Consider the following 1,153,433-nt stretch of genomic DNA (forward strand, 5'->3'; position numbering starts at 1 on the left):
TTTACCCCTCAAAGATTAAATCATTTCAGTGTCATTTTTTTTTTTAACAATGCAAAATCTGGCTGTGGTAAGCAGAATTCTGAGACAGTCCCAAGAGTTTCACTTTCTAGTGTAAATGCACTGTAAAATTCCCTTTCCTTTGTGTGAATATAACCTGTGAATAAGATATCACTGCAGTGATCTTGTCATGTTTTATGGCAGAAGGGGATTATCCTGGGTAGGCCTGACCTAATCAAGTGAGTGTTTTAAAAAAAGAGTTTTCTCTGGCTGGTTGGTGATGGAGGAGATAGAGGAATGTGCTCTTGTGTGTCTGGGTGAGAAAGAAGCAGCTCCCATGTCCTGAATCTCCCATGGAGGTCATGTGATGAGGAGTTGTGGGCAGCCTGGAAGAACCGAGAGTGATCTCTGGTGAACAGAAAGAAAATGTGGACAGAGGTCATACAGCTGCAAGAAAATGAATTCTGCCAACAGATTGAGGGAGCTTGGAAGCAGCTCTTTCCTTAGTCAAGCCTCCAGATGCAGCTGGCTGACACCTTGATTTCAGTTTGTGAGTTCCAGCATAGAGAATCTAGCTACTGTGGGCTGGACTTAGGATCAACGGAAACTATAAGACAATAAATTTGTGTTAAGTAATCTGCTAAATTTATGGTGATTTGTTACATAGCAGTCGAAAACCAATACACTACTCAAACACAATACCAAATTGAGATAAACTGACCTTCTGTGTGTCCAAGTGTGAATCCCTGAAAAAGACAATGCAACATCACCTAAGCAGTATCCCTGTGGAAACTTTTCTAACCTGAGTCTATGTATGAGCGACTAACCAGACAAATCCAAATTGATAGACACACCCCAAAACAACTCATCTGGTTTTCTCAGAAAAGTCTCTCTCACGAAAAAAAAAAGTAGAAAAGTGTTCTATTTTAAAAGTTTAAAAGAGACTAAAGTGGCATTTCAATTATACACAATGTGCAGTCCAAGCAAGGCCAAAAAAAGAAGTCTATCAAAGGCATAAATAATATCGATATAACATAACATAAATAACACAACATAAATGTTAGTGACATAAATGAGAAAATTTAAATACAGGCTTATAGTAGATAACTCTACTTTGTTAGTATTCAATTTTCTGAGCCTGACCATTGTACTATGGTTATGTAAGAGAATGCTGTCATCTTAGACAACACGTCATAAAATTTTTAGGAGTGAATTAGTATTCTATCTGTAAAATGCCTCTCAAATGGTTGAGAGAGAGAGAGAAGAGAAACTAATGTAGTAAAATGTTCAAAAATGGTGAGTTCAGAAGTATGTATGAACATTCATTGTAGTACCCTTTCAATTTTAATAATTTTTCTGTGCATCTGCATTTTAAAAAATAGTGAATAAGGAACAATATTTGCTGATAGCTTTAGGTACATGCATTTTAATTTTAAAATATTTCCATTATTCATTTGGCTCACTGTAACTTTTTTTCCAATAAGAAATGAGGACTGAATTTAATAATCTTTTGGTAACCTCAAGATAATCAACTAAGTAATTCTTTTTTAAAACACGTAATGAATGAAACATGTAAATAAATTTTCTAATTGTAAAACATCAATGTATTCTTTGAGTAAATTATTCTCAGCCATGGGAGATTAATCTGGTGGATAGATTTGCTATTGTGTTTTTTCTTTTGAGTCTTCTTCACAAATGAGATTGCCTTCTAATTTTTTTCCCTCCTATCTTTATTCATTGTTTAAAATCAGACTATGAAAACCAGATAGAAGTTATTAAAAAGCTTTCCAGAATTTCTTTTCTTTTTGTTGCCTGTGCCCACCAATAAATCACAGCACATTAAGAACAATGACTCTTCTTCATTACTTTTTAATCCTATTAATGCCAGGTTCACATACTGTTTTTAATAAAATTATATTGGAAAAAAAAGAATGAGGACAGGTATGTGGGATGGGATATGAAGATTGGAAGGCCTGTTATGAGATAATTTTAATAAAGGCAAATGCCTAAACTGACAGAGAAAAGGGAAGGACCGGTGGCAATGTTTAGTTCCCTCTGGTGATTTGATTGATACAATGTGGAGGAGTAGTTGAGAATGATCCCAAGGTTACTTCTGATGTTCCATTTTCAGACACTAACAACAAATGTTGTACTTCTACCTAGTTATATTTTGACTTATATATTCTTTAGCTCTAAATTTATTTAACGGACAGATTTATATTTTACTTGATAATTCATGTAAAAAATCATAATTTCCTGAGATTCCTCCAACATCCCTATGAAGTAAACAAGGCTGAAGTTGTTAGCTCCATTTTGTAGATTATAAAATTGAGACAAGGAAATTAAGGTATTTGACAAAGGCAGAGCAGTGAAGAACCAAATTTAAAGATAGGCCTCTAGATTTTTGGAATTTTTATTTCTTTCTGCCGTGTTGTTATGGGTTGAACTGTGTCCCTCTCATTCCCACATTCATATATTGAAGTCCTAAGCCCCATACCTCGAAATAGGGCCTCATTTGGAAATAAGGAGATTACAGATGTAATTGATTAAGATTAATTCATACTGGAGTAAGATAAGCATCTGATATAACTGGTGTCTTTATAAAAAGGGAAAATTTGGACAGAGACACACCCACAGGGAGAGCTAAAGAAAAGATGAATGTGGAGATCAGTGATTCTTCTTCAAGCCAAGACCTGCCAAAGACAGCCAGCAAGCCACCAGAAGCTAGGGACATGGCACAAAACTTCCCTCACAGCCCTCAGCAGGTACCAACTCTTCCAACACCCTGATCATGGATTTCTATTCTCTAGAACTAAGAGACAATACATTTCTGTCATTTAAACCGCTCAGTTTGTGGTACTTTGTAACAGCAGCCCTAGTAAACTGATACATATATCTTGCTATACTTTCAGGTAGGAAATTATAATGATCAAAATAAAATACATACATTTTATATTTTCTACTTCAATAAAATTTCATGTATGTTATGATTATTTAAATCTAATCCCATATGCTGGAAAGATGTAAATAGCATAGAAAAGCAATTTAATTTAAACTTTATCTCTGATCCAAATAGACAAAATTTAAATTTACTGAGGAAAAAATCATAATTGATCATGTCTTTTATGCAGCTATACTTTTGCCAAACCGACATCTTCTTCATATATAATTATAACAGATCATGAATCCTCAAAGTTTCCATTTATCATGTGTGTTTTTGAAATTAAAATATAGTGATAATTTTATTTCTATCCATGTAAAGGCACAATTAATATTCTGTAAATGATTCAGCCTAAGTAGGTCACATGCAATATTTGGGAAATACTTATATTAAACGACGATTCTTTGTTTATTTAAATTTAACCATATTTCCCTTAGTTTGTTTTGTACCCCTAGAGTATCTCAGCTAATAATTTTTGGCTACAAGTGCATAAAACCAGAAGAATCAACAAAACCATAATGAACCCTCCAGAAATGCCACTGTGTTGGTACCAGATGGTAGGGACAGCTTAGTAAGTAATAAAATTGGCAAAACAATACATTTTAACGTATCAAAAGTTGCGTTGATATCAAGTTCATCCATGGTTGTGAATCAACTGATTCAGATGAAGCAATTTTATATCTATCCAGGATAGATATGATCTGTTGACCACCTTCAACCATTATAAGATAAAAACCAATAGAGATAAAATAAGTATTCAAATTTATACTGAAAAATAGAACATTCCAATATCTCACAATAAGAAGTAATAATCTCAGAAGAAGTTATTACTTTATAAATGATAATAAGGGTCCATTTGCTTTTGATAGGTTAAACATTTACTTTCAATTTTAAGGGCATTTTTAGGATATCCCACTGCACTTAATAAAACAGAATACCTGAATTTCAAACAACACAGTTCCTTGCTTGTGTTTGTTCTTGCTATTCTTTGTGGTTAGCATAGTCTTCTCCCAGATTTTCAGATGACTAGCTCTTTTACGTTGCTCTATCACTTCACACATCACCTTCTCAAAGAAGCTTTCACTGGCCAGTTTCTAAAATAGACCCAGGCATATTCACACTATCTATCATATTAACTTGCTGTATTTTCTTCTTACTGCTTAACAGTACTTGAGCTTGTGTTTTCATTCTACTTTTTGTATATTTCTGATGTACTTTTATTTACTTTAAAAAATATATACTACCCTACTAGTATCTAAATTCCACAATGTCCAATGTCTTGTCTATGCAACTCACAGTGGGATTCTCTGAGCTGGGAACAATGCTTGCTAAAATTTTAATGTGGTGGCTTATGTAGGCAATGACAACATTTTGGAGTTTGGCCATATCTGTAGTGTTGACCCAGAAGTGACCAGCTTAAGGGCTTCAGGGAACACAGACCATGCTTGATCAGCCCTACCACTGAGGTATCACTATCTTGGCACTTTTGTAATTCATTCAAAGCTATCATTCAGCCAAAGAAGGGGTTTAGGAAGCACTTGGAATAGTCTCTTGAGTCCCCTGGACCTAGACTGAAATTCCTGTTTTGCTATATATAAAATGGCAGATGCCGTGCTTCAGACTCTTGGCCAGTAGAGAGGAGTGATGAGAGTACTGATAACATAGGAGGATGGTGAGGAATGAATGAAGTAAAGCATGTACCATATACCACAGAAGATTGAGGGTTTTTTTTTTATGATTTTAATATCCACTCTCAAATCATTGGTATTTTATAAAAGGGGAATTAAGAGATTTTTCTTAAAATAGTGTGGGGAACTTAATACGAATTGACCTTAAGTGATCAAACTAGCAGAGGCTAAGAAAGCCATCAATGAGTGTAGTTTCTATAGGAAAATATAAAATATTCACAGTATAAATATTAAGAATGAGAACATTTGCTAGAGCTTGGTATACAGGATCAGATTGTCTAGATTTTCCTATTTTAAACAATTGAAGGCAATTTCTTCATATCAAACCCTAGTGGAAAAATGAGTAATTACTTGTTATCTTTGAGAAAAAAATGTTAGAGTAGAAACTAGAAATCAAAGTTCATTTTAAGATTTTGTCTATTTTATAATTGGTATATTTAATTAAATAGGAGGGAAACTTTGGGACAAGATGGGAATCAGTTATCGATTTTCACTTAGTAAATACTAATTTTTCACCTCAAGTTTTGCCTACTATTCAAATAGTAGTTCATATTTAGTAAAATCCCCTCCTGTTGTTTGAAGATTTTTGCTATTAATGGTTTTATTAGGACATTGATAAAAAACTACTGTAAGAAAAATTTTATTATTCCTTACTAAATTCATTTTGATTATTTACATCTGGTTTGTTGAACACTCCCCTTTGACCTGCACTGCATTGCACTAATTCTTTTGCTGCAAACAACATGAGTATGCTTTTCATATTCCCTCAGCAAATGTAAAGTCTAATAGTACATCTATGTGGAAAATGTCAATATAATAAGCTCACTTTAAGTACAGTGCTAAGCATGGTATGGAACACCATATTTAATTAATGAGTAATATTATCTATCTTTAATGATTTGAATATTCAACAGAAATGGAACATTTACAGTATATTTATAGACTGTGGTTACAAAAAAACAGCCAAATATCCAGTCACTAAACTTGCATGGGGGTAGAGGAAAGATAGCAAACTTATCTACTCAATCAGTATGCCAGTAAGTTCTGTAGGCTATATTCTGTACCTAAATATTTTTATAATATATATAGCTAAACTCCCTTTTTATGCATCAAAATGCCCTAGAATATTTCCTGTTTTCTTTTGTTTTACAGTTGCCTCTATATAAAGTGCTCTTCCTTCAAATTCAAGCCTGGGTCTTTCTTAATATCTCCAGACATTCTGCGGTAGGCAGGATTCTAAGATAAACCCCAAATGAGTCAACTTCTTGTATTATTCCTTCCCCTTGACTGTGGGCAGAGCATGTGACTTGCTTCTAGCCAATAAAATATGACTAAGGTAATGGGATGTCATTCTTATGATTAGCAGCCTAGAGCAAGAGATTCTCCTGCAGGCTTTGAAGAAGTCAGCTGCCATGTTGTAAGAGAGGCTCTGTGAGAAGGCCGCAAAACAAGGAATTGGGGGCCCTTAGGGGCCAAGAGCCCTAGTTGACAGTCAACAGAAAACAGAGACCTCAGTCCTACAACTTAAAGTAAATGAATTCTTCCAACAACTAAGTGTGTTTGGAAGAGGTCCTTGAGTTCTAGAAAGGAACGCAGCCCAGTTAAGACTTGCATTGAAGCCTTGTGGGACCCTGAGCAGAGGTCTCAGCTGAATGATGCCTGTACTCCTGACCCATGGAAACTGTGGGAAAATAAATACATGTTGTTTTAAGTCACCAGTTTTTGGTAATTAGAAAACTAATGCATGCTACCTCACCTACAAAACGTCTACCTTTTTTCACATTGCTCCTTCTACTGCAATGACTCCGTATCCTATCCCCTGCTTCTGCCTACTGACTTTTACTTACCCTCTGGATTCACATCATGTGTCACCTCTCAGAAGACTACTGTGACTTCCACTACAGAATAAATTAGGTTACATGCCTATCTCTTCCCATGATAATTGTATACACTTTCCTACATTTTATTTTAATGGGTTTCCATATGAGGCTCTTAAACGAAAGAATTATTCTTTATTCTTATTTCATCACAGTTCTGAGTTAACATGTTTCAACATGCTTTATACTTTGTGCCAGGATCATGTTGAAACAACTGTCTTACATTATAAGACATAAGATTGAATGGATGGAAAAAAATTTAAAAATCTGAAATAAACTCAAAATAATAAATTTTAATTATGCTTTTTGGTCAAATATTGAACCAAATGTATAATTTTAGCTGAAAATTTCTGGAAACACCTGTAATAGTAACCTTAGTATAAATGACTTTCTTTGTCATAGGACTAGCTTCAGATCTAATGAACATTATTTTGTCATTTTTGTATTTCAGGTCATGAGATATGTCAAAGAGATGTGTAGGTAACTTGATCAATAACTTCACTGTTCTCTTTAGTGTCATTTTATTTGATTATATTTTGGGCTTTAACTCCATATTATCATATTACAGGTAGGACATTTAAAGAAAATATGTGTTTCCCAAAATATGCATATAACACAGGATATTTAAATGTCTAATTTATTCTACTCTGATATTTATATCATACAAACACTATCTCACATTAGATACTAATTAAAGACCTTTATTGATCTTTTAGAGAGCAATTATGGATGATCATGAGCAGATGTAAAATGAACTATCTTTAATCTTATAGTGATTGCATTGGTCAGCATAAAGTACTTTGTAGCCATCAATTCAGTAGAACTGGGTCTCATAACATAGTCATTTCATTTGGCAAATTATAAGATGGTATGCTATTAATGTTGACTAGATTTCAACCAAATGACTATGTAGATGTGAAAGTCTTAATATACTATTAGCAACCCATGATTCATCTAGTCCCCCGAGCTTGTTTCTAATCATAGCTTCTAAAGTTAAATGTAATATTGGAATGTTGGAACGAACATATAAAAAATTTAACAAATTGAATCTTGAATGGTTGAAATATATACTAGGTAAAAGCTCTCTTGCAGATGATAATTTGTTTTATTTTCATGTACCTATGAAATCCATTTATTACATTCAGCTTAAAAATATACACACCTATTTTATAGCTGGCAAATCTGCCAGTGAACAATTATGTTTGCCAGTAAAGTATGTTATCTGAGAATAAACATAAATAAGCTTGTAAAAAGTACAATCTATTAGTTAAGTGTGTCTTAAAGGATTAGTGTTCATCTATATTACATCCAAATGTTGATTCTTATTATGGAGGAGATTATTTAAGTATGATAACCAAGAGGATAGGGGAGTGAAAATAAATTATAAAGGGTTTCCATCCTAGCAAAGGCATAGCTTTATGAATATAATGGTGGAAATATCTCTATTAATATTTGAATAATATGAATTAAAATTTTGAAGAATCATTCAGAATAGTCTTAAAATAAAAACAGTATTGAACAGTGGTCACATACCTTAAAAAATTCTTACTAATAGATTCAGACACTTCAAATAAAATCTGAGAACCATAATAATATTAACATTCTTCTGTTCATCTGTATCCACTCACAATCAAGCTTGCTAAATGTGAAACATAATAGGGAATATACAAAGGATAATTAATATAAGCTTTTATCTTATGCTGAGAGGATAAAATACTCCAGTTTGACAGACAGTGGTGGTATAAAAGTATGTATTTTAGTAACAGACTTTGTAATTATTTCTTCCCTCAACACCTGGAAATTAAAATAATTTATTATAAATATGTCTAATCCTATGGTCTTACTATTGAGATTTACAGGAAAATATTTTTTAAAAAAGAAGAACATATAATAATTCATAAGAAACTATTTGCTAAATCATAATTGATTTATATTCCATAAAATCAGTTTATCTTAACTATTACAGATTTTATCTATGTTGTCTTCTCCCCTACAAATTTTGTTGAAATATTTATGTGGCTCATACTACTAAGTCTTTGTGTATAAAATATACTTTTGAAATTAGAGCAATCAGAAAAATGGAAATCTAGAAACTGTTACTTTAAAAAGAAGCAATGTAGTTCAATTTATTTGAGGGAAATAGTAAATAAGTTGTCAATGTGTATAGATGGGTACACTAGTATGTAGGAAGGCTCACAATTAGAAATGAGGATGACCCATGGGTTATATATTGTAGGAGAGTAGACTTTGATTTATGTAGGTTACCACTAATATCAAATAATCTCTGAGCATAAATATTGAAAAGTAGTCATAAAAGGAAGTAACACAATATTTAATAGTTGTATATAGTTTCAAGAAAATCTTTTTAATAGCATCTGATTGGTTTAATCATAAAGGTTATATGGGAAAATTAAACATGGGTATGGTAAAATAAGGATTGTAAACTCCTAGATAAGTAGTATGTGATTTGCAGTACTTACTGAGGTCAAAAGTGTTATTCTAAATGGACACACTTTTGAAATTGCAGTGAATAGCATACTAACTTTTGCTAGAAGTTACTGGTTGAAAGACATATGTTCTTTAATAAAATGACCCCCATGGCCAATTTAAAATGTTCCACAGAATTAATTTCCATTACATTAGTGATTTTCAGTGATTCTAAGGAACTTGAATGTTTAAACAAGTGCAGTCTTCATATACATATGAAGCGTTCATATATATATATATATATATATAGAGAGAGAGAGAGAGAGAGAGAGAGAGACAGAGACAGAGACAGAGACAGAGACAGAGAGACAGAGAGAGAGAGAGAGAGAATTATTTTCAGAATTCAAGAAATGCAAATTATTTTTGACACCCACTTTAAAAAATGGAGTTTTCTCCCCCTTATAGTGTTATTACTTGATCACTAAAGTATGGTAGAAAAATGGTATCAATGATCTTATTTGCAAAGCAGAAACAGAGACACAGATGTAGAGAACAAGCGTATGGATACCAAGGGGGAAAGGGGTGGGGTGGGATGAATCAGGAGATTGGGATTGACATATATACACTATTGATATTAAGTATAAAATAGATAACTAAAGAGAACTTACTGTATAGCTCAGAGAACTCTACTCAATTCTCTGTGGCGACCTAAATAGGAAGGAAATCCAAAAAAGAGGGGATATATGTATAGCTGATTCACTTTGCTGTATAGTAGAAACTAACACAACATTGCAAAGCAACTATACTCCAATAAAAATTAATTTTAAAAAACCTAAAAAAAGTATGTTGATCAAATCATTAACTGAGTGAAAACCTATAGTATCCTAACTGCCAATTGTGAAAGAGTTTTTAAAGTCTAGTTTTATTTAAGATTTTATAAATTCTACTTGTTCTATGAAGCTTCTATGGAGCCAAATAAGATATCCATTTATAAATTACATTGTTTATTGCTTAAATCTTTTTTTTGATCAGTTAAATATAAAATGGCTCCATCAGTATACAAAACTGCTGCAGAGAAACAGAAACACTAATGTGGGTATATAACAAGGAGAGGCAAAATTAAAGAATAACATACAGTATTTAAAGTGTAATATGTAGGAGTTATGATTCACCAGCCATCATTCTGTTGGTAAAGTTCTGTAGTAATGATAGCTGCAAGCATGCTTTTCTAATTGGAGTCTGATATTACTCCTAGCACTTTCCATAAATAATGTGTTCAGTTGAAATTCTGTGTGACTTTTTGTATTTCTTCTAGTCTCTTAAACTTTCTTCGTATATTCTTTAAATTTCCTCTTTGCTTTCTGAGTATGTTTTAGATATGGATCCAGGTATAAATAAGAGAAAACCCACCTCACTGTCATGCTCCTGAAATTTTTAGCAAAGCATGTGCTTGGCATATTGCAGTTCAACAAACTAAGAATGTGTCATATCATATATTAAGCAAACTGTGAAGAATTTCTAGCAGAACTGATATGTTTATGAAAATCACCAGTGAAACCTTTAAAAAGTCAGATACTGAACAAGTCTATTGAATTAGAATTTTGTGTGAGGGACCTGAACACTTTTATTTAAAAAAACTAAAAAGCTCTCTGAAGAAAATTATAATGTATGGACAGAATTGAGAAAGTCTACCATGACTGACAAAGCCAATATTGCTTCATTTGTGGATTTATTACAGTCAAAACTATTGAGGAATTATAAAGAGTTTTATTTCAATAGCTCAACAGTGAGCCAGTCTTGCCATTAGTACTCTCATTAGCCACTACATCTCATTGATATCACCACTCTATTTTCTGCCAACCAGTCACTTACTAAGATAATCACTTGCCACTTAAATAATAAATCTATTCCTTTTAGGGCAAGTCAGATAGATTCAGATTATTTCTTCATATCCTAAGGACCAATTTCCTTAGAAAACCTACTGTCATAAACGATATAGATGTCATAAGATGTCATAAAATGTCATAAAATCTTTAGATCAAACAACATCATGTCAATAATGAGAGGACATTTCCAAAGGAAAAGAATGTCAGTGGCTCTTCTCCCATGGTGAAGCCCCTGATTTCCAACCTGTCCTGGATATTCTACTTGGAAAACTAGTCACATCCTTCAAAGGATCTGACATATTATATGACTTATCTACCAGGAAAGGAGTCAGAAGTCCCTCTTATGATTTATGGCAGTAGAGTCTGCAAATTCCATTTCAGAGAATTTTATAAAAAGAGTTTAAATAGATATTGGCTTATTCATTTTTGTTTCTAATCCTCACAAAAAACATTACCTATGGGATTACATAAACATCAATAAAGTGGCTAAAACTGGATTTCAATTGTTATCAAAGCATGACAGAATTTTATGATAATTTACTTCTTTTATCTAATTTAATCTAGAAATAATACTGTTTATCCTAAATAATCACGAAGGTCTCACTTTGAAAGAAATAATTTCAATACCAGTCAGTGTAGGCTAGGTCATGCCATGGCAATAGTCATCACCCAAACCTCAGGAACTTAATACAGCAAAGGTTTATTTCTAGCTTACAGAAAGTCTGGTGTGGATCCAGTCTAGTCTGTAAGGCATTTGACATTTATATTTTCAGCATCTTTGTGATAAAGTCAGCTCAGGCTGATAAAGTCCCCAACATTTTAGACTTGTACCATCTAAAAAATTCAGCCTCTTGTATTGATGTGATGCAGGAAGAGCACTTGAAAGTCTTATATTAGAAATAACATGTTCTCTGTCATGAGTGACATAGTTCTTATAGTAATTGGGCTCTTGGCAGTAGTCAAATCTCCTAAAATGAATAAGGTAAAACTCCATGGTTAACAGCTTTAGCAAATAAATATACTGCACAAGATATACCTATACTAAAAATTATTTGTTATTTTTCTGAAATTTAAATTTAGATAGCATCTTGTATTTTACCTGGAAATTCTACAGAGAGCCAAATAATATAGAATGTAGATAGCATTTTTGTTGTCTTCTTATTGTAATAATGTGAGAGGTAAAAAAACCACAGCATATTTTACTATGACCTTTACTTCTACTGTGAACTCTTCTAATTGAGTTTTGCATTTATTTTTTCAAGGCCAGACAAAATATCATGTTATTTTAATAAATTTAGAGGTAGAGAACCCAACAGTGGATATAGTTTGTGGTACAAATAATTGTTTTGTTCAATAATGTGATTTCAGGAAAATTTCCAAATTCCAGTAAAGGAACTCTCTATATTAGCAAGTGACATTTACATTTTTTTCATGTGCTGTAACAGTTTTAAGTAAAATACAAGAGCAATCAGATAATTATTCAGGTTATAACGATGTAATTTTTAAGAGAAGATATTTATTCCAGTTGATTATTCTGTTAGTATCAACGTCAAATACTGCCACCACCACCACTAGTGTAATATATAAACATATGAACCCTAGAGCACAGCGACTCACAACGTGAGCTGTGGACCTGGGTCACTATATAAAGTATAACTATTTCATGGTAAGATAAATATAGAAATTAAGAGTAAATGCTTAGAAAAATATTACGAATCTTTTATAACCAAAATACATGCAATATTATTGCATCTAATATTTTTTAAATGAATCTTATATTTTTGTCTTTTTTTTTCTAAAATTGTTTACTCTTTTTTTTTTTTACATCTTTATTGGAGTATAATTGCTTTGCAATGGTGTGCTAGTTTCTGCTGTATAACAAAGTGAATCAGTTATACATATACATATGTCCCCACATGTCTTCCCTCTTGTGTCTCCCTCCCTCCCACCCTCCCTATCCCACCTCTCTAGGTGGTCACAAAGCACTGAGCTGATCTCCCTGTGCTACGCGACTGCTTCCCACTAGCTATCTATTTTACTTTTGTAGTGTATATATGTCCATGCCACTCTCTCGCTTTGTCAAAGCTTACCCTTCCCCCTCCCCATATCCTCAAGTCCCTTCTCTAGTAGGTCTGTGTCTTTATTCCTGTCTTACCCCTAGGTTCTTCAGGACATTTTTTTTTCTTAAATTCCATATATATGTGTTAGCATACGGTATTTGTCTTTCTCTTTCTGACTTACTTCACTCTGTATGACAGACTCTAAGTCCATACACCTCATTACAAATAGCTCAATTTCGTTTCTTTTTATGGCTAATATTCCATTGTATATATGTGCCACATCTTCTTTATTCATTCATCCGATGATGGGCACTTAGGTTGTTTCCATCTCCGGGCTATTGTAAATAGAGCTGCAATGAACATTTTGGTACATGACTCTTTTTGAATTATGGTTTTCTCAGGGTATATGCCCAGTAGTGGGATTGCTGGGTCATATGGTAGTTCTATTTGTAGTTTTTTAAGGAACCTCCATACTGTTCTACATAGTGGCTGTACCAATTCACATTCCCACCAGCAGTGCAAGAGTGTTCCCTTTTCTCCATACCCTCTCCAGCATTTGTTTCTAGATTTTTTGATGATGACCATTCTGACTGGTGTGAGATGATATCTCATTGTAGTTTTGATTTGCTTTTCTCTAATGATTAATGATGTTGAGCATTCTTTCATGTGTTTGTTGGCAGTCTGTATATCTTCTTTGGAGAAATGTCTATTTAGGTCTTCTGCCCATTTTTGGATTGGGTTTTTGGTTTTTTTTGTTATTGAGCTGCATGAGCTGCTTATAAATTTTGGAGATTAGTCCTTTGTCAGTTGCTTCATTTGCAAATATTTTCTCCCATTCTGAGGGTTGTCTTTTGGTCTTATTTATGGTTTCCTTTGCTGTACAAAAGCTATGAAGTTTCATTAGGTCCCATTTGTTTATTTTTGTTTTTATTTCCATTTCTCTAGGAAGTGGGTCAAAAAGGATATTGCTGTGACTTATGTCATAGAGTGTTCTGCCTATGTTTTCCTCTAAGAGTTTGATAGTTTCTGGCCTTACATTTAGGTCCTTAATCCATTTTGAGCTTATTTTTGTGTATGGTGTTAGAGAGTGATCTAATCTCATACTTTTACATGTACCTGTCCAATTTTCCCAGCACCACTTATTGAAGAGGCTGTCCTTTCTCCACTGTACATTCCTGCCTCCTTTATCAAAGATAAGGTGACCATATGTGCATGGGTTTATCTCTGGGCTTTCTATCCAGTTCCATTGATCTATCTTTCTGTTGTTGTGCCAGTACCATACAGTCTTGATTACTGTAGCTTTGTAGTATAGTCTGAAGTCAGGGAGCCTGATTCCTCCAGCTCCATTTTTCTTTCTCAAGATTGCTTTGGCTATTCACGGTCTTTTGTGTTTCCATACAAATTGTGAAATTTTTTGTTCTAGTTCTGTGAAAAAGGCCAGTGGTAGTTTGATAGGGATTGCATTGAATCCATAGATTGCTTTGGGTAGTAGAATCATTTTCACAATGTTGATTCTTCCAATCCAAGAACATGGTATATCTCTCCATCTATTTGTATCATCTTTAATTTCTTTCATCAGTGTCATAATTTTCTGCATACAGGTCTTTTGTCTCCTTAGGTAGGTTTATTCCAAGATATTTTATTCTTTTTGTTGCAATGGTAAATGGGAGGGTTTTCTTGATTTCACTTTCAGATTTTTCATCATTAGTGTATAGGAATGCCAGAGATTTCTGTGCATTAATTTTGTATCCTGCTACTTTACCAAATTCATTGATTAGCTCTAGTAGTTTTCTGATAGCATCTTTAGGATTCTTTATGTATAGTAACATGTCATCTGCAAACAGTGACAGCTTTACTTCTTCTTTTCCGATTCGGATTCCTTTTATTTCCTTCTCTTCTCTGATTGCTGTGGCTAAAACTTCCAAAACTATGTTGAATAATAGTGGTGAGAGTGGGCAACCTTGTCTTGTTCCTGATCTTAGTGGAAATGCTTTCAGTTTTTCACCATTAAGGACAATGTTGGCTGTGGGTTTGTCATATATGGCCTTTATTATGTTGAGGAAATTTCCCTCTATGCCTACTCTCCTCAGGGTTTTTATCATTAATGGGTGTTGAATTTTATCGAAAGCTTTCTCTGCATCTATTGAGATGATCATATGGTTTTTCTCCTTCAATTTGTTAATATGGTGTATCACATTGATTGATTTGCATAAATTGAAGAATCCTTGCATTCCTGGAATAAACCCCACTTGATCATGGTGTATGATCCTTTTAATGTGCTGATGGATTCTGTTTGCTAGTATTTTGTTGAGGATTTTTGCATCTATGTTCATCAGTGATATTGGCCTGTAGTTTTCTTTCTTTGTGACATCCTTGGCTGGTTTTGGTATCAGGGTGATAGTGGACTCGTATAATGAGTTTGGGAATGTTCCTCCCTCTGCTATATTTTGGAAGAGTTTGAGAAGGATAGGTCTTAGCTCTTCTCTAAATGTTTGATAGAATTCGCCTGTTAAGCCATCTGGTCCTGGGCTTTAGTTTGTTGGAAGATTTTTAATCACAGTTTCAATATCAGAGCTTGTGATTGCTCTGTTCATATTTTCTATTTCTTCCTGATTCAGTCTTGGCAGGTTGTGCATTTCTAAGAATTTGTCCATTTCTTCCAGATTGTCCATTTTATTGGCATAGAGTTACTTATAGTAGTCTCTCATGATCTTTTGTATTTCTGCAGTGTCAGTTGTTAATTCTCCTTTTTCATTTCTAATTCTATTGATTTGAGTCTTCTCCCTTTTTTTCTTGATGAGTCTGGCTAATGGTTTATCAATTTTGTTTATCTTCTCAAACAACCAGCTTTTAGTTTTATTGATCTTTGCTATCATTTCCTTCAATTCTTTTTCATTTATTTCTGATCTGATTTTTATGATTTCTTTCCTTCTGCTAACTTTGGGGGGTTTTTTGTTCTTCTTTCTCTAATTGCTTTAAGTGCAAGGTTAGGCTCTTTATTCGAGTTGTTTCCTGTTTCTTAAGGTACGATTATATTGCTATAAACTTCCCTCTTAGAACTGCTTTTGCTGCATCCCATAGGTTTTCGGTCGTCGTGTCTCCATTGTCATTTGTTTCTAGGTATTTTTTGATTTCCTCCTTGATTTCTTCAGTGATCACTTCATTATTAAGTAGTGTATTGTTTAGCCTCCATGTGTTTGTATTTTTTACAGATCTTTTCCTGTAATTGATATCTAGTCTCATAGCATTGTGGTTGGAAAAGATACTTGATAAAATTTCAATTTTCTTAAATATAACAAGGATTGATTTGTGACCCAAGGTATGATCTATCCTGGAGAATGTTCCATGAGCACTTGAGAAAAATGTGTATTCTGTTGTTTTTGGATGGAATGTCCTATAAATATCAATTAAGTCCATCTTGTTTAATGTATCATTTAAAGCTTGTGTTTCCTTATTTATTTTCATTTTGGAGGATCTGTCCATTGGTGAAAGTGGGGTGTTAAAGTCCCCTACTATGAATGTGTTACTGGCAATTTTCCCTTTTAGGGCTGTTAGTATTTGCCTTATGTATTGACGTGCTCCTATATTGGGTGCATAAATATTTACAATTGTTATATCTTCTTCTTGGATCGATCCCTTGATCATTATGTAGTGTCCCTCTTTGTCTCTTGTAATAGTCTTTATTTTAAAGTCTATTTTATCTGATATGAGAATTGCTACTCCAGCTTTCTTTGGTTTCCGCTTGCATGGAATATCTTTTTCTATCCCCTCACTTTCAGTCCGTATGTGTCTCTAGGACTGAAGTGGGTCTCTTGTAGACAGAATATATATGGATCTTGGTTTTGTATCCATTCAGCCAATCTGTGTCTTTTGGTGGGAGCATTTAGTCCATTTACATTTAAGGTAATTATCGATATGTATGTTCCTATTCCCATTTTCTTAATTGTTTTGGGTTTGTTATCGTAGGTCTTTTCCTTCTCTTGTGTTTCCTGCCTAGAGAAGTTCCTTTAGCATTTGTTGTAAAGCTGGTTTGGTGGTGCTGAACTCTCTCAGCTTTTGCCTGTCAGTAAAGTTTTAATTTCTCCATCAAATCTGAATGAGATCCTTGCTGGGTAGAGTAATCTTGGTTACAGGTTTTTCTCCTTCATCACTTTAAATATGTCCTGCCACTCCCTTCTGGCTTGCAGAGTTTCTGCTGAAACATCAGCTGTTAACCTTATGAGGATTCCCTTGTGTGTTATTTGTTGTTTTTCCCTAGCTGCTTTTAATATGTTTTCTTTGTATTTAATTTTTGACAGTTTGATTAGTATGTGTCTTTGTGTACTTTTCCTTGGATTTATCCTGTATGGGACTCTCTGTGCTTCCTGGACTTGATTAACTATTTCCTTTCCCATATTAGGGTGAGTTTTCAACTATAATCTCTTCAAATATTTTCTCAGTCCCTTTCTTTTTCTCTTCTTCTTCTGGAACCCCTATAATTCGAATGTTGGTGCATTTAATGTTGTCCCAGAGGTCTGAGACTGTCCCCATTTCTTTTCATTCTTTTTTCTTTATTCTGCTCTGCAGTAGTTATTTCCACTATTTTATCTTCCAGGTCACTTATCCATTCTTCTGCCTCAGTTATTCTGCTATTGGTCCCATCTAGAGTATTTTTAATTTCATTTATTGTGTTGTTCATCATTGCTTTTTAAAAATAATTTTATTTTTCAGTATTTTACATGGTAGTGAGCCACAATCAGTTAGACATAAAGATAAATATTAATTTTTTAAAAAGTTTCCTTCATTACATGGTTTGAGAATCACTATGATATGGTCTTGGACAATGGCTTATCCACATCATTTGTTGAGTGCATGAATGAAAAATAATTCTTAAAGGTTAAATATTTAACAAGAAATGATATACTAATAGAAATTTTAGTGGTGAGTGATAACCTAAGTTTGTAGAAGTAATGTGGAGTGGTGGGGTGGGTAATAAAATGAGCACATTAAATTCTTCTTTTGGAATAAAGAATGTTGGCAAGTTATTATAGTAAAATTAAATTTGATGAGTAAAAAATGAAAATAGAAAACAATGATTAATCATTGATTATGCAAGCAAGTATATAAAATGTGGCCAGAATTATTCTCAGAAAATATATCTATTGCCTTAAATGCATTTATTAGATTACAAAAATCAAGATCTAAGAAATACTACAACAATCATCCTTCTATCAATCAACTACAAGAAGAAATTGGACAAGATATAAAACAATTATTTTAGTACTTGGACAACAGGCAACCCATGTCTTTGTTCCTGAAAAGGGAGAAAACCTGGTAAGCCAAATGATTGCTTCAGTTTGCTAACTAGACAAAAATTTCCAGGCCACATTTCAGGAAAGGAGAAAACAAAGAGACAAAAGCTCTCACTGAGTTGAAGAAACAGAGCTTAGAGTTTGAGCAGACCACCATGGACAGGATTTGTGAAATCCAGAAATGAGGGAACTGTCAAGAATAAAAGAGACAGAGATTTTTCAGAAGGATTCTGTCAAATGTTTTTCCAAATACAGATCTGTGCATGCATAGGGTGAGGTGAGAAAAATCATCACCAGAAACCTGCTGGTTGAATAATTTCTAGAGTTCAGTGAATAGATTATGTTTCCTCCAGCTAAGGTGGGAAGAGTTTCTAACCCATGGAAAATCAAGTAGAATTTTCAGAGAGAATATAATTACTAGTGAATCTAAATTACCATAGAATAAACACTGCCCTAAGAAAGCTTAAAACAAGACAAATATGCTCAAATAATTTAACTATGATCCATAAATTATCCAAAATTATTTTCAAAATATAACAAAATCTAGAACCCAACCATGTAAAATTCTTATGTTAGGAAGCCAGTGAAAAACTAATAAGAAATCTTCATGTAAAAATGGAGAAAAATCAATGAATAGAAATAGACCAAGGAATTTCAGGGATGATGACATTCACAGTCAAGTGTTAATATTACTATTATAAATATGCTCATTATTTGCTAGAAGAAATAGAAGAATCATGTTATAGAGAGAAATGGAAGATATGAAAAAGATCTTAATTAAACTTCTAGAGATGAAAATTGGAATATGTTAACTGAGAAATACACTGAATGAGATAAAGTGTAGATTGTATCTGGAGTAGAAAAATTCGATGAAGTTGAACACATCACAATAGAAATTTTCTAGAATAAAGCAAAGAGAGAGATTTTTTAAAAAAGGATTTTACAAAGTGAAAAGAACCTCAGTGACCCATGGAACAATATACAGTTGTCCAAAACTCAGGTAATTTGATTCCTAAGGGGAGAAAAGAGAGAGGAGGGGAAAAAAATATTTGAAAAATTATGGCCATAGATTTTTCAAATATGTTGAATTCTATAAACTACCAGGTTTAAAATTCATAAAGCACATTTTAACATAATTACTTAAAAAATAATAAATAGAAAAATGAGACACAATCAGAGATAAAAAGACATTATATATGCAGGATAAAGAAAAGAATGTCAGGAGACATCTTGTCTGAACCTTTGAATTCAAAGACAATGGAGCAGCCTCTTTATAGTCTGGGGGTGCAGTGGAATCCTTCACCTTATAATAATATATCCAATAAAACTACATTTTAAAAATAAGAAGTAATTTTTTTCAGGATCAACCTAAGCAAATATTATTCACTATAATCATGCCTGCATTATGAAAATATTTATAGAAGTCCTTTAGGCAGAATCAAAGTGATCCCAGCTGGAAAACTTAATCCACAGAAAAATATAGTAACTAAGTGTGTATATAAAATATATTTTTACTTATTATTTTCATTAAAATAATATTGAATATTCAATGCAAAATGTTATTGTGGAGTTTGAAACACATGGAATTAAAATGTATAGAAACAATAAATCAAAGGATAAGAGGAGAAAATTAAACTATATTATAATGCTTCTTACATTACATGTGAAAGTGTATGATTTTGAAGATTGCTCGAAATTTTTACATGCATGTTGAAGACTTTAGAAAACCATAAAAAGTAAAATAAACAGGCATAATTAATGAGGCTTAATGAAACTGAAACTTTAAAATAGTAAATCCAAAAGAAAGCAGAAAAAGAGGAAATTGGATCATATAACAGAATAAACGAATAGAACACAAATAGAAAAATTTAATTCCAAAAATATCAACTTAACAATTATATTAAATGTAAATGTTCTAAATACTCGAAATGATAGGTAGACATCAAACTGAATAAAATACATGACACAACTGCCTAAACTAATTCTAATTTAAATATCATGATATAGATACATTAAAGTGAAAGGATTAAAAATATATGTTGCAAGCAATAATCAAAAGAATGCTAAAATAGCTATTCTAACACTAGACAAACTATATTTTAAGAAATGAAATATTACCAGGGAGGAAAATGAGTGAAAATTCATAATAATAAAGGAGGAAATTCATCAAGAAAACCTAACAATTCTAATGAGGTAATTAGTAAGATAATAAGAAATAATAAGGAAATGATGGATAGATAGATAGAGATTTACATTACACCTTTTCTTCTCTCAATCTTTTTAAAAGGTATAAAAATATATAAACTAATAATTATAAATGTATCATTGGGTTTATTACATGCATAGATGTATAACAATATACAAAAGGGGTGACTTTTCAACAGAAATAATGAAAACATGAAACAAAATAATGTTACAATTAATATTCTAAAAAAAACCTGTTAATCTAGAGTATTGTAGTATGAACTTGATATCAAAACCTGATCAGTACTTTGAAAATTAAAAGAAAATAAATAATAAAATCTTTTAAAAATTAACAAATAGAACATTAACTAATTGTACATAAAATAACAAAAATAAACAAATTGTACATAAAATAAGGAAAAATCATAATGACCAAGTTGGTTTTGTACCAAGAATACAAAGACAGTTTAACATTTAAAAAAATTAATCAATGCAATTCATCACGTTTATCAGAAAAAAAGTAGAAAAATAGTAAAGTTATCTCAGATGGGTAAAACAATGTTATATAAGTTGAAACTTATTTATGATTAAAAATATATGTTAGCAAACTAAGAATGGGGGAAATTCCTTAATGTGATGTGTCTATCAAAAAATTATTATAGTCAATAGAATATTTAGCAGTGAAATATTGAAAGTTTTCCCTTTCAAATTGAGAACAAGTATTCCAGCTACCACTTTTATTCAACATTGTACTGAGGGTCATAGCTCATGTAACGTGGCAATAAAAAGAAATAAATGGTATGAGAACTGTCAAAGAAGGAAATAAAACTGTCAGCATTTGCAAACAATTGATTTCGATCATGAAGTAAGTACACAATAATATATCGGAATGTAATACAACACTCAGGTTGTTTAGAAGTGTGTTTACTAAATGCTTAAGAAATGAAATTATTGAAAATATCCCAAACCTTAAAGAAATATGGAAAAGTTCTGAATTCATTCTCCTTATTATCATAACAGCAATATTCAAATGAGATGAGGGTAGCAGCAAATGAAAGAAAATAAAGCAAAAAAAGAAGAGGGCAAGGAAATTACTGAGCTTTATATTAATCCATGAATTCAACAAACACTTAATTCTTACTTTGCGCAAAGAATATTCCAGGACCAGTGTTGCATAATTGGTAACCGTTATGATTATCTAAAATTATTTTCTTTTTTAAAATCAGAGGACTGGTTGACTTGGGGGGAAGAGATCAAAGGGAGTAAGCATTTAGAGAAAAATCTGTAGACATAGTAGATTATCACTAACTGTTCTATGGGGAATTTAATGGAAATCAGTCTCTAAGTTCAGAACAGGACATGATTTAAAGGTGGTTCAGCAATATTTCACCATTGATCAACAGCAAAGCAGAATTCAGGAATGAAGAAAATGTACAGAAAGAAATCGATGTAATCCTCCCATTATACACTAACTTATTCACACCATTAACTAACAGTCTCCTCTGTGTTAACATGCATGTGTACAACCTGAATAGGGTATTCAGGAGAGCAGTGAAATTGATTAAAAGCTTTGATCACAAGGTTTATCTAAGAAAGTTTACAAAATGATTTAGGGACTTCCCTGTGGTGCAGTGGTTAAGAATCTGCCTGCAAATGCAGGGGACACGGGTTTGATCCCTGGTCTGGGAAGATTCCACATGCCACGGAACAACTAAGCTTATGCGCCACAACTACTGAGCCTGCACCCTAGAGCCCGCATGCCGCAACTACTGAGTCCACGTGCCATAACTACTGAAGCCCATGCACCTAGAGCCCGTGCTCCACAAGAGAAGCCACCGCAATAAGAAGCCCATGCACTGCAATGAAGAGTAGCCCCTGCCCACCGCAACTAGAAAAAAGCCTGCGAGCAGCAACAAAGACCCAACACAGCCAAAATAAAATTATTTTTTAATGATTTGGCCTCAGGTGAGATTTCAGAGGATGATGATAGCAGACTTTAAAGATATGTAGGAACATTATTGTTCAAGTGCTGATGACCATTTCTGTTGAAATGAATGAACAAGGGTCAAAAGTCTAAGGGTAAGACAGAAAGAATTTAAATGTGGAATGATGACTGCTCATGAATGTATTTCTCTAAGTGATTGTCTATGTTGATACTGTCATGAAGCAAAGAGGACAGAGTTAATGATCTTCTGAGGTCACTTAAGTTCTGAAAATAATGTATTATATGTGTATGTATATGTGTGTTCATAAATATATCATTCATATATTGTACACATACTATATAATATACTTATTGAAATCCTTATTTTACCTAGAGATATTGTCCTAAAATTTTAATGTAATGGATATTATAATTAAAAATTAAACTTAGTTCTTAACTGTAGGAGATCTAGTCACATAATATGTTTTAAGTTGTTATTTCCCTAATGTCAAAAAGAAAGAAAAAATACCCTCATTTCTCCTAAAGAGATTATGTCCACTGTCAGTGACTGCCCAGAATAGAGTAATCATATCTAATTTTGGTTTCTTTTCCATTATATTATCTAGTTCAAATGGTGTAATATATAAATATTTTATTCTATTAAAATACTTCTGAATCATTTTGAGATCTTAATTACAGTGCAATTCCTTAGTTTATTTTATACAGAATGTTTATGAATATTATATCTTCAACAGAATCATTCACAGTAAACTAGTCATGAAGGGTGCTCAAATTTGAAAAATGTTTAAAAAGAGTCATTTTCTCAAATTTTAAAAGGTGTACTCTCCCTCCCCTCCAGCCCCGAGGTGAAGGTATGGAAGACACTAATGTTACCACATTTCTGCATTCCTAGTTTTTGAGTGCCTTTCTATGTTACCTCAAAACTGAAATCTACATGTTTCAATCACTAAGTAATAAAAGTGTGAGGAAATTCTTTCCATTGCTGAAGACATAATAAAATCAGTGTAATGATTTTTGAGAAAGAAGAGAGCTACGGGTGTTTCCATCTCACTTCTGTAAAGACTGACATAACAGAGGACTTCCCTGGTAGCTGAGTGCCCTACAGGTACCACAGTGGCTATAGCACACGAGACAGGCAAGGTTCATTGCATAAAAAGAGAAATCTGTCTTCATTTGAACTTTCCCCTCAGGCTTCAAATCTATTTTAAAAAATGGACTGAAGCAATAACCAAAGGGAGTTGCACCCCAAGAAAATCACCCTTTTGAATGACAGCTTTGCTGCTTGGGGAAAATTTATCATAATTCAACTGTTTCTACAATGAGGGGAAGCAAATGTAAACTCAGCTACCTGGACCCAGCCATTGAACTTAGATAATTATTTCCCAATCCAAAAAGAACATCCTGTTTCTTCGTTGTTTTTTTTTTTTCCTTTGACATGCTCTGGTGTCTCTTAGCTTTGCTTTTTATAGATTTAATTGAAATTTCATAATCACAGAGTTCAAATACAGAACAGATTTGAGTCAGTACGCTGGAACAATATCATTTCCTTAGACCTCTCCCTGGTGAAAAGGAAAATAAATATGTATATTCCCATGTTTTTATTATACTTTGTGCTTCTCCTGATTCTCTGTATAAGACTCTGTGCTCTAAAGATACATGCTATTAAAGAAAAGCCTGAGGCAAAACTCAAAGGGGAAGTGAGACAGGTGAGCTCACCTAGATTATGGGTTTAGCAAGTTTATTGGAGAATTTAAAGAGAAAAAAATAGAAGGAAAAACACTTGGGATTCAGCAAAAGCCAAAACGAATTTGGACAAAATCTGTCATGAAACGATGTGTATTTTTAAAAGAAATGAAATCTGCATTTCTGACTCATTTACAATGACCTTATCAAAATGTCATGTAATGAAAGTTATTCAGGGTCCAATAATTCTTTTAAGCTTCTAAATAGCATTTCAAAACATTTTTTTTGGTTGATTACAAATGAACTCAAATTCCAAAAGTTCCACCAAGGTCAATAAAATTCTCAGGAGTCATCATACTGAAACAGAATTTCAACTCTGCAATTTTTCCTTTCTAGCCTGAATCATTAAAATAGCTCTGGGATGCTTAATTCAGTTGGTGACTTTGGATTGCATAATTATAGACAATCAAACAAAAATCATGAAAAAGCTTCTAGGAATAGATTTAAAACATAAATTATTTTGCACATTTATTATCCATTGCAAAAAGAAAGAAAAAAAAAAAGCTACCAAACTCACCCTCTAACATTTTTGCTCTACAGTGTAATAGTAGTTTCTTAATGTTTCCTTAGGAATTAGGAGGTTGACATAGGACACTTTAATGCTGTAGTAGACTCCTGGTGCTCACACATTTTCCATGTTCTATATCCTTTGTATTAGTTCACAGAAAAAAACAGACAGTTGGAGATGGAGGTTATTGTGATAATTTAATTCAAACCCTGAGAGTTAAAATGGGAAGTTGCATTATAGGAAGTTTAAATTTTCTGCCCAAGAGAACATTATTATTTGGTGGCAGAACTAGTCTAGAGCCCCAAATACACGTGTAAACTTTCTGTAATATGCTTACCGCTCTTTCTGAAGATTGTCAAAACCTGCTGTCTGTAGGGCCAATCATCAAAGGACATTGTCTAGCCCAAGGCATGGCAATCTCTTGCTTAGACTATTACAATTGCCTCATAACTGGTTCTTGCTTTAGTCTTGCCTCTCTAAAGTCTGTTGCTGACCCAGTAGTGAGACTGACCCTACAGATCTTGTAACCCCTGTTTAAAACCTCCCATTAACTATTACTTGGTTTCCTCTTCCTTTTTGACTAACAGAATACTTACTCTGTCCTATAGGACCCTATGATGGTGTAGATCCTGGTACACTAACAAAGTGAAGTTCCATCACTTCTGTACCTGCTGACTGTTCTCTTATCATTCTGCCCCCCCATCTCCTCTTACTGTTCCCAGCTACCAATGACACTGCTGCTCCAGAGACTTTGAACTCAGTGCCTCATTTGCATAAATTACCCCCATCTCCTTTTACCCTCTTTGCCTAGGTTTTGCTTAGTTTACTTTCTGGAACTCGATACTAATTGACAGCATATCTATGTCTCTTTGATTATTGGTTGCAACCTGTTCCAACCACTGGAATATAAATTCCATGAGGAAAGAGACATTATTTCCCAGCACACTGAACAGTGTCTAGTAGATAGATGCACTCATAACTATGTGTGGGCCTATGGGAAAGTATGCCTCAGTGGAGACCATTAGGATATTTGTATGAATGTGATTAAAATACTCATTTGCCCCTTTGAGCCAATGCATGCTTAATATTTGCCCACATAACACTCAGGCCAATGTACTGAAGTACTAGAAGATGATGGATACTTCTGCTTCTGCTTCTATACTTCAAAATCATCACAGAATCCATCCTCCATGTGTCTATCAGTGACTCCTAGACAGAGTTTCTTTCCTAATCCCTACTCACCTATGAAGGAATTAATTCCTGGTCCTTCCACCTCTCCCATCTCTTTGTGTCAAATTTTCCTCTTCATGGGTTTGTCAATGTAAAGGCAATGATTATAGACATCTGTCACTAAACCAAAAGAAGTTGCATGTTGCGTTTACTAAAATGAGAATGTATTTTAGTAGATACTGTGCAAATGAGAAAAGTAAAGTCTCTGAGTGTTGAGAGTTCAGCCTCACCCAAAACTGATCCCCACTCTTGTTCACACTTGCTTGCTCTACCTTCATCTATGGTTCTGTCATCAGGCCTAGCGATATTGGTTCCTGCTCTCATGGTGCATGGTTCCAATCTCAGCGCCACCATCATCATGTTCCTTTGGTTTAGTTTCATAATTTTGTTGATTTTGGAATTCTGTTATACAAAATATCTTGTAGCCACTTTTTAATTAGTCATTTCCAAAGAGCTACAATTGCTGCTCAAATCACTAGCAATCAGGGACAATGCAGTTAATCTTGAAAAACAGAGAAATTCTAGGATCTGCTTCCGTAATTGTAATGACAAAAGATTATAAAGAAAAGTGGGAGTGAAGATAGAGAGGTCACATCATCAACAAAAGACTTAGGTAATAATATATTCTTATTCTTTATTTTTTGCTCAGTTACTTGTCTAATATCTTTTTAGATTGAGAACCATGTCTAAACCTGGTTATAAATACACTACAATATGGACAAAAAGGCTGGGTGCATTCAAAGATGAACAAGGAATAGTTGCTAGTCTTGTTGAAATGATAATAATGTAATGGTAAATGCTTGAAAGAGGTATACTTGTATTATTTAATAATTTTACTAATGAGGACTGGAAGATCATGGGACACATTTCAAATTATTAGCTGAAATATATATCCACAAAAAATGAGAAAAATGATGATAGCATCATTGCTATTATGATGCTATCATCATTGCCTTATTTTAGTATTATCATTGCCTTATTTTAGTATTTTATATTCTCATCACTCTCTATCACTTATATATGAATCATCTTTGTTTTCTAGTTCAACAATGATGACAAAAAATACTGAAGTAGCTGTAAGCTATATCCTTATACTCCTGTAGGGTCCAAAGGGTTGTTTATGAGATTGGGGAAGGCTGTAGGTAATGTCCATATCATATAGACATATATAATAATGAAAAAGGGAACTCAATAGTAATTAGTTCCATTATTCATCCACTTTCAGAAATTGTATAGCTGTACTCTTTACAAGGCCTTGTTTCTCCTTAGAAAGAACAATGTTTGAATTTATCTCTGTGCTGGCCATATTGAAGGCTTAAATTTTCCAATCTTCCCTTAAGCCATAAGACATGTGGAGAAAAAAACTACAAGAATGTTTCTTAACCAGTTTCAATGGCATTTACCTATGGGATATTAGCATACAAAATCATCAGCAAGGAGCAGCTGGATGTCAGCCAGCTACCAGTTTGGAAGCAATGCTGAGAGCAATTCACTTTTGTTAGTTTCGACATGTGGAATTGATGGATGATAGCAGTACACTTGAGCAGCTGTCCATGTAGGAAACTGAAACAAGTCTGGTCAAAAACAGAATATCTGCCTTAAGAACACCCAGAATCACAATTGAGCCTAACTCTGGATTTCTGGAAAGCAGAAAGAGCAAAACAAATTAATTTTTAGAACAATAATCACAAAGAAGTCTGTGCAAGTCAAGTTCTACACAGCTATTATAAATATCAAACATATGACATTATTAACTTAAAACAGAGCACAGACATACCATCCATGTCAAGCCAATGAGATCAGTGAAGACTCATCATACAGGTGGATAAATTTATTAAAGTCTTTCAAATTCTTCCTGGTAGCAGACAAGATTGATTGATTATTATGTATGGAACTGTAAAGCTAATGGCGTTACTGGGAAAATATAATACCCTAATTTTTTTTGGTTTGTGTTTATTTGGGGATCAGCCTTTGTTATGTTTAACATGCTAGATTGCATTCAATAGGCTAAAGTTGTCATGTAACTGTTGGATTCCAGATTTCGAAAATAAGTGCTATTTTCTGAATTAAGCCAAGGAAGCTGTTTGAGGTATGAACCATGTTTGGAAACTATGTTCTTAATAATAATGTTTTAAAAGTGGAATATTCTTTAGAACATCTAGAGAAAAACACAATTGCTTTACATGAAGTTGTAAAAATAAAATATATAGAACATACTGAAAGTTGCTTTGTAAACTGGGGATATAAGAAAGCAAAACTGAAATTTCAAATATGAATAAATCTGTATTGAACAGAACTTGAAATAGATGACACACTCAAATGAGGTAACTTAGGACCTTTTATTAAAGGGGCTATTTGTGGAGAAGTTTAAGAGAAACCAATAAGAAATGGAGATGGCAACAATGGGAAGCACTTGGCAGCCTTGTCCTGAAGGGGACAGGGAAGGAACTGTTCCTGGAAACCAGTAAAAATACCTATAAGGAAAAGTCCCTGAAGCCCAACCAACCCAAGCTGTGATATTAGGTACAGAAATACAAACACCCCACAGCAACACAGGGAGGGGATCATAGGAATAAATACCCCAACATCATTGTCCTCCTACCTTCTAATATCCTGCAAGGGCTTCTCACTGGCAAGAGAGTACATTGATTCCAGACTTATAAGGCTCACCTTCCCTTCCCAGGACAAGATGAATAGAAAGAGATGAAGGAGGAAAAAAGAAGGAAAAATGGAAAAATGGATGAAGGAAGAATAGATGAAGGAAGAATCTGGAAAAGCAAACAGAAGATACGTGACAGTCAACCTCAGGTTAGTATCATTAGCTACTAAAAAATATAGAAATATGTCACAACAAAACACTCTGTATCATAATCTTAGTTAACATTGGAGTTTCGTGAAGATATAATAAAAAGATAAATGTAAAATACTTAGCCCAGAAGAGAATGGTTCCTTTCCTTCTCCTTCTTTGGTAAATTATTGGTGTCACTGAAGATGTTGACGTCATCTTGATTTATCCCACGTGTAGTGTTTGTTATTTTATCAGCTTCATCAGTGAAGGAATATAAAGGCATATATTTGTTGCAATGTATGCTCAAGGAAGGAACAGGAAATAATTATGGAACTAGTACTTGTGAAAGGCACTCCAAGTATCTAAATATGAGATCTGACAGATTATAGTTAGAGTCAAACATTGTGAGTTCCGGTTAAACCCAGTTATAGTAGGAGAGTATAGAAAGTATTCTTCATGCTAACTTTTCCTCATAATACCTAAGTAGTATTCATCTAGTGAACTTTTCTTCTTATATTTATGATAACTTTGTGTGTAATAAGAATTATAATAAAGTATACACAAATAAAAATTTTAAATACCTCATCTCCCTATTCTAGAATATTCATAATCATTACAATTTATTATCTTTATTTTTATAAAATAAATAACCTACAATATGAAACTTTAATAATATAATAAAATTAATCTGAAGATTTATACAAAATTAGATATTAAAGTTTTAAGAAAACAATATACCAATAAAGTATTATAGTTATTTTCCAATGAAACAATATAAAATTAACAAGTAATACAATTGCAAATAAAAGCTTTAGTAGAAAAGTATCACTTAGACTATAAATTGATTCTACAGCAGTTCCACTCCTGGAAAGATAGAGTATAATTACTTTCCCTATTATTCCCACTAAGTAAAACTACAAACCTTGGACATTACATTTAAAACAAACATAGGCAGACTCTGAACTGTGGGAGAAGAAGGAAGACTTACTGGGGACCGCGGGACCTGAAGAAAAGCATAGTGTGAGTTCCTTGGGTTTTCTTTTAGCCCCAGATGTCCCAGAATTTGTTTCAAAAAAATGAGTGACCCCCAAAAAACAACAAGTGCAGACAAAAAGGAGTTCAACAGAAGTCACTTCTCTCAAGCAAAAAGACCAGGAAAGACCTAACAAAACAGAAAACTGTTAGACAATAAAAGTTTTACTTCAGTGAAATATCACAGAAAAAAACTATAGCCTCCAACCCCAATGCCACCTGGAAAGACTAAGTGGAAAACCTAGACTCCACCTCTAGCCAGGCTATAATAAAGCATACTAACTCCCATGCTGGCTGGTATCAGAGAAGCCAAAAGAGACACTGGTATTTTTAGGGGCTCAGTTGTGTCCCTTGAAATTCGTATGTTAAAGCCCTAAGCTTCAGTACCTCAGAACATAATTACATTTGGAAATAGACCCTTTAACATGGTAATTATGTTAAAATGGGGCCCTGGATTGGACCCTAAATCAATAGTACTGGTGTCCTTATAAAGAGAGGAGAACAAAACACAGACGGGTATAGAGGGAAAACCATGTGAAAACACAGTTAGAAGGCAGCCATCCACAAGCAAAGGAGAGAGGCCTCAGAACAAATGACCGTGTTGACACCTTGATCTCAGACTTCTAGCCTCTGGAACTGTGAGAAAATAAATTTCTGTTGTTTGAACTACATAATGTATGGTACTTTGCTACGGCAGCCATAGGAAACTAATACTAATAAGGGAATCACAGAGGCCACATGGAGAGCAGAAATGAGGTAATTCTCTTATCCTAGGCAGGGTGATATCAGCAGAGGCCTAGTGGAAGCTGGAACTCCCCTACCCCAACTAACAATAACTAGGAGTCAACTCAGGTGGAGTAGAGAATCTGGAGGTTGGCAAAGTGAAAAAGATTGACCAAATCATATGCTGTCAAAAAGGACTTTAGTTAAAATAAAACAATGTAAGAAGGTTGAAAGTAAAAGGAAGGAAAAAGGCCACACTATATTAATCAACAGAAAACAAAATTGGCTATATTAACATCAGATAAATAGACTTAAGAATGAAAATTACCAGAGACAGAAAGAGACATTGAATCCTGCAAGAAGATCCCAAAATCCTAAATGTGTATGCACCAAAAAAACATAAGTGAAAGATAGGTGAAGTAAAAACTGAAAGAAGAAATCAATTTACAATTATAATTGGAGATTTCAATATCTCTCTGTCAACAATTGACAGAACAATTATACAAAAAAGTCAGCAAGATATAGAAGTTCAAAAGTTCAACATAAACTATCAGGATCTAATTAGCATTCATAGGTATGATAATATAATACTCTACCTAACATTAGTAGAAAACATTTTTTCATGGGCCTATGGAATATATACCAAGGTAAACCATATTCTGGGTTAAAAGGAAAATCTCAACTCATTCAAAGTAAATAAATCGTTCAGAGTATACTCCATTATCACAGTGCAATCAAACTAGAAATCAATAATAGAAAGCTGAAAGAAAAATCTGCAAACACTTGTAACTAAACAATTCACCTCTAAATAAGCCATGAGTCAAAATGAATCTCAAGTGAAATAAAAAATACATTGAGTTGAACGAAATGAAAACACAGCATATAAAAATGTGTTGGATGCAGCTAAAGTAGGCAGAGAGAGTAATTTATAGCACTAAATGTTTTTTTATCGAGTAAGAAATATCTCAAATCAATAGTATAAACTCCTATCACTAGAACCTAGGATATTGAGAACAACATAAACACAGAGCTAGCAGAAGGAAGAAAATAATAAAGATAGAGCAGAAATCAATGAAATTAAAAAGAGAAAAACAATGCAGAACATTAATAAAAGAAAAACTGTTTTTTTAAAAGATTAATAAAATTGATCAACCTCTAACAAATTATCAGTATCAGGAAGGGAACAAGGGATATTACTATAGACACTGTAGACACCAAAAGAAAAGAGAATACTACAAACAGTGCTACACACACAAATTTGATAACTTAGATGAAATGGACTAGTACACCAAAAAGCACAAGCTACCACAACTCACCCAACATGTAACAGGTAATTTAAATGCCCTATAAGAATTAAGAAAATTGAATTCACAGTTTAAAAAATTCCCTAAAAAGAAATCCCAAGGGCCAAATGTTTGCACTGGAGAATTCTATCAAATATTTAAAGAAGAATTAATACCACCTCTACTCAGTCTCTTTCAGAAAACAGAAGAGGTAATATTTCTCAATCCATGTATAAAGTCAGTGTTATTCTGACACTGAAACCAGAAAGAAAAAAGAAAACTATACATCAATATTCCACATGAAATTAGATACAAATATCCAAAATGGGGTTTATTCCAAGGAGGTTAAGTAGGCTCAATATTTAAAATTCAATCTATGTAATTCATCACATTGACAAGCTAAATAAGAAAAATCTTATGATCGTGTCAATTTGTCAGAGGAAAAAACATTTTAAAAGTTTTAACATCCATTCGTGATAAAAACTCAATAAAGTAGGAATATGGAGCAGCTTCCTCAACTTGATAAAGAACTTATACAAAAAACCATCAGACAACATCAGATTTAATGATTATTAAATATATTTCCTCTAGGATTATACACAAAGGAAGGATACACTATTCAACATAATGATGAGGTTCTAGTCAGTGCAATAAAGCAAGACAAGGAAATAAAAGCATACAGATTGAAAAGGAAGAAACTGTCCCTATTTGCAGATGACATGATTGTCTACATAGGATATCCTAAAGAATCTACAAAGAAACTTCTAGAACTAATAAGTGAGTTCAGCATGTTAGAGGAAACAAGTGCAACATCAAAAAAAATCAATTATATTTCTATACACTAACAATGAAAATGTGAAAACCAAAATTTAAAACGCAATACCATTTACATTCACTCAAAAAACGAAATACCCATATACAAATAAAAAAATATATCCATAGGACTTTTTTGCTAAAAACTATAAAACACTGATGAGGGCTTCCCTGGTGGCGCAGTGGTTGAGAGTCCGCCTGCCGATGCAGGGGACACGGGTTCGTGTCCCGGTCCAGGAGGATCCCATATGCCGCGGAGCAGCTGGGCCCATGAGCCATGGCTGCTGAGCCTGCGCGTCCAGAGGCTGTGCTCTGCAACGGGAGAGGACACAGTAGTGAGAGGCCCGTGTACCACCAAAAAAAAAAAAAAAAAAACACTGATGAAATAAATCAAAGATCTAAATAAATGAAGAAATATACTGAGATCATGGATTTAAAGACTCAGTATAGTGAGTTGTCAATTTTTGCCAAATTGATGCATTGTTTTAATTGTTCAAAATCCCAGCAATATTTTTGTATATATAGACAAGTTTATTCTAAAATGTATATGAAAAGGCAGAGTGATAAGAATGGCCAAAACAATTTAGAAAAGGAATAAAGTAGAAAGTCACTTTATCCCAATTCAAGACTTTTCATATAGCGATAGTAATCAATATCGTATGGTATTAACAGGATAGACACATAGATTGATGGAACAGAAAAAAGAACACAGAAAATCTCCACCCAAGTACAGCCAACTGATGTTTGACTAAAGTGCAAAAGCAACTCAATGGAGGAAGGATAAAATTTTCAAGAAATGGTGCTGGAGCAATTGGAAATCCAGAAGCAAATTAATAACTAGCAATTGAAACCTCACATTTTTTGCAAAAATTAATTCAAATTGGATTATAGAGTTAAATGTAAACATAAAATTATAACATTTTTAGAAGGAAATATAGCAGAAAATTTAGGGGGATCTATGATTTGGTGAAGAGTTATTAGATATGACACCAAAAGAATGATACACAATAAAAAATAATAAAGTGAAATTCATCAAAACATAAATACATTTGATCCCTGAAGGAATATGTTTAGAGGATGAATAGAAAATCAACAGAGTGGGAGAAAATATTTGAAAGTACATATCTGACAAAGGAAGAGTATCTAGAATACATAAAAAGCACTAAAATCTCAGCAGTAAAAAACAATGAAAATATAAAATGAACAAAAGACATTTTACCAAAGTGGATATACAGTTAGCAAATGAACTCATAAAAAGATGTTCAACATCACTAGCTATTAGAGAAATGCTTAAGACCACACGGACTTATCACTAATGTTGGAACAGCTAAAATTTAAAATACTGACAATAGCAAATGTTGGTTAGGATACAGAAAAAAATGGATCTCTCATACATTGCTGGTTGGAATGTAAAATGATAGAGTCACTCTTGAAAATAGTTTGGCAGTTTCTTTCTAAAAAAATTAAGTTTATTTGCTATATGAGCTAACAATTGCTTCTCTTTGTATTTATCCCAGTAAAAGTAAATTTTATGGCCAAACACCTGCACATGCCTGTTCATAGCAATTTTATTTTTAATTAACCAGAAACTAGAAATAATCCGAATGTTCCTTAATTGGTAAATGGTTCAACAAACTGTACAATACCATATGTATACCGTGGACTACTAGTAAGCATTAAAGAAGAACAAATTGTTGATACATGAAACAGTTTATACAGCTCTCAAGGGCATTATGCTGAGGTCAGACAAAATATGATTTCACTTATATAGCATTGCTGAAATGACAAAATTATAGAAATGGGAAATAGATTAGTGGTTGCCAGAGTTTAGGGATGGTGGAAGAAAGGATGGAAGCTATGCCTATAAAGAGGTGGCATGACAAAGATCTATGCAGTGATAGAATAGTTCTGTATTTTGATTGGGGTGGTGGTTACACAAATATACACATGCGATAAAATGAATGTCAATACCAATTACCTGGTTTTGATATTTTACTATAGTTATGTAAGAAGTAACTATTAGGGGAAACTAAAGTGTACACACAACCCCTCTGTATTTTTTAATTTCTTGTGAATTTATAATTATTTCAAAATAAGTTTTTTTTAAAAAGACTACAAGTCACAAATTCAGGAAAAGTTAATTTTAGAGTCTAAGCAAAAATCACAATAATTGGCAGCCCTCATATTTCAGAAAAATATTAGAAAAAAATACCAATAATGTGGTGAAGGTAGGTTATCTCAAAGGCCCCTAGGATTTAAGACATATGTAAATATAAAATATATTTAAAATGAAAGGCTCCTCCAGAGAAAGATAGATGGCAACATATATTTCTTTGTACATTCCACATTATTCAAATGATATTTTCCCAGGGAATTGAATTGTAACTTCACATAAATTAGGTAATGTAAACTACTGATTTTGAAGTATCATTTAAATATCTGCCTTAGATCAGCACTCTAAGTACCTAAATAAAAGTCTAAATATACATTGCTTGAGCAGATGTACATTGAAAAAACACAGAAAACACTCTGAAGTTCAAATAAAACTAAAAAAAATGGTTCTTCTTAGTCAAATCCAGATACATTGAGAGAACTAGTCTCTAAATTTTCAGCTTCATAGAAAATATAACTATGTTGTGCTTAGGGATCTTGTCCAGAAAAAATGAAAAAGTAACCATCTTCACTAACATCTTAGGGAAGCTTTCCCTTACCCACAACTAGATTGTTTGTCCCTGTTAAATATTTTCATAAAACTTCACACTTCTCTTAAACTTACAAAATGACATAGCTAATAGCTGTCTTTCTCAATGGGCTGTAAGTTTCTTGGGAGATGGACAAATGAATATACTCCTATATATTAACTGATCAATCAATTAAGCTATATATATATATATATATTTACCTCATTAGTTTCTATCCCTTAATACCTAAAACACTGAATTGTACAGCGTACATACTCAGTATGTGTGGAATAAATTATTTTCCCCATGTAACATATGAAAATCTCAAACTCATTAGTTAAGGAAAATCTAGCTGAAGATCAAAGTAAAGAATACAAGAAGTTTAAAAATGAAGATAAAAACCAAAGTTTAAGAGTGAGGTTAAAAAGAAAAAATAGCAAGGGTGGAGAAATTTTAATTTTTTATATTCACGTCAGTCCAGCAAATCTTTATTGAGGGTCTATTATGTGCAAGCCAATGCTTTTGCTGTCTGGTCTTCTGAATTCAGGAATATTAGAAATGTTAACAGAGGGGAACCACACTAGAACTCTTATTATGTGAAATAAGATTCCTGATCTCTTATTATGTGAAAACTTGAGCAAAAGGGATAGTATTGGAGTTGACATTTAATAAAAACAAATGTTGTGTATTTCTCTATATATCTTCTACTTCTTTAAAGAAAAAGAAAAATTCTGCACATGACTTTGTCTCTCTTTAATAAATTAGAGTACAATACAACATATAGAGAATAGTTTTCTAATATAATTTAAAACCTAATTAATTAAAAATTAAGTGTGCCCTAACTGAGATCTAGCAAATAAAATTCTCTTTCTACTTTTAAACTGAAGGTACATAATAGGAAGTTAAAGGGAATTTTATTAGACACTGTTATGTCCTTTAAAGAAATCAACTATGTATCCTAATTCTCTTACCATAAAACAGCCAAAGATTTCCAAGGTCTGAGTGAAAACTGAGATGCTTGAATATGAATTCAGACAATGCAACTCAGCAAAAGGAACTCTGCATGAAGAATCAGAGACCTAAATTCTCTTCTGCCATTCTCAAGGTCACAAAGAAACTTCCATAGCAAATGTAATTTGGCTTTTCCAGAGCTTCTAGTTTCTCAATTGCACAATGATGGAATTCTTGCTTGATCTTTCCTGTCTGAATCCATAGTGTTTAATGAGGCACAGGAGAGCTGAGGAAGTAAATTACTTTCTATCCATCATTCATTTATTCACTCACATATTCATTCATTTGTTCACCAAACATTATTGAGCAAAGTATATTTGCTCAAACATTAATAAGATTAATAAGATACTTTCCAGTGACACATATGCAAATAGATATATCCCATTAAACAGCTGTACAAAGGACAGAACAAACTAACTCTGAAGCAGTTAGAGGTTTCTACTTTGAAGCTTAACCTAAGATCTGGAATATGGTATTTATTTATTATTCAATTCCATAAGTAAAGCAAACATCTACTGAGTGCCAAATTTGACAGGCACTGGGCCATGTACTGGGGAGACAAAAAAGACTGCACACAGGCCTCTGTCATTAGGAGTTTATGGACTATCACTATCAATGACATGTTATATATTTGAGCATATATTGCTGTAGGGACATAAAGTTGATCGTCCAACCCAAACTAGGAGTCAGAGGTCAGGAAAGTCATCACAAACATGTGCTATTTGAGTTTGACCAATCAAGTTTAGGATTAAGTGTAGAGATTTCTATTTCCACCATAATAACACTTAGACTTCCCATGAAGACCACATTTTCTGTCTTATCAAACCATGGTCCAAGTGGTACCTCCACCTAAAACTACACAGATAGATATAGTGCTTTAGGTGTAGCCAATCACTGCATGGGACCCTCCTTGCCACAGAGATTCTCCAACAGTAATCATATTATCCAGGCCTATTATTCCAGCAGCCCAGTTCACTAACTGATTCTGGAATGAGCTAAACAAAATTAATTCCCATAGAGTGAGGAAAGTAGAATCAAGAGATGGAGTGGGCTGGGCTTCCCTGGTGGCGCAGTGGTTAAGAGTCCGCCTGCCGATGCAGGGGACACAGGTTCGTGCCCCGGTCTGGGAAGATCCCACATGCCGCAGAGCGGCTAGGCCCATGACCCATGGCCGCTGAGCCTGCGCGTCCGGAGCCTGTGCTCCGCAACGGGAGAGGCCACAACAGTGAGAGGCCCGCGTACCACAAAAAAAAAAAAAAAAAAAGAGAGAGATGGAGTGGGCCAGGGCATAGGTGAGAGCAACACACAAGAAGCACTTAACACAGAGAAGGTGTAGATAGGTAGACAACTCAGGAGAGTGCATGAGACAATTATTTTTTTCCATAAATATTTTAAAAAAGGACTTTGGAGGATAAAAGCAAGATTGTGGTGCAGAAGAATTTTTGGCAGGGGAGTGACAAAGTAATTTTTGAAACAGAATTGTCCTTTGACTGTGTTAATGAATGAAGTGAAAGAAGACTGAAAACAGGTAAATGAGCTAAGGCGCTGTTGATGTCATCCAGGAAAGAAAGATGAGATTCAAAACTCAAGTGGAAAGAAAGAGAAGAGAAGGGGAGAAATAGCCAATATCATTGAGATAGAATTAGCAGGATATGGGAATTGAGAAAGATAGTAATACAGGCTGAATTCCAAATTGTCTCTTGTGAGGAAGAATGAATAATGAGATCAATCACCAAAATAGGAAGTACAAGAAAAAGAGCAAGCTTGGGTAAAAAAGTATTGAGTTCTGTTTCAATCACATTAAACTTTAAGTACTTTGACTTATGCAAGTGGAAAGACTCAATAGGTAATTTAAAAGTTGTTGCAGAAGATGAGGTTTGGAAATATTTTACAAATCAGATGTAAATAGCCATGTATATGGATGAGTTAAAATGGAGTGAGTACGTATTATAGAATGAAAGAAGTTAAGAACATGACCCTAGGAAAGAAAATAATAAAATATAGTCATAGAGATAAGAGAACCTTGAATCTTGGAAACCAAGGGGAATAGAGAATGGATCAAGGAGGGCATAATCAATACTATTAAAAACAGTAGAATTTTTTTTTAAGATAGACAAGTAACCATCATTGTATTTGCAATAAAGACATTTCTGGCTCTCTTGATGAAAGCTGTTTTAGTGAAGAGATTTTTTTTTCGCTAGATTCAGGACTACAGGTGGAATGAGGTAGATGGAGACTTTGAGGGTAGACCAATAGTTCAATAAATATGGCAGTAAAATGACAGACATGGATGGTAGTGGCTTGAGGGTACAGGATAGAAAGATTTTGGTTTAGAATTTTTGCTTTTTTGCTAGTTAATGTGGGAGATTGGTATATTTTTTTGCTGCCTGGGAAGATCCAGTGGGAAAAAATATGGCTGAACATATGGGAAAGAAAGGGTGTAGCTGAGAGTGAGGTCTCTGATGAGGCAGGAGAGAATGAACTCTAAAGTGAGAGATTAGAGAGAGGAGTTAACAATGGAAAACAGGGATAGAGTTGGGGTTAACTGAGTGAGCTGGGGCTGGGTGTGGTGGTGGGGAGGGTGCTGTGATGAGATGGACATGATAAAGATGTGGGAAATGGAGAGGTATACCAACACAGGTAACTAAAGATACTTCTGGGCCAATGAATACATTTAATGAGTGAATGAATGAAAGAAGGCATGAAGTGCTATTTGAACTGGAAATTTGGGGACAACCAGGGTCCTGCAAGTGAATGAAGAACATTTTAGGCAAATATAGGAGTGTGTGCAAAGATGCAGAAGAGTAACAGACTTTCCCTATTTCTACTCAGTGGTGCGAGGTACAAAGATTTGAGTGTGCTTTAGGGTAATGATGGAAAATAAGACTGAAGTAAGTTTTTAGAGATAGATTGTTTTGCATTCAGAATGAGATAGGACGTATTTTCACCTGTTCTAAAGAATCTTTATGCAGAGGAGGAACTGTGTCAGATTTCTTTTTAGCAACATAATACTAGCAGCTAGGCAAAACTGATTAGTTGGGATGGAGAAAAAGGTTAGATTCCCAAGACATTTTCGAGATAGAATCTACATTTGATAACAGAACAAATGTGAGTCATAAAGAAAGGGATCAGTAGAGCATGACTATAACAGAAGAAAGAGAGCATTTTGAAGGTATGTATTAAACCAAGACTCCCTCTAAACCCATCTGGATTGTCTGTTCAAGTAAAAATATGCTTATTTTAATCAACTCATAAGGTAATACTAGTGTATATACCACATATTTAAGCACTGGAGATATGAATAAAGCTCAATTCCTGCTCCCTAACATCTTCATAGCCTTCTAGGAAAAACAGTGAATAAGTAAGAATGAAATGATGCAGTATTAGAAATATGCATATTGTGGTGTGAGAACAAGGAAAGAGAGCCTGACTGCTCTGTGCATGAGGAATGGTTTCACAAAGATGAATTTGAAGGATGGCTTGGAGGATAAACTGTTGTTTTTATAAGCAGATGAAGGGAAGGTATGCTAAGAAGAGTAGCAGGGAGAGTAGATATCTCATTAGAACAGAAAAATCTCTTCAAAGGAAAGAGAGAGTTAGCAAGCTTTCAGAGGGTTTATTTATGGGGGAATATCAGGGTGTGAATATGAATGGGCAAAAATGTATAGACACAAAAAGTCTTGAAAGCCATTCCATTGTCTTTTTCCCTATGGTGATTAAAATGATGATATTGATGATGGTGATGATAATAGGGCTACAATTAATATTTATCATGTACTTACCATGTGCCAACAGTTGTGTTACTATAGATTTATAGAAATTAGTTCATTTCTTTCTCCCAGTCAGCCTATAAGTCCAATATTAATACCATTTTGCATATTAGGAAAATAAGGATCAGAGAGATTAATTGAATTGCCCAAATCCCCCAACTAATAAGTGGAGAAGCCAGCATTCAAAGCCAAGTTGTCTACCTCTGTAACGTTAACCATGCAATCAGACTGTCCCTGACAGAGATGGGCCTGCTGTAGTGTTCCAGGCAGCCAAATAAGTATGGTTAAGGCAGTGGGGATAAAGGACAGATTTGAGACCAAAATTGGTAGAACCTGTCGATAGACTGGGGTTATTGGGATTGGGTCACAAAGGGAAATAAGGATGATATATAGGTTCCAAAGAAGGAAAAAAATAGATATGGCTTAGTAGGAGCAGATGAAGAATTTGGGACATATTTTCTGTAAGAGGTCTATAAGATACCCAAGCAAAACTCAATAGTTCATCACTATACTTACAGGGTGAATTTCTGTAGATGTAAGAGAATGGATAGGGCTTTACATGGAGATTCAGTCTTCAGCAAAGTAGAACAGATATTTAAAGATATGAGTGAGGGCATAATTTTATATGCACAGGTGAAGAATTAAAAATAAAGAGCTAAATACAGACCATTTGGGGGATAGTTGACAAAATGATGTGTGAATTAGACTTGCAAGAGAAAACAAGCATTAGAAAGAAAATCAAAGGAGAGACACGTTGCAGAAACAGAACAGGAGGAGGAAAAGATTGACTGATTGTGAGGTCTAAGGTTCTAGGATTCCTGAATAGTATCCTGTAGAATTGACAATGATGGTATCGCCAACTAAGAAATCTCCTGAAACGTACTAGCTGGAGATACTTGTGGTCCTGAGCTACTGAAATGTCTTCCATGAACAGCTCAGTGCTGTTGATGTAGAAAAGGCTGAGGGATGCACAAAGATGACAGTTATGTGGCCAAGACACCAAGGGACTCTTAGACCATGTTCCCTTCTGGCCTTGCCCCCAGATGGAGCTGTGTGCTCATCAGTAGAGCCATAAAATAGTGAGGAATGGGGTGGGGAAAAATTTTTTTCTTTAAATAAGACCATTCAGAAATTTGCCATGGCAGCATTTTTCTTTAGAGGTAAAGTGTCTGTTCTCTATCATAACTTGACAAGTATTAAGTTAGTGAAAGCCTACTCTGTGCCTTCCGCTGGGAAACACCTTCCAGTGCTCAATGTAAGAAGATTCTCAGAAGGTATTAATAACCTGCTCAATAATTTCCTGGATTTAAACTACTTCAAAAAAAAATAGAATCTCCCATCTAATATGTAATCAATGTAAGATATATGACTTCCTGAGAATTCTACTGTTTTGAAAAGCCATTCTTTCAAATGCAGTAGAAGATAGAAAGTACAATTATAAAATGACATTGGTTGCTACAAAGCAAACAAGAATTCAGTCTTCTTTGTTCAAGTTCACATATATCATTCAATTAGGTGTTCAGATTAAGGAGAGTATACCAATACACACAAGCTTGATATTTGCAGGCCCACACATGTATATTAAAAGAACTGCAGAATTCAAAAAAACATGAAGTGTATATATAAATTTTTCAGAGTTATTAATGTTTCATGTGAAATTTTGATCTTTAGCTATTTCTTTTATAATTGGTACTATTAGATCTCATATTTATGTCTTTCATTCCCTTTTCTCACTTTGAAATGGGTGATATATCTACATGAAAATGACATCTTTGTTCCTTAGAAAATCATCTGTGACTTATTGTCTGCACAGAATTACAATAATCCTATATTTGTGACATCTTAATCACCTCCACAGCAACCAATTGTGAGGGTAGAAGCAGAGGATTAAAACTTCAAGTGGGAAATAAAAAGGTGGAATTGATGAGCTCTTAAAAATCAGCGTTTTTTTTTTTCAAAATAAATATCCTGAGGAAAAAGAAAATATTTTCAAACAAGGACTATAAAAAATATAGAGAAAATACAGCAGAACTGTTTATCAAAGTTTCCCTTGGTATGTCAGCAGGTCCTTTAGAACTGACAGTGCTGATCTAAACGTTTTGATAATAATAGAAGTGTTAACAGTGACAGGAACAAATAATATTAAACACTGTCGACTATAACATTTCATTTTCACTGGCCTGATGTCACTGCTGCAAAGAAGAAGGAAATGAGAAGAAAGAGACTTAGCTATTGAGTCGTTGGAAATAAGCCTCTAGTAACAATATTGGCAAAGGTCATGTGGACGTTAAAAAGGAAAAAAAGAAAGGAAAGAAAAGAAGGAAAGAAAGGGGTGAAGGAAAGCAGGGAAGAAGGAATGAAGGAAGGAAAGGAGAAAAAAAGGAACCCAGTCATGATCCCTGACTGTAATAGTAACTGTAACTTTTTTTATGGGATATATAGAAACAAATGTGTAGTAGAGAAAAGAATTATGTTTTAATATTATTTAAAAAGACAATTTTTGGGCTTCCCTGGTGGTGCAGTGGTTGAGAGTCCGCCTGCCGATGCAGGAGACATGGGTTCGTGCCCCGGTCCGGGAAGATCCCACATGCCGCGGAGCGGCTAGTCCCGTGAGCCATTGCTCTGTTGAGCCTGCACGTCCGGAGCCTGTGCTCCGCAATGGGAGAGGCCACAACAGAGAGGCCCGCCACCGAAAAAAAAAGAAAATCTTCTTACAAATGCATAGGAACTAGATGTTGATCTTTTAATGTCAGCCCCATCTCCATCTCATTACCATGAACAACAAAAAAAACCCAGTCTATTTACTGAAGAGAAATATGAGGCCTTGGAACTGGATTTCTCAGCCTTATCCTAGGGGAACATACGTTATTCACATAAACTTAGCATAATTGATTGTTCAAGAACAATACATTTGCTCATTAAATATTTAGGTCAATTGTGATATTACATTCCACTGTAATATCCATTATGAAAGTGTATATTGTTACAAAGCCCATAAATAGTTAAATTGTAATATTTGTCTTGATGTCATTATGGTATTCCACAATTAAAGTAGAATATAAAAACATATGTAGTATCAAGAATCAAAGATATGCTCCCAAATATATGGATGTAAGATTTTCACTAAATTTTCAATGGGATAATCAAATAAATGATGCTTTGTGCCACTTTCAATATGTAAACTTTCAAGATATAGATTAAACAGTGAAATATTTTATGTATATTAACTTTATTAATTTAGGTACATGCACCTATGTGTACTCTAGTAATTCATACATACATTTACCACCCTTCAAATTTCAAACATTTTGTTTTCTTAATTTACAAAGTCACCATCATCCCACACATCTATTGAGACATCTAGCATATTATTCATATTATTTAAGATAAAATATTTTTTGAATTCAAGTATGATGTTCTCCTAAAAATTTTATCCTAAACCACAAGTACGTGATTATAAGCATTAAACAATTATTAAAATATTTGCCCTGTAAGTTTATTTTTATGATCTCATTATAATTATTTAGTTCCATTTTTATGATATTGAACACTGATTGGATATTTATTAAATTTCTAACCTTTCTCTCTCTCTCTCTCTCTCTTATTTATTTATTTTTTTTTTTGATTTTGTCAAGTCTTCTGTAGGTTCATATACAGCTACCTTTGAATTAACTTCTGCCTGGTATGTCTTCCATAAATATTAAATTATTCTTAAAGTTAAGATAGTTTTAAAATTTGAGATTAGAATCTCAGATTAAGGGCAAATATTATTTTCTGAAACAAGTCTTTGCAAAAGACAATTTCTGGCATATATATTTAGAAAAATTGAGAGTCATATAAATGGAAAAATATGAATAGAAGAATAATAAAACCATGGACAAGCTTTGCACACATAATTATGGCTCTATGCATTAATATGTCACATGGGGCAAGTCTTAGTTTCAGCTCTAAATTTTGAATCAAAAAAAATGCAGAGAGAAACACAGTCCTAGATCCATAATTCCTGAAATATAAAAATGAACAGTGGTTTGAGAAAAGCACTTTTGAATTTTCATAGAGGATACAAATTCTTTGATGATTTTCTGCTATCGGGTGTGCATATCTTAGAATATGGAGGCTTCATTTTAACTTTCCTTTGTATTCCAATATATCATTCCCTTTCATTGTATATATATCAGTTGAGCTCCTGCCACATTTTTAACAGTGTTATGAGCTCTGAACTCTAGTGAGGGTGCATTTTCTGAGATTCAGAGCTCCAGCTTTGGGGTCATGAGGACAGGAGCAAGTCACTTAACCTCAGGGAGGTAGAATGATTTCATTCTCCGCCTCCTCTCTTCTTAACTAAGCCCTTCTGTGCCTGGCAGGAGTGGTGGGTCAGATGTTGTTTCCAGAATTTTTTTTCCTTTACCTTTAAGAGTCTCTCTGAAGTTATCCACTAGCACAGAATGTGCTTTTAAGGAAAATGGCTAAACATTACACCCTCCTCAGTTGACAACATGATGAAATTGAATTTGGTTCTGATAGAGTCTGATACTGTCTAAATTTGTTTGAACCAGGGGGTCCAGCACAAATAATACCCCAGTGTTTACTAACTCTCTCAATCTCCAACCTCCTCCAGAAATTCCAGGCTCTTCACAATTATGCCTTGTATGGATGTAGCTCTCTGCACTCAACCCCAGAGCCCTGACCCTGTCAGGGCTTATTAGAGGTCATGTACCAGATGCTCTCATCAAATGGCTGAAACGTGATAGTGAATTGAGTCTCACACCACGTAGCATGTTGTTCCTCTAAACCCACAACCTCACTTGCAAACCCTTCAACTTTTATGGCAGCCTTTGTTTTTTTCTATTTAAATGACCATGGCACCTCTGCACCTTTTTTCTTTGACATTAAAAAAATGATACCTCTGAAGAAAATTGATAGGAAGAATATGCGACAAAAGTCAGGATATTTTCATGGATTTCTCCATCCATGTGCTGTGAAGGTGGAGATCTATCTCTTTATTGCTCCAGCAAGATCAGCGAGGCTGGAGCTAGAGTCTAGATTATGCTGTAACCTATCATTATTAACAGGAGAATATAGCTTAGCCAAAGGATGGAAGAAGTGATTTTTGCACCCTAAAGAAAGATTAAGCTATAGTCAGGCAAAGATGTTGAAACTTTGATGAGATGGGGGAGTAGAGTGGGAGGAGGAGCAGAGGAATTAAATATTTCAGGGTATCTTTCCCACAAAGTGCTAACTATTTTTCCAAAGAGAAAATGTGCACTGGAGAAACTTTGCAGATAACATTCTCAACCAAGAGATTGATGCTAACAGCAGCAAAAATAGAACAAAGAAATTGATAGGATTCACTGGAAAGGATAAAATAATAGAAGCAAATTGAGAGGCATTCCACAAAATAAGTAGACTGTACTCTTTAAACTGCCAAGATCATAAAAGACAAAGACTGAGGAACTGTTTCAGATTAAAGAAGACTAAAGAACAGGAAAGAAAATGCAGCACAGGCATGGGCTGGTCTCTGGGTGATAAAATTTGATTTAAATTTTTGGATTACATAATAATATTGTACCTGTGTACATTTACTGATAGTGATAATTGTGTCATAGAGATATATAATGTTTTTGTTTTTAGGAAATGCATACTGAAGTATCTAGGGATATAAGGACCTCAGATCTGCAGCATATTCTCAAATAGTCCTGAAAAGTAGTAACATTTATATGAGAGTGAGGAAGAAAATTAAACCTTGTAAAATGTTAATGTTTGAGGAATGTGGGTATGTGATATGTTTTCAAAAGTTAAAAAAATATTAGTCAGAAATACAGTTGATTATATTAGAAATGTTGGTTTGAACTACTCAAAGGGAATATTTACTATAACTTACTATTTCTTATTTCTATTGACTTCCCTGATGTCTTTTTTATATGAATATAATATTTTTAAATTGTGCATGTTCCATATTATTTCAGAAAAATAAGTTGATATAAACATCTGCACTCCCCCCAAAAAGTTCCAAGAAAAGTTAAGAAAGTTAAATCTGTAGCACATCTAGAGGTTGTTCTCTCTGACCATGTCCACCTCCCACAAAATTATCCTTCAAAATTGCAAGAGATATAAAGCCTTTCTCAAATAAAAACTGAGATAATCTATTACCAGTAGACCTACCATGTGAGACATATTAGAAGACATTCTCCAAGCAGAAGAAAAATAATATAGATAATAAACTTATACCTACATAAAAAAGAAAAATAAATGAAAGTAAAATAAAATCTTCTATTTTTCTTGTTATTAATTGATCTGAAATATAACTGTTCATTTAAGACAATAACAGCGACAATGTGTTGGTTAATTTATTATCATATGGGTAGTGAAATGAATGACAGTAAGTCACAGGAGTAGGAGGGAGGAATTAGGAATACTCTGATATAAGATGCCTGTACTACAGATAAAGCAGAATAAGATTATTTGAATATAAGCTTAGATTCAAAAAAGTGGATATTAGTAAATGTCTATTGTAAACTCTAGAGAAACTATATGCTATTTTTTTAAAGAGGTAAAATTAATATGTTAAGAGAGGAGATAAAATGGAATAATAAAAACTTAATTAAAATCGGAGCAGGCATAAAAAGGAGTCTCTGGCAATGAATATAAAACAGTAAAAAATATATCAATGATCATTTTAAATGTAAATGGTCAACATACATCAGTTGAAAACCAGAGATGGGAGATGATCTGAGTAGATTAAAAAAAAAAGCCAAAATCATATGTTATCTATAAAACACAAATCAAATATAAAGACTCTGGTAGGTTAAATGTAGAGAGGTAGAAAAAGATATGTTATGTGAGACTTCCCTGGTGGTCCAGTGGTTAAGAATCCATCCTGCAATGCAAGGGATGCCGGTTTGATCCCTGGTCAGGGAACTAAGATCCCACATGCTGCAGGGCAGCTAAGCCCACGTGCCACAACTAGAGAGCCTGCACGCCACAATGAAAGATACTGCATGCCGCAACTAAGACCCAATGCAGCCAAAAAAATTAATTAATTAATTAATATTTTAAAGCAAGCTATGTTATGCTAACACAAATCAACAGAAAGCTGGAGTAACTAGACAAAGTACACTTCAGAGTAAGTAAAATCATCAATTATAACAATGCTAAATGTGTTTTCACTCACCCATCTAAACACATGAAGCAAAAATAGATAAACTTGAAAGGAAAAATATGCATATCCACTCTCTTAGTTACCCTAAGTTATCACTACCATTAGTAATTGATAGATCAAACAGGCAGAAAATAAGGATATAGTTGACCGGAACAGAACTGTCAATCAACTTTATCTAATTAATATTTATAGTAGACTGCATCCAAAAATAGCAGAAAACACATTTTTCTTAAACTTATATGAAACATTCACCAAGAAAGACCATATTCTGGACATAAAACACACATGAACAAATTTAAAAGCATAGAAATCATGCAATCATGTTCTCATACTACAATGAAATTAAACTGGAAATCAGTAATGGAAGAAATGCTGGAACATCTCCAATATTTGAAAAATAAACAAGATACTTCTAAATCACACATGGGTCAAAAAAGTCTCAAGGGAAATTTTAAAATATTTTTAACTAAATTAAAATATAACTTATCAAGGTGCAGCAAAGCAGTATTTAGACAGAAAATTATAGCATCGAATGCATATATTAGAAAACTAGAAACATCTAAAATTAATTACCTAAGCTTCCAACTTAAGAAACTAGAGAAAGAAGAGAAATTTGAACTTAAAATAAGCAGTAATAAAGCAATAAGAATTAGAGTAGAAAACAAAAATTGTAAATAGAAAAAAAAAGAGAAAGTTAGCAAAACTGTATGATTGTAAGATAAGTCTTTGCAAAGATCCATAAAATTGATAAACCTCTAGCCAAGCTAAGCAAGGAAAAAAAGAAGATACAAATTATTAACACAATAAATAAAAGAGAAGCAATACTCAATTCATAGACATTAAAAGGGAAATCAAGGCATAACATGAACAACTCTAGGTTCACAAATTTGAGAATGTAGATGAAATGGACATTCGTTGAAAGATATATTACAAAACTTCACACAGGGAGAAAAAGATAGTTTGAATAGATTTATACTTGTTATAGAAATTGAATTATAACTAATTACCTTCCCCAAAAATATCACCAAGCACAAATGGTAGCACTGTAAATTCTACTATCATTTAATATGAGAAATGATACCAAATCTTCACAATCTCTTCCAGAATTAGAAGCCAGAAGAATAATTTCTAACTCATTCTAGGAGTCCAGCATTATCCTAATACCAAACCAGATAACTAGAGGTTGATATCTCTTATGATCATAGACACAAAAATTTTCAAAAAAATATCAGTAAAACAAATCCAAAAATGTATAAAACAAATTATATACCATAGTCAAAAGAGATTTATTCCAGGTATGCAAAGTTCAACATCTGAAAATAAATCAATACAATCTATTACATCAACAGACTAAAGAAGAAAAATGTGTGATCATATTAATTGATGCAAAAAATTCATTTGACAAAATCCAATACTGACTCATAATAAAAGCTTGTGGCAAACTAGGAGTAAAGAAAAACTGCCTCAATGTGATGAAGAACATCTATAAAAATATCTCCAATCAACCTCATACTTTATATGAGAAACTGATCACTTTCCTCATAAGATCAGGAACAAAGCACTCCCTTACCACTCATAGTCATACCACACTTACATTGTACTGTAAATCCTACCTAATTCAATAAGACAAGAAAGGAAATAAAACCATTCAGATTTGAAAGAAAAAAATAAAACTGCTTCTATTAACAGATGACATGAAAGTTTACATAGAAAATCCCAAAGAATCCCCCCAAAATTCCTGGAACTAAGTAAGTAGAGCAAGGTCACAGAATACAAGGGTTACAAATTCAATTGCTTTTACATATACCAGCAATGAACAATTGGAATTAAAAATATATATATATATATATAATATCTATTCAAAAAAACTATATCTTTATAAATCAGTATCTATATATAAAAATCAGAATCATTTACTATAGTATCCAAAAAATGAATTAAGTAGGTATACATCTAACAAAATGTGTATACAACACACATATGGAAAACTACAAACACTGATTAAAAAAAATCCAAAAATCCTCAAAGACCTACATAAATTGAGAGATATTCTGCATTCATTGACTGGAGGATTCAATATTGTTAAAATGTCACATCTTCTCAACTTGATCTATATATTCAACAAATCCCAGCAAGTTATTTTTAGATATTGACATACTTAATGTACAGTTCATATGGAGAGTCAAAGGAAACAGAAATAGCCAACACAATACTGAAGAACAAAGTTGGAGAACACACAATACTTAATTTGAGGATTTAATGTAAGTCTACGTTAACCAAGAGAATGTAATATTAGCTAAGAATGGACAGATGATGGAAAGGAATAGAGAGCCCCAAAATAGCTTTATATAAATATAGTCTTCTGATCTTTGATAAAGGAACAAAGGCAAGTCACTGGATAAATGATAGTCATTTCAACAAATGGTGCTCGAAAACTTGGACATTCACGTGCACAATAAAATGAATCTTGACACAAACCTTATACTTTTCAAAAAAGTTGACCTGAAATCGATCATAGGCCTAAATGTAAATTTCTGAACTATAAAACTTCTTGAAACAAACAGAGGACAAAAAATCTACATTACCTTGGATTTGGTGATTAATTTGTAAATACATAACCAAAAGCATGATCCATGAGAGGAAAATAAAATAATTTGGACTTTAGTAAAATTTAAAATTTTGCTCTGTGAAAGACACTAAGTTAAAAGAGAGACTTACCATTGAGGTTTATTTTACAAAATACTTGACCAGTAGTCCTCAAAACTGCCATGGTCATCAAAAACAAGGAAAGTCTAAGAAGCTGTCATAACCAAGAGTAGCCTAAGGAGACATGATTCCTAAATGTATTGTGCAATTCTGGGTGGAATTCTGGAAGAGAAAAAAAATGACATTAGAGAAAAACTAAGGAAATGAATAAAGTATGAATTTACGTAAAACTAATAAATCAACATTGGGTCATTAACTGTGACAAATGTACCATACTAATATAAGACACAGTAGTACAAGAAACTGGGTATATTAGTTTTCTAGGACTGCCATAACAAATCCTCATACCCGAGGTGTCTTAAAACAGCAAAATTTATTCTCTCATGTTTCAAGAAGCCAGAAGTACAAAATCAAGGTGTCAACAAAGCCATGCTTCCTCTGAGGACTCTAGGGAAGCCTCCTTCCTTGTGTCTTCTTAGCTTCTGGTGCTTCTTACCTTCTTGGTGTTCCTTGGCTTGTAGGTGCATCACTCCAATCTCTGCCTTCATCTTCATATTATGTTCTGACCTCTGTGTCTGTATCTGTGTCTTCACATGGCCTTCTTATAAAGACACTGATGATCCTAAAACCAGTATGATCTCATCTTAAATTAATTATATCTACAAAGACCTTATTTCCAAATAAAGTCACATTCGTAGGTATCAATGTTAGGATTTGAACATATTTTGGGGAGAATGCGATTTAACTCACAGCACTGGATGGAGAGAATATGGGAACTCACTGTAATATCTCCATAATAATTCTTTAAATCTAAACTGTTTTAAAATAAAAAGCCATTTTAAAAAGAAATAACACGGATGAACATTACTAGAAATTCTAATATGAATACTAATTTTTCACAGAAAGACTTTCCTTAGTTTCATGGTATGAGAGTAATCCAAGAGGCTTACTTAATTCCCAGAGATAAAATACCTTAATTTCTTATGACACTGTGATTCAAATTTGAGACCAAAGAGCTTGACTTCACTACTTTATTCCATCTCTACAACCTTTGTCCATGTACCACTGAGGTACTCGAGCAGTGAAATAAATTGACTAAAGCTTTGTATATAAACATAAATGAATTTTTAACACTATACACTATGCAAAATAAAGTTGTAGAAATATTTTATTATTTATATGACATTTAAAAACGCCCTTTTCAAATATAAATATAAATCCATTTGAAAAGATAAGTGCACTTTAAATGAAGGCATAAAAATAGGGATGGAAATATTAAAGAAACTTAATTGTAACATTTACTACTATGAAATGAAGAAAGATGCAATTGGGGAGGACTAAACATGGTGCTTCAGCTGTATTCGTGATATGAAAAGCCTTGGTGCATCTGTCAAGGCTAAGAATCTGACATCAGCACATTACTAATAACTAAACTCAAGACTTTAGTTTGATTTCACCAGTTTTTCCATAATGGTCTCTTTATGTTTGGGGATAGAATCTAGGATGCTTCAAAATATTTAGTTGTCGTCTCTCCTTGGTCTCCCCTGGTCTCAGTTTTCCTTGATTTTCATGAACTTGATAGTCTAGAGGAGTATGGACCAGGTAGCCTCTGCAATGCCCTACCATCTGGGTTTGTCTGATGTTTACCCTATGATTAAACCAGGACTGTGGGGTTTGGGAAAGAATAGTGTAGAAGTGAAGTACCCTTCTCTTCACATCCTATCAGGGCTACATGATATGTGGCATCACTGATTCACCTAGTTGTTTCATCACTTGATTAGGATAGTTTTTCACAGATTTTTCCACTGTACTGTTTATTTTTTTTCCTTTCCCTACTCTATTCTTTGGAAGTGAATAGTAAATAAATCTACCCCACCCTCCAGTGTGGTGATGGTGGCCTGCGGGGAGGAGGCTGTCCCGCCCAGGGACATTAATTTGCAGGGAATTAAGTTCCACCTCCTGAAAAGGAGACTATCTATGCATACATAATTCATTTTGAGAGACAATTATGATTAAAGCAACACAGTTCTCATAGGGTGGGATCGAATAGTTTATTTCCATTAATTAAACTTTGTTATAATCAAAAATAGTATTGAAGTATTTAGTTAATATTATTTATTCAACTTTTAGTCCTATGGAACAATTAAAGTGGTAAAGTATTAAACATTAACTAACATAACCCTAGGTAAGAATAATTGATTTTAGTCAGTGTAGAAGTTTTTGAATGAAAAGCATATTTAAATAAACCTATTATTGTTCCATTTACTTTTGTTGATAATGATGTGTATGTTTAATTTGGTTCTTGAAGTTTTTTTTTTCCTTCCGTTTAGAGTAACCCAAGAAGCAATTCACAATTCACTGTACCTAGCTACATTTCCTGTTTATTGCATTTTTTTCCTGATGAATGTTTCATGTAAGCTTGTGTGTATGAGAATATTGGCAAAAAATAGATGAAATACTGCTCTCTTAAAGTACAGTATTCTTTGAGGCTTAATGGAAAAAGAACTCACGAAATTGTATCCTACTTTAGTAGCAGGTATTGGAGGGCTCAGCAGTCTTTAGCTGTTCTATGAATTGTTCTTATTCTATTGTCTTAACAAAGTCATTTATTTCCCGTGTGTTGTTTACATTTCCATGTATATACCCAGCAATCTGGGGGATCTGTTAGTGGAAGGAATTCAAACATTGAAGTCAGACATTCGATTTCCTTCTCTGCCAACTACTAGCTTTGGGATTTTAGGCAATTTAAGTTAATTTGTATCTTTTTCCTCATTTGTAAAATGAGGTGAATAGTTACTAACTTCAGAGCGTTGCTATAAAGATAGAAAACAATGCTTGAAAGGTACTGATCAGAGTACATGCCATAGAGGAGGCACTCAACACATTTTTTTCACTTTCTCCTTTCATCTTGAGAACCAGGCCAGTGTTCAAATTCCAGCTGACTCTTTACTTTCTCCTTGGCCTTGGGAAAAGATCCTTAACTTTGACTTTGGTCTCCTCTTTTGGAAGGGACTAATACACTATCTCTCTCTTATTGTTGGAGACAACAATCTCATTTTTGGTGACAAAATGTATAATCACCTGGCAAAACCCCTGATAATATGTCTGCTGAAGTTTTCATTTTCCCTTTACTTCCTCCTCATCTAGAACATAAACTAGTATTTGTATTCTAGTGACTATTCACAATTTTAACTTTTATTTGAAAAACTTATCAAAGTGTTAGGTGCCAATTCACAACTACTAGTAACTCTTAAACTAATGGATAAGTAAAGACAGGGTAGAACTAGTTTTATAAGTGATGCATGAAAACTATGGAATAATCTAAGACAGCTGCTCTAGAGAGCCCAGTTAAACTGGTTATTTATTTTACTAACTCATGTATGTCCTGTCTGCTTAGAAAGGAGTTAAAGTGGTCCCTGAGATTGATAGCAGGGAAATCTGTGCTTCTGTCCTGTCTTGGCCACTTACAGTCTGTAAAACCTGCCATAAGGCACTGAACCACTCTGAGTCACAGTTTCCTAATCTCTAAGCAATACTGTTATAGACTTATAGGGTTGCTGTAAACATTAAATCGTATATATACATAATATAATTCATACATAACCGTATGCAATGAATAATGCATGTGTTTGGTAATTCTAAGGAGTTATATTGATTATTGATGATATTGTCCTGGGTTCTTTATATTTTATTTGAATCTGTCTATAGAATGCAAAGCCAAAGGCTAAAGCAATTTCATAAAGGAGGTCCTTAACATTTTAGGTTTTGAGTCTTTGTTCTTTTCCAGCAAGAAACTTCAGGTGTTCCACCTCACCAAGCCCTCTGCCTGAAGCAGTGTGGGCAGCACAGACAGTGGCCTGGCTAACTACCAGCTTACCAGGAGGGGAACCTGCTTAATTGCCTGAATTCTGGCTTCACAACGCAGCTTTTACATCTAAAGCTGGAGCAGCTCACATCTGTGCCTGTCAGGCTTCTGCCTTGCAGATGAAGAAATCAGCTGTGCCTGGTCCCCACAGGATACCCAGGGGGTCCAAACCTCATGCATAAAGTCAAAACACAAAGGCTCATTTCCATATAGAATACAAATAACATATTCATTTAATAAGATAACTCCGGAAATTTACTGCACGTGTGATTTTAAGCTCCTGTGCAGGTAATTACAATCCTGCTTAGGAAAAATCGATGAAACCATCAGATCAAAACCAAATTCCCTTCATTTTATTTGCACGTGTGTCATCTCTATGTGCATTCACAGTACTTTCCTTACATACACTCACCCAGAACAGTTTTTCTCTTTAATGTTGAGGTAATTTATGGTATTACTTCAGGCTATGTGCTGTGTGTGTGTGTGTGTGTGTGTGTGTGTACAAATGCAGTAGAGAAGGAGAGAGAGGACATATTAGCTTTCATAGATATAAGTGTATTATTCATTTTATAGCTATAAAATGTATATTTTTATTGCTGTGCCGTCATAAGAATCACTAGCTGCTGCTAAGGTGCAGGCATTCACAGGATGCTATATAATAAAGAACCATGCTTGACTTCACATCTGAGAGCCCCAACACGGTTCTAATAATGACGCCTCTGAAGGTGAGACTTTAATTACTCAGCTACTGCTCAGTATAGCAACTGCGTAAATAGGAGAGAGTGCACATCACGGGCAATTCTGCACTTTCATTATTACCAGTTGTGGTGGTGGTGTACTCTTTCAGCTTAGCTCAGCTGCAACTACATTTCCCCAGAATTTCCTTCCCTGCATCATTCCTGGTTAGGGTTAGCCACCAGAAGCTTTGGCGCAAAGTACAGAATATAGAAATAGAAGTAAAGCAGCAGGTGTTATACTCTGAAGGTCTGTGAGAAGTACCTCAGCCGCTGCCTCTCACACACGGTGTCACTGATCCGAGGGTTCATTTTCTAAGTGTGAGCAGCAGTTGGGCAGCAGCTACTGCAGCTTCACCTGGATCTCCTTGGCCAGCTTCCTCAGTTCCTAGGCCAGAAATGTATGCAGCTCTGTGGCTCCAATAAATATGCTCTAACTGCTTCGAATTCAGATCCATTCCCAAATTCAGTTTGACCTTGGATTCTAGGATTAGTGGTCTAAATTAGAGGTTGAAATTCAAAGCCAACATATTAATTATAATTTACTGTTTCTTGAGTATAATGTTTCATAAAGTACACACAGGTGGTCCACAGTATCATCTGAAGTATGATCATAACATTTTTTATTGGCAACTAGTGCTTCTATTAATGGTTGTCAGTTCTACTGTATGTTTTTCATCTAATTGTCATTCTTGTTATGTTAAACATATTAGGAGGAGGGCAGGGGTCCCAACTAAGTAAGACACGAATCAACAATGTTCAACGTGTAGCTACTTTAGTCAAGGCCAGCCTTACATGTAAGTATTAATTACTATGTGATATGCTTTCCAAGTGACAGCTGAGAAATCCTCCCAACCCAACTCCCAAGTGCTTAGAAAATATTTTCAGAGGAGCTATAACGTCTTTACTGCCGGTCCGTAACAATGCCTTTCTCATCAGCATTAGTGATGCCTCCCTTTTTTTAAAGATCTGTAATTCCTGAAAAATCCCTAAAAAAATGCCAAATATGCTGGCAGAAGTAACACTGGAAGCTTCAACCTCCCCAGTGGAAGTAAATTATATGTATTAAGAGTTTTGATTTTGGAAAGCTGACCGCCAGGCACAGAAGAACCTAATCACAGGACAAGAGTGTTGAAGGAAGGGAAGAGAAATGGATTGAGATGGGACACTTGTCACTGCCAGGGAGTGAACACTGAGGGAGGGAACAGCTCAGACATCTATGGTTTACAGGTATTAAACTTTTCCAAATAAACTTTTGTTCCTCCTCGATACGTTATGGGGAAGCCTTGCCTTAAAGTACGAGAACGGCAGGGGGAACATTTGTCTTACTTTACATTAAATCTTTGCTTTATCGGAAACTTAAGTAATACCTTCACTGACAGCTCAAGTGGAGTGTGGCAACATGCGGTTACAGAGTTAAAGAGAAGAACGGTAATGGTGGCATTGGTTGGGAGAGAGGTAGGAGATTAAGATCGTTGCAATATTTACATAACCACGGCCAGCAAAGTAAAGTCCTGACATGAAAAGATCTTCAATAAGTTTACTGTCTCCAGCCAAGTTCCTCTCCCACATTAGATGTTTGCTTTCCAACTTACAAACATTTCATACTCCTCAGAAAGCAATGGAGCTCTCTGATGAAGCACTGAATACAGTGAATCTCCCTCCCTAAGTAGTGGAGATGCCACTTTTCTTTATTTCTGTAGCTCACAGAAATAAACCTTTTCTAATATGCTTTTGTGCCGTCTCAGTACTCATGAAGCAAGCTTGACTTAAAGATCCTTGATGGGAAGGGTGTAGTGTTTTCAAATCCAATAAACTCTTGCTTAATACCAACCTTTTTTTTTTAAATCCTTGCAACTAGTTTGCTTTTCTTTCTATTCATTACTCTTAGAAGTTTTCATATACAAATAAGAGTTTTATTAGGTATGCTATTTTTTTCAAATCCATTTCAAATCTCAGACTCTTAATTTTCACACATAGATAGATAGAATGACAGATAGATGGACTGACAGATGTGAATATATCTATAGATAATAAACATAGACATAGATATAGACACAGATGAATATATTTATTAAAGTATGAAAGAACAAAGAGCAGATGGAAGGAGTTTCAGCCTACAGAGTCTTCTTTCTGGCTCTGGGAAAAGCTTAAAATTTGCAAATTCCAATTATAATGGGGGACAACTGTAAAATAAGTGCTGAAAAGAGGAAGTCATTGAAATCCTGATCATATAAACTCCCTTCCACAACTACTACTACCATGGGTAAAGAACATCCAGTGAAAAATCTTCACACTGTAACATTTAGGGTTTCCTCATATAATTACCAACTTTCTGACTAATACAAAGCTAAGTCTGTCGGTGAAACAATTTCCACCCACATAGAAAGAGATTCCATCAGTTTTTTGCTGCCTCATTTTTTCCAGTACAGACAGAAAAGCAATTTCACTGAACATTTCAGGGAATCCTGTAACAAGAAGAAAAGAGATCAAGATGAAGAAGGGGAAACATTATTCTGGAGTAAACAAAAATGATGCATATTTAGAAGAAGAGAATTTAAATACTGTATCTTAAGAAGTATTTAAGAAGATATTGCACACACCAAACAAGAAAAAAATACTGTGAAAAATTAATACTAAGGGAACAAGATATTGCTAGAAAAATAGGATAGGAAGTTAAATTCAAAGATATCCCTTTGAAAGTATGACAGGTTTGATAAAAGACAAAAATGATTAATACAAAGGGTCAACACTCAGCTAATACAACTTTCAGCAGAATAGGGTACATTTAGTAGAGTTGAAGAATATTTTCTAAGCAAAAATAATAAAATACAATTTCCCATGAAGGACATGAGTATACATACATAAGGAACCTATAGAATGTATTGAAAAGTGAATTTAAAAAAAAAACCTAGTCATACCATTGTCAAATTTGAAAAGAATAACAAGCACACTAAAAATTATTAAAAATACTTCACATTTCCTGTTTCAGTTCCAGCATGCAACGATTTAAAAATGGGCAAAAAGCTGAATAGACACCACTCCAAAAATGATATGCAAATACGTAGCATATGAAAAGATGCTCAATGTTATATTTTATTAGGTAATTTCAGATTAACACAACAATGAAATACCAATACACACCTATTAGAATGGCCAAAATCCATAAAACTGACAAATGCCAACTGCTGGAGAGAGTATGGAGCAGCAGGAACTTTCATTTATTCCCGGTAGGAATTCAAAATGGTGCGACCCACTTTGAAAGGCAGTTTGGTAGTTTCTTACAAAGCTCAACATAGTTTTAAGATATGACTGAGTCCAGCAGTTAAAAGTTATGTCCATACAAAAGCCTGCACCTAAATGTTTATAGCAGCTTTATTCATAAGCTAGAAGCAACCAAGATATCCTTTAGTAACTGAATGGATAAATAAACCGTGGTATAGCCATACAATAGAATATTACTCAACAATAAAAATTAAAGGTCTGTACTTCAAACCACAAAAAGCCATGGAAGAAGCATCAATGCATACTGCTAAGGTAAAGAAGCCAATCTGAAAAGACTATAAACTGTACCATTTCAACGGCATGACATTCTGGATACAGCAAAATCATTATGATAGTAAAAAAGTAGTGATAGCCAGGGAAGTAGGGTGAGTGGAGTGGAGAAGTAGGGCTGGCACAGGGATGAATAGATGAAGAATAGGCAATTTTTAAGGTTATAAACCTCTTCTGTATGATACTGCAATGGTGGCTACATGACCTTGTGCATTTTTCAAAACCTATGGGAAATGTGGAACACAAAATGTGAACCTGAATGTCAACTATGGACTTTAGTTAATAATAATGAATATGGGCTTCCCCGGTGGCACAGTGGTTGAGAATCTGCCTGCCAATGCAGGGGACACGGGTTCGAGCCCTGGTCTGGGAAGATCCCACATGCCGCGAAGCAACTGGGCCCGTGAGCCACAACTACTGAGCCGCGCGTCTGGAGCCTGTGCTCCGCAACAAAGAGAGGCCGCGACAGTGAGAGGCCCGCGCACCGCGATGAAGAGTGGCCCCCGCTTGCCACAACTAGAGAAAGCCCTCGCACAGAAACAAAGACCCAACACAGCCAAAAATAAATAAATAAATAATAATAATAATAATAAATAAATATTGGTGCATTCCTTCTAATAAATGTCCCACACTAAAATAGAGGGAAAATAGGGGAAACTGTGCTGGGTGGTCATATGGGAACTCTCTGTACTACCTGCTTAATTTTTCTATAAATCCAAAATTGTTCTATTAAAAAAACATTATAAATTAATAAAAGAATAACAGTAAACAAAAGACATTAAAATCTTTCAGGGAAGACGAAAAAAAGGAAAACATTACTTCTTACCTATAAGGATAGAAACAAGCCTAGCCTTGGATCTGTTTTCAGTTTTTATCTATCTTTTTTTTTTTTTTTTTTTTTTTTCCGGTACGCGGGCCTCTCACGGTTGTGGCCTCTCGCGTTGCGGAGCACAGGATCCAGACGCGTAGGCTCAGCGGCCATGGCTCACGGGCCCAGCCGCTCTGTGGCATGTGGGATCCTCCCGGACCGGGGCACGAACCCGTGTCCCCCTCATCGGCAGGTGGACTCTCAACCACTGCGCCACCAGGGAAGCCCTACCTATCTTTTTATGATAAAAGATACTAGAAAAATCCCTTCAAAATTCTGAATAAGTGTGATTCCATATTAGAATTCTATATACAGCTGAGTGATCCTTTAGTATGAATGTAGAATAAAAACACAATTGTAATGCAAAATTCAGAATAGGTACTCCCTGCTGTGTTCTAGGAAGATACATAAGAAGATGTAAGAGTTAGTCAAAATAAAGCAGGGTACAAAATACGACAGATCCAAATTTGGGAAAAGAGAGGAGGGAGGTCCTAGGATGTTTCTAGAAAGAGGTCCTCGTAGTAAAACTGAGTCCACAAAGGAGCAGAAGGCAGAGGACTATGGGTGGTAATCAAGGAACAAAATACCCAATTGGACAGAGATCTGAAAAAAATGAATAAAGGATAAAGACAAGTAGAGTAGGAAAATAGAAAACGCAATTTTATTCTTCAGAGAAACCAAATATGTATAAAAGGAAGAAAATGATAAACTATGGTACTCAGTTATAAAATTAATAATAATGTATAGTCACAGTAACATCTGCACTGATTTGTGATTTTATTTTTTTTTTAGTTTTCAAATTCAACCTGAAACCAAGCATTAAAGACTCAGTTATGCTTATAGTAACTGACAGACGTAGTGTGAAAGTAAAAATAAGTTGAGTCTTCTTAGTCAGTTTGTGCTGTTATAACAAAGTATCACAGACTGAGTAGCTTAGAAACAACAGAAAGTTAGTTCTCACAGTTCTGGAAGGTGGAAGTCTGAGATCAGGGTTCCAGCATGGTCAGGTTCTAGTAATGGCCCTCTTCTGGGCTGCAGACTGCCAACTTCTCATTGTACCCTTACATGGCAGAGAAGAGAATTTACCCTCTTGATTTCATCTAACCCTAATTATCTCCCAAATTCCCCACCCCGTAATGCCATCATATTGGGGAGTAGAGTTTTAACATATGAATTTTGAGGGGACACAAACATTCAGTCTTTAACAGTCATATACAGAAAGGAGAACTATGTGGAAGGTTAGGACTTCTAAAAACTGGATATTTTCTATAAGAATTCAACCATCTTCCAAGTTCCATTTGAAAAGAAAAAATGCTCTTCCTTGACTGCATCACCATACACAGACACCCACCATCCCATTTCCCTTCTTTGCTTTACAACAAATTCTTCTTGAAAGAGAGATTTTAAATCCTTATTTCCATTTCCCACCTCACATCATTGTAGTCATTGTTTATTTTTCAAGCCTCTTCAATCAGGCTTTTTTTTTACCAGACTTGACTGAGCCTGATCTTGAAAAGATAAACCATAATGTCCCTAACACACACCAGTGTCTATTCTGCTGCTTGAACACTCTGCTTACTGAAAGGCTTTTATTCCCTGGTACTCTATTAGTTTTGCTCTTACTCCTATAGTCCTTTTTCCTAGTCTCCTTTGCAGTCATGTGATCTTATGAGGAACACGGTGTTCCATCCTAATCACCCTTTTCTTTTCCATATACACTTCTGCCAAGTGATCTCATTTGGACCTGTGACTTACAAATATCTTCTGTGTACCAGTAATTCTCAAAGCTGGATCTCCAGTACCAACTTCTCTGAGTTCCAGATGCATCTTGCAATATCTATTTGGCTGAATACTTGGCATACTCTTAACATAGGCAAAAATTCTTTATTTTACCTACAAACTTGCTCCCCTCCCAGTTTTTTCTATCCTGTTTAAACAGCAGCAATATCCAATAAGCTAAAATCTAAAAGTTATCTTTGATTTCTCCCTTTCCTTCACACTATTGTTCCATTCAAGCCTTAAATCTTGTTAACTTGCTCTCAAGACTTATGAATTCATTATGTTTTCTTCCTCTGTATGAATTAAGGGAGTTCAATATACCCTCAAATTTGGCCTAGACTACTGGAATATTTTTCTAGCCAGTCTCACTGCTTCCTCTCAACTCAATTTCTTAAGAAGAAGCTAACATGACATTTTTAATTAAAAAGTAACTCAGAATTATGATATTTCCTTGTTAAGGAGTCTCCCATTGCTTCCTAACAAACTTAGAATAAAATCCAAGTTTTTAGATTTAATTCTTCTTAGATTGGGTTTCCCCAGAAACAGATCTTGAGACTTCTGAAAGATGGTGTGGAATGTGGTTCAGATAGTTTCACCACAGGGCAAGAAAGCTGGAATATATACTGCTATGACCTAAATGTTTACATCCTACCAAAATTCGTATGTTGAAACCCTAATCCAAATGTGATGATATTTGGAGGTCAGACCTTTGGGAGGTAATTAGGTTATAAGGGTGGAGTCCTCATGATGGGTTAGTGTCCTTATAAGAAGAGACACAAGAGAGATGATCCCTCTTTCTGACAAGAGAAGATAGAGCAAGAAGCAGGATTCTGCAAAGCATGAAGAGGGCTCTCACCAAACAGTGAATCTGCCACCATCTTGATCTTGGACTTCCTTCCCTCCGGAACTGTGAGAAATAAATGTCTATTGTCTAAGCATCCTGTCTATGGTGTTTTGTTATAGCATCCCTAACGAACTAAGACATTCCCATCACTCGTTGGCCAAAGGCTGCACTCAGGTGCTTCCAGACTGCCCAGCTCTTCAGAGAGGAAAACCTCTCAGCAAAGAAGGTTCTTAGTTGGGCACTGTGCACCTATATAGAGATGGTGAGTGTAAAAGAGCCATGACATTTAATGTTATCTGCTACACCTGGCTTACAAAGAACAGCATGACCTGCCTCTGACTGTGATCTCAACTTTTCTTTCATATTTTTTCTTTCCCTGCCACTCAGACCTCTCTCTGTTCATAAACACATAAGCTGATTTCTGCCTTCCAGCCTAAGCAAAAGCTTGTCTCTCTGCCTAAAAGACTTTCTCTTCTCTTCCTATAGATCTTTGTCTAGTTCTGAAATAGGCCTTTTGCTCCACAGCATGTGGGATCTTCCCGGACTGGGGCACGAACCCATGTCCCCTGCATCGGCAGGCAGACTCTCAACCACTGTACCACCAGGGAAGGGAAGCCCCTGAGACAGGCCTTCTTATAGTAGCTGCTGACTTACTTTCTATCGTAAGTCCCTTAATACTCTGGGTCTTTTGTTTATACTTATTTCTCTACTGGAATAAAAATTCCTGATTGTAAGGGCTTTGACCACTGTATTTCAGAGCAATGATAGGCAAAGGTTAAACTTGGAGATGAATATTTATAGAATGAATGAAAATTCTCATCTTACATGGTTAGAAGTTAAGAGATGTTATGGATTAAGAGATGACAAGAAGAAGAGAGAGCTCTAGTACTAAATATCTCTGACCCACAATCTGTTAGCTGTTGATAATCGGCAGATCATTAACCTCTCTGCACCTCAATCACTTCAATGCGATAATAACAACCCTTGCCTCATGGGACTGTTGTGTAAAATTGATATGTATACAGTACTTAGAATAACTTTGTTCATCACAAAAACTCTAGAAAGAGACAGAAGCATCTATATCTGATAATTTGGTTGAGGGTAGAGAATGTTATATTCTCAAGTGTCAAAATAAGAAATACAGGTAATTTCAAAATTGAAATTTTGTGATATAAAATTATTATTTTAGAAATATAGAGGTAACTAGCAAAAGATACCAGTCAGTTAAAATCTTCCAAGGAATAGAACTGGGTATGAAAAGACATGGAGGAGAAATGAGTTGATTCATTCAACATTTTACAAGTATTATTTAGAGTACTGTAATTTTTTTAAAACGAAATATTTTAAAATAAACTTAGTATTGGGTTGGCCAAAAAGTTCGTTCGGGTTTTCCATGCTCCCTTATGAAAACCCGAACGAACATTTCAGCCAACCCAATACAATGAAGAAACAATAATCTTTTCAACAAATGACGCTTGAACAACTGGACATCTACATGCAAAAGAAAAAAAAATGAATCTAGACATAGACCTTAAACCCTTCACAAAAAATAACTCAAAATGGATCACAGACCTAGATATAAAACACAAAACTATAAAACTCCAAGAAGATAACAGGAGACAATCTAGATGACTTTGAGTTTGGCAATGACCTTTTAGATACAGCACCAAACTCACAATTCATGAAAGAAATAATTAATAAGCTGAGTTTCATCAAAATTAGAAGAAAATTGCTCTGCAAAAAGCAATACCATAGCAATTAGAAGAAAAGGTACAGACTGTGAGGAAGTCTTTGCAAAAGACACATCTGACAGAAGCCTGCTATCCCAACTATGCAAACAACTCTTAAAACTCAACAATAAAATAAACAACTTAATTAAAAGACAAAATAAGCCAAAGGCCTTAACAGACATCTTACCAAAGAAGATAAACAGATGGCAAATAAGCATATGAAAAGATGTTCCAAATCTTATGTCATCAGAGAAAGGTCAAATAAAAAAATAGGGGGGGCTTCCCTGGTGACGCAGTGCTTAAGACTCCGCGTTCCCAATGCAGGGGGCCTGGGTGCGATCCCTGGTCAGGGAACTAGATCCACATGTATGCCACAACTAAGAGTTCACATGCCACAACTAAAGAGGCTGTGAGCCACAACTAAGACCCGGTAAAACTAAAAAAAAAAAAAAAAAAAGTGTAATCCTGGACTAGATCCTGGATCAAAAACAAAAACAAAAACAGTGAAATATCACTATACACCTATTAGAATAGCCAAAATCCAAAACATGAAATCCAAAATATGAAATCCAAAACATGAAATCCAAAATATGAAAATACTGAATGTTGGCAAAGATGTGGAGCAACAGGAACTCTCATTCATTGCTGTTGGAAATGCGAAATAGGATACCCATTTTGAAAGACAATTTGGTGATTTCTTACAAACCTAAATATATTCTTACCACACAATCCATCATCAACTGTGCTCCTTGGTATTTACCCAAAGGAGTTGAAGAGTATGTCCACACAAAAACCTGCACATGGATGTTTATAGTACCTTTATTCATAATTGCCGAATTAGGAAGGAACCAAGATGCCAATGGCAGGTGAATGGATAAATAAACTGTGGTACATCTAGACAATGGAATATTATTCAGCAATAAAAAGAAATGAGCTATCAAATCATGAGAAGACATGGAGGGAGGGAACTTAAATGCATATTACTAAGTGAAAAAAGCCAATCTGAAAAGGTTACATATTGTATGATTCCAACTACGTGACATTCTGGAAAAGGCAAAACTATGGAGACAATAAAAAGATCAGTAGTTGCCACAGGTTAGAGATAAGGGGAGGATGAATTGGAGGAGGTCAGAGAATTTTTAGGGCAATGAAAGTACTCTGTATAATACTGTAATGATGGATACATGTCATCACGCATTTGCCCAAACCAATAGAACGCACAGAACCAAGAGTGAACCCTACTGTAAACTGTGGACTGTGGATGATGCGTCAGTGTGAATTCATTAATCACAACAAATGTTCCACTCTGGTAGGAGATGGTAATAATGGGGAAGATTATGCACATGTGGGGGCAGAAGGTACAAGGGAACTCTGTACTTTCTGCTCAATTTTGCTGTGAATTTAAAACTACTCTAAAAAATAAAATCTATTAGTAGATAGATAAAAAAACTGTATTACAAATATTATTATTTTTTGTGTAAATAGATACATAAAGAGCATAAAAACGATAGTAGACAAAAGCAGAAATTTTTTTGTAATTTACTAAATAATAGGCTCACTTCTTGATCTTGAAGCTTTAAATCCTCATTTGCATTAAATAACGCCTATGAATAAAGCATCGGCTCAACTCCTGGATTTACTTTATTTAACTGTACTATTCAAAGATGAATATTCTAGAAAATTTATTAGATTAAAATTCTTATGGATTTCATCCTCTTCTGACATGATTATTTCATACTATTACAGTTTATTTTTTGATAAGGAGTCTACGTTTGAACAAAATGAAACTTCAGTCACAGGCAACGTTTTTTTCATCATGAATTAACAAAATATTGGTCAGGGTAAACATTTCTGAATAATAAAATAGTTTATTACAAAACGTAAGTACATGCACATTGAAATTTTACAGTGATGAAATGCATAGTGTAGGAAAAAAAACAACTAGTAAAATCACCATATTAATATAATGATGTTAATATGTACTCATTTAATTTTTTTCCTTGTATATACTTCATTCATTTAGGAAATTTTGAACTTTTATCTCCGCCCCCCCCCACACTGTGCTAGACTCTTGACACGTAACAATGACAAATGATAGACATTTCTCCTACTCACATGGACATCCAGTGCAATAAAGAAGTTGTATTATCCAACGATGATTTTCACAAAGCTGAAATGCAGTTTGATATTTGTTAGGAAGGAAAGATATCACACTACAAGATAAATAATGTGAGATATTTGCCATAATTTGGTGGGATCCAAGAAAGCTGAGCTATTATTACTATTCAAAATTATGATTAGATACTATTCAACAAATGGACATTTTTCATTTAATAAAATAATTTGGATATGTGTACTATAAGTACCATGAATTTACCTCATTTTGTTTCAATTCTGTTACTACTACTTTTCTTATCCTTTGTAAGTACAAATTTTGGATATTAACACAGTTTCAAAATATGATCTTTGATTACACCATTATTATAGGAATACAACTCATTTGATATCCACTACCTGTATACTTCATGACTCCTGCCTTTTCCTTGACTTTGGTAATCTGCCTTATTATGCTTGACCCCGAGTTGTGCTTAGCCACTGTCTAATTGGACTTTCCCATGAGGCACTCTTGTGCCTAACACTTATTTTGTTTTTTTTGTTTTGTTTTTTAACAATCTTGTTTTGTCTTTTAATGTCCTGTTTTTCAGTTGACCGTTAATCAAAGTTCAAGTTTCACACAAGTGCAAAAAGCTAAAAGAAGAGGAATTCTGGAGGAAAAATAATCTTCCCATTTAGTATGAAAAAGCTGTCCCCCGCCATTCCAATAAGAAAACAATAGCCCCCTGCCTCTGATGTCCTTGGACCAGGGTATGGGCCACCTTCCTTTGTGACTGCTCAGTCTGATTTCTCCTCTAGTTCCTCCATACAACTTGCCAAAAGAGGCCTGCAATTAATTTTAATTGCTTTTTAAAAGTTAATATTTATTGAGATCCTTGTCCCTGTAGCCACTAGAATCACAAAGTCCAACATAAACACTTTATAGACATAGTACAATTGCTGAAATAACAGGGTACACCTCTGTGTGATATATTAAATCTTATCAAGGTTTTCTCTAAAACTTTCAGTGAGCAGAGATCTTGAAATTGATTAATAAATTCCTGAATCATTTCTCAACAATTCAGTCTTTTAACAAAACATGTAAGTGCCTACTATGAGTCATATACTGTGCTTGGCTCTAGTTTTGCAAAGACAAACATAAAACAAATGCAATCCTGGAGGTAAAGTTTTACTAGAGAAATAAATACGTACAACACCGTATGACAGGGAACCCTCTTGCACTGTTGGTGGGTATGTAAATTGATACAGCCACTATGGAGAACAGTATGGAGGTTCCTTAAAAAACTAAAAATAGAACTACCATATGATCCAGCAATCCCACTACTGGGCATATACCCTGAGAAAACCATAATTCAAAAAGAGTCATTTACCACAAAGTTCATTGCAGCACTATTTACAATAGCCAGGACATGGAAGCCACTTAAGTGTCCATCGACAGATGAATGGATAAAGAAGATGTGGCCCATATATACAATGAAATATTACTCGGCCATAAAAATAAATGAGTTATTTGTAGTGAGGTGGATGGACCTAGAGTCTGTCATACTGAGTGAAGTAAGTCAGAAAGAGAAAGACAAATACCATATGCTAACACACGTATATGGAATCTAAAAACAAAAAAATGGTTCTGATGAACCCAGGGGCAGGACAGGAATAAAGACGCAGATGTAGAGAATGGACTTGAGGACATGGAGAGGGGGAAGTGTAAGCTGGGACGACATGAAAGAGTAGTATTGACATATATATTCTAGCAAATGTAAAATAGCTAGTGGGAAGCAGCTGCATAGCACAGGGAGATCAGTTCGGTGCTTTGTGACCATCTAGAGGAGTGGGATATGGAGGGTGGGAGGGAGACATGAGAGGGAGGGGATATGGGGATGTGTGTATATATATGGCTGATTCACTTTGTTATAAAGCAGAAACTAACACACCATTGTAGAACAATTATACTTCAATAAAGATGTTAAAAAAACACAACTGTATGACACATTTAATAATACAAAGGAAGCAATAATTAGTTTTTTTTAAACCAAGATCAGGGAAAGCTCAGTATAACAGCAACCCTCACATTTCACAGTCCCATAACACTCAACAGTACACACTGTTTCAACTCAAATCACTATCTTGTTGCTTCTTCCCCCTGGAATATTTAATCTTCCTTGACTTTTCTGGAAAATGACTCTTCACTTTCCAAAGCCATAAATACGTTTGACCTATCCTGTGAGGAGACTGGAGAGGGAAAGGAATAGAGAGGAATAGATGAGGGGTATTATAAACAGCACAGGAGCCAGATTATGGAGGGCTTCCTGTGCCGTGTTCGACAGAGATCTTGAGTTTTTCAGAGAATGGTAGAGACTGTTGAATATTTGTAGCCAGGTGGTGATAGTTTCCAATGGTAAGTCTGCACATCAATTTAGACAATAGTTTAAAGGATAAAAAGACTAGAGACAGTCTCCTTGTAGTGTTTTAGCAGTAGCAAGGAAAAGAGTTGACAAATTTAGTAGAATTAAAGCAATAAAAGGTGAAAGATTAGAAGGAATAATCCAGAGACATTCTAGAGTAGTATGTTCATGTCTTGAATTGTTTGGATGTGTATTATGTGGTTGAGGGAGGCTTCAAATAAGTGAGGTATAAGAAACTACAGTTAACAAATAATGTGGCTTTTGAGTGTCAAATATATTTTTTCTATGTTCCCTGTTAGGGGGATATGAACACAAATAACTCAAATTCAGGACAGAATGGACTTCTGAGGTAGAGTTCTTCAAGAGAAATTAAAATATTATGACAAAAGAGGAGTTAGAAGGCATTTCCACTTGGGGGCATCAAATATCATTTTGTTAACCACAAAGATAACTTTTGTTGGATCTTCAAGTATAATTGAGATTTCAGGGTCAATGGAAGATAGTCAAGAACCAGGACATGTGTCTGAGTAATGAAGAATCATTCTCAAAAATTAGTGAAATAATATTCATAGAGCAGACTCGTTAAGGTTAAGGGGCATGAGAATTGGAGTAAGATAGCCTGAGCACAAATTAAGATTCTCATTTCCTAAATTTTTTAATGTAAACAATATTCTTAAAGTCTTAAAATCTGTTTCCTAATACATTCACAAGATAATAATGCACAGTTTATACGTGGTACCTAGTAAGCACTGAAAAAAATAAAATAATTCTATAAAAGCACTGTAAACTGGAAAGCTCTAAACAAGTAAAAGCATTATTGTTATTAACACATTAAAAATATTTGGCTCTACAGAAACAGGCCTACGGTTATAGAGAACAAATTAGTGATTACCAGTGGGGAGACGAAAGAGGGGGGAACGTAAGGGTAGGGGATTAAGAGGTACAAACTACTCTGTATAAAATAAATAAACTACCAGGATATATTGAACACCACAGGGAATATAGCCAATATTTTATAATAACGTTAAATAGAGTTAAATAAATAAATAAATTCTAAATAAATAAATATTTATTTATATATAAATAAATAAATTCTATAAAAATATAGAATCACTATGTTGTACAGTGAACCTAATGTTGTAATAATGTTATAAATCAACTATATTTCAATAAAAAATATTTGGTTCTAATAAAAGACTATAGATTTTAAAAAATGTGTTGCTCTCTAATTTCAAGAAATACCAGAATTGATAATTCTAATTGACTAAAATGGCTATATATTAAATGAATTGCATTCCAAACTTTTTCTTTCTTCTGTAGATACAACACAATCAAATGATATAAAAGGCTGTTAAACTGTTGTTGAGACATAAGTAAAAATATTTTAATCTCTCATTCAGCCTATTTCAAGATATATTAAAAATATTTCAAGTCAGTAAAAGTATACCTCACCTAAAAGAATAACTGTCTCTACCTTTTCTGAAAGGATTTTTTGGTTAAAATAAATGAACGTTTCTTTATGAAATAATATAGGTGGACTTTGTAACATGTTTTTCCTCACTACAAATTCAACCTGAACTTGACAGCAGCAGAGTTATTGATTAGATATCATCAGAGCTGACATATACAGAGAGAACATAATTTCATTTTATGGGCTGCCATGCTGTTAGATAGAATTCATTTTATGAAATGGTTATTGCTAGCCCTTTCATTATAACCACTTTGAAGAATTTTGTTTTACATTGGAATAATATTTTCTTACACCATATTGGTTTTCTAATAGCTTATCATTTGTAAATAATTTAACAATGACCTTTTTTATGTACTGTATAGTATGGGAAACTCGGTAAAATATATCAGATCTGTTCAGGTGTATATTTAATCTCTATATTTGAAAGACAGTTTGCCATGTATCTTTATACATATATATATATAGGTTTACCAAGAGTTACTACTTTAGGACTTCATATCATTTGCTATCATTTTCAATTGACCTCAACATACAGTATAAGTGTTTTATTTATTTATACCCCACCTGTTCTCACTAAGTTTTTTGGGTTTTTTTTTTTTTGGCGGTACGCGGGCCTCTCACTGCTGTGGCTTCTCCCGCTGCGGGGCACAGGCTCCCGACGCACAGGCTCAGCGGCCATGGCTCACGGGCCCAGCCGCTCCGCGGCATGTGGGATCTTCCCAGACCGGGGCACGAACCCGTGTGCCCTGCATTGGCAGGCGGACGCTCAACCACTGCGCCACCAGAGAAGCCCCTCACTAAGTTTTTGAAGTAGAAGATTTGCTTAGTATGTAGCAGGCACTTTCACATTTATTATCATATTTATACAAAGATGAAAAAGACCTTGTCCCAAAGTTCCTAGTCTCAAAGTTTCAGAAACTCATAAACTATGGGCCTGGCACAATCATGGTGCTATTTGAAACAAAAAAGTATATTTTGCTGTTTTAACACCAAGGAAATACTTATTCAGAACATCTTTGAAAGAATACCAACACTTCCTAGAGGCTAAATGAACATCTCTGCCTTAAGTGATAATGGGGTCATTGAAAGAACTATTCTCGGAGTGACTCCCTTATTCACTCAATAAGGGAGGTGACTGAGTGGCAACAATCAACATGCCAATACTTGGAATGACTTATTCTACCCTGTAAGTTTTAAATTTATTTTGGAGCAATCTATACCCCAAATCCAGTGACATGCTCAGCTGAGTAGCTTGCCAAATAAAGGCTCACACTTTCTCTGGTTTGTTCCACTCCCTGTGTGGAAGAAAAATTCCATTATTTTTTTACCTTTATTGAAGTATAATTGACACACACAAAATTACACATGCTTAATATTTACATCTTGATGAGTTTGGATATATGCATACACCCATGAGACCATCACCACAACCAAGGTACTAAACATATCTATCTCCTCCAAAAGTTTTCTTGTGTATGTGCGTTTTTTTTCCTTCTTTTGCCAGGGTCGGGGGAATTGTTTTTGCTTTTTTGGTAAGAATATTCAACATTAACAAATCTATACTCTTAACATATTTCAAAATATATGTCCCTGATCCTAAACATTCACCTTCTCTCCTTTCCATTTCCCTCCCCTCCCCTCCCCTCTCTACCTCCCCTTCTGTCTCTTTTTTTCTTCTCATCCCCTAACCCTCCCTCTGATAAACACACATGAAGACACAACTTTTCCTGTTTATTGTTAGGACATTTTTGAGACTAACATGATGATTACTGACATAGCCACCATTTAATTATCTTAATGTAAATACTCTAAAATATATTTTTGTGTATGCTGAAAAAGAATAAGATATAAAGTATCAAAAAGGTGGATTATTTAGCTGATAAGAAAGGTATTAACTTTATATGTGAAAATGCATTTAATAGTGTCTACACACACACACATGCACACACATTCACACATTTTTTTTCAAGTATTCTTCCTCTCTAAAGTCTATGCACTCCAATTTTGCATGCATGGGAAATAAAACACACATTCTAGAATTTCTTTCTTCTGTTTATGTTGAGTTCTCCATGGAAAAACTAAGCCAAGAACATAATGTTCTCTGTTTTTGATGAATAGCTGATTCCATTTTAAAAGGAAAATCCTTCCTTTCAAAAAAGCAGTAAAATAGAATTATTTTAAAAATAACTCCATCTGGCTCATTGTGGAATATCATTTTAAAATGTATGCTGAGTCTAAAGTATTTTCCTTAGTCATGAAATAAATATGTGTACATAGATTACATATCTCATTAATTTAACTCTGTCTGCTATTGAGCTTGAGAATCAATGGTTACATAAATATTGATATTGACAGTGTTCTCAAGGACCACCAGTATTAGAAATGCATTATCTGTGTAGAGCCAGAAAATAATGAGCAGTCAAAGGTAGACTTGTTCTGAATATCACAAATTAAGCCCTGATTATGTAATAAATTAATATTTTCTACTAATTTACTCTTTATGTATCAACTTAGCCCTGTTTGCTACAGCCTTGCAGACTTGTCCTTTCATTTGAAGCCATAGTCTAGTAGAGAATTAACCTTGAAGAACAATACTAGAGCCTTCTGGTGATGTTCCCCTGCCTCTCACTCACTGGTACTTGTCTATATGGTACCATTACCAATAACGTCCAATCAAGTAGCTTGCAAGTACATCCTTAACCCTGGGGCTCTTGTAATTGATGAAAGTCTGGGATCAAACATTCTTTGACATGGTTATCTGTTGGAGATAATAAACCAATAAAACTATACTGTGATTCCTCTGTCTAGAATCCTATTTGGTCTGAGCACAGGCTATTAAGAACTCAGTTTTCCATCTCTTTATTTCTCATTACTTGACATAATAAAGAAAATAAGAAAATAAAATATATTGAGTGGATGCCCGTCTGTCTCTCCTGCACTCTTTCTTTTTCAATTTTTTTCTATAAGAGGGGGAACAAATGAGAACCTAATAAATAGAGCTGAGGGAATGAAACCTGTGTTGTTGCTACACTGTACATATTCTTATAGCCTTCTAAATCATAAAACGTTAACAGCAAAACTAAATCTTGACATGTTGATAGCTAAAACCATACTGCAATATGGCATAGCAGTTGCCTGTTATGTTTTTGAGAACCAAAAAATATTCTCTTCTGTACCATTAACATAAATCATACTGATTAAAACACTTTAATACTCCAGGTGTATTTCTTGTTGTTTTGTTTGTTTGTTTGTTTGGTTTTTGGGTTTTTTTTATTTTCAGATGGCACATTTGTTGATGCCACTGTGGGACAGGGAGGGGAGGGAGATCAGATAAACTGTAAATTTGCTGTGAGGTTATGCACACAAATCAGACTCAATAAGTTTGTCAGGTGAACATTTCACATTAACCAATATAAGAACCTGTCATATGACTTTAAACAGTTTCTCCTCTTCCCGTGTTTCACAAGAACAATATAGTACTGTAGGTACCACAGCTACATTTAATTTTATTTTTTTTAAGAATAGCTATTTTTAAAAGACCTCCATCATCCTATAGTTCTCCAGATGTGAGGTCTAGACTGTTGTGAGCAAGGAAAACTACTAAGTATAACAGAACTTAAGTAATAGTCCATTGATAATTTTTTGAAACATAGAATGACTGGAAAAATACTGGAAGTGATACCTGGTCCCGGGAGGCACATATCAATGAATTTTTTAAACGTACATATAATTGACATTTTTCCTGTTTTTAATATTTGGAGGCTGAATGAACATGGTACCCTAAGCAAACAAGGCCAACACCTCTGTATCCTCTCTGCTAACCACAAGTGGTTGATTTTGTTCAAAGCTGCTCTATCCTCTCACTGGGATGAATATGGCAGAAGCCTATGTTTGGAACGCTTTCACTTTGAAAATGAACGGAGCTCTAAAAAACCTCATGAGTTCAAACAGGGTAATAATACTTTGAATCTGTTTCTCATGAGATCATTTTCATATGCTGTACCAGTTCACTAAATCACATGTTTATTTTCCTATTGCCCATCTGGCCCCCCAGTACTCATTTGTTCCCACAGTTGTCTCCTTCTACATGCTCTGTTTTCTCTTGTATTGAAACATTTTGTTGCTGGATATTGATATAGCACAAGGTGTTAATGCATAATTAAATTCAAGAATTACATGTAATATCACTCAAAGTTCATTATTCCCTTTTATTGCTGATAATATCCCACTGTGTGAATAGATAGTATTTTATTTACCTGTTCATCAGTTTACAGAGATGTGAGTCATTTCCACTTCTGGCTATTTTAAGTAACGCAGCTCTTCTTGTTGTCTTGGGCCATGTTGCGCACCAGCTCCAGGATCTCAGCCGTCAGGTGCTCCAGCACCTTGCCAGGTACACCGGTGCTCAAGCTCCAACCCCCTTAGCATAACTGCCTTTGCAAAGCAGGCAGTGCACTGGGCCCTGGGGGAACTGGAGCTAGGCCTGCGAAGGCCTTAGCGTCAGCCTTGCTGCCTTGTTTTCCGCAACCGGACATGGTAAAATACTGAAAACAGAATAAGAACCAAAGAAATTGAACCTCTCCAACAATTATTGTTAAATTGTCTCCTTTCCCCTACCATTCTTTCAGTTCTTGCTTTATGTGTTTTGGGGTTCTGTTGTTAGTTAAAAATATGTGTAGTACTGATATACCTTCTTGATGAAATTGACCACTGTTATAATAAAATATGTTTTATTTTCTCAAGCTGTATATGTATGTTTTGGCAATGCCCTGTGGCATGTGGGGTCTTAGTTCCCTGACCAGGGATGGAACCTGTCCCCTGCACTGGGAGCGTGGAGTCTTAACAACTGGACCACCAGGGAAGTCCCTCAAGCTGTATATTTTTGTTTTAAACTGTATTTTGTCTGATATTAGTATAGCCGCTCCAACTTTCTTATGGGTGCTGTTTGTATGATATGGTTTTTTTCACATCCTTTTACTTTCAAATTGTTTGTATATTTGTATATAAAATGTGTCCACTTTATACAGAATATAGTTGGATAATTTTTTGTTTGTTCATTTTTACTCAGTCCGACAAACTCTATCTTTTGACCGGGTTGTTATAGACCTAGATTTATGTAAGCCGTTTTACTTTTGTTTTCCATATCTCTTGTCTCTTGTTTCTCTATTCCTCCTTTATACTTTTCTTTTGCATTAAATATATATTTCCATTTGGCCATGCTAATTTTTAATAATTAATTCACTCTATTTTTGAATTGTTTTCTTAGTAGTTTTTCTAGGACTTACTATATACATTTTAACTTTTCAGAATCTACTTCAGATTTATACTATCTTAATTCAGTAAGACAGAAAAATTATGCTTTATAGTTCTGTCCTTTCGTCATTTTTGTGCTATTAATGTTATGCATATTCTCTCTTCTTTCTCTCTCTGTCTATATTTATATACGTATATAGCATATATTACTTAGTATAATTTTACATCCTTTAAAGAAGCTGAGGGGGACTTCCCTGGGGGTACAGTGGTAAAGAATCTGCCTTCCAAGGCAGGGGATGTGGGTTCGATTCCTGGTCGGGGAACTAAGATCCCACAAGCTACGAGGCAACTAAGCCCATGCACCACAACTACTGAGCTTGAACACCTCAACTAGAGAGCCCATGTGCCACAAACTACAGAGCACATGTGCTCTGGAGCCCGTGTGCCACAACTAGACAGAGAAAACCTGCACACCACCCCACAACTAGAGAGAAGCCCTCATGCCACAACGAAAGATCCTGCATGTGGCAACTAAGACCTGACACAGCCAAAAATATTAATAAAATAAATAAATATTACAAAAAAATTAAGCAGCTGAGGGAAGAAAGAAGAACAGGTGTGTATTTATAGTGTTTGCCATATCAGCCTTCCTATTTGCTGTACCTGGATTTGAGTTACCATCTAGTATCATTTCCTTAATCCAGTACGGCTTTACTCCCACCCACCTTATTTGCCATTTTATTGTCAAATATGTATTTCTGTACTGTTGTAAGCCCAACAATACAGTTATATAAATATTGTTTATAGAATTTCTTTTTAGATAAGTGAAAGGAAAAAAGAACAAATATGCATTGATATTGTCTTTTATAATTATATAATTACCATTACCAGTGTTCTTTGTTTTTTTCCTATGAATTTGAAATATTGTCAGGGATTCCTTAATTTAAGTCTAAAGAATTTACTTTAACACTATTTTAAGGCAGGAAGACAGGTCTGCTATTAACTTATCCCTACTCTCTCTCTCTCTCTCTTTTTTTTTTTAAATCTGGCAATACCTTATTTAAGTTCCATTTTTGAAAGGTATCCTTCCTGGACATAAACATTTTGCCTGACATTTCTTTTTTATTTTATCATTTAAATATGACATCCCACTGCTTTTTGGTTTCCATTGATTCTAATCAGAAGTCAACTGATAATCTTACTGGAATTCCTTATATATATTGAATAATTGTACCATGCTGCTTTCAAGATATTTTCTTTGTTTTTGTCTTTAAACATTTTTTACTATAATGAGTCTTGGTGTGGATTTTTTACATTTACTCTTCTTGGAGTAAGGTGAGATTGTTGGGTATGTAGATGAAATTTTCATCAAATTTGGGAAGATTCATCCATTTGTTCTTCAATATCATTTTTGCTGTTTTCTTTATCTCCTTTCTCCTGGTATTCCCATTGCATTTAGCAGTGTCCCACATTTCTCTGAAGTTAGTTCATTTCTCTTCATTCTGTCTTCTCTCTGTTCTTCATATTTCTTAACCTCCATCAAGCTATGGTAAAGTTTTCTGATTCTTCTTCTAGTTCAAATATACTCTTTTGCCCTTCTAATGAATTTTTATATTTATTATCATTGTACTTTTAAACTCTTAAATTTAATTTTGGCTAAAGTAAATTCTATCATTTTATTCATATTCTTTATTTGATGAGGTATTGTCATCATACCTTTACTTCATTGAACTTGTTTTCCTTTTGTTTTTACATATATTTATAATGGTTGCTTTGAAGTCTATATGGTAAGCCCATCATTTAGGCCCTCTTACAGGCAGTTTCTGTTACCTGCTTTTGATCCTGTGCTTGAGTCAGACTTTCCCCCTTCTTCAGTACTTGTTGTTGTTTGCTTATGTATTTACTCAGTGATTTAGCTGGACTATTTTAAAGCAGTCCATTTCCCCTGAAATGTGAAACCTCTAATGTCATTTCTCAGAAAGTATAGCCTAGAGCATGGGCATTGTCACCCTGGGATGACAGTAGTTTTAACCGGGCTCTCTTTGTCTCATTCTCTTCTTTCTATGTTAATCTGCCTGCCTTTTTTGGTCTGTCTGCCTTTTTTGGTCTTACACCTAGCTTTAGTCTCAACTAACTGCCAGGTATTTCCCTATTGTTTTTGAATGTCCTAGGACATAAATTGCAGAGTATATTTTGATGCCAGTTTTCGAGGTTTGTTATGACTCCAGGAGGACTCCTCTTTACTGTATTTTCCCCTTGTTCTCTCTGTTAAACTAACTAGCCTAAAGTTTAACCTACTGCTCATAGAAAAATTGGCCTTTTCTTAATTGCTTATCACCAAAACTCCTTTCTTTTAGTGAGCAACCTTAGGTTTGAACTTCTCCACATACTGTTAAAAAAATCAATTACTTTGAGGAGAGCTCCATAGTCTTCTGTTCTTATATCCTTCCTCTCCCATTAGACAAAATCTCTGAGCCACTGTTCAGAACTGGGAGTGGGAATAGTGGCCAACTTCTGTTGGGGTGGCATCCCTACTTTAAGAGAAGCCTTCTGGGATGGGACAGTGTTTCTGGTATTCTGAAGTTGCATATACCAGCATCAAACTTAGTCTATAAATGAAAACTGGGACAAAGGTGATTGGGCCCTCACTGTTCTTGGTCTGCTATCCATGAGGTAGAATCTGAGGGTTGAAAGGAGGAAGAGGAATCCATATATTTGCTCAGAATTTAGCTTCAGCAATATAGTGCTGGGAAAGATAAGAATTGCTTGTGGCCTGCCCCACCTGGGGAGTTACCATAGCCCTTGACTGGAGCTGGGGAAAGAAGGAGCCGCATCTTCTTGGTTTTATGCTCTCAGAGTATAGCCTCCATCATGATGAGCTGGGTATTCAGAAAAAGAGGGAATAGATTGCAGCTCTAGTGCCACAGACTCTTGCTTTTCTTACAGATTTATTTGATTTTCTTGAATAAATAATTCAAGAAAATTAATTTGCAGCATACCTTTAAGATAATTTCCAAAGACTTCAAGTGGTGGAGGCTTTTTAAAGAAATAATTATCATCATTTTTGGCTATTTTTCTGGAGAGTATGCCTGCAGAACTCCTTATGCCACTATTTTGGAAATTTTCCTTTTTATGGGGAGTTTTTGAAAAGATTTTATTTCTGATTTTATCATCACTTTCCCTTCCTTCTTCATCTTGCTTAAAATGTGAATGTAAGATAAAGATGGAGCAGCCATCTTGTGACCATTGGGTGACCAGAATGAGATTTAAAAAAAAAGATAATGAAAGAAATGTGGGTCCTAGTGTTATTGGGCAGCAGAGCAATGTCAGCACCTTTGGATTTACTGTTATATAAGAAAAATAAACCACTGTGTGGTTAAGCCACAGAGTGTGAGTTTTCTATGAAACTAAGACAAATAGGATGTTAACTTATACAGACCCATATTTCTTATTTTCTTCAGAATATAGTTTATTGCCTTAAAGGCATCCCAAATTTAGCATAATTTAAACCTAAACTCTTCTTCCTCCTTCAATTCTGTTCTTTTTTTTCTCTTTTAACTTTTGCTTCCTTATAGGCATCAACTTCCACAGACTCTTCTTAATTTACAACCAGCATATTGTCTTATACTCCTCCATCTTCTACACCTAATGAGTCACTAAATCCTATTTTTACCTCTTAAAAAACCCCTTAGATCCACCTATTCTCTCCTCTCCTATCACCACTGACTTAATGTGAACCGTCATCAAACTTCACTTGAATTATTGCAGGAGTCTCTTAGCTGCCTTTCATTTCTTCAGTTTCCATTCCATACTACAGACTAGGTAACTATTTTAGAAGGCACATTTGATGTGTTCCTTCCTTATCAACATGTTTTAAATGATTCCCTTTTTTTTTTTGGTAAACCTTATCAAGCTCTAGCCCTACTTAGTATAGCAGCAAGTCTTTATAAACTCACCCATGACCAGCTCTTCTTCCTATGTTCTACCACTTCCCAGCACAAGCTCTGTACTTCGGACAAGCTGAAGGTAGCATTCTCTTACATTGAGCCTTTGTATCTACTCCTTCCTTTACCAGAAATGCTTTCTTCCTTTTTTTCTGCTTGATGAATTACATTTGTCTTAAAAATCCTGCAAAAGTATCATCACAAAAAAAAAGACCTCTGCATATTTTTCTGGTATTGTAATACTTACCATATTGCAATAAATGTTTCTTTATTCTTTTCCCTTCTTAGAATATAAACCCCAGAAGTTCAGGCCCTTTGTGTGTGTGTGTGTGTGTGTGTGTGTGTGTTTATGCTTGATTATCAGGTTCCTAATACAGTGAGTGGCAGATATATTGCTTAATAAATGTTTAAAGGGAAAATAAGAAAGAAAGAATGCAGGAAGATAGTTGGAGTCTAGGGTAATGAGAAAGAGCATGTGAGAAATTAATTTTATTGTAAAATTAACATGTATCATTGTTTTTATAAGTATGTTGTAGTAACCAAGGAAACATTAGATCTCTTACTATATTAGCAGCTAATAAAGGAATTTCAAAAATTTCATATGAAAAAATGTTCCCTTTTCTTAACCTGTGCTAGGACAACCCCAAATTTATCCCAAACAACACCAGATTACTGAGAAAAACAAAGTAGGTAACTAATTCTTCAAATCATCAGATACACCTCTCCAGGTACATTTCAACCAGTACTTTCTGATATTAAAATCAGAAACTATTTTCTCTATACATATAAAAAGTGCAGTCAATAAAATATCTATAAATTCATGTGCCTTCAAAGGCTGTTTATGAATTAAAGAGCAGTTTACCTTTACAAAGGCAATTCTCATGAATTTTAATGTAAATGTCAAACATGTCAGTTCTAATGCTCAAAGAGTTGAGAATAAAAATAAAACTGGAATAAATGCATTTATAGGCACACATAAGTACATATATAGCCATGAAATGAAATAGGTGCTGTGATTTAAGTACAAGACAGTGGGCACAACAAAGTGATCAATTCTACTTTGAAGAGGTAATGTGGAGTGAGGAAAGAAGCAAGAATGCCCCTTGAGTAGAATGATGCTTAAGATAACTATAAAGGGATATAGTTCACTAAGATTCACCATAGGAAGCAGAGTAGCCCAGAGAGTGAAAGTAACTTGAACAAAATTCCAAGATTTACCCTCTCTTGTGTCTTCAGAAAAATGTAAATTAGTGAATATGGGGAAAGGATGTCAAGGTGATCAAGTCAGGATCACCACAGGGCTAAGACTGTGGTGAGGATTGAGTATAGAAAGAGAGGCAGAGGGAAGACTAATTATGAGTGGTCTTGAATAGCATGCTAAGGATTTAGGTGGAACTATTAAATTATTTTAGATAGGGTAGTGTCATCATTGGTTTTCTGTTAGGAAGAGATCTCCCCAGATGCATTGAAAACGAGATACTGGAGATCAGCAACACTAAGGAAGCAGATAAAAAAGCAGGTAAGGGACCTTCCAGTACTGCAGGCAAGAGATGAAGGTTTATACCAATTAACTGGGAACCAAAAGACAATTACATGTAGGAAATCACTAAAGGGAGACAAGTCAGTAGATCATGGTGATATATTGGATTTGACATCTAGAATGAGTCCCAGATTCCTGAGTTTGATGCCTGGAAATCTGACCTAGGTAATAAAAGATGGCTTGATTTTAGATATAATGCATCATTTAGTGCAGCCTCTTCATTTTATAAGTGATAAAAGTACATAGATGTTAATTGATTTGCCCAAGGTCTTGCAGCTGTTTGTCTAGTCCTGGAAGGACTAGAACATAGCTCTCCTAATTTTCATTTCAGGGCTCTTTCCAACCTACAGAACTGTATTCAGAGATTCAATGCTCTTTCAATTTTCATGCCAGGAGAGATGACATAATGGAAAAAAAATAGATGGAGTTCCAGCTTCCTAATTGTTCCATAAAAGGATTTGGGGGCTATGTGTCTGACAATGACAGATTTGCCATTTGAGGATATTATCTAAAATTTATGAGACAATTATTATAATTGAATCATTTTATTTTTAGGAATAAAAGTTCAAATTTCATCCAATTTTGTAACTGTAAAAAAAATCATGACACTTCCCTTCAGTGATATATCATTTATCATCAGATGTAAAGAAACAATGAAGTTTTATGTTTAATAATAAGGCAGCTCTCCTTGTGAAATGTCAGATAAGAAAATTTAAAAATCAAATTGGTTTTAGTTAATTGCATGGGTAACTCTGCATATATCAAAATGAGGATAGGTCAAAGTTTAAAATAGAAAGAAGGGTTTGGTGTAGGCATTTTGGAGAATATCCACATAGATTTGTGTGTGTGTGCATGCACTTTTCTTTGTCTCAAGATAATTCTACAGACCACAAAACTAAAGATAAGAAAATTTGCATATGTCACTAATGTATCAGAACCAGTAAGGAAATATGGCACTGTGCATCAAAATAATGCAATCCACATAAAGTTGTGATCACTATCTGCAGCTATATTACCTGATGGATTTGGGGGGTAAGTACCAAGTTCTTGACTATCAAGATGCTTCACCAGGTCTGCTGATGGAGCAAAATGAAAGTGGTGGAAGACAACATTTCCTAAATCTTTAGATTTAGAAGTTAAACCCATCTTTGTAATAAAAATCTCATCCAAAGTGTTCACTCTGTCATAAACCTTCCACGCATTATTCCTTTTTCTACTTCTCAGAGAAAACTGCTTAGTCCTCCTATGCTTACTCTTCCTATGATTGCAAAAGTGTTGTGTTCATTCATCTGAACTTAACCACAGGCCTTGCACTCTGGCAATATTTGTCTTTACAAGCTACTTTTCCTTGCTCCAAACAAGTAGCTCCTTTTTTTAAGTCTGTCTCTTTCACAAGCTTCTGTCAGCAAATATATCTTCCCGGCTTGAAGTTAGTCCCACTTTTTTTTTTTCCCTTCTTCTTTTTTCTTTTAAATTAACCACCAGACAGACACCAGCTGACTATAAAACACTCAAGGTCTGAAGGTACCTTGTGTATCTTGATTCCTCCATCTTGTGACTCCTTGACTCACTAAACATTGAATAAGCAAAGACATTAATTTCAAATGAGACAAAATTTACTTCTTAAGGTAATGAATTCTCTTTATTTTGTTTCTCATTCCATTTTAATTATTTCTGTGACCAGGGTCCCATCCTTCTACCTCTGGCATTTTCCAAGTATAAAGTTTAAGGGGAAAGTACACTGTATTGCAAATTCAGTGTCAGACCCTGCAGGCCCCCAAAGTCAGGGAAACTTGGATCAGTTTCGTCCTCTACAGATGGAGTGATTTGGCTGAAAGATTGGCTCTTTACTTGGATAGAGATTATGAGAGAAATAATTAACAATCTTAATACAATATAAATGTATAACAGAGAAATAAGTACAATAATATGACTTATGACCAAATTTCAAACATAACAGGAGCCCCTCGAGAGATAAACTAGCATATATAGAACTAGATGTTTCTGAAATTCCCCCTCTCCTTCATTATTGAGATTAACTGGCCTAGAATTATTTCTAAACAAACTTTAGCTCTATCATCATATGATTCTATACAGAACATCTTACATTTAAGTGTATTCCATTTATACTCACCATAATACAGCTACTAATAAATAACATTGAAAATCCTTTCATATGTAGAACCATTAATTAATTAATTAATCCATTAATTCACTCCACAAATATGTACCACATGTCTTGAATGTGGCAGGCTTATGCAGAATAATTTCCAGGAGGTTTTAGAAATTAAACAAAAACAAAGCTCCAAAAGTTAAATAACTTGCCCAAGGTCACATAGCCAGTAGTTAAACACATGGTCAACTCATACCAAAGTCCATCTGTTTTTCATTCCATTCCACTGACCTCAAGGAGCTCCTGGTTTAGTGGAGGAAATGTACAACCAAATAAATAATTTAAAATACAGCACAAGAAGGTGTTTTGCTATAAAGTCCCTTAAAATATCCTCTTTCTCTGAGACCCTTACGAATCCAAGAAATATCATTTAATAAAATAATTTCCTTTAATCATTAGAACGTCTTCTAATGTGCATGTAGTCAGAGTTGCTCAAGAAACTCACTTTTAATACTATAGTTTGGAGATGGATTTCCTTACTGATGGTTTAAAATGTAAATGTGTCTTGGCTTTCATTTTAACTTTTAAAAGAAATGGTATTTTTACTTGGAGAGACTCAACATGTAAATTTCTGGGCACCCTTCTGGCCACCCTTGAAGCAAGCAGGTGGCCTGGTCTCTGCCAGTTTGATCACTTTCAATGAGAGTCGGACTCTATGAGGAGAGGAAGGTTAGTTAAGGCCTCTTTCCAGGGCAGTCTGAAAAAACAGCTCTCATCCTTGGCCGTGTTACTGCTATTGTGCATTCTGAACCATACAGATAGAAGTTTCCCGGGCTTCTATCACTTAATAAAAAGATCCCATCTTTCTCCAGAACAATCGCTGTCAGGACAGCACACACTGCCCCTTCTCAGCTGGTCTTGTTCCCCTACTGTGCATACATAAAGTGGTCAGGAATTGAAATCTTAACTCTCCGGCTTGAAAGTTTCCTATTTTCATCCCACTGTTCTACAGAGGAAAAACGAAAGGGTATTAAGATTTCTCTATTTTTATTTCATTCCATATGTGTCTCTGCTTCTGTATAAAGTTCACTCACTGAGAAGAAAAATAGCCTGCACAAGTTTTACTTCTTAAACTAAAAAAAAAATCACCATTCTCCAGACATACCTAAAGGCTATAACTTAGCTAAATATAAAAGGCAAAGAAGCATGGAAAAAGAGAGAAATGAGTCATGGTTAAGAGGACAAAATTCTTGAAGATGTCACAGAGAAGCCGACATTGTGTGAAGGATCAGAAGTAGAAAGAAAAGGAATTTTCAAGCTAAAATGGGCAGGAAAGGCAATTCCAGGCCCATGAAATGGTATGTGTCTGGGTACGGGGTTTTAAGAGTCTCTATTGGAATTTGATCTCTGGGAACTCCAGGCAGGAGGGAGGGAAGCAGTTGGAGATTGAGTAGGTTGAGGCCAAATTATAACTACCATCCTAAGGAGACTAAAACTTCACAACAAGGGTAATTTTCATAGATTTCCTTTTCTAATTTTGATCAGTCAGGAAAAAAACATGAACGAAGTCTAAACAGTAACAGAAGAGTGCTGCTGGTTTTATGACTAAAAGCACTGATCTTTATTTATTCATTCAAACAGGGCTTTGCTTGCCTCTCCTCTTAAATATTTGCTTTCTGAAAAAAAAATTTAATTATTTATACGCTAGATAGTTTATCCCAAAGATATTTTGGTGCATAGCCTTACACTGTCACATTTTTTTTTCCATGTAACTTTCTCATAAAGTTAGAGACATACTACAAAACAGCAAAACATCCAAAAGAGAAAACAGGAAATTCTTCTTAAGCCAGTGCATCATTAACTCATGAAATTCACCACTGCCTAAGAACATTGAAGTGGCTTAGAATATTTTTAAATGAGGTCATAAATTCATATAGAGTGAACTGGATTTTAAAGTTATAACTTTATAATAACTCAAACAAAATGTAAATCCTGAGGCAGCAATACCAACTTGATCAGCAAATACATCAGGCACTAAACTGTCTTCTGAAATTATACTATAATTTAATAGCTTTTGCATAAAAATTGAAGAACACTTTGAAAGTTGCTTATTTATGATTCCTGATTATCTTCCTATTACTTTATTAAAATAACTGGCATTTATACTGTAAGATTTATAGTCTACCATATGATTTGTTTACATACATTGTAAGATGTGACCTTTATGATAAAGCCGATTTTTACAATAGCTCTGAAATATTATCACTTCTATTTTACAAATGATAAAACTAGGACTAAACATGTTAATGATTTACTCAGATTTATGTGCTAGTATAATAAGCAAAAATTTGGGAAACAACCTTAAAATCTAAATTTTTATTTAAAAAAATTGTGGAAAATTTTATGAGTAGAATGTAAAACCTACATAAAGGTTACATATTTTTAATTAAGACTGGAAATCTAGATTATATATGGGAAGCAAATTTTTTAAATATTATACTAAAAGTTACCTCAACTAATGTCAATAGATAACATTTGAATTTGAATTCCCATTTGAATTCAAAAAACATTCTTAATTCAGATGATAGATTAAGGATTTTTATCTGTAATATAAATATAAACTAAAAAGGAAAAGTGTAGCACCCACTTTAATTTTACCCATTAAAGTGGCGAGATTTAAAAACAAGAGCAATAACACCTATTGCTGGTTGGGATGGAAGATGATTTAGGATATGATATGTTTAAGTCTCTATCAGAGTCCAATAAAAATAATTAATACATATGCCTTCAACCAAGAAATTGAGCAACTATGGGTCCATCCTGTAATAATAAAACCACAGTATGTAAAAATGTGTATACAGAGATACCTGTTACAGTATTATTTAAGGGGGAAAGTGCAAAATGAATGTCCAATCAATGGAGAATCATTGAATAAATGGCAGAACATTCATAATATTGATTATGCAGCCAATAAAATACATTAATTAGAGCTATATATATCAGATGATTCAGCATCTCTACATAGTATGGTTGAGTACGAAAACCAAGATTCATAAAACTGTGTTTAATATTATTCTATTTCTTTTAAATAAAGAAAACACTGCATTTGTATATATGAAAGTATATTTACATACATCTGTATATTATGAAGATAGTGAAAATAGAGGGACATAGTGATGTGGGTTATAGGGAGGAAGTGAGGGATTTGGGTAGAAAGAGAAGGTGGAAGTGTCCAAGTACGATGGGAAAATGTAAAACATTCTATGCTTCAAAGAAATAGAGTATTTATATACAAAAAATGTTTAAATTATGAAAAAAAATTAATAGTGTGATAATTATTGCTACTGTCTCTGTTATTGTTAACAACAATTTAGTTCTCTTCAGTCACCTGGATCTGATCCCTGTCTTGCCTCATGGGAATAGATAACTTTTTTCTTCCAGCTTTTAGCACACACTTAAGTTTCACTTATACTCACTTATGGCAGGACCTTTTGAGACAGATCCTTAACTTCTGAAACTATTTTTTCATCCATTTTGTTAATTTTCATACCTCCTCTTTTCCTAAAGCTATTTTTTATCATTTGATCAATAGAAGTTCACTATTTGCAAGATTCAAACCAGGTAGTTTATCTGATTTAGTCAGTGTTTTTTGTTTGCTTGTTTTTTGTTTTTATTTCTTCTGCTTCAGTCATATTTTCTCAAGGGACTTTAAGAATTCGAGAGATGAAAATGTTTGGTTTGATTTGGGGAGGATAGAGGTTTCTTAGGGTTTGTGCCTTAAGTTCTGACTTGAAAGGATACAACAGTATTACTTTCATGCCTTTAAATTTTAGTAACATAATAAAAGTGATTCATAAGAATTTAGAAAGAGTAAATTTTAAAATCTCTTACTAAAGAAATGGACCCTAAGGAATCTGTATATGACTAAGAACAACAGTATATATTTCAAAATATATAAACTAAAATGCATTTGATTGTACCTCCAGAATAATAACTAACATCACCCTTACTCACATTTTATATGTTTATCTGAATAAAGGATAATTGGGATGGATTTATAAGAACAAAAACAAATTTTATCCATGCCATAGCCCACTGTATTAGCAGCTCAGATTATCAATGATTAAGATGTTGAGTTTTTAGATAACTAATGAGAACCTACTGTACAGGGAACTCTACTCAATGCTCTGAGGTGACCTAAATGGGAAGGAAATCCAAAAAAGAGGGGGTATATGTATACATATAGCTAATTCACTTTGTTGTACAGTGGAAACTAATACAACTTTGTAAAACAACTACACTCCAATAAAAATTTTTAAAAAGTTATGAGTTTTAATTTTGTTCTTACATTCATTTTATAGAATGGTTACTATAGACAATATGTTAAAAAAAAAAGAAGAAGAAAATAATAGATGTATTTCCCCAAATTTATAGGTTGAAACCTAATCCCCAATGTGATGGTATCTGGAGGTGGGCCTTTTGGAGGTGATTAAGTCATGAGGGCAGAGCCCTCAGGAAGGGATTAGTGCCCTTTGTGACAGAGTCCTCTCTTATGCCTCTGCCATGTGTGGACACAGAGAGAAGATTGCCAGCTATGAACCAGGAAGCATGCTCTTATCAGATACCAAATCTGCCATTGCCTTAATCTTGGACTCCTCAGCCACCAGTACTGTGAGAAATAAATTTCTCTTGTTTATAAGCCACCCAGTCTATAGTGCTTTGATATGGCAGCTCAAAGTGACCAAAGCTCCACCCACCTTGCTTCCTGGAATTCAAAGGCAAGGCTATGTTAAATCAGGCCATGTTTTCTTCTGCACTATTCAATCTGCTTATCTATGTACTTATTCTACACAATTCAGCCATAAAAGCAGACTGCTTACAAATAAAATCTGCAAAGTTCACCCAGAATGTACATTGACGACTTTGCTGTTATATTTTGACAAGCTAGAAAAAAAAAATCTGACCTGAAGAATGTGGGTGTATTGAAGTGAGTCAAATATTCTGGTAATAGAAATAAGATTTTCTTCATGAGATTCTCAAACTCCAAGACATATCCCACTGCAACTCAAACATGATTATATTGCCATTGTGAATGAAAAGAAAAATATCATTTTGATTAAAGTGAATGAAGTCGCTACACTGAAGAACTTCTAGTCATAAAATAAATTAGTGGAGGTCCCCAGGGTAAAGGACTTTGAAGTCTTTCTATATATGATCAGATTGACTAGCACTCAGTTAATTTGTATATTGCACTAAAATGTCTGCATGAGTCAATATAGAAAAACAAAAGTGAGGAACAGGTCCATTACACTTTTCAAGTCAATGATTAATGTTTAGAATGAAAAGAATAATTTATATCATAGTGATTGCTTTCCATTTCTGTTCCTTCTCTTTACAAAATATGCAGCTATATGCAGTCTTGTTATATGCTCTACAGTGAATCTGTGAAAACCATGGCAGAATAGAAAAAGCTATCACCTTAATTCCTCTAGAATGACAATGTCTAATAGATACTTAAGAACCATAAATCTTAAAATGTCTGGTCAGAAAATCTACCAAGTAATTTTCTTATAAAATATAAAAATAACTGTTTCAGCAAACATTTGCGTATGCAGGGATAGGGATGTGAGTGGGGGGGGGTATATGGTGATTTTGACAATTGACTATTTGCTAGGGTGCTGATTGGACAGTGGATGTAGTGGATTTTACATAAAATTTGAACTCATCATTTGAACATATACAGGGGTAGATAGATGGGTAACAGAACTTCTGGTTCTCTCTTCTCCCACAAGAAGTTTTGTGCTATTATCAGTTGACAAAGTTTCAAGTAATAGCTATCACTCATATTGGAATTGTGTATGTCCATGTCACAGATTGAAAACTCAGAACAAGGAATAACCTGGAATAAAATGTGTCATCTTTTTTCTTGATCACCTCCTTCATTTCCAGCCAGACACCCATTCTAATGAAGTCATCATCTTCTTACCTATGACAAGCAAAAACTACTTGATTTTCAGAGGTTAAAAGATCATACCAGATGGATAAAACTAAATTCCTCAAATACATGATTTTTTAGAAATAGTTTCAGTTCCCTTCATAAGAACAATTGTCTTTTAAGAGGAACATGAATGACATAGTTGATATCTTTTAGTTTGTCTCAAAAGCCACAGTGACTGCAACTTTTGGAAAAATGAAAAATTGATCTGCTTCATTTGCTAAAATGTCTTTTCTTTCCTACACATATCCTTAACTTATTCCTATATTTTCTGTAATATACTATAAATAACAAGGAATTGTTATGATAATGCAGAAGTACTTTTAAACAACATTAAAAAGAGTTTTAGAAAATCCCATGACTTCACAATGGAGATATTGATTGTATGAAAGAAAAACTCACTCATATAAGATCAAATGGTTTACTTAGCTTAGGTCACTTTACTGTGAAACTAAAAACTTTCCTGAAGCATAGTAAAATCCCACATACGTGACTAAGCTCTCTCCTAAAAATAGAAGTGGCTTCAATTAAATTATCAGTGAGGCAATAAGTCAGAACATTCTTAGAGTTCACGAACATCATATGATCTATGTGAAGAAAGATTTTAAAAATAGAAATTTGGCTCAAGAGAGACAAACTATTCCCAGAGCATTTGTTTATGAACATAGTGTTGAGGGGCAAAAATTTACTTACTCTCCCCCGACCCCAATTTTTTGTTTTGAGTATATATGCACACATGCATGCCTGCAAGTTTGTGTGTGTGATTTTTATCTTGTTGGTTTTAGCTCAGTTCTCACAGATCAGAGATAAACAGTTACTGATAAATTTAATAAAGATGTTTTCTTTATGAGAGCTGCAAAATTGCATTGAAAAGAAATGACCATCTTTTTTATCCTGTTGACTGCAGCAGAACTCTTTTCAAATAACCTAAACATCCATGGCTCTTCTGATGAAGCATCTGAAAGTATTCCTATTTTTGAGCACGGTATTTTACTGTAACATTTGCAGTATTGCAGTACATTAACTATTACACAAGTTATCATGACCTTGTTTTCAGATATATTGATGGAATCCATTTTATGTGTAGAAATAGAATGAGATTAATTCATTTTAAAATGAATTCCATACTTTGCTGGAATTAATAAAACTATAATCCAGGTAGGAGTTTTGATCAGTAGATATTATATGTACATTAAAAACAGGAAAGAAGATTCTTCTGAATAATGGTAGTAGATATTACATAACTCATAGACAAATCCATTAAGTTAAAAAAATCAGTTAACCATTTTCACTGTTCAGTTTCCCATGTGTGTTTATTTTCATAATTAATTTGATTCACTCAAGTGCACATTCAGTGTGACTTGTTGGGAATTAGTGCCACACATTTTTGTTTCTGACAGTGTAAGTCCTGGGAAACTACATCATTGTAATTATATCGAACGCCATTCAGAAAGGAATGTCTTGGGAAAATGTTGTTTTCTGGGAGGAATAGAATGCTAAGAGCACTGCAAATTTTCCTGTGAATTTAGAAGAACATGAAAATATGTTGCAGGCTTACAGCAAAACCATTAATACAGCATTTGGAAACAGAACACATGCTCAGCAACATTTTCACCTCAGGTAGTAAGGAGGACTACCTTGGAGATTCTTTCTGAGATAGTCGTAGAGTCAGTACTGCTTGAGGGCCATTTATTTTCAATACTTCCCAGGAGCATTATCGGCAAAAGAGCATATTAAGCTGCTATAATTTATTTGTAAAACCCCTAAAATAGAATTGGCAGAGACTGAATTTCTAAATGAGAAATGATAGTTCTGCAAGACTGGATTTCAGTGTAACTATATTAGAAAGTAACTCATCAAGTTTCACTCTTCTTCATCATAGTATGTGCCAATTCCAAAGAAAGGCATTTATAAGACTGTTGCTTTAGAAAATTGTATGAAGTTCCGAAGAGCCATAGGTAGTTTCTACACACTGAAGTTAGCATTTTATATAGGTAGCAAACCAACATTTTTCTTTTTATTTGTTTTTAGACATGAGAAACCAGTTAAGGCAACAAATATCTCCACATATTATCCTCACATATCTCTATGAAATTAATATTAAGGATACTTCTATGAGGTTATAATTACATATTAATCACTGTTATCCTCTATGAGATTATATGAGGCTATCTCTATGAGATTAACATTAAATTAAATGTGCTTTCATTTTCTGTACCTTGACTTATTCTATCTTTGAAGCGTTCTTCCTATTAACTTTGGACCATACTTTGCTGGAATTAATAAAACTACTAAATTAAGCTTCTACTTCTTTGGTATTATGCAGCTCCCTTCCTTTGAGATTTATGATATTTTGAAAGTTTAAAGGAAACAACAAATATTTTACTGCTTTATACCTCAATGTATTAATAAATCTCGCTGAAAATCTTTTAGAACTGATTTTGTTAACTCTCGTAATTTAAACAGAGCAATCACCTTATAAATGCTGGTGGTAGGTTGTTTTTATATAATAAAGAATTTTGCTAGTCTTTGTCTCTAGTTCTTGGGAGGACTTCTATACTCTTGGCATTTTCAGAGCGATAGCAGTGTTTTTGTTATTCATGAACCCCTTAGAGCACAACTGAGTTCATGCTAATAAGGTGACTCAAGATGGGCTTCTAGATAGCTTCAGAGTAGGACCAGCCACCAGAAAGGCCAATCATGTAAGAAGGTTGGGATTTTGAGCCAGCCCAAACTCCAGGGAGGGAAGGGGGGTTAAAGACTTAATTCTATCAAATAGTCAATGATTTAATGTTCCTAATTTGAATCCGTATGATAAAAATGTAGTCATGAGTTTTGCATCTTTCAGAGTTCTGAGAATCATACTATAAATTATCAAATCTGGGGGGTGGTCTAGGGAACCCCTAGAATTCGTAGCCTGTTGTTCAAAAGTGTGGATGGTGTCCCCAGTTGTGTCTGTCATCTAAAGTTAGGGCAGTCTTGTTGGGTAACATGACCTTTAACTTCTGGAGTCTGCACTACCTACCACCAGTTAGTGCCAAAACTGAGTTGCAGTATACCAGTTGGTGTCAAAATGAGTGTAATGCATAGGGACTGTTAAATAAATAAACTGTAAAATTCTGGTGAGGCAGGGTTTATTTTATTTTGCAGGGACATATTTTAATTACACTGAAAGGACAAATGATAGTGCAGGATAGGAAATAATAACTAAAGAAAATTTTTTTTAAGTGCTAAGGAGCCATTTTCCAGGTAGTACTCAAATGAGAGCTATGAAAGAATTTAGATTTCTCTCTGAGTGATGCAAAAGATAGTTAGAGGTAGACTTTTCATCAAGACGGTGGAACAATTGGACACTCATAGGCAAATAAATGGACCATCTTCATAGCAATGCAAAAATTAACTCATAATTGACCTTAGACCCAAATGTAAAATCTAAAACTATGCAATTTATAGACAGAAACAAAGGAGAAAACTTTTGTGACCAGGATTTAAGCAATACTGAGATACAACCTCAGAAGTATGGTTTACACAAGAACAAATTGATTAGTTGATGTTTGTGAAAATTAAGTACTTCTGCAGTTTGAAAGATATTGGTAAATAAGAGAATTAACAGACAAGCTACAAATGGCAAGAATATTTACAAATGAGACTGGTAAAGGTCCTATATCCAGACTCTCTATAAAAACATTCTCAAAACTCAAAGATAAAAAACAAACAACCCAATTAAAAAATGGGCAAAAATTTAAACAGACACATCACCAATGAAGGTAGATATATAGATATATAAAACGGCAAATATGTACATGAAAAGTACTCAGAATAATGTAAATTAAAACCAAAATTAAATACCACCACACAGTTGAAATCAAAGAAAGTGTTGATAATAAATGCTGAGTAGGATTAGGAACAACTGGAAATCTCAGACATTGCTGGTGGGAATGCAAAATGATAGTCACTTTGGAAAATACTTTGGCTGTTTCTCATGAAATTAAACAAATGCTAACCATACAATTCAGCAATCTGACTTAAGGATCACCCAAGTGAAATGAAATGTCATGTGCACTCAAAAACCTGTATGCAAATGTTTCAAGTGGCTTTATTTGTAATCACCACAGCTAAAAACAACCCAAATATCCTTCAACTGGTAAGTGAATAAACTGTGGTATATCCAAACAATGGAATTGAAAATTCCAATGAACAACTGAAAAGGAATGAACAAGTGATTCAAACACCACCAACAAGGATAAATCTCAAATGCATCATTCTAAGTGAAAGAAACCAGTCTCAGAAAGATACATATTCTATGATTCCTTTCATTGTTTGCCTTTAAAATTTATATTTGAGAGCAGTGTTATGTTCACAGCAAAATTGAGAGGAAGGTGCAGAGATTTACTATGTACTCCCTGCCCCCAAACATGTGTAGCCTCCTCAACTATTCATATCCTTTACCAGGATGGTACATTTTTTATAACTGATGAACCTACATTGACACATCACAATCCCCCAAAGTCCATAGTTTGCATTATGGTTCATTCTTGATGTTGTACATTCTGTTGATTTTGAAAAATGTATATTACATGTATCCATCGTTATGGTATCATAGAGGGCTTTCACTTTCCTAAAACTTATCTGTGCTCTGCCTATTTATCCCTACACCCTCCCTATGATTCCTTTTGTGTGACATTTTGGAAAACGCAAATGGAAGTTTATACATATTAACTAGAGTTTTGGAGACATGATTTTATAAAGATATATCAAAATCATAATCATAAAAACAATAATATCAAGGATAATAATACCACCTTAGATTTGTGTAATATATAATATTAAAAGTCGTTTTATTTTTGTGATCCCATTTACTCCTCACACCTCTAGAAATTTGTGTGTGTATCTGAATCATTTGTGCTTTAACTGAATTCTACTATAAGTCAACAAGTTGCCTCTTCTGCTTTATTTCCATTGCATAGTCCTACAATCTATCACCTAGTAGAATCTCATGTCATTAACAATGACTTATAGTACCATCAGCAATAAGGATGGAACTAATTGATATCATCAATATGTCCTATACTCCCACTGCATGACAACTAAGGGAAAAGTACCTAAGCACTAAGAACAAAAGTTATCTTTGTACTTTGACTAAAACATAGAATATTACACACACAAATTTAGTAATGCTGTCCTAAGCAAGTATTAAAACTTGGGAAATAATGTCATAACTAAGGCTAGGTGGAAACTAAAGAACCATATGTTTTTTAAAGTCATATATATGAACTAACCTCTGAGTGACCTATTCCCTGAAGCCATATGCATCGTAATATATTTTCACAATGTCAGATTTTCAATATCATATGGGTTACTAGAATTTGTGTCACAGCAACCCAAACATTTGAGAACATACTAAAGAAAGTAACTTGAGGAGAGAGTGAAGGGAGGTTTTTATCATTTATACTTGTAACCAGTCCAGTTTTTAGCTAGTCTCAGTTATTCGGGTTATAAGATTTTAGCCTTGCCTCTGATTTTTTTAAATTTGTCTATACTTTGGGAATATAGTTGTCACACACACAAAAATTGAGATAGAATATATATGCATATGTTTTGCATTTCTTCAAATAGATTTCACAAATGGATTTCTAGCAAAAGCTAGAAAAGTGCATGAATATTTACATATACATGAACACAAATACATGTATTTGTATTTGTACATTTATATTGCATGTGTTTGCATCGATTTTTCCCATAAGCATCTATAAAATTTCCATAATGATGCTGTTTTAAAGACAATAGGAAGCAAACACTTTCTAGCAATGCAATTAAATCACCTATCATGACGATACCTGAACATAACATGTGACAACACAGCATTGTTATGAGGGAACTATTCCAACATCTGCAGCTCTGAAGTTAATCATGACTCCAGAAAGACCATCCTTCTAACGTGCTGCATGAGAGAGACACTAATTAATCATTAAGTGGTCTTATATCATACAGGGCCTCCACTTCTGTTTCACGTCAACTGGGGTGGTGTGGAGCAGCAATGGCAGTAGCAACAGCAGCACTGAATGTGATGGGGGAAGTATGGATCGCCAAAACTCTGAGAGGACTACAATTTGGAACTGGTACTTAAATTGTTTAATAAATGAGAGCCCATCCTCACTTTACTGATGGATGGGCTGTATTGGCCACTTGCCAGAAGTGTTTTCTAATTTTCACTAATGGGACGTAAATTTCCCTTGATTGTGGAGGTGCGAGCTTTTGACACTCCTCCTTGAGTCATGGTGGAATAGGATATGCTAACATCAGTACTTTCCAGCAGCTTCACCTTTATAATAACTGCCATAATCCAGTATAAGAGAGGTTACTTTCAATCATGCCACACAATATCCACCCTCAGGAATACTTAACTAGGTGAATCAGACTATCATGATGATAATATACTGCCCTGAAAATATTGTCACTCACTCCTATATGTATATGCCTATGATTAGACAGTTGGAAAAGACAGAAGAGTTCACGATGAAAATAAAAAATTTCAATAACTACCAACCAAAGAAACACAATGTTAAAATCTTGGAAAATATATTTTTATTGTTTTTTTTAATCTTCAGAAATATCTAAGCTTTACTGAGGGCTTGCAGTGTGCCAGCCACTCTTCTAAGCATTTAATATGTATTATCTTACTTAGATCTCACAACAACCCTATAAAATAGGTACTATTATGATTATTTTATTATTTTGCATATGGGTGAACTAGAGCATGGAGAAACTTGGTAATTTCCCATGGATACATGAAACTTGGATGGAACTTGGATTTGAATTCCCAGAGGGAGATCTTGATAAAGAATCTCTCCTACAAATATATGTCTACGTGTAACTAACAACTCCCCCAGCAGTGTCAAGGCCAACATGAAAAGAAATCTAACCTTTCCAAGGGTTCTTCTATCCAAGTATTTTCAGGATTCCTGTGACTGCCTACAGTGGTCTATTGAATCAGTCCTCCTTGGTGCTTGCTGCTTCTACATGCTAGGTGGAAGCAAGAGCTCAGGCTCATTTCCTGCCACTGCTGGACAACTCTATACTTTTGGTTTTTTTCAGCAATACCTGTGGTTACTCTTTAAGTAGACCCATGGTTTTGCCCTTGGACATTCTGAGATCAGCCATAACACTCCAATACCTAAAAGAATTGCTAAGAAGCCTGAGGAAATCAGAGCCACCTGGTAGCTTTGTATAAAACCCTCCTCAATGAGGCTACACGTGATGCAGTCATCCCTCAGGAAGTGAGAGACGATAAGCATTTCCAGTCCCACCTACCTTTCCTCTAAGATTGGGTTGCACTTGGAGACCATCACTGTCTTTTCCAGAAGTTCCTCAATCTGGGTTGCCTCAGTACACCAGACATTTATAATACCTTTGAATGTCAAAAAGGAAGAGGTCAGGATCCTGCCCTGTCCCTTCCTTGAAAAGATCCTTGTGCCTTAAGAAAATAGTGATACAAATGAATGCATGGGGTCACTAATTTTATCCACCCAATAGGGCTTAATCCAGGTATCATTTTGTCCATGAAGTCTTCTAGGCAGCTTTTAAGGACACTGTGAGCATTTCTTAATAGTGTTCCATGTGACCTCCATGTTGCCCAAGTCACTCATATTACTTTGTTTCTGTGTTTGTCTGCACTCTTTTTTTAGCATATTACTAAAGACAGTCTTCTTCTGAGGCAACTACAGCTCTTGTGGTATAAGTAGTAGCCTTCGTGAATGCAGAAATACTTGCAAATGAAATCTGATAAAGAGCCTATAACCAGAATATAGAAAGAACTCAAAAAGCTCAACAACAACCCAAAGTCCAATTAAAACTAGGCAAAGATTTGAACAGACATTTCATCATAAAGGTATATGGATGTCAAATAACTACTTGAAAAGGAGCTTAATATTGTCTGTCATTAAGGAAATGCAAATTAAGACCACAATGAGATACCACTACACCCTATTAGAACAGCTAAAATTAGAAAGGCTGAGAATACAAAGTGTTGGCATGAATTTGGACCATGTAGAATTCTCATACATCATCTCTGGGAATGCTTAAAAGGATATAGTCCCTTTGGAAAACAGTTTGGAAATTTCTTAAACAGTTAAACAGCCATCAACAATCGGTCCCAGTCATTCCATTACTATGTATTTACATAAGAGAAATGAAAGCGTATATCCATTCCTGGCTGCTCAGCTGCCCCTCTGAACATTCTCATGAACCAGTAAGGAAGATCCCACCCCCTCCCAGTGTGGTAGGGACTGAATCTTCTATTTGCTGATCTGAATTAGTTAATCTATCAGTAAAGGAAGATTAACTTACTTTAGTTAAAGTAACTTTTTTAAAGTAAATTTTTATTTACTTTACATATATAGATACAAGTACACAAATCATATACAGCTCAATTAATTTTCAAAAGGTGAATAGACCTACATAACCAAATCAGGAAATAAAATGTATTCTGCACCTGAAAAATTCGCCTCACTTTCCCTGACATGCTCAAGGCAACTCTCTTTATAGCAATAGAGACAGACATAAAGGCAGGAAGGTAGGAGAATAGATTTGACCTGAGAATTACGGCTAGGAAAGCATGGTAGTGTTGTTACTAGCACTTGGAATGGACTGGAATCATAAAAATAAGAAAATTATAATATATTTGAGATAATTGACCTACCAAACAAAACACAAAAGTTTGAACTAAAAAGTTCTGTAACTGCTCAAAACTTAACCTTCATACAACAGGCAGAGAGTTGAGAAAGCTGCTCAGCAACCAACTAGCTCATTTTCCCCACTGCTCTTTTTAGATGAAGCCCAGGAAACAAAGCAATATCCCTGCAGTAGAGCCAGAGACCATTAAGAAGAGTGGACACGTAAACAAAATTAGGTCTCCTTTAAGGAATATTTCTCACCCTCAGAGTAGGGAGTCCTCACAGTATCTGTTCAATGGGACTTGGAAATACATGTACCAGTGACTACTTTGTGGTACTCATTCTTCCTCTTCCCACATAATAATGCTTATTGTGGGTCTTGTCCTTGTATTACCACTTTGTAGTATCCACTATACTATAATGGGAAAATAACTTGTCTTTAGAGTTCATCAGTCTCTAGACCTAGAGACACTATTTCCAAACTGGATGTAGAAAACAATGCACAACATAACACCCAGAGATCCTGGGCTTTGAGCTCAGAATGTTGACTGGATTGACTTTGGATTGGCTGGGTTCCTTTGGAGAGGGCTGAGTGTGCTATAAGTGCAGAAAGAAAGAAAAGGAATATTTGGTGGCCAGGGGAGTGTACTGTGGCAGAGACAGTGGTTCTCACCAAATTTTCCATCTGACATCCCAGTTTCTTTACTCTTTTTGAAGGGGCCATACACCTAGGTTTGGCTAATGGCAGGTAGGTGGGGGATGACGTATGTCACCCCTAAGCCAAAAAATAGAAGAGTCAGTCATAACTTTCCCCTTGTTGAGGTGACTGAGTAAATTCTGTTTCACATGGTGTAGTTACTTAATGATGGAATCTCTATCAGCCTGGGTCCCTGAGGAACTAAGTAAAGTACAACTTTTGATTTTGTTAAGATGCTGGGATTTGGGGGTTAGATGTCACCACAGTACTACTTAGCCTATTATTTCTAACACAAATGCAGTACAGAATGTGGCTCCCACGGCACTTAGAATTCTGCCTGGCTGTTTTTCAGAACTTTCCAAGAAAGCATTTTTCCAAGATGTTTGCAGCCCAATCCTCTCCCTGACTTAAGGGTGCCTGGATGAAATGAAGGTGAGTGTGGATTTATCATAGATGTCCTTTAAAGAAAAATGAGAAGGGAACTGCCCTTATTCCCAAAGTTTACACATCCTGAGAAACTGGCAATACAATATGATATAAATCAGAAGGATTGATAAACGCACTCATGCCGAGGTAGCCAGAACTCCGCCTTTTAAAGGTCTGCAGAGAACCACCTCATCAAATCACTGCAAGTGTCCTGAGACACCTGGTTTCTCTTCCTGTGCTGTATGAGACAATCTTTCAAGTTTTCTTTGCCAAATGGTCATCCCTCTTGCTGGTTCTAATGATTTTCAAAGTTGGTAACATTGTAAAGGATCAGAATTAGTATCATTTTCCTTCAAATATTTATTTTTCTTTTTCACTTATCTTCTTATATATTGTTGTCACCACACTAGAATATAAGCCCCATTGTGCTCACACTGAGACATAGCATGGTATAGTAAAGAGCATAGACAATCTATCAGGGTTTGAATCCAGGTTCACCACTTCTGCAGCCCTGGGGTACAACAGTAAGTAACCATTTGCTGCCTTCATTTCCTCATCTGTAAAATAAGTCTAATATTAATACCTACCTCATAGGGCTGTGCTAAGAATTGCATGAGTTAATACATTTAAGACATTTAGATCAACGTTAGGCACATGTTAAGTCTTCTATAAATGTACCTACTCCACCGAGCTTGGATCTTATCTATATTTTTCACTAAGTTATCCCAAGTGACTGGTGCATGGCCTTGTGCATGGCATCAGAGGATGGTCCAGAGACAAAAATGGATACTTGTACTTATCACTGTAAGTGTAACTATCTTTGTCCACATACTTGAAAATGTCTTCAGATATGTGTGAGGAGTCCTGCAAAACATAAATTTATTCACAGAGTCTTTACAGTAACTGCCTCTGTAGTCTTTAATAACATACTATAAATCAGCTATTTCGGGATAATTTTCCTGGATCATCTTTGCAAATGTTCTGTTATTAAGACAGAGAAATCAATCCAATATACCACCTATTGCCTTAGGATGTAAATAGTGCAGGATAAATATTTGTTTGCAAGGCTATGAATGAGGTATTAAAACAGCTCATCATCCTGCTGAGTAATAACTGGTAATGATTCTTTCTATCTATTATGGAACGGAAATGTCATTGCATTGTTTGGATAAGACTGTTGAAGCTAAGGACGCAATGTTCAGTACTACTTTGTGTTCTACCCTCTTTTTCTCTGACGAGACAAAATACCGAAATCAAATCATGCACACACACACACACACACACACACACACACATGCACACACGTCAGTGTTATTGATCAGTGGACTAGACCATAGTATAAAAGAGAAAACACTTGTTTTATGCTGATATAAATTAACTAAGGAAATCTCCATTATCCATTGTAGGAAACAACTTTACCCTGTTGCATCCACTCCTCATTTCCACTTTGTTTTGACTTCCAACTCAATAAGAGGATGATGAAAGCAAGGAAGACAGAAAAGGTCAGTTCATCTGAATACTGCTGCTCATATTAAAATGTTGAGATTTAGCTAGAGGGAGGAGTGAAAGATGAGAAAATTAGGGTTACAATCAGAAGCTAAGTGAAGCTTCAGTTTTTCGCCCCGCTTCAATTTATCTGGGCTATGTGAACCTCCATTACTACAGACAATTAAGAGTTTCTAAACTGAAGATTCTGTTTATTGGTGTAGCGTTTAAGATTTCTTAGGCTTTAAATTCTTAGACCTAAATGTGCTACTAGTGGAGGGGAGAGAATGCAGCCTATTCTGTGGTAACAATTTGGGACTTAGCTAGAAGACAAATTCCAATGAAAGAATCATTTTCTCAATACTGCTAATGGCTTCAAGGAAAGGTATAATTACAAGAACGGGGATGAATGTAAATATTGTATAAAGCTTCTTGTCTGGAAGTAAGTGCAGCCTACAGAAAGCATCATATTCTAATGGACGTTTATCCTTATTGGAAAAAGAGTTCAATGTTAATTTAAAACAATTCCTAAACCTCTAGTGTGAATTATAGGTAGAGATTTGAAGGCATCTGCTACGGCAACAACTACAAGCTTTGGAGGAACTAGGTGTCTGCCTGCCTTCCTCTTATTTACGGAACTTTTATGAGTTACATCTGGACTTCCCTGGTGGCGCAGTGGTTAAGAACCTACCTGCCAATGCAGGGGACACAGGTTGAAGCCCTGGTCCGGGAAGATCCCACATGCTGCAGAGCAACTAAGTCCGTGTGCCACAACTACTGAGACTGCGCTCTAGAGCCCGTGCGCCACAACTACTTAGCCTGCCCTCTAGAGCCCGTGAGCCACAACTACTGGAGCCCACGTGTCACAACTACTGAAGTCTATGCCCTTAGAGCCCGTGCTCTGCAACAAAAGAAGCCACTGCTGTGAGAAGCCCGCGCACCGCAACAAAGAGTAGCCCCCGCTCGCCACAACTAGAGAAAGCCCACACGCAGCGACGAAGATCCAACGCAGCCAAAAATAAATGAATTAATTAATTAAATTAAAAAAAAAGAGTTACATCTAAATTGCCCTCAAGTCAGACTGTCACACACACAGCCACACACACACAGAGAACATTTTGAAAAGTATTGAAATTGAATTTACAGTTCAATAAAAAGGTATCTTTTTAGTCAGAACTGGAGGAATAAGACAAGTTTCCTTCCATCCAAGGTGCTTCCACTCAAGGTGCCTCCAATGTTCAAAAAGCTCTCCTTTACTACAGACATGTTACTCCAAATAACCAGAAACCAATAATTAATTGACGTATTTCCCCGCTCCACTTGACACCAACAATGATTATGCGGTATTTCAGAAGAAAAAGACAAATCAAATAAAAATAACCAAATATCAGGTTTTATGGAGGAAAAAAAGTACTAATTTCTAGGTTATAACCAGGAACTGTTTGGGCAAGACTCAATCATACACAGTGTCTATGTGTGCAGGTAAAATCTGATAATTAATGTTCAGATAATGAACCACCTCCCACTCCAAGGAAAACCAACCTGAGCCATGAAAATAATTTATTTAACAAAATCAAATTTATAAGATAAAAAGTGCTACTATAAACCCTTTAGTTATGGAGAAAATTCAGTTGAATGGATCATTTCTTTTTCATCAACATTTTGGTTAAAAAAGTTTGCTGTAACAGTATTCAGTCCTATTTATGGATTAATGATTTTCATTTCAATTTTCAGAAATAACTACCTTTCTGTTGCTTATTTGGCTTTAATTAAGTCACTCCTTCATTTATTCATTCACACATACATTCAACAAATAACAATCACCCAAATGAGGCAAATACTCTACAGGGAAGTAATCTAGTCTATATTCTTACTTAGTTTTTATTGTTATAATAGATGTTTTTATGCATTCTAAAAAGAGCATGCTGAATAGCACAATGAAAAATCATATAACCATAAATGAATTTCAATAGCAGTTAATATTTTGCTATATTTTCTTTATCAATTATTTTATATAAGTATTATAAATTACAGGCATATTTCCAACTCTAAATATTTTACCATAAAATATTTATTACCATAAATATTAATGCCATAAATAATAAGAACATTTTCAATCCAACCACAGTACCATTTTTACATATAAAATGTATTACCGTAAAAAATAAAAACATTTTTAATCTAACTACAATACCATTGCTACATATAACAAACTTAATAGTAATTCCTTAGTATCACTGAATGCAAAAACTGTATTCAAATTCCCCCAATAGTAATTAAAATGTTTTTGCAGTTCCTTTTTCAAACTAGGACTAAGTCAAGGAATACACATGGCATCCAGGTGTAATGTCTTTTAACAACGTACATTTTTTTAAATTGAAACATAACATACTTGCAGAATAATGCACTCATTTTAAGTGTAGAGTCAATGGATTGCCACTCATTGAACCCAGCTATTTAACTGCCACTAGTGTCAAGAAATAGACTAGTATCTCAGAAGTGCCAGTATCCCTGCCTGTCCTCACTCAATCAAATACCTAACCTTCCCCTTTAAATGTAACTGCTATCCTATCTTCTAACACCATGTTGAGAGTTTCATTTTTGTTCTTTTTCAAAGTATCTTGGCTTTCCTTGGTCCTCTGAATAACTGTAACCATATACATTTATTTCAGAAACAGATCTTTGTCCTTCACACACACACAAAAGAAGTCTGTGGAAATATCTACTGGTGTATTGCATACAGAGATCAACCTTAAAAAAAAACTGATACTTTAAATTTTTTTAATGTTCCCCAGCATTATTATGACCACCAGCACAATGTTGAAATTATGCAGTCATCCTGCTTTCTTCCTGATATCAGATGAAATATTTCAAAAGGTATCATTAATTGCAATATTAACTGTAAGTGTTTTGTTGTTATCCATTATCAAAGTTTTATTTCTGGTTTGCTAAGAAATATTTTAGATGTTGAGTTTTAGCAAATACTTTTTCTAAAATTATTGGGATAAGCATGTTTCCTTTTCTTCATTTCATTAATACAATAAATTATAATTTTTAGACATTTTCAAATATTAAAATTATTTAGACTCCTAGGATAGACTCACTTTTCTTGAAATATGTTATTCTTCATCTATGTTTCTGGGTTCAATTTGCAAATATTCTCATTAGTAATTTTGTATTTATGCTCATGGATAGATTGACCTTTGTTATTTCTTATGGTCTCCATGCCATCTTTTGCTATCAAGATTGCACCAGACTCATAAAATAAGGTAGGAATTGTTCCCTCATTTTTCCATTCTCTGGAAGCATTCATGGAAGATTGAAAATGTTTAATCCTAGTCAATAAACATCTAGACATAGAGAAGCCATCTGGATCTGGAGGTTTCTTTGTGAAAGGTTTATAGTTGCAGATTAAGTTTAATTAACAGATCGGGAACACTAATTTTTACATTTAATTTGCATAAAGTTTGGTAAGGAATTTCTCCACTTTATCTACTGGCGTAGAGTTGTTCATGATATTCTCATTGTATGTTTGTAGGCTCTGTAGTTGTATTCTCTTTTTCTCATTTCCAAAACTGATTATTAGGTATTCTTTCTCTCTTCTTTTTTTTTTTTTTTTTTTGACTGCACCGCACAACTTGCTGCAGGATCTTAGTTCCCCAACCAGGGAGTGAACTGGCGCCCTCGGCAGTGAAAGTGCGGAATCCTAATCACTGGACAGCCAGGGAATTCCTTCTCTTCTTTTTTCTTGATGAGTCTCACAAAGTTTTATCAACTTTATAAGTCTTATCAAAGAAATAGCATTTGGCTCTGATTGCCGTATCTATAGTCTGCTTTTTTATTTTATTAATTTCAGTTCATATAGTTGCTATTTTCTTTCTACATTGGGTTAAATTCTTTTTCTAGCTCTTTGAGATGGCTCCCTAGCTAATTGCATTTTAGTTTATCTTCTTTATTAACATTTCCATTTAAACTATATATTTTCCTCTAAGCATGACATTAGCTTTATTTGACCAATTTGATACATAGGGATTTCATTATCATAAGGTCAAATATTTTCTATTTTTCCTTGTGATTTATTTATTAACCCATAGGTTATTTTAAAGTATATTGTTTAATTTTCCAAAATATAGGTATTTTCTGATTATCTTTTTCCTATGGGTTTCTAATTGATTTCAATTGTGTTATGAAAATAGACTGTAATTTTCCAAATATATGACATTTAAACACCTGCTATATTGCTCAGCTTGTGGTCAATTTTGGAAGAACTTCTAAATACCCTGGAAAGAATATATACTCTACAGGTTTAGGATGCAGTAATAGATAAATCAGTTAAATTTTACTAATTATGTTTTTCAAATCTTCTATATCCTTACTGATTTTTGTCTGCTTATTCTATCAGTTACTGAAGGAAATGTATTCACATTTCCAAACTTGATTATGGTTTTCATCTGTCTCTTTTTAGTTCTATAGATTTTGCTTTACATATATTTTTCATTAAAATTTAGAAAAATTTTATCTTCTGAACTTTTAGCACAGTGAAATCCCTCCTTATCTCTAATGATGCTTTATGTTAATACAGCTCCAGCAACTTCTATTTGGTTGATGCTTGCATAGTATCTATATTTCCATTTGTTTTATTTTCAATCTTTTTATTTAGCCTTAAATTTAAAATGTGTCTCTTATAAGTAGCATATTAAAAAATAAGCACTTTGTATGATATTATTGTTTTGATGCATTTAGTTCATTTACACTTAATGAAAACACTGATTTATTAGGTTTAAAGATTCTATTTCTAGTCTATTCATTTCTCAATTTTCCTTTCAATTAGAGTTTTTCTTACACATTTTTACATTATTATTTTAGAGATTTATTTGACATACATTCTGGAGGTATTACATTCTAGTATAAATTATTACTTTGCATATTCACTTAGATATACAAAGACTTTAGAACATTTTAACTCCTTTTATCAGCCCCCCCACACACAACTTATGTGCTATTTTACTGCATAATTTCATTGTAGATGTACATTCTAAACCCCAGAAGACATTGTTATTATTTTGTACAGTCAATATCTATTCAGATTTATTCACATAGGCATTCTTACCTCCAATATTGATTACTTCTTTAGTCTTCAGACTTCCTTTTGGGATCATTGTCCTTCAGCCTGAAAAACTACTCTCAGTAATTCATTCAGGGCAGTCTACTGCTTGTAGCAAGTTTTCTGGGGGTTTTTTTGTTTGTTTTTTTTTTGTTATTGTTTGTTTGTTTTTACCGGTACGCGGGCCTCTCACTGTTGTGGCCTCTCCCGTTGCGGAGCACAGGCTCCGGACGCGCAGGCTCAGCAGCCATGGCTCACGGGCCCAGCCGCTCTGCGGCATGTGGGATCTTCCCAGACCGGGGCACAAACCTGTGTCCCCTGCATCGGCAGGCGGACTCTCAACCACTGCGCCACCAGGGAAGCCCAAGTTTTCTTTTTGTTTGTCTGAAAATACCTTAAGTATTCCTTTATTTTCAAAAAGATATTTTCATTGAATGTAGAATCTTAGGTAGGCATTTACATTTTCTTTTCACCACTTGGAAAATATCATTCTATGTCTTTTGTTTCCATTGTTTCTATTAAGAGGTCAGTTATCTGTCTTATTATTGTTGTCCCTTGGATGATAATATGCTTTTTTATTCTCTATCTTCAATATCTTTCTTTTAATTTCATCAGCAGTCTTACTGTAGTGTACCTAAGTGTAATTTTCTTTGTATATATTCTTTATGAGATTCACACAGATTCTTAAATCAATGGCTTGATGAACAGTTATCAGTTATTTTGTCTTCAAACATTGTTCCTGCCCCATTATCTATTATTTCTCCTTCATGGAGTCCAAGCATACTTTGTTTTTAGATCTTATCATGCCCTTTTCTAAGATTTCTTTAATTTTGCTATTTTTATATGCTGCTTTTCAAATTTTCTTCTTGCCTAGGTTTCAGTTCACCAATGTTTTTCTGTTGTGTTGAATATAAATATAGATTTCAGATTACCAATTGTTTTCTGTTGTGTTGAATATGGTTTTTTCTGTTGTGATGAATGTGTTATCATTAATATAAAATATTAATTTTATATATTGTTGTTTCAGTATAATTACCATTCAGCTCTTTTTTATTGCTTTGATGGCTCTGCTGAAAGTCTCAATCTTGTCTTTTAATATTTTGGAAACATGATCATAGTCATTAAAAGTCCTTGTATGATAACTTAATTACTTATACTCACTAAACTGTGCCCACTTTAGGTTTTGGTTGTTTACTGTTTTTTGTTTGTTTGTTTGTTTGTTTTTGTGGTACACAGGCCTCTCACTGCTGTGGTCTCTTCCTTTGCAGAGCACAGGCTCCAGACGCGCAGGCTCAGTGGCCATGGCTCACGGGCCCAGCCACTTCGCGGCATGTGGGATCTTCCCGGACCGGGGCACGAATCCATGTCCCCTGCATCGGCAGGAGGACTCTCAACCACCGCGGCACCAGGGAAGCCCTGTTTGTGTTTTTCACATGCCTTAAATTGAATGTTTTTGTGTGTATACAACCAGTTATTTTTAATTTATTATTAGAAATTATACATGAAATACTTACACAGATATTGAAGGCTCTGCATGATGTCATCTTCCTCCAGAAAGGTTATAATTTTAGTTTTACTTTCTACAAACAGGTAAATAATGACATGAGCAATCTCAGATTACATTAATCCAGTCAAGGATTAAGATGAAAAAAAATTTAACCCATCTTTAATTATTGTAAGGACTGGCCTTTATAGCTCATTCTTACTCATAGGAAGTTTGCTTCCTAAAAATCTAAGGTGTTTCCTAAGGTCTGTCCTCATTAGTGAGCCAAGAACTTTGATTTTTCATGAATGTACCAAAACCTACACTTAGCTTCTCAGCCTCTAGGCTGCCAGTTTCCTTCTTCCCCACGGCTCTGCAATTTTTCATCACATTGGTAGCGCTGTGACATCTGCAACAATCTTTTTGGTATGTTGTTCATATTTTCTAGGTGTTCTTCATGATTGGTTTAGTCTGAACTATAGGTTCCATTGATACAGGTGGAACACCTGTCCTAATTATCTTTTAGTCTAGAATAGTTACATCTTTTTCTCATGATATTGCCTTACTGAAGAGACTAGTACAGTTGTCCTTTAGGATCCTCGACTTTAGATTTGTGATTGTTTCCTTCTGATGGCATCTATTTAGCTAATCTATCCAATATGTTTCACATAAAGTTATATCTAAAGACTTTATTAGGATAATATTAAGTATTTTGGCAAGAAAACTTCATAAGTAATACTATATTCCTCATAACTTATTATATTGAAAGAGAAATAATTTTGGTCACAAGTTTAAAGTAATGAAAGCTTGATAGTTTCATTGTAAAGTCGTACATTCTCCCCTTTCTACCAGCATGTAACCTGCCAATTGATATCCTGACATAATTACGTATATTGCTAAGTTTCCCATCAACCTTTCATTGCATATTTTGGTATAAACTGACAGCTTTTACCTGAATCCATTTTTTTCCCTAAGATTACATTATGGAAATTTCCTGATACTATAATTTCCTCTATATTTATCTTCTGTAAAGAAGAATGTTTCCTCATCAATTGAGGCTATTTTATTACCCTGAAATATACTTCTTAGTGGAATATCAATAAAAATGCTTAAACCTTTATGTTTATTTTCAATTTTCTTTAAAAAAATGCTGAAGAATAGGCAGTTCCAATAATGATAAACCAGGTTGTATTTCATGTATTGATTATCATTGTGGACTCAGGAGTTTTTATATATTCAGAATGTTTCAGTTCCAATATTTTAGTCTCTGCCTTTATGAAGTTATATTTCTAAGGGGAAGACAAAGACTAATATGTCAACAATAGACAAACAAAAAGATAAACTGATAATAATTACTAACATAACAAAACAAGTACTATTTTGAATTGTGCATAATATTGGTAGGTCAACTGTAGTAAATAGACACCAAAAAGTATAATGGAAACTCCAGCAAGTATAATTTCTCGAACATAATAAAATGTGTTTCTCACTCACATAATAGTACTGTGCAGGTAAATGGTTAGGAAGGATGTACTTCTCTATGTTATTCAGAGATCGAGGTTGACTGAGGCACTCTCACCTTCAGTGTATCTTGTAAATTCACCACAGGGTTGTTGCATTCCAGCTGACCAGAAAGTGAAATGACTGAAGAACCCCACATGGGAATATTTAATGGGAAATGGTGCTTACCACTCTACTCATGAGCCATTGGCCTGAAATCACGATTCTACCAAATCAAGAAAGTCTTGTGTCCAGCAAGAAGAGAACATGAATTTTGGGGAGTTAATATCACAGGTTCAGAGGAGGAAGTGACATAGGAAATGACAGACATGTAAAGAAATGTGACATGAGAAACTCTGAGGGAAGACCTTCTCATCAAAGAGAATAGCTCTGATCTGAAAGAATCAACAAAATTGGCCTGTTCAACAAATAGTAAGAAGGCAAGTGGTGACTGAAGCATAATGAGCAAGGAGAGAGGTTAAAGGTCAGAGGGATAGGCAAATGGATCCTATTTGTCTTTTTATACCTTAAACATCATGTTAAGGATGTTATAATTTTTACTAAGTATAAAAGAATTCAATGAAAATTTTTGTAATCTATGTTTTGGAAAGAGATCTCTTGCTGTTGTAGTAAAAATAAAATGTAGCAATGCAGGAGTGGAATCAGGGAGACCAGGTAGAAAACTTTTTAGCATCCCTGGTAATAACTGACAGATACTTGATCTAGGATAGTTGTTGGCAGTTCATGACAAGAAGACATATTAGTCATCCTTTGGTTCCACTCTTTCTCTCACACTTCCTATCCTGTGTGTCAGGAAATCCTCCTGACCCTACTTTAAAATACTTCCAGAATCTTACCACTTTTCACCACTTTGAATACTAATACCCTGGTCCAAGTCTTCTGTCTCCTCTGGAGCTCACAATGACCTCCTCCCAGCTCTCCTGCATCTCCCTTGCCTCACTAGAACTAATTCTTAAATAGCAACCAAAGCAAGCCTTTTAAAATCTAAGTTAGTACATCACCCCTTGCTTAAAACCCTCTAGTGCTTTCCCATCTCTTTCAGATCAAAGTCAGGACAATGACCTACAAGGCTGTCCATGGGCTGATTCCTTTCAGTTCATGATTTTCCTTTCTTTTCATCTCTTGTCCTTGACCCATTCCATCTAGCTGCCTTGCTATTCCTATGATAGCAAGCCAGTCATGCTTCCAACTTAGAGTTTTTACTGTTTTCTCTGCCTGCTCTGTCTTATCAATTCTACTTCCCTGACTCTTTCCTGTTTTTTCTACAATCTCACATTCTCTCTGAATCCTGTGTGAGTAAACTATTGAATGCAATACACACATGGCCCCACCTCATGTCCTCATTCACTCCCCTTGCTCTATTTTTTTCATTGTGTATTTTACTTTCTGACATTCTCTATGCTTATTTAAAATATTTATGGCTTATTATTTATTTCTTCTGTACCCTCACCCAGAGTTAAGCTCCATGAGCACAGGTATCTTTGTCTGTTTTGTTCACTGATGTCTTCAAGTGTCTAAATTTGAGCCCAGCACATAGAAGTTCTCAATTAATGAAAGTTACTGATTTAATGAGTGAATAAATGAATGAGTGAAGGCCAGAGCTAGCATACAGTGTAAAGAGACATAATATTTTCTTTGAGGATGTGGCATTTTATCACAGATATGAAGCCAGCAAGGAGCAGATGAGGAGGCTCCAGAAAGATCTTTCAGATCTTATTGGCCAAGGTGCTTAGATGATGTATTTAAGCAAGGAACTCAGGGGCCAGGTTTATTTGGAACTTGTATAATGGTGGATAAAGAAGGCAGTCTGTCCAGGAAGATTAACTCGGGAGTAAGAAATAAATACACATTGAAATGTCAACCCAAATAATCCATGTTCAGTTTGGTTTTGGTTTTGCAAACTGCCCAGTTTAATCTGGTGTGACTGCAAGGTCTCAATTTTCACACCTAACATAAAATAACAGAAAGTCAGATATATAGAGAGAGATTACATCTCTCATTTCTAAAAGTCCTAAGCATGTACAATTAATCTCTGGGTATGTTTTGGAAGTTGTCATAAGAGGAGTATATTCTGCATTCAAGGTGAGAATTACTCCTAGTTAAACAGAAAGCAACAATAATCAGGCCCATTGTTGATGTCTAGCTCTGCCAATGAGTATTATCAACCTATGGAAGGTAAAAGAAGTCAAAAAGATTTTTATCAAAATGGCTGATCCAGAAAGGAACTGAAAACAAAGAGAAAGGGCTCAGATTAAGTGTCACTGCATGAATCTGACTCTTTCCGTGGCTATGGGCTTTTCAGAATCAAGCCTCTTTCTGTTATTTTGCTCATTTTGTGGGCATCTTTCCTACTCTACTGCTGTCTTTTTTTTTTTTTTTTTGGTTTCCCCTTTTTCATCAATAGTCCAATCCAAGTGCAAAAGTACCAAGAATGTTAGATCCTTACACTGAATACAATGGGCTATATATATTTGGAGCATTCACTGTGGAACTTTTTCTGCTCTAAAAGGCCTTAAGTTTGGCACCTTTATTTTATACCTGCAGTACATTTCAGTCAGCAAAAAAAGATTGTCTTTTTTTCCTACCTACCATTGTAATCAAACATAATGGAAAGAATGACAATGGCCACCATGACCAAAATTCACTCATATTTTATTTGAGATTTGGAAGAATATAAGTGACTGAAAACTTATATCTGTAACACAGTTTATCTCCAGCTATCCATTCCTTAATATTTATCATTGTCCAATTAGTAAAATCAATTTGCCAATAAGATATATATATATGTAAACATGTACAATTACTTTCTTAGTATACAAAAATGCACAATAAACCTTTGCCTCTGCTCAAATTTCAGTTAAAAATATGCTTAATATATGTAATCCATGCCAAGTTTAATTGTCTGTTGAGAATAATTTTTTTTCAGTAGAAAAAATTATTTTTGTATAAGAATTTTCATCACCTGTCAAATATTGCTAATCACTTATGACATTTTTCTTCACATATAAAGAATAACCCAGAAATAATAAATACAATGGTTATCATTTCAATTAAAAAAGAAACTTTACTGCTACTTTCTGTTATTTTGTAATAGTGTAATGTAACTCTTTATCTAAGAGAGGAGGATGAGGATAAGAAGTTCAGAGCAGTCAACTCTTAGAAACACTTTAATCAAGAGTCATATATAAGCTATGATTAAGGAAGCAAAGGAATGTTTTATATAATGATTTTAAATATACCTTTATATCAAGGCAAAGCCAGTAAAAATGAGCAGGACAAAAAAAAAAAAAAAGGGAATCCAGGATACTATATAGCACACAGTTTTTTTATTAGTAATCACCTCTCCATTTCTCACAGATGACCCCTAAAACTTGGGCACCCTTCTCACAGATGACCCCTAAAACTTGGGCACCCTTTCTACTCAAAATGAACGGTATTCTATCTGCACATGTTAGTGACAGATAGAAGCAAAACTTTTCTAGTTCCTGCTTGCTCTCCCAACATTTAACAGCACATGGAGATGTTCATCCACATCCTACCCCTGTACTGTATATAATACAAGATTTCCTGTCTGGGAAAGATTTACGTTCATCACTTCTCTAAAAATTCTACACTGTCTTGAAAACCCTAATGACTTTTAGCTGTGTATTTTTTTCTAGATATTTTTCTCACTCTTATTTCTATGAGATTACAATGACCTAGCAACTTTAAAGACTAAAAGTATATGAATAACATAATTATATATTCCCCAATCTGGTTAATACATTTTGGAGACTGAATGACTTTTTCAAGTCCATGTATACTACAAAAGCATGACTAAAATGAGAGAAACCATTTCACAGGAGCCATTTATAAAATGCACTTTCTCAGTCAAGTACTTTTTATTTTTTCACAAACTCATTATGGAAAAAAAAGAAAGAAGAAATAAAGAGATTGCAGCCCAACCATTAGATATAACTAGTTCCCAGTGACTTTTTAGCAGAGTACAAAGCATTGTTTTTGCTAGGTTTGATTTAATTTTTACACCTATTTCTGAAAAGATACATTCTAGAGGTTGAGAAAATAGATATGCCAAGACCATATATGATAAGAGAACACTAACCCACAACCTCATCAACAACCAGCTTGAGAAGCCAAACACAGTTTCTGTAGCAACTGGCGCAGAGTAGTGAAGAGTTGATTGATGACTGCCAGCTTCCCTATTTTTTTGCCTAGCTCCCAACTCATGACCAACCAGAGAAAGCCAGATATACTGAATATTTTCTCTCCTCTACCAGTCTTTGCACCTCTGCCAAATTCAAGTGATGGTGGCTAACTCACTTGCAATAGTGAATTCTGTATAACTAGCCTCTGCTTGTTCCCATTTGGGTGGTCTTCATTTATTTCCACAAAGTAAAACCTTGAAGAAATGACTGAGGCTCACCCACTTTCCAGGCAGCACTCTTGCAGTGGATACCATGAAGTGGGTTCAGTAATTTAACCACGTCAGAGAGGAAAACAAAGCTCAAGGATTCTAAGGCAGCCATACACCACCTCCAAGAGCATCCATGGGAAAATGGGGAGGCCTGGACAGTCCCCACCTGGCATCCTCAGGACAAAGCCTTGAAGGAGAGCCTTGAAATCTACAAGGTTTCTTGGGAGGATAAAATGAAATAATGGATATGAGTGTGTTTTTAAAAAGCAAAATGTTATGGAGACCTTCAAGATGGCAGAGGAGTAAGACGTGGAGATTACCTTCCTCCCCACAAATACATCGGAAATACATCTATATGTGAACAACTACAGAGCACACGCAGAACACTGGCAGAAGACACCTGAGACTTCCCTAAAGATATATTTTTTTTTCCTTTTTCTCTTTTTGTGAGTGTGCATGTGTATGCTCTTTTGAGTCATTTTGTATGGATAGCTTTGCTTTTACCATTTGTCCTAGGGTTCTGTCTGTCTGAGTATTTTGGGGAGGTCTTTTTGTTTTGTGTAGTTTTTAGAGCTTGTTATGACTGGTGGATTTGTTTTTGGTTAGATTGTTCCCTTCTTTCTTTTTTTATTTCTTTTTAATTTTTAATAATTAAAAAAATTTTTTTCATTTAATAACTATTTTATTTTATTTCTTCCTTTCTTTTTTTCTCCCTTTTCTTCTGAGCCATGTGGCTGACAGAATCTTGGTGTTCCAGCTGGGTGTCAGCCCTGTGCTTCTGAGGTGAGAGAGCTGAGTTGAGGACTTTGGTCCATCATAGACCTCCTGGATGCATGTAATATCAAATGGTGAAAATTCTCTCATAGATCTCCATCTCAACACTAAGACCCAGCTCCACTCAATGACCAGCAAGCTACAGTGCTGGACACCTTATGCCAAACAACTAGCAAGACAGGAACACAACCCCACCTATTAGCAGAGAAGCGGTCTAAAATCATAATAAGGTCATACACACCCAAAAACACACAACTGGACGTGGTCCTGCCCATCAGAAAGACAAGATTCAGCCTCATCCACCAGAACACCTGGTTGAGAGGCACCAGTCCTCTCAACCAGGAAGCCTACACAACCCACTGAACCAACCTTAGTCACTGGGGCAGACACCTAAAACAATAAGAACTATGAACCTGCAGCCTATGAAAAGGAGATCCCAAACATGGTAAGTTAAGCAAAATGAGAAGAGAGAGAAACACACAGCAGATGAAGGAGCAAGGTAAAAACCCACCAGTCCAAACAAATGAAGAGTAAATAGGCAGTCTACCTGAAAAAAGAATTCAGAGTAATGATAGTAACCATGATCGAAAATTTTGGAAATAGAATGGAGAAAATACAAGAAACTTTTAACAAGGACGTAGAAGAACTAAAGAGCAAACAAACGATGAACAACACAAGAAATGAAATTAAAAATTCTCTAGAAGGACTCAAGAGCAGAATAAATGAGGCAGAAGAACATATAACTGACCTGGAAGATAAAATATTGGAAATAACTACCTCAGAGCAGAATACAGAAAAAAGAATGAAAAGAATTGAGGACAGTCTCAGAAACCTATGGGACAACATTAAACACCCCAACATTCGGATTATAGGGCTCCCAGAAGAAGAAGAGAAAAAGAAAGGAACTGAGAAAATGTTTGAAGACATTATAGTTGAAAACTTCCCTAATATGGAAAGGAAATAGTCAGTCAAGTCCAGGAAAGACAGAGAGTGCCATACAGGATAAATTCAAGGAAAAATATGCCAAAACACATATTAAACAAACTATCAAAAATTAAATACAAAGAAAAAATATTAAAAGCAGCAAGGGAAAAACAACAAATAACACACAAAAGAATTCCAATAAGGTTAACAGCTGATCTTTGAGCAGAAACTCTGCAGGCCAGAAGGGACTGGCAGGGCATATTTAAAGTGATGAAAAGACAAAAAAACTACAACCAAAAATACTCTACCCAGCAAGGATCTCATTCAGAAAAATTAAAACTTTACATACAAGAAAAGCTGAGAGAATTCAGCACCACCAAACCAGTTTTACAACAAATGCTAAAGGAACTTCTCTAGGCAGGAAACACAAGAGAAGGAAATGACCTACAATAACAAACCCCAAACAATTAAGAAAATGGTAATGGGAAAATACATATCAATAACTACCTTAAATGTAAATGGATTAAATGCCCCAACCAAAAGACATAAACTGGCTGAATGGATACAGAAACAAGACCCATATATGTGCTGTCTACAAGAGGCCTACTGCAGACTTAGAGACACATACAGACTGAAAGGGAGGAGATGGGGAAAGATATTCCAAGCAAATGAAAATCAAAAGAAAGCTGGAGTAGCAATTCTCATAACAGACAATGTAGACTTTAAAATAAATACTATTACAAGAGACAAATAAAGACACTACATAATGATCAAGGGATCAATCCAGGAAGAAGATATAACAATTGTAAATATTTAGGCACCCAATATAAGAGCACCTCAATCCACAAGGCAAATGTTAACAGCCATAAAAGGGGAAATTGACAGTAACACAATCATAGTACAGGACTTTAACACCCCACTTTCGCCAATGGACAGATCCTCCAAAATGAAAATAAATAAGAAAACACAAGCTTTAAATGATACATTAAACAAGATGGATTTAACTGATATTTATAGGACATTCCATTGAAAACAACACAATACAATCTCTTCTCTAGTGCTCATGAAATATTCGTCAGGAGAGATCATATCTTGGGTCACAAATCAAGCCTTGGTAAATTTAAGAAAATTGAAATTGTATCAAGTATCTTTTCCGGCCACAACGCTATGAGACTAGATACGAATTACAGGAAAAAATCTGTGTTAAAAATACAAACACATGGAGGCTAAATAATACACTACAAAATAACAAAGAGATCCTGAAGAAATCAAAGAGGAAATCAAAAAATACCTAGAAACAAATGACAATGAAAACACGACAACCCAAAACCTATGGAATGCAGCAAAAGCAGTTTTAAGAGGGAAGTTTATACCAATACAATCCTACCTCAAGAAATAAGAAATATCTCAAATAAACAACCTAAACTTACACCTAAAGCAATTAGAGAAGGAAGAACAAAAAAAAACCAAAGTTAACAGAAGGAAAGAAATCATAAAGATCAGATCAGAAATAAATGAAAAAGAAATGAAGAAAAAAATAACAAAGATCAATAAAACTAAAAGCTGGTTCTTTGAGAAGATAAACAAAATTGATAAACAATTAGCTAGACTCACCAAGAAAAAGAGAAAACTCAAATCAATAGATATGAAAAAGGAGGAGTAATAACTGACACTGTAGAAATACAAAGGATCATGAGAGATACTACAAGAAACAATATGTCAATAAAATGGACAACCTGAGAGAAATGGACAAATTCTTAGAAAAACACAACCTTCCAAGACTGAACCAGGAAGAAATAGAAAATATAAGCAGACCAATCACAAGCACTGAAATTGAGACTGTGATTACAAAGCTTCCAACAAACAAAAACCCAGGACCAGATGGCTTCACAGGCAAATTCTATCAAACATTTAGAGAAGAGCTAACACCAATCCTTCTCAAACTTTTCCAAAATATAGCAGAGGGGGAACACTCCCAAGCACATTCTATGAGGCCACCATCACCTTGATACCAAAACCAGACAAAGATGTCACAAAAAAAGAAAACTATAGGCCAATATCCCTGATGAACATAGATGCAACATCCTCAACAAAACACCAACAAACAGAATCCAACAGCACATTAAAAGGATCATACACCATGAGGATCAAGTGGGGTTTACCCCAGGAATGAAGGATTCTTCAATATACAAAAATCAATCAGTGTGATACACCATATTAACAAATATAAGGAAAAAAACCATATGATCACCTCAATAGATGCAGATAAAGCTTTTGACAAAATTCAACACACATTTATGATAAAAACCCTTCAGAAAGTAGGCACAGAGGGAACTTACCTCAACATAATAAAGGCCATATATAACAAACTCACAGCCAACATCATTCTCAATGGTGAAAAACTGAAACCATTTCCTCTAAGATCAGGAACAAGACAAGGTTGTCCACTCTCACCACTATTATTCAACATAGCTTTGGAAGTTTTAGCCACAGCAACCAAAGAAGAAAAAGAAATAAAAGGAATCCAAATCAGAAAAGAAGAAGTAAAGCTGTCACTCTTTGCAAATGACATGATACTATACATAGAGAATCCTAAAGATGCTAAGAGAAAACTACTAGAGCTAATCAATGAATTTGGTTAAGTAGCAGGATACAAAATTAATGCACAAAAATCTCTTGCATTCATATACACTAATAATGAAAAATCTGTAAGACAAATTAAGGAAACACTCCCATTACCATTGCAACAAAACGAATAAAATATCTAGGAATAAACCTACCTAAGGAGGACATGGAAGCAACCTAAGTGTCCATCGACAGAAGAATGGATAAAGAAGATGTGGCACATATATACAATGGAATATTACTCAGCCATAAAAGGAAATGAAATTGAATTATTTGTAGTGAGGTGGATGGACATAGAGACTGTCATACAGAGTGAAGTAAGAGAAAAACATATACCATATGCTAACACATATATATGGAATCTAAAAAAAAAAAAATGGATATGAAGAACCTAGGGACAGGACAGGAATAAAGACCCAGACATAGAGAATGGACTTGAGGACACTGGTACGGGGAAGGGTAAGCTGGGACGAAGTGAGAGAATGGCATTGAAATATATACACTACCAAATGTTAAATAGATAGCTAGTGGGAAGCAGTCGCGTAGCACAGGGAGATCAGCTTGGTGCTTTGTGACCACTTAGAGGGATGGGATAACAAGTTTGGGAGGGAGACGCAAGAGGGAGGAGATATGGGGATATATGTATATGTATAGCTGATTCACTTTGTTATAAAGCAGAAACTAACACACCATTGTAAAGCAATTATACTCCAATAAAGATGTTAAAAAAAAAGTAAGAAATGACTGAACTTGAGAGTCTAGGATCAAATTTGAAAGAATAATTTTACTGAGAGAAACTTGCCCTGTTTCCAAGTCCTGATATAATCAAAACTTCAAAGGCAAATTTTTCCTAGCTGTAATTTGAATAATGCATCCAGCTAAATGTTCTCTATACATGCATGGTGTATATAAGTGGACCTTGGGATGATGAGAGATTGAGGTCAGACCAATACTAAAAGAAAAAAAAAGATTAATAAAAAGCTCTAGAGAGTCAAATGGGCTTTTTAAAAGTACCCCAATTACAGCTAATCCAACTGGAATTGAAATGAACCAAGAATAACTTTAAGCATGGAACAAAGGCCAATAAGAAATAGATCTCAGTCACTGAAGAAATAAAGGTATCCACCTCTAATGTGGCAGAAACTGGTGAAATATTCAACTCCTGGAGCAATACAAAGCAAAGATGAAATCGTTTTTAGATAAGAGAACAAAACTAATGGATCTTCTCAGAAAGCCTAAGAGCTGTGTTACCACAATAGTGCAAAGATAATGTCTACAATTCTTTTCAATGATTGTTTTGCCAATATACAGTGTAAAGGAAAAAAAGACTAATAATTGCTTGTCAATATTGACAAAGTATGAGTGGCATCATGATAGGGAAGAGCTGGGGGAAGGTGGATGCCATTTCACAGCTATAGCGGAGACTAACCGGCTGTGCTATGTTCACACCAAAGGAATGAGAAAGGAAGGCACATGTGAAGGTCAAGTTAAATGAGCTGTTTACATCTTTCCAGTTAACAAAACACATTTCAAAGCCCAAAGGATTTGAGTCATTGAGGAAATTTTAAAAGGTGCAAAATGATGCAAGAAATCAGATTAAGATTTAGAACTCTGTGTGCCAGGTCCAGTTATAGGTAGGTGAGAGAAAGCTTCACTGTAGAATCTTATGAAGCAAAATTGTAAGCCGTAAAGTATTTCACTATAGGGGAAAAAGCCCTCCATGACTCTGAAATCCTATTCCTTAATGATATAGATATACAATACAAAACACCCAAACAGATTTGAGTAACTAAAAGGAATTTCTGAAATTCTGCAATAAGAGGAAAATATAGTATATAAAAACGAATATGTTCACTTTCAAATAAAGTAGCCTTAAGGAGCAATTATTTTTTATAGAAATCATATATGCGAGTCTATTTTATTTTATTTTTTAAAATTTTGTCTGTGCCACGCGGCATGCAGGATCTCAGTTTCCCAACCAGGGATCGAACCTGCAGTGGAAGCATGGAGTCTTAACCACTAGACCGAAGAAGCAATTATTTCAAAACCCACTACATTTAAACATGTATTGAATTCTTGCTATATATGTATCTAGAGATACAAAAGACAGCCAAGAACTGGAGGAACTTACAGTTCACGGAGAGTAAAATTAGACAATCACAAGTGTTAAATGTGTAGTTACAGGCATTTAGTGCGTGTGTACTTAGTAATAGGAATAGCATTTTGCCCAACAAGACCTCACAACACAAATGAAAAGCTGTAACAAGACAGATGAAGAGGGATAGAATACATATTAAAAGTGTAGCTTGATGTCCACATGTTTAAATGACTTCCTTAAGGATTTTAAAACAAATTTATTTTAATATCTTCCCCGAGAAATAATGTAAGAATTCCAGTAGTACCTTGAGTTGAAAAGTTTACATATTTCTCAGCAGACATTTATCTAGGCATTTGCTTCTATTGACAAAAATACACAAATATCTCAAATATGAAAAATAATGAATAACATTTAATTATGTCATTGTCAGGCTTGTCATGTACCAACTTTGCCATTATCCACCTGCAATTCAACTGTAAAGCTGGTTCAACAGGTGTTTTTCTCCTGGCTCAGCCCAGTTGTAACTTACTCAAGGATAATGAGGCAATGAAAATGTTAGCAAACCTCATTTCTCAGTAAGCAAACTCGATAGTCTCTAAATTCATGTTTTGTGTGTATGGCTACAGCACCCCTCCTTTTCAGCAATCATCCACATTCGAGGATTGTGGAAGTCAACTCCTGTAGGTTTTTCTGCCTGTAGAAAAATGAGATTTGATACTCCAGAAAATGGTCCTACAATGTTAACTGAATGTGCCTCTTTGCTGAAGTTTGAAATATAAACTTTTATTTTATTTGGTGGCTTCTTAAAACAGTGTCAGAAAGGAAGTTCAAAATGTGACGTCATTCACCTCATGCCAAGCCTTCACATCACCCATGTGGTTCATCACAGATGAAATACAGATTCAACCCTACTGTAGACCAGCCAGCTTCTCTATTAAATAAGCAAAAAACAGACAAATGAAGTTTCTGTTGCCCTCCTTCCCTTTTGCTTAAATTACTTCTCTATTTTCTTCTTTTCTTTATCATAAATTTTATTCAAAAACTTGTATCTATTTGGTATATTGTCTCAAATTACATCCACCCTGAAGAGTCAAAACTTATATTTCACTCTCTGTCCTTCAACAGAAAACGTCCTTCTTAGGTATGAAATGAATGACTCCTTTTTTTTTTCTTCTGTAACCTTCGGTAGACCCCCTTCTGTAACCTCCCTCTCACCAAGGTCCTCATCATATCCTACTGGAGCTTTCACAACTGCCTACCAAACTGGTCTTCTTGCTATTGTTTCTTATACTCAAGTCCACCCCCAACACAGCTACCTGTTATTTTCCTAAAACTAACATCTGATCATGTTACTCTCTGCTCAAAAACCAATCGTTGGCTCTTTACTGCCTACAGAATAAAATCAAAATTCCTTAACTTTACAAAGAATATCCTCAAGATATCATTTTAGTCATTTTCCTTCCTTCCTGACACACAGACACAAAACTCCAATATTAATTCCTCACTACATCTGTCATTAGATGAATTGGAGACAGGAAATACATGGTATCCTCTGCTTAAAATACCTCTCATTTCTCTTTCACATGGTAAGTCCATATTCACTTTTATGATGAAGCTCAAATTTCACCTTTTGGGAGGTTTGAATCTCTTAGGAAGGATAATTTTTTCCTTCCTCGAATTTCTGAAAGAACTCTGTCTATGTAACTACTATAACATCTAGTTCCTGTAACTTTATATGTGTATGTTCTTATTTATTTTATTGCCTATGACCTTCTTAAAGGAAAGGCTTCTTTGTTTTTGCATTTTTAAAACCTTGCTTAGAACATCCATCACAGAAGTGTTGTCAATAAGTGTCTGTTAACTTGTTGAAATGAATGAGTACATGAATGAATTAATATTACTCTATGACTACACACTGTGCATTAATCTTTACAAAGTTTTTAATGATCACAGCAAAGACTATAGTTAATGTAGATGACATCCGAATATGTGTAAAGAACACATATAGAATATATAGGAATCACAGTAAGAGAAGACTAACTGTAGTCTCCTTCCATGTCCCTTGAAGGGTCTCATGCTTGTAGGCAGCTCTCCTCCATATTTATTGTCAATTTTCACAATGAAAAATCCAAAACATTTTTATTTTTTTACTTTCTCCATTGTGTCACATGGGTAGAAAGTGGCTCCCTGACTTCAAATACTGGAGACATTCTTAAGTTGAATATATATATATATATATATATATATATATATATATATATATATATATATATATATATATATATTCTCACATGAATATATTCTAGAAAGTATCTTAACTTTACAATCCTGAGTTATTTTAGGAGATTGTTAGTAGATGAATGTTCTATCTATAGGTTTGACTTGTTTTTAGTTCAGAGCTGATTATTCTCATATCATATAAGGTTTTATATTATTCAATTTCTTGGCTCCCATTATTCATTTATTACTGCTCCAATTAAGTTATAATTTTTGAAGTTAGTAAAATAGAGTAGAAGAAATATTCATAACTTTTAGTATAGGCAGTTAAAAAAAATCATTTGAGGTCAGTGATTTCCCAGAAATTTACTAAAAAATAATAATTCCTCTTAACAACAACAAAAAAAATGGTATTTTTTGAATTATATATTTATTCACATGCTCTTCTAGATATCCATGATCAAACAGAATACATAAGAAATATGGATGTCACATCAAAGGAAGACTTAGAGAAAAATGGCAATCACTACTTATTTATCAGGAGTATGGAAGAGAAAGTGGAGAACAAAGAAAATGTACTAGTATTCAAGATTTTAAAATCAAACTAGAAGTTTTGCCCCAGAATCTTAGTAGGTCCCGCTGGGGAGAATGCTTGTATGCTTTTCTATGCTTGGAACACTGAATCTGATAAAGATTGTTTGCTGAGTCTAACAAAAACTTGGCTTCAATTTTACTTGCTGGAAGTTTAAATTTGACATTTCTACTTTCATTACCTTTTATTTTTACTTCTATTCCACACTGCTGTTTCTTCTATTTCAACATCGTGGTTAAGTTCTTTGTAGGTCCTTAGAATCATTTAAAGAAGTATTCATTTAGTTTCCTACACAAACTTTTTTAGATGATGAGTTAATCTAATGATAAGAATTACAAAGAGGGGAGACATTATTTAAAAACACAAATCTAAGAATTCAAAATTGTCTTTTCTTCATGATACTGCAATATAGTTTGTACCTCTTCATTAATATTGTACCACCATCATTGTGGTATTATCTCCCAAAGGGCTTGAGAAAGTGACTACATGAACAACTTAAGGATGATAAGTTCACATTATTCAGCCCTCAGTATGGAAGGCTATGCAGGAGAGACAAGCTAATGACAAATGCTTCTATAATAAAGCAAATAAAGACTCATATCCATGTTCACATATATTCTTACAGCTTCAGGATTAAGCTCCACCAACAGAGGCAAATAAGCTAATAAAAAATTAAGGCATTTCCTCTGTGAAATGCAGAAATTCTACCTACTCCCATAATTTTTCAAATAAATGTAGCTTTAAAAAAATTGAGGAAGGGAAAGAACAGACAGGCTTGTAGGAATGGAGTGTGCAATACCAGGATTAAACCATGGGGTTCACCATGAAGAAGAGAGTCTTCAAAACTTCTGTATAAGACTTAGTATTGAGAAACCTATTAACTTTCACTGAGAGGCATAAAAAATATTTGAATAAATACAGGTAAATTATATAGAGGTGATCAATGCTGCAAAAATATCAATTCTTCAGAAATTACTATATTGATAGAATTCCAGTTATAATTGGAATGCACAAAAGGAGCGTATGAATTAAAAAGGGAGATTACAAAACTAAATGTACAGTTTGACCCCTCCTTTGGAAAACATGTATATCATAGCATACATAGAAACAAATACAGCAAAATATTAATGGTGATTATCTCTTAATGAGATGATCATTGTTGATTTGTTATTTGCATCATGTAGCATATGTAAGTAAAGTGATTACCTCATAGAGTTCTTGGAAAGTTCATTGTTATTGTGAAGCTCAAATGGAATGTAAGTGGAAGAGGTTAATAAATGCTGAAATATTATATAAGTATGAAAATTTTAAATTAGATTATATAATAAACATTAACGAGTTGGCCTTTCAATGTTACAGATTTTAATTGCCCTAATAACTCTATATGTCTTTTTTTCTCAACTTTTCTCCCCCTAATATTTTCTAAAGTACTTGGGAAATATCCTGCTACTTAAAGAATATCTCACCAATCTTTCTAAGCAGATGGTTTCCCTTCTGCTTTATCTAGAGAAAGAAGCCCTCAGGTAGGTACCCCTCCACACGACAAAACGTATCCTTTGAGCCTATGTTCATGGTCACCCATTTATCCTTCCATCTTTCCTCTTTTTATATAAGGGAAATCTATCCTCATAGTTCTGAAAGTTATCCCTCCTCCCCTTTTTTAGTAAATTCTATTCTCTCCCATCTTCTCAGGAAGCTTTAAGTATTGGATATTCTTTCTCTCACTTTTGTCTCAGAAAGACATTTCTCTTTAGCTTTAAAAATACTCAATTCTTCCCATTTAAAAAAATCTTTATTCTCACTTTCTTCTACTTTCTCCTTCCATTTGTAGTTAAATTCTTGAAAGTCTTTTTTGACAATATCTCTGTTTCCTTAACTCATATTATTCAACCCACCCAACCTTAGCTTTCTTTTCCCACCCATCATGGCTCTTGTTAAGATTACCAATAACCTCCAGCTCTCGAAAATCTATGACCTTTTTTTCCCATATTACATAAAATGTTTCTGTTGATATACCCTTCCCTCAACTTCTGTAACTACCACATTTGGCTTCTTTGACCATCTCTATGCTAGATACTTTCAAATCCATATTTTCCAATTTCTCTTTTGAATATAGAGCCATACATTGTTATTTTCTCTTTTTGGATGCCCAAAAGCTGCCAAAAACTCTACATATCCAAATTAGTGGCCCCCTCACCCCACTCCATCACCACATCTTTAAACATTTCTATTTATTTATGCATTTATATACATTTTTATAGCATAGGGTTTAAGAACATGGGCTCTTAGTCAAATATCTGAGTTCGTGGAGTTCATGTGCTACTTCTAACACTTAAAAGATGAAAATTCTGGATAATTTACTTAATATCTGACTTGATCCTGTCACATGAAAAACATTCAGATTCATTTTGAGAATTAAGTGACAAAGTAAGAAGAGTTGAGAATATAACCTGGCATAGTAAATAGTTAATAAATATTTGCTATCATTATTAGGTCCTATTGAACCTTTCTCACACTTCTTAGCTAGTTTTATCTGAGAGAGAAATCTCGGAGTCATGCTTGAATTGTACCAGTCCCATACCTCCATAACAGTTCTACCACCAAATCTCAGTATTTAAGTTCCTAAAGAGTTCTCAAAAGTGTCCATCTCACTTTGTTTCCATCTGTCCTACTGCAGTGCAAACAACCTTTATAAGTCACTTTATTCTCCCCTACTATTGCTAAACCAGAGTTCTCATTTTCCTTATTAGAATCTTTTTGGAGGAAATGAAACCTATTTAGTCTCTACTTCACTATAAAACCATCTGAAGAATTCAATTTCAAAACTGTATTTCAATGGTTTTATTTATTTGCAATATTTCACTTACCTATAAGGGATACCAACAAAGAAAAAAAAAAGAGTTCTATGGTCAAGTAATTTTGGAAAACATTGTATACTATTCCCTTTACAGATTTACCATCAGTTTGTTCTAGAAAAGATGTTATCAATCTTGGTGTAACCTAGCATTTCTCCATGTATTTGGTCATCATACTTCATTGTAAAGTAATACTATTAGCACATTTTGGGAAATGGCATTCTACATAATGAAGATCTATAAATGTTTTAGTAGTGAAGAGACAGGAATAGAGTTGTGTTTTAGAAATACAACTGGCAGTGACATGAAGAATGGACTTGATACTATATGAAAAAGTTATGTATCTACCTAAGGGCAGTATTCTGTAATTTTCCTTTCATAATTTCATATAAACTACTGATTCATCCTTTTCAGATGCTGACCTAAAACATTCTCTCCATTAATATTTTCTAGATTCTCCTACACTCTCCAGATCTTTCCAGTCCCACAGTTGTCATTCTCTACCAGCTCTCATTATCTTGAAAAAAAAAGTAATTAAAACAATATCCTGAATTCAACCTCTATCCATATAGCACATCTGAACTAGACTAAGCTTTATTAAAGCAGCTATTGAATAGATAATTTCCCTACAAATGGCTTTTCAAATACGACCTGTGAGAGGAAGGCAGGGGTAGGCTTTAGATAAGGAGTAAAGTCACATTTGAAAGAGGCAAAGTATAAGGGGGAATCCAGAAAACACTTAAACCAAATTCAGTGAAGGCTAGGGAAGTGTTAGAAAAGGGAGTTGTAAATATTGGCAGCCTAGAGGAAATTGTGTTAAGTGTCTATCTCCAATATTTGCCCATCTTCAACACTATCACCTGTCCAAATGATAGTGCATCCAGCCCCAGGGTGTTATAATTGTACCAAGAGCAGCTTCTGAGGCTGCTCAGAAACAGATGTGTTTCATTGAGTATAAGATCAAGTAATAATCCCTTTGCCCAACAATCAAAATCTACCGCAATCTAGCCACAGTCTAACTTTTCAGTTTATATTTCTGCAATGACATAGCAGATTCTTAGTCTGTTGTATACATCTGCAGAATAGACCAGAGAGAAATATGCTAGAACACATCCACATCCAGTACTCCTTTCCTCCATGGTCTCTTGGAGGGTTAAATTCTCCAGTGCTCTTGCAAATAGGCAGGTCATTGCAACAAGTTGTGGCCAATGGGCTATTGGTGTAAGTGATGTGTATTTCTGCTAGGTCAAGCATTTAATTGCCAGGGAAATACCTTCCAGTTCTCTCTCTTTCTCTTTTCTTTTTTTTTTTTTGTTTTGTTTTCTGCAGAGACTGAGAAAGACAGCTATTTTATATAACTGAGCTTCAAGACGGATTCCAACCTGTATCCATGAGCATTTTTGTGGAGCAGAGTCCCCCAACTAACCCTGTGGGACATTTAGGACTAGGAAGAAATGTGTTTGTCCTGTTTAGACACTGAAATATGGGGCTAGTTTGTTACCTCAGCAGAACCTAGCCTATCCCAACTAATAAAAGAATTTTATTAGTATCACCTCTGAATTTTAACAGGAAATGTAGCTGTAAATTATTTCATCCTTTCCCTAGTAAAAGAGGGTTATATTATGTGAGGTGAGGAGAAATAAGGTATCTTAACTCAGATGAGAAAATTTAACAAGTCACATTAAAAGAATCCTAAGATTATCCTGGGAAGTACCTTCTAGGAAAGCTCAGTCATCAGTAGAGAAGCATGTGAGTTCTTTTCTCTCTTCTTCTTTCTTTTTTTTTTTTTTGTTATCATACTATATGGCTACAGAGAAGACATCAATCTTAAAAAAAAAACCAATCTTCTAAACAATCAGTTCTGTTCATTTGATTACAGTCGTTTTCGTTAAAGAAAAAAAATGAGCTAGTTCTCACAATAAAAATTCCTAAAAGAAAGAATGTTCACAGGAGACACATCAGAAAAATATCAAAGAGCCAGACAAATGAAGAGAGAAGAATCCTCTCTGTGCTTATAGGAATAAACCATGCACATTCTTTTTTGAGCTTTAGGACAGTTTAAAGTCAGTATGTTATTGTTATCAAGTACAGAAGGCTTGATTGTTTCCCTCTGGTGATTTTGGTGGTGTGCTGTCTGACATGAAAGAGATTTTTTTCCCTCTTATTTGTATTTACTTTCTTAGGGATTCTCTTTTTATTTAGTTATTTGAAGTATTTGGGGGGCAGAGAGAATTGAAAAGGATTACTGCTCACTATTTCTTTTCTCTGTCCTACTTCTTGGAGTTCTTCTCTAGTAGTAAAATGGCTTTGTGCCTTTAAAGTATGGAATGGTTCTCAACTCACCTTTAAAAAATTTTTTTTCTTTGCTTTATTAGAAACACTATTTCCCAATTGTACTGTTGCTGTAACATTACATTCCACTCCTTGAGCTCCCAAGAAAGTCAGCTGGGCCATGCCCTTGATGAGACTGTTAAGGTGGAAAAGTTTTCCTTCTATTATTCTAGGTTCTTTGGCTGATCTAATAATTAACTTGACATAAGACAAATTAATAAGAGAAAAATAAATTTATTTTTGTGCACATGGGATCCTCATGTAATATGAGACCCAAAGGCAGTTAGGCAATTGAGGTTATATGCCATCTTGAGCTAAGGAATTGGTTAGGGGCCTGGGGCTTCAAAGGGGAGAAGGACTGTTCACAGGGAGATAAGAAGAGCAAATGTTTGGTAGTCAGATGTTTCTCCTGCCAGGCAGGTAAGTCTTTCAGATAAAAATTATCCCTGGTCATAGCTCTACTTCTGAGCCAGGCCCCTATCTAAATTCTTTTAGGAAGTTAAGGAAGAGGTACAAGTTCTTCTCAAGTCAGCTGGATCTCAATTACCCTCAACTCAAAATAATCCACCTGCCAAAGTGGTACATTTTGGAGTGGCATATTTTCTCCCCTTCAAAATAAAGAGACCACTGCATGCTTCCATGGCTTCTCCTTTAAGGATACTGGAAATAGAGAAAATAGATCAATAGCAACAACATATAGGCAGATGAGGTAGGAAAATCTCCTTTTCTGTGGCAGTAGCTCCAACTTTCTCTCCCATATCCTGATCCTATTAATTTGCAAAAATTTACAGCCTCCCTGTCCTCACTCATCCAGGGGAAAAAAATGGGGTGAATTATTTTAAAGGGTAAATTGTCCTCATATACAAATATTGCAACAAAATTGGATCATTTTCTAAATTTCTTTTTTGCCTTAATAGCCTTAGGTTAAAAATGAAAAATTTAAATATAGCCTTGGCTTGACCTTTGCTTTCTTATTTCAGATGGTCATTGTGGAACATTTTCAATAAAAGATGATCATATTAACTGAGCCTTCTTCAAAGGTCAGCTTGTCTATTTGAATTGTTTTGTTATTTTGAGAGACAGCCATGTTTTCATTTGGGGGCCATCCATAGCATAGTTAAATACTATTCATTGTTTCAAAATTGCAGTTCCATGGTTTTGTTTAAAATACAAAACATCAGTTAGAAAACTCCAATATGCATTTCCTGCATTCCTTGCTGTCATAGGAAGGAGTCTAGGCAATGAGGAAACAGTGGCTTCCTTGAGAAACAGAGGGAAGTGCTCAAAGGATGTGTGGGGACAACACAAGAAGAGACTTTGCCTACTTCTCAGATTTTTTCTAGGAATAGTTCTCCCCACGTTGAATGTTTCTTTATATATACTTACATATAAATAAGTTGAGAGTCACAGGTTAAAAAAATTGCTGAAACAAAGTCCAACCTGAAAATTAACTCCATATTAAAGGAAATAGGACTGTGAATGGTGCTGGAAGGAAAACAAGTGGACTTGAAAATACTTGGTTTGTGACTATTGACCAGAAATATTTATTCAATGTCCCCACGAGCATGAAGCTGTGGTAAGTTAAATATTGTGTGGGGACAGAGGTAGAGAAGAACATATTTAGCATGGTTTTCTGAAGAATTTCCTTGAAAAGAGGAACCTCACAAATTTCTGCTTTTTAACTAAAAGGAAACAAGTAAAATTATACAACTACAGTAATACTCTCTTAACTTGAGAATATTAAAATTTTGGTTTTCTATATTTACATTCCATTTAGAAAAAAACTCCCCAATGTTGTTGTTCAATGCATAGAATCGGGAGATAGAGGTATACCCAGATGGTCCCTGCCCTCAAGGAACTTAAAGTAAACAATATCAACAGCAACTGCCAGGTCAATAGTAAATGACTGTTATTTTCAGGCATATGAGCTCATCATCCACAGGTATTGCATTACTGTGTTGTGAATTCTGGTATGCATCTTCTTTTAAAGTGTGATAACCCAATCATTCTAAACCTATCTTACTTGATTTGAAAGAGCCTGACATTGCAAGATGGAAATAAAAAAGAACTGTAATCTTATACTCTTTCAAAGTGCTTTCCGGGACTGCAAAAGTGGTCAACCTGAGAAGTTAGAATTGATGTCCAAATGACTTCATATCATACTCCTCTTGTGTTCACACAATATTCTGGGTCATAGGAAGGGGAAAAAAATTTGTCAGAAAAATTTCAAAATATCTATCTACCAACATTTTTAAGGGTGCTTAAGTGAATTAAATTCTAATCCATTTTAAGGCAGATATAAATGTATGGTGTGTGGTCATATCTGTAATTTAAAATGAAAGATATTTTAATATTAAAAATAAAATAATTTCTTCCCCAGGATTCTCAAATTTTATATAAAGCGTTATTTTATGACTAGTAAACAGGGCTCAGGGAAAGTAATTGGCGCTTTCTTCATTATAATAGTATGTTATGAATGTTTGGTTCAAGGTTATTTCAAGCCCATTTTATATTCATGTTACATACCTGTATCCTATACACATTTATAAAATCATTCAATGTGAGTGAATCTATAGTAAACTGCCATTCTGAAGAATAGCACTGTTAATCAGTTCAGGAAAGGTCATGCTTTGTTTGCTTGTTCTATAAATCATGCACACATTTCTTCTAAGCGGCTTAAAGATGTGCAAGGTCTCAATTCCACCAAGCAAAGTAACTGAGTATTTTTGAATGAAAATCTCCAACAGCTGTAATTGAAGAAGTGGCATAGTTCACATTCTACATAAATACAATGAATACTACCTTCAAGGGCAAAAATCAGCCTGTGAAATGAAACCAAAATGACTGGAAACAGAAGGCACACACTAAGTTAGTCATTGATTGATTTAGTTGGGAGGGTCCTAGTAAAAAGCTGACATTGATTTATCTTTTAATCTAACAGAATAACAACAAATCTTCAAGCAATCAGTTTTAATGGTCTTAATAACTCCAAATTATTCACCTTCCCCATTAATATAGGAGGTTGGCTTCATATTTATTCTTCAGATTTGTCAAATAAATATCACTGCCAAACTAAACCCTAGTCCTTCAGTTCTAATAGGTTCTATTAGCATTCCATTTTATTGCCCTCCCTCATAGTTAAGATGACCATAGGTTGTAGTTTTTCAGGCATAGCCAGTCCTGGTTTATGCTTTTTGCATTTGGCATAATTTTTAAAAGAATCTATTTTTTTAAGTGCCCTGGTTTGAAAGATAAGGCATATGGCCACCATGCTCATAACTGCTTTCATGATTCCCTGTTTTTTTAGGGCCTATTAAAGCTGAAAATCTTCTTTAAGATCAGTATGAAAAAGTATTTGAAAATATCAGGACTTAAAAATCTGATATTTCCTCACCTACCCAAAGAAAGATCTTTTCCTCAGCTACATCACATATCTGAGTCCTCAAAAATAGAAGCCTAGCAAGATAAAACTTTGTTGACATGCTGCTTTGTAAGCTTTCGTTTTCAAGGACTCTATTTGAAAGCTAAAAATTTTTTTGTCCTTCTCACAGTAGAAGAAACTAAGGTGGTCCTGGTGAGTGAATTTTAAAAAAGGAAAGCTGCTTGATTTTGTTTATTTGACCTGAATTTTCCTAATATAAACTTTAAAAGTCTAAGATCATGATGAAGTGAAATTATAGCACTGTTTACTAATATTGATTACATTTTGCATTTTAGGTTTTGCATTTTGCATTTAGGTTTTATGTTCTATAACTACAGGAGTTCTGTTAGTGATGAAAATGGTGAGCACACAGGTGTCTCCAGGACACTGCTGGAATCACACTGTGGCCTTTACCACCAAAGTCATGGTTTTACATAGAGATAGGACAACCTGGGGCTGTCCAGGTGATGATAGGTGAGTAAAGTGGACAGATAGATGGGAGACTGAGCTCAATGGATACAAGGCAAGGTTGACACCAGGAAAAAGAGATCAATGCCACAGCAATGCAACTTCTACAGAGTTTCAAACCTAATGGATTTCTCATTTAGCTAGACTGTAAATTTGATCCTGTGCAACATTTACTTTCTTTATTTAGACCAGGATTAAAACGGAACACCTTAAAAGGACACATAGGATAAAGAGACTGTGAGATGCCTTCAAAGGGATGAACATTTCCCAGTGGATATAAATAGATTGTTGTTTTGATCCGTTTAAAGGTCATTAGTCAAATGTTCTGTTTCTTTTTCTCTCTCTCATTTCTTTCCATCTCTATCTCAAACACAGAGGCATGCCTTAGCCAACCCATCCCTAACTCAACAACAAAACATAAAGTTAAATTTTTTAGAGGTTTTAAGATTCGAGTTCCACATGCATTTCCTATTGCAGATAGAGAAAGTCTTTATTTAAGTAAAATGCACTTAAAATAATTCCAAAATTAAGAAAATAATGAATTCAAAATCCCACTTTCACCGTAAGAATTTGAGAAATCATGTTCCAACTTTTGCTCTCTTGTTAAAATCATAACCAGATAATGCCATTAACTTGAAGCATTGTGCTCTTCTATTTAAATTTTATATAAGGGATCTAACAAATTACTAATAGCTGATAATCATCAGGTTTTACCAGGTTTATAAAGCCAATGTTGAGGTATTAATGGTTCCTTGTGGGGAAATCAGTCCTGAGTTAAATAAACAAATTATTAGGTTTGCAGTAGAATATTTAATTTGGAAATAGTGCAAAATGGATAGTCTCATGTATGGCTTCAAATATTGCTCAGCTGAATGCTATACAAATTATCTGACCACTGTATCAGGCATGATGAGCAGTGCCAAACAAGGAGAAAATATAGTTCTCAACCTTGAGTTATTTATATCTAACTGGAAAAAGACACAAGCATAAAGCAATACAGAATGATTCCAAGCAAACCATGCAACACTTAGGTTTGATTATAAGCCCCTGGTGTGCATGACCTATGTCTTAAATAAACAACATTTAATAGTTAACAAACACTTATTAAATACTGTTTATCAGGCACCATATTGGGCACAGGGTTTATGCCAGCAATAAATATATAGTCCTTCTTATTGATAAATTTACTCTAATCTTAGGGAGGAAGATAATGAATAAAGGGACTCTTCCCTATAGGGGTCATACCCACACTGAGGCCCGAGGTGAAGAAGGGAGAGGCCAGATCATGAACGGGTGTCCATGGCAGAGCAAAAGAAGGGTATAATTTCCCAGAGGTGAGCCAGAGCATTATTAGTGTGACAGAGAATCTGACACATCTTAAAAATAGAATTGAAGGGACAAAATCTGTGCCTTTGCTTCCATTGCAGCTCAGAGTAAGGACTGTGATATAAAGTAAGTCTTCAGTGAAAATTAGTTTGAGTTAAATGGTGAGGCTTTCTATTAAAAGAAAAACAAAAAAAGCACAGTGTAAGCTATACGAGCACTTTTAAATCATCTTCGCTCTATTCTGTCCTGGAAATTGACATTTCCAAATTCTCCCTCCTATTTGCTTGCCCTACTCTGAAGCCACTTTATTTCCTTGGATCCCTCTGCAAAGCACAGATAGCATTCTCAAGGTCCCACAGGAATCCCAAACTTGAAGGATCTGAGAACTGGGCTCAACATTTATTACTCCAAACCTGGTCCTTCCCTTGCAACCTATATACTAGTGAAGACAACTGTATTCTCCCTGAATCCTAGCAAAGAACCAGGTGATCTTCCCAAGCTCCTCGCTTTCCCTTATCTTGCCACATCACTGGATCACCAAATTGTCTCAATTCCACCGACTAAATATCTCTAATTAGGTAATATGATTAGCATGATACTATTTAGAAAAAAAATAAAAACACAAATAACTTTATTTTATTTAGAGATACATATACACACAAATACTAAACCATAGGTAGACAAGAATTCATGCCAATATTCTGCTGCTTTGGACTCTCAGTTTCTCTCTCTCTCTCTGTGTCACTGTATCTCTTCATGTCTCTCTCTCTCTCTTCAATATACACATGTATATATAATTTTGAAGAATAAAGAGAAGATATTTGTACTACCAGATAGCAAAACTTATGATAAAGATATAGTAGTATTAGCACAAAAATACACACACATATATAGAGAAATATATACCTATATGTATGTACCTCTCCTACAGCATACACCGATCTGTATGCACATCATATGATAATACGCCAATATGTACATATACACACATGCATGTAGGTATGCTATCATACTCTGCAACGTATGTGTATGTTGCAGTATGGGTGTATATATAAATGTATTTGCATATATATATTTCTGTATATATATGTGTCTATATGTATCTTTGTATTAATACTACTATATCTTTTTCATAAGTTTTGCTATCTGGTAGTGCAAATATCCTCTCCTTCTTCAAAATTATCTTCACTGTTCTTCATATGAATTTCAGGATTAAGTTATCACTATCTATTTAGAAAAAGAACTCTGTTGGGAATTTTTAAAATAATTGCATTAAATATATACATTAATTTAAGGAGAACTGACATCATCATGATCTTGATACTTCCTGTCTGTAAGCATGGATTATCTTTTCATTTAATAAAGGTATTTAATAAAATACTTAATAATAAATATTTAAATAAAATACTTATTTAATAAATGTATTTTAATTTAGTTTTATAGTTTTCTCCTTCCAGATGATTTTGCATTTTGGGGTAGAAATATTCTAAAGAAACATGTTATTTGAGTAATGGGATGTCTTACTATAGCTATTATTTAAAATTTTTAAATTATTGTTGCTAGTACTAATGTTATTCATTTTTACATATTGATTTGGCTAAAGTCTGTTATTAGCTCTACCAGTTTGTGTGGATGGTTTGGATCGTTAAAAAGGCATTCATTTTTCTGTGAACGATGGCAATTTTACCTCATTCTTTCCCATCTTAAAATCAGGCCTGTATTTCCAGAGGCATCATTCATAGCATGACCCTTACAGTTATTCATTGGGGCAGTACTGATTATAACTCTTTTTCATTTCTTTGTTTGTTCTCTTTTGTTTTCTTTTGCAGTGATAGATTAGAATCAATGATACTAAATGCTGTTGTCTTGGTTGGTCTTGACATTAAACATATTACTTCTAAGGATTCACCACTATCAGTGATAAATTGCTATATATATATATATATATATATATATATATATATATATATATATATGTATAAAGCCTTCATTTGGTTAAGGAAATTTCTTTTTCTATTTTTCCAAATATCTTTTCACATGAATGAGTGTTCTACTCTCTCAAATAAGTATTTTTAATTGAGATGATCAGGCATGACTTTTCTTTTTTAACATCTTTATTGGAGTATAATTCTTTACAATGGTGTGTTAGTTTCTGCTTTATAACAAAGTGAATCAGCTATGCATATACATATATACCCATATCCCCTCCCTCTTGCGTCTCCCTCCCAAACTTCCTATCCCACCCCTCTAAGTGGTCACGAAGCACCAAGCTGATCTCCCTGTGCTATGTGGCTGCTTCCCACTAGCTATCTATTTAACATTTGGTAGTGTATATATTTCAATGTCACTCTCTCACTTCGTCCCAGCTTACCCTTCCCCATACCAGTGTCCTCAAGTCCATTCTCTATGTCTGGGTCTTTATTCCTGTCCTGTCCCTAGGTTCTTCATATCCATTTATTTTTTAGATTCCATATATATGTGTTAGTATACAGTATATGTTTCTCTCTTTATGACTTACTTCACTCTGTATGACAGTCTCTAGGTCCATCCACCTCACTACAAATAACTCAATTTCGTTTCTTTTTATGGCTGAGTAATATTCCAATGTATATATGTGCCACATCTTCCCTATACATTCATCTATCAATGGACACATAGGTTGCTTCCATGTCCTGACTATTGTAAATAGAGCTGCAATGAACATTGTGGTACATGACTCTTTTTGAATAATGGTTTTCTCAGGGTATATACCCAGCAGTGGGATTGCTGGGTCATAAGGTAGTTCTATTTTTAGTTTTTAAGGAACCTCCATACTATTCTCCACAGTGGCTGTATCAATTTACATTCCCACCAACAGTGCAAGAGGGTTCCCTTTTCTCCACACCCTCTCCAGCATTTATTGTCTGTAGATTTTTTGATGATGTCCATTCTGAAAGCTGTGAGGTGATACCTCATTGTAGTTTTGATTTGCATTTCTCTAATGATTAGTGATGTTGAGCATCCTTTCATGTGTTTGTTGGCAATCTGTATATCTTCTTCGGAGAAATGTCTATTTAGATCTTCTGCCCATTTTTGGATTGGGTTGTTTCCTTTTTTGATATTGAGCTGCATCAGTTGCTTGTAAGTTTTGGAGGTTAGTCCTTTGTCAGTTGCTTCATTTGCAAATATTTTCTCCCATTCTGAGGGTTGTCTTTTCATGTTGTTTATTGTTTCCTTTGCTGTGCAAAAGCTTTTAAGTTTCATTAGGTCCCATTTGTTTATTTTTGTTTTTATTCCCATTTCTCTAGGAGGTAGGTCAAAAAGAATCTTCGTGTTATTTATGTCATAGAGTGTTCTGCCTATGTTTTCCTTCAATAGTTTTATAGTGTCTGGTCTTACATTTAGGTCTTTAATCCATTATGAGTTTATTTTTGTGATGGTGTTAGGGAGTGTTCTAATTTCACTCTTCTACATGTAGCTGTCCAATTTTCCCAGCACCACTTAGTGAAGAGGCTGTCTTAGCTCCATTGGACATTCTAGCCTCCTTTATCAAAAATAAAGTGACCATATGTGTGTGGGATATCTCTGAGCTTTCTATCCTGTTCCATTGATCTATATTTCTGTTTTTGTGCCAGTACCATACTTTCTTGATTACTGTAGCTTTGCCGTATAGTCTGACGTCCAGGGGCCTGATTCCTCCAGCACTATTTCTACTTCACAAGATTGATTTGGCTATTTGGGGTCTTTTGTGTTTCCATACAAATTGTGAAAATTTTTGTTCTAGTTCTGTGAAAAATGCCACTGGAAGTTTGATAGGGATTGCATTGAATTTGTAGATTCCTTTGGGCAGTATAGTCATTTTCACAATGTTGATTTTTCCAATCCAAGAACATGGTATATCTCTCCATCTGTTTGTATCACCTTTAATTTCTTTCATCAGTGTCTTATAGTTTTCTGCCTACAGGTCTTTTGTCTCCTTAGGTAGGTTATTCCTAGGTATTTTACTCTTTTTGTTGCTATGGTAAATGGGAGTGTTTCCTTAATCTGTCTTACAGATTTTTCGTCATTAGTGTATATGAATGCAAGAGATTTCTGTGCATTAATTTTGTATCCTGCTACTTAACCAAATTCATTGATTAGCTCTAGTAGTTTTCTCGTAGTATCTTTAAGATTCTCTATGTATAGTATCATGTCATCTGCAAACAGTGACAGTCTTACTTCTTCCTTACCGATTTGGATTCCTTTTATTTCTTCTTTCTTCTCTGATTCCTGTGGCTAAAACTTCCAAAACTATGTTGAATAATAGTGGTGAGAGTGGACAACCTTTTCTTATTCCTGATCTTAGTGGAAATGCTTTCAGTCTTTCACCATTGAGAATGATGTTGGTTGTGGGTTTGTCATGTATGGCCTTTATTATGTTGAGGTAAGGTGCCTCTATGCCTACTTTCTGGAGGGTTTTTATCATAAATGGCTGTTGAGTTTTGTCAAAAGATTTATCTGCATCTATTGAGGTGATAATATGGTTTTTTTCCTTAAATTTGTTAATATGGTGTATCACATTGATTGATTTGTGTATGTTGAAGAATCCTTCATTCCTGGGATAAACCCCACTTGATCATGGTGCATGATCCTTTTAATGTGCTGTTGGATTCTGTTTGCTGGTACTTTGTTGAGGAATTTTGCATCTATGTTCATCAGGGATATTGGCCTATAGTTTTCTTTTCTTGTGACATCTTTGTCTGGTTTTGGTGTCAGGGTGAAGGTGGCCTCGTAGAATGAGTTTGGGGGTGTTCCTCCCTCTGTTAGATTTTGGAAGACTTTGAGAAGGATTGGTGTTAGCTCTTCTGTAAATATTTGATAGAATTCGCCTGTGAAGCCATCTGGTCCTGGGATTTTTTTTGTTGGAAGCTTTTTAATCACAGTCTCAATTTCACAGCTTGTGATTTGTTGGTTTATATTTTGTATTTCTTCCTGGTTCAGTCTCGGAAGGTTGTGCTTTTCTAAGAATTTGTCCATTTCTTCCAGGTTGTCCATTTATTGGCATGCAGGTGCTTCTACTAATCCCTCATGGTCTTTTGTATTTTGCAGGGTCAGTTATTACTTCTCATTTTTCATTTCTAATTCTATTGATTTGAGTCTTCTCCCTGTTCTTCTTGATGAGTCTGGCTAATGGCTTATCAGTTTTGTTTATCTTCCCAAAGAGCCAGATTTTAGTTTTATTGATCTTTGTTATCATTTCCTTCGTTACTTTTTCATTTCTTTCTGATCTGATCTTTATGATTTCTTTCCTTCTGCTAACTTTGGGGTTTATTTGTTCTTTTTTCTCTAATTGCTTTAGGTGTAAAGTTAGGTTGTTTATTTGAAATGTTTCTTGAGGTAGGATTGTATTGCTATAAACTTTCCTCTTAGAACTGCTTTGGCTGCATCCCATAGGTTTTGGGTTGTCGGGTTTTCATGATCATTTGTTTCTAGGTATTTTTTAAGTTCCTCTTTGATTTCTTTGGTGATCTCTTGATTGAGAGCTCTATTGATCTATTGAGACTATGTAATAGTGTACTGTTTAGTTTCCATGTGTTTGTATGTTTTACAATTTTTTCCTGTAATTGATATCTATTCTCATAGCATTGGGGACAGAAAAGATACTTGATACAATTTCAGTTTTCTTAAATTTACCAAGGCTTGATTTGTGACACAAGATATGATCTATCCTGTAGAATGTTCCATGAGCACTAGAGAAGAAAGTGTATTCTGTTGTTTTTGGATGGCATGTCCTATAAATATCAATTAAGTCCATCTTATTTAAGGTATCATTTAAAGCTTGTGTTTTCTTATTTATTTTCATTTTTGAGGATCTGTCCATTGGTGACAGTGGGGTGTTAAAGTCCCCTACTGTTATTGTGTTATTGTCAATTTCCCCTTTTATGGCTGTTAGCATTTGCCTTATGTACTGAGGTGCTCCTGTATTGGGTGCATAAATATTTACAATTCTTATATCTTCTTCTAGGATTGATCCCTTGATCATCATGTACTGTCCTTCTATGTCTCTTGTAATAGTCTTTTTTAAAGTCTACATTGTCTGATATAAGAATTGCTGCTCCAGCTTTCTTTTGATATCCACTTTCACGGAATATCTTTTTCTACTCCCTCATTTTCAGTCAGTATGTGTCTCTAAGTCTGAAGTGGGTCTCTTGTAGACAGCATATATACAGGTCTTCTTTTTGTATCCATTCAGCTGGTCTATGTCTTTTGGTTGGAGCAATTAATACATTTACATGTTAAGGTAAATATTGATATGTATGTTCCTATTACCATTTTCTTAATTGTTTTGGTTTGTTATTATAGGTCTTTTCCTTCTCTTGTGTTTCCTGCCTAGAGAAATTCCATTAGATTTTGTGGTAAACCTGGTTTTGTGGTGTTGAATTCTCTCAGCTTTTGCTTGTCTGTAAAAGTTTTAATTTTCCATCAAATCTGAATGAGATCCTTGCTGGGTAGAGTAATTTTGATTGTAGGTTTTTCCCTTTCATCACCTTATATATATCCTGCCACACCTTTCTGGCTTGCAGAGTTTCTGCTGAAAGATCAGCTGTTAACTTTACGGGGGTTCCCTTGTATGTTGTTTGTTACTTTTCCCTTGCTGATTTTAATATTTTTTCTTTGTATTTAGTTTTTGATAGTTTGCTTAATATGTGTCTTGGTGTGTTTCTCCTTGGATTTATCCTCTATGGACTCTCTGCCCTTCCTGGACTTGATTGACTATTTCCTTCCCAATATTAGGGAAGTTTTCAACTATAATCTCTTCAAATATTTTCTCAGACCCTTTCTTTTCTCTTCTTCTTCTGAGACCCCTATAATTCGAATATTGGAGCATTTAATGTTGTCCCAGAGGTCTCTGAGACTGTCCTCAATTCTTTTCATTCTTTTTTCTGTATAATGCTCTGTGGTAGTTATTTCCACTGTTTTGTCTTCTAGGTCACTTATCCATTCTTCTGCCTCAGTTATTCTGCTCTTGATTCCCTCTAGAGAATTTTTAATTTCATTTATTGTGTTGTTCATCATTGTTCATTTGCTCTTTAGTTCTTCTAGGTTCTTGTATTTTCTCCATTCTATTTCCAAGATTTTGGATCATATTTACTATCATTACTCTGAATTCTTTTTCAGGTAGTCTGCCTATTTCCTCTTCATTTGTTTTGTCTGGTGGGTTTTCACCTTGCTCCTTCATCTGCTATATGTTTCTCTGTCTTCTCATTTTGCTTCACTTACCATGTTTGGGGTCTCCGATTTGCAGGCTGCAGGCTCATTGTTCCCGTTGTTTTTGTTGTCTGCTCCAGTGGGTAAGGTTGGTTCAGTGGGTTGTGTAGGCTTCCTGTTGGAGGGGACTGGTGTCTGTGTTCTGGAGGATGAGGCTGGATCTTGTCTTTCTGGTGAGCAGGACGTCATCTGGTGGTGTGTTTTGAGGTGTCTGTGAACTTATTATGATTTTAGGCAGCCTCTCTGCTAATGGGTGGAGTTCTGTTCCTGTCTTACTAGTTGTTTGACATGGGGTGTCCAACACTGGAATTTGCTGGTCATGAGTGGAGACGGGTCTTAACGTTGAGACAGAGATCTCTGGGAGAGCTCTCACCAATTGACATTTTGTGGGGCCAGGAGGTCTATGGTGTACTAATGTCCTGAATTCAGCTCTCCCACCTCAGAGGTTCAGTCCTAACACCTGGCCAGAGCACCAAGATGCTGTTAGCCACACAGCTCAGAAGAAAAAGGAGAAAAAAAAAAAGAAATAATTAATTTAATTTATTAAAATAAAAAGTTACTAAATAAAAAACATTTTAAAAAAAAGAAAGAAGAGAGCAACCAAACCAATAAGCAAATCCACTAATGATAACAAGCAGTAAAAACTATACTAAAAAAAAAAAATGGACAGACAGAACCCCAGGGCAAATGGTAAAAGCAAACCTATGCAGACAAAGTCACATGAAGTGCATATACATACACACTCCCAAAAAGAGAAAAAGGAAAACAATACATATATATGTGTATGTGTATGTGTATATATATATATATATATATATATATATATATATATATATATAAAAGGAAGAGAGCAACCAAATCAATAAATAAATCTATCAATGATAATAAGCTCTAAATACTAAACTGAGATAAACATAAAGTCAGAAACAAATTAGATGCAGAAAGCAAACCCCAAGTCTACAGTTGCTTCCAAAGTCCACCACCTCAATTTGGGATGATTCATTGTCTATTCAGGTATTCCACAGATGTAGGGTACATCAGGTTGTTTGTGGAGATTTAATCCGCTGCTGCTGAGGCTGCACAGAGAGATTTCCCTTTCTCTTCTTTTTTTGCACAGCTCCTGGGGTTCAGCTTTGCATTTGGCCCCACCTCTGCATGTGGGTCACCCTTTAACCCCACCCAGGGGGTTAAAGGAGCAGCTGATTGGGGGCTCTGGCTCACTCAGGCTGGGGGAAGGGAGGGGTACCTAATGCAGGGCGAGTCTGCGGCAGCAGAGGCGAGTGTGACGTTACACCAGCCTGAGGCATGCCGTGTGTTCTCCTGGGGAATTTGTCCCTGGATCACGGGACCCTGGCTGTGGTGGGCTGCACAGCCTCCCAGGATGGGAGGTGTGGATAGTGACCTGTGCTTGCACACAGGCTTCTTGGTGGCTGCAACAGCAGCCTTAGTATTTCATGCCCATCTCTGGTGTCCGCGCTGATAGCCGCAGCTTGCACCCTGTCTCTGGAGCTCATTTAGGCGATGCTCTGAATCCCCTCCGCTCAGACATCCTGAAACAATGGTCTCTTGCCTCTTAGGCAGTTCCAAACTTTTTCCCAGACTCCCTCCCGGCTAGCTGTGGCACACTAGCCCCCTTCAGGCTCTGTTTATGCAGCCAAACCCAGTCCTCTCCCTGGGATCTGAACTCCGAAGCAGAGCCTCAGCTCCCAGGCCTCATCTGCCCCAGTGGGTGAGCAGACAAGCGTCTTAGGCTGATGAGTGCCAGTTGGCCCTGATCCTCGGTGCAGGAATCTCTCTGCTTTGCCTTCTGCACCCTTGTTGTTGTGCTCTCCTCCGTGGCTCCAAAGCTTCCCCTCCTTCCAACCCCTGTCTCCACCAGTGAAGGGGCTTCCTAGTGTGTGGAAACTTTTCCTCCTTCACAGCACCCTCCCAGAGGTACAGGTCCCATCCCTATTCTTTTTTCTTCTTTTTTTCTTTTTTCTTTTGCCCTACCCAGGTACGTGGGGAGTTTCTTGCCTTTTGGGAAGTCTGAGATCTTCTGCCAGCATTCAGTAGGTGTTCTGTAAGAGTCGTTCCACATGTAGATGTATTTTTGATGTATTTGTGGGGAGGAAGGTGATCTCCATGTCTTACTCCTCTGCCATCTTGAAGGTCCCCTCCAGGTATGACTTTTCCTCTTTAATCTACAGAAATAAATAAACTGCCTTAATAGGTGGTAAACCATCCTTGTAGTAATGGAACAAATTCCAGTTGGTCAGGATATAAATTATATTTTATACATTGGGAGATTTAATTTCCCAAAATTTTTATTATATATATATTTTTATTATTAAAGGTTTCTGAATCTTTGCTACTGTGATTGGAGTATAATTTTTCTTTCTTGCAGATTTTTGTTCCTGCCTCTGCTATTAAAGTAGCCACATCAAAATAATTGGAGAGCATTTCCTTTGTAAATTTTTTTTGGACATACGCAACAATAACAACACAACAATAATAGATACACTTTCATCATTCTTATTATGTGCCAAGCATTATTCTAAACTCCTTACATATTTCATTCAATCTTTATAAAAATCCTATGCCATAAATTTTATTAATTATTCCAATTTTACAGATGAATAATCTAAGGCACTGAAAGTTTAAACAACTTGTTCAAGATCAAATAGAAGCTAATTCAGTTCTCCAACTCCAGACAGTCTTGTTCCAAAATTTATATAAAAGAGAAGTATACTCAATTTTCATAGAGGGCTAACTCCTGATACTGGCTGTGTCACTTCCTGCTTCTCTCTTTGTGGTCAGATCTCTTAGGATATGCTTATCTTAAAATGATTACATTTTGTCTTGGTTTCTATAAGATAGATTATGGGGGTTAAAAATTTGTCTGGCACTTCATTCATTTTTTTCTGGGGACATTGGAACTTGAACATTAGCTCATGACTATTAAAAAGTCAGCTGTCACTCAAATTGTTTCCTTTTTATATGAGAATACCCTTTCTCTGTCTCTCTGTTTTTAAATCTTATTTCATATTTCAGAGTTTACCTCTATGTATTTACATAAGAATCTCTTCTCTTTGTACTGCTTGGTAAACAATGCTTTTTATATTTGTATATATCTTTTTGTTGTATAATATTTCCAGCAATTATTACTTTGAATATTGGTTCTTCCCCATTCTCTCCATGTTTTTTCTGGAATTCCAATGAGATATAGATGAATTGTGTCAGTCTAATCTTTCTGTCTTTTAGCCTTCTTTTCATATTTTCCATCTCCTTGTCTGTCTTCATTTCCGAGATATGTATTCAGTTTTATCTTTCAGTTCACTATTGCTTTCTTTAGAGGTGTCTAGTCTTCTGTTCACCACATCCATTGATTTTTTTCATTTAAGAATTGTAGATTTTACACACACAATGTATATCTGTTTCTTTAAAAATCTATCTGGTTAATTTAGGTAGTCTTTAGTGTGCTGGTTATTTTTTATTCTATTATTTTTTATGCATTTGAAAAATAGTTCTTTATGGTTTATCTGATAATTTCAATATGAGAACTTGTGTATTGTTCTGCTGATGCTCAATCTTGATGGCACATTTCCTTATATGTTTAGTAATATTTTTTCGAATTGGAACACATATTGGTGGAACAGAATTTGTAGATATCCAGAGAGCCCAAATTAAATATACTTTCTACCAGAGAGGATTTATGATGGCTTCTGCTTAATGGCCTATGGTGCACGCAAGCTAATCTATGTTAATTTCAGATCTCAGTTTGAGGTTTCCCTAACTAAATAGTGCAAATTTGAACACCAGACTTATAGGAGAGCAGGCTAATGACTACAGCTTATCTGTAAAGAATCTTATTAATAATACTTTCCCCAATAGCAACCTTGGAAATGACAAATTTCATGGTGGAATCTAATTTTTGACTGACAATTTCTTTTCCTAGCCCATCCTTTCACTATATAGCCCCATTGAGGGTCCATGCCTATTTGAGGGTTCTCAGGCTCAGATTCCAAACTTTGCATGGACTGCAAAGCTTGGTCTCCAGTTCCTCATGCTTTCAAAGTCATTTTTCACTCTACTTCCACTTTTCTCTTTATTTATGTATTTGTGTGTTTATTTTGGTCTCCACTGAGTGCCAATATATTGTTCCTAGCTCAGCAACAAATTAAAATATGATTCAGAATCTATTTGAACTGTAGGGTAGAATGTTTTAAAAAATCTTGCTTGCTATGCTCCCCCAAATGGAAATATTCCACTGTTTCAAGCTCCTTGGGATGGGAGACTATGTTTTGATTTGTTTGATTTTTAATAGTCTTCCTGGTAAAGTAGGGCACAAAACCAATCAAACTGAGCTGAAATATATAAATTAAAAAAAAAATTCATAACTACATAAATTTATTTTATATTTTAACAGCTTTATTGAGGTGTAATTCACCTATAAAGACTATATGTATTTAAAGTGTACAATTTGATGTCTCAACATATGTACACATTCATGAAACCATAACCAGAATCCGGATAATGAACATATTCATCACCCCTTAAAGTTTCCTTGTGCCCTTTTATAATTCCTGCCTCTCACTATTCCCACCCATCCCTAGGCAACCACTGATCTGTTTTCTATCTTTATATATCAATTCTGTATAAATTGAATCATCTGGTATATAATCTTTAAATCTTTGAAGGCTTAAAGATAACATATTCATATGGTTATCAATTAATAAACTTTTAGTGTTCATGAAAGAAACAAATGCTTCTCTCACCATCCAAATACTTTATACATAAGTGAAGCAGAATCCAGGAACAAAGCTCCTAATATGTCTAACTTACTTTAATCATGTAGCCGCTAACCTAAAGCTTAGTGGTAAGCCATGGAAAGAAAATATGAGTGAACAATATATCCTGAAATCCTACTAATTAGTTTGGAAAAATAGAATTTATCTTTAAACTTAGTAACACATGTTTGTAAAAGTGACTGAGGCACACAAAGCATTCAAACACCTAATCCATGTTCCATATTGATGGGGTACATAATCACTCTGTATAAAAGAAACAAAAACATTTTGTAAAAGTCTAAATACTTAATTTCTGCTGTTCCTTCTAGAGAAAAATAATTCCCAGCATTTAGTATTTTTATACATTGCTCTGTTACAGAATAATCTTCAACTGAGAAAAAAACATAATCTCTTGGAAAATGATTAAATGCAAAGGAACATAACAACAAAGGAAGGAGGAATACTAAAGAAAAAGAAATGAAAGAACTTCACTTAATCTTTTCTTTAAAGACTCTCAAATCAATATTCCTGAATTCTCTAATCACCAGGGTAGATAATTTAGAATCTAAAATATGATACAGTTCTCAGTGACTCAACAAAATTCTATTCCTATTCTTAAACATATTTTGGCAAAACAGAACTAGAGTCACCATGGCTGTCAAAACAGAAACAAAACCTAATTTGATGTAGTGCAATAGAAACAACTTTAAATGACTTTTCTACATGTATGTCCTAAAATACAAGAAACATTTCATTTCTCTTGAAGCCTTTCTCATAGCTTTGATTCAACACTCCTGAACCCTTTGCTCTTATAAGCAGCTCTAATTTTACCTCCAAAGGCAGATCAAATAAGTCTCCACTTTCTAATTTACTCTCTTTCTCTTGCTGATGGATGCTTTGAAATAAAGCTTTAGGATCATGCTTTCAATTTTATTATATCCAACTTTCAAGATGTGATCTTATTTTCTGTAGTATGAGTCAAAAGACATTATCTATCAAGACCAAATGTTTCTTTTTCTCTATACTTGATTTTATTTCATGAGGAGAAGAGCTTTCAAGTTCACAATAAGTCAATGCTATTATGTAAAAAAAAATTTGAAACAAGAAAGGAACATTTTACTGAACATGAAAATGTAAAGCAAGGAATGGACATTTCACTAATGATCATGCTGTGAAGAGCAGGAGAAGAGGTATCTACCAAGAACATCATCATTCATCTTAAAATTCCACTTCCCCATTGCTTCACCCCTCTTTTTTAGCTGACACCTTTTCTCTTGTTCTTCCCTCCCTGTCTGTCTCCCTTCAACCAAGGCTCTAACAAACATCAAGGGTTTCTCATCCCTATCTCTACGCCAACTGAACAAACACAACCATCAGCACCACCTTAATATCTTCCCAGACCATTTCTCCAGTCATTTTCTCTTATGGAGCAATTTTTGTTTTCTCTTCTCCAGTTTAATGGACAGAGACTCTACCTTTGGAAGGCAGGAGTATAAATGACAGTAACTATTGTTTTTTCTGGGATGTTGCAGACACCAACAACATCTTCTCATTTTAATGGATTAGTGAATAAACTTTTAGTGCCAAGAACTTAATCTCACTGAGAAGCAAGTGGTTAAAGATGGCCCTTCCTCTCCTAATCCAGCAGGAACAACCCCTCTTCACACTGAGTCCCCTGAGTTATGTCTGAGCATTACCAAACTTATGCCTCAGAAAAGCCCACCAAGTTGGCAGTTTTTCAACATCAGTTTTCACTTGAAATCCACAGTATAATTCTAATGTTTCTTCCATGTGTGACAAACACTACCCTTGAAGCTGTTTGAAGAAGATATCAATAGCCCTGTCCACAGCAGCCATCAAGAAAGTACCAGATTTGATGCCAACCAAGGTTACTCTCTCTGGATACTCTTAAAACCAGCAACAGCCAGATGTCAGCACAGTAACTGACTCCACGTAGACTACTGTGGAATTTAGAAGAGCCAATGAGACCTTAATTTATCGTTCAGAAAACACGTAATTCATAGCTTCATTTGGTTTTATAATAGCCCTCTGAGACTATAGACAGGTTGAAGAAATGTAGAAATTATTTGTATTTCAGCTAATAAGTAACAGGGTGGGGACTCAGACCCATGTTTTCTATTTCCAATGTTTGTTCTGTTTTTCACCTAAAATTTATTGATAGATTCGATAACTCTTTTTGAAATTTGCATTTTAGCACAGATGTCTAAAGAAAAATTAGTGAACATCAATCACTTGGAATAATACAAAATGATCACATTAATATAAATTTAAAATTATCAGGAAAAATTCTGATGTCAATAAATGATAAGCTATTTTGCCTATGTAACATTTCTTTTGACCTGCCAATATGCCAAAATTTTTAAAAATAAATTTCTAAAATCATTATAATTTATCTCATAATTCAACTAAGTGAATCAGTTTAAATGTGTAAAAACCAGTTAAATACTTTATTAAGTTAAATAATTTTGACAGGTTTAATTATTGTAAATTATTTAATATGAATATAAATGATCTCTTTCTATTGTAAAGTGCATGGAAAACTCAGGAAGATTAAAAAAGAAAAACTGAAAAAGTGATTCTGCTACCCAGTGACAGAGTGTGACCTAAACTTTTTATTAAGTACTTTTACATTGGATTAAAGAGTATATAAACATTTATACTACCTGATAAAGTCAAATAGGTATGCTACCTTAGGAGATAATTTCTAAAACAAACGTACAGAAAAGACAATGAAGTATGGAGAGAAACCTTGTTTAATATCACATTTTATTAAATGGTAATTTATAGAGGGAGCAGGATATTAGATTTACTTCCAGATTATAGGTATCAGAGATAATGACTGACTGCCTATTGAACTATATATGACACACTAAAATTGGTTGTCTAAAATCATGAGAAACTGAAAAGAAAAACCAATTTTTTTCACAATGACATGAAGGTATTAGAGAAAAGAGGAGAAAGAAAAAAGAAAGGAACCCTGTTTATTATAAATAACTAGGTAGGCAGTATCAGCTCTGTAGCAATGGATAAAAAGTAACACTCGTCCAAAAATGAGTCCCCCATTAGCTTGTCATATGGTCTGAAATCCTACTATTAGAAATTTATGTTCCTGGGTCTTAAAGATCTTAAATGTATTTTCCTATTTAAATATAAATATCCTTGACTGTAATAATTTGGCCTTTATTAGTAAAGTGAAGGTCAACATGCTAATACTCAACTAGATGAAGAAAAACACAAGAAAATGGCATGTCTCCCTAAAGAATTTACTTTCCTGTTGGAAAAATAAGACTCATACATCTGAGGAAAACAAAAGAAAACAACCCAGCAACTTGGCAATTTAGGCATTAACTGCTAAGTTACGTGGGTATGCATGGACAGTAATGTCTTAAAAGAATTGAAAGGCACATTTTATTTGCATCCAGCTGGAATACCTCATAGGAAAAAAGGGAAACAAAAGTGATTCAGTGTGACTTCAATTAATTTAAATTGTAGTAAATGAAATTATTTAGTATGATCTAGAAAACTGTATATCTACATATGTATAGACATCAAAACATACACATGAATTTAATGTAAACATTTAGACATAAATGTAGAAAACAAACACGTGCATCTATGATAATTCCTACATAGAGATGGTAGTCCAAGGTCAGAAAGGCCCTGCTAAACCCATGGTGGCCTAGACTCACCTTTCTGGTTTGGAATCAGAATGAAATTATCTCCTATGCCCTCTTCCCCAGGGAAATGTAATTCTTGAAAAAATAGGTTAGTAGTGTGTTTCTCAGGCTTTTTAACATGTTCTATCTTTGTCTTTCTATTGTGGTTGCTACTTTAATTCTAGTATGCTTCCCAAATGAGATCTGCTTACAGGTATCAATTGATAAATGTTATTATTACTGTTATCTTTGGATGCCTGGGTTTGGTATGCTAATGAAACTGAGAAAATAGTTGATTATATATCAAAGCAATAAAAGATTAACTGGCCCCCTAAGTAGCTCAAAATTGTACTGACACCTTCCTTCCTAATTTAGCATCTTACCATAAGTATAAATCACTGCTGTCTAGTTTAATCAAATCCCATTCAAATATACATCCCACAGTTTGGGAGATGTGATATATCTTATGAAATTGAAGCAGTTCAGGTCTAATTTGATCACTTTAAGTGAAAAATCAGTAATCACAAAAGTGAAGCAAAATTAATTGATCAATAGGAGGTGTTTTTGATATGGACAAAGTAACTGGTCAAAATAACTGATTTCCAAAGCCAAATTAAGCCAAAAGCTTGGCAAGCTATTCTTGCTTCTTTTTTTTTTTTAATTAATCCTTCAGATGTCTTCTTCCTATACTCTCCATAACTCTTTCTAGTTGAAAATATTGAGAGTTTAGGGCAAACAAATCTCTAACTTGGTTTTCATGGCATTTCATTCCTAGTATTAGAATGTTGGGCCTGTTATTGCTACTATAGACTTCAAGGCTAAGGGATGTGGCAGGGATTGATTCTTGGTAGAAGTGCATTATCTAGGGATGAACAAGTATCTGGCTTTTTGTTATACGAAATACGGCCAAAGCAAGATAGACCCTTGATAAGTTCACATGAAGCACTGACACATATGAGATTCATCACCACAGTTCATTTAACATGGAGAAAAAAGGGAGTTGGGCTCTAAATTCATAATTCTGAAAATGCTAGGGTTTATAAAAAAGTTACTGTAAGAAACTTTCTTCTATTTTCAACATGGCAACACAACTCAATGAAAGCATTATTTTAAACCTGTTTTATTGTTTTTATTACAAGTTTTGTATCAATAAATAACTAGAGCTTACTCTAAAAAAATCATGCCATGATAAGGGAAAAGTAGAAGAGAACAGAGCTGATACATTTTTAAAAATTTAAAACTCCCATATAGTATTAATATGCTGCCAAGATTGAAAACTGGACTAGAGGCTTAGGTGGTAAAAAGGACATTAGATATGGGTGTAGAGAGAGAGAGAAGAAAAGAAAAGTTTTGTTTTGTTTCACATTTTTTTTAATGTATTTTCTTTCCTTATACTAAACAGCAAAGGTTCTTGAGCATGATTTTAGCCCAAAAGGAAAAAAGAGAGGAGGTTAAAGGTGATACAAAGAAGGTACCATTGATGGAACAATATACCTGGGAAGATGAACATCAATATGAGCATCAAGAAATCCATTGGAATAATTGGTCTTGGGCAGGAGAATGAATACTCTTCCTACCAGGAGGGAAGAAAGAGTATGGATAGAAAAGTATGAATGGGGAAAAGCCATGAATTTGAAGAGGTTCAGTTTAACAGTCTCATTTTATTAAGAAGTCAAAGGCAAAATTAAATGGTAAAAGAATAGAGGTAGAAGTCATTTTAGAAGTCTTTAGATGAGTAGTGTAAACATAAAATAGCTGTTGAAAGGAATGAGAGTGGGATATGAATAAAAGATTAAAAAATCTTACAAAACAAGTCATAGAGCTATTTCCAAGGAAAAGATAATAAATGCAAAGAAATCCATTCTTGTCTAAGTAATATAATCAATGTTAATGACTGAGTAAATATTTAGGTACTGAAACTTCCATCATAATAGGAGAAGATGAAAAAACAAGTGATAAACCTATTTAAAGAAAAAATATGCTCAAAATTTTAACCAGGTATATTTGCATTTTATCTTTTTAAAGTTAATATATAACAACAAGAAGAGAATTTGTACTGTAGGAAAAACATGGAATTTGGACATAGAACACCTGGACTTTTTACATATTTTCTTATTTTCATAGTTTTATAATCTTGAGGCAATTAACTTAAACTCCAGGGTCTTCAGGTCCTTAAGCTGTAAAATTAAGAAAATGTCTGCTCTTCAGCCACTACATAAGGTTACGATGAATGCTGCAGCGTATCCTAGTGCTTCACAAAAACAGAGAGTAAAATTTCTTGAAGACTCACTCTAGGGTCACAGCTAATTTGATATTGACCTCTGTACTCTGCTCTTTACTATTTGAAAAACCTGCTTAAATAATGTGAAAATGAATTTCATAACATATGTATTTTTTCTATATTAAGTAATTAATGTAAAATTCCAAAATTATATTCTTAACATTAATGTCCTCCATGAGTTATTTTTTGAAAACTGTATTAAAATTTCTGTGTATCAAACTGTCTGTAAGACACATTATCTCTATGGCCAGAGAATGAAGCTTTGAAAAACTCTCTCTCTCTGTCTCTCTGTCTCTCTATCTCTCTCCTCTTCACTTTCAGAGCACAGAGTGGGGATCAAGTCTTTATTTCAGTCATGTGATAGGGATACATATGACTGGTTTTTATTAAGGTGTAATTTACATACACTAAAGTTACCCTTTTTACTGTATAGTTGTACATGTTTTGACAAATAAAGATACAGAATAGTTCCATCACTCCAAAACATCCCCTTTGCCCATTTGTGGTCAACCCTCCTCCCCCACTCCTTAGCATCTGCAACCACTGATTTGTTTCTATTTCTATAATTTTGACTTTGCAAGAATGTCATAAAAATGGAATCAGTCATATATAGTATTTTGAGTCTGGCTTCTTTCACTTAGAGTAATGCATTTGAAAATCACCCTTTGTTGGGTTTATCAGCTGTTCATTCCTTTTTATTTCTGAGTAATATTCCATTGTATGGATTTACTACACACTGTGTGTTGATCTATTCTCCAGTTGAGGGGCATTTGGATGGCTTCTAGGTTTTGGCAATTACAGACAAAGCTAATATGAATATTTGCATATGGTTTTTATGTGAACCTAGATTTCCTATTTATTTATGTATTCATTCATTCATTCATTCTTGAGGTTTCTTTTTTACTTGGATAAAATACTTAGAAATAGGATTCCTGGCTCATATGTTAAGCATATGTGTAACTTTATAATAAACTGTCAAAATGTTTTCCAAAGTAGTATACCATTTTATAATCCCACCAAAACATGAGTTCCAATTGCTTTGTACCTTGTCAGCCCTTGATATTGTCAGTTTTCTTTTTTAAAGCCAATCTTATAAGTATGTCATAAAATGGCAGTCACTTGTGGTAGGTTAATTTTGAAAGCTAGTCTATAAGCTCAAACTCCCCCAGTTAAAGCAGAAAAGCTACCAGGAATATTTAATGAGGTGAATACATCCGGTGGCAGAAAAAATGTTGACGGCCTCTCTTGAAAGATGACTTGATTGCCATTGAGACCCTATTTTTCTGTGGTTTGTTCCATAGTGGTTAAGGTACCACTTATGTCAAAGGACTGAAGCTGTCATACCTGAAGCATAGATTTAGTTCCTCCTTAGATCTGCTGAGTGGTTCCATATAATATACCACATAATAACAAAATATAACGAATGCATAGAAATTAAGAAACTATTATTACCAAAACTCAGTAAGTTCTATAAAGTAATTTCTGATTATAAAATTCAACAAGCACAAACTATCACTGAACATAAACATTAATTATCACTCTTCTATCTCCTTTCCCTAGTGTGATAATCATACAACATTTTTTGGACTATTCTCTTATATAGTAAACACACTCTTTTGCTTGCCTTACATCTCAACATGAGACATGCACCTGCATAACTTTAAAAAACAGCTCCTATACATTCCTTTGTACATGCTGATAGGAAGAGGATGTTTTCTATGGAATATTAGTCTCCAAAGTCAAGTTGCAAGACTTGAGAGGGTCAAATATGGGAAGACAAAGAGGAAACTACCAAAGCAATCAGTCCTGTGTTAAGTCTCCAGGTGTTACTTCAAGAGTTTGTTGTGGCCTCAAAGGCACAATTAACACACATATCTCTTAATCCAAGATCCACAGTACTGAATTTTCAAGTGTCTTATTTTTAACCTCATGTCCATGGATTTCAGAAGTTTCCTAAATTCCCTGAAATTGTGTGTAAGATTTATTTTTGTGTCTATTGTATGATTTGGGGGGGTTTTATTTGTTTGTTCCTTGAGGGAAGATTCTTCTCTCTGCTGAAATAAGTTGAGAATTGATAGTTTAGAAGTATCAAGACATGTTCACATAGTAATCTTCCAAAGGGTTAGCATTCCATTAACAGATATCGAGGGTATGGCAAGAGCAGTGTATATGGGAGGGCTGGCACAAGGGTCCTGTAGCCAATCAACCAGTGTCTAAATGCAGTCTTTCGTGTCTGAGTAGCCGAGAAAAGAAAGGTAATGATGGTAGGCACTGCCCCTCTCCCTCTCTCTCTCTCTCTCTCTCAACACACAGACACACACAATCAGTTGGGAAGTTTTTGTTCTTTTCCTTTTTTCCTTAATTGTAACTCTAATAACCATTACAACATAAAACAAAGAAATATAGCTAATAAGCCAATAGAGATGTTTCTTACCCCCTTCATTTTGCTTTCTAAGCTCCTTCTACCTGGAATGAATGTTCCTGTTGCTTTTTCTTTTCTCCACCACTTCTGTACATCTAATCCTACTTTGGAATTACCAGACACTATATCATATGTATCATATATAAAATATTATATAATATAAAAATAATTCATATATCCTGTACCCCACCATACCTTTTACACATAATTATCATAGAGAGTACAACATTATTATTATTTTTTGATGAACTAGACACTAAATTAGGTACTGCAGATGTGGCAGTGAATGAGTTAGGAAGAATTTCTGTTCTCGCTAAGCCTATATTCTATGGCTAAAGACAAATATCAAATGTGTGATAATTATAGCTAGAGAGACTTACAATAAAATTAGTTTTTATTCATCTTTGTTTCCCTATTTCCTAGTCCATTTTGAGTCATAGAAAGTCCTCAGTAAATATTATTAAGTATTATTGACTGAATAAAGGAATGGAGTGCTGATTTAAATGTTGTTTTATGATAAGGTCTTTCTTCTCTCATTTCTCTAGGAAATATGAGCTTCCACAGCCTTTGTTTATATCACTTTTTATAGTCCTTATCATCATACTGATGATAATTTATCTGCTTAAATAACCATGATCTACTTGAGGGCAAGTTCTGCACATTTTCTATGAATAATCTAAATGTCTCTAAATTAATAAATCTTTTGAAGTCACCATTTCTTTATTATTGTTCTGAATTGCTTTCATGGATTTTTCTAACAGACAAGTATGCTTGCATTACTGAAATAAAGTCCACCTGTTCATGCTGTATTATTCTTTTTATATATTATTGGAATTTATAATGTTAGGAATTTTCTTCTCTATTTTATACACTAAAAAACATTTGTGTAAAACTGGTGTTATTTCTTAAATATTTGGAAGAATTCACTGGAGAAGGTATCTGGGCCTGGACATTTCTTTGCATGAATGTTTTTAATAAAACTTTCAACTTCTTTAATAGATATGAGATCAATCATATTTCTTGTTGCATCAGTTTTGGACATTTTTGAAATTGTGGTTTTTGAAGAATTTGTCCATTTCTTTAATTGTAAGTTTTCATTGGCATAAAGTGGTTCATATTACCACCTAATCAACATTTTAATTATTATTGAAACTGTATTGATGTTGAATTTTAATTTATTTTTTTGAGGTATAATTGACATATAGTATAATATAACACTGTATTTGAAGTATTTGAAATAATCACTGGGTGTCACAATGTACATTGTGACACCCAGTGATTATTTCACATACTTCTGGTCATTAATGGTCTTGGAAATTGCTTTTGAAAAGAATCAAACTAAATCAAGATATAAAGATTCTTTATACCTTGGACGATTGATGATATAGTTAAGTAACATCTATCTGGGATAGTGCTGTGTGCTTGGTGGAAGCTTAGAAATAGTTCGATTTTCCCCAGATTTTGCTTCCAGGCCAAGGAATGCCAGACCCAATAAATAACACCCTCTGTTTTCCCAGTCTGAATTCTAAAACACTTGTTAAATGAGAAAAAGAATTAAAGTAGGTAAAGAACAAAATAACATTGAAGTCTTGGCTGCAAGACATAGCAAATGTGTATGTTGCACAATGATCTTCCTAATACCAAAGAGCATAATTTAATAGACATGTTCCCCCACTATACTCCCAGTCATAGCTAATGCTGTAAAATTCATCCCACTTTCCTTTGTGGAAAGACTGAGCTACCCAGGCAAAGTTTATCTCCCAAATTCATCAATGAAGTAAGTCACTCACTCTCCTCTCTCCCCATCCCCAGGAGAAGCCAGGATGGTTACAAAAATGTAGATCCCTCTACATGAAAGGAAACATATGTGTAACAAATAAATATTGTCCTCTAACAAGAAAGGGTCTTATAAGCTCTTCAGGTATTTGTTAACCCTAAACCATGAAGGCATGGGGTTCCCAACACAGCTGTAGATTCTTGCTATGTCTCCTCCCAGCCTGTAATTGAACACATATTTGTGGACACAGGAAGAGGAGGAAGCGTTCTAACCTCAGAGCAGCTGAGTTAGCTACAATCACCAAGTATAACCACCTTTCCTGGGATTTACATGATTTGAGAGAGCAGCTGCTATGGTTATTCTAACACTGGTGTAAGAACATGGATTTAAGGGAAAATCAAGAAGGTTTTTCTCTTTTTAATTATCTAAGGAAAACTCATAGTTAGCATCTTCCTAAGCCCAAAGTGAGGAGGAGAGGGATTGTGTGCTTCAAACTGAATTAAAAATAGTAGATTCTAGATATGTCTATAAATGTCTTTCTAATATTTGAAAAGATCTCCCATTTTCCCTCCTACTGTTTAATCTGAGCATTACTTTTTATATTGGAAACTATTACTTTATTATTCTGCCTTGGTAACTATAGTGAACAAGTTTTGTTTTTCTTATCATCTCAAAAAAAAGTTTTACAGGCTTGTGGATTGCCATCATGCATTCCTGTGTACATATCTTTCCTATGCTCATATCATTCTTATGATGCTATCCTAAGAGGTCATATAAACTTTACTAAGAATGTTTGGTGAAATACTATATTTAGAAATAGAGCATTTATTTTTCCAGGCTCCATGTAGCTGTTGGATTGTTGTTGTAGTTCAGAGTCACACGTGAGTAGGTTTATATCATGCAGTGGAAATGTTGTGCAGAGTGAAATGAGTGATGAAGACCAGCTAGACTTGGAATGAATGTGAGGATTGCAGAAACCAAGAGAGACCTCTCCAAATTATTTGTTGGTTTCTGTTTTATCAAACCTGTAGGGTTATATTAAATGAACACCTCAACACCATTGCCCTAAGGAATACAAAGGCTGAAATAGAAGATAAATGTCAGATAGGAGGTGACAGATTGCAGTAAAGTTCTTAGCCAAGATTTGTGTAAAGAAGGCTGTGCCAGTACAAGCAATCATCTCCCTAAGCAAAACCAGACATCCATCCAGGAACTGTCTTGGTCTATTCCCTGAAGATCTTATCAGTGTGTTCAGTGTCCAGCTACCATCCTCCATTCCCAGGCAAGTATTAGCTTTGTTCTGCCTCAGAGAACTTGAACAAATTAAGCATGGATCTCTAAGATCCTTAGTCTGATAAATGTTTCTAATCCTGGAAGGCCTAGCAAAAGGATAAACTCTGAAAATGTGCAAAGCTAAAATAATCAGTATTGGTTATATTTCAGAGGAAGAAGAACAACTTGGACATAAGCATATTTAATCTTAAGGGATACAAATAAAATATAGTATAGGTATATATTCCAACTTTTAAATGACCCCAAAGAATCCTTCATCTATAAATTAAAATTATTTTGTAAGAATATTTGTAAGAATGTAATAATTCCAGTGTAATTTTTTCATGGACCAAAATACAAAGTAATTTATGAAGGTTCCTTCCAACTGATGCTTTTGGATGACAAGAAACCAATACCTTACATAATAGAAAGTTGTAATTAACCTAATTGATTTTATTAGAATACCTAGACAGCAGTGAAATCAGGAAAGAGCTTAGCTAGTTTAAGTAGCATAAAAACAGACTATCAGAAAGACTCTTGCCAAATTGAGAAACAGCTACTTCAAGAAGGAGATGATCTGAAATCAGGATAATCTAACGCTTTCCAATATTCAGATGACATTTGAAGCATAAGTGCCCCCCGTGTTGTGCTGGAGCTGATGTATGGATGACAACTGTTGAGTGTTCAGAATTGTGCAAGACCAGTTGATGTGACTATGATAGCTAGAAATGGGCCAAGGTTATGTACATCTTGGAAAATAAATGCTACAAATCAGGGCCTTTTTTATTCTTTAATAGAACTGGTTGTTAAATATTTACTGGCATAACAATAGGACCACCCCATCCTAAGACAACTATTATATTCAGTAGGCGATAGCATAATCCCTACAATATAACAGCTACATTATATAGTTAACATATGTGTTTTGGTTAGCCAGAAAATAAATATTTGGTTCTATCCGAAATACCAGCACTAAAATTGGCCCCATTCAACCAATGAGCAGTAGTAAATCATGTAAGAATATAAGTACAAAACTAGCTAAATGTGTCAGAAAATAGTTGACTGGAGCTAAAGTAGGAAGAATGGTACCCAGTGGGAGTATAAATAACACAGTGTGGAGATGTTACAAGACTTTACTTGTGCCCCTCCCTGAGGGGTGATGAAAATTTGAAAAACAAATACACCTGCAGGTGAAACTATTTGATTTTACTGTTGTTAGAAATTAAATAATGCTGAAACTAAAGGATTGCTCTACCTGGATTTTATCTTATGTTATAGAAACAAAAGATGTTTTGTAAAGTAAAAATAGCACAAAGCTATTAATTTATAAGAATAGTGGTATAGAACAAATATGGCAGTGCTGACTCTCTTATAACTTTCGTCCGATGTTGTAAAAATTATGCAGGAATATTTCGCATCCTGAAAAAAACCTAGCAAACACTAGAAGAGTTTGTAACCTGACAGATTACATATACTACTAAATAAGGACTAAAAACCAAAATGTTGTGATTTTATTAATCTCAACTGAACTGCTACATAAAAGTGAAATGAAGATTATTAACAGGAATAACAAATATATCTTTCTAAATGAGAAAATATTAGAAATGAGTGCTTTTTGATTCTCTTTTAAAACATGATCTTAGGGACAAACCCATTTATTAACCGATTGAAATTTATCTCTGGAAATAAAATTATTGCAGGAGCAACATACACTTTGAATTAGTTCATAGCAGATACACTGTCAAGTATCTAGTAACAAATTATGTAAACTATTAATTGATTAGACTCTATTCCTAGTATGTTTTATTAGAGACCATTAGATTAACATTTATTTGATAATTTAATGAAATTGGCTTATGGTGATAATAAAATGAAATAAAACAAATAAAGAAGAATTAAGCAATATGGAAGAACATAAGAAAACAATCTTTAATCTCTTCATTTTAAGATTATAGTGATCATGTTTACATCAAACATTTTTTATGCACATGGACATATACAGGTACTTTTACATAAATTATTATATATAATTCTTCCATGTGGGAATTTAATTGTATGCAATTTTAAAAAATTAACTGAAGCCCATAGTTCACGTGAAAGCTCACTTTCTGTGCTGTACAACTCTATGACTTTTTGAAAAATGTATGTCATATATCCACCATTAGAGTATCACATAGAGCATTTTTGCCAGGCTAAAAGTCCCCTGGGTTCCAGGTTTTCATCCTCAATTCCTCCTCTGAGCCTGGAGCAACTACTGACCTTTTTAATGTGTCTGTAGTTTTGACTTTTCCAGAATGCCATATAATTGGAATCATATGGTAGGTGATGTTTCAAACCTGCTTCTTTTACTTGAGAGTGTGCGTTTAAGTTCCTTATATCTTTTCATGGTTTAGTAGCTCATTTGTTTTTGTTACTGAATACTGCATTGTACCAATTAACCACATTTTGGTTTTCCATTCACCTGAGTGATGTTATTGTTGCTTCCTGATTTGGGCAATTCTGAACAAAACTGTCATAAATATCTGAGGGACATAATTCAACTCCTTTTGGTAAACATCTATGAGTGCAATTGCTGGATGGTATTTAAGAATATGTGAAACTTTGCAAGAAACTACCAAATTATCTTTCAAAGTGACTGTACCATTTCTCACTCCCATCAGCAATGAATGAGAGTTCATTTTGCTACACATCCTCATCCACATTTGGTATTGTCAGTGTTCCAGACTATGGCCATTCTGATAGGTGTGTAGTAGAATCTCATTGTTGTTTTAATTTGTATTTCCCTGACTACATATGATGTGGGACATCTTTTCATATGCTTCTCTACCATCTGTAGATCATCTTTGGTGAGGCGTCTGTTAAGGTGTTTGGCTCATTTTCTAATCTAGCTGTTCATTTTCATATCGTTGAGTTTTAAGAGTTCTTTGTATACTTGGGAAATAAGCCCATTATCAGATACATCATTTGAAAATATTTTCTTCCAGTCCATGGCTTATCTTTTCATTCTATGGAGTGTCTTTCATGAAGAGAAACTTTTATTTTTAATGAAGTCCAACTTTTTTTTCATGGAATAGTGCTTTTGACATTGTACCTGAAAAGTCACTGCCAAACACAAAGGAACTTAAATTTTCTCCTATACAGATATACCTCATTTCACTGCATTTCATTTTATTGCACTTCGCAGATACCGCATTTTTTAATGAATCAAAGGTTTGTGGCAACCCTGCATCAAGCAAGTCTGTTGGTGCTATTTGTCCAACATCATTTATTCACTTCATGTCTGTGTCAATTTTAATATTTTAAACTTTTTAAATGGCTTTACCTGGTTTTAGTGTTCAGGTAGAATAAATTAGGAAGTGTTCCCTCTGCTTCTATTTTCTGGAAGAGATTTTAAGGAATAGGTATTATTTTCCTTAAATTTTTGGTAGAATTTACCAAACAAATGGGGTCTGGTCCTTTCTTTTCTGAAAGGTTATTAATAGTGATTAAATTCCTTTGATAGATATGGGCCTATTCAGAGTATCCTTTTATCCTTGTGTGAAGTTTGGTGGATTGTGTCTTTCAATGAATTGTTACATTTCATATTTGTTATCAAATTTGTTGGCAGAGTTGTTCATAATACTCCTTTATTACCCCTTTCATGTCCATGGTATCAGTAGTGATGGCCCCATTTTCATTTTTGATAACATTGATTTCTTCTCTCTTTTTTTATTGGTTAGCCTGGCTAAAGGTTTATCAGTTTATTAAATTTTTCAAAGAACCATTTTTTTGGTTTTGTTGATTTTCACTATTAAAGTCCTGTTTTCAATTTTATTGATTTCTGCCTTAATATTTATTGTTTTCTTTTGCTTGCTTCATGTATACATTGCTCATCTTTCTCTAGTTTACTAAAACAGAGGCTTAAATTTTTGACTTTAGATCTTCCTTCTTTTCCAATATATGCATTTAATGCTGTAAATTTCATTCTAAGGACTGCTCTTGTTGCATCCCACACATTCTGATAAGTTGTATTTTCATTTACATTTAGTTCAATATATTTTAATTTCTCTTGAGACTTCTTCTTTGAACCATGTGTTATCCACAAGAATATTGTTTAGCTCCAAAAAAATGGACTATCTTTTTCAGAAAATAAAAATTATCAAAATTTATCTATCAAAAAAATCACCATTACACAGACAAAATTGAGCAAGGTTCTCAAAGACTACATGGAGAATATCAGGCCCAGATGATTTTCTCAGTGAAATCTATCAAAACTTCAAGAAACTAATAAATTTACCATGAATTTTAATCTTCCAGAGCATACATACAGAAGAAACTATTTCAGATTATATTTATCGGACAATTTTAACATTAATACCTAAACCAGAAAAGTATAGGAATAAAAATTTAATGAATTGGAAAAAATATTTCTAAACAAAATGTTAATCATAATGTAGTAGTAGCATATTAAAAAGTAAAATGCCACCATCAAGTTTTTTGCATGCTAAGGCTTTTTAGTATTAGAACATCTGTTATTGAAATTCATCATATTAATGGGGAAAAATAATACAGTAATTTTGTCAGCTCTGTGAGTTTCCAAAAAGGGATTTGAAAAAATTCCACATCCATTTCTGACAAAACTCTTACTTTTATTTTTTTTAAAAATGGTCCCTTAACATTATCAAAAGCATATGTGTATTTCAAATGAAAAGCCAGTATCATACTCAGTAGCATGATAACATAAGGCAGTTGTCAAAGTCTGGTCCCTGGACCAGCAGCTTCAGAAGCACCTGGGAACTTGTTAGAAATACAAATTCTTGTGTTCCTTCCCATAACCTACTTCCCACAACCAAGAGACTGGGTGTGGGACCCAGAAATCTGTGTTTTCACAAACCTTCCACTAGAATAGTTTCATGCTAAAGTTTGAGAACCATTTATATGAATGAATGACATTAAAATCAGAAACAATGCAAAGAATCTTTTAGATGTTTAACATTACAATAGAAATATTAGACAATTTAACTGGAGAAGAGTATGAAATATGAATGTAAAATTGTAAAGAAAGAACATTAACTTTTAAAAAATATTATATAATTATATATCTGAAAAACATTAACAAATTTATTTTAAAAAGCCTTAAGACCCACAATACAATTTAGTAAGATGGCTACTTACAAGATTAATATATAAAAATAAACATCTTTTCTATAGAGAAACTAAAAATAGTGATGTTATTCCATTATGTTTTGTTGTTCTATTAAAAGTAAAAATATACTTTCATTAGATCTGAATAAAAATGTCAGCAACATATTTTTTGAAAGATAAGAGAAATTAACACTAAGGGTTTTGTAAAATAATTAGAAACATTTGGAAAAATGATGAGTAATGAAGGGGGACTAACTCAATTACGTATCGTAACATAGAGAGTTACCGCAATTCTGATGCTGTGTTACTGGCAAAAAAATAGACAGATCACTTCAACAGAATAGAGAGAAGCATAAATATTTAAATATTTAATAAATGATAAAAATGACATTTCAAAGCAGTGGGGAAATATGTTTCATTCAGTAAGCTCTTCTGGGCCCACTGAGCTTTTTATTTGGAAAATAAAAGCTTTATTCTTAAATTACAGTATACACCAAAATAATTTTCTAATGAATAAAAGATTTAAATGTAAAATATAAAAAATGAAATGTATTAGAAAAAAGCATGAGAAATTACCAAAAAATGCCAATGATGGAAGAAGTCATACAAAGATACACTTGACTACACAAATTTTAAAAGCCTTTGAACAACCAGATATTGTAATAGGAGTTATAACATATAAAAGAAAAAATGAGGGAAAAAATCTAAAATACAGTAGTTCTGTAGGAGTTAAAAAAAAACCTCCTATATTGGGTGAAATATAAAACTGTCAAAATATATTAAGTGGACTAACAGTAAGGTTTAGGCCAGTCTCTATTAGTACACCATAATTTGTGCTAGAAAGAAAAGAGGACGTATATATACAGGTACATGCATAGAATATGTGTGAGACTCCACCCAAGAAACTGTAAATGGCCGTTATCTCTGAAGATTAAGACTATGGGTATGAGATAAGAGAGAACCTTTCTTTTCATTGTGTATACTGTTAAGATAGAAGGACTTTAATGTATTTACATTTTAAAACAAAAACAAATTACAGTACATTCCCAAGCTGCAATGGAATACCAAACAAATGGAGGGTATATTTATTCACAGATACAGAAATTAAATGACTGTATTGGTGATTATGTGGTAAAACACACATAATCACATACTTTTGTTGAAATTTATATTGGCACAACAAATGGACAAAGGGTTAATGACAGTATTTTTAAAATGCTTAAAAGACATCCCTTCTTCCAGTAAACCAGAGAGTAATGGAATGAATTTGTTCAACAGTTATACTTATCCATGTATTCAAATACATATATACATTATTATATAATTATCACAGCACTGGTCATGATTTTTAAAAAAGGAAAGAAATAAGTTAAGAATCCATGAATAGAGAGGCTAGTTAAATTTATACAAGGCTGCTAATTAAAAAGAATGAGATCTTCCTATACTTAGTGACATATAAAACTGTCAGGATGTATTAAGTGAATAACAGTAAGATACAGGCCAGTCTCTATTAAGATGCCTTAATTTGTGTCAGAAAGAAAAGGGGAAGTATTTATGTATACATTCATAGAACATGTCTAAGACCATGCCCAAGAAACTATTGATGGCCATTCTCTTTGGACTAGGATTATGGGTATGAGATGAGCTTGAGTTTCACTTTTCATGGCATACTCTTTTGTATTATTCTTTGACCATGCATAATATATAAAAATATATATAAAAATAAGTTTTAAAATAACAATCACACAATACTTAAAGACTAAAATACCACTGTAAATTTTAGTATGACATGGCAATAGCTAGTATTTATTGAGGGTTGCTGTAATTGACATGGTTCTAATGGTTCAGATGTATTAATTTATTTATTGTAAAATAATTTTACAGTGGTTACTTATAACCAGTAGTTATATATTTTACAGTTGGGAAAACAAAGCTCAGAAAAGTTAAATAATTGATCAAAGTCAAATAGCTAGTGAAGATTTCTAACCCACATTGTAAAATCCAACATTGAAGCCCTTAGCCACTAAGCTAATCATCGAGCAAAATCCTGGCATATGTAAGACTGTCCATAGACGTTTGTCTGTTTTTTCTGTCTTTATTTCATGATTGAATTGAATTATGGATCAATGTCAGTCTAGAAAGGGAAATCTATCAGTAAACCACAGTACTGTCCAATTTAACACTTGTATTAACTACTTGGATAAGAGCACAGAGGGCAAGCAGATAATTTTACTGGAAGATATTAAAGACATAAAGTGAAAGTAAGTTTATTCAAATGAATAAAAAAAAGAAATATTGCTGAGATAGCCATGTGCAATGTCATGAATGAAAGTAAATGTAGAATTCTGATAAGAAATCTTGGGTTAAATTTGAAGATATATCTATACCCAAGGTCACCAAAATCAGATTTCAACTTTACTTACATAACTTTGGCAGAAAGATTAAGTGAAATCCAGACATGGAATTTAAATAATCTCATTAATCACTCTAGACAACTTTGGTAATGGTAGCACTCGTGAAAGAAACATTTTTCCAATTTTTATAGGTTTTACGTGATTCACAATACAGTATATAATAAAACCAGAGCTAGTTTCTGCTCTAACAATGTGACATATTGAAATTGAATTCACAGTATAAAAATATTCAGAATCAAAACTTTATGGAAAATTCAGCCAATTTGATTTGATAGGTTAAAATAATTCTGTAAGAAGCAATTATGAAATGTTGTGGATTTTTAGAAAGCCATCCTCGGATCTACATTGTTATTCTAAAGTTCTATTTTTTTTTTTTTTTTTTGCCAAGTAACCCAATGGGGTCAGCTACTAGCTCAATTTAGGTTCTTTTAGTCAAGTCACTCATCTAGAAAGTTATATTTCAAATAACTAAATTTTTATGAAATATTTCTTTTAAAATATTTTATTTTTTGATAGTGCCTATCTTCTGGTTTTTCCTTTTATACATAACAGAAGCTAAAATTAATTATTTATTATTCCTCTATGAAAGACCTTTGGAAATAATAAACAAAAAGAGGTTAATGATCTCATATAGGGAAGGTTAGATGCCAGAAACTTTTTATAGCACTATCTAAAAACAACTATATATTACATCAAAAGAGAGTCAATGAAGCCAGCCCATAAATTTGCAAGGTGCTTAGGTTCAACAGACTCGAAATCAATAAAGCCATTGAAATCAATACACCGTTCTCATGAATACAGTCTGTTAACTACTCAGGGTTTAAATGATTCTGCCTGCTGGAATATAAATGTCTCACTGCTTTGGATGTAATATTTAGATCAAGCCTTTATTCATTAAACATGCCAGCTTCATTAGAAATGACCATTGATTCCACCATCAATGAACTATATTCACAAATTCCCAGAAGGATTATTTATTAAAGTCCCCTATTATAGATAAATTCAGTGATCTCTGGCGATTTGGGTAATTGGTAAACTGAAGGTTTTCATACTTTAAAGTCCCTATATAATGGAGAAATAATTTGTTACTAGGCTTATATGTCTTTATAACATTTTTTTCTGATTCTAAATTTAACAATTCTTGACTGCAGAATTTTTTTAATATATATGGAAAATCATAACAGAATTCAAAGTTTATTAATCACTCCATTACATTCCAAATAAACACATACTTACTATGCCTAAACACATAGATGTTTATGTGTGTATATATGTGTGTATGCATATATATACTTTCAAACAGAAATTAATGTATACTTAAATTTAACTTTTTATTACATAAATTTACTTTAAGCATACAAAAAGGAGAAAAAATAGTGTAAGGAAACCCCTGGTGTCCATCACTCAGCTCCAATAATCATAACATTTTTACAATATTGATTTCTCCCTCTCTCTCCTTGCTGTTTTTGGTAGTACATCTTAAAATGGACTCTAGATATCATGTCACTCAATATATATTTTAATGGGATCAGATTTTTTATAACTATTTTTATTATGTTAAGTACATTTTTCTATAAGTATTCTTCCATAGTGTAATTTTGAAATGGTTGCAGAGTATTTAAACTTATAACTGTAATATAATTTATGTAGCCCTTACCCTACTGTCAAATATTTCATTTATTTATTTTTCTCTATTCTAATTTCAGTTTTGATCTATATTCTTGTCATTAGGCCTTTGAACATATTCATTATGATTTCCTTAGAGAAAATTTCCTAGAGGAAGAATTTCTGGTCAAAGGATATACTAACTCTAAGGTTTTTTTGTTTTGTTTTGTTTTGTTTTGATATATGTTTGACATCAGCCTATATTTAAAATGAGAAGAATATTAATAGATTAAATGTTGAATTATTCATTAAAGAAAACATTCTGACAGATAACTTTTAGATCTAATATCATTGCTTTTTAAATATAGCAACGTCTAGTGGTTTGAAGGGATGTTTGCATTTCCTTTATGATGTGTGCATTCCTATGGGAAAAAAATCAGGCTTTTTAATTGCTTTTGTAAGTATTAATTAATTAATTAATTAGTTTTCCCAATAAACCTATTAGGTAGGCAACATTATTACTAGTCTCTCATCTTGGAATTATGTTAATGAAATAGTCAAGTTGACTATCCTGGAGCCATCTCTTATTGATCTTTTAATGTAGATGATCAGAGCACAGAGTTAGTTCACATATGAATAAGGACTTCAGAACTGGGTTTTAGATAGGCTTCCACAAAAGGGAAAAACAAAAAGAACAGCCAGAGCAAGAAATTGAATTGGAATTGGTTATCAGATCATGATGAAGCATTCATAACTAATAAATATTCAAAGTGAGTGGAGCCTATTGAAGCAATAGACCATAGGAGAACATGAGAAATGTCCTCACCAACTTTAAATATAAGTAAATAAAAATAAATAAAATATAAATAAAACGGCATGATTTTTGGCAATAGTAGCTTCAACAATTTTTTTAGACAATTTATTAAAGTAAGTTTTAATAAAAATATTGTAGCATTTTAACCTCCATAATGTATAGGCAAATGTAAAATTTTCAATAAATAATTTTCTTCTAGAAATTGGCACAATTTTCAAAAATCCATTTTTTCCACTTAAAATTTTAGCTTTTATTTTTTTTCATATGTATTGGTATTTGGTGACATGTTTCAGAACAATAACAGAATGCATAGTTTGTGTTACTCTCTGTTCTTTGCTAAACATTTCTACTGATTTCTTGCAATACTGCAAATACATCTCCCTAAAAAGCAGTAAAAAAAAAACACCACAGAGATGGAGTGTTCTTTTCAAAATTTGGTGTACGAGTTAAAGGGAGCAGGTGGTTGATTCAAAGAGCTTTACACTTGACTATTAAACTATGCAGTACTGAACAAGGGTTGCCTGGGAAGAGGGGCTTCTAGAAAGCCAAAGGAAAGAATTTTCAAGGAGTCAAAGCCTTCTTGGGCAGGTGACTTTGTAAGTATCTATTACTGTCTTCTTGGCCACACCAGAATAGAAAGCAGCTATTTATGAATTGAGATTAACCCTTTAACCTGAGGAAATGTGGAAAACTGAAAGCTAGAAACTCATTCATTTTCTACAGCCTGTAGGAGAACAATGTGACAAGAGGAAAGAATCTAGTCAGTGTGAGAGGAAAGGGCCAGAGTTTGGCCATAGCTGTGATTCTTTGAGAGAGACTGGAAATTAAGGATGTTTCTTCACATAAATATAACCTATGCCAGTAGACCATTATAAATACATTTTGGAAATGAACAAATCCCTATGAAAACATTTTTTAAAGGACTGAAACTGCATCACTATAATAAAGATCTCCTAATTACTTTGATCAACCTCGTTGCCACTCAGTGTGGGTGGTGAGAATTCAAGCTTGTTGAGAATTCAGATTTCATTCAACAGACATGACTACAACCTTACTCAAAAATGCCAGTTTGAGCTTTAGGTATACCATTGTTGGGCCTTAACTTCATTTGATTTGTATAGAATTAACCTAAGTAGATCAAGAAAGAGCAATACATATAGGAACCTTGAATTACAAAATAGAACAGGATAACATTGAGTGTGTTGAATTTTCTGTGTTATAACTGGACTATAGGCATCTCACAAATATTTATTTCAAAACCATAAATAGAGATGCAATATAGTATCTACCAGTATAGCACAAGTCAGGAACTTCTATTACATCTCACGTGAACTATTTCAATAGCTGCGAACTTTACTCTGATTCCATTGTCTACATATCAGTCAGAATGATCTATGAAAAAAATATTTTTCAGATTAGTTAAGACCCTTATTTAATGTTAGCTAGCCCACAGAGTTGTTGTTAAGATTAATTGGCGTAATACGTAAACAGTGCTGAACAAGATTCCTGGTACATGGTCATGGTTGTAGTCATAGCTGCAGGGACAGGAAAAACTACCATCGTTTTCATCACCATCATCACAATCATCATACCTGACACTGACTAGTGGCTGATCATTTTGGCTGAGATTGGGCTTCCTAGTATCAAGCAATGTGTGGGGTCTGAGGTTTTACCCTACTTGAAAGCTAAAAAGTGAGCCCATTATTGCTTCAAGGGTACTGGCAAAAGATATGAGCTACTTGGGTAAGAGACAAAAGACTTTCTTATTTTTATTTTTTTTTGCGGTACGGGGGCCTCTCACCACCACGGCCTCTCCCGTTGTGGGGCACAGGCTCCGGACATGCAGGCTCAGCGGCCATGACTCACGGGCCCAGCCACTCCGCGGCATGTGGGGTCTTCCCGGACCGGGAAGTCCCCTGCATTGGCAGGCGGACTCTCAACCACTGCGCCACCAGGGAAGCCCACAAAAGACTTTATTAATCACAGCAAAAGCAGTAGTCAGAGTTTCATTTTGGCAGTTCCCCATACTTCTTCCTTTCAAATTTCACAGGGCCAACACAAAGGGCTGGTATCAATCTGTGAGACTAATACCACAGGTTGTGTGCCTTAAATATCAGAAACTTATTTTCTCATACTTTTGATGGATGGGAAGTCCAAGATCAAGGTGCCAGAACCGCCGTTGTCCGGTGAGAACTCTCTTCTTGTTTTGCAGGTGGCTGCCTTCTCCCTGTGAGAAAAGTAGGAGATCTCTCTCTTCCTTTTCTTATAAGGCCACGTTTCTATTGAATTAGGGGCCCATTCATATGACTTCATTCAACCTTAGTTATCTCCTATAGACCTAATCTCCACATACAGTCACATTGAGGCTTGGGGCTTAAGGCTTAGCATATGAATTTTGGAGGGACACAGTTCAGTAATGGATGTCTGCACATGTAGTGTGTTGCATTGTAGGAGAGAACCACTGATTATGGGGGCTCTATTGCTTTTTGGATGAGTGGAAGGGAGCCTGCTCTGTGCCTGGAGATAGATGTCACTCATCTTATAAGGTTGCAAACACAGCCTTGAGAAATTGTCCAGGAGAAGAGTGTAGTCAGGGCATGGCATTCTTGGCATACCCAGCAAGAATAAGAAGAGAAGCTCAGGGCCTATGACAGACTGCCTTTTCCAATACCGAGGTGGAATTGAGCCACAGTGCTTGTATTTCTGCCTACCTGTGACTTTCAGTATAGGCCTGGCTTTCCCTGAAACCATTCTGTCAGCAACGCCTGTCTTCGGTGTTTATAGAGGAAGGAGGAAGAGAAACATGTCCCAAAAGCTAATACTCCCTAGTGCCTGGTTGTTAACAATGGATCAGTGAACAAAGGATGACTCAGACAGAATGAGGAGTAGCAGGAGAAAGAAGTGTACTCTTTAGTCAGTTTGCCCACTAAACGGAAGACTCCTCTTCAAAGAGAAACTGTTAAAAAGGAAGAGAAGAGATACCTAGCCCACAACTGCAATTTATTTGTTTGTTACGTTACATCTTTTTCTTGGGTGTTTTATGTGAGTTGTAAAGTTTCTGGTCTCAGAAACAAAAATGATCATTCCAATCAGAATCTGACAGGATCTTGAAAGTAAAATCACAGATATACTTAAACTAAATATATTGGTAGAAAGAACCAATTCTTCTGGATATTATGGGTTTATTCTTAGCAATGCATTAAAAAGCAGTAAGCTCTGCCAGTGTTATACTACTAGTATGAATGTATTTGAAAACATTTTAAAACCTAAAAATCATTTTTTCTAAATTCAAAAACTGTTTTCAATAACAAGATCTTGTTGGTATATTTTAATAAGTATAAAACATTATTTATTACTTATTTATACACTAATCCTTATTCAGATAGGGACAGATTTTTAGAATAGACTGTGAAAGAGTATCAGGAAGAGTGGAGTCTCTTGCCTGCTACCATCTTTTTGAAATCTGATTTTTTTTCTTGTTTTATATATTTAAACATGCTAACTTTATAATAACATTTATTTTGCTTTTTTACTAGTTAATAGGAAATATAAAAATCCATTGTATTTGTGTTATTATAAGTGATGTGGCAATAGCATTAATAAGACAATTATTCTTGAATATTTACACTTTCCTGCTATAACTTGCTTTACTTTTGATCCAGTATTCCTAGACTGTATTTACTGTTGTAATTCTCTGTCTTCATTAATTAGTATTTCATTTGGATGCTTATTATTTTTAATACATTGATCATTAACAATGTTGGTATACTTGAACTGAGAGCTTCTAGTTCTGATGGTCACTCTACGTATAAACAGGACAAAAAACCTCTCTGATTACATGTGAACTGTAGTGTTGGTTTGATGTTTTAACCAAAATATATGTGCCTAGCATCATTTCTTTTGTTTTTATTTTATCTTGAGGTGCTTTTTGGTGTTCCTAGAACGAGTTTAAAAGAACTATACACTTGTTCAGTTGTATAACTTAATGGAATTGTAAATGTGAGAAACTACAGCCGTAAAGATTCATGCCCACTGAATATAAAGTTTCCTTAAAATATATAAATCAAAGTACCTTTAAAAAGTAGCTTTTATTAAATTCACAGTAATAAAATTTTAAATAGTTTTTGTATAAATATAAGAGTAAATGAATGTAGATATGTGTTGCATTTCAACTATATCACATGTTTAGCAACTCTAAAGAAAGAAGAGGTTATCAAGTACTATTTTAGGTATATCAGATAAAAATATTATTATATAAAATAAGCTTATTTAGTTATGTATATGTTACAATATCCCAAAATTATGCTTTTTAATATCTAGAGAAACTATACACACAGACACACACACACACACACACACACACAAAGAAATCCAGTAAGAAACAAATCAGTGAATTAAATTTGTTATTAAAATAACTCCAAAAAAGGGCAGAAAAAGAACAAAAGAGTGACAAATAGTAGAGGGACAAAGAGAAAACTAATAATAAAATGACACAAATCTAATCATATGAGGAATTGTATTAGATGTAAATTGTCTGAACATACTAGTTATGACAGATCTTTCAGATCAGATAAAAAAGAAAACCAGATCCATCAATGTGCAGTCTATAAGAAACCCACTATAAACATAATGATGGTTAAAAATAAAAAGATGGAAAAAGATATAACATGCAAACATGATTTATTTTTTTAAAAAAGCTGAAGACAAAGCAGACTCCAGAACCAAAATCAATCACTATAGATAAAGAAAAATATCACTTAAGGATATAAAGGTCAACTGTCAATTTTTTAAGAAGGCATATGGATTCTGAGTGTGTATGCATCCAATAACTGAGCTTTCAAATACATAAAACAAAACAGATAGATGAAAATGAAGAACTAGACAGGCAGAAATTACACTTGAAGACTCAAGGACACCTCTTTCAGTAACTGAAAAAAAGGTAGGAAAAAATCAGTAAAAAAAAAAAAATATATATATATATATAAAAAATACACTGTATTGTGTATATATGTATATACATATGTATTTTATATATATTTTAAAATATACATGTATATTTACCATTAAATATAGAAAGAGGGGACAACACTACTGATCTAGTGGACATCCAAAGATAATAAAAGAATAATACAGACAACTTAAATGAAATGGACCAATTTATTGAAAAACACAAACTATCGAAACTCATGCTAAAAGAAGTAAATAACCTAAGTAGTAAGATATATAGATAAAACACATTGAACTTGTAGTTGATAGTTTTCCTAAAAAATAAAGAAAAATCTAGTCCCAGATGGTATCATTTATGGTATCATAAATTCTGCCAAAAATTTAAAATTAAAATGACCATTGGTTCCACAAAATCTCTTCTAGAAAATAAAAGAGTAAAAGCTTTTTAATTCATTCTGTAAGACCAGCCTTACCCTGATAGCAAAACCAGACAGAGATTACAAGAAAATAAAACTGTATATAGAGAAAAAAAGTTCAACAAAATATTAGGAAATTAAACCCAGCAATATAGAAAAATAAATATACATCATGAGCAAGTCAGGTTTATCCCAGTAATGTAAAGGTGTTCATCACTTAAAATATCAACCAATGCAATTTACATATTAATAAACTAAACAAGAAAAACCTCATAACCAAATCAAAGCATGCAGGAAACACATTTTACAAAAGTCAACATCTATCTTTGACTTACAAATAAACAAACAAATTCAGAAAATTAGCAATAGAAGAAAACTTCCTTCAATCTGAAAAAGAACATCTACAAAAATCTACAATCACATTAGACTTTACAGTGAAAGCTGAATAAGCATGATTAGGAACTTTGTATAGATGTTATCTATACAAATAACACCTTGTTATTTATAACAAATAATATCTTGTTACAAATAACATCTTATCACACCAATTCAATAACGTACTGAAAGCCATAGTCAGTGCAATAAGGAAAGGAAGAGAAATGAAAGACATTCACTGTGGGAAAAAAAGCAATGAAACTGCTCCTATTCTCAGATGACTTACTTGTCTTCATGGAAAATACCCAAACATCTACAAAATAACTCCTAGAACTCAGCTGGTTTAGCCTTGTCATAGGCTATAAGATGAACATGTAAAAATTTGTCATATTTTCTATGTAGCAACATTGAACAATTGGAAACTAAAAAATTTTAAACACCATATAATTTATAATACCTTCAAAAACCTGAAGTTCTAAAAAAAAAAAACCTGAAGTTCTTATTTATAATTCTAAAAAATACATTCAGGATCTGTATACTAAAAACTATAAGACAGTGATGAAAGAAATAAGATAAATTCTAAATAAATAGAAAGATATATATTATTGATGGGCTGGAAAACCTAATATAATTAAGATGTCCATTCTCCCCAAATTGATCTACAGGTTTTATACAATCTAATTAAAATCCTAGCAGAATGCTTTGGCGATATAGACAAACTGATTTAAAAATATATATGTATATATACTTTTACACACACACACACGTGTGTGTGTGTGTGTGTGTGTGTGTAAAGATACTGGAATAGACAAAAACTTTAGAAAAAAATCCAACAAATTTGGAGGACTCACAATTCCCTGTCTTAATACATACTATAAAGATATAGTACTCAAGACCTGTAGTATTGGTGAAAGAATAAACACAGATACAGTTGGAATAGAATAGAGATTCAGGATATAAAACTTCACAAATATGGTCAATTGATTTTTGACAAAGCTGCAAAGCAATTCAAATGACAATTTTTGTCGAATATTGTGCTTGAACAACTGGACATCTATATGCAAAATAACCCACACACACAAAAAAAATTTATGCTATATTATAGCGTATTAAAAATGAACTCAAAGGGACTAGAGAGCACATGTAAAATGTAAACCTCTAAAACTCTTAGAAAAAAACGCAAAGACCATCATTATGACCTTGTCTAATTTTGGTACTGGATAATGTTGACTTTATCAAAATGAGGGAAGTTTTCAGTTTTTCCCTCCTCCTCCATTTTCTGCAAGAGACTTTGTGGAATTGATAATAAATTGTCCTCCAGTGTTAGGTAAAATTAGAGATATCATTTGGGATTACAATTTTTTAAGTTAAAATTTTTTTAATTTTCTTAAAGAGTTTTCAACTATAAATTTAATCACACACACACACACATTTTATGCTTTAGCTGTATGCCTCACATTTTGAAGAAGCAGAATATGGGAGGCCAAGAAGAAGCTAAGGCACAGCAAATACAGAAATATGTCTGATGTTTTTACAGAAACACACCCAGGGAAGTTGGCCTGGCTGGAGTGAGGAGTCACCTTGAAGAATCAATGGGAGAAAAAGGTCAGATTTGAAAGATTCTTTATCCTAATGGAAATGGAGAATCAGGACACCATTTTGAATAGCCAAATGGCATGATAAGAAAAAGTCTGAAAGAAGGGTAAATTATTAGGGTGCAAATTGGCATTTAAGGAGAGACTGCAATTAGGAAAAGAGGCTCAGAGAGTTTGGTAGATGCCGAACAAGTGATAAGGAGGTGAACTAAACTGTGGGGGGGCAGGAATAATAAAGCCAGCTTGCATTGCTGCCTAGCATCTGTGGGCGCTCTGCTGAGTGCTTTATATACATTGTCTTCCTAATCCTCCACAGAGATGTTAACGTAACTTTCTTAAAGACACATATCAATTATGCGGCTGAGCAGGGATTGGGACCAAACTCTATACACCAAGCTACTTCTCCTGGAGTGATAATGTAGGAATCCAAGTAAGCAGTTTTAAAACAGAAATGTCACGGTTTTAGAATAACTAGATTAACACAAAGGATAGGAAAAGAAATCAAATGACTGGCAAAAAGATAAAGGAGAGGAATAGAAATCAAAAGAATGTGAAGTTTATGAATTAGCAGTTTGAGAAGATTTTTTTTTTTTAATATGTACATGAGGAGGAGGGGTTGTGACTGTCGGCAGAGACGAAAGAAATAAGTAGTTTGACTTTGGATATTTGAATGTGAATTAACATAAGACATACAGATGAAAACGTCTGATACATAGTTATATATAGTTAGAGCTAGAATTTAGGGAAAATTAATATTACATGGCTTGAATTACATGACTGTCTGTCTCCATGGCAGAAAATAGGTGTTACTCATTTTCTTTACCTTTGTATCTCAGCACATGGCTTTGTAGCCCCTCTACCTGCCTCTTAATAGATGCTCTGTGAGGGTTTGTTGGAAAAAAGTTACTAATTTTCTAAAATTTTATATGATAGTTGATGTTTATAAATATTTAGCAGTATTTGCTTTGTGAATAACTATACAACCCACTGGAGACATTTAACTGAAAATACCTCACACCTTCAAAGATAAAAATAGGGTGCTTATAGATTATTTGAAAAAAATACTCTCTACATTTAAGACAAGATTTGTAGACGAGAGCTACCACCTTCTTACCCCACTGTGACTACTAAAATCTTTGAAGATGAAAGAGCTTTTGAAACAAAACACATTTATTCCATAACATGATTATGCATAACACTTTGTTTATTCTTAAAACCTCTGACTAATTTTTTATAACACCTGCTTGGGAAAGAAGTATTAATATAAGATTTTGCTTTTAACTTTTTATGGACACCACAGAATTTTTAGTGCACCAGATTAACACTGAAGGGTTTCCTTAAATTATACTAGAGAACAAGAGTAAATTATGTTGCATAATTTTTCTTAGTATTTTACTTTTAAGGATATTGCACATTATAAAAGTGTGCTTTATTTATTCAACTTTCTTCCCTGTGGATGTTAATTGGTTTAAGCATTGTGCCAAATTATATGCAGGAGAAAATATCTGCTCCTTCCGCAGCTAAATTTATTTCATGGCATCACTTGGACACTAGAAGAAACTGGATCATTCTATTAAGCATAATAACACCCAAAGGACAAAGCTGGTAAATTCCCATCATGCCATATTTCTAAACAGTTTTCAGGAACATCAGGAAACTGATCTTCCTTCCTCTACTTCTCCTCTCACATCCCCAAAGGAGAGCCAATTAGCTAACCAGTCACCTGGAAATTTTCCAGTATCTCTCTAAGTAAGCCCAGCCCTGGTTGTGGTTATGAGTAGGGAGGTTATGCTAAATAAAGGTTTTTCATGCATTGAGAAAACATATGAAGACACTTAAATCATGTTTGTGTCCTTTTAATTGGACTTTTCTCCTTGTGAGAGACAAGCATTACTTTTATGCAGACCAAATTAAGCCTCTCCTCACCCCGCCAAAAAAAAAACGGTTAGAGTTACCATATCCCAGAAATGACCTAAAGAAAGCAATTATTAAGCATTCCTGCATCTGAATACAACTTACAGTCTTATATTTCTTTGGAGGCTTGTGGTTTTGATCTAGGCTACAAGTTTTTCTTTCTTATTTAAATTGACCTTCTCAAGATGACATCCCATGATGATATATTACATAGAAATATTTTTACTGAACTTAACTTGATGAAAAATAAACATGTTGATTTTTTTCATCTGGTTTAAATATTATGTATCTGTCAAATAAGTTACATTATTGGCATATCTCTTTTTTGCATGGCATTGGGCCACATCAAATCAAATTCTCCCTTTTTAAACTAGCAGATGAGAGGAATAAACCACATTTTGGATGAATCCACAAGAAAAATTGTCCAAGACAGTTTTTTGTTTTCTTGTCAATGACTTTAAAAGACATAAATGATCAAGCACTTTGTTTACCAAATTATTGTTCCTAGGGTCATTTCTAATTTTGTTTTATTTTGCTTGTTTTGTTCTTTGCATATTATTCATTAAATATTTTACTATATCTAAACCCATCTATGAGTATAGATCTTTTTTACAAATGATTGTGTACAGGGTAACTGAAAGTAGTTACCTTAAAGCTTAGTTTTAGCAAGCCACATTGATTATTGGCTACTGCTTAATATGATTATTTTAATTACAATTTCATCAACAGGCATATGGGAATGCTATTATTTCTGAATGCAAAATGAGATCAAGTTCTTATTTCCCCAGGACAATTTATATGGAGTTCCAAAACTGTGAGAGAGAAAAGTGGATACTAATCTAGAGTTGGAAATGTTAGAAAAACACAGAGAGAATAACATTAACTATTAACCACTCCAAATTATTGTTGTGAAATCCAGTGAAAAATAAAATGCAAAACAGAAAGACTAAAAGATATGCAAGAGATGGCAGGGAAGATGAGAGAGTGAGAGAGGAAGAAAAAAATAGAAGGGGAAGGAGGAAAATAAGTAATGTTTTCATCTTAATGTTTATGTGTTCACATCCAATGTACTCACCTATAAAAGATTTCTCACTCTAAACCCAGTCCAAATTTGAAATCTTGTTATCATCCCGAATACATTTTTCCACATAACTTATTCCTGTGTTCAAGTGATAATATTTCTATCACTGAAAATTTTGTACAACTGCCCTTCTTCCACCTTTTCAACTTAGTTTGAATTCTCATGATCTATCACTGCAAGCTTCTTAGTGATCTTAGTGATCCTCTTTTCTAGTCTCTTCTAAGTCAAACTCCATCCTCTCACCACAGCTATCTCTCAAAAAATATGTACTTGAACATGGTATTTCCCAGATCAAATGATTTTAAGAACTTACCATCACACTGCTCACTCTTTCCATCTTATTTCCTGTCATTTCCTTTGTCCCATATGTTTTAGCCAAACCACAAAATTTCAGCCTTAAATTAGCATTTGCTGTCCCATCTGACCAGCAGGCTTGCCCATATTCTCCTTCACTGGAATTTCCTGGACAACTTTCATGACGTAGTTTCATTGTCAACCTTTTGCTGGAAACGTCCTTGGACTCACCCAGCAAAATCAAATCCCTTGTTCTGTAAATCAAATCACTTGGGTTATTCCACTAACATATTTTTTTTGACCATTTGGTAAATGTCACTGGATCATCAGTGTGAACTTGGAGAGAGTATAAACAGAAAACATTTCTTCTCTAATTATTGACTTCCTTTTTTTTTAATCTTATTTTTTAATACAGCAGGTTCTTATTAGTTATCTATTTTATACACATCAGTGTATACAGGTCAATCCCAATTTCCCAATTCATCACACCTCCACCCCCACCTCCACTTTCCCCCCTGGTGTCCATACGTTTGTTCTCTACAACTGTGTCTCTATTTCTCCCTTGCAAACTGGTTCATCTGTACCATTTTTCTAGATTCCACATGTATGCATTAATGTATGATATCTGTTTTTCTCTTTCTGGCTTACTTCACTCTGTATGACAGTCTCTAGGTTCATCCATGTCTCTGCAAATCACCCAATTTTGTTCCTTTTTATGGCTGAATAATACTCCATTGTATATATGTACATTGGCTGTGTTGGGTCTTCGTTGCTCTGCATGGGCCTTCTCTAGTTGCAGCGAGCAGGGACTACTCTTTGTTGTGGTGTGTGGGCTTCATATTGTGGTGGCTTTTCTTGTTGCAGAGCATGGGCTCTAGGCATGCAGGCTTGCTTCAGTAGTTGTGGCTCACGGGCTTAGTTGCTCCATGGCATGTGAGATCTCCCTGGACCAGGGCTTGAACCTGTGTCCCCTGTATTGGCAGGCTAATTCTTAACCACTGCACCACCAGGGAAGCCCATACTACATCTTCTTTATCCATTCGTCTGTCGATGGGCATTTAGGTTGCTTCCATTACCTGGCTATTGTAAATAATGCCCCAGCGAACATTGGGGTTCATGTGTCTTTTTGAATTATGGTTTTCTCTGGGTATATGCCCAGTAGTGGGATTGCTGGGTCATATGGTAATTCTACTTTTAGTTTATTAAGGAACCTCCATACTGTTCTCCACAGTGGCTATATCAATTTACATTCCCACCAACAGGGCAAGAGGGTTCCCTTTTCTCCACACCCTCTCCAGCATTTGTTGTTTGTAGATTTTCTGATGATGGCCATTCTGACCAGTGTGAGGTGATACCTCATTGTAGTTTTGATTTGCATTTCTCTAATAATTAGTGATGTTGAGCAGCTTTTTGTGCTATGTCATATGTTCCTTTCCTGTCTCTTAACAACATCTCAGACATCATCCATATTTTCCTGGCCATTTTTATTATTCAAAAACCTATCTTGTTCAGTCCAATTCTTCAAACTCATATATGATTTAATAGCCATCTGCACCCCTGTCTCTGTGCCAGATATTGGCAAAAGGGAACTCGGATGGGTTAGAGAGCTTGATCCACCCTTTCATCTCCTTCTTTAGGTTCTAGCTCCTTTGTGATTTGGATCTGTCTGGAAGGGTGAGATGAAAAGGCCAAATACTTATTTAATCAACAATTACGACTGTAATCTTCTGTTGGCTCTTGTTACTCCTCAGCTATCATTGACTTGCTGATGATTCCCTTCTTTAAGGGAATCCCCATGGCACAGCTCCTTGATAAGTGAGCTTTCTTTTTTGACTTGATCTCTTGCACCTTTCCCTCTGACCCAGCACTAAATCTCTTGAGTGCGGGTACTGGCAGCCTAGCCCAAGGCTCTCCATGGGGAAATGTATGCATCCTTGTCATGCCAAAGGACAATGCAAAAGTGGAAAAGGGCTGATGGCTCTTCTTCAGACTTTTCTCTCTTTCCTAGTTGCTCTCCCTCCAGTTTTCCAGTTCTCCTTTCCAGTGTTTACATAGGCTCAGACCATTTCAGCAGGTCTTCTGCATGCACAACTAGGGCCTGAGATGCCAATCTCACCTTCATGCATGAATACATAATCTTTACAAATGGTTGTCCTGCGTACTTTTCACCGGTTTTCAGTAGAAGATGTATGCATCTCTCTCCCCTCTCCAAACTCGTAGCACTGCCTCCAAATCAATAACTCAGAACCTTGATACTGTCTTCTAATCTGTGTAAATTCCCTTAGTCTTCTGGTTTAGATAGACAGGGAAAAGAGAAGATGCAAGGATTTGGGGAATAGTGGCATGACTTTCTGGGGAACAGAATTTTAGGAGATATTTTTCCTTTGTTAGAAACTAGAATACTCTTCACCTTCTGCTCTTCCAAATTTGAATCCTATTTTCCATTTCTGGGGAAAGAGGAAATTTTCCACTCTACAACCTCACTGTAGGACATGAATTCATAGAACACTCATTTGTTCATGAATGAATGCATCAGCAGTCTTCCTTCTAACTTTTAGCTCTTAGAATTTACTCTTGCAGAATGGAAATACCACAGGGAGTTAGGAAACTCACAGAGTGTCTGAAATGGCCAGAGAAGTGAGTTTGGAGGCTACACAACCAGGAACAGCACATACATTAAATAAACACAACTGCCTTCTGAAAATTGTCCTATCAGAAAACCCACTGCCAATCTGTAATCTCTACCACAAAACAAATCTTTGGTTACTCTTCCCAAACACACCCATATTCCTACAGTAAAAAGCAAAACAACAACCCTAACGAAAACCATGTGATCCTGCCTACTAGAATGTAACTATTGATCATAGAAATGAAATGTGTTCACCTCTCATCAAGAGAGTAGATCCATAATCTCACCATTTACTGTATCCTTTGCTAAGTGACATTTTTTTTTTCTATCACAGTTCAGTCACAATCTTTGTTTGATATCCTCTAGTTTATGTACTAAATTACATTTAGCTATTGTCCACATAATCTATATAAAATAGTAAGAAAGTAGGTTTGGGAGAAATTTTCTTACACCTAACATATATGTAACTGAGTAAGGAAATTATGAGTATCTACCATAGCTTTAATTTTTGGAATTGTCCACAAGGCTGTGGTTTGCGTTTATAACATCTTTCCACTTCTATTATCCTTTCATATTCCGTATGCTCTCAGGCTACATCACAGGCTAATTAGGACAAGACTTTCTCCATATTGATCCAGGCATCCAGTGGTGTGAAAGGCCAAAAATGGCTGGTTGATTTTCTCAACTACCTGTTCAGTGTTGAAAGTATTGATTCCTTGTTTTCGTAGACTTCTAAATCAGTACGGTATAAAGTCACAGGAACAAGAAGAATTTGAAGAGTGGGGCATTTTAGTTCTATAGTGGAAGTATCACTCTCTGTTCAACCCCTTAGTTCACAGACCCACACATTCTAGTTATGGGAAAAACATTACCCATATATTGTTTGCTGGTTAAGAAGCTATTCTGTACTTTATAGGACAGCATAAAACACTTTAATGCATTGTTTCCCATCGGGATCCTTATATATTCTTTTTTTTTTTGCGGTACGCGGGCCTCTCACTGTTGTGGTCTCTCCCGTTGCGGAGCACAGGCTCCGGACGCGCAGGCTCAGCGGCCATGGCTCACGGGCCTAGCCACTCCGCGGCATGTGGGATCTTCCCGGACCGGGGCACGAACCCGTGTCCCCTGCATCGGCAGGCGGACTCTCAACCACTATGCCACCAGGGAAGCCCGGGATCCTTAATATATTCTTAAATAAACATTTTATTGTATATAAGGCAATTGGCTACTTGATGATAGAATACATTTTTAAGTTAAAAAAAATGAATACCAAGAGCACTAAAAAATTCCTTACTTATTTCATGGTAAAATAAATTCCTTGATCAAAAGTTTTACTTTGTTTTTTTTTGTTCTGTTTTCCTTTGGTTTTGGTAACAGAAAATTAGAAAATCAGTAAGTTCATGAATAATATTGCTGACAGAAACAGGTAAGGAAGAAAGGAAAAATCAAAATCTAGAATATGAGTCAATTCCAATGAGGAGAAATCATCACTCTTTCAAAATAGGAGGATCCAACATACTTGACCTCTCGGGTTCTTGGTTGGTCCCTCCAAATTGTAGTTAATATCAGGAGTTCTGTCTATGTCTCTACTCAATAGTAACATAAAGGACATCCTAGTGGAGGGGAGTTGCGTGTTCACAAGCCTTTTACTTTGCCCTGACAATCATGGCAATTTGTTCATGACCATGAAGAATAAGAACTGGGATGAGGGCAGTGCCTGACAAAATAAATAAATCCTCAGCTGATCACTGATTCCTCTGCAAACAGGGCCATCTGTTGATCATTCACATGGGGCACAGATATTTCAAATTTGGGACCCATTTATATAAATTTCTCTCAAACCCTGTCATTAATCTTGCCAATATATCCTTCCAAATTCCTGATCCTCTGGCCCAAAACTAGCTACAGCCCATAAATTTAAATAAAGCCATACCATACTCGTCACTCCTTCCGATCAAAGTGGAAAAATCACCTGTACTGCTCAAAGTGTTGCCTTCTGGGAGGATTTCTTTACTGCACTGTCCTTCAGGGCCAATGGTGAATTGTGTTTCTAGAGGATGCTACACTTACTTGGTGCCAGAAATATCTACAGCTAAGTTTCAAGTTTGTCATCCTCAGTTATTGGATGTAGGGAACTCCCCAAAGCCATAAGATAGGTTGAGAAGGAGATGGCAATACAGCAATAGTTGGCACATGGAGAAAGTGACCACCTGTCCACTGGCCTTTCTAATACCTTTAGAATCTTCTTGAGTTTGATCTGATATATGCCACTTCTAGGTTTGCCCCAAATTCTGGTTTTGTGGATTAAATAACACAAACTGTAATGGGAAGCTCAGGTCACATGATTAGTTGGTGTTTTATGAATGGCCTTAGAGTATCCAACAGAGGCAAGAGCTATTTCTCAAAATAGTGCAGTACTTACCATGGCTTTGATATAAAACCTAGGGGCTGGAACTATGAATCTATTATTGAGGCTTGTTATTGCTTCATTTCAGCATCCCAATTAGTCACAGAGAGCAAATGTCACTAAATCTGTGTCATAAGGGTTAAGTAGAAAAACTGCTTATACTACAAACTGAATAAGCTAGAAAGTCTTTTATGTTTTTGCCCAATTCAAAACTTAAAGCCTAATTATCCAATAAATAGGTTGAGATTATACATAGGCCAAATGTCATATATGTAGCCTCCAAAATTCAAATAAACTTACTTTTCTAATACCAGACAGAGAAAAATACAGTTTTACTTTGAAAATAAAATTTTAATATGCTCCAGACTCTTGTATCCTTGGAAAATTTACTACACTTTTGAGACTGAATTTCCTTAGAGTTTATCTCCTACCCTGCTGTATGCATGTGTTTTATCAAATCATCTAGGTGCCTGCTATTTCTTGCTCCCTAGACTCTATTCACATGTGTCATCAATGAAAAGGACTGGTTTGATGTTCTGGGAGACGTTGAAATGATGAAGTTCTCTGCAGATGAAATTATGGCCCAGAGGTAAAGAAATGACATATTTCTAAATTTAGACACTGAAGGCTTTGTATTTTCCTGGCCAAGTTAAATAAATTCTTTCTAGTATCCTCCACTTATCAGAATAGAAAGTTGACCAAATCAATAATTGTATATCAAGTGCCAAGGTGCCATGGAGATGCTTACTTGTCTTATTAAAGAATCATATAGCACATAAGATGTTAAATGCACAGTTTTACAATAATTGACCATCATTCTTTAAGAGCAATCTGTCTCCTACACAGGAAAGCAGGTGACCTGAATTATGAAAAATAGATCAAGATGCCTGCATCTTTTCAGTCAAGACTAAATTTGTTAACTTACTCTCATTAACTGTCCCTGAACAAGGGGAAAATGGCTTTCTTGAAATTAGCAGTAGATCAGTGTCCATTGTCCAATAAGCAAAAACATTCTAGTTATATTACCTTCCCACAGCACAGTTATTTTGGCAAATGATCATACGTTCTTTTGAGGAAGGCTAGGAAGAAATCTTATTTCATATAATTGTAATGTTTCAAACATCCTCCTCAAGCAGATGTGGCATTGCATTCTGTCCGATCGTGCTGTATCTCTAAACTTACTCAGGTCTGGCAGCTGAGTAGGTGGTAAAATTGACTAGTTTGCAGCTCAGTTCAGGTCTCTGTTTTTTGCTAGACCTGAAATCGTGTTTCCTTTTCTTGTCTTTCTTTTTTTTTTAAGTGAGGGAGGCACTTTTAGAAGTCAAGTAGGACTTCAGGAACTTGCCCTTTTATTTTGGTATCAAAGACTCCATAATAAATTAGAGGTCAACAAAGACCTAGATGGACTACAATAGTTAGCATCTTTCTCTGCTGCCCATCATTATAATCAGGCCATCTTGTCTGGCAGCAGAATACTGATGTTTAGCCTCTTTCACTATGAAATAAGAAAACCCACTTCAATGGCAGCATCTCCCCACTCATCCCAGTCTACAAAGTGCCATAGTACTCTTCGAAGATGCTCGTGCTTTCCCAAGTGCCTTGGAAAAGAATATCCTTTGGGATGTCCTGAGGACTATATTTGAGGTTAGATGAGTGGGATGCACATAATAAATTCCTTTGTCTCAACTATCGTATTCCTTTCACTGCATTTTACTACAAAGAAATTTTCTTGTTTAAATTTCATTTAGCACAAGCCTCTTCCGAAGCCAAATATAGGTCAACTAATTAAGCAAACAGAACCCCTCTCAGCTGTTCTTTCCAGCACACTGAGTCCAGAATCCTTAGTAAATTCCCTATGTAAATATATTCATCAGTAATTATATTTCTCCCTTTTTTCCCTCAGAATCCATTCAAACTTATATTCAACAGACTTTTGCAGTCTGTCTTGAGTGATACTCTTTCACAAGACTGTGAACTCAACCAACCAACCATTATAATATAACACTATAATCAAAATTAAATTTTACATCTTATTTTTGGTGATAGCAATGTTGCACTTTGGGGAAATAGATTTCTTTCTCTTCTTTTCCTTTCTTTTGTTCAGTCCTAAGAAACTATCTGACAGCTATTGAAACAAACTTTTTTTTTTCTTTTTTTTCGGTACGTGAGCCTCTCACTGCTGTGGCCTCTCCCGTTGCAGAGCACAGGCTCCGGATGCGCAGGCTCAGTGGCCATGGCTCACGGGACTAGCCGCTCTGCGGTATGTGGGATCTTCCCGGACCGGGGCATGAACCCGCGTCCCCTGCATCGCCAGGCGGACTCTTAACCACTGCGCCACCAGGGAAGCCCGAAACAAACCTTTAAAACCTTAATCATGTCATTTTTTTCCACTAAGTTCCCTACTGCACTTAGAAACAGCCAACTCACCTCACAATATTTGTATTCTTCTATCCTTTTAAAATTATCTGTCATAGTATCCATTCATTCTCCCGAAGGCTTGACTTTATGAGGAAATTTATTCAAAGTGATGAAGAGGATAATTTAAGTAACTCTGTGACCTTGCCCATCATGGACTACCAGTATCTCATTCTCTAAGGCTAACTGAATCTTCACTGTTTCAAACTCAGTCTAGGTCAGAAAACCAATTCTAGGTTTTATATCTTTGAGGTTATGGCACTTGAAAGCACTTCTATTTTTTGTTAGGGTTGGTAGTTGCAGACAATGGTATGCACGCTTGACTTTATTTAAACTAGCTAGATGTTGCTAAGAAGTTTAAAAAAAAATGCCTTAGATGCCCAGGCAAATCAACTTGGTTTCTACATATCCAGAATATTAAAAACCCTCCATTAGACCTGTGATCTGTTGTTCAGCATCTATACCACTAAGCTTGGACAGTAGAAATGCTAACAAAGCTGCCCCAAATTTTATCTTTTCAAATACATTCATTTATGTGCCAACGACTAGGCTAAGGTACCCAGATGTTTGATCAAACACTAGTCTAGATGTTGCTTTGAAGATATTTTTTAGATGTAGTTAATATTTACAATGAGTTGACTATGAATAAAACAGATTACCAGCCATAATATGTGGATGAGCTTCATCTAATCAGTTAAAGGCCAGAAGCAAAGACAGGTTTCACAGAAGAAGAAATTCTGGCTCAAGACTGAAATATAGAAATTCTACCTGAATTTCCAAACTGTTGATCTACTTTGCAGATTTTGGACTCAATAATGCAGCATCAACTCTTACATGATTTCCAAATTGCTGACTTGCCTTACAGATTTGGACCTTCCAGCCCTCACAATTGTGTGACCTAATTTATATAAAAGACATTATTGGCTACTGGTTTTCTTTCTTTGGAGAACCCTGAACAATAAATTAAGTGTAACTGCCATCTCACATTGCTCACCTCTGGCTTCCTAGTCTCTTGGGTTAGTCTGCTGAAAAAATCCTAGATTACATGCAGAAACCTAGCTGCACAGCAATCCGGAAAATGCATCTATTAGCTTTCTAGCCTCTGTGGAAGAGAAAAGCATGTAGAAGGAGATTCAAAATGGTATTTAGTGAGTCAGTCTACAGAATCTGCCACACAGATATATGATTACCTATTTACTCATATATTTTGGATTTCCCTGCCAATCAGTTAGCCTTGAATCAATTGCTGTAACCTCATACCATACATCAAGTCTGGCCACATATTCTTTAGCATACAAATAAATGATAATATATATTAACTCTTGACATCATTTACAAAGGACTTAAACATTTAGTTTTTGGATTTTTACTTGCTTGATGATATTAAATATATCTATAAGAAAAAGAAAATGAATAAGAGAAGTTAGAATCTCTATTTTTTAGGAAATAAGGCAATAAGGATGAACAATTTATATTAAGTCATTTAACAATTTAACTTAAAAAAATAACAGAACCTGGCCTAGGGTGCTGGTCTTTTAGGTTCTTGATTAGTGAAATTTCTGCTCTATCATGCACATATTAACATTATAATCCACAAGGAAATATTCACCTAACTATAGCCCGACTTGCCCATGTATAAATAAACCAAAGCAACAGGAAGAAATGTGGAGTTGAGACAGGGGAGATGGCAAATACACAAAAGTTCTCTAGCCAAACCTCAAACTTCAGTGTTTTTCATGGGGATGAAGCCCATAGAGCATATTCTTTTCCTTGAATGTTTAACTTGTTATCCTTTTATATGTAGAAATTAGAAAACATTCCAAAAATCTAACAGCAGTCTGTGCTCTTTCACTGAATTCAAATAGTCCACTTTTATTGAACATTTTACTAAGCTTAGATAAATCAGAGAGATTATCCAAAAGCATTCAGCTCATTGTAAAAAACACCAGAGAGAACTTTAAAAGGATTGTAAAGACTCTCAATCAAACTAGTTCTCACAAAAATGTTTAAAAGGACATAGGACACAGTTAAGAAGCTGGAAGCAGGATCCATTTCCACAGCTACCATTTAAATTCAGGCCTTTGTTAACTCCATCTAGAATTCTTTAAGAGCACTCCAAATGGTCTCCTTTTGTCAGTCTTGCCCCTCCAATTCTACCTGAAAACTCTGCTTCCAGATTAGTGTTGAAAACATTATCATGCCATTCGACAGTTTAGGCAAAGTGATAAAGGACTAAAAGCCAAAAACTCTTGGCTTTGAGTTCTTGTCCTGCCACCTAAAATCTGGTCTTGGGCAAAATATACCTCACCTGAGCATACTTTTCTGAGTCTCTAACTCTTTCTGTCTCTCTCTCTCTCACATTAATAAAACTATTAATAATCCCTGCCTAATACAGGGTTCATAAGGCAGTCAAATGAAGTGAATACTTTGAAAAATTATTGGGAAATTTTAAATATTACAAATAGAAAAAAATTTTTGAGGCTATCAACCCAAACATCTAAGCTCAAAAGTCAACAGACAGGCTACAAAAATTTAATTGTGACCATACTTACATTCTGATATCATTTTCTTTTGTCAACAAGCAATCTATGAAAATAAAATTAACTTTGTCTACTTTTAAGTAAAACATGATTTATTAGCTCCAGTTCAAATTCCTCAAATTGTTTATCTATTATACTCGCCATACCTTACACCATACCTTACATTCCTTATTTTTAAAACATCTCAGCCATTATTTTAGTATTCTTATTTTTCTTGTTTTTTTTAATTCTCTTCCCCAATATACACATGTGCGCATGCCCCCACACACACAGACACACAGACACACACAGACACACACACACACACACACACATGCTCATACTCATAGCCTCTATGTTAATCATAGAACATTTCATTGAACACATAATGATATCATCAAATGATCTGAAGGACAACGGTAAGAACTCTTTTCAAATATCATTTTAAAAAGAGACTTGTTAACTGTTATGTAATATAATGATATTTAAATAGTCTCAAGTACCTTAAAGGAGGAAAATGATTGCACTCTCTTAGAATTCTACAAATCAGAGTGGTATTCTTCAATGAAATAGATTGTTCTAATGCTATGTTATCAGTAGCTTTATTATTGACCCTCTCTTCTTACTCTTCCTTGAAGAGTTGAAGCCATATCAACAATTTCTACAATTAGGAAATATCTTTGAACACATATTTCAGGTAGTTAATTATTATTATGTGAATCAAGGCATCAATATATTTACTTCTCCACTCTACTCCCATATAGGATAAACCCAAGTTAAGAAAAATATGAAGCTAAGATTAGCACCTTAGTGTCATATCAAATTGATTTATAAAAATAATAGTTCAAGCTAATGACCAAAAAAATTGGTCTACTTTAATAATATACTCTTACTTTTATATCATATTGTTGTTTCCAACTTTTGTACTTTTTCTTAAATAAGATAAAAATCTGTTTATCAAATTTATCATTGTTGTTGTATATAGCTCTAATACATTTTTCATGGCTGAATAGTATTTCCTTGCATGAATATACCACAATTTACTGACATATTCAACTATTGATAGATATTTGAGGCATTTTAATTCTCATCTTTATGAATTTGACACTGTTAATATTTTTCTAAGGGTTTCTTGGTGCAAATGTGTAAAATATTCTCTAGGGTAAATATCTAGACATAGAATTGCTAGGTCATAGAGTATATGCATGATCAGTTTTATTAGAGACTGCCAACTGTGTAAATCCTGTCTTTGTATCACAGCCTCAAAACTTTGTATTAATCTCAGTACAAGTTACATGGGGTATTGCAGAAGCCCTTGGGGGTGAAAGAAGACTTTGACACTTGCTAACTCCCAAGTTTGCCAGGTTCATTTTATTTGGACTTATTGATTTCCTTACATTTTGGCCATGGCTTTTTTATTTTAAGTATGTTAATTTGTCCAATATGTTACATACTTCATCTAGAAAGTTTGGGTTTTATTTGCTAATTTATTTAGTTTATCCTAATCACCACACTGAAAATAGAAATTTAGTTATATTCTAATCATCTTTTCTTGATTTAATTTTATCTTCTATCATTGTTTTCCCTTATAAATTATCTTGCTCTCTATTCCACTCAGTTTTATGTTTTAAAATCACCTCATTTCTTTCAGATTCCATCTCTAATTCTCACTTTCTTTTTTTTTATAGTTCAAATGGCTTACATTACTCTTTTATGTGCATTATAGAAATTGTAGATTTGCTATAACTTCATTACAAGGAACAACTATCATAGATTATGTGGTTATAATCGGCAGTGACAGAAGAACAGTCACTAAAAACAAATACAGAATGTATTAGTCAGAATCCAAATAGGAGATAGAAACCACATAATAATTTGAACAGAGAAAATTTAATAGAAATAATTATTAACTATAACAGGTCACTGAAGCAATGAAAATTGTCTCCTAAGGAGTACAGAAAACTCTAGAGAATGAAGGAATAACAGGAAGAAGGATCAGCCACTACTCCTAGGGCTATGATAGTGGGCCCAAAGAAGAAGTCTCACAGCTGTAAGTGAGCTTCAGAACTTGTTAGAGAAGGTATGGCTGCAGCATCTAAATAGCAGAGAAGTCACTATGATACCCACTGGAGGGACTTGCTGGAAATCTGGACCTTACCAAAATTCCTCCTTCTGTGGTGCAGGAAAAGCTGTTGGAGAAATGTCTAGCTGGAGGCATTCCGCTACAAAACTACCCAAAGAAGTTTCAGGGGGAAGCTGTTTGCCATGGGGTGCCACTGATTACTGTGCACTGAATTTTCCAACAACCAACTCAGTTTGCAAAAGGACCCTAAATTCAAGAACAGAATATAGCCTGACCAACAGCAAGACTGTAGCCTTGTAGAATCCCAAGCAGAGGACCAGGTTAAGCTGGACCCAAACCCCTGATTTGTGGAAACTATGAGATAATACATGTATGTTAGATTAAGCTGCTAAATTCGTGGTAATTTATTATGTAGCAATAATTACTCTTCAGAAGCAGTATATTGACCATCTAGCGAGACATAATTCCTGGGGCCTTTGCTAATTTTGGCTGAGCAAGTGGATAAGAATCCAGGTTTTGCCAGAGCAGAGGGATGCTACTAGAATGAAAGATTGATGATGTGAGGGCATCAAACACACAGCCAGTTTTCCCCACAAGGCATTGCTGAATTATGAAGTTGTGAAGACAAGAGGTTAAACACCTCAACCACAACTGTCTTCAATCCTGAGCTGCATTGGCAGCCGTCCTTGGTATTAAGAAGCAAAAAACCATTGAGGAGAGGCCTTAAAACCACAATATGCTGTAACTTGAAGGTTCAGGAGAGCTGTAACCTGGAAACAGGGAAAAAGAGACATAGATTGACTACTACCAAAATAGCAACCTAGTCATAACTCAGCTTAATCCCTGATTAGGTTGACATGGTCAGTCCCCCACACCATCTGCTTGGAAAATGAAAGTGTGAAACTCCCTCTGGTAATGTCATTTCACATGAGGTTTCTACATGCTTTTGTATGCAAAGTCTAGAATTCGATTTTAATGGTCAAATTTTTAAAATTCCTATCAAAAGAAAGTACAGAACAATTTTAAAAAATAGAACAGATCTACAGAGGATCCATATCTAATAGACAAGGATATAATTATGATTAATTTGTTCAAGAAAATGTAGGAAAAGTGGATAAAACTAAGATATCAAGATGTTATAAAATATAACAAAAATTATAGAAATGAAAATATGTGTGAAATTAAGAAATGAGTAGGTTATTTTAATAGCAAATAGATATAAAAGAAAAGAGAATTAGTGAACTGGGAGAAAGTTCAAAAGAAAATATTCAAATGTCAGGAAAATACAGAAGAGAGTAAGGGAGCAACAAATATAAAATAGCTAAACTACTGGAGTTCAAGGAGAAAAGAAAGCAAGTTGGACAGAAGAAATACTTGAAGAAATAATGAGTTTAAAAAATACTAACAAAAGATATTAAATCACAGAACCAAGAATCTCTGCATATACCAAGTAAGATATATAATAATCATGTTGAATCAAATAATACACTTAGGGACATCATAGTCAAAATGCTGAAAACCAAAGAAAAGAGGATGTTTTAAAAGCAAGCAAAGGAAAAATAGGCATAAACTTCAAAAGAGTTTCAAAACAATTCAAACTTCAAAACAATCTGACTGACAGCTGATGTCCTATGAAAATATAGGAGCTGCAGAATATATAGTGGAATCTTTAAAGTACTCCATGCAAATATATGTCCCCTCAGAAACTAATACACCACAATTGTGACTATGATATGTAAAGACAAATTAAAGATATTTTCAAATAAATAAAAACTGATAGAAATTATTACCAGATCTGTACTTTAAAACTGCTAAGGGAAATTATTTAGTCAGAAGGAAAATAATATCAGAAGAAAAGACAAAAATGCAGAAAGAAATGAAGAGCAACAGTATAAAATAGAAATTAAGACTGTATAAAAAATAAGTAAGTATGTTCTATAGATTTTTAAATATATTTATAACTAAAATTCATGAAAATAACAATACCAAAAAGTCATGAGGGTAAATGGAGTTGTTAAAACTGATCATTATTTTAAATTATAATAAGTCAAGATATATATTATAATATCTAGAATAAAAATATTGATTGTAAACTATTTCAGCAAACAAAAATAATAGTAAAGAATGTTATACTAACAATGTAATAGAGAAAAGTTGTATAATAAGAGTACTAATAAATTTGATTAACACAAAAGAAAGCAACAAAGGAGAGAAAGAAGAATATAAAACTCCTAGGTAAGCAGAGCTTCAAGATGGCAGAGGAGTAAGACGTGGAGATCACCTTCCTCCCCACAAATACATCAAAAGTACATCTAGGGCTTCCCTGGTGGCGCAGTGGTTGAGAGTCCGCCTGCCGATGCAGGGGACACGGGTTCGTGCCCTGGTCTGGGAGGATTCCACGTGCCGCGGAGCGGCTGGGCCCGTGAGCCATGGCTGCTGAGCCTGCGCGTCCGGAGCCTGTGCTCTGCAACGGGAGAGGCCACAACAGTGAGAGGCCCGCATACCGAAAAAAAAAAAAAAAAAGTACATCTACATGTGGAAGAGCTCCTACAGAACACTTACTGAACACTGGCAGAAGACCTCAGACTTCCCAAAAGGCAAGAAACTCCCCACGTACCTGGGTAGGGAAAAAGAAAAAAGAAAAAACGAGAGAAAAGCATAAGGATGGGACCTGCACCTCTGGGAGGGAGCTGTGAAGGAGGAAAAGCTTTCACACACTAGGAAGGCCCTTCACTGGCAGAGATGGTGAGTAGGCCGGGGGGAAGCTTCAGAGCCACAGAGGAGAGCACAGTAACAGGGGTGCAGAGGACGAAGCGGACAGATTCCCTCAGAGAGGATTGGTGCCAACCAGCTCTCACCAACCTAAGAAGCTTGTCTGCTCACCTGCTGGGGCGCGTGGGGGCTGGGAGCTGAGACTTGAGCTTCAGAGGTCAGATCCCGGGAGAGGACAGGGGTTGGCTGAATGAACAGAGCCTGAAGGGGGCTAGTGCACCACAGCTAGCCAGGAGGGACTCCAGGAAAATGTCTGGAACTGCCTAAGAGGCAAGAGACCATTGTTTCGGGGTGGGTAAAGAGAGGAGATTCAGAGCATCACCTAAACAAGCTCCAGAGATGGGCGTGAGCCGCAGCTATCAGCACAGACACCAGAGATGGACATGAGATGCTAAGGCTGCTGCTGCAGCCACCAAGAAGCCTGTGTGCAAGCACAGGTCACTATCCACACCTCCTCTTCTGGGAGCCTGTGCAGCCTGCCACTGCCAGGTCCCGTGATCCAGGGACAACCTCCCCAGGAGAACACACGTCATGCCTCAGGCTGTTGCAATGTCTCGCTGGGCTCTTCTGCCACAGGCTCACTCCGCATTCCATACCCCTCCCTCTCCCTGGCCTGAGTGAGCCAGAGCTCCCTAATCAGCTATTACTTTAACCCCGTCCTGTGTGTGTAGGGAACAGATGCCCTCAGGTGATCTAAAAGCGGAGGCAGGGCCAAATCCAAAGCTGAACCCCAGGAGCTGTGCGAACAAAGAAGAGAAAGGGAAATCTCTCCATGCAGCCTCAGGAGCAGTGGATTAACTCTCCACAATCAAACTGATGTACCCTGCATCTGTGGAATACCTGAATAGACAACAAATCATCCCAAAACTGAGGCAGTGGACTTTGGGAGCAACTGTAGACTTGGGGTTTGCTTTCTGCATCTAATCTGTTTCTGTTTTTATGATTATCTTAGTTTTGTATTTAGAGCTTATTATTATTGGTAGATTTCTTTATTGATTTGGTTGCTCTCTACCTTTTTAAAAAATATATTTTTTTTTCAATTTTCTCCTTTTGTGAGTGTGTACGTGTATACTTCTTTGTGTGATTTTGTCTGTATAGCTTTGTTTTCACAATTTGTCCTAGAATTCTGACTGTCCGTTTTTGTTGTTTTTTGATTTCTTGTATCGTTTTTAGCACTTGTTATCACTGGTGAATTTTTTTTTTTTTTTGGTTTGGTTGCTCTCCCTTTCTTTTTTTAATTACATTTTATTTTTTATTTTCAATAATATTTTTTATTTAATAATTTTTTTTTTCTCTCTCTCTCTCTCTCTCTTTTCTTCTGAGCTGTGTGGCTGACAGAGTCTTGGTGCTCCAGCCAGTTGTCAGGTCTGAGCCTCTGTGGTGGGAGAGCTGAGTTCAGGACATTGGTCCACCAGAGACCTCCCAGCCCCACATAATATTAAATGGCAAAAGCTCTCCCAGAGATCTCCATCTTAATGCTAAGACCCAGCTCCACTCAATGATCAGCAAGATACAGTGTTGGACATCCTATGCCAAACAACTAGCAAACAGGAACACAACCCCACCCATTAGCAGAGATGCTACCTAAAATCATAATAAGTTCACAGACACCCCAAAACACACAATTGGACATGGTCTTGCCCACCGGAAAGACAAGATCCAGCCTCATCCACCAGAACACAGGCACCAGTCCCCTCCACCAGGAAGCCTACACAATCCACTGAACCAAACTTACCTACTGTGGGAAGACACCAAAAACAACAGGAACTATGACCCTGCAGCCTGCAGAAGGAGACCCCAAACACTGTAAGTTAAACAAAATGAGAAGACAGAGAAATACACAGAAGATGAAGGAACAAGGTAAAAACCCACCAGACCAAACAAATGAAGAGGAAAGAGGCAGTCTACCTGAAAAAGAATTCAGAATAATGATAGTAAATATGATCCAAAATCTTGGAAATAGAATGGAGAAAATACAAGAAACGTTTAACAAGGACCTAGAAGAACTAAAGAGCAAACAAACAATGATGAACAACACAATAAATGAAGTTAAAATTTCTCAAGACGGAATCAACAGCAGAATAACTGAGGCAGAAGAATGGATAAGTGACCTGGAAGATAAAATAGTGGAAATAACTACTGCAGAGCAGTATAATGAAAAAAGAATGAAAAGAATTGAGGACTGTCTCAGAAACCTCTGGGACAACATTAAACGCACCAACATCCAAATTATAAGGGTGCCAGAAGAAGAGAAAAAGAAAGGGACTGAGAAAATATTTGAAGAGACTATAGTTGAAAATTTCCCTAATCTGGAAAAGGAAATAGTCAATCAACTCCAGGAAGAGCAGAGAGTCCCATACAGGATAAATCCAAGGAGAAACAGGCCAAGACACATATTAATCAAACTATCAAAAATTAAATACAAAGAAAAAATATTAAAAGCAACAAGGGAAAAGCGATAAATAACATACAAGGGAATCCCCATAAGGTTAACAGCTGATCTTTCAGCAGAAACACTGCAAGCCAGAAGGAAGTGGCAGGAAATATTTAAAGTGATGAATGAGAAAAACCGACAACCAAGATTACTCTATCTAACAAGGATCTCATTCAGATTAGACGGAGAAATTAAAACCTTTACAGACAAGCAAAAGCTAAGAGAATTCAGCACCACTAAACCAGCTTTACAACAAATGCTAAAGGAACTTCTCTAGTCAGGAAACAGAAGAGAAGGGAAAGACCTACAATAACGAACCCAAAACAATTATGAAAATGATAATAGGAACATATATGTCTATTATTACCTTAAACATACCCACTTGACAGTATTTAGTAAAGCTGAGAAAATGAATACCCTTTGACCCAGGTAAACACCCGACAGAAATCACTGCTTATGTTGACCAAAAGACATGTACAAAATGTTCATAGAAGTAAGACAATCTGTGCCACAAGACTCATGGTAAGTTTACTTAAGTATGTCATTGGAAGAGATCTAGAAAGATAATCATCAAAATCTCAAAGGTTATTTTTACTGTGTCAACATTTAAGTGATTTTAATGTATTCATTATACGGTTTTTTACTATATGATTTCTATAATAGCAATGTAAACCTTTCTGTAATTTGGAAAATATTTTTTACCATATATTCACCCTGTAGACCATGTGTTCATTTTCCAGCAGCTAAATTAATGACCTGGTTATATAGGAACATTATTTAAGCCTCCTTTTCCCTCTTTAATAACACTTAAAAATTTAAATTTCTGGAAATCCAATCCTTTTTCTCAAGTCGTCAAATCAGATTAAGTAAAACTGGCACCTAACCAACCATATTACACATCCATGTTAAAGATGAAAAATATCTGAGACACAATATTTTCATTAGAGCTGACTTAGTGACAGAATCTGGTTAAAAGCTTTGCATATATTTCTTTTTCTTAGTGTAAACATAAGTGCTGCAAAACATAGGATAAAAGTGGTTCTCTTATAAATGGGAATGAGCTAAGGTAAAGCAAAACCTATGGTCAAAACCTTATAAGTACTCCAAATTGAAGTAGAATTTCCTTTCCATAATCCTTTACTGATAGGTTTATATATGTTTATTAGGTTTATCAATCTTCCTTAACACACTAACATGCTATAAAACATCTGGTAAGAAAAAACAGAACACAGTATTTGGCTTAGTGCTAGTGTAATCAGGATATATATTTCTTATCATATTAATAACAGACACAATTCTACAATACAATTAGTAAAAATATTTCCTCTTAAAAGCAAAGAATGCCCTTCTGGGAAATAAATTACCCTGACGAGGGCCATCACGGGGCTCCTGAGAATGGGTAATTCACTTCAAATGAATGGACCCTCAACTAAAGGGAAAGTGCTTCTACTGGCAAAGTTTAAACTGCCCCTGAACTTTCTGCCTCAGGTTCCTTATTTAAAAGATGGGCTAATACACAGTCTTTCTTTTAAAGCCGGGCTAATAGTAGTGTATTAACTAGAAGGTTGTGAATATATTGAAAGAGATTTAAATCTCTTTAAATGGCAAATCACATACAAATGCTGAATAATGAATGCTCCAGGGTTAAATTTATTCTTCATTTGTTTTTTATTCAATCTAACTTCTCAGCATTGTCTGAAATATACTCTGTACTGAATGGAAATGTCTCCAGTTTCACCACTTGGGTAACATCATTAGATGAGTGTCTCTTGAGTTGATACAAAGTATTCTGGGGTTGTTGGGGGTTTTTCCCTACTATAAAAGGACTATAATTGTTGGCATCTTTGGGTTAGAATGAGCAATTAACGTCTTTTTCAATCGTGAGGCCCTTACAAAATCGAACATTTTATATTTGCCTTTGTTTATTCACTTTGTGTGAGCTATTCTGAACTGAAGCTTTTACAGTTAGTGTTTTTCCTATTTTTTAATAAGATTTGTAATGCATACCTCTTACACAGTATTTGAAAAATATACACTTTATCGACCTATTATTGGATGTTTTGTGACTCCTTAGACACTCTTATGTAATTTCATTTCGAATTCTGACTTGAGTTTAGGCATCTTGAAAAGTGAAGCTCTGATTACTGACTTGTATGCATAGCTTAAGTAGGAGTGAATTAACACCTCCCTCAAACCTGCCCAGCCACGCAGTTCTGACCTCATCTGCCTTCTTGTGGGCTTTCCCTTTGAAACCTGTATAGTCAGGTCAGATTGTATTTGAATATTTGGAGGTTAATGATGTGTTCTGTTTCCTTTCTCACTTGGCACGACTTGGTGCATCTAAACAAGCTATCTTTCCTCCCTGAGCCATTGTAAACATGACACAGGCCCTCAGAGTGCTTTGGAGATTTTCTAAGGAATATTATTGATCTGGACGATGAATAAATTGCTTCTGTAGTAAAGGATCTTCATAAGTATTTCCCCAATTCCTCTCTCTCTCCCTCTCTCTCTCTCTCTCCCTTCTTTGTTGCATAATAAGGAACACAGTTGTACACTGATGGATCTTTCAGTGCAGAAAGAGAATGCAGGAAGAAGCTACCAATTACACCGTGCTAAAAACATCTTACTTAATAATCAAGAAGCTGAAGTTGATAGCCAGAGACTCATTGAAGGTGTGGCGTATAGACCAAGAGCTTGGAGCAGAATGAAACTGAGTTGAATCTCAGCTATGCTGCTTATTAACCATATGAACTCAGACAAATTTACTTAAAATCTACAAGTCAGTCTTAGTTTTCTTATTAATGAAATGGGGATACTAAGCTCTGCCTTGAATAACTGTTTTTCTTTTACACATCTTATTCTACACAACTTTTTGACATAGATATTCCTCAGACAAGATATCTTTCTACCATATATTACAATCTGCTGAAGGATATTATCCACCCATGTGGTTTCAACCCCATCTTTATGTCAGTAGCTCCAAAATGAGTATCTACAGCTCCAACCTCTCCTCTGGACTCTGCATTTGAATCAGCCTACTCCACATCTCCTGAAATTCTTAATTGTACCTCAGACTTTTAATTCTAAAACCAAGCTATTGATCTCCTACCTGGTCTCAAAGTGATTCTCTTTCACTATTCTTTTCCTCAGTGAAAAAGAAATCTATCCAATTGCCTAATAATTCAAAAACATGGGAGTTATCCTTGACATCTCTTTTTTTTTAATGTCTCTCAAAATCTGTCCAGTTGTGTCTGTCTCTATTCTCACAAGTTGAATCAAGAACCATCACCCTGTGTCTCCTTAGGGAGACACATTAGATATTTAACTACCTTTTCCACACAGTGGAGTACTGCATAGTTAGAGTGAGTTTCTAAGTTGTAAATCTGATCATATTATATTCTACCTTAAAATCCAATTATAATACATTGAATGCGTGTTGAGTGTTTGCTACATTTTAGGCCTTGCCCTTAGGATTTTAAATATATCACATCATTTTATACACAAGATGGGTAATATTGTTATAATAATTATTTATATAATTTCAAGTAATGGAAAACATAAGCAACCGTGTGTACACAAATAGAGAGAGATATGTTTTCCTCATATAACAGAATGTCCAGAGGAAGGCAGTTTCTTGTCTTGTTTCCCTGTTCAATATTGCCATCCAAAACTCTTTCTAATTCTCTTTTCTGCATCCTCAGTATGTCAGCTTCTCATTCTCATGAATCATATCTCATGATCCCAACCAATCAACCACAAACCTTTTCTCTCACTAAAAATCTGTGCTAAAAATTACGAAGTATAAAGAAGCTATCTAAGAAATCCAGAGCAAGCAGAAATTTAGTATTTCCTATCAATAGTGGTGGCAATAATTTTTCTGGTACCCATGAAAGTATTTTTGTAGAAAACAGAAGAATAAATGAGTATTTTCAATTTAATAGCAGTTGGTTTAAACTGCATAGTAGTCCCAGTAAATCATCATTCTTGGGTACAGAATCAATATGTTTTAGTTCTGGCATGGATCTCACAGGTCATCTGACCCAGCCTCCTACTTCATAGATAAAGAAACTGGAATACAGACACCTTAACTGATCTGTTCAAGATCATGCATGCTACAAAGTTGTGGGTAAACAGCAGGCAAGGATTTCTAACAAGAAGATATTTTTTAGGTACCCATAGAGATCTGTACACAGAAACATAAAAAGACTCACAGTCTAATGGCTGGATTGGAAAGCATCCAGCATATTGTAATGGTACTGAGATCTGTGTGGGAAACATATTCAGAATTCCTTTTTATCCTCATCCAGATTCTAATACTAGATTGAAATGTTCTCATTAAATAATTGATTCCCAGTCTTTAGAGGTGGAATTAAGTATAGTAACACAAAATATTTTGGAGACATTCAGCATTTAACAGCATCATTATTATTTGCCTTTCAAATATCTTTCATTGAGGTTGATCCGTGCTTTTAAATGTTACCTTTGGAAAGGTTGTCTACAAAGGACTAGAGGAACAAGGAACTATATTTAAATGGTATATTTGTCTAGCAATCCATGTGTAATTATGCCACACTAAAGCAGGGGGTATTTAGAGTAGCATCAACAGATGATATTTTAAAATAGACATTAAGAAATGTGAAAGCATGTAGACTTGCAGCAAATTGCCTTAGGTTGTAGGGGATGATTGGTGTAGAACAGAGGTCAATTCTGTTTAGAAAACACATTCACCCCATAACAGCCCCAGAGTAAAGCAATAAAACAGATATATGTGTGGACAGTAGAGTAATAAGCAGTATTTTCAAATCGGTAAAGTAATTTTGTGGAAATTCATTTTATACATGATTTTAGCATCCTAAATTTATTACAACTGAAAGTTACAAAACCAGAGAAGCATGTTACAGAATTAGAAAGACCTGAGAAATGGGTTGACAGTCTCAACTACCCTGCATGTAAAAAGGGAATAATAACAGTACTGACTTCATAGTGTTGTTGTGTGAATTAAATGAGATAAGGCAAAGCAAAGTATCTAAGCCATGGCCTGGCATATAGAAAGCACTCAGTGACTCTTAGTGACTCCTAATATTACTAAGCCACATTGTCCCATTCCCAATAATCAACTACGGACCCTAGAAGAGACAGTGGCTGTTAACTCACAGGCACGAAAACATGATGCATTGAATCTCAGCACGTTTGGCATACATAAAGATTTCTTACACTTCTTAAACAATGCTTCCTTGTTTCCAAAGCACTTTTAAGGATAGTCATATTTAAATGGATTTAACAGTGTCATATTCCTGTCATTCTATTAACAGTCTTTAAACCCTTAGGATTTATGAAGAGGATAGAGAAGTTTATTACCTTGTTATCCAAAATATTCCATGATGTGTAAGTCAAATTTACAATTTGAACATCAAATATTGCTGGCTATTCTCTATTCTCATTTTATGCCAGAGCAGAGGCTTCCCTGTTACCTCAGATATGTTAAAAGCATTGGCAAGTATAGCATTTTCTTTAACCAGCATTGTTGTTCTCCAAATAAGCTCTGCATTGATTCTTACCACCACAATAATAAGTCATCAAGTATCAAATGCCACTTAAGGAGTGTGTGTGTGTGTGTGTGTGTGTGTGTGTGTGTGTGTGTGAAAGAGAGAGAGACAGAGAGAGAGACAGAGAGAGAGAGAGACAGAGAGAGATCAGAGAGGAGACACTGTGTTTTATATTGCTCCTTTCATCTTAAGATGATTCAACTTTTGGTGTTGTGAAATATTTACGTGCCAAGATGCAAAACCATCATTGCCACACCAAACAAATCCTTAGATGAGCAGGTGTAGCTGCTTTTGTTTGATATGCTGTTATTGATATGTTATTATGTCTGTCTCCCTACCTTTGTCTCTTGGCATATGGCATTTTTGCTCAAATTAAACACTCTTAATTTGTCCTATTTATGCAGTAAGAAATACCTACTTATATTAATCACCCTTTAGTATTCCTGGACTAAACCTCATGTCTTCTAATAAATCACTCTTCCTTCACGGCAGGGCCATGTGTTATTCATCTTTGGATGTGCAGGGCTTGGCATAGTGCTGCTGGTTAATAGTAGACATTAAATGACTAACCATTGTATTGAATTGAATCATACTTTAAAACTGTCTTTAGGTGACTGTTATTATATGTAGCCCCTCTGGTTTTTCTAATTGAATTCAGATCATTTGAAGTGAGGTTGCAATTGTTGTAGATGGGTGGTATTTCCATCCTTAATTACCAAAGACCTATTCTTACCTACCCATGTTAGCTCTATGCTTTCAATGTCAAGCATGACATTGATCCAGAAGCCATATGTGATCTCTTTAGTTTGGATAAGAGCCTGAACATATATTGCTTCAGATGACATTATCGTGAAACTTAAACACATTTTTAGGATGATGCAAACTTCATAATCTAGAAATTCTAGCATAGCTTCTATCTGAGGGTCAAGATGGAAACATCATCCTGAGTGCTCTATCTCTAACTGTTTCAACATTTTTAGCAGGGTAAATTTATGCATGTTTTCCCTAATTATTTTTTTCAGGAAAGGGGCTGTGGAAAAGTTTTATTTGTATTCTTTAAAACTAATATTTTCTAGTGAAATTTATAAAAATTCTATTAATTCTAATATTTATCACTGTTGTAGTAATCTTTTATGAATAAATGAGATCACATGAAAAATCTGATTATGAATTATCTTACCTAATTTATTAACTATTAACAAACAAGCATCCATTTGACTCTTCCTTTTTTTAAAAAAAAATTCATCTTCAGTATGTATTATAAAACCAATTATATAATAATGAAAATCTAGGATTATTATGGTATTGCTTATAGACTTAAAGTGTAAATTCTAAGGAACTGATCATTATCAGTTTTCAGACTATATAGATTAATGTGACTTTAAAAATAAATTGCCCTAATTCTTTCATTTTATTAATAAGGAAACTAGTTATGTGTCAGTGAACAATTGCCCCAAATAATAGTTAGTTGGTGAGATGACACAAACTTTGAAAGCAGACTTTCTCCCTTTAGGCCTAAGTATTTTACTCGTAAATCATGTGGCCTCTTTGACTAATCTCTTTAGGAAATAATTGAGTAGAGAATGTGTAGGGGTGCCATTTACAAACATTTAGAGCTACATTGCTGTTTGCTGGCAAGTACAATCAATTACTATGCAGATAATCACGTATCATTACAGCATCACATCAATCCAAACATTTAGTGACAATGTAAATTCAATGTATTCTTTTCAAAATAACTAAAAGTTAAGATATAAAAAGCCTGCATCATCAATGAGAATGATGCTAGAAAAGAGGCATGGAAAGGGACACAGTTTGTGGGGGGACATTTTTGATTTTTAATACCAGAACCAATACTTAATATGTAATATATTATTATTACACATATTTCATAATATTTACTATATAATATTATTGTTGTTTATTAGCGACACTAACAGCTACCATTTTTGAGGTCCTACTAAGAGCCAAGTATTACTACATCACTCAAGAGATTCACAACAACCCTGCAAGATAAATGTGACTGTCTTCATTTTACAAAAAATATTGTTGTACAAAAAGACTGAATTTCAAAATGGGAAAAATAGAATGAAAATCCAGGTATATGTAACAACCTTTACCAATGCAATCACCTCAGATAAATAACTTTTGCTTTCCTCCAGTATATTATTCTTCCTCCTTGTGTCATTTTAGATCCTTTGGGGAGAAAATACAAAAACAGAATTTACAGTACGAAAGATTTATTTTAGATAATGTGTGTGAAAGATAACAGAAGAGGGAGCAGAAGTGGGCAGGAAAATCCCTCAGACTGTGATGCGGGTCTGACACCTGTGAAGAAAGGAAGGACAACTAGGAAGGAAGAGACCCAGACTGTAGTGTAGGTCTGAGAAAGTCTGAAGCCCAAAGGGGACCTCTAAGGTGAAGATTGTCTGTAGAGGAGCCCTGCCTTGAGCAGCAATGACCACAGCCTACACTACTGTGCTTGAGCATTGGTTGAAGCTGCCTGAGGAGAGCACGTCCTCAACTACACTACTGCAGGAATTCCAAAGGCTCTGCAATCAGATATGATCAGTTGAGGCAGGCTCTCTCTTAAAGGATGATTATAGTGGTACACTCCTACAGCTGCCATACTCTGTACAAGGTTCTTAGCAGCTCAGATCCTTAGTCTCCTTGACTAAGACAAGAACGTTATAACTAATTCAAGGTATTAGCATTTGTTTGTTAGTAAACACTTATCAGAAAGCATCTAGGAATTTACCTGGTACAAAAAAGCTCTCTAGAAATATTACTTCCTCAAAAATAAATATAGGACATTAAACAATAACACTTTCAGTATTTTAAATACTCTTTCTACAGATGTTTGCTAGATTTTGGATACAAGTATATGGACATACTCTTTCAGAATATATCATTCTAAGTTAGTAAGTCTCAACTCTAGATTGATCTGCCTTCATTCATGCTAAGGATAACCCTAACCCAAATGCATGAACCATTAAACATCTATGGCCAGTCACTAGTACTATGGAAGAAATACTCCCAAGGGTAATATTCCTAGAACTATTTTACATTACTTAATTTAAAAATTCTAACTAAAGTTCATTGCAAAAGTATTGCTCAACTCCCAAGTGAATTGAAGACTGCTAACTTAGCCAAATGAGACAGGTCTTTATTTTCCAGTCCTTATCTGGATAATTCAGGCAGAAAATAAAACCAATGAGGAAAGGCTGAAAGGTTGTTTATTTTACAGCTAGAGAGATCTGGGGATGATTAAATTTTAAAACTATTCTGTGTACACAAGGATATTATGAAAAATATAATGACCATATTTTCTCTATCTTCACTAGTAGTTAGGAAAGAAAAATTATGTTACCATGAAGAATTTATTTTAGAATATAAGGAAACTTATCCTAAATTCAGAATTTTTACACTGCAGAATAAGTCACTCTGGTAGGTAATAAAAATGTCTGTATGTGGATTCTGATTGATATATTAATTCATTCAAAATTATAATTTAGTAATTACTGTATGTAAAATTCTAGGATTTATAGTGAAAATCATCAAAGATAGTATAAAATAAAAGTCTAGACCACAAGTAGTGTCCATTCTCTCTACAACTTAAAATCAGTATTAAAAAGATTGACATACAAAAAAAAAAGAAAAAGAAAAGCAGAGTATGAATTTCAAAACTTTGTCATATTGCAAAAGCAAGAAATAAGCTGGCAAAAACTGTCAGAATTAACTTTTTTTGTAGTTCTGGAATCAAAGGAAAAACATTAATAAAGAGAAAAACAACTGGATTTTAGTAACAGATCTCTAGCACATTAAACTTACCTGGTTGCCATCCCCTGAAACCCAGCTGAGCAGCAGCTTTGAGATGGCAACCTGCTTTACTGGTGCGGGTTATTTGTAACCAGAGGGAGCAATACAGAACTCATTGTTTTAACCTGTCTGATGGATCTTTGAAATGTCATCTCAAGGGCTTGATGTGTTTTATTTGCCTCAGAGTTTCCACAGGATTGAGGCAGCTTCCCTGGTGGTGCTTGTTGAAAGCATTTAAAGGCAAATGTATTAGCCATGGCCACATGGACCAAGGTATTATATAGTAGTTAGGACAAACAACAAACCAAGAAGCTAAGGAATGAAGAGGCTGGGAAGGAGAAACATGGGGAAGAAGGGCTTTGAAGCCCCCATATATTCTGGGGAATGTAGAAGACCAAAGAAAATGCCCAAGTCTGGATCCATGCTCAGAAAACACCTGAGAAGAACCTAAGCTTTCACCTCTGGCTGAACTTCAAGCTCTGTGTGAGCAGGAAGTGAAGGTTAAAGAAAGGTTATTAATTTCCTGGCTAGCATTGAAAGAGTGCTCTAACACAGAGCCAAACTACAAAAATAAAAAGTCACTTTTTTCTTTCCTTTTTTTTTCTTTTTTTTTTTTTTCTGGCTCTGAGTGCTTAAGAAAAACTCTAGCTGACTACTAAGGAAAAGGAACAAAGATATCAGAGACCAACAAAACAAAGAATCCAGACATATCATTCTTAGTTCAGACATATCAAAGTTAGTTCAGAAAAGCACAAAAAACTACTGCAACAAGTTGCAACAACAAACTATGAGGAAGAGGAAGAATCTGATTTCTGGAGCTGCCAAATTATAATATTTAAAATATCTGCCTTTTAACAAAATTAGGAGGCCTACAGAGAAGAAACAAGAAGGTTCTTCCCACACACAGGAAAACTAAAAGTAACCAACACTAAGGAGGCCCTAAAATTGAGTTTACCTAAGAAATAATTTTAAATAATTGTATTAAATATGCTAAAAGAGCTAAAGGACACCATGAAAAGAGCCAAATGAAACCAGGAAAATAATGCCTCTCCAAATGGGTAACATCAACTAAGAGACAGCGAATATTTTTTAAGCCAAATCGAAATCCTGAGGTGAAAAGTACAATAACTGAAAGAAAAATTTCACTAGAGAAGTAGAACAGCAATTTTCAATAGGTGGAAGAAAGAATCTATAATATAAAGATAGGTCATTTAAGATTATTCAGTGGGAGGAGCAGAAAGAAAATAATGAAGAAAAATGCACAGGGTTTAAAAGATATTTGGGACAATATCAAGCATACCAACATACACAAAATGGAGTCCCAGAAGGTGAAAAGAGAAAGAGGACAAAATAATATTTGAAGAAACCATAGATAAAAACATTTCAAATTTGATGAAAAATGAATCTACATGTCCAAGAAGCTCAACAAATTCCAAGTACGATAAACTCAGAGAACTACATTGAGATATCTTGCAAATTGTTGAAAGACAAAGATAAAGAAAGAATTGTGAAAGGAACACAGAAGTGAACTGCCTCCTGCAAGTGATTCTCACCAATACTAACAACTGATTCTCATCAGAAACCACAGAGGACAGAGAGCAGTAGAATGACAAATTAAAAGTGCTGACAGAAAAAAAAAATCTGTCAGCCAAGAATTCTATATCTGACAAAACTATCTTTCAAAAATGAAGGAGAAAGTAAGACATTCCCATATAAATAAAAACTGAAGAAGCTCAGCACTAATAGAGCTATCTTATACGAAATGCTAAAGGGCGTCCTCAAGATGAAGTGAAGGACACTAGCAAGTAACTCAAAGCCATTTAAAGAAATAAATATGGGGTATCTTCAATATGGCGGAGGAGTAAGACATGGAGATCACCTTCCTCCCCACAAATACATCAAAAATACATCTACATGTGGAAAAACTCCTATAGAACACCTACTGAATGCTGGCAGAAGACCTTAGACTTCCCAAAAGGCAAGAAACTCCTCACATACATGGGTAGGGCAAAAGAAAAAACAGAGACGAAAGAATAGAGATGAGGCCTGCACCTCTGGGAGGGAGCTGTGAAGGAGGAAAAGCTTCCACACACTAGGAAGCCCCTTCACTGGTGGAGAGAGTGGGAGGGTGGGGGGGAAGCTTTGGAGCCAAGGAGGAGAACGCAGCAATAAGGGCACAGAGGGTGAAGCAGAGAGATTTCTGCACAGAGGATCGGTGCTGACCAGCACTCACCAGCCTGAGAGGCTTGTCTGCTCCCCAGCTGGTGTGGGTGGGGGCTGGGAGCAGAGGCTTGGGCTTCAGAGGTCAGATCCCGGGAGAGGACTGGGGTTGGCTGCATGAATACAGCCTGAAGGGGGCTAGTGCAACACAGCTAGCTGGGAGGGAGTCTGGGAAAATATCTGGAACTGCCTAAGATGCAAGAAACCATTGTTTTGGGGTGTGCAAAGAGAGGGGATTCAGAACACCCCCTAAATGAGCTCCAGAGATGGGCGTGAGCCGTGGTTATCAGCGCAGACACCAGAGGTGGGCATGAGATGCTAAGGCTGCTGCTGCAGCCACCAAAAAGCCTGTGTGTGAGCACAGGTCACTATCCACACCTCCCTTCCCAGGAGCCTGTGCAGCCCACCACTGTCAGGGTCCCATGATCCAGGAACAACTTCCCCAAGAGAACACACAGCATGTCTCAGGCTGGTGTAACGTCACGGCGGCATCTGGCACCACAGGATGACCCCGCATTCCGTACGCCTCCGTTTCCCTGGCCTGAGTGAGCCAGAGCCCCCTAATCAGCTGTTTCTTTAACTCCCTCCTTTCTGGGTGAAGAACAGACACCAGAGGTTGACTTACATGCAGAGGTAGGGCCAAATGCAAAGCTGAACCCCAGGAGCCATGCGAAGAAAGAAGGGAAATCTCTCCATGCAGCCTCAGGAGCAGTGGATTAAATATCCACAATCAACTTGATGTACCCTGCATCTTTGGAATACCTGAATAGACAATGAATCATCCCAAAACTGAGGTGGTGGACTTTGGGAGCAACTGTAGACTTGGGGTTTGCTTTCTGCATCTACTTTGTTTCTGGTTTTATGTTTATCTCAGTTTAGTATTTACAGCTTTTTATCATTGGTAGATTTGTTTATTGATTTCGTTGCTCTCTTCCTTTATTTTATATATATATATTTTTTCCCCTTTTTCTCATTTTGTGAGTGGGTATATGTATGCTTCTTTGAGTGATTTGTCTGTATACATTTGTTTTCACCATTTTTCCTAGGGATCTGTCTCTTCATTTATTTGTTTCTTTTAGTATAGTTTTTAGCGCTTCTTACCATTGGTGTATTTGTTTATTGGTTGGATTGCTCGCTTCTTTCTTTTCTTTTTTTATTATTTTTAATTATTTTATTTTAATATATTTTTTATTTTAATAACATCTTTCTTTCTTTCTTTTTTTCTCCCGTTTCTTCTGAACCCTGTAGCTGATAGGATCTTGGTGCTCTGGCCAGGTGTCAGGCTTCAGGCTCTGAGGTAGGAGAGTCGACTTCAGGACACTGGTCCACGAAGACCTCCTGGCCCCACGTAATATCAACCAGCAAGATCTCTCCCAGAGATCTCTGTCTCAATACTAAGATGCAACTCCACTCAAGGACCAGCAAGCTCCAGTGCTGGACACCACATGCAAAACAACTAGCAAGACAGGAACACAACCACATCCATTAGCAGAGAGGCTGCCTAAAATCATACTAAGTTCACAGACACCAAAAATCACAACACCTGATGCCATCCTGCCCACCAGAAAAAAAAGATCCAGCCTCATCCACCAGAACACAGGCACCAGTCCCCTCCACCAGGAAGCCTACAAAACCACTGAAACAACATTACCCACTGGAGCAGACACCAAAAACAACGGGAACTATGAACCTGCAGCCTACAAAAGGAGACCCCAAATACAGTAATTTAAACAAAATGAGAAGACAGAGAAATACACAGCCGATGAAGGAGTAAGGTGAAAACCCACCAGAACGATCAAATGAAGAGGAAAAAGGCAGTCTACCTGAAAAAAGAATTCAGAGTAATGATAGTAAAAATGATCCAAAATCTTGGAAATACAATGGAGAAAATACAAGAAACATTTAACAAGGACCTAGAAGAAATAAAGAGCAAACACACAGTGATGAACAACAAAATAAATGAAATTAAAAATTCTCTAGAATGAATCAATAGCAGAATAACTGAGAAATAAGAATGGATAAATGACCTGGAAGATAAAATAGTGGAAATAACTACTGCAGAGCACAATAATAAAAAAAAAAAAAAGAATGAAAAGAATTGAGTACAGTCTCAGAGACTTCTGGGACAACATTAAACGCACCAACATTAGAATTATATGGGTCCCAGAAGAGGAAGAGAAAAAGAAAGGGAGTGAGAAAATATTTGAAGAGATTATAGTTGAAAACTTCCCTAATATGGGAAAGGAAATACTCAATCAAGTCCAAGAAGTGCACAGAGTCCCATAAATGATAAATCCAAGGACAAACATGCCAAGACACATATTAATCAAACTATCAAAAATTAAATACAAAGAAAAAATATTAAAAGCAGCAAGGGAAAAACAACAAATAACATACAAGGGAATCCTCATAAGGTTAACAGCTGATATTTCACAGAAACTCTGCAAGCCAGAAGGGAGTGGCAAGACATACTTAAAGTGATGAAAGGGAAAAACCTACAACCAAGATTACTCTACCTAGGAAGGATCTCATTCAGATTTGACAGAGAAATTGAAACCTTTACAGAGAAGCAAAAGCTAAGAGAATTCAGCAGCACCAAACCAGCTTTACAACAAATGCTGAAGAAACTTCTCTAGGCAGTAAACACAAGAGACGGAAGAGACCTACAATAGCAAACCCAAAACAATTAAGAAAATGGTAATAGGAACATGCATATTGATAGTTACCTTAATTGTAAATGAATTAAATGCTCCAACCAAAAGACATACACTGGCTGAATGGATACAAAAACAAGACCCATATATATGCTGTCTAAAGAGACACACTTGACCTAGGGACACATACAGACTGAAAATAACAGGATGGAAAAAGATATTCCATGCAAAAGGAACTCACAAGAAAGCTGGAATACCAATGCACATATCAGACAAAATAGACTTTAAAAGAAAGACTATTACAAGAGATAAAGAAGGACACCATATAATGATCAAGGGATCAATCCAAGAAGATATAACAATTGTAAATATTTATGCACCCAACATAAAAGCACCTCAATGATTAAGACAAATGCTAACAGCCATAAAAGGGGAAATCAAAAGTAACACAATCATAGTAAGGGACTTTAAAACCCCACTTTCACCAATGGACAGGCCATGCAAAATGCAAATAAATGAGGAAACACAAGCTATAAATGTTACATTAAACAAAATAGACTTAATTGATATTTATAGGACATTCCATCCAAAAACACCAGAATACACTTTCTTCTCTAGTGCTTATGGAACATTCTCCAGGATACATTATATCTTGGGTCACAAATCAAGCATTGGTAAATTTAAGAAAATTGAAATCATATCAAGTGTCTTTTCTAACCACAATGCTATGAGATTAGATATCAATTACAGGAAAAAACTTGTAAATATACAAACACATGGAGGCTAAACAATACACTACTTAATAACAAATATATCACTGAAGAAATCAAAGAGGAAATAAAAAATATCTAGAAACAATGACAATGAAAACACTACCACCCAAAACTTATGAGATACAGCAAAAGCAGTTCTAAGAGGGAAGTTTATAGCAATACAATCCTACCTCAAGAAACAAGAAATATCCCAAATAAACAACCTAAACTTACACCTAAAGCAATTAGGGAAAGAAGAAAAAAAATCCCCAATAGTAGCAGAAGGAAAGAAACCATAAATACCTGATCAGAAATAAATGAAAAAGAAATAAAGGAAACAAAAGCTAAGATCAATAAAACTAAAAGCTGGTTCTTTGAGAATAAAACAAAATTGATAAACCAGTAGCCACATTCATCAAGAAAAAAAGGGAGAAAATTCAAATCAATAGAAATAGAAATGAAAAAGGAGAAGTAATAACTGACACTGCAGAAATACAAAGGATCATGAGCGATTACTACAAGCAACTATATGCCAATAAAATGGAAACCTGGAAGAAATATGCAAATTCTTAGAAAAGCAAAATGTTCCAAGACTACACCAAGAAGAAATAGAAAATATGAACAGACCAATCACAAGCATTGAAATTGAAACTGTAATTACAAATCTTCCAACAAACAAAAGCCCAGGACCAGATGCCTTCACAGGCAAATTCTTTCAAACATTTAGAGAAGACCTAACACCTATCCCTCTCAAACTTTTCCAAAATATAGCAGAGGGGGAACACTCCCAAACTCATTCTATGAGGCCACCATCACCCTGATACAAAACCAGACAAACATGTCACTAAAACAGAAAACTACAGGCCAATGTCACTGATGAAGATAGAAGCAAAAATCCTCAACAACATACTAGCAAACAGAATCCAACAGCATATTAAAAGGATCATACACCATGATCAAGTGAGGTTTATCCCAGGAATGCAAGGATTCTTCAATATATGCAAATCAGTCAATGTCATAAACCATATTAACAAATTGAAGGAGAAAAACCATATGATCATCTCAAAAGATGCAGAAAAAGCTGTCAATGAAATTCAACACCATTTATGATAAAAAAAAAACCTCCAGAAAGTAGGCATAGAGGGAACTTACCTCAACATAATAAGTATGAAACATGACAAACCCACAGCCAACATCATTCTAAATGGTGAAAAACTGAAACCATTTCCACTAAGATCAGGAAAAAGGCAAGGTAGTCCACACTCACCACTATCATTCAACATAGTTTTGGAAGATTTAGCCACAGCAATCAGAGAAGAAAAAGAACCAAAAGGAATACAAATCAGAAAAGAAGTAAAATTGTCACTGTTTGCAGATGACATGATATTCTATTAAAGTATCCTAAAGATGCTACCAGAAAACTACTAGAGCTAATAAATGAATTTGTTAAAGTAGCAGGATATGAAATTAATACACAGAAATCTCTTGCATTCCTGTACACTGATGATGACAAATCTGAAAGAGAAATTAAGGAAACACTCCCATTTACCGTTGCAACAAAAAGAATAAAATACCTAGGAATAAACTTACCTAAGGAGACAAAAGACCTGTCGGCAGAAAACACTAAGACACTGATGAAAGGGATTAAAGCTGATACAAACAGATGGAGAGATATACCATGTTCTTGGACTGGAAGAATCAACATTGTGAAAATGACTATACTACCCAAAGCAATCTACAGATTCAATGCAAACCCTATCAAACTACCAGTGGCATTTTTCACAGACATAGAAAAAAACTTTTCACAATTTTTATGGAAACACAGAAGACCCTGAATAGCCAAAGCAATGTTGAGAAAGAAAAATGGAGCTGGAGGAATCAGGCCACCTTACTTCAGACTATAATACAAAGCTACAGTAATCAAGACAGTGTGGTACTGGAACAAAAACAGAAATATAGATCAATGGAACAGGATAGAAACCTCAGAGATAAACCCACACACATATCATCAACTTATCTTTGATAAACAAGGCAAGAATATACAATGGAGAAAAGGGAGCTTCTTCAATATATGGGGTTGGGAAAACTGGACAGCTACATGTAAAACAATGGCATTAGATCACTTCCTAACACCATACACAAAAATAAACTCAAAATGTATTAAAAATCTAAATATAAGGCCAGACACTATAAAACTTTTAGAGGATAACATAGGCAGAACACTCTGACATAAATCACAGCAAGATCCTATTTGACCCACCTCTTAGACAAATGGAGATAAAACCAAAAATAAACAAATGGGACCCACTAAAACTTAAAAGCTTTTGCACAACAAAGGAAAACATAAAAAACATGAAAAGACACCCCTCAGAATGGGAGAAAATATTTGCAAAGGAAACAACTGACAAAGGATTAATCTCCAAAATATACAAGCAGCTCATTCATCTCAATATCAGAAAAGCAAACAACCCAATCCAAAAATGGGCAACCTAAATAGAAATTTTTCCAAGGAAGATATACAGAATGCCAACAAACACAGGAAAGGATGTTCAACATCACTAATCATTAGAGCAGTGCAAATGAAAGCCACAGTGATGTATCACCTCACACCGATCAGAATGGCCGTCATCAAAACTCTACAAACAATAAATGCTGGAGAGGGTGTGGAGAAAAGGGATCCTTCTTGCATTGTTGGTGGGAATGTAAATTGATACAGCCACTATGGAGAACAGTATGGAGGTTCCTTAAAAAATTACAAATTGAACTACCGTACAGTCCAGCATTCCCACTACTGGTCATATACCCTGAAAAAAGCATAATTTAAAAAGTCATGGCAGATCTCCAAGATAGCGGAGGATTAAGATGTGGAGATCACCTTCCTCCCAACAAATACATCAGAAATACAACTGCATGTCAAGTAACTTCTACAGTACAAGTACTGAATGCTGGCAGAAGGCCAAAGAATTCCCAGAAGGGTCTTGGTGCACTGGCCGGGTTTCAGGTCTGTGCCTCTGAGATGGGAGAGTCAAGTTCAGGAAACTGGTCCTCCAGAGACCTCCCAGCTCCATGTAATATCAAACGGTGAAAGCTCTCCCAGAGATCTCCATCTTAATGCTAAGACCCAGCTCCATCCAACGACCAGCAAGCTACAGTGCTGGACACCCTATGGCAAACAACTAGCAAGACAGGAAAACAACCCCACCCATTAGCAGAAAGGCTGCCTAAAATTATAATAAGGTCACAGACACCCAAAAACATACCACTGGACGTGGTCCTGCTCACCAAAAGCACAGGATCCAGCCTCATACAACAGAACACAGGCACTATGCCCCTCCACCAGGAAGCCTACACAACCCACTGAACCAACCTTAGCCACTTGGGGCAGACACCAAAAACAATGGAAACTACGAACATGCACCTGCAAACGGGAGACCCCAAACACAGTAAGTTAAGAAAAATGACAAGACAGAGAAACACACAGCAGATGAAGGAGGAAGGTAAAATCCCACCAGACCAAACAGATGAAGGGAAAATAGGCAGTCTACCTGAAAAAGAATTCAGAATAATGATAGTAAAGATGATCCAAAATCTCCAAAATAGAATGGTAAAAATACAAGAAACGTTTAACACGGACCTAGAAGAAATAAAGAGCAAACAAACAATGATGAACAACACAAGAAATGAAATTAAAAATTCTCTAGAAGGCATCAATAGCAGAATAACTGAGGCAGAAGAACAGATAAGTGACCTGTAAAATAAAATGGTGGAAATAACTACTGCAGAGCAGAATGAAAAAAAAGAATGAAAAGAATTGAGGACAGACTCAAAGACCTCTGGAACAACATTAAATGCACCAATATTTGAATTATAGGGGCCCCAGAAGAAGAAAAGGAAAGGGACTGAGAATATATTTGAAGAGATTATAGTTGAAAACTTCCCTAATATGGGAAAGGAAATACTCAATCAAGTCAGGAAGTGCAGAGAGTCCCATACAGGATAAATCCAAGGAGAAACACATCAAAAAACATAGTAATCAAACTATCAAAAACTAAATACAAAGAAAAAATATTAAAAGCAGCAAGGGAAAAGCAACAAATAACATACAAAGAAATCCCCATAAGGTTAACAGCTGAACTTTCAGCAGAAAGTCTGCAAGCCAGAAGGGAGTGGCAGGATGTATTTAAAGTGCTAAAAGGGAAAATCCTACAACCAAGATTATTCTGCCCAGTAAGGATCTCATTCATATTCGACAGAGAAATTAAAACCTTTACAGCAAGCAAAAGCTAAGAGAATTCAGCACCACTGAACCAGCTTTACAACAAATGCTAAGGAAATTATCTAGGCAGGAAACACAGGAGAAGGAAAAGACAATAACAAACCCGAAACAATTAAGAAAATGGTAATAGCAACATACATATTGATAATTACCTTAAATGTAAATGGATTAAATGTTTCAACCAAAAGACAAAGACTGGCTGAATGGACATACAAACAAGACCCATATATATGCTGTCTACAAGAGACCCACTTCAGACCTAGGGACACATACAGATTGAAACTGAGGGGATGGAAAAAGATATTCCATGCAAATGGAAATCAAAAGAAACCTGGAGTACCAATTCTCATATCTGACAAAATAGATTTTTAAATAAAGACCATTAGAAGAGACAAGGAAGGACACTACAATAATGATCAAGGAATAAATCCAAGAAGAAGATATAACAATTGTAAATATTTATGTACCCAACATAGGAGCACCCCAATACATAAGGGAAATGCTAATAGCCATATAAGGGGAAATCAACAGTAACACAATCATAGTAAGGAATTTTAAAACCCCACTTTCACCAATGGACAGATCATCCAAAATGAAAATAAATAAGGACACACAAACTTTAAATGATACATTAAGAAAGATGGACTTAATTGATATTTATAGGACATTCTTCCAAAAACAACAGAATACGCTTTCTTTTCTAGTGCTCATGGAACATTCTCAAGGATAGATCATATCCTGGATCACAAATCAAGCCCTGGTAAATTTAAGAAAATTGAAATCATATCAAGTATCTCTTCAGACCAAAATGCTATGAGACTAGATATCAATTAAAGGAAAAAATCTGTAAAAAATACAAACACATGGGGCTTCCCTGGTGGCGCAGTGGTTGAGAGTCTGCCTGCCAATGCAGGCGACACGGGCTTGTGCCCCGGTCCGGGAAGATCCCACATGCCGCGGAGCAGCTGGGCCCGTGAGCCATGGCCGCTGAGCCTGCGCGTCTGGAGCCTGTGCTCCACAAAGGGAGAGGCCACAACAGTGAGAGGCCCGCGTACCGCAAAATAAAATAAAATAAAATAAAATAAAAAATAAAAACAAATAAATTAATTAATTAAAAAAAATACAAACACATGGAGGATAAACAATACACTACTTAAAAACCAAGAGATCACTGAACAAATCAAAGAGGAAATCAAAAAATACCTAGAAACAATGGCAATGAAAACACAACCACCCAAAACTTATGGGATGCAGCAAAAGCAGTTCTAAGAGGGAAGTTTACAGCAATACAATCCTACATCAAGAAACAAGAAACTTCCCAAATAAACAACCTAAACTTATACCAAAAGCAATTAGAGAAAGAGAAAAAAAACCAAAAGTTAGCAGAAGGAAAGAAATCATAAGTATCAGAACAGAAATAAATGAAATAGAAATGAAGGAAACAATGGCAAAGATCAATAAAACTACAAGCTGGTTCTTTGAGAAGAAAAACAAAGTTGATAAACCACTAACCAGACTCATCAAAAAAAAAGGGAGAAGATATAAATCAATAGAATTAGAAATGAAAAAGGAGAAGTAACAGCTGACCCTGCAGAAATACAAAGGATCATGAGAGATTACTATAAGCAACTATATGCAAATAAAATGGACAACCTCGAAGAATTGGACAAATTCTTTGAAAAGCACAACCTTCTGAGACTGGACCAGGAAGAAATAGAAAATATAAACAGACCATTCACAAACACTGAAATTGAAACTGTGATTAAAAATCTTCCAACAAGCAAAAGCCCAGGAGCAGATGGCTTCACGGGCGAATTCTATCAAACATTTAGAGAAGAGCTAACACCTAACCTTCTCAAACTCTTCCAAAATATAGCAGAGGGAGGAACACTCCCATACACATTCTATGAGGCCACCACCACCCTGATACCAACACCAGACAAAAATGTCACAAAGAATGAAAAGTACAGGCCAATATCACTGATGTCCATAGATGCAAATATCCTCAACAAAATACTAGCAAAAAGAATCGAACAACACATTAAAAGGATCATATAACATGATCAACTGGGTTTTATCCCAGGATGCAAGGATTCTTCAATATATGCAAATCAATCAATGTAAAAAATCATATTAACAAATTGAAGGAGAAAAATCATATGATCATCTCAGTAGATGCAGAAAAAGCTTTCGACAAAATCAATACCCATTTATGATAAAAACCCTCCAGAAAGTAGGCATAGAGGAAACTTACTTCAACATAATAAAGGCCATATATGACAGACTCAGAGCCAACATCATCCTCGATGGTGAAAAACTGAAACCATTTCCTCTAAGATCAGGAATGAGACAAGGTTGCCCACTCTCCCCACTATTATTCAACATAGTTTTGGAAAGTTTAGCCACAGCAATCAGAGAAGAAAAAGAAATAAAAGGAATCCAAATCAGAAAAGAAGAAGTAAAGTTGTCACAGTTTGCAGTTGACGTGATACTATACAGAGAGAATCCCAAAGATTCTACCAGAAAACTATGATAGGTAATCAATGAATTTGGTAAAGTAGCATGATACAAAATTAATGCACAGATATCTCTTGCAACCCTATACACTAATGATGAAAAATCTGAATGAGAAATTAGGGAAACACTCCCATTTACCATTGCAACAAAAAGAATACATTACTAGGAATAAACCTACCTAAGAAGACAAACAACCTGTAGGCAGAAAATTATAAGACATTGATGAAAGAAATTAAAGATCATACAAACAAATGGAGAGATATACCATGTTCTTGGATTGGAAGAATCAAAATTGTGAAAATGACCGTAGTACCCAAAGAACGCTACCGATTCAATGCAATCCCTATCAAACTACCAATGGCATTTTTAACAGAACTAGAACAAAACATTTCACAATTTGTATGGAAACGCAAAAGACCATGAATAGCCAAAGCAATCTTGAGAAAGAACAGCAGAGCTAGAGAAATCAAGGTCCGAGACTTCAGACTATACTACAAAGGTACAATCATCAAGACAATATGGTACTGGCACAAAAACAGAAATATAGATCAATGGAACAGGATGGAAACCCCAGAGATACACCCACACACTTATGGTCATTTTATTTTTGATAAACGAGGCAAGAATAAACAATGGCAAAAAGACAGCCTCTTCAATAAGTGGTGCCAGGAAAATTGGACAGCTACATGTTAAAGAGTGAAATTAGAATACTCCCTAACACCATACAAAAAAATAAACTCAAAATGGATTAAAGACATGAATGTAAGGCCAGACACTATGAAACTTTTAGAGGAAAACATAGACAGAACACTCCATGACATATATCACAGCAAGATGCTTTTTGAACCACCTACTAGAAAAATGGAAATAAAAACAAAAATAAACAAATGGGACCTAATGAAACTTAAAAGTTTTTGCACAGCAAAGGAAACCCAAAACAAGATGAAAAGACAACCCTCAGAATGGGAGAAAATATTTGCAGAGGAAGCAACTGACAAAGATTAACCTCCAAAATTTACAAGCAGCTCATGCAACTCAATATCAAAAAATGAAAAACCCAATCCAAAAATGGGAAGACCTAAATAGATATTTCTCTAAAGAAATATACAAATTGCCAACAAACACATGAAAAAATGCTCAACATCACTAATCATTAGAGAAATGCAAATCAAAACTACGATGAGGTATCACCTCACACCTGTCAGAATGGCCATCATCAAAAACTCTACAAACAATAAATGCTGGAGAGGGTGTGGAGAAAAGCGAATCTTCTTGCACTGTTGGTGGGAATGTAAATTGATACAGCCACTATGGAGAACAGTATGGAGGTTCCTTAAAAAACTAAAAATAGAACTACCATACAATCCAGCAATACCACTACTGGGCATATACCCTGAGAAAACCATAATTCAAAAAGAGTCATGTACCACAATGTTCATTGCAGCTCTATTTACAATAGCCAGGACATGGAAGCAACCTAAGTGTCCATCGACAGATGAATGGGTAAAGAAGATGTGGCACATATATAAAATGGAATATTACTCAGCCATAAAAGAAACCGAAATTGAGTTATTTGTAGTGAGGTGGATGGACATAGAGACAGTCATACAGACTGAAGTAAGTCATAAATTGAAAAACAAATACCGTATGCTAACACATATATATTGAATCTAAAAATTTTTTTTTTAAAATTGGTTCTGAAGAACCTAGGAGCAGGACAGGAATAGAGACACAGAAGTAGAGAATGGACTTGAGGATTTGGGGAGGGGAAGGGTAAGCTGGGACGAAGTGAGAGAATGGCATGGACATATATACACTACCAAATGTAAAATAGATAGCTAGTAGGAAACAGCCACACAGCACAGGGAGATCAGCTAGGTTCTTTGTGTCTACCTAGAGGGGTGGGATAGGGAGGGTGGGTAGGAGATGCAAGAGGCATGGGATATGGGGATATATGTATACATATAGCTGATTCACTTTGTTATACAGCAGAAACTAACACACCATTGTAAAGCAATTTTACTCCAATAAAGATGTTAAGAAAAAATAGAAAGAAATACACTGGTAATGGTAATTTCATAAGTAAAATAAAGCCAGTATTATAGTATTTTTTAATTCAAGTCTCCATAAACTTAAAAATAGTGAAGTCATATAAATATGACTCCATCCACAATGAAATGAAACTACAAATCATTAAGAGAAGAAAATCTGAAAAATTCACAGATATGTGGCAATTAGACAATACACTCTTGATCAAAGAGGACATCACAAGAAAATTTAGATAATAGTTTGAGACAGATGGAAAGAAAAGCACAAAACAATAAATTCTATAGCATGTACCTAAAACAGTGCTCAGAGGGAAATTTATACTATAAGTCCTACATTAAAAAGAAGAACCATTTCAAATCAATAAACTAACTTTACACTTTCTTTTAAAGAACTAATAAAAGAAAAGCAAACTAAGTCCAAAATCAGCTGAAGGAACAAAATGAGAAAGATAGGAATAGATATTTTTAAAAGTAAAGAGAAACATAACAGAGTCAGTGAAACCAAAAATTGGTTCCTTGAAAAGATCAACAAAATTGACAAACTTTTAGGTAGACTGACAAAAAAAACAGAGTGATTATTCAAATTATTTAAATTAGAAATGAAAGTAGAGATATTATCATTGGCCTCAGATAAAAATGTTGATTATAAGAGAACATTATGAACAATCTAATGCCAACAAATTAGATAACCTAGATGAAATTTAGACATATTTCTAGAAATACAAAACTACCAAAACTGACTCAAGAACAAACAGAAAGTGTGAATAGATCAATAACAAGTAAAGAGATTTCATCAGTAATCAAAATCTTTTCAACAAAAACAGTGTAGGACAAGAGGGATTCATTGGTTAGTTCTACCAAACATTTAAAGAAAAATTAACACAAGTTCAGGAAAGTAGGGGACATTTCCTAACTTGTTCTGTAAGGCCAGTATTACCCTCATGCAAAAGTCAGACAAGGGCGTCATGAGGAAAAAAAACACAGAACAATACTCCTTATGGGTATAGATGCAAAATCCTCAACAAAATACTATCAAACTGAGTCAAGCAGCATATTAAAAGATTTATACACCACGACCAATTGGAATTTATCCCAGGATTACAAGAGTGATTCAACGTATGAAGATCAATCAACAGAACACACCACATTAATAGAATGACAAAAACCACATGATTATGTCAATTGATGCAGCAAAGCACCTGGAAAAAATCCAGCACCCATAAGGGTCTATCCATAATATATAAGGCACACTTAAAACTCAACAACAAAAAAGACAAACAATTCAATTTAAAAATTAAAAAAATATATATATGAATAGACATTTCTCTAAAAAAATGATATGAAATGTCCAGTAGGCATTTGAAAAAGTGTTTAACATCATCAGTCATTAGAGTAATGTAAATTAAAATCACAATAAAATACCACTTCACATTATAAGATGGCTATAATAAAAACACAAAAATAAAAAATATAAAGTAACAAATATTGGCTAGTATGTGGATAAATTGGAGTTCTCACCCATTACTGGTAAGAATGTAAAATGGCATGGCCACTGTGGAATAGAGCTGGCAATTCTTCAAAAGTTAAACATATTATTACAATAAAAACTGCAATTCCACTCCTAGCTGTATATCCAAAAGAATTAAAAATGGACTTTCAAACAAAAGTTTGTACACAAATGTTCAAAGCAGCTCTAGTTTAAAGAGTCTAAAAGATGAAAACAACTCAAATGTCCATCAGCTGATGAATAGACAAACAACATGTAGCATGTTCATACAGTAGAACATTATTCAACCATGAAAAGGAATGAAACAATGATATATGCTACTACATGGATGGATCTTAAAAATATTAGGCTAACTGAGTGAAGGCAGACACAAAAGGCTACAGGCTGTATGGTTCCATTTATATAGTATACCCAGAAGAGAGAGATCCACAGAGACAGAAAGCAGACTGGTGGTTGCCAGAAGCTGAGGTAGTGGGGAATGGGGCGTGTGTATTTAATTGTTGTCAGGGGCTGGAGGGAGGTAGAAATGGAGAGTCCCTCCTTAATGGGTAAGGAGTTTCCTTCAGGGTGATGAAAGTATTCTGGAACTAGATAGCAGAGATGTGATACAACATTGTACACGTACTAAAAGCCGCTGAATTATATATTTTGAAATGGTGAATTTTATCTTAAGTGAATTTTATTTCAAGTTGAAAAAGTATAAATTAATGGGCAGCACAAAATGATTCTATAATAGATGTCCTACAGTGGTATATAATTCCTACCAAAGAAGTGAGATATGAAACCTTTTCAAAGAATGCAGAGGCAGAGAGTACTATGAGCTTCAGAAGGGTAAAAGATTACTAGAAGAATCAAAACATCCTCTAGACTTTCAGAGAAGTTGGGGTATATGGCATGGCTAAGTGAAGTTTGATTGGGCCTCCAGGAAGGGGGCAGACATCCAGAAGAAATGATATTCCCCTGCATGGGGTGGTTTAGCTATGCTACCACCTGAAAGGAGAATCATATTCTGAAACATAAATGGCATGAGGTGACTCAAAAGCCAAATGTAGCCCATAGATGAAAAATTTTTGGTGCACACACTTACTTTAAAATGGGAAAAATCTACTTAAAATATGGATTTCGAACTTCTCTTAAAAATTAAAAAAAAAAAACCCATAACAATAGACTCTCCATTCTTACACATTACAAGTTGATTAGAGCAAAACAATAATGGACCTTTTACAAGAAGCCTGAAAACACTGTTTCATTGCTGACTTTCTAGCCATTTAAATTTGAAACACAGGATTAAAATTTTTAAAGTCCCTTGGCTTTTATAAGACCATAATTCTAAAATAAATTCACTAAGAATGACCTTTCCATGAACCTTAAGAATCTAGCTAATAATTTCAAAATTTTGAGTCATTGTGTATCCCATAGAACCCAAGGTACTCTGCATTATAGACATCCAGTTTTAATTTTACAGTCAAGCCATCTAACCCTCCTTATGAGATGAGCAGATTTATTCTTTCATAATCTCATTTTCGGACTTTATAGACCAAATGGGACCCATGTCCTAGGAAATGTTAATGTGGAAAGGATTTATTCAGAAATATGAATTTCCTGTGTTTAAAAAACAGAATTTAAAGGAAGGATATCTTTTTTCAATCAGTTTTATAATAGAAACACAACATATTTTTCCACCTTCAAAATATTCCAATTCTATATATTTGTAGCTGAATATATTTTTGTTCTGACACAGCTGGAAAAAGCTTCAATTTAGCAATTTAGATTTAGCAAACAATTTGTGCATAATATGGCCCATTTGCTTTTGGTGTTATTTCATCATGATTTTAGAGCTAAAAATACTGCAATATAAAAATCAGCAATTGAGTATGTGCAATGACTCTGATGAACTGGATTTTCAATGGTGTTTTGTTTAAAATATTATCCAGCCTGCTTAGAATGTAAAATTTCAAAAATATCATGGCTTAAAAGTTAAGATGCCCCTTACTGTGTCTAATTTCCATTACAAATCAAGAGGACACAAGCTGTGATATCACACACAGCCTACTTGAGGAGAATTTTACCCTCCAACTCACCTTTCCACCATTCTTCAGAAAACTGAACCAAGGCTATGCCTGATAAATTTATACCTTAATTTGTTAAGATTGTAAGTCTAGATTTTATTCAAGTTTCTCAAACGGGAAGCAAATTATACCCTACCCTCCAAGACTCCTGTCCTCTAAATAAAAGAAAGAGCAAGACTCAGTTGTACTAAAATGAATCAGTGTGGACCTTTGCAGGATCTCTTCAGGTGTGATCAATGACAATAATGAAGCCTCATCTTGTTCAAGTTCGGTGCATCACTAGCAGAGATTATAAGACACATACACACACACATATCTGTGTGAGGAAAGGTGTTCTCAGAATCAAGACTTCCTGTCTAGAGCTCTGGTGGATATTCTGAGGCTAGCAACCACCTGACCTCGGAGCACTTATTTTCTTGCTTTTAGGATAAGTGTCCTTCCAGTGCCTCCCTGATTTTTGCCCTGCCTGACTTACTAAAGAAGTTGTGTGTGCTCTGTCCTAGAATTCACTCAAATCTAGACTCCACCCTGTATTCTTATCCTGATTCCCACTTTGTGGAACAAAATTGTTCCTTTCACCCATCCATCCACCCATCCGTCTATCCATCCACCAATCCATTCATCTGACTGTCATGTTCTAGGCATCTACTGTGTGCCATGCTAAGTTGTGGGGCAACCAAAGCTAAAAGAAGTCCTGGTAAGTGCCTTCAGAGTATTTACAACAAAATGAGGGAAAACGGCACATTAATGATCATCTCAATAAATGCAGAAAAAGCTTTTGGCAAAATTCAACACCCATTTATGATAAAAAACCCTCCAGAAAGTAGGCATAGAGGGAAATTACCTCAACATAATAAAGGCCATATATGACAACCCCACAGCCAACATTGTCCTCAATGGTGAAAAACTGAAAGCATTTCCACTAAGATCAAGAACAAGACAAGGTTGCCCACTCTCACCACTATTATTCAACATTGTTTTAGAAGTTTTAGCCACAGCAATCAGAGAAGAAAAAGAAATAAAAGGAATCCAAATCAGAAAAGAAGTAAAACTGTCACTGTTTGCAGATGGCATGATACTATACATAGAGAATCCTAAAGATGTTACCAGAAAACTACTAGAGCTAATCAATGAATTTGGTTAAGTAGCAGGATACAAAATTAATGCACAAAAATATCTTGCATTCACATACACTAATGATGAAAAACCTGAAAGAGAAATTAAGGAAACACCCCCATTTACCACTGCAACAAAAAGAATAAAATACCTAGGAATAAACCTACCTAAGGAGACAAAAGACCTGTAGGCAGAAAACTCTAAGACACTGATGAAAGAAATTAAAGGTGATACAAACAGATGGAGAGATATACCATGTTCTTGGATTGGAAGAATCAACATTGTGTAAATGACTATACTACCCAATGCAATCCCTATCAAACTACCAGTTGCATTTTTCACAGAACTAGAATAAAAAATTTCACAATTTGTGTGGAAACACAAAAGACCCTGAATAGCCAAAGCAATGTTGAGAAAGAAAAATGTAGCAGGAGGAATCAGGCTCCTGGACTTCAGACTATACTACAAAGTTACAGTCATCAAGACCGTGTGGTATTGGCACAAAAACAGAAATATAGATCAATGGAACAGGATAGAAAGCTCAGAGATAATCCCACACACATATGGTCACTTTATCTTTGATAAAGGATGCTAGAATATCCAATGGAGAAAAGACAGCCTCTTCAATAAGTGGTGCTGGGAAAACTGGAAAGCTACATATAAAACAATGAAATTAGATCACTTCCTAACACCATACACAAAAATAAACTCAAAACGGATTAAAAATCTAAATGTAAGGCCAGACACGATAAAACTTTTAGAGGAAAACATAGGCAGAACACTCTGACATAAATCACAGCAACATCCTTTTTGACCCACCTCCCAGAGAAATGGAAATACAATCAAAAATAAACCAGTGGGACCTAACGAAACTCAAAAGTCTCTGCACAGCAAAGGAAACCATAAATAAGACAAAAAGACAACCCTCAGAATGGGAGAAAATATTTGCAAATGAAGCAACTGACAAAGGATTAATCTCCAAAATTTACAAGCAGCTCATGCAGTTCAATATCCAAAAAACAAACAACCCAATCCAAAAATGGGCAGAAGACCTAAATAGACATTTCTCCAAAGAAGATATACAGACTGCCAACAAACACATGAAAGAATGCTCAACATCATTAATCATTAGAGAAATGCAAATCAAAACTACAATGAGGTATCACCTCATACTTGTCAGAATGGCCATCATCAAAAACTCTACAAACAATAAATGCTGGAGACGGTGTGGAGAAAAGGGAACTCTCTTGCACTGTTGGTGGGAATATAAATTGATACAGCCACTATGGAGAACAGTATGGATGTTCCTTAAAAAACTAAAAATAAAACTACCATACAATCCAGCAATACCACTACTGGGCATATACCTTGGGATAAACATAATTCAAAAAGAGTCATGTACCACAATGTTCATTGCAGCTCTATTTATAATAGCCAGGACATGGAAGCAACCTAAGTGTCCATCGACAGATGAATGGGTAAAGAAGATGTGGCACATATATAAAATGGAATATTACTCAGCCATAAAAAATGAAACTGAGTTATTTGTAGTGAGGTGGATGGACTTAGAGTCTGTCATAAAGAGAAAAACAAATACTGTATGCTAACACATATATATGGAATCTAAAAAAAAAAGTGGTCATGAAAAACCTAGGGGCAGGACGGGAATAAAGATGCAGACCTACTAGACAATGGACTTGAGGACACGGGGAGGGGGAAGGGTAAGCTGGGACAAAGTGAGAGAGTGGCATGGACATATACCAACTACCAAATGTAAAAATCGATAGCTAGTGGGAAGCAGCCGCTTAGCACAGGGAGATCAGCTAGGTGTTTTGTGACCACCTACAGAGGTGGGATAAGGAGGGTGGGAGGGAGGGAGACACAAGAGGGAAGAGATATGGGGGATATATGTATATGTGAGGCTGATTCACTTTGTTATAAAGCAGAAACTAACACACCATTGTAAAGCAATTATACTCCAATAAAGATGTTAAAAAAAAAAAGGGCACATTAAAGACATAATCATATTCAGTGAGGCAAACATAATAGTTAAGTAATGCCCAGGATTTTATAAAGACTCAGATGTTGAAAAGTAGCTTATGGTGAAGAGGTGAAGGAAGACTTCACGAACAAGGATATGTATAAAGTACATTTTAATTAATAAGATTAACCAGGGAAAAAAGATGGTGAAGATAAGGGGATGAAAGGAGGTAAAGAAGAAAAGTGTTACCATCAAGGAGGTAGCGGGATAAAGAAGCAACATACTGTGTGCAGAGGATTATAGCCTTCTACTCGGTGCTCAGTTAAAAAAATGTAATCCAGAAATCATGAGAAATGAGGATGGGGAAGTAGGAGGAGGTCAAATACCTGTGGGCCTTTGATTCTAAGCTATCCCTGGGATAGCTTCTGCACATCACATACACTTATTGTTTTTCTTTCATACTGTGAACATTGCCTTAAATATTATTTCCCACACTTACCTGATGAAAAAAATCAACTGGACTTGTACAAAAGGTTCATGTTATGGACTCCTCTGTTTGAAAGTCTGATATATTGTCTGGGAGGGCACAGGAATCTGGATTCTTAACAAGAGTCTTATCATCAGACATGTCTGGAAAATACTCACCTTAGTAGTAATTTCTATAGAAACAGAACATGTCTAATAGTGTTTTTTAATTGTTTAAATAATAGATTAAGATACATTGAGGCTACTGTATACACTGCAGATAAATCAGTATTGTAATAAATATAATTTATTTAGTATACCATAGTCAAGGCAAGATTTAAATTAGCTATTTCAGAATTATATCAAACAATTTTATGGCATTGAATAACCCCTGAGTTAATTAACCATAAAACACTGATTAACTAGTTTTCATCCTATATGTTCTTTTTAAAAGGAAATAAATTAAAATACAAAGAAATGATAATTTTATGATTTTATAAATTCCAAAGCTTAATTTCCATGTCCAGTCTAATTTGTGTGATAATGACATTCTGTCAACCTTAATTTTTACTCTGAATTTTCAGTTGGCTATGGTGTATGTATTCACGTTTTTCTTTATGCTTTTCTAGGAATTCTTAAAATAGGTGACATTTTAATCCAGAGGTGATGGAGAAAATATATCTGTGATATAAGCTGTGTGATACGTTCGTATAGCTCCCAGAGTAACTTGCAATTCATCTACATGACAGCTGTTATTGAAGCTTAAGATCATTAGCACAGGAAACTTGGCAAGGACATAGGACTGGGTTATAAATATTGGCTTCAGATGTCATTTTAGGACAGAGTTAAATTCTCGCAGGATGTAGTAGCATGGATTATATGAGAAATCTGTCAAATCCAAAGTTTCTTGTGAGATTAATGAATTAGACCAAAGGAAAGCATAAAATAAAATTTGGATTCAAGCGGTTTTTTATTAAAAAAAAAGTTTTTGTAGCAAAGTTAAAGGGTTTAATTTTTTTTTTTGTAACTTACAAGTTGTCTGCATGAGGCAAGTTACTTAACTTCTCTAAGACTCATTTTCTTCCAGAGTAAAATTTGGAGAGATGGAGTTTGCTTTTTTGTTGTTTTGTTTTTGTTGTGCCTACCACATACTAAGTCCTTCTCCTTCATCTTCCTTTTTTATCCTTTTCTTCATTTCCCTCATCTTCCTCCTCTTCTTAATCTGTAATTATTAGTATTATCATCATTTTTACACATTGAATGGCACATTCCCTTACTTCTATTTTCAAAAGATTTTCTGATTACTTGAATCTTTTAAAAGATTGCCTTTTAGCTACTAGAGTAGTTGTATGTAGAGCCAAAAACTGTACATTCACTTTTCCAGTGATGTACATTTTGAATAATAAATGCTATTTATTCAAAACTCCATTCTAAGAAAGATTTGAGGCTCAATACAATATATGCATTCTGACAAGCTAAAAATTAAAGTGATGAAAATAAGTAGGGAAAGAATGATATGAAGTCGGGAAAATTAATACACCAATGAATGCCACAAAATGATGCACAAGAATTTAGGCTGCAAAATGTCTTTGCTTTTCCTAGAAGTTAATATATATAATAATAATAATACAATAATAATATTAAAATGATAACAAAAAGAGGATAAAGAAAAATTATATTTTATAAATTACAGAGTTGGCAAGATTGAATCACATAAACAAGAACAGTAGTAGAGGACAACTCTTGGTGGTAAGGACAGAGAGAATTTTCTCCTTCAGTCCCATGAACTGAGTACTGATTAGTAGAAAGGACAATGGCCTTGGTATTCTTCCAGCAGATGAATGAGTTCCAAAAAGCTCTGACTACAATGTATTTTGAACTTGGGCATTAGCATAGGCCAAAGTAAGGATCAACGAAAGCTGTTCAATGACTGGTCAAAACAATATGGTCCCACTGTAGACCTCTATGATGGTCTGACTTGATATAAGAATAAGTTTTAGAGTGTCTTAGAGGGATGGCTTTGTGGCATATGGCATATTTTTTGATCTTCAATAAATTCTACAGACCTAGGTAAGGATTATGGGACAGTAGTTTAAGGTTACGTTCTGATAAGTACTTAGATAGCAGAGACACTATTTTATCAATTTAAGGCATACTCATATGGCAGTCACAGAACTGAACAGTTAGGAACTAACCAGAACTTCTGACCAGTTAGAACCTCATTCCACTTCTACACAGGTATGGACAAAAGAGACATACATTGTCAGAGTTGATATTTTCCTCACAAGAAAATCCAGCTTTGCTCTGACACACAGAAAAAATGGCTTGTGACATTTCCCAGTAGTCTAATGTTAATTTTGTCATAACAAAAAGCGAATATTTAATAATTGATTCTAATTTATATCACTTCAGTAATTATTTATCTAAAGAAATACACATCCTAATGTGTGTATAACTATTTAGTAAAACCTTTGCAAAATGCAGCTGACAATTCTCCTGGTCTTGCCATATCTGTTTAAATATGCTGGTATTCATGGATTCAACATAATCACCCTTCGATTAAGAAAGTGGCACAATATTATGTAAAACACTGGGGACTGAAAGTAAAGAGATTTGTGTTCTATCTCCAGAACTGACCTTAACGGTCTGTATAACCAGCTTCATCTTAGGCTAAGTTTTCTCTTTGGTAAATGAGAGACTGGTAAGAGATAAATTCAAAGGCCTATTCCATTTACAAATTCTGATGGGTTCTCACCACTTTTAACGTTTAAGCAGCTGCACTTCATGCATTTTAAAATTGTATTCAATTGCTAAACGGCCATATAAAGGTAGTTTTTCAGTTTTCACTGAATACAAATGGTAATCATCTCTTCAAATAGGAAAAAAGTAATGACTCAATCAACAAATCATTAAATTACTACCTAACAAACATCCATAGGTTACATCAATAAGCCAACTGAATAATAAAAATCACTCATATAACTTGAGATACGCTTTATAATCCTCATCTTGGAGACAGAAAAATTAATGACCAGAAAATTTAAGTAAATTTCAAAGGTCATATATCTAGTAAGAAAGAGTATGAGTTTTGATCTTTGGGCTACAACAATTAAGGTTTTTTTCTAATAAGCTATGCGACTGAAGACATGGACAGAGATTAGGGTTATGGAAGATACAGAGATGACAGATCAAGAGATAAATAGATAGATACAGATAGATAGAAATAGATGATAGAAAATCCAAAAGACATTCTGAAAAGCAAAACAACAATATTCAATGATAAATTTTGTCAAAACTCTTAAATATTACGTTCATTTTTTTTAGAGAAAGCATACATCAGCAAACACAAATCAAGTCACTAGTCTGATAAACTATAATTAAAAACAAACAAAAAGCCCTGAAATGTGAAAATGCTCAGTTTAATTACAAATACCCACCTTTAGAGGCTCAATATATCATACATACCTTCATATAACTAGGAAAGAACCAAATATGCTATGTTTCGTTTTTTGTGCCATGGAAATTTCTGAAGACTGTTAGGTCGGCTTAAAAATAAAGGGAGACCCAGAAGACTTAAATAAATGGTATGGTTAGTTATAAAAGGGACCCCTGACTCAGCAGATACTCATCCTAGACCTTTGTTTTGTTACCACTTTCCTAAGGAGAGACTGAAAGATGGGGGCATTGATGGAGTTCAAATCACCCTACCCCCAAAGATGGCCCTTTGGAATATTAAATACTTTAATCTGAAGGAATCTAAGAAATGACAGGTGCAGGAAGGATTTTCTGACCTTCACCTGAAGCGGGTCATAAGATTCTCATGTGAGGGGTGCCCTCCCTAAACCCAAATGAAAGGAGCATCCTTATTTCAGAAGACAGAGGGAGGGGAGGGGAATCTGAATGAACAGGCCTTTCCCCATTTACTATACTTAGCTCATATTCCTTTTTGTTTTATTACATTTTCCCATTATTTTCTACTCTTCATCAAACCTAGTATAAAAACACTCAGATTACTGTTTCCTCAGGTCTTCATTTCCTTATGGTGGCTCTTGTATCACAGAACATTTACATTAAATAAATATGTATGCTTTTCTCTTGTAAATCTGTCTTTTTTAAAAACAGTGACCCAGTTGAGAACCAAAAGGGTAGGAGGAAAAAGATATTTTTCCTCCCCTACAGTATAATACTGCAGGACTTCTGCTTCCTCATATATAAAACATAGAGATTGGTCAAAATATAGTATCCAAGATCCTTTCTGGTCAATAAATTCTAAGATATTACTAAAATAATTAGTTGTAAAATAGTTACAAACAGAAGAGATGTAGAAAGGGAAGGGAGAAAAAGCCAGTGTAAACAAAGTAGGGCAAGAAAGACCAAATTTTAGAGTAACGATGACTCTCTTCCAGGATTTTTTTCTTTGTGGGAAACATTTCTCAAAATAGCAGATGATGGTCCCAGTGTGAGGAAGACAGATTTAACACCTGTCTCATTATTATGTCTTACACCACCTTGCATATAGTCTAATAATTTCCATTAAATATTGTAAAATAATAAGGATCTGCAGTTAAACATATGTACTAAACTTTTGTGAGTTATATTTTAAATTTGGAGTCAATATTATTGTAGAATTTCAAATATAGAATGTAAAGGAAATGAACTGCTCTGTATTTCAAGTGATATTTTATTATAAAAACGTGAATCTATATCCTCAGTAGAACTAAAGTATTAGAAAGAAAATGCCAGTATCTTAGTGTATTGCCACTGTGAATTGTACTTTCAAAATATTGCATAAGTCACATATAAATGATATAGTATTGACAGTGATTCCTAGTTTTTTTAAATCATTATAAATACAGAAACAGTCAAGATAACCACCAACTAGGACAATATCAACTCAAAGAGCTTGCAAGGGGGAGCCTGAAAATATTTCACATTTGTTGGGTTCTGCACATTTGCATTTAAAAATAAGTATCTTGAAATTTTAAGGCCAAAAAGAAAACTAAACTAAATTAAACAACAATTGCTAAAATCCATAAGCATACCATCAAGACATTTAAATGGTAATTAACATCACCAAGCAACATAATTCAGGGTCGAAGAATCCATGACAAAGAGTTAAAGGTATGTTTAGGTTAAGAGAGCTTATCCAGAACATGAATCTAAAAGGGACAAATAAAATTAGTTGCTTTTGACAGAGACAATCATTTCTGAGATTCAAATCTCAAAACATTTCAGAATGAGTTATTTATGGAAAGTTCATTTAACTAAAGACTATTTGTATATTTATACTGTTGCAATTTCATTCATTTTGTAACTAGGTTTGGGAATAAAGCACAAAACTTTAAACTGGACATCCAGACATCACTGCTAACCACAGACTTACATTCTCTGGCTATTTATACTGTTTGTTTACTTTTTGCATTTCCTCAGCTTGGACAGGGACTTTCTGCTTCTAGTCAATTTCACTCTTATTTTTGGCACATAAGTAAATTTTCCAGTACTTCTGGAAAATGTTACATCTAACAAATTCTTAGCAAAGAGATGATGGAAACATTCCTATTGGGACTTAATAAACTGGGTGGTGATATGTGTCACTACTGTCCCAGGAAAAACCCACAGTAACCAAGAACACATTTCCTAATTCTCTCTAGGAGGCTGGTAGCGGTAATAAATGGTACCTCCTCTCCTTCACCCCTATACAACACTACCATTTAGTACAATTTTGCCACTTTTTAAAGCATAAATGGCCTCCAAGTTTAGCCTAGCAACAACCCGAACGTACTACAGCCCCTCTTGAGTTTTCTGAATGATTCATTGAGAATTTCTGTCAATACTGTAGCCTAGAGAACTTAACTCTGGTCTCCAGTGAGTACAATTAACTCTGGTTTCCAGTCAGTCACCAAGTTCTTTTATGTTTAATCACCTGGTGTTATTTAAAACTAAACTTTAGAGCGCCATAAATATACACTTTATTTTTTCAAAAACTGCCGAAAGGTAAGTGGATATTTTGTTTATAATAAGCTATAGCTCTTATGGATTAAGCATACTCTGTTAAAAGGGAACCTAGGAATTCATTCCCAGATCAATACTCGTCTAACACCTTCATTTAGTGTGCTTGCAAAAGAAGTTGCCTTATTCAAATCCCAGTGCTTTCTGCTGTTATTTTAACTGGTGCTCTCAACTTTATCTACCAGCTGGAAGTAAATTGTACTTGTTTTATTTCTCAGTCAGAAAAAATTTCCACACCAGTGTAGCCAAACTAAAAATGAGTAGGAAATTATAAATACAGCTTGAGGAGGAAGGAAAGACCATTTCCCTTCAGCCACTCTCAGTCTGGCCCTGACCGTATTATGACAAATACTGTGCTGCCTCAATCTATGGAAAGTACTAAGATTGCGTAACACCCAGGGCTGCCACCAATAATTCTGGTAAACAGCCTGCATCCCCAAACTGGTTTTCCATCTCAGTAACTTTTAATCTTAGGCAAAATCTTTAGTTCAAAGGCTGCGATTACTGTTTATAGCACAAACATTATGATTAACAAGTTTTTTATACCATTATAATGGAAATGCCTGTGACCAATTTGGTGCTTGTTTTAATGCCCTTTTGCATCAGGGAGTAACTCATCAACTACTGCTAAAATTTTCTAGCATGTGTCAGCAAAGGAACAGGCTAAATTAAAATTATGACTTACTTTGATAGGAATCTAAAATATTTCACACTTAATAATTTTGCCATTTTAGTCTACATAGAACAATTGTAAATATTTCCTTGCATTCTCAAATCAACTCTCAAAGAGAAAATAAAGCAATTTTACATTAAAATAAAAAATAATCTATATAATCTTTTAAAAGTTTTATAATTTTACCTCTTTCATTGAAATCTATGATCCCTTTTGAGTTGATTTTTGTGTAAACCGTGAGGTTTGGGTTAAGGTTTATAGCCTGGTGAAACACATCTATGACATGACACTGAAATCATGATCTATAAAAGGAAAAAAATGGATAAACTGGACTTCATCAAAATTAAAAATGTTTGCCCTCCAAAAGACCCTATTAGGAAGATGAAAAGACAGGCTATAGACTGAGAAAATATGTGCAAACCACATATCTGACAAATGACTTACGTCTAGAATATAAAAAGAACTCTCAGAGTTCAACATTAAAATAATAATCCAATTAGAAAATGGGTAAAAGACTTGAAGAGACAGTTCACCAAAAAAAATATACATACAGACAGTTCACCACAAAGGATATACAGACAGCAAACAAACACATGGCAAAATATTCAACATCACCAGCCATTAAGAAAATGAAAATTAAAACCACAATGAGATATCACTACACACCTATCAGAATGGCTAAAGTTTAAAACGTTACAACATAAAATGCTGGCCGAGATGTAGAGAAACTATCTCTTGTTCATTGCGGATGGGAATGTAAAATGATAGAGCCACTCTGGAAGTAATTTGGTAGCTTCTTACAAAAGAAAACAGATACATGCCATGAAATCCAGCAATGGCATTCCTGTGCACTTATCCCAGAGCAATGAAAATTTGTGCCCACCTCCCCAAAACAAACCTGAATAACATTGTTGATATCAGCTTTATTTGTAATGGCCTAAAACTGGAAATTACAAAAGTATCCTTCAATAAAGGAATGAGTAAACAGACTGTGATACATCCATCCTATGGAATACTATTCAGCAATGAAAAAGATTGAACAATTAATACATACAACAACTTGCTTTGCTCTCAGGGCATTATGCTGAGTGAAAAAATCCAATCAAGAAAGGTCACATACTTTATGTTTCCATTAGTGGTTGCCAGGAGCTGAGACTATTAGGAGGGAGAGAGGGTGGGTGTGACTAGTAGGAAAGAGATCTTGGTAGAGATAAAATAATTCTGTACCTCAATTGAAGCAGTGGTTACACAAACCCATACATGTGATAAAATGACATGGAACTATACAAACAAATTTTTCCCATGCCAAATTCCTAGATTTTATAGTGTACTATAAGCATGTACGATGTAACCATTGGGGAAAACTGGGTTCAGGATACATGGGGCCTCTCTGTACTATCTTTCCAATTTCCTATGAATATGTAATTATTACAAAATAAAGAATTGCATAAAAAGCTCATAAAAATATCTCATCAGAAGGTCACTTTTTGCACAGGCTATTGTGTATATTAATTTCTATTTTTAGATTGAAAGTAATTCCATCAAAGTTATTACATAGACTTCTATGCTTTACTTGGCACACTATCCTAAAGATGAAATCTTTAAATGATATTATTTAAAACTGAATGTAATACTGGAACTTTCTTACATCTGCCTGCATCCATTCCCACTTCTTCTAACAATAGCAAGCTATATTAGGGGAAGGAAGTTAACACTCTGTGCCCTCCTCCCATTTAACATGGTCCAGATAGGGCCTTGCTCCCCATCTGCCAGGATCAGCACCTGACCTAAGCCGATCAATAAAAACAAAATTTCATCTTCTTGACAAGAGTGATTGATTTAGGCATGAGAAATGTGACACATACAGGTCAATGTAAGTCGTTCTGAGATTAATTCATGGACAATGCAAAAAGAGTGCTCTTATTTGTATTTATTTTTATAATCATTGACCATAGGTTTATATATTTGTAGCTTCTGGTCACATGGAGAAGATTGCCCTGAGAATTAAATCAACAGGTTAGCATCCCCCTTGAGTCAAAGAATCCCTTTGTTTCTTTGTTTGGCTTAAATTAGTCTGGGTAAGGTCTCTGTCACCTATATTTGAAGGTCCTGATAAATATAACAGAGTGTAAATATAGATATTGAAAATATTATACTTTCACACTTATAATATTTTCATTTGAAGAAATTAAAAAGTCATATGCCTATTATTTATAAGTGAATGGAGAAACTGGATAATATTAAATTATACATATGAAATTATTGATCTTTGACTTATAAAATTGTAATATTATATGGTTAAATCAAACTGGTTACTATGTATTTAGTTAACTAATTAGTTATTCAATTACTTATAGATTTATTTATTTATACTGTACTTGCTTCCTTCCACAAAAATTTGAGATCACCATTTTCTTAAATATTCTAATGACAAGTATATTTCTCCAGTAAAGTTTCTGAAATTCCTTCTACTGATTACCTGGTTTAAAACAGAGTATATTTCAGAAATCTTGCCATACTTCCTACATAAATGGAAGTGTAATAAAATCCAGAACTTGATTTAGAGTATCACTTGTCACATGATATCATGGTGATAAGAGTTATTTCTTTAAAAGAATTACAAAAGCAAAGCCATAAGTCCTCTATTATATGGGCATGTTTTGACTTCATTTACCCCCACTCCAATAATACAGTATTTTAACTCAAGAATATTTTTAGCATCTGTCAACCTATGAAGAATCTAGGTATAGTATAATTTTAAGAGAATCTTTTGCATTTTGCACATGAAATGTTAGCTTCAAATGAAGATAAATGATAAAATGTTGATACTATATTCACTGGACTTTTTTTCATTTGTATTGACAAAATAAACCCAAATGTAGCCATTTACTTCCAAAATGGAGCTTCTCCCTGTTTCCTCCAGTATTCTAGCCCCCTGTCCCTTTCTGTCTCATGACAAGTTGCATCTCATGATCAAGTTGCATTTTCACAACCTCCTGAAATTTCTTAAAGCCACCTCCCCCTGGGAAAAAAAGGAAGAAAGAATTCAAAGGAAAAGGCAAGTGTGCTCCGAGGAGCAGACTGTCTCTGTGGTTCAGAGCTGTGTCTCCATGACAGCTTAAAGACCCCAGAAAAACAGTAAGAACTATTATCACCATATCATAACATGCATAAAAGGGTCTCTTCATTTTTATCAAAGTTTGTGTGTGTGTGTGTTTAACACAATTTATTATCCAGATTGAAATCCAAAACTAGAATTAGTATATACAGAAAGGAAATTGCCTAGGAAATGATGCATTTTATACTTTTCATTTTACCAGAGTAAAAAGGAAATCATAAGTAGAATGATTTTCTTTTTATTGAAGTGAAATCCACATAACATAAAATTAACCATTTTAAAGCTTAAAATTGAGTGGCATTCAGTAAATTCACAGTGTTGTTCAACTGTTATATTAAGTTCCAAGGCATGTCCATCTCCCCAAAAGGAAACCTCTTACCCTTTAAGCAGTTATTTCCCATTCTCCTCTACCCCAGTCCCTGGCAAACATTAATCTGCTATCTGTCTCTATGGATTTAACTCTTTTGGATAGCTCACATAAATATCTCACATAAATTGTACAATATGAGACCTCTTGTGTCTGGCTTCTTTTACTTAGCATGTTTTCAAGGTTCACCCATGTTGTAGCATATATCAATACTTCACTCTTTTGTATAGCCGAATAATATTCCATTGTACGTATGTACCACATTTTGTTTATCTATTTATCTGTTGACAGACAATTGTGTTTTTTCTATCTTTTAGCTATTGTGACTAGTTCTGCTATGAACATGCATGTACAAGTAGTTATTTGAACACTGGTTTTTAATTCTTTGGGGTCTATGCCTAAGAGTGAAATCGTTGGGTAGTAATTCTATCTTTTACTTTTGAGGAGCTGCGGAACTCCGTTCCACAATGGCTATACAATTTTACATCCCTACCAGCAATGTATGAGGGTTCAAATTTCTCTACACCCTTTGCCAACACTTGTTATTTGTTGATGATGATAATGATGATTGCCATCTTACTGGGTGTGAAGTGGTATCTCATTGTTCTTTAGATTTGCATCTCCTTAATAACCTATGATATTGAACATTTTTTCACGCACTTGTCCATTCGGATACCTTTGGAGAAAAGTGTATTCAAGTTCTTTGCATGTTTTTTTAACTGAATTGTTTGTCTTCCTGTTATAGACTTATAAGAGTTCTTTATATATTCTGGATACCAGACCCTTAACAAATATAGGATTTTTAAATATTTTGTTCTGTTCTTTGGTTCTTTGGTGGGGGGGGGGGGTCCACTTTTTTTTTTTTTTTTTTTTTTTTGCGGTACGCGGGCCTCTCACTGCTGTGGCCCCTCCCGCTGCAGAGCACAGGCTCCGGATGCGCAGGCCCAGCGGCCATGGCTTACGGCATGTGGGATCTTCGCAGACCAGGTCACGCACTTGCGTCCCCTGCATCTGCAGGTGGACTGTCAACCACTGTGCCACCAAGGAAGCCCTTTTCCACTTTCTTGATTGTCCCCTTTGATGCCCCAAATGTTTTAATTTTGGTGAAATCCAATTAACCTATTTTTTCTTTTGTGGCTTATACTTTTGCCATCATATCTAAGAAGCCACTGCCAGATCCAAGGTAATGAAAATTCACCCCTTTTTTTTTAAAGAGTTTTAGAGTTGTAGCTCTTTGATCATTCAGAGTTGAGTTTTGTATATGGTGTGAGGTGGGGGCTTTGTAGCCTTTTAAGGCACACCTCATGAATATTTGAGCCACTGGAGAAATAAATATGACAAACTAGAAGAATTGTTTCACTGAGATTTGTAGTCCTTAAATGAAAAAAAAATTACTAATGAGAATTTTGATGCATGAATAGCTCTTATGAAACCTGAGAATTAGTTGATACTACTCCAGAAATATACCATATTTATTCAGTAGCGTTATTGGAGCTACTGTGCCTTCCTTATCTGCTTCTGCCAACCACTTTATCACTAGTCCACCAAGTCTGGCAGTGACTGAAAAGTATCTAAGTCTATACTATCTCAACTATGTCTGTTGATCTTCCTACAGTCTTCAAATCTGAAAGTAAGAGAGTGGGGTTGTAAAGCTCCTCTCTGATTACAGCCCCTCATATTTAATAAGGCTTTCCATTTTACAAAGCACTTTTATCACAATGCTTTATTTGATCCTACTACTTTTTGAGGTAGACAGGACATATACTTTTCGTCATTTTACACATAAGAAAACTGAATCTTTGCAAAGCTAAATGATCTTTCAAGGTCACATGATAAGAAGTAGCAGATCAGTACTCAAAACCCAGTCCTTGGACTCTGAGACAATCACCCTCACCCCCATTATGATGAGACAATGTGATTCTGGAGCAAATTTATAAGAGGTTCTTTTTTAAATAACTATTTTAACTCATTACTGAGTTTCTCAAAAAATTGAGAAAAAGCCATAAAGTGCTATTTTCCCTCTAAATGAATGTGCAGTACATATTTATGAGCTTTTAGTACAATAATTTTATAACCAAACAGCTGCTGAAACAGTGAATTTTTATGACCAGCATCTCAGTTGGTGTTTTCCTCTTAAACATGATAAATAAAGCTTTTGTGCTACAATCCATCTATTTCAGATGCATTTAACAAAAGCGTCAGTGAAAGGATCACACTGGCAGTAGAGTAAAATAAAAACACATGTTGGTTATCTAATATTTTTCGTCATATGTGTGCCTAATGATAGTGAATGATAGTATTTGATATTCTTTAAAAGAGATCACAACTATGACTCTTTTTTAGAGCTACATAATACAGATATCTATCCTTATCATCAAATCATATATATTAATTAAGCACCTTTCATACGGATAGCCCTGTGCTAGATATAATAGGATAACAATATGAATAAGACTTAGAGTCTATCTTTAGTTTATAGTCAAAGAAAGGTGACATACATGTATGTAGCTAACTAGATTATAAAAGAATATACCACGGGCAAGGTAATGAGCCACCCGTGAAGATATGAATTTCCTTTCCCGGAAGGTGTTCAAGCACTAGCTGGCCTTCCGTTCAACAGCATTGTTATAACAGGGACTGATGCATGGGTAGAGGTGGCAGTGAATCATTTCTAAGAGCACTTCTAATTTTCATATAAGCTCTAAAATAATACAGTTTACATTTAAAGCTGTAAAATAAACCCTTTCTCAAAGCATCTGCTTGCTGTGTATTAATGTTTTTTCCCTGCTCATGATTTTCTTTATTCATTATTCATATGTGCTTGTGAAACATTTTTATTACTTCTTGAATGAAACATTTTCTACAAGAGAAATAGCCTGGCATGTCTTTTGTAATAGTTCCATCCAAAATAAGTCCTATAGTTATTCCTAGCAACTTTCTTTTGGTTTTTCTTTAAACAGCCCTCTAACATCTGATAATGCTGATTCCACTACTAGAACACCCTGCAGTTAATGCTATCACATTACTATTATATACTGGATCAAAGGATTGTATACAAACTGAAATGTGGTGTAATTAGTAGCTGAAAGCCTAACTAACAAAAGTAAAATAAATTTTAGAAAAATGTAAAATGTTATTTGGCACTGATCAGTACCACATAAGAGCATGTCAAATTAAATAGCATCTCAATATGCTCACAATGTGTTTTCTAAAAGGTGAAGAGGTTAATTGTGTTGTAAAAGGAATTTCCAAAAGAATGCATCATCTATTTTACATTGAAACCTCAATTTACTGTGGCAGGAGGCCATATTACTGAACTTTGTAGATTAGCAAGTAATTGACCAAACATTCAGAAATAGTTTTCCCTAATTGTTGGTTGTTGGAGCAGTATGTTATTATATTTAGCAATCCTAATTAAGTTTAATAAATTAAGGTGATCTTTGTTGTGAACTAAGATTTTTATTATATATTTTTAAGTTGATAAACATATAAATTTGCTAAAAGATTCTTGTGGTTAAATTTGTCATGGTTGATATAAAACAGTTCAGACATTTGGAGGAAATGAATATGTTTTTTAAATGTTAGCAAAGGAGAATTACTGATTATTATTTGTCCTGACAATATTCACTTCTCAAATTATGAACTGAATACATCTTGATTGTGGATTATGGTAATATGTAGAAAGTTTAATTAGCATGTACAAGTGAGTTGGGCTTTTTTCCAATAAATCCTGTAGGTTTTATTTCCATTGAAAGGTTTTATTTTTCAGCTTTCAAAAGGACTAGAGAACCCAGTAAGGACTGATGGATTCCACAAAACTGACATTAATAAATATTCTCTCTCGTGTATCTCCCTCTCTTCAAAGAGCACATCATCCCTTAGCTAAATACCAAAGTGACTCTTAAAACTTAAAAGCATTAGTAACAGTGATAACATTACCAAATGTTTGTTCAGAAAGGCAGGCCTGTAAAATTTCTATTTAGCCAACACAATTCGTATTGACTCAAACTAATTTTCCTAGTACACGTCCTCTATCTTGTACTGTTTCTATATATATCCCAGAAAAACTGGTGATAACAATATAAATCTGTTCAGGCACAGTCTGTCCTAGATACTGTGTAATAGAAATAATTGGTATTTATAAATGTCTGCAGATACGTGAAAGACATATAAGATTTGTGCAAAACTCATAATGGTTCTTATATTTATAACCTGATACATATTACTATTTTAAAAGGCAAAGTATGATTAATTGGCTCACAAGCATTTTTTAAAAGTCGTATTAAATAAACAGTAGACCAAACGTGTCTTAGAGGAAAACACTAAAAGTTGTGATTTTGGTTCTACTTTTTTCTATCATCATATAATCTTTTGGTGACTTTAAAAGAAAACTCAAGTCAAAATAGCTCAAACTAAAAAGAAAATGTATTGGCTCAAGTGATCAAAATGTTCTGAACTTCCTTTTCTACTTTCAGAAAACACTTGCTTTGGCAGTTCTAATGTTGGGACCAGAACCTTTTCCTTTCTCTTGTTCTCAGCTCTGCCTCCTTGGTGTCAACTCCATTCTTAGCCACTTTCTGTCCCTGTGGCTTCCACTATCTCACTCCCAGCCCCCAGGCCTCTCTTCTTTCTCTTCCATGTCACATAGGAGAGACTAAGAAAGCATCTTTTCCAGAAATCTTAGGAAAGATCACTCCTCCATTCCTTGGACACATTTGGAACATAAGTTCCTAAATCAATCACTTTGGCTAGAGGAATTATCTTAAGCCAACGAGGCTTTACTTCTATGACTGAGGAAGGGTTCAACTTTCTCTGAAATAGATGGGCTGCATGAGGAAGAACAAAACTGCAACCAAAACTGGGATATACTTTTAGCAAGAGAAAAGGAGAATGGATACTGGCTGACCAAGAGAACATGGATGTGAAACTTATGTTGTACATCTTGACTTTTCCACTAATCCTCTCCTTACCTTTAAGTAATTAATAGAAAAAGCATTTTTGTAAAGATCAGAGATCACAAAGCTAGTGAGCTTGTTATTCTCATTCCTCCCATCTAGAGCCCCAGGACCAAATGCATGTGTTGCAAAAAGCTGCCTCCCAACCTACTGAGTGTTCCAATGTCCATTGGAAAATGACCAAAGAAGTTGCTGAATCATGATCCCTTGAATAATATCCTCACCTGACTAATTCTTACATAATAATCATGAATGTAAGCAGTCTTCTCTTCAAATATAGAATAAGGTAAAGGTTCATAGAGCCCCTCTGCTAAATAAATCCTATTTCACAATTCCCTGACCTTTCCAAATAAACCTGCAAGCTTCAGTTCCTAGTTGTAGGTTCTTTGGTTTTTAAACAGGGCCTCTGAGCCAATTAGTGTGAATCCAAATATGCGTCAGTGGGCAAATAAAATATGTGAATAGATGAAAGATACAAGTTATTAACCTGGCTTCAGGATGTTTGTGAATTCAGGTTCTCTGTGCCAAATCATATGTGATGGGACTCTACTAAGTGGGAGAGAGGTCATTGAACAAGCTGTAACTGTGCTATTTATCTTCTACAGTAAGTCCCCTACATACGAACGAGTTCGGTTCCAAGAGCGCGTTTGTAAGTCCAATTTGTTCATAAGTCCAAAAATGTTAGCCTAGGTGCCCAACTAACACTATCGGCTATATATACTGTACTGTAAAAGGTTTATAATACTTTTCACACAAATAATACATAAAAAACAAACAAACACAAAAAATAAAGACAACATTTTTAATCTTCCAGTACAGTACCTTGAAAAGTACAGTAGTACAGTACAACAGCTGGCATACAGGGATTGACATGGAGTGAACAGGCAAGAAGAGTTACTGACTGGAGGAGGGAGAGGGGGTGGGAGATGGTAGAGCTGAAGGATCGTCAGCAATAGGAGATGGAGGGCAAGCTGCAGTTTCACTCACGCCTGACGGTGATGGCACAGGTTCTGTTTCCTTGCTGGATTCAATTCTGTCTTGAAAGAAACGATTCAGTGATGTCTGGGTAGTAGCTCTTTTTTTCTCGTCATACCAGTACCAGCTACATCACCACTGCTTTTACTCTTGCTTCCAGACATCCTGGGATTGGAATAAAGATATTGTACTACTGTACTCTATACAGTACTGTAAAGTACACAAAATCAGAACTACCTGTACAGGATTCATGCATGTGACAATGTACGCCAGACACGTGAACTAACTTACATGATTGGATATGCAAACGCACGTTCGCATCTTTGAAAGTTCGCAACTTGAAGGTACATATGTAGGGGACTTACTGTATTTGTTCCTTCAGATCCATGCCCCTCTTTCTTCACCTTAGCCTGTGCTCTGATAGCTAAACTGTATAGGCTGCATCTATTCCCTTGTACCTCTCATTTATGGTTAGGCTTGGACATTAAAAGCCACCAGCAGGAAATATGTAGGAGGATGGGGAAGGATGTCACGACTATTTTTCCCCAGCTCTCTTCTCTAGTAATTCACCATGAGTTGGTCATGTCCCTCTCTGAAACCCCACAGCTCTCACTAAGTGGCCTTTGCCCAAAGAGCTATCCTTTCTTGTTGCCGTAACTGCTCCTTCCACTTACCCTTAAGACCTAGGAATGTGGAAAGTTCCCCACTGGGATTAACCCGAGGGTTGATTGTTGGATTCTTTAGGCCATGCACACACTTTTGTGTATAGTCTACTAACTAAGCTCACTCCAGCCTACCTCGTAGAATGCCATCCATCTCCTGCCAGGACTACGACTGATACCAGGGTCAATTGGGTTATGGGAATAATATGGGAAAGAACAAGTTGTGCTCAGCAAAATGTAGGAATGACCTGACTAGAGAGAAACGGTAAAGAAAGTGAGAATTAAAGTTGAATCACCAGGAGAGGGTCAGATGACAGAGCCCCTAAATCCAGAGGACTTAAGAGTTTGTCTGACAAGAATTTAAAAACTAGCAAATGTTTTTGATGATGATCAGGGCATGCTGAAAACAATATTATTGATATTTCTTTTGTTGTTCAGGGTGGCCTGGTAATGGAAAACAGACTTCAAGATGCAAAGGGAGTTTAAAGGCTCCTAAAGACACATAGGCAAAGACTACAAAAACTGATACAAGCCTGAGCAGTGGGTTGATGAAGAGGAAAGGTGAAGAAGAATGTATGCATAAGATCTTTCAATTATGGAAAACTGAATAAGGAAAAGGAAAGGAGGGATACAGAGGATAATCATATAATTTATCATCCAAAGCAGGACATTTTTGGATGTTCCATTGATACTTAAGAGAAGAAAATAGACGTATACCGATCGCCTCCATCAAACAGGTATGTGTAGTGAACCTAGCAATAAACAAAGCATCTCAAGATAGCGACCATGCGTTCTTAAGGAATTGATTGCTTTCGGTGGGGACAAGGAAGTTATGCAGTAAAGTCAATTATGTGAAATTGGGGGAGACAGATAAAGTTATTTTTGGACAGGAAGTTAGAAATGGCCAGATAGCATAAAGGACCAAACTGATGGTCAGTTGAGAACACAGGGTGAGAAATAGATTTAAATCTTGTCAACGTAAAGAATGAATTTGTTCTACCAAAGAGATAATGCCCCTGACAGAAATCCCTTCTCTCTTAATTATTTTTGTCTGTGACCTATTTCCTCCACTGCAGTCTAAGATCCTTAAGGGCATGGCCAGATCCTGATTCACTTTTGTAAATCACCAGGTTTAGCACAGTGTAGTATATCTAAAGGTACTAATAAATGTTTGTTGAGTTAAAGGCGTGTTTTACTGAGGCCATTGTAACAGCATATCTATTACCATGTCTCTTATGCCACTATATTGCCATTCCTCATTCTTTACCCAAACACATCTTACTGGTACTTAATCCCACTTGCCATCTAGAAATGAGAAGAGTCTAAGAAACAGGGTCTACCAAGGACTCAGCTCTGGCAAGATTCCTGTGTTGCTTGAAAGTGAGCCAGAACATAAATTAACCGTGTTGTACATGAAAGTCTTATTTCTTGTTTGGGCAATTGAATGGGCAATAGTTTCACTGTGGTGCTGGCTAAATAGTGTTATATATTTAAATGTTATCATTTTCTTACTCTCTTCTTTATATTTATTTTTGAGGAGACATTTTTGAGGAGTTGGGAGATGTTGTTCTTTTGTTCCTTTTAATAATGTGAATGGAAAAAATTTCCTATGTGCTTATGATATTTTGATGTCCCAGGTCAATATTTGACTTCTAACAAGGCAAGTATACTCTAGCTGTCTACTTATTCTCACTTTTTTAGCAATTAGTGTTATAGATATACGTAATGTCTTCCCTATTCATTTCACTCTTTTAATGGCACCTGCCATTTATTTGTCATAAAACCTACTTCCCTACTCTGCATCCAATAATTATGTAGTCCATGCTGATAGAGCATTTCATTCATCAACTGGCAAAAATTTAACAAGTGTATGAAACAGTGCTAGGTACAAAGCATGAGATATTAATTTTGAGGACCAGGAAACACAAAAATAAATTAATAAAACATTGGCCCTGAACTTAAAGTGTTATAAATTTTCATGGTGACTTATTTATGTGATTTTTTGCCACAGTATTATTTGACAAACATAAACATTTCTTAAGTGCTATAGAATCTGTCTCCCTCCCATCTTCCTTTCTTCCTCATATTTAAGACAACTATTTTCAGAGCATGTCAATATTGAATATTCATTAATTTTCGAAGTCCTGGGTTTTTGCCAGTTTAGATTTAGTTGATGTTCCATTACACTGTTGAGCAGATTTCATGGTTCTCTAATCAAATTAGCTCACTTCTAAACACAAACATTTTTATAAGACACTTGCCCAAAGCAATTGTGACTTAGCTCCCATGTTACTTTTCAAATAAAAACTTGACCAGCAGGTTATTAAGTTCAGTACATCACTTGCTGTGAAAGAGACCAATGCACCAGAGTTGCAGCCCATCTTCCTAACAGTGCACACTGTAGATCACACAGTATAACACACACTGTAGATCAGAGAGTTGTTACACCACTAATATTCAAAGCCCCCTGGATTTCAATTAAAATTTATTTATTATCTTAGCTGCTCCACCATTTGCAATGCATAGTAATCTTCTACACATTCACTGCTTCTACCTTAATGGTTGTGAAGTATCTTCTATGATGCATTTTGTCATTTAATATTAGGTTTACTTTGCGAAACACAGTGAAATCTTGACAGGCGCCATAAAAACCCATCCTAAATGAACCATAATGTTATATGCTGTCAACATAGACTAAGAAAATACAATGCCATACCACAAAGCTTGCAGAATCAGCAGAAAATAGTGATTAATGTAATTTCCAAAAAAGAGCCTGCAACTACGTATTTTGCACTTGACAAGATACATTCTCAATCAGGATATGGGGTGAGGATAACTGGGGAAATGACAGCAATTAATTAAAATTCAATTCAGTTCACAAAGTGGTTTTTGAGTTCTTAAGGGGGATGAACTTTTTAACAAGACCTGGATCCTGCTGTCTACAAGTCAGCCAACACAGAGGGAAAACAAGGAGTACACACATGACTGTAAACAAGACCAACTATAACTCATGACGTCACAGAAGCATAACCAGCAGACTATGGCAGACTGAGTAGAGGTAGTTAATTGCAGCCTCAGGGGCTCTTAGCGAGTGATGAGTCCATGATTCCCAGGTCCTGTCAGTCTTCTCAAGGGTTCCAAAACACAGTGCTCTGAACCTACTATGTTGGAATCATGGGGAGAAGCAAGCTCTGGGACATTTGGTCCCTGACAAGGTCCCACAGGCACAGAGGTGATTTCCTATCTACTATGAATGTCTAAATCACCATGAGAGTTAATAAAGAAACAGATTCTTCTGCCCTGTCCCGAGCTGCTCTACTGTCCCAAAGCAGAGTCTGTATATTTAACAAGTGTGCTGGGTGAATCAGATGTGTAAGCAGGCATTGAAGACACAACTGTGCTGCTGTGACTTGCCATATGCTAGGGTTGCTGCCACCTGTGAGCAACATTATTTTATATTCTCTGTTCCTTTCAATCCCTGGTCCAATAAAAATCATCTGCTTCTCTTTCAGCCCTCAGCAACACCTTTTTGTGGTCAAGCTAACAAGTAGGTCTTTAAAGTACAAGAGATATATACTTTAGCTCTCTCCCAACAGGGCCCTATCATCTCCAGCATCTTCAACCAAAGAGAGGAAACACATTGTTGCTTTGGAAGTAACTGATTATTTGCATTAATAATAGTTAAAGCAAAGGTGTATGGATTTGAATAATTTTATTTTCCATCAAAACATACTGGTCCAAAGTCATCAGTACACAAATATATGCAAAAATATATGACATAGATATGACACATAACATACCACATAGTGGACTTGAAGATAGTGAGCCTGTGCAATATATTTTCCCTGGAAAACAAAATTGAACTCCTCAAAGGTAACCTATAAAAATCTAACAATAGCTTCTTGTAGATAATGACAGAATTGTTATCATTACACCTAAGAAATGAATCTTATGGTAAGATTAAGTGGAAAGCTCTATTCAGGAATATGGTCCGATGGGGTAGTGACTCTTTAAAATCTATCTGACTTCAGTGACTTTAGAATTACAACTTTTGTCATAGATTTAACCTGTATTCAGACTGCAGGGTATATCCTGTGACCATCCTGCACTTGTGTACTAACACATGACTCCACTTTCAATGGGCAGACTTAAACTGAAATGACTTCTTTAATATCATCTTTTCTTCTGTTTATTGTTTTATTCGAAATTAGATATTAAAAACTTTCTTGCTACAGAATATCTGGAAATACTTGTTAAAATAAAAATAAACATACTTTTTAAATAAATAGAAGAAAGTAAATAATCTCAAAATTTTCATTGGTAAATTAAAAGGTTTTAGGATGTCAAACTGGGAAGCTGCACTAAAGCTGCCATAGATTACTGTTCAAAATAACCTAGAATCTTGATTGTTAAAAGCAAAGCCAGAAAGTAAAGACAAGACTTCAGGGTCCAAACAAGGAAAGATGAAACCAATCCCGTGAATAAAGTTGGGACATTCAAAGGGTTTCAACTTCAGTGCAAAGATGAACTAGGGAAAGTTCACCTTCCAGAAAGGAGATATCACAAGAAATTTTTCTGACTTAGAGAAGACTCTCATGGGAAAAATGAAGTGAAATAGAAAAAGGTCTCCTTTAAAAATTTATAACTTGAGCCAACCTTCCCACTGTTGGAATTTGAATTTATATTTCTTGCAAGTTTAAGTTAAGAAATTAAGCTACAAAATTAACTCAAGTTTATCCTGTGTTGGTAGGTCCCAAGGCACTCTCTGTAAGGATTCATAACCACTCAGATTTCCTACGACACAAAGAGATAAAGCCCCGCTGGATATGAACTCACTATACAGAAGGATACATGTCAACATGAGGAAGAGTAAGCAGAAAGAACACTTGGGTGAATTAGACAACCACGGAGTTTAGACATTCCCACTACTGGACAGAGATACTGGAGTAAATAAATTTAAATATTTTTCTTTTTTAAATGAGTGAATCTAGACCATGAGTGAGAAATAAGATATTATTAAGCCAAAGCAGAAAGATTCAAAAAGGAATGAAATTGAATCTGTGTGTAAGGGTATATAAAACACGTATGTTCATATCTATGTAACCATGAACCAGTCTTTAAGAACAATAATTCTAGAACCTTAGGAGATCTTTGTGTGACCTTTGCCCATCAAGAGCCTTGCCTCTACACCATAGTAATCACTACCTTGACTTATAAAATAATTATTTTCTTAATTTTACTTACCTTTCTTAAACAAGACAATAATTTTGCTTCTTTATGAACTGTACATACAGAAAATTGCACTGTATTCATTTGATTATGTTCTTATTTTGCTCAAAACTATTGTTTTGAAATCCATTTATGTTCACAGTTGTAACTATAATACACTCACTTGTATTACTGTGTACTAACTCATTGTATGTATCTGCCACAATCAACCTGTTAATAATTCTAGTGTTGATGAACCCAAACAGAATTTTAGTAGTGAAAATATAAACATCAATAATTAAAAATTAATGTTAAATAATTACAAATAATGTTATATAGTAAAAAGTAATATTAAACAGAACATTTCATTAATAAAAACAGAGACTTTACAAACTGGAAGATAAGTCAACAGAAATTATACAGAATGCATCAGAGAAAAACACAGCAAAGTTTAAAAGCCACAGAGGATAGAATGAAAAGGTATATTAACATATATCTAATCAGGTATCCAGGAAGAGAGAATAAAGACAATGGGAGAGAGGTAAAATGTTTTAAAGAGAGAGTTTCTCAGGAATTAAAAAAAGAAATGAATATTTACATATAGGATGCACAGCAAACAAGAATCTTACCAGTGATAAACCTTACTCAGAGAAATTCTAAAAGATATAATTTGGAAAAAAAAATTTATCCCAGAAGGAAAATCTGAGTAATGAGACGAATGATGAGAAAAGATACTGGTATATATTTGAGTAATCTAAATAAACATTTAGTATATGAAATAGTAACAATGCTTAATTTATAGGATAAAGAAAAAGACAGATTGAAATCCTACACAAGATTAACATTTATGTTGTGTGGAACTGTGATTAGAATTCAAGTGTTCTTTAACTGTTGTATTATTCAGGAAGAGAATGAGCTTAACTTTAAATTAATTTTGTTTAAGTTATAATAGTACAACTACCAAACCAAAGTTGTTTTAAGAAAGAGTAATAACAATAACAACAACAAAAACAGCAGAACTGGCAATAATAAATAAAAATAATCCCAGGAAGGCAGGAAGTGAAACAAAATGATCAAAAAAGTACTTAAACAGAATATTGTAAAAATAATTCAAATTATATCAGAAATCACAATAAAAGTTAGTTGACTTGAGTATTAATAACAAAAATAAGTTGGAATTAAAATTAGAAATCCTGCTCCCTGCTACTTATACCAGTTACTTCTAAAAATATTACAAGGTTTAAAGTAAAAGAATAAAAAATGTTATACCAGGAAACACTAAACAAATGACAGCTGATATAGTTGTCAAATGTAGCATCAGTAGGGACGCACAGAATCGCAATGCATAATGTAAAGGATGCTGAAACTGAAAGCTAAAACAATTCTAAACTCATCTGAAGTGATAACATAAGCTCAAATAAGGCAAAACTGATGAAATGTGACAAAAACTTAATTTAAAGTTTTACTGGGAGAACTTAACACTCTTCTTCCAGTAATCGATGTTTGAAGCAAACAAAAAACTAGTAATAATATATGACTTGAAAAAATAATGAAGTACATTGGTATAATGGATATATATAGAACCTTATAAAATCAGCCTCCCTCTTCAGCACATGCAGAGTATTTATGAAAATTGACAACCTCCCAGGACATATGGTGAGTCCTGTATCATACAGGCCATGATCTTTGACAAGAGAAGAAATGACGGGAAAATCATCATCATTGATATAGTAAATAGCAACGATAACAACAACAAAACTTAAAGAGAGGGTATATTTTTGGATATTTTACAACATTTTCCAAATAGTGGTAGTCAACAACTTAATTATAATGAAAACTTGAAAAGATTTAGATGTCAAAAAAATGGAAATATTATAAACAGAAACCTGTGGGACAGGGCTAAAGTAGTTTTTGAAAATAAATATAAAGCTTAAATGCATCTCTTTAAAAAGAAGAAAGGCCAAAAATGAATTAAGTAACTGTCTTAAGTACTATTTTACGTGGCACCCCCAAATTCATCCTTGTGTAAAAATGCAAATTTCCATTTTGTGATCTCAATCACCTCATTCTGGTTAGACTTAACTTATACTCAAACTATTTCCTCTGACCTGAGATAGTCATCAATGGACGTAGTCATACCTCTTTACTGGACTTCACAGCCCAACCTTCACCCAGTTGTACAATCTTAGCTTTTTACTTTAAAAAAAAACAAAACATCTTCTTGTGTACATGAAGAGATGAAGAAATGCACCACCTGAATTTATATACGTTCATTTGTCTGAAGAGAACTGACTCCTAAGGGTTTGCGTTCAGATATTGTCTTTGTGGTGATGAAAGAGAACATCTTTCTTAGTCTTTAAGAAAAATTAGAAGACCCTGCCTGAGGAAATCACTGCACATATACCTTAGACTAAATTCAGTATTGGAAGGGTAACCTCCTCACATTCTCATCAACCATGTCATTTTTGTGCTAGAAGGGCACAAACACTTTTTCTCTATGCAGTAAGGATGGAGGATAAGCTAGTGACAGGTTTTTTTCCCCTCTTTTTATTAACAATTCCCAGAGGAAATAAAGATACCAATCAGTCAGTGCAAAAGCTCCAATAGGCACTCCACTTGGTCTTTTAATATGGGAACTCATCCTGCCTTCTTTAACTGAACTGGAATTAAACTGATACACTATGCAGTTCCAGAAAACTCTAAGTAACCCTCTCTAAGATGAGTTTGTCTAAGTAAATATAATCACATGCCCTGCTCAAGTTAAATGTTACATTCTTTCACTTAAAGAAATCTAGATAAATTTCTGCTGCGGACATTTTGTTGTGTTTTGCAGCCATGTATATTAATCATTTGTTCCCTTGAGAGAATATGTTAGAGATAAACAATAGAAGAGTTCCCTTCTGCCAGTTTCAAAAATATATATTCTTCTACACTTTATAGTGGTTTACATGTATAGACCATTTCAGGTTCAGGCATCACCCTCAGTATTCTGCATATGTTAATTTTACATACTTCCCAAAGCAATCCTATGGCTTATGTTATATTATCCTCATTTTACAGATGAGAAAACTGAGGCATAGAATGGTTAGGTAATTTGACAAAGGTAAGTGGAAAATGGAAGAGTTAAGATTTGAACCCAGATAGCTGGGCTTCAGAGCCCGTGTTTTGAACCTTATTACTTCTATCTCCATTTTGAGTTTCTGTGGGCATCCTAATAGTCAATAATAAAATATAGACACTAATGTGCTAAGATATACAAAGGTTTCTGAGATTCATCCAATATTACTATTATCCAATATTACTATTATCTTGCCCAACTACTTCCTCCATCACTGAATTTTCATCCTAAGCCACACAGTACCTGTCTTTACTCGGTACCTCTTGGTATTCAGAATGCAATTGTTTGGAGTTAAGAGGCACCATTATGTAAACCGTAGTATGTTTTGTTGATTCCTCTAACTATATTATGAGTAGCATATGAATAACGGCCCCGAGCTTTGGAATAAGACTGTAAATTCAAACCCAGCTCTTCATGTTCTTGCATATTTGGAGGTATAATAGCCTTACTAAGCATCAATTTCCTCTTTCACAAAATATTGATATTAATAGTACTGACTCCACAGAGTTGTGATGAATAAATTTGATAACATATAGAAAGAAGCTAAATAAATTTTATGTGACTCATTAAGTGCTCAATACTTTAACAAATTAATGGTTCAGGGATGCAACTGCTGAGAGATTTGTAAAAAATACATGATGATGAAGATTTCAGGAAATAATTCACATTAAAGTGATTTACTGTTTAAATTTCTTTTAGGCTATCCAACCTAAACTCTTATACTCATCTAGAGTGCATCTTTTGTAGGAAGCCAGTGTATCTTTCTCATTTGTTAGGTTTCAGACATCATAGTTTAGTGTTTTATAGTTCCTAATATATTCAAGGAAGCCCAAGAGAAATTGGTGAAAGTTCAGAGAAATCAAATGCAATAAAAGAAAGTAATTCTTAAAGTACTAAGGAAAGTGGGGTCATTGAATCAGCGTCACCCTGACTGTGCCCTACGATTCTGACGAAGCTTCAATGAAAACATAAAACAACACACTCTAAGGATGTTACAAATGCTCTGAGAGACTACAACCAGGAAGTACCATCAGTCCTTGGAGGACACCTGCATTTACACAATAGGTAAACAAATAGATTATCTAATGAATTTCAGCCGAACTGATTCAATGTAATTTTCATTGTTCTGATAAATACATATTGGGTCAAGGCAAGTCTGTAATATGAGAAAATTATAAGCATCTGTCTGTGTTTTGAAAGAGATTTCTTTTCAAGCAAAGGTATGGCTTAGAGGTGTCCTGACTAATACATATTTTAGTTAAATATCAAATGGCCAAATGAAGAGTGAAGACAAAATCACCATTATAGAATGAATTTTAAATAGATCTGAATTTTTATTTAAAAATGCAATTTGTAAATAGAAATTAATTTTGAATTTTATAGTTCTGTTACCAAGTCCAAGCTCATACTGCTCACCGCAGAACAGGCCAATGAATCAAAAGAAGAGGGGTTGGGGCAAGGAATAGTGACTTTATTTGGCAAGCCAACAGATCAAGAAGATGATGGACTAGTGTCCCAAAGAATCATCTTACCCAAGTTAGAATTCAGGCTTCTTTTATACTAAAAGGGGAGAGGATGTGGCTGGTTGCTGCAACTTCTTGCTGCAGGAATCCTCTGTTCTTGCAGCTGTCCAGGTAGGTCTGGTCATAATGTTCCTATAAACCTCCAACAAGACAATTGTTATTTTCTGTTCTGCAACTTTTTAACTCTATAGGAATGGAAAAGTGTTATACCTTTAAAGGTCAGAGCCTTGATAATGGGCTATCATGTATATTTCAGGCTATATGTAACATTCTTTTACTAAAGGGGCAGAGCCAGCATGACTAAGCACAGACAACAGAGTACAAAGGTTAGAGCTAAAGAAATAGATCCAATATGGAGTCAGGTTTGTTCTTCTCTGTCACAGTTCAGGGACAAAAGTGTCTCAGCACTTTCAACTGTTAGATTGTTCCTGCAGTGTGTAATGAGGATTTGTGGTACTGATAAGTGCTTACTTTCACCTAAAGACCTTAGAAGAGTCAGATATTGGGAGATGCCTTGTTTTTCTCTAATATTTTTAACTTTTAAATCTCTAAACTATATTTATGTTTTATTGTCTTAATCAATATTGATTTATCCTGAGTATTATCATACTTGACTTTGCAGTTTTTCTTCCTTATAACATATTTTTGAGGGGTCAAGTTTACATTCTTCTTTTATGATTTGAAGAATATCCACTTAGGATTTTTTTTTGCAGGCCTTAGGGGCCTTATTTCAGGTCTTAATGGAATTAAATAGTGAAAGAAGCATATAATATAATGTCTATCATTATAGCTTAGATTATTATGTAAACTTTATTGACATTTATGGATATAAAGTTATATTGATATAAGGCTCAAAAAGAATATAGGTCCTTTTGGTATTTTAGTGCTATGCATCATGATGTTAATATTAATTGTCAAAATATGTCATTTTTCTTTATTTGAGAATTACTGATCATATTTATAAATTGTCAACTTTCACAATCATCATTATTTGTGGAAATAATAAGTACACAATTATATGCAATCAAGTAATAAGAGCTTTAACATATAAAGCACATAAGGAAACTTTTATTTCAAGTTATAGCTAGAATTCTACCTACACTTGAATGTACTATAAAACATTAGCCTGTAAGATATTTACAAAAAAATCCAGGTGGCATATTCCTATGACTACTATTTTTATGCTGATTAAACATAAATAATGGTCCCTAATATAATTAAGTGATCATTATTCACAAAGAAGTTCAGAGATATCACAAATTAAATGAAGTATATGTTTGGTCTTCAGCTTTCCAAATGCTGAATCTGAGGCTGAAACTCCTGAACAAATATTTGAAGGACCAGGAGTCCAAAGCCAAACTTTTGTACATTTATAGCTGGCTGATAAGTAATTGGTATCAATTATCTGAACTAGTATTTCAAAAATTGTATGGCAGCATCCTTCTCCTCTTCCTCTTTTCCTTCTCCTTTACATTCATATCCTTCTGTATTCCCTTCCTTTCCTAAGCAATTCCATCCTAAAGCAAGAAATGTAGGTGTCTACAGTGGGGCAGGTGGCGGAGGGGAAGGGTAGCTGCAATGGGCAGAGTAGGCTGCGTTCAAGCAGAGTAGGGAGGACATTCCCTTAGTTAAGATAAGGAGGGCATCCATGCAGGGGAAGGGTGTGACATAAGGAGTTACTCCCTTAGTGAGCGAGGAGGGTGCCCTGAGAAGGAGTGGCCTAGGGTGGGGTGTCAAATGTAAGGTCAAATAGTTTCCCTCCAGTGGTCCCACTCCTGTTTCCTTTGGTCAATGCTTACATAATAGACCTCTTCCCACATCCTTTTACAAATTGTGTCTTTTTTTTCTTATTCATACTATAAACTTCCACAGAGGTTTACTTACAAAAGACCAATTAAGGAATGGATAAGTGATTCAACATAGAACCATAAAGCCGAAGTCTTCCCTTCTAATTGTTTTCATTGTGTGATTCTGAAGAACTACCTTAGTCTCCCTTTGTTTATATTTTCTCATTTGTACAACTGAATGATATATTTTTTCTTTCCTAATCTGTGGAAATACTTATGAGTCAATATTTCCTTGGAAAGATCTTGGCACTCAGTATATGCTACACAATAATATACAATCTTGGGAAGCATTTTAGCTATTGTGGAGATTAGTACCATTATTGATTCTGAATTGATGAGACGTTTAGGCTAAAATCCAGGAAACAGCCAATTCTCAGTGTCACTCATGCACATTGATAGCTTCCATAACTTTGTAGAATAAGCAAAAGCAGAAAACTGGAAGTGATAAATTATGATTTGCACTTTTTTCTCTGAATTATTTTTCTTAAATCACCTTTCTGATGTCAAATCCAATTTGTATGGATTATACAAACCTCATGGGATTTTTATCTAAAGCAATTATTTAACCATTGATTTGGGGAGGTTTTGCATTAATGACTTTTCTATATTAATGACACAGTCTCTTCCAATTTAAGTTTAGTTAAGAATCTATAAATAACAGTTTAAAATCTTTAGGTCACCAGAATAGAAATGTCCTGGAGTTGTAGTTACAGCATACCAAGTGCTCACCATTGGAGATGCCAGATGACAATCCGTAGGCAAGCTCCAGTCCAAATAGACATGGGCTTGATTAGGTTGACAAAATTTTTAGATGAAAATTGAATTGGATACCAGAGGCATGATCTCCTGAGCTCAACTCCGACCCCAACTTTGCCTGTGTCCTTGTCCCAGATCTAATTCTTACATTTATTTACTGGCCTGACTCTTGCACATATTAGAGTTTGCTTATGATTTAACACAACTGCCAAAGTGACAAAATTAATAAAGTGTAGGAGATTAGGCATGCTGCTAAAATGACTTGAGTAATTTGAAACTATATATTTTCAAGCATATCCATTAAGTAGGTGACAATTTTGTTCACCAGTTACTGAATCACAAAAGAATGTATGCATGAGAAAATAACATGATCATGTGTTATTCTTGCCAAACATCTATACTCACTCTAGTATATGAAAGTATCAATAATTTTTAGCCAATAATATGACTGTAAATGAGAAAGGTGAACCTAACTGCCCCCAAGTCACAGTCAGTGGCAGATGCAAGGCGCCTGATTTCCAGTGATATCTGGTGAAAGAAATAGAGCTGACACTATGTAATTCGATTCAGAGTTTTAATTACAGGATATAAAATCTGTAAATGAGCCATTATGCATTTTCCATTTTGTTATTTCAGTGAGAAGAAAGTTCAAAACTAGGCAAATTTTTAGCTAAGGCACAAGTTACATTTGCTGAGAAACAGTATTATCTAAAGATCATGCACTGGTTTGGGAGCCCCAAATCCTAAATCCTTTTAGTTCTATGGAATTCCTGTGTGATCTCAGGCAAGCCTTCTCTCAGCACATGAGTCTTTGCAGCTTATAAAATGAAGACTAATACCTGCTGTAGATTAATCCCACTGATTATGTAGATTTAGAACACTGATGTGTAAAGGCCTTTGGTTTTTTTGGAAGCAAATGAAAGGCAAAAACAAACACTTTTTTTTATTGTTATTGCTATAAATTCTGTGATTACTTTGGTTGATATTTTTCTCAAGGACAGATTTACTCAAAAGATTGCTATCTGGAAAAATCTTATCCATGCTAATATTTGATTTGTTTGTTAAATTAGCCATCCACATGACACTACATTTTTTCTGTAATTTGTACATTCTTTCAGTTCCATTGAATTACTGAAGAGGAAAAATGGAAAAACTCCCTTTTTTTTCATGCTTGGGAATGTCTTATAAATCCTATTCGAGGTTCCTCCTTTCCAAAGGAAGGAAGGAAGGGAGGGATGGAGGGAGGGAGAGAGAAAAAAAGAAAAGGAAAGGAAAGGAAAGGAAAGAAAAGAAAAGAAAAGAAAAGAAAAAAGCCTCCCAAAATGAAGGCATATTCTAAATGAGGTGACTTAGTCTATAAACACTCATCAAAATATTTTTGTTTTCATTTTCATTTCCTACAAGAAATTGCACAGGATATGACCTAATACAATTTGCTTTTAAATGAATGGAAGTGAAAGAAAGTGTTTTTCACAGAAGAAGTAAACAAAAGCCTTAAAACCTAAGTTACCCAGAAAATAACCTGGGTACAGAGGAAGGTGGCTAATTTCAGATTTTGGAATGTGGTATCCATAAAGCTCTCCTCTATACGAGACACCTTACATCAGCTCACCCTCAACACCAATCATAAATAGTTGCAACAGCTAAGACGTTGAAGCTTATTATATTTTTGAAGTAAATGACCTTGCTTTTTGCCTTTTTTCCCTTTTTATTGGTTTATCACAGTGAAAGATAATTAACACTGCAAGTCATAAAAACCCTGCACAAGCACAGTTACAGAATTAGCATTAAAAACTTCAAGGCATATATTACATTATAAAATAACTAAAATAGTGGTCTACCATAATCCACACCCATAAATGTCTATCATTAACAGGAAAAGAGTAAATTGATTTCCTTGTTGGAGACTCCTGGGTATTTTATTCCATCATTTTATGTGTACATATGAATAAACTCAAGAGGAACTGAGGAAGGGCAAATAATTTAGTAGTGAGAGAAAATGATAATCAGTTCAGCAAGTGGATCAAGCTGAGTATAAATTTGTCACTCAACTCTTCCTTTTGTCTCCTCACTTTTTTCTTTTAATTCATATTCATGGATTAAGAAGAGCCCTCAAAAAATCATCTCATCAAAGCCACAATAAGATAATATAATCAAGACAATTCCAAGAGTTAGTATCCAGTAATGAAATCTGCCAGGAAGTGTATTCATTGTTTCGTCATCTTGACTCATGAAATAGCTTTCCACTCGTCACCTCTGAGAACTCTCATTGTGACATTGGAACTGAGGACACCACCTCACCTTTTCTAATTTCATGGTCATACTTTCTCTCATCTGTCTTAGGGGCTGAATTTTATCGTCTCCCCTGTGAGATATCTTTTAAAGCAGAATCAAGGAGATTAAGCATTTTCTTTGAAAGGAGCCCTTAGAAATTATATCATGTGATGTCTACAATTAAAGGACACAGGCCAACTTAGAACAGGCCACCTAAGAAAGATGCTTCTCAGGAAGATTGTAAGGAAAAATCCATTATTCTATGGGGAAATGCTACTTTTTTAAAACACTTTAGCAAAAGATACCTCTCCCCTTGATATGTATTGTTAATCACTAGTGAGTAGGTGAACAGGTGTCTAGATCTTCTCGGTAGGAAGAGATCAAAATCCTAATTCTCACTCTCAGATACTTAAAATATCGATGGTAGCTCAATGTTCTTAAACTAGGAGAGTTCTAACCTTGGAACTTCAGGATAGGACACCACTGCTGCCAGTGCAGAGGTAGATGCCAATGAGGACATAGCTTTGGAAGAGGCAAGTCTCCGTGATATGGTGAGAAGAATTCAACAGGAACATATGGCAGCAAGAAGCAGTGAGAATGGAATAAAACAATTCCAGCTTCTCTTGGAAGCAGGACTATCCCAGAGTTCTTGTATAATTTACAACAGTGAGAGAAAAGCCCACAAATAGAAGACAAAGTATTTCCTATAAATAGGAAATATGGATTCTCAAGGGATTAACCAACAAAATAAAAGAAGAAACCCTATTTGAACCCCATCCTTCTAGGCTTTAACTGCTCCAGAGACTAGTGCCATCCACATCGCAGTCACCCAAACTAAAAATCTTAGAATCATTTGCCAAATGTTCTCCTCCATGACTCTTCTCTCACTGTATGTGTGCACATACCCATACACATAAGCACCAAATTTCCAATTCTTACTACACAGTTTCAAATCTGTTTCTTCTTTCCTATAGACTAACAGAATTCAAACCCTATTACCTAGCTGGACTACCATAAATATTATCAAATTAGCAGTTTCTATCTTTTCAATAGGTCCTTCATATAACTTATTTTTCATTCCAATGTCTTATCTATAAAAAATTATTTTTTTGCACATTGTTAAGATTAATGTTGATATCTAATCCCAGAATACACAGAGTCTAAGTGGCAGCTCTGAATAAAATTCTAATTCTACCACTTATTAACTGAGTGATTTTGAATAAATTTTTAAACTTTTATGAGCCTTTGTTTTCTCAATAATTGTTTTAATATTTATTAAATCCCTACTAAGAGCCAGGCAATGCTCTAAATGTTGAAGATAAAGTAGTGAATGATATATACAAGCTTCTTTTCAGGGAGTCTACATTTTAGTATGAAAAAACTTCATCTGAAAATTCACATCTAAAAGTCACAATAACTGGATGGACCTCGGAGAGTAGTTGTAAATACTTAAGGATAAAACATGGACAAAGCATCTAGCATAGTGTCTAACACCAAGGAGCTGATTAATAAAAGCCAAATTTATCTTCTCAATGAAAAGAAAGAGGGCTTCCCTGGTGGCACAGTGGTTGAGAGTCCGCCTGCCGATGTAGGGGACACGGGTTCGTGCCCCGGTCCGGGAAGATCCCACATGCCGTGGAGCGGCTGGGCCTGTGAGCCATGGCCGCTGAGCCTGCGCGTTCGGAGCCTGTGCTCCGCAACGGGAGAGGCCACTGCTGTGAGAGGCCCGCATACCGCAAAAAAAAAGAAATGGTAAGATTTACCTTATAGAGGAAATGCCTTCTTTTCCTCTGGGAAGGACTCTAAATCACCAATAACCATAAAAATGTTATATTGAAAAGGGTAGCCCTGATGCAGAGCTTTCAGCCCAACAACACAAAAAACAATGCTCAAAATATTCACTGGCTAGAAATCAGATCTAATTCCTAAACTCAGAATTCTATCCATTTATTCACATATTGCTATCTTTCTTGCTCTCTACTCTTCTAGTTGTCTTCCCAAAATGTTATTATGAGAAATAACTTTAAAATCTTAATATTCAAAGAAATATTATCCATTCTCATCTCACTTTTCAAGCATAGAGAAACAACTTATCCCAATTTCAATGAATTTTAGGAAAACAAAATGTTACATCTGCTTGGTACTCTAGGCCTTTGTATGCTAAACTTCACTTTCACATTATTCTTCTGACTTCACGATTTCTCTCATACATCATTTTCTTATCTGTCACCTCTGTGAGTATCTAATAAGTCGTATCTAAGTATAAGCTCCTCATTAGTTGTGAGATCCCAACACTGAACACAGTGTCTTAATACCCTGCAGAGAGCAACAAGGTAATTACCTCTCAATTCCTATATTCAATTTCTAAAGTTAAAGTACCAAGTTATCTATGATTAACATAATCTATAATAGACACCTAGCAAATTGTGGTGCATTCTTAATTTTTATATTTTGATTACATAATATCATGCTTAAATTGAAAGATTTTCTTTACAGAACATGCTTTGTGATGATTAGGCTGTGATAACACTTGGCAGTATTTCATTATTCACTATCATTAATGTGAGAAAATCTCCTACCTCCCTATATCATGTTACCATATAAATTTCCATATGCAGGCTTATTCTTTTTGTTATTTTTAGAATATTTTCAACTTTATGGAGTTATATTGAATTTTTTCATAGTGACCATCATCCCTTCTGCTTTCTTTCAGAGTACATTAAGTATTTTCAGATAGGTTATTAATGCTAAAATCTAGTAGTTCCAGAATAGAAACCAGATAAATGAGTTTCATGTCCATTCTAAATGGGATCATCCAATTTGATAAATATCCTTCTCACTGACATGGTGTAGTCAGTGAGTTTGCATTTAAAATTTTAGCAGCCAAACTCTTTATGTTATTAATTTAACCTGGAAACCCAATATATAAAGCATTAAACAAAGACGAAGAACTGTTCTGTTTAAAAGACGGTCCTGCTCACTTGACCCTTTGGACTCTACAATGATGGTAAGAAGTCGTCAAAGGATCTTCAGAGTGTGATTTCAAAATTATTGCTCTTGATGTTGCTCTAAATTCTGACTTGGAATTACACTGCACTGAAGGGGTTCTCGAAGAATCAAGTGGTTCCAACACCCAAATTACCCAAAGCAAACAGAGGGATGAAATTTTCAGAGCTGAGATAAGAAGAGTCCTCACTTGTAAAATAATTTTTTTTTAAATCATTGCCTACTACTCTATGTATGATACTATGCTAGTTAAGTATAACTGTCAAAAACATATCAAAAGCTTTTAAAAAGTCATTATAGATTAAATCTATTTAGTAATTAATTATATTCACCAGACTTGATCTTTGCAAAATCATACTAATTATTATAGTTATAAAAACCAAAGTAAAAATGTTTCTTTAAAATCTTTCATAAGTTTAGGCAAAGTGCCTGTCTGAATACTGTCAATTTTTTACTCAGAACTGAGATCTTACAATGAGTAAGGCATGAATCTATTTCTCCATCTTTTACTATCCTCAAGACCATAACAGGGGAATATGTTGCGATTTCAATATACAGAATGAGATTTTAGACTGGGTTTATCAAGTGAAATTAGCTTCGGTTACCTTCTTTAGAGCTTCTTGATCTTTGAACACTGCCTCTTCTTGCCACCTTCATTGTTTATTAACATGTGACTCTGCCAGTGGCTTTCTAATAAGAACATGAGTCCCAGCAATAACAAAGTATACATGTCTTATTCAGTTAGGCCCACCACTCAAAAATTTAAAATTTAGAGAAACCTCAGAGAAGAATTTTTTTTTAAATTAGTTTTATGTCAATTCCCCAGTATTTAGTGCTCTTTCTTAGACAAATGTTTAGGAATTCTCACTGCAATTTCATTTAATAGATCTATCCACTTAGCACAGGGGCAAAGATTATTCTTTTTAGTTTCAAACCACTTTGTAACCACATTTTTTAAGTAATTGATATATCAGTTGGTTCCCTTAGATAATTAAATAATTCACAGATAATTAACTCTGGAATACATCTTTGTAATTTCTGGGTAAAAATAGTGAAGTCAAGCCTTGTAAAATGTTCTCCCAATAAGAGTACAAAATAACTCAAAAAGTGCTACCCCAAATGAGAAAATATCCATAATTTCCTGCCATAAACTCAAAAGAAGTAAGTCAGAAAAGATACTGAAGATTGTATGACTACATGGCATGACTCTGAACTCTCTCTTTCTCCAAAGTCATAATGCTGAGTCTCAGCGACCTCAAAATTCTCAAGGATATCCGTAAATCACCCTTTTTGACTAACTGGAAGTAAACGGCTTTTAAGCATGGGGCTACTGGGGACAATTGTCTCTGACGGAAGCCCAAATTGCAGGTTACCAATATGAATAAAAGGCATGATTCCAAACCCACAGTATACCCCACATCATAAGATACTACCTCAGTGCCCCTCCAAGCCCTGCCTCCAGTAGGTAAAGTGAACCATGGTACAGAGCATTTAACAACATATACAATGAGAAAGAATAAGGCTTTACATCATTCCAACTAAGAAACTCCCTCACCTGCTATAACCTCATGAAACAGAAGTTATATTTAAATCCTCACACTCTAACTCAGAGGAAAAAACAGACCTCAAGAAATAGGGGAGGGCTTCCCTGGTGGCACAGTGGTTGAGAGTCTGCCTGCCGATGCAGGGGACACGGGTTCGTGCCCCGGTCCGGGAAGATCCCACATGCCGCAGAGCGGCTGGGCCTGTGAGCCATGGCCGCTGAGCCTGCGCGTCCAGAGCCTGTGCTCCGCAACGGGAAAGGCCACGACAGTGAGAGGCCCATGTACCGCAAAAAAAAAAAAAACGAAATAGGGGAAAGGAACAAAAGATAATTTACTCTACACAATATCAGGAAAACAAAGCTGCTGATACTAAACATAAAGAGGATGAAAAGAAATAGTATGTTTCTATGAAAGAGAGAAAAGCAAAAGCTAGACAGAGGAAAAGAATTGGGGGGAAAAACCCAGCATGTAAAGCAAAATAACAAACAAACAAGAAAATCCCAAAGAATAGAAAAAAATCACCCCAAAATGTTTTTCATAGGAAAAACTTAATGAGAGCATATATTTATTTTTTTAATCAAAGAGCATAAAACATACTTTAAGATAAAGAAATAAATTGAAGACAAATCAAAACCATGCCAGACAGAACTGATAAACAAATTATGAAAATTGCAAGGAGCAATGTGTTACTAAAAATAATAATGGACATAGATGAAATGAAATAAGCACAGTACATTTAGAAAAACAAGAACAACAAAAACACACAGATCACTGACAACCATAAATTTGAGTAGACCCTCTTTTTATTTTCTCTTCATACTACCACATAATTTTTATTAGTTAATGTAACTAACTGCTTTTACATTAAGTTTTGTAAATATTTATGTAGGTATAATTGATTTAAAATAAACATATTTTAATTGTATAATTTAATGTTTTGGCATATATATATATATATATATATATATATATATATATATATGTTAAACTCCAGCACAGTTACAATAGTGAATATATACATCACACTCAAAGTTTCTTTATGTCTCTTTGTAATCTTGCCTTTCTACCCCTCCCCAGCTCCTTCCCATCCCTAAATAACCGCTGACTGGCTTTCACTCACTAAAAATTAGTTTGTATTTTCTAGAGTTTGATATAAATGGAAAATATACAGTATACACTCATTTTGCCTGTTTTCTGTCACTTAATTTAAATATCAATATTTTGAGATTCATCCATATTGTTGCATTTATTAATAGTCCAAACATAATTCTTGCATAGCAGTCTTCCATTGTATTGTATACAGCACTCTTTGTTTATATTTTTACCTGTTGATGGACATCTGAGTTTTTTCCAGGTTTTACCTATTACATTTAGGTTTCCATCAACATTCATGTATAAGACTTTGAATGGACATATGCTTCCAGTTCTCTTAGTTAAGAGTAGAATAGCTAGATCATGTGATTCGTGTATGCTTACCCTTTTAAGAAACTGTCAGGCTGTTTTCCAAAGTGGTTGTACCATTTCACATTCTTACAAGCACTATAAGAGAGGTCCAGTCTATCAACATTCTAGTCAACATCTGGTATGATCAGTCTTTTAAATTTTAGCCATACGAATAGTAGTGTAATGATATCTCATTGTGAGTTTAATTTACATTTCTCAAATGACTAAAGATGCTGAGTATCTTTTCATGTGCATATTTCCCATCCACATGTCTTCCCACCCATATATTTGTAAATACTTTTTCCCAATCTTTGCCTTGTCTTTTCAGTCTTTTAACAGAATTTTTCAAAGAGCGTAAGTTTTTACATGGATGAGGTCCAATTTATCAATTTTTATTCTTTCATAGAGCATGCTTTTGAGGCTGTACCTAAGAATTTTGCCTAACCCAAGTTCATAAAGATTTTCTCCTATGTTTTCTTCCATAAGTTTATAGTTTAATTTTTATATTTAATTCTATGATCCAATTTGATGTTAATTTTAGTATATGGTATTGGGTAGGTTAATGATTCTGATTGATTTTTAAATTCACTAACATTGAATTCCCAGGACAAATCCTTTGTAATTATGCTGTCTTATATTTTTACATCCTACTGGATTTAATTGCTAAATTTTTTGTTAAGAATTGTTGCATCTATGTTCATGAAGGATATTAGTCTGTAGTTTCCTTTTCCTATGATGTCTTTTTCTCTAGTTTTGGAATTGAGATAGTACTTGATTCATAAAACGTGTTGTTTAAGCATTCACTTGTCTTCAATCTTCTAGAAACATTTGTTTAGGATTGCTATTATTTCTTCCATACATATTTAGAAGAATTCACCAAGTGATGTGAGCCTGGAGTTTTCTTTGTGGGAAAGTTGTAACTTCAAATTAAATTTAATAGAATAGTGCCATTCAGATTATCTATTAATTTAAAGAAGATTTTATCTATTGAGTGAGATTTGGGAGTTTGTTCACTTCATCTAAGTTGTTAAATTTATTGCTATAAAGTTGTTCAGACTATTTCCTTACTAGTCTTTCAATATTTTGTAGAATTTGTATTGATGCCACATCTCTCATTCCTGATATTGGCAATTTATGTCCTTTTTTCCCGTTTTGCCTGGCTAGAAGTTTTTCAGTTTTATTAATTGTTTCATAAATCTATTTTTGGTTACATTGATTTTCTCTATTGTTTTCACCATTTTCTATTTCATTGATTTCTCTCATTATTTTCCATATGTGATTAATTTGAGTTCAATTTGCTCTTTGAGTCTTAAAGAAAACGTTGTGGATACTGATTTGAGACTTTTTTCTCATTTCTAGTATTGGATTTTAATACTTATAAATTTCCCCTAATTACTGTATTAACAGCATCTTGCAAATTTTGGTGTGTCTGTTTGCATTTTCATCCAGTTAAAAATACTTTACTTTTCTTCTTTGAACTACCAGTTAGTTGAAGTTATCATTTCTGGACTTCCACCTATTTTTCATCTATTGATTTATAATTTAATGCTCTTATGGTCAGGGCACATACTTTATATGATTGAAATTCTTTTAAATTTATTAACACTCATTTTTGGCCCAGAATATATCTATCTTGATAAATACTCTATTTGTTTGAAAAGAATGTATAAATTTCCATAGATAAAACCACATAGACCAAACAATAATATAAAAGGAAAAGGAAAACTCAAAGAGTAATAAAAATAGTAATATGAAAATAACTTACAAAATAAAGTAGAAAACTATTGCTCTGGTTAGGGCTGCAACAAATTATTTTAGGAAGCTTTATTATTTAGAATCATTTTCAGCTATGGAAAGATTCAAATCTCAAAGTCTCAACTAATGAGAGGATTTTTGTTTGTTAATTTTCTGCCTGCTTATAAAACAGTGATCAAAATATTATTCAACAAAGAGGCTGATAGCTCCCTGGAGATTGTATATTGGGGAATAAAAGTTACTGTTAAGTAACATTTTCTTGAGTGTTTAAGGATTTCTGAGAACAGACTAAGAGTTACCATGGGTACAATATTCGCAAAAAGAGTTTGACAGCTCTCTGGAGATTGCATACAGGGAAATAAACATTTTTATTGAGTAACATTTTCTTGAAAGTTTAAGGATTTTTGAGGATAGAATAAGAATTACCAGGGGTACAATATTTTATATATATTCCAATGGATTTTAAAATGGAAACTAAAATGTCTTTAAGGATTATGTAGGACTTCTGCTTTCAATTCTGACAGGTATTGAGCTTGGAAGATGTCACTGCTGTTCTTAGAAGAATCAAGCTGAACAAAGAGAAACTGATTACTTCACTTGAACCCATCAGAAAAAGCGAGGTGGCAGGGCAAACGGACACCCCAAAATCTGGAGAGTCAAGTGAATAGAGAGAATCACATCAGAGATCAGCTTGCCTGGAGCAAAAGTGAATGAAGCCATAAATTGGTAGGAGGGCTGAATGGTAATTTTGACAAAATTACTGGAGTGTGCCTGTGAACTAGTATGAGAATGAGAAATTGCTCAGGGCTGTGGATTTAGGAGGACACCAACACTTCCATAGGTTTAAATTCCAGGAACCCCAACAGGTACTAATGACAAAGAAAAAAGGAAAAATTCCCCTTGTTTTTCTGACAAGGAGAGAAAAGCAACCATTTTGAAAAGACCCAGAGTATTCTACATAACATGCATAAGCCTACTCTCCAGGGTAACAGACTACCAGAGACTCATTCTACCTAAGAGATGGGCACTTGCCTGACTTCAACACCTTCTAGCCTTCCTGTCTTACCTAGAGGGAAATGGGGGGAGGGGGCAGAGGAGGAATTAAAAAACAGTTGTGAAGTTCACACACCAGGATCATAGGCCCACTAAATGAATGGGATTTAATCACAAAACTGTAGAATGCTTCCTCTGCCCCTCTCTCCCATACTATACGATTACATCAATAAGGCTTCAATAAATAATAGTGTATTATAGCTCAAAGAGCTGCAAGAAACACATACTCTCTGAAGAGCAGTAAAAAAGTAAAGGCCCAAATTCAGAAAAAGAGACAAAAATAAGGCTACTAGAGAAATTTGAAGCCTCTGACACCTATAGCTACAGCAAACATTGAACACAGTCAAACTCCTAACCATATTAACATAAAACCTTACACTGAATGCCTATTGACCTTAGTTTTTATTATTCCATGGGTCACAGTTGAGGATTTTCCAAAATTAATGACAGACACCAAACCACAGACCCAGAAACTCAGAGAACACCAAGCAGAATAAACACCAAAAAATTTAAACTTTGGCATATCATATTCAAAAGGCCAAAAGCAAAGGTAAAAATCTTAAAAGAAGACCAAAGGAATAAAAATACCCTGCAAACAGTAGAACATCAAGGATAAGAATTACATTCTTATGAGTTTCTTCTCAGAAAACACATAAACAGAAGAGAATGGAGGGAAATATGTAAAGCATTAAAAAAAAAAAAAAAGAGGACCAACCCATCCAGAATTCTATATCCAATGAAATCAAAGTCAAAAAAGAAGAAGAGGGCTTCCCTGGTGGCGCGGTGGTTGAGAGTCTGCCTGCCAATGCAGAGGACACGGGTTCGTGCCCCAGTCTGGGAAGATCCCACATGCCGTGGAGCAGCTTGGCCCATGAGCCATGGCTGCTGAGCCTGCGCATCCGGAGACTGTGCTCTGCAATGGGAGAGGCTGCAACAGTGAGAGGCCCGCATACCTCAAAAAAAAAAAAAAAAAAAAGAAGAAAGACTGTTTCAAGTGAACAAAACCAGAATTTCATTGCAGCAGACTTGTTCTGAAAGAAATGTTAAAAGAAGTTCTTCATAGAGAAGAAAATGGTGTAAGTCAGAGAGTCAGATATATGTAAACAAAGGAAGAATGCCAGAGAAGAAATAAATGAAGATAAAATTTTTTAATTTTCTTAATCTTGGTTGATCTAAGAGACAACTATCTGTTCAAAGTAATAATAGTAACAATGTATGGGGTAATTATAGCATGTGGATAAGTAAAATTAATGACAGAAATGTTCTAAGACACAGAAAGTAGGAACTGGAAATACTTTGTTATTAAGTATGTGTACTACACATGAAGTAGTTAGTGTTATTTGAAAGTAGACTTAGAATACTTGAAGTGTGTATTTCAAATTCTAGAGAAACAACTAAAGTTTTAAGAAGAAGGATAATTGATATGCTAAGAGCAGAGAGAAAATGAAATAATATAAAATGTCCAATTAAACCAGAGGGGGCATAAAAAGGGTAGAAGAAAAAAAAGTCAGAGAATAACTGCTACAAATAGAAAATAATTACAAACATATTAGACATTACCTCAACTATATCAATAATCATTTTAAATGGAATAGTCTAAATACACCAATTAAAAAGACAGAGATCGAGGAGACTGGTTTAAGATGGAAGAGTAGAAGGACATGCTCTCACCCCCTCTTGCAAGAGCACCAGAATCACAACTAACTGCTGAACAATCATCGACAGGAAGACACTGGAACTCACCAAAAAAGATACCCCACATCCAAAGACAAAGAAGAAGCCACAGTGAGGTGGTAGGAGTGGCACAATCACAATAAAATCAAATCCCATAACTGCTGGGTGGGTGACTCACAGACTGGAGAACACGTATACCACAGAAGTCCACCCACTGGAGTGAAGGTTCTGAGCCCCACGTCAGGCTTCCCAACCTGGGGGCCCAGCAAAGGGAGGAGGAATTCCTAGAAAATCAGACTTTGAAAACTAGAGGGATTTGATTGCAGGACTTCGACAGGACTGGGGGAAACAGAGACTCCACTTGTGAAGGGCACACACAAAGTAGTGTGTGCATCGGGACCCAGTGGAAGGAGTAGTGACCCCATAGGAGACTGAACCAGACCTACCTGCTAGTGTTGCAGGGTTTCTTGCAGAGGTGGGGGGTGGCTGTGTCTCACTGTGAGGACAAGGACACTGGCAGCAAAGGTTCTGGGAAATACTCCTTGGTGTGAGCCCTCAGAGAGTCTGCCATTAGACCCACCAAAGATCCCAGGTAGGCTCCAGTGTTGGGTCGCCTCAGGTCAAAAAATAAACAGGGAGGGAACCCAGCCTGACCCACCAGAAGACAAGCGGATTAAAGTTTTACTGAGCTCTGGCCACCAGAGCAACAGCCAGCTCTACCTACCACCAGTCCCTCCCATCAGAAAACTTGCACAAGCCTCTTAGGTAGCCTCATCCACCAGAGAGCAGGCAGCAGAAGCAAGAAGAACTACAGTCCTGCAGCCTGTGGGAAAAAAAAACTATATTCACAGAAAGATAGACAAAATGAAAAGGCAGAGGGCTATGTACCAGATGAAGAAAAAAGAAAAAACCCCAGAAAAACAACTAAATGAAGTGTAGACAGGCAAGCTTCCAGGAGAAGAATTCAGAATAATGATAGTGAAGATGACCCAGGACCTTGGAAAAAGAAAGAGGCAAAGATCGAGAAGATTCAAGAAATGTTTAACAAAGACCTAAAAGAATTAAAGAACAAACAAACAGAGATGAACAATACAATAACTGAAATGAAAACTACACTAGAAGGAATCAATAGCAGAATAACTGAGGCAGAAGAACGGATAGTGAGCTGGAAGACAGAATGGTGGAATTCACTGCTGCGGAACAGAAAAAAGAAAAAAAATGAAAAGAAATGAAGACAGCTTAAGAGACTTCTGGGACAACATGAAACACAACAACATTCACATTATAGGGGTCCCAGAAGGAGGAGAGAGAGAGAAAGGACCCAAGAAAATATTTGAAGAGATCATAGTTGAAAACCTCCCTAACATGGGAAAGGAAATAGCCACCCAAATCCAGGAAGCACAGAGAGCCCCATACAGGTAAACCCAAGGAGAAACACACTGATAAACATAGTAATCAATTTGGCAAAAATTAAAGACAAAGAAAAATTATTGAAAGCATCAAGGGAAAAACGACAAATAACATACAAGGGAACTCCCGTAAGGGTAACAGCTGATTTCTCAGCAGAAACTCTGCAAGCCAGAGGGAGTGGCATGATATACTTAAAGTGATGAAAGGGAAGAACCTAGAATCAAGATTACTCTACCTGGCAGGGATCTCATCCAGATTCAATGGAGAAATCCAAAGGTTTACAGACAAGCAGAAGCTAAGAGAATTCAGCACCACCAAACCAGCTCCACAACAAATGCTAAAGGAACTTCTCTAAGTGGGAAACACAAAAGAAGAAAAGGACCTACAAAAACAAACCCAAAACAATTAAGAAAATAGTAATAGGAACATACATATAGATAATTACCTTAAACGTGAATGGATTAAATGCTCCAACCAAAAGACACAGGCTCACTGAATGGATACAAAAACAAGACCCATACACATGCTGTCTACGAGAGACCCACTTCAGTCTTAGGGACACATACAGACTGAAAATGAGGGGATGGATAAAGATATTCCATGCAAATGGAAATCAAAATAAAACTGGAGTAGCAATTCTTATATCAGACAATATAGACTTTAAAAAAAAGACTATTAAAGGGGACAAAGAAGGACACTACGTAATGATCGAGGGATCAATCCAAGAAGATATAACAATTGTAAATATTTATGCACCCAATACAGGAGCACCTCAGTACATAAGGCAAATGCTAACAGCCAAAAAAGGGGAAATTGACAGTAACACAATAATACTAGGGGACTTTAACATCCCACTTTCACCAATGGACAAATCATCCAAAATGAAAATAAATAAGGAAACACAAGCTTTAAATGAACATTAAACAAGATGGACTTAACTGATACTTATAAGACATTCCATCCAAAAACAACAGAATACACTTTCTTCTCAAGTGTGCACAGAACATTCTCCAGGATAGATCACATCCTGGTCACAAATCAAGCCTCAGTACATTTAAGAAAACTGAAGTCATATCAAGCATCTTTTCTGACCACAACGCTATGAGATTAGAAATCAATTACAGGGAACAAAATGTAAAAAATACAAACACATGGAGGCTAAACAATACATTACTAAATAACCAAGAGATCACTGAAGAAACCAGAGAGGAAATAAAAAAATACCTACAGGCAAATGATAATGAAAATACGACAATCCAAAACCTATGGGATGCAGCAAAAGCTGTTCTCAGAGGGAAGTTTATAGCAATACAAGCCTACATCAAGAAACAAGAAAAACCTAAATAAGCAATCTAACCTTACAGCTAAAGGAACTAGAGAAAGAAGAACAAGCAAAATGCAAAGTTAGCAGAAGGAAAGAAATCATAAAGATCACAACAGAAATAAATGAAATAGAAACAAAGGAAACAATATCAAACGTCAATAAAACTAACACCTGGTTCTTTGAGAAGATAAACAAAATTGATAAACCATTAGCCAGACTCATCAAAAAAAAAGGGAGAGGACTCAAATCAATAAAATTAGAAATGAAAAAGGGGAAGTAACAAGTGACACTGCAGAAATACAAAGGATCCTGAGATATTACTACAAGCAACTGTATGCCAATAAAATGGACAACCTGGAAGAAATGGACAAATTCTTAGAGAAGCACAACCTTCCATGAATGAACAAGGAAGAAATAGAAAATATAAACAGATCAATCACAAGCACTGAAATTTAAACTGTGATTGAAAATCTTCCAACAAACAGAAGCCCAGGACCAGATGGCTTCACAGGTGAAGTCTATCAATCATTTAGAGAAGAGCTAATGCCCATCCTTCTCAAACTCTTCCAAAAAACTGCAGAGTAAGAAACAGTCCCAAACTCATTCCATGAAGCCACCATCACCCTGATACCATAATCAGACAAAGATACTACCAAAAAAGAAAATTACAGACCAATATCACTGATGAATATAGATGCAAAAATCCTCAACAAAATACTAGCAAACAGAATCCACCAACACAGTAAAAGGATCATATGCCATGATCAAGTGGGATTTATCCCAGGGATGCAAGGATTCTTCAATATATGCAAATCAATCAATGTGATACACCATATTAACAAAATGAAGGAGAAAAAACAAATGACCATCTCAGTAGATGCAGAAAAGCTTTGACAAAATTCAACACCTATTTATGATAAAAACTCTCCAGAAAGTGGGCATAGAGGGAACCTACCTCAACATAATAAAGGCCATATATGATAAACCCACAGCAAACATCATTCTCAATGGTGAAAAACTGAAAGCATTTCCTCTAAGATCAGGAACAAGACAAGGATGTCCACTCTCATCACTATTATTCAATATAGTTTTGGAAGTCCTAGCCACAGCAATCACAGAAGAAAATGAAATAAAAGGAATACAAATTGGAAAAGAAGTAAAACTGTCACTGTTTGCAGATGACATGATACTATGCATAGAGAATCCTAAAGATACCACCAGAAAACTACTAGAGCTAATCAATGAACTTGATAAAGTTGTAGGATACAAAATTAATGCACAGAAATCCCCTGCATTCTTGTACACTAATGATTAAAAATCTGAAAGAGAAATTAAGGAAACACTTCCATTTACCATTGCAACAAAAAGAATAAAATACCTAGGAATAAACCTACCTAGGGAGACAAAAGACCTGTATGCAGAAAACTATAAGACACTGATGAAAGAAATTAAAGATGATACAAACAGATGGAGAGATATACCATGTTCTTGGATTGGAAGAATCAATATTGTGAAAATGACTATACTACCCAAAGCAATCTACAGATTCAATGCAATCCCTATCAGATTACCAATGGCAGTTTTTTACAGAACTAGAGCAAAAAATCTTAAAATTTGTATGGAGACACAAAGGACCCCGAATAGCCAAAGCAGTCTTGAGGGAAAAAAATGGAGCTGGAGAAATCAGACTCCCTGACTTCAGACTATACTACAAAGCTACAGTAATCAAGAAAAGATGATACTGGCACAAAAACAGAAATGTAGATCAATGGAACAGGATAGAAATACCAGAGGTAAATCCACACACCTATGATCAACTAACCTATGACAAAGGAGGCAAGGATACACAATGGAGAAAAGACAGTCTCTTCAATAGGTGGTGCCAGGAAAATTGGACAGCTATATGTAAAAGAATGAAATTAGAACACTCCCTAACACCATACACAAAAATAAACTCAAAATGGATTAGAGACCTAAATGTACGACCAGACACTCTAAAACTCTTAGAGGAAAACATAGGAAGAACACTCTTTGACATAAATCACAGCAAGATCTTTTTTGATCCACCTCCTAGAGTAATGGAAATAAAAACAAAAATAAACAAATGGGACCTAATGAAACTTAAAAGCTTTTGCAAAGCTAAGGAAACTACAAACAAGACGAAAAGACAACCCTCAGAATGGGAGAAAATATTTGCAAACGAATCAATGGACAAAGGATTAATCCTCAAAATATATAAACAGCTCATGCAACTCAATATTAAGAAAACAAACAACCCAATGCAAAAATGGGCAGAAGACCTAAATAGACATTTTTCCAAAGAAGACTTACAGATGGCCAAGAAGCACATGAAGAGCTGCTCAACATCACTAATTATTAGAGAAATGCAAATCAAAACTACAGTGAGGTATCACTTCACACCAGTTAGAATGGGCATCATCAGAAAATCTACAAACAACAAATGCTGGAGAGGGTGTGGAGAAAAGGGAACCCTCTTGCACTGTTGGCGGGAATGTAAATTGATACAGCCACTATAGAGAACAGTCTGGAGGATCCTTAAAAAAGTAAACATAGAGTTACCATATGACCCAGCAATCCCACTACTGGGCATATACCCAGAGAAAACCATAATTCAAAAAGACACATGCACCCTAATGTTCATTGCAGCACTATTTACAATAGCCAGGTCATGGAAGCAACCTAAATGCCCATCAACAGACGAATGGATAAAGAAGATGTGGTACATATATACAATGGAATATTACTCAGCCATAAAAAGGAACAAAATTGGGTCATGTAGAGACATGGATGAATCTAGAGACTGTCATACAGAGTGAGGTAAGTCAGAAAGAAAAACAAATATCATATATTAATGCATATATGTGGAACCTAGAAAAATGGTACAGATGAACCGGTTTGCAGGGCAGAAATTGAGACACAGACGTAGAGAACAAATGTATGGACACCAATGGGGGGAAAGTGGCAGGGGGTGGTGGGGGTGGGATGAATTGGGAGATTGGGATTGGCATATATACACTAATATGTATAAAATGGATAACTAATAACCTGCTCTATTAAAAAAATAAATAAAATAAAATGCAAAAATTCAAAAAAGAAATATATGAATAAATATGCTAAAGTTGTAAACAGAATAAAATACTTAAGTGCATCTTAAAAAAAAAAACACAGATCATCAGAGTGGATAAAACATATAAGACCTAAAAATATGTTATCTACTCATTTAATAAACCCATTTTAAATATAAAGACACAGCTAGATTAAATGGAGAAAGGCATATCATGTTAACTATAATCAAGTGAAAAACGGAGTAACAATACTAATTACAGTCAAAGCGGACTTCAGAAAAAAGAAAGTGATCAGAGATACAGAGGAATATTACATAATGATAAAGCAATGAAATCTTGAGGGAGACATAATAATCCCTAACATACATGTACCTAACCAAAATCATCAAAAGAATTAAGACAAAAACTAACAGAACTGCAAAAAGAAACAGAGGAATCCACTATTAAGTTGAAAACTTCAATACCCCTCTTTCAGCACTTGGCAGATCCAGCAGGCAGAAATCAGTACAAATATAGTTGATATGAACAGTACTCTACAAATCAGAGTCCAATAGAGTGGTCCACTTAACATGTTAAGAATTGTGGAGAGGGGGAAGACTTCCAGAAAGTTGGTATGAGTGGTTCATAGTGAAACTGCACACTTCAGATGGGACTCCAACCCAGATGCACCTCAGTTGGGACTTGAACCCACAGTCTTCTAACTGAAACCCCACAGCTAGTCTCAGGACTCAGTGAAGCTCAAGTTCTTTATGTGTTGGCACAGAAGGAATTCAGCAAAAGGCAAAGTGATAGGCAAGTAGCAGATTTATTAATATAGGATGTTTGTGAAGTATACAAGCGAGCAGGCGAAAGGGCTCTGCCCCTAGAACTAAGTGGGTTACATTTTTAAAATCAAAGGAAAAGTGTGGAGGGAGAGAAGACTACCTTCTTCCTCTTCCTTTGTAAAGATGTTGTAGGAAAATGGGGCATGAGAGGATGGTCATGTCCCAGGTCTCAGGCAAGTTCCTGGGACAAGCCACCAAGTTGAGGGTCTTTGGCTTCATGCAGCAAGGAATTCAAGAATGAGCCATAGTGAAGTGAAAGCAGAGATACATATTCCATAGGCAGAATGTGGTTCATGTCAAACCCAGGACATTTAGCTGTTCTGTTATCCATTGATGTGAAGTGACCTGAAGTACCTCGGGGAATGGGAAGGGCAAGGTCAGAGCACAATGGGCATGACCAGTCGGGATTTCCTTGAGAACGTGGCTTTCTCTCTTATTGTCGCTTCCTTATTCACTTCAGTGATCATCAGCAGGCACTCTAATTCCTACTCTAAAGAGAATTGTTTGACCTCTGTTCTTTTTTCTTTTTTTTTTCTTTTTTAGTTTGCGGTACGCAGGCCTCTCATTGTTGTGGCCTCTCCCGTTGCGGAGCACAGGCTCCGGACGCGCAGGCTCAGTGGCCATGGCTCACGGGCCCAGCCGCTCCGCGGCATGTGGGATCTTCCCGGACCAGGGCACGAACCTGCGTCCCCTGCATCGGCAGGCGGACTCTCAACCACTGTGCCACCAGGGAAGCCCTTTACCTCTGTTCTTAATAAAAGTTTAATAGCTGATAGAGCAGTTTGGTGAGAGCTCATGGTTTTTATTTCACCCAATATACCGGCATATTATGCACTTGAGTCATCTGTTTTGCAGTATGAGTTTTAAGACCTGCACAGTAGTCCATTATATTGACTGATAACCCAGGGTTTGGTAAGTCATTTCCTCTTTTAGAATATTTTGGTTGCTTTCCTTCTATTCCAGGGCTTCTCACCTTCAGCACTATTGACTTTTTGTGCTAGATAATCCTTCGTTGCTGGCATCTATCCACTAAGTGTCAACATCCCCTCCCCCCAGTGGTGAGCAAAACATCTCCAAAAATTGCCAAATGTCCCCTCAGGGATAGAATCACCTCGAATTGAGAACCACTGCCCTATTAAAAACACATTTTAATTGTTGCTCGCATTATAAAAGCGACACAAATTTATTGAAAACAAGTGTTTAAAATATGGAAAAATAAAATAAAGTGAAAATCAGCATTTTATTTTACTGCAAGATAGTTACTTAAAACATTTGGTTACATTTCAGTATATTTTATTTTTGTCTGATATTAAATTTAAATTTATTATGTCATTTGGCATCCTATAATTTTATATTTTTTATTCAATATTCTTATGAACATTTCTTCATGTCCTTAAATAGTCTTTAAAAAGGTGGTTTTGAATGGGTATGTAGTGTCCAATTGCATGGTAGTGTTCCTTTTTTTGTTTGTTTTCTTTCAATTTAGAGGAATTCTTCTGAGCCCAAGTCAAACTTTAGGTTCTTTGGTATAATGAGCTCTTTGTCGAACACGAAAATGATTCTGAACAAAGGCCTTTTTATCATTTTGTTTAGTAAAGAAGATATGGAGGCAACCAATTGGACCTGTAGTGATTCAATATACACTTAGTGTTTTAATTTTCTAATTTTGGGTACTATCCACTTAGATAAACTTCACGTTAAAATGTTTCAAATCCAAAGACACCTAAAGTTTGATTTAACTAATGGAAGAATTGATACTAGTTTAAAAATAATTGTGAGATAGCTTTTGACAATGTGCTAAGCACTGGATTTACAGATTTATCAGACGATTTAATCCCACTCTTTAGGTGGCTAAAAATAAGTAAGACATGCACGAAAGTAACTACAATGTACAATGTAATGAGAATGAGAATTAAGACACATATGCAAAATATAGTGGAAATTCAGAAGAAGGAAAGAGTTCAGTGGGTGAGATCAGGATAGGCATGGATGAGGAAGCAGTACTTAAAGAAAGAACAGAATTCTGACACTGCAAGCAAGGTAAGGAAAAGGAGAGCCTTCCTGAAAGAAGGAATGACTTGAGCATTGAAGAAGGACACTAAGTGATAAGATAGGAAGGCAGTGGAAAAGCCTGGAATTCTAGATGAAGGCATTTGGCATGAAGAGGGAAGGAGTGGAAATGCAAGGAAGAAAAGGGAAAGGGAAGGAGCAGAAGTTAATGAGAATCTATTCTTGCCAGCTGCTATGCTATAAGTTTTACCTACATCATTTCAGCACTCACATCTCCATGTTTAAAATGAGAAGACCAAGACACATAGTCACCCAGCTTTTAAATGGCAGACAGGGCTACGTAGTTAACAAATGGTCGAGATGAGATTAAAGCAGAGGATTTCCCCTGATTGTCTTTAAATTAGCCTGTTACCTTTAAAATGTCATATATTCTATTACTTACATTCAGTACAAATAAATCTAAAAATCCTCTTTCTCAAGCCTTTCCTCTTAAGCTAAATCCATCAATGCTCTCAGGGTCCTCTGGACACCTACTTGGTTGCCCCTTCCATGATGCGATACTTGATGTATACACATCTGCCTACTTTCCTCAACGCACTCCCTGCAATATGGTAAATTTCTCGAGAGTCAAGAAAATATCTTCATCATCTCTATGGCTTCAATGACGGGATCAGAGTAAGTGTCCCCAGATATTCACTGATTAGAAAACCAGAATCCAAGCAGGGGTACTGAAACTAGCATTTCCACATTTCCCAAAATTGTTGTCAGTGTGCCTCTCTTCCAAAGTAATAATAAAAATAGAGCAAATGCTTTTATCTAGTTCTTGACTCCACATATGTTTTTGGTGGATCCTGGCTTGACAGAGGTCCTCAAATACTACAAAGAAAACCTGCTGATAGCATGTTGCATGCAGGAGTGAGGGTGTTAAGTTTGCTTTAAATTTAGGCTTAGAACTGGATTGATTTTAGTACTAAGAGTGTAATTTCCAGGTATTTGTTTTAATAACGAAAAGTACTAGAAATGACTGCTATTTAGCAGTAAGTTTATAGCTAACTAGGGGAGCATCTCACTGATGCTCACTAATGAGAGGAAGAGCTATTACTGATCAGGGTGTGAAAGTTTCGAGGATAGCATCATAAAATGCAGTTTGCTCAATTCTGTAAATATATGCTGTTTACTTTATTCACAATAACCCACAGATGACTCAAGTGCATAATATGCCGGTATATTAGGTGAAATCAAAATCATGAGCTCTCACCAAAGTGCTCTATCATCGGCTATTAAACTTTTATTAAGAACAGAGGTAAAACAATTCTCTTCGGAGTAGGAATTAGAGTGCCTGCTGATGATCACTGAAGTGAATAAGGAAGCGACAATAAGAGAGAAAGCCACGTTCTCAAGGAAATCCCGACTGGTCATGCCCATTGTGCTCTGACCTTGCCCTTCCCATTCCCCGAGGTACTTCAGGTCACTTCACATCAATGGATAACAGAACAGCTAAATGTCCTGGAGTGAGGGCTGCAGTGTGTGAAGATACAAAGGCCACTCTTGGGATGGGTGTCTGAATGTAGGTTTTGTTGTCAGGACAGAAAGCAGCCTCAGAGCCAGCAAGCCAAGTGCAGGATGCCACGGTGAGATGTGAGCTTTAGAGAAAGTCACCACCTCAGCCCCAGCTTCCATGGGGCTGGGAATGGTGTAGACAAAGGCCAGAATATTGGAGAAGAGCCTAAACTGGACAAGCTACTTAGGGAGGAGCTGGAACTTGGGAAGGTGAAAGAAAAGGGCTATTTTTATAAACAAAATACATAGCCTCAGCAAAACAAAGAGAGGGCAGTTCAGTGAGGTAATTGTTTTCACTCCAGTGCTTCATTTTCTGTTTTACTGGGAGTGAGCTGACAGAATCAGTCAGTTGTTCCAGCTTTGAAAAGACTTGAGGTTGTGTTCAAGTGTCTCACCAAGATAAAGATGTTCAGATGAAAACTTAAAGTGGGTGTACAACTAGAATATTCGGTTTTATATAGAATATTTTTATTTAAGTATTTCTTACCTATCTTATAGGTCAAAAAAAGCACAATTGCTAAAAATTGAGACTACCTAAGAATGTGCCATCAGCTCAGTCCAAAAGCAACGGCCTGGAAGGTCAGACGATACCGAGAAAAGAGCACAAACCTTGAAACTGAACAGTCCTGAGCTTAAGATTTGATATTGTCACAAGCTGGCTGTGTGATTTTCAGCAAGTTACCAAGGCTCTCTGATCTTGCAGATTTCTCATCTACATCTGGGATGATACTATGGGCTGCTAGGAATTGTTTGTCTTAATCCATTTGGACTGGTATAACAAAATACCACAGACTGGGTGGCTTATACACAACAAAAATTTCTTACAATTCTGGAGGCTGGAAGTCCAAGATCAGGGTGCTGTTAGATGCAATGTCTGGTGAGGGCTCACTTCCTCATGGGCAGTTGTCTTCTCATTGTAACCTAACATGGCAGAAGGGGTGAGGAAGACTTCTGGGGCCTCTTTTACAAGGGCACTAATCCCATTCATGAGGGTCTGATCATGACCTAATCACTTCTGTCATAAGGGAATAAGGGACGAGAGTAGAAATGGGTCATATTCTGTTATAGGCTACTACACTGTTCCTTGTGGTGTTGCAGTCATTTATTTCACTTATTCATATGCTATAATCATCCAATACATTGTTACTATTACTATTTTTAACAGTTATTAGATCCATTAAGAGTAAGAAAAATAAAATATTTACCTTTCCTTCATTGATTTCTTCTCCAGTGCTCTTCCTTTCTTTATGTAACTAAAGTTTCTGATCACATCATTTTCCTTCTCCCTGAAAAATTTCTTTTGCCATTTCTCACAGGACAGAACTGCTACAATGAAATTCCTTGAATTTTGTGTGTCTGAGAGAATCTTTATCTTTCCTTCATTCTGAAGGCCAATTTCTCTGGATGTAGAATTCTAGATTGGTAGGATTTTCTTTTCCTTTCCACTATTTAAATACTTCACTCTTTTCTTGCTTGCATGATTTCTTATGAGAAGAATACTGTTATTCTTAACCTTATTCCACTATTTGCAAGATATTTCTCCCCCACCCCCGCTGCATTCTTTCAAAATTTTCTCTTTGTGTTTGGTTTTTGCACTTTGAATGTGATGTCCCTAGGTGTCAAATTTTTGGTATTTATTCTGTGTGGTGTGGTGTTTTCTGAGCTTCCTGGGTCTATGGTTTGATGTCTGTCATTAATTTTGGGAAATTCTTATACATTATTATATCAAATATTTCTTCTGTTCCTTTCTTTCTTCTCCATCTGGTATTTCAAGTATGCATATGCTACAACTTTTTATTCTCTTCTGTTTTTCCATTCCTTTTTTCTGTTTGAATTTCATCTTGCCCAATCTACTGATGAGCCATTAAAGGCATTCTTCATTTCTGTTTATAGTGTTTTTGATTTCTAACACTTCCTTTCGACTCCTCCTTAAAGTTTCCATCTCTTTGCTTATATTACTCATCTGTTCTTGCATGTCGTCTACTTTTTCTATTAGAGTCTTTAACACAGTATTCATATTATTTTAAATCTCAACCTGCTAATTCTAAAATCTGGGTCTTAATCTGGTGCTGATGCTTGCTTCGTCTTTTCAAACTGTGTTTTGGTATTTCTTCATTTGTTTTTGTTTTTGTTTACTGCCTTTTAGGTCACCTTGTGGTTTTTGTTGAAATCTGGACATGAACATGATACATTGGGTAATAGGAACTCAAGTAAATAGGTCTTTAGTGTAAGGTTTTATGCTAATATAGCTAGGAGTTGTATTTAATATTTGCCATACCTGTAGAGGAAAGAGGCTTCAATGTCCTCTAGTATCCTTATTTTTGTCTGTCCTTTGACTTTGGAGTTTCTCCTTGTGCTGCTTCTCAGACAGGGTCTATTTCTTGCAGCTCCTGCTGCCAGAATCCACTGTTATTTATTGGAGCCTGTTGTGAGGAGGGAAACTTTCTACAATCTTATGACAAATCATTCCTTTAATTGCCCTGTGTCCCTATGCTGTTTCTTTAACACATGTTTCTTAGTAATTTTCCCCTATGTGAGACCCCAAAAAGGGCTAGAGAGGGCTGGAATCTAGGAAATGACCCACACTTGGGTGGGATAAGGCTCTGGTAAAGTATTTGCTTTCTAAATTAGACTAGGCCTTTGTAATGAAGAATGCTCTGTTATTTCACAATGGTTACTTCCCCCAACCCGCTGCCAGAGCCGTGAAGGGGTCTTTCTTGGCTCTTTACCTTGAGAACACAGTGATGTTCCTAGAGGTATAACCCAGGAAAGTGTGGGTCTCGGGAATTTCTTCTCTCAGACTAGTTCACATTCAGCCTCCACAATTTGTCAAAATTCTGATTTATCTTCCTACCAGTTTATGGCTCCAGTGGATCTTGTTCCAGGTAACAGATGTCAGCCTTCACTTTTTGTATTCACCTAACCCTCCAGATTTGGGTGTGGAAATTTGCCCTGTAACCTCAGTCTCTAATAGGTCCAAAAAAAGTGGTTGAGTTTTAGTTTGCTCAGCTTTTATCTTGTTGTAAGTGTAGAGGTGATGACTACCAAGACCTTTACATAGTGGAGCTGAAGCCAGAAGTGTCTTTCATTCGTTATTTTATTTAACAACTGTGAAGCATATGGCAAAATGACTGCATTTCCCTTTTAAGATTCTCTTCTCTCCTGTCTTTGCCAGCATTCACTAGTTTTCCTCTTCTCTCTCACCAGTTCATTCTTAATTGTTTTTCCCTCTAATCCTAGATTCTCAATTACTGTCACCCTATACGTGCTCACTGAGCTTGCCTTTAGCACCATATGATGCAGAATTCCCAATCTGTATCATCATCCCAGATATGATTTCCCATAACCTTATTTTCAATGGCCAATTGGGTTTCTTCAAATGGAGGTACCAAACAACCTTCAGAAAAGAGATGTCAAAAGTTGAACTCAAACCACTGCCTACTGACAGTGTGCCCTGACAGGAATTCAGGATAGAGAAAAACAGGAAGTATTCTGTGCTTTGGATACTGGTCCTAAATAGTTAAGATGCATATCTAAGGAATAATTTCAATGAACCCAGATTCTTGCATATTCCCATACATAGAAAAGCACTAAAATCATTAACTTGAGATACATTTTTTTTTTCTGATTAACAGTAATCTTTTGATGTTCAACTACATGTTTTGTCCAGCAAAAACACCTCATATATATCCTGGCTCCTCCCTTACCTCTTTGGAGCAGTTCCTCAGAGCTCTCTGAGACATGTCTCCCAGACTAGAATCCTCAGTAAGATCCTGGAATAAAATTTAACTCATAACTTGTAGATTGGGCATTTTTCTTCAGTCAACAGAGGGATGGCTTGAGGGGATGGTAAAACATCATGAGGCTTACTGTTCGTACCAATATTCTGCTGTTTTTCTTAAATAAACCCTCCTTGGAATGTTGCAAGCAAAAAAAAAAAAAAAACCTCAAACTCATAATCTTAATCCCATTCCTATTTGCCTTCTTCATTTCCCATCTTGATGGATAGCACAACCATTGATCAAACAACCAAACGAGTAAACCTGAACGCTTAATCTCTCTCAAGAGATGTTTGCAAATTTATTCCCATCTTTTAATTATGAATCCTCTTCTCCATATCTACTGGCATGGACTTTGTTCAATTCTCCACCATTTTCATTATTTCTCACCCAGACTATGGCAATAAATTCTAAATAATCTCTCTTGGCCAATCCAATGTTTATACCTCCATAATACTACAAAATGGAGCTTTCAAACATGATAACCTGACTATTATTCCTCTGCTTAAGTTTTTCCATGGCTTTGAAAACCTGTAATATAAAGTGAAAATTCTTGAACCTGGTAATTAAAGCCTTTAACTTTACACCCTGGTTTAACTCCCTAGTCTCATCTTCCTGTTATTCTTCTAAATACATGATTTGCTTCCATCATTTTGAACTACTCACAACTCACCCTATTATAACATAATTTTTACCCTTTTTTCTTTTTGTCTTCAATGCTCTTCCCATAGCTTTTTGCTTGAATAATTCTTTCTGAACTTTCAAGGCCAAGTTCAAACAACACCTCTTCTTTGGAAGTCTTCCTCTGTCTCTTCCTCACATCATCCTTCCTGCCACTCCCATACTAACTCAGTGACCCTCTTTGTGTACTACCTTTAGACTTCAAACATAGTCTGAAGTAACATGATCTCCTAGACTGGATCTTGAAACAGAAAAAAAGGAGAAAACTAGTAACACTGGAATAAACCTACAGTTCAGTTAATAGCAATGTACCAATGTGCATTTCTTAGTTTAGACAAATGTACCACAGAAATATAAGATAATAACATTAGGGGACTCTCACACCTAAAACTGAATGAAGAATATATAACCCTGGACTATCTTTGTATGTCTAAACATATTCAAAAATGAAATATTTATTTAAAAATTCACACGCAAAAAAGCCTTGCATTTACTTCTTTCATAGCAGTTCCTGTTACTACTTGAGTGACCTCAGATACAATACTGATCTCACTGCCCTCGCCTCAGTTTACGTTTCTATAAAATTAGGTTAACAATAGCACTCATCTCTGATACTCTTTGTGAGGACTGACTCAGAGAAGCCACGTGAAGGACTAAGCACAGGATCTCCAACCCAGCAAGCACTCACTTAGCATTAGCTATTATTATTATTATTATCATTGATGAAATAATTAATCTTTTCATATCCCCCACTGGACTCTGAACTCCTTAAGTACCTAGCATGGTATCTGTCAAACAAAAAATACTCGGTAAATATTTGTGGAACAAATATTGAATGAAAGTATAGATTCTAATATTTTCCTCTTCTCTCCCTAGATATGCTTCTCATAACATGACAGAAATAAATCCCCTGCTGGTTGGATTAGTTCGGTGATCAGAATTCACATCAGTATCACCATCGCTTGCTCTCCTACCAAACTCTTCTCCACTTCAGACCTTGAAAGAAACTGCATTTCATCCTCATCCTTGAACTCATGCCCTCTATTTATTCTACTGTACCAAAGAAATCTAAACTGCAGAAGTATATTTTTCCAGACAACACATTTTTGGAAGTCAAAACTCTCCTTTTATCGAATTTCTAGCTTTATGGTCAATGAGAATTTTCAACTTGCCCCTAGATAGAAATTCTTTCTTACTATTGTACAGTCTTCAGAATTAAAATGGATAAGTTGTAACTGTGAAGTGTTGAGTCAATCAGGAATCATAAAATTTGCAGAGCAGAAAAAAATTTTTTAACCACTCAGGATTAATTCAATAAAGTCACTGAATTTCAAGCTAACAAGATACTTAAATTATGCATAATCTGAATGTTAAATTATCTACCTGAGGACACATAAGCAATGATCACTTTCAATGCCATTGCTCCTTTTATTGTCCCATGTCCCCTGCACACCATAGGTGATCAAGCCTATATTCTACCTTTTACTATTTCCTATTCATTTTTAATATATCAGCATGAGCATTATTCCTCCTGGGAAAAGTCCTGATGTGCATCTGCACGCACACCACAAACATGCACACACATACACACACCACAAACGTTCACACACACACAAACCAGATTTGGTGCTATGTGCTCCCATAGCAGCTGGTTCTCCTTCGTCAAAACACTTATTACACTTATTTCAATTTTATTTTTGTTCGTCTTACCTGCTCGACTTTAAACTCCATGGTCAAATAACCATGTCTACCTGGTTCTTTATTTATTTCTATTTTTAAGTACAGTAAGAAATGTTTAATTCAACACTGTTGAATGACAAATGAATGAATGAATAAAAAATAATTTTTTAAATCTTAGTAACCCTGAATACCAGGTCTCAAATACTCTGGAGTTAAAATTGACATTAGAGAAGTGGGTATTTGTATTTTTCTCTATATGTTGCATATTCTAAAAGACAAGCATGCAACAAATACAGCCAAGAGTTTGCTCTCCCACCCCTTCTTAATCCAATTCATCTTAGACACTTGGTCCAGACTGCGAGAAAATGTTTGGCATAGACATTTTCTTTCACTGAAGTTATTCTACAAACTGATATGATCGAAAGATACTATCATTTGAAAAATTACTGTGACAAACACTGGCTATTTCCTTTTGTTATTCCCACCCAGTGAACCCAAATTTAGAAATAATTTATATCCAGAATATATTTTATCCCTAAGAATCACAGGAAAGTGAAGAAGCAATTTCTTTAAATATATTTAAATAAAACAAAACACAACATTCTCAATAAGCAACAACTATGTCAACATATAGCATTTTGCAGTAGAAATACTGCGATAGAAACAGGTTTTTTATATGTGTGTGGGTAGGAAAAATGCCGCTCTAAGGCTTTCATGCTGAATGTGCTTTGTGTGATTGAGGAATTTTCCAAAGCCTGCTATAATTTGTGGTTCTTCCTCTTCTTGACTGTCTCATTATCCTCATATATTGGCCAAAATTTTTAACCACATTCCTAAATGTCACCCTCCGGTACTGCCAAATATATGTATATAAACAATAGACATCAAACCGCTGGTGGTTTCATAGAAGAAAACTTTCCTGCTCCTCACTAGCAGTGATGACAAGATAAAGCCATGGGGCACCTGTATATCTTTCCTTCAAGCTAAATAACCTCAATAGTATGTTGAGAGAATAAATTAGTCCTGAGTTTCTTCAGCATCCTGATACATTTCTACAAGCATTTATTATACTGCAAAGTAATTATTCATATATGGACTGATTTCCCGGGTGGATTACAACTCCTTGCATGTAGAGTCTGTATCATATCTGCCTACGTATCTCCAGGTTCTAGAACAATGCTCAGAACAAAACAAATTTTCAATAAATGCTTCTTGAATGCATGTGTATTAAAATCCTAATAATGCCTCTTAACTACTATACTAATTTTGAAACAATAGCATGTCATAATTAATTTATGTGGTTAACTATAGTGCACAATGTAATATTTCTGAATGATCAATTACCTTTCATCTTCCACCTTTACAGGGCCTTTCTTCATGAACAGCCTACTGTTCGTGTGTTGCCATTTGCCTCCTGTAAAATAGATATGTGAAACCAAAAACAGATTATTAGATCAGATAAATCCAGTGCTTCTTTTTTAGGGTATAAATTGAAAATAATTTCATAATAAAATGAGGATCCTTTCCCAAATGACTAATACACATTTTTTTTGAAAATCTCATTAAACCATTGAAGAAACTAAGATAGCAAAGATTCCTTCAGCAGAAAAGAAGTAAAAACATTAAGACAATCAAGATTAAAGATTTTTGTTTCTAATCTTGAACTGATCTCTCTCTACCCCAAGAAAATTAACATGTTACATTTTTTACCTCTTTCTCCACAGCCATGGGCTGCAGTTGCCCCTCTTGTTAGTCAGAAAGAAGCAAATGCTATTCTTTCTAATTCTCTTTCCTTTTTTCTTCTCCACGAATTCCTCTATAAATTTACCACCTTCAGCCTTCCTTTATTATGCTTCTACAGTATCTCCCTTAACAATTGCATGAATTAAGCTCTCACGCTTATGCAAACAAATTAATCAAATCTCTAGCCCCAGTCCTGCTTAATTAAACTCCAGTACATTTCTCTGGACCTGTTGGACACTACCTTCTGTAGTCCTTCTGAAAATTCAAGTCTGTTATTTACAAAATGGAGCTCATCAATTTCAACTGAAGTACTCTCTTTCTTTTATGCTCTTCATTTCCATTTATGTTAGCATCATTCCACCCATCAGTAAACTTTACAGTTATAAATGAATCTTCTCTCTCTTATTTGGTCCTTGGGTCCAATAAGTTTCCAACTCCTCTCTGAACCTGTGTAATAACTTACCCCATCCTTCTACCACTTTTATTTATATCATCACTTGGCCAGTTCAGGCTTTGTTATTTCACATATCTACTACTATAATATTATCCAGTCTACCTATCATATATCTAATATTCCTCCAATTATTTTCTATTCCATTATTAAAAACAATCTGTATGGAAAAAAAAAGAAGGACATGGTTCTGAAAAGGTGGTATGCTGATTGTGACTTGTTACCTTTCCCAGACAAAATGCTATGCATTCACTAAATCTAATTAATTTTATTACTGGGTTGACAGGAAGGCTACATTCCGCAGCTCATGTGGATTTAATTATAGATACATGAGTAAGTTCTGGTCAATGGAATATAGGTCAATATCATGCATATGACTTCCAAATTGGCCTAATACTCCCTTACACAATCCTCCACTCCTTTTATCTTCTACCTTTTGTGGTTGTCACAGAAGACTCACAGTTCTTTAAATGACTGTGTAGCACAAAGCTCCCCACAGACTCTGTTGACTACAGTGAACTTTCACATGAGAGAGAAATACACTTATTGTGCTACAATTCTAAGATTTGGCATTTGAGATTTCTTTCCAGCATTTGCCTACCCTAATATCCTACTCCTCCACCCCCATCTCCAATATATATGCTACTCTTCAGCTAAATGACTGTTGGGCAGAAGGATGGTTGATGTCAGTGAGAATTTGGTCACTACAGAAGCCTCAGCAGGAAGAATGTGTACAGGGCTTTCTCTCTCGTAGTTTGGGAAACACCCAGGAGACTAGCAGGAGAAAGCTCTAAGGTGAGGATCAGAATACAGTAAATCATTAAAACAGCTTGACCCTGAGAGATGCATGGGTATCTAGTAGAGAAAGTCAACACAATCCTGGACCCAGTGACAGAGGCTGAACACATGCAGTGTCTGAAGCTGAAAGAGCATAAGAAAGCCTGGGAGCAGTGAGAATACTTCCTAGAGGCTCTCAGGAAAGCTGGGTTTCTGCCTGCAGTTGCACCTCCAGCCCACTAAGGTACAGACTGCTGTGCTTTTTGTACCACCCATTGTCAAAAATAGGATACACTTTTGACATTCTAAGGCTACAAGTTTTATTTGGGGGGTGAACTTTTGGCTTTCTGTTACATTTGAATTTTGGTATAATCAATACTTTTGAAAAATGTATATATACAAATTTAATCTGAAATTAAGGCATAGTCAACATTTTAAAATTACCACTCTGCTCTGATTTACAGAAATTTCTTTTTTTATATGATCAAGTTACTCTTTCAATACATTGACTCATTAATCGGTTTAGGTGAGATTTTGATCACTGGAAATAGTTCATCTTCAGGCCAGTTGACTGTGTTGGTGGCAATCTTGCATTTAATTTTATCCAGATACACCAGACTTCAAGGTCATATATGCTGAAATATATATCTAATACACTGGGCTACATTAAACACCCATCTTCTCACAAAAACACACTACCCTTTGTAGTCTCATTAAGACACGCACTGAAACACATAATTTATAAATTCTATTTTGTGTGATTCACAACAGAAAAATATATGGTGTATTTATAATAATTGCTCTATCAAGTATACTTCTATACTTTTAATAGAACAGCTCTTTATTTTTTACAGGGTGTTCCAGAGAAAGAGTTACACTTATAATTTTACGCATCTGATGCTGGGTAGAACTTCCAACAGACCAGCTTCTTGCTCTGCGATTATAAATATTGCTTCTCTCTCACTGCCAACATGGCCCCAGTGCCAGTTGCTAAAGGACATATTTACATTATAGTATGAGCTGTGAACCTGCAACTCTGGATCACGTTACATAAGTTGACACAATAGCAGTATACCTGGAAGCTACTTTTACACCAGGGTGGCTAGGAACAATATAATAAAAATGAAACTGACTGTAAACCACAAAAGTGTATCCCACTAATCTCAAACTAAATGTATCGAATCAACTTCCTCTTGGGCTGATTCCCCAAAATCCCATAGCCACTCTAGCACAACCTAATGGGATAAATTTGATGGAAAGGAAATATTTGAGATGTGTCTTTAATGCCTCTGTGTCCATAAACAAGTAAACAAACCATTGAGACCTTAAGACAGAATAAGATGAAAAGGAGATAACAACAGACTATCAAGGGAGATGATATGTGTAGTAAGGTGTAGTAATAAAGACTTATGTAATAGTCTTATTTAAATTATTTCTAAATAGTCTTATTTTAAAATGTTAGTAATTTCCAGAACCACACTACCTATTCTAGTTGGGTAAGTAACAGGAGTTAAATAGCAGCGGTAAGGGTACTAGGGGAGGGGGAAATACTGTAGACATTCTACTAAAATTTCAGAGAACATGTAATTCTATCCTTACACAAATTCTTACAGTAAAAAGAAAAATAGGAAATACTTCCCAAATCAAGTTATGAAGCTACAATTATCATGATATAAAAATCATGATGAGGGCTTCCCTGGTGGCACAGTGGTTGAGAGTCTGCCTGCTGGTGCAGGGGACACAAGTTCGAGCCCTGGTCTGGGAAGATCCCACATTCCGCGGAGCAAGTGGGCCCGTGAGCCACAACTGCTGAGCCTGCGCGTCTGGAGCCTGTGCTCCGCAACAAGAGAGGCCATGACAGTGAGAGGCCCGTGCACCACGATGAAGAGTGGCCCCCACTTGCCGCAACTAGAGGAAGCCCTCTCACAGAAACGAAGACCCAACACAGCCAATCAATCAATCAATCAATCAATATAAATGCTGTAGAATTATTAAAAAAAAATCATGATGAGTAATAGGGAAGAAAATTGGACTTTATTCCCTTACACATGAAAACAGAATCAAAATATTTTAAACCAATCTTAGCAAAAAAAAAAAAAAAGTATTATTTTATTTTTTAAATGAATCGTGACTAAGATGGGTTTATCCAGTGGATACAAGGCACTTTTTAATAATTGAATGTCAACATAATTCACCACCCTAGCAGATTAGAGGAGAAAAATTGTCTCACCAGTTATATTAAAATAATTTGTTTAAAAACTCAGCACCTATTCATGATTAACCATCTTAGGGAACTATGAATATAAACAAAACTGAATGTAGTAAGGGCTATCTATCAAAACTCAATTGCTAAAAATATACATAGAGTTTTCAGGAATATTGTTTTGAAAATTAGGATCAAAATAGACATAATCACTATTATTCAAAATTGTTTATGAGAATTTTGCTGATGGAGTCAGATTACATAAAGGCATACATAGCTAAATAGAAACTAGAAAAGAAATAACAAAACCACCATGATTTGAGGATGGCTACATTAAAAAATAACAAGAATTAATAAGAGTTGAAGAACATTGATGAACAGAAGACAAATTTATAAATTTCTACTCCAAAGCAATACATGTTAGAAAATGTAATATTTAAAAGATCTCATTTACAATAGCTAAAAATATAGATCCCGCTGAAGAACTCTAACTGAAATATAACAGAAAAGTATAAAACTTTATTGGAAGACATAAAACTCTGTAAGTAGGAAAATTATATTCTTAGATAAGAAGACCCAATTAAAAATATGTCACTTCTGCCCCAAATTAATCTGTACATTGAATGCAATTCCAATCAAACTCCACATAAGATTTTGACTAGGGTTTGACAAACCAATTCCAAAATGTATGTGAAAAAGGGCCAAGAACTTTAACTTTTTTGAAAATCACTGAGGTGATTTCAAGGCTTATTTTAAGCTGTAGTAGTTAAGACTGTGAAGTTGTTACAAGGATAAAAAAAAAGAGATCTATATTACAAAATACAGTATACTGAACCATGCATGAAAGGAAACAGTTTATAACAGAGATGGTACTGCAGATTAGAATGAATTATTCAATAAATGGTATTGGGACAAATGGTTTCATAGTAGAAAAAAAAACTCTGTTCCTACCTCATATCATGTACAAAAATCAATTCTAAGCAAAATAAACTTTAAAAAGTAAAACCTTAAACTTTTAGACGATATAAAGAAATTGTATTTATGACATTGTAATTTGGAAGGGATTTTTTAAATCAACTTTCCCAAAACAAAAATAATAAAAGCAAAGATGGACAAATTTGTCAACAAAAAAATCATAATTGCTGCATATCAAAAGACACTTAAAATACGAAATTACAAGGTACAGACCAAAATGTATTGGTCCAACATAGAAATTAATACAAACAAACATGAAAGCAATTCATTCAAAATAGGGCAAATGATACATAGAGCAATTTACAGAAGAGGAATCCTACAAAACCAATAAATGCTGACCAAATGCTCACTGACCTCAGTAATCAGGAAAATAAAATTAAAATGATAAGGTATTTCATTATGTAATCCTATGGCTACATTTTAAATATCAGACAATACCAAGAGATGGTGAGTACATGGAACAAAAAGAATTCACACAGTTGGTGGTGGTAGTGTACATAACCATTTGGCGAGTAATTGACACTATCTGGCAAATTTGAAAACACACATCCATCAACCTAGCAGTCCCTAGGAAAAAACTCACATCTATGCACAAAGAGACATAAAAACCTTCTTTGAAATAAGGAAAAATAATGGAAATAATTTAAATCTCCATTAAGAGTAAAAAAGGAAAAATAAACCATGGGAGATTCATGCAATGGATTATTCTATATCAGTGATACATGAGGGTAGACACAGGATTGTTGCCATAAGCCACTGATTTTTAAATTGTTCAATTTCTAAATAGATGCAATATTGAGATCAACTCTGTATAATTTATTTTATATTTATTAGATTTTAATTAACAAAATCTAACATAGACAACTGACTACATTGTCTGTAAAACATATAATCAGCACAGCTATTTTTGTTTTCATTGAAGTACTGAGCTTCTGCAAATCCTTTCACAGAGATGCCCCTATTCAAGTGCTGAATGGGTAACGCTGTGTGAACTTGCCCTTTGAATCAGATCCTGTAAGCTCTTAAGGAACTTTGATGAGTCTTTGAGAAACACCAAACATGAGTCTTAGTGATCCAATCACATGCAAGCTAAGAGCTTGTGTGACTTTCTCTGGCTAGAGAGAAGCTCAGTTATGCTTGACAGCCTTGGTGATGGCCTGAATGCTCTTCCTCTAACTCCCCTGCAACAGACAAACATACACGTACACACACACACACACACACATCCATGCACACACATACACACACTTCATTGCTAATGAACCAAGAAGAAATATTAACAGCAAATCCACTAATAAGTATGCAACACCAAGAATATCAAAGGGATCAGTTCAAACAAGAATCTGAGTGGAAAAGAACTGTACTGCCTGAATCCAGTTTTCCTGCATCTCCACCTGGTGCGCCAACCTTAGCATATCAAGTAGACAGCATGCATTTTGAAGAGGGTAGAGTCTTATTTTACACGCAAGAGTAAGGTAATTTTATATCTGCTCTGAGTGGATTAAGTAATTACAGACAATAGTTACGCTACTAAAATAATCATGAAGAAGAATGGATAGAAGAACAGGTCCTTGCAACAAACCTATGTTAATTACCCTTGCAGCTGGGAGATGAATTTGCATAGCGTCTTTGAAGCTTGTCAGGTATGAATTGAACCACTGAGCTGCTACATTTGATAATCCAGCCATTGGACTTATTATTTTCCCCATGAAGATGTTGTTTTAGCCTACCAGGCAGCTTTCCTCATGTAGAAGTACTCATTTCTAATTAACTTGCTCCTGTATTTCACACACACACACACACACACACACACACACACACACACACACACACACACATTTGTGACTTTTAGAGATTATTAACAAAATATTATCAAACACATGGATATTGTTAATTACATATATGAAAGAAAAACTATTGTTTATTGTAAATTTTAGGTTTAGTTTTCAAAATCTGAGAACTCAACAAGTGTCCTGGGACATTTTTAGATTTGCAGTTGGCTAAGTGATAATGAGGCTGTATTGTAAAAGGCTGGACCTGTATTAACTCATTTAATATTCAGAACAGCCATAGGAAGTAGGTAACACAGCTTTCTTTTTTTTACTCAAAGGAAAAGTGAGGCACAGAGAACCACCATAAATGGACCAAAGTCACTCAGTTTAGGAGATGGCAGAGTCAAGACTGGAATAGCCAGATAGCCTGATTCCCAGCACATTCTCTGATCCACTCTACCTTGACTCTTCTAAAAAGTCTACACTACACTGCCTCTCATAAGGAATAAGAGTCTTTCTATTTAATCACATTAACTTAAACAGAAATAGAAACATAGTGACACATGGTACTTAGTAATATTTATCCAATGAAATAATTTGTCAATTTCTGGAATTGAAAATTAAAGGGCTAAAAGATAGTATAGAAAATAAAAAATACAGAGTATGTGTGAGAAAGGAAACTAAGAAATTTAATGGAGCTCTACTAAGTCTAATGATGTTTTTAGAAAATGTAGCAAAACTCAGGGGATAGGAATTATTCAATTAATTTAAAAAATTAGTTAGAATTGAGAATTATAAAAAATAGAGAGACATACCTTAACTTAAAACATGTAATCTATATTCTTTCACCAATATTTTGACAGTAGGACAAGTCCTCTTAGAGTATAGATCTGTTGATTTGGGTTTTAATCATCTTTAATCTAGTTAAGATCTAAAAAACTAGTTTTAAAAAAATCCCAGTTTTATGTGAATGCAAAATTTTCCAGAATTTAGCAAAAATTTTTCCATCATTTACAGTGGTTTCAATCCCACTGAATTCAACTTGCTTCTACCAAACCTTTACAACATAGTCAATTTTGTCTTCATCAAAACAACAAATATTTTCACATTTATATTTCTATAATTTGCATAATAGTCCATTCTATTTCATAAATAGCAATATAAAAAATTGGCATTTTGTGAGAAACAATAAAACAGGTTATTGGCAATCATAGAAGTTACTTAATAGATGTATACACATGGAGGGTAGGTGTTTAGAGAGAAGCTTATCAGCCGTGAGCACCCAGAATATTACAGGCATAAGTCAGCTGCAGGTGTTACAGAAGGACTAGAGATCCCTGGATAATCAGAAAGCCTATTAAATGCAGGTCAGTTAAGGGTTTCTTCTGTATATACAAAATCCTTGGAAGAAAAATAACCATTTTGTCATTGACAATTTTATGTTGAGAATGATGTAACTGTATATTAATGTTCACTCATGATATCACACTCTGAGTGTCATGAGGTTACCTAACTGTGTGTATTTATCATGTATTTCTATGTTCATGTTACAGAAACCTAATTTGAATAAATTTAAACATTAAGAAAATGTTTTTAAAGCAAAGGACCCAAAGGGTAAGACTGGAGTTTGCCAAATAGTATAATGCAAGAGAGGATAGGTTAAGATAATTCCAGCCCAGAGAGGCAGGGTATAGCTTTGAATGTGACTAAATTTGGATAACTAAGAAGAATTGTTACTAACTTAGAACAAATAAAACTATTACTAAGTTCATTCTCTTATGTGACCTTGTGACACATTAATTTCTATAATTTGCATAATATTCCATTAAATTTGATAATTACACATGCAAAAATATTGGGGCATTTGTGGGGAAAAAATGCAATTGACTCCTGGTAATAATAGAAGTCACCTGGTTGAAGTATACACCTATAAGGAGGGATGAGTAGGTATTAGAGTAGCCTGCTGGCCGTGAGCTCTCAGTGCCCACTTGCCATCATTCTGCAGAGAGCTTTCTCCACATGCACAGAAGCTGGGCTTCATGAGTTTTCCCTCACAATCTTGCAGATCTGGCATTCTGAAATCCAAGAATCCTAGAAAAAAGACTTAATCATCCAATATGAGTTGAATATCTATCAGTAGATCTGACACTGAAGTCTCCTGAATGGGATTCTACTTTGTTAACTATGGCAGAATATTTATAAATATTTGCAACAGATATACAGTTAGATCCCCTGCTAAAGGAGTAGGTTTCCCATGGGAAAAATTAAAACTCTGCCCAATACTGAAGTTCAAATATATATGAACATATGTAGTAGATTTACAGAGTCTAACAGTGTCACATTAGTGGAACCCTCAAGCCAAGTCATCCTAAGAAAAGGATCATGCAGGATAGGATATTCTCCACAGGAAGGATCTGCTGTTAAAGGACTCAGTGTGAAATTGTACCGAAAGCCGCATAATTCTAGCCTCAGGTACCAATACAAACTAGGCTAGCAAGGTGTCTGTAGTAAAATAGGAAGAATTCTATAACTACAAAAAAAAAAAAAAATCACAGCAAAGACTGACCTGCCAGATACGCCCATTGCCCTAACTCTTCATGTCTTTCAGGTAATGGAAATTTTTTTTTAAACATCTTTATTGGAGTATAATTACTTTACAATGATGTGTTAGTTTCTGCTTTATAACAAAGTGAATCAGCTATACATATGCATATATTCCCATATCTCCTCCCTCTTGGGTCTCCCTCCCATCCTCCCTATCCCATCCCTCTAGGTGATCACCAAGCACCGAGCTGATCTCCCTGTGCTATGTGACTGCTTCGCACTAGCTATCTATTCTACATTTGGTAATATATATTAGTCTATGCCACTCTTTCACTTCATCCCAGCTTACCCTTACCCCTTCCCATGTCCTTAAGTCCATTCTCTATAATTGGTCTTACAAATCAATCTTCTGACATGGAAACTAAGAAGGTGATTCAAACGCAACTTGGGTGAACAGTGTGAGAATTCAAGGAGAATCTGAACAACCCATTGTAGGGCAACTTCAGCGACAGAGAGAAAGTATTAGCATTTATATGAGAAGATAGAAAAATACCTATGTGAGCCAGAGAAGAAGATGTAGTGCTTAACAGGCAGACATAAGGGTATAACAATGCTAAATAATTTTCTATAAAATAAATTTTTAGCCTGCTGAAATTCAATAAAATATAAACTCCATGAAACAAGATATGAATGATGAAATTATAAGAATATGGATTGAGATAAAATATGGGATATCTGAATGTGACGTAGAAATTCATAAGGGAAATAGATATAAGAAAGCTTAAAAAAAGAAAATAAGGATAAAGTTATTTGAATAATTAATGTTTGATTCAATAGATTTCTTTTTATTAAACCTTATGTTCTTAAGAGATCACTTCTAAGCAGCATTTGGAATATTTTTAAAAATTAATCTTATAGTAAGACACGAAGAAACCTACAAAACAAATAAATACATGGAAAACATATAATACTGACAATAATTTTTATCCAAAATTCAATAAAATAACAAATTAACAACAAAAAAAAACAAAACAAAGAAACTAACATGGCAGATTTTTCTTTTTTTAAATTTTTACATAAAACTCTAGGGTCGGGGCTTCCCTGGTGGCGCAGTAGTTGAGAGTCCGCCTGCCAATGCAGGGGACACAGGTTCGTGCCCCAGTCCGGGAAGATCCCACATGCCGCGGAGCAGCTAGGCCCGTGAGGCATGGTCGCTGAGCCTGTGCGTCAGGAGCCTGTGCTCCACAACGGGAGAGGCCACAACAGTGAGAGGCCCGCGTACGACAAAAAAAAAAAAAAAAAAAAAATTATATTTCTCCCTAATATCTTTTATGCCACCATCATTAGATTTCACATTCTTTTATTGAACATTCCCAGTGTATGTGTTTTGTGTATGTCTTTTTTGTTTCTCTCTTTTGTTTCCCTCTATGCCTACTTTCTGGAGGGTTTTTATCATAAATATGCATTGAATTTTATTGAAAGCTTTTTCTGCATCTATTGAGATGATTATATGGTTTTTATCCTTCAATTTGTTAATATGGTTTATCACATTGATTCATTTGTGTATGTTGAAGAATCCTTGCATTCCTGGGATAAATCCCACTTGATCTTGTTGTATGATCCTTTTAATGTGCTGTTGGATTCTATTTGCTAGGATTTTGTTGAGGATTTCTGCATCAATGTTCATCAGTGATATTGGTCTGTAGTTTTCTTTTTTTGTGATATCTTTGTCTGGTTTTGGTATCAGGGTGATGGTGGCCTCGTAGAACGAGTTTGGGAGTGTTCCTCCATCTGCTATATTGGGGAAGAGTTTGAGAAGGATAGGTGTTAGCTCTTCTCTAAATTTTGAAAGAATTCGCCTGTGAAGCCATCTGGTCCTGGGCTTTTGTTTGTTGGAAGGTTTTTTAAAACACAGTTTCATTTTCGGTGCTTGTGATTGGTCTGTTCATATTTTCTATTTCATCCTGGTTCAGTCTCAGAAGGTTGTGCATTTCTAAGAATTTGCCCATTTCTTCCAGGTTGTCCATTTTATTGGCATAGAGTTGCTTGTAGTAGTCTCTCATGATCCTTTGTATTTCTGCAGTGTCACTTGTTACTTCTCCTTTTTCATTTATAATTCTATTGATTTGAGTCTTCTCCCTTTTTTTCTTGATGAGTCTGGCTAGTGGTTTATCTATTTTGTTTATCTTCTCAAAGAACCAGCTTTTAGTTTTATTAATCTTTGCTATTGATTCCTTCATTCCTTTTTCATTTATTTCTGATCTGATCTTTATGATTTCTTTCCTTCTGCTAACTTTGGGGGTTTTTTGTTCTTCTTTCTCTAATTGCTTTAGGTGTAAGGTTAGGTTGTTTATTTCAAATGTTTCTTGTTTCTTAAGGTAGGATTGTATTGCTATAAACTTCCCTCTTAGAACTGCTTTCACTGCATCCCATAGGTTTTGGGTCATAGTGTTTTCATTGTCATTTGTTTCTAGGTATTTTTTATTTCCTCTTTGATTTCCTCAGTGATCTCTTGGGTATTAAGTAGTGTATTGTTTAGCCTCCATGTGTTTGTATTTTTTATAGATTTTTTTTCCTGTAATTGATATCTACTCTCCTAGCATCGTGGTCAGAAAAGATACTTGATACGATTTCAATTTTCTTAAATTTACCAGGGCTTGATTTGTGACCCAAGATATGATCTATCCTGGAGAATGTTCCATGGGCACATGAGAAGAAAGTATATTCTGTTGTCTTTGGTTGGAATGTCCTATAAATATTAAGTCCACGTTGTTTAATGTATCATTTAAAGCTTGTGTTTCCTTATTTATTTTCATTTTGGATGATCTGTCCATGGGTGAAAGTGGGGTGTTTAAGTCCCCTACTATGAATGTGTTACTGTCGATTTCCCCTTTTATGGCTGTTAGTATTTGCCTTATGTATTGAGGTGCTCCTATGTTGGGTGCATAAATATTTACAATTGTTATATCTTCTTCTTGGATTGATCCCTTGATCATTTTGTAATGTCCTTCTTTGTCTCTTTTCATAGTCTTTGTTTTAAAGTCTATTTTGTCTGTTATGAAAATTGTTACTCCAGCTTTCCTTTGATTTCCATTTGCATGGAATATCTTTTTCCATCCCCTCACTTTCAGTCTGTATGTGTCCCTAAGTCTGAAGTGGGTCTCTTATAGACAGCATATATACGGGTTTTGTTTTTGTATCCATTCAGCCAGTCTATGTCTTTTGGTTGGAGCATTTAATCCGTTTACATTTAAGGTAATTATTGATATGTATTTCTTAATTGTTTGGGTCTGTTATTGTAGGTCTTTTCCTTCTCTTGTGTTTTCTGCCTAGAGAAGTTTCTTTAGCATTTGTTGTAAAGCTGGTTTGGTTGTGCTGAACCCTCTTAGCTTTTGCTTGTCTGTAAACGTTTTAATTTCTCAGTCAAATCTGAATGAGATCCTTGCTGGGTAGAGTAATCTTGGTTGTAGATTTTTCCCTTTTCCACTTTAAATTTGCCCTGCCACTCCCTTCTGGCTTGCAGAGTTTCTGCTGGAAGATCAGATTTTAACCTTATGGGGATTCCCTCACATGTTATTTGTTGTTCTTCCCTTGCTGCTTTTAATATTTTTTCTTTGTATTTAATTCTTGATAGTTTGATTAATGTGTGTCTTGGTGTATTTCTCCTTCGATTTATCCTGTATGGGATTCTCTGTGCTTCCTGGACTTAACTATTTCCTTTCCCATATTAGGGAAGTTTTCAATTATAATCTCTTCAAATATTTTCTCAGTCCCTTTCTTTTTTTCTTCTTCTTCTGGGATCCCTATAACTCAAATGTTGTTGCATTTAGTATTGTCCCAGAGGTCTTTGAGCCTGTCCTCAATTCTTTTCATTCTTTTTTCTTTATTCTGCTCTGCAGTAGTTATTTCCACTATTTTATCTTCCAGGTCACTTATCCGTTCTTCTGCCTCAGTTATTCTGCTATTGATCCCTTATGGAGAATTTTTAATGTCATTTATTGTGTTGTTTATGATTGTTTATTTGCTCTTTAGCTCTTCTAGGTCCTTGTTAAACATTTCTTGTATTTTCTCCATTCTATATCCAACATTTTGGATCATCTTTACTATCATTATTCTGAATTCTTTTTCAGGTATACTGCCTATTTTCTCTTCATTTGTTAGGTCTGGTGGGTTTTTACCTCACTCCATCTGCTGTATGTTTCTCTGTCTTCTCATTTTGCTTAACTTACTGTGTTTGGTGTCTCCTTTTTGCAGGTTACTGGTTCGTAGTTCCCGTTGTTTTAGGTGTCTACCCCCAGTGGCTAAGGTTGGTTCAGTGGGTTTTGTAGGCTTCCTGGTGGAGGGGCTTAGTGCCTGTGCTCTGGTGGATGAGGCTGGATCTTGTCTCTCTGGTGGGCAGGTCCATGTCTGGTGGTGTTTTTTGGGGTGTCTGTGGCCTTATTATGATTTTAGACAGCCTCTGTTCTAATGGATGGGGCTGTGTGACTGTCTTGCTAGTTATTTGGCATAGGGTGTCAAGCACTGTAGCTTGCTGGTCATTGAGTGGAGCTGGGTCTTGGCATTGAGATGGAGATCTCTGGGAGATTTTCACCATTTGATATTACGTGGAGCTGTGAAGTCTCTTGTGGACCAATGTCCTGAACTTGGTTCTCCCTCCTCAGAGGCACAGCCCTGATGCCTGACTGGAGCTCCAAGAGCCTGTCATCCACACAGCTCAGAATGAAAGGGAGAAAATAAAAGAAAGAAAGAAAGACGACGATAAGGTAAAATAAATAAAATTAAATTAAAAAGTTAATAAAATAAAAAATAATTATTAAAAAAAAATTTTAAAGTAATGAAAGAAAAAAGAAAGAAAAAGAAAGAAGAGAGCAACCAAACCAGAAAACAAATCCATCAATGATAACAAACACTAAAAGCTATACTGAAAAAACAAAACAAAAAAAAAGGACAGACAGAACCCTAAGACAAATGGTAAAAGCAAAGCTATACAGATAAAATCACACACAGAAGCATACACATACACACTCACAAAAAGAGAAAAAGGGAAATATATATATATATATATCGTTTCTCCCAAAGTCCACCTCCTCAATTTGGGATGATTCATTGTCTATTCAGGTATTCCAGAGATGCAGGGTACATCAAGTTGATTGTGGAGATTTAATCCTCTGCTCCTGAGGCTGCTGGGAGAAATTTCCCTTTCTCTTGTTTGCACAGCTCCCGGGGTTCAGCTTTGGATTTGGACCTGCCTCTGTGTGTAGGTCGCCTGAGGGCGTGTGTTCTTCGCTCAGACAGGACGGGGTTAAAGGAGCAGCTGATTTGGGGGCTATGGCTCACTCAGGTCGGGGGGAGGGAGGGGTATGGATGCAGGGCGAGCCTGTTGTGGGAGAGGCCAGCGGGACATTGCACCAGCCTGAGGCACGCCCTGTGTTCTCCCGTGGAAGTTGTCCCTGGATCACAGGACCCTGGCAGTGGCAGGCTGCACAGGCTCCCGGGAGGGGCTGTGTGGATAGTGACCTGTACTCGCACACAGGCTTCTTGGTGGCGGCAGCAGCAGCCTTAGCATCTTATGCCCGTCTCTGGGGTCTGCACTGATAGCCGCAGCTCGCGCCCGTCTCTGGAGCTCCTTTAAGCGGCGCTCTTAATCCCCTCTCCTCGAGCACCAAGAAACAAAGAGGGAAGAAAATGTCTCTTGCCTCTTCTGCAGCTCCAGACCTTTTCCCGGATGCCCTCCCTGCTAGCCGTGGCACACTAACCCCCTGCAGGCTGTGTTCACGCTGCCAACCCCAGTCCTCTCCCTGCGCTCTGACCAAAGCCCGAGCCTCAGCTCCCAGCCCTCGCCCGCCCCGGCAGGTGAGCAGGCGAGCCTCTTGGGCTGTGAGTGCCGGTCGGCACCGATCCTCTGTGCGGGAATCTCTCCACTTTGCCCTCCGCACGCCTGTTGCTGTGCTCTCCTCCGTGGCTCCGAAGCCTCCCCCTCCGCCACCTTCAGTCTCCGCCCGCGAAGGGGCTTCTAGTGTGTGGAAACCTTTCCTCCTTCACGGCTCCCTCCCACTGGTGCAGGTCCCGTCCCTATCCTTTTGTCTCTGTTTATTCTTTTTTCTTTTGCCCTACCCAGGTACGTGGGGAGTTTCTTGCCTTTGGGGAGGTCTGAGGTCTTCTGCCAGCGTTCAGTGGGTGTTCTATAGGAGTTGTTCCACATGTAGATGTATTTCTGATGTATTTGTGGGGAGGAAGGTGATCTCCACCTCTCACTCCTCTGCCATCTTGAAGCTCCTCCTTGGGATGAATTTTTTAACATTTTCTTTTTCGTGTCTTTTTCTGTATTTTTCTAACATGTAAGGGGAGATTGTTATATTTTACCAGGAAAATAAAAGTATAACCCCCTCAGAAAGAACCTAATTACATAAAATATAATCTATAAATGTAGATGTGGGGATTTGAGATATAGAAAGGGGCGACCCCGAATTATAACCATCACCTACCTTCTTGGTGACTTTTATTTGAAACAAGCAGTAGAAACCCTCTCTATGAAACCCCTCCACAGGTGTTCATGGAACTTAGAAACTGAATTTTCCTTTCTGACCAAAGGAGCAAAAAAAAAAAAAAATATATATATATATATATACATATATATATATATTTTTTTCCCCCACTGCAGGCTTGAAGAGCATTTTATTATTTCTTGTGTAATTGGAAGAGAATGATCACACAATTAGATGAATATTCATTGAGACATTCCCAAGATAAACACAACAGAATACTAGGAACAGCTGAGAGGGAAATTTCTCTGATCTTGGATGAATTACTTTATTTATATTTTTCTGTGCTTCAATTCACTAATTTATAAAATCGAATAATCTATATCTGAAGAATGAAGTTTTCCACCTCTCTTATGGGTCATTTCCCTCTGGTATATATGGGGAAAGGTTATGTTTGTTAGGCAGTTCATCATGCAGCTCTATAGTTGTCACTTGTCATTTAAAATTTTTGTTCCTCTCTGTTCCTCTGTAGACCACTGTTCACTGCCTGCAAATTTCAGTGTAGACCAGCATGGTAAAATGGAAATATATGTGAGCCATACACATAATTTATAGTTTTAATAGTTACAATAAAAATAATAAAAGAAACAAGTAATGTTGTTGTAATAAAATATTGTTTAACCTAATATATTCAAAATATTAGTATTTCAACAGGTAATAAAAAATTGAGATACTTTTTTTCCATATAAAGGTTTGTAATCTCGCATGTAAATTACACTTACAGAACTTCTTAACTCAGACTAGCCACAGTTCAAGTTCTCGGTAGAATGTTTGCCTAGTGGCCGCCATACTGGTTAACACAGCTCTAGAACCTCTTCCTGTTTTTCAGCTATTTCCTCCTCTTCCGTTTCCTCCAATTCTATTTGGAATTCTCCATTATAAAACAATCTCTGACTCCTTTCCAAATCTCTTTTCTACAAAGCACTCAACTTGTATTAGAAGGGTTCAAAAAATCAAGGTAGAAATACTACACATGAGATAAGTAAAATGAAAGTGTATGCACATTACTAGAGGAAAAAGATCTATACTTTGGGAGCCTCTTGGTTCCTAGCTGTGCCTCCAAAGCTCATGTCCTTAATTAACTAAGAGAGAATTTTCAACTTCTAACTTTCACCTTGTGATTCTTTATCCATCAGTTAGAAAACATCACCACTTTCGAACGGGGCCTGGCCTCATCCACACACACCACTCACTTGTCAAGTTGATTTATGCTTTTTCTGAGATCTTCAGATAAACCCAAACCCCAGTCTAGAGTCACACTCACATAGCATTGCAGTTCATGTCTCACAAAGTCTGGGATGAGTGCAAGCACTTAACTAGGGCCACCTTAAATATCACCCAATCAGTGCAGTTTTCTGACATTTTTTTCCACTCATTACTAAATCTTTGTACTTAGAGCACGCGTGTGCCATGCACACGGCACACACACACATATCCCTGCCTCACAAGGACAAACCTAACTCTCACTGTTAACACACAAATTAACTCAAATTATAAGAAGATATTTTTCTATTTGCCTTATATTTGCAAGGCTATCCTCTCACGAAAGTGCAGGTACCTCACCCTCATACCATGCATTTGAATTTTTGCCCCTTCAGGTAGGCTAAAAGGAACTGGATGCCACTGATATTTAGCTAACAATGGCAGCCCCCTCAGTTAAATAAATGCCAGGCTTAAGCTCTAAAGGCTTTGAATTTTGCTTCGTGTGATGAAGAGGAAAGAGCTATTTTCCTCTCCAGTATCTGTTTGTAACATAGAGATGGTGGTCCATTTACTCTTACTTCATAGGTTAATTCTGAGGATAGAGAGAAAGAAATTTAAATTGCCTAGTAGTGAGCCTGGCATATAAAAGACATTCAGTAAAACTTAGCTAATAATGTCTAATGAAAATGAAGATGATGAGAATGATATGGTCATTGTTTTAATTAGTTTATAAACAAAAGCTATTTAGCTATATCATTCATAAGATCTACTGTAATAGAAAAATATTGATTGTTCCAGGCTCTTGTATTATTCCTTCATGAAGGCATTTTGTGGCAGTAACAATGTTACTTTGCCTAGAGAATTTTAAAATATTAAATATGAGGGATATTTTATTATCAGATTTAGTTTTTATTCATTTCTACATATTTCAGTAATTTATTTGTATTTCAGTATGGAAAGCCAAAATATATCATTTAAGTGCTCTTTAGTGGGTCAAATAAACGTTATGAAAAAATAAGTTTATGTGATAATTGCATATTCTAAGATAATTGTATACCTACACTCATGGCCAATACACCATACCAATCTAATTTTAATGTCAGATAATTGTAAAAACAAATCAAACAGTGAAATAAAGTTCTTTTCTGTTTCCTTAAACATTTTGTAATTAAAACTTAGCTTGTGTTCCTTGATCTAATGAAATACATTCAACGGAAACTTATTTTTGGCTAAAATATAAAGTTCACACGACAGAACAATTTTCTTTATATAGCAAATATAAAAGACAATTATTGAAGTTAATTATAATTTAAATGCAATAAATTTTAAATACAGTTTACACAAAGAAGCAATATAGATACAATTTTAGAAATTATAAATTTCCTACAGACCTCTCTTCTCTCCATTTCTGCATCGCCCCTCTCTTTCTCACTGTTATATCTTTAGCCTTTTTTTTTCACAAGTTTCTGTCCTTTACCATGCAACCTCAAATTTCCCTAATTTAAAAACAAATAAATAATTCAAGAAATCCTACTGTGCTACATTTGTCTCTATTACTAATCAACTTTCATTTCCTTCACAGCCCTACTGTACTTATTTACTTCCCATTCACCCCCATTCATTGCTTCCACCTCCAACACAGACCATGTACCTTCAGCCCAAACTATGTGCCTTCAATAAAATCTCCAGTGAAGTCCAACTAAACCCACTGTGTTTTTTGGGTGTTATCTTACTTGTGCTCTCCATGGGCATTTAATACTTAAGCAATATCACCTTCTTAGAGTCTCTTTCCCACCTAAAGTGTTTTTCTTCTTCACGTACCTTCAAATTTTATTGGTCTTCAGTGACCCATTTTCAATTGAAACTCTCTGTGAGAGATTTCATTAATTCTCAAGATTTCTATTACCACATATATGGTAATGATTCAGAAATCTATACCCTTAAGTCAGATCTCTCTCTCTCTCTTGAGTTTTAAACCTATATTTCCATAACCCTCTGGACAACTCCATTTATATATCCAATAGATAATTTAAGTGTAAGACATGCAAAAAATAACAAAAACAAAAAAACCTGATCATTCCTCACCACCATTTGCTTGCTTCACATCGTACCTTTCCTATCCTTGTGTAGGTGCAGCCACTACTTAAATCAGAAATCTCGGAGTCATATTCATCCTCTCTTCTTCAGCCAATTGGTTACTGCATTCTGAAAATTCTTCTCTCTAAAGAAATCTCATGTGTCTTCTGTCTCCTTTCTGCACTTCCATTGCTCTTATTCAGGTTTTTATCATCTCTCACCTAATCTAATGATTGCTCTATCATCCTAACTCATCTCACTGACTCCACACTCTCTACCACGAAAACTCAACCTCTCAAGCTGTTCTCTTGACAGCACCAATTTCATTTCGCAAAAAAATAGAAATCAGTGGCTTTTACTCTTCTCCTAAAATCTTTTCATTGTCTCCTAGGATCTACAGAGTAAATTACAAAACGTTTTGTATAGCACAGAAGACTTTTCATAATCTTTACCTTCTCACTGTACTCTCATGCCCTCTGACTTCTTGCGCTCTACACAAAGCCATATGAAATTGAACTATGTTCAATTTCCAAATGTCTTCCTAAATTTGGTATTCTACTCATGAATTGGACCCTAAAGTAAGATGCTGAGAAATAATATCTTCAGTATTAGACCAACCTGCAACTGTAATGATTAGTGGCCAATAACATATACCCGTTAACTAACATATAAAATAGTATATGAAGAGTTAGAAATTATGTGATTAATCTGTAGAAACACAGAGATAAAGAAAAGCAATGGAAGAGAAATTAGCAAAAAATCACTGAAGATATAGGATTCAAACTGGAGGAATAATATTTTGAAAAGTAAAAGGAAGTTGAGAGGACATTTCAAAGGAAGTAGCATCATCAGCAAAGGCACAGAAGCAGTTGTTGCTTATGGGAAAGTGAGAAGATCAACTGACAAGAGGAGAGAAATCATGCCAGGAAGTGAAAGAAATAAGATTTGATAGTAAAAGTCAACGGAACGTGGAGGTCCTTGAAATTTATATGAATAGTTATGGAAACCCTTAACTAGAAAAGTATTATGATAATGGTGAAGAGTTAGAGAGAAGAAGCATTCACTAAGCTGACGGGAGTGCAGTTCCATAATGTAGGTGAAGAGGCATGAATAGAAAAATACTGTGGAGTCATGAGCAGAGAGTTTTTGAAGCTGTGAAAATAAGCTAGCTCTCAATAAAGAGTATTTTGGAGGAGGATAACAAGAGGACCAAGGACTGAACTGTGGGGAACACGAAGAGTAGGGGAGAAAAGTAATGAAAAGGAAGGAAGATATACATGCAAACTACCCAGCTCTTCTGGTTATCTATGGCTATATAACAAACCCTCATAAGGCTTAGGCACTTAAAGCAACAGCCATTTTATTATTTCCCTCAATTGTGTGGGTTTGGTACCCAGCTCTATGGTTTCTCTGCTGGTCTTGCTTGGGGTGTATAATGAAACTGAAGTCAGGTGGCAGATGGGGCTCATATATCTGAGACCTTGGTGGAAATGGCTGGAAGTCTTCCAATCTATGGCTGGAAGTCTATGCTCCCAGTGTCCACTGGACCACTGGGACAGCTATTGTAATGGCCTGGTCTCTCTCTCTCTCTCCTTTTTCCTGTGATGTCTTCCCATTATCTCTACACATGCTCTCTCCAGCAGGGTAGCCAGACTTCTTACATGATAGCTCAGGACTCCTAAAAGCACAAATCTGGTACTTCCAGGCCTTCTTAAGGTTTAGGACCAGACATGGCAGAGTGTCACTTCTGCTTTATTTGCCTATCAAATCTTATTTATCTGATTTTCTAGCATGCTTTCTCTTAATCAGTCAGTCTGCCTATTATCCCATAAGCATGTTCCAAATTACTTTTGTGGCTTTTGCTGATGGTCTTTATCTTTCTTAAAATGTTCTTTTAACTCCCAACCTCCTTTTAAAATATTAGTTGTATCAAAGTACATTACATGGGCAATCCATCTTCAATATGTGAGGGGACTACACAAGGTTTCAATTTCAGAAGACATTTTCATTGGTGGCCGTGTTTGGAGACTAGCTCCCACCCGCAACACACAGGAAATTTTCAGTAAACTTTTAGCCCAGTAATGCTTCACAAAAACATATGTGAAACAAATTATTATCTCCATCTGACAGGTGAAGAAACTGAGGCTGAGAAAAGTTAAGTGATTTGGCTAAAGTCCCACAGCTATCAAGTAGTAGTATAGGGCTTGTCAAACTCCAAAAAGCTATAGCATGCTACACTAATTTGTAGGAATAAAAGTAATACCATTTTGATAAAGACAAGGTTAAGGGCCAGGAATTGAGTGTACAATACATTCCCATACTCTTAGTTTAAAGCAGGGTAGTGACAAGAATAATAATCTGGGGGAAAACATGGTATAAAGATGCAGTAAGATTCTTTAAAATGAAAGTCTTTTCAAAGATACCATTTCCAGCTGAGCCTTTGGGCAAGAAACTTAGTTTTTGCTTTACAAATGATAGTCACAGACCATGAACACCTTTTTAAATGCTATTTTTCAAGGCTGAGAGTAAGCGGTCCAATTATAAAAGAATTGATCTTGTTAAACTTATTTTTAAATTTTTTATTTCCCTCCTTGGTTAATTCAATTTCCCTTCAAAGGCATGAATCATCAAGACATAATGTGAACATTCAGCCACAATGGAAGAGGATGTTACATTATTTGGACATACCTGATAGAATTCAGACAGAACAGATGAAGCAGGGTCAAGTGAAACTTGCCCAGCTGCATATCTACAGCACCCACTATAGTTATTGTTTTCCTGTCTTTATAGGACTTTAAAAAAGATTTGTTACACTAAAAGAGAACGCTCATCTCTCTTTGCTTATTTCACCCAAACTGGTAACAAATTTAAAAAGAGATGGGAAACTAACATTTATCTGTGCTTGCCCGTGGACCAAGAATTGGGCTGGGAAATTTCTCTTCATCTAAAGCAGTTTTCATGACAACTCTGCTAAAATATCTAGTATCATTTCATTTTTACAGATGAGGGGAAATGAAGATCAAAGAAGTTAAGTGACTGACCCAAGTTTACATAGGTCATCAGTAGTAGCAAATTAAGGATTTGAATAAAAACGTATCAGACTTCAAAATCCTTGTTCACTGCCTCTGAAGATTTCAGCTTCATGCTCATTTGTAACTATAGCCAAAAAACTGGATATTCATGAACAAAATTTGACCTGATAATATCATAAAAATCTAATTTAGGATGAATCTGAAAGGTCAGAATTTGGAGCCTCTCGAAGGTTAGAGTTTTGAGGGTAGAGGGAGGAGGGATTGAGCATCATTTGCTCTTGTTTCTCAGAGAAGGAAATGGGAAAAAAACAGGCCCCAGAGACTCTCCCTTTTATCAGGGTTTTGCTCATAAAATATTTTAGAATTGTCCTCTTACTTACCCCCCTACCACTTTAACCCAGAAATTTTTGACTGCACATTTGCCAAAGGGGTTTTACTATGGTAACCTTCAGGCCTACACAAAGAACACAGTCTAAACAAATAGCTCACTTTAAATGTCATTATAGCGAGTAAAATTCTGTGTGGTGTATTAATGGGCCTCCCACAGCTAAATCCTAACATACCACTTTGAAAAATGTCCCCTGTGGGCATCACTTAAACCAACAAAAGTGAGGGAATTTGAGAGTTAAAACATAATCTAACTCTGGTGAAAATTAATAGAAGACAGAGTAGTATGAATAAAGAAGTGAGAAATAGGGGAAACAAATTAAATTTGCTTTGTTTTCATCCTTTGTAATGTTATCTTAATGTGGAAGGCCTAAAGAGAAATCTAGCTCTTTTTTTGCACGTAATTTCCTTACTTTTGAATTTATTAAATCTTTAATAGAAGTAGAAATCCTGCCTTTGGCTTAAGAAATATAAAAAAGAAGAGAAATATGTATTTCTTCCCCAGCCATCAGGCAGTATTCATAAAAGATCAGAGCGTACCTTAAGTGAATAATATACATATAGTGTTTACCCCCTATGCACTGCTCACCTGATAAATATGTTGGTTGCTCATTTTTTAAGGACTTATTAAGGAATAAGATAATTTCCAAAGCTTATTATGGAATTAGTCAGCATACCTAATGGATATATAAAGAGAATTTGACTCATGATATAAGAGTATCTTGAGGATAAGACTGATGTATGGTTAGAAATCTTCATGAAAATAGTTTAAAGCTTTTACCAGTCTCTATTGAACCTACTGCTTATTTGCTTACTGTATCTTTTTCAAGGCAAAGGAATTAGTTCTTGTTTTGCTTCCTCCTGCCTGGAGCCTGAGGCAGCTTGCTTTAATCTATGCTCTGACTCCCGAGGATACCTGAGAAACTTCACCATCCATATCCTACAGAAAGAAAAATTGATATTGAGTATAATCAGCAATGTCTATGACCAGGATGCTTAAGACATGGCTGTCTTTAAGCTCTCTCTCCTTTGTTTCCACCCTTCTCTCCTTTCTTCCACACATCTCCCCACCAACTCTATTTCTACATGGCCTCTGCAAAACCAGATTAAAAGATACCCGTGTGGTACCCAAAGCAAAAAGGAGATCTGGAAGGTCTGTTGGTGTTGTTATTGGATGCTGAGTATGAATTTCCAAGTGCAACTAAAAAAGATGTTGACTTCCTAAAAGATAGCTTGTGATTTCTTTTCTGGAACTGAAACAATAGTCACTTATTACTAATTTCTGAGAGAAAACTGTCTGAGAAAACAAAATTGACTACCATGTCATTGTTGAATTGTCTCATTAGCTTCAGCTCTGAAGTGATAACAATGTGTTAGTAATGGAATCCATGCCTAAATATTCTCTACCAATAAGGACCACAACATGTTATGCCAAAGGCAAGGGCCAACAAGTGTTTCTTTATAAATATTTTGCTATTAATTATTAAAAAATCAAAAACATATTGAGAAATAAGGCCAACTTTCATATGTTCGTGGTGCTTCTCTATAACAGTAAGAAAATGGGTTAAGTTTCTCTCTCATTGTAATAAGCCTCAAAATCGTGTTAGCAGGTGTTTAGCCGAAAGAGCACTGGACCAATGTCTGGGTGCAGCTCTGCCAAACGCTTAAGGTGATTTCATTCATCTCATTTCAAATTAGAATTTGTACTCTCAAATTCAATAATGATAATATATATCTTATATAATTTGCTGCTAAAATTCAACCACATTATATCCATTTATTTAACAAATGTTTATTATGTCACTAACTTATGACAGGCAAGGCCCAGGGTATTAGGTAATGAACAAAATTCTCTATTCTCGAGGATTTTATATTATAATGGTGATTAAGAAAATAAAGGTGGAGCAGAGTAAGAGAGAGAGAAAGGAAGGAAACAGAGAAACTGGTAGAAAATCACATCACAGAGGTAGTCAATGACAGATCAGTGTAGAGTAGTTTTGAAATATGTTTCTATGTGTTGGGATTTAGTTGAAGTTAACAAAAGCAGGCAAGTCACACAATTCAATTTGCCTTTGAAAAAATTAACTCTGACTACTGTGCAAAAAATAAGAGAAGCAAGGATCGGATTGGGGGGATAATATGGGAGTCCATTTTAAGAGTCTAGAAAAAGACGCTGGTGTCTTGGACTAATGCATTACTGATAAAATTCTTTAGAAATTGTTGAGTTGGGGCTAACTTTTAAAAGACTGAGTCAACGGTGTTTGCAGATTAATTAGATATGGGGTAGGAAAGAAAGAGAATCTATCAGTCTTGGCCTGATCAAGAGAGTGGATGCTAGTGCCTAACAACAGATAAACACTGGTGTTCATGAGCCTTAAGCCTCAGGGCTCCTCACTTACACAAGATCTTTCCAAAGCTCTGAAGCTCTTATCTGGGCCCTAAAAGTTTATTCCCATGGTCTTTTATATACATATACTTTCCAAAACTAAGATATATCAACTGTGATAGGTTCAAATCACTATCTCCTTACCATGGGTCACACCACTCCTTGGGTCAAGGGGTATTGCAGTAGTTGTAGACATTTCTGGAATCCAGCTAAAAGAAAGCTGAGTAATGGATTGTGGTGAATCGTCCTCCCTTTGTCCACACCCCTTTGCAATATGAATCTACTTCCCATCAGGAAGTGGAATCTATTTCTCTTCACTCCCCTTGAATCTCGCTGGTCTTGTGACTTGCTTTCACCAATAGAGTGTTGCAGAAGTGAAATTTTTAAGTCCTACTTTAAGATTTGTAGCTTCCATTTTCAATCTTGGAACCCAGATTGAAGCCACTTGGAGAGAAAGACATAGTGAACGAGATATCATATGGAGAGAGAAACCACATGGAAGGGAATCAAGGTGTCCCAGTTTGACAGCAGCAGCAAAGCCCCTGATACCGAATGGAGCTACTTTGGTCTTCCAGCCCCAGTCAAACCACCTCATATAGATACCATCCTGAACAGAGATAAGCCATCCTCACTACACCCCATATATCCTACCCACAGAATTGTAAGCAATAAAATGGTTACTGCTTTAAGCCACAATATTATGTGGGGTTATTTTTTTTTCTTTTTGGATTTTTTAACACAGTAGCAGATAACTGGTATAAGGATAATTTACTTTGGTTTCAGTAGAATATATTTACACGGTTTGCCAGTCACTTCATTATATCGTTAAGTTATTGCTTTCTCTCCATGTGTTGCGCTGGGCTTCAAGAATAGTCCTGACACTTGTGCTGACTCTCCTGGCATCATGACTCTGATGTGCAGGGCCAGAGATGCTATGGCACAATGAATGTGTCCTGTAGTGTCTGGCACTCGAATTGTGTAAGCATTGGAAGAGAAACAATGCTAAGACCTACAGAGCCAGAATAACTGTGGGAAAAGTTCATCCAAGTATTCGTTGTGTAAAATTCTGAGTATTAGGTTCTTACTAATGTCAGAGCAAAATGGAAGTACTTGGAAATGTAGCATATAAATTTACCACATCTTTTTTTCTTTTTTGATGAGAATTATACACAATGCAATTTATCAGAAATTCTGCACTTGTAGGGCACGAATTTATGTTAGAAATACAATAGCAAGTATATTTGTGAAGTCTCATATTTGAAAAAAAATCTCATTTTCTTTATGTAATCACAGTTTCTAAATGGGACAATTCTTTTTTAATTTTATGACATTATTAATGACAATTAGAAGCTGAAATATGCTTTTCTAAACTATCAAGAATTTAAATTTATTTTAATGTACTTCTTTAAATTTTAGAACTAGAATAATGTTTTAAGATTTTCATTTTTTTTTTAGAGCAAATTTAAGTTCACATCAAAATTGAGAGGAAGGTACAGAGATTTCCAGTATACCCCCTGGCCCACACATGCATAGCCTCCACCATTATCAGTATCACTCTCCAGAGTGGCATGTTTGTTACAACTGATTAACCTACATTGACACATCTTTATCACCCAAAGTCTATAGTTTACATTGTTTCACTTTTGGTGTTGTACATTCTATGGATATGGCCAAATGTATAATGACATGTATCCACCATTATACTATTATACAGAGTACTTTCACTACCCTAAGAATCCTCTGGGCTCTGCCTGTTCACCACCCTCCAACCTTCAACTTCTGGCAACCACTGACCTTTTTACGGTCTCCACAGTTTTGCCTTTTTTCAGAACGTCATATAGGTGGAATCATACAGTATTAGCCTTTCCTGATTGGGTTCTTTCACGTAATAATATGCATTTAAATTTCTTCCATATCTTTTACTGGTTTAATAGCTCATTTCTTTTTATCACTAATATTCCATTGCCTAGATATACTACAGTTTATCCATTCACCTAGTAAAGAAAATATTGGTCGCTTACAAGTTTTGGCAATTATGAATAAAACTGCTTTACATATTCATGTGCAGGTTTTGTGCAGACATAAATTTTCATCTCCTTTGGGTAAATACCAAAGAGTGTGATTGCCAAAGTGTATGATAAGAGTATGTTTGGTATTATAAGAAACCATCAAACTATTTTCCAACATGGCTGTACCATTTTGCATTTCCACCAGCAACAAATCAGGGTTCTTGTTATTCTACATCCTGGACAAATTTTGGTGTTTTCAGTGTTCTGGGTTTTGGGCATTATAATCAGTTTGTAGTGGTATCTCATCGTTATTTGCATTTGCATTTAGCTAATGACATATGATGTGGAGCATCTTTTCATACCTTTATTTGCCATCTTTATATAATCCTTGATGAGGTATCTGTTAAGATGCTTGGCTCATTCTTTTAATAAGGTTATTTGTTTCCTTATTGTTGAGTTTAATTTACTTTTTAGTGTAATTTTTAAAGAAAGTATTAACCATGCTAGAGGAAAGAACAAATTATCTTTCTATTGTCTCTATATAAAATATTATAGACTACTGTCATATGCAAAAATGATAAAAAATATGCAATAAAATATTTTAAAAATTAATGTTTTGAGTAGGTGATTCTTAAAAATACTGTTATCTCTATACATTTTACAATTTTGTACTACTTTTCAGCCTTTAAAATTTTATAATTTGTTGTAATTTCTTCTAAAGAAATAGTTTGTTACCTTTTCTGAAATTATAACTTTTATTAATTTTCTTAAAGTTCTCTAAACTCTATAAGCTTCAGTCCTCAAAAAGTCAGGCTGTAACCTTGGTAGTACCATTTACCAGAACTGGAACACTGAGCAAGATATTAAAGGGCTTTGAGAATTGTAAGGTACTACCTAAATGTAAAGTCTTACTATTTTTATGTTTCCTTTCCAAAAGGCACTGCATGTATCCCCAATGTTTAATTGTGTATAGTGACTGAAAAGTCACAATTTTCCCAGCTCTTAAAGGACAAGCGCTCATTTTGGCTGTCAAAGATCCCACTTCTGTTCCTGGGGACTTCATAAGTGTACTAGGCTACACAATGGAAAGGGGAAAGTACAAATAGAACTGACAAAATCTTGGGACACAAGCAGCTATCAGTTTTGTCAGAATGCCACAAACAATGGTCAAAGAGCTTCCCTGGCAACTCCTCCCAGCTGTGCAAGAGGAGCCAGTGTAGACACAAAGCACTGCTGTAACAAGATGCCCTCATAAGTAGCTTCCTTTAAAGATCCGTCCAAAAAGCAAAACCTTATAAGAATATGAAGCTACCACCTAAATAACATTCATTCTGTTTAGTTTTAATAAATGAATAGCTCTTTCCTTGGCATACAAATGTGGGAAACCAAGAAGAATTTGAGTTATGTTTGAGAATTTGAGTTATAATTTGAGTTATAATACCGAACGGATTATGCATGGGACATATAGAACTAAACGTTTTGTATATGATTCAATATTTTACTTGAATATAGTAACTAGTATATAATGTGTTCTTTGGGTCATAGAGTTTAGCCAAATTAGTTTTAATATTCCAAACAAGCCTGCATTTTCAAATTGTCTTCAGAAAATAAGTAAATACTTCAAAGAAATGACCAACAATCTAGATTCAGGTAGGGAAAATCTTCCCAGTTATTATAAAAAGAAACCCCAGATTCCATTAAAATGCACATGGGGAACCAGATTTATGCCCAGGAATAGGAAGTACTAGGACAATTGAGTAAAAAACATCCATAGGTGCAAAGTCTATATTTCTATCAAATCACTTCAAAATATCCAGACATATGCATTTGTCTAAATTAGCCAAACTATGACAATGTCTTTTAAATACACGATAAAGTCTTCTGTTAATCATATGTATCATTTCATAATGGACTTAGGCTTTTAATTTTAAAGCAATGATTTTAAATACTGAAATCTACAAGAGAGACATTAAATTATTAAAATCTGTGGATAATTTAAGAGAGAAAACAATGCCCCCTTTCTCAGTGAATATCAAGTAAGAGGGTGTTCTATGACATCATTATAAAGTTGTGGAGCATGAGCTATCATTAGGCAAATTTTCACTTTATTATTATTATTTTTTTTGGTCTGTTTCTGTCGTATTTTACTACAAGGTCCCAGAATCTTTCAAATATATTTCAATTTCTAAAAACATCAAAATACTATGCATGGGCTTTTCCATCAGCTTTATTGTTCTAAACCTTTGTTTTAAAAATATTATCCCCTACTTTTTTTCCTTCGTTATGGGACAATTGTAATATGGATTTTCTGTCAGAGCACCTCTGCTACCACTTCAAGGTACCATATGTCTCCAAGGGTTGACAAACACAGGAGGCATCAGAACATCAATGTTGAAGATATTATGAGAATATTTCTTGAGAATGTGAAAATATAAAATTTTATGGAAGTTCCAGACTTTATTGAGAAGTTCACTTTTCCATTAAGTGTTTTTTCTACTCAGACTTAGGGAATTATGACTTTGGTTGAATTCTATAGCTTGACAGTGTATTTTTAAGTAACTCATTGTGATGAAAATGTCATTTGCATCTGCCTCTAGTTTATCTTTGCTTCAGCTTACATTAGGAGAAGTATGCCTGGGAATTCCCTGGTGGTCCAGGGGTTAGGACTCCACTGCTTTCACTGCCCAGGGCGTGGGTTCAATCCCTGGTTGGGGAACTAAGATCCCGCGAGCTGTGTGGCACAGCCAAATAAATAAATAGATAAAAATAAAAATGTTTAAAAATAAGAGAAGTATGCCTTACATCAGCTCAAACTAACATAATATACACTTCTGTACCTACAGTCAGGGTATCTGGGGGAGAATATGTGATAGAGCGGAAAGTATCTACGACAGAGTCAGACCTAATCTTCAGTTAAAATTGTCTACGACAGAGTCAGACCTAATCTTCAGTTAAAATTGTTTACCTTTATACACAGATTGGCATGCTTCCATTGTATAACAGACAAACTTTACAACCTGAGTTCTTTAAACAATATTGAAAGGGTTCTCTTCTTATTCTTTGTTTTATTGTTCTGTTAGCGAACATTTCTTTCGGGTTCTTGACCCAATTTCAAATTCCTTGAACATATGTTAATTCACATCATCTTCTAGATCCTTTAGAGTTTCAGAAATTAAAGATGAACCTCTAAACTCCAAATTTTGATCAGATGAACAAGGGTAACTAAGGCAAAAGGAACAAAAAGTTGGACCTCTTCCAAATCCCAACACCTCGGCCAGTTCCCCACATTCACATTAAATCCTCAGCAAGTTTTCTAAGGTGATAAACACACTTCCCATAGACAAGACAACCTTGGTGCTCAGGAGAAGTTGACATACAATAACCGTTATCATATTTTCACTCAGGGAAGCTTCTGTCTTTATTTTAAACCTGCCATTTTAGAGTGCAAATGAAATGATGAAGAAAAAGTAAAATATTTGCTCCCTTTTACTGGTCACAGTCAGAAATTATTGTTCTTGCAAAGCACCAAGAATCAAGGTATTGGAACCAAAATAAAAATTAATATAACAAAAAAGACAACGAAAATAAATTTGTTAATTAAAAAAACTAAATTCATGCCTTAGTCACAGAGATCTACTGGGAAATTTGCATCTTGCTTAATTAGTTTTGGTAAAAATCTTAGTATCATCAGCTTATTTTGTGAGTGCAGTCAGCTCATGTCCAGACCAGAAATTTAGGAGAACCTACGCCACACTGTCCAGTATAAATATGTCATTCACTTAGTTGGAACCAAACTTCCCACTGTGTCCGTCCCCCAAATCAAAATCTCTGTAACGTTTCCAAACAGCCGTGTGAATAAGATAGGTCCTTCTACCAACACACAGCCACAAATAAATGAGAATACAATAATGCTTTGGAAAAATGGATTTCTTTCCTTCCAAATTAGTAGGGAGGAAAAAAATATCAGTTTGTATGAGTGTGTGCCCTGTCTTAAATTTTGAACCAGAGTGTAAGGAAACAGATTGGTTCTATCTACCATCAGAAGCATTCATCAGAATTAAGATCCTAGAATTATAGACCTGAAAGCCTCCTCAAGAGGTCATCAAGCCCAGACTCTGCCCTATTAATTTAAGGGAAGTCCAACATATGCCCCGGCATGCACTGTGATGTATAATTTGAAGTTAACATAGTATAGATTTCTGGAAAACTGTGAGTAAATTACCTTACCATTTTCTGCCTTGGTATCACAACTGTAAAATAAGGACAAGAATAACTGTCTCAAAGAGGCACTGCAAACTGCTCAAAGATTCACAAAAGAAAAGGCATATTGATAAATTAATGTAATAGATTAATTTATGACTGATAAATTTAGAAGAGCAAAATGAACACTTAAAATGTACCAAGCATAGTTTGGTTTTCAGAAACAAACAAACAAAACTAAATTTAGAAAAATATAAAAATAATATGCAGAAGAGAATACATGGGAAGAGTCTCCTTGGTATGTTATTTCTTGATCCATCTATGAATTGCTTTTTCTGTCTTCTTTATGTTTCTAATTTCAGAATATTCAACAGAATAATAGGTTTCCTGTTATAGATCCAATAACCATGTTAAAAATAACACTGAATATTGTAGACATTTGAAGGGTGATACTGAGAATATCGATTAGCCAATAATTGGCAAATAAAGAGAGTTTTTCCTTAGAAAGAACATGGTTGTGAATCAAAAAGAGCATCCTTTGAAAAATGATGTCTTGATACTTAATCCAATTTTGCAGCTTCCTTCCTCCACTGAAAAAATTGCCCTAACAGATAGCTGAGCATCCCTTGCTGGTCAGCATCAAAGTTGTCACCGTGAGCCCAGAGCAAAAAAGAACTGCTTCTGATCGTTTGGGTTCCCTGCCAAAAGAGAGAGGACACAGCTCTCTGGCAGACCTGAATGGGAAACATCTTTACAGATTCAGAGCTTTCCCTTAGTGAAAAAGTTGAAGCCTCTTAAGGCTTGACTTTAACTTCAGCCACTTAAGTGCACCAAAATGAAAGAAAGAAAAGAAAAGAATGACATGTCTGTATCATATTTCCAAAAGCCAAGGGGGAAGAATTCTATAACCTCTGTGAATACAGAGGTAATATGAGAGAATAGACAGGTAAATATATTAATATTCTCCCTTCCTCTGCTGCCAGAGAAGATGATTACTGTGATATCCATCATATTTTGCTGTTGTTTAAAAATCAAATGACTGTGAGGTCTAAACTCTGTGAAACATGGACATTGATTCTTTAAGTAGATGTGCTATCTAGGTAGTAACCGTATCTAGAAAGAACTCATTTACTAAGAAGTAATAACTATAGGATGCTTCCCCTCACACCTCCTCACCCCTCTTAAATGTAAATACTATTCAACATTTTAATAACTCTAAGTCCAAGGTGATCAGAGTAATGACCCATGAGCAATCTGATTCATACCCAAAAAACATTTTGAATAAAAAACACTTTACAACTTAATTCCAAGGCACCATGTAGTTATGTGTGGCTACTCGATACCCTCTCCTAGGATAGACATCACTGATCAATCACAAAACATGCCTCACTGCAAAGTGTCCACCCCACCCCACCAAACACACCTGCCATCACCCAAAGGCCTTGTGAGTTTTCATTTTTTCTCCATTTAGCATTCTGGGTAATTCTATTCATCTCCAAGGTGGTTTGTAAGGGAAAACCAGTTTGGATCTCATGAAACTTCTTGACCATCAAAGCACTTGGTCCAGGAGAAATCTAGGAGGTTCGTTATGTCCTTCAAAGGAATCATCAATTTTGCATGTTCTATAGACATTTTTTCCTTCTAATGTCCTTCAGATAGAATGCTGACCCAGTGTATTGGTTTTCTAGGGCTGTCATAACAAAATACCACAGACTGGGTGGCTTAAACAACAGAAATGTATTTTCTCACAGTTCTGGAGGATAGAAGACCAAGATCAAGGTGTTGGCAGGGTTCGTTTCTTCTGTGGCTTCTCTCCTTGGCCATCTTCTTCTTCTGCCTTCACATGGTCTTCCCTCTGTGTATGTCTGTGTCCAAATTTCCTCTTCTCATAAGGACACCAGTCATATCGTATTAGAGTCCATCCTAATGATGTCATTTTAACTTAATTATCTCTTTAAAGACCTTTTCTCCAAATATAGTTATACTCTAGCATTTTTAGAGGTTAGAACTTCATATAAATTTTGGGAAACATACCTCAGCAGGTAATACCCACATTACATGAAACTGAGGTTTTCTTCAAATTTAAGCCAAATTTCACAATTATCAAGGATTTGCCTTTATATTTCAAAAGATTATGCATTTTCATTGATACAACAGTATTCTTTCAGTCAGCTGCAACATCATGGTGTGGCATCTATGATAAGTTATATATTTAAATATTTGTATTATTCCTTTTCTTTTGTGATTTTTCAAGATGATGTTAAGGTTTGCAATTTTCTTGGCAAGTTGATTCAGATTCCTATATGGCATTGACCTTTGACTTTGAATTTCTGCCTCTAAAGTTTCTTCTCTCTTCCTGCTGTTCTCATCTTTCCATGTATCTAGTTTCAGAATAATTTAAACTGTTACAAACCAATCTTCATCTGTCCACTCTTTTTTCCATCTTGATTTTATGCCTTGATATTTATCAGTGTTACTAATAATCTCTCTTCTTAAAATCATGTATTCAGTAAGCAAAAACTTTTAGGGATATAAAATACTATTTCCTGAGAACACAGGCTAAGTATTGATGTGTTTTCACATTTTCCTACACATCATTTAACCAGAAAAGTTAGATTCCTTTTGACCATAAAAGAATGCATATTCACAATGAAAAATAATAACAAAAGGAGCTTATTATTTGCCTTTTAATAGAGGGAATTTATTCAATGCATTAGCTATATTCATTCTTTAACCTCTCAGCAGAATTTCATGAAAAGTTAAAGGTGACATTTTCCTATGTTTGTGAATTTCTTTAATTAGAGATAAAAGAAGGGAAGAATTTGGAAAACACCCATATAGAACTTCCAAACTAGTGAAAAATCAAAGCTACCATAACTAGAGCATCACTTATCCAGACAAACCAATAACCTGGTAACTTAAAGTAACAATTAATTGAATACTTAGCTAAGACTTAAAGCAACTTTTAAAATTAGATATTCTAATAACATAGCAAAAAGAGCACATGATTGGCATTGCAAAATATATTTTATTGCACTGTTTCTTCTTAGAAGCAATTCCTTTTGTACTGAATCAACTCAGTAGCAGAAGATATGCAAATATTTAGTAGTCTATCAAATGGACAAGTAGATACAGAGTAGTTTGAATATCCACCCACTGAAAATTTCTTTAAAAATTCAATTGGTTACCCTTACTCATTATTTTTTTTTAGCAGATAATCTATTGTTAAAAGTTCACTCTCCCATTTGTGAAGTAGTTTTTAATCCTTTCCTGCCATCAACATCCAACACACACAAATGTACTAGAATCCCTGAATATTTGTCAGAAAAACAAAATGCTATCTTTTCCTGAGTCACCTTGTACTTGCACTGACAGATTGACTCACAGTTAGACTTGGTGCTTTATGGTTTTGTTGGCCAGACTTCCATCTGCACGACTGTTTGGAGTATAAGAATATCCCTGCCTTGGCCACTGTTCTTTTCAGAACAGCTTTAATTGTTCAGAGCCCTTTATTTAACCTTGATACAAAAAGAAGTCATTCCTAGGCATTTTGCTTTTTACCAAATAAAATGTTATTAAATACGTGCTTGCATGTCTATGGGTATGCAATTTGAATAGCCCAGAAGCAATGCCAAAAGGAAGAGCCACAACACAAGTTTGAACAGCAAGTGTCTTTGACTTATTGCTGTGATTATACTAATTGCTCATCTACTTGGTGGGAGGTTGCAGGAAGCTGTTTTGAAGTAATCAAGCTGAGATAGGCCCTTCTTTTTATAATAATTCTGGAAATTCTTATATCCCAAAAAGACTTAATTGCATTTTTCTTCTTTTAAAAATAGACTCATTCTTCCTTCTTCTCACTCTTTCCATCGCCTCAATCCAATAATACATATTTGATAGCTTCTTAGTTATTATAAGAATAAGCATATACTCTGCTTCATTTCACAGATCTAAACACAAAGCCCTCAATATTCATTCATGGATTTGAGGTGCAATACAAACCTTACAAAATAATAATAATCGCTTAAGTAATCTCTCATAGAGGGTAAATTTTATGTGCCTATCATTCTTATGAAAGTATATCTGTGTTATGAGAAAAGACAGTGATGGCCTTAGCTCAAGGCTAGGATCCTTATTTATTGAGTCAATATTTTAAGATTATGATTAACATTACAGTATCATTTAATAGTACAGAATCAACAGACATAAGTCTTTCTTAGCACCACATATGGTCTTAACTACTTTATTTTAATTTGTTCTGGGTAAGAAATGTTTTAATAAAAATTCAAAGGTTAATAAAATGTATTGATCTTGGAACTATATGGGAGCCTGATATAAAGCTCTTTATTGTGCGTGCTACTCAGCTCTCCCATACACACTTTTCTTTTGCTCTTCCACCCTCATGAACAAAAGTCACATTGTGATCTGGTAAGAGCATGTAAGGGCTTTCAAGTCACTCAAATCCAAGTACTCCAGCTGTGTCACTTCCTAACTCTATGGATCTTGAGCTCCACTGAGCCACAGTTTACAAACAGTGTAAATTGGATATTAATACCTACTTCAGAGTTGTTGTGCGAAGTAAATAACTATCATACAAAATATGTACAACACAAATAGGCACTAAAATTTACAGTGACTTTCCTTTTCCATAATTGTGAATATACCAGAAATAGGGATCATATAAATAACTAAATAACTGACATATCACTGTACATTATTTGGAGATAAACGTGAGCACACTGCAAACTGCAAATTTAATAGTATCTTTTAGACGATGTTTTTAAGCTAAGAAGAATGTATCATTAACATAAGATTCTGGAACACGATTTTGTAATATTTAAAAGTTCTTATTGGTCACTGAGTATTTTCTAAGTGCTAAGTAACAATAATAATATAGCATGATTCAACTCTGTAAGATGGCCGAATGATTAAATAATCATAAAAATTGAAGACTTCTGTTCATGTTATGAAGGACTTTAGGTGGCATTGTAAATAAGGTCTGGAAAGAACATCTTGGACTCAAACAGCAATCAAAATCAGTGGAGCATCATTTTGGGGGAAGTTAAAATAATTATGAGATTGAATATGGAATCATAATGCCCGGTTTTTTCAGACAAATGTAATAGATGCCATAAATAAGACACCTGTGATTGAGAAAAAGAAGATCAAAATAAAAATCCAGGTCCTTGAATCATGACAAGTCAGTGTAATAGTGTGTTTTATATTGGAGGGGCAATTCCATATGTTGGTAGGTCAGATCTGTCAGGCCCACTAGCAGGCCATCCTGCTGTGCTTATCCTGAGTGTGACACACATCATGCAGGGATTAGGATGTATAGAAACAAGGAATATTTCCATTACATGGCATGGTCATGAGAATGGCAGATCCTGGCTGCTGTTGACAGTCAGTGATGGTATGAGCTGGCCTTCTGGAATGGTAGCAGCAGAAAAGTCAGTCAACATACTTTAACCTTCAGAGTTATTCAAGCACATTCTGATCTCACCAAATGGGCTGATAAGGGTGAAGTACAAACTTGGCGTCCAACAGCTGTTTCCAAACAACCAGTGGGAGGTGGGGCAAAAGATTGCTTTTTTCTGTTTTTAGATACAGTCAGTGCCTTTCAAGGCTAAGACTTCAACAGCAATTTTTCCATTGCATAAAACACAAAGAGCTATCCTTTTAAATATATCAGCACACAGCAGGGCAATGGGAAAAAAAAGAAGAAGAAGAAAAGAAAGAATAACTTAAATGCTATGGGGTGAAACCAACCAGGATCTGAGGCCAAAGCACTCTGTGAACATTAGATTATGCAGTTGATTCAATTCTAATTCAAGTCAAGCTGGTTCAATGTTTCACTTACAATCTTTTGTCCTTTTTCGCTTATTCCTTATCATGAAATCTGATCTATTTGTAGGTTTAAAGCAGGGGACAGGGGAAAGGCTGACCTAACCTTAGTATTATAGGGGATTGCACTAAATGTGGGAGTGAGAGCAATAATTCCACAGCTTCCTACTTGGAAATGGTCCCAGCTTGAAGAAATAAAAATAGAAGTGTCTGAATGCAACTAAAAAGCTCAGCCACATGGAATTAAAATGCCAGTTCCCTTCAGCCTTTCTTTTTTTTTTTTTTTTCCAGTCATCAGAATTTCAAAGCCCACAAATTAAAAAGCTCTTGCAGTCAGTGTCTTTTTTGGTAACCCATCACTTGAAGTTACATTGATCCAAAATGACTGCATATACAGTATGCAGTATACTACAGGTATGTATACTGCATACACAGCATATAATAGTTTGAACCTGATTATTCTCATTTCTTTAAAACAATTATCAGGTTTAAAAATGTAAATAAATAAATACATATGCCTAAGGGGCACTGAAACTCCAGGATAGTAATTGGTTAGCAGATGGCCATCCTTCTGATTCCAGAATACACTTATATTAACTTTTTTTACCTTCTAAATAAACACAACAATTTATATTGAAATAAGAAAAAAAAATTCTTAATGTTTTACCAATCTCTGTTTCTAATTTGCCCAAGGGCTGTGTTTAGCATATTTTCAGTATCATATATTCAAAGTAGAAGAACTAGAAACAAAAAACAGATTTAGGAAACCAAGAGTTACTACTCGCATGAGACGATAATTTGGTGTATCTCATGATCAGTATATACCTTAATTGTTTTTATGAATACTTCCATGTTTTAACTTCTGTCTTCTGAATAATAAATATGTTTGATCCTCTCAGAAAAAAGGAATTTCTCTTTCTCTCTAATATACATTGGTGTGTTTTGCCTGAATAGGATTTCTTTGAAATTAAGGGGACCTCTTTGTTTAAAAGAGGTATTTAGGGTGCAAGGAGTAATAAGAATTTGACCCAGGCCATTTTAAACCCATGTTTAGCCAGCCTTCATCATTTTCTCCTCTAACATATGAATATAGTTTCCAAAACCACAAACCTCACAAGTGTTTAGATTCCAGACTTGTAAACAGGTTTGATTTCCTTTTATTGAGCGTCTTCCTTCCTCATCCCTTATTGCATTCAGCTGGCTCTAATTCCTTTTCATGTACTTAAAGAAATAAAATATTTTGTCTGAATTAAGAATAATCATGTGTTTGAGAAGATCAGTCGTGAAACAACAGAAAAGTGAATTGTTTTCAATGGATCTGTTTACAGTGACTGAGCAACTAGGGTTTAGATGAATAAATAAAAAGACCAGTAATTTTATTGAATTATATTGTTCAATTTCAATTGTGTCTCTTAACATAAACAGCTCAGTGATTTATGTATTATTGAATATTCGAGGAGTGTGTCTGTAATGAATATGTTTATGAATGACCCTTTGAGAGTAAATCAATGTTAGAAAGAGACCTTTGTTGATTTGGAGTATAGATGATTGCAAATCAAACTTTAAAATGTCCACATTTTAACACTGAGTACTTTAAAACTTAAGAGGGAAAATAAAAGTATCCGAAAAGCAAACGAGCCAATGATTTACAGGTAGAACAAAAAAGAAAGAAAGAAGAATTCTTATTAAACTTTCTCAGCATCCAAGGTCATTATTTGGAAGGATCCTTAAGAACAACATCATGACCTAGTCAAATACACTAGTGTCTTATCTCAAGCTTGCTTTTCTTTTTAAATTATGCAATTATTAACAGTCAGCAAATCCACTTGTTATTCTACTCAATAGATCAACTATCTCTGTGAAAAATGCCACTCTCCACAAACTAATGAACTGCATTTTCTCTTGAGCTTCATAGATGTCCAAATACCTAAACTGATTGACAAGGCAAGGAATCAACATCTTTTTTATGGCTATCCAGTTGCAGAATCCCTCACATCTTCATCCTTTTATCTTTTATAAAATTCATGATTTCCCTGAGTTGCTGTATTTTCTCAGTGCCTGTGACTTGGTCCAACACACTAATAAATCCTGGATATGTATTTTCCATAATCCATGGAACAGCTGCTTATAAACCCCACACATAAATGAGATGCTTCCATAATAACCAAGTAGGGGAATGCCTAGAAAACTCAACCGACTGTTATCCTCAATCATGAGGACGTAAAATCTGTTGCTACAGCTCACAGTTGGACAAGAGATGTCTCTCTGACAAAGTGCTGAAATATGATCTCTCTTTTGATATCTCTCTTCCTTCTCATCTCTTCCTAATGTTATCTCTTCCCAGATTCCGTACTTAATCTCTTTTCTTTCTATACATCCACATATTCAAAAATATCATTCAATCATATGTATACAACTCCTAAATTGGTATGTGAAGACTAAATTTTTTCAAGCTTATTTCTATCTTATGTTTTCAACTGTCTGCTGCTTTTCTCCCAAATCAACATTTTTAAAGCAAGTTATTTTTCCTGACTTCTTTATTTCTATAAATTTGCCAAAATTCTCCTAGTTAGCTCAAAACACAGAGCTGTCTTCTATTTCCTCTATCAATCTATTTCCTCCATCACCTTACATTTACATTTTGCTTCATGATACGCAGAGTCATTTTTAATTTACATGCTTTTATTTCATTGTAATGATAAACATGTGAGGTAAGGGAGGAATAATGGCCTAGGAACTTGCTAATCAGAGTCTGGTTCATGGACCAGCTGCATGGGTATCACCTGGAAACTTGTTTCTAACAAAATGCAGAAATTCAGTCCCCATTCCAGACCAGCTGGATCAGAATCTGCATTCTAACAAGATTCCAAGTAAATGCTGCATTATAGTATTTTTAGCACTGTCCTAAGAAACATAATAGACTTATCACAGCCAGTAAGTGGCAGAACCAAGCCTTAATGCAGTGCTATTCAAAATGTGGTCCTCAGATCAGCACATCAGCATCACGTGGGAACTTTCTCAAAATGCAAATTCTTGGGTCTTACCTCAGATCGCTAAATCTCTGGAGGTGGGACCAAGGAATCAGCATGATTACAAGTTCTTCAAATGATTCTTACACATGTCATAGTATGAGCAGAAATACTCTAATCTGCTATACATCTCCTAAATTCAATTAGGTGTCTGCTTGTCTCTCATCATTCTGTCCTTTTTCTGTTCTTACCTCCCACAGCTAACTCATTCCCATTTGGGATATAAGCCAATAGCCATCTTATCCTTCTTTAACCAACCAACATAGCTGCATTCCTCTCTTAATTACTCATTATTCATTCATTCATATTTCAGTGTCTCAGATAATGGGTTCATTGCAAAAATGCCAATGGCTCTCCACTACCTCGTAAACAAAGGCAATTCTCTTCATTGCCCTTCATGAACCTCCTGTGTATCCTCAAACCCTCTGTCCTTATATCTCCTACTATTGCTCTGCATAAGGCTTTGCTCCAGATAAAATATCAGAAGGAAAAATCCAAGAAAATATACTAATACAGCAAAGGATATAGCTTTAGGTGAGAACTCTATCTCCAGCAGCAAGAACTGAGATCGTGTTGAGTCAAGGTCTTTGCAGCGTTCTCTCTGCCCAGGGCCAAAATTTATCTTATAAAACTGTCGGATTTGAACTCCCTGGCAAAAGAAAGTGAGCTGAATGTTTGAGAAGGAAACATGGGCCAAGGTAGTGTCTCAGTTTGGAGGGAGTTTTTGAATGGCTGACAATCATTTGGTATAAAGCCACACAGGTGAGGAATCTTAGACTACAGATGGGGATCCACTTCCCACTAAGTGTTAGGAAAGTACTAGGCTTTAGAGACCTTCAAATGACCTGTACCCTGTACGAATGAGAAAATGAGCTCTACTGAGATTAAGGATCTTACACTAAATCCAGTGTCTTGCCTGCGATAGGATGAGATATTCTGATGCTCATTGAGGACTTTATACTACACCTTAAAATTATCAGTGGAGTTTCAAGAAAAATCTATACTGAGTTCCCATAATCCAGTGATTATATTTAACTGACCTATAGTGAAGACAGGTCATTTTGTTTTAGTTTATTATTTTATTTTAATTTCCCCAAGTAATTATAATGTGTAGTCAGGTTTGAGAACCACTGCACTATTCAGTGATCCTCGTACCGCATCACCTCGGATCCTGTGAAATGGCAGACTGATACAGCACGTGTGGGATGGAGCCCAGTGAGTCTGCCTTGCTAACAATTTCCGCAGGTGATGCTAAGGATGCTGGCTCACAAACCACCCCTTGAATAGCAAGATGCTGCAGGACTTCCGCTTCTGCAGGACTTCCGCTTCTGCTTTCTTTTCTCTGCCCTCCAAATGACTTCCTTCTTTGTGCATAAACATGGAATCATCCCTTTAAAAGTCTCCCCTTACATCTTACAAGGTTTCCCGTTCATTTAACAAATATCTGAGTTCCTACTCTGTGCCAGACTTCATTATAAATAGTGTCTGAAGACACTAATAAATTATCACAATCAACTTCTTTAAAAATAAATGATAATAAAATTTAAAAATGCAAATCAAAACCACAATGAGCTATCACCTCACACCTGTCAGAGTGGCCATCATCAAAAAGAACACAACAAATGTTGGCGAGGATGTGGAGAAAAGGCAACCCTCATACACTGTTGGTGGGAATGTAAATTGGTGCAGCCACTGTGGAGAACAGTATGGAGGTTTCTCAAAAAACTAAAAATAGAGCTACCATATGACCCAGCAATTCCACTGCTGGGTATATATCTGAAAAAAACAAAACAGCAATCCAAAAAGATACATCACCCCAATGTTCATAGAAGCATTATAATTACCAATGTATGGAATCAACTTGTGTCCATCAACAGATGAATGGATAAAGAAGTGAGATATATATATATATATATAATGAAATACTACTCAGCCATAAAAAAGAATGAAATTTTGCCATTTGCAGCAACATGGATGGATTTGGAGGGCATTATGCTAACTGAAATAAGTCAGACAGAGAAAAACAAATACTGTATGATATCACTTATATGTAGAATCTAAAAAATACAACAAACTAGCAAATAAAACAACAAAGAAGCAGACTCATAGAGAACAAACTAGTGATTACCAGTGGGGAGAGAAAAAGGGGGAGGAGCAATGGAATGGTAGTGGATAAAAAAAGGGGTTATTATGGGATTATATGAAATCATGTGTGCGACACTTTTAAAAATTGTGAAGCGCTACAGAATTTAAAGAATCTTTCATTCAATAAAAAATAAATTAAAATTTTAAGATAAAAATAAATAAATGACAAAAATCAAGTTTTTCAAAACAGGAAATGATATCAGCATACTACCTTGAAGATGTACAGACCCAAGGTTGTCCTGGAAATGAGCAACGAGGCAAAAGGAAGAGGTGTGATAGAGTGTGGGGATTATGGAACACGGGGGAAAGAACAGAACCCTGAGGAGTGTGGAATTGAGTCCATGTTACCTCCTTTTAAAGAAGGACAATGATAGTGACAACTTTACACAACTGTTGTGAGTCAGTGAGAGCATGCATTTAACAGCGCTTTGTAAGCAGAAATGTGTTATATTATTCTCATATTGGCTCTTGCCCTTGAAATCCTGAGAAAATTTTCCAAAAGATTAACTTCTCATTTATGTGTAATTCCTCACAAATAAATTCTGCAAATATCTCTTTACCACTTAACAGTTTTATAAACTTCATATAAAAATTTTGAAATAGTAGGAGAAAAATCAGTAATGACAAAGCTAATATATCTTTTCCTATAGTAAATCCTTCATAAATATTCAGATTAGATATGCAGACCTTTAAGTATATTCCAAGTGAGTTCTTTATACTTTTTAGAGAAGCTATAATAACTTCAAAGCAGTAAGGGGAGGTAACAAAATATGCAAAGCCCTACCATATATACAGTTCTAAAATACGTACTTATGAAAAGATCATCTCTCTCACTAGGGCACATGTATCCTATTAAGAAAAATCCTTTACAAGTGGTTTCTTTACATCTCGTTCTTATAAAGAAAAGGGGACTGCCATCATACCCATCAAAAAACAGGATGCTTCTTGTTTTATAGATCATACAGATTTTGTGTGATTCTATTCTTCTCTTCAGTCTGAGAAATTCTCCAATATGCAAAGTTTATCAGAAACTGTAACAAGTTTAGGTCATTTCCCGTTTCTCCAACTTTAGCAACAAAAGATAAAACTTAAAGGAAATATTTTTAAATGCTCGTGTTTTAGTAAAAGTTAACTCTAGTTGTTCATACACAATTTCAAATTTGTATGATTTTTCTCATCCCTACGCAAATTTTGACTACATTTGCCTAACCTTTCTTTTAAAATAAACTTTGGCTTTAACTCTTCTAAAAAAATGCCAAACACGACAAATTCTAATGTCTAGCAGGGTCTTGCTAAAACCCAACTGGATACTTCTGTCTGCTATTTTACAGTTTCAATTAAGGGCACGTGGGTGCTTTTTTAAGATTTTCATGCTTAGTCTTTATGTTTTGATGAAATCAATACAGTTTTGCTATGTCATTTTTTAAAAAATTACTGCTGACAGGGCTTCCCTGGTGGTGCAGTGGTTGAGAGTCTGCCTGCCGATGCAGGGAACACAGGTTCGTGCCCCGGTTCGGGAAGATCCCACATGCCGCGGAGCGGCTGGGTCCGTGAGCCATGGCCGCTGAGCCTGTGCGTCCGGAGCCTGTGCCCCGTGTAATGCAAAAAAAAAAAAAAAAAAAAAAAAAACCTTACTGCTGACAAGTAAATGTTTCATTCTCTCTCCTGAAAAAATAGTCTCAAAATACACAAACAAATAGTAACTGAATAATAAGAAAAATACAAGAACAAACAGCTCTGAAAAAGACAGGTGGCAATAAAAGTTGCACATATCACTGTACTGTGATTAGTTTGAGAGGCACAATGTTTATGAACGAGAAACATGTTTTTCCTACTGATCAAATTCAAATATTCTAGAGACTTGGAATTACAAACATTTGCTTCTCTGCCTGTCAGGGGGCAAATACAGGCAACTGCTAGAGAATAATTAGTAGAAATATGACGCCAGGGAGTAACATCAAATATTATTAGTTAAAATGACAAAAATGCAAAATGTGAAAACTCAGCAAGGCATAAGTGGAAAAGATTTTGAAAAAGGTTAGATTGTGATTCAAGGAATGTTCATCTAGAAATAGTATCTCAAAAAATTATTCCAACATATATCGAATCCATTGCATTTCCACAGATCAAAATAAATTTTCCTTTTTCCTGTGATGGTGAATCATAATAGTTTTACAATAAGGTTTAAAAATTCACTCAAGTAATAAATGATTTTGAATAATGAATTCTAGATTTCATCCTTTTGCCGTCAGTCACCTTGAAGATGAAAGTGAGAAAGTTGGTAGTGGTATATCAACTTCCCAATTCATAGCATCAGTATCCCACACAATGGGTGCTGAGGAAAGCAAATTGGCATTACCTTCCCATGCTTCCTAGCACTATGGAATTAAAAGAGTGAATCATTAAGATGAGATATTGGTCATTCATTTACATGACACTTTGATAGAAAGGAGATGTGAAATTCCTACCTTCTCTAAAATGTCCTTCCTGCCTAATATAACCTGTCATGGGTATGAATACTCTTGGTTCAAACAGAAATGTCTGAGAGGCTATGAATATATCCTTTATTACCTGGAAGGGAATAAAATCCCTGGAAGTCTCCTCTAGTCTTATTTCATTAGTTTAAAGATGTAGATTAATGTAATAAATTAACTAAATTTTACTTTAGCTCAATATTGGCCCTTAAGACAAAAGTTACAAAGTAATTTTGACTGGAGACGAGTGATGAGGACCCACGCAGATAGCAACAATTAGCCTGACAGAATGAGAGACAAAAGTGAGGGTGTCAAATGTGGTTAGGAAGAGCTGTGAATGGAACAGATACCCAGTAGAGAGAGGGAACTTCCCTTATTCACTGAGCAATTTTTTACTGAAGAGCTCTATAATATTTTGCCCTCCCCAAATAATATCTAAGTCTTGTTGAAGTGCCACTCGATAATAAGGAGAGGATTGTTAGCTTGTTTTTCCATTAAGGGGACCACAATTTTATGAACACAGAGATATATGGTAGACTCTTGCCATTTATGACAAATACATTTTGAAATATCCATGAGTTTCCAATTTCCTAAGTATTACTATTTTTATAACTAATCTCCTCATAAAATGCAATAAAGTTCAACTGAAAAATTTAAGCAAGCCCTTCAAACTCTTGAAGCGTCTAAGAATATAGAACTAATAAAATACATAATTTTTTCTTACTAAAAATGATCACAAAGATTTTTTTCAATCTCTCTTATTAATTCTCTAGCATTATTTTGCTATCCCCACTTAATTGCCCAATCTATGTCAATTTAGCAAAGAACCCTAGTGCCTAATACTTCAGGCCAGTTATGGCAATATTTTGAACAATAAAGATGGAAAGAGGATGCCTGGTGAGAACCAAGGCTGTTTGGTCAGAGAAGCTGTGCGGAGCACATTCATGCCTCAGCAAAATGCAAATCATCTCAAGTACCGTCTAACATGGACATCTTGCTGCTCATGAAGAACGAAATACATGTTGAATCTGTAAATGCCAGCCAACAGCCTATTTTACACAGATTATGAAACACTTTATGTAAACTTTGTTATTCTCACTTCCTATCTCTCTCTTCACTGGGGAACTGGCAGCTGATGAAGGTATCTTTTTTGGATCTTCATTTCTCACGGGTGTCCCATGCAATCTTCACCCATCAGTTTCCCATGAAATAAGTATTGCTTTTGTCATAGTGTCAAATCTTCACTGGGGATAATTTTCAGTTCCTCGTTCTTTCAGTCACTAATTGATCAAACTGGTACTCTAAATACAGAGTCACCCCCTTTTATATTTCTAAGCCAGTTTTCTTTCACCGCAAATGGCAGCTGTCAAACCTTCCTTGTTTGGACAAATTTGCAAGGCATTTCGGTTTCTTCATTAGGAGATGAACAATTTCTCATCAGCATCTCCTACATCTCTCCTCAGTACCACTGTCTCTCAAATATACTCTAAACTATGTTATAAGAAGAGGTTTTTATATAAGCCCTGGCCACAGGGAAAAAGAGAACAAGTTCAGTTCAAACTGGAGAAAGACCACCCTCAGTGAGCCGAAATTATTCATTCTCTGATTGTTACCATCTGATACTTGAAAACCCTAACTCTGGTTGTAGTTGCCTAGTGTTTACTCTTTAATTATGTTATGCTCATTATCATGTGGTCCAGAATAGCACTAATGAGACCAGAAAACACAAATGAATTTACAAGTAATGTCTGCATTCTAGTCTAATTAATGACTAATTTCCTACATCTAAAGGTGAAAGTAAGAGCAGAGACTTTTCCTCTAACCTAGTGTATCCTCATTTAGGAAATGCAGACTAATGAAAAAGCCAGGATTTACACTTCCTGATGCTCCTGGTCTGAGAGATGAGATAGGAGAGAGCATTGCAGGCCCATGACTCCAGGCCAGCTACGGCCACTCTGAAGCTATCTGAGTGGCCTGGGTCCCATAGAGGGGAAACTTCCCCAGTTTAATTTGCTGTAAGAAATAGAGGTGATTCCAAAATGTCTATAAGGCAAAGGCATTTTATGTTGAACCTCCCTCAAAGGCTTCCTAGAGCTAAAAATTTAAATCTCTTCTAGCAGCTTCGTCATCTATCTTATCACTGCAAATTTGTTTCATTTGTGAGGAGTCCTGGATCAGAAATGGGTTCACTGAGGAAAATATCAAATAATTTTTCTTAATGCCATACATATTACATATTGATTTTAATTTACTTTCAGGCAAAATTCTATATACCATGAACCCTTATGATGAGGAAGAATAACTGCTGTCCATATGCTATCAGTAAAGAATTTATTGGACTGATCCTGAATTGTACAGTTTCAGCTTTAAGTCACCCTTCACCATGGAGTAGCATTATAGGATTAGCCTAAAAAGCCAGTAGAATTTTTCACTATTCACAGCAGATTTTCTGGTTTTGGAGTCCAAGTCATGATTTTGGCCTCATAACACCCTGATTTAACAACTGAGTTAAGCTGCCCAGATCTCTATGTTCTGTTGTCTCAATCTCTAAATGTATAAATATTTACATTATGCCAAGTTTCGGGTCCACATTAAAAGCGTTTACATGGGCTTCCAATTCAAGCAGAAATACTGATCCTGATGTATACTGCTATTATTTTACTTATTACCCTAAATAGTGGTTCTTTCTCTGCATGTCAATCACCTACACCTAGACTTTGACTTCACTGAGGACAAGAATAGTGCCTTACTCATTTCTCTCTCCATGGCTTGGTATGGCTCAATAATGCTTGTTAAGGGAATAATTGTTGCCAGTAAATGCTTGATGAATAAATGAATGAATGAATGAATCAATCAATGAAGAGACACTGAAGAAATATCTTCCTCACAGAATCCTCTCATGAACAGAGTACACAACTGCAAAACCGAATTAGTAGCTAACAGTTTCAACTGTGTAAAACCAAAGAGCCTCTTTGAATAGGACAGCTTTTGATGTGGAACAGCAACAAACAGTTAAATCCATTTTATCATAAGCATTTACTTATTCATTACTGTTTACTCATTTAGGGAGGTGCTGATTGTTTTCCAATTAGAAAAGAGTTCAGACTTAGGGCGGAAAAAGGGGAGAAATTTGGGCTTTTAAAAAGTAACTAACATTTTGTGCAACCACACAAACCTCTGAGCCCTATTAAAAACAGTGATAAGCAATCTTGGAAAAACATTCTCCAGTAATGGCTAGCTGGGATCTTGAAGCAAAGCAAATTGTTTTTTCTTGGCAAACCTCCCACAAGCAATAGGCAGCAAGAAATTGTTTGTTCTACACGTACAAGTTCTCATGTGTATCTGCAATTCTAATGCCAAATTTGGTTCTATCTCAAAAGCCACTTTAACTGCAGAGAAAATTGCCAGAGACTTCACCAGGATAGCTAGTTGACCTTTAACAGAGGCTCCAAGGCCATCAGAATGAATTTCCACGTGTTACTGTGGTCAGTATGGAACATCACTCTTTTCATTTGGCTAAAGATTTCTACACATTTTCTCCCCCTTTCCCTTGGCAAGAATCTTTGTTTAGTCAGGGACATCAGGTTAGCATGTAATACACAGAATAGAGACTGCTTGCCCTTCAGAAACTTTGAAAGCTATTAAAATCGATAAAAGGAAAAAAAAGAAGAAATGTGCACTGGTGCATTGTGACTGATCATTGGAGGGCTTGCAGTGGCCATACCAGCTGGGCTAAGCTAGAGAAGATTAGCGAAAATCAAGAATTTGAAGCTACATTTTGAATAAGAGACAAAGTCGAACCATTGGAATTTAAGTAGACATTTCATGGGAAGACTTGTTCTGTACAATAACTTGGCAGGAAAGACGAGTATGAACACATATAAGGATGGTTCTATAAATATTCTTGAATAGTTGTGTGGGGGTTACACACACACACTCTAGATTTGGTAAGAAATGGCCTTTAGCTCTTTTGATTCACAGAGATACGGTCTGGATTCTTGAACAAACGAACAAACAACCCTGTGTGTCTGAAATTAAGCAAAACATGAATAACAATTTTCAGGATGTGTTACCTTTCTAAGTAATGCTATATCTTAAAACGGATTCCATTGTCTACTTTACATAGACAAGAATAAGGCAACAGAGAGAGAATAAAGGCTGGAGCAGGGGTTAGAAAACAAGGGAAAACTGCCATCGGGATCTGTATAGCTGTTCAATTACATGAGTTTCCTGGGAGATCACCCAGACGTGAAGTGAAAGCAGAATTTGACAGTTTGTGTCACGTTGCCATTTTCTTCTGACATCCATCAAACTATACCGTTCCACTTATATATACCTCTGCTTTTTCTGTGTCAGAAATCATACCCGAGAAAGAGCTTTTTTAATATTTATTTATTTATGTAGTCTATTAAATAGAGGTTTATGTGGTGATAAGGCAAGAAAAATGAGAACCAGATTGTCACCCTATTTTCAATAATTCTTGCCAAGAAAAGGAGCAAATTAAGGAAAAGTTCTCTTAGATTTTAAGAACTGTTAAGTTTCCTTTTTATGAGTCTCCACATTATTTTAATTCTTTTATGACATTTTCTTTCAGTATTTTTAGTTACAGGCCTTGTAGATGAAAAAACAAAGCAAGACAGAAAACAGAAAACGTATTCAAAGGAAGAAAGTGAGAATATCATTACTTTGCGGTTAATAAGTCTAAGTAACAACAAAACATCCAGATAAAACATAGGTAAAAGTTTTACTGGTGACTTGTCTACATGGCATATCTTACTATTTCCAGCTATCTGAGAGTTGGCAAATTCTATGTTTGAATGTTCAGCATCATGGAGATACAATTTTTTTTCTCTCTGAAAGGAAATACTTAGAAAATTATACTAATTTGTGATTGATGTTGAGACTCAAACTCTGGATTTCTACTTATTCCAGAATTAATTTTATTATCAGTTAATATTATTCTTATGTTTCACACTTGTGATAGAAATTGCCCATATTCAATATCCTGAATGTATAGAATTTCAAGTGTTCACTGTGCTACAAAGCAGTAGCTGGTGGAGCAGGTCAGTTTTACCCTAGCTATATTAGAAGTTTGTAAATGCAGTAGAATCAAACTTGCTATTGGAAGAAACTGCAGCTCTTTAGAATATGTCAGTAGTTAAGGGAGTGGAAGAAAAAAAGTTTCCATGAGCTATATGCAGCAATAAGGAATGCTTAAATGTGGAACAATTCCAAGGAATGAAATCAGAAATGAAAAGAAGTAAAAAGTTGTGCAAAAATATCTTCAAAAGAAATTAAACTTCTATTCACTAGCAACCATAGTTTGCAAAAATTGATGTCCTACATACCCAAGTGACCCCACAGATTTAGCCCCTTTCCCGCAACGCATAGCTGATTGCTAAACTTATTGCACTTTCTCTCCATGTGAACACTGATCCCATTTTATAGTGGAAGAAATACAAAAATCGGTGCTTTGCAGTAACATGACACTAAAGATGTCACTGGACTCTTGTGTGGGATATGCTGCAAAAGTAGTCCTAGGGACCTAGTTTTTCAGTGACTCTGACTGCCACAGTGCTGCCAGCCTGCTTTCTTGTGGAGGCCACTGGATATTCCAGAAACTGCAGTTAGGGTAAAAGCAGGTAGATGATTAAGGTACTATTGTTGGAGTTGCCTCTGTAGGACCCCTATCTGAACCCGAGAGTGAGAAATGATAAGAACGATTGGGGTCTGAGCTCCATGCCTAGGCTTTTCAATCAAAACTGCTGATGATCCAGATAACGCAGCCTTCCTCAAAGACAACCCTGCCCCTGGTACAAACAGTAAGTGTGTTCTCCCAGACCCGGGGTGGTCCCCGTACAACCAGTGTTCCAGATAGGCAGGGGGAAGCCCAATCTACTACTTCTGTCTATAAAAGGAACAAAAGCTTTGGGTGTTATCAAAGAACAGTTCTTTAAAAAAAATAAAAACTCATACTTTACGAAAACTTGTTTGTTTTTTCCCCACTTTTATTGACATAAAATTTACATTTAGCACTGTATAAATTTAAAATGTGCAGCATAATGTGTTGTTAAATGATGACCATAATAAGTTTAATTAACACATATCATGTCATACAGATTAAAAAAAAAAGAACAGAAAAAGAAGAAAGGTTTTTTTTCTTGTAATGACAACTCCTAGGATCTACTCTCTTAACTTTCAGATATAGCATACAGCAATATTAACTGTAGTCATCCTGTTGTACATTACATCTCTATACTTATCTAACTGGAAATTTGTACATTTTGACCACCTTCACCTAATTTCCCCTCCCTCTATCCTCCTTCTCTGGGAACTACAAATCTGACCTCTTTTTTATCAGTTTGAGGGAAACCTGTTCTTGTAGCCCTTCTGCTTAATATTCTGGCATCCTGGCTTGGTCCTGCACACTTAATAACATCACCTTAGACATTTGAGAGATAGCCTGGAGTACTGTATTGGCTAGGAGTAGAATTGGTTCTGGGTTCTGGTCACCTGAGTTGAAATCCACTTAAAGTTGTGAGTCTTTTAACAAATTACCTCTGTATATTTTAGTTTCTTCATCTGTAAAATGGGGTAGAAACCGAATCTCTCTAATAGTGTTGTTATGAAGTTAATTTAGCTAACATTCATAAAGCTTTTAGCAGAGTGTCTGAAATATAGCATACGATTACTAAATTTTAGTAATTACTCTTACTAACCCCACATTGTGAGCTACTGAGAGTTTGGACATCGTACACTGTCTTTGACTTTCTCGCTTGTTCCCTCGTGACCTTAAATGGGTAGAACTGCTAGATTTGGGCCTTGGTCACCTGTATCTATACTTTGGGGTTTCAAGCAATCAAACATGTTAGAGATGGCCCAGTCATATCCCATTAGACTTCTACTCTAGGCTTACTATGTGATCTCATTCATCTCCTTCTCTATTGTTTAGCTGCTCCAACAGTGAAGTGATTTGAGATTTTCTAAAAGTTTACCAGAGCATAAACAGGTACATTGGTATTTGTACTTCCAAAATATTCTTATAGTTTTGAAAACACTTTCCAGGCAATACATTTTGAAATATAAGACTGTTTCAGTCATTGCTGTATATCATTGTATAATTCTGTAAATTCTAAGTAGCCTGTCCTTAAGTGCCCAAGTCATCATGTGTATAAAACTTCCAACTATTATGTCCAAACTAAAATAAAAGTCTATAAATGGAGACATAGAATCAGTTTCATGCTTAAAACGTCTAAACTAACATACTGTAGGAAAAAGGGAACAAATTAAGAACTGAGAGAATTTCTGCTGACCGCTTCTGGGGTCCTGTTTCAGTTGTGTGGTTTGTACACAGTTCACACAAGCAGAAAAAATCAAAGACGTCATATGCAAATTAGCTAATATTCTAAGAGGTATAATTTTAGTCTTGAACTTAGAAAGAGAGGCTTTGAACGTTTTCAAGGAATGTGATATAGATAGTTAATGGTTGGTGCCACGGGTCTGTAAATCAAGCTCCCGGTTTTCTGAGCTTGCTCTGGAGAAAGAGAGTGGTTGACTGTGACCTCAGCAATGTGCTCTCCTAGTAGATGTTAAAGAGCTACAGGTCAACCTTTGTCAAGAGGAAGGGTTTGAAACTTAGAGCACTTGGAATCTTTATTAACGCTGGATGTAAATTTCTTATTGCTTGTAAGAACAAGTCATCAGTCATATACATCAGAGCACCTGTAGCTTAGAGCTTCTAAGCAGCAAAAAAAAAATACTAAAGAGCAGGTACATATATAAACAAAGGGTTTAACACCTAGTGTGAGCACACATCTCATTTTTAGTCCAACCAATAAAAGAAAAGTGGCACTCCTATCTTAAAATCTTTATCAAAAAATGGAAAACTTGGTTCTTCTTTTACCCACTACACTAAAATAGAAGAGACTGAGGAAATGGAAGGTGATCGGATAAGCAGGAAAGAATCTACTTTCCTTTTTCCTGAACCTACTAACCAGCTATTCCATGGTAGAATGACAAATACTTGTATTTAAATTTTGAAATGTTTACTAATAAACTAAAGGGCTCCGACTGAAACTCATAGGAAAAGCCAGAGACTGCAAGGAGTCCTTAATGCAAATATCATATGTCCTGAAATCTCTCTTTATCTCATTTCCAACCTGGCATGTTTGGGAATTGCATTGCTTGCTTCAGCTCAGGAAGAATGGGCCAAGAGAATTCATATTGCCTTCCATGAACTAAGAATGCCATGTGTCCCAGAATAGTATATATCGTTAGGTGGAACATAAAATGAACCATATAGTGAAAAATAAGCTTTTTACTCCCTTTCTATAGTTCAGCACCAACAACACAAAACCTTAACTTCTTTTTCCTGAGCTACTGGAGAAACATATTTTGCCTTTGTCTTCCCTTGATCACTTCTCCTTTCCTCTCCTGGAAAACCCCTGTCCCATATTTGTTTTCTACAACTAAGAAAACCCATTTCTTTCTTTATGGGAAACACACTCAGCAACTAACTCTGTGCTATAGCTTCTCCCGAGCAGTTAGAAGCCGTAAAGTTTAAGATTACCTGTTGATAAATGGAAAGGAGCAAGAGAGATGTGAGTTACTAGGCCTATGGTTTTTCTTATAATTGCTTCCCACATTTGCTGAGTTTTTTATATGTTTGAATGAATAGTGCATATTCTTGGGCATTTTTCATAGATGGGAAGAGGTCTATCAACTATTCAGAATCTACTAAAGTTAGCTAAAGGATACAAATACATTGGAATCTTCTGAGAATGAGGTTTTTTCATCTACAGCAGAATGGAACACGTCTTTGGTAAGGAAGAGGCATTAGAATGCACATACGCAATTAATAAGTGATACACCTATTGATAGGTAATTGCACATGCCCACTATGCTCCTAATTCCCCTGAAGTGGTCACTGGAAGTTCTTTCCTTCCTCCCTCCCTACCTCCATCCCTCTTTCTTCTTTTCTTTCTTGTCTTTAGTCATGTTTGGAATTGTTTTTCAGAATGTTTAGACTCTTTTCCTCACGTTGTCACCAGCTCATTACCACAGAATTACACTTCACAAACAAGAGTGGGCTGCAGGGCCAACTTGGCTTAGCTGTGCCATCTAAGGGAATTATTAAAAGGATGAGTTTCTTTCTTTTTGAAAAGACAAGCACAATCTGATCAGGAGGCAGGCAAGGCCACTGCCTGTTTCTCTCTTCAGTGCTGCCTCACGGCCTTTTGCTCTCTTAGAGTCGCTCACTGATGAAGTGAATAGCAGCAGTGCTGTTTTTCCACTCGGAACCAAGATCCCACGTGCCTTGTTGCAAGGAAACATTCCTCACAGCTTTATTGTAATCGACTTTACAATTTCTGTTGTTGTTATAGGCATTAACAACAAGAAGTCTGTATTTCACACTGTTGATAAACACTGAACTTCACACATACACTCACACACACACAGACACACACCTGGGAATAAAAATTAACCAACATACCCTCATTGACACAGAAACCTTCAATGCAATTTTTATCATATTAGTAATATTAAGATAGCGTTGCTTAAAGTATGGAACGTGTACCATGATTTTAGATGATATATTGTTTTATATATATATTTTTTCCATGATTTGGGGCATTAGTATTGCTTTCCTGTTCAGGTAGCATTAATTAGGAAAAAAATCTTTAAAATCCTAGGTGAATAATAGTTTAGAGGTATGTATATAAGACAAAAATCATATCAGTAGTAAGTTAGTATTGTATATTTGAAAAATCACTTAAATTTAAAAAAAATCCTTTTTCAACATATATTTAGCAGCACATATTTAGAGTTCAAAGTTAGAAAACAGAACATCTATAAAGTTTATAAGGTCTTATATGTTCTACTCTATCCAGTAGTATGTTTTTCATAGTATCATCAGTGAACTTTTGACAAGAGGCTGTAACATCAGTGACTGTTAAAAATAAAAAAATAAAAAAACTACAGATCTCTAACAAGAGTCTGTTTATCCCCCTCAAAGAACCAAAAAACTTTGGTAGAGTAGGAGATCTTTTATTTTAGAGAAAATATTTTGGCTTTTTCTCAATTACAAAAAATTCTGGTTATATGACTGTCTGTTATACATTCTGTTAATTTCCTCAGACATGAAAAAAAGAATCTGTCATTTTACCTACTAAGGTCTCCTATGGAACTCTTCTTCTAAAGAGAGAGAGGACATAAATCATGATAGCAAAATTAGGGCAGATTATGGTGTAGTGATTATCTATTCTACAAATTATAGTGGAAATACCAGGGTAAATGTCAGAGGAGGCAGGTCCAGGAATAAGAACACAAAGGAGGATGACCTAAGGCAACATTTTTATAATCCTGCATTCATTGAAATCATGGTAGGCAAAGGTAACCTTCAATCTCTACCCGTATCTCCAATCTGCGGCCACATATGGCCATATCTAGAAATCCAGAACGTAAACTTACATTGCTAATCACCCTTTTCTACATGAACCATCTATCCTAATAGCTGACAGAGACTTTCTTCTCCTTCCTCATTCCCAGTCCTCATTAGTCCTTCTCCTGGGCTCCATTTATTATGAATTGCATCAGTTTGACCAGACATCTGCTCTCTTAGGAGAGTTAAAGTTCCATATCTAATGTTCCTTCCAGAAAAGGTAAGGACCTTACATGCTCTTGACTTCTGTGATCAAAGTGCATGGGTAATTTTAAAAACACATTATCAAGAGTGCAAGAGTGTAAGTGAACTAAATGTGCCTTGATGCCCTGAACCAAGCCAGGAGGTTGCAGAGCTCAGCCTCTCTCCCTCATATCTAGGAGTTGGAAGAACAGTGTCAGGCTTACCTATTGACCACAAAGGGGTAGAATGTGCTGTGTTACCTAGAGGTCAGAATTCCTAAGGCTGGCATCAAGACATGATGGGGCTACTGCTGATTGATAAATAACATCTGTTTATCACAGTATTTGGCTCTTCATAGATGGGAGGATTTAAGGACTAAAAAACACCCATAGAGACTTCATTTTGCTGAGGTCTATGAAACATCTAATAAAGGGTCAAGTCCAAATAAAAATTACATTGCATTCTTACCTTGGCTCCTTCGCAAAGTATTTATTCACATCTCATCTGTCATACATTAATAAAGTTACAAGTTCCTTCTGAAATAGGGTTTTGTCAGATTGCCAATATCTTGAAATCACAGAAACCCACTGAAAATGTGAGCACAGATTTTGAACAACCCAGCAGCTGGCCAGGCACTGAAGATCTTTAAGGCAGGAGTAGTCAGCCATCCCATTTAAGTTTTTGATCCTGTGCTTGAATAAAAGAGACTGAACTAGATAACTTTCCAATGCTAAGATTCCATGGCTCTATTTTTCAAATATCCTCATCTTTCAAGTATCCTATAAACAAATGTTCTATAAGAGAAATTCTACAATTATAGTTTGGTGTGTTTGCCTCCCTCTCTCTTTTTCTTCCTCTCTCTCTCTCTCTCTCCTCTTACTTTCTCTTTTCCACCCATCCCATCCCCAAATATGGTGCAATAACAAATTCCTTCACCAAAGGGACAGTGTTGTTAGTGATTACAATACATATTTTTAAATTCTCCACTCACTGATAAAATCATGTGATATGAAATACTGAAGAAACCTCAGGGGTATTCCAAGCATCCACGGACAAAAACATCAAGACTTGTGGTATTTCCCTTCAAAATTCATGTGAACTGAATCAAAGAGACATAAGAATTTGTATTTAAGACTTCTTATCTAAAATGGATGCATTCTGTCATTGGCAATCCCTGAAATCTCCAATGCCGAAATAATGTAAATCTACCCAGTCCTTTCCATCTTCTTTGGCATTCCTCTGGTGTAAGGCCTTCTAATCTCTTATCTAGACCATCAAAGTAGCCTCCAAACAGTCCTTTTCCAATCCTGCTACAGGCTGCTCTCATACAAGCGCTGGGTTTGACCTTCCGAAGTCCTGCTCTAATCCTATCACATCTCTGCACGGAGTCAGCATTAACTGCCCTCTACCAACTAAGCAAATACCTGACCTTTATATTTAAATATTTCTATAGTTTCGCCTTGCCTTATTGGTTCAACCTTATCTCCTGTAATGTTCCTATATATTCCTATAATCCAATATTCTGAGTACTAGTCATTATTGACATTTGGAGCCAGATAATTCTTCGCTGAGATTGACTGTACAGTGCGTTGAAGAATGTTGAACAGCATCCCTCGCTTCTACCCAATCGATGTCAGTAGCACCTCTAAGTTGTAGCAACCAAAACTGTCTCCACATATTACCAAATGTCCCCTGGGGGGGAAATCACTCCTTGTTGAGAACCACTGCTATAATCAAATCAACTTGAATTACTTATTATTCCTAAATTATCCTCTTCTCCTATCTAACAGTGCATTATTATTGATAATAATTCCTCCCAAAGTATTTCCTAACCCCCCTCCCATGTGGGCGCACACACGCATGCACACACACACACACACACACACACACACAAACACACACACACACACCTTGGTTTCATACGCTGATATTTCAGGAGCTATCTAGAGCTTCCTCCATGAAATCTTTCTCAATTCTTGCATCCTGATGTGATTACTCCTTTAAATTTATCCTTCGTACCCATCTCATTCATGAAACATCCATCGTCTTTGAGCTTACAATATTCCCATTTATCTATTTGTCAAATTGTCTTTGAAGTGTTTTAATTAATTCATTCAACTTATAAGTATTGAGCTCCTACCATGTGCCAGGCATTGGTGTGTGCATTGGACGAGTAGAGCAAACTCTCAGCCTTGTCAAACTCACAGGTCAAGGAAAGGATGCATGGTAAGTGTGGTATATGGGGATGGGGGTGGGGCTAATAAAAGGGTGAAATTTTAAAACTACATATATATATAATATTTGATAATTTCTATGAAAGAAACAAACAGGTGGTGCAATAGACTATAATACATAGAAACTCTCTAGACAGATCGGTCATGAAAAGTCTTACTAAGGTATGATATTTAAGCTGAGGGTTGAAGGATGAGAGTCACCCTTGTATCTTTGCCTTTGGAGGTAACCACATGTACAAAGGCCCTGAGGCAGGACTGAGTTTGGCTTATTTGAAAGTCTGAAATAAATCCCTGGGGCTGAATGCTAGTGAGCAAAGGGGAGAGTTATAGGCAATTACTTGGGAGAGGTAAGCAGGCACCAAACTGTGCAGGGCCCGTTAGTACAAGGTAAGAATTCTGGATGTTCTTTGAAAGGTTTCAAGAAATAAATCAAGGGTTTTATGAAAGGAAGTGACATGATCTGATCTGCACCTACGTTACCCTGGATTCTATATGAATAATTTGATAAATGAGTGTTTCTGTTTAAAGAACCTCAGGATTAGAGGATATCTTAATTTCTCCTATAGCTAAAACTCCAGAAGGATTGAATCCCCATCCTAGAACATCACACATGTTGTGCCATGAAAGAGTAAAGAGAGGATGAGATATTGATCACTTCAGCCCTAGAAAAACAGAGTGCTTCTGGTTGTTACCCCAACATGCAGTAGAAATATTTAGGTTTTCTATGTGCTGTGGCATGAGAATAGATAGGAAGCACTGCTGTAACATAGGTCCCAACTACTTGTGCAACAACATTTAAACACCTCCAAAGGACTGGGAGCTCACTACCTCCAAAGAGAGCCTTTTCCAGATTTGGAAAGTTCTAACAATTAGAAAACTCAGCTTTTCATTGAGCTGAATCAGAAATATGTGGGATATATTGATGAGATCATGAGTAGACCAATTTGGCTCAGGAAAATATTCTTTTAGAGGAGGCGCATCTAACTCAACAACCTTCCTCCCTAATGTACCTCTCCGTGAAAATACCACCTTCACACGGCCTTGTGGTTCCCTTTATACCTGCTTCTCTGCCGGATGGCCACAAACACTTTCTTAGCCCCCCAACTCCCTTCCCTTGAATCATTCCAACTTGTGACTGGAAGATATAACATTAGTACAACATCCTTTGATAAGCTTTTCCTGACTGTCCATCCCCAGCTTCAGGAAGTTAGTCATCCCCTCTTCTTGTGTGTCCTCTCTACTGACTGTGAACTCCCTGAGTACAAGGATTTGATCTCATTCATCTTAATGTCCTGAGCTCAATGTAGAGTGCCTACTACACTACAGATGTCTGGTAAATGTTTGTTAATCATTATGGGTGGGGGAACTCTGGATTTTGGAGTACAATTTCAGTCTTAATTCTACTACTTACTGGTTATGGGAGTCATTTATTCAAATATTTGCTCCATGAATATTATTGAGTGCTTATGTGCTCAGTGATGGAAATACATGGCCCCTACCTCATGGTGCTTATGGTCTAAATGAAGAGGCAAACACTAATCAGATGACTGAGTCAGAAATACTACAATATGATATGAATTCTATGAAGGAAAAATCTGGGGTTCCATAGGATATATATTGGGGAAACCCCACTCTGTCTGGGTTTTCAGGGAGGCTTTCTGGATATGGTAAGATTTGAGTTAAGACCTGAAGAACAAGTAAATCGTGAGAAATATACTTACACTCTGTAAGTCTCAGAATCCTCACCAATAAATTATTATCTAATAATGCCTTCTCTTTAGGGTCCTCCCAAGGATTAATTAGTTAACATATGTAAAGTGCCTGCCATAGAGAAGGAAATCAATAATTAGCAAGTTCTTTCTCCCCTAATGAATGAGGAATGAAGACAGGCTGAACAGGCAGGATTATGAAAGGACTTAAATGTTTCATGTAGCATGTTGAATTGTTTCCACAAATAAGATATGTTGAAGTCCTAACCCCCAGTTCTGCAGAATATGACTTTATTTGGAAATAAGGTAATTATAGATATAGTTAGCTATATTAAGAGATGCTCATACTGGACTAGGGTGGGCCCTATATCCAATATGACTGGTGTCCTTATCAGAAGAGGTAGATTTAGACACAGAAACATGAGAGAATGCCATATGATAAGGGAATCAGAGATTGAAATGCTTCAGCTGTAAGCCAAGAAACACCAAAGATTGTTGACCAACCACCAGAAGCTAGGAAGAGATGAAGAAAGGTTCTCTCCTAGAGGTTTTGAGGAACCATGGCTCTGCAACACCTTAATTTTGGACATCTGGCCTCCAAAACTGGGAAACAATAAATTTTCTTTCTAAGGTATCCAGTTTGTTGTACATTTTTTTGGCAGTCCTAAGAAATTAACACACATAATAAAAGTGTTTGGATTTTGTATTTCAGACAGTGATAGAGACTTGGAAGACTAAGGACTTGGAAGGTATGAGTTGAAAGAGAAAAAAAACATTAAAAGGTGTTTTGAGAAGATAAATCTATAATTGGTGTTTACCATATCAATGTATTTTCTGTTCCCAATGAGTCTATAAGCTTCTTGAGGGTGGAACATATGCCTTTCATGAAAAGCTGAACTCAATATATACTGGTTAAATAAATTATTTAAAATAAACATTTGGGTACACAGGTCTGGAAAACTTAGAGGTAAAATATTTTAACTCATTGAATTTTTACTCTTCTAAAGTAAAAGTCATCTTCTGATTTTATTTAACTGAAGAGGCAAAGCATGCAGTAAATTAAGTCCAATCTGCATGCAATTGTGCATGCAGTGTAGATCTTGGCTTAAACTAGGGAGCAAGCTGTGTACAAACTCAAATACTCTTATATTTGAAGCTAATATTAATTGTTTGCTTAAAATTTTCAGTAGTTTCCTTCCCTTGCTTTCAAAGAAAAATATCATAGCATTTCTCTTTCTAATTTAAATCCCACAGAATCGATAACTGATAATAAGAATGTGTCCCTAAGGGCTAATACATTTCTCTGATATTATACTAGTAATGCCTTCAAGCTCTGTAGCAAGCCTGCAATTCTATTTAAAAAAAACTCTTCATGGCTTCAATTCATATGGTTTTGCTCTATTTAATTATATTTATCAACCCCAAATATTCTGCACTTATAAAAATAGTGAATGGTGTAGAGAAGAAGCAATGTACTGTACCGTATTTTATGAAATTTCATATGACACGTGTATTGATCTGGTATAAACTAGAGAACACACTTTGTTTAAATTAAGGCTTTGAATTCAATTTTATACCAATTCCTTTAACTCATTATCCACAATATATTTGTTTACATCCATGTAAATGTTACCTGGTAAAAGTATATCATTTTGCCTAATTCAGATTGATCTGTATCTTCTATCCTCTCAACTTATGCAATTTCATTATGTAATCATTAAATAATGAAAGAGGGACCCTTTGTTTGATAAAATTAATATTATTGCCCATGAATGTTAAAAATGCAAGAAAAAAATGAGCAGAAACCAAATAAAAGAGAAGCAGGACATGCTTGAAGATATGGTACCGATCCTATAATATTTTTCAGTAAAAACAGTTCTCAGGGATTTCTGTGTTCCCACCATTTCTAGGGCACAGGACACACATTGGTGCACTTATTCTATGTAGCATCAGTTTTTAGAAACTCCCCTTGAGTTCCTCTTTTTGGCAGTCATCTCCTTCCTTAGACACTCCCAGATTTGCCCAAATACTCCCCATCAGTGGCTTTTAAATTTGAATGGTAATTACAAAACTTCCTGGAGGCCAATAAGTCCTATTAAACTCAGATTATTGAGGGACAAGCCCTAGCATTTAAAAAAAATTCCAGGTGACCCAATTTTAGAAGATATAAAATCCTCAGATGGAGAAACAGTATCTTGGACTTTTCATCTCATTGATGCTCTCCCAAAATGCTTTACTTGAAGCTGCTGGATCCCCCTCATTCCTGTTGTACAGATATTCTGTCCCAACATACCCACTTATGTTCTTTCCTTCTCCGAAATGTCATGTAATCTGGCTGATAATCTAGGCTAATGGGAGAGAGCTGGAAGGCTCCCCAGTTCCCATAGACGTATCTTCATAAAGACCTTCTGATAGCTGTGGCCAGCCCCATGGGAAGAAGCTGTAACCTGAACCAGAGACTCCAATGGTGGGAATATCATCCAGATGGGAGCTGGGATCTCACCGTGTCCCCTAAATGATATGTTGTTAATGTCTTCCATTTTCACAGTAATGAAGAATGACAGTGAGTGTCTCTGAAACAGGTGTTCTTAATGGATAGATCTCAGCTTGAAACCCAGACCTGCCATGTGCTGCCTATGTGCCTGCCTAGGGCAAGTCATGTGACCTTTCTGATCCTTGCAATTATCAGAAAGAGATAATAATTTATAGGTTCCATAATTGTTTAGATTAACAATAGTGTATGAAAAGTGCTCCTAAGAACATAGTACTTAATAAATGATAGTAAAATATACAAAAAAGGCATAATTTCTACAAAAAAATTGGTCCCATTTCTTTTATTGTCCCAGGAGTTCATGCAATCCTTGCACTTCCAACAAAGTCCATGGTGGTGGGATTTACTCCAAGTTCTCAGCTGCAACCCCAAGGTTAAATTTCAAGGTTCAGATAAGAACAAAAGCAAGAACATTTAAATTAGTTGAAGTTCCTGTATTTCTTCTCTTTGGGACATAAAGTTGGAAAGGGATCAGAAACAGGGATGTCTCCATTAACATGATATTTAAATTGCTAACAAAATGCCTTCGGGTTAATAACAAAGAATGGAATTAAATGTAAGAAAAAATATTTATTTATCTTGTCAAATCACCGTATTTTAGAGCCTATTCATTGGTAGTTTTCCATCATCCTCAGTTTCTGGGAGTGGGGCAGAGGGTTTGGATTTCCACCTTGTTTGTATTTTTATTCATTTATTTAATTTTCCATTATGAACTGGACATGAAATGCATACCAAATTCATGCATTAAATATCCCTGGCATAAAGGACATGGATTAAATATTCCTGACATAAAGGACATCCCCAATGTACTTAATCATTAATGAGTTTAGGACTGAGTTTCAATTGCAAAAGAGCAGTGGCAAGTTTCAGTATGTCCTACAGCAAATGCCTGAAGGTTTTTACCCTCCTGTAATATGAAGAAAGCACCAGTCAAGTTATCACCTAGCCCTGGAATTAACATGTGAGTAGTTTCTATGTCTTAGTTGCTACTGCCCTGTGGTAAAGGATAAAATTACAGAATAGGTTTACAGCCTAGAATCCTGGACAAACTTACTTTGGGCTTTTGTGAATTAATGAGACCTTTGGAGCATTAGATAGATACTTTATTCCCTCTTTCATAACATCTTAGTTGTCCTCAATATTGAGACAATTCAATACATGTAATACTTATTTTAAAAATATATATTTTCCAAGCATTCTAATACCTGTTTTTCTTTTAAAAACATTTAGATTCTTAAGTGAAAGGACCTAGACATATAATTGTGTCTTCTACTGGTCAAAGCAATTTAGGCGGGTTTTTCCCTCATAACTCTGCAAAATACAGTACAAGGGTAGTGACTTTAATTGCGTGGACCAATTAGAGAAAACTGAGCTATGAGGATAGTCTAGAGCAGAGGTCAGCAAACGACAGCCCATGGGCCAAATCCAGCTCACCATTTGTTTTTGTAAATAAAGTATTATTGATTTGACACACAGTCATATTTTCATTTGTTTATGTATCGTCTATGGTTTGCTTCTGTGGTAAAACAGCAGAGTTGAGTAGTTGTGACAGACATTTATGTTCCACAGAATCAACAATATTTACTTTCTGGCCTTCTATAGAACAAGTTTGCCAACTCTTGGTCTACAACACAACTTAAATGATATTATGAAAGTTGATGTCTGTGGTCTTCCACAAATTTTCATCTGTTGAGAATCCTTAGACAGTGAATGGAGTTTAACGTATCTGGTTATTTTTATGTTCTTAAATATTAGATGCTATCTTAATTTTTGTTGTCTTCAATGTTGGATACCTACTGGAAGCATATTTAATTCTCTATCACGTGATATGATTTCCAAATAAGTTTCTGAAAACAAATATCCTAGTCAACATTTCTCTTCAGAACTCTCTTTAAATATATTTCCAAATATAGACAAAATGGAAAATAGGCTACTAAAGCAGTACTTTGACAGGAAATGTATTATTGTGATAGTAAGTATAAAAGAAAGGAAAAGACAAGAAGGCAAGACAGAAATTGCCTCTAGATTTGTAGGTCATATATATATGTATATGTAGATATATTTGATCTTCTAAACAATAATTCAATATAAATAATTGCAAACTACATGTCTATTGATGTTTTTAGGTAAACACTTACTTTTAAAGCCTAACTTCAATACCATAGAGGCTGATAAGATCAAGTTAGACATGAAACTGCTTATTTGGAATTTGTTTTTCTTACAAACAGTCAAAAAATTCTTAAATTAAAAAAATCAAAAACGAAAATAAAAAACCTTCCCTCAACCTCTCAACCAGCTACAACAACTAGGAGCAACCTTAAAAAAAACCAAAAAAACAAAAAAGAAAGACAAGTAAAACTACCTTTCAAACTTCTACTTGTCTTGCAAAGATTCCTGGCTTAGATGGGTATTGAGCAACATTGTCTATTCTTAATCCAAAGACACTGCAAAACAAAATGAAAGTAATAAAGAGGCATTAAGACTAAAGCTACTACATAGAGTTCATCAAGTCATAAAAAAGACTTTCATAACATTTCCGACTCCATGTCTATGTTCTCTCAAAATAGAAGCTGTTCTTTGGGCAATAGAGACCTCGCACTGACCTGGAACAATGATGCAGAGACCAACTGAGTGACTCAGAATTAAACTGCATAATCATTTATTCATAGAACACACTCCTCTTGAGTGAGTCCTGTGCCAAGCACTGCACTGTGCACTGAGGGTTCAAAGTCACCAAGCCTCCTTCAGGAGCCTGCCTTCATGGGGCTTATACTTTAGTGGTGAAGGTAGACAAGTCAACCTGGGAGAGCATGGAGAGTGCTATACCCTAATGGAGTTCAAAACCATGACTCCCACCCACACAGAAAATGAACATTTTAGTCAACTCATCAATTAATGAGTCAGATGTTATAACCAAATCAAAGAGCATTTCAGAAACTAGCTTGATAGAGACAATCTTAGGATAAATTGATGAGTAGATACAAAACTGGTTCATATCTAACAGGACCATAAGCCTTTGGAGTTATCTGCTCCACTTGGCAGAAATTATTTGCATCTCTATTATGCAAAAAGCTACATGTTAATGTGTAACCTCATAAAGTCTGGGATTTTTAATTGAGTGAACAATGAGGTGACCTAAGTATTAATACATTCCCCTAGTTAATCCTTGGGTGGCCTTTGCTCTCATAAGGCATTTTTGCCCGATTTATAATCTTCAGATATCTTTTCTGAAGCACAGAGGAGAGTACTTTCATCACTTGGGGTCAAGATGGGACAGAGGCAAGCCTGGCAATATCTCAGCTGAGATTTTGAAGGTAAGTGGGGGAAACATTACATAGGATGGGCAGACAGGCATTCTCGGAAAGGGGAAGGATGTGACAACTTTATGTCCTTTCTTGTGCTAGTCTATGTAATCCACCCACAGACTGGTAAATAACAAAACCACTCTGGAAAAAGGTAGAGAACACAGAACTTTCTTTCTTAGAATGCGGTATAAACTTGCCATCTTTTGATAGGCATGGATTAAGGAATAAACTCCTGGGGTGGCATTATCCAGAAGCTGGGGAGAGATAAGAATGCCTCCACAAAGCCTAGGGCATGCCCTGTTTTAGACCATGAACTTCGGGGAAGCCTGAGAAAGAGAAAGGAGGAAAAAAAGACCAAAAAAACCCTGTAGATCGTCTATTTACTAGCCACATGTGCTGCCTGTCTGAATCAGTTTGTGGTCTCTCACTTACTCTATTTAGAATTCTGTACATCTGGGTGTATTTTTTCTAGTGTTTCCTATCATATCAGTGACAGAATTGCCAACACAGAGGTATCCATAAATTATATTGCAGTCTAGTAGTTTCTAGTGCCTGGAAAGCTTGGAACAAAAGACTCAAATGCAAATGCGAGCTGCTTAATTCAGTGAGTATTTGTGATGTTACCCAGGTGCCAATGACATCTTTCTGACCAGCTCAGAGGCACCAGGGACCAACCCAACATACATTTTTAATGTGCTCAGCTGTGACAGCCTATACACACAGAAGACCTTAAGGCCTTAAAGTCATCCTCTTGGAAACCGCCGCACTTTTAGGGACCCAGAAGAAATGGTTTAATTAATCTTCTTTTTCAGGGTAGCTTTTTTTGATATAAATTATGTACACTGAAAACCTGCCAATTATAGCAAATTAAGGGACTTGGCAAGTACCTCCCTTGGAGGCAGATGGTAAATAATATCCAGATTCTGACTTGAAATAGGACCAGAGATTAGCTGGTGCAGAATGTAAAAGCAATCCAGATATGAGAAATAAACAAATTTAATGTGAGCTCAAGAGGAGGGTTTTGGTTTAGGATAGCTACAGTGATGTGATTAGAACAGATGACTCATTATCATTACGCATGTTTTCATGAGATGAGCCTGTTCTTAGAGCTTCTTTCTGCGACTCTTTGATGAACAATTACTTATTGTGTTAGTATCTGGGATGTGACCCAGATGCCTCAGTTTCCTCACCTGTGCAATGAGCATAAAGCAGGTTGGTGACAGTTCTGGATGACATCATCATATTACGTGCTTAGCTCAGTACCTGGCAGACCATAAACACTCAAAAATTTTAGCTGTTTTTGTTAGTGTTCTTACTACATGGCTACCAAAATAAATAACAACCGTCACATACTCCTACTTTTACCTTTTTGCCCCAAATAATAGCACTCTAATGCTTATCAGTGCTGATTATGTGCCAGGGACTGTTCCATCATTGTTATTTTATAGATAAGAAATGGCAGCATTAGGGAGTTTAAGTACCATGCCTTCGTCACACAGGCAGTTAGTGATGGGTCCTGGACTTAATTACTGTGACACTCCAATGTCACTCAAAGACTAACAGCTACTTGAAACCCAAAGAAATCCTGAAACATAAAGTCTTTAGTTGATTTTTCCTTAAAAATGCTAGAAGGGCTCTGTGTAGATCAAAGTTGAGGTAATCGTCTGAGGATAAGGTAAGATGGTAAAAATTGGTTCTCAGCTCACCTTTTCACTCTTCCAAACTCAGTTCATTTCTGCTTTGCGTTGCTACAGCAAGGAGGATTCCCAGCTTATGCTACATTCTGAATGGTTGTGTCCCCCTGCCAAAGTTCGTATGTTGAGATCCTAACTCCCAAAGGAGATAGTATTAGGAGCTGGGAGCCTTTGGAGGTGACTAGATCATGAGGATTCCATCCTCAAGAATGGGATTAGTGCCTTTATAAAAGGGACTGCACAGAGCTCCCTAGCCCCTTCCACCATGTTGGGGTTTTTTTGCAACAAAAAGAGAGCTGTCTCTGGGAAAGCAGTCTCTCATCAGACACTGACTCCATCAGTGCCTTGATCTTGGACTTCTCGGTGTACAGAATTGTGAGAAATGCATTTCTGTTATATATAAGCCACCCAGTCTATGGTATTTTGTTATAGCGGCCCAAATGGGGTAAAACAAATTATTGGCCTAATAACTAGATTTTTTTTCATTAATTCACCACAGAAATCAGTTAGAACAATTGCTAGGCTCAGTTAAGGACTCACACTTTGATGAAACTGTATGGGAAAGAGGTGGGATGACAAGGCAGGGACAGCACCACTTAGAAGAGGTCAATCTGTAGAACCATCAGGGCAAAGCTCTCAGCACCTGCCTGCAACAGGGCTTCCCAATCCCTGTAACTCTCAGAAAACACCCCCATTATCAGCCAATCTGAGGACTGGAATCTTTCTGGAGTCTGAAGTCACAAATAGGACAAGCTCAAGCGCACGTTCGTCATGTAATTCATGTTCGCCTAGGTTGCTAAAATTAAGGGATGACTCAATCATCATACACCATCACAGCTATTTTCAAGTCTGTAAGTGATGCGGTGGACCAGAACTGATTCGAAAGCTTACCCCAATTAGCTTCTGCAAACGCTCTTCCTGCAACAGGGCTCCGTTTCCTAGGAGGCTTCAATCTAATTACAAGGCTTGATTCTCCTGCAGGGTCTGCCTGGCCAGATGATTTCATTTTACGTTTAGGCTAACCTTTGCCATCAGTGATGTCACCAGAGTGTTCCTTCTCTTGAAAGGCTCCTAGGAACACACTAAAAGGTTAATTTGTTTGATATTTGGTTAAGGGGCTTCTCTACTGGAAGGGCCTTATTGTGCCGTAGGCAGGTAATGGTACAAAGCAGGCATCTTCAGAAGTAGGCAATTTGCACCCAGCTAGCACTGACATAGCTTTATGCACTAGCTACCCAGGAGCCACTCAGGTGGAAAATCACTGCTGAGAAAGAAGTCAGTGGATCCTTTCTACAATTCAGATTATTCACTCAAGAAGACTTTGCATATTTCCTAGTGTTTTTCCTCTCAAACAATGGGAGCCACAAAGCTCACTAGAAAATGTAACCAGTTATGCCACAGAAAAAAATTGTGTTCAACCATCTTAAACATTAGAAAAATGAAAGGAAAAATCTCAAGTAACTCAAATGTAACAATTCCGTATTATTATTCCCAAACTTGAGGTGTATTTACTACCTGTGGAGATGCTCTCCATCCTTCCCGGCCCTGTCCCTAGTGAGCCTGGCCCTTGTTGTACCCAGCCTGTAGCCATCTGTAGTGCTCTTCCTTACAAGGAGCCAGTGCTGACACTGAGGGTGGCAACCCAGCCAAGGCCACCAGTTGGGAAACTAAAAATCATGACAACCTAACATTTTTTATGAGCTACACAATGAAAAATAACTGACCCTACCAATTTCCTTCATTTACTAATATCATTCTAAATAAAGATTCTGATTTTATCTTTTCTTCTTAAATGAACCCTTAGTATTCCTCTTATATACAAGGGCTTCCCACAACACTCCCCTCTGCTTTTCAATAGCATGGTCTAAATTATTATTTTTGTTTAATTAAATAAAACCTCATCTCCTCTCCATCTATAACATTTCAATTTCTATTATTTCACAGAATAATGGGAAAACCTTTACAACATAATGAGAGAGTTTGAAGCATGTTATGAAATCAGCATATGAAAGCAGCAAGTGAAAAAGTGTAGTACTTTCACAACAAAGAATAACATGGTCCATGATCAAATTTGGCAAAACAATAAACCATATGGACAGACTGCACAGAGACTTACACAACACACCCTGAATAGAAGAATATAGCTTACATTAAATTAGAAAGCTGTAACACAGGGTAAGTGGAAAAAAAAAATCACTCTATTCAACAGGTAATAAATATATAAGACTTATTGTCTAAGTGGTATTTTTTGGCTGAAATTTTAAAAATAAATCTATCTTTAGATAAGTTTGGGAATAATAAAGTAAAAGTTGATTGCTGAAAGATTTAGTAAAGATGACAGATAATAGAGTAAAGCTAGGTCATATCATTTCCATTTTCCATTCTGCTTTCTCAAATGAACAGACTTTTTTTTTAAAGAAATAAGGGAAAAAAAGAAAGATGCACAACTGAAAGTAATAAACATTAAGAAGTAAAGAAACTGAAATGAAGCAACAGAAGATTCTAAAATAGAGCAATGCACTGTGGGAAACCTAATTGGATTCCAAACCTTCACCAATATTCTGGAAACATAATGCTCAGTCAGTAACATACTGATGATTTTCAGTAACACTGCCAAACTCTGGAGAAGCAAATTAAATTTTTTTCTTCTAACTGACAAGCAGTGGAAATAGTTCCTGCGAGGGATGGTGAAAAGGAGGAAATATAAAACATGAGAATAGAGTTTTCAGAGTTCACAATGAAAAGGGGGTAATCTGAATGAAGATGAAATAAAAACCCTATTGCTTAGAGAAAACCACGGTTTAAGATATTCAACACAGCCTCAACTTAGCTCATTCTCATCATGCTCTCAAATTGTAGCTCCAAGGAGAAGCAACAAAAAATAGCTATCAACCATGGTTGGAAAGGCGTAAAAGAGAATTTGCTTGCATTTTATTACTAAAATCAACAAACCAGATAATCTGCACCAAATAGTTCACATTAAGTATAAGCAAGAGTAAAAGAAGCCTCATGCCAACAATCCAAAGACATTATGGGGCGGGGAGGCGGGCAGGGAACCAATCAATAAGTAATAAGTAAAAAGACAGAAAAAAAATGCCCAAGTCAAAAAAAAAAATGTATGAAGGAAAGCACAGCAAAAGGAAAGAAAAAGAATTCTCCATAAATGCATTGTGCTATAGAAAAATGTAATGAGATGATTTTGATTTAAAAAAGAAAATTGAAAGACCTGAAAAGAAAGCATCCAGTATTAAGTAAAATCTATGTCCAGAGTGACATTATGAAACACAATAATCAATTTTAAACTAGAAGAAATGGGATAGGCAAGGCTAAAAATAAACATTGCTACCCTAAATTAACAGTTTTTATAATCACAACAAGTACAGAGACTGCAAAAAAAAAAAAATTCAAAAGATACAGAGAGGGAGAAAGAAAGGGGCAAAGAAGGATGAAACAAAAGGAAGAAAGGAAGGAAGGAAGGCAGGAAGGGAGGGAGGGAGGGAGGAAGGAAGGAAGACAATGTTGAAGACATAGAAAGATGAGCCTACATAGGACAACTGGGTTCTTTGAAGAGCAAAGCTCAACCATAAAACCAGAAACATATTAAAGGATATAAAACAAAATTTCCGTAAGATAATGGGGTAAAAATACGTAAAGATAAAGAGAATGCACTGTAATCCAGGCAAAATTAATTCAGAATACTCAAAGCCAAAACATATCCTTGTTCACTATTGAATTTCAAAGGTAAAAAAGATTTCTCCAGGCTACTTCCAGATAACCCAAGTCACACACTAGAAGATAAAATCAGGAGCCCCTGAAACTTCTCCACAGCATCATTTAAGGCTAAAAGGTTAGTGGGAAAATCTACAAAGTTCTGAAGAAAATGTGCCACATGAATTGTGTATCCAGCCAAGTTTCAGGTACAAAGGTAATAAAAAGTGTTTTCGGAACCATACAAGAACTCACAAAATACAGTATCTGAATGAATAATGTTTAGGAGCTAAAATAAGTCATTGGGATATACTGTATTTTTGTCATTTTTAAATAGGAGAGTATTTTAAGAGATTGAGTTTGAGTATCAGAGAGAAGTTGGTTGTCATAATGAAGGATGTATAAAATGAAGGCACTCTAAGCTGGTGACAGTACAAAAGGAAGGGAAGAGACACATTTGTGTGTATACAAAGTTTGCAAACAATAGTAACTAAATTGGTATTTTCTTACATGCACACATCTCTCAGCTTCACAGAAGATTTAGCTATCCCACTATGTTAAATAACACTTTATATTTGTATACATCCTATTCTAATTTTTGTTGCTTTCTAAAGCTTGTTTTGTTTGCTAAAAATGTTTGCAAGTCAAATTACACCACTTTTTCCTTCCAGCGATTTAAAAATTTATGCAACTTTTAGAACTGGTAATGTAGTTTATACAAAATAATTGGAATATCTATTATAACTTGTGAAAATTGATAAAAAGTTTGAGTATTATTGTATTTCTATTCATGCTTCAAGGTTTAAAATGCCATATTTTAGAATGAAAAGTCTGGTACTCTTATTGCCTTATTATTTTATTTCTGATGTAATGCTATACTAACCAGGCCCCTGAGAAATTAACCTAGTTTTGAATAGGGTAAATAGGTACATTGCCAGTCTCTGTAGAAAAATTCACTTTTATAAGAGTCTACGGATTCAGTGTTTAGATATCAATACAGGTGCTGACTGAGGCATTCAGGATCCTTACACAACCTAATTTCATCCACAGCTGCCTTTTTGCAGTAAGGCTATCTTAGTCCTTGACCCCAGGATGCAGCATTTAGCCCTCTCACAGATTTCTATGAGAAATTTATGCATACAAAGTGTTACTGTAGTCTTCAGGGAGGATCTGGGTGTTCATGGGATGGTAGGTCACATCCTACGACACTAAGCATGCCTGTCTCTGCCATCTTTCTGCCACTCTCCTCTTTCTTTCTCCTTTTCCCATAGATTCCCAATCTTCACCTTCTGCTTTATACAAAGTAACTCCCTTTGAACATTGGAGCACACCTGCCAGTCCAGTCTAGGCCTGATGGTTGTTAATCAAGGCATATTCTTACAAAGGTGGAGTCTCCCAAAGAATAATTCTCAGGGCACAGGCAAGGAGACTACCACTTTCCGGTAATGTGGCGAGAGTTAAATGTGGAGAACTTCACCTATGGTCAATATCCAATACATTCTTTAGGAATTCATTCCACAAATATCAACTGAACCTTTACTGTACATCCAGCCAATTACTGTAAATTCAGTAAAGGCCTCTGTTTGGGGGAGCTTCAGTTCCCTGTTCTGTTTTCAACTCTAGCTACACACGTGGAGCCCAGGCATCATGTGTGTGTGCATGCAAGTGTGTGTTGTGTATTGTGGGCAGCCAGGGTTGATCCTACTGGGCAGCCAGGGTTGAGAACCACTCCACTTGGGTAGTCTGTCTGGTCTCTCTCCCTACCCTGACTCATCCCTCACCATAGTGTGACTTATTGGTGATAGTATGGTTTATTTAGGATGGGCAAGAGCAGAAGAAGTTTACAAACATGTGTGGTACAGCCCCTTCCTTTCCCTATTTTTTGGATTTCTTCTCTTATGAATCCATACCTCCTGGAGCTCCTGATTCCACATGGTGGGCACACTTGGTTCAGGGCCCGGCTAGTCCTCTAAAGATGGATTTTGGAGACTAGGGTGTGTCCCAAATTTGGTGGAGATATAAAGAAGCAAAGCTGGGTAAGTATGTCTCCTCCATAGACCAAAAGTCCCTCAGCTAGGTCATATCAGGGTCTGACTTGGGGTAAATGATAGGAAGCCTCGTGTGGCTATATATTGATGCCATTTTTCAACCCAGCTTTGACAGTAATGAACCTAATAATTTATCTCTATCTGTCCAGCCTCTTTGTCTCCTTTCAAAAATTGCTTCCTAAAACACAGGAGAAATATATGTGGTTATCACTCCATAAAATGTCAATAATCTCTAATTCTGTTATACCAATTAAGCTTAAGGAAAGAAAAAAAAACAGACAAAAAATTTACCTAAATGGTTTTCACCTTAGCATAAAAAGAAGTCCATGAAGTTGGTCAAAATTTCTTTTCTCTCTCTCCTTCTTTCCCTCTCTCACTCCTTCCTTTCTTCCTTCCTTCATTTTTTCCTTCTTTCTTTTCTTTTTTTTTTCCCTTCTTTTTTTTAATTTCCAGATTGTACAGGGACACATAGGTTAAATAGAGCCCAGTCCTATTATCTGACTAGACAGTGTCTCTGTCACCCTAATCCCACAGAGACTGTCCCACAGAGGACTCTTTTGTGACAGCTGTCCTGGGACAGCCATGCATCAGCCCGGTAGAGGAGTGAAAGACTTCCCTTGAAAACCAGCCTTCTGCTTCTCATTTACAACTGCTCAGACAAATATCAAGCTATGCATATGTTAAGAGCTATATTTTCCCACACTCATCTCCCCAATTAGGACTCTATTAACATTTATTAGCTTGTGTGTTCTGTGGTAAGAGACTTCTCAAGTGTATGATTTGTTTTATCTAACTGACCGTTGACCTCACTGAGGACAGAGGCAAGTGATCGCTTCTCTTCTTCTTTGATGTCTTGCTCTACTTCCCCACTCTTCACATAATATTCTGACTACAACTAATCCTCAATAAAACTTGCCATCTGATTGATAAACCATGCTCATATGGAATTTATATTCTGACATAGAAGATTCTAATGCAGACATTGACATTTACAAAAAAGGCAAAATGATACATGTTGAAAATAATTTTCGGGAAGCTCAAAGCTAAATTTGCTGCTATGTTTCAGGAGCTATCTTTAGCCTATAAATTCTGGTATAGCGCTCTTGACCTGGCATAGCCCATAATCACATTCATCTGCCCTTGTTTGAATAGTTTTGGCATATCTGTATCTTTTATTCCAAGCTGCCTCAAATATTTTTGAGGAAAGAGGGGTTATAAATAACAAGTGTAGTTTATCTCTAGCAGAATACATTAGGTTAAAATATAATAACTGCATTATTCACATGTAATGAATAGGGTACCACACCCATGCAGAAAAAAAAAATGAATGAAGATAAAAGGTAGTTTTGTAGCTTAAATCTATTTTAAGGAAACAGAGATGAGCAGCTTGATCACCTGAACTCAGAAAGAGCAAAACATCAAGGTCACCATCTTAGTTGCTTGGGAAAATGATTGCACAATCTTTAGCAAGTGGCCCACGGCAGGATCTGTGTTCAATGACTCATCCAAGAGGTGGCCCTTCCATTAGCTACTCAACTATAAAACTGAGACATTCATCTAATTCTGACTCACATTGTTAAATGTCACACACTGAATCACCAATCCTACTACATAAAGCACCTGGATCAAATGTCTCCATGAAACACTTTTCCAGGCAGAAAATCTCCACTTAAGCCCGGGAGACAGTGGAAACTGTGGTTAGAGCTAGTTGCCTTGGAAGTCACAGACAAGTTTAAGTTCACTGGTTCTCTGGATGCAAGATAAAGTCCAAGTCATCAATAGATTTTATTTCTGTACGGTGCTTTACGATCCCACTTATACCTTATTGTTTGCAATAAAAATTCTCATTGATAATCCTATTTCTAATAATTCTGGCTTTTAAAAATATTTCTCTTTTAGTGGATATTGTTTTCCTATTTATTCTGTTTTCCAAAGGGACATTTCAAATGTGGAAAAAAATGCTACAAGGGCCTCCAAATGAAATTCATTCTCTAACTGTCCAGATGTTCATTTCAATGCATGCATCATATAAATCTCAACTGATGAGAATGGTAATGGCCCAGCTCAGTCTGTCTTAGTTGGTGAACTCTGAAACAAGAAAAATAAGAAATGTGCTTTTTTGGAGGTTATGAGTTTTAACAGGAAGAAAAGAAAACACTTCTTTTGCATTTTATTATTTGGATTTTGTGGACAGTAAAATTGACTTTCCACAATAGTCATCTCACTATATAATAGACAAATATCATCTGTTTCAAGAGGAAGTCCAAAAGTTTCCTTTGTAATGAGGTTATGTCTGTAAAAAGAGAAATAAAAACCCAAAGTCACCCCAAAACAAAGTCTGAAATATGACCATACTTTCTATTGCTTTTCTTTCTGAAGACTTTAACAGGTACTCTGTATCATTTCATTGCTCCTCACACATCTCAAGGGTGGGCATATGTGATAATCTTCGATTCTTCTACCTCTGAGAATTTAAATACAATCATACAAATGTCTCATTTCCTTTTTGATATCCTTTGAGAGACTGGAAGAAGCCTTCAAACCAGGCCTGATATCAGAAACCCACAGCACCCCTGTTGCTGTGTTATCCACAAAGCCATTTCCTCAGATTAACAAATATGACTAGAATCTTCAGAACTGGTTCTAGAAGGGGCAAGTGCCCTTGATGCTACATGATTCAGTGTAGTTTTCACTCTGGGGAGGAAGACACAGAGCAGCATCTACCTGCCAACCCCTCCAGTGAGGCAACCCTGAAAAATTAGAGGTTCCTTTAGAGCATCTGAGTTCCTAGGCCGTCTGAACTGTGTGTTGTCAGCAGAGGTGTGGTGCTGCATTTCTGATATTTCACCTGGGCCTTTCCCAAAAACTACAGGATTTCCCATAGATGTGCTTGAGGGAGGAGGTTCTTAACCTTGCACTTGTGTCTGCTTACATCATCTAAATAGTTACAGTCAGTGTTAACAGCTTCTCTGACCCAGAAAGCCCCAGAGCTGAGATGCTAACATCATATCCTAATAGAAGAATAGTTTCAGGGATCCCATCTATCCTAGTTCATTCAGGCTATCATAACAAGATACCACAAGATACCATAACAAGATACCAAGACTGGGTGGTTTATAAATCGCAGAAATGTATTTCTCACAGTTCTGGAGGCTGGAAGTCTGAGATCAGGGTACTAGCAGAGTCATCTGAGGGCCCTCCTCCAGGACTAGACTTCTCTTGGTACTCTTACATGGCAGAAAGTGTTAGGGAGCTCCGTGTGGCCTCTTTTGTAAGGACATTAATCACATTCATGAGGGTTCCGCTTTCATGACCTAATCACCTCCCAAATGCCCCACCTTCTAATATCATTACCTTGCAGATTAGATTTCCAATACACAAATTTTAGGAGGATATAAACATTCTGACCATAACACTGCTTTAACGTATCATCAACAACAAATACTCATTAGTTCCTACACTATACCAGACACTAAACTCAGCCATCATTGGCAGTACTATAGAAACATCAACACATCTCTGAGAAAAAACTTGATTATCTGCTCATAACATTCATTCACTGTATGTGTGTCCTTGGCATGTCAAACTCAATTTTCTATGGACATATTCTTAAAGTTTTTCATTTATACTTCATATCTCCTCCCTGTGGACTAGAATTATAAATTCCCCCAAAGCTAGGACTGGGTCAAGAATCTATTTCTTTTATAGCCTTTCTACAGCTCTTAATATAGTGTCGTGGACAACTTAGAATGTTAGTGACAAAGAGCTAAGTCAATAGAACTGGAAACAAAAGAAGCTTTTTTTTTTAATAAGAACAGCTAGTAACTTTCTTGGCTAAAGGAGAAGCAACATGTCCAGTGTTTATAATAATAAAGACTATTTACCATAAAGTGCATTTATTATCATAATATAACTCGATTTCATTCAAGGAGTTAGCCAAGTGAAAAGGACATTTATGGTTTCATATACTACCAAATTAGCACTGTCATCTAAAATTTTACATAAGAAGATGTTGAAAAACTTCCTGAAACCACTGAAATACCTTTAAAGGATAGAGTTAGTAATTTATCTTGTGGCATTAAAATTAAGTATGTGGTTACAATCTGGCACGATGACATTTCCCTAGATTAGTCTCTAAGTCTTTGGAACAATTTCAAAGGGGACTGTCCAAAGAAAAAGAGATGGACTGGAAGTCTTCTTTGGCCCAGTGATTATTTACCTCATAAATACAGCATGAAGATTGTGGTCTTGGCATTTCTTCTAGAGGCATTACAGCACATCTTGGAATTCCAGAATCTTCTCTCACAGATTTACAGCCCAATGACCACTACCTTTGCTCTTAACTCAAGCACCATGTGTTCTGCAAATACTGGCCACCTCTGAGAACACCAAGACTCCTCTCTTCTGGGGTGAGCATCCTCTGGACTGCCTCCCTTCCCATGCCCCCCCCCCCACTCTCTGCCTTGATTCAGTTAAAAGACTTGAGCAACTTTGGCATTTTCATTTTAACACCTTCCTCTACATGTCCAATGCATGATATTTTAAGTGTTTTTAAATCTCCAAGTTCACTCGTTTCTCACAAACTCATCTCATTAGCACTTTCTCCTGGCAACTCTCCATATATATATGTACTACTTAAGCAAAAGGCGCCATTATTCATTTCAACATTTTTTTCATGGAGTGATAAAACCTGTCCCCATATATTCAGGTTTACTCATGAACTTGGTGGACATCTTTATCTTCCCACATTAATAACAGCTTTGTATTTTCAAGGTAATGTTCTGTTTATTATAGAGAATACTGCTAGGGTACCAGTAATCTCACCACAGTGTGTAAGTTAACCCCTCGATGTGCTTCTGGAAACTTTCTGGAGAAAAGATTTTGTCTCTCCTCCCTGAGCTGACCAAGCTGATATCCTCCCTGGTCCAGAGGTCAGTGCACATAACTCGAGGAGCAAAGAAGCTGGGTCTATTTGCAATCTGGCTCTATAAATATTTAATAAAGAGTTTGAGAGGAAGCTGACTAGAGATCCATCTGTTAAGCTGCTGGAGACATACCAGACACCGTGAATTAACTACAGAATAGGTCCATTATATTTTCAGGGTTCGATAGAGGGCCAAAGACATGCAGCTGATCCCACATTCTGAGTAGACCAACACTGCAATAGGAATAAAGCAGTCACAGTGGATGAATATAAATTCTGCCACCAAATGAAGCGAATTCCTTGTGAAAAGCACTTAACAATTCTCTGAACAGTTTTCAACAACACAGTGAACTCTGATGTTACAAAAGCACTACCTCTGAGCTAAGCTAAAATTCTCATGGTCTGATTTCATTTGCCAGTACCTCCTGGATATTGTCATTCCCCAATACATGAAAATCATGCCAAGAGAAATGTAGCAAATACAAGCTATACGTTTTAGTTCTTTGACATTCATTCTATCTTCAATACTTCTATAAAGTTAATAATTTAAAAAACCAAACACCCACAAATCAGACCACCAGGGTGCTTTCTGTCACACTGTGAAAGATGTTTGTTTGTTTTTCAGAAAATGAATGTTAGGATTTCTAATACATCATTAATAGTTCATAAAAGGTTATATCAACATCCTTGAGAGCAAACAAGCCTATATATATATATATATATATATATTTGTGTGTGTGTGTGTGTGTTACGCGGGCCTATCACTGTCGTGGCCTCTCCCATTGCGGAGCACAGCCTCCGGATGCGCAGGCTCAGCGGCCATGGCTCATGGGCCCAGCCGCTCCACGGCATGTGGGATCCTCCCCAACCGGGGCACGAACCCACGTCCCCTGCATCGGCAGGCGGACTCTCAACCACTGCGCCACCAAGGAAGCCCGAGACAAGCCCATATTAATATGGTAGGTGAAGAGCTGAATATACCGATGTCATGTTCTATCTCTTTTAGCTTTCTATCCTGTTTTCCTTTCTAGAGGAAGTTTAAAATAGAAAGAAATGGGCTCAAATCTTTTAAAAAATACAAGCTTTTGTACACTCACAGATTTTTTCCCCTTGCACCCTCATTTCTCTCCCTGCCCTCACACTCAAATGTTGAGAAAGAAAAGTACATCAGTGAGAGGCAGCAACAGGTTCCTAGCTCTGACTGAGAGCCTTCCATGCCTTTGCTGCTTTCTTTTTTTTTTTAGGAACCTTCCCCTTTAGACATAAAAAGGAGTTGCATCTATTAGAAGAATCTCCTAAGGTAATTGTGTTGGAGGGGGAAGGGAAGAGACGAAAAAGTGCTTGACATCGAGAAAATAAGGAAATGATTTCAAGCTCTCGACTGCATTCAGATCACATGCCAAGAAGGAGGAAATGAGTTCTTTCTTTCCACACCCACCCCCAACTTAACACATGTGCACACACTGGCACATGCACATGCTTAGCAAATGTGCACACACATACACAATGTCACACTGGCGTGAACACACAACACCTCCTCCTCCTGTGGTATTTCAGGTGAGATAAGAAACCTATTTATCTCAGACTGACCGTAGCTATATAGTCTCTCTATATATAGATAGATAGATCTCAAACAGATTATGTATATATATACACACACACATATATAAATCCTTATTTCAAATAAGTAGATATATGTTCCCAAAGTTCTATTCCTTTGCTTCTCTGTCTGTATAAGCCTAACCAAAGCAGCATCAGTAAATAATCTATTAGCATTTCGTACAATGCAGGAAACACATTTTTCATGCCACTTTATTATGGGAAACTAAGACAATGAGCAAGTAAAGGAATTTCAATCCTTCACTAAAATTTGTCTCTGGGTCTATTGGATTGTATTGTACATTTACTGATTTTAAGAATAAATGTTCTATATTATAGGTGGAAACAGATTCCCACCATTAAAGAATGATCACAGCTTCATTTTAGTTGTGTTTCCAAAGGATAACAACAAAGCCCCTTTCAATTTAGGATTTTAGAAAACAAAGCTTACAGATAGGTACAAAATCATACTATCAGAAAGAATATCTGATTCGAAATCACAGGCTGGTTGACAAGGCATGAGAGCATTCAAAGAGAAGCACAATTTAGCAGATTATCATTTTCAAGCTCTTTGCTATTTTTTTTAAAGAATCAAGTAATGATGCTATTATTAAAATTTTCCAAATCCAAGATTTATTAATGCCCAAGTTAGGAAGGAGGTAAGTTCATTAATATAATTCTCTCATACGTAAGATTATTCTACAAAATTATTGTAACGTGTGATGTGTGTAATGTGTAAGGAAATAACACAAAGCAGTCATTTATGCCACTAGACCTGTCTCTGTCCTCTGCACTGGGAAATGGGTGTCCTGGGAAAAAGTGATCAAGGTCTTGAACTTCTCTTCCTAATCAAAGGGAGAAAAATTTACTGTCTTTCCGTGGGAATCAGGTTTCTGGACATAAGAAGTTACCAGCTGAACAGCCATCCATTCCACTTATAAATGTCCACACTAGATGAACAACACAACAAACCAACGCCACCTCTCCAAGAAGCCGGGCACCAGGGCCACACGCTTTTATGCACCTCAGGGTTTGGTCCTGACACCAGCTCTAGCCCCGGGGTGCTTTCTCACCAGGACCTCTGGCCAGGAGGGTTAAGATCACAGAAGTTTAATGTATTAGAGCCAAGAGGGGACACAGAGGTCATTTAGTCCCACATTCTCACCTCAGAGATGAGGAAATGAGATTTACCCATCAACTGACATGCCTCATGCAGTAAATTTCTGTCCAAGTCTAGACAGAAACACATGTTTCCTGACAGCCAGTTCTCCAGAATCTCACTATGCCAAGCACAGCACTCAGACTAGGAGCACTGGGAATGCATTAGAAATGAAGAATCTCACGACTTGCCCCAATCCTACTGTCCTACCGTATTAATTGGAGTTCTTCAAAGAAATAGAACCAATAAAGGGGGTGTGTGTGTAGAGAGAGCTTTATTTTATGGAATTGGCTCATGCAATTGTGGGAACAAACAAGTCTGAAATCCATAAGAGAGACCAGGGGGTTAGAAACTGTGGCAGGATTTCTATATTACAGTCTTGAGACAGAATTCCTTTCTTCTCTGGGAAGCCTCACTTTTTGCTCTCAAGTGGCTCCCTTACTGGATGAGGTCACCCACATTATAGACAGTAAACCCCTTAAAGTCACCCAAGTGTAGATGCTAATCAGATCTACAAAGTACTTTCACAGCAACATCTAGACTAAATAGCTAGGCATCATAGCCTAGACAGGTTGGCACAGAAGGTGTATCCATCACACTTCCTGCATTTTAACACTATCCCTGGGTGATTCATATGCACATTAAAGTTTGAGAAGCTCTGATGAAGCTATGTGTAAGTTTTGGAGATATTACAGCCCCAATTCTGCAATAGAAAGATCCAATATAACAGTGTATGAAGTAAGTTAAAAGTTTATTTCTCTCCCATGAAAAGTTTGAGCACTGTAGTCTAGGACAACGAAAGAGATTTGACAACCAGGAACCCAGGCCTCTTCTAACTTGTGGCTCTTTTATCTTTAATGCTTGGCTTCATCTCATGGTCCAAGATACTTCTTTCCACTCTGGCCATCATGCCTTTGTTTTCAATCAGCAGAAAGAGAGGAAAGGACAAAGGATGGAACACCTCTTTTCCTTAAGGATGTGAACCAGAAATTACACTCAACACTGATGCTCAAATCTTGTTGTTCAGAACTTGATCATATGGCCACATCTAGCTACAATGGAGGCAGGAGAATATAGTTCTTTTACGGAATAGTCAATAACTCAATAAAAATTCAGTACGATTCAGAGTTCTGCAACTAAGGAAAGAAGGGAAGATTATTAAAGGACAGCTAAACATTTCTGCCACTTATTTTTCTGCACCTGCAAACACTACTGGGACTGCAAATGAGGAGGTGGGGGAAGGAGAAGAGAGAGGGAGCATCTTTTCTGCTTTCTTCTATTGTAGGGAAAATTGAACCCAGCGTATCACTGGGATGATGAGGAAACAGAGAGCGATGGCAGCTCCTACTGCCCTTGCATTTATTTACTTCCCCAACGTGGAGCGGCTCTTGGCCAACACAGCCAGAATGCAAGTTTCCCTTGTCCCAAGGAAGTAGCAGTGGTGGAATAAGGAGCATTCTACACTCTGGTTCTTTTTTTTTTTTTTTTTACATCTTTATTGGGGTATGATTGCTCTGCAATGGTGTGTTAGTTTCTGCTTTATAACAAAGTGAATCAGTTATACATATACATATATCCCCATATCTCCTCCTTCTTGCATCTCCCTCCCACCCTCCCTAACCCACCCCTCTAGGGGGTCACAAAGCACCGAGCTGATCTCCCTGTGCTATGCGGCTGCTTCCCACTAGCTATCTATTTTACATTTGGTAGTGTATATATGTCCATGCCACTCTCTCAGTTCATCCCAGTTTACACTTCCCCATACCCGTGTCCTCAAGTCCATTCTCTACACCTGTGTCATTATTCCTGTCCTGCCCCTAGGTTCTTTAGAACCATTTTTTTCTTTTTAGATCCCATATATACGTGTTAACATACGGTATTTGTTTTTCTCTTCCTGACTTACTTCACCTCTGTATGACAGACTCTACGTCCATCCACCTCAGTACAAATAACTCAATTTCATTTCTTTCCAAGGCTGAGTAATATGCCATTGAATACATGTGCCACATCTTTATCCATTCATCTGTCAATGGACACTTAGGTTGCTTCCATGTCCCGGCTATTACAAATAGAGCTGCAATGAACACTGTGGTACATGACTCTTTTTGAATTATGTTTTTCTCAGGGTATATGCCCAGGAGTGGGATTGCAGGGTCATATGGTAGTTCTATTTGTAGTTTTTTAAGGAACCTCCATGCTGTTCTCCACAGTGGCTGTATCAGTTTACATTTCCACCAACAGAGCAAGAGGGTTCCCTCTTCTCCACACCCTCTCTAGCACTTATTATTGGTAGATTTTTTGATGATGACTATTCTGACTGGTGTGAGGTGATACCTCATTGTAGTTTTGATTTGCATTTCTCTAATGATTAGTGATGTTGAGCATTCTTTCATGTGTTTGCTGGCTGTCTGTATATCTTCTTTGGAGAAACGTCTGTTTAGGTCTTCTGCCAATTTTTGGATTGGGTTGTTTGGTTTTTTGATATTGAGCTGCATGAGCTGCTTGTAAATTTTGGAGATTAATCCTTTGTCAGTTGCTTCATTTGCAAATATTTTCTCCCATTCTGAGGGCTGTCTTTTCGTCTCGTTTATGGTTTCCTTTGCTGTGCAAAAGCTTTTAAGTTTCATTAGGTCCCATTTATTTTTGTTTTTATTTCCATTACTCTAGGAGGTGGGTCAAAAAGGATCTTGCTGTGATTTATGTCGTAGAGTGTTCTCCCTATGTTTTCCTCTAAGAGTTTTATAGTGTCTGGCCTTACATTTAGGTCTTTAATCCATTTTGAGTGTATTTTTGTGTATGGTGTTAGGGAGTGTTCTAATTCCATTCTGTTACATGTAGCTGTCCAGTTTTCCCAGCACCACTTCTTGAAGAGGCTTTCTTTTCTCCACTCTATATTCTTGCCTCATTTATCAAAGATAAGGTGACCATATGTGTGTGGGTTTATCTCTGGGCTTTCTACCCTGTTCCATTGATCTATATTTCTGTTTTTGTGCCAGTACCATACTGCCTTGATTACTGTAGCTTTGTAGTATAGTCTGAAGTCTGGGAGCCTGATGCCTCCAGCTCCATTTTTCTTTCTCAAGATTGCTTTGGCTATTCGGGGCCTTTTGTGTTTCCATACAAATTGTGAAATTTTCTGTTCTAGTTTTGTGAGAAATGCCATTGGTAGTTTGATAGGGATTGCATTGAACCTGTAGATTGCTTTGGGCAGTATAGTCATTTTCACAATGTTGATTCTTCCAATCCAAGAACATGGTATATCTCTCCATCTATTTGTGTCATCTTTAATTTCTTTCATCAGTGTCTTATAGTTTTCTGCATACAGGTCTTTTGTCTCCTTAGGTAGGTTTATTCCTAGGTATTTTATTCTTTTTGTTGAAATGGTAAATGGGAGTGTTTCCTTAATTTCTCTTTCAGATTTTTCAACATAAGTGTATAGGAATACAAGATATTTTTGTGCATTAATTTTGTATCCTGCTACTTAACCACATTCATTGATTAGATCTAGTAGTTTGCTGGTAGAGATTTTAGGATTCTCTATGTATAGTATCATGTCATCTGCAAACAGTGAGAGCTTTACTTCTTCTTTTCTGGTTTGGATTCCTTTTATTTCTTTTTCTTCTCTGATTGCTGTAGCTAAAACTTCCAAAACTATGTTTAATAATAGTGGTGAGAGTGGGTAACCTTGTCTTGTTCCTGATCTTAGTGGAAAAGGTTTCAATTTTTCACCATTGAGAATGATGTTGGTTATGGGTTTGTCATCAATGGCCTTTATTATGTTAAGTTCCCTCTATGCCTACTTTCTGGAGGATTTTTATCATAAATAGGTGTTGAATTTTGTGAAAAGCTTTCTCTGCATCTATTGAGATGATCATATGGTTTTTATCCTTCAGTTTGTTAATATGGTGTATCACATTGATTGATTTGCATATATTGAAGAGTTCTTGCATTCCTGGAATAAACCCCACTTGACATGGTGTATGATCCTTTTAATGTGCTGTTGGATTCTGTTTGCTAGTATTTTTCTGAGGATTTTTGCATCCATGTTCATCAGTGATATTAGCCTGGAGCTTTCTGTTTTAGTGACATCTTTGTCTGGTTTTGGTATCAGGGTGATAGTGGCCTCATAGAATGAGCTTGTGAGTGTTCCTCCCTCTGCTATATTTTGGAAGAGTTTGAGAAGGATAGGTGTTAGCTCTTCTCTAAATGTTTGACAGAATTTGCCTGTTAAGCCTTCTGGTCCTGGGCTTTTGTTGGTTGGAAGATTTTTAATCACAGTCTCAATTTCAGTGCTTGTGATTGGTCTGTTTATATTTTCTATTTCTTCCTGGTTCAGCCTCGGAAGGTTTTGCTTTTCTAAGAATGTGTCCCTGCCTTCCAGGTTGTCCATTTTATTGGCATATAGTTGCTTGTAGTAATCTCTTATGATCCTTTGTATTTCTGCAGTGTCAGTTTTACTTCTCCTTTTTCATTTCTAATTCTATTGATTTGAGTCTTCTCCCTTTTTTTCTTGATGAATCTGGCTAGTGGTTTATCAATTTTGTTTATCTTCTCAAAAAAACAGCTTTTAGTTTTATTAATCTTTGCTATTGTTTCCTTCATTTCTTTAATTAATTAATTAATTAATTAATTAATTTTGTGTGTGTGTGTGTGGTACGCGGGCCTCTCACTGTTGTGGTCTCTCCCATTGTGGAGCACAGGCTCTGGATGCGCAGGCTCAGCGGCCATGGCTGACAGGCCTAGCCGCTCCATGGCATGTGGTATCTTCCCGGACCGGGGCACGAACCCATGTCCCCTGCATCGGCTGGCGGACTCTCAACCACTGCACCACCAGGGAAGCCCCTCTTTAATTTGTTTTTGATCTGATCTTTATGATTTCTTTCCTTCTGCTAACTTTGGGGTTTTTTTGTTCTTCTTTCTCTCATTGCTTTAGGTGTAAGGTTAGGTTGTTTACATACACAAAGTCTTTTTAGAGACCAACAATGCATATTGTGCAGCATGGGCTGTAAACAAGATAATAAAACATTGTTTCTTTGTATCAGCTCTTCAGACAAAAAAATCATTGTTATACTGAATGTTTCTTTGTATTAATGTTCATTGCTAGGATGTTTACCTACATTTTCAAGATCTAGGTTATGTCAGGCTGTTTGTTTTCTTCTAGGTACTAACTATAACATTCAATAGATAATTAGAAGCACCTGGATTATAAGTCAAAGAATTTGGGAACTATAAATAAATAAGAATATAGCACTGACAGGATTCTACTTACTTTGATGTTTTTATGAAAAATTATTTATTAATATAACTGAATATCACTTAACTAATACCCATATATTGATTATATGGTCCATAAGCATGCATGCATATGTAAAGAACAATATATGTAGTATAAGACACTATAAATAACTTGCATGTTTATCATTTTATATAAAACTATTTGATGACTTTCTTGCCAAACCTGACTCATTAATAATTATCTGCCACCTAGTTCTATGATGAAAATAGAGTAAGACAATCCATCTTGAATCTTTGCTATACTTGTAAGAGTGCCGTGCCTCCCAAGTGCATGTACACACACTTTTCTTAATATAAGTACTCTTTTTACTTATATGAGGGTTTCACTTTGAGGTACAAAATTGCTCTATAAACAAAACTTTTTGATGTGCATGACAGTGGAGCTCAGTAGCATCTGGAGTTCTGTGACATCGTGTCCTCCCGCAAAACTGTACCCTCATGATCTCAGTTTGATATGAATCTCTGCCAGACATGCTGGCATAGCCCTCATTCCTGCATGGATTCCATGTTATCTTTTAAAAATATCATTGTTACTTTGTGCAAACTTGACTCAGAAAGGCACTGTGAATGTTACTACTTTGGGCTGCAAAGTGTGTGGTGTGTGAGTGAGAGCGTGTGTATGTGTGTGCCTGTGTAATCAGTAGGGCTTATAGTTTATCATCATGTAATCACAAATTCTATTGTCCATATCACTGATGTAATAACTGAATTTATACTTCCATTAATTTAAACAATGGCCATTTTTACTTTGGAAATTAACAATCTGTTAAATTTTTTTTTTGCCTACTACCTAAAATTAGGGGGAAAATGTATGCAAAAATAGCGAAGAGGTGCTAGCTATGGAATCTCAGGCCATGAAAAGTGACTTTTCTTCCATATTTCAAAAGAAATAAACATTTTCTTACAGTTTGAGGAAGGAAAAATTAAGTTGTTATCATGGTACTCCCAATTTATTCTGGGAGAATGTCTTACTCAACCTGCTTCTCTTATATTTTTTTTTACATTAGGGAGAAATTGCTGTTCTGAGGATCTGGATTTCTATTCCCTGGGACTGTGTTCCCCATATGCCTTAGTTTAACGAGAATAATTTCCAGGTCCAGTCAGGAAATGAAAGCATAGGCCAGTGTAATGAGCATGTGATTGAATTTTTCTAATAGTATAGACTTATTAGCTCTAAAAATTTGCAGAATCACATTAATTTTTTCCTACTTCATGATATTTGCCCTGTAGCTCTTGAATTAGATTTTTTTCTCCAACTTCACAGATGTCATTTTGGTTTCAGACTTAGACATTTTCTAGAGACTTAACATAGGGGCTACAATTACATTCTTAAAGTACGAGTTTTCACCCTGCTTTTTTTCTTCTGAGATAATTTTGAGAGTCCACCACAATATGACTTAATCTGTATTCTCAACAATTTAGAAGAAAACATTGATTAACAATACTGAAGAAACCCGTCTAAAAATAGCACTGCATGAAACACAGCTCAATGGTATCTTAAAACCATTAAGGTTTGTCAAATACATTCTAGTTTTGGCTATTACTATAATCAATGGTTACTGATTTTCTCATTGATGTTAAGGAAGAAGAAAAATTACATGATTTTATTTATAAAATCAAATTACTTCTAGTTCTGACCCCACCAGCCTGGGTAGTAGAAAATCTAACATATATTTGGGAGACAGGTACTCCTATGTAACAGCCTCTCTCCTTGAAGCCATCATGGTCTAGGGCTGTGCTGACAACTCCACTACTCCCAGCCTCTGCCCTCCTCATAGCCATCTTGACTCTGGGACCACTGCCCACATCCTAGAGCAGTGTCTCTTGGGGGTCTGTTTCCAGACCACGCCTCCACCCACATCAGGGTCCCACCATCAAGCTGGCATCACCTATGTACTCACCGCCCTCTTCACTCTTCAGGAACAGGGAGCCACAATCACACACAAGTTGGCCACGTTCTGCTTATTATACTTCTCCAAACAGAGCTCCAAACATCTTTCAGGGCTGGAAAATTCTGGTTGCGATCTCAGTGAGCTTGGGTTTTCCAAAAACAGTAACAATAAGAGCCAAGCTCAATAATAATACTCACTATATGTGGGCACTTCAAATGCATTAACTTGTTTAACAATCGCAGCATGAGGAAAGATGTACTATTATTGTACCCATTTTACAAATGAGACTATTAAGGCACAGAGAGGTTAGGTGACCTGTCATTAAGCCAGGAAGAGAAGAACTAGAATTCATATCCATATATTCTGGCCCCAGAGTCTATGTTCTTAGCCACTACATGATACTATCTCTCCTTATGGCAATCTGTTCACCTTTTCCTAAGTAAGGTACGTAATTACTGACTTCAGTCTATAGAGGCTTCATTGTATACAGTGGTGACTGAGGTTGGGGAAAAAAAGATGTGTGAAGAAAAATACTTGCTATATTTATTCCTCCATGAAATTTTTCCAGGAGAAGCTAAACCATTGTCAAATTCTCAGATTATTTTGCCATATATATGATACTTACATTATAACCAGGATATGCAGTAAAGATGTATTTTCTATATTTTCATCTCTAAGTGTTCTGGTGTTCCACATGCACCCTATCCACTAGATAGTGCAATGGGGAAATGACCAATATCCAATATAGTTGTCAACTTAGTTTGGTTTAATAGTTTAAACACTCTAAGTGTGCCCAATCTATTGAGTTAATTACTCAATTCTCTTATTTCTGAACCCTCCCTCTTTGACTTCTTTGTAAAATGGGGTCCAGGTATATGGGAAAGGGATTCATGTGACCTCCTGGCACAGAGGGCTTAGCATGCCCTAGCTTTGCCTTGCTATTCAGTAGCTGATGAGCTTTGAGATGTTACTGGTCTTATACTTGAATTTTCTGTGGTATCTGCTGGTGACATCTGCAGCAAGAACCACTCATGGCATCTCTCTGTCTCTCTCTCTCTTTCTCTCTCTGTCTCTCTCTCTCTGCCTCTCTCTCCTTGGTTATAACCCAGGGGTAGATTCCTGGATACCATGGTCTCAGATGCGCTCTCTAAGCCCCTCTGAAACTTTACATTTTTCATCATGTCCTTGTCCTAGACGGGCTGCCCTTAACCTCTTCTATAGTGTCATCTTGCTGCAGCCATTGTGGACTCCACAGAAGGGTTGCTGATTCTCAATTCAGTGGTCACAAAGAACAAAAGAAGGTCAAATGAAGATGCAAATTAGATGCTCTCTTTCTCTTTTTCTGTGCTCTCTTAACCCTGCTTAAGGTTAAGCTCAGTGCTCGGGTGGAACCTCCTGCCCAGGACCCTCATAGGGCATCAAACTGATGACAGGACAAGAACTGCCACACTTGTGCTCAGAGCTACTTCCTCTTATCACTAAGTCAAACCGCACAAGGGTAATTGGAACAAACATCTGATCACTTTCCTCTCTTTCTTCTTTCTCATTACATCCTGTTCTGTTCTGTAATATCCAGGATGAAAACTTTTTTGTTCCTCTATATCACAGTCACCTTCTACTCAAGATAACAAGTTTTACCTACACAGATCTTTTTTTAGGTTATATTTTTGCAATTTGATTTTGCGGCTATGAAAATCTTACTTGTTAGGTAGATGATAAATAGATATTGTAATAATTGTTCTTAGCTTTAATTCCTAACCCTCATTCTTCAAGGCAGAAAATTCATGTTCCAGTTACTTATGGGTATGTAATGAAACCACCCAGATACTTAGTGATCAAACAACAATCATAATTTATTTGCTCACAGATTTACAATTTAGAAAGGATTTGGCAGGAAGGGCTTATCTTTGTTACAGGCTGTTAACTGGGGTAGATCAGCTGGGCCTCAGACAATGCACTTCCAAGATGGTTTATTCACATGACTGGTAAGTTAGTGCTCACCTGAGGCTATTGACTAGATATCTTAGTGCCTTTCCACAAGGCCTCTCTACACTGCTGCTTCTTCCTCAGAGCATAGTAGCTGTGTTTCAAGCAAGGAAGTGAGAGAAATTAGATGCTTCCAATATCTTAAATCCTAGGCCCTGCAATTGCTGACAGCCATTTTTGTTGTATTCTTTGAGTCAAAGTTTTCACAGAGCTTCCTAGATTCAAGGGAGTTGGGGAAACTCTAAGGAGTCCCCTCACATGTTGGATTTGGCCAACAGAGATGTCAAAGCAATTATTATAAATATATTCAAATAATTAAAGAAAACTTTATTTCAAGATTTCAGAAAAATTCAATGACAATGACTCAACAAATAATAAATTCAATGAAGAAATAGGAATTATTTAAAATTTTTAAAAATGTAAATTTGAGAGTTGACACAAATAGAAATAAGCAGCGAACTTGATGATAGATGAATAGAAAGTATATATCCTAAGGAATAGAAAAAATGAAGAAAATTTAATAGAACTTCTGAGACCTATGAGACAATATCAAGAAAATACCAAAATATTTGTAATGGGAGTCCTAGAAGAAGGGAGTGAGAAACAGTAAGAAAAATATGTGAAGAAATAATGGGCAGAAACTTCATAAATTTGATTCAAAAATCTAAAAACAGCAGAATATTCTTTCTTTTCAAGAATACATAGATCATTCTCCAGGACAAACAAAATGCTAGGATATAAAGCACACCTCAATAAATTCAAAAGAACTAAACATCATTCAAAATACGTTCTACAGTAACAATGGGAGAAAACTAGATATCAACAACAGAAAGAACGTACAGAAATCTCTAAATATTTGGAAATTAAATAACGAATGGTTCAAAGAAACCATGAAGAAAATTAGAAAATACTTTGAAGTGAATGAAAACAAAACCAATATGTCACAATAGGTCAAAGCAATGTGATGCAGGTAAATCAATGCTTAGAGTAAAATTATAGCTTTAAATAGCTATTTTAGAAAAGAGAAAAGATCTCAAATTAATAATCTAAACCTCCATTTTTAAGAAACTAGAAAAAGAAGAACAAGTTAAACACAACATAAGCAGAAGGGAAGGAATAATAAAACTCAGAGCAGCAAACAATGAAATAGAAAGAGAAAAATCAATAAACAATGAAATAAACAGTGGGTTCTTAAAAAGATCACAACATTGCAAAATACTTAGGTAGACTGGCTGAGAGAGAACAAAAACCACCAAAATCAGGTATAAAAGAAGGGACATTTCTACTGACCCTACAGAAATTAAAATATAAGGTAATATTATAAACAACTCAATATCAATAGATTAAGCATATTTATGTATTTATGGACAATGTTCTAGAAAAACATAAATTCCCAAAACTGACTAAAGAAACAGGTAATCTAACTAGATCTATAACAAGTAAAGAAATAAAGCTAGTAATTAAAAACTTCCCCACAAAAAAAAGCCCAGGCACAGTTTCAACCATGATTTCTATCAAATATTTTAAGAGGAAACGATATCAATTCTACACATTTTCCAAAAAATATATAGAGAGGAAACATTTCTCAACTCATTCTATGAGCCAGAAACAGCCTGATACCAAAGCCAGAAAAATATATCACAAGGAAACAGCAGACCAATAGCCCTCATAAACATAGATGCAGAACAACCCATAAGAAAATGTTAGCAAACTGAATCTAGCAACATCCTAAAGGATGGCTAGTAAGCACATATAAGGATAATCAACACCATAAGTCATTTTGGAAATGGCAATTAAAACCAGAAGGTGATACTACTAAATACCTACTAAAACAGCTATAATGAAAATAACTGTCAATGTCAAGTGTTGGCAAAGGTATGAAAAAACTAGAAGCCTCATACATTGCTGGCAGAAAACAGTTTAGCAATTTCTGAATAAGTTAAACATAAATTTATCGTTCCAATCAGCAATTCCACTCCTAGGTATCTACCCAAAAGAAATAAAAATATATGTCATGTAAATACTTGCACATGAATACTCATAGTAGCACTATTCACAGTAGGAAAAAAACTAGAAACAATCCAAATGTCTATCATTGGTTAATATATAAAGAAAATGCAAGGAAATGTGGTATATCTATACAATAAATACTCTTCATCAATAAAAATGAATTACTAGAACATCTACAATATAAATTATGTCTAAAAATTATGCTAATTGAAAGAATCCAGACACAAAAGACTATATATCGTATCATTCAGCTCATTCAGTTTCCCCCTCCCCCAAATTCCAGGTGAATCTATAGGTATAGAAAGCAGCTTAGTGGTTATCTGGGGATTCACAGCAAACATGTAGGAAAGAACAATTTAGTATAAAGAAAATTTTCTTGAACTGGATTGTAGTGGGTTCCCCAGCTTTATAAATGTACTAAACAAATATCATTGAATTGTACACTTATATTGGGTGTATTTCCTGGCCGGTAAATTATACTTCAGTAAAGTTGTCTTCAATAAAGCAAGTTGATTTAGTATTTTCCTTCTCCTCAAAGCTTTCATTTTCTTCTAGGTTGCATTCGTCTTCCTTAATAAGCATATCAACACTTTGGAGGGGATGTGGATGACAGATATACAGTCTGCATAAGTTCTACACTAGAATTTACTGAAATGTACTACTAAGATCACTGTTAGCCACTTTTCTGTTCTCATCTGCTGAAATGCCTGCTGACCCGAATCCTTCAGTCACATGGTTGACATTGCCATCTTTGGGGAATATCGTTTAGTCTACAATTCTCTTATAGATTTTTTTCCTGATGAGTATTCCTCAATAAATCATATGCACGCAAATTCTTGTTTTAGACTCTGCTTCTAGGGAACCTGACCTCTTAGCCCATCCTATGCATTATTTCCTATTTAGGAACTCTATTCTGCTGCTGTTGGGTGGGGTGCAGCTGTAACCTACCTCCACACAGAGTTCCGGATTGGACATGGCTTTCTGCATTATCTACCCTATCGTTATTGCACCATGTTGGTGTGGAATAATTTTCACTGATGCTTGCCATCTTCCCAAGCTCCACTCAAGGAATGGAACAAAGACTCACTCTATTCTCAATCCCCAGAATTCCATGAGTGGAAATGGGGGAAACAGTGCATTCTAATCTAAATATAGACAATCCTATCTCTAACCCTTGATTATCCTCCAAAAATGCCTTTTCCTTAGTCTGGAGAACCAAGTTTTCTTCCCAAATCTTTCTTTTTAAAAGCCAAGTGTATAACATTTTGTTCTTTAGTTTGGCTGGATTCTTTCTCTACTAGGACAGTAATAAATCTGGACTAATGGGAACAAAGATAGTCTGTGACAACAAAGAAAGTATGGGATTTCAAAAGCACCTTGATTAATTTTAAAATCTCACCATACTCTATATGCTGTGATAATATTCATATATATTGTATATAGTTTAAAGATATGTGAATGCATTATAATCAATATTTTAGTCTTATCCCAGCCTCCATGAAGTCTAATAATTATGATTTAGTGATATATTGGTAGAATCCCCATGTTGTTCAATGATTCTCCAATAGATGAATTTACTGATTGTCAGTATTCTGAATGGCACAGATAGATATATTTACTGGTTGACAGTGTTCTGAATGGCATTATGCTTTACTGCCTAACAATGAAGTTCAACGAATTGTCATTATCATTCTCTTTCTTTTAGTACTCTAAAGTACTATTGAGACTGCCATATAGAAAAATTTATTGAGATAAGATAATGTAATGAAAACTGCAGAAGCTTTGAAAGCAAATAAAAACTTGAGTCCCAATCCTGTCTCTTCAGCTTTTTGCCAATGGCGAAAAAGGATTCTACTTTTAATCCTTGTAGTGTCAATTGTTAGTGTAAATGAGAAGGGTTTGTTCTGAAAATTAAATGTGATAAATACATAGGGAAGCCCAATTTAAAAATAAAGCTCAGTCTAGAAGATAAAATATTACACATTAACATATGTTAATATAATGGGGTGACTCTATAAGGATGCATTGAGTCCATCAATGAGAAAAATGAGGGCCAAATTTCAAGGTTGAAAGGATGTAGATAGATAGATCGATAGATAGATAGATATACATATATCTCCTACAGGTTCTGTTTCTCTGAAGAACCTTGACAAACACAGTAATACAGATGCTGATGAATACAGGTGTCAACAGTTATACAGCAGGTGTGTATAGAGGCCAAGTGGCCTAACAGAGGATATGGATGGACCTGGGTTCTGCCTCTGTCCTTTCACAACTGCTGGGAACTCTTGTTGCTAACATCTGATCCCAGCAGTAACATTTGAGAAGAATGGAGGAAAGAAGTTAACTGAGGCCCATGGACACACCAAGTAATTCATCGTAGCTTCAACTTCCTTACAGGCAAAACAGAAGTAGGGCTGGGAGAACTGGAGATAATGTGTGTGAAGGGTCTAGCACATACTAGGTGCTAAATGAATCATGCTTCTAATTATCTCAACATTCATAAAAGAAAACATTCTCTACCACGTCAGCCACAATAAATGAAGTAGGTTACTTTGGGGATGAAATGGTGATTTTAACACACAGTTTTCAGCTTTCATATGCCATCTGTAGGGATAATCATCTTTGCACTTTTATTATTGTTACTAAACTTTAATTTTTTTTGTGCTAAGAGGGCTTTCAAAGGATGAGAATGAAGGACGATGGGGCTGTCCAAAATAATGGATATCCCAGAATCCTGCCAAGGTATGTGCGAAACTCCTAAAATAATAACCTGCATTCCCACTGCTGCAGAAATGGAAATATTTATTGTTGTCATTATCACCACTATTGTCAGTATTGCTATTTTCAGAGTTCCCTGACAGACACATTCATTCCTAAGGGGATTTAGTGGTTTGAGTTTCATGTCTGTACAGCTCTACCTAGGAAAGTCAAGAGCGCTTTCACCTTTGCTCCTGTCTAAACTGAACTTGCAGCCTTTCGCCACATGGAAGCCACCTGCCTGGTTGTCCTATCCGACTCAGCTGTGAAATCGGTCCCTCGGTTTCCAGAGCTCAAAGCCTCAGATTCTTCATTTACTCATCCATCTCTCTCTACCCCTTTTCCTCAGCTATAGTCAATTCCCTTGTCTATCACACCTGCTCAAATTCTTCTAAATCCCTTCTCTGTGCTCCCTGCCAGCTGCAACTGTCTTATTTCAAGACATGAATAAAGAAAAAGTCTTAATAGTCTTTTCACTATCAACATTAAGGAGGATGTATCAGGTAAATGATTCTTGGCCCAAACAGCACTGTTTTAAAAAATTAAAAAATTGAGAGCCAACACAAAATATAAGAGACTTTGGGATACTCAGATAACAAGAAACTATCTTACTATTAGGGTAAATTTAGAATATCCTTAATTAAGTTTTTTCTTACAAGGTAATTAGTCAATCTCTCCCCCATACTTCCTTTTACTTTGAATTTTTCTCTATTTCAACATCTATCTCATTCCTCTTTATTTATCCAGGACACTACTCTGAACACTCTAGATGGCAACTGTGACGTCTTACTCCTCCACAAGTCTGCTCAAACACCTAGGATGCTGTATAAACCATAAAACTATCTGTTATAAATGGTACCTGAAGATTTTGCTTTATACAAGGGAAAGAGATGTGAGACAAACAGCAATGCTATAGCTCTCATGTTAAGAAAATACATAAATGTACCACTAATCAAAGTTCTGGGATTGAAGGCAGTCTTCAAAGACAATCCCAAAGGATAAGTAGAGAAGACAGTTCAGTGTATACTAGAGGTCACCTGGCCTGAAAAAGGATAAAGATGCTATTTTCCTTACACACATCACAAAACGGGATTATTGTGATAATTATGAAAGATTCTACCTCCAGAGTCCCCTTTTAAAGCCTCATTTTAGCAAAGGGTAAAGGGGAAAAATTATCTTCTCACCTTACAATCAGTTTCAGACATTTGGAGGGAAACTATAGCAGATGCTGTGGGCACCATGCCCGTACATGCCAACCCTCACACTTTAGTGCACACTGGCTGGACTTGCAGCTACCAGCAGCTGAATTTCTTTGCCTGAGGGCTTTCTCAAGCCAACAAACCTTGCTTTGCCCACCTGTGTAGCACTCTGGATGTGTTTGGGTATTAACTTCCCCTGGAAGTAGCCTCCAACCAGTTAATGAAATGAATTGGTGTATAAATACCCTAGCAACCTTATCCCGTGGGTAGAACAACTCTGAGGTATATGCTCTGCACCAGCTTTCAGAGTTTCCCCAGCAGGATTAAGCTCTAGTGGACTACAATGGTGGGAGCCTTGATAATGTATATTTCATTGACTGCTTTGCTGCATCTCACTTCATCATTCTCCTACCACTGCTTTCTTCTCCTTCCAGGTAAATTTCTTGTGCACTAATCTATATCTCAAGATCTGTTTCTGAGACATACCAACCAAGACTCTAAACTTCTCTTCCACCAAAAAAAGAACTGATGGATAAATCAGAAACAGTGAAAACTCTAGGATAAATTATTCATTGAATTCAATTCAACAATTATTGAGCACCTACTGTGTCAGGAACTGTGCAAAGATGAGCAGCACTTAAACCCCGATGGGAAGGAGATCACTAATTTCTACAGTAGACAATTACTGAATTTTTTTAAGTATAGTAATCAGTACATCCAGAAATAGCTATTAAGCCTAGAACAGAAAGCATCTAAACCCTGTCAGTGTGGAGCTGTGAAGTAATGGAAGACTTTCCAAAGAAGAAAGACTTGATTTAGTTTTCCCAGGTGGAAGTAGAAAGGGGAATATCAGATAAAGGGAGCAAATGCACAGAACCAGATGGTACAGTCTCCCCCATGACAAGAATGTGGGGAAAACCTCAGAGAGGATGGATGATATAGTGGTAAGAGCATGACCACTGAAACCTGACTGTCTGGGTTCAAATCTTAGCTTTTCTAGATACTGTCTGTGTGACCTTGGGCAAACCAGTTAATCACTCTGAGCCCCAATTTACTCATCTAGAAATTAAGGTGCCTAAATCCTACCCTTTTTAGTAATTTAGAAAATTTAATATAAGCAAAAGGTTTAGAAAAGTAACTGGCATATTGAAAGTGCTGAATAAATAATTGTGGTTTGTTATTATGGCTGGTTAATTCACAGGGAAAGTAATAGGAGATAAAGCTGGCAAAGCAGACAGGAGATAAATCATGCAGGTTCTTATATCCCATGTTAAGGAACTCCTTCTTCATCTTTGAAGTCAAGAATCAGCAAACTATGTATGACACACTGGCCAAATCCAACCTACACTTTTTTTCTGTAAATGGTTTTATTGGAATACAGCTACATTCATTAATTTGTATATTGTCTGTGACTATTTTATGTTACAATGGTACAGTTGAGCTGTTGTGACATAACATATGGTCCACAAAGTCAACAATACTTACCTTCTGATCTTTTACAGAAAAAAATTGCCAACCCCAGCCATAGATGGAAAGAAGTGACATGCAGAGTAAAGGATAAGTTGTATGGAGTAAATATCTGCAGGCAGAGAAAGATGGTCACTCCACAGGTCAAGGTTAAGGTTGATGAGGTTAATAAACCAGATTTCATAGAGTCAAAAGAGGAAGGGTTTGGTATATAGATGAAGGAGAAATATACTGGGAGTTGATAAAGAGTCCAATTAAATCTGCAGACTACAGGGCACATCTAGCCTACAGATAAGTTTTATTTATTCCAGAGTGTTCATATATTTTAAATCTGTTGTCAATGTTTAAAATAGACAGATATCACCAACAAAACATGAATATCTGGCTTGTTTGGAAAAACTGGAAGATCTGGCAAAAGTTTGCTTATAGGCGTGAATGGTAGAACTTTATTTATCTGGAAGGCAGTATTTACATGAGACATTTACTTTCCAATATGTTGCATTCTCCACTATTTCCTATTGTATTACAATTGGGTCAGCTTCATTCATGTCGTAATCACGTTGAGTCTAAGTCGTCTAGGATTCAAGAGTGCTACATACTGCCACTTATGGACACAAGGGCATGGAGTACGGTAAAAGAAGCAGTTTCCTCTCAAAACAGATATAATAGAAAGAGTGGCCTTGAGGGAGAGCCAGATTTAGGTAAGAACAAGTGAGGAGAGAGTACCCCATGAAGAAGGTGAGGTGTGAGTCAACTTGTTTACAAAAGAAGAGAGGTTTATGATTACAGAGGAGAAAAATATTTAGGAGAAATTGCATGAAGAGTCAAGGCGGGGGCAGGCTCATAGCAGGATAAAGATAACTGAAAAAACAAGGATTCGTCACCAGAAATGTCACCTTGTTGGTGGATGTATGAGGTTGGCTAAGATGAGAGCCACAGAAGGAACTGATTGGCTTCAGAGTCCCCAGCTTTTTCTGGAAAATTACTGTGGTGTTAGAGCCAGTGGTGGATAGGTTAGGGTTAGTGTCATCACAGATCCTGCCTGCAAATCTGGCCAAGGTAATTAGAACTACCCTTAGGTTCTAACAGAGTCATGATGAGTTCTCTGTCATGTAAGCCCTCAGGAAAAGTGCTGAATTGGTTCAGTTAAACAATATCTGTAGTTGCTTTGGATGCTAAGATTATATATTTCTAACAGCTTTAGAAATGAAGGAGGAATAAGTCATCTAAGTAAGCTGTGATCTCAAGATTCTTACCTTCTTTCCTGTTTCTTAAGGAATACATGACTCTTTTGTTCACTGAGCACCCTGATGGGCTTTGTATATGGAAAAGCATTGCCCCTACTTACCTGGAGATGTTGGTCTTCTCATCCTGCATCCTGGTCCTTCATAGGCCTTCTTCTATTTTTCTCTTAATTTTTCTTTGTTTTCCTGTCCTTTTAATCTCAGGAGTCAGTTATCTATTAAAAAAGAAAGTAGGGAATATAGTGAATGGGAAAATGTCATTAAAACTCTCAACATCTACCCTTTTCAATATCTATTATTATCTTTTTCACTATAACAGAGAGGACCATTTCCTAGGTCTCACATAACGGAAAATTCACTCCTATCCTTCAGTGTTTGTCCCAGAAAAACCTTATAAAGTCATATTTTTATTCTATTAGCTGTTGGAAATAGCCATGAGGGAAGGCCACCTCCTAGCCACATCCATCCAGACACTGCAACAGAGGAATCAACCTTAACCAGGAAGAATAACCAAGGCTTCAACTACTTAATAGGCAAAAGCCTTACCCTACATGCTTGAGAGGAAAAGATATTTTAAAGTCTGCATTCTTGGCTGAAGATGATTCTTTATCCATAATGAAATATTTTACATTTCATAAAGAAACATGAAACTGCAGAGGGTGTTGATGCAGATACCAAGAGTGATGAGGTCTGGTAAATAAATTCACTTAAATTTCTTCTCTTAGGAATTATCAATGGGGTAAGAAGTAGAGAGAGAACAGGCAGTATTCAAAGAAATGCTTATAAATAGATAAGAAAGAAGATGGCGGAAGACTAAGATGAGGAGATTACCTCCCTCCCCACAGATACACCAGAAATACATCTACACGTGGAACAACTCCTACAGAACACCTACTGAACGCTGGCAGAAGACCTCAGACCTCCCAAAAGGCAAGAAACTCCCCACGTACCTGGGTAGGGCAAAAGAAAAGAGAAAAAACAGAGACAAAAGAATAGGAACGGGACCTGCACCAGTGGGAGGGAGCTGTGAAGGAGAAAAGATTTCCACACACTAGGAAGCCCCTTCGCAGGCAGAGACTGCGGGGGGCGGCGGGGGAAAGCTTCGGAGCCGCGGAGGAGAGCTTAGCAACAGGGGTGCGGAGGGCAAAGCGGTGAGATTCCCGCACAGAGGACTGGTGCCGACAGGCACTCACCAGCCCGAGAGGCTTGTCTGTTCACCCGACGGGGTGGGCGGGGCTGGGAGCTGAGGCTCGGGCTTCGGTCGGAGCGCAGGGAGAGGGCTGGGATTGACGGCGTGAACACAGCCGGAAGGGGCTAATGCACCACGGCTAGCTGGAAGGGAGTCGGGAGAAAGTTCTGGAACTGCTGAAGAGGCAAGAGAGACTTTTTCTTCCCTCTTTGTTTCCTGGTGCGCGAGGAGAGGGGATTAAGAGCGCTGCTTAAAGGAGCTCCAGAGACGGGCGCGAGCCACGGCTAAAAGCGCGGACCACAGAGACGGGCATGAGACGCTAAGGCTGCTGCTGCCGCCACCAAGAAGCCTGTGTGCGAGCACAGGTCACTATCCACACCCCGCTTCTGGGGAGCCTCTGCAGCCTGCCACTGCCAGGGTCCCGGGATCCAGGGACAACTTACCCGGAAGAACGCACGGCACGCCTCAGGCTGGTGCAACGTCATGCTGGCCTCTGCTGCCGCAGGCCCGCCCCGCACTCCGCGCCCCTCCCTCCCCCCCTGCCTGCGTGAGCCAAAGTCCCCGAATCAGCGGCTCCTTTAACCCCGTCCTGTCTGAGCGAAGAACAGACGCCCTCCGGCGACCTACACGCAGAGGCGGGGCCAAATCCAATGCTGAGCCCCGGGAGCTGTGCGAACAAAGAAGACAAAGGGAAATCTTTCCCAGCAGCCTCAGAAGCAGCAGATTAAAGCTCCACAATCAACTTGATGTACCTGCATCTGTGGAATACCTGAATAGACAATGAATCATCCCAAATTGAGGAGGTGGACTTTGAGAGCAAGATTTATGATTTTTTTCCCCTTTTCCTCTTTTTGTGAGTGTGTATGTGTAGGCTTCTGTGTGAGATTTTGTCTGTATAGCTTTGCTTCCACCATTTGTCCTAGGGTTCTATCAGTCCGTTTTTTTTTTTCTTCTTTTTTTTCCTAATAATTATTTTTTATTTTAATAACTTTATATTTTACTTTATTTTATTTTACTTTATCTTCTTTCTTTCTTTTTTCCTTCTTTCACTCCTTCCTTCCTTCTTACTCCCTCCGTCCCTCGCTCCCTCCCTCCCTCCTTTCTTTCTTTCTTTCTACTTCTACTAATTCTTTCTTTCTACTTTTTCTCCCTTTCATTCTGAGCCGTGTGGATTAAAGGCTCTTGGTGCTGCAGCCAGGAGTCAGTGCTGTGCCTCTGAGGTGGGAGAGCCAACTTCAGGACACTGGTCCACAAAAAATCTCCCAATGCCACATAATATCAAACGGCAAAAATTTCCCAGAGATCTCCATCTCAACACCAGCACCCAGCTTCACTCTACGAACAGCAAGCTACAGTGCTGGACATCCTATGCCGAACAACTAGCAAGACAGGAACACAACCCCACCCATTAGCAGAGAGGCTGCCTAAAATCATAATAAGTCCACAGACACCCCAAAACACACCACCAGACGTGGACCTGCCCACCAGAAAGACAAGATCCAGCCTCATCCACCAGAACACAGGCACTAGTCGCCTCCACCACCCACTGAACCAACCTTAGCCACTGGGGACAGACACCAAAAACAACGGGAACTACGAACCTGCAGCCTGCAAAAAGGAGACCCCAAAAACAGTAAGTTAAGCAAAATAAGAAAACAGAAAAACACACAGCAGATGAAGGAGCAAGATAAAAACCCACCAGACCTAACAAATGAAGAGGAAATAGGCAGTCTACCTGAAAAAGAATTCAGAGTAATGACAGTAAAAATGATCCAAAATCTTGGAAATAGAATGGACAAAACGCAAGAAACATTTAACAAGGACCTAGAAGAACTAAAGATGAAACAAACAATGATGAACAACACAATAAATGAAATTAAAAATACTCTAGATGGGATCGATAGCAGAATAACTGACGCAGAATAGATAAGTGACCTGGAAGATAAAATAGTGGAAATAACTACTGCAGAGCAGAATAAAGAAAAAAGAATGAAAAGAACTGAGGACAGTCTCAGAGACCTCTGGGACAACATTAAAGGCACCAACATTCAAATTATAGGGGTTCTAGAAGGAGAAGAGAAAAAGAAAGGGACTGAGAAAATATTTGAAGAGATTATAGTTGAAAACTTCCCTAATATAGGAAAGGAAATAGTTAATCAAGTCCAGGAAGCACAGAGAGTCCCATACAGGATAAATCCAAGGAGAAATACGCCGAGACACATATTAATCAAACTGTCAAAAATTAAACACAAAGAAAACATATTAAAAGCAGCAAGGGAAAAACAACAAATAACACATAAGGGAATCCCCATAAGGTTAACAGCTGATCTTTCAGCAGAAACTCTGCAAGCCAGAAGGGACTGGCAGGACATATTTAAAGTGATGAAGGAGAAAAACCTGCAACCAAGATTACTCTACCCAGCAAGGATCTCATTCAGATTTGATGGAGAAATTAAAACTTTACAGACAGGCAAAAGCTGAGAGAGTTCAGCACCACCAAACCAGCTTTACAACAACTGCTACAGGAACTTCTCTAGGCTGGAAACACAAGAGAAGGAAAAGACCTACGATAACAAACCCAAAACAATTAAGAAAATGGGAATAGGAACATACATATCGATAATTACCTTAAATGTAAATGGACTAAATGCTCCCACCAAAAGACACAGATTGGCTGAATGGATACAAAAACAAGACCCATATATTTGCTGTCTACAAGAGACCCACTTCAGACCTAGAGACACATACAGACTGAAAGTAAGGGGATGAAAAAAGATATTTCATGCAAATGGAATCCAAAAGAAAGCTGGAGTAGCAATTCTCATATCAGACAAAGTAGACTTTAAAATAAAGACTATTACAAGAGACAAGGACACTACATAATGATCAAGGGATCGATCCAAGAAGAAGATATAACAATTGTAAATATTTATATACCCAACATAGGAGCACCTTAATACATAAGGCAAATTCTAACAGCCATAAAAGGGGAAATCGACAGTAACACATTCATAGTAGGGGACTTTAACACCCCACTTTCACCAATGGACAGATCATCCAAAATCAAAATAAAGAAGGAAACACAAGCTTTAAAAGAACATTAAACAAGATGGACTTAATTGATATTTATAGGACATTCCAATCAAAAACAACAGAATACACATTTTTCTCAAGTGCTCATGGAACATTCTCCAGGATAGATCATATTTTGGGTCACAAATCAAGCCTTGGTAAATTTAAGAAAATTGAAATTGTTTCAAGTATCTTTTCTGACCACAATGCTATGAGACTAGATATCAATTACAGGAAAAGATCTGTAAAAAATAAAAACACATGGAGGCTAAACAATACACTATGTAATAACCAAGTGATCACTGAAGAAATCAAAGAGAAAATCAAAAAATACCTAGAAACAAATGACAATGGAGACACGACAACCCAAAACCTGTGGGATGCAGCAAAAGCAGTTCTAAGAGTAAAGTTTATAGTAATACAATCCTACCTTAAGGAACAGGAAACATCTCGAATAAACAGCCTAACTTTGCACCTAAAGCAATTAGAGAAAGAAGAACAAAAACACCCCCAAAGTTAGCAGAAGGAAAGAAATAATAAAAATCAGATCAGAAATAAATGAAAAATAAATGAAGGAAATGATAGCAAAGATCAATAAAACTAAAAGCTGGTTCTTTGAGAAGATAAACAAAATTGATAAACCATTAGCCAGACTCATCAAGAAAAAAAGGGAGAAGACTCAAATCAATAGAATTAGAAATGAAGGAGGATACGTAACAACTGACACTGCAGAAATACAAAAGATCATGAGATTACTACAAGCAACTCTATGCCAATAAAATGGACAACCTGGAAGAAATGGACAAATTCTTAGAAATGCACAACCTGCCGAGACTGAATCAGGAAGAAATAGAAAATATGACCAGAGCAATCACAAGCACTGAAATTGAAACTGTGATTAAAAATCTTCCAACAGGGCTTCCCTGGTGGCGCAGTGGTTGAGAGTCCGCCTGCTGATGCAGGAGACGGGTTCGTGCCCCGGTCCGGGAAGATCCCACATGCCGAGGAGTGGCTAGGCCCGTGAGCCATAGCCATGGCCGCTGAGCCTGCGCATCCGGAGCCTGTGCTCTGCAACGGGAGAGGCCACAACAGTGAGAGGCCCGCATACCACAAAAAAAAAAAAAAAAAATCTTCCAACAAACAAAAGCCCAGGACCAGATGGCTTCACAGGCGAATTCTATCAAACATTTAGAGAAGAGCTAACACCTATCCTTCTCAAACTCTTCCAAAATATAGCAGAGGGAGGAACACTCACAAGCTCATTCTACGAGGCCACCATCACCTTGATACCAAATCCATACAAGGATGTCACAAAGAAAGAAAACTACAGGCAATATCACTGTTGAACATAGATGCAAAAATCCTCAACAAAATACTAGCAAACAGAATCTAAGAGCACATTAAAAGGATCATACACCATGATCAAGTTTATTCCAGGAATGCAAGGATTCTTCAATATATGCAAAACAATCAATGTGATAAACCATATTAACAAATTGAAGGAGAAAAGACATATGATCATCTCAATAGATGCAGAGAAAGCTTTTCACAAAATTCAACACCCATTTATGATAAAAACCCTGCAGAAAGTAGGCATAGAGGGAACTTTCCTCAACATAATAAAGGCCATATATGACAAACTCATAGCCAACATCGTCCTCAATGGTGAAAAACTGAAAGCATTTCCACTAAGATCAGGAACAAGACAAGGTTGCCCATTCTCACCCCTCTTATTCAACACAGTTTTGGAAGTTTTAGCCAAAGCAATCAGAGAAGAGAAGGAAATAAAAGAAATCCAAATCGGAAAAGAAGAAGTAAAACTGTCACTGTTTGCAGATGACATGATACTATACATAGGAAATCCTAAAGATGCTACCAGAAAACTACTAGAGCTAATCAATGAATTTGGTAAAGTAGCAGGATACAAAATTAATGCACAGAAATCTCTGGCATTCCTGTATACTAATGATGAAAAATCTGAAAGTGAAATCAAGAAAACACTCCCATTTACCATTGCAACAAAAAGAATAAAATATCTAGGAATAAACCTACCTAAGGAGACAAAAGACCTGTATGCAGAAAACTATAAGACACTGATGAAAGAAATTAAAGATGATACAAATAGATGGAGAGATATACCATGTTCTTGGATTTGAAGAATCAACATTGTGAAAATGACTCTACTACCCAAAGCAATCTACAGATTCAATCCAATCTCTATCAAACTACCACCAGTATTTTTCACAGAACTATAACAAAAAATTTCACAATTTGTATGGAAACACAAAAGACCCCGAATAGCCAAAGCAATCTTAAGAGCGAAAAACAGAGCTGGAGGCATCAGGCTCCCTGACTTCAGACGATACTACAAAGCTACAGTAATCAAGACAGTATGGTACTGGCACAAAAATAGAAATATAGATCAATGGAACAGTATAGAAAGCCCAGAGATAAATTCATGCACATACGGTCACCTTATCTTTGATAAAGGAGGCAGGAATGTAAAGTGGAGAAAGGACAGCCTCTTCACTAAGTGGTGCTGGGAAAACTGGACAGGTACATGTAAAATTATGAGATTAGATCACTCCCTAACACCATACACAAAAATAAGCTCAAAATGGATTAAAGACCTAAATGTAAGGCCAGAAACTATAAAACTCTTAGAGGAAAACATAGGGAGAACACTCTATGACATAAATCACAGCAAGATCCTTTTGACCCACCTCCTAGAGAAATGGAAATTAAAACAAAAATAAACAAATGGGACCTAATGAAACTTCAAACCTTTTGCACAGCAAAGGAAACCATAAAGAAGATCAAAAGGCAACCCTCAGAATGGGAGAAAATATTTGCAAATGAGGCAACGGACAGAGGATTAATCTCCAAAATTTATAAGGAGCTCATGCAGCTCAATAACAAAACAACCAACAACTCAATCCAAACATGGGCAGAAGACCTAAATAGACATTTCTTCAAAGAAGATATACAGACTGCCAACAAACACATGAAAGAATGCTCAACATCATTAATCATTAGAGAAATGCAAATTAAAACTACAATGAGATATCATCTCACACCAGTCAAAATGGTCATCATCAAAAAATCTAGAAACAATAAATGCTGGAGAGGGTGTGGAGAAAAGGGAGCCCTCTTGCACTGTTGGTGGGAATGTAAATTGATACAGCCACTGTGGAGAACAGTATGGAGGTTCCTTAAAAAACTACAAATAGACTACCATATGACCCAGCAATCCCACTACTGGGCATATACCCTGAGAAAACCATAATTCAAAAAGTGTCATGTATCAAAATGTTCATTGCAGCTCTATTTACAATAGCCCAGAGATGGAAACAACCTAAGTGTCCATCATCGGATGAATGGATAAAGAAGATGTGGCACATGTATACAATGGAATATTACTCAGCCATAAAAAGAAATGAAATTGAGCTACTTGTAATGAGGTGGATAGACCGTATGCTAACACATATATATGGAATTTAAGAAAAAAGTTGTGAAGAACCTAGGGGTAAGACAGGAATAAAGACACAGACCTACTAGAGAATGGACTTGAGGATATGGGGAGGGGGAATGGTAAGCTGTGACAAAGCTAGAGAGAGGCATGGACATATATACACTACCAAACGTAAGGTAGCTAGCTAGTGGGAAGCAGCCGCATAGCACAGGGAGATCAGCTCGGTGCTTCTTGACTGCCTGGAGGGGTGGGATAGGGAGGGTGGGAGGGAGGGAGATGCAAGAGGGAAGAGATATGGGAACATATGTATATGTATAACTGATTCATTTTGTTATAAAGCAGAAACTAACACACCATTGTAAAGCAATTATACTCCAATAAAGATGTAAAAAAAAAAATCTTCTTTTGTAAAGCATCAAAAAAAAGATAAGAAAATTAAAACAATAGTTTAATTTAAAACTTATTCAATTAAGAGAAAGATTATAAAATATTGCATAAAGTGATTTTTTTTAATACAAAGTTTCATTCTGGTCTGTGCTCTGGGCGAAAAGTCTACTTGGAAATAGATAAATAAGAATTATGGAGGACTTTTCAGAAGTAAGTGCACGTGGCTCGCTTCAGTGTTTCATAGAGCTGATTTTCCACAAAGTTTTAAGAAAGGAGGAAGGAAAAGATGAGACAGGAAATACAAGTCCCTAATGACTCCTCTTTTGACCCACAAATCCAAGGAGAGAATGAGAAAGCACAAAGTTAAACCATCATAGTTCAAAATTTGCTAGAATTAAAAGTTCTTTACTTAATGGAAAAAAGGAAAGCTGTGAGTTTATATTTAGATTTCTTAAATCCTAAAGAAAATAGGAACACAGAGTTTATATTTTTCTCCTTTTTTTTCCTGACTTTTCTTTTTTTTCTAATGATGATTTAGACTCATGATCTTTTAAAATAATATATATGTCTCTCTTCATCATTTTCTGAACATAGAAAAAAATACCCCACTGGTAAAGACTTGATGCAATTCTTCCTTTAAGAGTTTAAGGAAAGAGTCTTCCTTTATAATACAAAATTTGCTGTCTATATAGTGTGAGTCAAATTAAAAGTTGTCCTTGTGCTATGTGTGTTACCACCCACTTGACTAGGAAAATTCTAGAGATCAAAACAACCATTTATTTGCTCCACTAGACATAGCGGTCAAGATCCAATAGTGTGTCACTGTGAGCTCTGTTGCAAGTAATTTGTTACTATAAATAGTTCAAATTTTGCAAATGATTTACTTTTGTTTGTAAGTTAGAGGGAAGTCAAGGTTATCCTGAAATGTCACTCTCACTCAGCTGCATTCTGATATCCTTCTCTGAGGAGAGAAGGGGAGGCTTTCTAACCAGGATGCCAGTAAGCGAATGTCACCCACTGTTTGTTTCCAGAGGTAAAAAGGTTGAAACCACTTCATCAGATTGGTGCCATCTGAAAGTGAAACTAGAAAATCAATGCAAGACGGATGTGGTCAGAGACATGTAAGGTCATTCTTAAGAATAAGGTGTATGGGGTCATGCACTAAGAGAAACTCCAGGCACCTCTCGTCGGGATGAGTGCATCATGCCCAAAATCAGCAAACATTTGCAGGGCTCAATGTCCCTCGCTCTGAATGATGTGCTCAGAAAGTGCCCTTCTGAGTCTTATTTGGTTTTACATGTTTTTTTCTTTCGGCAAAAAGTGTAAGTATCTAGGAGTTTTGACGTTTGTAATTCTGTCATTAATTAATAAATTAGCATTCTGGTCTTATGACCACATGAAATGTATTGACACTCTGGTTTGTTCCAGATCCTGTGCTAGGCACTAAGTTCACCCAGATACTTAAGAAAGAGTCTTCTTCTCAAGGGAATTCCCATGAGAAATTAAGTAATACGAGTTTGTTCCTGAAAGGTTAATATACTCCCTCTATGTGCTCAAAAAATCATGTTTATGAGCCTACAAAATCGAGGAACAGACTGGATTGTGCTGAATCCATCAAATGAAATAGCATCTAATGAAGCTTCATGAGGACTAAACAACTGATCACAACTGAAAAACATCCCACATCACAGTTTTCTTTGTGTATATATAAAGTTTTAGGCATCATGGAAAGTCATTGTCACTGAGCTAAAACTCACATGATCTGAGTCCACTGCTTATTAGGTCTATGATTGTAATGACTGTAAATAAGTTAACATATTTGAGACTTGGTTTTCTTACCTACAAAATGAGATGAATCATTCTTCCCATTACTTCACACCGATGTTGTGAGGATGGAACGCATGGGGAGAAGCAAGGGACGAAACTCTATTCCAACATAGAGTTATAACCAACAGCCACTGTGTGCCAGGCAGAGTGTTAGACGATTTCCGCCTGTTCTCATTTTTAACCCTCACAGCAACCCTCATTTTAGCCATTATTGCTTTAAAAGTTGACTTTCTAGGTCACATCATGTAGTGGCAGAACTAGAATTTGAAAACCCAACTATCTGCCTGCAGGGTGCTTGTCTCCATCACTTCACCCTGCCTATATCATACCTGAGTCAATTGTGTGAAATGTCTTTGAAAATTGGAAGCTGTTCTACTATTACCATCCCAAGTCAATGATCTGAGATTGAAAATGTCCCCTAAGTCACTTAATCTGTTCCTCTGCTCATGGCAAGTTTTCTACTTGAAGGTTATTGTCTTTTTTTTTTTCTGTGATTAATTCTTACCCATTCTTCAAGCTGACTATAGTTCTCTAGGCAACAATGATCTTTCCTTCTTATAAGGTCTGATATATCTATGCTATTTCACTGTCTCATACACTTAATATGTTGTATTTTTAGTTATTATTTTACATGTGTCTTGCTTCCTCAGCTAGACTGAAATTTCCAGTGGGTAAAAGAATGCCTTGGTACTCCTCTAGGACCAGGTCATTGTAGCATCAAGCCATTAAAAACATAGGTTTTCAAATGTTTGAGTTTTAATTGATATATTTAAAAATATTATAAGACAAAGACCAAAATGATGATTACTAAAATAGGCAGTCTAATTTACTTTTAAAAGAACTTTAAATGTTTATCTCACCTATGTTATAGGCAACGACATTCATTTTTACAATCATTTTTCTCATATTCAAAATACTACAATGTTATAATAAAAAATATGTTATTGCCTCCCACTGTTATTATTTTTGTGTGTATATCTCCCTATTTTTTCTATATGTGACTATATTTATAAAAATTGAATTAAAAAAACTTGCCTGGGCACTCAAAGAAAACCATAATTCAAAAAGACACATGCACCCCAATGTTCATTGCAGCACTATTTACAATAGGCAGGTCATGGAAGCAACCTAAATGCCCATCGACAGAGGAATGGATAAAGAAGATATGGTACATACATACAATGGAATATTACTCAGCCATAAAAAGGAACAAAATTGGGTCATTTGTAGAGACATAGATGGACCTAGAGACCGTCATACAGAATGAAGTAAGTCCAGAGTGAAGTAAGTCAGAAAAAGAAAAATAAATATCGTATATTAACTCATATATGTGGAATCTAGGAAAATGGTACAGTTGAACAGGTTTGCAAGGCAGAAATAGAAAAGATGTAGAGAACAAACTTATGGACACAAAGGGGGGGAAGCAGGGGGGGATGAATTGGGAGATTGGGATTGACATATATACACTAATATGTATAAAACAGTTAACTAATAAGAACATGCTGTATAAAAATAATAATAAAATTAAATTAAAAACAACAAAAAAACCTGAATGTCAAGGAATTTTATTTTGTTATATGATGTTGACTTATAATCTACAGAGAACATATTCCATATTATTGTATAGTTTCTCATTGCATCATTTTAATGGATGTATATTTTTTCATGTTTATTAATTGGCTTTGTGTTTCAACATTTTTGTCAGTTCATTGATTGAGCTCTTTCCTCAGTTCTTCATTTTTCTCACCACAGCAACCATTACCAGATTACTATATACCCCTACAGAGTTAGTCTGTTTATGTAGACGCTAACTATAGAAATCTGTATATCCATCTTTTAAAAAACAGTAATGCAATCATACTATGTATACTGTTCCTTACCTCGCCTTCTCATTCAATATACATTCTGGAGATTGTTCCACATCAATACAAGTAGGGGAGAGGCTTCAAGATGGCAGAAGAGTAAGAGGCGGAGATCACCTTTCTCCCCACAGATACATCAGAAATATATCTATATGTGGAACAACTCCTACAGAACACCTACTGAATGCTGGCAGAAGACCTCAGACCCCCCCAAAAAGCAAGAAACTCCCTCACGTACCTGGGTAGGGCAAAAGATAAAACAAAGAATAAGGACGGGACCTTCACCAGTGGGACGGAGCTGTGAAGGAGGGAAGACTTCCACCCACTAGTAAGTCCCTTTGCAGGCGGAGACTGCAGGTGGCGGAGGGGGGCAGCTTCAGGGTGGCGGAGGGGGGGAGTTTCGGATCCGCGGAGGAGAGCACAGCAACAGGGGTGCGGAAGGCAAAGCGGAGAGATTTCCGCACAGAGGATTGGTGCCGACCGGCACTCACCAGCCCTAGAGGCTTGTCTGCTCACCCGCCGGGGCGGGCAGGGTCTGAGAGCTGAGACCCGGGCTTCGGAGGTCGGATCCCAGGGAGAGGACTGGGGTTGGCGGTGTGAACAGAGCCTGAAGGGGGCTAATGCACCACAGCCAGCCGGGAGGGAGTCCGGGAAAAAGTCTGGACCTGCCGAAGAGGCAAGAGACTTTCTTCCCTCTTTGTTTCCTGGTGCGCGAGGAAAGGGGATTAAGAGCACTGCTGAAAGGAGCTCCAGAGACAGACGTGAGCCGCGGCTAACAGCACGGACCCCAGAGACGGGCATGAGATGCTAAGGCTGCTGCTGCCGCCACCAAGAAGCCTGTGTGTGAGAACAGGTCACTATCCACACCTCCCCTTCTGGGAGCCTGTGCAGCCCGCCACTGCCAGGGTCCCGTGACGCAGGGACAAATTCCCCGGAAGAACGCACAGCGTGCCTCAGGCTGGTGCAATTCCCTGCCGGCCTCTGCCGCCACAGGCTCGCCCCGCACTCCGTGCCCCTCCCTCCCCCCGGCTTGAGTGAGCCAAACCCCCCGAATCAGCTGCTCCTTTAACCCCGTCCTGTCTGAGCAAAGAACAGACGCCCTCAGGCGGCCTACATGCAGAGGCGGGTCCAAATCCAACGCTGAAACCTGGGAGCTGTGCGAACAAAGAAGAGAAAGTGAAATCTCTCCCAGCAGCCTCAGGAGCAGGGGATTAAATCTCCACAACCAACCTGATGTACCCTGCATCTGTGGAATATCTCAACAGACAACGAATCACCCCAAATTGAGGAGGTGGACTTTGGGAGCAAAGATATATTAGTTTTTCCTCTTTTCCTCTTTTTGTGAGTGTGTATGTGTATGTTTCTGTGTGTGATTTTGTCTATTTAGCTTTGCTTTCACCGTTTGTCCTAGGGTTCTGTCCGTCCGTGTCTTTTTTTTTGTTGTTCTTACTTTTTAAAATTTATTTATTAATAATTTTTTTTAGTTTTTATTTTAATAACTTTATTTTATTTTACCTTTTTATTTTATTTTATCCTCTTTCTTTCTTTCTATTGTTTCTCCCTTTTATTCTGAGCCGTGTGGATGTAAGGCTCCTGGTGCTCCAGCCAGGAGTCAGTGCTGTGCCTCTGAGGTGGGAGAGCCAACTTCAGGACACTGGTCCACAAGAGACCTCCCAGCTCCACGTAATATCAAACAGCGAAAATCTCCCAGAGATCTCCATCTCAACACCAAGACCCAGCTTCACTCAACGACCAGCAAGCTACAGTGCTGGATACCCTATGCCAAACAACTAGCAAGACAGGAACACAACCCCACCCATTAGCAGAGGGGCTGCTTAAAATCATAAGAAGTCCACAGACACCCCAAAACACACCACCAGACATGGACCTGCCCACCAGAAAGACAAGATCCAGCCTCATCCACCAGAACCCAGGCACTAGTCCCCTCCACTAGGAAGTCTACACAACCCACTGAACCAACTTTAGTCACTGGGGACAGACACCAAAAACAACGGGAACTATGAACCTACAGCCTGCAAAAAGGAGACCCCAAACAGAGTAAGATAAGCAAAATGAGAAGACAGAAAAACACACAGCAGATGAAGAAGCAAGATAAAAATCCACCAGACCTAACAAATGAAGAGGAAATAGGCAGTCTACCCGAAAAAGAATTCAGAATAATGATAGTAAAGATGATCCAAAATTTGGAAATAGAATAGAGAAAATGCAAGAAATGTTTAACAAGGACCTAGAAGAACTAAAGAGCAAACAAACAGTGATGAAAAACACAATAAATGAAATTTAAAATTCTCTGGAAGGGATCAATAGCAGAACAACTGAGGCAGAAGATCAGATAAGTGACCTGGAAGATAAAATAGTGGAAATAACTACTGCAGAGCAGAATAAAGAAAAAAGAATGAAAAGAATTGAGGACCATCTCAGAGACCTCTGGGACAACATTAAACGCATCAATATTCAAATTATACGGGTCCCAGAAGAAGAGAAAAAGAAAGGGACTGAGAAAATATTTGAAGAGATTATAGTTGAAAACTTTCCTTATATAGGAAAGGAAATAGTTAAACAAGTCCAGGAAGCACAGAGAGTCCCATACAGGATAAATCCAAGGAGAGACATGCCAAGACACATATTAATCAAACTATCAAAAATTAAATACAAAGAAAAAATATTAAAAGCAGCAAGGGAAAAACAACAAATAACACACAAGGGAATCCCCATAAGGTTAACAGCTGATCTTTCAGCAGAAACTCTGCAAGCCAGAAGGGACTGGCAGGACATACTTAAAGTGATGAAGGAGAAAAACCTACAACCAAGATTACTCTACCCAGCAAGGATCTCATTCAGATTTGATGGAGAAATTAAAACCTTAATAGACAAGCAAAAGCTGAGAGAGTTCAGCACCACCAAACCTGCTTTACAACAAATGCTAAAGGAACTTCTCTAGGCTGGAAATACAAGAGAAGGAAAAGACCTACAATAACAAGCCCAAAGCAATTAAGAAAATGGGAATAGGAACATACATATCAATAATTACCTTAATGTAAATGGCTTAAATGCTCCCACCAAAAGACAGAGTCACTGAATGGATACAAAAACAAGACCCATATATATGTTGTCTACAGGAGACCCACTTCAGACCTAGAGACACATACAGACTGAAAGTGAGGGGATGGAAAAAGATATTCCATGCAAATGGAAATCAAAAGAAAGCTGGAGTAGCAATTCTCATATCAAACAAAATAGACTTTAAAATAAAGACTATTACAAGAGACAAAGAAGGACACTACATAATGATCAAGGGATCAATCCAAGAAGAAGATATAACAATCGTAAATATTTATGCACCCAACATAGGAGCACCTCAATACATAAGGCAAATACTAACAGCCATAAAAGGGGAAATCGACAGTAACACAATCATAGTAGGGGACTTTAACACCCCACCTTCACCAATGGACAGATCATCCAAAATGAAAATAAATAAGGAAACACAAGCTTTAAATGATACATTAAACAAGGTGGACTTAATTGATATTCATAGGACATTCCATCCAAAAACAATAGAATACACATTCTTCTCAAGTGCTCATGGAACATTCACCAGGATAGATCATATCTTGGGTCCCAAATCAAGCCTTGGTAAATTTAAGAAAACTGAAATCATATCAAGTATCTTTTCTGACCACAACACTATGAGACTAAATATCAATTTCAGGAAAAGATCTGTAAAAAATACAAACACATGGAGGCTAAACAATACACTATGTAATAACCAAGTGATCACTGAAGAAGTCAAAAAATACCTAGAAACAAATGACAATGGAGACACAACGACCCAAAATCTATGGGATGCAGCAAAAGCAGTTCTAAGAGGGAAGTTTATAGCAATACAATCCTATCTTAAGAAACAGGAAACATCTCAAATGAACAACCTAACCTTGCACCTAAAGCAGTTAGAGAAAGAAGAACAAAAAAACCCCAAAGTTAGCAGAAGGAAAGACATCATAAAGATCAGATCAGAAATAAATGAAAAAGATATGAAGGAAACAATAGCAAAGATCAATAAAACTAAAAGCTGGTTCTTTGAGAACATAAACAAAATAGATAAACCACTAGCCAGACTCATCAAGAAAAAAAGGGAGAAGACTCAAATCAATAGAATTAGAAATGAAAAAGGAGAAGTAACAAGTGACACTGCAGAAATACAAAGGATCGTGAGAGATTACTACAAGCAACTCTATGCCAATAAAATGGACAACCTGGAAGAAATGGACAAATTCTTAGAAATGCACAACCTGCTGAGACTGAACCAGGAAGAAGTAGAAAATATGAGCAGACCAATCACAAGCACTGAAATTGAAACTGTGATTAAAAATCTTCCAACCAACAAAAGCCCAGGACCAGATGGCTTCACAGGCAACTTCTATCAAACATTTGGAGAAGAGCTAACACCTATCCTTCTCAAACTCTTCCAAAATATAGCAGAGGGAGGAACACTCCCAAACTCATTCTACAAGGTCAGCATCACCCTGATACCAAAACCAGACAAAGATGTCCGAAAGAAAGAAACTACAGGCCAATATCACTGATGAACATAGATGCAAAAATTCTCAACAAAATACTAGCAAACAGAATCCAACAGCACATTAAAAGGATCATACACCATGATCAAGTGGGGTTTATTCCAGGAATGCAAGGATTCTTCAATATACACAAATCAATCAATGTGATACACCATATTAACAAATTGAAAGAGAAAAACCATTATGATCATCTCAATCGATGCAGAGAAAGCTTTCAACAAAATTCAACACCCATTTATGATAAAAACCCTCCAGAAAGTAGGCATAGAGGGAAATTTCCTCAACATAATAAAGGCCATATATGACAAACCCACAGCCAACATCGTCCTCAATGGTGAAAAACTGAAAGCATTTCCACTAAGATCAGGAACAAGACAAGGTTGCCCACTCTCACCACTATTATTCAACATAGTTTTGGAAGTTTTAGCCACAGCAATCAGAGAAGAAAAAGAAATAAAAGGAATCCAAATTCCCTTTGGAAAAAGGAGTAAAGCTGTCACTGTTTGCAGATGACATGATACTATACATAGAGAATCCTAAAGATGCTACCAGAAAACTACTAGAGCTAATCAATGAATTTGGTAAAGTAGCAGGATACAAAATTAATGCACATCTCTGGCGTTCCTATACACTAATGATGAAAAAACTGAAAGTGAAATTAAGAAAACACTCCTATTTACTATTGCAACAAAAAGAATAAAATATCTAGGAATAAACCTACCTAAGGAGACAAAAGACCTGTATGCAGAAAATTATAAGACACCGCTGAAAGAAATTAAAGATGATACAAATAGATGGAGAGATATACCATGTTCTTGGATTGGAAGAATCAACATTGTGAAAATGACTCTACTACCCAAAGCAATCTACAGATTCAATCCAATCCCTATCAAACTACCACTGGCATTTTTCACAGAACTAGAGCAAAAAATTTCACAATTTGTATGGAAACACAAGTAGATTTGTTCTCATTCTTCTTAATGACTGTATACTATTCCATGGTATGGATTTTACATAATTTGTATAATCAAGTCCCTATATAATTAATTTCTTACTTACATGGTTTGCTGTATATATATTTTTTCTTTTTTCCAAACGATCCATCATATCTTTCCTAACAAGATTCATTCATTTTTCTCCCTAAAGGCTTTGCTTCTGAATCCCTCCATTTTGGGTTTCTGTTTCTGTCTGCTGATTTCTCTCTGGGTTTCTGTCTGCTGATTTCTCTCTGTGCCACATGCAATGTTGATACCCTGGCAGTACTGCTCACGTCTCTCCTGGAGTCCACTCTTCCCTAGATACTATAATTTGTTCTTCCTTTATTAACTCCTTCATTTTGCTCTAGCACATTTTCCAATAGCTAACTTTAAAAGTGCATCTGGATATTTAGATGTCCAAGCTGTTTATTTTGCCTTTATATTTATTTTGGTTGAATATAGAATTTCATATAGAAAATATCCTTTGTCCAAATTTTGAAGGTTTTGCTTCTTCACTTGTAGCATCCAGAGCAGTTATTAGGAAAGCCAGGGCCCTTCAGAACCTAGTACATTGACACTTTTACCCTTCTTGGTTAAGTCTGTGAATATATTTTACTGTTATCTACTTTCCGAAACTGTTTTGCAGTCATTTTCTAATGACATTTCATATTCTATTTTCTTTAATAGAGTTCATTTATTATCCTCAGTGAAACCTGGGGAAGGTTTCATGTGTCATGTGTTAATTTACCATCTCTATCTCTAGAGTCCAATGTTTAACTATTGTGCTTCTATTGAATATTAAATTTCTAGGTTTTCACTTTTACAAACACTTGAACATCTTCATGGTTAAGTAGAAATCATAATTATTTCTTAGGTTATACTAAAGGTCAATCTCTTGCATAAAAGTGTTTACAAAATTTCTAATGTATTTGATAGATACTTCTAAGTGTATTCATTTCCTGTTGCTGCAGAACAACTTACCACAAAAAGTAGCACCTTACCCCACAGTTTCCAGGGGGTCAGGAGTCTGAGCCTGGCTTAACTGGGTCCTCTGTTCAGGATCTCACAAGGCTGCGATTCAGGTGTTGGTCAGGAATACATTCCCATCTGAGGCTCAGGATCCTCTTCCAAGCTGACATGATTGGCAGAATTCATTTCCTTGGAGCTATAGAACTCATGGTGGCTTATTTCTCCAAAGCCAAGAGGAAATGGAGTAGCTGAATTCAGGGAAGGTCTAAGCCTTCTTTTAAACTGATTAGGGACCTTGATTTCATCTGTCAAATTCCTTTACCTTGGCCATATAATGTAGCATAATCATGAAAATGACAGCTATCATATCCTACATCTCTCCGACACTGAAGAGAGGGGAATTATACAGGGCACGGACAACTGACAGGAGGAAGGAGAAAGGGGATGGGTCTTGGAGGTCATCTCAGAATTCTGCCTACCACAGCAAGTTACCCTAAGAAAAATCTATGTATTGTAAATATATTCCAGTTTTTAAATCATTGTAATTAATTACATTAAAATCCAGAGAAGTATAAGAACTATTTACTCAAATTACATTTACTCTAATTTTTCTGCCAGTTAATTTATGTTTTCCTTACTTATACAACAGAACTTTGACAAACCTCTACCTATTACCTTCCCTCTGTTTACCATGGTTTTCAAAAGACCCTATTTAATTCTTAAATGAAGTCCTACCCAGTTTTCAAAAACTAGAGGAAAATACAGTAGCATTGTTTCTGGATTTTTAACAAAAATGTCATTAGACATTCAATGACCACCAGGCATTCTGCTGGTCAGTGAGTATTAAGAATGCACAAGTAAGTAAACCAATGTTCTTGGTCTTGGGTGCATCCAGACTAGAATAACAGTGACAAGTATAATAAGGTTTCCTGTGAAGTAAAGAATTCCTGAGAAAGGGATTATTAAACATGAAACCAGCGGAAGCACTCACAAAGGAAAATGATGATGAACTTCACTGTGTAAAAAGTTATGTCAAATTATTTTTCTATAGCATTAAAAACACTTGGAAAAATTGAGTATATAAATACATTTGCATAGTATCAATATAGAATACATACACACATACATACATACATATAATCAACAAATAAATCAGTAAAAACATGAAAGCATAAATCAGAAAAATTTTAAAGGATACAGATCCAAAATTCAAAGAAAATACAAATGACCAATAAGTACTTGAAAAGTTATTCTATCTCACCAGTAATTGAACAAATATACAGAAGGACAGTAAATAGAAAATATGAAAAATATTATCACTAAGTGCTGGTGAGGGTGTGACAAGCTAACCTCTACTATACATTATGTGGAAGAATAAATTGGGCAACCTTTTGTGAAAGGAATGTGTCAATATAAAGGAGAATGAAAGAGCTTCATGCTTTGGTCCTATAATTCCACAAGTGAAAAAATTTGAAGGAAATGATTTCAACAATAAAGGAATTTTAAGTAAATGAAATATTATACTATCATTAAAAATGATGTTTTTAAAACTATTTTAGTGATGTGGGAAAACAAATACATTGATATATTAAATTTAAAAAGTCCACAACAAAATTGATCACTTCTAAGCAATATATATATATATATATATATGAAAACTTGAAGATAAATACACCAAAAAATTTAGCCATAATTATCTCAAATACATAATTATATAGTTTTTACTCTCTTATTGCATATATTCTATGTTAAGAAAACATTCCTAAAACAATAGTAATAGGTCCATAAAATTACAAAGTTGATAAACAGAATAGGAAAATTTAATGTCTTTAACATCTACCAAAAAAAAAAGGCCTGGTCAGAATTAAAGCCCTGAAATTTCAGGAACAATATTAAAATGCAGCGTGTGAGCATGAATCTACTTCATGGAGAGGGAGTGGGTCATAGCGACATGTTGTTCAGAGAGCTACCAACAAGGTAGACCAGATGGATGAGAATCAAGAACTGGAAAAACCAGCCCAGCTAGACAGGCATTTCCTGGCACAGTCTGATTAATTCTAACAAAAGACAGATCTCATTTTATGAACCATAATATACATTTTAAATATCAGTCAAACCTTTATCTTAACAAGTGTTCTAGTTTGGAGGCTGTGGATTAAAAGCAATGTACCCAGCTATTTATTGTTGAGTTCTTAAAGAAATAAAGTAAAAGGTGAAATAAACTGGAATAGGTTATCTATAAGAGAAAGCCTAAGATGAGTTATATGAAATTATATTTTCTCAAAAATTTTTATATAAATCATGTTAACAAACTTTCAAAAGTTTTTTTGAATTTTAATGATTAATTGACATTTATATTCTAGGATATGATGAGTTATGATGAAGTTACTAACAAATTTTTCTTCATCTTCATAGAGGATTGAAAAAAAGCGAGAGAAAATAAGCTGAAATCATGAAAAGAGAGATATTTTTTTCTTTGCTTTCTTTTCTATTGAGGGAGGGGCATGAATTAAAAATCTGTGATTAAATGATTGCAACCAATTACTCAGATAAGTTTATTGTCTGGCCACCCTTGAAGATCTTCAGAATAATATACTCAGCAGTCGGACTTGTTTTAAGGTTTTCACCTTAAAACTAAACCTTCTGCCTAGGAACAGGAATGGACAGAATGAGCCGTTCCTCTCTCTTAAACTTCCTATATTAATAGAATATAGCATGTTGTGTAAGACAGAGATAAAATAAATAACACAATATTTTAGTTTTGAAAAATAGTTAATAAATATTGCATTAGAAAGATTCCAGGTACATATTGGACTGTTTGTTTTCAATTTCAAATCACATCTCTGAATGGTCAACCACAGTAGATGGACCTGGAGGAGGAGATTTGAGAGAAAAGATGTGAGGTTTGTGGGTGGGCCTTGCAATTGTTAAAGCATTAGTGAATGGGATCTTTTTCCTAGAGGAGAAATGCAATTTTGTCAGGAGAAAGAAGGAACTGTTTTTTTTTATGAAGCAGAATTCCATTCTATTTCTCTGAGCCTTTTACTGTAACTGCCGTAGCATGTGTTTTAAATTATATTGTATGCATGTGTTCCCCATAAAATTAGCCATCATGACCCATTGTTCCACAGTCCTTCCTTTCATCACATTTTAGAGGCCTGTGTTCCATATTAGCAAATAACCCTTAGAGGAAATTATGCATTTTCCATACACCAGCTTTGTTACATATTTGATAACACTTATTGTATATTTAAGGATATGGGTCAATATATAAAATTTTTTAAATAATAAAACAAGTGACCGATTGTTTCCTCATGGCAAACAAACTAGGAAGTCAAACTGAATATATCTAACATCAATATCAAAACAGAATTAACAGCTCCACTGTTAACCCATATGCTCGTGAATATATAACTCCATCAATATGTTAACTAGGGTGAAGGCACATTGCCTGCTTTAGAACCCACTCAAATTTTTGGGTTCTGAGTTTAAAATGAAATTTGAGACTTTTCAGGTTCAAGGCCCTTTTTGGTGCTGTAAAAATGTGACTTCCTGGTTGAAAAAAACTAAAAGATTTTGGACACCAACTTGCTCACACAAAACAATATGATAAGTGTGAATGAATCAGTAACATATGGATTAGATTTTCCCTTTAAAAATCTATTATTTTTTTAAAACATTTTAAATGGAAAATTCATGGTAAAAACATGCATTGGATTTAGCCAGCTCTAAATCATTTGAAAAATATTTGTAAGGCATTTTTCTCTCAGTGGATATGTGGCAGCATTTCCAGCCCATAATGTTAGTGTAACTTCACTCTTTTCCCCAACCCTCCCCCAAGACCCTCAAATCAATACACAGGAGAAAACAAACTGCTGCTTGGTTCTCCTTCTCTTGCTCTTTTTCTCTCCTACTTCCTTGAGTATGTCCTGAAAACCTTTATGTATCATTTCCACTGCAATGGCACAGATATTTTTTAATTAAATTGTGTTTCAAACTATTCTAAATGTAAAGCTCTAGGGAATAGTAGCAAAGGATATACATTAATGATGAAAAGAAATACATTTGTTTGTAGTTCAGAATGGACATCCCAAAGATGAGAAGTATTTTTTTCTTCTCCTCAATCTACAATCCATTAATCTATTAATCAAAATTAACTACTATAAGTATATTTTCCCTGAGTACCCAAGAGTAACAAATAAAAATACAAGGAAATAAGAGAATATTGTAATGTTTCAAACCTCAGTATATTGTGGTATCTGTGTATAAAATGCTATTTTCTGTATTTGTTCCCCTTTCTTTGAAATGTTTTCTGTCCTCTAGTACCTAGAATTAAGCTTTGACACTAGAAAATTCCCTAGGTTGTAGTCAGTCCCACAAGTAAATTCACTTAATTGGCCAAATGGTTTCTGAAAACAAGATCGCATTATCCCTGTGAGTTTAGGTTTGCAATTCTGTTCAGTTTTCTAGAATTCTGCATATTTATTTCCTTGAGTTGTACATGTTTTCTGAATTTGGCCAGGGCATTTTGCCAACTGCACATTCTAAGAGTTGTACTGTCTTACCCACTCAGCTCAAACATTGCAGATGTCAGAGCTAGGTTTGGACTAGAGATCAGTATTTATTACTTAATGGATTTCTAATTTCAGAGTACAAAAAACAATATTCTGTTTCTTCTAAACAATAATTATCTTAGTATAGATGTGGCAGACCACCTATTTGTTTTAGATTCCATTCAAATAATACATGGGCATCGTATATGGTATATTGACTACCGTAGTGTATAATATCCATCTAGGTTATTTGTATAGAGAAAAAGTGAAGGAGACTATAGAAAAACAAGACTATAAGTTCTCATATTTTATGTGATGGTACAAATTCCACAATATTACAATACATTTATTTATGTAAAATCTAACTCTAAAGCCATGAATAGTTGCAATTCCCTGAACTGTAGCGGATTAATCCGTGAAGGTTATCTCCCAACTCTCTAATTACAATTAATGAATCTAATTACTGTGATGATTTGAATATTATGCTTTTGTCTTATCTACTGTGCCTGTTTTCTGATTTCCAAGTAAAAGAATGTCACCTTAAAGTTTTCAAGAATGGTGAAAATTTCCTAAAGAATTTGAAATTCAACTGTAATAATGTTGAGTTTATTTATTCAACATTTAACCAAATGTACTGTCCACAAAGTATCAGATACTTTCCTACAATCTGAAGATTCTTTAATATATACATACATTTCATGCCATAAGTGTTGGGAAATACCTTTAGGTTATAACAATTATGATATTCTCTTTCATGTTTTCAAAAATTAGTGAATGAATTTTCAACTCTGTCTTCTCCAGATTTTCTTATTTACCTTTAACATAGTATTGAATGGAAGAGTGATTTTCTTTCCATCCTCTTAAATGAAATTTTATTTAAGTGAAAAGGAAAATAGAAAACCCTGTTATAATTCTTGCTAAGTTCAATGTAAGTTTTCAAAAGCTGAGCATAGTAGTATCTTAATAGACGGATTGGGGATATTTTATTCCTACTGATCAATTCTAAATTAAGACTAAAGTATCACTCAAACTGAAAATAAGAACATCTTCAGAATGTCCTATTCCACTACCAATCAAGTTAAGAATGGCTCCTGTGCTTCACCCTGGTAACTTTTGGTTCCATGTAACTAAGAATAATCAAAGTGACCGGAATAATAAAACATTTTTAAATGATGATATTTTCTAATTAACAGGTTATAATTGCAAACGTACATAAGCCTAGATCCATGAATCAACAAATAAAAATAACTTTAGTGTCACTTCCCATCTCTAATGTCTTTTTTTCTTATTCAGCATCCTCCAAACCAGGAAAAAATTACAGTCATACAGTAATTGCTGCAAGTGATGCTGCATTTCTTTCAAGGTGAAGAGACAGGTACTTGCAGAGTGCAACACTGGCCATTCAGCCTACTCATTTAAATTATTCATATCATCGAATGCAGAAACCCAAATGTTGGCGATAAATGTCAAAAGTAGTTGAGGGAGGAGCAAACCTTCTAAAAAGGTGTGAGAGACAGAAATATTGGAACAAACATCCTTAGGTCTAGATACATGGAATTATAGAGCCTTTAAATAGAAAGAAACCTCCATAATGCATCTAGTTGTCTCACTACTATCAAATTCCTGTCAGATAACTATGAGCTTCAGTTTACACCGTTTCAATGATGGAGAATCCGCTGCTTCACAAGGGCATCTGAATTCATTTTTTAAGAGCTCTAGCTATTTCAAACTTGTTACTTTATCTGCCTTACTACAAATTCTACTTCTGGGTCTGAGTCCTGCCCTCTAAAGTTAAACAGAAATCCACTCTACACATCATCCCTTCCAGTATATAAAAATAATCATCCTGTCTACTCTGTCTTCACTTCTTTGCTTCTAAAGCGAAATGTCCTCAATTCATACAAATATTCCTCAAAGGGCTTGGCCTTCAACTCATTCCATCATCTTGATGGCCCTTTTGTCATTATCCTCTGGAAGGAAATAGTCCACCTGTGATTTAGCAAGAGTGAATTCAGTAAAAAATTAACACGCAAACACGTCCACTGTTTCATCTAAGTTTATTTAACCTGGTATTTTAGGATTACAAATGGATAAAGGATATCTATTGGCGAAGCATGGAAGATGTCCTCAAGGAAATCTGCTTGTATCACTAGTGGACTTAACATAGTAGCTGAAGATAATTTCATGTATCCAAGAACAAAGATCACTCTCACCCTTGCCTGTTTCACCATTAAAGTGCATGAGTTTTAAGGGTATGGAAGGTACTCTGATACTGGAAGCAAATCTGCAGAACCAGATTACACTGGTACCATTCATAAAGTTTGTTGCTACTCAGAATCCCCACCCTCTCCACAAATACGTACACAAATCCAAAAGGCAAACTTTACTATTAATTACCTTAATTAAACACCAATATTACCTTTTCCAACCAGCATCCTCAAAAATCTAAATAGTCTCATCAGCAGAAAAGGTCTGTAACACTAAGACTTTCTTTCCCTCACCACAAGGTGTGGCACCCAACAAGTTAGCCAAGAGAAGGAAGACTCAATGAGTTTCACAAAATCCAAACAATTCTCTACTGAACATTGAAAAAGACAAAAGGCAGGTTGTGTGGTTTTGTTTGTTTGTGTTTTTGACTTTGGAAGCCACAGATCCATGGACTGGGGCAATGGGGATAAGTAGCTATGGCCAACCAGTAGACATTCCTTGGCCGAACACAAGACTCTAGATGGCAGCATGTCACTGAGTAGGGTAAAGAGCTAGTTATTAGAAGGTGACTCATGTTGAGCACCAAAATAGGTGGTGATGGTTGTCACAATCACAATTGTGTACATAGAGCTTAGCACTGCTTATCTAACAAGGAGAACAACCAGTGATCATGGCCATAGCAAACATTCACAGCTGCACTCCCATGCCCCAGTGTGGAGCACATGAGAATCCCCAAAGGGCTATAGATACTCATGGACTTGAATGAATGGGAAGATATCAGAGCTAAGAGTTGATTGAAACATTTGGAGAATCTCATTTGGGAAAAAAAAAATTTTTTTTCCATGCTTGGGACCTAAACACTATCCAGCTTTCCTAGATATGCACACATACAAATGTACACATAAAAACCACATGCATCTCACAGCCCAAACTTCTATGCCCTCATTGGGCTGCTGAAGAAGCGTATTAACCAAAACATAACAAAGAGACCAAATTTTGGTCCAGGGACTGATGGAAAACACATCTCTCCCAAAGACTTTGGGAACATTGATAAACATCAAAAGGAAAGACCTGATTGGTATAGGAGCTCAACTGGATGACGGTAAATGAATACTAGTAGAAAAAATAGTGCAAACTTTTTTACAATTTCCCATTGCCTGCAATTCCTTTTCTTAGCCCCTATATGTCAAGCTCTAATTATTTTTCAAAATCACTTCACATTTAAGCTCATTTAGCGCTGGTCAACTAAAATTCCAAGATAGATTTCAAACGAATTATTTTCTAGACATGTCTCTTCTCTCTCTGAACCTGACCTAAATGCAGTTCTCAACTTTGATTCCTGTGAAATTTTATCTTGTTAGTTTTTGTCCATTATTTGAGCCTACTGAAATAATTTTTCATCTTGATTCTCTCATCCATTATATTATCTCTCATTCTCATCACTGTATAAATTGGTTGATAAGTTATCCCTGAGGTCCAAATGGGCCAATAACAAATAGAAAATGTTATTTAAGAAGTGATTTTATTCAGTCTATTGACTTTTGAGTACAACCCATTTGCCTACTTCTGGTCTAATTAATGTACAGGTTATGAACTGAGGCTTTGTCTAAAGACTAATATATATAACTTTGGGGACAAAGCATCATTAACCATGATTTGTAAATGATCATCAGTCAAACTACTCTCCTTATTTACTTGCACTTTTATTAATGCACTTAACTTTTCTTTATTCATGTACTTCCATTCTTCTATAAGACACTCTCTGAAATGTTTAATAGTTCAATTCATCGAAAGGAAGAAAGAAGAGAGCTAAATTTATGATTCTTCCATTGGATCCAGGAACTTTGTCTGACGTATTATACTTGACATCCTTCCTCCCCATAATCCTATGCATAATGTTTTACTCTAATATTGTTTATAGATGAGGAAGCTGAGATTCTAAAAAAAAATTATGGGCATTGGCTAAAATCACAGAGTTGATCATCTATGGCATAAAATCAGGTTGATCTGCTTTCAAAGCATGCCTGGCTTACTTTCCATGGAGTGTATACTCATCCCACTTAGCAAGTAACCTTGATGATTTGTTTTAAGACACTGTGCAAAGAGTACCCAGAATACAAACATGAAAAACACAGCAGAAGTAAAAATAGTAAGTATCAGACAGGTATAAGAATGTCTAGAGTACATGTACATGATGAATGGGATTGGCAGCAGGAAAGACACAAACACTATGCTTGGAAAAAGAAGAGAAGGAAAACTACTTTTTCCTGGAAAGCTGTGTTTGTTTCATGCCACTCCTTTCATCTGGACTTGCATCCCTGACTGCCTGGATCATTCTAGCTTCTCCCCACATCCTTTCCCTACTGTGGACCACTGTCCAGTACAGGAAAATGGAACAGGCTTTCGAATCAAGCACAGCTGGATCTGAAATCTGTTCCAGTCTCTTTCCAATGACCTTGGGCATGTTGCTTTATCTTCTAAGCCTCAGTTTCTTTCTTGGGAAAATTTTCACATTAACATATAAACACAAGTTGTCATAATAAATGACGCATGTTGCATTGTTCAGGGTATGTGTTCAGCAAAGGATTTTTTCATTCCCTTACTATCTCTCAAGCTAATTTTCCTTGTGCACTTTTTTATGTGTTATGTGCAATTTCTGAGTTTGGGTGTTATGTTTCATTTCTCTGCTTAGAACAAGTTATTACTAGATTTGCCTTCCCTTTCATATACACTTTCCTGTGCGGAAATTGTGTGGGATTGATAAAACCCTCCCTAATCCAGTCTTTCCTACCTATGGACCCTCACACCCCCAACTCTGTATTAATCAGAACGAGACCCCCACTGACTTATGACAACACCTCACCTTCATCCTAGTTTCAGAACTTTTGACCACTTTTTTCTTCCCTTTTCCCTCTGCTTATTCATCACACAAATCTTATTCATCTAAGACTCAGCTCTGATTCCACCATAGTTACAGTTAACTACTCCCACCTTTACTGATTTTTTCTTCCTCCTGTGAGTGCTTGCAGTGATTAGTGTCCATGGAAAAGAATTTAACACTTCATTTTCAGCTCTTTTCCCAGACTCCAGGTTTTTTCCCTTTAGACCCCACAGTTAGGCCTTCCAACTTTATCCTGTCCCAATTCTCAGGCCAATCTGGAGGTAAGACCTACAGGCCTGCAGGTATCGTTCAGACTCAGACTGCGCTTCCTGCAACTGGTCCAGCACAAGACCCCTCAAGCCCAGGACCCCAGACCAGCACAACTTACTAAGTTTCTACACTGTTCCCTGAGTCTGTTCAATGGCATCCCCTAGGTTCACCTTGGATATCAATGTATTTCCAATTTATCTGTTCCCTTGTTCCCTAATGTTGGCTCAGTGCACAAAACTGGATGTCTGCATTGTCCGTCAGATAATTCCAGCATTCAAAGCCTGCTTGAACCCCACCTACCTCATGCATACACTTCTCCCCTATTGGTTTCTTTGCTGCTCTTGCCAGTTACGCATCTCCCAAATAAATATAATAATAATAATAGAGAACCTCTGATGAGTGTGCACCTTGTTTTAGGCACTCTTCTAAAAGCTTTGCATATCTTATATCCTTTAATCTTTACATCAATCCTCAGCTTATTAAAATGAAAATTGATGCTGTAAAGGATAACTTTTCCCAGGCCATACAGCTAGTAAGTGAGTGATCCAAGATAGGCTACAAAGCAAGTCATGCTGTCTCCACAGCCTGCCCTCTTAGCATTAATCCAGAATTGAGAGTTGTGCCACATCACATCCATCAAAGGAATCCCTAAAAGGTGATCCATGTTGTCAGGTTGAACTCAGGACATGATTTTAGCCTAGCTTAGCCACTACTCTGTGCTTCATTTTGCCCAACTGAAAATCCTTGAAACCAGACTTGGGCCTCATGCCCCAGTTCTACGGTTCAAGTTGGCCCCTACTACAGGGTTAGTCTCCAGTGTCTGGCAAGCTCAGCTGGACAGTTCTTGTGACAGTCCAGCTGCATTCTCTCTCATGTCATAAAAAGGGAAAAATCTTAACTTGAATATATGTTTCCTGACATTAGATAGTGTGCAATCTAATTGGCTGTCACACTATCACACTATCCTATCTCTGCAGCAAATACTACAGAATATATGTGATGTGGGAGCCTGTACACACACACACACACACACACACACACACACACACACACACCCCTTGGGAACAATGTCTAAAGTCTTCAATTAATTTTAGGAGGTGTTTGGAAGAAAAATATTTCTCAAATGAAGAACATAGGAAGCAGGAATAAAGAAACCGGAAGTTATGATAGGAGATTCAATGCATGACCTCTCCAAGAGTGGATTTAAGTCAGGACATTGGTGTCACCTTTATTGGCTGCATAATTCTGGGCAACTGAAACTCAGTGTTCTTAACTGTAAATAGGGAATAATAATTCAGACCTACTGCAATGTCTTATGGGAGGGATAAAAAAGACAATGCATAGGAAAACACCTGTTACCTTTCAATTGCTATATAAACACTTGTATTGAAACCGCTCGATTTTTTTTTGCACTTCAAACAACCCTACTGAAAATATCACCTCACATTCCACAAACTTAAATAATTGCAGACATACAGCCCGGACGTACACATACAAAGTTAAATGCCCTAGTACGTAAAGGTTGGAGTGGTTTTTAAGTACTTTAAAGTTTGTGGGGGGAGAAATAACTTGGTGAATTATTCTCTTTATTTTGCATGTATAGAGTCAACCATGGTCTTACTTCTCCCAGCTCAGACCTCAGCCTCTGCTTCTCAGCAGTTCTTAAACAGTGTTCTCCTTGAGGGGACAGTCACCTGAGAAAAGTGCCCTTGGTTACATTTCTATCCCCAGGCTAATCCTGACAAAAGTCTCTCATCAAGTTCCTTCATTTCACTGCATAGAAATTCAGTGTATTAGACAACACGTTCAAAAATTCAAGTAAAAACAACATTTGTATTCCTTTATTTTAAAACATCCACATTAACTTCTTTCTTAGTGGTTTTCCTATTGGTCACAGAATGATGTTAAATACTTGAAAACACTTCTACTCTGATTACTAGAATAGCTTACTCTTTTCTATCTGATACAGGGCTAGGATTCCATCTTGACTCTGGGAATAACTCTGAGATGGGCTATAGGAGCATAAAAACACATTGTCATCATTTGCTTCAAAACTTCATTTGAAAGTGTTTTAAATCCTAGAACATCAGGGAAGTGTCAGCAAAACCTAAATTTGGTATGGCATCTGAGAATCACAAGATTAGAGTCCTCTGTTGAAAAGACACTGAAAACACTATTGTTCTGAGATGTATGTGCTGTGAATGTGCTAAGAGGCTGCAGCTAAGGGGCTTGGCCTTGATGATGAAGCAGCAGAAATGTGAAATGCCAAAACAACTCTTTGCTTTCACAGAATGAGCTAGAATTACAAGAGATCATAGGCAAGGAATTGTAATCATGTTTGGTGTTTGAGAGTATTAAGTAAAATGAACAGCCCTGGTTTTATGTTCGGAACTATTCTATAGGAAAAAGAAAATGGCTGAATTAAAAGCAACAATAACAAATGATTTGTTTGAGTCATAGCACTTTTATTTGAGATTGTTGCTTAAGAAAGATTGCTTTAATTGTCACTTAGGAAAATAGATATTAATGATTTGGGGGCTGTTTTTCTTCCCCATCCTTGGCAAAGAAAATGGACCTAATTTCGCAGAATTTCAGATCTGCTATCTTTTTGGCTGAGCTAAGAAGATAAGGACTGATACTTTTTTGGTAGAGATAATTTAATATATGGTTAAAGCATGCTGCCAAAAAAGATGTGAAAACATACAAATTTTTTTTTTTTTTTTGTGGTACGCGGGCCTCTCACGTTGCAGAGCACAGGCTCTGGACGCGGCTCAACGGCCATGGCTCAGCGGCCATGGCTCATGGGCCCAGCCGCTCTGCGGCACGTGGGATCTTCCCAGCATGTGGGATCTTCCCGGACCAGGGCACGAACCCGGGTCCCCTGCATCTGCAGGCGGACTCTCAACCACTGCGCCACCAGGGAAGTCCCCATACAAAATTTTGATGGAGAATTTTCCTTTATCGGTGACAAAATGTAGTTATGATTATCATGTTTAGGCTTATGAACAAATCTCTGGTCACCATCTTCCAGCCTCAAACTTGTTTATCTCTGGCTCCCTACAGTAAGAGGGAACAGCCTCTAAAGTATTCAGGGAAGGCTGTTGAACACTACATGATATAGTGGAGAGATCTGAGGTCATTATGTCTTAGCAAGGGGTTCTGCTCCAGATACAATAATTGGGGAGCAATTTCATTAACAAGTGCCATTTTGAGACCTATTTCATCCTCATTTGACTACATAGAGATAAATATTAATCAGAATCCACTTATTTAGATTTTCCTATCAAGATAAGCAGAGACATAATTCAGCTGTGAGGAAGTTTTGCAGACAGCAAGGAAAGATTATTTTGAACAGTAAGCAAATTCAGGCTCTGTTGACAAAAGCAGTTCATTAGAATGAACTACCCCATTCTTAACTTCCCTGGCAGCCAGGGGGGGACCACAGTAGTCCATGAAAAGACTGAGGAGATAGAATCTTGCATTACCTAAAACTGACTAATGAGGAATGGCTAAGAATTATGAAAATGATACCATCCTATCAATGTCCTAAAATCCGTAAGACACCATGAAGGGCTCTACTGCTCAGCCTTTTTAACAGCAATCATGCGTTTTGGAGTCAATGCTCTTTCTAACCCACATAAGAAACACTATACGTTCAGTCTTACTTAATGTGAGACAAAATGCATTAAAAAAACAAAAGTATTCAAGAATTATGTGTGTGTGTTTTCATTTTTTTAATCTATAATATAGAGGAAGTGGGAACCCAATTCCCATTATAATAATGAACCAGAATGTAATTTGAAGGAAATCATACAGTTGTAAGAATAAAAATGAAAGAATTGCCGTCTTAAGACAGTAAAGTTTCCTCTCCAGGATCTCTCCTTCAAAAAATATATATACAATTAGAAAATAGAAAAACAGAAAAAGGTTTCAGCTTCTTGAAACAAAACTTAAAAAGCAAAAGACACACAAAGAAGTCTTTATTTTTATTTTTTATCATTTCTTTTTTTATTGAGGTATAGTTAATTTATAGTGTGTTAGTTTCAAGTGTACAGCAAAGTGATTCAGTTATACATATATAATATATATGTATATATATATAATATATATCCTTTTTCAGAGTCTTTTCCATTATATGTTATTCCAAGATATTAAGTATAGTTCCCTGTGCTATACAGTAGGTCCTTATTGTTTACCTGTTTTATATATAGTATTTATATATAGTAGTAATTGTTGGCTTTGGAATGACACCACCTGGACTCAAATCCTAGTTCATTTGCTATGTGATGAAGGGCATATTACCTAACCTCTCTGTGCCCAATTTCTTCATTTTTAAAAGAAAGTAATAAGAGGAATTAACTCAAAGATTGGGGATGAGAATTAAGTGAAACGCTGTATATAAAAGTGATTGGAGTGCTTCCCAACATATAGTTAATACTTCATTCATTCATTTATTTGGCACATACTTATTAAACACCTACTCTGTGCAGGTACATCCTAGGTGTTTGGGTTATAGCAGTGAATAGAACCATGTTTGTGCCCTCATGAACTTTATATTCTAGTAAAATTTTTCTATTATGTGATAACTTGTTATCCAAGAATCTATGAAAAATATTTAATTTAAATATGTATTAGTACCCAAATGTATTATAGACACAAGACAGAGTCTGGCGCTCATTTTAAAGTAACTGAGGCCTAAGGAGGAGAAGTGAGAAATGACTCTAAAATAAACAAAAACATCTGCACAGATACCCTGAAAGCAATATATTTTTTAAAATTCGGGGATGTAAGGATCCCTTTGAGAGTTTATTAAAAGCTGCAGATCCGTTTCTAATAAAGTTGAAATATCTACTTAAAGACCCAACAATTCTACTATTAGGTATTTATCCCACCCCCAAATTAAAAGATAAGTTCACAAAAATACACGAACAAGAATGTTCACAGTATCCTTATTTATAATCACCAAAAACAAGTCAACGGTCCATCAACAGAAAAAGGCAAAGTGTTGTATAGTCATATGGGAGAACACTGCTCAACAGTGAAGAGAAATTAACTATTGATAGATGCAATAACATGATGAATCCCCAAAACTTTGGAAACTGGACACAATGAGTACATACTGTACAATTCCATTAAGATGACTTTCAAGAAAAAAGGCAAAACTAATCTATAGAGATTAAAACCAGTAAGTAGTTGCACTGAGTGCTAGATGGGAAATTGATTGGAAATGGCCCCAAGGGAACTCTGGGTGATGGAAATCTTTCATATATTTTTTTAAGTGGTAGCTACACAGGTGTATATGATTGTCACAACTCAAAGGAATCAACTGTTAAGATTGGTGCATTTAATTATATATAATACTCCTTAAAAATTAAGTCGTTAAAAAACTGTAGACACTTCCCCCAGATAGAAGATAGGAGAATCTTCTAGAGAAAAAGCTTGGTCTGATTCACTGACATTTCCTATATACCAGTTCTGTTTTGACGTGCCTCCCCCATAGAGAGTCAAAATAGAAGGTTGTGCTTGATCAGGATATATTTGCGATAAAGTATTTTACCATTAATTTTGAAAGACATGGATTCTGGAATCATTTACTATTTTCTTTGAAAGGTACGTACGGTGGAAAGAAAGTTTAAGTTCACTAACTATGAGGAAATCAATCCATATCTCTGCTTAAACACCTTATTGTGCATTGAGCAATATTTTTATACGTTCTAAAGAAATATGTGTTTGGGCCTTTTTTAAAAAGAAAAGCAATTTTCTGTCAGGGATCAGTGACCTAGGCCAAGCTATACATCTGCAGAAAATGTCTATAGAGCCTAATAAAAACACCGATTGTATGCTAATTTCAAATTAGCTTTTATACTAGCTTTAGGCTTCAAATGGGGATAAGAGAAAAGAAACAGTTATATGTAAGAAAATTACTTTTGATTAGGAAAAATCCGTCATGAGGGATTTTCCATTTTTGTCTCACTTCTGATTGGAGCAAAAGGCCGCGGAGAAGAGGAAAACATAGAGATTTTTAAGAAAAAGAACACACAAGAAGAAAGCTAAATATGAAAGTGGCAGAGAGGCCCAGAGGACAAAAAAAGTAGTTCAGACTGAAAGCTTTTACTTAGATTTGTGAGAAAAATTTAGGATTAGGCTGAAGGATAACTGAAGTTTAATGGGAAGATATCTGATTATACCGGTATACTGATTTAAATATTTTCTAATTAAGTATTATTTGTATAATGATTTATTAGTTAATAGTGCTGCTTGTTGATTTAACAGAAAGTTTGGTATTTGCAGAAAGAGTATCATATCACTTAGTATGATAGGCTAAGTGTCCTATCTCATATATGCCTATGGGTAGTTTAGACATTTAATTACTTGTCCTAAATCTACCAGCTTCTGTCCCCCTGAGGAAGCTGGCTTTCCTTATAGGCACAGAACCTGAGAGACAATAATCTGTACCCATCTGTCTTATTCCTCTAACCCTATAAAAAAAAATGACTAATTTGATACATCTTATAAAACCATTAGGAAAGACCAACAGCTTTTAAACTTTTGACCAAGACCCTCCGTAAGAGATACATTTTACCTCATGATCCAGAATACACATCTAAATCACTGAAACAAAAGTCCATAAAGTAAATCTAATCCTTACCAAATGTGATTCACTTTGATATATTTTATTCTGTCCCACTTTTTCTATTCCATTTTTAATGCTAATTGTTATCCACTGAAATGATTTCACGATCACAGTTTAAAAAGTACATAATACAAATGCTTATTCTACTTCTCTTTGTATAAATTATCTCTGACTGGCAAAATGGCCCTAAATTTCCTTTGGCAGCATGCTAGCTTCCAAAGGCTTTAAGAATAACTGAGGCATGACAAGTGTAAGAGGCCTTGGCTCTTCAAAAGAGACCTCTGGAGAACTTACCTAAAGCAGCTGAGAAACTCATATCTTTCCCCTACCCTTCCTTCCTCAAACTCTGATGCTCATACTGTCCCCCTTGCAGTAAAATCAGTCTCCATTCCCTGTGTTCCAGAGCAGGACTCAGCATCTTGCTTTTTCTCACCTGGTTATTTCAACCTTGGCCTACTCAGAAACTGAAATTTACTGATTTAATACAGCTATATATTTTAATCAAATTGTGATAGCTTTTAGCCACTGAACAAAGGATTTATGGTTCTTTTCATTGTGTTTGCCCTCGAATCCCCATCACCATCTTGAGTATAAGTGGTGAAGATGGCAAACAGAGGAAAGCAAGGTCTTTCCCTCTAAGAACCTACATGTATGGAAAGGGAGACAAAGTATAGTCTCTGAACCAAGCTATGTCTCTACAAGGATGCTAAGAGAAGAAAGGTCCATCCTTCAGCATGTTCACTCATAGCAGCACAAGGATTTATGACAGTGAAAATGTAAAGGGAGGGATAGGCAGACAGCAAATTCGTTGATTGTTGGTTAAACAGCAGGGACCAGGATACCCTTTGTGTGTACAAGTTCCAGCCCAGTGAGTCCACTGATATGAATATTAGAACCACCTAAACCACAGTTAGTTTCCCCAGTGTACTGCACAATTCTAGACCCTAACTCTGAGCACGAGGAGAGATACACGGAGCCCAAGAGGAGCAAAGTGCAATTCCAGTAAAGGTAGAAAAGGAAAGTATGAGCCATGCCCTAGCAATATTTCCCATCATGACAGCTGTTGCCCCAGGATCACATGGCTTGTAACTCACAACACAGAGCCAACAACAAATGTTGATGCTATAAGACTCTTACTTAAGTATGTACACAAGAGAAGTGGGGAACATTACCCCAAACCACACAACCTGACACTTAAGCAAACCATGATCATCATTAAAAGCATATAGTATCCTAATTCATATGCCCATGTCACAGTCCTAAATCCTCACGTGAGGAATAATGAGAAGTTCACTGTGCCTGGAGCTGGGTGATACCATCATGCTTGTAATGCTATCCAGTAGCTCTGCAACCAATGTCCTAATAGGTAATGTTACCATAATATTGATAGTATCCTAAATGATGTATCACCAAACAGTATGAATAATACAGTTCCACAGCCAAGCTACTTCATAGGTCATGTGGCCTCAAAACACTGACCTTAGAACTTAACAACCATTTATAATGTTTCTGTGAAAAATATATTCCAGGCTCCAAATAGCACTCTTTCATGCAAACTTTGAGAAAACGGTCTGCTTAGGAACTGTCTCTACTGGTCTGTGATACGTTTGTTTTGCACATAAAGCTTATTTCAGATGCTTTTTACAAAGAATTTTCCTGCTCTTGGAAGATAACTTCAAATAATAAATTGTCACCAAAAATGGCCATAAAACTTTAAAAAGAAAAAAAAAAGGCAGGAGGTGGAAAAGATGAACAAGCTGAAAACAAGTCCATTTTGGGAAGGTTTTGGACGTTCTGGTTAAGGGAGCTTTTCATGTTAAAGGAAAAAGTCCTCATGTGCTGTGCATTTCTTTGTTCATGGCACTTAACAGAGATTTCTACAGTGTGAAAATAAGAAGTCGGATTTATATGGCTTTTGCTTTAATGATGCTAAACTCTGGAAATAGCAGTGCATTCTATAGCAAGTTTCAGATATTAAAAGGAAAGCTGTACTACCAAAGCCCTTTCTAAATTTTATATGAGCTACCCAGCTTTGTGGACATTCAAGACCAAAGCAAGACAAATATGGGAAATTCACAGATGCTTTAATGGCCTCAGGCTTCCCAGTTATATTAAAAAGTTGAAAAGATACTCTGGCAGAGTCATTTCCTCTCCTTTTACATGTCATGAATTCCAAAGTGTTGGTGTCAAACTGTGTAGATGGTACTCATTTGTTAATATTTGTACTCATAAATGAGCTTACTAAATGTTAACTATTACCCACTTAGTTCGTTACTGTCATCTAACAACACCAACCAGGGTTTTCAGTCCTCTCCCCTAAAACCCTACATGCATTGCCTCAGGGAGGCTTACATAAGCCCCCATCTGGGGAGATGGGAGGAGGAGGAAATAGCAAATTGCAGGATCTGCTGATCTTGGATATAGGTCTCTGCAGGAGCTCCCAAATGTGCCTTTGTTTATGTTCTGGGCTCTGGGTTGTTGTGAAGGAAGGAATTTGTTGCCTCAATAAAAAAAAATGTGTAATTAAGACGTGGAAGAAAGGTCAGGTGAAAGAACAAAAAGACTATCTCAGTGTATTTGAAAACAAATACTTACACGTTCATGAATTTAAACATCAGCTTTTTCTTTTTAAAAATCTGCTCGTCAGTCTTGGATATAGTCAATAAATCCTGATGCCTCCACACAAAGTAGAAAAAAAAAAGAAAAGTATGGCAATGATGCATATAATTCAAGTAGAAAGATCACTGGCTCTGGATCAGAAATGCCTTGATTCTACTTCCTAGGCATGCAGTGTGTGTAAATTAGTAGATCTCTTCGAGCCTTGGTTTTGTTTTCTTTAAATGTGAATTATAAGGAAATGTTAAGCATGATGATTAAATACAAGAAGAAAAAATGAAAGCAACTAGCACAACACCTCTGAAATGCAGTTTCCTTTGCCTCCTTTCCCTTCTCTTTCCTTTTTAAGGGCTATATATACACATTTTTAATAAGAAATGACATAACTGATTAAAAACAATTATCCAGAAAATATAATATTTCATTGCGGATATTGGTAGTGCACTCTACATACTATTGGGCATTAGAGAGTTAAATGGGAACACCACTTTTGAATCCAGGAGGGAGGATGGGAGGGGGGAGGGTAATAGTGGGTTTAATCGTGTTACACAGGCTGAGTCCTGGTATATACATATATTTTATATATAAATAAAATGTACATATAAAAATATTTTTAAAAACTGACCAGGAGTCTCTTTTGAGACTCCCATCAGTCAGGAGGTGATTCTCTCAGTCCAAGGAAGTTTACATTGCCCTCATCTGCCTACGCGGCTGCACGGTAGGAAACCCAGGACGTGGAATATTCGCAAGAAAGACACCAGCATTTCTGGGGATTATACGGAAAGCAAATGAGCCACATGTCACATAACCTCCCCAGCAACATTGCATTAAATGGAAAACTTGTACTAAACCTTGAGCGCTTGCGGATGTAAAGGCCAAGAAAGTGATACAACTAGTAACGAAAAGCCCCAACACCTGTTCAAATCCCATCTCTCCCAGTGCTATGAAATACCTAGAGAATTACACAAAAGTGCGCTGGCACTCTCTCCTTGCACACCACGTGTGTGCGCCTACTGGACAATACAAGAAAAGAAACAGACTGTATCAGAACACAGACGTGGCACATGTCTGCACCATAAGTTTAGTGGAGATAACTAGATAAGACATATCAGAACTTCATCACAGAACATTTTAAATCTGTTACTTATACTTAGTGCTTGTCAAGTTTGTAACATGCACGTAATTCTCTTTCATTCTTTCAACCAAGATTTATTTTCTTTTAGCTAGAAGAGGCTTTGTCTTTACTGCTCACTTTTAGACTTGTGACTGCCTGGCATGTAGATGCTCAAATATTTTCTGAATGAATGTATGAACTTTTCCAGGTCTAAAGAAGACTGCCATTTTAGATAAGCAATTACAATAGAGTATGTTAATTGACAAGAGAGTGGATTCACTGGGGTACTATCAGATCAAGAGTAGGGGAGTTTAGTCCAGTAGCTGGCGTTATTCCTTATTGTGGGGTCAGTTACTTCCACTTAATCCTTTCGTGGTTCTCTGTGCTCATTAATTAAAGATTTCCTTAGGTTTTAGTTTATATGAATATATAATCAGTTTCTCTTACCCATTACAGTCACGATTTTGAGATACAGAGGAACCCAAACCCCTCTTGTTAGTAGTTTCCTTTTTAGAGCACTGTCTTAATCAGACCTATTTCTATATGGCTTTGCTCCAACTGACTGAGGCGAGGCACATTCTGTAGGTTAGCGTGGTAGCCTATTGAGCAGTATCTACATGAAAGATATGGATATTGGTTATATTTGTACAGGAATCTACACTAGGGTGGAGGTGAGCAAGTCTCCATCTTCTGTATATTAATATAGATAAGTAATTTATGAATTTACCTAAATTGACCTTACACTAATTTATGTTTTCAATCTTCCCAGCAATGAGTTCTATACCATCGTTCCCTTTTCTCCAAAATAATAAATATTATTTTTGTTAGAATTCACCACAAGCAATTCAGCAGAATGTCATTAGTCTCCCTCTACAAAAAACCATAAAACCAAAATGTTATCTTTGCTAGAGCAGAGACTTCACTTCTACTTTTTCTTAAGTTTAAATTTTATCTACTTCTTTCCCCTTTGGCACAAACTTACAAAGAACAATGATGGTCCAGTCGTCATGATTTCCTTTTACAGAAACCACATTTTTTTTCCCCATTAGGTCATGCATGTTAACCACTAAGTGACTGCCTCATCATAACTTCCAGTGGGCGGGTAAGGGACTTCAGGGAGAATTACCAGTTTCCTTATAGAAAGGAATTTCATTAACAATCCCTCAAGTTTCCTTCTATTTGTAACGAAAGTGTCACAATCTAGTCCCTAACACCCTAACCTATTTTTATTATTAAAATACATGCCCATTATATGTATGCCAAAACCCACAGAATGTACAACACCAAGAGTGAACCCTAAGTAAACTACGGGCTTTGGGTGATAACATGTCAACGTAGGTTCATCAGTGGTAACAAATGTACCACTCTGGTGGAGGATGTTGATAGTGGGGGAGTTTGGGGGAGGCGGGTGCATGTAGAGAACATATGGGGACTCTCTGTACTTTCCATTCAATTTTTCCTATGAACCTAAACCGCTTTTAAAAATAGTGTCTATTGGGCTTCCCTGGTGGTACAGTGGTTGGGAGTTCGCCTGCCGATGCAGGGTACTGGGTTCGTGCCCCAGTCTGGGAAGATCCCACATGCCGCGGCGCGGCTAGGCCCGTGAGCCATGGCCGCTGAGCCTGTGCGTCTGGAGCCTGTGCTCCACAACGGGAGAGGCCACAACAGTGAGAGGCCCGCATACAGCAGGAAAAAAAAAAAAAAAAAAGAAAACCCAAGTTTAAATAAAGTTAAATATGTTTCAAAAAAAAAATAGTGTCTATTGATATTAAAAAATTTGCATAGAAATAAACACCAGACATATTCAAAGTACTTTCTATGTTTTACTAAGATTAATTTATGTAATCCTCATAGCAATCTTATGAGAGAGCTATTAATAATATTATTCCCTTTTTGATGATGAAGACATTGCAGCAGAGAAAGATTGTCATCTGACCCTGAATGGAGCAACTGAAAATTGTCTGAGCCGCTGCGTGGCTACAGCTTAGGCACCATTATTACTCGGCTGCGTTACTTCTCAATCATGCCAAATAAATCTCTGTTCACACATTTCTCCCCTCCAACCCAAGTACACTTCTTTAAGCTACTAGCTACAGTTGATTTCATAGAAACATTGCGTATTTCACAGCAATGTATTTTTTAAAAATCTCTGCATGTGTCACTCTCGACGATAAGCTTCACAAGAAAAAGGGGAAGTGAAAGAGTTCCTAATGGTCTTCTCAGTAAAGATGAGTGTAAGAAGTCATAAGAGTTTTTCATTTGCATCAGCATCACCAAACTGCCTCGCTGATTCTTTGGCTTTCTTCCCAGCTCTGAAGTACTGCACACGTTTGCATTTATTGATTTGGCAGCTTATCGCCTTGGTCATCCCATGGTTATTTGGGGGAGGTTTTTATTTTGTTCTTTTATATTTTCTGCTTTACAAATTATCTTGATGAACTGTGTCACTTCTAAAAACAGAAAAGGGCTTCCCTGGTGGCACAGTGGTTGAGAGTCCTCCTGCCGATGCAGGGGACGCGGGTGCGTGCCCCGGTCCGGGAAGATCCCACATGCCGCGGAGCGGCTGGGCCCGTGAGCCATGGCCGCTGAGCCTGCGCGTCCGGAGCCTGTGCTCCGCAACGGAAGAGGCCACAACAGTGAGAGGCCCGCGTACCGAAAAAAAAAAAAAAAACAAAAAAAAAACAGAAAAGCATCAACATTTTTTAAAGTTTAGTCAAGAGAGGGACCTCTAAATTGTTTAGCTAACCGTAGTGACATAAATGAGAAAAGAATTTTCAAAGGACATAGCTGTTCCCAAAGTTCAGGTTCTTTATTGAGGGGTTAATTTTATGAAAATAACTTTAACATATCTTTCTGAATATATCATACACACACACACCCCCAAAAATAAAAACTTACTTTACAGAAAGAGTTGCTTGGTTATAAGAAGAACCTTACAGGATACAAATGAACTTGGAGGAATTAGTAATACATTGAAAACAGTAGAGAAATAACACCAAAAGTTAAAGAGGTCATTGAAATCTGTCTTTGATGGAAATAGTATCTAAAAGGAATATTGTAAGTATCCACTGGCAGCTTTTAAAAATATTAATGATTACTGAAATTGAAAAATGTCAACAATTATGGAATGAACAAAACCTACTTCCCTAATAAGATTTCTTAAGACGAGCAATTGTTCTGTACCTTTTTTACTAACCTTTACTTTCATACTTAAATATTAAAAATAAAACAATGCAAAGAATGTTTAAATATAAGAAGGAGACTGTGGCAAATTCAGAATATGATATAATTGACCATTAAAATAGAAATAGCTTCTCTAAGCAGAAAAATGAATAGGGAAATAATAATTCTCTATGACATGTCTTTACAAAGAAAAAGTAGAATATTTACTTGAAATAATGTTGGTCTTCAATGTTGAAGTTTACAGAAGAGCAAACTATAGAAATAATGTGTCCGTAGACAGACTCAGGATGCACACAGCAGATGCATTGCGTTTTCTCGGGCGGCATAACTACTTTGAAAGAAGATTTATTTTCTGTGTCATCAATTAAGAATTTTTGGCACTGCCAGGATATTCGACCATTTGGCCCTGGAGGCTCCAGGCATGCCTGGAGACATGTGCCAGTTGGTTGTTGGGTTTTGAAGAGCATTCTGATCTCTGCTGTGTTACCCCACTGGCCTCAGAAGGGTCTGATCCACATGTCACATTCCAGCTGTTTGCTTATTTGTTTTTAATCTCAATCTAGTTTAGTTGGAATAAGGTGAGTCACCTTGCATGCATGCCAGTTGATATTTGTGTCCTGGAAACGGTTTAAAGGGGTTGGACTTGAAATTGAAAAGATAAGAATGTGATTTAATGGGCCTTGTATGAACTGTATTTTGTTTTTGCTCTTCCTTTCCCTACTTACCTTGTAAACAAATTCCTTGAATTTTAAACTAAGAATCTTAACCTTCAGCACTTACAGAGCCTTTCTTCTGTGAAGCAGAGAGTGACTTGGGAGGTAGGCAGTATCTGAACTCCCAAATGGATCTCTCATCATTATCATTAACCTGGTCATCGTCATTGTCATCATCACCATCATCCTAGCACTTACTATGTGCCAGGTAGTATCCAAAGTGTTTTCATATATTACCTCATTTCATCATGGAACCACCCCTATGAATTTTATGATGAGGAAACAGACACAAAAGGCTTAAATGACTTTCCCAAGAATGTTCAGCTAAGAAGGGGCATAGACAAGGTGCAGATTCAGACACAGCCACAGACACAAACAAGTTGTGTGACAATAAAGACCCTCTATACTGCCCCAAAACATGAATTACAGATATGAAAATTATTCACTGAATCAACAAAGTGGATATAAAACTATTTACCTTGCAGGTTTGGTAACACTAATAACCAAGAGTTATGGAGCAGTTTTGGTTGAAATAATTTAATTAGTTCTTAACCGTAGGTCCCCACCCCCAGTATAACCATGATTTCCTAATACTTAGGGAACCAAATAAAGATAGGAGCAAAAAAATTTATATATTTTAGTCATTTCTGCCTATGGCCTCAATTTCATATTCCAGGAATCCATGACTAATGATAAGTTGTACAACATTCACAGTTGTTAGAGCAGCTCAAGACGGCTGAACAGAGGTTGACTATTTCATGATTAAAAACAACAACAAAACAAAACAAATCAGTTCTCACTCAAAATAATTAAGCTTTCTTAAGGGACCACTGTACATTTTTAAATTGTTTCTAATCAGAGAGATGTTACCGAATACATTTTAAAGATATTTGTCGTAACCAAAATACCTCTAAGGTCATTGTATTGAATTCCAGTTTCTTTTCTTATGGTCATAGAAGAACTTTATTAAGATTAATACATTTCAAGATAAATAAAGATATCAAGCCTGATCTTTGATACTTAAGAAAACACTTCTAGAAAATCTTTTCCATTTAGTCTAGATTCAGCTAGTACTCAGAACATACTATGATATAGAACTGATCTGAGGGTAAGAAAAAGGATCCTTCTTTCACACCTTGAGCTCACCACCGAAGGGCCCAAGAAATAATCCTCAGAGTAGAGGAAATCCAAGGACTGAAAAGCAACATGGTCCTTGAGGGTCACAAAAATATCTCCTTGAGAGAGAATTAGGGGACTTCCTTGGTGGTGCAGTGGTTAAGAATCTACCTGCCAACACAGGGGACATGGGTTTGAGCCCTGGTCCGGGAAGATCCCACATACTGCGGAGCAACTAAGCCCGTGTGCCAAAACTACTGAGCCTGCGCTCTAGAGCCCGTGAGCCACAACTACTGAGCCTGCACGCTACAACTACTGAAGCCCGCGCTCCTAGAGCCCGTGCTCCACAACAAGAGAAGCCACCGCAATGAGAAGCCCACGCACCGCAACGAAGAGTAGCCCCCGCTCGCCGCAACTAGAGAAACCCCGCATGCAGCAACGAAGACCCAACGCAGCCATAAATAAATTTAATTAATTAATTTTTTAAAAAGAGAGAATTAGGAAAAATCAGAGAAAGAGAGAAGAGAATGGGCAAGGAGAGAAAAAAGGGGGAACTAAGGTTGAGGTAGGAAAGACAACTGGGAAGAGAATGAGGAACGGGAGGGAAGAGGGGGCGGTGAAGAAAGATGGAGAAGGTCAGAGGGGCAGAAAGGGAAGCGGGTGAGAGAGGAAGCATAGTTTTAGTTTTTTATCCCATCAATTAGCTTTAAAATCCTGAACTGGACACTTTAAAAATAAAAACTTCAAGAGGTAGGGAATGTACTTGTAAACAATTTAAAAATAATAACATCTTTCTGCCATGATAGTAGAGGCAATAGGTCCCAATTACCCTAAGTGATTTCAAGTGTCCTTTTCTAGAGTGAGCAAAAATATCTATCTTTCCCATGAAAAAAATTTCCATTCCTAATGGAACTGAATGGGACTGAAGGCATTTATTGTGTATTTTACATTCTCTGAGTCATCACCACCCCAAACTGCAGACATCAGCAACCTCTAACAGAGGCTCAGGGTTATTAGACTGTGGCTTGTCATCTACAACCACTATCACAAAATATGAGTGAGAGCTGGTACATTGTTAGTAGCCACTTGTGAACATAAAGAATATATCAAAGAAAAGGCAACCAAAAATGTTTATCATGTAATTTAGGTGATAACACATTTGAAATAGTGATAAGGTTTAGGTGTTCTAGGAACACTAAATAAAGCAACTGTGGTGACTTGGTGTATGTGATACATGTATATGTGTGTACATGTACTACACCACTTAAAAAGAAAGATCAAAAGAGTTAAAAATATCCTGATTGATGACAGCTGAGGAGCTGATTGTTGCCTTCCACTACTGAAATAGTATAAATGCCAAGAGGAAAGGAATTGCTCAGCTTTGGGAGGGGATAATTAGGTTTAATGGAATCAGTAGAGACGACGCACATTAAGCCTATCGTGGAAAACTTCCTCCCAATGGAAACTATTAGATAATGGACACCTCCCAAGAGGAATGCTAGAAACCCTACCACTGAGGACATTTAGACTCAGCTGGACACTAGAAGACATTCTACTGTCTGAGACTTTATGCCCTTTTGTGTCCAAACTGAAATATGTTCAAATCCCTTCTACAGGGACTATGTACACAGAGACTACATATATAAGTATATGTATGTGTACAGATATACATGCATATATCATACATATGGTCTCTATAGTATGTGTGTGTATGTTATATATATGAATATGTTATATATAGTCCATGTTTATATGTTATATATACATACATACATATAGTCTCTCTATATATGTATGTTTGTATACATCATGCACTGACTATAGAGAGACTATGTATTATGTATGTATATATAATATATATTATACATGTACAACACACATGGACCACATATATACAAAACATATTTATGAGAGAGAGAGAACTTTGAGATTTAAGGTTCTTTTGTACGTGTATGTTTAAACTTGAAGGTCACAAATGAAAACACTAAAAATTGTGACTGATGGATATTAAAGAGATATGCTAAGATGACAAGCCTCTCCATTTTCCTTATTACACTAATTATACTCTCTAGAGTCAGAAGCAACCAGGGTTGCATTTCTTTTCAGTTAGTATCTGCTGCCTCTGAGAATAAGCCTAAAGAATGATCTAAAATTCCAATAGAAGCAACAGAAAAAAAGTACAAATGACAAATTAAAAATGCTCAAACTCTCAGTGAGAACTTAAGGTCCAATGACCTAACTAACTTTTCCCTGCGAAAGGAACAATAGCTTTCAGAAAACCTATGCCCCACAGAATGACGCATCCACTTCCTCCTAAACATAGATCACATTATCAGTGTTGCCAAATATATCAACAACCGCCTGGCTGCTGAACACCATGTTTATCTAATGGACCATAGCAGACAGCGGGAACAAGCACAGTTGGAGACAGTGATCTCTAAAAGTATTTTCCAAACCAGTACAGTTCTTTTTATTTTTTCTTCTTCATTTTTCAATTAAGAGAGAGTTATTAAACAAGACAGATACAAGAGCACTGTTTAGATATCTCCACTGAAACCATTTCTTTTGGCCAGAATGTAAACTAATTCTGGAGTCACGTTTTTACATCTTCACACAAGAACTTGGACAGGGAGAAAAGAGGGCCATGGAGTGAAATTTATGCTGGACACCCAACCAAAATCCATTACTAACTGCATAGAGAAAGTTCCTAAGGACCCCAGAGATAAATTCCCAGCTTTTCCCCTCTACATAATGAAACAATTCAAAGCTAAGGATCAGAATGGGGCCTAGAGGGGTTTTATATACCTACCTGTGAGAAAAATAATACACTTATACAAATCATTTCACATTGTTTAATTTCAAAAGTGGCACAAGTTTGTTGTAAAATATTCAGAAAACACAGGTAAGTCAAAATAGAAAATCACATATTATCCCATATTGTGGAGGTAAATAAACACTATTAAAAATGTTGATTCACAGTTTTTCAGTCTCTGTCCTGAAAACAGATATTTTAAAAACAAATGTATAATTACCTTGTACATATTCCGCACTGTTTTTTCCATTGCACACTGTATTATCCCCATGTTTTTCTACAACACCCTTTTAATCACTATTTCATACTCTATTACAGCTTTGTTTATAATTCATTCATCTCATCCTTCATTGTTGTTACCAATGGTTTGCTGTTAACAGTCTGTGATATGAACCCTTACATTGTCCATTTATGTATATCCATAAATATTTCCCGAGAATGATTCACTTAAAATTTGTCAAAAAATAAGAAAAACTCCAAGACTTTGTGATGTAAGCAGTTAAAATATGCTTCAGAAAATTCATCATATTTTCTTTTCTACCAGCAAGATTGTTTATTGTGGTTTTTGACAGGGTACCCCTCTGAGAATTTGTTTGTTTGGTTTTTTTGCTTCCTCAAACCTGTCAATTTTCTTTCATGGTTGCTTTCATAGGTTCATGTATAGAAAAGCTTTGCTCATCCAAGATTATTTAAACACTATATAAATAAATAAATGATAAAAATAAGTTGGAAATTGAATGGTGAACCTTTGCTTTTTTCAAGTCACAGTATACCTGTTTTATACATCTATATTAATATCACACTTAGAATTTATATTGATGAATATTATGAGATAAAATAAACCGTTACCCAGTTTTCTCAACACATTTATTAAATAAGCCATCATGCCCTCCCTGAGTTGATGTGCTACCTCATAAAATTATTATATAAACACAATTTTTATTTAATTAAATCTATAAATTATAGATTAGGAGTAGCAATTGTCTCACCTGTGTAGGAAGGAGTTAAAAGTGAGCAGATTCTCATCTTCTATGTTTATGTTCTCTCAACTGAAAAAAAAAATCAAATGTTAGTCTCCCCTCAAAACCTTAATCCTATCCATGAATGAGTATAGAAATTAGTAGATTAAATCCAGAGGAGATTATGCAGCAGCCTGACTAGAGTGGAGATCCAAGTGCAGAGGAAAATAAACCCTTACCTCGAAGACCAACGAAGTTTCAGTTTTTTTCCCTTTCTGCCTGTCCTTTTGTGACGTTTCATTTAAAGCTGTGGTTCTCAAAGTAAGGTCCCCAGACCAGCAGCATCACCCGAGAACTTGTTAGAAAATGAACCAACCACCTAAGATCTGCTGAATCAGAAGTTCTGGGTAGGAGGCCAAGCAACTTACACTTTATCAAGCCCTACTGGTGACACTGAGGCACACACGAGTTTGAGAACCACTGATTTAAAAGAACTTCATCAAGGAAGAATCTGAATAAAACCCACATGAAATATCTTGATATCTTTATCAGATCCCAGCCTTTACTGGGATCTGTAATATAAGCCTTTCTCCATTTGCCCTTTCCCCATCTATTATATATTTAGTCATTTATTAAACATGTTTTATGGGCCCAAATTGGGGCTGGGCCCTGAGTATGGACACTGAACAAGCCAAATTCTTTGCCTATAGAAAGTTCACAATTTACATATTTTTTGTTCTACCTAAAAAAAAAGCAAACAAAAACACCTACAAAAGGAAAGAAAGCTCATCTATTAGTTTTCTCATTTGTCATTTTTTAAAATCTACATGACTAGTTAAAATAAATGCAAGTATTCTGCTTCTTTGAATATAAGCTTTCTTTGTGAAAAAAATCAGTTCTGTGATAACTTGCAAGATGAAACCCTACAAAAATAATACTAAAAGTATTTTAATTGAATTAGACATTAGATGGAATCAGACATGGAATCAGACTAAAAGAATCAGGAAGAAGCCCAAGTAAGCAGTAGCTGTTTGAAAGAGTAGATAACTGAAAAAGCAGAGGCTAACAAGTTCCTTTGAAAAGGCAGTAATTACAGTGAAGGCTACCCAGGGTACAACTGAAAGGTTTATCTCTGGGAAGGGAGAACGGTGTAATAGAAGAGACAACAGCAACGATTTAGGGGATTTGGGAGTGTATACAAGTAATAGATGAAAAATGCCTGGTGATCTTGAGTATTTCAAACTCAAGAAAAAGAACGCAATAACCACAGTTATTTTCGTTTGTTTTTTTTATTTATTAATTTTATTGGAGTATAGTTGCTTTACAGTGTTGTGTTAGTTTCTGCTGTACAGCAAAGTGAATCAGTTATACATATACACATATGCACTCTTTTTTAGATTCCCTTCCCATTTAGGTCGCCACAGAGCACTGAGTGGAGTTCCTGTGCTATACAGTAGGTTCTCATTAGTTATCTATTTTATATACAGTAGTGTATATATGTCAGTCCCAATCTCCAAATTCATCCCACCCCCTCTTCCCCACTTGGTAACCATAAGTTTGTTTCTACATCTGTGACTCTGTTTCTGCTTTGCAAGTAAGTTCATCTGTACCATTTTTCTAGATTCTACATATAGGTGATATTGTATGATATTTGTCTTTCTCTTTCTGACTTACTTCACTCTGTATAACAATCTGTAGGTCTATCCATGTCACTGCAAATGGCATTATTTCATTCCTTTTTATGGCTGAGCAATATTCCATTTATATATGTACCACATCTTCTTTATCCATTCTTCTGTCAATGGACATTCGGGTTGCTTCCATGTCCTGGCTATTGTAAATAATGCTGCAATGAATGTCAATAACCATAGTTATTTTTGAAAAGGAGGACTAACTAACTGAATCATTGGTTTGGACTAATTATGTTAAACTATTAGTCTCTCTCCTCGGTCTGTGGCTCTTTCCACAGTGAGTGAAGTGATCACCTTCCCTTGACACCAAATCTCCACCTTCAGGCTCAGCTCAGGACCCTCATCTCCGCCAGGATACACATTTCCTGTCAAATTCCTTTCTCACCCTGTCTACACGTGCCTCACTTGGCCTTTTCTTCAAACAATTCATTCAATAATTACAAAAAACTCACTGCTGTTTTAATCTTCCAGTACAGATTTATGAGTGATGTAGTAAGGTAACTCAACTCAGTTCCCCCTAAAGGACATCATGGCAGAATGATACAAAAAGTGGATGTTCTCCAGAATGCTCAGGGAGACACTCCCAGCAAGGTATTTTCCACTCTCCAGGGGGAAAAAAAAAAAGCTCTTCACAACTCAAATCTGATCACACTCCCTTATCAGTCAATTTTCTTTCCTGTCTTCATCTAGATACTCCTACTCATTGTTCAGATCGAAATTCAAGTGTCAGTTCTGCTAAGAAGTCAATTATAATTGCTTGGACAGTTCAAATTCTCCTACTAAAGACTGTCATTGCTCCAGGACCCCTCTTCACATCATGTGTTACAATTATAACTTTATGTATGCTCATGTGATTAGCATCCAATTATTCTACTTGATGCCTCTCTCCTGGTCTATTTTTGTTCACTTTTGAATCATCAGAATCTAGGGCATTGTTTACCACATGGAAGGTGCTAACAAAATATTTAAATATTTGTTGAATAAATAAATGACTGTTCGTGTTCTTGAATAAGCAAAGCAACCCCCTTCCTCTTAAGCTCTTACTTAATGCTCTCTCTGTCTAAAAAATCTCTTGAAATCCACGTCTTGTTCTTGTAATTCCATTAGCAGCCTTTGTCAAATTATCAATGGGGACCTTTCACCCTAGTATTTTAATACAAAAAGCCACTTCTTCCCCAAAGCTCTTACATGTACTTACTTGTTGTTCCCCTCACCCCCAAGTAAAATAAACCTCCATGAAAACAAGAATGTTGACTGCTTTACTACTATAGCTCCTGGTACAGCATTTGAATAAGTGAAAAAAATTTTTTATCCTATGTTAGAAACACTGAAGTAGACTAGCACAGAACTGAGGCACACTAGACTTTACTAAACTGTCAGTAGTCAAAAGATAAATACACTATCCCTTTTAGGTCATTCAGAGTTGGAGGAACAAGAATGGGAGTAGTAGGGAGCAGATTAGGGAGATGGTATGTAAAATATGCGGATGTCTCACATCTTTAGCCATTGTAAGCAATGCAGGTTACATCCCAACATTTGGGGAACAGAATAGCATAGTGGGTAGGGCAGGGGAAACTTTGTCAAACATGAGCTAATAACTTACTGCTAATATATATCATTTTCTGTTAATTAAATATATAAATATAACTCTGTGACAAGAGCCTTTACAAGATACAAGTTATGGTATAAAAAGACCATTGCCTGGTCCCACATAATGGGTAAGTCCAAATACTCCCCTTACCAAAATGGGTTCATTGTAAGAGTTAGAATCTCACATCTTCATGACAACAATTGCCAGTGTGGGTGAAATGGATATTGTGTGCACTGTGATGTTTATTTTATTTGTAATTGCCTTCTGTTATAGGATGAATTGCGTCAACCCCCCCTCCCAAAGAAATCAAGTTGAAGCCCTCACTGTCTCAGGAGGAGACTAGGACACAGACACATACAGAAGAAAGACCATGTGAACCTACAGAAAGAAGATGGCCATCTACAAGCCAAGGAGAGAGACCTCAGAAGAAAGCAACCAACTCTGTTGATACTTTGATCTTCAGCTTCTAGCCTCCAGAACTGTGAGAAAATAAATTTCTGTTGCTTAAGCTACACAGTCTGTGGTATTCTGTTGTGGAAGCCACAGAAAACTAATATACCCTTCATTTATTAAAAGTTTTAATTTAAACTTATTAACTTAGCAAAGTATAATATATCCCAAAAGTCTATTTGTTGACTCACTGAATGAGAGTTGAAGTTACACAGATATTAGCAAATATTAACAACAAAGTGAAATACACAAAGTGTTTAAAGGATGTTCACTGGAGATATATTTACCTGGGAGGAAAACACAATGATCAAGACACTGGTTCTCCCACAAAAGACCCAGAATTGTCAAAGCAATCCTGAGGGAAAAGAACAAAGCTGGAGGCATAACCCTTCCAGACTTCAGACAATACAACAGAGCTACAGTAATCAAACAGTGTGATACTAGCACAAAAAACAAACGTATAGATTAATGGAACAGAGTAAAGAGCCCAGAAATAAACCCACACACCTATGGTCAATTAATCTATGACGAAGGAGGCAAGGATATACTTTGCAGAAAAGATAGTCTCTTTAACAAGTGCCGTTGGGAAAGCTGAACAGCTACATGTAAATCAATTAAATTAGACCACTCCATCAGACCATATTCAAAAATAAACTAAAAAATGGTTTAAAGGCCTATATATAAGACATGACACCATAAAATTCCTAGAAGAGAACATAAGCAAAACATTCTTGGACATAAATTGTAGCAATATTTTCTTAAAGCAAAAGAAATGAAAGCAAAAATAAACAAATGGGACCTAATCAAACTTACAAGCTTTTGCACACAAAGGAAACCATCAACAAAACAAAAAGACCACCTATGGAATGGAAAAAAGTAGTTGCAAAAGATGTGAATGACAAGGGGTTAATATCCAAAATATACAAACAGCTTATACAACTCAATATCAAAAAACAACAACTACGGGCTTCCCTGGTGGCGCAGTGGTTGAGAGTCTGCCTGCCGATGCAGGGGACGCGGGTTCGTGCCCCGGTCCGGGAGGATCCCGCATGCCGCGGAGCGGCTGGGCCCGTGAGCCATGGCCGTTGAGCCTGCGCGTACGGAGCCTGTGCTCCGCAACGGGAGAGGCCACAACTGTGAGAGGCCCGCGTACCCAAAAAAAAAAAAAAACAACAACTACAACAACAACAGCAAACAACCCAACCAAAAACTGGGCAGAAGACCTAAATAGACATTTCTCCAAAGAAGACAAAAAGATGGCCAACAGGCACATGAAAAGATGCTCAACATGGCTAATGATTAGAGAAACGTAAATCAAAACCACAATGAGGGGGGCTTCCCTGGTGGCGTGGTGGTTGGGAGTCCACCTGCCAATGCAGGGGACGCGGGTTCGTGCCCCGGTCCAGGAGGATCCCACATGCCGCGGAGTGGCTGGGCCCATGAGCCATGGCCACTGAGCCTGCGCGTCCAGAGCCTGAGCTCCGCAACGGGAGAGGCCACAACAATGAGAGGGCTGCGTACCGCAAAAAAAAACCCACAATGAGGTATCACCTCACATGAGTCAGAATAGCTATCATCATTCACTTTGTTATACAGCAGCAACTAACACAAAAATGTAAAGAAATTATACCTCAATAAAGATGTTTAAAAAAAAATGTCTGCGGGGCTTCCCTCGTGGCGCAGTGGTTGAGAGTCCGCCTGCCAGTGCAGGAGACACGGGTTCGAGCCCTGGTCTGGGAAGATCCCACCTGTGATGGAGCAACTAAGCCCGTGCGCCACGACTACTGAGCCTGTTCCCTAGAGCCTTCGAGTCACAGCTACTGAAGCCCACGCGCCTAGAGCCCATGCTCCGCAACAACAGAAGCCACCGCAATGAGAACCCGCACACAGCAACGAAGACCCAACGCAGCCATAAATAAATAAACAAATAAATAATAAAATTTTAAAAAAATGTCTGCAAATAATAAATGCTGGAGAGGGTATGGAGAAAAGGGAAACCTCTACACTGTTGGTGGGAATGTAAATTGGTGCAGCCACTATGGAGAACAGTATGGAGGTTCCTTAAAATCTAAAATACTACAGCAGTAATTAACACAATACTGTAATTCAACTATACTTCAATAAAAAATAAATTTTAAAAAACTACTAAAAATAGAGTTATTATATGATCCAGCAATCCCACTCCTGGGCATATATCCAGAAAAGATAAACACTCTAATTTGAAAAGATAAATGCACCCTAGTGTTCATAGCAGCACTATTTACAACAGCCAACACATGAAAAATAACACAAGTGCCCATCAACAGACAATTGGTTTAAGAAGATGTGATATATATAATGGAATATTACTCAGCCATAAGAAATAATGAAACATTGGCATTTGCAGCAACAGGGATGGACCTAGAGAATGTCATACTAAGTGAAGTAAGTCAGAGAAAGACAAATATATGATACTACCTTATATGCAGAATCTAAAAAATAATACAAATAAATCTATATACAAAACAGAAACAGACACAGAAATAGAAAGCAAACTTGTGGTTACCAGAGGGGAAAGGGAGGGGGGAGGGATAAATTAGGAGGATAGGATTAACAGATATAAACTACTATACATAAAATAGATAAGCAACAAAGATTTACTGTATAGCACAGGGAGCTATATTCAGTATCTTGTAATAACCTATAAGGAAAAATAACTGAAGATAAAAAGACAGCAGTCTCCAAGAAAACTCTATATATGTATATTCCACTTAACATAAACTGCTACCAGAGGGTATATCATTTGTACAAACTAATAAAGAAGAGAAGATATAACTGAACCTAGAAGGAAAGAAAAAAGTATATTTCAAAAGAAGTGACAAGTAGAGATTCTGGAAGGAAGAAAAAAAAGATTTAAAAAAATAAAATTGTTGGGGAGAGCAGGAGATCATGAAAATTACACTGGAAGAACAAAGATAACCTATAGAAGTTACAGAAAAATGAGTCTAAAATGTGAAGTGGAAGCATAAGAGCAAAGAAAAAAAGAAAGTTATTTTCACCATAGACCCAAGGCAAGAGCATTATAGCTTTTCAAGAGCCTACAGAAATATATGAAGCTTTAATATAAAATGCATTGGATCTAAAAATGAAAACCACAAAATCAAATCTTAAAATATATAAAAGCTGACAAATTTTAATATTGTGTTTTCGAATCAACTGTGTCCTATGCATATATAACAGTTTATATATCAATTATGTATTCTTTGGGAAAGAGAAACATTTTTACATGCTTGGTATGACGTAGGTACATCTAAAATAAGAGCACCAAGGACTTTTGAAAGTCTAAAATTGCTACAGGGAAAGGTAACAAGGCAATGTAGAAGGATAAAGAGGATATGGTAGAGACAGAATAACTTTATCTGAGTTGTAGAATCATGAGTTCTCTGGAAAATTCTACTGTACCACCAGACAGTTGTTCCTAGAAGAAAATATGAGGAGATGTAATAATTAGTGCTAAAAATTCAGACATAATGTACCTTGCTTTTTGGCATTATGGTTGCAAAAATACAACCCCAAAGTGTATTCTTGCATCAGCAATCTATTTGGTAAAAAGCACAGGGTTATGTCTAGATGATGACAGACAAACAATAATTTAACAAACTCAGTGAAAGAAATCTGCTATCAAAGGAAAAAACATCATTCAGCAGTTGCTTGGCATTATGAAGAGAGAACTATTTTGCTTTTTCAAGACTGAATCACCACTTCCTGTAGAAATGACCTAATAAAACATATTGGATTGCTCACATCAACATGAATACATTGTTCAATAAAACATGGCCAGTTTTGACCATTAAAAAATAGTGTTTCCAGGGAATGAAGGCAAGCAGTTTTGTTAGTATCTTCAGAGAAACTTAGACACTACTTCAAATATAATAAAAATTCATTGATTAACACTTCATTAGTGATTTCACCCTTGAAAGAAGAATTATGACAACTTAATTTAATGCCAAAATATAGAATTTTATTTTTAATAAGGTAGTATGGGAATTTTAGGGAGGATATAACAAATAATAAAAATCAGAATGTTTATCATATTGATAGGTCATAATAAATTTTTACAACATTCTGCCAGCCTATGAGCCCTGAAAATAAACTTGACTAGAATATAAAAAAGCCTGAGTTTCAGCTCTCAGAAGAGGGAAATTATTTAAACCATGAAAACTAAAACCATATTTAAAATTTCCCATTATTAAAAATTCTAACACCTCTAAGTACATACTTTCTAATGTGTATTTAGGTATATTTCTTACATAGCAGGACTAAGTAAATATGGAATCCTAAGTACTTCACACAGTAGGTACAGATTATGAGTTTTGCAGTTATGGAGTTTAATTATTAGGTAAATAACTTGTCTCCTTTCTTGAAACTGAAACTACTATCACTTGGTATAAATCTATTATTATACATTGAGTTGATATACTTCTAGTGCAAGTATCATTGCAATCCATCAATATAAAAGAGATTAACCAGGATGCTCTGATTCATAGATAAGTAATTCTGGGATAAGAGAATATGGAAAATGAACCATCACTGCTAACATGGGTAATACTGCCAAGATGTAACAATGGCCCATCAGACTTAACATAATTTTGAACTGGAATTTTTAAGCAGATTTTTAAAAGAATGAAGATAATCAATATACACGTCAACGCTTAAACTCAATCCTCTTTTAGCAAGTATACATGCTGAGATTCATCTTTTAATATATCTATTCCTGTATTACGGTGAGCATACTGGGCTAGATATTCAAATGCAAAGTTGCAGTGTAGTGTAAATCTCTACATTTATTAGCCCTAGAACGCTGGCTAGTCCTTAACAATTTAGAACCAAAGTTTCTTCCATCTGTGAAATGGGTATAATTTTACTTACCCTGCTCATCTCACAAGAAGATAGGAGATGCATAATACAGCTGTTAAGTGTTATAAGTAGAAATTCTGAGCCAAATATTAACCAGATGATCTTAATGAGATATGTCACAGTGGGCAAATAATCTCATCTCTCTGGACCTCAGTTATGAGATAGCGAAAACAATAATAGTAGTATCAGAGATGTGCATGGCACTAACTACATGCCAAGCATTGTTTTGTGTGCATCAAATAAATTAATCATTTAAATCCTCAAAATGCATATAAAAGCTATATCCCCATTGCCTAGTAGATTTCCAGATACATATTAAACATTCTGTTGAATGAATGTTGGGTAAATAAAATGGAAAAATTATTTGAAATGTAAGATTTTTTTGCATTATTTCTGTGTAAGTGAAAACAGGAACATTTTCTTAATTTAAAAGAAAGATAAAAAGTCAGAAAAAGAGTAAAATCTGTGTATACAAAAAATGAACGTGAAAGGATATGTTTCTAATTTTCTTTAAAAAATGAATTAAGAACAAAAGTTTGTGAAAAAGAAATAGAAAAAAAGCTACTGATAATTATGTGGAACAGTCCACACTGTTAGAATTTATTAAACTTAACCTGAAAAATAAAACAAAGCTTTAATCTGCTTATAGGAGTCTTCGAGTTAAAGACTCCATTCTAACTTTTTTATTTAGTGGTGTCTGGTTGCTAGTTAGTTAAAGACACTCTGGGAGTCATTCACAGCTGTGGCTCTGTACATTCAGGAGGGCAAATTATATACTAATAACCTAGGGGGAACCATGATCCATTTTCAGGATTTAACATCAAGAGTGGCAAGAAGGAATAATTATACTGAAATAAACACACGCACATAAACGCACCGAGTTAATTTTAAAACATTTAATGGTAGTGAAGAATAAATTATTTAACTCTAACCAGGGATAAGAGCCTTTTGGTAGCTATCACTTACTGCAGTAAATCTGAAGTTTGCATTTCCTGGCTGCTGGCTCTGTTTATTTAAAGTCATTCTGAATGCTCTGCTAGAAAGGATTTCAGTGGTACTGCCAAATTTTCACTAGATTAAAAATGTGCACTGCTGATAATATTTTTATAAACACTGCACACAGAACAAGAGCCATGTTCTTTAGAGATCAATTTGCTGCTCTTCTACAGCCAGTCTTTCTGCTAGGTCCCCTCTCGGCAGAATCTGTTTGATGGGACTATTTCTGATGAAATGTACTAGAAAACCTACATCAAAGTCCCCTTCTGAGTTAACTGCTAAAGGAGAGGTCTGTCAGTAACTAGTGAAGCCACAGGACAATTCATCAACAGGAATTTTGGAATATCTAAATATTTGTTAGAAAAGTGTCCAGGAAAGCAAGTCTTTCTACTCCAGAAAAGGTAACAAATGATGTGATGTCAAATATAACTTGTAGAGAAGTACTCAGGTTAAATAGATCTTCCCTCAACCCTAATGCTCAGGTTGAAGTTGCCTTCACTATTATTAAAGTAGTCATAGTTAAGGAATTCTTAGGCTTTCCATTATCACCTTACATTTATTCTGGGATACAAAAACCACAGGAGTTTTATTAAAACAGAGTTTGCTCATAATAGGTTTCATGAGTGGCAGCAAGAAGTCTAAACTAAACTAAAAGAAGTCTAATCTAAAACTTCAGGAGTCAGCAAAAGTTAATGGCTGGAAGGGGGAAGTTGAATTGTTAGAAAAGAAAAGCTTTGACTAAGGAGTACCAAGTTAAAGACAGGACTGACTACTCTAGGAGAATGTACAGTTAGAAGCAGAAACATATTTCTGTAGGGTCAAAGGCAATAGAAAATCAACTGAGGAGGTCAAACACAAGAGGCAAAAAAGAAAATAAATCTGGAGGAAAATTATCAAAATAGGTAAATGTGGAAATATTTATAACTCCTCCTGGTTATTCTATCTCTGGACCTCTTCCTTTGGATTATGTAAAATCACTTGCAAACTAAAGTTTCTGTGACCCAAAGGATATCTGGGGCCTTTGCACCAATTAAGGTCAATCTATCTGGATCACAAATCTTGCTTAGAGATGGGGTAGAAGAATTTCATATTATTTTAATTTTTAATTTTCATTTTTAAAAACAAATATGGCCTAATGTCATAGAGAGCAAATTTACATGATTTTGTAAACAAAAAATGAATTTAAACTTACACAGTTTTACTTTATGCTTTGGTCCCAGTCTCCTGTCTTTATTCCTCTAGTTAGGGGCATTTTGACCAGCACAGAAAGGTAATTAAATTCCAGCCACTGAAAAAGGAATGAAGTTTTAGAGTAAGTTCTAGAAGGCTTCTCAATTCTTCCCAGGTACTTAAGACTTCCCTTCAGTAGTAGTTACCAGCTTTTTAATAGGGCCTCATTAGGGTGGATCAGGCATGGCCTTTTGACTTTCAGCAGAGATAACTGAGAAGGACAGTCATGCTGAGAGAGAGAGAGAAGAAAGATATACACACACAGAGTGAAATATATTTAGAAAACAGACAAATTAACTCCATTTTTCTAAATATAAAAATTGAGATATAATAGAGCAAGTGCTAAAAATCAATTCAGGGTGGCAATACTTTAAGTGATATTTTTCTTTCAGATTTAATTAGTGTATTGCAAGTAATCCTTACTGAGCCTAAGAAAGATGGAATGTGGGATGTTGATGGCAGACATAACCTAATTCCAACCCAATCTTACCACTACCATTAACTTCTTTTTGCGAAGGCTAAGCACCTTCCTTAGAACTCTAATTACAACAAGACTGTGGTTCAAGCATGCTTATTTGACTAGAAGGAATCTAACAGAACCCAAATGCCAAGTGTGGAAATAGAAAGAGAAGAGACTGGGAGTCTCTATGAGGCTCCAAGGAGAAAAGTCACCATGAAAAATGAGAAAGTCAAGCACATTGAGTTAGGTTCTGGAATAGAAACCGAAGATGGAAGAAGTATAGGGTGCAAACAGCTGTTAAAAGAACCCTGCCCTTCTACAGCATATGAAGTCCATGAGGAGTAACACTGTCTATGGATAAAGCTTAACAAAAGGAATAACACTATGAGGCTCATACTATACTTCAGTGGAGACACTTGGAAAGAGCCTCACACAGCAGAGAAGGTGCTATTTCCCTACTCCTTTCCAGAGGGACAGGAAGCAGTTCACGGGCAGGCAGTGGCAGCACTGCTTTGAGTAACGGCCCAAGCAAAGGACCTAGAATTCAGCCTTGAGGAGCACACCAAGTGATCACAGCAGTTTAGGGAATAGGATAGCATCAGCCTAAGGCAGTGACAAAATGACAACAATACAGCTGGGAACTGCTCCCATAGCAGAGGAGACTACAAGATGTCAGCAAGGGGAGGCAAGGTGGTGGGTGGCTGGAGCCTGAGTCCCTGTAATTTTATGCGTGAGAAAGAGGCAGACAGTGAAAGCAAGGCATGCATGCCTATGCATCATGGGATCCACAACCCAGAAAAGTGTGGGAGTATTCAGAAAAGAGAGAAGGGAACAGGGAGGAGACTCTGTGGTGGCAAAATTGAAAAGACTCTACCAAGAGGAAGGAACAGGAGAATGGTGACACGGAAGAGGGAATAATAGAAGATAACAGTGGTGCCTTGAATTTGGGTCTTTGATGGAAGATTAGGAAAATTATTCTTATAACAAATAATATTAAAAATAAACATAAGTGCTTGTTGATTTCAATGTCTTCTGGTTTTCTGATTAGTTCATAAAAATATAATCTTCCTCAAAACAAATCTCCTAGTCTCTTCCACCTAAGATGTTTCCTTTGTCCTTCTCTGTGTTCCTGGGCATTGAGATTCAAAACATTCCTGCCATCTTTGAGTGGTCTCCTTTCCTTGCATCATATCCAATATCTGAATTCTTTAGATCCTATCTCAACAATGTCTTGTCTCCTTCTCTTCATCCTTATTGTCCAAATCACAGAACATGTCATGGGTACCTTTTGAGTGTCTTTAAAGTAACAGTTACTTTACTAATCACCCATAAAATTCACTGAACCCTCAAGGAGCAATCACTCTACCCTGATCTCCTACAGCAGTGTACTTTTGTCTATACCTCTTTTATGGTCATTATTATTTTCTAGTTATTTTAATTTTTAAGGGCATGTCATCTCACCTACTAGACTGTAAGCTTGTAGGAAGACCTGTAATGATTCATTTTCAAAAAGCTTGCACAAATAGAATAATTATTTGCTTACTTTATGAGTTAGTGAAAAAATTAATGAATGACATTCTAAAAATATGCAAAACTTAATACTGTGTAATGTGTTAAAAATGTGTTATTTTTAGTATAGTATTTCTGATATTTATATTGACATTTACAACTCTACGTATAAACATTCATTGTCTTATCATTCTCCCACCTATAGATGTCTAGGAGGGTTTATATACATGTATCCACACATACATATCTTGCTGTTATTCTAACAAGGCAGCATTTCATGGTGGTAGACTTAATCAAAAGACCTGAGTTTTAGTTCCACTCTGCCAACTACTGAATACTAGCCAAAATAATCTGACCGTTACTTTGCCTCTCTAAGCCTCCAATTTTTCTTATATAAGTGATTTAGTTTCTAGGTATGTTGTGAGGCTAACATGATATGATGAGTGAAAAACGATAATCCATTCAAAATAGATCTCATAACTTTGCAGATCTTAAGAAATAAATATTCACAAAGTGGAAATAGATCGCATATTTTTTGTTCCGTATCTCTTCCTTTTATTGCCTCTCTCTCTCTCTCTCTCTCTCTCTCTCTCTCTCTCTCTGTCTCTCCATTTCTTCAACCTACTGTTTAATGTACTGGAATAAAGACTAGACCAGGAGCCAAAAGACTTGTGTTTTATAGTTTAATAGTTAAGAGACCTTGGACAACATACTTAGTGTTTACAAATCTCAGTTTCCTTTTCTATATAATGAAAAAAAAGGATGTGAAAAATGCCACGAAAGCTATAAATCTATCAGGTTTTTTATTAGATTTAAGAAAAATAACATGAGATTATTATGACTGCCCTAATTGTTCCAAATACCTTCCCTTGAGATTATGTTCTTAAACGAGTATAATACAAACAGGATTTTTAGGGGGGGCAGATTTTATTCCTTTAGCAGAATCTAAAATGGAAGTTTAAATATACAGATACCCATATGAAGCAATTCGACTAATGGAGGATAGATTGGTAAGACTTAGGTAAGTCAGCTTCAAAGTCATTCTCATTAGCCTTTATAATGTTTGGGGTGACTACACCTGGACACTGATACTTACATATTTTGAGAAGTAATAGAAATTTAGACCCTGAATAACAAATGTACCCTGAGACAGTTTGAGGGAAAACAAGAAGTTTTCCACATTACTCATTTTACTCCATGGCTCAGAATCTTCCATGCTCCTCAGGTATTCTAGAGACAGGTGGACCTACTTGGCATATGGTAACAAAGCACCACCCTGGCTGAGCCCTCCTTTCATACCGTCTCAGAATTATTACAAATGCTTTCCTGCTCATTGCTGGTGCTGTGGGAGAACAAAATCAAATAAAAATTGGAAAAGAGCTTCCAAAGTACTTTATTACTTAGTATATTTAATCTCATTAATAAAATCTGAAAATAGGAGCTGTCAGATATGCAAATACTAAAGAATTGGCTAGTCTTTTGCTTAGCTCTTCATCATAAAATTTTTGCATGTTCTGGCAAAGATTGTCAAATCATCCTAGCTGAAAGAAAACTAATTTCCACAAAATGCTATTTGCTACATTCTTCCAAAAGTCTGTCATTACCACCTGTACACATTAGCTAATTATCTCCTGTCTGTTGTTTAAATAAATGCATTTTGTTTACAATTGTCTGTACCACTAAATAAGAGGTCTTTAAAAATAATTGATCATGAAAAACCTGAGGATAAAAATAATAATAATAAATAAAAATAAAATAATAAAAACTTGTGGAAAGTAAATGTAATTTAAGGGAAGGATGGTAGCTTAAAGAATTGTGGGGGAAAAGACATGGGGGAGAGGAAAAAGACAGGGAAGGAAAATGAATTAATTATTGTTTCACATAGTCTTTTTTTAAGAAAGGTGGAACCAGACTCACATAGAAAAAAATAAAACTATTTTACCAGGTTATGACTGGTTAGGAGTTGAGGAAAAGAGCACATGGTATATACACCATTCTGAAGGAAAGTCCTGGATCTGGATAGACTGTGATATGAGTGAGAAAGAAAATTTTATTCTGTTAAGGCACTGAGGTATTTTGTTTTTTTTTTAACACAGCCAAAATTAAGTACCCTGGTTAATACAATAATTAAATGCTAACTCATAAGGTAAAAATAAGTGCTATAAAAGTTTTTAAAAGATGGAGATCTGTTAACATCTAAACATGACTCCATAGGGTCTTAATTTTAAATGGGTTGAAGCAGTCAAGAGAAAAAAAGCATAGAAGAGAAAGAAATCAAGCTGAACTTTGGAGGTAAGCATGTTGTAAGTAAATAGTAAGATGGGTAATGATCTAATCACATCGTTTTCCTTTTAAAAATGAAAACTTTGGCAATATTATGTCATTAATTTGAAGGTAGCACATAATCAAGTCTCAAACCTGCGAACTATGCTAATTCTTTTGAGGGAGAGACAAGGCAAGATGTAGGCCTAATGAAGAAGTTTGGTTAGGTAATCTTTGTGGATAGAAACTTGACCTTTGGGTTTTGGTGGGCACATATCAGACATTTTTCAGAAGAACTATTCCTAATTATAGTAGCCCAATTTCTGAACCATTGTGGATGACCAAGATCATGAAGAAAAATTCACTGCAGGCAGCTCTCTGAAAATATCAAATCTCCGTGATACTCAAATAATCCCTTCCAACATCAACCATTCGTTGGGTGACAGAATTTTTGAAGAACTCTTCCACACCAGAAATTAACACTAACTGAAATCTTTAAGATGATTTCTTTGGATTTCAGTCCACATTCACAAACCCATCCTCAGGTCTCTCTCTCTTCTCCCACTCCTTCTACCAGATTCTTAACTCCTCTGAACATTTTGTGTATGTGTTTATCTTGTGAATTATATTTTTTGTAAACCTTTTTATACGAGTATAACTGTCTAAATCTTAGATGTGCAGCTTGATGAATTTTTATTAAGTGAATATACTGCTGTAACCACCACCCAAACAGAGCAATAGACTATTACCAGAATCAAAGAAGACTTCCTCAATCCTGCTACCCAAGAAGAAACCACTATTCTGATGTCTATCATAAGATTTTAAGTCTGCTTTTGATCGTTCTGTGAATGGAATCATACAGTGTCCATTCTTGTGTGTCTGACTTTTGTACAATATTATGTATGTAAGATAAATTCATGTAGCATTTTCCATTGTTAAGATTATACTAAAAAATATTCATCCATTCAACAGTTCAGTGTATATTAGCATTGATTCCAGTTTTCAGCTATTAGCAAGAATATAGCCATGAACACATTTCTGTTGGAAATATAATGAGAAATGAAAATGTTAGGTCGTGGGATATGATTATGGTCAGTTTTAGTAGATAATGTCAAGGAGTTCTCCAAAGTAGTTATGCCAATTTAAACTACCATTATCTATTAGCATTCCAACTTTTAAAGTCTTTGCCTATAATATGGTATTTTCAGGGCTTTTGCTGGCTCGTTTCAATTTTAGCCATTCCAGTGGGTAGCTAGTAGATGCTCAAAATGGTTATTATCTGCATTTCTCTAATGACTAATGATGATGTTAAAGAGCTTTTTATATGCTTGTTAGTTAACTGTGTGTCCCTTATGTAAAGTACTTCCTGAATTTTTTGCTGATTTTTAATTGGATTAATTGCCTGTTTTTGAGTTTTTGGATTTCTTAGTATGTTCTGTATACAAGTGCTTTGTTGGATATATGTATTATAGATAGAGTCTCCCTCTCTTTGGTTTGCTTTTACATATTCTTAAAGATTTTTTTGGATGAAATTCTATTTATCAATATTTTCTTTATGATACTTGAGGGCTTTATTGTGCTCTGTTGAAGAACTCTTTGGCTGTCTCAAATTAAGATTTTTCTTAAATTTTATTCTAGAAGTTCTATTGATTTGTGTTAAACAGATAGATCTACAACTGGTATGGAATTTATTTGAAGGTATGAGGTTTTCTCCCCCTCCCAAGTAGATATTCAGTTGATTCTGCACCTCTTATTTAAAAGATCATCAGTCTTGCATTTTGTGGCAGGAGAAAGTTTGCCATGCATCAAGTCAATAACACACTATATTGAGTATCTTTATAAAGTTTGATATCAGGTCACGTAAGCTCTCTAGCTTTGGTCTTATTCTTCTTTGAGACTAGGCTACTCTTCTCTTGTCCTTTACATTTTAATGTACATTTTTGTAATACATTTGTCAATTTCTACAACATTGCCTGTTGAGATTTTGTTTGGAACAGCAGTGAATATATGATCAATTGGGAGAGAATTGTTATCTTTACAATAGTGAGCCATCTAATCCTCGAATATAGAATATCCTTCCACCTGTTTAGCTATGTTAGTTTTATAGATTTCAATGTAGAAATATTTCACTTCTTCAGTAAGATTTATTCCTTGGTATTTATTAAAGATATTGTAATATATTTTAAATTTTAAAATAAATTTAAATAAAATAAATTTAAATTTTAAATAAAATTTAAAATACATAAAAATCATTTCCAAATTTTTATTGTCAGAGAATAAAAATATTATTTTAAGTTATCAACTTTATTGAAGTATTACTTACATAACATAAAGCATACCAATTCTATTAATACATATACAGTTTGATGAATTTTATACAATTTTACACTCTCACTTGTAGCAAAAAAGAGTTCTCTATTATCAGTCTTTTAAATTCTAACCAGGTGAGTAGGTGAGTAATTGTATTAATTCAGTTTTAATTTTAATATCCCAGATGAGTGCAAATGTTAAGTGTCTTTTCATGTGTTTATTGGCCATTTGTATATTTTCTGTTGCAAATTCTCTAAGTTTTTTGCCCATTTAAAAAAAAATTGGATTATTTGCATTATTATTGTTTATATTATATACATACATGTACACACATATATCAATATATATACACATATATAAAAATATTAATACATTCTATTAGCATTAAATATGATTTTAAATGTAGGATTCCTGTAGATGTTATTTATCACGTTCAGGAAGTTCTCTAGTCCTAGTTTGCTGAGTGTTGTGTTTTGTTTTTAAACAGGTGGGTGTTGAATTTTATTGAATACTTTTTCTTTTTCTAGGAGATGATCTAGAATTTTCTCCTTTATTCATTTAATATAATTGATATCCAAATGTTGCATCAACTTTGAATTCCTGCAATGAACTCCACATGGTAATAATATTTTATCCTTTTTATAAATTGCTGGATTTAATTTGATAAAATTTCATTAAATGTAATTTCATCTATATTTATTAGGGATACTGATATATATATTTTTCCCTTCTGTACTGTCTGGTTTTGGTTTTAGTATCAGAGCAGTATGAGTTGTGACATGTTTAGCCCTCTTTGATTTTCTGAAGGAGTTAATGTATGATCGATAAATGTTCCTAAAATGTTTAATAGAATTCACCAGTGAAGCTCTTTGCATTTCTTTGTAAAAAGATTTTTGAAAACAGATTTTAAAACAATTTCTTTAATAGATGTAGGTTTATTTGGACTTTCTCTTTTTGTCTTGTGTCAGCATTGGCGATTTGTATTTTTCAAAGAATTTGCCCATTTTGTTTCTCATTTGTCAAATGTATTGGGATAAATTTGTTCACAGTATTCCATAATTCGCCTGTTCACATATATAGGGTTTGTAGTGGTGTTCCTCTTGTTCATTCCTAATATTGGTATCTTGTGTCTTCCCCGACCTTTTTCTTCTTCAATCAATCTAGCTAGAGATTAAATTAATTTCATTGATTTTTTTCAGAAAGAAACATTACCTGGTTTTATTAATTTTCTCTATTATTTGCTTGTTTTTTATTTCATTCATCTGTATGGAACAAAGCAGAACCCTGCATGCCCACTCCCAAGTACAAAACCGAGCAGTTAATGATTAGGGCAATAGAATCACAGACTCAGTGTCTGATGCACATTCCTGAGTTGTTTTACAGATACTGTAACTGCCACCAGAGAAAAAAAGCTAACTGCATGATTACCAGACTGTAGCCATGACACAAGCTCCTCCAACTTGAGAAGTATTGGATCTACGGCTAGCACAATTCCAAGAACTGGCCTCAAGAGAATGGGACTAACATTATCGCTTATAATCTATATCTTTGTGGGCATCAGAATAATTGTAGCTTGCTCTGCCCGAATATGTAAGTGGGCAAATAAAATTGTCAGCAAAGAGATGCTACAGACCCATGTTGACATCTTTCACTCTGAGAATATGATGTCCTATGTCAGCAGGAAGAAATTAAGAAGATGGACCTTCTCCCCTAATCCCATAGAAATGGAATGATGTCTGAGAGTAGGGATTTGTAAGCCTTTGCCTTTTTCTGTTTGCTCATCCCTGTTTTCCTTAGACCTTAATCATAAAGATGAGATCATTAGGCAACATTTAACTTAGCTCCAGATTTCTGCTTTACTAAATATATACAACACCTTACCTAACGTGTTGATCCCTTTTCTGAATTAGAAGGAGTAAGAATGAAGAATTAAGTAGTTTAAGAATGACTGACTCTCTACCCCTAGATTCCCCCTGGTAAATTTGCAGGCGGACCACATGGACAAGAGAACATCCAATTGCAGGCATACCACACAAGACAGCATCCCAAGGAAGATCGGGAGAAGTCAGCAGGCCTGCATGCAATGGAAACATTACAAAGAGTCTGACCTCCTGCCTTAATGATTAACTGAGATTGTTTCCCCTTTTTCCCTTTAAAAATTGTCATGGCTGAGTAGAATCTTTCGAGTTGGTCTCTGGACATACGTCCACCATCTCCCCAGACTGCCAGCTTTTCTGAATAAAGTACCTTTCTTCTCAACTGAAGCTTGCCCCTGGATTTATTGGCTGTTGAGGTCGAGTAGCAGAACCTGCATTCAGTTACACATGGTCTTATCTTTATTCTTTCTTTTAACTTAGTTGGGGTTTACTTTGTTCTTTTTGTAGTTTACTTAAAGTGGCATCTTAAATTTTTTATTTGAAACACCTTTTTTCTCTTCTATTGTAAGGATTTATGGTATAAATTTTTCTCTAAATCTTGCTTTATCCCATAAATTGTCATATATTGTATTTTGTTTATTGTTGTGATCAAAATATTTCCATTGTGATTTTTTTCTTTGTCCCTTCAGTTATTTAGAAGTGTGTCATTTGATTTCTAAATATTTGGAGCTTTCCAATTTTTTAATTGATTTTTAAAAATATTTTATTGCTGTCCAAGAAAAAAATTCAGTTCTTCTAAGTTTTAGGGATTTGCTTTATGTCCCCTTATTTTAGTAAATGTTCACTGTGCAATTGATATAATGTGCATTCTGCTGTTATTGGTTAAGTATGCCACAAATATCAACGAGGTCAAGTTAGTTGATAGTGACATTCATATACTCTCTCTCTTTGTTGATTTTCTGTTTACTTTTCTATCTATATTTAGAGATGAGAGTTGAAATCTCCAATTACAATAATGAATTTGTCTATTCCTTCCCTTAGTTTTGTCAGTTAGTGTGCCACATACTTTAAAGTTCTCTTATGAGGTGCATGTACACATTATATTGATGTATCTTTTTTATATGAATAGCCCTTTTTATCTCTTTTAATATTCATGTCTAAAAGCCTTATATTTTCTGATATTAATAGTCAGTCTCCTTTTTATAATTAGTGTAAGTATGGTGTATCTTTTCCCAAGTTTTACTTTTAACCTATCTGCATCTTTATATTTAAAGATTTGTTTTTCTAGACAGCATACAGTTGGGTCTAGCTTTTTATCCAGGCTACTTCTGCCTTTTAATTGGAGCATTTACCTTTACATATTTTTTGAATATTTTTAATTTAATTTTATATTGAAGTATAGTTGATTTACAATGTTGTGTTGGTTTCAAGTGTACAGCAAAGTGATTCAGTTATACATATACATATCTCCACTCTTTTTCAGATTATTTTCCCATATAGGCCATTACAGAGTATTGAATATAGTTCCCTGTGCTATACAGTGAGTCCTTGTGGGGTTTTCTTTCTCAATTTTTTTTTTAATTGGGGTAGATTTGTTTTACAATGCTGTGTTAGTTTCTACTGTACAGCTAAGTGAAGCAGAGTTCCCTGTGCCATACAGCAGGTTCTCATTATTTATCTATTTTATACATATTAGTGTATATATGTTTGTCCCAATCTCCCAAATCATCCCACCCTTTTCTCCCCCCTTGTTGTCCATACGTTTGTTCTCTACATCGGTGTCTCTATTTCTGCCTGGCAAACCGGTTCATCTGTACCATTCTTTACATTTTATATAATTAACAATATGGTTACCATTTTGCAATGTTGTTTATTCTGTTCTTTGTCCCTTCTTTTCTCTTTCCCTGTCTTTTTGATTGTATATTTTTCAGTTATCCAGTTTATTCCCACTGTTGGATTATTAGTTTATTTCTTTGCTCTTTTCCTCGTAGTTGATCTAAGGTTTACAATATATATTATTTACTTCTCACAATAAATATTACTTTCAAATACCAGTATGGCCTTTATAATGTAAGGACTCTCTTCCATTTTATCTCCCCATATTTTGCACTATTTTTTTAGGACTTTTTACTTCTACGTGTTTTACAAATCCCAAAATACCTGATGCTTATTTTTGCTTCAAACAATCAATCATCTTTTAATTTGTTTTAACTGTGAAAAAATTCTTTAATATTTTCCATACACAGCATTTCTAAATTACATTTTTGGAAATTCCAGTTTCCAGCTAGTATTATTTTCATTCTTCCTGAAGAGCTAATTTAACATTTTTGTAATGCAGATTTACTGGCAATGAATTTTCTGTTTATGTTTTTCTGTAACAATCTTTTATTTTCCTTAACTTTTGAAAAAGAATTTCAAAATTATGAATATGGAATTGTAAGGTGACAGTTTTGATTTTTTTAAATTTTACAAGTGTCCTTTCACTATCTTTTGATGTGCATTGTTTCTGTTGTGACATCTTTAGCCATTCTCATCTTTATTCTCCTATATATAATATAGGAGAAAGTGTTATATACAGCACTTTCTCCTTTCAAGATTATCTCATCATTTCTTTTTTTTTCATCAACTTGATTATTATTTTATCTGTGGATTCTTCTGAACTTTTTATGCACACAATCATGTGAAAAGATGAGTTTTACTTCCTTACTTTACAATCCTGATGTATTTATCTTTTTTCTTGCCTTATTACACTGGATAGGACCTCATTAAGATGTTGAATAGAATGGTAATAGTTAGCATCCTTGTCTCATTTCTAATTTCTTGAGGGAAGATTTGCATCAGGAGCCCACCTCAGTCCAAACTACATAATCAGAGAGACAGTCATGCAGTAAATATATGGTCAACTCCTTGTAAGTAACAATCAATATTTATTTTAAAAAAAAACTGGGGATAATATTTTTATAATAGACTGTGGGCAATGCAAATACCTCAACTTATCCATCAATTATGATTATCTGTGTTATAATAGGAAATTCACAGAGTAATCATCCAGTCAAATAGCTTCATAAAATGCTAACATTTCCCCTCCAACATATCTCATAAGTTGACATGAAAGCTTCACTTGTGCACTTCCAGGAATAAGAAGATGCATTTGTATTTCTGAGTCCTTTTGTTAGAAAAACAGTTATTAAATAATTTTAAAATCTGCCTGTTTGATTTGAATCTTATTCAAATATGTAGTTTTCCCTAGGCACCCATTCAACTACATATATTAATTACTTGCACTTAGGTTTGGTTGACTTAAAGAATCAGAGTGGAGGATGGAAGAAGAGGCAGTGATGTAAACAAAACAGAATTTTAGGTCTCCCTCAAATAAATATCTGAGTAGGTGGTCCAAAGTTGGTATCATGTTCCACAGTATCAGGAACTCAAGCTCCTTATTTCTCATTGTTTTATAAAGCATGGCTCCAATGGTCTAAATGGTAACATTTATAACTGAGGTGATGTCGTTGGAAAACAGCTAACACTTCACACATGCTGTCTCATAAGGAAGTTTCCCAGAGGCTGCCACTTGACATTTCTGCTTAGACTCCACTGGCCAAAACTTACTCACTAATTGCAAAGGAGATTGGGAGATATAGTAAGCGTTTATTTGGTAGTACTTCCCATATAGCAATCACTGCTCTTAACTCCAGTGATCCACTGTTAGGATAACAGATCTGTTCTCTCTTTTTCTTTTTTTTTTTGTAATAAATTTATTTACTTACTTATTTATTTTTGGCTGCATTGGGTCTTTGTTGCTGTGTTCAGGCTTTTTCTAGTTGCAGTGAGCGGGGGCTACTCTTCGCTGCGATGCACGGGCTTCTCTTTGTGGTGGTTTTTCTTGTTGCGGATTACGGGCTCTAGGAACGTGGGCTTCAGTAGTTGTGGCACTCAGGCTCAGTAGTTGTGACTCGTGGGCTCTAGAGAGCAGGCTCAGTGGTTGTGGCGCACGGGCTTAGTCGCTCCGTAGCATGTGGGATCTTCCCGGACCAGGGCTCAAACCTGTGTCCCCTGCTTTGGCAGATGGATTCTTAACCACTGTGCCACCAGGCAAGTCCTGTTCTCTCTTTTTTGTCCTTCTGCAGTTTTCACTATTTCTGCTAACTGCTGACTAAGCCCTCTCTCTGCTATGGCTGCTATATACCCCTGGTGTCTATTTTTCCATGATTTCCGTTTGTTGCCTTCTCTCTATATATCCCTATGTCAATCTTATTGCAGTACCCCTCCTTATATTGCATTAGATTGAAACTCTTTAAGAAAGTAGATTTTGATTGTTTTACCTAATTACCATGCAGTGGAGAGTGACCCGACTGGGCAGAGCTGTCAGGCTAATTCATACCCTACTATCCTGGCCAGCAAAGAGGGCTACTTATATTTTGAATTCAAATTCAAATTTTTTCAGACCATGAAAACTGCTTTTATATTCTACATGTATTACAAAGGACGTATTAAGAAGGATGCGTAGTATAAGTTTTGTTTAGTTTTCTAGACCACAGGTAATCTTCCTAATAGTTTTAATATAGAAAATTGAAAAGGAAAAGACACTAATTTCAGCCTGTTAAAAGTCACTAGCCAGATGTTGTAAAAAGAACCACTAATGAAAGTTCTCCCTGGAGACTTTAAAACTTTCTTTATATTCAACCTAATGCTCTTAAAGAGAGTATCACATTTCATTGACATACAAGGCATTCGAGTTGAATTAAAAGGTTTGAAAAATACCCTTCTCTGAATTGGAGTCTAAGAGACTGGTTTTGAAGTTTACCTGCTTTCCTAAGAGGACTTTTACTTCTTTCTGCCATAAACTGAGTTATTTTTCCCAATATGACTTGATGCCATTCAAACTTTTTCATTAGATCTATAGTTGGATGTGCAGTTCAGGTGAAGCTGAGTCAACAGTCACACTTTTAAAACCTGTTTGGGCATCATGAAGCAAGAAGTTAAACTAGAAGTAAATTTAAAAGGCAAAATAAATGTTCTTTTTGTTCAGAAATCAGGAGGAGGAGAAAGACAAAAATAATAAGATTTTAATTGCTAGGCTTCACAAAAATCAGTTGTCAGTTGTTTTCTATGTACTTGATTCAAGAAATAATTTATGGATATAATCTGGGGGAAACAAAATTTAAAAAGAAGCAATATATTCAAATTGTTTTAAATAGACCTGGCATAGTCACAATCTTATCTCCACGAGTAACTCAACATTTTCGTTTTCCATTTTTTTCTAAAACCAACTAATTTGCAGTTACAGTTTTCTTTCTGAACTATTGCCTGTAAAAACTCACTTCCTGGTTATTCATAGCAAAATGATTCCTTTCCCCACCCCCATCTGATTCTGATGTGATGAGGTAACTTTGAACAGTTGTGTGCATAACTCATTTTCTTCACTGCTGGGAAAACATGAGTTGCTTGGGGGGGAAGGGGCAAATCCTTTTTTTAAAAAGTCAACACTCAGTCTGCTGCAAGTTCCTATGTTAAAGGAAAATGAAACTAAATTAAAGTTTTCTTTCTCCTTCACCTTCATTTCACAGAAAAGGAGGATATTCTGCTAATTGCTATAGTAAACATCACTTAGAAGACAACGGCTTTATTCCTACAGGATTTTGGGAGAAACAACATTGGAGAGACTATAAATATTAAGAAAATTACAAAGGCAGTAGGGCTACAGGGGGTAGAGAACTTGAAGCTGAAATCAGAAAACAGCAACTTTTATGAGAACATCTGACAGAGAGTACAGTATTGCTTGGTGAGTTTTACATATAGGCAGGCAGCTTCTGCTAACACACTGAAAATAATCTTTCCTGGTTTCAGTATTGTTCCTTTGCCTGGACCCCAAAATAAGCCTAGCCATAGGACAAAATGACAGTAATTAGGATATTCAGTAGGAATTACCTGAGCTGACAACTCCCACAGGGAAGACAGCAAATGCCTGGGCAAAAGCCTGAAAGTTACATGGGCCTGTGAACAGGAAATTAACACCTTTGTGCCCAGCTTCTGCTGATCTCATTGGGAGAAGAATCACTGAGAACCCAGGAAAGTGTTTTACACATTAAAGTCCATGTTTGTCTCTGAGAACACTTCTCTTTCTGCCTGTGAACCATTATCCTCCCTCTTCTTACCCCACACTGCTGTCCCGTCACCCACCTGCTTGCTTATTTTACTCTGGCCTTTTTCTTTACTTCACTGACTGTTCTAGTCTTTTTATGTATCTCATCATTTTAGGTTTTCCATCTTGCCTGTGTACTTTGTGCTCCATGAATGTTTCAATGCATACAAGTAATCCGAGGAGGAGAGTTCTCAGAGCAAGTAATCTAATTCGGTACCTCTCCTCTCCCCTGGCTAAATGACACGAGCAATGCCCCCTAACTTTGGTGCAGCTACACGCCTCCCAAATCAGGAGGGTGAGCCCAGACACAGCTGCATCTCCACTTTTGCATAAATTCAGAAAAAATAATGTTGAAAGAGAGATTTAATATATATATATATATATATATATATATATATATATATATATATATATATATATTTACAGAAAGGGCCAAAAGAAAGCTAACTATTGGCTTGTCTTCCTCTCAGGAAAAAAAAAGCAGAAATATATCCACTGGAGTCATTTAATCTAATGGGACTACTACCTCTCATTTAAACCCGGGAATTGACAACAACACAAAAACACTAGCAAAACTTTCTTAGGATGGTGTCATCTTACGTTATAGAATAATTGCTATTTCTGTTCTCAAAAAATGGTAAGTTTACTCTGCAATTCCAAATGTTCAAATTCTGGTTTAGGATATTACATGCTAATAAACTTCATACAGATAGTTACAACTTCAGTACTTTGGGCCTTTCCATTGTCATGATACGTATATATTGTCATGATACATATATATTTATCACTAGTTATTGCTCAAATCCTGTTAAGAGAATTGTCCATAGTTTTGTCTCCCTTACACAACCTTCTACCTCTGTATAGTTTACTTTGCCAAGCAGCAACATGGTAATTATAGCCAGAGATGCTAAAATAAAAGTTATGTTGGGCCAAAATATCCCATTTTTTTTCTTAACAAAACATTGCCACCACTTCTGCCAAGGAGGTTGTGAAGAAAAGATGGCAAAAGGGGGTGGAAGTAAACATGTGAGACTTCAGACCAGGGCATAGCCTCAGTGCAGGGACTTTTATTCACACTGGCAGTGTAAACATTCTCTAGAAACCTCAGTGGTGAGGTTTATGCCTGTTAAGAGTACATCCAAAACGTAAACAAATGAAGATTACCAGAGACATGAGGAAAACAAAATCAGAGCTTTGACAATGTCAGAATTCCCAATAGTGTTTCTGAAAGCAATAGTGTGCCACAAATGTAATCAAACATTTTTGGGGGGCAGGGGGAAGGAAGCATTTCATGGTCAAAAAGATTTGGGAAACACTGGTTAAACAGGTCTCTCTACTGTGGAACTTCTGTCTACCCTTAATATATAAGTCCTTTCTGAATTACCAAAAGAGTGAGGAAAAAATGCCACTTTTTCCAAACTAATTGGACTGTAAAACCCCTGATCAAAGAAAATGTATTAACCTTGCCCAAAACACGAGTGTCCCAAAGAACACTTTGGAAAGTGCTGTATTTGATGTTTAACAGTTTTCGATATCAATGTCTTTACTGAACACTATAGCTATTCGTCAAATTGATGAATTAATATAAGAAGTAGCTACAGATATAAAACCTAATTCAAGCATCACATTTTAAAAGTGTAATCAGATAAGCCAACAGCAAATTTATTATAGTTAGCATGCACTCAGCAATATAATTATTGCTTAAAGTTCAGACCAATTTTAGAAATATATATTGTGCTTTAGGGGAAATTTTGGTCTTTATTTCTTTCCACATGCTTGTTTTCATAACTAAATGTAGTGTGAACAATTCATTAATTGTAAACCATTTGCATCATAATTCTTCTGTCTCTCCTAATGCTTACAAAATATTTTAGAGATTTTTCTCAGTTCAATGAATAGGTAGAGTGGCTCAAAATGCAGATTGTTTTGTGTCCAAATATTGTGCTTATCAAGAAGCCACTCAGATTATTACCTATATCATCTTTAAAATGGCAATTGAAAAGTCACCTAGGAGTAACAAGGAGCTTCTTTCTCATTTTTGATGGCTACAATGACCCCTTTCTGCATTTTTCCTACTTTATTGGTGTCCAACCTGAAAACTCAGGGTCTCTTTCAGATGCAGAGTTCCTTTACAAGCATTGAAATTGCTGAGGCAGTTTATTCTCACACAATCAAGTCTACATATAATAACATGTGTCATTCTACAACCCTCATGGTAATCCAAAATAAATAGAAATCCTACATGAACTAAAATCTGAAGCATAGCTCCATGAGAAGGCAGCATTTTAAGACATTTACATTTAAAAGAAAGGCAATAATTCCTTTACCTTGAAAAACATAAATAATCTTGGAAATTTTGGAGGCATTTAAATTTTATCCAAAGCAAATTTTTTCACGCATCTTAATTTTCACGTATCTTAAAAAATACAGATTTTTAATTCAGTAATCATTTGCTAATATCTGCAACTCTCTTTAAGACTAAATAAATGAAGAAGCCATCTTGTTTTTCCACATCACTGGCTCTAGCATGCTATAGAAGATCACCATGACAACAGGAGCTAGTTTGCCTGGTGTGAAGACAACAGTGTAGGCCTCATTTCCTAAATGCATGTTTCCACTAAAGTTGAATCACCAATTAAAAGACTCCTTTCTGCCCTTGGGGGCTTCAGAGATGCAAATAGTGTTGGGAGGGCTGGCTGGTCAGCTGCTACACCTAGTAACTCCTCCTGATTGTCTAAAAATAAAATGATATTTTTTTTAAAAAATGGTATTTCTGAATCACATTGAATAGGAGTTAATATTCAAAATTGAAAGACTTGCTTGAAATTGTGAACTATTATCCATGCTGTAACTTGTGATTACTCTTTATGTCCCTAAAAAAAGAGTATTCTGAGTGTATTTTTAAGTATCTTATTATGGAACTGTGAGATACACAATAGTGTTGTTTGTTAACTCTCTGTCAATCATTAGCAAATATAAAACTGTAATAATGAAAATTAATATAGATTCTTTAAAAGATATGAAAAAGTGTGATGATACAGAACAGTAAAATTTACATTTTATTCTGAATATATTCATAAAGAATGCCTTTATAATTTAAAGCAAGAAAATATAAAATAATTTTTTGAAGACCCAGATTCATAAAAGAGATTTTCTTGACATTTAACTAATACTCAAACTACAAATATCATTAACGAGTTTTGATTTTAAGAAAAGAAATGTGTGTGTCTATTTTAGTGGGTAAAGAAACAGAAATGTTTAATGGAAGTATTTTTGAATAAATACAGTAATTTCTAAAATATAGATCAGTATTATTTTGGGGTACAATGATAAATAATGATAACTAATGTTTTTCATCTATCTCCCTAATGTACACTATTCTGTGCATTTCTCCTTTCTGGATCAACTTGATAAATATGTATTTCAGTTTTGACATTTTATTACCCTTATTTGTAAATGAAATACTAAAAATATCCAAATTATGTTACTCAGTATATTTCTGATTTTTTTATAGTGAGAAAAGGAGGATATAAGAATTTCAACAAAATTAATTTTCAAGTAAAATTACACATTTCCACTAATAAGCATATGATAAAGACATACATTATTAAATGGTGCTATTTAGGAATTATGTGCATAAACGTAACAATACACACTAGCCAATTTTCGGTAATGTGTGTTTGTATATTTAACTATTTCTTTGTATAGCTAATTAAATGTTTGTTGCAAAGTCTCATGGGAAGCTCATTTGCATATACCTTGTTATAATGGCTAAACACATTTTCACTAAGTATTGCCTGATGAATAGATATTTCACAAATGCCTGGCATAGACACAACAACAAACTATGGACACATGTCATTATTACTGTAGTTCATCAGCACAGCTCTCCATGGTTCTCTCTGCATAATTGGACTCATTTAGGAATCACTCATTTGCTTATGAGTGGTAACTGGTGTAGCACTGCATTTTAATTTTAAAAGTTTAATTAAAATAAAAATTTGTTCAGTTTTTACATATTTGAATATGTATAGATATTTTAATGTGAGTTCACATGTAAGTCTGATTCTAGGAGAAAATGTCACATCAGAAAATAAATTGTCAAATTCAGATATAAACTGAAATAAAAAGGAATAACAAACAAAAATGTTAACGTTGTATCTTCTTCACACAGTTCTCTTGTGAGACTTATGTGAGATAATCCATGTAAATAAAATGACCGTCAACAGTAGAGCTACAGTAAGCATTAATTTCCTTCTAGCTTTTTCTCTAGAATGAAACAACTTAGAGTGACCTAAAAAGAACAGTAGGTAACTTGTGAAGTTAATTATTTCAGGAGACTCACAAGGTACATTAGCGTGGATGTGAACAAAGGTTGCTTAGTTCTGGGTGATCTTAGTTTTGCAGCCATGCAACACTATAAAAGCAGAAGTCATTATGCCTTCTTCCACTTCCTATGAGTAATTGGTGGGCTGATTAATAAGCATTTAACACATTCTATTAAAGTTTTTGCAATCTAAATATCATTTTGCAATTTCTTTCACATATTTCTAACTTCTTTAAATAGCTGTCCTCAAGGATGTTCTTAACATCTCCCAATTTAGCATCATCTGTAAATTTAATTAAGTGCTTTTTCTGTCCCTTCTTGCAGATCATTAAAAAGCATGCTAAATTAAACCATGACAAACTCCTACCAGACCCCACATTGTCTTGTCATGCAAAGCATTTTACTTCACAAAGCACCAGAATTACCAATAATACTTTTAAAATGTAGGAGTTATACAGGTATTTCATTTCTGCCAATGGAAAGAATCCTGAGCATTTATTTCTAGGAGGCTACTAAAATTTTTATCAGTAATGGCAGCCATAATTTTGATATACGAATAAATTATATCAACTGCACTAAAATGACTAAAGACACTTAAAACAACAGTCGTATATACATATGTGTAAGACTATTTTGTATGTACCTAGGAGCATTAAAGTATATGTCAATCCCATATGTCAGTGCAGATGCTCAACTGCTGGGAGGAATGGGCTCTAAGGAATGGAATCCAGGGAGAGAAATTCAGAGGAATTTTCACTTTTTTGGTGTAATTTTTTCAATTTTTTGCAGTGAGCATGACTTCCATGTGTTTTTAAAAAGTAAACATATTTATATGTATTATAGGTTGTACCTGCATGATCTGCCCTCACCATCCCAAATGTGACATTTAGAAGGAGGTAACATGAAGTCACTGAAAGAAGGTCACTTTGCAAGTTCAGACAAATTGTCATTGCAAAATATCAAATTTTGTTCATCCTGTCTATCAACAAACTTATCTTTAGACTATATTACATGTGAAACATTTTGCTAAGCTGTACCTGGAATGCAGATTTCAGTCATCAGGAGGCAGTGTGGCTAATGGCTAAGATGAAAGGCTATGGCTTTAAGTGTCCATCATCGGATGAATGGATAAAGAAGATGTGGCACATATATACAATGGAATATTACTCAGCCATAAAAAGAAACAAAATTGAGCTATTTGTAATGAGGTGGATGGACCTAGAGTCTGTCATACAGAGTGAAGTAAGTCAGAAAGAGAAAGACAAATACCGTATGCTAACTAGAGAATGGACTTGAGGATATGGGGAGGGGGAAGGGTAAGCTGTGACAAAGCGAGAGAGTGGCATGGACATATATACACTACCAAACGTAAAACAGATAGCTAGTGGGAAGCAGCCACATAGCACAGGGAGATCAGCTCGGTGCTTTGTGACCACCTAGAGGGGTGGGATAGGGAGGGTGGGAGGGAGGGAGATGCAAGAGGGAAGAGATATGGGAACATATGTATATGTATAACTGATTCACTTTGTTATAAAGCAGAAACTAACACACCATTGTAAAGCAATTATACTCCAATAAAGATGTAAAAAATAAATAAATAAATGTTTGTTGTTTTATAAAAAACGAAAAAGAAAGGCTATGGCTTTAACAACTACTAGGTACGTGGCCTTATGCAAATTAACTGACCTCTCTGAGCATCAATTTCCTCAACTTACAAATGAGCATAATAATAGTACCTATCTCATAAAACTGTAGTGAGGATTAAGTAAAATATATTTTCTAATTTTTGTAAAACCCTTATAATAGTACCTGGCACTAAGTAAGAGCACTATAAATTCAGTATTTACTTTAATTAATGAATTCATTATAGAGTTATTGAGAGATGGTCCCAGCTGTCTAAAATCCTTTTGGAACAAGGAAAGTTGTAAGTAAACACTATAGACCCAAAATTCACATGCTAAAACCTAATTCCCAACATGATGGTATTTAGAGGTGGGGACTGTGGGAGGTGCTTAGGTCATGAGGGTGGACCCCTCATGAATGGGATTAGTGACCTTATAAAAGAGAAAGCAGAGAGCTCTCTTGCCACCTCTCCCATGTGAGGATACAGAGAGAAGACAACCATCAATGAAACAGGAAGCTGGCTATAATCAGATATGAAATCTGCTGGTGCCATTTATCTTGAACTTCCCAGTGTCCAGAACTGTGAGAAATAAATTTATGTTGTTTGTAAACCACCCTGTCTATGATAATCTGTTATAACAGCCCAAACAAACTAGGAGGACAATAAACAAATACAATGTTATAAAGAAACAAGCAAAAGCAACTGAATGAATTGTAGTAAATGGTCTGTTGAAGTAGTTTATGTTCTAATTAAATGGAGAAGCAAACCAAGTAAACTGTATAGGACAATGTGCTGCATCACAACAATCCTTTGAATAAAGCCATTTGGAAATAGAGGTAGGTGATCGGTTCGGCCTGTGAAGGCAGAGAAAGTTTCAGAAAGGATATGACGTTCTTGCTAAAGTCTAAAATAAGACACAGGTCTTGAAAATCATGTAAAGCCAGGCCTTTCATGTATACTTTTTCTTAGGTTTATAGGGTTAAGTCCAAACTGATTAGCCCTGGAATAAAGTATCCTACATGTCTGGCTCCAACTTATCTCCAGTTTCATCTTTTTCACTCTACCTTAACACCCATCAGAATTTCCCCAATATCCCCATAATCTCTTATCCAACATTGGTAGGGATAGATATCTCTTAGAATGCAGAACTTTTCAGATTTTAGAAAGGTAATTCAGTATCCAACTTTAGATTACCAGAGGTCTGGTGTAACACCACATAATCAAACATATCAATACACCTGCAACAAAACAAACCTATTCATCTCATGCCAGTTCAGGTGAGGTTCTCCTGACAACTGAGATCAGATCAGATCAGAATTGATGGATAGATACCAAAAGAGTTAGAAAAAACTTGTAGTCTATGAAACTTTGGGGACTTTAGAATTGTGAATAAGGGATGTTGATCCCTGTCACCCAAATATGAAATGCTCTTTTGTTCCTCTGTAAAACCTCTGTTACTAATGCCTCTTCTGCCTTTCAAACAATTCATTCTTCAAAGCCCAACTCGGATATCATCATCTTGATGAATATAATCTATGACATCCATGACACGTCTCTGGGTCTCATTAGTACTTTGTGAATCCCTCTCTTATTGTTTTGATGACATTGTACACTAATCATGTGTTTAAATGTTTGTCACTGCCTCTTAACTGTAAGCTTTCAAAGGCAGGGACTGTGTCTTTCTCTTCTTAGTATCTTCTGTTCATAATATAGCAACTGGCATATGGTAGATGCTCAATATTAGTGGTGGAATAGAGTGAACTTATAACAATCTAGGAATATAAAACAACAATGCAAGTGTACAAAGATCTATCATCAAACTTCAAGGGATAGAAGTCATATGAATAGTTCAGACTAAAGGTTATAGAGAAGTAATTAGAAAAATTTCATTTCTACATAGATATATGAGGAGGGTGTTTAGGAGATGGTAACTGAAGAAACATGTTTATGAGGGGGAATCCAGGCTCAAAAATCACATTAAGGAAGCAGTGCAGATGAGCTGCAGGAAATGATTCACATTCGAGACAAATAGGAGATAAGGCTACAAAAAGTGGATGCTGTTAAATTAAAGAGAATTTGGAACTTAGCAATAACACAGTCTGTTCCCATTCTATAGCACATCAGACACCAGTATTTTTATGCTTCTGTACTGGACAAGTGAAAACCCAATAGAATGAAATTGGGCAATAAATCCTTCCTTTCTAATGTTATGTTTTGACAGGAAAACAATTTATACTGACTAATAAGCAAAATAATTTTTTGCTAGATGGTTGATGAAGGAAATCATTGCTCATTCCTGCACACTGAACCATGAAAAACAAATACAGGTAAGTTGATTTGAAAGTGAGGCAGTAAAATCAATGAAAAAGAGGTTAATCGTTTTCTAAAGAAAACAAGGATAACTGATGGATGAATTTTTTAAATGCTTTAGTATTTTATTCCAACTCTAGGAGGAAAAAATATACTTGCCAATTTTGTGAAAATGAAGAAGATGATATAGAATTTCCAAACCTAAGGGGAGAGAGAATATGAACTGTTGCAAAATTTTCATTGGTGATAGAATATATTTTTTAAAAAAGGAAAGTACACCGTATTTTGTAGGAGCATATTAGTTACTAAAACTGGTGTTACTTTTTTTCCAAAATATGTTGTCTCTAATAATAATGGTTCATTTTTACTGATTAAATATTAGTAAAAATTCATATTTCCAGAAAGACAGACTTGAGAGCAGATCTGGACACTTCTGTGGTATGATTTTTTGATGAGTCCATCACAGAAATCTCTCTTACTCCACCATCAGTTTCTGGCCTATCACGGGGCCTAAATATTGACCACAAGAGATCATTGCATTGAGTCTTCCAGGGTTTCCATCTATTGGGTTTTTCTATGCAAATGCAAGTATTCTCCAGAAGGAAGTCCTTTAAGCCCCTATAAACTTTGATAGTTTAGCCTGTATTAGTTCACCCATTCATTCGTGGTCAGCTGCAAAGTTGAAGGTTGTGAGAAAGAATCTCACCTAGTAGGCATCTCACCTAGAATTAAACGAAAGGTAAGAAGGGAGGTGCTGTGAAGAGGAGTGACAGAGAGACAAATTTCACTATGTTTAATGCAATTACACATTCCTAAAATGCCAGTCCTCTTCCCTCGCAGTACTTGGTTTCATAGCAAACAGAGTTGAGCCTCAGTTAATCATAAAATGGCATAAACCAGGAGCCTGGATCCCTCAACCCTGCCTGTTAATTCCAGTATTACCCTGCCTGACCCTCCTGACTCTTTTGAATTGCTCTCTTTTGGAAAACATTTTAGATTCTTAGGCAACTCTTTAAGAGATTTTATTGTGAAGCCACTTACCAAAAATTATATACCACATTTACCAAAAATGTACATTTTTGAAACTAAAACAGTAACAGACATCTTTTTTAATTGAAATGTAATCGACACAGAACATTATATTAGTTTCAAGTGTGCAGCATAATGATTCTATATTGGTATATATTGTGAAATGATCACCATAAGTCTAGTTAATTTCCACCACCATATATAGTTACACATTCTTTTTCTTGTGATAAGAACTTTTAAGATCTACTTTCTTTCTTTTTTTTTTTTTTTTTTTTTTGCTGTACGCGAGCCTCTCGCTGTTGTGGCCTCTCCCGTTGCAGAGCACAGGCTCTGGACGCGCAGGCCCAGCGGCCATGGCTCACGGGCCCAGCCGCTCCGCGGCATGTGGGATCTTCCCAGACCGGGGCACGAACCTGCGTCCCCTGAATCGGCAGGCGGACTCTCAACCACTGCACCACCAGGGAAGCCCTTAAGATCTACTTTCTAAGTAACTTTCAAATATACAATATAGTATTATTAACTGTAGTCACCATGCTGTACGCTTTATCCCCATGACTTATTTATTTTATAGCTGGGTGAGAGTGGTCAAATGGTACAAACTTCCAGTAGTAAACATCTATAAGCAACTGTTTATGTCTAATTAGTGGAGGTGATTTCCATTCTTAAGTAAAAGCCACAGTGCTGAACTTCTTAGAAGTAATAATACCAATAGATTAAGGATCCATTAAACTCTGAGCCCTATCCATGTTAGCAGGAACTTTACTACAATCTAATTACTTGTCAATTAGATATTTAGTTCATATTAATGTAACTGCTTAAATTCTTTTTGAAATCAGGAGGAATAAAAATAAATAAATTTTGTTTTACTGAATTTAATTGAAGGTACATTCAAAAAAATGTGATTTATGTATTAGAGTAAAGTAGCCTGGCTGATCTCTCCAATCCCTTTCTTATGTAATATGAAAAGCCTTGAAATTCTTTAAACAGAACTTGTACAGTTTTAAGTGTACATGTATTCTTATCACCCTCCATCTCACAAATTCAGATTTTCATTATATTTTCTTCTGTACAATGTCATGGTCACCCTGGAGTCTGAATAATTTTATTTTGATTAATGAGGATAAGTAATAAAATACAGTTTGTGAATCTTGAAGAAATGTATCTCTCTCCTCTCTTTCTCTCACACACACATGTGTACACACATAATACACACACGAATATGTAAACACACACACCTGCAAACAAATAATTTTGTTAACTCATTTACACTCTCACCTAATCCCAAGCAGAAGAAATGATGATTAATTTTAAAAATGCAGAGATAAAAGATCAACAACTGTTACAGCAAAATAATGGCCAAATATAAATGCTGAAAGGGAAAATCAGAGAAAGAATGCAAGCAGGAAATCCTACCTGAGGAACATAGCTGTCATTGGGCCAAGTCTTAGTGCATAGTTTCCTAACAGACTAGGCAAAGAGACAACATGATGGATTACAGAGCTATCATTTTCTACGAAAAGAAAGCACACCAGTTCATCAGCAGAGGGAAAATTTCCTATCCCTGAGTTCGAAGATGAATTTGTCACAAAGAGCTTTATATAACGGACAGTGAGCTCCATAATGTCCCCCATAGCAATTTTACAAGCAATATAGAGATGCTCCACATGGCTATTCTTTATAGTGTTCTGACACTGAAGCCAAGTAAATGCCCATTGAAAGTTGTGGATCTATAAAGGCAGAGTGGGAGGTGAAGGTGGGGAATGGAGAGAAAAAGAAGCTGGCAGAAAGAAAAAGGCACAAATACGCATGTTTCTGCAACATGCCTTAATGCAAATTTATGCTTAAACAATGTAGAAAACTGAATAGTTAATACTTAGAATATCTTGTTCGAATATCAGTGTCTTTCCAAGTTTCTGGCAGAAGTTATATGGTAGATCATTTAGTTACCAGACACATAGATAAAAAAGATGTTATATCATTCTGACAACTGAATAAGTTATTGTGTGTTTGCCATCTTAAATAACCAAACCATATGCACATGATACGGTCCGTAGACAGTATCTATTTCTTTGTGTTTTGCTTTGTCTTGTGTTTCTCCAAATAGCTCTGTATTTTGAAAAAGTGCTCAGCAGAGGCATCAAGATTTTTGCCCCACTTTCCATTGATACGTGTGTTGTTTGTGTGGACATTTAAACTCTTGCTTTACTGATGTGTTTGTATGGCTTCATGGAGATTTTAGACCGTCAAAATTGTATTTCAAACCTCTATAATTTGCTTAATAGAAAGACAAGTGTTAGATATGCAACCTGTAAAGGAGATTTTGTTGCTTTTCACTTATAAAAAACGCTATTAGCTTAAGATTTGAAACTATCCTTTACAATAATGAATGTAACTGAACACTGCAAGAGCTTTGTGGTTAGACCTGGGTTGTAATCTCAGTTCTGACAAATATTAGGTAAGTGAGCTTGGGCAAGTGGCTTTAGCTTTGTTAGCTTCAGTTTCTTCATCTGTAACATGGTGATGGTAATACCTCCCCTGGAGGTTGTCTGGAGAATAACAGGTCATGTGGTGAATGCACCATGCCTAAAACACAATGCACATAGAATTATCGATCACACAATCAGCCAGTCAATCAGCCACAGCTAGTGAGCATTTTGAGTATCGCAATCTCAAGTTAGGAACTGAGTCTTCTCTTGGCTTCAGAGAAGCAGGGGCTCTAGTTCATTCCACATACTATTTGCTAAAGGATTTGTGGTCTCTAAATGCTAAAAACTATATAAAATAGATACATGCATAAATAAAAGAGGGAAATAAGAAGCTTAGGTTGAAAACATACCTCGCACTCTGGCCAGATATGTGAACAATAATAATCATGAGTTTTATTCTGTCCACAAGCTTATAGGACCTACTTTTTTTGGTCATTTCAAATAGATTTGGATAAAGAGATTTCACAAAGACTATCTAGAACAATTTCCTGAAGAAAAACTTTGCTAATATTTTCATGATAATTTTTGTGGAATTAAACTTCTATTTAAACTAAAAGCTGGTAAACCAATTAATCCAGGAGCTGCTATTTAAACTATTTATTTCTATTTAACTAAACTATTTAAACTATTTAAACTAAAAGCTGGTAAACCAATTAATCCAGGAGCTGCTACAATGGGTTAAACCCATTGATTTCCCTATGGCACTGAGCTCAGAGCCTCTTAATAGACACCATCAGCTCACTTTCTACCTTTGGAGGCAGAGTCTCAAAATGTAAAGGAGTGTCTTGAAAAGCTGAGAATATCCTAGGAGAATAGCACTTTGCATGAGTAGATCATGAAATTTTGCTGACTTTGAGTGTGTGCCTTTATACACCTATATGTAAATATGAATGGACAATGCCTTTACCGCGCTCTCTCTCTCTCTCAGGCAATTGTACAAATGAAAAGGGCTATAATTTTGCAAATCAACTATTACTTTCCTTTTATCTTGTTTATTATCTACAAGAAGGGGACAGTGCTGACCCTCATATGTTATCTTCTCTCATGTAAAGGCAGTGTGATGTAGCGGAAAGAATGTGGGTTTCTGAATTAGACCAACCTGTATTTTCATTCTGCTTCCTCCTATTCACTAGTTGAGGAAGCTTGAAAACACACACACACACACACACACACACACACGCAGATCCCTTTAAACCTTGGTTTCTTCATGGATAAATAGGGTTGATAATAACTATCTCATTGTTTAAAGTTAACTTTTTTATTCTAGGGGAAGTAAAATAACTTTTTATTCCCTTCAACACAAATGAACCACTATATATATATATAGAAGCTGACACTCACAGTGTACATGAAAACTCAAGCAAGTTTTAATGCCATCTCTTTCCTCCAACATTGAGAAGATAAGGGAAGGGAAGGAATTCCAGTCAACTAGGCATGTTCAGGGTTACACACCTTCACCACTCTGGGCAGGCATGAGACACACTGAGAGCCAAGAAGGACTGCAGTGTTATCTTGACAGCCACTCACCCTTAGAAACCCTCTTCCTTTCTCACAAGCCAGAAAAATAACAGAACTTCTCTCAGGAGTTCCCAGGAAGGATATGAGCAGGATGTCAGGCCAAATTCATGTCTGTGGCCTCAGACTATCCCAGAGAAAGTCTATAAGTAACTGCCAGTCTTACAGGTCCAATGGGACTGGGTAGAGTCCGGCTCTTCTGAGGCAAGGAGAGATGGGGCAGGAAGGGGTGGGGAGGTGAGGCAGCCTGATCACATCTAGAGTGAGGAAGCGTTTAAAGGTGGAGTTTGTCAAGAGTGGCCAGGAGGACAGGGCCCATGATATTCCAAGCAACCCCAACCAAACACATCTTTTAAAATGAGAGCTAAAATCCAATCCCAAATTTCCAGCAACTCACAAATCTGTGGTGTCAGAGTCAAATGCCTCAGACATTTTTATATCTAAGTCCTACAGCTTTTAAATTCCTTAAGGGCTGGTTCTGTGAACAGATAAAACCTCCTTACAAAGTAGCTTCTCCTTGGAAGAGTCTAGACCCCAGGAAGACGGAATTGTCCCAGGGACCCCTTACCAAGATGACGATCAAATCCATGTGAAAAGTGTCTGGCCCATAGGAGGCACTCAACACACACTAGTTTCTTGCTGTAATTAGATTCATTTCTCCACTCTTACCAAAAAAATTATGTATTTGTTGAACATCTCCTATGTGCTAAGCATTGGACTTGATCCTAGGGCAAAACAATGACTGAGAATGGCAAGTCCAGATGCTCACAGAATGTAAAGTCTGGCTTTGACCTATTTTTTACACTATTTCTCCAAGATGTGGTCTTGGCAGTGTGATTCGTTAGGCTGAGCACATTACTAGTAGGTAAAAGACAAAATTGGGATTCTAGTTCTACCATTAATAAGCTATGACTTTGGAAAAACGATGTAATACTCCTACTCCTGGATGTCAGGTTTCTATAGAAAAAGAAATCAATGGAGAGATAAGCTTTAAAACCCCCTTCTTCTGAACATAGGTAACTACATGGTTATCAAACACAGATCCTTGTACTTGTTCATGCCACACTTCAACCAACCAAGATCACTAGCCCTCTCAAAAGTGCTGTTTTTCTTGCCTGATCTTATTACCGCTCTGTCTTCATGCCTAGCTGGTTAGTAACGGCAGCCGGGTTCCACTGGCCCAGTTGTAGCCATGCACCTGTGGCACAAAGTTTTGCAGATTGAAGTGACTAGCAAGGCTTAAACCATGGACAAGCAGGTCTCAGGGCACCCACTCCAGCAGTGGACAGCTGCTCGGAAGCTGTCTACACCATGATTTAACACTAAGAACTTGTTTTGAAACAGCTCTTTTCTACACCAGATGTCCAACAATGGCTATTTTCACAGGCCTGACACAGTCCCTGCAAGGCTCAGGCATGTCATTTTGCTCTAAAATGTGCTGTATCAATGACATGTCTCCACACCATCTCCTGTCTCAGGTTTCCTGAGAAAAGGAAGGCGCTCGGGTGAAATCAGAGACTCCATTGGACTGACTGGTAAGTTTCAGCCTTATCGAGGTTCCCCCACATTTCAGTGTAGTTTTGTGCACTTTGGTGATGCTGAGAACAGATTGATGCCAATAAGCCATTTGAGATAAGAACTAATTGGAAACAGAAGGTTGAAGAATGATGATGTTGGGAACGAGCAAAAGGGACAGACAAGTAATTATTCAGGCAGAATTTCTTTACGCAAAAGACAGATGGAAAAGGGAACAAAATTCCAAAGTCCATGGCAGAAGTAAGCAGCTGCACATTTCTTTTTTTGTGGAAAAGCAAACAGAGTGAGTGATTCACTGGGTTGGTAATGGGTTCCAGGGATCCCTAGGGAGTCACAATGTGCTGGCAGCCCACAGCATGTAAAATCACTCAGTGGTCTCCATCGAGTTCACCTCCTCAACTGACTCTAATTGTGAGGCACATGAGATGAGATTTAAGGGAGAGACTGAAGAGAAACAGCCTCCCATTCACACATGAATCACAGAAGAGGTGCACTGCAGAAAAGGCAGGAAGATCAACACACACACCAAACGTTCCACATTCGTAAAAACCCATAGATCAGATTCAACTGAACATTTCCATTCATAACTATAAACTCACTATAAACAGAAATCATGAGAAAGTGGCATCGCGGAAAATATTCCTCAAAATTATCATCAAGTCATCAGGTTGTGGATAAATAAAGCTCTGTGATCTCAAAGCTGAATTTGAAAGACAAAGGCAATAATAATTAGAAATCAGGGTGGGAAACAGAGATACCAACTTCCCCCCAAAGCAAAATCCATTAGCAGCAACCTTACTCAGCAGGACTAATTTAAATGCTGTTTAACACTGTACTGTCTACAAAAAGATAAAAATAAAAATGAAGACCCAAAAAATATTTCTTAGTTTTTATCCCAGGCTCAAACTATCTATCTATCCCCATCTTTCTCTCTCTCTTTCTAATGTGTAGATGTATATATAGATATTTATAGATATAGATATATGCACATATAAGAGTGACTTAAGGACAAATGCATTGAAAGAACATTCTTCAAGGACATCCCTCCCAAGCAATGATAGGATCAAAGGAACTGGGTACCCAGTTAGCTGCGAACATGAAACCAGATCCCAGGCTTCACAGTGATGAAAGGAGTTTTTAATATGTAGAAAATGATAAAGAAAAGAACGAAGGGAAGAGAAATAAGATCTCATACAAAGTAAAAGTCACAATTTGGTCAATAGGGATAAGAAAAAAAAGGATAGGTATAATTATTAAAGAAAACAAGAAAGGGCAGTAATAGATTTCAGAATAATACATTTTAGGATGGGATGAGGTATAAATCTTTACAATGGGATTTTTACCCCATTTGGGGTTTTTACAAACTGAAGCTAAAGTACATTCAACTGCAATCACTCCTCTGCCCCAACTCCTTCTTCCCTTCTCTCGTCAAGTTTCTAGACTCCTTCCTGCTTCAGTCCAGACACCCAGAGTTCTGCTGATCCAGCTCCTCTCAACCTGCCCCTCTGGCTAAATCACACTCAGTCTTCTGGCCTCAGACTCAAAGTCTCAGATGCCTGGCTTGAGTTCCTTTCTCGTCTTTAATATGGAAACTCTAGATTATTCTCCCATAAAACTCATGGGTTTTCTTGCACATTATGTAATGCAGTTTGAAGTTATATATTTATTTCTATGTTAGTTTATTTTCCTCACCACACTGTGAGCTCCCCTTGAGCAGAAACTTGTTTGTTTTGTTCACCACTGTGACATCTAGTCTCCGACAGAGAGCTTGGCACAGAATAAGTGCTCAATAAAACTTGCTGCTGATTTAACAGACACCACTCCCAAAATCTCTCATAGGCATAGCATTTTGCTACCTATGGCTAAAAATAATAATTATTATATATAATTATATTATATATTACACATGATAACAATAGCAACAGCTATATCTAGGACTTAACAATTAACCATGTGTCAGGCACTGTTCTGAGAATCTTATTTACACTGAGTCACTTAATCCTCATGACACCCCAAGACGTGGGTACTATTGTGATATCCATTTTAGAAATGAAGCCATTGAGGCACAGAAAATTAAATAACTTGCTCAAAGTCAACTAGCTATTAAATGATGGAACCTGTGTTAGAAAACATTCTCCAGAGCAGCAGAACCAATAGGATGCATATACATTATGAGAGATTTATTTTAAGGAATTGGATTACGTGTTTGTAGGGGCAGGCAAGTCTGAATCTGCAGAGCAGGCTGGAGACCCAGGGAAGAGTCGACGTTGTCATTTGAGTCTGAAGGCAGTCTGCTGACAGAATTCCCTCTTCTTAAGGGATGTTAGCCTTTTCTGTTAACACCTTCAACTGATAGGAGAAGGCCTACCATCTTTTGGAAGGTAACCAGCTTTACTTGAATTCTAATGATTTAAGTGTTACTCGTATCTTAAAAAATACCTTCACGTCAACATCTAGACCGATGTTTGATCAAAGCTAGGTACCATGGCCTTACCAAGTTAATACATAAAATTAGCCATCACAGAGCCAGGATACAAATTCAGTCTACCCCCAACATCCAAATACTTAATGAATATACTACTTAGGCATCTAGACTATGAGGATTCCCTTAAAATTCATTTTCTACACTTATGACAGTGAGATAAATATATAAGTATTTGTGTGTGTACGTTTGATCGTGTGTGAGAATAAAGAATAAAATTCAGGAACATGTGCCACAATAATTTCCACAGGTAAAAATATTTCCTTGTTTTATTGGGATAATTGTTAAGCATCAAGATGGAAAAAGATAAACTGTAGGACTTACATTTTAAAGATGACCTATTGCTTAGTATCAATTTTCAAATAAGCTTTAAATGGCAGGAAAGGAACTCAGGACTTCAAGGACATTCTTGTACCACAGTATCCAAAGACAAGGAGAATAAAGGAATTAATATCATGGTTTCAAAGCAGAACAGTGAACGGAAGTGACAGTCCCTGGGTTCCAGTTGTAATTCTGCCATGCGTTGAATGTGGTCGTGAGCAGAGATGACCATGACCACTCAGGATGCCATGAGTTCCCCACAGCAGCACTGCCACCAACTTGCCTTCAAATCTAATAGTCCAAGTTTCATGCTTATTTTTTGGAGAAAGTTACCACCTCCAGACATCTGGGTTACATAAAAAAATATGTCACCCTGTGTTTAATATATTAGGTCATGGACATATGCTCACACAAGCAAAATATAATTTACTATTTATAAGCCACCAGAGTAGAGAGCCAAATCCTGTCATCATGGAGTACAGATCCAGTGTTCTGTACTTTTCACGTCCATAAAGTAGGCATAGAATTTCCAATTATGGATGTTGATACATTATAGAATGTTGGAAGAAGCAATTTCAGAAGCACATTTTCAGAGACCAGCTTTTTCTTTAAAGTAAAGCCTGGCTTTGCAGGAGATGCCCACTAGAGAATTGGAATAAATATCTGTAAGGATTTTTATTTTGAAGAGCTGAGGATAACAGAAGCTATTTGCTGAGAACTTTTATCCATCATTAAAACAGATACCCTGAAGCCTGGCAGTGAATGGAGTTCTACTCTGCTCCCTGACTTACCCACTTTTTGGTGTAAACCACAGTAAAGGTGATGAATCATCAGATCCCAGAAAAATAAGACTCCGCAGGTCAGTTCCTTTGGGGCAGAGCATCCAAACGGAATGATAGCTATGTCATTCACCAGAAATAGACATCAGTTCATCTAAAACATTCAAGTGAAAGAGTCCAAACTGAGGAATCAAAATTTTATGTATAACTAGAGGCATGATAATTGATGATTTGGAACACCAAGAAGCAATGTTTACATTTCAAACATACAAGGCTTGGTTTTCCTGGCATGAACATGAATCAGACAAAAAGGATATACACAGTTACACAGGAGGAGACATGTTTCAGCTATGAACATTTCACTGGAAATGACAAAAAGAGCCTGTGGGAAAACCCAGAGGACAAGAGAATTGAGTGAACACAATAGGAACTTGCACATAGAGATGAAGTTAAAGGGGATAAAACCACACCATTTAAGAAGAGAGTAAATCACATTTCATAATTTTATATTTGCCTGGTTTTTGTCCACTCCAATATTTTAAAAGTCCATTATTCTTCATGTTTGTGGAAAAGCACAGGGCCATATTTCAATTTCGCCTGAATGCCATCTCCCATGGCTAAAGATTTTGCAACAGTTTATGAGGCGACAGCATGCTAGAGTTTAGATTTCGTGGTGGGTGTGTGTGTGTGTGTGTGTGTGTGTGTGTGTGTGTGTGTGTGTGTGTGTGTGTGTGTGTGTGTGTGTGTGTGTGTGTGTCCTTCCAAAGGGAAGGTGTTCTTTTCACTTCTTTGCCTCTTTGGGGCTGCGGCAGAGAAGGAAGCCTCTGCAGTTTATGTTAGCTTTGTCAGCCCTGTAAGCAACCATCTGTTTCAGCGGCGGAGTGCGATCTGTCAGTTTTGTTTTTGGTGGGGATGTAGTGGCAGGAGCTGGCTCATTGTTGCTTCTTGGAGACTGCAAAGTAATTAACCATTCCAGTACTGGTTACAAAAGAGATGGACACTCTCAACATTGGGCCAGATTTTTGCTTTATCCAGTGCTGGAAGTACCACAAAAAACTGAATAGCTATTCATCGTGCCTCATTGTTTCCTAAAGAGGCAACATGCTCTTTGTTATAAAGGCAACCTGGATTTTCTGACATACTGTTTCATTTCAATATCTGTGCGCCAAAGATGGAACAAAGTCTGGGTGCTGTAGACAAACAATCAAAACATGACAGTGACAAACACCCTGAGAGACCTCATTCGCCAACACGTGAACAGGGACCTTGTCATTCACAGACAATGGGAGGTGTGAGCTGGGGCTTGGAAGAAAATAGGAAAGAAGAGGGGGCAGGGGGTTGATTTTTAATATATTAGGGGGATGTGATAATTTTCTGATTGAGCATAACTTTATAGGGAACAATCCTAATAAATCAAAGACCTGTGGAAAGAGGACCAACAGGTTTTATATTTTATTCTATTTTTCTCATGGCTTCTCTCTATTTGTCTTTCCCTCTTTCTCTTTAATCTTCAGCATGACGTTCTGTCTTGCTTACAATCCATGAAATGGACTTAACAATTGAGCTACAAGATGTTGAAAACACCTCTCAAATGGATGTATAAAATAGATTTTGAGAGCTTTTGGAAAGAGTTACCCTATAAGAGAAAAGTAAGGGAAAATGAACAAATTACTCTCTTGTTTCTAACATTACAATCTCTGAACACTTTGTAGTATATATTTATTAATTTAATAGGACTAGTCAAGAGTAAATACTGTCTTTATTTTCAACTGACTCGTTTATCTTTTCCAGCAAATTAAGAAGTTTGATGAAATAGTTAGGTTGGCTATCATATGAGATAAGGAAATACTTCCAGTAGTGTGGGCTAAATATTCCACACTTGTAGCTATTCTAGCCCTGTACACAATGGCAGGGTTTGAAAAATTAGATTCTCATCTTCTGAATGTATCCTCAAAAAAGTCATCCCACCATTTTTCCTGACAGCTTACTAGTTATCTTGGTTTTTTTCTACTTAACATTTTTTTTTTTGCTTTAAGTAATAATTTATAAAGATATTTTACTTTACAATATTATACTTTGCAATTAAAACTATTCTTTATTAGTTAATGAAAGTAATTAATCTATGTCCAATTGTCAATGTTCCTTTAGTATTTTTAGGCCAGACTCAAGCCTTCCATTCTTTTCTCCACACTAAATATTTATCAATTTTGCTTTTTTCTGTAGATGTTTAGTTATCCATTTCTTGGTCTGCTATTCCAATTGTTCCTTTAAAAAAAAAAAAACTATATACATAAGTAATATTGAGGCCTAACCAAAACCGTGTGGGACGAGGTATATTTTACTTCCTATTTTTAAGAAATTCAACTCTTTAAGTTAGGAAAATTATTGCTTTTTAAGGGTATCGTTTTCTTAACACATACATATTTCACCTATGATTCTCTGCATGACTTCAAATCTTTTGAAGTATTTGTATATTTAATTAAAATTATAATCATGCAAATGTTGCTGTCACCTTGATTAAATTCAGTTTTACAGCATCCTGCTGCTCCTTATAGAAAGAGAGAATGTCCTGGATCTGACCTTCGGGCCCATCTGGTCAGGTGACTACAGCCTTTATGGACATACTGACTCAACAGGTATCTTTATCCTGCTGTCTGCATCCAAAATGATACAGATCACTCTTATCAAGGTAGAGTCTTCTAGAGAATACTGAAAGCCCAGCCAAAGAGCAAGTCTTGGCAAAATTACAGAGTAAGAGATGTTTTAAGTGGTGTATCTTTGACCCTCTCATCATAATTCAATAGCTGTGAAGGCCAGCTTAACGTTATGTTCAACTTTGTAATTCTTCCCTTTTGCTCTCACCCTCAGCCTCAGTTCTTTCAGTCTAATACAAGGCCTCAGAGTAGACATCTAGGAAATGTCTGTACTCCGTAACATTTGCCTACACCCCATACCTTCTCTCTTTTTTTTTTTTTGCGGTACGTGCAGGCTCAGCGGCCATGGCTCACGGGCCCAGCTGCTCCGCGGCATGTGGGATCTTCCCGGACCGGGGCACGAATCTGTGTCCCCTGCATCGGCAGGCGGACTCTCAACCACTGCGCCACCAGGGAAGCCCTGCCTTCTCTCTCTTTTGTCCTTATCTCTCCAGGATATTCAAACAGAATCCACATGAACACCCACTCTTCCCAAGAATTCTGACATGCTCTTGCTTAGGCATCTCAGAACTTGTTGATGGGGTGATCACCCACCCTTCAACAATCAGTAAAATCTTTCCAAACTAATACATGCTCTACACTTGTACTTCTGCCTCCAGTTCCACTTCCAATGTGTGGGTTTTTCCCTCACTACCACACAACAGAGAGATAGCATCAGAATCCACAGGTTAAAGGCTCACCTTAACCTTATGAAACCAGAAGCTCCTTTTCACCTTATGAAACCAGAAAAGGAAGAGCAAATTAAGTCCAAAGTAGGCAGAAGAAAAGAAATAATGAGAGATAGAGCAGAAATCAATGCAATTAAAAACAGGAAATCAATAGAGAAAAATCAATAAAACCAAAAACTGGTTCTTTGAAAAGATCAATAAAATTGATAAGACTCTAGTCAGGCAATCTAAGAACAAAAGAGAGAGGACACAAAATACTAATACCAGAAAAAAAGATCATCAACCAGTACACATTAAAGGATAATAAAAGAATACTATCAACAGCTCTATGCCCACAAATTTGATAACCTAGATGAAATGGACCAATTCCTTAAAAGACAGAATTTGCCAAAACTCACACAAGAAGAAATAGACAATCTGAATTGGCCTATATCTATTAAAGAAGCTGAATCAATAATCAATAACCTTACAAAACAGAAACTACCAGGCTTAGACAGGTTCACTGGTAAATTCTACCAAACATTTAAGGAAAAAAATATATATACCAATTTTCTACAATCTCTTTCATAAGATAGAAGCAGGGCTTCCCTGGTGGCGCAGTGGTTGAGAGTCCGCCTGCCGATGCAGGGGTCACGGGTTCGTGCCCCGGTCCGGGAAGATCCCACATGCTGCGGAGCGGCTGGGCCCGTGAGCCATGGCCGCTGAGCCTGCAAATGGGAGAGGCAGAGGGAATAATTTCTAACTCATTCTATGAAGCTATCATTACACTAATACCAAAACCAAACACTCTTAAAACTCAATAATAAAGCAAACAACTCATTAAAAAATAGGCAAACGACATTAACAGACATCTCACCAAAGAAGATATGCAGGTGGAAAATAAGCATATAAAAAGATGTTCCACCTCATATGTCATCAGAGAAATGCAAATTAAAACAAAAATGAGATTCTACTACACACCAAACTGTAACACTGATAATACCAAATGGTGGTGAAGATGTGGAGAAACAGAAACTCTCATTCATTGCTGGTGGGAATGCAAAGCAGCACAGCCACTCTGGAAGACAATTTTGGTGGTTCCTACAAAACTAAACATACACTTACCATATGTTCCAGCAATCACTCTCTTATTGGTATTTACCCAAAAGGAGTTGAAAGCATGTCCACATAAAAAGGTGCACATGGATGTTCATAGTAGCTTTATTCATAATTGCCAAAAGTTAGAAGCAACCAAGATGTCCTTAATAGATGAGCAGATAAATAACCTGTGGTATATCCAGACAATGAAATATTATTCAGCACTAAAAAGAAATGTACTATCAAGCCATGAAAAGGCATGGAAGAATCTTACATGCATATTATTAAGTGAAAAAAGCCAATCTGAAAAGGCAATCGTCTGATTCCAATTATATGACATTCTGGAAAGACAGAACTATGGAGACAGGAAAAATATCAGCAGTTGCCAGGGGTTGGTGGGAAGGGGGAGGGAGGCAAGAGATGAATAGGCAGAGCACAGAAGATTTTTAGGGCACTGGAAATACTCTGGATGATAGATACACATCATTATACATTTGTTCAAAATCATAGAATACACAACACCAAAAGTGAACTGTAGTGTAAGCTATGGACTTTGGGTGATGATGATGTGTTAATGTAGGTTCATCAATTGTAAAAAAAAAAAAAAAAAGTGCCACTCTGGTGGGAGATGTTGATAATTAAGTAGGCTGTGAGTGTGTAGGAGCAGAGTGTATTTGGGAAATCTCTCAATTTTTCTTTGAACCTAAAAATGCTCTAAGAAAATAAAGTGTTAATAAATTTTTTAATAAAAATACCAAAAGAAAGGGGGAGAAAAAGAGCATGTAGCAGTGGTAGGAATCACAAGAGATGTTTGCATAAAATAGAGCTTTTGTAAAATGAAAGAAAAAATGTAATGAGATGTAATATGCCAGCGCTGTCAAAGCTATGCTTAGGGTGCACAACGCAACCTGACTCAAAGTGAATATAATTAACACTGTCATCAGTAACTGAAGGTCTTAATTTCTTAAAAAGCAAGACCATGATGATTTCTCTCTGTCACATCAGAATCTAGAACAGAGCTCTTTATACAAGTAGGTGCTACATAAGTGTGTTTTGAATCATTTGGTGGAGAGTGTCTATCACAATAGGCTGACAAATTTGCACACAAATATTAAGTCACCGACAAACATAGGCAGAAACTCACCAAACCCAAAAGGCAATATGTTTGTCCTTAATGTAAAGAACAAATGTGTCATACTCTCAAGGTGGAAGAACCGTCGTTGTGCAGAAATTAGCCTCTAGGTCAATAATGAAATGCTTAAGACACAGTCAGGGACAGAAATTTGGGACATGAAAGACAGTGTTATTGTTGTATGTCTATATGACCCTAAGCACCATTTTATAAACCATTAAAAACTGTCAGGTCTCCCATGACATATTATATTCTCATAAAAAGACACAAATGCTAAATTAAGTTTGAATTTGAATTAGCAAAGAATAAGAAAATCAATTTATGTGTTCCCAGTGCAATCTCAACCCTTGCACTCTTGCTTTGCAACTGTGTATTTCATTAGTATATTTTGTTACATGATCATGTAATATTTATGCAGTAACACAATATTCTCTGTACATCTAAGATTAGAGAAAAAGTGCAGTTCCTTTCCATTATGTTGTGCCCTTTATCTGCTGAACACTCTGTAACATTACCCGAGGTTTGATGATTATGTAATGAGGGCTCCTATTATAATACACACTGCACAGTTGGAGAATTGCTGTGGGAACCTTAACTCTACAAATCCTGAGTTTTGGAACAATTAAAGCCTTGGTTTTAATGTTACATTCACTCATTTTTTCCCAAAATATTTTGCTTTTTTTCCTTAAAACCCAGAAGTACTACAGTAGAAGAAATGTAACAAGAATTATAGGAAAAAGTTCCACAGGAGATGAAATGACAGCTGCCATCTGGTGCATAACAGATGTGTGTTCCACGAACTTTTTTTTTTTTCTTTTGAGTTTTCCTATCCAAGTCCTGGCCAGACCCAAACACTATGCCTTGGTTATGCCATCTGACAACCTTACAGCCCCAGGCTGACTGACTGCAGGCTAGTGTTTTTCCTTGAATTCAATGAAGCCCCAGGGAATAAACTAACAGGTTCAAGAATGATACTCAATGGTTATTTTCCTTCAGAAAGCTGTGGAGAACTGCCACTAAGTTCACTTATAAGAAATAAAGTCCAGAAAGCTTCCAATAAGGGATCATTAAAGATTCTGTGCCTTCAAAGACAGATATTCAGGACTTGGTGCCATTAGCAGTTGCTGTCCCAGAACAGAGAAAGGAATCACCTGGAGGGCCACGTGATTTCTTCCTTCCAAGTAAAATGGTCCAAAGCTGATTAGCCGTTAACATTTGCACAAGTACAACCCTACTGAAACTGACAAAGCCACTTGCTTTCTAGAACCTGGTCATGTGTCCTGAGATTTCTAAGGTTGGTGATTTGTATCAGAAAGCACTGACACACATGGCAAGTAATTAGAAGTTTATGGAGCCGTCTCCTTTGTGACTTTATAAATTAAGATCGAATTTTTCTAAAAGGTCAAATGACCAAATTAAAATTTAAAAGTCACTTTTTTTTTTAAAGATAGCCCATGGAAATGCAGTTTTCTTTATAAATCTTTGTTCTCTTCCTGAGCTCAAGAGCAACTTACATCAGCTCTCAGATTTTGTCATGGTGCTTTTTTTATGGGTCAGATTCATCTATTCTTAATGCTTTATGGTAATAATGCCCTTGACATGCCTTTAGAGTTTAACAGTTCATTTTTTTTCTGTGAATGTGACCCTTGTCTTTTTGGCATCCACCTACCTGGCACAAGAGAGCTCGGTCAAGGAAATATGGGTGACAATAACTGCAGTCTTTAGTTCTGAGACAGTACAAGTGTCATTGCTGGAGCTTGTGCTGCTCCATGTTTTTCTCTCCTCTTGACATGGCTCCAAAGTGGCTTAAATTTCCATTGGTGGTAATTAATTATTTTTCTCTCTAAAGCCATTATCATACAGAATCTTGCTTTATTTCCTTAGGACCTCAACCATGCTGAAGTTCTAGTTGCTACCTTGAGGGGCATCCAGATGTTTTCATGCATTGTCAGGGGTTTGCCTCCTTTCTTGGTTTATCATTCTGCCTTACTATTGATTCTGATGATGTGGGTTCCTGATGCAGTCTGTGACCTTACTATTTGCCACTCTGTCATTGATGCTATAGTCATCACCATCATCACGACCACTTCATTTCTTCTCTAACTGAACCTCCGGCAATAAATCCCAGCCTGTGCACTTGGTAGATATAGAAAGGAACCTAAAGAATCAATTCAAGATGATTTGCTATCTGGTCATGGAGTTAATGTGTTTACAAAACAGAGATGTACATAAAAATCATTACTGAATGCAAAATAGTCCATCATACAGTTGTATGTATATCAATCAATAAACACTAAAAAATATTTAGTTTAGCTAATTTAATTGGGAGTCACTGGGCTAAATCCTACTATCGGGCTCCCAAATAGAGTGGTTTTGAAGTCTGGGTCCTTACAGTAGCCCTGTTTTATAACCCTTTTATTGGAATAATCTTGCAGTCCTATTCTCTGGAAACCTGAAACAAGTTCCTTTGGGGCCGGGGGTGGTGGTGGGGAGTAAAAACTGAACAGAACATAATTTTCTGTTCCTCCATGAAATAATACTTTTGAAAGCAAAGCAAATTTAACTTACCTACTTGCACCAGAAGTACTTGTTCCTTGAGGATAAAAATGTGAACCAATAGCCAACTTATTAAGACTAATAGTTTGCTCGTCAAGAATAGCTTCCAGGCCCTGGCTTCTCAGAGCCCATCGATCCAAAGCTATTACGTAATACACTTTCTCCAGTCCCAACTTGTACTCTATCTTACAAGGCCTGACTGAAAACTTTCCCAGTCCAGGTCCTGAAACCTTGTTTGATATCCTACCCTGACTTCCCCCTTCTGAAACACTGTTAAGATACTGCCAAGGTGATGCTCTTCCTCATCTAATAAACTTAGTTTTCCTTGATCAATGGGTATTTCCAGTAGACTTTCAAAAACTGACAAACATAGAGGTCCCATGGGCATCCAATCAAGATCCCTTCATCCTCTGTACAATAACTGGAGAAGTACCTTCCCCTGAGGCTCCTTGATTCTCTAAGCTGGATGTTCAGGTTCCACGTTGTGGTCGACATCACACGTGCTTGACACACAGAAAATTCGATTTCCAGTGAAACCATAAAATTACTTGTTTCCATTTAAGAGAAATATAGGGAGCTCTTCATCCTCTAAGTTGGGACTGGCTGGGAGTCTCTTTGACCCCAAGAGTGAGGTACGACTTAAATTGGGTCTCGGCTCCAATTTCCTTTCATCAGCTCATAAAGATTGTTTATTTTCTCAATGAGGAATAAAGGGTTTTAGGAATTCTTTGATTATCAAGTAGAAAACAGCCTTTTCTTCTTACACTTTGGTTTATATCTCTGTTGGCCCTTCTCTCATGAGTCTAAGAAAAATTTTATGGGGAAAGGAGTTGCGTAGGCCCAGCAAGTCTATCACCAAGGACTGAAGGGTTCAGAAGATCTTGGAAGACACATTTTTTGGACAAAATTTATAGTATGCTTTGAATAGATGTAGTTTATTGTCATAAATTATATATTAATAAAGTTGATTTAAAATAAATATTTATGGACTTTCCTGAGACAGGTCTTTGTGTCCCTAGAAATGCTTTATTTAGTTTTGTCTGCCCCGAGCTCCCAGCTGTTAACAACTTACCTTTGGCAAGGTCTAGAGACAGGAAATAGGAACTGCTACCTCTTTCTGACTTTTACTGATTATGAGGGTCTCTTTTCACATGTTAACTCATGTGTGTAACTCTCCAACATAATTCCACCAAGGAGAATCTGACATTTCAGTGGCCTTTGGGAAACTTTTGGCATGAACAAGAATGCTTATTTGAGAGAAGCAATAAAACAAATAGATTATAGAAAGATTCTCTGACTCGTCTGTCTCAAAGAGAGATTTCTTTGTTTAAAACAGGAAACTCTCCCTGTGACATGACCATACTTCAAAGTTTGACGTACAATTAAAAAACACACATGGAGTGTGTGTTTGATGGAGTTGAGAAAATTCTGAGTTACTGTTTAACTATATTTTTTTTCTCTCACTCTTTTTCTGTTATATGTGTGTGTGTGTGTGTGAAAATAAGTTTTTGTGAAGCTAAACATTCCCCTCTGCTTGCAGAGGACAAGATAATTCGTCTTTTGCAGTGATAATTTAATATTGGTCTGAAACATGCAGCTTCTCATTTTTTTCTTTTTTCCTTTCCAACTCCTTTTTCTGTTTCTTTTTCTGTTTCTGTAACTTTAGGGATTAATTGATCAAAAAATAATTGTTTTGTTTTTCTGTACACATTCTAGGAATATCTAGCACAGATAAACTGTCAAGAATTTTCAAAAACAAAAACAAATTGCTCTAATGTGTTTTTTTAACTTGCCAAAGTTGTATGTAAGAAGAAAAAGTTTACCTGTGAGTTTGGATAATGATCTTGTTAGACAAAAAGATAAGCTAGGCATTTAGAGCTTTTGACATGAATTCACAACCTTAACTGATTTTTCTGTTATATAAATACAGAGGTTAATTTGTATTTTTAAGTACATGAACTATAAAGAGATGATTACTTAGGTAAATTAGAGTGATTAATTTCAGCTTAAAACAATTTTAGCCTTCTCCATAATATCACTACCAGAAAATGTAATGTGAGCACAATATTTTAATTAATCCATGATTTGAACTTAATTTCTCATGTTTTAAACTTTTTAAAAATCTTACTTTAGTTCAATGAGTCCATTAAATTATTATTTTTACAAATGGTTTAGAGTACAAATATATACCAAAATATGTTTAACTAAATGAAACTGAGTAATAGTTATCTTTTAAATATTATATATTCTTTTAATGCTATAAATCACAAGGATTTAATGTGTCAACTTAACTCATAATTTCCAGATTTGTAGTCAACTTTAAGACTTCAGCCTAATATTAAGTTGTAATTAATAAATTATCTTAGACAAGTTCTAAATAAGAAAAAGAAACTACACACATTAGTCACTAACATTGTTTTAAATAAATCATTTTTTTCTTATTTTTATATACGGAATGAATATATATTAAAAGGATGTACACATCCCTTAAATGTTATTGTTCATATGTTTATTTTGTCATCTTGAAACATGTTAAAGCTGTATAAAATGTGTTTACAGGGAAGAAAATAGCTAGATAATTCTTGATGTACTACCTTCCAGTCTTTTCTAGAAATTATTCACAAAAACAAAAGTTAGCTCCTTTAATTAAGGTTGTAATTAATAAAAATGATTATAGAGAAACAGGAATGTGTATATAAGATAATAAATCCACTTTGTTCTTTAAAGGACTTTTTCTAGTTTATTGAAATGGTAATGTTAAAATGATATATACATACTGATTACGTATAGGTGATTAAGTTAATTATATTGGAAAGATAAGATTAAAAACTTTAACTTCATCACCTCTTTGCATAGTTGTATATATATCTAAACATATACATAAAAAGTTACACTAAGATTAATTCAAATATTTGTAAATAATAAAAGAAGATAAATTTAACAGTATGCTGCAAATGTAAAATTTCCATAATAAGAAAATTTTCTTTATCTGACAAAACCATATCAGGTGCTGTTAACAACTAACATAATAGTAAAATTCTAGGATGTTAGTCTTTTTTTCTTTTTAACATCTTTATTGGAGTATAACTGCTTTACAGTGTTGTGTTAGTTTCTGCTGTATAACAAAGTGAAATCAGCTGTATGTACACATATATCCCCATATTCCCTCCCTCTTGCATCTCCCTCCCTCCCACCCTCCCTATCCCACCCCTCTAGGTGGTCACAAAGCACCGAGCTGATCTCTCTGTGCTATGCAGCTGCTTCCCACTAGCTATCTATTTTACATTTGGTAGTGTATATATGTCAATGTCACTCTCTCACTTCACCCCAGCTTACCCTTCCCCCTCCCCATATCCTCAGGTCCATTCTCTACATCTGTGTCTTTATTCCTGTCCTGCCCCTAGGTTCTTCAGAACGATTTTTATTTTATAGATTCCCTATATATGTGTTAGCATACGGTATTTGTTTTTCTGACTTACTTCACTCTGTATGACAGACTCTAGGTCCATAAGATGTTAGTCTTTAGATTCACATTTCTCAGTTGAAAACACAAACATCTTCTTTGAATCATGTTCCATCTAGAAAAATTCTTAGGAATGGTCCAAAAGCAAGCAGATGACATTTGGGAAGAGAAAGCTTCCACTCAAAACTTTTCTGTAAAGATAATTGTAAACAGCAAGACCTATGCAAGACCCACAAACAAGAGCCACTATTGTCACACTTCAATCTGTATGCCTTTTTTTTTCCACAGTGATTTTTCTTTCCTCTTAGCTGTTATAAAGATTCTGGATTTTTAACAGACACTTGCTATCTCTTAACTGAGATATTTATAAGATTCCGTTCTTAACATTGACTTTGGCATCCTTAGTCACTCATTAGTATAAATTCAATGCCTGGCTATAATTTGCTTATGATTTGGTAAAAAAAAAAAAAAAGAAAAGAAAAAACACACACAACCAAAATGACTGTAGGGTTTGTGCTCATTTTCCTAGATGTCACCCAGTTTCCTTTCATAAGAGTCACTTGTAAATTACTCTGTTGATTTCCTTAGTAATTGGAGTAAATCATTAAGCAACTTTTTAGATTAAAAACAATATATATACCAGAAAGATAGATATCTAAAATTCTCTCTTATGTCAAACCGAAAAATGGAAGTTTCACAGAAACCACCCCCTACAGAAACTTTAAAGAAGCTAGACTCTGTAAACAGCTAGGGAACAGAGACTGTATATGTGCATGCTATCTCACTTTTACAGACCTTACCAAAAAGGCATACCACTTAGACTGTACTCTGAACTCTTTGTCTTTAGAGCTACCTGATGAACTCTATACCATAAATGGATCACCTGATATAGGACCACGCTTAATGAGTGGTACCAAAATATTTTATTGCTATTTGAAAACTGCACAGGGATATTTTGACTGAAAACCTATCACTGTGTGGTCTTCTGGCATTGGATTTGTAGCACTGAAGTTTCTTGCCTATTGCCTACAAATTGGACAAAGATCTGTTATCTTGGTATAACAAGTATCTTGGTCCCTTCAGTATAGCTTTGATACCCAAGGGTCTTATTGGCCTGTCAATTTCCCATCTCCAGAAAAGAGATCTGGACATAGTTTAATTCAAAGACAAAAGCTGAGCCTTGAATTAAGTTTACAAAAACTTTAGTCATTTAAAGGAAATTTGAACTGCTTTCCCCTGTCTCAAATCTTCTTTATTTCATGTTTTTCAAGGGACCCAAAAAGTGGAGAAAAATTATACATGTTACGGTTCAGAGAATAGCAGGTGAATTGAACTATGTCACTAAAACCGTATTAGTTTCCTATTGCTTCTGTAACAAATACCACCAACTTAGTGTCTTAAATCAACACAAATGTATTATCATCTGGAGGTCAGAAGTCCAAAATGCATTATACTGGAGTGAAATCAAGGTGTCGGCAGGGCTGCCATCCTTCTGAAGCCTCTAGAGGAAAATCCATCTCCTGACCTTTTCCAACTCTAGAGGCTGCCTGTAGTCATTGGCTCATGGCCTCCTATTTTCAAAACCAACAATGTCATCACTCTGACCCCTGCTTCCACTGTCACAACTCCTTCTCTGACTCTCCTGCTCCATTCTTTCATTTATAAGGACTCTTGTCATTATATTGGGCCCAAAAAATTTCCTCATCTTAAAGTCAGCTGATTAGCTACCTTAATTCCTCCTGCAACCTTAGTTCTCCCTTGCCATGTAACAAACATATTCAGAGGTTCCAGGTATTAGGAGATGGGCATTTTGGGGGGCCTTTGTTCTGCCTATCATAAAGAACAAGAGGATCATGAAAATTTCACAGTGGAGGTTCACTACAGAGCTTATTGAAAGCTGGGCTGTCAAGATGGAATATGTGCTTCCTTAAGGAAAGAGTGCTACATTTACATCCTTGCCTGTTTCACAAGTATATTACTAATAAATGTTGGAAGCAACAAAATCATGAAATAAAGTGATTTGGCTAATATTCCTTATCTGATTCTACAGATTCTTTGGATTAGAAATGGAATCTCTTGTTTTAATTTGGAAACTCTTGGCTTCTGGCCTAGAAATGTGCTACAAATGATGATCATAAATAATCCTTCTCTTAGTATTTGCATTAGAGTCCTCAAAGCCTTAAATGCTACTATGCAGTCAGTGTCCTAGCAAATAATCCAACAAATAATATTACCACATAAAAAGCAAGAAAATTTGGCAAATACAAAGGTAGGAACAAGTACCATCAGAAATTCTATACAGGGACTTCACTGGTGGCTCAGTGGTTAAGAATCCGTCTGCCAATGCAGAGGACACCGGTTCGCTCCCTGGTCTGGGAAGATCCCACGTGCCGCGGAGCAACTGAACCTGTCTGCCACAACTATTGAGCTTGCACTCTAGAGCCTGAGAGCCACAATTACTGAAGCCCACGCGCCTAGAGTCCGTGCTCCGCAGCAAGAGAAGCCACCGCAACAAGAGAAGACACAGCAATGAGAAGTACGTGCACTGCAACTAAGAGTAGCCCCTGCTCGCCACAACTAGAGAAAGCCCATATGCAGCAACAAAGACCCAACGCAGCCAAAAATAAATAAAATAAATAAATTTATTAAAAAAAAAAAGAAATTCTACACATTAAGCTTAATGTATAGATTGGGATTGATCATGTCCCCAGATGATAATCATCTGTCTTCCAGCTTAGACCCAAAGAATGTCCAGCTTAGACCAAAGAACTGAAGTCAACTTTGCCCCTAAGTTAAACACTAATTGGGTCATCAGGCATAAATTCTTATCTCAGAATACTGAGAACAAGCAAAGATAACTTAGCTGCTTGCTTCAAAAAGCATCTGCTCTTGGAAGATAAATTATAAACCAATAACAATCAATTACTTATTACAACTAACACCTTGTTCATCAAGTTCTTCAAGATCATTGCCTCTCTGGGCCCACAAAACCAAAATTATTATATTATAAATATTGTCTACTCCCAACAAGTTCCCTGCCTTGAAAGACCTTAAAATCATTCCACCCACACTCTAAAGACTATAAACATTCTCCCCTGATTTCCCTATTCTAAGACATCACTAAGATTCTGTCAAGTTGGCATTTTCCCTTTGCTGCTGCAAGTTTAATAAATGTAGCTTTAATACACAACAGGTCTCTCTAGTCATCATTTAGGGAGTTGGGAGTTGAGAGAGGCCAAGTCAGAAAACTACTATCTCATGGTAACTTCCCTGCCCCCATGGAGAAGCTATCCTCTGGTCAGAGGTCAAAGGAGCAGCCATTGTTGTTACCCTTTTGTGAGAACCTTCTATCAGGTCAGCCATGAAGTCTGTGTAAGGATCCATTGAATCCTAATGCAAATAAAACCACTGTCAGTCATCCTTGACATGCCAGTGTTCCAAAAAGGATATAAAAATTACATTCTCAAATGTGAAAAAAAGAAAATTTAGGGGGAGTTTAAGTTTGAAATAATATTATCATAAAATATTATATCCAATATATAGCATACCACATATATCACATCATGTAATATTACATCCCATTTATGTCTGTTTAAATTTATATATAAAATTTTACATTTCAATTTTCTAATTTTGTCAGATGCCAACACTGAGAAAGTAATACTGATTTTCATAAATGTTCTCTAATAAATCTAAAATATTTACAACTAATGCATAAAGGTGAATCCAACTCCCCAAGGAGAGCCTGACTTTACAAAAATACTTCTTGCTATTTTTAGTTCCTATAAAAAAGGAAATGCTTAGCTTATCTAATTATATCAGAATTTTTTTAGTAGAATGGTAATATCCAAAAGACTCATTTTTTTTACGGAGAATTTGTGGGTCTATTATTATGAATCAGCCAGATATACCATGCACACACTCTCATACAGTCTATTTTATTATAGAACACATATCATGGGTTCTATCATAAGTAGTTCTAGTTATGATGATTATTACTCAAGTAATCTAAAATTTAATTCCCCTAAAATACAAAATTGGTCTAATTTATTCATGTTGGATATGTTCCAAATGAATATCCTAACCTAGCACATAATTTGTAGGTTAAGAAAATAACACATGGTTCAAGCTCGGGTTGAACTGTTAAATGTCCATAACCACTCAAACCAATCCTTTTTATACAATTCATAATCCAACATAGTAAATTAAGTCAAATTCAGAGAAAGGATACAGAAGCAGCTCTAACGATCTGATTTTTTTCATATGAAGTTCAAAATCCCAAGGTTTTATTGTTTGAGTACAACATAAAACAAAAAATTTATCTAGGAAAGCAATATTTACGAGTTGAAGCTAACAGAGCCCTAACCTCAAAAGAATATTTTAACAAATAAAATTCAAAGGGCTTACCGACTTGATACTCTCCAGCACATTGTCCTGTTTTTACCATTTCACCCGTTCGGAAATATTCTAATCCAACATCTTGACTCATATTTCAACTTGGGCTTACCCAATTGCCTCTTGATAAGTCCTTTCCTTTAGATATACCTCAAATAAATAATGTCACTTCACATTCAGATTAATTAATTTTTTAGCAAAGCTTATATTCAACTTATAAAGGATCTCAATTGAAAACTAAGCTCTTCTGTAAAGTCAGTCTAGGACAATCTAATTCCAGAGTTGACTTGGTTGTAGAACAAAAAGTGATGGTGGAAAAGCAAATGCACAACATACTTTAAACACTAGAGGGAGTGAAAAAAGGAGTTTGAGGGATGGAGTGTTTTTGGTTTGCAACAACTACAAGCAGATCTTTCTTAGAAACCTAGTCAAAACCCAACAATTAAATCTGCCAATGCATGGACAACCTTGCTATGTAATGTGATGATGGTGTGTCTCAGATTACTCAACACTGGATATTCAAGCATATTTAGAAACCATGTTTTCTGTATTGCCTTGCTGTGTGACTTTGGGCAAATCATTCAACCTCTCTGGGCCTCAACGCTCTATGTATTAATTGAAAATCATGCAAAAAATAAAATAATTTTAAAGCTACTTATTCTAAATTTTAAATTAAATTACTAATATTCATTAATAAGGACAAGCTGCTGAAGATTTCTCGTGACTGTTAAGTTTTCAGCAGGCTAAATTAATGGGAGCTTCACCAGTGTCTCTGCATCAATTTTATCAAAGCTTTAAATACATATGTAATAACATTAATAAATATAAGTATGTAAAATAATAAATATCTTTCATCTTAGTGAAGATCAAAATAGATGATCAATCTTATATTCCTGAGTTACTTTCTCAAAGAAGCTTTTTCTAACACCCCCATCACCTCCTCTCCACATTAGGAAAAAGCACTGCCCTAAGAGACCAAGAGAGCTCACTTTCACGTATGTGGTTAAGCAAAGATGCATTATAAAAAGAATTATGTAATTAACAGAATAGTTCTGAGAGTAAGTGAGAACTGGATTTAAATCCCCAAACTACCTAAACTTAAATTGTAGTTACTAGCTCTGTGACCTTGCACTACTTACAAAACATTTCCAAAAAAATGGACCTCATCCCTGTCTCAGGAATTTTGCAAGAATTAAATATGATAATGGATTAAAACCTAAACACTAGTTTAGTAAAGAGTAGTCAGTTACTACTTGGCAAATACTATGTGTTTTTTAGAAGTATGTTAGCCAGAAAATTGGTTAATATATTCTAGAGGTTCTAAATTCTAAGGTCACTTTCAGGATTCTGTTTTGACCCTACAATTACATGAATACACTCACATTAATCTAAAGTGGATTCTTTCTGGTTTTCCTTGAGCTTATCAGAAAGTGTCAAAAAAAAAAAGGTTTTTCATACAGCTATGTAATGGTTGCCACCTGAGAGAGAAATTGTAAGATGCCAGAGATCATAAAAGAGCATAAATTGTTAAGTGTAATAAAGAGGTGCTCCAATTTTAAAAAAAGTCTTAGAATCAGTGAAATAGGTATCCTTAATCATTCATGACTCCTTATGATTGAGAATCTGATCCCACTTCTTTCTAGGCTTCTCTTCCTCTAGCCTACCAACATTCCTGCCTCTGCATAGAACTTTCCCTCTTTCAAGTGCTCTTTCTTAGTGTAATCTCACATCCTTGGTATCTTCTCCCCTAAGAACAACTGTAATCCTTTATTTGTTCCTATCATGTCAGAATTAATACTTCCTGCCTTGCATAATGTTTATGTTTTCTTTTGTTTTATCTCTTGTACTAGAGTGCCAACTTTTGAAAGCACAGAAAGTGTTTATTCATTTTTATATCCCTCACAGGGCTTTACATGGGATAGAAACAATATATATTGTCTGATCAAACTGTAGCAGAATTACTTATATTTCACTGAATGATGTTATTTCTAAGAATTTCAAAGATAATTACATATAGCAAAACAATGTTAACATAAATAATTCTTATTTTAGGTAATGTAAACACAAAGTTGTTCATTTAATCAAATAAAATGAAAACTAGAAATATTCTCCACCCTACTTTTTGACCACTGAAGAAGTGGCTTAGTTCAAAAGTTCTCCAACACATCCTTTTGTTTCCCGTTACTGGATACATCATGCTTTAATGTTTAAAAAAAAAAGTGAAAAAGACAGTATTTAATGATTGTTATCTTGCAATAGGTCCTGAACTATACTGAACAAAAATTTTTTGAAGCTATCTGCAATACCATGACATCCCACAGAATGTTACCAAGATCTATGAAGAGTTTGAGATTTTTACTGTTTGCAAGTCAATCTGTTAATTGGCCATGGTTTCATGGATGCTCACAAAAGACATGAAACCTCTGAGTCAAAAACAAAGGAAAGTTTGTTACTCAAAGCAATAGCAGTAGCCAGAGAATGATTCTTTTTGCACTAGCTCTCCAATCCTCAATTCCTACAGGGTGATACAAAAGGGTCAAGTGACATGTGGACACACAGTTGGTTGCAGGAAAGAAATCTGGAGTTTAGGGAACCAGATTTTTTATACTGGGCAGTAAGCATATCTGCTCATTGCTCTGGAAAGAAAATCCTTCATCTTCCAAGACTGTAAGGAAATGTACCCTTTGCTCCAGAGAGACATACTTTCTCTAACTGCCAAGGCAATTTGCTATACAAACGTCCTGGAAAAGATCATCTAGAAGAAAGAGACTTTGTGCCTTTGCTCAGAAGATAGAAAAGTGAGACGCCTGTGAATAACTGTCTCCCAACAAATATCACTCATTGACTCCCATCAAAGCTGAGTTGCGGACTCCAAAGTTCACTGGTCTGTCATGAATAGAATACAATCAGGTCTACAGTAATACAAAATACGCATTCCTAAAAAGTGCCATCTTATGTAAAATTGTGCAATAAAAATAACAGAGCTGGCGGGGCAGGGGAATGGTGTTAGGAGCACGGCACTCAAAAACTTTGTCTACCACACATTAAAAATAATATAGAAACCTAATGAAACAGTAGCATAGTTTTAAACATATTAAATAATTAACTAAAATATCAATACGCCAATAAATATGACAATTTGCCTTGGAAAAAACTTGACGTTTGCTTGTGGAAGTGAGTGTTGAGAGTTTCAGTTTTGAGTTATTGTGAAGTGGTGGAAGCAGTCATCTGAAATCAGATGGAAAGTTGTAACAACAGCTGGACATGGGAATAACTCATAATACACGTGGTGAACTGAGATAGATGGTGGATGTGTGTGTGTGTGTGTACATTTTGTGTTTGCGTCACGACTCATCTGAGCTGGGTGTCATTCTACGCATTCACCTAGTGTTTCTCTTCAATGAAATCAAACATAAAGAAACAGAACATTTGTGTTATGCTCAAATTATTCCCTAATACATCAATCTCATTAGAAAATTTGTCATTTTCAAGATGAGCGTTATAGCAGAACTAACTTTATATGACTATCTAGTCACAAATAATGCCTTGTTCTTATGCATTCATTAAAGCATATTTCCTGCAGCCCTCTGTTAGCTAGCATCCTTGTTAGCTTAGTTTGAATCAATCCGCGTACTTGAAAGTGCATTGTTTTTATTGGTTTGGGTTACCAAAAGAAAGCATATTTGTAAAAACCTAGAACAATTTAGTGATTCAGTCCTCATCTTTCGTGTTGCAATCTTATTTCTTTCCCCAGAGTTAACTGGATGGCAGTACCCTTCCAGATATTTGTTATAGTTTTACACACATGGATAGGTAGTTTTCTTTTTATTTTGCATCTATGCAATCATTCAGTGCTTATGTTTCTGAGACTTATCTTTTTCATTCTAAGATTCAACATACTGCATGGATATTTCTGTTAGGACATCATTTTCACCAATGGCTATACGGTATTTCATTCCATACTGTTGTGAATGTAACAGCAGTTACACATTGATTAACTTGTTTCTCTAAAAACATTCTTGAAAGAGGGGAAAAAAGGTATTGGTGCTCACATCTGAATCTTCTGTAGAACAACATTCTGGAAATAGCATTAAGGGATGAAAAACTATACCATTTTACATTTTGACAGATATTGGCAGGTTACCTAAAAATAGAGCACTTCCAAATTACACCATTACTCTTTTCTCCATACCTTTGCCAACACTGGGTATTACCCATCTTTAATAATTTTTGTCAATTTGATGGTAATTTATTTTCTGTGTGTATTTAACGTAATTTATCAGTGAGAGTGTGCGTTTTTATATGTGTGTTGGCTACTGCATTTCATCTCTGAATGTTCATTCATAGCCACTGCCTGCTTTTGTCATTGGATTTTTTGAGGTATGTTTTTCTAAAATACTTATTTGCGGGTGTTCTTTATGTGTTATTGCTAAGTCTCTGAAATTTGGTGCAAATAATTCCTTATAATATGTTTTATGTGTTTAACTGTGGCATGGTTAACTGCAAAAAAGAAAAAAAGAAAATTTTGTTTCTATAAAATATTCCAAAGTTTTTTTTTCATTGCTTCCCTAATTTAGAGAAGGGTCGTGGAATGAGCCAGATGTTAGTAAGTGAATAAATAAAGTAATTAAGTGGGGTTGGGCATTAAAAAAATACAAAGGAAGAACAAAAAAGAAAGAGAAAGAGCAAAACTAATAAGGTATAAAATGTCAATGAACTGTGAAAGGCACATCAGCCTTGTAGTGCTTTCTTCCTAGATGAATCCTGTTAAGAGCATTATCACTAAAGTAAAGCTCTTTTATCTAAAGAAGAAAAAGATTTCTAAAAAGGAGTAACACAAATCTATAAATAACACTAAGATTATTTTCACCTATGTAAAGAAAATGTAAAGGGAGATGTTATTATTAGGTTAAATTAGAATAGCAATTAAATGGAAATGTTACATTTGATGGGTACAGTAATATTGTATAAAGTAAAACAAAATTCTATGAAAATTTCTAGCGTCACAGAATTAGTGCCAAGTCAAGGCCATATTCTATTTCCTAGGTGCTCCAACCAAAGGTCCAAAGGAGAGTGGTAGAATGAAAGTGCTATAGGTCTCTGGACTCATAATAAGAAAAAAGATCAAGATGAAACAGATAATACACAGCCTTCATCTGAAAAATATTCATAGGAAGGCTAGAAATATTTTCCACTTTAATTCATATTTTCCACTTTAAATCATAAATTTAAAATATTCAAATATATTTATAACTGTTGGTACCGTTCTTCATGTAAGTAAAAATAAATTTTAAGAGCAATTTAAATTTTTTCCCCCAGTATGATCACCTGGGTTTGCAACATCAGTGTAAAAAAAAGAGGCCAAATTGTGACAATTCAATGATATCTGCCTTCTCAGATTAAGTGGAAAGAAACACACAACTCGCAAGGGGCTGAAATATGTGGGGGTGTGATTATAAGCCTACTGACCCTTGAGGACTTGGTAGAAATAAGATATGTATCTCTCGAGGCCATTCCAGAAATGAGAGAAATTTAGCGAATACAAACAGACACATTGCCCACATTTCTCAGTTCTAAACATGATGTTGAGCATAGCTAGGTTCCGTTATTGCAGTTGGGCTGTAGGGCAGTGATCTGGACTGTCTTTGTTCTCCCCAGTAAGAACTGATGCATTTCAAGTCGCTAATCAGCATTGTCAGTGCATTTGCTCAGCTAATCTGGTAATGCTCGATGAACAATCTGCCTATTGACTGTCTCAGCGGTCGCTAGCCCCTCCACGCTCACCCCGTGTTGATCCTCATCTAGTTTCTGCTGGCTGCTCTTTTTCCTATTAAAAAAAAAGAAGGAGGGGTATAAAAAGCTGGCCATTCTCTTCCCCTCCCCCAAGATACACTCTCCTAGTGAGTTCTCTTTCCCCTCATCTTTGTGATTCTTTCTGGAATTTGAAAAATGTTGCCTAATTCTTAGCTTGTACTTGGATAATTGCTGAATTTCAACCACCTTGAGCTCCCTGCTAAACGAGAAGCGTTTCTGCTGTATCTCGTGTGTGTGTGTGTGTGTGTGTGTGTGTGTGTGTGTGTGTGTGTGTGTGTGTGTGTGTGTGTCTAGAAGAACTAATTTGTAACAGATAGGAACATTTTGGTAACATCCATCATCACTTCATCCAGAAAATACTTGTGATTAACACTTTGTATTACGATAGAGCAGTCAGAAGATATTGACCTCTGTTATTACTGTGATAAATATATGAACTTGAAGGTGGATTCCTTTACAACACACCCCAAAAGGGAATAGGGAAAATCTCTGGATTTCCTATGTTAAAACTTTTTGTCATAGACCCTCCTGCAGGAATAAAATTACAGAGGAAATTTGCCAAGACTCAAATTTTACCAGAAGGTGTAGGAGAAGCTGTAATATGAAATCTGCCTAATTATAAGTTTTAAAGCTACTAGCACAACACAAAATGTTATTGCCTGAGACTACAAAATTTGACATCACCTGTTCAAGTAAACTGTTCACACTCAACTTCAAGCAAATGTATTTATTTGCCAGGAACAAAGTCAGAGAGGAATTAAGATAATTTACCAATATTTCTACTTAGCCTCATCTTCTGGTCTCAACCATGCATAACTCCAGCCACATATAACTCAACCACACAGAACCAGTTTTTTATATATATATATATATATATATATATATATATATATATATATATATATATACACACACACACACACACACACACACACACACACACACACAACTACTGTGTATAACTATATATGAATCAAAAATAGAGAGACTAAATCTCTGTCCATCTAGAAGAGCACATACCACAAAGGAGAATTTGTACTCCTTGGTCCCCAATCCCCTCCACCTCTTCCCTCTTTTTCTTTGTTTCTCTAAAGGAAATAAAGACACAAACATCACCATTGGAACTGAAAACTTTCAAATATAAACACACTTCTCCTACTAATAGCAGGACCTTAGGAGAAGAGTCATGGCTTAAACACCCAAGATTTTGGGGCATAGTTGATTCTCATAGAGAAGCCCCAAATCTTTAGAGATAGATTTTAGATCATCCGTGCTTTTGTCCTATGGGAATTTAGACAGACTAGAATTTGCCCGTGTATCTAGTAAATGTATCAGAACCCTTTTACTAAACAAGTTCTGGTCTAAGATGGTTCTATGGTTACTCTAAATGTTCTGTTCAGTCCAGGAAACTTGGACTCTCCTGGGGCATGTAGTAGAGACACATAAATTTGAAGAACAAAAAATAAGCATAAGCTCCCCAAACTGGAGGGGAGTGAAAACAGGACACCCACATTGAAAAGACACTTCCACCACCATGCCCCCCAAAGCCCCCAAAATCTCAAGAAATGCTATATCTAAGAGGAAAACACAGATATGATTATAAGTAGTCGAAATTATATTTTGAAAACAAGATTTAAGACTTGTATTCATGGCTAAAAAGAAAAATTAAAACGAAATGGAAAAAAGATTTACATTTGTTTAAAGTAATATTATAGACTCCTACAGCAACCAAAAAGAGAGCGCCCATGAACAAAGTTAAATTGTATTACATATGGGTTCAAAAGAATTACAGTAAAATAAGAACCCACTGGAGAAATGGAAAGCAGGAAAAAACTTACGAATACCTGAAAGTAGAGAATGAAAATATGAAAACAATGTGATAATTCAGACATTATTTTTGTAGTAAATTATCAATGTATTAAGAGTTGATATTGTTTTAGTAAACAAAGAGAGTCAACATAGATCTAAGGAGAGATGAACTCTCAAATCAGGCTACTTAGGTTCAAATCCCAGCTCTGCTCTTCCCTAGTTGTGTGATCTCTGGCTAGTGCCTTAACCACTCTGGACCATTTCTTCATCTGTATGATAAAGACTGTCATAAAACCAACCAACCTGAGGATACATTGAGTTAATATATGTAATGCACTTGGCCTGGCCCACTGTAAACACTTCATAAGCCTTACTATGCTTAGCCTCGTTCCCCACCCCCCCATCTCTCTGCACCTCAGTAGTATATAGTTCTTCACTCAGATCTGCGTTCACTGGATGATACAGTAGGAAACAGAGACGCCATACTCCCATTTCTGTGCATCTCTCAATACATAATGTCACACATTGGCAGTATGGTCTGTTGTCCTTCAAATCAGATTGATGTCCTAGGAGTGAGACCAAGGCGCAATTCCATTTTCTTTGTTTTTCAAAGAATGAACTCATGCAGCTATGTTTCACCAGTTTCAAATGCAATTCCTTGAATTTGGGGATTTCTTTTCTTTTTTCAAAGGTATTTATTGAATAAAACCCAACCCATTTGTTCCCCGATTGCCATTTCTGAAGCTTCTCGGCCAGACAACATCATCAATCAAGGAGAGCATGTGTCAGCAGGGGGCTTCTCTTCTTTTTCTGATGGTCTATGATGTTTGTTTTTCAACAGAAACTGAGCTCTAAGTAAACACAAATTTTTATTTCAGAGTAAACGTTTTCACGTTCGACGGCACCTTTGTTTTATGAGAATGTCAATTTTATTTTCGCTCCTAAGTTGATAGAAAAAGAAATAAATCATTTAAAGAGCACATTTATTTCCCACAGCAAAATGGTCCAAGGAAATAGTCAAAATGTTCAGCAAAGCAAGACATTTGCTAAATACATTAAAACTTCACAAGCTAAATAGTGAATACATGTACACGTATAGACCCACAGAAGGCAAAAAGAAGAATACGTGAATCATGCCAGCCTTAAGTGGAAAGGGCCACCGCATGCTACATCTGTATAAAGACTGCAAAACAAAAACAGAAACAGACTTAGTCTCTGTTTCCCCGAAACCCTGGTTCAGGTTTGTGTTCCTTCTTAGGAAAAAAAGGATCTTGAAATTCAACATGAAACATAGTTGTGCTCAGATTCTGAAAATATACTTATTAGTGAAGTTCCAGAAAGATGACTTCAGTAGGAGATTCGTAAACATCTGGGAAACAACTCAAGCCCTTCTAATTATTGATAGAGTGATCTTGTTCGCTATTTTCCATGTTAACTTAACCACTGCTTCTAAGAATCCGAGACAGATGACACTCAGGTCTCCTATGGGCTGTATCCGTTTCATCACAAACTTATTCACACTACCTTCCAAGTCTCTACAAAGCTGTCTGCAAGCTGAAGTTTTAATGAACACAGTTTAGAGAGTCACAAAATCAAGTGGAAGGTTGGCAACCATCTGTTGAATTTGTGCTCCACAGATAGACAATCCCCACCATTTAGAAACTGGAGTGGATTGTTTTGCCCTGAATGGTGTGAATTTCCTCTCCAGGCAGTCCAAAAGCACAGATAATGACCACTGTTGTACTGGAGAGGCCTGGCCTAAGAGCTTTGAGACCAGAAATAAAATCATACATTGTATTCTTTCTTGAGGAGGTCAACTTGCTTTATGCACACTATCTAATCAATTCTCAAAGCATTCCATTGAAATGAGGGAGAGGCAGGACAATATTCCTTTACAGATGGATAACCTGAGGCTCCAAAAGGTTAAGCAGTTTGCCAAGGTCACATGGGGCCATTTCCACACAACTGCAATTACCTGGGCCACGCAGGCAAAAAGCAACAGACACAGACCGCAGACTGCTTTCACTTAAATGAAGGCATAGTACCTGAACGACTACAGAAAAACGAGGACCAGGCCAGAATTATCCAAATAAGCTGGCCTATATGCCGAGATTCGCCAGATGATTGACAATTTTCTATTCAACTTGAAACTGCAAACAGCTAGGCAAGGCAGAGAACAGGAATGAGGTCACAGGTCTGCTATTTATAGGCTATCAGCTACCGCACTCAGCTGCTTTTCAGTTAAAGTGAATATAGAATGTAATTTGCTTTCTCCATCTCCATACAGAGAAACTACTTTCAGAAAAGGAAATTACAGAATTTAATAATATTTCTTGTGACATGGTGATTTGCTTTGTGACAGTCTCAGCAACGTTTACTGCGTATTCATCAAGGCTTATTGACCATAAATAAAAATGCAGTCACATTCTTTCTTGCTCCACAGATTTTTTTTTTTTAAATAAAGCAATAAAGATTCCATGGGCTTTTTTTCCCCTCACCTACAAAACATTCATTGAATTTGCAAATTGTAACAAAACAGAACACCAGTGTGGACAAGGAAAACACAAGGTAGCCATTTATGAGTTAAGGAATCTAAAGCAACGTGATGGGCTTGTTTGGCTGCAAGAGTTAATTCTTGTGAAAAATACACTTCCGCACATTTCCTCTGGCTGAGCGTGGTCTGAGGCTCCTGAAGGCTGCAGAGAGTGAGCAGGGGGCGGGCCGGAAGCCACCACTTCTTTTGATGTAGATTGAGGCATGACAGTAGCCCCTGTGCTAAATATCAAGTTTTCTTTCTCTTCTGCATTTCTCCCAAATCATGAAAAGAGATTCCTTTAGCCCAAATACACAGATAATAGTCTTAGTGCACACCAAAAAAGTTGCAGATAAAAATGCCTCGTGTTTTCTGTGGCTCACCAACCATAACCAAAACGAAACCAGCAAGCTGAAACAGAGCTTTGAATGAGATTCATGATTAAAAATAAAAGGCAATGAAACCAAGGGGAAACTGCCCATGAAGTGTCTCTAAACTTCTAATTTAGAAGGGATTGAAGGAGGATGAGGGACTGAGAGCCCTATACCTTTCCTCCAGGGAAAAGGCTCTGAGCCAACTGCCCAGGAGCCTTGGGCATCCCAGCCAGCCTGGAGCTGCTGCAGCTGAGGGTGCCCGGCACCCAGAACCCCACAGTTGGTGCCCGCATTGGCCAGATCAGGGGTTCTTGCCTAGGAGTGTGGGCAACAACAGCCGAAAATCTTGTTCAGCATGCAGACTCCCAGGCTCTACCCAAACTGACACTGATGCAATCGCTTTGAAGGTCCCAGGAATCTGCAATATAACCAGAACCTCACATAACCCTAGGACCACACCTAGAGGCCAAGAAATTAATAATGCCCCTGCTTACACACGCGGGAAGCCAGAGTACTACCTTAAACCCTGCATTTGATGGACATGACGACCTGCTTCTTTAATGGATAAGTATATGTAAAGGCCTAAGAACAAATCTAGAAGATATCATTTAAAGGTCTCTTTTCAACCATGAAATGAGACAAAGGTTAAATTTGTTAAAGTAGTCCTAGCTGCAGCTGCCAGTTTGGAACTGACAATCAGTTTTACAGGCAAGACTGGGCCAAAAAGATCATTCAGAGACATTTCAACCTTACCATCGACTCTTTTTACATGTAAGAACTTTTTATAAATGCATAGCGGATTGTGTGTGCTCGTGTGTTTCTTCCACTGACCAGTGTCTTCTGTGCCTCACCCCTCCCCCACCTCACCATATGCCAGTCTTTCTTCCTGTGCCCTCACTGTTTCCTTTGTCTCATTTGACAGACCCCCTTTGTCCTCCTTTTCCCATCATCCAGCTTTTGTCGATACAATAAAGCTTACAAAGAGGACTGCTCGCTGGTGAGACTGTTGACCAGTTTATGGAGAAAGGAACAAGAATCGTCATAATAACAACTCAACACTTGTTAACATTTTAGAATTTATAGAGCATGCTCACAAAGAAACAACAAACCAACAGAGGTAGTATTATTATGCCCAGCGAAGGCCCTGATAATTGAGAGTATAAGTGATTTGTTCTAGGTCACATTACTGGTAAAACTTCCAGTTTTAGTTACACTGCCCTTTCCCCATACTGTTTGGGAGAAGGGCTCCTAGGGCCACTCAGATTTTTGATATTATTGAAGGGTTCCAGTTTGAAACTCAGGTATAAAAAAAAAATTGATTACATAGAATCACTGGACTGTAAACAAGATTCAGTTTATCCTGAGGTAATGTATCCAATGGCGTGAAGAAAACCACTTTTTGCATTTTCCTCGAAAGGGGATAGAAAAAAACAGCAGAGAGCAGTCATCCTGTAAATTCCTGTAAGGAAGGAAGGCTTTTCATCCTGGGCACTTACCCAGCCTCTTCCATGGCTCCTGGTGGTCTTCTGAATTCAGTCCAGTGCATCTTTGAACATTTTAAAGTTGATCATTCCAATCAACAAAAGAACAATACTCAACCACCCACTCCGTTTTATTTGCAAAAATGCGGAATTAGCTGAAATACACCACAGAATGATATGCTGTTGAAATTCTCCTGTTAAATCAGTCGATGTAGTTAAAGCAATAACTGAGAACCTTTTATGTGTAGGCAAGCACACCAGGCAAGTCATGGGGAGAATCACTTGACAAGGCCAATTTTCTAAGTTAGTTACTAAGCTGGATCAAATAAATTAGACAACAACTAACACTCTGCTGTACTTCAGAACTTGTAAATACAATATATGAGGCCCAGGAGGATTCCCAAATTGCACCACTACTCTTCCAGTGGGCAACAACGAATGCAAAATTCTTGAAGAAAAGGTAATCAACTCTCAAGTGCTGTGTGGTCCTCTAGGTGTTGTAAAACATCCTTACCATCACTTTAAGCAAATATTATAAGGTTATTTTTAAAACACCCCCTTCAAACCAATTACAAGCTATTTTGAAGTGGCTTTAGAGAAGGGGAAAAGAACTTAGTGCAATTTTAATTTGTATCCTTTATTGCCAGCATGTAAACCCTTGGATTTGCTAAAGATGTGATTCCAAGCAGTCCGAGAAACAGTATCTCCTTAAAAGCATGCGGCAGAAACATTCATCAGAAGATCACGCTTTAAAGTCAGAATTCTATCTTACACTTCTCCACAGAGACCGACATCTCACATTGTTGGGTTTTTATCTGGTTCGAAGTACTCTCTAACCTGCTCTGAGACCAATGCTTAAGGCTGAGGCAGTCATCTCATTTGGCTGCTGTAGGCAGTAAGGATTCTGAACACTCAGCAGTACATGGATATTTCCTGCTTATGGAGGTCAAGAAAAGCAGTAGCAGTAAATCTGAGAGGAAGATTTGACCCAAAGGAGAGACTTAAGGAAGAGTAGTGATGTAGATACTATATGAACTTTATTTAGATTTTATATGCAGAGAATGCTAAGTAAGGACTCATGGAGACACAGAGAAATGAGGCTGTGTGACGTAGCCTGCCCTAGCATTCTCATCTCAAACCGCATCTCCATGTTCTGGAAGGTGATAATACTCAGAGCTATGCCATCTAGATTTTTTTCTAAAATACAGTTACAGATAGGTCCAGATTTATCTAACATACTCCTGTTGTACTTACACGGCTTATAAAAATGGCCATTCTACTGTGCCCTGGGGCCCCACCTCGACATGTCTCCATCAAGGACACCTCCTTCTCTAAAGACCAGTAATACTGGTTTACAGGAATTCGGTAAGAAGTTGCCAGATAGTGAAGTCATTCCTTAATCCCAAATTGTCTTTGGTTTTCATCCCTGAACTCTCTTCACTGCAGTCACTCCCCCAGTGTTCCCTCACCTCCCAAGCACCCAAGACCTGATTTCTGACCCAACATTCCTGCTTCCAAGAAAAAGATCTGATTGAATAAAATGAATTCCCACTGAGTAATTTATATCTTAATATATTCCTTCATGTAAGAATTTGCAGAAGGCTTACACTAACTAATGGTGGAATTAAGGCACTTGCCACAGGCTGTTGACACTTTGGAAGGTTTTCCTTGGAGCTTCTCAAATACTACTGTGTAGGTGACCAACATCCTCTTCTAATAAGCCTTGAATGTGAATGTAGATAGAGAACTACTTAAGATTCCATATGTAGCTCTACAGTGAAAACTGTTAATAAAGAAGTCAGGATGCCATCCCTTGCTCTTTTGACTACTGAAACAACTTACTATGAAATTGTTTTAGAGAAAAGTAAAAATAATATCCCAGAAGCCAAAAAAATGTTCAAATAAATAAATACATGATGATTCAGTTAATTCAGTTCTTATACCTCAGACGATTCCTATAATTTGAAAAAATGACGAAATATTTGAAAGTCAAAATCAAGTATCTTTTAATTGATCCAATAAGAATTTAATGCTTCATGTCATCTTGTGGACACAACAAGGGAACATTTAGTAGACTGTGATTTGAGACTGTTGTTGAAAATTCCCTCCAGGGTGGTCATGCTATATAACCACTGCTAGTACTTTGAGGGAACATTTAATGTACTGTATCTAGGTTTTAATTGTTCTGCCCTGGCAATTCTCTGGGGATCATGCATAACAAAAGGGAGCAAGAAGACAAAGACAAAGAGAAATGTTGACTGTTTGTTGCGGGGGACCAAGTGTGTTTATGTGGGTTTGTATAAATGTTTGCATATAGTGTACACACACACAGATGTGAGGGTGACCGGATTATGACACCTGAAATCTCTTGGTTCACTGAGAAGCCCAGAACTGATCAGGTTAAGATCACAGCCTTGATGAATATTCCCTATGTTATAGGGGTCCCTCAGAAATTATACATTTAGTCAGATAAGGGGCCATGGACTATACCAACTTACACACATAGGTAGTAAAAGTATAGGAATGCTTGGGAGCAGACAAAAGTACTGCTTTGCTTTATATATTTTTGAACTGCAAAGTTTTATATTTAACTTAAAAGCTATCTAAAGTACCGAAGATGAACAAAAAAGTATCCTAAATTGAAATGGCAAATATATCCACTTCCTTAAATTAGCTTTGCAAATATATGTGATCTTTTTCTTACTATAACATTATTAGGTTACTTTCTATACTAAATGAGAGAGAAAAAGAAAGAAATGGAAAAAAAAGAAAATTACAGACCAATATCACTGATGAATATAGGTGCAAAAATCCTCAACAAAATACTAGCAAACAGAACCTAACAACACATTAAAAGGATCATACACCATGATCAAGTGGGATTTATCCCAGAGATGCAAGGATTCTTCAATATATGCAAATCAATCAATGTGATACACCACATTAACAAACTGAAGAATAAAAAACCATATGATCATCTCAATAGATGCAGAAAAAGCTTCAAATTCAACACAGATTTATGATAAAAACTCTTCAGAAACGGGGCATAGAGGGAACCTACTTCAACATAATAAAGGCCATATATGACAAACCCACAGCGAACATCATTCTCAATGGTGAAAAAATGAAAGCATTTCCTCTAAGATCAGGAACAAGACAAGGATGTCCACTCTCACCACTATTATTCAACATAATTTTGGAAGTCCTAGCCACGGAAATCAGAGAAGAAAAAGAAACAAAAGGAATACAAATTGGAAAAGAAGAAGTAAAACTGTCATTGTTTGCAGATGACGTGATACTATACATAGAGAATCCTAAAGATGCCACCAGAAAACTACTAGAGATAATCAATGAATTTGGTAAAGTTGCAGGATACAAAATTAATGTACAGAAATCTCTTGCATTCCTATACACTAATGATGAAAAATCTGAAAGAGAAATCAAGGAAACACTCCCATTTACCACTGCAACAAAAAGAATAAAATACCTAGGAATAAACCTACCTAAGGAGACAAAAGACCTGTATGCAGAAAACTATAAGACACTGATGAAAGAAATTAAAAATGATACCAACAAAAGGAGAGAGGTACCATGTTCTTGGATTGGAAGAATCAATATTGTGAAAATGACTATACTACCCAAAGCAATCTACAGATTCAATGCAATCCCTATCAGATTACCAATGGCATTTTTTAGAGAACTAGAACAAAAGAATCTTAAAATTTGTATGGAGACACAAAAGACCCCAAATAGCCAAAGTAGTCTTGAGGGAAAAAAATGGAACTGGGGGAATCAGACTCCCTGTCTTCAGACTATACTACAAAGCTACAGTAATCAAGACAATATGGGACTGGCACAAAAACAGAAATATAGATCAATGGAACAAGATAGAAAGAAAGCCCAGAGATAAACCCACGCACCTACGGGCAACTAATCTATGACAAAGGAGGCAAGGATATACGATGGAGAAAAGACGATCTCTTCAAAAAGTAGTGCTGGGAAAACGGGACAGCTACATGTAAAAGAATGAAATTAGAACACTCCCTAACACCATACACAAAAATAAACTCAAAATGGATTAGAGACCTAAATGTAAGACTGGACACTATAAAACTCTTAGAGTAAAACATAGGAACAACACTCTTCGACATAAATCACAGCAAGATATTTTTTGATCCACCTCCTAGAGTAATGGAAATAAAAACAAAAATAAAAAATGGGAGCTAATGAAACTTAAAAGCTTTTGCACAGCTAAGGAAACCATAAACAGGACAAAAAGACAACCCTCAAAATGGGAGAAAATATTTGCAAATGAATCATCGGACAAAGGATAATCTCCAAAATATATAAACAGCTCATGCAGCTCAATATTAAAGAAACAAACAACCCAATCAAAAAATGGGCAGAAGACCTAAATAGACATTTCTCCAAAGAAGACATACAGATGGCCAAGAATCACATGAAAAGCTGCTCAACATCACTAATTATTAGAGAAATGCAAATCAAAACTACAATGAGGTATCACCTCACACCAGTTAGAATGCGCATGATCAGAAAATCTACAAACAACAAATTCTGGAGAGGGTGTGGAGAAAACGGAACCCTCTTGCACTGTTGGTGGGAATGTAAACTGATACAGCCACTATGGCGAACAGTATGGAGGTTCCTTAAAGAACTAAAAATAGAATTACCATATGACCCAGCAATCCCACTACTGGCCATATACCCAGAGAAAAAACCATAATTCAGAAAGACACATGCACCCCAATGTTCATTGTAGCATTATTTATAATAGCCAGGTCATGGAAGCAACCTAAATGCCCATCGACAGACGAATGGATAAAGAAGTTGTGGTACATATATACAATGGAATATTACTCAGCCATAAAAAGGAACGATATTGGGTCATTTGTAGGGACATGGATGCATCTAGAGACTGTCATACAGAGTGAAGTCAGTCAGAAAGAGAAAAACAAATATCATATGTTAACACATATATGTGGAAGCTAGAAAATGGTGCAGATGAGCCAGTTTGCAGAGCAGAAATTGAGACACAGATGTAGAGAAAAAAACGTATGGACACCAAGGTGGGAAAGCGGCGGGGTGGTGGTGGTGGTGGTGTGATGAATTGGGAGTTTGGGACTGACATGTATACACTGATGTGTATAAAGTGGATGACTAATAAGAAAAGAAAAATAAATATAAAATAAACATTAAAAAATTGTGCCTTGATATAATATGAATAAATACGTGAAAACTGAAATTTAAAATACAGTATCATTTAAAATCATTTTAAAAAGAAATACTTAGTAAACTTAAAACATGTTCAAAAAAAAGAAAGAAATGAATTTACTGTTATGTGATCAAATTTACAAATATTTTCACACTGCATTTATGACGGACTTCTCAAGGGTATTAACATATTCTGCTTTTATACATTTTATCAACTTTTATACATTCAGAATAAATCATTGGAGAAGGTAAATAATACCAAGATAATGCTAAGAGAGCATACTGCAATATCAAAAATTCTTGCAAAGTGTAGAAAAAAGAATAAAAACAAAGCTGAAATTAACACTTTTGTTCATTTACTAAATATTTGTCTTAATATTTGTCTTAAACATGTATTTATTATGATGAACTAAATTTTCCTTTAATAATCATCAAAAATTTATATATAATGCAAAGTTGATCATTTCATGATTTGACAATTTAACACATATATATGCTGTCTTTATTAGGAAATTCTTAGTACATTAAAACAAATTATTAAACAAACTTTTTAAAACTTAGTGGAAAACTAGTAATAAAATACCTATACTGGAATTCTGAAATTAGCTCATATATAACATGAATGTATAATAAAGATAGAAGAAGAATGATATACAGACAGGAAAGCTTTGTTTGGTGTTGGAAAGTGAAAGCCAAATCTAACTGAAACTTTGTAAGATGCTAAAAGATAAAGAATAATAATAGACTGCTAAAAAAATGATTTAATGTTAATAGATGACTATCAAAAACAGCTCAAACCCAGCTCTCAAGTATGCTAGGAGTTTCAAGCTGGGAGGAATGAAGAGTAAGATGAAAACTAATCAGGATGTATCCTGGGACAAAATTCATCCTTATTAAGAGGATTGGTCCCTCCAAGATGAACCAGCTGTTAAAGTATCAAGTCCAGGGAGGTTAATGCTTCTATGGAAGGGAAGATGGTCATCCTCTGACTTCAAGGGATATGTCTTTCTTATCTGTATAACCCCAGTAGCTGACATGATTCTACAGTGAAAAAATGTGGAAGAAACAAAGAAAGAAAAGAAGGGAGGGAGAGAGGGAGGAAGGAATATAGGAAGGAAAGGAAAGAGGACTGAGCGAAACACTAAGGTAGGAAGGAGGAAGCAAGGAAGGAAGAAAGGAGCTACATTATGAGGCACAAAAAGCACATTTTATTGTTGTAAATGACTTAAAATATTTTGAATCAAGGAAATTATATTCAAGTTTAAAGAAAGGTGCCCTAATTCTCAGAAAAGAGAATGAGATGCATTCCAGAATTCACAAAGTAGTAAGCCAGAAGTTGATCCCCATTTTCTAGAATGATGTGTTAAACAGACACTAAGTAGGTAGTCTTTTGGAAAATAGCATAGTGAACACTAGGAGCCAGCATGATTCACTAAGAAAAAAGTTATACAAATTAGCCTTCATTTTATTTTTTTTAATTGGGTTACTGGATTGTAAATGTATAGGGATGCCATATTGGAAGCCCAATACAGTGCATGCTAACTTCAAAAGATATTAGCCATGGCATCATGACATCCTTGATTGTGTGTACAGTTATGTGGACTCCCAGCTACTTGACGTTTACATCAGAAAAGTGTTAATTTATAGGATTTTATCAACCAAAACATGGTTTCTAATATCTTATTCAAGTCCTTAGTCCACAGCCTAGTATCATTGTGTTTTAAATGGATAAGTTGTCTAAAGACAGAAAGAATGTCCTAAAGCTAGGAGAAATAGCAACAAACAAGATTCAAAATTATCTTAATAGATGAAAATGCTTATCTTAATCATAAGATCAAAATTTAAAAGGGTAAATAGTAAATCTTCCTGGTAAGTTAAATTATCAATTGCACAGGTATACTGCTCGTATAAAAAGTCCTGGCAATTTTCGTTACATGAAGGCAAATCATGAGCTAACTGATTTACAACAGTCCAAGGGGTCCATGGATAGAATGCAAGGTGTCCATGAACTTGAAGGGGGAAAAAATACATTATTACTTTTAGTAACCAAAGACGGAAATTTAGCATGTCCTTCCGTTATGAATGTAGGCAAAATACCACAGTAGCCTTAGCAGTACCTGTAGCTCTGTCAACAAAAGTAATTGCAGATATTTTCCTATCACATTAAAACTTTTGTGCACATCTCAAGATGGTATCTCTGCTTCACTACTCCAAAATTAAATAATTCTTGGACCCACCACTAAATCTTGTTAATAATACATTAATAAAGAGATGTATACATACACACGTATAATATTAAACCACACATTTCTTTTCAATTCTTTGATAACTACATTTTAATATAAGTTGTTGGTTTGTAACTCCATGCATTTTATTTTATGCACTAAAAACATTATTCTGAAAAGTGGACATTTTAAACCACTGACATAGGAGTCTGTGGTGCAAATTCAAGGGTGTAAAGAAAACACGACCTTGTTCATAGTGAGGAGAAACAATGACCAGGAAGACAAGTCTAGAAATTATATCATCAGGAACACAATTCCTTTAGAAGCAAATACTACTTAGAGCAAGACACAAGAGAGGAACCATGATGTGGAGAAAGAGAATATGTGCTTTGGTTGAGACAGAATTACAAGCGTCTCCCACCTCCACTACTTACTGCCATGTTATCTTAGGTGGTGATTCAACATTCTGATTCTGTTTTGATGTCTATATCTTGAAGATAATGTGCACAATACAGAGTTGTGATGAGGATTAGGGGAAAAAATGTATTAAAAATTCTAGCAGTGCCTGGCACATAGTATACCCCCAAGAGTTTTATCATGATTGGCGTGGTCTTGGCAAGGGAACCAAAATGATCAAATTCATATGCCCAGATGTCTTCTACTCCAGCAGGGGTTGGAGTGTAGTTTGGATGAGCCCTTCTACCCTCAGGAATATGGAAGCTGAACAGCTCTGTTTTGTCTTGCTCCAGGGGACAGAGACAGGACAAAGGGTGCAAGACAGATTTTAGCTCACTGTCATGAAGAATGGCCTAGCAATCTAAACTGTCCAACAATGGCCATGACTGCTTCATAAAATAATGAGGACCTTGCCTCTCCGTGTTCACACAGAGATTGGATTCCCACATTCTCTGGATGTGTAGGAGAAAAGCTTGCTGAGATGCGGTAGCCACCCCCAGACTCAGGGGTTACCTCCAACTGTACAGCTCGGTGTCTCCGTAACCTCACGAACAAGGGCTAAACACAAATAATGCATCAGGCTGTCAGAATCAACAAATGTTTCTCCTCTGCTTCAGTTCAGAGCACCACAGTTATCCTTTAAATAAACATATCATTAATTGAGAATAGGATTCCCAGCCTCTGGTAAAACAAACAGTATTGGACAGGGAACATTTATATCTCAAAGAGACACAATGACAGTCATAGCTGCAGGATTCCAAAATGAACTAATGTTCAATTTTGTAATAATGAATGACCACATAAAATGGCTGAAAAGGTAATAAAAATGTACATGAGTCTGCTATAATCAAGGGAATGCTTAAATAGACTACTGTTTTCTCAGGGGAATTATGGCTCTACAGCCAGTTCGAGACAACCCGAGTAAGGTCATTAATGAAAAAGTCTGTCTCCAAAAATGGCTGAGTAGCAGGCTGAGAATTTCTGCTTTGAATACCAGTGAAACAATCGTAAACATTTTCTTACCAGATGTACTTCCCAGATTGTAAGGACACAATGTTTTAGCGAGTAAGAAAAGGCAGAAAGAAACAGGGAACTTGAAAAGCAATACACAAGTTAATCAGTTGTTTTAATAAATACCCAAATACCCAAGAAATAGTTATCACGTATAACACATCTGACAGAAAAAAAAGTCTTTTTTTTTCCTTCTCTTTTTTCCTCAGCATATTCTCTCAATTTCTCTCTCTCCTCTGGTCATTTTCTCTCCCCAAAGGGTCCCCTTGAATCGCTTACGAACTCTGAGGTTTCCTCATGTTTCCACACTTTAAAATGTCCTCCCCTCCCCCACTGCATCTCCACTCTGCAAAATCTATTCTTCAAAAATAGAGCTAACCTTTCCCAAAGAAAAGTCATCCTGAGAGAATCATAGTTATCAGGTCACTCATTTCCAAATAAGTTAACCACAACAAAAAAGAAACATAAGGAAAATCTCATGCCATTTAGAACTAATATTTACTATTATTTGGTATTTATCCAAATTTAGGGAAAAGCTATGGGAAAGAGATTTCAGAGCATATATCAGCATCTAAAGATTTTCCACATAAAATGTTTATACATCAAATTCTGGCCTACTGCACAGCTCATGTAATGTTTTACTTACGTCCTCTTTATACTGACAGTAATTATTTAAATCCTTCCTATAAAGATACCACAACATATATTGTGTTGTAGCTTAGAAATCTGAATACTGAACATGATTCAATGTTGTGGTGCCACTGCAAAAGTTCCAAGAGGAAGAGTCACTCTCAACACAACACTGCCTTGGGGTGTCCAGTTGGTTGTTGAAAGTCCCCCAGAGAAGGAATTCTCTGCTCTGAAGTACAAGTCCAGGGCTTTGACCCTTTCACACCCACACAGTGAAGCCTCTTCTGAAGAATGAACTCACAGCAGTCAAGCTCCCAGGGCATTATATACATATATACTCAATCCCAATTTATGAAGATATGGTAAGAAATGTAACTGCTAAAGAGACCAGCTCATTCTCTCCCTATAGAAGTTTTACGGGAGTTCAACCTAAGATGCTCTGGTGAGCAGTGAATCAGAAAGAGAGGAGAGGGTTTCAAAGTTGAAGGGAATGTGTAGTGGGACAGCCCAAGGTGTCCGTGTCAAGGTTGAGCATCTATCATTGAGTCTGGACAAGCCAATTTCACCAGGTAGCTGTTCCCCTGGAGAGTGCTAGAAAGGACACTGACAGTGGTGGCCTTTTTCTACTTCCTCATAATTGACTAATATTCTGATTATTAAAGTTTTCTTTAAATATATAGATACTTTCAAAGCATATAGTCAAATATTGATGATCTGGGAACAAGTTATATTTTTAAAGTGATTTTGCATTTCTCTGCTTGATCTAACTTGTTAATGTTAGTGTTTTACTCTAAGGTGAGGGGGTAGGGAAATTTCTCTTGGAAATTCGAATATGAAAAACATATACCTGTTGATAACATGAAATGTAGCCATGAAAATGTTTATATAATCACATCAAAAGTGATGCACTGAGAAGCTACAGCCGTGGAGAGTGCTGACTACAGCCCGGGCTGACTCCTGGTCCCACCCTATGTCACTTGTGTGAGTGTTGGTCAAATTATTTAATCTCTTAGATCCTAAGTTTGAGCAACTAAGAAGTGAGAATAACATCTGCCTCTCAGGTTGTGTCATGAAGACTTAATTGATGGAGTGACGTGTAAAGAGGCTGATGCACTAAGAGGCTGTAGCACATTCCTCACTGATTTTTCTTCCCTCATTACCTCCTCCCCTCCAAAAAATAAACCTTCACATCATTTTCCACTGTATTCCTAAAAAGTCAAGTGAATTTGCGTGGGACTCATGTATGTTTCCCCTCATTTGCATGCCCACCTCCTTCCTCTCCAATCACCTATGGGGACATCTCTCTCGATGAGCATCAACAAAGTCATTTTCAGTATTAACTTCTCCTTCTACGGGCATTATCCCTTCCCAGCTTTGCTGTCTCAATCTGTCTTATGTCAATTTGAACTTGGTGACACATTGCTCAGTTTCATTACTTCCTATGTGCCTTGTTGCCCTAATATTTCAGCTTCTTGAGAGTAAAGATTTTGCTTCCTAGCTCTTTAAAACTGGCCCCCTTGGTCACCTAAAGCCCCACTCCCAGTTCTAGCTAAGGCAGCAGTGGCATTAATTATGTGTTGATGTCTGGCTAATGAGAAATTATTTCAGCACTACAGAAGGATGAAGTCTACGGAGGAGCTGTTAGATATATCAAAGCAGCAGAAAAGAGGGGAAATCAAAGAAGGTGAGGAAATTATGTACTCTTCCCCTCCTCAAAAAGGCAAATGATTTATTCGCTGCCATCTCACAAGGAATACAGGTACCTTCCCTATGGCTACTTTCTACAAATAGTGGTAGCAAAGAAAAGTCAGAAATGCAAGTATCAAAGTAGAGATAATAGAAACCCTTAAAGAAAAAAGCCACAATAAATCAATAGGTACTTAGAGTTACAAAGAAATTAAAGAATGTAAATGCAAACATTTTTCTCAAGTGTACCTGACAGCATCTTAAAACATTTGCTACAAAAAGCTGTATTTTCAAAATATAGATGTCTACTGTGATGCATATAATTGAATATATATAGATGGGAAATATTAATAATTAAACCTAGGGCTTCCCTGGTGGCGCAGTGGTTGGGAGTCCGCCTGCCGATGCAGGGGACGCGGGTTCGTGCCCCAGTCCGGGAAGATCCCACATGCCGCGGAGCGGCTGGGCCCGTGAGCCATGGCCGCTGAGTCTGCGCGTCCGGAGCCTGTGCGCCACAATGGGAGGGGCCACAACAGTGAGAGGCCCACGTACCGCAAAAAAAAAAAAAAAAAAAAAATTAAACCTATACACAACTGAGTAAATTTTCCATTAACAGAAGTGAAAATGAATAATTTCATAATGGATGAAAGACACAGTTTTGCATTGATTAAAAGTGGATTAAAAGAGAAAAAACAAGGAACTCAGGAGGCAGTGATTGTCTCTGTTTTTCTGTCCCATACAAAACCCTAAAGAATGTTTTCCGTCCTATCATTTCCCAAAGGACAGACATTAATTCCAGGAATGTGCTTCTGTCCAGATAGAAAACTGCATATTTGTTACAAGAGAATTACACCTAGGAATGAATGTTTAAACTGTGGACAGATTTGGAGGAGAAGTAGTAAATATAATTCAAATTAGGGCAAAATCAAATCATAATAGACAAATGGGAATACAAATCCCATCTGGAGGTATGGTAGTCAGATTTTTACTAAACAATAAAAATGGGAAAATAGCTTCAAGATTCAAATCTCCTAATTTAAATGCAGCCCCATTAAAACTTGATAATTCTAAGTGAATGTGATAACTTTAATATTGTACTACCTATATAAGATTTTGATTAACATGATCTGATGGATGGGAATGAAATGTTCCCTTAAAAATATTTCAGAATTATTATAAAAGTAGCTACTTCAAAGTTACACTTTGAAATTATTTTTAAATGTTCTCTTATAATAAGGGGAAAACATTTAATTTTATACTTAAGAAGCATCCTGGAAAAAACTTCTTATTAGCATTAAAGTGGATTTATGTTGATGTCTTGAAACTTGTAAAGGACTCCATGACACTCTGAGAAAATTCTTGACCCTTGGGAGTCACAAACCATAGAAAGTAACTCACTTAGCTAAAAGAAGACTACAATATTCTTCAATTAAGAGAAGTTTAAAGTAAAATGACTTTAAAGAAAATTCTGCTGCAGGAAAAACTTTAAAACACATGAAACGTATTTGGAAAGTAAAGCAGAGGAAGCCCTTGGATTTGAAAAATGCTTCTCCCTAAGTATTCATAGCTCTTCAAAAAATGTTAGTTTCAGTCAAAACTTGAAAGAAGAGATGATGAATAGGAAAGAACGGCAGCAAGCGATGAGAGCTCTGGAATGAAGTTTATAGGGATAAAGCAGCTCAGAGAGATCTTGGATTTGGGATTACGCCAAGATTAAGGTATATATACATTCGCCATAAATGAGGGAATATTGGTCAGAAGTTATCGGGGAAAAAAAATCTATGCCAAAGTAAGTGTGTGTGTGTGTGTGTGTGTGTGTGTGTGTGTGTGTGTGTGTGTGTGTTGTAGGTCTGAACAGCTAGAGTCATCTCTCTTGATGAATCTAGTTGAATTACAATCCTTTTCTCCAGCAACTAGATACAAGATTTAAAATAAAATGGGACCAGGTGAAGTCAGTCAAGTGGATAAAACACAATAGATTCATGCGCCTATTTGAAATAAGAAAATAAAATTGTGAGAAACTAAAGAAATAAGGAATAAAAAAGGAAGCAAATCGTATTTTTTAAAAGCTAGCACTTTGTAGTCATTAGGATTATTTTATTATGTCTATTAAATAGTTTCCAGAATCCCTAATGCTGAATGTAGGGAGGGGGTTAGGGGAGTGGGAGGAAGAAGGGAAGAGGAAGTGGAAAGAGACAGAGAGAGACAAAAACAGAGATGTGAAAGCTCATGGAGAAAGAATGGTGATTATTGAATATCTGTTTTTTTTCTGGCAATCGCTCATTTTTTTTTTTTTTTTTTTTTTTGCGGTACGCGGTCCTCTCAGTGTTGTGGCCTCTCCCGTTGTGGAGCACAGGCTCCAGACGCGCAGGCTCAGCGGCCATGGCTCACGGGCCCAGCCGCTCCGCGGCATGTGGGATCTTCCCGGATCGCGGCACGAACCCATGTGCCCTGCATCGGCAGGCGGACTCTCAACCACTGCGCCACCAGGGAAGCCCAATCTCTCATTTTAAATCTAATCTATGACTGCTCCATTGATTTGTCACAGGTTAAATTTATGGAAAACTTCTAGAGAGACTTTGAAGTTGGAGATGACTAGCATCTAATAAGAGCCTTTTTAGTGCCAAATTCTCTGCCAAAGTCTTTATATAAATTATCACATCGAAACCCATAATAGCCTTAGACTGTAGGCACTACTATTATCAATTTTTCTTAAAAGATAAGAACACTACCGTATTGTAACATGCCCCAGGCCACACAATGTGTTGATCGCAGACTGGCTCTGTACAATCTCATAAATCAGTGATTGCCACAGTGGTTACAAGCCCTGCATGGGCCACTGTGGTGAATATTACCACAACATCAGAGATGTCAGGAATCCAGGTTCACACTCAAGTGTTCAGCCACTGTTACCCAAAGCACCACACCATGCCAATGTGGCCGGCTGCTAAGAAGAGTCCTGTAATTTTATGCAGCCCCCAAACACTACCACCCAATCCCTCCTCTCCCTTGTATAGGATCACTTTGGGGGGAACGCTGCTATTCTTTTCTGCCTTCAGACCTTCCATGGCCCACCCCAAAGTTTCTGGCCTTTGTGTGAGTGTGTGTGGTCAATTTCATGGTGGAGTAACCATAGATAAACTCATATCTAGAGATACTTTTTAACCTGAAGATTCTTATCCTTAACTTACTGGCATCTGCACTAATACTGACATTTAGTCTGAGACCCTTTGAAACAACTTAGGTAAAATTCAACACCCTGAATGGGATTTTTGCCAGTGGGCTGGATCCCATTTTCTGGCAGGGAAATCTTAAAGTAATTCAATTTGGTGTGACTTTATCTTGTCAACCCTTCTAGGTTCCAAATTATACAAGACTCTAAATCAAACTTAGATTGCAGGCTGCAGGCAAAGAGTGCTTCCCTTCGTCTCCCCCAACTTGGCTTTCTGATGGCTTGGTTCTAGCCTAAGTTTATCTTCCTTGATGAAAACACAAGAGACAATCAAAACAAGCTAATATTTTGATGTTTTCCCACTATTTCTCCAATGACTATACCTTATGGGAACATGTGGTCTCCAAGATGTAACAGGCAACAACTTGACCAAATGTTTGCAGCCATATATCATGGTCACCAGTTTTCTGACTTTCAATATCTGAGAACTTAATATCTTCCTCCCACTTATTTCACTTAGCCAATGTCAAATTTTAGGTTCTGTTTTGTAGGACCTAATTCCTGGTACCAAGTTCAATTTGACTTGGTTCAGCTATGTGTAACAACTATCCCACAAATAACAGTGGCTTAAACATGATAATTTTTTTCTCTTGCAGATCAAAGAACTCCAAAAGGAGAGTGTCCAGGACAGGTATGGCAGCTTCACGGTTCAATGACATTCCCGGCCTCTTGTTTTTAGCTACCATCTTGCCATCTTTAACACACAGCTTACATTCTCAAGACCATCATGTGCTGGCCCAAGATGGCTGCTAGGACTACAGGCATAATAACACATCCTAAACAGCAAGAAAAAGAAATAGAAGAGAAGCACTCTCAACTTTATAAGGAAACTTTTCAAAAATATTATACACGACATTTCTACTTAATTCTCAGAGGGAATAACCTAGTCGTATGGCCACAGTGGATGCACAGGAAGCTGAGAAATGCCATCTTTTAACTGGTGGCTGTGCCGATCTAAAAACATCAGAATTTGTTATTAAAGAAAATAAGTGTTTTAATATGATTCTCATATATTGTTTCTCATAAATGTTTTAGAAATTTCTGATGGAAGATTAATCTTAATTTTATGTATCTACATTTGCCATCAAGCATGTTTAGCTATCAATTAACAAATTATTTTTTTTCTATTTGCCTTATGTTTTTCACATATTTCACTAGAGAAATATCTGCAAATTCAGACTGTTTTTGGAGATTAAATTGGAAAACTATATATATATATCCATTTAGATACATACATATAATTGGCATGTGTGGAAAATCTACCACCACAGGGAATTTGTTTGTCATAATTTGCTGTATAGAAAAATATTTTCTTATTTAGACAATATTTACCATACTTAAAACTAATAACAAAAAGAAATTATTCCAAACAATTATATTACTGAAATGAATCTTTGGCCAAAATTTAAACTGAATCAAATTTGTATGTTTACAAGAAAAAAATTGAGTTACTTTTCCCATACCTATAAACTTCCTGAATTCAGTTAGCACTAGACATAACAACATATTACAAGAAAGTCAGCTTGTTTTGCTGTTTATAGCCCCCAAAATACTGGATATCTCCCAGGAAATTCCAGCCTTAGGAGGATTCCAACAAACATGCAAAACTGAGTGGTTCAGATTGAAGCACAGATTAGAATTAGAATGTGGACAGTATTCCAAGTTCAATGTGTCTGATTTTTGAGATTCAGCCTTTATTCATATAGGCTGCTACAGCGTGACATTCAAGAATAAAATCTGGAGAGAAGATAGAGTCAATGTGTCAATACATAATCTTCATTACTGGCATAATGAAAATTAAAATTTACCACTTTCACGTAACCCATTATTTATTCTGAAGTAGATGGTAGTTACATATATTTTTCTTTCTTTAATTTTGTGATGAATTGGGTGATTGGGATTGACATGTATACACTGATGTGTCTAAAATTGATGACTGATAAGAACCTGCTGTATAAAAAAAAAAAAGAATTATATAACATTCCAATATCAAATCTCCCTTCCTTGAAGTGGAGATAATAATGGTTCCTTATCTCTGATGATTGTGACGAATGACAGAAAGCCTGTAAGTTACTTAGCACAGTGGGTAGTGTATTATGAACACCCAATAAATGTTAGCTATTATTATTAATAAATGCCCCATATGTGTGTGTTGATTCAGAATTATACAAAATGGGAACACAAAGATGAACAACAACAACAACAACAAAAGACACTGTAAACAAATGCTTGAAATCTTGAGTGACACAAATGTTATAAGATCACATATATCCACTTACTTCCGTAAAATAAGTTGTTCTTATATATGTTTAAAATAGGCTTTTGGATCATTCCTGTGTTATTCAGCAACATTTTCATTATAGGGTACAATCAATGCATTTACTTAATAAAGGTATGTAAGGCTCTAAGAAGCAGGAATATACATTAAGCCATAAATTAGTGGGCTTTTTCTGTAATATAAAGTTCAGTGTTCATATAAAGTAGACTTTCTTCCTTTTGACTCTATACTCTTAGTTTTCTTAATATCTTTATCTAGTAAATATCCAGCACATGGGAGGCATTCAATAAATGAGGTTAAGTAATAGGTAGGTCAGTGGTAATATTAGAATTACCTTTTTACAAAGAGATGCATTAAGGAGCAATGTAGGTCATTCCTGCAGAGCCCAAGTAACTGGTTCTAATGCTGGCAAGTGGTTCATTTTGGCTAATCCTAAAGATCACTTATTACCAACACATGCAATTTTAACTTCCTGTCAATATCAGACACAAAGATGACAAAAATCATTCAATCAGTGTTGCTACACTTTAATCACTAAGTAGAGACAAAGTCTTTTAAGGTTTCCAAGCATTGCAAAATCTCTAGGTACTCAGTAATTAGAAAAACCCATCAACAAGTAAAAATTACCAATAACCCAGTTTTGTTTTACTGTTATCCATTGATTTGGGGTGAAGGGGAGGAGAAAATTTATTGGATTGATTGATTTCATTTGACAATTTATATATGTAATCCTAGAGAATCTGTGATAGTATGAGAAAAATGAACTTGAGACCATTTGTAACTATTACATTAATTTTCCAGTACATAATAGTTTTACCCCTTCCAATATTCTCTTCCACCCTAGAAAGATATGTTTTCATTGTCTTCAGTATTTGATATGTATATTTCCAATTTCAACATCTCACTAACAGACAGAAAGAAAATGGATAGAGAAAAAATGACAGAAAGAAAAAAATCATAGATATATATGATTACTAGATAATCATATGTGTGTATATATATACAAATTAAACTTTTATTATATATTATAAAAATTTAAACAATTATCCTGAATGTAGAAATTAGGAGAGCTGGATTTTTATCCTAGCTCTGTCCTTACTTTCTGGGTGAACTTGAATACAGCAGTTACTTTCCTGAGTAATACTTCTTTTGTCCATAAAATGGGAAGGATGATACTCACATTTCCTCTTTCATGGCATTGTTGTAAGAATTACATAGAACAATTTATATCAAATATTTTTAAAGTATGAAGGATTCTGTAGTAAAATGTTACCTTTATTAAAAAACAATCCAAAATATAACATGCAGTGTTCATCAGAGAGATAACCTAGGACTTTGTTATTGGCATTTCAAAATGGTTATTTGCTTTATAAACAAAATTGCCAAAGGATCCCTGTTTTCATTTAAGGGAAGTATGAAAGAAGAGAAAGGGAAAGACAGAAAATTGTAGATATATCTGGGGATAAATTACTACTCAATTTCTTGGTTCTGGCATAAAATGTTTAGCAAAAGTCTTTCTTTGAATTATTCAGATTATATCAGGAAGCAGGTCGCAATTTATTACTAATGTGAATCATTCACCACTGTGTTCCACCAAGAAGGTATCTGAGTGCCCTTTGGGGATGATTATTGTGCCCCAAGTACCGGACTATTCCAGAAGTCACCACTGGCATTACAGTCTGCATGAATGGTGACTCATGGAGTTGTGCCCCATCCAGCCTGCAGGGCCACGCAAAACAGCCCTGGTCAAGGAACAATGAGCCTGTTTCCAATACACTGGGACTGAGTCAACGATTCTAAGACAAATGATTTAGGCTCTCAGGATATATGTGAAACTACAAACGTGGAATCTAAGAGGCAGAGCGTTTCCTACCTTAAGGCTTCCTAATCCATCTCTAAATAGAAGACCACTAGCTTCATTTTGGTGGAATATACCAGGAACAAGGTTATTGCATTAATGAAAGGTTGCACTTGTTTTTATCACTTCTCTACTTTGAAGATCTAATATTTTCTAATCAGAACTTCAATTTTTGGATGCATTTCATATTCTCATTATTCTAAACTCTCTGTAAAATTAAGAATATGCTTTCACCAGCCATCTACTTTGAATATTTTAAAAAGCTGGTAGCCCTGGGGGAGATGGAAATATGTATGAGTTGTGTGTTGTAAATGTGGCTTGTGTTTATGTTTTAAGATCACAGACTACTTAGAGTTGCCTTTCTTTGAGGTATTTATCTCCTTTGGAATTTTGTTGATGTTTAGAATGACTATAAACCATTCCCGTCAAACAGTATGTTTCATTAGCTAACTATTTTGCAAACTGAAATGAAATTCAAACCAAATGCAGAATTTAGAACGTTCTAATAGCTTGTAAATAATTTAATTTTGTGTGTGTGTGATTCCATCAGATTTCATCTTTTATTCCCCTTATGCAAATCACTGTTTAAAGAAGACCTTCTCTACCCCTCCCTTTGTACTCCCATATCCAGATTTCAGTTTTCCACACATCACTGTCCTGGGGAGGAGGTCAAGAAAATGAGCCAGTGGCAAATGCTGACATTCCATACACAAGGATACTTATGTGTGCAGTACCGTTTAGTACCCCAGCCTGCCCACACACATTCACACAAGTACACTCCTAAGCCAGTCACTGAAGATTACAATCATTCTTCCGGAAATAATCCTTAGGAATGGACAAGTAAAAGACATCATTTGTCCAGCCTGTTTTCTCTCATTTTCCCCTTCCTTCCTTCTTTCCTTCCTTCCTTCCTTCCTTCCTCTCGCCCTCCCTCCTTCCCTTCCTTCCTTTCATTCTTTCTAATTATTTTTTTTCCTGGAGATTTCTCTGAAGTTCAACTGTGATTTCTTTAATTAACAGGAAAAAAACAAAACAAAACAGGAGAGAACAAGAAGGAATAGTAAACAGTTTCCTCCATGCCTAAGGGGTTAATTACAAAATAAACATCCCATAGACTTGCCCACATCTCCTCTAAGGAGACAGCTCTGGCTAGAGAGACTGCAACCAAAGTTCCCCCATGGAGGGCATTCACTGGAAAAATTAAGTGGCCCACTTGTGCTGACTGAAGTGCCTCACAGAGGTTTTTCACAACCACCTACAACATTTTTTGACAATCTTCCTTGTGCATTCCGCTGTCTGTCCTGAAGGCTCTCTCTGCTGTGTTTTGTTTTAACGGTTCAGCCTGCTCACTGGTGATTCAAAGTCCAAGCTCTTCCTGTTAAGCCTCTACATAAAATAAAACACCTTAACCCAGGGAAAAGGGGAGGTAAGCAGGGTGTTTAGTTTGATTTTTGGTGGAACACACCGAGGCAGGAAATTACTATTACAATTTTTTTTCCTTCTCCAAACCAAAACATTGTGATAAAGGATGATTGTTCACGTTTGTAAAATTTGCCTTGAGTTCCTTGGAGAAAAGATGCTACATAAAATCTAAAAATAAGTAATGATCAAAATGCCTTAGAATAGAACATTCTAGTAATAACCAGCGATGTTAGCATCAGTCTAAGAAATGCAGGGGGAAGTCATACTAGGATATTTCTTGCAATCCAGAGGCATGTCACATATAAAAAAGTATTATGACCTATCAAAATTAGGTCACTATCTCTACTATAATAAATATACACAAACTACTAATGAGAATGAGATGCTATTTCTATAACTCATGAAGAGACAGAAGTAAGAGACTAACTTGGCTGAAGTCATTGGAAAGACAACTGAATTTTAGCTCTGTGTTTCCAAACAAGAAAAGCTCAGCAAGGGTCATATTTCATAACATTAAAGATGATATGAGACAAAATCTAAACCATCCATTTGTTTGCCTTTCAAGCTCCAATTAGGGGCTATTAATTTATGAAGGTGTTTGTTCACTTGTCAGCCAGCACAGCAGTAAATACTGAGACATGTAATTCACTTCCAGTTCTCTTCTGTGCTCTGGATCTATTTCTTCGACCCACTCACAAAAGGCATCTTTTCTTTCTACTGTATGAAATCATTGATGTCTGCTCTCTGTTTTGACCATTGTGTTCAGAACCAAAGAAAAATACACCCATATAAATTTGCCTCCCCAAAACGTGGAAACATGTACACTTTTAAATGTCATTTAAAAAAATAAATTATCAGCTACGTCTTGGGAGCGAATCAGGATTAGGAGACACAGAACACCTTCATTTTCTCCAAGAATGGCTGGAACTTTGCTGTTATCCATTTAGATCTGCTTGCTATGGCTTCCTTGTTATCTTCAGCTTTAATATCTCCTTTCTCTGATCCCACTAGCCAAACTCAGTGCAGTTTTCACAATCCTGCCTCAGTGCCACCATTTTTCATTCTTTGAAAATAACAGCTTTAAATTGTCTCCTTTCTCTGAATACTTTTTGCAGCTAGATTTTGTAATGCCCTAATTAGGGACTTGATGATTTTGTATTATATATGTTAGCCTTGTCATTCATCCATTCATTCCACCAACATTTACTGAGTGCCTACTATGGACCGGGTAGAGTTCTAGCTGCAGGGAATACAGAATTATCTTGATAGACAAAAAGCCGTACTCTAACTGGAGGCTCATATTTTATTGAGATTTGCTGATAATAAGCAACATAAGTTAAACATAAAGTGCCAGGTAGTGACAGTGTTAAGAAGAAAAGCTAAAGCGGAGAAAGAAGATTAGAAATCTTATAATGGAGATATATGTGGGGGAAGTAGTGTATACTTGTGAATAGAGTTCTTATGATCTCATTTTGATGAAGACAGTTGAAAACTTCCTTACAAATGGGCATAAGAAAAAGCTTCTGCAAACCGCTGCTGTATAGTTCTTAACACAGTGATGGACATAATTCAAGTAACAATAAGTAATCAATAATTAATTCTTTAAGTTTTTGCCATTGTTTTGTTCTGTAACTATAAGCATGCTATTTTTCCCTCTAACTCTTATTTTCTGATGAAGAAGAAGCTGAAAGATCTTAACACGACGCTAAAAAACAAAACCAAAAAATGGTAGTGTTTTGGAGTCTAAAGTCTTGAATTTTGAATTCACCTCTATTACTCATTTACTGTGTGACCTTGGCCAAATCAACTTTTCTCAGTATCCTTTAGTCATTTATAAAACAGTAATTCACAGAATAAGGAACAATGAGGCCAGATATTTGACAATATTGGTAAGCTTTTATACCACTGGTGGTTATTACTCTTATCCAAAGAGAATTTTGGAGGAAAAGAAATTTCCAGGATGCCCAGTGAGGATGATGCATGTAAAAGGAATCTTAGCTTGCAAAGAGCACTAGAGCTTCAAGAACATGCTTATTATTTTCACAAGGCAGTACTTTGAAACTTGCCTAAGGGCTTCAACCAATAAAAGCCAAAGTTGCCCCTGGCTGAAGGAATAAATCTCCAGAAGCTATGCAGTATCTGTTCCTTGTAGTTTACCCTTAAATGGAGAAAAGCAATCACACAGACAGAGAAATACTAAGAAATACCAAGTCAATCAGCCCTGAAGTCATTATGGAACTTGAGGAAAGCCACATACTTCTGTTTCAATAACTAACTGAACACATGCTTCACTCAGGCCGGCTCCTAGATACTTTTACAGTTGATAGTTAACTCTGCTGGGTAAAGGTCTTACTACTTCCCTGACCATGGTCCCTGATGCCTGATGGCTCCACACCCTTATTCTCAAGGCTGCAGTAACCACACATGGCATTCTACTTCAGCATTTGAGAAACAGTGTGTTCCCAGAAGCTCTGGAAAAAGATCCAGGTGTCTGTTGCCATTAACGAGCTGTCTATTTTAGCGGCTCTTTGCTTTTTTGTCTAACAGATAAAAATGCAAAGATGGAGTGTGGGACATCAAAAAAGTATACTTGAGTCACTCAGCCATTTCTGAAAAAATCCAAAGTTGAACTATTTGGATTCCATTCAGAGGCATGCAGAGAAAGAAAAATTTGAAGCTCAGTATCTGGATTAGAAACTCTTTAAAGGGAACAAGAAAATTCCTGTGTTTACAATGAAGTCCAAAGGCAGGCTCTCTCTGCATCTTTTCTATGGCATTAGGAAAGCAGGCTCTCACCAGAGCACAATCCATGTAGCCCAGCTGTCGAGTCAGTGGTGATACTGTGATCACAAATCCTTTTGGCTTTCTCGGTGATAACTACTCTGAGTCGGGGTTTTTTTTCCAAGGCAATCTCTGTTCAAGCCAAAACTGTGCTTCGGCAGACCATTGGAATAGTGAGCGTTCAGTGAACCGCACAGCTGCCACAGGGATAAGTATTCCAGATGCTGGGAATCAGAGGTTAAAGTAGGTTTTGTTTGCATTACTAACAGACACCTTTCTACTTAAATCAGAGAGACTCATGGGCCGGAGGGAAGTGACACACAACCTCGGAGGTGTTTACTGTCCACAGTCTGTAATAGCATCTCACTCCGTGCACAGTTTTAACTGCAGAGATGTTCTTGAACATGTGTTCCCAGCCCTAAATAATCTCCATAAACTTAGCCATAAATCTAGCTACAGCTAAACGTGAGAGTTTCTATTTTGCTATTAGATATCCTAATCCTCCGCGTGGAACATCACTCATTCCACAAGAAAAAGGAGAAGAAAGGCACTGAACAATAAAATCAGCAACGCGTCTCCTCAAATCATGAAACAGCCAAGAATGAGCTCCACTGAAAGTAAGTACAACCAGAATGTGGAACAAAGTCACAGGCCCGTCGTAAAAGCGGTCAGGCTGCCTCTGTTTCACAGTAAGGTCTTTGCTCCTGAAAAGGTTGTAAATGAAGAGAAATGTGTATCCTTCCTTCCTTGTGACTATGAGTAGCCTACAGGCAAGTCAGGAGAGGAGATGATAAAAGTCCACAGCAACTTTCTTAATATTGCTACCTAAAAAGTGATATTATTTTTCTCTCTGTGAAACTGTATAGTGATGAGAGGCTCATAAGCAGTTTTTCTATCTGGTGATAGGATACAAAAATCTTTAGAGTAACAGCAAGTTACAGTACTCAACCACCTTGACTTACACAGTAGCTGTTTAAGTCAGGAAAATATAGAAACAAAATGGTTGACCAAAGCTGAGAAATAATCTGTTTTATCTGTAGGCCTAGTCTTGGTATATGTGGCTATAGACTGAATCAAAATAAGGCCTAAAGGGAGTTCTAGATAGACATGGAGGACTGAACACATACTGATTACCATGTCTTTCTCCCCAAATCACAGTAAAAACATTTAAAAAGATTACCACTTACTCAAGAGGTAAACAATAGGAAGAGAGAGGAGACAATAGGAAATTTTAAAAAAAGAAAAAGAAAAAGAAGGAAGGATGCCAGAAAGGAAGGAAGAGTAATAACTGATATAGCAGAACCCCCAGCCCAGTTGAAGGGAACACTGAAGTGAAAAGTCACACTAGTATTATGGAGAGCATTAGAGTCTGGACAATATCAAGTAACTAGGAAAGTGAAGTACACAGTTAAAAGTCTATAAGAACTGGCAAAATGTTCAAAAGAAAGAGAAACTTGCACCCTAGCTGCTCAGAGGTAGCTCCTTCTCTCCCCCTCGGAGAATACTACAATTTTACTTTCTAGGGACACTGAAGAGAAGAAGCCCTAGATGCAAGAAAACCAGGCCCATACGAAGGCTGGGATTCAATTTGTAAAAGAAAGAATAAGTGAAAGTCAATATTCTGAATACTACCCCAGTCTCTTCCTTTGCAAAGTTCTAGAAGGAATGGCACTCAGGCTTTTTGCATACCTGCCATGCAAAAGATGGGAGAATTACTCTGAGGACAAAAGCCCTACAAAGCCTGCCATTTGGGGACCTCCAATGAAGAATTTCAACCCTGTCACTCTACTGGGAAACCTAGCATTTAACAAGTTCCACCCATGAATACAGAGCTTCCAGTCAGCTTCTTAGGCTCCATTAATAAATATGAATAGTCCACTAAATATTCAAAGATAATTTGATGAAAGACAGACAAAAATAAATTTTAAAAAATAAAGAAACTTGGAAGACGTGCAGGCAAGGAAGAAAGAAATAAAACTATAAAACATATAATCAGTATCATTATAAGAAAACATTACATCAATGCAATAAGAAAATAGTGCTTTTAAAAAATCAGAACAAAAAGAGCTATTTAAAATAAAAATATGATGAAAGAAAAATTCGGAAGACACACTAGAAGACAAATTTGAGGAAGCTCCATAAAGTAGAACAAAAAGAAAGTCGGAAAGAAAAAGAAGAAAGGAAGGAAGAAAGGAAGGAAGGAAGGAAGGAGAGAAGGAAAGAAAAGAATGGAGTCATGAAATTTTGGATCACCAGAGATATAGTGAAAATTCTAAAAACTTTCATATTTTTTTAAATGTTCACTTTTAAACAAACATCAAAAACAAATTACAGACAAGAGACAGTCAGAAAATAGAGTGCCATCAGTTTTCTCAAATATGCCATTGGAAGATAAAATACCTTCAACATTCTGAATGAAAATTATTTCTGACCTAGAATCCTATACCCAGCGAACTATCACATAAGTCTGAGAGTAGTATGAAGGTATTTTAAGACATGCAGATTCTCAAGAAAATGTAACTCTCATGTACCTTTTCTTAGTGACCTACTAGAAAAGGTGCCCCAACAAAATATGTATTTGAGCCAAGAGAAGGAGCATTTGGGATTCAGCAAACAGGGGACAAACTGAAAAAGAGAGATTAGGAATAGTCCCTTCAAGAGGATGAGGGGGCATCCCAGGACAACAGGGAAGACGTAGAGCTGGGGAAAAATTGGTTCATACTGAAGAAGCAGGATGGAGGATTCCAGAAAGGATGTCTCCCATAAAAAAGTAAAAATGAGAGCTCACCTGATAGGTTTTAATGACACTTCTAGCGAACAATTTTGGAAGAAATTAGTGGTAGGTGCACAGAAATGTTCACTTATTAGTTTCTAGGTAAACAAAATGCTGGATGAAAATGAAATATATTCATAGTATACTGCACAGAATACTGTGAATCGTAGTTAACAAAGGCATGACAATGTAACTATTGAATACTTGTTTAACCTAAATATTGATTTTATTGAGAGAATGGGGAGAACATTGGAGGAGGGATGGTACTGAGGGAAGGCTCTTGTAGGAGAAATCCAGAATAAGAAGTTAAGATCTGAAATTGAAAAATCAAGAAATAATAGCATAAGCATATCATATACAAGTATGGAGGTTGCTAGACGAAACTACTAAAAACTTGCAAGTATCAGCTTCTGAGAAGTGGGAACTGAATGTGGGCAATAGGACAAGTTGACTTATAGGACAAGTTGACTTTGAAAACCTGTGCAGGGTCTTCCCTGGAGGTCTGGTGATCCCTGGTTGGGGAACTAAGATCCCACATGGCAGCTCGGCATGGCCAAAACATAAACAAACAAACAAATGAAAAACCTTGTGCATGCATCACTGATAAAAATAACTTCTAGGGCTTCCCTGGTGGCGCAGTGGTTGAGAGTCCGCCTGCCGATGCAGGGGACGCGGGTTCGTGACCCGGTCTGGGAAGATCCCACATGCCGCGGAGCGGCGGGGCCCGTGAGCCATGGCCGCTGAGCCTGCGCGTCCGGAGCCTGTGCCCTGCAACGGGAGAGGCCACAACAGTGAGAGGCCCGGTACCGCAAAAAAAAAAAAAACAAACTTCTAATTTTAATTGAAAAGAAAGAAGAGCTAAAGAACTAAGTGTTACAATTTGGTATCTCCAGCTACTAACTGACTGGGGACATTTATACAGGAGACTATGGTTAAGTTGAATTTTTATGGAGAAGTAGTTTACCAAGAAGAAATAGTTGAGATAGGCATTCCTGGCAGAGGGAACAGTCTGTCCAAAGATGTAGAGGCAGGAAAGAGCAGTCCATATTCAGAACATACAGGTAATGTGAAATGGTCATAGATCAGGGGCACCAATGGCAGTGGCTCTAAGATGACGAAGGTGGGATTATATCAAAATAGATGTTGGAATCTTGCAAGCCATGCTAATGAGTTTGGGCTTTTTTTCTGTAGACAATAGGGAGCTGTCAGCAGATTTAAGGCAACAAAATAACAGATTTCCATTTTGGAAAATTATCTCTGACAGTTTTATGAAGGGTACATACAGAGGCTTGAGACAGGAGGCAAGGAGGGGTCCCACTTAGGGACCATCATAAAAGCCCAAGCATGAACTTGGTAATGGTAGTGTGGCTGTAGAAGCATGAGGACATTGGGTGCTCCCAACTGGGAAACTAGTACAAGAGAGAAGCAGGAAATCTTTGCAATTACCTTATGAGACACATACAATTACCCCACTTAAGAGGACACCTGCCACTTGTTAAGTAACTTGACAAGAGAAGGCAACTGGTGAAATCAGGTTTAAACCTAAGGTCCTCGGAATGGAAATCTCAGGTTCTTTAGACTAGATCACATTGAGACAAACCTTACTTCATACATAAAATGGGAACGATAATGGGACCTAACTCGTAAGATTGTTGGGAGGAGAAAATGAGATTGCACATGAATTTGTTTTTTAACCTAAAAAATACTTACATAATGTTGGTAGTTAAAATAACTTTGCCTTAGGCCCCATTCCCCAGCCTCTTTGTTCATCACATCCACTAAATTCAGTGCATTTGTATGAAGACTTGACAAATTTTATTTATTTGAGTTTTACATAAGCTATAATTTTATGCAGTTATATGTCTGTGATGTAAACCTGACCTCCTGAAAAATGGCCAGTTTGTTCCAACCTAATTTAAGTTCCCTTGAAAACCAGGAGGGGCTTTTAGGCTTGTCACATGGACTCTATCCACTACTTTTTATCTACGCCAATATATACCGGCCCTTGGAATTTAAGGGTCTTCCGATCTCTGAACTACTACGCAAGATGATAGCACACCTTTCTTTCCCAGCCAATAGGAAGGACAGACTGAAACACAAAGACAGAGGTTATTTTTTTAGTGATCACATGCACTCGTGGGTTGGGTTAATAATAGTCAAGCACACAAAATCTATCGGAAACAAAAACACAAAAGTCTTATCTTTGATGTGCTCAGAGGTCTCCGAGTTTTCTATTATTTCTGTTTAGGTGTGACAGACATTGTCTGGAGGGAGAACCAGGAGGGGCTCTGCTGGCAGCTCCATTATCTGTGCTGCATTGTTCGCCTGGGGAAAAGATATCATTTACTCTGCCACCTCTGTAGCTCTTGGAGAATCAGATAACCTACTTATGCTTTCTAACCAGCTGAGCAATCTGGACCCTCTAAAAATGCTGTAACTCCTTGGCACTGATTTCTCAGGCTAAACTGTTCACAGTCTGAGACTGTATACTCACTACTTCACAAAAATACCGAAGACAACGAACAGCCTGGTGAAATAGCCTTGTGATCACGTATGGAGGTTGCCATGCTGGTGTTTTAGCCAGTGTCTCTCTATTCAAAATGGTCTAATTTAATTTTCTTTCCTGATTGCACTAGATTTATTGCTCCAGTAAATTTCTGTAAGGGAGGAAGGTGTGTGGGGAGATACCTGAATACCCAAGGGATTGCCAGCCAGCATGAAATCACCTGACACCTTGGACCTTCTATCACAACAAGAACATTCCTGAGGATTCAATTGCATTGTTAGTGCTAATCCCAAGCTAGAAACATCAGAGGAAACTAAAAGTGACTGTGCATTTTATATAATTGGAAAGGAAAGGAGTGAAGAGAGAATTCTCAGGAAGTGGGGAGAGAGCAGAGTCACAGCTCTCTCAGGTGCATTCTTAGGAGAAATAAATGAAAAGCCACACTCTGCTTACACCTCTGCTGGAAACAGTCAAAATGGGGCACTTCATCCAGATGAACAGTCATATTATTACAAACAAAACTGCATTATTCACTGGCTTTTATTGTTATCCTGACTGTATTGTGCTTAATTATTCATTACCATTTTTCTCTACTTTGCTATTATTAATGATAAAGTTTCTTTTACCCTGTAATAAAGCTGCTTTCCTTTATCAGTCACTGTTTATCTTCTGTCTGCTGTCTCCATGGTGCGAGGGACATAATTGTTTTTCATTTTTCAGCAGGGAGCGAGAGTGAAGAGAGAGAGGGAAGGTACTGGAAAAGGAAGGCTCTCCCCAGTGCCTCGTACATCATACATGACGAAGCTACTCTTGCAGGCATTGCATTTGCACCTGACCTTCTCAGCATACTTAAGGTGTGGTGTGTGTTTCAGGAAAGAGGAACTTAACCTACAGGAGGAGTGAACCCAGCAGGACCATTAATCTGTTACAAGTCATAAAATGCCTGTGTCCAAGAGTGAGCCATAAAAGCTAAAAGATAAAGTTGTTAAGTATATGCCATTGCCTCGGAAAAATGTCTCTCCCTCTATTTCTGTCCAAAATTAGCTTGTTTTCACATGAAAATTTATCTTATAATAACTACCTGTGAAGTCTACTTAAAATCTAAAACTGGGAGCAATCACATGCTTCACAATATCCATTTTCCAGATGGAAATATTGAGGCTACGAGAGGTTGTATGACTTACTCAAGTCACACTGAAACTCAGGGCAGGCCCAGGAAGAGAAAACAAGGCTCTTAGATCCTAGTCAGGTTCTTTCTCTGCCCTAGACCACAGTCCCTCTCAATATCATTTTCCCAAAATTGACAATGATGAAAAATAGCTTTAAAAAATAACATAAACTCTCAGTAAAGCTTAAGCTTGCCAATGCGAAAACAAACAAACAAAAAAGTTTCACTTAAAATGGTACTTCTCCCCCCAAAATGTTCACTGAATAGAATTTATGTATATTAGACCCTCATTGTTATAATTTACTTTCAGCAAATTGCATTAATCCTTATATTAACTGTCGTAAATCAAAGATATTGTTCTAATTCACCATATATTGAAAGACAGCTATGTGTGAAATACTGTCAGATTCTATAGGAGACAAAATGAGCTTCACCTTATAGCTCCTAATCAGTGAAGTGGGGCTCAGTCTCCTCTAGACACCTCTTCAAAACTTCTAGATGTACTCCACCTGCTTCTCAGGAAGCCTTACCCCCATTTATTGCAAGGATCCAACCCCCTTTCTCAATTCATTTTTCTCCCCATCTGAGTCCATTATTCCATCTGAATCCCACCCCAGGTCTGCAGCAGCAGGATAAAGGATGTTGAGTGTCTGGGACCACACAATTACCTCTTCAAGACCCACTGTCTTGATTGATTGAGTTGTATTTCCAGGAATGTATGCTGAAGGCAAGCCTGTCTGTATCTTTTTTGTCTCCTGATACATGAAAGTCATCTCTGAAGGATAACCATGAGGAGAGAGGGGGAAAGGATAAAAGGAAACAGCACAGTGAATCCCACACTAAAGATGAAACACTTGGTTCAGTTGGCAATGAATTCAGCATCCCATTATTGGGGAGCGGGTATGGTTGATTGAATTGGCAATTCCCATTCTTCACCTTTTCTGTTGTCCCTGCCTTTTGCCATGTAACTTTATAGTTCCTCCTATAAAAGAGGGTAAGCACTTGCCAGCTCTTTGATTGTGGGTTCCCTTGACTGTTTGACTTGCTTTGGCCTGCAGGATATGGGCAGAAGCAGCAATGAGCCAGTTTCAATCTTGGATGATAAGAGACTTCATGAGTTTTGGCTAGCTCCCTGCACTAACACCAATGCAAAGGAGAACTTTCCCTGAGTAGTAGCTCATACACACTCAGCCTAGACCCCAGGATGAGCATTTGTGGAGCCAACCAGAAGCCAGCCCACAGCAAGCAGACAAGCCCAGCTAGAAGCAGAGCCCTGCTGAGCTCAGCCAACCCCCCTCAACCTACAGGTGCAGGAGAAGTTAAGTGCTATTGTTATACGCCACAGGGATTTGCTGGTTGGTTGCTAACACAGCAATAGCTAAATGATAAAGAAGAGGGCTTTTTTTATTTTATTTTATTTTTTTTATTTTATTTTATTTTTTTTTTTGCGGTATGCGGGCCTCTCACTGTTGTGGCCTCTCCGTGTTGTGGAGCACAGGCTCCGGACACACAGGCTCAGCGGCCATGGCTCACGGGCCAAGCCACTCCGTGGCATGTGGGATCCTCCCGGACCGGGGCACGAACCCGTGTCCCCTGCATTGGCAGGCGGACTCTCAACCACTGCGCCACCAGGGAAGCCCAGGGCTTTTTTTAAAAAAATCTTTTTCTTTTTTCCTTCTTGGAGTAAACCAAATCAAGGATAGAACTACTTTATCATTTAATTGATGTTTTTTTATTGACATAAGAGTCTGTGAAATGTCCATTGAGTAATAGCTCTTTGAAATTCTTCACCAAGAATTCATTTAAGTCTTCATTTAAGAAGATGCTCTATTCTCATAGGCTTTTCTGAGAACAAGTAGAACGTTATCTTTGCAATGTAGTATTCTTGAGAGAAGAAGAGATTGGTAGGGACTAAATTATACAGATTCTAAGTGTGTGATTCAATCTGTTTTGTGAGACATTAGATCATTTACTCATTCCATGATTATGTAATAAAGGCACACTGGCAAAGGACTAGAATGAGGAGAAAGGAGGAGACAGATTAAACTGATTTTATTAGCTTGAATTACTGGGAGGATTCGGAAAATGAAAACAGAAATATTAAAAGTGAAAAAAGTGAAACAAACTACCTGCTGAAAGAACTTTGATGAGAAAATGAGAAGACCTAGGGGGAACCTTGAGGTAATCTAATATTTAATGGTTAGACAGAGAAAGAGGAGCCAGCAAAGAGGGTGAAAACAGGATGAAAACAGGATGTTTTCAGGATGAAAACAGAGGTGCTGTGGAAGGCAAGGAGAAAGAATATTTCAAGAAGCGGGATGATGTCAACAGCGTCCAGCACTGCTGAGTGATCCAGTAAATGAGGGGCAGAGAAATCAACATTGGGTTTACAGATATCAAAGTGTGTGTGAGGGGTAAGCAATTAATCAAATATTCAATCTTTAAGAGAGCGGCTAATAAAAATAGAAATATATAGAAAAAAAAGAAAAGATCTTATTGAATGGACAAAGAGTAGGTATGAGCTGGGTGATTTCTCTACTGTACAGTCCTTAGGGGAAACATGAGAAAATGAGGGTAAAGAAATTGAACAAAGGAAGACTAGAGTGGCCAAGATTGTGTCATTCAGTCACATTCTCTGTGTTGGGAGAGGGAGGTACAGCATTTTTTTTTTTTTTTTTGGCTGTGCCGCGCTATGTGACTTGTGGGATATTAGTTCCCTAACCAGGGAGTGAACTCAGGCCCTCGGGCAGTGAAAGCATGGAGTCCTAACCACTGGACCTCCAGTGAATTCCTGGTACAACATTTGGAACGGTATAAAAACATGAATCTGAAGAATCTACATAGAGAGGATTTTGTTTTCTCAGTGGTTCAGGGATTGTCTGTCAAGTATCAGGTGCTTTTGGGGATGTTTTACATGTAACACTCATTTAATGCTTATGATTATATCTAATATATATGACTCTGCACCAGGCATGTTTCTATGAGCTTTATACGTCTTAACTCATGGATAACTTTTCTACAGTGTGGGTAATATTGTTCCTTTTTTAAAATGAGAATAATGAAAGAGTTCAGTAGCGTTCAGTAATTTGCTGAGAATCACAAGCTAATAAACAGCACATCTGGGATTCAACTCCCTGAGTCCAAAGTCTATGCTATTTTCACCATATCAGCTTACTTAGCTTAAATGAGGAAGAGAAGCAAAACAGAACTAGGAAGTGAAATCAGAGATAACTGTCAAATGTTGAAATTTAATTAATGAACCAGCTACACTTTGGTTTGGATATGCACATGGAGTGTCCTAAAAATAGCTTTGACTAGAATTGGCTAAGTAGTAGTGGGTTCTGCTGAAGTCAGTATTGCAGGGAAAAAGAAAGAGACTGACTGTGGCCCTATCACTGTGATCTTGAGTGAGAAAACCCTCCCTCCTTCAGTTTGCTTCAGTGGTGGAAATTATTCAAAGCACTGGAACACTGAATCTTACCTCTTTTTCTCATCTCTTTTTCCCAGTGCATTGAAGCACGTCTGCTTGGCTTTCACCCTCAGAAACTCTCACTGAATATGAGCTTTTTGCATAAGGAAGAACAATTTCACAATCAAGAGACAAGGTCAGGGTCTATTTCTTACAAGATACATAATTCTAATTCACTTAAATGTGTATTTTTATGGTCTTCAGCTAATTTCTACCATGGTTACTTCATGGATAAATGGTGCCAATTCAATAAAACAATATATATATATAAATATTTTATAGAGTTCCGGGAAGATGGCGGAAGAGTAAGACGCGGAGATCACCTTCCTCTCCACAGATACACCAGAAATACATCTACGCGTGGAACAACTCCTCCGGAGCACCTACTGAACGCTGGCAGAAGACCTCAGACCTCCCAAAAGGCAAGGAACCCCCCACGTACCTGGTTAGGGCAAAAGAAAAAACTAAACAGAGACAAAAGAATAGGGACGGGTCCTGCACCAGCGGGAGAGAGCTGTGAAGGAGGAAAAGTGTCCAGACACTAGGAGCCCCTTCGCGGGTGGAGACTTCGGGAGGCGGAGTGGGGGAGCTTGGGAGCCGCGGAGGAGAGCACAGCAACAGGGGTGCGGAGGGCAAAGCGGAGAGATTCCAGCGCAGAGGATCGGGCCGACCGGCACTCACCAGCCGAGAGGCTTGTCTGCTCGCCCGCCGGGGCGGGCGGGACTGGGAGCTGAGGCTCCGGCTTTTGTCGGAGCGCCGGGAGAGGACTGAGGTTGGCGGCGTGAACACAGCCTGCAGGGCGTTGGTGCGCCGCGGCTGGCGGGGAGAGAGTCTGGGGAGGGGTCTGGACCTGCCGAAGAGGCAAGAGACTTTTACGTCCCTCTTTGTTTCCTGGTGCACAAGGAGGGGGGATTGGGAACGCTGCTTGGGAGAGCTCCGGAGACGGGCGCGAGCCGCGGCTAAGAGTGCGGAGCCCAGAGACGGACATGGGACGCTAAGGCCGCTGCTGCCGCCGCCAGGAGGCCTGTGTGCGAGCGCAGGTCACTAGCCACACGCCCTTCCGGGGAGCCTGTGCAGCCCGCCGCTGCCGGGGTCCCGGGATCCGGGGACGGCTCCCCCGGGAGAGTGCACGGCGCGCCTCAGGCTGCAGCGTCACGCCGGCCTCTGCCGCTGCAGGCCCGCCCTGCACTCCGTGACCCTCCCTACCCCCCGGCCTGGGTGAGCCAGAGCCTCCGAATCAGCGGCTCCTTTAACCCCGTCCTGTCTGAGCAAAGAACAGACGCCCTCCGGCGACCTACACGCACAGGCGGGGCCAAATCCAAAGCTGAGCCCCTGGGAGCTGTGAGAACAAAGAAGAGAAAGGGAAATCTTTTCCAGCAGCCTCAGAAGCAGCGGATTAAAGCTCCACAATCAACTTGATATACCCTGCATCTGTGGAATACCTGAATAGACAACGAATCATCCCAAATTAAGGAGCCCTGTGGATGAAAGGCTCTTGGTGCTGCAGCCAGGACTCAGTGCTGTGCCTCTGAGGTGGGAGAGCCATCTTCAGGACACTGGTCCACAAGAGGCCTCCCAGCTGCACATAATATCAAACAGCAAAAATCTCCGAGAGATCTCCATCTCAACGCCAGCACCCAGCTTCACTCAACGACCAGCAAGCTACAGTGCTGGACATCCTATGCCAAACAACTAGCAAGACAGGAACACAACCCCACCCATTAGCAGAGAGGCTGCCCAAAATCATAATAAGTCTACAGACACCCCAAAACACACCACCAGACGTGGACCTGCCCACCAGAAAGACAAGATCCAGCCTCATACACCAGAACACAGGCACTAGTACCCTCCACCAGGAAGCCTACACAACCCACTGAACCAACCTTAGCCACTGGGGACAGACTCAAAAAACAACAGGAACTACGAACCTTCAGCCTGCAAAAAAAAAAGAAGGAGACCCCAAACACAGTAAGATAAGCAAAATGAGAAGACAGAAAAACACACAGCAAATGAAGGAGCAAGATAAAAACCCACCAGACCTAACAAATGAAGAGGAAATAGGCAGTCTACCTGAAAAAGAATTCAGAATAATGATAGTAAGGTTGATCCGAAATCTTGGAGATAGAATGGACAATAGAATGGACAAATTGCAAGAATCAGTTAACAAGGACCTAGAAGAACTAAAGATGAAACAAGCAACGATGAACAACACAATAAATGAAATTAAAAGTACTCTAGATGGGATCAATAGCAGAATAACTGAGGCAGAAGAACGGATAAGTGACCTGGAAGATAAAATAGTGGAAATAACTACTGCAGAGCAGAATAAAGAAAAAAGAATGAAAAGAACTGAGGACAGTCTCAGAGACCTCTGGGACAACATTAAACGCACCAACATTCGAATTATAGGGGTTCCAGAAGAAGAAGAGAAAAACAAAGGGACTGAGAAAATATTTGAAGAGATTATAGTTGAAAACTTCCCTAATATGGGAAAGGAAATAGTTAATCAAGTCCAGGAAGCACAGAGAGTCCCATACAGGATAAATCCAAGGAGAAATACGCCAAGACACATATTAATCAAACTGTCAAAAATTAAATACAAAGAAAACATATTAAAAGCAGCAAGGGAAAAACAACAAATAACACACAAGGGAATCCCCATAAGGTTAACAGCTGATCTTTCAGCAGAAACTCTGCAAGCCAGAAGGGAGTGGCAGGACATATTGAAAGTGTTGAAGGAGAAAAACCTGCAACCAAGATTACTCTACCCAGCAAGGATCTCATTCAGATTTGATGGAGAAATTAAAACCTTTACAGACAAGCAAAAGCTGAGAGAGTTCAGCACCACCAAACCAGCTCTACAACAACTGCTAAAGGAACTTCTCTAGGCAAGAAACACAAAAGAAGGAAAGGACCTACAATAACAAACCCAAAACAATGAAGAAAATGGGAATAGGAACACACATATCGATAATTACCTTAAATGTAAATGGACTAAATGCTCCCACCAAAAGACACAGATTGGCTGAATGGATACAAAAACAAGACCCATATATTTGCTGTCTACAAGAGACCCACTTCAGACCTAGAGACACATACAGACTGAAAGTAAGGGGATGGAAAAAGGTATTTCATGCAAGTGGAAACCAAAAGAAAGCTGGAGTAGCAATTCTCATATCAGACAAAATAGACTTTAAAACAAAGACTATTAGAAGAGACAAAGAAGGACACTACATAATGATCAAGGGATCAATCCAAGAGGAAGATATAACAATTGTAAATATTTATGCACCCAACATAGGTGCACCTCAATACATAAGGCAAATACTGACAACCATAAAAGGGGAAATCGACAGTAACACATTCATAGTAGGGGACTTAAACACCCCACTTTCACCAATGGACAGATCATCCAAAATGAAAATAAATAAGGAAACACAAGCTTTAAATGATACATTAAACGAGATGGAGTTAATTGATATTTATAGGACATTCCATCCAAAAACAACAGAATACACATTTTTTTCAAGTGCTCATGGAACATTCTCCAGGATAGATCATATCTTGGGTCACAAATCAAGCCTTGGTAAATTTAAGAAAATTGAAATTGTATCAAGTATCTTTTCTGACCACAACGCCATGAGACTAGATATCAATTACAGGAAAAGATCTGTAAAAAATACAAACACATGGAGGCTAAACAATACACTACTTAATAATGAAGATATCACTGAAGAAATCAAAGAGGAAATCAAAAAATACCTAGAAACAAATGACAATGGAGACACAACGACCCAAAACCTGTGGGATGCAGCAAAAGCAGTTCTAAGGGGGAAGTTTATAGCAATACAAGCCCACCTTAAGAAGCAGGAAGCATCTCGAATAAACAACCTAACCTTGCACCTCAAGCAATTAGAGAAAGAAGAACAAAAAAACCCCAAAGCTAGCAGAAGGAAAGAAATCATAAAAATCAGATCAGAAATAAATGAAAAAGAAATGAAGGAAACAATAGCAAAGATCAATAAAACTAAAAGCTGGTTCTTTGAGAAGATAAACAAAATAGATAAACCACTAGCCAGACTCATCAAGAAAAAAAGGGAGAAGACCCAAATCAATAGAATTAGAAATGAAAAAGGAGAGGTAACAACTGACACTGCAGAAATAAAAGAGATCATGAGAGATTACTACAAGCAACTCTATGCCAATAAAATGGACAATCTGGAAGAAATGGACAAATTCTTAGAGAGGCACAACCTGCCAAGACTGAATCAGGAAGAAATAGAAAATATGAACAGACCAATCACAAGCACTGAAATTGAAACTGTGATTAAAAATCTTCCAACAAAGAAAAGCCCAGGACCAGATGGCTTCACAGGCGAATTCTATCAAACATTTAGAGAAGAGCTAACACCTATCCTTCTGAAACTCTTCCAAAATATAGCAGAGGGAGGAACACTCCCAAACTCCTTCTACGAGGCCACCATCACCTTGATACCAAAACCAGACAAGGATGTCACAAAGAAAGAAAACTACAGGCCAATATCACTGATGAACATAGATGCAAAAATCCTCAACAAAATACTAGCAAACAGAATCCAACAGCACATTAAAAAGATCATACACCATGATCAAGTGGGGTTTATTCCAGGAAGGCAAGGATTCTTCAATATACGCAAATCTATCAATGTGATAAACCATATTAACAAACTGAAGGAGAAAAACCATATGATCATCTCAATAGATGCAGAGAAAGCTTTTGACAAAATTCAACACCCATTTATGATAAAAACCCTGCAGAAAGTAGGCATAGAGGGAACTTTCCTCAACTTAATAAAGGCCATATATGACAAGCCCACAGCAAACATCATCCTCAATGGTGAAAAACTGAAAGCATTTCCACTAAGATCAGGAACAAGACAAGGTTGCCCACTCTCACCACTCTTATTCAACATAGTTTTGGAAGTTTTAGCCACAGCAATCAGAGAAGAAAAGGAAATAAAAGGAATCCAAATCGGAAAAGAAGAAGTAAAGCTGTCACTGTTTGCAGATGACATGATCCTATACATAGAGAACCCTAAAGATGCTACCAGAAAACTACTAGAGCTAATCAATGAATTTGGTAAAGTGGCAGGATACAAAATTAATGCACAGAAATCTCTGGCATTCCTATATACTAATGATGAAAAATCTGAAAGTGAAATCAAGAAAACACTCCCATTTACCATTGCAACAAAAAGAATAAAATATCTAGGAATAAACCTACCTAAGGAGACAAAAGATCTGTATGCAGAAAATTATAAGACACTGATGAAAGAAATTAAAGATGATACAAATAGATGGAGAGATATACCATGTTCTTGGATTGGAAGAATCAACATTGTGAAAATGACTCTACTACCGAAAGCAATCTATAGATTCAATGCAATCCCTATCAAACTACCACTGGCATTTTTCACAGAACTAGAACAAAAAATTTTGCAATTTGTATGGAAACACAAAAGACCCCGAATAGCCAAAGCAATCTTGAGAACGAAAGAAGGAACTGGAGGAATCAGGCTCCCAGACTTCAGACTATACTACAAAGCTACAGTTATCAAGACGGTATGGTACTGGCACAAAAACAGAAAGATAGATCAATGGAACAGGATAGAAAGCCCAGAGATAAACCCACGCACATATGGTCACCTTATCTTTGACAAAGGAGGCAGAAATGTACAGTGGAGAAAGGACAGCCTATTCAATAAGTGGTGCTGGGAAAACTGGACAGCTACATGTAAAAGTATGAAATTAGATCACTCCCTAACACCGTACACAAAAATAAGCTCAAAATGGATTAAAGACCTAAATGTAAGGCCAGAAACTATCAAACTCTTAGAGGAAAACATAGGCAGAACACTCTATGACATAAATCACAGCAAGGTCCTTTTTGACCCACCTCCTAGAGAAATGGAAATAAAAAGAAGAGTAAACAAATGGGACCTAATGAAACTTAAAAGCTTTTGCGCAGCAAAGGAAACCATAAAGAAGACCAAAAGACAACCCTCAGAATGGGAGAAAATATTTGCAAATGAAGCAACTGACAAAGGATTGATCTCCAAAATTTATAAGCAGCTCATGCAGCTTAATAACAAAAAAACAAACAACCCAATCCAAAAATGGGCAGAAGACCTAAATAGACATTTCTCCAAAGAAGATATACAGAGTGCCAACAAACACATGAAAGAATGCTCAACATCACTAATCATGAGAGAAATGCAAATCAAAACTACAATGAGATATCATCTCACACCAGTCAGAATGGCCATCATCAAAAAATCTAGAAACAATAAATGCTGGAGAGGGTGTGGAGAAAAGGGAACCCTCTTACACTGTTGGTGGGAATGTAAATTGATACAGCCACTGTGGAGAACAGTATGGAGGTTCCTTAAAAAGCTACAAATAGAACTACCATATGACCCAGCAATTCCACTACTGGGCATATACCCTGAGAAAACCATAATTCAAAAAGAGTCATGTACCAAAATGTTCATTGCAGCTCTATTTACAATAGCCCAGAGATGGAAACAACCTAAGTGTCCATCATCGGATGAATGGATAAAGAAGATGTGGCACATATATACAATGGAATATTACTCAGCCATAAAAAGAGACGAAATTGAGCTATTTGTAATGAGGTGGATAGACCTAGAGTCTGTCATACAGAGTGAAGTAAGTCAGAAAGAGAGAGACAAATACCGTATGCTAACACATATATATGGAATTTAAAAAAAAAAAAATGTCATGAAAAACCTAGGGGTGAAACAGGAATAAAGACACAGACTTACTAGAGAATGGACTTGAGGCTATGGGGAGGGGGAAGGGTAAACGGTGACAAAGCGATAAAGAGACATGGACATATATACACTACCAAACGTAAGGTAGATAGCTAGTGGGAAGCAGCCGCATAGCACAGGGAGATCAGCTCGGTGCTTTGTGACCGCCTGGAGGGGTGGGATAGGGAGGGTGGGAGGGAGGGAGACGCAAGCGGGAAGAGATATGGGAATATATGTATATATATAACTGATTCATTTTGTTGTGAAGCTGAAACTAACATACCATTGTAAAGCAATTATACTCCAATAAAGATGTTAAAAAAAAAAATATTTTATAGACTGTAAAATGATATATAAATAGTACGTATTATTATTCTCTTACACATTCCAATTCCAAGAGACTACCCCATACTCTTTGACTCTCACTAACTTTCTTCTCAAGTTCCTCATTTCACCCCCTGGCTCTCACTATTTCCCAAAAAGGATAAATTCTATACTCAGCAGTGATCATTGTTGACTGCCAAAGGCTAAATGGCAAAGCGTTATAGAAATATATTCTTAATGTTAAAACTGAGGGAAATCCCAAAGACCTAGCCCTCTGCAGTACTGAGCTAAGTATCACATTTCAATCTAAGATGCACATATTTCTACATTCTAACATCTCTGAAATCCAGGTGTATCTTGTATTAATGCGATAAGAAAACAATGTCTTACAGATCAAATCCAGTCCCCCACCGCTTTTGTATGGCTCTAGTAATGAACTTTTTTCAGTTTTAAATGTTGAGAAAAGTTCAAAAGAAAAATATTTCATGGCATATCAAAGTTTTATGAAATTCAAATTTCAGTGTCTATAATTACAAGTTTATAGGAACACAGCCACATCCATTTGTTCACGTATTTTCTACGGCTACTTTCTTGCTACCTCGGCAGAATTCAGTTACTACAGAGCACGTGTGTGTATTCAACAGAGTTTGTAGACAGACTAAAAGCTAGACTCCTGGAGGGTAAATGTAGGCAACAACTTTTCCCTGGCAGGTCTCTGAAATGCCTGCTCCTCTAGGGGGTTGGGTACCAATCTCCGAGTTGGTGAGTGGGGTTCAAACATACATAGACAAAGTTCTCAGATTTTTCTAGCACCTAAATGGTAATAGTGGGAACTCCGAGAAAAAAAAATATTTCTTATGAAAGAAATCTGGCATAAGAAATTCTTTTCTGCAATGGGCCCGAGTCTGGGGAAGAGTGCAAATTGTAAGTATAAGCCACATTCTGGACCAATCAGCAAGCTAGGAGGTAAGGCTCTCAGACTGACCCTGCAGAGGTCACATACTCAAAACCAGTAACCTTTGCTAGGCTGGCAGGGTGGTGGAACTCCCATCTGGACCTCATGTATGGAGAAGTGGGGAGTAGCTGAGGAAGAATGAAGGATGCTCCCTGAAAGGGAAGGAAACAGAGACATCATCTAACATAAAGGAAGGCCAATGTCCATGTGCACGACGACAGGCTATTTTTAAAATTTATGATGATGGAAACAACTTCATAGATGATATCAAGGTGAAAATGTAAGTATAAAGTATCTACTGTGTATAGTCGTCATGCATGCTTCCTAATCTTGTTTGAGGTGGGGGAATAAAACCTAATCATATAACCATTAAAAACATATTTTTCACTAAGATAAATGTACAAATTATAGAAAGGAGATTTAATAGAAAAACAATTTGTTGTTGTTATGGTTTCTACTCATGATTCAGATGCCCTGGTGTTCATCAATGTATACTCCAGCAGCCTATGAGCTCTGTACATGAGAGTTAAGGATCCCTGCCTTAAATAAGGAGGAGACCACATTAATGGATGACAAAAAAATAACATGTCTTAGGATCAGGCAGGGGAAGCTCAGGAGTGCTCAGCTCTCTATTTGTGTAAAGGACTAACTTTTTGGCATATCAGGTGCAGCACAGAAGGATCTCTGTGGGGTTGATCTGATGGCCAAGATGCAACTCATCCCTGGTACTGCCTTCCTCCCTCAGCTCCTAACTCACAAAGGATGTTGTCCTTTTGTTAGCATAAGAAGGACAAAATTTATGAACATCTTAAGACTCATTTTTTTAACTGCTCAGAGACCTTTTATTTCTTTGGTAGGTCTCTAATTTCTTCTTTAACATGTTTTCCGCAAATCGTCTTTATTTTTAGTCTCAATGGCTTAATTTTTTCCTACTTAGTGATTAATTCCTACTAATCCTTAGTTTTATCTATTTTTGTATTTAAACTTTTTATTTTACAGGTTTAAGTATTTTATCTTATTCTTTAATCATCTATAGCTTTATAATTTTATTGATCCATCCTTTTATGTTTATTTTAAATCTCATGTATTTAATCTTTTTTAACTCGATATTTTATTCTACTGGAATTTTATTTGTCTGAGACCCACTTCTACTTTATTCTCTTGTCTCTTATTCTCAATTTTTATGTTTAATTTTCTTCTGTAAACCTCTATTACCTTAACTTTCTTTTAACTTTTTTCTTCTATCTTCTCTATTTCTTTTTAAAAATAAATTTTTATAATGGCTGACAAGATGAGTGTCAAAGTGGCTATAGTGATTATGAAGATGAAATTGATAAAATAATAATAATAATAATAATAGCAGAAGAGTGAAATTGGAGACCTTCTTTCTCTACATGGATCTTTGGGCCTCTACCTCCTCCCTCAAGTTAATCCTTAACTCATTTCAAGGTTATCTCCTCCAATCCCCAAACAACCCTCACTTTAGGAGGGAAATCTTAATCAATGCCCCCAAGATCACAATTTTCTCTACGTAGAAACAGCAACTCATTTATTGAGATATTTTCACTTCCTGAGATCTTACACCATGTTGGTTTTGGCAGTTGTAGACAGTTGCACGCAGGAGGGAATGGCTGATGAGGGATCTTGTATTTATGGATTATAAAGTCTAGGTGATCCTTTCCACTTAGGAGAGTAGTTTTAAATGGTGATAATCTACCTAGGAATATTGACAGTTATATTTTTTAGATTTAGTAAATTTCCCTTGAATTTTTATCTAAAAAGCAAAGTGATTTTTTTGTTGTTGGCTTCTCTCTCTCTGTCTCTCTCTCTCTGTCTCTGTCTCTCTCTGTCTCCTGGGACTCAAAGCCTGGGATCTTATACACTTCTGTGTGGTGGTAAAACTATTTATTTGAAAGAGGACTGGATTTTAAAACATCCATCAACCCAAATCCACAGTTTCTGGATCATTTATTTTTCTGGTAGATTTGTCTTAATGCTTGTGTTTATTTTCATACACACATTCTCTAGTCAAGGCTCATTCTGTGTGGACATAGGATTGCTGTTTAACATTCATTTATCCTACATATCTACAGCAGAGTTAGTCATTCTCGGATATGAACTCCAAGGTTGCTGGTGGCTCAAATGGTGAACTACCAGGACCATTGGGAAGTAGATGGATTGCTTCTCCATGGACCACCTATTAAAGACCAATATATTTACGGAAATATATTTTAAATTACTAAAATTATTTATGAACAGAATACTAGTGGTGCTGAGTGGTAACACATGGAATAAAACCAGAGTGTTTATTTTCCCCATATTTTAGCCCCTGGAGTGGTTCTTATGCAATGTGTCTGCCATCCTGGTTGGACTAGGGGAAGTAGGGAGATTGAAAGTGATAACTTACAGATGAGGAGTTGCTCTCTAAGCAACATTTAAAACTACTCATTGACATTATAAGGAAAAGATTTCTTCTATTAATGAATGTCTGACAACTTAAACTGTTTATATGCAAATAACAGAGCTGAAAAAAAAATTTCTTCCTCTGGCAGAATTACTATTAAGGAAGTAACTGTCTTTGATTAAGAAAATATTTTGTTATATGATTTAGCTATCACTTAGGGAACCTGAGAACCTGAGTTCAAAGAGTCAAGGCACCACAATAATAGTTAACTCAACTATCTGCATGAGAAGACTGAAGGATTTTATTTTTGTTCTGGGGAGGTGTGGGAGAGAAAAGCCAGAAAAATTGGGGGAGATTAGAGCCTATCACAGAGGGAACAGCCAGGAAGAACCCTCTGGGGATACACAGTGGCTCAGTTCAAACATCTGCTGTAATTCAGTGTCCATGAGGGCAGGGATCTTTGTCAGTCTCATTCACTGATGAACCCGCAAGCACCTTGAACTGTGTTTAGCACAATGTAGGCACTTAATAGATGCTTGTTGAAGAAATGAAAGAATGGATGAAGGAATGGTTAGTAAGATTTTTCAGCATTCAGCTTGAAATAGTTTGTGATATGGGAATCAAACTAATCCAAAAAAAAAAAAAAGAAGAAGAAGAGGTCAAATTTACTATATTCCAAAGATCTTTATGATTCAGGGAGTTCTCTGAGAATACTGAGGCTGAATTTCACATCTGGTGATATGGTGCAGAATAGAGACAGTATATGTGGTCGAACTTGTTCAGTGAAGGAAGGAACCTTGAGTCTGGGATGACTGCAAAACAAAACTCTAATGCATGTACAGAAAGAGTGAGGATCATTTTGCACTTCCATAGGGCATGGAATGGGGCTTAAAGCTGATCTTCTCTAGGAACTAAGGGACCTGAAATCTCCACCTGATAGCCAAGTCCCATCAGTGACTGTCACACCACGTGCAAAACTTTGCCTTCATGTACTGGATGAGGACCTCAAGAAACCACAGGAAAACACACACGAACAAAAACTATTGATATGATAGTGCTGTGACTAAAGGAAAGCTATAGAAGTTGACTATCCCAAGAAAGCATTACACTTAAGCCATGCTAGTCCAATGAAAATATATTTTGTCTCTTTAAAGTCTTAGAAAAAAAGTTTTCTAATTGGATGTTCCATTGCATTCAGATAATGCAAGTCAATTCTATTTCCTCCTGCCAGAAGAATAGCTATGCTTATCAAACACCAAGACCCTCATCAGTACTTGCCTTTCCTCTGTGTCTGGGGCTCCCAAGGTGGAGATGACACCTTGAAGGTGGGGTTTCCAGGGGGCATTTCACACATGTTGCCACTCTGTTGTCCTCACTCAGGTTGACACTTTGCTCACCTGTGCTGATGTAGCCCTCACACGTGGAGGCAGCACAGTGCTGTTGGCACCAGGTTTGCCTATGGGCTGCTGTCCATGCTGTTGCAAAGGACCTCTGTGCCTACAGACTCTGCCCAGGTCATGAGTCACTGCCCCATTTGTGGTACCAATTCACGCACATCTTCCAAACTCTCTATGGGGAATAGAGCATTAAGTTTCTGCTGCCAAGGTTCCTCTTAGTTTATCTCACTGTCTCTGATGTTCACATCTCCAGATGGTGGGAAAATGTCATCCACTTCTTACATCTACCCTTTAGAAAAGGTACCACTAGATTCGAGTCTATTGGCCCCTAATGGTACTGTTCTGATTTACCACTCAGCATCTGGCTTGAAGTTTAGTTTTACAAATCTTTAATGCTTTCTGTAGCCCTTTCCTTCCCAGGGCACAAAAAATTTCCTTCCCAAGGCACGTGAAAAAGGGAAACTGAAGCTTTGCATTTCCATTTATTTGTAACAAAATCACTTGTTAAGCATTGTTCACATCAAAGAGTTACAAACTGTACCTCATCCTAGTTTCATCTCATTTTCATATCCTTATTTTCCTTGGGTCTTTTTCTCCAAACACTTATTTTCAAGTTATGTTATATAGCTGTTTTAAAAATGTGTTCTCCAGTTATTTCTAGAACAAGATGGTATAAAATTAAATAAACATATCCATACAGGCATACACTCATGCTGAATGAGGCCAGGCTTTTCACCGAATCCCTAGGGAGCAGGACACCAGCTTCACTCCAGTTTTACCACAGTTTCATCATACTGTCTTGACTAACTTGCTTCCCCTTCTTTGTTTTCGTTTACTTTGGCATAAGGAGGTATCATAGCAGTTAACCTATCTCCGGGGTGTGTTCAGGTTTAATGAATAAATGTGTATAATGCCCTTGGAGTGTCTCACTTGAGGTGTGCTGTTACTGTATGTTATTAGAGCTGCTATTACAGTGCCATCGCGGGACCCTCAGCCTTTAAGCTGGCTCGAGACAGGAGGTCTTGGAAATAATAACAGCTCTTCTCCCATATGCCTTTCTCCCTGAAACCTCAGAGAACTTAAAGGCATTACCTTATTAATGTAAAACTCAGCATGAGATGGATGGGAATGACTACTGAGGATTTCCAGTTTTCAGGTGAGAGACGTTAAGGCAACACTTGCACTGACACACAGCTCACCTGTAACATAAGCACTTACCAACGTTCTTCATGCCAGAGACAAAACCTACTTCACTCTTTCTCCACCGAGGCATGACACTGGGTAATGCTGCTGGGAACAGTGGGTTCCAGGCTGGTATTTTTTAAGTGTCTCAAGACAGCAACGAGAGAATTGTATATTAAGAAGCATGATAGTGATCATATATTTTTATTTAGCCATGGTTCAGTTAGCTAAAGAAAGCATCCAATTTCTTTTTTTTTCCTATAGTAATCTCAACTGAATATATCAGAAGCCTCTATTTGTCCTTCCAGTGGTTATTGATTAATTTTAAATGGCTGATACATTGGTGCTGACTGGACATCATTTGGTAGTCAACATCCTTCAAATTACAAGAGACTTTTAATAGATAAGAAATCATTGGCTGGGAATCAGAGTTTAGTTACTTATAACCTCATCACTTGAAGGATGAAGAAGCTGACACCTTGGGTTATATGATGATAGTATCAGCCTGCCTAAAAGTAATTCAACTACACTTTGTAAAACTATTCTATAAACCAGACAGCCTTTTCCTACAATTAGTCTAAAGTAGGAAGCAATAATGATATGACATTCCACCTCAGTACTGTGCTGTCCTTGATGCCCAGTATGATATACCCTGATGAGCTCAACTCCTTTATAGTAATGTTCTTTGGACTCTTCAATAATGAAGTTTCTCAGAAGTGGGCACCAAATGGACCTGCTTAGACTGATGTCTTCAAGGGTACAACTACGATTCCTGTTACTTGTAATGTTGAACCCATTTAACCCTTTTATTAAATTTCCTCCAACATTTTTATAAGTGATTCTTAAAGTAAACTCAGTAATTCCACTGGCAAAAAAAAAAAAAAAAAAAAACTGGCATTACACACAGAGACGATGGGGATTTTACTGGGTTGTCTGCTCACACCAATATGTATAGAAAATAGAATGAGCCCCTGGGCTCTGTGTCACTTGGTTAAACCACCGGCATTTAGCTGACATCACTCTTTGGCACTTGCCTTTCTCCTCTCACTCTTTTACCAACGGGTAATGGAAATAGTTGTCAGCTTCAAATTACTCAGATGTGGAGAAACCAACTCCTCATTACATTCTGCCTTCCCCATTCGAGCCCCACCCAGACCCACCCAGCCCCAGCATGTCTGTTCTTTAATAGTTAATGGGAGAAGAGCCCAGACAATCTCTGTATCAGACATTTAACTTAGTCTTAGGCCACTTGCAGTGACCGATTCCTCATGCTTCACGTGAAAAGCAGAAATAGACGGTAATTTGCCTGGGCTGCTTTATAATGATGTGTGTAATGGAAACATTCCTTCTAGATACCTGCAGCAACTAGCTTAGGCTTTGAAGCATGAGATTTGCTTTCCCCATTTTAGCATACAGGCTTACAAATATTGTTATTGATCATAAAATTATCCAATCTTTTTAAAATACAGCTTTACAAGTTGATTAAAGTACTTTCTACTGCCATAAATTTGACTGCCTCCCCCTTGGTGCAGAATTTTCTTTCCACTTAGTTTTTTAAAGCCTTCCATTAATTTCCCTGAGCAATTCTTTAGTCCAATGTCAGTGGGATTGGCAGGTTTATTTTACTCTCAGCTTAGCAGGATACTAAATTGTCCCCTTCAGGAAAATACAGAGTTTTGCTGCTCTCTGACTTTCTGGAGAGAAGGGCATCCTTCTTTGTACTGGGTCAGGGGCCTGGAGTTAGAGAAAATCCTATTGTGATGCAGACTTTGTCCCCTCACTCATTCCTATGCTGCCATGACTCAGCTCTTCCTGGACCCCTACAAGTGGACTCTCTTTTCTCAAGTCAAAGAATTGGTTCAGGGCTTCCCTGGTGGCGCAGTGGTTGAGAGTCTGCCTGCCAATGCAGGGGACACGGGTTTGTGCCCTGGTCTGGGAAGATCCCATATGCCGTGAAGCGGCTGGGCCCGTGAGCCATGGCCGCTAAGCCTGCGGGTCCGGAGCCTGTGCTCCGCAACGGGAGAGGCCACAACAGTGAGAGGGCCGCGTACCGCAAAAAAAAAAAAAAAGAAAAAAAATTGGTTCACCCAAATGGGCCACCACATGTCTGCATGTAGCCAAAGGAAACCATCATTGTTTGCTGGGAGCCAATCCTAGTGTTTGTGTTACAGATCAGTGCAAGCCCTGACTCACAGCTTGCTTTCATTTCAAAGAAAGATATTGAGGCCAAGGCATTGCTGAATGGATTTGAATTTTGCCAGGTCTTAAACCCCATTCACCACTTATCAAAACAGAACACCCCAGATTATTTTTAAGAGCAGTACTTTTGTTGGAACAATTAGAACAATTTCCTAGTAAACTGATTCAAAAGATATGATTTCTTCAGGAATATTTTGTAAATTAGTTTTTAGCATCAATTATTGGGGTAAATTTATAATTTTGTTCACTATGCTATTTTAGATTCGGCCTTAGGAAATCTTTTAGAACATAGCTCTCAAAAAAAAAAAAAAAATCCACTATGAGACAGCAATCAATCACAATTGCCGCGTGCTTGATCACCAAAGAGACCGAGAAAGAATAACCTATCATCACTCTTCATGTTAGCCCGTGTCACTGCTGACAGCAGTTGCTACCTATGTTATGGGAGTGATTGAAAAGATAGATTTGGTAACAACATTTTTTCCCCATGTTTGGACATGGAAAAATGGCCTTTGATTTGTGGCTATAGACCTGATTTGATGGACCCTGTATTGTTTTCAATGAAAAAGGAGGCGTAGTTAGTGATAATCAATGTGATTTTAATCCCCAGTGTTTTTATTTATCCCAGAGATCAATATCTCTATAGGAGCACTCCCTTCAATCAAAAGCACTATGGAGAAAGTCTGTTCATCATCTTAACCACATCCATTTCTCAGCCCCAATGATTAAATAACTTCAGCATGTATGATTTTGTTTCAGGTGTCCTTAAAGTAGGCTAATTCTGTTCCATTTGAATGTCCTTGGTTATATGGTATTCAGACAGAAGGAGATTACAAAACACTAGAAACTATTCAAATGTCTTTGTGTTAATTAAATTGCCAGAAATTTTATCATGAGGCTGTAATGATTCCAAGGCCCTGGCAGGATGTAGCTCCTTTAAAAGGAGCAACACGCTAGAAAGGCAGCTTCCCTTCCCTGACTTAGCAGGGCTGCAATCAGCTTGCCTAGAGCCCCCGGGGAACTGGGCAAGGCAGCCCTTTGGTACTAAGTGGATGTATGAAGGTTCTGCAAGGAGATTTTTAAACTGCGTGCAGGAACTAACACAACATTGTAAATTAACTATACTTCAATAAAATAAATAAATAAAGAATGCATGCAGTATATCAGATCTTGAATCTACTCAAATCAGGACAAGGTTTTCTACATTTTTATTTCAGAGTCCAGAACTACTATTAGAACTTGGTAATGTGACCTCTCTGTTCACCTTCATAGCCTGCTAGAACTTAATTCATGAACAATATTTTAGGGATTTTCTCTTGATTCTTATCATTATACATTCTTTTCTACTCTTTGGAACTTGATAGGAAATGTCCCATGCATTCTTCTTTCATGTGAACTTTGAAAAACCCTCTGGGAGAATATTTTCTCCTTAGCTTGGCTTTGAATGTGGGAAACTTATGACACGATGTGATAATGAACAATGTGAATTTGTTGGTGCCATGGTAGCATCCAGGTCCATTGAAAACTACTGCGTGATCTGAATGAGGCTGGATAGGTTGCTATGAAATGTGTCTCCCTGGAGATTTTATTCTCAATCAATTGTCCCTTCCAATTAGTTATCCAAAATAAGAAACTGGGATTTTTCTTGACATTGCAAGGAACCTTCTTGCTTGGACTGCTGAAACTTTTAACACTAGAAATTTGAAGCCAGGTAAAACTTTCACATTTCTTTTGGAATCTGACACTACCCAGTTTACGGAGAGATTTGCCAAGATTTGATGAACCTTTCTCTGAACCTCGGGAAATTTCACGCTAGGGCTGAAACCGGAAAATGAAGCACATTTCACTAGGTGTCAGATTTCATACTGACCAGCTCACCAGGCTCTCCCCCCAGGTTGTATTAATTATTTCCTGCCTCTAGATGAAGGAGAAAGATTAACTGGCCTCACACTACCAAATAAAATACTACCAAGGAAAGAGGAGTCCCATCAAATATCATCTGAAGAAGTTGACTTCACAATATCATGTCATTTACACCTGGACTCATTTGAACAGCGGCTTTGTTCTAATACAGATAGTGCTCCTGAAAACGAAAACATAGATGAGGACTAACATTAGGACTGTCTGACAATGGTAATAACAAGATGCACAATAAGAGCTTCAGAGGGAAAAGAAAGAAGAAGCAAAGAACTTAGTAAAATGTTCTTAGATTAACAAATTTATCACTGTTCTCACTGACTCCATAGGGCCCTCGATATGGAAGAGAGAATTCAGAGGCAAACGTGCATTTATAAAGTTATAAAACTTTACAAACTTAGTACCTTCCCAAGCAGTTTTGTGTAATAATCTCTCCTTCTTTTCAAATGAATGACATCTTTATGTGTCTAAATAAATGATACCTCTTCCTTAAATGATTGTGTAAATCAGACTTTCTCAACCTCAGCACTATGGACATTTGGGGCTGCATAGTTCTTTGTTGCAGGGGCTTTGTCCTGTGCAAATTTAGCAACACCCCCGTCCTGTATCCACTGGCTACCAGAAGCCCCTCCCCCCAAGTCGTGACAATCAAAACAAATCTCCAGACACGGCCACGTGTCCCCAGTGGGGCACTACTGTCTCTAGTTGAGAACATTTGTTTAAGTCTTATGTCCCCTATGTCTTCAAATGCCTCCAAATTCAGCAATTTATATGTCAATCTGTGTCTTTCAGTGAATTCAGAGTGTTTTATATATATCAAGACTGCAATTGCTAAACAACTCCAGGGAACATCTAGAAACAATCACAGAATCTATGAGTTAGAAGGGACTTCAGAAAAAATAGAGGATTTTAACAACAGCAGCCACAGCAGCAGCAACAAAATACGTTCTAAAGTGCCAACCTATTAATGAGGAAACAAAGAATGTCCTAAAAAGAATATACACAGATCAAATCCTCTCAAAATTTTTGGAGAATTGGCATGTGAAAGGGATGGCTGGCTTACTCTGCAAAATGCTAGAGTTGTGTTGTTCAATGCAATAGCCATTAGCCACACGTGATTATTTAAGTTTGAATTTAAATTAAGTAAAATTAAATAGATTTAAAATTCAGTTCCTCAAGTTGCTATACTCAAAGCCATATGTGGCTAGTGGCTACCATATTGGGCAGTGCAGATAGAGAACACTTTAATCATGGAAAAAAAGTTCTACTGGACAGTGCTCCTTAGAGTACAGAAGCAATGGGTGGAAATTACTGTGAGTTGTTTCAATCTAGCATAAGAAGAAAACATTAAAGAATCAGAGCTTTACAACAATTATCCTCTCAAAGAGCATAAACAAGTTTTGGGCAGATGCCAAGAAAGAATGAATTTTTGCTGGGTAGACTGCTACACTGGATGAACAGAATCCTCTAATTCAGACTCAAAAGGGCCTATGTATGAGGTTTTATAATTTTTTATGTAATAAAACTTCCAGAATTTCTAAACACAACCCCATGGAATCAGAAGAAACACTCATATGTTAAAATTGAGACATTTTAAATATTACATAACTTCTAGATTAAACCAATATTCACAAAATGAAGACTGCTTAATTTTCCTCTGTGGTAAGGTCTGTTCATACTTTATCTGCCTTCAAAATTAAGAAAAAGAAAGTTTATATTATTATGTCAATATTTTCAATGAATTCCAGCTGCTTATAAAATATGAACCTTGGTCATATGCCAGTTCATACAATACCCAAATTTGAGATTTAGTCTTGTATTGTAGAGAATGAAAGGCAAGGGTTGGGATGCTCAGAGCATGATAGGGAAATCAGAATGGAAAGCAAATGCCACACCACTTCAACAAGGAAGATATTGCTCATATGCAGCAAAGCAACTTCCAGTTAAAGGAAGGAGGACTCTGGAAGGCATCTGAAATTCAGGTGATAATTGAGGATAAATTATACTCAAAAAAATCCAAAAAACTAAATATACTTTTCTCTTTATCTATGACCTTTTAAAAAAATTTATTGGAGTATAGTTGATTTACAATGTTGTGTTAGTTTCAGGTGTACGGCAAAGTGAATCAGTTGTACATATACATATATCCACACTCCTTTAGATTCTTTTCCCATATAGGCCATTACAGAGTAGTACTGAGTAGAGTTTCCTGTGCTATACAGTTGGTCCTTATTAGTTATCTATTTTATATATAGTAGTGTGTATATGTCTATCCCAATCTCCCAATTTATCTCCCCTCCCTTACCCCCGGTAACCATAAGTTTGTTTTCTACACTTGTAACTCTATTTCTGTTTCAAAAGTAAAAAGTCCACTCATAAATACACACACACACAAACACACGTGCATACACACACACATATAACTGACAAATCCAATTCCCTGAATTTCAAAGAGTCAACTAGTACTTATTGAGAACGTTGTTTTATGATCTTCATTTATTGTGCTTTGTACTATTGTAAGACAAAAAGAAGACACAGTCCCTGCACTCTAGGACGCTTAATGGTCCAGATGGACTAAAGTGACACACAAATACAATGAGAGAATGACTGTAGATAACACTACCCACAAGGACAATTAGTGTTAAAACAGCAAAGAGATTACCACAGCTAGAGCAGTCAACACAGGCTTCAAGGAGGGCATGAGAAGACTAAGATTTAAAAGCAACATGAGATCCTGAGGAAAGAATAAAAGAGATCCGCATATCTGGACTGGGGATATGATAGGAAAATGATGATTGAATAACGGATGGAGCAGAGTTCAACTGTGGATGGCCTTGAATGGCAGGCAGAGAATCATAGACCCAATGTGTTGGGAAACAGGAAGCCTTTACACTCTCAAGTGGTGCCATGAAATAGTGCCCTAAGGAAGATCACTGGACACAGAATGCAGGATAAACTGGGTGAGGTGGGTGGAAAGGGGGAGTGGAGGAGAGGAATTACTGTAACAGCCTAGTCAGAAGGCTGTTACAGGGCTCGAGGCATGACATGATAAGTGCCAGCATATGGTGTGGATGATGGCAAAGTCTGAGGAAGAACATTCTAGTAATGAAGAATGTTAAGCATTGGTGTAGATTATAGTCAGGAGCTTGCCATCTCTACTGAATAAACTCACAGATAGGCTTCCCTACAAAGAGGGTAGTAGGCTGATAGTTTCTCAGAGATTCTGTCAGCCCTGTGGTGCTCTGATGCTCAGCAAAAGAGAATCACAGAGGAATTAGGTTATTTCTTTTCTTGATCTTTATTCTGCCATTCCTTGCTGAGCTGCTGGAGTGCTGGAACAGATCACAAACTTTCTCTGTGCCTCAGTTTTAGTATCTATAAAATATAAATTGGTTTGTTACCCATCTCACAGCGATGCCACAAGGCTTGTGAAATATTGGACCCTAGGAAATATTGGGCACCTGGGGAAAAAACTTGGGATAAATAGGAGACAGAAACCACCTAAAAGTAGATAGAGACTTTCACCTTTGAGAGATGTGTACTTCTTATCTGCAGGTACCCAGACTCTATATCATGGACAAATATATTCACAAACTCTGAAGAGCACAGAATATTAAAGTCCACAAATCTTCTAAAGTTCCAGAATCTCAATGATGAATTATGAATGTGAAAGCTTAAAAAAAATCTCTTCAAGTGAAGTGATTTTTCTATGCATTTAATACTCTAGAAAGAAATACGTGAAATGAACGTTAAGACAAAATGAACGATGAGCAGTTGTTAGGAGGTGAAAAGAAGTAAATCATTCTCTTATAAGCAACACCACTGAGCGTCAATCAAGCCTGGTCATCAAGCCCATCACTCCCAACCAAGGAGAGGACCACCTCCTGGTCATCAAGCCCATCACTCCCAACCAAGGAGAGGACCACTGTGTGATACTCAAAGCCACATATGAAATACCTTATTCATGGTCTGAATAAGCTAATGTCAAAGTAGGAGAAAACATTGGGGAGCAGCTAGTTCAACCCCTTCACGTTAAATAGGTGAAGAAGCTGATGCTCAGAAGGATCAAGTGGCAAGCCCAAGGTCATGTGGCTAATTTGTAAGGGTTGGGATTTGGACTCTTGATCCAGGGACACACTCTTCACTTTCTGTGGATCAGAATTGGTCTTGGAGCCATATAAAGAGTAATCAGGATGTATGATGCCTGAGATAATGTGACAATACTTCTCTTCCTGGGGTTCAAATCTTGCCAAAAGACCAGAATTGAACAGTGGCAGAAAAGGAAGTCTGAGTAAGAAAAAGACTTAGAACATTCAGATTAAAAGTCTCCTTTGATGGGGCCGGAGTTGTCTCCACTACTCATCCTCATTACAAACATCTAGTCTTAAAGGCCAGCAGGAAGGAAGGGGAGGAGTTACATTATAACTCGTACCATAGATAAAATACCTGCTAGTGAAGAGATTAAAATGCTTAAGGGGTAAGTTTCTATTTTTGACATATTGGGAAGTATGAAGGGTTGCTACTAAGAAAGCAGAAGTAAAGACAAAAGAGTGAGCTAAAGGGAGTGAACCTAACTTCAGTACTCTGCAGAACAAAATAATGTAACAAAGAGGAAGAGAAAAACTGCATCGTGGGATCCACATTTCAGACATGACGACCTTTCCAAATAAGGTGAATCAGGATCTTCTAAAGAAATAAGTAGCAGGCTTTCCAAGTACAGGATATGCTTGAAATAAGATGAGGTGTGTCCATTGTCTGGTAGTGACGGGTATCCCTTAGAAAAGTTTAAAGTTGTTCATGTGTCCATTTGATAGACCAATAACGTAGAAGTACAACAATGTGTAGCATCTCATAGAGAACTTGCTTATATTTCCTGAACCCACCAACTTCTACCAATTTTGCTTATTCACATGAACTAAAAAATAAGGCAAAAATATATGGGGAGAGACAGAATCTATATCTAGTAATTTTTATTCCACGGGGAGAAGGATAAAAACATAGAGGCATATGTACTATTTGCAAATTTTCTTCAAGTTGAGTCTCACGGCTTAGGAAAAGAAAGTATTTAGATGATGTTGAATAACTACTTGTTTTCTTACAAATGTATCACTCAGCACATGAAAATGGGCAAAAAGGCAGAGGTATTTATTGAATGATAAGAAAGAAGAAAACATTATGGTATAGTTGAAAGAACACCAGAATAGAAACTAAAGATCTGAATTTAAGTCATTCATCTCTTTCTCTGTAAAGACGAGATAATTATACTTTTTCAGCCTTGCTCAAGAGTTGTTGGAACACTCAAATGCAAATATGAAATCAATTTTGCAATGTATAAAGTATTAAACAAATGCAATTTGATATAATTATTTGTAGACTTGATGATGTGATTGCAAAGTATCAACCTGAAATTTAAGAGGGAATTACTCAGATAAACTGATGAAGCTGGGAATACTCAAAAGCAGCAGATATATATGGGAAGCATTAATTCAAGAGAAAAGTATAAACACCAGGGTAATTTTAACAGTCTCAGATGGTTATAGTATTCTAATGTACAGAGAAGGCTATAGGAAAGGAAGCTTGACATTTTTCCAAAAGAGATTACACAAACCTGGTGTGTTAATGAGATGTGAAATAGAGCAATGAACACTGTATGTACCAAAAGCGTATCTGTTAGAAGACGTTAGAGTATATACAGTATAATAGAACAAGACTTATGCAGTTGAATTTCATAAACTTCCATGAACTACCAGAATAAACCAGAGGAGAGACCATTTAGGTGAGAAATACAAGAGAGAAAGGGAGAGAGAATAGAACAGAAGGGGAGGACACTTTTGCTGTAGGAAGATGACCTGTCCTTGTTAGTCTTAGTAATTCCAGTTAATGTCTGTTTTCCAAGTGTAATTGCTAAAAGCACATCTTCCATGCTCAAAAGTGTCCTGGTTTGAATAAAAGCATGTGTTGCTCCTAGTGGAAGGTAAACATAAACTGCAAACTTAGATTACATTTATAAATGCACCACATGCTAATTAAAAAAGAAAAGAGACTCATTGTATTTGGTCACACATATAGCACTGTGTTCAAACCTGGTTCCTATACATTAAAAACAAGACAATACATTAAAAACTAGAGTAAACTAGGCCAGTAAAGGGTTCCAAATTATATCATAAGAGAATCAAGAAATAAAACAAGAGAAGACTTAAATCTGGCGTGATCTTGTCTTTGTTTTTTTCATAGATGTTTCATGAAATAATGATGATCCACCTTCATCTTTAATACTGTAATAGGAAGACATAGGATTAATGGCTGGAATTTATGAAAAGGTGGATTTCAATGAAGTATAAGCAAGCTCATTCTGAGGGGCGCCTTCAAGATGGCAGAGGAGTAAGATATGGAGATCAACTTCCTCCCCACAAATACATCAAAACTACATCTACATGTGGAACAACCCCTACAGAACATCTACTGAATGCTGGCAGAATACCTCAGACTTCCCAAAAGAGCCGTATGGCTGACAGAGTCTTGGTGCTCTGGCCGGGTGTCAGGCCTGAGCCTCTGAGGTGGGAGAGCCGAGTTCAGGACAACTGGTCCACCAGAGACCTCCCGGCCCCAAGTAATAGCAAGTGGCAAAAGCTCTCCCAGATATCTTCTCAACGCTAAGATGCAGCTCCACTCAACGCCCAGCAAGCTACAGTGTTGGACACCCTATGCCAAACAACTAGCAAGACAGGAACACACCACCACCCATTAGCAGAGAGGCTTCCTAAAATCATAATAAGTTCACAGACACCCCAAAACACACCACCAGACGTGGTCCTGCCCACCAGAAAGACGAGATCCAGCCTCATCCACTAGAACACAGGTACCAGTCCCCTCCACCAGGAAACCTACACAACCCACAGAACCAACCATACCCACTGGGAGCAAACACCAAAAACAACAGGAACTACTAACCTGCAGCCTGCAAAAAGGAGACCCCAAACACAGAAAGTTAAGCAAAATGAGAAGAGAAAGAAATATGCAGCAGATGAAGGAGCAAGGTAAAAACCCAACAGACCAAACAAATGAAGAGGAATTAGGCAGTCTACCTGAAAAAGAATGCAGAGTAATGAGAGTAAAGATGATCCAAAATCTTGGAAATAGAATGGAGAAAATACAGGAAACATTTAACAAGGACCTAGAAGAACTACAGAGCAAACAAACAATGATGAACAACACAATAAATGAAATTTAAAATTCTCTAGACGGAATCAATAGCAGAATAACTGAGGCAGAAGAACGGATAAGTGACCTGGAAGATAAAATAGTGGAAATAACTACCACAGAGATGAATAAAGAAAAAAGAATGAAAAGAATTGACGACAATCTCAGAGACCTCTGGGACAACATTAAACGCACCAACATTCGAATTATAGGGGTCCCAGAAGAAGAAGAGGAAAAAAAAAAAGGACTGAGAAAATATCTGAAGAGATTATAGGTGAAAACTTCCCTAATATGGGAAAGGAAGTAATCAATCAAGTCCAGGAAGCACAGAGTCCATAAAGGACAAATCCAAGGAGAAACATGCCAAGACACATATTACTCAAACTATCAGAAATTAAATACAAAGAAAAAATATTAAAAGCAGCAAGGGAAAAGCAACAATTAACATACAAGGGAATCCCCATAAGGTTAACAGCTGATCTTTCAGCAGAAACTCTGCAAGCCAGAAGGGACTGGCAGGACATATTTAAAGTGATGAAAGGGAAAAACCTACAACCAAGATTACTCTACCCAGCAAGGATCTCATTCAGATTTGATGGAAAAATTAAAACCTTAATAGACAAGCAAAAGTTAAGAGAATTCAGCACCACCAAACCAGCTCTACAAAAAATGCTAAAGGAACTTCTCTAGGCAGGAAACACAAGAGAAGGAAAAGACTTACAATAACAAACCCAAAACAATTAAGAAAATGAAAATAGGAACATACATATTGATAATTACCTTAAATGTAAATGGATTAAATGCTCCAACCAAAAGACATGAACTGGCTGAATGGATACAAAAACAAGACCCGTTTATATGCTGTCTACAAGAGACCCATTTCAGACCTAGGGACACATACAGACTGAAAGTGAGGGGATGGAAAAAGATATTCCATGCAAATGGAAATCAAAAGAAAGCTGGAGTAGCAATTCTTATATCAGACAAAATAGACTTTAAAATAAAGACTATTATAAGAGACAAAGAAAGGGCTTCCCTGGTGGCACAGTGGTTGAGAGTCCGCCTGCCAATGCAGGGGACACGGGTTCGTGCCCCGGTCCGGGAAGATCCCACATGCTGCGGAGCAGCTGGGCCCGTGAGCCATGGCCGCTGAGCTTGCACGTAGGGAGACTGTGCTCCGCAACGGGAGAGGCCACAACAGTGAGAGGCCTGCATACCACAAAAAAAAAAAAAAGAGACAAAGAAGGACACTACATAATGATCAAGGGAAAAATCCAAGAAGAAGACATAACAATTATAAATATTTATGCACCCAGCAAAGGAGCACCTCAATACATACAGCAAATGCTAAGAGCCATAAAAGGGCAAATCGACAGTAGCACAATCATAGTAGGAGACTTTAACACCCCACTTTCACCAATGGACAGATCATCCAAAATGAAAATAAATAAGGAAACACAAGCTTTAAATGATACATTAAACAAGATGGACTTAACTGATACTTACAGGACATTCCATCCAAAAAGAGCAGATTACACTTTCTTCTCAAGTGCTCATGGAACATTCTCCAGGGTAGATCATATCTTGGGTCACAGATGAAGCCTTGGCAAATTTAAGAAAATTGAAATCATATCAAGTATCTTTTCTGACCACAATGCTATGAGACTAGATATCAATTACAGGAAAAAAATCTATAAAAAATACAAGCACATGAAGGCTAAACAATACACTACTAAATAACCAAGAGATCACTGAAGAAATCAAAGAGGAAATCAAAAAATATCTAGAAACAAATGAGAATGAAAACACGACAACCCAAAACCTATGGGATGCAGCAAAAGTAGTTCTAAGAGGGAAGTTTATAGCAATATAATCCTACCATAAGAAACAGGAAACATCTCAAATAAACAAGCTAAACTTGCACCTAAAGCAATTAGAGAAAGAAGAGCAAAAAATCCCCAAAGTTAGAAGGAGGAAAGAAATCAGAAATATGAGACCAGAAATACATGAAAAAGAAATGAAGGAAATGATAGCAAAGATCAATAAAACCAAAAGCTGGTTCTTTGATAAGATAAAGGCCATTGATGACAAACCCACAGCCGACATTGTTCTCAATGGTGAAAAACTGAATCTATTTCCACCAAGATCAGGAACAAGACAAGGTTGCCCACTCTCAACACTATTATTCAACATAGTTTTGGAAGTTTTAGCCACAGCAGTTAGAGAAGAAAAAGAAATAAAAGGAATCCAAATCAGTAAAAAAGAAGTAAAACTGTCACTGTTTGCAGATGACGGGATACTATGCATAGACGATCCTAAAGATGCTACCAGAAAACTACTAGAGCTAATCAATGAATTTGGTAAAGTTGCAGGATACAAAATTAATGCACAGAAATCTCTTGCATACCTATACATTAACGATGAAAAATCTGAAAGGGAAATTAAGGAAACACTCCCATTTACCATTACAACAAAAAGAATAAAATACCTAGGAATAAACCTACCTAAAGGGACAAAAGACCTGTAGGCAGAAAACTATACAACACTGATGAAAGAAATTAAAAATGATACAAACAGATGGAAAGATATACCACGTTCTTGGACTGGAAGAATCAACATTGTGAAAATGACTATACTACCCAAAGCAATCTACAGATTCAATGCAATCCCTATCAAACTACCAATGGCATTTCTCACAAAACTAGAACAAAAAATTTCACAATTTGTATGGAAACAAAAAAGACCCCCAATAGCCAAAGCAATCTTGAGAGAGAAAAATAGAGCTGCAGGAATCAGGCTCCCAGACTTCAGACTATACTACAAAGCTACAGTAATCAAGAAAGTATGGTACTGGCACAAAAACAGAAATATAGATCAATGGAACAGGATAGAAAGCCCAGAGATAAACCCACACACATATGGTCACCTTATTTTTGATAAAGAAGGCAAGAATATACAGTGGAGAAAAGACAGCCTCTTCAATAAGTGGTGCTGGGAAAACTGGACAGCTACGTGTAAAAGAATGAAATTAGAACACTCCCTAATACTATACACAAAAATAAACTCAAAATGGATTAAAGGCCTAAATGTAAGGCCAGACACTGTAAAACTCTTAGAGGAAAACATAGCAGAACACTCCATGACATAAATCACAGCAAGATCCTTTTTGACCCACCTCCTAAAGAAATGGAAACAACAACTAAAATAAACAAATGGGATCTAATGAAACTGAAAACTTTTGCACAGCAAAGGATACCATAAACAAGACAAAAAGCCAACCCACAGAATGGAAGAAAATATTTGCAGACAAAGCAACTGACAAAGGATTAATCTTCAAAATATACAAGCAGCTCATGCAGCTCAATAAAAAAAACACAAACAGCCCAGTCCAAAAATGGGCAGAAGATCTAAATAGACATTTCTCCAAAGAAGATATACCAGTTGCCAAAAACACATGAAAGGATGCTCAACATCACTAATCATTAGAGAAATGCAAATCAAAACTATAATGAGGTATCACATCACACCAGTCAGAATGGCCATCATCAAAAAATCTACAACAATAAATGCTGGAGAGGTTGTGGAGAAAAAGGAACCCTCTTGCACTGTTGGTGGGAATGTAAATTGGTTCAGCCACTATGGAGAACTGTATGGAGGTTCCTCAAAAGACTAAAAATAGAAGTACCATCTGACTCAGCAATCCCACTACTGGGCATATACCCTGAGAAAACCATCATTCAAAAATAGTCATGTACCAGTGTACGTTGCAGCTCTATTTACAATAGCCAGGACGTGGAAGCAACCTACATGTCCATCGACAGATGAATGGATAAAGAAGATGTGGCACATATATACAATGGAATATTACTAAGCCATAAAAAGGAACGAAATTGAGTTATTTGTAGTGAGGTGGATGGACCTAGAGATTGCCATACAGAGTGAAGTAAGTCAGAAAGAGAAAAACAAATACTGTATGCTAACACATATATATGGAATCTAAAAAAAAAAAAAAAATGGTCCTAGGGGCAGGACAGCAATAAAGACGTAGACATAGAGAATGGACTTGAGGACACGGGGAGAGGGAAGGGTAAACTGGGATGAAGTGAGAGAGTAGCATGGACATATATACGTTACCAATTGTAAAATAGATAGCTAGTGGGAAGCAGCCGCATAGCAGAGGGAGATCAGCTTGTTGCTTTGTGTCCGCCTAGAGGGGTGGGATAGGGAGGGTGGGAGGGAGACACAAGAGGGAGGAGATATTGGGACATATGTATATGTATAGCTGATTCACTTTGTTATACAGCAGAAACTAACACACCATTGTAAAGCAATTATACTCCAATTAGGATGTTAAAAAAAAAAAAAAGCAAGCTCTTTCTAATAGTTAGAAGTGTTCTTAAAAGGAATGAATTGCTTTGTAGCTAATGAACATCCTGTCCCTTGTTGAGTTTAATCAGAGGCTGGATATTTGCCAATCATGGATGATACACAGAAGGATATCTTGCTTTCCTGCAAGTCTGGACTCTAGTACTCTTTAGACTTTATGTAACCATAGCTTAAGTCTTCAGCAAATGAATAGTGTGCCTCTTCTTTGAGCTCTCTGTATCCCAGTAAAGGCACATGGCCAGTATCCACTGAGAGCTATACATTTATAAATAAATAATATTTATTGTTTATAAATGTATAAGTAAATATTATTTATTAAGAACCCACTTTAGGCCAGAACTTTTCACATGTAATACTAACATTTAATCCTCATAATAATCACACCAGAAAGTCACAGTTATTCCTTCCTAACAGAGAAAGAAAACGAGGTTCAGAAAGCTTTCGATGTGCCCAGAGTTACCCAGTTAAAAACTGGTGTAACTGGGATCCTGTGAAACCAATCTATTCAACCATAATCTATTCAAACTGATTTCTATTTTGTGCTCCTAATGCCCTGGCAGTGTACCCTCCTGGAAGGAGTGCTGAAATGCTCTATTGTTTTATCTCTTTCTGTATTTTCCATGAAATCAGTACTGCATAGATCTTTGCTGCAGAAAACTAAATACCAGATGATACCAGAGGAATGTGCTGTAGAGTGTCTTTCTCTCCCCCTCTGTGTCTGTGACCTCTTTTGGTGATACACCTCCCGTGTCTCTCTTACAGCTAAAATTAAACCAGTGGAAAATGTTTGCCTCAAAGTACATGCCCTCTTAATGAAACACAACTGTGCTTAAAGGTCAATAGATTAACAAGGGAACACAGATAGATAGTGTTCCTTATCTGGTAGGCAGAGAGATGGCATTTGGAGAATAGGGAAGTAGGATTTTGGGGGGATAATGTAGACAGAACAGACATATCAGATGAGATGAGAGGAAAATGAGGAAATAGTTGAAGTGGAGGAAATGTTTGAAAGTCACATTCAGACTAATAGCAATTCTGGGACCAGCAATTATGTTGTTAAGAAATCATTTGTCCTAGAATCCCTGCAAAATAATAAATAATATCAAACTTCATAGGTGTGCAGAATTTAATGCTTTACAGGACATGTTCACTTGTTATTACCTCACTGGATTGGTATGATATTTGTGGAAGATAAGCATAATTGTCCCTCATTTTACAAAAAAGAACTGGACTCCAGAGATACAAATGTCTTACCAAAGTCAATAAATTGGGAGTAGTCTAGTGATACCACTTTTCCTCTACATTCCTTTTATTCCACAAATACATTATTTGCTCCTTTGCAAATCATTTTGTCTGCCTGATATAAAGTTGCAGGTAAACATAGAGTGTTGACTCTATAGAAACTGAGCCAAAAGACGTTCATAAAAGAACTTCAGTGCTATCTCTATTTTTAATACCATATACATTTGTTTTTGAGTTGATGTGTCTTTTCTCTGTGTCTGTGTTTATTCTGAATGAATACTTCCTTTTGGTGGTTCCAGATTTAAATCTTATGGACTCCATAATAAAAAAAAAAAATTGAAAGGAGCTGGAGGATTATCTTCTGTTCAGACTCTTGGCCCATTCATTCCAAGGTGATCTATCTGTAGGCTGCCAAATCAATCTTTACTGGTTTTGATTTTTGTCATCTGAAGTATTCCATATTAAGGATCAATGAATCCTTGTCAAGATCAGCTTTAGGGAGCAAAAAGATAGTTGGACAATTTTTACAGCCAAGAAATAATTTGTCTGCCTGCAGTGCAATTCATGAGTTGAGCCATATGATTTCCAGCAATTTTTTTTTCAAGATTTTCTTTTATCTCTGAAACCTCTTGTAAGTACCATCATTAACTATCAGTATAAACAGGATAAAGTCAACAGTAATTTCTACCTATTCCTTTGCAAAGAAAAACTGTGGAGTCATTGGCCTGCATATTGACTAAGAGGCACGGCATCAAGGACTTTGAGAGGGTTCAGTGTCTTTTTTGGAAAGAGAAGAACAGAATCAAATTAGAAGTGTTTTTTGGTGTATTGTGATTTTTCTGTGTTTATTCTGTCACATGCAGCACCTTCTCATGATCTTCATATGGAATCGTCTGAGACTCAGCAGCACTTACCAAGTCGGCTTACATTGTTAGTACTGGGGCATTGAAAGTATTAATTTGCTTTACAAGAGCTTCCAGGGGACACCGGGGATGGGGATGAGAGATGTCGCTTTATCTTGGTGTAATCCTGTAACGGCCTTTCCGCATGCATGAATGTATTACAAGCAAACACAAAACACTCATTCTTATGTTGTATTGATTCAGAGATTATGAAGGAAACAGCAAATTGCCCACCAAAATATATTCTCCCCTCCTTCCATAAATCAGCCCATGGCTGCACTGCTACACTCTGCTTCCCAGCCTCCCTTGCAGTTAGATGTGGGCATGAGATATACTTCTCACAAATGGACAATTAGAGAAAATGATGTTTGCCACTTCCAGGTCTGAATTTTAAAACACTGGGTGTGACTTTTCTATACTCTCTCTCTCTCCTATCTGCTGGCTGGAACTCAGGACATGGCAGAATCTTGGATTTGACCATACAGGCATGGAAAATGGCCAGTCGATGGTAGATCTGCCCATGTGGGCTAAACTGGTCACATTTCATTTGAAAGCAAAATAGATTTGTATCCTTTTAACGCCACTGTATTTTGGGCCATTCTGGTATGGTAGCACAATCTCAACCCTAACTAAAACAGAAGGTGGTTGAAAGCGCATCAGCTGCCTGTTAGGAACAGTGGTAATATCTCTATCGTCAGAATTCTAACCGAATTCAATCTTCAAAGCTAGTATATACAGATGCACCTTGATTTTTGGCAGAATTTGTGTTTCTTTCATTTTTGTTCACAAGAACTATGTCCATGTTACAACACAGACCTGACAATTTGTTTGTAGCCTCCATTTCTGAGGGTAAAATGGCCAACTCTTCTTAGGCTATATGCTATATTTTGCCAGACGCTAGAAAGAGCACAGTGACCCAATCTTCAATGGAGACATTAACTAAATTGAAGGTGATGGCATAGAACATTATTTCCTAATGAGGTTTCCTTAAAATGAATATGTGCCATGTATTTTTTTGCAGAAGCAGAGGAATGTCCTTGAGTTAGAAAAGTGCTGAGGTAATGTTGCTTACAAATAAGACCTGACAAATCACTTTATGTATTCTAAATTGCATCAGAAAAATTAATTCAACAAACAATCTTCAGCCACCTACTATATTTTGGGTACTGTGCTAGGGACACATGGATGGAAAAAAACACAAAAACTGTCTTAAAGAGTGTATATAGTACAATTTATCCACAGCCAAGCTACATGTCAATCGCTGTTTCCAAATTGACATCAACCCCTGATCCCTGTCTACCCCTTTCTACATTTTGTTTTCCATAGTACTTCTGCCTTTTAACATATTATATAAATTACCTCTCATATTTATTGTTTCGTCTCCTTCCACCTTGACTACCACTACTAAAATTTAACCCCCAGAAGGACAGAACTCTTTGTTTTGTTCACTGAGGTATCTCAGGAATTAAAATAGTGCCTGGCACATGGTAGGCACTCAGTAAATATTTGTGGAATGAATGTTGCCTAAAGGGATGACAGATACAAACCATTCATGTCACATGGTATAGATATAGATATCCTATAGATTATAGAATCCTATATCTATAGAAATATAGATAGAAGTATAGAAATATAGAATTTTATATCTATGGCAATCCTATAGATATATGATTTACTGCGATGGGGATGAGTTACAAGCTGAGTAGTAGTAGAGTGCAAGGAATCTTCTGAACTCTATGACCTGCTACTTAGAACAGTCATAAATGGTCTTTATTTACATCCCATGGCTAACATTCTAGTAGAGAGGGTCCCCCACCCCATAACACGTTTATGTAGCAATGGCTGGAGAAGTAGCCATGTTAGAAAGTAGTGCCTTTTGAACCTGTGATTGGTATCCTAATTTTTGGTAAATCTAACTCAACCTGCTGAGCTAGTCCTCAGCCAAACTACCCAAAGTGAGGAGCAATTGAACCTCCAGAGCATCCCAATTTTCCTCTCACTAACGAATATACAAATGCATAATAAAGAATGAATTCAGTCTCTTTAACCTGCTGATACTTGGGCAATGGTTTTTAGTCTGCTATAGGGTCTGAGTGAAACAAGGAAAGAGTTAAGAAATATCAACTACATCTTGTCCGTTTTCTGACCCCACAGTAAATAAAGATCAGCTTCCATTTCTATTATCATGACTGTTCTTTTGGGGGTGGGGAGTCCCATTTCACTGCCAATATATTGAGTGCCCCATACTTAATGCTTGTCTTAGAGAACTAGCAAAACATGGATTCTGATAGTGATGCTTCTTTTAATTTCATTTTATAGATTTCAGTGATCTGCCAATATAAAAGAAAGGTAGCAGGGACTTTATTTGAAGATGTTACAATATCAGATGAAAGAAAAATGGTGACCTATGTAAAAATAAGATCAAAAGGAATGAATTTACTTTTGATTTCCAGAATTCAAGGAATAAAATATACACTAAAGCCCACTGATGATCTTCTGTGAATTTAGTACAGGTCAAAAATTGTTTTCACTCCTTTTTATTAAAATCAAATCTTTGTTTTATCTTTTCTACTTTCTACCAGTTTTCCATTTCAATCTGCACCACTAATTTTTTTCATTATTACTGTTTCAAGGAGGGTAAAGTAGCTATATTCCAAAAAAATTCTGGAGATAGGCTTTTTACTTACAGAGGTAGGAGCATACAGTTTATATGAGGAAGAAAGATTTTTCTTTGAACAATAATTCAATGAATCTACTGGTGTGAAAAATAAACCCCATTCCCCAAGACATGACCTGGAAGAAAAACTGTAAAACAAAAAGAAAATCAAGTAAGAAAATTAAGTTTCTGTTGGCAGCACAAGCAAGAGAATAAGGGGCACATGAACAATAAGAGATGAGAAGGCACTTTGGAAAGAGATGAGCCCTAGCAGCAGAGGGAGGGATGGGACCAGTGAAAAAGTCCCTAAGATGGGAGATGCTTAATGCTTTTCTACTATGCTAATGTTTGACATCAAATATGAAATTCTGATTTATTAATTAATTAGCCTCACTAACCACAAACCTTTAGTAAAAAGTATTCTCGACACCAATCGCTTTGTGTTAGTGGTAAAATTATGTCCTTCTCTGTGCTACAATTACCCTCCAATATCTTCAAACCTTCAGAAAAGACTCTTCTCTACCCTGCGTCTTGGGTTAGCGGTATATAAAAGTAAAGCAAAAACAGGAGAGGTGAGTGAAGAAAGCAGATGCTGAGAGGTATTAACAAAGGATGAAGCAGACTACAGAATGGTCTGCCCAGAAGTACACAGAAATAAGTGAGATTTGCCATCCAGCTATGGTCCATCTTGTTGAATATTAAAGTAAGGGGTAACCCCTGAGGGTTAGAGGATACATGGGTTTTCTGGGTTACACCTGGGCATTTCATCTGGAATTGCCTTGAGCACCAGTGCATGTTCACCAACATCCTGAACCAAGCAATACTCAAGATCTGAGGCAGAAGTGCCTCCTTAACACAGTTATGAAACAGTAGCTGAATGGGCTATGGAGCACCGTTGCACAGCGATCTGGGGATGGTGCCAGTATTGGCATATTGTTTTAGGAGTTTTTTCCTGAAGGCTTAGCCTACATCTTATAACTCCAGTCTTCTAATGATTCCAAAGCAATCCTTCTTGTATAACTAGGTAGAATGGATTCTGCTGTTTCCAGCAAGGAACCTTAACCAATATAACAGCCTAACCCTGAACTATTTTACCATTGTTTGTATGGTGGTAAAATACACATAACATAAAATTTACCATCTTAACCGTTTTTAAGTGTACAGTTCAGTGGTATTAAATATATTCATAATGTTATGCAGGCATCACCACTATCCATCTCCTTACGCTTTTATCTTGTAAAACTTAAACTCTATATCTATTCAACAATAACTCCCTACTATCCCCTCCCTTCAGCCCCTAGTAATTACCATTCTACTTTCTCTGTCTCTATGATATTGAATACTTGAAGTAACTCGTACAGGTGGAATCATATAGTATTTTGTCTTTTGTGACTGGCTTGTTTCAGTCAGCATAATGTCCTCCAGGTGCATCCATGTTGTAGCATATGTCAGGATTTCCTTCCTTTTAAAGGCTGAATAATATTCCATTGTGTGTACATACCACATTTTCCTTATCCATTCATCCACCTATGGACACTTGAGTTGCTCCCACATTTTAGTTATTGTGAATAATGTGCTATGAACATAAGGCATATAAATATATCTTCAAGCCCCTTCTTTCAGTTCTTTTTAGTATACACCCAGAAGTGAAATTGCTGGATCATGTGGTAAGTCTAACCCTGAACTTTTTGCATGAGAGAAAGTTTTAGAGGGTAAGGCCTGGTCCTTAGACTTCTGATATAGGCTGAAACCCTGGTCATTTGGCTTCTATTGCTTCAATATTATAAGGAGATACTGTGGAAACTATTTGAGACTCACATGTAATAGTTTTTTAACCATGCATGGAAGAGAGGAAGAAGTCTCACCAATATGCTAATATCAGAACACAGCTAATATTAGAACAAATCCTATCCCAGGCTTCTTTTCCTCCACCAAGGCCACCATATTTACATAGTCCACTTTTTAAAACATTATAAAGTATGACCTCCTCTAATTCATTTTAACTACATATGCTACTTCCCATATTTTCTCACCCTTTGACTTTTATTAGTTATATCATTTCTACAATTTCAGGGTGGAAAATGTTCATAGTCACTTCCTTAAGCATATAGTTCCCACAGTTGTTAACATTAATGGAATATATAAATGGATTCACTGTTCACCATGACTCTATCTTGACTTTAAAATCCATATTTTGGTTGGCTGAAGCCTGTCCTCTGGTAGTTTTACAAGAATGTTTATAGAAACAATATTTCTTGATTTCTTGTATGTTTGAAAATATTTCTCCTTAGTTTTGATTATTGCACAGTGGTATAGCTGGACATAAAATATGATGATGTTCCTTTCCATTAAAACTTTGTAGACATCACTGCACAGTTGCTAGCATTGTATGTGATTCTGGAGAAGTTTGAATCCAGACTTACTGTTTTTCCTCCTTAAATATCAGACTATTTTTTCTTCCTTTGCTGCAGGCTCACAGAAGTGTTCTGATCTGGTTACATCCGATAAATTTTCTTAAGAAAAACTTGTGGTCCATCAGTAAGCATCAGTTTTTCCTGTCCAGCAGACATGCTCTGCTCTCAATTGTTAGAATATCTCCCATCATTCCAGGAAAACTTTCTTTGAATGTATTGGTGAAAATATTGTCTTTTTACTGGATATTAGTTTTACATCTACTGATGCTTCAGAGTTTTTCACATTTTCCTGCTAATCCTTTTAAACTTTTTTTTCTACTTAATTTTGCTCATTTTTTATCAGATGTCTGCTATCTCTGATGGTGTTTTTAGCCTGCATTTATAATTTTAACTGCTTCCAAAATATACTTTGTTTCTAAGGTGGTTTTATTTTTCTCTTCCATTTTTGTTTTGGTGGTAGTTGAATTGTTTATGATTTTTATATTCTGAATAGAAAATGCAGGAATAGTTTTCAAAATTTAGGCAGCATAATTTCTATACCCCAGTATCCCAATTCTAGTCCCCCTCCCTGCAGAAAACAAATGCTCTTCTATGTCTTCCCAGATGTACAAGCAATAAAAAGATTTATTGTTTTCCCTTTTGGTACACCCTATACATACTATTCTGCATTTTGATGTTTTTATATTTTAAATATATCTTGGAGATCTTTCCCATTAATATATAAAGAGCTTCTTTACCTTTCTTCCCTTTTTCTTTTTTTTCCTTCTTTTTTAGTTATTTTTTTCCTTCTGTAAGTTGTGTAACATTCTTTTGTATATAATTTATTCAGGCTCTTATGGGCAGATATTAAAGTTGTTTTTATTCTTTTGCTTTTATAAACAATGCTGTACTGAATAACTTGGTAGGTATATTGTTTCCCACATGTGCATGTATATTTGTTGGTTACATTCTCAAAGGTGTAGTTGCTGAACTAAAAGGTGTTTGCTTTAGTAATCTGTGTAAACACTGCCAGGTTGTGATCAGTAAGAACTGTCCTAATCACACTCCCACCAGTAACATACCAGTTTTCTCACACCCATGGTAATACTGTGATATGAAACGTTTGCTCTTTGTTAATCTGATAGGTAAAAGATGGTACTTATTGTTGTCTTTATTTGCATTTCTTTTATTGTGAGTTGAGTACCTACTCACATGTTTAAGAGACATTTGTATTTCCTTTTCCTTAAGCTCTTCTTTATATCCCTAACCCATTTTTATTGAGTTATTGGGTTCTAACTTTCCATATATTTTATAGAAATTATAAATGGCAAATAGTTTTTACAAGTTTCTTGTTCATCTTTTCATTTGATTAATGGTGTTTTATTCCTAGGCATCCTTTTTATGCAGGATAATCTTTCAATCTTTATATGATTAATGAAATTTATATTTTACTTACAATTTTTTTGCCACTCCGTTATTATAATTTATTTCTATATGGTTAACTTTTTTCTAAACAGAATTTATCCAATAATAATAATTCAATAATTTATTTAATTTATTCATCTTTTCTCCACTGATTTGAGATGATACCCATGTGCATTAACCTGTTTCTGGACTGTTATTTCTGTTCCATTGAGCTATCCACCCACTTTTTTTGCCATTACCGCACTGTTTTGATTCATCTAACTGTATGATATCTTATTCTTTTATTCAGAATTGTCTCTGCTTATTTATTTTTTCCATACAAACTCAAGGTTCAGGTTGTCTAAATGCCCCAAAATTATCTTGGCATTTTATTGCTACTGTGTTAATACATTTCCTTAAAGAAAACTGATATTTACATTATATTGACTCCTCCTATTCAAAAGTATTATGAGGTTCTTTTTGTTTAAGTCCTTGCATCACTCAGGAGTGTGTTAAAGTTTTCTTTACAGAGATTGTTCACATTTCTCAAACTTACTCCTAGGTATAGAAATCTCTGTCCAATCATTTGATGATCACTAAGGTAACTCAAAAGAGACTTCAGTAGCCACATCCAACAGAGAATTCCAACATTACAGAATGATGTCTCACCATATAGAGAATATCAATAAATAGAGAGAATTTATATTCCAGTAATGATGGAAAAGAGGAATAAAAAAAATGACACATAGTAAACAAATAGAAAAATAGCATATGTAAATCATACCTTATCAAAAATTAAATATAAATGGATTAAATACTCCAGTATAAAAGCGAAGATCAGCAAAATAGACTAAAAATATGATCCAATTATATGCCATTTACATTTCGATAATTTAAATTCAAATATACAAAAAGAGTTGAAAGTAAATGGATGGAAAAAAATACGTCATGCAAACAGTAACCAAAAACTACCTGGAGTGGATATATGAATATCATATAACAAACTTTAAGACAAAATTAAACTAGAAACAGAGAAGGACAGTTTATAATAATATATAAATAATAAATTTTATAATAATAAATTTAAAATTTTTTAAATAATAAAAATGTCAATGTATCAAGAAGTTTTAACAATCATAGACATTTACTTACTTAACAATAGAAATAGAGCCTCAAAATACATGAAGTAAAAATTTATCAAATTGAGGGGAGAAATAAACAATTCAACAATACTATTTGAAGGTTTCAATGGCTTGTTTTTAATAATAGAAAGAATAACTAGATAGAACAACACTATAAACCAACTAGAGACCTACTAGACATCTATTGAACACTCCACCCAAAATTAGCAGAATACATATTATTTTTCAGTGCATGGAACATTCTCCAGGATAGACTATAGATTAGGCTATAATACAAGACTTAATAAATGTAAAAGGCCTGAAATCATACAGCAAATGTTCTTCAGTCAAAATGTCATGAAATTGGAAATTAACAACAGAAAAAAATGGGGAAATCAGAAATATGTGGAAATTAAACAATACAGTTCCAAATAACCAACTGGTCCAAGAAGGAATTACAAGGGCAATTAGAAAATACTTTGAGATGAATAAAAATGAAGACACAACAAACCAAAATGAATGAAATGTAGCTACAGCATTGCTTCAAGGTAAATTTGGAGAGCAAACTAGATCCAAATAAAGCAAAAGGAAGGAAATAATAAATATGATGAGAGAAAAAATTACATAGAAAATAGAAGAATGGAGAAAAATCAATGAAATCAAAAGTTTGTTCTTTGAAAAGGTCAACCAACAAAATTGAAAACTTTTAGGTAGACTGACCAAGAAAAAAAACAAAAAGAGAGAGAGAGAGAATACTCAAATCACAAAGACCAAGAATGAAATACAGGACATTACTACAGACTATAAAAGTTAGCAAGGATTGTAAGCTAAAAGTATGAACAATTGTATGCCAACAAACTAGATAACCTACATGAAATAGACAGATTCTTAGAAAGATACAAACTGCTGAAATCAACTAAAGAATAAATTAAAAATATGAATAGAACCACATCAAAGTAAAGAGACTGAATTGAACTGGTAGTCAAAAATATCCCACACACACACAAAAAAATCCTAGGACCTGAAAGTTTCACTGGTGAATTCTACCATATATTTAAGGAAGAATTAACATGAATTCTTCACACACACAGAAGAAACTATTCCAAAAAATAGAAGAAAGAGGAACATTTCCCAACTCATTCTATGAAGCCAATATTACCATGATCCCCAAACCAAAGACATCACAAGAAAATTCAGATCAATATACCTTGTGAATATAGGCATAGAAATCCTCAACAGAACACTAAGAAACTGAATCCACAAACTATGACCAAATGAAATTTATCCCAGGAATGTAAAATCGGTTCCATGTATTAAAAGTAACCAACATAATGCACAATATTAATAGTACAAATGACAAAAACTACATGATTAATAAAATGGCAATAATTCCCAAATTATTTACTGCAATATCTATCAAAATCCCAGCTTCCCTTTTTGTAGAAATAAATAAGCTGATCCTAAAAGTTATATGGAAATGCAAGGGACCCAGAATTCCAGCGAGAACAATCCTGAAAAGCACAACCAAGCTGGAGAACTCACATTGATTTCAAAACTTACCACAATTGAACTTAAGTAATCAAGACAGTATTACACTGACATATAGATAATGGAATAGAATAGAGAGTATGGAGGGGGGAACCTTCATATTTATGGTCAATTGATTTTTGACACAGGTTCCTAAACAATTCAGTGAGGGGGAGAACAGTCTTTTCAACAAATGCTGCTTGGAATAATGGATATCAAATGCAAAACAATAAAGTTGAGCCCCTACCTCACACTATACATACAAATGGACCAAAATGAACTCAAAATGGACCAAAGACCTAAATGTATATAACTAAAAATATATAGCTAGAAGTTTTGAGATTCTGAGAAGAAAACATAGGCATAAATTTTTGTGACCTCAGGTTAAGCAATGATTTCTTACCTATGATATCAAAAGCAAAAGCAACAAAAGAAAAATTTGATAAATTGAACTTCATAAAAGTTAAAAACTTTGTGTATCAGAAGACACCATCAACAAGTGATAAGACAATCCACAAAACTGGAGAAAATATTTGCAAATTATAGATCTGATAAATGAATAGTATCTAATAATACAAAGAATTCTTACAACTCACAATAAAAAGACAACACCATTTTAAAATGGGAAAAGGATTAGAACAGATATTTCTCCAAAGAGAAATATCGGCCAGTAAGCATGTGAAAAGAGGGAAACACAAATCAAAACCACAATGAGACACTGCTTACTGCAAGGATGGCTGTAATTAAAAAGATGAATAACAACAAGTATTGATGAGGATACAAGGAAACTGGAACTCTCATTCATTGCTGGTGGGAAAGTTAAATGGCACAGCTGCTGTGGAAAAGTTTGGCATTTACTCAAAAAGTTAAACAGAGTTATCATAAGACTGAGAAAATTCACACCTAGATACATTCAAAGCAAGAACTGAAAACATATCCATGCAAAAACGTGTACTCAAATGTTGATAGCGTCATTATTCATAATAGCAAAATATTAGGAAAAAACAATGTTCATTGTCTGATGGATGGATAAACAGAATATTACTCGGCCATAAAAATTATTAAAGAACTGACACATGCTACAACATAGATGAACTTTGAAAACATTATGCTAAGTGAAATAATCCAGACACAAAACCCCATACTGCATGGTTCCCTTTATATAAAATGTCTAGACTAGGCAAACCCATAGAGATAGAAAGTAGATTACAGATTGGAGAGAATGGGGAGTGATTGCTAACAGATACAGGTTTCTTTTTTCTTTTCTTTATTTTTTATTGAAGTATAATTGCTTTACAATGTTGTGTTAGTTTCTGCTGTACAATGAAGTGAATCAGCTATATGTATACCTATATCCCCTCCCTCTTGGACCTCCCTCCCACCGCCCCCATCCTACCCATCTAGGTCATCACAGAGCAGTGAGCTGAGCTCCCTGTGCTATACAGCAGGTTCCCAGTAGCTATTTATTTTACACATGGTAGTGTATTTGTCAGACCTAATCTCCCAATTCGTCCCACCCTCCCCTTCCCCCCTGTGTCCACATGTCCATTCTCTACGTCTACATCTCTATTCCTGACCTGCAAATAAGTTCATCTGTACCATTTTTCTGGATTCCACATATATGCGTTATATAAGACATTTGTTTTTCTCTTTCTGGCTTACTTCACTCTGTATGACAGACTCTAGGTCAATGCACATGCTCAACATCACTAATCATTAGAGAAATGCAAATCAAAACCACAGTGAGGTATCACCTCACACCAGTCAGAATGGCCATCGTAAAAAATTTACAAAAAATAAATGCCAGAGAGGGTGTGGAGAAAAGGGAACCCTTTTGCACTGTTGGTGAGAATGTAAACTTATACAGCCACTATGGAGAAATTATGGAGGTTCCTTAAAAAACTAAAACTAGAACTACCTACCACATGACCCAGCAATCCCACTACTGGGCATATACCCTGAGAAAACCATAATTATAAAGGACACATGTACCCCAATGTTCATTGCAGCACTACTTACAATAGCCAGGACATGGAAGAAACCTAAATGTCCAACGACAGATGAATGGATAAAGAAGATGTGGTACATATATACAATGGAATATTACTCAGCCATAAGAAGGAACGAAATTGGGTCATTTGTACAGGTTTCTTTTTGGCAACAAAAACATTCTAGAATTAGATAGTGGTGATGATAGCACAATTTTGTGAACATACTAGAACCCATTGAATTGAACACTTTAAAAGGGTGATTTTATGGTATATGAATTATACAGCAATAGAATAAAAAAGTAAGGGTGTGCTGCCTATTAAGACAATCATGTATTCTGCCATCTCTGCCCAAGGTCTTCATCAAGAGCCATCCTGTGGTGGCATTTTCTCTTCTCTTACATTAGTCCACAATTCACTATGCTTAGCCATCCTTCTTCAAATGTTTTAGATCAGAATTTTGGGTATTTCTTAATTTCATTGAATATATAGCTTCCATTTTTGTTTCTCACTCTTTCTGTCATTTTTCAATTGATTTTTGAGGAAGACAGAAGATAATGTATGATTTTTCTCTCTCACATTCTAACAAATGTCTGAACTCTTTTTTTTCTCTAATATTCTAAGGCATCAGTTCTCAAATTTTTTTGGTCTCAGGACTCCTTTCTGCTCTTAAAAGTTATTAAAGACCCCAATGAACTTTTGTTTATATGTTATATGCTATACATGCCATAGCAGAAATTAAAACAGAATATTTAAAAATTAACTTGTTTAAAATAGTTCTAACACATTGCCTGCCAATATACCAATATATTTTTATAAAAACAACTATATTTTTGTTTTTTTGGGTTTTTTTTTTTTTTTGTGTGTGTGGTACGCGGGCCTCTCACTGTTGTGGCCTCTCCCGTTGCGGAGCACAGGCTCCGGACGCGCAGGCTCAGCGGCCATGGCTTACGGGCCCAGCCGCTCCGCGGCACGTGGGATCTTCCCGGACCAGGGCACGAACGCGTGTCCCCTGCATCGGCAGGCGGACTCCCAACCACTGCGCCACCAGGGAAGCCAAAACAACTATATTTTTAAAGACAAAAAGTAGTGAGAAAAGTGGCATTGGTTTGCATTTCTACAAATATCTTAAATGTCTTGCTTATAGAAGACAACTAGATTCTCATATCTACTACATTCCACCTGTTGTAATATCAAACACCTCATCAAGCCATTGGAAAATGAAAAACCACTGATGAGAGAATGAGTGAAAATAATAACTAATATCTTAATAATATCTTATTATTATGAAAATAGTTTTGACATCATGGATCCCCCAAAATGGTCTTGAGGGCACCCAGGAGTTCCCAGACCACACCTTGGGAACTGTCATTTTCAACCATGTTTATTTTACTATATACTTCTTTCCAAGCCTATAAAATTTCATTCTCAAAATTCAGGGACTTTGTGTCCCCCACTTCTGATTCCCCAACTCATGTTCTCCCTATCTCCTTGGATACATTATGAAAGCAGAAGAAATATCTCCCAAGAGTGAAATTCTCATTGTACAATCAATCCTGCTAGTAGAAGACACTACGTAACCCACACAAACCCTATGTCAGAAATAATCCTGGCATAACAGGAATCTGAGTTATCTTGGAGATTCTCCCAAGGGGAAGAGATATCCTTCCATACCACTCGGCTTAAGCCCTCACCAGCTCCTGGGTGATATGCCAGACTCTGACACATTCTCAAACACATCCTCTGCTCTATTGTTTTGAGTCTGCTTCACCACTATTTGCTGCTCCCTATCCTGGAAGCCTCCACTCTGCCGGGAAATATGGAGAAGGAGAAAAAGCAAAACAGCTTCTTCCAAACATATTTCTTCTCTCCAGGCTCATTTTGCTTATTGTACCTCTTTCCAGGTAAAATACATTTGATCTAAAATACTAGTGTTGTGTGCCTTGATGACATTCTTTGAGAAAGCTACAAAGGATGGGGGAAGAGAGACCAGCATGTGCTGCTACCTGGCTATTTTCACTTCACTATGAGAATACAAGCTCAGAGCTAGCGGTGCTGTATCTCAGTACCTGAAACAGCATCTTGCATAGGGCAGGTTGTATGTTTGTTGAATGACCAAGTGACTGAATGAAGGTCTCCCAGCACCAAAATCACGCCTATCCTTCCCATCAAATGGCACAGCCTCGTGGCTTTTCTCTCTATATTTCCCCACATTAGTCCAATGTGCTCTTCTCTCTTGCTAGTTGTTACTAAAAACAATTGGATAATGATTAACATCCAATACAGATTTCTGTGTTGGAAAGAGAGTAATTTTATGAAGTTTCCTGGAGATAATACTTCCACTCCATGAAAATAAAATCTAATAATGATTATAGCAGTCACTGCAAATGGCAAAGGTCATCTGGACAGGAAAGTTATTTCTTATACATCATAAATCATGATGAAGAAAAAATATCTTGTCCACCTCTGGATAAAACTGTCACAGCTAAATCCTGTCCGAGAAATCTGATAGAGTTTCCTTTCCAGTTTCATTTCCCTCCTAACTCTTTTGTGGGATGTATGTCAAGGGTTCTGCAGTGACATTTTTCTTTAAATACTATCTCTCCCCATTTTAACTTTCCTATGAGGACATCCTTGCCAGACCAAGAGCCAGGGGCTAATCTTCTCTATGCCGGGCCTGTTGTAAATAAATTATTTTTCAATAATTCAGAGATTTTTTTAATCTTATCGTGGTGTATGTTAGATGCCATATAGCCCAAAGTCCACCAGGATTATCTTTTGGTTTATTTATTTACAAAAGAGAAATAAACAATGGCAACTTAAGTTTACACTTAGCACACATGAGCATACACATGCTTGATTTTGATAACTGTATGTTTACATCTGGAAGCACTGAAATGCAGTGGAAATAGTAAGGGGATCTTGAATCAGAGGCCTGAGTTTCACCTTGGGTTTATGTCTTACCAGCTCTTCAAACTTAACTAATTTATTCAACACCCCCCAATTCTCAATTTCCTCTTTTGTGAAGTGTATGTAATAATAAAAATACTATCTCACAGTAATACTGAGAGGTTTGAAGGAAATAAAAAGTGTGAACATGCCTTGTAAACTATAAAGCATCTCATGGATGTGAATTGGCATTAGCCACTGTTGACCTTATTTCTGCTATACCACTGGGGACAGGTGGTTTCATATACACAGTGCACTCCGACATTCAGGGTTCAGCATGAGGCAGAACTGCTAGAATCCTCGCTCTGCCATTTATTTAGCTCCTCTAAATTTTTATTTCTTATCTAAAGCATGGAGAAAATAATAATATTTAATTCCTAAGTTTTGGTGAGAAATAAATGAAATAATGCATATAAAACATGGGGATTGGCACATAATAATGACCAATTGGCACATAATAATGACCAATAATGACCAACAGATGTCTTATTACTGCCTTAATTCCAAACACACTCTCTGTAATTTCACCCATTCTCTCCTACTCTCACACACACACACACACACACACACACAAACACACCACAATAAAAATAAGAGTAACAATTTTTTGATATACCGTTGAATCCACACTGATTTACTCCTTGTTGGATACGTCCCAAAGTTGGCACTTCATTCTTTTAAAATATTACTTCCAATGTGTCTCTTGATCACCTTTATACATGAATTTTATACACTGTGAGCTATCAGTGGTTCCAGAGTTATATGTCCCTGATTAATGAGGGAGGTTTGGAATTACTGAAATGTGCCTTAAGTTTTTTATCTGTAGACTAAATAAATAAAAATAAACTATCGTTAAATAGGAGTTCACCACATACTGTAACACTTAACACAGTTTAACATTAAAATATGAAAAGGCTTAGAAACAATACCTTTCAGAAAACTTCCAAATGACTGGAACCATAACCAATTAATTCACATTATCAGAATCCTAACACGGCTATAGGCAAGGGGAAAACTTAATCAGCATTGCTTGATAATGGTTTGATAGAACCATGTAAGGAGAGAACAAAATTAGGAACCTGAAAACCAGAGGTGATGGATTCTGACCTAGATATCTTTTCTGCTAAGCTTTATGCTTCTCTTAAATTTTGAATTCTTTCTTGAAGAGCTTCCACCTAAATTCCTCCTGCTTAGAATCATGATTATGTTGTCAAGGTGCTGCTAATGGATCACTCGACAGATGCTTATAGCTGAATACTTGTTTAGATGATAGGAGATTATGATACATATGAGATAGGCAGAAGCCAGTCTGAAGATGCCATAGGTGATTGTAGAGTCAGCTATATATTACTACATCTGCACAAACATGTTTATTTGAATGCACTTAAAAGTAAAAAGAGAAAAATCAAGAAAGGATTAGAGGAGAATTTTGCTATGTGCCTGAATAACTAGTTTGATTAATTTTTTTTCAAATCAGTTGTCTCTATTTCATTGAATGAGATTCAAAATAATCTCTCTCTCTCTCTCCCCGCCCCTTTTATACCTGAAATCCTATCTAAATCTGAAATTCTGAGGTTTGTGGGACCACCCAAGAGAGGTTGGAGGAGAATATGTGAGAAAGAAAAAGAAGAGATGGACAAAGCTGAATCAAAAACTTAACTAAGTTTTATGAACTAGCTCTTACAGTGAATTTCTGATGCCTCATCCACCTGTTGTTTCCAGGAGTCAAAAACTTTTGAATGGTGGCCAGAATTAGATCTTATTCCAAACCAAAAGAACCAAACTCTATCCATCTCAGTCGATTTTTTTTTTTATTTTGTCAACTAACAGGAGATTGAAAATGTCACCAAAACATCTTTCCTCCCATCAGCCCACTTGACACAGAGAAGATCTCATTTAAGCTTCACAACTTTGTGAAGTAGAGATTAATAGTATCTCCATCTTACCCATGAAGAAGCCAAAGAACAGAGAACAAAGTGCCTACAGTTACACATCTCATAAGCTTTGGGGATGAGATTTGAACCCAAAGAAGTTCCTGAGCACACTTGCATTCTTCGTCACTATAACTATACTTCTTCCAAGAAGAAAGAGCTCAACAATAGGCTTCTTGGTAGATGTACAATATTCGTGTCACAAACAATTGTCTGAGAAAGTTTGGAACTTCTTCTGGAATTATATGCATAGTGCTTTACCAGATCTGTTTCTATCTATATATTAAAAACTCTCATTATTTTCTTGTTTCAAATAAATGAAATTTCCCTTTTTCTCCTCCTTTTTTTCTTCCCTTTCTCAGTTTGGTTCACTTAGCTCCTTAACAAACAGCCTAATGAAAAAATGTAGGAAGGAAAGGTAACACAGCATAAAAGAAGTCATGAGGTCAACTCAAGCAAGGCAGGAATCTGGAAGGTCAGCACTTGGCCTCTCGCCTGCTGTACACACCATCACAGCATGGGTGTGATTGGTTGAGTATATTGAATGGGAATGTCTGGGAGACCACAATAAGTCATTGACTAATACTCTGTAACATCATGTGATTAAAAGCCAATAGGTGTAGAAAAGAAAAAATTTAGTCCAGAGCTTAGAGAAAGATCCATGTTAGATTTTCTCTATCATAAGTGGAAATTAAACTGGATCTTACAAGAAGGCAGGACATAAAGAAAATCTGAGAAAATGGAGGTGGGAATTCTAAGCAGAAATAATATCATGAGCAAAGGCGTGGAGGCCTGAATTAGCATGACAGGCTCACAAAACACTGAGGAGCAACCATGTACTAGAATATGCTCAGGGTTTTGTTGGAAGTGGAAGTTAAAGCTACGTGTGGAAGAGAAGTTATGAAAAACTGGTTAGAGCTGAATAATGTCAAATATTCCAATACAAGCCTTTTACACTTTATTTTGTAAACACATCAATGCAATGAATAATATTTTATGCAAATTGAACTAGTGTGGGAGAGAGTAGAGCGGAGAGTCAGTTACAAAATATTTTTACATAGAAGACATGAGATAACAAAGATCTTGACTACATTGGTGGCGGTGGGTATAGAGAGAACAAGACAGATGAGAAATTTTGAAAGAATCTGCAGGACTTCAATGACATATGGGCAGTGAAAAAGTATAAGGATTCAAAAATAACTTCAAAACGAAGAGTCTGGATATCTGGTAAAAAATATAATAGTGTCTTTTGTGAACCCTAAGAAAAAGGAAAAAAGTTGTCAATTTTGACAAGACAGGAAAAAATTCATGTGGAACTGACTAATGTACAGTTGGAAATCTAACAACATAACATGCCTGAGTGACAGGTCACCGAGTGAGCTTCAACTTTGTGGGACAGCCTCATAAAGGTAACTATTATATTTGGACGAATGATGGACCCTTCAAGGAGAGTGGAGAATTTTGCTTCTGACCATGATGGATTAACAGGGACCAGATTTACACTCCTAACTGAAACAAGTAAAAAATATGAAACAAGAATTTGGAAATACTCAAAAGTACACATTTCAAGACTATGATCCCTGAAAGAAAGGAAGCAAATGAGGTGAGCCCTACAATTGCCCCACATTTCTGTCTGCAGAAAGGCCAAATGGGCTAGAATCTCTAGGGCAGAATATCAGAGAGGAAGGACACAGAGAGACTGCTCCAGGGACTGCAGAGACAGCCCCTCAAGTACCTGTCTCAGTCCTGGTCTGTACATACAGGAGCAGAAACTACCAAAGGCTGGAGAAAAATCTACTGGATATCAGTAGGCTAAACAACTCCCAGAGATCAGACAAAACTGGGACTGGTTCATGTTCCCACCAGCCAATGTAGAAAGGCACTTAGCACTGGGTAGAATTTTTAGAAGTTAGTAGCGGCCTTAGACTATTAGCATATTGGTCTTAGACAAAAGGCTGCTCTAGATTTCATCCCACCTAGCTTCCAGCAAGTTTCAAATGAACCCTAAAACTATCTAATTGATTGCAAACAAATGTGCACCAGGAAAAGTCCAAAACAAACAAACACCCAGCATTCCTCAACATAATATTCACAATATCGGTAGTCAATGAAAAACTGTCATACCTGAAAAAAAGTGGGAACCTAATGACACATGACCAAAGAAAAAAAGAAAGACAGAAAGAAAAGAAATCAACAGAAACAGACACAGATGTAACACGAGTAATAAAATTAATAGGCCAAGAATTTAAAACAATTTTCACATATATGAATATATATATTTCATATTAAAGAAGGTAGAAAAAAGCGTGAACATGATAAGGTAAAAAAATGGTAAGATTTTTAAAAGTAAATCTTTATGCATGTATACAGGTAGGAGGTATATAAGAAATCTCCATACTTCTGCTCAATATTGCTGTGACCCTAAAACTGCTCTAAAAAATAGTCTGTTAAAAACAAAAAAGTAAACAGCAAGGTCCTACTATATAGCACAGGGAACTATGTTCAATATCTTGTGACAAACCATAATGGAAAAGAATATGAAAAAGATATATATATATCTGTATATATATATATCTTCTGTACTTTGCTGTACAGAAGAAATTAACATTGTAAATCAACTATACTTCAGAAAAAAAACCCAGAAAAGTAAAAATAAACCCAAAACTTCCAGAGGTGAAAAATATAATATTTGAAATAAAGACACAGGATGGGATTAATAGCAGATTATATATTGTAGAAGAAATGATTAGTAAACACTAAGTACTGTATGATTTAATTAATATGAAATTCTATAACAGGTAAAACTCTAGACACAGAAAACTCATTGATATATGTATGTAAACTGTATTCTGTATAAATTATGTCTCAACAAAGCAGAGAGAGAGAGAGATGGCCAAGGATTACGCCTTGAAGAATATCCACAAAGGACATAGGAGAAATGGAACAATAACCCACCAAAGGATAAAGAGGGATCTGAGATGCCGAAAGGGAAATGACACTTGAACCAAAGACGAGATAATATAGAATATTGATTCTTAAGGGGTAGCACACCACCCATGAAGGGGTATTTTAGAAATTTTTGGTTGCCAACAGTACTGGAGAATATTTTTACATTGTGTGGGAGTAGGGGCAGGAATGCTACATATCTTGCAAAGTCTGAGACAGTCCCATATAATGAAGAATTGTTTTGCATCAAACAAACTTTTGTATGACTCATGGACATCCCTACATGTTAAAAAAAAAGTTACAATTATTTCAGCCTAGGACCTAATTTATTTGCATGTTTTTAAATATACCAAATTTTCTAGAAATGCAACTACTGTGTTGTTCTTTGCTTTATTTGAATCTTTATCAAACCTTGTTCATCAGTTCATAGATTCATATTTTTGAGGGTAGTGCTGCTCATGATATTTGAATTACATCTGTATTAATCTGCTTTTGTATCTATTGTATTAATGGTGATTTTATATATTAATGCATATTATTTTATTAGAAATAACTTTTCTTTAATTCTCATTGATATGCAACTAAGGCGTTATGTTGAGTTATTAAAATTATGTGGGTATGAAAGTTATATTGTCAATGCATTTCATTACAGGATGATAGGGCAGCATTACAAGCATTTGTTTTAAAAGGAATTGAGGGTCTGATAGGATTGAGAATGATTATTCTAGAAGAAGTGTTTGTTAGAAGAGCTGGATTTCAAAAAGTCATTAAGGAGGATAAGGACCTAGTAGATTGCCACAAGAAGTTTTGTTGACTGGAAGTTAATCAAAAATTTGAAGAATGGGCAGCAGTGAGAAACGGGGACAGAGAATATATACAACACGCATTTGGAAGTTCGGGCAGTAAAAGAGAGGAGCTATATAGAACTGTTAGGGTCAGCAACAGAATCATGAAGGATTGTCAAGTTGCGTGAACTTGTGTATCCCAAGGGGAAGATATCCATGGAGAGTCAGGAAGTAGAGATGAGAAAAGCCAGAGAAAGGGCCAGAAAATCATGAGAACAAGCTGTGTCCTAAAAGAACGGGAGGTGCTCTTCAGGTGAAGATTTAGCACTGAGCTGATAAGCAGAGCAGGCTGTCCATTTAGACACAGAAGATGGACTCCCACCACAGGTGATGTGATTTGAGGACTGTTGTCTCTAAAATTCCTTAGTCATTTTCAATGGTGCCTGATATCTCACAATTATAAATGTGTTCCTTTGGCATGTGGATTCTTCCTCCTATTTAAAAAATAAAAATGCATATACGGATTTTTAGCATAATAGCATAATGAGTATAAAAGATTTTACAAATCCATGTTTATAGGCGCTTCTCTGAGTTCAGATGTTGATTGCAGTATGTAGCTGGGGTGTACACACCTGAGACTTCTGAGATGGAATGTGGGAATTCTGAGGGCTGAAAGGGACACTAGCCCTAAAACCAGCCCTCAGCAACCCTACCATTTAGTGTAGGAAAGCCAGCGAGGGGCAGCTCTTCTGGCACTGGACAGGGCAGTTGGGAGAACGAGGACAGGGAGCCGGAAATGAGTGTTGAAGTGAAAATGAGGTATCTCATGTCAAATGATGTCCATGTTCGCATTAAGATATAAGAGGAGATCATCTACCAGCTACATGGAGGACTTGAAAAGACAGAATGTCTGGAATGGCTCCTGGGTGCCTCAAAAAGAGATGAGTAGCACTGTCAGTGAGCGGACGTGACTGTTCCATTGTGATTGGAGTCCCTGGTGCTGCAGATGGCCGGAGCTGCATGGGTCTCCATCTTCCTTGAGGTTTCCTCTAAAGCAAAAGGAAAAGCAAATAGTAGGGGTGTGATAGGTATGGTGAACACAGCAGAAGTTTGGTAGGTCTTAGAAGCCCATCTTGAAGATCAGCATGCAGGTGAGAAACGCAGTGGGGGCTGCCAGAAAGAACACTGGGCTGGGCTTCGAAAGACAAATTGTAGCTCATGCTCACAACTAATAACCTGTTTGACCTTAGACAAGCCACCAGTATGATCTCGTCTAGAAATAAAGTTTTATTACTGATGTGACCATGAAGACTGTCCAGGGAAGGAAATCTAAATACAGAGAAAGGGGCTAATAATTCAGTTGAAACAGAAACAGGTAAGGGCCTGGAAGTTTCAAGGAGGACAGATGGAGAATTCACTTAGTGAGGGGGAAGAGGCGAGATGCCAGGCTGATTGTTCTTTCAGAGCGTCTCGCTTCCATTCTTTTGCCAAGCAGGTTGGGGATGTGACGAAGAGTGAATAGTTTGGGAGTTTAAATTCCTGCTCACCTCTTATCAACTATGTGACTCTGGGCAGTTACTTATTTCTCTGGGCTTCACTTTCCTTGTCTATTAAATGAGGATGATAATAATACAACTATAGACACACTCTGTATGACATGATGTGGCGCATGTCAGATATCGAAAAGGACTAGTACTCCAAACATAATTGTTCCCTTCTTCTACTCTGCTTTCAAAAAAATTTTTGCTCAAAACTCATTTTTTTCTGAGTTCCTATAGCATTTCTTGTTTATGCTCCCATATTTAGTCATTAAACAAAATGCTCCATTGTCTTTGTTCCTAAGAGTATGTGTGTGTGCATGTCTGTCTGTCAGTTAGTCTGCCTATCTTATCTCTTTAACCAAATTGCAAGTTTTTAGAGAGTAGAAAGATATGTGTTAGATTCCTTGTGTATCCCTTTCAACTTCTAGAATATACTATAGCCTTCAGCAAATACTTGTTAAATAACTGGGGTTGTAAATCCTAGATAAAAAACAAAAAACAAACCTTCCCCTGTGCTCCATATCAATTACACAGCTTAGGAAGAGGCAGGTGTAGAATAATTTAGCTAGGGTTTGGGTGTTTTTTGTTTGTTTCCAGTTGGTCTGTGACTATACATAGATTCAATCATAATGAAGCTGACAAAGGAGCGATGACATTTTGGAAACAGAAAAGGAATTTTGGATATTACAGCCCAACATTTGTCACCTCCCTGGCTGATGGCAGCACACTTTTGTTCACTCCCTTTGGCTAAATTTGGATCAAATGCCGGCTGAGTGCACTAAGCAAGCCAGAACTGCATTGTACCTCTATTTTGTGACATATGAGCTCCCTGCTTTAATCTCCCCTTTACTGTATAAAAGAGGATCTGAGGCTGTTAGACTTCAATCCGGCGATTCATGCAGCTGGCACACAATAGATTCCACCTCTCTCCTCACTGCAGCACAATATCAAGCTAAACAAAATGTCTTAGAAGGCTTCAGTACATGCAGTTAGCCTGTCACAGATCCCCCCTCCCCCCACACACACTCTCTCTCTCTCTCTCTCTCTCTCCGTTTTTTCTTCTACTGAGCAAAAGAGTCCGAATGCCCAGCACCTGCCTTTTACTGACATTTCCACAAAGGTAAAGGAATGAACCTTTTGTCAATTCTCACCAAACGATCTGTTTTGAAACAATGAGATGAAAAGCCTGGGCCCCTCTCCTTGCTACTGGATTACAGTGCAGAGGCTTAAAATAAAGGACACTTGATTTTATTGATTTAATGAGGGATGGAGGCTTTCGCAGGAGCATCCCTCATGGCAGAGGAACAAGTCTTGCTAGCAGGTACCTCCACTGAGGCACTTCCCTTCCATTTGTTTGGTTTTGCGATGGTGCATGTTTATGGGTTTGGCTGTTAGGATGACCCACAGCTTTCCTTCCTGTGCCGCATGAAGCAGTCAGATGCCTGCAGTGATTTCCCTGCGTGTCTCTAGACAGGGAGACGTGGAGGGGAGGCAGCACAGTACTGCGGGATAAAGAGCTGCAGGAAGAGGTGACAGGGGAAAGCACAGCTTTGAAAAAAGAAGAGTCAAATAAAACAGACTGGAAAAGAAATAGCACTTCTAGCTGCAAAAGGGATTGTGTGCAAAACCTATTATTTCTCAGCAGAGCCTATTTCAGCTAGGTTTCTCAACCTCCTCTCCATGCCCACACCATTCCCGTCCTCTCCCACATCCTTCCCCACTCCCCGTCCATCACCCAAGTTTGAATAGTGAGGAGACTAAGGGGGTTCAAGCATGATGTTTTATTGTGGACGGGTCCAGGCACAGCTAGATAATCTTTTTGCTTTTGTTCTCTTCCTCTTTGAGATTTCTTGGGATATTATTATTGACATGTTCATATGGAAATTTTTGCATTATATGTTTCTTCTTTTATATTTGTCCTATTTTTTCCATACAGTCCGACTCATTGTCCACTATGCTGTGTGAAAGGGACATTGTCAGTCACCTGCTGACTAGATTTAAGCAGTGATGTACTTTTAATACTGAAATGGACTGCGTTTTTGTTAATAGACAAGTGCATAGCCGGGATTCCTGTTAATGTGAACATATGTCTCCATACACTGTGTACATTTATTTCAATGTATTTATACAGTCCACCCATGGATTAAACACCCCCCAATTCCCTCTGGTGTTACTCTCTGACTCTAGCATAAAGAGAAACAGTTCCTAAGAGCATATGGTTTCCAAAACACAGCCCTTCCCCCTCCTTTTAGTTTGCGCGGAATGAGCGGCTACCCCTCCCCCAACAGTTTCTCTGCTCTCCAAGCAAAGGAGTCTGAAACCAGGGGGCAAAATCATTAGTTCCCAATTACCTTAAGCCATGCAAGATAACCTCTCTCAAGAGCTGTTGGTAAAATATGTACGCAGTTCCAATGTCTAGACAGTTATGAAGTATAGGGGTAGGGCTCGGGCCACTGCAGACCCCAGCACATCTCAAATGAAGTGCTTTTATTAAAGAAGTATAATCACCAGGATAACTAATTACGTCAATACCACATAGTTAATTAAATCCATTATAGTTACTATTCCCATGGAGAGGAGGTCAAATAAAGCCACCGTCTTCTTGGTTCTACCATGCTAACAAAGGAAGGAGAAATTAAATAAAACACGACACAGGCCTCTTCAATTTACATCTTTTCTCTGAAATGATAACAACTACCTAGGATGTCATCCAAGAAGGTCTTCAAGTGTAAGCCATACCCAAAGATCGCTGAATTGTTCAAAAGACTGCCTCATAACTTACCTGTACTTTAACTAAGTGATGACCAACTGTTTGTTTGATTGGTGCAAGAAGTAGTGACAAGTAAAAGTGAAAAACAGAATGAACGGTCGCTGTGTTTTTATTAATATCTTGCAGAGAAACCTGATGGAGGGCAGTGCTTATGTTCCAGTTCAATCTGGCTTTACAACCAACGACCAGGAGGTAGCCCACGTACCACGTACCCCTCTCAACCCTAACCAGGGACTATGAGAAAGACAGGCTAAGTTTAGATATGAAAGTTCATTAACCCACCAAAGGCACACAGACAATCCTGCAGTTTCAATCATAAAGCCTTCTTGTACTGACACTAATATTAAGAATGATTCAGATACAGACGTGGAAAAGAAGAGAATTCAAGGACTCTACTGCTCTATTTCAGACTGATATTGTTTTCCAGAGAAAGAATGTGGACAAAAAGACGCATACTCACATATCCACCACCCCCCCCACACACACACACGTCTCTCAAATACTAATCTCTGGAAAATAAAAACAAGATATTTTGATCCTCCTTGTCTGAAAATTCACCAGGTCATTATATCACTGTCACACCTTCTTCTGAAAGCAGTTCATTGTACATAGAGAGGATTTGCATTTACTTCTCCTGATTAACAAAGAAAACTTTGTATAAAAGGGCTAGGCACTGGGACGTGGAAATGTGACCAGCCTGACCCCCTGCAGGAGAAGGCAGACAAGCAGTAGGGAGAAGAGGTAGATGAGGATGGAGAAAGAATGCTTTGATCCTAGGGCAGTGCGCACAATGGCGTGGGGGCACCCCTAGCAGGCTCACCCGAGCAGGCTGAAGTTGGGCATGGAGTCACGGAGCAAGCAGGAAGCAATAAAATGAGGAGAATTTCATGGGATAGCGAGCAAAAAGGGCTGCACACTCACCGCTCCAGCTGGATTTTCTGGGTTCGGTTGTTGTGATCTCTGTTGATGTTACTGCTACTGTTATCGTTAATGTTGTTTTCCAACTCAGGAAATTATACTTTGTTCCAACTACAAGCCGGGCCGGTTTTCTTCAGTGAAGATGTACTCGTAAAATACAGGCTGTGAGCAAAAGGCAGCACGAAAGTCACATAGGCCCTGTGAAAAACAAAAGGTCAGGTGTTAAGTCCTTTATATGTCCAGTGTTTTAAGCTGACATAGGAGGCATTTCGTTTAGATGTAAAGTGGTCTTTTATTCGCCATCCACAACCCACACCCCTACCCCAAAAGCTGCTCCTCAGACTTCTTTGTGCCTTATAGAGCCACCTTGCTACCAGCCAACCAGACAGAAACACCAAGGGGAGGGGTCCTTGTTTTTTCTTTTTCTTTTCTTTGTTTTGCTTACTCTGTCTCCTTTGCCCCTTTATCAAATCAATTGCCAAGTCCAGGAAATCTCTTGCCATCAACTACTTCCTTCCAAATCCCCTTTCTGTCGCCACCCTTGTTACATCTCTTTCTCTGCCCCCCCCACTTCCAGTCACATTCCCCTTTCAATCCCTGTTACACAACTCACCAGACTAATCTTTCTAAGGCATTGTTCTCCTCAAATTCCTCTTGGCTCGAGAGCGTGCACTGACCGCCCAGAATCATCATATAGAATAATCTATAAATTCTCACTCTGCCATTAAGATTGTCTCCATTCTGTCTCCACTCCCTGTGCAGGGATACCTCTCAGGACCTCCTTACCTGTGACCTGTGCCCCTCCCTGCTTGGGTCACACACACTCCAGAGACTCCAGGCCTTTGTTCCATACATGCACGTCAACCCCAGTCCCCTCCACCTCCCGTCCTTCTTGAACTCCTACACATCCTTCAATGTTCATCTTAATGCCTCCATCAGGAAGCCTTTCCTGACATGCCTAAGCTACAGATGCCTGTCTTACTCTGACTTCCCAGAACATGTCTTTTTTATGTGTATTTTATGACCATTATTATAATCTGCCAGTAATAAAGTAAGTATTGATCATATGACTTCTTCATATTTTAAACTCTTTGTAAAAATTCAGAGAGCATATCTTACTAATCTCTATAAGAGCTTAGTTAAATATCTGTCTACTGTTCATTCTACAAGATCAGGGAATCTTCTGAAAAAGGTGTATATCCATCTACTTAGAAAAGTTTTGCCCTATCATAGTTCAAGGGAGTGAAATTAAACACTCTCAGGCATTTTCATTTCCATCATTTTATGGTCTAAAGAAAATGAGCTTTACTATTATAGTTAATTCACGAGAAAAGTGGGGTGAACAAATTAACCCTACAAGTTATCCAAAATTATTTTGACCTGATAAAACACTCTGTAATTTTCTTTGAAAGTTTATGATAAGTTATGTTATTGTAACGCTCATTATTTATACCTCGATGCCCAAGCAGACACAAAATACCCAACTAGTAACTATAAAATTTTTAATGCTATCCACCTCCCCTGATCTGTGCCTTCACAACTTTATGCTGGATGAGATTCACATCTGAAATTATTTTACTTAACTTTCAGAGACCAAGACAAGTGATTGGGTATATTAATTATATCAAGGGCGGAAAAGTAGAGAGGAAAGATCAATATAGGAGGACTCATGAGATCTGAGTTCTAATTCCGGTTGTACCTACTCACAAGTTGGACAAATCATTTAATATCCATAAATCACTAAGAGAGTCCCCTTGTACACACACACACACACACACACACACACACACACACACACACACACGCACCCACACACATACAGACAGATACACACACAAAGCCATGCTGTTGGACTTCTTAAACTTTAAAAAAGAAAATAGAAGAATAGCCTTAAAATTACTAAAGTAAGCAAAGTGAACATAATCAGCACATTTGTTCACAATTTTAAACTGTATGATATTGTAATTTCATAGTATTTTGAAGCAAGAAAATGTTTACCCATTTGACATTATAATGCAAATATAATTACCTCAAAGAAAAGAGACAAAATAAAATTAGAAATAAAGAACTGCAATACAATCTTGGAGCAATACAGAACACAAAACAGTACAAAATGTAATACAAACTCGTAACAATAGCCAAGTCACTGGCTACCACTTGTATACACTACAGAAGCACCTGGAGTAACAAAATAAACAGAGGGCTGCCATTCTGGGTGGATGCATGGTTATGGTAATGTAAGTGGCAGCAATTTTGAACCAGCATGAAAAATCTTCGGCTTTTCAACATTTTACTGCTTAAGGCATTTCTCTGGTTTAGTAATTGAAAAAAAAAAAAAGCAATATTGGGGTTGAAAATTATTTTGTTTGAAAATTCTCTTCCCCTTGAGTAAATTAGGTATAAGTGACTGAAATACAAAAAAAATCTGTCAAGGTGCTTTGAAGTTTGACTCTGTCCCTGGCTGGAATGACCCCCAGACAGTTTAGGGTTTACCAGTGCACAATGAATATAAAGTGTGAGCTTCTATAACCCCATCTTCATCCCAAAGACCTACCAGATGGGAACAAAAATATAGAATCTGTTCTGGGTTGTAGGAAGGAAGGAAAGAAAGAAAAACAGAGGGAAAGAGGGAGGGAAGGAAGAAAGGAAGGAAGGAAGGGAGGGAGGGAGGGAGGGAGGAAGGAAGGAAGGAAGAAAGGAAGAAAGGAAGGAAGGAAGGAAGGGAGGGAGGGAGGGAAGGAGGGAGGGAGGGCGGAAGGAAGGGAGGGAGGAAATAATGTGGGGCAGAGAAAGAAAAAAGAAAGAGGGAGGAAGGAAGGAGAGAGAAAAGAGAATGAACAATATATAAAAGAAACTGGAAAAAAGTTGAGAGGTTGACAAGTCTGGAGAACATAAATAATTCCCCTAAATTTCTGTCTTCATAAACCTCCTCACTTCTTCCCTCCCTGGATTCTTGGCATCTCACTCTAATTATGGCTTCACTAGCAAAATAATAGTGAATAGATGAGCAACAACCACAAATAAAAAGAAATGGCAACCCTAAGCCTAACAATCAACAAATGTTTTCCTGTAAATATCCAACAAACAAGTGTACCTAGTCAACGTAACAACGTTTCACTCTACCTAAGGCATCACTATTACTACACATAAATATTTTCTTCTAACGGCTTCCCATTTTCTGCAAGATATGGGATCCATAGGCTCTCCAAAAACCAAGCACAGCTTAACTCTGAAACTTTGTTTTCTTCCACACCTCCACTCCCACAATGTTCTGTAGCAATACCGAAGGACTTAAAATTTCCTGTGGATGTTCACCAGAGAACAAAGGAGAGGTGGTCATTTCAAGCAATGGTTGTATTGATGACTCAGAGTCTGTCCTCTGGGAAGCCTCCCTTGACCTCTTGGGAGAGGGGGACACTCCCTCACTGGAAAACCTCTGACTTGTCGCTTTCTTCCTTAGAGCACTTACCTCCCTATATTGGGTTTCTCTTTTACATATGTGCCTTCTCTACTAAACCAGAAGTTATGAGAGCGCTAGGATATTTAATCATTTCTGAAACAGGGAACCCTCACAATGTATCTGATAACATATTAATAGCAAAAATAGTCAATATATGCATCAGGCATTCAGAAGAATTCTATCATGAACCTTGTAGTACTAAACTATAATAATATTTCTTACATTTGTAAAATACTTCATTGCCTAAAATGCATTTTTACAAATATTATCATATCATTAGGTCTGTGAAAACATTTTTATCCTCAATTTCTTTTTTTTTTTGTTATTTTATTTTTTTATATTTTTGGGAATTGCCTTTTTAAAATTTTATTTTAAATGCTTAAGAAAAGTGTTAATAGACCAGATTAACTAACCAGACAAAGTAACTAGATTAATTGTAGACTTTTAGAAAAGTTACTTAACTTCTCTAAGTTTCAGTTTTTCTACTTATAAAATAAAAACATTTGATGTGAGTCTCTATAAATTCCCCTTTACCACTCTGCGATTATTTATTTGATTTCAGAGTGTAAGAATTACCTGGACAGGACCATCTCTTTATCTAATTTAATTCCATAAATACTGGTAGGATAAACTCTAGGTACTACTATGCGTGAAACTAGGCTGCTCTGAAAACTAGGCTGTATCTGAAAAATAAGAACTGACAATGTAAAGAATAAAGAAAAAGAACAGAGGCCTCTGATAACAAACAGCCAAATGGAAAAATATAAACAGCCAAAACTGCACTGTATTAATAAAATGGAAGAAGGATCAGACAGACTCCCAGAAGGGAGAACTATCACAATTTTCAGGAATCCCTGGCTCCTTTTTGCAAGTCCTACAGATGCCAGAGAAGAAAGGGAGGCTTTAGACTTGAGAGAGGATAGAAGAACCATGAGAAAGAACCAAGCAGTTGTGAAGAATAACCAAGATGAAAAAAGATTTGAGGATGAATAAACTTGATTTACAGTTAGCTGGAAATCTTTTCACTCAACAAACACAGAGGACACAATTCTTTTTTCCAGGTACACATGGATTATCCAAAAAAAAAAAAAAAAAAAATCTACCACACAATAGGCCACGAAACTGATTCAATAAACCCCAAAGAATTAATATCACATAGACCTTTTGATCTGATCACAATGCAATAAAATCAGAAACTATTAAGTGATAGCTTTCAAAACTCCACGTTACTGGAAATGAGAGAACATTTTACATAAAAATATTTCAATTAAAGAGAAAGACATAAGAAAAACTGTGAAACCTTTACAATGAAAACTTACAGGTCAAATTCTGGAATTGAAGTAGTACTAGAGAAGATTTAAAATTTTAAATACATTTATCAGAAACCAAAGAAAGATTTAAATAGATAAGTGATTACTCAAAGCACTAGCAAAAGAGTGACCAAGTAAACCACCAAGAAGGAAATAATAAAAGATAACAGCAGGGATTTCTAGTTAAAGATGGGGGATTGGAGGTGTGCCTTTTAACCCATCCTCTCCATAAAGCCCATAAAACAATGGTGAAGGGATCTTTTAAGGCATAAATCTATAAGGACAAAAAGAACAGAGGATGAAGGAATAGCAATAAAACTTCAGATGATGAAAAACAGAAGAATGTATATTAAATGGCTTAGCAAACTAAGACAGAGAGTCGTGAACTGGTGGCAGAGAAATCTGAGAAACAATTTCATTTGCCTCACAAAGCTCTACTCTTAAATATGAGCAGGCATTGGGGGTGGGGGAGATGAGAAGCAAGTTGGAGGAAAGAGAGACTTTACAAGGGAAAACTAAACAGAGAAACAAAGAAAGCTAGTATTATTTTGAAAGACATGAGAGAAGATATAGCATCCGTGAATCAAGAACAAGATGCTGTTACAAAGAACAATCAGAAAACATGATAGAGGTCTTCGCTATCAAAATTATAAAAGCCAACAGAAAAAAATGCAGTAGAAAATTTGAAATACACTGTAGAGAAATCTAAAGGACAGCAGAACAAACAGACTAAGGGATAGAGAACAGGAGAAAAATTATTTTAAAACTAGAGGATTAATTGCTAAATATTAGCTAAAATCTATCCAGAAAATGATAAAGACCCATGAATACACAAAACGATATTGAAGAAAGAAGCAAAGCCACTGCATCTCACGATGACTATGCAGCAGCAAACACCAATGAAAGAGAATACAGAACACAGGAAAGGTCCTATGTTTGTATGGACTTGGTGTTTGATAGAGGTGGCACTGCTAATTTAGTCAGGGAATATGTGCACACATATACATAAAATTGTACATTTTTTATTGTATACATATAATTAATAATAAATGTGGATTGGAAAGACATTAAGTTGAATCACGTGGAAATGCTGATATTAGTCTGTTTTGAGTTACACAAACGTCAGTTTCATAAAGTTCAACCTAATACACTGAATGACTAACAGTTACCTAGGAAAGAAGGAGAAGAGATGTAGAGGAATAGATTAAAGAAGATAATAAAACAAAAGAAGGGTCTTTTCTGGGGTGTGAGAAGCTATGAACTGGGAAGAAGAGTAACTCAGTTCTGTGCACCAATAGGTGGTGATGATGGTAGATTTGTCAACAGACTCATGAAATCATAAATTGCCGAAATGGAGTCTGAAGCTGTTACGTTAAGAAAATCAACAAAAATGTACAAGAAAGAAGACAGTGAGATAAGAAATGATAAAGCTGTCTTGGGAGAAAAAAAAAATATTTGAAAGATGGATAGATAGAGCTGTGAGAAAGGCTAATATTAGCTGAATATGGTTTCAGAGGATAACAACAACAAAATTAAAGCATAAGACTTTGAGGACAAAATGAAAGTAAAGTGAAAGAATTTTTAATAACACTTCAGGGTACTTCCTAAGCAGAAGTAAAAGACAGACAGCCGAAATTCCTGAACGAGCTCACGGTAACCTTGAAAGCATGGCAGGTAGCTAACAACTTTTTCCCCTTCCCACCATTGCCACAATCACACTCCATATTGTGTCCGACACACACTAGGTTCACAAACTGTGCTCAATGAAATTTAGTGGGGGCGAGGTGATTGTAAATGATCTCACTTTTCCCCTTGAGAGGGATTCTCCTTTGGATTGTGCAATTTCTTAAACTCCAGATTTAGAGAAAGACAGAGGCTTCACATATTTTTCTAGATAAGGGTGATTACTCTTGCCCTCTTCAACAGACACTTCTGACAGTGAGAATTAAGCCTGTAAATTATACATATTAGACTTGACCATGACATAATACATCTTCTACTTATAATTTAGGTGATCTTATATAATGTGCTAGACAGTAATGTTATCATTATTTACAGAACCTTGAATGCAGCAGGAATCATCAATCTAAATGTCCGTGCATTATTTTTAATGGAGAAGCACAGTGATCTATTCCAGATTAATGCACAGAGAGTGGGACGGAGGGATTAAACTGGGAGATAGAAATATGGATTTCTCTGTAGCTTACAATAATAATCTTCTGAACACTCTCCTACTTCCCACCCCTCCCTGGACCACTCTTTTCCTACTTTGGTGATCAGTGAAGCCAACTTCCTCAAATATCCACTTACAGTTAATCCTTCACTGTTTTCATGAATGAAATAAAAGGTGTGGTAAATTACTGAGGACATTAATTATACAAGCGAAATAAAATGTTTGCACATCATACTCAATAATCTCTCAAATCAAGACTAAGTTGTTGTGCTTGCACTCACTCAGACTGAAACTCAGCTTCTTTTACAGATTTAATAGGCTTTAACATTTAATTTGCTTCAATTATTACTTTGTTGATATAAATAGGATGCTTATTTACTCTAGTCTGTCAATAACTGAAAAAGGAAGCCTCTAAAGACAAAATACTCAATTGCGTTCTATACCAGGAATCTATGAATCAAAACATAATCATCGAGGCCAGTGTCTTCCATCAGTCTCAGAGTTGCTGTCCGTTTGTAGCAGGAGACCAAAATGAAAACGCTAGGTAGCTCTCCAGTTCCTTCTGACTCACTTTAGTGTACAACCTGGGTTATCTTGATTGAACTCCAAGAGCACCTTACCTCCCCATTTTTAACATGTGTTCAAAACCGTGTTACAAAATGTAGATGCTCCATAGAGACCTGTCAACTGAATCAAATGCCTCTAACACTAAATTACTTCCACCAGTTTTGTTCTCCTTTAACCACACAGACTCTTGCTCATCCTTCCTTATCTTTAAGATGAACAATGATGTTCCCAAATATTGTGAATTCTCTGAAAATCTGCTACAAACATATTAACTAGAATACAAATGAATTTGTGGTTTCTTATTACTTGGGAATTTTCCTGTGCCATTTCTCCTTACATATGCACAGATAAACTTTTCTGTGTATACATAAAATAATTAGGTTTTAGATCTACATCTTCACAAATTACAAAAGGTATTTTAATTCCAGAGCCAGAGGAAAAAGGTGAGCAACAGGAATCCAATACCTAGAAAAAAATTAAATACTCTTCTTAAAGTCTTTCAATTTAGCTCTCATTAAACAATGAAATTTAAGATTGAATTTTTGGAATTATATTACATAAATTCCATATATTTTTTCAGAATATATATATAAGTTCAGGCTCTGCTAATTAGCAGTACCATTAGCAGTATACTTCATCTCCCTGAACCTTAGTTTCCTGGCCTATAAAACAGAGATAATAACTGTTACTTTAGGCGGTATAGTGAAGTTCAAAGGCAAGAATGGATGTAGAAGTAACTTGTTCATTTTAAAGTCCTATACAAATGAAATTAGTGTTTGTATGTACCACCTACTATGGGTCCAAGACTAATCTTTAAGTTTGGAGAGAATGTAAGAGGAATATAAAGTATGGTCTCCTCCCACAACAAATTTAATACCCACTTGGAATCAGGAAATAATTAGAAAATGAGATGAGGCTATATAAAACTAAGTTGTGTGGTCCAGGCTACGTGTGCAGTAACAATTCTAAGGAAGGAGAGCTTTAAATGGGCTGGAAATTATGACCATTTTCTTTCCGAATGGAACAGGCTAAGCTTTGCTTGAATAAAGAAGCAAAGATATCTAACAGCTGCTTACCACTTTGTGTTGCTTAAAATATCGGAGGAGTATGAGGTTTAGGCAGCTCTGAGGGCTGAGTCATCTTCCTCCTAACTTGGTATTTATTCAGGACGCAGCTCTGCCGCCGATGACAACAGCATTCCTGACCTCTGAGCTGCTCAAAATGCTAAGACAGTTCTGTAGGTGAAACGGACACCTCATCCAGATTCCCCTGTGGTTAACACTCCCAGTTATGCTTCTGCTGCCTCCTTGTTTTGCCACAATGTTTGTTCTAAACGAGAGAGCTCTGGACAGCTGAAGAAGAAGAACCGAGGCCAAATGAAAAATAGCCTAGATTTTCTTCTCATGACGATGCTCAAAGCTCACAGCTGAAGCAATTAGAGAAAGGGCTGGAGCATGAGCCTCTAACATGGACCTTTGTACCTTGTATACCATCACGTTCAACCAGTTCAATGCACTTGTTCAAGTTCTATGAGGACCTATTTTGAACAAAGTTCCATAAGTGATGGACATGTAAAATTTTGTAAGGGAGATAATAAAGATATACTTATCGTCACAGACAATCCCACATATATTTTGTTCTCATCTAATCCAGGAGTATCTGTAAACCAGGCTGTTATCACCATTTTTCCAGGTGAGGAGGTTAAGGCCCAGATAGGTTTGATAACTTGCCCAAAGTCACACAATTTATGAACTGCAGGGAGCAAATTCAGACCCATAAAATCCTGGCTCCAAAGCCTATGCGCTTTACATTTAAACCGTTAGAGGGAGAAATATGAATAAATACCTAGAAGTCTTTTTTTAAAAGGAGGAGGGATCAGGGAGTAGAATTTTTCCACTGTTCTAGATGATGGGGTATTTTCACAAGAGGAAAATTGTGGAGGAGTAGGCTAAAAAAGGCTGAGGCCATATGATAGAGAAGTTTGTAGTGTCATTACTTTGCACTCAATTATGTCAATAATGGGGAGTTACCAGTGGCTGACTGTGTATGGGGGTGTTGGTAGTAGTCCCAGGTATAAGCAATAAGAGGGTACCCTGTATATACAGAATTTTAAAGCAATAATAAAACCAAGTCATTCTGATTTTAATCACCTCCTCTTGCCTACAACTTTCAACAATGTGATAAAGTGATAAAATACTCCTCAAAAAAATAAGAACTATTGTACCTTACTTTTAAACAATTGCTGCCATTAATGTTGAGTTTTAATAATACGGTGTAAGGTTCGAACTATCACATTTTTATCATTTATCCTTTACTAAACATTGCGTTCTACATGGAAGTTAATTCACCTAACTCCCAGTTATACCATTGGCCCCCAAGATACCCATACTTGGCTACACGTATCCAAGAACAGGTTGGGAAATTCTTGAGCTTGCCTTGGGCAGACATAGCTGTGACGTAAGTCAGAGAATCAAAACTTGAGTTACTTCACTTCTGTCATTCTATCGGATCACTGGAGTTTTCTATTTTGGTTTAAATGCAAATGCAAGTATAATAGTTTTATTTGAAAAATACGAATTTTAGTTCATATATAAAATATTCTATGAACTTGAACTATCTTTAAAATCACAATCACTTATTTGTTGTTTTAAAAAAAGATTAAAAATTATGTTGATTACCAATTATTACATGAAAATAATTTCACCACATGGTGTGTGTGGGGGGGAACAGGTATTATAAAAATAATCCAGTCAAGCTGTCAAATATGCTAGGAATGCCGCTGGGAGTCAATAAATGTTTTTGATGGGAGGAGTCACAAGAGAATGGTCAAGGTGAATCATAAGACACCATCATTATATCTCTATGCATTTGTATATATGTCTAGTTGCCAGTACGTTGTAATTAGAGGAGGAAAACAGCAGAGAGTATTTGCGAAAACAATAAAAAGTGTTAACTTTTGGAGAATATTCCGGCATGGGTTCTTGATAGGCTACTGCATTTTCACAGCAGCATGTCAATCCTACCCCCAGCAGGGCTCTCTGTGAAGGCAGACAGTCCTCATTTTTAACCAGCAGAGAATGCTACACTTCAAGAAGTCAACAGGAAATAATGCAATTTGGAGGGTTTTGTCACCCAGTATCTTAGGACAGGTCAGCTGAGAAAAGAATTCTTTCGAGTTGTTTGTTAAGGAGATAGAGTTGTCATAACTTGTACTGTTGTTTACAATATCCCAGCCACCTCCCTATGGGAGGGTTGTACATCCTCGTCCTATGGAAGCCTGGCCTGGCTCGATGGCTCACTTGCTAGCCAGTGAAATGTCAGCAGACTTGAGGAGTCTTCTGGGCAGAAGTTTTGACTCAGTGTGGGTGCGCCATGTTTTTTCCTCCAGTCTCTGTGACTATAAAAGCCTGGAGCCCCTATTCACCTGGGTTTCTGAGTGACTATAATGAGCAGAAACCCTTGTCAACCTATGATAAATATATAACATGGACAAGAAATAAACATTCGAGTTTTAAGCCACTAAGATTTTCTGGTTATTTGTTATCACAGCACCAGCTAGCCCAACTTAACGGAGTCATCTGTCCATTTAGGCAGACACTCTCAAATCTATTGCCAAATTTAGGTCGACCAGGGAAAATTTTATTCATGGAATTTATTGTATGGATATCAGGAGAATTCCTTTTACTGAACAACACTCGACGTGAAGATCATTTGCACTGAAAATTCCTATAAGTACTCCTCATGAAAGTCACCCTGGTCCCCACTTACACAGAGGTTGTCATGGATTACGGGCATTCCACCAACGTAATTCGATGAACATCTTCAAAAGAAGTCTTTGCCTGGGCTTTGTGTTAAGAATCATTATAGTTCTTCTGAGAAAAATGAACTACTTCCATCTCTTATACACTGTGTATCGCATACCTGATGGAGTTAATCTTTTTCAGGTTGGTTGTCAGGCAGCTTAGAGCCGTATTTTGGCAAGTACACAAGTCCATTTTTTTTAAGTCTTACTTTTGACTCTATATTATGTATCTAGTCTTGTTACTTTCTGTTTTCACAATTTTTTAAATTCTATTGATTTACATGTTGTGTTAATTTCTGCTGTACATCAAAGTGACTTAGTTATACATATATATATTCTTTTTCATATTCATTTCCATTACGGTTTAACACAGGATATTGAATATAGCTCCCTGTGCTGTACAATAGGACCTTGTTTTTTATCCATTCTAGGTATACAAGTTTGCACCTGCTAATCCCAGACTCCCAATCCTTCCTTCCCCTACTCCCCCTCCCCCCCTTGGCAACTACAGGTCTGTTCTCTATATCTGTGAGTCTGTTTCTGTATCATAGACATGTTCTTTTGTGTCGTATTTTAGATTTCACATATAAGTGATATCATGGTATCTGTCTTTCTCTTCCTGACTTACTTCGCTTAGTATGATGATCTCTAGGTCCATCCATGTTGCTGCTAATGGCATTATTTTATTCTTTTTTATGGCCGAGTAATATTCCATTGTCAATATATACCATATCTTCTTTATCTATTCATCTGTCAAAGGACATTTAGGTTGTTTCCATGTCTTGGCTATTGTAAATAGTGCTGCTATGAACACAGGGATGCATGTATCTTTTCAAATTATACTTTTGTCTGGGTATATGCCCAGGCATGGGATTGCTGGATCATATGACAACTCTATTTTTAGTTTTTTGAAGAACCCCCATTCTGTTTTCCATAATGGCTGCACCAATTTACATTCCTACCAACAGTGTAAGGGGGTCACTTTTCTCCACGCCCTCTCCAACATTTATTATTTGTAGACTTTTTAATGATAGACATTCTGACTGGTGTGAGATGGTACCTCATTGTATGTTTTCACATTATTTAATTGGTGTATCTTGTTTAATTTTCTTAACCACTTCAAGTCCTTTAAAGAACAAGGTGGGGGGTATGTATGTTTTAATTAATTAAATTATAGTGCAGTATCATTACCATCTTATTCTTTCTAAACATGTAAATGTCATGTATCTAGGGCATGTCACCAAAATTGCTCCTAATAACTATCAAAATTTTAGTCCCCTAAATCAATAACTAACTTATTAGAAGAGATTCCCTTGAACCCGAATCTTAAATAGTTTACAGCCAAGTCAAATTGAAAAGGTTCTTCCTTAGAAGAACAGTTTTACTGATTGTATTTTCCTATTGTGTTTTTGTTTTCTTTATAGAAAGCCTTTGGGGTTCAGGATGGACAATGTAATTCTTTTAATGAATGAATGAATGAGTCTAATACTTCTACTCAATTTAGTTCCTCTTCTTACTGAGTAAAATACTAGGCACTATTAAGTCACATAAAGGAATGGAAGGCCTATTTCTGGACTTCTGGAAAATTTCAGAGCTTGGCTGGGGAGTTCAATTCAATGATTAAAGCAACAAACACAAACAACTCACAACGGACAAAACTACTCTGGGCCAGCTAAGAACCCAGGGTCTGGAGGAACTCAGAACAGAAGGATGGTTGTATAAGAATAAAATTAATTGGAGGAGGCTTTCTGGAAGAAGAAAAAGTTGGGCCAGGTCTATTCATCACTATTCCTTCAAAGCTCCCCTTATCACACTTTCCTCCCCCTCCTCCTTTAGACGTTAAAACAACAACAACAAAAAAAAAAAAACTAGCAATTAAAATATCTGGCCCAGGGAGACTGCGAGCTCAGCCTCAGCCTCTACAGAAGAAGCTATCGAAAATTGGGCCTCAGGACCCCTAAGGTTTCATTCTGGTTTAGGTGCAGATCTGGCATTTGTTGACAGACCCTTTCCCGGCACCAAGTATGTTGGGGTCACTGGGAAAGAGGAAACTTATGAATAAATTTGAAAGGGGGTCTGAAAATTTAGATGAATGCCAAAGGAGTCCTTTGTGAATAAAATTAAGCGGTCATCGCCATAGAGGACAAACGTTTTAACTGACTCTGCTGCACAGTAACCTCCCAGAGGCACAGGCATGGGTCTGTGTTAAATGGCTTAATTTTCTTAATCAACTATTTCATTGTGAGTTTTTAATTTCATTCCCATGCCTTTTTTTTTTTTTTCATTTTGCCATAATACATCTCTAAGTACCGTGGCAAACATTTGACAGTTTGCTCAGCAGGTGCTGGGCCCAGCATAGCTTACACAGCTCTACCTTTTATTAATTGGGTTTCAAAATGTGTTCTCGTGTGAACAGAAGCTAAGATGGGACTATTGTACCTGTCAACATGAAGCTGGGCAAAATAAAATATTTGGAATGTGTTTTAAAATAACTCATTGTGAGCTGGATCGGTTCAGAATTTAAAAGCAGAAATATTCTTTAATGTTGAAATAAATAATCATGCAATCAAAACAGCAATAAAATTAAAGAAACGATGGGGTTTGTTCAAGGTTCTTTAGTATTTGCTAACTATGAGAACATTTTCTTTGTGCCCAATAGGTTATGCGTTGACAAGACATGGAAAAAGCATTTTAATGAAAACTCTAGAGGCCTGGGGAGGTAGTAAATGCTTTGAAATCCAACAACTAAGGCTCTCCAAATACCTGTGACGTTTCCAACTTAAGTTTTGTCTCAGTTGGGAGGGTTTTTTTTTACCTTATCAAGAAAAACTCTCAATCTGAAATTTCAAATCTCTGTCAAAAAGCAGCTCTGCCTAGCATTTGCCCCTCTGAGGAATGTGTCTCTCTTTCAGTAAAGCAGAAGTATCTTTTTTGATGCTTTTCTCCCTTTTTCATAGAGGTGTTTCTATTTCAGTGAACTTTAGTGACATACATTCTCAAACTCCCACTTAGGGCAGAAGATAAAAGGGAAGTAAAGAGAGAGCAGTAAAAGTTGAGGAAAACCTCAGGGATGTGTCAGGCTCTCTGTTGTCATGATCACTGTCATTGCCGTCATGAACTTTGCTCAACTCTGAAATAGTGAATGTTATCCGTGTCCTCCCAAGGGACTATCTACGCAGTTACCCTCAAAAGGATTGTGTCCTGAACTTTAAACATGGGGAAAACGAAAAGGAAGCCACAATAACCACAAGTGAAAACCTAAAGAAGTAAAAGACTGTATGTGCATGTTTGTTTCTGATTAAAGAAATCTATTATCATTTTAAAAATCTTGAAGATTTGTGGCAATGGACAAAGCAAAAAAAGAAAGAAAGAGAGAAGGAAAGAAAAACCCCTGAAATTCTACTACCAGAGATGGTCACTGTTTGGTCTATTTCCCTGCTAGACTATTTTACATGCACTTTTGCACACAGACACACACACTTTTTTAAAAACAAAAATAGAGCCTTGTCAAACTATGTTTCAGCTTGCTTTCGTACACTTGTCAATATATCGAGGACAGTATTCTCGTTCAATGTATAGAATTGTCATGTTCTTTTAATGTCGGTCCAGTTTCACTGAATTAATGGAAAATATTTTTTTAACCGATTCTTATTGACAAACATTTATAATATTTCTGATCTATCAATATACTACAATCACTTAGGTGAATATTTCTGGAGGATAGATTTCTAAAAACAGAACTAAGTTCAAAATTAAAATTTTTGCTACATATTTCCAAGTTACCTCAAAAAATGTTGTACTAATTTACATTCCTATCAACAATGTATGAGAAAATATGCCACTCCACATATTTTTAAGCTTAAACTGAAAGATAAACTATATTATTGTTGTTTAAATTTTTAGCTACACTGAGGTTATTTACACGATTACTTGGAATCTATAATATTGAGTCATCTCACCAAGGAATATGGTATAGCTTTGCATTTATTAAATCTTCTTTATGTCTTTCAATAGTCATATTATTTTCCAGATAGATATCTTGAAAATTTTTTATTAAATTTCTATGTACTATATATTACTATTGCTGATGTTCTAAGATTTTTTCATTATATTTTCAAATGATTTTAATCATATAAACAAAGCATATTGATATCTGAATTTGTATTTTACTCCTAGCCACTTTCCTAAATTCAATTAGCTTTAGTAAATTTTCAATTGGTTTCAGCTGTTTTTTGGTTTTGTTCTTAGACTGTCATAATGCTACAGGTAATATATTTTGCCTTTATTTTCTAATGTATGAAGTAATGATAATGATCATCCTTGTCTTAGTTCAGAATTCAATGAGAAAGGCTTTAGTTTTTTCACTGTTTATGATAGTGTTGTATCATCTGTTTGGGGCCTTAGATTACTTCGAGAATCTAATAAAAGTTACAGATCCTCTTTATCCTCCTTTCAAATTAATGTGCTGTGTAAATCAGCAAATTTCTCATGTAGCTTTAGTTGACTTATACACCCCTTGAGGTTGATGAATACACTCACACAAAAACACACCCCAGGACAAGCTCAGCTGACATAACTAAAGTTGCTTCAACAGGACTGGCCAGAGGGAAATTTTCCAAGTAGTTGAAGGGTGTCAATTTAATGCAACAAACATTTGTCCAGCTCCCCTTAGGGGTTCTAGTTACCCAACAGAAGGGTTAGCTTTCCAGTGCAATTAAAAACTGACACTCTGCAAGGCACTGGCTATAAATTCTCTCTGAATTATTCTCAGTCTATCCAGAAGGAGAGACAGATAAGTAAACAGAATAACACGAAAAGTGATACTAAAGATGTGTACATTCTGGAGGACGGCGTACCTGGGTACGGTTTTTGTCAACTGCAGGAAGTTTTACAGAGAATGTGCCTTTTGGAGTTAAGACTTTAAAGATGGTATTGAAGGGGCAAAGACATTCCAAGAAGACAAACAACAAGAGCAAATGTAGTTTGGCCTGATAGATTTGTAGAATGATGCGTAGTCCCCTGTGCTTGGAACACAAAGAAAGTGCAAAGATTTTCACTGCACTGTTTGAAATGACTTTGTTTTTATGGGAGCCTCAGCCAAAATAACAGAGTGTTACAAATCTTGCAAAATAAAGATTCCTCAGAAACCTCACACAAATTACGTAACTCTTGAACTATTTTGTTTCAGGGTAGAAACCTCATAGATATTCTCAGTCTTACCATTGGTTTTCCAATTTAGTCCTTTTGTTCCCTTCTTACTTAATTGGTCCAGAATCTTGTGGCCTGCTGAGAATGCCCGAGGGCTTTCTTTGTCTGGTACCAATTTCAGAGACTTCTGGCTGAATGCTAGTGGAAGTTGTTAACAGTTGCTGGAAATTTAGTGTGAAAAAGCTGGCTTTGGGGAGATTACCCAGAAATACCAATTATCTCCTTTACACCCATACTTAGAAAAGAATACGTCTCTTGGAGATATTCACTTACTTTCTACTCATCTCAACTAAATTCCTTGGGCATACTTGTCCGTGAATGGCATGCCTTTTTTCCCATTGTTTCTGTCAATTCATTCTCTTTCTTACCTTGGTCCCCTCTATGTTATAACTTTCTCCATGGTTTTTCCCCTCATCACTATTTCTAAGTAATCTTCAGCACTAGTCACCAGACCAGAATTTGCAAACAGAAAATCTACTCTTCCAATCTTGTCCAAATATGGTATTTTGTTTGTCCTCCACTCTCAGTTGAGTCAGAATGTGGGAGGTGACGGTTTTCAGAGATGGGAGTGGGGTGGCTGTGGCAGACATCAGTATTTTTTAAAAGCTCCTCAAATGATTCTCATGAACAGCCAGGATAGAGAACCATGGAACTGACGACATTCCTCATTAATCCCTCAGTATAGCCCTCAGGACTCATGTCTCCTTAACTCTGCCACCGATTCCCAAACAGGCCTAATTAACTGAATCTACTTCTCTAGGTAGCCACATTCTACAATGGAAATGCAACTATTGCATCAAATTTTCTTGTGAATGTCCACTAATTTTCACAGCTGAGATGCTGAATGAATACATGTAAAGCATTTTTAATAAATATATAGGTTGTTATATCTTTTTTCCTACCTCTATCTCCCCAGCATAAAATCACTGAGTTCTCCTTATGCTTTGTCCATTGGTCATTTGTCTTGTTCCTTTGTGAATTCAATAAATAGACTTGGAACATATTTGTATAGTATGATTACAATGGCACTGATTCTTACAGCAATTTTGGTGTTCAAAGCATATTAAGGGGAAAAAAAGAGATACTAATGCTGAGAAACTCTTAAAAGAATTCCTCAGTCTTTTAGAAAATGCTTAAATGTAAAATACTGCCTAAAGTATTCCATTATGTAAAAACGAAGACATTCTATTGTAGACACAAATTGTACCTATTTGGGTTTTCTTTCTCCTATTCTTTCCTTAGCTCTATCTGCTTCCTTTAAATCAATGCTGCTGTGGTAAACTCTTCATTAGTATTTGTCAAATTATTGTTAGATTCAGCTACTTTGTTTTGTTATTATTATAGTTATATCCTCAAAGAGTATTTGTAATGCATTCCTCACACAGGATCCCAAAACAGGCTGTTATTAAGTATATCCTTACAGCATATACAATGGAAAGTTTATTTTCAGAAAATGCCAAATAGCCTGTGAGGCCTCTGGAGAATTCTGAAAGATATAATCCAAAAGCTTGAACTTGTTCTTTTCCTTCAAGACTTGTTCCTCTTGGTTCTTGCAACTCCCTGACTCCCCTCTCACCAAGCATCACAGAGTAGGTTCCACTGGACTCATGCTGCACACATGACTAGAGGGTGATACTTAGTTGAGTCCATCAAATTCTTTCTCCCAGTCTATTACTAAGTTTATTGAATAAATTCCAATTGAGTTATATTGCTTTAAGGGCAGAATGTTTCCCCAAACCAAAATGTCGTATTTATGCTGTATAGCAATTTTTAAAAAATTGGAAATAATGGTAGGTCAAAAACAATTTTCCTAATCTTAATTGATATCATGCCCACAATTAGCAATAATTTATTTCTATGCAAAAGCTCTTCAACTCTGTACTAAGAACATAACGATTTGAATTCTATTTCGGGCTCTAGCACTGATTTCCTGTCATAAGTCTTTCAGTTTCCACATTTATGAAACCAGCAAGCTGAAGAAAAATAAACACCTGTGCCCTTAGGGAATAAGGAACTCAGGAATTAATGAGTTAATAATTTACACACAGCACGTGTTTCTTAGAGGGAAACAGCCTTCATAACACACCACAAGTATAACGCTGAAATAACTAAGGATGATAGGTAGCTAACTTCATTTATTTTGTGATGTGTATGGCATTTTGATTCGACAAATTCTGTGCTAACATGTGGTAGCATTTAGCCAATACGCCTAATAATAATTATAAGTAGACTGAGAATTAGCTCACAAATACAACTCAGGAAGTTTATTTTGATGATTTGTTTTTCATGTTCTGTGAAATGAACTGCATTAGAGGTCAGAAAAAGTGCTTTAAGGGGGCACTTATTTAATATGTAAAGTGAAGTTGATCTAGTTGAACATTATAATAAGATACACATAATTGGCATCTCTCCTGGGAGTCAAACTCCATAATTTTCTGCCTGATTAGCTCAACTGTTGCAGAATACACAGAAAGATGGCAAGAGGCAGAGCAAATGGTCTCTGTATTTAATGTTGTTCATTTTTAGTCATGGAAAGAAGTAAACAAACTACTGTATGTGATGACAAAGCAGGAATTGGACCAAATTCCGTATCTGGCTAAATCCACTGTTCTCACAGTTTATTGAAACATGAATGCAATTCCCAAAAAGTTTATTTAATTTGATCCTGCGACCTCTTGACTTGTTAGTGATATTTTAAAAAGAAAGAAAAAAAAAGAAAAGAAAAGAAAGAAAAATAACTATTGTCCATCAAGCTCCCAAGGTTGGAATCAGCTTCCTGAACACATCATATACACACCTGCAAACTTCAGTTTTCTCCTCCACAACTCCCCTAATATTCCAGTCATCTCACCCACCAACACACGTGCATACACACACACACACACACACAGGAAATAGATGGAGTCATAATCATACAACTTCAATAGCAATGGTACAAGGTAACAAAAAAGTTACAGCAAAAGAATGTAGAAAATGTTAAAGAGGAATCACTTTGACAAAATTTTTTTTAAAGGAATACAAATTTACGTATATTTTTCTAGGGCAACTTTCTAAGTAATGACTTTGCAAAATTTCTATTTGAAAAGGGAAACAATGTACTTTATACATTGGTTTTCAGCTTTAGTAACCATCTGAACATGTTCCTAATTTCAAAATGCAATTAAAAGTTCAAGTTTACTTGTGACCTACTAAAGAAGCTTCCTGGATCAGAAATAACAGAATAGAAATGCTTGAAGTCTGTTATATGCATTAGACATCAGATCATCCTAGGATTTTTGGATGAAGAGCTCTCATAATAAAGAGACTGTGTTATATTAAGTGTGAAAAAGTCAGAAACACACATTAAATGTTTCATTTGATCCCCAAGTGGGATACGTTTTAAACCAAGTGAGTAAATATTTAAGAAAAAAAATCAGCAAGGGATTTTATGGAATCCTCCCATACTTACAAAGATTCTGAGAATTTTTTACATCTCTCTGTATGGCAATAAGTTGCCCATCTCTAATTTTCATTTAGCTTTTTTTTCCTGACAATAATTTTTGGCTTAGTGTTCCTTTTTAGAATGCGTAAACAGAAACATAAGCAGATGATTTTTATTGCAACTTCTCTACCTAAAATCAGCAAAATTAATATTAAAACAAAACATATACACCATAATACTTATGTCAACATTTTGAGTATTTGTTTTCCTGACATTGACACATTTTCCTCACACTACAGCCACCTGAGAATATATACTAGGATGTACATTTTGCATTGTCTAGAAGAACCCTTATTATTATGAGTATATTCATTCTATACTCACCAGAGTATCAAAGCACCTGGAATATTCGTGGTAAAGTAATGCAGATACCAAAGCATTTCCCTATCAAAAAAAAGTCTAGTGTCATCTGCAAACAAATAATTTTTGTTCCTCAACTGCACAAGCAAATAAGTCTTCTGAACAACAGAAGTAGTTTTCCTGACATGAAGGTGGTAAAGCCCATTCACTTCATAAGGCATTTTTCTCCTGTTTTCTCAAAGTTTTAAGAATGTTAGCTATGTACTTTCTAGACCATGGCAGATTAGAAGCTGTAAATGGAAAAGGGAAAGAACTGAGTAATAGCAAGCCCCCCAACAACGACAAGGATAAATAGCTACTAGAAAAACTACTTAAAGCAGGCAAAGAAAATATAGTAATTTGAGATAATACAGAGATTTATTAAAAGGCAAAAATTTCTCCAGAGTTTTAATGAGCCATAAGTTCATTGGTACATTTATATTTATAGTTATACCTGAGTCATAAAAATAGCTATGTTTAATATGTTCTTTAATATGTTTAAGAAAGCAGAGAAATTTCAAGTACAGTTATAAATGTTGCCAATAAAAAAATCAGATTTTTTTAAGTTTTAAAATTTAAAAAGTCTTAGCTTTAGATATTTAGGAAATTAATTTTTGCAGAATGCCTCATTTTCAGGCATCCACAGAACTAAGAAGATATTTGGCATTGATGTAATTCTAAAGTTCAAATGATTACACTGTTGAAGTAAAAAGTTATCAGGAGTTCAAGTAAAAGACTAGAAGTTTTATCTAGAAGAGAGTAAGCCTGCTGTCACATTGAAAATGTTTTGCTGATCACGAGATGGAATGTAATGAGTAAGGCAGGATTTTGTTGACAATAGCAAAGCTAGGGAGGGTATGTAAGACAAGGGTACCTTGCTACTGGTTTCATCTTCAGGTTTGGCTAGACCCTGCATTTTTCTGGTGCCAAGAGACTCTTCATTTAAAAAAAAACTATTGATTCTTTTCAGACGATCCACTCATACATAAGTACATACATGCCACTAGGGAAGTATACACCATTCCTAGTCTTATGTTTTTGCAAGGGGGTACGCAAGAAGGTTGTTGGGCAGGATGGTAGTTTCCAGGTTAGGCATTTTGTGAAGCATGCAAAACTGGTTAAATGTGAGTTTTTCTTGAGCATAGCAGGCAGAAAATAATTCAGTTGGCTGATGAACCCAGACTATGGTAAATATTCACTAGCTGACAGTTTGATTTGGCCATGTTCACTCAGGTGAGAACACGGCCAGGCTGCTGGTCACCATTATCCCCTGCTGTTATAGTGCATGTGTTTTATCCCATCATGCTTTGCAGCACAGTGGCAAACTGACCTCACAAAATTCCAATAACACAATAACACCCAATGTCTATTGCTCAAACAAGGGGAACACTCAGTGCAGTTTAGACCCCACTAACCAAGCTGATGACTTACATCTGATCTAGATATCTGAAGTCATTTGTAGCCAATCCTCTAGCCAATTGGTCTTAACATTGAACCAACTGACTTGCTTGCTGACAGGCTGAATCAACAGATAATTTATGACCTGAACTTCTGTAATTATTTTAATAGACTTTTCATACCCTTTCCATTCTATTTACTATAATAGGAGCATTTAAAATGAGAACTCTTCACTAGCAGAAAGGGATGTAAAGTTCTTAAAGAAACATTTTGTTAAACAAATCAGAGACCTGGCCTTTTAAGAGGATCCATATTGGGAAAACTCCCCTATCCCTCCTTTCAACTCATCAGTTTGGAAATATACTCTACTCTTTCTCACCATTTTGTATTATTATCCCTTAAATTTTGACTTTATTGCCTGTTCTAAGACTTTCAAACATCTCAAAGATCAACATGCTCTTCATTATCTTACTTTTAGTAACAATGGGAGCTGAAAGAGAAGTTATTCCTTTAAAACTTTTTTCTTCTTACTAATCAGACCAAGGATTCTTGACTTCCAAGAGATCAGTTTGCTGCCAAGATGGTGCCAGTCTGTCTTCACTCTGTGTTCATTCACCTTCTGTGTCTCACTGCATACTGCAGGAAGGTATTACCAACATCATAAACATTGATGGCAGGCAGATGTGGTGGCCACCAGAGGTGGACGAAGAAAGGACACAGATCAAGGCAAGTTTTGTGAAGAAAAATGAATAAAATTGTTTTTATCCACTTAGCTAACTAAAGAAAGTACGGCTGAATACTTAACTGCTATACTTTACAACATACCATAGAGAATACCAAAGAAAATATTGCCTGGGGAGATGCATGCTCAAACCTTCCCATCTGCAGCTGCTATCAATTATTCTGCCCTGATGTGACCAGAAATCTCAGTTTTCAATAGAGAAATATGAGTTGTAAAAGAATCCTTACTGGCCACCCCTACATTCCCCTCCCTACCCCCACCTCCTGCTTCTACTTTGCTTTTCAACATTTGAAATGTCCACATACTTTGTATCCTAGTCTGCTGGGAAGTTAGAAAAGCAAATGTAGCTAGCTTCAGGGCAGAGAAGAGATTCTGTGGCTTTCAGAGACTCTCCATTGGATAACAAAGGCTCATAAAAGGGTACCTTCACCCTAAATGTTATATAAACAGAGTCCTGTCTGTGGGTGTGATTTACACTCTTATTGAAGATCTTGAATCTTCCTTCTCTTCATGCTAGAAGATAAGTGAAGGACAAAAAGTCTATTTAGCATGGTTAAGCTGATCATTTTTTAAAAGATGTGTGCAAATCTGGGGCTGAGATCCCGTTTGTCAACCAAATTGTCAGGAAATAATTTATTACTGACAAGAACAAAGTGTGCAGCTGGATATCCCAAACAACGGCATGCTAAATGAGCCAGAGACTTGTTATAAATATCTTCCCTAGGACTCCATTTCCTATAGTCTAAAATTATTCTAGAAGCAGCATGGTATATGGAAAAAAGAATTGTACTGGGCATCAGGATGTCGGGGTTTTCTTTTGCCTGTTCTAATAAACTGTGAGAAAGAAAGAAGGAGGAAGGAAGGAAGCAAGGAAGGAAGAGACAGAAAAAGAAAGAAAGAAGGAAGAAAGGAAAGAAAGGAAGGAAGGAAGGAAGGAGGGAAGGAAGGATAAGATAAAAGAGAAGAAAAAGAAAAGAAAACAGTATATACTAGATGACTTCTGAATTTCTTTCAAGCTCTAAAATGCTATACTGACAACACTGATGTCCTATACAGGGAACATTGCTACCCAAATGCTACACAAATGAATGCAGGCCTATCTCATCCAAAAGATAAGAAAGCAAGATTTAGAAAAAGGAAAAGAAGGTCTCTTGTAAAACAGCCTTTTGATTTCTGTGTGAATTATATAATCAAGAAATTGTTCTTCTGGTGCAGTTAGTACAGTAAATTCAAGAGGTGAAAAAAGTTAATAACACATCAAAATGAGACAAAGTAATTAGGAATTAAGACTTCAGTTTACAAAACAAATCCTTAAAAAGAAATGATAATAAATGAAACCCCTCTTGTTTAGAACTCCCAGTCTTTTTTGACTTTAGTTATCATTCCACCCATGTGTCTGCCTTCTCTGCTAGACTATACAAGCTCCTAGGTGGTACGGGCCTTATTTTACTCATGTTTTATCTTTCACATTGATTTGCCCAGAAGGGCACTCTGTTGACTTAAATCCTATTTTCAACATATTGAATGAGTGTGGTAAAGACTTAGAAAAATCAAGCAAACTCAACTTCAGTTTTTGTAAATTTAAATTTTAGATGAATCTCCAAACTTCCTTCCCTTATAAATGACTTAGGAGACTATGATTTCATACAGAACTTGTGAAATACCTAACCAACTGTAGAAGGCTCTTCTTATCTTGAAAGAAAAATATAAAATCGTAAGTATGTAATTTTAAGCTTATCTATTAGAATTTCTCTATTGCTCATTCATTTATTTATCCATTCATCGTATATTTAATGGGTATCAGATACTCTGGTTATACAACCATGAATAAGATATGGTCCCTGCTTTCAACGGAGAGTTTCTAGTCTATGGAGAGAAAAGGTCGATCACAACACAGTGGGAGAATTGTGGTGATATTGATATGTATAAAATACACCAATGGCACATCAAAAGAACACCTGAATGAATGTTGAGGATCATCTGAAGCTTCTCGGAAGAGATGATGGTAATTCTGAATCAATAGGGAAAAGACCTAAGACTTGTAGACAAAGACAGGAGCACTTTATATTTAGTTAAGAAACTTTATGGTATATCACTTATTATACGTCAAGCATTTTCCCAAGCACTTTAATACTCACAACAACTATATGAGGGAACTATTAACATCCCCATTTGACAGATGAGGAAACCAAAGTAGAGTAAGTCCCCTACATACGAACCTTCAAGTCGCACGAACTTTCAAAGATGTGAACGTGTGCTCACATGTCCAATCACCTAAGTTAGTTCACATGTCTGGCATATATTGTCACATGCATGCATCCTTTACAAGTGGTTGTGCTTTTGTGTACTTTACTGTACAGTACTATATAGAGTACAGTAGTACAGTATCTTTATTTCAAGCCCAGGATGTGAGTGAGTGAAATTGCAGCTTGCCCTCCGTCTCTGCTGACGATCCTTCAGCTCTACCATCTTCCACCTCCTCTCCTTCCTCCAGTCAGTAACTCTTCTTGCCTGTTCACTTGATGCCAGCCCCTGGATGCCAGCTGTTGTACTGTACTACTACACTTTTCAAGGTACTGTACTGTGAGACTAAAAATATGTTATTTTTTGTGTTTGTTTCCTATGTATTATTTGTGTGAAAAGTATTATAAACCTATTACAGTACAGTACTATTTAGCCGACTGCGTTAGTCGGGTACCTAGGCTAACTTTGTTGGACTTACCAATAAATTAGACCTACGAATACACTCTCGGAATGGAACTCATTCGTATATAGGGGACTCACTGTACAGAGAGGATAAGTAACTTCACAAGGTCAAATAGCTCGTAGGTAGCAGAGCTGCGGTATGAACCCAGGCATTCTGGCGTCAGAGTTTATGCTTTTAACTTTCTTGGTTATATGCTGCGGCTCTAAGGCTAGGAGGCTAGAAAGCCTGGCTCCTCTTCACTCACCTCTTCCTAATTTATTCTCTGCTTCAGCATTCTATGCGTCCAATTTTATAAGGCCTTATTTATCTGTGTACTTGTATGCTGCCTGTCTTCCTCATGATACTGCAAACACAGCATGGGGTTCTCACTGAAGGGTGCTATGCAGGAGAGCCATGTGGTCATATTTGGACTCTAGAAAGAGAACTCTGATTGAAGCAGAGGGAAAGGATGTTGTTTGGATTATAGTATCTATGGTTGACCTGATTTAAAATGGAAGTTTCAGCCCAGGCACATTCCAAAGTGAGGAGATAGGCCAAGGAGCAAAAAGGTTTCAAAGTAAGTGGATAAGATCTACTTTAGATAACTCTTAAATGCCTCAACCACATCAAAGTAGAAAATGGTCAAGAGCTGGAGATTAGAAGAGAATTTTTGGAGAGGAGAAGATTTATTTGAAGAGGCGTTTGGTCTGAGACACAACCACACCATCTCTGGTCCAGGAGAGCAGAAGATAGCTCTAACCTCAAACCTAGTTAGAGAGCTTCCAGGTAATAACCCAAGGAAGAATTTTCTGGAGAGAGCAGTAGGAGGGACTGGCCCCTCAACTCACACTGAAGAAAAGCAACTTCACTAAGACTAGTGCAAGAACTCAACGTTCGTCGTTTGCAGTTTAGGTTGTATCTGACTGCCCCCTGAAAACCTAGAGGAGGAGAGACGGACTGGTTAGTTTCTCGACAGGGGTGTGGAGGAGTTGGGCTGTGCTGAGATGGGGCCACAGGCCTGGAGTCCTGGAACCAAGGATATGTGAATGTGGGTCGATGGCCTAGGGAAAACGATGGATAAGAAAGCAGCACAGAGCTGAGCCTGCAAAGGGCTATCATGGGTCCCTGGAGGAGGGTCCAGGTGATCATTCATACCTTGGCAGAAGCTGAAGCTTCTGCTGGATATGTAGGGACTAAAGGATGAGGAAGTGATCAGCCTAAGCAGAACAGCATTTGCCCTTAAGGGGAAGTGCCAGGTGAGAGACCCTCACTGATGTGGGGTGGGGTAGGGAGAAGGCTCTTCTACAAACCCAAGAGTGTCCACGATAGAATGAACCAGCCTCACCCACCTGCCAAGTCCAGAGAGAGGGTGGTGCCTGATCACCAGGTGAGTGAGGACTGTCTGCTGCCTCTTCCTCTCCATCTTCCCTCATCCCCAGTTTGGGAGGGATTCAGAACCCCAGAGTTAGCCAGATGAGGGAAGAGACATAAGAATCATGTGAGAAAAGGGTGAAGAAGCTGACCTCACCCTCTTTACCTACTAGCAGGAAAGGCCTTTGATCCGGACAACATCATGATGCCAGTGTGACAGTGTTTGGTGACTTGAAGTAAAGGTCTGAACGTAACCACAGGATTTCATGGAGGCTGCCAATCACTGTAAAGGGAAGAGCTTACCCCACTGAATCAATTTAAAAGGATAATGAGGGACCACAATAAAGGTGCTGGGAGATTACACTACGATCACATTTGGCATTTAACAGAAAGGATGAATCCACCAAAGGAATGCTGCCCCGACCCAGGCAAGAGCCAGAGCCATGGTTTATAGGTGCTTCATGAACCCCAGTCAACCCCAAACTGCCCAGGGAATCCCAGGTCTCACTCTGGGTTAACCACAGAGAACATTTAAGTCCACAGGTTCCTGTGGCAAATTGCTCCATACAACCTGTGACCCTGAACCCTTGGTGTTCCCTCCCAGACCCCGCCTCAGGGCCCGACAAAGCAGGTTTCCCCACGAGGTTACTACTGAGGGCTGAGGACACTCACGCTGCCACCACGCCCAAGCACCAGAAATAGGGTTTAAGCCGCATGCCACTGGGCTCTCAATCCCTTGCCACACCAACCTCTTCAGCCTCGTCTTCTGCCACATTTCCTGCTTTGCTCCTGCAATACAACTCCTAGTGCAACTCGGAGTTCTTCCAACAGGAAAGAGAGTTTCAGTTCCTCTACACATCATGCACCTTCATTTACATTGCTGCCTCCGCATCTAGAACATTCTCTGACTCGTTCCCACCCTTCATCTGGAAGTTGAGTGTGTGATTAAGAGCATGACTCTGGAGGAAAACATGTTGGCTCTGAATCTGAGTTTCTGTACTTTTTTCCCTTGAATGACATAGCGGTTCTAACTGCAACTTCATCTATAAAATGACAAAATAATATTATTTACTTCATAAAGCCGTGGTGAGGTTGTAATGACATAAGGAACAAAAACTATTTAGCCTATGGCCTGGCACATATTAAGAACTAATAAACATTTGTTGAAAAAATTGAAGAAGTGGACAAGTGAGCCCTGACACACCCAGTTTCCTCATATTGGAAAACCACTGCGTCCACCATCTACCTGGCAGACTCCTACTGACCCTGCAAAACCTGGGCCAAGTGATTAGAAACATTACAGAGAATGAGTAACGTCTCACTGTATTAATATACCAGCACATGCCATTAGTTGAGAAAAGCAAGGTACTTAACAGTGCATATGGCACCTTTTGTGAAAGGAAGTTATCATGTTAACTTCTGTGTGGAAAGAAGGGGCAATAGCACATAAGAAGTATTAGTGTGTCTTTCTGCTAAGGAGAAACACTGAAAGAATAAGCCAGAAACTACTAGTAGTGATGTTTTAATTCAGCCTCTACAAACATTAAGGTCTACTGACCATGCATATAAGTGATCTAGATATTTATGCACTGGGATCAATTATTGTTTAAGACACTAATTCTATATGAACCAAACCACTAGTTGGCTCAGTTCAATTCATTCTAAAAATCTGTATTCCAAGCAAGAGGGGAAGAGAAAGAAAAGGAAAAGAGAACTTGCCTTGTGCCAGACACCAAGGTAAGCACTGTACATACATTAACTCATGTGATCTTCACAGCCCTGCCAGGTGGTTACTATTTTACAAAGGGGGACCCTGGAGGTCAAAGGCAAGACCACTGGGTAAGAATGGAGCCAGATTTCAAACTTACTTCTGAGTCCCAAGCCCTGCATCCTTTCAGTCACACAGTGTAGCCTCTGTGTATTGCCCAGCTTGGTAACTTACACACAGAATTGAGAAGCACGACTTACTTCTACTTTGCCACTGAACTTGTTAATGAAGACATCCAACAGCACCGGTCCAGTACAGACTCTTGCTGTACACCAACAGAGAGACCCTCCCCACTGGTCATAAATTATTTTCCGGTGCTTCTTGCATTCAGCTCTTCAGCCAGTTTTGAACTCACATAAGTATGCTCTCTTCTGATGTATTTCCACATATTTCTACATGTATAACCTAATATTATATTAAATTCCTCGTTGAAGACTGAAGACAATAAAAATGCAATGAGTCTATTTTGGCATGAATTGTTTTAAGTCGGTGCTGATGTCTAATTATCACTGCTTTCTGTTCTCAATACCTCCAAGTCATGAAAACAAGCTGATAAGCTTAGTGTAATTTTCTAGAAAGTTTTCAGAAAACTATATTAAGGTCATCAGCTTCTCTTCATTTCCTGTAATCTACTTAAAAATAAAAATTAAAAAAACTTGGATGATATTAGCCAACATCTATTTTTTGCCAAGATGGGGAGAAACATTTCCCATTTTCCATAGTTTTCCATATTAGATATATTTTGTGACCGAATGTACAAAAAATTTATGTTCTAAAAATGCACTTTTCTGAGTTTAGATACTTAACTGATGATTTAAAGAAGAAAGATGCTTCCTTACCATCATTTTATCAATTTAGGTCTTCAGTTCCATCATAATGGTGATGATGTTCCCTCCCTTCCAATATGAAGATCCTTAATAGAGAAGATGTAAGTAGAACCAGTCGGTCGTCCTGCCTCCTCTGTGACATTGTTAAAGTTACACTATCTGTGCCATAACTGGGTCTCCATTACCCTTCTTTCTCTGAATATTGCTTTTAATGTCATTTTTGTATGAATTGGAATGTTGCACAAGCCTTAGCTCATTCTCAGCTTAGACTTAACAGTTTTGAGCTACTTCTGTTGTTGCTGTTGGTCAGTGATTATGTGCCCCTCCCCCCATCTTATTTACACACCCTTTTGAACTCTGGCATCAGGGATGGGTGAAGTCACACAAGTGAAAATATTTCTGTAAGCCAATGTTATCACAGTCTTAAATTTACATGACATGGTCTGACTGGTATAAGAATTTAGGGTTTGAAAATATCGCCAAAACATCATAGCATTAGCACATCCTTCTCTGCTTTCCTTCCTCTTGTTTCTCGTTCCCTGTAATTCATGAATGATGACATTGAAAATTAATCTTCCAAACAGAGCCTATCAACACAAACATTACAGTGGGAAGAGGGTATCTCTGTTTCCATAACCTAGACACTGACTCATTAGATGTACATAGACTGGGGCACTTTTGTAATCTCCAGATGTAAAGTTGGTATTCCTTGCTCAGGGGTGGACTAATTTGTTTTAGAAATCAGATTTTGGGAGAGTCAAACTGTAGAGCAGAAGCAAAATTGCAGAGCTGGAGAGACTATTTGCTCCCCTGAGACAATTTTCATTTGCCTGTCCTGCATCTCCTTGGGTCATATGGGATCCAGTTAATCTTTTCTCTCTTGCACAGAATCTATGTGGAAATTTCAGTATAAAGAGAGACAAGTAGGAACTCAGTAGCTTTAAACTCAGAAAGCCATCACTTTGCTCATTTAATATTGCTCAGGTCACTTCACTTTTTGAAAAGAAAAAAAAGAGATTCAAGAGGGGGTATTTTCTAGACCAGATCTAAATGAAAAATTATTTTCTTTATTATTATTTAAGAGACAGTTCTCTTTGCTATACTTTAAGTGACCACAAGTTCTCTCTCAGCTGAGACATCATCAGTGCTGCTTTGACTTGTCTTACAACCAAGTAAGTATTTGCAAAAGGATTAAAAGCATTCAATACAATGCAAGAAGCATGGGCAGCCCTCCTGACATAGGCATTGACTTTTACATCCTGTTTCCTGAACTGTGCTATTACAAGTATTGCCTTTTCCACAAGCCTTTTCCCACAACCATCCACAGATGCAAAAGGAAGTAGGTCTCATGCCATTTCCATTTCCTCCTCCCTATGAAGTCTCTTCTACCGTTTAGTCTCAGAATTTAAACAGAAGACTCCCAAGGAGTAAAAAGCTCATTAGCCAAGAAAATACCTATTTCTAAGAAAGACTTTATTTATTTCATAAGAGAAGAAATTGCCAGCAGTTAATGTCTACTGCAGGAAACGTCTTTGGATTATGCTACCTCAAGGCCACTGTAGGAATGACTCATAAACTGAACTCCTCTTTTTTGTATATGTATAGATCTTCACAATGTGTGTTCTTTTCCTAAGCAGCTGGTTGAACATCAACAATGTGAAGGAATGAAAAGAAATCTATTCAAGGGCAGCAAGTACCTTGTAGCAAGTTGTGTTACCAATGGCCAACAAAAGGCAGCGTCTGGCTGGTAATGTGTTTGTGAAATTGCCTTTTAGATTCATTTTGTTTTCATAGACAAGAAATAAGAGGGCATTGACAAGGTCTTCTAAAACTAAGACGTTAAGAAAATAAGATTATCTTCTGTCATTTAAACTCAAAAATAAGCAAAATAGGACAGAACAGAAAGACTTGAATTCCCCAATGGCTTACAGCCTTATGAATCTGGTCCTAGCCCTCTCATAAATTATATAATTTTGAAGAATTCACATAACTTCTTTGAGACTTACTTTTCCCAACTATAAAATTAAGAGGTTAGCCTAAAATATTTCTAAGCTCCTTCCCAATTCAAACATATTATGTATTCTAAGCAACTCCCATAAATGCCTTAACTAGCATCATTCAATACTAACTTTTATGGGAAGTCCATCCCTTTGAGAGGAATAGATGTAGGAAGCCAGAATTTCAGTATGTCATACATTTCAGAGTACTGTACTTCCCACCTCATGGGCTCAGTTATCCTTTGTACTGCTCCAATTATATGCTTTCCCACCCTTTGTTAGCATTTGGTTCTTTTTATGAGTCGATAAAAGAGCTGAAAATGGTATAACGTAACCTATCTGAAGTTACACAAAGTACCTAGAGATGAAGTCTAGGTTTTTGCTTTGTTTTCTTTCCCAGGTTTCTCTTTGTGTTAAATGTGGCCTTATTTAATGGTGCCATATTCATCACCATCACAAGACTTTTTGGGTTCCTGCTGGGTACACAGCAAGTTACCAGACCCCGTGGGAATTTATGTGGCTCACAAAAGGCATGACTCCTACACATGCACTTTCAATCTAAAATAATCCCATCTGTCTGACCTTTTGAGTGTAGTACATAAACATCTCTTTGTCCTTCAGTAAGAAAATAATACCACTATAGCTCAATGTGAATGGTATTTACAGATGAAGAAACAGATTCAAAAGAAGTCAATTAATTGGTCTAAGGCCATATGGCTAGAAATTAGTAGGACTGGAACTAGAATGCAGGGTCTTCTTTCTTCTTGCTCAATTTTTTTTAATAATCTAAACCATATTACTTCTGGGCTGTATGGTACAGGAGAAGAATTTTCAAAACCCTGCAGAACTCAAAATCCTTTCTCTTATACATTAAAAATAGCCTTCCCAAGTCTCAGAGATTGTAGCAGAGCCATTTTAGATCAAGCAGTGAGTATGACAACTTTTCTTGGCTGAAATGGTAGAGTTCAATCATTAACTGAGCATCTTCTTTGGCTGGGCAAAGAGCTGGAATCCCTGATAGCCACAAAAAAGGTACACTGTCATTTGTAAAGACAAGGCAAATGAGCTCTTTAAAAGATACCTTGTAATGCAAAATAGCCAATGGATGAATGGAAAGTGGCAATCTTCCAGGTTCATTTACATATTTAGTATCTTCCATATTTAAGATACTGGGTGTACTAGAGGCTGCTGAACATCTTTTAAGAGTGTTAAATAATCCCAAGAAAAAACTAAAGAAATAATCAGACCAATTCTTGACAAAGAAGCATTATACAGGAGTTCCAGGGGCCTGTGCGTGCACTTGTGTGAGTTTGTTCCCTCTTCTCACTCTTGCTGTTCATAAGTAGGATTACTTATCCTGTCAGGGATGCTAACATAGTGGCAGAATTTCCCAGAGATCAACAAAATATTATAGATAAGAAGGACCTTATTGGACACTTAGCCCACACTTGCAACCTTCCTTCTTATAGAAATGTTTTCAACATGGCGGTTGAGCCTCTGTTTGCATATTCCCACTGGAAGAAGGTTGTTTTTTCTTGACCTACCTCATTCCACTTGAGAGACTAACTCTAATTATTAAAAATTTTTCTTTATGTAGCAGGATTCTAAACTTGAGAACCTGAGCTAGGATTCAGATGTGTCCGTCAAACCAGTGGAGATAATAGGATTGGGCTAACCAATAGAAGAATGATTCAAGAAACACAAATTTGACCCAAAGGTAATAGCTGGTGTCAGATGGTGAGGTCATTTTGAATAGATCACATTGTCAATCTTCCGTATTTCCCTCTGGCCCTCATGGACTCAACAGACTGAGTCCTTTGAAGCAGTAAGTGTACTGAAAAAAAAAAAAAGAAAACAAATCTCTGTATAAAACATTAGGATCACAGGTATATTGACTGAATTCAGCTTGCAGTGAAGATAAGACACAAGTTGACTACATGCAGTATATCAGGGCTGGGATTCTTTCTTGAGAGAGAACAGGACCAGACTACAGCTGGAATGGAAAAGAAGGACATATGATCATCAAGCTGCTTTAGGTTTCTAACCAACCAGTGGCCTTAACAGTAGATATAAGCATAGTGAATCAGAACTAGAGAGGAGATACATGGTGAATAGTAAATAATGGAACCCACAGGGTAGCTGAGAAGCCTCTTCCACACATGGGACACTGTCCAGAGGAGTCTCAGAACTATCTGAAAAGAATCTGAGAAGACCAGACAACCTCAAGAGCAGGAGGAAACTGAAGTAGGAAAATGTTTACCAACGCCACCATGACCCTATTTTTCAATGAGGCTGAATGATAATAACAGCACAAATATGGGCATTAATGATAACTACACTCGGCCTTTTTATGTGTTCTCGCTCTTAATGCTGATCACAACATTACGAAGCTGGCATTAGTGTTGTTAGTTTACAGTTGAGAAAACTAAGTCTCAGAGGGCCTAAGTAACATCCTCAAATCCATGGCTGGTAAGATGTAAACCAGGATTTGAAAACAGGTCTGACTCCTCACTACATCATGCTGTGTCCTGAAGTAACATGGAAAAACATAGGTTCTATAAATAGTAAATCAAAATCTGCCTCCCTAAATTTTCCACTCACTGATCTGAGTTCTTTCTTTTGAAAATATACTGTCTTTGTGAGCTACTCCTTCTCCCATATGGCAGCTCCTCAGAGATTGGAAAATACCTATCAAGGACTCCACTGAATCTTCTTCATCTTGACCTCAGGTAGCCCACTGTCCGATCTCCTCACCAACCTGGTCTTCCTCCACTGGGAAGTCTAGTTTGTCAATGTCTCCACAACTCTAGATGTTTTCCAATTTCCTTTAAAAACAATTTCTGCTGTATCATGGTACTCTCCTGAGCTCTCTGGACTCCTATGTGCTGCAACAGCTCCCTATTTTCCCAAATTTTGACAAAAGACACCAACTCAGCATCACCCTTAAGAGCCACTGAGATGGTGGACCAGGTATCCCATAACCCCGTGGGCCATGTGAATTAATTCTCTGGAGCCCAGCTTACTGCCATCCCTATGTAAATGCTGTGATAAAATGTTAAACTGTATGTATAATTGATAATTACTTTATAGTAATATGGGGTCTCACTTGTTTGAATAAAATTCACTATTTACAATTTTCTACTAGAAACAGTTTCTCTTTGTTGATAACTCTCCCTAATTGCTTGAACCATATGACATATTTTTCTAGGTAGCCTTAAAATAACTGTTATATTCCTCTTCGAGTTAGCATCTAAATTTCTGATCAATGGTGTTATAAATATCTTTTTTGCATAATGAAAAATGTCTACATCTATATTACTCAGGGATATTTATAGACAGACACAGTCAGCCCAAGTCATGCCCTATTTATTCATCCTAGTAACAAGCCATGTTACAGATTCCACATAGCTGAACTCCACCACCATTTGTTTAGGGCTCTGAGAGGCTGTGGTCTATGTTTATAGACTAAAGGGTATGTGTAAGTAGAACACATTTTTCCATAAATAAAAAAATTAACATAATTTAAACTTTTGATATAATTTACATTAAAGAGCAGTATAAAGGTTGGAAAATATACACTTGGCATCCCTGCCTGTGTGGTAAAGGAGAGAGGAAGGTAAATTGACATAATCTAGAAAATTTGCCAAGTCATCCACTCAGTGAAGAGAAAAGTACATGAGGATTCCCTTTGCTCCTCCCTGCAATAAAGTATAAACACCCTCACAGAGGAAGCTCATCTCTCCCCAGTCAGGAGTGCATGCAATTCCCAATTTGAAAAAGGAGACTCTTGCTTACTAATCTGAGTAGAGTTCTTTTCTCCAGTCATAAGCTATCTGAAGAGCCGACCTTCCTAACTTATGTGGTAAATAGTTCAATGACTAACAATGACTAAGAGCTACACAATCCCACCAAAAAGAAATGTGCATTTTAAGAAAGACATTACATTTTCTGACCCTTGTTCAGTTATAAGTCAACTGGGAGATCAGTCATGACAAAAAAGTTAAAAGGCTTCCTGATATTAATTTCTTATATTTGTGTAAGTGGAAGATATGATTATTAAGTAGTGTATTGTTTTACTGATTTAAAAAATTATAAACTAAAACCACATAATTTAATCATATGAAAAAGTATATCTGAGCCATGTGATATCTTATTTTCCCAGTATCTTTTGATTTCCAATAAAAGAAGCAACCCCTGAAGCATTAATCGCAGGCCACCCTTTATTTAACAAGCACATTGAACCATCTGACATATACTGCTGTCTTTTTTAGGTTTTAAATACGCACCATTAATTAGCTTTTTACATCACAATTATTCGTAAAATCTTTAAGGGCAAATACCATTTCTCATACTACTCTCTGTCTCTCTAGAGTACCTAAAATAGTACCTTCAATAATTATTCATTCACTGATTCATTCAACAGTCTATGTGTTCACCGTGTGCCAGCAGCTGGGGATACAGTCCCTGTCCTCAGAAAGCTCTCAATAAATAATCTCTTCTGAGACAGACTGAAGGGGCCCTAGCCCAGAGCGCCTGGAGCAGGGGCAGGGGGGCCTGATGAAAGCTGAGAAAATTTACGTAAAGCAATCTATGCCTGACTCTTCTCTAGCACAAATGAGTAGGGATTTGCCAGTGGAATCAGGTGGGAAGTGATGCAAAGGGGGTTTTACACATAGTAGGCACTCAATAAGTAATTGTCTTTTTGTTCTGGAGAAAAGCAGTATTGCCTTGAAATTAGTGACCTCCCAACCCTGAGTCTATGGGTCTCTGACTTTTTTAAGCTGTGAGAGGCCTATTTATTAAGTCAATGTTTCAGGCTTTTTTTTTCACCCAGGACAACAGAACACAAAACAGGACTGCTTTTTAAGAAAAGAAAAAAAAAACTTCCTCAGGCTTGAGGTCCATATGTCCATTCTAAAAGCAATATATGCTAATTTTGGCACATTTGGAAAATGAAGAAAAATGAAAGGAAGAAAACAATCACACATCCCATCACAGAGAGTCAACCATTGCTAATAAAATGGTGCATTTCTTTCCAGTCTTTTTTTATTTTGCAAAGTCTTGGGTTTATTATTTTGTTTGACACAGTTGCAATCATATTAATTAGTAGTGCATATTTAAAAACTAAACCCCACAGTACTAGATGTCACGTGGCACTATGTGCTGAACTGTTAAATAAACGGTAGCACACTATTAGTGCTTTAAGTTGTTTCTTTCATTAGAAACCAAAAGTAAGCTTTTTTTTTTTAAATGAACATTATAACAAAGGATCATTATAACTATCAGTTTTATTAGCTCCATATCCCATGGAGATTTCATTAGGTGCACATACTTTAATCAATCATTCTGTTGTTAGACATTTAGGTAATTCTGCCATGAGCATGTTCGTATGCAATGATCTTTTCCCCTATTTTTTGAATTCTCTTTAGAATCAGTCTTTTTTTTTTTTTTTGAATCTTTGGAGTAATTTTGTTTGGCAAAAGCAAAATAACTAACAAAGACTGCTTTGGCTCCAGAATAGAATTAGAATGAACTGATCAAAGGGTATGAAGTTTTTAAGGCTCTTAATATGTATTGCCAAATTGCTTTTCAAAGATTATATCAATTTTCACTCCCATCAGCCATGAGAGCATTTTTTGACAGTTGTCAGCACTGAATATTCACTTAAATCTTTAATCTGAGAGTATTAAAAAAGTTGTTCAGATTTGCATCTATTTGATTACTAGCAAAGTTAAATATTTTTCCCTTTGTTAGCTGGTTGTATTTATTTGGGGGAATCTAAGGCTGAATTGTCATTAGGACAAAACCAATAGCTCAGATCATCCACATACAGAACAGCACAAAGGCTTCTGGGATTCTGCTAATTGCTACATCACTGCTCATTTGAAGACTAAAATAATCTCTGACCACAAATTTACAAAAAGCATGCTCCTCGGAACTCACACCATGTTCTGAGAGCACTCTGGGCCAGGTACCTCAGGCTGAGTTCATGTGCATAGAACTGCATAGTTTCCTAGACTTCCACTTCCATAGGCGTCAGCTCTTGGCTTATTTTTAAATAGATGTATTTCCTGCTAGACTCCATGTTCTGTGCAGCCCAGAACTTGGCAGTCTTGTTCACTGTTGTGTCAGCAGTACACGTTGCACAGCCTGGGAGATGGCACCAACTTCCTCTCTTCAGCAGACTTGGTGTCACGTGGAAGAAATCAGTCTCGAATGGGACAGAGGATCATCTCCGGAGAGGCTGACATCCTGAATCCCGCCTCCCCCTCATACTTACCCTACAATCACTTCTATTAAGTATTCGCTGCTTGACAGCACTTTTGTTCTTCTTTGAAGAGGTATTTTGGCACACTGAATGCTCGCCTCTATTTATCTGTAAATTTAACTTGACCTTCCTAATCATTAGGCACAAAGCAATCATCTCTGTGCTCCTCAGGACATGAGATAATTAGCAAAGAAAAATTCCTCCTGCCAGTGTGTACTATGAATAGAAAACTTTCATCTGACTTCCTGAGTTTTGTCCAATTGTGATACATCTTAGTTTGTATCCTAACTTCATGAAAATTCATATGTAATACATAATTTTGATCTCAGATTTATGTAGGATATACTACTTGGGGAAAATGCATTGGATGTAGCAAAAAAATCTATTTCCAGTTTCAATAAATACTGTCTCACTCTGTGCTTTTCTGGTGGGCTGTTCATAAAATTACTTGGGAAGATGTATTCTATCAAACTATGCATATATCCAGTGATTCACTAACATTTACTCACTGTGCATGCCTCTCACTGTGCTGGCTGATCTCGCATGCTGTTCTATTTAATTTTTACAAAAACCGTATTAGGTAAATATTACTTTTCCCAAATATTTTAGATGTGGTTAAATGAGTTACCTAACCTCATCCAGCCAGACAGGGCCCAAGAAAGAACACAAACCTAAATCTCAGTCCAGTGATTTTTTTCCTGAAACTACGTATGCTTTTCCCCATGTGCCTTTGTGTGGTGATACCTCTCCATGTTTGCCACAGAATGCTGTGTATGCTATGGAATATCGATCTCAGAGCTCATCACACTGAAATTATTGAATTGCTCGCCTGTCTTCCCCTGTAAGCGGTAAGTCCATGGAAGGCAGAGATCATGTTCTATTTGGTGTTGCACCCCCAGAGCCCATCAGACTACTTAATGTTTGATAATATTTTAAATTAATGCATAAACTGCTAAATAAATAATAGAGATGGCAATATTTGGGTTATGTTGCTATGCTTTGCACAAGCGAACGTCTAAGAACAACTAACAGTTCACTTTTCTTAAACTATATAAATTTTATTTTAAATTGAATGTTTATTAACTAAAGCACATCTCCAGCCTCTGTTATCCTACTTGGGCTTGCTAATTTCAACCTTCAACAAGTTGTAGAAAATTGCTTACAAATACCTGCACTGTTGTTTTTACTGTTTTTTTTTTTTTTTTTTGCTTTATGTGCATTATCACCAAAACCAACTAATTCATCTATATATAGAGCAGAACACAGGCAACAGAATTATTCAACATCCCTCCCTCTTTCCCTCCCTCTGCTCCCATTCTTAAATTGGAAAGGAATCCTAAAACTCCACTGACACTTCAAATACTCAACTAAATTTCTCTGGATAATATCCCATCCAAATGACATTCCAGCACCTACTAAAATGCCTCCAGTGACATGGAACTCTCTTCCTTCTAATGGAGATTGTTCCATGTTTAGCTTTCTCAAACTAGAATCTGGGAAGAAATGGAACATGTTAATTGGTAGAAGTGTGGATTAGTGCAAACTTTAGCAATATAAATCATGAGCCTTTAAAATATGCATATATTTCAACCAGGTAATCTTAAAAATCTATTGAAAGGAAATTATCAGAGATTTACACAATGATGCAAATTCCAGGCTGTTCTTTGCAGTGTTATTTATAATAATAAAAAAGAAAAAAAACGAAAACTACCTGACTGCTCAACTATACAAAACTGTTGTAATAAATGATCGTTCATGTATATGAGTACAGTGAAATCATTTTATATATCAATAATATTTCATGAGATGAAGAAATATTCATGGTAATTGGTAAATGAAAAAGTTATATTACAGAAAAGTATAATATCTACATAATAAAAAATAATTTTTTAAAACAATTTTTATTTGTATGCACAGAAAACAGTCTGGAAACTTACAGAATTGTTAGTAGTTATTTCTGAGCAGTGGGATTATGAGTAGTATATTTTATTTGTACTTTACCCTTTTCTTACAGACTTTCTCAAAAAATTGTTACTTCTGTAATCAGAGAAAAAGTGTCATGTAGGTCCTTCCCTGCACTGAACTGAAATTTTTCTCTCTCCTTTTTTTAATAACTTCAGCATATTTTACTTGAGGATATATAAAAGAAAAAATTCTTTCTACTCATAAAAATTCTTTAAAAATTGGAAGCAACTGCAATGCCCCTTCCCTGCCCATCACCTCCTTTTACTAGTTGAACATCTATGGGGGATCTTCAGGTTTGACCCTCCTACCATACATTCTCTGCAAAGCAGCTAGAGTGATCTTAAGAAATAGACCAATTTTTCCCTGCTCAAAACTTTCCAACAGTTTCCCATCACTCTTAGAACAAAAGCAATGCCCGTATCAGGGCCCACAAGGCACTCTCTCGGATCTTGCTTCCTACCACTATTTACTTCTCACTCCACTTTAGCCTCAAAGTCTTCTTGCTCTCATGTCCCCATCTGTCTTAGTCTGTTTGGGCTGCTATAACAAAAAAGCATAGATTGGGTGGCTTAGAAACAATAAAAATGTATTTCCCACAGTCCTGGAGGCTAGTAAGTCCAAGATCAAGGCTTAGACAGATTTGGTGTCTGGTGAGAACCCACTTCCTGGTTCACAGACAGCAACTTCTCACTGTGTCCTCACATGGTAGAAAGGGCAAGGGAACCCTCTGCGGTCTCTTTTATAAGAACAGCAATCCCAATCATAAGGGCTCCACCCTCATTACCTAATTGTCTTCCAAAGGCCCTACCTCCAAATGCCATCACAATGAGGATTAGGTTTCAATACATCCATTTGGGGAGACACAAACATTCAGCCTATAGCACCACCTCATGACTTTTTCATTCACTATTCCCCTTGCCAGGAATACCCTGCCCCCAGATATTCCACAGCTTATTCCCTTACTCCATCCAGGTGTCTACTCAGTGTCTCCTCCTCAGAATGATCCCTGAACACTCTCTCAAAACCAGCACCCCGCTCACTCGCAATCCCCTAACTCTACTTATTTCTCTTTCTGGCACTTACCATCACTATGTAATAGTTTCCTATTGATTTGTCTGATTATTCATGGTCTGTCACCCCAACCAGAATGTAAGTTCCATAAAGATCAGGACTTTAGCTGTTTTCTTCTCACCGTTATAATCCCCATGGCCTAGAGAAGACACAGATTAGGAGTTCAATATATGATTAAATTAATGAAGGATGTGCTTCAGGTTTTCTCACTCAGCTGCTGGAAATCCAAGCCCCCACGCGGAAATCAAGGTGTTGCCACCAGAAGAGATGACCAGGCTGCAGGTACAGCCTGGCCATAAGGAGCAGCGTGACCTTCCTTCCCGCCTCTTCTCTCCCCAGGCAGCTCTTTAATACTCCCTCGAAATTCAAATGACATCCCTTGAAGCCACATCACACTTCTCACTCACACCAAGCATCTAATGAGCACACTGCTGTGAAGCAGGTATGGACCGAAGCTCCCAATTAATATTTATTAGCTCTAGCAATGAATGAAGAGACCTGAAAATACATATGTTATTTTAAGGGGAAATTTACACACAGAGATTTTTCCTCTTTGAAAATTATGTGAAAGACGTTTTCTCTGAGGTCAAAAACACTTAAAAAGAAAGGGTGAGAAAGAGAGAGTAGAGTTGGGAGTAGAGTTGAATAATACCTGAAGCTTGTAGAAACTTCAAGTCCTGGCCCCACTGACAGATTAAACAATGAACAACTTGTTTGTGCACCGTCTTGGCAAAAACACACAGCTGGGGAAGGCATGACTCAGAGAACAAGGAACAGGACATGCAACAGCTACCCAGGCAGATCCACCCCAGGCAAGCAGATGAGCACCCGACTTGCTAGTATTTTGTCAATAATGTGGAACAAACAGGTATATAAGGATGAGGCCACTATATTAAAGAAAATATGCACTGATTAGGTGACAAGCTAAAATAAGTTTTCTCCTCTTTAACGGTTGTCCATGAGTCCCTGAGTGAGCTGTCACAGAAGGGGAAAACCCCAGTGATGTTATCTCGAGTTTTGTCTTTCTCATGATCTTAAAAGTCTCCATTTAAGAAAAATGAATCAGAAACCAAAGTAATATGAATATGAAAATGTATTCATTTTGCAAAAACTCATAAGATTACGCCATTAAAAAAATGGAGCCGTTAACCACTATTACTAATGGGATTCTTTGTGAAGAAGTTTTGTTTTGATCAGGAAGGGCTGGCTGCCTGTCTCCCAAAGTCTGTAACTGCATTCAAGGTTACAGGGCTGACCTGGCTCTACAGCTACACTGGGGAGGAAAGTAGGATTGAGACGTGGATAAAGGGGAGACTTTCATTTTTACTCCATAAACTTAAATTTTTTTTTTAATTTTTAATTTTGATAAAATATACCTAGCAAAAATTTTACCCTCTTAACCATTTGCAAGTATATGGTTGAGTGGTGTTAACCACATTGACATTGTTGTCCAACCAATCTCCAGAACTCTTTTCATCTTGGAAAATTGAAACTGTACACCCATTAAACAACAGCTACTCCATTAGCTCTTGTATAGCTAGGATTTTTAACAATTAGAAAATACTTTTATCTTAAAAAATACAGAGGGGAAATCTTGCATTCACAGGTGAAAGAAGATAACATTTAATTCATATCTGCATGGAAAATTCAATCCTGACATAAATATCTTAAAACGACTGGTCAAAAATGTTGGAAGACAAAAAATTAACAACATCCAAAAAAGCTGGTTTTGTAAATATATTTACCAAGGAGAAGTTATCTGGATGACTAACAAATATTTGAAGTGCAGATTCAGAGGCAGAATAAACACTAAGCAGTTGTTCCATTCTTCAAAATGCAATGCGAAATCCATCTCCCTGTTACTCACTAGCAATTTCCATTGACTACAATTATCCACAGACAGATATTTGAATAAAAGCCTATTACTAGTAGTAACTTGAGCTCTGGAGCCAAATGTGGCAGAACCTTGGTCAAAATCTCTGGGCCGTACACACATTGCCTCTGAAAGGACATCTGCATATCAGAGGACTTTATCCTTCCAAGGAACTTGGCTTGGGAGCCTAAGGACCAGCAATGGGCTTAGATCCAAATACCTATTTATGGGTTTGCCCTTAATATCCAATTTGCCTGGAATTTCCCCAAACGCCAAACAGTCATTTTCTTATTGCATCATCTCTGCCAAACTCTATTCACAGTGACATCACTTTGTTATGGGGGTGGGGGAGTAGAATGTCTAAATATATCCCCAGAATTCAGCCATTTTCTTACATATTCACATGTCATTTTGGTACTTAGATCCATGGAAAGGGCCATGTTATTGATGAAAATTCGTTTTTCACTGCCCCCTTTCCTATCCCTTGAAAGGAACACTTGAATAATAGAACTGCATTACTTTGGTGACTGACTAGGAGAAGGAGAAATGGGGTAGGGGATGCGGGGGACAATTACAATTCATTAACAGCTGCCTAAACGTCTACACCTAAGAGACAGTCATATACAACATCCCAATCTAGTTAACAATTTCCCTTTGCCAAATTTAAAAATAAAATTTTTCTTAAACTTCGTGAGAACCTCCTTCTCAGTTAATCCTAGGAACTCTTATTGTAAATAGCAATTAAGAAAAAATTAAAGTAACACCTCATATTTATAGAGGGCTTTAGAGTTTTCACAGTGCTTTCATGCTTTCATGAACACTGTCTCATTTTGATCTTCAGAACAATTCAGGGTGGTGGATACTGTTATTTCCATCTTGCAGATGAAGCAATTAAAATGCAGACTACTTGAGTAAACTGCCTCCAAGTTTTACAGTAAACATGTGTGAGGCCAGGACTTAAGCTCAGGTCTTCCAAGAACAATTCTATTCTTATCACAAAACAGTGTCTTATTGGTCTGTACATTAAATGTTCAATTTTGGCAAATTCTAACACTGTTTTTAACCAGTAGGAAAAAATATATAGACTTTTTTTCCCTTGGGCTAAATCACTCCATTCATATGCAAACATTAGATTTATTAAATGATTGGTATATATTAAAAGAAATCTACTATTTCATTAAGACTTCCTTTTTTGCTTTCACTAATATAGTTTGTCTACACAGCTGATTTATGCAGATGTTATAATTTTATAATCTCTGTACATTTGAAATTAGTTTGAAATGTCAAAGAGTTTTGATATTTTAGGTTTTACACTTCATGTATTTCTCTCTGTGTGTTATGGTTTCTGCCAAGCATCAAATTTAGCAGCTTCTCAGAGCTTTTTCTAGCCTGCCCCAAACAAGAAGCACTAGAAATTACTGAAGACAAGTTGGCCTTGTGAGATTTCCAAACTAGTTTCTAAACCAAAGAAATTGAGTGAGATAAATTTAGAACACTTGGGAGCTTTGAAAGTCTATTTGGATAAATTTCAGTTACTGCCAATGTAAAAGCATGTCCTAGAAACAGAAATGGTGATCAAAGTCTCACCTCCAAATAATATTCATCCCTCGTAAAACACACAAGGGCAAATTTGGCTTTATTGGGAAATAATAACACATTCTTTATTCAGACATCAAAACACATTTAGATAGTTTGGGAAGAGGGATTTTTGGTTGATTTTGTTATCATTGTTACAGATTTTGTTATTAGGTTTTTTATAACAATTTACATTATCCTGGGATTTTACTTAAACCCACCATTATTATAATTATTTTTATTACAGTAAGTAACTGTTTTGTGGATTACAGGTTGAATAAAGAACGTACTGTACTGAATCATTTATGGTAGTGAATTCATTATAAGGAGATCAATAAAGCACTATATCTGTGGCCCATCAATCAAACGTAGGAAATTTTTTCATTGAAGTAAACTGTTTATACAATACCAGCAATGCCATGGGTTTTTCTGGAAAGCAAAATATCAATATGCTGAAAGTTCATGCCTTTTGACCTAATAATGATTTCTAGGAATCTCTTGTAATACCTGAGCCCTAAATACAGGAAATAACAGACTCCAGATATGTTCATTACCGGCATTATTTATAGCAGTGACAAGTTACAAAAGCCAAAATATTCTAAAAACAGAGGCATATTTAAGTAAACTATGGTATATTCATAACAATGAAATATTATTATATAGCAATTAAATATCATTACGAAGTTTTAAAAATTTGTCAGGATGTACTTTGGAGTCAGACAAGACCAGAGTTTGAATCCTGCTTCTAACAGGATTTTTTTAGCTCTATAAAACTAATCTCAGCTTTCTAATTTGTAATAATACTTATAAAGACACAGTCATTTAGAAATATACATAACAGGTGATACAAAGTCTAAGATGTTGCAAACACTCAGCAAAGTATACTTACTACAGAATATTAAGGAGGAAAGAAGAGAATGTAAAACCATTTGCATATTACCATCTACTTACGTAAAAATGCATATGGATATAGGAAAAAGACTGGAAGGAAATATTAAAATATCTAAAGGACAATATAGATTGTCCCCAAAAGAACACTAATAAATTGTACATGTGTGTATATACATTTACAAATACAAATATATACATATGCTTTTCTCTATTTTTTCAGATTTTCCCTAACTGGTATTAATTTCTTTTTTAATAAGAATAAAGAGATGCTACAGCCATAATGAAATACAGCTATTCAACTATTTGAGCTTTTAGAATTAACACAAAAATCTATTTTTGAAATTTCCAACTTCAGATAATTTCCCTTCCCACTCTAACTACATTTTCCTTACAGAGTATTTTCTGAACATGCTTATTTAGTCTTCTGTACCTTTTCTCCATTCTCTTTGTGGCAACTTCCTGCTCATCCTTTAAAGCCAGTTGAAATGTTATCTCCTCTGTGAAGCAATTTTTAACTTCCATAAGCAGTATTAGTCCCTTCTGCCTTTGTGCTCCAGAATATTCTGCTTGGTATGCAGCTAATGCTAGGCATCATCATCATCACATATTAAATATGTATTTAGGTTTTACTCTCTAAATATATATATACCATATTATTAAATTTTCATAGAAGCCCTGTGACTCAGATACTGTCATTGTCCTCCATTAAAAAGATGAAGAACTGACACTCAGAGAGAGTATGATTCCAAATCCTGTGCTTTTAACCACAGTGCTACAGCCTCTTAATTCTTCCTGTGCCTGTAAGCTTGATATTTTGGCACCTAGATGAGATAAGTGGCATCTCCAAAATAGACATAGTCTATTTCAGATGAATATTGCTGGTTTACGTGAAAAGGATTTGACCTGTATACATTCCATCATATCTGTCCCTTAAAACATTTATACCTATATATTATTTTCTTTTTGATCTCCTTTATGCTCTGTGCTAGGTACTGGGGATACAATAAAGAGAAACAGTAGCCAAGGTGCTGGTCCTTAAGGAGATGACAGTCTATCTGTGAGACAGACATGAATCAGAGTCACACAAATAAATTCAGAATTGCACATGTGAGTGCTATAAAGGATAGGGGCTTGGTGCTATGTGAGCATACTATGGGGAAATTTTCCCTTGAGGGGAATGGAGGTCTAGAGGGGAGAAGAGAATGAGACAATGAGGAGTTGAGTTTTGCACATGTAAATGTGAGATTATTGTTTGCCACTGAGATGGCAAATGGACATATAAATCTGAAGTTCAGTAAAAGTGATCTGAGCTAGAGGTATAAATTAGGGAAGGATCAGCACTTATAAGTAATTTAAAACATTAGACTGGATGACATCTCCACAAAAAGGAGTGCAGGTAAAGAAGAGGGGATATCCAAGATCTGGAGCTTGCAGTAGTCTAACATTTGGATATCAGGGAGATGAGGTAGAACCAACAAACCAGAGACCCGTGAAGTCCGGTGGAAAGCAGGAGAGTGAATTTTACTGCTAATTGAGGGAAGCAAGTTTTTCAAGAAGATTGAGTGATCAGGTGGGTCAAACAAACACTGCTGATTGGTCCAATGAGATGGATATTGAAACTGACCATTTCATTTCACAGCATGACAATCGTTGATGATTTTCACCACTTCAATGTAATGATGGGGTCAAGTCCTGACTGAACTGACTCTAAGAGCAAATGAAAGGACATGAACTGGTGTTGTGAATGTAGAAAACACTTTTGATTAATTTGGCTGTAAAAGGGCAAAGAAAAATGGAGTAGAGGCCTAGGGGAAAAAAGGGAGAGAAAGATAGATTTTTTTTCTAAGGATGACAGAAATAATAGCACGTTTTTATGCTGACAGGAATAATCCAGAAGATGGCTTAACACTGACAATGTGAGACAGAGAAGGGAGAGAAGCTGGAGCCGTGTCTTTGGCTAGGCTAGGGGGGAGGGGATCGATCAAGTACAGAAGGAAAGGAATGGCCTTTGAGTGGAGCATAGATGGGGCATCCACAGCAATAGACGGGAAGAAGAAATAGGCACAAACTCATGAGGGAGATAGAATGGCAGAGCTTGTGGAACAGCTTCTTATTGCACCTGTTTTCTCAGTAAAATAGGGAGAAGAACGATCAAATGAGAGTGAAGGCTTGAGGATAAAAATGAAGGCATGAAGTAGTCACCCAGGAGCGAGAGAATGGACATACTAGGGGGATATAGCCTGATTGCTTGGCAAAACTGAGGGATCACTGGGAAGTTATTACACTTGAATTTGAAATGAGACGATTGGGTGTTTTTTTTCAAGTCTGTAAAGCTGCTGGTGCAGAGCTGGCAAGAGAGTTGGATGGCAACAGGGTTGGTTTTGCCAGAAGAGTATAAAGAAGGGAGAAAGAGGCAAAGGGAGTTGGTGAAAGGTGAGAAGTGAGAATATGAGGGAACGGTGGATTCTTGGTCCTAGCAGTACTGTGGAAGTAAAAATATTAGAGAAAGTGAGAAGCAAGATAGGAGACAGTAGTTGGGGAAGAGGATGATTGAAATGGCAATTATGGGAGGGTTAAAGGTATTAATAAGACAAGGTCTAGACTATGACCATGGCAGTCAGCTATTGAAGTTGGAAAGTGGACAAGGAACTGAGAGACCAGGAACTGAAGGGTCATCTGTGTGGTACTGAAATCACAAGGAACTGTAAAGGGAGCAGTGCTAGAGACAATATAGGAGGGAGCTAACACCTCTCAAAGAGCGTCAAAGAAAATGTGAAAGGGAAAAGGGGTTCTATGGATGACTGCAACAAGGAAGGGCAGCATATGGTATGGTCAAACAACCTGAGATTCCAAGATGTGACTTTAGGGAGGAGGGGGAAGAATAATGGCTTGAGAGTTGAAGTGGGGAGCAAAGAGAACATCTATCCCACCTACCAAATCCCGTGGAGCAAGGGGGTGGTAAAGGAAAGAGCTACCCCTTGAGAAGGTTGCAGAGGAATCACTATGCTCAGGAATCATGGGCCTTGCTTTCAAGCACTAGCTCATCTGTGTATCTCAAGTTGAATCGGAGCCTGATAATCAACTGAGCTAAAAAAACACCCTCTTCTCAATTTTGAAAAGAGAAAAGAAATTAAAACTGAATGGTAGTTGAAAAGCACTCTAAAATTGTGAGTGAATATCCTGGTGTGCTGATAAGCCACAATATATCACAGATGGAAAAACATAATGACAAGCCAAAGAATGTGAACAACCATTCATTAAACAAGCCAGGGACTACGGCAAAGTCTCTTCAAAAGAACTCAGGGAGGGAAATGGGAAAAAACACATGAATATCTCCATTGTTAATAAAATATTGACAGTGGAAGCCAGATTAACGGTTCAGGATCTGGCTGGCAGAATCCGAGGTTCCCAAGAAGCCAGGATAATACTCTGGATAAAGCCAATGATGTTTGGCTGTAGCATTTCTTTTATTTTTCCCAATTCTAATTACTCATGTCTATGCATAGGAGAGGGCACTATGTGATAATACAGAGCAGGGTAATACAATAATAATTTCAGTGAAGATGGAAATGCTCTATACCTGCACTGTCCAACATGATAGCCACATGTGGATACTGAGGCTTTGGAATGTGGCTAGTGTGATGGAGGAATTGAATTTTTAATCTTATTTAATTTTAATTAATTTAAATTTAAATACCCAGATGACTTCCAGTTTCTGGTCCCACTAGTAAGAAGCTTAGAAATTCCCACCCTGTCCTAACTAGTAAAAAGTTGAACAAATTGAAAACTCAGCAACTCTTCTTAGATCCATAAGAGAAGTGAGGTTGCAGGGCAAACTGCCACCCCCAAAATTGGAGAGCTTGACCGGCAGATACAGAGAATCACAACTTACTAGAGCAGAAACCCAGGAGCTGCAACCTCTGTGGAAACCAGTTCCGGGGTAGGAAAACCTAAACTACAATTAATGAATTGCTGGAGGCTCAGTGTGAACAAGTCTGAGAGATAAAAACTCTAAGGAGATCAAGTCATGGGGGATGGGGTGAAGGGGAAACACTTGTAACTTTTACCTTCTAGAGCTCTACCAGTTTCTCTTCCAGCGACTATTAGAGAAAAATCCCCTCAAGCTCCCAGCAAGGGGCGGGGTAAAGGGATCATTTTGAATTATGCCATAGCACTCCGTTCTTCTTAACAAGGTCTGCCCTGAGTAGAAACTATTTAACCAGAGCCTAACCTGCTAGGACTGTATCTGAACCTGAGGTGGAAGAAGACAAATACCCAACTTCAGCTGTCTGCAGTCTTCCACATGTAGGAAGGGAAATACCCCACTCCAGCCCACTCACTCTAACCATCCTGCTGAGAAACACTTGTGAAGTTTGTAGTCTAGAGGCACAGGCTCACTAAAAAAACTTAGACCTAATCATAGGACTACAGCATGCTTCTCCTGCCCCCACAACTAACCACCACATTACTAAAGAGCTATCTAGAGCAATTCTTTTTACACAGTATACCATGTCCAGGTAACAAGAAAAAAATTACAAAACATACCCAGATGGCAATAAACAAAATTTGAAGAGATATAGAAAGCATCAAAATCAGACTTAGATATGGCAGAGATGTTGTAATGATCACATCAGGAATTCAAAACAACTGTAATAAATGTGCTAAGGGCTCCAATGGATTTAGTAGACAGCATGGAAGAAACAGATGGGTAATGAAAGCAGAGAGATAGAAATTCTAAGAAAGGACCAAAATGAAATGCTAGAGATTAAAAATACTTTAACAGAAATGAAGAATGAAGAATGATTTTTTTTTTTTTTTTGCGGTACACGGGCCTCTCACTGTTGTGGCCTCTCCCGTTGCAGAGCACAGGCTCCGGACGCGCAGGCTCAGCGGCCATGGCTCACAGGCCCAGCCGCTCTGCAGCATGTGGGATCTTCCTGGACCGGGGCACGAACCCGTGTCCCCTGCATCGGCAGGCGGACTCTCAACCACTGCGCCACCAGGGAAGCCCCGAAGAATGACTTTTGGGGCTTATAAGGAGACTGGGCGTGGCTGAGAAAAAAATCTCTTAGCTTGAGGATATCTCAATAGAAACCTCCAAAACTGAAAAGCAAAGAGAAAAATAACTGAAGTAACAGAATGTCCAAGGACCGTGGTACAGCTATAAAAAGTGTAACATATGCATAATGGGAATACCAAAAGGAGAAGAAAGACAGACACAGAAAATATATTTTTAAAAATGACTGATGGGCTTTCCTGGTGGTGCAGTGGTTGAGAATCCGCCTGCCAATGCAGGGGACATGGGTTCGAGCCCTGGTCCGGGAAGATCCCACATGCCACGGAGCAACTAAGCCCATGTGCCACAACTACTGAGCCTGTGCTCTACAGCCCATAAGCCATGACTACTGAGCCCACGGACACAACTACGGAAGCCCGCACACCTAGAGCCCATACTCTGCAACAAGGGAAGCCACGGCAGTGAGAAGCCCATGCACCGCAATGAAGAATAGCCCCTGCTCTCTGCAGGGAGAAAGCCCACGCGCAGTAACGAAGACCCAATGCAGACAAAAATAAAATAAAGTTTTTAAAAAATAATAATAATGACTGAGAATTTCCCCAAATTAATGTCAGACACCAAACCACAGATCTAGGAAATGTATTCAATTATGTATGCTTATGTTAGAATGTATATATAAGCTTACGTATATGTGAAATGAAATAACTATGATACAAAGAACGGGAGGAAAAAATTAGGACTATTTTGTCATTATAAGGTACTCACCCTACCCATGAAGTGGTATAGTGTTATTTGAAACTGGACTTGGATTAGTTATGAATGTATATTGCAAACTCTAGGGCAACCACACACAAAAAAAGTAAACTTAAGAAGAAGTACAACTGAAATGCTAAGAAAGGAGAGAAAATAATATCATAACTTGATCAATTAGAAAAAGACTGGAAGATAAAAACAGAAACAAAAGCAAAGGAAACAAGTAGAAAACAGTAACATATATGGCAGATATTAATCCAACTATATCAATTATCACTTTGAACATCAATGGTTTAAATGTACCAGTTAAAAGACAGAGACGGTTAGAGTGGATCACAAAACAAGACCCAAATATATGTTGTCTAAAAAGTCCATTTTAAGTATAAAGACACATATAAATTAAAAGGAAATGGACGAAGAAAGACATACCATGGGAACACTAATCAAAAATAATTTACTTTGTTATACAGCAGCAACTAACACAACAATGCAAAGCAATTATACTCCAACAAAGATGTTAAAAAAATAATTAGGAATTGCTTCATTCATTTCAGACAAAGCAGGCTATACAGCAAGAAAAGTTTTCAGGGATAAAGAGGAGCATCAAATAATGATAAGGGGATCAATTCTCCAAGACTGTATAACAGTCCTTAACATGTATGCATCTAACAGCAATGTCAAGAGATGTGAGGCAAATACTGATAGAAGTGCAAGGAGAAATAGATGAGTCCACTCTTACAGTTGGAAACTTGAACTCATCTGTATCAGAAATGGACAGATCCAGTAAGAACATAGTTGAACTCAACAACACCATTAATCAACTGTACATAATGGACATATATAGACTACTTCAACCAAGAACAGTAGAATACACATTCTTGTCAGATTCATCTGGAACATACACCAAGAAAGACCACATTCTGGACCATAAAACATACCCTTAACAAGTTTAAAAGAATAGAAACCATATAATGTCTGCTCTCAAACTATAAGGAAATTAAACTAGAAATCAGTAACAAAAAGAGAGCTGGAAAACCCAAAAATACTTGGAGAATAAACAACATACTTCTAAATAACACATGGGTCAAAGAAGATATCTCGAGAGAAATTTTTAAATGTTTTTAACTAAATGATAATGAAAACAAAACATCAAAATTTGGGAGGTACAGTGAAAGCACTGCATAGGGAGAAATTTATAACATTGAATGAATACATTAGAAATGAAGAAAGCTCAAAAATCAATTATCTAAGCTTCCAACTTAGGAAACTAGAACAATGAAGAGCAAATTAAATCCAAAGTAAGCAGAATAAGAGAAATAGAGATTAGAGCAGAAATCAATGAAATTGAAAGCAGAAAATCAATAGAGAAAATCAAAGAAACCAAAAGCTGGTTCTTTGAAAAGATCGATAAAACTGGTAAGCCTCTAGCCAGACTGAGAAAAAAAAGAGAGAGGACACAAATTACTAATATCACAAACGAAAGAGGGTATATCACCACAGATCCCATGGTCATTAAAAGCATAACAAAGGAATACTACGAATAACTCCATGTCTACAAATTTTATAACCTAGATGAAATGGACCCTGTTGAAATGAAATAACGTAGATGAAATGGACCCTGATGAAATGCTGGTAAGAACAATTCTGTGAAAGACACAATCTGCTAAAACTCACACAAGAAGAATGAAACAATCTGAATAGGATTACATCTATTAACATAATTTAATCAATAGTTAATAACTTTCCAAAACAGAAACTACCAGGCTCAGATGGTTTCACTGGTGAATTCTACCAAACATTTAAGGTAAAAATTAGACCAATTCTCTACAATTTCTTTCAGAAGATAGAAGCAAAGGGAATACTTCACAACTCATTCTACAAAGCTAGCATTACCCTAATATTGAAATCAGACAAAGACATTATAAGAAAAGGAAACTACAGACTAATATGTCTGATGAAAACAGATGTAAAAATCCTCAACAAAGTATTAGCAAATCAAATTCAGTTATGTACAAAAAGAATTATACATCATGACCAAGTAGAATTTATCCCAGGTATGCAAGGCTGGGTCAACATTTGAAAATCAATTAATGTAATTCATCATATCAACAGACTAAAGAAGAAAAATCACACAGTTATATGAATAGATGCAGAAAAAGCATCTGACAAAATCCAATACCCATCCAAAAAAAATTCTCATTAAACTAGGAATAGAGTGGAACTTCCTCAACTTGATAAAAAAAAGTATCTGCCAAAACACTACAACTAGTATCACACTTAATGATGAGAAACTCAGGAATTCCCTGGTGGTCCAGTGGTTAGGACTCCATGCTTCCTCTTCAGGGGGCATGGGTTCGACCTTTGGTTGAGGAACTAAGATCCTGCATGATGTGTGGTGTAGCCAAAAAAAAAAAAAGTGATGAGAAACTCAAAGATTTCCCACTAAGATCAGAAGCAAGGCAAAGACATCCCTTCTCACCTCTGATTTTCAATATTGTACTAGAAGTCTTAGCTGATGTAAAAAGACAAGAAAAGAAATTTATACAGATTGGGAAGGAAGAAATAAAACTCCTTTTTTCCACAGATGACATGATCATCTATGTAGAAAATCCAAAAGAATTGACAAAAAAAAAAAACCCTTCTTCAACTAATAAACAACTATAGCAAGACTGCAAGATACAAGGTATAACATAGAAAAGGGAATTCCTTTCCTACATACCAGCCATGAACAAGTGGAATTTGAAATTTAAGACACAATACCATTTATATTAGCACCCCCAAAATAAATTATTTAAGTATAAATCTAACAAAACATTTACAAGATCCATATGAGAAAAACTACAAAACTCTGATGAAAGAACTAAATAAATGAGAGATACCCGCTGTTAATGGATGAGATAACTCAATATTGTCAATATGTCAGTTTGTCCCACTTTGGTCTATAGAGTCAATGCAATTTTCGATCAAAATTCTGGTAAGTCATTTTGTAGATATTGACAAACTGATTCTAAAGTTTATATGGCGAGGCTAAAGATCCAAAATGGCCAACATAATATTGAAAGAGAAGAACAAGGCTGGAGGACTAGCACTAACCAACTTCAAAACTTACTACAAAGCTATAGTAATCAAGAGTATAGTACTGGCAAAAGAATAGACAGATAGGTCAATGGAACAGAATAGAGAACCCAGAAACAGAACCGCATATGCATAGTAACTGATCTTTGACAAAGAAGCAAAGGCAATATAACAGAGAAAAGATAGTCTTTTCAACACATGGTGCTGGAACACTGGACATCTACATGCAAAAAAAAAAAAAAAAAGAATTATTCTGACACAAACCTTACATCTTCCCCTAAAATTAACTCAAAATGGATCACAGACCTAACTGTAAAATACAAAACTATAAAACTCCCAGAAGATATAAAAGGAGAAATTTAGATGACCTTGCGTTTGGTAATGACTTTTTAGATACAACACCAAAGGCACAATACATGAAGGAAAGAGCTAAGAAGTAGACTTCATTAAAATTAGAAATTTCTGTTCTGTAAAAGAAAGTCACTGTCAAGAGAAAAATAAAAATGACAAATCACGGACTGGAAAAAAAACCTTTTGTAAAAAACATATCTGATAAAGGACTATTATCAAAAATACACAAAGAATACTTAAAACTCAACAGTAAGAAAACAAACAAGACAATTAAAAAATGAGCCAAAGATCTGAACAAACACCACACGAAAAAAGATATATGGATGACTGATAAGCATGTGAAAAGATGCTCCATCTCATATGTCATCAGGGAAATGCAAATTACAACGAGATTCCATTACACACCTATTAGAGTGGCCAACACTGAGCACACCAAATGCTGGTGAGGAGGTAGAGCAATTAGAACTCTCATTCATTGTAGGAATACGGAATGGCACAGACACTTGGAGCACAATTTACCCAAAGGAGTTGAAAACTTATGTATATAAAAAAGCCTGCACATGGATGCTTATACAGGTAGTAGTTTTATTCATAATTGGCAAAACTTGTAGGTAACTAAGATGCCCTTTGGTAGGTGTATGGATAAATAAAGGGTGATACATCTAGACAATGGAATATCATTCAGCACTAAAAGGAAATGAGATATCAAGCCATGGAGAGAATTTAAATGCATATTATTAAGTGAAAGAAGCCAACCTTAAAAGGCTACATACTGTATGATCCCAACTATATTACACTCTTTGAAAAAGCAAACCATGGAGACAGTTAAAAGATCAGTGGTTGCCAGGGGTTAGGGGAGAAGGCAGGATGAATAGGCAAATACAGAAGATTTTTAGAACAGTGAAATTATTCTGTATGATTGTATAATGGTGCGTACATGTTATTATAAATTTGTCTAAACCTACAGAATATACACCACCAAGAATGAACCTTGGGACCTCCCTGGTGGTCCAGTGGTTAAGAATCCACCTTCCAATGCAGGGGACGTGGGTTCAATCCCTGGGCGGGGAACTAAGATCCCACATGCCCCATGCCTGCCCCTAAGCCTGCATGCTCTAGAACCCATGCACACCACAACTAGAGAGCCTGTGTGCTGCAACTACAGAGCCCTCACACTGCAACTACTGAGCCCACGTGCTCTAGAGCCCACGTGTCACAACTAGAGAAAAGCCCGTGTGCCGCAACAAAAGATCCTGCATGCCGCAACAAAGATCCCGCATGCCACAACTAAGACCAAATGCAGCCAAATTAATAAATAAATAAAAAGAGTGAACCTTAATGTAAACTGTGGACTTTGGGTGATAACACTGTGTGAACCAATAGTGGCAGGAACCTTCCTCTCAATTTTGCTGTGAACCTCAAACTGCTCTAAAAAGTCAAGTCTATTCTTAAAAATTGCCACATATTGGCTACTATATTGAAGAGTACATTTCTAGAGCTTTTTAGCATGACAGGGTAGAAAGCAGGTCGGAGGTGAAGGAGTCAGAAAATTTTAGGCAGTCAAAGATGACTGCCCTCCAATCTTCCTCTTTATTCAAGTTTATGTGTTGGCCGTTTTAGTTTTAGAGCTCCAGGGCTCCAGAGCACTCAGCGCTCAGGAAACTTGTTTTTATTCCTACTCATCATCCTATAAGAGCTCTACCTAGTACATCTTTATTAAATATATATGCTTAAAATCCCAACCCAGTTAACAAAGCTGTGGTATACCCTTATTTTAAACTAAGGTACTCTGAAACTAAAAGAAGTCCAAAATGAATGGAGAAAGTAAATAGTTAAACAATTTCATAGAAAGATTATTTATCTTATAAACTGATGGGTTACTCACATGAGTTATTAGAAAAATAATTCGACTGGCAGCAGTGGAAAATCATTTTTTAATGATGGAAATGGAAAAAACAATACAGATTTTTTAATGAGAGTTTATTTGATTTTCCTTTTGCATAAATGGATTTTATGTACTGAAAAAGTAGCTAATTTTGATAGAGATGACGGGAATTGGTTTTACTACTGATGGCTATTGGAGCCAGCTTTCTCATTCCAATTTCGTTTCTGAAACTTCCAATTGAAAATGACATCAATATTTATGATGAACTGGGAAAAAGAACCAAGGCACAAGGTACATAAAACTGATTAATGTAAACGGGCAAGGAAACCCCTAAAATCAAATCTAATGATCCATCAAACAGTCACTCCTCTTAACACTGTGAATGCTGTCAATTTAAAGTAACAACTTAAATCAAGTAAGGTACCAGAGGATAGCAAATACGTTGCTCTCAAGAATTAAAGTATAAAAGCTTATTAAAATCAAAAAGCCAACTCTTAACAAAACTGGCATCATTCTCCAATTACCTGAATACCTTACAGAGGATTGTGTGCCTGTGTGTCATATTTAAATTAGCTTTACTTATAAAATTGCTGCATACCACAGTTCAAAATGCAGCTGAGAAATCACCCTGTTTGACGTACAGATGATAACCTAATTCCGACTATTTTTATCTACTTTGTAATTCAAGTGATGCATGCTGTGTATTATTTCCCTAAGTGTCGAAATTATATTTAGAATTAAAATTGGTTTTATGTGGCTCAAGTTATTGCACCCGAAAGCAATGAGTCATGCACCAGAAGTACACAGATTTGGGAGGCAAATACGGAACCATTCACTGCTCAGCAAGAGCTTGCTCAGCCCCTTAGCTCTAAGAATAAGCTTTAGAAATGCTGGATAGTTAACGTGGGTTGTAACAACAAGGTCATCTCTGTTCTTTTTCAAAGGTGCCGTGAGCTCTTTGTCTTCTACCTTTAGGTCATGGGACAGAATCAGGCTTGAAGAAAGTTTCAAACAGCCTGGTATTATGTCCTATACTACACGTCACACGTGAGGGTTAACGGTACTGACCCAACACGCAGGCAGTTTTAAGTTATTTTTCCTTCCGGGGAGGTGGCTGTGCAATGTTTTTTGCCCACATTTTCTCTCTGTTACCTCATAACCATGATGTAGAGTTCATTTCGTAAAACAGAGACAGAGGCAGCGAGAAACAGACAGAGAGTGAGACTCTTTGGCTCAAGCAGACTTTTAACCCATGACCCAGGTCTCACTATCACTTAGTTCTAACTAACTGGACTAACCAAACAGACATCAAACAGCCTGCAGTGATACATGGACCTTCCACTATCACGGTTACATTTACGGAATGAAAGGGGAGAATTCAAGTACCTACTCTGTTATACATTGTGCTCGTTTCCTTTTATAGTCTCCCATTTAATCCTCACAAAAGTCTTTTGAGGATGGCACTTCACAAATGTGAAAATAGAAGCCTGAGCAGCTAAGCATTTTTTCCAAGATCACATAACTATTAGGAAAAGAGGCCACGACTGGAATACAGGTCAGTATGGTGATAAAGCCCTACTCCCCTGCTCTCTCATCCACAGCTTATGGTGTATGTCCTGACCTCTCCCACTTGTTTTGCTCTCTGCATCACTTGGGAAAGAAGAAAAATATTTACCAACAGTGAGATTTCTGTTGTTCTTTTTTGGACACAACCTCCTGTGAAAATTATACCGAGAGCTTTGAAAACCAAAAGGGTTCCAAAAATCACATGTTATTTGAGGAATTCCAAAAACAAAACAAAACCAAAACACCTAATTTCTTACCCTAGTTCCAAAATGTCTTTACACCCAGATATGCCACAACCCTAGATAAGATGTCCCAGTGTTTTCTCTCTTAGCACTTAAAAATACAAAGCTGTATGAGAGCCAGAAAAGCCAAGCAGAAATCCATAAGAGGTTAAAAAGCTAATCAGAGATTTGTGTAACAGTATCATGCTAGAGAATCAAAAATTAAAGAGTAGTGCAAGCCAAGAAAAAGAAAGAGACCTTGGAAATTTTCAGTTGAGACTGACAAAGAAATAGATCCAGTAGTGAGGGCAAATCAGAAATAGACCTGGAATCATCTCAATTGTTGACTGAATCAAAATAATCTTCCATTCTTCTAACTACCTGGCAAAAGTAAAGCCAATTCTGTCTGGAAGAAAATAATATAGACACAGAGTGTCTGGCATTCAATCCAAAATTACCAGGCATACCAGAAGACAGGTCCAAACAGCCAAAATCTAAAATAAAAACATAGATAATAGAAACAATCACACTGCAAATAAACATAAAATTGGAGTTAATCAGACACTGATTTTAAAATAGTTGTGATTACTGTATTTAAGAAAATATATAAGGTGGGGAATGCACTAAGGAACTGGAATCCATAAAAGTGAATCATACTGAAATTTTAGAAGTAAACAACAAAATAACTGAAAATAATATTCCATGTAATATTAGATACAACAGAAATGAAAAATAGTATACCAAAAAGATAAACCAGTAAAATATATCTGGTATGAAAAAGGATAGAAAATACAAAAAAGAGTAAATGGAACATGATGAAATGGTCTAACATATCTATAATTGGAACCCCAGAGGAGACTACAGAGAGAATGGAGCAAAAACACCATTTAAAGAAATAGTTGCCGCAATTACATAATAAATGTATCACTAAGTCACAGATTCATGAAGCCCCAAGTGGGACATAGGCAGAGAAAACTGGTAACTAGGAACATAATATTTGAACTACTAAATACTGAGAACAAAGAATATCATAAAAGCAGCCAGAGAAAAAGGCACATTACTTCAAAGGAGTAATAAAAAAACCTGACAGTTGACTTTTCAACAGAAACTAAATGAATTAGAGGAAAAAAAGAAGAATTTGCAACTTTAAAAGGTTGAAAGAAGATAACTGTCAACTTAGAATTCTATACCAGCAAAAATGAAGGCCATATTTTTAGACCAAAAAGGAAAAAAACTAAGAAAATTCATCTCCAGGAGACCCACGTGAAAAGAACATTTTCTTGGCCAAAGAAAAATAATCTCAGAGGTAGGAAAATGCAGGCAGAAATAAAGACCAATGAGAAAAGTAAATAAGTGTGTAGAATAAATAAATATTGGTTGTATAAAACAATATTAATGCTTTGTGGAGTTTAAAATATATAGTTACATTCTTGAAAAAACTAACACATAGGTAGGAGGAAGTAAATGGCATGAAAATAATTTAAAGACCTCATATTTTCTGTGAAGTGGCAAAAGTACTAAATTATAGTACGTAAACTACAATAAATAAAGCAAGCATGGTGTACTCTCCAAAACCACTAAAATAATTGTTTACAAAGCACAAAATATGTATAACTAACTAAAAGACAGGAAAGTGTAATTATAAAAATTTTTTTTAATTAATACAAAAGAAGACGAGAAAAGTTGAAAAACAAGAACGAACAAGAATGGGGCAAATGAATATGAAATAGTAAGATGGTCAATTTAAACCCAATTATATCAAATTAATGAAGTATAAATAAAATAAAAACTCCAATTAAAATACAAAGATTTCTGGGCTTCCCTGGTGGCGCAGTGGTTGAGAGTCCATCTGCCGGTGCAGGGGACGCGGGTTCGTGCCCCGATCCAGGAGGATCCCACATGCTGCGGAGCGGCTGGACCCGTTAGTCATGGCCGCTGAGCCTGCGCATCCGGAGCCTGTGCTCTGCGACGGGAGAGGCCACAGCAGTGAGAGACCCGCATACCGCAAAAAAAAAAATACAAAGATTTTCAAAATAGACTTTCCTTAAAAACCCAAATTTACGCTATTTACAAGAGACACTTTTAAATGTAAGGAGAAAAAATACTGACTACAAAGAGAGGAAAAAAGATCTACCATTAACACATTGACCAAAATAAAATTAACGTAACTTTACTGTTACCAGGCAAAGTATGCTTTAAGGCAAGAATTGCTAGAGATAGAGAAACATGTCATGAAAATAAAAGATTAAATCCACCAAAAAGGTATAGCAATTCTAAAAATATATGCACAGAGTCAAAATATACAAAATAAATGATTATAGTATAAAGAGAAAAAAATAGAAAAATTCACCAAAATATTTGGACAATTAGTATGTATCATTCCCAAGAAGACCAAAAAAAAAAAAAAAGCAGAGATATAGAGGATCTGAAAAACAAACTTGGCCTAATTGACCTATATAGGACGTCATACCCAGCAACTCTAGAATACACATTTTTTTTCAAATCCACATGAAACATTTGCCAAAGTGACCATATGCTGGAAAATTTTTTTAAATTCTCCAAATGTCTCAAAAGATATAAATTATACAGAGTATGTTTACTGACAAGAGTAAATTGAAGCTAGAAATCAATACAAAAAAGAATTAAAACATTCCCAGAAGTGTGGAAATTCACCAATACTTCTGTAAAATAATTTAAAATAATGAAAAAATGTAAAAAATATAAATGTAAATGTAAAAGGAATATAAAATGTAAAAGGAAATTAGAAATTGGATATGATAATTATCAAGAAAGCAACATATCAAAACGTGTCTAATGCAGCTAAAGCAGTGCTTAGAGGGAGATTTCTAATAACAAATGTGTATATTGGAAAAGAAAAAAGGCAAAAAAATCAATGATCCATGTGCCCACTTGAAGAACTAAGAAAAGAACAGGAAATTAATTCTGAAAAAAGTACAAGCAAATAAATAATAAAGATAATACAAATTAATAGAAAACAAATGTGCAATAGAGAAAAATCAATAAAACAAAAAGTCGCTTTTTTGAAAAGTTAAACCTTAGCAAGATGGAACAAGAAAGAAAAAGAGATGATGCAAATTACCAAATTACAGGAGAGGAAAACATCACTACATACCTTAAAGACATTAAAAACAGTAAGAAGGATATTATAAACAATCTAATGCCAATACATTTGAATAATCAGGTAAAATGAAAAGAAAACCCTTTAGAAAACACAATTTACCAAATCTAACCCAGAAAAGAGAGAGAAATATCTGAATTAAATAAAATAAATTTAAAATAAATTTATTTAAATAAATTTAAAATAAATCCATAATAAAAAAAACTTTCCTGCAAAGAAAAGTCAAGGTGCATGTATTCTCACTACTGAATTATTTCAACATTTAAGAAAAAAAAAACTACCAGTATTAAACAAACTCATGAAGGGCACAGAACAAGGGAGAACATTTCCCAACTTGTTTTATCAGGCTGGCATGACCTTGACATCAACACCTGGCAAAGACACTTAAAGAAAGGAAAATTATAGGCCAATTTCCCTCATGAATGTGGGTATAAAGGTCTTGAACAAAATATCAGCAAAACAAATCCAGCTATATATAAAAATAATTATAAATTAGGGGTCTTTTTTATTCCAGAATGCAATTTTTTAACCTTCAAAAATTAATGTTTAAAAAGATTATATGAAAAGCAATGAAAAAAGAAAAAAAATTAATGTTTTTCACATATTAACAGACTAAAGGAGGAATAAAATACGATCACCTCAATTGATACAATTCCATTGACAAAATTCAACATGTCCATGGTAAAAATGTATACCAAATCAGGAACAGAAGGAAAATCTCTTAACCTGACAAAACACAGCTCCAAAACTTCTACTGTAAAAATCATACTTAGCTAAATATTGAAAGCTTTATTTTTTTTCCATTCAGGTACAAAAATATAAATGCTTGCTACCAACTTCTGTAAATTATGTTACTGTGGTTCTTAACCAAAATAATAAGGTGAGAAAAAGAAAATATATATAAAGGGGGAAAAGGAAGGAATAAAACTATTGCTATTCATGATGATACGACTGTGTTTAGAAAACTAAAAAAAATCTATTGTAAACTATTAGAATTGCTATGTGAATTTAGCAAGGTTACTGGATGTTAAAAACATACATAAATATCATATGTATACAAATAACACATACAAAAATAATAATAAAATAAAATTTTAAATTGATACTACTTAAAATAGCATTAAAAATATCAAATACTTAGAAATTAATCTATTGAAATATGTGAACGTCTTTACATTACAAATAACAAGACATTACTGAGGGGTAGTAAGAAGTCTTAAATAAATATACCATGCTTGGGATATACCATGTTTGGGATACCATTCAATATTGTAACAATATCAATTTTCCACAAGTTAAGTTATACATTTAAGAAAAATTCAACCAAAATCCCAGTAGGATTATTTTGTGTGTGGAAATCAATTCTAAAATTTATATTAAAAAAAAACCTCTAAGCTACTAGATATCAAGACTTATTTTAAACCTCTTGTAATTAAGACAAAAAACAGGATCATATCGGGACAAAGATAGATATTAGACCCATTGATCAAAATAAAGATTCTAAAACTAGACTTGCTGAATTAAAGTGTGGAGAACAGATAATCTTTTTCAAAAATTGATGCAGGGGCTTTCCTGGTGGCGCAGTGGTTAAGAATCTGCCTGCCAATGCAGGGGACACGGGTTCGAGCCCTGGTCTGGGAAGATCCCACATGGCACGGAGCAACTAAGCCCGTGCGCCACAACTACTAAGCCTGCACTCTAGAACCCACGAGCCACAACTACTGAGCCCACATGCCACAACAACTGAAGCCCATGCGCCTAGAGCCCATGCTCTGCAATAAGAGAAGCCACCGCAATGAGAAGCCCACACCACAATGAAGAGCAGCCCCCACTCACCGCAACTAGAGAAAGTTCGCACGCAGCAACGAAGACACACCGCAGCCAAAAATAAATAAATAAATAAATAAATAAAATTGACGCAGGGTTAAGTGTCTATCCATATGGGACAAGAGTAATAACTGCTATGACTGTCTATAAACAAAAATCAATTCCAGAGGATTATATACCTAAATTTCACCTTTTCGGGCAAAACAGTGTCTTTTAGAAGAAAACAAAAGAATATCTTGATAATCTTAGGCTAGACAAAGATTTCTTATACATGACACAAATAGCATTAACTATAAAGAAGAAGATTGAAAAATAGGATTGTAGTAAAATTAAGAACTTCTATTCATCAAAAGTGATCACTTGATTAATAAAAAGGCAAGCCACAGAGAGGGGAAAGACATTTGTAACTAGAGATTCTTGTCCAGATATATACATACATACTCAGATATATGTACATACAGAGAACATGTGTGTGTTTTTTCCTTCAGAATATCAAGGAAAAAACAGAAAACTGTCTTACTCTATATAACTTAGAAATTCCTCTCCTATATGTATATCCAATAAATGAATACATACGTGTGTCAAAAATAAGTACAAGAGGGCTTCCCCGGTGGCGCAGTGGTTGAGAGTCGATGCAGGGGACACATCGTGCCCCGGTCCGGGAAGATCCTACATGCTGCGGAGCAGCTAGGCCCGTGAGCCATGGCTGCTGAGCCTGTGCATCCGGAGCCTGTGCTCCACAACGGGAGAGGCCACAACAGTGAGAGGCCCGCGTACCGCAAAAAAATTAAAAATAAGTACAAGAATGTTGATAACTGCATTATTCATAGTATTAAAAAACTAGGAACAACCCAAATATCAAAAAAGTGGAATGTATAAATAATAAAATACAACAGTTAAAATAAATGAAATACTGTTGTATGAACCAACATGGATGAATCTCAGGAATGTTAATATTGAACAACAAAAAAAGGCAAGCACAAAAGAGTGTATAGTATATGACTCCATGTATATAAGAAACAAGCAAAAAAAAAATGCATTGGTAGACATCAAAAGAAAAGATACCCTTGATGAAGTATGACTGGTAGGAGGACACGAGAACCTTCTGAAATGCAGAAGTTTCTTTTTTGATCTACGTGGTATTAGTATAAGTATGTTTGCTGTAAAAATTCACTGAGTTGCTCATTTATGATTTGTGTATTTTGCTCAATACATATTATACTTTACTAAAAAGTATACTTTTATAAAATCTCTTATATATCAGCACATATGTGCATACCTATATACACAAATAAAGCTTATGAGGCTATCTTGCAATAATTTAACTGTTTATCCCCATTAATATTTGGTTGATTAATGGTTGAGTATTAACAATGAAGTCAATAGCTCTTGTAAGAATAGTAATATCTTTTATATGGAGAGGGCTTTTCTGTTCAATCCCATTACATCTCATTATCAAAGAACTTTATTTCATTTTTGACCCTTATACCAAATCTCTTATTGTATTCTCCGCATCAGAGATGAATAACAATAAACAGAAGTATGGAGACTTTAAGTAAATTGCCCAAGATCTCACAGTCATGAAATGATGGAACTGGATTCAAGTAGCAATGAAAAATCAGTCAACTTTTATGAGGCAAGCCTCTTGTCTTGTACAAAGAATTTCTTGCTGAAAAGTGTCTCTAGATCAATACTCCATAATACCCAGTAATTGAGGGTTATAGTTGTTGACCTTTAGATAAGTTAAAAGCAACAATTATTTACTGGGTTTATATTAAGTACTAAGGCTTGTCTGAAGTCCCAAAAGCTCAAAACTAAATAAGACACCATCTTTATCCTCAAATAGCTTACAGATCCAGAAGAGAATATATACAAAAATCAAAGTTCAAATCAGTGTGGCAGTTTTAAAACACGACCTCCAATTTTTTGGACACTTCTCCCATTGAGAGGTGGGGTCTCTGCCCCTACACCTTAAATCTGGGTGGACTTGCAACTGCCTGGGAAAGTGAAGCTGGGTCATAAAAGGCCATGCATCTTCTGCTTAGTTCTCTTGGAATGCTTGCTCTCTTGGAAGTCTCCCTCTCAGAACCCAGCTGCTATGTTGTGATAAGTCCAAGCCACACATAATGTGCTCTTATTGACAGTCTCAAACTGAACCTTTGAGTCATCTGGGCCTGGGAGCCAGGCATGTGAGTGAGAAAACCCCAGTGCAAGAGATCCTACACCCTATCTATTCCAGCCCTCAGCCACTCAAGTCACCCCTAGACATCTGCGTCTTCCTTGCTGAGATCCCAGAGATTGTGAGCAGACTAAGTTATTCCTTCCGTGCCTTATATAAATTCTTGACCTTCAGAATCCATGGGCATAAAAAAAACAGTTATTTTTTATGATTCTAAGTTGTTTATGCCACCAAAGGTAGGTAATTATTCAACAACAGATAACTGGAAGAGAGTTTCCTCAGAGTTTGATCCTTATGCACCTGTATCAAAATTGCCTGCAGTGCCTGTAGAAATGGAAGATTTCTGGATCTCTCCTCTTTACTTTTGTATTAGGAATTTGATTCCCTTTTGGGTTCCAGGAAATTGAACATTATCTAACACCTCGGCATTCAATAAGTGTAAGCACCACCGCCCTAAACCAATTTTGTGATCAGCCACAATAAGAGCCGCACAGACATGGACTGATCTGCAAGACTGTCAGTGATTCTCAAACATCACTGCAGATAAAAAGAAAAGATACCTGATTCACACATTAAATACTAAATCTGTAGAGTCTCTACAGACTTGTAAACAACTTTTACCATAATTAGTATTCAGGACGCATAAAAGATGTATGCACAAGGAGACAAAGAAGAGAGTCGTTCTGCCTTCCTGTGGGGTCAGAAAATCTTCAGAGACCATGTGACATTATACTGAGTCCTAAAAGATGTGTTTCTATTTTTCCTTTAATAGAGTGAAGCCAGAAAATCTCTAGGTGGAGGAAGCAGATTCAGTGGAAGCAAATGTCTGATGAGACTACAAAAGTGACATTATGGTGGACCTTCTTGGCCAGGGAATTTGTACTTTTGCCTGAGAGCAATAAAAAACCTCTGAAGGGTTTTTAATTGGAGGAAACTATGATCAAATTTGCATTTTTCAAAAGCTTTGTGGTGAATGTATGAACGAAAGAATTAGGCAAAACAATCAGAATTCTCTTGTAAGAGCCCAGTCAAGAAAAAACTAAGAGACTAGGAGTGGAGGTAGAGAGGAGATTGTTAAATGGTACAGGTCAAAGAGGAAATTCCATAACCCTTGGTCTCAGATGGAATGAGAAAGGCCAGACTAGGGTCTATGATGATTTCTAGGTTTGTCTTTTTTTTTTTAAGAGAGGATATACCACTCGCCTTCTAGGGACCATTAGCCCATAAGTAAAGGAAGCAGTTTAACTCAGGCCTCTTCCAAAAATATGAAGATGTGGGAACTTAATACCAGAGGAAGTTGTAATTTCAACAATCTACCTGTAGATACATTTTTTGGAATATTTTCAACATAAATGAAAGTGAGGTGTGGGTTTTCAGAAATCCTTTACCACTAAGTCTAAGAGAGCTCATTTATTCCACAGAAAGAAGGTGAAATTAGAAAAAAAGAAGTAAATCTTCTAACTTTGGATGACTCCATTTAAACATTCATCCAGCTGCTGCACTGCATTCTTGTTGTGCAACGTGGGTTGCTACTGGAACTGTTATTAAAACCGCACAACAACAAGGAAGAGATGATGAAATACATATCGTCCTTGATTGGGCTGTCCACTCAGATAGCTAAAGACAGAATACGTGTGATAATAAATCTTAAATCTTTGAAAATAATTGCTTCTGACATCTCCAACTAGGCAGCAGACTGCCCGGACAGTGCTGTTCAGTCACAAATTCTAAGCCTAATGAAGTCAGAAGAACACAGTGTAGATACAAATTAAAATCTACTTACCAATAACAGTATTTTTTGTATACTTCCTTGTTTTATGTGAAGAAGAAAATATCTGTTAGGAATAATCACGCTTTTATCTTTTAAGTCAACACAAGAAATGGCTAGCCAGTAGTTCTAATCTGTTACTGAAACCTTTGGCTCCAATACAAATATTTTAAAAATTCTTTTAATGATTATTGTTAAGTAGGTGAAATACAGGTGTGAGAGAAAAAAGACCTGCTTAAAATAATGGTTAACAATTTATCTTGATTTTTTTTGACCTTTGTTTGCAGCACATTCAACATTTTTGACAGTGCAATTTTCCTATCGACCACATTGCAACTAATATTGTGCATCTAAGAGAAGCTGAAACTCTAGAATGGGGATTTTGTATAAATGAATTGCAATGAAGTATTATGTAAATAACTACAGATTGTGAACAGTCCCACCAATTCACCTTCCATTGATCATGTGTTTTGTTTCTGATGTGAACTGTTTGTGAGTAACCTTGTTAGTTTAGAAAAGAAAAAACAGAAAACCTCCTTCACTGGCCGGTGATTGGGGGTGGGTGGGGGGGAAGCTTCGGAGCCATGAAGGAGAGCACAGCACAGGGGTGCAGAGGGCAAAACAGAGAGATTCCTGCACAGAGAATTGGTACCAACCAGCACTCACCAGCCTGAGAGGCTTGTCTGCTCACCTGCCAGGACGGGTGGTGGCTGGGAGCCGAGGCTTGGGCTTTAGAGGTCAGACCCCAGGGAGAGGACTGCGGTTGGCTGTGTGAAGACAGCCTGAGGGGGCTAGTGCACCACAGCTAGCCGAGAGGGAGTCTGGGGAAAAGTCTGGAACTGCCGAAGAGGCAAGAGACCATTGTTTCAGGGTGCCCAAGGAGAGGGGATTCCTTCCCCATGTGCCCACAGAAGGCAGAGCACCGCCTAAGTGAGCTCCAGAGTCAGGTGTGAGCTGTAGCTATCAGCTCGGACCCCAGAGACAGGCATGAAATGCTAACACTCATGCTGCAGCCACCAAGAAGCCTGTGTGCAAGCACAGGTCACTCTCCACACCTCCCCTCCCGGGAGCCTGTGCAGCCCTCCACTGCCAGGGTCCCACGATCCAGGGACAACTTCCCTGGGAGAACACACAGTGCACCTCATGCTGTTGCAACAACACACTGGCCTCTGCCTCCGCAGGCTTGCCCCGCATTCCAACTATGACTACCGTACCCCTCCCTCCCCTCAGCCTGAGTGAGCCAGAGAGCCCAAATCAACTGCTGCTTTAACCCCCTCCTGTCTGGGCGGGGAACAGATGCCTGAGGGCGACCTACATGCAGAACTGGGGCCAATACCAAAGCTGAACCCCAGGAACTGTGCAAACAAAGAAGAGAAAGGGAAATCTCTCTCTGCAGACTAAGGAGCACTGGATTAAATCCCTGCAAACTGGCTTGGTAAACCCTGCGTGTGTGGAATACCTGAATAGATGAGTGTTCCCAAACTTGAGGTGAACTTTGGGGGCAACAGTGGACTTGGGGTTTGCTCTCTGGAATGATTTGTTTCTGATTTTTACATTTATCTTAGTTCAGTTTTTAGTGCTTGTTATCATTGGTGCATTTGTTTATTGGTTTCATTGTTCTCTGCTTATTTTTTTCTTCCTTTCTTTCTTTTTTTCTCCCTTTTCTTCTGAGCCATGTGGCCGACAGGGTCTTGGTGCTCCGGCCTGGTGTCAGGCCTGAGCCTCCACGGTGGGAGAGCTGAGTTCAGGACATTGGACCAACAGAGACCTCCCGGCCCCAGGTAATATCAATCAGCAAGAGCTCTCCCAGAGATCTCCGTCTCAACGCCAAGACCCAGCTCCACCCAACGACCAGCAAGCTCCAGTGCTGGATGCCCCATGCTAAACAAGCAAGACAGGAACACAACCCCACCCATTAGCTGAGAGGCTGCCTAAAATCATACTAAGTTAACAGACACCCCAAAACACACCACTGGAATGTACCTGCCAACCAGAAAGAAAAGATCCAGCCCCACCCAGCAGAACACAGGCACCAGTCCCCTCCACCAGGAGGCTACACAATCCACTGAATCAACCTTACCCATGGGGGACAGACACCAGAAACAACAGGAACTATGAACCTGCAGGCTGCGAAAAGGAGACCCCAAACACAGTAAGTTAAACAAAATGAGAAGACAGAGAAATATGCAGCAGATGAAGGAGCAAGGTAAAAACCCAACAGACCAAACAAATGAAGAGGAAATAGGCAGTCTACCTGAAAAAGAATTCAGAGTAATGATAGTAAAGATGATCCAAAATCTTAGAAATAGAATGGAGAAAATACAGGAAACATTTAACAAGGACCTAGAAGAACTAAAGAGCAAACAAACAATGATGAACAACACAATAGATGAAATTTAAAATTCTCTAGAAGGAATCAATAGCAGAATAACTGAGACAGAAGAACGGATAAGTGACCTGGAAGATAAAATAGTGGAAATAACTACTGCAGAGCAGGATAAAGAAAAAAGAATGAAAAGAATTGAGGACAGTCTCAGAGACCTCTGGGACAACATTCAATGCACCTACTGAATGCTGGCAGAAGACCTCAGACTTCCCCAAAGGCAAGGAACTCCCCACGTGCCTGGGTAGGGCAAAAGAAAAAACAGAGACAAAAGAATAGGGGTGGGACCTGCACCTCTGGGAAGGAGCTGTAAAGGAGGAAAAGAGATTCAAATTATAGGAGTCCCAGAGGAAGAAGAGAAAAAGAAAATGTCTGAGAAAATATCTGATGAGATTATAGTTGAAAACTTACCTAACATGGGAAAGGAAATAGTCAATCAAGTCCAGGAAGTGCAGAGAGTCCCATACAGGATAAATCCAAGGATTAAACTGCCAAGACATATATTAAGCAAACTATCAAAATTTAAATACAAACAAAAAATATTAAAAGCAGCAAGGGAAAAGCAACAATTAACATACAAGGGAATCCCCATAAGGTTAACAGCTGATCTTTCAGCAGAAACTCTGCAAGCCAGAAGAGAATGGCAGGGCATATTTAAAGTGATGAAAGGGAAAAACCTACAACCAAGATTATTCTACACAGCAAGGATCTCATTCAGGTTCGATGGAGAAATTAAAACTTTTACAGAAAAGCAAAAGTTAAGAGAATTCAGCACCACCAAACCAGCTCTACAACAAATGCTACAGGAACTTCTCTAGGCAGGAAACATAAGAGACAGAAAAGACCTACAATAACAAACCCAAAACAATTAAGAAAATGGTAACAGGAACACACATATCGATAATTACCTTAAATGTAAATGGCTTAAATGCTCCAACCAAAAGGCACAGACTGGCTGAATGGATACAAAAACAAGACTGGTATATATGCTGTCTACAAGAGACCCACTTAAGATCTAGGGACACAAACAGACTGAAAGTGAGGGGATGGAAAAAGATATTCCATGCAAATGGAAATCAAAAGAAAGCTGGAGTAGCAATTCTTATATCAGACAAAATAGACTTTAAAATAAAGACTATTACAAGAGACAAAAAAGGACACTACATAACGATCAAGGATCAATCCAAGAAGAAGATATAACAATCGTAAATATTTATGCACCCAACATAGAAGCACCTCAATTCATAAAGCAAATGCTAACAGCCATAAAAGGGGAAATTGACAGTAACACAATAATAGTAGGGGACTTTAACACCCCACTTTCACCAATGGACAGATCATCCAAAATGAAAATAAATAAGGAAACACAACCTTTAAATGACACATTACACAAGATGGACTTAATTGATATTTATAGGACATTCAATCCAAAAACAACAGAATACACTTTCTTCTCAAGTGCTCATGAAACATTCTCCAGGATCGATCACATCTTGGGTCACAAATCAAGCCTTGATAAATTTACAAAAATTGAAATTGTATCAAGTATCTTTTCCAACCACAATGCTATAAGACTAGATATCAATTCCAGGAAAAAACACTGTAAAAAATACAGACACATGGAGGCTAAACAATATGCTACTAAATAACCAAGAGATCACTGAAGAAATCGAAGAGGAAATCAAAAAATACCTAGAAACAAATGACAACGAAAACACGATGACCCAAAACATATGGGATGCAGCAAAAGCAGTTCTAAGAGGGAAGTTTATAGCAATAAAATCCTACCTTAAGAAACAAGAAACATCTCAAATAAACAACTAACCTTACACATAAAGCAATTACAGAAACAAACAAACAAACAAAACCCAAAGGAGAGAAATCATAATGATCAGATCAGAAATAACTGAAAAAGAAATGAAGGAAACAAGAGCAAAGATCAATAAAACTAAAAGCTGGTTCTTTGAGAAGAGAAACAAAATTGATAAACCATTAGCCAGAATCGTCAAGAAAAAAAGAGAGAAGACTCAAATCAACAGAATTAGAAAAGTAACAACTGATACTGCAGAAATACAAAGGATCATGAGAGATTACCACAAGCAACCATATGTAAATGAAATGGACAACCTGGAGAAATGGCCAAATTCTTAGAGAAGCACAACCTTCTGTGACTGAACAAGGAAAAAACCAAAAATATAAACAGACCAATCACAAGCATTGAAATTGAAACTGTGATTAAAAATCTTCCAACAAACAAAAGCCCAGGACCAGATGGCTTCACAGGCGAATTCTATCAAACATTTAGAGAAGAGCTAACACCTATCCTCAAACTCTTCCAAAATTTAGCAGAGGGAGGAACATTCCCAAACTCATTCTACGAGGCCGCCATCACCCTGATACCAAAACCAGACAAAGATGTCACAAAAAAAGAAAACTACAGGCAAATATCACTGATGAACATAGATGCAAAAATCCTCAACTAAATAGTAGCCAACAAATCCAACAGCACATTAAAAGGATCATACACCATGATCAAGTGGGGGTTATCCCAGGAATGTAAGGATTCTTCAATATATGCAAATCAATCAATGTGATACACCATATTAACAAATTGAAGGAGAAAAACCATATGATCATATCAATAGATGCATAAAAAGCTTTCGGCAAAATTCAACACCCACTTTTGATAAAAACTCTCCAGAAAGTAGGAATAGAGGGAAACTACCTCAACATAGTAAAGGCCATACATGACAAACACACAGCCAACATAGTTCTCAATGGTGAAAAACTGAAACCATTTCCATTAAGATCAGGAACAAGACAAAGTTGCCCACTCTCACCACTATTATTCAACATAGCCTTGGAAGTTTTAGCCACAGCAATCAGAGAAGAAAAAGAAATAAAAGGAATCCAAATCGGAAAAGAAGAAGTAAAACTGTCACTGTTTGCAGATGACAGGATACTATACATAGAGAATCCTAAAGATGCTACCAGAAAACTACTAGAGCTAATCAATGAATTTGGTAAAGTAGCAGGATACAAAATTAATGCACAGAAATCTCTGGCATTCCTGTATACTAATGATGAAAAATCTGAAAGTGAAATCAAGAAAACACTCCCATTTACCATTGCAACAAAAAGAATAAAATACCTCAGAATAAACCTACCTAAGGAGACAAAAGGCCTCTATGCAGAAAACTATAAGACACTGAAGAAAGAAATTAAAAAGATGATACAAACAGATGGAGAGATATACTATGTTCTTGGATTGGCAGAATCAATATTGAGAAAATGACTATACTACCCAAAGCAATCTACAGATTCAATGCAATCCCTATCAAACTACCAATGGCATTTTTCACAGAACTAGAACAAAAAAATTTCACAATTTGTATGGAAACACAAATACCCCGAATAGCCAAAGCAATCTTGAGAAAGAGAAACAGAGCTGGAGGAATCAGGCTCCCTGACTTCAGACTATACTATAAAGTTACAGTAATCAAGACAGTATGGTACTGGCACAAAAAACAGAAATATAGATCAACAGAACAGGATAGAAAGCCCAGAGATAAGCCCATGCACATATGGTCACCTTATCTTTGATAAAGGAGGCAAGAATATACAATTGAGAAAAGACAGCCTCTTCAATAAGTGGTGCTGGGATAACTGGAGAGCTACACGCAAAAGAATGAAATTAGACACTTTCTAACACCATACACAATAATAAACTCAAAATGGATTAAAGACCTAAATGTAAGACCAGACTCTATAAAATTCTTAGAGGAAAACCTAGGCAGAACACTGTGACATAAGTCACAGCAAGATCCTTTGTGACCCACCTCCTAGAGAAACGGAAATAAAAATAAACAAATGGGACCTAATGAAACTTAAAAGCTTTTGCACAGCAAAGGAAACCATAAACAAGATGAAAAGAGAACCCTCAGAATGGGAGAAAATATTTGCAAATGAAGCAACTGACAAAAGATTAATCACCAAAATATACAAGCAGCTCATGCAGCTCAATATCAAAAAAACAAACAACCCAAATTCAAAAATGGGCAGAAGACCTAAAAAGACATTTCTCCAAAGAAGGTATACAGACTGCCAACAAACACATGAAAGGATTCTCAACATCACTAATCATTAGAGAAATGGAAATCAAAACTACAATGAGGTATCACCTCACACCAGTCAGAATGGCCATCATCAAATCTGATGAACCTAGGGGCAGGACAGGAATAAAATTGCAGATGTAGAGAATGGACTTGAGGACACGGGGAGGGGGAAAGGTAAGCTAGGATGAAGTGAGAGAGTGGCATTGACATATATACACTACCAAACGTAAAATAGATAGCTAGTGGGAAGCAGCCGCATAGCACAGGGAGATCAGCTCGGTGCTGTGTGACCACCTAGAGGGGTGGGATAGGGAGGGTGGGAGGGAGGAAGGTGCAAGAGGGAAGAGATATGGGAACATATGTATATGTATAACTGATTCACTTTGTTATAAAGCAGAAACTAACATACTATTGTAAAGCAATTATACTCCAATAAAGATGTAAAAAAAATAAAATAAAATAAAATACCCTTTAGCTACCACCAAAATAAAAAAAAAAAAACTTACAGTCCTATTGGACAGATAGAACAAACAGGGTGAACAATATCATAGAATAGTTATTGACTTTTTCCTGCTTCTTAGTGCACTAAGGGCATGGCATACATTATCTCTTTTAACATAATATGCGACTGTCTAGAAAGGTAAGTAACATTATTCTACCCCTCTTACACATTAGAAAACTGAGCCTCAGACAGATAATTACTTCAGGTCCACACAGCTAGTGAGTGACAGGCCTGGATTCAAACCCAGGACTTTGACACCAAAGTTCATTGTCCCCTTAACGGGTTGCAATACAGCAACCCATTTTTAACATTCAAATTCAAGCATTTCTTTACAAACAAATTGTAATAGCTTTCCTGAGACCAAAATAAGAAATAGGCATTTTCTGTGGCATATCTCACTAGCAATGACAGAATATACTCCAAAAGGAAAGTATCGGCCAAGCACAGCCTTGTCAGCCAACACTTTGAACTGCCCTTGAAAGCGACTTGGTCATGAACGTCAGTTCTCCTTCAGCATACGCAGTGTAACAGTCTTCCAGCAACTGATCCAGTGAGCTGGTTACAAGAGTCCAGCAAACTTGAAACTGCCCTGGCATTCAAGCTCCTCAACCATTCTGCACATTCCTGACGCGTTACCATGATAAAGTGTGCACTGATGCACGGATAACGTCAAAGCCGGCAAGGGGGAAACATGACTTTTAGAACAACATTTCAAGGTCGAATGTTACCCGAATGTGCAGGACTACGTTCAACTCTTGGATTATAAAAACGCAGATCCAGTTTCTCAAGGTCTCTGGGATAAAGTTCAAATTAGGTTGTTGAAGAGAGGGCTCTTATCAGTTTTATGAGCAGCTTTCTCCAGAAGTTAGCCAGCTCGCTTGATAACACTGGACAAGAGGAATTTTCCAGCAATAGACTCAGGGATGAAACAAGTGACAAGTAAAGAGCCATATTCTGCTCTAATGCAGATTTAACATTTATCCGAGGAAGCTCTTCTCTGAGGAGGTTAGAGTATACGACTGCCTCTTCAAGACTCACTCCAAACCCACTGGGGAGTCCCCTGAAGTGCCAGCAATCCTTATTCTCCCTGACTCTTGATATACAGTAAAGACAGCACTAGTAGGTCCTCCCTAAAGGAACTTTGCCCAGAGTAAGGGGTGTGGTTAAGTCGTATTTATGAAGAATTTATACCTGCTCTTTAACAACTGAACTTCCACTGGACCAGAGCCAATATGAATATAGCGTGGCTGGTGAGCTGTTACTCATCTGGCATTTCCCTACCCGGAATCTTTACTCTTACAGTGAGGCGTTAATACACTGAGATACTGAGTTTTGTTTACCCCTGCTTTTTGCTTGCTTCCCCTTGTTCCAAAAAGGGAACCAGGCCTTCTGTGCTACTGGCCTCAGAGGAGATTTTTGTTTCAGAAATTGCCTGAAAGCATCCCAGCCCCCTGCCTGACTTTCACACTCAGAAAACCTGAATTCCTTAAAGAGATTAAGCTAAGGGTTGTGGAAGGGGCAGAAGAGAGGTGAGTGCTTTTGGTGGGAAAGGTGTGGAAGCAGCATTGGAAGCTGGACATTGCTCTGGGGAGGGAATAGAGTGGAAGGTCCCATTGGTAGTGAGGGTACGTGCCTCACTTTGACAGTACTTTGAAAGGTATCAAAACTTTCCACCAGAAATGGCTGCCTGGTGGATCTGGAAGACTGGATCCTAGGAAGTAGGGCTCCCAGCTCAGGCAAACACCATCATAGCCAGCTTGCCATTAGGACGGACAACAAGGAGCCCAGGAACAGCCGTGAGGCTCTCTCCCAATTTTTTAGGCATCATTTTAGCTTTCTGATGACTCTAAAGTCTCAAGATGACTGAGATAGAATCTCCTGCCAAACTGGAGAGAGATTTAATTTGATTTAGAGATAGGTCACTGTTCTTTCCCAGGTGAGTTTCTTCCTACGGTAACAATGCTATTCTGGCTCTACTCTGGGCCCCTTCCCTTCCTGACCCCCTCTCCACCCCTCCACCTCCCTACCCTCCACACACAGTTATGCATAGATACACCTATACCATTTTTTTTTTTTTTTTTGTGGTACGCGGGCCTCCCACTGTTGTGGCCTCTCCCATTGCGGAGCAACAGGCTCCGGATGCGCAGGCCCAGCGGCCATGGCTCACGGGCCCAGCCGCTCCGCGGCATGTGGGATCCTCCCGGACCGGGGCACGAACCCGCATCCCCTGCATCGGCAGGCGGACTCTCAACCGCTGCGCCACCAGGGAAGCCCACCTATACCATTTTTGCTTGTGGATGATAGATTTTTAATTTCCATTAAAAGGGAATAGAAATCCATAACCTCTCAATATGAAAACTATAAAGATTTGTCTTCACTTAAATATGCAACTAGAAATGGCAAATAATTTGCCAATTCATTACCTTTTGAAGAATATCCTGGAAAATCTGAGCTAAAATGAAGTGAAACTTTTGCCAAAAGGAACATTTGAATTTGCTTTATTGAGCTATTAAGCTAATATATTCTCTTCTTTAAAGTTTCTTCTGTGGTTATGTTTGATTCAAAGCAATCTTCCAATTGTTTTACCATTAGCTTGAAGCAAAGGCAAATGAAAAGCATGACAAGGCATAAAATTGGCCTTAGCAATATCTAAGCTTGGTTCAGCCGTGACCATTATCCTCAATGCTCTTACAGTCTGAGCAAAACAGCCATAAAATTGGGTTATTGTTTTTAATTTTACAACCCATGATTTATTTTGTTTAACTTCAGTGACAGCCTGCCATCCCAGTAAGTGGCTTTAGTTAGGAAATGCAAGCAGGAAATCAAGGCCCAGGAGTCATTAGTTGTAGCATGTAGTCATCTCATTTGTCTTCCTGTATAACTACCAGAGTGTGATCCGTGTGATTCCTATTACATAAACGAACGCTGGAAATTCTGAAATAAGAATAGCTCATAGAATGAAACAGATTTTACATGGTCAGTGTCAACTTCTCTGGCATTCAGACGCTAAACCCTGAACAGCTAGAGCCTATGTTCCATATTTTAAATTCAAGGCCTCTCCAAGCAGAATTTTCAAATAAGGAGATAACACAGCTTACTGGTTACAAATATATACGTTTTATAGTCAGGAAGACCTGACATTTAATAGCTGTGTGACCTTGGGTCACTCTATTTAACCCTTTGAACCTCAATTTCCACATCCAAAATATGGGAATAATAATATTATCTGCATCATAGCATTGTTTGAGGAATAATTTATATAACACCTGAAGTATTTAGCACAGCACCCTCAGTAAATGTTTGTCATTGTTACTATTCATCTTTTGGTGATAATGATGATGATAAAACAAATCCTTAATCCTTTGGTAAATATCAAATTAACCAGTTCTTTAACAGAAAGGACATTCCGTTTCCACATTACAAAGGTGGAGTTCTCGGCATCGTAAAACACTGTAATCCAAACTTTTCTGGCATATTATCCTGAATTTGTCTTAAGAAAATGAAGAAGAAATGAACAGATATCATTTATTCATCTTTATACCCCATATTACTTATCTAATAGTGTCTAACAAACAACCCCAATACCTAGTGGCTTAAAACAATACTCATTTAATCATCTTTTGTAAGCTTCTCTGGGTCAGGAGTTCAGGAGTGGCTCAGGTAGGTAGCTATGGATCAAGGTTCTCATGAGGTTACAATCACACGTCACTTGGGCTGCAGCAACCCGAAGGAAATGGAGGAACCATTTTCAATGTAGCTCACTCACATGGTTGGCAAGTTGTGTTGCCAAGTCAAGTCCTCTCCATGGAGGTCTCACCACGGGGCTGCTTGAGTGCCCTTACGTATCAGAGCTGCAATGCCTCTTATGATCTAACCTCAGAAGATACACACCATCATTTCTACCATAATTTATTGACCACACAGACCAACAATGATTCAGTTTACAGGGGGTGCTATAGACTGAATGTGTCCCTCCAAAATTCATGTATTGAAACTTAACCCCCAATGTGCTGGTACTTGGAGGTAGGACTTCGGAGAGGTGACTCGATCATGAGGTAGAGCCTTTATGAATGAAATTAGTGTCCTTACAAAAGCGGTGCCCAGAGAATTCCCTTTCCCCTCCCACCATGTGAAGACAAAGTAAAAAGACATCTGTCTATGAAACAGAAGTAGGCCTTTGCCAGACACCAAATCTGCCAGCACCCTGATCCTGGACTTTCCAGCCTCCAGAACTATGAGAAATAAATGTCTGCTATTTAGAAGCCACCAGGCTACAGTATTCTGGTATAGAAGAAAGAGAGGACTATAGAAGGGTATGAATACCAGGAGATGAGGGTCATCACGGGCCCCCGGAGGAAAGATACCACAGCCCACTCTCTGACTCTCAGTGATTCACACACACCCACATACACACAGCATTCGCCCACTCCAAGGTCACTGAAATGTTCATCCTCTTATAGCATCATCTCAGGCTCGTGGCCCAGGATCTCCTTATGCAGATGGAATCAGGTATAGATGAGGATCCTCAGGCAGAGTTCTTCAAATAAAGCTCCTTGAGTGGGATTCCTCTTGATCTCAAGACCTATGAACTAAAGAGATGCACCATCTGCCCCAAACACATCAAACATAAAATGGTGGGACAAGTACAGGATAGCCACTCTAGACACTCATTTATTATAACAGTGTTAGAGCAGGGGGCACATGGGAGTCAGTGATCCACAGCAGCTCTGATATACAGCTGGGCCCATGCGCCAACTCCTTGATTAAGCATCAATCCTACTTCTGCCTAAGAAGGGTTTTCCTTGGTTGTTCCCTCTCTCGGGGCTCTCAGTTTTTGTTTTTCATTTTTTTAATAGCATCACCATACTTTAAGATACCAAATTCTGTATTAGTTATTTGTTGCTGCATAATAAATCACTGCAAAACTTAGTGGCTTAAAACAACAATAAGCATTTATTATCTCTCACGGTTTCCTTAGATCACGAATTCCAGAGCAGCTTGATTGGGCGTTTCTAACTCAGAGGTACTCATAACGTTGTGGTCTGAAGCTGGCTGGGGTTACAGGCACCTGAAAGCCTGACCAGGACTAGAAGATCTATTTCTAAGGTGGCTCAATCACATGGCTGTCACGTTAATTCTTCTCCATGTGGACCTCTGCACAGGACTGCTTGGGTGTCCTTGCAATACGGTGGCTGGCTTTCTCCAGCCTGAGTGATCTGAGAGAAAGCACGGTGGAAGCTGCAGTGTATTATATAAGTCTGTCTTGATAATCACAGATATCATTTCCACCATACGTAATTTGTCACACAGGCCAGCCCTCATCCACATGAAAAGGATTATAGAAAGGTATGAATACTGACGACCACTGGAAGCTGGCTACCACACATTCTTCCCCAAAAAAGAAAATTTAGTCTTTTCCCTAAACTGAGTTATAACTATACATTTATATTTTATTTAAAATAAACAGGCCTATTAACAAACAAAGTTTCTACATACAACCCCTAGGAATATCGTATCTGGAAAGGAACTTTTTGCCCATAACCATATTGAAGCAATTTGAAGAAAGAAAGGCTGCAAGGTCATATGTCACAGCTTAGGCTAGCCACTCAGCCAGGAGTCACAAGGCTGGCATCAACTCCATCAACTCAGGAATTCATCAGAGTCTGGGATCTGACCATTAGTCCTTAAGGCATAGAAATTAAATCTGCCATCCCGTTAAGAAATAATTAAGAATAATTTAAGGGGTTGCTATAGATCAGCAGTCCCCAACATTTTTGGCACCAGGGACCAGTTCTGTGGAAGCCAATTTTTCCACAGACTGGGGGGGTGGGGGATGGTGGGATGGCTCACTCGGTAATGCGAGCGGTGGGGAGCCATGGGGAGCGGCAGACAAAGCTTCACTTGCTCGCCCGCCACTCACCTCCTGCTGTGCCGCCTGGTTCCTAACAGGCCTCAGACTGGTAGCTGTCCAAGGCCCAGGGGTTGGGGACCCCTGCTATAGATTGTTTGTGTTCCCCCAAATTCGCATGTTGAAACCTAATTCCCAGTATGCTGGTGTTTGGAAGTGGGGCCCTTGGGAGATGATTGGTTCATGAGGGTAAAGCCCTTATAAGTGGGATTACTGCCTTGTAAAAGAGACCCCAGAAAGCTCACTTGCCCCTTCCACCACGTGAAGACATAGACATCTGTCCACGAAGCAGAAAGCGGGCCCTCACAGACACCAAATCCGTCAGCACCTTGATCATGGACTTCCCAGCCTCTAGAACCATGAGAAATAAATTTCTGTTGTTATAAGCTACCCAGTCTCTGGTATTTTGTTATATCAGCCCAAACAGACTAAGACAAGGGTGGATTTACATTAACCAAGCTCCCAAAGGCTAAGATGTAGAAAACCACAATGCCAGTTTGTTTATTTCAAATGATACCCCAAACCATAACAGAATGTGTATGCTGACTATGGTCCACCCATACACATATTTACGTGAGACATAAAAGTATTACTAGAAGAAATGTTATTATTGATTGAGTGTGGAATCACATATAGCAAGGGGATTTAGTTGGACTGTCCGTCATTGAGCCCTCAGAGGTATATGCTTTTCTCTCCACTTCCAGGGACAGACCCACCACACTGGCAAGCAGCTCAATCCTAGGTCAGGTTGCCCTGTGCGTGGATGAAGACCACTGGTGCTGGCCTCTGTCCCTCAACATTTTCACGTTTCTATGGCTGACCAACTGCCATTACTTTCCTTCTTTACATCGATAACCTTTCATCATATAACAGACAATTCTGCAGCCATTCAGGCACTAGAAGATGGAGGGATTCACATTTTCTCCACCCCAGCCTACCTGAGAGGAGCGACACATTATCACCAATAACTGTGGCTAAAGGATAGTGGTGAATCTAGGAGGGGGTGATTTAAAAGACAAGATGATTCTATTATGGTTGTGGTCGGGAGATAAGCCCACTACTGCCGCCATTTTAAGAATTAAAATTTAAGGCAAAGGTACACATTTCTAATGTAATTTATGAAATGTGTTTAGAAGTCCAACTGTCAGAATTATTTCCCTATGTTCAAATTTTAACAGGGTACCTCATTTTTGCCTCCAAATCTTGCCTACCTGCAAGAACATGGGAATTTTGGGCGTGAATTTGGAAATTTATTTTCTTCCATCGAACTGGATAACGTAACGGTTGGGTATGCTAGCTTTAGAGGCAGAAATCAGCCAGCTGACTCCATCTCAGGAGCTTTTGATTATCCTTTTCACTGACTGACTTACACACAACCACTCAGGGGTCTTTGTGAATTTGCTCCCATAACTCACCTATTTTGTGGTCTTGAGGACTACTTCATTTTCTGCTGCCCTTTCTTCTAGAGGACGGATAGACCAGCCACTAACCTTCCTCCAGTTTCTAACCAGAGTATAGAGCCATCTAATTCTCTGTGTTTTCTGGAATTTCCATTTATCACACTTGGCATTTCTTTTTTACTTCTCAACTGAAAGTCAAGCATAAGCTTTCCCTGACCTTATACATTTATAAGAGTTCTGGTATCTTTCAAACATTCAATTTAATTGGTGTTAAAATTGTGAAATTGCAGTAAATTTACATTAACACTTTCTCCTCTCCCTCTCTCTTTTTAAAAAAAAATGTTAATGTGTGATCTTTAAAATAAATGTGCATATTACTCTTACCAGTTGGTCTCTCCACCTTTCTAAATACATTGATTATTCCCCCCTCAAGAATAATACTCTCTTATTTTGAATAACAATAAAAATAACAATTTACAATAATCTAACTTTGCTATGACAGTTATATAAGATGACTCAATGTCCATTAACTGGAAACAAAATTTCGGACAACTAGGTGTCATTTCATTAGAAAATTCCCATCGTGGTTACTTATTTATATGTTTATTTTCGTTCTTCCTAGAGTTAGGCGTATTTCAAGATACAGCTACAGAAATACTAAATTCTCTTCCTTGTTACCAGTACACGGTAAGGTGTTTAACGTAGGGAACTGCTCAGAGAATACATCTGCATATTGTCACGTAGCATGACAAGATCATTCACCAGAGGATGTCAATACCATTTTAAGTCAATGTGTAGTGTTCACACTGAGTATCTGTCTAGCCATCATTCACACAATTGTGAAACCCACCTAGGCACACATCAACTGTGTGTTCGTGCCACACCATTTCCCAAGCTGCTGAGATGGGCTCAGCACAATCTAATTCAGAAGCACCTCACCGGTATCACGACCAGCAAGGTCAATTCTAGTTGTTCAAAACCAGATTTGATATAGGACCTGCTGTACACTGGCTCAGTGGCAATTTCTCAAGGCCGGAAAAAGAACTCCACAGCGCCACCAGTTGTCAAGAATGGTAGCACCTTTTATTTCGAATGACTCGTACAAAAAGTCCAGAAAGCAATAAAATGTTAGCATTCAGCCAGCCCATTTCATAGATCTGTCGGCCCAGTCTTATGAGAAAGTCTTGTTTTTGGCAGTCTAAGGCTGAACTCTCATGACAGGCCTTGTCTAGAAATTGGATTTTACTTATTCTCGGTCTCATTCAGAAGTCCACTTTTCACAAATGAAGTCCAATGATGCTAGCACTCAGCCCCTTTTTGTTAATGCAAGATCTCCGCTCATGACCTTCCCTTCAACACCTCCACTAAATCTCTTTGGGATTTTTTATGGAATTTCCAGGAAGATCAGGAGCTCTTGAGCATTCAGGACAATTATACTGCCGTTTCCCTCAGAGACAACACTGCTAGCCCTGCTGACGGCGGCCCAGAGCCCTCAGGAGGTAAAGCTGGGTCCTAGGTGGTGTTGGAGGGAGAAGCTTTGAGTGTGTGTATGGGTGTGTGTGTGTGGTTTGGTATGAGTGGTGTGTGTGAAGTATATGGTGTATATGTGTGGTATGTACGTGTGATGCACGTGGTGCATGTGGTGTGTGTGTGTGATGTGCAGTGTGTGTACATATGTGTGGTGTCAGGGAATGCGTGTGGCTCCCTGTTCTCAAGCCCCCTGGCTGCATCACATCTGCCCCTTGAACCTCCGTGAAATGGATGAAATTGCCACCACCCCTTTCTCTACTCAGGCTCCAGACCAGTCCCTCAGGTCCAGCTGGGGAGGAATGCAATGACATTCCCCTAAACCTGTAACTTCTCATTCCCTTGTCTCCCTCTCCAGGGGCCATGCAATTCTCCCCACAACCAAATCCCAGTATTCCTAAGCCCCCAAACATACCCACGGATACAAGGAGGGCTGGGGAAGGGGATAACCCAATACCAGAGAGATGCACCTGAGTCTCAGTTCCTAGGACTGTGTTACATCAATCTACCCATTACTAAAGAAATTTAATTCTTCAGTAAACAATCTTGTGCTCTTACCATGTGCTCAACAACGAGCTAGAGCCTGAGGACATAATCATAAATAAGATGAGAGGTGTCTATGGGCACTGAACTCGGCTTAAAGAGAGATACACACAAGGAAGAGGCATTTACAATCCTGGGCTCTAGACACTTGGCAGGAGGGGCAGGGTCCTAATAGAGGACAAGGAGAGAGACATTAACCCTAACGGGGCCTTGCAGAGGCTTCCTGGGAAAGGGGACGTCCAGGTGGTAGAAATCTGACTGACCAACAGAGATGTAGGAGAGGGCTTCAGGTAGAAGGCCTGGAACACTGAAAAGTTAAGTGAATTTTAATAAGCCCAGAGAATAAACCAACAACTGGGCATTTAAAAAATGGGGATAAAAACCAAACTAGGGAAAAAAAAAAATACCAAACTAGGTCAATTTTCCTCAAAACATGGTCCAAGGACTACCTGAAAAAGAGTCCCCCACTGTGCTTGTTTTTGAAAAAATGCTTTTAGTTGCTCTCCAGATTTATTCTCTTTGAATCAGGGGCATAGGAATGTGCACTTTAAACACATTTTCTAGGTGGTCCTTCCCAGAGTAAAGTTTGAGAACCAATGGACCAAATCAAGCGAGGCTGGGTGAGGCAATTTCTAGAGTTTGGATTCTTCCTGAAATAAATGTGAAGCCTTGTTACTCAATGCAGTGACATAATTAAGAAGTGTGTTTTTGATAGCTCACTAGAGAAGCAATTTAGAGAACGGACAAGTTGAGCAACAGAGAGATCTCTCTGCCCATTTTTAGCTGCGATCATTATGTTGAAGTTCAAGATCTCAGCATATTTAAATATATGGATTACCAATTATACACCCAACTAAAATCCTATCCAGCCACATTCTCCATTTCTGTGAGCCTGCTTTAGGGTGGTCAACTGTCCCATTTGCTCAGAACTGAGGGATTTCCCAGGATGTGGGACTCCAGTGATAAAAACAGAAAAGTCCAAGGCAAATTGGGACAAACTGGTCACCCTATAATGACAGAGAATAACCCCCATAATAATCCATCAGATCACTGAGAGTTCTCAATACAGTACTCTGCTTTTTAAAATTCTGAGATTAAAAGAAACTTTCTGAAAGAGAAAAAAAAGGTATTAAAGAGAATGGAATTAAAACAATTGTTTGTAGTTGAAGAAAAATAATCTCAAGCACACTGTTGCTTGAATGCAAATTTAAAACAGAAACAAAAATTCTGGCAGCACCTTTTAATCTGTAAGAACAGAGGCTCTTAAGCATGATGTTGCAATCAGTAGATGGGTATGTTGCAAGGAAATTGTTTTTTACTACTCATAATTAAAGGATTGAGTTTGTAAATGATTTACTCTTAAAAATACAGAAAATCAAGGTTAGCTCACTTGCATTCTGTTATACTTTCTTCAGCAGGAGAGAGAGTGGTGGAGTTATGGCGTACATGCCCAGAATAACAAACAGCCGAGTTGGCTCAGTGATTCACTTTGGACAGAGGAATATACATCCTCCACCATTTCTCTACAGAGGAAAAGAGATTGAGAAGCACCACTTGAGTGGTAACTTGATAAGTCAGTTCGACATATTCAAACTTTAAAAAGGAAAGAAAGAAGAAAAAATAGAGGAAAAGTTTAAATACTTTTACTTTAAATGCCCAGTTGTTACACCAGGACAGTTTTTACCCAAATGTTGGTACTACAGTTGATTTTAGATGGTATAAGGATAAAACATTTTAAATTGTAACACACTAGTACTTATTTTGCTACTAAGTAATGAAAAAGTATATAATTAGTATATCAAACCTGTCATTTCATGCATATTGTTGCCTAAGATGAGGTTAAGCATAAAAATAAGTCAATTAAAAAGGTATAATAGGGCTTCCCTGGTGGCGCAGTGGTTGAGAGTCCGCCTGCCGATGCAGGTGACATGGGTTCATGCCCCGGTCCGGGAAGATTCCACATGCCGCGGAGCGGCTGTGTCCGTGAGCCGTGGCCGCTGAGCCTGCGCGTCCGGAGCCCGTGCTCCGCAACGGGAGAGGCCACAGCAGTGAGAGGCCCGCGTACCGCAAAAAAAAAAAAAAAAAAAAAAGGTATAATAAATAAGTGTATATGGGTGGTAGACAGCAAAAATTTGTGAAAGTGGTAGGGGGATGACTCAAGTGTGGGAAATGTTATACTTGTCTAAGTCAAAGCAGAGAAAAATGCTACATCTTTATTTTACAAAGATTAAGAGCAACAGAAATTTCACATTTCAAAACTAAGTTCCTCAATTTGTTGAACACTAGAAACTTCAGCTCATATATTTCTACCACTTGAAGTTGTCAGGTCTGAGTTAATTTCCACAACAACTGTCCAGTTTTAAAAAATCAAATAAAAGAAAGCAAAATAACAATAGAAATTTATAATTACAATTTCAGCATCAATCCAATTACAGGGAATCTAATTTTCCAGCAACTGTGTGTCATGATCAAAATATAATAGCAGCTCATATTTTCAACCTGATTACCTAAGTGGATATCATCCACCTAAATAGGCCAGAAAATAAAACCTTTTGAGTCAAAGACAAAGAAAAACAGAAAATCATTAAAAAATAAAAGTGCTTTGTCTATTGTATATATAGCTCATCTCTCCCATAGATGTTAAGATACAAGAATTTGCTTGGACAATAAAACCCATGGCATTTGTTAACTATGATTTTAAATCATTCCTGATACTTCTCCAAGTATCTTAAAAGTTCTTCCAAAACCCTATTGCAAAACTCTAAAATGCAAAAAATAAGCTTTAAAATGCCTGCTGTCAGATTATATTTTCTCTCCTTTACAATCTATTTATCATGAGACCACATTTTCAGTTGAACTCTCTGCTTTATAATTTGAATAAGTACAGTTCTCCTGGATTTAAGCAAAATATATCAGACTGGACTTTTATGCTCCAAAATGTATTTTCTTAAGTTAACAGGATTTTTCTTCCTGGAGAAGGTACCATTTCTTAAAATAAAATAAAACAAAATAAAATAAAAACATAAGTCATTGAAATTCAACCTATTACAGGTTGGTTTTCTCAATGGCCCCTGTGCTATTGTTCAGTTACAGAAATGATGCTTTCAAGATCTATAGGAAGTCAGCAAACTATAGTTCTGAATCCCTTATTTATTAGTTTACTGCTAATAAAGTAAACTTCAATGTTCCTATGGGGTAAGAAAGCTCCTGATATCAGATAATCACAGAGAAGGATCTGAAAGTATCCTTGAGGATCTGGTTTTATATACATATCTTCATCATAAATAAGGTCTCTAAGAAATATTCTTATCCACTAACTACAACAGTCTCTCTTTTTCTAGAATAGTATGACATAATAGTAAAAGATGCCAAGTGTTGAAAGTGTTGGTTTGAATTCCAGCTCTCTTTTCCTCATCTGTAGAATAAGGATTATAATCGTACCTGCCTCATAAGGTTACTGTGAGGATTAAAGAGTAAATGCATACGAAGAACTTAGAAAAGTGTCTACCACGCAGTTTATTCAGTAAATTAGCTTTTATCATAAGCACTAGCCCATCACTCACTACCCTTGTACAAGCTGCCATGGACTTGACTGGAATCACTATTCTCAAAGACCCATTTCCTCGGAAATACTCTGGGGAAATACTAACAGGAGGTTTTATTTAAGGCAGCCAATGTGCACCCAATGTATGATGATTAGACTAGACTATCCTGGAGTCTTTCTCAACTTTGAAATTAAATTAATACAGGGTGCTATTAAAGGAGAGTGAACGGGCTTTCCTTTAATTTCCTACACCTGCCCATTCTTGGTCTCACATCCCCAGTATTGTGCTCCGTAGCAGGGTAAAAGGATTACTTACCTTTTAAAAGTGGCAGGAGGGCTTCCCTGGTGGCGCAGTGGTTGAGAGTCCGCCTGCCGATGCAGGGGACACGGGTTCGTGCCCCGGTCCGGGAAGATCCCACATGCCGCGGAGCGGCTGGGCCCGTGAGCCACGGCCGCTGAGCCTGCGCGTCCGGAGCCTGTGCTCCGCAACGGGAGAGGCCACAGCAGTGAGAGGCCCGCGTACCAAAAAAGTAAAATCAAATAAAAGTGTCAGGAGATACTCAGGAGGATCTCCAAAACCAGACTGAAGACTACACAAACCGAGACGGCGCCCACGTCTCCCGCCGCCGCCGTGGGAATAAAAACATCTTCCCCAAGTGCCGGAAGCCAGCTCGCGCCGACCGCAGCGCGCCACTCTGCGTCCTACCGCGCGGAGGCCCGACGAGTGTCATCGCGAGACCAGCTCGCTGAAATGGCCGCAGCCAGTCAAGGAAACTTGGAGGTGAATTTTGAGTCACTGGACCTTGCAGAACTTGCTAAAAAGCAGCCAGGGTGGTGCAAGCTGTTTGGGCAGGAATCTGGGCCTTCAGCGGAAAAGTATAGCGTGGCAACCCGGCTGTTAATTGGAGGGGTCACTGGATGGTGCACGGGTTTCTTATTCCGGAAGGTTGGAAGGTTGGCTGCCACAGCTCTGGGAGGTGGATTTTTCCTGCTTCAGCTTGCAAACCATACTGGCTACATCAAACTGGACGGGCAGCGGGTAGAGAAGGATATGAAGAAAGCCAAGGAACAGCTGAAGATCCGCAAGAGCAACCAGATACCTACGGAGGTCAAAAGCAAACTAGAGGAGGTGGTGTCGTTTGTGAAGAAGAATGTTCTAGTGACTGGTGGATTTTTCAGAGGCTTTCTGCTTGGTATGGCCTCCTAAAGAGGATGACTTCACTTCCTTATTCCTGGTTTTTCCAGCCAGCAGCCTCTTCACTCCATCATAGGATAGCAAGTCTCTCCTCTTGGTCCTCTTCTCCCATGCCTTCCTCCCTGCCGTGGCGTATCTGAATGGCTTCTGTAGGCATCTGTTGGTACAAGTGGATAAACGCCCCACCATGACCTTGACGGCAACGGAGGAGACAGTAGACATTAACTCTTCTCCCACCACACTCCCCCCTTGACTAATCTCTAGGTCAGCAAGAATATTCCTTTCTCTTCTATGTAAGATACTTACCAGAACAGGGTACAAGATGGCTCACCATGGAGCATGAGTGGATCCTCAAAGGTTGTCCCAAACTTGATTAGGAAAAGAAATAACAAGCATGTAAGATACCTTACTATGTTCTGCATGGAAAGGAACTGAATACATTTGCCTTTAAGCATGAAAGATTTTGGTATCTTGGTGTCTACTTTCTTTTGTAGTAGATTTTAAGTTACAGAATGAGAACTACTTCTACTGGCTCTAATTATCCTGACAAAATGGTAGCATGTGCACTACACTTGAAATATCTGAATACAGAATGAACTCGTTCTAAAGACACATATGCTGAGCTGAAGGTATTGTGTTTGGTGGGAAGGTCTTTAGGGAAACCAACCAATAGATACATTTAGGATGGTCAGACTTAGTGAATCATTTAGAGGCATTCAGGTATTATCTAGGGATGTTTTCCACCATACAGGATAATGCCTCTCATGATTGTTTCCAAAGGATTTATTTATGGTAAAATAAGTGACTTTAGGTGGAAGAGGGAAGAAGCTCTTGGATTTTTATTTAATAGAAAAGGTTTTAAGCTTCGAAATGTGAAATATTCTTTACCTCTTGTCAAAACATCAGGGGTAGCCGTAGCTCCTCTGTGCCAATTCTACTATTTCTTTATCAGTTAGTTATGAAATATATAACATTTGAACCAGAGTTTTTAAATGGTGGCATTCCAAGCATTAAGAATTGAGAACAGCAGCAACAGCACATGTGAAATAAATTATTTTCATCATCAAAGGTAACCTGCTGTCTCAGGATGACCCCAACTCTTTGAATTTTTCTTTAAAATAAAAGTTTATAGATATACACATGCTTAGAAACTTAACACATTTTTCTGTAATGGCCTTCTATTGTACCATCTAGAATATCCACTGCAGGAAGGCAAGGCTTGTATCTTCACCATTATATCCATGGAGCCAAGCACTTTATAGGTGCTCGGTATCTGTTGAATATATGAATAATGAGCTCACAGAAAAGTATCTGGAAAAGGGACTGATCCACAGGATTTGTGAGACTTTATGAGTTCTGAAAATTCAGAAAACGGAATTACTTCTTAAACTTGTAGGTGATCCCTTGCAAAATGTATGTTTTTAAGGCCTTCCTTTTAAAATGTTTGCCTTTTAACTTACCTTGTGAATGATGCATTGAATTTGGAAATTGTAGCTACTAGTGGATGTGTGGAATTTTTTAGAATTCATCCATTTGCATTTTTCTCCTTATTATGTTATGGTAGTATTTAAAGGCAACACTAAGTTGTTTTGCTTGTAATATGTATGAATTATATACAAATCATAATGGTAAAAAAAAAAAAAAAAAAAGACTGCGCCCATTTCTCAGGAACAAGCAGACCCACATTAGCCAAAATGTGAAAACCAGAAGGACTAAAAGGATTGAAATACCAGAGAATTTATTAATATAATACCTGACATCAGTAAGCTGAAGGACGATGTGTAGGAAACTTAACAATCCTTGGTGAGTCATTATTCTTTAGTAAATGGGGATAAAAATATCTAATTTCAAAGATAACTCTGCAAGAGTGAATAAGCTACATCACTCCACATTTCTATCCTGAATTTAGAAGCCATATGGAGGTTTGTTATTTAAATAAAAACAGTATTTAAAAATAACATTTCAGGGCTTCCCTGGTGGCGCAGTGGTTGAGAGTACGCCTGCCAATGCAGGGGACACGGGTTCGTGCCCTGGTCCGGGAAGATCCCACATGCCGCGGAGCGGCTGGGCCCGTGAGCCATGGCCGCTGAGCCTGCGCGTCCGGAGCCTGTGCTCCGCAACGGGAGAGGCCACAACAGTGAGAGGCCCGTGCACTGCAAAATAAATAAATTAGTTAATTAAATAAATAAAAAATAATAAAAATAACATTTCAGATATTACTAGATCTTTATTAAAGTATCATCAGTACAAAGTACAGATGTGCTATGAAGTGAATTGTTTCCACAAGTATCTATTTCCTCTAATTTTTTTAAATCTCTAGTCAAATATTACCTTACTCCTCAGAATCTTCCAATTATAATAACAAGGATCTCCTAGAGTTTTCAACGTAGGGTCCAAGATGGGTCTACTCTATGCTGCGTTCTAAGGATAGCAGAAATATTTTATAGCAAGTTCTCATGGCTTTTTGCCCATTTATTGGAGTATAAAGAAAGAAAATACTCTTTTCACACTGGTGCCCTTTGAAATGAGGACCTTTGCTCCATAGAGCTTTCCTTAGTATGTGAAAAGTTAAAATAAAGAAAATAAAATGTTCTCATACTTTCTACATTGAAATAACAATAGAAATAAAAATAATTCTGTCCTGTTGGGGCATTTTCGAGTTTCCAGCCTTTGGTTCAGTTTAAAACATAATGTTGGTGCCAAGAGATTTCATGCTCCAGTGGAAGGGAGAGAATCAGAGCCCATCACTGGTTCTGGGTAATGTGGATAATCTTGGATGAGGTTTAAAGTATTCAGTTGGATCTGGATTGGAATATAGGATTATGCAGCCAATATTTTGTTTAAAACCCATGTCTTTAAAATTAATTGTATAAATTCCCTTCTTATATTTCAGAAAAAAGTCCAGATCATGTAGCATAAGTGCTAGCTAGCTACAAACTGAAGTTCTCATCACGACATTGTGTTGCCTGCACTTCCCTCAGAAAATGAAGATGTTAAAGCTGCAATGATACTTGTAAATTACCCAGAGAAAACAGATAAAAACTGTGCTTTGTCCTCAAGTAGCTAAAAAATTCAAAACAAAGACTCACTTTCACCTCAAGTAGTAGGGCTAATTAGAGCCTAAAATAGGTTTGGCTTCAATTCTCTAGATAATCTACTGTGTGTTTATTTAGTCTGAAATTAGAAGCTTAAAAATAAATCAACTTTCAAGTAAAAGCTAAATGACTTTGAAAACCAACTTCCTGAAGTGTTAGACTTTAAAATGACCTCTTTGAGTGGCCTACGTGTAAATATATTTAATAAACATTGGTCTTATTTACTTTAGATTTGCACCTCAAAACTTAAAAATATTAATAAATTCAAAAGAAGCTTCCTAACCTGCCTATCACAAATTCACATTCTTGACAAATTACACACACACATGCACACATACTGTATGCCCCCATCTTTCTGCTTACCTTAGTCTCAGGGAAGCACTCACAACAATCTTCACCGTGTAGGACTGTCAATCTCAATTTTGTCTGCACTTTACAATCACCTGGGGAACTAAAGCTCTGGCTATACTGAGCACCAATTAAATCAAAGTCTCTATAGTTGGGACCCAGGCATCACGTTTGTAAAACTCCCCAGGTGAATCCAATATACAGCCAACATTGACAACCACTCTTGCAGGAGTTAGTTTTTCTACAGAATGCCTGAAAACCACCAAAAGCACTCAATTTTTTTTCTCATCATTCTCACTCTCAGTTTTTCCCCTTTGGTTGGTTTATCCTCTCATATGCTTAACTGAATTCCATCACTCTGAGTGTAAAAAAGTCAGGAAAGAAAATAGTCCTACATCATTTCATTTTTTTAATTCACTTATTCAATCAATAAATATTTTCTGTATATCTTCTACATAAGTCCAGGCTTTACAAGAACTTATTAAAGCAGCAGGCTTTCCCTGAGGGACCTCACAGCATAATAGGGAAGATGGTCAGGAGCAAAGTACATTCCAGTGTTGGTTGATGAGCGCTGAAGCTGAGGTACAGCGGGGACATAAAGAACTGTTTTCCTTGTAGGCATCAGGGACCGCATTACAAAAAGACTGCATTTGAGTTGGTCTGGAAGGTGGAGCAGGTGGCCTAAGTAAACAGAGGGGGTAGTGGAGTGGCATTCCAGGCAGAGAGAAAATCTGCATAAAGGCACAGAAGCATAAACAAGTCCAGTGAGTCAGGAGCCTTAACTAGTTTGGTGTGGCTGGAGGGCAGTGGTGGGTGTGTGTGTGTGTGTGTGTGTGTGTGTGTGTGTGTGTGTGAGAGTAGGGGTGGAAATTGTGGTATCTAAGGTTGGAGGAGAAGGCAGGAGAAAGTGCCCCATGCATCAAAGATGAATTGAGCCTGGAATTAGCCCATGACGTTACTATGTAAATTTATTATATGTTTTAAAAATTCCGTTGACCTTTAGGAAACGGGATTGCTGTTGAATATCTATCATCTTGATGAATATCCTGGAATACATTTTATTATTAAACCACATGTTTGTGTACATGTGTGTATGAAATTAGAGCACTAGTGTGGAAAACAAAGACAGAGCATACTTGACAATAAGAAATCAAGTAATTATTCTGATTTTAAATTTGCAGTTGAATTAGAAGGTAGAAAGTGAGAACGAAAATCAAGTCCTTTTAGACTTTGGATATTGGGTGACCTGACTGTGATTATTGTCTTCAATCACAAATCACACACGGAGAAGACACAGCGGCACATTTGTAACATCTTCCTTAACATAAAGGATATGTGTGTATGGGTGGCTAAACTAGTAAAATTTCTCTGTACTTCGATTTAGACTACCCTTATCATTTCCTCTTGTGTAAATCCCATCCCGCTCCAATGCCTGGTCCTCCAGCACCTTCTTGAATCCCTACCCCTTCACATGTCCCATATACAACCTCTCCCTGGACTCTACAAGCATCCATTTATCTGTATCTCTCTCTGCCTCTTATAAATGACAAATCCATGTGTTTGATTCTTCCTTTAGAACAGGATCTGTACCTACTTTTTAAAAATAGACATTTATTAAATGCCTAGTACCATTCACATACATCATCTCATTTAACCCTTCCAGCAGCCAGTACTGTAACTTAGAAGCTATTTTCCAAACACTCAGATGAGGAAATCAAAGTTCAAAAAGTTAAATGGCTTTCCCCAGATTATACAAGTAACAAGTATATGAAGCATCTGAGTCAAATTTGGAAACAGGCTCTCCTATCCCATGTACTATGCACCCATTATTCTTACTGAAAGAAAGAGTCCAGCATCATGTTTTATAGAGAATAGGTACACAATACACATGTGTTTAATAAATAGCTTCTATGTTGCTTTTCTTATATGAGTGTATGTCTAAATGTGCATAAGCACAGCCATACTCATATTCTATGTAGATGTAGACAGGTGCACAGACAACTCCCAATTACAAACTCGATATGTCCCAAATATTGGACCGTTAAGTGAGTTGTGAGAGATGCAAAACACTTTTTCTACAGAAACAATTTCATACAAAGACGGTAAGGCATCACATGGACCCGCTACATGCCTTCTGAACACACAAAGCATCAGAACGCAAGTAGCCACCATATACACAATGTCTCATTTGAAAATATATTCTTAGTTTCGTTTTCTCCTGAGCCAGGAACTGGGACTTCTCATTATCCGATCTCCCCAGCTTGGGAGGATGTGAGGATGAGAACCTTTCCAGATGTGTAGGTGCTCCAGGTGTATTACAGACCATAAATGCATGCTGAAAAAAACCCATAAATACATGCCGCGAAATGCATATGACACACAGACATCTGTCATGTAAGCTCCAAGAGGACAGAGATTCTTGTTTTGTTCACTGATGGATCCCAAACCCTTAGAACAGTACCTAACACATAACAGGCACTTAATAAATATTTTTAAATTTAAAAAATGAATACTTTATAGACCTTGTTAGCAGCTTCCTCCCTTTTCATACCACCGAAAATTAGCTGTGGTAATTTCCAAATGAAGTCTTAAAACAATGAAAGGTCATTCTTCTGGTTCACACTAGAATTAGAGCCCAAAAGTGTTCAGATCAACTCATGACCACACATAATCTTGGAATTCACAATTTCACAGTGAATGGATAAGAGACAAAAAGCTAAACAAGATCCATTAATGTGGCTGTGAGAATGGAAAACTGGACCCAGAAGACAAATTTTTAAATGAGATTATTTGGTCTAGTTGAGAGCTGACCACATGTGTTGAAACTATAAGTTGTCTTTGCACAGAGGTGGCTGACCGTCTGAGTTTTGTTTCTAGTGGAGAGAGGACACAAAGTTCTAGAGAGAAATTGCCAGATGAGAATACAAAAGATTAAGTTGGATAGAAAGATATGTTTTGGTATAGAAAACACAGTCTTATAGAGATTTAAGTTACCAAGATAAATTCCAGAATTTTAAGAACAGCAGAAATGCTCCTTTTTGAATTGTTCAGATACTACATAAGGTAGAGGCAGGGGCTGGAGGAGGCGATCTCTTAGGCCATTCACTAACCCATGAAACTAGGAATGAGGCCAAATTTTAATGAAACCTCATACAGCTTTGTTCTTGTTTCCCTGTGAAAACTGTATATTTGTGGTATCTTATCAATATAGAGATCTGAAATTATTTCTCCAGGGAACAAATAACATTTCACTAAGTTCCTGGGGCAACGGGAAGTGAATACACATAAAAACAATTACCAGATTGAAAAGCCATTCCCCTAACCTCTTGTAAATCTTAAGTACTACTTATAATGAGAATGTTCTTACAATTCTCTAAAATGATGTATTATTTACCTACTGGGGAAAAAATTAACTGGACATGAAAATAGACTTCCAATTAAAGAACTCTCACTTATTCTTTTGGTATCTCATCATTTGTTACTCTATAGTTGTAAAGATAATAGTATAAAATACAACAATGTCATCAAGATAGACTCCTAGCATGCTTCTGTACCCAGAGCTGTCTGTAGTGGGGTTTGCGACTTTGGGGAAATCACAGTGAAGAAAAATACCTTCTCTCCCATGCTTTCAGATTAAAATAAATTCAAGAAAACTGGCATAATAAAAAGAGCACTGGATTTGGAATCAGAAGTCTAGGGTTCAAGTTGAGGTTCCATAACACAAAAGCAGTATGATTTGGGGTAAGTTACAACCTCTCTAAACTTTACTTTCTTTATCTGCAAAATAAAGGTAATAGTAACTATAATAAAACTATAATAAAAAAGTTATTGCAGTCACTTTCAAATAGATGTGTGAATGCACATAGCAGAGAGGGTACTCAATGTTGTTTGAGTGTTGCTACAAATTAGTCATTTTCTTACTTCACTATAAAAACTACAACCTCCTGTAATAACAAAAGCAGAGAAAAGCAATAGCAACCTGCAGTGATTTCGTGGAAGTTCATTAGTGATGGGGTTGCAGAAGGTGTCAGTCTAGCAGCCAAAATATATGCACAAGTTCATGGATCCCAAGATCCATGTCTATACCCAGTGCCTTCCTGAGCCACCACCTGTCCATCCGATCCAAGGCAGTCTGAGGTCCAGGAAGCACCAACTGGTTGATTCCATCCCTAGAAACAGCTCTGAACAACCAAGGTGGGGGACAACCAAGGGGGATGCCACTCTTCAGCCTTCTCGTATAACTCGTCAATCTTCAAATACATGACCCAAGCCCCATTCCCAGTACTATGAGATTCTGGTGTTTTCTTTAGAATTTCTAAGGCATGAGATGAGGGATGCATTCATGTTTTCCATCGCAGCTCGCTCAGAATTTCTGCTCCCAACTCACCTCCCTGTACTCGGCTCCCCGTCTCCCTTCTTGAAGCTGTGCTTTCCCCTCCAGTCTGATTCTCACTAGAATGGACATGGTCTCTTCTCTCTTACTGCCCTTTAAGAACCTCTAACACGAAAGTATTTTGCATAACAGACTTGACCAAAAGTTTGGGGATAGTAAGAATAATGACAACCCAGAGCTTAAAACATCTGCATATTGCTTACTGAATTTGAGATGTGACTTTTCCTCAAAATGTTATTTGTCTCTCCTCAATCCACAGAAATTTCTCACTGACTAAAAAAGCTGGGTCCTAGTCTACGGACGGTTTACTTCTTAGACCTTTTTCTCCTTTCATCTTTTCCGGAGCCAACAGCATAGAAGCTCTAAATTCCTGCCATTTTAGAGCAGTTGATATTCTGTTTCATGCTTTCCCATCTAGACTGACACAAGGGCCTTTGGCCTACTTTTCATAGTCAGTGGAGCCATTAAGGTATTTTCTTAGGAAAAAAAAAAAAAAATCTCCCTGAGGGGAATTCTCCTGGAACAAACAACTTAAACAAAAGCAAGGCTTAAAAAAAAAATGTTTCTTCTTACTTTATACGATTTAGGGTAATAATGTCCTATTATCAGATTTAGGTAGAAGGGACACACTTATCAGGCATGTCTCACAAGGGGAAACATCACTGGCAGGAAGGAGGAGTAGCAAGGTCAGAGGTAAATGTTTCCTTTAGCTTTTGTTTTTCACAGAAGAGATGTTCTCCAAGGTTTTCCATCACCTCAATATACTACAAAACTTCAGATTATAAAGAGCTCATAACCTAAACCCAATCTAGGCAGAAAAGAGTGCTACAGATCCCAGAAAATGGAAGGGGCCACCAAGTGTCCCCTAGATAGTAATGTCCATCTAGACCCAGAATCCAATGGCTCAAAACTCCACATGTCTAGAAGCCAATGTGGAGAACGAGAAGGAAGTGATCAATAAGGAAAGGTGTGGGGAACTCATTTTATTTCCTACCCTATCAGGAGTCCTGATACAGGAAAAGGAAAGGTTCCACTCCAGTGTAGGAGTTGCCAGGAAACTTGCCTTCATGGAATATTCCTAAATCTTGACAGATATTTGCAGAGAAAATCTGATCAGTCCCTCAACCCTAAAAATCTGGCCCCTTGTTTTTACATCCACCATCAACTTCCTAGTCCAAGTTTTTATGACCTTTCTCCTGGAGTTCTGCAATCATCTTCTATCTAATCTACCTGCATCCAAACCGGCCTCCCTCCCATCTGTTTTCCCAACTGTAGCCTGTGTGATCGTTCCAAACCTTAACTATGATCATTTCAGCCCGCACCCCTACCCCCATGCTACAAACAATTGCTTTAGAACTTCAGAGACTTCGCATACCTATCAGGATAAAGACAAATCACTATAACATGGGGTACAAGTCCATGGATGGTCTAGCTTCACCTACCTCTCAAGCCTTGTGCCACCACGCTCCCCTCTGGTCTTTTCAGGCTACAGAGGCCCTTCTTCAGTTCCTCTGATTCATGGCACTTCAGCCAGCGACAGGTTTCCCTGCTGAGCACACTCTTCCCTCCCTCTTTCCCTCATTAAATCCTACTCTTCCTTCAGATATCAGTTCAAGTAGCACTTTCTCCGGGAAGCCTTCTCTATTCTCCTTGAAGGATCAAATGCTGCTAACATCACAGTTGCAATTCTTCATTCATTTGGGTGTTTATTGATAAATATCTGACCCTCCCACAAGACTGTAAAACTTCATGAAGAAGAGATTACGTCTAAATTTTTTTTACCAATGGATTCTTTTGTTGAATGAATGAATGAATGAACATCAGCTCATTAATCAAGAGACATTTTTTCTATACCTGAGAAATTAAGAAACTTGTCAATGTGATCACTTTTCAAATAGCCATGTTTTAAAGCTCTATTATGAATGAGGAGTATTGTTAGAACAAAGATTTGCTATGATTAGGTTTATTGCTATTATTACCATCATAACTGGTTTATTGTCAATATCATTGCCTTCATAACTCAGCATTTTATAACTATTACTACATTCATTAATTAGTTTTTTATACTTCCATTATTTATAAAATGGGTTATTTTTGTAAAAGCTAAATCCCATTGAAAAGAGAATGTATTAAGACTCCAGAAGTACCAGACTGTGGCTAGAGGGTCGTTTTAGAACTAAGGGTTGCCTATGGATCTATGTTATTACTATTTCCAGGAGGTACATGCCATTTGGAAAATTAAGGCCTTGAGAAAGATCAAAGAAACATTTATAGCCACTTAAGGAGTAACCTTCTCTAATGATAAACTCATCACATTAGACTTAGATGGGACCTTAGAGGTCATTTAGCTACATTCATTATTTCATACATGATAAAGCCAAGCCTGGACTTCCATAAGGTCATAGAGCCAAGGCAAGCCCTGCATCTATTTTTATTCAGCTCCTTTAAAACTACTGTATATTAAATCAGCTCCAAACCTATTAAAACCAAGGGTCCTAACAATTCGTATCCGATTGTCACAGAGCCAGCTGGGATGTGAATAGCTTTCCAGGTTGCCAGACTAGAATTTCATATAAATGGACACTCATCTTTGTTATTTAACTCCAGTCTAAATTTAGAAACTAGTTCTGCTGTGTAGTTCTGTGCATGAAGAAAAAGATACCTCAAGATCATCTATATGTCATTTTCTCAAAAAAGCCTTTCATCTTTATTAAGAATGGTCTGCCAGTATGAGAAGGGTAAGTTCTAGTGTGACCCCCAAGGTCAGCTGCACACCCCCCCCCTCCCGCCAAGGTCAGTTCTTGTATCTGCTGCTTTTGTCCATATCCAGATGTAGAACTCAATACCTATTTGATTTCACCCAGAAGAATGCATTTGATCTAATGTTAATTAGCAACACAGGGACTGAGTCTCTGGCAGTCCAGTGGTTAAGACTCCTCACTTCCACTGCAGTGGCACGGGCTCCATCCCTGGTCAGGGAACTAAAATCACACATGCCCCTGCAGCAGAAAAAAAAAAAAAAAAGAGCAATGCGGACTTTATTGGAGATACTAGGGGAGGAAGAAGGTGGCATTAATCCTCACTCATCTCAGCAAACAACTTAAAAACCTGATCAGAAATTTCTACTCCCTATAAGTACCTCCTCAGTCAAGTTGCACTAGGGGGTTTTGATTCTTTCTTTTCCCATTTGCAGTGCACAGCCTCGTTTCTCTTCTCCTCCCCTCCAAATTTTCTCTTTCCTCAGGAGTGTCTTACAACTTTCCCACTCATCCATTCCCTCCCTATTCTTTTCAGAGCAATGTATCTGTGTCCTAGCTATGATCTTTAAACCTCCATGCCCAACTCATCAACGAATTCCATAAAACAAAGGGACTTCTGGTTAACAAGGCCCACTTTCTTAGAAGATTGTTCATGTCTTTTGTTACTTGTGTGTGTGTGAGTGTGTGTGTATATACACATATATTCTTTTTCTAAATATAACTAACTCTCCCCTGGAGGAATTGAATTCTGGCAATTGAAATTTTCCCCATCCTATTGTAGAAGTAAAACACTCTCCTATAGTGATTTGAGCTAATTCTTTTCAAGGCATGCTGCTGTCATAAAGGAGTTTTCTACGGTACTTTTGATTTTAATGAAAAATTTTCAAATTTAAGAATTCCTTACAGGGGAATAAAGAATAACAACAACAAAATCCCTCTAATTTTTTTCCCCAAGCTTCCAAATTCCTAGGAAATTCCTCTTGGAAAACATTTTATCAGGACTCATAATTGAAATATGAAAAAGCAACTGCTTCTCAGAAACCTCAGTCTTAGGAAATGATCATAAGAATTGAAAGCATAGGCACATATTATCTGGAATATAGAAGTAGATTCACTTCTCATTTTTTAAACATGCTTTTCCCTTAATAAAATGATAATGAAATGACTAGCCAATGATCTAATACCCCTCTTTGTCAACAGCACAGATACCAGCTGCCTTTGTCACATAACTAGGTGGCCAAACTGTCACTAGTGATACCACCAACAGGCCATCCAGAAAGTTCCCAATGAAACTCCAAGGGAAAAAAATATCTTACAAGCAAATGGTATGTGGGCAAACTTTGCAGTCCAAGAATCTGCTCTCATAAATGCTATTTGGACTAGAATAAGGAATAAAATACTAGATAATAGCTACAAAATGTTAGAGAAATCGTTGTTGTTTTAAGTCTTCCTCTGCAGAATTTTTAAATTAGGAAAATTTTTGTTAAAAACAAAAATACCTTGGGGAACTCCTTTCACAAGATGTAAACATTGGCATCAGTATTACTATTTTCAAAAGTAGAACAGAGGCCTTAAGAAGCTGGCAAAACTGAGAAAAAAATGAGTTAGGTAAATAAAATTCGCAAGTCCTATTTTATGTCACTTTTTTTCAAAATGTTCTCAAATACTAATTATAAGTGGAAGTGAATAAGTTAATAATCTATGATGGTAAGAATAAAACGTTCATACAGTAACTTCTTGTAGAATAGAATTTTATATTGGAATATTGGTATATGTGGCCAATTTTTTTAAATTTTAAGATTTTTGAGATTTCAAAATATAAGCTCTTGTGTGTGTTTCTGCAGATAATATTTTTATTATGCTATTCAAGACATAAATGGATCTGTTTTTCTCACTTTTCTTTATCAAAAAACATTTGTTTCAGTAGTCTCTTCCAGTGTATTAAGACTTCACAGTACCAAAATATCTGAATGGGCCAAATTCATTAATCAAGCAGAATAGCTCATTTGAAATGAGTCCTAAAGGCTTCAATGTTCTATCCTCTGTAGCAACAGAGTCATTCCTATTTAATTAGGTAAGCCAATGTTTTTGCAAAACGATTTATAATGCAATTTAATTTGGGGGTTTGGTAATCATCTAGGAATTCATTCATTATGACCTCCACACTGAGTTTACTTTGTAAAGCAGCATAAAACTAATCACTTAGAGCTATAAAATGTGAGACCTTTTTTTTTTAACCCATAAGGCTTTTACATTATATGTGCCTTTCATGTGTTTACGTTGACTCTTTTTGTTTCATTGCCTTTCAAAACTACGGATGGGGTAAATAGGTGAATTACAACAGCAATGGCCAGGAATGACTGACAAGCCCTGAGTGGTTATGTGGGGGAAGATGGTGAAGAGGCTGGAAAACCTGGACCACAGGTGTCAGTGTGTCCCAGCATCACTAACTGTAATCTACCTGCTGACCGGTGCTGGGATTTTCCTCAGGAGATATGACCATCATGTGACTTGAACCAAACTATTTAAAGTATGTGTTGTTTTAAACCAGGGGAGGGAGCGGGAAACCAGTCCACCAAAAACATCTAATGCACTGGACTCATCTTGAGACAGATGTTTACGTAAACTCCCAGATCGAGACACTAACTCCTAGTGAATTAACCTATGAAACCACCTTGTGCCTTGTATTGTTTAGTCATTATTTTTACCTGATGAAATCAGAATATGGGTCCAGAGGCCACACAGGTTCATAGCCTGAGAAAATTCAAGTGTCCTCTTGTTTTCAAATGCTTCTCTGATTACTATTAGTGTCAGAAATTTGTGGAAAAGCATTGTTTTAAGTGGCAACTGACATGAACATTAAAAATCTCCTCAGGTCTCTGAACCAGTTAAGAGTCGGAACGAAAATCCATGAAGGTGGACTTTGAATTTAAATGCAAAATAACTTGATAATGCTATGAGACAGTTGATAAATACCACAAGTAGAGATTACAGTATACCACATACCATCCTGGATGAATGGACATGTCTTACTTCTTTGTTTCTTTATATCAAATTTAGTGGTATTTGAAAACAAACTTTTTCAGAAATAAAGGACTTAACTAAGAGGAATAAAGGCTGAGAGCCTGAAGTGTCCTACTTTACCCAATACTAGTGATTAATGAGAAGTTTGTTCAAAGAAGAGAGTCTTACACTGCCTCTGCTAACACAATGACATACACCCCAGATGATCAGTTTATGACCTGAAGCTCTGGGCGTCACTCTTAATGTTTTGCAAGTCACCTTTAAAAAAACTGCCTGTTTTGCATACCAATAACGGATATTCCCCTAGTGTACTTGGAAGGAAACTAAATGCCATCAAGGAAAGATGGTTTAAATTTTTTGTTTTACTTCCAACCACTGTCTGTTTGGTTAGGCTTTAGCAAACATAATCTAGGATGCTGAACTTGCCCAACGGTACCACAGCATTGTATGTTCCCAAGCATCTTATCAGGTTCATCAGCATTAATTACTCATATCTACAGTCATACACATAGAGCTGCAAACTTTGTATTTCTTTTTTTTTATTAACATCTTTATTGGAGTATAATTGCTTTACAACGGTGTGTTAGTTTCTGCTTTATAACAAAGTGAATCAGTTATACATATACATATGTTCCCATATCTCTTCCCTCTTGCGTCTCCCTCCCTCCCACCCTCCCTATCCCACCCCTCTAGGTGGTCACAAAGCACCGAGCTGATCTCCCTGTGCTATGCGGCTGCTTCCCACTAGCTATCTATTTTACATTTGGTAGTGTATATATCAAACTTTGTATTTCTACCTGTACACACTGGAATGTGCGTGTTTGTGTTTACAGAAATGGCTCCTACACCCAAATTCGCCTTATGAATCAGCCTTGTCTACTTAGAATAGAGTCAAGAGCCCAAATAGTTGCCCCTAGACTACAAGTTACATAAGCTCAGGGATTTGGTCTTATTATCTACTGCTGTATTTCTAGAACCCAGAATAGAGTCTGGCATGTGGTAGGAAATTGCTAAATGGTTGTTAAATAAATGAATGTTACATGGCCTATGCACAAAAGGTCATGCAGTCTGCTCAGAGGAGAGTGCCCTAGGCTCAAATCTAGAGACTGTGTCGTATGCAAGATTCTACTGAGCTTAGTTTTCTGGTTTCCCAGGCCACCAAAAATTAAAAAGCAGCAAATTACAAGGGCATGGGGGAGTACCACTAGAAGCATTCTCAACATAATGAAAAATGAAAGCTGGCTTCCAATATTCAGAGAAAGGGATAGAAAAACTATGAAACTTAGCTACTAGTCCTCAAAACAAACAAACAAACAAACCCCCCAAAAGGTATGCTTATTTAACTTTTGAGCACTTCAATGTTCCAGCATGCATAAGATTTATATGTATATACAAACACAATGTATGTTTTTGGTATGATTCTGAATATTATATAGATGGAATCATATTGCCTGAAGTCTTCCAAGACTGGCTTTTTAGTATTCAAAATTATTTCTGAGATTCATCTATGTGTCCAGTTTGTCCATTTTCACTATATATGAGTAGACCACAAAGTTTCTATTCTAATACAGATATATATTTAACTATTTCCAATTCTTTGTTTTTATTTTTATTATTTTTATTTTTATTTATTTATTTTTTTTGCGGTACGTGGGCCTCTCTGCTGTGACCTCTCCCGTTGCGGAGCACAGGCTCCAGACGCGCAGGCTCCAGACGCGCAGGCTCAGCGGCCACGGCTCATGGGCCCAGCCGCTCCGCGGCATGTGGGATCTTCCCGGACCGAGGCACGAACCCGGGTCCCCTGCCTCGGCAGGCGGACTCTCAACCACTGCGCCACCAGGGAAGCCCCAATCCTTTCCTTTTACAACCAGTTTGGATGAGCATTCCTCATAGATGCAAGCACAAGAGGTTCTCTAAAGTTTATACGTAGAAGTGGAATAGCTGGATTGTAGGGAGTGTACATTTTCAGCTTCCTAAGTGCTACCAAATTGATTTTCTAAATGCTGGTACTACTTTACACTTACACTAGCAGTTGAAAGTTCCCATAACTCCACATTCTTGTCAACATTTTGCATTTATTGTATCTCCCTTTCTCCCACTCCAATACTGCCCCTTCCCCTCCCCAATGGCCACCACTAGTTTGTTCTCTGTACCTGTGAGTCTGCTTCTTTTTTGTTATATTCGCTAGTTTGTTGTATTTTTCAGATTCTATGTATAAGTGATATCATACAGTATTTGTCTTTCTCTGTCTGATTTATTTCACTTAGCATAATGCCCTCCAAGTCTATCCATGTTGCTGCAAATGGCAAAATTTTGTTCTTTTTTATGGCTGACTAGTATTCCCTTGTGTGTGTGTGTGTGTGTGTGTGTGTGTGTGTGTGTGTGTGTGTGTATACACTTCTTCCTTATCTGTTCACCTGTTGATGGACCCTTAGATTGCTTCCATATCTTGGCAATTGTAAATAATGCTGTTAGGAACATTGGGGTACATGAATCTTTTCAAATTAGTGGTTTTGTTTTTTTCAGATATATATCCAGGAGTGGAATTGCTGGGTCATGTGGTAGTTCTAGTTTTAGTTTTTTGAGAAACCTCCATACTATTTTCCACAATGGTTGCACCAACTTACATTCCTACCAACAGTGTACAAGGGTTCCCTTTTCTCCACATCCTCGCCAACATTTGTTATTTGTGTTCTCTTTGATGATAGCCATTCTGACAGTTATGAGGTGATATCTCATTGTGGTTTTGATTTGCACTTCCCAGATGATTAGCAATGTTGAGCATCTTTTCATATGCCTGTTGGCCATCTGCATTTCCTCTTTGGAAAAGTGTCTATTCAGTTCTTCTGCTCATTTTTCAATCAAGTTGTTTGTTTTTTTTGATGTTGAGTTGTAAGAGCTGTTTATATATGTTAGATATTAATCCCTTATTGGTCACTCCACCTGAAAATTTTCTCCTCTTCAATAGGTTGCCTTCTCGTTTTGTTGATGGTTTCCTTTGCCGTGCAAATCTCTTCAGTTTAATTAGGTTCCACTTGTTTATTTTTGCTTGTATTTCCTTTGCTTTAGGAGATGGATTAAAAAAATATTGCTACAATTTATGTCAAAGAGTGTTCTGTCTATGTTTTCCTCTAGGAGATTTCTAGTATCCAGTGTTACATTTAGGTCTTTAATTCATTTTGAGTTTATTTTTGTGTATGGTGTTAGAGAATGTTTTAATTTCATTCTTTTACATGTGGCTGTCCAGTTTTCCCAGCACCACTTATTGAAGAGACTGCCTTTTCTCCACTGTATATTCTTGCCCCTATTGTCTTAGATTAACTTATTATAAGTGCATGAGTTTATTTCTCAGCTCTCTATTCTGTTCCATTGATCTATGTATCTGTTTTTGTGCCCATATCAGACAGTAGTTTTGTAGTATAGTCTGAAGTCAGGGAGCCTGACTCCTCCAGCTCTGTTCTTTTCTCTTTATACATGTTTCTTTATAATATGTTTCAAAATCAGGAAGCATGAGGCCTCCAGCTTTGTTTTTCCTTCTCAATATTGTTTTGGCTATCTGGGGTCCTTTGAAATTCCATATGAATTTTAGGATGTCTTTTGTATATCTCTCAAAAAAATGCCATTGGGATTTTGATAGGGGTTACACTGAAAATGTGTCACTTTAGGTAGTATGAGCATTTTAACAATATTAAGTGTTCCAACCCATGAACATGGGATGTTTTTCCATTTATTTGTCTTCTTTAATTTCTTTCAGCAACGTTTTGTAATTTTCAATGCATAAGTCTTTCCCTTTCTTAGTTAAGCTTATTCCTAAATATTTTATTCTTTTTTAATGCTATTATCAATGGGATTGTTTTCATTTTCTTTTGGGGTTGTTAATTGTTAGTGTACAGAAACACAACTGATTTTAATGTGTTGGTTTTTATCCTGCAACTTTGCAGAATTCATTTATTAGTTCTAACACTTTTTTGTGTGGGGTGAGTATTTGGGGTTTTCTACATATACAATTATGTTGTCTGCAAACAGATCATTTTAATTCTTCCGTTCCAATTTGGATGCCTTCTAATTTCTTTCTCTTGCCTGATTGCTCTGGCTCAGACTCCAGTACTATGCTAACTAAAAGTGATAGACTGGGCATCTTTACCTTGTCCCTGATCTTAAAGGGAGCACTTTCAGTTTTTTACCATTGAGTGTGATGTTAGTTGTGGGCTGTTCACATGTGGCCTTTGTTGTATTGAGGTCATTCTCTTCTATTCTTAGTTTGTTAAGTTTTGGGGTTTTTTTTTGTTGTTTTTTAAATCATGAAAGGGTGTTGGATTTTGTCAGATGCCTTTTCTGCATCGAATGAGATGATCATGTGGTTTGCGTCCTTCATTCTGCTAATGTGGTGTTATTACACTGATTGAGTTTTGTATGTTGAAGCATCTTTGTATTCTCGGAATAAATCCTGCTTGGTCATGATGTACCATCTGTTGAATTTGATTTACTAGCATTCTGTTGAGGATTTTTACATCAATTTTCATCAGGGATATTTGTCGGTAGTTTTCTTGTAATATCTTCTCTGATTTTGGTATCAGGATAATACTGGTCTCATAGAATGAATCTGGAAGTGTTCCCTCCTCTTCTATTGTTGGCAAGGTTCAAAAAGGACTGTTGTTAGCTCTTCTTTAAATGTTAAGTAGACTTCTTCAGTGAAGCCATTTGGTATTGGGCTTTCCTTTGCTAGGAGATTTTTTTTTATTACTTATTTTATTACTTATTTAATCTCCTTATAGGTCTGATCAGACATTGTATTTCTTCATGATTCAGTCTTGATAGGTTGTATATCTATAAAAATTTATCCATTTCTTATAGTTATCCTATTTGTTGGCATACCTCCATAGGTTTTAAAATTAATATTCTCCTGCTACTGGCAATATATGAAACTATTTATATCATGGCCTTCTCATCAGCAGTTTTAAAAATATTTTTTTATAATTAATTAAACTTTAATAAGTGAAAAAATTATCATTTGTGGCACTACTTTGAGTAAATGTGAACATTTTTTTCCTCTGTATTTGCTTCAAACCTCCTAAATGTAATCCATCACTTTGAACAGAAGTGAGAAAAGGTGGTAATGGTTGTGTGACATTATCAAGTGATAATACTTTTGAACAGTGCTTTGAAAACATTTTCTGTAGATATCAGATATTTCCTAAAGTATCATTACCAAGTGTACTTTCCCCAGAATGCTTTTCCAAGTCAGAAATGAAGCAGAAAAACAAGTTGCCTTTTGATAGGAAAAAAAAAAAAGAATGATAGCATGAGTATGACAGATAACAAAAACCAAATTGTATTTGCTTTTAAATTATAGACAGATATAAATGAAAACACATTAAACTCGGTGTCTCTAATTGTGTTACACTTTGTTAAGAGTTAAGACCCTTAATTAGGTAATGATACCAGAAAAGGAGTCACTGTGGGCCGTGCACAAGGTAGATAATCCACAGATGATCTTTAAAAGTCTAGGTTTATGCACATAATAGACATGCATATGCATACATAGAAAGAGAAGAAAAAACATAAAAGGCACACTTTAAAATGCAGATATTTTATAAATTAAAAATATAGCTTCAGACCTAGGGGAAATTTCTAGCTACAATGGCATGAAGAAGTCAGAGAATTCTCTTTTCATAAAGAAAGTGTAAACTGGACAAAATAACCATAATCAACCACATCAGAGGTCTGGAAATTGTCCCAAAGCAGACAACAATCTGAGAAGAATTTATTCTTGAAAAACCGGTAGAACTTTGGGTAAATGCAACTGGGGTCTACTTCCTTCTTGTCCGGGGATATTCTCACTTATGTCCCCCTTGCTCATTTGGTGACCAAAGCAAGACTGGGTAGAAAATCAGCAGCACTGCTGCCAGAGGGAGAAAACTTGCTTGGGAATGGGGCAAAACTCATGACTTTGACAAACACCATAAAGAATAAATGAGAAAAACCCACAGCTCTACTATCTTGAGGTTGTGGTCCTGTCTGGGGCAAGAAGTGAACAAACAGAAATTGTATGGGGAGATTCTAGAAAAGAGAGCTCTATTTAGAGGCTAGATAAGCTCTCTACACAACCATGGTTGACTGAGGAACTACTGGCATACACAGGGGAAACCTGAGGGAAGCCAGTTAGAAGCTAAAACCAAGAATGACTTGAGAACCGGCTGAATGCTTTTTTTTTTTTTTTTTTTTTAACATCTTTATTGGAGTATAATTGCTTTACAATGGTATGTTAGTTTCAGCTTCACAACAAAATGAATGTTATATATATACATATATTCCCATATCTCTTCCCGCTTGCGTCTCCCTCCCTCCCACCCTCCCTATCCCACCCCTCCAGGCGGTCACAAAGCACCGAGCTGATCTCCCTGTGCTATGCGGCTGCTTCCCACTAGCTATCTACCTTACGTTTGGTAGTGTATATATGTCCATGCCTCTTTATCGCTTTGTCACCGTTTACCCTTCCCCCTCCCCATAGCCTCAAGTCCATTCTCTAGTAAGTCTGTGTCTTTATTCCTGTTTCACCCCTAGGTTTTTCATGACATTTTTTTTTTTAATTCCATATATATGTGTTAGCATACGGTATTTGTCTCTCTCTTTCTGACTTACTTCACTCTGTATGACAGACTCTAGGTCTATCCACCTCATTACAAATAGCTCAATTTCGTCTCTTTTTATGGCTGAGTAATATTCCATTGTATATATGTGCCACATCTTCTTTATCCATTCATCCGATGATGGACACTTAGGTTGTTTCCATCTCTGGGCTATTGTAAATAGAGCTGCAATGAACATTTTGGTACATGACTCTTTTTGAATTATGGTTTTCTCAGGGTATATGCCCAGTAGTGGGATTGCTGGGTCATATGGTAGTTCTATTTGTAGCTTTTTAAGGAACCTCCATACTGTTCTCCATAGTGGCTGTATCAATTTACATTCCCACCAACAGTGTAAGAGGGTTCCCTTTTCTCCACACCCTCTCCAGCATTTATTGTTTCTAGATTTTTTGATGATGGCCATTCTGACTGGTGTGAGATGATATCTCATTGTAGTTTTGATTTGCATTTCTCTCATGATTAGTGATGTTGAGCATTCTTTCATGTGTTTGTTGGCGCTCTGTATATCTTCTTTGGAGAAATGTCTATTTAGGTCTTCTGCCCATTTTTGGATTGGGTTGTTTGTTTTTTTGTTATTAAGCTGCATGAGCTGCTTATAAATTTTGGAGATCAATCCTTTGTCAGTTGCTTCATTTGCAAATATTTTCTCCCATTCTGAGGGTTGTCTTTTGGTCTTCTTTATGGTTTCCTCTGCTGCGCAAAAGCTTTTAAGTTTCATTAGGTCCCATTTGTTTACTCTTGTTTTTATTTCCATTTCTCTAGGAGGTGGGTCAAAAAGGACCTTGCTGTGATTTATGTCATAGAGTGTTCTGCCTATGTTTTCCTCTAAGAGTTTGATAGTTTCTGGCCTTACATTTAGGTCTTTAATCCATTTTGAGCTTATTTTTGTGTACGGTGTTAGGGAGTGATCTAATTTCATACTTTTACATGTAGCTGTCCAGTTTTCCCAGCACCACTTATTGAATAGGCTGTCCTTTCTCCACTGTACATTTCTGCCTCCTTTGTCAAAGATAAGGTGACCATATGTGCGTGGGTTTATCTCTGGGCTTTCTATCCTGTTCCATTGATCTATCTTTCTGTTTTTGTGCCAGTACCATACCGTCTTGATAACTGTAGCTTTGTAGTATAGTCTGAAGTCTGGGAGCCTGATTCCTCCAGTTCCTTCTTTCGTTCTCAAGATTGCTTTGGCTATTCGGGGTCTTTTGTGTTTCCATACAAATTGCAAAATTTTTTGTTCTAGTTCTGTGAAAAATGCCAGTGGTAGTTTGATAGGGATTGCATTGAATCTATAGATTGCTTTGGGTAGGAGAGTCATTTTCACAATGTTGATTCTTCCAATCCAAGAACATGGTATATCTCTCCATCTATTTGTATCATCTTTAATTTCTTTCATCAGTGTCTTATAATTTTCTGCATACAGATCTTTTGTCTCCTTAGGTAGGTTTATTCCTAGATATTTTATTCTTTTTGTTGCAATGGTAAATGGGAGTGTTTTCTTGATTTCACTTTCAGATTTTTCATCATTAGTATATAGGAATGCCAGAGATTTCTGTGCATTAATTTTGTATCCTGCCACTTTACCAAATTCATTGATTAGCTCTAGTAGTTTTCTGGTAGCATCTTTAGGGTTCTTTATGTATAGGATCATGTCATCTGCAAACAGTGACAGCTTTACTTCTTCTTTTCCGATTTGGATTCCTTTTATTTCCTTTTCTTCTCTGATTGCTGTGGCTAAAACTTCCAAAACTATGTTGAATAAGAGTGGTGAGAGTGGGCAACCTTGTCTTGCTCCTGATCTTAGTGGAAATGCTTTCAGTTTTTCACCATTGAGGATGATGTTTGCTGTGGGCTTGTCATATATGGCCTTTATTATGTTGAGGAAAGTTCCCTCTATGCCTACTTTCTGCAGGGTTTTTATCATAAATGGGTGTTGAATTTTGTCAAAAGCTTTCTCTGCATCTATTGAGATGATCATATGGTTTTTCTCCTTCAGTTTGTTAATATGGTTTATCACATTGATAGATTTGCGTATATTGAAGAATCCTTGCATTCCTGGAATAAACCCCACTTGATCATGGTGTATGATCTTTTTAATGTGCTGTTGGATTCTGTTTGCTAGTATTTTGTTGAGGATTTTTGCATCTATGTTCATCAGTGATATTGGCCTGTAGTTTTCTTTCTTTGTGACATCCTTGTCTGGTTTTGGTATCAAGGTGATGGTGGCCTCGTAGAAGGAGTTTGGGACTGTTCCTCCCTCTGTTATATTTTGGAAGAGTTTGAGAAGGATAGGTGTTAGCTCTTCTCTAAATGTTTGATAGAATTCGCCCGTGAAGCCATCTGGTCCTGGGCTTTTCTTTGTTGGAAGATTTTTAATAACAGTTTCAATTTCAGTGCTTGTGATTGGTCTGTTCATATTTTCTATTTCTTCCTGATTCAGTCTTGGCAGGTTGTGCCTCTCTATAAATTTGTCCATTTCTTCCAGATTGTCCATTTTATTGGCATAGAGTTGCTTGTAGTAATCTCTCATGATCTCTTTTATTTCTGCAGTGTCAGTTGTTACCTCTCCTTTTTCATTTCTAATTCTATTGATTTGGGTCTTCTCCCTTTTTTTCTTGATGAGTCTGGTTAGTGGTTTATCTATTTTGTTTATCTTCTCAAAGAACCAGCTTTTAGTTTTATTGATCTTTGCTATTGTTTCCTTCATTTCTTTTTCATTTATTTCTGATCTGATTTTTATGATTTCTTTCCTTCTGCTAGCTTTGGGGTTTTTTTGTTCTTCTTTCTCTAATTGCTTGAGGTGCAAGGTTAGGTTGTTTATTCGAGATGCTTCCTGCTTCTTAAGGTGGGCTTGTATTGCTATAAACTTCCCCCTTAGAACTGCTTTTGCTGCATCCCACAGGTTTTGGGTCGTTGTGTCTCCATTGTCATTTGTTTCTAGGTATTTTTTGATTTCCTCTTTGATTTCTTCAGTGATATCTTCATTATTAAGTAGTGTATTGTTTAGCCTCCATGTGTTTGTATTTTTTACAGATCTTTTCCTGTAATTGATATCTAGTCTCATGGCGTTGTGGTCAGAAAAGATACTTGATACAATTTCAATTTTCTTAAATTTACCAAGGCTTGATTTGTGACCCAAGATATGATCTATCCTGGAGAATGTTCCATGAGCACTTGAGAAAAATGTGTATTCTGTTGTTTTTGGATGGAATGTCCTATAAATATCAATTAACTCCATCTCGTTTAATGTATCATTTAAAGCTTGTGTTTCCTTACTTATTTTCATTTTGGATGATCTGTCCATTGGTGAAAGTGGGGTGTTAAAGTCCCCTACTATGAATGTGTTACTGTCGATTTCCCCTTTTATGGTTGTCAGTATTTGCCTTATGTATTGAGGTGCACCTATGTTGGGTGCATAAATATTTACAATTGTTATATCTTCCTCTTGGATTGATCCCTTGATCATTATGTAGTGTCCTTCTTTGTCTCTTCTAATAGTCTTTGTTTTAAAGTCTATTTTGTCTGATATGAGAATTGCTACTCCAGCTTTCTTTTGGTTTCCACTTGCATGAAATACCTTTTTCCATCCCCTTACTTTCAGTCTGTATGTGTCTCTAGGTCTGAAGTGGGTCTCTTGTAGACAGCAAATATATGGGTCTTGTTTTTGTATCCATTCAGCCAATCTGTGTCTTTTGGTGGGAGCATTTAGTCCATTTACATTTAAGGTAATTATCGATATGTGTGTTCCTATTCCCATTTTCTTCATTGTTTTGGGTTTGTTATTGTAGGTCCTTTCCTTCTTTTGTGTTTCTTGCCTAGAGAAGTTCCTTTAGCAGTTGTTGTAGAGCTGGTTTGGTGGTGCTGAACTCTCTCAGCTTTTGCTTGTCTGTAAAGGTTTTAATTTCTCCATCAAATCTGAATGAGATCCTTGCTGGGTAGAGTAATCTTGGTTGCAGGTTTTTCTCCTTCAACACTTTCAATATGTCCTGCCACTCCCTTCTGGCTTGCAGAGTTTCTGCTGAAAGATCAGCTGTTAACCTTATGGGGATTCCCTTGTGTGTTATTTGTTGTTTTTCCCTTGCTGCTTTTAATATGTTTTCTTTGTATTTAATTTTTGACAGTTTGATTAATATGTGTCTTGGCGTATTTCTCCTTGGATTTATCCTGTATGGGACTCTCTGTGCTTCCTGGACTTGATTAACTATTTCCTTTCCCATATTAGGGAAGTTTTCAACTATAATCTCTTCAAATATTTTCTCAGTCCCTTTCTTTTTCTCTTCTTCTTCTGGAACCCCTATAATTCGAATGTTGGTGCATTTAATGTTGTCCCAGAGGTCTCTGAGACTGTCCTCAGTTCTTTTCATTCTTTTTTCTTTATTCTGCTCTGCAGTAGTTATTTCCACTATTTTATCTTCCAGGTCACTTATCCGTTCTTCTGCCTCAGTTATTCTGCTATTGATCCCATCTAGAGTACTTTTAATTTCATTTATTGTGTTGTTCATCGTTGCTTGTTTCATCTTTAGTTCTTCTAGGTCCTTGTTAACTGATTCTTGCAATTTGTCCATTCTATTGTCCATTCTATCTCCAAGATTTCGGATCAACCTTACTATCATTATTCTGAATTCTTTTTCAGGTAGACTGCCTATTTCCTCTTCATTTGTTAGGTCTGGTGGGTTTTTATCTTGCTCCTTCATCTGCTGTGTGTTTTTCTGTCTTTTCATTTTGCTTATCTTACTGTGTTTGGGGTCTCCTTTTTTTTTTTTTGCAGGCTGAAGGTTCGTAGTTCCTATTGTTTTTTGAGTCTGTCCCCAGTGGCTAAGGTTGGTTCAGTGGGTTGTGTAAGGCTTCCTGGTGGAGGGTACTAGTGCCTGTGTTCTGGTGTATGAGGCTGGATCTTGTCTTTCTGGTGGGCAGGTCCACGTCTGGTGGTGTGTTTTGGGGTGTCTGTAGACTTATTATGATTTTGGGCAGCCTCTCTGCTAATGGGTGGGGTTGTGTTCCTGTCTTGCTAGTTGTTTGGCATAGGATGTCCAGCACTGTAGCTTGCTGGTCGTTGAGTGAAGCTGGGTGCTGGCGTTGAGATGGAGATCTCTCGGAGATTTTTGCTGTTTGATATTATGTGCAGCTGGGAGGCCTCTTGTGGACCAGTGTCCTGAAGTTGGCTCTCCCACCTCAGAGGCACAGCACTGAGTCCTGGCTGCAGCACCAAGAGCCTTTCATCCACAGGGCTCCTTAATTTGGGATGATTCGTTGTCTATTCAGGTATTCCACAGATGCAGGGTATATCAAGTTGATTGTGGAGCTTTAATCCGCTGCTTCTGAGGCTGCTGGAAGAGATTTCCCTTTCTCTTCTTTGTTCTCACAGCTCCCAGGGGCTCAGCTTTGGATTTGGCCCCGCCTGTGCGTGTAGGTCGCCGGAGGGCGTCTGTTCTTTGCTCAGACAGGACGGGGTTAAAGGAGCCGCTGATTCGGAGGCTCTGGCTCCCCCAGGCCGGGGGGTAGGGAGGGTCACGGAGTGCAGGGCGGGCCTGCAGCGGCAGAGGCCGGCGTGACGCTGCAGCCTGAGGCGCGCCGTGCGCTCTCCCGGGGGAGCCGTCCCCGGATCCCGGGACCCCGGCAGCGGCGGGCTGCACAGGCTCCCCGGAAGGGCGTGTGGCTAGTGACCTGTGCTCGCACACAGGCCTCCTGGCGGCGGCAGCAGTGGCCTTAGCGTCCCATGTCCGTCTCTGGGCTCCGCACTCTTAGCCGCGGCTCGCGCCCGTCTCCGGAGCTCTCCCAAGCAGCGTTCCCAATCCCCCCTCCTCGTGCACCAGGAAACAAAGAGGGACGTAAAAGTCTCTTGCCTCTTCGGCAGGTCCAGACCCCTCCCCAGACTCTCTCCCGGCCAGCCGCGGCGCACCAACGCCCTGCAGGCTGTGTTCACGCCGCCAACCTCAGTCCTCTCCCGGCGCTCCGACAAAAGCCGGAGCCTCAGCTCCCAGTCCCGCCCGCCCCGGCGGGCGAGCAGACAAGCCTCTCAGCTGGTGAGTGCCGGTCGGCCCGATCCTCTGCGCTGGAATCTCTCCGCTTTGCCCTCCGCACCCCTGTTGCTGTGCTCTCCTCCGCGGCTCCCAAGCTCCCCCACTCCGCCTCCCGAAGTCTCCACCCGCGAAGGGGCTCCTAGTGTGTGGACACTTTTCCTCCTTCACAGCTCTCTCCCGCTGATGCAGGACCCGTCCCTATTCTTTTGTCTCTGTTTAGTTTTTTCTTTTGCCCTAACCAGGTACGTGGGGGGTTCCTTGCCTTTTGGAAGGTCTGAGGTCTTCTGCCAGCGTTCAGTAGGTGCTCCGTAGGAGTTGTTCCACGCGTAGATGTATTTCTGTTGTATCTGTGGAGAGGAAGGTGATCTCCGCGTCTTACTCTTCCGCCATCTTCCCGGAACTCTCCTGAATGCTTAACATACTCCCCAAACCACATGCACATTGATTTTCAGAGGTGAATATCTTATGGGCTGGCAGTGTTTGAGTACAACCTCTAGCCAAATCATTGGCTGACCCCTAGGTTATACAGAAACAAGAGTGACCTCTATTAAGCCAGGCTAAAAAATCAAAATAAGAATAAAAAACTAAGCCAGTGACTGCCTATGGGGGGAAATATTTTGCATTTTAAGCTCAGACAAGGTACAAAAAGAAAAAAAGCAGAAAAATAAATCAGAACCCAGAGTTGCTACCATATATTATCAATTACAATATATAAACTGTCCAGTTTTCAGCCAAAAATTATAAGACAGTCAAAAAAAATGTAACCCATGCACAGAGGGAAAAAATATAGTCAATAGAGCCTAACTCTGAGTGGGCACAGATGTTGAGTTTAATTCATATGCACAAAGTATCACAACAATGACCCAATGAATAGGGAACCTTAGTAGAGAAAAATGCACTAGAAAAGAAAAATGGAAATTTGAGAATTGAAAATATAATAATCAAAATGAAAGAATGCCTAGGATATTAGGGCTCAACAGTAGATTCAAGATGGCAGAAGAAAGCATCAATGAACTTGAAGACAGAGTAAGAGATACTATTCAATCTAAAGAATAGATGGAAAAAAAAAAACACTGGAGAAAAATGAATAGAGCCTCAGATACTGGATGATAATGCCAAGCATCACAGTATTCATGTAATGGAATTCTTAGATGCATAGGAGAGAAAGGAAAAGGCAGAAATCCCTATCAAAATTACAGCTGGTTTATTGAAGCAATTGACAAGCTGATCATAAAAATTATAGGGAAATGCAAAGAAGATAGAATAATCAAATCAATTTTTAAAAAGAACAAATTTGGAGAACTTATACTAAATTATTTTAAAACTTTCAATAAAGCTACAGTAATCAAGACAGTGTAGTATCAGCCTAAGGATAGACATATCAATCAATGCAACTGAATACACAATCCAGAAATAAACCCTTACATTTTTAGTCAGTTGACTGCAACAAAGATACCAAGACAATTCAGTGGGTAGGGGGCAGTGTTTTCAACAAATGGTGTTGGAACACTTAGATGTTCACACATTCAAAAATGAACTTAGACTCTTTAGTCACCCCATACATAAAACTAACTCAAAATGTAAGAGCTAAAACAATAAATCTCCTAGAATAAAATAAAGAAGATAATCTTTGCGATCTTTTATTAAGCAAAGATATCTTAGATATGATACCAAAGCATGATCCATAAAAGAAAAATGTAATAAATAGTGACATTAACAATAAAAACGTTTTCAAAACACACCATTAAGAAAATGAAAAAACAAGCCACACAGACTGGGAGAAACTATTTGTAAATCATACAGTTCATAAAAGATTTGTACACAGAGAACTCTTCCAACTCAATAATACAAAGAGAAAAAAAAAATTCCAAAAAAAATTTTGAAAAAAGATTTGAATAGATATTTTAACAAAGATGACATTTAAATGGCTAATTAGCTCATGAAAAGAGGCTTGATATCATTAGTCATTAGGTAAATGCAAATTAAAACCACAATGGATTACACTACACATTTACTAGAATGGCTATAATCCAACAGACTGATAATACCAAGCAATGAAGAGATGTGAAAAAAAACACAAAAAACCAGGATCCCACATATATTGCGGATGGCAATGTAAAAAGGCACAGACACTTCAGAAAATAGATATGTAGTTTCTTAAATAGCTGAACACAGTTATCATATGATCTGCCCATTCTACTCCTAGATATCTCTCCAAGAGTATTGAAAACATATGTCCATACAAATGCTTGCCTGTGAATGCTCATGGCAGTGCTATTGATAATAGCCCCAAACTGGAAACAATCCAAATGTTCATCATCCAGTGAATGGATAAACAAAATGTGGGATATCTAGATGATGGAATACTATTCAGCAATAAAAACGAATGAACACTGATACAACTGATACATCTACAATATGAATAAACCTAAAAACCATTATGCTAATTGAAAGGAGTCACAAAGAAGGCCATCTATTATTGTAAGATTCTTTTTACATGAACTTTCCCAAAAAGGCAAAACCATAGACACAGAAAGCAGATAGTGGTTGCCCAGGGCTAAATTTTGGACTGATGATTAATTACTAAAGCGCCCAAGGGAACTTTTCATTTGTGATGATAGAAGTGTTTTGAAAGTGGATCGTTGCTGCACAATTGTGTGGTTGCACAATTTATAAGGTAGAAGGTATCCAATTATACCTCAGGAACACTACATGTATATACATGTGTGTGTCCATGTATGTATTCATATTTTACTGTCGGCTTTTCTGCTATCACGTTATCTTAAAGTCACAGAAATTCTCTCTCAGCTCCTCCAGTTTTCAATGTTTCCCACAGCGCTACACTTCAAGTCCCTTAAAAGAATCAAGACAATATCCCTCTATCTCTTTATTTCTTTACTGGCTGATCCACTTCATCCACTTTAAAGTTGACGCATTTCTCTTTGCAGAAGAAAAAGGAGATTCCTCTACTAGCTGAGTGCCAATCTGAGTATTAATATTTTTCATGTATTTCTGATATTTGTAGACAGGTATCATGTTATCTCGGATTTGATACATTTCTTTAGAAGCATCATCTGATAGAATTTACAAACAATAACATCTTAGTACCAGAGATTATATTAAAACCCAAGTATGGCTGACTACATACCTCTTGCGCTTAACTACTATCCTATACATTTCATTCTGCTTCCTTCTTCCTGTACTTTGCCATAGTCCCACTTGTATTCTTCCACCTCACAAGGCAGATGAGAGGAAACTTTTACCCAGAAACCCACAAGTACATAGCCTCAGGAACTGCAAGTAGTAGAAAATACCTCTGAACTCTTATCTTTTTTTTAACACAACTAAATTTAAGTATCAAATATTGCTTTGCTCAAGGGCAAATTTCATTCTGAGTGAATGAATTAATGATTCAAGGTACTTCCAAAACACAAATTGATCACAACTTCAGTGACATTTAAGAAAGACCAAGACAGTATTTCCCTAATTTACACATTTATAATATTGTGTTATTTACAAAGCAATTTTATGTAATTTAATTTTTCATAAAAGTACTTGAAGTGGGTATCATTAGCCCTATTTTACAGATGGCAGAAATAACAAGTTTATCATATCGTCCAAGATGCAAGGAAGTAGATGCTAGATTTGCCCTAACTCCAAATTCACTCCTCTTAAAATTAAACCACTAGACTGATGCAATGTTTCTCACTAAAAAAAAAAAAAAAGTGTAAATCATAATGGTTCTCTTCTCTACTGGAAGTATGAAGAGGGCTGACAGCAGAGAGGCTGTTTATGCTGGAACATTTGGTGAAATCAGTGTTTGTGATCCCACATGCACACCAGCACAATCAACAGAGACCCAGTAGTATCTGGTCACTCCAAGTAGATTGTGTTCACCAAATGTTATCATCTTGATGGATCTGTGAACGTTTCTTTCCTAACATGCAGATATAGCACTGTTTTTAGCCCAAGAATTCTTTTGGGAATGCAATTTATCTGCAAACCAATGAATTTTAAAGGTGAAATTTAGCATGCACTGTACCTTCTTATTAAAAAACAAATACAAGTTAGCTTTTCCAACTGTAAAATTAGCAAATTTTAATTTGCTAAGTAATTAGCAAATTTAATCATCACAACCTGCTATGGGGCTAATTGTTTGCACTAATATTCTAGTCTTCTTTGGAGACACTGCCAGTCAGTCAATAAATACGTGAACATTTGATAAGTGTGTTTAATTTTATATCTATTCTCCAGTTGTTTGACCAATTTGTGCTTCACGAGGACCCGTAAAATCCATTATTTGATTTCATCCTTTCAATAGGAATGGCCAGGCCAGAATGAAATCAGAGAGGTAGATTGTTTTCTTGGATTAGGAAACTCTGGGTCAGAAGTTAGATATTTGCTTAAATGCTTATATTTCTCATAAGAGGTATGGATTAGTAAATATGACAGTTATATGACATATTATATATGACAGTTATATGACAGTTATAATTATGACAGTTATAATTAAGGAATGCTGTATTTACTTAAGCTAGCAAATGATTATTATATAAAATAAAAATCAAAGCAAGACATTGAATAATGAAGCTGAAAACCAGTTTTCTTTGCTCTGGATGTTATTTTAATTACTTGTTTTATTTATTTATAATTAGCTCAAGAGATTGATATTTGTCAAATATCTTACTATGCATTTTACATACATTATTTCACATGAATTAATCCTTCCTATTAAAGATTATAAAGGTAAAGTTATGTTTATCCCCATTTTAAATATGTTACCTAAAATTTAGGGGTGGTGGCTTGTCCAAAATCACATGACCGGTAAAATAGTAAAGTGAAGATTGGAATTCAAGTGTTTCAGATTTGGAAGAATTTACTTCTAGCCAATCAGGTACAAGATAGCAAACACCAGAATTTAAAACACCACACATACCTATGTGCACATGTATATATGCATGTCTCATCCACAAACATGTGTGCACATGTATGCGCAAATATCTAAACAATTTATAAATGTCAGTCGTTATGTATGTGAAATGCCTTTTCTTCTTGATGTTTTATTCCCCAAACAGGCATAGCTGTTTTAGAATTAAAATGGTTTTGCTCTCTGAGAGCCATGATACAAGAGACTGCAAAGGCTCTGAAGGAGTTATTTCATTCCATAGAGACCATATTACGCATGTTATGAATGTTTAAGATAGTCTGTCATGTCAACTCACATCTACTTCAATGACAGATTATTTTTCTTGCAGCACTAGTGGTATGAATATATCAGCTACCAAAAGTGGGGACATTTTTCTTGGAGTTCAAACACAGACAAAAAAAATCATGGTGGGACCACAAAACAGAATTCAAGGAGCATTAAAACTCTAACTTAAATCCACAAGAGCAAAGAAATGTAGCATTTCGCCAAATGACTCAGGAAGTATCAGAGTCCTTAATTCGCCCTAGATAATGTCAGCTACATACAGCACACACAAACTCACATTTACTGAGTACGCCATGTGCCAGATACTATGGTAAATGCTATGCATGAATTATCTAATTTACTCTTCACCATAACCCTATGAAATAGAAATGATTATTATATCCCTTTTCAATATGAGAAAACTGAAGCTAAGAAAGGTCAAGTTAACTTGTTCAAAGACACTCAGCTAGAAAGAGACAGAGATGGGATTCCAACACTGGCTTCAGAAGCTGAGTTCAAAACCTCGACATATATCGCACACGTATAATATATTTGTACTGGAATGAAAAAACAAAAACAAATTTTAGCACCAGGGAAACTCAAATTTGCAAAGAGCAAACGTCAGAATGTCCAGAAGTCAATTCGTTTGACAAACTATTCAAAGGATGATACCCATTCATGAGACATATTCAGGCTTCTAAAAAATCTTTTCTAGCCTCTCAATGCACTAGACTATAACTTCAAATAAAATTTGCCTATTTTTGCATGAGGCTCTTGCTGAAATCAAAACAGCAAGGGGAAAATGTTTGAAGAGGGTAAAGGAAGGGCACTTTCCAATATACTTTTACCATTTTTTTAATAGAAAGCCATATTTGACCTACTTTTGTCCGAGATTTGTTTTGGCAAATAGGTCTCATCACTTGTGCCAAGTTTAAGCAACCCATGCACCTTGAAATGAATCCTGAGATTGTGCCCAGAGAGCAGTGATTGATCAACATTGTCTGTTACGGCAGGGGTGTGGCAGTGTGCATGACCTGTATTTGACAACCTTCCCTGCCTAAGACAAATATATCCACCCCTCTTAAAATATGCTCCAAAGTAGTCTGTCTAAAACAGGCAAGGTGGAAAGAAGAAAGGAAGGAGGGAGGAAGGGAGGGAGGAAGGAAGAAAATTTTAGTACAATTATTTCGATAATTAACAGGTAAAGGAGTAGATTTTAACCTGAAATGTCCAGAATGACTAACTATATGGATAAAATTGATTTAATAATTATTGAACTTTCCACACATTTTGTTTTTGTATCTACCTGTCTCCTTCCTGTCCTATATAAGCAGCATACTGGTCCTTGCCAACAGAACTTTGCTCAAGCTATTTTTCCCTGTCAGTATTTCCTTCCCTCCTACTTTTCCTCGGCTGAGCTGTAGTCTCCCCAGTCACATCCTGCCTCCTTGGTGAATCCTGGTTCAGGTGCCCTTGGGGAATATCTTAGAGGCTCTCTCTCAAGTGGCCTCAGAGGGACTTCACCTCTGATGATTTTACCACAATCCCAAAGGGCCTTATAGCTCTACAGATGAGAACTCCAAAGGTCACCTAGCTGGTTAGAGACAGAACAGGGTATTTACACTCAACTTTTCCACATTCCAATTAGACCAGATTATCACTTCCTGATCAGCCAAATATAATCCTTTACTAACAACTAGAATAAACTGGTCCTTAGTCTCTAAACAAATTCCCTTAATTTCTCTTTCTCATTATTCACCAGCTCTTTAACGTGAATAGATTGTCTTCCCAGTGAGACTCTACAGTTCTGTGGGCTGAATTCTCTGAGGAACAGTGTGAAGTTGGGGAAGGAAAACGAGTTTAGCCATCAGAAGAAGATCTAGCTTCTGGTTCCAGCTGTGCCACATTCTTGCCTCTGCCACATATTAGCCATGTAACCTTGATTAAGTCATTTCTCTGAGCCTGAGTTTCTACATCCATATAATGGGTGAATAATTACCTTGTCTGTGGCCCAGCGTTGTTATAAGGACCAGTAAGGTGTTACACTGGCAAAAGACTTATAATGTATTAAACAGTATGCACATTGAAGCCATCTCACATTTCCTGTATGCCTTCCTCAGCCTTAGTTTCATTGACAGGGCAGATCACAGCATCCTGGACTTTTGTCATTTAGCTTCCTAAAGACTCTTTCCACACGTTAGCCGTGACCAGCCTGGGCTTTCCCTCTGGGCCCAGTCCCAGGGTCTTCAACCAGCAAAACTCTTCACAATATAAATATAATCTCTGGTACCATATCTGTGAGGGATTTGTTCTATTTCCTAGACTTTGTCAATGTTTACATTCATAAAGAAAAAGGATTGTTTTAATACTTAATACCATGTGGCATACGATGAAACGGCATCACTGCCAGTTACGAGTTTATTCTGAAGAAAATGCAGTTTTCTACCTGCCAACATCTGAAAGCTATAAATAGTGAGAAAAATAGAGAAGCCTTAAAAGTCCATTGAAACATATTGGATTTGGAGAGTTTCTTGGATGGCCAGAGTGGAAAAATATTTTGCTAAAAAATAGGGAGTGTTGCTCCTATTGGCATACAGGCAGACAGTTTAGTTAGTATTTACCCAGCCTGTGGCGAGGGAACACTTGGCTGTTTATTTCAGTGGAGGGGATGCTGGGAGATGCTGTTTGTCTAGTCAGAAATGCCCTTTGAGACTGCAAGGCTACCTGTGACCAATTTTCAACTAAATTTATCTTTGGACTTTGTGTAAGTAATCCAGCTTTAACCAAATTCATTTGGTCTTCTATATAACCATGTCACAGAATCCTTACCAAAAATTTCCCTGCTTTGGTCCACAGTGATGGCTTCTCATTATTCAGTCAAAGCTGAATTTGAGACTTAAATGTGAGTTCTGGGTAAGTAGACTGAATTTTATTTAATGTAGGAAAAAACGATCACTTATTAAATAAAATAGACTGATATTCAACTAGTCATTTTCAAACATCTCTGCCCTTCCTTCGTGGTAGAATAAATAACACATACTATTGACTATCAATCGTTATAGCTAGCTTTTTTTCTTTTTTTCTCCTACCGAATAAAAAGCTTGGTTTTTATTTTAATTTTTTCATCTTGACACAAACCCTTGTTGAAAAGATATTCTATGCACAAAGAAAAACAAAAATTCCAAACAGTACACAAAGGTATATAGTAAAAAGAAAGTCTCCCTTTATGACCCTCCTACCCCATCCAACCCAGATACCCTGTGAAAAGCTGCTGTATAAAAATAAAAATTTCTGTGCATAGAGAATGAATATTTTCCCCACTAGTGTTTTTTAGTGTAAGGTACCTGCTTTTTTTAGAAAAGACTTCAGGTACTAAGAATTGGATTAATTAAAATTCTTAACAACACATTGTTATTATCTGTTTATAACCCTCTTTCATTTCTTTATCCACTTGTTTTGTGTTTTTATTTGTTTATTCATCTATTTACATATTTACTTATTAATATTACAATAATATTGACAATAATTCACATCTTCTTTTTTTTGAACCAAACAAATACTCATATATCTACCACCCAGTTTAAGAAACAGAATATTAGCAATAAATCAGATTCCCCATGTGCCCTTCCCCAATTCTGTTCACCTCCCTCCATCTCCCAAGTAACCATGACAAAACATTGTATTTATTATTCCCTTTTTATAAAACTAGTTTTTGCAACATTTGTATTTTTCCCTAATTGTTGAATTTTTTCATTTTTGAAACTTATACAAATGGAATAATTTCTCCTGGTACTTACTTTTAACATAGAAAAAGTAACATTGATGACATTCACCCATTTTGACGTATACAGATGTAGTTCATTTTCACTTCCATACAATATCTCATTATATGACAATTCCACAATTTAGTTATCTATTTTTCTCTTGACGGACTTTTGGGTCATTGCTCGTTTCTTGGTTAGTACAAACACTGACTTCTTCTTTCTTTTGTTTTTTAATTTTTGAATATTATTTTATTTATTTTTTATACAGCAGGTTCTTATTAGTTATCCATTTTATACATATTAGTGTATACATGTCAATTCCAATCTCCCATTTCATCACACACTCCCCCCACCACTTTCCCTTCTTGGTGTCCATACCTTTGTTCTCTACATCTGTGTCTCTATTTCTGCCATGTAAACAGGTTCATCTGTTCTATTTTTCTAGGTTCCACATATATGCATTAATATACGATACTTGTTTTTCTCTTTCTGACTTACTTAACTCTGTATGACAGTCTCTAGATCCATCCACGTATCTACAAATGACCCAATTTCGTTCCTTTTTATGGCTGAGTAATATTCCATTGTATATATGTACCACATCTTCTTTATCCATTCACCTGTCGATGGGCATTTAGGTTGCTTCCATGACCTGACTATTGTAAATAGTGCTGCAATGAACATTAGGGTGCATGTGCCTTTTTGAATTATGGTTTTCTCTGGGTATATGCCCAGTAGTGGGATTGCTGGGTCATATGGTAATTCTATTTTTAGTTTTTTAAGGAACCTCCATACTGTTCGCCATAGTGGCTATATCAAGTTACATTCCCACCAACAGTGCAAGAGGGTTCCCTTCCCTCAACACCCTCTCCAGCATTTGTTGTTTGTAGATTTTCTGATGATGCCCATTCTAACTGGTGTGAGGTGATACCTCATTGTAGTTTTGATTTGCATTTCTCTAATAATTAGTGATGTTGAGCAGATTTTCATGTGCTTCTTGGCCATCTGTATATCTTCTTTGGAGAAATGTCTATTTAGGTCTTCTGCCCATTTTTTGACTGGGTTGCTTGTTTTTTTAATATTGAGCGGCATAAGCTGTTTATGTATTTTGGAGTTTAATCCTTTGTCCGTTGATTTGTTTGCAAATATTTTCTCCCATTCTGAAGGTTGTCTTTTCATCTTGTTTGTAGTTTCCTTTGTTTTGTAAAAGCTTTTAAGGTTCATTAGGTCCCATTTGTTTATTTTTATTTTTTATTTCCATTACTCTAGGAGGTGGATCAAAAAAGATCTTGCTGTGATTTATGTCAAAGAGTATTCTTCCTATGTTTTCCTCTAAGAGTTTTATAGTGTCCGGTCTTACATTTAGGTCTCTAATCCACTTTGACTTTATTTTTGTGTATGGTGTTAGGGAGTGTTCTAATTTCATTCTTTTACATGTAGTTGTCCAATTTTCCCAGCACCACTTATTGAAGAAACTATCTTTTCTCCATTGTATATCCTTGCCTCCTTTGTCATAGATTAGTTGACCATAGGTGCATGGGTTTATCTCTGGGCTTTCTATCTTGTTCCATTGATCTATATTTCTGTTTTTGTGCCAGTACCATATTGTCTTGATTACTGTAGCTTTGTAGTATAGTCTGAAGTCAGGGAGTCTGATTTCTCCAGCTCCGTTTTTTTCCCTCAAGACTGCTTTGGCTATTTGGGGTCTTCTGTGTCTCCATACAAATTTTAAGATTTTTTGTTCTAGTTCTGTAAAAAATGCCACTGGTAATTTGATAGGGATTGCACTGAATCTGTAGATTGCTTTGGGTAGTATAGTCATTTTCACAATATTGATTCTTCCAATCCAAGAACATGGTATATCTCTCCATCTGTTTGTGTCATCTTTCTTTCATCAGTGTCTTATAGTTTTCTGAGTACAGGTCTTTTACTTCCTTAGGTAGGTTTATTCCTAGATATTTTATTCTTTTTGTTGCAATGGTGAATGGGATTGTTTCCTTAATTTCTCTTTCTGATCTTTCGTCGTTAATGTATAGGAATGCAAGAGACTTCTGTGCATTAATTTTGTATCCTGCAACTTTACGAAATTCATTGATTAGCTCTAGTAGTTTTCTGGTGGCATCTCTAGGATTCTCTATGTATAGTATCATGTTAACTGCAAACAGTGACAGTTTTACTTCTTCTTTTCCAATCTGTATTCCTTTTATTTCTTTTTCTTCTCTGATTGCCATGCTAGGACTTCCAAAACTATGTTGAATAATAGTGGAGGGAGTGGACATGTTTGTCTTGTTCCTGATCTTAGAGGAAATGTTTTCAGTTTTTCACCATTGAGAATGACGTTTCCTGTGGGTTTGTCGTATATGGCCTTTATTATGTTGAGGTAGGTTCCCTCTATGCCCACCTTCTGGAGAGTTTTTATCATAAATTGGTGTTGAATTTTGTCAAAAGAGTTTTCTGCATCTCTTGGGATGATCATATGGTTTTTATTCTTCAATTTGTTGTATGGTGTATCACATTGATTGAAGAATCCTTGCATCCCTGGGATAAATCCCACTTGATCATGGTGTATGATCCTTTTAATGTGTTGTTGGATTCTGTTTGCTAGTATTTTGTTGAGGATTTTTGCATCTATATTTACCAGTGATATTGATCTGTAATTTTCTATTTTTGTAGTATCTTTGTCTGGTTTTGGTATCAGGATGATGGTGGCCTCATAGAATGAGTTTGGGAGTGTTCCTTTCTTGCAGTTTTTGGAAGAGTTTGAGAAGGATGGGTGTTAGCTCTTCTCTAAATGTTTCATAGAATTCACCTGTGAAGCCATCTGATCTTGCACTTTTGTTTGTTGCAAGATTTTTAATCACAGTTTCAATTTCATTACTTGTGATTGGTGTGTTCATATTTTCTATTTCTTCCTAGTTCAGTCTTGGAAGCTTATACCTTTCTAAAAATGTGTCCATTTCTTCCAGGTTGTCCATTTTATTGGCACAGAGTTTCTTGTAGTAGTCTCTTAGGATGCTTTGTATTTCTGCAGTGTCCGTTGTAACGTCTCCTTTTTCATTTCTAATTGTATTGATTTGAGCACCCTCCCTGTTTTTCTTGATGAGGTTGGCTAAAGGTTTATCAATTTTGTTTATCTTCTCAAAGAACCAGGTTTTAGTTTTATTGATCTTTGCTATTGTTTTCTTTGTTTCTATTTCATTTATTTCTGCTCTGATCTTTATGATTTCTTTCCTTCTACTAACTTTGGGTTTTGTTTGTTCTTCTTTCTCTAGTTCATTTAGGTATAAGGTTAGATTGTTTATTTGAGACTTTTCATGTTTTTCGAGGTAGGCTTGTATTGCTATAAACTTCCGTCTTAGAACTGCTTTTGCTGCATCCCATAGGTTTTGGATCGTCGTGTTTTCATTGCAATTTTTCTCTAGGTAATTTTTTATTTCCTCTTTGATTTCTTCAGTGATCTCTTGATTATTTAGTAATGTACTGTTTAGCCTCCATGTGTTTGTGTTTTTTAATGTTTTTTCCCTGTAACTGATTTCTAATCTCATAGCGTTGTGGTCGGAAAAGATGCTTGTTATGATTTCAATCATCTTAAAGTTACCGAGGATTGATTTGTGACCCAAGATGTGATCTATACTGGAGAATGTTCCGTGTGCACTTGAGAAGAAAACGTAATCTGCTGTTTTTGGCTGGAATATCCTATAAATATTAATTAAATCTATCTGGTCTATTGTGTCATTTAAAGCTTGTGTTTCCTTATTAATTTTCTGTCTGGATGATCCGTCCAGTGGTGTAAGTGAGGTGTTAGAGTCCCCCACTATTATTGTGTTACTGTCGATTTCCTCTTTTATAGCTGTTAGCAGGTGCCTTATGTATTGAGGTGTTCCTATGTTGGGTGCATATATATTTACAATTGTTATATCTTCTTCTTGGATTGATCCCTTGATCATTATGTAGTGTCCTTCCTTGTTTCTTGTAGCATTCTTTATCTTAAAAGTCTATTTTATCTGATATGAGTATTGCTACTCCAGGTTTCTTTTGATTTCCATTTGCATGGAATATCTGTAGCTGGCTTTAGTTCATGAAGCAATTTATGTTTTACTTCATTTCTTGTTTGAAAGCCCATTTTAGGTTTTCACTAACTACTCTTATTGCCAATCTGACACTGACACAGGGAATACTTGAAGAATGTATTATTTTTCAAACAAACGAATTTCAAGTTTTAGACTTTTGTAAGAGTTTAAAGGAGAGAATGTCTATAAGAAATGCAAATATATGTTTCCTGGATCGTGATTAAGTAGCAGTTACTATTTGTTTATCAGTTTTGTTTCCATTGGCTTTCATTTTCATGTGTAACTTCACAGGGTTTTTTGTTTGTTTGGGGGGGTTTGGTCATTAGGCTGCTCAATTTGATAGTTCTTCTGAGCCTGGCAAGATACTGAGTGTGGACTGTACCTTCATAATAGTTTATAAGTGCTTGACCGGCATAAAAGTCAAGCATAAAGATTTGTGAAGCACAGTCTCAATTTGGGAATTTTTATCTACTCTTTTTGCTTCTATTTCCCTATTTATTTCCCTATTCCTATTTCTGCATCATTAACCCTTCAATCTTCTCAAAAATTCTGTGAATAATTATTATGACCCCATTCTATAGATGATAAAGTTGCAGTCAGGGGAAACAAGATCCTAGCATAGTAAGTTGCATGGCCAGGATTCCTAGCATAGTAAGTTGCATTGCCAGGATTTGCCGCTCCCTGAGTTTGACTTCCACACCCAATCTCTTTCTGCAGGCCTCTGAGTCTCACGAGGGCAAGAATTTGCAGCCCAAGCTTCCTGTCAAGTTGACAAATGTGTTAAATCAAAGAAAAAGGCCTCCATGTTAGGTTGTCAAGGGGTCAGTTCACCCAAGCCTTAACATCCTCCTTAGCTCTGTTCCCATACAGCAGCCTTTCTCGAGCTCGTTGCTGCAGCTACATAATTCAAACGTGGGGGGAGCCCTAACTTGGAGGATTTTGACAGTTGGGCTGGAGCCCATGTAGGATAGACTTTGCTTGTGCACGTCCCAGTGAGCTATGTTTAACTTACACCATACCAGAGGATCAAGGCATCCGAATTAAGAGCTACTGCCTGGTGAGTTATATACACAGAAACTACTTCTATCTATGCAGAAGAATTGAGAATTCCACACAAAAGGGGGAAGGCGTACACTGCAAATAAATGAAATTTGGAGAACCTAAAACTAGAACAGCACCAAATCACCTGCTTTTACTTCCAATTTGTGGTTCAATTGTCTCCCATTAGTTTCTTACTGAAAGCATCATACTATACATTTTAGTATTTAAAAGAATGATTTTTAAACACTTAAGATTTCTATAGACATTCATCACTGGAAGTTTTAAAATTATAACCTCTCAACTATGTCCAAAAATAATAATAATAATAATGTCATAATACTACTCTCCAGGAGTCAGCCATCTATTTCTTTGCTTTTGAATGTCAATATCAGGAATTAAATAAAAGCCAAATATATTGCCAGTTGCCATTTTTATTTAAGTCATGGAAAGGAAAGAAGAAAGGAAATACACAGAAGGAAGAGGGAAGAAAGTAAGGACATGAATAAAGAATCACCAAGCTGGAAGGTAGCATGACATAATAGAAAGTTTTGGATTTGGGAGCCAAATAGATCTAAACTCAACAACCGGCTCAGAAATTTACAAGATCTGGGTTATTTGGCAAATTATTTAATTTCTCTGAGCATTAGTTTCTTCATGGATAAGAAATGATATCCACATCATGGAGATATTGTGAATAATGAACAAGTAAAAGTGACAGGTTTGATACTTATAGCTTCTAGACACTAGACATCATCTTGTCCATCTCCCTACCCTGTGTAGGAATCCTCTCTCTAGCACCTCTGTCAGAGAAAGGCCACCTGTGAGTATGGAGTATAGCTATTTTTTACTTGGAGGGCATTATGCTAAGTGAAATAAGTCAGAAAGAAAAAGACAAATACTGTATGATATCACTTATATGTGGAATCTAAAAAATACAACAAACTAGTAAATACAACCAAAAATAAACAGGCTCACAGATCTAGAGAACAAACTAGTGATTACCAGTGGGGAGGGAGAGGGGCAATATAGGGGTGGGGGAGTGGGAGGTATAAACTATTGGGTAAGACAGGCTACAAGGATATATTGTACAACGTGGGGCCTTCAGTCCCCATGAAGGCTAATTTGGGCCTTCAGTCTTCTGACTATGAATCTTCATTGTAATTTGTAACCTTAAGAATGGATTTGGATCTTAGAAACTATTGGGATGGTTTAGGTTTATCTAATTAAATAGCCATTAATGTCAAAGAGGCATAATCCCATATTTATCTACAATATTCACCAAAAACTACCGTAAAAGGCTGTCATATTCTCTGTTGAAATCCAGAGATACTAAGTCTCTATGAAATGCCTAGAAATCCTTGTCTAATAGCTCCATCCATAAAAGGGAATTAGGTTAGTTTTGTAATCTCAGGCATTGTCAGTGCATCTTGGCTGTTTATTCACAATAAGACAAGGTAATGTGGATAATCAGGCCCAAGAACCTGTCCCAACCAGTGGGTGTGACAGGCCCTGGGGAGAGTCTGGCTCTCAGAAGAGGTTCAGCAGGGCAGAGGAGGCGCGGTAGCCAAGACAGGCAACATCTCTAATCCTCATTCAGTCAAAGCGACTGGGCACTTTGGGAAAAAGGACTATGTTAGGAACATCTCTGTGTTCCCATGGCCTTTCTCAGAGACTAGCATATCATAATAACCTCATCTGGGAGTTACTGTGTGCCTTTTTCTGTTCCCCACTCTGCTGGAGACACCTTACCTATGTCATCTCATTCAACTCCCACAAAATCTTGATGAGATGGGAATTGCTAACCACACTGTCAAAATAAGGGCCTAAAGTCCATGTAAGCAATTAGTCCATGGCCATGTAGCCAGTAAGTATGGAGCAAGGATTTATTTACTCATTCATTCAAACATTTATTGAGCACCTACCATATACCAGAAACTGTCCAGGTGCTGGGGATAGGGTGCCTACTCTCATGATGTCTGCATTCTGGGGGGTCAAGGAAAAAGAAATAAACAAGGAAATGAAACCAAATACACAAGGTAATTCTAGAGAGCATTAAGTGCCAAGAAAGCAAAAAAGTACTATATTGACAGAGACTGCTTGGCAGGTGAAAAGAGGGTTTGTTAAGATGTGTTAGTCATGAAGACCTCTTCCAAGAAGTAAAATTTAAGCTGAAACGTGCCTGAAGAGAAAGATCCAGATCTGAAGGATCTGAGGGAAGAGGGCAGGCAAGTACAAAAGCCCTGAGGCAGGAACAAGCTTGGTAGGTTTAAGAGCAGAGGCGGGCAGTGGCCACATTATGTTGATCTTTGCCGCCCGGGGGGAAGAGTTGAGATTTTATTCTAAATATAATTAAAAAAAAAAAAACAAAAACCTTAGAAGGTTTGAAGCGAGAGGAGATATGATCTGATGTACAGTTTTTACAGATGAAAATCTCAATCTTACTCTTAACCTTGGGGCAATAGTGTGTTTCAAAGAGTTGGTGTCCAATTAGTATATAATAAAGGAATGACAGCGACATAATTCAAGAGGCAGGAATGATCCCGATAGGGGAGAGAGCATGAGACTCCAAAACAAGTGCAGTCCCTAAAGACAGTCAGCATCTGAGGGTGGACTGCTCAGTGGTTTCCTGGTCCCACCCACCAATCAAGGGTACAGACTCTAAGAGAAGTCACCCACGAAAGCAAGCCAGGAGGCAATTCTCAGATGGGCAAATGTACTAGGAAGACTCGCAGAACAGGAACAAAAGGAAGTGGCTCACTCAGAAGCCCAGGATTTATGGGCACTGAGAGGAGAGAAAGCAAGGGCAGGAGGCGTTAGGATGAGGAACTTGGAGAGTTCAGGGACTGACAGGGAGCATCACAACCAACACTGCCAGTTCTCTAAGATTCATTTCCGGGGAGCAGCGTGTAGGGCTTGGAAACCATCACATTCTGTTTGGTGTGGATGGTGCTGTGTCTTTGGGTAAAACGAGAGTGGATTCCACTCTGAGGAAATGAGAAAAGACAAGTCCAAGGAAACTGGGAAGGAAGGAAGCTCCAAGTTTAGCACGGTATTTTCTTAATTAACTTTCTCTGGTTCTTATTAGTATCCTCCTTTATTTTGTCAAGACATACATCACGTTTACTGAATAGCCTGTCCTGAAATTTTGCAGGATTATTGAGGTCACAACTATAGGCAAATTGAGCTGTGTGTACTCTGTAAACTTAAGGTAATTTTTATAAATCTAATAAACTCCTTATTCTCCCTTCTCTGTCTTTCCTGCTCTATTCTCTCTCCTTCTTTCTCTGTCTCTCAAACTCTCTCCTTCCTTCATTTTCTTTCTACCCCTTCCTCCCTTCCTTTTCACTTTACATGTTTGTATGTTCATAAGTCAAATAAAATAACAAAAAATGTTTGCAGGGAATCAATATGAATTTGTATCTTCTGTGAGTTTTTCTTTTATATTTTTTTCAATGTGAGAAAACATTCGCCCTTCTCCAGGCCTCAGGCACATTTTATATTAACCAGAATTTCTAAACAAACAAAAACTGAGAAGAATTTCTCCTCAGTGCTTCATTGGTTATTTCTGCGAGTTCGTTTTTATTGGGGTTTTTTTTTTTGAGCATTATTCCCTTGGATCTGAAGACTTGGAATCATTTAAATCAACCAAGGGTTCCCTGACTATCTCTTCCATTGACCTGTGCTTCAGTTTCTGCTTAATCATGTTTATTTGATGCTCTTTAGTTCGAAGAGCCTTGCTGGAGAAAGCAAATGGAAGATAGGGGCTGAGGAGTTCTGCTTTCTGTGTGTCGGCCATTCACACTACACCATCTGCCCCGGGCAACTGGTCTATTCCTTCCCTGTTCTCTTCTGGGCGGTAAACAGATTTACTCAGAGGAAAAAAACAAGGAGAGAACAAAGAGTACGCTACAAAGGGAAGGGGGATGGGAAGGGAATGACACCCATTGGTGCAAGATCACAGGCTGTTTACTCCTGCTACTGTCGGGACCCAAAGCCACCTGCTTGCCTCCACGTCTGCTCCGGCCTCTCTGCACAGCTCCCGCCAAAAATCATTAAGAGGAAATAGGGGTAATATTGCAAGGTAGTTGACTTTGTGTGTGACTGCCATAACTGCCATAGACAGACATCCGTCTTCATCACCTCCAGCTTTTAAAACCCAGCTCAAGCAACTCCTCCACGACACAACCTTCCCTTGACCAACACCTCCACCTGCCCACACCTCCCCAGAACTCCCAGCCAACCCTCCCTTCTCTGGGCTGCATCTGTATCTTGCACAGATCTCCAAAACTAGTCTCATCACGTTTTCTCATGCTGTTTTTATGTCTGTCTCTTAGTTGATTGGGATTAGTGTATTAGTTTGCTAGGGCTGTCATAACAAATTACTACAAACTGAGTGGCTTAAACCACAGAAACTGATTGTCTCACAGTTCTTGAAGCTACAAGTCTGAGATCAAGATGTCAGGGTCAATTCCTTCTGAAGGCTGTGAGAAAAAAATCTGTCCCGTGGCTCTCGCCTAGCTTCTGGTCGCTGGCTGGCAAACTGTGGTGTTCCTTGGCTCGTAAAGGCTTCACCCCATCTCTGCCTTCGTGTTCACGTGGCACTCTCCCCGTGTGCATGTCTGTTTCTTCATATGGCATTCTTTTTATAAGGACTCCAGCCATATTGGATTAGGGGCTCACCCTACTCCAGTATGACCTCGTCTTAACTTATTATATCTGCAATGAGTTTATTTCCAAATAAGGTCAAATTCTGAAGTAACTGTGGGTTAGGCTTCAACATATGAATATTGGAGGGAACACAATTCAACCCATAACAATCGGGTTTCACGTTTTATTCATCTTTGCATACCTGACACCTAGCTTAAAGCCAGGTCTTTGCCTGAAGTCCAAGGTCTTCGATAATATCTGTTTAATTGGCTTAACTATCTCTGCCATTTTCAGTGCAGATGCAAGCCAAACTGAACATGGTAGCTATACTTTGTTTTTTCCTGAAAGGTGGAAACATCAGGAAGCCAGAAAATCTCTGAAAATAGAGCAGATCCCTTTGATGCTAAGAAACCTCAACACGATCATTGGTGGCTTCGATAATAACATGCACCTCAGTCGTACTGCAAGAGGACTCCATGGACCATGCACGTCAAGTTCATTATCTGGCACATGGAGGTGACCCACCCTTTGCCCAGCTCCCATGACCTAACACATAAAGAATGGGGCCCTTGAAACCCAGAGACCACATTCATCCTGCAGATGCTTGCAAAGACAGATCCTCACTCCTCCTCCATTTCACCTTATCTCCTAATAGAATGTGAGCATGATGAAAGGCAGAGATGAACAGAGCACAGGGTTTTCTGAAAGAGGCTCACAGTCTGGTGGGAAAAGAGAATGTGGCAAATATTACAACCAGGGAGCAGTGGGAAGCCAGAGGCCAGAAAGATTGGGGTAGATGTTCAAAGGCGAGTAACAATGAGCCAGACGAGGATGTGGGTGAATGTCTTTCCAGGCAGTGGGTATAGCTTTATAAAATCTCAGAGGTCAGAGAGCAGGAAGTCACTTCACCAGACTGTTTGGTGCTGCCCTAGGAGTTTGGGGTCGGGGTCAGATCAAGAGCATCAGACAAACATGCTGAGGAGCTTAGACTTCACACGATAACTGAAGGGTTATAAGCACTAGACTAGCACCACCACATATGCAGTTCAGAAAGATCACTGATCACAGCAAGATTTTACTGGAGGAGGCCTGCATGGGTCAGAGAATGTAGGTTAGGAATGCATTATATAATCCAGAAGAGAAATCATCATAGGGGCATGAATTAAAGATGGACAGTGGGGGGCAAAGAGAATGAGGAAGAGGCTGTGGACACTCCCTGGGTCCCCCCAGCTCTCCTGGCATCCTTGCCAACATTTTCTTTGCCCCTCCTCCCACTAGGCTTGGGCTTGAAAGTCCACATCTCCCCACATCTGTGCTGCTTTTTTTGGAGACACCGCTTGGCCACTGGAGGGCCCTGCCCGTAGGCATAAACAACTCAAAGTGACTAGAAGTTCACTCTCCACACACCACCCTCACCACCACTAACCCCTCAAATCCCACAGTCCTTAACCAGTGATTATAACATATAAAATACAAAAGTCTGGTGGCTTTGATTCTGCTTGGACAAATTCCAAGGCATTAAGTTATACTTCAAAAATTCTCCATGGGATCAGGTTGAAACCATACTCTTCCCTGTCTTACTTCCCTTCCTCCTTTACCTGCTTCTCTGGAAGCACCTCCTGAATAAATCACTTATACATGAGTCCTCCCCCTGAGATGTCCTTCTGGTGAACTTGTCCAAAGAAGATTTGAGAGCTACTGAAAACATTTTTAGTGGACAGACCTTGGTAAATATTGGATGTGAGAAGATCTGATATTAACTAGAAGAAAAACATTCAGTGAAACTCAAACTATGTTTACAAACAAGTATTTGGGAACCAAAAGGACAAATGCTATCCAAGTAAAATGTTAACTTTATGTCCAATTTTTATTCTTCCTTTGACTCTATGGGGGGAAAAAGTCTTTTGATCATTCAATCGCTCAAGATTTGTTACTCCAAATTTAGGGCCAATAGGATGCCACGGAAATCTGACCTTCTCTACTAGGATTTTAATGTAATTACCTTTGTACGAAGAAGGTAAGAATGATTGGAGGCACCTGCCGGGCCTCGTGGTCCTCTCCCTCATTTGCCCCCTTCTTCCTTCTCCTCTTCCACTTCCATGTTGTCACTGGGTTTCTCCAAAGGTTTCAAATTCTGCACTTCCCAATAACGGGTACTGCACAGCATTCTGAACTGACTGTTCTAGTTCTGGCCACACTTGCCCTACCTTTAGTTCTGAGCAACATGTTTCCTTATCTTCCTTTTTGTCTTTATAAACTGGTGAATGAACAACGGTGGGACATGTGTTACATTCTATGAAGTCTAAGCTCACCAGGTATGACTATAAAGCACTGAGAACGGTTTCCATTGTCACTTGTGGATGAAGCCTCATATTCTGGAAATGTGGCTTAAGCATACTTCGAGTTTGCTACTGCAATCAAATAAAATTTACAACACAACGAATCTGACACAGATGTAATGACAAGTATAATGAGTATCGTATTATAGGTGTTAACAAACCCTAAGCAGCTCACAGAAAGGTCACTCAATATCTAATTCTCACATAGGCAAAGTAAATATGTAGTTTTTCAGTTCCTTTTAGAGAATCTGTAATCAGTATTCGGGCAAATCAATAGTTCCCGAATCACACACAATCTAAACAAAAAAGCTCCTAGATTCTACCGCCTGCCCCCAGTAATGATGATTCAACCACCTCTGAGGGCCTCCTTTATGTCAGCCACCATGCCGGGTGCTGTAGAAACAGGGAAAACAGCAGCGTGGTTTTCGTCATCACGCAATTCTCACTCGCAAGCCCCAGCATCTATAGGGCTGACATTTCTGGGGTTGCAATCCTACTCACTGTCTCCTCAGTTCTCTCACTGCCAGACTCTGCCCTTCATCAGAACAGTCCCTGCCCAGTGCCCCCTGGGTTCCAGCCTAAGGCCCCCAGTCTGTGGAAACCCTGGTGTGTAACAGTATGAGTGGCAGAATATTAAGACCAAATAACTTTCCCTGGCAAACCAAGATTTCAATACTGGCAGAATATACCTATAATGTATCACTCATCCGTTTACTCATTCTTTCATTCCATCAGCTTTTATTGAGAACCTGCCATTGGCTTGGCATATGCTAGACACAGGGAAACAGTAATGAACCTGATCCACAAAATCATCACTTCTGTAGAACTTCAATTCAAGGGAGAGGCTGGGAGACAGACTGCAAACAACACACAAAATAAAAGAGAAAAGAGCAGGCAGTGATAAGAATAAAACATGTCTTACAGAGTGACTGGGTAGGGTGGTCAGAAAAGTCCTCTCTGAGGTGATGACCCGTAAACTAAGGCCTACATAATAAGAAGGAAATAGCCGTATGTCAATCTTGGAGAATGGCATTCCACATAAAGGGGGTATCCGGTACAAGTCATACATCTATGTTTTATACTAAATATCTCTCACTTACGAGAATGTGCCAAAGATTTCTATGGATGGCAGTTGTGTTGTAGACGCTATCTAGAACACTGAGGAGCTAGAAGCTAAATTTTAGATGCTCGTTGGTTCCAGGATACCATCCCTGGAATTTGTAACTGTCGAGACAGAATGATTTTCTCACTTTATTCACCCAACCATTATATTGGGCTGGCCAAAAAGTTTGTTCAGGTTTTCTGTAAGAGGTTACGGAAAAACCCGAATGAACTTTCTGGCCAACCCAATATACGTGGTAGAGGATTAAGACAATAGAAGAGAACTGTGTAAGGTTTGGCTGTTTTCCAGCTGCTCGACTCCTCCCTCCCCCACCAATAACCTTAAAAGCCTGGCATCTTGCCAGCACAGTCTCAATGCTTCTCCTAATGTGGTGATATTGACCACTGATGCTTTCATATATGCATTCAATTTTCTGAGCAAGGAGAGGTTTGCTTGGTCAGATTTGCATTCTTTCATTAACTCTTCCTCCTCGTGACAGCTCCAAAAAGAGAGCAAAAGCTACCAGGTTTTGGTGCCATCCTTTAGTGGGTAATCTTTAGTAAGTAACCTTTTTCTGATTCTAGCCTCTGATTTTCAATAACTGGTGGCACGTTGAGTTCTCACTTCTCACACAGAATTGCAGTAGACGAGGAAGAGAAACAAAAACTAGGAAGACAGACTCGATATATTTTTAGTGCCCTGAGTTTTTTGTGTCAATAATACTGAGTATTGAGCTGAAAGCCGCCCTTGTGAGAGGAAGGGGAGTGAGCATTTTGTCGTGGTCAGTCCACACAGTAACAATGTCTTTCTTAGCTTGTGGTTTGTGGGTTTCCTTTGGCGCTCTCTGTCCCGCTAGATACTTTGCTGTTGTTTCCTAATTTAAAACTCACCATTTTAAAGTGCTCTGTTTTCCTACTTAATGTAGGAAAATACCCAAAATGTTCTAGTTTAATAAAAATTTGTTATAAAAACATGCAAACTCATAGTTTAGGAGCTTACAAACATCCAATATCCATGTCACTTATAGTCAGTTTTTAGGACACTGTTGCCACACTACATTCCTGTTGTGTTAGTGCGATGGAATTCACCTGACCCAAACATCACCAAGTCTCTACAGAAAGGATATTCCTGTGGGAATTAGCCCCCACCATTAGAATGAGAAAAAAGTTGTAAAACTCTGTGTTACCAGACACTGACCATAGACTTCCAAGTCCTTCCCTTTACTTATCTTTTACTCTTATGTAACAAGATGTAACTTTGTTTACTCTGCGTTCAAATTCCAACCATAGCACGCTGAAATTGTACTTGGACTACACTTGCATTTCCTGCAGTTATACAGTCATCGTTCTCTACTTACATGCTTCTCTTACTTCTCCTTTAACAGAGTGTGGTAAGCAGTGGTCAAGGGTGTCTAAACCTACTCTGTAGTGTTTAGGACTGGACTTTCTATAAGAAGTAACAATGTCTTGAATATTCTTTCCCAAGAACTTCAGAGGAAGTTCTTAATACTTCTTGTGTAACACTGAAATAATCAGACGGTCACTTCAAGTAATTCAGTTGTGCATTTAGCAATTAAATAAGAATGTTTAAACCTGAAAATCTCCTAACGTCCACCCTCGGTTAGTCGGGCTTTATCTGGATCTTCAACAGCTAAATTGCTTTATAAAATATCTGGAGTTTCTGCATAGGGTGTGCAGGCACAGGTATCAGTAGTAGAGGATTTTGAAAGCAATGACAGAATTTTTAATGAAGTGTATAAAATAAATATCCAACTTAGAAATGCAGGCATCAATTTAGAGTATTGACATAGCTTCACTGTCTCCACTCCAGAAATGTAAAAACTATTTGGGGATATGGTATTAACTTTCCCGTGCTTCGAGTGACTTACTAAGACTTCGCACAAGTCAATTTCCTTCAGAATACCTCAGCTTATTTCCACTTGTTGAACAGGAATGGGAACAGCTCAAAACAGATCTATCCATAAAGCTCTGACATCGCTTGTGGGAGTGGGAGTTATGTAACAAAGAAGCGCCTCTGTAGTTGTTTTTATTGAATGATTCCAGAGGAGCACTTTCAATGACCACAACTCAATCTCCTATTAGACACTGGAAGATACTGCCAACACAACTGGGTGTCGAACTTTAGTCTGGATCAGTCTGTCTCATTAGCTGCAAGGTTATTAGCACATTACTTAGGGAAACTCATTAACTCTTTCAAAGGGAGTAATATATTGAATGGAAATGTAGCAACCCATGTGAGTAAGAGGACTCTTTCAAGCACTTCAGTGAATAAGAAAAACATTGGATGGCTTGTGCCTGCATCTATGTTTTTGCCTTTGATCCCAGCTATCTGCTGTGGTTTCTGACTGGGTTTCCCCCTATAACTCGGGTTTCCTGTCTCCTCCCCCTAGAATGGCTGAAAATGCCTAGATGGGTGAAGCCTCTTGACCCACCCCAACCCTCCCTTATGTGGCCTTCTGGAGTTCAAACCAAACACAAATTGTGGATCAAAAGTGTTTTCTTATTTGACTAATGAAATTTATTCTGATTAATACCATTCAATACACTACTGTGCCCTCGGGATATATGCATTAATATTTCCTACATATTAATGCATACTGATTGAGCATCTATTGTATGCTAAACACATACCCTAAGTTTCTCTCCCTACTATGCATCCATGTAACATTTTGTATCCTTTAGGTGGAATTTATCTTATTCTGCCTTATCCATTGAGTGTTGAGGTAGGCAGAATGCTAAGATGACCCACAATGACCCACACTTTTGTATAATTCCTTCCCCTTGTGTGTGGGAAGGACCTGTGAATATGGTGGGAGAGCACTTCCATGCTCAGGTCATATTATAGGTCACAGTTGACCTAATCTAATCTCATCCATGAGACTATAAAAGGGACAAGGCTCTTCTTAGTGAAAGAGATTTGAAATGTGAGAGGGATTTGACACGAGGGGGATTCTCTGATGCTGGCTTGGAAGATGAAGGGGAACAAATGGCAAGGAACTGAGAGTGGTTTCTAGGAGCTGAGAACAGCCCTGGGCAGCCGGAAAGAAAGCACGTGCTTCAGTCCTACAACTGCCTGGAACTGTGTGAGGTTGGAAGAGGACTCCAAGCCTCCAAGTCTCCAGATAAGAACTCAGCTCAGCCAGTACCTTGAGTGTGAGACCATGAGCAGTGGACAGGTGAGCCACACTCAGATTACTGAGTCACAGAAGAGTGAGCTGATAAATGGGTATTGTTTTAAGCCACTAGACTTGTGGGTAATTTGTTATACAGCAATAGAAAAGGAATACAAGTACCATACCTTACTGCTAGACTGTAAACTATCTTAAATCCAAGGTTTTGTAGACATCTGTATATCTCCTAGGTATCTTTGGAAATAAACATCCTAGGTTGACCTTTCCAGTGAGAATCACTTGCTATGTTCCCTTGGCTGGCTTATATATGGAGCATTTAAAAGTCCTACTAGTATAGGGCTAGTATAGACTCATTACTTTTAGGCCTAGATTCTTGTTCTGGTTTCAGAGAGACATGGGTCAATGTTTTCAAAATAAAAGAACATTAGGACTTCCAAGTACTACATTAAAAAAGAGAGGTAAGAGGCAAGGAATTGGAAGATTTTCTGAAACTTTTCTTTCTTTCCCATGATCGTTTTATTTGTTTCTCTTGCCAGTTGTGACATTATATAGGAGGAATAACTAACAGAGTTTTCAAAGACTCAGGAGTTAATTGGACGTAAGAGTTAGCCAAGTGGAAGTTAGCCAGAGGCAAAGAGGGGAAAGAGCATTCCAAACAAAAGGGATACTTTGTGAAATATCTGGGGAAAGAACAAAGCAGACCTGTTCAAGAAGTCCCAATATTTCCTTATGACTCAAGTCTAGTGTAGAAGGGGAGAGGGCAACTTCTGGAGCATGACAAATAAACAGGAATCAGAAGACCTTGACTTTTTCTCTGGTTCTAAGACCCCCTTTTAATGTGGGGGACCCAGAGGGCCAGCTACCATTCGAAGTTTAGTGGGTGTCTATTCTGGTACGATATAAAAGCTAATGCGCCTGAGTTCCTGGTGGGTTGGTGACGAGTGTAGGAGCTTGCCTGGGCTTTTGATGGCCTCAGGAAAATATATGACTTGGGTGCAAACAGCCCTGATCAAAACCTCAGAGAACTCCCAAGTGAAGCCCTACCACGAATGCCTTCTAATCTTGGCAACTGACAGGAAATAAATGGATTTGGATTCCCAAGATCTGTCAGAAGTGCAAGAGCAGTAATAAGTTCCAAGGTTCCCCAACCCTAGAAGAGTAGGAACATGGTAGGAGCATAGAGACCCTTCTTTGTGTCCAACAGAATTGCCCACTAGATCTACTGGATGAGTATATCAGCAGACAATCGGTAGATGCAAGACAAGTGACACCATACTCACTCTCCCCTTACACAGGCTTCTAACTTAGCCTGTCATGGATTTACCTAGCTGGACCCAGTAGTCTTAGCATTTCCATTTTTTCCTAAGTAAAACCTGCAATTTCACTGTAGAACGATTCTTCTTTCTGTATTTACTGTAAGAGCTAGTGATCTTTCTTACAACAAGTTGATATTTTCAAGGGCAATTAAACTGCTCTTATCCTTCACAGAGAGAAGCTGGGTATTTTTTTCTCCTGTGGTTTTGATTCCTAAATAAGGTTCTGCTCCTCACTATTGCTAATGGGGAACAGGGCTGGAAAGGATAGAGTTAAGGTGAGTCACGCCCAGACAAGGCAGGGGGTCGAAGAAAAAGAGGCTTTCTCTCCAGAGAGGTCTTTGACATGGAAATGTGCCCCCTAAAGATAATGGGGAGGGGAGGAACCCTGCTGAGGCAGGAGTTGAGGAAGAGGAGACCAGAAAAACAAATGCCACCGACCTCCCTAAAACAAACAGGGAGAATGAAAGGATGCACTGTTGTGTTCCTCACAACCTCCTCAAAGGAGGGAGAAGGTGGCAGGGCACTTGCTCTGCACCAAGTCCTTCAGAAAAGAGATTCGAGGCTACACTCTCAAATGACAGCAGCTCGCACACAATTAGCACAGTGTAAAGCTTAGGTAAGTTGGGTTTCTTACTTTTCACATTCAGATTGTGAATAAAAGGGGCCCTGAGAGGGGAAAAATAGACTTCTGTTATTTTATCAATGGTTAATCAGTGAAATTCTAGAAAGAGTTTCCCACACTTCATTCAACCCCACTTAGGATTTTCAGGCTTTGACCAGCTCCTTGTCACTGTGATTTAGATTCTACTGTGGCCTGTTTCTTTCCTTCTTCAGAAGGCACCTAAATAATGTCAGTTGATGAACAAACACGGGGACCAGCCTGAAGTTTCCTCACCTTCTCTTGTGTAAGCGTAACTGTTACTTTGGTTGCCAGTTTAAAAGTCAGCTTTGCGAAGAAAAAAGTTAACACAGCAAGTCCACAGGCCACGGGTCAGAGAAAGCCAAGGAAGGGAAAAGCCTGGAAGCTGACCTAACCTTGTGACTGTATTGACTGAACGTGGTTAGGAAAGACTTGACACATACTGAGAACAGGTTCTTACAGCATGTAACCCCCTGCCCTCACTCAATACGTCCACTGAAATCACGGGCAGCTTGGTAGGAAATGGGATACTTCTCCAAGTGGTGGGAATCCAGCCCATTTTTCTCTTCCAGCTAAAGGGATGCTGCCAGGAAGCTGGGGGAGGGGTGATCTGTGCAGGAGGCTGATTGGCACGTGAAAGTGTGGGGAAAGATCTCCTCAACCTCTCCTTTCCCGGACCATTCAGTCATCCACACTCGAGGATGCTTGTTAGGGAAGGAGGCAATTGCTACTCCATGCTTTCTGTGCAAAGAATGAAGAGCCCACAACAGAAAGCAAGAGGGAAAGGAGGACTGCGTGATCTTCCCAGATATCTTCACATTTATGTAAACCAGCTTCTAAGGGGTGTCTGTGGAGGTGCCCCCACTCAGCTGCTGAGGAAGTTGGGGTTCGTGTCTTTCTTATTTTGAAAACTCAAAATGACCTTCATTCTTAGGCAGAAAAAGATACACACACATATTTATATATAGCAAACCCTGTATTTCCTCCTCACCGGAGGCAGCCATGGGTAAACCTCTCTTTGCATGCGTGTGATACGTATGGTTAATTTGGTTTGGCTCACAAATTGAGATCATACCTTACACAATGTTTATTACATGCTTTTGCACTTAGCATCTCGTGAACAAATTTTCCTGCCAGTAAATATTCCTCTGTTTATTTTGAAAGGCTGCGTGTGAGTTAATCTCTTTCTGAGCTGCATAAGCCCTCCAGGCAGAGTTGAGGAGATGGCATCAGAGGCACATCTGAAATCCCATAATTGCTTTGCCTCTGCCATTGATTCATCTGAGTCAAGAGTGTTTCCAGGGTGGGCACTACGGCAGGGCTCTTCTTCAACTTCGCCCTCAGTCAGAGGTGGGAAAGGAGACAGGCAGGTGTCTGGTGCTGAGCGAGGGCCCCTGAAACAGGAAGGTCAAAGGGCACCCAGAGAAAGAGCTCACGAGCCACGAGCCACAAGAGCACCCCACTTTCCTGTTCTTCCCTTAGAGGAGCTTTGGCTACTTTTCCATCCCACTGACACCTTCCTATGGTTCCTTTCTTAGGTCCCAGATTATTATTAAAGCCCGAAGTAGATCAAGATAAACATTTTACAGTTAGATGTTGACGGCAGATGTCTCTCTTATCATGATCTTCATATTTCCAGTGTGGTCTAGACCATACATAAGTCCACTTCAGACAGACTGCACAGGAAACAGTAAAGGAGAATTGCTTATCTTCCCCTATTTTCCTCTTTTCCTGGTCTCGAACAAAGAGAGCTGCGCCTTGGTTTTCTCGTGTCAGTCTCGTTTTGCCTTGTGCCTTTTCCCAAGGTCCCAGAGGATGGGACCCAAAGCAGCACACAGGGCAACTGGAGACGGCCTTCTCCAGCCCCTCAAACTGCTTCCACGTGACATCCCTAGGAGAGGAGTTCCCTCTGCTCAGCAGCAATGGTTTCAACAGCGGAGGTAGAGCAGAAGGGAGGGAAAAGCAGTGCAGGGATTGGTGGCATTATCATTCTAGACTTTAATCAATGTAGTTTTCTCTGCCTTGAAGGGGTTAAGAAGTTACATGGCTATATCTGCAAAGGCTCTTAGGGTCTTTAACTTCTCATAGGTTAGGTGCAATGTAAAAAAGTATAAATAAATAAATATACTTATGTCTTATAGGCAGATAGATGATAGGTAGATAGATAGACAGACAGATATAGATGATAAAACAGCAATTACAGCTAACTCTGACCACATAGTTCAAGTAGCCCTACTACATTTTCAGGCTCCTTTTTAAAGCTAACATATGTCAAGTGTGACCTCATGTATTATCTCAAAGTCTGAGACATATTCTAGAAGAAAGCAGTCACAAAAAACAAATAAAATATAATGAGTGCTAGGGCAACAATTTGATTTCTTGCTTTGCTTACTAAATGACAGAATTACGTATAATGGGCAAATAATGGAAAATAACTCCAATATGAACAAGGCCATAATAATATAGTACAATAACTTTCAAACCCACTCCTTCTTGTCTCCTCTTACCACTGTCTTACTCATAGTTTATCACATTGTTGAGTGTTTACTATTGGCTAGACATGGATCTAAGGGCTTTACACATATTAATTCATTTAATCTTTACAACCCTATAAAATAACTATTATTCTGATCCTTGATTTACAGAGGAGGAAACCGAAGCATAGAGAACATAGGAAACTTCCTCCCAGGTCATGGCTTGTAAGTCCAGGATTCTACGTCAGACCACCTAGCTTCCTGTGTGCTCTACTGGACCTCACTAAGAATTGGATCTTATTCCTTCTCTCTTTTCGTGACCGGTCTCCCTGCCTCCACTCTCTCTAGCCTATCCTTACGCAGCTACCGATGGAGTTATCCATGTGCAAATTACATCATGTCATCATGCCTATTTAAAGTCCATCGATGACTGCCTTTTGCCTACAGAACAAAGTCCAGCCTGCCTAGTGGACCCCAGCATGCTTCACATGCTCACCTGAAATGCCCTTTCAATTCCATTGTCTTCCCATCACTCACTTTACAAATGTGAAAGTAATTTTGCATTTTCTTTTCTCTGTGATTCGTCACTATTTAGAATCCAGCTGAAATTCCAGCTCCTCCATGAAGCCTCCCTCTATCTTATAGCAAGAAATAACTTCTCACTCCTCTTGCCTCCCACTTTATTCCCCTCTCATGATCCTTATTTTTGTATTTTATCTTTGCCAACTTCAGTATGGTTTTTATGTGCTTATCAGCATTAAGTTTCCTCAAAGCTAAAGACCATAGCTTGCACAACTTTACACTCAACCATTCGTTACAGCACAGTAGGTGTTCAATAAATGTCTGTTGAATTGAAGTTCTGTTAGATTCTGTATTGGGTGAGAATACTTTATGTTTGCCACTTATTTAGCTCACAGAGAAGGGTGGGAGAAGTTTGCTGTGAGTTTGTGGGAAGGAAAATTCCCAAAGAGGGGGGGAAACCATGACTCAAAATATAAGGTCACTGAGTTATCAACTGTGGTCTCATATTTCTGCTGCATGAGTAAGAAGGGGAAACTACTCTGTAGCAGGCACAGCTTTTTTCTCCCACCTCCTGTTTACTATTCTCTTCAAGGGCCCCATCATGATTAGGCCTAACCGACCACTACAGAAATGTCTCCCCATTCCATGCAACGCATATTGTTTGCTTCAGAAAAAGCAGATTTGTTCATGGCCTAGTCCCTCTTCTTCTGCCTGTCCAAAATCCTCTTTGGTCCCATGAAAGCATTGTCTATAAGGGTGAAAAATAGAACGTTATTTGAAGGAAATGGATAGCACAGGTGATAAAACATTGTTTAAAAACATTTTTACAGAAAAAGACAAAGAAATAAAGAGATATAAAGCACTAAAAGTATTGGGCACAGAAATGAAGAAACAAAAATTATAAGAAGTGATTAAAAAGCAAAAATGAAGAGGAATGGGACAACATTCAAGGGAAAGAAAAAAAAATTGTTGCTTGTTTGTTAAGAGTGCTCTGGCCTCTACTGAAATCTAGAGCACTGCATCCACCTTACTGCCTAAACCTGGCTCACTCAGAGGTAGCTATAATAAAAACTGATATGCCTCTCCCAAAGAGGTAAAATGCTTGCCTTCAAATCACCAAACATCCTCAATAAAGACCTACATCTGCCGCTTAGATAAGTCCCTGCTTTATATTGTTTGTTCACAGGTCAAGTCTGCATTTATATTATGCAGATTAATGAAAAGAATAGCACTGCTTACATTAAGACAATCTACCTGGATTTTATCCTTTCTCTACTCCCTTTTTACCAATATAACATATTCCTTTAATTTTGCCTCCTGCCAACCACCATAAACAGTAGCTTCAAAAATACAAATAAATGTTAGTTCAGTTGAATAACACTGAGATAGTTATCATACATAAAATGTAGAAAATCTCAACTACAATCTTTGCATTTATGCAATCCTCCTGGCACAGGTTCAAACCATCAGTGAGTCTTCCTAGCAATTCTTTTTCATCATTTTGCTTTTAGAATCGGGACTCTATGTCTTTGTTTCAGATCCTGCAGGATTGCTCTTTCCTAAGGTATATTCCTAAAAATCTGATTTTCTCTCTACTCCTTCCTCCAGCCCTTGATTCTAGGTACCTCCTAAAATCTGTTCTTCTATTGTGAATTAGCAAGTCTTGGTTGAAATCAAATCAAGTGAAGTTAAATTTTAAAAGAAATTAAAATCCAGCAACTAGAAATATACGATATAACAACTGCACAAACACAAGTTAAGAAGCATAGCTTATAACTACACAAGTAAGGACTATTTGGGTATTTTACTTCTGTGCATGCGCATGGACAAGCCACAGCATAATGAGACTGATGAAAAGCAATGTGTTCTTATGCTGCACTCATGGGAGGAAATTACTTGATGCTGGGGGAGAAGACCATGTGAAAGGGTTAGAGCAAACAGTTCCCAGTGCTCACAGTGGGCTGAGAATAGTGCCTTGTCCCACAAACCAGACTAGAAAATCTTACAGTTCATGGGATATAGGTAAATTCAGAAGGTCTTTCCTCAGCAATAGGGAATAATTAGCCTCCGAGTAAATCTTAGTTGCATTTACTAGCTAACAGATCTTAAAAGGAAGATCAAAAAGATGCAAACTGTTTTCACATTACTTAGTTGCATTCCAGAAGAAAACTCAAGAATATTTCTAGGAATAGAAAAGTGTCCAGCACCCAAGAAGGTAAAATTAACAATGTCTGGCATTCAATCAAAGACTACCAGGTATGCAAAGAAGGAAAATATGACAAAACAAGAGGGAAAGTTCACTGAAACAGACTCAGAACTGATGCAGAGTTAGAATTAGCAGACAGGGATATTAAAAGTCATTATAAATATATCCAATAGGTTAAAAAATTATGTATAGGCATAATCAAATTTTAAGAGATGAGAATAATAATGTCTCAGATAAAAGTATAATGGATAAGATTGGTGTTGAAATAGCAATAGAAACTTCCCAAAATGAAGCACAGAGAGAAAAAAAAATTTTAATAAAAAGAATATCAGTTAACTGTGGAATAATTACAAGTGGCCCAGTTTACATGTAATTGAAGTCCCCAAAGGAGGAGGCAGATAAAGATATTTGAAGACATAAAGGCAAAAATATTTAAAACTTGATAAAAACAATAAATTCACAGATCCAAGAAGCTCAAGAAATCCCAAGCAAAAGAAACACAAAGAAAATTACACCAAGGCACATAACAATCAAATTATTCAAAACAAATGATAAAGGGAAACTCTTAAAAGCAGCTAAGAAAAAAAGGCATGCTGTGTATGTCTAGAATAAAGGTTACATTGTGAGAGTTATCATTAGAAATAATGTAAGCAAGAAAATAGTTGAGCAACATCTTTAAATTACTGCAAGAAAAAACTGTTAACCTTGAATACTACATCTAGCAAAAAAAAAAAAAAAGCTTTAAAAAGCACTAGTGATACACAGACTTTTTTCAGACATACAAAAACTGAAAGCACTCATTACCAGCAGACCCACGTTACAAAAAACAAACAAACAAACAAACAAAAATGCTAAAGGAAGTCCTTTAGGCAGAAAGAAAAATATACTAGATGGAAGTATGAATCTACACAAAAGAATGAAGAACACCAGGAATGGCAACTACATAGATAAATATACATGATTATTTTTTCTTAGTATTTAAATTTCTTTAAAAGAAAATTTACAGTTCAAACAAAATAATAACAATGTACTATAAAGTTAAACCACTTGTAAGAGTAAAAAGTATAACAACAATAGCACAAAGGTCAGGGGGAGAGAAATGGAAGTATACTATTTGAGGTACTTATTTATAAAATGGTATAAAATCCCTTAAAGATAGACTTCAATAAGTTAAATTGTATAATATAAACCATTAAGAAACAACTAACAAAACAACACCCATAATTAATAAGCCAATGGAGATAAAATTAATCATTAAAAATATTCAATTAATACAAAAGAAAGCAAAAAAGAGAAAGAATAGATGATAATATAAAAAACAACAAGCTAGCCTTAAACCCAATCATTTCAATAATTATACTAAAAGTAAATGGCCTTAACACCCTAGGTAAAAGGTACATATTGTCAGCTTGTAACCCCAAAAAAGCTAATAATATGCTACCTACAAGAAACATCCTTTAAGTGTAAAGGTATAAATAAGTTATAAATAAAGAATGGAAAAGGGTATACTATGGTAACACTAATCAAAAAGAAAGCTGAAGTGGCTATATTACTATCAGATAAATTAGATATCAAATCAAAGAATATATCTAGGGATAAAAATAATCATTTCATAATGGTATAGGGGTCAATTCATCCAGAGGGTATAACAATGCTAAACATTCAGGCATCTAGTAAGAGAGCTTCAAAATACATGAAGCAAAATCAAATAGAACTGCAAGGAGAAATAGATAAGCTCACAATTACAGTTGGAAGTTTAAATTCACCTCTCCAAATATTTGATAGAACAAGTAGACAGAAAATTATCTAGGACATAGAATATTTGAACAGCACTATCAACCAAATTGACACTGTAACACTCCTCCAAACAACAGTAGAATACACATTCTAAGGGCACATCCTAGGAATAATGGAACCTTTATCAAAAATAGACCATATTCTGGGCCATAAAACAAATCTTAATAAATTTAAAAGTATTTAAGTCTTACAAAGTGTGTTTGCTGAGGAATTAAATTAGAAACCAATAACAAAGATCTCTGGAAACTAACAGACTTCTACAAAACCCATAGGTCAAAGAAGAATTCAAAGACAACTTAGAAAGTATTTTAAACTAAGTGAAAAGAAAAATTAAGCATACCTTATCAAAAGAACCTTACAATTGTCATTGCATCTGCGAAACATTTGTTACAGTTTGAAAATTAAACGCAGAGCACAGTTACAGAAGAAAAAAAATTACTTCAGCATACCAAAATTTGTAAAATTCTATTAAAACAGTTTTTATGAGGAAACTTTATAGCACTAAATGCCTATATTAGAAAATAAGGTTTCAAAGCAATCAACTCAGTTTCAACCATAAGAAAACAAAACAGGGCTTAGCCAACTATGGCCCTTGGGCCAAGTCAAGACCGCTTTTGTAGAATAAAGTTTTATTGGAGCACAGCCATGTTCATTTCTTTACATTCTAAGGCAGCATACATGCTACAATGTCAGAGTTGAGTAGCTAGACAGAAAGTGGATAGCTCACAAAGCCTAATGTATTGCATAAAAAGTTTGCTTACCCCTGAACTAGAAAAAGAAGAGGAAATTAAACCCAAAGTAGACAGAAGAAAATAAATAATAAGGTTCACAAAAGAATTCAGTGAAATTTAGAAAACATAAAATGAATAGACAAAGAAATTGTTCTTAACGAAAATCTATAAAAGTGATTAACCATTAGCCTGATCAGAAAAATGAGAGGAGACACAAACTACCAATATGAGAAATGCTAGAAGTTACATCACTGCAGATTCTATGAATAATAAAAGGAAAATAAGAAAATATTATGAACTTTGTGCTAATAAATTCAACAAAAGATGAAACTGACTAATTTCTTGAAAGACGTAAATGACTAAAGCTCACTGAGGAGTAGGTAATCTGAATAATATTACATTTATTTATTAAAGAAAATGAATTTGTAATTAAAAACCTTCTAACAAAGAAAATCCCATGCCCACATGGCTTCACTGGAGAATGCTTCCAAAATTTAAGGAAGAAATAATAATTCTACACAAACTTTTCCACAAAATTAAAGGGGAGGGATTCTTACCATTTCAATCTGTGAGGCTATCATTAGCCTGAAACCAAAAGCAGACAAACACATTAAGACCAGAAAACTCTCTACCAATACTTCTCCTGAACAAAAATGCAAAAATTATTTTTAAAAATTTAGCAAATCAAATCTAACAATATATAAAAAGGATAATATATCATGGAAGAGTAGGATTTATTCCAAGAAAGCAATGTTGTTAAATAACTTTGGTTTAACATTTGAAAATCAATCCATTTATCATTTTAACATACTGGAAAAGAAAAACCATATGATCATCTCAATAGAAGCAGAAAAAATATTTGACGAAATCCAGTGTACATTTCTGATAAAAAACTTTCAGCAAACTAAGAACAGAAGGGAACTTTTCAACTTCATAAAAGGCATCTATGAAAACCTATAGCCAACATCATACTTAATGATGAAAGACTGAATATTATGAGCCAAAAAAACACAATAATGTCTGAACCGATCACATCTATTTAACATTGGACTGAAGTTTCTAGCTAGTGCAATTAGGACCAAAAAAGAAATAAAAGGTAGCATATTGGAAAGGAAGAAATAAATTGTCTCTTTATTTCAATGTGATTGTGTAAAAAAATCCCTTGGAACCTACAAAAAAGCTGCTAGTAGTGAGTTTATCAAGGTTGCATAAAAAATCAATTGTGTTTCTACATACTGGCAAAGAACAATTGGAAATTGAAAATTTTAAAGTACCACTTAAAATAACTTAAAAATACAAATTTCTTAGGAATATATCTGACAATGAATGTGCTAGACTGATACGTGAATATCTACAAAACATTGCTAAAAGAAACTGAAGAAGACTTAAGCAGATGGAAAAATAGCAATTGTCCATTAACGTGTCAGTTTTCCTCAAATTGATCTAGACTCAATGCAATCCCAATCAAAATCCCAGCAGGGTGTTTTGTCAATATCAACAAGTTAATTCCAAAATTCATATGAAAATGTAAAGAACCCAGAATAGTCAAGACAATTTGGAAAATGTAAAATAAAGTTGGAAAACTAATTCTACCTGATTTAAAGACATTATAAAACTACAGTAATCAAGATGATATGATGGCCATGAAAAGACAGATTAAAAAAAAAGGGCTTCCCTGTTGGCGCAGTGGTTGAGAATCCACCTACCGATGGGGGAACAGGGGACACGGGTTCATGTCCCGGTCCGGGAAGATCCCACATGCCGCAGAGCGGCTGGGCCCGTGAGCCATGGCCGCTGAGCCTGCGCGTCCGGAGCCTGAGCTCCGCAACGGGAGAGGCCACAACAGTGAGAGGCCCGCGTACCGCAAAAAAAAAAAAGGCAGACCAAGAAATCAGTGAAATAGAATAAAGAAATATATATATATATATATATATGTATATATAATTGATTTTTAATCAAGTTGCAAAGGCGATTCAGTAATAAAAGGATGTTCTTTCAACAAATTGTGCTGGAATAGTTGAATAACCATATTCAAAATGTATGAACTTGCATCTTATCTAAAGGCATATATGAAAATTAATTCAAACTTAATTATAGATCTAAATGTAAACTATAAAAGTATAAAACTTTTAAAAATTCTTCAAATTTCCATTTTCCCTCCAACACTTTTATCATATTATGTTGTTTTTTCACCACATTTCCCAGAAGTGTCTTCCCCTAGCCCATCTGCTTTTTATTCTTTTCCTTACTCTTCCCAATTCTGCATCACAAAAGTCTAAACAAATAGTCTGGCAACAGCAAATCTGTCCATGTAGGTCAAAGAAGGGGAACAAACCGAGTGGGCAACGCTTGAATCTTCTTGACCGACCAAGGGGAGAGGAAAACCTTAGAACATTCGTGCAGTGAAAGGAAGAACACTGATATGGTTAAGAGCCTGGGCTCCAGAGCTAGAATTTAGAGGTCCTATGTCCTGCTCTATTACTTACTAATTGTGTGACACTGAAAAATTTATCTAGCCTCTCTGTAAAATGAAGATAATGATAACAACTTCCTAAGGTGACTCTGAGCATTAAATGATTTTAATACATGTAAGACATTTAGAACTATACCTGGCACATAAGAAGCCCTCTATAAACACTAGCTATTCATATTGTATATTAATAATTTTGACCCCTTCACAACTTGGGGGGATCAGAGTTTACTCAAAATGGAATGAACAGCTTCTAAAGGAAACAGCTTCCTGTCTCTAGAAGTGATCAAACCAATGCTAGATAAGTACTCCAAAGGGAAATTGCACATCAGATTAATTCACTTGATATTGACTAGACCAGGAACAACTGCAGTCCCTTTCATATGTGAGTCTATATTTCCATACATCTTTTTCTGTCTTGGTTATTTTTTCCTGCTTCCCCATTTCATCCACCCTAGATCAGAGCATCTTGAATTCTCTTGATCCTAGACTTTTTATTTTTTAGCTTGAAGGTGTTTCATTAAAAGCCTTCTTTCAGATGACAAAACTGACAATTCATAAAAGAGGGAAATAAAAATATGAAAAATGTTAACCTCACAGGAAATCAAATATTTGATAATACAAAGAATGCCCCTGCCTTGTGTATAGTTTTTGAACCACCTAGAATTTTGTAAAAAATGTAAAATGTTTTCTGCCCACTGACACACAAATCTTTCTGCAAGATGGATGAAATAGGAAAACTAATTGGAGTTAATATCGTCCAAATAGAGAATTAACCAGTATTTAACTATAAAATTCATTTCCCTATTTTTTCACTACTTCTTTTGCATTCAGGAAAATTCTAAGTAAACAAATACTTGTTTACCCTTGTGTTCAAAGAAAAATCCATTTTCTAAACAGTGAAACGATAGTATTTATCAGAGTCTGTCCCCACATCTGACCTTTCCTCTAGCCCCAGAGTGTGGGGTGTTCTTCCTTCAGTTAACGTCCCCATGATACAAATGACTATATACAAAATAGATAAAGAACAGGGACCTACTGTAGATCACCGGGAACTATAGTCAACATCTTGTAGTAAACTATAATAGGAAAGAATATGAAAAATAATATATATATATATATAAAATCGGAATCACTTTGTTGTATACCGGAAACTAATACAACATTATAAATCAACTATACTTCAATTAAAAAGAAAGTTTTAAATAAAAAAATAAAGGCCACCATCATCTCCCCTGAGAACTTGCCCCCATTTTCTTCTACCTGTAATTTTTCTCTTTATTCTGACTTTCTTTCTTCAACCTGCATATATTCCTCCATTCTTCACATTCACTAAAAAAACCTCCTTTGACCTTAGATTCATCTCCAGCTACCAACCAATCAATCACCTCTGTATCTTTGCTCATCTTGTCCTCTCCACTACCTCTCTCCTCTCCCCTTTTTCTGTCTATTGACCCTTACTCCTCTTTTTAGAATTATCTCATATGTCATTTCCTAGCTGTGATACCAGCCACCACCACCACCCCACCGAGAGTGGTAGATGTCCCTCAAGGGCCCCCATAATACCCCAAAGTACTCTATTAGAATTATCAGTTGACCTCAATGGCCTTGAGAAGTGGGCTACTAGGCTTGGCTCATAGCAAATAAAGAGATATACATTGACCCTCTATGGAATGAATGAATGTCCCAATCTAGACAAAATTCACATGATATGGAACTGATATGGATATAGTCTATAACATTGATATGGACACTTGGTCACTGGAGTTTTACAGTTTTGCAGATCAATAAGTAGTTAGTAATCTCTTTGGTCATGAATTCTCTCTCTTATCTCTATATGCAGCAATGTGTAAGCTCCAGTGTAGAAATACTAGTCATTTTCTAGGTGCCATCCAATCAGTAATACAATAGTGAACGTGTAGTTTTCCCTAGGCCATTCAGTATAATCTCTCTATGATCTACATAACTTTTCTTGACCTTTTCTTTCACATTCTTAGACCAGCATACTGCCATGCTGCCATGGGCATCCCCACATCTTCAGTTACTTCCTGGCGGTCAGAACAGACTGAGGTAATACACACTTTCATATTCCACATCATAGAATTTGAGACATAGGATGATCTGCAGAAATAATTTAAGCTTTATTTATCCAACATCACATAGTTGGGCAATTTTCTTTTTCTTTTTTGACTTTGGGGACTTTGGCAAAGTTTAAAGTTTTTTGTTTTGTATCTTATTTTTTAAACTCTCCCTCATTGAGGCTTGTTGTGGGATAAAACTATATTACGGGCTTCACTTACTTTTACTCTTTCAATTTTACAACAACCCTATCAAGTTCACATTAAAATTGTAAATGTTACCCCCATTTTACAGTTGAGAAAACTGTGCTATAGAGAGATTAGGAAAATTGATCTAAGCCTTATGGCTAGTAAGGTCTTGAGTCAGGATGGGCTGTTCCCGGGGCCCACGCTCCTAACCAGCACTCTACTCTGTCTCTCAGCAAATCCAGGAATAGATACTCAGAAGAGAAACTGACTACAGAAACTCAAGTATGTAGTTAAAAAGAAAATAAAGCCTGGAAATATATTTCTTCATTATTAATAGAGTAAGTTTTTGTTTGTTTGTTTAATGTAGTATGACATGGGGAAGGAAGAAAAAACACTAAAAATTTCATAATAACACTTTGGTCTAAAAGGCTCCTCTAAGCAAGTAGTAAACTCCCAGGTGGTTAGTCACGGATCTAGATTTTCTTTTAAGCTATTGATAGCAAGTAAAATGGCACTTTACAGATTTAGTTAATCATTGTTCTTTTGGTGAGCAAATTTTTCAATCTATTTTAAAAACAGTCAAGTAGTAGAACTAAAGGATATTAAGCCAACTTGGATGGAAGAGGAGAGTACTAAAACATTTTCACTGACATCATTGCTTACCTGGTAGAGACCCTCCTAATATTCTGGGAAAAATAACTATGAGGAAGAAGTCCTGTTCTTAGAAAACATTCTACAACCCTTTATAATTAAGAAGAAAATGCAAGACTTAAGAGAATTTTCCCTACCAAGAGAATCATCCTAAATGCACATGACTTTATTATGTAAAATAACAGATAAAAATAAGACAGTTTAAATATAAATAAATGGAGGGGAATTTGCAGTTGTTTGTTTTCCCATTCCATGAACCCATCTCCATCTTCTCTTTGAGTTAATCATCTTCAAATTGCACTAAATCAGAAGTGGCAGGGGCTGTGGCTGGCTGGTGTTTCTCATTGTTTGGTTATACTGGAAATGTCTTTGGAATGAGCTTAATCTGAAAGACCTTTAACCAGCAATTCTCTTAGAGTTCTAAACAGCAGAGGTTTGGGTTTTTCATTTGTTTGGAGTTTTTTTTTTTGTTTTTTTTTTTTGGTGGAGGGGAGATGAAGGGAGGAGTATGTATGCGTGTGACATATATTCAGTTAAAAATAGGACAATATCAAGACTCTCCCTCCCACATCCCACCCCCTGCCCTTCACACATGCACATACACCATCCTCCCCTCACCGAACTTCTACTGCTTGGAAGTTCAAGTCAACTGGGAAAAGGGGTGGGGAATGTGGAGAGGGAGTCTTTTAATTTTTATTTTGTTCATTTCTGTGCTGTTTGCTTTTTTAACCATGTTCGTGGGATATTTTCAGTTAAAATAATAACTTTTTTGAACCCTGAGCAAAATGCAAAACAACACAACACACACACACACACACACACACACACAGCTGTGTAATAAAGAAGGCGGAAGGGCAGTACAAGCAAAATATTCCAAGATGGCAGCGTCGTTTGTTTTATCCTTTGGCTGAAAGGTTTGGCTGGAAAGCTTCTCCCGAGGGTTTAGGTTGTTTTCCCTAGCTGAGGGGAGGGGTGAGGGATAAGGAAGGCAGATTTGTTGTCTGTAGCTGATTGGCAGTCTCTGTGAGGAATTATTCACTCCAATAAGTTTTGTTATTTTGGCCATTTCTTTCTCAGAATTGATGGTGCCCTTTACTTTCAGGCGGGGGTTGGTGTGGGGAATGGGATGTTGTTTATAGTGACTGCTGGGAGAAGGGAGTGGGGGGCCGCTGTCTGACTGCAAGACTGAAAAATGTTCTGGGAGAATGGAATGTTGTTGTTTCTCGTTTTTGAAGCCACTCTTCGTTTTGATCATGTTTATATTTTAAAATTCCACACCGTGATCAAACTAGGCAAGGTATAATTTCACATGTCCCCGTAAACACTGAACAACTACACTTGTCCTGTGTGCACACAGGCACACAATTTTTATGGACATTTAAGATGGGTACCTGTGGGTGGAGGGGAATCACACTTTAATAACCCAAGCCGTCAGCATCAAATATTTTAAATGTAGCTTCTTTGGGGCTTTTCCTATAGAGTTTTTCTATCTTTTTAACAGAAGTAACATGTAAATCCAAGTGTCGTTTTTCTCAACTATAATTTAGAGTTACATTGAAGAAGAAAGTTATAAATAAGATAAAGTTAAAATATATATTTTATTTATTTTTTTTCCTTGTTAAGACACTTTTATTCAAACCAGAGACATAATCACTACTGCAAATGAGCTTACACCAAGTAGAAAAATATATATTTTAGATCAAGCATTCTACAGTGACATAAAAGAGCAAGCTTTAAGTTTACTGACGAGGAATATTACAGCAATTACCAAAAGATTCCACAGCTGCTAAACTGGAGAAATTATTTTTCTTTCTTTGAGTCTAACTCATCATCTCTCGCAATTACCCCATAACTAATCAAAGCTTTTATGAAAACGTTAGTAGCCAAAGAGCCACTTTGACTGCTGTCACTCCATTGGCACACTATTTACAGGCCTGTTTATTGCCACTAATAACTTCTTTTTTTATTTTAAAATTTGTTCTCTTGAAATCTGCTTTAACAACAACAATAAACTATAGTCTAAAATATTAACACAGTATGTACATAGAGTCCATTTTCTTAAGCATTTTCTCAAGCGTTTCTTTACAACATGTCATAAAAATGTACTCAGGGAAAAGGAAAGGATGCAATTCTTGATCGGATTGATGGACCCTCTTGTTATCTGAGGAAACACTCCTTGGAAGAGTTATTATAAGATCATATGTGCGTGACATAGACAGACAAACAGCCATTCTTAAATTAGATTATGATCCAGGCACGCAGTCACCAGATATTTGACCAAGACTTTATGCTAGGTTTTGCTAATATAATCATGTATCAGACATAAATACTACTCTTAAAACACAGGTGGTCCGATAAGGACTTTAAAGAATAGTGTTCTTTACTATTAGATCCTAGGCCCTTGTATCAGTCAGCTATTACCAAAACAATGCTGCATAACAACAACTAAAAATCTTGACATTTTAGTGACTTATAAAAATAAGCACTTTTTTTCTTGCTCATGTATCCGTAAATCAGGCTCAGTTGATATAGGCCAGGCTCAACTGGGCTTGGCCTCAAACTTTGGATTGGGTGCAGGTCTGCTAATCCCTCCATGAACCAGTTGCTATCTAAAGCATGTCCTTTTCAAAGCCAAAGGAAAGAGCACAAACGGAAAGCCACACCACACATTTCAAGCACCTGCTACTGTCACACCTGCTGACACCTCATTGGCCAATGCGAATCACATGGCCTAGCCTAGCATCAATGGGACAGGGAAATATACTCCTCCCATAGGAATCTGTAATACCCACTCTCCTTCAACTGCCAAGTCCCACTGATCTCTTAAGACACATTTTACCTTCTAAATGTATCTTGACCCTTTCATTTCTCTTCATCTTCACCAGCACCCTACTCCACCACACTAGCAATTCACACCTGGATCCCTCTAATATCTATTAACTGACACTGGCCCTATTTAAGGTGTTCTCCATTCAGAAGAACATTTTTGAAAAGCAAATCTGATTATGTTACCATTCCTGCTTAACACCCTTCAGTGGTTTGATGGTTTTAAAATATGTCCCAAATTCTTTGATGCTATTTCTTCCAAAAGGTGGAGACTAATTCCCCTCCCTTTGAATATTCATAGGAATTAGTGACTTACTTCTAACAAAAAAATGAGACGGAAGTGCTGTGTGACTTCTGAGGCTAGCTTGCTCTCTCTCTCTCTCTCTCTCTCGCTCTCGCTCTCTCTCATCACTTGCTCTGGGGAAAGACAGCTGCCATGGCACATGAATACTTAAGCAGCCCTGTGTAGACGTAGACATGAACAGGAACTGAGATATATCACCAACAGCCAGGACCACTTTGCCAGCTATGTAGGTGAGCCACTTTGGAAACTGACCCTCAGCTCCAGCCAAGACTCCAGATAACAGCAAGGCTTTGGCTGACATCTTGACTGCACCTTCATGAGAGAAGTCCAGCCAGAACTGCCCAGCTAAGCTCTCCTGGATTCCTGACGCACTGACACTGTGAAATACGAAGAGGTTATTATTATTATTTTTTAATTTTTTGGCTGTGTTGGGTCTTTGTTGCTGTGCGCGGGCTTTCTCTAGTTGCAGCGAGTGGGGGTTACTCTTTTGTTGCAGTGCGCAGGCTTCTTATTGCGGTGGCTTCTCTTGTTGCGGAGCACGGGCTCTAGGTGCATGGGTTTCAGTAGTTGTGCCACATGGGCTCAGTAGTTGTGCTTCATGGGCTCTAGAGCGCAGGGTCAGTAGTTGTGGTGCACGGGCTTAGCTGTTCCGCGGCATGTGGGATCTTCCCGGACCAGGGCTCAAACCCATGTCCCCTGCATTGGCAGGCGGATTCTTAACCACTGCACCACCAGGGAAGCACCAAGGTTATTATTTTTTAAGCCACTAATTTTGTAGCAAATTGTTACACAATTTGATAACTTTCCATTGCTCTTAGAACAAAGAACAAAATGCTTAACATGCTTATAAGGGCCGCTTCCCAGCTTTCCAGCCCCATCTGTAACATACCACGCCACTGTTTGCCTCCTGGACATTCAGGCCTTCTTTCAGTTCTTTGAACACACCATGCTCCTTTCCACCACAGGGCTTTTGTTCATAATCTTTTTTCCAGTGAAAATATTTCTTTCTATATTCACTGAGTTATGTCCTATATTTCCACTAAATCTCGGCAACCTTGTTACTTCCCCAGGTGTACTTTTCCTGACCTGGTCAAATTCCCCAATTATAACCTCTCTGTGTATCATATATCTCCCTCAACTCATGTACGTATTTGTCATGTGATAATTTGATTCATGTCTCTCTTCCACCAGACTTTATGAGAGTTCAGTTTGCTCACCAGTATAGCCCTAGTACCTATTATATGACTGGCCCAGAGTTGATGATCAAGGAGAATTGGGTTGAATGAATAGATAAATGAACACTGATGTGCATAGGAACAACAATAGTACAAGGCAAAAACTGGCAGGTTCAGAGTGACCATAACTGGTAAGCTGCACGAATCATTTAAAGATAGATTGTCAAACTTACCTTTCATCTCCACAAGTTCTGCTGCCTCTGCCTTTCCACCTCTCCTTCAGAAGTTACCTTCCCCCTTTTCCCTTCTGCATCTTAAAAGTTTCCCAAACCCTTATCTCAGTTTTCCCTGTTTGTCTGTATTAGCAGTCAACAAAGGGTCAAATAAAATAATTCACACTGAGGTGCTTATTGTCAGCAGTAAATCCCATTGTGTGGGAAGGCAAGGGAAGTAAAGGTAGAGGAAATGAACTGGCAAGCGGGGCAAACCCCAACACAAAAGAAAGGCCAGGTAAGAGCCTGGAGTAAATCTAGGGCTGGAGGAGGGGTGAGAACAGAGCAGAGGGCAATGTGGCTAATTCAGATCGATGCTTGGCAGCACTGCTAACCCAAAGGCATCTGAGCTAAGAAACAAGAAAGGGACACAGCTTTCAAGCCGCAGAGTCAAATCAGAAGTGCCCAAGGCAGAGCTGGATTCCATGTGGGGATGCCCATCTGAGGTGAATGAGCTAAGGAATAGGGGGACAAGGTGTAGCATCGTGTATCCAAATGTGTTCACTGGGCTCCACTGGGGCAATAATGGCTGGTAAGCATTCACTGTCCGTTGGTGGACGAACACTCATAGGTATATGCACTTAAATAGCCAAGAAGATTCAGTTTGTTAGTTATTTTCTTAACTTGAAAAATTATTTAAGTTAAATGAATAGACACTGATCATGGACTTCTCCATATAAAGTAGCCAAGGCAAGTACTGCGGCATTAGGGACACACGTGGGCTCCAAAATACTTGGGGCTACTTTCTCAGCTCTGAGTGTGGTCGTGGGCGGAGCCGCTACGTGCCCCCTGATGACTTAGTGTCAAGAGGACTAGCGCCAACCTGCAACATTCAGTGAAAAGTCTGAGATAGACGGCAAGTAGATTTAAAGAATCACATTTGAAGACATTCACAATAAATTCATTCCCTGCCTTTAATTTAGTAAACCGTTAAGCCTCTTGACAGCTTTAGTACAGTTTATCTGTTTAGCAGAAATATCAGTGGAATCGCAGTGACTAAAAGGAGTGGACGAAGGTATCACTGATGTAGGATTTGTAATTTGCAGTCTTAGTGACTGAAAAAGATTAGCAAACTGTCCCCTCAGTTGATTGTAATCGAGTGGGTTGTGCTAGGCTTACAGATTCCAGAATAAGCAATATCCCACCTCAACCACCACTGCCCCTGGCCTAATGGATAAATTACTCAGCTACACCCTGTTGACATGTTCTGTTGGAACTCAAAGGCATTCCGAAGAACTGCCCTAGGACCATCAGGTTTGCTTTCTGAGTTTCCCTTTGGGGCTTTACTAAAGTGCTGTGTGGCAGAGAAGGCACTTTCCCAGCCATAAATAAACGCTGAGCCCAACCATACTTTCTCATTCTTAATGTTGGGAAAGTAGGAGGGCAGTTCTGGTTGTCACCGTTTATGTGGCTGATGACACATAGAGTCATCAAAAATGAAATTATAAAATCAAATTTATTTTCTATGATTGTTTCTGAAGTGATGCATTAAAAAACTATCTCACCTTTGAAGAATGTAAACCCTTTGAGAATGTCTTCGGCAAGCGTTCGGAACAAGTCATTGTCAACTGCAATGAAACTACCCAAGAGTCACAATCTATTTGAAATCGGTCATGCATAAGTTGTAACTAAGTATAAGAGTTTTCAAAATATTAGCTTTTTTTCCCATTTTTTTTTTACCATCTTTATTGGAGTATAATTGCTTTACAATGGTGTGTTAGTTTCTGCTTTATAACAAAGTGAATCAGTTATACATATACATATGTTCCCATATCTCTTCCCTCTTGCGTCTCCCTCCCTCCCACCCTCCCTATCCCACCCCTCTAGGTGGTCACAAACCACCTAGCTGATCTCCCTGTGCTATGCGGCTGCTTCCCACTAGCTATCTATTTTACATTTGGTAGTGTATATATGTCCATGCCATTCTCTCACTTTGTCACAGCTTACCCTTCCCCCTCCCCATATCCTCAAGTCCAAGCTCTAGTAGGTCTGTGTCTTTATTCCCATCTTACCCCTAGGTACTTCATGACCTTTTTTTTTTTCCTTTTTTTTTTTTCTTAGATCCCATATATATGTGTTAGCATGGAGCTGGAGGAATCAGGCTCCCTGACTTCAGACTATACTACAAAGCTACAGTAATCAAGACAGTATGGTACTGGCACAAAAACAGAAATATAGATCAATGGAACAGGATAGAAAGACCAGAGATAAACCCACGCACGTATGGTCACCTTATCTTTGATAAAGGAGGCAAGAATATACAATGGAGAAAAGACAGCCTCTTCAATAAGTGGTGCTGGGAAAACTGGATGGGTACATGTAAAAGTATGAAATTAGAACACTCCCTAACACCATACACAAAAATAAACTCAAAATGCATTAAAGACCTAAATGTAAGGCCAGACACTATCAAACTCTTAGAGGAAAATATAGGCAGAATGCTCTATGACATAAATCACAGCAAGATCCTTTTTGACCCACCTCCTAGAGAAATGGAAATAAAAACAAAAATAAACAAGTGGGACCTAATGAAACTTAAAAGCTTTTGCACAGCAAAATATTTGTTTTTAAGTAAATTAGATCTGATTTAGATTATCCATACAATAAGGTCATTCTCACTTGTTTGCATCCTCTTATGTCTCCTTGAAAGGGGAGAAAAATATGTGGATACAGCTAGTGGAGACAACCCTGCAATCAACAATTGCCAAATGTCCTCCTTTGTTACCGTCACCCTCTCCAGGAAAGCTCCCTCTTCTTAAAAATCTGGGTTGGAACACCATATGTGTATACCTATGGTGGCGTGTCCCCTGCGATCATGTCATCAGTGGTGTATCTTATGAGAAGAAATAAGGTGATTTCAGATGCTAGCTCTTCCACGGAGAGTAATGGGTGTCTGAAAAGAATCGTCTGTCTTCGGCTTAGCTCCCAGAGTTTCCTGAATTCATACAACATTACAGCCCCTCCTTCCCGTCTGCTCTGCCTTTCTATCATGGTGGTTATTTTATTTGACTATAACAAAGTTATTTATTCATGTCTGTCTCCTCACTAGGACTAACTTGCCTTGAGGATATGGATGTGTCTTTTCATCCTCATGTCCAGGGCCCAGCACAGTGCCTGGCATGTAATAAGGATTCAGTAATGCTTGTTGCACGAACGGGTGGACAGACAGACAGACGGGCGGCTTGATGGATGCTATGTAGAATAAATACAGAGGACAATGTCCACTGAAACCATAAATGCTGCCTTCTTTTATTGAACTCTGAAAGTTCTGACAGTGTTTTGAGAACCAAGGTTATGTTTTGACAAAACTAATTTAGTATTTTGCAAAGCATAATTTTGGAGGCCAAATGACTATGTTTGACAGTGTCTCTTTAAGCAAAACTGCATTTCTTTTAGGCCAAGGCATCATGACTGACAAGTTATATTTTTTCTTTGTTGGAAAGTCTTTGCAGAAATGTATGACTGCACCAGCTACAGATTCTTTCTGGTTTCTGCTGCTTTATAACCTCTGACAGGAAGGTCTTGCTTCCAGGAGTACCATGTTTTAGTGGGCTTCTCATAATTCTTAAATGTTATAAGAAGGTAAGAGCATTCTAAAGGCACCTGAATTCTGCTAAAATGATTTTGAAAAATCTGAGTTTTTAAAAAAATGTATTTCTTTAAGGGACAAGACTTGCAGCAATGCTATGTGGACCTGGATGTTCTCCACTGACAGGGCAGGGGATGTGCTTCATCAAGGAAGGACTTAGTTCATAAGGTATTTCACTAAACTCAATGCAAGCAAACCTATGACTTTGCAAATTTGTCTATGAATTGAACCATTTGTTCCAACTTAGTGTTTCAGACTTTCTGAGAAGAATATTTCAAAGAATACCCAGGAGAATTCAAAGTGTGAATAATCCCAGATCGCTCTCTCTCCTTTTAAACTAAAAGATTTAGATCCTAAGTGACAAATTAAAATAGTTGCATTTTATGGTTTAACGTAAGCTTACACAAATTGATTAGTTTGTGGCAAGTTCTGACATGAGACATTTAAAAAAAAAAATCAACTCTGACTTTGAAGAAGATGGTGTAAGTGAACGGAAGGCAGAATTTAGCTCATTGTTTGGCTTTGGTTTCTTTTTCCTGTACTATCTTTATAAAGGCTGTAAGTAGCAGCTTAGAAATGCTGGAGAGACCTCTTTCTTTCTTTTCTCTTTCTTTCTTTCTTTCTTTCTTTCTTTCTCTCTCTCTCTCTCTCTTTCTCTCTCTCTCTCTCTCCCCCTCCATTCCTCCCTCCCTCCCTCTCTCTCTCTCTCTTTCTTTTTTTACTTTGAAAGAGGATTTGGCCAGAGACTTTGTTATTTGCATAGAGTAGGATCTTGACATATCCTGTGCTTTATCTTGTCCACATTGTAAAACATGACTATGGACTTAAAAATTTTAAACAAATCAGCAGTTACCGAACACTGCATTGAAAATGTATTCATTCCAAAATGAATTATCATCACTGGTGACATCCTCCTCTCTAAACCTTAAAAAGCTGAAAAATGGTAATACAAACCATATGGTTGCTTCGTTTCACCACCACTCTTGGCAGAGCCAGTGCTGCCTGGCAACCTTGCTGTCAGCTGGGCTTGTGGTAATCAGAGCAGTATTGCCCTGTAGTTAAATCGAATGCTTTCTTTCTGAGAACCCATCAGTGGATGCATTTTCTTCTTATCAGTCTTCTCAGTAATGTTTGAAAAGGGCTTCTGTGGTTGAGGAGAACCTGTCCTCATAGAGAGAGCAGCTGAAATAGTAAAAAACAATCAAGTACTCTAGTGACTCTGAAAAAACAAAAATAGCCCACAGGGACAGCCGCCGTGATGCTTTGGATTTGGGTGGGTGCATGGGCCCAGCCTAACTGCTTACTGGGCTCCTATTTCTGCCCTAGGCCCTGAGCCTCCCTCCCTATGGAAACTCAAACAGCAAGGATCCAACGTATGGAATTAAGAAACTGGGATCTGAAGACTTAAAACACAAATGTGGCCAACTTGGATTTGGTTCTGGAAACAATGACACTATCTTAATTCCAACATATTTAGGGAGAAAATATGTATTTGGAACAAAACTGACAACATCCCTTCAAGTAAGCCTGATTATGACTGAGATGACACAGATCTGCTATGAAATTGAGCATGTGTGGAAAGTGAAACTTCCAGGAGAGATCACCAGAGCAGCCACCACAATAGGCATGGTCTAACGCAATGTGAAAGCCAATGGGAAACGGGATTCACTGGCAATTTACAGCCACACTGAATCAACAAAGACATTGTTCAACTCTTCCTAATCCCTGTTAATGAGACAAAATGATAACATATAAAGGGACTGGTAGAGTTCCTGCACATTGTTGGCACTTAATAAATGTGAGTTTGGGCTTCCCTGGTGGCGCAGCGGTTGAGAGTCCGCCTGCCGATGCAGGGGACACGGGTTCGTGCCCCGGTCCGGGAAGATCCCACATGCCGCGGAGCGGCTGGGCCCGTGAGCCATGGCCGCTGAGCCTGCGCGTCCGGAGCCTGTGCTCCGCAACAGGAGAGGCCACAACAGCGACAGGCCCTAGTACCGCAAAAATTAAAAAATTAAAAAAATAAAATAAAATAAATGTGAGTTTGTTCCTCTCCATTCAGGCAAATTTCCTTTGAGATCCCTGGGTCCAGAGCCCCTTAAATGCATATGATGCTCACTGGGGTTCCACAGGACTTCTTCTTTAAGTGCCTTCCGTGGTTTTGCCTTCTTCCCTGAAACCTACAATGACTAAGAGGAAGAGGAATAATCTGAAACAGAGTTGATGAATCCAGCCCAGTTCCAATTCCAGTTTGAGTAAACCCTCTTCACATAAGCTCTTTCTGTGCCCTTAATCTCAAGATCCTCAAATCCAAGACCTCAGATAGACACTATTCCAAAGCTGAGAATACTGTTCCCTAGAAAGGTAAATAAATGATTCAAAGGCTTATACCCAGAGGCCAGCCTGGCTCTCATCTTATGACTCAGAGAGCAGGGATAATTTTTGTTAGCTAACTTTCTAGGTGGTTAGAGGCACTTAGTGAACAGACAAGAAATGATACATGTGTCTGGAACTAACAAGATGCACACATAGAAGGTTGCACTATAATTAAAAACACATACATATTTTAGATTTCTATTATAATGGGACAGAAAATAATGGGGCTTTATTTAATGTTCCTATTCCAGCCTTTCCTATTATAGGCCCAGGGCCTGAAATACTTAGAAATCCAGCTACTGAGCAAACTTGCACCCCTGAGGACACACATGCTCTGGTTTCCTCCTTTGCCCACTTCCTGTCACCTCGCCAGTAGGGACAGTAAATCACATCTCAACGTTTGTTGTAATTGCTCTCTCTGTTTAAGCATACAGATTTAACTTTCAAGGCAACCATTTGCCATTCAAATAATAAATGAAATTGCTTATTATTTGCATATGTTCTAGAGTTTCCCAAGTCTTTTGCACTTGCTATCTTGTTGAACTGTCACTTCTGTGAAGCGGGCAGAGATAGATGTTATTGCCCTTATTCTAGCGATAAGAAGACTGATTGAGCGGTGAAAAAACATGTCTCAGGGAAATATATTTGAAGTAGACTGTCACCAGGTGGTGGAAGGCAAGAAGATGATGTGTTTCTTTGACTGAGATTTCTACTATGGACACAAATGGGCCAAAGTCAGTGAAACTTAAAATATATATCTCATTATTTCAGGGAAAGTGCATTTTGAACAACTTTTAAATAGCATACAGTTAAATTTTTCATAAGTACTTTCCTCAGAAATTTGTGTCTATTCATCACCATCTATTCTAACCTTAGTCTTCCCCCAGACTTGATTAGGCTGCTTTTTTAATCCATGCTGTATCCACTGACTTAAAGCCAGACTCCACCTAGGCCTAACCCCAGGTGCAACCTCTCTCTTTTCCCTTATTAGCTTTCTAGAAACAACTAAATACACAGCTTTCATTTCCTTTCCAGCGGCCCCCGTGCCCTAGCTGCAGGGCTCTGCTCTGTCTGGAGCTGCCTCTCCCTACGTGAAGGAAGCAGAGCTGACTGCGGACATTCGCAGCGTCCCTCTACTTCTTCAGGCTAACACCACACAACTGCCACACCCACAACCATTTCCAATCCATGAAATGGTTTTTTTCCTGGCCTTTCTTTTCCTTTTCCTTTTCCTTTTCCTTTCTCCTGGCCTTGTTCTTTTCAGAGTATGGGGGAGAGTTTTCCCTCCTTTTCCTAATTCCTTCTTTGATTAGCAGCTGCAAACTAGGTATTTCAACTGCAGAACATCTCTGAAGCCTGTTGCTACCAGTTACACAACATACAACTTTTAAACAACTCTGTCTGATACAAACTGTTCTGGCCAAAGAGTTTCTCTGAACTGATTTCTAAAATGGGTGATAGTCTCCCAGAACATAACATTTTATGCTGGGGGTTTTTTTCAACGGTGATTTAAATCATTGCATGACCCATTTATCCTTAAAAGCTCAACTTCTTTCCTGTTATGCAGCTCGGTTAAGTAATAGTTTCTAGCACAGTGATAGTGTAAGGGTCTCCTATGACTTCCAAAAAGCTCGAGTGCTTGTGCATTTGGTATTAGAAATCCTCATGGGATCGCTTTTAAGGGGAAGGCAGTAGGTAGGCGCACAGAAGAGCCAGTGAGTGGTCAGATATCTTTTTTAGTGGATTTTAGCTTTATTAAGACTTTTTAACTTATTTCCCTGGAAGACTGTGTGAATGTCATCCAACCCACATTTCTCCTATTTACAATGGCAATTATCTGGAACTCGCTTACCTCTTTTTTCAGTTCTACAATGGTAAGCCGTTCATTATTTTCCCAGGCTCCACCTATTTGCCTTCTTGATATCTTGCTAGGCCCATCTCTCTGCACCTCTAGACCTGTACTATCCAATACAGTTGCTACATGTGCCTATTTGATTTCAAGTTCAATTAATTAAAATGAAATCAAACTGACAATTGATATCTTCAGTTACACTGGCCACATTTTTAAGAGCTAACTAGCCACACGTGGCTAGTTGCTGCTATAGTAGACAGTGTAGACATAAAACTCTTCCACCATCATAGAAAGTTCTACTGGACAGCACTGCTGTAGACTGTATGACCCATAAGAACAGGGATTGTATCCGTCTTCCCTATGGTAGCACAGGGCCTTGAGTGTTTAGCATATAACACAACAATACTTAATGAATAAATAATCCACCCAGGAATATCCCTGTCTATTCCCAATGTGGGAAGGTGGAGAATGGAGCTTTCCCTCATTGGATAAAAAAAAAGTGAGAGCCTAGCTAAAATGACAAGTGATAAATGTGAAACATGGACAGGAAGAATAGCCATAAGACAAACATAAGCATTTGCCTATTCGGTAACTGCAAAACAGTTAATTGCCCACAAAGATTAAGTATCCATTCAGCACTTGGATTTAAAATTTTTTTCAAATCTGGCTACTTTATCAAAATGAGCATTTAAATCATTGATCTATCCAGCTCCTCGCCAGAGTTGTAACAAAGCAGCCTATCACTAGGGCTAAAGAATTCTCTAGCCAGTTGTTCATTAATTCAATACTTGATTGAGTTCAATATGCAAAGATAAAAAACAAGAAAGTGGGGGCAGATATCACCAAGGTACCTACTACACAAAAACTTCTTTATAGTCAGGCAGTCCCTAAGGAGAAAATGCATTCAACTTCAGGAGTTTACTTGTAAGTTGTTGGTTAAAATAATCTTTCCCATGGAAACAGTGCCCCATGATGTGAGGCTCTGAGAGCAGCCTTCCAAAACCAATGTCATCCGTCCCGTAGGTGACATAAACTCTTAGGACTGTATGTGTCACTGCTTCTGTGGGGAAGTACATTCAAAGTTCTAATCCGGAGTGTCCCTGCCTGCCTTAACTCCCTGGGGGTTTTGTGGCCTTAGGCCAAGAAGGCAAAAGGCCCAGTCGGGTAACAACCAAGATGGGGAGAAGCAGAGACCCAGAGGGAAGAGGTGGCAGGAGCTCTCAAGTAAGGAGTGGGGTGAGAGGGTGGTGAGAAGCAGAAATAGGGCATCTGGAAGATGCTAAGGAAAAGGTACAGGGCTTCCCTGGTGGCGCAGTGGTTGAGAGTCCGCCTGCCGATGCAGGGGACACGGGTTCGTGCCCCGGTCCGGGAAGATCCCACGTGCAGCGGAGCAGCTGGGCCCGTGAGCCATGGCCGCTGGGCCTGCGCGTCCGGAGCCTGTGCTCCGCAACGGGAGAGGCCACAACAGTGAGAGGCCCGCGTACCGCAAAAAAAAAAAAAGGTACAGCGGTAGGAAAAAAGGAATGAGAGGGGACATGCTTTTCCCCTTTAGTACTGCCTATCAAACGGCTATGACCGCCCTCTTCCTCACCGCCACCTAGCACCGTGATAAAACCCGGTTCTTTTAAGATAAAGAATCCTACTTTGACCTCAAGACTCCTTTGACTCCTCTCCTGTCTCAGCTGTCACCAGGCTGCCCCAGCCACATCAGCCCTCTATCAATCCCGCCTCAGATTTTCAAACATGCTGGAAGTTTCTTCATTTCCTTCTGGGGTGAATTAATGCTTATTCAACTTTCACATTTCAGCTTTTATCGTTGCCTCAAGAAAATCCTCCTTGAACCCCTGGATGAGGTTCAATTTCTCCTATTTCCTGTACTCGTGGCATCATGTACTTTTCCCTCATTGCATTTATCAGAGCCGTGATTTTACATCTGTTCATGTAATTGTTTGATTAAAGGGTATTTTTTCCTCTCGAGTCTAGACTGTGAGCTCCAGGAGGGCTATTTCCAGGTTCTATTTCTTTCACCACCATGTTCTTAATGTCTTGTCTAGTGCATGGCACATAGTAGATATTCACTAAATATGTATTGAGTGAATGCATGAATAAACTAATGCGATGCAATGAGGAGGGCTGGTTCTCAGGCTTTATATGAGGGACGTTAGGGGTTAGCCCTCCCTGCTGATGGAGGAACGAGCAAAGAGGGGCAATGTTTATCTGGACACCCAGCTGTTCATAAATAAGGGGTGACCACAAGTGAGAAATGGCCTGTCTTTATTTGAAACTTAAAATGTTTATGCAATTCAGTATGTTTTTCCACTCTTTCTCTCAAGCCATCCTCCTTTCCTTTCATATGTGATTTATTCTAAGAGGCTTGGACTGAATTTGAGTGTAATTGAGAAGACAGGAGGTTCTGTCCTCCAACAGAACACACACTTCCTCTCCTTAAAAGAGAAAGATACTTTAGAAAGCTCAACTGTGCAGAGAACACTCGATTTAGAATTGTCAGGGAAAAAAGGAATCAAATCAGAAAGTAGCCTCTTTGCCTTACTTTCACAGTTACAATTGAATCACAGCAGATCAAGAAAATAAATGTGCCTAACTGTAAAGCTTGTAGGACCTCGGGGGTTTTCATGACAGGGAGCACTTGTCTTCCTAAATGGGATTCACTCTAATGGGGTTAACCGCTAAGAACACACTAGTGTGGACACTTGGTGCTTCTGACCCTAAGGGGTTAAAATGGAATATGGCAACTTTTAAAATTTTGTTGTGTCCTGCTAAAGTCAAAAAGAATTGCTTGTAAAGTCAGAAAATGTCATCATTTTGTACTTTCCCTGACCCCAGCACCTAAAAATACAAAATGCTGGAATTTCTAGAGCAGGTGACTTGGGGAAAAAACAAAACAAAACAAAACTTAAAGAGGGCTAATTGTTTAAGGTCTAAATGGAGCCCATAGAAGAAGACATAAATAGTTGTCTCTCCAAGTGACCCAGCCTGCATAAAGGTGTACACACAATTCATTTGAAAGACTGTCTCTGCATTTTTCCTCTAAGTTTAAAGAAAAACATCTCATGTTCAGCATAATGGTTAATAGTATCTTGGCCACCTTCTGTCTGCAAGTTGAGTTAATTTTACTCTGATCCTCATTCTGAGCACAAGGAGGATTTTATATTATGCATCAACCTTTGCTAGGACTCTAAGATAGTCTTGGAGAAAGTACTATCTCCTCTTTGAACAGATTTTTCCCACCACTTGTCAAAGCCAGAGAAGGTGGCTGTGGATTTAGAAAAGGCTGCACCTGTTCATGTATAAACCATTGCTGCTACCTTGGACTTACCTTTCACAGTTTAACTTTTCCCCTTTGATATGTATTCTACTTCTTAGTTTAAATGCACATTTCAAAACACTTCCTTTGGGTTCTAGCATGAAGGAAATTGATCACTCTTCAACCAGTGTGTTTTTAATTGACTTCCTTCTTCCTGGCTAGGAAATTAACTTTCAGTCCTCTTTTATTTGATCTTTTAAGCAGGGTATCTGACACCTTTCCAGACAACAAGATTTCATGAGACCCTAAATGCCATAGATTTTACCTGATAGAGGCTCCAAATTCCCACACAACTTTTAAAGACAATTGAGCTTTAAAATTTACAATTGTGGGGCTTCCCTGGTGGCGCAGTGGTTGAGAGTCTGCCTGCCAATGCAGGGGACACGGGTTCGAGCCCTGATCTGGGAGGATCCCACATGCCGCGGAGCAACTGGGCCCGTGAGCCACAGCTACTGAGCCTGCGCGTCTGGAGCCTGTGCTCCGCAACGAGAGGCCGCGGAGAGGCCCGCGCGTGACCCCCGCTCGCCGCAACTGCAGAAAGCCCTCGCACAGAAACGAAGACCCAACACACCCATAAATAAATAAATAAATTTTTTAAAAAAAATTTACAGTTGAGATCTAGCTGCAAATCATATTGACTGACATCAGTGTCAGTAATATATTGAAATGGCCAGCTACTGTCTCAGTTCCCCCTGCAAGTTGCAAGGCATTCTTTAAAAATCCATCGCCTTCTTCCTGTGCAGAGTTGCCCGAAGTGGGTATCTGTTGCCTGAACTCTGAAAGTATTTATTTTCAGCCTCATATCAGTTGTTTTTATTCCCATTAAAATGGAAATCTACTGTTTGAACTAAGAAGGATCAACAATGTCTGAGAAAAACTCTGCCTGAATATTTCACAGTCCACTGCAAGAGGTGGTTGTTATTCATGCTGGTCGTTTGCCAAACTGCCACCTGGGCAACTAACTTGGTGACCAAACAGGTGATAATGTTCTCACAGTCCCCCAGAAAACACACCGGCACTCAGACTGCCACACTGCAATTCCTTGACTTCAAGTGCTCTATGGATTTTCCTGTTGTTCATGTGGTTATATAGTCCACCGTGAAGTAAACAAGCTCTAGAATCCCAGCTTGCAGGCTGCAAAGGTAGGGTTTACTTCTCGGAAGAAACCTCTCCTTTAAATCCCGGAACATAGTACAGTTATGACCTCCAGGGAGTTATGCTACCTAAAATAGCCTATTTTCCTAAAAAGGAAACTTCCTAGATTTTCTTTGGATATATTCTTCACTAGGGGGAAATTTTGTGACTGTCCTCTTGGATTCCTCCATAATGTCGTCTCAACCAGTCACAGAAGTACATTTGGAGACACCACACACACACACACACACACACACACACACACACACACACACACACACACACTTCGCTTGCACATCTACTCTGACTTCTCCCGAAGGTAAAATTTTTCACGGAAACAAAATTTTTCTTAGTAATCAATTTCCTGGAATGAATTAAATTTATTAGCATCCTCTTCCTCAAATGCTGTTTCCTTTTTCTTGCCAACATTCTGTCCTATAATCCATTTTTAAGACACAAAGACTTTTTTTTTTTGCTCTCCTACTTTCTTTTACTATAATTTCATTCTTGTTTCCATCTTCCACATCATGTATTCAGTTTGGTTTTTAAATAGTATTTGGGGAATAAAGGGTCAGTTGGGGAACAGGAACAGGGTTTCCACTTGTCATGTTTGTAAGAAGAAAAGATGAAGCCAAATGAAAATTGTAAGATCTGTTACTATAGTCCATCAGTGATTTTCCCCTGACCAAGTGTAATACTTCAAAATTCCTCCCTCCCTGACACATTGCAGGTGCCACAGTTTAGATTTAACAATGAAAATCCATTTCTTTTCTAGTTCCACAGCAAAGACATCACAAAAGATAGAGTTATCATGAGCTAATTACAGTCCTTGAAAATTACCTTTGTGCTTTGCAAATATGCATTTTTTTTTCTTTGCTGGTGATGAAGAAGTTGGCAGTTTAAATAAAAAACACTATTTAAAGTAACAGAGTACAGTTATGTAACCTTTTCACATAAATCACACAATAACTCTTTGTACTTTGTTTAAAAAAATAAAAAGATCTGCAGTGCTTGTTAAAAAGATTTATTTATATAATAATCTATGCAAAGGACTTTTTTCCCCTCTTTTTGAAAGTGGGATGTTCTTTTTTTTAACCTCTGGAAGTTGCAGACTAGAGGGCAGGAATATCATCCAATCACCATTTTTAGTTGCACACATTCCAGCTACTAAAGACTCCAGTTCAAGGAGGGTTTGGCATTACCACACATGTCTTTATTTCCAAGTACACAGAAGACTTAAGGAATAGTCTGTGCCTGCTAAATAAATAGAAATGTAGAGTCAAAATCCAATCCAAGATAAGGGTTCCTTTGCATCCAGAAACCACACCAAGACCTAAGCTCATTTTTCTCAGTTTTTCAGGAATACTATTTCTTCCAGTATGCTTGATAACTGAGGGTAGTAAAATCCATGGGGCCATTGAGGCCCTAGAGTTTCTCCACTGAATCTCCATAGAATTCTTCCATCAGGTCTTTGTTCCCCCACTCAGCTTCCTTCCCATGCTCATTTGCTCCCTTTAACCTTATTCCCCGATTTAAACCTAGAAACAGTAGTCTTTCATTATTAAAATATTGCCCTTACCATTTAAAAATATCCTCCATATAAAATGTCTTGACTTCAAATTGATCTTATCACTGGTCAGTCCACTCTGAAGAGCCAGGGCCATACATAAGTGGCTAAATGCTAAGCTTGGCTGAAACTGACCCACTTAATCCTCAGTCCAGAGGATCACTGCAGGAAGAGTGATCTTTTCATGGAGATAAACCCAGTAGAGGCATTTTATTGGTCAAATATATCTATTCTAACTCTTGCTGAACAGTGGGGATTCTGAAGACAGGGAAACCCACAAGGGCTTTCTTGTGTGTCCTTATCTCTCATTGAGATGCTGACCTAACTTTTAAAAGCTATCTCCATGGAAAATTCTGGGCTCCACTCCAAAACCAACCAGTAGGAGGTGGCTCTCTTAATCAGTGGCTGTGTTCCGTCTTTATATAAACAGGTTAAGCCAGCTGCCAGAGCCTCTGCAACCAATTCCAGCTCACATTACCCTCGGCTGGAAAGATGGGCCTGAACCAAAGCTACTTTAGGAAAGCAGAGAACTCTCACCTCTCCCAGGTTATAGCTAAAGACCTGGTGGCCATATATGGTACCAGAGTCATCAGCAATCTTATCAATACTTCTGTTCAAGACTGTTGGGGTGGGATTTGATTAACTGGAGAGATATCCTCTCACCAGCTAATCCACGAAGGGCCCTCATTGCCCAGGATGGAACTCAGAATGTCAGTTTGTAGAATCAACAGGCATGACTAATACTGAAAAGGCACCACTGACAAAATCTGTTACTTTCCTCAGACATCCACTTCTCTGCTTTGACCCTGAGGATGTTCCTCAAAATGATGTTACACCAAAGTTGCCACAAGCCACATGGAATGAAACCTAAATAACTGGAAATAATAAAACAGGCTTCTGAGCTACACTTACAGATGTTGGCCAAAAATAATCATGTCATGTGCCTATAAAATTTGAAACTTGAACATGGTTTACTCATTATACCAGAAGCATTAAAAGAAATAAAGCAAACAAACAAAGAGAAACCTTCCCATACAGTGTGTTCTTGTATTCGTGAAGAATTCTGCTTACATTAATCATCATAATGGTAATAATTAGGAATTCTGGACCTCGCTCCTGAAAGAAATGCTTTCCCAGAGAAAGGATTTTAACATGCTATCCCACTGATTTAAAATCACTGAATTAAGGCCACTGGTTTATAGGTCAAGCCATATTTGAATGGCTTAGAAAAACTTTCTCTTTCACTACCAGAGTTGAAAGCAAAGTGTGTTAGGCCCTTATGCTGATCTGATTTTCAAGCACATACAATAGCTACTGCAATTCCAGGAGGATCCCTCTGTTTTTTTATTTTGGCAGCATGACACTATGGGAGCTGAGCTTTTCAGGTGTTAAGGAGGATTTGTTATAAGAAAATGATTGTAATAGGATTGAATGTAATTGAAAGTCAAAGTACAGTAGCCACACAGTGTATCAGAGAGAGTGTCAAAACTTGCAGTGAGGGTGGAGTGCCTTTTGCTAAGTAAACAACAAAAGTGGAGAGAGAAGAAAATATTCTATGCAGGACAGGATCTACAAGGTTGGCCACCTTGATCAGCCTGCCCTACCACAGCAGGACCAAAGCCACAAGAGCTACAGAGCTTCTGTGGCAAAAGGGGCCATGAAGAGCTGCAACCTCGCCATCCCCACTAGAATGTTTTGAAAACAAGTTATGTAATAATCTGAATTCTTATCTCGAACTTGACAGGCAATAACCATTGGCTCTCCGAGGCTCCGGGAGGGAAAGGCCTATCCCTGAGTCGTTGCTCTGGCCCTTCTAGTCCTAGGAGCTAGTGTCACTCTGAGTCTGTCCACGCCTTTGCTAAGGTTTGCCGAAATGGGCGGCCATGAGTACGTGCCAGACGAGAACTGGCCGGCTCCCGGAGCGCTTCACTCCTTTTCTTAACAATGCCATTCTCTCTCTAAGAACGACAGGTTTATCAAGCATGAGAACACTTTTCCATGGTGATAGGCCCATGAAGAATGCAGGTAACATAACTATTTCAGGCGTCATTAGATCATTATAAGCTCTTAAGATCAGAACTTGGTGGCAGCCAGCAGAAGTGGGAGAATAACAATAAATGTCCTCCTCTCTATCCTCATAGGTCCTTTTTTTTCCCCCTAAATTTGCTTTCCTGCCATTTCAGTAGGTCATGAGGCCATCTTGATCAAAACTTTAATTAGTAGCTATGTTTTGCTTGCTACCTACGACTCTATAGATGGGCAGAAGCAGAACCTGAAGTGTAAGGCCATATTCATCTTAGAGAAAGAACTGGAGAACATTCTTTCCAATCATTGCTGCTAGTTCTTTACTGCTGCGGCCTCCCATAATAGCCTTTGGAGAAGAGAGACATCAGTGCAGGCAGGACCAGGAACTTACTATGGTTGCTATTAGTATTAATATTATGTATGCATATATTGTACTTCTGAAGCTCTAAAGTGATTTACAAACAACACGATGGCAAATGAAATGCATGAACTTGTGAGTCAGGTTTTTGAGGTGCTTTTTCTCCACACCAAGTGCATTGCTACCTGCATTCCCAATATCTATCAGAAATTTAAGCATCACTACATTTTTTTTAATAAGAAGCGTTTTGTTTTCTTCTAATTTTTGCTGCCTCCGAATCATGAATGGTCATTTTAGAAGAGTCATATCACACAAGGCATTTGCTCTCCTCCTTTCTGCCTAGGTCCTTCGTATTTTTAAATTTGGGGGGCGCCATCATGTACCGTCCTTTCCCCTTTGTGGGGTTTCACTTTTATTTCTATGCTCACAAATTCTCTCGACACACCAATATAAAGGACAATAGCGAAAAATAAATGTGAATAAGTACAAACATCACTAGTCAGCCAGCCCTGGACAGCTTATCTATTTTTTTAAGTTAGAGTTGGCATTTTGAACACGTTTTTATACTTATATCTGCATATATGTTTCCAGTGATTTGGGAATTCATAATATTTTGTCCTAAATCATGATGTCATTCTAAGAAGACTGTGTTCAAGGGAACCATAAAGCCACGCTATTTAGAGCTCCTTATCCCCCAGATCAATGACAGAAAACCATATTACAGCAGAGGAGTTGTCTCTACAAAGCAGATAATCAACTAATTACATGTTTTGATTAAAATATCAAAACATGTTATTTTTGATATTTTAGAATTTTCATTTATTCTGCTGGGTTACCATGAGCTGTGCAGTGACAATCTCACTAAAGTACTAAATGTGAAGGTACACTACTGACAAAACTAATTTGTATGACCCGACATAGAAATTCAAACATTCACTGTAGCTTTCTCTGTAGACTTTCCTGTTGTTTATTACAGCTCTTCCAATTTGAGCACATTTCTTTCATTGCAAACCTGCTCCCTCATGCCCCATATAGGATTATCCTATATTAAACACAAACGTGGCTTCCATTTCAGAATCCTTAATAAAAAAGCTCTATCATAAACCACTTGTTTCTTTGATCACATTTCAACCTGCTTTCTTTCATGCTCCATGAACTTTAACCTCAGTTAATTCTGCTTTGTTACTTGTGCACATCCTCGCTGCCAAGAATTCTTACCTGCCAGTTCTTCTGTTGGTGGGCAACCCACCACTCAACAGCGGCCAGATGTCCTCCTTACTTCCTTCACCCTCTCCAGGAAAGCACTCTCTTCTGAGAAATACGTATGGTCAAATCCAAAATCAACTTGAGTTTGTTCACTGTTTTGCATTTTAGAATGATCACCACCTGAAATTATAATATGGATTTTAGTCTCCAAATTTTAAAATGAACATCATGATGCATTTGTGAATATTCAGTATCATAATAATTTCACAAATATTCAAGATGTTCTTCTGTTGGTCCAAGTAAAAATGCTATCCTGCACCCCCTGTGAACTTAGGCAAAACCATGTGACCTGCACTAGCCAATGAAATGAATAAAACACACTGTGCAGTTTATGATTATGAGGAGCAGATGCTCACCCCAACCCCGACAACTCGCACTGACTTATATAGCACAAGTAAATCTTTAGGGTTGTTTGTTGTCACAGCATAACCTCTATTATCCTGACTAATTAACTTACAGATGGTAATCTGTCCTTTCACTTAGCATCATTTCAGGGCTCATTTTTATAATAACATTGTTGCTATGTTCCAAAGCTTTCAAGTTTTTTATCACTTATTTTCAAGTTTTTCTTTTTTTTCAGGTTACCACTTTCAAGTCTCAAATGGAAAACCTAAAACATGAAGCAGAAAAGTGATTCCATCAGCATTTTCCTAACAATCATTATCAAAGGCAGAATTAGAACAGATCTGATGTCTGGCTAGTGCCCTCTCCTCTGAACCAGAAATTACAAAGAAATTCAGGTTACAACCCAGTTAGAGGGATAGTCATAGAGGCATAGACTATTAAAGCTGGAAGAGCTTCAGAGTTCACCTGGTCCAGGAACCTTATTTTAAGAGAAAGATTCTAAAGTCAATGTGTTTAAATGAGGGTCTCAACTAAGACCACATACCACCTAGTTAGAGACTGGAGAGTACAAAATCTCAGGTCCCTTATGTCAGTGTTTCTCTTTGATAAAATATATACTCCTAATAAAAGGAAACTTCTTGAGGATTCTGAGAACATGCAGACATATTCTTATATCTATTCCTAGATATCAGATTAAGAAACTTAATCCATAATCTTTGGATACATCATCTTTCAGATCTGTGTTATTGTTATAAAAATGTTTTGCCTGGAAAACTGGATAACCACATGCAGAAAAATGAAATTGTACTGCTATCTTATACCACTCACAAAAATTAACTCAAAATGGATTAAAGACTTAAATGTAAGTCTTTAAAATTCCCAGAAGAAAACATAGGGGAAAATCTCTTTGACATAGGTCTTGGCAATTTTCTTTCTTTTTTTTTTTTTTGGATATAACACTAAAAGCACAAGCAACAAAGGCAAAAATAAATAAGTGAGACTCCATAAAACCAAAAAGCTTCTGCACAGCTAAAGAAACACCCAACAAAATGAAAACACAGCCTATTGAATGGGAGAAAATATTTGCAAGCCATATATCTGATAAGGGGTTAACATCCAAAATATATAAAGAACTCATACAACTCAAAAGCAAAAACACACAAACAATCTGATTTTAAAATGGGCAGAGGACCTGAATAGCCATTTTTCAAAAGAAGACATACAGATGGCCAACCGATACACGAAAAGATGCTCAAGGTCACTAATCATCAGGGAAATGCAAATCAAAACCACAATGCATTATCACCTCACACCTGTTAGAATGGCTATTATCAAAATGACCATAGTTAACAAGTGTTGGCAAGATGGGGATAAAAGGGAACCCTTGTGCACTGTTGGTGGGAATGTAAACTGGTGCAGCCACTACGGAAAACAGTATGGAGGTTCTTCAAAAAATTGCAAATAGAACTATCATATGATCCAGCAATTCCACTTCTGGGTATTTATGCAAAGAAAACAAAAACACAAATTCAAAAAGATATATGCATCTCCGTGTTCATTGCAGTATAATTTACAATAATCAAGATATGGAAAAAACCTAAGTGTCCATCAATGGATGAATGGATAAAGAAGATATGCTAAATATGTAAAATGGAATATTTTCACCCATGAGAAAAAAAAGAAATCTTGCCATTTGCAACAACATGGATGGACCTTGAACATGTTATGCCAAGTGGAATAAGCCAGACAGAGAAAGACAAATAGTGTATAACACTGATATGTGGAATCTAAGAATATCCAAACTTGAATAAACAGAGAGTAGAATGGTGGTTACCAGGGCCTGAGAGGTAGAGAAAATGAGGACATGGTCAAGGAATATAAATTTCCAGTTAGAAGATAAATAAGTTCTAGGGGTCTAATGCACCACCTTGTGATAATAGATAACAGTACTGTACTATATACTCAAAAGTTGCTAAAAAAGTAGATCTTAAATGTTCTCACCACAAGAAGAAATGGTAATTATGTGACATGATGAAGGTGTTAGCTAAAATTACAGTGGTAATCATATTGCAACACATCAGTGTATTAAATCAACATGGGATACACATTAAAGTTACACAATGTTATATGGCAATTATATCTCAATAAAGTTTAAAAGTTTTGCCTTTATAACAAGTAAGATGACTATTAAAATTAATTATTAAAACAAAAGCCAAAAAAAAAAAAAAAGAGTTCTTCTGGAACTTCCAATCCCCGAAAATCCTTGGATTCCAGTTGAGAAATACTACATAAGAATCTCTCAGCAATGTGATGTTGGATTCCCTCATCTTTGTATCTTTAGCACCCAGCCCAGCACCTGGGACAGAGTAGGTGTTAATATGTATAAGTGGAATAAATGTTTCTCCTTGTACTGCCCAGTTCAATTCTCTTTTCAGCATATCATGCCAAAGTTAATAACAAATGGATGCGGTCTCTGTTAACAAATCACCTGATGAGCTGGCCCTGTACCAATCTAACTGATTTCTTTGTTGACACTCTTACGAGACACTGAGTAAAATCAGTGAAGAAAGGTTCTAGTGTATGTTTATAACAAGTTAGAGGAAAAGCTCATTATCTTCAATGAGTAGAAACACCCCTTCCCAATATACACACACTCCAATTCTGAACCTGCCATCTCCACTAACTCTGGAGATTAAGTCATTCTTCAAAAGGCATGTTCCCATCCTCCAGGACAGTTAGTCACTGTCCAAGATGAAACTCCCTGTCCCAAGATGAGGACATATATGCTATGTGCCAGACACTGTACATGGACTGGTTCCACCAATGGCTCTATGTCTCCAGAGAAAGAAACAAAAGTTTACAAATCTAGAAGTAAGTAAGTTGTCCAGGCTTTTTAGCTAGAAGATAGTAAAGGAGGGCTTTGAACCCAAATCTAAGAGCAAAGAGAGTGACAGCATTACCCCTAAGACACTTTATGCAAAGCTGCTTCATTTTATGACCCCTCAGGTGCAGCTCTTGGGGGAACTGTGACATGACCACCATCCCTACAAGGAGGAAGACTTTGTTTCTAAGATCATCACTGGCACTTCACTCTCATTCCTACCAGGTCAATAGTGAAAGGACAACAGGGAAGAGAATGACTGCCTCTAATCATAAAGCATCAGAAATTCAGAAACTTGCTCTTCTGGCTCTTGTAACTGTTGTGTGGGGGAAGGTAAACTCAGTTGTTAGCCTAATGAGAATGTAGACTTTTGTTGTTCTGGAACTATTTAAAGGCTGCTTTCTGATTTCAGTGGTAAAGTACCTTGAAGTCTTACTTTCAAGTGTAAGTGGGAGGGAGTTGAATTGGCACCAAAAAACCCAAACAAACAAACAAACCCCCCCCCCCCCGAGAAGTTATCAGTCTTCTGGTCAACCTTTATCAAGTAGAAGGAAAGCTTTGAGGCTTACACCAAACTATCTTTGGAGACTCAGTTTCCAAAATTTCATATAATTCACCCTACACCAGTCCCCAGGAGAACTTCCGATACTGAAAAACAGACAACCTAAATTAGAAGGAGGATGATGTAAGCAGGTTCCTCTCTGCTCAGTATTTTTAACATTCCTCTTCCTCTTGAGGCTACCTTTCTGTTTCTCAGCACGGATTTGAAGAAATTGGGGTGGAGTCAGGTGGTGGAACTCATTAGAAGTTGCAAGTAATTTAAGTACATCAGCACGAGAAATTGATATTAAAAATAGAAGTTTTCCACACTGAAAATTTAGATTAAAAAAAATGAACTGTATTTAAAAAAAACATTTTTTCCCTGCAATTATTAAAGGGAAGTTGAAATAATAACATGACTTCAAACCATTCTTGCAGACCTGGTATTTCCACTTGTTCTACTGTTTGATCTCCACTGCAGTAAGGAAGCACTTCACAGATGTACTCTTTTCTCCAACAATCTTATTTCCTAGCACTTCCTTCTAATGGATTTCCGCACAGCAAATTTATCAAGACATTCTAACACAGGCTGCCTTTCATGTGGTGAGAAGGAGAGACCCTTAAGGAAAGGAGAACAATCAGGAAGCAAACAGATTTATGCTGGAAGCAAGCAAAAGGCAAAGGACAGGAAGAAATTCAGGAGACCTGGATCTCGAGGAGCCCATCAACAGCCAACCACAGAGGACATAGCTCAATGAGCATGGAGGTCGATAACAACCACAACCATAGCAACATGGCTTGTCCTTCCCACTGCCAGGCTTCCTTAAACTCATTATGGCATTTCATCTTCACGATAACCTAGGAATAGATACTATCATTATATCTATTTCGTACGTCAGGAAACTGAGGCCTAGATATATTGCCTGCTTGCTTGTGCTCAAACAGCCAATAAGTAGAAAGGAGAGACTTAAAACCTAGTCTGAACGTTATTTGTATGCTCGGTTGATAACCTTAATACAACAGAAAATTCATCAGTCCCTCAGGTTCATTGATGAACTTAAGGAGTCCATAATTCCTTTGAAACGTTCAGGAAATATTATGTGTAGTTTTGTTTTTCAGAAGAAAGTGTCTGCAGGCTTCATCAGATTCTCAAACAGGTTCTGTGGTGCAAAGTGGGGTCTGTGCTATACAGAGAGTGTTTGGAGGCTAGTTCCTCTCTAGCTGTAGGATTTTGCACTGGCAGTGCATAACCTCTGAATCTCCATTTCAGATTTCTAAGGTCTCTTCCATCTTTAAAATGTTCTGTTATCTTAAATGTCCTAAGGAATAGTCAAGAAGTACGACAATCTTTCCTTCCGTCTTTCACGACTCCCGCCCCACCCTACATGCACCCCCCAGCTTTACACTCCTACCCGCTTCTAGATCACCTGTTTTTGTCACTCCCACTATTGGACAAAATATATCCAACTGCCCCAAGCGTTCTTCATAGCCTTTCCAAATACTGGTTATATGATGCATGGAGTATGAGTCAGGCTAGGGGGAAAGGGGGGCCTCTTTTTAAGTTTATATGTAACTGTGAGAGCATTCAAGCATGTGCTGGCATGCCAGCCCTGTGTTTAAAAAAAAAAACAAAAACTGTCAGCAATAATGTTTTTCTGTTCAAAAGGGGTTTAGGGCCATCAGAACCCTTGAGAGTGGCTCGTGTAATGGGGAAGGGCGCACATGCTGGGGGAGATGGGGGGCCCTGTAACCCACAACCATTTCTCCACCTTAAATTTCTGCTACAAAAATGTTCTCCAGCCCCATCCCCTCTGAAGTCGAAAGCTCCGGTTTAAATTCCTTACTTGGAAGGTCATTTATTCCCTCATAGCCAAAAAGCCTGTTTGCTTTTGTCTTCCCACTTGCTTTCAAATGAAAATATCAGACCACAGACCATCTTGCTTCCCCCATTCAAAAATTAATTACATCATGTCCAGGAGTGAAGGTTGTTGAAAGTTATTAATGTAGTAGCTGGGAACACTCTGCATTCCAATAGCTTTTACATTCATGCACAGATGCTTGTTCTCAGCCTGACCTTATCAGTAGTTCTGGATGGTGGGGGGCAAAAACCACGGTCACATATCATCCACTTTAGTCCCTCACTGTGCTCATTCAAAAGCCCATTGTCAGGCACATTTTTATGATCGTAAAGTGTATTTATTTCCCCGTGTTTGTCGACATCCCCTAGAAGTTTTTAGAAGAAGATTTCTTAACCTGCCAATTCCTACCATTTCTGTCCATCAACCGTTATTTCTACTGCCTTGTGTTTCTAATAGACCTTGAAATTAGCACTGTGTTTCTGTTTGTCATGTGCGGCATGTTCGCCGGCAATAGCACGCCAAGTACATCAGCTGGACGACAGACTGCAAGTCATACGTGGCCCAGGTACCTACCCCTGTCACTCTGGGCAGGGCTCCAGCCCCGGGCCTGGGAATCACGTGTGTCAGCAAGCTGTTGCTCTGGAAAGAAGAAATAAAGGCCCAATTGTTTGGGGCAAGGCTTTGCAGATATGGGGGCAACAGCGAGAGCCTGAAGCACTTTTAGGTAATTTTTTAGAAATAGAGATTTTTTTTTTAGCAAATTAAGTTACCAGTCTAGATGCATAATCCCTCCATGTCTAGGGTGAGGCAGGAAATGACCAAACATGAACCCATAATTACCCAAGATTCTCTGTGTTCCTACTTAGAGCCCATCCAGACATGGGGACAAGCTTGCGGGCTAAGGCAGAAAATAAGGACAAAAGTATCAGAGCGCCGTGTAACAAACTGAAAATTTTAACACTTGGTCTTTCACCGTAGATGGTCCAAGAAGCACTGCTTTGGGTGCTTCAGGAAAGTGTATCTCACAGTCATGGAGGAGACCAGGACAGGATATTATAAATTATCACCAAAAGTCATCATAGTTAGAAGAACTCAACTGTTGCAACGATGGGGCAGGGGCTGACTTTGGGGGCAGATGGACCTGGTTTGAGTTTGGGGTCTGTCCTTTGGTGTTGACCTCTAGCAAAGGATTTTACAGTCCACTTATAAGTGTTATTATCACTGCCTGACACACTCGCCCATGTCTGTTTGCTTCATGGCACATTTCTCTGTAAACATGTAATCAGCCTGTTTCACTGGATTCCAAGCTTGATGGGGGCAGGCACTGTGCCTTTTTTTTGTTTGTTTTTTTGCACCATTTTATCCTTAGCACCTGGCATCGTCAGTATTTTTAAAATAGTGTTAAATAATCAGATGTTCTCTAAATGTCTCTTTTTTCTGTAAAATGGAAATAAGAATGGAAACTGCTTTTAAGTGTTGCAGGAATTAAATGATATAGCACATGTAAAGTCCTCAGAATAACGCCCAGAACATAGAAAACATTCAATAACCATTAGTTGACATTAATATATAGACCACTAGTTCCCAGTCTAGGGGTCTGTCCTCAATTATGTGAATCAACTGAATTTCTGTGCAAATTGTGTATGTACATATTTCTGAGGAGAGGATCCTTGATATTCAGACTCTCAAATGGGGACTATTACTCCATCCTCCAGAAGAAACTTAGAACAGTTGCCACAGAGACTGATAGCAAACATTAGACTGTACAGAATAACCCAGCAGCCTGTTTTACCCAAGGGGCTATAGGGTCTACAGATTCTAATCTTCACCCAGTCTTGATTCGCTTTAATGCTCAAATCACAGAGCAAGGAACTAAGAACCAGGATACACGGGGTCCCATCCAAGTTCTTTCACTTTGCTAGCGCTGTGATCTTGGTTGATTCACCCACCCTCTTATTTTATACACATTTTTTGCCCTAGATCAGGCAGAGATAATGCAAGGAAGAAAAACGAACACACAAACAAAAATCCAAAAGACATAAAAATATAGAAGTACATGAAGAATATAGGGTCTGCTAGTCAGAAGATCTCTCGCCCAGAGCGTTCTGTTTCCTAATCTGTAAAATAAGTGAGTTAAATTAGATGACATTTAAGATTTCTTCTCTAACTGCTCTCCATAATCCAAAGATTTGAAATATAGCCTCTGTTCTTGGGATCTGTTTTCCGTTTGAGTTTTCACTGTATGAATTTACACCCTTGCCCACATCAAGGACACTATTTTTGCTGACCCATTTGCAAAACTGGGGTAGGGGGTGGGAAAGTAAAAGGCATGTTCTGCTCTTTGCTGATTTTAATTTCGTATATTTAACACTGTGGTGGGTACCTAAAAGAACCCAAGAGTTAGTGAAGCCAAAAGTACCAAAATTCTAGCTTAAAATATTTTCCCCATAGGGCGTAGCAGACTACTAGTGAGAGAAGATGCATCTAACTCCTATTGGAGCTGTAAATGTTTTGCCCTTCTCACTCATCCCCTATGAATCTAAGAGTTTTGCACACCGAGGTGTCAATGTCTTTTATTGGAGTGAAGATCCATCTCAGGAAATATGAGTTTCTGAGGAGTAGAAGGAAAAAGAACCAAGTGGAGGATGTTAACTTTCAATGATAGGACACTTGGAAAAGTTCCACACCGGAGGGATCAAAGGTTCTGAACACCGAGAAAGAGACAGAGACAGAGACCAAGAGAAAGAGAGAGAATAGGGCCCTGCAAGACCATTGGAAGGTAAAGGATCTAAAAAGGGAAATAGAACCATGGCTCTGTCCAGTGGACTGGGTTTCTGGAAAATCACCTCTGCAGATCAGCACTGGAGAGCCCACCTAGGCCAGTCTTGAAGAACTGAAAACATAAGCTCATTCTGGCCAACTGCGGCTTTCCAGAAGGCATCCAGACTAGTAAATCTCATCACATCCAGATCACTCTCTGGAGTTCTGTTGATTTTCTGTTCCTCTAGCTCCTTCGCCAAAGCTTATTATTTGAAGGCACATGGATAAATTTAATATCATCTCAGGTAATGGCACACCCAAGCTTCTCAAACATGAAGGCAATTTTCTGCATTAGGCTCTAATTCAATTCCTGTACCATTTCTTTGCTGATGGCTCAACTCCACAGTAAGGAAGATTCGATTCTGAAACATAGTTGAGCCTGGAGTGCAATGAAATCGCTTTGCCTATAACTCACACAGTCTCACTGACCTAATTTCTATAAATAGATGATAAATTCGTCAAGGAAAAACACAGGATCACAATCTAAAAGCAAACTCAGGAAATTATTCATTTCAGACTTTTGCCTCAGGTCAAATTAAAATTTCAATCATCCTTAAAACCCATGTCTGCCTGTATTTTTCAATAGAGATTCTGATTAAATAAGCTTTCTTGATAACTTCTAATATGTGATCAATTTTTCTGTCATAAGAGTTCTTTTCTATGAATGTAGTAGAAGAGACGAGAACTGTATAAATCTTCTACACTGTGGCGAATGTCATTTTACAAATGACAACACTGAGGACTAGAAAAAATAAATGACTTTCCTGGGATGATGTATATTCACTCATTCAGCCATTTATTTATTCACTCAACAGTCACTCAAAAAATATTTATAAAATGCCTACTCTATCTAGTCACAGTTCTAGATACAGGAATACAGCACGTTATTAGTTTACTGGGGCTGCCATAACAAAATACCGTGAACCACGTGGCTTAAATGGCAGAAATGTATTGTCTCACGGTTTTGGAGGCCAGTAGTCCAAGATCAATATGTCAGCAGTGTTGTCTCCTTCTCAGAGCTTTGAGGGAGGAATTGTTTATGCCTCTCTCCTAACTTCTTGTGGTTTAAATGTCTTGACATCCCTTGTTTTGTAGAAGCATCACCCAGATCCTCTACCTTCATCTTCACATGGCATTCTCCCTGTGTGCATGTCCCTGTCCAAATTTCCCCTTTTATAAGGATATCAATCATATTGAATTAGGGCCCATCCTACTTCAGTATGACCTCACATTAATTAATTACATCTGCAACAACCCTATTTTCAAATAAGATCACATTCTGAGGTACTGGGGTTTAGATCTCAACATATAAGTTTTGAAGAACAAAATTCAATTCATAAAAAACAAGACAAAATCCCTGCTACCAAGGAACTAACATTCAAATGACAGGAGATATTGTGTGTGTGTGTGTCTGTGTGTGTGTGTGTGTGTGTGTGTGTGTGTGTGTGTGAGAGAGAGAGAGACAGAGAGAGAAAAAGAGAGATAGTTGGGGGAAGGGAAAGAGAATATCATTTATCACTGAGGTATTTTCTTTTTTTTCCACTGAGGTATTTTTATACTTTATAACAAAAGCCTCTACATAAAATAACATGGTATTGGCATAAAAACAGACACATAGGGCTTCCCTGGTGGCGCAGTGGTTGAGAGTCTGCCTGCCGATGCAGGGGACACGGGTTCGTGCCCCGGTCCGGGAGGATCCCACATGCCGTGGAGTGGCTGGGCCCGTGAGCCGTGGCCGCTGAGCCTGCGCGTCCGGAGCCTGTGCTCTGCAACGGGAGAGGCCACAGCAGTGAGAGGCCCGTGTACCGCAAAAAAAAAAAAAAACAGACACATAGATCAATGGAAAAGAATAAAGAGCCCAGAAATAAACCCACACATACACGGTCAATTAGTTTATGACAAAAGAGCCAAGGATATACAATGGGGAAAGGACAGTCTCTTCAATAAATGGTGCTGGAAAAATTGGACAGCCACATGCAAAAGAATGAAATTTTACCACTGTCTTACACCAATCACAAAAGTTAACTTGAAATGGTTTAAAGGCTTAAATGCAAGACCTGAAACTATAAAATTCTTAGATGAAAACATAGGCAAAAAGCTCCTCGACATAGGTCACAGCAATGATTTTTGAATTTGACACTAAAAGCAAAAGCAATGAAAGCAAAAATTAAAAAGTGTGACTATGTCAAACTAATAGCTTCTGCACAGCTAAGGAAAACCATCAACAGAATGAAAAAGGAACCTAAGGAATGGAAGAAAATATTTACAAATCATATATCTGATAAGGGGCTAATATCCAAAATATGTAAAGAACACTCAATAGCAAAAATAACGAAACAATCCAAGTGAAAAATGTGCAGAAGATCTGAATAGACATTTTTCCAAGGAAGTCACACAGATGGCCAACAGGTACATGAAAAGATGCTCTACGTCTTTAATCACCAGGGAAATGCAAATCAAAACCACAATGAGAGCGGGACTTTCCTGGTGGCACAGTGGTTAAGAATCCGCCTGCCAATGCAGGGGACACGGGTTCAATCCCTGGTCCGGGAAGATCCCACATGCCTCAGAGCAACTAAGCTCCAAGCACCACAACTGCTGAGCCTGCGCTCTGGAGCCCGTGAGCCACAACTACTGAAGCCCGTGCACCCTAGAGCCCGTGCTCTGCAGCAAGAGAAGCCACTGCAATGAGAAGATCGCGCACCACAATGAAGAGTAGCTCCAGCTCGCCACAACTAGAGAAAGCCCGCGTGCAGCAACGAAGACCCAACGCAGCCAAAAATAAATAAATAAAATAAAATAAATTAATTAATATTAAAAAAAACCCACAATGAGTTATCACCTCATACCCGTTAAAATGGCTATTATCAAAAATACTAGAAATAAAAAGTGTTGATGGGGATGTAGAGAAAAGGGAACATTTGTACACTGCTGGTGGTAATGTAAATTGGTGCAGCCACTATGGAAAACATGATGGACAGTCCTCAAAAAATTAAAAATAGAACTACCATATGATCCAGCAATTCTACTTCTGGGTATTTATTTTAAGAAAATAAAAACACTAATTTGAAAAGATATGTACACCCCCGTGTTCACTGCAGTATTATTTACAATAGCCAAGATATGGAAACAACCTAACTGTCCATCAGTGGATGAATGAATAAAGAAATTGTGGTATATTTAGCCAATGGAATATTATTCAGTCATAAAAAAGAACGACCTCTTGCCATTTGTGATAACATGGATGGACTTCAAGAGCATTATGCTAAGTGAAATAAGCCATACAGAGAAAGACAAACACTATATGATCTCTCTTATACATGAAATCTAAAAAAACAAACAAACAACAAAATACAAGCTCACAGACAGAGAGAACAGGCAGATTGGTAGCTGCCACGGTAAAGAGTGGGGAATGGGAGAAATGAATGAATTGTTTTTGGCTCTCTTTTTCATTTAAATAAGTTAAATTTTAAAAACTCACAACGCTCATTTCCTCAGGAACTGCTCTATTGTTAGAATTATTTTTTATGTTGAGCCAAAATCTGACTGTCTGATACTTAAACCTTTGTGCTTTTTGTCTTGTTATACACCAACACCTGTTGGACCTAGACCAACCAACACAGAACAAATCTTAATTTTTCCTCTTCCACGTGATAATTTTAAAAATTTGAAACCAATTAGAGTTTTTATGCATTTCCTCATTCCCTTCCACAATCAAATGTAGCCCATGGTCTCTTCAGTATTTACCTGCCTTTAGGTGCACTCTACTTAGTCTGAGATTTTAATAAATACTAGGCCCAGCAAATATGGGTCCATGTATGTTTTGAAAAGTTACATGTTCAGTGGAAATATTGCTTATTGTGATGTAGACATTATATTTCCATTAATCCAGGCTAAAATTAAATTAGCATTATTAGTAATCAGAGTGAAATGTTGGCTTACATTACGCATTCAACAAAAACATACTTTTTCCTTCAGTGTTAGACTTCACATTCATCACCTTCATATTTCATCTTAATAATTTTGATCTGGCATTTGCATGTCTTGATATTATTTCTAATCATGACTCCATATCTGTTGCAGTGTGACAGAAAACAGAAGTCCCCAGATTATTCACCATGACTCTGATTGAGTCATTTGATTTCCCTGAACCTCATTTCTGCTCATTGTAAAAAAAAAAAAAAGCGGGTGGCGGGGGTGGGCAAGAGGGAGAGTTTGGGAGCTAGTGATAAGTCTTCTTTATAGAGTTGTGAGAGAGAATCAAATGTGACGAGCTAAGTGAAAGTATTTTGTAAAATGAGACACACCATGCAAATGTTAGCTTATAGCAGTGGTAAGACTGGCTTCTCTTCTTGGTTTTGTCCACTGCAGAAGGGATAAGTATGTTTTCTATGTCTTTATAGATTCAAATGTTGAGCAGACTAAGACCGAAATACTAATCAACCTGCCTTAGATTTGTTTTCAACCTGTTGTGAATTTATGTAAAGATAGTGTGACCCAACCTGTAGATCTTTAGTTCACCTTCACCTCAAAGATCTTATGAGCCCTGCTGTGTGTCAACACGAAATGGTGCTGTAGTGACTTACCACCAATGGCTTTGAGTCAGACAAATCTGGCTTTGACTCCAGCTCAGTCATTCGCTAGCAATGTGACTTTAATTACTTGCTCTCACTGAACCTCTGTCTTATCTGAAACAAGGGAGATAGAAACATACCTATGCACTGGGACCGTTGTGGGACTAAATGAAATAAGGCAACCAGCGTCTGCCATATAGTTAGTGTTCAAGAAGTGGTTGCTATTTTTATGATATTATTGTGAAAATTAAATTTTCCTAGTCAATCCTCTGATCTTACAGTAGCTCTGTTTCAAAAGCAAGAAAATAAATTAAGCAAGCATAACATGGCATTCCTTACAAACCTATGTTCACTCCTAGTAACCACTACATTCCTTCGTTAATACTCAAAGCCATTAGCTTGAAAGTCCATTCTTGATTTTTTCTGGGATCGCCTCTGAGAATAGTTGACCTATTTATGGATTGTGGAATCTCTCCCTCTTTTTGAAAAATGGACCGAGATTTCCCTTATTTATTCATCTTTTGGTCTCTGCAATACCTCAGTAATTTACTAAGATTAATGCTCAGCTCAATTCACTCATTCAAAAACATATTTTGAGCATCTCCTATTTGCACCGCACCCCAGTTTTCTCAGTAGGCTGGCGTAACTCGCATCCAGTGCTGACAACCAAAATTTATTTAAAGCGACCAGGCTTTGCCTTACTGTCTACTTATTTACACAGAGTTGCAGTCAGCTCCCTCTTTGCATTGTTTGTGAGTGTGCACAAGTCATTTAACACTGAGTCACAACTTCCTCCTTAGTAAAGCAGGATAATAATAACTACTGTGACCACCTCCCAGGGTGAAAATACAATGGGACAAGGTGTAAAAAAAAAAAAAAAAAAATTAAATAAATTCCAAGAAAACAAGGAATTCAAAAAAATAATTCAAGGTATTATTTGTTCTTATTCTTCCAGCCTGGAGACCACTTTCCTTGCAGCAGAATTTGAAAGCAAAATATAAATTCAATAGTTTTGTTATCTGTTATCATTACACCATCTGCCCCAGGCAGCTTGGTGATCACTTCCTTGTTTTTCTAGTTTCAAACACAGATGAAATTGTCCTTTTGTGGTCTCTAACATTTTCAACAAGCCCAGACTTTATTATTTACTTGTTATTTATATTTCTATGGTATTCTATATTAAGATACAAATACAATCAGATCCCCCCTCCCCCCTCAAAAAAAAAAAAAACAGAAAAAAAATGAAAAGACCAAGAATGGAAAGGAAGACATAGATGGGTAAGAAGACCTCGACTATTTATAACCTGTGCAACGGAACATGTACTTAGCTTTACGTTTTGGAAACACAGCTAAAAAGTAGGACAAATGGGTGGCATAGGAGAAGTTATACTGCCTTGTCTGGTTAATAACAGGAAGCATAACAAGAGAAGCACTTCTGTCCTCCGTCTAAACTCTAAGAGGAATCACAAAGTTTTACATGAAGAACACAAAACAATCTAATGGAAAGTGTCTTCAACTGCAGTTTTACAAAGGAGGAAATACACCCTCCAAAGGGTCACTTTTATATACAGCCCTTAATAAAAGATGGAGTAGTGTCCAACTGTTATTCTGTGAGGATCTTCTAAAAAAGAAAAGGTGACATTGTACATGTATGAATGTTCCTATAACTGGCTTGAGGCAAGCCTGAACTTTTTAAAATCAAGAGTCATGAATTATGATTGTGCCCACTAAGGTATCTCCCTCATGTGTGTCCCAGTCGGACCTGGACACATGGCTAGGCTCTGATATACTGAGGTAGGGGTTAGGCTGGAGGCCGAGAACACAGCTTTTCAGCTTTTCAGTCTTATCGGTGGAATGGAGCAGTCCATGATTTAGAAAACCGGTATGCAGGAGGCAGTGATCTATTTCAAAAATCAAGGTCTTCTAACCTAAAGGGAGGGCGCTCCCATCACCTTCAGGGAGGTAGGCTGTCAGGCCAAAATTTCTCTCAGAAACGTTGTTCAGAATACAGTGAAAACTTTGAACAAGGATTTAAAACCCCACGTTCTATGTCACAGAGAAGGATTCGGCAAACCATGGCTCATGGGCCAAGTCCCCTGCCACCTGCTTTCGTTAAAAAAAGCTTTAATGGAACACAGCTACTCTCATTAACTTACGAGCTGTCTATGGCTGATTTTGCACTGCAATTGCAGAGTTGGACAGTCACAGCAGAAAACATAAGGCCCACAAAGCCTAAAATATTTACCATCTAGCCCTTTGCAGAAAAAATTTACCAATCCCTGCCAGAGAGCAGAGAGAGAGAATTCAGGATTAAAAGGGGCATGAGGGCCATAGCTACTTACCCATCATCAATTTTCACTATAAAATACCTTAATATAACCCTTATAAACTCTTTTATTTTAAGCATCGCCACACCATGAAGGGCTCCCCCCGCCCACCCTGTGAATTAGCTGCACACTTCACTCCCCAAAAGCTAGCTCAATTCATCTTTAATAGTGATTTCAGTGAAGTAAAAATAGAGACGTGCTCCAACTGCCCTTTTCCTTTCAATTTGAATCTTAATAATTTAATGACACTCTTCTATAAGCTGGATGCATTTCCCCCATTCTAGAGAAGAGAAAAATAGACATTCTCTTAGAAGCAGACAGTAAGTTTATTACCATGAAGAGAGAGTGCTGCAGATCAAGCTTGCCCTGATTAGTACCAAAAAGAAGGGTTACAGATGAACGGTTCTAAAACCAAAGTCATCCTTTTTGGTAGATGTCCCCTTTTGCTTGCCTGATTTATAGTTAATCACCCTGTACAGTTAGTGAGTCAACAGTTCTGTAAATATAAATTTTATAGCCAGTTTATATTATGCAGGACATCAGGAAGTTATGTTCCTCAAAGACACAAATTTCATTGATGCTTTACTGATTTTTTTTCTTTTTTAATCCAGGCTAAAATGATGACTGTTATGCTCAGTGTCAAGATCTTTACGGCCTTGAACACCCATAGCCAGTGCCCTGGGCAGGCTGAAATCACATCCTAAAGAGAATGTTGCTGGGGACCTTGCTTTAGAGCCGTTTTTTTATATTAACAGCAAGAAAGCTTAGAGACACACTCATGGCCACCCCTGGTGAGGGAAAATCCTCACTAAACACGGTGAGTCTAACTCATTCCTGGTTTCACTTATTTTTCTGAGTTTCATTTTCCTGTTGTCCTACTTTCCTCACCACTTATTTTTCACTTATCTTGTGTAGTATTAATAGGTAATCCACCTTAAATCCTTTCTGGAACAAGGCAGGGTGTAAATAAACAAGTAAAAATGAGCTGGTCTGTTGAATAGAGTTATTTACTATTGTCCATCTGAATCCTGAAGAAAAGATCTGCCAAAAATAACTATTTTGTTTTGGCCTGGTAGCTGCTGAGGTTTTCTTTCAAGTAGAAATTGCTCAGCAGGCTCAGGGGCTTTCTGTTGCTCCTGTCGGCACGTGATATTAGGACTGTGCATCCTGAAACAGGAGGATGCTTGCCTTGCCATCTGCCGTGGCAGGAAGGTGGGCAATCCAGTGCCACTGCATCTGCAATAGAGAAAGAGTGAATGGAAAGGGTACTACCAACGTCGTCTCTTCAGTCTCTCTTGAGGAAAGAATTGGTCTTGGTAATTAGCATTGGACTAGTGTTGCACAAGTTGCAAAGAAAATTACAGGTATGTTATTGTGCTCAATCCTCACAATAATGTGATGTTTTCAGTTGAGGGCACTGAGACTTTGAGAAGACAAGTAAGTGGGTAGAGGAACCAAGATTCCCATCTAGTACATGACGCCACATCTTATACTCTTTATTTCTCTGTGCTCTCCCTATCCTTTCAATATATTCCTAATCATTTATCCAGGCATTATAAAGTCTGGAAGGCTGCTATGTGATACGTCAGAGTAAAAAAGCTTTAGAGTTAGCCCGAGGTTAAATATCATATATATTTTTTTCACTTTGTAGAAGTTACTTTAGGTCACTGTATTAGGTTTCTAATGTTGTTATAACAAATTACCACAAATTGGGTGGCTTAGACCATCAGAGATTTGTTCCCTCACAGTTCCAGAGGCCAGAATCCAAAATCAAGTGTCTGCAGGCTCTGAAGGCTCTAGGAAGAATCCATTCTTTGCTTCTTCCAGCTCCTAATAGCTCTGGGCACCCCTTGGCTTGTGGACACATCATTCCTATCTCTCCTTCCACGAACTTGTTGCTTCCTCATCTTCTCTGTGCGTCCATCTTATAAAGATACGTGTGATTGAATTTAGGATAAGCTCCTCCTCTTGAGATCCTTAACTTAATCACATTTTACCAGATAAGGTAATATTCACATGTTCTTGGAATTAGGATGTGGGCGTGCATATCTTTTGGGCGGCCACCATGCAGCCTATTAAAGTCACTGAGCCTCATGCCCCCTTCCATAAAAATTAGAAAAATAGCACTTATCTGAAGGGAGAAGATTAAATAAGATAATGTAAATAAAAGTGTCCAGTAGAAAACAAGTGCTCAATAAAAGGGTTTCACCCCCTTTTCTCATCAAGAGAGCTGTTAATATAATCACCTTACTCTTTAGATGATTTCCCTCATTTGTCCCATTGGAATAATCCCCAGCTGTACACTCCGATTCCCTCACTCTTTAGTTTTCTCTTTAGGTTCTTTTTCCTAATAAGCTGTATTCCTTTTCAGAACAAAGAGCAGTACACTTTTTGAATTCTATTTTATCATGAACTAGGACAGTGCTTGTCAGAGCATCTGTGAGGGATCAGTTGTGGTTTTTTTAAACTGTATAAATTATTTATTAACAGACTACTCCCACAAATTTATTTCTTCTTGGACACAGTCACGGTGCAGCCACGGCGGCCTCTGGTCTTGGTGTGCTGGCCTCGGACACGAAATCCCCAGAAGTGGTGCAGCCTCTGTGGGCCTGAATCTTCTTCAGTCGTTCCAGGTCTTCACGGAGCTTTTTGTCCAGACCGTTGGCCAGGACCTATCTTCTATCCTTCACGTCCTTCTGTCTGGGATCTTGCACTGGCGTGGATTCTACATCATGGTGATCACACGCTCTACCTCATCCTAAGTGGGCTCTCCTGCCCTCTTGCTGAGGTCCGTCTGCTTTCCTCAACACCACACAAGCCCATCTTTGCCCCACACCCTTAACTGCCGTGATGGCAAAGGCAATCTTCCGCCGCCCATCGATGTGGGCGTTGAGTACTTGCATTACTAGAGGCGTGGTGTTTGGGCCTCCAGTGGAAGAGAGCAAGGGATCAGTTTTAATTTTGAACAGTAAAAATGTTGTGGCGATGGAAATTACTGTAAAAGTTTCCAGAACTTACTTTAAGCTTGTTGCAGACCAACAACAATGTGTGGTACTACTGTGTCTAGGAACCTCATCTTGAGGAACACTGGGCAAGGGGACATATGTGACTTTTGCAGTAGTCTGAAATCCAAGATTCTGGTTACTCCCTCACTATTATTAATCCCCCTCAGAATTTCCATATTGACGTTTACCTCTCTTGTATTCTCCCTCTTTTTAAGAGATTAAAAATGGAACATTAGAAGTTAAACGCTCATCAAATACTTTAATTTTATCAAAGTTAATTTTCCAAAAGATAGTCTCCTGTTAACTGCAAAGGTTTACTTCATACCAAGACTTAACACCAAAAACATAATATCCATATTTTTCCTCTTCCTAAGTGGTCTGAGGTATATTCTCATGGCAGCATGATTGGTTTATTTCTCTTGTGCCTTTTTGCTTTACCTTTGCTTCCACGTGGAAGTGTCCTTAGTTATACATAGCACTATTCTATTTTTCTTCTGCTAGACAAGTTTTTTAATAAAGTATGTCTTTCTCTTGACATTTTTAGCCTGAGTTTTATCCCATCAAATCCTAATGCCCTCAATAACATTATATTCATTTTGTGCTTTGAAACTTCGAGTTATTTTGTCACCTCCTATTCTGTGTTGACATAGATAGTTCTCTAAGGTCGTAAGTATTATTCTTAGTGAACTTCTCTGTTATTTGTTGAATGAATGAAAGAATGATAATTACTAAGAACCACCTCCACTATACACTCTGCCATGCCCACTCTCCTTACTACCTACATGGTAGTCGGTCCTGATTTCTCTCCCTCCCCTTCATCCATTTATCCTTGTTAAATACGTTCTCTACTTTGATCCAGTGCCCTTTTCCATTTTCAGTAGTACATCTTCCTGACATTCCTGTCATGATCCAGAAGACAAATTCTTTCCTTCGGATGCCTTCTATGGAACCAATTATTACCCTCCTTTCTCCTTCAGAGTCATGTCCACAAACTGGATGAAGAGAAAAAAAAATCCTACTCAACCCCTAAATGGTTTCACTTCCTTACCTGGTCCTGGAGGTTCACTGAAGATTCCTTATGACTGTAATGTTTTTTACTACAGGAACCATCGGAGCAGTGGGGATTGGTGACTTTGGTGATCTTGGCAGGCTCTGTGTCATATCTCGCTCCAAGAAGTTACAGCACATGCACCCATGAATATGCCAGGTTTATGCACGGCAACTTCCTCCCAACCAGCAGAGAGTTCATTGTCAAATCGTTACGACATGTTACATTTTTCTTCGATTGAGATAACGTAGTTCCATCATTTCTTGAAGGCTTAGGAATCTCTTGGAATTTCTTAGAGGCTGGGATAAAGCATTTCTGCAGTCTAATTTCTTCTTTCTTATCCTCAGCTGTGTCACGGTCCTCCAAGCTACTCCCAGTGACAAACCTGGAGTCACTTTACAGTCCCAATGTGTTTCTCCAAGGTAGGCTCTCCCAGGGTAGAGGACAGAATACCATGTGATTCTCCCACACGCTCCCTTTCATGGTACCTCCCAGAATAAGTACACAGGCAGGCCCTTCCACTTTAAGATAATGTCATTAATCGCTACGGGAAACTAGATGGAGATAATGACAACAAATGTGACAAAGTTACCCAAAATATCAAGATATCTAAGAGTTGTCCTAATAATTTTCCTTGGCATATAATTACTGACTTGCTTTTTATCTAGTATACTCAGAAACCAGGGTGAGGTCTTGTGAATTTTTAGTGTCTTCTATTATTTAGTGTCTTACTTTCTAATATTTGTCCCTGGTGTGAGGCTTCCCAGGTTGACCCATCTGGCATTCGTACAGGGGGCCTATTTTGGAACGAAGATCAGGAGTACCTGAAGATTCCTTCTCTGCACCGCAGCATACTTTACTCTGAATTTGCAGAGTAAATTTTCACTCTTCCTGAGAGTCTCCCAGTCTTCCAATCCTGTAAGGCCTTCTTTTCATCTCTCCTATCACCCCAGCAGGAAACAGACCTTTCTTATTTGCTCCCTGAAGACTCTTTCCCCAGGAAGATGCCTGTCCTCCCCTGACTAGTAGTCCTGTCATTCACTATTCTGGGAAGTCTATCTTGTACAGTGCCTGCAGCACATTCACTAGCCAGGTAACATGAGTTTTACTTATGTTCAATGCCTGCATCTTCACCTGCTTTTCTCAGATACTATCTGGGTGCAGCTTCTCTGATCTTGGTCTTTGTGGCTCCCATCATCCTAGTCTTCAATCTTGTGTGATCTTCCTTGCCCCAGGGTATCCTCTTTGGCTAACTTCACCGTATTCATGTTTCAGATTCAGTCAATTACAGTAAGAAAGATTGACATCTCTTTACTAGTCAATATCTAGTCCTACTCAGGTCAGGTTGTTGGTTCCACTCATCCCCTGAATTGTCTGAGATGACTCACAGGGGTGTCTCATTCCCGGGGAAGTAATTATTTTGGAATCAAAATTCTATTATATGGAAATAATTTCCATCATTTAAAAATCACTTATTGAGGAACTGTTCTATGTCCAGCAGCATGCCTGATGCCAGGGATACAAAAATAAAGAAGATGCGTGCCTTCACGTAGTTCATAACCTAGTGGGGCTCGGCAGACTTAGAGGAATAATTAGAAAACAACTAGAGCCATGCTCTAATAGAAGGATGTAAATTAAAAAACAAAAAGTATGAATATGCCTAATTTCTACATAGATTTGTTGATATAGATATTTCTTCTTCTCTCTCTTCTTGTTTTCCCATCTGGCTTATTTTCTGTGTTATTTCTCCAACACATCATCTCACGGTGTGGAATATACAGAGGTGTTCCCTGAGCCCTTTCACCTCCTCCTTTTTGAGAGAAGTAAGTTACAAGTACCTCAAATATCGTTGGCCAACCCCTCAAGCACAAAAGAAACGTTATCATCTACCTACCCTGTCACAGATTGCCACTGTCCCTTTGCCTCCAGTATTTCTTGGCTCTCTAGATAAAAGAGTGGTGCTTCTGGATTGGCTGTGGAAGAAACCTCGTTCTTAGTTTTTTACACCATGGATCACCTTATAGACGGGCAATGTCCTTCTGCCCTAGGTGAGTATCTACAGTAAGTAAGGAGACAGGTAAATTGCTGACACTCCAGGAAACTTCCTCAACTCCAAAACCAAAAGCTTAGGTCTTCCAAAAAGCTTCTAATAAACAATAGACATGGAAACAGCTTTAAGAAAACTTCATCGAATTCTATTGGCACTACAGCCAATCAATGGACTAGTTTTTAAGAATGTGCTACATTTTTATGCTGCATTGCCTAGGCTATCAGTCTTCGTAATCACTCTTCTATAGAGAATATTCTGACCAAGTTCCAGTGGTTGAAAGAACCATCTTGGCCTTCTTCTAAAGAGGCTGAGAGCCCAGACGCAGGACAGAAAATGCTCCCCCACTCCCCACCCCACCCCAACCTCAATCTAAATGCCACAGTTCGTAGTAGAGTGACTTGGAAGATGGCAGAGAGACAAGAGACCAGCAGGAGAACTCTTGGTTTTTTTCCAGATGCGTACTCTGGTCAAGCACCCTTCAGCCATCTACATTAGTCTTCTGTCTCCCTCCAGGATCAGCCTTACCCATGAGCATTCTATGAACAGGTGGTCACCTACATCCTATTCATTGAAGGCTGTTAAGAAACCTCTGCTGCTCTGAATTGCATCTTCCCTTGCCTGCCTCGATTCCCGAAATTCCACCCCTACAGTCATACCTGCAAGTGATGATTAATTCATTAGATTCTTTCCAAGTGATAGCTCTCCAGAGCAGATTGTGTTGAGCGGAAAGTGGAAAGAGTATGAAGGTCCAGGGTGCCTGACAGAAGAGGAATTCTCATCATAGAGACAACAGCTCTGAAGGGGAAGCAAGTACCCCCCAAAATAAGTCTGCCCATTTTACAGTTGCACTTAGGGCCAGAACCACTGCCATCCCACCAAGAACTTGTTATGATCTTGTCATTTAAGATTGTTTTATTCAGTGACCTATGAAAGAATCCCAACCTGAAGATCATAGGAGAACTCACGCTGATTCACGCTTGTTTTACTATACCTGATATAACAGTGCTTGTGTGACTTGATTTTCTCCTCACCCTGAACACTTTGACATCAGCTAAAAGTATGGACAGACTCCTCTGAGCTGTCCATTTGGGGACGTGGCAGTGGAGGGCAATACAGTGAGAAGGAAAAGACATTCTGCTCGTCCTCAAGATTCCTGAAGAGACCAGTTAGCCAAAGGCAATGGCCTCCCCTTCCTCTGGCTGGCAAACCATTGGAAGAATTAGTATTCTCTGTGAAATGTACCTGTCTAGGTAGGCAGTAATGGCAAATATCAAACCAGCAACCTTACCTACTAGAGGCAATAGGTTAAAATGAAAAAGAGTCACGTGAATCTTCCTAGCATTACTACTTATTATGTTTTTGACCCTTGTTTGATCCCCTAACCCCTCTGAGCCTCTTTTTTTTCATCTGGGAAAACGATGCTCACCCTTGCAGGGCTGTGGGGAGAATATATAGAGAGCCTGGTACACTGCAGGCTTTCAACAAATGCAATTGTTCCCCCATTAGTTTTCTGTTCGAATGGAGCATATAAAATGACACACTATTAAACTCCTTAATCCCAACTCAGAAAAAGAAGAATCGTTTTTAAAAAATTCTTGCTTGCATTCTGAATATTGTAGTTACACTGTAGTCTACCTCTCCCAAGAAGTTATGTCCCACAAGACCAGAGAATAGATTTGGAGCCCCTATTGCTCAACACAAGCTTTTGATCTGATCTCTGTGCATGAAGGAAAACGCAGCTTTCTTCCACGTGAAATTAAAAAATGGGTTTGTTATGACAAATATTTACTTAGGTTTCCCAAATCAATTATTCTAATTTATTCCAAGAATCACCAACAAATTAATTTATAACATTTTTCAACCACTTAGTTATTGCCCTAGAAATATCAGAAGAAAAAAAAAAGAGAAGAAAGAAAGCATCCCATCAACTTACTGTGTGAACCTCCAAATAATACTAATGCTTCAGTGATACACTAGAGAAGTATTCCAGAAGACAGTATGCCTGCAAAGTGCCTCCTAAAAAATGGTCTAATTTATACATGCAGCTCAAAGAATGAAAATGTGTGGCTATAATACAATCCTCTAAGACTTTTTCAAAACAAAAATCTGTAGCCTGGACTCAACAAAATAAAAAGACTTAACAGAAGGCTTCAAATTCCTGAGGTGGGAGTTTTCCATAGATCACAGAAAACCGATCGTGCATAGAAGGGCTGACACAGCAAAAGAGCCTAAGGAAAGGAAGAGACACACAAGGGAGGTATGAAAAAGAAAAGAAAGGGAGAAAAAAGTGTTCCTTTCTCCTTTTTGGCATGTATCATTTCTATGAAAGAATTTCCAAAATGCTCAACCCTAGATGAATATTCAATCAGATAATTTTCAAATCCCAGATAGTAATGGAGTTGGACAAAACAGTGTTTGTTTGGAGCATCCAATGAGGAATAACAAATTCTTGGTGATTAATGGCATTTATGTGTTTTTGGCCATTAAAAACATTTTCTGCTCTTGAGTCACAACGGAAGCTACAGCTTGAATTTTATTGTTCAATTTGCTTTTTTCTTTCCTGGGTGAGCCAGCACTGGATTTAGGAGTTGAAAGTTTATGGAGTCAGCAGGACCCCAAGGGACTGAAAGCTAAGCTGAGCCAATGAGGATAATGCCAAAGATTATCTACCCTCGGTGAAAATGCGGGATTCAGAAAAGAAAAGGAACAAAGAGGGATTATAAAGACTGACAGTCTGTAAGTTAGACAAAATTTCTTGGCTAGGTTGGGAAATTTCCTTTTTTAAAAAACAAACAAACAAAAAATTTCCTGGTTGACAGTTGCTTAAATTCTTCCTTTTTTCCATTTTTGGCACACCGTCAAAAAGGCAAACTAGTTTTCTCCCAGAGGACTGGAGAATGAGTGAGTCTTCAGAGAAGAAGCAGCAATGCTTGCTGTGAAAAGCAGAGGGGTGAGTACTAAGGAGCTTCAGGGAGTAGAAAAGACATGATTTTTGCTCAGTAGATGATTGGGTTTGTTGGTGGTGGTGTTTTTTTCCCTGCATCCTTTTAAAGAAGTCCTTTAACTTGGGCCTTGGGCCTTACCTAAACAGGATAATATTTTTGTGATTTTTTCAAGTACATTTTAGTTACACTTTAAAAGAAACATACTCGTCATTTTTCCCAGTCTTGGCAGTGAGTGAAGATACAGCAAAATATAAGACCTTCACAGGAACAGCCGACTATACTGAAATCTAATATGGTTTTTCCAATCTTGTGCATGATTTTCTTTAGCCTCAGTTTTCCCATCTGTAAAATGGAGAGGACGTCTAGGTTCATAAAAGCAACAGGTACAAGGTATCAGGTTGACACAGACTGGAAGCTAAGATTTTTCAGGAATCTTACAAACAAACAAAATCTGAAGGGAGTATTGGATTATATTATTACTGGATTATATTATATTATTACCTCTCCCACCTCGTGGGACTGCCACAATCCAGGAGTTTCTACGAGGTCCACGAGTGAAGGTGTATCTTCTCCCTTTGAGTACTTCTACTGAAAACTTGGGTAGATTCCGCTCTATTTTTCTCTGTGTCCCAATTTCCTGTAAACGATAAAACTGTAAAACAAAAAGTAGTAAGATCCAAATCTTCCTGCTGGGGACTTGATGAAGATGAATTAGACACTGACAGTCAGGCAAAGATGGAAGGCTCTCCATGACAGAGGCCAAACTAGTTCAAAACGAAAATCATCAATTTGAGTGGGCTCACATGTTACTTAAAAATCAATGAAGAAACACAGCGAGGGAACCCTGAAGCCACTTCAGCACCCACACTTTTGCACTCGGCGCTAACTTAGCAGTCTTGAAATATCTTGGCTCTGAAAACCCAGTCAATCATCATTAATAATGATATTTTTATAGCACTTTAAAAATGGAATTTCCAGAGCCATTTTGATAGATGCCCTGTCACTACCTTGCCATTTGCGTAACTTTTTCTGGGTTGTTTTTTTTTCCCCCCAACTCTATTTAAAGAATTTTTTAACAGGGGGAAAAAAAAAAAAGAAATTTTTGATTGAAAAATTCGTAAGAGACGGCACAGCTTGCCCTTGCTCTGAATCCCTTACTACTGAAGAGTGGGATTTAGAAATTGTACCACCACTTTCAACCTTAGTGATTCTAAAACTTGAATCTACTTAAGGAGTAAAACAAATGCCTGTCTGTTGCCTTCAGATCTGGAATAAGAGTTCAGTGAGTTTGCACAAAGATGAAAAAGATTAGAAGCAAAGGCTGGGTTCTCTGATACTCAAACTTCTCAAGCAATTTAGCTGTTTATCTCACCACGAAACTTAGAAATTACTTAGTACCTCTAGTGTGACTTACCCAGAAAATTCAGAAATACTTCTTCAAATTATTTTAATTTATTAAGTCATAAATAAATTAGTTGAATTCTCATCTTCTGGCTCGATTTATCTGCCTCTTTCCCTCTCTCTCTGTCTCTCTGTTTTTTCTGTCTTTGTCTCTGTCTCTGTCTTTGTCTCTCTCTCTCTCACACACACACACACACACACACACACACACACACCACTATTCAAAGGCAATATTCCTCACTGTTGAAAACACAGATGAAATTTCTTTTTTTTTAATCTCAAGTATTTTTTAATTTTTATTTTATATTGGAGCATAGTTGATTTACAATGTTGTGTTAGTTTCATGTGTACAGCATAATGATTCAGTTATACGTGTACATATATCTATTCTTATTTGTTATAACTTCCACAAAACTATCCAAGCTTATGAGAGACCTTGGCAGACTCCAACTTTGAAAGGGAACTCTAACAATTCATGTTTAACCTCTGAGCCAAGAAAAGCCTGAATTTTTCAAAAGTTCGTATTTGTTTGGTGTTCTTTTTTCCCCCTTGTAGGCGCTTTTATTCTTCCCCTCCAAAAGACTGCACAGGAATTTTTATCACCATTGGGGGCCTAATACTGGTGGTGAAAAAGCGAGTTCCTGTCTTGGTACTGAACTAAAAAAAAATAAATGTCTTGGATGTATCAGGTTTCTTTGTCAAGCTAACAAAAATGAAGGGATCTAGTTTACTGGAATAGTTGCAGTCCTCATTAAAATTGATGACTTCGAAGATTCTGTGCCTCTCTTCCTTTAACCAGGGCCATCGGCCAAGAATCTGCTGTGCTGCTAAAAACATCCTGTTATCGGGGTGTCGTAAAACAGACCACTGCTGGCGTCTTTGCCTGTCCTTCAGGTTTAGGTTTCTGTGTGACAGCAAGGCACGCTTAGGATGACTACAGGAGGATGGACCTAGCCATCTGGCCAAGGGTCCATCGGACCTAAGATGCAAACTGGTATTTTCTCTCCATGAACATCAAGTTCGAAAAAGAAAGAAAAGGAGCTGGATTAGCATGAGGCGGAGTTCAGCTTTTCTTAGAAATGTGGAACTCTGCAAAAGTGTGCCTTTATTTTTGGCACAAAATTGCTAGAGCAAATTACATAGCTTATCAGATGTGGTTTTTTGGGCTCAGCAGAGAAGCCACTGCAGGGACTTGTTCTCTTCATTGCTTGTTCCCGGCTGGGAATTTGGGATACGTCATGGTCCTCTTGTAGTTCAGGAACAGACTTGAATAATAAGTGCTAACAAGATTTGTGATCCAATTAAATTTACATTACTTCAACTTAAGTAAACCTCGGTCCTAAAAGAGATTCCATTCTGCCCTAAGAGAGGTAAGATACAAAGTTTGACCTATATGTCACAGATTGGCAAACAGTCCCATGTCAACCTTGGGGGAGTAAAAAGGACAGGAGGTCAATCCCGGTGAACAAGGGGTTTCAAAGAGAACATTCTCAGCACTTCTCACAAATCCTCTCCCCTATTTTTTGACCATCTACATGGACTCACCGTCATATGGCAGAAAGTCACTTCTCATATACAGTAAGTCCCCTACACACAAACCTTCAAGTAGCGAACTTTCAAAGATGCTAACGTGCATTCACAGGTCCAATCACGTGAGTTAGTTCAAGTGTCTGGCATACAATGTCACGTGTGTGCATCCTCTACAAGTGGTTGTGCTTTTGTGTACTTTACCAGAGAAAGGACAAAGAGAGACAAGAGGAAGAAGAAGTAACTGAAGAACCGAAGAGATTCACGACTCAGGAAGTGGCAAGGGGATTTTCTTTATTTGAGGAGGCACTGTTAGTATTTGAGGCATGGGACCCAAACGTAGAATGGTACACAAGGGTTGCAGCAGCTGTTCCGGATGCAATCCAGTATTATCATGTCATCTATGATGAGAAAAAAAGAGCTACTACCCAGACATCACTGGATGGTTTTTTCAAGAGAGTAGATAGAATTGAATCCAGCAAGGAACCAGAACCTCTGCCATCACCGTCAGGCGTGAGTGAAACTGCAGCTTGCCCTCCGTCTCCTGTTGCTGACGATCCTTCGGCTCTACCACCTCCCACCTCCTCTCCCTCCTCCAGTCAGTAACTCTTCTTGCCTGTTCACTCGATGCCAGTCCCTGTATGCCAGCTGTTGTACTGTACTACTGTACTTTTCAAGGTACTGTACTGTAAGATTAACAATGTTTTATTTTTTGTGTTTGTTTTTTGTATATTATTTGTGTGAAAAGTATTATAAACTTATTATAGTACAGTACTATATAGCCGATTGTGTTAGTTGGGTACCTAGGTTATCTTTGTTGGACTTACGAACAAATTGAACTGATGAATGCACTCGCAGAATGGAACTCGTTCGTGTGCAGGGAACTTACTGTACTGATTATTTTTATTTTGTTGCTAAAAAATGGAGAATAGATTAGAGACATAATGTCATAGACAGAAATTTTCCACTAGCTGAAATAACCAGAGTATTCATGTGTTCAGTTTATTCACCCATTTATACCAAAGTAAAGCACCTCAGAGAATGCAACAGAATTAAAAATTGCGTTTGTGGAGGCCAATTTATCAAGAGTACAAAACAAAGCAATAAGTCAGCAAGTGCATCACACCTAGGAGCGGAGTGTTGAAAGTAGAGGGAAAAGTCAGTGTGGAGGAGAGGGGCTTAGTAAGGAAGAACTTCTGAGGGAAGATGAATTTCAACTGGAAACTTCAATGATACATAGATTTCCAAGTGTTCTTTCGCCTTGGACCCCTTTCTTCAAATGAAATCTTGCACATGAAATCCGGTGGAGGGAGCAATTAGAACAGAGCCCACCTCTCACCCCGTCCACTGCCCGTATTTCTCTCCTGCTAACCTTTTCCCTTCAAGGGTTCACAGCTGGAAAATCACTGAAATCTAGAAGGTACGAGGTACAGAGAGAAAGAAGGCAGCCCTCTGGGTGCCGAGAACAGCGTGATGAAGCTGAATAAGAAAGTGGTGATAGAAATGCTCCTATTTGGCACAATAAATGCATGTAGGAAAAAGTAATCCACCTGAAGTCGAGTCAATGGATGATGGGGGACCACTAAAGATTCTCAAGTTGGGGAGCAATGTGACAAAAATGAAAATTTAAGAAAAATCACATGGCAGCCATGTGCTGATAGTTTGCAATAGAGAAAAATCAAGTGAGGATCCAATTGGAGTAATCCAAATACAGAAATAGCCCCCAACAGAATTGCAGCTGTAAAAATGGGGGTGCAGCCAATAGGACTCAGTGGTTGAGTGGATATGGGAGGTAAAGGAAATACAGCCTAGAAAGTCATTTTTAACTGTTCAGACTAATTGAGGTCTTTATATTAGACACTTATAGAAATCTGGAGGTTTTTATAGCCATTATTGCTATTAGTCATTATACATTTGTGTGCTTACTGATACATTTCTACTCCTATATTATAATGTTCCATGAGACTGGGGACTCTGCCAGTTTGGTCACTGGAACTTAGCATCAAAAGTTCAAATATTTGTGAAATTAAGAAAACTCAATAAATGATGGTGCCATTGATTGTATTAAGGAGCTAAGGAGAAGTAGTTAAGTTTGGTTTTTATCATATTTTTCTTAGATGAGGAAAATAGATCCAAAGGCAGATTTCTTACCCCTGTTTAAGACATGGAGCTGAAGAGCAGTTAAAATGTCAGGGATGGGTGTAAAAAGCAAGCCATCAAGAGCAATCAAAGCTATGACAATTAATCAGTTCACCCAGAGAGTTTAAAGACAGAAGAGCGGAGTGAGCTACAGACGCTCAAGCAAACGCCAGGCGGAGAGCCGGAAGAGTCCAAATTGAAGAGTATCGCTCTGAGGGCAAATCTGGAATGGTTTGCCGCACACCCACACTTTGAGACATTTATAAACTGTAACAGGAAGAAATCCTCTTTCCAAAACGTTTAAAACATCAGGAATTTTGGAAGTGGGACTAAAATGTACAGTTAATCAAGAGGAGTCCAACCCATTTTTAAGCCCCTATCAAAACTCTTCATTATATTTTAAAAATATGATTGACCACCTTACCCCAAGTGCTAATAGCGTCCCTCCTGAGAAACACGGACCCAGACATAGTGCTTTCCCTTTCCTTTTTTTCCCCTTCTTTATTTTATTTTTCCTATCTCCCACTTTCCTTTGGTAGCAACACATAAAACATCTCTTTCCTAGAATTATATAAGCCACGTGACATTCCCAAATGTCATTCGCTGATTTGGTATCATTCCACCTAAATCCTCGAGTTTGTTCTTGCTGCTGCTATTGTTGTGAGTTTGTTTGTTCTTAGACTTTTTGTTTTTTGTTTTGTTCTGTTCTTTGGTTCATAGAAAGAGGAGAGAGAGAAAGATGCATGAATAACACAAACTGATTCCTTTGTAGTGAAAGAAGGTGCTTGTACCCTCTTCCCATTCTTACTGAGACAAACAGACCTTTGTTTTTTTCTCCGAAATAACGATAGCACCAAGGGCATTCTTAGGACAAAGTTACAATGTGGATTTTCTTCTGTGTAACACTTTTCTCTATTTAGCCCTGTGAGAAATTACACAGATTTTAGGTAGAAAGCAAATAGGTATGAATTGTGAATGCTCATATGCTAGATGCCATAATTTATGTATACATCTTGAATGCTGAAATTCTAAAAGTGTTTTAAAGTTAAGTCTAATATTAATGGCAAGGGGTCTGAGAGAAGAAAACTCAAGGAATAAAAAGATTCCGTAACCACCAACAGTATTTCCTGAGTGAAAGTTGCACAGGTACCTTCTGGTCTCAAGCCTCAAATAGTGGTTTTATTCCAAAGGAAACATTAAATTACAGAAACTTAAGATCCGTCCACGAACAATATAGAGCCACAGTGATTGTCCGGTGAACCCAGAAGTTAAGCTTCAGAAGACTGTGGATCTGTTTGAAGCTACCACCTATTCATGAAATCTTTTCAGAGTCTGTTCATTTATTTATGCACACAAAACTCTAAGTGGGCATCTAGGATGTGCCCAGCACTGTGTGAGGTCAAAGGAATAAAAGAGACAGTCCTTGCCCCAGAGAGCTCAAGCTGGTAGGAGCTCCTACGTTAGCCACCTTCATCATCTTTTCCTCCTCACTTTCCTTAAGATTTGGCAGGTATCTTACAGGAAGCAGGTGGCTTCTTTTTGTTTCTACCACCTTATATAGCTATGATTCAATCTCATTTTCCAAGATTGACACCATTTTTTGGTATCCATTTATATTTTCTCTCCTTCTAATTCTAAATTGCAGATGCAGCCAACTCATCTCTCAGGGTTTTGTTTGCCCTAACACTTAGCAAGAAGCAGGGAGCGGCCAGAGGTCCTCTTCCAGATCCTTACAGATGTTTTGAGAAGTAAAAAGAATTGCACACAACTGAGGGGAGAAATTGTTAAACTTACCAAGAGTCAGGTTGAGAAGGAAGAAATGGAGACACATGATCCATAAATACAAGAGAATGCACAAGAGGAATAAAAAAAAAGTCATTGAACACATCATCAGTGCTTTGATGCAGCAAGATCAAAATACTATGGGTAACCTGCCAGGCAAACAGGAAATATTGTGGCATGCCGACCACTCCCCCAGGGCTGAGTGGGCCTCAGGCAAAGCACAGTCAAATCATGATTTCAGGTTTTCTGAACGCTGCTCTGCACACACACCAACTTCACAACAATACCACTTTTGTCAACAACAGGGAATACCGCCCAGTTTTCTATTTTTATGATGCTGTTTTTTAAGAAAAGGCTTTCTATCGTGAAACACGCAGCCATCCTATTCTATAAAGATCCCTTTTCTTTATGTATGTGTTTTATCCTATGCCCACAATTATAATGAACTTCTGGCCAGGTATCTTGCACGCTACCTACTTTCTTTATAACCTTTCTTGATGCCTAGCAGACCAAATCCACCCAGTAAATATTGTTGATCAACAGCAATTCTTTACAAAGAGAAAAGCCAAGCTGCACTGTATTTTGTGTGTTAATGAGGTATCTTCAGGCATTATTCACAGCAGCTGCTCTCTTAAGAAGCAAGAATGCATAAGCAATGACCAGGGAGACTCCATTGGTGTTGGAGCCAATGGCAGCAACCATGAAAAAGATACTTGACCCCTACCTTGCTATCCAGCCAGTTCCGACTGGCTGGCCATTCGCCAGCCTGGGTCCCTTTCCACTTCCCCAGCTTGCCATTGCTCTCATGGCTTCTAGACCTGGAATTTCTTCCCCTTTTCAAGACATAGATCCATGATCCTTCCTAGGAAACAAAACTGCAGTGAATTTTTCAGGTTTCAAGGAACACGTAATCTTCTCAGCATCTACAGCCAATGATGGTCTGTATTTAGCATCTTAATTTATTCAATTTTCCTTTCTCTTTTTTTTTGAATTTTTGAATTTATTTTATTTATACAGCATGTTCTTATTAGTTATCTATTTTATACATATTAGTGTACACACGGTCAATCCCAATCTCCCAATTCATCCCACTAACACCACCCACCCCCGCCACTTTCCCTCCTTGGTGTCCACGTTTGTTCTCTATATCTCTGTCTCTATTTCTGCCCTGCAAACCGGTTCATCTGTATGATTTTTCTAGGTTCCACATGTATGCATTAATATACGATATTTGTTTTTCTCTTTCTGACTTACTTCACCCTGTATGACAGTCTGTAGATCCATCCACATCCCTACAAATGACCCAATTTCGTTCCATTTTATGGCTGAGTAATATTCCATTGTATATATGTACCACATCTTCTTTATCCATTCACCTGTCGATGGGCATTTCAGTTGCTTCCATGACCTGGCTATTGTATATAGTGCTACAATGAACAATGGGGTGCATGTGTCTTTTTGAATTATGGTTTTCTCTGGGTATATGCCCAGGAGAGGGATTGCTCGGTCATATGGTAATTCTATTTTTAGTTTTTTAAGGAACCTCCATACTGTTTGCCATAGTGGCTGTATCAACTCACATTCCCACCAGCAGTGCAAGAGGGTTCCCTTTTCTCCACACCCTCTCCAGCATTTGTAGTTTGCAGATTTTCTGATGATGCCCATTCTAACTGGTGTGAGGTGATACCTCATTGTAGTTTTGATTTGCATTTCTCTAATAATTAGTGATGTTGAGCAGCTTTTCATGTGCTTCTTGGCCATCTATATGTCTTCTTTGGAGAAATGTCCATTTAGGTCTTCTGGCCAATTTTGGATTGGGCTGTTTGTTTTTTTAATATTCAGCTGCATAAGCTGTTTATATGTTTTGGAGATCCTTTGTCCATTGTTTCGTTTGTAAATATTTTCTCCCATTCTGAGGGCTGTCTTTTCGTCTTGTTTGTAGTTTCCTTGGCTGTGCAACAGCTTTTAAGTTTCATTAGGTCCCATTTGTTTATTTTTCTTTTTATTTCCATTACTCTAGGAGGTGGGTCAAAAAAGATCTTGCTGTGATTTATGTCAAAGAGTGTTCTTCCTATGTTTTCCGCTAAGGGTTTTATAGTGTCCGGTCTTACATTTAGGTCTTTAATCCATGTTGAGTTTATTTTTGTGTATGGTGTTAGGGAGTGTTTAATTTCATTCTTTCACATGTAGCTGTCCAGTTTTCCCGGCACCACCTATATTGAAGAGACTGTCTTTTCTCCACTGTATATCCTTGCCTCCTTGTCATAGATTAGTTGACCATAGGTGCATGGGTTTATCTCTGGGCCTTCTATCCTGTTCCATTGATCTATATTTCTGTTTTCGTGACAGTACCATATTGTCTTGATTACGGTAGCTTTGTAGTATAGTCTGAAGTCAGGAGTCTGATTTCTCCAGCTCTGTTTTTTACCCTCAGGATTGCTTTGGCTATTTGGGGTCTTTTGTGTCTCCATACAAATTTTAAGATTTTTTGTTCTAGTTCTGTAAAAAAGTGCCTCTGGTAATTTGATAGGGATTGCGCTAAATCTGTAGATTGCTTTGGGTAGTATACTCATTTTCACAATATTGATTCTTCCAATCTAAGAACATGGTATATCTCTCCATCTGTTTCTGTCACCTTTGATTTCTTTCATCAGTGTCTTATAGTTTTCTGAGTACAGGTCTTTTACCTCCTTAGGTAGGTTTAATCCTAGGTATCTTATTCTTTTTCTTGCAACAGTGAATGGGATTGTTTCCTTAATTTCTCTTTCTGATCTTTCGTCGTTAGTGTATAGGAATGCAAGAGACTTCTGTGCATTAATTTTGTATCCTGCAACTTTACCAAATTCACTGATTAGCTCTAGTAGTTTTCTGGTGGCATCTTTTGGATTCTCTATGTATAGTATCATGTCATCTGCAAACAGTGACAATTTTACTTCTGCTTTTCCAATTTGTATTCCTTTTATTTCTTTTTCTTCTCTGATTGCCGTGGCTAGGACTTCCAAAACTATGTTAAATAATAGTGGCAAGAGTGGACATCCTTGTCTTGTTCCTGATCTTAGAGGAAATGCTTTCAGTTTTTCTCCATTCAGAATGATGCTTGCTGTGGGTTTGTCATATATGGCCTTTATTATGTTGAGGTAGGTTCCCTCTATGCCCACCTTCTGGAGAGTTTTTATCATAAATGGGTGTTAAATTTTGTCAAAAGCTTTTTCTGCATCTATTGAGATGATCATATGTTTTTTCTCCTTCAATTTGTTAATATGGTGTATCACATTGATTGATTGCCGTATACTGAAGAATTGTTGCATCTCTGCAATAAATCCCACTTGATCGTGGTGTATGATCCTTTTAATGTGCTGTTGGATTCTCTTTGCTAGTATTTTGTTGAGGATTTTTGCATCTATATTCATCAGTGATATTGGCCTGTAATTTTCTTTTTTTGCAGTATCTTTGTCTGGTTTTGGTATCAGAGTGATGGTGGCCTCACAGAATGAGTTTGGGAGTGTTCCTTCCTCTGCAATTTTTGGAAGAGTTTGAGAAGGATGGGCGTTAGCTCTTCTCTAAATGTGTGGTAGAATTCACCTGTGAAGCCATCTGGTCCTGGACTTTTGTTTGTTGGAAGATTTTTAATCACAGTTTCAATTTCATTACTTGTGATTGGTCTGTTCATATTTTCTATTTCTTCCGGGTTCAGTCTTGGAAGCTTATACCTTTCTAAGAATTTGCCCATTTCTTCCAGGTTGTCCATTTTATTGGCATAGAGTTGCTTGTAGTAGTCTCTTAGGATGCTTTGTATTTCTGTGGTGTCTGTTGTAACTTCTCCTTTTTCATTTCTAATTTTATTGATTTGAGTCCTCTCCCTCTTTTTCTTGATGAGTCTGGCTTAAGGTTTATCAATTTTGTTTATCTTCTCAAAGAACTAGCTTTTAGTTTTATTGATCTTTGCTATTGTTTTCTTTGTTTCTATTTCATTTATCTCTGCTGTGATCTTTATGATTTCTTTCCTTCTACTAACTTTGGGTTTTGTTCGTTCTTCCTCCTCTAGTTCCTTTAGGTGTGATGTTAGATTGTTTGAGATTTTTCTTGTTTCTTGAGGTAGGCATGTATTAAACTTCCCTCTTAGAACTGCTTTTGCTGCACCCCATAGGTTTTGGATCGTCGTGTTTTCGTTGTCATTTGTCTCTAGGTATTTTTTGATTTGCTCTTTGATTTCTTCAGTGATCTCTTGGTTATTTAGTAATGTATTGTTTAGCCTCCATGTGTTTGTGTTTTTCATGTTTTTTTCCCTGTAATTGATTTCTAATCCATAGCGTTGTGGTTGGAAAAGATGCTTGATATGATTTCAATTTTCTTAAATTTACCGAGGCTTGATTTGTGACCCAAGATGTGATCTATCCTGGAGAATGTTCCATGTGCACTTGAGAAGAAAGTGTAATCTGCTGGTTTTGGATGGAGTGTCCTATAAATATCAATTATATCTATCTGGTCTATTGTGTCATTTAAAGCTTGTGTTTCCTTATTAATTTTCTGTCTGGATGATCTGTCCACTGGTTTAAGTGAGGTGTTCAAGTCCCCCACTACTATTGTGTTACTGTCAATTTCCTCTTTTATAGCTGTTAGCAGTTGCCTTATGTATTGAGGTGCTCTTATGTTGGGTGCATATATATTTATAATTGTTATATCTTCTTCTTGGATTGATCCCTTGACCATTATGTAGTGTCCTTCCTTGTCTCTTGTAACATTCTTTATTTTAAAGTTGGTTTTATCTGATATGAGTATTGCTACTCCAGCTTTTTTTTATTTCCATTTCCATGGAATATCTTTTTTTTTTTTTTTTTGCAGTCCCCAGGCCTCTGACTGTTGTGGCCTCTCCCATTGCAGAGCACAGGCTCCGGACATTCAGGCTCAGCAGCCATGGCTCATGGGCCCAGCCACTCCGCGGCATGTGGGATCCTCCTGGACTGGGGCACGAACCCGCACCCCCTGCATCGGCAGGCGGATTCTCAACCACTGCGCCACCAGGGAAGCCCTCCATGGAATATCTTTTTCCATCCCCTCACTTTCAGTCTGTATGTGTCCCTAGGTCTGAAGTGGGTCTCTTGTAGACAGCATATATATGGGTCTTGTTTTTTGTATCCATTCAGCGAGCCTGTGTCTTTTGGTTGGAGCATTTAATCCATTCACGTTTAAGGTAATTATCGATATGTATGTTCCTATGACCATTTTCTTAATTGTTACGCGTTTGTTTTTGTGGGTCCTTTTCTTCTCTGTGTCCCACTGAGAGAAGTTCCTTTAGCATTTGTTGTAGAGCTGGTTTGGTGGTGCTGAATTCTCTTAGCTTTTGCTTGTCTGTAAAGCTTTTGATTTCTCCATCAAATCTGAATGAGATCCTTTCCGGGTAGAGTAATCTTGGTTGTAGGTTCTTCCCCTTTGTCACTTTAAAGATATCATTCCACTCCCTTCTGGCTTGTAGAGCTTCTGCTGAGAAATCAGCTGTTAACCTTATGGGAGTTCCCTTGTACGTTACTTGTCATTTTTCCCTTGTTGCTTTCAATAATTTTTCTTTGTCTTTAATTTCTGTCAATTTGATTACTATGTGTCTCGGCATGTTTCTCCTTGGGTTTATCCTGCCTGGGACTCTCTGTGCTTCCTGGACTTGGGTGGCTATTTCCTTTCCCATGTTAGGGAAGTTTTCAACTATAATCTCTTCAAATATTTTCTCGGGTCCTTTCTCTCTCTCTCTTCTCCTTCTGGGACCCTTATAATGCTAATGTTGTTGTGTTTAATGTTGTCCCAGAGGTCTCTTAGGCTGCCTTCATGTATTTTCATTCTTTTTTTCTTTATTCTATTCCACAGCAGTGAATTCCACGATTTTGTTTCCAGGTCACTTATCCGTTCTTCTGCCTCAGTTATTCTGCTATTGCTTCCTTCTAGTGTATGTTTTCATTTCAGCTATTGTATTGTTCATCTCTGTTTGTTTGTTCTTTAATTCTTCTAGGCGTTTGTTCTTTAGTTCTTCTAGGTGTTTGTTAAACATCTCTTGCATCTTCACGATCTTTGCCTCCATTCTTTTTCCGAGGTCCTGGATCATCTTCACTATCATTATTCTGAATTCTTTGTCTGGAAGGTTGCCTATCTCCACTTCATTTACTTGTTTTTCTGGGGTTTTATCTTGTTCCTTCATCTGGTACATAATCTTCTGCCTTTTCTTTTTGTCTGTCTTTCTGTGAATGTGGTTTTCCTTCCACAGGCTGCAGAACTGTAGTTCTTCTTGCTTCTCCTCAGTTTATTTACTTTTCACTGGTACTCTTGTGTTCTGTCCCCTTGTCTTTTCTACTTTTTGTCTAAATTCTAAGCACAGATTCATTGCCTTGCAGCATGGGGCTGTGATTTATAAGTCATCAGTCAAATGTATGGCTTCTCAGTAAGCCAGAAACTGGGTAATATTAAAGTATTCCCACACACATACACACAGCATCATCATCGTGTGCTAGTTACTTTGTGTGTTAACCCAATTAATACTCACATCAACCCTGTGAGGTAGGTACCATTCCCATTTCCATTTCACTGATGGGGAAAATTTAGCTCAGAGAAGTTACATATTTTGCCCAGCATCATTACTGTTAGTGACAATAATAGACTATACATTTTATTGTCTTCTGATTCAGGACAGTGTCTCCTGTCCCACAGACATAATCATAAAAATGGAATAGCTAGTACTCTTTAAAAAAAAAATCTTGATGTAGTAAAACCTGTTTCTCCCACCCACCCTTCCTCTATTCTTCTAAACCTCTTCCCTTTCTCCTTCAAATATTGAATGTCCCCAACATGTGGACATCACAAGCATGCCAAGTATATGTCAGGAAATGTTGCCATGAAAAATAATAACAGGATCTGCTTCTCAGTGTTTGTTCATGTAAAAACAAGACCACACTCTATATTTTCCAGCCAACGTGTCAAATAGGTCATTCCACTCATTGGCATGTGGACCTGTTCTTCCTGCCTACTGACTTAGTCAGAATTGGAACATTTGAGTGGATGTGTGTCAACCTCCTTGGAAGGAAAAATATCAGCATAAACAATACGATTTGTAAGTATTGAGAATCATAAGGGTCAGAGCCTATCCAGATGGATTATATCACTTGATTCTGACAACATTCCTGAGAGGTAGAGAACACCCATAGTATGACTGGCCCCAATTTACAGGTGAAGAAACAGAGGCTGAGAGAAGTTAAATGATTTACTGAAAGGTAATAAGTTAGTAAGAGGTGGCGGCTTCACCAGAATCCATGTTTTTATTTTTTTGAAACTGTAATCTTTCCCCCACATGCCAGGAGAGGAGGAGTAGAAGGGAATGAAACTAGTCACGTGATAGAGCCTGGTCCGAGGAGAAGCACACTGGAGAAGCTAAGAGCCTTCAGCAGCGGCAGGGGAACCCCCTGGTGTAAGACAAGGCAGACTCTACACAGTCTGGGAGAAGGAGGGAGGCAGGAGCAGGAGAGTGGGCACCTGCAGCTGGGGACTTGGCAGGAGAGACTGTTCTCCAGTGTTCTCGCTCAGAAAGTAAATGTATTTGAAATGCTGAGGACTCCACATATATTCTGTTAATAATTTACCAACTGAAACCATTAAAGATGTTGACAAAAGCTTTTCCATTTACTATGGGTGTCTATGGGTGATTTGAAACGACTCATTACCTGTATAAGCTCCTGGGTTATTTCTGAGTGTCCCAACTAATCGGCAGCAGCAAGGGCAGCTCGGACTGGCAGTGGGTGGGGTTTTCGTTTGAATGTACAACTATCCTGATTCCACACTCAGGCGTTTTGCCACTAACTCACCAAGAGACTGTTGGCCCGGGCCTCTGAAGGCAACTTATATTTGCCAATAGATGAAATGTATAGTATAATTGGATATCTCTATACTAGGAGCTCAATATTAAAAAGTAAAGATGTATTCTTAGAAGAAAGCCATCAAGATGTCACCAGAGAAGAACATTCAATGAAAGCGAAGAAGCAGGACATTCTTTTTTTTTTTTTTAGGACATTCTTATAATCAAATAATTTTATTCTCTCAGAACCTTCCAAGTATACAGGGACAAAAGTTCCTGAAGAGACAGGAACAAACTGCTCTTACCGTGCGGGATGAATGAATTCTTTTAAGCTATCGTTAGTAAATAAAAACCAAGCAGTATAGCACTCGCTCTTTTAAAGATCTAGGGTCTTGTTCCATTTCTGCCATCTCCAAACCCCTTGTATGTGCGTATCGGTCAGGATGCGTTTGGCAACAAATATCAGAAAATGCAGCTAACAGTAGTTTAAACAATGAGGGAATTTATTATTTTTCATAGCATGAATCCCAGAGTGATGGAAGTCACAGCGTGATTAAGTTGAAAGCTCCGTGCCTTGTGACCATCCCTGTCCTCTGCCATGCCTCCTGGACAGGTTGTCCCAGTAAGCTAGCTCCCTCCACGGCCCTCAGGCGGCTGCTGAAGGGTCCGTGTCACATGGAGGTGATGAGATCCAGAGGAAGCAAGGGAAAGTGTGCCAGGTGTGTCCTTTTTTCAGAGTGAAAGAAACTTTCCAAGATGCTTGGTCAGACCATGTCACATGCCTAAGCATAAACGCAACCACTTCACAAGGCTCATGGATGGAATCTTCATAAGTAACTTGCCCTAATCAAGATACACTCCCTGTGGCTGATGAGGGGGCCCAGCCTGCCTTTGAGCATGTGGCACTCAGAGGAGGGTAAACAGAATTAGAGGAAAGGAGGAAAGGTCAATTTTGCAGGCAACGGGGATTATCTGCCATATCAAGGAGCCTTCTGTCTTCTCTACGGCTCAGTTTCCTCACGTCACTGGGTAAAGACTAGACTAGAGGTCATCACTAAGATTCCTCCAGCTGCTAAAATTCCACAATTCAAAGACAAAGGTGACTCTATCCCCCACCGCCAACACTTAGTGGAAGAATCAACATGACTTAATGAAATCATAAGATTTTCCCAGAAAACAGCAGAGGTTAGAAGGAATACAATATATTAAACTAATGACCTTACTCATTGATCTCTATATTTCTGTGAGACAAATGAGCCTATATCACCTGGAGAGAGAAACTGAAGCACAGAGAAGCATAATAAGTAGCCCACACCTGCATGCTCTGACTTTGTCCAAATCATTAAGTCATGGGTGGGAGAGGTGGGAGAAGCCCCTTCCAGACTGGGTGTGCCATCTAGGTAGGGTGCAACAGTGGTCCATCCTGGCCTGGGAAGAAGATGCTGGAATATCGATTTATATTTTTAGCTCATCTTTAATGTATAGAGGTAATGTTTTATAACGTGCACGATGCACTAGCACAGTAACAGTGCATGCATGCAATTTACAGCTATGTAGAAAGAGAAGACGTGGGCTGATACAGTTTTTACCTATAGAATGCACAGTTAAACACTTTGGAGGTGGTTGGTATAGATCGTACTAGCATTTTGATGGCTTCATCTATATCACAACTGGAAGGAGAAAACATGTGCAGAAAATGACACAACTGGATTTGCGATGGCCGGAGACTGATAAAGCAACGCAGCCCTGAATCTGGGTTTAGAACACTAGATTTGCAGTAAAGCAGAGATTCCTAGTTAATTTTTATTTGTTGATCCTTTCAAAAGCTCCTACTTTGTTTACCAGGAGACCACTTCTATCATTGTTTTCCTCCTCTCCCTTCCTCAAAGCATCTCCCATTTTAAGACATGACAGGCGTGGTCTACCTGGCCCAACAGATACAGCTTTATCTGTGCAGTCGGGGGGGGGGGGGGGGGGGGGGGGGGGCGGGGGGGGGTCAGAAGAACTCTGTGCGTTCCCACAGCTTGTCTGCTCAGTTAACAACTGTGCATCTGCTAAGTGCGAGACCGGAGGCTACAAAGATTTACCAAGACTCCGGGAGTCCAGTATCTCGAGGTACTTCTCTGTCTGGTGAGAGACCAACAAGAAAGCCAGCTGCTTCAGAGGAGAGGATAAAAAGCAGCAGACTGAGGAGGGAAGTCAGGGAGTCAGAGGTGGGTAGGAGTGGGGGTCAGGAACCCCTTCTAGGAAGAAATGGCTCTTCACCCTTTACACAGTCTTGAAGAGAGGAGTAGGTCAAGTGCCACATTCCTTTCATCCAGAGGAAGAATAAAGTGGGCCCTGGGCTCTCCACCTGAGGAAGGAGATGCGGGTGGAGGCAGAGAAGGGGGATCTCTTTCCCTTTTGAATCTTATCTCTGTCTCCCTCCAGCCTCACTGACTCTCAAGGTGTGGCCAGGGTGTGGGCCTTCCCTCAGGGTAGAGCAACTTACCCCGGACACGGACACGGCGCTGCCTGTCCCAGGGCACCTAAAACCTCAGGAATGGTGGTTCCCACAGCTGCCCAAGTGCTCAGGACTCCAAGGCAAATGTGTTTCCTGGGGCCTTTTGCCCCCCCAAAAAAAAAAAAAAAAAAATCAGAGATTAGTGGTTTTGATGGATGTGGAGGTGGGGGAGTGAGTAGAGAAGGTGCAGAATTTAATCTCTACGTCATGTAACAGGTTTAAAAGGGTTTATTCGATGCATTTAATGCCAAAAGCTGCTAAAAGAAAACTGTAACCCGAATCTCAAATTCATTCCAATGAGTCAGCACTTTTAAACTACATGCTGGAAGAAAAACTGGACTTTTTACTCAGATAAGGTTGTTTTCCTTCAACATTTTTCCCTTCTTCCACACTTCTGTCTTTCCAGGGTTGAGTTCATTAGTGCCTCAGAATCAGGCTTTCTGCCTTAATCCAAAATGGTCTGGAAGGTGTTGAAAACATGTCTGCGTGGTGACTCAGCATAATGGCTCTTAAAGCCACTCTGTTTGCTACTTTCAGAAGAAACAGGACAGGATTGCTTAATTGCTCCTTCCTGAAACGTGGAAGGAAGGGATGAAGGGAATAAGGAGTCAGAAGGGCAAGATTAGAGTTTTGTTAGAAGCAGAGAAAAATCCTTTTTGTAAGAAAAACAAGGATTTTACTATCAAAATAGGAAATCCATCGAAGCACTGTGCTGCTTAGTCCCTGGCAGTCAAAACACTTGGGGTGGGGCAGGGTCGGGAGGTGGTGTAGAGGGAGAGAAGTTAATATGTACCCAGAATTCTTTAATTAGAGCATTAAAAACAAGGCAAAACAAAACAAAAAGGGGGGAGGGGGGAGCCTTTGCAGTCAACATTTGAGTGCTGTTCAAGGTGCACAAGGAAACGGGAATTTGAACTTAACTGGCACACCGCCCCCAGTTTGTGCCCTCTCTCAGGGAAGCGGCCAGGGGCCACTCCAGAACCTTCCCTCAGTGCTGGAGAAAGCATTAACAATGTTATCTACTCTCTCCAAAATCGACATTAATTTAAAAAAATAAATCTGAAAATGCTAAAACAAATGATCAGGCATTTTTGCCTTCATCTACAAAGGTTTCACCCGTAACGTAGTACCTACGTTATGTACAAGAGACTAGGCCCAGCCCCTCTGAATGGAAAGCCCTTATCCCTTGCTATCGTTTTCTCCTTTCTCATTGTTGGATAGGAAGTTTACCAAATATGCTTCAAAACCAGCCGAAAAAAGACAAGGGGGAATCCAGGAGAAAGAAGGCAGAAGGGTGACCTTGACAATTTTTTTGGTAGTTGTGGAGAATAAGGAAAAAAGCAGAGGGGATGGTCAGGTAGTGCAGCTGTCTACTGTCTCACTTACTTAATACAGACTGTTAGTCCCAATCACCTACCTCTCTCTCTCTCTCTCAAAATAAATACACTTTAATTTGTAGCTGAAGTTCTCTGTGATATATTTACCTGGTTGATTTAAACCACCTAGGTTTTTTTTGTTGTTCTCATAATTTTTTTATTGAAGTCTAGTTGATTTACAATATTATGTTAGTTTCAAGTGTACAGCAAAGTTTCAGTTATATATTTTTTCAGATTATTTCCCATTATAGGTTATTACAAGATAGTGAATATAGTTCCCTATGCTATACAGTAGGTCCTTGTTGTTTTATCTATTTTACATAAAGTAGTGTGTATCTGTTAATCCCATACTTCTAATTTATCCATCCCTGTCCCTTTCCTCTTTGGTAACCATAAGTTTGTTCTCTATGTCTGTGAGTCTGTTTCTGTTTTGTAAATAAATTCACTTGTATTATTTTTTAAATTCTACATCTAAGTGATATCATATCATATTTGTCTTTGTCTGACTTACTTCACTTAGTATGATAATCTCTAGATCCATCCATGTTGCTGCAAATGGCATTATTTCATTCTTTTTTATGGCTGAGTAATATTCCATTGTGTGTGTGTGTGTGTGTGTGTGTGTGTGTGTGTGTGTGTGTGTGTGTGTGTATGTGTGTATATATATATATATACCACATCTTCTTTATCCATTCGTCTCTTGATGGACACTTAGGTTGCTTCCATGTCTTGGCTATTGTAAATAGTGCTACTATGAACATTGGGGTACGTGCATCCTTTAGAGGTTTTTTTAATCTAAAGCAAACATGAATGTTGACTACGTTTCTGAGAGGATTACGTCCCAGAAACCATTGATGACAGACATGCTGAAGCAACAATTCCAAGGAGTCTATGGTGGTGGCCCCAGGCTCCAGGTAGATGCCATCTAAAGCATGTAAAGAAGTTTTAAAGATTAAAGGAAACTCTGTAGTTCTCCACTGACCTTTCATTCCTGTTTGTGACTGTAGCCAGAAAATTTGAAGCTGAGGTAAAAATAAAGGGAGGATGGGGTGGTCATGCTTTATTGTCAATGTGTTTTCAATTTTATACATTTTTCCAAAGTTGTGTCTTTAAGGTAGATGTCAGTTTACGAAAAAAACAAAGTAATATTCATAATCTCAGATTCTGATCAACTATTTACTTTCCCCTGTAAATTTGTTTTGGCTGGTGCTCCCTTTTTAAAATTATTTCTCTGTTTCTTTCTTGGACACTATAAACATAATGGAAATGGAAATATATAATTCCAAAGTTCTGGACAATTTCTTTCTTCCTGTTTCTCTTTTAAGTCAAGCCTGACTGTTGTAACTGAAAAAGAGTCACCTATTCACCAGGCAAACAGAAAAAAAATAAGATTTAAAAAAAAATAACATTGCCCAGAAATGAGAAATGTTGTTGAAATTCAGGAAATAATTTCCTAAATTATAATTTTCTGGGCAACGGTCACAGCTGAATTCCCCAGGGTGTAGCTCTCCAGCTCTGACTGCTGACCTTGTTTCAGCAAAATGCACATCAGTGTCATACTCAGTCCTGTGGCCAGATCACCTGACATGTTTGATTTAAACAAAATAGGGCAGAGACTCTGAAGTTCTAGGCAACATGTGAGTCATAACAAGCACACGCTACTTTGTCTTTTATTCAGCCTGTCATTTCAAAGCAGAAGGCTTAGTTGAGTACTGTTGTTGTTACTTACAGTATGTTTGGTCCCTGGACTAGAAGGTTCTCAATCTAGGAGATAAGAAATGGCAAAGAAAAGGAATCCACTCTCACAAGAAAAGCAAACACACAGTGTCCTTCCCCTCTCACATGCTAGGCAGAGGAGGATCACCAAAAACAAACCAAGCAGCCAAAAAACAAAATTCAAAAGAGATGCATACGAGATCACCTATACAATTATAAATGCTCAAGAAAAGGCAATCAAGAAAGAATATGTAAGCTGTTTTAATCTATAAGAGAATGCCACACGAGTACAAATTTTCCCAAGATTAAGGGAGATCACAGCAATTTCCCATCATGCATGTAGGGACATGAACTTCTGTTCAAAGCTGAGCCTAAGAACCTCAGCTCAGGGTAAAATAAAATTGAAACCCTCAACATCCTTCAGCCTAATGGAAGAGAAAAGCTTTTTTGAGCACATCACACAGAGATACATGGGGTCATCTTAATCATAATAACAGCCAACATTTTTTCAGTGCCAATTATGTGCCAGGCCCAATTGCCCAGTGAAGTATGATTATCTGCTGTTGGCAGGTGATGAAACTACGACTCAGAGGGATTAAATAACTTCTCAGTGAATTGTAGAGTCGGAATCTAAACCTAAGTCTGTATGACTTCAAAGCCACAGTTGACCACTGCAGTACAACTTCTCTCTCTTTTTTTTGGCTGGGTTAGGCTCATGACTACCCTCATACTACACTTGTATGCCGGATCCATCTCTATTTTCAGAAGCTGTTTATAATTATTCTTAGTAATTTTAAACATAGCAATAGATATTATATGTTCTTCCCACACTAACTCTTCGGGTAACGATGCCATGGTTTTATTATTAAATGAGTGCACTGTTACATCCTTTTCGTGCCCTTTATTAACTCTGCCAGCTATTTCATGAGTAATGTTTGTATCTACTTTAGTCACGTCAGTTATGATTTCATAGATAGTAATCTCAGCATTTTCTCAAACTTTGTTCTTAAAGTCATTCTCCCAAACTTCCATTTTCATCTGTTCTATAGTTTTTATTGCCAGTCTTCTGTTGGTTGGTTGGTTGGTTCCCTCTTAAACTAATTTGAACAGAACTGCTCACAAGAATGCAAGTATAAATGTGTGTCCTAATTATAAAGTGATAGGACCATATTTGATCGGGTTTTTTCATCACTCTTCCTGATGCTGGGCTTTTTTTTTTTTTTCTTCTCTTGGAAGAATTTTTGCTTTGAACGATGGTCTGGATTTTTAGTCTCTTTCCTGGTTTCTATTCCCTTCATCTTCTATGTATTTGATGTGGTTGGTCCTCTACAGTGGTGGTAAGGCACACAGGTTCTGAGTCAGGCCCCCTAGGTTAAATCCAGCTCCTTCATTTACTAGCTGTATGACCTTGAGTAAGTTAACTATCTGAGTTCCATCATTAATAAAATGAGGATAATACTAGAACCAACTGCATATGGTGGTCAGGAGGCCAAGTAAAATAATAGATGTGAAGTGCTTAGAAGAGTGGCCAGTACATGGTAAGCTCTTGATAAATGTTAGTATTGATTGTTACCTAAAAACCTCTCAAATGTTCTAGTTGCCACTTTTATCCCCACTTAACAGACTTATGAACTTTCTGCACTTATCTATCTTTTTAGCTTGCCTCCCAACCCCCCAAATTTTGTGTCATTCACAAATTTAGACACTAAAATTAATTTATAAAGAATTTGGTTAAAACAAAGGCTTGAACATTGCCTCCTTTATATTCCCCCATGTGAAATTGTCTGTTAACCATATACTTCATTTTCTGTTTTTAAGTTGGTTCCCCAAGTGTGACTAATCATCCTCTTTCCCCCAGTGAGAAAAACATTGGGACACTCCACTAAAAATTGAATTATCAAATACATTATGAAAATCTACATATACTCCACCTACAGTTTTCTCCTTATCTGCATGCAAATTTACATCCTAATGCAAGGCAATTATTTAGGGCTCAGAATTGCCTATCAGAGAAATCTTTTCTATATGTAAATGTTCAATGATCCTAGCTTTAGAGTCTGCCTAAAACAGAGGAGAAACAGAGAACATAATCTTCTGGGTCCAGGCTAGATATCTTCCTCGTTCTGAGTATAAATTATAATTTGCTTGAGATTACAGATCTGGCCAAACAGTTTCTCAATTACCTCCATTAACTCCTTCAGAGCTCTGGCGAATCCCTTTTCCTATTCAGTCTTCTTGTCACAATTTGTTTAGAATGGTCAGCTTAAAGCAAATCAAGGAAATGAGTTTGACAGTATCTAGACAAGGAAGAGAGAGGTGGACGGAAAGAAATACCCTAGAAAAGACACATCTTCCAAAGAATTCCTTAATTCTTTTCAGGGTCCAAGTTAGCACTGAATCAGAGGTGCTCTCACATAGTGACTTTCATCACACCCAGCAATGCTCCTCACTCAGTCACCCACTTGGCACCTGTTGGAGCTGGTACCATGCCAGCTGCTGATGATGCAGAAAGGAACAGAAAGAACACATCCTGACCTTCACAGAGCTAAGATTCTAGTGGAGAAGGGCAGACAAGGGGGAGAAAATGAAATAATTTTTACACAGTGCTGGGGATTAAGCGCTATGAATCAATTATCAAGGAAATGTAACAAAGAAAACTAAATACCCGTGGTTAAGGAAATCTACCATCAGTCTTTGAATTTGGAGATGCTGGAGAAGCAACTGTCTCCACTGAACAACATGATGACTTTTGACCTGATAGGCTCTCCAGGTTACAAGCAAGAACTGGCCCAGATCAAGGCATAGAGCAGCACTGAGCAAAAAGATTAAATGATAAGTGAAAAATCCAGTGTCAGGGTAGCATTAAAGTATGCAGATGTCTTAGTCACCTCAGGCTACCGTCATAGAAGACCATAGACTGGGTGGCTTAAACAACAGGAATTTATTCAGTTAATTTACTTAGTTTAGTTCTGGAGACTGGGAAGTCCAAGATGAAGGTGCCAGCTGATTCGGTTCCCCCTTGGGGGCCCTCTTCCTGGCTTGCAGACAGCCGTCTTTTCATTGTGTCCTCACACAGTGGAGAGAGACAAAGCACTAGTCACTCTTTCTCCTATTAGGGAACTAACGCCGTCACAGGGCTCCACCATTATGACCTCATCTAAACCTAATTATCCCCCAAGGCCCACCTGCAAATACCATCACATTGGGGGTTAGGGCTCCAGCATTTGAATTTTGAGGAGACACACACCCTCAGTCCATAACCGCTGGGGTGAACATCCTACCAGAGCATGCTTAGGAATGCTTTGTTCTGTGTGCAGAGACCAGAGCTTTTCCACCATAGTCAGTGGTGAAAGCTCCAACGGTGAAGGTGGTCTTTGCCTCACCCCCAGGACTCCGGTTCCATGGCAGCAATTAGACAGGTCTCCGATGTTGCCCAACCTCAGCCACCAATGACTGCAGTCCAAGTTTCTATGACAAATCCTGTGTCACCTTCAGGCATGTTTCCTGCCTAAAGGGGGAGAACTGAAATGCTACATACAATTTCTCTCTTAATACTGCAAATGAGGAATGTTACTCTCAAGCACATTCTTTCTTACATAACTGAGACGAGAGAAAAAATTTAATAGGGTATTTCAATTAACTTTGATATAGTTACAAAGCAATTTAAAAGCTTACTCATTCTAACCCTGAGAAATACCAATCTGGGCCAGACATGTTTCTGTGCTTTTAATATAACAAGGAAAAGAAAGTACATCCTACATACATTGAAAGCTATGAGCTTTGATTTTTAGGTGCCCATTTTGAGATATAAGGAACGTTTTAGTGTTGTAGGATCAGGAACAAATGGCAGAATACTTGATTCTTTGTGAACACAGCTGATAAGCCCATGCTCAGAAAGAATCTCCTTTAAAAGAGTACTCCTCCTCTCCTTGGTCATTTTCAGAACTATGTACACAGACTAAAACTAAAGCCAAAATTATTACTTTTGGAGAGTATGGGGCAATGTACGGATAATGCAAGCCAATCATTAATGACATTCCAAAGTGACATGGTGATACAAATGAGGAACAGCATGTCCTCCTATTAATGCTTCAGAAACTATTTATGATCACGATTTAAAAAGGGAGTCTAGGGCTTCCCTGGTGGCGCAGTGGTTGAGAGTCCGCCTGCCAATTCAGGGGACGCGAGTTCGTGCCCTGGTCTGGGAAGATCCCACATGCCGCGGAGCGGCTGGGCCCGTGAGCCATGGCCGCTGAGCCTGCGTGTCCGGAGCCTGTGCTCCGCAACGGGAGAGGTCACAACAGTGAGAGGCCCGCGTACTGCAAAAAAAAAAAAAAAAAAAAAGTGAGTTTAAAGTAAATGATGTACATCCATCATGGCCAAATTTGCAGAGCAGCTCAAAGAAACTGGGCCATGTTTATATATAACCAGATCATGACACGCACAAGTAAGAATGTGCAAACCAGTGAAACCCAACTGGAAACCGATAGGGTCCCTGACAACCTCCGATGTCTAGTAGTGGTCGCTGCCAGCAGCACTACCTCAAGGATGAAATGGGGTGTCCTGGGGGTGGAGCAGGGAGGTGGGAGATGCCAAATTTGCAGATAAAATCCACAAACAATGATGACCAATTGCCTGCCACTTGCAGCAATCTGTCTTAAATCACCTCCTTTCTTAATGATTTCCTGTGGCTGAATAGAAATAAAACAAGCCCAACCTCTTCCTTAGAATATTAGTGAACCATGGCAGCAGTTTACACTTGTCATCAGAGTTGCGCAGGGAGACGTGAGGAGGTCATGAAGTGCTGCGGGCCTGTGTGTATCTGTATTCAAGCACCCAATGTGTTGTTGGAACTCTGGATATTGTTAGTAAAATATTAAAGTTTCCTTATAAGCTGTTTTGGATCATGATTTCAAAACAGGAAAACCAATTTGCACCCACTCTGGAGAAGGCTAATTGGTGCCAAGGAGAGCTCTGGGTTGGTCAAGTACAACTGCACAGTGGAAAGAGTAAGGCTGGGGCTCAAAGCGCCTGGGTGGGAACTCTGGTTCCACCAGTAACAACCTGTTTGGCTGGGCAAATCACACAATTTCCTGGAATCACAGTTTTCCTCATCTGGAAAATGGGGTTGGCTGTACCTACCTTTCAGGTTGTTGTGCGGCACACTGCACACCCATCCCTCTTGCCAAAAAGAGGCCGAACACCTTTCCCTGGTGGGAAACATTTGGGCCCCATGACCTGACGTTATCAGAAGGATTAAACGGGGTGCTGTGGCCTCTCCCGTTGCGGAGCACAGGCTCCGGACGCGCAGGCTCAGCGGCCATGGCTCTCGGGCCCAGCCGCTCCGCGGTATGTGGGATCTTCCCGGACCGGGGCACGAACCCGCGTCCCCTGCATCGGCAGGCAGACTCTCAACCACTGCGCCACCAGGGAAGCCCCTAAACGAGGCTTTTTAAAAGAAGCCTCTAATAGACTAACTCCAGAACAACAAAATAAAACAGCAACGATGATTGTCTTTGGGGAGGAAAGCTAGATGGTTGTAGGATGCATGTAGAGGGAAGTTGACTTCTCACTGTGTGCTCTTCTGAATTGTGTATCATGTGTATGTATAACCTAATCAAAGAAAAATAAAATGTGATTCTTTTAAAAGTGCCTTTGAAACCCATCCCACTTTGTGTGTTCATCTTTCCTATAGGACTAATAGTGAATTAAAGCTTTCCTCAGCTCCTTGGATATTACTCAATGTGAAAGGCATCCCAGAGGAAGAGCAGATCATAGGTTCCTACCTGAAAGAAGGAATCAAGCTCAACAATTATTTCAAATTTTCTTAATAGGAAACATGGTATGTGTCAACATGTGAACCCCTGATATTTTTAAATTGGTCCATCCTACCCTAAAAGAAAAAAAGCTTAACTTATAAACTTTCCTCTCCTCCTTCTTCAGGCAGCTCTGTTTTCTCTGGTCAGCTCCCTAGTTTTCTCTACAATGAAATAAGGTCATATACCCCCTTAACTTTCCGCATCACCAAACACTAACTCACAACAGAAAAAAAGAAAGGGGCCCGAGGATAAAAAAGATAAAGACTTTTAATGTCCTTCATTTGAAAAAGAAAAGTAATAGTTACTGCCAATCATGTTGTCTTTTAGACTTTAAGTTCTCAGAGGGGAAAGTGTTTTAATTTTCTTTAGCATCTTAAGCATTGTCAAGTCTACCTATGTTTTAAAATAAACATTGTTCGAAAATAATGTTCTTTATGTAGCTCAGAAGCAATATCGTGTAACAATTGATTCCACAGCAAAGCAAAGCTCTCACTGATATTTCCTGACAACCTCACACACTCAGTGCATCCCTGGGCTCACGACCGCCATGTGCACCCAACCGCAGTTCTGTTTAGAACAAGACGACCTGGGTCCACATTCTAAGCCCCTATTTTAGTAAAGCTGCCAACCAAAATGCCTTCCACACTAAATGATAGCAGTCCCCATGGTCCTCTTGTGATTACTGAAAAATCTCCCTCAGAGGAAATGACATTCTTCAACTTTTCCTTTTTTTCACCTTTGATATATTTACTTACGCATGTCTTAGTCAGTCTATTAATACTCTGGAAACCTGAGAAGCTTTCCTCAGGAAGACAATGAGAAGAAACACATCTTTATCCCGTTTTAGAGAAAAGAAGATTTGTTAAAACAGTTTTCTGTGCTTCCATATTGGAAGTCTGCGTAAGGAAGAGAGATTTGTGGAGGAAATCTCTTAATTCTAACAATAAGAGCTGCTTTGAGTTAATTGTGTTAAAGAAGCAGTGTTTCAGTGATTCATGTCTAAGTGAAACCATTATTTTCCTGAACCTGCCAAAGACTTACACAACTCGTTCGTGTGATTTTATTACAATTAAGATTCCTTTTGGAAGAGAGACGTACATTTTAAAATCTTTTGGGAAGGGGAGACCCGTGCTTCAGGGCAATGAATTGCCCTGAAAAGCAGAACAAAGAAGAAGGCCTTGTTACAATGCTAGTGAGCAGGGGACAGGGCCAGCTTCACTTCAGTAGTTCTGTGGTGACACGAAATGTGCCAGGTGACACAGCCAAGGCCAAGAGGGATTTACTCAAAAGGAGATACAAAGAGGAAGAGAGAGAGTTTACAAAGGTTTAGGGGTCTTGTTTCCGGTTTTTGCCTTGAATTTATAGACGAGTCAACCATCACCACCGCCAAGATCCTACAAATAAATAAATAAATTTTCCTTTTAGGGAGCGATGTAGTATCTCTTCCCCTAGACTGGAGAGAGGAACTTCTGAAACTCTACTGGGGGGTTGGGGCATGGGAATAGGAGGATAAAAGAAAAGAGAGGGGCAACCTTTCTCTGCCAGTAAGCCCAGAGCACCACTGCTAGAGTCACCTGGCCTAAAAAAGGCACAGAAAGTTGAAAAGCTTTCTCTCCACCTTTCTTCCACCTTCAATCCTTCTATCCTACATCAAATATTGGCTGCCATAATATTTAATTTAAAAAATTTTTTTTTTTTACTCATGGAGACCGATAGTCCAGGCTAGTGATGGGTCAGCATTATTTGCAACAAAAGTTTTCATTACAGTGTCTCATTATTTTACACACCAGGTATATGTATTCCATATATACAAGCACATATTGATTGTGTCCATAATAACACCTCTGTAAAAAGTAAAGGCATCAGTGAAGCACTATGAAGACTTCTATAGAAATAGGCAAAACTTGGGAGCAATTTCTCAACATCAATATGTCCTACCCTACTTTCAGTGGCAAGAGCTCACTCACAGAGTCAGCACCATTCACTGGAAAGGGCACTAGACTGGAATCAATGGGATGGGTTGTGTCAGCCATCAAATCTTAAATGTCATCTATCTAAGCATCTGCTTCCTTATTAGGAAACAAAAGTGCTCTTGGGTCCCTTGATTTAAAATCCCCCATACTCATATTCCTACTGAGAAATCTGGATAAAATACCAACTCCTAATTCAACAATGCCATGAATTATTACCAGGAACAATAACAACAAAGTAAGAAAAATATTACTACAATCATCTTTCTTCCCTATGAAATCAGTGATTATGGCAACATCTCCAAAACTTAGTGGCAGATTTCCCCAGTATTCCATATGTCAAAAGAAAATATATGTACAGAGAAATACCTGGTCCCCTCACGAGAAAAAAATTTCAGTATATGTTACCTTATGTGTGGAGCGGTGATTTCCCTGAGGGTTGGAGGACTCTTGGCATTTTAGAAAGTTCTTTGTCTTTATCCAAACTCCACAATCCATGATGAAAACTGTGGACTTATTTTCACCCCCTAATCCCTGATAGTAGCTGGTCTGATGTATATAAAGAAATTGTTTAAAATTTTATCCAAATTTTCAGTTTGTTAATAACAAAGATATCACTCCAGATTTCATCAACTTTAATATCCCACTATAGCTTCTCCGTGAACTATAGACCTGGATTACACGAAGGTACAGTCTGTAACTATGAAAGAACATTTCATCATCGTCAACAAAAAAGCATTTATTAAGTCGTAATTATACTTGATGCTTCACTGATCACCTTAAAAGGAAAAAAAGAAAGAACAAGAGTAACATGGTCCTTCCCTTCTAACTGAACCCAGTCTATTACTGGAATAGTGCCCTGAACCAGCATGATAGGGACATACAGATGGCAAAACAAAACAGCACAGTTAATCAAGAAGGCATAGCCTGACACACAAGGGTGAGCAGTAAAGGAGAGAGCAGGGGTGTTAGATGCATAACTGAGATGGGAACAATACAGAGGTCTAGAAAAGTTGAGATAAGATGAAACATCTGAGTTCTTAACAATCTGGGAATATGGCCTGGATTTTTCAGTGGGGAAATGTTCTTTGGTTAGTGGGCTGAGGGCTCAGAAAAGGCTCAAAAAAACAAGTAGGATAATCAGTCTAGAGGGCTCTCCCCTTGTGATTGGCTTACAGAAGTCCGCTCCCCCTACACGGCCACGTGGGGCCCTAGACCCACCGTAGAGTCTTTGGAGGAGAGGATGGTGCAGCAGCTGACTACCTGCTGGCAAGGACAAATAGGCAAGAAGTCTGACAAGGACACAGAGACAGTGGTCCCAATACAAGAGAACAAACTTCTACATCCAAGCAGAGGAAACAGCAAAGAGAGGAAGCAGTCTGTTTAGAAGACATTGGAAAGGACGCATTTTCTTCAGCAGCAGGTGGCTTCTTATGTATCTCACCTGCACCCTAATACCATTGCTTTCAGAAGGTTTTTTGCTACTGAGTACCTTAATACTTGGCATCTGAGAACAGTGACCTACTTACCTCTAGTATCCTAAAATGCTGAAACTTAACCACAAGTTTGAAGTTTCTGTGGATATTATTGTGAAATGGTTCACATCCCTAAATCATTCCTTCTCAACTGCTCCTCAAAGGCTTAAAAATAGCACATCTCAGAGTGATTCAACTGGCTTAAAATAATTCACAAACGTCTTCCTCAAAGGAAGCAGGGGAAAGACAGGCGGTGGAATACAAATGAGGTGACAGGTTTTGTCAACACTGAGAGAGGTGACTAGTTTGGAACTAACAGATCAGATGGAGTCTGGAGTTAGCAGTAGAATGGATTTCATCTCAATCAGATTATTGCAGCCAGGAGTTAGTTGTTGGATTTAGAGAGAATGCAGAGGTTAACAAAACTAAAAAGACTGGTCCCTAAACAATAAAGTATACAGATTGAGGAGGTGATGATCAAGGCAGAGAATTCCTCTTATCTCTATTAAGCTACATCTACATGTCAGCAGACTTTCTGTACCTACATGGTAGCCATCGATTTTCTCAAGGAAAGACAGTGCCCAGGGATAGGCACCAGACAGGATGTGTGGGGAAAGAAATGAGAAGGGACAGTGCATGGAATTGTTGCCCAAGTCTATAAACACTACAAAGATACATTCTTTTTGTATTTTAAAGCCACATTCTGTAAGCTTATAAATTAATTCACCAGTAATTTATTTTATACCCATCACACATCAGGCACTATGCCAGGCCCTAAGGGCACAAAAGTAAATAAATAATAAAGTTGATCATTATAATAGCTTTCATTATTGGGTGCCTAACATGTGCCAGGAACTCTACTTCCATTATACAATGGAATGCCCACAACATACCCTTAAATGAGGCATTAAGTTCCCACTTTGCCAATGAAAAACTAAGAGGAAGAAAGGACGGCTCTGAGAGATTACATGAAAGTGGCAGATCTCTCAGGGAACTCCAGTGCAGGAGCAAGATAAGCAAACTAATGTTTACAATACTCTATGGTAAATACTAAAAGAGAGATTTTTTTTTTTTTAAAAAGGGAGGAGCTCAGCATAAGGGAAGGGAGATAGGAGGGGACTGGGGACGTTAAGGAGTGTGGGGAGGGGGGGGGTACGTGGGTGATGGGAGAGGAGCCCAACACACGCGGAAGATAAATAGTCCCATAGTCCCGGAAGAGAGATAGGGATAATATGAGCTGTCTTTCAACCATACCCACAAAAGATTCCCTCTACATTTCTGCAGGATGAAGAATGTTGCTAAGAGAAAGCAGCTGGGCTCATGCACAGTGTTTCTGGGGTGCCACAGAGGCTCTGGCAGGACACTTTTTATCAGCCTGAAGAAGAGGGGGCATTTATCATGGCAGACTAATTGCTCACTTTGAGTGATATTGTCCTATCTATCTACGTACCCTATGTGGCTATATAGTAATGACAGGTTTTTAAACAAACAATACAAAGCTTCTATGTCCAAACAAACGCCCCCAAAGTAGTTAGTCACCTTAAGTTTAAACGCCGATTTCAGTTCAAAGCATTTCAGGTACAACTCTTCTGAAATTGCCTTCATAGCTTGCTATACATTCTTTTGAATATCCTTAATGCTGAAAAATCTTTACCAGTGAAAATGTAATATTTTGGGGTTCGTTTTAGGTCAACAATGACTTTGAGCTAAATCCATCGCGACTGACTAAAATTTCATTGGGTAAAAATAATGGAAAATGCCAACTAAATGTCAGTCACTAAGCTAAGTGTATTTTATAAATCATCTCACCTAATTTAGTTCTCACCACAAATCTGTAAGGTGGATATTAGTGTCCCTCTTTAATACCTCTTTAATAATTATAAAATTAGTATATGTTCACTGAAGGAAGTTTGGAACATCTAGAAAAGTAGAAAGAAGAAACCAAACCTCCTTCAAGTTCTCACCACTCAGATCTAACCACTATTGACATCACTGTGCTTATTGGTCTAGGCTTTTTCTGTGAGTATATAAATATGCTCTTTCCCCAAAAAACTAATCACACAGTACACAACTTGATAATTATTCACTTAATGTTATATTCTCAACAGTTTTTCAAGTCACTGAATTCCTTCTACAAAATCATCTTTACTCACTGTTTGGTATTCCTGTATGTGGATATGTCATCATCTACTCAAAGAATTCCAGTATTTCAGTGTTTCAAATGAACATTCTTCACGTAGATCTTTTTGTGGAGTCCTGTGATCACTTCCTTCAGATAATTTCCTCCGAGTAGAACTGCTGGATTTAAGGCATGCATACATATATTTAGCGGCTGTCATAATTTCCCCAACTTTTAGATGAGTAAATGAAAATTCAAAGAAGTACTTTGAACAAAGAAGTCATAAACCCAGAATGTAGCATAGATTGGCTTTGACCCAGGTCTGTGACTCCCTAAAGACTGATTTTTTTTCCACGATGATAAATAAAATTCAATCAAAAATGAGACATGTCAATTAAAAAAAAAAGTTTTCACGCATGCAATCCAAACCATTCCTAAAAGACTTTTTTTAAGGAATTAAAAGCATACTTTGGATTTGCATTTGTTTCCCTAATGATCCTTTAAAGAACCAAGCTCATTTCTGAGTTTATGTTTTTGTTATGTTCATTTTTAAAGCACTCACTTTACTTCCTTGTTACATTCTTAGAAGATGTCAGTTCTGTCCTTTATGAATTTACAATACTATCAAGATTCTGGCCTAAGCATTGGGCTTCTGGTTGAACTGCCAAAAAGCTTATTCTCTCCAGCTTTTAGACAACTTAATTGGGATAAACTTGGTTACAATTCAAGCAAGCCACAGCCAGGTGGGGAGCCCACACCCGCGCGTTTAGAATACCAAATGACTAATAGATAACCAGTCTTCTTTAAGTCTGGCTACCTTCTGATAACAGAGGAAATAAACATTTCCAACCCAAAGTTCTACTGGTTTGTTATAAACATATAGCCTGTTCTCCTGGAAGGATGAGTGCGATGAGCAGTACAACTCTTCCTTGCACATTTGTCATTGGCAGGCGGTTGGAAACGGATCAGAGAAAACCCACCTGGTGGGGGAGGTGCTCTGGAAGGGATGGGTGGAGATACTGTGCTGAAACTGTGTTTTTATAGTTGAGTCTACAACCTTTCCAACAAGTCCTTAATTAATTGGCTCCAGGCACTCATCCCACTTTGGGAACCAAGAGGATTTTAAAGGTGTATCAGAGGAGAGAGATTTTAAAGATAAAGAGAAAATTTTAAAGAAAAGGCAGAGGAGGAAGTTGATTTAGGAATTCTACTGCAGGCTTTCAAAGCTTTGTAAGGATGCTTTCGACGACCTCTCTGGGAGCACCACTGGTTTTCCCCAGTGCTCTGATCTGATGGTCTACAGCCCTGCTTTCTCCCTTGATCACCAACCTCAACTGCAGTGTTTCACCAGCATCTCAAATGTAACTTAACCAACAGAACTCTGCATTCTCACCCAACCCATCATCAACCCCATCTTTTTTTTTTTTAATTTATTTTATTTTTGGCTGCGCTGGGTCTTCGTTACTGCGCGTGGGCTTTCTCTAGTTGTGCTGAGCAGGAGCTACTCTTCGTTGCGGTGCGTGGGCTTCTCATTGCAGTGGCTTCTCTTGTTGTGAAGCATGGGCTCTAGGCGCTTGGGCTCAGTAGTTGTGGCGCACGGACTTAGTTGCTCCGTGGCATGTGGGATCTTCCCTGACCAGGGCTCGAACCCTTGTCCCCTGCACTGGCAGGCGGATTCTTAACCACTGCGCCACCAGGGAAGCCCCCATCGACCCCACCTTCCCCAACCCCAACTACTCCTTCTCCAACTTACCCTGTCAGTAAATGGCACCACCATGCATAGAGCTGTTCAAGCCATGTGAGATTCTGCTTTTTCCCGTAACCAAATATCCCGTAGGCTTACCTCCAAAACATCCCCATTCCACCCACTGATCCTTCTCACCGTTCCCACTGCTATTCCCCTAGGACAGACCTCAACAGACTCTCATCTAAAATTCTTGTTTCTACTTCTGCCCCTTAACAATGCTTTCTCAGAGAACTCTCCTGTACTGTGGGTGGGAATGTAAATTGGTGCAGCCCCTATGGAAAACAGTATGGAGATTCCTCAAAAAATTTAAAATAGAGTTGCCATGTGATCCAGTAATCCCACTCTTGGGCATATATCCGGGCAAAACTATAATTCAAAAAGATACAAGCACCCTTATGTTCACAGCAGCACTATTTACAATAGCCAAGACATGGAAACAACCTAAATGTCCATCCACAGATGAATGGATAAAGAAGATGTGATATATACATATATATACACAATGGAATACTACTCAACCATAAAAAGGAATGAAATAATGCTATTTGCAGCAACATGGATGGACCTAGAGATTATCATACCAAGTGATGCAAGTCAGACAAAGACAAATATCATACAATATGTCTTATATGTGGAATCTAAAATATGACATAAACACACATCCACAAAACGGAAACAGATCCACAAGCACAGAGAACAGACTTGTGGTTGCCAAGGGGGAGGGGGGAGAGGGAGGGATGGAGTGGGAGTTTGGGAGTAGCAGATGCAAACTATTATATATAGGATGGATAAACAACAAGGTCCTACTATACAGCACAGGGAACTATAGTCAATATGCTATAATAAACCATAATGGAAAAGAAAAAAAAAACAAAACAATGCTTTCTCCACACAATAGTCTGAGTAATCTTTCAGAACATAAATGAAGCCAGTGGCCTATTTAAAACACTCCAATGGCTTTTTGTCACAGGCCAGACTCCTCACTATGGTCCAGAGAGCCACGTCCCTGCCTACCTCTCTGCCCTCATCCTCCAGCCCACACCCCTCCCACTCACCACTCAGGCCTGGCTGTCCCCCCACCACCCCCACCCCCAGTGTAGCCTTGCCTCAGGCCTGAAACTTACTGTTCCCACTGCCTGGAACCACTCAACCTCTCAGACCTTCATGAAGCTGGTTTATTTCTACCATTCAGACTTCAGCTCAAAAATTATTTCCTCAGGAGGCTTCCCTAACTCCCCCCAACAAAAGGTGCCCCACTTCATAGCACTCAGCACTAGTGGAAATCTTGTCCTATTTGTCTATATAATTGTTTATTGTTCTCTCTCCCGCACTAAAATAGAGGCTCCTAAAAGACAGACTAGTCTAACTAACACATCATTCTATACTAGAACATAAAACAGAGCCAAGCTCAGAGTAGTCACTCAAAAACTGTCTCAAATAAAAAAATCAATAAATGATGGAGAATGGGTGGATGGGTGGAACCCGTTCCCCCTATTATTGTCTTAAATTCATCAAGAAAACAATTTTCTGATTTTTTTGAGGTTCAGGCAATAACATTAAGTTGAGAGAGATTCAGCCACTAGATAACTTACTCCAAGCTGTAAATTAGGCACTTTTAATAGTCACATCAATTCTTAGGCTATTAGTACACTAATGTATTAGTGGCCTGAAAGAATTGACAAAGCTTCCGAAGTACATTTCTCATGACTAGCTAGAGGGTGGTGAGAGAGAGAATCTGGCATGTTGAATTTTATACATTAACTCCTGTTGGGTGGAGGGGTTTTTTGTTTTGTTCTTTTTATTTTAAACCTGATTGTCTTTGCCTAAAGAATTCTGGATTTGAAAAGTAAATTCTTTAAGATATCTGATTGTAATCTTATTCAGAATGCTGAAATAATTGATGATGTTTAGATTACTCATCCTGTCATCTAGTAAAAAGTAAGCATTTGGACCCCCAAAATATATGTATGTATATATACTCACACATATCACCGCACAGAAATAAGAACATATTACATTAATGAGTTTGCTGTATGCATGAAACTTTCTCAGCATATAATGCACGAGTGGCAAAATAGGCCAAAGAGTGGGAACCTCCACGTCTTTGAAATCTTTATGAATACAATGCTGTCCCCACATCACCTCTTACCTTAGAGTTTCAAAATAGAGCCTTGCGAGAAATGTGAAGCAAAATAAAAATCCTAAATAAAAAAATAAAAATCCTAGCTCTTGTGTGGCAATTATAGCAGCACTGAAGTCTGGGGTTCTGGTGTCCTATTCATAGGGACACATTCTTGCGGCTAAAACAGTGCTTCTAGGTTGTCCAAATGTGTTTTCATAATGAGTGTTAGGATTTGGGCATATATTTTATCCAAACTGTGAAAAGCCAATGGTAGCAATTCAATATTCTATCAATGATCTAAGTGACATGCTTACTTTTTTTTCATAGAAACATTGTGGAGGAACACTCTTTAAGCCACTCTCTTAATGCCAGGCTTATTTTGTTGTTGTTGTTGTTTGTGTTTTCTTTGTTTTTGTTTTTGTTTTTGCGGTACGCGGGCCTCTCACTGTTGTGGCCTCTCCCGTTGCGGAGCACAGGCTCCGGACGCGCAGGCTCAGCAGCCATGGCTCACGGGCCCAGCCGCTCCGTGGCATGTGGGATCTTCCTGGACCGGGGCACGAACCCGTGTCCCCTGAATCGGCAGGCGGACTCTCAACCACTGCGCCACCAGGGAAGCCCCAGGCTTATTTTTTATTTCAATGTTTACTTCAATATACCTTCCCCCCATGTAAAACATGGCTCCTTCCCTTTCCTCCCATCATGTCAATAAAGCTGTGTCCATGTCAGATAACAAGAAAACTGGGCTGTTTAGAAGCAAGGAATAGAGAGGTTTTCTGCCGGATAATTGTTGTGGCTCGGAAGTTCCCTGAGTTACTCTTGGGGGGGTTGAATTGTTCACTTCTCTGTGTCTCCAATAAAAATGTTAGCAACCAGAGGGCTCATCTTTCTCAGATGTACCTCCTCTCTCCCAGGTTGTTTTGTGCTTTTAAAAAACTGATTTCTCTGTCCGTGTCTGTAGCAGATGTTGCTTTATTGCTTGCTAACATTATGCTAACATTGCACTTAGAAAACAGTCTGTGGAGCCTGACTTCTGTCAACACAGTCTACGGGTTACAGCACAAGCTGGGAGATTTTTTCCAGCTCTAGTCAATGACTCCCTTTAGGCAAGTTGCCTAACTTCATCAGTTTCCACATGTAGACATGGGGCTCCGTGATAATATATAGCTGAAGCCTTTGGAGGAAAGGCCACATTTCTTGTTTCTCAAAATTTCTCCTTGCAGACATATTAAAAGTCTTCTGACTTTTCAGACAAGAGAAAGACCCGTCATTTAAAAATGACCTTTCCTTGCTTAGCGGGTCAAGCATTTTTTTTAGACTCTTGCTTTTTAAATACATCTTTGTATCTCAAATATACAACTGTCTCTTTTGAAACTTTTAAGTATTTTCCAAAACTTGAATGTGTGTGGACTCAAAGACAGATTATCAAGGTATCATTTTGGAGATAGAATATATTGCCAATTTATTTTACTAATACATATATAACATTGTTCTACAAGAACCTTGCTTGTCCAGCTGAGCAAAATGAATTGTTTTTTCTTTGCTTTAAGGCTAACAACCGAAGTTCAAGTCAACAGACTTTAAGCACAATCCAGGGCCAAGAAGAGTGGAGAAATAATGACAAATGAGGCATGAACTCTTCCCTTAAGGAAATGATGATCTAGGAGCGGACAGGGACTTGTAAGAAACTACAGTACACAGTCACAGTAAGTAAGGACTAAATTAAAATGCAGACTTGCTCTGAGCCGGTGATGGAGACCGCTGAGACAGGTGAAGACTTCAAGAATACAATGACTTTTAAGGTGGATCTTAAATGAACACTTGAATTTCAATACCTAAAGCAATGAATAAAGACTTAGAATGCTGAAGGAAGTAGTGTTTCTTGGTTTTAGAAATTCTGTTTTTTTGGCATGCTGGGCTATTTTTAAGTGCTAAATGTTGCCATTGTTTATCGTATACTACTCTTATGTCCAAGTTATTGAAAATCTGTAACTCAAATCATTTACATCTTGAAATTATTACTGCAGTTAAAAGTCCAAATCAAACAAAAGTACATTTATTTAGAAAGGCTCTTGACCACATTCCCTCACCTGTTTGAAACCCTTCCAAGATATTTTATTGTTCCTTTAATTTCCATTTCCAGGGTTTATGTTTATTAGTCTCTTGCATTTCCTTCCAGAGGATAGGAGCAGCTAGGGAAAGAGTAAAAGTGCTTGATGGAGGGTTAGAGGAGGAGGGAAAGGCATGCCCCAGGCACAGCTCCAAGCCTTTCCCACCCTCCCCAGCCTAACCTTCTCTTTTGTCTTCAGAATTGAATTCTCTTGGTTAGAGCCATTCTGTGAGGCTCTAACTCTTCCCACCAGGATAATTTATGTTAGTCTTCATCTTCTTCCCCAATCATACTTCTAGGGAGAATCCAGCTGAAGGGAGGGGAAATCTCAGGCCTGAAGACTGGCGCAATAGCATTTGATTAGAAAGAAACGTAATCAGAGCTCACTGTTCTATAAATGTATCACAGGAACTAAATACCAAAATTTCCATATCTTTGTTTCACTCCAGAATTACAATCACTATGAGGGAATTATTAATATAAATACTTGAGGCACTGATAGTACTCTGTGCTCTGTTGAATGTGTTTGGGGGAGAGGGCTGAGGGGCAAATATTGGGGACGTATATTGGGACATTTGGGACTTACTTATACTAAGAATTTATTCTTTGTTTATCTGAAACTCACATTTAACTGCAAATTCTGTATTTTTATTTGCTAAATCTGGCAACTCTAAATGGAATTTGGAAACTGTAAGGTCACTGCAATCTTTGAAAGATCAGTTTCCAAACAAGCCACAGGGAAGCCAGATCACCAGAGGATTAGGAGTGAGTGGTTATCAGGAAGGAGAGACAGAATAGCCTGCATTTCTCAGAAGTTGGATGCTGAAAGGAAAGAGATGTGTTGCGATTTGGTTTATGTACAGGCCTTTTGGATATGCTCAAAATGATGACATGATTCAGTTAAATAAAGGAACCCATTTGGTTAAGACTAGATATCATCTCAATAGGTTGTGCTGGAGAGTCTGTCAAGAAGCATAAATCTGCCATTTTGCCTTTTAAAATAATTAGCACAGGGCTTCCCTGGTGGCACAGTGGTTGAGAGTCCTTCTGCCGATGCGGGGGACATGGGTTCGTGCCCCGGTCTGGGAGGATCCCACATGTCGCGGAGCGGCTGGGCCCCTGAGCCATGGCCGCTGAGCCTGCGCGTCCGGAGCCTGTGCTCCGCGACGGGAGAGGCCACAACACTGAGAGCCCCTCGTACCGCAAAAAAAAAATAAATAAAATAAAATAATTAGCACAAATGTACCATTTCTGATTCTTATGTCCAAATAAAAATTCTGTATATTTAATATAATTATAATTAATCCAATTTTACCTCTTCAAACACTGAGTAGAAAATATTTGTTTACCTTAGTAAAAATTTTAAAGAAATAACTGACTGTGTCAAAAGAAACTGAAAAGAGAACAACCTGGGAGAAAATGTTTGCAACATATACACATAATGAAAAACCAATTTGTGTCCAGAATATATAAAGAATGACTAAAGACAGACAAGACCAAGTTAACAACCCAATAACAAAAAGGGCATACAAAATGAGCAGACATTTAACCAAAGCAGAAACATATACTCAGAAGCTCAACCTTTTTAGAAACAAAGGAAATCCGCTACAAGATACCAGTTCACACCCACTATATTGGCAAGAACTTGAAGGTCTCTTCAAACGTTGGAGAGAATGTGGAGCAATGAGAACTACGAGCCACTGTTGGTGGGCATGTGGATGGACTCCCTGATTTTGAAAAACAGTCTGGCATTATCCAGGAAAGTTGCAGGTGTGCGCAGCCCACTTTTTGTACTCTAGAGAAAATCTTCCTTGTGAACACCAGAAGACATATAAGAATGTTCCTGATAGGCTGCAAACTACCTGGATGTAAGTCAAAAGGGAAGTAAACAGATAACATGTGGTATATTTATGCAACTGAATACAGCAGAGAAAATTAATGAGCTACATGCATATGAAGGAATCTCACAAACAAAATTCTAAACAAATGAGCAAACCATGGAAGGCATAAAACATTATACTTTCCACATGAAGTTAGAAAACTTGTGAAACTGTAACTATTTTGTTATAACTAATACTATATATGTGTGTATATATATATATATCCTTTTCATTACAGTTTTGTCACTTATATGTTTTCCCACATGTATGTTACTATATGCGTATATAGTTTTACCATATACATAATATTAGTTTTACCATGCACATAATATTACAGTTTTATATATATAAATTGTAAGGAAAAGGGTGAAAATGATAAATGCAAAAGTCAAGATAGTGGCTAACCTCTGGAGTAGGAAATATAGGGAGCTTCAAATAATTAGAAATATTTTCTTTCTTAACCAGATGGTAAACACAAGGGTATAATTTTATTGTTATAATTTATACTTTATATTTCTTATTTCATATCTATGCAATATTTCGTAATTTTTCAAAAGAGAAACACATAAATTCTCATTATCAAATAAATTTTGCAGAAACTGACTTTGTTCGGATGAAGATTATAAATGTGTAACATACACGACTTAGCCCTCTTCTTGTCAACATATAGTGAGAGACGGACGTGTCAGGTCAGCGTGGGCTTCAAGCATTCGGAACACTGCATATTCAGCATAACTGGGAAGTTGTTGCATCATTGCTAATCACTGGTTTTATAGCTCTGCTTTGTGCTCAAGATTGAGCCTTTGAAAAACCACCCCACCTAGAATGTTAAACAGAATCTCCAAAACATGTTTTTCAAGTGCTATGAGACCCCCAAATTATCTGCCATAATGACAAATGATCCAATGAACACTGAATCCAAAATATTCTGTGATTTTAAAGACTCAGGTGCAGGATTACAGAAAGGGTACAATCAGATTTTCTCCTTGGAATAAGTTTATGTGTAGATAAACTTTATTCCACACCAAGTAGAGTCTATAAAATCTAGAGCCTGGAATTTAACAAAGGTCAATTAATGGGGTCTGACTGGCACCCATCGACTGTTCTCTGTCCTGAAGTAGCTCAGTGAGGCCCTCATGCCTTCTTCTCTGGTAATACTCACCTCTGTTACCATCACCAGGTGTTCCTGTCAACAGATCATTAGCAGCAAGGTCAAGACCCTCTGACAATTGTCTGAGGGCCAGTATACATCTCACTCACTGATTGGTTCAGACTCCAGACTTATATAGGATAAAAGACAATTCATTGTTTTTTGGAGGGAAGGAGGAGCTCTTTGTTTTCTGATATGTATTACTTTAGGGGCTTTTTTTTTTTTAACCATTTCTGATATTAGTCTTTAAAAGAGAATTATAAATGTCTTATCTCATAAAGATACAAAATATAACTTAATGCTAAATGAAATTCACTAAGAACTATCAAGCACACCAAATTAACTTTGCATGTTTACCGCTCCATTTTGTTCCTTGTCTCAGAGCTGTGTAAGGGAACACTCCCAAACTACTGCTCAAAAGGACTAGAAACAAGATTCAATTACTAGGCTGTTGTCGTTTAAACAGCCTTTTTTTCTTCTGAGAATGTTCACAATCCCTCGTATACTCTCACCATCCATAGCAGATTGCTTTTTAGACCTCACCCTCCTTTTTCAGGTGTCATTTCCTTACTGATGTCAGTAGATTGGTGTCCTGTTGTTGTTTGCTTTACTCTATACATATTGCTTGAGTGATTGAACTAGTGCTATCTTCCACAAAGCAGGGTTCATGGGCTTTGTGATAGCAATTCCCCACCTAGGACCAGTCTTAGTTCAAATTTGAGATTGTGGCTATATTCCTGGTGGCTAAAGCAACGAAGATGCAACCTCTAAATAAATGGGGTTGACAACAAAGCCCTGTTCCAGTAGTACTACTACAATAGCAAAAGTTTAAAGCTGATACCTCATAATACAGAACATTTATGAAAAGTTTCTATGTGATAATTTTTAAATAGCCTAATGCAAAAGCAAAGAAAAATGACAATAGCATAAAATCAGAACAGGGAGATATCATTTATACAGGTATAAATACAGCATCAAGAACTGAAAGGCTATATAGGTCATATTTGTATGGTCACTGGCGAATATGAAACTCGAACCCTCTCTTTTCTAATTTTTCCATTAATTAAATGGGAACAATAACTCCATTCACCTCCTAAGGATGTTGGAAGGATTCATGAGGCAATGCTTGTGAAGCACTCAAAGTTCTTTCAAGGAAAGATTCTATGTAAACAAAACGTTGTACTGTTCTAGCCAACCATAACCACACTCTGCTTGTTGAAAACTCAACCTCTATACGCCCAAAAGGAGAAGTTAACAATCTAGTATTATACTATTTGTAGTTAGCTTACTCTGAGAAATAGGATGACATAAACAGATGGATAAAATTTAAAGTGTATCTTGAGGTGTATGATATCTCCTTCGATTTTACTTCTTTCTTTCTACACTTTGCCTGCATAAATATTATTTTTAACACCAGAAACTTATTTTTAATTAGTGCCCTACTGTCTCTAACTGCAGCGTTATGGGCAATATCAAATATCAGTCAAGAATGCTTTAGAAAACATCACTGTTCTCATTTGGCTGAGAAAGAGATGTTAGTGAATAAAATGAGGCTAAGGTGCATGGAAAAAGAAAAGCTCTATCTTGATAAGGGTGAAACTGCCCATGCAGAATAAGAAAACTAAAATGCACACCACCTCAACTGGGGAATAGAAACAGGAGAGAAAGAGACTTATGGTTTGGTTCCAGATTCCTGCCCCACAGCTGCCCCATTCCTGTGTTTTGAATTGCACCATGGATTTGAGGTCATATCATCTGATTACAGGGTCTCATGGTTCTCCTCTCCACCCTCGGGAATTCCTAGTCATAGTGTTTGCCTAAATCTAACAGGACATGGCCATTACTCTATGGGACCACCATTCCATACTGAGTTTTAGAAACTTTTTAAAAGGAAAATTCAGGGATCTTCTTATAATGAAAATTGCACTGGAAAAGATAGTGTAAATATGATTTCATTTTTTTTTAAATCTCTGTTAAATATTGCCCTAGTAGGAAGCCCTACTCCCCCAAACTTTAAGCTGGAAAGATAAAGAGCATTTGTGCAAATGCCAAACAAATTGGCAGCTTACACTCCATTGAATTTATTAATAACTTATTGAACTCCTGTAGTAAGGATTGTGCTTGTTGCTTCACGCAATACAAAGATGATTTAGCTAAAACCCTGCTCTAAGATTATATTCCATCAGTGCAGGTGGCAATGGAGAAGAGAGATAAAAAGCTGAAATAAGCACACAAGTCAATATAATCAGGTCAGTATCAAAGAGAAGTATAAACTGCAATGGGATAACTAATGAGGAAGAGATGATATTTGATTGAGGTATAAAGAAAATCTTCATGGAGAATGTGATGCTTGAAATGGACTTTGAAATATGGTTGGAATTTGATAAAGAAAAGATAACAGAAGAGAGAAATATTGACACAAATGTAGGAAGGAGAAGTTTTTATGGTAGATTCAGAGAATTGCAAGCAGCCAAATTCAAATGGAGCATGGAATCCTTACACTGGCGCAGAGGATGATGGATAAAAATAGTGGAGGCTAGATTGGGAAGGGCCTTGAAGGTCACAATAAGGAGTAAGAACCCAATTAAAGGGACCGCCAAGGGAGGAGGTCCTTTTAAGTTAAATTAAAAGGAGCCTCTAAGGTTTTTGATCAAGAAAACAGCAAGATTTGACCTATGCTTTAGGATAAATAATTTGTCTAAAGTTGTGTCGATTGATTATAAAAGGGGTGCCAGTGAGAAGATGAGTCAGTTATAAAGCTTTTACAATATTCTAAGAAATAGTAGTAGGGGTCTATACCTGGGTCTAGCAGCAGGCATGAAGAGGAGATGTCACAGATGGAATTCCCCATGAATTATGCTGAGACTCTGAGATGTTTATGCAGGAAGTTTATTGGGGAGTTCACTCAGAAACACTTTGTAGGTGGTGAGGAAGTTGGGGTTGGACAAATAGAAAAGTTAAACTGAAATGTAGTCGCACCAGAGGACTTGAGCCAATCCCAGATGAGGTTCTGAAGCTGGGATGGCCCGTTAAAGGTCTCCTATTGAAGCAATGGGTTGGGGTCCTTGTATGCATTAAGTGGACCAGCCATTGGATGTAAGGAAAAAAGACGAAAGTTTGCTGAAGTGAAACCTGCATGAATTGGCAGATGATCTGATGTGAAGGTGGAAGGAGAAAGAAAAGTCAGAGCTGAAGCCAAGGCTTAGGAACACCCAGGAATAACCTAGAAATGCAGTGGAAGACCTGATTTGGAGGAGGAGGTGACAGCTTCAACTGGGGACATACTGGCACATTCCTTGTTTTCTGGAATGCCGTCTCTAAGATCATGCCCAGGGGGGCTGTAGAGCCTGCAGTATATCATACTTGCGTCCATTCAGGTACCTTACTGAAAAAGAAAAGACAAAGATAACTTGAGTTCATATTAACAGCACGGACAGCACTGAAGAGTACAAAAGGACAGAAGAATCCAGATAGACATGACATAAAAATTTTTAAACAAAAATTAAATTATCTCTATTTGTAGGTGATATGATGTAATCCCTGGAAAACCTTAGCTATTCAGTGATAAGATGAAACAATAAAATAATTCAGTAAGAGATCAGGATACAAAATTAACATATAAAACTCAGTGGCCTTCAAATATACAAACTATAACCAATTAGAAAATATAATGTTTTGCAAGAGTCACAAAAAAAAGATAAAGTAATTAGGAGTAAATTTAACAAGTAATATGTGAATCTTACATGAGAAAAATTTTATAGCTTTAAATTACTCCTGAAAGACATGAAAATAGACTTCAAAAAACGGAAAGATTTCCCTTTCTCTTGGATAGGACGGCTCAATATTACAAAGGTATCGATCAGTTCTCCTTAACTTAATATATATAAATTGAATGCAATCTCAATAAAAATACCAATAAACTTTTGCTGGAGTTAGTCAAGTTGGTTCTAAAATTTGTATTTAAAAAAAAAAAAAAGACAATCAACTTTCAAGAATAGCTAGGAAAACCCTGGAAAAAATGAGCAATATAGAGACAGAGGACTAGCCATAGCAGATTTAAAGCATACTATAAGGCCTCTATAATTAAGAAAGTGTTATACTCTAATATGAATAGAGTGCATAGAGACAGACCATGAAATAGAACCATGAAATAGATGATAAACGTGATGTCACAGATCAGTGGGGAGAAATAAAAACTTCCTATTAAACGGTGTTGAAGAAATTGTGACGCTATTTAGAAAAAGATAAAGCTAGATCCACACACCAGAATAAATTTCAAATATATTAAAGATTTAAATGTAAAACATTTAAATAATTCAAGTAGTAGAAGAAAACATGGGTGACTATCTTTATAATCTGGTATGGGAAAAACCTTCTAATTATGATTCAAATCCAGACATGAAAAAATGCATTGATAAGCTTATCTAAATAAATTTTTCAAAAAATAACTTGGCCAAAAAAATGTATAAGTGAAATTAAAAGACTAATGACAAATAAGGAGAAAATATTTTAAGCCTATATCACAAATAAAGACCTAATCTACCTAATATATTAATATCTGTAAAAATGAAAATGCCAGGAAAGAAAGAAACAAAAGCTTAAGGTGAAATGAGCAAAAGATAAATAGTTCACACACACAAAGTAGAAAGGGTCACAGATAAACATATGCAAAGATGTTCAGCTTTCCTCAAAATAAAAAAATACGAGTCAACACTACAGTAATTCTGTACTGATGTTCTCTCTCACCTATCAGATTAGCACAAATTCAAAGGCTGACAACACATTCTCTCACATCTTGCTGGTGGGAATGGAAAATAGGACAAACCCCATGAAGGAGAATTAGCAATCCTTAACAAAACTACATATGCATCTACCCTTTGATCCAACAATTCCATTTCTAGGAATTTATCTCAGAGACACGTCTTCAGAAATCCAAAACATGTGCACAAGCTTCTTAACTGTGAAATTATTTGTATTATCAAAATACTGGAAACAACCTAAATGCTCATCCTTAAGAGATAGGGGAACAAACTGTGGAACAGGCACCAACAGAGTAGTAAGCAGCTATAAAAAGTGAAGAAGATCTTTATGAATTGCTTTGAAGTGATATCCAGGATATATTTTGTAATGGTGAAATCAAGTTACAACGAGAGTATGTAATATACTATAGTTTGTGTAAGAAAGATAAACCAGAAATTAACCTGTAGATGGTGAGCAGGAACAGAGTGGCAGGGATAAGGATGGGAATGAGACTTTACTGCATTTATCTTTTTTTCTGTTGTCTTTACTTTTGAATCATGTAGATGTTTTATTTATTCACAAGATTAATTTTAAAATGATAAAAGAAAAGCAAAATGCTAAGGTTGAACACAAACAGAAATCAATCGGTATCAAATTGATCATATAACCGTATATCAAATTGATAATACAACAGCATAATGAACTTAATTTAAATAGCTTTTGAAAACAGAACTCAGACTGCATGTACCCTCTTTGTGAAGTGGTTCTCAGCTGAGGGTGATTTTGCCACTACCCAGCCGCCAGGGACCTTTGTTGATGTTTACATTCATCTTTGATGGCCACCACTGGGGGTTGGGGAGGGAGTATTGGTTTCCAACATCTAGGAAGCCCAGGGATGGCACTAAACATCCCTACAACAAAGGACTATCCAGCCCCAAACACAGAGGGTGTTCAGGCTGAGAAATCCTATTTTAGTGGGAAACAGTCTGAGGACCAAACACCAAAAAATTATGAAGAAATTTTGAGCTTTACTGTAGATCTGTTGTTGGGAGAGGTAGTGATACAATAATTCTTTAAAAACATTTGTAAATATTATGGGATAGAGAGAATGAACAAATTTATTCATAGCGTTCAGAACTGAGCTTCTCACTGTGGTAGAAGGAAGATACAAACGTGGAGCAGGGAAAGGTAAGGGACCCTGGAATTGCTTAGTATGATCTCCTGGTTTAACAAAAAGGGAAAAAACGTATCTCCCAGCTTTTCCTACTGAAAGGGCCTGAAGTAACAACACTTCAATAGCAATAAGCAGGCTTGGCACCCAGATCAGAGTTTCTAAAGACCACTATTCACAGCAGAGAACTAGGGCCCCTTGGAGAAGCTGCTGACTCAAGCACTGGGGGACAAGGTGAGCCAGAATATCTAGCTGTGCCAGGAAGCAAGGAAGGGCTCGAAGACCAATGGGGATACATTTCAAAGAACACAGGAGTCATCTTGAAGGAGCTCACGTAGGCCCAATTTGGAACAATTTAAACATGAAAAAGAATAACAATGTTAATGGATTACAATGCATTGAATCAAAAAAGAATCTGTGAGCCAATAGTGTTACTCCAAAAAATGGGGGAGTAGAGAGAGCTCTTTTTCACAGAAGAATATCAGCTACAGGAGACATATCAACATTAGAAAATCACCATTTTGCAACCACCAATGTAATAACTGATTCAGCCAAGATCAGAAGTGGATGCTAACACCTTTGGGGAAGGCAGAAGGCCCAAAAATCTAAAAATGCTATCCCATATATTACTTATTAGTTACAAAGAAGAAATTCCCTTTGCTATTGTGCTATTCAAATTCACTTTGAAGTGTCTTTTCCTATTGGGCTATTCAAATTTCACTTTTAAGTATGCCATTAAGCACACTTCAACTTAACCAAAGAATCAAGTTTTACATCACCAGGGTTGGGACAAACTGACGTTATAGGACTCCTGATAGGATGCAATGAGAAGTATACAGCATCAACTATGTAATATACATGCATGACGCCCCCAGGCAGCATAATGCAGGATTACGGGCTCTGGGTCAGGCCCACTGTGGTTACTATCTCCCCAAGAGGAAATACCTAAGGGGATAAAAAAGACTAAAGGGACATGATGGAATATTATGCATGATCTTTCATTGGTTCTTGGATTTTTGAAAGAGAGTTTTAAAGGACATTATCGGGACAACAGGATATGGATTGTTACATAGTATATTTATGTTAAATTTCTTTCTTATAAAAATAGTATTGCGGTTATGTAAAAAGTGTTCTTATTTCTAGGAAATACATGTTGAAGAATTATTTAAGGCTGAGCTGTCACGATGTCTACAACCTACTTTCAGGACGTTCTACATGTATAGAGGGATAGATGAAATAGATGTGGCAAAATTTTAACAACTAGCACATCTAGGTAAGGGGCATACTACGTCAACTTTTCTACAAATTTGAAGTGTTTTATCTTTTTTTTAAAAGTGTTGAAAATGGACTTATTTGAATCTATAATCAAGAAACAATACATTATTTGAAAACTAGTAAAGGGGAGAAATCAAGCATTTATTCTGTCTTCCCTAAAAGAACTGTAAATCGTAGTAAACAAAGAGTTAATTAGGGAAGTTTCCCTACATAGAAGTCTTCTGTGCAATAAAGGGAGTGGAGTCACACCATTTATAACCCCTAATGAATGAATCGGTCTAGGCATAATTATCAATGACAACCAACACGCTAAAAAAAGAAACATCAGAAAGCTTGTACCTCCTGCAGGAAGTAAACATCACCATCTATGAAGTAGTCTTGCCAAAACAAACAAACAAAAACTTGAATCTGACCAAGCTTCTAGATCTATCAAAGTATAAGAAAAACAGGAAACAGAGGAACAAGGTAAACATCATCGTGAAGATGCAGTCATCCACACAAGGGAAGAGTTTCCTGGGAAACCCACAGGACAAACAATCCAGTTCTTTCCCAATCAAATTACTAGAGGGAAAATTGTGGAGGAGAGCTATAAATTAAAAGAAACTTAACAGACCTAGCAACCTACTGCAGTTTATGGACCTTATTTGTAATCCTACTTCATACAAACGAACTCGTGAGGAAAAAGGAGTGTATGAGCAACAACTAGGAAATGTAAACATGGCTGGGATGATCAGTAATGTTGAGGAATTATTTTTCATTGTTTTTAGATATAATGGTATTTTGATTATGTGTTTTTAAAGAGTTCTTATCTTTTAGAAATATACACTGAAATATTTATGGATGAAATAATATGATGAGGGGGATTTACTCCAAAATAATGTAAAAAGAGGTACAGATGGAACGAGTGTCTATGAACTCATATTTATTGAAGTTATATGAAGCTACATTATACTAAGCTCTTTACTATTGAAAACAATTAGATATTTGACTTTTTCCAAAATAAAAGATTAATTGAAAAAATTTTAAAAAGACGGTCTGGGAGAAAAAAATTAGAAGGAGGCAGATGCCCTGCCTTTCTCCCCAGCATTAATTGAATTCCTACCATGAACCACTTTCTGCTAAAACCTTTACCTGTATTACCCCAGGCAGTCCTCAGAAGTCACATCATTTTGCGGTGGGTATTACAGAGATTGAGCGCATATCCCCTGGTGTCAGACCTCCCAGGTTCAAATCTCCTTTCTGCCACCACCTGTTGAGCCTATTAGCCTTAATTTCCTTATCTCTAAAATGGGAATGACAATAATATTATCTACCTCATAGGGTTGTAGTGAGGGTTAAACAATGAATTATTTTAAGTAAAGTGCTTAGGACACTCCCCGGTACATAGTAACACAGTGTAAATATTAGTGCTTATTATTAAAAAGAGATAGAACTGCCATAGAGTCTAAGGTTTGGCTGACCCAGAGCCCATCATCCCACGCGATGCTGCCTTGAGGACAGCACTTGCGTATGTATACGTGCATCATTTTTGAGTCTTCTCTGCCAAAGCTACTTTGTCCACCCTATTGGGAACATCCTAAATTATATTAAAGTATCAGCAGCAGAGTTTCAGACATGCCAAGAAAGAAATGTGGGAGTTAATAGAATCTTATACAGTAACTTAGGTGGACATTCATGTATTCATTCATGCAATACTTATTTACTAATTTGGATCTGCAATAAATACTAGGGATTTAGTGGTTAAAATAGATAATAGATACAGCTGCTGTCCTCACAAGTTTACTAACCAAGGGCCATGCACAGAAGTCTACCACACAGCTGGCTGGGAGGCAGAAGATGCCAAGCGGGGCAGGATGGGGGCCAAGCAGATAGATCTGTCCTCTGAGGCCAGCTCAGCAATGGCCACCATGGAGTATGTCACCAACTCAAGCATGATTCTAGAAATCATCAGCGTTAGAACGTCCAAATCAAGAAGCAGGTCTCAGCTGTGGTGACTCTGGGTGATGGTCAAATATGTGGGAACCAGCTGGGAGCAAAAGGGTTTCCCTGAACTCTGTCCATCCATGGAAGAATTTTCCTAAGCAGTTGAGGAATAGAGGGAAAAAAATTCTAATCCTAGGAAGGGAAACTGGCAAGAATTAGAAAGGATATTGGGTTTCAGTCATATGAGCAGGGTCCTAGACCTGAAGGGTCTGTGGCCCCAACCAGGAGAAGTAAGGAGATCATGGCATTATTAAAGTCAGAGCCCAGTCCTGAGGCCTAAGTCATGAAGGATGGAGACAGGGGGTCCTGCACCATAGCAGCTGTTTGAGGGCTGAGTATGGCCCTTTATCTTACACTGTTTCCCCAGAACCACACCCTGACACAAGAATTCCTGTATGGGTGACTTATTAAAAAATTCTCCCAGGACAAACCAAGAAGAGAATGAAGGAAAAGGGAACAGGGAAGAAAAAGAAGTAGTAGCAGCCAAACAAGGGTGCCACTGCAGGCAAAGTCCCAGAAGGTAGCTTCAGCTGGATCCTACACAACCCCTGGAGACTGTATTTTGCCCCAGAGTTTGTCCCAACTAAAGGCAAGAAAGCTGGGCTTTTCTGCTCCTACAGCAGACTCTCCCTAGCTTCCCTAGCTTCGGGCTTCCCCCGAGGAACCTAAGCTCCCAGACACTTGCAGCTTTTTGTACTTGTGGCCAAAATGGCTCTGGTGGCCTGAGAGCTGGCCTCGGAAGACAGTCTCAAGTGTGGGCCTGTTAAGGCAAAATAACACAGAACTCAGGAGAGGAACATGTAGACCATTAAAAGTGTCCTGAAGAGCTCTGGGCAGAGTACCAGTAATGTCCATTTCACACATATATTCCAGATTCTGGGGTTAATTATCAGTAAGGAATAATTTGGGAGGGTGTCCATGGGCCTAGCCCTTGTGAGCATGCTACAGATCGTTAGTGTGCACCTTGCAAATTACTTTCAACTTCAAAATGTAGTAGAGCTAAGCCACTGGCAGACAGGGCTTCTGAGAGTTGACTCAGACATGGACAACACTGGGCCAAAAGGTGCCTGGTACCAGCTCTCACCTATGCCTGTGGCCCGTAGTGGTCGTGCAGAGTTCACTGCTAGCCTCAGAGCCACTGAGAGCCCAGGTTGACAGACTCTGCATCACTACTCTCTCTGCCTCTGTCCAACATTCCCAACCAGCAAGGGAGATGTGTCATCATGTCCTATGGGTAAAATGCCAGGAAGTTTACAGAACCCTAAACATTTTCATTAAATTGGCGTAAAGTTTCCCTAAACTTGACCTCAAAGTCAGTAAGGGAAAAGGCACTTGGCTTACTCAGTCATTCTTCTTTCTGTGTCTCCTGGATGTCTACTCTCTATCTGGGGCCCAGTCATGGGTGCCGGATGATCCCAGACCTGTTCCCCAGACACTCAGATTTCTTCATTCCTTCCATATCCATCCCTTGAAGCTGGATGCTGTTCCTGACCTTCATTGCCTCCTATTCTATCAGCAGTGCCTCACTGCAGACCCATGGAATTTTTCTATTAGAAGTTAGGGAAATCCATGATTACAGCAGAAGAATGAGAATATGCTGGTTTGTGTGTATTCGCTGAGGGATAGGGAAAGGGTGGTGGTGTCAATACTGGAAGGCAAAGGAGAAAAGACTGTCAAATTGCTACCAACCAGAGCAGAGCCATAGATGGACTGGGCAGTAACACCTCAGGAGCGCAAGGCAGGAAGGGAGACGGAGACTCCCAGAACAGAAGGGGCTGAGCCAAAAATTATAGTCATGAAGACACCAAGGCCGAGCCATAGAGGAGATCCCACAGGCACCCAAAACGGTGGAAACACTGTTCAAAAAGCATCCCTCATAGCCTTATCAGTTTTTCCTGCTGTATAGCAACAAGGAAATGTGGTACTATTTCCTTTACCTTAAAAATCAAGGTATCTATAAGAAATAGCTTCAATTCCTTAACCTCAACACTGAGCAACACAAAAGACTTTAGACTGTTCTACTTGTTCACCAGTGACTAGAAATGACATCATCTCCTCTATGTGTATTGCCAAGACTCCAGAATCGGAATCACTTTGGTCAGTCATGCTACTTCTTGAGAAGATTATGGTCATAATATAACATCCCTACAAATGCAAACTAGATTTATCTGTTTTCATAGACTCATTGTTCCAGAAGAATGTCCAATAAATCATTTATAACTGCCCTCTGACTTTAAGGCTGGTAAATATTTAAGGCAAGACTATTATATACTATAGATCTACTGAAGGACATGTGTGATAGACTGATACTACCAATGACATAGTCTGGTCCAAAAAAGAGAAAAAAAAATCAAACCTTAATCTGATCAGGTCTCTAGTCTCTAGATGTAACTGCCACTTTACAGAAAACTCAAAGTTCAAAGGAACATGTTAATTTATGTTCCTGGAGTTACATCTATTGTATCTGTATGGTGGAAATACTACATAAAACTACATAATGACATACTACTGGACATCTCTTGCTGAATCTGCTTTCTGTGACCTCACGCTGATAGCTTGAAATTGTCCATAATAGGAGTATCTACACCACAGAAAATGACAAGTGCTACAAACTAGGGCTTTTATTTCCTGAGCATCAGTTGTTAAACATTTACCAGCACACCACTGCCTTAGCCTAGTCCCCAAAATGCTCACAGCCAGCAATACAAGGAGAAAGATTCCAGAGGGGAAGTAGGAGAGGAAAAAGGCAGTGGTCGTAACTGACTGCAGTTAAAATATCTTATTTTGCAATTTTACAAAGACATAAGGCCACCACTAGAACCCTCTCCAGGGCTACAGGGTAAGGAGCCCTAAAACATAATCATTAGTTTCTTGATCTGCTTGGCTCATTCAAATCTTGTTCAAATGTCACCTCATCAGAAAGACCTTCTCTAACCACTCAAGCTAATCACCCTCTTTGTCATTCCCTACCCTTAATATTGTTCTATTTCTCTTCAGAGCACTACCTAGCATTATATTATCTATTCATAATGAATGTAAGCTCCATGAACACAGATTCTGTTCTGTTTTGTTCAGCACAGTACTCCAGCACTAAGCACAGTACCTGGGAGGTGCTCAACAAACATGGGGTGAATGAACTAAACACCATGTGCAATGACATGGAAAGGTGTCCATCAATTATTACAGGGAACGAAAAACACACTGCAGAAAGATACTCAGTCAAGCCTCATTATCCACAGATTCTGTATTTGCAAATTGTCTACTCGTTAAAATTTATCTGTAACCCCATAATCAACATTTGCTGCACTTTGACAATCATTCACTGGTATGCACAGAGCAGCCAAAAAATTTGAGTCACCCAGTGTGCATCTTCCCAGCTGAGGCTGAACAAGGTGACTCTCTGCCTTCTTATTTCAGCTCTCATACTATAAACGTGTGTCCTCCTCATGGTCTACTTAGTGCCATGTTTTTTGCATTTGATTTTGCTGTTTAAATGGCCCCCTAACATAGTGTAAAAGTGATGCCTAGTGTTCTTAAGCACAAGAATTCTGTGTTTTACAAAGAAAATACATATGTTAGATGAGCTTCGTTCAGGCATGAGTCACAGTGCTGTTGGCCATGAGTTCAAGGTTAGTGAATTAACAATATATATTGACTAAGGTATCTTTAAATAGAAATACATATAAAACAAGATTATTTATTGATCAGCTAACAAACATGTTGCAACCAGAGACTCATAGGAACCTAACCCTGTATTTTCCCTAGGAGCAGTGGTTCACTAACACAGTATTCACAGCAACTTTACAGAATGCAACTATAAGGAGATAGTTACAGATAATGAGAACTGACTGCATATAGTATGTTCCATTTGTATTAAAAAATATATGATAGGTAGATAGAGATAGAGATAAATTTGTTTAGACATAGAAAAATATCTGGAAGTGTACATACCAAACTGTTTACAGTGGTTGCGTCTGGGGAGCAGAATTAAGAGAATATAAAAAAAGTTTCACTCTGTGCCCTTTTTTCCATCTTTGTATTTTTTCCAACTTTTTTCAGCAGGTAATTACTGTTTTGCTAATTTTTCAAACCAATATTTTTTTAACAATAAATTCTTTTTATAAAACCCTCATAAATCTAAGAACTGGAAAAAAGGTCATACAGTTTGTAATTTGAACACTTTCATTTTAAAAGAAGTGTCAACAAGGGACTTCTTTGGTGGTCCGGTGGGTAGGACTCCGCCCTCCTAATGCAGGGGGCCCAGGTTCAATCCCTGGTTGGGGAACTAGATCCCACATGCATGCCGCAACTAAACATGCCGCAAATAAGACGCAGCACAGCCAAAATAAAGAGGTAAATAAATATTTTTAAAAAAATAAGTGTCAACAAGAAAGTGCAAGCCTATAAATAAATAAAATTAAAATAGACCAGATAAGTGATAGAAGAGGCAAACCAGCACAAGATCAACATTTCTTAACCAAATCGCTAAATAAGTACATAAATAAATAACAAATATCTGTGAGAATGAGCCCGCTTTTAAGTCAGCAATGATGCAAATGAAAGAGAACATGTAAAAAAGGAGAGTCATCAGGTTTGACATAACTTATGTAATCAAAGAACCAAGGCAGAAAAACAAAATAAAATACAAAAGCTTGAAGCAAACAAAGCTATCTAATTCACAATATGGTGAAAATAAATAAGCACAGAGCAAAGGAATCTTCTTGGGTTTGACTCTTTTCAGCATCCTACATTTAAGCAGCTAGAATTTTTTTTATCGTAACCTCCTATTCAAGCTTTTCAAAAATATTGGCCCTTTAATAAGAAATATGTTTTTTATCTCCTCCAAAGAAGGAATACAGCATCCATGTTAGCTTAGTAATTCTCTACAAGAGCAGGTTATGTTTTGTACAGTGTTGGGCAAAGAATAAAGACAAGGATTGCTGTTCATTTATTGCAAGAATAAGAGATTCAGGGCATGCACAGGTAGATGGAGAAACAAGAGCTAGCACCCATTCCTAGCATAATGCCTGAGAGGCAAAGGCTGTTCTCTGAGTTGAAATCATTCTTCTTGTTTCATGAACAGAAACTCACGAGATAAGAAGAACTGGGGTGCTATTTCTCATCTCTTTCTCACAGATGGCAGCAATACAGGACAGCACAGTATTAGAATTGGGTGTTAGAATCAGAAATTGTTTAACACTGTCATTCCCATCTCCTTGCACCTGCATCCCTTCCCAGCACCACCTCCCAGAAGCTCCTTTTTCCATGGCGCTCCCTGTAAGATGTTACTTTTAAAAAGAATTCTGTGGATTGAACATTTGGACTGATAGATTCCCAATCAACCCAAGTATAAGAAAATCTAGACAACTGAAAGAGCCGTTTTGGAACCTTTTCCCTGGAAGGAAAAGAAAGTTGAAGGGGTAGATCTCCATGAAAAACCACTGCAGTGTGAGGATGTCACTCGGGAAAACGCCCCTGTAGGATGCTGGATCAAGGGTTTTTACCACCATAGACGTGACTGACATACTTGGCAATCATCAACCAAAGAAGCCACGTAGCTACAATCTGCCCTCTAAAGTCAACATATTACATCACTGTATAATATATCACAGAATAGAAATTAGGAATCTCCAAGGAGAGATTTTTCCCAAAGAGCCACAGGTAGCATGAGTATATGCCTGATCAACGGGTATGAAACTGTACTATATTTCTTTCCCAAGTACATTTGTTTCCTTAAACAGGCAAAATTTCTTTAATTAAAGAAAAAAAAAGGTTCCAGGGCATTTACTGCTCCTTCACCGTGAACATTTACATTAATGGTTGAGAATAAAATTTGAGCATTTAAGGAGAGAAAAACGTCACTATGCAAGCTAATCTTACACCAAGCCTGCAGCCAAGCTACGTGAATTTTAAGTATGGTGGTGACTTCCTGCTCCTTCCCACCTCTGATATATTTCATTGACTGTAGAAATAATTTTTCACTGCATATTTTAAAAACACATAAATAGACAACACTATGGCTCCCAGATGAACTAAAGAAAGGTTTCTCCTGGGGTTTTTGTCCTCCATCTTTCTTTAGAAGTCTGCAAGAAAGGGGGAAACATGGACCTTAATTAGAACCTGGCCTTGACCATTTTTAGGGCAGGTAAATTCTGGGGAAACCTTCTAGAAGCCATCACTAATAGTAAAACAAATACATTTTAAGAGTTCAGGGTTAACTTCAGCTTATGAGCTGATACTAAAAAAATTTTTCTAGGACTGTTTGCCTGAGGGCTTTACGCTTTGTTATCGGAAAATAAGAAATTCTAGAGTCTGAGGAAGGTCACGTGGCTCAGCATGGCTGATACTTTCAAACTCCCTGATTCTAGCTCCCTATAGTTTCACAATTTACAAATTCATCTCTTCATCTCTTTGAAAAAATAAAATGATGCTTCTAGCTTCTCTAGAGTCTTTTGGCAACTGCTTATTTGTGACATTTGTCTTGCAGGTGACAGCATTTCTGGCAATAGCATCTTTTTTCTCCTACTGTCCTATTTGCATAAGGTCAGATTGGCCTCTAAACTGTGAGCAGGATGGGCTTAATTGGAACAATATTATTATCCTTTACAATTCACAGAAATATATTTGGCCTCTGTGAAGTGTCATTTTCCTCAGAGAGAATAAGTTGCTTCCTTATTAAGCCCTTTGGAAAAACAGAAATAGTTCTCCCGAACCCTTTGGTGTTGGCAAAGGCATTCTATCCTGTTGTTCTTAAAGCAAAAGAACAGAAGAAACACAATGGCCTTAAAATTGTATTCTAAAATAAACCCCCAAAGTGAAAAACTGAAAGATCACTGAGTCAGTCTTAGAATTGGTAGGCTTCAGAGGAAGAATACCATTGAACCCATATAGCAAGGGATTTGGTTTGTAAGCAGACCGGACCTACCCCTATGTGGTCTCCATACGTGAATCTAACATCTTACGGAAAAACCCAAACGAACTTTTTGGCCAACCCAATATCTTCTTTCTTTTCTTTGTAAACCCAATCTTACCCATTCCTATGACTTCAGCTCCTTTTAATACAAAGATGGCACTAGGTCTAGGCAGCCATATTTCTTGGCTCTCTTTCCCTCAAAATCTTAGCAGAAAAGCTACAACCGAAAATCCCATCCTCTCAAGATCAAAATCAATGGAATCACTGGCTTAAAAAATTATTTCAATTCCACTGTTTAAATTCTTCTCAATCTTTTTCACAACTCTTAGTTCTCTTCATTTCAACAACAGAATTTGTCACCATGCACCCAAGAACAACGTCTCCCTCAGTTTCCCCAGGTTTTTCCTCAATGGTATTACCTTTATCTTAGCCTTTTGATCTTCAGAACATCTGGCTGTTTTCACTGCCTCTTCTCTTGGCTTCTATGTACAGTATCTTGTCAATTCCTCCTCCTCAGGTCTGCTCCTTCCCGTATGTTTCTACCGCCACTGCCCCACTCCAGACACTCTTTATCATATATCCTTATATTACTGGAAAATCCTAATTCGTTGTACTCAATTTACCCATATCTAGCCCCTCCATCCCATCCTTTTTAAGTCCATTATACCCCATGCAGCCATCTCTATCTTCCCAAAATTCCATTTTCAGTATTTTGCCCTTTGTTCCTACCTTTTACAGAAGTTTTCACCCACGTTTAATAATCTACACTAAAACCACAGCAACCATCCACTAGCTGAGTACCTGCAACAATCATCCCAAGTGCTATACAAATTGCTTTACATACATTACATATAATCCTCACTAAAATCCTAAAAGTTTTGTTTTTGCTGTTTCTGTTATTTCCATTTTATAATAAGAGAAAACTGAGCCTTAAAATGGAGAAGCAGCTCTCCCAGTAGGACCAGAGCTGAATCAGAAGGCTCATCAGTTTGACTTTCAAGCCCATGCTTTTCCCTGATCATGAAGGTCTCCGATTGCCTAATGGATCTATCTAAACTCCCCCAGCCTGCAATTTTAACAGCCTCATCACCTGGCCCACCTGATCTACTACATCACCGCAAACCTTGGGCCCCAAAGGGTGGTGTTAAGGTCATGCACTCTGTAAGCAGCTTGTCTAGGTTCAGCTCCTGGCTCCATGGCTCACCAATGTGGCCAGTTCCAGCAAGTTACTTCACCTCTCTGCACCTCAACTTTCTCATAAATCCTGATAATAGCAGTCATCTCAGCGAAATATTGTGAGATTAAATGAGACAATGCCTCTCTTCACATGACTTCCCTCTGTTTCCTCTGTCAAGAATGATCTTCTGTCTCCTTTCAACTTTTGAAGATGCCACACAAACTCAACACTAACCCTTTAGTAATTAACTTTATCTTACCGTAATATTTTGTGTAGTTACTTAATTTCATTTACATATTCTCACAAATATTGAATATATTTAGAAAATGTCACATTATCTTGCTCCTGATTACATATTACCCTCTGATATTCTTTTGTTCTTCCTTATACAGTGTTTTTCTCTTCCCCAAATGATTATAAATTTCCATAGGATGCAGACATTATTTCCTATATGCCTCACAATAAGAACGTAGTACTGTGCTGAGCACAGAATGTTTTGCCCCCAAGCTGAGAACTTCAGATTTACATTTCATAAATTATTACTTACTAACCATAATATCAGTTACATTTCATTCTTTCTTCTCTTTGCTGTGGTCAAATTCTTCCCCTAGATTCTAATCATCTCCAGACTAGATTCTAATATTCCAACCCACTGCCTGTACCCTTAGTAATTCACTCACTCATTCATGGCCAGTAAAAGGGACTGAAGGAAGGCCAGTGTGACTGAAACAGGAGAAGGTGAGAGGACACCGAGAAAGATTAAGCCTGAGAGGAAGGCAGAGTCACAACAGGCAGAGCCCATCTGTTTTCCTCGTCCTACTTTAAGACAGAGCATCGTGGCTGAAAGCGTTCATTCTGGAGCTAAAGAAGTGGAGTCTGAATCCTGACTGTGTAACTGTGACTTATGACCCATCTCTATGCACACTTTCCTTACCTATAAAATGAGAATAGTAATGAAGTTGGTGTGATTATCTGATTCCCTAGGAAACAGATTCTGAGATAGAAATTTGGGTAGAGAGTTCTCTGAGGAAAAGCATCAGAAAGGCCATGAGGGAAGCCAGTTGCAGGAGAGGATGAAGTTGAACGGGGAAATAGTTGCAACAGAGCCTCAGCTGATCCCACAAAGAGCACTGAATCTGGAATGGTCCTGTAGAGATACCCTGAACTGAGGCAAGTCAACCAGAACTGTGTACCCCTGAACTGACCATCACTGGATGCAGCTATCCCTGGAAAGGTAGGCAGCCTTGGACAAGGCAGCTCCTTTCTGCCACGGGGACTTTCTAGGGAGGGATTTAGCTAAAAGCTGTCAGCAGACAACACTTCAGGAAATGAGGGAATGAATGTCTTAGTCCTGTAGGGGGGGATTCTGTCTAACACATCACAGCATCCACTAACTACAGTCGACATAAAAATTAAATGAATTAATATCTATGAATCACTTACGATGGTACCTGGCATATTTTAGCCCAAGATAAATGTTAGCTATTACATCAGTTTCATTGCCAAAAGGTCTCTGCTTTACCTGAAGGCTTGCTGACTAAAATTTTATAAGAAGGGTGACAGTATTTCTTTTTATTTCAATTCCCTAAGCAGCTAAACTCTGTAAATATTTACACATTCATTTGATTATTTTTGGGTTTTGCTTCTACCTATTACATAATGCTGTGTCTTGTTGTACCTTCAAGTGTTTATTTCCATACTGTCTATCACAGCTTAAAGCAAAGAGAGGAGAACAGTGTCTTCTTAACTAAATATGGTCATCACTAAACACACACCAGAGCAACTGATGGTTATTTAAGGAGTAAATGAAAACAGATAGTTTTAGGGGTTTTTTGGTTTTCTTTTCTTTTTTTTTTTTAATATTTATTTATTTATTTAGGCTGTGCAGGGTCTCAGTTGCGGCACGTGGGATCTTAGTTGCGGCACGCTGGATCTTAGTTGCAGTATGCAGACTTCTTGGTTGTGGCATGCAGGCTTCTTAGTTGCAGCATGCATGCGGGATCTAGTTCCCTGACCAGGGATTGAACCTGAGCCCCCTACATTGGGAGCATGGAATCTTACCCACTGGATCACCAGGGAAGTCCCAATACAAACAGTTTTGAAGAGGAAGATGAAACTGTAAAAACAATTCCAAACTTAGGGGCCTTCTTAAATGCCACAAAGACCACAAATTGGTAAATCCCTGAATGGATACCCTTTCAGCTACCCTCTGGGATTTTTCTTGCCTCTTGGCATTATTCCTGAGGCACTGATTTCCTCATCCTGAGCCCTAGGCACCCAGCAATCAAAGTTTGGGGACCCTGGGGCTGTTATTGCAAGGAATCTGCTTGCTATATGTATGCAGCCACCAAACTTTAAATTTAGCAAAAATTGATAGGCTAGATCTCTTGCCATATATACCACTATCCTTCAAAACAATGTAATACTCTGATTCACATGTAAACTTATTTAATAGAATTACTGAATAAATATATAGTTTTCTGTCATCATGAATTTTCTTAATCAATGTTTTCATATGTACAACTATTATATATTTTATGGTGAGAAAATATCCCCATACACAATCTCTAGACCTTTACATTCCTCCTCATCTCATACACTATGTGTCTTTTTCAACCTGAAGGCATCGGAGACACTAGAATCCCTTTAAGGCTAAAGACAATATCCTATTTATCTGTGTATTCCTACGGTACCTTTTATACAATAGAAAATGCAAAAAGAATTTCATCATTTTACAAAGATGCATTGCATACTTGGTTCGTACCAGACACTGTACTAGGTGCTAGAAATATAATACTGAAATAAATAAATAAATTCTCTACTCACATATAACTCACAATCTAGTAGGAGAGACAAACCATTAAAAAAATCTATCATTGATACTTTTGATAAATGATGGAGGGAAAATAAAGGGTATGATGAGTGATTATTTTCAGGGAAGTTGTTTCAGATTCGGTGGGCAAGGGAAGAGAGGGAGATGCCAGGAAAAGAAGCAGAGTTCAAGGTGAGATAGAAAGGATGAGTAGGAGTTAGCTAACAAGTCTGATGGCTGGAAGATTCCAGGCAGAGGGCATACCAAATGTAAGTAAATGGAGGAATCTTCAATGTTACCGTTGGCAAATGGAAAGAACCATTTACAATTTAGAATGCAATTCAGAGATAAATTTGATTGAAAACTTGACATGCAAGTTTTTGAAAATCTGTTTACCTCAAAACCAATTTAAGAAAGCACATTTTTGGTTTGATAGTGAAATATATATTACACTAAGGATCAACGTCAAGGTAAGTGTTAAGAATATAGGGTGGAGCTTCCCTGGTGGCGCAGTGGTTGAGAGTCCGCCTGCCGATGCAGGGGACACGGGTTCGTGCCCCGGTCCGGGAAGATCCCACATGCCGCGGAGCGGCTGGGCCTGTGAGCCATGGCCGCTGAGCCTGCGCGTCCGGAGCCTGTGCTCCGCAACGGGAGAGGCCACAGCGGTGAGAGGTCCGCGTACCGCAAAAAAAAAACAAAAACAAAAAAGAATATAGGGTGAACAAGATGTTAGTTAAGGTGTTAGTCCTCCAAGAGCTTACCGTTCATCCAGGAGAGGCCAACAGACAATGATACTAAGAGGGGCAAGTGATGGGAAGGGGCTAGTACAGGGAGATAAGACAACCCAGAAGGGGCCATTAAATTCAAAGAGATCCTCCTGACAGGAAGTAGCATATAACTGGAGATGTGCTTCAATTGGAGATGTAGCTGTTGCTACAGTAGCAGGCTGAGCAAAAAGCTCAGGGTCCCTCATGGGAGAGACTAGCTTGCCTGCAAAGTTTGGGATGCCTGACTAGAGGCCTTGACCCCAGAGAGAAGCCTTGAAAGAAGATAGAAATATGAGGGGACATGTGAAGGGGCTAAACACTTGAACTTGAAACCTCAAAAGTATTTTTTCTTTTCTTTTTTTTAAAGAAGTGAAATAAATTAAATTATATTTAAAATTAAATTAATTCATGAAAAAATAATTCTATACTGGGACTTCCCTGGTGGTCCAGTGGTTAAGAATCTGTCTTGCAAGGCAGGGGATGCCAGTTCAATCCCTGGTCAGGGAACTAAGATCCCACATGCCGTGGGGCAACTAAGCCCACGTGCCACAACTACTGAGCCTGCGCACCACAACTAGGGAGTCCACATGCCGCAGCTACACAGCCCACGCGCTCTGGAGCCTGTGCGCCACAACTACAGAGTCCACGCACTCTGGAGCCCACGTGCCACAACTAGAGAGAAGCCTGCGCACTGCAAGGCAAGATCCCGCATGCTGCAATTAAGACCTGACACAGCAAAAAAAAAAAAAAAAAAAAAAATCCATACTACTTTAAAAGCAAACCCAAGTATTATTTCACTCAGTTATTTACTATTCACTGTTTTTCTCTACTCAGTAACACTGTGCTTTCTTTGCACTTACCCACTGTTTATGTTTCAAACAAACTTCTTCTTAAATTTAGCAGGTCTCATTTGCCAAATCACAAGAGACCCAGTTTTACATGTGGACTTTATCACATGTACCCCATACATTTTAAAAATAATACTGATACTAATAATGAAAACCACATTATCTGGGCATTTCCTGAGTGTTGTGGCTTTGACAGTAGACTCTTTACAATGTCTTGGCATCTTAGATGGCATTCATTTTGGGGTTTTGTTTGTTATCTCTTCAGACATGACCCTCTGTACTCGCTCTTCCTTAATCAGCTAAACTGTTGAATGGCAGAAGCCTCTCTTCCTTGGGGAACTAGAACATTGTAATATAATCTTTCTGTCATTCCCAACAAAAGACTGTCACCAGACTCCTCAGCCTCCCTAGTCCCTAAGTATTTAAGTGTGGATTCTGCACACTTGTGAGTAAGAGAGAAATGAGTAGAGAAGAGAAAGAAGCTGGATGGAGGAAGCGGAAAACCAGAGGAAGGAAGCAAGAGGACCAGAAAGAACAAAAGAGAATAGTTTACTACAGAAAACAGAGGAAGAGAATGCCAAGGAACTCGAATGCCCTCTTTCATGTACGTTACCAGATTTTCTAAGGTCAGAAAAGTCTTAGCAGCTGTTTCTTTACAATTCTGGCCACATTTTATAATGATCAGGTAATCCCAGGAGTCTAAATGTCTTGCATCTTTTAGTAACTCAACTCAGTTCTAGTCAGGGCTCCAAATACGCTTGTGGACTCAATAAATACTCCTCAGTAGGCCTGGGCTGAAAGCAAAACTTTCTCCTGAAGAACTCCATATGCTTTACCATGATCAATCAACATACATGGTAAGAAAGAGAGACAGAGGTTGCTGCTATCTGCACTTTGCATTCAGAGTAAGTGCCAGAGAAATGTATTCTAACGTCTAAGGGCAATCAAGGGCAATGCCAAGACCAGGTGCTATGCCTTACCCTGTGGATTCAACCTGCCTCCCTCACTGAATCGCGATGGGTTATTAATTTAAATAGAGTCATCCTTTAGCCATAATATAAACAAAAGAGGATTTTTTTTTGTGATGGGTATAATTTTTTTCCTTAAAAAAAAAAACACCCTTTGGAGAAGGTATCTGTTTACCCTAAATTTAATAAATGTAGTAAACATTTATAACATCTCTCTAAGCTTCTTTCTGCTAATACTGAAACACTGAACCACACATGTGCATTGCACGGTAGAAGAACCATCCGCCCCCACTGGGGTGTTACCTAATACTTATTTGAAAAACAATTTTTATTTGGATTCATGCTTCACTTCATGCTTTCAAGAGATCTGTATCTGAGCAGGCAGGGAGTTGATTTCCAGAAATTACTGCGCATGCAAGATTTCGGCACTATGTTTACCTCTGGTAAAGTAGCTCAACTTTTGTATTTCAGATGTGGTCTCCTGGTCTCTTTCAGGTGCTCCTGGGGACCCAGAACAATACACGAGCTCCTGCTACTGCTCACAAGGGCACAGCGGCGGCTTTCAGATGGAGTCATCCTGTTAAACCCGAGCATAACAATGGGAAGCAGAGGAGCTACTCTCCAGCTGGTGTTAAAACGTGCAAGATATTACCAAGTCCTTTTCCAGAGGCTGGCATCTTCCCTTCCAATCAGTAAATCCCTCCACAGAATCCAAACACCCGCGGGTTCAACTGCTGCCTGGTGAGCACTGACGATCCCCCTGATACTTTCGCAGGGGATGTACATACACCGTGTAGGTGGCGCAAAGCTGTCAGCAGTTTAGATGATCTTAATAAAGTCTTGCTTCCCTACAACAATCAAGTTTGGTAACAATTACCACCACCCTGTACCACAGCGTGAAAGTATCGTGCTTTATAGAATCATGAATGTAAAGGGCCGGAAAAGAATCTAGAAATCAAAACCCAGTGTTTAACAAAGGAGGGAAGGGTTTCTGAGAGCAAGGTGACTTGTCCAATGCCACATCAATGGATGGTGACACCAATGAGACCTGAAGCTCAGTGTCTTCGCTCCAGCCTGCCTCTCGCTGTATTACATTTCCTACACAGTAAGCTGTGAGCGTGCAAAGACCATGCCTCATTCATCTGTCTCTACATATGCAGCTTCTAGCCCAGAGCCTAACACATAGCACAGAGGGAAGGAAAGAAAGAAGGAAGGAATATTTAATGGTTGAATCCCGAATCTAACTCATTTTTTTTTTAAGTCTTAACTATTTTAGTTCGTGTAGGTGGGTCTGTGAGAAGGGGGTTATGGTGGAGAAAAGACTCAGACAAAAGGACCACCAGACACGTGGGGGAGCAGGCTATGGGGCTTGAAGAGAAGGACAGGGTTGGATGGAAGTATCAGAAGCTTGTAACTGAAGAAAGAACATCAGGGTAGGATGTCTGGCCCCAAAGTATGGCTCTCTGAAGTCACATGTCTCAAAGAAGTTGTGTGGTGTGAGTGTGAAGGGGATACAAGGGATCCAGGACAGAGCAGCTAATAAGCTCCTTTTCCTATAAAGACAGCAGCCCAAAGGGTGGGGCATGGATTCTTAACCAGAGCTCTCTGCCAAGTTCAGACCCCCTCCCATGAGACTTTAGACCTCCTTGAAGCATTAACCCTGAAAGTGACTTGAGTAGTGAAGATTTTGAACCCAGTCTCCTGCATCCCTTCTCGGGGATGTCACCCAGAGCCCAACTTGTATCAAACTCCACTGTGGGGTATAGAGGGAAATAATACAGATAGAAGCTCACCTCACAATGATCCAGAGTTCCTCCAGTGCTTTGACATATTCAACCAGCCCTGGCCCTGACATCACAACAGCCACCGTCCTTCCCTCTCGATCCTTATACCATGCATGTATTTACATGATGAAAATAATCCCTTACAGCCCGTAACAGTCTCTTACACAGTCAGCGGTTTAGCCATTTAAATACTAATGTTATCTCAAGTACCTATTTTCTGGTCCAACATCTCGCCTGACTTTCATGTCTTAAAGGTACCTCATAAGCAAAATTTTCTAATCTTAAATGAATGCAATCCATCCTCATTATTCGTGGATTCCAAATTGCAAATTTTGCCTGCTCATTAAAATGTATTTGTAACCCCCAAATCGATACACACAATGTTTCCACGGTCATTCACAGGCCTGCTGAACGGGGAAGCATTTGAGATGTTGGACCCGCACATTCCCAGTGAGGGGGAGCAAGGCAGTGCTCTGCCTTCTTGTTAAGACTCTGCTACAGTAAACAAGTGCTCCTTCTGTAGTCTGTTTAGTGCCACCTTTTTCATATTTTTGTGTGGTTTGTTTGGAATTTCACTTTCAAAATGAAGACAGCAAGTGTACTGCTGAAGGGCTGCGTAATGTCCCTAAGCACAAGAAGACAGAGATGCGCTTACAGAGGAAATACCTGTGTCAGGTACACTTTGCCCAGGCTGCTACTGGCTGTGAGACCAATGTTAGTGAATCAAAAGTATATGTTGAGGGGCTTCCCTGGTGGCGCAGTGGTTGAGAGTCCGCCTGCCGATGCAGGGGACGCGGGTTCGTGCCCTGGTCCGGGAGGGTATATATTGAACAAGTTGTCTGTGACCGTTAATTCTATGTGTCAACTTTACTGCTCCTTGGGGTGCCCAGATTAAACATTATTTGGGGGGGTGTCTGTGAGGGTGCTTTCTGATGAGATATCCATCTGAATCAGTCAAGTTGATTGCCTTCCCCAGTGTGGGCAGGCATCACCCACTCCCTTTGAGGGCCTCAATAGAACAAAAGGCAGAAGGAGGAGGGACATGCCACTTTTTCCTCCGGCCTGCCTTGAGCTAGGTCTTCTGCTCGTGGACTGGGATTTACACCGTCGGCTCCCCTGCTTCTCAGGCTTTTAGACTCAGACTGGAATTACACCACCAACTTTCCTGAATTTCCAGCTTGCTTATGGCAACTCATGAAACTTCTCAGGCTCTGTAATCACAAGAGCTAATTCCTTGTAAAGAATTTCCATGTATATGTTTATTTATTAGTATATACATTCTATATATATAGTATATATATATTACTATATATGTATATATTCTCTATATACATATAGATTCTTTGGACAACTCTGACCAATACAGTGTCTTTAAACAGAAACACACCTAAAACAAGGATATGTATTAACCAGCTGACGAAAATGTTGTGACCAGGAGCTCACATGCATGTAACTCTGTATTTCCTCTAGAAGCAAGGGTTCAAGATTCACTAATTCAGTGTTTGTAGCAACTTTACAGAACAGAACTACGGTGAATAGAGAATTGACTGTCATTCTCTCTTTACTTCATCTTAAATCTCTACCTTACCCACAAGCTCAGTTAATGTCCCAGAAACCCGGGGTTAAGCTTCCCCCTCTGCATCCACACCCCATCAGTCCTCAGCCTAAGTGAGCGCATTCTCTCCTCCTCTGCCCCTCTACTTGGGATCACATCCTCATCATCTAGTACCAAAATGGTCACAAAGGGCTGCTACCTTGTCTTTCCCCTTGCAGTTCCCCACCCCCCCCCCACTGCCCATGTGAACTGACTGTGACCCTCCCCTGCATAAAACCCCACCTCTGAGATCTCACCAAGCCTGTAGCCACACCTCATCTCCAAATTCCAAGGAAGCACTTGAAGCTCCTGTGATAACAAACTGTTGGTGGTCTCTGCATTTGTCAGGCTCCCCGCCTCTCCTCCTTTGCATATGTTGATCTCTCTGCTTGGGATGCATTTCCTTACCTTTTTAAGTCAATGACACCTACTCATCTTTTGAGTCTCAAATGACACCCCCAACATGAAGTGTTCTCTGATCCAAACACAGGAAGAGGCAGGGGCTCCTTGCTCAGGACTACCTCTGCATCTGGTACGCACTTTGCTAAGGGCCTTGATGATATTCAGCGGTCATTGTTTATATTTTCCTATTCCTTTGCCCTACTAGACTGAGCTCTTCGAGGACAGGAACTGCTTTTTCACGTGTGATCCGCAGGAAGTTTCCTATACTGCTCAGAATATGGTATTCAGTAAGTAACGATGAAAAATGAATAAGTGAATGAATAAATGACATTATTCCCACCGATCTCACTTTGACTTACTCTCCTGTGTCTTATGTGAATCTCATCCTGGTCTCAGCTCTCCACCTGCTTAAAGTAATTATAATTTGATAACTACCCACTCAGAGACGGGCAGAGGTTTCTAGGCAAAACTGTAACTGCCAGGTGTTGACTATTTTAAAGCTTATGGTTGAAACCAGAAAAATACCTGGTCTCCGGCCTAACCTTTGCTTTGACCAGGAAACTCCGTCCCCCTTTTCTCTATTATCTACAATGTATCGTTCAAGGTCTAAACTTCTTCTCTAAAAAGCCTTTCCAGCTACCCTCCCATCCGCCCCCAACCTCTGGCTACCTTATCTTCTGCTCTCCTTGAGAGGTTCTTAGTACATGTGAGCTGGTACTTAATTTTAATTATCCTTCTAGGTCTGCTGACCTGTCTCTACACCTGTCTCCTGAGCAGCCATGGAGATTCTTTTTTTTTTTTTTTTTTGCGGTACGCAGGCCTCTCACTGTTGTGGCCTCTCCCATTGCAGAGCACAGGCTCCGGACGCTCAGGCTCAGCGGCCATGGCTCACGGGCCCAGCCACTCCACGGCATGCGGGATCTTCCTGGTCCAGGGCATGAACCCGTGTCCCCTGCATCGGCAGGCGGACTCTCAACCACTGCGCCACCAGGGAAGCCCCAAGGAGATTCTTGAGAGCAGGTTATCAATGCCTGCCTAACATACAGAAGATGTGAAGCAGATGTTTGCTAAGAAAGTGAATCACAATAACTCTGTGAGGTACGTGTGACAATAGCATAGGAGCAGTACAACATAATTATTGAGACTAATGTTCTGGGATCCAACTGCCTGGGCTGTAATCCTGATGTGATCACATTCTATCTGGGAAGCCTTGAGTTATTAAATCTCTTTATGCCTCAGCTTCCCCATCTATAAAATGGGATTAATGAAAGCACATATCACATAGGTCTTTTGTCCTGATTAAAAGGGATAATGCATACCAAACCCTTAGCAAATTCCTTAGCGCAATGCCTGGCCCATAGTGCATACTCAATACATAGTTGGCTATTATTAATCTATTTTGTAGAGATAAGAAAACTGATGCTAAAGAATAAACACTCCAAGATCACGCGGAGATAAATTGAGAGGCAGGCTTGAAGTAGTGGAAAGTTAAGGGGGGTTTCAAATGGTAAAATGACAAAGTTGAAATGGGAGTAACAAGGATGAGCTGACTCAAAGAGGAGGGTCTCAGAGACAGTCCTGTTGGGTCATATCCGTACAAGGGGGAAAACTGCGCAGATAGAGATCACTGTAGGATGAAGTGATCCTGGGTGTGCAAGGCTTGAGACGAAGGGATAAGCAGTACAACAAAGGAGAGTTCATTCTAGAACAGGGTCCAAGGGCATATTGGTTCAGATAAGGCACATAGGGCTAAAAAGAGAGCAAGAAGGGCTGGAAAGGGGTTCAGAGCTCCCCCAAGTGAGCCCCACCCCCAAGAGCTAAACACGGCAGGGGAACCTGTGACAAAGGAATGTCTGAAAAAAAAAACTGTCAATGCTTTGATCTGAAGAAAGGAGTACCCCTGTGGCATTTCTCACTTGCACTTGGTTCCTTCACCTAAGTTATCTTCCCTTTGGACAGAGATCAGCTGTGTGCCTGTGCCCACACTTGGGGCCAGCTTCTCCATTAGGCAGAGGAAACACGGTGCCCAGGGTCCGTGATGCCTTCAGTGGTCCATGAAAATATTTTCATTCTCATTACTTTTCAAATCAGAAGAAAAAAAGTACATAATAATAATGAATACATAAAAAGAAATCCACCCTAGATTATACGCACCTTTATATCAACACAGTCGTAAACTACGACTATCAATATGGAGGAAGGGGCCTTCGAAGGCAAAAGTCCTCATCTTAGTGAGTGAAGTACTTTCTAGATAAAGCACCAAAGTCGTTATGCAGCCCCGCCAATCATGTGAGCGGGAATCAGTGAACAAGAAAAGTGAGAAAGAAATAAAGTCCAGAACACTAGGGTCCTACGTGTGGGGAAGAAATCTCTCTCTTTGGGGTGAGGACCAAGAAGATGCCAGATGTTGCCCACTCCCTCACCCCCTACCCCACCTCAGCAAGGGCGCAACTCTGTATCCAACTACATTAATTACACCTGGGGGACCCATTCAGTCATTCTCATGCAACATCAAAGATGACCGAAACACTTCAGCATCCTCATTTCTATCATTTGCTTAAGCTCTTCCTCACTTTCAGCCTGTGCAATGCCTAGCTCACTCACGCTGTCCCAAGATGCTTTAAAAAAATGACAGTATCAATTTTCCCTATGTTTTGAGCTCTTGAATCATAAATTTAGAAGAACGGAATTTTCATGCTGTGTCCTAAAACCTATACATCTATTCTTACAAAATATTAGGATCGATTAAGAACAGCTCTCATCACTGAAATATTTTAAACGAGTAAGAAAAAAAAGAGGTTATTCCTTCCTCTTATTTTGCACTGAACACAATCCACTGGGGTTTATAAATACACTTTATCATATCCCTCTGTGCAAGTAGTCCTGAGTGTTTCCCCCACCAACCCTGCACCATGAGAGAATGAATAAATGAATATCTAAGAGGGCCCACACAATACCCACGAGATAATCGGCATGCTGAAAGTGTCTGAAGATATCATGTATGATAGACACCAAAGAGTGACCCTGTGCGTTTTACTCCTGAATTACTGGTTGGCAGAAATGGCTGAGCGATACAAACAGATCCGAGGAGGACGTAACAGCTAAATTCAGAAAACCAGTGGGCATGATTAGTAGATGTCAGAAATGATATTCTTCTGTCCCCCGCCGCCCCTCCGATTTTTGTAGGACACAGTTTCTGATTTCCTTTGTTTTTCAATCTCAATCTATTCTAGCTCCAGTTACTCACTACAAATGGCCACACTGTTTACAGAAGGCTGGGGTGTCAGTTGTTAAAGGAAGAAGGAACCAGAGCAAGCCCACCTCCCGAAGCCTCATTCCCAGCCCCATGGAGGCTCTTGGGGTTCCAGCCTCCTAGGGAGTAAGTGAAGACGGCCAAAAGTTGATCTCCAAATTGAGTTTCTGCAAGGCCAGCTTGCAGTGGCCTTGGAATCAGAAGGCGACACTGAGGGAGCATCCCCATAACAGCCGCGCTGAAAATAATTATTCTGATCCAGGAACACCAGCTAAGCTGTAAGAATGGTCTTGTAAGCAAGGTCTGCTTTAACAGAAACATAAGTATTAGACAGTGCAGTCTATTATAAATTGGTTGTAATTTTCTCCTGACACTTTCTGAGTTAAACTAGTTAGTATACAAAAAAAAATAATAATAATAACAAATGCCACAAAGCAAAAAGCAAACTCGATGTCTGAAGGTTAATGATTGCTCATGAAAGCCACAAAAATAAATTATCTGCCTAGGGACACTGTCACATGATCAGCACAAAAGCTGCAACAGCCAAAAATGTTTATGTAGAGGAAAAAAACACTGTCAGCGTCACAGAACCCTTCCCCCCACAGCTAAATTCGAGTCTGAGCCAGCCAGCTGCTCCTGACTGCTTACATTAAACTAATTTGTGCTGCTACATTGCAGCTGCTTAATTTTTAGTCTGAACTTTATCACCAATAAGTGTTACAATAACAAGCGATATGATGCTATCTCTGAGGAAATATCCATCACCCCCAAACAATGACGGCTTCACAAGAGGAGATTGCAGAAAAACAAATTAAAATGAAAGAAAAGAAAAGAAAAGAAAATCACGCCCACACTGCCTCTTTAAAGGGGGGAGGGGCGAACTTTTAGTGGGAAAGGCTTTAAAACGCTGCTTTGTTCCCAAGGCCATTCTAAAATGAAGAAGGGGGACGACTGAAAAGGTTAGTGGGCAAGGGAGGAGTTAACAAGTAAGATGTGCTTTTGCTAAGAGAGGGTGATTTGCAAGGTGAGAGCCTGAGACGGGAGAAGGCAATTTTGCTACAACAATGCCATCCATAGCCTCTCTTTCTCTTGCTCACTGCTCCCCAAAACCTTATGCCAACCCAACCTGGAGCTTAAGCGGTGACTCCGGACTTGCTCTAAACAGTCTCCTTTGGCCAGGCGGGCACTGGAGCTGACAATATTACTTGTTGTTCCCCATGTTTTCCTGTGTTGTTTTCCTAGCCCAGTGTAAATGCAGAAACTCTTCTTTGGACAGAAACAGACACTGACCTGAACTGGTTTCAATTCCTGCCAAATATGCAGGCACTGTTTTTGCTACATTGTGGAATCTGGCTTGGACCCTATGTCAGGCATTTATTTGTACTCGGAACTAGAATAGAGACCTAACTACTTAAAACATAAAAGATTAAACAGAAGCATTAGGAATGCACCGAAACTTTTCCACCATTAGTTCATCTGACTATGATGAATGTTTTTAGTTGAGATATTTCATTACCCTCTCCTGTTCACTGTGTTTGTGGGGGCGGGGTGCAGGTTGGGGGGACAATTCAGCTTTCTCCACCCTCCCCCCCTCAGTAATTACAAAAACAATTCCTTTGAAAGTGGGGGGGGGGCGGTGGAGGACACCCATGTCAGCTATTTACAGCATTTTTTAAATTCTGTGGTTTTCAGAATGAAGGTTCAAAGTGAGTGTCACTAATGTTGAGTAATAAAGTAGTTTTTCTTACACAAAGATATCCTAAATTTAAAGAGAGATGTTGACGCTGGAATAATTTTCTCAGGCAGGGAATTAGGGGAGGGGGGAGATTTAGATCCACCCCCTGTTTTTTCAACTCGACACCTTTACACCTTGTGGTCCCGGCCCAGGTCCTAGCAGTATTTTCTTTTTTGAGGCAGCTGGTAAATCGCACTACAGGGCTGACTCAGAGTGCCACGGGGCAAGGCCTTCCTTGTTTCCACCATGGGTTTCTGTTGATGTCCCCCAACTGTGGCTGGGTGAGTGTGTCTGTGAGAGTTCTCTAAGGGATGATCCCAGGGGACAGACGTGGATGAGGAAGGAGTCCCTGGGGCCCGTCAGGATGGCTCATCCCCTGTGCCAAGTGGGTCACTCTTGTGCAACTCCAGGCTTTCTCTTCACCCAGGGCTCAGTGGGATGCCTCCGTCTGCTGTTGGCAAGGCTTTAAGACTGCTGGGAACTCAGACACAAGCATCCTGGGGCCTGGAGGTGTGGCAGGGTGTAACTTGAATGAGGCCAACTTTCTAAAAGGCACCTAACCGTAGGCAGTCTGGGAAGGAATCAAGATGGGAGGACAATGGAAGGGAGGATCTCTGAACAGCCACTCAATTTCCTTAATGCAGGAGTCAGCCACTTCATTTGGTTGCCCTTGAATGGAGTGCAAGACCTTCTCCTTGCAATTGGAGGCCAGACATCCTGTTAAAACTTCAACTGTGAAATGAGGAATTAATTTGATGGAATGTATCAGTCTATCTTACCTATCTGTTTCTCCAGAACTGGACTGAACAGGTCTGACTAGGACACTTGAAGGTTTGTGAATAAGTTCACACACTTGTTGTGAAAGGCAGGTCTAAAGATGTGGGTGCTGGTGCGTATGTGTGAACATGCACACGCACGTATGTGTGGGGAGCACGTGTATGAGTTCAGAAGCAGTAGGTATGAAGACATGCTTCTTCATTCTCAAGCAAGCCCCACGATGACAGAAAGAACTTGCTACCAGCCAGGAATGATGTCACAGCATTGAGCAGTTTGAATTGGCTACTTTCCTGAATATCTCTAGAAACAAATCTTTATCCATGTAGCCTTTTCCAGAACAGTGCCAAATTGGCATAGACTCTGCAAATCCTGAATTAGGATCATAATTCAGGAATGTGGCTATTTTTACCCCTGTGAGCTCCATAAGCATCAAGGCCCGATAGCCGCAGATTCCTTCAACATGTCTCTGAACTTCCCTCAACCTAACTTTGCTTTTAAGCTGGAAGTGATGCCTTTCTGGCTTCTAAATGTCAGAGAAGTGAAAATAGTTAATGAGGTACGTTGCAATTTCCAATTCACAGCATTAATGCTTATCATTATCAGCTTGAGATGAATCATTTTTCACAGAGGCAAAGTGTGGAAAGTAATATATAAGACGAAGGAATACAAATTTTGTTTTGCATTTTTGCCTCCCTATGAGCACATGGGCCAAATTATAAAGCGACCAAAGTCACATATATAACTATTCTTTCTTAGTATTATAAATGACAGATAACGTGTCTAAAATTAAAACCAGTCACTATTAATATTTTATATAAGTTCGGGATAAAATATTTTCCTCCTAAGATCATAAAATTCCTTTACAGGTCATCAAAAGAGATGATGTACATGAAAGTGTGTTGCAAACTGTAGATTCTATTTAGACATAAAGGATATCCATATTATGACATTGTTTTCAAATTTTAACCATAATCTATTCTTTTATTTGCAACAAAGGTAAAGAAAGGTAAATTGATCAGGCAAAATATCCCAGGAAACAGGATTAAAAGACAAGTCTTGTCACAATTCTTCACTCAACTAGTATTTATTGTGTGTTTATTTTAGTGTATACAGTGAGGGTATTATGGGTCCATTGTGTATACTGATGCCACGGGACTTGAGAGGCACTTTGAATAACAGCCTTCTGCTTGAAATATGTATTCTCGCCAATGGAAGACATCCCCCCATTCAAACACCAAAAGGTTAGACAACAAAGCAAGAAGCCAGTATCTCTGAAATCCCTCAGTTGGCATACACATGGCTATACTGACTCCAAAGTGGTGAACGATGGGGAAGATTTGGATAGAGATGCCCATAGGCAGAGCCCACTTGTCCAACAGGCATACTTGCCGCCATGCCCAGAGCCTAGGATACTTTTAGGTACCTACGAAAATGTTCTAATTTCTTTTAAAATCAGAAAAGAAAGGAAACTTTTAAGTCAAAGAATGTTTCCTTTTATAATATTAATATATTCATGTTTGTATTAACGTAATCATAGAACGTAATTTTTAACCTTTTTTTTTAATGGAGGAAAGAGCCATGAAGGCAAAAGTGCTTGTATTAGTTTCTTGTTGCTGTTGTAACAAATTAGGACAAACTTGATATCATTATCTTATAGTTCTGGTGGTCAAAAATACAAAATGGGTTTTACGGGGCTAGAAACATGGGGGCTTGTTCCCCACAGAGAGGAAGAATTGAGGGCCCTACATCACATTAGGGCATGAAGCCCACTGAAGCTACACGCCAGTCTTGTTGGGATCCTCTGGGACTGCACCATCTGATGGAAGGGTATGAGGGATCCCTCCCACCTTCTGCTTTTGAATACACTCTGATCCCACCAGCTCATTCACTTTAAAATAAACTTTCTAAAGCCAATGCTCATAGCCAGAAGCAAATGGAACAAGATGGTCAAGATACCTCCACTCAGTTCATTGGACGTTTTCTAGAGATAGATGCTCTTGTCCAAACCTGGTTCTCTGAGGCCGCAGCAGTATAATCTTAAGATGACCTTTGAGAATCTGAGGGACACATTTTCAAGATTGGAATTATAATTACAAGAAGAATGCGCAAGGCAGCTATTTCTGGCACCATGATGGACAGGATAGTGATGTTTATGAAAACAGACTCGAGTTGAGCAATGGTCCAGTGGACTTCATGCTGCCAGGGAAAACCACTGGGCCAATAGGACCCATGGTTTCCTTTACTATAAGGGATTTTTTTCTCTGTAATATTATGTAATTGACTCACATCTCCTCATTTTTCCTTTAACAAACCCAGACACAGCCCCAGAGATGCCAAGTCCCCACATATTTCATTTTTTTTATCAGATACTTAACACATGGAGACACATTTGCAGTCTACAGTTTAAACAACAGTCTAGGAAACTTTTGTGATTGTAGGATCTAATTTCAACTCCCCTGTAATCCACTCCTCTGTATTACCATCTATAAAATGGATATAGCAAGAATAAACCAAGCATGAAATTATTTACGGGAATAACCACTGATGGGATTGTACAGCACTTTACACATATAAAATCCTAAATAGTCCAAGCAATAAAAAGTAGCATTTCCCAGTGACATCTCCAAGAAAGCCGATTTCTTCTGAACAAGTACAAATTTTCCACAGGGATGCCTTAACTACAGTACTGCATAGACAGACATGAAATGTAAACTTGATAGAAAAACAGAGCACTATAACTAAATCTGAATTTGAAAGCTGGAATTTTATCACAATCACAATACATCTAGCAGTCTTCTTCATTTTTGTTTTTTTAAGTTACCGCATATTGCATTTTGGTTTTCTTCCCATCATGAGGAAAAGAAAAAAAATCACAGAAAACTATTTGACAGACAGGCCTACCAAATACTTTGAGTCTTCTGGTGAAAGATTGGGTCTTCAAAAAGCTTCTCCAAGGGAAAATTCTTTGAAGTGTTTTACTGCCATTTGATCATTGGAGATTTTGATTATTTGCATTATTTTAAAACGTCTTCATTCTCTAAAGCCTGATAATAGTATTTTTGTAGGAGACACTTTGATAAATAAGAGAAAACTAACAATAGTATAAAATACATATGGAATTCCTCACTGAAGAGAACTGAAGTGGGGAGGGGGTAATTAAAATGAAAAACTGACAACAGAAATTTGGTGTCGCTTTATTTTTAAGGGAAGAAAGTAATCCTCCACATTGATATGTAATTTTTACAAAGACAAGGTTTAAAAAGAGTGAAAGAGCAAAGTCAGGAAGGTCAGGGTGTTAAGTGGGATCTCTGCAGAGAAATTATATAATGACACTTTGGAAAGAAGATTTAGGTGGAACTGGAATAATGACATCCTGAGTACTGTTTGGCCACAAACAGTAGAAATTTCTCCCTTTGTAATACCTTTCACCTCATCTTTGCAAGACAGGATAGGGAACAGAGTGAACTCCGGACAGCAGAGAACTACATCCAACTTGCAGCAGAAAAAAGGAAAGAAACCATGAGTGTTATATTATTCCAAAATATTCTTGGACCTTCCCTAGATTTTTTTTTTTCCATCTTGCTACTATACTTGCCCAACCATGCTGGGGTGTTATGCTGTTTTAGACATGAGTTAACAGGTCTCTTACATACACACATTTCCACATTCCAATGACACCTATTATATCCTTTTCCTCCCTACCCCACCCCACTCCCCGCCATGCACACACACACACACACGCACGCGCACACACACACACCACTCCCCGCCATGCACACACACATACACGCACACACACACCACTCCCTGCCATGCACACACATACACACACACCCCACTCCCCACCATGCACACACACACATACACACATGCACATACGCACCCCACTCCCCGCCATGCACACACACATACACACACACCCCACTCCCCGCCATGACACACATACACGCACACACACACGCACACCCCCCACCCCCCGCCATGCACACACACATACACACACACCCCACCATGCACACGCATACACTCACACACACACACATACACACACGCACACACCCCACTCCCCGCCATGCACACACGCACACACGCACACATACACACACACACACACCCCACTCTCCTCCTCCACCCACACAGGACCCTCTCCCTCCACTCATTTTTCCTTATTGTTTAACACTTCCCAATGACTGAATGTTTCCAAGTCCATGCAAACCCACAGGACTAAGAAGGGTTTCCTACCGCGTGACGTAGTTGATTCTGCAAAACGAAATGGCTGCAGCCAGAAAGCAGGTAAAATAGAGCAAATGGCAGGGAAAAGGAAGAGTTTTGACTGAGCTGACAATTAAGTGAGGGGGTGGGATAGGCCTCCAGGAATCTTGTATCACCTTTCTACCCACCCTGTGACATGTGGACCAACAGCATCAGCTGGGATCTTGTCAGAAATGCAGAAACTCAGGACTCACTTGGATTCAAACCTACTGAGTCAGAATCTGCATTTTAACAAGACCCCTAGAGGATTCAGAGGCGTTAAGGATAGAGAAACACTGCCTTGTGTCAGTCTCCTACCACCAGAAAACTAAAGAAAGTGGTCGATAATTTAAACATTTATATCCAATAAGGAGAAAAATTATAACTTCCCTTGATAACATTTCAAGAACTATTAGCCTTAGCAATCACGATGCAGTTATACTCATCCTCACCCTGTCATTTACTACCCTTCTCATAATTTACTAGGATTTTCTTTGCTTTATCTGCAGATTCCCTCTCTCCAAATAAGTTCATGGCAATGCAGGAAAACTACAGTCTAAAATGTGGGATTTGGGGACTTCCCTGGTGGCACAGTGGTTAAGAATCCGCCTGCCAATGGAGAGGACACGGGTTCGAGCCCTGGTCCGGGAAGATCCCACATGCCATGGAGCAGCTAGGCCCGTGCGCCACAACTGCTGAGCCTGCGTTCTAGAGCCTGCGAGCCACAACTACTGAAGCCCGCGTGCCTAGAGCCCGTGCTCCGCAACAAAGAGAAGCTCACGCACCACAACGAAGAGTAGCCCCTGCTCGCCGCAACTAGAGAAAGCCCGCACGCAGCAACGAAGACCCAACGCAGCCAAAAATAAATTTAAAAAAATAAATAAATTTATAAAATGTGGGATTTGGAACAGAGATCATTAATCCTGTGATGGGCACTCCACCCTCCACTCCCAGTGAAATCAGCTCACAAAGAGGGAGAAGGGGGAAAGTGGCGTTACCCACCCCCCAGAGTCTTTTTCATTCAACTCAAAAGAACTTACTGCATATAGAGTATTTGGTAAAGGAGATGAACATTTATTTTTTTCCTTTTTATGCTAAGTCGTGCTGGGGATGTTGAACCACTATATCACACCCGAAAGTCATCAGCCCTCTTTCTAAGGCCAGTCCTTTCCTCGCGACAGAGGGGAAGGGTGGGGGTGGGGTCTGGAGTCACTTGTGGTTCTATTGGAAAGTGCCTTCTAGAACTTAGAAGTGATGGGAAAAAAACAAGTGAAGAACCAGGGCAGAGTTATGCAAAGTCACCTAAAAGAAAGAAAAAGAAAAAGAGAGAGAGAATTGCTCTATGGAAAGATGAGTCGATCCGAAAGGGAGTTCACTGCCATGGAAGCACAGTAAAGGAAGAGCCCCAGAGGCAAACAGTGGCAGGGCCCACTCTGGGACAGGCACCCTCCATCATCAGATTTTGCATGTGAGCATTTCCAGCCCCACTGAAAATCCATCCTTATGGTGGAGATGGAGGCAAAATGTGTGACCACAGACTATTTCTCATCCCATTCACAAAGTTATTCCTAATATGGTTTGGATGTTTCAAGCTAGCTTACTGATGCTGAGAGTCACCCAATTTCTCTAAATCCTACTTTTCAGATTCTGCCCTACCAAAAAAAAATTGAATTAATACTTGACTTTCCTTAAAGCTTGATCATAGCAAGGAAAGGGATAATCATGTGGATTCTACTCTTCAGGTTCTTTTTCTTCTTATTATTATTATTTATTTATTATTTTTGGCTGTGTTTGTTGCTGCGCGTGGGCTTTGTCTAGTTGCGGCGAGCGGGGGCTACTCTTCGTGGCGGTGTGAGGGCTTCTCATTGCGGTGGCTTCTCTTGTTGCGGAGCACGGGCTCTAGGGGCACGGACTTCAGCAGTTGTGGCACGCGGGCTCAGTAGTTGTGGGGCACAGGCTCAGCTGCTCCGTGGCATGTGGGATTTTCCCAGACCAGGTCTCGAACCCGTGTCCCCTGCATTGGCAGGTGGATTTTTAACCACTGTGCCACCAGGGAAGTCCTATTCCGGTTCTTAAGGCCATAACGTCTCACAGTGAATGAATGGGTTGACTTCCTAAATTATACATCAATCTTAAAACCTGGGTTAATGTGAATCTGCCCGTGAGAAAGGGACATTCAGTCAAGATCCTGACAAATCATCTTTTCCGGGCCTAAAAGCCCAGGGGCTATAGACAGACCATGACCACTTAATCGAAGCCCGAAAGGCTGCTTAGTAAGCTTGTCCAGAGACATTCCTGGGCCCTTAGCCTCTGGTGACCGTATTATTATTAACATGGGATTGTAATTAATCTCTGAGGTCTGTGGTCCATAAACCTTTAAAACTCCTTAGAACTATCTGTTCCTCATACAGTTCTGGAAATGCCATGGGGATATCAAAAGACGATCATAAAGTTGCAGTGGCGGGGGTGTTCATGTCTCTATTTTTCAAAAAATATTTTCTGTGTCTCCCATGTCCCTGGTACTGTGAGTAATTGCTGGGAACACTTTGAATCGGGATACAGACAAACAAGAATCTACAGTGTAATGTGTTAGGGCCATATAGAAGAAAATAAGAAATGCAATGTACGTAGGAGAAGAGGTGCCCAAATCTTCCCATGGGATTCAGAGCAGCTTTCTAAATGAAATTTTCATTTGAGCTGAGACTTGAAGGGTAAAAAGGATTTGGCCAAGTATGTGATTTAGGGAGAGAATCTGACCGGTTCTGTTCTGAAAAATAGAATGGCCGAAGATATAGCACAGTTAACACCAAATGGAGGGCAAGGAAAAGAAACAACTCTGACTGTTAATAACTAAGGAATAGGGTAAGAATAGTTCCTGGAGCCTTGCTACTAGTCTAGTCTGTGGGTCAGCAGCATCAGCTGGAATCTTATTAGAAATACAAATTCTGAGGCCCTATCTGAATCAGGTTTTCTAAATCAGACTCAGCATTTTGGCATGTTTGGAGAACTACACATACTTCCATCAGTTAGGTGCTAAGTCACTAAGAAATGGTGGGGGATGAGCCAAACAAATAGCACAAGGCTAGCTCACAAAGGATCATATTTGCCACACACGAGGGTAACTTTAAGAACTTGAGACTGGAGAGAGAGTCAATTTGCATATTCAATGCGTCTCTAACAGAAGAATGGAGAATGAATTGGGTCTAAGGTAAGTTCACTAGTTCTGGCAAAAAAAAAAAAAATCTAAACTAAGGCAGGGACAGTGGAAGAGAGAGAGAAACATTGAAAGGCTTTTCAGAGGCAGACAGGATAAGAACTGATGGTTGACTGGTCTGAGGAGCATGATTTTCAGGTGTCTGACTTGGATACTTAATTGGATAAGGAGGAGGTTTGCACACAGGTGGTATGTAGAAATATCTACTAGGTGTTTGAACCGGAGCTAAGGAGAGATGCAGAAATACAGATCTGGAAGTCATCAACACAGGGAATAACTGACGCCATGAACAGAGATATTATTTTCCAAGGAAGTTGTGTAAAGTGGGAAGAGAATCCTTCCTCTGCTTGTTTCTCCACAGTCTTCCCCTCCTTCTTCCACTGCCCCATCACAAAATTTCCAGGGCCATGGCTGGTGAAGAGCAAGTTCTAGGTTCTGGAATTTTTTTTGTGACATCTCTAATTATCTCTAGAAGATTTCTGTCCAAAATCCTACTTCATTATGGTTCTACCTTGGATGGGATGATTGTACATGAATCTGATTTTAAAAGGCATACTAATGATTTCTAAAAATTAACGTTTCCCATCCTAAGAAGTATGTGTGCATTTTACAAGATTGTTTACCTAGTGCCTAAATTTAGAACAATACACCAAAGGATATATAATTCCCTGGTAATTTCCAACACCAGGGCACACAAATGACAGCCATTCTTGGGAAGCACATGGACTTTGTGTTGATGCTCCTACTACGCTAGTAGATGGAAAGCAACCAGCCGCCCCACCCCCACCCCCACGACAAGGCTTGTTAAAACAAGGGATGAAGTGATATGATATCTGCGGTTGTCTTTAAAATAATCCAGTGGCATTCAAGGGGAGAGGAAACGGAATATACAGACCAAGACTGGTCATGAGTTGACACTGGTCAGAGCTGGGTGAACTGTACTCGGAGTTATTGTTGTGTATGTTTCAAATTTCCACAATAAAATAAAAAAGTTTTTTTCCCAAATATTAGGAACGACAATTGAAGACTGAATTTAACTTCTTGCCCTGAACCCGTCATATTTGACCTATCTTCTTGCTCTGGACAAGTCAGATTTCTAAGGACAGGGCAGGACACAAAGTAAATAAGAGCTTTATCTTTGGATTTGCCAATAATCTCAAACTATCAGTCTTTGCTTAAGGCGTTTTTGTCATTCCAATTAATCCAACATCATTCAACACATTCATTAACATTATACTTACTACATCTTCCAAATCATAATTAATAGAAAGTATTAATGGCGGTATAAATCACTGGGAGAATCTTCTCAATTATATAGTCGGTGAAAAGCGATAAATGATAATAATTCTGCAAATTCACCTCAAGATGATCCTCAAAAGATCCATAAGGTGCCTTCATTTAATTTAAATTCCTACACTTCACAGTGAAATGTCTCCAATATTTCAAAAGCCAAAGTTAAAAAGAGAAAATATAATGTCAGTTATGTCTAATTTGGCTTTGAATTTATTGGTGGGGAAAAGATTTTTCATGAGAAATGCTTATAAAAATATAGCCTCCAAGTCTCTCTCTTAGTTTGTCATTTAGAAACAAATCAGAAAAAAAATTTTTTAAACATTGAAAAATTTAGCACATGACAAAGATTCCTTCCATGAAGTGAGAAAGAAACGTGTGTTTATTTTTGATGCCATAATACACTATTAAAATAATACAGGAGTAAAGAATCAATAAGGTGATTGACAATATTATCTATTACTGTGAAAAGGATTCTTGAGTAAAAAGGCTGAGAAATAATTAATGCTGTTCTTCAAACCACACTGATATTCTTACCCAAATATATAAAAAATGTTGTATAAAGTAATTCACATGACTAAGTATATCTAAAAATATTTTGTATACAACTCGACTATTGCATGAAGAGAATATATTTTTTCCTTTATTATGCCATTTGTTCAGGTTATTTGCCTGTTCTCAAAACCGATCCTGATTTTACCTGATCTGCACTGTATTTCAAGGGACAAACTCTGTAAACTACATTTCCCAGGATCCCTTTCAGAATGACTTCCTGATAGGTTTGGCCAATGGCAGGCACTAGTGGGAGATTGAGGGTAGGGAGAAGGAAGAAGCCAGAGTATTTCTTCTCCTCTTTCTCCTTCGGGTAGTGACTATATCTCCTACATAGACCAATCAGAGGGTCTCTCCTTTGTGGTTTTAGCCCCTAATAGATAGCCCCTCCCTTTGCCTCTGAGCAGTCCCTGTTCCTACCCAGTGGTGCTGGCCTCAGGTGACACTACTTTCTGCCTTAGTTCTGCCTAGTTCATCCAGCTCTAAAGGTGATAGAGGATTCCTGCTATTGCTAACCTCTGGCTGCCTTCCTTCTCCGTCTGACTTTCAGGCACTGCTAACGCCTTTTGTAATTATTTCCCCATAATAAATATGTTTACTGAAATAAATGTGGTTCAAATTCTGTTTTCCTAATATACTCTTCATCTTTAATTCTGCAATTTTATAGTCTTTTTAAAAAAGCTATTATGTGTATTGGCATCATTTTTATCCTTACAAAATGATTCTATTTATTGTTTATGATCAATTGCTTCTTAAGTGGTTGCAAGTATTCTTACCAGAAGTTCTATTATTTTGCTGAATACTGGTGAAAGGCTGTTTCCAGACATTTGGAAGATACTCTTATTTTAAAAACTGGTATTAATGTTGTTTTGTTTTGCCCCAGAAGTTTGGTCAATAATTACATATTAATTTCTTACCACATATGAAATAGTCAAAATAGATTTAAAAAATATGAGCCCTCCCTGAAAAGGAACTTACCACCTCACTACAGAAAATTGGACATATTCACTGTAAAAGGCTATAGGACATTAGTAAACATACGTTTGCGTTACAACATAATACCTACATATGCCTTCACTTGCTTATGCAATAGGTGCATTCCTAAAAAGTGAAATGTAAATCAAGTCAAATATAGTTTTGTTAAGTAATGCAAAATGTAAGCAACATTGAGGTTTATAAAAGCCCACCATTCCACCTCTTTCCTCCAATTCTCTCCCAGCTTTGCTAATTGTATTCCCCAGAGATGGGTATTGTTAACAATTTGGTGTCTATTCATCCAGACACTTTTCAATACATATATTAATTGTTTCATTTATTCAACAAATATTTATAAGCACCTACCATAAGCCAGGCACTTTCTAAGCATAGGAGATATAACGGAGGAAGAACGAGACCAAGCTGCTACGTGAAGTTTATATTCTCACAGGGTAGACAATGACAAACAAATAAAAACATAAATATCTAGTATGCAGGTAGTAACAGAAGCTAAGAAGGAAAATAAAGCAGAGAAATGGACAGAGACAATGGGGAAAAGAGGAGAGGCTTTCTACTTCAGTGCCTTCTCAAGAGTATGTTACTCTACAGATTTTAGGGAGTTTTCCTTAGATACAAATGTTTAAATGGTTGACAGCCACCTCTTTTCTTTTAATCTTTTGTAGTAGGAAAATGATCCAGGTAATCTCTTGAGGTTCCTTTCTGCCCTATCACTTTGCTATCAACAACTTCACAATTAACCATATAACTGACAACTCTGTTTTTAGAAATGTCTTTAAATGTTAATATTCATAATATCCTAACAGTTTCATGATCCTTAGCCCCTCATTCTCTTTCTATTCTAACAAGCAGATTCTTTCTCTGTTCCCCAACCCACAGCATCACAAATTACTGACTTGGGTCACACAGGCATTCAATGTAGAAATAAATCAATAATATGTTTATACTGGGAAAGCTATGCAACTTTGTCTGACAGTTTCACTACACCCTTCTCAGATTCTCAGAGTGCCTGACATGCCCAGAACTTCCTGCAGAAGGCTTCCGATATATCAAATGCTAAGTATCATCACAACCTGACCATAAATTAGGAGACAGGGGTCAGCTCCTGAGTCAAGGGCAACTGGCTCCAGACTGGCCATCAGCTCATGCGGGACCAGCGCCAAACATCTGCCCTAACCAGGTGCCTTAAACCAGATCCCATCAGATACTGTCTCACGGGGAATGTAAATCTGAGGCTTGCAACTATGTCAGCAAACATAGAGCACTATGGAAATAAACGTGCAGTAGATGTCATGAAGCAGTGGAAGCAGAGCGTAATAAGAAGGTGCGTGCTACTGATCACAAGAAGACAGAATACACCAGAATGTCCTGTTAGTTAGAAACTAAATACTAACTAGTCCTTGGAATCAGTGACTTGTGGAGACAGTATTTATCAATTTATGTATACATTTTATTGATTTCTCAAATTAAGAATTAATTTATGTGGATTTTGCTTTCTCTTATATTCCGATGGCCCTTCGTCCCAAGTGTTTACTGAAAATTACATTCTAGATATTCTTGTTTTGGTAGGTAACACTATAGTCTTGTAATATTGTCTTTCTATGTACATAAAAGATTTACCTTTTTACTAGCAACTGAGATAGAATTACTTTCTGTCACCCAGCATATTGGAGTCTGTCAGAAACTGTATAATAAGCCAGCAATTTTTATTATTTAATATTTTAGTTTGAATTTCTAAGAAGCCTGCCCCTTATATGCTTTGAAAGATTTTGGCAATGTATTTTGCTAGAGAATAAAAAATTGCACAGGTGATCCAGATTAAATGAGAAGTAACTATTTGAGCTGGCCAGCTGTTGGGGTGTGTGTTAATCTGGGTTTAAGTTTATTATCTGCTAGTGTCATCAACTGCAGTTCATCCATATATACACTAAACCATCTTGTTCACTTTTTGAAGAGTTTCATTTAATTAACACTATGATTCTCTGTGGGGTTCCTCTCCCACCTGTCTGTATAGAAGGGGAGAATTAGACATTCTTCTGGAGAGCGAATAGGAATTGTTTGGAATGATTTAATCTTTTGTTGTTGTTGCTCAGTTGTGGTTCTGCACTCCTGGTGAATGATGAATGTTGCCATCAAAAGGCTGCCCCCTACGCTAATAAGGTTTGCTGGGCATTTGATGGCAGGAAGATTTTAAAAGCTAGACTGAAGTTGGTTTAAAATTTAGTCCTGTGAACCTGGCAATAAAGCAAAGGTTCTTTTTTGTAAATAATACTGGTTTGGAATAGTGATGTTAGACTTATCCTAATTTATGAACAAGAGATTAATCTCTCCATGCATAGTTTTTGACAAAAATGTTTCAATAAAAGATTGCTGTCTTGTAACATAAATGTTGTCCACTCCCCTTTTTCACAAGTGTAGGGAAGTTAAAGGGAAAGTAATTTCTCTAGGCTCTCACATAAATGTGAATTGGGCCAACAATTTCAGTTCATCCTTTAGTGAATCAGAGGATCACTACCCTGGATATATTTATACTTATTTCTTCCATTCCCTTTAATGTTACTTAATCTCCTTTTACTAAAATAATGTGAACAGCAGGGAAACAGGGCTAAATGTATAAGTTTCTTTGCACGCTTGCCGCATTCCACCCACATAAGACAAATAAACATTTGAAAAGCAAAAAAGAAGGTGCGTGCTATCAAGAATAAATGTGGAAGACAAAAAGGATAACGTGTAGAGGGAACTGAACTGTGGAGAAAAAGCAGGCAGAGAAGTATTATCCCAAGGACAGCCTCCTCTAAGAGATGCTGTTGGGTCATCAGATGTCCTACCAGCCTCCCTGCAGCATCACTGTATCCCAAACGCCTGGAACTTTCTGGTCTGTGCGTGAGCTAAGATAATCTTATGTCCTCCTTACGTTCCCAGGGTTTATTCTTATTTAAAAACCTGTTAATTTAAGTCACCTGATAATAGCTATCAGGATTAAAGCAGGATTAAAACTGCACTTTAGGAAGACTGCCAACATCATTTATGCAACAAGATGACCTTCTCTGCCTGATTGGTGAGGTCAGTTATCAATAACACATTCCAAAGCTTCATTGTACGCAGGGCACTCCGGAAAACATCAATGACATGGCCCACAGGGGCATTATGACACAATAAAAGGGTGATGTATAAGTACTAATGCTCTGGACGAAGATTTACATTAAGTTTAGCACAAACAATCGCATCATTGCAATATACGCAGTCATGATGAAGACCATAGACTCCGGATCGACACTGCGAGGGTTCAGTTCCCAGCTCTCCAGCTTAGAAGCTGTTCTACCCTGGGTAAATTACTGCCACCTTTCTATGCCTACGCGCTTTAATTTGTAACATGGGGACACCTGAGACAGAGTGATGTGCGGATTAAATGAATTAATACGTGTAAAATGTTTGTTGCTGGGCTTCCCTGGTGGCGCAGTGTTTGGGAGTCCGCCTGCCGATGCAGGGTACACGGGTTCGTGCCCCGGTCCGGGAAGATCCCACATGCCGCAGAGCGGCTGGGCCCGTGAGCCATGGCCGCTGAGCCCGCGCGTCCGGAGCCTGTGCTCCGCAACGGGAAAGGCCACAACAGTGAGAGGCCCGCGTACCACAAAAAAATAAAAATAAAAGTTTATTGCTACACCAGCATTTATAGCTTATGACAGTGGAAAAAATAGTACAAATACAAACCTTGAGAATAGTAAAAAGAAAAACTGTTGTTTCAACTATATATTTATCTTTTACACTTGTACTACTGTTTTAATATGCACAAAGGCTCTCCCACAAGACTATAAACTCTGGGAAGGCAGGGACCATGTTTAAATTACATATCATTGTCTCTCAGCAACTGTCACCGTTTCTAGCACATAATACATACGTGACAATATTTGTTAAAGTAACAAATGGATCATCTAAGCCCATATTTATATCCTGTGGTCAATACACTCAATTAACAGTACAGTGCTGCCCCACTTTTTCCCTTTTCATCTTTCTAATATAGGTTTTATCTATTCACCTTGCTGCTTCATATATCTGACATTTAAGTTTCCTCAGCAATAGTATAAGGGGTTTCAAACTTGCTGTGACCATATTCCCACTTGACAAAGCATTTCTCCCACTTAGAGTCTTTTCTATCTACTTTTTAAGCGCAAACAATTTATAACATCTATTATCTATTCTAGATTCTGCCAGGAACAAAGTAGGAAAACCCTGGAACACCCAGTACCCATTGTGTACCTGGGTTCCCCATAGCTGGCCTCTGAATCTGTTATAATTGATTTACCATGACCTGAGTGCACATAAGAGCAGTGCTGAAATTCCTCATGGCATCCTTAGATCTCTTTTTGCCACATCCTTTGCCCTAACTTTAAGAGAAATCCAACCGTCTCTCCTCTGGCCTGTGCCACAGATGTCTTCCACATCAATACCATCTGTGATTCTGACGGAAATGATAGTTAAAATTTGTTGCATCTGTTATTGGACCTATCTTTGCAGTACGAGTAATGAAATTTAGCTTCCAAACTAATTCATTTTTATACCCATAGCCCAAAATAACCTGTAATTAAAACACTAAAGGTAGACACAACTGGGAGATACAAAATGAATGTGAGAAAAAGTTCTTTTTCAATAAAGAAGCATGACAATTGTTGAAAAATATCAAGTCTAAGAGCTATTTATAATCTAAGCTAGTAGAAAATAAAATTATGGAAAGATAGCTTTTTATTGGTAGACCTGAAACTATGGAAATGAATAGAGTGTTTGATAGCCTGAAATATGCTCTGTCTAAATCACTGTTTTTATAGCGCAATCTGGAGGTGACTATTGTTTTGTTCTTACTTTAATTGTTGTTAACATATGGGGTGAAGAGAGAGAACATAAATATGATTGCAGTTAAAGTGTATCTACAGGAGTCAATTAAATTATTTTCTAAGGGATCATAAAAATGATATAATTCTATCACTTAAAATTGAAGATATGTAATTTATACATTAAATTGGTAATTTTTAAGATTTTCAAATAATGTATTTTATATTAATTGAACAAGATGCTGAGAGTTTTCAAATGGCAAAAAAAAAAGGTTAATGGGCTTGATGCTTTGGTATTTATCAGAAATATATTCTTACAATTTCTGAATTAATATTGATAATAAATTTTACATTGATAATAAACTTCTAGCCCTAGAAGAAACTTAATCATATTTTACTTAGTTTTACATACCCTTTTTTTTTTTTCTTTTTTTTTTTTTTTTTTTTGCGGTACACGGGCCTCTCTCACTGCTGTGGCCTCTCCCGTTGCGGAGCACAGGCTCCGGACGCGCAGGCTCAGCGGCCATGGCTCACGGGCCCAGCCGCTCCGCGGCATGTGGGATCCTCCCGGACCGGGACACGAAGCCGTGTCACGGCATCGGCAGGCGGACTCTCAACCACTGCGCCACCAGGGAAGCCCTACATACCCTTTTTATGGATAAAAACACTTCTCTGGTTTTCCAGTAGCCTCACATATGACGAGTGCCAAGCTGGACCAGAGCCCCATTTTCTTTCCATCCAGCCTCTGGTGAGTCCACCACCCTCCACACAACAGAATATAGAAAGTTTAAGCAGTTAAAACTCTGTGAGGATGAACTATTCCAAGGACATGTGCATCATCATTGTAACTTTACTAATGGTGACTATTTATTCTGCCACAAGTGATAAAATAATCTTTGTTTTCAACAAAAATAAAGAATTTTGCAAAACAAAAATTTAAGAGATAACCAAAGTTATGCTGGCTAGGAAAAGCTATAAAGATTACTGAATAAAACATTCTTAGGGCCATTTCACATAGAAGAATCAAAAGTTCTATCCTGAGAAGTAAAAAAAACCAAAAATTAATTGCTATTCCAGAAAAACACATTTCAAGTCTTAACCCATTCTACTGGTTGCACCAGTTTTCATAGTTATAAAGGAGGACTGATATTTCATTTAAGGAAGTTTACCAGAATGACTTACACAAGAACATGACCATCTGTGGAAGGGAACATAGCTCTGGGATTAGGATGCCTGGATTCAATTCCAGGCTCTATCATTTCCTAGGTGTGCACCCAAGGCAACCTGCTTAACCTCTCTCAGTCCCTCAGTTTCCTCAAACAGAAAAAAGGGTATAATAATAATATCAACCTTAAAGGATTATTGTGTGTATTAAAAAGGTAGCATATAAGGTTCTTGGAACTGCCTGGGTACATAGTAAATAGTCAATAAATAAATACAGGGTCACTATTATTGTTGTTACTATGATCAATACTCGGTTAGTAGGTCATCAACAACAAGTACCCATGGAATGTGAACACTTTAGAAGACACTGTAAGATGTTACAAAGGAATAATATGATTCCTTAAGAAAATACGATGCAGTGGAAGAAGGAAAAAAATGCAAATACAAGTGATAAAAACAAAAATATAAATGGATAATAAAGTCTAACTAAGTGAAATAATGTAAACAAATGTTACAAATGCTATTTATTACTATAATTACCATACCACTATCCATTAATGACCAATAAATTAGTAAATTATGCCCATGTTGACACTTTTACTCTCTACACAATAGTTTTTTGTTTGTTTGTTTTTTGTTTTTGGCGGTACGCAGGCCTCTCACTGTTGTGGCCTCTTCCGTTGCAGAGCACAGACTCTGGACGCGCAGGCTCAGCGGTCATGGCTCACGGGCCCAGCCGCTCCGCGGCATGTGGGATCTTCCCAGACCAGGGCACGAACCCGTGTCCCCTGCATCGGCAGGCGGACTCTCAACCACTGCGCCACCAGGGAAGCCCTACACAATAGTTTTTTAAACAGCTACAAAATTCTTTAGAAAGTCTCGTTCAAAGAATAATTTTTAAAAGTAACTATTAATTACTCAGCATAAAAAGGAGCACCTATCTCAAAACAGCAGATGACATGATATAAATCTATAAAGCACTGGACACAATCTCTTTAAAATAGAGATATCAGTATTATTAATCTTATTTTTTTTTTTCTTCTTTTTCTTTTTTTTTGGCCACGCCGAGTGGCTTGCAGAATCTTAGTTCCCCGACCAGGGTTCAAACCCGGCCCAGTAGTGAAAGTGCTGAGTCCTAACCACTGGACCGCCAGGGAATTCCCCTATTAATCTTATTCTTGAAAATTTTAGTCAATGTAATAAGACATGAAATGGAAATAAGAGGTACAACTGTTATCATTTGTCAGTGGTGTTATGATCTGCTAAAAATTTCCAAGAAGTAAACTAAAAATTAACATAACTAATAAGAATATTTACTAATACGGTTGAAGAAAAAGTAAATACAAAAAAATCAGCAATTTTCTTAAATAATATCATTAATAACAGTACATGTAAGTATAAAAAGAGTCTTTTCACAATTGCAATTAAAAAAGTTAAACACCTAGAAATAACTTAGAAAAGAGTAGAACTTCTGCACCCACAGGGGGTTGGAGGGGTAACCTACAACATTTTACCAGAAGACAAAAGAAAACTTGAACAAAGGTTATACACCATATTCTTAGATGGGAGACTGAATATTATAAAAATATCTACTTTTCATGGATTGATTATAATTTCAAGTCAATTATAATAAAAATATAAGTGAAATCTCCTCACAGTTGGCAAGGTGATTATAATATCCTCTGGAAGGATGGCTGAAGGATAAGGTCAGACTTCATTTGGATTTAAGAAGATAAAAAAATATGTCTTATACATCCAAGCTAACAGACTGAGGGTCATGCATACACATATACATAGGAAGAGTATGGCAGGAAATTATCTTAAAAACATTATCTCTAGGCGATGGAATTATGGATGGATTTAATTTTCTTGTTGTCCTGTATTTGCCAAAATCTTTACCATAACTACTTATTGATTTTAGAATCAAAGGAAATACCTATTTTTAAGAGAAAAGAGGAAACAAAAAATAAATAAATAGCTTGGGTTCTGGAAGCAAAGATGAACTCCAACAAAAATGATAATTTTGCCACACTCAATAAAAATTAAATTGATATACTAAGAAACCGCTTACAAGGACTGTAAGCATATATTTACTATTAAATCCTATGAGACTAGGCAACCACACAGGTATAATTTATTAATTTGTTAATTATTGACCAAAAAAATACATTTAATGCCATATACCTAGACCTGGCATTCAAGATGAAAAGGGACTACAGATGAGAAAAACCTAGAAATTTTCCAAAAAAGAAGATGCCTTTTGAGGAGAAGATGGCACGTGCATAGCTAAGGCAGGAGATTACTTGGGCATAGAAATGAAATGTGATGTGGCTGCCAATGAGGACCAATAGATTTTGTGGATTCTGCCTGGCCCTGGGTCAAGATTACCAAGGCTACTTATTCAATTTGGTCCCACTTTACTAGGATTGATGGGTCTCCTGTGAACTCAACATACTATTAGATACTGTGATAGTCACAAAAGCAGTATAAAACATGGCCCTTGATCTCCAGGAACTTTCAATCTGGTTGTGGAGGCAAGAAAACACATGAACAACTTGAAAACAAGACAAAAGAATAAAGAGATTAAGTGCCGTATGAGAGGTTCAGAGAACTGCTGTAATAGAAGGCCACTGAAGGATAAAATGTAAGGGCCAGAGGAGAGAGGAGAATGTTCATGCCCCAGAAAACATGTTGTGACTTGTAAATGTATCCTTGTATCCTCCATCCCCTCTTTGATGTTGCATGAGAATCACAAATTCTACAGGTCAGCCAGTCTCAGACTGTAAGTCAGTCCTTAGAAAATTTCGCCCATCTCCTGAACAAAGCTTTGTTTCAAATCACTTTTTTAAACCATATCAAGGTTTAATCATACCACACTTTTCTCTGACAAAACCCTTACGTTTTCTAAATTCATGAAGCTGATATGTCAAGATGTTTTCCACTAAAGTCAATTTATCCAAGCTGTGATAATGTAAGAGACTTTAGAGAAACCTTGTTTTAAACAGCTTTGAATCAGATACTAAAAAACCAATGTGGGCAAAGATCCAGCAGGAGAGCATACTTTTCACATAGACTACTCTGGAGATCCTTGTCAACATCAGATTGCATCAAAAATTTCAAAGGGAATTGGATTATTCAGTTTTCTTTGATTGGAATTCAGAGGCAAATGGAATTCAGGGTGCAATCTGAAGAGATAAGGCCTTTGTTTTTGAAGGAATACCAAGGCCTTAAAAGTGGTCAGAGATCACTCCAATGGAGAGGGGTTCAAATTACAGAAGGAATTTAACCTAACACACACACTGCATTGGCTCCCACAGATAAACACGACACAGAGCAGTCATAGTAGATGACTTAATAAAATCACAACACAACTCATCATTGCAAGGTTTTCATTATGCTCTACGGGTACGAGATGTGTAAGAACTGGTGCATTATTTTATAGGGAATTGATAGAATCATCCAAGATATTTCCGGCACATGATGAAACCTAAACTGAGCTAGAATTTAAGCATTCCCCTGATGAAGATACTCGGTCTCACATTCTGTCCTTGTGTCAGGCAATAATGCTGAACATAAAACACACTCAAAGTGCACTTCAGCTTCTTTGGTAGAATTTCTTTGACACCTGTTAAATTTTAAAGAGCTCTGTGTAAAGCATTTTCTTAACTATTCAACTGGCTCTTGATTCATTTATGTGTATAGAAATGCTCTGAAAGCTCAAAATTGAAAGGACTCTACTTACTAACATTTTTCCTCTGGTGTGCATTCTCACTCTTCCTGATAGGGGCCTACTCATAAGTGGACAGCCTGTTTGAAAGGCTTATGGGCCAGAATCATGCAGATCTGATACTGTTGTCCTGAACTTTACTGTCAATTATTCTGATGAGCAAATACGATTGGACCATAGTGTGTTTTATGATAAATTTCATCTGAAATCCATGGTAATTTAAGCCCCCAATCTAAATAGATGAAACCAAATCTTAACGGTATGTTTATATGATTGAAATAACCAGGTCTCCATCAGCTCTGTTATTTTAACCACCTTCACCATTGATGTGAACTGCTGGACAACCGTGCAGACATTTTGTTGATAAAACCCAAAGAATCAAATCCACCATGCCTCACAAAAGTTGACAGCCACAGAGAGACACTTATATCCACACCCAACAATATACAGTTCTCCCCAGTGAGCCACATCCTTCGCTCTTCCATGTCATTGTAAAAATTGCCCTTTTCTGAAATGCCCTTCTCTTCCTCACCTGGCTAATCCCTTCAGGAACCACGGCCTCCAGAGTATCTTCTCTGATTATGGGGTGCAGAGATCAAGCTCCCTAACACTTTCCTTACCACCATGTACCTTGAGCAAACACTCCCAAGGAATGAGGCAACTTGGATTCAAGTCCTGACTTCGCTAGTTTGCACATTTGTTAATTGTGTGGCCCCATGCAAGCTCTACCAATTTTAGTTTCCTCCTACGTAAAATGAGGGTAATGGCAACGCTTGCCTCATTGGACTAATGTGAGAATTAAAGGACAGATACTTACAAAAATAGTAGAGAGAGGAGCCTGGCACAGAGCAACATTCAGTAAAGATTAGCCCATGGATATTCAGTCAGACCTACGTTTTTTCCTTTAACACTTTTAAGCTATTTATTTAGCTAGGGACTTCTTGTTGATATATTGCATGTTATATATTATTAATATATTTTTCAGAAATTCATACAATCTAGATATGTAATCTAAATTCACTTGTTAAATTGTTGAAAATGATTTTATAATGAATGAGGCCAAATTAATCTTCAGGACAAGCCCATCTTCAATTTATTAAGAAAATGAGTGAGGCTTTGGGGTACAGAGAGCAAATTTCTCCCCACAGGAATACATCAATTCTATAATCTAAGTTTCTTGGGTCTGGCTGTAAAAGAATGATAGCATTATTTCTAGATATTCAGGTCTATTTCAATAGGAAAAAAATGGTAAAAATAATAAACTATGATTAATAACTGTTGAGAAGATTTTTTTAAATTATGGACTGCAAATGTTGTTTCTCCTTCTCTGTCTACTGTTTCGGTGTTTCTCACAGCCTGTTAGTTTTTGGGGTTTGTTTTTTCTTTAAGATGAAAAGCAAGAAATAATGATAAAAGAAAATGCAGAATCCTCTTGCTAGGAGAGCTTTAGGATCTGACTTTCTGAATGTTCCTTCTGAAAATGGCCACCGAAGTGTTGCGTCAGAAAATTTTAAAAAGCAAACAAATAAAAACACAAACAAATCCTAGTAAGATTATTAAATTCCAAGGACAAAGAGAAAATCTAAAAATTTTCCAAGGAGAAAAAAAAGAATTACCTAAAGAACAAAAATCAGTTGGCCATCATATTTTATATCAATGATGGAGTACTCAAGGATAATAGAGAAACGCTTTCAAAAAGCTAAGAAAAAATTATCTTGAACCTAGAATTTCATAACCAGATAAAATATCAATCCAGTATGAGGGAAAAAATACAGATATTGTTATATACCCAATGGTTTATAAACTTTACCACCCAGGCATCTCTTTTGGGAAAAAAATACAAAGTACAAAAAAGGAATTTAAAATAAAAGAAGAATTTTCAAAAAGTATAACATGCTACAAGGGCATGAGAAACAAAGCCCACTAGCACTTATAGTTAACTCTAAATTATTTTTAATAATGTGGCTGTGAGGCTTAATTCAGTTATTAGGAAATGTCATAAGAAATAGAGGAATAGCATTTTAAAAATTAGCAAGTCTAGAAAATTCCAAATGATCTAGTCAAAATAAAGATGGGGAGGAAAGGGAAAAGTAAAAGCATGCTACCAGTCTTGTCATGTTCAGGGGGAGGAAGAAGTTATAGATTCAGATTAATCCTCAATATCAGTTAAAGTATATAGATTTAACTATGTTTATTAGTTAAATTAAAATTAAAATTGTAAGGATAGGTAGCCCAGATTTAATGTGAGGTTCCATCTAAGGATGTGAATATGGGAGGCCATCATTAGAGATCATATACCACAGAAGACTCTATCAAAATAAGAATACATGCTCCCTGACCCAGCAACTCTATTTCTAGGAAATTAGCTACAGAATTCTTGCACCTGGGCACAAAGATATATGTATATTTAGCATTGTGGAGCCCAAACCACATGTTCTTCTAAGGGGAATTGGCTTATAAGATACATACTCCTTAACATGGAACACGATGTCACCATTAAAAAGACTGAAGTAGATTTATTAACACAGACATGGAAAGATATATTATTACATGAAAAATGTGCTGAAGATAGTATGTATGATGTGATCTCAGTTTAGGAAACTTAAAATTTTACTACATATAACTTTACATTCTGAATATTTTCTACAATAAACATGTATTACCAGCATACCTCACAGATATTGCAGGTTTGGTTCCAGACCACTGCAGTAAGGCAAATATCTCAGTAAAGCGAGTCGCACGAATTTTGGGGTTTTCCAGTGCATTTAAAAGTTATGTTTACACTACACTGTAGTCTATTAAGTGTCCGGTAGCATTGTGTCTAAAAAGAACAAGGTACCTAACTTAATTAAAAATACTTTATTGCTAAAAAATGCTAACCATCATCTGAGCCTTCAGGAAGGCATCATAGTAACATCAAAGATCACTGATCACAGATCACCATAACAAATATAATAATAATTGAAAAGTGTGAAATACTGTGAGAATTACAATATTGACAGAATACAACTGTGACACAGGGACACAAAATGAGCAAATGCTGTTGGAAAAGTAGTACCGACAGACTTGCTCGACGCAGGGCTGCCACAAAACTTCAATTTGTAAAAACTGCAATATATTTGAAGGGCAATAAAGAGAGGTGCAGTAAAACAAGGTATACCAGTACTTCTGTAATTTTATAAACAAACAAAACAAGAAAAATGAATATATATATTGCACTGTATTGATGCAAAGTACTGTATTTTATGGTTGAAAAATTACAAAACCAACCTGTTTTGGAGAGAGTGGAGAGAGAATTTTATGTGACATCTTCAGCATGAAGTAAGGTCCAGCTATAGGAAGGAGGAAGGGAGGGAGGCGAGGGAGGGAGGGAGGAAAGAGGGAAGGAAGGAAGGGGTCGGGTAACAGAGCTAGCAAGTACCTGAGATGGACAGATACTACCTCACTCAACAGAAAATGGCCTCTTTCAAACCTCAACATGACTTAAGTTTGTCTTAGGCTTATATTCTGTGAAATGTGGTATTTATCTCTGAATAGATTAAGGGTCTCTTCAACTAAACCTTCCATCTGGACACAACAGCTTAAAACTGCTAAAGGGAGAGGGAAGAAGATACAGGCTGTCAGGGCAGCAATTATTTTACCTTTGGGAACTGAAACTATTTTTACTCAGAAAGAAAGTTTGCAGAGACAGCATTTTCACATTTGGCTTCACAATGCTACACACACAGAAATGATTGGCCATGGAAAACAGAACAAAATGGATGCATATCAACTGTCCTAGAAAAATGACCCAAAGACAACAGGAACCAATCTGTTTATCAGTCTCTCTCTCCACGTTTTTGAACCTCTATTTTGTGACTAGATATAGGGGATAAAAAGTGGTAAGGAACATCATCGGGGCCCTCACAGAGCAGAGAGAAGAGTGAAAGATGTCCTAGGTGGTTAACTATAGAACGATTTGGGAAGTTCTATAACAGAGGTAAATAAAAGTGCGTCCTGACTTGGCTACTTTGGGGGCTAGGCAGCTTTTGAGCAAGTTGCTTAGTTTATTTGTGTCTCAGTCTCCTCAGTCACAAAATAGATATAATAACTGTACTTTGTAACACTTTGTAACAGTGTTCTGGGGACTAAAGGAGGATAATACAGAAATCCACGAACAAAGTAGGCAGTCAGTAAAAGTTAGCTCCAGGTATTTGCGGAGGGACTCAGGCTACCTGGGTTTGAAACTTTATTGTGAGAACCTACAAGTCATTACATTGAGTCAGGTTTCTCAAGCAAAATCAGCAGATGATAAAAGTACCTGTCAGAGGTTTCTGTGCAGACTGAATGAGATCATCCATGAGAACTGAAATCAGAGAATAGCATCTAAGAATTCGATTAATGTTAGTCATTATCACTATCAAAATGCTCCAAAAGAAAAAAGGAAATAACAAAAACTCCTCTTCAGAGTGACAGAGAATGTTCTGAAGAGCAGGTGGCAGCAGGGGGGCTGGTCTTGAATAGCTAGCAGGAGTGCTCCAAGCAGGGAAGGTGAAGGAGGAACCAAGGAAACAGCATGAGCAAAGGCACAGAGAATTTAATAATGACGATAATGAGAATAATAGTCATCATCCATCACATTCAGAGAAAACAGTTGAAAATGTCCTACAGGCTCTAGGAACTATGAACTGGAGTTCAGCTGAGAAATTATACGCCAGAGAACTTCATCAATGCATTTGGGGTTACTAAGAACAATAAAGCAGAGTAAGGGTGTATAGTGTGAGCAAACCGTAAATAGATCCCCTAGAAAAACAACATCAAAAGGCAGGAGGAACCAGAAAAGGAAGCCCATGAAGAAAGCTTAGAGGGGCAAGAGCCTATGAAATAAAAGAGCCTGAGAAGGGGAAGAGTTTCAATAAGGAGTGGCTGGTCAACCGTGTCAAATGTTGCATAAATGTCAAGCAGGGTGACAAGGAAGAGTGGGGCCATTGAACTGGCCAATTGGGAGGATACTGGTGAGAAAGCATTTTTAATTGCACGGTGTTGGTGTAAGCCAGACTGTAATGGGTTGAGGAATTAATGAGATGTGACGACACTAAGTATTGACTAAGTATAGACCTCTTTCAAGAAGTCTAATGATTAAAAAAGTGAGAGAAACCAGTCTCATAGAAACTAGAAGACATTAATTTTTAAATGTCCAAATAAGCAAAATTCACTTTTGGTTAAAAAAAAGGAGTGGGGGGCTGGGTAAACTTCCCAAGGCAGCCAGAAAACTACAGGGAGAAAAAAAAAACAAAAAAAAACTCAATACTTTGCTAAAATGGGATTAGGGGATTAGAATAAAGGCCGGGGTAGGGGGTGGAGGGGGTGAAAGTTGGAAAACAGACAATTTTCAATGACTAGGAAATTAAAATTCCAAAAAACAGGAAAGAGAAGAGAAGAGAGTAAACACAATCTTATGGATTTGTTGGAAGAGCAAGAGGCACGCTTAAACTGCCCCAGAAGAAAGTGATCAAAACCAAAAAGCACTCCTCTCTATCCCTCCAACTGAGCCAGGGACACATAGGGTCAGCAGAGAACCTGGTCCCTGTTACAACTGTTCTAACTCCTGTAGGCTAAAGAGTCCTCAGTTCTGAGTCATGAGCAAACAGCCGAACATCAAGTCCCACAATGGCAGCGACAGAGATTTGTCTCTAGCCAGAGTTAGGGTCCCCTTTAACCAGAGCCAGACTCCAGGTCCTGTCTCGGAATATTCGTCCACCTAAGGCAGTCTGCCAAAAAGTAAACCTTTTTTGTCATAAATAAGCATGAGAAATTTGAGAGAAATATAGGAAAAGACTTCCAGGCATATGAATGATTGGATTTTGAAATAAAAGAGAATACTGGGTTTTTTTTTTTTCTGGAATATCTAGAAAAATCTGCCTTGAAATGTTTCAATCAGCTCTTGGATCACAGGCCAAGTGTTTTTAGAAAATATAATCAGTCGCTTTGCTCTGTGGTTCCCAGTTCCCACATGTGTAGAAGAAGGAAGATTAGATTAGTTTTAAGTCCCTCCAGCTCTGAACATTGTGAAATTTCATGATTCTCTCCTTTGCACTTCCTTCATTTTCACAGGAATATGTGTCCCTAGCACAATGCTGATGCCCTATCTTCCTAACCATATTGTTAGCCCCAATTTGGTTTTGGTTTCCTTCTTTTGTCTAAAAGGAGTTAGAAAATGTGTTAAAAGATAAGACAGTTTTAGGACACCCTGGGTGAGGCCAGTTCTTATCCAACCACGAAGCTTTTATGTGGAAAACACCCCTTAACTAGGCTGAACCCACTGGCTTGAAATAAACATTTTGATGAAACCTTCTGTAAAGGAGAACTGGTTCTTACATGAAGAAATTAATGCCTACACCCTAGTGCAATAGTGAATTCCTTCCTGAAACATTTTCTTATTGTTATGTAAACATAACCTAAGTGAGTCTGTCAAAGATAATTGCTAATATTCATTCTCCTAACCCTGTGACTTGGGGAAGAATAAAAGGAGATGGAAACTGTTAAAAGAGGACACAGTGGCAAGGGGGGAAGGACCAGTTTACATGCCACAACCAAATGTATCTTTTGTAGGCCAGAGACTCTGAGAAATTATTTTTATGGCTGGTATGTGTGTTAGAATACCTTTTGCGTCTTGAAGTAAATGTGGACAAAACTCCTATCTAAGTCAAGAGAACATTTAAATTGTGAATATATAATTTTTAGAGATGAGAACATTTTATTTTTAGTACCTTTTAATCTATTCTCACCATATTCTATTTTGCTAATTTCTTTCATAGAAAAAGAACTAAGGATTGGCTTTTGATCAACTTCAAAGCAAAGTAGAAGGTCTTATCTAGGAACACACAATTTGGCAAATTATATGATTTCAGTGTTTATGGAATGGCTGACACATGCACAGACCCCCATATGAGACTTGGTGTCTGTCTCAAACCAGAGAAGCGGGCTGACTCCTCCAGGTTACAAAGGATTTGCCGTGTTCCTGCTGCCCTTTGAACCACCTGAGGTGCTCAGAGGTCACCACAATCCACGACTGAAATTCTCTTGCGTCCTATCAGCCAGCACACTTTGAAGGAACGGCTCCCAGGTATAAGATGTGGGGCTTTCCTCTGTAGAGCTGGCTCTTTTCAAACCATTTGGGCTACTCTGTCTGTGACTGCCCTTTCAGAAAAATTTCATGTTTAACAAGCACTGGAAAAAAAAAAAAAGTGAAAACAACAACAAAAAAAACACCACCAATCTGGAAGATGATCATGCTCTTAACACTAACCTGCAGAATTTTAAACTCTGGCCAAGATTCCGGTGTTTTGCCTCTGACTTGCCGGGAGACCTTAACACACCAGCAAAACATCTTGGTGACTTAGTTTACCTCCTCGTGAAACATTTGCCTAGTCCATGGGGCTGCAAAAGGAAATCTCTTCAGAGTGTTATGAACTTCCACATTTGCATAATCTTTCTCTAGCATTTAAAGTTTGTTGAGCTAATCCAGATGGGGACATGTAGCAAAATCAGAATTCAAATGAACCCAGTGGAAACGAATTGCTATTACTGTGTTATGAATGAGGTTGTACCAAACTGAGTTATCTTAGTGAAGAAGAGCAGCCTGCACCCCCTCTGTGAGATGCTGCAGTTTCTGGTGGGAGTTTTTGTTTGTTATTCCTGTTGAGTGACTCCTTAACAGAACACACGTGTAAGACCAATGTGAGACAAAACAGGTTTGGGCGGTAACTTTTCTTATATTCTAATTGGGGGAAATAGTTTGAACCCAACAGGATGTCACTGAGTGCAAACACAAACCTGGAGCAGGGCCCATTGGGCATGAATCTCAGGGGCTATCAATCTACAACCTTCAATTTGTAAATATGCAGGAGACTGAGTCAGTAGAAAAAAAAATAATTTTAAACATCTGTGGTATTCTTTCTGTTCCACATTAATTACACTGCTTGTTTGCTGATGCTGACCAGAATTTTCAATCTTCAGATGCTATGCTAGGAACGTCACAAGTATTTTTCGATGTGTTTATCACTTACGTCTCTTGAAACTTTATCTCTGCCAGAGTCTGTCTTTTATCATTTATTTTAGGTCCCAATTTTGTTCTTTGGCTTACCCGCCCTAGACTTCTTGTTTTTCCTTTTATGCTGAGCAATAGTATTTTTTTTCAAGTATTTATTATAACTTTTTTTTCAAGTATTTATTATAACTTTGAAGAGATACCTTGTTAATACACAGTCCCACACACATACACATCATTCAGTCAAAATGATGATATAAATGAAAATCTAAATATGCTGTTTAATCATTTGGAGAGATTGATAATTACTTTCAATCAGCTAGGATTGCTCTGACAGTTCAAAGAATTATAAATGAGAGACAAATTTGTTAATAGATTGTACTCAATCCTTTTCTGTGTGTGGGGAAAGATATTGGGAAGGTCATTTTAGAAATTGCTATTCAGCCTTCCTACCATACCCCTGTGAAGCCCATACTCTCTCTCTGAGTTAGCCAAGAGTCCAACTGCTAAAATTATCACCCTACAACCCATGAAGGTCCATTTCCTGAGCTGAATCCATGGTAGTTTTAAACAGAGAAGAATCACAAAGGTTTGTTTCTTTTTTTTTTCTAAAGCAGCCCAATTTGGAAATAAGAAATGGGCAGGTCCTTTGCAACATGTAAAGCTGCCATAATCCCCACCTCCAAGTCCCTTCTGCCTTAAGAGTCGGTCTCCCTTCCCTTGCCTCTCTCCCACAACCAATGTCTCATACATGTCTTCTGTGGCCCCAAAGTGACCAAAGAGCCCCTGTTTTGGAAACTCAAGCTCCCATCCCTCACTCTAGCCCCAAGAGCTTCCCCTCAGACTCCAGCCTGCTCCTCTGATCTTCTTTCCCTCTGTGCCAAACCCTCAAGGCATGGGCCAGTATCGGGTTTCTTTTTAACCTTGCTGCAATCTACTTAATTTCCTGGAGTTTTCTCTCTTCAGGCTGAGGCAGTCTACACAGCAGCCCAATTCCTTCCTCCTCCTAATGGTAAGCCCACAAGCCAGTTTTGTTTTCTGGGTTTTACTGAGAATCACCAAGGAAAAAAAAGAGAAAATAACCAAAGAACCCGCATGGAAGAGACGTGACTATACAAGAACTCTTACATAGTTGCTTAGTTCAACAATAACCATTTATTGATCACTTCCTACATGTTGAGCACTGCCCTCTAGGATCTAATAGTTATTGTTTCTGGGATGATCTTGGAAGTCCTGTTGCCCACTCACTTCCCTTGGCAAATAGCTGACTAACCTCTCCTCTCAACAAGGAGGGCAAAATAAAAACTAGACAGTGCTCGCTCCTTGGGTAGTTAGGTTTCTCGGCTCTTCAGGTGGATATAGCATGTGTCACTGGTCTACTACCCTATAGATATTAAGATCATGACATAAACTAAATTAAAACATACACACACAGGATGTAATTAGATTAGAATTCTTTGCCATTGAGACTATTGTGAAAACTTCACAATATCTGCTCATACTCATACTCACCCTGCCTGTTGCCCTCCTACTATTGTGTTTTGACCAATGAGGGCTTTTCCCTAGAATCTAATAATTTAGCAACTCTCCACTGATAGGATCATAAACTGGCTCTCTGAAAAGGACAAACAAAATGCCCTGATTCACACACAGTGTTTGCTGATTCTTTTTTTTTTTTTAAATACCACCACCACCACCACCCGCCGCCACTTTCCTCCCTTGGTGTCCATACGTTTGTTCTCTACATCTGTGTCTCTATTTCTGCCCTGCAAACCGGTTCATCTGTACCATTTTTCTAGGTTCCACATATATGCATTAATATATGATATTTATTTTTCTCTGACTTACTTCACTCCGTATTACAGTCTCTAGGTCCATCCATGTCTCTACAGGTGACCCAGTTTCATTCCTTTTTATAGCTGAATAATATTCCATCGTATATATGTACTACATCTTCTTTATCCATTTGTCTGTCGATGGGCATTTAGGTTGCTTCCATGACCTGGCTATTGGAAATAGTGCTGCAATGAACACTGGGGTGCATGTGTCTTTTTGAATTATGGTTTTCTCTGGTATATGCCCAGGAGTGGGATTGCTGGGTTGTATGGTAGTTCTATTTTTAGTTTATTAAGGAACCTCCATACTGTTCGCCATAGTGGCTGCATCAATTTACATTCCCACCAACAGTGCAGGAGGGTTCCCTTTTCTCCACACCCTCTCCAGCATTTGTTGTTTGTAGATTTTCTGATGATGCCCATTCTAACCAGTGTGAGGTGATACCTCACACTGTAGTTTTGATTTGCATTTCTCTAATAATTAGTGATGTTGAGCAGCTTTACATGTGCCTCTTGGCCATCTGTATGTCTTCTTTGGAGAGAAGTCTATTTAGGTCTTCTGACCATTTTTCTTTTTTTTTTTTTTTAAAGCTGTGGTTTTCTTTTTTTTTTGAAGATGTTGGGGGTAGGATTTTATTAATTAATTAATTAATTTTTGCTGTGTTGGGTCTCATTTCTGTGCAAGGGCTTTCTCTAGTTGTGGCAAGCAGGGGCCACTCTTCATCGCAGTGCGTGGGCCTCTCACTATCACGGCCTCTCTTGCTGCGGAGCACAGGCTCCAGACGTGCAGGCTCAGTAGTTATGGCTCACGGGCCTAGTTCCTCCGCAGCATGTGGGATCCTCCCAGACCAGGGCTCGAACCCGCGTCCCCTGCATTAGCAGGCAGATTCTCAACCACTGTGCCACCAGGGAAGCCCATTCTGCCCATTTTTTGCTTGGGCTGTTTGTTTTTTAATATTGAGCTGCATAAGCTGTTTATATATTTTGGAGATTAATCCTTTGTCCATGGATTCGTTTGCAAATATTTTCTCCCATTCGGCAGGTTGTCTTTTCGTCTCGTTTATAGTTTCCTTTGCTGTGCAAAAGCTTTTAAGTTTCATTAGGTCCCAGTTTTTTATTTTTGTTTTTATTTCTGTTACTCCAGGAGGTGGGTCAAAAAAGACCTTGCTGTGATTTATGTCAAAGGGTGTTCTTCCTATGTTTTCTTCTAAGAGTTTTATAGTGTCTGGTGTTACATTTAGGTCTTTAATCCATTTTGAGTTTATTTTTGTGTATGGTGTTAGGAAGTGTTCTAATTTCATTCTTTTACATGTAGCTGTCCAGTTTTCCCAGCATCACTTATGGAAGAGACTGTCTTTTCTCCATTGTATATTCTTGCCTCCTTTGTCATAGATTAGTTGGCCATAGGTGCATGGGTTTATCTCTGGGCTTTCTATCCTGTTCCGTTGATCTATATTTCTGTTTTTGTGCCAGTACCATATTGTCTTGATTACTGTAGCTTTGTAGTATAGTCTGAAGTCAGGGAGTCTGATTTCTCCAGCTCCATTTTTTTCCCTCAAGATTGCTTTGGCTATTTGGGTTCTTTTGTATCTCCATACACGTTTTAAGATTTTTTGTTCTAGTTCTGTAAAAAATGCCATTGGTAATTTGATAGGGACTGCATTGAATCTGTAGATTGCTTTGGGTAGTACAGTCATTTTCACAATATTGATTCTTCCAATCCAAGAACATGGTATATCTCTCCATCTGTTTGTATCATCTTTGATTTCCTTCATCAGTGTCTTAATAGTTTTCTGAGTACAGGTCTTTTACCTCCTTAGATAGGTTTATTCCTGGGTATTTTATTCTTTTTGCGTTTGCTGATTTCTGTGATATAAATACTTCCACCAACCAGTAGGCAAGAGCTCTCACAAGCCAGTCAGAACCAGTTCTAGTATATCATTTATCCTTCCAGTCTTTTATCAAAACTTGTTCTGTGTCTCATCTCCCAAAAACTGTTTTGGAATTACCTCTCATTTGGAAAAGCAATAAGATAAGTAAATCCCAGCAGAATGTTAATGGCTGCATGAAAAAAGGCTCAATGGGTAAACCCTGGAAGTGGTGTCTGCCTTGTCATGGGGGCTACTGGAAGAGGGCCTCAACTCAGTGGATGAAATCCACTATCAGAAATGGCAGGGGTCCCCCCATGCTAAGGTGCACCCTTGGTGGCAGTAAAAGCAGGGACAAAGGAAAGCCATGCTGAATGCCAGGAAGGGCACAAAGTAGCTAAGAGTACAAACTCTGAAGTTTGAATGCCAAGGTTTGTGATATTGGGCAAGTTACCTGACCTCTCTATGCCCAAAGTTCTTCATTTGTAAAATGAGGATAGTAATGTTGTATTTCATGGAATCTAAGCTATCCTCTATTGCAAAACATAAAAATATTTTATGTTCCATTAAGAAATTTTGAAATGTTGCCAATTAAACTTACATGCCATCAAAAGTAAGACACATTCCAGTTTCACAGATGCTAAAATGTGAGAGAAAATATGTTTTAAAATCAATGAATTATGGTTGTATCTTCCTCATAGGGTTGTTGGAAAGACTAAATGAGTTGATATATGTAAAATGCTTAGAACAGAGCCTGACACCTTGTAGGCACTATGATTTTGCAATTATAGATTTTGCTATTATAGATCATTATTATCACAAAGAGATTAATGAAAATTAAAAAGACGCAAAATATCTGATTCAAACATGAAAACTTCAGATTTCCTTATAAGACTAAGTATGAACTAAAGTGGTTCCAAACCAGCATTTTTCAAGCTGTTCTTCTTATAACCACATGGGTCTAAGGGACTGCAATAAAAAAGAAGTAAAGGTGGAGGTAAGGGTGAGGTGAAGGCTAAGGGAGAGAAATTCTCAGTCACTTAATTCGAAACTCAACCAAAGGAGCTTGATTTTTATCAACCGAATGCACTGGAGTTCAAGGTAAGGTTTCACTTTAATTGTGTGTTTGTACTTAAACATACATACATATATAGGTTGTGCCCCGCTTAAAAAACACTTGCCCCCTGGTAGATAGGGACATTGGCAGAGGCATAGGGATGGCCTTTCCCAATAGTAAGCTAGTTCTCACTCAAATTCACAGATCCCTGAGTCCAGAAAGTTCTCTCTCAGGTCAGCAGGCATGAGCTATTACCTTCCCTGCTCTCCAGCAGCCCTGCAGTCTCTTCTGACCATGCCCTCTGCCAGACCACGCCCCTACACCATTTCTGTCTTGACTCGAGCTGTTCAAATGTTCAAGTCCAGGAAGCCAGGACCGTAGCAAGAAATCTGAATATGATAGCAAAGTTTATACCCTAAATGTCTCTCTAGAAGTTTCCTTAGCTCTTACTTTTTAGGACTCACCTTGGCTACACACTGCTTTAGCAATCGTCTGTCAGACTGATTTCCAAAACCACTCATAGACCTCTCAGAACCAAACATTCTAAGCAGGAGATGAAGGATAAAACTTAACACATTTTTGAACAGAGGCTTAAAAATCTCCTTAAAAGTACTCACAGTCTCCCTTGAGATCCGGGTCAATGAAAAAAAAATATATGAAAAATGAGTGGGGAAAAACAAAGAAAATATAAAAAGCTATTGCACTGTGACTCCAACTATATAACAAATGTATATAAATATGAAAAATAATACCTAAAGATGAAAATAGTTGTTTTGAGGTACTGTGAAAGTAGGAGATTAAAAAATAATTCTATATTCTTGTTTGTTTTATTTTTTTAATTAAAAATGTCAAAACACCTCTTATACATTCATTCAGTAACTGTTTACTGTGCAGGTAATTTTCATTTACCTTTGTTTGCTCCATCCCACCTTCATCTTTTCTTCACTTCTCTCATGTCCTCAGGTGACATGATATTAAGCCCTTTAATATCTGTGCCTTAGGTGTATACGCTTGACCTATCCAATCAGGATCTATCATGGCAAAGGACTGTCTATTTTTTCCCAATAAACCTTAGCAACTCCCCTCCCATGGATAGTATAATACTTGAGTTACAGAAAACAAGTTCAGCCAACATACCAGATGAATTACAGAAAAGACTCTTCATGCTTTCCCCCACTAGAGTTGGTGGCCCCCAAGACAGTACAAAGAACATCTGAACTTCAGGGCCGCTGTTTTTTTTTAAAATGCTTGTATTCATTTAAGATAAGAACAGTGTACCAATCAAGCTTCAATTAGAGAAGCAGAACTACCATGAGTGGCGTCGAAAAGGGATTATTATCAGGGCTAAACTTGACACAAGTATGGGAGTTGGTGGAAAAGGAAGTCTATGGAAGTTGCATCTGTGACTGGCATTGGTCATGAAGTTGCTGTGGACCTGGGCCAGCGATCGGGAAGGTCAGCTGGACAGGAAGGAGGGGAGAGCAAGGACAAAATAGAACCTGAGACCCATGAGGACAAACTAGAGCTCGTACCTGTCCTTCACTGGCCCCTGCTCAGTGATGAGGCGGTCTGCACAGTAAGACCAGCAAGTCACTATGGCGTTGCATGTAAATCTGGCTCAGGACTCAGAGAGAAGGTGGTTGCTGTAGGAGCTGTGGCCTTGGGTGGTGGGGTCCATAAGGTGAGTTAACAGATCAGCATCAAAAGGCACAACCCACCATTGTGCTCAGAGTTCTACACCCACCTTCCACTGGTAAACAACAGCTGCTGCTTCACTTTCACCTTCCAAATCTTGTTTAAATTTATCTTGTGCTCAGTAGTAACCTGAAGCCATACAGGGAAAGAGACTATGGGAAACATTGTTCCAGTTTCCCAAATTGAATAAAACCACACAATATATCTCTCCATTTCCCTCCCTAGAATGAGTCTGCAGAAACAACTGCTATAGTAATTCTAAATTCAATTTAATCCTAGGCTTGGCACCTAATCTCAAGACCCTGGAATTTCCAAAAGGGTCTCTAAAAGGACTCACACTTATACCCAAATGTAGGGATGGAGAAGTCAACACAAAGGGAGATCCTTATAGAAAAAGGATAGAGCTCAAGGATTCAAACTGGGAACTATCTGAAATTACACTAATGTCTACTATTGCATAAAGAGCAACTATCAGTAATGTACTAAGGAATTTTCCAATGCCTTAATCCTCCCTGTTACTCACCCACCCCCTGCCAAAAACATAAAAACCAAAGCAACCCACAGAGAATCCAGGCGAGAAGGAGCAAGTTGCTCTCCGCATGAAGAACCCATTTGTGTGTCCATTACAAGAAGCTGCAGCCAGACATTCACAGAGCACCTAACTAGCTCCTCTCATGGGCTAGACGCTGTGCTGATACCGCATCCTTCGTGGGGTGTCTTAAGGGAGGATTGGGACAAAGGTCAAATCAGTTCTCAATATGTTTGAATAGAGAGCTTCTAGACAACAGTCTCGCACTTAAGCAAAATGCTGACCACTGGCCCTGAGCCTGGGCTTGGCCAAGGGCAGGTGCGGACAACTGACACCAGGAAGAAGCCTTCTCTCAGAGACAACCCCTGCAGAAGCCCCACCACCATAGTGCACCTGAGACCTTTAGACTGAAAATTATGTGCCCAGCTGCAAGCATCATCATCTTCATCATCATCCTCATCATCACTCTCATCATCATTGTCATAACTACTGCAAATAGCAGGACCTTTGTCTTTCTACAGAGACATGCAGTCCAGCTAAATACCTATGTGGGGTAGAGCAACTGCAAGTCATAGACCTCTGCACAGTGGCTGAGTGACCAGATGAGGGCCAGAGAGCTCTCTACTTTTGTTTCTCCCACCTGGTAGAATAAGAACACTGTGCTGCACTGGTAAAGACCACTGCTGTGCCTCTTCCCTTTCCAACAGGCAGGCTGAACATCATTATTTTGGAAACATGACATTTTTTACATTCGTGAGTTGGGTTGGGTTTTGTTTTGCTGGGGTTGTTTCCTGTATAATGATTATTCACATACACCTGATTAACCATCTGCCAAATTAAAAGTCAAGGGCCTCCCGTCAGGAATTTTGAGGATTTATTTTCTCCACCACAGAGGGCTCATAAGGAGTTCCTGTTAGAACCAGCTGGATCGCCACAGCTGACTGCATGCTCACAATTGCCACCACTGTCCTTTTCACCACTCCTTGGAGTCCAGGCAGGTAGCTGGGAAGTCTGACTCCACTGTGGGGTACTCAGGTTGAGAAAATGGTCTCATCTCTCTCCCATTTGGATACAGAGTGTCACAATAACATCTATCCTCTCAACCTCAATTAGGTTTATTTGACTCTCCGCTTTTATTCTAAAACAGCTAGTCAGAAGCTTGACCTGCTGTGGATCACACATTGTTCTATATAAATTAACTGGTAATGCCAAAAATGTGCCTAATAATGTACTTTTAGTAGGCATTAAATACAATCAAGTGAAAGCAGCTGTACTGAAACATTCATATAAACTCTAGTCAATACACTTGGTTTCTCCGTTATTCCTCTGTGACAAACCAATAGGTATTAAATGTGTGTATACTAAGTGGTAACAATTCTTCAGGTTAAGTGAAAACTCCAGTCATTTCAATATTTCACTAACCTACAAGCAGCTGACTTTTAAATTCATCTAATTCTTTAGTTTTTTGTTTTGTTTTGTTTTTTGCGGTACGCGGGCCTCTCACTGTTGTGGCCTCTCGCGTTGCGGAGCACAGGCTCCGGACGCGCAGGCTCAGCGGCCATGGCTCACGGGCCCAGCCGCTCCGTGGCATGTGGGATCTTCCCAGACCGGGGCACGAACCCGTGTCCCCTGCATCGGCAGGCAGACTCTCAACGACTGCGCCACCAGGGAAGCCCCATCTAATTTTTATTAGTGATTATGATGATATATAAAACTGTGCTCATCAGTATAAAATAGATCTATTTAGTTTATCAGGACTTTATACCTTTATAAATTTTATAAAATATGAGTACCTATTTAACAGCATTTTCTGCTATGCTTCACTAGAGAATAAAAATTCTATTTTTGAAAAATTGTATTTGTTTATTCGTCCTGTTGTCTAGTCTCAAAATTCTGACAAAAAATATATATATATATATTGCCCTCAATAATAAAACATATTCAGAATTTGAAAACATGACAATGAAGAAATGATTGCACCGGGGGGGGGGGTGTGAGGTAGTGTGATGAACTGGGAGATTGGGATTGACATGTATACGCTGATGTGTATAAAATAGATAACTAATAAGAACCTTCTGTATAAAAAATAAAATTTAAAAAAAAAACATTTGCTGTATGCCAGGAGCTGTGCTAAGCATGTTACCGAAACGCAAGTCCGTGTGCCCGACGCACTGTGAGGCCAAACAATACCAAAACGCCTGAGCTTGGAACAGAGAAATGTTTATTGCAGGGCCATGCAAGGAGACGGCTGGCTCATGCCTTAAAAAGAACCCCAAACTCCCTGAAAGCTTTCAGCAAAGCCTTCTTATAGGAAAGGTGAGGGAAGGCCGTGGGTAGCTGTTGCAAACTTCTCAGTGTCAGATCCTTTGTTCTTGAGGTCAGGTCAAGGTCAGGTAAAGATGTTCCTGTAAATCTCCACCAAACAAATGTTACTCTCTGTTCTGACAAGAAAGGGGAAGGTCCCAAGGCATAACCTTCACCCTTCGAGGTCCAGGCCTGGCTCAGAGAAGGGGGTCCCTGCGCCGGGGGGCGGGGGGCGGTTACCCTGCCCCGGAGCGTGTGTCCAGCACCCAGTCTGGCTCCTCCGTCCAGTGCCCAGGCTGAAGAGGCAGATCTCAGTTGGTGACTCCCTCAGGGCCAGGTCCCCAGACCCTGCCCCGCTGTCACCGCTGAGGGAGCCAGGAGCCCAGGACCCAGCTGGCCCTCAGGCTCCTCAGGCTGCACAAATGGTGGGGGCCAGGTCCCCCAGACTGTGTTCCATGCAGACTGCCGCTGCCGTTATTAGGTCGCACAGGCAGGGATGGGGGAGAGGTTCACCACGGCCTCAGGGCCTGCGCCCGGCCAGTGGGCGGTCTTGGCAAGGACTCCGGGGCCCTGCAGGACACACCCCCAGCCTGTTCCCTGGGCCCCCCAAGCTCACGCGCCAGCCTGAGGCCAGGTGAGCTGGAGGGCCCGGGGGAGAAGGCCGGGATCTGCCACTTACCTCACTCTCCACCCAATGACCACCACTGCACTGATGGTTGGCTCAAAAATGCCCCTCTAACGAGCGCCCATTGACAGTTGCTCGCTTGGGGGAGGGGCCCCCTGTGGCGCCGACCAATGGCTGAGCAGGACCTCTAACGTGGCTCTAACCCTCCGGCTTTAATGGTCTCCCGGTAACCTTGCCGGGTAACAGGGTGCGTGGGGGGCGGGTACCGGCTGGCAGCAGTGGCTGAGTGCTAAGGGCTGCGTACCGCAGCGCTCTATTACAAGCGCATTACGTCTGTTAGCTCTTTTAATCCTCATAACACTCCTATCTGTAAGTACTATTGGTATTAGGCCCATTTCATGCATGAAAAACATAAGATGTAGAGGTAAAGCAAATATTTAAGCCCACCCAATGGTAAGTGGTACATAGGGGATTTCAGCTACAATTCTGATTCTAGAGTCTGAGCTCTTGGCAACCCAGCTATGCTAGCGATAAACTAGTGATCCTTCACTTTTAGGGGGTTATGGATCACTGAGAATCTGGTTAAAGTTATGGAAACTCTCCTCAGAAAAATGCACACACACACACACACACACACACACACACACACACACACACACACTCACTTTCACTAATTACAGTTTCAGGGATTGTGTAGACCTCCATGAAGACCATCCAGAGCTTCCCTTGTGGTTCATAAGCCCTAAATTATGGAACTCCAATTTACGTATTTCCTTAAGGATCAATGTATGGGAATTTAATTGTTGTCTAATTAAGGAGCTGTAAATGAAAACATTACATGAACGTGGAGAAAGGGTGACCTGGACACTTGAACACAGGAAAGCCCTACCAATGCCAGAGCAGTGAGTCAGAGTTCAGGAGTCCTACCTTAAGGGTGCCTGTGTTACACTCTTCTAGTTACTGAAAAGAAAGGAGGAAGGGGTGGCTGTTGGAAAGATACACACTGGAGAAAGAACCTCTCAGAAACAAGAACAGGAACTGCGGTTGGCCCAGACCTTTCTGAGCGTGAAATTGGACCAGAAGATTGTGCAGGTCTGAGACAGCCTTCCAGACCACAGCAGCAGGAACGTGTGGGCTTGACGCCAGTGGTCTTTCTCTCCTTGTCCACTCTGTTCTCTTTTTTCTCACCTGCTCACTCTTTACTCCAGATGGTCTGTCTCATCCCTCAGGGACTCTTGTGTGTAAGTATAGCCTCTTAATTGTTGCAAACTCCAGTTTCTGCCTCCTCATCACTTCAGGTTGCCCTGACCCCTCATAGTTCTAACCTTACATCAGGGCTCCTCTTGTGTGTTTTCAGCTACTGTTTCTACCACTGGAATGAATGGGGTTGGTTGCCCCATTCTTGCAGTATTTCCCAGTTCAAGAGCCTGATTGCAGCTAATATTTTTTTGTTTTTGTTTTTGTTTTTGTTTTGTGGTACGCGGGCCTCTCTCCATTGTGGCCTCTCCCGTTGCAGAGCACAGGCTCCGGACGCGCAGGCTCAGCGGCCACGGCTCACGGGCCCAGCCGCTCCGCGGCATGTGGGATCTTCCCGGACCGGGACACGAACCCGTGTCCCCGGCATCGGCAGGCGGACTCTCAACCACTGCACCACCAGGGAAGCCCCGCAGCTAATGTTTTTTGTATGAGGTCATGCCACAGGTTTGTAACCAGCCTACAGTTTGGTTGTGCTTGTGACAGATGCCACACAATCCAAACAGCCGCAGCTGGTGGCAAAGAGCGTAAGGGACTCCTCCATGGAAATGAATATACCCCTGCCTAGGCATGCTTTCCTCGTTAGAAGATGTGATCGGGGAATTTCCTGTAGACAGGTATAGTGATAAACTATCTAGTCCAGACCCTTGAGATAGGCTGGCTGTGGGAGACACCAGTGGACTTTCCACGCTTCGAACTAGGTCCTCCAAGAGGGTCCTCCACACCGTTACGTGGGTGCGTGTTTAGATAGGGATTAATGGCACTAGGAGTCCTCACTGCCGATGAAAGGCCAGGAGTTGGAGGAAACCTCTGGATCTGAGACCAGCCAGGCATGCGCCTTGGTTGCATGCCATCCAGGAGATGTGTGCCCAGAGATTTTTGTGCCAAGCTTCAGGACACACCATACTTCCCGGTACACTTCACTGGTTGCTCACTGAGCTTTTTAAGGAGGAAGTAGCTTAACGGGCACTGTGACACATGCAGTATAATAGAGTTACAGAGCTAGACAGAATATTGAACACCACCTATTCTACCCGCATATCTATGGAGCGGGAGGCCGAGCCTGAGAGGAGCTAAGTGCTGAAAGAAAAGCACATAGAGAGCCGGCGGTGAGGCCCTGATTTCCAGTCCACTTCTCCCTGTATCATCCCTGGATTGTGAGCCACGTTGGCTCTCCATTCCCTTGCTGTCACTGAGCACTACCAATCTGTGGTGAAATAGAAAAATAGAAAAGCCTGTAAAACAATATCTCATAAAGATTCAACCCCAATTTGTCTATATCTATAGGGTCTCTCTAGCCACAGATAGATGATTTATCGGAAATAATCCTAGATTAGAAGACTCACTGTGTCACTCTTAGACACGTGAGTTAACCTCCATTTCTTCTTCCGAGAAATAGCAGTTCATTATGCACTCGTCATTTATCTAACAAACATTAACTGGATGTCTGGTATGTTCCAGACTCTGAGAGTAAAATGATGTCGATCAATTGTCTTGCTCCTCAAAGAGATTTTACACTCTAGTAGGGGAGTGTAAGAGAACTTACACCCAAGGGATATGGAGGCGAATGGGGAAGGGGACAACAAACCCGTGCCTGGAAGTGGGTCAGTATAAACTTGCCAGATGGACACTTGAAATTCGAAGGTGCAGGTAGAGGAAGAGTTGGGCAAGCAGGGACCAGGGCTGGGCAGGCAGATGAGGGAAGGCACCGCACATCTGGAGAAGATGTGTAGTATGACTGAAGCACAGGGTTCAAGGGGAAGACAGGGTGGGAAGGGCAAGAGATGAGGCTGGCAAGTAGGCAGGGTCCTGGTGTCAACTTCACAGGCCATTCTCTCGGTTTACCCACTGGCCATGAGACATATAGCCAGACTTTCATTCTGGAAAATTATTATAATGGCTATAGGAGAATGTGTATCAAGAGCTAAGACTGGAAGCATGCAAACAAGTTAGGAGCCCACTGCAGTAATTTAGGAGAGTGATGATGGTATCTTGACTTACGACAGCAGCAATGGGACCAGAGAGAAGTGGGAATGTTCTAGACATTTTAAAAAGTTATAATTTGAAGGGCTTGGAGATTGACAGTAGGCTGTGTGGAGTGTGGAATGTGAGTGGAGAGGGAGAAATAGAGGCTGTAGCCGCAGCGGGGGAGCAGGCACTAGCAGGTTTGGTTTGGGACATTTAAGGAAAGTTGTGGCGAAACAGCCAAGTGTAAAGTCCTGTGGCAAACTGGACAGAAGATCCAGAGTTCAACAGAGAGTTTGGCTAGGAATATAACAGTCAGCATATACATGTAAGTGGGACTCAAAACAGAAAGGAAGAAGGGCTGTCAGAGTTACACCGGGAGATTTTTCCAACTACACATACCATCCCCGTGAAATTCTCCAATGCCTTTCCTCCTACCCCCCTGCATCCCGCTCCAATTCTTGAGGGTGTCAGCCATGAGTCTAGTAAGTCATTACCACCATCACATAAAGGAAGCAGAGGAAAGCAGGAGACAACACCTTTAGGGACACTGACATTTAAGGGATGGGCTGAAAGAAAAGACTGACTACAGATCCTGAGGAGCATCGAGGGAGATGGAGAGAAAACTACGAGCACAAAATCTTACAGAGGCCAGGAGACGAGAGAATGTCAAAGAGGAGGACATGGCCAATCGTGCCAAACATGGTAGAGAGATCACATGAAACAGACCCCAAAATTGTTAACCCTCTCCGCACCATGCCACAGAGCTATAACGAAAACCAAATAAGGTCCTGTAGGTGTGGGTACTTTCTAAAATACAGAATATTATACAGCATGAGCAGTTATCATAACTTAAGACTCAATTCAGTTCCCACCAACTCTAGGAGTCCCTCCCTGGACCCTCCAGGCCACCCTCCTGAGGTTCCCTCAACACCAAGTTTAGTTGATCTGTACCCAGGGCAGGGGCTGTGTTTGCCTTCACCCAGTACCAGAACAGTGCCCAGCCTAAAGGAGATGGGGAACATGTGCTCGTGGAACGAATGAGTGGTTAGGATTACTTCACTGCATCCCATAGTTCTCTTCAATGTGGAAAAGATTCAGATTTGTTTTTTTTTTTTTTTTTTTGGCCACTCTGTATGGCTTGCAGGATCTTAGTTCCCTGACCAGGGATTGAACCCGTGTCCCCTGCAATGGAAGCACACAGTACTAACCACTAGACCGCCAAGAAATTCCCAGATTGTTTTTTTTTTAATAGAATCTAATATGCTTATTTATTTTTCTTGGCATATCCTTTTTTCTGTTTTATTTTATGCCCTCACAGTTTAAAAAAAAAACAAGCTAATCAGCTCCTTATAGTTATGAAGAAAGATATATATATATAATTATTTCCTATACATAAAACTTATTTCCTAGAGAAATCAAATACATAAAAAACGATTTCTTCCTCCTCCTATCTCCCTTTCTGCTATTGGGCGCCTTGTATCTCTCCAGAGCCCATGTTTGTTGTCTGATTTCCAGCATGTTCATATCCAAATCAATCTGAACTAATTTTGCAAGTAAAATGTTTTGAGAGCTCACCCTGAGTGCTTTCCTAAATTCTAAACATTTAACATCTGCTTGGCTGGACTCAATTCCTAGTCTTGTAAGTCTTCCTATACCCACCAATTTGACGTCATAATTTATCATTTCAAAATCTATATGATTTATTGCTCTTGATTACAATATCACAGGTGTTCTGTACTATCCGTGTTTCCTTCCATTTTTCTTATATTCTCTTGCGAAATCATCATATCTAATTTACCAGGAGGTCATTTCTACTCTTTTTCCAGCTTTTGCAAACCTTTTCCTGAAGCTGCTCCTAGCTCCAGTGTGCATTTTCAAGGGTGAGAAACTCGGGAAGTTTATCTTCCAGACTTGCAGATTTTCAGGGCATTTACATTTCAGAGACCTACTTTTCATGAGCAGATTTTTTTTTTTTTTTTTTTTTTTTTTTTTTTTGCGGTACGTGGGCCTCTCACTGTTGTGGCCTCTCCCGTTGCGGAGCACAGGCTCCGGACGCGCAGGCTCAGCGGCCATGGCTCACGGGCCCAGCCGCTCCGCGGCATGTGGGATCTTCCCGTACTGGGGCACGAACCCAAGTCCCCTGCATCGGCAGGCGGACTCTCAACCACTGCGCCACCAGGGAAGCCCATCATGAGCAGATATTTTTACAAGGTGTTTCTGACTAATCATCTCTTCTTTATTCTCAGGTGTTTATTCAGTTTTCCAAAGGCAGAGGTGAGCTTTTCTGTACTTAGAGTTTCCCCCTCCCCCTGCCACACTCCTTATGGACATACTCTGCAGTGTACTGGCCTTCCTCTTCCTCCTTTCATACCCAACAAGGAGCAGTGGAGAGAACAGCCCCACCCTGCAACCTTTGGTCAGAGCCGTCTATTGCTTTCAGCCTCACTACCCACCCCTTTCAATTTCAGGACTGGATAACAGCAGATAGGAAAGGGGAGCTGGTGGTTGCTGAGCAAGTATAATAGTAACGAGAATAAGTTTAGGAGACTATGGCCTCTGGGTCCACCCCACAACCCACAAAGATGGAATAGATTTCTGCCTCTTCCTGCAGACTTTGAATTCAAGGCAAAAGAAAGATCAAAATAGCAGAGCTGTACATGCCTTGCCCAGATGACATATGGATGCCTGTCAGTGTACTCCCAGCCCAGCTAAGGATCTGTAAACACCAGAAGTACAAGGCATCCACACAGGGAGAGAAATAGATACCTATCAAAGTCTCAGGAGCAGGCAGTTTAAAACCAACCCTCTTGCGTGCTATGAGTTTATTCATTACTCACAAGAGCGAGCTTGGGTCAAGTATTTCTGGACCAGTCAGCTAATGATCAAGAGCAAAGAGTTGATACAGATATGGACATAGGGGGGAATTACTGTCAACGTAATTTGTATCTTTCGCATCCTAAAATATCAGCTCCTACTTAGAGAAAATATCTGTTGCTCACCCTCCCACATCACCCTCCCAACTGATATGTTTTCTCTAGCAAACCTCTTAAACACCCTTGTCCTTGGTCAACGGGGGAAATAAAAACGGTTGATCTGCTTCATTTCTTCCAGTCTTGGGCAAAACAAAGGAAAAAGAACAACTTGGAGAAACCATCAGTTAAAATTTTGGTATGCAAGTAAGATATGTAACCTCCTTAAGCCTCATTTTGGCTATTTATAAAGTGGAGGTAATTATATTTATCACCTAAGGGTTGTTGTGAAGACTGAATGGCATCTCTAATGTAAAGCAGAAAGCATCTTACCTGGAAAGAGCTCAAAAAACCTGAGCTATAATTATGTATGTATATTTGTTATCTTTAAGACGTATTACTCTGCTAGGAAGTACACCAACAAGGTCACCCTGACCTCAGTAGATAGACAGGTTTTCAGTGAACACACAGTCCTTCATAATATGAATTAGAACATTAGTATGTATAGTAACCAAAGGTCCCTGGGTGTTGCTTGAGTATCTTATTGGTTAGAACCCTGCTTTCATCTATCTCTCCGGATTCTTCAGCTCTCTTGAAGTCTCTGCTGCACCCTAGGCCCCCTCTCCTCTTCTATGGCTGGGACCCAAAGGTCCATAATGAATAAACAATTTATCTGCACTTGAATCTTATCAGAAGGCATTCTACCAACCTAAGGGAAACTACCCATCTGGCAGAGGCACTCTGGCTATGGAAAATTACTGATCCACTCTGAACCATATAAAAATCCATTCGTAAAAATCCTAAGAAGAGCAAACACTTCCCCTGGCAAGTTCTCTGGCAGGTCCTCGGCTGGCAGGGGCCGCCACCCTCTCCAGGCACCAACCAAAAGGCCAGTCCTGAGCGGTGACAAATCTGGACTCCAGTCCAGGGCCTACTGCACAAAGGGGGCCCTTCTTACTAGCTCAACACTGAATCTGAACACACTGAGGATTAGTTTTGGCTGTAAAGGAAAAGCCAATGTGGAACATACAATCTGATGGACAGGATTTGAAACGAAAGACACAATACTGCCCAAGCTTCTAGGGCCTAAATTCTTATAGGAAAGAAGCATAAACACTTTTTGGAAGCTGAGACCAGGATACAATATGATACCTCAGCAAAAACTCAGGAGTAGCAAGGAGTTTGAACATTAAAAGACTAACTCCAATTTTCACACTGTGAATCACCAAAATCTAAATAAAGAGGAAAAGGTGTATCAGCCAGCATTTACCTTGCCGTGCCCATGCTGAAAAACTCCCCTGGTGCCTGCGGCACTCCCTCACAAAGATGAATAAGACAAGTCCTGGCCCTTGAGGAGTTTGTACGTGGTGGGAGAGGCTGGCAGGTAACTGAAATACAAGCCTTAGTATGGAAAGTGCCAAAAGCTAAACACAAGGAAAAAGCAGCAGGAGCAGATAGCTCTCATCTCCAGGGCTGCCATGAGTTTCCTCCCAGCAGAGGGGTCATCCCTTCTGGGTCTTGGAAAGACAGCAGGATCTTGAGAGGAGGAGGGCTCTCCAGGCCCAGCGTAAACAGAGGCAGCTCAGAGAGAGAAGAGCAGGGTGTGGCGGGGAGCTGGGCTCAGCCTGGCTGTGGCAGCTGCTGAGCCGAGGCGGGGTTGGGGAGTGGGGATGGCTTGAACATCCAGCAAGATTGGCCTGGACTCCCGGGGCCTTGCGAACATTGCAGATCTGCTTTTCAAAGGAAAGGCTTTTGAATGGCTGTCGAAAATGAATTGGAGCCAGGCAGAGAGCTGAAATGAGTATCTTTGCATATGTACTTTTTTCCTTTTTTGCCACTTGAAGAAATAACCACACGTGCAAATCGACAACTGGCCAGTCATGTATCCAGCAAGTACTTATTCCTGAGCGTATATATACTCTCCACAGCAGTGATTCTCCATTGTAGGGGATCCATCCACCCCTGCTGGACACATTCCATTAGATTCAGAGGCCAAGGGTGGTACCTCTGGGCCCAAAGGCACCTGGATAACGCTATGGCGTTCTCTCACCTCCTGTCCAGGGAAGCTCACACGCTTTGCTGTACCCAGCTCACTGAGCGTGAAGTAGAGGAAGACCTTTGATGGGATGAAAAAAGGGGATGTGATGAAGGTGATGAAAACAAAAACCTTCTACGGCTTTGCAGGCCTATCGGACCAGATCATCTTTTGTCTTAGAGATTGTCTCTCACCTGTTCATGACACATGGAAAGCTAACCTTCTATGTAAAAGGGTCGTTATTATCACTGCAAGGCACAAGTCCTCACAATTATTTTTGATTTTGTTTCTGTTTGGTTTTTGTTTGCTTTACTGGGTTTCCTCCATGTATTTTTAATGCAAATGGAATTTAAGGAATAATTCTAAGGGGATGTTATTAAGTACTTAGCTTTTCCTTATATATCATAAAAACACAATCCCATGCCTTGTTGCTAAAATGGAAACTATTTTGATGACAGTTTAAACATAAAATAACCAGCAGAGACAAATCATGATTATTTATAAAAGGCTCTATCAAGAAATTATTAACTTCTTTGGGCAATTTCCACTTCACTTGTGATTTAAGTCCTAAGAGTATATTCACCTAGTTATGCACACCAAATTAATGGAGCTGCTTCTTATTATGTTTTTGACAGTACAGCGTGTTGAATCTGACTCCCACCTTACTTTTCCTAATCATTCGTGAGCTTTCCTCACCTCTGTTTTCTTTTGCAGAGCCGTTCTTCATTTCGTTAAGGAGGTAACGTGTGGAGTATGAAATGCGGTTTTGGAGTGTTCTCTGATGCCGGAGCCCTTGTTCTGGAGCAGGTGCTGACTGCTCAGATTACAAGAATAAGAAGAGTCATTTGTATCTGTCAGCTGGAGAAGTTCTTGTCTAGCGATATCAAGTACTGTCCTCTCCACCTGATTCAGAACAATGATGTGGGATCTTGTCTTGGTGGGACCATTATACTTTCTCAAATTGTCCCTAGTTTTCCAAACTATGGCTTCGTCTCCTCAGTGAGGAAGTCAGTGTGCTCTTCCCAGCCATCAAATTAAGAGAGAAGCACTTGACCAACATCTGTGTCATTGGCCAGAAACTCGCTCGTGGTGGTGATGGCAAAGAAATTTCTGGCACAGCAGCCCAGACTGAAGAAGAGATTCATGAAAGATGAAGCCAGAAGAGTATCTGTTGTTTCTCCAGCACACTTGCAAGTTAGGTGAGCCTAGCTGATCACCTAATTCCCAAACCAGCGGATTTTAAAGGGGAAACAGTCACACCACAACACTGAAAGAGATCAGCCTCAAGGCAGGTTCAGCCACCAGTTTAAATAAGTGTGTCTTGTATTCAACGCAGTGGTAAAGAGAATACGTTTCCCACCACACCACACATGGGGAGCCGACACTTCCAAGATGCACTGCAAACCCATTCATAATGTATGAAGTCCTAATGGACAAATAAACCTGTCACATAAAAACTTCATTCCCAAGAAAGCTTTTTTACTGAACTAAGAGGGAGAGGGTAGAAAAAAAAAGACGGAAACTGACATTTTTCTGAGTATGTTCTATCTAAATGCCAGGCATTTTCTTTGTTATCCCTTTTTAATCCCTAAAAAACTTGTAAGAGGAAATTTTCCTCCATTTTACAGAAAAAAAAGAATTTATTTTCAGAAAAGTAAACTAAATAGTTCAAAGTCACACACTAATAAAACAGCATGTCAGGTTCCAAATCCAAGACTCCCTTAAATGAAATCCCATATTCCCTCCAAGGAACCACACTGCCTACTTTTAACCTGTTGTATTTAATGAAATAGAAGTATATTCTAAAAAAGAGCAGAGGGTGGTAAAGACATGAAGCTAGAAATCCCCCAGTTTTTCACATTACTGGTAAGAGCAGTGTTCCAGATTATTGAGGATATGGTATAAAACAAACGTCATTTACAGTTGGTGTTAGAACGCATTACATAATCATATTCTTTTGCAACAGTAGCAGAAGTAAATTTACCTCCCTTAATATTTTTAATATGTTCTGGTTGTACTAATACTGAAATTAGACCGTGGGCGCTGAGCATGTAGCAACTGATGAAAAGGTACCCAAGAGCTTTCAGTCTGGAAATGAAAACTTTACCATAAATTCCTATGGCAGGAAGAAAAATGCCCTGTGCAGAGGTAGGGGAATTGATGGGGGGGAGGAGGAACAAAGCAAAAGAATTCAGAAATAAGACTTTCACCTTTATAGCCTGTCAAATTATAACTTTTGAAGGTACGTGTATGCAGGCAAATTCCCCAGGGACTTCAGGAAATCCTATGTGTGTGTGTGTGTGTGTGTGTGTGTCCCATTTGTACTCTTAAGAAGTCTTATCTGGATTACATCCAAGGATATGACCCATTTCCAGAAGATGCAGTAGATGTTAAACCTCAGAAGACAGACAACAAGAATTGCAGCAGAGTTTGGTAATATTCACTGATATCACTAGAGCCTAGGGAAGAACAAAAAAAAAAAGATTTTGCACATCACCAATTTTAGGCTGTGGAAAAAAATCCCCCCACCGTCACGGGCGGGGCAGCTCACCAGCTCTCTAAGGAAATCTTGTGGCCTCTGGGATAACCCTGATATCAGGAAGCACAGTGGTGACCATCAAACGCATACATGTAGGGGCTTCCCTGGTGGCGCTAGTGGTTAAGAATCTGCCTGCCAATGCAGGGGACACGGGTTCGAGCCCGGGTCTGGGAAGAATCCCACATGCCGCGGAGCAACTGGGCCCGTGAGCCACAACTACTGAGCCTGCGCGTCTGGATCCTGTGCTCCGCCACAAAAGAGGCCGCGACAGTGAGAGGCCCGCGCACCGCGATGAAGAGTGGCCCCCGCTCGCCGCAACTACAGAAAGCTCTCGCACAGTAAATGAAGACCCAACACAGCCAAAAATAAATAAATTAATTAATTAAAAAAAAAACGCATACATGTATTCATCCACCTAAAGTAATCACCATATAAGAAGTTCCCAATAAACAACCAGGTTTGTTCCAAATAATTGTTTGAAGTCAGTTGTTTGAAATTTCGAACACTTTTTCCTACAGAGAAAAATGACAAAAAATATTTCCTACAAAAGTCTACAGAAGAATACTGAGAAAAAGTCATGACACCAAGCTTTGAAACTGAGTCTTTTAACCTCAGTTTCCTCATCTGTAAAATGGGGGTGAAAATACCCACTCTGTCTACCTCACAGAAGTATTGAAGTGAAAATTTAGAAACTGTGTCACTGAACAGGTACAGGGCATTTTAACATCAACTGATAACATTGTTATGCTATTGTATGAAATTAGTTTCAAATAATACTCCAGTCATGCTGGTAGTGAAAAAATAACTAAAGAACAAGAAATTGTAGTCAGGGAAGATATTGGGGGATATTATGAACGCTAGAGGTAGAGGAAAAGCAAAGGAGGAAGGTTAAATAAACGGCATCTTTTCTTTCCATTTACTTTTATTCCTTGGTTCTATCACCTAACATGCAGTTTAACTTACTTACCTTTATTGTGTGTCATCTGTCTCTCCTGCTAGGCAGTATGCTCCCTGAGGGCAGGGATATTAAGCAGTTGATTTACTGATACACCCCAATCATGCAGCACAGTGCCTGGCACGTAATAATGACTCAGTAAATATACGTTAATGAGTGAATATATAATGTGCTAATGATGCAAGGCACATTCCCATTACCAGTGTACCATTCAAGAGAGACGGATGGAACAAATTTCTCTCAGCCATTTCCTTAACAAACACTCCTAGGAAAACCAGGCGGCTGCAGCCTTTCAGTCAGGGCTTTGTGATCACGAGGAACTTGAGATTGCTCTGGGCTTAGGCAGATCTTCAGGAGCTGCAATTTTGCTTTCTGAACGGCGCCGCAGCGTGTTTCACTGTGAATCTTTGCAGGGAGGACACTTCAGTCACCCCTGGTTCACGCCATCTTCTCCTCCTCCCCCTCGGGTAGGGCAAGCTAACAGAGCACTGATAACACCTCCTCTTTGCTCCCTGATTAGAAGAATGTCCAATGCCCCCACAGGTCTTCCTCTTTCTCCCCCTGGGGCTGTTGATTCATTTTTCTCAGCAGGCTCCCACCCATTTTCCTAGAACTGCTGCCTTTTATCAACAGGCACTGTGCTGGGGGGCAGGGAGCTGGTTGTTGGGTGCAGCCCTCCAGAAACCTCAACAAAGGGAGGGAGCCCACCTCTCCCTTCGGGGTGGGAAGAGTCACGGTTTGCCATTCTGGGGGAGCCAGTCTCCCTGGGATCCTGCTTTCCAGCCCTGCTGAAGAAGTTTGTGTTCCAAAACCTTGCTCCAAACCAACATTTCTGATTTCACTCATTAGATTTTAGATCTATAAGAGAAATTAGAAATCAAATTCAACTCCCTAGTTTCAGAAGCCAAGAAACTGAAGCCCAGAGAGGGGAACGTGACTTGCCGAAGGTCACACAACCAGCAAGTGGGAGGCAGGGAGGCCTTTCCCACCTTAACCTCACCATTGCCTGCAGTGCCAGGGATGTCTGGGGAAAGTCAGACACTCTTACTTCCCAAGAGTAAACACCAGCAGTGTTGTAAGAGCAGCAGCAAAAGGTTGCATGAATTTGGAGGAATGAATCAGATTTTCGTAAGTTTTGAAATGCCTATATCCAGATAAATCCAGGTAGCAGTTACTTAATTTATTTTTTTTAAAGTACTTTTTTTCAACAGGTTTCCCAGCAGTTTGCTTTGAATAACCTGTTCTCCCTAATCTATGTGAAATGTGGTTTTCATTCCCACACTTTGCTGCTATAATCTCAGTCCACAATGTAGTCTTATAAGATGTGACTGAACTCAAAACTTCTTGATGTAATCATTATAGCAAATGAGTGTCTAAATTCTCATTATGGGTCAATAAAAGTTAGGCTCCGGAGGAAAAAGGGTATAGATGAAATAAAGTGGATAAACAACTCCAAACAAACATTTTTGCAAAAATAGGTTTCTAAATTGGTGTCATTGAGGGAATAGGGGTTGCTTCTAAAGTCTGAATCGGCAGACTCAAGAGGCCAAAAAAATTTTAAATGTTCAGACAATAATATTCTAGAGCTGAAAGGCCATGAAGACGTGTTATCTAGCCTAACTATGTCAAAGCGTGGTTGAGAAATCAAAAGCCGAGAACAGGGAGGGACTGTCCCGCCCAAGGTCAGTGAATTCCTAGTCAGATTCTCATTTTATCAGTTTTCACACTGGGTGGAAAAAGAGAGGAGTAACAGGGTAAGACCAGAGAGGAGCATGGAATTTTCAGGAAATATCATGAGTTCCACCCAACCAGTAGAGAAGCTCTCAAAATGTTTTTGTCAACTCTAGCTAGTTTTAGCACAAGAGAGTAAGTGGATCTTTCAGAATCACTGGGCAAAAAATGTAAGCAGAGTCTGGGTAAGCAAGCAGGCCTCACTGGAGGTAAATTTATTTTCAGGGATCAAAACCAGTCTGTACCTGGATGGGAAGAGATTGCTCACAGGAGGGAGTGGGAGATTTGTCAAAGCCCCTACTAGAGTCCTGAAATGCGTTCCCAAGAACTATGCCTCTAAGTCAGGAGACTTTGGGCAATGTCTGAAGACATTATTTGTTGTCACAACGGGAGAGGGGCGGGGGGGTACTGCTGGCGTCTAGTGCATAGAGGCCAGGGATGCTGTGAAACACCCTACAATACACAGAACAGCCCTCCACCTTACAAAACTGTATCCAGTCCCAAATGTCAATGGTACCAAGGCTGAGAAGGCTTGTTCTCCTGCTACCTGTCAATCAGTGTTCTGCTCAGATTCATCATTTTCTGCTAAACTCAAGAAATCAAATAACAATCCTAAAGACTCATGTCTCTCTCTCTTCAGATCTTTAGATTTTTTAAAGCCCTTTCCACCCAAAAAAATCCAGATGAAGAGGAGGTAGGAGAACAGGAAACAATAATTTCAATAAAAATACTTAGTGCTGGGCTTCCCTGGTGGCGCAGTGGTTGACAGTCCACCTGCCGATGCAGGGGACACGGGTTCGTGGCCCGGTCTGGGAGGATCCCACATGCCGTGGAGCGGCTGGGCCCGTGAGCCATGGCCGCTGAGCCTGTGCGTCCGGAGCCTGTGCTCCACAACAGGAGAGGCCACAGCAGTGAGAGGCCCGCGTACCACAAAATAAATAAATACTTAGTGCTGAAAATATCTGTGTAGGAGAGACTATTTCCATGTACTTATATTTTTCTTGCTCTTTGTTGTCGTTCCACCATCTTTGGTAAATTTGTTTTCATTTTAAGTGTTACAAGCAATTATTATGTATTCCAGGCAGGGCTCCCAAGCTGTGACAATTTAAATAAGGGGGACTTTTTTTTATAGGAAAGAAATGATAAAATGTTTGTTGAACACTGGAGAAAACCTTACATCAGAGAGCAAAATGCTTTTTTATGTCATTTTAATATTAATCCAAAATGAAAATGCCCTTCACTTCTAAATGGTAAGATTTGGCAGATATAAGATATAAGAGGGCAAGGATATGTCCCCTCCGCATTTGGAACTGCATGACTCCTGAGAAGACTTTGAAATAAATAGTATATAAGCAGCTACAAGTAATTTGTAAAATGGCTTAAATCTCTTACATATTCAACTTAAAGGAATAGAAGAGATCACTATGGCAGCATAGAAGGGATTCTGGATGAAGGATCTGAAAACTTATGTTCTAGTCTGAAAACTTAATTCTAGTCTAGTGGCCCACAACCTTGGGCAAATAATGTACCTCCTATGTGTTAATTTATTCTACAATTTTATAATAATGATACTTGCCTTACAGGACTCATAAGGTTGTTGTGAGGCTCAAAAGATATGTAAATGCAAATGCCAGCATGTAGCCTCCCCACCCCACCATTCCCGGGGCTCACCCTCCGCACCACACCTTCAAGTTCTCATCAAAATGAGGAACAGCCACTGCTGGCAAACATTGTCAGGGTCAGACTTCGAGCTTTAACAAAGGAGAGCTTTTGATGGACTACTTATTGCACACTTTCCAATCTCCTTTCTTTAATTCCAAAAAAAAAAAAAAAATTTGTGTGTAAGGTGAGGAATTATTGGAAGAGGGTCAATATAGCCCAAATAAGTATCTTTACAGAAGAAAGTCCTGACAAGTGGTCATGCCCCTAAAACCAAAATATTGGAATGTTAACTACCAAAGAGAATAATTGCTTTCTTGAAATTTCTGACAAGTTCATGAACGAGTGAGTTAGCAAGCCATGATTCTTACAGTTCTGAAGGGGCCATGCAGTGGGACGTTTTTACTTTGTAAAGTAGCTCTAAACAACATTAACATGAGGTAGGAATATGTCTTTGGTTTGCAGAGGTTCGGTGGGGATGATACAAAGAAAAAGTTATTATTAAGGGAAAGAAAAAAAAAAAAAAAAGGCAGCATTAGATGCTATGAGAAAGGGACATATCCAAAAGGGGGAAAAGAGGTTTTTAGAACACTTAGAATTTGTTGTTTTACTTATGTGCCTTTAGTATGTTTAATGCAAAATTTTATGGAGGCAACATAATAGTGGGTAAAGGAAAGCTAGAGGATGTAATTTATTTAGGCTCTCAAAGGGCTTTTGATGAAATCCTACACAAGAGACTATTAAGGAAACTTGCCAACCACAAGGCAGGAGGTAAAGATCTGTCAATCATGGGTTAAAAGTGAGTTAAGTGATAGAAGGAGAATAAATGACCAGCTCTCAGCATGGAAAAGAGTTAATGGTGGGGTGTCAGCAATCGGAACAAGAGTACTGTCCTCCAGGATATTTATTCACACCCTTAAAAATGGACTAAATAATGAGGTGCTGAAATTTGCTGACTAAACAAAACTATTTCGGTTCTCTAAGTCTATAGAGATGGATGTGAGAAACACAGAATCCAAACTCGGTAACTGGGCAAAACAGGCAGACGAAACTCAGAGCAGACAACTGCAAAGGAATGCATGTTGTAAGTAGCAATTTAAATTGCTCATCCACTGGGGTGAGTTCTGAATTAGTTCTAAACTTACAGGGAAAAGATTTAAGCTCACGGAAGACATCTTAATGAAGATGTATGCATGATGCTCAGCAGAGTTTTAAAAAGAGAGAGAGAAAGCAAATACACTGTTAAATTGCTGTAAGAATGAAAGAGAGTATATTCCAGTGCCATTACCGAAATCAGTGGTGCACTCTTGTTCTACATTCAGTTAAAATCGCCTTATTTCCAAAGGAAGATGGTAAAAATAGAAAGAAACATCTGATAACACCCAGGAAACTCATTAGAAGCAGTGGGAAAAGACAGGTAGAATTTCTGATGGGAAGTTTTAAAAGTTAGCAACTAGTTAATAATTTGAATGAAGGAAAGATGAACATAAGTGGCATATAAGTTTTCTATAAAGGTAAAAACCTATATTAATATTTTTGCAACTTAGATTGTAGGTAGACTAGAAACTGTCTATAAATGGCATTAAAGGAAACAGCATTTTCTTCTGATATGAGATGCTATGAGCTGATCGGGACCTCAATTCTCCCTAATGATACCCAACCCATTAGTTGCCTTTTTTTTTTTTTTGCGGTACGCGGGCCTCCCACTGCTGCGGCCTCCCCCGCTGTGGAGCACAGGCTCGGGACGCGCAGGCTCAGCGGCCATGGCTCACGGGCCCAGCCGCTCCGCGGCATGCGGGATCTTCCCGGACGGGGGCACGAACCCGTGTCCCCTGCATCGGCAGGCGGACTCAACCACTGCGCCACCAGGGAAGCCCCATTAGTTGCCATTTTGCATTTATTCTAAGAGGGGAAATAAGAAAATGAATGTATTATAAAGTTTCATAAATATTACTTCAAATACCATTTACAAGTCATATATCTCTTCCTTCAAGCCCAGAAAGATGCACAACGATTTCATACTGATATTGTGTATCAACGCTAATAAATAAAGGCAAGCACCAGGTAAAGCCAACAGTTAAATTGTTGCGTTCGCCTGACCTTGTAAAGTTCCTGGATACACAAATCATTACACACTCTCGTTTTTCCCTTTTCCCGAAGAGGCAATTTATCCCTCGATCTGCCCACCAGGAGCAGTAAGACTGTCCACCCCTCTGCCCTCGCCCTCTCCCCAAATGTTTAACTGAGATTGGCAAGTGTTGTTACCAGGAGATAATCAATCCAGAGGCTTCTAGAGATCAAGTCTCTGCTGACGGAGATCAGAAAGAAATGCCCTCCTTGGACCTCTTGTACAAGGTCCAAGTACTTTAAAATTGAGCCAGTGCTTGTTGAGAAAATGACATCCTCACACTCAAGCTAAGGATTGCACGATTGGGCAGGTGCATGGAGGGCAGGGAACGATGCGGCGGATGGTTATTGGCTAATTCCCTTCCTGGAGCATTTAGACTTCACCAGAAAATTAGGGCTGAGCTATTGGAGTCTTGGTGTTCCTTCACCTGTACTTACTGTGTTGAGGCAATTGATGTGGTATGGAACTTCAGAAGTACTTTTCCTTGTTTCTCTTCCTGAAATCTAATCCCTGAGCACTGTGGTAAACAAAAATAAACTAAGAATGACTAGCAATAAAAAATGAGCAAGAACAAACCAAATATTAAAGTAAAAATAGCATTAATAGAGCTGAAAATTGAATTTCACCACAGAAAAGTCACAACATAGCATGTTTTTTTAATCTTGCAAGTGGAGTGCAAATATTCTGTAAGGGATCAGATTATCCTTAAGAAATGATATATTTTTTCCTACAGGCAGTTGAATGCTTTAATAAAACATTTCAAGTGACATAGATATTTTTCCCTTCAAATATGTAGATTCTTTCTAAAAAGGGCATAAGGTAACATTTTCACAGCAATTCTGCAAAGTATGAAAGAACATTTTGCTGGGAGTTGGTATAAAGCAAGAGCATTCTATCAAGTGGAAAGTTACTGGCATGGCTGGGTGTTTACATAAGTATCTTCACCTCTACACTCTTTGCACCAAAATATTTTACAAGTTTCTTTTCAAAAGAAACACACACACACCAGAGCTGTTGAAGAGTTCGCTATTTTTAGGCTACCTCTACTCATCATTTATCTTCATTCTACCATGATACTCATAGATATCATTGCCATCCCCACTCCTCACTTCACTCTCCCCCAGTCTCTACAGAAGCCAGGGATTAAAGTATCATTTGTGAACTGCAATATCACTACGGTCATCCCAAACTATTGAACTTAAACATACAAATGGAGAGAGAGAGAGATTTATTCAGTCCCCTCTGTATTTGACAACTGAAAGGGGAATTAAAATGCTTGTGTGGGACTTCCCTGATTGTCCAGTGGTAAAGAATCCACCTTACAATGCAGGAGACAGGGGTTTGATCCCTGGTCAGGGAACTAAGATCCCACATGCCGCAGGGCAACTAAGCCCGCATGCCACAACTACTGGGCTCTAGAGCCTCAACTACAGAGCCTGCGTGCCGCAAACTACAGAGCCCACACATCCTGGAGCCTGCGCGCCACAACTAGAGAAGAGAAAATCCGCACGCACAACTGGAGAGAAGCCCGTGATCCACAAGAAAGATCCTGCATGCCTCAACGAAGATGCCACATGCCACAACTAAGACCCGACACAGCCTAAAATAAATAAATAATAAATAAATCTTCTTTAAAAATATGCTTGTATGGTAAACAACTCATTCAAATAGATGGCATTACTTACCTGAGACAGTAACTCTCCAGAATACAGCCAAAAGGAAAAAAGAGTTTCTTAACAGCCAAAACAGACGTCAAAAATCCACGCACTTCCCTTTTAGATGAGCCTCTCAGGTTGTCTCTCAAAGCCAGTTTGCCTTTCCTTTTAAGTTAATTAATGTATTGATTATATAACAATATTTTCTTAGGTTTAGATCATTCTTGCCATCTACGAATTAAACCTTACTTCATGATGATGTATTTTAAATAGTTTTAACAGCTTTATTGAGATATAATTCATACAGCACACAATTCATCCATTTAAAGTATATAATTCAATGTTTTTAGTACACTCACAGATATGCACAATCATTACCACAATCCATTTTAGAACATTTTCATCTCAAAAACAAACCCCATAACATTTAGCACCACTCCCCTATTCCCCTGTCCCTATCCCTACCCTAGCCCTAAGCTAATAGGGTTGATACACTTTCTGTCTCTATAGTTTCCCCTGTTCTGGGCTTCCACATGAATGGAATCATATAATGTGTGGTCTTTGTGACTGGCTTCTTTGACTAAGCATAATGTTTTCAAGGTCTATTCATATTGTAGCATGTATCATTATTCGTTCCTTTTTATGGCCCAACAGTATTCTGTTGTATGGACATACCACATTTTATTTATCTATTTGTCAGCTGATGAATACCCATCCACCTTTTGGCTATTATGAATCAATGTTACTCTAAACATTCTTGTACAAGCTTCTGTGTGGACAAATGTTTTCATTTCTCTTGGATATAAAACTAGGAGTGAACTTGCTGGGTCATATGATAGGGATCTATGGGTCTCTTTTTAGTCATTTGACAAACTACCATAGTGTTTTCCAAAGCAGCTGCACCATTTTACATTCCCACCAAGTGTATGAGGGTTCCAATTTCTCCACAACCTCATCAACACTTGTTATTAGTGGATGTTTGACTGTAGCCGTTCCAATGCATACGAAGTAGTATCTCATTATTACTTATGGTTTTGATTTGCATTTCTCTGATGACTAATGATGTCATGAGTTTTTTCATGTGCTTACTGGCCATTTGTATATCTCCCTCAGAGAAATATCCTTTGCCCATTTTTTAACTGGGAGCCAGCTTACTTTTATATTACACATTATTTTAACAGCTGATTTTTTAGTTGAGAAATCATGAGAAACAGCAAATAATAAATGGGAAGGAGCTATTAGAGACAGATATACTAGCTAACATGATATAACAAGAGAAAAGAAATACTCTAAAAAGCAAACATAAAACCTCAAAAAGCAGCACATTCTCCAATCATACACAGGATGGAGACGACAGTTTCAATGAGCCCCGACAGAATCTCTGTGTTACAATATGAAAGGTGACTGAAGTTTACTGTGATTACCTTAAATTTTCTTTAAAGGCCCATTTTTCATTCTATATGGACTGTTTACAAAGGCTGGGAGGTTTATAATATATTTTGGAGCTGTGGTGATGGGGATTAATACTTGCCATCAACTGTGTGCTCTTAAATGTGTAGCAACCAGCTCTCCAGGGAGAAGGAAAGGTCTGGTTTGTACTTCCACCATAACTGATTTCAGGCTACCAACTAGCGCAAGGGCTTCCTGAAATTTTAACCATCGGTTCACGAGCCAGTAGAAGTCAGCTTGGACACACCACAGCTTGATGTGTGACTGGTATAAACTAGGCGCTGTGTTAGTCTCTTTACATACATTATAACCTCATTTACTGCTTTCAACAATCTTTAAGAAGAAATGTGCTCATCCCCAAAGTAAACTGAGGCTCAGAAAGGTTTTATAAGCTTGCCCAGGGAGACCCAGCTAGGAAATGTCATTCTGGTCTTTCCAACCACAGTTCTTCCTAGTACGCCAAATCGATCCCTCATTTTAAGATGTTAGTCAAAAACAAATTTTAAATTGAGTTAAAAGGCACTTCTGAAGGAGAGTCATCCATTATTTTGAAATTTTACTCATTAGGAACACCACAGCCCTTGACATCCATCCATGGGCAAGTGAGGTTTAATGCAGAGGTATTTAGAATCAGAAAAGGCTAATTTGCAGCTTCACCGGAGGCAAATAGGCAGAGGCGGGTTCAGTGATAAGCCCAAAGTCAAGCAGGAATTTGCAAACAAATCTTCCCAGCACCCCAAGCAGTAGAAAGTGGCTCTGAGTAATCTAGAGATAGTCCCTTCCAGCTTCGCAAGCAGCAGTAGCTCCTGCCCAGACCAAGCCCTGCCAGGGCCGGGCCTGGGACTCTCACTACACCAGTTCCACAGACCCCCAGTTCGTGCATTCACACATGCAAAGTCAGCACATTAACACACCTCAACAAACAGCCTTATGGCAAACTGCAGGAAATTCCACTTCAGCATATATCATACAATATATGTCATACTGTCATATAACAATATGCCCCCTGCTTGCACTGTGCATCAGAAACCAAGGTAGCACCTAACCACAATCTTTGGAAGCAGAGTAAGTATACCTTTGGACTGAACATTACCAGGATTCTATTCAAATTAAACACCAAATTCTCTACCCAGAAGTCAAATCACTATACTTAAAAATTTGTAATTAGACAAAGTGCATGGACGGAATCACTTATGCAATCAGAGGCAAGTTTCAACTTTTGTTTCCAGCCAGAATCAAAGAGGTGGGTTGATCTACGACAGGATAACACATTGCCTTTGCCCTCCCTGGCACCCACTGTGGAATATATTACTCCATTATTGTGTGCCTGTTAGGTAAGCAGGATTTATAATTCAGCAACCACGCTTTGGTAATTATTTCTATATCAGCCAAGGCCCAAACCTCACCACATACCACTGTCCACAAGGCTTCAATACTACAAGAAAATTAAGATATCAGTCAAGGCTTTGGAAGTCTACTTTTAACTTACGGCAAGAACACAGAGCTATATTCTCTCAATACCTTCAAGAAACTGAGACCATTAATGTACTTCCCTATATTAAACCTGAATGAACAGAATAAAAAAAAACATGCACTTTTTTTTAATGCTTCTAGTGCTTTTTTTAAAAAATTAATTCATTTATTTGTTTATTTTTGGCTGCGTTGGGTCTTCGTTGCTGCGTGCGGGCTTTCTCTAGTTGCGGTGAGCGGGGGCTCCTCTTCGTTGTGGTGCGCGGGGCTTCTCATTGTGGTGGCTTCTCTTGTTGCGGAGCACGGGCTCTAGGCAGGCGGGCTTCAGTAGTTGTGGCACACGGGCTCTAGAGAGCAGGCTCAGTAGTTGTGGCGCACAGGCTTAGTTGCTCCGGGGCATGTGGGATCTTCCCGGACCAGGTCTCGAACTCGTGTCCCCTACACTGGCAGGCGATTCTTAACCACTGCACCACCAGGGAAGTCCAATACATGCACTTTTCTTCTAACCCTTCACCCAACAAAGAAGACAATAAACAGTAGCCTCATTCAGAGATCTTTGCTAAAAAGCAGAATGCTTTGACATGCAATATTGCCATTATTATAGGCTCAATAGTAGACATGTAGGGGAATAAGGGGAGAAAAGGCAAGAGGAAAGCAGCAATGGGCAAAGGCTGGATGCCTCCCAGCCTCCCCTTTCCACAGCCCACATTACTGGCAGGCACATCCACCCTCTGCCCCTTCATAACTAGAACTGCCTTCCTGGGCATGACAGCGTTCTAATGCAACCTTCCTCATGCCACGCTCCCTTCATGCTGCCCCACTCCCCTCGGACTCTGCTTTGCAGCCCAGCCATCTGGAATCTCATGTCCTTGGGGCCAGGCTTTTGGTTGTTAGGAAATACAATAAACTAGTTTAATAAGCTAATGGGAAAAGAGTAAAGTAGATGACACCACTCACCCTCCTGCCTCCTGTAGGTACATTCAAACTGCCTGGAAGTAATGGCTACTTTTTTATTGACTCATCCCAAGAGCGATCCCAGGGATGGGGATTTCAGCGCAGGCTATGAGAAAGGATGACACCACGTCAGGCTTTGTCCCCGGCCACTGAGATGGAGATGGCTAGAGTAAGGAATAAGTGGGGTGAGACCTGGCCTTATCAGTATGCATATTCCTTAACGGTGTGCAGATAGCTGAGCAGAAACCCAGCCAGCTTTCCCTAGGGACGTTTCCATTCTCACATCTGTGCAGATTAACCACAATCAACATTTGAGTCACAACACCCATCAAAGTAGACGGCTTGTAGAAAACAACCTTTTAGAATTCAAGCACCAGAAACACCAGTCTCTAGCAACAGCTCTTATCATAACCAAGATGTTGTGAGTTGTGCAACCAATTTCATACGTCTGGAAGGTTCTTTTGTCTGGTAGCCAGGTAAAACAAGGGTTGACGCCTTTAAACAATCTCCCTTCCCCCACATACCCTTCCTACACAGAATTCCTTTGGAAGCCACTGAAAAATCCCTTTCACAGAACAGAGGGATGAGAACAATCCACTTGCTTTTATATGAACCTATGGTCTCCCTCCAACTATCTGAGCTAGTTCCCTTTTCTTTTTCAGACCTCTTGTCAAAATTCTCACATTCCAGGAAGGCTCTTCCTACAATGGGGCTCCTCTAAATCAACACGGCGACAGTCCAAAGGCTGCCCAAAGAAAGATTCAGCCAGCTGCCAGCAATGTCTGGGCAATACTAGTGACCTTTCCTTCTTCCATGTTTTGATTTCTTAGTTGTCATGTCCCAGTGAAGCGACAAACATCTGAGGTAGGAGTTGCATTTACACTTGTTTTTTTTTTTTTACAGTGCTTCAGATGATGACTCTACTCAATAAATTGAAAATCATTATTATATACAAATGCATATGCTAATGGTGACCGGCAAGCTCAGATGGCAGAATGAATAAACAATTACTGGCAAACACCATGGTATGGCATTTCAATGAAGTCATCACAGAATCACTAGCAATTATCTTTGCAAACTTAAGGTGAGGTGTCTATGGGCTGAAAGAGAGAAATGCATACTTGTGTCTTAAAAAGAGAAATAGGAAAACTCAGAAAATTAGATTCAACACTCAGATCCAGAAATAATATTACAATCTTATAAACACACACACACACACACACACACACACACACACACACACACACACAGTAGCATGCTAGATAAGATTTCTTTTTTGTTTAAAAAAAGAAATCCTATCACATTAGTCAAACACTATTCCTCAGGAGCATGACAAGTCTGGTAAAACCAAATAGAAGGCAAAGATATGAAACACTTTTGACTATTGTATAGTTTTAAGTTTTGTCTTGCTTGACATCAGGCAATTAAAGTATTACATCCTGAAATCCTCTTCCCATCAGGAGGATTCATAAGTGATTAGAAGGCCTTTCTCAGTAAGTAATTATTAAAGGTCCAGTGTCAGCCCAGAGATGCACACTTCATGGGATTCCAAAGAGACTGGTCTTAACCTGGTGCTATTTTTAGTAGTGACTTAGAGGATGGTAGAGAATGCGGTTATTAAGTTCAGGATGACATCAAACTGGGTGTGGTACATTCTGCTTTGGAAAACTAGATAGAAGTGCAAATGACCTTGATGAGCTGGAGAAGTGGGTGGACGAAAACAGATTGAGGTTCTGTAGTGTAATTCACTTGGGAAGGAAAACAAACCACAGGATTGCAGGATTCATTTTGTGATGTCATAAAGAAAACAATCTGGAGGTCAGAGTCAACACAAACTATTGGTGTTTGTGCTTTAACCTTAAAAAACATGATTGATTTAGTAAAAGAAAACCAGGAGTCCTTTCCCTCATGCTCAGTACAGATACAGGCTATACTAGAATACTCTGGGATGTCTTCAGCCCCATATTTTAAAGTAGGATATGGAGAATATGGGGGCTTTTAAGAGGAAATAAAATTTACTTACTGATTACAAGTTACAGAAACAGCCCTTAGAGAAACAACTGTAATGATAAAAGTATTGACTTAGAAAAGTTGGAGGAAAGTACTAAACCACTTTCAAGCCTAGAAAGAGGAAAAAAGATGGAAGGATATCAGTTGCAAAGATTATTAGAAAATCTTCCTAGCAAAGAAAGCTGTGGAAACCAGAGGGCTTTGCAATGGAATCAGAGGTCCTTCTCTGAAAACTTCAGAGAATTGGCCTTTCCCCAGGTTTGGGAACAGCTTTATGTATAGACAAAAGACTATACAGGTGAAAATAAAAACAAAAGCAAAAACCTTGTATTTCCTGTTTATCTGTTTTTTCCCCTTTTAAAAGGTAAGTGGTGGGAGAGAAGGAAGGAGAAGGAAGGTCCACTATGTTTCAAGACTCTCACTTCTCCATTTGAGACCGTGTGGCACCATTTCCCACCTATGCTTCCCCAGGTCCAAACACTGCATTGCTCAGATTCTTTGCCACACTGTTTCAGGGATGGTCTTTGCAGGTAATATTGAGTTTTGGAGAAACTACAAGGCCCAAGCTCTTTGCCACCGCTGAGTGGGATGCAGCCTGATTCCCTAAATTTACACTTTGCTCATTTCCCATCACTGGGTTTTTGCTCAAACCTTGCACTCTGTCTGGAATGCGTAGTATGTCCTTTCATCAACTTCCTGAGAACTTCCTACCTTTCAAGGCCGGATACCGTCCCATCTCTCATGTAGCTGGTCTAACCTCTCCTTGCACAGTGATTTCTCCTTCCCAGGAACTCAGAGCATTCATGGCATTCATTTGATACACAGTTACACACAGCCTTGTGACATCTAAGGTACTGCTGACTCACCATTTAACATTTACTGTGTCTGCACTACATTCCCACTAGACTGTAAGCTCTTTGAAGGTGAGGATTATGTGTTAAATTGTTTCATATCTTCCTTTAGCACCCAGTTCAGCAAGTACTGCGTTCATAGTAGGGGCTGAGTTAATAGTTGCTTAATTCATGAAGGAATGATTAAGGAACATGTTTAAAGTAAATTTGATCTTCACCTACAAAAGTTGCTTTCTACCCTGGAAGACTATTTCCAAGGAGAGACTATTTCATGAGAAAATAAAAACCGATAAAGGAAAAAAAAACCCTTAACATCTCATAAATTCTTAGTGAGAAAAGTAGATGTTAACATTATAAAACCAAAAAAACCAATGCCTTTATATATAGAAAATATTATATTACAGAATCTTCAAAATGGTGTAGATTATAAAAATTATGCAACTGTTGATATTTTTCATCTAAATAGAACATTTCTTATTAGTACATGCAATTATAAAAGCCAAAAGGAAACTATCGTGTGTGTGTGTGTGTGTGTGTGTGTTTCATTTAAGATAATGATTTGGTCTAATAAAATTTGAACTCTTTTATTATTTGAAGATTAATATTTTATGTTTATTTTACCCCAGCTCACTAAGACTGGTCTTTCTGCTATGACAGTCAATAAGGTGTCAGAGGTGGTGGCCATATTTAACATGTGTATTTCCACATCTTAGATTTCGAATTAGAACACTGGTTCATTTTACAGAGATAAATATCTCATGATAGGCAATAATCTGGGTTGCATTTGAACCCATGACCTGGAACTTAAAAGCATCATATCTATAACACCTTTTCAAAAATCTCAGCATGAAGCACTGTCTGAGAATGAGCAGATACAGCTACTGTAAGCGCTGTTCAGTTGTTTATAATCTCAATACTGTAGGTGGTGAGATGTTCGGATACCACAGAAGCGTTATGATGTGCACTGGTTGAGGAGGTTGCTTGACATCCAAGTAAAACTTGTTCTTTGCTTGAGTTATACTTTGGAGTCATCTCCTGGGAACCTGTTGCACATAGTAACACAGAATATCCCCCAAATTTCTAAAATAATTCATGATGTCCAGAGTTCTTGTAAAAGCAAGCAGAGTAGGTTAGGGGTAAAGAAATGAATTTTGACCTAAACTGTGGGTTTGAGAATTAATCAAAAATAATAATACCCTGCCAAAATCTATATTACATTGTTTCCATCTGAGGCTATATAATGGAAATCTGTTTTTATACTAACTCTTATGGGATTTCCTTTGAAGACTGGCTACCACCCTCCATAACTCAGTCACGTATGTTTGCCCAGTTGCCTGGCGGGGAAGCCGTTTCTGCCTCTCTTTAGGAAGTGAGCAGGACAGTCAATTGAGTGCAATGGAACACCTGCATCAAGCCAATGACAGCCACACAGCAGAAGGGAGTGGTTGGGATCTAGAATAGAACAGCCCCATGGGTAACAGGAATTCTCAAAGCCTTTGGCTGTTGGTGCATCACCTATTCAGAGTGTTCAGAAGAAAGGTCTTCACTCTCTTGAGTCCTCATCTGAGATTTCCAATAAGAGGCAAGTCATAAGTTCAGGGGCAGCGTGGCGGGGAATGTTTTAAATACTTTCTGCAAGAGGCAGGCAGAAGAAGATGCAACTTGAACAGCATAATGGCTGAGAAACTGGCTTCAGAGACCAAGAACCCCAACTCCGCCAGCAGCACTCTTACTAGCTTACTAGTGACTACACGAGTCAGTTAGCATCTCTCAACTTCAGTTTCTTCATCTAAAAACAATCCTTACCTCTGGCTGATATGAGGGTTAAATGAAAGAAGGTTTGTACTGTACTTAGGACATCACCTAGAATATACTAGTCTTGCAACTAATTGGGCTTTGTGGGATTATCACTATTATCTAGGATAAAGGAGCTCATAAAATATCCAGGACAGCCAGGATCACCTGCACTGGAACCACTTACACTGAGGCAAGACCTGTAATGGAAAATGTCACTAACCAGGTGTCTGGATAAACAGAATGTAGGCTCCAAAGCAGCAGGGTCCTATCTTTTACCTGTTTTCCCAGAGCCTCTGGTGATGCCCTAGGCACAATGAACACTTTTCAAGTATTTCCCAATAAACTGAACAAAATAACAGGATGGTGCAAGAGACCAGAGCAGAAGCAACATCTTGAAGAATCTAAGGCACTGTATTAAAGCAATTACAAACTAAAGTGCTGGAAATTTCTTTTAGAGTCAATATTCATTCTTTTTGGATGTATTATCCTGACTCAGTTTTTCTTCTCTCTCCTACTCTCCTCATCTTTTGGCCAAGATTTGTGAACTCCAAAAACCTCAACCAGATGTAATTCATGACAAAAATTGCCAAGTATGTTTTCGTTCCTTTTTCATTCAATATTTGTGGGCAGGTCAGAGTATGACAAACACAATGCTAGGTGCTCAAAGATTGTGACTAATTTCAGTAATTCTTCTTGTTCCCATAGGTTGAGAGAAACCAAAGGCCATGAGGACAAAATGGGACAAGCCATCAACCACTCTCTAAATACTCTTTTTCTTAGCCTGGTAACACATCTCTGTACCAAGGGTGTCACTTCCTGGCCATGGACTGAAGTGAGAGAAGAGGAGGAGAGTAGAGGATTTGGGTGTCTTTTCCCAGGAAAAGGGTGTATGGATGTGATTCATCAGTGCTTCACATGGGACACTGGTTTCTCCGATTTTCCTTACTTCAAGCATTCTTTATGAAATTCAGTTACTCAAGTGCTCAGGATTTAGGAAGGCTGGCTGATATTATGAGGTAAAGAGAAATTTTGTTTTCTAATTCAGTCACATATGAACTCAGAATTTTCCCCCAAATTCCCAAGATATTTCATGTGGAATTGACACTCTTCAGAAAAATCGATCCTGGACATCCCCTCAAAATTTTTTTAAAGCCAGAATGCTAGTTAGAGGATTACAGGTCCAAGAGTTATTTTAAAAAATGGTACAAAAGAACCAAAAATCAGTTACATTTCAAATAAAAACCATAATTCGGTATTTAGTATCAGATGTATAAATTTCAACAAACAGTAATGTAACGTTTATTAAAATGTAAAAACAATTTCAGCCCCAGAAACGTATGTTAAATAAATAGTAAAGGGGGGGCTTCCCTGGTGGCGCAGTGGTTTAGAGTCCACCTGCCGATGCAGGGGACACGGGTTCGTGCCCCGGTCTGGGAAGATCCCACATGCCACAGAGCGGCTGGGCCCGTGAGCCATGGCCGCTGAGTCTGCGCGTCCGGAGCCTGTGCTCCGCAACGGGAGAGGCCACAACGGTGAGAGGCCCGCGTACCACACACACACACACACAAAAAATAGTAAAGGGGATGTTCCAAAAGATTTAATGGATTTGCCGCCTAAAAACTACGGCAGTTCCAACGTTATGCTTAATTCAATTGACATTTATTAAAATAGTACAGACTGACTGGAAAACAGAGATGAATAAGATGTAACCTTTGCCTCACAAAGTTCCAACCTAGCTGCACAAAGCAATGAAGAAGCGAACTGGTGTAATACAAAGTAGTATTGCCATGCTTATTGCGGGCAAGTGTCCCAGAATGAGCTCTTAGTCCAATTCTCCTAGTCCACAAGAGAACCCTGAAAGGTGAAGAGGAATCTTCCAGGTGGACGTGCCAGAGGCATAGTGATGGCAGAGACCATCATGGAACACAAGACAGTTTGGTGATGGTAGTGCGAAGCATCTATCTTGGGTGGTGGCAGGGAAGGAGATCGGGCAAAGATAAAACGGGAAAGTAGGTGAAGGCAGGGACGCTGAAAGGCTTGGAGTGATTGGTAGGGTAACAGCACATCCTGTAATGCCCAGGCAAATCTGGCTTATAACTATGGCCCCAACATAATTATTAACAGTGCCCCTTACGCCCTCAAAAGTGTCCCAAATTGACCGGTAAGTTTTATGGTCTTCCCAGTTGGTTGGAAGCTATTGGCCCTAGGGATCCAAATATAAATAAAACCTGACTCTTGCCCTCAAAGAGTTCACAAAAATGGAAGAGGCAGACAGAAAAAGAGATAATTATAGTACAAATCAAAAGGTGATATATGCTATAACATAAGAATGATATACACACCCAGAAGTGATGACATTTGAACAGAGTTTTAGAGAATGAGTGGGAATTGAACATGAACACGAAACACTCTAGGCATGAAAGGTCATATACCATGTTGGAGAAAAGAGGGCATCCAAGGTGGTCGGACAGAAAAGAACCTCAGTGGCTCTGGTGGCAAATGAAACTGAAAAGTTAGCCTTTAAGATGAATTGTCAAGGGCCTAGAATATCACATCAAGGAATTTGGAGCTGAAAATGTCAGCAATAAGGAGCCTTCAAAGATTTCTAATCAGAGGACCCATAGGATCCAATCTGGCTTTTGAATTGAAAACTCCAGCTTCTCTGTGGAGGATGAACTAGAGCAAGGAGATAGATGATGGCTGCACTTCAAATGGAACAGAATTCAGTGCTGCAGATATCAGAGCTCTCTCTCTCTCCTTCCTTTTGGAAAACAGTAACGACAAAATTTTTGAAAAGAACATAACTTCAACTGTATATTACATCTGATGGTCAATGGATGGCTGTTAAAGAAACTAACATTCAATGGTCAACGGAGAGGTTTAAAAAATGTTCAATAAAAAAGCCTTATTTGCACAAACATAAGATAATTTCCTCAGCTTTCTGAAAAAGGGGATTCTGTGCGGATAAGAAGATTGTGGTCTACATGAGTCCATTAACTAAGGCAGAGACTTCCCCATATTTGTGAAGGATCACAAGGATCACAAGGAATCACCATAAAGAATCACTTTTATTAGAGTTTTCCCGCTTATGATTCCAACTTTTGAGAAATTTCTTCCACTAAACAAGCAGCATTTTAGGTACAGATAACTTATTTTCTTATTGTTTTATTAATCACACATAAGACTTTCCTGCCAAAGTTTCTGATCATTAGGAGAAAATCTCTGTTATCACATCAAGTTGATATGATTTTAGCCAAAAGCAAAGAAACCTGACATTTTATTTAGCCTGTAGGGACTTAGGTTAATAAATGGTTTCTGTTAGCATTTTTGAAATATTGAAAATATCTCAAGGAGTCCATTAAAATCTTCAAGGACCCTGAGGGATGTAGAAACCTTTTGACAGGGAACTTGTGCACCAGAGAATAGACTTTAAAGGGTGACTGAGAATAAGCAAATCCAACATGCATCTTACTCCCCCAACTCCTATACATTCATTCTGTTTGACAAGAGTTTATGGCACACCAACTAGTCACGCACTAGGCACTGAAGTAGACATTGGGGATGCAAAGACAAAATTCCTTGCCCTCAAAAAGCTCACAGTCTAGTCAGAGACATAGAGATGTAAATGGACCCAATACAATTTAATAAGGGTTCGACTGCACACACTAATTTCGTGCTATGGCTGTAGAGGCATCATTTCCCAACTCTGCCTTGGGGAGCCTGGGATGGCTTCCAGAGGAGTTAGCAACCGAGCCATGTTACAGTGGAGAAGCCAGCCAGCCAGCTGAACAAATGGGATAAGCCTTTCCAGGAAGTGGGAACAGAAACAACTTAGCAATTCAGCAGGAGAGACAGTATAGTACACTTGTTAAACTCACAGACCGTGATGACAAACCACCTGGAAGGGACTCTACCCTCCACCACTCACAAGCTGATGACTTCCCACAAGCTACTTAACCTCTCTAAGCCCCTGTTTTCTCTGTAAAATAGGGACATCTAATTTTTGGAGTCATTAAGAGGGTCAAAGTGCACACAAAGCATTTAGCTCCAAGCTTGGTACTTAATAACTAGTGCTTATACACGCTGTTTCTCTATTGCTCTTAGAAAGCATACTGATTGTGGGAGAGTAGATTTGGGCAGGATGGCAGGGACTAGGGCCTGAAGGATTTCTCTGCTATACTGAAAAGGTAGCATCGCCTTCTGTGGATCCTTGAAGGATTTTAAGTGGGGAGGAAGGAGTAACATGACATGATTTTTGTTAGAAAGATCACTTTAGCTGTAGTGTGTAGAATGCATTGTGAAGACATGGGAGACTTGGAGGCATAGGGATAACTCGGAGACTTCTCACAATGGCACCAAACAAGCTTAGTGTCACTAAATGGTAATAGTTATAACTGTGATTGCCAAGATGAATCTGCTAAGGGAAGAAAAATCCTAGTTACATTCACTCACGCCAGATCTGCAATATTCTGCGAAAACTTCTCTTCCTGAGGTGTTTGCTTTTCTGCTTAGAGCAACAAAGCATCTTTTGAATTAGCACAGCAACGCATGTGGGAACTTCTTGTCAGCTCAACACAGGGGAACGTATAGAAAGTCCTTTCTAAAGAGTTCCACACCTGTAAAAAGCCTCTTTGCCTTAAATGTGATGACTTAACTAATGGCATAAATAAACCCTCTTTGAAATGCAGAAACAGCATAGAAGGAGCCTCTAGGAAGTCGCATTTGATATGCACAAGCATCCTGAAAAAAAAAATGGTTTCCCTCTCCCCCGTCCCCACTTGACAATTCTGCAAGCCAGGCAAAGAACACCAACAAAGCAGGGTCTTCACAGCTTGATCTCCACCCCCTAGCAGCTGGGCTTTGAGAACAGTACATGTTGCAAACCACCTTTTGCCAGAAATCTCCAACTTCAGGCTAACACCAGGCCTCCAAGGGAGACGAGGAGCTTGAGAGCTATGAGCCAGAAAAAAGAGACCACCAAAGTTAGGGGGTCGTGAGGAAACGATGCAAAAGGAATTCTGCCCACCGGGAATACAACTCTACTGTCAGTGTTCTACTTATGTTAAAAGTGTGTATCACTAAAAAAAAAAAAAAAAAAATTGTCTGGATAGATATGTAGAAAGGGAAAGCCCAACAGCTTTAAATAAAAGTTCTTAGGCAAGGGGGTGGGGAAATAAGAGAGTATTTAGAGGGAAGAAAAGGAACTTAGAGCTGAAAGCAAAGTGCCACGTTTGAACGTACTATGTTTTGCCCAAATAAATGGTTTCTTCACAGCCTGTTAACTAACAGCTGAGGCTCTTTCCTATAACCAAGACCACCCTGATGTGATAACTTGGTTCTGAACTCACCTTAGTGTCATGCATAAAGGCAGCTAGCTGCCTGCAGCCCAGAGAGTTAGACACAACCCACAGAGCAATTCCAGTCACGTGCAAGGTCAAGGTACATAGCTTTGCAAGCAATACTGCTGGAGAGAGTCCTGTACTTTCACCCCAAACCCATCTGGAGTCCTTGGAGAATCCTTCTGAAAAGTACCATAAGAAAAATTCCTAAAATGTCAACTTCAGGAAAACTAGCAATTTTTGTGTCATTTTTTAAAAATATCTTTTTGTATTTTCCATGAAAGTTATTTTTCTATAATGGAAAATTAATTTTTCTATAATTTTACTCCTCTATAATGTGTTTGAATCAGTTGCTTTCATAACAATCATACAGAATTTATTAGAAATCAGCTGTAAATGTATTGTGCTGTTACAATATAACCTCCCCCTTGGTCTGCCTCAAACTTCAGTGAAGCTTAATCCACATGCAAAATTCTAAAAAAGTTATATACCTGTATAATGCCAGAGGTACACAAAATCTGTGGATGCAGAATCAAAGAAAGGATGCGTAGAAATGCAACTGAAAAACTGTTATGAATAGGAGAAAGTTGGAAAATAACTAAAAATTGTTATGATTCTAATAAAGATGGGAAAGAAGAAATGGATTATTCAAGTCCAAAATTATCCATTGCAGTCTGTAGAAAGTTTTGATTTCTGGCATGTGCAACAAGAAATAAAGCAGAAAGAGAGAAAGACTTGTGAATGGTTCAGTCTGGCTTGTTAGGAGCTTTAACAAGGAGAAAAACAAATACATCAGTGGGTCATAGGTCAGATGTAAAAGATATGGTTTAATGAATTAAACTCAGATGTCTGGCGTGACTGCTATGTTTCCCAAGTAGATATTGATAGTAGATTTATTTTTAAGTATAACACATTATAAAAATCTAGCCCCCATGGAAAGATCCTTTATATGCTGTATACTGTGTGTGTGTGTGTGTGTGTGTGTGTGTGTGTGTGTATGTGTGTGTGTGTGTGTGTGTGTGTGTGTGTGTTTTATACAAAGCACAAGAAGCCAGCATGGTCTTTCTTCAAGGATTTTCAGTCTAAAATGCGGCAGGGAAAGAATAAAGAGACCGACACTAAAAAACTTCTGGGAGAAATATTCTGAGTGGTATCATCGAAGGAAACTATTGAAGATTTTCAAGGGAAGACTTCCTATGATCAACCTATCAAAAATTTTTGTGCCATATTGAATAAACAACTAAGAACATAAAAATTCACCTCTGGACATCTGTAGTGGACAAAAAAATTATCTTAGTTTTTTTTTTTTTTTAAATAAAACTATTCTCTAGTATTTTCCCTTATGTCATTGAATATCCCTTTCAGGATAACTCACATGATAAATTCCCTTCCAGAACTAAGAGTAACTACAAAGAAAAAAGTTTATCTTTCCTAATGAACAAGTAGTCCTTTCCTCATTTGACACTGAAGCCATATAACCCAGCATGTTTCTCCCTTTGCCTTGGCTACCAGGAAGCTCTGAGAAAATTTGCTTCCCTCAGGATTTACCGATCCCATTATCCGTTTTTCTTCCTCCTTTTATGTTTATCTTTTGCTGTTTTATTCTTGTGTGTAGGTCCTTCTATCGTACTGTGTCTTTTGAAAAGCTGTTATCTCATTCAAAGTTGGGAGGTGAACAGTAGGAGAAAGAAAAGGATAAGCATTTTCTTCCTTTCCATCTAGGATAGTGCCCTTTGCTCAAAGTGGAAGAAAAAAGGGATGAAAGGCCAATGAACTTTGAAGCCATTTTTCTGGATTTGGAGAAACAATAAACACAACCCTTGCTTTGCAAAAGGTAACTTTGGTCTGGAGTCGTGTTCCACTGTCTTTTAAAGGTTAACAGACAATGAAAGAAAGTCTTTCACCTGTGAAGTCAAGCAGACTTCATTTAAGACCCCAGCTCTGCCCCTTGGCAGCTGAGTGGCTTCAGTCGAATCACTTTACTCTCTGGGCCTCAGATAATAATACTTTTTTAGCAGAGTTGATATTGAAATTAAATAAGACAGTGTATACAGAAGTAAACGGCATATTATATGGCACACAGCAGGCACCTCAGCAAGTGTCGTCTCCCTCCTTTCTTTCTTTTTTTTTTTGGGGGGGGGGCGCGTGGTACGCGGGCCTCCCACTGCCGTGGCCTCCCCCGCCGCGGAGCACAGGCTCCGGACGCGCAGGCCCAGCGGCCACGGCCCACGCGCCCAGCCACTCCGCGGCACGTGGGATCCTCCCGGACCGGGGCACGAACCCGCATCCCCCGCACCGGCAGGCGGACTCTCAACCACTGCGCCACCAGGGAAGCCCTCTTTCTTTCTTTTATTTTCCCCGAGGGCGCACTCTTTTTCTATTTCTAAGACATTAGACATAGTGTTGTCTAAGGAGGAGAATTCAGTGTGGCAGTTGATGAGAGCCAAAAGCCATCACCAAAGACTTCTTTTATTGTTTTTCTCCCTTAGAGACTATTTGGGAGGGGTGGGGGAGGTGGGAGGGGATAAGAGGGATCCCTAGCCAACTGGATAAGTTAATTCTTAACTTTCTTCTTCTGTTAAATATAATAATATATTATTGCCAATCAACTTGAGGTTCTTATTGTTACTGGTATTATTTTAAATAATTCAAGTCAAAAGCAAAACCCGCTGAACGTTTTAAATAGCTTGAGCGGCTTGATGGCCTACAGGCTTCAGAAGTATTGAAAGGCACTAGAATGCTCATCTCACTACCTGGCTGACTTGTAGGAGTCTGGAAGCTTCCAGTGGGGCATCACTAGGATGCTGGCTGATGTGGAAGCTATTTCTGATGAAATCTATCGGGCTTGAGATAAACTAACATCAAGGGCATCAGTGTCATGAGATGTGGTCTTCATAGAGAATGAACTGTCTCTCCATGCCCTAGAGGGTGTCCATTTAGCCATCAGATGACAATACTTGGTTGGGGGGCGGGGGTGGGCGTCACCATATTGCAGAATATGATTCTTAGCTTTCAGGTACAGAAACTCAATTTTTTAAGTGTTTAGCAGACTCTATAGTCTGACATGTCCTAACCAAAATTAAGATAAAATACATATTCATCCCCAGATTTATTAATTTTTAATAGGAAAGGAATATGCTTTTTCAGTGACTGAAATACTTCGGTCCACCAAGTAGATTATCTTCTTACATTTATCCCCCTATCCTGATTCTTTTTTTTTTAATATCTTATCATTTTCTCAATTATACATAAACAAAGCTGAAAGAAAAACACTTTTTTGAGAACGATTTACGTAGATTTACACAGACCTACCTAGCTTCTTTCTTTCAACTGCTATATAGTGTTCTATAGTATGGCTATAGTATATTTTATCCATTCTCTTCTTGCACACACATACAAGAGGTTCTCTAAAGTACACACCTGGAGGCAGGACTGCTGATTTACAGGATATGGGCCTTCTGATATGATTATACCTATTCACACCCTAGCAGCCATGTTGGTTTGCTTCCCCACATTCTGAACAACAAATAGTATTAGAGTTTTTAATTTCTCCAAACTTATGAAAGTGAAATTAAATCCCACTGGCATTTTATTTTGAATTTCCCTGGTTACTGCTGAACTTATGAGCACCATCTCACGTATTCATTAATCATTTGGTTCCCTGTGGTTTACTATGAGTTGCTTGTTCATTTTTTTGTCCAGTTTCTTATTGGGTGGTTTCATCTTTTTTTTTTTTTTTTTTTAGCTTGATAGCATTTTTAAACATATTTTTACAAATTTACATATTTTATACATTTTGGGTAATAATCCTTTTCCTATCTTATAATATATTATTCTAGTCCACTATTTGTCTTTTAACATTATTATCTCATTTGTCATTCAGAAGCAGTCTTTTTGGGTATAACTTATGCTTTTTTCGTATATTGCTTCAGAAGTTTTTCCCTACCGTAAAATCTTAACATTATTCCCTATGTTTTCTTCTGGTTCTTACAAGTTGAATTATTTATCAGAAATTTCCTTGGTGGACATGCAGTCAGAGCAAGAAGACTGATCATGGAAGATAGCTGACAAAGGCCATGGTAAAGCCAGTGAGCAAACACCCCCATGTAGCAGAGGACACTTCTCAAGGGACCAAAACTTGTGTCTTGTTTGTCCAGTGCTGATAATCACAGCCAAATTCTTAGTCTTTAGATTCCATTTCATCTAGGTGCCATGCTGACCATCTGCCTTCAGTTAACACCTCTTCCTCTAGACAACTCATTAGACTTTGACGTTCATAGTTGATTCGAATCATTTATGTTGCTTTGGGGCTTTTCCAAAGTGGTTCCATTGCTCTGTTGTCATGGGAGCACCTCCCTGAGACTCATAGCCTGGTCACCTTGGTTAGATACCGGGTGATCTCTGTTCTCCCCAATCAAACCCACGTAGACAGTCTTGTGAGTTACTTCTCTAGATAGCTAATCTCACCCATTACGTGTGGTCCTTTCTAGTTTTCTTACTTTCAGAGGGCAAACCTCATGTCTGTTTACGCTTCAAAATTCCAGTGATGCCTTATCTCATCTCTGTGTTCTGAAAATTAAAAGAACTTTGTAATAAACCACGTTGTTTGGAAAGAAAGGTGATCAAGTGGTCTCTCTAGCACTGATAAAGGGACACAATTAATTTGTCACTAAAAACCATATCAGGCACTTTTCTTTTTCAGATTCTATTTGTCCACTGAGCAGTCTTCACCCAAGTCAGAACTGCATCATGGCCTCTAGGTGTTCCAGAATCCTAGTTATAAACGCTGATTTCTACCACGCTTGCCTCTGGTATTCTTCAAACCAGTGCTCTGCCTGTCATAAATGGTTCTCGTGAAATAATCTGAAAGCAGAACATCAAGAAGTTATCAGTGAACTGGTTCTGCACCTTTGAACAGGGGTCCTTTTTCTCTCATCTGCTTCAGAGCACACTCCTGGCTACCAGCACAACCTACATGTACTCCCTGGCATGAGTTCTGATAGGGGCTTGCCTGTCTAGCGATTCCAGAAGCTAAGAACAAACCTGGCAGTCTCATGACGACAGTCTTTGGCCTCTACTGTGAGGGCAGCCTTCAGCTACCTGTAGCTTCTCTGTAGCGCCAGCTGGTGAGCAGTTGATCTTCTCAAGTTTGTCGGCAAGGCATAGGCAACAGGGTATGAACTCCGCACAACAGTTCATATCACCTTGTGCAACGCTTTCTGGCTTGCTCTTGATTCCCTCTGTGTCCTTGGGCAAGTCATTTCACTTCCCTTAGCCTGAATCTCTGTAATCTCCAAATGAAATAGGTTGGACTAGATGGTTTTTATGGGCCCCCCCATCTGTAACTGTAACAATCAGTATTCCATGACTCTTATGAGTTTACTTCAGAAACTCCAGCATCTTTCAAGGTGTGGCTAGAATCAGGCACACGTTTGCATATGGCTTATGAACGCTTCCCTACTATTTTATAGTCACAGTTTGTGCACCAACTAGATTTTTTTTTAATTGAGAAATACTTAACATATAACATATTAGTTTCAGGTGTACAACATAATGATTTGATATTTGTATATATCGTGAAATGATCACCACCACAAGTCTAGTTAACAGCCATCACCACACTTAGTTACAAATATTTTTTTCTTGTGATGAGAACTTTTAAGCTGTCCTCTCTTAGCAACTTTTTTTTTTTTTAGCAACTTTCAAATATGTAATACAGTATTTTTAACTAGAGTCACCATGCTGTACGTTACATCCCCGGATTTATTTTGGTTTATAACTGGAAGCTTGTACCTTTCGATCCCCTTCACCCATTTCCACCACCACCACCACCTCTGGCAACCACCAATCTGTTCTCTGGATCTATGAGTTGGAGTTTTTTGCTTTGTTTTTTTAGATTCCACATACAAGTGAGATCTTGTCTTTCTCTGTTTGACTTATTTCACTTAGCATAATACCCTCAAGGTCCATCCATGTTGTCAGAAATGGCAAAATTTTCTTCTTTTTTATCCATGCATCCATCAATGGACACTCAGGTAAAGATTTTGATGATGTTGGTAACTTGACGCATTTAAAGAAAACTAAACCTTTCCAGCTCTAGCTGCCCAGGCCCTCTCACTTTTAGGAGAACACCTACATCAAGTTAAAATCACTATCATCATGATTCAGTTGTACACTCTTGGTGGCAAAGAGGGGGGGATACAAAAGAGAACCACCGATGTTGATGATCAGAGAACAACAGATCAAGGCACAGACTCAAACCTCAGTGAACTTCCTTAGTATCTAAGCACACTTTGTAACTTAGTGACCTCCTCCAAAAAAAACTCTTTAAGAGAGTTTTTTTTGTTTGTTTTTTTTTGCGGTATGCGGGCCTCTCACTGTTGTGGCCTCTCCCGTTGTGGAGCACAGGCTCCGGACGCGCAGGCTCAGCGGCCATGGCTCATGGGCCCAGACGCTCCGCGGCATGTGGGATCTTCCTGGACCGGGGCACGAACCTGTGTCCCCTGCATCGGCAGGCGGACTCTCAACCACTGCGCCACCAGGGAAGCCCTCTTTAAGAGTTTTGTAAAGCCAATTAGTCCACTTTGTTGTTTACCAAATTAATATATATCAGAATATAGTTTCTGTTCTCCATTTAAAGTCTATATTTAAATAGATTAAATCTATTCTGATCTATTTTTGAGCCTGTTTTTATTGCCTGAGAATAATTTTACTTATCCAAATCTCTCCCCCCTCCCCGAATTAATAACTCTCTATAGGCCAAGTAAAGTGAAAAGGAAATAGGTGGCAGTGTCATACAAACCATATTACGAATTCACACTGTGCCAAGCATTAGGACACAAAGAAAAATAAGTTATGATCCCCAGCTTGGAGGAGTTTGTGGTGGTAGCAATGACAGAAAGGGGGTGACCTGTAGGAAAACCATGCTCTGTTAGAGCTAGCTGAATGAGTTTCACTTTGCGGGTTCCAATCTTGCACCTTTTATCTAATCACCTAAGATCTCAGATAGCAGAGTCCTCTAGCCTCATGAACTCTGGACTTTTTCTTTATAACTGCACTAGCTTTTCCTGTCTCCTCTGCAAGGAGGTCTACCTATTAAACAACAAAGGCCACAGAAAGGACTCCTTGTTGGTGTTATAATGCTCTGGAACTTACATCTAAATTAATAGTTCATAAAAAGCATCCTTATGCTCCACTATTGCACCAGATAATACAGGAACACACGAACACACTGCGTGTGGGTTCATCTTCTGCTAGATCCACGTCCAAAATATCCTCTTAAATGTAGAAAGAAACATGGATGAGGAGCCCCTACCTCCAGGCAGAGAATCGATTCTTTCTTAGAATTTTCTTCCTCCCGGTAATATGTTATGAAGGATCCACAAAGCCAATAAAAAAAAAATACAGGAACAGTGGCCTAGAGAAGAGCTTAATTACTGGGGAGAGTGTGGAATCTCAAGAAGGTGGTAAATGCAAGACGAGCTAAGGAAGTTTTGAAAACATAAATAATAATTAATTTTATGAATGCTCTTTCTAAATTATTTAGCACAGATTAGCACTTATAGAGAAAAATTTTACAGAGTCCACAGAGAAGCAAACTAGAATATTGGAAAACATTTTAATCTTTTTTTTTTTTTTTTTGCAGTACGCGGGACTCTCACTATTATGGCCTCTCCCGTTGCGGAGCACAGGCTCCGGACGCACAGGCTCAGCGGCCATGGCTCACGGGCCCAGCCGCTCCGCGGCATGTGGGATCTTCCCGGACCGGGGCACAAACCCGTGTCCCCTGCGTCGGCAGGCGGACTCTCAACCACTGCGCCACCAGGGAAGCCCTTAAATTTTTTTTAAAGAAGGTTTTAAATTAGATCTCAATGGCTTAACTGTAAGGGCTAAAGGAATTAGAATTTTTAGCTTTATGATCACTGCCTCTGAGCCAGGTACTGTTTTTGCACTGGGGATATGATGCTGTGACACTGGGGTAAGCGTGGTCCCTGCCATCATAGAGACGGTAATTAAAGAGTCACAAAATAAATGTGTAACTACACATTGCAAGAAGGACTATGACGGAAGATCACGAGGCATTATATATAATGTGGCAATAATGGAGGTCCTGACCCATCTGGAGCAAAATCACAGTAAAGCCTCATAGGATGGCAAGGTATTACAAGCTACCAGTAAGTAGGATTCTAATGATTCAGAATTTCAAATTATTTCAGCAGCCCACTGTAGTTGTAGGTCAGAGATAATAGGAAGAGAGGGAGGCCGAAGGATCGGTCATTGCACTTATGTCTTTCCTTTGGTGAAGACACCACAGACCAAGGCCTGGTCCTCAGCTTGGCTGGTCCATCCATCCAGAGCTGAACTGGCTCCCACACTCATCAGACCACAAGAGATTGATGAAGAGCAGGTTATTAATTTACAACAGGAAGTATGCGCTTCTAGTGCCTGGAATTTATGTGGCTACTAAATCTCAAGGGGACCCAGGAGGCCTAAGAAGCTGGGGCTTTCCTGCTAAGAATGCTGATCTTATCTGCAACACATTTATGCTCTTTTCTTTCACTCCTAGGAAGATAATCTTATCTCAAAGTTAATCTGAAGCTGCTTCTCTGATACCCCTACATACCGATTCCAGAAGCTAGGCTGCACAGCAAATTAGCTTAGAAATCCCTTGCTCACTACAAATTGATGGTGTAAACAAGATTGTTTAAATTACTTAAAAGAACTGAAGCACCTACAAGCACTCCAGAAAATACCACTTAAAATACAAATAATTCACACACTCATACAAATCATTCTTATCTAGTTATTACACAGGCATTTGAATGAATGGAAGAAGGAACTAATAAATCAACAAGTGAAAGAAGACTGAACCCACAGACAACTTTGGGGTCATATACTTATTTGATATTAGAAAGAAACCTATATTTTTAAAAGGAATTGGTTAACATTCAGACCTCCCAGTAGCTTAAGCTCTCCATTCCCTGCCCTGACTCGGCCATTGATCCAAATTATTTATTATAATAAATAAGTACATGATCCAAAATATTTATAATAATAAAGACTGAACACCACCAAAATCAGTTTTTATTCAACTAGGGTTCATGGATCTTTCATAGTCCTTAAAAGATTAGGGGGGGAAGGGGTCTCTTTTTCTCTTCAAGACCTCTTTAACTTTATGTTTTCATTTTGTTGTTAATTTTTAATAAATTATTACAAGCATATTATGGATTATCCAAATTGACCCTCTTTCAATATCCAGATCTGTGATTACAATCGTGGAGGTGCCAAATGGCATTACTTTAACTGTTAAATACTAGTTAAGACAAGAATAGACGTGGATTTAATATATAAGTGATAGCTTCACACCATGTGAAAACCAAAAGTCATGGTGCATTGTACATAAAGTTTTGCAATGGTTCAAACAGAGAATTTCATTGAACAGCAAGCTATAGCATCAGCTAGCCAAACTTGATAGGAAAAAAACTCGTGCTGCAATTCTTTTTGCTAGATTCACCCTGCAAAGGATGACTTAATCTTGACAAAATCTGCCATGTAAATGCTGTTAATTTCTACTTTTACTGATTCTCTAGTTTCATTTATTATTTAGCATGCAAATGTGTTCTAGTATTACAGTTGTATAGGAGCTATAAACATAAGTGTGTCACATATCATTTTCTACTGTTCCATACTTAAGAAATGTAATAAAAATAATGTAAGTAAGCATTTGAGGCCTTCCTTAGAGATGTTTTTCTTTTGAAAGGGGTCCATATATTACGCTTGAGAAACACTGATTTAAGCCAGCATTTTTCAATATTGCTATTCCGTGAGTCCCGTCACTATTATTTCACAAACCATTTAGGCATTTTTAAGTCATTTTTAAATTTTTGTATGGCATACAGAAAGAAGAGAGTTCACATGAAATATTATATTTTAGATAAATATATTATTGAAGTTTATTTTGAGGAGTTTATTTTAATCTGATTTTTAATAATATTTATTACACAAAAATATAAAAACAAATTCTTTTTTTCTTATGTACTGGACTTCTATTGTATGACTTCTTTTGAATCAAATCTTAAGGAAAAGCATATTTTGTTGACAAATTTAAAATAGGCAATATATCCTCTTTGGATTTTGTGCTAAATGTGTATTTAACCTAGATTGAAATATAACTACATAGAATGATATCAGAAATTCACACAAAATACTTTCATTTCTCCATGCTTTTAGTTCTTGCATTTTGTACTTAAAAACCAACTAGGTTTTTAAAAAATAACTTTTGTGTTATTTATAACTAATTAGAGAAAAGGAATAGTTTCAGGCCATTATTTGCAAACGTAACTTCACTATTTTTCCATGTGGCAGTTGAATCTTTATTTCTAACAAATTGAAGGCCAATCTGGGTGTAGTCATCACTATGTTTTCTCTATCTAGCACTGATTTTTGAGTTCTAGAGTTAGGTATTTGTGCTATATAAGAATTTTCATTATATGAAGGAAACCCCTGCATGGGATGAGCGTCGTCATAAGTCATTTGCAAAATAATTATCACAATGACATTTCTCATTGGTTTATTTTATTTGGGACTATTTGTTTTCTATCTTAAAAAAATTCATATGTGAATGAGAATCAAAGCAACTTCAAGTAGCAAAACAGTAAAAACCTCCCCTTTGACTGAGGTATCTGGCAAGTGAGTAACTGAGTTAAGCGCTTGCTGTTGCTGTCCGATGTCTATCACCAGCTTAGTAGGCTCACTCAGCACACTCTCAGAAACTCTCAAACTTCCATTTCCAACTGCAAAAAATACTTTTAAATGATTTTACTTCCCACTTTTTAAAAAGTAGAAATTGATACAGATTCTGTTACTGCCTTTTACAACCCTCCCACCCATAACACAGAAGGCCAGTTGGGAAAAGCTGATCGCAACCATTCAACACATCTCTATCCTATTTCACTGAAGTCTTCATAAAGACTTAGTTCCCTCTGATAATCTGCTCTGGTGTTTTAAAATCCTGATGTTTAGGAAGTCCTTTATGAGCAGTCATTTAACTTCTCAGGACTTCAGATTTCTCATCTAGAAAATCAGGGAGTTTGGATAAGATTATTTTTAAAGTCCCACCCCAAATTAGAATTCTGTGATTTTTGTATTATCCGAAGCTTTAGTTTTCATAACTGTTTAACATCAGAACAATGTTTTAAAACAAATTCGAACAAGAAATCCTTTATATATAAAGCACGTAAAAGTGAAGCTAAGAACACTCAAGGTCTGAAGAACACAATTTGAAAAGCACTGATCTAAAGCTCTTTTTTAAAAAATGCTTTCCTTTCTTCTTTGTCTCAGTGGAAAAGGAAAACATCTGGAAAGGATCCACCATATTAGTTTCCCTATGCGTACACCAGAACATATGGATTAAGTCACCTGTCAGCTTTTTCTTCTCCAGATTAAACAGCCATTATAAGTCCCATTTCCCATCCCTTTAAAATGTATTTCCCTTTTTTTAAATGAACCTTATTTAGTTTCTGTAACTCTTTATTAAAATGTAAAGTTAAAAACCAACCACAATCTCTAAAGAAGAGCCAAGTGTAGCGAAAGGACTACTTCCAGCTCTATCATTTGATTTTTCTCACTCCTAACACACTCCAAGTTGTTTCCTTTTTAATAACAGAATCACATTGCTGCCTTCCATTCAACCAATAGCTCAGTTTGACTCACAATTTTCTTTTCTTTTTTTTTTTTTTTGGCTGAATTTGTTATACCTAGTCGGTAATTTCCCATCCAATACCCGTGCAGTTTGTTATTGTCCTCTGGGGCCTTTGAAGTTTTTCCTATTGAATACAATCCTGATTTTGATGGCTTTTTTTTTTTTTTGCAGTTCGCAGGCCTCTCACTGCTGTGGCATCTCCCGTTGCAGAGCACAGGCTCCGGACGCGCAGGCTCAGCGGCCATGGCTCACGGGCCCAGCCGCTCCGCGGCAGGTGGGATCTTCCCAGACTGGGGCACGAACCCGTGTCCCCTGCATCGGCAGGCGGACTCCCAACCACTGCGCCACCAGGGAAGCCCTTGATGGCATATTTATCTAGTTAAGGTCACTCAATTCTTCTTCTGCTTTCCAACATACCTCATCCAACTTTATAACCCAAATAAGTATTGTCTAGTTTATTGTTAAAGTTGTAGACTAATAAAATGTCATTTATCAGAACATGCATGAGGTATGTTATGGGCTAAATTGTGTCCCCCAAAATTCATATGTTGACGTCTTAACCCCCAGCATCTCAGAATGTAACTGTACTTAGTTATAAGGTCTTTAAAGAGGTGATTAAATTAAAATGAGGCCATATAGGTGAGTCCTAATCCAATCTGATTCGTGACATGCAAAGAGACACTCGGGACTTCAGCACAGAGGAAATACAGAAAAGACCAGGTGAGGACACAGCAAGAAATCGGCCATCCGCAAGCCAAGGAGAGAGGCCTCAGAAGAAACCAACCCTGCTGACACCTTGATATTGGACTTCTAGCCTCCAGAACTATGAGAAAATAGTCTGTTGTTTGAGCCACCCAGTCTGTAGTATTTTGTTAAGGCATCCCGGGCAGACTAATAAAAGCTCCTCTATGCATGACATTGTGTAGTCCCCGGGGGCTCACCAAGGAACCTCTGCCATTACCGAGAAGGCTACAGGAGGGTACAAATGCCCATAACTCAAGCCAGAATAAGTCATAAAGGAAGATCTGAGCAAAATGCCTTGGGAGCACCAAGGGAGCCAGAATCCTTTCTATCTGGGGGATCAGGGAAGGCTTGAAAGAGGAGACATCAGTTGAACTGGACCTTCAAAGATGGGCAAAATTCCAATCATGGGGGGTGGGGGCAGAGGGCAGCAATCCAGGGGAACAGGACTTTATGAGCATAAACCAGGCTTACCCCACACCCGTGATCACTTTTAGAACAACCCCAGTTGTCACCCACCTATGGACAAGATGGGTAGTTTGCAAACTTGGCTAAACATCAGAACTGGAAGATTTTTTTAAAACATGTAGATCCTCAGGCCCCACGCCCAATCTGCTGAATCAGAGATGATGTTCTAGAGTCTTTAACCATCTTCTCAGGTGAGACAGAATCAACTCCATCAAGTTTAAAGCCCCTTTTTAACAAAAACATTTCACTGTCCCCCCCCCATGGTAATAACTGTATTTCTTATCAAATGTGAAAATACATAAAGACAGAAAAACTATTCTGAGTTTAGTAATGATTTCCAGTAAATTTGCACTTTATTAATTAGAACCAAATCCATAGGTTTAAAAATTATATGAATTTCTTATTTTGACATATACACATACATGTAAGACATTATTTCTTCAACTTGCAGATAATGCAAGGTTGTATATAGGGCTTCTGCCTCTTTACTAACCATGTGTCCTCACCCTGCCACTAAAGTCCATCTGCAGTTTCTGGATCTGGATCCACTGACACTTCCTACCCCCAGTTATTCCACAGACCAGTAAAATATCAGAATTTTCCATCCTGTGACTGAGGGAGAATAGGAGAGAGACGGAGAAAGGCAGAAATGGATTGTTGCCACACTTCATGCTCAGTCAGAGGTCCTGTGTCATTATGGCGGCCAAGTGGATGGTGGAACAAAGCAGCAGCAGTGTTTTTCTCACCAGCTAAGACCTGGAGTCAAGGTCTTGGGAGGAGGGGAAGAGGAGAATGGGCCCAGCCAGTGTCTGGCTCTGACTGATTCCTTCTCTCCCCTTTTCCCTAATCCCTCTGAGAAGATAGTTTGGGGGCTGGGGTAGGGTTGTTTTGTTAACTCTCAAAGTCCTCCTTTCTGAAGTGATGAAAGTAATCCCTACTTGCTAAGGTGAGGATTAGGTGAGATCATTTAGGTAAAGCACAAAAAAGACCCCATATTAAACCCCACACTGCGTCCCAGCCTCACCCTAGCTCCACCACACAGGTATGAACTCTTTCGTATATTTTTTGAAGCTGGGCACTTCAGTCAGCCTTTCCTCAACTCAGTTTAGCTGAAGCCCAAGGCTTACCTCCAAAAGCCTTGAATGTGAATCAAATTCAAATTTGATTTGAATTTCAATCAAAATTGCACACCAATGGGGACCTTCCTCCATACTCAGCAGCCAATGATCCCTCCCAAACAGATCAGTTTTCCTCAAGTCCATAACAGGCCACAATGCAGACAGTGGTAAGCTGCTGTTCTCCTTTCCACTAGATTTCTCTACTGCCAGCATTAAAATTAACATTCTCCAGAAAAATCTTTCCTGACCACCGGCCCTTAAGCCCTTTATTTGGGTTCCCTTGGTAATCCTGCTATATTCCTTCCTTCCATCCACCCATCCATCCATCCATCCATCCATCCATCCATCCATCCATCCATCGTCTCACTAATCTCATCAGTAAAAGACTTGTTTTAGACACTGAAAAAACAAACAGGCAAGGTCCCTGCTCTCCTGGAGCTGCCATTCCAGGGGGGAAGACAGTGAAAATTCAATATGCAACAAGTCAGGTGGGATAAATGCTAAGAGGATAAACAAAACAGTGTAAGAAAACAAAGAGGGATATTGCTAGTTGGGAAGGATAATCAGGAAGACCTCATAGAGGTGGTATCTGAGCAGCAGAAACATGAAGAAATGAAAGTGTAGGCCAGCAGGAGAGCTGGGAAGAAAGTTCCAGGCTATGTCTTTCTTCCATAATGGGGGGGGGGTCTTGTGTTATTCAGTTTCTCCACCACTGGTATGGGTTGAATTGTTTCCCTCCAAAAATGTTGGAATTCTAACCTCTAGTACCTCAGAAAGGACTTCATTTAGAGACAGGGTCTTTACAGAGGTAATCAAGTTAAATGAGGTCATTAGGATAGGCCCTAGTCCAATATGACTGGGGCCCTTATAAAAAAGGGGAAATTTGGACACTGAGACACACACAGGGAAAAATACCACGTGAGGATTAAGACGGAGATTGGGGTGATACCTGTACAAGCCAAGAAACACCAAAGATGGCCAGCAAACCACCAAATCTAGAAGAGGGGCACGGAACAGATTTTCCCTCACAGCCCTCAGAACCTACCCTGCCAACACCTTGATCTTGGACTTCTAGCCTCCAGAACTGTGAGACAACAATTTTCTTTTGTTTACGCCTGAGAATTGTAAACGAAGTCTGTGGTACTTTGTCACGGCAGCCCTAGGAAACTAATACAACCATCTAGTACCATCAGGGCCACGTGCAGACCACTGCCTCACCCCGGTTCACAGGATAAACCCCTGGTTACACTGGGCTTTGCCTACCCCTGGATGACTGTAACAGCCCCCTAACTGGACTCCCTGTCTCCGGTCTTACTTTCTCAATCCATTCTCCACAGTTTTGTCCTGGTCTCTCTAAAATGAAAATTTGATCATCTCACTGGTTCACAAGCCTTCACTCACTTCTCATTACCTTCAAGATACAACCCAAATTTCTCAGCTTGGGGACCAGTGCCCATAGGATCCAGCCCCTTTACCTCTCCAACCTTGTTTCTCCCCCCGCGCCCCCTGCCTGGGATGGCCTAACTTCTACTCATAGTCAGGCCTCAACTTATCACCACCCCACTGGGAAGCCTTCCCAAGGCCCGAAAACTAGGTTAGGTGTCCCTCCTGTGTGACCCTGGAAGTGCTTGTGTGTAATGCTGTTGTGACACTTATCAAAGTGTGTCCGAGGCTTGTTTGTCCAGCTGCACAGTTTGACCATGAGTTCCTGTCTTGGTTGTCTCTCCAGAAGCTAGGAAAAGTGCCTGGCACCTGGTAAATATTCACTGGATGAATGAATAAATGAACAAAGCATACCAGGTTCTAACCAGCTGGCCCCAGAAGGAATTTCTGTTCCCTCTAAGGGGTGGAGGATGGGGAGGTGACCTTTCAAGGGATTTCCCAATAGTATGTGGAACCACTGGAGCAGCATGGAGCTGCACCTTTCCTTAATGGTTGCAAGAGGAATTTAGATTAGACATTCAAGAGCTGGTCTTTGTGTCGCAAGACACAGCAGTACTAGGAAGGGAAGTAAACAATCTATCTGGCAATTTTTGAGTCTGGGGTTGACCAATATTTTCGAGTCTATTTTCTGATAGGAAGTGGCAGGTCTCGTCCAAGCCTCTGATTCTGTAGCTGCAAGTCCATGACCTACAGGTAAAAGTGGTGGGTGGGCAGGAGATGAGGCGATTGTTGCAACCAAAACTGCGATGTATTCTGTGCACAAGTATCCAAAAAGCAAGTATTTCTGAGCTTTAAAAATTATTGCATACACGGTTACAAATACTGGAGAGTGTGCAAAAGGAAAGAAAGGAAAAGAGGAAGACAGTAACAATGTTTAAATATACATATTAAATATTCTATACATATATTATAACTAGAGGAAGACAGAGGGGTAATCGAAACAAATAATCAGGATTCGTTCTCTTCTGCAAATTCCTGAAAGGGGAAATATATCAGAATTTCCAGTCCTCAAGAAGGGCCTAAAGAATCCCGCGAGCAAGAAGGGAGAAAAAAAGAGGGGGGCGGGGGACTTGCTCTTCGCAGCAGGAAGTCGTCAATGGATATCGAGTTATGAAGAAACAACTCTGAACAGAAGTCCTTATTCGGAGCGCTAAAGTCACTTTTACCACATAAAGAGCAATATAAAATCTCCGAGCAGCCTCATCATGGTGCTGGGGAAACAACTCGGCTTCCCCATTTGAAAAAGCAAGAGAGCTCCGACTGGGTAGTGGCCCAGACGGGCGTTAGGGCTTTTATTTGCAAGTCAGTGAGCCAAATGGACGACCAGGCTAGTTGTGCCGCGTTCAGGGAAGCAAGGTTATTATTATCGCCTATTACCCCACTGAGCAATTTCACTGAAAAGGAAGAGTCCCAGCAGTGTGTGCCACGGTGCCATACGGGACGTGCAGCTACGTGCCCACCTCCAGAACGACTTTATTTACAAAGCGATTACCATGTTATCTATTTGTTTTCCTTTTCCAGCTACAGCAGCCTTACTCAGCCCCCGAATTTCTTAATTACAAACCCGTTCGCTTCTAAATCAACCCCAAACCGTCAGGCAGAGCCCGGAGGGAGGCTATGCAAGTTTGCACACACCCCCACCTCCCGGATCAAGGGCAACAGCAGAAGCAAGAAACTGCGTATGTGCAAAAAGGTGGATCTGGGGACGAGGATCGCTGAGTTTGTTTACAGAGCAGAGACGCCTCAGCTCGGATGCCAAAGCTACCAAGAGCTGCAAACGCAAACTTAGCAGAAGCACACGTACCCCGGGAGCGGCGAGCGGCCCCGAAAGCACGGACCGGATTCCAGGGCGCTGGAGCGGAGGCGGTCAGGCCCGCGAGCGCGCTCAGTCCACCTGCAGCTGCTGCCGCTCCCCGGCCCCCCCTCCCCGCTCCTGTCCTTGAAAGGAGTGGGAAAAAAATGCATCTACACGCAGAATGTCTAGATCGGGTTTACCTACTGCCCCTATAAAACCACAAAAGCACAGCCCAGGAAAGCGCGCACAGGGGAAGGGGCATTATTTGCCCGGGGCTTAAAAACCCACACGGGTAAACACAGCCATTCTTTGCAACCTGGGTAGGCTTTTGCAAACCCGGGGAGGTAGAAGGGCACTACGGACGGGGCGCTGGGTGAAACCCGTTTTCCCACAGAAAGCAGCACAGATCGCTAGGTGAGCTCGGGGTGGGGAATCCGGCCAGAGGGGGGCGGTGAGTTTTCCTCGCTGCTCTCCGGGCAGGCGCTACCTTCGGGCTGAGAGTCCAGGGAGGATTCTGTCCTTGCTCCGGGGGCGGCCTGGTCTGGTATTTGTGGGCCGGGAGGAAGCCAGCATCCGGGGTCATTGGGGCGGCGCCTGGGCCCGCAGCCTCTGTGCACGTGCCTCCGGCAGTGGGGACTCGCTGCCCGACCCGGTCCGGTGTGCCCGATGTGCCGGAATCCGCGTTTTCCCGCCGCCCTCCCGGAGGCTCTCGCTCCGCCCTTCCTGAAATCCCTTATATTAACTGTGGCCAAAGCCCTAAGAAACACAGCTCATTGTTGGCAGCTGCCGGGCGGTCTTGCCGAGCTGTGAGGGCAGCAGAGGGGAAATAAAAGGGAACGGCTCCGATTCTGCCCCAGCGGCTGCTGCAAGACTTCGGCGCCGACTTCGCGACAGCGAGCGCCTTGCACGCCAGAAAGGCCCCCTCTATGTGCTGCTGAGCCGGTCCTGGACCCGACGATCCCGCCCTCGGTCTTCGGAGCAGAAATCGCAAGGACGGAAGGTAAGCGCGGCGGGCGAAGCTGGCTGGGGCTTCTGCCAGCCCAGTCCTCCGAGGGCTGGATTTGCCCGGAGGAAGAGCGTGAGGCGGAGCTGGGGAATAACAACAGGATGTGCAACAACAGGATGAGGAGGGCTGATTTAATGCCTGAAGTTCGCGGCAGAGCTACGGGGCACTTCCTTTATTAGGCGACTTCGGGGAGCAGAGGGGGGTGTGGGCTTGGGTCCCCCGCCCGATCGCAGGGGAAAGGGCTGTTTGTGCAGCGCGCGGCTCTGTTGTGGGTGGCAGGTCCGCCTTGGTGGCGAGCCCGGGTGCACAGGCTCCTAGTGGGATCCTCGGGATGATGATTCGCAGCCGAAGTGCGTCGGGTGAGCCTGGGGGCCAGAGCCGAGAAAAAGTGGGGTGCACCGATGTGGGCGACACGTGTGGCGCAGGGCTTACCGTCTGCCCTTTTCACTTTCAGGACTGGAAATGGCAGACCATATGATGGCCATGAACCACGGGCGCTTCCCCGACGGCACTAACGGGCTGCACCACCACCCTGCCCACCGCATGGGCGTGGGGCAGTTCCCGAGCCCCCATCATCACCAGCAGCAGCCCCAACACGCCTTCAACGCGCTAATGGGCGAGCACATACACTACGGCGCGAGCAACATGAACGCCACGAGCGGCATCAGGCACGCGATGGGGCCGGGGACTGTGAACGGAGGGCACCCCCCGAGCGCGCTGGCTCCCGGGGCCAGGTTTAACAGCTCCCAGTTCATGGGCCCCCCGGTGGCCAGCCAGGGAGGCTCTCTGCCGGCCAGCATGCAGTTGCAGAAGCTCAACAACCAGTATTTCAACCACCACCCCTATCCCCACAACCACTACATGCCGGATTTGCACCCTGCTGCAGGCCACCAGATGAACGGGACAAACCAGCACTTCCGAGATTGCAACCCCAAGCACAGCGGCGGCAGCAGCACCCCCGGCGGCTCGGGCGGCAGCAGCACCCCCGGCGGCTCGGCGGGCACCTCGGGCGGCGGCGCGGGCAGCAGCAATAGCGGCGGCGGCAGCGGCGGCAGCGGCAGCAGCAACATGCCCGCCTCCGTGGCCCACGTCCCTGCTGCAATGCTGCCGCCCAATGTCATAGACACTGATTTCATCGACGAGGAAGTGCTTATGTCCTTAGTGATAGAAATGGGTTTGGACCGCATCAAGGAGCTGCCCGAACTCTGGCTGGGGCAAAACGAGTTTGATTTTATGACGGACTTCGTGTGCAAACAACAGCCCAGCAGAGTAAGCTGTTGACTCGATCGAAATCCCGGCGAAAGAAATCAAATCCCCCAATTTCTTCGGTGTGAATTAAAAAACATTCCCTTAGACACAGTATCTCACTTTTCAGATCGTGAAAGGTTTGAGAACTTGGAAACAAAGTAAACTATAAACTTGTACAAATTGGTTTAAAAAAATTGCTGCCACTTTTTTTTTTCTGTTTTTGTTTCGTTTTTGTAGCCTTGACATTCACCTCCCTTATGTAGTTGAAATATCTAGTTAACTTGGTCTTTTTTGTTGTTTGTTTTTACTCCTTATTTCCTCACTTTCTCCAGTGCTCAACTGTTAGATATTAATCTTGGCAAACTGCTTAATCTTGTGGATTTTGTAGATGGTTTCAAATGACTGAACTGCATTCAGATTTACGAGGGAAAGGAAAAATTGCATTAGTTGGTTGCATGAACTTTGAAGGGCAGATATTACTGCACAAACTCTGCCATCTCGCTTCATATTTTTAACTATGCATTTGAGTACAGACTAATTTTTAAAATATGCTAAACTGGAAGATTAAACAGATGTGGGCCAAACCATTCTGGATCAGGAAAAGTCATACTGTTCACTTTCAAGGTGGCTGTCCCCCTCCCCGATATGTACAGACAATAATAGGGTGTGGAATGTCATCAGTGGCAAACATTTCACAGATTTTTATTTTGTTTCTGTCTTCAACATTTTTGACACTGTGCTAATAGTTATATTCAGTACATGAAAAGATACTACTGTGTTGAAAGCTTTTTAGGAAATTTTGACAGTATTTTTGTACAAAACATTTTTTTGAAAAAATACTTGTTAATTTATTCTATTTTAATTTGCCAATGTCAATAAAAAGTTAAGAAATACTTGTTTTCTAGAAGTCATTTGGGGGTGGTTATTCCCTTTGGTGGCTTTCTTTTTTTCTCTTGAACACTTTATTGATGAGAGTAAGCATTCCAGAGGATAAATTACAGGACACTAAAACAGGTCATGATGAGCTTAAAGCGGAGAGCAGGATTTAACATAATTGGCATAATGCTTCATTGTTATCACTGTAACATGCCTCTTGGTGTGGTTTAATCAAAAGCTGCGAAGTTGTCAAAGAGCATTTTTTTTCTTAATTGCCATCATCTTCAAGCGTACTCCAGAGTTTAAAAGGTTTGTAATACTAAATGTTATAAATATTATTTCACAGGGTGGGAGGGGAAAAATCAAGTGTTTCTGGTTATACCTGACTCAACTACTTAAGTGGAGGTAGACTGGAATAAAATACTGGAAGATTGATGAGGATGGCATTAAATATAAATCTACCTTTATCTCTAGTGACGAATTTTATTTCTCAGCAAAAGTATTAAAGAGAGGCACACATTTTCTAGCTTAATCTCTGAAAAAGCTTCTGGCTGGTTTATAGTTCTAAGAAGAAGAGGGAGTGGTATTCCACCTTGAGGCTTTCGATTTTGTTCTCTTAGAATATTTAAAATTTACTCAGCAAGGTTGACGCAAAGGTCAAATTACAATCTTTACAAGATGTTCCCTCTCAAGCATGCCCTGTTTTCCAGAATTCTGAGCTTTTACTGTTACAGGCATTGGGTGCAAAGGACATGAGGATAAGATCCTTTTTAATTTTACCTGGATGTGTTATCAAGAAGACGTAACTACAGTCAAGTAGGTGTCAAGTTTTGCCCTATATAATCAAGCACAGGAAAAAGTAATATTGTTAAAATCTCAAATGATCCCAGTTAGAAGGAGAAAGAATTTTGTTTTCCCTTTCATGTTTTCCTAGCTTATAAGAGCAACACACGGTACACTCATGAAAAAATATGGTCTTGTATATAACCTACTGGAGGAGTACAGAAATGTAGGTTGTGGAAAATCTCACAAATAATCCTTTAAAAGAGCATTTCATTTAGACTCTTAGATTCTAATCTTAAATCCCATATTTCATAATAAAAAAATCAGGAGAGGAGGGTATACAGAAGTGTTAAATTACAGTGAGTCTGGCATAAAAGCTGATTTCAGTATAATTCAGATCACCTACATTCTATAATTCTACTTCCAAGGCAGGCCATTAAAATTAAGATGCATACTCCACTGGGTTCTTTTTACACCTCTTAATTGACACTTCCTTATTAAAAATTATGTTGTAAGTAAATAATTTCTCTGAAAATACATCGTTCAAAGCTCTTTACTCCATTTTAAAGGCTGATCCAGATTTTCCACATTAATAGTTAAAACTGAAGTTTTCTTTCCACTTAAGACATGTCAATAATAAATCTGCAATCAGCAGTAAATCTTCCTGGCTAAGCATTTTCACAGCAAGTTTTTTTTTTCCTTCTTTTTTTTTTTCCCAGAGGCTCAAGTGAAAAAATATGTTTGCATACATATTAATACAACAATTCTAGTTCTTTTCCACTTGTGCCAGGAAGAAAATAAAAAGGAAGGACATTGGAGGCACTTTTTTTTTTTTTTTTTTTTTTTGCATAATGGAATCAGGAGAACTGCCTTGCCACCACCCTTCACCATTTATTCTGCCAGGGAATAAGCCACAACACCTGCTCTGTCACTAAATTCCTCCTGCTGCTCTAACGCCGGAACACGTATGTGGAGATGCAGAGCCGGAGGAACTATTATTAGATCCTGAGCCTATCTCTGCCAGAACAGGGGACTCAACAGGAAAAGCTGGGTTAAAAGCACAATTTCTCTTCAGTACAAACTCTCCCGTCCCCTTCGTTCAAATGATCTCTGTTTCATTAAAACTCTTTCATGATCAACAATTGAGCAGATTCTATGTGATATCTGCAGGTCTCTTAAGCAGGGAAAAATAACTCCTTGTTTGAACAACCTGATTAATGAAACCTGTACAGTGACCTAGATCACCAGGCTACTGGCAGACATTTGCAAAACCTTTAGCGGTCTTGCTTCCTACTAAGTTGCTTGTAGCATATGGGGAAATTTGACCTCTGTACCTTGGCCGTTTTTCAAAAAGTTCTAATATGGTACAAGAGAGCTTCTATTCTTTAAGCTTTGCCCACAATTAGACACTCTTGATTTTCAAGAAGAGATCACTGATAAGCCACAGCAAAATATCATAGAAAACACATGAGAAAAAGAAGAACACATTATAAAAAACTTATACCTCTGTTGTGGCTGCTAAAAATCCTGGTGGCAGTATCCCTGCTGGAGCTGATAAAGACGTTACAGCTATGGATGGGTGTTTGAAGAACAGTTACCTAATCACCACTGTTTATGGGGTGCAAGTCTAAAGCACTAGTACCAGAAGGCTGACATCTATTGTGAAGTTTATGGTCTCCAAGACTTTTACTACTGTAAACTGGGATAGCAATAAATTGATGTCAACATTAAAGGCCAGATCCTTTAGAGCATAATATTAATCCACTAATCTATTATGGGTGGCCAGCTTTGAAGTATAAACCTTGCGGTCCTGGACCATTAGGTGTTTTCGCCCCCTTGTGGAATTTATTTAGAAGGTCAAAGAAAAGTCTTTGCTCAAGAGGGGTTTTTTTGTTTGTTTTATTGTTTGTTTTTTACCATTTCTGAAGACTTCATTTTCTCTCTTGAAGCAAACAGCATATACTTGAGAAACAAATTTTCTATCAAAGAAGATTCCAGAATAAACACCCATTATGAAAATAAGAGCATTTTACTTATTACCAAAGACCTTAACTTATGATTAAATGTACATACTTGAAATTTCAAAATAGGCATTGGCTAAGGGATTTTCTTACTAAAAGCAATGCTTTTTAGCCTGTCAGTTAAAGCTGACACACTCTTCACCCTCACAACAGAACTGTCGATTTGGGATCAGTGCAAATAATAATGCATTTGATGTACGGGGTTAGAAAGGTGGAGGAGAATCTCCAGGAATGCAGAATGAAATTACCTACATTGGAATGTGATCAAGCCACAGGCTCTAATCTTGTGAAAAGGGCCACAGGATGTTTAATGAGACTGAGTGTTGCTGCCTAATTGATTCAGTAAAATTTACTTTAAAATAAACTTGGCAGATAACATTATCTCCCCAAAATAAATACATGTAGAATTCAAGGAATTTAGGACTCAAGCCATCGGCAATTTTCTCCTCTCCTCTATTGTTTTACTGGCACAAGAGAGAGACACAGCCTCAGAGATGGTATTCATCATTTTGGTACTTATACTACTATCATCAGAATGAAGCTCCCGGGCAGGTTCAAGCAAGAGACCCCATAGGTAGTAACATCAAGTAACTTAGCCAATGAACCCCTATTACTATGTGTTCTGTTTGTCTTTTCCCCTCAGAATAGAAGGAACAATGGCAATGTCAGAATTTTAATTGCAATGGATTGGCTTAAATTACTTGACCTATTTTCATCCAGCAAGGAGAAAAATGATTTTTTTTTCTTGGTAGCCATACTTATTTAAATTAGAAAAAACAATATAAGGACATTTTCTAACAAACAGTGTACTGTTCATAAAGAGTTTTAGTTTGCCTTATAGTAAGACCCACCTATATTTTTGAAAAAAATTGACACCTGAAGCAAAGAATGTTTTCCCCTTCACAGGAAGACTTAACTTCATAAGTAATGCTAAATAATGAATTGAAAATATTCTAAGAGCTGCCGGTGTGAATTTCTATAGTATTTTGCTATTTATGAACATAATAAAGAGAAGTTAAGAGAAATAGGGGTCTACTGTGTTGAGGAACCGAACCCATGGTCCTCGGGAAAGAGAGAATATCAACCAACCCCCCTACACACCCATATTTTCTACGAACAGACAATGAGTTTTTAGTGGCTGGATCCTTATCAGTTACTTCTTTCCCTAAGGTGAGCACTAAAGTTGTCAGTCCCAGGAGCTGGTTGGTAGGGCTTCTGGAGAATTCTGCTTGGCTAAACCAAGGCATGCAGAATGAAACAAAGCAGACGAAAGACAAACGATGAGTATCATTACTTGCTTTATTATGTTGTTGGTTTTCATTAGGCTGAACTAATCCGAAAGATTAGTAAGGCAGGGCACGCGACGTGGGGTAAGGACAGTGGCTCACAGGATTCCTGGAATTTTCCCATGGCCTGGCCATTGTGCTCCATCCTGGAATCCTTCCCTTTCTTCCCTCTCAAGTAGAGGGGTTCCTTGAGTATATTTCGGGTTGCTGAACAAAGCAGACAAGGAATTCTGGCTCCAAAGCAGCCTGCGGCAAGACCAGGTTGGTGTGGCGTGCCTTGCCGGAGATATGCAAATAGATGAGCAGCTTTGAAAGTTAATAGTGCTAGAGGAATCCTGTCAATCCATTCTGAAGGCTGGGTGGGAAGCAAGCTTTAGGCTTGAGTGAAAGTCCAGCTAGCAGAAAATCAGAAAAAGCCATGACAGGACAGCCAACTCCAGGTCGTGATATTATTTTGTGAACACCTGTAGGAGACAGTATCCCGGACTGACGGAAATGTGATCAGGGCTACTGAAGGCTTTTCTCTTTGTATCTCCCTAGGGACTGGTATAAAATTTGGCCTTGTGTTTCTTTAAGCAGCTTGGCCCACAGAGCTTTTTAAAATTTCTGGTATCCTAGCTTTAAAAAAATTTTTTTTTCCCTTGGCTTTCTGACAGTTAATATCTCCATGCTGACAAACACATAGTAGTAAAATTGTGCATAAAAATTGATAGATCACCTTGTAAATACTGTCCCATTACATTTATTTGGATTGACTCTGAAGGAGGATACGCAGGATGATGGCTAGTTCCACGTTTCTTCTCTTTACCCAATGTGTTTAGCAAATATACGGACGATGAGGCCAGGAGGTAAAAAGTGATTGAACTTCTATACTCCTAATATGAACCTAAAATAAATATGTAAATCTTTCTTAGGTCTCGCTGTCTGATACCATGTTTTAGAGCAATTACTCTTAGCTGGGTGGGGCTACCCCTCTAGGAGGCAGATCATAATGGGAAGAGGGTAAAAGAGGGCAGTAACTTGAAAAAAACATATTCCATACTATTATATATTGGAGAAAACGCTTAAATATATTATACTTTCTGTAAAACATAATGTAGAAGACTTTGAAAAATCTTCTTGACTAATGGGGCATGGATTTTGAAATGGTGAGAAATACTCTTTAGACTACATGGGACCAAATCAGAGAAATGCACCCTTCAGCCGGCATTACTGAAATCATTTTGTTGACTCAAGTTTCCAGTGGCTGGGCTGACTTTGCTCAGTACCTGCAACATGTCAGGCATTGTGGTAGGCTCTTTACGTACATAATCTTATTTAATCCTCACAATATTCTTTCAAGGTACACACAACTCATTATTTCAGTTTTAGATAAGGAAACTGATATTTAAAGAGGAAGTGAATTGCTCAAGGGCAAAACAGCCAGTAGGAGGCTGAGTTGTTTTATAGATCTAGCTTCCAAGACAGTGTTCTTTCTAATACATAACACTGCTGTTCTAAACCAAATTACTCCTATTCTTATCACTGATTGTAAGATGATGAGACAACTTAATAAGAGTGCTTCAGGGAAAAACCCACTACATTATATGTACACAAACTGTAAACTACACTAACACAACTATGACACGTATCTATCCATAAAATTACATACCACTTCCTTTTGGGATTCACAAGATTTGGGTCTACACTTTTTTTCAAACCCATAATAAAGATTCTTCCACCTTAAGTGTGGCCCCTGCCAGTGCAAGAATAGCATGGAAGATGAGTCTGCTGAATTCTTTCCTAACACCCTCACCACATTAGCACTTGAAGTCAAATGAAAGAATACCAGTGATTTAAACTAATTTTGTTTTTTTCTTAATTGAATTACATATTGCTGGATAGGAAATAGTTTTCTTTCAGAAATTAAGCCAACACCTTAGCTTTGTCAATTCTATAATCTATTAAGTGAAAATGTCAGTGGCTAAATTCTTCCATGTAAAGATGACCATATCACAACTGCACACACTGCCTGGAAGCAACTATGATTTAACATTAATTATAAGATTCAGGCTGATTTAAGAATATTAATATGTGAAAAATAAACATCTTAGCATAAAAAATACAATATTTAGTTATTTTACACTTAATCTCCCTCAATCTATCGAAACTTTCTTGATGTAGGTGTAAGCCCACTTCCTTTTGCTTTGGTCTTCTACTGAAATGGAGAACTCTTCCATTAATAGTTGGAGTAAAAAGAATAGCAGATCAGGAGTAAAAACCGTTGAGTTGTATTGTAGCCTTAGCTCTGCAACCAAATAGCTGGGTAATTTAATCACTATTGGCTCAAGTTTCTCCATCAGTAAAATGAAGGTGTATGTTTAATTAATACATCCTGTATTCGAATTCTCATGAAGGAAACATAAACCCATTCCTATCATTAAAGTTGGAGTAAAATATTATAAAACCCCTTCGAAATATCATTTCTTGCTGTTCTTTCTCCAAGCTAACTGTGAGCCTGGGGGTGAGCCACAGACCTGATCCGGTTGAGTCATCTCTCCAAGGGTTGGAATCGTGTCTATAAATGTTCCACTTCAATGTCAAAACGACCATTAGTGTTGGCTACTGAGATTTCCCTATCTGTAAGCAAACACCAAAAAGTTGCCACCCACAAAATATTTCTAGTACATGCACTTGCAAAGATACAGGTGACTATATAACATTGTTGAAAATAATTTGATCAGGTGTACATTTCAGATTCTGTTCTATTTTCTTACAGATTAAGTTCATTTTTTCCAACCTCAGAAATAACAGACTCTTAAATGTTTACCCTCTCTTTCCTTCAGACAACTCTTCCTGAACCACAATCATCATCATCATCACGGTTATCGTTGTTTATTTTCTCAAAGAGACAATCCTATACATAATGCTAAAGTAGGGGAATCTAGCAGGTGTCAAACACTGTAAGTTGGTCCTTAAGAGTTACCATGGAGATAGGAGGCATGCCGCTACGCCCACTGACTTCCCTTTCCTCAACTTCCCAACCCACGGTCTCTCTCTTTTCCCCCACAACATTCCTCCAGTTTGGAGAATCAGTTATTTAGCTAGACGATAAACTAATAGACTAGTCAAAAATAATTATACAGTGGGAATTGTAGAGTATAATTGTAGAGCATAATTCCTATAACTACCCAAGAAATAATTCTTAACTGATTATAAAAGTAACTTAGCTAAAGAACCATGATACAATATTACAATAAAATATTTGCTCCTTTCCCTACTTGGCCACTAGGTGTAGCTAAAGGTCTGTTAAGGCCACCATTGCATTTTTCTCCTGGGCAACTGTTAGACAGTCTACAGTGTCACATGCCTAAAGAAATTGCCCCTCCTCCACTGCTGCTCATGTTATTGAAACATACAATATCCCATGTGACCTATTATAACCTTCAAAATTAAAGACAAGCCGAGGACACTTCGATAACACTCTGCCCAGGCACCATTGCTCACTACACTCTAAAATTACAAATTGACAAAAGGTGACTGTCTTTGAGCAATCCTCCACTTTTTTACCCTAATTATCCTCCCTTTTTGAAGTGCTCTCATCCTGCCTTCCATTCACTCAGGTACCAGTGGCTCAATTTTCTGCCCTGCTGGGGACATTTATACCTTGAGAGAAATTCTAGAGAGAGGACAGCTTTAAAACTACAGGAATGTTTTGAGTGGTAAGAATGTGCATCAGTCAGAAAGATATTTGCAGGTCGTTAATCCTTTTCCTATCTTCCTCTGACGCTTAAATCATTCCTCTCTCCTGTTTCTCCTCTTGCCTCTCAAGCCCGTCCAGTTCAATGTCTTTTGTAGGCCCTTTGCTCCTACCTTAAACTTTGGTGGACTGGACTACAGCCAGTTAGCTTGTCTGAAGGCTAGCACATTGGCTGACCAGGAAAATTCCAACAGAGAAACTACAGTCAGATCACAGTGGTGCTTAAACTGAAATTATCTTGATGTGAGCCTGAGATGTGCTTCTGGGGCCGTATATTGTACTTACACTGAAGACCAGAGAAACTAGCTTGCCAAAGTCAACAGGAGAGTTGGTGCTCCGCAGGCTTCTCCCCTCACCGCACTAGCCAATTCCATGAATCCAGGGGAGTGGAACACCTGCTCAGAAGAAAGCAATACTAAGAGACCATATGACCCCAAATACAGATGGAGAGAGAAGGTACATCTGTCCTTTTAATTCCCTGATTCAGCACCCAGCACCCCCAGCTGTCAGCTACGTATAATTCCTATGAAATATCCCCAGACTTGTCTTTATTTTTTCTATCTTGAGTGAGTTTAAGTTGAACACCTATTTAATCACGCTGTGCTTCTGCATATGTTGTTCCCTGTGCCTGGAAGGTCCTTTTTCATCTTCATCCCATTGTTGAAGTACACTTCAAAATCCATCTCAAGTGTCTTCCTCTCTGAGAGACCTCCCTACATTGTGGCAGATTGGTTAATTCACTAATTTAATAATGTCAACAAGGACTTGGGTTTTTTTCATCTCTCTACTGGGCTATCCTCAGTGCTGGCCTCACCTTAGACTGGTGACAGGTGACATTAGCAGAACTTACATGATGTATGGACCCAACAATGTCCAAAAGAATGGCTGTCTCTTTCTGTGGCTTTCTTTTTTCTTTTTTCTTACAGGGAAAAGAAAACTTCACAGAAGCACTCCTTCCCTCAGTGTATTGTGTCACATTCCCTTTTGTGAAGCAATCAACGACTGGGATTGGTTTTACCATGGGATGGAATTAACACAATTGACTTAAACTAATCACCCAGGGTGGGGTAGGCCAGCAACTCCATCACTAGAAGAGTTAAAAGCTAAGCTGACCCTTTCTGAGATTTTTGTTTCAAGGCATGGATTTTTTGCTGGAACTGAGAAGCACTATTTTAAAAGTTTTTACATTTTCAAATAAGTCTACTTTAATGTAATAAAGATGTATCGCCAACAAAATTATATTATAAATCACTCAGAGCAGGTTTATTTAATAAAGGTTGAAATGTCTTCTATAAAGTGACATTTGCTAATATAAATAAATATCCTCTTAAAAAGAAATATATAATCATTATGTCTTTATTTCAAAAATTCCCTTGTTAATATGATTAATCAACAATTTCTCTGAACCAAGAAAATCATGTACTGTAGGCAGGTGATTAATCTCAGTGCAAAGTGAAGAGAACCTAGTATTTATGAACAGATTACTGATAGCTCTGTGGTCTATTTCCATGATAAAATGCATTGGTCCATATGCCAAACCCAAAAAAGAATATAAAATTAGTCTGGTAAGATTGAAACGGTGGCGTGGGGGAGGAAAGAGAAATCTACTACATGACATCCTTTGTTCTATCTACTCATGGCTTGCTCTACCCTTCCACAAAATGCCCCTTTCTCCATTCCAGTAATATATTCACATAAGAGCTCCCATGATCTTACTTGATGACCATGCTTGTTTAGGGTTGCCCAGATAGACTTAGTTGGTCTAATCATTATAACTTATCCACCTGGCTGCAGCCGACTGGTCCATGGATAACACCTGACTCAATAAAACCTTTCCCAAGGAGTTTAACAATAGAGAGGTCAAGTTTTAATTTTTTTCTAGTGATGAAACTGTAAGCCTGGAAACTGCTGTTAGCCATAGTGCCAGCTGTACTAAAGGAGCTAGTCTGGCAGAGTAAAGACAATATGAAGAGAGAAGCAGAGACAAAAAAGTGTTCTACTATCATTCATCTGAGTCCCTGAAGTCTAGTTGCAACTTTGCCTTTCCTGAAGTTTAGCTACATGAGACAATACATTTTCCTGTCCCTGAACTAATCTGAGTTAGATTCAATCACACGAAACAAAATCATCCTAATACCTACTAACACTGACACAAAATTTTTTAAATGTTTCGTTGAAATACATGTTTGCGGGAATTTTATTTTATACCTACACTAGTGAGTGACATAAGAATGACCTTTTCCATGAAAAATATGAGGTATATAACGTGTCAGTATTAAATTTCACCTTTTTCCTCCCCAGGTAAAGTTTCTAACATCCTTTGCACCAGTATTACAATGAGCAATGGACACCGTGATGTGCTTGCTGCCCAAGCTTCCCTTCAGGACTGAAGAACTTATTCCCTCAGTTGCCGGGAATGCTGCCAGCAGATGGCCCACAGCTCTTTCAGAATTCCTGGTCACCTTGCCCAAGATCATTCCCTTTTCCCAGGCAGCCTGCCTCGAATGACTCGGATAAAGGCATGGCTCTCTGACCCCAACTCAGAACAACTGTGAAAGGCCATCCTAGCTTCAGAGCATCCCATGGGGTGAGCTGAGGACTGTACCCAGGCTGCATCGCAGCCCATCTTCTCTTCGGCCCAATCTGCTTCCTACCCCTTGCTTCCATAGACATTGCTTCCAACAGCATCCCCCAGCCACTTCCCAGTGTGGAGGTGCTAATCTCCAACGCAGAGGCCATCCCCTAAGAAACCCAACCTGCAAGGCAGTGCTTTTCAAAAATTATCAAACCATAAAAATATTATGTGGTTTTAAGAAAAACCCAATAACTATTTAATGGCTTCTTAAATTTTCCTAGCACTCTGCTAAGCATTATGATAGAGGACAGAATAAAAGTATAAGGCATATCTCCTACCCTTAAGGAACTCACAGTCTCACTGGAGACATGCAACTGAAGCAGTCATCTTCCTATAGCTCAGCAATGCCCTCAAATGCAGAAAACTAAAAGGAAGCCAAAATTGGCATATAGGGTATGATTCATAAATATTCATTCAATGAGTAAGTGAGCGAGTGAATGAATAGGAAGGGATAGGGGAACTGAGATAGACCATGAAATTTATTTGAGGCCAAGCCACATTTACCACTGTCATTTTTCTTTTATTCATTAACCCACTTTACCATCTTCTACGTTTCATATCAAAATATAGACTAATCGACCAAAGCAAAAATATAAGATCCTACTAGGAATTCTGCTTTGGTCTAGAAAGTTCTTAGGGAAAAAAGTTCTTAGGGAAAAAAGGTTGTCCTTAGGGAAAAAACCTTGTCCTTTTCCCATGTGCCAGAATCTAATCTCTCACACACTGTGAATGGCCAATGTGGACCAACCACATTCCCATTTCACAAATAATCTATGGAGAAAGAAGGCTTTTCTACAGTCAGTAACGATCATCTCAACACTGACAATCTTACATCAATCTTACACAGACATCAACCTTACCTTATTTGATCCTCACATCATCCTGGGAGGTAGGAAGAGTAAATATCATTGTGTCCTTCTTTCACAGATGGAGAAACTGAAGTCCAGAGGTCCTACATGTTACAGGTGGGATTAAAATGAAATCTTCCGACTACCGCAGCATCCCTACAAACTCTTCAGTTTTACAGACTATTCATGGGGCTCTGTCTCTTAATGCTCCCAAGTGAGAGTTACGGTTTCTGTTAGTAATAAGAGAATTTATATTTTTAGTTCTAGCAGCACAATTAGTTTTGGACTCAGTAAAAGTCAATCAAGCTTAATCAAGCAGAATTTGTATCATTGCATGTATTACTCAGAAATAATGCATTTGAAATAAGCCTTGAATTAGAAAGCGAGAAGTTTGTCCAATTAATTATACTCATATTTGAACAGATAAATATGTATTGCATTCTAGATAATAAAATCTTTAACTACTATCTAGGATACTATTTACAATTACACAATTCCTCAAGTGATAAAAACTAGATTCTATCAGAAACGCCTTTCCTTTTCTACTCAGCTATACAGCATAACGTTCTATTCTTAACCGCGATACTTATTTTACATGTCTACTCTGGCAGATCCCTTGCAGAGTAGAAGTGGGGGCAGGGGTGAAAACTGATGGGAAAAGAAATTGTGCTGCCTGCTCCTGCGATGCACCTTCAACTAACAGCAGCTTGCTATTTTCTCTACACGTTTGCAGCCAGCATATGGCAAAAATATCAGTTCACTTTCTCTTCCCTTCATGAGTAAACTGAGGTCATCTCTTGTGCAGACATTATTCTGTAAGGATTACTCTGTAGGATGATTTGATTTCCTATTCTCTTGTCTACTTTTGTTTCCACCTATAGTTACATCACACTGATTCTCAGGAATAATGTCTTACTCAGCTCCATTCCATCTGCTCATGTATATAATGAAGATTCAATTTCTAAAGTGTTCTATTCCTGAATCTCAGTCTCATCCCAGCAGCCTCATTTATGGACTATATGACCTTGGCCAAGACAATTATGTCCTTACTGGCTTTATCTTCCTCCTTTAGACGAACGGGAAAATTATAACTGTCCTGCTTATTAATGTGTTTTGAAAGATCACAGGGGATCCCTGGAATGTATGGATTTGATGTTCGTGGTTATGCATTTACATGTAATTCCTGAAAGTCCTTGACGTAGAGAGTAGATTGTCATTTTGAATTAGCGGATGTTTAAGGACAGCTCCCAAGATAGTCACTCAGCTGGTGCCTGAGCTCCTGGACTGTCCAATAACTGTATCTTCTTCAGGCTTTGTGGTTCCCTTCTCATAGGCAAAAATTCACATTGAGCAATAAAAACTTTGTTTTTTTGTTAAACACGGACCCCTCAAAGCAAGCCATCTATAGGTGCTGTTGGAAAAACTGCAAAGAAAGTAAAGAGGGCTAAGAAAATGATAATTACTTGTGAGAAAAAATAAGTTTTGAATACATTAAAGAGTGGAATGTTGAATTTGGCAGTGACTAGTGACTCTGTTTTGCAAATGATTCTGCCATATTTATTCAATGTGGAGGGAAGAAAAAGTGATTAAAGAAACTATTTCAGTAAGTACTTTAGCCAGTGCAAATATGGAAATTTCTGGGGAAAAAAACCCGACATGTTAAAATAGTTTTGTAACTTGAAGGATTCCAGATGAGTTCAGATGTATCTCTCTCGAACATTATGAACCTACTACAGGGGACTTCCCTGGTGGTGCAGTGGTTAAGAATCCGCCTGCCAATGCAGGGGACACGCGTTTGAGCCCTGGTCCTGGAAGATCCCACATGCTGTGGAGCAACTAAGCGCGTGTGCCACATCTAATGAGCCTGCACTCTACAGCCTGCGAGCCACAACTACTGAGCCTGCGTGCCACAACTACTGAAGCCCACATGCCTAGAGCCCGTGCTCTGTAATAAGAGAAGCCACTGCAATGAGAAGCCCACACACCGCAATGAAGAGTAGCCCCCGCTCGCTGCAACTAGAAAAAGCCCATGCGCAACAATGAAGACCCAACACAGCCAAAAATATAATTAATTAATTAATTTTTTTTTTTAAAAAAAGGACCTGCTATAAACGACAGTGTGGAAATGCTGGGCATGTTATTATTGGCCTACCCAATGAGATACTGTCCCATGCAATGAGTGCTGATCACATAAAAGTTACTTTCAAATTCTTTTTTGACTGCTACATAAAAAGACAAGAACATTTTAAACCCCCCAAGAGCTCACAGGAGAATATTAAGCAGATTAGATGTTTCCTGTGTTTGCTTAAAACTACTGACTATTTTAAAGGTGTCCCTATGATTGTATAAACGCTCCTACCTTTTAAATTATCTGTTTTCCTTCTGTGAATCTCTTCTAAGAAAGTAGTCCAAAATATGGAGAAACATTTATGCATCACAATATTTGTTGCAGCATTTTATGTAGTAAAAACCTTTTGGAAATAATCTAAATGTCTACTTACAAGGGATGGTTCAGTAAATCATGGTTTAGACATGAAAGGAACATTATGTAGTCATTGGAAATGATGCATTAACAGACTTTAATGCAAAGTAGAAATGCTGTGACAAAATTTTAAGAAATTCAGAATAAAAATCCATTTTACTGTTTGAGCTCAACCTGATAAAGATATGTGTTGGTAAAAGTCTGATAATGAATATGCCAAAATACAGTAGTTTCTGAACACTGGAATTTAGAGTTCTTTATATTTGATGTATGTACTTTTCAGTTTTTCTATAATGTACATATATTACATTTACAGTCGGGAAAAAAAGAAAATTTTAAATAATCTATCCTTTTAAAAATGAACAGTATTATCTGCAGGAATGATGTGTCATGAATAAATGAGACACTACCGCAATGTCAGAAACTAGAATAGCTGTTGACAATCTATGGGTTTGTAAATGTCTCCCAGCTTGCCGTCTGCCACTTATGAAATCAGACTGTCTATAACTTTTGAATGTTTCTATAGCTAGTAAAACAGAAATTACTGACAATTATCAAGAAAAAAAACTTCCAGATGCCTATTATTATCCCAAGTAGTTATTTATTTATAAATGTCTGACTAACTAAATACTAGGTACTGAGTATGCCAAAGGCTGGGGAAACAAGACAGAATAAGTAATGCAGAGTTTACAGTCTAACGGGAGAGACAAATGTGAAGCAAATAATTATTTAACCTGAAGCCAGAAAGATTAATGGGTGTTAGCGAAACCAAGTTGAGGGCTGAGTCAGTGCCCTTGGAATTGGGGAGAGCCATGTGACTAATTCTGTCCACTAAAACATGAGCAGGAGTGACATCAGCATTTCCAGGCTAAAGCAGGCTCTCCCTCCCTGACCTTTAACTGAGGAGGCCATGTGTTTAGAGGGTACAGGCCTCAATCACTGAGTCACCACATGGATAGCAGTGGCTCTGGAGGGTCACCTGGGCACACAGCAGACTTTGCATTGATAAGAAATAAATCTTTACTGTGTTCAACTGCAGAGAATGTGGGATTATTTATTTCTAGTATAACCCAACCTATACTGTCTTAAACAGGGAGTTTAAAGGTCAAAAGTATGACTGAATCAAGTAAATATACTTTGTTTAGAGAAGGGATGTACATCTAGAAATGAGTGTTAATGACATCCACTGTGTCTGGTATCATTATAACATGGCCCCCATGGGGACGCTTTCACCAGTGTTATAAGCTGGTGCTCACTCTCCCGTTCTCAAATCTCCCCATGACATGCGTCTGGAACATGCTTTTCCCAGCCCAGTTTGTTTAATTTCTGGTCAGTCCTCCCGAGTTGAGGTTATGTTTGAAGTATACTTCACAGTAGACTGCCACCAATCTCTCACTAGTTCCACAACTCTTTCTTTGAAGATGCCTCTATTCAATGTAAAACTTGCATGTTAATACCCAGCATGAAGTTCTTTTGCTTCACTTTTCTCAAATCCTGTCATCAAATATATTTTTCATGCACAAAACAAACAACACAAAGAGAAGTCACAGAAAAGAAAACTACCATGTTGTAACACACAGACAACTCAACTCAGAATGGTGTTCTGGGGAGCATTTGGGGTGTGCCACACAAATGTGCACTGCCATGAATGCAGATTACACTCTGCTGAGCTAGTCATCACTGTCTAAACATTTGGTAATGGCTAACATTACGCAGGGCTCACCTGTGTTAACAGGTCCGAACCAGAACAGCCACGTCCACCAGTCACACAAAATTGAGATCTGGAAGAACTACCTCCAATTCCAACTTCACAATGTCTTTGGACTCGCATAACATTTCTTTCTTCATTCAGAACTTCAGGTCACTTGTATCAACACTCAGTTTAAGAAATCAACAACGATCCACAGATTTTTCCCACGTGTGATATTCTAAAACCAAATAATGAACAATAAAAACTGTGCTGTCGGGCTTCCCTGGTGGCGCAGTGGTTGGGAGTCCACCTGCCGATGCAGGGGACACGGGTTCGTGCCCCGGTCCGGGAGGATCCCACATCCCGCGGAGCGGCTGGGCCCGTGAGCCAGGGCCGCTAGGCCTGAGCGTCCGGAGCCTGTGCTCCGCAACGGGAGGGGCCACAGCAGTGAGAGGCCCGTGTACCGCAAAAACAAAAACAACAAAAAAAACAACTGTGCAGTCATTTCTCCTAATGAGATGCCATTTCAAAATGGAAATTTTCTCCCTTGTTTCTATAAGTTTATAAAGTTCATTTGTTTATATTGTAACAGGTTTCTTTATTTGAAGAGGAGGCTCTCCACATTTTGGAGGACCTACTAAGATTCAGCTCTGGCCTTCCTGCCACAAACCAGGACCCATGAGCCTGACAACTTGTGTGCGCACTCCTCAAGGCCCTGTGGGTCTCTTCTGCTTGAGGTTCCTGGCCTATGGTGGAGAGGTGAACCATATACCAGGTCAAAAATACAATTTCACTTAAGCTTTCAACCCTGAATTTCTTTTTCTCTTTCCTGAGAAAATTATATTTTACTTATTTATGTATTGAACTTTCTGATCAGACTTGTTTTGCTAAAAATTCTTGGTAATACTGTGTTCTCTACCTAACCTCAACTTTATCTTATTCTGTCTTCTCATAAACATTTGTCAGTAAGAGGGAAAACAACATCGAATGATCAACAGATAGAGTTCCAGTAAGTCTAAGCCCATGACAAATACCAGCTCCAAGGACTTCTGCTAAGGACCAAGATGGAATAACAGGAGCTAGATTTACCCTCTTGTCTGAACAACCAAAACGAATGGACAAAATATATGAAACAATAGATTTCAAGATACTGGGCATCAGGCCGTGAAGAACACTGGTCACTGAGAAACGGGAAACAAAGTGAATCCCATGATTGCCTCAGCTTACAGCTTTGAGAGCGTTTTCAGGCCCCAGACAGCATAGAAAAAGAGTCCTGGAGAAGCCTGGCTGACTCTCTGAGTTGAGGAGATGGAGCTAAGAGTCTGAGGAAAATAAGGAGGCTAGAGTTCACAGGACAGAGTATTGGTGATTGCTGCTGGGAAAGAACCACCCAAAAGGATTAGAGCTAACAGTAGTTGGTGCTCACCCAGGACTGGGAACAGTGCCTATTCCCACTAGCCAGAGAAAAACATCATATTAAGTACAGAGAGCAAAGATAAGGATGATGGCAGATTTCTTATAAGAAAAATGCAAGTGAGAAAACAGTGAAGCAATATCTTAAACTACAAAAATCTGCCAACCTAGAATTCTATACCAAGTAAAATGTCTTTTAAGAACTAAGGTGAAATAAAGACTCTTTAAGATGTACAAAGGCTGAAAAAAAATTCATCACCAACAGACCTGCTCTACAAGAAATGTTAAAGGAAGTTCTTCGGGCAAACACAAGAGGAAAAAAGGGAAAAAAAGAAACATGGAACAAATAGAAAACAAATGGCAAAATGATAGACTTAAACCTAACTACGTCAATAATCACTTAAATATTAACTGCTAAAACATCCCAGTTAAAAGGCAGAGACTGTCAAATTAGATTCTTTAAATGAAAGGCCCAACTATATGATACCTATCTATCTATCTAGTGCATGTGTGTGCATGTACTGGGTTGGCCAAAAAGTTCTTTTGGGTTTTTCTGTAAGATGTTATGGAAGACCTGAACGCACTTTTTGGTCAACCCGTACTTACATTTATAATGAAATAAAAGGAGAGAAAAATAGGTACCATATTAACCCTAATTAAAAGAAAGTTGAAGTGACTGTATTAGTATAAGACACAATAGATTTCAAAGCTAAGAATATTATCAGGAACTTTTTAAAGGTTATTTCATAATAATAAAGGGGCTAACTCATCAAGAAGGCATTAAATATCTAAATTTATGTACCCAATAACAAAATACATAAAGTATAAACTGATAGAACTACAGGAGTAGTAGATAAATCCATAATAGTTGGAGATTTAAATATTCCATACTCAATAGTTGATAAAACAAATATACAAAAAATCTGTAAAGACATAGAAGAATTAACTTGATCAACCGACTTAATTGATATTTATAAACCACTCCACCTAACAAAAGCAGAATATGCATTCTCTTTAAGTGTGCATGAAAAATTTACCCAAGGCAGACCATATTCTGGGCTATAAAAAATATCTCAACGTGGGCTTCCCTGGTGGCACAGTGGTTGAGAGTTCGCCTACCGATGCAGGGGACACGGGTTCGTGCCCCGGTCCGGGAAGATCCCACATGCCACGGAGCGGCTGGGCCCGTGAGTCATGGCCGCTGAGCCTGTGCGTCTGGAGCCTGTGCTCCGCAACGGGAGAGGCCACAACAGTGAGAGGCCCATGTACCGCAAAAAAAAAAAAAAAAAAAAATCAACTGAAGTTCTATTTATTAGTAACAAGCAATCCAAATTTTTAAAAAGCAATAATACCATTTACAATAGCACCAAAAATGTGAAATAGGGATAAGTCTGGCAAAAGATGTAAAAGACACAATGAAAACTACAAAACATTGCTGAGAGATAAATAATAGAACTCCTAAATACATGAAAGGATAATATCATGTTCTTGGGTTGGAAGACTCAATATTGTTAAGATGCCAATTCTTCTTAAATTGATCTATAGAGTCAATGCAACTCCTATCAAAATCCCAGCAGGCTTTTTTGTGGAAATTGACAAGTTGATTTTAAAGTTCAAATACAAAGTTTAAAGGAAGTATAAAGGAACCAGAACAGCCAAAACAAGTTTGAAAAAAAAGCATGAAGTTGGAAGACTCTCACAACCATATTTTAAGACCTAGTATAAAGTTATAGTAATCAAGATGGTATGTGTTTGGCATAAAGACAGACAACTACATTAATGGAACAGAATAGAGTCCAGAGATAGACCTGCAAATATATGGAAAACTGATTTCAACACAGATACAAAGGAGAAAGTATAATCTTCTCAACAAATATGCTGAAATAATTGGATACCCATATACAAAAATATGAACTTTGACCCATATATCTCACCATATACAAAAATTAACTCGCGACTTCCCTGGTGGCACGGTGGTTAAGAATCCACCTGCCAATGCAGGGGACATGGGTTCGATCCCTGATCCAGGAAGATCTCACATGCCGCGGAGCAACTAAGCCCATGCGCCACAACTACTGAGCCTGCGCTCTAGAGCGCACGAGCCACAACTACTGAGCCCATGTGCCTGGAGCTCATACTCCACAACAAGAGGAGACACCTCAATGAGAAGCCCGCATACCACAACGAAGAGTAGACCCTGCTCGCCGCAACTAGAGAAAGCCTGCGCACAGCAATGAAGACCCAACGCGGCCAAAAAATATTAAATTAAATTTTAAAAAATTTAAAAATTAAAAAGATAATAAATTAACCCTAATGGGATCATAGATCTAAATGTAAATCTTAACAAGCGTGTGACTTCTAGAAGAAAACAGAGCAAAATATTTGCGACCTTAGGTTAGGCAAAATTTCTTAGCCATAACTACAAAAGTGCAATATTTCTTTAAAAAATAGTTAAATTCTGCTCTTTGAAAGACATCAAGTGAATGAAAAGCCACAGACTGAGAAAAAATATTTGCAAATAGTATATCTGAAAAAGAACCTGCATTCAGGTTATATAAAGAACTCTAACAACCCAATATAAAAATGGGCAAAAGACGTGACTGAACAGACATGTCACCAGAAAAACCCAAAAACCCAAAACAACAACAACCAAAAATACACATGGTAAGTAAGCACAAAGGATGTTCAATATCATTAGTCAATAGGAAAATGCAAATTAAAACCGCAATGAGATACCACCGCACACCTAATAAAGTGGCTAAAATTTAAAACATCGACCATACAAGTGTTGGTGAGTATATGGAGGAATTAGAACTCTCATACACTGCTGATGAAAATATGAAGTGGTACAAACACTTTGGAAAACAGTTTGGCAGTTCCTTAAAAAGCTGAACATATATACCTAACAGATGATGCAACTCTTCCACACTTAGATATTTACTCAATGGAAAACAAAGCATATGTCCGCATAAAGACTGGTACATGAATGTGCACAGCAGCTGTATTTGTAATAACAAAAACCTGGAAAACACTCCAATGTTGAAGCACAGGTGATGGATAAACAACTGGTGGTGTACCCATGTAATAAAATACACATCAACGATTAAAAACAAATGAACTATTGACACACAACAACACGGATGAATCTCAAAATATTCATGTTGAATGAACGACTCCAGAGAGAAAAGAATACATACTATATTCCATGTATATTAAGTTCTAGAAAACATCAACTAATCTATAGTTAGAAGAAACAGATCAGAGGTTGCCTGCAGACCCAGTGGTGGAGAGAAACTGAAAAAAAAGCAGAAAGGAGGTATTACCAAGGGGCATGAGGAACCTTCTGGAAGTGATGGATATTTTCATTATCTTGATTGTGGATTGGTTTATGAGTGTATACACATGTCAAAACTTATCAAATCTCATGCTTTAATTATGTGCATTTTATTGTATGTCAGCTATACCTCCAAAAAGTTGTTAATAAAAATCTTACAAGCTACTGTTCCTCATTGGATGAAATGTACTTTGGGCCACCACCCAAAAACCTTACAAGGCCTATTATAACTCTTTTCTGTGTTTACAACCCTGAGAGTTTAATTTGGGAAACAAATCTCCACAAACTCTATCTGGCGAGGGCCAAAAATTATCAAGTCTGCTGTCAAAGATAGCCAACCACTGGCTAGGGGCTCAAGATATGAGCTATAGAATCAACACGTTAGATTGGCCATGATCATTTCTCCAGATGCAGCCCATTCAATCCAAGTTTGCACTTCTGCGAAGCCAGACACCTGCTTCTTATGTGTAGTATCATTGTTTCTCGAATTCTTGCACACATCTCACAAAATGGCACTATTTCACCGAGGGTAATCTGGAATCACAGTGGCCACCTTAGATGAACTCTAGGTATTTCCAAAACTGTCCATCTTAGAGTCATCTTAGAGCAAATGGGCAGTCAATTTCCTAATGTCAAATGTACTGTCTTTTTTGATTGGTATAGAGAAGCTTCTAAGCAAAATTCTGATTCTACAATAGTTTTAATTATAAGGAAAGCACCAAAAAACCATAGCTTATTACAGTCTCTCTTTTGATCTAGAGGCAAAGACCTACCTTGCCTCAAGGCTATAGCAGTCATTGCCAAATTCACAGTGCCTTCTGCTGGCACAGTTTCAGGCTCTTTCTTGGAGGTAATGCTATACAGTTTTGGCACTTCAACTGGCTTACATCCTCTAAGATAGTAAGTAAAACTATTTGTAATTTACTTTGTAAATTACTAGCTATTGTTCTAACACTATACCTTGCTGCTTCCTTTCTCAGATGAGGGAAACATGCACACAACCTGGGGTTACATAATCCACAACACCTCCCTAAAGTTAGACGCCACTTAAGCAAAATTGAAATTTAAGGGAAGAAGTCTAAAATGAATGAGCTTACTTTGAAGTGATATTTTTTAAATCCTGACTTGATGAGGTTTATTCTGAATTAGCAAAATTAAATTTTTCATTACCAGGTAGAAATCAACATTTATAATAGAAAGCAAATTTGGTTATAAAAAATTTTTTAAGTTCAATTTTATGCACAATTAGGTCACAGATAAATTACATCCACTAAAAAGCACTAATTCCTAGTAGGAGGAGGAACCAGGCTCTGGATGATCTCACTCAATGACGGAATGAATGGTACGAGCTCCTAGACAGACTTTCAAACTAGAATTTCAAATAATTCCACTGCAAGGATAAAGGAGGTTATGGTACACACTGGTTGAAGGCTTTGGGACAGAAATGGGAAATTAAGCCAGAATTCACACCTAAGTTTATCTGCATCTAAACCCAGGCTCTCTTTCTTTCTCTGAAGAGGTAGCCCAGGGTTAGAAATCCAACTCACCAGCTTGGTGTCTGGGCATCATTGCCTCTTATGTAAGAGAGGAGATTGCAGTGATCTTGAAGTACGAGATAGCGTCTGTAAATCTCTGACATTACACATTGCATTTAAAGTTATAACTACTTATTAAGCAGAATGCCAGGTGATACGTGAAGAAGCCACCAAAAAAAGAGCCTTTCATACCGAATGATCAGCTTTCTGGCCAAGGAGAATCTGCATCCAAATTGGCAGGAAAGAGGCAGCAGCATTTTTGAACTGCCTATACATGACTAGCTGGAAGTCAGAGGGAGTCAAAGAGTCTTTATACCTGCTTATCCAGCTCCTGTCTACAGTGTGTCATTCCCCACCTAAGGCTCGAAGGTGCTTTGTTCGGACCAGTTCTAAATGCCTACAGAGCTAACGGCCCCACCTTCTGGAGACTATCACTTCACCGACCTCTGCTGGGAGACAAACTAATAGACCCTCCCATGAAGAATATTTCTGGATACTAAATTTATGCATTTTCCTCTGTAGTCTGATCTAATTTCTTTTTTTATATTCACCAGTGTTCAATGATTTCCCTTTGATTTATTCTTGTTTTTTACCTTGACTCATGCTTTCAGGCCATTTCACTTATCATCCAGCTTCCCTCCCCTCCATCTCCCCCACAGCCAAAACAAACAAACAAAAACTCTTCAAAAAAGAGTTTTTGGAGTATGCTTCCAAGTAACAGCCTCACTCGAATGTTAGGGTCTCTAAGATTATAAAATCAATACAAATATTTTTCTTTTGAGACAGATTTCATCATTGCATCAGTGAAAGAAATATAAGGTGGTGTTGGGTGTTGATTTTTTGAAGATGAAGATGCCTGGGGAGAGGTCTATTTGATGGAAGATGAGTCACATTTGGCAAAGGTTTAAGTGAAACAGCGAGTTTGATAAATCTGTCCAAGGTTTAAGAATATTCAGACACCTTTTCTTCCCAGGAAAATCCCCCACAGATCTCTTCAGGAACAAAAGCTTCTCTACAATGGTTCTAAATGATTCAGACATAACTTCCTGCATATGCCACCGAAGGGATTTCTTTACTTTTAGTAAGACCATTAGCCAGCTTGCCAAATTCTTCAGCATAACAAAATTATAGGCCGTTTCCCTCTTGGGCATGCTGAAATGGTGAAAATTGCCCGGAGAAAACTGAAACCCTGATAATTGATTTTCTTGCTGTTTTCAAAAGACCCAAACCCTTCTACGATTAAATTGAAACTTTTCAGGACAAACACAATCAAAACCATAGGGAATACCTCTCTACATTCTTAGAACAGTTTCACAGCTAAAACCTATACATGACATTTCTTCAGACACAGATTTAGAATTCAGTTATTTTTCTAAAATAGAACTCTTCTTTCTGGGCTTATGCAGAATCAGCTGATTTAACTGTGTTATTCAATTTGTCCTTGGTATCTGGGGTCGGAGAATTAAAGACAGAAAAATAACTGGTAAATATTGTCTGTAAAACAAATGCTTCATGTCACAAACTTGATACCGAAAAATAAATCTCTCTCCCCATCAGTGAACTGCTTCAGATAGAGACTGTTGGCAAAGTGGCCAAAATGTGAGACCTTTAGTTTTCTCATAAAATATAATTCTAAATGATTAGACAGTGCTGTCAATGTAAACATGTGGTGTATATACTTCTAAATCAAGATGCTTTGTGGTTGTCCACAAGTTACAGATTGGGTTGCCCAATACCATTGTCAGATGATATGTGAAAAAACATGTTAAAGCGTTGAAGGAACATTTTACATATGAAAGTTTTCACCACAGAAACACTGGATGACCTTTTCCAGGATAACCGTACTCCACAAGAATATTTGGGCTATTAAGAGAAGCCTGAATTAGCAAAATTAAATTTTTCATTACCAGGTAGAAATTAACATGCATAATAGATTTCACTCATTCATTTCCTGAACATGATACAACAATATTTAACCTCTCAATGAATTTGTATGCTCTTCATTCCTAAAGACCTAGATCAGAAGAAGGAGTTCATAAAGAGGCTTTCAAGTCCACTGACCTCGAGCTCTGGCCAGCTCTGCCACCGGAACATCCATGTTCTAACTTAAAGTGGATATTTGTTCTTTTGCCGAGAGCATTCACTCCCCCTCATGGTGGGAACACTATCCCAGTTTTCCTGTGAGTGAGCCGTCTCATCCCCTCTCCACGTGTGTGGGAAAACTCTCTCCACTTTACTCAGGAGTGGGGCCTAGGCCAAACTGCTTGTTTTGCTACTATCCCCCCACCCAACCCCTCACCACTCCTATCAGCAGTGACTGGCTGAAGGATGGGCTGGGCACAGCAACCCAATCTGGGCCACAGAGAGAGTGTGTGTGGATCCCTAGAATTATGAGGAAGGTACAGGAAGCAATTCTCTCTCTGAAGAATTTTAAAGTAGAGTAATATAAATCTGAATCTGTTGTAAGCCACAGAATAGAGCCTACAAATGGCATTATTTGAGCACAAAATCTAGCAGTACCTAAAATTAGCTCCATTTCATCAAAAGGAACATCAAATACTAAGAGTTCAATCTTCAAATATTTGCAATAAAAAAATCCTAATTGGCATTGGAGCTTCTCCACTGTTCAAGAAACAACATGTTCATTTTGCATCTTAATTAAATCATTATTCAAGACATGTTTTCAAAGGGAACTTTCATTAATCTGAGAGAAAATTACACAACTTAAAAACATAAGTAGCTATATATGTAACTTATAAATTATGTATATAGTTATCAATTTTACAGTTAAATTGGAATGTATTAAATTCAAATATTTAATCTACACTTTCCTTAAAAATATCATGAAGGGTCCTGAATACAGCCAACAGGATCAATAATAAGTATAGATTTAGGGACGTAGTTACCCCTGCTATGGCTTTCACAAGAGCATCTTGAAAGCACAAATTCTAATTCTTACTAACTGAGCTACTTCACTCAGCTTTACAGGCTTATAACAACCTCTCCTCATTCTATAGCTCCAAGAACTTTTCCCGGTCAATACTTTATTTGAACAAACATTTATAGCTGTATGATGAGAGCTACTCAGTCACCTCAAAAAGAATGGAGACTCAAAAGACAAGCTTTTGTTTACAGAATCCTTTAGAAACTATCCTGAGTGACAAGACTCACTCTTTTTTTTTTTTTTTTTGCGGTACGCGGGCCTCTCACCGTTGTGGCCTCTCCCGTGGCGGAGCACAGGCTCCGGACGCGCAGGCTCAGCGGCCATGGCTCACGGGCCCAGCCCCTCCGCTGCATGTGGGAACTTCCCGGACCGGGGCACGAACCCGTGTCCCCTGCCTCGGCAGGCGGACTCTCAACCACTGCGCCACCAGGGAAGCCCTTTTTTGCTTCATTTTAGGGCTCTATTATCATAAGTGATATTTGAGAAGGCCATATTGACCACTGCTTGTCTCTTTTCTAAATAAACTTTATCTTTCTTTTAGATTAGTTCATCGAAAAGCAACAAACGTATACTATCTTAACTCCTTACTGAAAAGCCTTTACAAAAGTTTAACATTATCAACTCAGTATCTGTCAAAGGTTGACATAAAAAATGGTCATTCTTAGACCTTTTTGAATCTTCTACAAAATAATATTGAAAGGTACTGCCCACTGTGTTATCAATTGCTCCTCTGTATGGATCCAAGCAAGGAATTTCGCTTGGAAGATAATTCCTGCCTGGAACACAATGTTGGGAATACTGTTTAGTTTTGTTTTGTTCTGACTGAATACATGTTTCTTTTATAATATCTAAAAGGACCTCTAGAATCCATTATGTTTCCTTTCTGGTTTCGTCTACCAGGAAACTAAAAAAATACATATATTGCTAAATTTATATTAAATCATATATGTATTATATTACATTAATGATACAATGTTAGATTTCTGTGGAAATAAATTTTTCTCCTTAAAAAATTCTGACCATTCTTTTAATCTTCATATCAATTGCTTTGTCTGATATCTGGGAAATGTCAGTAATATGAAAGTAGACTCAAATCCTATTTAGAAGTAAGGGTAAAATAATGTATTTAAAATATATGTTACCTTCCTAAGTTACATACAGTTAAATTAAAGTTGAAAGAAAGTTATGTATAAGGACTTTTTGATACTAAAGCCAAAAGCACTGTGGAGATGTAGAGTACTGTGGAGGTTCATAAACCATAAAAACATTGGTTTAAGCTTTTTCCTCAAAAAAAAAAAAAAAGATAAAGAAACACAACTTTCAATTAAGTGGTGATTAATAGCAAGTGAGGTAACCTGAAATGAAATGCCACATGTCTTTTGATATTGGTAATCTAAATTTTGTTCTAACTTATTCATTGATTAATTTACACTGTATATACACTGCCATCTGGGAAAAAATGGTTTCCCTCTCTCAGAGAAATTCAATCCTTTTAACACACATAGAGCTGCAAGAGAGGAAGAGGATACTGCAACCATTCAGTCATTTATTCATTCTTTCAACAAATATTTACTGAGCACCCACTATGTACTAGGCATTACATTTTCAACCCTATTCTTGTGGAACCTACAACCAAATGGAGGAGACAGTCATTAAACAGACAAAACAAAATTGTTAGATAAATATATCATAACAAAATGATAAGTGCTATGCAGAATTCAAAAACAAAGTGTGAAGAGGAAGAAAAAAGGTAAGATCAGGGGACTGGGGAAAACAATACTGAGGAAATGACATTTATGCTGGATGCTGCAAGAACAGTAAGAGTTAGCCAAGTCTAGGAGGGCGAGAGGGAAAACATTCCTAACAGAGGAAAAAGGGTATGAAAGGGCCAGAGGCAAGGAAATGCCCAGCACATGTGAGGAACTGAAAGACCAGTATGGCTTCAGCTTGAAGAGTGAGGCGAAAAGTGGCAGAAACTTGGTACGGAAATGAACATCTGTTTAAACCGTCAGATCACTCAAACAAATCTAACAATGGGGCGAGAGAGCAATAGATATGGTGGACAGATTGCCCTTAAGACTCTCACTCTCAACTGAATTAGAGGTTAATATATGTGCATATGGTACTGATTTTTAATAAAGTGAATTTTTCAAAAAGAGACTAGAAATACATGACCGCTTGCTGCTAACTGATGCTGAGCTGTTCTCTCATTAGTTAACAAATATTTATTGTACTAGGGCTGGATGTACAAAGGTGAATGTAATAGATACCTCTCTTGCCCTCATGCAGCCTGCAGTCTAGGAAAGATAGAAATAAACAAGCAGGCAAACACCTGGGACTTTTACATAGGTCGGCAGTGGTAGAGACGGCCATTCCATGGAGGAAGGAGAGGAGAAAGCAGTGGTTAACAATGGCCACAATCATGTGGATGAAGCAGTTGTGAAGATTGGACAGGAGTCCAAGGCTCCAGTGGGCAAAGGAAATATTCCCCAGCCAAGAGACGTGGACTGACAGGTATGGGGGAGAGGCTACTTTGGTGTCACCAGGTCAGCACTGCCAAGGGCAAATCTCTCCTAGTTCTTGACTATACATGATGCTTCACTTTATTTCCTTCATCAGATGGAAATACTACTGACTTAGAGAATCATGTAGCTTAGAGTTTGGGGTTCTTTTAAGACAAAAATTTATGGTTTTTAACTATAATATAAAATGCTTTACAATTAAATGCCAAATTATTTGACTCTGTGTGTTTGTATTTGAGGGAAATTGTGGTTATAAGCAGGCATAAAAATGAACACCCCTGAAAGAATGAGGAAGTAACTATTGCAGTTAGTACACTGTTTCGGTCTCTGACCACAGAGGCAGAGGCTAGAAACAAACTTGATTTACAAAGTAAATATAATTTCTACAGTTGGGTTCAGCCTGTTGTTTTCTTAAAGGAAATATATTTTAGTTTGCACTGTGAAAAACACGAATTAGCATTTTTCAGAACATTAAGAATCAAACACAGTTATCATAAAAGCATAGAAAAAAAGGAACTAATTTTATCTTCCAGCCATAGATGATGTTCAGAATCAAAATGACATGTTACTAATGCTCAGATATCAAATTTGTGGGGCTCTTCTCTTATCCACATATTTCTCCATATCTGTCTCTATTTCAGCAGAAGACAAGACTCCAGCAATGGTTCATCCATGTGATGGGAATATTAATATTCCAGAATTTTCTCTGTGTCATCTGATCAGGAACAACAGCCTCTTAATACTTCCTGACTGTAAAATATGGGCATACATTTGAACTGAAGTCAGGATTTTTTTTTTTTTCAAAAGAAGACCTAAACTTTTTTAAAAAAATGTTTTATATTCAAATTTGAGCAATCTTTATAGAAATTTTCCTTCCAGAAACAGTGGTCAGGGGAAGGGAAATTTCCCCTCTTTCTTCTCTTAGTTCTTTTGGCTGGCAATTAAAATGACATAAGGCAGATTGACAGGAGGAAATCAAATTTATTACATGTGCACGGGGAGTCCACATAAGTATGAAAAATTCCAGAGACAGCAAAGCAGGGTGAGGTACATACATTCTGAACTAAGGAGAAGGGGGCAGGGGTCTGAGGTTTCAAGAGGAAGTAGGGTCATTCACAGGAAGATAAAAACAGTTCATGTTTGGTAAACAAATGTTTGCTGGGCCATCCAGAGACAATGGGACACAGAGAGGACTTGGATCAAATGGGCTCAGCTAGGTTCCTCCCAGTTCACCACACCTAATCTTTACTATAGTTATGAAAGGTGATAGCTCCTTCCTGGGACAGGCCTCCTGTCTTACATTCTTGTAGGCAGTTAGGGGGAAGTTCAAAGGTTCTTCCTGAGTCTTTTGGGCTTTGCTTGTTTTCAGCTCAAAATAATCCACATGCCAGAGTGGCACATCTTGAGGTGGCCTGCCCTGAGCCCTACCACAATAATAAAAGCAGCAAGGCATTTTATAACTGTGGTCCTGAACTAGTCACAGTACAAAAATAAAAATATACTGAATACACTCCTCAAAACAGAGGCTACTCTCTGTCCCTTGAGCTAGGAAGGAAGCTGAAGGCCAACCTACTAAAAACTTTGGGCCGGGATTTCCAAAAACAAAGCTAAGCTCATGCATTAAGGCTGCATGTCTAACATCAGATGCCAGGATAAGGCGATGGAAGATGGGGACTATAAATCAATGTCAGTATCCTAAAGTGCTTTGCAAGGTCAAAAGTGGAGTTGTAAGACTTAAATAAACAGTAACTTGAATAGAACCCATTTGTATGGAGATGACAGTGGAGGGTGGCTTCCATTTACCTCCTATGCTCCTGGGGGCATATTTTGGTTTATGGGACCCTTTCCAAACCCTACAGGCACCAGACTAGACATAGGGTGGGCACAGACCAGAGTAATCCATGCACTATCCCCTGTTGAAAACCAGAGCTGGATCAATTTTGGGAATCAGAGGCTGACTCAGTCAGAAGTGGGGGATGGAGCAGACTGAAAGGAAGCCCTGAGGTAGACTAAGGCCCTTGCAAATTGAAGAGGAAACAGAAATTATGAGTAAGCAGCGGAAGTTGGTAAGTAAGCCTAGAGAGGAAAATGGAGCAGATGTGCAGAGAAAAGATGTGCCTCATGATTCTTGGTGACTTTCCTGTTCATCCCCAGCTCAAGTGTACATGTGTCCTTATTATCACATAAGTAGGTTAAAAAGTAAACACTTTTTCCTCGGATCACTATAATAATCTCTAGAGGTTCCTTGCAAACGAAGAGGCTCTAGTCACACACCAATCCAAATCCCTACTTCATCTTGTGCTGACCAAAAAGGTCAACACTGAGAAAATTATTGTGTGTGTTTAAGTGAAGGAAAATCATAGTCACTGACCCAAAATGAAGCTTCTTAAAGAAAAGACAACTGAAATTACTCCTGATCTCTCACAGAAATCCTGATTTAGCATTTGAAAATGAAGAAAGGTCCAGAGGAGATAAAGGGACCTAGGGAAATGACATCAAAAAAAAAGTTTCTGATTGTCCCAAGAGTCTCTGTCTTGGGACACTCACTGTTCAACGAGCAAATGTTTATGGAGGATTCAGCAGGGGAAAACCTGACAAAATTTCCTGCCCCCATGGAGCACACAGAGAAGAGGAGAAGATGTAGAAAAAACAAAGTGAAACATCCATTATGTTAGATGAGTTCTAAAGAGTAAACAAAGCAAACAACAGAGATATAAAGCTGGGCGTGGGGCACATTGCTATACAGAAGTGTGTGTAGAAAAAGTAAAAATTATTCGTAATCACCAACAATAAAGAAATAACTCCTAGTTGCACAGTGACGTATTTCCTCAAATTTTTCACTTTGTATGTGTATATACACAAAAGCGCTCACATATATACAAATATCATTCTACAAGGACAATTTTTAACTCATCTCTCCCCATGACCTTATATTATGAGCATGTCCCCATGTCCTTAAGAACTTCAAAATATCCCAATTCATAAATATGTAATAATTTAATTTTTCTCCTGTGGGTATTTCAGTTGTTTTCAATTTCTGGTATTACTATAAGTCTGCAATGAACATTCTTTTGGGTGTAAATATCTGCATCCTCTGATTATTTTACTCAGGATAAATTATTAGAAGCAAAAATACTAAGTACTGGGGAATGAATATCTCTAAAGCCTTTCCTTCATTTTGCCATATTGACCTCCAGAAATCTTGATCAATTTTTCCTTACTGCATCAGGAAAGCATTGTTAATAAATTTTCATGGACAATATTATATGAAGGGAACCATACTCCATTCAATATACAGCTTACACAGAGTATATCTAGCTTTGGGCCACTATCTTTAGAGTATCTTTCCCTTCATTTCCTGTTCTTACTTGGAGTGCTTCTGCATTACCTGTCCTTGATCCATCATTGTACTTTGGAGTAGGAGGCAGATATCTTGTCATTCAGTTCATAGGTTTCCAGATTAAGAAGAGCCACACTTGGACTTGATGTAGAGACCCCTGTGAACCATCCCCTAAAGAAGAGACAATCCTACACCACTCAGACTTACTGGAGTTTGAATTTGATATCATGACTGGCGGGACTTGGGGGATGTCACCCTCAGAAAGGAGCTGAGTGTATTTGGCATGCAGGAAGGAAAGTGGCCTGAATTTAATTACCAGAGAGGTGAACTACGGCGATTATTTGTGCCTGTGGTGGATTTGTACTTCCCCTGGAAGTTAAGCTCATATGACTGGTTTTGGTCAATGAGATGTGGGTAGAAGTGATGGTTCCTTCACTGGCTACAGTTACCCAGAGAAACAAACTCCTGTCTTCCTTTTTAGAAAGTGGTGCTTCCTGAGATCTGCCACTTGTGTCTTCCATCTGTTTGTTCCATGGCATATTCTCCATCTCCCTCAGTAATTATTCCTATTTATTCTCAGTCCTACTCACTCAGAGTAGTGCTTTCTCCTTTAGAAATGAATGTTGATGGTAATTTCTAATATTTTCCACAATTGGCCCTCTTCACACTATTTATTCTTCCCTATAAACTCAGTACTTCATCAAGGATTCCCGTGAAGATTTCGCTGATCTCAATTGCTTTTGACCATACTTTCACAGAACATGGAGTTTGTAGGATTTCTTTGTTTCTTAAAGATTCATTTTCCTTTCTGACTATATAGTTATAATGTGTTTTTAAATTATTATTTTAAAGGTTATTATACAGTTAAATTGAACTTGGGGGGGTATGTAAAATTCCATATTCCACAAAGGTTAGCACATATTTACGTAACTACCACCTCAATCAATATACAGAACAGTTCCATCGCCCCCCAAAATTTCCCCTGTGCTATCTTTTTATAGTCACACCCTCCCTACCCTTAACTTCTAGTCTGTTCTCTGTCACCACAGTTTTGTCATTTAGAGACTGTCATATCATTGGAATCACACAGTCTATAAATTTTGAGACTGAATTCTTCCATGCAGCATAACACCTTGAGACTCACCTAAGTGGTTGCATGTTTAACGGTTCCTTTTTATTGCTGAGTAGTATTCGATTCTATAGATGTACCAGAGGTTGTTTATCCATTTATCCACTGAAAGACATTTGAGTTGCTTCCAGTATTTGCCATTATGAAGAATTCTACAAACATTCATGTTCAGGTTTTTATTTTGAATGGGTGTTGAATTTTGTCAAAAGTTGTTCTTTTTTTGTATCAATTGATACAGTTATGTTTATTTTTTACACTATTAATATTGTGGATTACATTCATTGGTTTCCAAATATTGAATCAGCCTTGCTTTCCCAGGCCTCATTGCCTGTGGTGTATTATTCTTTTTATATATTACTGGGTTCAACTTGCTAATATTTTTTGGAGAATTTTTATATCTATATTTATGTGGGATATTGACCCATAGTTTTCTCTTTTTGGGGGGACGGAGTGTTGGTATCAGGGTAATGATGATCGTATAAAATGTATTTGGGAGGTATTCTTTCCTCCTTGATTTTCTGGAAGAGATTACATAGCATTCATTCTATTCCTTTAAATATTCAGTGTAATTTGCCAGTGAAATGATCTGAAACCATAGACTTATTTCTCTGAAGGTCTTAAACCTTAAATTCAGTATCTTTAATAGTTATAGAACTGTTCAGGTTATGTACTTCATCTTGGGTGAGTTCTGGCAGTTTCTGAATCTCAAAGAATTCACTCATTTCACCCAAATTGTTCAATTTATGTGCGTGGAGCCTTTTTGTAGTGTTCCCCTTTTATTATTATATGTATATTATATATATATAATATCTGCAGGCTCTGTAGTGACATTTTCTGTTTATAGTTTAATACCACTATGATCAGATGTAGACTGTTTTTGCACTTTCCTTATTGCCCTGTATGATTTTCAGAAGTGGAAACATTTGGAACTTTCTTTTGCATTCTCACTAAAAGTAAAATATGAGAAAAACTTTCCTCAGACTTGCAGTGCCTCATCTCTAACCTAGGTCCAAAGATTTAGATTTTAGGTGACAGAGCAACTGTCACCTAAAATGGAAGGAAACTGAGTTTACTGGCAACACTATTTCTGCTGGACTGAAACTGGCAGGTCATAACAAACTAGCAATAAAGGAGATTGTCTCATTCATTGTGTAAATATTCTTTGTGGTTTCCAGAAATTATTTGGGAGCAGAATCCTAAAGAAAGAGTGCATAAGTACAGAATATCACATTAGATTTCAATATTTTTAAGAAAATTTAATTAAAAAAAAGACGTAAAGCACTGTATTTAATAATCACCACAAATTATACAGTTCTCTATTATAGCCATAAGCAAAATATTTATAAAGTTGAAGAAATTTATTTTTTAATCTGATAATCTTTTATTTTAATCTGATAATCTTTTGACTTTTGACTCACTTAATTGCCATTTTAGTATGCTGTGTTTTGCTGAGCCTTTCTAAATTTGCCCATCACTTCCTGTTACAATTGTTTCTCAAATTCTACAAATGGCCCTTATTGTCATTCATTAGTTAATGTGAAGTACTCTTCCAAAGGATTTATTTGTTCCCATGTTGCTTCTTTTAAAAAGCAGAAAAGTAAGCTAATAAATCCTGAACAAAGCTGCACTTTCTTAAACCCCCCAAAAAGTTAACTACCTTCTGTGAATTCATCATTTTAGTCTATTCATTTATATAAATTAATATTTGAGGGTATCTCTACATCAATCAATTTTACTGGCAAAACTCTCAGATCTTTTTTTTTTTTTTTTTTTGCCGTACGAGGGCCTCTCTGTTGTGGCCTCTCCTGTTGCAGAGCACAGGCTCCAGACGCGCAGGCTCAGTGGCCATGGCTCACGGGCCCAGCCGCTCCGCAGCATGTGGGATCTTCCCGGACCGGGACACGAACCCGTGTCCCCTGCATCAGCAGGCGGACTCTCAACCACTGCGCCACCAGGGAAGCCCTCAGATTTTGTTTTTAAAAAATGTCTTTATTAAACTCTCATTTTTGAAGGATATTTTCACTGCTTATAGAATTCCGAGTTGGCAGGTTTTTTCTTTGAGCATGTCAAAAATATCATTCCATTGTCATCCAACTTTCATCTTTTTTTTTCTCCTCAGAGCTGATGTGTTTTATCCTCTGGATGCTTTCATGATTTTCTCTTTGACTTTAATCTTAAGCAGTGCCTAGGTATGCTTTGGTCTTATAGAAATTCTTGAATCTCTGGCTTGATGTCTTGTATCAGTTTTGGAAAATTCTCAGATAATATCTCTTCAATTATTGCTTATCCCCCATTCTCTCCCTCTTCTCCTCCTGGGGCGCCAATTACACATATGCAAGAACTACTCTCACCATTTGCCATATATATCTTGTTCTCTTTTGTACTTTTCATCTTTTTTATTTCATACTTTCTACTTAGCAGTTCAGTAATACTCTGCTGTCTAATCTACTGTTAAATTCATTTGATGAAATCTTTTGATAATTGTGTTTATCAACTCCTGAATTCCCATGGACCATGTTTATAGGTTCCAGTCCTCCGGCAAAATTCTCTTTAATCTATTTTCTTAAATATATTAATCACAACCATTTAAAAGCATCTGTCTAATAACTCCAATACATAGATCACCCTAGGGTCTGTTTTTATTGCTTTTTCTCTTTGTTTTTGGCCATTCTGTCCTGTCTCTCAGGATGCCTGACAATTTTTTATTGAATGCCAGGCATGTGTGATGAATTATAAGGGCTCTGGATGATATCTTTCTTTACAGAGGTTGTTGGTTTTTTATTGTTGTTGTTGTTTGTTTTGTTTTTTCTGGAAGACAGAGGAGTTATAGATCACTTTGATCCAATCAGATATAAGATGATTAAACTCCAGGAGGTCTTTGGAAATATCTGAATCCAGTTTTTCTATTTCTTAAACATTGTGAAACTGCCTAACGTTCTAGTTAGCATCTTAGCTTCCACTTTCTGCTTCGTTGCTTATATTCTCACTGTGTGTGTCTTATCAAATATACTTACGGGGAAAAAAATTGTAGAATATCAAGCTTACTTATCTGCAATTCCCTTTTCTCCAGGGTCTTGACCCCTAAAGTCTTAGCTACTTTTGTCATACTGAGCTCCAAATTTTGCCTACCCAACTTTGTGAGCCTACCAAAAGTTCTGAGACTTTTCTTTCTGCTTATCTTCACACCTGTGCCACTTTCTTATTGGAAACTGGCTTCACAGGATAATCAATAAAGAACATCAGGTTTACATCAATGCCTTGCTCTTGTTTCTAGGGTTTTATCCTGTTAATCCTAACAGGTTGTCAGTTGTTCTTTGATGCCTCCAAATGCTATTTGGCTTTTTTTGTTTTTAATAAATTTTACTATCTTTTTTTTTTTTTTTGCGGTACACGGGCCTCTCACTGCCGCGGCCTCTCCCGTTGCAGAGCACAGGCTCCAGACGCACAGGCTCAGCGTGGCCATGGCTCACGGGCCCAGCCACTCCGCGGCATGCGGGCCGGACTGCGGCATGAACCCATGTCCCCTGCATTGGCAGGCGGACTCGCAACCACCGCGCCACCAGGGAAGCCCTTTACTGTCTTTTTTTAATTGTTCTTGTCAGGGGAAAGGAGTCGATCTGATATAAACTACTCTGCCTAATAAGATTTTTACATTATTCTCTATATTCTTACTAAACATGTTTTCTCCCTGTCATTTTTCACTTACTATTTCAACTGAAAGAGATTTTACTATTATCATTAATTATATAACGTAGCTTTTTAATTTCTTTCCATTTATTTAAGCCTATAGACTTATATATTGTTTCTTTTTAATCTCTAAACTTCATCTCATAATCCAAATTCTCTGTAAAGTTTCCGTGTCTAAAATAGTACACCCATTATTATCCTTATGATTAAATGACTTATTTCTAAAGTTACAAGAAAGGTGGTATGATTTTTTAAAAACTGGCCCACAGATATTTTATTCATGTTGGTATAAATTCTTTTCTTCTATCGTTTATTTTATTTCCATAAAGAATTTCAAATTCCCTTGCCTAGATATCCATCCTTGCTTTTCCCAGTTTTTAATAATATATTCTACTTAAAGAGAATTTGAAACTTAAATTTTTCTGGAATGCTATAAATATTCTACTTCTATGAAATTTGTATTCAAATAATTGTTTCTTTATTACTTCATTCATATGAGTAATAATCTCAATAAGAGGTATGACAAATAAGTACATGGATGCAGATGTCATGCAAAGAATGCAAAGACTGTGAATTTTACTCATAATTTACTCTTTCATGCCAGTAATACGTTAAAAAAAATAAAAACTAAAAAAATTACTTTGTATTGTTCCAGGTAAAGTTGAAAAGTTTGAGTCCCATTTTGAAGGGAAAAAATTCTTATAAATTAATACTACGGCTTCCTGCCACACAGATGTCTTAAAAAATAAGTTTCCAGTTCTGTTTCTATCAGAAATTTACCCTCCCAGCATAAAACTTCCCCATGTCAAACTCTCCTCGGTTGTTTCTGAAAGCACCACTGAGCTCCTTCTCGCATGTGCGCCACAGCTGATCCTGCATGTGGTTCTTTGGGCCCAAACTCCTGGTCAAGGTACACTTTCCTTTCTTCTCTCCTGATCCATGTTCTGAGATCACCATGATGCAGGAGCAGCTACACGCCTTGGATGATGGCCTTTGCTAACACCCAACCAGCCTAGGGGACAGACCCTTCCCTCTCCATGATGCAGCCATGTTCAGACGGCAGCATTTAACAAAACTACCGTAGTTTCTCTGATACAAGATACCAAATGGAAGGGTCTCTTATAAATGCTACCCTCACAGTTCAGTCTCAACTTGCTTTCATGGTCTCCATGGGTGTCCCCAGCCAGCCTGAACAGAGTAAGGGTACGGCTATTCTAACACCAGGAATGCTCTGCATGTAACTGTGCCTATGGGTCCAGGATCACTTAAGATGAGAAAGAAAGATTGTTTACCTTTCCTCAAGTTTAAGGTCCTAAGATTAGCTCCTCTAGCTCAAGGAGGACTGAAGAAATGTCTCCTTCACAGGGAAGTCTAGTCCTCGACCACAGGAGTGTGTTGCATCGCAACCCCAATAGAACAATGGCACCAGAACAGAACAATGCAGTAATAGCCATCCCAGATTCTGTCTTAACTCCTGGTGACATTTAGGACACAAATAGTCCCATCCAGGTGGAGCTGTAGCAAATCCAGTCCTGTCCTCTTTGACTGTTTTTCCTCCAGCCTGAGGTCAAGATTCTTTCTGGAGGGCCTTCCTTCAGTGCTCTCCAGTTCAGTGCATCCCATGCAAAAAAAAAGGCTAACCGCCACAAATTACTTGTGGAAGAGCATTTGCAGTTTCACAAGGTCATGCAAAAGGTTTGTCAGCAGCAGATTCTAAATTCATTACCCTAGACACCCCACAAAAATTCAGAGTCTCAGAGGCATGGTCTGGGCTTGAATACACCATGCACTTTGTATCACTAGACAGAGCATTCAGCAACAATGCCCTCTGCAGAAAGATCCACCCACAGATGCTTGATTTTCATTTGTATGACTCGATTATCCGTTCTAGAGGCTTTATGCAAAATAAAAGAATGGTACGGCCCAGAGATAAGCTGTGCCTCTAATTTAGCAAGCAGAAATGCTGGCTACTTTTCAAGAAGTTTCCTCAGCTTCTACCATGCAAAGTTTCAAAATGCAGCTGGGCCACCTCGTCAACCCGTGTTCCCAATGACACAAGATGCAAGGAAGGCAGAAAGAATACATGGCTGGCTCTGCTCCTCTGGACTTAGCTCTTGACCAACTTATTTAAATCATGATTCCATCAGTTATTACATATCAGTACTCATGTCACCAACATTTCCAATCAGGCCCCAACGAGGGTCCTCCTGCCCAGTGTCACTTGAGCCAGTAGAACGAGACTGAGTTTGGTTCAGAAGCAAAGCAAAGCTTTCTTCCTTGAGCAAAGAAGGAAGAGCAGAGCATGCTCTAGCATGTATGCTCTCCAGGACAGGCACGGGCAGGGCCGCATTATAGGGTTCTCCTCAGCGGGGAGGGGGCAGAGTTCTCCTGGGGTTGGTGCAGGCACGTTGATCACACTCCAGATCGCAGGGCCGGTTGCAGCATCTCTGCACACAACTTGCTGCTGCCATCTTGAATTGAGGTGTCCTGGGGGGGGAGGGGCTTCTGCACACGGCCCGCTGATCTGACAGGTCTGCGCAGCCCTTCGGCACTAGGAACTCAGGCCTGAAGTGGCGGGTGCAAGACCTCCACATACAGCACCCTATGAGCAAGTGAAACTAGACTAAGCACGGAGGAAACGAAAAAGGTTAGACGTTTTATTACCCAGATTTTATTTTTATTTCCCAGGAATATTAATGGGCGTTGCTGATGACACTTACAAAGGTAATAATAAGACTTGAGGATGTCTGGAAGTGAAACAGAATGACATTTTAGTTTCCAGTGCAATGGTAATAAAATTTACCCAAAAAGGACATATAAATGTCCCATTTAATAATTAAAACTCTTCTTCATTAGGTAGCTGGGTGGCCGGATCTTGGTCTGAAGACTTCATAATTAGGAGGAGAGATAGAATGGCCATTCTCAAACTGCCAGGAATTTACATCTGAGAGATTGAATTGCAGGGGTAGGAATTTGTAGTTAGGACGGACACCTTCCGTTTGGGGAGGAACACTTTGATGAGCATTTCAAAGTCAAGAACCTATTCATTTCCCTTCAGATATCTCTGATCTCAGTGGCTGGAGGAACCGAGAGGCAAGTGCTTCAGCCTGAGACACTGAGTATTCTGTTTAATAATGTTAAAGATTATCTCACAGGAAGCAGCACATCTCCAATGAAGGATTTTTTACTCCAAATTGACTGTCACTTTCTGGGTCTGAAAAGAAACAAGGTTGGGGGAGGAAGGCGAAGGGGAAGGCTGAACCCAGCATAGGGATGCTAGGGGCACACCTGCCCTTCCTCTGCCTGCACCCTCTGCCCTGGGGCTTTGAATGGCCAGTTCTGTCTGGTCATTTGAGTTTCAGCTCAGATGTCACCTCCGCAAAGAAGGACTTCTTCAACCTCCCTGTGCATGGCAGCTTCTAAGATGGCTTCTCACTGTTACAGTCTTCAAGGAAGGAAAGGAAATTATTTTCAAACGCTTCACTAAAGAAAAAAAATTTACCGCAGTTTAAAAATCTTCTCCCTCTTTTGTACAGAGGAACGTCATTTTTTATCAGAACCATTCTTAGAAATGTATGGCTCCAAGCAAAATTTCAAGAAGGAATTCCCATATTGTTTGTTAGGTCAAAAACCAAACCAAACAAACAAACAAAACCGATTTAACCCTTCCCACCTCCTAAGCATTATAAACGTTGTAACCAAAGAAACTAGCCAGAACCATAGCACCACTTCTGTTTTCAATTTGCTTGCTAGGGCATTTTTGTATTTTCACCCACGCTGTTTAGATCCTTTAAGGAATCAGTGATGAGTTCTAATTTACTAAGAAGTGTGTAATTTGGGCAAGAAGCAGTATTAACTGCTTTCTTTGTACAAGGCAACAGAGTAAGCACCTTTTTGGAGGGGGTTAGTGAAGAGAAATAGACCTTTAAAGAGCTTATAATACAACTGGGAAGGAAACAAGGAAGAAAAGAAATCACCATTTAATGTGCATCTGCGAAGCCCTGTGATGTGTACTTTGTGTACTGTACTGCTTTGAGATCCTGTTGCAAATGATAGAAGCTGATTCTGGAACACTTAAAACAGAAAGGAAATTTACAGTTAGCTTACTAAATCTAAGAAATAATGGGGAATCAGGTTTGGGAAATGATAAAGAATCAAGGAAATCTAAACAGAAGAGACTTGGCTTAGAAACACTCTGATTAAGGTTATGCTGCTAAAATCTCTTGCAGTAATACCAGGACTGCTGGAAACTCTCCATCCCACTGGACACTTACCACTACCCCAGAAAATAATCTTTGTTCCCTGCATCACTGCATCACTCCCCAGATTCAAAGTTCCAGTTGGGAGTGTGTTTGGACAAGTTTGGGTCATGTGCTCACTCCTAGCTGTCGCGAAGGAAACGGTCCCCTTTACCTTACTACAGGTACGCAGAACCCTGCCCCCAAACAAACTTGATTCACTGATGAATGAGGTTTGAAATGGACAGATTTGGATGTTGGGCAGCCAACAGAATAGTAAGTGTTCACAGCTGTCTACCACTTCGGTCTCCTAATATCTATATGCACCACTCATCCTTTATGTTAAAACAAACTTTACATGTCAAAATAAATCCTCCTTCCTAAGATAATACAATGCTTGGCAAAAGCTTGGAATGTAAAATTTTTAATGGCAGAACCACCATTCCAAAATGTCAAAATAAGTTGGAATAATGAGCCCAACCTATCAGTTTAATAGAGAAACAAGTTAAATCCTTAGGTTCAAAATAGCAATTTAGTTCAAAATACACAAATACAGAACTGGAAAATCATATTTAAAACATATCACATTAAAAACAACCAAAACAAAACACGGGGATTTGAGTTGACTGCAAGTATGGTGGGAGTAAGGCTGCCAGGCAGATGATGACATTTTGACTACAATGATGTGCAGTGCCCAGAAGAAGGGCAGCAAGGGTTCCCTGCTCTCTGCTTCAGTCAGGCCATAAGGTTCTCATTTCTGGACCTTCAAGACAATACGTAGGAGAAACACAGACAAATTAAAAGAGGAAAACCCGGTGCAGGAAAGGTCTGGAGACTGTGTCATATGAGGAACAGCGGAAGAAAGCAGGAGTCGTTAGATAAAAGGGATACGGTTTTCAGACATTTTAAGGGTTGCCATGCGGAAGTGGTTTGAAATTTATGATCCATCGCTCCACATAACAAATGCTTAGTCAGGGTCTGACAGGAAAACTGTCTCCATGCCTAAACCATGTGGCATTCAAGCATAGTTGCCGGCAGGCAGACCTTTGTACAGCACATCCTTTCACAGAGAATGTCAAGGGCCGTGTCTCTGGAGCATCCCTGAAGTTTGACCCTTCCCATCTGTAAACATGACCTGGACTAAACATCAAAAACATCAGAGAAATCTTTTCCTCTATTTCCACTACATTCTGAAATGGCTATCAGAAGGAGCCTTCAAAGTGGGGGCAGCTCAGCAGTACTGAAATGAGACAGACTTTCCTCTGATCTCTTTGGAAGAAGATACTGCAAGAACCAAATCTGTCTACAACCTTAAGGACTTCATTTATTTACTCATAAAACTCTACTGAGCACTGACTCTGGGCCCGTCACTGTGTTGAGAACACTTAGATAAAAGACACCATCTTTGTTCCCAAGGAACTCACAGTCTAGTGGTGATATGGGTAAATAGATCATTGTAATGAAACTCAATGAAACGTTATAATCATGAATATTTTTCTAGGTAGATCTTATAGTTCCCTACTTGACACTAATATTAATAAATCATTTTGATTCTTTAAGTTTTCCATACTTAATTCTAAATGTTCTGAGGATTAACAGATGCATACTTATTACGAAAGGTATTTCCCTTCCTAATTAACTGAGGTTATTTACTATTTAGAGACAGACGGAGGATACGGATAATTCCCAACACCGGAGGATACATGTTCCCAAGAGTTGAAGATACATGCAAACTCTACTAATAGTTATTATGTTAATATTCCATAACTCTGATCAAGGTTATCATCCAGTCCACTTTCCTGGATTTACAGTATCTAATAACTCTCTCATCTACCTATAGGAACCTATAACTGCTATACAGAATGATCCGTTTGGTGTGTTTGGGATTCTTAAACTATGTAAATATGTCTTTGACTCTAAAAACTTATAAGCGGATAACAACATAAAACATATAGATGCCTTTCCACTTAATCTTTTTCATAATTGAAATTTTTGTTCCATAATCAGCCCACAGATGTTATGAAACTATTTGTAAATAATTCTTAATACTGAAAAATTTTTAATTCATGAGTTATAATCCATAGCAAATTTCCAATGATTTTCTATCTTAAAATTTGCAGACAAATTGTTCTTAGAGGATTTCAAATACCAATATTTTAAAATAATGATAAGCTGTTAGACCTAATTTCTCTCCAACTTGTAATTTAATACATATACACCACATGCTCAAAAATGTCCAATCTTTCTCAACACATTATTAAAGTAAAAAGGAAAACTAGACTACCAGTATCAGAGATGTCACAGTTGTAATGGAAGAGCTAAGGACAGGAGGCAAGCATTCATGGGAACAATTCTACTTTTAAAAATGGGTAAAAATGGTAAGTCATTTAAAATATTTGTCATGTGAATGCATGATTATGACTTCAAATTGCTATTTAGTTACATTTCATATTGTAGGCTATTAAAACTGCACTTCTGCAGCCTATCGAATGCTAAGTTGACAAAGAAAACAGTATTCACTTTTTTAACAATGGTTTGCACTAAGAAAAAAAGAAAACAAAACAAACCCACCTACCTAAATATGTTAAAAAGAAAAACATAGAATAAGAGGTGAGATTCTTCCCTTTCAAACGTCCCCCCAGAGCTACCAAACATTTGCATTTATAAATGAATTGATACAAATGTTTACCTTGAGATTAACAAAAAGAGAAACACATGAGGATCACTGGTGAGACTTGGTTTACACAGCTGGACTTGGTTTCTTTTTCACTTGCTTCATCAGAGACCAGACTGACTTCATGTTTAGCCACTCTGCTTTCTGCAGGAGTCTCCTGTAGTTTCTTCATTAGCCACCTCAGGCTTTTCTCTTTTGTTTGCATTTATTTTTATCTGAAGAGCTGTCCTGTCCTGGGCCTTTCCTGGCGTTTTCAACATGCACTTGCAGGCTTGGCTTCTGCTCCTGCGGTTGAATGGACCTCCTTTTTTGCCTTGTGGTAATGTTTGCTTTTTCCACTTACCTAGAACAACATGTGCAGCACTGCATTCTTTCACATTCTTTACATCATTTAAAAACTGATACAAATGAATTGTGGCTACTTCCTGTGGTGTTTTTCTGACTTGTAGGCACAGCATAACAGAATATTCTACTGACAATCCCACCTTGTGTCAGAAAATGCCTCCTGATATATTTAGCATTAGCTAATTTCTATACTCTTTATAGACACAATAAATGAGCCAAGAACACCAAATAAATGACAAGGCTCAGGAGTAATAAATTCTAGTCCCTTCATCTTCTTTCCAAAACTTAATGTAATTTTTTTTTCCTTTTGTTCATCATTGGGGAATCACGGCTTTTTAATAGATTAAATGTGTTTAAGTTAACTGGAAGATTTATTGTAATTTTTAATGTCACAACTTTGGCCAGCATTAGCTTCAGTGGTAGATTTTTAGGTAGGTTCCTATGTCTTTTTGGTATGAGTTTATTAATCTTTGAAAGCTTTCTTGCTTTCTGGCACAAGATGATCCAAGCTATCTGTTATATTTCTAAGCCAAGCATAGACTGAGATGTTTCTCCAAGGATCCTTAGTTTCCTTTAGTGAAAAAATACACAGAGCAAGAACTGGGTGATAGAGTGCAACATGGGGTACCACTGTCCCTAGGTTATTGCAGTATCAAAGGTACAAATTTTTCTTTTAAAGTTTATATCGATATTTCTAATTCTGTTCTAGAATTACAATGTTCCTATGTAATTTGAGGGATTCTATAATTGTAGCACTTTTTCTCTTACACAAGCAAGAATAATTCCTATTTTCCTTATTGAACTAAGAGTTCCAAGATACCCACCCCAAATCAATATGGACGATAAAGTACTAACGAAAACTCAGTATTTTCTGGGTAGCTGTTTTGTTTTGAGAAGGGATCCCAGGAAGGATGGGATCCTTCCAGCTACTCAGTTATAGGTTCACTCTTCAGCCTTCATTCTCCGTGGCTATGTAGGTGCTTGTTCGACAGATAGTTTGCTTCACTATTTTCAACTGGTTTTGAGTGAGGTCTTTTGCATCCTCATCACTGCCAGCTCTGCATTGTCAGAAGTAGAAGCTTTGGGTCACTACCCTTCTTGGTTATAATACCCAATTTTGGAAGAGAGTCCAACAGCTAGTCTAGTTCAGTCTGAAAGGATGGAAAAATTTCCCTATGTGGTCCATTATAACTTACTGCACAATTAAAAGTACAAATTCATTTATCCAAGGGGATGCTGGGCAAATTGATTCTTCCCACTTCTCTTTAATTTCTAGTAATTAAATTAAAATTTAGCTCTCCTAAATTTTGCCCTTATCATAAAACTCTTTAAATGTATCCTGGTCTCTTTCCTAAGCCAAAAGCACTTCCTTGTATATACCACAAAACATTTTCTCATTCCCTTAGCAAACTGATATATCATGGAATGTTGTATTTGTATTAATGAACCTAAGTGATTGTCCCAGTGAATACCACTTCCATCCAGCCCGGGCCAGTTCAAAGTGTTTAATTTTCTTCAGGAAGATCAAAGAAAGACCTCACGTGCAAATAACATTACATGTAAACTCAAGAGTTTTGAAGTTTAGACTAAAAGTCTCTCCTTTGACCCATGATCCAAAATTCATTTATTTTGAATATATCATCTGATAAATTTTCATGTATCAAAAACACATATATCTTTAATTATAGATGACACTGGTGTAGAACTCCAATTTTCCAGTCTTGGACTCCATTTTTCAATCTTCCAGAAACTACTTTAGAATATCAGAAAACAAGCAGAATGCATCAAAATGAGACAGTTCAATAGAAATACTATGTACATTTACGTAAGGTAACTGCGTATCTTCACTTCAGTTTTTCTGTCACTTATCCTTATAGAGAAAAAACACGACATCACATTTAATTTACCAGTTCCATTATACAATATAGGTGTGGTTACCCTTTGAAATTTTAACAGGTTTTTAATTTAAAAAACACCAAATTTTGGAATAAATATTATTTAAAAACCCACCAGATTAATTTTTGTTGTTGCTATTTTTCAACCCCTGTTTTTCTATAACTGGGACTTTTACTATTTAGGACAGATTTTAAAACTATCACATTTTTCCCTTCTCAGACTCAGGCCCAAGATTCCGATCTTTTCCATGACCTTATTCTTTTCTTATTTGTACAAAGTTAAATTTCTCTTCTTGAGTTTAAGTCTCTGATATAAAAAAGTATTCATTTAAAACAGCTTAGTTCATATAATATTTAACTTTATATACATAAATTTATATTGTCATCCTATTTTTTTAGCTAAATATACAAAACACATTCAAGCAAAATATTCCAATTTTACAGATATGCTTCTTACCAATAAAGCTGCATAGTTTCAATTGAGTGTATGGTTTTTGTTTAATTGTTTGCTTGTTGTTGCTTCCCCCCTCAGAAGATACTCATTCTTTAGATTCTAAGATCTCTGAATTTTACAAACGTTAAATATATTAGTAGCCTGCCAAGTGTGGTTTGTTTTGTCTTGCTTTTCTGTTTCTTGTTCTTCTGTTTTGTTTTGTTAATGCACACACAGTTATTTATGATTATACATATTTAAATATGTACTCTGGGGGGAATTAGTCCATTTTTATCTACACCCTGTGACTCTAAAAGTAAGGTTCAGGCAGTGGAAGTGTTGATTTCTGTGAACAGACTTCTCCTGGCGAGGCCCCTTTTCCCGTTCTGTGTGGGACACTGCAGGACTGCACTTCCTTAGGTGAGGACCCAAACCCATTACTTCTAGGCTGTGCTCTTCTAATCCATGGGGATGTAGTGATCCATCTCAGGGACTTAATCTTATTTCCAGACAATCTATAGAAAACTTCTTTTCACCAATGGGGACCTCACAGGAAGGTAGATTTGGGGCTACGAGTGGAAGTTTACAGCTGGGTTTTCATTACTTTTTAATAATAGTTACATTTTCCCACAAGAAAGTCTTTAAAGAAGTCATCTTTTGCACTTGGTGGCACCATACAGATAGCTGAGAGGATTCCCCTGCATTTTTTCTTCGTGCTTTTAATGACTTTGCAATCTCTCTTGCATCTGTGGGGAAGGCAGTTAGGAATTTGTCCTTTCCAAGGATACCGTGACTGTCTCTGGCCATAGTTCCAGGTTGAGTCTAGGACCATCATACTGCAGAAAACCAGTGGGGCCCACATTTATCTTGTTTGAACAGTGACCCCTGGAGTTAGGCAACATGGCAGCTCTGTCAGGATTCAGCTACAATTTAGGATCATAACTGATAAACAAGATTAACTGATTAACATGATTAATTTGGTACAATTCAAATTGATACAGAATGGATTACAAAATGGTTCAAAGATGAATGGAAGAGGTGAGGTGCTTCCTTTCCAGTTCCTGAACTTGAATCAAGGCCCGCACATGGTAAATTAATCGAATCGAGGAACAACCAGTCACAAAAGACATTTAGAACAGGAAAGTGTTCTTAAAGACTAGGCAGGCAGATAGACAAAATCAATTAATACTCTGTTTCTAAAATAACAAAGCCTAGGCATCCGTGCAACACAGAGGTAAGGAGGTGACATAATAAAGAGGATTAAAAAGCAAAGGATCAGAGTTCTAACCATTTGCTCACTCCCTCCTAACCTGCTGACCACCTCTGCCTTCTCAGGGTTTCTGTTGTTCCAGATTCTATCAAAACTACATCAAATTATTGTGGAGAAAAAGACCACACACTTAGAATTTAAAAATAGGTCCATACTCTTTGATAATAACTGCATTGCAAGAAGGAAGGAAAAGAGTACTCACCGCATCGTAATTAGGTGACCACCACACCCCTGTTTTTTAACACATCAAAATGAAAGGCTTTCCTTTAAACATAATTTCAACCTTAGACCCCTTCTTAGAATTGCTTTGTGATCAACAGCAGAAGTGGAGCCTCATGACACTCAGGTAGGGGAAAGGAGAACTCATGAGCCTTGGAGAAGAAAATCAAAATCAAATCAATCAAAAACTAACACTAGGGGCTTCCCTGGTGGCGCAGTGGTTGAGAATCTGCCTGCTAATGCAGGGGACATGGGTTCGAGCCCTGGTCTGGGAGGATCCCACATGCCGCGGAGCAACTAGGCCCGTGAGCCACAACTACTGAGCCTGCACGTCTGGAGCCTGTGCTCCGCAACAAGAGAGGCCGTGATAGTGAGAGGCCCGCGCACGGCGATGAAGAGTAGCCCCCGCTTGCCAACAACTAGAGAAAGTCTTCGCACAGAAACGAAGACCCAACACAGCAAAAAAACAAATTAATTAATTAATAAACTCCTACCCCCAACATCTTAAAAAAAACAAAAAAACAAAAAACTAACACTAAAAGTGTTAGTTACCGAACCTCAAAAAAAAAGCTATTTGAAAGAGATGCCTTTGGCAAACCTTTGAAAGGAGGCACAGTGCTCGAATGGCAAAACACCATGGATCTATCATTTTTGGAGAACTGATTCCTTTATTTAACTATTGGCAAGCAGTGCTGTCTTATTAGGAAGGGCTGATTTTTTTTTTTTTCATCAAATCTCATCTACCTGAGGATGGATCAGGGTGGCTCTGGACAGGACCTCTGAGTCCAAGGGAGGTGGGAAGATGATCTGTGGGATCCCTTCCCTTGCCAAGATTCTGCAGATGCCACTATAACCATCAAACCCCAGAACAAGAAGGAATGAGAAGAGGGGATGGAGGAAAGAAATACACCTGACAGTCAAGTCTCAGTGCAAAACCACAGGTCCTCAAAGTTGGGAACATCAGCAACTGACATTTCAGTCAGTGTGCATCATTGCCTTCTTGTCATTAATTTTGGTATCTTATGACCAGAGTTCTTTCAAAAGGGATCTATTTCCCAAGTCTCCTGTGGGGAACATGAGCCAGAGGAAGGGGGACACCACGAAGTGACTGTAACCCTGGAGTTCGGGAATTCTGCCCCCAGGGTTATGCTAGAGTGTTCGAATGCCAGCAGGGTTTTCCTGCCAAGCTGCAGCAACAAGCAGACCACTACCCAAAATAGTATCCTAGAACTCAGCTGGATAAACTGTTGGTGACACAGGTTTAGACAGGATGGAGCGGAGAAACATCACCATGCTTCAGCCATATGGTCTTCCAGCCCCCTTGCCGGCAGGTTAGAACAGTGAAGCCTGTTCTGGAGAATGCCATTGCTGCAGTCCTTGGTGGCCATGAAAACTCAGCTCTACCCTCAGTGCACACATTTCATGTGAACAAGGCAGTACACAGTCCCATGCTCCTGGGTCTCTACTACATTCAGCAATGCAGTAGGGAGGGACTCTTCAGAGATGAATCCAATATTACCGCAATATGACAGATTTTATTCTGACCTTCCTTGAACAAAATATTGACATGAGCCAAATCTCCCTTGTGGAATGCATGCAGCAAATCTTTTTAATTGAGATTAGAGAATCTGTGTAAAGGAGCTTACTCTAAAATTTATCTGCATTATTTATAAGAAGAAATTCATGATTAAATTGTTATCATGAAAAAATATTTAAGTGTAAATATTTTTACACTTAAGAAGTGGAGTTCTTCTTTCCAAGTGTGGCACCCAATACTTATGCAAATTTCAAATGATTTATTTTATTTGTGAAAGCTACTTCACATTGCCCTTTAACAGAGACAATCCTTGTTTAACTAATTCTCACTTTAAAGTAATAAAACTAAATTCTTTTCATAGGGTGTGAATCATACATTTCACTCCTGGAGACCATCTACACACAGCTAGTACAAATTAAAGAGGTATCACCCTAGGAATCGAATATTGTAACTTGCTGCATGGTTTTGTATTTAGACTAATTGAAAATAATCTCTGCTTGACCACAAGCCCACACTTTCTCCTATTCTAGAAACACAAAGGTGATGTCTGCTGAGGAAAACAGAGTGTACAGACTTGCTCCTTACCCCAAGACAAATCTAACCCAGGTCAAGTGTATATATACCATGACCAAGAAATGATAAAATAGATTCTCACACTTAAACTCGATTCTAAACAGCAACAATTTCAAAATGCTATTAGTTTAGAAAATATTAATTCCCATTTCACAGGCTTGTCTTAAATGCATCAGTACTGGAATTAGTTAACATAGATTAGTGTTCATTACATAGATCATATTTACTGTGTTAATCTCAGATCAACCGTATAAAATAGGTAGTCCCATTTTACAGAGTAAGAAATTAAAGCTGAAGAAATTAAAATAGAGCCTAAGTAAAAGAGAGAACTGGAATTCATATGGAGGCTGCCTAATTTTCAGGATTATAGCCATAATTATTATATGATTTCTGCTTCTCTTAAGCCCGTGGTAGAATTCATAAACTCTTATATTTGAAAGAGATCATAAGTGAGTCATTTAATCTAATCCTCCCCCACTGCTCCCACCATGCAGAAATTTCTTCTTCAGTATCTTTAAAAGAAAGAACAACCAGGCTTTATTGGATATTTCCAAAATTGGAGCTTCTTTCTTTGGAAGATAGTTCATTTCATTGCTGGACTATTAAAATGGTTAAGTAGATCTCCCTGAATCCAAGATGACATTATAAAGATTTTTTTCTGACCTCTTTCTCCTCTAAAACTCACTAGCAAACAAGAACAAGAAACAGAAATAGAAACTCTAACATCAATGAAATCAGAAGAACTGAATCCATAAACCCCAAACCACAATGAATGAGGACTACAACACAAGACATAATGGCAAATGATCCCACAGAAAAAGTGTGCTTGACAGAAACAGGGTTGGATGGCCACAGGAAAGGCAGTGAGAAAGTGAAAAGCAAGCTAATTTGCCTGGTAGACTCTGAAAAGACTAAAGAATTTCAAGTTAATACTCAGCAAGTGGTGATACTATCAAAAGTAATAGTAAGGCAGGGGACTACAATGGGATCATTTGATGGCTAGTCTTTTGTTTGTTTGATTTTTGTATTTGGTTTTTTAACTAGGAGAACAGTTAAACCGAAGGGTCCCCAACTCCGCATCACGAAGTCAAGTAACCTCTCTCCACCTTTTTGGGATACCTGAGGATTGTTCTCTAGAGAAAGTTAACCAAAAAAGTTCTGGACTCAGGGATATGAGGTCCAGAGGAGAACAAGGTGAGAACAAATTATAAAGTGGGAAGGAGGTTAAATACATGAGTCTCCAGATTTAAAAACCCATTAAGCACCCAACACAATAAATGAAAAACAGCCCACATCAAATTTTATTATTGTGAAGCTTCATGATATCAGAGTTAAAGAGTAGCTTCTAAGAGGTTCCAGAGAGGAAAAAAGAAATAGATCATACAAAGGACCAGGAATAAAATTTTACGAAAAGAATTTGAAATGAATAGACAAGGGAATAATGCCTTAAAAACTTTGACAGAGATGTAAAAACGTTTTATGCAAAATTTTTTTTTACATTTTGTAAAAAGGTTTATATCTAACCAATTAATCAAGTAAGTACAAGAGTAGCAAAAAGGCATTTGAGGCGTACAAAGTTTCCCATAAATGCTTTCTCAGGAAGCCAATAGACAATATGTTTCACTAAATGAGGAAGTAAACCAAGAAAGAGGAAGAATGGAAATTAGGAAACATGAGAAAGGTAAAGGGAATTCCCAGGATGACAGCAAAGGAAGTACTAGGACCACAGCTGTGCAGCACACCAAGAAAGTTACCAAACTGGACCAGAGCAGGAAGTCAAGGCTCTGAGGGTGTTGGTATGTGGAAGTGATATCTCCAAGAAATATTAGAATGTATAAAATTACCTGATAGATTTGATCTTGGAGGAAATTGCATAGAGAGGTATTTTACAGAGTTCTTGTACAGGTTGGGAAGACAGAGTGTTCTCAATACGAAACAAATAAAAAGAAAAGGTAATCATTAACTCCAGGAAAAACAGAAAATTGCAAAAGAATGGACCTATTATCACAGTGTTCTACCTGATTTAGCATTGAACTTTATTTCAATAATGAAAACATAGATATGAATTAAAAATTGAGATGTAATTTTCTTGAGAAATAAGGAAAGGAAAAGTGGTGTAAATAATTTAAATCTTTACCTATCATTATGGGAAGACAATAGGTAATGTCAAAAACTGATGAGTTGACAGATAGCAATCTAGGCATCTTATTTACAAATGAGGAAGTAAATCACAGAAGCAATATCTGTAATAGTTTAATATTTTTGCCTGGGGAGCTTTGGGGAGCATGGCAAAGTTGGAGGAAGGGATAGTGGGGAGAACAAAGGAATACCGTTTCTCGTGATAAGCTTTTTAGTATCATTTTCAACTATTTTCTTGTAATACTTACATAACAATGTTATTTTCAAAAAATAAATTTATTCCTTACAGTAGCTCCAAGATTGGTTTTATAATAAAGCACTGAGCTCTCCTGATTTGTCTTTTTAGTTGCCTTCTTTGAGCCTCTACCACGTTACAGATAGATTCTTGGGAGCCACTAGTTAGTGTGTTTGTATATTCATTTTAATTGTAATTAATATGTACAGGTATACCTCATGTTACTGAGTTTTGCTTTACTGTGCTTCACATATATTGCATTTTTTACAAATTGAAGGTTTGAGGCAACCCTGCATCTAGCAAGTCTATTGGTACCATTTTTTTCTAATAGTATTTGCTCACTTCATGTCTCTGTATCACATTTTAGTAATTCTCCAAATATTTCAAACTTTTTCATTATTATCATATTTCTTATGGCAATCTGTAATTAGTAATCTTTGATGTTATTATTGTAATTTGTTGGAACACCACAAACCACGCTCATATAAGACGTGGAACTTAATGGATAAGTGTTGTTTGTCCACCGACCAGCTGTTTCCCTGTCTCTCCTTCTCCTCAGGCCTCCCTATTCCCTGAGACATGACAATATTAAAATTAGGCCAAGTAATAACCCTACAATGGCCTCTAAGTAAAAGGAAGAGTCATACATGTCTCACTTTAAATCAAAAGTTAGAAATGACTAGGCTTCGTGAGGAAGCCGTGTTGAAAGCCAAGATAGGCTGAAAACTAAGTCTCATGCACAAGTTGTGAATGTAAATATTCTTTTTTTTTTTTTTTGCGGTACGCGGGCCTCTCACTGTTGTGGCCTCTCCCGTTGCGGAGCACAGGCTCCGGACGCGCAGGCTCGGCGGCCATGGCTCACGGACCCAGCCGCTCCGCGGCATGTGGGATCCTCCCGGACCGGGGCACGAACCCGTGTCCCCTGCATCGGCAGGCAGACTCCCAATCACCGCACCACCGGGGAAGCCCTGTAAACATTCCTGAAGGAAATTAAAAGTGCTATTCCAGTGAACACATGAATGATAAGAAAGCAAAACAGCCTTCTCACTGTTAGGGAAAATGTTTTAGTGGTCTGGATAGAAGATCAAACCAGCCACGATATTCCCTTAAGCCAAAGCCTAATCCAGAGCATTAACCCTCTTCAATTCTATGAAGGCTGAGAGAGGTCAGGAAGCTGCAGAAGAGAAGTCTGAATCTAGCAGAGGTTGGTTCATGAGGTTTAAGGAAAGAAGCTGTCTCCATCATATAAAAGTATAAAGTGAAGCAGCAAGTCCCTGATATAGAAGCTGCAGCAAGTTATCCAGAAGATCTAGCTAAGATAATTAATGAAGGTGGCAACACTAAACAGATTTTTAGTGTAGACAAAACAGTCTTATATTGGAAGAAGATGCCATCTAGGACTTTCACAGCTAGAGAGGAGGAGTCAATGCTCGGCTTCAAAGCTTCAAAGGACAGGCTGACTCTCTTGCTAGGAAGAGAAGTTGAAGCCAATGCTCATTTACCATTCCAAAAATCCTACAGCCCTCAAGAATTATGCTAAATCTACTCTGCCTGTGCTCTATCAGTGGAACAACAAAGCCCGGATGACAGCACAACTATTTACAACATAGTTTACTGAATATTTTAAGCCAACTGTTGAGACCTATTGCCCAGAAAGACAGACTCCTTTCAAAAGATTACTGTTCATTGACAAAGCACCTGGTCATCCAAGAGCTCTGATGGAGGTGTATTATGAGATTAGTGTTGTTTTCATGACTGCTAACAAAACACCCATTCTTCAGTCCATAGATCAAGGAATTATTTCAACTTTTAAGTCTTATTATTTAAGAAATATATTTTGTAAGGCTATAGCTGCCATAGATAGTGATTTCTCTGATAGATCTGGGTAAAGTAAATTGAAAACTTTCTGGAAAGGATTCACCATTCTAAATACCTTTAAGAACATTCATGATTCATGGGAAGAGGTCAGAATATCAACATTCACTAGAGTTTGGCAGAAGTTGATTCCAGCCCTCATGGATGACTTTGAGGGGTTCAAGACTTCAGTAGAGGAAGTAACTGCAGATGTGAAATAGAATTAGAAGTGGAGTCTGAAGGTGTGACTGAATTGCTGCAATCTCACGGTAAAACCCTTAACATGAGGAGTTGCTTCTTATGTATGAACAAAGAAAGTGGTTTTTTGAGATGGAATCTACTCCTGGTGAAGATGCTGTGAAGACTGTTGAAATGACAGTAAACGATTTAGAATTTTACATAAACTTTGTTCATAAAGCAGCAGCAGGGTTGGAGAGGACAGACTCTAATTTTGAAAGCTCTACTGTGGGTAAGATGTTATCAAACAGGATTGCATGCTACAGAGAAATCATTTGTGAAAGGAAGAGTTAATCAGTGTGGCAAACTTCACTGTTGTCTTATTTAAGAAATTACCCCAGTGGGCTTCCCTGGTGGCGCAGTGGTTGAGAGTCCGCCTGCCGATGCAGGGGACACAGGTTCGTGCCCCGGTCCGGGAAGATCCCACATGCCGCGGAGCGGCTGGGCCTGTGAGCCATGGCCGCTGAGCCTGCACATCCGGAGCCTGTGCTCTGCAACAGGAGAGGCCACAGCGGTGAGAGGCCCGCGTACCACACAAAAAAAAAAAAAAAAAAAAAAGAAATTACCCCAGCCACCCCAGCCTTGAGCAGCCACCATCCTGATAAATCAGCAGCCAACACTGAGGCAAGACCCTCCGTCAGCAAAAATATTCCAACTCACTGAAGGCTCAGATGATGGCTAGCATTTTTTATCAAAACAGTATTTTTTAATTAAGCTATGTACACTGGTTTTTTTTAGACATAATGCTATGGCATCCTTAATAGACTACAGTACAGTGTAAACATAACTTTTATATACACTGGGAAACAAAAAAGTTCATGTGACTTGATTTATTGCAATATTAGCTTTATTTTGGTGGTCTGAAACTTAACTCGCAATATCCCCAAGGTATGCCTGTGTAAGTCAATTCTGGATTATCTGGGTAGCTGTCATTTCGGTGTTACCATGTATATTGTTCATTTTGTGCCTTCATTATCATGTGTACATCCAGTTAAGTTAGCACCAATTATTTTAATAATTGCAGGAAGATGAGAAAGAGCAATAAATGATGCATTAATATCAAAGGAAGTCCAGTTGAAATTATGGCAGGTCACATGAATGAAACTTATGTAGTAATCTGAATGGACCAAGTGTTGATGAAATTGAGTCATTTCATAAAGCCTATTGTAGAGGAGTGCCAGGAACTCAAAAGGACCAGTAGCCAGTACCATATTCATGTTGCAAGTAGCAATCTGGGTTCAGCAAAATATTATCAGTCACATAAAAGTAATGTTGTTATTTTGAATTGTATTTATTGGTTCTGTAGGTTTTCTAAATAATATTTTTTTAATTGTATCATATAATAACTAAGTATCAGAAGTTTATACCTATTTTTACATCAGTATATATTGGTACAAATAATAATATAATTTGTTTCAGTCATGGTGAGTTCTCTTTCTTCCTTTAAATTAATTTCAACATTAAGTTATTCTGTTAAGAGAATATGTACATTACTTAAATTTGAGAAGCACTGACTTATTGTTTGTATTTACTGAGAGATCTCTCCGGGCTGGTTTGCTACAATCCAATATGAAATATCACTCACTGTGGCCCTCACCAAGTACTTATTAACTTTGAAGGAAGTACTTTTTTCTCTCACCCATTTTAATTCACCAACTTTATTATCAAATGATGCAGTAAACAGCTTCACTGTCTTCCTCTCTGGAATTTCTTTATCCTGACCTCCCTGAACTCGGAGAAAGGGGTGAAAAAAAGTTGGGGAGTAGGATTATTTCAGTTTCCTTTTGCTACTACAACAGGTTACCACAAATCTAGTGGCTTATAAACAACACAAATTTCTTCTTTTACAGTTCTGGAGGTCAAAAATCCAAAATGAGTTTCACTGGGCTGAAATCAGGTGTCAACAGAATTGCATTCCTTCTGGAGGATCTCAAGAAGAATGTGCTTCCTTGTCTTTCCCAGCTTCTCGGGGGTCCTCACATTTCTTGGCTTGTGTCCCTCCATCACTCTGACCTCTGCTTGGATCATCAAATCTTCTTTTCTGACTCTGACCCTCCTGCTTCCCTCTTTCATTTACAAGGACCCTTGTGATTACAAGGGACCCACCCAAGTAATTCTGGATAGTGTGTCTATCTCAAGATCCTCAACTTGATCACATCTGCAAAGTCTGTTTCACCATGTAACATAGCATATTCACAGGTTCCTGGGATTAGGATGTGGAAGTTTTTCTGGTGGCATGATTCTGCCTAACACAGTGGCTATCAATATGCCCAGCCAGTCCCAAGAGCAGAAACTCTGATGGGGGAACCCAACCTGGAAAAGTGTGGGAACACATTCTCCAGAAAGAGAAGAAAAGGGGAATGGCCGTAGGTTAAGAGAAAGAGGCATTATATGGTGAATGAAGAGGAGGTTATTTTTCTGAGGAGGATTAAGGAACAGGTTGAAGGCTTGAGATGGTGGGAAAGACTTGGAAAAGTCACTGTGGAAGGTGGGAAAGCCTGCAACTAAAGAAAAAGCAACTGCTTCCCCAGGGCTTACCTGAGTAAAGGCAGTTACCTGAGTAAGACGTGGGGTCTGAGGTCACGCCAATTAGCATTGTACATGAAGATGGCACTAAACCCAGTGCCAAAAGAGCTGTCTAAATTTTTATTTCAAATTTTAGGACAAAACCAAACAATGACATAAGAATTAAAGTGTTTCTACCATCTCCTTTTTGTTATGCCATGTTTCTTCTTTTTCCTTGATTCCTATAAGAAACTTGACACTAATTAAGCTAGCATAAGAAGGTGGTAAAAAAAGAAGATGAATCATAGACCACACTGGAAATAAACCAAGAAATAAGAAAAACTGATCTCTGCCCCGAAGAACAACAATGGTGAAAAACTGCGCTAGCAAAGGGGCTATGTACTGAGAGTTTAAATATTTTTTAAAGGACAAAACATGGAGTCTGATAAGATGTACCAGTTGCTTCTCTTTTCTAAGACATTTGCCCAGGAGACAGCTACTAAAGCTTGAGTGTATTTCTCTCTTGCTGTGTCACAGGATGTTCCTCTCCCCTCCCCACCCCCTCCCTGGTCTCCTGCTGCGTGTGTGTGTGTGTGTGTTTGGTTTCTCTCTCCCTGGTAAGAACTCAGCCCCCGCCTGTCTCCTGCTGTTGCTGCTGCTTGACTAGCTTGCTGCCTCTTGCCTCTCCTTTCTCTCTCTGCTTAGCACCTTGCCTTCTGGTAAGTATGAAAAACACTCCCCCAAGCCCTGTGAGATGATGTAGGGTGCGGTTTGTGGTGTTCAAAACTTGCAACTTTGAGACTGCCAGTGAACTGTTGAAGAATTTTCCATTGTTTTATTTACAATTAAAATGTGTTGCTCAGGAAGGGATGTGTGTGTGGTAATCTGTTGGGACTGCCAGGACAAGTGAAAAATTCTCTCTCAGAGGAGGCAAAAGATGGGCAATGAAGTTTATAGAAAATAAAACAGAAATAATTTCTTGCTGTAAAACTGATTGATATAGAAAGAGAATTTAAAAGTAACAGAGTTCTTTGACTGTTTTTTTCCTCTTGTGGATTTGTCTTGAGGCTACTTTTAGGAATTGAGTTGTCCTGTGGTTTACAACAACTCAGTTATGCTGTTTTAAAGTAAATGTGGAGCATGAGTTTAAAGGAGATCCATGGACTTAATATAAAAAAAATCAATGATTATGGCCTCTGATGAATGAAGAATAAATCAAATACAAACAAAACGCTTGCATTTAGACTAACCACACTAAAATTCCTATGGACAATCAGTTTTAAATTCATTGCTTTAAAGTTTGGTTTACTTTAGATTTTATTTCATCCTCAGGAGGCTCCCTAACACTTTAAAACCCACATATGGATTTAAACCAATAAATGTTTACTGTTTTCAATTTGATTTAAAAAGTATTCTCTTCCCTTGATTTCCAAAGACGAAGTGCTAAAGGCCAGGGCTCCTTTTAGAAGAGCTTAAAATAACTTCTGGCTGGACAGCAGGTGCCATGTGTCTTTCTCCAAGTTCAGGGGAAGCACAAGTTATATATAGATGTGTGTGCCCAACAAGCAGGGGTCAGGATAAAGAATTCCAGTGATGAAGACAATGAAGCTGTTTACTGCATCGTTTGATAATAAAGATGGTGAATTAAAATAAATGAGAGAAAAAAGTACTTCCTTCAAAGTTAATGAGTATTTGGTGAGGGCCACAGGTAGGCGGCAATGTCTGTACATTGAATTTTCTGTTCTTGTTTGCATTCGAGCATTTGACATTGCCTGCCCTAAGAACCAGAGGAGGAAGCTGCATAGCACATGGAGCAGTATGTTTTAGTTTTCGCTTTCATGCCACCACAACAGCAAAACCTGTGTGTTATTAGGACCCTGTCGTAATTGTATGCTGCTAATTAGCAGCATCACCATTAAATATTATTTACAAATAAAGCGCACCATAACTTAAAGGTCTAAGCCAAAGGTACTGCAACACTAGAAATGGTGATAGCCAGAAACCCTCAGCCCATTCCTCACCCCCTATTTCCAAAGAGCCCATATTATACCTGGATTATTCCCCTAGTTCATTCCCTCCCTGCTTTTTAGACATTTCTACTTCTTAAAAAGTATTGTTATCCTAGAGCTCCTTGACTGAGACAAGAAAGTTGCAATCTGTTTTTTTTCTAAAAGAAAGTCAGTTTTTATATCAGAACAAAAAGGTATAGAAACTCAAGGAATTGTTATTATGAGCATCACCATGTTTCCATACAAGTTCATTAGTTAATTTATACCTTTCCTCATTCTCTCTTATTCTAAAAATGAGGTTGGTTTGAACCTCAGAAAATAAAAAGTGTTTTTCTGATTGATAATTACATGTTGCTCATTTGGGAAAAGGAAAATACCAGACAAGCAAGTTATCTCCTGTATCCAATATAATAATTCATTTATATTAATGGACCCATACTAATCAATATGGATTAAAATAGAGTTTAGAATGTTATCATTATGAATGATTTTAGTAAGGTCAATGGCTCTTGTATTCAATGTTTTAACTTTGGGGAAAAAAGCACAAATTTAAACGTTAAATGTATATATCTATGTATTTATAACGACTGTAAATCTACATAGAATTATATAAGAGAATGGTATCACAAACTGGCTATTCTAAGCAAAATGACAAATATGACCATGAAAAACGGTATCTTGAATTACTCTGTTAACATCAGTAATAGGAGATACTATCGGAATTTAAAGACCAAAACCAAAAATATGCTAATGGTATGACTCGATTTGGAAAGATGCTTCTCACTGTTCCTACTCAACTAATTGCAATATTGACGGTTTGTGGAAGTACATTCATTCTATGTTAGAAACTGTAATTAGTAGGTGCCCATGTGGGAATAGCCTTACCATTTACCTGTAACTGGGTTAACCACATCAACGCTGGCTGTGCTTACCACCAGATACCACTCCCAGTATGGAGACCAATCAGTCTGTACAGCTGCCGGGGGAGCCACAGTCAACACCTGTGGGGGACAGTTCAGTATTGCCCAGTCAAAATGGCCTTGAGAAGCAAGATGATCAGGATTCCTCAACCCCACTCCTAGCACCTGAGGAGGAGGCAGGTGTGCAGCCTGAACGGGGAGCCCATGATATCTCTGAAGAACTGAACCGACAACTGGAAGACATCATTAACACGTACGGGTCTGCTGTCAGCATGGCAGGGAAAGAGGGTCCCACCACGGCCAAGGAGCAGCCTGAGAACACAGCACCACCTGACAATGAGGACAGGGCCTGCGAGGAGGCCGCTGAAGAGACGGAGAGAGAAACTCCGGCCTCTGGAGAGCCGCCCACATCCAAAGAGCCTGTCAGCAATAAAGAGCAAAAACTGGAGAAGAAAATTCTAAAAGGATTAGGCAAGTAGTTACGTTCTAATGTATGACTTCTTTGAATTATTCCTAAAAAGGGGCACTTCCTCCAATCTTGCTAAGAGCCACATCTCATATCTGGATTTTACCACAATAGCTTCCTTCAGATCACCAGTACCTTACTGTACTTATCCTCAGCCCCTTAGCAGTGTGTTCCATTACTACATATATAAAATATTTTTTAATTTAACAAAGCTCTTCAGAAATGTATTAATTATAGAATGTTGAAAATCTCAGAAAACAATTTTACTCTCATTAGTTCACTGGTTCAGCAAATATTTACTAATGCCTAGTCTTTATGAGGTACACAAAGATAAAGAAGTCTTTGGTTAAGGAGCTGTAGGTCTGGAGAGAAAAATAAACATGTACACTAATTGTTATATAGGATAAGTGCTACAACAGGCACAGGAAAATTGTTAGGAGAGCATGGAGGACTGGTAACACCAAAAATGGCTGTGAAAGAAGGATGAGAGAGTTAATTTTTTAGCTATAAGTGAGAGCATGTTACTGCACATAGGAGCATCACTCTGCTTGTCTTGGTGAATTTCACTGAAACACTCACTACAATCACCACCTCCTATGTGACACATTCCCTGACATGCCCAGGTAGAGTTAGCATCACCTTCCGTCGTTCTCCATGAAATTTTCTGCAGCAATCATTTGTTTATATACCTGCCTCCCAAGCTGGAGGGAGAATCTATTCAGACAGTGGTCCCATCTTACTCGTTTCTGGAAGACAGTGTGGGAGAGTAAAAGATCATGGGCACTGGAGTCAGACTCCAGTGGACAAGTTACGTGTAAACCCCAAAGTATGTCTATGCTGTCATAGGACCTCACTTTGGCGCGTGAAACCACTGCTGGCAATGCTTTCAAGAAGGGCTAAAGGACACATTCAGACAGCTACTTTACCTACTTAGCATAAAGATTAACCCAGATAACACCAAGTTCTAAAGTGCAAGATTAGAATCACTTTAGTGTTTTGGAACTCTGGGAAACAGAATAAAGTTGCTCTGTGTTACAGAGCTATTTTTTCTTCCCTATCCAAGGCATCTCAGAAATAACTTTTTACATTAGTCATTGTTAAACTTTCCCTAAGATAAAACAAAATCACATCACAGAGGTGAATGATTTTAAGTATTCCTAACCAGGAAAGTTCTTTGGCTTTATCACTTTGAAACTACTTCTACATAGGAATTCCTATGTGTTATAATGGGGGGATAGGTATGAAGAAAGCAGGGGTGAAGTTAAACATGACCAATTTTGGTTTCTATTCTGTCTTCCATAAGTTATTTCAAAGTCTGTATTAACTGCATACTTACCAAATAATCAAAAAAATTCTTAAAGAAAGAAAAAATTTCACAACTAATTCTGCCACTTTCAATAAGTTACCAAAGTTCAACTGAATGTTTATCAGAACCAATGTTTGTGATCAGAGTGCCCAGGTGGGTCCACTCTAATTACATGTGTATAAGCTGCTGACACTTTCATGCTGTTCCTCTGAACACTATCAGTATATTCTTCTAAACATTGTACTATTTCAGCTATATTATGGGTTAAAACAATTTTTTTTAATTAATTAATTATTTTTGGCTGTGTTGGGTCTTCGTTTCTGTGCGAGGGCTTTCTCTAGTTGCGGCGAGCGGGGGCCACTCTTCATCGCGGTGTGCGGGCCTCTCACCATCGCAGCCTCTCTTGTTGCGGAGCACAGGCTCCAGACACACAGGCTCAGTAGTTGTGGCTCACGGGCCCAGTTGCTCCGTGGCATGTGGGATCCTCCCAGACCAGGGCCCGAACCCATGTCCCCTGCATTGGCAGGCAGATTCTCAACCACTGCGCCACCAGGGAAGCCCAAAACAATATTTTTAAGCTAATTTAAATATTTTAAACATCATTTCAATTATCTGCAAGTGGTTTTAACAGGTTTCTTGGCTATTTTTCAATTAAATGATACTACACTATGGTCTAGACCAATGATTTCAAACTTACTGTGCATTGGAATCAAATGCAGAATTTGTCAAAAATGCTGTTGCTGAGCAGAGAGATTCAGAATCGGTAGGTCTGGACTGGGGCCAAGGCACCCTGAGTAATTTTGACACAAACAGATTGCAGAAGCAATGGTTCTGATGCTTCAGAAAGTTCTTCCTCCACCCATGTGGAGAAAATATAAAGTGCCGGCTGTGGTCTTCTTTTAGAAACTATTTGAAGCTTTTATAGAATATTAGTATGTCATTCAATCCATACCTGAAGATATATCTTTAGTCTTTGCTTACATATTTGATCAAAGATGAGTCTTTAATTATTGTATGTTTATCAGATAACATTTGCTTTATTGATACATTTGCGATACTGAAATGTTCTGACTCAATAACCCCAAATTTTCCAAAGTATATACTTTGGGATATTTGAGATTTCAGACCAAGCTTGTTTCCTAACTGCCAGAATTCTCTGACCTCTAATATATACAATAGTGAAAAATCTCCAATAGTGATGGGCACAGTTTACAACTTTTCCTAAATTTATTGGACCAAAAACACCCATCTTTCACAGAACACCTCTGAATATTTGGGAAACGTCTCTACAACCCAAGCACTCAAGACTTGTTTTTCCTTTACAGGCTGCATATCCTCCCACAGTTAACATATTATACACTGGAGCAGCTGGGGGAACACTTTGAAATCTCTTTAGTTGGTGGAGTCACTTTCTCCTTGGCATTGACCAAAACAAAAAACAGATTCCACATTAGACAGCACCATGACATGTCCTCTTAACATCTAAGTGTCCCCCTTCCTTCCCCCACCCCATCTTCCAGCTCACAAGTGTCTTATTAATCTTTTCTCTGTCAGCGTTACGTGGGCTGCACAAGTCCCACGTAGTAAGAAGCACAAAACAATGATAAAATGTAATACCCCTTCTGATATTTAGATTGATAACTGATTGAGTAGGAATTCATAGGTTTGAAGCATAAACCCACGAGAAAAACAAAGCTGATCTACAGGTCCATTCTGAGCTCAGAATCTATCTAGTCAACTCACTGATTTACTGAGAGGGAAATTAAAGCCTAGAGAGTTTTAAAGTCTGCCCCCAAAAAATTATTCAACTAATTGATGTGGTTGTGAGATTAGTCATAAACAAAGCAAGGTGCAGCCCTGAAGTCACTAATATTACAGGGCCAAAGATACATAAAAATAATTGATACGTTGGTTGAGGAGCATTTAATTGAGCTACAGTTCAGTTAATTGGTTTCATCTTTCCAGTGACAGGTGAGTTTCAGTTCTACCTTCTGAGTAGCATCTTGACTAGGACATTGATTTTCTAAAATCTTTTTGGCCATTGACTTACTCTGCCTTAGAATGGTCACCTTCCCAGGTAGTCTATTTTATAAGATTTTAGCTTGATTTTTTTTCTAGTTTCACTCTGAGAAGGAAATAAACTGTTGCTTTGATATAAATACTAAATTTTCTGGAAGAAATGGTAGAAAACCAGAAGAATTTAGGAGAGAGAGGAATCCACAGAGACTGAAGGGTCCATGAGTAGATTCATAGAGAAGCTCAAACTTAGGCCAGATCCTGAAAGGAAAGGAGGGTTTAGAGGAGTAAGTGAAGTAAGAGAAAAAAAAAATTTGTCTTGGGAAAAATGATGAGTACTTTCTTCTGACCCAAGTTGGGAATGGATGTATTTATTTCTTACTGCTTTTTCTGATATTATTCTTTTTTACTGTAAGGTTTTGCTTTATTTTGTTTTCCCTGGAATAATCTCATTATTAGGCTCAAAGTTGTTTTCTTTTTAAGAAAGTTTTCTTTACAGTTATAGCTAAGAAATTGCTAGCACCTTAAACACATAAAGCCGATTTTTCCTCTTGTGTCAGACACTGTCACCAAATGACCCCATTTCCTAAAATTGTAAATTATAGCCTTTCTTAGAAGATGAGTGGGTCTCTGTCTATCCCCCTCCTCAACATAATCCCACACAGCATTCTAGTCCAGTGAAACCAATGGAAGTTTACAAATTAAGCTCTCTGACGTTACAAAGTTATGTATTCCATACATGCTTGTCTCCAGTTTCTTGGATTTTTTTGTTGAAATCATTTTTGAAGGGCAGACTGAGGCATCTGAATGTTAAACTTCTATACAAAATAAGAGAATATGAGAGCAGAAAGACACCTCAGTGAGTGTGACAATTAAAAAAACAAAAAACACCTGTTCTCATCATTAAAGAAAACAAAAGGGGGAGAAGATACTGAATGTGGAGAGAAAAAGAGGCCCACTGGACTCACTCAAGACACAATACGGTTTTCTACGTCGATACTCACACTGAGAGGTATGCTAAGCATACATTAAATGTCACAGGGGAGGGGAAGACCTGCCTTTCCTCTAGCTGATCACAGAGTTGTCTTCTGGACAGCGTTTACCTGACTTACATGATATTAGTGCACAGGTTGGCTTTGTTCCATCATTACCAAGGTTTACTAAACACTTGCCGTGGGCCAAACACTGTGTGGAGTCCTGGGCCAAATCTGACCAACAGTGCAGGCTCTTGCCTTTAGTGGATGATCCTCCAACTCAGGACAGCAGTCAGCATGTGAGCACAAACTGAAGACAAGGGTGAGGGGATGGCCTGACCGACACAAGTCTGTCGCTGTTGCTACAGAAATCACTCAAGGCCACGCCTGGTGGCGGCGGAGCGCAGAGCTTACCAGTTTAAAGGCAGTGTTATGCCACAGGCCATATTGGATTGCTGGTGGGACACCACTCACCCCCACCTGTCTCAGACTGTGTCTCTAATCTGAGCTGATTCACTGGGCAAATATAGATGAAACCAGCTGTTAGGAATGAGGTCACTTTCTTCAAAAAAAGTTCCCTTTAATTTCTCTAGGTTTCCCTGGCATCAAAATTCCACATGGGAGTGGAGTGATTTAGAGCAAGTAGACAAACCTTGGATTCAAGCCTTGGCTCTGCCAGTACTGATTATGTAACTGTGGACTTCTCTGGGCTTTCGATTCTTAATCTATAAAATTAACCAGTTGCCTGGGTGCTCTTTGAAGTTCCTTCTAGCCCTAAAATTCTTTGATGCCGTTAGAGTTATCAGTTTTAGCAAATGAAAATACAAGCTGCCCAGGGAACTTTGAATTTCAGATAAACAAACCATTATTTTTTACTACGAGTGTGTCCCATGTCCTGTATTTCATCTGGCAATCCTAATTCCATGATATATCTGCCTCTCCAGGATGAAAGCAAAAATTCCAGTGAAGGAGACATGGCTGTTCTTGGGGGAGAGGTTGTCAAAGTTGTTAATATTCTTAAGCAGATTTATATCAGGAAACTTGGGCTCCACTGTATGGTCTGACCTCCCAACCCTGATTAGAAAGGGTGGCTGTCACAGGTGGGTGAGGATGGGGAAGCTGCTCCACCTCGGCCCTACTGTTCACAAAGATACATTCAGTGGTACATACACGTAGGCCTCAGGGTCTGGCTCCTGCCTACAATGCTCAGCCCAGTGGACACTGAAAGACAAGATTTCCAGGCATCACAGAAAGGCTAACCAGGCAGTGTGAGCTGAAGAGGACAAAAGGAAGAACAATGGGGAAAGAAAAGAAAGAATCTGAGGCTCACTGTCAAATAATCAGGAACAGATGAGTTTTTAAATGTAACATAAACTCCAGCTGGAAACAAAATGAAACTGCCAACAGAGATTAAGGCCTGGGTGAGAGAAGGGAAGACCCAGGGAGGCTAAATCTGCAGCCAGAGAGACACAAAAAGGCCTGTGAAAAAGGCCCTGCATCTTGGGTCCATTTTCTCTGTATTTTGACTTTATTCCCCACTTGTTAGGAAATACAATCAGAGTCATTCCACCCAAACTTCATGGAGTAGGCTCATGCACAGAAACAAGAGAATTGGTCCCCGCCCCCCCCAAAAGAGCAAAGAGGTACTAAAGGAACAATACCAAAAACATGGGCAGCCTAAACTGTCATGTTTCTCTGCTTTGGGCTGGAATTTTAACAGCTCCATGTATTAATGCTGGCTGTTTCACAGTAGTCAGATATTTGGATACGCTGGTTTGCTTCTTTTCTTAGATTAACACGGGGAAGTAGATGATTTATTCTTTCATAAAGTCAGTGTTTTTTATTCTTTTGAATATTTTCAGAATGTTCAAAATCCCTTGGAATATTTAGAACATGGGGGGAAGTAACAAGAATGGATTCTGGGGATGAAAATTTGGGGACTACCCTTATAGCAGACATTTATTGAGAATCTACCATGAGCCTGACACTGTACCACACATTTTTACAAACTTCTCATCTAATCACTTATTCTGCAAAATAGATATCATTCCTTCATACAGGGGAAAAAAAACAAAATTACATCTGCGGCTCAGACAAGTGAAGTGGCTTGGCCAAGGTTGGATAGCAGCTAACAAGCAGACAACCTGAGATTCTAACTCTTATCATTTGACATCAAGTTCAACACTTATTTTTTAAAATGTCTTTATGGTCTTTGTTTTCTTTTAAGGCAAAGAAGCCAATCTGCTAATGCAAAATCTGAACAAGTTGCAAACTCCTGAGGAAAAGCTTGATTTTTTATTCAAGAAGTATGCTGAATTGGTAAGTTCTTTGATTAGCCCTTTTTGTCAGAAAGATTCAAGCTCTGGTTAGAGCTCAGAAAAGGATGCTGTTAGTTTTTCAGGTATATCATTATAGCTGGTTACCTCAGACAAATCAAAGCCAGAATTCATAAAGGCAGAATTTTTAAAAAAGAAAGAAATAAATAAAAAGAAACAGGAAAACTGAGGAATAACAGCAAAAGGAAGAAAGAGGATACAGTTGGAGTCTACTCCACCTTCAATTATGTGCATAATTTGGGAGATGGAAGAATCATAATTAAAAATTGTGAATATTTAAAAGTTCTTTTTGCCTTTGCAAAAGAACAGAAATACACTAGAATAAAGGCAAACTTTCATCCGGTTCTTGTACACAGATTTTTTTGAGGGGGTGGTCCCCTCAAGAAGGCAGAGGGTTGAGTTAATCCCACACCTCAGTTTGTGACACATTCTCATTTATTCTTGATGACTTTATTGATTCATTCACTCATTCTCTTTGATCTACATTCTTCTTCTTGTCCCCCATGATGGCAAAGCATTTGACATGGATTGTTTTGTTTCCAGTTATAGGTCCTCCCATGCAGTCTCCCTCTCTATAAGGTAGGACCACTGGCAGGAAGGGAAGCCACTCCCAGACTTCAGAGAATCTGTGAAGTGGATGGTCTCCTCGCCAGTACTCTTATAATAGGCCAGTTGGAAGAAAGAGGAGGGTTTAGTGAAGCCAGCCCCCCTAGTTTCAGTGAACCCTCACAAAAACTGGCTAAAGGAGTGGCACCTGAGGTCCGTGCACCACCCCTGAGGTCCATGCACCACCCCTGAGGTGTACGAGACCCACTGAGGAGATGTGGTGTCCTCTCAAGTGAGGCTGGGCAATGTACCTCTCTCTCATTTCTGCTTCTTTCCCTCATTTTTTTTCCACTTTCTTATTTCTTTTGGAGAAGCAGTGACAGGAAAATGAAACTTAAGCCCCTACACACAACAAAACAATTCCTCCAGGCAGTAGATTGAACTGCCCCTGAAGGCAGATTTACCTTACAGCAAAGAAGCTTAAAGAGTCAGTGCCTCTCACTTGTATGGGCCCCTCTGAGGCCCTGAACATAATTCTCTTTTTTAAATTTTTTCCTTTTTTTTTTTTTTTTTAAAGAAGGTCTCCAAAACTGAGACCCACAAACCCCTCAGGTCTCTGGCTGCATCTTATCCCTACTGATGGAGTAGAGTTTAGTGAGTGACTTGTTTTCCTTCTTTTTTTACTCTAATTTTAGCACTGTGATCCCTATTTATTCTTTCCTTTCTTCCTTGTACCTCGATGCGTCCTGTTATGCTGAATTGTCATGCAACAGACCCAGAGAAATTCTGAAACCCTGAATGACTAGTGATTGCTTAACTCTACCAACAATACTTTTATTTTTTTAATCACATAAACCACATCACAATAATATAAGGAAAATGCTGAATATACAAGTAAAAATATCTCTAATCCTACAATCTAAAACACAATCGTTGATTTATCTGTCTTCCTTTCCAGTTCTGCCATACATTCAGAGATACCTTTTGTATAACTACCATCATAAGGTGGATATAATTTAGTATCTGTTTTTTTGGCTCATAGGACAGACATTTTCCCATGTACTTTGTAGTCTTCATAATTATATTTTGTCAAAGCTATGTAATTTTCCATTAATTGACTTTATCTACTGTTTCTCTAATTTGGGGACATTTAGACTCCTTCCAGTGTTTGTTTTACCAAACATTCATGCAGTGAACATCATCATGCATGAGATCTGTTCATTCTCTTTTATGATCCCAGGAAAAAGTTTCAGAATTGGGATTACTAAATCAAGCAGTATAAATGCTTTTTTTAATGGCCATATTGTTTTCCAAAAGAATGGTAGAAATTTATAAAGCAAGTATTAGTGTATCAATTTTATTGCAACTTGTTTAACATTGGCTGTTAACCACTCATGAGCAATTTCAGTGCCATAAAATGGTAGGTGTCAAATTTAATATTTTTCCCCAAAATCTGGCCCCATCCTCACCTGTCCATCCTTGCTCTTTTCAATAATTACTACATTGATTTCCCTTTGCCCTTCAATTTACTCACTCATACCAAGGCCATTCATATTTAGTTCCTAGTGCCATGTTCCATACTTGGATGAACCGGGCATCTTTCTAGACTACTACTCTTTATGGTGCTGTAGCCCCACAGCAGATTATCAGGAAAAAACCACTTACCCAGTCTTTCCAAGATTTTCTTCATGAGCCAGGGCTGTTCACCCTGGTCTCCAGGAACTCCCCAAGTCCACTCACTCTCCTAGCCAAGAAGTCAACCCCACAGAGGTTATTTTTCCAGAAATTCTACTCAATTCAAGTCTTACTATACTTTGGCATTTGTATCATACCCTATAATAAACTTTTAAACTCAAAATATCATTCTAGAAAAAATGAATAGGAGAAAATTGACCCCCAAACACCATCACATATCCTTTTCAGAAAGGAAAAATTATGAAGAATTTCAATCTTTTACTTGGACACTTAAAAGCTATTTTCCCTGCTCACTGATTCAGATATTAATACAGAGAGTGTCTGAAATACAAGTGTTAACATAGAATAAATCATTAAATTCAAGGCTGTGAATCAAACTGTCACCCTAGCTCACTCATCCTTACAGATTCTAAATCCTGTAATATCATCAACTATTGTATTTACTAATAAATAAGGATAAGTTCATTAATAAATAAGGACACCTCATGACTAAATTAAGAAATGACCTAGAAGAAATATTTTTTGCAAATTTCCTCCATTTAAAAGTAGTCACAACGTTACTAACTACTTGGCATTAATTTTACTTTTTTAACTTAATAGTAAAAAAGAAAGAGAGAACAAGAGAAATTCCAGATAAAAATCTTATATGCCTGTTAGAATTGTACAGAAGACACATGTCTAAGGGTATTATTAAATCACAAGGCCAGCATTTGACTGAAGTTGACCCAGCTGCAATATGTTTGCTTTCATTCATTAAGAAACCCCATATGCATTCACATAAATCTGAAGTATGGAACAAAATTAGCCACACTCTAAAAAAAAATCGTCAGCAAGTTAAGGGGTTCTATTTAGAGCAAAGCAAGACAGACCTAGCTATATTTCAGATGTGTATGATCCTGCCTTAAAACTGGAACATTTAAATGGCCAGTGAGGTATAGCACAAATCCTCTCTTCCAACTTATGAAACACATGCAAGGTATCCTCCTCCTGATGCTCAGATAAATCCACACATAGGGCAGTGTTCCCCCAAACAGGGGAAGTTTTGCCAACCATGGGCCAGTAGGCAATGTCTCTGGAGATACTCTGGATGTCACAGTTGGGGGTGCCACTGGCATCCGGTGGGTAGGGGCCAGGGATGCGACTAAACAGCCTACAATGCAGGGGACAGCCTCCACAGCAAAGGACGATCTGTCCCCAAATGTCAACAGTGCTAAGGTTGAGAAACCCTGACAAATGGTTTAATCTTCCAAAGGTAAAGTCTGAACCAAAACGGCAATAACAATAATAACAACATATAAATGTCAAGAAAGGACAATAGGTCATGTAAAGTATGAACACAAGTATGAGAAGTTTCACCCCTGTCTAATAACTATGGTGCCACAGGAGGTTAGCACGAGAAATATATAATAAAATATAATTGGTTTTCCAACTGAACCTCAAGAAGGATACCAATTTCAATCGATATTTATAGTAATATGGACTTAGTTTTTCCTGATGCTAATTCTCACTAATAAGTAAAAAATGTCCTGAAGTATGAAGATAGAATATCATGTATGAATAGCCCCAGCTTAATCTGGCAAGGGTTTATCATGGACATTTCAGGCTGATGGGAGGGAGGGAGGAAAGGATTAAAATAAGATGTAAACTGAAGAAAGTGTGACAGTCCTGTTCATCTAGTTCAGAAAGAACAAATGCTTTTTCAAGACAGGGTAACTGAGACATGTATCAGGGCTCACGCTGTGTGTGTGTATCCATTTGCATCTGGCTCTGCGAGGTACCAGGAGCACCTGGGGTCCAGAAGCACCCAGAGGCTCCCAGGCCTTTTCCTCTTCATTAGCCAACAAGGTCATTATTAGGATGAGTACCCTCCTGGCCTATGCACCATTCAGGTTCTAAGGGAACTAAATGCAGCAGAGGAAATGGGTCTGGAAAAAGGCTCCAGCTTGTTCGTGGCCACACTGATCATCAATCTGGGATCCACACTCCTACTACACTAGTCTCTGGAGGCTGAACCCCCAATTCCCCCCATTCCAACAAGATTTCCATAAAAATGTGTTGCCAAATTTACCAGACAAAAATACAGAATGCCCAGTTAACTTTGCATTTCAGGTAAACCAACAACATTTTTTTTTTTAAGTAAAAGTACCTTCCATGCAATACTTTGGATATACTTTTACTAAAAACTTATTCACTATTTATTTGAAATTCAAATTTAACTGGGTGTCCTACATCTTACCTGGCAGCCCTACCTCAGAACTTTAGCATCCCGAGATGGAAAGCCCAGGGGTTCATTGGTTTCATTCTCCATGCCGCCCTTGATTTCGATACTTTAGCTGTGGCTGCTGGAGAAGTGAGAGAAGAGGCCCCACCTGTGCTCAGCAGATACAAGTGTCATGGTTTATTCACCATAAGTACAGAGGGTGAGGGAGATGGGCAGAGCAAGGCTTGTTAAGGATACTTGCCATGTGTGCTGTTGGGTTGTGCAGTGGCTATTTCTGAAACTTTGGTGACAGATCACCAGTCCTTAAGTAGTCGAGGGGTACATTCTCCGCTCCCCCTTTCTCATAACCACAGACTTCATCTTCTGTCTGCTAGGAAGCTGCTTTTCACTTTCCTTTTAAAAATAGTTGCTAAAGCTTGTCTTGAGAAAGAATTGTGAAAACTAAATGTAAACCAAGCAGACACACCACTGACTATCCTCCTAACGCAAGGCATTATCATGAATTCTGAGACATGCTTCTATACTGACTGACTTCATTAGACTCAAGAAAGATAAAACTGTTTCTAGACCACCAAGAAGATCAAAGCAAAAGAGATCAATAATAAGAATGATGAAGGAAAAAGACCCATAAATGTTATGCTCTTAAAACCATATCTACAAGTACTGCCAAGTTAACATTTATGAAGTTCTTTTGATTCCAGAGGGACAGTGATAATAGCAAAACATTTTCCAAACAACCATACAGCCGTCTTTAGGCGTTTCCTCTTTGGGTCCTTTTCTATCAACTCAACAGAGATCCCTGCCGTTTTCTTTCACATTTGCATCCCCACATCCAGCTGGATGAGCATCGCTCTGAGCAAAGGAAGTTAAAACTCCTACAGAAGAAACAGGCACAGATCCAAAAAGAAAAGGACCAGTTACAAGGTGAACACAGCAAAGCTATCCTTGCACGGAGCAAACTGGAGGGTCTGTGCCGGGAGCTGCAGAGACACAACAAGACACTGAAGGTATGTGTCACCGAGGCCCCACATAACACACCTTCTTGCATGCTCTGTAGGCACAGGCTTCTGCTACTTACGGTAAGGGTGTGAGTTTTAGAATCAGAGAGAATTGGGTTCAAATACTAGCCCTGCCACTTGCTCACCTGTAACTTTTACCTCCCAAGCCTGTTACCTCATCCATAAAATGAAGATTATACCAACTTTGCTGCGTGGTCAGGGAAAAATTAAATGAGGCCACACATGTAAGGTGCTCACATAGTACCTGATGTGGAGGAGACCTTTAGTAAAATGTGTGCCATTCCTCTTCCTTATGTTGAGTTTGTTTTGTTTTGTTTTTTAAGGTAGGCCTTAGTTCTACTCTTTAAAATATAAATTTATAAAAATTCAACATTTTTTGTACGATAATGAAATCTGCATGACATGAAATAAATTGACACAAAGCTAACTGACAGAATAAGGCAAGATTCAGAGCTAAAATGTCAATAGTCACCTGAAAAAAGAAGCTACTCGAAAAAACAGTGAAGCTCTTCAAGCTTAATTATTCAATCTAAAAATAATAGACTGATCACTTCAGTCAGTCTGCATGGGTTTCATTAATTACAGCGTAAGCCTCTAGCAGTGTGGTTAATTTGATTACACACAGACACTAGCTCCATCCAGTGAAGCAAGATGCAGGGCTCTCCAAGATAATACTGCATGCATCCACAATCCCCTTTCCAGCTGAAGATCCTAAAGCTTTTGACAAACAAGAATTAATTAGCAATATTCTTGTGAGATAGTTATTATTACACGTGTTTAAAAGAAGATACTTTAAGAAACAGAGAGATTAAGATCATTGCTAAGTTTTTACAATGGAGTTAGGAAGAAAAATGGAAGAGGATAATGGCTCCTCATATCCCAAAACTGTTTTCCGGTATCTGGGAAATGAGAGGCCAGTGTGATGAACTCTAACTCTCAAATTACGAGTTGTAGGAGATGGGCTTCTGACATCTCTTTAATCATTGCATTGGGACAATCGAAACCCAGGTTATATGGGAATGGGGTCATCATCCTCAACTTCAGATATGTAATCAAGTAATAGCACTCTGTGCTTACATAAATCTCCTGGCTTTCAGTAGCGTTGTATAGTAAGGAGATAAAAGTTAAGTTTCCTTTAATGATGTGGATGGAATGATGTGGCTTGATCTCTTTGGACAGCATTCAAAGACAGAATGACGCAAGTGGCAGGAGATCCTGTAGCTATACCCACACACCCTCAGTAATGGCTTCCAGTTATGGAAATGGAATTAAGTAGCATTATTATGCCAGGACTTGTGCTGAGTGCTTTTACATACACATTAGGTGTAATGTTCCATAAGTAACAATTAGGTCTAGATCATTTATGTCTTTACTGAATTTTTGTCTTGTTGCTCTATCAATTGCTGAGGGATGGGTATAAAAAATCTCCTACTATAATTGTGAAATTGCCTACTTCTTTCTTTTAATTACATCAATTTTTGACTATAGGAATCTTCTAGTTCAAGCTATTCATATGTCTATATGTAAATTAATAATTTATTGATTCATTAAATAAACATATACTGAATACCCATGGATTGTGTCCCAGGCACAGCACTGGTTCTAAGATGCACAGTGATGCCTGAAAAGTTTTCTTAGTTATTTCAGATTTTGTCCCTCAATTTTCTTTGCATTATTAATTTTCACTTTGAATTTTGTGCATGATAAAGAAAATTTTATCTCAGACATTGTCCAAATGATTGCATTTTCTTTACCAGTGGACTCAAATTTTATGACTGCAGTACATTTATTTTTCTCTCATTGAAAAACAATGTAATGTAAAATGCAAGACGCCATTCTGTGGGCCAGGATTGGATGCTAAGATGGTTTGACATGTGTTTAATGCCATATTAACAGCCATACCTTCTTTCTCTAGCCAGTGGCCAGTGAAAAACTCAGACTTGCTGGGTAGCATGGGGTGGTCCTTTCATTTACTCATTCATTCATGGATGGAATAGTTATAAATGCAAATGACATTCAGATCATGGAGTATAATTCTACGACTAGGAGGTTGTTGGCTTCTAAACTAATCGGGAACAATAAGGAGACAATCACTATCACATGTATATTCAACTGCTCTTAACAGATGCCAAAATCACTTTTAGTGAAATACATATAGTAAGTGTTAGCATTCAAAGTTCAGGGAAATAACATCTCCGATAGTTAATTTCTTCAGATTAGGAAGTGTAGATTTCTTCTACAATATCCCTAAGAAATTTCCACTCAATAAATGTTTATACTATGAATAAATTATGATTCTGATATCAGGAGTCATATTAGAGTTAGAAAATATGCAAATATTGTAGAAGAAAGGGGATACGTAATGATAAAATATTTCCAGAGCATGTATTTTCAGCTCAACTTTTATTTTGATCACATTATTCTACTGTAATAATAAAGATTTGCACAATTACTTCTGTTTCAATCGGCATTTCTTTTTAAAAATCCTGTTACATAATTTGATCATGGTAGACAACTAAATGCAGTATAATTTTACTTGCCAACAATGAAGCAAGCTTTCATAATAACAATCAGAACTAAAGGAATCCTAAAATGTCTGTAACACTTGTCAGCAGTGTCTCTATCTTCGGTACGATGTAGCAAGATTAAGCCCTTTTATTTTAAAAGAATGAGAGGAATAAGTACAACGCAAATAATTCTCAATATAGATATGGGGAAAATTTGGGTACATTGTCAGCAGTTAGCAATGAAAGGGGACTTCTGATTTAGGAGAAAAGAGAACAGCAATGATATAAAAGTTAATTTTCAATTCTTAAATGTTAACAAAGTAGAAGAGGAGAATATTAGATATTTCATTTTAGAGTTAAAGAAGATTTGAAACATAATATTGCTTTCAAATTCAAAATTTACACTGAACATTTCCATTACCCTATGAGACACAATGGATGATTGTTCCTTCAAAAAATATCCAGCATAGGGGACCTCCCTGGTGGCGCAGTTGTTAGGAGTCCGCCTGACAATGCAGGGGGCATGGTTTGCGCTCTGGTCTGGGAGGATGCCACATGCCGTGGAGCAAGTAAGCCCGTGTGCCAGAACTACTGAGCCTACTGAGCTCTGGAGGCCGCGAGCCACACTACTGAAGCCTGCGCGCCTGGAGCCTGTGCTCCGCAACAAGGGAGGCCACCACAAAGCCCGTGCACCGCAACGAAAAGTGGCCCCTGCTCGCCGCAACTAGAGGGAGACCACGTGCAGCCACAGGGAGCCAACACAGCCAAAAATAAATACATAAATTTATATAGATAAAAAAAATATGCAGCATATTTTCTAAGATTTCCTTTTACATTCTTGAATTGCTGTAATTCATCTATGGTTATCTTAGTTTCCTTTTCAAGCTTTTTGATGAAAGTTTTTTTTTTAACTAAAAAAAATTTATACTGTGATCACTTATATTTAAAAAACTTGGGCAATACAATTATGTGATTAATATGCCATCATTTTTATAGAGGCATAAGATCTATTGTTCTTCCTTCTATACCAAACCAAAGGAATACATGATATGTCCCATCAATCAGTAAAACCAAGTGGCCTTTTTTTCCAGGCTACAGCCAAGAGATCAGAACCTTAGGGCTGCACGTCTGTTAGAAATCCCTGCAGTTTATTCACTCAACAGGGGACCCGTTGTCTTTAAAACAAGCCTACTCATCACCAACTATCAAATTCAAGGCCCTTGCTGCACCTGCTCTGAGTGACCGTGTATTCACAGCTGAAACCTTTGCTCAAGCATTTATTTTGGGGCTGAGCAATGTTACCTCTAGAGAGCTGAGGAAAAAACATCCTTCTTACCCTGCACACTAATCTCCTTTCATTGACCAAACCCTGAGTTCTGTAAACCCTGGTGCGTGTAAACCAGCATAACAAAAGTGTTTGCTTTCTATCCACAGGAGGAAACCCTTCAGAGGGCACGTGAGGAAGAAGAGAAAAGGAAGGAGATCACAAGTCATTTCCAGAGCACACTCACAGATATCCAGGCCCAGATCGAGCAGCAGAGTGAGCGAAATATGAAGCTCTGTCAGGAGAACACTGAGCTCGCAGAGAAACTAAAAAGCATCATTGATCAGTATGAGCTCAGAGAGGAGGTGAGAACCACATCAAACAACTTAGAAGCACTGCATATAAAACCGGATCTGGGTTGTGAAGGTGGGGAACTTGGTTAATGACAAAGTTATGGCCAGCCCTCTCGATTGATTAATATTTAGGATTGGATTTCTTTTACTAGCCAAAATAAAAACAGACGGTATTACAAAGTACCTGGCTGAAAGTCATACAGGATTTCTTCAAAACTGGAATCACTGCAAAGCAAAGGTAACAAATAGAAAGTGGTGGGCCGTGAACACAGTTATTCTTGAAAATAGTATTTCTCAGCCTTTTTGAAACTCTCTCTACAGAACCAAGAAATACCTCACACACTCCCTCTTAAGAATTACTATGTCACCTAAATTAAAAGTCTGCATTGTATATACCCCACAATCAAATAATATATAAAATATTACTATATAGTAATTATAGTAATAATGGCATTATTATTTATGCTTAGCTTGTGCCAGGCAATGTGCTAAGTATTATACTTTACATACAATATGTCATGTAATTGTCTCAACAATCTTATGCACCAGATGATAACATATTATCCACATTTTATAAATGGGAAGCAGAGGCTACGAGATTCAATCACTTATCCATAGACACAAAAGCCAAAGAGTTTTGTTGTCAATGGTTTACATTAGGGGGACTATAAGGATCTTTTATTATTCCAAAATTAAACTTTAATATTCAATATGTTTTTAAGACTCCAGATGCCCCCTCAGGATTTTGATATATCATATCCCTTTTCCCATCCCAGCCAAATTTTAAATATCTGCCTTAAAATGTAATATAACATAGTCAAAGTAGCCCTGTTGGCAACATGCTAAGGTTTTATCAAGAAAAAACCTGAGCCAATAGAAGGTGGTAATAGCAGTCAGGTAAATCAAGAAACTCCTCACAGTAAGCCATAATGCCATGCTACCGTTTTATCTTGTCACGAAGACCAATCCTGCTCCAAAGTGGAGGTCCAGGAGAAAACAAAAGGGAAGGAGCTAAAAAGAAAATGTCCATACTCTTCAGAGAGATCTCATATGGGAATGGCCTGGTAGACTAGTTGTATATTCCAAGGATTGGTTCTAGGTAAGGCCCAAGGATGGAATTCCACGTGTCCTCTTGCCAGTGGCACCTCCTAATGACCAAGAAATTCTCCACACTGAGGTAGAGTTGGAAGTTTCTCTTCACCAAGGTAGTCAAGAGGTCAAAAGGCATGGAGGAGGCAGTAGCACATCTGCGTGTCAATTCACCTGTGACCCTCAGCCTCGTCTTGCCCACCAGAGAAACAGAGCTGATGTCAGGGGTTCCTGTTTCAGTCCCAGACCCAAGGCCACAGACTGTTACCTCAGGGCTTCCTCACCACCCTTTGAGGCAAGCATGTAGAGGAGAATTCACCATGATAAAGTGAATTAATGTTGTGATTAAAAGTGGTTTTATATTCACAGAAAGCACCAAAATACCAAGTGATAGTGCTGCAGCCCTTGCAACATACATCATTGTCTGTGCTGCCTAGCATAATTACTAGCGCCATATCTAATAGTTACCAAATTTAGAAAAATACTGTTCGGACCTTTTGGAGTTAGCACTGCTGAACTCTGGTACCTCCACCTTTTGCAGCCACTTTTGTGTAGTGCAAAATGCAGGGGACTCCACCAATTTATGACTTTCATATAAAACCATAAGCGATGCCAATGCATTTATTCTCCTCTTTTTTTTTTAAATCTTAAAACCCAGCGAACACGTGTTTATGTCAACATTACTTTTTTTTTTACATTGTTTTCAGCACCAATAATAAGTCAAGCTTGATAATGTGCACTTTCTTTTTCTTAGCACCTGGACAAAATATTTAAACACAGAGAACTGCAGCAGAAGCTGGTGGATGCAAAACTCGAGCAGGCGCAAGAAATGATGAAGGAAGCAGAGGAGCAACACAAACGTGAAAAGGAATATGTACTTATCACCTGAGTCTGTGTGCTTGTCTGGTCTGCCTTGGGGTCAGAGAACCCCTGAGAATGTTGTTTTTGACAACAGTCATAGAGCACTAGACTGATGGAGAAAGAGCCTAAGCTTCCCTGGAGAATGAAATTGGCTAGCCCAGTAGGAAACACTGTACTACACTGTTTTTTACCTAAAACAGTCATGCATCCATTCACCAAACCTTTTTCAAACACCTTTCATGAGCTATGCACCCTTCTAGGTGCTGGGGTGTAGCGGTGAACAAGAAGGAGAAGGCCACACTCCAGCATGAATCTAACTGGGAAGAGACACAATAAACAAGAAAACAAATAAGGAAGGATAATTTCATATAATAGTAAGTGCTACTAGGGAAATAAGGAGGAACCTCGAATGGGGCAGAAGGAGAGGACCTACTTTAGACTGGGTGATTAGGAAGGCCTACCGAGAGGAGGACGCTTGAGCTGCGCCCTGCCTGATAAGAGGGAGTCAGAGAGGAGGTCTCCAGCAGCAGTGTCTGCAGAAGAGACAAAGATCCTAATGCTGGAACCGGCATGGCATCCTCCAGAAATTGGAAAAGGTCAGGGTGGCAAGAGCAGGCTGACCCATGGGAGAAAATTTCAAAATAAAATTGTAGACGTAAACAGGGGCCAAACTGTATAGCTCTGTAGGCTTGAAATGTAGTTTGGATTTTATTCTAAATGTAATAGGAAAGTACTGGGTAGTTTTCGCAAAGGAAGTGACATGATCTGCTTTGCATCTGTAAAAGCTGAATTTGGCTCGTAGGTGGAGAGTGAACTAAAGAGGGACAAGAAAGCAAGAAGAGAGCTAGGCAGCAATCTGGGCAAGATCTGACGACGGCTTGGACTGGGGAGGTGGCAGTGGAGAAGGAGAGCTGGATGTGGATAAAAGTTATGTTTTTAATGTAAAACCAACAGGCAATGCTTTGAACAGGAAGATGGTGACAGTGAGGAAAGGAAGGAGTCAAGGATGACTCCAGAGTTTTTGGTTTAAGAAACTGAGTGGTGGCTTTTACTGACATCTCATTAACCCCAAACACTCCAAAACAGGTGAGAGAATTGAGGCTCAAAAAGGATATGTGACTTGTTTAAGGTCACACACTACTAAGTGACCGAGATGTGTTGGTCACGTCTCCAGTGTATCTGTCCCCAAAGCCCAAGCTCTATGATAGTACATCACACTCAGAGATGTGTTTCAGAGGCATGAGTTAAAGCAGTGTCTGTTGCTGGGGAGAGAGAGATTTGACACAGTCAGTGGACCAGTTGTTCAAATGTAGCCATTTAACAATTGATCACAAGCTCTGCATGTACCTAAAATCAGACTATAATCATTTCAATTTGTTAGAATAGGAATTTTTTTAAAACTTCGGTTTTCAAACTTGGCAACAAAAGGATAAATTCTGGAGAACATAACCTGGTGGACGTTGCATAATTTCACATCAGATGTCCATGTGCTCTTAATAAAAAGATTAATTGATTAAATCCATCTACAACCTAGCTCTCAAAGTAAGAAGTAAAGCATTTATTTATTATTCAGAATCCAAGAAAACGGATACTCCACTGTTGATGTAATTACTCTCAGGTAAGATATGCTTCCTACAGAATATCAGTACCTTTGGTATTTAATATATGAGGCATGAGAGAGGAACAACTAGGCAAAGATTCATGTGAGAGAGACTGGGGGGCAGACACAGAGTGACTCAACCTTAGCAAGAAACTAGCATACTGCCCTCTTTTCCTTCCCTGATTTAGCAAAACAGCAGGTACAAGTCAAAGAAAGGTAGTCTCCCTCAGTTCTTCAAAGCTAGCGGCTACCTTCCTGGGTTCCAGCTCTGACACTTCTTTTTGAAAGTGATGAAATATCAAGTCAGAGCTGCGGGGTAGGGGAGGGGCCGTTCTTCATTTCAAGAACAGGCAGCCTCCTTCTTCCTCCTTCATCGGGAACCACCCATCACAACAGGGCCCCTGTGTGTCAAGCAGGGGCCGGCCGTGTACATTGCAGCCACACAGCTCAGATGGCCAGAGGGGGCGCTGCAGGTCTTCCACTCCGCGGCTGCCTCAGCCCTCTCTTAGAGTGAGTCAATTGCACTTCTATAATAATTGATCCTCACTGCTCACTGGGAGGCATGGAGGGACATATACAACCCCCTTTTACAAATGGAGAGGTCAAGACTAACTTGGATAAGAAAAAAGATGCCTCCAAGTTTTTACAAATAATGATTTTATTACTTTTGGTTCTGATAGCAAAAATGAACATTATTTTTTACAACATGAATAAACAAAAAGAAATTTATATCAGCCTATCTTGAAATAAAATAGAAACTTCTTAACTGACAGCCACCTGACTGACTAACCAGGTTATCCATGATGTTCACCGTTCTCTGGAAGCACGCTGACAGGTGGCCATAGCATGCTGAATCCTGGGGCTAGTTAGCCACTCTGGAATATCTACCCGTGGTTGCCCATGTTAAGTAAGACAGAGCTTACTAAGAATCGGGTCTTTGCTCCCAAACCTTTTCTTCCCAGTTATCCTTGGTTTTGTATTATGTAAATCAACAGAATGATACATAAACTGATGAAATATGTGTTAAAAGAAAGAGTTGTTTCTAAAAAAAACTATGCTTAATGAGTTGAAAGCCTAGATGTAGGCCAATAGCAAAAAAAAACTGTCAACTTAGATGTGAGCAACTATAAAAGACTGGAAGAAAGTTGTAAAACTCTAGAGAATTATCCAATCAAGCTGCTTTACAAATATCTTAGGTCTTTAGGTTCTAGCAGTATTGTTTTAAAAAAATTATAAATCTTATATGCCATATTATAGATATGACTTTTGTAAAAACAAGCAAAAACCCTCCGAATTCCAATCAGAAGATCCATACCCAAAACAAAGATCACAGCCCTACATCAAAATTGATAAATAAATGAACATACATCTTAAGTTAAAATAACATGTCTTACATATGTATGAGTCATTTTTACGCCTAAAACAACTTTTTCAATTTAACCCATGAGTTCCAGTTCTGATCGTACTTGACATGAGGGCCTTGGTTGTATTTGAAGGGCTGCCTTATAGAAGAGAGGTGAGGCTTCTTTTGTAAACCTTATATAGGATTTGGAGTAATAGGTCAAATTTCTAACCTGGTGTTTCTCAAAGTATAATCCATGGACCACCAATATCCAAACCATCTTGGGTATTTGCTTTAAGTACAGATTCTAATCACACCCTAATACTTCCTAACGTATTTTCTCTGAGAAGGATCTGCAGTTTAACATGCCCCTGAAGAGATTCCAATGCATACTATGGTGGAGAACAGTGGTATAATATAAAGGAACAGTTGGGTTTAATATAAAGGAACAGTTGCTCCCAACAATGCCCCAGGTGGGAATATTATGGAAATGTTCAAACAGAGGCTGAATGATAGTTGGCCAGAATTTCTACAGACGGGTCCAGAATTTGGTGGGAGGTTGAATTTTGTGTGATTCATGCTTGAGTTGGAGACTTTTTTCCTCTTTTTTTTTTTTTCCATTGGAATCACTAATTTTTAGTTGAGAATCAAACTTTTTAAACTAGTTGTTTTCTTAGCTTTCTTAGATTCTTTGCAAAGTTCCCCCAAAATTACTTAAGAGGATTACTTAGCAAGTAATTAAGTTTACACACAAGTTACAACAAATGGTAATCAAAATGAGTCTTTCCATGCATTCTCTTCTCACAGTTGCTGAACCAGGCAGCAGAGTGGAAACTTCAGGCCAAAGTGCTGAAGGAACAAGAGACAGTCCTGCAGGCTCAGGTGAAGTAGGGGTACAACAATGCATGGGTGTGCCCTCCTTGCTGTGAACCAAAGGTAGTCAGCAAGAGGCCTTCCATGTGGGAGGGGAAGTAGGGACAGAAGTTGGAAATGAAGAATAACTTCATATTTATTATTTTTAAGTAAAAATAAAAGTACAATGTTATACCTAAGAAAAATAAATGCTCTGCACCAACAACTTCTAGTCAAAAGGTCTGCTGACATATCAATACAAATGAGGGACAACCAGAATAAGCTGGTGGCCAGGTCCTTGCCTACCTGTTCATATGTCCTCTCTCTCCTCCCCCATTAACCTGTCAAGGTAAGGGTAAAATGTAACTGTCCAGATGCACCATCTATAACTGTCAATACTGAAAATGTCCTTACTTGTTTGACATTATTTATAATAAAAGGAAATTAGAAAAATAGAGTCAGCACCCACGTTTTTGTGCTATCAGAGGTTGGCCTTGTCAGTGTCACACGATTAAAGATGGCAGACATCAGAAACCATTTTGATTTGGCTTCGTGATGTTATGTGTATGTTTTGATTAGACTATGGGAATTCGTATTTCAGGCTCAAAAATAAAGCCTCATGCAACAGCTGGCTCTGGAGGAAAGCCAGACCTATCCATCTTTCTGGTGCCCTTGGGGCTCTGCCCCTGCTGGCAAACACTCCCTGTTAGTTTCCAGGAGAGCATCCTGCCACAGGCCGGGCCACAGAGGGGCTCTAGCTCCCCTGCTGGGAGAAATGCCCAAGTGCTAAAGGGACTGTAAAATCTCACAGAGCAAATTCACAGAAAGCGAGAAAATCAGAAGCCTTCCAAACTGGGCAGCATTAATTTAAGATTTGAATAATTCACTTGTAAATGTTTATGTGCTGACTGCTGAATATTTGTTCATTGTGAAAAAAATTCACTGTGTGAATGAACAAGTTCAATGAATACGTGTTCATTTTTTTTTTTACGTGTTCATTTTTTAAAAAGGAAAGTAGGAAAAACAAGAAACTTGAAATCACAAATTATACCACTACACAGACAGAAACAAAATAACATTTTGATATCTAACCTTCCTAAAGCATACCTTTCCAATGTGTGTACAAAACCCAATGATGAATTGTTTCCCCCACTAGTAGATCAAAATAGTTTAAAAATATTAATTACATAGAAATACGAACCGTAATTTTTTTTCACTATTAATAGAATCGAAGGACTAAACTCTAAAGTTACAAACTCAAGGTGATCCTTTAGGCAGTCACGGAACACATCATATCATGGTGTGGGGTGGGTGGCAGGCAGTGGCAGTTTTCTAACCAGAGGCAGGCAGGGGGGAAAGGAGGTGTGACCTCACTGTCCAGTGGTGGGGGGCTGTTGGGGGGGAGAGTCCAGAGAAGCAAGTCAGGGCTTCTGGCTCTATCCCTGTCCCGTTCACAGCACAGAGCCTTGAGGGGTACAACAGGCAGTACTTGAAGCTATTCATTGTTCCATCTGTTATAAGCAATCTCTATTCCTCTATGTTAAATGAAGAACAGATTAATATACCACTAGACTCTGGGCTAGAGAGTGACTCATTTGGCTGGTATCAGAATCTAGGTCTTTAATGACCTGTGAAATAACATAAAGGTGTGATCCAATTTCCCACCTATACCCACTCAAGTTTGAAAAAGTATGACCCAGGGTTCTAGACTTGCCAGTGTTCCTCGTTCATCCCTCAATACTGGGTCGAACCCAGGGACCAGGGTCAGAGTCCTGGCTCTTCTACTGTGAAGCTGTCTGATTCTGTGCAGCTCACCTAAACCTCCCTGGACCTAAATTTCCTGGTCTGTAAAATAAGGATGTTGTAATGGATCAATGATCCCAAGCTGGAGTCCTCTGACCTCTGGGAGGCCCATTACTTTTCAGTATTTCCAAAACCTAATAGCACATAAGGCAGCAGCTACTATCTAAAATGTAGTTGTTTCTGACATTATATCAGCTTTTGCTTAGCAGCATGGATGGCAGTTATTCATATGTTTGATTAAGTTTATAGAAGGAAAATGAGTTAATTAACATGTAGTATATGCAGTTTGTTTTCAAGTTATGCACTCAAAACACTTAGCTCAGGGCTTCCCTGGTGGCACAGTGGTTAAGAATCCGCCTGCCAATGCAGGGGACACGGGTTCGAGCCCTGGTCTGGGAAGATCCCACATGCCACGGAGCAACTAAGCCCGTGCACCACAACTACTGAGCCTGCACTCTAGAGCCCACGAGCCACAACTACTGAGCCTGTGTACTGTAACTACTGAAGCTCGCACCTAGAGCCTGTGCTCTGCAACGAGAAGCCACTGCAATGAGAAGCCCGTGCATCGCAACAGAGTATCCCCCGCTCACCACAACTAGAGAAAGCCTGCTCATAGCAACAAAGACCCAACACAGACAAAAATAAAAATAAACTAATTAAAAAACAAAAGAGTAGACACATTCAACAATTAAAAAAAAAAAAAACACTTAGTGCCTGCCCCCATAGTAAGCATAATTAATTCAACTAATATTTATTGAGCATCTAAGTGCTAGGCATGGTTCTAGATGTTAGAAATATAGTACTTAATAAGAGAATCAAAAATCCCTGCCTAATTAAACTCACAATCTAGTGATAAATATTAATTAAAATGCTAACAACTGATTAGTGTATGCGCTAACATTAGTATTATTTCATAGGTAAGGATCCACATAATGATATATGAGACAAAAGAAGTCTTTATTTGGAAAAAAGTTTAAGAACCACTGGAAAAGATGATCTCAAAACCACGTTCAGCTCTAGTTTATGAATGTAGAGAATATCCAGAGCTGAAGAACTCAGCTAAACTAGATAACCCTGCCTCCTCCATCACCTTGCTTTCCATGGCACGTGGCTCTCTCTGTAAGGACCCTCCCTTGTCTATCTCTTTTGTCTTCAAGGCATTTTCAGAACTGCAATAATTACTTAATCATCACGAAGAATACAGAGGCCCCAAATCCCTATGTGTAATAATGTTTAAATGAGCTCCTCTTGAAAAATATCAGCATTATGTTTTTTAAATGTTTAAACCTTGAAAAACAAAGTCTATCACAGATGATCTTGCAAGGCACTCAAACACTTCCTTTGGTTTGACAATTAAAGGAGTTGGATGGGGCTTCCTTGGTGGCGCAGTGGTTGAGAGTCCGCCTGCCGATGCAGGGGACACGGGTTAGTGCCCCGGTCCGGGAAGATCCCACATGCCGCAGAGCGGCTGGGCCCGTGAGCCATGGCCGCTGAGCCTGCGCGTCCGGAGCCTGTGCTCCGCAATGGGAGAGGCCACAACAGTGAGAGGCCCGCATACAGCAAAAAAAAAAAAAAAGAAAGAAAGAAAGGAGTCGGATGGTAGGAAGGAGAGGCCTTAGTCTCCATTTCTATGGTCTTAGCAAAGGAAATATCAAGGATAGATTGTGTTTTCCTAGGCGGAAGTCACTTTTCAGTCATAAGACAACATGTTGCCAATCTGGGGCATGATTCTCACTTAGGGAAGAGATGTTTAGCTTTCAATTATACAAACCAAGGCAATAGAGTAAATGTCAGAGATGATCAATGGGATACAATTGTGGCTACAAATAGAGTGTTCATTGGATCGACAAGAATGAAGATGGTAGTAGATGTGGGAAGTCAGCAATACCCACAAAACACAGCAGCACGGACACAAAATACTACCCCGGGGGAAGATCAGTGAATCAACTGTTAAAGATGGGTATTCATAGTCTTTAATCTCAGAAGGCCTCACCTTATCTATATAAGATGAAAGGAGATTCCTCTGCAATTACTATTATAATTGGACTAGTTCCCAAACCAAATCTCCCAAGTTGGCTAAGACAATTCCTGGACACGTTTCTGTTTCATATATGCTATGAATGTTTGTAATTAAAATTTGTGCTCAGGTAAAAGAATGTGTGTGCCGCTCCGCCCATTTAAAAGTGAAATGTCAGAGCAACTGTTGTTGTTACTAACCCTAGAATAGTTTGTTTATATTTCTGCCTCTGGTAAAAATACTGAGGAAGACCTCTGGATGTCCCTTCCACGCTTCCTTGAAATACCAAAGTGAAAGAGGGAATATGACACATCAAACATGCATCACGGGCTTCCCTGGTGGCACAGTGGTTGAGAGTCCGCCTGCCGATGCAGGGGACGCGGGTTCGTGCCCCGTTCTGGGAAGATCCCACGTGCCACGGAGCGGCTGGGCCCGTGAGCCATGGCCGCTGAGCCTGCACGTCCAGAGCCTGTGCTCCGCAACGGGAGAGGCCACAACAGTGAGAGGCCCGCATACCGCAAAAAAAAAAAACCAAAAACAAAACAAAACAAAAAAAACATGCATCATGTCAGCATAATAGTGAGAGGGAAAATATGACCAAACACATATCCATAAAGTAAACAGGAAGTGTGCATTTTAGTTCGTATCAATAAAGAGTGACAGAGTTGGTTACTTGAGAAAAGTACAGTCCATACAGGTTTTGCCACCTATGACAAAGAGGTCAAATAGGAAGAAAAGCAGACTATTAAAAACAGTCACTAAAAGGAAGAAATGGAGAGCTATCGTTTAACAGGTGTAGAGTTTCAGTTTTGCATGATGAAAAGTTCTGGAAATTGGGGTGTACAACAATGTGAACATACTTAACAATATTGAACTATATACTTAAAATGGTTAAGATGGCAAATCTTATGTTATGTGTATTTTACCCAATTTAAAAGATGAAAAGAGAGAAAAAGTTGATGGTCACTAGAAAAAAGCCAGAAGTCGTAATGAAGTGAGACACTACTCCTTGGAACTCTGGTATATCTGTCTTCTCCATGCCACAAGAAAACATGGGGAAGGGAAACAAAATCTGCCGAATTTATACACCAAAAGAACATTTTGCCCAAAGAATGAGGAGACAGCTGGCCGGGGTGCGTGTGGTTGCCCCCGTTGAGCCTGTCAAGGTTATGCAGGCGAAATGCACCGCACACGTGCCCACTCCTTCCCTTCCTGTCTGCAGCCTACAACTAGAGAGAGGGTCTAGTTGTGCAAGAGAGGGTCTGGGAGGACCAGCTCAGGAGATCATATCTGCGAACCCCCTGTACTTCTGCTGGAATTACTGAAAAGCTGGAAAAAGAAAGAGGAGAAAGTAAGGAAAAGAAGTTAACAGGAGGCTTGGCCAAAAATACAAATGAATGGATTTTGTGATAGGTGAAGAGGATCAGCTGGGGGTAGCTGTCCCCACCCTATACCACTAGACCATGGGCAGTATAGGCAGCCAGTCCCACAGGAGCTTACACTCAAATTGAGGGACTTGACCTATTCATTCACCCTGAAATCAAGGTTCAGTGGCTCTCAGCCAGTACTTTGGGAAAAAATGAAACAATTAAATAGACTATATCAAGAGTGCATTGCATATAATGATCAAGTACAGCTGACACTTGAACAACATGAGTTTGAACTGTGCTGATCTAATTACACGTCGATTGTTTTCAATAGTAAATACTACAGTACTGCAGTATCCAAGGTTGGTTGAATCTGCAGATGGGGAACCGCAGATATGAGCACCCGGGAGTACAGAGGGCTGACTATAAATTATACACAGATTTTGCACTTCATGGAGGATCAGTGTCCCTAACCCCCTGAGTTGTTCAAGGGTCAGCTGTATTGTCTTATGCACTATGTGTGTAAAACCCTAGGGTACCTTCCTGGCCATGAATTCCCTTCTGCCACGTTACCCAGTCTTTTTAAATCTGTATGCCAAAGAATCATGAGAAGAATTTTAGGCCACTAGAGTTACCTCAAGTTTTATCACATATCCACAGAGTTAATGATTGATTTCAAAATGATGGTCAACTGTTGTCTGACTTGGGAAAATCTGTGTCCTATGAAAAGTTTTACGTTATTTTGTTGTTCTTGTGTACTGCAGTAAAACCCTGCTATTCTGAATCATGTGAGAATGAGCCATTCTAGATAAGCAAATTTTCTTGGTTCTAGGGGTTGTTTGATTCCCACACCCTTCCTCTAACTCCCATCCCCAAGACTGGGAACTCTCCAACCTACTGGCTTTCGGTCAGTCACTCTTCTCTGCTTTTGAAAGGACAGTCTGTGTCACAAGTACCACCAGCCAGCTGGCGCCCAACTGAGGACTTGAGACTGTTCCAGACAGTCAGAGTACCAAAGTCTCATTTGAAAACGGAAACTTTCCATGTTAGTAAACAAGAATCATCCATATTAAATCTCCACTCACTCAAAATGTGCTATCCTAAAATTATTTTCAAAAGATTTTATTATTGTATCACTGTCAGTAACAATCAAGGATTTATGCACTCTCCTTCCCTATCCTGCCCTATTCCTACCCCAAATACAAGCCTCGGAATTAAGGATGTGGAGGTACAAAGCTTCTCCATACTCCCAGGCTAACCCGTATGATGTTTTATTGGTGCAAATTAGAAAAAGGCATTTCTCCCTCAAGACTCATTATTTCCATCTATTAAAAAATTGGTATCATAAACCGATTTTGTTGAAAAGGGACAACTAACTGCTGTTGGCTAGAACACTGTATTCATAAATACACAAAACCACAATGTCAAAAAGGGAAATGACGATTGCTTATAATAGCACAACCTGCATAATGCAGCAACCCTCGTCCATGTCTGGCCCATACTTGTCTTCATTCTTGCTTCCTTCAAGACCAGGTACAAGGCTCACCTTCTCCACAAAACTGTGGCTCAAATGATCACCTGCCACACTCACCTCCTTCTCTGATCAGTACTTAACTGACTTGGTACTTTATATTCACTGTCCTATAATCAAGTTGTCTTTGGGATTATCTTCCTGTCAGGAGTGCAGGTCCCTCAAAAACAGGAACTACAGGTTAAATGCTTTTGTACCCAGAGTCAGTGCTTATGTTCAATGCTCAAAAAATGTTTGCTGGTAAAAGTTATAATGAAATGGTGATGATGTATTTTATTATTTCATTTTTCTTTAAAGAAGTACTTCAATCATACTCACTGACCTAGGCTGATCTCGTAGTAAAAAGAATTGAACATATCACTAACATTGTATTAAAAATTACCTTATATCATTTTGTTCTCAAACAATAAACAATGACATGTTGTTTTGTTCTGGAAGCATTCTGAAAGCAGTCCTAAAACAAATCTACTCTTTCCCCTGTTTACAGCTTACTGTCTACTCTGAAAGGTTTGAAGAGTTTCAGAGCACACTGGCAAAAAGCAATGAGGTGTTTGCCACCTTCAAACAGGAAATGGAGAAAGTGAGTATTGCTTATCCCCCACGAAATACTGACATCTTCTAGTTCGACACGCAACACTCCTTTGGGTTCATTTTTCTCTTGCTAAGATATTTCAGTGCATTTCATGAAGTAATGAAATATTTATACATGCAAATGAGATTTGGACTGTATTTTTTTTATCGGTAAGTATCTGGTGAATTAGTCTTAGGAAGAGTCTGAAAACACTAGGATACATTTTCACTCTGAGGAAGAATATTTTCATTTTCTAGGCCATGGAGAGGTGTAAAAAGAAAAGATAAGAGCTAGAAATTTAATATTATGTTGTTTATACTGAAATTAAAAACTAATCTTTTAAAGATTAAAAAATTAATTTTCATACAAATATGCAAAAGCAGAATGTTAGAGTAGAAAATACCATTTCATAGGATCTTTCTCAGAAGAGAATATATGTAATAAGATATAACGGACAGGGTGTTGAATGAGGAGATGAAGTCTGGGTGTGTTTTTACTCATCAAGTAGCAGTGAACAATTCACTTAACTTCCCCCTTATCTATAAATTAAGAAACGATTTCCCTTGCCTACTTGACAAGATTGTGAAGTTCAAATAAGTTAATGTATTTTTAAGGGTCTTAAACTTTTTTAAAGTCTTTTACAGATATGAGGTGCTAATATTATTGTTGGACATACTGTTTACATTTTGTTTAATTCAGTGTCTTCCCAAAATAAAATCAGCATCAGAACTGTGTTTCTGAACAGGCACTGGCATTAATCCTTTTTAAGTGTAGAAAGCATTCTTTGAAAAAATTTTCATAAACTAATATGATAAATTTCACAATTCATGAGCAAACTTAAAGGGCCAACATTTGTTAAAAGTTACAGCTTTCTCACTCCACGATGGATCCATCCATTTAAAAAAATTTTTTTTAATTACAGAGTTTTAATTTGGAATAAATATTAGAGTAGTAAAAATGCTGTTATTTATTGCAAAATTACATAGTTTTAAGATTGGAATAAATATTAAAGGAGTTTTCTATCTGGAGTTAATTTATAGACTCTTAGCAGAATTAGCAAAAAAATTTGATATGCATATTGCATTTCTTTAGGTGTGGTCCCATGGATTTCATCAAATTCCTAAAGGTGCGGATGACTTTTAAAAGTTTAAGTCAGTTAAGAAATAATCAAAACAAAAAAGCACTCAAGGCTCACATAGCTTCTCTATAGGGCCCAGGGGCCAACTGCCTGGGCCCAGCCTCTAGCCTCCAAGCAGACCCGCCTCAGGCAGGTTAGCATGAAGCAGCCAGTGCCCAGGTGTGGTTCATCCAGGGTAACTGCACCTGAACACACGCCTTGTCCTTCAGGCAAGCAGAGAGGAGGAGGAGCTCCTATAACCAGGAACGTGAGTAGTTTCAGGTCTGAAAAAGCCAGGCTTCATTTTAGTAACTTCTGGATGCCCTACACCCAGCCCGGCCTGGCAACCAGCATGCACTCTGCACATGTTGCATTAAATGAAATAACTCCAGTCCTACTCTTCTGCTAACTCACCTGAATATTACTCCACCTCTCTGAACCTTAGTTTCCCCGTTTATAAAGTGGAAGTGAAAACAGAACCCTCCTTGGGGGACTGTCTCAAGGATGAAAGCAATAACGCATGTAATCACATTCTGTGAATCCTACTGCACTCTACAAATGTGAAGGCTGAGAACATAGAAAGTTGCCTTTGTGTGGCTACTTCTCAGATGTGCCCAGATATTATCAACATTTTAACATCTGAAAAGCCAGGCCGACCTTCTCACTAATAGTCTTCCATTCAGTACAGTAAATAATCTAAATTTCAAGCTTATTCTTGGAACTCAATAAGGCTATTTTTATTTTAAGAAAAAGAAAAAGCAATGACAAAACAGAAAGGCCTTAAGTAGTTTTCCTTTCTCCTTAATTGGCTCTGGTGCAAGTAAGTTTGTTCACCACTGACCTAGATGATTCAAAAATAAATCATGACTCTCTCCACTCAGTCATCATTTCTTGACATCGAATTTTTGCTTGCTTCAGCAGCTGGTAATGAAAGGACTTTTCTTGAGGTCACATAGGGAACTGATAGTTTCTTTGATATATTAACTCTTCAGAATTAACATTAAAACACTCATTTTTGTAGACCACTAAGAAAATGAAGAAGCTGGAAAAGGACACAGCCACGTGGAAAGCTCGGTTTGAGAACTGTAACAAAGCTCTGTTGGACATGATTGAAGAGGTGAGGAAGTTTTTCCCCTTGTTCATCTTCCCTTGTCTAGTCAATATATTTATACTCAGAAAATAATTATGGTCTAATACCACAAAATAATTACTTTTGAAAAAGAGCTGAATTTTTCTGGGATGTGGTATATGATATTGTAATAAAAATAATTAGAGCAAACGTCAATTTAGTAATTTAGTCTCAGGTCCAGACTCATAAAGAGTGTTGTGACCCTAAGTCACACGCCTACTTGTTGATTCCAAAGCTGTCCCCAAAGCAGCACCACACCTGCTGGACCGTGAATTCCTTAAAGGCAGGATGAGTGTTTTACCTGTCCTTGAATTTCCCTGGTGCCTGACACATTACAGGCGCAGAATAAATTAATTAGTTGATTTGAACATAACTGAGAGAAGACACTAGCCCAAGCACCCAGGGTGTGTGCTATTTTATAGACAGATACAGAGATATATTGTTTAATTCCTCCAACAGGCATTTAAATACTGATATTACATCAGGCTCTGGAGATTCTGAGACCATAAAGGCAAAGATACATGGTCCTTAACCTGAGAGGCAGGGCTTTCAAGTGAAGGCCTCTCCACGTAAAAAAGTGGGGAAAAAAAAGGTACAGAGTAGCACAAAGGTGGGGCTGAAGGAGTAAGATGATTTCATGCACAAACACACCAACATTTCTAGAGGAAAGGAGAATTGAACCGTTCAAGCAGCATCATGAATGAGTGTGTGGTGAGTTTCTCTGGATATAATTACTGTTCTAACAATTCATCCCAAATTGCAACCAATTCCAAAGAGATGTGCTTATTATTCATAAACATAAATCAAACAGTTGCTGGATTAGCATATAGCAGTTTATCTACAGAACAGATAAGGCATTGCTGATGGCCAAGACCCAGTCCATCTCAATCATTTTGTCATAAACTTCTACTTATGCCTTCTAAGTCTTAGAAGCAGGAAATTCATTATAAGATTTTAAAAGCCCTAGACTGAAGCAGAGAGAAGCTTTGCTATCTTTCTTTTCTAAAGAAAAGAATACGTGGCTTAAAATTCTACCAGAGTCTCCAACACAGTACAAAACTAGAAGTGATGTCCCTGACCGAGTATCTGTCCAGCCACCACCCTGTGGTCAGAGCCTGACAGACAAATTCCTGGACAAATGGTTTTGCTTCTCTCCATAGAGCATCCTGGCAATTTCGCTTTTCATGTCGTTTTATAAGTGTGTGTGTGTCTGTTTAAATCACAGAAAGCACTGAGAGCTAAAGAATATGAGTGCTTCGTGATGAAAATTGGAAGGCTAGAGAACCTCTGTCGAGCTTTACAAGAGGAGAGAAACGAACTCTATAAAAAAATTAGAGAAACAAAAATGCCTGAAAAGGATGACCAAGGTCAGCTCACCTCTGACGACGACGAACCGGAGTCAAATACCTCCGTGGGTGAAGAGGCAGATGCGGAGGAAGCCAACAGTGTTCACAATGCTGTGCAAAATCTGACCGCGGCCTTCATGGTCATTCATCGTCCAGAGTCAACCCTCGATGCGTCCAAAGAAATCCAAACAGAAGTCAGCAGTCCTCAAGGGGGCGGCGGCACGGCCCTCAAGGGGCTGGAACAATCCCCTCTGAGCCCAGCATGCCATTCAGGGAGTCCCCTGCAACCCCCAAGTCCTCAGGCTGAGGCGGAGGGAGGCAACGAGGCAGAACCTCCCCTCAGATCAGGGTCAGGAGCACAGGCCCAAGGCAATGGCCCCCCTGCTGCACCACAGGCTGATCCGCAGCCCCGGAAGCCAGAGGCAGCATTTTCCAGCCAGGCGCCGGAGCCTCCGGCAGAAGCGTTTCTACGGGAGATGGAGGCCAACGAGCAGCCCCGGAAGCCAGAGGCAGCATTTTCCAGCCACGCCCCGGAGCCTCCGGCAGAAGCATTTCTACGGAAGGTGGAGGCCAACGGGCAGTCCCGGAACCCAGAGGCAGTATTTTCCGGCCAGGCCCCGGAGCCTCCAGCAGAAGCATTTCTACCGGTGATGGAAGCCAACGGGCAGACCCGGAAGCCAGAGGCAGCAGCTTCCGGCCAGGCCCCGGAGCCTCCGGCAGAGGCTTTTCGATGGGTGATGGAGGCAGACGGTCGTGCCCTCCCGCCCGCAGCGGGAGAGCACGTGCCAGCTGGGGAGTCTAGATGTGAGCCCAGGATGCAGCCCCCAGCAGCAGCAGCAGCAGCAGCAGCAGAGGGGCTGCCAGGAGGGGCCTCAGCTGGGCCCCCGCTGCCCAAAGTGGCCGACACCAATCTGGAAGGAGTCGACTAAGCCTCCTCTGCCTTCTGAGGCTGTTCTTCCCGACTTTCCATCGTCCTAACAGATTGTCTCCTGAAAGAGGCGTTAAGGGCTGGGGACGTCTAATGGAAGAGACTTATTTAGAATCAAGACATTTTAATATGTTATGCGGAGTACCTTCAGCCTTTGCTATTTGTTCTCAACTTATAACTGATTTGGAGCTTTTCTAACACTGATAGGATAATTTTCTCAAATGGCAACAAAACATACGAGTAGCAAATTTATATTAATTTGCCATTAAGATGGTACTTAATTCAATTTCTTAATCAACAGTAAGATTTGGTGTTTAAAGACTCCCATCACAATATATAAATACTGAAAATGTGATGCTTTATTTATTTCCATAGAGTTTAATAAGTGCCATAGTAAGTAATGGATGACCAGGTTCCATTTAAACATTATATACATTGTGTGTGTATATGTATGAATATATACATATATGTGCTTATGCACTTATATACACGTGTATATTTTATACACATGTATGCAAATATATATTACACATATATTCTATCATCTCTTTTTGGCTTTCTGTCATGCAGAATATTTAGATGCTTATCAAAAAAATTATCTCTTACTTGCACCTGGGACTACAGTAGACTAAAGCTCTGTGAATTAGAAATAGGTTCAGAACACAAATATTAGGCTACATAATGTTGGGTAAAAATAAGTAACCCAATGGTAGGTCAATAAATTCAACCAATGGATTAAATGACAGAACAGGATTGGGTTAGATCGCAAGGCTATACAGAGCACATAGACACAAAGATGGCCAAAAGAGGCCCTAAAAAATGGGGGAACAATCACAGCAGTAGACTGCTCACCTCTTGCAGCTGCTTATCCTACACAACTCGGCCCCTTGCCTTGCAACACCCTCATGTGGTGAAGCAGCCCACTCACGCCTTCCTGCAAGAAAAGGGTTGGAAGTGGGAAAGGGAGGTGGGAATAGAGGGATTGAGGGCCCTCAGGCTGAGAGTCTGTGCTCTGGTACCCCGGCTTTTGAGCTAGAGGTCTGGAGAGAGCATATTCACCTGGCCCTGCCAACTCTTCAGTTGCCTCCCTGCTGTCTACCACTCTCTCCAGAGGGTTTCCCCACCACCTCCTGCTGTCACTGCCCTAATCTATATTCTCAAAGCTTCTGCTCCTTCTTTCCAACCCTCTCCTTGGCAGCAGGAAATTACATTCAGCCCTCATCTCAATTATGGCTTAGTAAAAGCTATTATTTTTCCAAAACAAATCCACACAGGGTTTAAATATGAGTGATGAGGCTTGCAAGCCAACACATTTTCTGCTTTGATGAATTCTGTACAGCCAGAAGTTCAAAGCAAAGGACAAGTGGGTCCCTACTCAAAATGACTTGAAAAATAGGTGAGGATTTAGGAGATGCAAAAGCTAGAAACACCTGGGGTTGTCTACATGAGTATTACATTATTACTGCGTGACAAGAACCGCTAATGATACTGACAGCACGAATTACTCTATCTAGAGTAAAGAGAGACTGCAACAAAGAAATAGGAGGGAAGAGAGGGAGCAAGGGAAAAAACAGATCTAACCCAACCCTACCTTAAAAGTTGAACTCAAGTAGAAAAATGGTTTAAAGCAAGATTCTCTACTACTCATCCAAGAAATCATTTTTCAGTGTTGCATGTGGCTGTCTGCTAAAGCACACAAAGTGCTTGTAGGCAGCAACCATATGCTATAAGAATTGTAAACTACATAATATTTGTTTGAAGCAGACAGTGAGGGTAGTAACAAAATGCTAGTCAGGAAAAAAAAATCAGGAAGATAGCAGAACCCATGTATTTTTAAAGGCTTAAAATTTTATAACCACAGGGTATCCAGCCAAATTCAACATTAACTGAAAATCTTAGCTATTTAAACATTCATTTAATTCAGAGCCAAATATGTACTACAGCAATCCAGGAGGGTCTCCTTTCCCATTATTTACAGAGGCTGAACTTCCAAGAATGGGGTAAGATTAGATAATCATAGTAAAGTCTCACTCTGAATGTTTAGCCAGAGAAACAGGCAGGAGAGGAGCCGAAATCCAGTAAATCAAATATTCTAATAAATATTCTAAAAAGTCCATTTTTTTTCAATCCAAAAGCTTTCATAGCAACACGTTACTCACTAAGGTGTATATCTTGGGCAGATTTTCAGATACAATAACTTGCCTGAAATTTGCAAGGCTTAATATAGGCTTTGGAAGAATTATTTTAATATTCAAAGAATGTTTTATTATAGTCCTTTGGCCTTACTAATTATAACAATAACTCACAAGGCCCAAAAGAGTAAGGAATTTCTGTTCTCTATCAAGGTCATATAACTATTTCTAGAGATGCCAAGTCTACTTTCCAGAAACACTGAAGTTATTGGTATTTTCTAAATTAAATAACTATAATTTATGTATTTACTAAAAAGGCACTTCTCTTCCCAAATGCTCCAGTAGTGGTTTTATTTTAAAATTTTTCACTTATATTTATTTTTACTTATGTTACTTCTATGTTTCAACAATACCTAACAAAGATTGTGGTTATATTCTCTTGGTTGAATTTTTGGTCTATGAGTAGAATGTACATGGAATGAACACTTTGAAAATCTTGGTGTGGGTGTGTGCGCACGCGTGCGCTCGGTGAGAGAAAAGAGGGAAGGAGGAAGGGAGAGAGAGAGAATGTGACAGCCCAGGCCTAATGAGAGAGCAGAACCCAGGCTCCTCGGCTTGGCCATCCGCTGCTGCAGACCTATCACGCTTCAGTTCCAGTCTCCCGTGAGACCATGTTTCCACAAACTTCTCTGGCATGTGCCCTCACAGAAATATTCTGAGGAGTAAGGGAGGGAGTGTAGAAGGTGTCAGCTCATTTTCTCCTTTTTCTACCTGCTTCAAGACTTTTCTCTAACAAGATCGGAAGAGGCCCACTGTTCTGCCTTTTGTTTATTCCCTCTCCCCAACCCATCTTGATCCGGGAGGGGCTTCTGGAACGCAGCATTTCCTAGCATGCTTGGAGAAGAGGGTTGCTTAGCTAGAACGAAAAAAAAAAAGATTAAACCTTGCTTTTTTCATATGGTATAGATACACATTTTTAAAATAGCTCTTTTTTTTTAAATAATGAAAATATTATGTGTATGTTGCAAAACTGAAGCTTCTTTTCAATAAGACTAAGAGATAGCGAGGAGAGAGATCATTTCAGGAAAATTTCCTTAGCCCCTACACTAACCAGTAGTTAAATCCAGTATTTAGAAAAAATGAAAGTAATTAAAATGTAAAGGATTCACTAAAAGAAGATATGAAATAAAAATGATAACTCTGGTCTCTAAAATTTGTTCCCATCATAAACTGGCAAGTAGGATTTAGGAAGTAAGTAGGCAAGTAGAGTATATAGGTTAAATTTTCACAAGGCTTAACTAATTTCCGTTTCTGAACCTGAAAATTAAAGTTATCATTAGATCAACCATGAGAGCATTCCGTGAGAATAGAAACATTCATAAGTGATAGCAATAAAGGTTTTCCTCAACACTGTTCAGTTGTATCCTCAATACCTGAAGTCGCGTCTCCTTGGTGGTATCCCCTGATAGAATTTCCACAAATGCTAGTTACTGATGCATATGTGTGTGAATGTACACACACATATGCACACAACACACATGTATAAAATTTGACACAGATTTAATTCTGTTCCTATAGGTGAGTCTTTACACCTGTATTTTCAAAGGATACCTACTATCATTTTTCCTGACAAGGACAAAGTATAAAAAGGAATCATTTTCTTCATGAATAAGGATATTTGACAGAAACATTTAACTAGCAAAAGCAACCTACAAATTCATTGATCCATGGCAGAAAAACTATTCACAGAAGCTGTTTCACTCTATCTGGAGATAAGAAACAAGACAAATCACTTCAGCAGGACAATCAACCTTGGCAAAATCTGAATGCAAGTCCTTCCTGCTGGATATTAGAGCCTCAGACTTTCTATTAACACCGACGTTGATCCCATTTAATTAACTTATTTATTTGCAATATATGCAAATATTTTTGAATGAATGAATGAACTGTTTAATATTAAAAACTTTTTTTACTCTTTTTTAACCCCAAATTAATTTTTTAATTAAATCCACTTTTTAAAATTTTTATACAGTTTTTAAAGGTTACTTTCCATTTACAGTTATTATAAAATATTGGCTATACTTTATATTTTAACTTTGAATTTTTTTAAGTGGCATATCATAATGTTCAATTACCTCATATCATAATTAAAAGATACCTAGGTGTCAGATTGATTATTTCAGAACTGACAGTCAATGGATGACATAACAAATAACACAAAACCACCATAACAAGAAAAGCATGAAGACATATGTTAAGAGAGGGGAAGAAAGAAGGAGAGAGAGCTATTATATAAAAGAAAAAATAAAAAGATAAAACTTTAAGACTATTAAGAGCAATAAAGGAAGTGGCACATCAATTGGTGGTCCCTTTTGCGAAAGCAGGATTATAATAAAGGGCAAGAACCATAATGACATTCACACACCTCCACACCGTAATGTCAACTTGGGGAAATTTTTACAAACATGTTTCTCAGTGTTGTTGTTTTATTCTTTCTTCTTGTTTGCCTTTCTTTTAAAATAATAAATGTGGTCTTTTTAGTATTAAAATAATAAAATTATAGAACATTTAGAAAATAGAGAAAAGTGAAGATTTGCCCAACTCTATCACCCTAACAACCACTGTCAGCATTCACTATATAATAGTGTATTTTATTTTATTATAAATTTATTTTATTTATTTATTTATTTTTGGCTGCATTGGGTCTTCGTTGCTGCGTACAGGATTTCTCTAGTTGCAGCGAGTGGGGGCCACTCTTCATTGCAGTGCGTGGGCTTCTCAACGTGGTGGTTTCTCTTGTTGGGGAGCACAGGCTCTAGGCGCGAGGGTTTTAGTAGTTGTGGTGCACCAGCTCAGTAGTTGTGGCACACAGGCTGAGTTGCTCCGTGGCATGTGGGATCTTCCCGGACCAGGGCTTGAACCCTTGTCCCCTGCATTGGCAGGCGGACTCTTAACCACTGCACCACCAGGGAAATCTTATCATAGTGTATTTTAAATTACCTATCTTTTTTATTTAACATTGTGTTAGTTTGTCTTTGGGGGAAGGTGCAGTAGTTCAAGTGAGAGTAATAGCTGTTAACAGCTGCCAGCTTTGTGCGTTCACACTGTTATTCAAATTTTATATGCTTACATGGAAGCATATTATACTATTTTTAGAATAAGCATGACTGTGCAAATACAGATACACAGCACACTTACATGTTGTTTGAAAAAGTTATGCCATGCAATGCACTTAAACGTCCCACCGCACATACACAAATTTCCAAGTAAATCTACTGGACATGGGCTAGAGTAAAACGTCTAAACTTAACACAGCTCAAAAAATTATATAAATATCAGAAACCAACTCTAGAGAAATACAAATGCCTTAAATAACAAAACAAAAAAAAGTCCAACTCCAGTTTATGAAGCAACAGGAAACATATGATAATACCATAAATCATTACATTGGCTAAATAAAGGTCAATGATCTAAAACAAATCTAATCTCTTTAAAGTTAATGAGACGGTTAGTGGCTTTGTTGCTCTAATGAAATGACGGTCACCATCACTAGCTATAGCATATCTATTAAGTAGGGCAAGGCTAAAAACTGTTGTGACCTGAGATTGTTCTAATAACTACCAGGCAGATGCAACCAACCATGGAATATTCAGGGATCCCATATACTAAGAAAGTCAGAGTTGAAATTTATAGAAATAGTACAACAGGGATGCTTTCATCACATCTAAAGTCACAAGGTTAAACATATGTCAGATTGGAGGACTGGCAGTGTGATAGTATAAGCAAGATTTATTAGAATACAGCTAATGCTCTACCCTAACCAGTATAATTCCTCACAGACTACTGTAATATAGTGTATATTATATGTTAAGACTTGTTTTCTTAAGAGTCTTATCAGGAAGTTATTCCCTGGAATAAAATCAGTCAAGTCCAAAGTGAAAAGTGTAGGATAGCACTGGTCCAGGAATCAGGCTGTTGAGTCCCTTGTCCCTGTTCTGCTACCAACCAGCAGGGTGACTTTGGAGAAATCACTTAATATCTCTGGGCCTCAGTTCACTCATCTATAAAATGACAGCCTTGGATTAGATGAGCTCTAAGGTTCTGACAGCTCCGATTACATTCTCAAAAGACTTAGGAAGTTATGTGGGTTTTCTACTCTCCAGAGAGGGTTTTAGTATAAGAGATCTGCATATCACCTTGGGCATGTCTGTTAGAAGTTAGGCAAGGGGAAAGAGACAAGAAATTACTCTAATAAAAAGTTGTTTTTAATTTTAAAATTTAGACAAAGAAAAGGTTATGGGGTAAATCACAAATTCTTTGATTTTTCTCAATAAATATTGAAGTCTTTCTATGTGTAAGGTTCTGTGGTCGCCCCTGGTCAGAGCACCAGTCAGAGCTCCCAGTCAGAGCACTTGGTCATCTGACTCAGGCCTGAGTGTCCCTCCCACTACTTGTCCCACAAATTTCAGCAGCCAAACAGCAGGAAGGAAACTTCTGGGAGCATTTTTATTACAAATGCTACCCAGATCTCCAGGTGAGAAAGTGTGTGTTCCTGGTAGAGAAGGAAGGTTATATGAAATGTGTGTGTGGTTATTTGTGTGTGAATGTATAATGTGTGTGAGTGCGTACCTGTATGTGAGGGCATGTATGAGGATGTATGTGCAACATGTATCAGTGTATGTGTGTAGTTTTGTGCAGGTGTGTGGTATGAATGTAGTTCTATGTGAATGTTTATAATTGTATGTGACTATATTTCTGCATATTAAGTTGACGTGAGCCTACATAAGTGTGTGGCTGTGTGAGAGTTTCTGGCGTGTGCAAGTTAATGGTGTGTGCGCGATGAGGCTGGGAACGGAAAAGCTGAAATACTATAGATGAGGTTTTAGGCATGTGGCTGGCTTGTTTTTCATAGGATCATGTCTTGTTGCAGACTTCTGTTTGCACAGCTAATCCTTTTTTTGCTTGCAGTGTCACAGGGCTCATTCTTTTTTGGCTGACAATCTGCCTCTGAACAAACATGCAGGTGGGTGAGGCTGTAAGTGGTAGTGGCAGCTATTCATGAAATACATGCATACACCACCAGACCAAGGTGACGGCCACCACTGACTCACAAGTCCCATCCTCAGGCAAGGCTATGGGTATGTCCGGGGAAATTCACAAAGACCAGCCATAGCTTGAGCAAGGAACATAAGCAGTGGCAGCAGAAAGGCTAACTTTATTCTGGTCTTTCTACATGCAAAAGAAATTTCTCACGTGGTCACTGTTCCTAACAAAGGCGGCATCCTTGGAGGCAGAGTTATAATCTCCTCTACCAACCCCCTGAATATTAAGAAAGTTTCTCTGAACTAAAAGCCAAGATCCTGCCCCATCTATTTATGCTTTAATCAGTGAGTCAGAGGGTAGCAAACCAGAGTTGATTGCAGATGCTAGCAGCCAGTCAGTCATGCCCATGACTCATCCTTTGCACAGAGAGATTTTTTGCTCTGATACAATTCATCTCCCAAAAATATCTAGTATTGACGAGCTGTGCTGTCATAGCTAGACCATCTGGCTGCTCCCTTGTCAGTCATTAGAAAACGATCCAGAAGTCCTCCAATTCAGTCTGGGAGTAATTTAAAGCAATGCCCAAAGGAAGGAGAGTGAGAGTTTTTAAAACAAATTAATTGCCTACCATACAAGTTAACTGATGATCTTCAAAAGTTAAAGGGAACAAAACATCTAACCATAAATAAAATTAAAAGACAAGAACAGAATGGGAGAAGATAGTCACAATAAATACAACAAAGCATTAATGTCCAAAATACAAACAGAAAAAAAAAAAGAAAAAAAATACAAACAGAAATCATACAAAGCAATAAGACAAACAATTCAGAAGAATGTGGGAGAGACAGTAGCAGCACCCTACCCAGGCACCAGCGATGAGGGAGAGGGGGCATTGTCTATAGAGAATTTTAAAATGGTAATAAGACCAGCTGCAAGCCAGTCTTCTTTTTATCATCATCATGCACAGCAATCCTGAATAGCATCAGTGGTAAAATTGTCCTCCCTGGCAGAGATGATCACTCTTGCTGTGTGCCCCATCCCCCATTTGTACACCACTGGCATGGAATAGGATGGGCAGTTCATAGAAGAAGAAATGCAAATGACCGAAACACATCAGGCCAATAAAAAGTAAAACAATGAGATGCTATCACTTTTGCTCATTAGACTGACAAAAATTTCAATATTGATAATATCAAATATTAGCAAGGATGACGCAAACCAATAGTCATAACCTGTGGGTACAGTATTGGGTGTCTGTCTTTTTCTTGTCCATTTGGGCATTTTGGCAGTGTGCATTACACTTTTTCTAATGTGCAAAAGTAAAAATTATTTAGCAAAGAGCGGACACATGGCTCTTGCCTGCCCGCATCCTTTCTTTGGAGGAAGCACTGTGTCCTGGATACATAGAGTCTAGGTGGGGCCGTCAATCACAGACCCTTAGGCCCCCTCACCCATCCTAGCCTCTGGGGCAGCCTGAAGCAGCATCACACTCCATATGGTATTTAGTTCACAGACAGCAGCAGCTCCAGGATTTCCACAGAGGAGGGGGTTTAATCTGCTGTAAAGAGGGGCGGGAGGCTACTTGACATGTCATGAAGTTGCATTTGCTTCATGGCAACCACACTGTTTTTACTCTTATGTTATCTTGGGGTTTGTGGGTACTGAAGCCCCTTGAATTCAGTGTGCCTAAGTTTACCCAGAAGAGCCCAGTGAAATCTACCTCTTGGTTCTTTTTGCAGGAATTCTGTCTACCACGTGAAGATAGTCTTCGTGCAGAATAGTGTCAAGAGGAAGGGAGTGAGGGGCTTCCCTGGTGGCGCAGTGGTTGAGAGTCCGCCTGCCGATGCAGGGGACGCAGGTTTGTGCCCAGACCCGGGAAGATCCCACATGCCGTGGAGCGGCTGGGCCCATGAGCCATGGCCGCTGAGCCTGCGCGTCCGGAGCCTGTGCTCCGCAACAGGAGAGGCCACAACAGTGAGAGGCCCGTGTACCTCAAAAAAAAAAAAAAAAAAAAGAGGAAGGGAGTGGAGTTGCAAGATGAGAGAACAGACATAATCCTGATAACCATATTTGAGCCCCTGACTCCAGTTGGCCTTTACAGATCAAACATTTCCCTTTTTGTTTAAGAGGGTGTGAGTCAGGTTGCTGCCCATCTGCACTCAGAGAGCCTTGGGAAAGAAGGATGAAGAGAAAGCTGAAATAATTGAAGTGCGGCACACCAAAAAGAAGAGTTTACAATGATAATCATTGAACTTACATCAAAATGTTTTAAAAATCTCATTTTTCTCTTTAATTTCTCAACATATCTTTAAAATCTGTTTATTGCAAAAATACTGAATTAGTACAACGAGAATTCTTTCGTGTAAACTACCACCCAGGTCAAGAAATAAAACATAGCCGAGCGTCCTAGAAGTTCCCTCACCTCCACACCTCCAGAGGGAGCGACCTTCCTGATGTACAGCAACAGGGGTTTGTTTTACTTCTGTGTGTATATATGTGTATGTATGCTGTTGTTGTTGTTGGGGTTTTTTACTTTATAAAAGTATTCTTCTGTGTCTTCTTCTGTGATCGAAACTATACATGTGAGATTCATCCATGTTACACACCCATGATTGTAGGAGTAGTTCATTCATTTTCCCTGTCATACAGTAATCTATTATATGACTATTCCACAATTTATTTATCCATTCTAATGCTGGCTGACATTTAAATTGTTTCCAATTATTGGCTGCTACAAATAACTTTGCTGTGACATTTCCTAACTATATACTTAGGAGAGGAATTGTTGGGTTATATGGCATGTGCCTCTTCAGCTGTAGGAGATACTACCAGATTGTTTTCCAAAGAGATTGTACCAATTATTTCAACAACCAGTGTATTAGAGCTGCTGTTGCTCTATGTCCTCCTCTTGGTATCATCAGGCAGTTTAATTTTAGCCATTTGGGTGTGCGTAACAGTATCTGATTGTCATTTTAATTTGCCTTTCCTGGATGACTAATGAGGTTGAACATCTTTTCTTATAGTTACTGGCCAAGTGGATGGATATCCTCTTTTTGGACATGCATGATTTTTTTCCCATTTTTTCCCGTTGGGTCATCTGTCTTTTTCTTGTTCATTTGTAACATTCTCATATTTCTGGAAAGAAATGCTTTATTAATAACTGTAATTGCAAATCAATTCTCCTATTCTGTGGCTCTGTGAATTTTTATTCTTTTAATGATATATTTTGATAAACAGAATTTCTCGATTTTAATGTTGTTCAATTTATCAATATTTTACCTTTTGACAAATACAAGTGTGTCCTCTTTAAGAAACCTTTGTCAACCCCAAAATAATGAAGATATTCTCTCACATTATCTTACAGAAGCTCTGGTGTTTACCAGAATTACCAGTCTACCCAGAATGAATTTTTGAATAAATATTGACGTAGGGGGCAGATCAATTTTTTCTACATAGATAGGCCATTCATCAAGCACCACTTATTTAAGCAAAACATTTTTCTCCATTGCTTTAGTGCTATCTTAGTCATAAATTGAAAGTCCATATGTGGGTGGGTCTTTTTCTAGACTTCTGTTCCACTGATTGATTTGTTCATGCTTGCATGAACACCACATTGTTTTAATTACCATAGCTTTATAATAAGTATTTATAGCTGATAATCTATGTCTTCCTACTTTGTTGTTCTTCAAGGTAGTATTGGCTATTCTTAGTCTTTTATTTCCATGTGTAATTTAGAATCAGCTTATCAATTTACACACACATGTATGTACACATACACACACAGGGATTTTTCATAGGGATTGGATTTAATCTATAAATCAATTTGGGGAGAATTTATATTTTTACCATATTGAGTTTTCCCGTCCATGAATGTAGTAAGTATTTCCATTTATTTCAGTTTTCTTTAAATATTTTCCAATAACGATTTATCATTTTGGGGGTGTTTTTGCTCATTTTTCATTAGGTTTAATTCTAGGTGTTTTGTGTTTTCTGATGATATTGAAAACGACATAGCCAAGTTTTACTTTCTAATTGTTTGTTGATTTTACATAGAAATATAATTTTTTTTACATATTGACCTTGCAGCTAGCAAGGTTATCAAATTCACTAGCTAATTCTAATAGGCCATTTTTAGATGCCTTTGGATTTTCTGAGCACACAATAATGTTATCTACAAATAATGTCATTTATTTCTCACTTTCCATTCATTACACCTTTTATTCATTTTTCTTAAGTTATTGTACTGGTAAGGACCTCTGATAGAATTTGAATATGTCTGGTGATAGCAGTCTTCTTTCTTTAGTTTCTGATCTCAAGGGAACACATATTTCACTATTAAATAGGATGTTTGCTGTTATGACTTCTGTAGACATTTTCTATAAGATTAAGTATGATCCCTTCTATTTCAAGTTTGCTATGAATATTTATTGTGAATAGATATGAATTTTATAAAATGTTTTTTCTGTATCTGTTCAGACAATCATGATTTTTCTCGCTTTCTTCTGTTAATGTGATAGATTACAGTAATTGATTTTCAAATGTTAGGCTAAATTTACATTTTTGGAATAAATTGAACTCCATCATGAAGTAATATCCTTTTTACATTAGTAGATTCGGTTTGCTAATGTTTTGTTTAGGATGTTTGCATCTATGTTCATGAGAGAGATTGCTTTAACTTTCTCTTCTTATAATGTCCTTGTCATTATGAGCTGGGGAGTGTTCCTTATTTGTCTATTCTTAAGGAGAGTTTGTGTATGTTAAGTGTTCTTCTATCTTTAAATATTAGAATTCTTGGGTTAAGTTATCTGGGTCTGGCGTTTTTTGTGAAAAGGATTTAAATTATGGATTTAATTTTCTTTAATAAATTTTCCCATTGTTTCTATCAGTTACTGAATGCCATATTTTCAAGAAATTAATCCATTGCACCTAAATATTCAAATTTATGGCCACAAATTATTCATGATATCCTCTTAAATTTTTAGAAAATTTTGTAATATCTGTAGTATTTTTCACTTGTGATACGGGTAATTTATGCCTTCTCCCTATGTCTTTTATAAGTCTTATAAGAGGGTTATCAATTACATTGTTCACAGAACCAACTACTGGCTTTTTGTTTCATCTATTTTATCTTTTTTAATTGCACATTTTGTTTTGTTTCATTAATTTGTGTTAATTTCTTGATGTTTCATTTGCTGTTCTTTTTCTAACTTCGTGAGATAGATGTTTAGATTACTTTCTTCCTTTCTTCTTTTCTAACATATGAACATATGAGTTAAAGACTACTTAAGAATATCTTTAACTGTATTCCACAAGTTTTGATCTATTATATGGATTATCATTCAACATATTTTCTAATTTTCACTAGTTTTTCTTTGACATATGTTTAAAGGTATATTGATTCATTTCTAAACAGAAAATTTTCTATTTATCTTTTCTTAAGCTTTTAATTAATAGTTTAATACTGTTATGGTCATAAACCATATTCTGTAGGATTTAATTCATTTGAAATTTGTTGAAATTCTTTATAGCTCAGCATAGGTCAATTTTTGGTAAATGTTCTGTGTGTAGTTGTTGAGTGCAATGTTCTATATATTCGGTATACAACAGTTTGGTCAATTTTTTTAAATTAATCAATTAATTTATTTATTTTTGGCTGCATTGGATCTTCATTGCTGCACACAGGCTTTCTCTAGTTGTGGCGAGCGGGGGCTACTCTTCGTTGCAGTGCTCAGGCTTCTCATTGAGGTGGCTTCTCTTGTTGGGGAGCACGGGCTCTAGGCGCGCGGGCTTCAGTAGTTGTGGCACGCAGGCTCAGTAGTTATGGCTTGCGGGCTGTAGAGCACAGGCTCAGTAGTTGTGGCACACAGGCTTAGTTGCTCCATGGCATATGGGATCTTCCCAGACCAGGGCTCGAACCCGTGTCCCCTGCATTGGCAGGCAGATTCTTAACCACTGTGCCACCAGGGAAGTCCCAGTTTGGTCAATTTTGTTAATCATGTTGTTCAAATCTTCTTTATCCTGGTTGACTGATCGATTGATTTTTGGTCACTGGTTCTATCAGTTACTGAGAGAGGTATGTTAAAATCTACTATAATTGCAGATTTTCATATTTCTCCGTTTTGTTCTACCAAGCATTACCTTATACATCACCAGGTGTATATAAATTTACAATTGTGACATTCTTATGTTGGAATGACCATTTTCTTATTATGAAATGTCCCTTTTTATCTCTATTAACACTTGTTGCCTTAAAGTCTACTTTATCTGATATATGTACAGGTAAATGAGCTTCTTTTGGTTAATATTTACATGCTATGTCATTTTCCATCCTTTTACTTTCAACTTTCCTGGATTCTTATACTTTGCAACATGCACTTGTGTACAACATAGAGCTGGGTTTTGTTTTGATTTGGTTTTTTGTTTGTTTATTTGTTTTTTTCATTCTGACGTTTTTTCTCTTTTAATTAGAATTTTTATTTATTTACATACAATAAGTGATATATATAAAATCAAACTCACCATCTTGCTATTTGTTTTAAATGTGTTCTTTCTGCTTTATGTTTCTTTTTTCCCTTTCTTCTTGTGTCTTCCTTTAGACTATGAATTTTTCTTATTTTTATTATCCCATTTCTCCCTCTTTACCTGGCTATTTTTAATTATACAATGTTGCATTATGTATTTAGTGGTTACCATAGAGATTTCAGCATTCATCTCTGAATAAATTTTTAAATTCATTTTATTTTACTTTATTAAAGTCTAATAAATAGTATTAAATTTACCACTTTCTGGCCAAAGCAGGGCCTTAGTCCAGTTTAACTCCATCTAATCCTTGTCTGCCTTCCCCTGATTCATCTTTCAGTTTATGTTCTCTCTCTTCAACTATATCTAAGCCATTGTGAAACGAATCCATTGAAATCTTAATTTTAGATATTAATTTTCAAGTTTAGATATTCCATCTGATTCTTACAGTTTCCTGTGCAAATTTCTATCTCATTATTTCAATTCTTGAACATGCTAATCACAATTATTTTAACCTCCATGCCTGATAATTGCAATATTCAAATCTCTTAAGTGTTTCCCCACTCAGTTTTCAGTAATTTTCCCTTGAGGTACACTAGATAATTTTTGTCTGAATGCAGGGCATTTTCTATTAAAAATTTTTGAGATAATTTAAAGCTCTAGATTGTATTATCTTCCTGAAGGGAGTTTATTTTTGCTTCCAACAGGCATTTAACTTGGAACAGATTATCTTACCCAATCATAAATTGAAGTGATTTGAAGTTGGGCTTCTGACTTTTTTTAAAGAGTCTTCTATTTCCTATGGTATAGTAATTTGAGGGTCCCAACCTAAAACCTGAGTGGTGCCAAGACCCTAGATCACTGGCTGTCCCTAAACACCAAGTTTTGCTCTTCGTGCCCCATAAAACTATTGGAAGCATAGCTTAGCTTCTCAGCCTCTAAGCCACAGCTTGGATATTTGCAAGTGCCTTGAGGGAGAAAACCAGTCCAAATGTCACTTCATTTCTTTTTTTTCTTTTTCTTAAGGGCCTTGTCCCTTCAAATTTTTGCTGTCTGAGTAGCACTCCAGTGCCTTCACACAGGTATTCTATGCATTTTCTCCATCTTTGCTAGTTGTTCTTGGAGGGAAGGTTACCCTGCAACAAGTGATTCCACCCTCACCAGAAGCAGAATTCTCACCCAGCTTGTCTTTTGAGCATCAACTTTATCATCTTGAGATTCTGGAAATTCATCATACTTCCTTTGAGCTCTAAAATTAAATGATGCCCTATGGCTTTCCTTAGAGTTTCTGTTTCTTTAAAGAACCAACTCTAAGGGATCTGTTTTTTTGTTTCAGCTAATATTTTGACCTTTATTATTATCTAATATAATGAAAATATTAAAGATCAACCATAGTTGAAACCAAACAAGTTTTTTTCCCACGTGCCAAAGCACCTGAAGCCACAACGGGTCCAGCAGGAAAGTGTGCCACGATAAATGAATAATGCCTACCCTAGAGAGAAGTAGTGGCAGTGTATTTGCCAGGCATTTGTCAGACACAAAGGAGATGATCCACAAGTGGATTCATCTCTCTGAGAAGTTGCTTTGTATCCATTCAAATTTTAAAAAGACAGCTACTGCCTCTCTCTTCAAGGTAGACAAGGATTTGCTAACATGGCAGGTATTCATCCCATAAACTGAGACTAGCAAAAACCAGATCCCAATGGCTGATGGTTTCCCATCATCTTGTATAAGAGTTTAAGTTTGAATTAGATAGGAAGAGGGGGCAAGCCAGCAACTGCAGAGTTTGACATAGAATACAGTTGTCTTAGTTCATTCAGGAAACTATAGCAAAATACCTTAGATTGAGTGGCTTATACACAATATAAATTTATTTCTCACAGTTCTGGAGGCTGGGAAGCCCAAGATCAAGGTGCCACCAGATTCAGTGTCTGGTGAGAGCCTGCTTCCTGGTTGATAGATGGCCATCTTCTCACTGTGTCCTCACCTGGTGGAAGGGGTGAGAAAGCTCTCTGGAGCCTCTTTTCCAAGGGCATTAATACCATTCATGAGGGTTCCACCCTTACGACCTAATCACCTCTCAAGGGCACCACCTGTAAATACCATCACATTGGGGATTAGGATTTCAACAAAGGAATTTGGAGGGAACACAAACATTCAGTCCATAACATTGCTTGAGACTCAGCTGTCAGAAAATGGAGGGTAATTATGGTGACCACATTTTCTATACCCCAAATAGAGGGAGGCACTGTCTGAGGAGGGCTAATGCTCTTATATTGGCAATAAGACAGAATGTTAGAAATTAAGACTGACCAGAAGCCAGCACATAGGTATAAAAAATATAATTCTGTCACTGGTTCAAGATGTTCTTGATTTTCACTAATTTGGTTCCAAGACATGACTTTAGAGAGTTGGCCACATTGATGAGATTTTCCAGAACAGAGTTACAGGAGGGAAGAGCCTCCCTGCAGCCTGGTCTCAGCCTCCAAGCTGCTCCCGGACTCTCCTACAGGGAACCAGAGAGCAGACGCCTAACCTGCTTATTTTAGACAGTGGCTTCGCTTCTTGTCTCCAGCCTCACAGATTCCAAAGGCCTTTACTCTGAACCAGCCTGCGAGCAGGGACAGTCAGAAGCGGCTGCCACCGCGCCGATCATGGGTTTGTGCAGCTGCTTGCCCAAGGAGCTGCTTTGAGTTGACCATCTGGACCAAACCCACGGCCTCCGCGCTGGCTGCCGCCGGCTCCGGCACAAAGAGAGCACGAGCGCCACCTACTGAGCACTGCAGATGTAGCCGGCGTCGCGGCTAGCCGGGTCGGCCCGTCACCCAGCCAACGGGCCTGAACCACCTTTATACAGAGGTTAAGGTGGCCTCGTCTTCTGCCAGAGTTAGTGATTGTTTACCATGGTTAGGCTGAAAAAGTCTCAAGAAAGTTTATTTTGCTCTGAACAAACGAAACTAAACTACAGTTGGGATCCAGGCTGTATTCCACTTAAGTGAGCTGTGGGCAAGCCAGCCAGGGCAGAGTTTGACATAGACCACAGTTATTAAGGACTCACCCCGAACCAGATGCTGGGTGAGGCACTAGGGACAGAAGGATGAATGATCTACACTAGACCAACAACAGAAAGATGATAAAGCTGTATCTGTACTCCACAACTGGCAAACCCACTCGAGGAACCCAGCCACAATTCACTCCACAGAGTATATCTCAAAGTATGGAACTGGGGGGAATCCAGGTTTCCCATCTTTCCCTGTGTTCTAAATAACCCCCTGTCACTAAACTTAGATTAAGAAGTCATGATGAAAAAAAAAAAAAGTCATGATGACTTCTTTTTTGTTTTGTTTTGGTTTGTTTTTTGAGTTACCAATTAACAAATAAAATATTTGGAATTTTGTTCTCAAAATAGCTGTTTTGCAGATGCCCTAAGCATCCTCTTGGCCTGCCTTTCAGAAAATCTTGCCAGGAAAACTCTCAAAGTGCTAAATCCTTTCCCTGTATTCACAAACTCCTCTACACGTGCTAATAGCACATTTCTGACAATGATGAGTAAAATACATTTTTAAACGTTTTTAGTGCCTAATGACATCAGGAAATCTTAAAATACAGATAGACAGACAGACATTAGGCTAGTTAGTGAGTAAACACCCTATTAAGTCAAGACCCCAACACACAGTGATGTGGTCACACTTTTGCAGCTGGGCAGCAGAACCTGAACACCCCGGGGGGCCCCTTCCCTACAGAGAGATCCTGGTGTTTTAGCCACGAGGCACAGCCATCATCCAGGCATATTCTAATAAGCTGTACAGGTGAGCCTCCTCCACTGGGAGGAGACCAGGTAAATGCAAATGATAGGAAATGGGCAAAGGAGTGTCCTGTTGGATGCAAGATACATAGACTTAAGGGAGAAATGAACATTCACAAACTAAAACTTCTTAAGCTACTAGTGTGAGAATTGTATCTGAGGCCCTGCTGAAGTTTCTGGTATTATACTATGATTTTACTTTTGAATACAGTCCAGGTGAGCAATAACTTGAGTATTAGGCATTAAATATTTATGTTAGCTCCTATTTTTACCCATAAAGATTCATTCATCATGTTTTCCATCCATCCCAACCCCCTTCTTTTTGCAAGGTTCTGTGCAAAGTAGTTTTGAAAATGTTTCCATCCGATCATTTTGACTGCTGACCTGATAAAATTTCTTATATGCCTTATTCCTACAATTCAGTTTAGACAGGGCACTTACAGCAACTATCAGCTACTACAAATCCACAGTTAGCCATTAGGTGAGCTGCTGGGAGGACAGGCATACACCACTCTGGACTTCTCTCAGAACCTGCCACAGAACCCTAAGGCTGCTCTGGCCCTCGTTCTTTCCAGAATACCTGCACTGGTCTGAGGATTGGCCTTATGCTTCTCTAGTCTCTTTTTGAGGAGTGCCGACTGGTGGGTACTGGGCAGGACCCAGAGGCTGAGGCTCAGCCTTCATTCATCCTCCTTCCCTCCCTTCCTCTCCCTCCTGCTCCATCCCTCAAGGTCAGCAAGAAAGTATGAACTGTCACCTGACGGAGTCAAAAATGCTCAAGACTTGGGGACAGCCTTGGTGAAAATAGACAGAAAATGAAACAAAACAAAACAAAATAACCGTACATGCTTATACAGGAAGGAAACTTAATACTCCAACTCAGCCTCTTACTCAGAGCTTCAGTGCCCTCCATACTCCCTGCCCCAAAATTGTCATCACATTAAACATCTCCAGCGATGGGAACTTATAACCCCAGAGCAGCTCATTCAGTGTTTACATGAACTTCCTTATATCAGCCAGAATATGACATAATAATACTAGTTAACTTGTTAGATATTCAATTTTGTATATATAATATTTTTTATTCTCCTCAATAAAGCAGTGAGGAAGATACTAATATGGTCCTATTCTACAGATGAGAGAAATGGAGCTTAGAGAGGTTACATAACCTGCCCAAATTCATCCAAAAAGGAAGATTCAGTGCAGGATTTGAACACAGGCTGTCTGACTCCAGAACCCCTCTAAATTATTGAGTTTGCATAGCATAACGATTCCTGCTTCCTCTAACGTCCACTAATTTAGTCTTTGGTTTACCCCTTGGGCCATGAGGGCAACTCCTTCCTCTTCCTCGTGTTAGCCTTGACGTTCAGCGTAGAAGAGGTACTGTCCCTTCTCCTAGCTAATTACCCAGGTCCTTCAACGTGCCTCGTAGGGCATGATTTTCATTTCCCTCATTTTCCAGGCCCTCTAATCTCAAATGCTCTATTTGGTCTATGTCCCTCTGAAATGTGTTACTCAGACCCAGCATAACCATATCCTTGATGTGGTAGGACCAGTGCATGGTATAAAGACGTGACCACTGCCTGCACTCTAGACTAGCACCATCCAACACAACTTTCTGCAATGACAGAAATGTTCTACAGCTGCACCGTCTCACTCAGTAACTACCAGCCTCCCTGGGCTAGTAGGTGCTTGAAATGTGGTTACTGAAACCAAAGAACTAAAATTTGTGTTTTATTTTATTTAACTGATTTTATTTTGCACAGCCCGGTTTGTTAAATGGATACCTTGTGGAGAGTGTAGTTCTAGATTCCACATTTCTGCATCACATCCTAATCCATGTTGAGTCAAATGTTCCCAATGTCATCCCCATCATAACATGTAGCTGGCTTTTGGGACCCCTGCACATATTTTACATTTATTTTTGACAGATGTCTCCTCGTGATCATTCCAGCTGTCAACTTAAAGAAAAACACACAACATAGGAGTTGTAAGTTTAAGTTTTATTCTGGGTCTTGCTGAGGAGTATAGCCCAGGAGACAGCCTTTCAGTAGCTCTGAGGGAACTGCTCTGAAGAGGTGAAAGAGAAGCCAGTTTATATATGATTTTTGGCAAGGGAATACGTTCAGTCAAGCAGACATCTTGGTAAAAGGCTACTACTGCTAATCACAAAGAACCAATATCTCAAGTTAATGATTTTAGTGCTTTTCTATGTATGGGAAGATGCAAGAATCTGGGTTCATTCAAATTCTTCCTGAGATATGCATCTAACTGCCTAAGGGGCCTTCTTGTCCAAAGCACAGAGGGCCTCACCCTGTCATCATCTTAACTTCTTCTCAGGGTGCCTTGTCAGTTAGCAACTGCAGCTGGTTATGACTTAACCCTTGTAGAACTGGGTGCTGAGTAATGCAGACAGAAGCAGTGTTGCTAACCAGCTGACCTTAAAATAGGGAAATTATTCTGAATTATTGGGTGGGCCCAATGTACTCACAAAGGTCCTTAAAAGTGGAAGAGGGAGGTAGAAAATGATCTTGGAGTGATGCAATATTAGGAGGACTCAACTCACCATTGTGGACTTTGAAAATGGAGGGAGGGGGCCTTGAGCCAAGGAATGTGGACAGCCTCTAGAAGCTGGAAGGGCAAGGAAACAGATCCTCCTCTGGAGCCCCCAGAAAAGAATGCAGCCCAGGCAACACCTTGATTTTAGCCCAGCGAAACCTGTGTCAGGCTTCAGACCTACAGAACCGAAAGCTAATAAATTTATGTTGTTTGAAGATGCTAAGTTTGTGGTCATTTGTTATATCAGTGATGGAAAACTAATGCAAGTGGAAACACATTGGTAAGTTAGAGAAATAGCAAGGAAACATCACTGAAACAAAGTAAACAAGGGAAGGAGTGGTAACATATGCACTAGAGAGGTAACTGGGGGCCAGACCATGTAGTTTCTTGTTGGCCAGTCTAAGAGTTTTGACTTTTACTCTAAGAGAAAGGCGGAAGCATTACACAGTTTCAGGTGGGACTGTTATGCTGAAAATTCACTGAGAGGGCAAGGCAGAAGCAGTAAGAGGGACTGGAGGGCTACTGCAACGAGCTGAGCAAGAAACAATGACTTTGTCTCTTGACAGTGACATTGACAATGACCAAGCAGCAGCACTGGGCTGTGTGAAGTGTTTGGATTCCAAACATATTTCAATGGCTGAGTTGACAGTACTTTCTAAAATATTGGATGTAGAATATGCAGAAGAAGAGTCCAGCATGATCCCAAAGATCTTGGTCTAAGCAATTGGAGTTGCCAGTAACTAAAACGGAGAGGGATATGGGAGGAGCAGTTTCGGAGGGAAAGATCAGAAACTCGGTGCAGGACATGTGAAGCCTGAAATGTCTAATAGACAATTCGGCTAGATTGTATTGTTCGACATCATTCTCTCCCTTTCAGCTGATGGAGTATACTTCCCTATTTTATTGACTTTGGTCTTGGCCATCGAAAATCCCCACCTACCCTTTCATTCCTGCTCTCTGCTACAAGAGAATAGACCAGACCAGACAGAGGTGGTGCCTTCAGACTGGTACCTAGAATGAGAAGACAGAGAAGATCCATCTATGGAACAAGGGAAAAATCTGAACCCAACCTATAGCCTGAAGCTGAGATGCAGCTGAACTACAAACCCATGAGCAAGAAATAATGTGTGTCAGTGTAAAAGCCACTGAAATGTGGGGTTCATTTGTTTTTCAACTAATGCAGCCTAGAGTTAAGGGAAGAAGTCTAGGCTAGATATGTAATGTAGGTATCCTCACTATATGGTTAGCATTTAAAGTCAGGAGACAGGATGAGACCATGAGTATAGATAGAACAAAGAAGAGGGTAGAAGAGTGACCACTGGGTACTTCACGGTTAAGTGAGTGGGGAGATGAAAAGAGCCAGGTGGGGAAGGATTGAGAGGAAGCTAGCCAGTAAGGTAAGAGGAAAAACTGGAACCTGTGGCATGGTGCCCTGACAAAGGGAGTGATCGCTGTCTTAAATGCTCATAATTTAAGTACAGTGAGGACTGAGAAATGTCCACTAGCTTTAATATATGGGGGTCACTGATGAACTTCACAATAGTCTTAATGGAGTGATCAAATGAAAACATCACTCTTTGTGATCCTGGTCACCTATTTATTTATTCATTCAATAACTACTCAGAGCACCTACTCTGTGACAAAGCACTATTCTAGACATTTGGCATTTACCAGCGAAACAGACACCCACACCCACCCCAGAAAAATACATGCCCTTAAGGGGCTTAGATTTTATTAGAGACACACACAATAAACAATAAGCATAATAAATAAGACAGAAGGTGATGACTGCTATTAAAAAATAGTGCAGGAAAAGGGAAATCAGGGATGCCAGAGGATCGCTGTTTAAATAGGGGGGTCAGGGTAGGCTTCGTAAAGGTGACATTTGATTAATAGCTGTAAAGAGCTTTCTGAGCTAAAACTATACTCCAAGATTTTATTTCCCTCAATGTCCTTAGTTTACATCCCTCAGCTGACATTAAGTAATCAAGTATATCTACAAGACCTGTGACTTTAAAGGAGTCCCCAAATGTTAATTAGTTGAACAAATAAACCAGGAGTAAAAACCAGGATTCAGCCTCCACTTATTTCACTGTTACTCAGGATAATCCAATTAGTACTGTGATCTATCAGAACCACTCAACAAAGAAAACTCATCTTGGATTAAGTCTTATGAAGGTTCATAAGATATTATCAACTCAAAAAAAAAAAGCCATTAATGGTAGATTATTAAAAACTGAATTACGGGGACTTCCCTGGTGGCGCAGCGGTTAAGAATTCACCTGCCGATGCAAGGGACACGGGTTGGAGCCCTGGTCCGGGAGGATCCCACATGTCACAAAGCAACTAAGCCTGTGTGCCACAACTACTGAAGCCTGGGTGCCTAGAGCCTCTGCTCCACAACAAGAGAAGCCACTGCAATGAGAAGCCCGCACACAGCAACGAAGAGTCCCCCCCCCCCCGCCCCCGCTCTCAACTAGAGAAAGCCTGTGCGTAGCAACCAAGACCCAACGCGGCCAAAATTTAATTAATTAAAAATTAAAAAGAAAACTGAATTACGTGTACGTTTAGCTACTCATAGAAGAGGCTTAGTTAAGCAGACTTGCTAAATAAGAACACCAGCATTAGGAAGTTACTTTCACATGACACAGACCTGAAATTAACCTTGGTGTTTCACATGAGGCAGGCAAGGGCCAACAGCCAGTTTCCATTCTGTCTGGGGAACATGCCCTGTGATTGCTCGTTCAAGACTGTTGATGTCTGAACCACACACACTCCATGGGGCTCCCCGGTACACCTCCCTCCTAGGAGAACCAAAAATGCATAATAAGTAACAGAATCATTTCACACAAGGTTTCATTTCACACAAGGTTTCCAATCTTAAATTCTTTATTGAAATATATGACCCAGTGCTAGGGGCCAATCCTCAGGAACCTGTACATTAAGGTTTTTCATGGTGGAGAGGAAAGAGTTGTGTTGAAAAAGTCTAGTCCAGCAAGGTCCAACAGAACTTTCTCCAATGAGGCAAAAGTTTTACAACTGGCCCAGCCCAGTATGATAGCCACTAGCCACACATGGCTATGGAGAACTTAACATAGTGCAACTTGGGAAGGGGATTTTTATTTTAAATATTTTAAAATTTAATTAGAATGGCCACTTGTGGCTCTTGGCCACTGGACAGGATGGGACGGCTCTGAAGCCCTCGATTCTAAGTGATGCTTGTATCTGTTTCCCTTTCTATAGGAGGCGGATTGACAAAGGGGATTTTTAAGGTGACTTCTATTTCTGACATTCTCTAATTCTGAGTTTTTCATCGTAACCACTTAAACGATCATAAACATGATCACCTTTCTTCTAAATATGTGAGAGATGAAGTGACTTTTTACCAATGCCCCAGAATAAATGTCAGTTCTTAAGACCTAGGTATTTCTTTCCTTTTAATATTTTGATATTTGATTTTCTAAAAGGAATCCCTAAAGGAGCAGGCATCAAAAACACAAAACCAGGGAACACAGGATACTGTACGCTATGGTATAACATGTGAAAAGAAAAACTCTTCGAATTCTCCCACAACTAGCTCTTTCGTGTCTCTGGCATGCAGAGCTGCTAGTACATTCAACTGTTCATTTAGTTGATGGGTAAGGCTCTGTCCTGAGCATTATGAATACAAGATGTTGAAAACACGAGGGCCGGCCCTCAGGGCATAATCAGAGTGGTATCTGCCTGGAATCCTATCACATGGTTTCCAGAGCACAACAGTCTAGCATCATCTCTGTACCCCACATCTGGGCAACTTCATAACAATAAGAGCATCCTTGCTAAATGCTGACACTGCAATCGTATAAAGCTCTGTTTTCATCTGGCTCTGCCCCCCCCACTCCTGCACCCCCTGACAGCTGCAGAGACAGTATTGTTTTTGAAGAGTTGAAAGCCTACTTCCTTGGCCCACATTAGAAATCTGACCCGGAAGTGTATACTTTCAAAATGAGCACATCTTCACAAGCAGACCATTTACTTCAAGACATTTCTGATTTTCTTTCTTTGGGGTTTAATGATAAATTTGGAAATCTTTACATTCATAATTAGGATCTTGTTCATTAAAATTATATGTAAACCAAGAAAACTAGTAGTACCAAAGTACTTGTTCCAATCTCAAAATAGAAGTTCTAAAAGAAAAAACTTCAACTTGACTATCTTAAACATCATTCTTCTTAGATAAAATCATCTCTTTTGAATTTTAGCAATTTTGAATATACTTTCTTCCATAGCTTAGATGATTTGCTAGAGATATTTTCTTAAAACTTTCAACTAGTGCAAATCCAAATATGCACATCAGCTTTAAGAGAAATCATAAACTTTTTAGCAACAGAAACAATATGCCTGTCACCTCCTTTGCACTGTTTTTACCTCGAAAGCTATAATAAAACATTAGTACTTCTTACACTAAGCATCATATAAATGCTTAAAGTTAAAATCCCAATTTCAAAAGAATAAGAACCAGAGCCTATATCCCGCCTACACAGACACCAGATTAAAGACATCTGGAACATGACTGCGGTTCCAACACAATTCTTCAAATAGCTCTTGCTTCCCTGCACACAAAATGCTACATATGCATTAATAAACCTGACAAAAATGTAAACGAGAGACATGCCAGGAGTGAAATTTCTCTTTCAGAATGTTTTCAATCTAATAAAATTCTTATTAATTGAAAAACGCAAACCTTGTAAGTCAAACGCTTTGTTAGAACTTCAATTCATTATTTTAAAAAGGATCTACATTTACAATTTCATTTCGGTGTTAGGGTAATCACAGATGAACACGGTAATTTTGAGCAAGAAGTATTTTAGTTGTACATACCTCGAGGAGTCTTGTCACCTCTCACGGAATACCACCACTTCAAAAGTAGAATTCAGCAGAGTTTTCAAGAGATGTTCACAGCCATTGAAGGTGATCAGCCTTCTGAACAAATAATCATGACTCCTTTTGGCTCCTATGCCTGCACATAGTATGTGCTCAATAAATGCTGAACTGACTAGCATTTAGCATGTCAAGAATGACATGTGAAAGATTTATTTTAGTGAGAAAGTCACAGATGTTTAACACCAAAAGTTAAAGGCAGGGATAGATGCTTTTTTTTTTTTTTTTTTTTTTTTGCCATGCGGCATCCAAGATCTTAGTTCCCTGACCAGGGATCAAACCTGCACCCCTGAAGTGGAAGCATGGAGTCTTAACCACTGGACAACCAGAAAAGTCCCAGATGCTATTTTTTTTTAACATCTTTATTGGAGTATAATTGCTTTACGATGGTGTGTTAGTTTCTGCTTTATAACAAAGTGAATCAGCTATACGAATACACATATCCCCATATCTCCTCCCTCTTGCATCTCCCACCCACCCTCTCTATCCCACCCCTCTAGGTGGACACAAAGCACTGAGCTGATCTCCCTGTGTTATGTGGCTGCTTCCCACTAGCTATCTATTTTACATTTGGTAGTATATATAAGTCCATGCCACTCTCTCACTTTGTCCCAGCTTACCCTTCCCCCCCCATGTCCTCAAGTCCATTCTCTACATCTGTGTCTTTATTCCTGTCCTGTCCCTAGGTTCTTCATAACCATCTTTTTTTTTTTGGATTCCATACATATGTGTTAGCATATAGGTTTTTTTTTTCACTTTCTGACTTACATCACTCTGTATGACAGACTCTAGGTCCATCCACCTCACTACAAATAACGCAATTTCGTTTCTTTTTATGGCTGAGTAATATTCCATTGTATATATGCGCCACGTCTTCTTTACCCAGTCATCTGTCGATGAACACTTAGGTTGCTTCCATGTCCTGGTTATTGTAAATAGAGCTACAACGAACACTGTGGTACATGACTCTTTTTGAATGATGATTTTGTCAGGGTATATGCCCAGTAGTGGGATTGCTGGGTCATACGGTAGTTCTATTTTTAGTTTTTTAAGGAACCTCCATAGTGGCTGTATCAACTTACATTCCCGCCAACAGTGCAAGAGGGTTCCCTTTTCTCCACACCCTCTCCAGCATTTATTGTTTGTAGATTTTTTGATGATGGCCATTCTGACTGGTGTGAGGTGATAGCTCACTGTAGTTTTGATTTGCATTTCTCTAATGATTAGTGATGTTGAGCATTCTTTCATGTGTTTGTTGGCAATCTGTATATCTTCTTTGGAGAGATGTCTATTTAGGTCTTCTGCCCATTTTTGGATTGGGTTGTTTGTTTTTTTTGATATTGAGCTGCATGAGCTGCTTGTAAATTTTGGAGATTAATCCTTTGTCATTTGCAAATATTTTCTCCCATTCTGAGGGTTGTCTTCATCTTGTCTATGGTTTCCTTTGCTGTGCAAAAGCTTTTAAGTTTCATTAGGTCCCATTTGTTTTTGTTTTTATTTCCATTTCTCTAGGAGGTGGGTCAAAAAGGATCTTGCTGTGATTTATGTCATAGAGTGTCCTGCCTATGTTTTCCTCTAAGAGTTTTATAGTGTCTGGCCTTATATTTAGGTCTTTAATCCATTTTGAGTTTATTTTTGTGTGTGGTGTTAGGGAGTGTGCTCATTTCATTTTTTTTTAAAGTAGAAGCAAATGGAGTCATTACTGACTTGCTCACTTTAATAACCTCTTGTGTCTATTTCTCATTAGAGTTTATAAATTCATGAAGCTATTAATTCATTAAACCTCACTCTAAGAATGTTAGAAAGTTGGTATTTACGTTTTCCTGTTGTAACAGAAAGCACGATTCCAAAGGTTAAGTGATGGGCCTGAGTGTGTGAGAGGCACAATTGAAACCCAGGCTTCCTGCCTCCGAAGCCAGGTTACTGGCCCTGGTCGGCTGAGTGAGTTCAGATGCCTGTCAGGGGTTAACGACCCTGCAGCATGTCAGCAGGTGCATTGCAACTTGTATCCCTCAAGCTGCATCGGGCCAGTAGAGGCAAACACCAGTACCGAAGGGCATCATCCTGGCCAGCACAGGGTGACCATGATCTGTTTCCATCACATTCCAAGTGTTAGCATTTGCAAGTGATGTTCACTGCACCAAGTCTGGAGTGTGGATGCCAGCCTCCATGGGCAAACTTCAGATGAAAAATACAATCCCTATAGCACAACTGGTAGGCCGGTTTGTTTTCACCATGAAGGGGAAAAAATGGATCATTTTCCAGCCCAAGAAGGCATAGGTCTTAGTTTGAAGCTACACCCAAGTGGGAAAAAGCAAACGTGGGTTTCATAAAATTTCTAACCCACCTTATTAAATCAGATTTCATCTGTTTATTAGTCCCACAACCTCCTGACTCCCTTCGCGGCTCACTGAGGCCTGGTTTTAGCTCGCTTCACACACCCACTGATTCCAGCTGTGTGAAGGAATACTGACACTTCAAAAGTAGAATTCAGCAAATGTTCTTAAAAGATGTTCACAGCTATTGAAGATGATCTGCCTTCTGAACAAGTAAGGCTGCTCTCAAAAGAAGCTCTTTTATGAGTCTGACATAAAGTGTGCAATTCCTCCCCTGGTATTAAAGAACTCTCTAGATTTTCAGAAGCCCCTTAGGAAGAAGCCTCCTGGGAAGCATCCTGAGATTATCAACTTGTTGGCGATTGCGCGACCTTCAGCCCTGCTTGCCAATGTGTGTGTTGTTCAGCCACTTTCCTCATCTGTAAAATAAACGGATTGAGTCAATCTCTAAGGTCCTTCCTGCCCTAATGTTATAAAGATGTTTTCTGAAATAACACACATGATCAAAACTAGGCACATTTTTAGCACTTACTACATGCCAGGATAAGTGCTAAAGCACTTTATTGCACTAAGCACTTTATTTACATTACTTCACTTAAACCTTAATAATACCCCTATCCCCAGGTAGAGACTCTTAATACTTACAGCTGAGGAAAGTCAGCATTAGCATGCTTGAGCAGTAGAATCTTCCTCAATCAACTTTTCCTTAGCCAATCCAGCAAATGCACTGACTCCAATTCATTTTGTAAAACTGCACTGTGATGAATGCCTTCAGTACGGTGGATGCTAGCGGCTGGTAGCTTCTAGTAGGCAGGGTCTGCATACAGTTTCCCCCTGCAAAGCTGTGTGCTTACCAAAAGTTAGTCATGTTTGTTCCCAACCTTGTTTATGCCAGTTACACTTGGCACTGCAATAATGTAATTTAATAAAAATAGTACATAAACCACTGATATATAATTATATAAAGAAAATACTATTTCAGTAACTCAGTAGGATGCTTTGGAACGATAGGACAAATCATACACACACAAAAACATTGTTGAGTTAAACATAGGAAATAATACAGTAAAAGATTAGGGGACAGAAATCCCCAAAGTCTAGAGAGTTGGAAAATTTACACTGTTTCTCATATGTCTTTAAGTTCTTATTCCATTTTGAAGAGAACGAGATGGGGGGTTTCTTAGATAATGCATCACAAAAGGAGATTTTGCAAGAAAGGCAGCATGGCCCTACAAGTGCAAGAATCACACATGAAAACTAACAAAAGAAGCAAATCTGTCCAATGAATGTGTATTCCTGATTTAAATAAAATGTTTATGGTACGTAAGTCATTGGGGGTGGGACTTCTTTATGGAGGGGTATAATTAATGTAATAAACTACACATATTTGAAGTATACAGTAAGTTTTGACATATATATAAGAAACCATCCTCATAATCAAGATTATGAACACATTTGTCACCCCCCAAATTTCCTCATGCCCCTTTGTAATCATTTTCTCTACACCCCCCCATTAATATTCCTCCGCCCATCCCCAGGCAAAATTGATCTGCCAATACAGGTTCATTTGCCTTTCCTAAAGTTCCACATAAATGGAATCATGTAGTATATACTTCCCACACCCAGCCCGGCTTCTTCCTCTTTAGTGTAATTATTTTGTGACGCATCCCTGTTGCTTGTATCAATAGTTTGTCCCCTTTTATTGCTGAGTAGTATTCTACAGTACAGATATCCCATATTCTGTTCATCCATTCTCCTGTTGACAGACATTTGTGCTGTTTCTGTTTGGGGCTATTAAAAATAAAGCTGTCAGAAACATTCATAAACAAGTCTTTTCGTGGACATGCTTTCATTTCTCTTGGGTAAATACAGAGAAGTGGAATAGCTGGGACACAAAATAGGTATATGTTTAACTTTTTTTGTTTTTTACATCTTTATTGGAGTATAATTGCTTTACAATGGTGTGTTAGTTTCTGCTTTATAACAAAGTGAATCAGTTATACATATACATATGTTCCCATATCTCTTCCCTCTTGTGTCTCCCTCCCTCCCACCCTCCCTATCCCACCCCTCTAGGTGGTCACAAAGCACCGAGCTGATCTCCCTGTGCTATGCGGCTGCTTCCCACTAGCTATCTATTTTACGTTTGGTAGTGTATATATGTCCATGCCACTCTCTCACTTCATCCCAGCTTACCCTTCCCCCACCCTGTGTCCTCAAGTCCGTTCTCCAGTAGGTCTGAGTCTTTATTCCTGTCTTACCCCTAGGTTCTTCATGACATTTTTTTTTCTCTTAAATTCCATATATATGTGTCAGCATACGGTATTTGTCTTTCTCTTTCTGACTTACTTCACTCTGTATGACAGACTCTAGGTCCATCCACCTCATTACAAATAGCTCAATTTCGTTTCTTTTTATGGCTGAGTTATGTTTAACTTTTTAAGAAACTGCCGAACTGCTTTCCATCAGCAGTGTATGAGTGTTTCTTACTTTGCTTACATCTTTGCCAGCAATTGGTATTCTTTTCTTTAAGTCATTCCAATGGGTGTGTAGTGGTATTTCATTGTGGTTTTAACTTGCATTTCCCTAATAACTAATGATGGTGAGTACCTAACCATGTGTTTGTCACCTTCATTTTTTTGGCAAAGTGTTCAAATATGTTGCACTTTTTTTAAAATGGGTCATTTGTTTTGTTACTACATTTTAGGAGTTTTTCATTATTTTCTGGATACAAGTCCTTTTCTTCCAGTCTGTGGCTTGTCTTTTTATTTTCCTAAGACTGTCTTTTGAGAAGCTCTTAATTTTAATAAAATCCAATTTATCCATTTTTTAGATTTTACATTTAGATCTATGACCCACTTTTAATTTTTTTTTTAATGAGGTATGAGTGTGGTTCCAGGTTTGGTTTTCACAAGTGGTTATCAAATTTTCCAGCTCCATTTGTTACATTATCCTCTCTTCATCGAATTCTTTTTACACCTTTGTCAAAAATTAACCCATATATGTAAGTGTGGTTTACTTCTGGACTCTATCCTTCCATTAATCAACTTGTCTATGTCTGTGCCAACTGGAGGGATCTACTCTTTTTAACTTTTTTTTTAAGTTTTTTTTTGATGTGGACCATCGTTAAAATCTTTATTGAATTTGTTACAATATTACTTCTGTTTTATGTTTTGGTTTTTTTGGCCCTAAGGCACGTGGGATCTTAGCTCCCCGACCAGGGATCGAACCCGCACCCCCTGCACTGGAAAGTGAAGTCTTAACCACTGGATTGCCAGGGAAGTCCATAACCAACTTTTTTGATTTACTGACCAACTCATGTCTAGGTTTGTCGGGTGGCTTTTACCGTATTCCAATGGTTAAGAAACTTGATACAACAGGAGAGGCAGGAGAAAGGACAAGATAGGAAGGTACAAAAAAGATAAAACAGAGATATCACAACAGGTAAAAGGAAAATGATTAGGAAAAGCAGACACTTTTAAAAAATGGCTTTTTCCCAACTCTGCCATCACCAAAGACCACCCCCACCTAATACAACTCTATCTTGTTTTGAAAGGTTACGTCTGTAAAATAAACAACATTTATTAGGTATTAATTCATTTATGTTCTCATATATTATTCATCAAAGGCATATACTACTGCCAGTGTTTCTGAGCAGTATGAGATAACCAAGGTTGCTACAACTCCTGCCCAAAATAAACTGACCTTTTAGATATTCTGTGCAGCTTTGTGGCAGGCAATGTTCTGATCTCCATTAAGCTTTCTGAATTATTCACAATAGGCCCCGGGACTACCACCATCTCACTCTCAGCCCAAACTACTTTCTTCTTAGAGCCATGAGGCTCTGGAACTTCAGACAAACCCTAGTCTAGGGGCTTCCCCTGGCTTTACTTTCTTCATCAACCACTTGCTGTGTCATCAGAGTTTCAGAAAAATATGTGATTCGTTAATGTGATGCAAATAACAAGAAAGTGTAAGGCATTGATTGCCAACCCATGGTTTTGCAATAACTAGGAATATCACTAATTATTAGCTCAAGAGATAACCCCTACACCATGAAAAATTTTAATTGTCTCAGACATGTAACCAGCGCTACAAATAAACAGTGACCAGGTTTAGCAACTCAGAAAAGTCTGAAATACCAGAGCTTCAGACAGAAGAGTACTGAAGAGAAACTCAAAGTGAAACACACCAAGGGCAACTGTTTGAAACGTTTGAAAAGGAAAACTCTGCCCCAATTGGGTTGTCAGATCCGACAGCCTGACAGGGTTGAATCCAGAAACATCTCAAAGTCAGATCCCAAAGTGAACAGAATGATGGATTCTTGGCGTAGATTGTTAAAATGTCACCTTACACTAAGACGCAGTTCTCCTCAAGCAATGACTGATCTTAACAAAAGGGAATAGAAGTCAACAAATGAATGCACAAAAAATGAGGTAAAAGACACAACTATTGATTTCAAATATTATTTCTCCCTTTTAGAAGTTAGAAGTGTTCCATTTGTTTTCTTCTTTCTAAAAACAGGGGATGCTTTCAAATGTGCTCACCCTCATGCAAGGGTCTCAGCAAGGCCTCTCAGAATTAATTCCACCTGGGCTGCTGAAGCAAGGGCTACTGTACCTTTTACATCCAGTGCCTTGTAAAAACAAACCCAAAGTTCTCAACCAAAAACAAAGTACCTGGTCTTCCCTGGTGGCGCAGTGGTTGAGAGTCCGCCTGCCGATGCAGGGGACACGGGTTCGTGCCCTGGTCCGGGAGGATCCCACATGCTGTGGAGCGGCTGGGCCCGTAAGCCATGGCCACTGAGCCTGCGCGTCCGGAGCCTGTGCTCCGCAACGGGAGAGGCCACAACAGTGAGAGGCCCGCGTACACGCAAAAAAAAAAAAAAGTACCCTTCCGCTGATGTCATTTTGAGGACTAGGAGAAGGAATCCAGACTTAATTCCCAGTCAGCCGTGAACTACACGGACTTATTTATATAGATTTAAGTTCTCTGGGCCTCAGTTTAACTCTACAATGAGTACAATAGTCAATACGATTTAAACACACAAATGAATGTAACAAAACAGAGAACCAACTAGTGGTTACCATCGGGGAGAGGGAGGAGGGAGGGGCAAGATGGGGGAAGGGATTAAGAGGTACAAACTACTATGTATAAAATATATAAACTACAAGGATATATGGTATAGCACAGGGAATATTGCCAATATTTTACAATAATTTTAAATGGAGTATAATCTATAAAAATATAGAAGCACTGTTGCACACCTGAAACTAATATAATGCTATAAATCAAGTATGCTTCAATTAAAAAAAATACACACACACAAACACACTATGTGAATACGACAAAAAACACAGTCCCTGCTTTAAATTCTGGTATCTCTAATTCTATGACTTTATGGCTATGCGTTTTCTATAATACTTCGAGGCTTGTGAGAAATGCAATTAGATAGTTCCAAACTTGACTTTAAGATATGATCTAAACTTTCAAACAAGTGTATCAGAACCACTTGGCATGGTGTCCATCACCAGGAAACAGTGCTATAAGGGCAGATTCCATTTGGACACTGACAAATGTAATCAATGTTTTTACTGAACACCATGAGACAAAGTACTTTGCTTATTTTTACAATGTTTTTGCTGTCCCTGAGGCTTAGCAATACCAAATCGAGCTTATATAAAGTGATTATCACAATGCTAAAGGCTGCCATTAGAAGAAAAGTATTCTTTAAAAATACATTATTTCTAGTACATCTATACAACACTTTACTATCTTCAAAGATATTTCACATTCAGTAGATAACATTTATCCTGTGTATAGAGAGCTGAAAGAACATGAGAAGAACAAAAGCTCAAGAAAAGCTTTTTTTCTTCCAAAATTTAACTCTTTACTAGAGAAACAGCCTATATAATTAGCAATCTGTTGCTAAATTGAAGTCAAAACAATATAAGCAAGGTTTAAAGAAATGGAAACCACTAAGAACAAATAAGATTTTCTTCCATTAAACTTAATTCTTAATAATCACTGTTTAACTTTGTTTTTTTCTATAACAGTAAGAACTGTATTTTCTTTTCAATTGCAAAGGAATTTTGTTGATATAAATTACACTATCACAAGTGTAATATCCCAAGTCGTTAAGGCTTTAAATGAAATAAAATTTACACCTCAGATGTCTGTAGTAAATAATGGTAAGACAGGCTGGGAATCCACTGGAGACTCTTTCTTCAACCATGTTTCCTGTGTTCTTATGACTTTGTGGATTTCAATCCATTGGCTGAGTATAATACCTGAAATGAAGGGGACGAGGAAATTTGAAAGATAAGCTAAACTAGATCACAGTGCAAGTCAGCAAGAAGTTTAACAGCAACTCAGTTCTCATTTTCTTATAATGAAGAAGGATATAATCCAGTCTTTTTATTATGAAAACTGTTACAGGCCTAGAAGCAACAACAACAAAGTGTAGAATAGGATTATCTACTTAGTCAATAGGATTCCCTATAACCAGAACAATAATTGTGGATTATCCACATGGAACCAACTTTGTTATACAGAATGCTTATTTTGTTGCAAAGGGAATTTACACATGGTACATCACTTTCAAACAGCATAAAAAGTTCGTAGTTTTTATTAGCTACAGTAGTGACTTTGAAGTGGCTACCTGAATAGTGGTCAAACCCTCAGAATGTCTTCTCTACTACCTTTTCTTATCAAACAATCCCAAGTTCAAAAACCTGGAATCCCAACAAAAAATAAAGTGACACACTAAAGAGAGAACACAATGTTAGTTTCTGAAATTTTATTATTTTTAATACATACATTTCACAAACAGAAACCTTCTAACACCACACAATTCCATAACCAAATGTTTCAATTTTATCAACATTCTTTAACTATTTACACTGTCTTCCCTCAACAAAAGTGCAATCCAAGACATTTGACAAGAAATCTTCACTGATAAGAATACGTTTTTGAGCTGGTGTTAATGATGCCCATTCATTATATTTTCTTGCAATTACCTGGAATAATAATAAAGTCAACAGGACACAGAGATGAGCTGGGTTAGGCAGCATCCTTTTATAGGAAACAAAACACTGAACAAGAGCACTTTCTCCTCACCTCCTCCCCAACCTCCGACTAAAATTACCCAACAGCTGCTACCATGAGACTAAAGAGAAGAGCAACCTGGAGTTACTGACCTGGGCACGGGAGGAGAGACTGCATGTTAAGCATTGATCTTACAGGACAAAACAAAAGATTTCAGCAAGTTAGTTTGGGTGATCTAATAAGTTACGTATCAGTTTAATCTGTTAGTTTTAGGACTTAAACACCTAATAATATTTTCCTGATGAGTTAATTTCCCCCCAGACAGATACGAAAATACTTTTTACTCAGAAAATGAATGAGCTTCTTCTACAAAGACTGGGAATTAAAGACTGTTTGGGGAAAGCTCTTTCTTAATTACAATGGGATAATTCACCCCACTCCCTAACTTCACAGCAAATGTCTATGTTTTAAGGTGTAAACCCAGTATATCAACTGCTTCAAGCGCAACCAGAAGAGAGTGAAGAACTGAGCTGGCCTGAGAAGAAGATGAGATGCTCAGAAACAGTCTTCCCATTAAACTAAAACAGGTGATTTTATTTGTTCAAGGTATAACTCTTAAAACTAAAACAAGTTAAAGCAGATAAAAATCACTTATTAGTCACTCATGAGTAGGTTCATGTTACTGAACACTGTATCAGAAAAACAGAAAGTGGATCTCTTGGGTGACTAATACCCTCTAATATCCAAACCACAACAAAAATAATCATCTTTTCTGATATATTCCAATTCCTATCAAGGTACTCAGAGCAAAGTACTTTGAGAAAGTGTGGCGAACATATTAAGGTCAGCAGTTTCCAAAATGAAATTTATTCTTCACATGGCTGCATACTCAATTACATTTTATTCTCAAATCAGCCAAATTTTCCATTTTAGACAAGAACGCAATGCCTTAAAGGCAAAAGATACTCTTGGATATGATACCTGTGCCTCTCCTTTTATATCAATTCAGCAACCATAGAATCCTAACTTAATCATCAAAATAAAGGCCCAAAGCAAATTTTACTCACTTACAGTGAAACTTCCTCATACTTATTTCTCAGAGTAGACAACAATATGAGGAGGAAATAGTGAACGCATCAGACGCTACACTTGCAGAAGCTATAGGCTGAGGAGCTTGATGAACGTGATCTACACGTAAACTCGAAGCTTCAGAACAACAAGACAAGCAGGTTTCTCTTTAGAAATTGAGGTGGGTTAAAGAACAAATATTTTACTATTCATTTTAAATTCAGAAATAAAATCCAATGGTACTCTGAAGACAAGAGAAACTCACCAAGTTTTATAACTGGGTACGTGAGAGACTCAATAGCGAAACAGCTAGTTCAGTTACAGCTTTGTGTATTAAACATAAATTTGTAAGGGATGTGTCCTATAGACCTCTTTTCCTTGCATCAAATACTGTGAGAGCAATGACAATTTGCTGCTTCTTACAGACATTCAGCATTTCCCCTCACTGTGATACTCTTCAGATCATCAAACATCAAACTGGATGTTGTCAGCCGAATTACAATCATGCAAACCGAAAGATAAAGAATATTAGTCAATCTCTCACAGTCAGCTGTGTTCTTTCTAACAAAACATCAAATATTCCATGTAGCAGAACTGAAACTCACTTGCAATGATGCCTAAACACTTCTGAGAGGAAAAACAACTGTTTTTCTGAGGAAAAAAAAATGGTATAAACGAAATAATAGAAAATATTCACATAACCCCAAATTTAGCTGCCCATAAAAGGATCATATTTTCAACATTCTTTTAGCATATATGTGTATTATAGTTGAAATTATCAAATTCATTTTTGAGAACTCATATTCCAATCCCAGTTCTCTAAAGGTATGGGGTGTCAGTCTACTTAAATCAGAAAGCTCTAATAAACAGAAGGCTGGGACTTTGGAAAGCTCAATGCTCTGACCAATCAAGTTCTGTAAAGTATCATCTTCTTCACCAATGGTAAGGTATCATGGAGATCTTCAGAATAATCTATTTTCAAACATATTGTTATGCATTATAATCAGTGATATCCCAAAATGAAACACTTTAAAAAGAAATACTAAAATTATTCTTTTCCTCAAAGGTTCACAAATAATTTTTTCCTTTCCTTCTTAGAGCAAAATCTTTGATTTGGGAAACGCAGCGTTAAAGGGGTAAAATGCAGCCATAAGCAATTTGGGGGGAAGACAAGTACGGCAATTGGTTCTGAAACTCACCAGTCCGGGTCTGTGGCTGTGAGGTTTACCTGTGAGAAGGATCTGACGTCAAATGGCACTTCGACAGTGCAACCTGTATAAATCAGTACCGCTCAAATCATGTTATTCTTGGATTCTCCTTAAGAGCTTGTTTGACCAACTTCAAAGACACAGTTCAGATGACAGCGTTCTGCCCGTTTGCCCTCTTGAGTCAGTCTGCATCATTTCCAAATTCATTTAGCATATTCTCTTTGTTATAGGTCAGCTTACCTAAAAATATATACTTTCATATGCCTTATAATTTGGATATTATTTTCAGTATGAAAACTGGCTGCTAAACTACAACAGGGATAGAATCAGGGCTCATATCCACCTTCCAATGATCTGTCAGTGAGGGGAAACTGCAGGCCAGCATGCACTGCGGAACACCAAACCAAGGTGGACAAACACACCATCAGCTCTCCAGGCACAGATTACATTCACTTGTCACATGTTTTTCCCAAGGCCCAGAGAAGATCTAAAAGTGGGTCTTTAGACAGTTAACATTTTAGTAAGAGTTTCTTCCCAACTCCTACCGTGCTCTCAGTTTACGACCACATAATCCCTTTCCTAGATTCACCCCATCTTCCCCACCACCCTAAAAGCTGCCCGAGAGACTCTTAGTGATAGTTAACCGCTCCCCCAAGCTCACAGGAGTACCGGCTGGGCTCTGGTCATGACCACAGACTAACACTCGGGAGTCAAGAGAAGGCAAGGGGCAGCCCCCCTTTTAGTGGCACACATACACAAAGGAACTCTCCTTTCAATTAGAAAAGAAATGAATGTCACAGAAGGCTTCCCTAGAAAAGATATGTAATAAAGTAATAATATCAATAAAATAGCTATTACTAAAGCAAAGCTTTCATCAATAAGCTTCGAGAACTTTGAAGGAGGAAAATGGCTTCACGAAATGGTAGTCCAGGTTGCCACAGTGTGGACACTGCTGGACGTTGCTGTACTCGGAGAAGTACTGCATCCCAATCCGCACGTCGATCACTGGCTTCCCGCAGTGCTTACAGTTCAGGCGGGCCTGGGGAGGGAACACAAGATGCCGTGAGCCACAGTACCCCTCTACCTCACAGCGCTGCCAACGTCAAACCAACGAAAACATGAGACTGCTCTACCTGGGAAACTGATCAAGAGTTTAGTAAAGCATCCTTTTATTACCCAAAACAGGGTACGCAGAGCATCAGATAAGCATGAGATATACACTCAAATATTCACCCATCAGCCTGACGGATTAATGACTCTTCTCTCCCGATGTGCAGCACTGCTAGTAATTACTACTACTGGTGGGAAGAAAATTCTCAACTTGTACTACCTAAACTTCTCTGGTAAAGTTCCCCTAACAATTGGAAATCTCTGCCCCCTGGATTTTAAAAAGTGACTGAAACCAACTTCCCTCATCCAAATCTGCATGAAATTTCTTTGAAGATTTTTTTTGTTTATTTTGAAAATCCATATACATTTTTCATTCTACTGGTTACTACATTTCTGCTTTCTTTGGGGTAAAAATAAAATTTCCCTAAAATACTCTAGTAAAATTGAGGATCCAGGAATAAGGGCCACCTTTACCCTGAGGCTTCTGGAACCTGCGAGCACACTGTACCTTTATTCATGCCCCAGCCTCCCTCTAACAGCACAAGACCCAAGCTTTCAGCAATAGGTCCAAGGACTTCAGTGAATAACCAGAAATTATAACAGACTCTCAATTCAGACTCATTCTAAAAAGGTAAGAGAGAAGTATCATCTCATTTTGTCCTCAAAACGCTCCTGTAGGTAGGTAGTAGTACATGAATTTTAGATGATGGAACTGAGGCACATGGTGATAAAGCAGAAAGGCTGAGATCTGAACCACAGTAGCTTACTCCAGAGCCTACCCTCTCAGCCATTACATGGACTACCTTTCTGTAACCTGAGAAAAACTCCCTTTTAACTGACTAATCTCTCTGAACAATATTAAAAGTGAGATTCTAAGCAAACTTCTCTCTTTAACCTATCATTCCTTTCTAATGATGAATCCCTGCTTACTTTGGTCTCGAAGTCTTATCGGAAGACACTCTTTGATGCCTTAATAGTGTCTAACACTTGTACCTTCTCAGTGAACAGAGTTAATTGATTTGTTTTTAAGCCAAAAGTAATCAAACCTGTTTTCCATTTCAGTAAGGGGCCAGAAAAGAAGTGTTTGGGCTTAAATTGTTTTAAGGAAGAAATATATAGTGAGGAACAGCAGGCTGGGTGTGGCAGGATGCCATTCTGCTTTTCTCCCTGAAGATGAGGAAATAACCCCAGTGCCTTTCAGTGGTGGAGTAGAAAGAGCACCAGACTGGGAGTGACAGAGGCTGTGGTCACGGCTGTGACACGCGTGGGTAGACCTGGGAAAAACATTCTAATTGTTTAGGCCTCCACCGTACGTGGAAAATACGAGTCTTTTCCAGTGCTAACACTCTATGAGTTATAGGCCCACACATTCTTTCACTTCCTTACTTCTTTAAAAGATAACCCTGTCTGGTGTGTGTGGGAGAGAGGCATCCCTTCCTTTTGTTCCTCTCATTTCAAGAGCTGACATCAAGGAACAGCGGGTATTATAAAATGCTACAGTGAATAACTAGAAGACAATGATATCTCACTTCCAAGGCTAAGTTTTAAATGGAGATGTGGTCCATGTATGAGAATAGCGTAAAGGAGTCAATCCTATCTGGAATCAAACGACAGGCTACAGATGGCCATTCAGGTCTCTCACGACCATATTTCTCTTCTAAGATCACTAGTACAGACACAGCATAGCTGAAATACCAACAGTGTCAACCTTTTAATTCAACCAACACAGCTTATCTTCTGAATAAACTAATAATGGTAAGGATATTCTCTTTATAAAAGTCAAACCATAATGCTAAAGATATAAAACTGTGTAATGTTTATATATACAGGTAATATTATATAATACAGGTAATATTTATATTACACAGGTATTTATTCAGGTATTCAGATATTTATATTAAAGACTTAGCCACTTAAGAGGGAAGGAAAATACCTCTCCAATCCATGAATATCAAAGAATTATATAACAAGTGTTTTCTTTTCCAAAGCACTTGGAAATAAATCAAGATACTTCCAAGGATTTTGTTTTGTCTCCTGTGTTTCTATGGACTTATGTGAGGCATTTTCCAATGTTAATACTTCCCTCTTTTCCTCATGACAGCTAAAGTTCAGATGCTTTCTTAGCATCAGAAGATGCCCCCCCTTAGCAGAGCTTTAAGGACTACAAATCTTTCAAGTCAGCCTCAAACACCTGACAGGGCAGGCAGTTCCTGGATAACTGCACTGTCCCACAGAAAGGAAACAAAAAGAAAATCCTGTCTATTAAAGAAAGTGAAACTTTCTTCTTTCCTTTTAAATGACAACTTTTTCTTACTAGAAACTATGTTAATCATATAAAACATTAAAAAATATAAGTAAGCAAAAAGAAAACTAAAGGAACCACTCAGCACCCCACAACCCAGAGACAACCTCTGGTAATAGGCTAGCGGGCTCCTTTTCATGTTCACTTGTTACAAATGGGAGCATATTATTCTGCCATTTAAAGGCGGGTTTTTTTTACTTAAAATACTGAAAATATTTCCCACATAATTACAAGATCCCTTTTAATGACTGCCTAGTATTCCAGTAACAGCAGCACCGTGCTGCAGCAAATCAACCATCACTGCTGGACTCTGGGGAGTCTCATGGCTGCTCACTCCTGAAGCATGTTCTCCACACCCTCCCACCTCCTCCAACATAACACAGTGCTGCCTCTAACTCCTCTGCATTCATCTGGGGACAGAAGCCTGATAGCACCCACTACTCGCTCTGAGGGGTAAATACCAACCTGACAACATGGAGAGGCGGCCAGGATGTCATAGGTGTACATGGTGCCCAGCTGGTGCCAGCTGCCATCCCACCGCGACTTACACTTGATGCAGATGATCTTGTGAACCCCTTCCAGGCAGTCCACGCACACTGCGTACAGATGCATGAGCCTCCCTGTACACAGAAGACACGATGCTGAGAGTGGCTGGCCAAGAAATCACCTTTTGTCACCAAAGGGGGTTAAAACAATGGCTCATCTATCAGTTATAAGCAAAACTTTATCATTTGAATAAATATATAAAGCAAAATAGATGATATTTATCATATATCCCCAAGTTGTCCTTTTACAATAATGATGGATTACTAACTATTGTCAATGGGACACATACTTTAAGTTCAATCTTATTAAATACCTGCTTCAATTCATTTTTCCGAAAAGTGCTGCCAGGTTTATAATACGGACGTCCAAACTCAAAATGACCAAGCCACAGATGCTCAAAAGCAGCTGTGATCATGCAGGACTTTCTGCTCAGAGATCTACTGTGGATTATGGAGGCTGAACCCGCAATGTTGGTCTGTGTTCATGGGCTCTCATCCATCAACAAGTCCCATCATGAAAAAGTCCAAAGTCTGTCTTGGTACTGGTAGCCCAGAATTATACCACAGTCAGAATTACTATGCTAACTGTTCTTGTCTCCAGAATTGCTCATCCATCACCACATCCAATTTAGGAACCAGAATTATATCTTACTTGTGTGTGTTTTGTTTTTCTTTTCAAAAGAGTTCAATGTCTTGTTATTTACTGGGCTCCTGAAAGTCATAAGCCCATTCCTCCACTATTTATCAATATCTAACGCTTGTAAAGGAAAGATGTCACGCTAGTTTATATGGAAGGGTTCAGGTTCAAATCGGGGAAAAGCTGGAATGTCCAGCATCTGTCTGGGCAATGTGTAACAACAGTAACACTGCTCTCTATGTGGGGATCGGGGTTCCACTGTGCTAAAAAACTACGAGCAGCAGAATACATACTCCTAAGTGACTTTTTATTCAGAGTGTGCTGCTCGTTGCCACCAGCCAGACCATGCTCTTCATATTTTCAGTGGTTAAGGACCAGCCTGCTCCTTACACATTAGAAAGGGGTATACAGTACTCACAGGGAAATCTTTCATTTCATTCATTTACGAGACTCTCTCTCCCCCGCCCTGAGGGCAGGAACTATGCCCTCCTTGAAGGCTCAGTGTCTTGCACAATATCTGGAACGCGGAAAGCACTCCATAATTGTACATTACATGAATGGATGAGATATATTAACAGCCTAAGACGTTAAAACCTTGAAGGTCTCTATGCCAAAAAATGGGAAGGGTGACAAGAGCTTCTTACAATACTGCCCACCTCTGTTGTAGGGCACTGAAAATAAAACAATCTCACACTCAGAGTGGCCTGGGGCATTTCAGGATGTCATTTCAATATCTAGCAGCCACTGGAAAAGGCTTCATTTCCAATCTCCGTCCTAGACAGAGTTCTCAAACACTGCAGATCTCAAACATTCAAAGACATCAACGTGGCTGCTAAGAAGGGAGGGGACAGGGACAACATGTGACGGAGGTCACATGTTGGTAGCAATGACCATGATGACGAAGTTGACAGGGAACTTTCACTGAGTGCTTACCAAGGATCTGACACTGTGCTAGGAGGCTACGTGAATCATTTCATTTAACCCTCACAACCAACCCTCTAAAGTAGGCGTTACTGTTATTCCCACTTCAGATAGGAGGAACTGAAGCTTAGAGAGCTGGAATAGCTTGCCCGAGCTCAAAAAGATAATAAATAGCAAAGTCCAGACTTGTCTGACTCAACCTCCAGGCTACATCACGGGAATTCCTGGCTGGAAATTTGTTTCAGTTACTGTTATATATTGTCCTAAATACTGAGAATTTAAAATTTCTAAATTCTAGGGTTGTGAGTTCAAACAAAAAGCAGATTTCTGAGAGAATAATTACCTATGGTTCTAAGTGGTAAAGAACTATTGTACCAAAAGAAATTCCTAACTCAATCAATCTTAATAAATTATTAAAACCAAACAAAAGCATCTTCTGGAAAAATGAGGGAAGAGAGGCTGGAGCTGGAGGCTGGGGAGGGCACTGAGGGGGAAATGGCCCAGAGCAGGGAATGACAACCCACACGGCCCACCACTGGAGATTACACATTATTTCAGCAGCGTATAATCAACTGCAGCCTGGAATCCTGTGGCCTGGAATGTGCCTTCCTACTGGAACTGAAAACGCTTTAAGGAATACACGGTTGAAACTCTGTGATGGAAGAAATTATTGACACGGGCTTGTTATAAAAGAAGATGGCACGGACTTCGAGATGTGGCAATAAAAACACGGACATATGCCAAGGCCCCACTTACGGCATTGACTTGTCTGGTGCTGATAAAACAACCAGATCCTCAGATTTTATCATCAACAGTTAAACTTCTCAAGACTTCTGTAGTGCACACCTGACGCATCCATTATCTATTTGGATAATGTGTGTATGTACTTAGGTGTGTACACACACACACACATACACAGAATTCTTAGGCCTGTCTAATTTTTACCTTTCTCCATCCACTCTGATGGGTACCCTTAAGATCTGGTCCTGGGCTCTGTCATATACTCCTCCTTTTCTTTCTCTTTTCTCCCCATTCAAGGCCTCTTCTACTCTTTTACCCACTAATTTTATAAAATAAGCTTCAGTGTTCATCCTAAATGTTTATTTCTAATAGCGCTTGTGAAAGACACCTCCACACAAAAGTTCCAACATCTCTTCAAACCCAATACACACAAGTACCCCATCTTCCTTCCTCTAAGATCAGGTCCCTTCCCCAACTTTCTCTTCTCCTGTTCGTGACAATACTGTTTACCTGGTCTAGAGCCAAAGCGAGCCAACAAGGACGCATCTTTATCCTGTAGAGTAAAGCTGTCTCCAAAGCTGTGATCTTCCCTTTAATATAATCTCTTACAGCTGTTCCCACCTTTCAATCCCCACCATCACCACCCAGCTTTCTCTCTTCTCCTTGCATCTAGAATACAGATTTAAGTTTCAACTGTATAGCTTCCACCCCTTTAAAACAACTTTTCCCCCAAGCAACCATTGGCTTTAAAAAAAAAAATTGTTAAACCCTTCAATTCATCAATATGGCAAAGCTCTTTGTTATGGCTTGAAAGGACACCCACAATCTGTTCTCCACCTACCTTACTCATTTCCTACTCTAGAACCTCTGCTCCAACCAGATGGTGCTCTTCGGTTCTCTCACTGTCTCCTGACCTTTTTATGAACAACTATTCCTTTGCTTACATTACTCCTTATCAACAAACCCCCAGTGTAGTTAGACCGTGTACTTATCAAAGTCCAGTGCCCCTCTTGATACCTGCCTTCACATTACCTCCCTTGACTACCCAGGCCAAAGTGTCCCCTTCCTCTTTGGAAACGATAGGTTGCTTCACGTACATAATATCCAGGCGATACCAGTTCCAAAGGTGGTACTAGTGCCTTAGGCCTGGTAAAGTTAGTTACACTTTTGCAAATGCATCTTATATCCTAAGATTATAGACTGATGAGTGGCAAGGACTGATAGTACCCAGTACAAGTATGCAATTCATAAGTTTGATTGACTGGTGAACAGATTAAATGAAAAGGATTTGTCCATCATGAATAGAAAAAGGACAACTCTCCTCTCATGTACCCTGTACCCTTGTACCCTCATTCATCTTCATAAAGAATATTTCCAATCATAAAATGGTGAAGTGAAGATGTTTCCATCTACTTCCCTCTAAAATTATCCCCACGCAGTATAAAGTACAAGTAACAAAATACAAATTCCACCTTCCATGAAACTATGAGGTACTTGCAAACCTGAATATGAGATCAGAAATTAGATGGAGAAGTAATAAATGGTTTAGCTCTGAAACTGGAAAACAAGCACAGGGGAGGTTGAGATGAGGTGCTGAAAGAGAAAGCGTGGGGTATAACAAATTACTAAATAACCACACATTCTATACAACTTTTTTCATCAAGAAGCAGAGTCTGTTGAATCATTCCCTGAATCTGGGATAGCCTTACAACTTATTTTTTTGAAGAATAGAATGTGATGGAAGTGATGTTACTCAGTCCCAAGCTTAAGCCTCAAGAGAGAGAGGCCATGCAGCTCCATTCTCACCACCTTTAATGCTATCCTGAGAACACCATGTGAAAAAGCCCAGGCTAGTCTACCGGCAGATGAAAGGATATATAAACAGGGATAAGCCATTCTAGCTGAGGCTCCCAAGGCCAACCAGACTGCCAACTGCTAGACATGTGTGAGAGGCCATCCTAACCAACCAACTCATAGAATTGTGAGAAATTATAAATCATCACTGTTTTACACCACTAAGTTTTAGAGTGGCTTGCCCTATAACAAAGGCTAAAAGACACAGGACAGTAGGCAAAACTCTAGAAAATGAATGAGACCACCCCTCGCAAATTCAGCTCCCTTCCCCTGCTGAGAAAGAGGAAACAGAAATAGCATGCATGAAACAAGAGCAGGATGCTACTAAAAAGAACTTTTGGAAATTACAAATATAATAAATAACAGAAAATCTTAAACTCAGTAAAAATACTGGAATATAAAATCAGAGAAATCTTCCAGAAAGCAGAATAAAGATAAAGAGATGAACAGGGCCAAAAATATACATAATAAAGGATCTCCCCCCTCCTCAAAAAAAAAAAAAAAAAAAGGATCAATCGAGAGGTCCAACATCTCTACAGAGAAGAAAGAAAGAAAGAAAGGAGGGAAGGAAGGAAAGAAGGGAGGGAAAGAAGGAAGGAAGGAAGGAAGGAAGGAAGAAAGAAAGAAAGAAAGAAAAAATGAAAATGGGAGGAAATCATCAAAGAAATAAATCAAAAGAAAATTTCCCCAAATTGAAGACTATAAGTTTACAAAATCAAAAAGCCAAGAAAGCATCCTGCCCAACAAATGGAAAAAAAGACATCATGGTGAAACTTCAGAATACTAGAGAAAATCTAAAACCCTTTGGAGGATGGGAAGGAGAAATAAAGGGCCAGGAATAAGAATAATATTAGATTTCTCAGTAGCAACATTGGAAGACAGGAGACAGTGAAGTAATGCCTTCAAAATTCCAAAGGGAAAATAATTATAACTTGGAAGTGTGAAGATAGAATCAAGATACTACCAGACTTTCAAAAACTCAAAACATCTATTCCCATGCTTCCTTTCTCAGAAAGCTCCTAGGGGATGCTTCTTAACAAACTGAGGAAATTTACCAAGAAAAAAGAGAGTTATGGGATCTAGGCAACAGAAGATAAAAAATAGGAAAGAGATGAAAGAATTCCTAGAAGGACAGCTATGTAGTACAGCAGGCATTAAGTGCAGCACGACAGACAGGAGCAGGAAGATGAAAGGCTCCATGAAAGAAATTTCTAGAAAATAATTCATAAAAATGTTTGACAGGTATGTGGACATGTTTTTGAAAGGTGGTTTGTAGAGCTGCTGGAGAGTTAGAAGCACCAGCCAAAGCTTCAAAAAAAAGGCTAAGCAAATGAAAATGTGAAGCAATTATTAACTTTGATAAAAACAAAAGGAGTCCCAGAACATACAGTTCTCTAAACAGGAAATACATCTATACCTCTTGGCTCAGCACTAAATATTTATATACTCATAATAACAAAATCATTAAGGATTTAACTAAGAATTGTGATGGATTATCCTGAGAGAAAGGGGAAGATGCAAGAAAGCATGAACCATCATCCACCTTAAAAAGTAAATCTAGAGGAAATATGTAAAATCGGAGAATGAAGATAGCAGTTTTAAAATTATGATGGTAAAAACCTGAAGAATCAGTTAAGATTTGAAAGTGTCTCACTCTGAGAAGTGAGACAGCAGGGGTGGGTGGGAAGAAGATAGGTGGGGATATATCATTTTTACTATAGGCTTTTTAAAGCACACTTTTAAAGTTATAAACGGGTTGTATGTCATGGATCCCATATTTATATAAATTCAGTAGTTTTACATGAATTGACAGATTTCTCTGTCAACTGACCCACCCCCTGTTATTCATTTTCTGGCTGAAATGTCCCAGTCTTTGTATGTCATCCACAGCGCTAATAGTAAGAAGCTCCCCACACCTCTCCACCAGGGTAATATCTGAGCTTTCATTTTCCTTTTGCTGCTATCAAGAAAGCCTCACCTTTCATACATTTCAAGATTAATTCAACTAATCTAAAAACACATTGACCCTTCCCTCGCTGTGTTATGTTTACAAGGATCAGAGAGAATACACAGCTTGCTGGGCACAGTAACATAGGTTTCAAAGGCACCTATTTTATAGCAAGTGAAACATTTTTATGCAACTCCTTCTCTAAAGTTCCTCCCAATTACGAAAAACTATACACCTGAATCCTCTCTTCAAATTACAGCAAGACAGAAACATAAAATTACCCACCAGGACCACTGTACTTGGTATAGTGTGACATCAGAGGAAAGGACACCACCTCACTGGGCAGAGCTGAAACATTCAAAAGTTAGCTAGCTCCTGACTAGAACAAAAACACGTCATCAGTTAAAATTAAGCCCCAACAGAGCCATCCCTTCTTGTTGGCTTTTCACTTCTCACAAACAGAAAACAGGCAAGGTGAGCGAACACCTGTACCTTGAAGGTGACAGGGAACATCGTATTCGATCTCATCGTGTCTCGAGGGGCTTAAGAACAGAGTTCCGTCCACCAGCGGGAACTGCTCGAACACCGGGAGTGCCCGGTGGCACAGGGCACAGTTCACCACGTTCCTGTGGCTGGCGCTGAGGGCCGCGAGGATGAACTTCCGCAGATCCTCGCCCTGGCCCATCTGGGCATCGTCCTCCACCCGCACGTGGAAAGTGTTCAGCTTGTGCCGGGGGATGTGAGTGAGGAGCTCGGACAGGTCCAGGCGCCGCAGGAACTGCACGGGCGCGTCGAAGTGGCCCCCCCTGTGAACTGACAACCCGGCCGGACTGTAGTCAAAGTGGGCGTTTCGGAACACGTGGCCCCCCGCCAGGGCCTTTTTGTGAGGCTCCAGGTGGATGGCGTTCTTTAGGAACTCCCCGAGGTACCTGGAGGAGCGGGGGCCGCTGAAGTGGGCGGGGGAGAGGATGGAGTAGCCGGTGGGCGGGGACTGGCCTGGGGAGCCGCAGGGGGAGCGCGCACCGTAGGCTGCGGCCCCGCCGCCCTTCTCCTGGGAGTTCTGCCGGTCCATGGAATGCCGGCGGGGCAGGTCGTGGCTCAGGCCTTTCTGGGGCTTGGTGGGCGGCCGGCACTTCTTGGCCTCCTCCGCCGCCTCACCGGGGGGCCTCCCGGTGTTCCTCTCCGAGCCCGACTTCTTCTTTTTCTCATCCTGCATCCGCTTCACCTGGTACCAGTCCGTGTCCTTCTTCAAGTGGCCCTGGCCACAGCGGCAGGAGCAGAAGCGGAAGGCCAGGTCGTAGCCCTTCTTGGTCCACATGTTCTGGCGGCACTGCTTCTCGTTCCAGCTGCGGGCCCGGCCGATGCAGTTGAACTGGACCAGGATGCTGCTCTCCCACTCGTAGAAGCACTGCAGGTGCATCCAGGTGCTGTGAGGGCAGTGCTCGTTGTTGCACACCACCTTCTGGTAGTCGTCCTTCTCCAGGTCAACCGGCCTCCCGAAGCTGCAGATCAGCGGCGTGGCACAAGGGGCTTCTGGGGAGAAACAGAGAGAGAGAGAGAAAGTCAGCTAGCGGGCTGTGGGATTCCAACCCACGGCCAAGTGTGAGGTCAAAGCTACCATCCCACCTTAGCCCATTCACGCCAAAGGTACGATTTTTCTGGTGCGGAGATTTCTACTACTGGAATAACACCAGACAGGGTTCAAAAACATTCACCATTTTCTTCTGGTGTGATGTTGTACCAAGGGAATTTATTTTCTGATTATTCGTTCTCTGCTGAAAAACATACCAGTAAGCTTCAAAAAGTCCAAATCCTTCACAGTGCAATTAGCCATATGTCAGTACTTGTAACAGTGTAGTATGAGGTCTTCCTGAGACGTGGGTGTAATGAAAGGCAGTTTCAGGGTTCTTTTAAAAATGAATCACTCCTGGGGCTCCCCTGGTGGCATAGCAGTTAAGATTCCGCCTGCCAATGTAGGGGACACGGGTTCCAGCCCTGGTCCAGGAAGATCCCACATGCTGCAAAGCAACTAAGCCCGTGCGCCACAACTACTGAGCCTGCGCCCTAGAGCCCGCGAGCCGCAACTACTGAGCCTATGCACCTAGAGCCCGCGCTCCGCAACAGAGAAGCCACTGCAATGAGAAGCGCAAGCACCGCAACGAAGAGTAGCCCCCGCTTGCCACAACTAAAGAAAAGCCCGCGCACAGCAACAAAGGCCCAGTGCAGCCAAAAATAAAATAAATAAAATGAAAATTTTTTAAAAAACCCACACCATTCACTTTATAAAAACAAACATACAAAATGAATCACTCCAGTGAACTAGGAAATATGATGGAGCCACTGAACCAACAAGTTCAGGTGGCAGCTCCAAAAGGGCCCTCGAAACACTATCACGGGATTTAGGTTCTACTGAGTACCACAGAGAAAAGCAGACAGACTCGCCGCATATAATACAACATGCCACCAGACGAAGCGGCAGAGATGATGGGACCCACAAAGCCTATGGCTATGTTACAAATCATCCCCTTCAGCGTCGGATTCCAGGAACTTAGCAAAATGGCCCAAACTGACCTGTCTATCCCCGTGATCACCGTGGCTTCCCCATCTACCTCCCGGGTGTCACAACGCTTAATCTTCACTTCTCCAAACCCCAACCGTCCAGTGTAGCAATTCACAGCATGGACTCTGCAACCAGACTACCTCGGTTAGAACCCCAGCAGTACCACTGATGAGCTGTGTGCTCAGTGAACAAGTTACTTTACTTCTCTTTATGTCAGCTTCCTCTGTAAAAAATGCAGGTAACAACTGAATGTACCTTACATGGCTCTTAAAAGGATGAAATATACGGATACACAGGTGGTGCTTAGAGCAGGGACAGGCATGTAGTAAACCTCTTCCCCTTCCTCCCAGTCTTCAAGGCCCATCTCTAGATGCCAGGACTCCCCTCTTCCCTTGCATCCTGATCTCCCCACCCCCAGGAAGGTTCTGGACTGAACCTTACTTGAGTCCCCACTGTGGTTGGTCCCCACCGGGTGATGACTCAGGAAAGGACGCCTATTACTCAGCTTTGTGCTCCTGGCACCACTGGGCTCATGCCTTGCACACATCCAGTGCTGAATAAAGGTGCATCGAAAAGACACTGGCACATGAAACCCACACATGACAAGCAGAGCAGAAGAAAGAGAGAGGGCTGTAATCCTAGGCAGAAAGACTAGCGCAGGGAAGCACACTGAAAAGAAGTAGAAGAGTGGTATGTATACTGGGCAAATTAACGGTAGTCACCTGAAATGTAGACACCTTTAGTATCTTAAAATGTTAATTAGTCAATTAAACAAAGTTCAGTTGCTTTTATCTTTAATCCTTCAGAGGAACAGCCTCAAAGGCAGTGACTCTGTAATGTAATGGCAATAACCAAAGTGATATTAACCCAGGACTAAGGAAATCAAATTTAAAGAATGACCTAGCAGTACCTTTGCATTCACGATACCCCAAATTTTAAATTTTAAATGCTGAGATGGACTTGATATTTCTTTTAAAAGTATTTTCACATTTCACACACTAGGTGTTTAGAAAGTAAGTAAATGAATAATGTCATGCCTCTTTTTCAAATTCCTAAGTCTTACAATTTACAGAAACATATAGGGAACTTTTTTTTTTTTTTTGCGGTACGTGGGCCTCTCACTGTTGTGGCTTCTTCCACTGCAGAACACAGGCTCCGGATGCGCAGGCTCAGCGGCCATGGCTCATGGGCCTAGCCGCTCCGCGGCATGTGGGATCTTCCCGGACCGGAGCACGAACCCGTGTCTCCTGCATCGGCAGGTGGACTCTCAACCACTGCGCCACCAGGGAAGCCCAACATTTTTTTAACTGTAAAAAACAGGACTGGTGGCATTCAAAAATCACACCTATAACAAATTAGCCATATTATAGAAATGTATTTGATTGTTTCCTGAAAGCTGTTTCTAAATTTACAAAGTTCCTAGCTCTTAAGAATAGCAGGCCCACAAAGGTATAAATGGAATACAAACACCTGATACAACCAAAGTGGAAGTGGAAAGAAGGGAAGTGGAAAGAAGGGGAAGTGGAAAGAAGGGAATCCCACATTCAGTGAGGTCCTGTGTTACACACCTCCCCTGGGACATTAGTCTGGGCTGTGATAGCTTGACTAACAAGCAAAATGAGAAAAGATTCCTTTATACAAAGTCAGCATGGTTTTAAAAAATGTATAGGAGGGCTTCCCTGGTGGCGCAGCGGTTGAGAGTCCGCCTGCCGATGCAGGGGACGCGGGTTCGTGCCCCGGTCCGGGAAGATCCCACATGCTGCGGAGCGGCTGGGCCCGTGAGCCATGGCCGCTGAGCCTGCGCATCCGGAGCCTGTGCTCCGCAACGGGAGAGGCCACAACAGTGAGAGGCCCGCGTACTGCAAAAAAAAAAATGTATAGGAACACTCCAGTACCTGTTTCTACAGCTTCACCGCCAAATATTCCATACTCAGCTTGTATTTCTCCCTGCCCAAGTGAAAATAATCAGGGCTCACCTTATTCTGGGCAAAAATCTCAAGTAGTTTCAAGTCTGGACAATAAGATAATGAGGCTGACGTCACTTGGGCAATGTCTGTCACTCTCTTTCTCATCCTGTATCCTTCCTCCCCGCTCAGGCCTCGGTCCTCCCCCACCCAGTAAAAGGGAAGGACCTGACTGTAGTCATTTACACTGGCTGCCCAACAAACCCAAAGCCCCTGACACACTCATCCACGCTAAAAGGAACCCCCCAAAGCAGACACTGCCATTTTCAGCTTCTCAACTGTGAAATTTACTGTTTTCACCACTCTTAAAGTAGTTTCAGGCATCACAAGGAGATGGGGAGTTCGGCGGGGTGGAGGGGCGAGGAGGGGCTTCTGAAGTCACATGAGCCTTCCTAGACAAAGCCTAAGGTAGGGACTCGGTCATTTTCATCATTGTAAACCGACTACCGTGAAGATTGTATCGTGCCTAACAAACGTCTTGTTGAAGGCAAGTACGGCCCAGTCGGATTTAGGACTCTGCAGCGACTGGGTGCTGGAGGAGGGGCAGGGGAGGAAGGTGGCCACTGGGGAGCACAGCCCACTGCTCCGCCCCTGAGTCGCAGCAGGCCTTCTAGACTCAGCACAGGATTCTCTCTGGGGCAGAGCCTGGCCCTCACCCTCACTTCCTCAGACTTACCATAATCTATTCTACCCTCCTTTGGCATCCAGCTACCAAGTGCAAACTTTAGGGTTTCTGAACAACTGTTTTACGACAGGGATCTGTTCCATACAGTAATTCTTCTTACATGGGAACACATCCCCTTGTTTGCAAAGCAAGTTCCCCTCCGGGTATGACGGTTCTGACCAGAGGGTCCTCATCGCTGAGCTTCCTGCAAGGCCAGAGCATGGTGACTGCGGATACAGACTCTGGAGCCAGCCAGCCAGCCTGCATTGACTCTCAGCTCTAAACTTGTTAGTTTTAAGACCTTTGACTAGTCACTTAACCTCCCTGCGCTTCTATCTTCTCAGCTGTAAAATGGCAGAAATAAGAGCGAGCACCTACCTGAAAGGGTTGCCATGAAAATCAAAGGAGTTATTAAGGCAGTTTGAACAGTGTCCAGCACATAATGAGCACCAGTTAAATGTAAGCAATTATTATTAAAAGCTTTATCACTTTATATTACCTGACGGAAAAACCAAAGGACTTTGAATGTGTTTAGAGCAAAGCTACAACCAGGAAGTGACCGTCCTCCTTTCTCCGTCTGTAAATAAGTGCGAGAAATGTTCTGCTTCCCTACAACGAACAAAGCAGGGTGGTGTGCGTAAAATAATTCACTAAATATCTACTGACAAGTTTTAAAGAAGAAGGAAAATTTACTTCTTCTAACCCCTTAAAGATTTTCTACTCAGTGTCAGACAAATAAGTATCTTGCTATGTGTATTTTTCAACCTAAACAATCTTTTCCAAGCCTGGATAACAGGGATTCATAAAAGGCATGGCTGTATTTGATTCAAGAGATGTGTTCCTAAAGAACTTACATAATTCAAGACTGATTATCCCCTAGTCTGGGGGTAGAGTGTGGGGAAATGCATCCTCAGAATGCATAAATCTGCAGCCGTGTGCTGTATTTTTGCTTTACTGGTGCTTTTTAATATCAGCATTACCTCTAATATTTCTCAGTTGTGCCTCATAAATTGACAGCATGGCATATCATAGTGTTTTATCACATTTCTGTTCCAAAGTTACAGATTTTCAGGCTGTTTTTCAGTACCAGTATTAGCATACTTGGATATTTTGAAAGCTATAATAAAGGTCTAAATTATAAGTTAATTTTAAAATAATAACACAAATGTCACCAAAATCCATGAAAAAGTTCTATAAACAACAAGAGTTCACATAATATTGCCAAGGGTTAGTAGGTATTTCTCTTTAAAAGAAAAGGTAATGACATTGGGTAACAAAGCATTTTTATAAATCAGTTGACCTGCTGGCTTTGAAAATATGAGATGGCTTGATGCATAACTTGGGGGAATGTGTCTGTTGAAATTTTCCATATAATGTGAAGCTTTTATTATTATTTATGTGTCATTAGTTGAAATTTGCATAATTCAGTTCACATATAATGGGATCACACTGTACTAGGAAATAAATTAGCAGCCTGCCTTCTCTCCTGCTTGGAGATTTAGATCTTGAGCGCGCTGTATCAGGGAGAACTACATAGCACCCTAGCATTTCATGTACTGCGTGCACTCACCCTGAAGGAGACATCGGTCCAAGAGCCCTCGGAACCAAACCACAATACCATAGGATGGGAACAGAACTCCAGATTAAGTATATGTGTATGTGCACTAGTGTGTGCATGTGTGCCTGTATGTGTGCACGCATATAACTGCAAAGAGATTGCCCAGTTGTTAAACTATCCCACTGTCAAAGACTCCAGAAAAGACCTCACGTCATCCTCAAGTACTATAATCCAAATTTAAAGCATTTTCCTTGCTTCTCTGAAACACTCTAGAACCTGATTTTGATTATCCTTGTCAGTGGCCTCCCCTTTACCTGCACAAATATTCAAAATATGGCCATAATCAAAACTCCTAAATCATATTTTTTACATGTAATTCCCATCTTACCACCTAAGTTATAAGCACAGTGTGCTCAAAACGTTGACCTACTTCTCTCTTGATGCACCCAGAATGGTGCCTGGAGACCAAAGGCCACAGTGGAGTTAGCCCCTCCCCTTGCCTCTGGATTCCCAAAGCCCTCAGCTAAAGACAAATGGCTTCACCTCCCCTCAGTCTGTCCAACAGGTAAAACATATGGCTGCATGATTAACTGGCAACACGGGTTATCTGCAGACCAGGTACCTGTCAAAGAATACGATCCATAACTCACTGCTGTTCAATGTCTTCCAAAAGCTCAACTGAGAGAAACAATTTTTAAGAAAGAGTCCATAGATGATGTCCACACATTCCTCTAGATCAGAGTTCCAGTGGGGTGGTCTGGCCTGCAGTGCCTTATTAAACCAGTACAGGGTTTTTTGTTATGAAGTGTTAAGTGCCTTTTAGATGTATCATGCCCTCTCTGGGTCATCCAGGCCTCCACTCCAGCCCCATTCATATACTTACTCATATGCCAGGACCCTGGATTCATTTGGGTACGTGAGCCCTGCGCTAGATAAAAGCTATCCCTTAGTTAAGCCAGGTGTCCCAGAGTTGGTTACTTGGACCACATTGTTTTATTCCCTGGACAGGCTGTTTTGAATGACGTGAGCAGGCCTAATAAATTTGTTTTATTTATGAAGGGACATTGTCATGGACATTGCTCAGTATTTTATAACATCTTATAAGTCACTGGTTTTGTTTTGCTTCATTTGTTAATCTGATGGACACTGTAGTGCAGGCCACTTCTTCTGTTTGCCTCTTTCCTCTGTGTGCTACAAATCTGAAAGCCACATTTGTGACCTACCTCTTGTAAAGCCTCAAGACGTCCATTATTTTTCCCAACAGTATCATCTCTATTACTAATATTCTCACTTATTTATTATTTCTTATAGTATTACATGTATTTTTGAAAGCCACTTTATTTTTAGAAGAAGGAGGCTATAAATGATCAAAACAAAAATCCGTTCCCCACCTCTCCTCATAACCTTCAAACCAGCTTTGCCTAATACGTGTCAAAATTTGGACTTGATGGGGGCCCAGGTGTTCCCCTCCCTTCTCACTTTCCAAAGTCGGCCATAGCAGGGTGCAAAGTGAGAGGGGAGGCCGGTGCTGACCCACGACCCCGGGAGCCCCACAGACATAGCACCTTCAGGAAAGGCTGCCCCCTCTGCCTTGCCTGCGGCACAAGCGGTGGGTCCTGGAGCCACTCTGCTCATCGGCTCCGTGCCTCTCCCCCATCCCACAGCCCATGCCTCTCACCCACTTCCCCTGGGCCCAGCTTCCCACTCTGCTATTCATACCCAGGCCTCTACTGTTCCCAGCCCACCTGGCTTCTCTCAGACACATCTCGGGCTGGCTCTGCCAGCCAACCTGGCCCCTCTGGCCTCCTTGCCCCACCTGGACCGTGCAGGTGCCTCCCCCATCACCTGCTCCCAGCCTCACTGGTGAAATTATACATGGTGAAGTGGGCTCAGACTCCCCCCCAACTCCACCCCGCCTTGTCTTCTTCTGGGGGTGTGTGGAGGGAGGTCTCTCTCCTGGGCTCTAACCCACAAAGCCTAGACTCTTCCGGGCATTGTCATCCTCATGTGGGCCCAGTCTTGCCTCCGCTTAGCTCTTCCCAACAGCAGCCTAATTACCTCCCCTTCTCCCCTTCTCCCCCCTCACCTAGCAAACCCAGGAATTCAGTTCTGGAAAATATGAAAAGGAGAATCCCATGTTCACTGCAGAGACTAGCTCTAAGGGGAGAGGCAGAAAAGAGAGCAATGAACTGAGAAATTGCAAGTATTACAGATGTGGCCACACAATCTGAACCTGCTGCAGGGTCACATCACCACTGACAACTACAAGAATCCAACCAACTCCATCTTCCTAGGATGGCTACTGAAAAAATGCCAATGTGAAAACTTAATAGCAAGAATAGCAGATTACTGTAGTCATCTCGATTTTATTAATGGCATTAGCAGTTATAATGAAAACTTGTTTTAATCATAAAAGTCATATTCATTGGTAAACTAATCATAGATACATGTACTCACATATAAGAATATAAGAAAAAATAAGATTATACCAGGTGCCAAGTGAAATAAGGCACATGTGGTCATATATATGTGTGCATGAGCATATCTATGAATAACTAGATATCACCTTATCAATGTAATTTCATACACATGCACGTGTACACACGCACACGCCTACTCTAGATGCAATATTATTTCCACAGTGAACAACAACAAAAGACCCTTGCTTTTGCTAACCAAGTTCTTAAACAGTTAAATTTGAACCTCGAGATCCACAGTAAACCCATCCTTTTGGCAATTACAATTGCCAGTAAACAACTGTTTGCTTTATGGGTTGCCCTTCCTCATGTCACTCTTTGAATACTGGCCAGCTCAGCATTAGCCACGGCAGGAATCTGTCAACACCTTTTGGAATTCTGACCACATTCTCTAAGATATTAATCATCCCTTGCCCCCCTGCTTAGCATCAAAGCAAATTCAGTGAGCATCTTCTCCTTGCAGTGGCACAGGGCTTTGAAGCTTGCGGGTCCAGCAGGTTTGCTTCATCTTTTTTACAGACACTGGAATAAAAAAGAATGATGAAAAATATAGAAAAATATACACAAATGAGTACTTGGAACCAGGATATATTGTTCCACTCTGTGCACAGATGTGATGCCATCAGCATTTCTGCTTTCCTCCTTCTGCTCCTGGAATGAATCAGGGAACATCAATACAGTGCACGACAACCCTGAATTTCTTCCATCGTCACAACTGATCATGAAAATGGTAAAGGTTTTTCATCTGCAAATATTATGGATTTGAGGCCAGATTTTTTTAATCAGCATATCCTGATAAGTAGACTTAACACCAGTTTACTAGGTCTGACACACTAAAATCTTCTGAATCTTTACTATAAAGAAGTCAAATACAGCATAATATGAGTATTTGACTACAGGTCTCTAGAGATCTGGACATCTGCAAAACAGTACAATAGTTATATTCTCAAAATGCTGTAAAAACTCAAACTATATGGATAAACTTCATATAGGAAATATTTCTAAGTGATCTGGTCTCTGAATAAGTCAGTTTTCTTAGCAGGTTTATTATACATAATTACCTAAAGAAAGAGCCTTCAAATTTTCCAGGATACTAATAAACACTCATTTGGGCAAATGTATGGCTTCTTTTAGTAGCTATCATTTAATAAAGACCCTGTTTTAGAAGACATAATAAAAACACCAGGGTTTGTCTTAGGGTTAAACACTTAACTACAGAAGAAAGAAAATACATGGGGTCTCTGAAAATCAGCTAATAACAAGTCAATTCAAATAACGTTTTTAAACACCTGTTATGTGCCCCGTTCAGAGTCTAACATAGAGGCTGCAAGTGTTGAATAAATTTGTAAGCCATACTTTCCTATATCTTTGAGTATCTTATACTTTTTTGTTGAAAACTGGACACTTTATGTGTATTCTTTTTTTTTTTTTTTTTTTTTTGCGGTACGCGGGCCTCTCACAGCTGTGGCCTCTCCCGTTGCAGAGCGCAGACTCCGGAGGCGCAGGCTCAGCGGCCATGGCTCACGGGCCCAGCCGCTCCGCGGCATGTGGGATCTTCCCGGACCAGGGCACGAACCCGCGTCCCCTGCATTGGCAGGCGGACTCTCAACCACTGCGCCACCAGGGAAGCCCGAAAACTGGACACTTTAAATAACATAAAGTGGCAACTCAAAATCAGATTCTCTCTCCTTGCAGGATATGCTTCTGTTGTTGTTACTGCTGTTTGTTTAGTGACGTTTAATTCTGTAAAGTCTCTATTTTTTCGTCACGTGTAGCCACTGAAGTTTCTGCTCAGTTAGCTTAGTGGTCAGCTAATAACTGGACAGAGACTTCCTTAAATGCCCTAAACCAATAAGTGTCCCATCCTTCGCCAAGGGGCTGTGTGTGTGTTGGGCAAGCCTTCAATGCTTCAACAGTTTACAACCTTTCTTAGCCTTTACTCTCTGCTTACTCAGAGCCTCAAGGTCAGCCAGAGGTGAGAATGAGGGCCTCCTCAAGTCTTTCCTGGACATGCTCAGAGCGCTGCCATGTGCACAGTCCTCTAGAGCACCAGGAATACACCAGAGCTTCTCAAAGTCCCTGACGGACTTCCTACTTCCAAGACATTCTTTTTAAGTTTTTTGACCCATTTCTTGTTTGCTCCAACTGGTATCACTGCTGCAGGCAGTTGCAATGATAAATAATTGCTGCTGAGTGTTTTCAGCAGACAGCCTAAGAGGGCTTAGAACACTGGGTGACCTCTGAGCCAGGTCAAATGGTGAGAGTTCCCTAGGGCTAGGGCTTTTGGGGAAGCTCCAAACCTGTCCTTCTCCCTCTAGTGACTCCGAGGTTGCTTGTTTTAAAGCTACCATGCATACTACTATATAAAAAATAAACAACAAGGTCCTACTGAATAGCACAGGGAACTATATTCACTATCTTGTAACAACCTATAATGGAAAAGAATCTGAAAAGTATATACATATACACACATACATACGTATGTGTGTGTGTATATATATACACACACACACACACACACACACACACACACACACATATACAGCAGAGTGATTCAGGTGTCACTCTGCTGTATACCTGCAACTAACACAACATTGTGAATCAACTATACTTCAAATATATATATAACTTTTAAAAAACAAAGCTACCACAGAGCTAGGGAGAAGGAATGGGAAAATAAAGCAAGTTAATAGAAAACAAAATTCACTGTTCTTACTACAATTCAATCATTTCCCCAAATAAACACTCCTAGGATTACTGCAAGCCTTTAGTTAATTTCTAGAATTTTGAAAAGTTGATTTTGATCATTTTTGCCAGTGTTCTCATTGTTTCTATGGAAAGGCAGATTTCTAGATGTCCTTCTTCTGTCATTCCAGAAGTGCTTCTTAATATAGATTTAAGTTTAAATACATATTTTGTTACAGAAAAATGATAAGATGATCAATAAGAGAGTTTCAAGCAGGACGATACTCTTTCTTCGGATCAGACAGATTCTGGGTAAGAATTTAAAAATAAAGAAAAATGTAAAATTTCTGACCATTATCTTTTAAATGGCTGATAATGGTTAGCAAGTTACTATGATATTTGGATTCTGTTTAAATACATTAAAATGACACCATTTACAATAAACTAGAGACTGTATCCTCTGCATTTACTTAAACCTTTAAAAAAACTGGGTGTGACAGTATTAATATGCAAAAGAAACTTTGTTTTCTCAAATTCTTTTAGAGGATACACAAGCAAAAAAGTTTTATCACCACCTTCAAGTCAGCCTTCTAAAAATTACACTTTGACGACATCATACACACATTCAGGAACCTCGGAAACTCCCAGACTGAAGCCCCATGTCCTTTGGCTATGATCAAGGAGCTCCAAAACTAGGTCCCCAGGCTGGATCTCCCACCTGGTCACCCACCAGGCCCTCGCCCCAAGCCTCTGCTTCAGCTGCCATCCCTCCCTGTGGGGCAGTGCAGAGTGCAGATCAGAAAGGGAAGGAGTGGACCCGGACCACTGTGCCCACACCATACCTCAAACTCACCAGGGGGTTAAAACTCATTTCTTGATTAATTGGTGAGTATTTGAAGTGAAAACTAAAAAAGTTTTAAAGTAAATGTTCTCAAATATTTTGAGATCTTTCTCTACTAAAAAATTTTAAAAGACGCTAAGTCCTATACAAAAGGGAAGCTAATACTTTCAAAACATTTTGTCAACTTGTTTTAATTAGTATGGGAGCTATAGTAAAGCTCACTTAAGCATATCTGTCTTAACCTCTGATTTAGTTTATCCTCCCTTATGTTATTTTAGTGTGTGAGACTGTTCCAAAGAGGGTAGCAAGTTGAGTACAAGGAGATTACATTCAGTTAAACATGTTTTTATGCTTTGAGTAGGATTTAAACACAAGGCTTTTCACTCAGACAAACTCAGACAAATCTATCCAAATAAACATGGAAGCCTCACATTCTCCCTCAACCAAAAAACAAAACAACAATGTGCTCTTCAACTATATTTAACAACTTGAGGTTTTAACATTCTCTTAATATGTTGGATTTATTCTCCTAGACTCACTCTTTTCTTACATTCAGTTAAACTCACAAGCCTACCCAGCCTCAAGTTCAAACTAAACAGAAAGCTACAGCCTTCTATTTTACCCATTTTTTAATTTCCATTCTGGCTCCAACACTCTGACATCAGTAAGAAATCTGTATAAATAATGACTTTAAAGTAGAAAATTCATATTTTTTCTTGTCTACCAAAGGCCATGTCAAGACCTAAAAGGACATGGACCCAAAATATGTCTGGTTTAGGCTGAATATCAGGATGAAGATAATGGTTTCATAGTTTTCCCTGAATGTCTCTTAAAAATACCAACATAGGGCTTCCCTGGTGGCGCAGTGGCTGAGAGTCCGCCTGCCGATGCAGGGGACGCGGGTTCGTGCCCCGGTCCGGGAAGATCCCACATGCCACGGAGCGGCTGGGCCCGTGAGCCATGGCCGCTGAGCCTGCGCGTCCGGAACCTGTGCTCCACAACGGGAGAGGCCACAACAGTGAGAGGCCCGCGTACCGCAAAAACAAAACAAAACAAAATACCAGAATAGAAATAAGACAATCCCTTGGTTCAGATTCTACAAACACGTCCTGAGCCCACAAGAGGATTCTTTAGTGATCTGTCCAAGTCATTCAGCTGGTAAGGGGCCTTCCCTCTTCCATTCCCACCCACACTGCACACAGATCAATAAAGAACACAGAGCCAGTTTATAAGGAGAGGAGGCAGTGACCAACAGCTTTGTGTAACCAGATCATAGTAAGCAGTTCTATAATTTGGAATAGTGTCTCATTCAAAATTATAGAACTGCTTACTATGATCTGGTTACACAAAAGTTTATTCAATATGGTCAATGTCCATATTAATCCTCAGAATTATTTAAAGACTAGGTCTACAGAAAGTCAAGTTAAAGAAGCAAGTGCTTAGGGCTTCCCTGGTGGCGCAGTGGTTAAGAATCAGCCTGCCGGGCTTCCCTGGTGGCGCAGTGGTTGAGAGTCCGCCTGACGATGCAGGGGACACGGGTTCATGCCCCGATCTGGGAAGATCCTACATGCCACGGAGTGGCTGGGCCCGTGAGCCATGGTCGCTGAGCCTGCGCGTCCGGAGCCTGTGCTCCGCAACGGGAGAGGCCCGCATACAACAAAAAAAAAAAGAAAAAAAAAAAAAAAGAATCAGCCTGCCAATGCAGGGTACACGGGTTCGAGCCCTGGTCTGGGAAGATCCCACATGCCGCGGAGCAACTAAGCCCATGCGCCACAACTACTGAGCCTGTGCTCTGGAGCTCACGAGCCACAACTACTGAAGCCCGCGCTCCTAGACCCCGTGCTCCGCAACAAGAGAAGCCACGGCAATGAGAAGCCCGTGCACCGCAATGAAGAGTAGCCCCCGCTCGCCGCAACTAGAGAAAGCCCACATGCAGCAATGAAGACCCAACACAGCCAAAAATAAAATAAATGAAATAAATACATTTATTTTAAAAAGTAAGTGTTTACACCCAATTACAATATAAAGGTTTCCCAATCTTTGCACTCCTTAAAAACAAAGATAGACAATGAGGTAAATCTACTCTAGCTAACAGAACTGCTAATTTCAAAAAATAAATAAATAAATAAACCACGAGCAAAGGCTTACTTGTTTCTTAATGAGAATAAAGCAACTTTTCTTGGAAAGCATGTAAAGAAACGGCACTCTATCAGTATGGAGACTATCGAATAGGGCAGCAGAAAGAGCACTGACGTTGAGAAACAGAAGCTCAACCTGCTTCTCCTGAATCCTGTTTGGGTCAACATGCCAACCCCTAAGAAGATTTTTAGGGTTACTACTGTATGTAAATCAATAAACCCCCAGCACAACGTGGTTAAATTCATTTCCGTACTCTATCTGTACCCTAAACTAAACTAAATCCTTACACTCCTTTGTTTTCCACGTGCCTTTTCTGTCCTGCTGAACTCCCTGAAAAATATACTCTTTCAGCTCCCCTGCCTTCCCATCAAAATAAACCTGGGAAAATACTTTATAGCAGTGGTCCCCAACCTTTTTGGCACCAGGGACCAGTTTCCTGGAAGACAATTTTTCCATAGATGGTGGGGGGGAATGGTTCAGGCGATAATGCGAGCGATGGGGAGCAATGGGGAGCGGCAGGTGAAGCTTCGCTCACTCATCCACCTCCACCTCCTGCTGCACGGCCCAGTTCCTAACAGGCCGGGACTGATACCAGTCCACGGCCCGGAGTTTGAGGACCCCTGCCTTACAGCAATCCTTCCCACACTGGCCGTCCCTCTGCTGTGATCTAGGGAGAAAAGACAAAGCTTTTGCCTGTGGGCCACACCACTCAGCCTATTTCTAAAATGATGCATCAGCAACCAACAAGCAACTTATAGAATCTGTTGCAACAAGGAAAGACTTGTCAAAGGAGAGGGCGTGTCTAAGTCTTATACAGACCTCAGTAAAAGTGAAAATGAGACTCAAAAATAAATTATGTCTATGTCCAAGCCCAGTAGTTCACCATATATACACACTCAACACAGCTGTTATAATATGACTTGTTTTCAGGAGAGCATGCCATAAAAGTTCCTACTGCAGAGGAAGCTTGACGTTTAGAGCCCGGTGATATATTAAGCCAATGATGTCATTATAACTAGACATTCATCCCTTTTCCAATTACTAACTTTTGTGGAACACAGATATAATTTCATAGTATGACTATTTTCAAAGACTCAAAACTATTCATTTCTAGGCTTCCCTGGAGGCACAGTGGTTAAGAATCCACCTGCCAATGCAGGCGACACGGGTTCAAGCCCCGGTCCGGGAAGATCCCACATGACACGGAGCAACTAAGCCCATGCACCACAGCTACTGAGCCTGCACTCTAGAGCCTGCGAGCCACAACTACTGAGCCCGCACACCTAGAGCCCGTGCTCCACAACAAGAGAAGCCGCCTCAATGAGAAGCCCACGCACCTCAACAAAGAGTAGCCCCAGCTCGCCGCAACTAAAGAAAGCCTGCACGCAGCAACTAAGACCCAACGCAGCCAAAAATAAAATAAAATAAATAAATTTATTAAAAAACACGATTCATTTCTAAACTATTCATTTCTAAACTAATTTATAAAAGAGTTACCAAAAATATCCAGAAGGGCTTCCCTGGTGGCACAGTGGTTGAGAATCTGCCTGCCAATGCAGGGGACATGGGTTCGAGCCCTGGTCTGGAAAGGTCCCACATGCCGTGGAGCAACTGGACCCGTGAGCCACAACTACTGAGCCTGCGCATCTGGAGCCTGTGCTCCGCAACAAGAGAGGCCGCGTTAGTGAGAGGCCCGCGCACTGCGATGAAGAGTGGCCCCAGCTCGCCGCGACTAGAGAAAGCCCTCGCACAGAAACGAAGACCCAACACAGCCAAAAATATCCAGAAATTTGTCTTTTGCCATAAGAGAATTTGTCCAGTTAAATATAGTTCTATTAAAATATATAAATATATACAAATGTATATATGATTATATTGCATATGAATTCTAAACAGTATTTCCAAGTCTGTCAAGAGAAAAACATTTCAAATTAATTCTTTAAAAATTCTTCCAAGTCATCTTTAGATCACATATCTCATGGAACATTAAAAAATAAATTATGAGGAAAACTGATATATTCCAAAGTCAAAAATTTCAAATCTGACTATCTCAAAGAGGAGGCTTGTTTTTAATCGACCAAATCCCAAGAAAAACAATGATTTAAAAAAACACATCCATACATTTACATAAACACACTGATACAGATACATACCCAGTATCACGTGCCTGTAGAAGTTATTTTGATAAAATCCATAATACGGTTTGGTACATTCACAATTCTTTAAACATTTAAAACGCAAAATGTGAAAGGGAGGTAAGGAAACAACTGAAAGTCTTAAGCAAGCATTCCACGTGCTTTTACAAAACAAACTCCCACTCCACAGGACCCTAGAGGCAGATAAAGAGCAGAAAGGCCTGAAGTGAACGCAGATACGAACTAAAGAAAGTGTGATTACAGATACAGGCACACCAGTGTAAATCATGAAGTACAACAGGCCAAGAGTAAGGCTCTGTTAATCAAATGGTTAACATCACAGTACAGTCTGCGGTTATAATGAAACCTGGGGACAGATGATTCACAGATCACAACAAAACCATACACAAGTCAGCTCTCCTCAGGCTGGTGAAAGCATCCTCCCAAAGGCTTCAGCCTCCACAGTCCTTCCCCACAGTGGGGTCAGAAACTCTAGAAGGAGCTTACTCAAGGAGTTGGGCTTGCCCTGAGACCAGCAGGTGAGCACTGCATATTCTCTGGGAAAATCCACATAGTAAGAGCTCCCAGACCTGAACTTGTAGAGAAACTAAAGGCTCCCCCAAGGAAGCAGAATAAGGATTTGGGAAGAGTAACATTCACTTCAAACTCTGTGGGGCAAAGCCCAGGTTGGCCCTGGGTTCTTTCAACAAATCGGAGTGTGCATTCATCACTAAGGGAAGCAGCCACACCACCACATGACAAACAAAAAACCAAACACCCAACTAGAAAACACTAAAAAACCCCAAATCATGACACAACCATTTGCTTTTTCAAACAGATCTATGGTTTTTTTGCAAAGAGTTAGTCTCAAACAATAACATGTTATCCTCGTTTTCCACAGATAAGAATAGTTGGGGTCAGAAAGGTTCATCAGCCTTGCAAAATGGCAGACCTCAAGCTATGACCTGTGTCTCTCAAATCTCACACTCTTTAAACAAGCAATGCGTTTGGGAACCTCTTCCAAGCCACAGACATTTGAGAAGCACAGGGCAGACTGGATCAGCGTGACACACAGGGTGCAAATAAACTCTTGGTTCAATTCAGTACCACATTCTCATTTTACTAACACAGAAATGTAATTTCAGCGCAAGTGCCAGAAAGACAAAAGTGAGAACTTTCCTATGATTCAGGATTTAAGTTCATTATCACAAGGAAGTTATGGGTAATTTAGCCTTAAGAGGCCTCAGTTTGTAGCAGAGGCGATAAGTAAATAACAAGCCTTTATCTACAAGTTTCAAAGTCCTTGGAACTGGCTCGAATAAAAACCGCAGGGGATTTTAGGAACGCGCAGGAAATGACAGGTGTTGAGCACAGGAGCTTCAGCTGTCAACCAGACAGCAGTGGTCAGGGAGTAGGTCAAGGAGGGCGGCAGGAACTGTAACCAATTCCGAGAAACAGAGCTTTGCAAATTAAATACAAAAAGGAAACAGACCCTCACAAATGTAACAGCATTACTGTGCACTGATACCCAAATGAACTCAGTCACTACCCTGATGCCAGGCCCAAACTGCTTTTCCTACAAGTAATTTCACAGACAACTTTCTCCACTCTCCCCTTTCTCTTGAGGTTCTATCTCTATGTGGATGTTCTGTGATCATACAAAATTGTAACATGTCTAATCAGCAACACCTTAAACAAGGTAAAAAGATAAACAATAAGCCAGGGGAAACATATGTCAAAAAGTATCCTGAATATAAAAAGACCTTGTTTAGAACAATGAGAATACAACTATCCCATTAGTAAAATGGACAAAAATCACAAACGGAAAAAATACAAATGAACCATATACATATAAAAAGACATTCATTTGGCTGGCAATCCAATAAATGCAGATAAAAATGACAGCGAGATGTGATTTTTCATCTATCTGATTGGCAAAGGTGAAAATGGCTATCAAAATCCCTATGGAAGGGTGAGAAGAAAGAAGCACTCCATGCAGGGCCAGCATTAGTGGAAACAGGGAAACCCTTTCTGGAAAGCGGTTTGGCAACATGTATCAAAGTCTTGAAAGTCACACGCCTGCTGACCAGTGATCTCACTTCTAGGACTGTAGCCTAAAGAAGATAATCTCATCCTCACTATGAACTGTGATCCATTAAGAACAGGAAGTGTCAGTTCAAATGTTCACCATCGCCACAATCCCAAGACCAGGAAGTCCTCGTGTCATAACGAGAAGGATCAGATTGACAGGAGCATACGAGCAGGAGCGTACGACGTGTCAGCTAAGTGCTTCCTTGGTCAAGTGTTTTCTTGTTTCACAAATTTAATTTCAGTTCAAGTACCAGAATAATAAGCATGAGGCCTTCTAAAAGTAATTTAAATAGCCCTATTGCCTCCTTAATGGTTTTATACTAAATTTAAGCCCTCTACTTAAATACTTGTTCATTATTCATACACATGTCTGCGTATCAGTCAAGATGGAGCCAGTATCACATAGGATCCAACTGCCACAGCAGGGTCAGGCACATCTCTCAGACACGAGTGTGCCTTTTCTGCAAAAAGGGAAGGAGGCTGTCCCTGGAGCTGAATGCCACCATCCTCCAATGCAGACCGCAGACGGCTAGGTGTCCTGCTTGGCTTCCAGTCAGCACTCCATAAAGGGAGTCAGCATCATCACTGTTCCTGTCGCTGGCAACAGCTTCTCCTCCTTCCTACGGGTCCATGGGTTCTGTAGCCCCAACACACCTACCATCCAGGTATCTTACCTAATTTCCTACTGAACTGCAACACATCGTCGGCATTTGTAAAACTAAATGCCTAATACAGTGGAACCATATCATTATAGGGCTAACGTTAACTCCAACATATAAGCACTGCCCAATAAGAACAGATCTGAGGAGTTGGAAACAGAAGAATTCTTGGAGCTGCCCTGTGTATCAGACGTGCTCGTTTCTGCCTCTACCACAGAAGCATGCTTCCCGTTTCCCAGTGTCAGGCTCTCTCCATGGCTTCTGGCAGCACTGTGTCTGTTCGTTAACAACAGTCACCAAGCATCCCAGACTCAGCCTCTCAGATTACAGACTGCACCTGCTGCCAATCAAAAATAGCCAGACCTTGGGCTTCCCTGGTGGCGCAGTGGTTGACAGTCCGCCTGCCGATGCAGGGGACACGGGTTCGTGCCCCAGTCCGGGAAGATCCCACATGCCGCGGAGTGGCTGGGCCCGTGAGCCATGGCCACTGAGACTGCGCGTCCGGAGCCTGTGCTCCGCAACGGGAGAGGCCACAACAGTGAGAGGCCCGCGTACCGCAAAAACAAACAAACAAACAAAAATAGCCAGACCTTGATTCCCCCCATACCCCAGTCTCCATTTCTGCCCAGACACTGAGGTTTGTCAGGCATAACAAGTAATGTGTCACTTTAATAAGAAGTTATGTTGTAATACTACAGTTCTACTAAATATTATATTGACATAGTCATCACACAGGAGTGCTCATTTAGAAACCTAAAACAGTTTGTGATTTAGTTTCAACACTAGCATCAAAAGACTCTCCTGAGATGCTTTTATAACTTGAAGGGACATCGTCTAAGATATCAAACCTATGCTAACCCCTGGGAAAAACATCCATTTTTTAAGTGAGGGAGACAAATATCTCCGTCACTTATAGAAGCAACTTGATACCCTGCTAACTTTTGCCTACAGTCATTCTATCAGTTTTATAAAGGCATATGCCTTAAGGCCATCTATTTCTTTTTTTTTTTAAATAAATTTATTTATTTATTTTTGGCTGTGTTGGGTCTTCGTTTCTGTGCGAGGGCTTTCTCTAGTTGCGGCAAGCGGGGGCCACTCTTCATCGCGGTGCACGGGCCTCTCCCATTGCGGAGCACAGGCTCCAGATGCGCAGGCTCAGTAGTTGTGGCTCACGGGCCCAGTTGCTCCGCGGCATGTGGGATCTTCCCAGACCAGGGCTCGAACCCGTGTCCCCTGCACTGGCAGGCAGATTCTCAACCACTGCACCACCAGGGAAGCCCAAGGCCATCTATTTCTAATAAATTTCCAATAAAATGAAAAATAGAAATCCTGATTTATGACACTATCTTTTGCTATCTATCTGTAACTGGTATTACAGGGGTGATACTGAACTGCAACAAATTTTGAAGGGGTCCAGAATATGCCAGTGTGGGCTAAAAATTATTTTGAACTTAAGGCATTTGAGTTCCTGAAATCGCTTATCTGCCTAAAAGCAAAGCCTCTCAAAAGAACTCAATTGTCATAAAGCGCCTCCCAAAAAGCAACCTGGGAAGACTGACTTTTACCACCAGAGATAACTCTCCACACCACACCTAAACAGACATTGTCACGAAACTATCATCGCCCATCTATTCTCTTAGGGCCCATTTATGTTTTCAAAAAGTCATTTGTGGGCTTCCCTGGTGGTGCAGTGGTTGAGAGTCCGCCTGCCGATGCAGGGGACACGGGTTCGTGCCCCGGTCCAGGAAGATCCCACATGCTGCGGAGCGGCTGGGCCCGTGAGCCATGGCCGCTGAGCCTGCGCGTCCGGAGCCTGTGCTCCACAACCGGAGAGGCCACAACAGAGGCCCGCGTACCAGAAAAAAAAAAAAAAAAGAAAAAGTCATTTGTTTTCTATAGGTGTCCTTTCTCCCCCTCTCCTACTCTAAGAAGCCACTCATTTTCCTAGAAGTGCCCTTCTCCCCTCCCCTTCACCTATTAAGATGGTATATAAGCCACAAATTATAACCACCCCTTTGAGTCACATTTCTTCTGTGAGTAAATCTGTCTTTTCTCTTGCTGCTCTGCCTTTTGTCAGTTTAATTTGCAGGCCCCAAATCCATAAGCCTAAGAGGGTAAAGTTTTTCCTCCCTGACAATTTAATTCAGTGAAATACACTGCACTATATGTGCATATGAGAAACATGCTAACATTTTTATTAATTATTCTAAACAGTTATAAGATTAACAGTTAACACTTCATTTTTAGGTTTTCCTCTTCCTTCACTTTTCTTTAAATTTCCTCTTAATATCTTTCGTTTCTAATTCTTATTGTTTTCAAGTATTATCCTCCTAAGTATAATTTAGCAGAAATAATTTGTTTTTTCTTTCTACTTCTGATAAATCAGAACATATAATTATTAAGCATTAGAAATGCTACTTATTTTTTGCCAGTTTATAAAAACCTCTCAAATACAATCAAGCTAAAGCATCCTGTTGATTAAATAAAGCAAGTTACTATTTCACCAACCACTGAGAACTGGAAGCCTTCTGAAACACACAGATTTAAAACACATAGTCAGGGCTTCCCTGGTGGCGCAGTGGTTGAGAGTCTGCCTGCCGATGCAGGGGACACGAGTTCGTGCCCCGGTCCGGGAAGATCCCACATGCCGCGGAGCGGCTAGACCCGTGAGCCATGGCCGCTGAGCCTGCGTCCCGAGCCTGTGACCCGCAACAGGAGAGACCACAACCGTGAAAGGCCCGCGTACCGCAAAAACAAAAAACAAAACAAACAAACAAAAAAAACACATAGTCACTTTGTAGAAAACAATGACATCCCCCCTCACCAGTTTATCATTTGTTTCTGTTTTTTTTTTTTTGCGGTACGCGGGCCTCTCACTGTTGTGGCCCCTCCCGTTGCGGAGCACAGGCTCCGGACGCACAGGCTCAGCGGCCATGGCTCACGGGTCTAGCCGCTCCGCGGCATGTGGGATCCTCCTGGACCAGGGCACGAACTCGTGTCCCCTGCATCGGCAGGCGGACTCTCAACCACTGTGCCACCAGGGAAGCCCCAGTTTATCGTTTTAAAACTGATTCGATGAGGATAAAAATAAAATGACAAAGATAATTAGTCCAACCTGGCACAGAGACAGATACTCTTCTACCAAGATATGAAAAATAAACCACAGGGACAGCCCCTCCCTCCAGAGAAAGTCCTTCTGTTCAGATGGCCCCAAGTCCTCCCTTGGCGTTAGGTTCTCTGAAGTTCACCTCAATTAGCTAACCTCCCATGGCTTGCAAAGCATCAGGATGCTGGTGCCCACAAATTAGGACGGACTTTCCAAACAGCAGCCTTGGGTGCTGTGACACTTTCATCTTGCTGTGCAGAAAGGCAGTGTGTGCAGTGTGCCCACTACTTTACTGAAAAATCACAATCAACAGTCCGCAACAGGTTGTACCACCAAACCTTGATTAGCTGTATTAAAAGGAAGATTGCCAAAAGATACCCATTCTGTTAAAATATACAATAACTTTACAAGCTTGCCAACAACGTATGATTATCCCCCTTTGCAGGCTCAGCTGACCATGCCTTTGCTTATAAACCTCAGGGATGGTTCTGCACTGGTGACGATAACATCCAGATTTGACTGTCTGGCCCCACTCCCTTTCCAGTCCCATGTCCTACCACCGTACCTCAAACCAGCCACAGACTCCTGGCAGCAACCAGAACTCAAGGCTCTTTCCCACCACCTCCTGCTGAAACATCCTTCCTCTGCTTTCAGAGCTAACTGCGTCTCTTCCTGCAGCACTCAGCTCAAATGTCCCCTCTTCCAGGAAACGAGTCCTTTCTTCCACTGGGCACCCATAGCTCATTATCACACCTCCCAATGTTTGTATGTCTCTGTCCCAGCTCCACCATAAGCCCAGGGGGGTGCAGATTCTGAGGCCTCCAAGTATAATTCGACATTACACTTCCAGTCATAGAAGACAGTAGGCACATAATAAATGTTTAGTAAATGCATGAGTGCATACATGAACAAAATAGTGAATGAGCAAACGAAAGCACAAGCTAATGAATGAACTTTCAAGTTGTTACCTGGGGAGAGAGGAGGGTCTTTTGTTTACTTCTCAATAATATTAAGCCCCGGCTCATCCCGAAAGAACACCCTCAGTGCCTCACCTCCTCTGAGCTACCCTTCACTTCCACGTGCTCAGTTCACTTGCCCCTGTCCTCAGACACAATCCCCAGCTTTAATCCAGTATGTGACCAGCTCACAAGCTCCTGCTCTTTATTCCACAGCTGCCCTTGTGTAGTACACGCAATAACCTACTTGCACTTATTTCCATAAAGACTCCCAACTAGACCGTAAGCCCCCGGGCCCAATTCTTCTGTCCTTGTAATGCCAGAGCCTGACACAGTGCCTGACAAATAGCAGGCACTCAAAACATATGAGATGGATAAATAAACGAATGAAGAAAGGAAGAGGAAACTGTTCTCACACTATGTTTTTAACTTTTTTCTTTTGGCTAAATCATCTGATTTTTCAAGGTAAACTATGATCAGAGAGAGATGATGAGGGAAGAAGAGAAGACCCTGTATAGTCAAATCAATGCCTGAATAAGAACCTGTATGATACCACAGTCTTTTTCTATATTAACACAGAAACCATCTTACTGTCTCTCAGTGTCTGTTTTCAACAGAATAGTTTAACAAGCTTTGTAATTGGATAAGGCTGAACAAATCACAAAACTTATAAAAGATATTGTTGATAGTGTCCATATCTGCCAGACCCTATGCCAAGATCTTTCATATACACTGTTTTTCTTAATCTGCAAAAACATTCCAAAGGGTTGCATTTAGAAAATGAAGGCTGAGAGAGGTTAAGTCACTTGCCCCAAAGTCACTCTGCCAGTAAGTTGTGGCACCTTGGGTTACACCTAGGTCTATTGAAACAGCATGCTTTTTGACTAAAACTTTAAAAATTCTAGGCCTTACTTCTTAAGATTAGAATAATGGTGCAGACAGAATTTCAAAGGCTTATGCTTTCATCTTCACTAACTATCACCAGTTGCTAAAATGTCATTCACCATTATTAGGTACTTTGTTGAATCCTTGTGAGCCAGCAAATCACTAAAGAGCACAGGGGAAATAAATGCAGCCTTCGAAAAGCGTGGCAGCATCTGCTCCAGGCTCTTGATCCACATGGGGCCTTCCTACTGCTGCTACATTTGGGGGTATCAGCAATTCTCCAGCATGCCTTTAAAACAGTAAGAACTAGGAACTGAAGAGGCTGTGGGGAAAGGGTACTCTGGCCACGGCCCTTCCACAGGGCAATCTGTAAGCATGTATTCATTAAAAGTCATAAAAATGTGCATATTCTTTGACATAGCAAGTCTACAGGTAAGAATTTATCTTAAAGAAGTAACTGAATAATGCCCAGAGATGTACAAATAAGAACTTAAAGATCAAACAACAGCAGAATGATCAGTTTATCCAAGATGCAGACATAAGATGGCATATGAGGCAATCATTAAAAATAGTGATGCACCTGCATTTACCGCTCTGCTAAAATGTCCACAAAATATTATACGTGTTAAAAGCAGATTATAAAATATATGATCTGATCTTCTTTTTTTCCCCTGAAAACTGTATATGTACTTTTAAAAGTCTGTAAGAAAAAAATTTAAAAGGCTATAAGAATATGTATCACAATGGTGATCTAAGTGGTAGGATTACATGCTTGACTAGAAAGTCAAAGAGAACTTTGCCTACCTTCTCTATTTAAAATAATTTTTTTTCCACTACACCCATTCTATTACTGGCAAAATAATAAAATAACAAAATATTTTTAATTAAATCAACTCCTTAAAAATTCCAAGGAGCTGGTGATCAAAATCAATCAAGACAGACCTTTTTTCCTAAAGTCTTCCTTTTGATACCTTCAAACTCTTTAAATTGTACATAGCTAACAGCCTGGAGTAAGTTCATAGGAGGATTAAGCTGCAAGATATTTCCCACTTTATCTCCTGTTTTCAATTCTCTATGGAATGATATATATTCTTGGACTTATAAGAAAGCTGACATTGAAGGCTCAGGTCCTGTAACAAGTAAAAAGAGAAAGAGTAAGGACTGTGCATAAGACACCATTAGCAGAGCGTGGAATGGTTCTTACTATAATATACAAAGTACACAACATGAAGCTTTGATGGATGAGGGAATATTTTCTACCAATCTCCATTACAAAGGTGGATTTCAAAAGACAAGGTCTAAAGCCAGCAGATATTTTTAAAGACATAAAAAACTAACTTTTAAATAAGGTAAGAAAACTCCAAGAGGACAATGGTGTTCTATATACCTTAGACCCTCAAATAAATATTCCTTGATTTTAAAATAAACAGCAGGCAAACATTCTGCATTTTCCTTCTGATGGATATAGGTAATTTAAATGTAGTAAAGAGGGACTTCCCTGGTTAAGAATCCGCCTGCCAATGCAGGGGACACGGGTTTGAGCCCTGGTCCGGGATGATCCCACATGCTGCGGAGCAACTAAGCCCGTGTGCCACAACTACTGAGCTGGCGCGCCACAACTACTAAAACCCTTGCGCCTAGATCCCATGCTCTGCAACAAGAGAAGCCATGGCAATGAGAAGCCCGCGCACCACCGCGGAGTAGCCCCGGCTCGCTGCAACTAGAGAAAGCCCGCAGCAACGAAGACCCGACGCAGCCATAAGTAAATAAATAAAATAAATAAACTTTAAAAATAAATAAATAAATGTAGTAAACATTTAAGTAAACACCTAAAAAGAGAAACTATTTAAAATATAATACAAACCTAGGACTATAAAAGTGTGTTTGATGGCCTAAGTATGAGAAAAATACAATTCGTGTTTACGGGGAAGAGGTGGCACTCCAAAAATCTATTTGTAAGCAGACGTATGAAATTCAGAACACATTTTCCATCAAAACAATGTTACTGTATTATGATGGTTACCTCCTGGCCTGTTCTGCGAAGACTTAGTCGTTCCTGAGAACTATTTATCCCACGCCTGCATTTTAGGTGAACGGCACTAGTGGTCTGAGTGAAGAATCTAATATGACCAGCAGCTCTCCTTCACTCACCGCTGAAGGCTCTCAGCTCCCTCTGCACGGAGGCTCTCTAGCTAAGAGATGCCACCCCCCAGGTCACTCCCTCTTCTCCAGCTAAGAGATGCCAACCCCCAGGTCACTCACCAGTCCATGGCGGGGGAGGGGGAGGAGGGCCCGCCCTCATGCCTCAAGGTAAGATAACTCTGCAGGACCATCCTAGCTCCAGAGCTACCTGTAATCACTGCATCACAGTTTAACTCCTCCCTCTGCCCGGCCCTAATTCCCTCACTCCCCCACCAGTAACGATTCCAAGAACACATTCAGTAAACCTCTGGCAGGTAAATCTTTGTCTCAAACGCTATTTCCAGAATCTAAGACAAGTGGCTAACCCTTAGCAAGCTCATAGCATATAAGTCAGTCGCTCTGTGTGTGTGTATATATATGTATATATGTGTGTGTGTGTGTGTGTGTGTGTATATATGTATATATATATGTATATATAAATAATACATAATAGATATAGATATCTTGTTATATATGTATGGATAGGTACTATAATCCCATTTTAAATATGCAGAAACTGAGGCTCAGAGAAGTCAAATGACTTGCCCCAGATCACAGAGCAAGTAATTTGAGGAGCCAGGTCTACGGAATGCAAGGTCAATCACCAGGTAAACTGACTCCATCTACTACAAAGAACTGTTGAATGAATGAAGGCAAACTCAGCAGCCCAGGGGTTCTGGTGGCAGTCAGGAATGAGTGGAGTGGTGAACCATGGTCATCCATAAAACAGGAATTTATAAAAGGACTTGGGATCCAGGCCCATTAAAAAGTAGATACTATGACCAAGGTTCATATATTTTTAGGCCTCAAGCAAAAAAGCAGTGGATTAATGGAACCAGGATTCCAGAATGAAACTACGCGGGTATAACCCACTGCATGATTACTAGATCCTAAAAATAATGACTGGCAAGTCCTGTCCACCTACAATCAAAATGTTGCAATATGTGCAGACAGATGTTTACTATATCGGAAGAGGACAGCGCTTTTACTCCAGTCCCCACAGAAATCTTCATAAACCTTCATATCTAAAATAAAGCTTCATTTCTAAAAATACTAATAAATTTCTTTTTAGGGCTATAAAGTCCCTACAATTGACATGCAACTTACCCAAGAAGCACAACTGCAACTAGTTCAACTCCTTCAATTACAACCCCGCCCTGGCTTCCCCAAGCTTTCCCTAACTAGCAAATCTTTTTTTATAGAATCAGTAGTTATTTATAACTACTGACTAACAGTGAAAAACTAAGAACTAATATTATCCTACCCTGGTGTCCATGCTGCCCAAGAACCACAAGACATAAAACCATTCTATAAAATCCATACAACTACAAACAAACACTATTAACTTTAGGTGAAGTCATTAAGTTTGCATGTTTGCAGATGCAGATCACAACTGACTCGAACAGTGAGAACAAACTGTTTAAAAGATTAATAGAATGTAGATTTACTACACCCTTGGAATAACTGTTTGATTGGTAATATTTATAATCACAAAATCTAATGTCACAGCTAAATAAAATATTGAAATATACTTGGAAATACCATAATAGTTGATTAATGTCATTTTTAAATTTAAAAATAATTGGGCCGGGCTTCCCTGGTGGCGCAGTGGTTGAGAGTCCGCCTGCCGATGCAGGGGACACGGGTTCATGCCCCGGTCCGGGAAGATCCCACATGCCGCGGAGCGGCTGGGCCCGTGAGCCATGGCCGCTGAGCCTGCGCGTCCGGACCCTGTGCTCCACAACGGGAGAGGCCACAACAGTGAGAGGCCCGCATACCGCAAAAAAAAATAATAATAATTGGGCCTTATCAGTTTATTCTGAGAGTTTGCACATATCAGTTGCCCCTTCCTTTAAAAATTCACCAATGGCACCTCTCCCACCCCTACATTATAAAGCACAGCTTTAAATAGCAAAAAACAAACAACAGAAAAAAGCATTTATAATTTCCTTATTTACCAATTTTGCACACAGGAGGCCTCAGCATCTATGTTAATTGTCATCAACTGCAGTGAAAGGTTCTTCAAATTAAGGTGCATCATTCACTGAGACTTCACGCCAGGTCAGAACCAAGAATTTGGCAACATAAAATTCAACTCACTGCTCTAACATAACTCAAGTTTGTACCTTCTCTAACGGTAATTACTGCAGTGTTTGCCCCATTTCTTCCTTCCCCCCACCCCATTCATTTAATAAAACAAGCTCCAAATCAGAAATACATACCTTCACACAGATATATACAGAACTGCTAAATATACCTTAGATTGCCACTTCAGAGGAGAGCAGTAATAGGGACACCATAACCAGTAGCTTAATGTTTATGAATGAGGAGATACCACCAGCCCGAGAAAAACATTTCCTCACACCGCCTTAAAGTGGCCTAATCTTTTGGAGAAAGAAGAAGAGGAAACAGTCAACCTGAAGCTTCCACTTGGACAATAAAACAGCAGGGTAAGCCAGAAACACCCCGGGAATACCAGACCCATGCAGATGTCCTCTCTTGATTGCCACCTCTCCTTTAATACTTAACACAGCACTTGTAACACAGTAAATGTTTAATATCTTTTGAATGAGTGAATGATAGCTATCATTCACTGATCACTTACTCTTCTTGAGAAACTTTACTAAGCTTGTTACAAATGTAACAAGCCTTTAAAACAAGTACTGGGGGCTGGGTAGGGAAGGGACACTCTAAGCCTCACAATAACCTTATGAGGGAGCCAAACAATGAGTATATAATTCTTTTCCCCAATTTTACAGGTGAGGACATTGAGGCTCAGAAAAGCCATCCTTCCCAAGATGACAAAACTCTAAATGGCTGAGCCAGGAGTCTGTCTTCTTTCCTTTTGCCACATCAATACCAAAATGAAGTTTAGAGCGAGGAAAACAAAAGAACATGGAGAATACAGTCTGGCCAAAAGTTGTATTTTCAAACATTCACAAATGGGATGTTTCTGGAAAAAAAAAACAAAAAACTTCCCATTTCAAAATTGCAAAGACACAGCCAATGGGGCCTAAGGTTCTGCTCCTAACAGGCTACCTTTAATCTCCTCTGTTCAGATCACTGTCAGGTTCTTCTAAGTGCAGGTAACCTGTTTAAAAAGTGAGTGATCTGCGTAAAGAATGGCTTCAAAAGCTGAAACCTACAAGTTAAAAGCCAGGTATAAAGAACCTAATCTCCCTTCATTAAAATACACCTATATTCCCTGTCCTGAAAAACTGCCTGACCAGAGGAATTCAAAGAACAGTCCAAGTCCGAAAAAGTGTTTGCCCGAAAAAGTGTTTGCCCTATAACTAAAATTATGTCTCTGCAGTGACAACGGCAATCCTGTCACATCTTCACTATTCCTTAAATGCACCCTCAAAAGGTGCATTCAGGCACTACCTAAGATCATTAGGCTTCCTTCTAAAAATGTGAAGCAAAATTAAATAGAGGATGATTTTTTTTTTTTTTAACTCCGGGCTGAGAACGGAAGTCAAGTTCAGATTCTCTTCCTTCCTCAAGCGAGCAAGAGAATTAAAGAGCACACCCCCACCCCCAGCGACACACACACACCCTACAGTAAAAATGTCTTGGGGCCTCTTCACCTGTGGCAATCGACACAGCAAGCCTCGGTTTTCTGGGATTTTAGGCTCTCCTTCACTCTGGGGAGGGGAAGGCGGGTGGGTGAGGGGAGCAGAGGCAAGATGGAACTGGTGCCTAAGTTTTCAATCGGACCATTCTTCTCAACTTGGGCAGCTCTTTTTTTCCTTCCTTCCTTCCTTCTTTCCTTCCTTCCTGCCTGCCTGCCTTCCTTCCTTCCTTCCTCCCTCCCTTCCTCCCTTCCTTCCTCTCTCTCCCCGGTCCGGGGCACACGCTCGGCTTTGCCAGCGCGGGCACGAAGGGCAGGGCCCGAGCCGAGCGCCGCCGCAGCCAGGCACCCAGGAGTCCCTTGGAGTCTGGGGCGCAGGCTGCACGGGGCGCGCGACCTGTGCGCCGCGCGGACACCGAGCCGGGGCCGCCGATCGATCGCCGCCGCCGGGCGTGGGGACCGGGAAGGGGCAGCCGCGGCGGGGCGGAGGGGCGGGGTGAGCACTTCCTGACTCTCGCATTGTCCACGCATCGCCCGCGCCACCCAGGGCCCCGCCGACGCGCCGTCCCCGTCGGCGAGTAAGTTGGCGCTCGCCCCTCCGGCCCCGTCTTACCGTTCTTGGCGTCACCAGCGGCTGCAGTCCCCGCGGCGGCCGCCGCGGCCGCGGCGCCGGGCCCCGCGCCTCCCGCGCCCGCCGCGCCCCCGGTGCCCGGCACGCCCGCCGCCGCCGCTCCGCAGCCGGCCGCCGCCGCCAGGGCCCCCCCGGCCGCCGCGCCCGCCGCGCCCGCCGCTGCCAGGGCGCCGGCTCCATTTTCCTGCTCGTCCCCGCTGCTGTTGGCGCGCTTGTTTTTGCGGCCGCCTTTACTGTTTTTGGGGTTGGGCATCTCGCGAGTGTCCAGGTGCCCCGCGTCGGCGAAGGCGGCTCCCAGCGGCTCGGCGCCCGGTCCGGGAGGCCGAGAACGGAGGGCGCGGGCCGGCGGCTCCTCTGGCGCCCGTCTAGCCGCGCGGCCCGCGCCGCGCCATCCCGGCCGCCGCGCCCTCCCCGGCTTCCTGGAGCCGGCGCGCGGCCACCCGAGGCTCGCAGCCGCGCGGGCGCCGCGGGCTCGGGGCGCAAGCTAGACGCTCCCGAGCCGGAGGGAAAAGGCGGGTCTCGGGCTTGTTTTGATTCGGCTTCGCTGACACACTCTGGCCCCGCCTTCTCCCGTGACGACACTGGGGATTCGGCTTGGCCGCGCCCACCAGGTGACCTCACGGTAGCCCGGCCCGCCCGCGTGACGTCACGCCCCGCGCTGAGCCGGCCACCTTGGAGTGACGTCATCGGGGCGCCTTCACTCCCGGGGCCCTGTTGCACCCCGGCGCCTGCGGACCGACCTTCCTGAAATGGCCCCGAACGCCAATTCAATGGCATCTGGAGTTAGTTGGGGGCGTCCTGACCTTCATGCAACTGAGGCTTAGAACAATATGGTCTGGGAAAAATAGGCGGGCGACCAGAACAGGAACGGAAAGCAGAGGTTTTCTAATTAATCATCCATCGAAAGGCTTTGCCATTCAGAAACAATCGTAGATTCAGAAATTAAAGAAATAGAGTTGAGTTCCTAGACAATGGGAGAGCACAGCAGAGTCCGTGAATGGAAGGCCGTCACAGCCTAGTGGTGAAACCGCTCACACAAACAGGACCCACCATTCAGGGATGTTACTGAACATCGCCTGGGACCAAGAAGCAGGTAGTGCCTGGAGGGGAAACCCAATCCCCTTGGATAGGACTGAGTTGTCCTGAAAGATAGGTGGCCACTGTTGTGAGCAGGTGGAGATTAGAAGGTGACACCTGTGATAAGGAGCAGGTGGACTTGAGGGGCAGGGGACCCTGGGAAGAGTTTCACATGGTCTCTTTTTCTGCAGCTCTTTTTCTGCTTTATGGAAAACCAGCTCTTTCCCAACCCTCCGGTCTCAGCTCAAACACATCACTTCCTTCATGATGATATAACTGACACACCTCCCCAGAAGAGCTATCAGAAGTATCACCTCATCCATCTCTAATTATGTTGTCAAAGTATAAGTTTACTTATTTCCTGTCTATCTGCTTCTCAAATGAAAGCTCCATAGGTAGGAGATTTTATGTGTCTTGGGCACCCCAGCGGACAGCTAGCATATATTTGTTGAGTGCATAAATTAAGTACTCTCCCCATAAACTATGGAGCGAAAACTATGTTAGCTGACAATTTACAGTTCTCCCTTCCTATGTAGTGTGATCTTCTTTAATTAACCCAGCTCTCCAGTAAAGAATCTTAGGCTGTGTTCTGAAGCATAAAGAGGTAGCCAGGGAGGTACCCGCAGAGACTCTGACTGGGAACTCTGGGCATTTATAGCATTTATAGCAGAGTCTGTTCCAGAGCCTGGAGCTACAGGAAAGAGCACTGGATACTCAGGAGCAATTGGTGGTTGGGCTTTTCAGTAGGGAAGTGATGAATGTTTTAATTCCCTAATTTTGTTTGAGGAAAGTGACTCTTTATAGAGGGCCACCTCATAGTTATAATAGATATTTTGTGCCTATACTTTCATGTCTATTTCTCTCCCACCCCAACTCCCCTAAGCACTAGAAGAGCCGGGATTGTCTATCTTTCTAACTAATTCTGCAGAGTCTAGCATAAAGCCTGACCCACAGTTAGTGTTGAATAAAATTTTGTTGAATGGAGGATGCCTAAAGCATTCTTCTTCTGGATATATTTTTCTGAACCTTAAAGTCTCAGCTAAATCATCAATTCTCTAGGAAGCCTTCTCTGATACCCCAAAGTTAGATTCATCCCCATGTGCTCCCTGTACCTTGCCCACCACAAGAGCTTGCACACAGAGTATTGAAATTGCCTATTTACTTGTCTCTTGTCTGGGCCCCCACTAGACTATAAGCTCTGTGATGGCAGAAGCTGTCTGTCTTAGTCGTCACTGTATCCATGGTACCTAATGCGGTGCATGGTACACAGTAGGTATTTAATGAATGCATGACAAATACATGAATAACTAAATGGACAAATGCTTTGAAGGTAGTAGATGCAGCAGGATTTGGTGGCCACTTGGACGTGAGGGATGAAGGAGAGAGTTAAGAAATTCCGAATACTGGAGGAAAGGATGATGGTAGTTAATGAAAGGAAGACTTCAAGGGGAGGGTATTGGTGCTGTGGAGAAATGTAGTGAGTTAATGTGGGCCACTGGACTTAGATTAATTTCATTACTGATATCCCTCACTAGACATGGCTGAGAGATCTCAAAATATTTTGGTAACTTTGGCTTTGACTTTTTTTTTCTTTAAGTGTTTTGAGTTTTGGTTTTTTCTTTAACAGTGAGGATGAAGAAGCTTTAAAGTACAGGAAAATTTAGATAATTCTTTTCTTGAATAAGCACATCGCTCTCATGCCATATTTAATCAGAGTAATCGTGCATGTACCCTGCAGACAGACATTCCCACCAGCTGCCTCCCACCTCTACATAACTGAGACTTCAGAATTGGAAACTTTCCCACAAAAATATCATAATTGGCTCAAAGCACACAGACACCCAGCCAGTTGCTGTTCTTGTTCATTGTGTGAGCCACCTCCTTCTCATTCAAACTGAAACAAAATGAAAAGGAGGAAGGAGAAGCGGGCCACTTCTTCCATGCCCAACCTTGCTAGTCTATTTTTAGCCTTAGTCAAATTTGACACACAGGCAATAGTTCTGATTTTATTGCAACAACAAAGAAAATGTACTAAATTCAAGATGTTAAAAACAAAACTTAGGTACAGTTAAAAGATTCCATTTTCTACTTTGCATAAAACATGCGGAATTTCACAGGAATCCTACTGTTCTAGCCCTTTTATCTTTCCCTTTTCCCCACCATTTCTGAAGGAGAAAGAGAGGGAGGAGGGAGGGAGGGACGGAGGAAGGAAAGAAAGAAAAGAAAGAGAGAACCAGGTTAAAAAGCACAAGATGGAAGAGATGTCACAAAGCCCTCCCCTCAGATGCTTCCGGGGGAAGAACTCTAGGAAAACTGAGGAAGCCACTGAGCTCTGTAGAGCCACACTTGGCTTCTCTTTCTTTAATTTCCCTGATCAACTCATGTGCTCTGAAATGAACTTCAGAAAAATCGTACCTCTACCCAAGCTTTCCTTTCTCCAAACATCATCACTCGCTCCATCACCCAGGTCTTTGCAAAATTCAATAAAACACAGCAACAAATTAAGGTCACCGAAAGTAAACAATTTACACCCTGGAGAAAAGGAACAAGCTAATCTTCAGGGCTGGATGAGACTAAGTGGTCATTGTTTCAATGTTCTTATTCTGTCTGGTTTTTTTGTTTGAAATTTGTCCCTGTCTTCTGAACTCTCAGGGTGAACTAACTCATCTGGGCCAGAGTTAGCTTGATCTGCTAACATCACTTTAAGTGAATATAGCTTGAACAATGTATATTATCTCTTTGCACCAGTTTCTTCCTCTGGAATTAGCTTCTCCTTTGCCCACAGGTTTACTTTGAGGAATAATGATAATTGTGATTACAAAGAACTTTGACAAAAATGGAATACTAATATAAATAATAATATGGATTATTAAATGTCATAGATCTGCTCTCCTATTAGGTCATTCCCAATTATCAACAGTAATTTTTTCTCAAATATGTACCCTCAAAATCTCTGTTCAGGCCTTTAGTTTGACTTTTACATTATTTCCATAATATACAAAAGCAGTCACATAAAAGGTCAGAATTCTGCTCTCAGTGACCCATGTACTGAAGGCTGACTCCACTTCAGTGACTTCTTTGCTCATACTGTTGTCGCAACTCAGCATTAACACTGTCTTGGACCCCAGTAATCTAAACAGGATGCTCCTTTCAAGGAATAGGTCAAGTATAATCATTTGCAAGACAGATTTCCCTGGACTCATACCACCCCATACTCTCATTTTCCACCTCTGTGTGCCTACCACCTGGCTCCACCAATGTTTTCCAAACTGTGGGTCATATTCTCCTGACAGGTTTTAAAATTAATTCAGAGGGTTTCTCTAAGGATTTTTTGTAAATTGGAATAGAAGAGAAAATATCAGAATGCATTGCATATAGAAATTAAGTATTGTTTTGTAAAACATACATATTATTTTGTAAAATTTAGTTTTACACACACACAAACCCAAACAAATATATATATATATATATATATATATATATATATATATATATATATATATATATACTGAGTCATGATTTAAAGTCCATTTCTCATTGTGGGTGCAGACAAATGAACAATGACAACAAAAAAGTCTGAAAGTCACTTGCTATACCATACCATGAAGTATCAGATTTTATACAGGCTCTCTTTCCAAGATCTTCTCACCACAGGGAGAGCATTTTCTCTCTCCCATTATATTTTAAATTCTCTGAAATAGGCACCATATCTCATCTTTTATATTTCCTCCGATGAGCCTACCATCAAGAGTGCTTTGCTTGCAAGTACAACAAACACATATGAAACAAACAAAACAAATTAATCACCTATTAACCTGAATGGAAACACTTCTTTTCTCATACAGTGGTCCCCTCAGGTCCCCAGGAGATAGGTTAGCAGAGGCTAGCATTGTCAAAGAAGTCTTCATTGGAAAGTGTTGAAGATCAGCCTTCTAAAAAGGCATGAAAGCAAGAATAAGTATGGAGCATACAAAGGGGAGAGAGGAAGGTGTAGACACTCTAGTGTTTGTCAGGTGGAGCTGGAACAATCAGATCACAATGGGCCCAGTGCAGCAGTGGACACACAGCTGGTTACAGACCAAACCTTGATAACTGCTAAGAAAGCTAGAACTCACCCGCCCTCTTTCCTTCCCTTGCTTTCTTTTTCCCCAATAGTACTTAATTACTATACTACATATTTTTTATTTTTATTACTATATGATATATTTTAATGTTTATTTACTTTGTTTACTGTCTTTCCTCACTAGAATGTAGATTTCAAGAGGGTGAGGATTTCTCTGTTGAATCCTCAGTGCCTAAAACAGTGCCCCGCAGATAGTAAGTGTTCGACACATATTTGTGGAATAAAAGAACATATAGAAGAACACCAGAATAGTTCAAACCAGAGGTCAAGTGGGGGAAGAAAGAGCCTTCTAAAACCATATTACTCTGTTCTCGGTAGACATAACGTCCTTCTCCCATAGCTAGTGTAATGTTGAATCCAAAGGAGACTAGCTTTTGTATAACAAGGAGCCCTATGACAGCCATATCTTCTTCAGCAATTGCAGTGACCACGCTAATATCACTTTCGACACCTTATATCTCCTCCCAAACTGGCACTGAAAATTCCAAGACTCTTTCATCACCTAGATTTCATCTTCAAGATCCTCTTTGTTTCTTCCCAATTAAATCAGTATTTTTCTACACTGCCACCCTAAAGCACGATTTCACCACTATGCTTTTGTCTCTCCTTCAACTGTCTACAAGGTTTGATTTAAATAATACAGCATTGGTCTTCTCTAAATACCTCTTTTAATACTGCACTAGTTCTATTGCTGCCTACCAAATTACCCCACAATTTAGCAGCTCAGAACAACAAACATGCATTATTTCAGTTTCTGCATCAGGAATCTAGGCATGGCTTAGCTGGGTCCTCAGGCTCAGAGTGTCTCACGAGGCTCCAGTCCAGGTGTCAGCAGGGATGCAGTCCTGTCAAGTCAAAGCTTATCTGGGGGGAGGATCGCTCCTGAGGTTGTTGGCAGGATTCAATTCCTCAGGGCTGCTGGCCCGAGGCCTCCCTCATTTCCTTGTCATGTGAGTCCCCACAGAGGGCAGCAGCTTCATCCGAGTGAGCAAGTGAGACAGCAGGAGAGAGTAAACAAGACAGAAGCCAGTCTCTTGCAACTTAATCTCAGAAGTAACATCCATCATCTTTGCTGCACTCTGTTCCTTAAAAGCAAGTCCCTGGTTCAGCCCACGCTCAGGGGGAGAGGATCACACAAGGACATGAATACCAGGAGATGGGGATCATTGAAAACCATCTGAGAAGTTGCCCACAAGTATGTTAATATATTGCTTGCAATCCAAATTCTAATTCCTAAGGGCTTCAAGTTTAGTTTATAAGACAAGAGGGGTGGATTGTGGTAATCACTTCATAATGTATACGTATATCCAAACATCGGTCTCTGTACACTGTAAATATAAACAATTTTTATTTGCAATATGACAAAAAGAGTGAGAAAAGGTACTGACTTGTTCTGGTTCTTTCTTTTTTAATTACTGTTTCAACTAATCAATCTTTGATGACTAAATTTCACGAATTTAAAACTTTTGCAAAATGATTTTTGTTTAAACTGTTTCAGTCGTCTTATTCAAAAGACTACTGACGGGGTTTCCCTGGTGGCGCAATGGTTGAGAGCCCACCTGCCGATGCAGGGGACACGGGTTCGTGCCCCGGTCCGGGAAGTTCCCACATGCAGTGGAGGGGCTGGGCCCGTGAGCCATGGCCGCTGAGCCTGCGCGTCCGGAGCCTGTGCTCCACAACGGGAGAGGTCACAACAGTGAGAGGCCCCCCTACCGCAAAAAAAATAAAAACCCACTACTGATGTTTAGAACAAACACACAGTATAGTACATTATTGGACCCGAATGCCTGCTTCAAGGACACAACTTTTTTAAGTGCTAAGGTTACTGCGTGCCTGTTTCCGGAGTTAATTTTGATTGATCTTAAATAGAATTCTCTCTCAAGATTCCTCTTCCTCCTTTATTTCCATTTAGAACAATTTCTACCAAGGGTATCCTGAGAAACACTGCTTATGAAAGATGTGCCTCTATTTCTATGGTTAAATAAGTGTAAGAAACACTGCATGTTTTATGAGTCATGATATACATTGCTATAGTAAAGACCCTAAGAAGTCCAGCAGTAAAGAAACCTGCTTACTCCTAACTTAGAATTTCCCAAGTCTATACAACCTATAAATTCCTTTACATGTAATACCATTAACATCCTGTAAAACTAGAGTTCTGCTAAATAGTTTTTTGGGAAAATAGTGCCTTTGAGCAAAAAATAACTACGTCTAGCATTAGCGTTCAAGTGAATAAATACAATGGTGAAAATTCAAATGAAAGGTAGACAATGGATCCCTCTTGTATGCAACCAGTTCTTTGGAAAATGTCTTGGGAAAGATCTTTAAAAACTCTATAAACTCCAGCTGTTATAATGATAAGGATGCATTAAGTACTAATTCTAAATTATGTAAAACAGCTGAACATTCACGATACTGCTTCCATTTTCAGAAATGTATTTATGCTATCATTATTCCATTGAAGAACAAAACAATTAGTGTCCACAGCCTACTAAGGACTACTTTTTTTTCCAATGGGGAGACATCTTTACCAATATTACAACCAGAAGTAGCGTCCAACTTTTGTTCAGAACTTTTGCTATAATAAATACTCTAGAATCTGAAAATAAATCTCCTGTACCCTCTGAGTATGATAACAGTTCTTTTCTTTGCCATCACATGAAGAATCAGTTTCACCTTTAGTCCAGTTATAAGGGTTGTTATGTATGTTGCTGGAGTTAATTTTGCTTAATAGCGAATAGAATTCTCTCTCAAGATTTCCTTTCCTTCTGCAGAATATTCATTCTGAGTGCTTGAATGTAAATATGGTACTGCATGTATTGAACATGACCACAAGTTTGCTACTCCTCTCTTCAAGAGGCCAAGTCTATTTCCCTCCCCTTGAGTCTGACTTGGCCTTGTGACTTGCTTTGGCCAATTAAAAATGTAGCAAAACTGATGTTGCTGCAGTTCCCATCCCAGCGTTTGCTCATCCTCTCTTAAAGCCAGACATTATGCTGTGAAGGAGCCTGAGCTAGACTGTGGAATGATGAGAGTCCAGTGGAGGAGGTGACAAAGACTCTTTGCTTTTGACCAACCTTGAATCAGACTCCTCAGGGTCCTCTTGTTGATTAGGCCAGTTTATCAAAAATATCCCACCCTTAGTATCTTATTGCCCTGGCCTGCCCTCTGCAAGAATCCTATCAAGTTGGTTTAGCCAGACTCTCCCTACCCCTGATGTTTTCTCTCAGTAATTTTCCACCCACTGACCCCCACCGAGCTCTGCGGCTATAAACTCCTAGTTTTTCTTGTTGTGTTTGGAGTTGAGCTCAATCTCTCTCCCCTTGTAGTAGTCCCCCTGAATAAAGTCTGCCTAACCATCTTAAACAAGTTTCAGGAATACATTTTTCCTTAACAAAGGATCTTGGACAGCTGGAAGATAAGAAGCTGTCTTCCAGCCTCAGCTAAGCTCCTAGCTCAATGGTTCTCAGCCTGAGCAGTTTTGCCCCCAGGGGCATTTTTGGTTGTCACTTCTAGCATCTGGTAGGTAGAGGCCAAGGATGTGGTTAATCCTGCAATGCACAGGACAGCCTCCACAACAAAGAATTATCCCAGCCCCAAATGTAGTGCCAAGGTTGAGAAATCCTATCCTAGCTGAATGCAGCCTTATGAGTCACCACAGCTTCACCATATAGAGCAGATCGTCCAGATGAGCCCGTTCAAGCCACAGGATTGTGAGAAATGGTGCCTAACTGCTGTTCTAAGCAGCTCTTGGGGTAGTTTCAATGCTGTGCTCTTGTTTAACCACTGAGGAGGGGAAGGGAAGGAGTCCTGACTTGCAGTGTTTGCACCTGCCCAAGGTATAAATGCTCCTACCGTGGCCAAGTTCAGGCTACCAACATGAGCCACTGAACACAAGGCTATAAAGAAGCGTGACAGTTGGCTCTGTGAATCAGTAGGACTTGGTTATACTGTCATAGGCAACTGAGGCAACATATGTAAAACGTCCTTTTATATCTGAATTCTAGGCAGGGGCTTTCCCATGTTCCGTTGACCACCTAGTCAGGGGTCTCTACTTATATACTGTCTGTGATCACATTTCTATCAGAAGCTTCTTTAAATGCCGAGACATTGATTCCAGTATTTCTGGCTTGCGCCATTTTTTACACCATTAAAACTGTCAAATTGGGTTTAGTCAAGAGGCTCCCACAGAGGATCACAGCATGGGCTCCACTCCAAAGTAATGCCACAGCACTCTCAAATCTGTAGTCCTGAGGCGAACGGTCTGATTTGGAATAAAATATTGCTCTCCCTAAACTGTGGGTTTTCTTTGTGAAATGTAACTTCTGAACAATAACTAGAGGATCCAGCCTAAGTGGCAGCAGGGGTGGGGAGACAACCACCTAGGCCAGCTTTGGGCCCATGCTAAGGCATGCTTTTGTTCAGAAAAAAAAAATTTTTTTTGGCCACTTGGCTTGCAGGATCTTAGTTCCCTGACCAAGGATCGAACCCTGGCCCCTGGCAGTCAAAGAGTGCAGTCCTAACCACTGGACCACCGGGGAACTCCCCAGAAAAAAAAATTTTTTTCCCAGATAGATGGAACTGCTTCTAGCACATAAGCCCAAAATATTCTTTGTTATTTCCTAGAGCACCCATTCGTCAGGTTTCATGGTGGACACTGGATTTAGGTTCTATTAAGTGTTATTAGAGCTGTGTGGTTAGGAGACTATGCACAGAGCCAAACTTCCCAGGTTTCAGGCTTGGCTTACTAGCTGTGTGACCTTTGGCAACATATCTGTGAAATAGGGATAATAATGGTATCTATTTCAGAGTTAAGACAGATAATTTTTGTGTAGTGCCTAGCACATAGTAAGCTCTCAATAAACAATAGCTATTATTTTTATTAGCAGGAATATTTGAAGTTTATATTCACTGTTGCTACTCAAAGGCCCTCCTTTTAACTGTAAATGCTATTTAACATTCTACTTTTTTAACTGTAAACAAGTTTTTTTTTTTTCTAAAAGCAGTGCTGTTTCTAGGTCAAGGATAAACTGTTTTCAGCACACAACTTTAGTCTCATCCAAGAACAAACCACACACTACTTCCTGTTGTGTGCAAATACGGGTACCTTAAAGAGACAGTCAAAACCAGGGACACACACGGATGCGAAGATTGCAACAGAGTGCACTCTGGTGTACACAGCTGGCAGCCAGAATGGGAGAAGATTATAAGAAGCAATAGTTTCTTTGCCCAAGAGTTTGAAGTTGATTTGTGTGGGTATAAGAAGTTATTGCAAGTTACTAGATTAAAAAATAATGCAATGAAAACAGTATTTTTGGAAGAATAGTCTGACATTCAGTAACATTCAGGATTGATAGGATAGAAAAAGTGGTGACTCAGAAGCCAGCAGAAAATCTACTGTATCATTTTGGGGATGAGATCATGAGAGTTTGGGATTAGGAGGGCAACAGGGAAACCAGAGGAAAGGATGTACATGACAGACATTTTGAAGGAAGAAATCATAGGCCCTAAAGACAAAAATCTTTGACCTTAAAGAAAGGCAATCTCATCACTATCTTATTTGGTTTAGATGGATACCATGAATTTCAATACCCACAAATAAATTGGTAGCACATTCCATTCTGGGAAAGCCCATAAGGGTAAAAAAGAACCCAATATTTACCCTATTGGTTTGTTTGCTTTTTTTTTTTTTTTTTTTTTTGCGGTACGCGGGCCTCTCACTGTTGTGGCCTCTCCCGTTGCGGAGCACAGGCTCCGGACGCGCAGTCTCAGCGGCCATGGCTCACGGGCCCAGCCGCTCCGCTGCATGTGGGATCCTCCCGGACCGGGGCACGAACCCGTGTCCCCTGCATCGGCAGGCGGACCCTCAACCACTGCGCCACCAGGGAAGCCCGGTTTGTTTGCTTTTAAAGAACAAAATTAATTTACTATTAATCAAGATTTGAAAGCTCTAGTTAACACTGGGCATTTTGCCGCTAAAAGATGCTGCCCAGTGAGCTAGATGTCTTTTGTACCAACTCTGGATTAAGCCAACAATCCTGGGTTCAATGGTTTCTCAAGACATTTTTAGGTTTCAGTCTGAGATGAAAGAAGTGCCAGACATTTCCTGCCCAGCCTCCTAGGTGACTCTGTTTCCTAACCTAGTATCCAAAGAAGTAGATGTAACTACTCAACATGTATTTTTCTGGTACCAAGTTTATGCAAAGCTCTGTAATAGATGGCTAGCAAGCACCGTTCATTTATAAGTCACAAAGGTGTCATGACCATAGCATGAACAGGTTAAACAGAAGGAACTTTAGATTTGCTCCGTCTATTTACCTTTAACTCACGTGTGGGATATCTTCTGACTTCTTGTCTATAGGTGACAATTTGATTCAGTCTTTTCCCTTTGTCTTACCACAGAAGAGAAAACAGGCATGGATCAAATTACCAGCTGATTCTTTTCTATTTTATAATGACAACTGCATTTGGTTTATTTTCAAAATATTTACTGAGCATATAATGAAGGTCTGTGCCACATCCAACTGCAGTGATGAAGAAACAAACCCAGTTCACTCTCATGGAGTTCAGAGCCTGGTGAGAGAAAGCCACAGATAATGTCCTTATTCTCATGTCTTTCTTCAAAAGGACTTACAGAGAACAAAGAGATGTGCAACATAAGAAAATGAAGTATATTAGAAGAAAATGAGAAAGATAGGGCAAAGGGAAAGCAATGATGGGATCATACAATAGAGGTGGACTAATACACAAAATAAATACAATGAAGGGGCTTCCCTGGTGGCGCAGTGGTTGAGAGTCCGCCTGCCGATGCAGGGGACACGGGTTCGCGCCCCGGTCCGGGAAGATCCCACATGCTGCGGAGCGGTTGGGCCCGTGAGCCATGGCCGCTGAGCCTGCGCGTCCGGAGCCTGTGCTCCGCAACGGGAGAGGCCACAACAGTGAGAGGCCCGCGTACCGCAAAAAAAAAAAAAAATACAATGAAGGCCTACATGTATTTGCTAAGGATCCACTAGGAGTTTGGCTCTAAGCTTTTTAGCAATCTCTGTAAAAGAAGAAACATGGTCAGTCACACAATCCACAGCTTCCACCAGATAAAAGCGGAATAACTACTCAAGAAAAATATAGCTAGTCCTGATATAAGGCCAAACAATCAAACCCCCAAGGATCCTACAAATGCAATACTATTGATCTTGAAGAGCATCCTCAATGATATCCTTATAGTGAAGGAGTGGGGCTATTTCTTATAGCACATCTCAGTGTGAGCTGATGTCTTATCATCAAAGTCCAGTTCAGTAAAAGCAATTTTACATGGTTTTGCCTAAGCAGAAAAATTCATTATAATGTGATAGAAATATGCATAAAGTTCTATGGGAGAACAGAGGGGACACAACTGCAATTTCATTGTTCAAACCGTTGGAGCATGGGACTTCCCTGGTGGCACAGTGGATAAGACTCCGTGCTCCCAATGCAGGGGGCCTGGGTTTGGTCCCTGGTCGGGAAACTAGATGCTACATGCATGCCGCAACTAAGAGTTAGAATGCCACAACTAAGGAGCCCTCATGCCACAACTAAGGAGGCCACATGCCGCTCCTAAGGAGTCCAGCTGCCAAAACTAAGACCTGGTGCAACCAATTTAAAAAAACCCCCAAAAAACTGCTGGAGCAGATGTCATCATGGAGGAGAGATTCTGGGAACTTCTATTCAATTTCCAAAGGAAATATGCAAGTTTTGCTGCAAACACCTAACCTTCTTAAAACTCGAATTTTTATTATGGATGCAATATTGTTTTAAAAGGGCATTCTCACCATGGCAAAATTCACATTAAAAAATCAAGACACTTTCAATTGAAAGATTCTCATTTTCTCTACAGGGTACATATCTCAGCTCACCTTTAATATTAAATATAATGAACAATAAATTGAGGGAAAAAAAAGAGTCTACTAACTTGAGGGGTGGGTGCCCATAGAATCGATGAGAGGTTAGAGTTATATCAAGTTTATGGTAGGCTCCCCCGGAAACCCAAGACCACAGAACAAAGGGAGTTCTTGGGAGATGAGTTCTGATTCCATGTTAAACTGCATTTAAAAAAAAAAATGATATGGTCAGGAGTTAGATTTCTACCTGATAATAGAAAAAGAAAGGACACACAGAAAAAGAGGTTGTCAACATAATTCACACATCTGGTATCAAAGAGTCTTAAATTGCTAATCCACTTAATGAAAAGGGGTGACAAGATTTGTCTTGAAGGGAAAGAAAAGCAAAAAGAATGTAAATGCTTCTATGTTTGGTTTTATGAAGGAAGTATTTTTCTTCAATATTCAAAGAGGTGTGAAAGGGAAGTGGCATTTTCCAGCTCTTTGTACCATGACCAGCTTCCTCATCAACAGGTTCAGGGCAGCCTGGGTGAACCAGTCAAGTGAGTGACAGCAGGGTCTCCATAGCACGGTGATTGAGACTAACACCAGATAGCAAAGGATAACGTTAAATCCCCGCAGATAAAAATGCACAAAACGAGAATGACTGGCACAGATGAGAAATCTACTTGCCCAACACCAAAGAGCACTGAGAACCATTTGCATTGATGCTCTATCTCCCAGTACCTGTGATTAGCTGCTGAGATTACAAAACAATATTTAAGATCTTCACCCAGCAGTGCTTTAGATACTAAGGTTGACAACATTGTGTGCGTGACAGAAATAAAAACCGAGTATTTCAAATCCATCTGCCACCCTGTAAAGAGGGTGGATCACTCAGCTTAAGAATCTTTTGTCTGCTGAGCACAAATGAAGTCATCCTTGGTACTACAGACACTTGGAGACAGTATTAAGTGATGGGTGAGGAGGCGTGGGCGTGAGATCTATTTCTAAGCAGAGAGAGGGGAAAGGTGGGCGGGAAGGAAACTAGAAGGGTAGGAAGCTGGAGGTGTTATGAAAGGGAGGGAAGAGGAAACACAGGGCGCTAGCGACGCATCAACTGGCGGGAGGGAGAGGGAGAGATCTGGGGGAGAAAAGAGATTTGAGGAAGGAGACTCGCCTCTTCGAGGAAATGTTTTGCCCTGTAACCGACTGCCCCAGTCTCCATGTACGCGTATATCACAATGTAAAACCTCGTGTAAAATACCAGCCTCTCAACACTGGCTTCCGGGGTGGATTTTCTTTGGGGGAACCAAAAGTCATGTTTGATCCTACTTCACAGCTGGAGTGGGTCGAGAATAGAGGCGGCCCTGAGAGGACAGGCACATCCATCCAGTGTATTTTCCTAACTCTGTGACGAGCCAATAAAAATCATGGAAAGCCTGCAGCCATCTTTGTCTCCACATCACTCTTCCCACTTCATCCACTGAGTGTCCAGATCCTGTAGATTCTGCCTCGCCAGTCTCCCACAAGTAGACCTCCTTCCTTTCTATTCCCACCACCATTTCCCCTGTATGACCTTCCCTGACTTCTGGCAGGGCTCAATCTCTCCCAGCCCTCAATACCCGCCACCCTTTTCTGTAATTCACTTCCTCCTTGGATCTGTTCTAACTTATATTTTGAATCATTGATATTTATGCAGACACTGACTCTCTGAGTACACCGGTAGCTATATGAGAGCTGCGTTCTCCTCAACTTTATAGATTTGACAAATAGTGTTTAGGAAATCTTTGTGAAAGCAAGGGAGAGAGAAGGAAAGGGGAATGAAAAGGGAAGTAGAAAGGGATGGAATAAAATGAAAGGGGAGAGAAGGAAGGAAGAAATTCAGTAGCATCTTTTTATCTGGGGTATGTAATAGGTCTTTCGTACAAGTTTAATTTTGTTTCTTCTCAAAATAATCTTTTCCGTACTTTTTCTTTTTTCATAACCGCATCCCTATTTTATTTGGAATAGATGACTCACACAGCATTTATACATATTCAAATACCAGTGTTTAGCCCCACATTTCCCTCTTACCCTAATACCTCTTCTACTTTGATTTTCTTTACAATGTTCTTTATTCTTCAGATAGTAGAAAAATAGACTAAAAAGTTTGGAGGCTGTTCTAAATAATTTTATTCTACTGTATACTTCATTTATCCTTTCTGAGTATCAGAGGTATTTCATGAGGGCCAGTATGTTATATATTTCTAAAATGATTATTTTTCTCATTTCTCTGGCTCAGAGAAATCTGACAAGAACCTCTGCAGCTGCACTGGTTATAGTCTCAGACTGATCCCCAGCCAGGTGCAAGGACAATGGCTGTTTATTAATATACCCCAGGCCAGCTGTTGTCTTAACATGTGCAATACCCAGGCCCTGGGGATGAGGACTCTATTTTATCTGCAGCCTCCCCCTTTTTGGTAAGGAATAAACTTTGCTATCAGTTTTGAAATAGCTTCTAATAAGTTAAAAGAAATAAATTTTTTTATGCAATATATTTTTCACCCAAAGCACCAATGATAGAACCTAATGTCTGCTGTGAAATGATGGGTGAAATGATGTATGTGATTTCACTCGAGTCTGCCATGGAAATCAATCCTCCATGAAAGTACCCTGTAATCGGGTATAATTGAACATAATGAACAGGTAAAACATGAAACAGAAGAACACATTGGCAGGTAATATGTAAGAGGACCAAGGGAATACTCGTAAAAGGGAGACAAGACAATATAGGTGATATTTCAGTTTTTAAAACTACTAACAAAGTTCTCTAAGGAACCCCCAAAATAGCGAGAGGGGCTCCAGCTTGCAAATAGGCCATACTCTCCATTCTGTCACTTTTAAGTTTGTGCCTTATTCATAAATACTTGATCATCATCATTCATAAATACTTATCATCTAAAATCAGAAAGGCGGCAGAAACTAAAGTATTCTGTGTCAGATTTATTTTATCCAAAGTCATACAATCTTACATTGGGAAGAGACCTTGCAATCTGAACTCCCGCTGAGCCCTGGAATTCCTTCTACCAAGTCCTGAAGCAGATGATCATTTAGCCTTAGACTGACTCCAAACTTGCTTCATCATTTAGCCTTAACTTGAACTCTTCCCATGACAGTGAGCTAAGGCAGTCAACTTCATTATTGGAGATTTGTGTTTCCCAGAAATTTCCTTTGTATGTTAAGGTGAATCTTGCTTCCTTATAATTTCTCTCGATTGATCATAGTTTTGCTCTCTGGAAGATTCTATGTTATCATTTGTGGAGAAACCCTTGAGTAGATAGAGTGACAATTTAAGATATCCTAGGTCTGAAGAGTAGACAATTAAGAGAGGTGAAATAAGATACATACTTATATATCCAACGATGCCTTTGGATCAAAGTAAATAGCATAGCTCGTTATTCCAACTTACATTCACAGTACATAGTGTATACAGTTAAGATTTAAAGGTATGTCACCCTCAAGTACAATGTGATACCTTCTCTAACTAGACTCAGCCGTCATCCCTCAATTTGTTATATTGTTCCAATTTCTGTGATCTCCCTAGCCTAAAATCAAGCAGGTGAAAGGCTTTGGGAATGAGAGACATAGGAAAATAATTTTTCCAAGTATTTTTTTCCCTGAAAATATTCAGGAATGGCATTTCTTTGTGCTTAGTTTTTAGCCCAATAAACTTGATGTTAAAATTTGTCACATATAAACAGAGAGGCCTTGGGAGACATCTGCATCACTCCAGACTCAGGCAAAACTACAGACTTTGCAAACAACACCTTGAAACTCTACCACTTCCCCTGCTTCTGAGGTTAAAAGCAAGTGCTTGCCCTCATTACTCTAGTTAAGATCTTATCTTCTGTTGTTTTTCTTCCTCTGATAGGCTGCCCTGGGCACAGTAGAAAAGTGCTTTGATATTTGCTTTCCTCCAGGCTCAAACTAAAAGAAGACCATCAGGAAAATACACTCGCACTCACACATACACACACGCACGCGCGCGCGCCCGCACACACAGCATTAGTCTATGCATTTCTAACTTTCCTTCCTCATTTGTGATGGATAAATCACCATGTCCTCTGCTTTGGGTTTTTATAACCATAACTTCATAAAAGAGATTTGTTCACTTCAAGTAATTAACTTTTTCTTCCTCTAAACAAATTTCGAAAGGGATATATTTTCAACGCTGTAGATTATTTCTCTCATAGGTTACTAATATGCTGAATTCTTTTTGAACAACAACGGAGCATATATTTCTATCATATGCTTCAAAGAATATAGCAGACTGAGTTCTAGAAAGCAGGAGTGCTTTCTAGAAATGGATATATTTTTTAAACCAAATGGCCAAATTAAGCCAGATTATGCTGGGAATCTGAGATATTTAAAAATCATTAGAATTGACAGAATAAAGAAATACCTATTTAGGGCTTCCCTGGTGGCGCAGTGGTTGAGAGTCCGCCTGCCGATGCAGGGGACATGGGTTCGTGCCCCGGTCCGGGAGGATCCCACATGCCGCAGAGCGGCTGGGCCCGTGAGCCATGGCCGCTGAGCCTGCGCATCCGGAGCCTGTGCTCCGCAACGGGAGAGGCCACAACAGTGAGAGGCCCGCGTATCGCAAAAAAAAAAAAAAAGAAAGAAATACCTATTTAAATGCAAAATAATTCTTTTTCTCTTTACCTTTTTAAGGTCAGTGAAAGAGAGTTCTCACAATTTTACAACTGTTAAAAAAATTAAACTATATAACATGTACTTTCATAAATATTTATCCAGTTCAGTCTTAAAAAACAAGCCAGGAGGCAGTACTTTCCACATGTTTGCAAGTAAGGAAACAGGCTGAGGAACGAAGAGCTGAGACAGCCTCAACATCCCAGGAGCCAAACTTGGCGTCTCATGACATCAGAGCCCAGGTGTGTCCACTACAGCATCACTATTCTACTGATCTGTGGGTTCACTTTGGTCTGCTATTCCAAATAAAAAAGACCCTTGCATTTGCTTTCTAAATAGTTATATTCCAAACATCGTTAGCTTAGTAAATCTTGAAAATTTTCAGATGATTCTTTATTCATGGACTAAGCCAGGTCCTTTGCAGGAGATTTCCAAAAATAAAAAATAAATTGGAACAGATGAACTAAAAGACAAGTTTTAATTTTAAAACTAGTAATTCTAGGGACTTGCCTGGCAGTCCAGTGGTTAAGACTCCAAGCTTCCACTGCAGGGGGCACAAATTCAATCCCTGATTGGGGAACTAAGATCCCGCAGGCCGCACAGCATGGCCAAAAAATAAATAAATAAAATAGTAATTCTATGAGATTACACACAGACAAACATCAAAGCAAGAAACAAACATATGCTTAAATAGACAAATTAGGGTATGTGAGAATCCTGCTTTATGCAAGACAGACAAACATTAAAATGACCTGGAATTTTCAAAAAATAAACTGTGAGAGCCTCACCCTCAGAAATTATGATTTAATTAGCCTGGCAAAGAGCTCCCAAATTAAAAGTTTTTCTTAAACTTCTTAAAAAGAACTTCTTTAAAGGTCCCTGGGTCATTCTAATGTGCAGCCAGGACTGTGTCTGTGGGGAATTTGGAGAATGGAAGCCAGGCAGAGGACAGTTCATACTTTCTCTTCTTGAGAGTCAACATTTCTGCTTGTATTAAAGAGGTTGTGGTGATAAATACCACAAGAGGCATCCACTGGTATTAGTCTTGGAAGGCTTTTAAAGGAGATGAGGCTTAAGCAGAATTTTGAAAGAGAACAGAGTGTAATTTTACTATGAGAATAGAGGAGCCCACATTAGGTCAGGGAGTTAGACGTGTAAGAGTGAATTATGTTCAGAGCTGAAACAGAGCTTTTAACTGAGAACAATTAAGGAATACCAAGAAACCCATGATCAAAACTTTGTTTCTTCTAGGCACTCAGTAAATAATAATTAAATTTCATTGTAATTGAATTGAAATAATCTTAATGGAAGATCATTAAGTGGCTCAGATTAAGTTCTATATTTATCACTGTGTCCCTGTGTCTGTTTAATCCTGGATCTGCTCTCAGAGATTCAGAAATATTATGACCCAAGGATCATTCTCTTCACTCTCCCTTCCTACTGCATATTACCTTTATTTGAATGGAAATGCATACTCGTAGTAACATCTCCTCCTTATTTTCAGCAGACCAAATGTTACCCTGACCCCACTCAATTAAAGATAATTCTGAGATAATATAAAATTTCCCATTATCCCAAACATAGTGGGTAGCTCTTAAGGTCCTATGATGATGGTCCCATGACCATGGGGGGAAATGGATTATATTAATATTTCACTAAAACATTTCTGCTGAACTTTAGAATCTAATAATACCATTAGAGTTATACCTAGTTCCTTGTTAAAAATTGTAAAATATTTCTCATCCTGTTTTAAATATTACTTTTGTTTCCAAGAGAGGGTAGAGCAAAATAAGGATAGATTGTGAGGTATATAAAGAAACTATTCACTGGCTAATTAACTGAGAGTGAAATTTTAATGAGACTTGCTTGAAAATCCAACATGGCCTTCCTGTACCATCTTTCCTTGAGGACCATGCCATCAACACTTAAAGATCAGTACCTGTAGCTCCAATAGCAAACATAGCAGCAGCTGTCATCAACAGGTAGCAAGACATGGCAGGATTAAACAGAGCATCCTTATCTTCAGGTGGAAACATGGCATAAGGTATGCTGGACATTAATAGGATCTGTGGGAATGGTGTAATATCTGACCTTGCAAAATACTGAAAGAGTCACAGGCTGTCTTTGAGGCCACTACCCCTCAATCATAAGTTTATTCATTCACCCATTCATTCATTCAGCAAACACTGAGACTGCACTATGTGCAAGACGCTGAATAGGCCAGGCTACTGTCTGCTCTCACAGGGCTTCGTGAGGGAAAACTGTCAATAAACAAGTAAGCAGATTTAAAATTATAATTAGAAATTGAAAAATAAATATCGTGAAGGCAATAAACAGCGGGTAACGTAAGCGACTAATGAGAGGGCACCAGCCCTGCACACAGTCAGGAGAAGGAATTTGAGCAGAGGGAAGATTCTAGATGAGGCTGGATGGTAAGGAGCTCAAGGCCAGGTTGTACGGGGCCTCTTTTCTGTTCGGCCCGGATCCTCTCTGCTGCCCGAGAACACCTTCTGCAGGATCCAAACCGAGTTGGTGCCTCACTGTCTCCTTTGTGAGAACTATTCTGCAGTAGATTCAGCCTTGTATTGTGCATACGCACATGCGTGTATGCGTGTGTGTGTGTGTATGTGTTGGGGGAGATGTTGCTAGCATAATTCAGGTTTTGAAATAAAGTTAATTATTTTTTTTCTCCCACAGTTATAAACTTAATTTTTCAAGAAATCTACATGGGCAATTACTGTTGAGTATTGCTCATCTGGGGAGCCCAAACTTACGGACAGTGAGAAAGCTACCCCAGTGAGACCTCTGAATCCTCTAATTTGCTGAGTTTGGGGGGTGATTTGGGGTGGGGCAGGAATAGGAGTGCTATAACAAGAGCTCAAAAGGCGGTGATGCATGTCAGCTAGTTAGGGAGTATCTCAAGGGAACTGACGTAAAAAGTCAGTTGTGACGGCTACACCATTTAGCTTTGATGTTCTCAACCATTTGAACCTAATATCTACGTTTGATAAATATAAAAAGCTCATATACTCTGTTATGGAGTGAATTGTGTCCCCTCCACCACCCCGCCCCCCAAATATGTTGAATTCCTAATACCCAGTATCTGCAAATGTGACCTTATTTGGAAACGGGGTATTGGCAGATGCTCAAGATGAGGTCATTAGGGTGGGCCCTAGACTAATATGACTATATCTTCATAAAAAGGGGAAATTTGGACACAGACACAGTCACACAGGGTGAACGCCATATGAAGATGATGGCAGAAATCAGGGTGATGCTGCTACAAGTCCAGAAATGCCAAAGATCGCCAGCAAACCATTAGAAACCACGTGGGAGGTACAGAACAGGTTCTCCCTCAAAACAGCCAAACCTGCTGACACCTTGATCTTGTACTTCTAGCATCTAGAACTGCAAGACAATGAATTTCTGTTGTTTTAAGCAACCCAGTTTGTAATACTTTGTTATGGCAGCCCTAGCAAAACTGATACACAAGACTTTCCATATTTTACCTCTTTATTTTTAAATAATTATAGATTCATAGGAAGTTACTTTTCCATTTATTTTGAAATTTCAAAGAGCCTTGTAGGAATGTGTATAGGTTTATCAAAAGTAGATGTTGGGTTTAAAAGTTTCAAAACTTCAAAGCTAAAGGGTGTAACCACCACAACTGACTTTTTACATAGGTTCCCATGAGCTGCTCCCTAACTTGCTGACATGCTTTTCAAAAATATGTATCATAGCCCACCCATTCCTGGGCTGATATCCATCATGGTAAGAGAATATGTATCCCACCTTCACACTGCACAGGCGAGAATCACTGTTCTAGCTTCTCTGAATTATTGGGTGGGCCAAAAAGTGCCTTCGGTTTTTAAGTAAAAATAAAAGAAACATTTTTCATTTTCACCAACAACTTTATTGAACAACATATTCACCCTTTTGTTCCACTACCTTCTGCCATTTTTCAGGCAACTTCATAATTCCATCTTCCAAAAACCTTTCATCTTTTTGAGCAAAGAACTGTTCCAGGTGCCTTTTACAGTCTTCCAGGGAATTAAAATTTTTTCCATTAAGAGAATTTTATAAAGACCAAAATAAATGGAAATCCGAAGGTTGATTTCCAGTGTATGGAGAAGCACCTTCTCCATACACTGCACAAATCTTTTTTTGTGTTTCAGTTGCATTTTTATCTTTCTTGAAATAATAAAGCATAGTATGCCAAAGATGTAGCTTTTTTTCTTCCATCTTCGGTATTAAAATGGCTACACAAAAAGTCACCAATTTTGATGTCTTTTTTAAAATGTATGCTGATATGACAGCTGTCACGTACAATCTAACAGAATTGTTTCGAATGAAGTTAAAGACAACTATGTGTGACTAGAGCCATCTTACGGAAAAAACCAAACAAAACTTTTGGCCAACCCAATATATAGGAGTAGGGAGGAAAGGCCTGGGTGCCAGCCAGACCTCTTCTCAACCCCAGAGGAGATCTCCACCAAGATATAATATTGGGGGGAGGTAGTAGAATGCTATACAATGTCCCCCCTGAAACCTCCACCTGGTGATGTCCAGAAAATACTCCAATAGCAGGCTGGACAATTATTTCCATCCTTAGGCATGAGTATCTGGGAAACCACCAACTTAACAGAGGAATGGGAACCAGGAAGACCAGGAATGGAGACCAGGAAGATCTTTATACCGTCTTGGCCCCAATCCTAATATGCTATGGAGTGACGGAATTTCATCTTGTCTTGGAACTAAAGTTATAGGTAACGTATCAGCTTCCTGGGTGCAGTGGGGGGTGGGGGTGGGGTGGTCATAACAAAGTACCACAAACCAGGTGGCTTAAAACAACATAAATATATTGGCTCACTGTTCTGGGGGCTAGAAGTCCAAAATCAAGGTGTTGGCAGAACTTGTTCTTTCTGAGGTCTCTGAGGGAGAATCTGTTCCATGCTGCTCTCCTACCTTCTGGTAGTATGAAGCTTGTAGATACATCCCTCCAACCCTCTCTCTTCATGTGGCATTCTCCCTGTGTGATTGTGTCTGTGTCCAAATTTCCCCAAATCATAAGAACTGTAATATGAACACCAGTCATATTCGGCCATGACCTCATCTTAACTTGATCTTCTGCAAAGACCCCATTTCTAAATAAGGTCATATTCACAGGTACTGGAAATTAGGATTTCAACATATTTTGGATAAAGGATGTAATTCAACCCATAACAGGTATCAACCCGGCTCTTTATACTGTGAGAGACAAAAAAGTGTCTATCAGTAAGGTTCTCAGATCAGGACCTGATCCCGCAGGATCAACTACTCAACCATTGGGAAGAAGCTACCATGAGGATGGATACTGTCAGTGGGCTCCCCCTACTGGAAGAGTCAATGATATGTTCAAACCACTTTCATCCAGCTGCATTTGTACCTGTGACTCCAGGTAAAATTAGCCAATAATTTTCCTTTCTTGTTCAGTCCTTAGATTCAAGGTTACATTATTCTCATAACATGAATTGGAAGATTGTCCCTACTTAACTATTCTTTGGAATATTATGTACAAGATGAAAACTATCTGTTCTGTTGCTTGAAGATTCAGTAAACTTGCTTATAAAACCATTTTGGCCTTATGATGTTTAGTTTTGTTTATAGGCAGGTTTTTTTAAACTGCTGATTCTCTTTCTGTTTGTGTATATGTGTGTCTGTCTATCTCTTTCTCATTCCCTGCTTTATTTTTTAATTTTATTTATTTATTTTTTATAAATTTATTTATTTATTTTTGGCTGCGTTGGGTCTTCGCTGCTGCGCGTGGGCTTTCTCTAGCTGCAGTGGGCGGGGGCTACTCTTCGTTGCGGTGCGTGGGCTTCTCATTGCGGTGGCTTCTCTTGTTGTGGAGCACAGGCTCTAGGTGCGTGGGCTTCAGTAGTTGTGGCACATGAGCTCAGTAGTTGTGGCTCGCGGGCTCTAGAGCTCAGGCTCAGCAGCTGTGGCGCACGGGCTTAGCTGCTCCGTGGCATGTGAGATCTTCCGAGACCAGGGCTCGAACCCGTGTCCCCTGCATTGGCAGGCGGATTCTTAACCGGTGTGCCACCAGGGAAGCCCTCCCTGCTTTATTTTGAATGAATTTGGTTTCATACATTGTCCTTTATTCTTCAACTAGTTTGGAAGTCTTACTTTATATTCCTATTACTTTACTTTCACTTTACTTCTTCTTAAATGTTAACATGCTATGGCAGGTTCTGGTCAAGCTTGTTGTACCTAATTGTTCTTCAACTTTGAAACCCAGGAGACAACTGATTGCATAGCTTACACATTATTACACAACTTCTGTACCTAGAACCAGATGTTCAACGACATAACTATATAAAGGCAGCTTTTGAAACCATAATAGTTAATTGTGTTGAAATTTGAAAAACTGGGGGTAAAAGAAGCTTGATAAACATTGCTTTACCTGAAACAGGCAGAATTCTATTACCCAGTTCAAACCTGTCTGTGAAGCCTTTGGGAAGACTCAAGAAGCCACGCTCACTGAATATATCTTCGTGTCTCATGTTCTCTGTTATGCTTAGAGCTTAACACAGTAAAATGTACCTGGTACACAATTTATTTGTCAAAGTGCTCACTTTCATCAAGACCTAGAATCAGTCCTCAGCAGAACTAATCTGCCTGGATACTCAACAAAGTCTAAGTACCAGAACTTAGAATACAACACTCTAAAAAAATCCTCCCATCTATCTCACTTACAAACTATTTTCTAGAATTTAGTTTTAACTTGTTTTTAACTCCATAAATAGACACTATTATTTGTTTTACAGACTTATTTTATAATCTTTTTCATATTTCATTTCATTTTTCATCTTGCATTTCAAATTCCTGAGGGCATGTTTGTTGTATCTACTGACTCTCACTCATGGTAGATCATCTCTCTGTTTGTTTTGTGACATTCTGTGTATGTTAGTGACCTTGTTTCACCGGGTTTTATCCTGTGGGAATCCCATCCAGCCTGGGTTGTAGGGCAGTGTCTCCAAGGAAGTTTTGTGTTTTTCTCTGCTCTGACAGGAGATCAATTTTTATGCTAAGTTCTAGATTAGGAGGTTCATGTACCATACAGATGGTGAGCAAAGAAGCAGATAATAGTAGACATAGAATGTAATAAATGATAAAGAAAGCCTTACAAATTAGATGTGAAGAAAATAATTTTTTTTAAGTAACCCTGGAAACACAAAAAGTGCAAGAATGACTGCAAATTAAAATAAAACTATCTAGGAGGTATGTGGCGGCATAGACCAGAATGGAATGCAGAATATGACAAAACAATCTAACTATATTACAAATATATGAAACAACCTCACTGAAGGAGGTTGGGGCCAGAAGTGGAGGGAGGCACTGACCAACTTTGGAAACGAGTGGAGTCTGTAAAACTAAAGGCAAAAGAAACTGTATATAGACACTACTCTAGCTGATAAAGCTGTTTCCCACAAAATTTGAGTTAACAATTCTGCTACTGCTATACATATATACTGAATTTAAACAATTAAGTAAAAGGATGGCGGGTGGTGGCACCCTGATTTCTCACTGTTGCAGTGAGAGATTACAGATAAGCAAGGAGAGGTACCTAGAATAATGCACGTGTTAATGGATTAAAGTCGGAGACAGTATAAATTTATGTTTAACTTCATATAGATGTAGATGGTTACATATAGAAATATGTATAAATATGAGTATATACATGGGTTATTATACACATATATATGTCCTTGCACAATTCTCTCTACTTCTGTATATGCTTACAATTTTTCCATAGTATAAAGTTAAAATAAAAGTTTCACCTTACTAAAAATGACTGCACATTTTTAACACAGATGCCATATCTATGAAATTGGATAAGTTTTGTTTGTTTATTTGTTTAATAAAATCCATTTGTGGAGGTGCTATTGTGGAATATTACACTGATACTCTGCAAATAAAAATATAAGTTTGTAAAACCTTCATGGAAAGCGGTTATGTGTAGATATCTATGTATAATGTATATTTTTATAAATATATATATGCATATATATATATGCATACACACACAGACTTAGAAAGGTCTCGTGTACTTAAACTTTTAGGTTAAGATGGCAGACTGAGTGCATCTTTATCATCATTTTATCCCATATCCCACTGAACTGTATAAAAGATACGTGGAAAAGAATACATGAAAGAGTGCAACTAGCTGTCTAGAAAGTTTAAAGAACTGGGAGAGAGTATAAAATCAAATTGACAAAGAAACTAGAATTAAGGACATGTAACAAAATAGGAATTGGATTGGAGAAGTATGCTACTCTCTGAGAACCTACTGGAAGACTAATAGAACTCCAAGCTTAGAGTAAGAAAATGCAGTGAGCTAGAATAAATCATGGGGCAATCATCATGATAATTACTTAAAAACTTGGAATATCCAGGCCAGCTTTCTCTACATGTATCTCTCTTCCTCTCTTAATCCTCTTCCCTGGAATATTTGGCCCTAGAATAACGACTCTTTAAAATAAGTAAGATTTTGTGTCATGGGCCAAAGAGAAACATAGAATAAGCCTGCTTTGAACCCATATGACTCATATGGAAGACTTTCACACCCAGGAGAGAAATTCACTGAACACTTCCCACACTATCTTGGCCCCTAAATGAAATTTGCTTCATCTGACAGTTGATGCTGTTCTAAGTCCAACTGCCTGAGTCCCTCCAAAGGCTCTTATGATTCATGAAGAGAAGCTTAGCATTGGTATAACCTACAGAGAACCCTACAATCAGCCCTTCTATTTGGGGGACAGTCTACTATGGAAAGAGATTCACAGTTGCTAGGCAAACACAAGCAGACACCCTGAATGATCAACCACGTTCCTTATTACAAACATAAACAGAAATCACCAGACATTTGAGGCATGTAAAGGTTAGGTCAAAATGAAAAAACAGCAAGCTTATCCCAGAAGAACCCAAGGTAATATAGGAAAAAGAAGATAAGGTTGAGGACACCTTTTTCAATATAGATTTAAAAGATTGATGAAGATGATAGAAAAGCAACATAGATAATATATCTAGTTGAGTAAGAGGTGTTTCAGAAGTAACAAACATCAAGAGTAGAAAGAAACGTGTAAGAGATTAAATATAAAATGATTTCCCTGAACTGAAATATGGAAGCATCATGTCAAAAGGACCACTAAGTATCAAGCAGGGTAAATGAAAAAAGACACAGGGAGGTGGCCAGCTCCCGCATTCTTTCATCAGGAAAGAACTGACTGTTCATCTGCCTGGAGTGCAGTTAGCTGACAGTCTCCAGATGTTGGAGCCTTTAGGATCTATTTTTTAGCTTTCGAGCGAGCCTTTGCCCTTCCCAAGTAGTCCCCAGCCAATGAATGCACATGGCACAATTTGTTTTTCTTTTTGACCTCACCATGTGGCATGGGAGATCTTAGTTCCCCAACCAGAGATCAAACCTTAGCCCCCTGCAGTAGAAGTGCAGAGTCTTAGCCACTGGACCACCAGGGAAGTCCCTAACAGACACCTTGGTTTCAGAGCCCCTTGCTGGGTTGGCCAAGGCTTGGTTCAGCCTGTCAGAGGACAATCTCACTCCTTTAGTTTCATAAGGATCAGATCCGTATCATGATCCAAATGTTCTCCCTGACCAATTCTTCTTCCTCCTCATTATATTTTTCCTAAGCATTACACCCTAATAAGTCTCTTATACTCAAAACACTTTCTCAGCTTCTGGGCATATATCTGGAGAAAACTCTAAATCAAAAAGATACATGCACCCCAATGTTCATAGCAGCACTATTTACAGTAGCCAAGACATGGAAGCAACCTAAATGTCCATTGACAGATGAAGGGATAAAGAAGATGTGGTACATATACAATGGAATACTACTCAGCCATAGAAAAGAATGAAGTAATGCCATTTGCACAAACATGGATGGACCAAGAGGTGATCATAGTAAGTGAAGTAAGTCAGAAAGAGAAAGGCAAATATTTGATATCACTTATATGTAGAATCTAAAATATGACACAAATAAACTTATTTACAAAACAGAAACAGACTCACAAATTCACAGTTACCAAACGTGGAAGAGGGGGGATAAATTAGGAGTTTGGGGTTAGCAGATACATACTACTATATATAAAAGAGATAAACAACAAAGTCCTACTTATAGCACAGGGAACTATATTCAATATCTTGTAATAAACTATAATGGAAAAGAATCTGAAAAGAATATATATATAAATATATATATATATATATATATAAACTGAATCACTTTTCTATATACCAGAAAGTAACAAAACATTGTAAATCAACTATACTTCAATTTAAAAGAAAAATTTTAAACAAAAAAACCAAAAATCACTTTCTCAGGTCTGTTTCTCAGAGGACACAACTGAAAAAGCTACACAACTGATCATGAAATTTCTTTTTCTTTTTGTTAATTTTATTTTTTTCCCTAAATATAGTAAAGAGTGTTTATTAGAAAACAATAGCAAATATATTGAACAAATAAAAATATCAAAGGCATTTTCTCAAAAATCAAGACTCAGGGGGCTTCCCTGGTGGTGCAGTGGTTGAGAGTCTGCCTGCTGATGCAAGGGACACGGGTTCGTGCCCCGGTCCGGGAAGATCCCACATGCCGCAGAGTGGCTGGGCCCGTGAGCCATGGCCGCTGAGCCTGCGCGTCCGGAGCCTGTGCTCCGCAACGGGAGAGGCCACAACAGTGAGAGGCCCGCGTACCGCAAAAATAAAAAATCAAGACTCAGAAAGGATGATCATCCTTGCTACTGTTACTTTGTTTTTGCAATAAGAAAAAATTATCAGTGATGTAATAATGTAAACGAAGAGATAAAACTATCATCATTTACATAATATGATCAAAAACTGGGCAAGTAAAAAGACTCACTTAAAAATAGAGACAATAAAATAGTTTAGTGAGGTGTCAATACAAAGTAAATATTAAATAATGAGTAATTTATCTTTTTAAATTTTAATTTTATTTATTTATTTTTTATACAGCAGGTTTTTATTAGCTATCTATTTTATACATATTAGGGTATATATGTCGATCCCAATCTCCCAATTCATCCCACTACCACCAACATCCCCCCACTTTCCCCCCTTGGTGTCCATACATTTGTTCTCTACATCTGTGTCTCTATTTCCACCTCACAAACTGGTTCATCTGTACCACTTTTCTAGATTCCACATATATGCATTAATATACGATATTTGTTTTTCTCTTTCTGACTTACTTCATTCTGTATGACAGTCTCTAGGTCCATCTACATCTCTATAAATGACCCAATTTCATTCCTTTTTATGGCTGAGTAATATTCCATTATATATATGTTCCAAATCTTCTTTATCCATTCGTCTGTTGATGGGCATTTAGGTTGCTTCCATGACCTGGCTC

At 37.9% G+C, this 1,153,433-nt stretch overlaps 5 protein-coding genes across 5 annotated transcripts; 3 read left to right on the forward strand and 2 right to left on the reverse strand.

Annotated features, from left to right (window-relative positions):
• Nucleotides 1-136,077: 136,077 nt before the first annotated feature.
• LOC309972229 (uncharacterized protein) lies at nt 136,078-618,380 on the reverse strand. The gene is made up of 7 exons (XM_082855831.1): nt 618,106-618,380; nt 588,965-589,159; nt 428,577-428,636; nt 381,236-381,346; nt 283,276-283,345; nt 140,604-140,794; nt 136,078-139,106 (listed from the first exon to the last, which is right to left on the reverse strand). The coding sequence occupies exons 4-7, from the start codon at nt 381,255-381,257 to the stop codon at nt 139,051-139,053; spliced, it is 339 nt and encodes a 112-aa protein (XP_082711957.1). The 5' UTR covers nt 381,258-381,346; nt 428,577-428,636; nt 588,965-589,159; nt 618,106-618,380; the 3' UTR covers nt 136,078-139,050.
• Nucleotides 618,381-676,085: 57,705 nt separating this feature from the next.
• Nucleotides 676,086-676,643, forward strand: LOC309971894 (FUN14 domain-containing protein 2-like; the record flags this gene model as incomplete). Its single annotated transcript, XM_082855315.1, has 1 exon — nt 676,086-676,643. The coding sequence occupies exon 1, from the start codon at nt 676,188-676,190 to the stop codon at nt 676,641-676,643; it is 456 nt and encodes a 151-aa protein (XP_082711441.1). The 5' UTR covers nt 676,086-676,187.
• Nucleotides 676,644-951,391: 274,748 nt separating this feature from the next.
• CITED2 (Cbp/p300 interacting transactivator with Glu/Asp rich carboxy-terminal domain 2) lies at nt 951,392-953,691 on the forward strand. The gene is made up of 2 exons (XM_082855481.1): nt 951,392-951,604; nt 952,065-953,691. The coding sequence occupies exon 2, from the start codon at nt 952,073-952,075 to the stop codon at nt 952,889-952,891; it is 819 nt and encodes a 272-aa protein (XP_082711607.1). The 5' UTR covers nt 951,392-951,604; nt 952,065-952,072; the 3' UTR covers nt 952,892-953,691.
• A 58,532-nt stretch (nt 953,692-1,012,223) lies between these two features.
• Nucleotides 1,012,224-1,046,462, forward strand: TXLNB (taxilin beta; the record flags this gene model as incomplete). The annotated part of the gene is made up of 9 exons (XM_082855555.1): nt 1,012,224-1,012,676; nt 1,019,195-1,019,286; nt 1,024,602-1,024,772; nt 1,028,726-1,028,920; nt 1,030,752-1,030,871; nt 1,034,608-1,034,682; nt 1,041,858-1,041,950; nt 1,044,080-1,044,175; nt 1,045,413-1,046,462. The coding sequence occupies exons 1-9, from the start codon at nt 1,012,238-1,012,240 to the stop codon at nt 1,046,460-1,046,462; spliced, it is 2,331 nt and encodes a 776-aa protein (XP_082711681.1). The 5' UTR covers nt 1,012,224-1,012,237.
• A 33,974-nt stretch (nt 1,046,463-1,080,436) lies between these two features.
• Nucleotides 1,080,437-1,124,770, reverse strand: HECA (hdc homolog, cell cycle regulator). Its single transcript, XM_082855832.1, has 4 exons — nt 1,124,242-1,124,770; nt 1,093,649-1,094,689; nt 1,086,976-1,087,130; nt 1,080,437-1,084,137 (listed from the first exon to the last, which is right to left on the reverse strand). Exons 1-4 carry the CDS (start codon nt 1,124,510-1,124,512, stop codon nt 1,083,973-1,083,975), a joined length of 1,632 nt encoding a protein of 543 aa, XP_082711958.1. The 5' UTR covers nt 1,124,513-1,124,770; the 3' UTR covers nt 1,080,437-1,083,972.
• Nucleotides 1,124,771-1,153,433: the final 28,663 nt, after the last annotated feature.

The sequence above is a fragment of the Leucopleurus acutus genome, assembly GCF_964270905.1.
Source record: "Leucopleurus acutus genome assembly, chromosome: 15".
NCBI lineage: Eukaryota > Metazoa > Chordata > Mammalia > Artiodactyla > Delphinidae > Leucopleurus > Leucopleurus acutus.

Bases quoted from the DNA above. Each gene is read 5' to 3' on its own strand.
- HECA (XM_082855832.1), bottom strand. From the start codon at position 1,124,512: ATGCCCAACCCCAAAAACAGTAAAGGCGGCCGCAAAAACAAGCGCGCC. The intron at 1,094,690-1,124,241 runs GTAAGACGGGGC...GTTTCTCCCCAG, and splicing joins CGCTGGTGACGCCAAGAACG to AAGCCCCTTGTGCCACGCCG. The intron at 1,084,138-1,086,975 runs GTTGGTATTTAC...TTCCCTCCCCAG, and splicing joins CCGCCTCTCCATGTTGTCAG to GCCCGCCTGAACTGTAAGCA.
- LOC309972229 (XM_082855831.1), bottom strand. From the start codon at position 381,257: ATGAGAAGACCAACATCTCCAG. The intron at 140,795-283,275 runs GTAATTGATCAT...TTATTTCTGTAG, and splicing joins GTAAAGGTGGAAGATGAAAG to ATTAAAGAGGAAAAGTCATA. The intron at 139,107-140,603 runs GTAGGGCAAAAG...TTTTCTTCTGAG, and splicing joins GAAACTCCCCACGTACCTGG to CTGTGTGGCTAACAGCATCT.
- CITED2 (XM_082855481.1), top strand. From the start codon at position 952,073: ATGGCAGACCATATGATGGCCATGAACCACGGGCGCTTCCCCGACGGC.